This window comes from Panthera tigris, chromosome C2 (genome assembly GCF_018350195.1).
Source record: "Panthera tigris isolate Pti1 chromosome C2, P.tigris_Pti1_mat1.1, whole genome shotgun sequence".
NCBI lineage: Eukaryota > Metazoa > Chordata > Mammalia > Carnivora > Felidae > Panthera > Panthera tigris.
In genome coordinates this window covers 124927309-126080741 of record NC_056668.1, presented here as the reverse complement: position 1 = coordinate 126080741, position 1153433 = coordinate 124927309, and the positions used below count along the sequence as shown (strand labels likewise).

Below are 1153433 nucleotides of genomic sequence, written 5' to 3'. Positions count from 1 at the left end.
AGTTTTTGTCTTTAAAAATTCTTCTGGAAGGGGTGTTTGGGTGGCTCAGTCGGTTAAGCTGACTCTTGATTTCGGTTCAGGTCATGATCTCACTGTTAATGAGTTTGAGCCACACAGAGAGTTCCATGCTAACAGTGCAGAGTCTGCTTGGGATTCTCTCTCCCTCTCTCTCTCTGTCCCTCTCCTGCTCGTGTGCTCTCTCTCTCTCTCTATCTCTCTCTCTCTCTCAAAAAATAAACTTTAAAATAAACTTTAAAAATAAAAATAAAAATTTTTTAGGGGAAAAGAAATAAAAGGAATAGAAAACACAAGTACAAATACAGGTGAGGTTACAGGCAGATTTCTCATCTTTAAATTGCCAAATCATTTGACAAAATTTGGCCAGCACCATTTATTGCACTCACCTAAATTCACCACATCTTTTACTTATTTAACTTACCCAAAGTTAGTGCCTTCATCTACTTTTCTCAGCAAAGTTTGGGCCAGATTCACTAGTGACCATGGGACCTTATGGCCAGTGCCATCATTCCAGAATTCTCTTTGCCTCATACAAATGACCTCTCCTTCCATTAACAGTTAGAGTGCTCACTAGTGATCAGAAATGAGGTGTAGCTCTTCATTCCCTGTCCTCAGAGCTCTGTAGGCATCTCAATGTCTCAATGTAATATAGTGTAAGTTGATGGGAGTTTTGCCGTAACCCATGAATTGGTGAGAATGAACCATTAAGTTTGATTGATTGTGGCTAGGTTTTGATGAGGTGAATTTGAAGATTGAATGCCATTTACAGTGCCTAATAAAGATTTTCATTCTTTTAGTTAAAAAAAAAAAAAGAAATCAGTGTTCTATTGAACCAATAAGTTCCTGTTTATGGTCTGTGGAGATGTCTGCAGCTCATTGGCAGAAGAGAGATGATAGAAATGCGCAGAGCCCAGTGGCCCTACCTGGATCAGGCACCATCTCTGCCCACTTGTCCTTGTGCTCCTGAAGACACATTCAGGAGTCATTCCATGCCCCATTACCGCTACCACACTTCCACCACCACCCCCACACCACTCCTTCACCTCCACTGCCAAGGGCACAGCAAAGATGAAAGGCTCTTTTCCCATACAATATCAATGCATACAACCAGAGAGGGAAAGCCATTTGATCATAAACCTCCCCAGTCCAGATGCCTCTTTCTTAGATCCCCATCTAGCCTTGTTCTCTACTTTTGTTTTTGTTTTTTTTTAAGGAGACTCCATACTCAACACAGAACCCAGTGTAGAGCCTGAACTCACAACCATGAGATGAGCTGAGCTGAGATCAAGAGTCAGAAGCTTAACTGACTGAGCCACCAAGGCAACCCCTAACCTTGTTCTCCATCCTAGTTCCCTTTGGTCTGGTGTTCCAAGTAGTTTATTTTTTGTCTTTCTGTCCAAGTTGAATTTATATTAGTTACAGTAGGCTAAATTGCTGTAACAAACTTATTCACAAATAGAATAGCTCAAACACAAAAAGAAATATTAATTTTCCCACATAATTATATGAGGCAAGCATTTCTGAATTAGCAGAAAGCTCTTTTTTTTTTTAATTTTTTTTAACGTTTATTTATTTTTGAGACAGAGAGAGACAGAACATGAATGGGGGAGGGACAGAGAGAGAGGAAGACACAGAATCGGAAGCAGGCTCCAGGCTCTGAGCCATCAGCCCAGAGCCCAACGCGGGGCTCGAACTCACAGACCGCGAGATCATGACCTGAGCTGAAGTCGGACGCTTAACCGACTGAGCCATCCAAGTGCCCCAGGAAGCTCTTCATCACATACTGATTCAAGGACCCTGTCTCCTTCCAATTTGTGGCTACACTGTCCTCTAGAGCCCCATCATCCTCTGCTGTCTCTGTATTCAGCTGGTGAAAAGGAAGAGTTGGAAAAGGTCCACCTGCCTCTTAAAGGCCACAGCTTAAAAGTGGTACACATCACCTCCACTCATATTCCATTGGTTAAAACTGGTCACATGGACCCAGCTACTGCAACAGAATTTGAGAAAATGTAGTCTGTGTCTGAGCAGTTCTTCCTATTACTAAATTGGAAAAGAGAGGAGATTTTTGGTGGGCAGCCAGCAGACCTGGCCACAGACCTTAAACAAAGAAAGGGGGAAGGTTTGGTTAATGGAAATCACATAGAAAAACAAAAGAAGGACTCTGATTACTTTGATTTCTGCTTATTTATTTTTAAGGAAATCTATTCCTTAAAATTATGTTTATACAATTATTTGTATTCTTTATTCTTAACTTGTTTACTAAAAGTTTTGAGGCAAGTGCTAGATTCAAAGAAGGAGAATGAATGGTATTGACTTTTGAAAACTTTTTTTAATGTCTACTTATTTTTGACAGAGAGAGCGTGAGTGGAGGAGGGGCAGAGAGAGAGGGAGACACAGAATCTGAAGCAGGCTCCAGGCTCCGAGCTGTCAGCCCAGAGCCCGATGTGGGGCTCAAACTCACAAACCACAAGATCATGACCTGAGCAGGAGTGGGACACCCAACTGAGCCCCCCAGGCACCCCTGGTATTGACTTTTGTTTAAGGCCAATGCAAATATTGTAGGTCAAAATGCTTTCCCAGGCAAAAGATGAGAAAACTCTTGGGCAGTTTGGTTTTGCCAGCGGTCTAGTCCCTGACTACCTCTCCAACATTATTTTCCACCCAACTTCCCCTCGTGCATCACACTCTAGCTTCACTGCCTTGTTTACTCTTCTGAGAAGAATCGAAGCACACTCTTGCTCCATGAAATTTACATTTTCCCTTCCCTCTGCCTGGGACATGTCCTCCAGATATTTCCATGGCTTGCCCCCTTACTTAATTCAAGTCACCAAACAGAGGTGACCACTTTCAAGAGGCATTCCCTGACTTCCCTACACAATATAAAATAGTATTCTCTCCCCAAATCCCACATAACTTCTACCCTCTTACTCTGCTTTATCTTCAAAATACCTATCACTACTGCTGTATATTAAATATTTATTCATTTATTTGCTTAAACTCATCTTCCTCATTTGCTCATAGGCTACATATAAGCAAAGAATTTGCTTTTATTTATTGCCATATCACCAGCAACTTAGACATGCTTGGCACAAAGTAGATGCTCTGTAAGTATGTATAGGATGAATGAGTGTATTTGATAGTTGTGAGCAAAGCCACAGAAAGAAACAGTATCCAAACCACATTAATATTCAAAAAACTCCCAGAAAAGGAAGTTTTGGTGGCTCTAATTTTCTTTTCCTTTATTTACCATTTTTAAAAGTAAATGGGTGATGACTGGATATCCACATGCCAAAGAATGAAGTTAGACCCCTTCCTTACACCATACACAAAAATTAACTTCAAATGGATCATAGGCATAAACATAAGAGCTAAAACTATAAAACTCTTAGAAGAAAACACAGAAGTCAATCTTTGTGACACTGGATTAAGCATTGGTTTCTTAGATGTGACACCAAAAGCAAATTGATAAAATTAAAAATGGGTAAATCAAATTTACTTCATCAAAATTTAAAAAACCTTCATTCTTCAAAAGACACCATCAACAAAGTGAAAAGACAACCCACACATAATGAAAGAAATGTTTTCAAGTCATATCTGTGATAAAGAACCTATATCTAGAATATAAAGAACTCCTACAAGTCAATAATAAAAAAGCTGGGGCGCCTGGGTGGCTCAGTCGGTTAAGCGTCCGACTTCAGCTCAGGTCACGATCTCACAGTCTGTGAGTTCGAGCCCCGCGTCGGGCTCTGGGCTGATGGCTCAGAGCCTGGAGCCTGCTTCCGATTCTGTGTCTCCCTCTCTCTCTGCCCCTCCCCCATTCATGCTCTGTCTCTCTCTGTCTCAAAAAAAAAAAAAAAAAAAACGTTAAAAAAAAAATAATAAAAAAGCTAATAACCCAGTTTTAAGATGGTCTAAGGATAAGAATATACATCTCTCCAAAGAATATATACAAATAGCTAATAAGCACATGAAAAGATTCTCAACATTATTAGCCATCAGAGAAACACAAATCATAACAACATGAGATATCACTTAAGGCCCACTAGAATAGCTATAATCAAAAGATAAGGGTTGACAAGGATATGGAAAAATTGGACCCTCACTGCTGATGGACATGTAAATTGTAAAAGTTTAGCCACTTTGGAAAATAATTTGGAAATCCCTCAAAATGCTAAATACAGAGTTATCATATAACCCAGCAAATCCATTTCTAGCTATATACCTAAGAAAGATGAAATTACATGTCCACACAAAAACTTGTACATGAATGTTCATAGCAGCATTATTCATAATAGCCAAAAGATAGAAACAATCCAAATATCAATCAACTAATGAATGAATAAATAAAATATGGTTTATATACATACAGTGAAATATTACTAGGCAATATAAAGGAATGAAATGTTGGTGCATGCTACTACATGGATGAACTTTGAAAACATTATACTAGGTGAAAGGAGCCGGTAGCAGAAGACCACATATTGTGTGATTCCATTCACATGAAATGTCCAGAATAGACAAATCTATAAAGACAGAAAATGTTCAGTGGTTTCCTGTGGCTGAAGAAAGTGGGGAAGAATGGGGTATGGTTGCTAATAAGTACAGGGTTCCATTTGGGGTGATGAAAGTTAGCTAACAGAGGTATGCACACTGTGAACATACTAAAAACCATTGAATTATGTACTTTAAATGGGGGAATTGTATAATATGTGAATCATAAATTTTTCTAAGTAATAAACCCTTTGTTAGGTTTCTGATTCAAGGACAGAATTAAATCCATATCACACTCACATTGTTGGTATTTTACCTAAACCACTTACCATGCTCTAGAGCCATGGTTTCCAAAGCACAGTCCCTGAACCAGAGACATCTGTATCCCCAGTAATCTGTTAGCAAATTCTTTGGCCCCACTCCAGCCCTACCAAATGAGAAACTGTGGGATGGTACCCAGCAACTTGTGTTTCTATAAGCCCTCTAGGTAATTGTGATGCTCCCTAAAGTACTAAATCCACTTCTTAGGAGGAACCTCAGATCTCTTTGCCTAGGACAAGTTTTGACTATACAAAATTCCTACACCACCCTCACCCTCAAGATATTGAATGGACCACTGTTGTTGTTGTTGTTGTTGTTTTAATAATTAGGTAGGGCTACTCTGTTCTTTTCCTTTCTACTTTCTCCACATGCTCTCCACTACAGCATGCTACATTGTGTCATATTGGGTATTTGATACCCAACTTATTATTGTTCCTAACTAATATTGTATATAGCTCCCCTGAAACTCTGTGGGGAGAAGAGATGTTTATCCTCCTAGCTGAATGACCTTATAATAATACAAAAATTTCACTTTTAGGTCCAAGTACACACCACCATGACATTTACCATATCTCTAGGACATGTACTACATTTACCCTGCTTACTAACACCTAACCCTCTTATATCAGCCTACTTTGTTTACCCACACTTCCACCTACATGATGAGCATAGTCAGTGAACAGCCATGTATAATTACCTTTACATGCTCACTGAGGCTTGGTGGGAAACTTACAGGCAAGTGTTGTTGGTATAGGGTCTCTGAGAGTCAGTGGCAGAACCCAGTGGTCTTAGGCAACCTAGCTCCAGGCCTACCCACTACAAAAAAGTAAACCCAGGGGTGCCTGGGTGGCTCAGTCGGTTAAGCATCTGACTTCAGCTCAGATCATGATCTCAGGGTCTGTGGGTTCAAGCCCCACATCAGGATCTGTGCTGACAGCTCAGAACCTGGAGTCTGCTTGGGATTCTGTGTATCCCTGTCTCTCTGCCCCTCACCCCTGCTCATGCTCTGTCCCTCTCTGTCTCTCAAAAATAAATAAAAACGTTAAAAATTGAAAAAAAATGTAAACCCTTGTCTAAGTGATAAATATAGGTCACTTGCCCTCTCATGGGCCATACCACAGGTAAGGGTGACTTCTATCAACCATGCTAAATGTACACACATAGGTGTGTATATAATATCCAGAGATATGGAAATAAACCCCTCAGCAGCTCTTTCTGCAACAGAAAACAGAAATAGAGAAAAATTTAACAACTGTAAATCCAGAGCTAAGTTATCAGAAACCAAATTAAAGCTGTTGGTATTTTTATCGAAACATCTCTACCTCTGAAATCTAATTTCTTGCAACTTTCCATATAGGATCCTGTGTTGTATTATTTATAAGAAAATTATAAGAACCATTTCACAATATATGTAAATGAAACCATCATGCTGTATGCTTTAAACTTATATGTCAATTATTTCTCAATAAAACTGGAGGGGGGAAAAAAGAAAATAATATTCTGTTCTCCCTTGACAGCATTTTCTGGCTGCAGAAACCACTGCAGCCATGAAGTAACAGAATGATTTCAGTAATGTTTCCATAGCTACCTTGCTTCGAAGTGAGGTTTATTCTGTTTTAAAGTCTATTGACCTATTCACTTTCTTATTTGAAGTATTTTCAATCTAATTTCTTGTCTGCCTATTATTGTCTTGTGATTCCTATATTTAAGGAGGTCCTGGATGCATAAATATATAGTAAGCAGGCTTTCCAGTTAGACATAAAGCGTGATGGATTTTTTTTTTCTTTTTCTCTGTTCCTTTCCGATCTGGTGTGTGTTCCTGGTGTCCTGCCCTTGCAACGCAAAGAATCGGTCCCGAGGTTTTTGAAGGTAAAGTCTGTTTAAGGTGCGCTGGTGCCCTCTTGTGGTCACTCTGACCCTGTGGGTCGTTCCCAGAAGCCTCTTCTACACATAGACAACTGTCTTGAAAGAAGCTAATGAGAAAGGATCACTCAAAATGCCACTGCTAATTGTCCTTCTGTCCATGTTTTTTGCCCCCTGAAGGCATAAGATCTGTCTAGAAGGATAGGCAGCCTTTCCTGGGTGGTAGTATAACCCTAAGGGTTACAGGACTCTGTTCTTTCCTCCAAAGCCTAGGCCTCATTATTAATGAATGCTGGTCAAGGGTTAAGCAGTGGAAAGTGACCCACGCCCCATCTCAGAGGAAGATGGTACACCAAACAACTCAGAAAGGCTCCGGAATGGAGGCAACCCACAGAAAGGGGAGACAGGATTTTGTTTCAACAGAACATAGCCCATCCTCAGAGGAAAAAGCAAACTTTTTTAAAAGCTAAAAATATAAAGCTCCAGTGCTGCGTGGAAAATCAGTACAAAATAACCAATAAAATTCTAATTGATCCAATGCAACTAATTTTTTTTTTTAATGAACATGAGAGTGAGTCAATGATATATGGTCCCATCATTGTCCAATAGAGCTTCCTGTGATGGTGGAAGGTCCTCTAACTGTGCTGTCCAATACAGTGATCACTAGCTACATGGGCTACTGAGTACTAGTGAAACTGTATTTCATTTCATTTTAATTAATTTAAATACCACATGTGGCTAGTGGCCGTGATTTTGGATGACACAAGTTGAGAGGAACATGAACAACTACAATATAAGCAGAGTTTATGGTATAATAAAGTACAAAGAAAGATCCATGGTGAGAAGGATGAGTTGAGATGGTCAGAGAAGATTCCTAAAATATGAGGCATTTGAGCTACACCTTGAAAAATGGGTTTATCTCATTAGGCAGATATGGTAAGGAAAGCATTCCAGCTAGCAGGAATGGCATGTGCAAGGTCACATAGGTGGGAAACTGTAAGTAAATGTCCAAGGAAAAGAGGTGTAGAATGTGAGGTACATGTGGCTGGAAAGAATACTGGAAACATCTATAGAAACAAGGAAATATGAAGCCTAGACTGCCTTGAATGGTATTTCAGTTAAAATCAATAGTCAGTGGAAATTGTAATAATCTCCACAGAGGGTAGGAGGGGAAATGAGAGCCTGTTCTAACACTAGGGCTCTGTGGCAGAAGTCACTGAAGGTTAGCTATTGTTACCAGAGGTCTAGTTTAGGCTAATTAGCCTAATGGCTGTGTGTGAAGGGATAACAGCACCAGGGCCTCAAGACAAAGTATCAGCAGGGAACCATTGCAACAGTTGGCCCAGGGACAAACAGGAAGGGTTGGGCTCTGGGTCCCCCAGTTTCCAGCATATGGTATATCAGAACTACCATGCTACTGGAAAACCCAAAAGATTCCACCTAAAAACTGCTAGAACTGATACATGAATTCAGCGAAGTCACAGGATATAAAATCAATATGCAGAAATCGGCTGCATTTCTATATACTAATAATGAAGAAGCAGAAAGAGAAATCAAGGAATTGATTCCATTTACAATTGCACCAAGAGCCATAAGATACCTAGGAATAAACCTAACCAAACAGGTAAAAGATCTGTATGCTGAAAACTATAGAAAGCTTATGAAAGAAATCGAGGAAGAAACAAAGAAATGGAAAAACATTCCATGCTCATGGATTAGAAGAACAAATATTGTTAAAATATCTATATTACCCAAAGCAATCAACACATTTAATGCAATCCCTATCAAAATAATATCAGCATCCTTCACAGAGGTAGAACAAACAATTTAAAATTTGTATGGAACCAGAAAAAGACCCCAAACAGCCAAAGTAATGTTAAAAAAGAAAAGCAAAGCTGGAGGCATCACAATCCCGGACTTCAAGCTGTATAACAAAGCTGTAATCATCAAGATAGTATGGTACTGGCACAAAAACAGACACACAGATGAATGGAACAGAATAAAAACCCAGAAATAGACCTCAATACAAATAGACCATACAAATGTATGGCAATTAACTTTTGACAAAGCAGGAAAGAATAGCCAATGGAAAAAGAAGACAGTCTCTTCAACAAATTGTGTTGGGAAACTGTATAGCAACATGCAGAAAAATGAAACTGAACCATTTTCTCATGCCATACACAAAAATAAATTCAAAATGGATTAAATACCTAAATGTAAGAAAGGAAACCATCAAAATCCTAGAGGAGAAAATGCAGCAAGTTCAGCCACAGCAACTTCTTACTAGAAATATTTCCAGAAGTAAGAGAAACAGAAGCAAAAAATGAACTATTGGGACCTCATCAAGATAAAAGCTTTCTGCACAGTAAAGGAAATAATCAACAAAACTAAAAGGCAACTGACAGAATGGGAGAAGATATTTGCAAATGACATATCTGATAAAGGGTTAGTATCCAAAATATGTAAAGAACTTATCAAACTTAACACCCGCCACAAAAAAAAAAATAATAATAATAATTCAGCAAAAAAATGTGCAAAAGACATGAATAGATACTTTTCCAAAGAAGACATCCAGATGGCAAACAGACACATGAAAAGATGCTCAACATCACTCATCATCAGGAAAATACAAAATCAAAACCACAATGAGATACTACTTCACACCTGTTAGAATGGCTAAAATGAACAACTGAGGCAACAACAGTTGTTGGTAAGAATGCAGAGAAAGAGGAACCCTTTTGCACTGCTGGTGGGAATGCAAACTGGTACATCCACTGTGGAAAACAGTATGGAGGTTCCTTAAAAAATTAAAAATAGAACTACCCTATGACCCAGCAATTGCACTACTAGGTATTTATCCAAAGGATACAAAAATGCTGATTCGAAGGGGCACATGCATCCCAATGTTTATAGCAGCATAATCGACAAAAGCCAAAGTATGGAAAGAGCCCAAATGTCCATCAACTGATGAATGGATAAAGAAGCTATGGTATGTATGTGTATATACATGCATATACATATATGTATGTGTATACACACACACACACACACACACACACACATAATGGAATATTAGCGCTGAAAAAGAATGAAATCTTGCCATTTGCAACAACATGGATGGAACTAGAGTGTATTATGCTAAGTGAAATAAGTCAGTCAAAGAAAGACAAATATCCTATGATTTCACTCATATGTGGAATTTAAGAAACAAAGCAGATGAACAAAGGGGAGGGGAAGGAAAAATAAGATAAAAACAGAGAGAGAGAGAGACAAACCATATGAGACTCTTAAATACAGAAATAAGCTGAGGGTTGCTGGTAGGGTGTTAGGTGGGGGGATGGGCTAAATGGGTGAAGGGCATTAAGGATGGCACATGTTGGGATGTGCATTGGGAGTTATATGTAAGTGATGAGTCATTAAATTCTATTCCTGAAATCATTATTACACTCTATGCTAACTTGGATTTAAATTTTTTAAAAAGATGCTGGTTCAAAGGGACACATGCACCCCAATGTTTATGGCAGCACTATCAACAATAGCCAAATTATAGAAAGAGCCCAAATGTCTATGGACTGACAAGTGGATAAAGAAGATGTGGTATGTATATACAGTGGGAATACTATCGGCGATGAAAAAGAATGACATCTTGCCATATGCAACAATGTGGATGGAACCAAAGGGTGTTATGCTAAGTGAAATAAGTCAGAGAAAGACAAATATCCTATGATTTCATTCATATGTGAAAATTAGAAAACAAAACAGATGAACATAGGGAAAGGGAAGGAAAAATAAAATAAGATAAAAAGAGAGGGAGGCAAACCATAAGAGACTCTTAAATACAGAGAACAAACTGAGGGTTGCTGGAGGGGAGGTTGTTGGGGGGATGGACTAAATGGGTGATGGGCATTAAGGAGAGCACTTATTGGGATGAGCACTGGGTGTTACATGTAAGTGATGAATCACTGGATTCTACTCCTGAAACTAATACTACACTGTATGTTAACTAACCTGAATTTAAATTAAAAAACAAAACTACCATGCTACTATAACCATAGTGAACCCAAAGACTCAGAACAGCTTCACACCCTAAGATAATGCCATCTAGCAATCAAAAATTAATTTCAAAATAACTTGAGTTCTGGGGGTGCCTGGGTGACTCAGTCAGTTGAGTGTGTGCCTCTTGATTTTGGCTCAGGTCATGATCCCAGGGTTGTGGGATTGAGCCCCACATCTGGCTCCATGCTGAGCATGGACCCTGTTTAAGATTCTCTCTCTCTCCGCCTCTGCCCCTCTCCCCCACTCATACTCTCTCTCTCTCTCAAAAAAAAAAAGTTTTTTAGTTAAAAAACATTACTTGAGTTCTTTCTCACATTTCTCAGACACCTTTGCACTGCCTCTGTTCATACCCTGGCTCCCTGATAGCCACGGCACGCAAATAAATTCTCTCTCTACTCCCATCTACTTCCCTCGTTCCCCACAGCTGCTCTGACACTTCCCCCAAAAACTATCTGGAAAACTCTTCCATCACTAGGCCCTGTGCTTCCTTCCTCTACTTTTCCTGTCAGCTCTCCAGCTCTCTCTCTATCCCGTAGTCTCCATTTTCTGCCCCTGTAAACTTTTAGGAACTAGTTTCCTCATTGTGTAGGGAAGAGCAAAAAGCAGACTGTGCAAAGCCCAAACAATACACACACACACACACACACACACACACACGCACACACGCACACACTCACACACAAACACAAGGCTATCCCAGACACAAATGAACATCCCAGAGATTCTGGTAGTTCACTGTCTCCACGCCCCATCACCCTGCTTTTTTTCACCTTTTTCTGGAGTAACTTCAAAGTGGAAGCCTCAGACCAGCAGCACTGCATCAGCTGGGAGTTCATCAAAAATGTAAATTCGTGTGCCCTAGTCCAAACTACCTAATTACAATCTCTGGGGAAAGGGCCCAGGAAACTGTTTTAATGTGCCTGCAAGGAGATCTTATCACATTAAATGTTAAGAATCACTGGCCTAACAGATTTGAAAGTCATGACTCTCTTGTACCTGCAGAGATGCTGCCGAGTGAACTTGACTAGATCTATCTGCCCCCTCTAATAAATCTTGGGTCTAGGTAATGAGAAGTTTCCCAGACAGAGACATGTCCATATTCACACTTAATCCTTCCTCCCTACAAGAGTCTTGGCTAGGGCAGTGTTTCATGACATCTTGTACATCATAGCTAATGAGGAAAATGAGAGGATTTGGAGGCACACAAGTAAATACAATATCCACCAGAGGTGTGTAGCTCTGGACTATGAGGAAGACTATGTACCTGAGAGTAAGCTGTCACAAGATTTCCCTGTCTGCCTTAAAGGAAGCAAATGTGAGACCATCTCCTAAAACTCAAATGCTGGGTTCTATCTCACCCATACTGGGGTCTTGAAACACCATGAGTGGAAGCCTAAATAGCTGCCACAGTCCTGTTGATGGCCCATTCTGCCACCTAAGAAGCACATTAGAGGGATGCAGTTTCTAGTTCAGACCCTAAGCTGCCTCTGAGGTGGGAGAGGAGTCCTTGACTATGGATACTATAATCTACTTCTTTCCCTCAAATGTGAGCTCATTTGAAGATTTCCTTCGGGTTGTGGATGAGCCATACCCTTATCACTTTCTGCTTCCAAATCCAGCCCTAGGATCTCAGGTCTGTACTTGGTTACTTAATCCTGTTCCATGTTAGCTACTAGGCCAGCCTCCCTTTCTCTTAAAAGAGAAACCAACAAGAAGAACTGGAATGAGTTTTCAAGGTGGTGATGAAGTCCTATATTGTTATCCTGACTAAACCCTGGCCCTTGGTTCTCCTTCCTCTTAGCAGACTACCTGCTGCAGTACTTATTCTAGTAATAACACAGGCAGGACACACTTCTTAATTACTGGTGCATGTGTATGAATCCAGCATGGAAATTATAGTTTTGGTCCACCTTACCACACATCCACTCTTGGGTGTCAGGCAGTCCTGCTCAGTAAAGTCCATCTTTAGCGAGTCTATATTTATCCTCACTTCCTCATTAAGTTGTCAATTTCAAACCACTGCTCTTCATCTCTATGATTTCTTCCTCCCCTCTCTTTTTTCCCTCAGTTATTCTCCCCTTCCATTTTTCCTGTGCTTTCATATTTTTCCCATGAGGGAAAAAAAAACGTCCACTACATTAGCTGATGTGTACTGGAAAGAGCACCGAACTTGGAATACAGTTCCCTAGATTGAAATGTCAACTCTTTAATGATATAAGATGTAGATAATGCTTTTTCTCAGAGTTCATAAATAGCTACAATGCACTGAGCACTGTGCTAGGTATTGGGGGTGTATTAGTGATCACTAACAATTGTATGCCAACAACTGTGAGAGGTGCTCTGGGAGATGATACAGAGTACCATCACAACATCTAGCATGAAGGTCTGTCCTTTTCAGAAGGAAGCCACAACTGTATGAAAGAACATTGTAAGCTGTAAAATCAGATGGAAATGCAAACTATAACAATTTATATTCTGATCTATTTCTCCTCTTTCTGTCTTTTCCTCATTCCTTTTCTTCTCTTCTTTCTTTTTTTGGGTCCCTCAAATCAACTCTAGATTCTCAAGCAAGATTAAGAACTGCCAAGTACCCAAACTCATCTATACATTCAGTGCGATCCCTGTCAAAATTCAAACTGCATTTTTTTAAGAAATAGAAAAAATGACTCTAAAAGTTTGTATGGAATCACACACACACACAAAAAAAAACCCTAAATAGCAAAAGCAATCTTCAGAAGAACAAAGCTGGAGGTATCACACTTCCTGATTTCAAACTATACTACAGAGCTATAGTCAGCCATTAAAATAGTGTGGGTCTAGCACAAAATCAGACACATTGACCAATACAACAGAATTGAGATCCCAGAGATAAACCCATGCGTGTTCAATGAACTAATATTTGACAAGGGAGCCAAGAATACTCAATGGGAAAAATATAGCCTCTCCAATAAATTGCTCTAGGAAAACTGGACAATCACATTCAAAAGAAAGAAACTAGACCCCTATCTTACTCTGCTGGCAAAAATTAATTCAAAATTGATTAGAGACTTAAATGTAAGACATGAGACCATATAACTCCTAGAAGAAAACAAAAGGAAAAATTGCCTGACATTGGTTTCAGCAATAATTTTTTGCATATGATGTGTAAAATACAAGCAATAAAAGTAGAAATAAACAAGAGGAAATAAACAAGTAGAAATAAACTACATCAAACTAAAAATCTTCTGCAGGGGTGTCTGGGTGGCTCAATCAGTTGAGCGTCTGGCTTCAGCTCAGGCCATGATCTCATGGCTTGTGAGTTCGAGCCCTGCATCAGGCTCTGTGTTGACAGCTCAGAGCCTGGAGCCTGCTTCGGATTCTGTGTCTCCCTCTCTCTGCTCATCCCCTGCTCACTCTCTGTCTCTCTCTCCTTCAAAAATAAATAAACATTTAAAAAAATTTTAAGCTTCTTCAGAGAGAAAGAAATGGTTGATCAACATAATGAAAAGGCAACCCACAGAATGGGAGAAAATAATTGCATATCATGTATCTGATAAAGGGTTAATATCTAAGATATATAAGGAACTCCTACAACTCAATGGCAAAATAATAATAATAAAATAATGATAATAATACAATTTTAAAATGGGCAAAGGACCCAAATAGACAGTTTTCCAAAGAAGACATACAGATGGCCAGCAGGTACCTGAAAATGTGCTCAACATCACTAATCATCAGAGAAATGCAAATTAAACCCACAATAAAATATCATCTCACACCTATTAGAAGGGCTATCATCAAAAAGACAAGGAATAACAAGTGTTGGCAGAAATGTGGAGAAAAGATAACCTTGTGCATTGTTGGTGGAGTATAAACTTGTATAGCCACTATGGAAAACAGTATAGAGGTTGCTCAAAAACTGTGAATAGAACTACCATATGATCCAGCAATCCAACTTCTGGGTATATATCTGAAGGAAATGAAATCACTATCTCAAAGAGATATCTGCACTCTCATGTTCATTGCATTATTTACAATACCCAAGAAATGGAAACAACCTAAGGGTCCACTGATAGATGAATAAAGAAAATGTAGTATGTATATACAATGGAATATTATTCAACCATAAAAAAGAAATCCCTGTCTTTTGCAACAACATGGATGAAACTTCAGGGCTTTGTACTAAGTGAAATAAGACAGAGAAAGACAAATATGGTATGATCTCACTTATGTGTGAAATCCAGAAAAGCTGAACTCATAGAAACAGAGAATAGAATGGTGGTTGTCAGTGCTGCAGGGGTTAGAGGAAATAGAGAGGTGATGGTCAAAGGGTAAAAGCTTCCAGTTATATGATGAATAAGTCCTGGGCACCTGGGTGGCTCAGTCAGTTAAGCGTCCAACTCTTAATTTCTGCTCAGGTCGTGCTAACAGCATGGAGCCTGCTTCGGATTCTCTCCCTCCCCCTCTCTCTCTGCCCTTAACCCATTTGCACTCGTGCTCACTCACTTGCTCTCTCTCTAAGGCACTTGTTGGGATGAGCACTGGGTGTTATATGTAAGTGATGAATCACTGGGTTCTTCCTGAAACCAATACTACACTGTATGTTAACTAACTTGAATTTAAATAAATAAATAAATTTTTAATTAATTAATTTTAAAACTTTAAAAAAATAAGACCAATAAGCCCTGAGGATCTAATGTATAGCTTAGCAACTATAATTAACAATGTACCACATACTTGAAAGTTGGTAAGAAAGTAGATCTTAAAAGTTCTCACTACACACACATGTAAAAGATATCTATGTGAAGTGATAGATGTGTTAACTAACCTTATTGTGGTAACCATTTCACAATATATATGTGTATCAAATCATCATGCTGTACACCTTAAACTTACACAATGTTATATGTCAATTATATCTCAAAGCTGCAAAAATAAGGTAAAATAAAATAAATAGAACTGCTTTCTATAATCAGAAAAATATATATTTATAGGGAGAATGGGATGGAGAACAGGGTATAGAAATACAAGATGAGGGGCGCCTGGGTGACTCAATTCCTTGAGCGTCCAACTTCAGCTCAGGTCATGATCTTACGGGTTGTGAGTTTGAGCCCCATACTGAGCTCTGTGCTGGCAACTCAGAGCTTGGAGCCTGCTTCAGATTCTGTGTCTCCCTCCCTCCCTCCATCCCCCTCTCTCTCTCTCTCTCTCTCTCTCTCTCTCTCTCTCTCTCCCCTCCCCTGCTCACACTCTGTCTCTCTCTCTCTCTCTCAAAAATAAATAAGCATTTAAAAAATTAGAAATAAAGATGAATCTTCAAGGATTTTTTAAATAAGGTAAGCATTTATTCAGCATCTATTGAATATCCATGTCTGCCAGCTGCAGTGTCAGACACTGAAGACAGAGTTAAAAAAAAAAGACATGTGCCTACCCTCAGAGAGCTCACATCTGGAGAGGAGACAGTCGAGCACACAGCACAATCTGACAAATGCTTTGACATGGGAAGGACTTCAGGGGAGTACAGAGGTGAGGCTCCTTAACCTGCCTGGAATGTCAAAGGAAGCTTTGCAGAGGATACAAGGTCCGAACTGGGTCCAGAAGAATAAGTAGGAGTTAGCCAGCTGCTCAGACCAAGGGAAATACATATCACCTCAAAGCAAACATAAAAATAGCCATGGGGCAGTAAAAGTCTTTAGAGGAATATTTAGAGAGAGCATTTCAAATATTCCAAGGACCAGAATGTCCTCTCTCCCTAGAAAAGCCACCGAGGGAGAACACAAGATGGCAGTGGCGCGATGGGATTGCACAAAGCAGGGAGGCCTTGAAGCATCAGACAGAAAATGCAAATCTAATAGAAGTTGACAAGACATGGGCACTCACTTGCCTCTTGGGGTGGGGGGTGGGGGGAGGGAGGTAACACAACCTTCCTGGAGGACAAGGCATTATGTAGTGAAAGCCTCAAAAATGTCCATGGTCTTTGATCTAGTTATTCAAGCTTTAGAAAACGATCCTAAGTGAAGATTTTCACACAAGGATGTTTCTAATGGCATTATTTTCAATTATTTTCCTCAGCATTTATTTACAATGCCGAGGAACTGGAAACAAGCCAAGTAATGGTTAGATGAACTGTGGCACAGTAAAATAACAGATGGCAATTATAATCATGCTCTTAAACAGCACTTAATGATAAGGGAAATGCTCAGGATATGATTTCAAGTGCAAAAAGTAGGATACAAAACTGCATTACAGCATGGTTCATTCATAGTTTACTAAAAATTTATCTAGGTATGTATGTGTGTGTATGCAAAGAAAAAAGACTGGAAGGAAAACATGAAAATATCAGCAGTGGTGGAATCACAAGTTGTTTTTATTTTATTCAAGCTTTTCTTTTTATTCCAAACTTTTATCCTATATATGCCCTGCTATTATCAGAGAAAACTAATAAACATTATAAAAGAAAATGTTAACAGAGCATATCTCTAGAAAATGGGGTTAAAGTTAATTTTTTAAATTCTTCGTGCTATCCAAAATATTTACCCAGCGTTTCATACTAGGACTGGCTATGACTCTTTAAAAGAAACCATTGAAGAGCCTTTTTTACTAGGAACCCAGAATGCTTAGGGAACAAGCTGCTATTTTAAGAGATTAGTGATTAACTCACCTGCTGAGAACAGGTGTCAGCTTAGCAGAGAATGACATGGTCGTTCCCTCCCCTACCCCCAGCACCAGAGGACCTCCTATTGCCCTTCTACCTTTTCTGCCCCATGCACCTACCTTTGAGAATGAGAAGCCAGCAGGGCTTTTGACCTTGTTCTGTAATATGCTGGTTTAACTCTCTCATGCCTTTTCTCTGTAACCTGGCATTAAGACGATTTGCAGGTGGCGGGGCAAGGCCAGCCTGTTAAGCGTGGCAGATACTCCCATGAGTGCTGGGGAAGGATAGCCCACATAAAGGGGATCCTCTAAAATAAGTACTCAAATCCCTTTGTGTAAATATCTCTTGTCTCCTGGCCATACCTCATTTTTGCACCCAATTAACTAACAAAAATTTTTCAGCAAGCACATCCCTGACAAGCAAGTATTCGGAGGCTGGACCACTTCCCCTACCTTTCCTTCTCCTCTGTATATTAGTTGGGCTCTATGGAGCTTGAAAAGCACTCTCTTGTTGGAGGGGACAGAAACAACACTCAGTGTCATTCTCCCTCGGTCTTTATCATCTGCAAACATTGCACTGAATTCCCAAACAGCAGGCCTACACCTACCATGCTCTACTTCCCCAAACATAGTTTTTTAAAACTCTTTTTCTTGTCTTTACCTTTTTTTTTTTTTAACTACAAGCTTTGGCTTGTTCTGAGCTTTAGTCTTGCTGACACTCTTCTCACAGGTATGACAGGCCTGGGCCAGCCATTGGTTCCCATTGCACCTCATCTCCATGGGATTATGTTCACCTCACTGTGTAAAAATGTTGAATTCGTTTTGTTTCTCAGGTTCTGTACCTGATCTATAGTGCACAGATCTTAAAGCCTAAGGACACTGCTTCTAACCCATTTACTGGATGCTTCCACCTGAAATATCTGTTTTCATATTCCTTTTGTGCTATAGTGGTTATCTTCCCTGAAACCTGGCTTCATGGTTTTATTTCTCCCCATTCGTTCCAATTTGGGGTGGAATCTCTCAATTAGGTAGGTGTTTCCTGTCAGACAAGTCTTCCCAGATTTAGTGCAGAGCACTCAGTAATCTCTGCCAGAAGGGCTGGTATCAAAAGCCACCATCTAAAAACCAAAGCTTGCTAGTTAACAGTGGGAGTAGCCAATACGTCAATTTTCATTCCTCATTGCTCTTCACAAGTGGCAACCTTTAAAATTGAGGGTGACATGTTTAGAGCTTCTGCCCACCTCTACCCTTAGCCTTCCATAGAGTTTATAAGGGCCTTCAAAGCCAATAAACATATATGTGTGTGTGTGTGTGTGTGTGTATACACATATATATGTGTATATATATATGTATATATATGTGTGTGTGTATATATATATATATATATATATATATATATATATATGGCAAGGCTCTTCTACCACCAGTGCTCCCTCCTTCATATATAAAGCTGTAGGTGTGACTGTTGATCAATAGGGTTGATATATACTGGTGGGCATCAGCTACATCCTGCTTGCCTGTGTGCTCCAGCCTGACAATTCACCCCTGCTCTCTGTGTCAGCCCACGGGGTTCCCCCGAAGGGAGTTGGTCACCAACCGCCATGACTCACCTCTTCCTCACTGGGCAGGAACAGCCTTGCTGGCTCCAGCTCCTGCCAGCACCTGTCACTGCCATGCTCTCTGGTTGTTGATGAGAGTGGGGCTGCTGAGCAGAGCACAAAGCTGCCCTCTTGGCACTAGATCTCTTCTGCAGGGCTGGGGGAGACCCCAACCAAGGCTTTCACTGTTTCTGCAGCCAGGGAGAACCCAAGGTGCCTGCAGGATATACTGCTTGCTTTTGCGGGAAGCTAAACATGGCATACCCTGCAACAATTCTCTTGGTTTCAGACTTTCTTCGTCCTTTGTGGCTCTCCCTGTTTAAATGTGCTTGTTCACCAGTTCATCCTCTAGAAAATCCTTTCATAGTTCTCTTAAGAAAACAGCTCTTGGGGTGCCTGGGTGGCTGAGTCAGTTAAGTATCCAACATTTGATTTTGGCTCAGGTCATGATCTCATGGTTCAAGAGTTCAAGTCCTGCGTCGGACTCCACACTGACAGCATGGGGCCTGCTTGGGATTTTCTCTCTCTCCCTCTCTCTCTCTCTCTGTCCTCTCCACCACTTGCTCTCTCTCTCTCAAAATAAATAAATAAAATTTTAAAAAAAGAGCTCTTATTGTATGTCAACTATACTACAACAATTTTTTTTAAAAAACGGCTCTTAAACCAGCTTAATCAGAGAAAATCAACTGCCTCTCACTGTTAATAATTACTCTAGCAAGTTCTCAACTTGATTTTTTTTTTTTAACGTTTATTCATTTTTGAGAGACAGAGACAGAGCATGAGCAGGAAGGGTCAGAGAGGGAGACACAGAATCTGAAGCAGGCTTCAGGCTCTGAGCTGTCAACACAGAGCCCGATGTGGGGCTTGAACTCACAAACTGCGAGATCATGACCTGAGCCGAAGTCAGATGTTCAACCGACTGAGCCACCCAGATGCCCCGCAAGTTCTCAACTTTAAATGTTTAAGAAGCAACAAACTGAAAACACAGGGACAGCTTAAACACACAATGGTTTCCTCACACCTCTTCCCACTCATGCTCATTTCCTGGGTCTTCTGTAACCAGACATTCAATAGGGGTTTCTTAAATGCCCCCACTCCCACCTAGTCCATGTATTCCTTTTCCTTCAAGAGCCTCAAGCCTCATCCCTACAGCTACGGATTTGTTCATATAGAAGAGACCTCCAAGATAATCTCATCAGTCCCATCTTTTTCTGTAGCAGGTGCAAATTTTCACTCACAGACTCAGATGTGAAAAATGTGACTTTCTTACACTATAACTGAACTAAGTGCTTAAGTCTTCATTTTTGCTTAATCTTGCCAATGCAGGGTAATTCAGTCACCTTCAGGTTTTTTCTCTTGGGTCTTTTGGGTTAATAGTCAACCAGTTCAGGATTCTTTCTCTGTTCTCATCCCCCAACACCCACACACAATCTAAGGTCAAGTGGGGTGTGAGGTACAGTTAATGTTCCATCCTGGCAACTGGAATGAGGAAATGGAGTGTCATAATCCTCTCTCCATGCTAGTCTCTGCCAAGATAACCAGCTTCTCCTTTGATCCTTATTGCCAGGCACTGGTGTCCACTGCTGCTGTTAGGGTTCCTCCAAATTGAATGGGCTGCATTCTCCTTAACTAGGCATACCAGATTTAGCAAATAAAAATATAGGGGGCAGAAAAAAAATTTATACATATATATATATATATATGTGTGTGTGTGTGTGTGTGTGTGTGTGTGTGTACTGTGTGTGTGTGTGTGTGTGTGTGTGTGTGTGTGTGTGTGAGTGAGGTGGGTTAAATTTGAATTTCAGATAAACAACAAACAATTATTTTTTTGTCTAACCAACCACCAGCCCTCTCTCTCAGTACTTTCTTATAAAAAAGAAGTGGAGGGACCAAGACTTCCAGACCTCCCCGACAGAGCCAGGCCTTGACCCAAGTCATCCCTCCTGCTACTATGTGGGTGGAAAGAAAAGCCAGAGAGAAAGCCACCCTATGTGTCTGACATTCAAACACCCTGTGACCTCCTGTAGGAAGCAAGAGCTCATACTCTAGAATCCAGCCCAATTAAAAATCCCTCTTTGGGGCATCTGGGTGGCTCAGTTTGAAGCGGCAACTCTGGGTTTCGGTTCAGGTCATGATCTCATGGCTTTGTGGATTCAAGCCCTGCTTGGGTTCTGCGCTGACAGTGGGGAGCCTGTTGGGATTCTCCCTCTCTCTTTCTCTCTCTGACCCTCCCCCACTTGCACTGTCTCTGTCTCCCTCAAAATAAATAAATAAGCTTTTTTTAAAAAAGTCCCTCTTCATGTTTAGTAGATACGGAGTTTCACTCTGGGATGATGAAAAACTTCTAGAGATGAATAGTGGTAATGGTTGCACAACGATGCAAATGTACTTAATGCTACTGAACTGTACACGTAAAACAGTTAAAATAAAACAGGTGAATTTTTATGTTGTGTATATTTTACAATCATTCTTAGAAGTAACTCTTCATGGAGACAAGGGTAGTAGGGAAAGGACAAACACTAACGTCCCAAATCATGGATTAAAAAGCAGGGATGCATTCCCCTCCTCTGTCCTCCAACAATGCCCTCCTCTATGTTTTGGGTTACTCCTCAGCTGGAGGCAAGATTGCTGCTACCAGCCTGGCCCTGCAACCATATGAAACAATAGCTGTCGGAAGACAGCACCAGCGGCTGCCAGGAGCTCTCCTAGAAATTGAAGAAGTCCTTCCCCCAAGTCTCAGCAAACCTCTCCTCACATCTCATTGGCTCAAACTGGGTCATGTGCCCATTCCTTTCCCAATCTCTGACAAAGGGGTTGAGAGTCCATTGGACCAATCAGGCCCAGACTTGGAGCCAAAGGAGGAATCAACTTCCCTTCTGCAGCAGATTGTGGGAGAGCAGGTGAGGAAAGGTGGGTTACTACCTAAAAGTTGGCCTGTTGGGAAGGGGGAAAGGGGAAATGGGTAGACAATCCACTACAGGGGGACTAGGTACAGTGGAATTGCACTGTCTGGTACTTATTAGGGTATTCTGAAAGCTTCGAGAGGCATGAAGCTGAGAGGCAGAAGCCAATTATTCTATTCTGTGACACCTCTCATGCCCACCCTCCCTACCCCCACCAAAGATAAAAATCTTGAGTAAATTCTGTTCAAGTAATTGTTGTGAGCTCTGCATGGCTGAATCTTCAGGTGCTCTAGCCCTGCTCATTGTACCCCATCCCTACCCCAGCCACCATGGAGCCTGTTTTGCTCAGGGATCCCCGTTATTCCCTGATGATACGCCCTGAAGGACTGATGCCTTCTATGTCTTCAAACCAGAACAGGTGTGAAACCAGTAGGCTAGTAAAGAAAGCTCTTTTTAACTCTAATAATGTAAACATGCAATTAGATTGATTCGATAGTGACTAAACTTTTGGAATGAGACATGAGATAAAATTACATGGGTTTGGGAGACCTGAAATGAATGTAGGAAACCCAAATGTTATGACCCACTAATAGCAGTAGAATCACCTGAAAATGAAAGAAGAATTCAGTATATAGTATTATTTCAGGTCTGGGGGCCCAGAAGAAAGAAGTTTTGTAAGAAGTTTTGAAAAACCAGAGAAAATTGTAGAAGCTCATCTAATCCAACAGAGATTCTTTCTAAAATAAGAAGTGAAAAGGGTGGCTTTCCTAGGGGAAGGATGGAACCTTTCTAATAATATTTGAGTTTAAGTTCACAGGTGCAGAAATGGAGGGGGGTCTGAAAAAGGTAGTTAAAATTGACATTCTGTGCAACAAACAAAACAGATATGAAGGAATATTTGCCTGAGGACTTTGTGCCCTACCCCCTCCAGTAAATATGCCACACATCATTTGAATACTTTTTAATGTTTAAAAATCTATAATTTTTAGAAAGTGCCTCTTTGGCATGGTAATGCAGACTTATTTGTTTGAGAAAGTGCATTAAGGACTTATTCCACAAATATTTCCTAAGCATCTACTATGTACTAGGAACTGCCTTGATATGTGTGTCTCTCATATAAATATGGTATTATAAATGTTTAAGAACCATCTGAAGTGAAAATGTTTTTTCCACATTCTTTAAATATGTTTATACCAAGACATTTTGATTAGCTTTACCTGCTTGTTTCTCTATTTGTGCATTGAGAAATTGGACATCAACTTGTTTCTAAATTAATTTCAAGGTTTGTAGCAAAATTATAGCTTTTAAAGACATCAAAGCAATAGCTCAGAGCTATTGTAAAATAAAAGTCAATACACTAAACTAGGAAAAGAATGCCATTTGTAATTGAGTTTTCCTGTTCATTATTAAATATCAGAAAAGGATAAATAATACAAATTCTTACATCACACATTTTTACTTATGAAAATAATTATTGTGATCATCTTCAGGTCTGTCATTGATCAGTTTGATAATCTGGTGCTTTATTATCTTATTACTTGTACTAAGAATTTCTGCATGAACTTAATAGGTATTCCTCCAAAGAAGATCTACAAAAGGTCAACAGGTACATGAAAAGATGTTCAATTAGGGGCACTTGTACCCCAATGTTTATAGCAGCACTCTCAACAATAGCCAAATTATGGAAAGAGCCTAAATGTCCATCAACTGATGAATGGATAAAGAAATTGTGGTTTATATACACAAGGGAATACTACGTGGCAATGAGAAAGAATGAAATATGGCCCTTTGTAGCAACGTGGATGGAACTGGAGAGTGTTATGCTAAGTGAAATAAGCCATACAGAGAAAGACAGATACCATATGGTTTCACTCTTATGTGGATCCTGAGAAACTTAACAGAAACCCATCGGGGAGGGGAAGGGAAAAAAAAAAAAAAAAGGTTAGAGTGGAAGAGAGCCAAAGCATAAGAGACTGTTAAAAACTGAGAACAAACTGAGGGTTGATGGGGGATGGGAGGGAGGGGAGGGTGGGTGATGGGTATTGAGGAGGGCACCTTTTGGGATGAGCACTGGGTGTTGTATGGAAACGAATTTGACAATAAATTTCATATATTGAAATAAATAAATAAATAAATAAATAAATAAATAAATAAATAAATAAAACATGAAAAAAAAGATGCTCAATATCACTAGTCATTTCAGAAATACAAATTAAAACCACAGTGAGATATTTTACCTCACACCTGTTAGAATGGCCATCATCAGTAAGGGGCATTAAGGAATCTACTCCTGAAATCATTGTTGCACTATATGCTAACTAACTTGGATGTAAATTTAAAAATAAACTATTTAAAAAATAAAAGATAAAAGATTAAAAAAATGGCCATCATCAAAAAGACAAGAGATAACAAATGTTGGTGTGGATGTGGAGAAAAGGGAACCCTTGTGGACTGCTGGTGGGAAAGTAAATTGATATAGTCACTATGAAAACAGTATGGAGGATTCTCGAAGGATGAAAAATAAAACTGCCATATGATACAGTAATTTCATTTCAGGGAATATATCCAAATCAAATGAAAAAACTGATTCAAAAATATACACCCCGTATACACTGCAGCTTATTCACAATAGCGAAGCCATGGAAACAACCTAAGTGTACATTGCTGAATGAATGGATAAAGAAGTGGTGGTATATATACATACAAAGGAATATTATTCAGCCACAAAAAAAGAAAAACCAGGAAATCCTACCATTTGTAACAACATGGATGAAACTTCAGGGCATTGTGCTAAGTAAAATAAGTCAGAGAAAGGCAAACCCTGTATGAGTTTATTTACATGTGGAATCTAAAACAAAACAAAACAAAACAAAACAAACTCATAGAAAAAAGAGATCAGACTTGTGGTTACCAGAGGCAGAGGATGGGTGGAGGGGAAAATGGAGGAAGGTGATCAAAAGATACAAACTTCCAGTTGTAAAATAAATAATTACTAAGGATGTAAAATGTATATCATGATTATAGCTAATGCTGCTGTAGGATGTATAGGAAAGTTAAGAGTAAATCCTAAGTGTTCTCATCACAAGGAGAATTTTTTTTTCTTTTTTCTTTTCTTCCTATTGTATCTATATGAAAAGATGGATATTAACTCTATTTATTGCAGTAATCATTTCACAATATATGTAAATCAAGCCATCACATTGTATGCCTTAAACTTATACAGTGATATATGTCAATTATTTTTCAATAAAACCAGAAAAAAGTAATTTCTTTACAAACAATGTAAGCCAATTTTCATGTGCTATCTGATATATACTTATAAATAGAAATTTGCTACATTTTAGTGTGCTTGGTAACCTTTCATAAATTGGATTTTTCATTTTCAAATTTAATCAATTCAAATTATTTATGGCTATAATTGTGTTGAGTAAGAAAGTAATTGAAGTTAAGATTTTGAAAAGCTGGCCATAAATTGAGCAACATTAGTTTTAAATGGAACTATTCCATTGTGGATTTTATTATTCAGCCATATGAATGTAATGATAGAAATTATCCATGGTGAGCATAATCGTTTTTATTTAATTGAGTTTTACCTTTGTCAATACACACTCCTGTTAAATATAATACACCTATAAAAAAAAATACTATTCTTTGGATGGCTGTGGTGCAATCGTGCAATCTTTACGCAATGTCAAGGCAGGAAAAACAGTGTGGAGTATTTAATGCATAGAATTTGGGTTGATACTTTGCAACCCGAATAAAATTGTGCTTACTGGGGTCTTGTGGGAAACAAATTTCACTGCTACACCTACATCTTTAAATGTAGTTCTGAGACTATACCATTGGGTCTGGAAATGTGATCTAGCAGAAAGCCAAAGACAGAACAAGAGCCCCAACCTCAGTATCCTTGGAGAAGAAAACATTGCAATCTTATGAAGCCTGTGGTTGGATTACTTAAGGATTCAGTTTTTATCCTCATTTTGACATGTGATTAGTAAGTGATGAAAGGAGATCAACAAAGATCTGTCTAATGTAAAAGGTCTGTGCACTTCCACCATTCGCTGCCTTGGCTTTGTGTGACCAGGAATTCAGTACAGGTCACAGGCAACACGGATTTGGGGTTCACCCTTCCTACTGGCCAGTGATCTTAGACCCAATTTTGGATATTGTGTGTAGATAAGTGTCATTTCCATCTTATATACATAAGATGGAATATATACATATATGTATACACACACACATTAATATATATCCCTCCTACTCTCCATATCTTTCAAATCACCCTCACCTGCCTCACTCCTCTAATTATGTCTAATTCATTTGGAAAGTTAACCCTTCTCAGTTAACATTTCATCAGCAGTGGGGTATGATAGAAAGAGTACAAAATTTGGCTTTTTATCATCAGATACCTGAATTTGGACTTCAGTGCATCCCACTTGATTTTGGGCAACTCTAACTCCCTAATTTACTCATTGACAAAATGGAGATGATGATGATGATGATGATGATGATGATGATGACTATGATGATAAATGGGAATAATAATATCACCAGCCTGTAGTATAAAGAAGACCCCATATTCCAGTAACATTGACTTTTGCCCCTACTCTCTGATACTGTGTTCCTGTGTCACCAGATGAAACAGGGAGACTTCTTCAGTTTATTGCTCACCTCATAAGTTTGTATATGGTGATATCTGATACATAGTTTTTTTAATATAAAAAATGAAACCAGAAAAATACAAATATTTAATGGATTTCAGAATTAGGAAGCCTTTTCAAAGCATAAAAGCATCGGAAGGAACAAAAAGGAAATTGCTTTTATATAATCCCTGCCTTAGTAAAGCTAATATTCTAGCTATTCTCGTCTCTGTATTCTTCCAAGTAAACTCTAGAATAATTTTGTTGTCATCCTCCCTAATAATCCCATCAATACTTTGACCAGGATCATGTTAAACATAAGTAGCACTGAGATCCAAGCTGAAGCCAACACCTCTTATCAAGAAAGCAAAGGTTTTCTAAGAACCCCTAGCAATTTCTGCTCACATAGCAGAACCCAAAACTGTCACAGAAATGACTACCTTTTTTGGTAAAGGAGGTTACAAAAAGGTGGTTAGCCTCCAGCTTCTAGAATGGAGGTGGGAGAAAAGAGATGAGAATGAATGTTGAGTGACTCACCCGCAGGTGTGTCTGCCACAAAGTCACCATGGAAGAGAAGCTGCAGGAGCTATTTCCATGAGCACCTGTACAAGATCAGACACAAGGACTGTTGCTGTGGGATGCAGGCAACATGGCACGCACACTGCTGAGAAGGCCACTCTGCCCCTTTTTCCCGTGGGCAGCCAAACAGCTTTGATACTCTAAGGGCTAGGAACAGCCACTCAGGAGAGTATCTGTGACTTACAGACCACAAAAAGTCCGGAGCAGCCAGCAGAGTGGTGGTCTTGTAAGAGGCGTCTCTCAAATACCTGTGGTATTGCATCTTTGGGCAAATTCTGCTGGCTGCCTACCCAACACCCATTTCCCCTTCTTCATTGCTAATGGAACCACAGTTTTGTTCTGGCAGCCATGTTCCCAGCCATGGATGAATCATGTTTGATCAAAACCCATCATGCAATTGCAGTCCACCTTGGCCTGATTGGTCTAGAGGTGGGCAATATAACACAGCTTTGGACAAGAAGATATAAGGAGAAGTCTGCTGGGAGTGGTTCTAGAAAGATTTGTCTTGCCTGATTAAAAAAAAAAAAAAAATACACCATCTTGTGCGAAGAAATCCTTTTCATCCCTGTTCCCTTCTTCCTGCCTTGAATGTGGTTATATGTAGACATTATGCTTGGAGCTATGGTTCTTCTGACTTACATCCACAAGGCAATAGTCTGAGAACAAGAGAAATTTTCCCAGGTTGGCAAAAGTGGAAACACAGAGCCTAGGTCCTTAGTGATTTTGAGAAAGCCGGTGTGCATCACTCTTAGAACTACCAACCACTGCAAAGATGATGGGAAACAATTAAGTGTCTTTATTATTTAAATCACTGATGGTGGAGTTCTTCTATTACTTGAAACTGACAGGATTTCTGTTCCAGCCCTACAAAAAGGAGAGCAGAGCATTGTGAGTTGGCTTGTTCTTGAATAAAGACCTGAGAGGCAGATGTCAAAAGAAGCAAATGAGCTAGCAAAATCTAGGTATTAATATGAACATAACTTCTGCCCGATACCCACAGGCAGTGAGTCAGCTTATACCCAAAAAGTAATTTGAGAAGAAATGACATTTTTATACAATACAGACTTCATTTTAGGAAGATTAATGTATTTATCAATTATGTGAATCTTTCTATCTCTAAGTTACACATTTTTGCCATGTGTTCCCCACCTATGTCTTGCTAAGTTTATCCCTAGATATTTTGTGTTTGGGGATGTTGTCTCTCTCGAGATGATGGGGTTCTCTAGGGATCTGTCTTCTGCCCTCTTTCCACCCCACAATTACCTTGGATGATACCTCCTCTCCTGGCTCTCCCCTAACTACTACTTCAAGCTGTTCCTTCTCCCTTCTGGGTAAGTATCCTTAACCCCCTAGGTACACAGACTTTTGACTGGGTTGCTTTTTGGAGGTCATCCAACCCTGATTGACAGGAAAAGGTAACATTTGGAATCCAGTGAGCTTGAGGTTAAAACGTGTCATGTCAGCAATTGCTAAACAACAGTACATCAGATTAGGTCAAGAATTTGTGAAATGTTTGTGCCAAGTGAAATGTCAAAGCACAAAGTGTGTGAAAGAAAAAAATCTCTGTGCCAGTCAAATGTCATTCTGTCTTCCAACAAGTAATTTATTCCTTTCTGTCTTTATCGCTGTTCTTGTTTCACATGAATTAATGTTGCCTGTAAGTAATTGAAATTAATAGTGGCATTATCAGTGGGTAAGGGCAAAAACTAAAGAGCTAATTTAGAATCACTCAGTCAATTTGGGTTCATTTTGAAAATGAAATTTGTTAACCCAACCTTAAAAAGGAGCCCTTACCTGATTGTCCAGAGCATTCACACTGCAGCCATTATTTGTTCTGTTAATTTTGGTAACGTGTAAAAACAAGGCACAGAAAATAGTTAAGAATAAGCATTTTTTAAATGCTGTATCTGAAAACTTGCAAACACAATAGAAATGCTATAGATATGATCACTAGATCAGGTAGCCCTCAACAAATGGAATCCCAGTAGCTTGTTGAGTTGATCATGAAGCAAACCTCTATAATGTTCGTCACCATTTTCCTACCAGTTTTAATTCTAAATTGGCAGAGCTTCCCAGAAAATGGCTTCTCTCCATCCCATTTGCTTTCTCTGAGAGCAGCTTTCTGTTGCACAGTCCTGGCCAAACAGTGGGGAACAGGTCCTGCTCTTAATGCTACAGCTGCCTGGTTAATAAATTTTTTTAAACATTTATTTATTATTGAGAGACACAGAGAGACAGAGCATGAGCATGGGAGGGGCAGAGAGAGAGGAGGAGACACAGAATCTAAAGCAGGCTCCAGGCTCTGAGCTGTTAGCACAGAGCCAGAGGCAGGGCTGGAACTCACAAACCATGAGATCATGACCTGAGCTGAAGTCAGACGCTTAACTGACTGAGCCACTCAGGCTCAGTCCCATACAGCTGCCTGGTTAATAAACCGAACTGCTTCTCTGTAGGCATCAGGGGCAGACGAGGGCAAGACAATCGAGGTGCTCAGAGCACAGCACTTCAGGAGGCCTTCATTCTCAGTTGCCACCCTGCACTTCTATGGCACTGAGATGAATGCTTCCTTAAATGTGTGCCTTGGGCACCGCACTTGCCTCACCCCTGTCCTGGCCCTGGTAGGCATTATTGTTGCCTTTGGGATTGAAGAAAACGACCTGGGAGTAAAGAAGAATGCTGTAAATCTTCTGACAATAACTGAGTTCCTACCCAATTATATTAATTCCACATATTAGAAATTTAACAATGATGAATTTGAAGAGTCATAAGAAGCCCATATTGCTAAGATGAGAGAAATTTCTCAAAAAAAAGTCCAACCAATGGCTCAGAATGGGTCCAAGAGAGTGAAAGGACTGTGTGGGACCACCATGTTCCAGAGTTTGGGCCTCAAGTTTTCAGATTTGGAGCTCAACTTTATCAGCACAAAGATAGGTGGTCAGATTGAGGAAAACTAACAAGAGAATTAACAAATATTCCAGAACTTCAATTCACTAAGTTAGAGCTGTAGCTATTTTCCAGTGGCAATATCCTAGTGTTCAATGTTCAGGACACCCCTCCCTAGAGTCAGAGGATGTGGAACAAAGTGTTAATCATCAGACAACTGCAAATGAACATGAAAAGAGAACAGAGCAGGGGAGGGGGGCTGTCAATGACAGGAATAATTCATCCAGTCCAGGAAAAAGTCCTGCCTCAATCCAGAGTACTCTGTGTATCCATTCACTCAACAAATACATATTGTGCACCTACCATGTGCTCAGCAAACCCTGTCACCTCTACCTTCAAAATGAATTCTAAATCCAGTACGTCCTGCCATCTCCACAGTAACCATTGAAATTGGTTTTTTGTGGGGAGTGCAATTGTTGAAATGACTGGGTTGAGGGTATGGCCCCAGGAGCACTGAGTGAGGTAGGAATGGAGACAAGACCACACCTGTGACTGGCCAGGTTATCAGACAGATGATCTTTCTTGATATACCCTGGGGCTGACACATGTGTGAGTGACAACATTAGCTACTATTCCCTGAGAAATTCGAGTGTGCCAGACAACCTGTGCTTTCCTCTCCTCTAATCCTCACAACAACCCTACAACAAGCCCAAGAATCAGAGATTGTTATCCTCCAGTTGTTTTCACAAATGAAAAAAAAAAAAATGAGGCTCATAAAGGTTCATTAACTAGCTCAGGGTAACACAACAATATGGATGCAGCATTCAGACTTGGGTCTTCTAACCCCCAGAGCCACACTCTTTCCTGTGTCTGTGCCATACCTCTTCAACCTGCAAGCTTTAGTCTGCAACCACAAGTTATAAGTGAGTTTGATCAGGAAGTCTTATGGCTCAAGTTTTGTTGTTTAAGCCTGAGGCAGAAGTCTGATCTGAAAGCTAGATGCTTCAGTCTCCTGAGAGAATAAGACTCTTTTCTCCCTTATAGGTTAGTGTCACTTTGGAGCCTTGAAAAACAACGTAAAAAGGCAAGTCTAGGGGTGCCTGGGTGGCTCAGTCAGTTGAGCTTCTGACTTCAGCTCACATCATGAACTCACGGTTTGTGAGTTCGAGTCCCACATGAGGCTCTGTGCTGACAGCGCAGAGCATGGAACCTGCTTCGAGTTCTGCGTCTCCCATTCTCTCTGTCCCTCCCCTGCCAGCACTCTGTCCCTCTCTCTCTGTCTCTCAAAAATAAATAAACATTTTTAAAAATAAAGGAGGCAAGTCTAACAGCTATAGCCTGTTAGGGTTTGTTTGCTTCATGGGTAACCTTAGTGGCCTGCCCCAGCAGCTACCTTTGTCTCAGTGTAGCAGGATACCCTTGGAGAATCCTGTAGCAAGAGCCAGGGTACTTCTTGGCCATTTATCACATTGTAACCCCTCCTTCATCTGGAAGAATGTGAGGCCTGATACCCTGTCCCTGGTATTCCCAGAGCATTCAACTGCAAGTCCAGGGTTTTCTATCCCCAGGAAGTAATTTCTGCAAGTGATAAAGAAAGAAAGTAGAGACATGAAAGTTTTCACAAAATTCATTTCTTGCTTCAGACGGGAGAAATTTGCATGCATTCTGCTTTGTAATAGTTCTACTAGAGAGCAGAGGAATCCTACCTCTCAGTGTTCCAAATGAGAAAATTGCAGTCGAATGTCATCACTGTGACTCATCTAGACCAGAACCATCCAATAGAAGTTTCTGCAATAAAGGAAATATTCTGTCTGTGCTTTCCAATTCGGTAGCCATTAGTCACATATGAATATTAAATACTTAAAATGTAGCTAATACAATTGAGGAACAGAGTTTTAAATTTTATTTCATTTCAATTCATTTAAATTTCAATTTAAGCCATCTGTGGCTAGTGACTACTATATTGAACTGCACAGATCTAGATTATAAAACAAGAGGCCAAGCCACTTTACCCCTTTGCACACAGTGACCGAGTTCACCCACAGAACCTTGCCATGAAGACCCTTGCTTAGTTAGTTCCTCCCAACAAGGGAAGGTCTTCACTGCTCACCCCTTCTGAACAAAAGACAGAAAGCCCATGTAACCATATTCTATTACTGCCATAAATTACCATAAGCTTTGAAAATTGGACCAATCCATATTTACTGTCTCACAGTTTATGTAGGTCAAAAGTCCAGGTACACGTGGGTTGACTGGATTCTCTGTTTAGGGTCTCACAAGGCCCACGTCTAAGTGTTGGCAAGGCTGCATTCCTTTCTGGAGGCTCTGGGGAAGAATCTACTTCCAAGTTCATTCAGATTATTGGCAAAATTCAGTTCCTTGCTGTTATAGGACTGAGATTTCTGCTTGTTTGCTGATTGTCCTCTGGGGGCTGTCCTTAGCTCCAAGAGGCCTCTCCCTGGTTCTTGCATGTGCCCCCCCATCTCAGATCCAGCAATAGTACATCAAATTCTTCTCCTACGCAGAATCTCTCTGCTTCCTCCTCTGCTCTCAGCTTTGAAGAGCTCACGTAATTACATTGGATTCACTCACATAATCTCCCTATTTTACGGTCAATTGGTTAGTAACCTTAATTACATCTACAAAGCCTCTTTTTCAATTAATACAGCATAAGCACAGGAGTATTATCAGGGAGCAAAAATCTTGGGACCCAAATTCTGCCTATCACAATCAGCAGAGAAAACAGCAAGGCAATAGCTAGCAATTATTCAGTGTTTTCTTGCATAGACAGTAAAAAGGACTTGTTGGAAAAAAATAATTTAAAAAATACTCTTTTGACTATTTTCTCTCAGAATCCTGAGTCATTTGTCTCACTTCATCATTACAAGAAATAGGCAAAGTGGTAGCTATCCCTGATCTCTGTCGAGGATCCCCAAACATCTCAGGTTATACTCCTTGGAGGGTCCAGATCTTCAGAATGGCTTCCAGCAGAGAAAACAGAGCTGCTACACCACGTTGGAGGTCATGTCCCATCACAGCAGAACCTACCAGCAATTTTGAGCCCTCTTTCTGGTTTAGCTAGTATTCAGTTAGATATTAAGTCCTGATAAGAACTGGATGCTGTTAATTAATGAACAAACCTTACATACAAACTAAGCTACTCAGCTCCAGTTAGCAAATTCCAGTAAGAAAGTGAAGTGAATGGAAAAATACTTCCTTCCAATTAGCTGAAAAGAGACACTGAGTTTTCAAGTCCTAAACAAAGAGCTGCTTTGTGTTTGCCCTCTCCTGCAGAGAAGGGAGAAAGATATCTTTGAGCTAGGAGTTCAGAGAGAGAGAGAGAGCTGCCAGGGAGGACCAGTCTGCCACCTGAAAGAGAGCAAATGAAGGACGAGCTGCTGCGTTTTCCGAGAGTAAGCCATTGGGTCTGGGGAGTTCCCATGAGAATTTGTTCAGGGGGCCACAATGTTGAGAACATGTAAGAACCGAGGCCTGGGCAGAAAGGTCACCAGGACAGTTCCAAGCTGTCTACTTGGCACTCACCCCAAGTCTACCAATTCTACCTTCCTTACATGAGGCTGGCCCATGCTAAAGCACGAAATAACATTACAGCCATGTTCTATCCCTTTGGAGCTTCAGAAAAAGGCATCTGGTTGATGACTAGACCCTGACAGTGGGCAGCACCTAGCCTTGAACAACACCTGACACCCTCTCTGCAGGGGCTTAGAAATCCCTTATGCTGGAAGCCCACACAGACTCTCTAGTCTAGTTAATGCTGTCTTACTCTCCACCACCGGCACAGTTTACCTCCACCCTAAATGCCAGCCCCTCTGATGGCCTGTCTTCCTGGTACTGTCACCTCCATCTTCCCCCTTGGCTCGGCCTCTTACATTCCCTTCCCATGACCCAACCCTTTCTGCTGGCCTTCTGGAGCCCTCATCCATTGATAAGCTCCCTTGCCTACAATGTTAAATGTTCCTGCTGGGCTCCTTTCTCCTCCTGCCTTAACTGAAACATGACCCGTCTTGAAGGACCCTGCCTTTTGCCTGGGACTGAGGATGCTTATTCTTCCATCCCTCACACACCCCACGTGTATGATTTGGGAAAGGGTGTAGGTACTCTTCTGGCTCCACATTACCACGTGCAAACCCTTATTCTTCATTCAGTTGTAAAAACTCTCCACCCTTCGTTGTGGCCATGGTTTTCATCTGTCCTTCTCTCGGTCCCTTGTTCCACATTCAATGGACCTCAGTGAAACTCTCCTTACACGTGTAGGTTACATGTGACCTCTGCCTCCTCTCCCCTTTACCAGCCACTCCTGTGACTTCACCCTGAATGCAATCATTACCCACAACTGTTCCAACTCTGCCCACTTAAACTCTCATACCCCATAGAAAACCATTATCACACCATTTTCCAGTTCTCTCTTTTAAGGAAAACAAACAAAAACAACTACGCTTTGGCCTCATTTAAAGTGTTATCCCATGAGTTCCTCAATTCTATTCTAATCTACCTCCCATCTGCTCTCACCATCTCACCTACTTATTCACCTACTTATAAAATAAATATTAATAAAATAATACTTCTACTAGTGTTCACATTATCCAGATAATCTTAAGATTTTCCCAGGTGCTAGCTAATATTTAATGACTACCAAGTCTGAACAAAAGCACATCAGATGCCTATAGTTAAACTCTACTTGGATTTTGATAGAGTCAGAGATGCCACCATCACCTCCCAATTAGATTTTGAGCAGTGTTGGAGCAGTAGAACTTAGAAGATCCTAGCCAGGAATAATTTAAAACTTTATTATCCAACAAATATATTTTCTGTCAGCCCTATCCTGATGCCTTCTCTTCTTAAAGAATGGTCATAATGTCTTCAGGGAATTATCTCCATCTCAACCTAACTCTCCATCCCTCTTATATCACTTTTTTCTTTTACCATAACATAGAAATATATCTTAACGTCAAATTATAAAGTCATTTATAGCCAATATTCTTGCCAAAATGTATTAATGCTAACCTTCAAATCAAATCTCTGGCCATAACAGGCAGGCCTTGCTGTTCAGATGTCAAGCACCATTTTCCTCTTCCTTCTTCCCTTTGAGCCATGGCTCTCTAAAGCTGATAACAAGAACTGTATGACCATGACTGTCAAAGTTTGTATCCAGTAAAGAGTTAGGCAAATGGTTGCTAGGAGATTGTAAAAAAGAATAGGAATGGAGGGCAATAAATCTAGAGATGAGGGAAAAGGGGATCGACAACAAAAGACAAAAATCTGGGCCAAATGTAACAGACCAGGCGTTGTGATGGCGGCGGGGGCGTGGGAATCATAGGAGGAGCCCACTCAAAAAACTGGATCAACAGAGTGAGGGGCTCTGGGTCAAAGAGATTTATTGAGGCCTTTCGTTCACTGAGGCACAAGGGCCCAGTCTCAGGAAACAGGCTGGCAGGATCAAGGTATGAAGCAGTCCCCGTCCACCTGGCTGACACACAAGGACAAGGCTTTCTACCACCACATACCACTTGGGATGCCAATGATCTGGGCACCCAGGCACAAGAGAACTTGGAAGGAATTACCACCTCCCTGATGGAAGATGACTGCAGAGAGCCTGACACCTCTGCCTGCAGGTTTAAAAGAGCCAAAATGTGGTGAGACAAAAACTATTGGTCTGCCAGTCTCTTTTTGAAAGGGATGGCACTCAAACAGTTCTGATGATTCATTTGGGTAAAGGCTAATAATTCTTCATTCATGGATTATTTACTGAAAACCCAATACATACCAAATGCAGAGCTAGGTGCTAAGGAAACAAATATGACAAAGACAAAAATATTAATGTATAGATATTCACAGCCTCCTCCTCTCCTTATAGCCACACCCTTAGCCCCTGTAAGGAGCCCACATACTAAACTTCTGGAGCCTTGTTGTGCTGATCAAGAGAATGGGTAGAAGAGATAATTGGAAGAAGTCAAAGGAGACTGTATAATAAAGACTTGAGCCACAGATGACTGGAGGAGTGGAGAGCAAAGATCGGAGGAGAGGGGAATGGAGGGAGAACACATGAGTGAGGTTGGAGTTGAGGTGGTGAGAAAATTGGGAGCATGTGGGTCAATGAATGGACTTGTGAAGACGGATCATTGAAGGCCAGAATAGCATGGAGAGTGTGTGAGGTGTGTGTGTGTGTGTCTGTTTGTAATTTCTGCCCACAGTCTCTTGGAGAGTTTATGAACTTCTTTGTGATTGGAACTGTGTTTTACTCTTGGATGTCACACAATGATAAAGCTTGTGACCCAACTTTTGGGGGATTATAAAATAAGACATGGCCTCTTCCCTCCAAGTGCTCAAACATTTAACAGGGGAGAACAGCCATTTAACAGGGGCACCTGAGGGGCTCAGTCAGTGAAGCATCCTACTCTTGACTTTGGCTCAGGTCATGATCTCACGGTTTGTGATTTCGAGCCCCACATCAGGCTTTGTACAGCCTGCTTGAGATTCTCTCTCCCTCCCTCTGTCTCTGTTCCTTCCCCACTTGTGTTCTCTCTCTCTCAAAATAAATAAATAAACTTAAAAAAAATTCAGGAGAACAGACATTTAACATAACACAAAACCTTGCAAGTGGTATGTCACACATCTATATAGGGCATGGGGTGGCAAATGAGGGAGAGGCCACCTAATTTACCTCTAGCTCAAGGAGAGCCAGATGTTCTCTCCACCGGAGCTTAGGAGGGGATTTTTTTTAGCTCCCAAATCAATTACCAAGAGCCACCTATGCCTCGGTGCTAGACAAGAAGAAACAGAAAATCCAAACTGCCTCCTTGAACTGATCAGAATTCTATCACCTCTAAGGCTCACCTGGCTGTCAGGCAGCAGCCCACTATGGTTAATTGAGGGCTTCCTTTCCTTTTTGACTAAGAGCTCCTTGGGCTGGACATATCTTCTTTTCCACTCCAGCATTACCTAAACAAAGAAAAACATGTGTAGACAGAGGTGTTAGCATGAGAGAACTCAGTACCAAACCTTGTAAGCATGGAAGGGGAAAAGGGGTGAATGCTAAATGAAGCCTGAAATTCTATAAGTGAAACACAAAGTCAGCCCCAGAGCTGCCACAGTATTATAGCTGAGGTTTGCATTGAGTCTGCTACCCCCAGGCAAAGGGAGGATTTAGAGTTTCCAAGCAGAGCTGAAGCAATCACTTTGCTGGTTTGTGCCAGCCAAGTGACTCACTCTCAAACCTGTTTAATATGAAACAGCATTAGGAGACTGGATATAGCCTCAGGGAGATCAGCTGCTAACCAGCTCAGATTATAGCTGCAATCCCTCAAACACGGCCACTTAAAGTGTCTCCACATGTCTTCAGTGGCACACAACACCGTGCAGGAAAGAGACTGTCCTTGAAGTAGAAAGATCAACGTTCTGGTTTCTATTCTGTAGAAAATTTGTCATGTGACTTGGGCCAGCCTCGTATGAAAAAATGAAGCTAATGCCTAATCCATAAAATGCGGCAATACCTTCGCTGCCCACTCCCTGTGGTAGTTTTGAGAACTGAATGAGAAATATGAAAATTAAGTGAGATGATGAAAATGGTAGAGAGCTATATACCAGGTATTATTATCACACACAAGTATCATAAATCTCCTTTTACACTTTCATTGGTACTAGAGGGAATTTCCTTAAATGGCAGGAATGAGGAAATAAACACAACAAGATTTTTGCTTCGTACTTTAATATCAACAGCACTGAAAGCACCAATTTAGCCAGTTATTGTGGACTTTTGTCATCCAGGCAATAAATTGGGTCTTCACAAGATTAGAGCTCCCCTCTTCAGTGTTATCTGAAGCTATCAATTAGACCATCTCTGATATTTTCCAGCAAGAACTTTAAAGAGATCCCTTTTAGGGAAATTTGTCAAACTATTTCTCCCATTTATGATTACAAGGACAAGAAAATAAACAAAAGGATCTTTCTTTGTTTTCTTTCTTTTCTTCTCCTCCTCCTTCTCCTTCTTGTTCTTTTTTTTTTTTCTACTCACCCCCTCCCATCCCTATCTCCCAAAGGATAGAGGTGATGTGGGTGAAGTGAGTGAGGCACTTGCCTCAGATGAAAATTTTAATTGAGCAACAAAAAAATTCAAAAAACAAGATAAATATATTTTAATGAATATTTTTAAAACAAAATTAATGCCAAAAAGCCATGATGAGCAAAATATCAAAATTAAAAAAAAATAATCAGTGGCAATGCCATGCCAAGACATATGGAAGCCGCAGGCAAAAGGAAAAATCAGTAATACTGATCCAGTTTTTATTTAAAATTTGCTTTTTTCTTCATCATGGATTTTTGCCTTAATTTTGATGTGTCACAGATAGCAATTTTTTTCTTTCCTGATAGCATCTAAAATTATAATTTGCCTTAGTCTGGATGGCATCTTAAGTTTGGTTAAATGCTTTCCACATGGTATGTAGAACAAGCAAGACTCCTGGCAGTCAAACTCCACTTGGCTTTGTCTCCCGCCATTTCTAAACATGAATTCAGTAGAAGTCACCTTCCCTGCTCCTAAATGAAAACTCTGTGTGTCCCGTGGCTCTTCCACTCACCCTTAAATAACAGACAAGTCCCACACTCATTTTAAATCACAAACACAGTCTCAGTTTAGTAATTCATAATCCCTGAGATCATCAAAACTTACAACTTTACTTAGTGGTAGATCTCCCCCTCCCCCAGCCTGGGCCTGGCAGCCCTCGGCAGGAAAAGGAAGCAGGGCCTTGTGCTCTCTGCTCTCTCTACCTGTCTTCCTGTCCCACTTGATACCTCCCCTTTTACTCTCCCCCCACCAAGTAGGGACTTGTCAGTGAAGAAAGGAAGGAGATACACCAGTTCTGACTTGACTGGTGGCTTCACATTCTCTGCACCAGGAAGATGGTTCAATGGGGACTCTTTCTCCTTGGGCCTTCTTCACTGGCTCATCAGCACTTCCTTCTACCTTCAGGTATCTGGAGTGTTTGTGTCATTTGGATGGTGGGTACTTGGATGTTTATTACATCATTAACTCTACTTTTATGTATGCTTATATATTCTAAAATTTCTTGAATTTTTTTTAAAGAACTGTGAGAGAAAATAAAAGGGGGAGAATCCTAACTCTACATGAAAACCATCTTTGCTAGATAGAAACTTCTCTCTCTCTCTCTCTCTCTCTCTCTCTCTCTCTCTCTCTCTCATTTTTCTACCAGCCATTCTTGCTCTCCTGGCCTTCATTTTTATCACCTCTATAGACCTATAAAATAAAAGTTTGTCTAGATGAAGATAAACTTCCATGCCCTGTCACATGTTAGTTTATTTCTCACTCCTTCTGAATAAGCAGAGCAATCTCCCACTGGTTTCTAATTTCTTCAAGAATAAATGGCCCTGGCCAGAATCCAGGCCACTCCTAGTCCCCTGGGAACTCATCAAGAGAACTAGAACATCTCTGCCCTCAACCTCTAAGGCAGAAATCAACAAGAGTCCCACAGCAAGAAAGGCACTGTAAAAACAGTAGTGTCACCAAAGGCAGAAAACACTTCTTGTACTTGTGCACCACTGACAGTCCCACTGTACTGCCTGTCTCCAGGCACTGGAACTGAAGACAGAAGAATGTTGCAGAGGCTAAACCGTTGTCCCCACTTTAGGAAAATAATTGCCTTCATTGTTTAACTTCACAGTGCTGGTGATATATTGTTTATATCCTTGAGCACTCATTTTCCATACCAAGTCTTCAATATTTTGCTTTATTGGTAATATTTAAATACGTGGTTCTACTTTGCCTTCAAGGATCTATGGAGATTGGAACTGGAAAACAATGTGAATTCTCACACATTCCAAAGGGCCTGCCCAGATTCAGGATGTCTGAAGCAAAATCCTTTTCCAGCATGACAAGTTTCAGGATCATAAGGAAGAAAAAACAGCTAGCTGTGGGCACATCTTACAGATAAACCCACAAAACCAATTCAGAGTCCCAGAGGGGCTACGCCTGTTTTTCACAGTTGGGGAGATGCTTGCAAACAGCTGGCTGGGCCAAGGAGGCAGAGCACTGAGTGTGGGAGTAACAGAAAGGTTGGGAGGGGGTGGGGGAGAATGACAGACATCCATTCCAGGAACCAAGTCTGCACTCACCTATCTCCTTCACTCCTTCAATCTCCTTCTAATACTCATCCCAGAGGAATTAATAAAAATGAACAGAAAATAGTAATAGGAGAGACAAATTTTAAAATGTGGAAAATGTGGAAGAATTTCAGAGAACAGAAACAGAATTCCATTATGCCATAAACTCAAATGGAGAAAAAAAAAATCACATCTTTATTTTCACTAACATGTGATTGAAAATGTAGCATTCCCTTTGATTATGAATAGAGGCAGTGGGCCAGCCACAGCTGTGTTAGTAGTACTGATGGCTTGGTCGCTGATAGAATTTATAGATATTTTCAATTAATAATCTGTATGGTTACTGAAAATATCTTGAAACATCATTTTTGTTCATCATTACTGTGAAATTATGATAGTAATTAAGTTTGTCATGAGATCTTGATATTTAATAGACAGCAACAAGCATATATAAATGTACCACACATTTGTTTTAATATTTTGCTAACTATATTTCAGTAATTGGTTTCCTTTGTGATCCTATGTGTTTTATGGAATAGATTTTAGAACATTAGTATAAGAAGAGATCCATAGGTTTCACCAGACTGCCAAAGTGGTCTGTAGGGGCAAAACTGTTAAGAACTCTTTCATTAGGCAGTTGCAGACTAGCAGCATTGGGGGAAGGGGGTGCAGAATCCTATCAACCCAAATCCAAAAATGTTTGAAAAAAGGTTTTGGGGGTGGGGGGGAAAGTGTTCAAAATATAATTTTAGGTATGCCTAGGGAACTGTGCAATTCACTAGGTTATGCTGAAAGGCATGTACTTAGGGATTCTCTTGGTTAAAAAGCCCAGCTATATAAGAAGAGATCTGACTTGTCAAGGTGTGGTTCAGGAGGAATAATTCTGGATGGTGAACCTAGATCCAGGGCCCAGGGCCCTAACCTTTAACAAGTAACTCAAATCTATAGGTAGATAATGGTCTCACATCTTCTCCAAGTAAATAATGTTATCTCAATCGGGTACACATCCTTTCCACTCTGGGATGGAATCTAGAAATAAAAATAATAGCAGCCTTTATAACCAATTTTCACGTAAATTATTAAGTTAACTAACATTCTCCATTCCTTCTATAAAAACTACCAACTGGTCCTAAGGCATAATGGGCACTCACAGCCAGTGGGCTTCTCTCTAGTATGCTGGCACATTCTCAAAACTCAATAATAAGAAAATACTCAATTAAAAATGGGCAAAACCCACCCAATTCTTAAGGCCTGCTAGATAGCTATCCCTCTGACAATACCACACAGTAATCAACACAGTGTGTTATTGGCAAACAAATAGCCAAATGGATCAATGGAACAGAGTAGAGAACCCAGAACCAGAGCCATACAAATATGCCAAAATGATTTTTAAAAATATGTTATTTTTAAATGCAGTTTTTGATTTACAGAGAAATTAAGCAGATAGCACAAAAAGTTCCCATATAGTGCACCCAGTATCCCTCATTGTTAACATCTTATACTAGTATAGTACATCAGTTACAATTAAGCAACAAATATTGATACATTATTATTAACTAATAGTCACTGTGTATTCAGATTCCCTCTATTTTTAGTTGTCATGTCTCCTTAGGTTCCTCTTGTCTGTGACAATTTCTCAGATTTCCCTATTTTTCATGACGCTGACAGCTTTGAAGAATATTTGTCATATATTTTGTAGGATGCTCCACTATTGGAATGTGTCTGATGTTTTTCTCATGGTAAGACTGGAGTGATGGGTTGTGGGAAGAAAGATTACAGAAGCAAAGTGCCATTTTTATCACATCATATTAAGAGTAAGTGTTTATCAACATGATTTATGATTTTGATATTGAGTTGGGCTGAGGTAAGGTTTATCAGATTTTTCTACTGTGAAGTTACTTTTCCCCTATTTTCAGACTATAGTCTCTGGAAGAAGTCACTATGCACAGCCCATACCTAAGGAGTGGGGATTTATGTTCCTCTCCTTGAGGACGAAGTATCAGCATCAATCATTTGGAATTCTGAGTGAGATATTTGTCTATTCTCTCCCATATATTTATTATTCAATCATTTGTTTCAGTATGGATTCATGGGTATTTGGGCTCTAATCCAATTCTACTTTGTTTTTTGCTCAAATTGTTCTAACCTGGGTCATTAGGAGCTCTTCTAGTCATGTTCTGTCCACCTTTGACATACCCCATGCATGTGTTTTTGGTTCCTTACTTTCTAATACTACAAAATGCAACTGTATTATCTTATATATATTCTTCCCTAGTTCTAGAATAAACCATTTCTCTAAGGAGCCATATTCCTTTTACGAGAAAATGGTATTAGAAACCACAATGTGGGCTCTTGGGATGCCCAATTGATTTTTTTAATGTTTGTTTATTCTGAGAGAGAGAGAGAGTATGACCAGGGGAAGGACAGAGAGAGAGGGAGAGACAGAATCCCAAGCAGTCTCCACTCCATCAGTGCAGAGCCCGATGTGGGGCTCGGACCTGCAAAACTGCAAGATCATGACCTGAGCCAAAATCAAGTCGGAAACTCAACTGAGTCACCCAGGTGCCCCTCAACTGATTTTTGACAAACATTCAAAAGCTAGTCAATGAAGAAAGGATAGCCACTTCAACAAATGGTACTGTAGCAAGTGGACATTCAAAGGCAAAGAAAGAAAAGGAAAAGAAGGAAGGAAGGAAGGGAGGAAGGGAAGGAAGGAAGGGCGGGAGGGAGGGAAGGAGGGAGGGAAACCTCACGTATTTGTGTAAAAAAGTAACTCAAATGAATCATGGATGTAGTATAAAATGTAAAACTAAAACTTTCATTTTAAAAATAGTAGAAAATCTTTAGGATCTAAGGCTAGGCAAATAGTTCTTTGACTTAACATGAAAACATGATCCATAAAAAGAAAAATTGATAAATTGGACCTCATCAAAATTAGAAACTTGCTTTGCAAAAACTCTATTAAAAGAATGAAAAGACAAACTACTACAGACTAGGAGAAAATACTTGCAAACCACATATCTGATAAAAGACTAGTATCTAGAATAAAGAAACCTCAAACTCAGCAGTGAAAAAACAGAGAATCTAATTAGAAAATGGGCCAAAGATAAACAGACATTTCACCAAACATAATATACAGGTGATAAATAAGTACATAAAAGAATGTTATTAACCATTAGAGAAATGAAAATTTAAACAACAATGACATATCACTTTCAGATAAATGAAAACTATGCTCATACAAAAACCTGTATGCAAATGCTTCTAGTAGCTTTTTTCCATAATAGCCTCAAACTGGATGGAAACAATCTAGATGTCTTTCAATAGGTGAATAGTCAGATAAACTGTGGTACATTCATAACATGGGATAGTACTCAGTAATAAAAAGGAATAGATTAATGATACACACAACTTGGAAGAATCTCCAGAGAATTATACCAAGATCAGTGGCTACCAGGAGCTGGGTCTAGGGGGCAGGGGAAGGGAAGATGTGGAGAGATTGAATACAAAGGAGTGGCACAAAGGAATTTTGGGGGCTGACAGAAATATTGTCTATCTTGATCGTGGTAGTGATCTATGTTCTATTTTTGCAAGTGTTTGTCAAAACTCATAGGATTGTTCACTCAAAAGGATACATTTTATTGTATGTAAATTGTAACTTCTAAAATTATGAAAAACAAAGAAGATTTTTAAGCCAACTTTCACTCAGCTCAATCACTAGATTAACCAGCATTCTCCATTCCTTCTGTAAATATACCAGTTGGTACCCAGGAACCTCATAGCTAAGCACTTACAGCTAGTCCTTTTCTAGTATACTGACGTTTTCTGTTCCCATTACTTGAGCACAACACATACCAAGAATCAGGGGCATTTGTTTCCAGATCTACAGATGTTAATTGTGCTTACTACTATAAATATCTAATTTAATGAAATATGACAAAGGACCATGAAATCCAAGTATGGAAAAAGGGTTGTTGTTTCTATGAAAATTAGGATGAATGCTTTGGAAAGACTAACTAATGGCAACTTACTAAAAAAATTCTTAAATCAAAAGTGGACAAGACAGTTAAAGAAAGATTGCAGGGAAATTTAAAAATTGAAAAATCAGTCCACATTTATATTGCTTTGCAAGTAACTTAAACTTTTTGCTCTGTTTTAACATAATCCCAAAATTATGGAAATCCCGAAATAACGGAGGATACTACATGAGAGTGGTTTATGCAGCAAAGATGTCTTGGAACTCCAGTTAACAGACTACTCAAAGAAGGGGTATGGAAAATGAAGTGAATTTACATGTTCTACACTAAACATTTATATGTTCTAAGGATTTAATTTAAAATGTCAAACTATGTATGAACTATTATATATGATTCCTCACTTTTGCTGAATTTTTTCTAGCCAACCTTACGGTCTCCAAATAAGAGTGAAAAAGTGACTCAAACCTACAATTTAACACCTTTTGTGTTGAATTCAAGAATAGCTTATTCTTTAATCCCCTTGGAAATTTGAATGTATTTTATATTACAGGTGGGGTACTTGAAATGTTGAGTTTAGACTTGTGATTTTAATTTTAAATGTTTAAAAGGATTTAATTTATAGTAGATTGGGGATTTTAACTTGAGATATGTAAAAGTTGAATTGATTATGGTTGGGTTTTTCAGAGAATCTGAGGTACTAAATCTATAACTTAAGAGTTATTAGGTTTGTAGATAGAGTTTAAGTGCTTAGGAATATTGGTTTATTAGAATTGTAAGCTTGCTTAATGAATGTTTGAAGTGCTTTAAATAATCAAATATATTACATTTGTAGTTATAGTTTGAAAAATCTAAGAATCTAATTGAGTTGATAATAAATGTTTAGGTAATTTAATCTACCATATTTATAAACTAATTTTAAGTTATAAGAGAATACATTTATAAATAAAATTATAAAATTTTAAGTTACACTAAAGGTCTAAGAAAAACTAGATTTCAAAACTGGATACCTTTGATAAATTTGACATTTATTAAACAAAAGTAGCTATACATGTTTTCAGGTTTTTTTCCTTTCTGTATACAAAAGCTTGCCATGTACGTTAAAAAACTCAAATGATGGGGTGCCTGGGTGGCTTAGTCGGTTGGGGGTCCGACTTCAGCTCAGGTCATGTTCTCACGGTTCGTGGTTCAAGCCCCGCGTCGGGCTCTGTGTTGACAGCTCATAGCCTGGAGCCTGCTTCGGATTCTGTGTCTCCCTCTCTCTGGCCCTCCCCTGTGCATGCTCTGTCTCACTCTCTCTCAAAAATAAACATTAAAAAATTAAAAAAAAAAAACCTCAAATGATGAAATAAAAAATCAACTTCTCCCACATTCTGGTTCTCACAAAAACCATTCCATTAACATTCAAGCAAAGAAAATCAAACACTTTAAACACAGAGTTACCATATGACCCACAAAACCCACTGCTAGATATATAACCAAGAGAGATAAAGGCATGTGTCCATACAAAGGCTAATAGATGGATGTTCATAGTAGCCTTATTTGAGAGAGCTAAAAACTGGAAGCAATGTAGATGGCCATTTAGAGGTGAATGAATAAATGATCTATAGTATGGCTATACAATAGAATATTATTCAGCAATAAAAAGGAATAAAGTACTGATACATGGTTCAGTAAAACATGGATGAACCCTGAAAATATTATGCCACATATATGAGAGAAGCCAGAAACAAAAGTCACATGTCATATGATTCTATTTATGTGAAATGTCCAGAATACTTATCAATATAAAAAGTACAAGAGTGGTTGCCTATGGCTAGGAGGGAGGATGAGTGAAAATGAGAGTGGCTTAACAGTATGGAGTTTCTTTGGGGTTAGTGAAATGTTCTAAAATTGATTTTGATGATGATTGTACATCTCTGTGAATATACCAAAAACCATTGAATTTTATATTTTAAACGGGTGAATTATATGGTATGTGACTTAGGTCTTTAAAAAGCTGTTATGAGAAGAAATGAAGGAAGGAAGGAGAAAACGAAAAGAAAATCAAACACAAACTTCAGACTTTTTGGATTTCCCACAGTAACCACATTACCACATAAGGAAACAACATCTCTGGATTCTCTTGCAAATATATCCAATGACTTTATTGTGTTGTGTGGATGGCCTGCTTCTTCACATTATGACTTTTTTTTTTTTAAGTTCATTTATTTATTTTGAGAGAGAAAGCATGTGTGTGTTTACAGGGGAGGAGTAGAGAGGTTGGGAGAGAAAATCCCAAACGGACCCCTCACCCAGTGTGGAACCTGATGTAGGGCTTGATCCCATGACCATGAGACCATGGCCTGAGATGAAATCAAGAGTTGGAAGCTTAACTGAGTCACCCAGGCACCCCTCACATTGTGCTCTTCTTAATTATAATCTTATGTGGTACATTTGAGTAAGCCTTGATCACCATACCCTCCTCTAGCTGCAAAGGATGTGGGGAAAGTGAGTTCTGGATCCCACCTTAAGAGTCAGGGCTCCTAACAGTAGAGATTCCCCAAATAAAGGAAAGCTATATGACAGGTGCTGGGAAGCTATAAGAATGTGAGACTGTGCACTGTTCAGCCACATGTGGAGAGTGAGTTAAAAGAGGGCAAGATGGAGGGCAGAGAGACCAGTTAGGTGGCTAGTACATGCCCACAAAGAGACATGGCGATGACCTGATCCACTGATCACAGAGGAAGCAGTAATAGAGGCAGAGAGGAGCAAACAGGTTTGAGAAACAATTTGAAAGAAAAGTCAAAATTTGGATATTTGTCCTATAAGAAAGATGAGGGAGCAAGAGGAGTTAAGAATTTCTCCTAAGTGACTGAGTGGACAGTGAGATCTTGACCTAAGATAGGAAAGGAACACATAAGAAGGAACAGGTTGGGGAATTAGGGGAAGGAGAAGGAAATACACTGAATTCTAGACATGTTATTGGTTTCTAATATAATTCCATTGTGGTCAGAGACCATACTTTGTATGACTTGAATTCTTTTAAATTTATTTAAATTTGTTTTATGGCACAAAATCTGGTCTATCTTGGTAAATATTTTGTGTGCAATGGGAAAGTATGTGAATTCTGTTATTGGATGGAGTGTCCTACAAATATAAATTAGGAAAGCTGCTTGATAGTGTTATTCAAGTCTTCTATATCCTTGCTGATTTTCTGTCAATTTGTCCTATCAATTACTGGGAAGAAGGTATTGAAATCTACAACGATTGATTGTAGATTTGTCTATTTCTCCTTGCTCCTATCTATATTTTCTTCATGAATTTTGAATATCTATTATTAAATGCATAAACATGTACAATTGTTATGTCCTCTTGATGAATTGATCCCTTCATAATTTGAAATGAAATTATTTACTCCTAGCAATATTCTTTATGTGAAATATTTTCTTTTGGCTAGTATTCTTATGTTTGCATGGTAAATCTCTTTCTATTCTTTTACTTTTAACCTGTTTATGTCTATGCATTTAAAGTGCATTCCTTGTAAACAGCATCTTGTTGTATTTCCTTTTAAACCCAATTTCTGCCTTTTAATTGGGAGTGTTTAGTCCATTTACATTTACTGTGATTATTGGTATGATCTGGTTTAAGTCTATCGTCTTAACTATTTTTTATATTTCCAATCTCTTCTCTGTTGCTCTTTCCTCTTTTTATATCTTCTTTTGGATTAGTTGAATTTGTTGTTTTATTATTGCCTTGTTATTTCAGTAGTTGCTTTAGGGTTGATAGTATAATTCTTTAACTTATCAAAATCTACCTTCAAGTGAAATTATACCACTTCAGATATAAGTATAGTGTAAGAAACTTATACTATTATGCTTTTATTTCTGGCCTTTTTGCTGTTTTTTGTCATATATTTTAGTTATTTATATTATAAACTTCAAAATTAGGGCTGCCAGATCTAGCAAATAAAAATACAGGACACCCAGTGAAGTCTACATTTCAGATAAATAATGAATAACTTTAAAAAATAAGTGTGTTTCATGTAATATTTAGAGATAATTATACTAAAAAAGTAACATCTATCTGAAATTCAAATTTAACTTGGGATCCTGTACTTTATCTGGCAATCATACTCATCGTACATTGTTGTTATTTTTGTTTAAGTAGTCATTTTGTTTTAATGAGATTTTAATGTCTTTAAAATAATTTTATTTTTTTATATTTTTATTCATGGCAGTTACTATTTTTGTACTCACCCTTCTTTTTTGTAGATCCATAATTCCATCTAGTTTCATTTTCCTCGGGCATGGAGGACTTTCTTTTTTTTTTTTTTTTTTTTTAATTTTTTTTTTCAACATTTTTTTAAATTTATTTTTGGGACAGAGAGAGACAGAGCATGAACGGGGGAGGGGCAGAGAGAGAGGGAGACACAGAATCGGAAACAGGCTCCAGGCTCCGAGCCGTCAGCCCAGAGCCTGACGCGGGGCTCGAACTCACGGACCGCGAGATCGTGACCTGGCTGAAGTCGGATGCTTAGCCAACTGCGCCACCCAGGCGCCCCAAAGAGGACTTTCTTTAGCATTTATTGTAGTGCAGGTTTGCTGTGATGAATTATTTTAGTTTTTGTATGTCTGAAAAAGTCTTTATTTTGTCTTCACTTTTAAGAGATATTCTAGATGACACTAGAATTCTAAATTGATAGTTTCTTTTCCAGTACTTTAAAGATGTTGTTCTACTATCTTCTTGCTTGTATTGTGTCTGACAAGAGATCTGCTGTCATCCTTTCTTTGTTCCTTTGTGCATAATACTTCCTTTTTTCTCTTTGCTACTGATGTTGAGCAATTTGATTATGATATGCCTTCATGTGGTTTTCTTTATGTTTCTTGTGTTTAGAGTATGTTGAAATTCTTAGATCTGTGAGTATGTAGGTTTTAAAAATTTTGAAAATTTGGGGGAGGGCAAGATGGGTGAAGTAGGTGATGGGTATTTAAGAGTGCATTTGTTATAATGTGAAGCAGGTAATGAAAATAAAAACTTAAAAACATTTTTGGAAAATTTTGACCATTATTTATCCAAATATTTTTTGTCCCATCTCTCTCCTTTGGAGATTCCATTTACATATATATTAGGCCACTTGAAATTGTCCCACAGCTCACGAATGCTCTTTTCATTTTTTAAAAAATCTTTTCCCCCCTACATATGTTTAATTTTGGATAATTTATATTGGTATGACTTCAAGTTCACTAATCTTTTCTCTGGCAATGTGTAACTCACCATCAATCCTATCCAGTGCATTTTTATTCAGACATTATAGTCTTCATCTCTAGAATTACAATTTGGCTCTTTTTTAAGATCTTTCATGTCTCTGTTTAACTTTTTAAACGTTTGGAATACAGTTACAGTAACTGTTTTCATGTACTTGTCTGCCAATTCTAATACCCATGACAGTTCTGGGTCTGATTTTGAACAATTGACTTTTCTAACTTAATCATGGATTGTATTTTATTAAATATGATCAAGTCTTTAGTTCTATTATCAGTTTATGAGAAGAAAAGAGGTAGAGAAACATGTTAACACCACAGGGGTGAAATCAGCAAAGTACAGAATGTGGGGAACTCCACAGGATAAGCAATCAATTTCTCCAACATATAAAGTGCAAGGAAAGAAAAGGGTTTAAGAGATTTTAACCAAATGCAATGTGAAGAACTTGATTAGATACTGACTTGAAGCAACAAACTAAATAAAACATTTTATAAGAAAACTGGACAACTATATGGCCAACTAATCCTCAAGAAAGCAGGAAAGAATACCCAATGGAAAAAAAGACAGTATCTTCAACAAATGGTGTTGGGAACATTGGACAGCAAAATGCAGAAGAATAAAACTAGACCACTTTCTTACACCACACACAAAAATAAATTCAAAATGGATGAAAAACCTAAATGTGAGACAGAAAACCATCAAAATCCTAGAGGAGAACACAGGCAGCAACCTCTTTGACCTTGGCAATAGCAACTTCTTGCTAGAAACATCACCGAAGTCAAGAGAAACAAAAGCAAAAGTTAAATATTGGGATCTCATCAAGATAAAAAGCTTCTGCCTGGTGAAGGAAACAATCAACAAATCTAAAAGGTAGCCTATGGAATGGGAGAAGATATTTGTAAATGACATGTCTGATAAAGGGTTAGTATCCAAAATCTATAAAGAACTTATCAAACTCAACACCCCAAAAACAAATAACCCAGTTAAAAAATGGGCAGAAGACATTTGGCAGAAGAAATGGGCAGAATACACAATTTTCCAAAGAAGACATCCAGATGGCAAACACATGAAAAGATGCTCAACATCAATCATCATCAGGGAAATACAAATCAAAACCACAGTGAGATACCACCTCACACCTGTCAGAATGGCTAAAATTAACAACACAAGAAACAACAGGTGTTGACAAGGGGTGGAGAAAGGAGAACCCTCTTGCACCTGTTGGTGGGAATGAAAATTGGTGTAGCCACTCTGGAGAACAGTACAGAGGTTCCTCCAATAAGTTAAAAATAGAACTACCCTATAATCCAGCAATGGCATTACTAGGTATTTACCCAAAGTATATAAAAATACAGATCGAAAGGGTACATGCACCTCAGTATTTACAACAGCATTATCAACAATAGCCAAACTATGGAGAAAGCTCAAATGTCCATCAACTGATGAATGGGTAAAGAAAGATGTGGGGTGTGTGTACTTATATTTATATATATATATATATATATATATATATATATATATATATATACACACACACACACACACACACACACATACATATATATGTATATATATGTATATATACATATATATATGTGTGTGTGTGTGTGTGTGTGTATATATATATATAATGGAATATTACTTAGCCATCAAAAAGAATGAAATCTTGTCATTTGCAATGATGTTGATGAAGCTAGAATGTATTATGATAATCCAAATAAGTAAGTCAGGGAAAGACAAATATATGATCACACTCATATGTGGAATTTAAGAAACAAAACAGATGAATCTATTGGAAAAGGGGGAAAAAGAAGAGAGGAAAGCAAATCACAAGACACTCTTAATGATAGAGAACAAACTGAAGGTTGATAGAGGGATGGGTGATGAGTATTGAGGGCATGTGTTGTGGTGAGCACTGGGTGTTGAATGTAAGTGATGAATCACTGAATTCTACTCCTGAAACCAATATTGCACTGTAAGTTAACTAAAATTTAAATTAAAAAAAAAAGAAAACCGGGGACACCTGGGTGGCTTAGTCGGTTAAGCGCCTGACTTCGGCTCAGGTCATCATCTCACAGTTGGTGGATTTGAGCCCCGCATCGGTTCTGTGCTGACAGCTCAGAGCCTGGAGCTTGCTTTGGATTCTGTGTCTCCTTCTCCGCTCTTCCCCGACTTGTGTTTTGTCTCTCTCTCTCTCAAGAATGAATAAACATAAAAAAAAAAATTTTTTTTTTTAAAAACTGGGAAATTTTGAACACTGACTAGATGTTAAGAAATTTTTAATTTTTAAAGACATTGTAATGGTTTTGTGGTTGTTATCAAAAATATACTGTATTGTTTAGGGATACATAGTAAAGTATTTATGAGTAAAATAATATGCTGCTTATGATTTGCTTCAAAATAATCCAAGAAGAGAAAGAAAAGGTGAGGTTCAGAAAGAACAAATTGGCCAAGGGCTGATAATTGTTGAAACTGAGTAATGAATATGTAATAGTTCATTATATTATTCTCTTTACTTTTGCAATATTTGACATTTTCTCACAATTTAAACAAATCTGATGTTCTCTTGTCTGAGAAGTCTTGCCCTATGCCGTCCTAATAGAATAGGACACCTAATAGAATTAATTGTGCTCAGGACTGTTCCCATCCAAATAAATTAAACCCTCACTTATCTCCAAATCTTCCTCCCTCATTGGCTATAATCCCTGGAGAGCAAATATTGTGTCTTACTTATTTTATATTCTTTGTATTCCCACCACCAATCACAGAGCCAGGGTGCTCAATTAATGGTAGCAAATTGATAGCTCTCTAGCCCATTTACCAAGGTGCCCATGACAGAAAGACTGACTCCATCCTGTTAAATCAAATTTCCAGTTAGGTATTCTGTCCTTTATAAATTCAAGTCATATTGCATATAAATGTATGGCAAAGGGACCAAAAGAGTCCTTATGTAAAAACTCAGGCACTAAAACTGTCAAGGCAAATCAGGAATCCAGTAGGGATTGGCAGGGTCAGCAATACTGAAACTGTTTTATAGTTTGCTATGTACTTCTTCTTCTTACAGGTATGCATTGCACTGTGACCTTTGCAAAACCCTTCTGTCCTGCCCTGCCTTTCTCACAGGACTGCTCTAAATCTAAAATATGATACCATAATTTAAAGGGGCTTCTTTAAAACTGGAAAGCAGTATAAAGTTTAAATCATTATGGCTTCTTCCCAAGGCATCAAGACATCTCACAGAGGACATCATTTTAGCAATTCGAAAAACTGACCTTAGGTGAAATTTTCAATAGGCAAATCTTTGCGAAATAAGTACACAGCACCTATTTCATGCCTGGTGTTGTTTTAAGGGCCAGTAACACACAGTGAGGACAGCCTAGGTGCCCCGAACCTAATCTTTGGCTCCTAGATGTTCCTTACTCATGCTTTTTTGATTGATATTTGTAACTGAGAATTTTACAAATACATCCTAATTGGAGGTTTTTAATTCTGCGGAAATTTCCATTTGTTCTTGCAGAGGTTATGATTATGGGCAGATGGCCTTTGATTTCCTGTGGTAGTTACCAGGAGGAGAATCTTGGGAGGCCCTTCCAAGGCTATGTCTTCCCTGATATGGATGAACTTTTGTTTTTACCCATTTCACATAGCGTTAAATCTGGGGTGTGATTATAAGGGTGTGTGTCGCATAATTATTTCATTAAGGTGTGCTTTAGGTTTACATGGCTTTCTGCATTTGTGTAAAATTTCACAATAGTTAAAAATAAATCTTCCTTCAAAATTCACACAGGTTGTACTCCTCACAAGGAAACATGGCACAGGTGCGGGCCACAGGGAGTATCAGAGCGACCTGGGGCGTCGGTCGGTAGCAAGGGCTGCGTGTCCGCCATCTCTGGCCTCCCTGGAACCATCCCGTCGCCTCCAGGAGGGGAAAAGAACCCATGAAGATAACAATAACAACGACTATAAAATGATAATCGCAATAAAATCACAGTAGTAACAAATCTGAGCGAGATATTCGCATCTGACAGATAGTAGTAAGAACGACAAATCGCGTCCCCGCGGAGCCGCCGTACCAAAATACCCCACTGGCGGCGGATACCGCGGCTCTCGCGGCGCCCCTGGCGGGCCCCTTCCCCGCTTCGGTCGGCGGGGTGGGCGGAGCGTGGTGGGCGGGCGGGGAGGGGCGGGGCGTCAAGCCCGCGGCTGAGGGTGGGCACAAGGGGGAGGAGGGAACGGGCGGGCGGCTGGGCGGGGCGCGAGCGGGCCTCTGCTCCTCACACGCCGCGCTCGCAGCCGAGATCCCGCGCCGCCGAGAGTCCCGGCGGCAAGCGCCGTCTTCGAGCCGAGGCAGCAGCCGGAGGAGGAGCCGCGGGCACTGAGGTAAGCGCGGGGACGTCCGCCGCGTGGCCTGGAGCCTCGGCGCCCCCGGCCCTGCCCGAGGGTTGTGGTGAGGCCGAGGGGCGGCGCGCGGAGGCCCGAGCGGGCGGGGCCGGGGCCTGGGGGCGGGGACGGCCTGGCTGGCGGGGCCGGAGGGGCCGCGCGGCGCTGGGCCGGCGGGCACAGCCTTGGGAGTCGGGGTTTGAGGCGGCACGGGCGCCTGTGCACACCCAGCTCTGTCCCGGGCCGTGGCAGCCCGGGAGGTGTGGAAACCGCCTGCCTCGGGGGCGCCCACAGAGGAGGGAAGGCGGGGGACGGCCTTGTCCCTCCCACTTTCGGGGCTCCTAGGCCAGTTCGCCCGCACAGCCCTCGGGAACTTGTTAACAGGAAAGCTTGGCAGGAAAACAAATGCCAACGTTTTGGAAGAACTGAGAGTCACGTCGTTAGGCGCTGAGGCTTTATTTTCCTTCCCCGCCCCCTCCCAACCTCAACCCGACTTGGCCAAAGAAGGATGTGTCACCAGCTCGGGGCCTCGGGCGGGATCCCCGGCCCGGCTGGAAGCAGGAGTACCTGAAACAAAGGTAAACGGAGGCCCGGCATACCCCGACCCTGCCCTGCGGCCGCCCTCGAACCGCCCCAGTGGGTCTCTCCCGCGCCGACCCTGGCCGCCGCCTCGGAGGGGCTTTCTCCCGGGGGACCTCTCGATGGAAACCAGCTGGCGGGGCTCGGAGTTGATGTTGCATCTGAACTCTCTTGTGCTCACATTATTCCCAATCCCCCAACTCTGGTAAAGCTTAAGGAAATTTTACCCGGTTTTAGTGGTCAGTAAATGTAAGGGAGGATAAATTGCTGTTTGTAAATTATAAGGTATTTTCTTGTTAGCAAATGGTCTGAAACATGAAATAAAAAATCTTAACACGTAAGCAAAAAAGAGCGATTTCTAGTGCTTTCCAAAATCTGAAGAAATGTTCCTCCTGAAATCACTCATGTAGAAAACATCCCCCCAAACCTTTGGTGCCAGGCATTTTTCTTTGTTCTTTATTAGTCTCAGGCCTCAGTTTCTTGTAAACAGAGCACCCAGTGCTGAGACCCTAAGAATTGCCATACTAGGTCAGAGCATGTGCATCCTGCTCAGTAGGCAGCAGGCTTGTGTTGTAGTAAAACACAGTTTGCTTTCTTGGTGATACCGTTAAAATTATCGTAGTTTCATTCCTTTCAGAAATATTCATGACTTTTACTGAAAGCCTTTTAAAAAATCTGTAGACCACTCCTAATTTATCCATAAAATGTATTCACATTTATTGCATCCAAATGGCTCTCCTATCGTTTCTGACAGAACTTGAGATACTGTGGAGGAAACTCGGATCTTTTATAAAACTGGGAGCTCAGAGATTGAGGACAGGGGGAACAAAGTAGTTTTTTAAAATAGAAAGCTTTGAAGAAGTCTTTACCAGAATCAACCTGGCTGATGAGTTCAAAAATAGTTTTATCCAGGAACAGCCTGAACATTAATCAGTTGAAGGTTTATTTGTATTCATAAGTATTTGCATATTTTAAAATGCAGCTAACATTCTGGAGAGTGAAGGGACTATCTGACTATATCTTAGTCTGAATTAATTTGGGCTTAATGTTTTAGCTGAAACCAGCTGCCCTAAGAGAATGAAAGTTTTGTTTCAGCAAGAAGGGAATAAAAGAGATGAGTAATTTTGGAGTATGGATTACTTGAGGGGGGCTCCCGTTCAAACCATAACTTTACTTTTAAACTCTTCATAGACTCCTCATTACCTCTAGCAAACATAGTCTCCACTGTTATAGCCACAGTCACTTTTCAACACACAACCAAAACTTCTCTTAACATTTACCCGCCACTGCTCATCCCCCCAAAAAACCTTACCACCTGGAGTAGTTAATTGCCCTTTTGTGCACTACCATTGTCTAAATTAGAGGTTTTAATTCATGATACTGTTGATAATTTGGACTAGATAATGCTTTTTTTTAATATTTAAAATTTTTATTCTCAAGTTGGTTAACATACAGTGTAGTTTTGGCTTCATAAGTAGAACCCATTGATTCATCACTTACATATAACAACACCCAGTGCTCATCCCAACAAGTGCCCTTCTTAATGCCCACCACCCATTTACCCCTTCCCCATCAACCCTCAGTTCTCTGTATTTAAGAGTCTCTTATGGTTTGCCTCCTTCTGTTTTTATCTTATTTTACCTTCCTTTCCCCTATGATCAATCATCTGTTAAGTTTCTCAAATTCCACATGAGTGAAATCATATAATATCTGTCTTTCTCTGACTTATTTTACTTAGCATAATACCCTCCAGTTCCATCCATGTTGCTGCAAATGGCAAGATTTCATGCTTTTTTCATCACTGAGTAGTATTCCAGTGTGTGTGTGTATATATACACATATATATTGTTGATAGCCCTGCTATAAACATTGGTGTGCATGTGCCCCTTTGGATCAACATTTTTGTATCCTTTGGATAAATTCCTAGTAGTGCAATTGCTGGGTCGTAGTGTAGTTCTATTTTTAATTTTTGGAGGAACCTCCACACTGTTTTCCAGAGTAGCTGCACCAGTTTGCATTCCCACCAACAGAGCAAGAGGATTCCCCTTTCTCCACATACTTGCCAACATCTGTTGTTTCCTGGGTTGTTAATTTAGCCATACTGACAAGTGTGAGGTGGTATCTCATTGTGGTTTTGATTTGTATTTCCCTGATGATGAGTGATGTTGAACATCTTTTCATGTGTCTCTTGGCCGTCTGGATGTCTTCTTTGGAAAAGTGTCTATTCATGTCTTTTGCCCATTTCTTCACTGGATTATTTGTTTTTGGGGTGTTGAGTTTGGTAAGTTCTTTATATATTTTGGATACTAACCCCTTATCCAATATGTCATTTGCAAATATCTTCTCCCATTCTAACGGGTGCCTTTTGGTTTTGTTGATTGTTTCTTTGCAGTGCAGAAGCTTTTTGTTTTGATGAGGTCCCAGTAGTTCACTTTTGCTTTTATTTCTCTTGCCTTTGGTGACATGTCAAGTGAGAAGTTGCTGCAGCCGAGGTCAAAGAAGCTCCTGCCTGTTTTTTTTCTGTTGGATTTTGATGGTTTTCTGTCCCACATTTAGGTCTCATCAGTTTTGAATTTATTTTTGTATATGGTGTAAGAAAGTTTGGACCAGATGATTCATTGTTGTGAAGGGCCATCCTTTGCATTTTAGGGCTGCATTTAGCAGTCTTCCTGATCTCTACTAAATGGATACCAGTAGTACCCCCCCCCCCACACACACAATTATAACAGTCACACAACCCACACAGTTATGACAATCAAAAATGCCTCCAGATATTGCCACACGTCCTCTGAGAGAACCCCAAATCACCCCCAGTTGAGAACCACTATTCTAAACAGACTGTTGCCTTAACACTAGTGACCCTGTATTGTTTTCATTTGCTTGTGTGTTGATTTTCTACTGTCCTAAACTTGAGGGCAGAGCAGTCGTTCATTTATTTACCAAATATCTGAGGAAAGGCCTACTTTGCCAGCCAGATGCTAGTTTAGGTCTGGCAGTATAGTGGTAAAAGCGACTGCTGTAGTCTTTGTACTCCTGGACATTACAGATGCACCCATGTGTAATGATACAAATACCTCATAAAATTGTGATAAGTTCTGGGAGAAGTACAGGGTGCTCTGAGTACATAAAATAAGGGTCCTGACCTAGTTTGGAAACTAGGGGAAGTTTCCTGGGGAAATGACCTTTAAGTTGAGGTAGACATTAAAGGAAGAATAGAAGTTATAGGGGCACCTGGGTGGCTCAGTCAGTTAAGCATCCAACTCTTGGTTTTAGCTCAGGTCATGATTTCATGGTTTTGGGAGTTCGAGCCCCACATCAGTCTCTGTGCTGGCAGCACAAAGCCTGCTTAGGATTCTCTCTCTCCCTCTCTTTCTTCCCCTCCCCAGCTCACACTGTTTCTGTCTCTCTCAAAACTAAATACTTAAGGGCGCCTGGGTGGCTCAGTCGGTTGGGCGTCCGACTTCAGCTCAGGTCACGATCTCGCGGTCCGTGAGTTCGAGCCCCGCGTCGGGCTCTGGGCTGATGGCTCAGAGCCTGGAGCCTGCTTCCGATTCTGTGTCTCCCTCTCTCTCTGCCCCTCCCCCGTTCATGCTGTGTCTCTGTCTCAGAGATAAAAAAAAAAAAAAAACAAAAACGTAAAAAAAAAAATTTTTTTTAAAAACTAAATACTTAAAAAAAAAAAAAAGTTATAAAGTGAATTTTAGGGGGACAGTATTCCAGGAAGAAAGAATAGGGCCTTTCCTGGGACCTCAGAGGCCACTGTGGCTGGAGCAAGGAGAATGATAAGGGCAGGATGATACAAAATGAGTAAAGGACTTTTTTGAGCAGAAGTTCTCAGTCCAGCCTGTTCATCAGAATCAAAAGAGGCACTTAATACAGTAGTAGTGCCTGGGCCATGCTCCAGGCCCAGTAAATCAGAATGTCTGCAGTGGGTCCTACTTCCTTCCCCAGCTGCCGTTTTCCCTACACCTTCCAAAGGGATGACCACTGGTACTAGTTTTGTGTATTGTTCTAGACATTTTTTGTGGGCATTCAAGCAAATGCATATTATTCATTCCTCCTGTTATTTACACATATGGTAGCATACTGTACATACTATTATGCTTGTTTTCAACAATGTCTTGGAAGTCTTTTGATTTTAATATATAGTTTCCTTACTCTTTAATGACTGTATAGTATTCCATTGTATGGCTATACCACAGATTATTTAACCATTCTTTTATTGATGGACAGTTAAATGGTTTCTAGTAATTTACTATAAATAATAGTACATGCATATACCAGTTCACATATGTCAGTATATTTGTAGGATAAATTCCTAGAAGTGGAATTGTTGGGTCAAATATGTACATACACACGTGTAAATATTTGTAAAAGATCAGTCTGATCATATTGGAGAGAATGGTTTGGAACGAAATAAGTGCTTATGGGAGATAACTGAGCCTAAATAAGGTTATTTTGTGCATAGAATGAATTTTGTCTCCCTAAAATTAAATTTTGAAGTCCTAGCCACTATGTGACTATATTTGGAGATAGCATCTTTGGGAGGTAATTAGGGTTAAACAGGGTCAAAGGGGTGGGGCCCTAATTCAGTAAAATTAGTGGCCTTATAAGAAAAGGAGGTAGGAAAAGCCATGTGAGCACACAGTGAGAAGGTGGTTGTCTGCAAGCAAGAAAAAGAAAACTGACCTTGCCAGACCTTGATCAGGACTTCTACCCTCCAGAACTGTGAGAAATTCATTTCTTTTGTTTAAGTAATCCAGGCTATGGTATTTTATTATGGCAGCCTGAGCTAAGACACTGTGGAGAGGTAGGAAAGAAAAGATGGTAACTGGGACCATGGTAGTCACACAGAAAATGGAGACAGGTAGATGGATACAGGAGATATATTTAATAAGCATAACTGATAGGACTTAATAATATGCTATAAACAGTAAGAAGGAGAAATAGGTGGGTAGGATGACTCCCAGGGTTTTGGCATGCCCAACCAGGTAAATGGTGGGGCTGTTACCTGAGGTAGAGAACACTAGAAGAATGAATAGTTTTGAAGTGGGTTTAAATCACAGTTCACTTTGGGACTGGTGAGACCTCTAAATGGAGATTGCACATAAACTTTAGATAATTCAGATCCAGAGCTTGGAGGAGTGGGCTGAACTGGGGACACAGATATTTAGGTGTAAATTGAAGGGTGTGGATGGAATTGCCAAGAGCAGAAGTTGTGAATCCAAAGCCCACAGCTGAATCTGGCTTACAGATGTGTTTTGTTTTTCGCAGAGTAGTTTTTGTTGTTTAATTTTGAGTTAGTTGCCAATAATTTAAAATCTAAAGATTTCCCACGAAAATCTAGATTTGGGGCTTTTCTTTAAAAGTAGGAAGATGGGGGCGCCTGGGTGGCGCAGTCGGTTAAGCGTCCGACTTCAGCCAGGTCACGATCTCGCGGTCCGTGAGTTCGAGCCCCGCGTCAGGCTCTGGGCTGATGGCTCGGAGCCTGGAGCCTGTTTCCGATTCTGTGTCTCCCTCTCTCTCTCTGCCCCTCCCCCGTTCATGCTCTGTCTCTCTCTGTCCCAAAAATAAATAAAAAACGTTGAAAAAAAAAATTAAAAAAAAAAAAAGTAGGAAAATGTAGCACTACTGAGCTGGCTTTCCCATATGGGAACAATTGATTGGAGCTAAGTCACCACTGATCCCAGCTGCTTTCTGTTTACCAGCGAGCCCTCCACTCCTTAAAACTTATGCCTGGCCTACTTTGTTTATTTACTTGTCAGACCCTGTAGGCACTTAAGTGTGTAATCCCTGCTTTAGGAAGAGAGTATAGAATAGTGATTCTTATCTTGGCTGCACATTGGAAATATGGGATAATTTTAAAATACTGATGCTGATAACCCACACCAGAAATTTCTGTTTTTGTTTACTTGGTCAGAATTGCAGCCTTGTGGGCTCCTGGGTGGCTCAGTGGGTGAAGTGACCAACTCTTGGTTTTGGCTCAGGTCATGATCTCACAGTGCATGAGTTCGAGCCCCACAGTGGGCTCCTCGTTGACAGCATGGAGCCTGCTTGTGATTCTCTCTACTCTGCCCCTCTGCCCCTCTGCCCCTCTGCCCCTCTCCCCCTCTCCACTTGCTTTCATGTCTCTCCTGAAAAAAAAAATTAAAATTAAAAAAAATTGCTACCTGGGATTTTTAAAAGCTCTTCAGGTGATTCCACTGAGCAGTAGAAACTGAGAACCATTGACAGAGGTTAAGAAGAGAGCTCATGCCCAGTGTTTCACAGTGGGTAAAGGAGGGTAGCTCCAGGAAAGGGATGAGAAGTGGCCAGAGAGATAAGTGGAATGGGATCTTGCAGTTAAGGTATGCAAACTGAATCCAATACACTTGAAGATGTTTTTAATTAGATGAGAGAGAATGAAGTTTATTTTGCATGTATACTTACTGTTTGTCTTGTATGTCCTGTATTATATATGCTGTTCATTACTGTGTAGAGTGTATGTACACACAAAAAAATAGCTATACTTTATCTAATGGTCCATTTAAAGGATTTCAAGAGTAATTTAAACTATGCTTGATTTTTGTCTTAGGGATTTACTTTAGAATCTAATTCCAGTTTAAGGTGTGTCATAAAAGGCAAGGGAAGAGCGTATTTAAAAAAAGAGAGAAGTTATCAGGTCAAGATGTAGATTGAAAATGACCTATTGAATATAGCCAGATGGAGTCTTTGACCTCAGTGAAACCATTTTAGATTGGAAGAGGCAGAAACCAGATTGAAGTAGGTAGAAAGTAAAGAAATGGAAAGAATGAATGTTGGGGAAATCTTTTGAGTTGACCCGAGAAGGGAGGTGATGAGGGAAGGTCAGGTGTCTTATATGTCTGTATGGCAGGTGTTCAGTCTGTGTTGGTTACCTAAATGCATCTAACTCTTGAGGGAGGTAACTCATTGGTACCTGATTACCCTTCTCCCCATTTTAGAGGTGTCTTGCTTGTATTTGTTTTGGAGACATTGTGCTTTACACTGAGGAGATAATTTTGCCAGGACGTTAGAGACTCAGATGTTAGTGATTAGGCCCTTAGTCTCTTTCTTATCTGAAAAGCCACAGGGCTCCTAAAGGCCAGCAGGGCTCCAGTGACTCTGACATCATCCTCCCATCGAACTGATGAACAAATATCAGATTGTTGGCTTGTTGAAAATGGAATACTCGGCTATGTCAGGGAATATGTATCTAGCTTTCAGATTCCCAGGAGCAATTTTTGCAGCTGTACTTTATCCATTTAACTTGATATTATAGCTGGTTTTCCAGTTGCATATATGTAAAATTTCTCATACTTTGAAATAAGTTGGAAGAGGCCCTCATTGAGCTCAAAGAGAAGAGAGCACTGAATAAACTGGTTTCCAAAAGGTTGTGTGAATGCTGGAATGCAGTTACCTTGAAAACCTTGGGTTAAAGTGGCTGTCTAGAGTGGGTTGTCATGCACATGGCCACTACCTATCTGTCTCTTAAACATCTCTGCCTCATTGGCAACTTTAATCTGGCATAGGAGGTTAAAGAGTTTTGATCTACCAGCAGAACAGAAACCAGAACAGAACAGAACCAGCAGAACAGAAACCAGAGCGGTTGGGAAATGCCAAGGATTATTAGTGAAGAATGGTGTTGATTAGTTGAAGACATAAGCCCCATTGCTATACTCTTTTTGCAAACAAGAGTGTCATTCTGTGAGGGATTAGTCTTCACAGCTACTATTATTTGATGTGTCAGGTGGATGTGATGGTTGACTTCTGTATAACGGATGTCTTTATGACATGAATAGCAGACCTCAGTCTACAAAAGTTTATATTGGGTACCTATGATAAGAAAATATTTTGTTTAGAAACTTGTATGTGCTTGGGCAGTTGTAGGAATTCTACTGCCATAAATATAGTTAGGTACTGTGCCTGGATGGTGGTAAAGGGGAAAGGTCATTGCCATCGTGGTCCAGAGCTTCTTTGGTTTGCAGAGGAAATAGGATGGTTGAGTGGATAGAGGATTTGGAGTCTGTTCTTGCATGTGAAGCCATGATGTGTCAGGTGTCAGCTGTGTGATTTTTGTGTGTGTGATTTTTTTTTTGAGTTAAAGTTCACATAAAATTAACCAAGTTAACCATTTTAAAGTATACAATGCAGTGACCCTCAGTACATGCACAATATTATGCAACCATCACCATTAACTCCGGAACATTTTTAACACCTCAGAGGGAAACCCTTTACCCATTAAGCATTCACTCCCCATTCCTGTCTCTCAGTATTCCCTGGAAACCACTGATCTGCTTCTTTCTCTATGGAGTTGCCTATTCTGGACATTTCATATAAATGAAATCATACAAATGTGAACTATTGTGATTGGCTTCTTTCATTTAGCATAATTTTGTAAAGGTTTATTCATATTGTAGCATGTATTCCTTTCCTTTAATAATCATTGCTTCCTTTGAATAATTCAGTTATATAGATGTACTATATTTTATCCATTTATCAGTTGATGGATATTTGGTTTGTTTATACCTTTTGACTATTGTAAATAGTGCTAGGAACATTTATGTACAAGTTTTTGCTTGAATACCTGCTTCAGTTCTTTTGTGTACACACAAAGGAGCAGAATTGCTGGGTCATATGGTAATTCGATGTTTAACTTTTTGAGGCAGCATCAAAATGTTTTCCATGACAGCTGTACCATTTTACATTTCTACTAGCAATGTTCTGAAGTTCCAGTTTCCCCATATCCTTGTCAATACATGTTATTTTTAAAGTTTTTAATTCCAGTTAATAAACAGCGTAATATTAGTTTCAGATGTGCAGTATAGGAATTCAACGAGTCTATACATCAGTGCACTCCTTAATCCCCATCACCTATTTAACTCAACCCCCCACCCTCTGTTTTTTTGTTTGTTTGTTTTGTTTTGTTGGTTATAGCTATCCTGGTGGGTGTGAAGTTGTAGCTCGTCATTTTGATTTGTGTTCTCTTAATGACTAATGATGCTAAACACCTTTCATGTGCTTGTTGGCCACCTGTATATCTTTGGAAAGATGTGTATTGAAGTTCTTTGTCCATTTTTTCATTGAATTGTTTGTCTCGTTGGTGTTGAGTAGTTGTTAAGAGTTCTTTATGTATTCTGGATACTAGACCCTTGTCAGATGTATTATTTGCAAATATTTTTTCCTGTATTGTAGGCTGCTTTTTCATTTTCTCGATAGTAGTTTGCATATAAGCATTTAATTCTGATGAAGTCAAATTTATGTCCTTTTTCCTTTTGTTGCTTACACTTTTTTTAACGTTTATTTTTGAGAAAGAGCAAGCACATAGGCACATGCAAGAGAAGGGGAGAGGGAGAGGGAGGGGTGGAGTGAGGGGCGGAAGAACAGAGAGAGGGAGACAGAAGATCCAAAGTGGGCTCAGCGCTGAGAGCACAGAGCCCGATGTGGGGCTCAAACTCACGTGAGATCATAACCTGAGCCACCCAGGTGCTGCTGTTTCTTAGACTTTGGGTATCATATCTAAGAATCCATTGCCAAATCCAGGGTCATGTCAGTTTACCCCTATTTTTCTTAAGAGTCTGTAGTTTTCTTAAATTTAGGTCTTTGATCTATTTTGAGTTAATTTTTGTATATGAGGTAGGGTCCAACTCCATTCCTCTGCATGGATATCCAGTTGTCCCAGCACCATTTGTTGAAGGGCATGTGTTCTCAACCCTACATTTTTCATTTGTGAAATGAAAGTGATAAAAACACTTGTGTCACAAAGTTGTTGTAACATTAAAAAGAGAGGGTGTATATTGAACAGTAAAAAAGTCACTAAAATACTTGTGACTGTTATTGTTCTGCCACATACATATCTCACTTGCACAAGGCCTCTATAAGTTAGTGTCCTTCATCAACCACCAGAAGTCGTCCATGTAGTGCATAGTGAGTCATGACATAGAGGACTGGGGATCATGTTGTACCCGGAATGCAAAGTCACAGGGTCGCTGATGCAGGAGGTAGTTGGAGAGATTGAACCTATCCAAAATTGAAAGTCTCTTTCCTTGTAGAGTATTTGTCAAATTCTGTTGCTGTTCCTCTCAAATTTAGGTGTCCTGGGTGTGTAAGCATAGTTTTTAAAACTAAGGAGTTTTTAGGCATCGTAGAAGAATAAAGGCAGTTCTTTTTACTGGACCAGGAATCCTCACATTTCACTATCAGCTTTTAAATGGCTAGAACTGAGACTTTCCTGATTCAGTGGCTAGTAATCTCAGTTCAATCAACAAATATTTCTTGAGTTACCATTATGTGCTAGGCACTGTACTAAATAATAGAGATATAATATCTTATCATACAAGACCAGACTCTCTTGACCCTGCATCCCTCTTTAAATCTGTTCCTTTCTACAGTTGTCTAACTTGCTGAGTCTAATTGCTTTCTCCTAGTCCCTCTTGAGTCCCTGCTAATCACATCTTTACCTCCCCTCCCCAACCAAGCCCTCCACATTGTAACTCCATCCAGTGAGTCAGTTCTCAGTCTTTTACTTGATCTTTCAGCAGCATTTTACACAGTTAAGATTGTTCTTCTTTCATTTAGCTTCCAGAACAGTGCTTTCTCTGGATTTCCTCCCACCTTACTAGAGGGTTTTTTCTCAGTCTTTTTGCTAGTTCCTAATCATCTTCCTGATTACTAAAAGTTGGGAGTGCTGTTTACTCCTCAAACCTCTGTTCTTCGTTATCAACCCTATTTCCTTGCATTTCACTTGGTCTCATGACTTTAAATACCATCTATACGTCATCAGCCACATTCCAATGACTATGAGATTTTATCTCCAAGTTAGACCTCTCCTCTGAATCTTACAGTCTGATATTAAAGTGCCTGCTTGATATCTCCATTTGGATATCTAATAGACCTCTCAAAACTGAACTGATTTTCCCCTCCAAAGCCCACTCTTCCTGTAGTCTGTCCCATCTTGTAAATAGCAGCTCCCTTCTAGTAGCCCAGACCAAAACCCTTGAGTCATCCTTGGTTGTTGTCTTTCTCTTTCTTCCCACATTCAGTCTGTCAGCAAACTCTGTTGGCTCTACTTTCAGAATGTATCTAGAATCGGTCATATACCACTATCTCTCCTGCTTCCACCTTTTCCAAGCCATCATATCTCACCTGAATAATTGCCATAGCCTAATTCTTTCTTCCCTGCTTTTGTCTTTGCTCTCTTACAGCCTGTTCTCAACACAGCAGCTTGAGGGACCCTATTAAAAGTAAGTTCTTCACTCAGAGGCTTTATGCTTACCTACAAGACCCTACAGAATCTAAACCCCCACTTACCTCTCTGGCTTCATCTCCTGTTCTCCACTGTGCTTACTTTGTCCGAGTCACAAATGGCACCTTGCTCTTCTTCCAACAAACCAGTTATGTTCCTGCCTCAGGGACTTTGCTTTCCCCTCATATCTACAAAGCTTTCTCCCTCACTTCCCTCAGGTCTTTGCTAAAGTTCACTTTCTCCAGTACTCCCTATCTCCTTCCCTTTCAAACTCTGCTTCCCAGAGCTCTCCTTAGTCTGGGTGCTCCTCTTACCCCACCCCCTGAGACTGAGCACTAAAGCTATTCCTCTCCCTCCTGTTTGTCTTTAAGTTTATAGTTGAAGAGTCTCTTCAGTTAAAAAAGCAATTTGAAAACTGCTCGTCTGTGAGGTTAGAAATAAAAAGCAGAGATTAGCGGCCATGAATGGAGAGGGACTTAGCAAGGGCACACTTATCCTTTCCATTTTGTGGATCAAAGGCATGGTCCCTATTTTACAGTCTTGGAGATGGATACTGTAATACTGTTCTGATGAACACAATGCTCCTATTGTATCAAGCCTTCCCCGCAAGTACTGTGGCTCAGGTGTCAGTATTTTGTCTTCCTTCCACATAGTATGTCTTGGTATTCTGGCAGTTCTGTTGGGACCTCTTCCCCATGGTAGGCCCTGCTCAGTGAGTGGAAGAGGCTCAACTGGTACTGGTAGCAGTATTGGGATCTACATATTAAAGGCAGTTAAGAGTTACATATAATGGAGAGAGAGTGTTGATTCTACTGTGAGATGTCCAGACCCTAAAGAAAAGGGCAAACAGATCACATTTAGTGCCAGTCTCCCTTGATAGCAAGTTCAGAGGCTTCATCAGTTTTTCAACCTGTCTGCATTATCATGGGTTATTGTTAGTATAGCCTGGAATGGTGTTTGTTTTGATATGCCGTTTTTAAAACACAGTGCATTATTTCTAATGAATTTTTAACCAGCAGGTATTATATAAGTATATTCTTCTTGCCTTGGCTCTTTTCCTAGATAAGCTGATTTTCTTTTTTAAAAATTTTTTTAAATGTTTATTTATTTTTGAGAGAGACAGAGACAGAATGCGAGTGGGTTGGGGCAGAGGGAGAGGGAGGCACAGAATCTGCAGCAGGCTCCAGGCTCCAAGCTGTCAGCACAGAGCCTGATACAGGGCTCGAACTCACGAGCTGTGAGATCATGACCTGAGCCAAAGTCGGACACTCAACCGACTGAGCCACCCAGGTGCCCCAAGATGAGCTGATTTTTCTAAATGACAAATGAATAGATAAATTATACAATTTCAGGTAGTGGCAATAGTGCTATGAAGAATATTAATGTCCCATAATAACAAACACTTGGATCATTTCCGATTTTTCTCTCTTAAACAATACTGCGATGAACAAACATCTTTATACTTATGCAGATGTGTGATGTTTGTATTGCATAGATCTGAAAGATGGAGTTGCTGGATCATCTAATCATATAATCAAAATTTTAAAAAATACTACCAAATTGGTCCCCAAAGTGTCTATACTAATATTATAAACATAATTAAAAACAGTAATGTGTTTCAGTTTTTCAATAATATTTCCTTTATTTTTCAGTCACAGTAGCAGTATTGAGTACATTTCTTTATTTAAAAAAATTAACGTAAATCTAAAAATTCTCATGCCTTCACTAATTAACAAATTTTTGCCTCTCTTAAAAGTTTTAAAACCTCATGCCCCCTTGTTTTCACTTTTATTTCCCTGTGGTTGAATATCTTTTCTCGAGGTTTTGACCATTTATATTTCTTTTTCTGTTTTTTTTTTTTTTTTTTTGGATAGCACAACAAAGACTGTTAGTTACCTTTTATGATCTGTTCTTCCTTCATCTTCAGTAGTGGGAACCCCAGCTTTTAGCCAAGCCCATTGATGCCCATTCTAGAAGACTACATTCCTTGGTCTCCTAAGAGCTAAGTACAACCATGTGAGTTTTAGCTGATGGTACACAAGCAGAAGTGTTTGGTGTGATTTTCTGAAATCTCCTTAAAGGGAGAAGGCACTCTCTTCCTCATTCCTCACCCATCCTGTATTGGAACACAGATGCAGTGATGGAGCTCTAATGGCCTGCTGTCCTAGGAAAGTAGAACTATCTTTGTAGCTCAGTGAGCCAGAAAACCTGGGCCCCTGACCATTTGTTGGAGTCACTGTACCAACTTTTAACTTCTTTTGCATGAGAGAGAAGTTTAACTTCTGTCTTGTTTAATCACTCTTATTTTTGGTTTTTCTGTTATATGTGGCATAACAAATACTTGTCTTATTTATTTGTAGGAGTTCGTTGTGTTGCAGATACTCATCTTTAATATAAAAATGGCACACATTTTTCTCCGGTCTGTTCAAGTTCTCTCCCTTTGTTTGTGATAGTTTTTAATTTTGATCTCAAATTTAACTGTCTTTGCTTTTGTGACTTTTGATTTTGCTTTTTTTTTTTTTTTTTTTTTTACTATTTAATGGACATTTTTCCTGCCCTGAAGATCTAAACATAGAATCTTATATTTTCTTATACTCTTATAGAAAATTTTAAGTCTTTAATTATATTGAATTTATTTTTATGCATAGTGGAAGGAGGAGTCTTGTTCAGTTGGCCATTCATAACAAGTAGCATGTCAAATTATTAGTTAATAAATTCTCATATGCATAGATTGGTTTTAGAACTCTGTTTAGTTTCATTGATCTTTGGTTCTTTGCCAATAATATACCTTTAGTTACTGTAGTTTTATAATGTGATTTTTGGTGAGGCAAGGTCTTCTTTCTTTGTTCTTTTTTAGAAATTAAAGGTTAAATGGCTGTAGCACAATATTTGGAAAACATGTATAAGGTGAAGAGTATAACAATACAATGAACATTTGCTCAGTACCCATTGCTCAGTTTAAGGGACATATATTGCTATTACTTTGTCTTTGTCCCCCTACCCTAAAATTGTCTTGACTCCTGCACATTTTCTCTTCTGTGCAAAATTTTAGAGTTAGATTATAAATTGATCTTAGAATTAATTCATATCAGTGACGGCAGTAATAGTGTCTTTATTAATAACTGCTTTCTGAAAAATAATAAACTAATTATTTAAATGCTTTTACTATTTAAAAACAATTTCATGTGATGTGAACAGTGGTTACGAGATACTAGTTGAATGTGATTATGAGCTCTAGTAGTTGTCAGTTGAGCATTTGTTTTGGTGGCTTTTGACCATTACACTGTTTTTATTGTTTTATTGAGATATAATTGACATAGAACACCATATTAGTTTCAGGTGTACAACAGAATGACTCAATGTACATATATATTGTGAAATGATCACCACAATGTCTAGTTAACATCCATTGCCACACAGTTACAATTTTTTTCTTGTGATAACTTTTAAGATTTAGTCTCATCAACTTTCAAATATACAATAGAATATTATTAACTGTAGTCACCGTACTGTACATTATATCCCCAAGACTTACTTATTTTATGGCTAGAAGTCTGTACCTTTTGACTACCTTCACCCATTTTGTTCACCCCCTACTCTCCACCTCTGTCAACCACCAGTCTATTCTTTGTATCTGTGAGTTTGGGTTTTGTTTTCTTGGGAGGTTTTTTAGATCTCACATAAGTGAGATGACACAGTATTTGTCTTTCTAACTTATTTCATTTAGCATAATGCCCTTAAGGACCGTCCATATTGTCACAAATGGCAGGATTTCTTCTTTTTATGACCGAATAATATTCTCATTGTGTGTGTGTGTGTGTGTGTGTGTGTGTGTGTGTGTGTACCACATTTTCTGTATCAGTTTATCCATTAATTGACACGTAGGTTGTTTCCATGTCTTGGTTTTTGTAAATAATGCTGCAGTGAACATGAGGGTGTAGATATCTTTTTGAGTTAGTGTTTTTGTTTCCTTCAGGTGAATACCCAGAAGTGGTCTTGTGGGGTCGTAAGTAGTTATATTTGTAAATTTTTGAAGAACCTCTGTACTGTTTTTCATAGCGGCTATACCAATTTACTTTCCCACCAACAGTGCACAAGTGTTGCCTTTTCTCCAGTCCTCACCAGCAGTTGTTATTAGTTGTGTTTTGATAATAGCTACCCTAACAGGTGTGAAGTGATAACTCATTGTGATTTTGATTTGCATTCTCCTGATAATTAGTGATGTTTAGCACCTTTTCATGTACCTGTTATCAAAGAACTTGTTGCCTGTGTTTTCTTCTAGGAGTTTTATGGTTTCAGGTCTTATATTCAATCTTTAATACATTTTGAGTTGATTTTTGTGTATGGTGTAAGATATTGATCCAGTTTCACTCTTTGTGTATGGTTATTGACTTTTCCCATCACCATTTATTGAAGAGATCATTGTTTCCCTCATTGTTTATTCTTGACTCTTTTGTCTAAATTAATTGACCATATGTGGGTTTGTTTCTGGACTCTATTCTGTTCCATTAATTTATGTGTCTGTTTTTATTCTAATTCCACACTATTTTGATTACTGTAGCTTTGTAATATAATTTGAAATCAGGGAGTAATGCCTCCTGATTTTTCTTGTTGCTCAAGATTGTTTTGGCTATTCATGGTCTTTTGTGGTTCCATGCAAATTTTGGAATTGAAAAATGCCATTGGAATTTTGATAGGGATTGCATTGAGTCTGTAGGTTGCGTAGTTATGGACATTTTGACAATGTTAAGTCTTCGAATATATGAGCATAGAATATATATACATTTATTTGTGTCTTCAATTTCTTTCATCAGTATCTTTCAGTTTACAGTGTACAGGTCTTTCACCTCCTTGGTTAAATTAATTCCTAGGTATTTTATTCTTTTTTTTTTTTTTAAGAGAAAGTAGTTGTAAATGGTACTTTTTTTTTAAGTTTATTTGAGAGAGTGCACGCACACGCGGGAGGGGCAGAGAGAGAGGGAATCTCAGGCAGGCTCCACATGGAGCCCGATGTGGGGCTTGAACTCACAAACTGTGAGATCATGATCTGAGCTGAGACCAAGAGTCAGTCGTTTAATCGACTGAGCCACCCAGGCACCCTGGGATTGTTTTCTTAATTTCTAATAGTTTATTATTAGTGTATAGAAACACAACTGAGTTTTCTCAGTTGATTTTTGTATCGTGCAACTTTACAGAGTTCATTTATTATATGAGTTTTTTGGTGGCATTTTAGAGTTTTTTTTATATATGTAGTATGTCATTTGCAAACAGAGACATTTTCACTTCTTTCTTATTTGGAAGCCTTTTATAAAATTTCTTTTTCTTACCTAATTGCTCTGGCTAAGATTTCCAATACTGTGAGAAATAAATGTGGCAAGAGTGGGCATCCTTGTCTTGTTTCTGTTCTTAAAGGAAAAACTTTCAACTTTTAACCACTTAGTATGTTGCTAGCCATGGGCTTGTCATACATGGGCTTTCTTTGTTGAGGTACATTCCCCTCTATACCCACTTTGTTGAGAGGTTTTATTGTGAATGGATGTTGTATTTTGTCAAATACTTTTTCTGCATCTTGAGATGCATTATAAGATGCAGATGATTTTAAGTTTTTATCCTTTATTTTGTTAATACGGTATTTCACAGTGGTTGATTTGTGGATGTTGAACCATCCTTGCATCCTTGGAAAAGATCCCGCTTAATCATGGTAGATGATCCTTTCGTTGTATTGTTGAGTTTGGTTTGCTAATATTTTGTTGAGGAATTTTTGCATCTATATTTATCGGGGATATTGGCCTATAATTTTCTTGTAAGGTCCTTGTCTGGTTTTGGTGTCCAGGTAATGCTTGCCTTGTAAAATGAATTTAGAAGCCTTTCTTCCCCTTGTTGTTTTTTTGGAAGATTTTCAGAAGGACCATTAGGCTGTTTTTAATTGTTGTTTCTTAGTCATAAGTATAGTTTAATTTGTACTCATAATTGGCTATTGCTTAAAAGTGGAACATGTGTGAAACAGATGTCAAAACGTCATAAATTAATGAGCATAAAAAATGATAATTCTGAAAAACTATTTCAAGATGTCCTTTATGGAATACATAAGCTGCATTCATCTGATGAAAATTTTTATAAAACATCAAGATGTCTCTAATACTAAACAAGCTACATGATTACAGGAAGCTGGGTAAAGGATATAAGGGAATTCTCTGTTCTATCTTTTCAGTTCTTGAAATCTGTAATTATTTCAAAATAAATGGGTTTTTTTAAATCATTATAATGTAGAAACATTAGCTAGGCATGCCTTATGTTTACAGTTATACATGTATTCATACATGTGTATAACTGGTATTTGCTATTGCCTATTCTTAAAGTCACTCTAGAGAAAATAATTTTGGATCGGTTCACTAAATATAAATAGCAAAGTAAAGACATGCTATTGAATCTCATGAAATATAGAAGGGGCCTAATCAAATTAAGATGGATTGTCAATTGAAAGACTCCATGTTGTATTAAATTAGGAAGAGGTTTGCTTTAAAACTTATCAACTATACAGTGGTATTGTAGACAGCTGGATGTTTATTTTATTGTAATTGATCTTCCTCTGCTTAGGTATTTAAAATTCTAAAAAAGAAAAACTTAAGCAATTGAAAATGTGAAAAAGGAAAAAATATGGGGTTATTCAATCCAATTTGGCTTTTCATTTATTGGTAAGAAAAATCTACAATGTACTATTTGCTGAGAACTTCTCTCAAAGTGTAGCATAAAGCCATCTCTCCTATGTTGACATTTTAAAACAACTAGGAGAGCCTTGGTAGCTCAGTTGGTTGAGCATGACTCTTGATTTCAGCTCAGGTCATGATTCCAGCGTCATGGGATTGAGCATGGAACCTGCTTGAGATTCTCTGTCTCTCCCTCTGCCCCTTTCACCTGCTTGTACTCTCTGTCTCTCTCTAAAATTAATTAATTAACTAATTAATTAATTTAAAAACTAACCTTCGACTTACAGAAGAATCTCAAGTATCAGTTTTAAAAATCAGTTTGTTGGGGCACCTGGGTGGCTCAGTCGGTTAAGTGCCAGACTTCAGCTCAGGTCATGATCTCACGGTTTGTGTGTTTGAGCCCCACATCAGGCTCTGTGCTGACAGCTCAGAGCCTGGAGCCTGCTTCAGATTCTGTGTCTCCCTCTCTCTCTGCCCCTCTCTGGCTTGCGTTCTGTCTCTCTCTCAAAAATAAATAAACATTAAAAAAAAATCTGTTTATTTTGGATGCTATAATACAAATGAAATTTCAGCCTACATTTCAGTATACTTTTGGTGCTAAGTCCCCATCTTTTAAATTTAATACATTTGGTTAAAAATCCATCTTTCAATTTCTTGATAATTTCACTGGGCAACATATGATTTTCTTTACATGATAAAACAGTTCATCAGTGAGTAGAAGTCAAAACTTGTCCTTAGATATTATCAGCATAATTAAAGACTTTACCATGTGAACCTTGTAACAAATCTTTAATAATATGTTGACCTAAAATAGAAAATTTTACTTAAATTTGTTTTATCATGTGTCATACAAAACTTTTTAAATTCCTAAGGAGATTTGCAATATTACTTTAAAAAAAGGGTTTTTTTAATGTTTATTTTTAAGAGAGAGACAGAGTGCAAGGGGGGGGAGGGGCAGAGAGAGAGAGAGGGAGACACAGAGTCCCAAGCAGGCTCCAGGCCCTGAGCTGTCAGCACAGAGCCTGATGCGGGGCTCAAACTCACAAACCATGAGATCAGGACCTGAGCCTAAGTTGGATGCTTAACCGACTGAGCTACCCAGATGCCCCTGCAATATTACTTTTTAAAGCTCATTGGTCAAAAAAGTTTGAGAAACACTGATCTGCACTGAAATTGTGCTATTTGATGTCAGCTTGGGCCTGCCTGGATCCAGAATGGCCAGACTGGAAAAGACATGTACTATCATCACAATGTAGGGATATGAAGTATCCTATGATGAGGCCCTTTAGCTGAAAAGTACAACATTGCTACTCACTTTCAAGAGGGTAATAATTTCCCCCTTTCAATCCATTTTCAAGAGTGGACAGATAGATGGGCATGTGTATTGCTCAGCTCCCTTCATTATAATCAAAGATTAGAGTGTTCAAAAGATTCTTGGCAGCTAAAAACCATGGTAAGTATTCACTTACATATGATGGGTTTTTTGGTTACAGATTTAATGAAGAGAAAGACCAAGTGAAGGAAGGAAGTAGAGTGTTATGAAAGCAAGAGCTTAAAGAAAAATAGAGGTTGAAGTTGTATGAGTAGAATCAAGGAAGAATCATGTATGTTTGCATGTCAGAGAAATTTGTTTTAAAGAATAAATATCCAGTTAAAGATATGATATCCAGTTAAAGATATCCAGTTAAAGATATGAAATCCATATAAAGATATGATAAATATCCAGTTAAAAAGCCTGTTTATAATAAAAATACATAGGACATATATCAGTTTGCTCTAATTTTATTAAGTACAGCCAGCTATCATGGAAATAAACGTGCTTCTTTCTCTCTGTATTATGTCTGCTCTACTTAATACCAGCTTCTCCTGCCATGTTGCTTATAATGGATGCCCCCAAACAGTGGCCTTAGTCATCAAATCTGAAGGACCTTTAAGATCTAGGACTCTCAGCTTATTACAGTGTTTCAGTGCTTCAGTTCCAAGTAGCCAGGAGAGAAAATGTAATTGGCCTGCCTTAAGTCATAGGCTCAATGGGGCAGTTCTGTGCATCACATACTTTCCAGTTCCTGGTTACTTTCCTGCTACCACTTCTTGTATGCTTGGCCTAGACTAGGAAAAAGGTCCTCTTTTGTAACCAGTTGTGCTCTCTGTCTCTGATTTGTTATAAAGTTGCCTCTCAGTACTAGGGCATTTGTAATGGGGGCCAGGGGTGCTGGTCTTAGGTTCAAAGCATATGCTAAACCTTTTCATCAGGTAAGACACAAGATTAAGCTGAGCAGTTATCAGAAATGTCCAAGAGGACCCCTTCATCCTAGATAGCATCAATCAATTCCTCCTTAAATTGATGATAAAAGATGACTTTTTAACTAGTCTAGGTCTTGGCCAAGGAAACAGAATAAATAGTAGCATATTAGCAAATTGCCGAGCAATTAGCAAATTGCCCCCTTCTTCCTTCTCTTTCTCATTAAATGCTTCCTCTGTGCCAGGCACTGAGAGACAGTGGTGAACAAGCAACAAGTTCCTTGCTTTTGTGGAGTGGACATTGCATTGTAGGGATAATACAGTATGTGTAAACAATAAATAAAACAGTTCCAGGTAATGATAAGTGCTATATACAGACAGTAAACTGGATAGTGGAGTACAGAGTAATGAGATGAACTTGGTCAGGAGAGAGGAACAGGCTGTTGGAGGAACTGAAAAAAGGCCAGGGAGAAAGCAGTGCAAGGTGAAGTAGGAGAAATGGTAGGCAGATTCTGGAGCTATATTAGGTTGTGGTAGAAGAGTTTAGATTTGTTCAAAATGGAGCATTTGAAACAGGAGAGCAATTCACCGTGTTATTTATCACTTTTGTGCTGTGTGGAGAATAACTGGAGTATGGAAAGGCAAGAGTGGAAGCAGAGGCCAGGTAGAAGGCTGTGACAGTAATGCAGGTGAGAGATGATCATTTGGGCCAGCTTCTAGCAATGAGAAAGTCAAAACTGAGAGATTTTGGAGGTAGGGTTGACCTTACTGAGTGAGTTTATATTCCAGAGATGGCCTATATTTATGGCAGATAGCCATTCCACTTTTATGGACTTCTAAACACCTACCAAGGTACCGGTAAAATGCCCTCAATAACATATTCTGATTGTGTATGTACTGGACTATGAGGTGGTCTGTCTATCCAATAAGTAATTAATAGTAAACCCTTGCTAGGCCTCATCTGCAGAATAAGGAATCCCTCAGTCCCACATGTAGAATGTCAGCTGAATAAAGAACTTTAGGAATGTCTCAGGGGTCTCAGGGTACCTGAAACCAAATGACAAGTCAATGAGGTAGGTTTGGTGGCTTCTCTGACCCTAGACTTGGACTTGTCATTTCAGTCTGACATGTCACATGTATGATCAGCCAATAAAGTCATGAATAAACTTACTTGCTCTATTACAGCAGTTAGCTCTTTATTCTCAACACTCTGCTGTCAAATTTCTGACTCTGTGCTCAACCTCCATACCTGCTTTTGGACTTTTGGTTTGGACTTCTATCATGTCTCTTTTGGGCTTCTTGCAGTTGAGCCTTGCTCTCAGTTCTGCCTTCCTGTCTGATCTCAGTATCCACTTCCCCAGCTCCCCCACTGCCACCCCAACAACACTCCTTTCATATATATTGAATGAAAAAAATTTTGTGCTGAAATCATAACTACAGAACCCCACCAGAGGTAGTGATTCAGACTTGTGCCTCACGGGTGTTTTATTTAGGGACTCCTCTTGAGCCCACAGGACTACAGCCTTTTTCTTTTGCCTGAAACTGTTTTGTAGGCAGACAGTGCTTCATGAGCTCTTCAGTGGGCAAGCTCAGAGACTTATTGGATCAATGCAAAAATAAATTATCTTATTTGTGATAAAGACTTAAGATATGTCAAGATTGATTATTTAGAGGGGATCAGTGGAGCTACAAAATAAAATCCCGAGCTGTATCCAGGGCAAAACATGAAAAGTGGGGAAGCAGTGGGTTCTGTTGAAGGACTCATGTGAGACCTAAAGGGACACATCTAAAAATTGTGAAAGTTGTCAGCTCAAAAGAATCTGTATATCCTTTTTACCTGGAGATATTTCCTTTGGGCTTTTGCCCTGTTCCCCTGCCCCATTTGACGTTTGGGGTAACTCCACAGCATCTGACAGTTCATACATGAAGAAAATATTGTTGGGGTGCCAGTGGCTCAGTTGGTTAAGCATCCATCTCTTGATTTCGGCTCAGGTCATGATCTCAGGGTCATGAAATTCTGGTTCCATGCTGGGCTTGGAGCCTGTGTAAGATTCTCCCTCTCCCTCTCCCTCAGCCACTGTCCCACTTGCGCTTGTGGTGTTCTCTCTCTCTCTCTCTCCCTCTCCCTCTCCCTCTCCCTCTCCCTCTCCCTCTCCCTCTCCCTCTCCCTCTCCCTCTCCCTCTCCCTCTCCTGTTCTCTCTAAAAAAAAAAAAAAAAAAAAAAAAACCCAAAAAACAAAAAAGAAAATATTTTTGAATCCTCTTTTATACTGTGTGCTGGCTACATGTTGGGGAGATGAGGATGTATAAATTGCAGTGGCTTTCTAACCCATCTCTGCTTCATCCCTGATTTATCACACTGCCACCTGAATCCTTTCATCTTCCTGAGAAATGATAGCAGTGCTATAAATGCCTAATAAATACTTTGTGAATAAATGGAAATTACTTCCAAGTTTTTTCTTCTGTCCAGAGAATCTTTGCACTGTGCCTTTGTATTTATGTGTCTTCTCCAAACCAAATCTCTTATTTCACTGTTGTGTTACATTTTTTTTCTTGCCCTGATAATTGCAGTTCTTCCACATTTAAAGTCTTCTGCATTTTCCATTTCTCTCCTGTTGATTTAATCTCACAGGTCACTTGTTCTGAAAAATTATGCTTTATTTGTGGCATTATGGCATGTCTTATATATAATTCTATTTCTGGATATGATCCCTTTTGTGAATATGCTTTTAATTATGTCTGAGTCAATTTTATTGTTTAACAAGCTCATTTTCTTAATTATGATTATAAAGTTTGATAATATAGGAATATACTTATAGTCTGGTAATACAGTCGGAAGTTCAGATAGGTAGCATTAATATTATTCATTGGTTTTATGAATCTGACTTTAAATTTTACTCCATTAACTATATCTGTTATGGTTTTCTTTTATATGTCTATTTTATGTGTCACAATTTTATCACTCACTAATAAATTTATTAGGTTTTCGAGCTTTCTAAAAAATAAAATTGGGGCTAAAAAAAACCTTGTTTTTGTAATTCAGGTTACTACAATAACTTCAGTGTTCTATATATTTATCTCCTTCCTTCCATTCTTCCTGTCTTCTTTTTTTTTTAAGTTTTTTAAAATGTTTTTATTTTTGAGACAGAGAGAGACAGAGCATGAGCAGGGGAGGGGCAGAGAGAGAGAGGGAGACACAGAATCTGAAGCAGGCTCCTCCAGGCTCTGAGCTGTCAGCACAGAGCCCGATGCGGGACTCGAACTCACAGAGTGTTAGATCATGACCTGAGCTGAAGTCAGATGCTCAACTGACTGAGCCACCTAGGTGCCCCCTTCCTGTCTTCTTAATGTCTACCAAGATTTCAAGACCATTCTTTTCCTAGAAATTGAGAAATCTGGGAGTATGGCAGGGACCACATACTGACTACCCCAGATCCACTAGTCTTAATATGGATATGCTATAGGACAGAGGGGCTTTGATGTTCGAGAAACCTGGGCCTAGATCAGTATTTCCATTTTAATTTCTCTTAGCCTCTGTTTATTCATCTGTGGAATGGAGATAATGTTAATCTCAACGTTGGCATAAGAACATTAGATAATACCTTTAAGTGCTCAGCACAATACTTGGCGTTATGCATACTTTAAAAATGATGACGTAATAATGGTAATCTTCCCTTTGAGAGCCCAGTATAAGAAGGGTCAGTAGGCATAGCAGCATGCCTTTGCCTCTACCCCAACCCTTCACATATACCTCTTCCTCTCATCTAAGGAATACAAGCCCAAGATGAAAGGCCAAAAAGAGGAAGCATACCTAGTTCTTCCTTTCTTGCACTCCTTGTTCTCTGTTGTTAATGGTAGCAGAATTGCTGTAGAGGTGGTCTTATGTCTGATGTATATCCATTCCTTTGATTCCTCCAGTGGGGGCCTACAGAGGGATGGTCTTACTCTGAACTCGCCAGTAAATTTTTCTTCAGGTATATGGGTATTAAAAGATACTTTTAGATGTTCTAAAAGCTTAAGGTATGACCATGAGAAAAAGTGGCTGAGACACGGTAGAAAACAATATCAACAAAATTATCATTGTGGAGATAAGGTCAAGAAACTAAGAGGCCAGGATATCAGATGGATTATCTATTTGGTGTTGAAATCAATTAGAGTGTAACAAATAGTGTTGGAGTGACAGTGAACTGAAAGCTAAACTCATCAAGGAATGAAAGGGAAACTTAAATACCATAATAAGGAAGGCTAGTGGGTGGTAGAATCTAGTGATACATAACTCTGAGCAGGGGATTTGGGGAGAGGGATTTGGACTGGAAGTGGCAATGAAGAACAAGAAAGGCATTTACCAGGCCTCGTGTTCGAATGGCATGGAAGAGAAAAAGAGTCATCATCTAAGAGGGCTACAAGGAAAGCAGTGTCCTCATGGGGAAAGCCCAGAGCCCAGTTTCAGTTTAAATAAGAAGGCAAAGGAAGCTGAAGAAAGCTTCTGAGAAGAGGTCCAGGATATGAGGATTTTGCTGGTATCTCCCTATGAGTCCCACAGGGTTCAGTGGAAGGATTTCAGGAGATAGGAAAGAGGCTTAGATTCCATCATCAGTATTATCATCTGTTCCTTTCAAACATCCTTAATCCCTTTGCACTTCTCACTTCAGCAGTCTTGCTTGGCTAAACTACAGTGCTGATTAAATCTAATTCTTTGCCTGTTCCTTGCCTGTAAAACCATGCTGCTGAGCTTGCATTAAATTAATGATCATAACTTCAAGTGGACCCATGACATTTGCTGGAAGTCATACTAGATTTCCAGTCATTTTCTGTTTCATCTCCTCCTAAATGACTATTGCATATCTTCGATCTCATCATGTCTTCACTATCTCCTCACCACTCTTCAGTTTCAACTGATGACCATGCTTCCTATTTCAGAAAAGAAACAGGAAAAAAAAGAGCTTTTACAAGCTTTTACCACCACAGATACCTAGTACCTGCAGCGGTATTCATATACCCTACTTTCTCTCCCATTGCTGTGAAAGAACCAGCCTAGCTAAGGTCTTCATAATTCTTTCATATCAATTTACCCCCTTCTTAATCATTGTCTTACGCATGAAAAAATATGCTTTTATTGCTCCCATCTTCAAAATAATCCTCCTTGACACCACTTTCTCCTCTATTGTCTTATTTCACTTGAACTTCACAGTAAAAGTTGAAAAAGAAATGTCTACATTTTGTTGCTAGTTTTTCTTCTCCCATTTCTTTTTTTTTTTTTTTTTTTACCCAAGCCAAACAGATTTCTGCCCCACAATTCCATCAAAACTGCTCTTATCAATATTGCACTATATGTTAACTAACCAAAATTTAAATTAAAAAAAAAAGTTCTTATCAGTTACTAGTGATGTCCATATCTGTCATTTCTCAATAATTATCTGACTTAACATTCAGGAGCAGAGTTATCACTCTCCTCCTTGAAACACCTTCTACACTTGGCTTCTAATATCAAATATATAATATCATATCGCTGTTAAGATCATGCCTTGCTTGTAATGTATGCAGAAACATGAGAGACCTGTAGAGAATTGTCTCACAAGCCCTATCTCTCTGGCCACTTCTTTTCAGACTTCTCCCCTGACTCCTTGTCACTTCTTCAAACTAGAGCTGCACTTTCCAGTACTGTAGCCACTAGATACATGTAGCTATTTAAAATAAATTTTCAGTTATTCAGTTGCCTAGCCATATTTCAAGTGCTCAATAGCCACATGTGGATGGTGGCTACCTATTGAATGGAACATATATATAAATATGTCATCATCACAGAAAGTTCCTTTGGATAGTACTGCTCTGTGTATTTGAGTACCAGAAGGCCCAGCCTTTGGATGTTTCTTCTAACAGAAATTTATAGAATCTTGTAGAATATGATATATTATAGAATAAACATTTCTATATATTTCTTTCTCTTTTCTTTCTATATTCCCTCCCTTTATCATCTCCTCTAGTCTCAAGGCTTTAAATGTGACTCAAATTTGGATCAGCCCAAATCTCTCCCCTAAAGTCTACACTTGATTCTCCAGCAGCATTCTGCGTATCTGTACCTGAGTGTCCACAGGCATCTCAAAAGTAACATCCCAAACTGAACTAGTAACCTTCCTTGCCATCACTCCCTCTCCTACTGACAATTCTGTTCTTCCTGCGGTCTTTCTAGTATGAAAATGCCCGTTCTCTTCTTCCAGTTGTTCAAGCAAAACAAAAAAGTAACAGTTTTTAAAAATCAACCCGTAAATTCATCTTGACCTCCCTCTTTTCCACAAAGCTCACACATCTGTTCCGTTGACTCTTGTTTCAGATTCTATTCAGAATCTGACTACTACTCATGCTTCCCCTGCTACCAACTGGTCCGAACTAGCATCATGTTTTGCCTGGATTATTCCAGGTGTATTTGGCCCCTTTTTGGAGTCCCTGCTTTCTCCCTTGTCTCCTGTAGTCAACTCTTATCACAGCAACTAGAATGGTCTTGTTAAAAAGTAATTCAGATCGTGTGATTTTTCTGCTCAGAGTTCTTCAGTAGCTCTGCATCTCACCCAGCAAGAGTCCGAGTCTAGTCACAGTGGCATTCTCATTCTTGTTGAAACAGTTAAGATGTCCTCCCACCTCAGAACACAGAGCTGTTATAGTTGGTTTTCCTCGACCTCCTTTCCCCCCAGCTCATCTCCACACATGTACTTCTTCCCTCATGGTACTGGCCTATTGAACAGACCAGGCCAACTGTCTTATAAAATGATCCATACCTTGAATTTCTCTTGTTTCCTTATGGTAGTAACATATTTTGCTACTGCCCACATTTCCTATAACTGGACATTAGATCTCCAAAGTTGGCTAAAGCTAAATATTTTTGGCAAGAGAACTTCATAAGTAATACTTTGATCTTCACATTGCATCATATTGAGAGAGGTACATACTGATTGTCCCACAGCTAGTGGTGATGCTGTGTTTAACTAGGGTGTTAAATGGTAACTTTCACATCCCTCCGTTATTTACGTTTTTATATTTATTAACACAATCTGAAGGGTGAACGTTATGTTTCTTTAATCCTGTGTGATTTTAAGTGTATAGTTGAGCTGTGGAACTTTTTTTTTTTTCAAATGAAATATTTTTTGGAGATCCAATATATAAAACAGATGAAAGAGAGCTATTCTGGTTGCAGTGGGAAATGCCTAGTATTGGCAGCTTCCAAGGGAACTCTGACCAGCATACTTTGCAACTCACAGAGCCTGCCTAAACACGAGGAAACGGAGGTGATCTTAAGTCTACCTAGCATCTCACCAGAAAGGCTTAATACACTGTCAGAGCACAATTTGGGGGGCTCTGTCACTTCCTTGGAAAGCTGTGGTTGTGGATGACCACTAGAATGGCACTTGGATTTTCCCTGCCAGTCCACCCACTGTTTTTAGTTGTCTGAGTACTTGCTTTGACATTCTATCTGTTGTGCAGATGTGAAGATTTGAAATTACTTCATTTTTAGTGTGTGCTGGGTTGCAGTCTCTTTTTTTGTTGTTGTTGTTTCCCTTTTGGAAAGTTTTTATCCACAAAGAATTTCAGATTCAGACATTATTCATCTTATGTCTGGAACACTAAAATCTCATGAGCTCCCATATGTCTTATCTCTTTCCACCTTTAGAATATTCAGAATGCTGCCACAGCTAAAGTCAGTTTTATCATTTTCTTGGTGCTTGCTTCATTTCTATACCTTACTTATTGTACAGGATAATGTGCCTTAGTAGAGAATTCAGTAAGTAAATTTGGTATATAAGATGTATGATGTACATTTTTATTTTCATGGAAAGATGTTTCCCTATATTAAGTGGAAAAAGCAGGCAATAAACTATAATTCTTATTTTTGTTTTTAAAAAAATCATATTCATGGGGCGCCTGGGTAGCTCAGTCAGTTGAGCATCCAGTTTTGACTCAGGTCATGATCTCAAGGGTTTGTGGGTTCAAGCCCCATGTCAGGCCTTGTGCTGAAAGCTTGGAGCCTGCTTCGGATTCTCTGTCTCCCTCTCTTTCTGCCTCTCTCCCACTTGCGTGCATGTGCTCTCTCTCTCAAAAATAACCATTAAAACAAAAAACACATTCATAAAAATTCTCATATCTGTTTATGTTGTGTATATATGCATAAAGCCAAAAAATGACATTTACAAAAATGTTCACATTGATACTCTCTCTAGGTGTGTGTTTGTTGTTTGTTTTTTTTTTTTTTTACTCTGTGTTAATCGCATGTGTGTACTCTCTATTTTTGCGGGAGGTAAGTTTTATTTCTACAGTTACTACTTTTATGAAGATTAAAACTGTTATTTAAAAAGTAGACAACAGAGGCACCTGGGTGGCTCAGTCAGTTAAGCACCTGACTCTTGTTTTTGGCTCAGGTCATGATCTCACAGTTTGTGGGATCAAGCCCACATCAGGCCCTGCACTGACAGTGCAGAGTCTGCTTGGGATTTTCTCTCTCTGCCCCCCTTTATCTTTCTCGCTCGCTCTCTCTCAAATAAGTAAGCTTAAAAAAAAAAAAAAGTAAGCAACAATTTTGATCTGTCAAATCCAAACTGCATTGAACTCAATTCTAAGCCCCCTCCCTGGCTTTCTTACAGCCATGCCATACTTTGGGATTTTCCCCTATTCTCTTATCATCCTATTAAAGTAGTTGTTTCTATTTATTTTACTCCAGGTTCCTGGTCATCTTCTAGAATTGCCCACTTGGCTCTGACAAGCATCTCTGCTCACTTGTACCAAATTTAACTTGGCAGGAAGGGAAAGGAAGATGTAAAAATTATGTTCTAACAGGAACTATCCCTAGAATGTGATCTTCATCAGGGACCAGGAGAGCCTCAATAAATACCTATTGAATAAGTTGATGTATTCTTTTTGTTTCATTTCTTTTATCCCATAAGTTCCTACAAGACAAGAGCTTTGTTTGTTTTCTGTAGTGTCCTGAACATTTTGGGTACTTAATATGCATTAGTGAATAAAATCTCTTAAGATTCATAATTTACTTAATAAAAATGAAATTAAAATCTGTTGTCAACTTTGACCAGAACTTGCCTCGAAGCCTGTCTTCATATTTGATTCTGGAATAATACCAAACTCCTGGTAGCTCCTCACACATCTCATGCCACTTCCTGCCTTGCTTTCTTTGTCCACAAGGCATTTTTCCCTTTCTTCCTGTAGCCAGCTACTTCTACTCTACCCTAGGACTAGACTTTGCAGTCCTCCTTTCTGGGATGCCTTCCTTCATATGAAGGTTAGTTGTCTTCTTTCTCTGCCTACTCGTGTTGTAAGCTGTTTGAGGCAAAAATCACTGAATTCGTGTTTTCCTCATCTTGAAGAGTACCTGGCCCTCAAGTGTTTTTTGCATTGTGTTGAATATATGTTATTCCAAAGTGTCAAATTATTTTTATCAATAGAATATGATTTTATTTTTATATGATCGCCTCCAAAATAAGAAAAAGACTTAGAAAAGGAAAATATTTAAATAAAAGTAACGTGAAATACTACTGGCAGAAAGAACTATTGTTGAGTTTTTGAATATATAATAATTTTTAAAAATTATAGAATAGAATAGTAGAACTTTAACCTGTAAATTTTCCTTTCAGAGCCACTAAAGGATATCAGTAGCTTTTCAATTTACATGCGTTAAAAATTAATAGCCAGTTCATTATACTTTTTTCTACATCAAATAATAAAAAAAGTTTTTTAGCAAAATACAGCTATTTCCTAATTCAAAACAGGAAAAAAAAATTTGTTTTTCCTCATGTTCCCTAGACCCCAGAGCCATTTTCTGTCTTGTTTTCCCAGAAGAGAACATCAAATGCCAGTGAAGGAAACGACTTGACCAATTTACTGAGATGGTCAGTACAGAAGCTAAGCTGGGATGAGGAGCTCCTGATCACTGACCTGGCACTTTTCCCCTCAGCCACATTTCCTTTTCTCCACTGGAGTAAAAATAAAGGTAAATTTTTAAACACTTTCTAATTCCCATATGGTCAAAGTAGGCCTGCTGCTGAGATACTCTTATTTTATCTTTAGTCTTATTATTAAGACATTAGCCCTGAACCTAAAGCTTTAATTGTCTTTCATATTCATGTATTCAGTTTCTTGGAGCATCAGAAAAATCTTGCCTTCTAAGAGATTTCCTAATTTACTTTCTCACCTATTTTTGAAGTGAACATAACATAAAATATTCAGGTCTCCTTTTTTTATCTTCCAAGTAGTTCAATGGTATATGTTTTTGTATTCCTCTAAATTGTTCTCTTGGGATCAGTTTCCATACTGAGTCATCCACCAAATAGTGCCTGTGTTTTCTAGGCAGACTGATAGTTTTATTATTTCTAAATGACTCATTACTTCTGAATCATCGCACCTTGTGTATTCTGTTAAATAAAAAGTTTGTAGGTATTTTTCTATAATTTTTTTCCCTTTTGCATCTTCACGTGTCCCATCTAAATGACGTGGCTGTATTAGCCAATTTTCTTTTGTGTCTGTGATTTCTGTTGATCATTTTCTTCTTGAACCCTTTCAGCAGTTGGGATAAGCAGTGGAAGTTCTGTACCTCATACTCTCAGCTGCAGATGTTTCCTGAAATAGAACACATAAATAGCAACATAAAAAATATGTGTAACACCAATCTCTGTTTTCCATCATTACATTTATTTTGTTTAAGGTTTTAATGTCCCAGATTTTTCCATGAAATTAGGGAGAAACACCTATAAAAGAGAAGCTTTGCACGCAAAATCTTTGTAATTCAGCATGTTGAAAGAATGAAATACTTTTCTCCCTTGACTTCTGTGTTTTCTGGGCTGGTTTTCTTCCTGCCCTCTAAAAATTCATTCTCTGTCTCCTTCCTTGCATCTTTTTCCTCCCCCTGTACGTGGCAGCCTTCCTCAGAGTTTTGCCTTTGACCCTTTACTCCATGGGTGCCTGGTCAGTGTTGTCCATGTTGTGGCTTTAAAACCACAAAGTCTGGTGCTTATCCCAAATCTTTATTTCAACTCCTGTCTCTTCACTGCCAAGTATATCCTTCTGCATGAGAAATGTCTTCTGGATACTCCACCCAAACCACCATGCCTGAAGCTGCATTCATCTCCCCTGTACCCTTACACACACTCACCTCACCCACCTCATGTTCACATCTCTCTAAAACTCATTTGTAATTTTAAAAATTTATTATCAAATATTATATATTATTTCTCATATTGAAGTATCAGCACTTAAAAGACTTAAATATTAGTTTCTACTCTCAGGTTGGCCCACTCCTCAGAGATAACCACTGTGGATTTGTTCTCAACTATTTCTTTCATTATTTGCCTCCATATTTATAAATGCATATATTGCAAATTTGTTATTCAAACATCAGGTCTTGCCTTCCTAATATAAATTTTAGTTCTCTTGCCCGTTTTTCATCACATTAACAAAATAAAAGGTAAAAATTATGATCATCTCAATAAATGCAGAATAATGAGTATTTGCCAAAATTAAATAACCATGTGAGATTTTTTAAAAACTCAACAAATTGGAAGAGAACTTTCTCAATCTGATAGAATACCTATCAAAAAATCTGCAGCTATCATACTTAATAGGTGAAAGATAGTATACTTTTCCCTAAGATCAGGTATAAGGCAAGGATTTCTGAACCAACCACTTCTATTCAATATTGTTCTAGAGATCCTAGCCAGTATAGTAGGCAGTAAGACAGTATATATTGTAAAGGAAAAAATAAAACAATCTCTCTTGTCAGACAACATGATTGTCTACATAGAGCATCCCAGGGTATTTACCCAAGAAATACTGTAATAAATGGATTTAATGAAGTGGCAAGTGACAAGATCAATATACATAAATCAACTATGTTTCTACCTACCAGCAATAAACAAATGGAAAATGAAATTAAAATAATAGTATCATTTGCATTAGCATCAAAAATATGAAATACTTGGGAATAAATTTAATAAAAGGCCCATAAACATTGCTGAAGGAAATTAAAGAGCATCTAAAATCAATGGAGAGCTGTGTTGTGTTCATGGATTATATAGATTGGAGACTTGATATTAAGATCTCTGTTGTCAACACATGGAGATTTAGAGTCAGTGAAATTTCAATCAGAATCCTAGCAGGTTTTCTTTGTGAAGATTGGCTAGTTGATTCCAAAATTGATATGAAAGTACAAAGGACCTAGAATAGCCAAAACAATTTTGAAAAAGAAAAAAAAATGAGGATTTACATTACTACGGTTGACCCTAGAAACCACATGGGAGTTAGGGGCACCAACCCTCCATGCAGTTGAAAATCTGAGTGTAACTTTTGATTCTCCAAAAACTTAACTACTAATAGCAGTCACTTTTTACTACAGTATGCAATTTACTGGAGAGAAGAACTACTTTCATAGAGATGATTAGTGTCATATGGCCTTTCAAGTAAATGCTTGTAACACTTGAGCTCATGGCAATAGCAACAGGAGATGGCTACAAAATTATTACAGTAGTACAGTATGTACTGTAGTTAATTTTATGCAGTTATGATTTAATATTGCATCTTTACTTTTGTTTATGTTTTTCTTTTCTTTTTTTTTTTTTTAATTTTTTTTTTTTCAACGTTTTTTATTTATTTTTGGCACAGAGAGAGACAGAGCATGAACGGGGGAGGGGCAGAGAGAGAGGGAGACACAGAATCGGAAACAGGCTCCAGGCTCTGAGCCATCAGCCCAGAGCCTGACGCGGGGCTCGAACTCACGGACCGCGAGATCGTGACCTGGCTGAAGTCGGACGCTTAGCCGACTGCGCCACCCAGGCGCCCCTGTTTATGTTTTTCTTGACTGGGAATGGTGCCATGTATGGTTTGTGTTTGTGTATGTTTTGATAAATTTTAACTTTTCTTAATTGATTTGCATATATTTTATGGTAGCAAATGATAAAGTAGACTATCTACATATATTTTATGCATTCGTGACATACCTAGCTTTTTCTTAGTTTTTTCAATATTTCTAGGATATGGGGTTCATCTGTGAGGTTTTTCAAAGTATAATAATTAAGACAAAATGGAATTGGAGTATATAAAGACAAGAGAGAGAATCCAGAAATAAACCTATGTGTATGACTATTTTTCAACAAAGACTCCAACATGGGGATAGGCTTTGGTGGGGACAGGATAGTCTTTTGAACAAATGGCTACTGGGTGATCTTCAAACTCAACCTATTAACTACAAAAGAGAAATTGATTCATCAGATTATTAGAAATTAGTAGGATTAAGACCTCCTTTTCAAAAGCTTCTGCTAAGAAACTGAAAGCCAAAGACCAGAAGATAATACTCATAGCTAAAATATACAAATGTACTTCTAGAACTCAATAATCAAAGACAACCTAAAAGAGTTGAATAAACACTTCATAAAAGAATATATATCTAAATTGTTAATAAGCATATGAAAAAATGCTCAATATCATTAGTCACCAGAGAAATGCAAATTAAATCCATAGTGAGATACCACTTCATATCCACTAAAATGGATAAAAGTAAAGTAACCGATAAGTATCCAAAAGGATATAGAGACACTACAGCTCCCAAGTATTGCTGATGAAAATGTGAAATGGTAGAACCACTTTGGGAAACAGTTCTACATGCTTATATAAAATTAAATGTGCAGAGGTTAGAGTGGGAGAGAGCCAAAGCATAAGAGACTGTTAAAAACTGAGAACAAACTGAGGGTAGATGGGGGGTGGGAGGGAGGGCAGGGTGGGTGATGGGTATTGAGGAGGGCACCTTTTGGGATGAGCACTGGGTGTTGTATGGAAACCAATTTGACAGTAAATTTCATATATTAAAAAAATTTAAAAATAAAATAAATAAAAAAAATAAATAAAATTAAATGTGCACTTGTCATGACTCAGTAATTCCACTGTTAATTACCCAGAAAAAATGAATGTATATCCACAAAGACTTTACTTGAATGTTCGTAGCAGCTTTAATTCATGCTAACCCAAACCAGAAATGACTCAAATGTCCTTCAACTGGTGAGTAGAGAAGACAAATTTTGATACATTCATATAGTAAAATATCTACTAAGCAGTAAAAAGGAATATACAACTGATGCATGCGGTAACATGCCTGAATCTCAAAACCATTATGTTAAGTGAGAGAAACCAAACTAAAAAGTATGTGTATTGCATGATTACATTTGTATGAAGACCTAGAATCAGATCAGTGATTGTCAGATACTGCAGATCAGGGGAAATGATTGGCACAGGGATACTTTTAGGATGGCGTAAATGTTTTGTCTTTTTTTACGGCAGTGGTTACATGGTCCTTGTTAAATCTTATTGTACACTTAATATGTATATTTTTATTGTATGTAAATTACACATCAGTAAAGTTGATTTAAAATGAGAGTGAGGCTCCAGAAAGCTGAGAGGAAGCTCTCTGTGGGTAACATTTGTCAATTAGTAGACTTCACTGTAATGTGATGTGGTTAGATGGGATTTCTAATCTCTAGTAAAGGATTCTTTAATCCACATTGGTGGATAGGAGGTAGAGGTAATCAGCCTGGTTTCTAGGGACCTAGACTTGGGCAGGGGAAAGTGGGCTTATTCAGAATGTAGACTTACTCAAATTCCAGTCCTTTACCATCCTCTCTGTCTGCCCCTGAGGTTGGTGCTTTCCTGGTTCAAGTTTTTTTTCACCAGCAAATAAACGTTCTCTCTTCAAAAGGGTGAAGGGGTGATTTTATGAGTTTGTGGAGTGAGACTGGGAAGGTCTATTCCTTTGTGGACTTTCAAACAGTCCCCCTATGTGCAGCCCATTTCTTTTTTCTTTTTTTTAAATTTTTTTTTAATGTTTGTTTATTTTTGAGAGACAGACAGAGTGCAAGCCAGGGAGGGGTAGATAGAGAGGGAAACAATCCGTAGCAGGCTTCAGGCTCCTAGCTGCCAGCACAGAGCCTGACCCGGGGCTCAAACTCATGAACCGTGAGGTCATGACCTGAGCCAAAGTCGGATGTTTAACCAAGGGAGCCACCCAGGCGCCCCTATCCTAGCCCATTTCTAAACCTAGACCTTTTTTGTGTTGTTCAGGGTGAATTGGTTTGCTTGACATTAGTATGCCTTCCTCCCCTACTCTGCTAAGTCATTTACTAATCATTCCTGCTTCTGTTTTCTATCTTCAAATGTAGTGATTTGGGGTTACAGGAGTCAGGGTCTTTGAATATGGAATTTACATTCCTGTTTTTATTCTTACTGGTTAGAGGATACCTTAAAACTGAAAATCTATGCTGTACATTTTTAATTTCAGCAATGTCAAACTCATTATAATTCTCCAAACACACAAGGCCTTTTGATATCTCTGTGCCTTTATAGAATTCCTTTTTGAATATAAGGTCTAGTTTAATCCCTTCTTCATTGTAAGCTCTTATCTTTCAAAATCCAGTTCTCTCCCTCCTAACTTTTGTCTGCAGCTTCTGTACCTTTGTTTCACAACAAATCCACTTCATCAGAAATAGCCATATAGCAGTTTTCTATGGAGGAATACATGGAGCCACTGGAAGGTACTTGTGAGACTAATTGTAAACCACTTAAAGTGGAAGAAATAATAAGTGCTGAATGAATTCTGAAATTGGATATGAACCACTTAGGCAGTTTGTTGGTACTAAAGAACCAGGAGAGACAAAAGGCTTGGGAGGTGGGTGAGCAACACACAGACACAGCAAGACCTGAGGTGGAATCAATGTAAATATGCAGAATAATTAACTAAGTTCCTGAGACATCTGTATTCTGTTCTCTACTTCCGATACAACAGATGTTCAGACTGAAAAATTGTGCTGTATATTTCGAGTCAAAGATTGTTTGAAACACTCATTTCATGTGCTATTAAGACAAAACATTCATGGGTGCCTGGGTGACTCAGTTGGTTAAGCATCCAACCCTTGATTTGATTTTGGCTCAGGTCATGATCTCATGGTTCATGAAATCAAGCCCTATGTCTGGCTCTGTGCTGACAGTGCAGAGCTTTCTTGGAATCTCTCCCTCTCTCTCTATACCGCCCCCCAAAATAAATAAACATTTTTTTTAAAGAAAAAATTCAAAACTATGATACAATGCTTATCATTTAGAACTTTTTACTAATTGAAAGAGTTTTTTGGACTTATGTTGACAGGTGTTTGTATTTATCACTCTTGTGCATACATTGTCTTTGGGACTATCCCATAGTCTGGAATTTCTTTGAAATCCCACTTGCTAAGGTTACCAGTGACCTTCACATTGGCAAATCCAGTGGGTAATTTTTGTTTTGCTTTCACGTCTCAGCAGCATCCAATACGAGTGACCTCCATTTTGAGTCTCTCCTTCAGCCTCCGTGAGACTGCTTTCTCCTGGTTTCTGTGTTACTTATTGGCTCTTCCTTCTTATGTTTCCTCTAAAAATTCTGTTCCTCTGTTTAACCCAGAAGTGCCAGTGATCCCAGTTCTGTCCTCAGCCCAGAACTTTTCTCACTGTATGCACTCACCCTGAGTAACCTCTCAGGACTGCATTGCCAACCCAGTTCTTTCTGCTGTCCTCCAGATTTTTTTATTCACATGTCAGCACATTCGCCACTTACATATGCCACGGGTACCTCTTCACGCAACACATTCAGAAAAACACTCTATTTCTCTATGGTCACCCTCCCTTAAAACAAAAGCAAAAAGTCTGTGTTGGGAGTAGCAACACTAGTCCCCTAAAACCCAAGCCTTAAACACAAGATTCCTCCCTCTCATTTTCTCCTCCTCCTCTTCTGTGAATTCTTCTTCTTTGACTATCTAATCACTGCCCTCCTCTTTGTTAACTACTGCCACCTACTTGGTTTTGGTTCTCACCACTTCTTGCATGGATTATTACAATAGTTTCCTAATTGATTTCCATGTCTCCATTCAGCTGCTAGAATGATCTTTCTAAAATATAAATTTGATCCTGTTACTCCCCAGCCTAAAAGGTCTTTTACTTATGATTTTCAGAATTAAGTTCAGGCTCTTAATTTATCACACAAACCAGTCTATGGTCTAGTTCCTGCTGCTCTTCTGGTTTCCTCCCCTCTTGCTTGTCTGCACACTCCCCCCCCAGTGAAATCAGCTGGAACTACTTGTAGTTCCAAACTCAACTGTGCCCTGTTAGGCCTCTGAGCTTTCACAAATATGTTTTCCTTTGTCTAGAGTATTCTTCTTTCCTTTTTGTCTAATTTTCGTTGATCCTTCAAAACTAGGTACATCCTTCCCTTATTTGGGAAGTCTTGCCTGACTCTTCAGTCTAATTTGGATGCTCTCTTTCAAAATAGACAAGAAGGCATAAAGAAAGGCTTCACAAATGAACACAAAATACAGAATGTCTATGAGGTAAATAAAAGAGTGTTCAGGCACAATTTAAAACAATGCGCTTCCATTTTTTCATCTGTCAAGTTAGCAAAGATTTAAAGAGTGATGTCTCTCAAGGAGAACATGGGGAAATGGGTCCAATCCTACCCTGATATTGGAAGTATTAATTTGTCATTTTTCTGGAGGAAAAATTGACCTTGTATATCTAAGAATCTTTAAGATGTGTACACATACATACACAACACTGCTTTTGACTTGGCATTCTGCTACTTAGAATATATCTTAAGAAAATAGGGGTGCCTGGATGGTTCAGTTGGTCAAGCATCCTACTTTGCCTCAGGTCATGATCTCACAATTTGTGGGTTCAAGCCCCTCATCAGGCTCTGTGCTGACAGGTCAGAGCCTGGAGCCTGCTTCAGATTCTGTCTCTCTCTCTCTCTCTCTCTCTCTCTCTGCCCCGCTCATGCTCTGTCTCTCTCTCTCTCAAAAATAAATAAACATTAAAAAAAAGGGGGGACACCTGGGTGGCTCAGTCAGTTAAGCATCTGACTTCAGTGCAGGTCATGATCTCATAGCTCATGAGTTCAAGCCCTGGGTTGGGTTCTGTGCTGAAAGCTCAGAGCCTGTAGCCTGCTTTGGATTTTGTGTCTCTCCCTTGCTCTCCGCCCCTCCCCCACTTGCACTCTCTCTGTGTTTCTCAAAAATAAATGTTTAAAAAAATTTTTTTTATTTTTTTATTTTTATTTTTATTTTTTTTTTAACGTTTATTTATTTTTGAGACAGAGAGAGACAGAGCATGAACTGGGGAGGGGCAGAGAGAGAGGGAGACACAGACTCGGAAGCAGGCTCCAGGCTCTGAGCCATCAGCCCAGAGCCCGACGCAGGGCTCGAACTCACGGACCGCGAGATCGTGACCTGAGCTGAAGTCGGACGCTTAACCGACTGCGCCACCCAGGCGCCCCTAAAAAATTTTTTTAAAAAGAATAGACAACTATGTAAAGTGTATGTATAGAATGTCGTTATTTATTTAAGACAAAAAATAATAAAAAACCCAAAAGTATAGCAGTGGTAGATATCTAAATTATTATATCCATATGGTAGAATATTATATATCCATTAAAATGATCTAGATCTGTTTTGACATGGAATATATTCATGAGATATTGCTAACTTGAAGTAAGTTTTAAAGTACATAGTATTGTCAAATTTTTGTACAAAATACACATTTATAAATTTTCATAAGAAAATGTCGGTATATCTATCCATAAAAATATTAACTGGTTATTTCTGAATGGTGTTATGGGTAATTATGTTTTTTGCTTAAGAACATTTTCTACCTTTTCTGACAAGAAAAGGTATTAATTGTGAGAGCAAATGGGGGAAAACAGAAGCCCAACCCTATTGCTCCTGATTCCCACTGTGCTTGATTTTCTCATTGCCCTCAAACAGTAAGTACACTCAGGGCCACTGTAATGAATTATTCTGGGCCTGACTCAGAGTAGGAAATGTTTGATGAGTGAACTAACTATACCAACAACAGCTAACCGTGATGGAGCATTTCTTTTGTCTTAGGCATTGTTCTAAGCATTTGACATGTTCACTTAGGCCTCATGTTATGGGTACTGTTATTATCTCTGTTTTGAGGGTGAAACAGCTGACAAAAATTAACCAGCTTATGTAAGGCCGTTAGTGGCAGGGTGGGGATTCAAACCCATGTAGCCTGAGTTTCACTTAGAGACATAAGATAGCATGGGGGTTCTGAATTACAAAGATTATGATCTCTCTGATTGAGACTGGTTGGATTAGATTCCATGTCTAGGATTCCAGCTGAACAATTGGGCATCAGTTAATCGTGGTCTGAATAAAAGGGCAGAATTTGACACCCACAGATCTGAACTAAATACCAGGGAAGTAATCTTGGTTTCTTTAGCATTTTATATAAAAAAAAAAACTCAAATCATTTTAGACTGTAAACTTCTCATTCAAATTGGTGCCACCCCTTGGGGTTTGGCTTTGTTATATGCTTCCTCCCTCTTCCAATTACTTCCCTTCCAAACTTTAACTTAGAGAACTAAATTTGCAATTAGTTCTTTAACTCTTCTTCCCACTTTTTTTCTCAGTGAAATTACCTATGGCAACTTCATCAAATTGCATTTTTAAAACCTATCAATCTTCCTTTTTGCCATATATTTTTTTCTTCATGCTTTTCTTTTATTTTTTTAATATGAAATTTATTGTCAAATTGGTTTCATACAATACCCAGTGCTCATCCCAACAGGTGCCCTCCTCAATGCCCATCACCCACTTTCCCGTCTCCCCCACCCTCCATCAACCCTCAGTTTATTCTCAGTTTTTAAGAGGCTCTTATGATTTGGCTCCCTCTGTCCCCCTTCTTTTTTTCCTTCCCCTCCCCCATGGTCTTCTGTAAAGTTTCTCAGGATCCACATAAGAGTGAAAACATATGGTATCTGTCTTTCTCTGTATGACTTATTTCACTTAGCATAACACTCTCCAGTTCCATCCTTTTGTTGCTACAAAAGGCCATATTTCATTCTTTCTCATTGCCAAGTAGTATTCCATTGTGTATATAAACCACAATTTCTTTATCCATTCATCAGTTGATGGACATATAGGTTCTTTCCGTAATTTGGCTCTTGTTGGAAGTGCTGCTATAAACATTCAGGTACAAGTGCCCCTGTGCATCAGCACTCCTGTGTCCCTTAGGTAAATTCCTAGCAGTGCTATTGCTGGGTCGCAGGGTAGATCTATTTTTAATTTTTTGAGGAACCTCCACACTGATTTCCAGAGCAGCTGCACCAGTTTGCATTCCCACCAACAGTGCAAGAGGGTTCCCGTTTCTCCACATCCTCTCCAGCATCTATAGTCTCCTGATTTGTTCATTTTAGCCACTCTGACTGGCGTGAGGTGGTATCTCAGTGTGGTTTTGATTTGTATTTCCCTGATGAGTGACGTTGAGCATCTTTTCACATGCCTGTTGGCCATCTGGATATCTTCTTTAGAGAAGTGTCTATTCATGTTTTCTGCCCATTTCTTCACTGGATTATTTGTTTTTTGAGTGTGGAGTTTGGTGAGTTCTTTATAGATTTTGGATACTATTTGGATACTATAGATTTTTGGATACTAACCCTGTGTCATTTGCAAATATCTTTTCCCATTCCGTTGGTTACCTTTTAGTTTTGTTGATTGTTTCCTTTGCAGTGCAGAAGCTTTTTATCTTCATGAGGTCCCAGTAGTTCATTTTTGCTTTTAATTCCCTTGCCTTTGGAGATATGTCAAGTAAGAAATTGCTGCAGCTGAGGTCAGAGAGGTTTTTTCCTGCTTTGTCCTCTAGGGTTTTGATGGTTTCCTGTCTCACATTCAGGTCCTGTATCCATTTTGAGTTTATTTTTGTGAGTGGTGTAAGAAAGTGATCTAGTTTCATTCTTCTGAATGTTGCTGTCCAGTTCTCCCAGCACCATTTGTTAAAGAGACTGTCTTTTTTCCGTTGGATGTTCTTTCCTGCTTTGTCAAAGATGAGTTGACCATACTTTTGTGGGTCCAGTTCTGGGGTGTCTATTCTATTCCATTGGTCTTTGTGTCTGTTTTTGTCATGCTTTTCTTTTAAAGTCTTAGAATTTCTGAAAGCTACATTCCTATTCTGTATAATATGGTGGCTACTTCTATGTGAGTCTAAAATAATTTCAAAATTAAAAATTTTTTAATAAAATTAAAATTCAGCTCTTCAGTTACACTAGCCACATTTAAAGTGCCCAATAACTCCATGTGGCTAATGGGATTTACATCAGAACAGATAAAGAATATTTCCATCAACACAGAATGTTTTATTGGGCAATGCTGGTCTAAAAGCACATGTCTGTCTTAAGCCAGTGTTCTCTCTTCCTTAACTATTTCAAATTCATGTGGTATATACACATGAATACTTGTGTTTTCTGTCATGTTACCTTATCAACTGGTTGTTTTGGTTATATCAAAGGTTAGAGAAATACTTTTTTAATTTCTCAAATTTCAGAGAAATAGTCCTTATGTTAATTTAGGAATTTATCACATATTCATAGGTTTCTGGATATATAAATTTTCTAACACTCATGTATTTTGCCTCTGAACCAGTTTTATCACCTATATTATCAACTGTATTAGGATATAGTCCTAATATCTCTTACATAATTATCCAAATATACTTTATTGGTAATATCCCTTGTTTTCCTTTCCTTTCATCCCTTATCATTACCCAAAAGCTCTTGAAAAATTTTGGATTTCTAAAAGATGCATAGGTTTTCACGTTTGGTGTTATTTCTTCCCCCTCTTTTGTGCATCTCTCGGAAAGGTAATTCCTTCTATTGCCATGTTCTAGTATTTTGTCCCAAAACACCTCTTGGCTTCTTTGCATTTTCAGTTAAGAATTACTGGCCACTTCCTTTACTATGGAACTTCTTTCTGCTTCAGCTTCATCCTTCATGAGAGCTAGTTCTATAGTTTTATATAAGCCACCATCTCAGATTGGAAGGCAAGGAAGTAGAGGAAAACGCAGTAACTGAAGATCTATTCACGTAGCAACAAAGTTAAGACACTGAAGGATAAGAATGAGATGGGTGTAGGGGGGTGACACACCTGAGGAAAACCACAAAGACAGAACTAAAGGAATATTGGAATTAAGATTTAGATCTTCCTGGGTAGAAAATCTGAATATTAATAGTGATGTCAGTGTTTCTTCAAAATAATTCATAAGTTTATTGCAATTGTAATGAAATTGCAATAGCATTTTTTCTTAAAACTTGACAACTCAAAAAATACATCTGGAAGACCATCAAAGAATATTTGGAGTATAAAAAAGACAGTGGGGCACCTAAGTGGCTCAGTTGCTTAAGCATCTGAGTCTTGATTTCGACTCTTGATTTCATGAACTCATGGTTCGTGAGTTTGAGCCCTGCATTAGGTTCCATGCTGACAGTGTGGAGCCTACTTCTCTCCCTCTCCCTCTCTCTCTGCCCCTCACCCCCTTCAATAAATAAATAAATTAAATTAAAAAAATCATAATTAGGGATATGGGAAGCAAAAACAGTAAAACTTAAAACAACCGTAATTACAATAGGGTAGGACTGGCATAAAAACAGAGTAATCATTGAATCCAGAGAGCCAGGAAATGTACTCTAGCATAAGAATTCAACAAAATAAAAGGTTCTTCATAAGTTAATTGTATGTGTATTCACTAAGTCTCTAATACCTAAATGACCAAAAGATAGGAAGAGACAATTTACCAAAGAAGAAATGTAATAAGCAAAAAAGAGTTTTCTAGGATTGAAGAAATAAAAATGAAATTGAAGTTCTTTTTCTCATTAAGTGGATAAAGATTGTCATTGTTAAAATGCCACTGCTTTTGATGATGTAGTGAAATTGATGCTGTCCTTCATTTCCATCATCATCTCCTTACTATCATTGCTTCACTGCATTATTCTTGGTTTAGTAATACTGCACATCCATCCTTTGCAAATCCTATTTGGCTCTACCTTTGATATAGATACAGCATCTAAACTTCTCCATTATTACTCTCCTGCTCCAAGCCCCCAAGCCTTCTTGCCCAGTTTATTGCAGTAGCCTCTAATTTGTTTCTCTGCTGTTTGTCTTGCTCCTTCACAGTTTCTTCTGAATATAGCAGCCAAAATTACCAATTTAAAATGTAAGTCTGATCATGTAATTCCTCTGCTCAGTAGCCATCAGTTGTTTCCCAGCTTGCTCAGGATAAAGCCAAATTCATCATAAGAATCTACATATTCTGCATGATTTAGACTCCCACCTTTCCTTTCTGACCTTACTTTCCACACTACCTCACTTGCATTCTCCGTCCAAGTCACTTTAGCCTCCTTGTCATTCTTTTAGTAAATCAAGCATACTCTCACCTCAGGGCCTTTGCACCTATAGTTAACTCTGTCTGAGATGATTTAGCCCAAAATGCCTCCTCAGTGTGTTCTCTCTTTTCTTTCAGGTCTTGGTTCAGATGTCAGTGAGGTCTTCCCTGACTGCGCATTATAACCCTTCTCATTCTTTCTGAACCCCTGTCCTGCTTCATTTTTCTCCATAGCACATGTCACCATGTTTAAGTTACATGTTTACATACATGTTGTTTTTCTTTTTCCAACTAGATTATTAACTCCATAAGAATAGGGACTTTATTTTATTCACTGCTGTATCCCTAGCACTTAACAAGTGCCTGGCATATAGTAGGCACTCAGTATGTATGTATATATTTATTTTTATGTTGTTTATTTTTGAGAGAGAAAATGAGCAGGGAAGCGGCAGGGAGAGAGAGAGAGAGAGAGAGAGAGAGAATGAATGAATGAATGAATGAATCTGAAGCAGGCTCCATGCTGTCAACGCACAGCCCGAGAGAGAGAGAGAGAGAGAAAATCTGAAGCAGGCTCCATGTTGTCAACGCACAGCCCGAGAGAGAGAGAGAGAGAGAGAGAGAGAGAGAGAGAGAGAGAGAGAATCTGAAGCAGGCTCCATGCTGTCAACGCACAGCCCAACACAGGGCTTGAACTCACCAACCGTGAGATCGTGACCTGAGCTGAAGTCAGTCACTCAACCCACTGAGCCACCCAGGCACCCTAGGCACTCAGTATTTATTGAACAAGTAAATTGAACCTTTTTAGAAAGTATCCACAGCATGGTTTAAAAGCCTTTTTTTTTTTTTTTTTTTTTTTTTTTAGTCAGGATGATTAAGTAAACTCTGTCCATTTGGTAATAAGAGATCTGCATGTGGCAGGGTCTGAGAGGATAGGATCAAGAGCAGTAATGAAGGCTGTTTCTTTCTTAGGTGGTAAGAAAAGGGAAGATGATGAAAGAATAATTTCCAAGTATAGAGGAAGTTATAGAATCAAGGACAAGCACTGTGTGTTGGCAGTCTTTGAGAAGATTAGGTTGATGGAAGCAAAAGGTTGGTTCAGGGCCATAGCAGAAAATAAAGTTATAGGTGGATGGGAACAGATGTTGAAAGTCTTGAAAATAAGTCAAGACTTATTTAGGATGTGTAGGATGCATGATGGAGATCAGGAGTGTGAATTCTTGAACGGTGAGGGATAAAAAAGCCATCTAAATCTAAGCTTTTTGGTGTTGTGTAAGGTGGCAAGGAGGGTAGGGTAAGAAATATCAACTGGAAGGCAGTTGTAACAAGGCAGAGTTGAGGTAGTAATACTCTTATAGTAAGGAGTACAGGGTGTGATGAAACAAAGACATGAATCAAAGATAAGCAGTGATATGGCAAAGAATAAGGCTTGGTGATTAACTGCAGTGGGGGGGCAAAAGAGGAAATAAAAGAACTCTCAGTATTAAGAAATCGTATTTTTAAAATTCTTTTCTTTTTTTTTAGGTTTGTCACTCACAAAAAAAAAATGGATCATTTAAATCTTTGGAGGACTGAGTTATCACAATACTTCTGTACTTCCAACTAAGATTTATGACAGTAAATTTATGACAATAAGTTTCTGCATCATAGAACTGCTGAAGAACTAAAAGACGATTTTATAAACTTACAGTATTATGAGATTACTAAATAAAACTAAAGAACACAATTATTAAATTATTAGACTTGCTAATAATACAAGCACATATGTGCAGTAGCTACTGTATCCTGACAGTTACCAAACCTCAAATTTAGATGTTTTTTTCTTTGTGGGAAAGGTCATTTTATTTGCAAGAAACCACTGAACATTGTCATCAAGTATATTTTCACCTGAGTGTAAGTTAAGAGGATTTACTTAAAATAAGTTCTAGAAGATTCCAACTCCCATCACTGAGTGGATTCGATATTATGGCAGCAACTTACAGACTTGTAGTCAGTACTGTGAACCACTACAGCAGTGTGGTGATAGACCGACGTTTTGAGCAAGCTATACATTATTGCACTGGAACCTGCCACACCTTTACACATGGAGTTGATTGCATTGTGGTACATCATAGTGTTTGTGCAGACCTCTTGCACATCCCTGTGTCTCAGTTCAAAGATGCAGATCTGAACTCTATGTTTCTACCCCACGAAAATGGGTTTTCCTCAGCTGAGGGTGACTATCACCAGCAGGCCCTAACAGGCATACCCAGGGTCAAGAAAGGATCTACATTTCAGAACACCTGTAACTTAAAAGACATTGCAGGAGAAGCAATCAGTTTTGCTAGCGGGAAAATAAAAGAATTTTCCTTTGAAAAGCTCAAAAACTCTAACCATGCAGCTTACAAAAAGGGAAGAAAAGTTAAGTCTGACTCATTTAATAGGAGGTCAGTTGATTTTGACTTGCTCTGTGGCCATTATAACAATGATGGGAACTCCCCATCCTTTGGTTTACTCCGGAGTTCCTCAGTTGAGGAAAAATCTTTGTCCCATAGAAACTCACTTGATGCAAACTTGACATCAGTGCTTCTTCACAACTTCTCTGAAGAAGACCTGGTTACTCAGATTTTGGAAAAACATAAAATAGATAATTTTTCTTCTGGAACAGACATAAAGATGTGCTTGGACATCTTGCTGAAATGCTCTGAGGATTTGAAAAAATGCACAGATATCATAAAACAATGCATAAAGAAAAAGTCAGGGAGTAGCATCAATGAAGGAAATGGTAATGATGCAATTTCTAACTCTGAAACTGTCTATATGAATGTAATGACCAGGTTAGCATCCTATCTGAAAAAGCTACCATTTGAATTCATGCAGCCTGGGAATAATGATGCTATAGATTTAACAGAACTTGTCAGTAATATGCCCAGTTTACAACTGACTCCCTTTTCCCCAGTATTTGGCACTGAACAACCCCCTAAATATGAAGATGTTGTCCAGCTCTCAGCCCCTGACTCTGGACAGTTTCAAACTATAGAACTGCAAGATGACAAACACAGTTCTAGGAAAACAGACGCTGTAAGTTCCATTCCAAATAACTCTACAAATCCCTTATATAACTCTGAAGTAAATGATCCCAGAACCCTAAAAGATACCCAGCTTCAATCACAGTCATTAACCATGAACCCTTTAGAAAATGTTTCTTCTAGTGACCTAATGGAAACCCTTTATATTGAAGAAGAGTCTGATGGAAAGAAAGCATCAGATAAAGGACAAAGGGCAGAGAATGGACCTGGTCAATTGTTAAATGAAGATAAAGCAGAATTTTCAAACCGTGTTACTCATCTTAAAAAATGTCCTGCCTCTGTGCAAAATGAAAGTGGTAAGATATTTGAGAAGCCAGTTGTTAATCTACCTGAGGAGGATTTTAAATCAAAAGTTCCTAAAGTTGAAGAGGGAGGCCACAGAGATTTTATGAATCTTAACAGCCAGGAGGAGATAGATAAATTGTTAATGGATTTGGAATCATTTTCACAGAAAATGGAGACCTCTCTAAGAGAGCCACTTGCCAAAGGTAAAAGCTCTAACTCTCTAAGTAGTCCTAGTCCATTAACTAGTCAGCTTCCTATAGATCTTGAACCTAAATCTAAAGTCTCTGCAGCCACCGAGAAAGTCTCGCCTTCCTGTCTAACAAGGATTATTGAAACCAATGGACACAAAATAGAGGAGGAGGATCGAGTCCTCTTACTACGAATTCTAGAAAGCATTGAAGACTTTGCTCAAGAACTAGTTGAATGCAAATCGGGCAGAGGTAGCCTATCACAAGAAAAGGAAATGATGCAGATTCTACAGGAAACCTTGACCACTTCCTCCCAGGCCAATTTATCAGTCTGTAGAAGTCCTGTTGGTGATAAAGCTAAAGAAAGTACTTCAGTGGTTTTGATTCAGCAGACCCCAGAGGTGATCAAGGTAAGATCCAACAATCTGGAGTCCTGACAAGTATCCATGGAAATGTTTTAATGTGTGCAGAACTTGTGAATAAATACTATTTGTGTTAACCATTTCATATTCTACTAAAGTTCCTGCCTTACGCTAGGCATGGTCTCATTCAGTTCATTAAAAAAAGAACTAAAAAGCAAGGCTTTAGAGTTAGGCAGACATTTCAATTGCCCTCCTCACACCTTTCATCTCTCTAGCTCTGTGACCAAAGGAAAGTTACTTAGCCTTAATATCCTCATCTGTGTAATGGAAATAATAAGGATCAAGATAACTTAGGTGAAATACAAGCAAGGTGCCTTACACAAATTAGGCATTTAATATTAATCCTTATACTTCCAGTCAGCCATGCATCAATATATGCATGTGTAGACTATAAAGTGCAGTGTGGGGTACCAAAAAAAGGGAGGACATGATTCCTTAAAGACTTTAACATCTAGTTGAGAAAATGAAACTGACATACCGGAAACAGTTCATGAACATGTAGGCCCTTGTCTGAAAATGTTGTTAGTAAAATAGGGTCTTCAAAGAAGGTAAAGACTAGAGTGTATGAGATTTGCTTCTTCATGCAAGTGGGAATAAATACCATTCTAGGGTCACAGGATAGTAGTGTTTTCAAAAGGCTTTGAATCTACCCTGCTACTGGTAGTATAGCTTTAATAATTCCTGAAAGGCAGTTATCTTCCCCCTTGGGTGTATGTGTGTATGTCTTAGCACAACAGTTATTTCTTGTTCATTTTCTATGTCTAACATGGGTTGGCAGTAGGTTCTGCTCCACCTCACTCAGGGACCCAGGGTGATAGATGCTCTGTGTTCCTATAGCTGCCCCATTGTCCCATCTGGAATACATGACTTATAAGTTCACAGAGGATGGGGAAGAAAGAGATGTTGCTTTTTACTGCCTTATTCCCACATGTGACACACTTCCCATCCACTCACAGTCCAGTGATTTCAGCCCAAAAGCTAAGAAACACAGGGAAGCATATAGAATATACCTAGTGAGCATTGTCTCTACCACGTGAATGTATGACATATGGCACATATATCCAAATTAACAAAATAAATTGTAAAATAATGATGTGAATTATTTAGAGGTTATGTCATTGTACAAAAACTATGAAGAAATACTTGGACACACCAAATACAATGTTCAGAACAATGATTAAATTAATCTCTGGGGAAAGAAGAGAGATGGAACTGAGGAAGGATGTCCAGGGGACCTCAGTAGTGTTAGTAATTTCATAATCTGGTGGTGGATCATTAGTACTTTTTTATATTATTTTTATGCCATTTTGTGTGTCTTTATAGTAAATTTAAAAAAGAATAATTGGATATTAGAGGTGGCATATATATGACCAAGTTAAAAAGTTAATGTTAATTTTAACATTCTCATTAATATTTTCATTTAAGTAGGAAAAAATATTGTGATCAGATGAATAATTTTTACATTGTATTTATTTTGTGGCTGTGCTATGCACATTTGTAGTTATCAGCGACACTAAAATTTAAAGCTATATGTACATACTTAAGGTTATGAAATGATGATTTGGGTCTAGATATTCTCATTCACTGAGCATTTCTGTGAAATCTGTGAGTCTCCTCATTCATTGATTTACAACTGGTAATATCTTTAGTGAAGTTGGTCTATGCTGGGAGGAGAAACTGGAAATTAGTTACAAAAATAAGAGGAAAATGCTTTCAATGTACATAGGCAATAGTGATTTGCTTAATATTTTATAAAGAAAAGAGAATACCTATATAGAAATCTCAAAATGGTAATAATATAAGAGCTAACAGTTCTTGTAAGCTAAGGCATGCTAAGATATTTAGATATATTATCTCACTGTTTCCCTCTCAGTAACCTGTCTGCTCATTAAAAAAAAATAATAATAATAATTCACCTTCTCCACTGACCTATTCCAACATCTCACAACCATTATAACCAGAAACTTACCTTAATACAGTGTTTTGAATTTTATTTAACCCTTCTCCCCCATTATCTTCTGTGAGAAAAGAAAAAATTATCTGAAAAGAAAGTAGAAAATGTGAACCTGAGGCCAAGAATAAGTCCCATGTAATACCTCTCCTATGTTCCTGGCTGACAGCTCATGAGCAGGTCCCCTCTGACCCTCCCAATCTAAGCACACCTAACTAAAAATCCCACACTGGGCTCTAAATGAGCTTTCCAATTTTTGAACAAGTATGGACTAAGATCAAATCTTATTAAGAGTCTCCCATCACTCTTTTAAATAAGTCCCATTACCATAAGACAGAATAAAATTTGATGAAATTTCTTGATAAAAGTTGAAAAAGTAATTCATAAAAAGCTAATTTAAAGAGAAAGGTGATATAAAATGTTTAACTCCTGAAGATACTTAACGCAAGAAAATAAAACCATTCTTCCTTGACTCAGATGCCTTCCTACTTGTTCTCTTTTTTTTAAATCTTTCTTTGCTTCCTATGAATAATAATAATAATTTGCACGTTTCAATTAAAATGAAATGACTAGTATTTTAATTATAATAATTATTATTACTATTGTTGTTGTTATTATTATTTTAGAGAGAATCCTAAGCAGGCTCCATGCTCAGCACAGAGCCTGATGCAGGGTTCAAACTCAGGATCATGATCCCAGCTGAAATCAAGAGTCGGATGCTCAACCAACTGAGCCACCCAGGTGGCTCTTATGAATTATTTTAAACCAGGGTTGGTAAATATTTTCTACAAAGGGTCAGATGTAAATATCTAAGGCTTTGTAGGTCACAAGGCTTCTGTCACTTAGACTTCTTTGTTTTTTTTAAACAACCCTTTAATAATGTAAAACTGTTCTTAGCCCTAAGCCTTAAAAGACAGGGAGTGGGCCAGATTTGGCCCACAAGAGTGTATGTTGTCAATGCCTATTTTATTTTATTTTATTTTATTTTATTTTATTTTATTTTATTTCATTTTATTTATTTTAATTTAATGTTTATTTTTGAGAGGGAGAGAGAGAAAGCGAGAGCAGGGGAGGGGCAGAGAGAGAGGGAGGCACAGAATCCAAAGCAGGTTCCAGGCTTTGAGCTGTCAGCACAGAGCCTGATGCAGGGCTCAAACCCAGGAGCCGCTAGATCACACTCTGAGCCGAAGTCGGACGCTCAACCGAGCCACCCAGGCGCCCCTGTCAATGCCTATTTTAAACAAATAGAAAAGTATAGTGAATGATAGAAAAAACACTCCTTATTATCACTTATTTTGTCAAATCTTAACATTTTATCATATTTGCTTCAGATCTTTGTTTATTAATATTTGCATTATTATCATCATCATTGTTTAAAACAAAAATCATCCCAGATATAGTTGAAATCCTAGAGGTCCCCTCCCTAGTTTCCACATCCCGTTCCAGAAATAACCACTACCCTGAAGTTAGTGTTTTATCTCCTGTAAGTTTTTACAGTGTTATTTGTCATGTTTTTTATTCTTGAAGAGCATGAACAAACAGTAATAGGAAATAAAATCAGTGAGGTAGGTTGGGGCCAACTTATGAATGACCTATGTGCTATGCTAAACTCTTAGAGTGGGGAACTAAAGAAGGCTTTTGTTTTTGTTATGTTTTTTTTTAATGTTTTTTTTTTTTTAATTTATTTTTGAGACAGAGCATGAGCAGGGGAGGGGCAGAGAGAGGGGGAGACACAGAATCTGAAGCAGGCTCCAGGCTCTGAGCTGTCAGCACAGAGCCCGACGTGGGGCTCGAACTCACGGAGTGTGAGATCATGACCTGAGCTGAAGTCGGATGCTCAACTGAGTGAGCCACCCAGAGCCACTCCAAGAAGGCTTTTTTTTAAATGTTTATTTGTTTTGTGAGAGAGCACAAGCAGGGGAGGGGCAGAGAGAGGGGGAGAGAGAATTCCAAGCAGGCTCCCCGCTGAGAGTGCAGTGGATATTTAGACATGGGTCTCAGTCTCACGAACCATGATCGTGACCTGGGCCAAAATCAAGAGTTACTTGCCTAACTGATTGAGCCACCCAATGCCCCAAGAAGGCTTTTAAGTAGAGGAGTCCCACGGTATTTTTTTAAAGAATAAAACTTTTTTTTTTAAGAGTAAAAAATGTTAAATTACGCTCTTATTTTTTTTTTAACTTTTGACAGCAAAAATTTACCAATTCAAAACATTTCAATTAAAAGCTTTATGTAATGGGGCATATAGGAGGTGCATTGGTGACTATCCCTGAGAAGAAAGATTGACTTGATGATATTATAGGTCATTAGTATTTTAACATGTGTTTCAAAATAATTTCTCAAGAGGAAGCAGTATTTATTGTCCAAGTATTTTTTTGTCCAGAAATCTAATTCAAACCTGTATTGGGAGAGATAATCAAATAGAAAATACTAATATGATACTGAGGGATTGATAAAGAGGTATCTAGATACTGGTCTAGATCAGGAATCAGCAATCTGTGGTCCAAGGGCTAAATCTGACCTACAGCCTATGTTTGTAAATAGTTTTATTGGAACACAGCCACACCCATTTGTTTACAGATGATCTGACTGCTTTTCTCCTCCACCTACTAAGTTAAGTAGTTAGAGACCTTAAAGCTTGAAATGTCTACTATCTGGACATTCATAGAAAAAGTTTGCTGACTCCTCATCTAGATATTATTTGATCAAAAGATTTCTTTTTTAGTGAATCAATATGTATTTTAACAAGATCCCCAGATATTCACATTTAATATATACATGAAAATTTAAGAGATACTATTTCCACCATATCAGACCATTCTTGATGTGATATTTTGTTAAAGGCATTGGAAATCTTGAAAACATCATTAAATACCATTAACAAAAACTAATTATCGATGATAGTCAGATAGTATACCAGTAGAAATAGCAAAATAAGCCCAGAGTTTCAAAATTCTTCATCATGTGTTCTCATCGTGTGTTTTGGTCTACATAGCGTTTCTCCCCTTTCCTCCCTAGTCATGATCCGTCTCTGACTTTTCCCACTTAAAACAGTTTCCTTTTCATCTCTTTCTCACTGTTAAATTATTGATATCATTGACTGGCAAATGAAGGTTTAATACTTGCTTTCTTCACAAAGCCTTTAACTGACAGGAAACAACCCTGTCGGTTCTAGAATAGCTGAGGTGTGAAGATGGGCCTAAAAATGAGTTGAACAAGAATAACAGAACACCCTATAGAGGAAGGAAAGGGGGATGTGCCTGAGCTCTCAGAGGGTTTCATTATTTTGGATTAGTGAATTACTGAGGACATGTTTTGACATAGAAGGTAATATAATTTTTTAAAAAACACTTAGAAACTGTACTGCTTTGGTAATTCACATAATAAATGATACCTTAATTCTGTGTTTTATTACCACCAGCAGATGTTATTACAGTCATCTTGGGTCTGTTTTTAGCTGTATGGAGCAATAGCCTGTTAGCGGTTATTCACAAGTTAAAATAATAAAACCTAGTCTCCCTTGAAAATTATCTTTACTTAATTTTAGTAAAAAAAAAAAAAAAATCCGGGAAAAAATTTCTATTATTGTTTGCCTCAATTAAAAGAATGGAGGGAATGAGGCAGGATTCATCAGTGAAAGAGGAAGAATTTTTTTTAAAACTCCACTATAATATTTAAGTCTAGTGAAACCTTACAAATTTCAACTAATTGTGGGGAAAACTGTCTGAATTACTAAAAAAGTACAAATTAAAAATTTCAGTGTTTTTAAGAAATAACTTTATTAATTTCAAGAGTAAAGAGTAAAACTACCATCAAAGAATTGCAAGCGTGAACGTTAGCTGGACCTATTTCAATAATGAAGATCAGGGTGCCTGGGTGGCTCAGTAGGTTAAGCGTCTTTGGCTCGGTCATGATCTCATGGTCTATGAGTTTGAGCCCCGCATCGGGCTCTATGCTGACACCTCAGAGCCTGGAGCCTGCTTCTGATTCTGTCTCCCTCTCTCTCTGCCCCACCCCTGCTCATGCTCTGTCTCTCAAAAATAAATAAACATTCAAAAAAAATTTTTTTAATTAAAAAAAAAAGAGGATGTTATAGGGGAATAAAGAACAAGAGCCAAATAGAAAACATCTGATTGGCGAGGGCCACACAGTCAACCTTGTCTAGGTTGAGAAGGCCCACAGTTGGCTTGGTGTTGAAGAATTGGCTGTGTGCGTATACTACATTTCTGGTCAGGTAGAGCTTTTACAGGGCACGAGTTATCTAAGTTTTGCTTTGCCAGGTGGCATTCCTGGCAGGAACAGCTCCATCTTGGGCTTATAAATTTATTTCCAAAGTCCTCCATTTGATCATCCTCTTGACCATTCTAGAGGTTTCATCAAAAATATCAGTCTTAGCATGACTCTGAGTTACCATTGCCTCTTCAGGTCTCCATGTAGTTTTTTTTTTTTTTTTTTTAATTTTATTTTATTTTTTTATTTTTTTATTTTTTAATATATGAAATTTACTGTCAAATTGGTTTCCATACAACACCCAGTGCTCATCCCAAAAGGTGCCCTCCTCAATACCCATCACCCACCCTGCCCTCCCTCCCACCCCCCCTCAACCCTCAGTTTGTTCTCAGTTTTTAACAGTCTCTTATGCTTTGGCTCTCTCCCACTCTAACCTCTTTTTTTTTTTTTTTTTTTTTTTCTTTCCTTCCCCTCCCCCATGGGTTTCTGTTATGTTTCTCAGGATCCACATAAGAGTGAAACCATATGGTATCTGTCTTTCTCTGTATGGCTTATTTCACTTAGCATCACACTCTCCAGTTCCATCCATGTTGCTACAAAAGGCCATATTTCATTTTTTCTCATTGCCACGTAGTATTCCATTGTGTATATAAACCACAATTTCTTTATCCATTCATCAGTTGATGGACATTTAGGCTCTTTCCATAATTTGGCTATTGTTGAGAGTGCCGCTATAAACATTGGGGTACAGGTGCCCCTATGCATCAGTACTCCTGTATCCCTTGGATAAATTCCTAGCAGTGCTATTGCTGGGTCATAGGGTAGGTCTATTTTTAATTTTCTGAGGAACCTCCACACTGCTTTCCAGAGCGGCTGCACCAATTTGCATTCCCACCAACAGTGCAAGAGGGTTCCTGTTTCTCCACATCCTCTCCAGCATCTATAGTCTCCTGATTTCTTCATTTTGGCCACTCTGACTGGCGTGAGGTGGTATCTGAGTGTGGTTTTGATTTGTATTTCCCTGATAAGGAGCGACGTTGAGCATCTTTGCATGTGCCTGTTGGCCATCCGGATGTCTTCTTTAGAGAAGTGTCTATTCATGTTTTCTGCCCATTTCTTCACTGGGTTATTTGTTTTTCGGGTGTGGAGTTTGATGAGCTCTTTATAGATTTTGGATACTAGCCCTTTGTCCGATGTGTCATTTGCAAATATCTTTTCCCATTCCGTTGGCTGCCTTTTAGTTTTGTTGGTTGTTTCCTTTGCTGTGCAGAAGCTTTTTATCTTCATAAGGTCCCAGTAATTCACTTTTGCTTTTAATTCCCTTGCCTTTGGGGATGTGCCGAGTAAGAGATTGCTACGGCTGAGGTCAGAGAGGTCTTTTCCTGCTTTCTCCTCTAAGGTTTTGATGGTTTCCTGTCTCACATTCAGGTCCTTTATCCATTTTGAGTTTATTTTTGTGAATGGTGTGAGAAAGTGGTCTAGTTTCAGCCTTCTGCATGTTGCTGTCCAGTTCTCCCAGCACCATTTGTTAAAGAGACTGTCTTTTTTCCATTGGATGTTCTTTCCTGCTTTGTCAAAGATGAGTTGGCCATACGTTTGTGGGTCTAGTTCTGGGGTTTCTATTCTATTCCATTGGTCTATGTGTCTGTTTTTATGCCAATACCATGCTGTCTTGATGATGACAGCTTTGTAGTAGAGGCTAAAGTCTGGGATTGTGATGCCTCCTGCTTTGGTCTTCTTCTTCAAAATTACTTTGGCTATTCGGGGCCTTTTGTGGTTCCATATGAATTTTAGGATTGCTTGTTCTAGTTTCGAGAAGAATGCTGGTGCAATTTTGATTGGGATTGCATTGAATGTGTAGATAGCTTTGGGTAGTATTGACATTTTGACAATATTTATTCTTCCAATCCATGAGCAGGGAATGTCTTTCCATTTCTTTATATCTTCTTCAATTACCTGCATAAGCTTTCTATAGTTTTCAGCATACAGATCTTTTACATCTTTGGTTAGATTTATTCCTAGGTATTTTATGCTTCTTGGTGCAATTGTGAATGGGATCAGTTTCTTCATTTGTCTTTCTGTTGCTTCATTGTTAGTGTATAAGAATGCAACTGATTTCTGCACATTGATTTTGTATCCTGCAACTTTGCTGAATTCATGTATCAGTTCTAGCAGACTTTTGGTGGAGTCTATCGGATTTTCCATGTATAATATCATGTCATCTGCAAAAAGCGAAAGCTTGACTTCATCTTTGCCAATTTTGATGCCTTTGATTTCCTTTTGTTGTCTGATTGCTGATGCTAGAACTTCCAGCACTATATTGAACAACAGCGGTGACAGTGGGCATCCCTGTCGTGTTCCTGATCTCAGGGAAAAAGCTCTCAGTTTTTCCCCATTGAGGATGATGTTAGCTGTGGGCTTTTCATAAATGGCGTTTATGATGTTTAAGTATGTTCCTTCTATCCCGACTTTCTCAAGGGTTTTTATTAAGAAAGGGTGCTGGATTTTGTCAAAGGCCTTTTCTGCATCGATTGACAGGATCATATGGTTCTTCTCTTTTTTTTTGTTAATGTGATGTATCACGTTGATCGATTTGCGAATGTTGAACCAGCCCTGCATCCCAGGAATGAATCCCACTTGATCATGGTGAATAATTCTTTTTATATGCTGTTGAATTCGATTTGCTAGTATCTTATTAAGAATTTTTGCATCCATATTCATCAGGGATATTGGCCTGTAGTTCTCTTTTTTTACTGGGTCTCTGTCTGGTTTAGGAATCAAAGTAATACTGGCTTCATAGAATGAGTCTGGAAGTTTTCCTTCCCTTTCTATTTCTTGGAATAGCTTGAGAAGGATAGGTATTATCTCTGCTTTAAATGTCTGGTAGAACTCCCCTGGGAAGCCATCTGGTCCTGGACTCTTATTTGTTGGGAGATTTTTGATAACCGATTCAATTTCTTCGCTGGTTATGGGTCTGTTCAAGCTTTCTATTTCCTCCTGATTGAGTTTTGGAAGAGTGTGGGTGTTTAGAAATTTGTCCATTTCTTCCAGGTTGTCCAATTTGCTGGCATATAATTTTTCATAGTATTCCCTGATAATTGTTTGTATCTCTGAGGGATTGGTTGTAATCATTCCATTTTCATTCATGATTTTATCTATTTGGGTCATCTCCCTTTTCTTTTTGAGAAGCCTGGCTAGAGGTTTGTCAATTTTGTTTATTTTTTCAAAAAACCAACTCTTGGTTTCGTTGATCTGCTCTACAGTTTTTTTAGATTCTATATTGTTTATTTCTGCTCTGATCTTTATTATTTCTCTTCTTCTGCTGGATTTAGGCTGCCTTTGCTGTTCTGCTTCTATTTCCTTTAGGTGTGCTGTTAGGTTTTGTATTTGGGATTTTTCTTGTTTCTTGAGATAGGCCTGGATTGCAATGTATTTTCCTCTCAGGACTGCCTTCGCTGCATCCCAAAGCGTTTGGATTGTTGTATTTTCATTTTCGTTTGTTTCCATATATATTTTAATTTCTTCTCTAATTGCCTGGTTGACCCACTCATTCGTTAGTAGGGTGTTCTTTAACCTCCATGCTTTTGGAGGTTTTCCAGACTTTTTCCTGTGGTTGATTTCAAGCTTCATAGCATTGTGGTCTGAAAGTATGCATGGTATAATTTCAATTCTTGTAAACTTATGAAGGGCTGTTTTGTGACCCAGTATATGATCTATCTTGGAGAATGTTCCATGTGCACTCGAGAAGAAACTATATTCTGTTGCTTTGGGATGCAGAGTTCTAAATATATCTGTCAAGTCCATCTGATCCAATGTATCATTCAGGGCCCTTGTTTCTTTATTGACTGTGTGTCTAGATGATCTATCCATTTCTGTAAGTGGGGTGTTAAAGTCCCCTGCAATGACCACATTCTTATCAATAAGGTTGCTTATGTTTATGAGTAATTGTTTTATATATCTGGGGGCTCGGGTATTTGGCGCATAGACATTTATAATAGTTAGCTCTTCCTGGTGGATAGACCCTGTGATTATTATATAATGCCCTTCTTCATCTCTTGTTACAGCCTTTAATTTAAAGTCTAGTTTGTCTGATATAAGTATGGCTACTCCAGCTTTCTTTTGGCTTCCAGGAGCATGATAAATAGTTCTCCATCCCCTCACTCTCAATCTAAAGGTGTCCTCAGATCTAAAATGAGTCTCTTGTAGACAGCAAATAGATGGGTCTTGTTTTTTTATCCATTCTGATACCCTATGTCTTTTAGTTGGCGCATTTAATCCATTTACATTCAGTGTTATTATAGAAAGATATGGGTTTAGAGTCATTGTGATGTCTGTATGTTTTATGTTTGTAGTGATGTCTCTGGTACTTTGTCTCACAGGATCCCCCTTAGGATCTCTTGTAGGGCTGGTTTCGTGGTGACAAATTCCTTCAGTTTTTGTTTGTTTGGGAAGACCTTTATCTCTCCTTCTATTCTAAATGACAGACTTGCTGGATAAAGGATTCTCGGCTGCATATTTTTTCTGTTTAGCACACTGTAGATATCGTGCCAAGCCTTTCTGGCCTGCCAAGTTTCAAAAGAGAGATCAGTCACGAGTCTTATAGGTCTCCCTTTATATGTGAGGGCACGTTTATCCCTTGCTGCTTTCAGAATTTTCTCTTTATCCTTGTATTTTGCCAGTTTCACTATGATATGTCGTGCAGAAGATCGATTCAAGTTACGTCTGAAGGGAGTTCTCTGTGCCTCTTGGATTTCAATGCCTTTTTCCTTCCCCAGTTCAGGGAAGTTCTCAGCTATAATTTGTTCAAGTACCCCTTCAGCACATTTCCCTCTCTCTTCCTCCTCTGGGATACCAATTATGCGTATATTATTTTTTTTTAGTGTATCACTTAGTTCTCTAATTTTCCCCTCATACTCCTGGATTTTTTTATCTCTCTTTCTTTCAGCTTCCTCTTTCTCCATAACTTTATCTTCTAGTTCACCTATTCTCTCCTCTGCCTCTTCAAGTCGAGCCATTGTGGTTTCCATTTTGTTTTGCATTTCGTTTAAAGCGTTTTTCAACTCCCTCGATCTTTATGGCAAGAGATTCTCTGCTGTCCTGTATACTGTTTTCAAGCCCAGCGATTAATTTTATGACTATTATTCTAAATTCACTTTCTGTTATATTATTTAAATCCTTTTTGATCAGTTCATTAGCTGTTGTTATTTCCTGGAGATTCTTCTGAGGGGAATTCTTCCGTTTGGTCATTTTGGAGAGTCCCTGGCGTGGTGAGGACCTGCAGTGCACTTCCCCTGTGCTGTGGTGTATAACTGGAGTTAGTGGGCGGGGCCGCAGTCCGACCCGATGTCTGCCCCCAGCCCACCGCTGGGGCCACAGTCAGACTGGTGTGTGCCTTCTCTTCCCCTCTCCTAGGGGCGGGATTCACTGTGGGGTGGCGTGTCCCGTCTGGGCTACTTGCACACTGCCAGGCTTGTGTTGCTGGGGATCTGGCGTATTAGCTGGGGTGGGTAGGCAAGGTGTACGGGGGCTGGAGGGGCAGGCTTAGCTCGCTTCTCCTTAGGTGATCCACTTCAGGAGGAGCCCTGTGGCAGCGGGAGGGAGTCAGATCCGCTGCCGGAGGTTTGGCTCCGCAGAAGCACAGAGTTGTGTGTTTGCGCGGAGCGAGCAAGTTCCCTGGCAGGAACTGGTTCCCTTTGGGATTTTGGCTGGGGGATGGGCGGGGGAGATGGCGCTGGCGCCTTTGTTCCCCGCCAAGCTGAGCTCTGCCGTCCGGGGGCTCAGCAGCTCTCCCTCCCTTTGTCCTCCAGCCTTCCCGCTTTCCGAGCAGAGCTGTTAACTTATGACCTCCCAGACGCTAAGTCACGCTTGCTGTCGGAACACAGTCTGTCCGGCCCCTCCGCTTTTGCCAGCCAGACTCGGGGGCTCTGCTTGGCCGGCGAGCCGCCCCTCCGCCCCGGCTCCCTCCCGCCAGTCCGTGGAGCGCGCACCGCCTCGCCGCCCTTCCTACCCTCTTCCGTGGGCCTCTAGTCTGCGCTTGACTCCTGAGACTCCCTTCTGCTAATCCTCTGGCGGTTTTCTGGGTTCTTTAGGCAGGTGTAGGTGGAATCTAAGTGATCGGCCGGACGCGCTGTGAGCCCCGCGTCCTCCTACGCCGCCATCTTCCAGAACCTCTCCATGTAGTTTTCACAAGAGATGATGTCAGGCTTTTATTCTAGGAGCTGGTTATGTTCTTCTGTTCTCTTTTGTCATTCCAGTCTGAGAGAGACCATCTGTCAGCTGGTCAGTGGCTCTCCACATGTATTTAAACTTTGGAGAATATGCAGCATATTAGGGAGATAATTATTATAATAATATATGAATGTAATATAGTAATAATAATAATTAGCAACAAAACAATCCCATGGTTTGGACAGCACAAATGAGCCAGGGTACCCATAATGCAAACCAGCTAATATCAAATGAGTCAAGAAATGATCCCCAAAGTGGAGATACTTCTTTAAGCCAGTTAACCTGTTTATGTATTTTGTGTAACTGTGTCTCCACTTCCCCAGAAATGTTTATCCAGTGAGCTTGTTTCAGAAAAACTGAGGCACTGGAAATCAGGGAGCAAACTGTAATGGACAGAGAGAACTACAGGATCACCAGCATCTTTGCAAATTCAGCAGGTGGGTGGAGGTTGGATTACCACTTAGCAGTGCCCTGAAATACGTGAACATGGCATTATCTTTTCAGGTTTAGAAAAGGAAAAGGTTGGGCAAAGAATCACAAATACCCTCGTGAGATTTAGGCAAAAGATGATCAAAGAGAGAAGGAAGAAACATTCTTGATCTGATGTCTTGGGAGGAAGCAGTCTAACTCCATGTCAGCTATTTCCTAGTCAGTTGGATTTTGAGGTCTCTGGCATTTGCATAGGACCAGCTGTTGGGTAGATTTTTCCTCAGTTGTGAAGTAGGCACCCAAGGTTTGATACCTTGTAATTTGGCAGTGGTGTTGGTGGTTGAGAGTACTTGGTAAGGCCCTTTCCATGAATCTCACCTTTGCAAAAGCGTCAGAGTAAAACAATAACTATCCCTAAATTACAAAAGACTTAAAAATGCCCATGATTAAAGATCTGATGAGAATCCTTTATACTAGAATTGACCAGGAAATTTGATTATTTCTGTGACATACAACATTCTAAGGTAACTGGAATTATGACTGGTAATATTATACCAGGACATATCAGATTTTTAGGAATTTAAAATCTAGAACACTTATATTAATAGCATGCAACCATACAAATACAACCTAAGAAGGTTTATTATTACCACATTTGAAAATGTTTCCTGTGTGATTTAACATACCAAATAAACCCAATTAATTTAACATCTCTTTTTTACAAGGTAAGAGACAAGTTCCTTTAGATTTTCCAGGGCCTTTGGCAAATCTTACAGTCATTTTGAGGTTAAAACAAAACAAAACAAAAAAAACTCCATTTAGAATTTGATTTTGGAAAGTTTTCAAAATGTCATAAGGTTTGAACATTAAAATAAATAAGATCACAGTTCATTATGAAATAATACTTGTCTATTTAAGCAAAGTGACAATAGAAAAAATTAAAGATAATTACATAAGGTTACACAGTTGTGAACAAAACTTGGCCCTTTTAATATCGAGAAGATTGGGTTTTCTTAAGTAATCAAAGACAGGATAAAGACAGTGTGAAACATAGTAAATTATTTTGGTAAGACAAAAAATCTTTGCTGACAAGGTAGATTACTTAAAAAGGAAAGAAAAACCCTTGTTTACAATTTTTTTTTTATTAAGAGCAGACTATTAATCTAAGAAAACACTTTGTTCTTTTAACAGAGAGAAAACCAAAATCTAATTTGCATCAGTGCATCAAAGATATTAAAACTCTTTTTTTTTTTAAACTCACCTTTTTAACTTAAATAAATCCATTCCAATCTTAGCCAGCTTAACCACATGTAAAGTTCTTTTCTCAGGATTCCTTTCCACACACTTTCCATGACTTTTTTTTTATATCCATTCAGATTTTGTCCTATTTTTTTTTTTTTTTCTTATTCTGGAACAGTTATTTTACTTTTCAACAAAATTACTTTTTTTCTCTTGCCAAAAAAGCAAAAAACAAAAATTCATGTCCTTCATACCCTATCTAAAAAAACACGTTCTACTTTCCTTACCATTTTTTAATATACAATTGTTTTTCTTTTACCCTTATATTTCAGTAGTTCTCATTGTGTATATTAATTAAAATTCTTAACCTTTAGAACCCTTAATTGCTAGTGAAAAGAAGCAAGCAGTAATGGACTATGGACTAGCAAATTTATAAAAACATTTCATAATTTCTAGAAGTATATGCTTCCTCCTAGTAAAATTTCAGTGTGGCACAAAATGTGTTTACTAACAAACCCAATTATTTTAGTTACTGTGTAAAAGGAAGCCAAAAGTAGATAAACTTGTGTTCAGTAATTGATGTTTCATTAATTTATCTTACTTGGAAATGATCTCCATATTCAATGAATAGCCATAATTTAACTTAATTCAGTATAATTTTAAGGTTTCAAGTTACCAAAAATATTTTGGACACTGTTTTTAAGTAGGCATACTATAGAGCATAATTGTTGCTGAAAAGTCCATTTATAAACTTTTGCTTACATCTGTTTAGCTTACTTGTTCTTAACAATTATGTTAAGATTACATGACACTTTAATGAGGCATTAAACATTTAACCATCATCTTAAATTGTCTTTCTTGCTGACAGATTCTGCAACAGAGATAACATGAGCTCTTTTGACTTTTAGTAAACTTAGGAAGAATAAAAGTTGTATGTCTGCATTATATTTAATATTAATAGTCCTAAAGACAAGCCTGTTTCAGTTAAACCAACAAACTTAAATTAGTTTTTCTCCCCAGAGATTATCCTGGATTATGTGAACTTGAAAAACATTTGGGTTAGTTTCTGTATTTCTGAGAATATATACTTGATTCATATAAACACTTAAAAAATTTTAAGCCAGTAGAGCTTCTTTACAAATTAATTTTGGCAGTACTATCTGGAGGTAGAAAAATATCAACCATCCATAACATATAACCATAGACATGCAAAACATACAAATAGACGCAAATAGAGATCTTACAGGTTTTGCTTTAAAATTTTAGCCATGAGACAGGGATGATAATGCAAAACTCACTAGTTTATAAAAGAACAATTGGATCCAATTGTGTTTCTGGCAGAAGGGATAAGTTTTAAGGTTTTCTGCACAGATAGCTTGCTAATATTTATGGAGAAGACTTTTAAGATTTTTCATCCACCTAGTTTCTAAGTAGCCCTTCCTCTTTTTTTCTTTTCTTTTCTTCTGTTAAGAATTACCTTGGCTCCTAGAGAAGACCAGGTAGAACATATACATTTCAAAGGCACAGAAAAAGAATGCAAGTTCCTACAAGAAGGACTTCTGGTTCCTAAGGCCAGAATTTTTACAGTACACTCAAGCCTTTTGAGATGAATATGGGAGGTTTGAAGATTGGTTTAAAAAAAAAAAAAAAAGAGGGGCACCTGGGTGGCTCAGTTGGTTGAGCATCCCACTTCAGCTCAGGCCATGATCTCATGGTTCATGGGGTAGAGCCCCACATTGGGCTCTGTGCTGACAGCTCTGAGCCTGGAGCCTGCTTCAGATTCTGTGTCTCCCTTTCTCTCTGCCCCTTCCCCACTTTCTCACTTGCTTGCTTGCTCTCAAAATTAAATAAAAACATTTAAAATTAAAAAAAAAAAAAGATAGGTGGACTTTCTCTGTTGTTAAAAAGATTTCATTTGTAGGACAGTTGCCTTCTTCAATCTTTAAAGGAAGCAGGTTGTAACCCAGATGATGTTAATGTGTTGACCTACCCATCCAACTATGTTATCATCATTTTGCTACTTTGTATTAGGGACATCTTCAACTAAGCTACAAATCAAAAGATTTCTGTGTTCTAGATTTAGAGCTGTTTTCCTCTTTCGAATGTTTTCCTTCCCCTCCGGATACATAGTTTCATTTAGCCTAGGGGAGAAGATCTAAAGAAAAAGTTCTATCTGGCTCTAAATATCAGCTTCCAATTTGGCCAGCCTCTTTTTTTTTTTTTTTTTAAATGTTCATTTTTGAGAGAGAGAGAGAGAGAGAGAGAGAGAACGCGCGCGCGCGCGCGCAGGGGAGGGGCAGGGGTAGAGAGGGAGACACAGAATCTGAAGCGTGCTCCAGGCTCTGTGCTGACAGAGCCCGATGTGGGAGTCAAACTCCCACACCACGAGATCATGACCTGAGCTGAAGTCAGACACTTGACCAAGCCACCCAGGTGCCCCTCAATTTGGCCAACTTCTGACCATAGAACTACTTAAAAAATCTTTTCAAATATCTTATCAGGTTTCATCTGGGACAAACAGTAAATATTTCTGGCTGTACTAAACAACCCCTTGGATGCAAGACACATCCCCGAGAGGGTGCAAAAGATAGTACCCTCCCAAGATCCAGAGCCACTTCCAAAGATAACCAAAAGAAAGACAGTTCCCCCTAAGAGCTGGCAGCAGTTGGTAGGACCCTAGCCACAAATGGCGTGCAACCCATATTTTTTACAGCCATTCATTCGGCTTCCAATCTGACGATTGACCTGCCTGCATACACAATAACAGATAACCTCTGTGTGCAAGGCAGGCAGAAAGCTAAGCCAAGTTCTGAAGACAACAAGACAAGAAGGAAATAGCTGTCCCTGGGAGAGAAGGGATCAATAACCAATGGATACCCCAAAACCAAATTCACAAGAGTATGCATTTAGAAAGGAGGGGACAGAGTAAAATTTGACCTTCTTTTCTTGACTGAGCACTACAGAGATCCAGAACTGACTATGGTAAGAATTCTCGCCGTTTGCTGGCTTCTGCCAGTTTTCCTAAGATCTGTCTTATCTGCAGGCTCAGGAGCAAATGGGGTTTAAAGTTGAGTGTAGTCCTAGTATCTACTAGAATTTGGCAAGTTTTTTCTTTAATTTTAGTTTCCCCTTAGAGGCTTAAGGGAATAATTGGTGGCAGTTTACCAGAGGATCCCTCAGAGTCCCATTAACTCTGGGAGGGGCCTATATGGGAATTCTCTTTCAGCAGCAGATATGGAGGGCATTTGAATTGGTGTGGAAAATTTGACAAGACCTCTGAAAACTGTCTTTTTTCCCATTCCCATTGATTGCAAATGAGACATCAATTTCTGGGCCACTGTTTTCATGATGGATCCCTATAAGGATATAATGGGAGAGGCCCAAAGTTTTAGGTTTCTGGCCTTGGATCCATTGCAGTTTTAAGGACACTAATTTGGGGGACTTTTGTTTACCCTCTTATATTCTCTCCAGAGTGCAAAGACCATCCAGACACAGGAATACCAGAAAGTTTTCAAATAAAGGATAGAGGGGAGCAGTAGGAGTTACTTCAGTCTTCTAGTCTTTAGGTACTTCTCGTGTCTTTAATTTTTCATTAGCCTTTTGCAGTGAACCTTTCGGTGGAGCTGTTTTGGAATTCTGAAGTCTTTTGGAGGCTCTCACTTGAAATAGGTATCCCCTTCTGTTTGTTTGATTTGAGAACCCTTGTTTTTAAGTGAACTTCTTAAATGAATGATTGTCTAATTGGAATGCCTCCCATAATGGCCAGTGTAATTCTAGGTTGTCTTTGTAAGATGTTGCCATTTTTGTAAATACCTGCAGCTTCTAGGATCACAGTTCTTAGACATAAAATAAGCAGGTGTGTTGAAAGGTTGCATGCTTAATTCTTTGAAACTTGAGGATCCCATTTATTTCGCTAATCTTTGGTCTCTTGGTGCCAAATTAGTACCTAAGAGGGATGTGCTGCTGGATTGGGTACTTTTTGGTGTTTTACAGTATACCTTGTTGCACAGTTTTCTTGAGGTTGGCAGGTGACCTAACGTCAATCTAACCTTTGCCATGACCAACTTCTCCTAGCACAAGAGTCTTAGAGTTAAGTGATGGGTGCTCTAACAGGTTTTAAGTGCTTGCCCTGTGCCCACCAGTTTTGTGGGTTTAGTTTCTGAGATTCGCATTAGCAGTAGATTGAGTGTTCCTTTCCCCAGAAGATCTCTTCATATTGGTGGACACCCTGATGACTTTTAATGGTCTGACTTGTGTCTACTTAGATTTTTATTTTGATGATCAAAACAGTTAGAATTTCTTCTCTTATTTTCCCAAGTCCCCCAGCAGCTTATGCTGTGAACTTGCCTCGAAGCTTTGTGAGTCCCCTAACAGCTGCCACCCATTGTGGACTCCTAATATAACTACCCCAAAACCTTTCCAGAAACAATATAAACTTATATACTTTTTAAATAAAGTTTGTTTGGACCAGAGAGATGGACACAAGGGAGTGGAGCTCAAATCTGAGTGACTTACCCCAGCTCACAGTAATGATGAGAGAAACCATAAACTCAAAGTTCAGCAGGTGCCTTGCCAGTATGACTTGTGCCATAGACAGGTAGCAGTCAACTTCAGATCTCATTCCTTGTCACCAAAAACTGTTAAAAAATTATTAAAGAAGATGATTTAGGTAATACAAACAAACTTACACACTTTGTGAAGTGGACAGTCTCCTTTTGGAGAACTGCAAAATGGGACATAAGGCAAAAAGCTTTTTATAGAATAAAGAACAAGGAAGAGGCAAGTAGAAAACATCTGATTGACTGGGGCCACATAGTCAATTTGTCTGGGGTGAGGAGGCCCAGAGGTGGCTTAGCTTTGGAGGAATGGCAGTGTGAATATACTGTGTTTCTGGTCAAACAGAGCGTTTACAGGGATATGTTATCTAAGTTTTAGTTTGCTTACGTGCACCCAGGCAGGAGTGGCTCTGTCTTCGGCCAGAAATTTATTTCAACATAGTTAATACAGAATTGATATGCAAAATGGAGGTAGCTAAAATACTTTAAAATGCTAAAAATAGCATAAGTATGTACAGCACACAGTAGGAGATAAAAATGAATTAGACAGGACAAGCCTTTGTGGAGCCCACAATCTAATAGGGGAGGTGAGCTATTTACTGTGAGGCAAAGTAGAAAGAATAGATTACATAAGAGACAAATGAAGTACTATAGGAACTCCCAGGAGGGAGAGATACATCCCACTTGGGGAATTCAAGGAAGTTTCCCTGGAGGAGATTGGATTTGGATATGAATACCTTACTCTTATTCAACTAATTTACTTAATTACTTACTAATTTACCTAGTTCTTGGTGTATTACAGTGTCCATGATACTAAGATTAGAGGTTTATTTCTCATAGTGACTTAGACCGGTTCCATTCTATTCCATTCCATTCTAAGATATCAAAACGTACCTTAATCCTTTCCATCTGTCTTACATATGTAAGCATTTGGTCTCAGGGAAGACTAGATGGGTAAATCATGAAGCCATTATTTCTGTCAAACCTAAGCTCTGTAGTAGCCTAATCTTGATCAAGGGTGACCAAAATTGGTTTATCAAAACTTCCTTCTGAGAGAGTATGAAGGGAAATATCAGGTTGGTCTGCTTATATTATTTTGAATTCCCAGTTAGTAGAGTCCACACTAATAAGATAAAGGGTAAGAGGGTGGGACCTGTTTCCTATCAGCTTTCCAGAGTTTTAGAGTCAGAATTTAAGCAAGTAATCTATCTGACAATTCATACATTGCCTTCTCTTTTTCCACTTCAGCCTCCAAAAATGTGATCTCCAGCTCCCAAATGTACACCTAATAAAAATTGAATATTAAAATAGGAATTTTCAGAGAGATTTGAGATTTGTGATTCCCCCTCAGGTTTTTGTGTTTGAGCCACTAGCTTCTGTTTGCCTTTATTTAGCAAATAGTAGCATTAAATAACTATTTGTTGAATGAATAAATAAGTGAATGAATAATCAAATTGAATTATTGCTTGCCTGCTTTGCCTCCTTCTCAAAAGGACACTGCCCTCTTGCCTGAATGCCAGCTCTTTCTCTGTCCTTTGATTCCCAAGGAGGGATGCAAGAGGACCTGAGGTCAGGTCCTAGTATCGTCCTAGGACACGAGGACAATACCTCAGCAAGGCTCAATATCTCATTCAGCCTCTGGCCTCTTTAATTTCTCTAGCTTTTAACACCTAAAAATCTGTAGTGTTTTGGGGAAGGTCCCATCACCTTTCCTGGCAATAGGGGAAAATCCCATAAGAGTATAGGCCATTTCCCTTTACTGCAGGTTGGAAATCTCTTGATTATAGACTGTAGGCATATTGAGGAGAGGGTGCTTTCTTGTTCACCATTGCACCACCAGGCTCTATTGTAGAACCTCCATACTAGCTGTTTAAATTCCAAAAGTTTATCCTTGCTCTTTAAGCAATACTTACACGTCTCATTGTCCTTTTCCCATTCTTATTTCCCATTCCCGTCTTCTTCTCCCTGAATTTAGGTTGGGGAATAATTTTTCAGGCCATTTCGTTTATCAGTACGAGTGGGTTTTTTTGTTGTTGGTTTGTTTCGTTTTTGTTGGGATGCCCAAGAAGGTCAGAGAAAGTTGGGCAGGATTTGTGCTGTTACTAGAACTCTGCTCTCTTCTGACCCTGATCAGGAATTTGTGTCTGAGATATCGTTCCGGAAGAATTAAAGGGCCTTGCTAGGGTAATGATCTAACATTTTGGTTTTCTCAAAGTTTAGATATTGTGTAATTTTGTATATATATTTAAATGCATAATAATTATGAAAATAAACTTAAAAATATAGCAAAGCTCACTTTGGGAACCTTACTGAAAGTTTATTCTGGAGCATTTAGAATAAATGCTTCCCTCTCTTTACTTTCCAGGTTGATATCCATGCCTCCATTGAGATTAACCAGTCCTATTGTTGAGGGAAAATGTGTCTTCTCCCCTAGCTTTATAGGTACTAATGGTTTTCTTTGGTTCAGCGTTTGGATAGAAATAAAAACACTCAGGGGTGCTTGGGTGGCTCAGTCGGTTGAGCGTCCGACTCGGCTCAGGTCATGATCTCACAGTTGGTGAGTTCGAGCCCTGCATCAGTCTCTGTGCTGACAGCTCAGAGCCTGGAGCCTGCTTCAGATTCTGTGTCTCCCTCTCTCTGCCCCTTCCCCACTCATGCTCTGTCTCTCAAAAATGAATAAACGTTAAAAAAAATTTTTTTAAGAAGAAATAAAAACACTCAGCAATACAGTTGGAAACCATCTTCCCTCCTATTTAATTTAATCACAGTATAGATTAATAAAAGTAATGGGATCTGGCCAGTGGCAAATACGAATTTGCAGAATGAGTTCAACCTGTATTTCCCACTCCACTTTTAGTGGCTTTTGAGGTCAGGTTGTCTTGAATCTCCATTTTTTCTAACTAATCAACATCAGCTGTCTTGGATATGTCCCCACCTGTATCAAAAAAAAAAAAAAAAATGGTAGATACATATATACTGATGTAGAAAAATGGTCAAGATAAAATAGATGATTAAAAATATGTAAATTGTAGGGGCACCTGGATGGCTTAGTCAGTTAAGCATCCCAACCCTTGATCTCAGCTCAGGTCTTGATCTCAGGGTCATGAGTTCAAGCCCTGCTGGAACTTAAAAAAAAGGTAAATTGCAAGACAGATGTATCAGTGTGATCTCTTTTTATTAATATGTTTGCACACAAAAAAGTTGGGAGTAAACGTGCTTCAAATTATGCGTGTTCCCCTAGAATTCTAGTAGAATTTGAGAGTCAGATATCCAGGCGCTCCTGATGAGTGTAGTCCCTCCACAACCTCCACACCACCCTTGGCAGGAGTGAAAAGGAGCTTCCAGGACTCAGCTTGCTCCTGTTAAGCCCTCATGCGTCCCTCACAGGTCTGCCCAACACTCAACAGCTTCACTCCTCTCTAAGACTATCAGGGCTAATCTGATAGGCTCTTCATCCCTGTTTACACCAGTTACCAGAAGAAGTCCAGGAATCCAGATTGTCACTCCTCCTCACTCTCTTCTTGTACACCCTCTTTTCTCAGTCCATGTCCAACCCTCCCAGCTCATGAAATCTTTTCCCCATTCCCTCTTGAACTCATTCACTGGCAGAATCTCTTATGCCATCAAACTCTTTCTAAACATTCCCTTTACCTCCTTGTTTTAACTGACATCCATCTCTCCCCAAGGATAGCCATGTGAAATGTTGGTATTTTTTCTTTCCCATTTCACCACCCCTCCATTGGGTCTGGAGGGGCAGTGAATGTTCTTGCCTTTTATTGCTGCTTCTGGACTATTCTTTTTTCTAACTCCCTGAAACTATCCCCTCCAACTTTGAACTAATGTCATCAGACTCACCCCCCCCCCCCCCCCACTACCCCTCCTGATTGCAGTCATCTTCTACTCCTAGGACATTTCCCTTATTTCTTGGAGATTTTCTGTCTTGGCTCTATGACACTTTGCAATACTATTTTTGCTGCAATCGTTGTGAGTTTTCAGTAGATAAAGCATCCAATACACACAAGCTTTTCAGTTCCTTGATCTCTCCAGTGAGCTTGTCCTGTCCTTCACCTACTCATTCTCTGCTTCTGTGTTTATGTCAGTGGTTTAAAAAGAATGACTCCCATCAAAGAGCATCAGCATCACATCAAATCTGATGGAAATGCAGATTTTCAGGTCCCAGCCCTAAATTGAAACTCTGAGGATGGGCCCAACAATTGTGGTTTAACAAGCCCTTCAGGTAATTCTGGTGCATGATCTTGTTTGAGAGCTACTGCCATAGTTAAAATCACTCTGCTGAATATACTGTCTACTTCTTTGCCTTACCCTCATTTCATGGTACTCACCTGGGAAACTACAGCTTGGGTTAAGTTGTGTTCTCTATTTTGAGCTTTTATTTGTGCAGCTAACCTTGGCTTGAGAAAAATCACACAATAAAACCGAGTGGTCTTTGCATTAAATTCATGGCCACAAACCTCCAAGAGGCCTTTAGTACTGTCTAGCAGTCCTACTACAGCTCCCTAATCCCTCACTTTACCACTCCGTAAATGACTCATACCTTCTCTCTTTTTGAACATCTCTTCTTCCATTCTTGCCCTTAGTTAATGACCTTATTTGCTATTTTACTAAGAAAACTGAAGCAATCAGAGGGGAGAACTTTAGCCAGCTACCTAGCCATATCAGTACCCATATACTCTCTCCCTTTTTTTCTGTTACTATACGTGAATGATCTGAGCACCTATGTAAGACCAACCTCTGTACTTGTGCTATAGGTCCATTCTCTCCTATTAACTGAGGGACTCTCCTCCTTGATTGGTCCTTTTTTTTCCCTCCTGCATTCATCAATTTTTCCCCTTTACTAGGTCTTCCCATAAGCAGATAAACATGCTGCAATTCTCCCATCTTTAAAACAAGACATCTAAAAGGCACTGTGGCATCCAAGAAGCACAGCTCCATCAGCTGTTATATTTGCAATATAATACTCATCACTAGAGTTTTGACCATCAGTGATAGCCTTCTCATTTGACATGTGCGAATTCAGCCTTCACCCAAAATTACTGAGAAGTCTCCCCCTACTCCACCCCACTCTCTCACACACACACACCCCAAAGACACTGGGGCAAGGTATTTTATAGTTCTGTCACTCTGTGTTAATTGACAGGTAACATGGTAGTGTCAGTGGATTGCAGACCTTCTATTCCTTCTAACTTCAGTTTTCTAATACAGGCTAAAATGAATTCTTGTGCTCTGTAATAAGCAATCTAATTGAAGTAATTCCTGAAAGAGGGAAAGAAGAAAAGCAGACGAAGGAGGACAGAGAACTCTAGGAACTAGAAATTCTAGTGATCCAAGAATTATTATGCCTAATAATTTTAGACTCTTAATTATCTCTCCTTGCCCCAGATCCTAGAAGAACATCTGCCCCCAAGTATTAGGAATACCAAGAGGCAGAATATTAGATTTGTAGGTTCTTTCTGTTATTAGTCATGAAATATGTTCCTGTCATTTGGAGTCAACTGAAAGAAGACACAAAATGCTTACTAGATCTCCTAGTTTGCTGCATCCTATAAAGTTAAGGCTCAAGGATCAGGCCAGTAGCAAAGATGCCATAGATACTGCCACCAACCTTCTTTCCCCACTTTAGTGTCCATTCTTTAAGATAAAATAACATTACTAACACGAAACAAGCTATTAAACAATGAGAAATCACCAAGTTAGAGCCTAAAGGAGAAGGACATAAAAATTTAAGATTAAGAGTAATTAACTAATTAGCTTATAATCAATTTCTTCTTTTAAAGTTTATTTGCAATGGTATTTTAAACAAAGTCTATGATTCCAAGTTATTACCTCTTTTAACTACTCTGCTAATTAGAGCCAAGTTGAGGAAGTCTTTTTTCAAGATATAATTCACATAGTATAAAATTCACCCTTTTAAAGTGCATAATTCAGTAGGTTTTAATATATTCAGCAAGACTGTGCAACCATCAGCACTAATTCCAGAACATTTTCATCACCCCCCAAAAACCTGTATTCATTAGTAGTTAGTCCTCATTCCCTCCTCCCCTCAGCCCCTGACAGCCACTAATCTACTTTGCATCTCTCTTGATTTGTCTATTCTGGACATTTCATGTAAATGGAATCTTACGCTATATGCATGGTCTTTTGTATCTGGCTTTTTCACTTAGTATTATGTTTTCAAGGTTCATCATGTAGCATGTGTCAATGCTTCATTCCTTTTAATGGTTAAGTAATATTCCATGGTATGAGTATACCACATTTTGTTTATTCCTTCATCAGCTAATGGACATTTAGGTTGTTTTCCACTTTTTTGGCTATTATGAATAACTCTGCTGTGAACATTTATGTACAAGTTTTTGTGTGGACAGAGAAAAAAAGTCTTTTGACTTAGTATTTTAAAATTTTTCAAAACAGTCAGCTAGCTTCCTTTTTTGAATCAGAAGTACCCTCCTGATGAAGCAAAACTTTCTCTTTAATATGTAACTTTTTTTTTTCCTATAGTATCTTCTGAGCAGAATCTTTGGTGTCACTTCACAGTGACTCTGCTGTATTTCTCAACCTTATTCTATTACTCAGCACAACTGAGCTTACTTCCCAGGCTTGCTGTGCTATGTATTTCTGTCACTCAGATTTTCCCAGCTTTGCTGCCTGGTTTACCCCACAGGCCTTCTTCACTCTTGGTTGATGGTATCATCTCAGTCTTCATAGCCATGTTCAGCTGAGGCTGGTGAATGACTTTACAACTTTGTTTATAAAATAGAGACTAGACTTATTTTGGCACAACACACTGTATTAACTGTTTAGTAGTTTTATACAAGTCAGAATAAGTGATTTGCTTATTCAGGAAATTGTTCAAATTTGTCACTGTCCTGTTTAGTCCACCCATTTTTTTTAAACATCCCTTAGAGCTGATTCTTTCCAGAGAGAGAATTAATATTATATACCACTATTGTCTTCACTAAAAGGGGAAGGGCAGGAATTAGAATTCAGAAAGCTCTAGAAAACCAATCCTGAGTTTCAGATTAAGCGTCAAAGAATGAATTCTACAAAAATGTAATGTGTTGGGTGTCACACACAGTTTTTTCTCCTCTGTCCTTCCCAGTCTCCCCTTCCTTGAGGGCACAGGCTCTTTCAAGACTGACTTCTCAATGCTGTAGGTCCTTTCAGAACATCGTAAGGAAGTACCTTTTCTTGCTTTTCTTAGAAGGCTATTCTTTAAAACAAAACAAAACAAAAAAACCCTTTGCTTTTTAGGGTGTTAGCAGAGGCCAGCCTCTTCCATCTAACCCTGCCAGGGAACTTGTAAAACCCTGTAGCCAGGAACCCACCCCAGCTGGTTCTCCTTGAGAAAGATTTTCATCCGTGCTCAATCACGTTTGCTCTGGGGGAACAAATATAAAGGCAAGAAAGGAACCCCAGCCTAGATGCTGGATTTTGAGGTATCAAGTGATGGATCCCAGTCATCCCCACAAGAGAGTATGAGTCTTTTTCATGCTCTGGTCAAGCTTTCTTAACACAGTGGCCTTGAAGACCCAGGTTGAGCACATTGTCCAGTCAGGACGAACCTTTATCTTCAGACAGGGTATGTTCATGAATAGTCTACAGGTCAAGAAGAGATTCAGGTAACTGTTTAGGAAACACCTACTGTTAGCTAGGTATCTTGTTCGGATGGACTTCATATATGCTGCAGAAGGCAGGAGAAAAGATCTCCTGATTTATTCCAGAAGGACATTGGGAAGACCATTACAGTTGACTCTTTCCATTATAATTGCCCACAGTTCCAACCTTGCTGTGGTTTCAAACTGGATTTGTAAACTACATATTAATAGTTTTCTATTCTTCTTCATTCTGATTAGTCCCTCCAAGGGAAACCTCTCACCCAGAAACACCCAGCCCCATGGGTTGTACTTTTCCTATGATCAAGGTAGAGAAGATAGAGTAGATCATAAGCCTTGTTTTGTAGTGAAATTCCTGATACTTGATCATTTCCCAGTAAAGAAGAGGTCACTCTAAAAACCATGTTCTTCGCAACTGTTTTTCGATTATATACTTGTCGAAACTAAGAAGTTTTAAGACTAACACATTCTGAGATCCTTTCTAGGATCAAGCACGTATACTTCCATACAAACACAAATACTTCATGATAGTCTTTTTCCATCAATAACTCCTTGATACAGACCAGTTCTTTCCTAAGCCCTTTGAAGGGCCTGGTCTTTTCTCCCTCTGATTTCTTTTAAAGCAGTTGAGTAAATAAAAACAGGAGAGCTCACTTCATCAAAAGATATGGAGAAATGTTTTCTTACTTAAGAGTGTAGCAAAGGGGCACCTGGGTGGCTCAGTTGGTTGAGCATCCAACTTCGGCTTAGGTCATGATCTCACAGTTCATGGGCTCGAGCCCCACATGGGGCTCTGTGCTGACAGTTCAGTGCCTGGAGCCTGCTTTGTATTCTATGTCTCCCTCTCTCTCTGCCCCTGGAGCCTGCTTTGTATTCTATGTCTCCCTCTCTCTCTGCCCCTCCCTTGCTCATTCTCTGTCTCTCTCTCTCAAAAGTAAAGAAACATTAAAAAAATTTAAAACAAGAGGTACCTGGGTGGCTCAGTTGGTTAAGCATCCAACTCTTGGTTTCAGCTCAGGTCATGATCTCATGGTTCGTGAGTTCAAGCCCCACATCGGGCTCCGTGCTGACAGCATGGAACCTGCCTGGGATTCTTTCTCTCTCTCTCTGCCCCTCCTCTGCTCTGTCTGTTAAAATAAATAAACTTAAAAAAAATTTTTTTAATTAAAGAAATTTTTAGAAAATGTCGCAGAGCAGGCTTTTAACCACTGTTCTGACTTTGAAACTTCAGAGATTTATGGGAAGTGAATGAAATGAAAATATTTGTTGTCCTTTGCTCCAAACCAGCATTCTACTAGGTATGGTAAGGAAAAGAAGAGACCATTTATTTATTATCTCCATACTCTCAGTACCCAGCAAAGTGTCTGCATATAATAAATGGCTAGAAAAATATTTGTTGAGTGACTATAAAATTGACCTTACCCTCAAGAGTTTACATTCTTTGGAAAATAATTCTCAGATTATAAAATACTGCAATAGAAGCACTTTTTACTTGAACATTATTGGGATTGATAGTTACTCAGTAGAGTATCACACATTTTATGTGTATGTACTATAAAGCATGTATATATTAAACATTTTTTTTAACTCAAAACAATTTATTCACATCTTTTGATAGAGGGCCAAAGCCTTTTCTTTGAGTGTTATGATTGGAAGTTGAAGTTCCATGACATCTTTCTTTAATAAATCACACTCAGTACATTTATTGATTGATTTTCAGCTTCAGCTTCTTTAAAGTGACGAAGGAACTTAAGTTAGTAGTGAAGCAATTCCAATATGGACTCCTTCTCAATTTTAATGATTTTGTTCTTTATCTCACCTTCACCTAATTTTACAGCAAAAAAATTTTAGTAATAGTTTGCCTTTACTGAATCTATAAAACAGTTCAACTTAGAGGTTTTATTTTCACTTTTAGGAATTTTAGAAACAACTTTTTTTTTTACACAGTCACATTTCATTAATTTATGTAACATGTAATTGAATTGAATAATTACTGTAAAAATTACCACCAGTGTAAACAAATGGGTACAAGCACAACCAACTCTTAATAAGCATACAACTCAACTACTGCGATAAGATATATGAGAGCATAACAGAAACTGTTAGCCATGAATCAGTGTGTTCCAGGCGTTGGGTTCTCCCTTTTAAAGGAGAAATGGGGGCGCCTGGGTGGCTCAGTACATTAAGTGTCTGACTTCAGCTCAGGTCATGATCTCATGGTTCCTGAATTTGAGCCCTGCATTGGGCTCTGTGCTGACAGTTTAGAGCCTGGAGCCTGCTTTGGATTCTCTGTCTCTGTCTCTCTCTCTCTCTTTCTGTCCCTCCCCCACTTGTGCTCTGTTTCTCTCTCTCAAAAATAAACATTAAAAATAACAATAATAAAGGAGAAATGGAGATCATTGACTAACCCAAAGAAAAGGTTAAGTGGAGGTCATTTAAGGGTAACGCTATTTCATTAAGAGAATTGTAGTAAGAGGGCTTACATAGTCAGGGAAGCTTTCATGAAATAGGTAAAATTTGAATTGGATTTTGAAGGGTGGTTAGAGTATATATCATTTGAGGAGGAGCATTCTCAGGAAAGGGATGAAAAGCCACCCCTCTAAGGCCACACATTGCTGCTGGGAAGAACAGAGGGAATGTAATTTAAGATGTGGTTATTTGAAAAAGTGTTAAATCATAAGTCCAAGACCTAGTGCCATTCACAACACACTTTTTTTGATGTTTTAATTTGGAGGTAAATAATGAAGGAAAAGATCATTCTAGGCAAGAGTATAAGAGTATAGGAAAAAAAATCAGAGAACACTGGAGAGCTCAGAGTTAACATGTAAGCCCAGTGATAGGAAATGGGGGGAGAAGGAAGGGCCCAAGTTAAAGCATTAGACTAATGATTTCAGTTGTAATCTTCTGTCAGCCATACTATATATTGAAAGCTTTCATGTATGATTTTGTATGAGTGGAGGATTCCCACAGCTTGAAAGAAAAAAATTTGAAAACCACAGGTTTAGACTTTTAAGCCCAATGTACACATTATCGAGTATTGTCAGAATGTCTTGAAAGGAAATCAAGAAAAAAGGTAAGTTGTAGGAAACAGTGGAAATCCAAAGAATTTAATTCCCACTAAATTAGACAAAAGTTCAGGAGAAGACAGTTGTGAGCTCTGTGAGCTATTTTTGGTTTAGGGGGTTATTTGGTGATATTTGGTTTATATTTTCTAGAAATAGAAAATAAATATTGATTGAATAATGTGATTGAAAATAAATATTGAAGAGGATATTTGAAGATTTATTTGTAAATGACTAAGGCAGATATTTAGTATATAATAAAATAATAGAATATTTTAAAAATTTGCGATTTCTTTAAAGGTCCTTGAAAAAGAATGTCTCACAAATTCAAGACATATGTCATTGCCATTTGATCATTTTTTGTACCTTTATCGTAGCTAGGTTTCACTCACATGTATCTAAAGCTGCTTTCTTATGGCATCCAATTGTTCTACTTTTTAAAAAAATTTTTTTAATGTTTATGAGAGAGAGGAAGAGACAGAGTGTGAGCGTGGGAGGGGCAGAGGGAGAGGGAGACACAGATTCCGAAGCAGGCTCCAGGCTCCAAGCTGTCAGCACAAAGCCCCGTGTGGGGCTTGAACCCCTGAACAGCAAGATCATGACCTGAGCTGAAGTCGGATGCTTAACTGACTGAGCCACTCAGGCGCTCCCACTTTTTTTTTTATGTATATTTCTTTATTTTGAGAGAGAGAAGGAGCCGGGGTTGGGGGGGGGGGGTCGGGTGGGGAGGAGAGAGAGAGAGAATGAGAATCCCAAACAGGCTCCTCGCTTTCAGCGCAAAGCCCAATGGAGGTCTCAAGTCATGAACCCATGAGATCATGACCTGGGTCAAAATCAAGAGTCAGATGTTTAACTGACCAAGCCAGCCAGGAGCCCTTCAGTTGTTCCACTTTCTTAACCAATACTTTGACAATAAATTTCAAATGTGCCCAGATCCAGAATCACTTCCAAAAAGGTATATTAGATAACTAAGATAGTTTTCTACACACAAGCCAGGAAAAAATGATCTAATTTTAAAATATAAGACCAACAGATCTTTCTGTATTAACATTTCAGGATGGAAGTTTGTTTTTCTCCATATTTTAACTGGATATACCTAGAGGGTTTGGGATATTTGCTTCCCTTCAAATAAGAAATAAAAAACTATTCTTAAAATTATAGATTCAAATTTGAAGTGCAGCTTGTTCTTTTTTCAAAAAATACCAAATAGCAAAACCAAAAAAGCTTTACATGTTCTTTTTCTAATAGTTTGAGGAGAAACTGATTTACATGGATTGACACCTCATATACTCTGAGTTTAAGAAGTTAGCATTATCTGAGAAGTTGCTATTTTTAGGTCCAACTGTAATGTTTCTAACTTTGGTGCTAGAGTAGTGGGTGCTTGCTTCCTTTCCCAGAAGGCTCTCTATTCTCAACATGTGCAGGTCAGTTTGACACAAAGCTATCTACAAGGAGCAACAAGCCCATTGCAGGCGTGTTTCTAACTTGAAAATTATGAGCAGGTATTGGGAGCCACTGGCTATATTTGGGAACCAGCTGCATGTCAGTACAAGCATGGATTGTGGTCCCTGGAGACTGGGAGAGCACAATGCTTGAACTTAATTTCTTTTGGAGATAAGAAGAAAATACCTTTCTACCTGACGAGATTGACAACTTACTAAATCTGACTATCTTCAGAAGTGTGCTGGACAGTTGCTAAGTAAACATCCACTTTTCAAAGATGATGATCAAGGAAACATCTCTACGAAGGGACCCGGATTTAAGGGGAGAGTTAGCTTTCCTGGCAAGGGGCTGTGATTTTGTTCTCCCATCAAGGTTTAAGAAGCGGCTGAAGTCATTTCAGCAGACACAGGTTTGGAACTTAGGTGTTTCTTTTAAACTATTTTTATTACTAATAAAACCACCCAGTGAACTAACTTACAAATAATTTTACAGCTCACTTGATATTAGAGCAAGGAATTAATCTGTGTCCTCTATTCAGCTATTTGCAGAAAGCTATTTGTAGAGAGATTCCAACAGGTTTAAAAATAGACCTTCTGGACCTGAAGTACAGTACTCACATTTTTCTCTTGTAGAGAGGGAATCTAGTTTTAGAGACAATAAATACACCTTAACAAATATTTTACAGTTTACAAATTTTAATAGAAATCTCTTTGAGAAATTAGAATTTCTTGTTGGCACTTTGAATCGATAAACTATGTTTGTATTAACATACTTAACATCTGTAATGAATTGTTTTTAAAGTATCAGTCCTGGTTATCTCTTTTTTTTTTTTTTTGAAGGAAGAACTAGTTATATATATAGACAGTTGTGTGGGTGTGCTATAATATATGTGGGTAGCAAAGGATGGCAATTAATTTCTGGGTTGTCCTCCCTCAGCACGCTGTGATAGTAAGTCATTTCTGCCTGTGATGACAACTTTGTGGAACCCATGCTTACTTGCTTATACCCATAAGGCCGGTGTTTTACCAAACAACTTGCCTCACCTTGAATACAATACAAATCAAGGGTCATATAAGTGATGGTCACCCAGAATCCAACAAGAAACCATAGTTTTATAGTTATTCTGATCCAGGGTACTTTCAAATTGAGTGAACCATATGAAGTTGCTTTAAAAAAAAAAAAAAGTCAAAAATGGTCAAATATTGGAAATGCTACAATGACATAGTAGTGTAAGGATATCTAAATGATACTATGTTTATAGGCTAAAACTGAAATGTAGAATTGAGATATTTTACCTAGCTAGTTCTATATTAATGCTGTTTCTAAATTTGAATGATACAGTTTAATTCAAAATGAGCAGATGCTAAACTTGCCAGTAAATCTGACAACTTTCGCATTACTGTCTTTTAATCTATAATATTTATAAAGGGTCAGTTTTATTAAACTAAATTATGTGTCTTTCATTTAATTCAGTGGAAAGAAAATTGATAACACATAAAAGTACAAAATAAATGCATTTTTTCTTTTCCCTTTTAAATATTAACATCAATTTTATTAAATATGGGATTAACCTATGAATTGATAAATACTTGCCAATCAGTGAATTGCTTCATGTTAAGAAGTACAGTAAGGAGAAGAAGGTACCTTATATAATTGAATATTTCCCCTTTAAATAAAAACCGTGACAGGTAGCCAGGGTTTGTTCTCAATTGTTACTTATTTCTGTCAAAGTAAAAGTGTAGAGTTAATATAGAAGGTCTTGTTCTAAACCTTCTCCACTAGCATGTGCTCACGAAACAATTGGGCTTCATCCACAGTGGCACCAGTGGTCTTAATCCTATGGTTATAACTTCCCAGGATGTCACACCATGGGAAACATTTTGGGGAAAGAAAAAAAGAATTTTCATGATTGTATACTTGTAGTCTCATAAACCTCTTTGAGCATAGAATAACAGAAAGGGAATGACAGTGATATAAATGACCTATTTATATATAAATGTAAAGCCCCCTGAAGAATTATATGCCTTCTTGTAGAAGTTTAGGAACAGTGTCTACTGTTGTTGACTCCTGGGACTGTGTAATAATATTTACAGATTTAGCATTAAAGCAGAGAGAAATGTTTACTTAGAATAGATTATCAATTTGTTAAATCAGAAGTGGCTTGTAAACTTTAAAGTGTTTTACAAATGTAAATGATTATTTTATTTATTATTGAATCTGAAGGATCATGCTAAATTATGTTTAATCTTTTGAGAATCTCATGCTTTGGCCTTATGACTCATTTTCTTAAATAAGGACATATCTATGCCTAGCACTGTTCTGGACCTTTTACCTATGTTACTTCCTGTAATTTCCTGTAATCTTCACAACAACTTCTAAGAAGTAGGGGTTATAATCTGCTTTATTACTAAAATTCTAAAAGGTAAAGTAACTTTCCTGAGGTCACAGAAGCTAAGCATCACTGTTTTCTGTTAAGCTTTTCATATTTCATGAGCCTCACTTCTCTCTGTGCCATTTCTTCCTTGACTTTGCTTTATAGGGGTGACATTCTGATACTGCAGTAAAGTCTTGGTGTGACCAACTGGACTTTAATGTCCCCAGTAGTAGTAATGTATGAGCAGACTCCATTCTATGTATTAGTGTCAGATATTAACCTGAGACGGGCCATGTATGACAAAACCAGATTAAATCACATATTTGTGTGAATGAAGTTTATCTTCCTCTAATACTCATGCTTTTCAAGGGTAGCCAAGATTTTTATCCTGAATGTAAAGATCATGTTATGAGCCCATATGTCAAAAGGAAATATGATATTCAGATCTACTACTTCACATAAATCATTATTCAAATTTTAAGAATGGCATTAGCACAATTTAAAGAAAATGAATATTTGAGTAATATTTTGTGTTCATGGTAGTCAACAGTCATGTCCATCTCTCATACTTCATGTAGTATATAACACAATGCCATGCTCATGCGCCTTGATAGATAATTTGGTCAAAATTAAGAGAAGAAATTAAAACTCTGAAAATCTTCATGGAATCTCTTTTGGTTTTTCTGTTAGGAAGCTCAGAACTAAATTTAGTCCTCATTGGTAAAGTAGTCCTCTACCTGAATGTTAGTGTACCTCCCCTCCCCTAAATCATGGATAATCTTAATCTCCTCATTGCCCTCCTCCCTCCCCTACCTCACTTTTATGCTCTCTCCTTTCTCATGTCTCCATATGGCATAACACCTCAAATCCTTTTTGGAAAAAGGAATGATATAAACTATAAGTGAGGTAATAAGCTATGAATGGGGTTTGGCCGTGATGAAATTAATGACCATGATCCTTGCCTCTTAGAGGTTACCAAAAATGAAAGTAATGTGTATCATGGAAAAAAAAATGGCATGCCCCAAGGGGCAAGTAAATCAGTCTGGTGGAAGATATCCCGAAACTAAAATGCTTTAATTTTCTTCACAAGACTTTTCTCTGCATCATGAACTGGCAGTGATTTTACCTAGACAAAGTCAAACTAGAGAGAAAAAGGTAAAAGGATACCCCTGACCAATACATTTTAGATTTATGTATTTTGAAAGAACTTATTCTGTCTGCCTGTTGAAGGAGAGGTAGAAATATGAAGAAAGGTGAAGAATAGTCTTCAAAAAGGATTTATTATTTCCTTTTCCAACAGACTAAGAATACAGCTTGAGATTCTTAATGTGTCAACTAACATTACTCTTAAATATCTGGCACATAATTGATGGGAAATGTACTGTAGGATTTTAAAAGCATAAATCTGTGTAAATTCAGGTATTGATAGATAATTAATGTATTTATTTAGTATGGATAGGCATTCCCTAGAAGCACACTTATCATCCTCTACAGTAGAGTGAGCTCTTACTGTCTCTAATTGTGGCTGCTTGTATTTATGCCCAACTTCTTGTTACTGGTGAGGACTTTCAAGAAGTATATGCTGTTTAGAATTTCTGTGTTTCATAATCACATTCTCCTTCCAGATTCAAAATAAACCAGAAAAGAAACCTGGAACACCACTTCCACCTACAGCCACCTTTCCAAGTAGTCCCCGACCTCTCTCCCCTGTTCCTCATGTGAATAATGTTGTGAATGCACCATTGTCCATAAACATTCCACGGTTCTACTTTCCTGAAGGACTCCCAGATGCCTGCAGTAACCATGAACAGACTCTAAGCAAAATTGAAACTGCTTTCATGGATATTGAAGATCAGAAAGCAGACATCTATGAAATGGGAAAAATTGCAAAGGTAATATAACTACTAAATAATGTATAATCTCTCTTTCTCTAGCAATCCCAGTCTTCCTCTCTTCAGTGCCTCTTTGCTCTCCTTTTAAGCATGGCTAGGTTTTTTCCTATGTTGAAAAAATGTATTTGATCCTGATATATCATCTGTGGTCCTATTTCATGGAACTCATAAGTTTGAAAAAATCTTAGTGGTCTTCTAGTCCATCTTCCCATTTAAGATAGGAATTCCACCCATGACATCATTAACACATAAATTCATTCTCTGCTTGAATGCTTTCAGTGACCAGAAGCTCACTATCTTGCCAAACAACCTGTTTCATTATTAAATATCCTTACTTGTTAGAAAATTTTTCCTCGTATTGAATATGAATCTTTTTTCGTTCTTACCCACTAATCATAACTCTTCCCTGAGCCAGGCAAGGAATGATTGGGCCAGCTCAACACTAATTCTACTCAGAAATAAATGGATTTTCCACTAGGAACCAAGTCTTTAATATTTTCCAGTATACCCACCTGCTTCTAATTAAGATCTTAGCCTCTCATGCTAGGACAACTGAATATCTTCAGTAACTGGATCCTCCATCTCCAGTCTCCTAGAACAATTAATACTGAGCACAGAATCAGATTTTATTTGATCATGCCATTCCCTAGCTCAGCAGTATTCAGGGATTCCTCCCATCTATAGCAGTACTTTGTTTTGTTTGGGTTTTATTTTTATCATGCATGTAAATTGAAGAGTCAGATCATATCTCAGGATTTAGCAGTGGTTTCAGGTGGTGCTGCAAGAGGCAGAAGGATTTAGTAGACTAAGGTTTGCATGTGGGCAAGTAGGAGACCCAGTTGAAGGTCCCAAGACCCCATGCACACTTTCACAGTTCCCCTACTTTCAGGAATAATATTTTAAAGTTTGGAAACTACTGATCTTGAAGATAAAGCCCAAACTACTATTACCTGCATGAGCCTGACCTACTTGCCCTCCCACAGGCATGCCTCTGCGTTTGGGCTCTCATACTTCTCCCTTCCATAATGGGCTTCCACTCCTGACAACCCCCGCATAACCCATCTTTTAAGACCTAACTTCTATCATGTCTTTGGAGAAGTCCCCAAATCCCTACTCCAGTCATGCCATGTCCTTTTCTCTACCTGCTGTCAGAACATTTGCTACTACTATTAAATAATTTGTAAATAGAGTGGTTTTAGGGGAAGTGAAAAGGAATTCTTTTATTCCCCCTTTGTTCACCCCCCCATCTTAGAACTTGCTTGTTGATCCCTTAGATGTTTCTAATGAAAAGTAAACTGACATTGCAAAAATAAGAACTCACCTATCTCTACTTATTTTAGACATGAGGAAACTAAAGTCCCATGAGTACCTGAAGTCACAGAACTAGCACACGTCAGGAGACAAGTCCTCCAACTCCTGGCGTTGTGCTGTTTATACCGTATGTTATCTCCCCTGAACATATGCTAACATACCATTAGCAAACTTCCAGTCAGTATCCACCCAAATAAATCACAGGTTCTTTCAGGGCACTGCCATTTTCTTACCCAAAGCTTTGAGAGATGGCAACTCTATGAGCCAAGATGGTAAATTATCTGAATGGGCTGGAACCATGAATCTAAATCCAAAAGACAGAATTCAGCAAGGCTGAATGAAATCTACGTTTAGAGATAACATGTTAACTGCATAAATGCCAAACGGTTATTTCTAACCTGGAGACTGTGAGAGAGAAACAGGCAGTTACGTGGACTGTTTCAGGCAGGCAGACAAGGAGAAACTGTCCAGATTAAGGGACATAGTAGTTCCCTGGTGCTGTGCTGGGCTCACCACATCTGGAAAGCCAATCCAGATGGCATTTAGTGCCTCACTGACAGAGACCTATAGCCTGTTCTGTTTGGAATACAAGTCCTGTAGGACTTCAGCCTTCCTCTGAATATTCCCAACCCGTGACTGAGGGTCCTATTCTCCTCTGCCTTTCTGTTGCCTTGTCTCCCCACTCCTACTCTGGTCCTCCCACCCCTGTATTGTGGTAGCCCTTGCCCTGCTCCATGGTTCAGTGAGAAGAGAGCAGAAAAGCTAAGGACTCCACAGATGGTCAAGAGAGGTGTAGGAAAGAATGTAGTCCAGTCAGGGTAGGGGTCTGTGCATGCTGGGGAGTCAGAGGAAGGACTTTGCTCTTTCTAGGTAATGAGGATCAATCCGTATGTGATATCAGGAAAAACTGCCAGTGTTGAAGCTGACAACATAGAGAAATTTAAAAATTGTGTTTAGCCCTGGTAATAGTAACATATAACAATGTACCGCTTACACCAAATTGTCATGTGGCACAATAGCCAGTATACATGTACTGTCTGAATAACTTGTCTGAATCATACTTGATTGTAGCCCTCCATTCCCTTCATGAGTACCAGGTATTTGTGTTCATTGCTCGTAGACCTTAATTGTCAGCTCACACATCAGGGTAAATTGGTCATACTTCAAAAAGTTAAAACTAACATTGCATATAAAAATGAAGATGGGTACATAGTAACCTCAGTAGGTATCACAAGTGTATTGGTTTGTCTTGTTTTGTTTTGCCTTACTCAGTTCATTTTATTGGATTTTGCCTCTTCATTTTTTAGATCATTTATTTTTTTATTTTTGTTATTGTTGAGGTATAGCTGCCACATAGTGTTAGATACTAGTTTCAGGTGTACAACATAGTGACTTGACAAGCCTATACATTATGCTATGCTCACCACAAGTATAGCTAAAAATCATTTATTTAAAAAGTTTAGTTAATCATTTCTTCCATTTAGCTAATCCACATTTCATCCAGCATTTAGTTGGCTGTGGCTCTTAACATGCACGAAGCAGTCCTGTTTTCAGTTATTTTTTACTATGCAGATTGGTCTTCTCTGACACTAGGCAGTGGACTCTATGCCTGTAGCACCTGTGCTGCACGTGCTTGGATTCTCATGACAAGCTGGTTGTAGGTAAAGGAGAAGAAAGACAGCCTTTAAGGGACAATGAAGCAAGAGGGGGTTGGAGCAATCAGTGAACACTTCTCTGAATTCTTGTAGTCTATAAAGCTCTTTGGAAGGCCAGCTTGAGTTTGCAATCCACTCTTAGTGCCACTTAAGTGTAGCTGTAGGGACTGGGGTCTTTTTTTTTTTTTTTTTTTTGAAGTGCAAAGAAAACACTATGTTTATGAAATCTGCATCTGTTGGTGAAGTTTAGCTCATTCATCTTTGACCTCAAACAGCCTTAGAGAAGTTAATCGCAATTTCTGATTAAATTCTCAGTGTGTAGTTTGTACTTTTTTCCACAGCTCTAAGTGATGACAGAGAAGAAATTAATCTAGAGAATGAATCTAAGAGAAAAGCAGTGTAGGAACATACACTGAAGAACAGTAAGAAACGTGCTTGTTAGAGACTGGGCCAGAAGACTCGCCATTGAGTTTTGGCCTCTAGCAGGAGGTTGAGGAAGAAGAGTGAGGCTGTCTTCTGAACCATACACTGTCAGCTCCTCTTTTCTGGCTGAGGGAGCACTGCCTTGACCTGTCATGCCTGTGTCCTGTAAGCCAACTTCTCTGTACCATTATTTCTTCGTCTCCAGTATGGGCTGAAAATACCTGCCCTCTTCTTCGTGGGGATCATGTGATGATCGAATGAAATAACATTTTAAAATGTTAAAGAACATTCCACATGTGTTAGGTAATCATCTCTTCCTGTTTGACTCATTAAACAACTTGCTTTCAATTCTTTATGTTGTTGGGCCATTCTTCGATCAAATTATAGATGTTCAGTTTTCCTTGCTCCAGCAACTTTGATTACCATAGACTGACTCTTGGTACCTCCCCTAAATCTGAGTTTCCTAACCCCATTTTCTGTATCTCTCCATATCCCCACTTGTCATCCATTCTTTTCCTTTGCAAAAAGTCTTGACACTGACTTGTTCTCTCCTCTGTTAAAGTCTCTGTTCTGCTGCCCTCGGATTAATATCATTTACTTTTTTGGGCTTCTTATTGATCTCCTGGCTCCCTTTATCTTAATTCTTTGATTTTTGAGCAGGTGCAGCCGGCCATACATTTTTTTAAGTAACCAAAGTGTAACATCTGCATTGCATTTTTTTCCTTTGTCATTTTCTCCAAGGACTAATACTCTCCTGCTGCCTAATACATGGCTACTTAGGGTACCCCACTATGAGAAAAATAGGCCAGCCCTTACCAATCTATTTTAAAACATATCCATTCTATACATTATCTCTTAGAATTTTGCCTTTGATTTTGCCTTTGACATAGAAATTTATGTGTTGGTCTCTCTGTCACTTACTATTCCTTAGGAGCTGACATGTATGCATTTTAACAGAAGTCTTCTAGAGAAAAGAGTATAATTCAAGCGAAAGAAAGTTGTTTAATAGTGGAAGTAGCCCCACAGGATGTAGTCAGCACACAGCCCCAGGTAGTGTTTCAGCTAAGAATGGTAACCACTTCCTGAAGTTGAGCTAGAAGATTCCTGAGCCCTTCCAATTCTAAAAAATCCGTGAGTGACTATAATGGTGGGAGTTTCAAGCACTTTGGCAAGCCAGTTCCAATCTCTCCCTCTATGTACTTTCTCCGTTTGGGGCTCTGCACTCTTGCCTCTATAATACAGACTATTCTTTTAAGCTTTCCTAGCAGTTGCCAGTAGCCTGTCATATCTAAGAACATTTTCTTGGCAAACTACCATTCTGCATGAAAGGGAGAATTGGAAAGTGGATTTGACAGTTTACCACCCAAAGGATATTAATTGTGAGCTTTGTACTTTGGCAATCATAATTTACACAATAAACAAAATCCATTTGGTTGCTAAGCAACACCTTTCCCTCATTCCCGACCTCATTGGTGGTATTTGACCTTTGGACTTAAGAAATCTTAAGGTCTACCCTGTTTGCAGAACATGCTTGCTTTAGTGGCCCAGGCAGGAGCAGCCTCTTAATTCTGCCCTGTACTTACCTCCCATGGCTTGAATTTCACCTTCCATATCCTCATCTCCGACATGAATCCAGCAACCTTGGGTGTTCTGTCATCATAACTCAGAGTCATTATCTCAGACGAGATACTCTTCAGGCTTCTGTGGTGATTCCACATGCACTGAGACTTCACACCAGGAACAGCTTCTCTAGAATCCAGTATGGATTCACATCTAGTGAGCCTCCAAAGGAAAAGCTTCCATTTTTAGAATGATGAAAGCTCAACAGATTCTGTGTCTAATATGAATAATAAGACTGTCTTTAATTACAAGATACACCTCTTTGAAGGGGTCCAAATTTGGGAGTATGTTTTATGTGCATATACAAAATTGAGAACATTAAGAGACTATTTCTCTGCTATTATTTAGATATTATTACTTGAAAGAATTTTCCCTCTAGGAAAAAAGTAGGTAAATTTGGTAAGAAGTCTTTCTTGTAAGAGTATAATTAATTGAAAGAAATAGCTTTTTATTGAAGAAACAAAATCAACACCTTTTAGAGTATTACAGTTTCATATTCATTCCCAGCACCTCCTAAGGCTTCTATTATATGTAGTCATTTGTGGTTGCTTCTAATATATAAATAAATGATAGTGTTTAGTTTTTATCTTTAATCTTTTACCTGAATTATAACCATTTAAAATAGATGCCTGTCTGCTTTGGATTTTCTCTCTCTCTCTCTCTCTCTCTCTCTCTCTTTCTCTTTCTCTTTCTCTCTCTACCCCTCCCCTGCTCATGTTCTGTCTCTCTCTCAAAAATAAATAAACACTAAAAAAAAAAAAATTGGGTGGCAGCGCGGAGTGGGGGGGAGTTGGTGCCTTTGTGGCTCAGTTGGTTAAGCCTCTGACTTAGGCTCAGGTCATGATCTTGTGGTTCATGAGTTCGAGCCCCACATCAGGCTCTGTGCTGAAAGTTCGGACCCTGGAGCCTCCTTCAGATAATGTATCTCCCTCTCTCTCTGCCCCTCACCCCCTCATGCTGTCTCTCTCTCTATCTCTATCTCAAAAATAAGTAAATATTTAAAAAAAAATTTTTTTTTAATTAGATGGCTATTTTCTTGAGCAATCTAGACTTTTCCAGTTCTTCCTGACCCTGGGGCTTAATAACATAATAGGCAAAGGAGAGAGGGAGATGTGTGGGAGAGTATATTAATACCAGTGACCAAGTATTAAATGTGGCTGGCTGTAGGACATATACAGCCATGACATTCAGTCATTTTTCTTTTTCGAAGGTAGAAAATATATGATGTGAGAATGGTAGGAAGGGAGACTGGTTACTTTATTAGGAAAGGGAAAGACATATCACTGTAGATGATCTTGGAGAAAAGGTCAGATGGATTTCCATTTCCTTCATTAAACATGGAATCTTCTTGTTTCCCCTCTGTCTCTTTCTGAATCTACCATACCTGATGTATTTGCTTCTGCCCCAGTTTGGCTCCCTCAAGCACCTGTGACACAAAGGCTAAAAGCCACAAAGGCCCATTGTTTGGCTGTGTCATCATTTCAACACCCCTTGGCTTACACTGTATTTGTGTTTTATTTGCAGCTCTGTGGCTGTCCTCTTTATTGGAAAGCCCCCATGTTCCGGGCTGCAGGGGGAGAGAGGACAGGATTTGTGTCCGCACAGTCATTCATTGCCGTGTGGAGAAAGTAAGTATATGACCAGTCACTCCAGGGCTAGGCAAAGAATTGTCTGGTTCTCACAAGGTGCTTTTTAAAGGTCACTTATTTTACACATTCATTAATTTTTCTTTACCCTTTATTTCAACAAGTAAAATTCAGTGATTCACACTTATTTATAACCACACAAATTTTTTCCATAATCTTTATCTACATGTCTCTAATCAGTGAAAGAGATCTTCAAAGATACCTTTTTAGTAACTCTTTGATAGTTTCTTAGTTTTACTTGTTAAATTTGGGTCTTAGAATTTGACTCTGGTAGCAGTGGCATAAAAGTAGAGTCTCCTCAGGGCACCTGGGTGACTCAGTAGGTTAAGTGCTTGACTTGATTGCAGCTCAGGTCATGATCTCACAGTTCATGAGTTCAAGCCCCATGTCAGGCTCTATGCTGACAGTGCAGTTCCCGCTTGGAACTCACTCTGTCTTTCTCTCTCTCTGCCCCTTCCCCACTCCCGTGTGTGCGCTTGCTCACTCTCTCTCTCTCAAAATTAAGCTTTAAAAAAAAAGTAGACTCTCCTTTAAGGGGAGCAGACCATATGTGTCATGTGAAAAATACAGCTTCCGGGGGCGCCTGGTTGGCTCAATCGGTTAAGTGTCCAACTCCTGATTTCAGCTCAGGTCTATGATGTCACGGATCGTCATAAGTGTACTCTTAATCCCCATCACCTGTTTCACCTCTGACAAGTTTTCTTTCATTTTAACCTTCTTTTTTTTTTCTTCCTTCTTCTTTATAAGTTATTTCTTGATATATTTATACATTTTAAGAGAATGTCACAGCTTGCCCCTTCTACCTCTTAACTGACCGGACTTCTTTACATATGTTTATAGCCTTGTTTACATGTGTTCTGCTCACATTTTTTGGGCTAGATACCCTTCCTGGTAAACTATTGGGAAATGCCATTCACCTGTTATCCTCATTGTCGTCATCATTATTATTACTTAAAATCAACATATAATAGCAGAATTCAGCACACAGATTCCTTCTGTTCCCTTCATGCCACCTAAAAAGCCCTTAGCGGTATAATGCTTGAGAATAGTAGGTGATTGATAAGTGTATTCTTATTTTTAAAAATCTAGCAGCAAGTTGAGTTCACCAAGTTCTTTCTGCATTACATTAGAACAACAGCTATAAGAGTATATAGAACTCCTATCAGTTAATGAACTTTTTGTTAAAGAACCATACCAATGCTAAATGTTAAAATGCTTCATGTTGTCCAGGTGAATTTTAGTCATTTTGTTACAGGGAATAGTTCTAAGTTGTCTGAATACCAAGAACTAAAAGGGCCCTAGGAGAATCATTCCTCATACACTATCTAGTTGACACTTCAAAGTCAGTGCCATGATCACCATTCCACGTCTCCTGTAGCAAATAGAAAACTGCTGGATAAAATCTAAGAAATACCTTTTTTTTTTTTTTTTTTTACATGTGTTGATAAGTAGTCATAAAAGTCAGGGAATTCATTAGAGGCTAGAAATAGCATAAAAGTGCTAATTAACAGGAGTGAACCAGCAAAAGAATTGGCATTTCTGCCCTTAGGGTATTTATCATCAGTATTTCTGGCAGCCTAGAACCTACAGGAAGGAAATAGAGCCTAGGGCCTGAACAGTAGAGAAGTCAGCTTGGATTCCCTCTCCTTTTCCCACCAGTAAAGCCAAGACTTTAGCTGGGTGGTCCAATTATGTCCTAATTATTATTGTTATTTTAAATCAGCATGTAACAGTAGCAGAATTAAAGAACTTGAAATGTATACATGTTCTAACTTTTGTTCAGCTAACTTCTTTCACCCTGGTAAATATCAGGCCCTGAAAAAGCCTTAGCTGGATAGAGTATGAACCAAGGGTAGAAAGAATATAGATGCTGCACAACTCTTGTCAGAGGTACCTTTAGCCATTGAGATCAGCATTGTTGGTCATCTAACAATCTGTGAAAGCGACAAGAAGTGAGTTATAATTGTTTCAGAAAAAAACTTTGAATAAGCTGAGAGATTGAAAAAAAAGGAAGTAGTCTATTACAGAAGAGATTAGAGCCAGAAAGAAGTAATTAGGTCATTCTGAATATTCTAGAACCCTACATTTGTGAGCCAAAGGGTGACTATAGCAAAGGAAAACTGTTAACCAACTTGAGTTACCTGTAGTTAACCACATAATCTTAATAACAGCCAGGTTTTTTGTCTTAAGACTGTGTGTCACTGAAAAGGTGGACATTTATGTTGGTAGGTAGAGCAGCAGCAGCTACAGCAGCTGTGTCCTTTTTTTTTTTTTTTTTAATATTTATTCATTTTTGAGAGAGTGTGAGTTGGGGAGGAGCAGAGAGAGAGGGAAACACAGAATCTGAAGCAGGCTCCAGGTTCTGAGCTGTCAGTGCAGAGCCCGATGCAGGGCTCTAACTCACAAACCGTGAGGTCATGACCTGAGCTGAAGTCATAGGCTTACCGACTGAGCCACCCAGACGCCCCTAGCTGTGTTCTTTTATTGAGATGGATCATTTTAATTTTATCTCTAGGGAAAGGATATTTTTACAAAAGGCAAAGGGGAAAAAAGACACAAAGCACAAGTCTTCATTTTAGGTAACTACAGGAAACTGTTTATGAAGTCATACAGCATGACTAACTGTCCCTGTCTTTTTTCATTTGAAAAAACATTTCTGTGACTAGATTAAGTGTATGTCTGTATATTAGTCTTATTTTATGACCCACACTAAAATGGTTGGAGCGCCCTCTAGTGGGAGCTCCTTTCTGCGTTCTTAAAATGCCCTTTTATTTTATTGTATTTTATTTATTTTATTTTATTTTATTTTATGTTTGTATGTTTTTATTTAAATTCCAGTTCGTTAACATACAGTGTGATAGTAGTTTCAGGTGTACAACACTACCATTCAGCATGGGCTTATCACAAAAAGTGCCCTCTTTAAACCCCCATCACCTATTTGACTCATCCCTCTACCACTGTCACCCCTGGTAACCATCAGTTTGTTCTCTGTTGTTAAGAGTCTGTATCTTGGCTTTTAAAATGCCTTTTAAGGGATGCCTCGGTGGCTCCGTTGGTTGAGTATCCAACTCTTGATTTTTGCTCAGGTCATGACCCCAGGGTTGTGGGATCCAGACCTGGGTTACCCTCTGTGCTGACCTTGGAGCCTGCTTAAGATTCTCTCTCTCCCTCTGCCCTTTTCCCCTGCTCATGCACTCTCTCAAAATAGAATAGAATAAAATAAAATAATTAAAAATAGTAATAAAATGCCTTTTAAAAGCAGAGGTGCTTTAAGGGAGACCCAGATATGGCTATTTGGGGAGACTAAGCAGCTGAGCATGATGGTTTGAGTTATCATACTGATCTTGAAGATGTGTGTTTATTTTTGCAATTTTTTTTTTTTTTTTTTTTTTTTTTTTTTTTTTACCAATTTTACCCTTTGCATAAGGTGACTTGGGCTTAAGTATAGTACATTAAAACTTTCAACTACAAAAAAATTACGGGCAAATAATGACATAGAATTTAAACATATTGGCATATGCATACACAAGCTGACTTGCTCCCATAATAGGCTATTTATATTCTTGAAAAGTGAAGTCACATGTAAAAGTCACAGAATAACAAGAAATAATTTCCCTGCTATCCCAGTACTCATGGGATGGAGGCTTCCTAGCCCTCCTCCTAATGTTTTGAGGATGAACACCTTAATGGGCTCTTGTTCCCCTGCCTCTGCCCTCCCTCCTTTCCCTGCCTTATTGCCCATTTCATATCTATACTCTGATATCTATTTTATTACAGTCAGGACATTTTTAGGGGAAAGACATTGCTCCATGGCTTTTTTGAGTTCCTGGATTACCTGCTTTGTGGCAGAGATCCTCTCAGTCAGTCAAGTAATATTGATCCAGCTTCATTATGCTTTATTTTCACTTACCTTTGAATGTCACTGTATGATTTGTCTCTTAACAGTATTTTGTTTTAAGAGCTCTGAAAGATACCAGTTTAAAATAGCTATGTTTACCTTCTTTCTCCAGCTTTCACAACTTTTATTTATCTCCTTTTCTCTTCCATATAGAGTTTACCGGCCACTATCATCAGCTGGAAATCATAATTCACCTTTTCTTTCTATTTCATGCTTCTGGTCAGAAAAAGCCATTCTTGATTTGCCTTTTTCCTCTCAGAGTATCTCTCATCTGTGCTATCCTTTCTTTATAAAAGTGCTCCTTTACAAAGATCTCACCACCTTTTTATTGTGATCATCCCAACCATTTTCTAATCCTAGGAGGTGGTTCCCATCAGCATTTATTACATATTAATCTTTTTCTGAAATGTATACATGTTTAACTGTAGAGGCCTTGAGAATGCTAAAGAATGATAAGGAGAATTCATATACAAATTATACTATAACTTTAATAATCACAAATGAAGTCAGTTTTTAAGTATACATCCATTAGATCACAAACATTTTTTGAGAATCTTCTGTATGAAAGTCACTGTGCTGGCTGCTAAGGAAGAAAAAAGACCTGTCTATAACTGTGTCTGCCCTTTAAGTGCCAGTGAAATAAAAACAAACTAATAGTACAATGGTAAATATAATACAATAAATTAAACAGTACAAAGATCAGTAAAGAATTTAGTTATGAGAGAAGGCTTTTTGAAAGACTTGCATTATTAGCTGAACCTTAAAGAATAGCCAGCATTCCAATAGCAAAGTCAAGAGGGATGGTATTCTAGGAGAGTAGAATCATATGAGAAATGGCAAAGAGGCAAGAATGCACATGGCACACTTAGAGAATAATGGACCAGGCCAGCTGTCTGGAGTGGAAGTTTCATTTAGCAAAGTAGTAAGGTAGATAGGTAGGCAGGCTCCCATCTAGTTACAGAGAGCCTTAAATGCTGAACTGAGGCAGTTAGACTATTCGTATAAGTGGTAGAGAGCTACTGAACATTTTTGAAAAAGAGGATTATATAATCAAAGAATGTTTCGGAATGAATTGCCTGTGTTTTAAGGTTGGATGAACACTGAAATCTGTTTTGACCCTTTTCCTTCTGTTGGTCTCAGCATGAAGTAATAAGACCCTTACTGAACTCAAAAGTACACTGGCATTAGAAAAGAGGGAATGGTTGTATAAAACATTTTGAGGAAATATTCCTAAGGACTCCTGTATTCCCATCCTGTATTCCAAGCACTTAGGGATCCAAGCTGGAAACCTAGGAGTCGTTATGGACTTCCCCTTACTTTCATCCCTCCACACCAATCAACTACCCTGTCCTTTTCATTACAACCAGATTTTCCCCTTTGTCTTCATCTCCCACTGCTACTATCCATGCTCAGGCCCATAGTTGGATTTTTGCTTGATATTTTTGAAAAGCACATCTGATCTTGTCACTGTCCAAGTTAAAATTCTTCCATGGAGTAGGCCAAAGCCAAGTCTTCCTGATCTAACATAAAAAGGCCAATCCTATATGCTCATGTCCACTTTTCTTACCACCCCAGTGTTTGTAGCTGCCAAAATATTCCACACACTCTCACACCAGGCATTTGTACTTGCAGCCCTCCTGACCCACAGCATCCTTCTTTCCTACTTACCAGTTCTAGGGAATCTCACTGGCCCTCTTGTGTCCTCCCATGACACCCATGCTTATTACTTCTGTCGCATGACAGAGTATAACCTGAGTATGTCAGTATAATCTTAATGGTGTAGCACTCTCACTAGACTATAAACTGTTTACAGAGCACAGAACTGTGTCTTATTTTCTCTGAATCCAAAGTATCTTCAAGGCTAGACACAAGTGGCACACAGTTAGCATTCACTAAATGTAATGAAGAAAAACAAGAAAATGTGGAGACTAATGGGATGTGCATAAAATAAGGAAAAGAAATAAGTTTAAAATGACTTCAAATTTCAAGCCCAGATAATTTGGATATTTCTACCTTTAACAAAAATAGATGTCCAGGAAAAGGACTGGCCTTGACAGGAAGATATAAAATTTGTTTTTTGATACTTTAACTTTGTTGTCAGAGTATAGTTACTAAGTGGAAATGTCCAGTATTAGTTGGGCATGAGGAATTCATAGAGCTTAAAGACTTAAAAGGGCATTCATTCATTTTTTTTTTCTTTTTTTATTGGCCCTTCAAAGTCTAATTTCAGAAACCCTCTATCAGGTGGGCCCTGAATATGTCTGCCAAACTGGGCAAACAGAAGTCTTTGTCTTATGTGGTGCATAGTAGTCCAACTGATATATTCTCTCCTGGCTGGCAGGTAGCTCTAGAGTTCTGGGCCTGGATGTCCTGTGCCAACCCTGAATGGACATTTTCCCTCCCCTGCAATTAGTTTAGTTGATCCTGTGGTCTTAGCCCCAGAAACATTTTACAAAAATAATATGCCATTTTGTTATTGAGCTTTTCTTGAGGTGTCCCTTTGACAAAATCAAGAGCATGGAGGGGCTCCTGGGTGGCTTAGTTGGTTAAGCATCTGACTTTTTGATTTTGGCTCAGATCATGATCTCACAGTTCATGAGTTCGAGCCCAGCATTGGGCTCTGTGCTAACAGTACAGAGCCTGCTTGGGATTCTCTCTCTCCCTCTCTCTCTGGCCCTCCCTTCTGCTTGCTCTCTCTCTCTCTCATTCTCTCTCAAATAAGTAAGTAAATAAATAAACTTTAAAAACTTAAAAGAACGTAGAAAAATTCCCTTTCTTAATCTTTGAAAAGAGAGAACTTGATTCTAGATCTAAATGGCCTTCAGTTCAGGCTGAAATTAGCAACTGTTGATATTGTAGACATTGTTCACAGTAGCCAGACTTCCTAAGCAGTTGTCTCTTTTGTAGGTTGCTGAATAACCATCATGATGATGCCTCTAAGTTTATCTGTCTCCTGGCAAAGCCCAGCTGCAACTCTCTAGAACAGGAGGATTTTATCCCTTTACTTCAGGTAATTTTCATTTCCTTCTAAAAATGGATTTTATTTTTAGAGTTTCAGAGGTTTTAAATATTTTTCAGCTGTAAGATATGTCAATTGAGATATACAAATCTAGAAGTCAGATTTGTAGAAGAGTGGCTTTCAAGCTCATTTTAGCAATAAAATCCTCTTGTTAAATGAAAATTAACACAGAACCCATAGTTTTAATAAAACAGATAAAACAGGGCAACTCCCACTGAAGCAGAGAAAGGGGTGCCACTCACCCTCCCCCTTGTCTAACCACAGGAAACATTGAAACACCTTCTGAAACCAGACATTTGGCCTACTTGGCCTAATTGACCTATGCCCAACAGAAAGGGCCCACTTGAGGAGTATTTACATCTAGGCCTTCCAATAAGAATCAGTTACATGCCAATATTGGATCTTTTTTTACTATAGCATTCTTCATAGCCTGATACGTTGCTTATTAATGTTCTTAATTTCATGTCTAAATATTTGGCTTTCCTAAGCAGATTGCAAATTCCTTGAAGCTAAGGTCTGTCTTTTCATGTCTGTTGAATGCTTATCATTGTTTTAGTTGTTCCAGTAAATCTTTGTTGACCTGTTCATGAGGATGCCTAAAGAAGGACAGAAAAATACATTAACATAGTTTGTTTTGTTTTGTTTTTTCAGTTGTATTCATGGCTGCCATCATTTTTTGGTAAATTTTTTGTTGAAATATAATATATACACAAAAAACATACAGATCAAAAGTGCACCCAACAATCATGTTTCACATATGAGTGAAATCGTATAATGTTTGTCTTTCTGTGATTGACTTATTTCACTTAGCATTATACCCTCTAGGTCCATTCATGTTGCAAATGGCAAGGTTTCAATTCTTTTTTATGGCTGCATAATGTTTCCTCGTGTGTGTGTGTGTGTGTGTGTGTGTGTGTGTATACACACATACATATAAATATATACCACCTGTTCTTTATCCATTCATCAGTCAGGGGTCACTTGAGTTGCTTCCATAGTTTGGCTATTGTAAATAATGCAGCAATAAGCATAGGGATGCATGTATCTTTTCATATTAGTGTTTTCATATTCTTTGGGTAAATACCCAATAGTAGAATTACTAGATCATATGGTAATTCTATTGTTAATTTTTTGAAGAACCTCCATACTGTTTTCCATAGTGGCTGCACAAAGTTGCGTTCCCACCAACAGTACACATGAGGGTTCCCTTTTCTCTACATCCTCACCAACACTTCTTATTTATTTTTTTGATTTTAACTGTTCTTACAGGTGTGAGGTAATATCTCACTGTGGTTTTCATTTGTATTTCCCTGACGATTGATGATGTTGAACATCTTTTCATGTGTCTGTTAGCCATCTATATGTCTCTTTAGATAAATGTCTGTTCAAAAACATTAAGTTTTTTTTTAATTTTTTAAGTTTACATCCAAATTAGTTAGCATATGTGCAACAATGATTTCAAGAGTAGATTCCTTAATGCCCCTTACCCATTTACCCCATCCCCCCTCCCACAACCCCTTCCATAACCCTCAGTTTGCTCTCCATATTTAAGAGTCTCTTATGTTTTGTCTCCCTCCCTGTTTTAATATTATTTTCGCTTCCCTTCCCTTATGTTCATCTGTTCTATGTCTTAAAGTCCTCACACGAGTGAAATCATATGATATTTGTCTTTCTCTGATGGACTAATTTCACTTAGCATAGTACCCTCGAGTTCCATCCACGTAGTTGCACATGGCAAGATTTCATTCTTTTTGATTTCCGAGTAATCCTCCATTGTATATATATACCACATCTTCTTTATTCATTCATCCATTGATGGACATTTGGGCTCTCTCCATACTTTGTTGTTGATAGTGCTGCTATAAACATTGGGGTGCTTGTGCCCCTTCAAAACAGCATACCTGTATCCCTTGGATAAATGCCTAGTAGTGCAATTGCTGGCTAGTAGGGTAGTTCTATTTTTAATTTTTTGAGGAACCTCCATACTGTTTTCCAGAGTGGCTGCACCAGCTTGCATTCCCACCAACAATGCAAAAGAGATCCTCTTTCTCCGCATCCTCGCCAACATCTGTTGTTGCCTGAGTTGTTAATGTTAGCCATTCTGACAGGTGTGAGGTGGTATCTCATTGTGGTTTTGATTTGTATTTCCCTGATGATGAGTGATGTTGAGCATTTTTTCATGTGTCGGTTGGCCATCTGGATGTCTTCCTTGGAGAAGTGTCTATTCATGTCTTTTGCCCATTTCTTCACTGGATTATTTGTTTTTTTGGGTGTTGACACTGATGAGTTCTTTATAGATTTTGGATACTAAACCTTTATCTGATATGTCGTTTGCAAATATCTTCTCCCATTCCATCAGTTGCCTTTTAGTTTTGCTGATTGTTTCCTTTGCTATGCAGAAGGTTTTTATTTTGATGGGGTCCCAGTAGTTCATTTTTGCTTTTGTTTCCCTTGCCTCTGGAGACGTGTTGAGTAAGAAGTTGCTGCAGCCAAGATCAAAGAAGTTTTTGCCTGCTTTCTCCTCTAGGATTTTGATGACTTTCTGTCTTAACATTTAGGTCTTTCATCCATTTTGAGTTTGTTTTTGTGTCTGGTGTAAGAAAGCGGTCCAGGTTCTTCTGCATGTTGCTATCCAGTTTTCCCAGCACCACTTGCTGAAGAGACTGTCTTTATTCCATTGGATATTCTTTCCTGCTTTGTCAAAGATTAGTTGGCCATACGTTTGTGGGTCCATTTTTGGGTTCTCTATTCTGTTCCATTAATCTGAGTGTCTGTGTGCCAGTAAAAAACATTAGGTTTTAATAACAGTTCTCTATCCACCCCTTGATCCATTCTTGACCCTGCTCTGACTCCTACAAACTACATATTTTGTGTCCTCTTCCCTGACTAGCTTATGGTTGGGTCTGGTCAGTGGATCCTACTGCCAGGAATGGGCATTTCTTCCCCACTTTGTTTCAGCACAGCAACCATATCTATATGCTACAGCTTTTGCTGAGTGGCCTCTTCTCCACAGTTCTATTGCCTACCTCGCTCCTATAACTCTTTTCCTTGCCTTGTCCCTCTGGCTGTAGGGATTGTAAGGGTATCCTTCTGTTGCTTGTTCCCGGTGCCTCACCGTTCCCTTGTGTGTTCCCTTAACCTGCCCATGACTTTACACGTAGTCCCTTCATTAAAGATTCACATGGGTGAAGTCTTTTTCCTGTGGGGACCCTATCCTGAGTTTTACCAGAAGTTTTAATAAAACCTCTGCCAGAAGTTTAAATTAAATCCATATCAAGAGAATTACAAATAATAATAAAACTGTAATTATGCATTAGTGGACATTTATACTTCCTTTGCTTATTAGGAGAGATTTTATTTTTCTTTAACAAATGGACTTGTGGAATCTTCAGGTAAAGATGACAGACTGAATAGATACATTCTCCTTCCATTCTGTCCCAAACTTATCTGAAGTTAAAGTCTAGGAGTTTAAAAGAATAAACATATGAAAATAAATGGAATAGTAAAGAAGAATGCAGGAGAAAAAAATTACTGTCAAGAGGTTTCCATATTTCTTTTTTTTTTTTAATTTTTTTTTTAACGTTTTTATTTATTTTTGAGACAGAGAGAGACAGAGCATGAATGGGGGAGGGTCAGAGAGAGGGAGACACAGAATCTGAAACAGGCTCCGGGCTCTGAGCTGTCAGCACAGGGGCCCGATGCGGGGCTCGAACTCACGGACCGCGAGATCGTGACCTGAGCCGATCGGGCGCTCAACCGACTGAGCCACCCAGGCGCCCCGAGGTTTCCATATTTCTTAAGGTAGAAGGCAGAAGGGGCACCAGTTGGTTAAGTGTCTGACTTTGGCTCGGGTCATGATCTCACGGTTCGTGAGTTTGAGCCCCATGTCAGGCTCTGTGCTGACAGCTTGAGCCTGGAGCCTGTTTCAGATTCTGTGTCTCCCTCTCTCTTTGCCTCTCCCCTGCTTGTGTTGTGTGTGTGTCTCTCTCAAATATAAATAAAAACATTAAAAAAAAAAAAAAAAAAAAAAAGAAGGCAGAAGCAAGCTACGGAAACCACAGCCCAGAATGAGGGGCTATGTATGGGCTGCAGTGGAGAAGTGAGCTGCTCTCCTTTATTCTCTCAGCAGGATCCCAAAGTAGCTATAAACTCAGGGTTGGCAGATCTGACGGGAACTATTAGAAATGGGGATTCATTGAAGGGTGGTATATAGAACAATGGACCAGTTGATTCTATTTGGTTCCCAAAAGTAAAGTGCAGCCTGGCATTTTATTCACAAGCATAAACAAAATAACAAACAAGAAAGCATGCTAAGACAAATTCCAATAGACAAGTATTCTAGATAGTACCTGGCCAGCACTCCTCTGTCAAGGTCATCAAAAACAAGGAAAATTTGTAAAATTGCCACAGCCAAAGGAGCCTAAGGAGATATGACAACTAAGTGTAATAGGAGATCCTGGGTAGGATCCTGGGACAGAAAAAACATATTAGACAAAAACTAAATGTGAATAAAGTAGGGTCTCTCATAATAGTAATGTAATATCAACATTATTATAATTGCTTATTATAATAAATGCTAATGTAATGCAACATATATGGGAACTCTCATACTGTCTTCCAGATTTTTCTTTAAAACTGTTCTAAAAAATAAAGTCTTTTTAAACAATTACTATATTCAGAGAGATTATCTAAAATAAGAATAGAATATTATGAAAACAGAATGCTAACCACTGGAAAGAGCTGTTAGAATTTTAAAATGTACCAAAATTTAAAATTTCATCATAAGGCCTAGAAGCTAAAGTTTAGGATATCTCGCAAGGGGGCGGGGGGGGGGGGCAGGGGAGACGGAGGGACGCGACATAAAGACAAGAATTTCAACAACTAACTGGAGTCTGGAGAAGAAAAAAGGACAAAATGGAGAGAAGGAACTCATCACAGAAATGATATAGAATGGAGGGGCACCTGGATGGCTCAGCCGTTTGGGCATCCGACTTCGGCTCAGGTCATGATCTCGCCGTTCCTGAGTTTGAGCCCCATGTTGGGCTCTGTGCTAACAGCTCAGAGCCTGGAGCCTATTTCAGATTCTCTGTCTCCCTCTCTCTCTCTCTGCCTCTCCTCCACTCGTGTTCCTTCTCTCTCAAAAATAAATAAACATTAAAAAAAAATTAAAAGAAATAATACAGAATGGAGAGAATTGGAGAGACTGGGGTGATGAGTCCAAAGAGCTGGAACCCAGTAGGATTCCTTGGGATCCCTGTTTCCCTCTTTGGGAGAAACACAACATGCTTGTGTAACTAGCATCTAATCAAAAATAGAAATTGACACTCCCACCCCAGCTTCTCTTGCTCCCTCCATTCTTGCCCACAGAATTAAAGAAATTATATAGAATACAAGCCTTTTGCTTGAAAAAAGCCAAGTACAATGAATAAAAAAAAAGAAACAGACATAAACATATCATCTTGAAATTTTAGAAAAACTGATGAAAACAAGATACTAAAACCTTTCAGAGAGAAAAACGAGGTTCCTTTAACAGGAACAAAAATTGAGGTGCTGTTAGATTCTCCTTGGCAACTCTAGGGAAATGGATTTGAAATCAGATTTCCAATATCTGCCAAGCTATCAGTCAGATATGAGGTTTAGAATAAAGACATTTAAAATTTCAGAAAGGGTGGCTTAGTTGGTTAAGTGGTTAAGTGTCTGACTTTGGCTCAGGTAATGGTCTCAAGTTTCATGAGTTTGAGCCCCACATCAGGCTCTGCATTGACAGCGCAGATCTCTCTCTCGAAAATAAACAAACATGGAAAAAAAAAACAGCAGAAAGTTTGTCTGCTGTCTTCTTAGAGTTACTTGAATATATATACTATGTCAAATTAAGTAAACCAAGAAAGAGGAATATATGATCCACGAAACAGTGGATTCAATCCAAAGAAGCAGTGAAGGGAAGACCTTAGATGGCAACTGAAGAGCAGCCAGTCCAGAATAGAAAAGGTGATGGGGTTTCTCTGGGAAGTTCTCAATAAAGGGGAATAGGGAGGGGAGGAGCTACTCCATGCAGTACTATTATATTTGAGAACAGAAACTAGAGGGTATGCTGACAGCACAGCATTCTGTATGAACAAGTTAAAGAAAAGCAATTCAAAACTCCCAAGAAAACTGAAAAAAACTATATAAGACAGTCATGTTTTAAGCTTGAAACAAACTGAAATATGGCACGATTATAAACAACTGATGGAGAGTAAGAAAAGAAAGTCCATTTAACTTCATTTCTCCTTTGCCCAAGAGACATGATGTTGGACCACTAAGAAAGTAGGAAATTTCTCCTGGAATGGAAGCAGTGGCAGGCTACATTTTTCTTGCCCTTCTGCCTAGCTGGCCCAAATGTGGGTGGGTGCCAGTTCTGACACTCTGCATCTTCCTTCTTAGCACCATTTGCGCCATTCTAGCATTAACCCTTGCAGACTTTCCCCAGCAGGCCCCCTCCAGAGTAGCTCCCACCCTGCCACATCCAGTAGGCACCCTAGTCTAGGAATGGCACTTGCCTCCAAAGCCGTTCCCATCCCATCATACATAGTGGGCAGCCTCAGCCAGGACCTGCACCCTCAAAAACTACTCCTACCCGGGGGAGTTGGGGACAGCCCTCCTCACAGAAGTTGTGGCCTAGCCACAAAGGGAGGGAACATGCAGGCCACACACAGTCACCCCTGGAGATCTGGTTCTAGTGACGAGGGAAGACTGTGTTTCTGGGCCCCACAGGATGCCTTCTACATAAGGCCACTCCTTCATGACCAGGAGATGTAGCTGATTTACCTAAAACATAGAAACAAGGAGAGTCAGACAATACATAGAAACAAGAAGAGTCAGACAAAATGAGGAGACAGGAATGTGTTTCAAATAAAAGAACAAGACAGAAAACAATCTCAGAAAAAGAACTTTACAAAATGGAGATAAGCAGTCTAGCTAATAGGGAGTGCAAATAATGGTCATAAAGATGCTCACTAGAACTATAGAGAAGAATGAATGAACACAGTGAAAACTTCAACAAAGAGAAAATGTTAAAGGGAACCAATCAGGACTGAAGAACAATAATTGAAATGAAAAAATACACTAGAGGGAATCAACGGCAGTTAGAGGATGCAAAAGAATGGATCAATGATCTAGAAAGCAGAGTAGTGGAAATTATCCAAGCTGAACAGCAGAGTGAAAATTTTTAATATGAGAATAGTTTAAGGGACCTCTTAGACAACATCAGGCTTAGCAACATTTGCATTAGAGGGATCCTAGAAGGAGAAGAGAGAAAAAGCAGAAAACATATTTGAAGAAATAATAACTGAAAATTTTTTTACCTGAGGAAGAAAACAGACATCTGGGTCCAGGAACCTTAGAGAGCCCCAAACAAGATGAACCCAAAGAGGTCCACATAAGTCACGTAATAATTGAAATGTGAAAAGTTAGAAAGAGGGGCGCCTGAGTGGCTCAGTCGTTAAGCGTCCGACTTCGGCTCAGGTCACGATCTCGCGGTATGTGAGTTCGAGCCCCACCTCGGGCTCTGTGCTGACTGCTCAGAGCCTGGAGCCTGTTTCAGATTCTGTGTCTCCCTCTCTCTCTGACCCTCCCCCGTTCATGCTCTGTCTCTCTCTGTCTAAAAAATAAATAAATGTTTAAAAAAAATTTTTTTTAAAAGAAAAGTTAGAAAGAATCTTAAAAAGCAGCAAGAGAAAAGCAGCTAGCTACCCACAAGGGAACACCCATAAACGTATGAGCTAACTTTACGGCAAAAATTTTTCAGGCCAGAAGGGGGTGGAATGATATATTTAAAGTGCTAAAAGGAAAAGGAAAAATGAAAAACCCACAACCAAGAGTACTCTACCTAACAAGGTTATATTTCAGAATTGAAAGAGAGAAAGTTTCTCAGACAAAAATTAAAGAAGTTTAACTTCTTTAAGTTTTTTTAAACTTTTTTGAAGTGAACCAGCCTTACAAGAATTGCTAAAAGAACTTCTTTAAGCAGAAAAAAAGGCCATAACTAGAAGTAAGAAAATTATGAAAAAAAACCCCAAAACCCTCACCAGTAAAAGCAAACATACAGTAAAGGTAGTGGCTCAACCACTTATAAAGCTAGTATGAAAGTTAAAAGACAAATAGTAAAATCGACTATATGTACAATAGTTAAGGGATGCACAAAATAAAAAGTTGTAAAATATAACATCAAATACATAAAACATCAGGGGATGTGCAGAGGATTAAAAATATGGTGCTTTTAGAATATATTAGGACTTAAGCGACCATTAACTTAGAATAGAAAGTCATCCAACCACCAAAAAACTACCAGAAAACAATGAACAAAATGACAGTAAGTACATACCTGTCAATAATTAATTTTTTTTAATTGTTAATGTTTATTTTTGAGAGAAAGAGGGACAGAACGTGAGTGGGGGAAGGGCAGAGAGAGAGGGAGACACAGAATCAGAAGTAGGCTCCAGGCTCCGAGCTGTCAGCACAGAGCCCAACACAGCCCTCAAACTCACAAATCGTGAGATCATGACTTGAGTCGAAGTCAGACACTCAACCGACTGAGCCACCCAGGTGCCCCCATAATTACTTTAAATGTAGATAGACTAAATGTTCCAATAAAAAAACACGGAGTGACTGAATGGATTAAAAAACAAGACCTACCGGACACAGACCGGAAGATGGCGGCTTAGGAGGACGCTGGGCTCACCGCGAATCCTGCTGATCACTTAGATTCCACCTACACCTGCCTAACTAACCCAGAAAACCACCAGAAGACTAGCAGAACGGAGTCTCCGGAGCCAAGCGCAGACAAGAGGCCCATGGAAGAGGGTAGGAAGGGCGGAGAGGCGGTGCGCTCTCCACGGACTGGCCGGAGGGAGCTGGGGCGGAGGGTGGCCCGCCGGCCAAGCAGAGACCCCGAGTCTGGCTCACAAAAGTGGAGGGGCCGGACGAAGTGTGTTCTGACAGCAAGCGGGACTTGCTTAGCATCTGGGAGGTCATAAGTTAACAGCTCTGCTCAGAAAGCGGGAAGCCTGGAGGACAAAGGGAGGGAGAGTTGCTGAGCCCCAGGACGACAGAACTCAGTTTGGCAGGGAACAAAGGTGCTCGCCAGCGCCATCTCTCTCGCCCATCCCCCAGCCAAAATCCCAAAGGGAACCAGTCCCTGTCAGGGAACTTGCTTGCTCCGCACAAACACCCAACGCGGTGCTTTTGCGGAGCCACCCCTCCAGCAGCGGGTCTGACTCCCTCCTGCTGCCACAGGGCCCCTCTTGAAGTGGATCACCTAAGGAGAAGCGAGCTAAGCTTGCCCCTCCTGCCCCCATGCACCTTGCCTACCCACCCCAGCTAATACGCCAGATCCCCAGCTCCACAAGCCTGGCAGTGTGCAAGTAGCCCAGACGGCCACGCCACCCCACAGTGAATCCCACCCCTAGGAGAGGGGAAGAGAAGGCACACACCAGTCTGACTGTGGCCCCAGCGGTGGGCTGGGGGCAGACGTCAGGTCTGACTGCGACTCCGCCCACCAGCTCCAATTATACACCACAGCACAGGAGAAGTGCCCTGCAGGTCCTCACCACTCCAGGGACTATCCAAAATGACCAAACGGAAGAATTCCCCTCAGAAGAATCTCCAGGAAATAACAACAGCTAATGAACTGATGAAAAAGGATTTAAATAATATAACAGAAAGTGAATTTAGAATAATAGTCATAAAATTAATCACTGGGCTTGAAAACAGTATAGAGGACAGCAGAGAATCTCTTGCTAAAGAGATCAAGGGACTAAGGAACAGTCAGGAGGAGCTGAAAAATGCTTTAAACGAAATGCAAAACAAAACGGAAATGACGGCTCGGATTGAAGAGGCAGAGGAGAGAATAGGTGAACTAGAAGATAAAGTTATGGAAAAAGAGGAAGCTGAGAAAAAGATAAAAAAATCCAGGAGTATGAGGGGAAAATTAGAGAACTAAGTGACACACTAAAAAGAAATAATATACGCATAATTGGTATCCCAGAGGAGGAAGAGAGAGGGAAAGGTGCTGAAGGTGTACTTGAAGAAATAATAGCTGAGAACTTCCCTGAACTGGGGAAGGAAAAAGGCATTGAAATCCAAGAGGCACAGAGAACTCCCTTCAGACGTAACTTGAATCGATCTTCTGCACGACATATCATGGTCAAACTGGCAAAATACAAGGATAAAGAGAAAATTCTGAAAGCAGCAAGGGATAAACGTGCCCTAACTTATAAAGGGAGACCTATAAGACTCGTAACTGATCTCTCTTTTGAAACTTGGCAGGCCAGAAAGGATTGGCACGAGATCTTCAATGTATTGAACAGAAAAAATATGCAGCCAAGAATCCTTTATCCAGCAAGTCTGTCATTTAGAATAGAAGGAGAGATAAAGGTCTTCCCAAACAAACAAAAACTGAAGGAATTTGTCACCACTAAACCAGCCCTACAAGAGATCCTAAGGGGGATCCTGTGAGACAAAGTACCAGAGACATCGCTACAAGCATAAAACATACAGACATCACAATGACTCTAAACCTGTATCTTTCTATAATAACACTGAATGTAAATGGATTAAATGTGCCAACCAAAAGACATAGGGTATCAGAATGGATAAAAAAACAAGACCCATCTATTTGCTGTCTACAAGAGACTCATTTTAGATCTGAGGACACCTTTAGATTGAGAGTGAGGGGATGGAGAACTATTTATCATGCTACTGGAAGCCAAAAGAAAGCTGGAGTAGCCATACTTATATCAGACAAACTAGACTTTAAATTAAAGGCTGTAACGAGATGAAGAAGGGCATTATATAATAATTACAGGGTCTATCCATCAGGAAGAGGTAACAATTATAAATGTCTATGCGCCAAATACCAGAGCCCCCAAATATATAAAACAATTACTCACAAACATAAGCAACCTTATTGATAAGAATGTGGTCATTGCAGGGGACTTTAACACCCCACTTACAGAAATGGATAGATCATCTAGACACACGGTCAATAAAGAAACAAGGGCCCTGAATGACACATTGGATCAGATGGACTTGACAGATATATTTAGAACTCTGCATCCCAAAGCAACAGAATATACTTTCTTCTCGAGTGCACATGGAACATTGTCCAAGATAGATCATATACTGGGTCACAAAACAGCCCTTCATAAGTTTACAAGAATTGAAATTATACCATGCATACTTTCAGACCACAATGCCATGAAGCTTGAAATCAACCACAGGAAAAAGTCTGGAAAACCTCCAAAAGCATGGAGGTTAAAGAACACCCTACTAACGAATGAGTGGGTCAACCAGGCAATTAGAGAAGAAATTTTAAAATATATGGAAACAAACGAAAATGAAAATACAACAATCCAAACGCTTTGGGACGCAGCAAAGGCAGTCCTGAGAGGAAAATACATTGCAATCCAGGCCTATCTCAAGAAACAAGAAAAATCCCCAATACAAAATCTAACAGCACACCTAAAGGAAATAGAAGCAGAACAGCAAAGGCAGCCTAAACCCAGCAGAAGAAGAGAAATAATAAAGATCAGAGCAGAAATAAACAATATAGAATCTAAAAAAACTGTGGAGCAGATCAACGAAACAAAGAGTTGGTTTTTTGAAAAACTAAACAAAATTGATAAACCTCTAGCCAGGCTTCTCAAAAAGAAAAGGGAGATGACCCAAATAGATAAAATCATGAATGAAAATGGAATGATTACAACCAATCCCTCAGAGATACAAACAATTATCAGGGAATACTATGAAAAATTATATGCCAACAAATTGGACAACCTGGAAGAAATGGACAAATTCCTAAACACCCACACTCTTCCCAAACTCAATCAGGAGGAAATAGAAAGCTTGAACAGACCCATAAAGCGAAGAAATTGAATCGGTTATCAAAAATCTCCCAACAAATAAGAGTCCAGGACCAGATGGCTTCCCAGGGGAGTTCTGCCAGACGTTTAAAGCAGAGATAATACCTATCCTTCTCAAGCTATTCCAAGAAATAGAAAGGGAAGGAAAACTTCCAGACTCATTCTATGAAGCCAGTATTACTTTGATTCCTAAACCAGACAGAGACCCAGTAAAAAAAGAGAACTACAGGCCAATATCCCTGATGAATATGGATGCAAAAATTCTCAATAAGATACTAGCAAATCGAATTCAACAGCATATAAAAAGAATTATTCACCATGATCAAGTGGGATTCATTCCTGGGATGCAGGGCTGGTTCAACATTCGCAAATCAATCAACATGATACACCACATTAATAAAAGAAAAGATAAGAACCATATGATCCTGTCAATCGATGCAGAAAAGGCCTTTGACAAAATTCAGCATTCTTTCTTAATAAAAACCCTTGAGAAAGTCGGGATAGAAGGAACATACTTAAACATCATAAACGCCATTTATGAAAAGCCCACAGCTAACATCATCCTCAACGGGGAAAAACTGAGAGCTTTTTCCCTGAGATCAGGAACATGACAGGGATGCCCACTCTCACCGCTGTTGTTTAACATAGTGTTGGAAGTTCTAGCATCAGCAATCAGACAACAAAAGGAAATCAAAGGCATCCAAATTGGCAAAGATGAAGTCAAGGTTTCGCTTTTTGCAGATCACATGATATTATACATGGAAAATCCAATAGACCTCACCAAAAGTCTGCTAGAACTGATACATGAATTCAGCAAAGTTGCAGGATACAAAATCAAGGTACAGAAATCAGTTGCATTCTTATACACTAACAGTGAAGCAACAGAAAGACAAATAAAGAAACTGATCCCATTCACAATTGCACCAAGAAGCATAAAATACCTAGGAATAAACCTAACCAAAGATGTAAAAGATCTGTATGCTGAAAACTATAGAAAGCTTATGAAGGTAATTGAAGAAGATATAAAGAAATGGAAAGACATTCCCTGTTCATGGATTGGAAGAATAAATATTGTCAAAATGTCAATACTACCCAAAGCTATCTACACATTCAGTGCAATCCCAATCAAAATTGCATCAGCATTCTTCTTGAAGCTAGAACAAGCGATTCTAAAATTCATATGGAACCACAAAAGGCCCCGAATAGCCAAAGTAATATTGAAGAAGAAGACCAAAACAGGAGGCATCACAATCCCAGACTTTAGCCTCTACTACAAAGCTGTTATCATCAAGACAGCATGGTATTGGCACAAAAACAGACACATAGACCAATGGAATAGAATAGAAACCCCAGAACTAGACCCACAAACGTATGGCCAACTCATCTTTGACAAAGCAGGAAAGAACATCCAATGGAAAAAAGACAGTCTCTTTAACAAATGGTGCTGGGAGAACTGGACAGCAACATGCAGAAGGTTGAAACTAGACCACTTTCTGACACCATTCACAAAAATAAACTCAAAATGGATAAAGGACCTGAATGTGAGACAGGAAACCATCAAAACCCTAGAGGAGAAAGCAGGAAAAGACCTCTCTGACCTCAGCCGTAGCAATCTCTTACTCGACACATCCCCAAAGGCAAGGGAATTAAAAGCAAAAATGAATTACTGGGACCTTATGAAGATAAAAAGCTTCTGCACAGCAAAGGAAACAACCAACACAACTAAAAGGCAACCAACGGAATGGGAAAAGATATTTGCAAATGACATATCGGACAAAGGGCTAGTATCCAACATCTATAAAGAGCTCACCAAACTCCACACCCGAAAAACAAATAACCCACTGAAGAAATGGGCAGAAAACATGAATAGACACTTCTCTAAAGAAGACATCCGGATGGCCAACAGGCACTTGAAAAGATGCTCAACGTCGCTCCTCATCAGGGAAATACAAATCAAAACCACACTCAGATATCACCTCACGCCAGTCAGAGTGGCCAAAATGCACAAAGCAGGAGACTATAGATGCAAGGATGTGTAGAAACGGGAACCTTCTTGCACTGTTGGTGGGAATGCAAACTGGTGCAGCCACTCTGGAAAACAGTGTGGAGGTTCCTCAGAAAATTAAAAATAGACCTACCCTATGACCCAGCAATAGCACTGCTAGGAATTTATCCAAGGGATACAGGAGTACTGATGCATAGGGGTACTTGTACCCCAGTGTTTATAGCAGCACTCTCAACAATAGCCAAATTGTGGAAAGAGCCTAAATGTCCACCAGCTGATGAATGGATAAAGAAATTGTGGTTTATACACACAGTGGAGTACGACATGGCAATGAGAAAGAACGAAATATGGCCCTTTGTAGCAACGTGGATGGAACTGGAGAGTGTGATGCTAAGTGAAATAAGCCATACAGAGAAAGACAGATACCATATGTTTTCACTCTTATGTGGATCCTGAGAAACTTAACAGAAACCCATGGGGGAGGGGAAGGAAAAAAAAAAAAAAGAAGTTAGAGAGGGAGAGAGCCAAAGCATAAGAGACTGTTAAAAACTGAGAACAAACTGAGGGTTGATGGGGGATGGGAGGGAGGGGAGGGTGGGCGAGGGGTATTGAGGAGGGCACCTTTTGGGATGAGCACTGGGTGTTGTATGGAAACCAATTTGACAATAAATTTCATATATTGAAAAAATAAAAAAATAAAAAAAAACAAGACCTACCTGCACTCTGCCTACATGAGATTGACTTATAAGTGAAGAGATGGAAAAAGATATCCCAAGCAAATGGAAACAAAAAGCTGGAATAGCCATACTTATCAGACAAAATAGACTTTAAAACAAAGACTGTAACAAGAGACAAAGAAGGGCATTACATAATGATAAAGGAATCCAATAAGAATATAACAACTATAAATACCCAATGTAGTGTAGTATTTAAATAAATGAAGCAAATATTTACAGACAATAAGGGAAGAATTGACAGTAATATAAAAATAGTGGGAGGGGGGTATTTTTCTTTTTAAGTTTTCATTTAAATTCCAGTTAGTTAACATACAAGATAATATTAGTTTCAGGTATACAATATAGTGATTCAGCACTTCCATACAACACCACCTGGTGCTCATCACACAACAAGTGCATGCCTTAATCCCCATCACCTATTTAACCCATCCCCTCACCCAGTTCCCTTCTGGTAACCATCAGCTTGTTCTCTACCTTTAAAAGTCTGTTTCCTGGTTTGCCACTGTCTTTATTTCCCCCTTTCCTTATTTCCCCGTTTCCTTATTTCATTGCTTAAATTCCACATATGAATGAAATCATATGGTATTTGTCTTTCTCTAACTTATATCACTTAGCATAATACTCTCTAGCTTCATCCATGTCATTGCAAATGGCAAGATGTCATTCTTTTTGATGGCTGAGTAATATTCCTGTGTGTGTGTGTGTGTGTGTGTGTGTGTGTGTGTACATATAGTATATACTGTATCCATCTTCTTTATCCATTCATCAGTTGATCAACAGGCTGTTTCCATAATTTGGCTATTGTAGGTAGTGCTGCTATAAAGATAGAGGTGCATATATCCCTTTGAATTAGTGTTTTTGTATTCTGTGGGTAAATACATAGTAGTGCAGTTGCTGGACTATAGAGTAGTTCTGTTTTTAACTTTCTGAGGAACCTCCATACTGTTTTCCAGAGTGGCTGCACCAGTTTGCATTCCCACCAGCAGTGCAAGAGGGCTCCCCTTTCTCCACATTCTTGCCAACATCTGTTATTTCTTGTGTTGTTGATCTTAGCCATCCTGACAGGTGTGAGGTGTTACCTCATTGTAGTTTTGATTTGCATTTCCCTGATGATGAGTGATGTTGAACATCTTTTCATGTGTCTGTTGCCCCTTTGTATATCTTCTTTGGAAAAATGTCTATTCATGTCTCCTGCCCGTTTTTTAATTGGATTACTCATTTTTTGGATGTTGAGTTTGTAGGTTCTTCTTTATTTTTTTTTTTAATGTTCATTTATTTTTGAGAGACAGATATAGCATGAGTGGGGGAGGAGCAGAGAGAGAGGGGAGACACAGAATCTGAAGCAGGCTCCAGGCTCTGAGCCATCAGCACAGAACTGGATGCGGGGCTTGAACTCATGAACTTTGAGATCATGACCTGAGCCGAAGTCGGATGCTTAACTGACTGAGCCACTCAGGCACCCCAAGTTTTTTAAGTTCTTTATATTTTGGATACTAACCCTTTATCACATATGTTACTTGCAGATACCTTCTCCTATTCTGTAGGGTGCCTTTTTTCATTTTGTTGATTGTTTCCTTCACTGTGCAGAAGATTTTTATTTTGATGAAGTCCCAATAGTTTATTTTAGCTTTTATTTCCCTTGCCTCCAGCGATGTTGTCTAGTAAGAAGTTGCTCCAGCCAAGGTCAAAGAGATTGCTGCCTGGTTTCTCCCCTAGGATTTTGATGGTTTTCTGTCTCATATTTAGGTCTTTCATCCATTTTGAATTTATTTTTGTGTATGGTATAAGAAAGTGGTCCAATTTCATTCTTCTGCATGTTGCTGTCCAGTTTTCCCAGCATTATTTGTTGGAAGAAACTGTCTTTTTTCCCATTGCATATTCTTTCCAGCTTTGTCGAAGATTGACCATATAGTTGTGGGTTCATTTCTGGATTTCTGTTCTGTTCCATTGATCTATGCATCTGTTTTTGTACCTTTACCATACTGCTTTGGTCACTACAGCTTTTTAATATGACTTAAGGCCAGAATTGTGATGCTTCCAGCTTTGCTTTTTCAATGTTGCATTGGCTATTCGGGATCTTTTGTGGCTCCATACAAATTTTAGGATTGCTAGTTCTAGCTCTATGAAAAACGCTTGGTATTTTGATAGTGATTGCATTACATATATAGATTGCTTTCAGTAGTATAGACATTTTTATAATATTTGTTCTAACAATCAATGAGCATGGAATGTCTATTTCTTTCTGTCATCTCCAGTTGCTTTCATCAGTGTTTTATGGTTTTCAGAGTACAGATCTTTTACCAGTTTGGTATCTTATGATTTTTAGTGCAGTTATAAATGGGATTGATTCCTGATTTCTGTTTCTGCTGCTTCATTATTGGTGTATAGAAATGCAGCAGATTTTTTGTGCATTAATTTTGTATCCTGGAACTTTACTGAATTGGGATATCATTTCTAGCAATTTTTTGGTGGAGTCTTTCTGGTTTTCTACAGAAGGGTATCATGTCATCAGCAAATAGTGAAAGTTTGACTTCTTCATTGCCACTTTGGATGCCTTTTATTTATTTCTGTTGTCTGATTGCTGAAGCTAGGACTTCTAGTACTATATTAAATAACAGTGGTAAGAGTGGACATCTGTGTCTTGTTCTTGACCATAGAGGAAAAGCTCAGTTTTTCCCAGCTGAGGATATTGGCTGTGGATTTTCTGTATATGGCCTTTATGATGTTGAGGTATGCTCCCTCTATCCCTACTTTGTTGAGGGTTTTTATCAAGAACGGATGCTGTACTTTGTCAAATGCTTTTTCTGCATCTATTGAGAGGATCATATGGTTTTTACCCTTTCTTTTATTAATGTGTATCACGTTAATTGATTTGCAAATAATGAACCACCCCTGAAACCCAAGAATAAATCCCAGTTGGTCATGGTGAATGATTCTTTTAATGTACTATGGGATTCAATTTGCTAGTATTTTGTTGAGAATTTTTGCATCCATGTTCATCAGGGATATTGTTCTGTAGTTCTCTCTTTTAGTGAGGTCTTTGGTTTTGGAATGCTGGCATCAGAGAATGAGTTTGAAAGTTTCCCTTCTATTTCTATTTTTTGGAATAGTTTGAGAAGAATAGATATTAACTTATTTAAATTTTTGGTGGAATTTGCCTATGGGACCATCTGGCCCTGGACTTTTGTGTGTTGGGAGATTTTTTATTTCTGATTCAATTTCTTTGCTGATTATTGGTTTGCTCAAGTTTTCTATTTCTTACTGTTTCAATTTTGGTAGTTTATATGTTTCTAAGAATGTATCCATTTCTTTCAGATTGCCCAATTTGTTGGCATATAATTTTTCATAATATTTTCTTATAATTGTTTGTATTTCTGTGGTGTTGGTTGTGATTTTTTCTCTCTCATTGGTAATTTTATTAATTTGGGTCCTTTTTCTTTTCTTTTTGATAAATCTGCCTAGGGGTTTAATAATTTTTTCAAAAAAACCCAGCTCCTTGATGGTTTCATTGATCTGTTTTACTGGGATTTTTTGTTTCTGTATTAGTTATTTCTGCTCTAATTTCTTTTATTTCACTACTTCTGCTGGCTTCATTTGTTCTTTTTCCAGCTCCTTTAGGTGTAAGGTTAGGTTGCATATTTGAGATTTTTCTTGCTTCTTGAGATAGGCCTGTGTTGCTATATACTTCCTCTTATGACTACTTTTTGCTGCATCCCAAAGGTTTTGGACCATCGTGTTTTCATTTTCATTTGTTTACATGTTTTTCTTTTAATTTCTTCTTTTATTTCCTGATTGACCCATCCATTGTGTAGTAGCATGTTATTTAACCTTCATGTATTTGTGGTCTTTCCAAAATTTTTTCCTTTATTTATTTATTTTTTTTATGGTTGACTTCTAGTTTCATAGTGCTGTGGTCAGAAAAGGTACATGGTATGATTTCAGTCTTTTTGTATTTGTTGAGGCCTGATTTGTGACCTAATGTGTGATCTATTCTAGAGAATGTTCCATGTGCAGTTGAAAAGAATGTGTATTCTGCTGTTTTAGGATTTGAATGTTCTGAATATATCTGTTAAATCCATTGGTCCAGTGTGTCATTCAAAGCCATTGTTTCCTTGTTTATTTTCTGTTTAGATGAGCTGTCAGTTGATGTTAGTGGGGTGTTAAAGTCCCCTACTATTCTTGTGTTGTTCTAAGTTCTTTTATGTTTTTTAGTAATTGTTCTATGTATTTGAGCGCTACCATGTTGAGTGAACAAGTACTTACAGTTGTTATATCTTCTTGTTGGGGCGTCCCTTTATGATTATATAATGCCCTTCTTTGCCTCTTTTTACATCTTTGTTGTAACGTCTAATTTGTCTGATATAAATGTTGCTACTCCAGCTTTCATTTGCATGATAAATGTTTCTCCATGCCCTCACTTTCAATCTATAGGTGTCTTTAGGTCTAACATGAGTCTTTTGTAGGCAGTGTATTATACATGGATCTTGTTTTTTTATCCATTCTGTTACCTATGTCTTGTGATTGGAGCATTTGGTCCATTAACAGTCAAAGTAATTATTGATAGATATGTATTTATTGCCATTTTATTACTTGTTTTGTCATTTTTCCTGGAGATTTTCTGGGATCTTTTCTTATCTTTGTTACCTTTGATCTTCTTTTAAGTCAGAGTCTCCTTTAATATTTCTTACAGGGCTGGTTTAGTGGTCACAAACTCCTTTAGTGTGTGTCTAAACTCTTTATATCTCCTTCAGTTCTGAATGGTAGCCTTACTGGATAGAGTATTCTTGGCTGCGGATTTTTCCCATTTACCACTTTGAATATATCATGCTACTCCCTTCTGACTTGCTCAGTTTTTGATGAGAAACCTCCAGCTAGTCTTATGGATTTTCCCTTGTAAGTTAAGGACATCTTATGTCTAAGTGCTTTTAAGATTTTTTTCTTTATCTCTGTATTTTGCAAATTTAATTAAATTATGTCTTCGTGTTGGCCTGATTTTGATGGAAATTCTCTGTGTCTCATGGATCTGGATGTCTGTTTCCTTCTCCAGCTTGGGGAAATTTTCTGCTATTATTTCTTGAAATAAATTTTCTGCCCCCTTTTCTCTCTCTTCTTCTAAAACTCCTATAATACAAAAGTTATTAAAACAATAGTTTGATGGAGTCACTGAGTTGCCTAAGTCTATTCTCGTGTTGCATAATTCTTTTTCTCTTTTATTCAGCTTCATTATTTTCCATTAGTTTGTCTGCTAGGTCACTAATTCATTCCTCTGCATCTTCTAGCCTGCTGCTCATTGCATCAAGCGTGTTTCCAATCTTATTTATTGCATTCTTCATCTCTAATTATTTCTTAACTCTTTTATCTGTGTGGTAAGGATCTCACTGATGTATTCTTTTCTCACGCCCTTATTATTGTTGCTTTAAATTCTTCATCAGTCATGTTACTTATATCTGTTTTGCTTAGATCTCTGGCCATGGCCTTATCTTGTTCTTTCATTTGGAGTAAATTCCTCCATCTTGGCATTTTGTCTAAGTCTCTGCCTTCTTCTGTGTGTTAGAAAAACCATGTATGTCTCCTGCTTCTGAAAGTAATGGCCTTAGGAAGAAGAGGTCACTTAGTGCCTAGTAGATACTTCAGGGAGTATCTCCAGTGTGTGCTGCATTACTCTGCTATTGTGTGTTGTGTGTCTACTATTGGCTGCTCTGTCCTTCAGGCCAGTTACCTGCAGAGGCTCTCCTTGCCTACTGTGGGCAGTGTTTGGTGCCTGGCATGAATGTGGCAAGTTTTAACTAGGTTGCTCTGGTCTGCTTTTGCAACGAGGCCTGACACCCAACTCCATCAGAACTGAGGCTCCACAGAACTCTCTGGTTGGGAGACATGGTGTGGGCAGGGGTTTGTACTGGTCTTTTGGAGGAGGGGCCCACTGCACTGGGACTGAAGCAGCTTGACTGAGAAAGGCAGTCCTACCAGTCAGAGCACAGTGGAGTGGAGCTTGGTGTAATCAACTTAGGCAGCCAGTGTCAGCTCTGTGCTTCTTCCCACAGGTGGCTCTATGTTTATGCTGAGGGGAAGGGGAGGAAAATAGTGCCAGCTAGCTCCTTTGTTCCTGAAGAGGCATCTCCATGAACACTGCCTGTCAGGTTTGCACTCTAAGAAGAGCAAATAATCTCCCCACTGTGTGCTCCAGGTGTTCTTCAAATTGCTGTTTCAGTACTCTTTACCTTTAGGTTGTTTGCCTGCCTTCTCTCCAGGAGCAGCACAGTCTCTGTTGGCCTCTATCCCAAGCCCTTTGGCCTCTAAAACTCCAGGCTTTAAGTCCTGCTGGTTGCAAGGACTCACAGAATTCAGCCCTCTCATTTTCCAAGCCAATGGCTTTGGGGAAACCTTCCCCTTATACATCACCCTGTATGCTCTTCTCTCTCTCATCCTTCTCTGCAACCATGGCTCCCTCCCTTCTGCAGCACCTGCAGTCTGTTTCTCCCATAAAGCAGGTGTGGCCTACCTTCTTCAGTGTAGCCTCTCCTCTCCTTTTAGTTATGGACTTTGTTCTGTCAGTCTTCAGGTTGGCTTCTGGGGCATTTAGGATGATTTGGCAGTTGTGTTCATGTGATGAAATGAGCCTAGGGTCTTCCTACTCTGCCGCCATCTTTCTATCTTACTCCAATTTCTCTTAAAAATAGTAGGAAATTTTAACACCACACTTACATCAATGGATAAATCATCTGCACAGAAAATCAGTAAGCAAACAAGTGAGCTTAAACAACACATTAAACCAGATGGACTTAACAGATATATATAGAATATTCCATCAAAAAAAGAGAAGAATACACATTATTTTTCAAGTGCACATGGAACTTTCTTCAGGATAGATTGTGTTAAACCACATAACAAGTGTCAGTAAATTTAAGAAGACTGAAATATATCAAGCATTTTTTCCAACCACAGTGGTATGAAAGTAGAAATCAATTACAAGAAAAAATTACAAGACCCATCTATATGCTGCCTACAAGAGATTCACTTCAGACCTAAAGACACATTCAGACTAAGAAAAAAAAAAAAAAAACAAACACAAAAAAAAACCCCACAAAAGCTAAATAACATAATACTAAATAACCAGTGGGTCAGTGAGGAAGTCAAAGAGGCAATCAGAAAATACCTTGAGACAAATAAAAATGGAAACACAACATTCAGAAATCTATAGGATGGACATAGCAAAAGCAGTTCTAAAATGGAAGTTTATGATGCAAGCCTGCCCTAAGAAACAAGAAAATTTTCAAATGAACATTCTAATCTTACACCTAAAGAAATTAGAAAAAGAAGAACAAAGACCCAAGTTAGGAGAAAGAAGGAAATAATAAAGATCAGAGTGGAAATAAATAAAATAGAGACCAAAAAATGGAATAAAATCAACAAAATTAGGAGTTTTTACTACATGCAATATAATGAAACTGTACTACTATCTTATACCATATACAGAAATAAACTCAAAATGGATCAAAACCTTAATATAAGTCCTAAAGCTATAAAATTCCCAAAAGAAAACATAAGCAGTAAACTCTTAGACATAACTTTTAGAAATACTTGTTTGGATTTGTCTCCTCAAGCAGGGGCAACAAATGCAAAAACACTTGGGGCTGCAGCAAACTAAAAAGCTTTACACTACAAAGGAAACCATCAACAAAATGAAAAGGCAACTGTACTAAATTGAAGAAGATGTTTGCAAATGATATATCCAATAGAGGGTTAATATTTAAAATATATAAAGAACTCCTATAACTCAACACCAAAACAAACAATCCTCAACTTAAAAAATGAGCATAGGACCTGAATAGACATTTTTCCATGGCAGATGGCCAGTAGACACATGAAAAGATGCTCACTGTCATTAATCAGGAAAATGCAAATCAAAACCATAATGAAATATCACCTCTTGCCTGGCAGAATAGCTGGTCTTCAAAAAGACCAGAAATAGCAAGTGTTGACCAGGATACGGAGAAAACAGAACTTTGTGCACTATTGGTAAATGTAAATGGTGTAACCCCTATGGAAAACACTATGGAGTTTCCTCAAGAAATTAAAAATAGAAAAATCATACAATCCAGCAATTCCACTTTTGTGTATTTTTCCAAAGAAAATGAAAACTCTTATCCAAAAAGCTATATGCACTCCTATGTTCACTGCAGCATTATATACAATAACCAACATATGGAATGAACCTAGTGTCCATTAATAGATGAATGAGTAAAGAAGATGTGGTTTGTACACACAATTGAATATTACTCAGCCTTAAAAAGTAATGAAATCTTGCCATTTACAGCAACATGGATGGACCTAGAGGGTGAATGCCAGAGAAAAACAAATACTGTATGATTTCACTTGTATGTGGAATCTAAAGCACAAAACAGAAACATACTCATAAAGACAGTGAACAGATTGGTGGTTGCCAGAGGGGAGGTGGTTGGGGAGATTGGCAAAATAGGTGAAGGGGATTAAGAGGTACAAACTTCCAGTTATAAAATAAGCAAGTCACAGGGATGTAAAGTACAGCATAGGGAATATAGTCAGTAATGTATTAATCACTTTATATGGTGACAGATGGTTGCTAGATTTATCATGATCATTTATAATGTATATAAATGTTGAATCACTGTTATACACCTGTAACCAATATAATAGTGTATGTCAATTCAATTTTTAAAAAATCAGGCAAGAAATACAAAATAATGGTTTTCAAGATGCTGGATATCTAGCAACAGAAGATAGTGATTGCTGAGAGACAGAAAACTGTGAACAAGGTCAGCTTTAGGATTGTCCCAGCTTACTGCCTTGAAAGAGTTTTCAGGGCACAGTGTGGGAATGGGGACTCCAGGCAGAGTCCATGGGTTTAGGAGACAGACTCCCTGGTTTTAGGAGACAGAGGTGAGAGCTAGGAGGACCAGGGTGGTGAGAATACTTGGGACAGAGCACCAGGGAGAAAGCTCCATACATCTTTAGAAATACTCCATGAATATTCAGCAGAGTACTGGTCAGCAGATGTATGTGTGGAAAGTAACCAAAGCTAAAGAAAGAGCTATTCAGGGGCGCCTGGGTGGCTCAGTCGGTTGAGTGGCCAACTTCAGCTCAGGTCATAATCTCGCGGTCTGTGAATTCAAGCCCCGCGTTGGGCTCTGTGCTGACAGCTCAGAGCCCGGAGCCTATTTCAGATTCTGTGTCTCCCTCTCTCTGACCCTCCCCCATTCATGCTCTGTCTCTCTCTGTCTCAAAAATAAATAAACGTTAAAAAAAATTTAAAAAAAAAGCAGCTATTCACAATTAGAGGGAGCAGTACTATACCTTTGGGTCACACACAGAGCCAGGAATAGTATTTGTCCCTACCAGCCAGACTGGAAAACCTCATAATACACAGGACTGGGTAGAATAGTCATGGGAGTCTTACTCCAGTAATGGAGAATAATTAGCCCTAAATTAAGCATTGCTAGGTCCTGCCCAACCAATTTAGAAAGTAAGATCCACAAGAATGAAAGGATTTCAGAGTAACTTAACAGCATCCAAGAGCATAACTTGAGGGGGTGCCTGGGTGGCTCAGTCGGTTGAGTGACCGACTTCGGCTCAGGTCATGATCTCACGGTCCGTGATTTCGAGCCCCGTGTCAGGCTCTGTGCTGACAGCTCAGAGCCTGGAGCCTGCTTCTGATTCTGTGTCTTCCTCTCTCTCTGCCTCTCCCACTCATGCTCTGTCTCTCTCTGTCTCAGAAATAAATAAACATTTAAAAAAAAGAGCATAACTTGAAAATATTTATAAGAATATGTAAACATCTATCATTCAAAAAGGTAAAATTCATAATGGCTGATGTCATCAGCCATGCAAAAAAGCAGAAAAATACCATAGATAATAAGGGGAAAAAAATCATTTGAAACTGACCCAGAACTGACACAGATGTTAGAATCAGATAAGTACATTGAAACAGCTGTCATAACTGAATTCACTATATCCAGAAAGTTAGACATGGAAGATTTATATTTTAAGAGACCCAAGTTGAACTTGCAGAGATGAAAACTAAGATGTCTGGGGTGCAGAATACACCAGATTGGTTTAATAGCAGATTAAGCATTGCAAATGATATGATTAGTAAATTTGACACAACCACTGAAAATAACAGTTACAGCTAAAAAGCAAAACCTTTTAAATAAAATGTGTTATAAAGAGTAGTCAGTAAACTCAAAAGGAGGAAGGAAAGGAAGAAAAAGGGGAACAAAGAATGAATGGGACAAAAAACATGATAAACTTAAACCTAACCATATCAATAACACATTAAATATAAGTGATATGAATACTCTCAAAAAGCAAAGATTAGACAAAACAAGACCCAAATATATGTTGCTTGAAATAAATGTACTCTAATTATAAACACAAATGGATTAAAAGTAAAAGGAGAAAAAGATATGGCATGCTAACACTAATCAAAAGGAAGCTCTTACAAATAAATGGAAAGACATACTGTGTTCATGGATTGAAAGATTTAATATTGTTAAATGCTCATTCTACTGAGAGCAGTCTATCCAGATCAGCTCAAGCTCTGTCAAAATTCCATATGTCCCCTTCCCCCACCCTCTGGCAACCACCATTCTGTTCTCTGCTTCTATGAGTCTATTTTAGATACCTCATATAAGTAGAATCATAAAGATGTTCAGTGATACAGTTTTAGTTATGCAAGACAAATTAAGTTCTAGACATCTGTACAACATAGTACATGTAGTTAACAATACTGTATTGTGCAATTTAAATTGTTAAAAGGATAGATGTTAAGTATTCTTACCAAAACAAACAGACAAAAGAGAAAAAAACAACAAACTTTTGGAGGTGATGAATACGTTACTACATTACCTTAACTGTGGTGATGATTTCCTATGATGGCTACATATGTCCAAACTCATCAAATTGTATATATTAAATATGTGCAATTTTTTTGTATATCAGTTATTCCCCAGTAAAGTTTAAAAATACCAATGGCATTTTTTGCAGAAATATAAAAAACAATTCTAAAATTCATATGAAATTTCAAAGGACCTGGAATAGCCTAAACAATCCTGAGAAAGGAGAACAAAGCTGGAAGCTTCACACTTCCAAATTTCAAAACATATTGCAAAGCTATAATTCTTGCATATACAGTCAAATGATCTTCAGCATAGGTGCCAAGACTACAGTGGGGAAGGATGGTCTCTTCAACAAATAGTGTTGGGAAAACTGGATATCCACATGCAAAAGAGAGAAGTTACATTCTTATACCACATACAAAAATTAACTCAAAATAGATTAAAGACCTAAACGTAAGACCTGAAACTATAAATCTCCTAGAAGAAAATATAGGGGGAAAACTTCATGACACTGGATTTGGCAGTGATTTAGTTGATATGACCAAAAAAGCGGAAGCAGCAAAAGCAAAACCAGACAAATGGGACTACATCAAACTGTAAAATTTCTGCACAGCAAAGGAAAGAATCAGCATAGTAAAAGGCAACCTATAGAGTGAAAAGAAAAAAAAAAAACTTGCAAACATATCTGATAAAAGGTTAATATCCAGTATATAAAGAACTCTTACAACTCAATAGCAGCAACAATAAAAATAACTTGATTTTAAAAGAGCAAGGACTTGAATAGACATTTCTCCAAAGAAGATGAAATGTCTAACAAGCATATGAAGAGACGTTCAATATCAGTAAATAAGCAGGGGAATGCAAATCAAAACCACGGTGAAATATCCCGTCATACCTGTTAGAATGGATACTATCCTTTTAAAAAAAACTGTTGGTAAGGATGTGGAGAAATTGGAATACTTACACACTGATGGTTAGAATGTAAAATGGTACAGTCTCTATGGAAAATAGTATCAAGGTTCCTCAAAAAATTTAAAATGTAACTACTGTGTGGCTCAGCAATACCACTTTGGGGTATATATCCAAAAGAATTGGAAACAATCTCAAAGAGGTCTTTGCATTCCTGTGTTCATTGTGCCTTATTCACAATAGCTAAGAGGTAGAAGCAATCTAAATGTCCACCAGATGATGAACAGACAAAGAAAATGTAGTATATACATATAATGAAGTATTACTCAGCCTTTATTTTTTATTTTTTATTTTTTTAATTTACATCCAAGTTAGTTAGCGTATAGTACAACAGAGATTTTGGGAGTAGATTCCTTAATGCCCCTTACCCATTTAGCCCATCCCCCCTCCCACCCCTCCAGTAACCTTCTGTTTGTTCTCCATATTTAAGAGTCTCTTATGTTTTGTCCCCCTCCCTGTTTTTATATTATTTTTGCTTCCCTTCCCTTGTGTTCATCTGTTCTATGTCTTAAAGTCCTCACAGGAGTGAAGTCATATGGTATTTGTCTTTCTCTGACTAATTTCGCTTAGCATAATACCCTCTAGTTCCATCCACGTAGTTGCAAATAGCAAGATTTCATTCTTTTTGATTGCTGTTACTCAGCCTTTAAAATGAAAATAAATTCCATCACATGCAACAACATGGATAAACTTTGAGGGCATTATGCTAAGTGAGATAAGCCAGGTACAAAAAGACAGATACGGCACTACTCTGCATATTTGAGGTATCTAAAGTAGTCAGACTCCTAGGAAGAATTTCTTGCCAGAGCTTAGGGTGGGGAGGGTGTGTAGGGAGTTGTTTGGTGGGTGTAGAGTTTCATTTATGCACAATTGGAGTGGGAGGCACCTGTCGCACAACAATGGATAAGTGGTTGACAGTATTGTACTATACAGTCAGAAATTGTTGGGAGGATGAATTTTATGTTATGTTGGGTTTTTTGCCACAAAAAGAAAAGAAAGCCGGGCAGCTGTATTAGTATCAGACAAAGTTTTAAAGTAAATACTGTTGCTACAGAAAGATAAAGGGATCAGTTGATTCATCAGGAACATAACAATTCATGAAGACTAAAATAAGAATGATACAGGGATCAATTCATCAAGAATATAACAATTCATATATTCAAGAATATGACAATTCAGTATAACAACATGGTGAATCTAAATGTTTATGGACCCACCCCACTCACAGCAATGGACAGATCATCTAATCAAAAAATCAACAAGAAAACAATGGCTTTGAATGACACACTGGACCAGATGGACTTAACAGATATATTCAGAACATTTCATCCTAAAGCAGCAGAATATACATTTTTCTCCAGTGCACATGGCATATTCTCCAGAATAGACCACATACTGGGACACAAATCAGCCCTCAGCACATACAAAAAGATGGAGATCATACCGTGTGTATTTTCAGACCACAACACTATGAAACTCAATATCAATCACAAGAAAAAATTTGGAAAGGTAACAAATACGTGGAGACTGAAGATCATCATACTAAAGCATGAATGGGCTAACCAAGAAGTTAAAGAGCAAATTAAAAAGTATATGGAAGCCCACAAAAATGATAACACCACAACCCAAAACCTCTGGGACGCAACAAAGGTGGTCATAAGAAGAAAATGTATAGCAATCCAGGCCTTCCTAAAGAAGGAAGAAAGATCTCAGATCTTACACCTTACGCCTTAAAGAGCTGGAAAAAGAACAGCAAATAAAACCCAAAACCAGCAGAAGACAGGAAATAATAAAGATTAGAACAGAAATAAATGCTATCAAAACCAAAAAAACAGTAGAACAGATCAATTGAAACCAGAAGCTGGTTCCTTGACAGAATTAACAAAATTGACAAACCACTAGCCAGTTTGATCAAAAGGAAAAAGGAAAGGACCAAAATAAAACCAAGAATGAAAGATTCAAGAGCTGAAGATGCTGGCATAGGAGGACACTGGGCTCACCTCGTCCTGCTGATCACTTAGATTCTACCTACATCTGCCTAAATAACCCAGAAAGCCACCAGAAGACCAGCAAAATGGACTCTCCGGAGCCAAGCATAGACAAGAGGCCTATGGAAGAGGGTAGGAAGGGCAGAGAGGCGGTGCATGCTACACAGACTGATGGGAGGGAGCCAGGGCGTTGGAGGGGCAGCCCGCCCAGCAAGGCAGAGCCCCCAAAGTCTGGCTTGCAGAAGCAGAGGGGCCAGACTCCGTGAGTTCTGACAGCCAGCGGGACTTAGCATCTGGAATGTTAAAAGTCAACAGCTCTGCTCTCAGAGAGTGGGGAGGATGAGAGGACACCAGGAGGGAGAGTTGTTGAGCCCCGGAAGACAGAGCTCAGCTCAATGGGGGAACAAAGGTGCTGGTAAGTGCCATTTCCCTCTCCCATCCCCCAGATGATATTCCAGAGGGAACCAGTTCCCATCACCAAACTTGGTTGCACCGTGCAAACACCCAACACTGTGCTTCTGTGGATCCATCCCTCTGCCTCCTTCCGGTGCTGCAGGGCCCCTCCCACAGGGGACCACCTACAGCAAAGCGAACTAAGCCTGCCCCTCCCGCCCCTGTGCACCTTGCAGATCCACCCTGGCTAATAACTCAGATCCCATCGAAGCTGCACCACAAGCCTGGCAGTGTGCAAGTAGCCCAGACAGGGGCCACACCACTCCACAGTGAGTCCTGCCCCTGGGAGAGGGAAAGATAAAGTACACACCAGTCTGACTGTGGCCCCAGCGGTGGGCTGGGGGCAGACATCAGGTCTGACTGAGGCCCTGCCACTAACACAAGTTACTCCGGACGGCACAGGGGAAGTGCCCTGTGGTTTGGAGCCACTGCAGGGACTACCCAAAATGACGAAATGGAAGAATTCTCCACAAAAGAAACTCCAGGAAATAGCGACAGCTAACAAATTGATCAAAAACAATTTAAGCAATATAATGGAACAAGAATTTAGAACAATAGTCATAAAATTAATCACTGGGCTTGAAGAGAGCATAGAGGACAGCAGAGAATCTATTGCTACAGAGATCAAGGGACTAAGAAATAGTCATGAGGAGCTAAAAAATGTTATAAATGAGGTGCAAAATAAAATGGAGTCGACCACAGCTCAGATTGAAGAGGCAGAGGAGAGAATAGGTGAATTAGAAGATAAAATTATGGAAAAAGAGGAAGCTGAGAAAAAGAGAGATAAAAAAATCCAGCAGTATGAGGGGAGAATTAGAGAACTAAGTGATGCAATCAAACGGAAATATATCCATATCATAGGAATTCCAGAAGAAGAAGACAAGAGAGAGAAAGGGGCTGAAGGTGTACTTGAACAAATCATAGCTGAGAACTTCCCTGATCTGGGGAAGGAAAAAGGCATTGAAATCCAAGAGGCACAGAGAACTCCCTTCAGATGTAACTTGAATCAGTCTTCTGCATGACATATCATAGTGAAACTGGCAAAATACAAGGATAAAAAGAAAATTCTGAAAGCAGCTAGGGATAAACAGGCTCTAACTTACAAAGGTAGACATATAAGAGTAGTGGCAGACCTATCTATTGAAACTTCGCAGGCCAGAAAGGACTAGCAGGAAATCTTCAATGTGGTGAACAGAAAAAATATGCAGCCGAGAATCCTTTATCCAGCAAGTCTGTTATTTGGAACAGAAGGAGAGATAAAGGTTTCCCAAACAAAAACTGAAGGAATTCATCACCACTAAACCAGCCCTGCAAGAGATCCTAAGTGGGATTCTGTGAGTGAAATGTTGCAAGGACCACAAAGTACCAGAGACATCACTACAGGCATGAAACCTACAGACATCACAATGACTCTAAACCCATATCTTTCAATAATAACACTGAATGTAAATGGACTAAATGCTCCAACCAAAAGACATAGGGTATCAGAATGGATTAAAAAAAAACCCATCTATTTACTGTCTACAAGAGATTCACTTTAGACCTGAGGACACCTTCAGATTGAAAGTGAGGAGATGGAGAACTCTCTGTCATGCTACTGGAAGTCAAAAGAAAGCTGGAGTAGCCATACTTATATCAGACAAACCTGACTTTAAATTAAAGGCTGTAACAAGAGATGAAGAAGGGGATTATATAATAATTACAGGGTCTATCCATCAGGAAGAGGTAACAATTATAAATGCCTATGTGCCGAATACGGAGCCCCCAAATATATAAAACAATCACAAACATAAGCAACCTTATTGATAAGAATGTGGTACTTGCAGGGGACTTTAATACCCCACATACAACAATGGATAGATCATCTAGACACAGGATCAATAAAGAAACAAGGGCCCTGAATGATACATTGGATCAGATGGACTTGACAGATATATTTAGAACTCTGCATCCCAAAGCAACAGAATATACTTTCTTCTCGAGTGCACATGGAACATTCTCCAAGATAGACCACATACTGGGTCACAAAACAGCCCTTCATAAGTATAAAAGAATTGAAATCATACCATGCACGCTTTCAGACCACAATGCTATGAAACTTGAAATCAACCACAGGAAAAAGTCTGGAAAACTTCCAAAACCATGGAGGTTAAAGGACACCCTAGTAAAGAATGAATGGGTCAACCAGGCAATTAGAGAAGAAATTAAAAAATATATGGAAACAAATGAAAATGAAAATACAACAATCCAGATGTTTTGGGATGCAGCGAAGGCAGTCCTGAGAGGAAAATACATTGCAATCCAGGCCTATCTCAAGAAACAAGAAAAATCCCAAATACAAAATCTTAACAGCACACCTAAAGGAAATAGAAGCAGAACAGCAAAGACACCCCAAATCCAGCAGAAGAAGATAAATAATAAAGATCAGAGCAGAAATAAACAATATAGAATCTAAAAAAACTGTAGAGCAGATCAATGAAACCAAGAGTTGGTTTTTTGAAAAAATAAACAAAATTGATAAACCTCTAGCCAGGCTTCTCAAAAAGAAAAGGGAGATGACCCAAATAGATAAAATCATGAATGAAATGGAATTATTGCAACCAGTCCCTCAGAAACACAAGCAATTATCAGGGAATACTATGAAAAATTATATGCCAACAAACTGGACAACCTGGAAGAAATGGACAAATTCCTAAGCACCCACACACTTCCAAAACTCAAACAGGAAGAAATAGAAAACTTGAACAGACCCATAACCAGCAAAGAAATTGAATCGGTTATCAAAAATCTCCCAACAAATAAGAGTCCAGGACCAGATGGCTTCCCTGGGGAATTCTACCAGACAATTAAAGCAGAGATAATACCTATCCTTCTCAAGCTGTTCCAAAAAATAGAAAGGGAAGGAAAACTTCCAGACTCATTCTATGAAGTCAGCATTACTTTGATTCCCAAACCAGACAGAGACCTAGCAAAAAAAAGAGAACTACAGGCCAATATCCCTGATGAATATGGATGCAAATATTCTCAATAAGATAGTAGCAAATTGAATTCAACAGCATATAAAAAGAATTATTCACCATGATCAAGTGGGATTCATTCCTGGGATGCAGGGCTGGTTCAACATTCGCAAATCAATGTGATACATCACATTAAGAAAAGAAAAGAACCATATGATCCTGTCAGTCGCTGCAGAAAAGGCATTTGACAAAATTCAGCATTCCTTCTTAATGAAAACCCTCAAAAAAAGTCGGGGTAGAAGGAATATACTTAAACACCATTAAAGCCACTTATGAAAAGCCCACACCTAATATCATCCTCAATGGGGAAAAACTGAGAGCTTTCCCCCTGAGATCAGGAACACAACAGGGATGTCCACTCTCACCACTGTTGTTTAACATAGTGTTGGAAGTTCTAACATCAGCAATCAGACAACAAAAAGAAATCAAAGGCATCAAAATTGGCAAAGATGAAGTCAAGCTTTCACTTTTTGCAGATGAAATGATATTATGCATGGAAAACCCAATAGACTCCACCAAAAGTCTGCTAGAACTGATAACATGATTCCAGCAAAGTTGCAGCATATAAAATTAATGTACAGAAATCAGTTACATTCTTATACACTAATAATGAAGCAACAGAAAGACAAATAAAGAAACTGATCCCATTCACAATTGCACCAAGAAGCATAAAATACCTAGGAATAAACCTAACCAAAGATGTAAAAGATCTGTATGCTGAAAACTATAGAAAGCTTATGAAGGAAATTAAAGAAGATATAAAGATATGGAAAAACATTTCGTGCTCATGGATTGGAAGAATAAATATTATTAAAATGTCAATACTACCCAAAGCTATCTACACATTCAGTGCAATCCCAATCAAAATGGCACCAGCATTCTTCTCGAAGCTAGAACAAGCAATCGTAAAATTTGTACGGAACCACAAGAGACCCCGAATAGCCAAAGTAATATTGAAGAAGAAGACCAAAACAGGAGGCATCACAATCCCAGACTTTAGCCTCTACTATAAAGCTGTAATCATCAAGACAGCACGGTATTGGCACAAAAACAGACACATAGACCAATGGAATAGAATAGAGACTTCAGAACTGGAGACCATGGCCAAAAGTATGGCAAACTCATCTTCGACAAAGCAGGAAAGAATATCCAATGGAAAAAAGACAGTCTCTTTAACAAATGGTGCTGGGAGAACAGGACAGCAACATGCAGAAGAATGAAACTAGACCACTTTCTTACACCACTCACAAAAATAAACTCAAAATGGGTAAAGGGCCTAAATGTGAGACTGGAAACCATCAAAACCCTAGAGGAGAAAGCAGGAAAAAACCTCTCTGACCTCAGCCGCAGCAGTTTCTTACTTGACCCATCTCCAAAAGCAAGGGAATTAAAAGCAAAAATGAACTATTGGGACCTCTTGAAGATAAAAAGCTTCTGCACTGCAAAGGAAACAATCAACAAAACTAAAAGGCAGCCAACAGAATGGGAAAAGATATTTGCAAATGACATATCAGATAAAGGGCTAGTATCCAAAATCTATAAAGAACTCACCAGAGTCCACACCTGAAAAAACAAATAATCCAATGAAGAAATGGGCAGAAAACATGAATAGACACTTCTCTAAAGAAGCCATCCAGATGGCCAACAGGCACATGAAAAGATGCTCAACATCGGTCCTCATCAGGGAAATACAAATCAAAGCCACACTGAGATACCACCTCACGCCAGTCAGAGTGGCCAAAATGCACAAAGCAGGAGACTATAGATGCTGGAGAGGATGTGGAGAAACGGGAACCCTCTTGCACTGTCAGTGGGAATGCAAACTGGTGCAGCCACTCTGGAAAACAGTGTGGAGGTTCCTCAAAAAATTAAAAATAGATCTACCCTATGACCCAGCAATAGCACTGCTAGGAATTTACCCAAGGGATACAGGAGTGCTGATGCATAGGGGCACTTGTATCCCAGTGTTTCTAGCAGCACTTTCAACAATAGCCAAATTATGGAAAGAGTGTAAATATCCATCAACTGATGAATGGATAAAGAAATTGTGGTTTATATACACAATGGAATACTACTTGTCAATGAGAATGAAATGTGTCCCTTTGTAGCAACGTGGATAGAAGTAGAGAGTGTTGTGCTAAGTGAAATAAGTCATACAGAGAAAGACAGATACCATATGTTTTCACTCTTATGTGGATCCTGAGAAACTTTACAGAAGACCGTGGGGGAAGGGAAGGAAAAGAAGAAGGGGGACAGAGGGAGCCAAATCATAAGAGACTCTTAAAAACTGAGAATAAACTGAGGGTTGATGGGGGGGAGGGTGGGAGGGAGGGGAAAGTGGGTGATGGGTATTGAGGAGGGCACCTGTTGGGATGAGCACTGGGTGTTGTATGGAAACCAATTTGACAATAAATTTCATAAAAATAAATAAATAATAAAAGCTAAAAAAAAAAGAATGAAAGAGGTCCCTGATGAACATGGATGCAAAAGCCCTCAAGAAGATATTAGCCAACCAGATCCAACAATACATTAAAAAAATTATTCACCATGACCAAGTGGGAATTATACCTGGGCTGCGGGGCTGGTTCAATATCCGCAAAACAATTAACGTGATTCATCACATCAATAAAAGAAAGAACAAGAACCATATGATCCTCTCATTAGATGCAGAGAAAGCATTTGACAAAATACAGCATCCTTTCTTGATAAAAACCCTCAAGAAAGTAGGGATAGAAGGATCATACCTCAAGATCGTAAAAGCCATATATCAATGACCCAACGCTAATATCATCTTCAATGGGGAAAAACTGAGACCTAAAACCCTAAGGTCAGGAACAAGACAGGGATGTCCACTCTCCAGTGTTATTCAACATAGTGTTGGAAGTCTTAGCATCTGCAGTCAGACAGCATAAAGAAATAAAAGGCATCCAAAACAGTGAGGAGGAGGTCAAACTTGCACTCTTCGCAGATGACATGATACTCTGTATGGAAAACCCTAAAGATTCCACCAAACAACTGCTAGAACTGATGCATGAATTCAGCAAAGTCGGAGGATATAAAATCAACTCACAGAAATAGGTTGCATTCCTATGCACCAACAATGCAGCGACAGAAAGAGAAATCAAGGAATTGATCCCATTTACAATTGCACCAAAAACCATAAAATACCTAGGAATAAATCTAACCAAAGAGGTGAAAAATCTATACACTGGAAACTATAAGAAGCTTGAAGACACAAAAAAATGGAAAAAGATTCCATGCTCCTGGATAGGAAGAACAAATATTGTTAAAATGTCAATATTACCCAAAGCAATCTACACATTCAATTGCAATCCCTATCAAAATAACACCAACATTCTTCACAGAGCTAGAACAAATGATCCTAAAATTTGTATGGAACCAGAGAAGACGAATAGCCAAAGCAATTTTGAAAAAGAAAACCAAAGCAGGAGGCATCACAATCCCGGACTTCAAGATATACTACAAAGCTGTAATCATCTGGACAGTATGGTACTAGCACAAGAACAGACATTCAGATCAATGGAACAGAATAGAGAACCCAAAAATGGACCCACAAACATATGGGTAACTAAACTTTGACAAAGCAGGAGAGAATACCCAATGGAATAAAGACAGTCTCTTCAGCAAGTGGTGCTGGGAAAAGTGGATAGCAACATGCAGAAGAATGAACCTGGACCACTTTCTTACACCATACACAAAACTAAACTCAAAATGAATGAAAGACCTAAGTGTAAGATGGGAAGCCATCAAAATCCTTGAGGAGAAAGCAGGCAGAAACCTCTTTGATCTTGGCCACAGCAACTTCTTACTCAACACGTCTCCAGAGGCAAGGGAAACAAAAGCAAAAATGAACTACTGGGACCTCATAAAAATAAAAACCTTATGCACAGCGAAGGAAACAATCAACAAAACTAAAAGGCAACCGACAGAATGGGAGAAGATATTTGCAAACGACATATCAGATAAAGGGTTAGTATCCAAAATCTATAAAGAACTCATCAGTGTCAACACCCAAAAAACAAATAATCCAGTGAAGAAATGGGCAAAAGACATGAATAGATACTTCTCTAAAGAAGACATCCAGATGGCCAACAAGCACATGAAAAAATGCTCAACATCACTCATCATCAGGGAAATACACATCAAAACCACAATGAGATACCACCTCACACCTGTCAGAATGGCTAACATTAACAACTCAGGCAACAACAGATGTTGGCGAGGATGTGGAGAAAGAGGATCTCTTTTGCATTGTTGGTGGGAATGCAAGCTGATGCAGCCACTCTGGAAAACAGTATGGAGGTTCCTCAAAAAATTAAAAATGGAACTACCCTACTAGCCAGCAATTGCACTACTAGGCATTTACCCAAAGGATATAGGTATGCTGTTTCGAAGGGGCACAAGCACCCCAATGTTTATAGCAGTACTATTAGCAACAGCCAAAGTATGGAAAGAGCCCAAATGTCCATCGATGGATGAATGGATAAAGAAGATGTGGTAGATATATACAATGGAGTATTACTCAGCAATCAAAAAGAATGAAATCTTGTCATTTGCAACTACGTGGATGGAACTCAAGAGCATGATACTAAGTGAAATTAGTCAGAAAAAGACAAATATCATATGACTTGTATGAGGACTTTAAGAGACAAAACAGATGAACATAAGAGAAGGGAAACAAAAATAATATAAAAACAGGGAGGGGGACAAAACATAAGAGACTCTTAAATATGGAAAACAGGGTTACTGGAGGTGTTGTGAGAGGGGGGGATTAAGAACTCTACTCCTGAAATCATTGTTGCACTATATACTAACTAATTTGGATGTAAATTAAAAAATAATAAAGTTAATAAAAATTTTAAAAAAATTTTAAAAAAATATTAGGTAACAAAATTTTTAAAAACAAGATAAAAATAAATGTGGACCTTACAACAGACCTTCAAAATGCATGAAGTAAAATCTGATAGAACTGCAAAGATACATTCACAATTATAATTGCAGATTTCCATGTGCTGCTCTCAATAATGAACAAGTTGAGAGAAATCAATAAGGATATAGAACATTTGAACAATACTATGAACCAACTTGACCTAATTGACATTTATATTACTCTTTACCAATCAGCAGTAGAATACACGTTCCTTTAACATGTAAACAGAATATTTACCAAGATAGACCATATTCTGAGCCATAGAAGAAATCTCAATAAATTTTCAAAATTCAGTTCATAAACTGAATCATCACAGAATAAAGGATTTCTTTGACTTTAATGGGATTAAATTAGAAATCATGAAAGATCTTTGAAAATTCTCCAAATATTTGATAACTAGCACTTTTAAATAACCCATGAGTCAGAGAAGAAATCAAAAGGAAAATTAAGAATTATCTTGAACTGAATGAAAACATGTCAAAGTTTGTGGGATGCTGCTAAAACTGTATTTAATAAGAGAGTTTGGAAAGTTTACAGATGACGTGATCAGAATACAAAAATCAATTCTCCTTCCATATACCAGCAACAGAAATTGGAAATTGAATGCCATTTGTAATACCACCCAAAAATATTAAATACTTAGAGATGAATCTGACAAAGGTGTGCAAGACCTGTACACTAAAAACAGCGAAACGTTGCTGAGAGACATGAAATAAGATTTATATAAATGGAGAGAGAGGTCTTTACGAGTGGGAGAACTTGAAATTGTTACGATGTCAATTCTATGTTAGCTTTGACTTGTACAACCATAGTAATGTTCAAATACTCTCCCTCTAAGAAATAATGAATTAAAATCAACCTGTAACTGTGGGAAAGAAACTCAGAATAAAATAATAAACAGTAGCAAATGAACTAAACTGTATTATAACCACATCAAAGAGGATGAAGGAGAGAGCTAACCTAAGTAACCCTGGAAAACAGTATTTTAATTGGATACCATATGACTAACGACAAAAAGAACTATGCACAAATACTGTACTCTCTTTAGTAAATTTGTTTCTCAGTGCAGTATAGGTTGGCCGTTGCGTTAAAGTTACAAAGGAAAGAGGGAAGGTTAGAATGAACCTTGTGGTTAGAACCCATTATCTATATGATTACATAGTTTTTAACATAAATAGATAAATATAGAAAGAAATAGAAGTGTGTATGCGTGGATTAGTATACAGGAGTTCCCCCTTTATATGCAGTTTCATTTATTCAGTTATTGAGGTAACTGCAGTCTAGAAGCAGATGATCCTCCTGACATAATGTCAGTTGGTGAGTAGTGGCCCAAGGCTACGTCACAATGCCTAAGTTAATCACCTCATTTCATCTCACCGTGAGGCATCTTATCATCTCATATCACAAGTTAAAAGGTGAGTACAGTAGTACAATGATATATTTTGAGAGAGAAATCATATTCACATAACTTTTATTGCAGTATATTGTTATAATTATTGTATTTCATTATTGTTGTTAACCTCTTACTGGGCCTAATTTATAAATTAAACTTTATCATATGTATAGGAAAAAACATAGTATATATAGGGTTCACTACTGTTTGTAATTTCAGGCAGCCCCTGGGAGTCTTGGAAGATCTCCCCAGCAGATAAGGGGAGGACTGCTGTACATACATATATTCCTAGTTCTTCCTGCTAAGAGGGTCCAGGAGCAGTGACACCCTAGAAGTAATGAGCACCTCTAGCACCCAGATTTCTACATGGTTTTTAAATACCATTTTCCAATAAAGGACCCAGGGCTCTTTGGGGAAAAGGGTTGATTCCAGGATTGTAACAAGGAAAATATAATATGATCCTGGACCATGTTGTGATACCAGAAAGTATAAAAGTGCTTGCAAAAGGATGGGGCATGTCAAGAGGACACAGGGGCCAACCTGATCGAGTTCCCAGTGGCCACAGCAATATCAATTTGAGCAACAAAATAAATAATGATAGTGTTGGATTGTAACCCATAGAATAAAGTAAATACCCATGAATCTATACTGATATGAACTGAACAAATATGTGGGAGAGGAGGGATAGCTCTTCCTTACAAAAGAATTCTAGTTAATAAATGTAGAAAGAATGAGGAAAATACAAAATAAACAGCACAGTATAAATGTCATAGGTTCTACAAATGACTGCTAATATCACTGGGAAAAAATTTGCAGAGAAACAGGATATTAGCAGAGTCTCCAAGTATCTCCCCCTACAAGATTTATTAACTATTGCGGGAAAATAAGATAGCAAACCCAGCAGTCACCATTTCAGCCAAATGTGATCAATATTAACTCTACAAGATATAAGACATAACTACATCATACTCTCATATGACTGAAAAGGACACAATACCACTTCTGTCATATATCTGCTGAAAATGTGTAATCTTAATCTAATCATGAGAAAACAGACAAAACCATGTTGAGAGACATTCTACAGAATAATTGACCAGGACTCATTAAGAATGTCAAAATCATAAAATACAAGACTGAGGAACTGTCAGAGTTCCGTGAGACAGTGAGACACAAGAACTAAACTAGGATCCTGGAACAGAAAAAAACACTAAGGGAAAAGCTGGTAAAATTTGAATAATGTCTGTAGTGTAGTATTGTACCGATGTTCATTTCCTAGTTTTGATCATTATACTATGGTTTGTAAGTTGTTGCCATTATGGAAAGCTGGGAGAAGGGCATAGAAATCTCTAATATTTTTGTAACTTTTCCCTTGGTCTAAAATTATTTCCAAATAAAAAGTTAAATAGTAAGGTCCATTGCTTTGAGACTGTGTTGGTAGGTATGTATAGCTAACCATTCTGAAGAATCGAAGAAAAGCGATAATAATTGATGTCTGTCCATTTATAACCAATTAATAGATTATATCTATGTTGGCATTGCTGTTGCCTCTGGTTATTAAATTAACAGTAATCATCTCCAATAGGTTTTCCAGGTTTATTCAAAGTGCTTTAAAATTTAATTAGAAAATAAAAATGGTTGGGTTGCCTGGGTGGCTTGGTCAGTTAAGTGTCCAACTTCAACTCAGGTCATGATCTCACAGTTCATGAGTCCGGGCCCTACATCAAACTCTGTGCTGACAGCCCAAAGCCTGGAGCCTCCTTCAGATTCTGTGTCTCCCTCTCACTCTCTGCCCCTCCCCCGCTCATGCTCTGTCTCTCACTCAAAAATAAACAAACATTAAAAAGAAAAAAGAGAAGAAAAATGGTATTTCAGGGTTTTAAAATTCTAATAGTCTTCCATGAGAAAAAGCAGATTTTAAAATAAAACTAAAATCTGGGGCGCCTGGGTGGCTCAGTCGGTTAAGCATCCGACTTTGGCTCAGGTCATGATCTCGCGGTCCGTGGGTTCGAGCCCCACGTCAGGCTCTGTGCTGACCACTCAGAGCCTGGAGCCTGTTTCTGATTCTGTGTCTCCCTCTCTCTCTGACCCTCCCCCATTCATGCTCTGTCTCTGTCTCAAAAATAAATAAACGTTAAAAAAAATTAAAAAAATAATAATAAATAAAATAAAATAAAATAAAACTAAAATCCTAAATTAAAAATAGATTTGTCCACACAGTTATTCTGATGGACATTAGCTGACCCATACAATTTAACATAGATTTCAAACTACTTGGCTACATGGCTATTTTTTTTCCTCAGGTATTTCCCATGTCTCTAGGTTAAGAAAGAATCATTATAGTTGGCTTGTGTCTTGTCACTTGTGTGTGTAAATTTCTCTTAACCACCCCTACCCCAGAATCTGTGTGGTGAATTTCCCTGACATGCCTTGACATGTTAAAATTACATATCTCTAAGATATTTGATTCACAAACCACCAAATATAGTTAAATTACAATTTTAATGTTTTATTGAAGTATACTAGCATATCAAAAAGCACACATAAGTATGCTTGTAATAAAATTTGTATTTAATAAAGTGTTAAATTTTAAGTGCATTGTTCAGTATTCCAAAAATAGCAGGTTTGCTCAACTGGCTACTTACTCTACAGGAAAGAAAAATTCTGTTGGCGTTTAGTTTTTTTATTTTGTTTTTTGGTGTGTTTGTTAATTTGGTTTTGGTTTTAATCTTCTTTAGGATGTGGTAGATACACACCCTGGCCTCACGTTCCTGAAAGATGCTCCAGAATTCCACTCTCGCTACATCACCACGGTAGGCTGCGTCCATTTTTGTCTTAATATAACTCTCCAAGTTTCCTTTTTATCACTGTCTACTATTCAGGTTTTCAGATCTTTATGAAAAAAGTAACATGGACTATAATGATTATTTTAAGTGGAAGGAAGGTACCGTAAAATTGAATTCATGATTTATGTCTATTTTCCTTCTTATAAGTACTAAGTCTTAAGAGGTCTCTTGTCTACAAAATTAGAGTAATATATTCATCCTGTCTGGTCTTGTGAGGTACCTTTTTGCTTTGTTATTGATATTGACATTTAGCATTTGCAAATAATACTGAAAAGAAATTTCATAACGCTTTCCCAGAAAAAGATATGTCTTTCCCAGAAAAAGATGTGTCTCAAAGTTAGAACCGGAAATGATAATGAGAAATAGCTACATGTAATTAGAAAACAAATCATATAAGAATTTAACAGAACATGCTGACTAGTCATAGGCAAGGCATGAATTATGAGTCAGAGCACACAGACCTGGAGTGCACATTGCAACCACATCGGCATCTTTGCCCAAGCTCCCAGATTATCCAAAGATGAGCCCCAGGACAAACCCCTCTGTCATAGCCACACTCAAGCGAGATAGCCCTTGTATCTGGCTCACATCTTCAAATAATATTACAAGGCATCCCCTCTGAGGAGAACCTTCTCAGGGTACTTTTTGTTGACCATTAATATCTTGGGTTCTGTCAAGCTACAGAATACTACCATTTTTCTCCTTTAGGAACTTCATTCTTGGCTTTTACATTGGCTCTCTTCTGTTGTGAAACTTTGTAAGTCTTTCTTTGAGCCAGAAGGTGTCACTGTCTTCTAAGACTATCTCAAGTTATTTTTGACTGTTAACCACACCACTGTACTAAATTCCTGCCACCACAGTCGCCCTGGTACAGTCACCCTTGTTTCTCACTTGGATTACTTCTAATTGGCCTTCCTGCTTATACCTTCATTGCCCTAAAGTCCCACAAAGCAGAGTAATCCTTTGAAAATGTAAGATCATGTCACTCCTCTGTTCAAACCCTCCAGTGGTTTCCATCTCAGAGTAAAAGCCAACATTCTTCCTTGCCAAGACTCTCCCTAATACCACCCCCCCCCCAAACCCCTGCCACACACACACACACACACACACACACACACACACACCCTTAGACACCCTTACAACATATGTAATCTCATCTCTCCTATTACCCTGCCCCTCCTTTACTGTGTTTTGGCCATAGTGGTGTCCTGGAACAAACCAACTCCACTGCCTCAGGTGCTTTTTTCTTACTCTTTCCTCTGCCTGAAATAGTCTTCCTACAGATTTCTGCATGACTTTGCTCTTTTACTTCATGCAGCTATATGCTCAGATATTCCCTTATTAGTGAGGCCTTTTCTTCTTCACCCTTCTTCTCCCTCTGCCCCCGCCCCTGTACTCTCTCTTTATTCATTTGTTCTGCTTTATTTTTCTTCTTAGCTCATACATCATCTGATATTTAAATTTTAAATTCTCCTCTGTCGTAGAAACTCCATTAGAGCAGGGAATTTGTCTATATCTTTCACTGCAGAATCTCCAATACCTAGAATAAGGACTAGCACATATTAGATACACAGTATTTATTGAGTGAATAAATGAAATTATATATGCTTAAGAATTCTACACATTAACTCTGGCTTCAATCCCATAGGGAATTATTGGTTCTGATTGTTGATTGTTCTATAAATCCAGGGCATATTAATAGCATAATTTAAAATCTTAAGTGCTGGAAAAGATCTTAGAGATAATCCAGCTCAACCTTCTACCAATTCAGAAAATTCTGTCTACAGAGGAACTCTTTATTGGAATTTATTCTTAGAAAAGATGTTTAAATAATAGAATTGTAAAGTAGAGATAAATTTTCTTTCCCTACACCTTCTATTTGTTGAAGTATGATCCTTGGACCCATGATGGTCTGTGGTCATCTAGCAAGTGGTCTCCAGGAAGTTTTATAATTTCAGAATAAAAAGCCATGAAACAGTTTTGTTCACATATAATTCATATTTTCCTAGAAATTCTGTCATGTTAATCATTGAACAAAGAGAACTAAATTGGTCACTTAACAGAATACAATTAATTATCTCTGCTCACACATTTTCATGGCATTTGCATATTATTTATATCTTTAAAATTTATACTCTGTTATTATTATGCTTCTTTATCCCCAATTCACAAAACTAAATCCATCATTACTCAGAAATACTGGGGCACCTGGATGGCTCAGTCGATTCGGCTGTGCTGACAGCTCAGAGCCTGGAGCCTGCTTCAGATTCTTTGTTTCTGTCTCTCTCTCTCTGCCCCTCCCCTGCTCATGCTCTGTCTCTCTCTGACAAAAAATAAATTTAAAAAATAAAGAACTTAAAAAAAAGGAATTACAAAACTATAAAACAATTGTGATGAAATAATGATAACAGGGTGATTCAAAACAGCATCATATCATAAATAGTAAACAAGATCCAACTGAGACTGTAGAATATGAATCTTTGTGTACTAAGATAAGTGCATCTATTGTGATAACTTCATAGTGCCATCTAAAAAAGGAAAATGCAGGGGCGCCTGGGTAGTTTAGAGCCCTGCTACAGGCTCTGCACTGACAGTGTGGAGCCTGCTTGGGATTCCCTCCCTCCCTCCCTCCCTCCCTCTCTCTCTCTCTCTCTCTCTCTCTCTCTGCTCTTCCCCACTCATGCTCGCTCGCTCGCTCTCAAAATAAATATTTTTAAAAATTAAATAAATAAAGAAAATGCATATAAAATGTATCACATGAATATCTGGAAACAGAATTTTGTTAAAGGACTGGTTATCTATTCTCCCCAGTGCCTTTTCTATTGGGAAATCTGGTCAAATAATGGCATGAAGTCATTGGAACTTATGCATTACTTCAGAGTACAGTGAGTTTTTCTAGAAGAAATGCAAAATAGGTTTTCTAGTATGAAATTAATGAAATGTTGTTAATGGCATAAAAGTGAATGAGAGAGGCATCATTCTCTATCCTGCTCGTAGCAAAAACTGATCAGATCATGCTATTTCTAAGATACTTAGGAAGATCAAGCTTGAAATTTAAGACCGCTATCTCAGAAAAATCTAAATTAATTTATTGAATGTTATATAATCTCAGTGCCATATGATGTAGAACAATTAGTATATTCTTTTGTTTGCGTGTCAGAATTATTCAGTTATTTTACTTTGTTTAGTTGAAAGAAACTGACACAAAGTATGACTCAAATATTAGCTTATGTGTGGCACTCATATGATGAAGAAAAGTTGGTCAACTTTTTATTTCTATTTATCACTAAAAACCTGTGCTATAGGAAAAGGCTTTTCATTTGTTTAGTTAATTATTTTGCCAGCTGTTTTTAGACGGAAGGACAGAGCACCAACTATGCATACAGAAAAAAGAACATCACTACTCAAGAGAATGCACCCAAAATTACTCCGTATTCTTCTTTATTTCCACAGACAAGTTAGCATTTGAAAAATAAGTCTCTTGAAAGTGAATGGAAATGAAAATTGGAAATACTAGCAACTTACAGTCTTGAGTTTGCAGTTTCACATGCCATGCAAAGAAATTGCCAGTGAGTAAAAGATACTGCTTATCCTAACTGGCATATGCTGACTTCTGAGGGAAGAGGTGCTCATAGGAGTTTTTAAAATAAGCAATGAGATTGAAAATACTTCTGTGTGATATTGGTGCTGGCAGCAAAGACATTCTCTGGCTTCCTCTGATGATGTCTTAGCAATGTATTCAATGTCTTGATTGGCCTGAAGCCATCACTTCAGACCAAAATGCCAGGATTTTAATTGCTGAGGACAATGTACTGATATTTCCTAAGATGACTAAATTGTGGTGGAGACTGCTGATTACTAACAGCTTGCCTCTTTCCCCTTGAGAACTTCTCCTCTTGACAGAGAAAGGAAGAAATGTGTATTAGATTTTTTTTAAGTCCACATTCTGCAGAAGACCATGAAGAAATACTTTTCAGAGCCATATTAACCAGAGTGGATTAAGAATCTTTTCACCACTTCCTGTCAGGTAGAAGAACCATGCTTCCAGCATTTGAGTCTGTTCATCTGCATTTAGGTTACCTACAATGAGCAATCTCTAATTTCTTTGTCTTCATCCAATCCACTTGTCAAAACCTGTCTGATAGAGCCACCACACACTTACTTGCATTCCTGGTGACCTATACTTGTAAATTAGAGGTTTCCAGCTCAATAGGTACAAAGCAAAAGAAAGGAAACTGATTTAAGAGTCAAACTATCAAGTTAACTGGAGACCCCGTGGTAAAAACAAATGTGTCGAATTTCATTCCGCTCACTGCTAATAAATAATTATTCTTACTATTATTAATTTTTAAATTTTGTTTACTAGTTTTAAAATTGGGATTCATTTCTTTTTTATTTACCTAAGAGTTGTAGAACAAAATTAGGGGGAAAAACAAGGGTAATTGATGTAGAACCAAGCAGCTACATGTTCTCACCACTAGATGGTATCCTTATCTAAATAAGCTAAAATGCTGAATCAGTAATGTGGAAACCAATAAACGTGCTGATGAAGTGGGGCAACTGAATAAAGAGATTTAGACTATGGAAAAGGAATACATTTTTTAATATTATTAGATAAGTAAGTTAGGGGCTAAAAATAGGAAATGCTTAACAGTCAAAATATTAATTTTAAAAATTCTTTCAAAAAATGAATAAGCAAAAATAAATACAGATCAAAACTTTATGATTTTAAGTGTAACACAGTACATCCCAAAATAATATATTTAAAGAGTATATAAATATGAAATATTGGTAGGAAACTCAAACGTTAAGAAAATTGATAATCAAAATCAAATAATAAGGATAAAAATATAATCAACATATAAAACTTTGGTGTAATAATATGTATTGAAATTGACTTTTACTTGAGAGAGGAGTCATGGAACTATGATCAATGGTATTCTTAATGTTTATTTTCATATATATAATTTCTGTGCTAAAAAGCCTCCATCTTTTTTATATGAACTTTTGCCAAGCTAGTATTAAGAATGCATTGTTGAGTAAGCCACATTTTCTGCCCTGAAGCACCTCAAGTCAGATTCTGAATGATTGGAGCCAATAGAGAATTTACATACCAGCTAGTCCTAGCTTGAATCTAATGCAGGAATCCTGTTTTAAATAATTGTGGTGAGAAGAAACCTTACTACTTTATACAACCCATTGCTTCATAGGGCTAATTTTAGGAAATTCTTACTTATTTTAAAGCATTTTAGTGTAAGGAGTATCCAGTAGTTTTAGTTGTGCTTCTGGTGCAACACAGAGACAAATCAGCTGCTTCTCCCACCTGATAGTCAGCCATTCAGATCATGGTCACAGGTACACTCTAGTCTTACTTTTTCCTCAAGAGTAAAAATTACTAAATTAATAGTATCCTTTACAATAATTTTGAATATAGTTACCCTTCTCTGTTTTATGTTTTCTGTACACTTTATATGCCATCTATCTATCTGTAAGTCACAAACAACAGTACTGATTTATATGAAATACTAATTAGAGACCTTTCTTGGGTTGGCATCCATCTGCTACTTACAATGCTGACTAGAGTTATTCAACTAGCTACAAATCCAACCCATATGTCTTTATCACAGGTACAATATGAAAGTCTTTGTTACACAACTCTCAAACCTCATTAATTTATCAAGCAGTTTTCTAAGGAAGACATACAGATGGCCAACAGGTACATGAAAAGGTGCTCAACAGCACTAATCATCAGGGAAATGCAAATCAAAACCACAATGAGATATCACCTCACACCTGTTAGAATGACTAATAACAAAAAGACAGGAAAATAACAAGTGTTGGCAAGGATGTAGAAAAAAAGGAACCCTTGTGCACTGTTGGTGTGGATGCAAATTTGCTCACCCACTATGGAAGACTGTATGAGATTCTTCAAAAAATTAAAAATACAATCACTGTATGATCCAGCAATTTTACTGCAGGGTATTTATCTGAAGAAAAAAAGATCCCAACTCAAAAAGATAAATGCACCCCATGTTCATTGCAGCATTATTTACAGTAGCCACAATATGGAAACAACCTAAGTGTTCCTCAGTGGATGGATAAAGAAGATGAGGTATATACATACAGTTGACCCTTGAACAACATGGGTTTGAACGGCATGGGTCCATTTATATGCAGATTTTCTTTATAGCACTGTAAATATATTTTCTCTTTCTTATGATTTTCTTAATATTTTCTCTAGCTTTATTGTAAGAATACAGTTATACAGTACATATACCATGTACAGAATATATGTTAATCAGCTGTTTTTGTTATTCGTAAGGCTTCTAGTCAACAGTAAGCTATTAGTAGTTAAGTTTTGGGGGAGTCAAAAGGTATATGTGGAGTTTCAACTGCACACATGGCCAGGGTTGGCACCCTTAACTCATGAAATCTTGCCATCTGCAACAACACAGATCAACTCTGAAAATATTACGCTAAGTGAAATAAGTCAGTCAGAGACAGATACTGTATGATCTCTCTTATATGTGGAATCCAAAAACACACACAAAAAAAACAAAGTTAAGCTCATAGATACAGAAAACAGATTGGTGGTTTCCAAAGGCAGGGGGTAGGTGGGGCAAAATGGGTGAAGAGGGAGTTAAAAGGTACAAACTTCCAGTTATAGAGTAAATAAGTCATGGGAATATAAAGTACAGCATGATGACTATAGTTAATACTGTATATGCTATATATAGTTAATAATATGCAGCACAAAAATACAAATATATTGCATATTTGGAAGTTGCTAAGAGAGTAAAGAGTTATCACAAGAAAAAAATTCTGTAACTATATATGGTGATCATTTTGCAGTATATAAATATATGTAATCATGTATACCTGAAACTAATGTATGTCAATTATTCCTCAAATAAAAAATGTATCAAGCACTTATTAGCTATCTGATATATGCAAAGCACCATTATCAGGCACTGGGATGCAAGTCAAGAAAGACCTGGTACTTTGGAGTTTGGAGGTGATGATAGGTGTCTGACCACACCAGTGTGTTTAGAATATAACCACAGGATGAACGGAAGGAGACTCGCATGACAATTGGAGCACAGAAGACAGAGCTCTCTCTACTCTAGTCCCTGTTTTAGGGCTTCCTGTGGAGTTGGCAAGTTGAGCTAGATTTTGAAGGGTCAGGAGTTAGCACTGATAGCAGGAGTAGGATAAGGAAAGCTGGGCAACAGAAATTTGGGCCTTCATTCTGAGGCTGGTATTTCCCTGCTTTGTTTGAGAATCACTGTCTTTGCTAAAGAATCCAGAAGAGGAATGGTGGTGTAGTCCCCCATTACGCCTATTTGGGTAGATGTCCAAATGTCTTCCCTTTTTTGTTCTTCTTGCACCAAATAACTTTTAAAAAGGATCTAATCTTTTCCATGATAAAACCACCAATGATACAGGATTTCTGTTTTATTTGACAATCAAAATCAAAGGCAAAATGTCAAAAACTATTCAAGGTGCTCTTGCTGCCTTTTTTTTTTTTTTTTTTTTTTTGAGAAAAGAAAAAAAAACAAAAAAGTAGCTGATCAAAGGGAAATTAAATGGGTGGGCATAACCCCAGGTAAAATTGTTAGGAATACACTGTGGCCTCCTCCCTCCAGGATGGCAGCTTTGTCTTCCTTCTCCAGTACTCTCCTGTACCACAACACACACGTTGTCAATCTCAAACACATTTGCAACCCATTCCCTCCTCTCTCGTCCTGTCCACCGTCTTCTCCAGAGTTTCCCATCTGTTGTTAAGCTCTTTTAAAACCCTAGCTAATAACAGAATTGTTCATGGCCAAGCATGGACTTGGTAGGAGATATCCCAGATGTATTTGAGTTTCCAGAGAGAGGCTGGAAGACTGGAAGTCTTTAAGATTCTAGTGAATAAGGCTAAAATAACCAGAATAATGCCCTCTTGAATCAGACTATGTTGGGAGCCATTCTTCTGACCCACCAATTGTTAAGCCAACCCAGTGTGTATTTCCTACCTCATTTACCTTCCGAAAACATCCAGCCCAGTAAGCACTGCTTGAATCAGGCATCAATGTATAAGATGAGAGTTAAATAAAGTGACATGTAGGCAGCTGGAATGCAGACTTATGAACAAAGAATATCTTTTTATTCTTCTTGGAATTATAGGGGCAGATGTAAATTACATGGTTCTAGTTTTTAAAATACAGTGTTAATTTTTATTAGAAATTACGCTTGACATAATCAGAAAACCAAAACATAGCTTTTTGTTCAAGGTACATTCATAAGATGGGTTTTGGTAAAGTAATAGTTATCTTCAATTTTTTTATTTGGTTGTTTTCCTTTTGGAACCAGGTTATTCAGAGAATATTCTACACAGTCAACAGATCTTGGAGTGGAAAAATAACTTCGACAGAAATAAGAAAAAGCAACTTTTTGCAAGTAGGTCTCTCATTGGAATTCATGTATAAAAGCAATTAAGGGGAGCCTGGGTGACTCAGTTAAGTGTCCAAGACTTGATACTGGCTCAGGTCATGATCTCACGGTCGTGGGACTGAGCCCCATGTTGAGCTCTGTGCTGAGCATGGAGCCTGCTTGGGTTTCTCTCTCTCTCTCTCTCTCTCTCTCTCTCTCTCTCTCTTTCTCTCTCGCTCTCTCGCTCTCTCCCCCCCACCCCGCCCTTTCCCTGCTTGCTCGCACATGCATGCTCTCTCTCTCTCAAAATAAATAAACCTAAAAAAAGAGCAGTTTAAATAATACTATTAGTTAATTTAACAAGTATTTGAGCGCTTACTGCATGCAAAGCACTTTCACTACTTTCAGTCATTAAGCATTTATCAGATAACCTGAGATGTGTTGGGGGTAACAAAGGTGAATAACCAGAGATTTTTGTATCGAGTCATGTGGAGTAAAAGAAAAGCACACAGTCACACCTGAGGAAAATTTTCACAGAAATGGATAACAAATATGCATAGAAGGCCTCACAGGACTGACATGTGATCTTGACCTTGGAGGATATTGGGAGTTTATCAAAGTCAAAAATTAGAAGGGGATTCCAGATAGAGGGAGCAGTATAAGCAAAGGCCCATAAGCATGAAAGTGTCTCAAGTCTCAAACGGAACAGTCTACTGGCTGGTGGCTCTGCAGAGACTGACCAGTGATGCAGCCTGGCAGGCTGGGTTAGGAAAGACCTTGCAAAAGGAATAGAGGGATTTTAACGTGATCCTTTTGGCAATGACTCTTTATCCAGCTCCTACTGGAGTGGAGAAAAATATTAAAAATTCTTTTAAGGAAGACACATTTCATTCAATTTTTTTATTTATTTTACCTACTATGAAAGTATTGACCACTAGTGGGAGCCTTTTACTGAGGTAATCTTCGTGCCTGACGGTGGAAGCTTCTATTAATCTAAAGAATGGTTCATGGTTGAAAGGAAATATTTTATTTTCAATGAATCATACTAAATGAAGCTTAGGGTAATAATACCACCTTATGTACTCTTTATTTTTCCATGTCTTCATCTGAGACAAAGTAATGAAGACTTGGCAAAATGAGCAGCCCATAATACATATACACACCTTTTTTATTCTAAAATGAATAGTAATCATCACAGTGATTGTTAATATTTATTGAACACCTGGTGCCTGCCTCTCTCAGCAGCATCCCATATGGGATGGGTCAAAATGGCAGTAATTCCATAAAAAAGGCTTCATACCTTGAGAATGATGATAATCCCTCACATTCCTGAAGCACATTAGAGTTTATAGTTTCTAGCATTATTATATATTTTTTTTAACTGATGATAAAATTTGAGGCTCAGATACGGTTGAATGACAGGTAAGATCACACAGCAAGTAAGTGATTGAATTGGAAACGGAACTCAAATGTTCTTCCTAGAACATGGTTTAATTTTTCCCCTTCTCCCCTACCCCTCTCCTTATTCTTCCTATTAGTGCATTATTCATGAATGTATGCTCGTAATGTATATGCTCATGAAGCATTCAAGTATGTGACATATCTAGAATAACCAGCAGAAGTCACTATTTATCTCTTTACGCTGCCATTTCATTCCTTTTCCCAGACAGAACCCACATTATCTGTGGTTTTATTCCCTTGTATGTTTACATGAAGTATACAGTTTTATTTTGTATGGCTACTGTTACGAGGTTTTGTAATATATGAGATCATTATTCTGTTAATTTGTTTTTTTCCACTAACGGTATATCTTGACATTCTTTTCATTTCCATTCATATAAATCTATCTCATTTTTATGATTCTTCTGCATAATCTGTGGTATGGTTCTACCGTAACTAAATTACATACTTCCCTTTAGAAGATGTTGAAGTCATTTTCATATTTTTTCTTTGGAAAGATGCAGTGCATATCCCTGTACTTTCCTCCTGTTAAGAATCTTTCTAGAATAGGGGTGCCTGAGTGGCTCAGTCGGTTAAGCATCCGACTTTGTCTCAGGTCATGATCTCATGGTTTGAGCCCCACGTTGGGCTCTGTGCTGACAGCTCAGAGCCTAGAGCCTGTTTTGGATTGTGTCTCCCTCTCTGTCTCTGCCCCTCCCCCGCTGACCCTCTGTCTCTCTCAAAAATAAACATTAAAAAATTAAATTAAAAAAAATTTTTCTAGAATAGACTACTGGAGGGAAAATCCTGGATCAAATGGTATGTACATTTTCAGTCTGATAGATCCTGCCAAAAACCTGTACTAGTTCACACACATTCACCAACAGCAGAAGTCATCTTTTTCATTTTATGACAATCCAGTAGGTTAAAATGAGAGCTGCTTCTCAAGATTTGTTTTAATGTACATATTCTGCTTTATACATGTTAAAGAACATTTTGTAAAACAAAACATTACAAGCCTTGTTTGGAAAACAAAAAAAATTCCTGTTTTATCACCCTAATACAGCTAATAACATTTTTGTATGTGTTTTTCTTGTCTCATATATATGTGCAGATTAAATGAATTTAACATATTCTTAGTGTGTATAATTTTATATACCATATTTTGCTTTTACCATGTCATGGTTTTCCTTTGTTTCTGTGTAGACTTTATAATTTTTACTGGCAGCAGAATCTTCCATTAAGTAGTTTTAGTCTCATAATTTATGTTCTCAGCTTGTCAGGGCATATTGGTTTCCCAGTATTTACATTTTGGAACATAATTTTTTATCGAAGTAATTTATTTGCACTATGAAATAGTTATCTTTGTTCCTTATAATGTTTTTCATCTTTAATTCCACTGTATTTTCTAATCATATTGACATGTTTTTTTTGTTGTTGCTGTTAAGATTTAGCTAGTAAATATTTGTCTTTTTTTTTTAGCTTTCCTTTTAAATTTTATTTTAGACTTCTCTCTTATGGATAGCATATATCTAGATCTGTTTTTTTTGGGGGGGGGGTTGGTTTTTATACTCAATCTGAAAATGCTTTAATATGGAGACTCAATTCATTTATATTTATTGTGATTGTTGATATATCTGATCTGACTTCTGCCATCTCATTTTGTTTTTTCTATTTCCTAAGTTTCCTTATGGTTTCTTATATCTTTCTGAATTTTTCATTTCTGAAAACATCTCTATTTATCTGCCCACTTGCATGATAATTGTAAGAATTGTTAAGAAGCCTGGGATTAGCATTATTGTTTCTGATGTTTTCCATCAGGGTACACAGTGAATCAGGGGAGACCCCGGTTTACTTCCAGCTTAGGGCCCCGCAGCTCCATCCCCCATACTTTCAACACCAGGCCACTGCACATCAGCACAGTACCATACATAAGTCTCCTTTATAGTAAACTTGATCTCATTACAAAGCCAAACCCTGTATGTAGACTTCCACTCTACATAATAGAGGAGATGCCCAGTCTTCATAATTTTGGAAAGTTAAAAGCAATGTCAGTTCATGACCATCTATTTCAGCCTCTTGTGTGTTCTGGTTTGCTAGTTTGGGGACCTCTGACAGGATACAGTCTCCTTGGTAACAGTCCTTCCCTTTCCCTGCTTTTAAATCCTCCACAGCATCTATCCCTTTGCTAAGCATAATACAGAGTTTGTAAATGCTTATAGATTGGTCAGTTGATTAAAGGTAGGATGAGGTTGCCTGTTACAGTTCTTGGTTTAGTACCAAAAACCAAAAATTTTAATTAAATTTAAAATAAAACTTCATTAGACTCTATATAATGGCCAAAGCTGGTTTTCATAATTTTAAAATAAATTAATCCTTCTCTTCATACTTTATTTCAGACTCTAGCCCTTTTGGAAGAAGAGGAAGATATAAACCAAATCACAGATTACTTCTCCTATGAACATTTCTATGTTATTTATTGTAAATTCTGGGAGCTAGATAGTGATCATGACCTCTACATCAGCCAGGCTGATTTATCTCGATATAATGACCAGGGTGAGTGTTTTATAGTTGTTAAGACTTAACTATTTTGAAGAAGGCAAGAGTTGTCTGAATTGTTACATGAATGAGAAATTCCCATTTCTTAAATTCTTTATCTAATCAAGTCCTCTTTTTAAAAATTTTTTTTTAATTTATTTTTGAGAGCGAGTGGGGGAGGTACAAAGAGGGAGGGGACAGAGGATCCAAAGCCGGCTCCACACTGACAGCAGAGATCCCGCTGTGGGGTTCGAACTCACACCCTGAGCCGAAGTCAGACACTCAACCAACTGAGCCACCTAGGTGCCCCATCAAGTCCTCTTTAAAGAGCCAAGAATTTTTAAGTGGGAATGAGTGAAGGTATCGATTTTTCATTTAGAAGGCAAGTGTAGGAGAAGGGACTTAAGGTAAATAAGCAATTAGAGTCTTTGTTTTGATTGTCTTTGATTAATTTAATTAATTAGTATGTTTATTTTAGTTTTTGGGAGAGAGAGGAGAGAAAGAGAGAGCACGTGCAGGGGAGAGACAGAGGGGAGAGAGAGAATTCCAAGCAGGTTCTGCACTGTCAGTGCAGAGCCCCATGTGGGGCCCAAACTCAGGAGATTGAGATTATGACCTGAGCCGAGAGTTGGATGCTTAACCAACTGCACCACCAAGGCACTCTGTGATGTTTATTTTCTAGTGATGAGTTGAATTAGATCCATTCCTATGTAGTTTATTTGAAAGAGAGTGTATGTACACCCTGTAAGTTTCCCATTTTACAGTATTTATAAACAGACAAGGATGAAATAATATGCCAGTGTTTTCAAGGACTAATAACAATTTACTTTTGGAATTTAGATCCAGAATAGATATTTTCTCCGCAGATGAATTTTGTGTGTTTTCTTTTATCAGAAAACAAAAATATTAAACATCACATGATACTACTCCTTTTGCTTCATTTTTACCAGTTAATAAACTGATAACCTATTACCTGCAAATATTCTTCCTCAAGCACCAAGATACATTGACTCATTCTTTTCTCATAAGATTGTCTCATAAGATTCTCATAAGATTGTTCTATTCTTAAATGTCTTCTCAGGCACTGCTATTTATTTTAAATCAGACTTTAGCCCTTTAGGTGTAGCAGAGTACAAATCTTAAATACATTGAATTTCACTTCTGTTATTTGGTATCTCTGTGATTAACTGTTTGCATCTTAAGAAGAGTTTCATTCTATATGATCTTAAGTATCATAGAACTTTCCATATATAAAAAAGAGTCCTTCCTCTCTATTCTCAGGTGCCAACCAGGTATCAAGAGAAAATACTCAGATGTACTTATTGATGAACAAGCATTTTAGTACTATACCTCCCTTCTTCAAGTAGTCATAATCTTGCTGTCACCAGAATAGCATAAAGATGGAGATATTCACAGGCATATCGGGTCAGCTTTATTAGCTGTGCACCTTCTAATCACCGGTGGCCAGATCATCTGTGTAACATGAGGTCATACAAACCTTATGGGCTCTAAAGCACTCTCTCCAGCTGATACAATCATAATTCTCATTAGGTTCCAAAATGTATATATACACATAACAATTCATTAGAGGTATATTAAAGTGATGATGTCCAAATAAGTAGGCATCTAAGCCTGCATGATGAAGAGCCCATCAAAACTACATAATTGGCAATCCATTAGCCTGTCCTAAATGGGACAACATGATCTTCAATTTTAGGGTAAACCTTCCAAATGTAAAAAAGACTTTAGCTTTGGGATTAAATGTCCATGCCTTTCCTATACAGCCCTCTGTTTGTATAGTACAAATTATTATAAACCAATGTTCACCAAAGTCTAGAGGGTCCTTATATAAGCTTTGTGGCCAGGCATGGCTCTACTGACACCCATATTCCCAACATTCTTCAGCCAAATTAATTTTACCTTTAGGTTGACTATACCTAACTGTATGCAGAAGAATTAGATGCTAATAGCTACTGTCTAATAACTTCATCACTTATTTGGAAATTTTAGTGTACATGCTATTGCCTGGGGCACTTCTTAAAAGAACAGATTCTGTCCTCACCAAATCCCTAGGTCTGAGATGTATTGACATAGCCTTTTGGTAAAACTAAAGGCTTTGGTTATTTTGAACCAACAATGAGGTACACTGCTATAGATTCTCTAGGATCTACCATCAAAAGCAACATGCTATCTTAAGATAAAATTGTATGTTATGTCCTGGACTTTAATGGAATAAGAATATATGAAAAGTATGTTTGTGGTATGTTTAGGTATCTTCTATAAAATTCTACTTGAAAGCATTCTCCATTGTTGTACTCAGAGTCCCTTATCTTAGGAGTTGCTGATCAGTTCCCTTGAATTTAATACAAGGATAAAATTTGTCTTGTTTTAGAGGAAAATTGTCTTAGATACAAGATCAATATAAATCCTATATGTTTTTGTCTTAGTTGTTAGGACGCTCAACTATATTAATACATCACAGCTGTCAGGCATAATCATTTGCCTATTTTTTTTAATGATTGATTATGCCACTTCAAATTCTTACTTTCAAAAATATAAATTATACATAAGTAAAAATTTAAATATTCATATTCTTGTTATCGAAGATTATTATGTTTTTAGCTCATAGCTACTGAAAATAAATTTGCCCAAAGTATTGCCTTTATGGAACATGTTCCTAACTAGCTTTGTACTTTCTTATTTGCATTTAGCTTCATCAAACAGAATTATTGAAAGGATATTTTCTGGGGCAGTAACAAGGTAAGAAAAAGCATCTGAGTTTAAAAATGAATTACAGGTAATACTTTAACAATCTCATTTTAGCACAGCTTCATACATGTCATTTATGACATGTATGTCATGGCTTCATACAAGACAGCAGTAATTCTTTATATACAGACATTAATCCTTTACCTAAATACAGGTAAAGGTATTTGATCCTGGTGATTATTTGCATTCAAATTAGAAACCAGACTTCTTTCTTCATACCAGCAAATGTCTTCTGGTTTCACCCTTCTAGGCCTTTGAAAACAGGATAGGTTTTGTAACCTTTGTAAGATTTCCAGCCTTCTAATTTTTTTTTTTTTTACTTTTTATTTAAATTTTAGTTATAGCCTTCTAATTTTTTTAACTTAATTTCCAAAGAAGGTGTTGCTTTATTTCTTAGTCTGTCATCCTACTAAATTCATCCGAGTAATTGTTCAGGAAACTTGATAATGATATGTTTTCTTCAGGGGAAAAACAGTACAGAAAGAGGGAAGAATGAGCTATGCAGATTTTGTTTGGTTTTTGATCTCTGAGGAAGACAAAAGGAACCCAACCAGGTACGACTTCTTAAGATTCCTTTGCCAGTAACATTTAACGCTTAAACAAAGCTTAAAAAATTGATGATGCATATCCATTGGATGCCATCTTGACATAGGGGTACCAAGATGGATTAGACTTATTCTCTGCCCTCTTAGACTGAATCCATAGTCATAAAATATCAAGAGAAGTATTTTTACCCCCAGAAACTAAGGTGAAGTAACATGTGAGCTGGCTCTGAAGAATAAGTAGGACTTACTTTATACAGAATGTAGGAATATATATTGTGAATTTTGTTGTTTTATGATCTTGATGGTTCAGTAATAAATCAGAGAGAGAAAGAAGAGCAAATTGTGGATGACTGGTATAGATAAATTAGAATCATCTTTCCCTTTCCTTGGCACTCTCAAATGTACCTTGATTTGTAGTTTTGAGTTTACACGTGTGTTTCTTGCCACTAGTCTCATGTTTAAGCCAAAAATCTAGGCCCCTCTCTTCTTTTTATTCCCAGCTTATATAATAACACAATACCCAATACATAGTTTGTGCTTAGTACCAAGGGAGGGAGAGGCTACAGTTTTTGGTGCTCCTTGCTAGTATAACTGACTCAACTGTGTGCATGTTGGTTGAAGTATTTATCTAAATATTGGATATATGGTTTAGAGCTCAGTGAAGGTAGTGGGGCACCTGGGTGGCTCAATGGGTTAAGCATCTGACTTCTGCTCGGGTCATGATCTCGTGGTTCATGAGTTCAAGCCCCACTTCGGACTCTCTATATTGACAGCTCAGAGTCTGGAGCCTGCTTCGGATTCTGTGTTTCCCTCTCTGTCCCTCCCCACTTACGCTCTCTCTTTCTTTCAGAAATAAATAAACATCAAAATTTTTTTAAAAAAGAATTCAATGAAGTAGAAATCTAAGCTATTTATTGGGCAGCCTATTAGATTATTTTTAAATAACTTTGTTTTCCATTTCAAACAATAATTTATTGTCCATTAGAGACAATTTAGAAAACATGGGTAAGCAGAAGAAAATAAATTTTAATTCTAACACTCAGAATAAGACACTATTAAAAAAGTTGGTATATATTGTATGGTCTATTTCATATATTGTTACATACATGTTAGACATTAAGATTAGCTCCATTGGATTAAGTCTTAATTACCATGCACTCCAAAATTTTGATGGATTGCTTTCCAAAACAATAGTTGCAGCTAAACAGTTGTAACACTCACTACTTTCTTCGTTAAAATAAATTTTCCAAGGGGTACCTAGGTGGCTCATTCACTTGAGCATCCGACTTTTGATTTCACCACAGGTCATGATCCCAGTGTTGTAGGATTGAGACCCTCATTGGGCTCCATACTGATTATGGAACCTGCTTGAGATTCATATTCTCTCTCTCTCTCTCTCTCTCTCTCTCACCCTCACCCCACCCCCCCACCCCCTGCCCCTATCCCACACTCCTGCTTTCTCTCTCTAAAATAAAATTTAAAAGTTTTTTAAAAATAAGTAAATAAGTAAGTATTCCTAAATGGAATTTTTAGGTTAAAAGGGTATAGATATTTTGGGGGGAATTTATAAAAATTATTAAGTTGGTCTTTAGAAAAGTTTTGTCACTTTATACCTTTATCAACAAGATACAGCATATTACTAACACTAGGTATTTTCCTCTTAAAAATATTTTCCAACTTGATAAATTAAAAATTCAGTATTATGTATATTGCATTTCTTTGATTACTAATGAGGCTGAATTTTTTCATACCATTCAGCCTTTTTTATTTCATTTTAGCCAACTTGCCTTTTCATGTCTTTTGCTCATTTCTGTTTTTATTTTATAACAAATACAAAAAATATTAAAGTTTTTTATATTTAATAATGAAGCTATTAAAAATATATAAAATAAAAATATTTAAACTACATACATTCAAAAACCTTAATATGAAATTCATTCATAATTCCATGACCCATATTTAATATTGGTACATATCCATTCACTCCTCTTTCTCCCTTTCCTTCTCTCCCGACTCTTTCTCCTCCTATTCCTCCCTGCACCAAAAGATATATTATGCTAAATGGTATCATATTATATAGATTTGTGATACACTTTTTCACCTAACAATATAGTTCCATGCTAGTAAGTATGCATGGTTTTTTTCCTCTTTTTTTAATTTAATTTTTTTAATTTACATCCAAGATAGTTAGCATATAGTGCAACAATGATTTCAGGAGTAGATTCCTTAATGCCCCTTACCCATTTAGCCCATCCCCCCTCCCACAACTCCTCCAGTAACCCTCTGTTTGTTCTTCATATTTAAGAGTCTCTTATGTTTTGTCCCCCTCCCTGTTTTTATATTATTTTTGCTTCCCTTCCATTGTGTTCATCTGTTCTGTGTCTTAAAGTCCTCATATGATATTTGTCTTTCTCTGGTGGACTAATTTCACTTAGCATAATATCCTCGAGTTCCATCCATGTAGTTGCCAATGGCAAGATTTCATTCTTTTTGATTGCTGAGTAATACTCCAGTATGTGTGTGTGTGTGCGTGCGTGTGTGTGTGTGTGTGTGTATGTATATATATATATGTATATACACATACACACACCACATCTTCTTTATCCATTCATTCATTGATGGACATTTGGGCTCTTTCCATACTTTGGCTATTATTGATAGTGCTGCTATAAACATTGGGGTATTTCAAACAGCACACCTGTATCCCTTGGATAAATACCTAGTAGTGCAATTGCTGGGTCATAGGGTAGTTCTATTTTTAATTTTTTGAGGGACCTCCATACTGTTTTCCACAGTGGCTGCACCAGTTTGCATCCCCACCTACAATGCAAGAGATCCTGTTTCTCTGCATCCTTGCCAACATCTGTTGTTGCCTGAGTTGTTAATGTTAGCCATTCTGACAGGTGTGAGGTGGTATCTCATTGTGGTTTTGATTTGTATTTCATCATTCCCCTGATGATGAGTTATGTTGAGCATTTTTTCGTATGTAGTATGCATGTTTATAATTTATCATTAATTTATTATTTTGAAAGCTTAGGTTGTTTCAGTTAGATCACCTAAATTTCCAAAGATTTGAAGGCTATTCTTTTTTCTAATTCTTCCCTTCTCAGTGTTCTTTTAACCCTCTCAACAACCTTTTATCTTTCATATTTCCTCAGTTATGAAAAAGCTTTTCTCAAATAATTCTCATCTATATTTTCCTATTTCTGGAACCTTATTATCCCATAAGGACAAATGAAGAGAGCTAGAAATGGTAATGAAGATTAATATAACAAACCACGAATATATAGTTCTTCAGTCTTCTCTCAGCTTCTTTAAAAAACATAAGTTACATAAAGTAATAATTAGACCAGTATAGTTTTGGTAATATATATATAGTAATGTGTGTGTATATTAATTAATATTATAATATATGTATTATATATTATATATATAATAATAGAAAAGTATAATTAAAAGTAATAATTAGACCAGTATAGTTTTGGTAATACATATACTAATTAGTATATATTATATATTATAATATATAATTAGTATATATTATATATTAATATTAATATAAATATATATAGTAATATATATAGATGTAATATGAATAACAATAGTAGCATAAAAAGAAGAAGGAAGAGAGTTATATAGGAGTAACATTTCAGTATCTCACTGGAATTAAGAATAAATCTGGGGGCGCCTGGGTGGCTCAGTCGGTTAAGCCGCCGACTTCAGCTCGGGTCATGATTTCGTGGTCCATGAGTTCGAGCCCCGCATCGGGCTCTGTGCTGACAGCTCAGAGCCTGGAGCCTGTTTCGGATTCTGTGTCTCCCTCTCTCTGACCCCCTCCCCCCGCCCCCACCGTTCATGCTCTGTCTGTCTCTGTCTCAAAAATAAATAAACGTTAAAAAAAAAAAGAAATCTGAAGTAGATTATAAGATAAAAATGTATATGGCAAGCCCTTAGAGAAACCACTAGAAAATTAATTCAAAAATGTATAGTGAACAAAATCATTAAATGAATTAGAATGTTACACTTAGAATCACTTAATGTAATCACTTAATCATTTAATGTAAAAGAAAGCAGTAAAGGAGACATAGGAAAAATGCCACACAGATAGAAAACAAAAAGTAAAATGGCAGACATTATTCCAACTATATCAATAATAACAATTTATAAATGTGAATGGATTAAATATTCCATCAAAAGACAGAGGTTTTCCAGACTGGATTTAAAAACCAATATACAATTGGGGCGCCTGGGTGGCTCAGTTGGTTAAGCCTCTGACTTCGGCTCCAACTTCGGCTCAGGTCATGATCTCGCAGTTTGTGAGTTTGAGCCCCACATCAGGCTCTGTGCTGACAGCTCGGAGCCTGGAGCCTGCTTGGGATTCTGTGGCTCCCTCTCTCTCTGCCCCTCCCCCACTTGTGCGTGCGCGCTCTCTCCCTCTCTCCCTCTCTCCCTCTCTCTCTCTCAAAAATAAATGTAAAAAAAAAAATACCATTATATGCTGTCTATATGAGACACAGATTTAAAGATCCAAAAGGGAGAAAAAAGGAAAAGGAAATATAAAGATATGTCATGCAAGCAACAACCATAGGAAACTTAAAGTGGTTTTATAAATATCAGAGAATGTAGACTTTAATACAAAAAGAGTTACCCGAAACAAAGGACATTTTATATGATAAAAGAGTCAGTCCAACAGAAAGACTCTACAATTAGAAACATATGCACCTTACAACATCGAACCCTAAAATACATGAAACAAAACTGACAGAATTGAAATAAACAATTCAACAATAATAGCTGAAGACCTCAATACCCCACTTTCAGTGGGTATTTCAGTGGATGAACAACCAGGAAGAAGATAAACAAGGAAATGGAAGTCATGAACAATAGTACAAACAAAACTATAGACCAAATAGACCTAACAGATATCTATAGAATACTCCACCTAAGAACAATAGAGTATATATGCTTGTCAAGTACACATGGAATATTCCCCAGGATAGAATATATGACAGGCTGTAAAACAGCCTCAAATAAATATAAAAAGAAGTAAAATCATACAAAGCATAGTCTCTGACCATAATGAAATAAAATTAACAATAACTTATAGGAACTTGGGAGTTTACAAACATGTAGAAACAACACACTGCTTAAATAACCAGTGGGAAAAAAAACTAATGCATCAAAAGAAATAATTTGAATCTCTTGGTAGATTTTTTTTTTAATTTTTAATGTTTATTTTTTAGAGAGAGAGAGAGAGAGAGACAGATTGTGAGTGGGGGAGGGTCAGAGAGAAAGGGAGACACAGAACTCAAAGTGGGCTCCAGGCTCTTCACTGTCAGAACAGAGCCTGACACAGGGCTCAAACTCCCAAACTATGAGAGCATCTCCTGAACTGAAGTCAGACGCTAAACCATCTGAGCTACCCAGGTGTCCCAAAAGGAAATAATTTGAAAGGAAGGAAAATGAAGGAAAAAGTAAAAAGCTTTGTTTAAGATGAATGAAAATGGAAACACAGTATGCCAAAACTTATGGGATGTAGCAAATGCAGTACTAAGAAAAATGTGTAGCTTTAAACACGTATACTAAAATACAAGAAATGTCACCAATCAATAACCTAACTTTCTACTTCAAAGACACGGGGGGGGGGCGCCTGGGTGGCTCAGTCGGTTAAGCGTCCGACTTTAGCTCAGGTCACGCTCTCGCGGTCCGTGGGTTCAAGCCCCGCATCGGGCTCTGGGCTGATGGCTCAGAGCCTGGAGCCTGCTTCCGATTCTGTGTCTCCCTCTCTCTCTGCCCCTCCCCCCATTCATGCTCTGTCTGTCTCTGTCTCAAAAAATAAATAAACGTTAAAAAAAAAAAAAAAAGACACTGGGAAAAAAGGAGGAAATTAAGCATAGCAAACACAAGGAAAGAAGAAAGATTGAAGTGTATAAATTAAGTAGAGAATAGAAAAATAATAAAATCAATGGAACCAAAAATCAAGATTTTTTTAAAGAATTAATAAGGCCTTAGCTACAGGACACCTGAGTGGCTCAGTCGGTTAGGTGTCTGACTCTTGATCTTGGATCAGGTCTTGATCTGAGATTTGTGGATTCAAGCCCAACATTGGACTCCAGGATGGGTGTGAAACCTACTTTATGAATGAATGAATGAATGAATGAATGAATGAAGCAAGCAAGCCTTAGCTACACTGATCAAGAAAAAAAGAGAACATTCAGATTATTAAGGTCAGAATAAAAGATGTAACATGAATGCTGACCTTACAGGAGTAAAAAGGATTGTCATACACACATATATAACAACTTTATACTAACAAATTAGATAACTTAGACAAAATGGGCAAATTCTTGGAGGGACATAAACTGCTATACTGGTTCTAGATGAAATAACTCTGGTTAGGAAAAATAATCCCAGGCTGAGATGGCTTCACTGGAAAATGAAAGGAATTTCTTTGACCTGATTAAGAAAAACCCAAAGCTAACAACTAGTGAAAGGTAAAAGACTGAAATCTATTTCCTGTGATCAGAGAAAAGATAAGGATGTCTATTCTTTCAACATTGTACTGAAGGTTCTAGCCAGGACTATCAGACAAGCTAATGAAGTAAAAAGCATCCAAATTGGAAAGGAACAAGGAAAACTATCTATTTGAGTATAGTTTATATCAGAAATCCCAAGAAATCGACTAAAAAACTACTAGAGGGGCACCTGGGTGAAGTGTCTGACTTTGGCTCAGGTTATGATATCACAGCTCATGAGTCCAAGCCCCTCATTGGGTTCTGTGCTGACAATGCAGAGCCTAGAACTTGCTTCAGATTCTGTGTCTCCCTCTCTCTGCCCCTCTCCTGCTTGCACTGTCTTCTCTCAAAAATAAATAAACGTTAAAAAAAAAAAAACTGTTAGAGCTCAGTAAAGGTTAAATAAGGTTGCAGGATATAGTATCAATTTATAAAAAATCTATTTATGCACAAGCAATAAAAAAATTAAGGAAATAATTCCACTTACAATAGCAAAGAGAATAAAATACCTAGAAATAAATTTAACAAAGAAGTATAAAACTTATACTGTGAAAACTATAAAACATTGTTGAAAGAAATTAAGGAAAATCTAAATGAAATGAAGGCATCCCATGTTCATGGATCAAAAAGCTTAAAATTGTTAGAATGGCAGTACTCTGCAAATAGATTGGTAGATTCAAAGCAATTCCTAACATAATCCCAGCTACTTTTTGTTATTTGTTGTAGAAATGAAAAAGCTGATTCTTGAATTCCTATGGAACTACAAAGGGATCAGAATAACCAAAACAATCTTGAGAAAGAACAAAATCTTAGGATTCATACTTACTGATTGCAAAATATACAAAGCTGAACTAAAGAAGACAATGTGATACTGGGATACAGATTGACATGTAGATAAAGAGAATTAAGAGTCTGGGAATAAATCCTCACATTTATGACCACTTGATTTTTAACAAGGATGCCAAGATAATTCTAATGGGGAAGAAATGGTCTCCTAAGAAATGGTGTTGGGAGCTGGATACCCACATAGAAAAGAATGAATGTGAACCCTACCTCACATCATACACAAAAATTAGCTCAAGTAGATCACAAATTGAATGTGAGAACTAAAGCTATAAAACTTTTAGAAGAAAATATAAGAGTAAATTTTTGTGGCCATGGTTTCTTAGATAAGACTTCCAAAAGCACAAACAAAAGAAGAAATGGATGAATTGGACTTCAAAAAAATTAAAATCTTTCATGCTTCAAAAGACAACATCAAGAAAGCAAGAAGACAACCACAGCATGGGAGAAAATATTTGTAGATGATATATCTGACAAGTGACTTGTATCTAGAATATATAAAAAGTACAACTCAATAATAAAAAGATTAATTTAAAAATGAGCAAAAGATCTAAATATTTCTCCAGTGAAGGTATATACATGGCCAATAAGCCTGTAACAAGATTCTTGATATCATTAATCAGGGAAATACAAATAAAAACCATAATAAGATACCACATCATAGCCACTAGGATAGCTACAATCAATAAGTGTTGACAAGGATGTAGAAAAATCAGAACCTTCAAATGCTATTGGTAATGTAAAATGCTGCAGCCACTGTGGAAGACATTGTGACAGTTCCTCAAAGAGTTAAACATAGAGTTAACATATGACCCAGCAGTTCTACTCCTAGGATGATACCCAAGAGAAATGAAAATATTCACACAGAAATTTATACACCCATGTTCAGAGCAGCACTATTAATAGCCAAAAGAGGGGACCTGGGTTGGCTCAGTCAGTTAAGCAAGCAGCCACCTCTTGGTTTCAGCTCAGGTCATGATCTTGTGGTTAGTGAGTTCGAGCCCTGCTTTGGGCTCTCTGCTAAGGGTGCAGAGCCTTCTTGAGATTTTCTCTCTTCCTCTCTGTCTGCCCCTACCCCACTCACTCTCTCATTCAAAAATAAATAAATGAACATTGAAAAATAATAATAATAGCCAAAAGATAGGAACAGCCCAAGTATCCATCAGCTAATGAATGGATAAACAATTGTGATATATCCATATAATGAAATATTATCCGGCAATTGAAAAAATGTACTGATGCATACTAAAACATGGTTGAATCTTGAAAACGTTATGCAAATTAAAAGACAACAGTCACAAAATACAACATATTATATAAATACATTTACATGAGTTGTCCAAAATAGGCAAATCTACAGATACAGAAAGTAGGTTAATGGTTGCCTAGGCCATGCTATTATATAATGTGCTTATTTTAATAAAACTGTTTTAAATTCTAAAAAAAAATGAGGGACCTAGGGGAAAATGAGGAATGAGTGCTAATGGGTATGGAGTTTCTCTTTGGAGGTGATGAACATCAATTGTAGTGATGGTTATGCAACTCTGTGGATAAACTAACAACCACTGAATTATACATTTAGTATAAATAAAGCCGTTAAAAAGAGTTGGAATAATACAAAATATATTACCTAACCATAATGGAATTGATATAAAAATAAGAAAATAACAATAAAAATAAGAAAACGATGACTGGAAAATATCTACCCACTTGGAAATTAACCAACACACTTTTTTTCTTTTAATGTTTATATATCTTAGAGAGAGAGAGAGAATGTGAGCAGGAGAGGGGCAGAGAAAGAGGGAGACACAGAATCCAAATCAGGCTCCAGGCTCTGAGCTATCAGCACAGAGCCCGACACGGGGCCACCCAGGTGCCCCTAAACAACACACTTCTAAACAACCTGTGGCTCTAAAAATATGTCTCGAGAAATTACATAAAAGTAATGACTTAAGTGGACCAATTCCTTTAAAGTCACAAATTAGTAAAACTTATGCAGGAAAAAAAACATAACCTGAATAATCGTTAGGGATTCCACATCCTAGCTGTTAAGGAGATAAACATGCAAACATGCTATCTCATATAACAGACCATACATCATATTGATAAAGAGCCTAGGATTTGGAGTCATACAGAAAATTCATAATTCATAATTGAATTCATAATTAACAACGTTCTGAAAAATAAATGTTGGCTCAGATAATTTCACTATTACAGTCTTCTAAACATTTGAAAATGAAATACCGAATTCTATACCACTTCTTCCAGAAAATAGAAAAAGAGGGAATAATTCCCAACTCATCTTAAGATGCCAGTGTTATTTTTATACCAAAACCAAACACATGCAAAAAAATAATAAAACTATAGCCCAACATCCCTCATGAAGACAGACTCAAAATTCATTAACAAAATAATAGCAAACCAAAGCTCAGCTTCTCTAGCTCTGCAAAAAATGCTGGTGGTATTTTGATAGGGATTGCATTAAATGTGTAGATTGCTTTGGGTAGTATAGACATTTTAAGTGTTTGTTCTTCCAAGCTATGAGTATGGAATGCTTTTCCATTTCTTTGTTTTCTCTTTAATTTCTTTCATAAGTGCTCTATAGTTTTCAGAGTACAGATCTTTTACTTCTTTAGTTAGGTTTATCCCTAGGTATCTTACTGGTTTGGGTACAACCGCAAATGGGATCAATTCCTTGATTTTTTTTTCTGCTGCTTCATTATTGGTGTATAGAAATGTGAAAGGGTCACATGCAACCCAGTGTTTACAGCAGCATTATCAACAATAGCCAAACTATGAGAAGATCCCAAATGTCCATCGATGGATGAATGGATAAAGATGTGGGGTGTGTGTGTGTGTGTGTGTGTGTGTGTACAGATAGATATACACACACACACACACACACACACACACACACACACACAATGGAAGATTACTCAGCCATCAAAAAGAATGAAATCTTGCCATTTGCAACTATGTGGATGGAGCTAGAATGTATAATGCTAAGCAAAATAAGTCAATCAGGGAAAGACAAATACCATATGATTTCACTCATATGTGGAATTTAAGAAACAAAACAGATGAACATATGGGAAAGTGGGGGGGGGGGAAGGAGTAGGGAGGGAAGGAAACCACAAGAGACTTCTTAATGATAGAAAACAAATTGAAGAATTGATGGAGGGAGGTGGGTAGGAGATGGGCTAGATGGGTGATGAGTATTAAGGAGAGCACTTGTTGCCTTGAGCACTGGCTATTGTATGCAAGTGATGAATCACTGAATACTGCTCCTGAAACCAGTATTGCACTGTATGTTAACTAACTAGAATATAAATTTAAAAACAAAAAAAACCAAAAAAAAAAACCCTCAGCTTCTCAACCTCTCAGGCTCCCCTTCCAGAATCAGCAGATACCCCAAAGGAAAGATGGTCCGAAATACTAGGCTACTCCTCTCAGGATTTCCTTCTAGACCTGGATGCCATAATTCTTCACTGCCCTGTTAATTTAGTCCACTGCCTTCAGACAGTATTTTTCCTCAAAATTTCATCAATGGGAGGGTTAATCCAAAATACTTAGTTTATCATTGCTAGAAGCAGTACTCTTAAGGTCATCTTGTCATATCGTGATCCATAACTGGATCTCTACTTAAAGGAATTTCACCAAAGGAAGTTTTTAGGATCAGAAGCTTTTTTGTGTGCCCCTTTTCTGCCATGCCTCTTGCCTTTCTCCTGTGCTAACATATTGTTGAGGCTTTATTTTTTGCTAGATGACAGGTGTTTTATATGCAATGGATTATTTAATCCTCATATTGATGAGGTTTTGGGGTGATGGTGGGGTGGTCTAGAGCCAACAGCCAAGAAAGAATTGAAGATGTCTTTGGTGCAAAAAGGTGATTTCATGAAAGCATGATGACAGGACCCATGGGCAGAAAGAGCTGAGCTGGGATTGTGAAGAGTGGCTAGTTATAGACTATGAAGTTGGAGAGGTAAAGTCAAATGGGTGGCCTCCAGAGGGACTTGGATATGCTAAAGAGGACTCCTAAGATACCTGAGCATGGCTTTTGTCAAGCTAAGGTTGTTTTTCCCTCTAGCAAAGCATTAACATTAGGACAGCAAGGGGTTCCTGGAGTAATGTTACACTCTGTATTTGCCTCAAGTATTTGTCCATAGGCTGCAAGCTATAAGGAAATTTAATTTTATCTATATTTCCTTCTTGCTTTTGTTCCCCATATCACTATGGGGTGATGTTGGAGCTCCGGGGAAACTGAGTCTATAGGTTTCTGGAGATTAGGCTATTGATAAGATTGCCTTTTTCTTGTAATTTACTAAGACATTTGATAGAGACTCATGTCATGCAGGACTGTGATCTCTATCAGCTGGCCTTTGGTTTTCTTTCCTTTGCTTTGTCCTTGGGCAGCTGAGAGTGCCTGAGGAATATCACACACATCCAACCTGGTGTGGGTGAGGGAGGCTAGCTTGCGCTTTGTCCTCAGCCCGCCCCACGCTCCCTCATCAATATCACTATAAATTTAGTGATCCCATGTTACCGTTGAGGAAACAAGCTCTGAAACCTTGCACAGCTAATATGTGACCTAGCTTGGATTCAAATCCAGGTCTTTATGACTCAAGATCCTGGGCTCTTTATCACTATGATGTATGGTCTGTTATGAGACAGCATGTTTGCAATGTTTATCTTAACAACTAGGCTGTGGAATCCCTAATAGAGTTCTCTTGGTGTCCTGAAATGCTTAAGAGACTAAAAATTTGGCCAATCGTGAAGAACTCCTCTAATTTTGACTTGTTGATATGTTTCCTTGGCTTCTGTTGGCACTTACTAGGCACCCAGTATGTGTATTGTTAATGCTCATGTTGCCTTACTAAAGCAGAATGTAAGCAAAAGACAATTAAGTCTCACTGTTAAAAGTAACAAGGGAAATGTCTGTATCAAAACCAAACTCTTATGTAACAAAACATAATAAGCAACACTTTGCAGAAATCAAGTTTGTTCCTTATGAAAGATATGGGTGGAAAATTTAGTTTCTTGAAAAAAATAATGCTATAAACTGTGATGACTACTGTGTAAAATACTACTTATAAAATTCAGATCTTGAGTCTTTCCTATGTCTGGTTCTGTCAGGGTTAGATAAGGAAATTATCTTTGGATAGATTGTTTTTTGTGAACAGGTTCTTACAACCCTTCTTTTGGTGTAAACTTGAACCATCCTTCTATACTGTTTTTCATTTTTGTTTTGTTTTTTATCACATTCTGCTTATACCTTGGTTTTTTAACTAGGTGTCCTCACCAGCAACTATCTCCTTCACCTTTATGTCTGAGAGGACTAGGCCAGTGCCTTTGAAGTTATAGGCACTAAAATATTTATACTGAATATTCAAAGGAATGTATATTTAGCTAATCCCTAAGCAATAATGGAGCTTCCTATAACTTTCCTCTTCAGTGGCTTACAGGAATTATCAGGGGTAAGAAATGTTTGGTCCAGAATTTTATTTCATTCAGCCTGAGGACAGGGGCAGAAAGTAATCTTGTTTATATCTACAGTTGTATAATTTGTCATATAATTATGCTTTAAAACCAAAAATCAGTGGCAAATGTAGTAAAAATTTAACACTAGTTCTCTCTGGGTAGTTATTCCTTTTGTGTGCTTTTCTGTTTGCCCATTTTCCTACAATGGATAGTCATTACTTATAGACTCTGAGAAAATACTACCTTTAGTAGAGAAAAAAAAAAATCTGCATTGGAAGAGAAAAAGCTTTAAAGAGTACCTGGTATTTCCAATAAGAAAATCCCCTCAGAACATGTCCTATATGGCTGGTTTAGCCAGCCAGCAGCCTCTGCTGCTAAACTTTCAGGGACAAATAACTAAGGTATGTTGTTCATTTTTCTATCTCTAAGCCTAAAAACATCTCTCTTTTGTACACTGATCCTTTTTATGCTAATATATATTTTTTAACATTTATTTTTGAGAGAGAGAGTGAGAGCATGAACCGGGGACGGGCAAAGAGAGAGGGGTGACAGAATCCAATGCAGACTCCAGGCTCTGAGCTGTCAGCACAGAGCCTGATGAGGTGCTCAAACACACGGACCATGAGATCATGACCTGAGCCAAAGTCAGACACCCAACCAACTGAACCACCCAGGCACCCCTCTTTTTATGCTAATATTCACTGAATTATATCTTATTCATCTATCCATGATACTCTCAAACATTTAAAGGCAGCTGTCCTGTCACTTTGGCAAATATCAAGGCAATAATATATGTCTCTTTGCCTCCTAGCTTTCTTTATCTCTTACGTGTTACAAAGATTTGCTAAAGTATCAGTTTAAGCTTTATCATGTAGACTCTTTTATCTTTGTTCTTAAAGTGCAACTGACTATAGTAGTTTATATTTCTCAGTAAAATAAGTTGCCTTTCACTGCAGTCCTATTAGGTACTTGTCAAAACTAAGAGTCTTCCTTCTGTCCTAGTTTTATTATCTTAAGACAAGTAATAAGTAATTTGAAGACTAAGAGACCTTAGAGACTGGTCAAACCCCTTTTCGTACAACACAAAACATTATTTCTAAAAAAATAATGACACATGGTATAGCAACCACATATTGCCACATTTATTGTAATGCTCTGCTCATGAGATCTATCTCCTCAAGGTTTTTCTGACAATCTGGGAATATTTTAAAGTGGGGTAGTATTCTTTTCAAACTTCTAAAACTCTTAGAGTAGATGTGATATGACTGGATCTCACCACAGCCAAACTATTGCCTCATGTTCATTGTATCCAATGAATGTCCCCTCTGTTCTTTAATGGTATCATTAAACAGTCAGCTGATACAATTTTTAAAAATAGGTTTCCCAAAAGAAATTTGCAAGTATTACTTATTGCAATAGTAGAAAATTCATCTCTCTCAATAAAGGTACACATAGATTTTAGTGTGACTTACTTGAAAGTAATAGTCACACTTAATTAATTTCACCTTACTCTCCTCAAAAGATAATTTTTAAAACCATTAAATATATCAAGGACTACAAATGAGAATTTAACCAAGAGTTTCCTAGAGCCTTATCTTGAAAAGTTTTACTTTGTACCAGGAATCAGTGGTCTTTTAGAAATATTTTTCCCTGTCACCAACTAATGCTGTTGGCTTCATATTTTGTAATTAATTAATGACATGACTAAACTTGCTACTCCAAGTGATAATGCTAAATGATAGTGGCCATAATATAGCATGAATAACTTACCAAGTGAAGATAGCAGTTTAGTTATACGTAGTGCTTTTGGTTCCTCTTGAAATTCCATTAAAATGACAGTAAAGAGAGTTTTTGTAAGTAATAAATTCATGGGGTGCCTGGCTGGCTAGTTGATAGAACATACAACTCTTGATGTCAGGATCATGAGTTTAAGCCCCACATTGGGTGTAGAGATTTTTTTTTTAATTTTAAGAAAAAAAGAATAAATTCATAATAACAAAGGAAAAAAGAGAAAACAAGTATTTGGAAACTGAAAGCAAATAAAGTTAGCAGACTACCTAAATCCTAAGTTAACAGAGCTAAAGACCAGGAAGCAACAGTATATACCCAGCAAAAACCTCCAAACATTCAGGACTTGGGGGACCTTGGAAGTGGATGGGTGGAATAAAGGTAAAGCCAAAAATCAGGAGAATTTAGCAAGGTTTGTTTGAACAGTTGATCTCCAGATCATCTCTGCCCAGGCAGAAGACTGGTACTTTATTCCCTGGAAAATATAAAATAGAGGGCCTCTAAACTGGGGGACACAATTGAAGGTATGAGTAACATATTGAAAACAGAATAAGTGAGTATATACATACTGAATGCTGGGATGCCCAGTCTTCATTCCTCACTCAATGTACAGAATCCAAGCAACCTGTTCTGAACCTCCATGCAGGTGACTAAAAGATGCTTTTCTGGAGAATCCAGAAACTAAGAATAAAGACCTGAAGATTTGACATTGGATCATTTCCAAGGAAAGAACCTAACCAGATTACTTTATAGTAAAGCTCAGAGTCAAGAAACCCATAGATCAGAACTTCCAATCACCTTTTTAGCATCCACCCTTTTTTAAATTTTATTTATTTATTTATTTTATTTTATTTTATTTTTTTTTTTTTTTTTTTTTATTTTTAGAGCTAGAGAGCAGGAGCAGGGGAGAGGAGCAGAGAGAGAGAGAATCTTAAGCAGGCTCTATGCTCAGTGCAAAGCCTGGCATGGGGTTTGATCCCATGACCTTAGGATCATGACCTGAGCCGAAATCCAGAGTTGGACACTCAACTCAGTCAGTTGCCCTCGTGTCTATTCTTAAATATGAGCAGAGTACAAAGGATCTCTGAATATCTGAGTGAAACCTCTTACATAAAAGGTAGAGAGACTAGGGGCTCTTGGGTGGCTCAGTTGGTTGAGCATCTGACTTTGGCTCAGGTCATGATATCGCAGTCCATAAATTGGAGCCCCACATCAGGCTCTGTGCTGACAGCTCAGAGCCTGCAGCCTGCTTTGGATTCTGTGTCTCCCTCTCTTTCTGCCCCTCCCCCACCCACACTCTTTTCTCTGTCTAAAACATAAACATTAACAAAAATAAAATAAAAGGTAGAGACCAAACAGAAGGGGTGAAAAGCGACATGGATGAAACAGACAACTTCAGGGAAAAGAAACCTACAGCAGCAATAACAAGACACTGTAATAGAAGAAATTATATTCACAGAACATGAACAAAATGACTTTTTATAAAAGGAACATTCGAGGAACCAAAAACCATGGAAAATCAGAACTATGATAGCAGAAATTTAAAAAAAACAGAATGTTCAGTAGATAAAGCTAAATAAACCTCTCAGAAAGAACAACAAAGATGAAACAACAGAAAATAGAGACAAAATACGAAAATTAGAGAACCAGCCCAAAAAGTTCAAACACAACTGGAAACTGAAATATGATACAAGCCATGCATGTAATTTTGAAATTTAGCTACAAAAGATTGAGGACAGCAAGATGGCCGAATAGAAGTTTCCGTTGCTTGTCTCCTCACAGAAATATCAGTTTGAACAACTATCCATGCACAAAAATACCTTCAGAAGAGCTAAGGATTGCAGGTAAGAGATTGCAGCACCTGGATGGAACACAGAAATAACAAAAGATGAAGAGGGCAGAAAGGAAAAACCTCACATTACTTGTGTCACCCCATCTCCAAAGCCTAGGCAGCCCAGTATGAAGAGAGACATGGGGGAAGGAGTGAAGTGAGCACCCAACTTGACTGTGGACCCCAGCACTAGACCCTCCCAAATAAACAGCAACACCAGGCTAGCACCAGTGGACCCAGCCCCTATGCCCACCCCAGTGTCAGGCCAGCCCCCATGGACCCAGGCTCCAGACCCACACCTGTAGTCCCAGGCTCCAGGCTCACTCTAGCACCAAGCCAGCCCTCACAGTTCCAGGCTCCAAACAGACTACTGCAGAACCATCCACCATATTCATTCAGCACCAGGTTGGCCCTTATAGCCATAAGCTTGCCCTAGTGCCAGACCAGCCACAGGCAACCCATCCCCAAGCTCCAGCAAAATGCAGTAGACCTCAACAATGGCCAGTCCCCACAGACCCAAGCTCCAGGTCCATCACTGCAGACCTATATTTCTGACATCACAGACCCATTCCAGCAACAGGCCACTCCTTGCAGACCTAGGCTCCAGACCCACTTAACTACCAGGTCAGCCCCCATGGACCCAGGCACAGGCCTGCTCACCAGCTGGCCTGGGCTTCCTGAGGACTCGAGCCACAAACTTGCCCACAGACCCCATCAGACAGCGTGCCCAGAATTTCTGAGCAGACAAACTGCCAAAGGGCTTTCCTGCCAAAGTCAGTCTTTAAAGACTGAAAGAAGGACGCCTGGGTGGCTCAGTTGGTTAAGCATCTGACTTCAGCTCAGGTCATGATCTCATGATTCACAGGTTTGAGCCCTGTGTTGGGCTCTATGCTGACAGCTCAGAGCCTGGAACCTGCTTCAGATTCTATGTTTCCCTTTCTCTCTCTCTCCCTCCCCTGCTCTTGTGTGTGCGCACACACTCTCTCTCTCATAAATAACTAAATTAAGTAAATAAATAAGATGAAGACTGGAAGAGATACCTACTTCTTCAGATACAGAGACAACAATGCAGTGTCACAAGGATCATGAATAACCAAAGGAATGTGACACCACCATAGGAACAAAATAAAGCACCAGTAACTGACCTTAAAGAAACTGAGATTTGCAAACTGCCTGACAAAGAATTCAAAATAATCATCTTTTTTTTTCTTTGAGATTTATGTTGAGAGAGCAAGCAAGAGGGGAGGGGCAGAGAATGAGAGAATCCCAAGTAGGCTCCAGCATGGAGCCTGATGCTGGGATTGAACTCACAAACTGTGAGATTATAACCTGAACTGAAACCAAAAGTTGGACCTTAACTGACTGAGCAACCCAGGCGCCCTTTAAAACAGTCATCTTAAAGATTCTCAATGAACTATAAGACAAAACAGAGAACTAAGCAAAATCAGGAAAACAAAACATGATGAAAATGAGAAATGCAACAGAGAGAAACCATAAAATCCAGCCAAACAAATTCTGGAGCTGAAGAATACAATAACTGCACTGAAAAATTCCACAGAGAGTTTCAACAACAACTCAAGCAAAAGAAGGAATCTGTGAGCATTAAGACAAGTCAACTGAAATTACCCAAAGGAAAGAAAAGGGAAAAAAAATAATGAAAAAGAGGGCAAAAAGCTTACAAGACTTATGGGACACCATTAAAAGAAACAATAAACACATTATAGGAGTCCCAGAAGAAACAGATGAAGAAAAGAGAGAAAACATATTTAAATAAATAATGACAGAAAGCTTTACTAATCTGGAGAGGGAAATGAACATCCAGATTCATGAAGTCCAAGGAACCCCAAACAGATAAAATATAAAGAGATCTTCACTAAGACACATTATAAGCAAATTCTGAAAAGTCAAAGACAGAATTTTGCTTGCTCTCTCTCTCTCTGCTCCTCCCCCCCCCAAAAAAATAAACAATTTTTAAAGTTTTTTTAAAGGAGTGGGAGTACACCTGGGTGGCTCAGTCAGTTAAGCATCAGACTTTGGCTCAGGTCATAATCTCACGGTTCTTGGGTTCAAGCCCTGCATCAGGCTCTGTGCTGACACTTCAGACCTTGGAGCCTGCTTCAGATTTTGTCTGTCTGTCTGTCTCTCCCCCCTCCCCGTGCCCCTCTGTCACTCACACTCTCTCTCAAAAAGAAAACATTTAAAAAAAATTTTTAAGTCAAAAACATAATTTGAAACAGCAAGAGAAAACTAACTCATCACATACAAGGGAATTCCTAGCAGTAGATTTCTTACTTGACTACCTTGCCGACCAGGAGAATGGGATGATACATTCAAAGTGCCAAAAGAAAACACTGCCAACCAAGAACACTATAGTTGGCAAGGCTGTCCTTCGGAAATAAAGAAGAGATAAAGGCTTTCTCAGTCAACCAAGATCTGTGGGAGTTCATCATAGTAGAACTGCTTTACAAGAAATGCTGAAGAGAGTTCTTCAAGTTGAAAGGAAGAATGCTAACTAACATGAAAGTATGAGACTCATTGTAAGGGCAAAAATAAAGTCAAATTTACAATAATAGCATGAAAGTGCTTAAATCATTTTTAACTCTGGTTTTAAAAGACAAAAGTATCAAAAAACTACAATAATTAGATACTAGATATACAATATAGAAGAAAAATAAGTTGTGACATCAATAACAAAACGTTGGAGAAGTTAAAGCATACAGATTTCATATGCAATTGAACTTGTTATTGTCAACTTAAAATAGATTGTTACAACTAGGTTTTAGGTAATCTTCATGTTAACCAAAAAGAAAAGTAGATACACAAACGATAAATTAGATACACAAAAGATAAAGGAACCAAAGTATACCACTACAAAAAAATCAGTGAATGACAAAGGATCACAGCAAGAAAGGAATAACAGAAATACACAAGAGTTGAAACCAATTAACAAAATGGCAATAGTAAGTCCTTACATAAAAATAATTACTTTAAATGGATCAAAATAGCCAGTCAAAAGACACAGAGTGGCTAGATGGATTAAAGACAAGATCCCACAATATGCTGCCTACTAAAGACTCTTACAGTTCTAAGGACACATATAGGCTAAAAGTGAAGGGATAGGAAAAAATCTTCCATGCAAATGATAACCAAAAGAGAGCAGGATGGCATTACTTAATATCAGACAAAATAGACTCCAAGTCAAAAACTGTCACAAGAGACAAAGTCAGTATATAATGATAAAGGAGTCGATTCATCAAGAGGATATGACAATTATGAATATATATGTACCCAACAACAGAGCACCTAAGTGTATAAAGTAAGTATTAACAGATTTGATGGGGAAAATAGCAATACGATAATAGGGGACCTCAGCAGCCCACTTGCAACAATGGATAGATCATCTAGACATAAAATTAGGAAACAGCAGACTTGAACAGCACTGTAGACCAAATGGACCTAACACGCATATGAAGAACATTCCATCCAACAGCAACAAGATACACATTCACAAAGAGAATTCCCCAGGACAGATCATATTTTAGTCCACAAAACAAGTCAATAAATTTAAGTATATTGAATTATAACAAGTGTCTTTTCCAACCACAATGGTATGAAACTAGAAATCAGTAGCAGGAGAAAAACTGCAAATATGTGGAAAGTAAAAACACTCATGATCAATTAATCAAGAAATCAGAAAAGAAATCAAAATATCTTGAGACAAATGAAAATGGAAATAAAATATATCAAAACTAATGGAATGCATCAAAAGCAGTTCTAAGAGGGACCTTCAATAAATGCCTGTAGTAAGAAAAAGATAAACAACCTACCTTTACACCTCAAGAAACTAAAAAAGAACACACTAAACCCAAAATTAGCAGAAGCAAGAAAATAAGATCAGAGAAGAAATAAATAAAATAGAGACTAGGAAAAGCAGCAGAAAAAGATCAGTGAAACTAAGAGTTAGTTTTTTGAAAAGATAAAATTGACATATTTTTAAGTAGACTAAGAGAAGACTCAAATTATAAGTGAAAGAGGAGACATTACAATCAATACCATAGAAATAATATCACAAGCTACTACGAAGATTTATATGCCAATAAATCAAATAATGTACCAAGAATGGATAAATTCCTAGAAACCTACAACCTGCCAAGACTGAATCGCAAAGAAATGGAAAATCTGAACAGGCCAGTAATGAGTAAGGAGATAGAGTCAGTAATCAAAAACCTTCCAAAACAGAAAAGCCAAAAAGACCTGATGGCTTCATAGGTAAATTCTACCAATTAAAGAAAAATAAAATGCAGTGCTTCCCAAAGTCTTCCCAAAAATTGAAGAGGAGGGAACACTCCCAGACTCATTTTACGAGGCCAGCAATATCCTTATACCAAAACCAGATAAGGACACTACAAAAAAAGAAAATTATAGATCAATTGCCCTGATGAACATAGATGCAGAAGTCCTCAACAAAATGTTAGCAAACCGAATTCACATTAAGAGGATCAACACCATGAGTAATTGGGGTTTATCCCTAGAATGTAAGGAGGGTTCAACTACACAAATCAGTAAGTGTCATATACCACATTAACAGAAATGTAAATATTGTATGATCCACTCCAAAGATGCAAAAAGCATTTGACAAAATTCACACTATTTTCATGATTTAAACACACACACACACACACACACACACACACACACACACACACACACACACTGGGTAGAGAAAGAATGTATCTCAACAAAATAAAGGTTGTGTATATGTTCACAACTACCATCATACTCAGTGGTGAAAGCTGAAAGCTTTTCCTCTAAGATCAGAAACAAGGCAAGGATGCCTACTCTTGCCACTTTGATTCAACTGGGAATTCTAACTAGAATTTTTAGGCAAGACCAAGAAAAGGCATCCAAATCAGAAAGGAAGAAGTAAAGTTTTTTCTTTTTGCAGAGGACATAATATTACACAGTTGACTCTTGAACAACATAGGGGTTAGGGGTACTGACCTCCCACAAAGTCAAAAGTCCACATTTAACTTCTGACTCCCCCAGAATTTAATTACTAATATCCTATGATTGACTAGAAGTCTTACTGATAACATAAACCATTGATTAACACATATTTTTTATGTTACATGTATTATATACTACATTCTTAGAATGAGGTAAGCTAGAGGGAAAAAGCTTAAGAAAATTATAAGGAAGAGAAAATACATTTACAGTATTGTACTGACCAAGAAAAATCCATGTATAAGTGGACCCATGCAGTTCAACCTGATGTTGTTCAAGGGTCAATTTTATATATAAAACCCTAAAGACCACCAAAAAACTATTAGAACCAATGAACTAATTTAGTGAAGCTGTAGGATACAAAATCAACCTACAAAAATCAGTTGCATTTCTACACACTAATGATATCTGGAAAAATAAACCCATGTACAACAGCATCAAATAATTTTTTTTTTAATGTAGGAAGACATTTAACCAAGGAAATTAGAGATCTGTACACTGAACTCTATAAAATCTTGATGTAATAATTTGAATAGGACACAAAAAAATGGAAAGCTATCCCATCTTCATGGATTAGAAGAATTATTATAATTAACAATTGATATTATATATATAATATTATATCGTTAAAATACTACCTAAAGCTGTCTACAGATTCAATGCAATTTTTGTCACAATTCTAATGACATTTTTCACAAAAGTGAACAAAACAATCCTAAAGTTCATTTGGGACCACAAAAGACTGAGAAATGCAAAACCAGTTTTGAGCAACAAGAACAAAGCTAGAGGCATCACACTACCTAATTTCAAAATATACTACAAAGCTATACTATTCAAAAAAGCATGGTACTAACATAAAAATATAGACTATTGGACCAGGGTAGAGGGCCCAGAAATAGATGATAGTGGTGCCATGAACACATGGGGATAGGACAGTCTCTTCAATAAATTATGCTGGGAAAACTGGTTATCCACATGCAGAATGAAGTTGGACACTTGTCTCAATTTTAAAAATATCTACTCAAAATGGATTAAAGACTTAAATGTAAAGCCTGTAACTATAAAACTACTAGAAGAAAACAGAGAACAAGTTTCTTGACATTGGTGTGTACAATTTGATTTTTATAGGACCCAAAAGCACAGGCCAATTAATAATAATAATAATAATAATGGGATCGTATCAAACTAAAAAACTTTTAGTAGGAAACAATCAAGAGTGAAAACAACCTACAAAATGGAAGAAAATATTTGCAAGCCACATAGCTGATAAGTTAACATCCAAAATATATAAGGAATGTGAAATAATTCAACAAAAAAACTCAATTTAAAAATGGCCAAAGGTAAAATCAATGTACAGAAATCCGTTGCATTTCTGTACAAGTATGAAGCAGTAGAAAGAGAAATCAAGGAATCAGTTCCATTTACAATTCTACCCAAAACCATGAGATACTAGAATAAAACTAACCAGAGGTAAAAGATCTGTACTCTGAAAACTATTGAACACTTATGAAAGAAATTAAAGAGGACACAAAGAAATGGAAAAACATACCATGCTTATGGATTGGAAGAACAAATATTGTTAAAATGCCTATATTACCCAAAGTGATAGACACATTTAATGCCATCCCTATCAAAATACCACCAGCATTTTTCACAGAGCTAGAAACAAACAGTAGTAAAATTTGTATAGAACCACAAAGACCTCAAATAGCCAAAGCAATCTTGAAAAAGAAAAAGCTGGAAGCATCAGAATTCTGGACTTCAAGCTATATTACAAAGCTGTAGTGACGAAGAAAGTATGGTACTGGCACAAAAACAGACACATAGATCAGTGAAACAAAATAGAAAACCCGGAAATGAACCAACAAATGGTGTTGGGAAAACTGGACAGCAACATGCAAAAGAAAGAAGCTGGGACCACTTTCTTTTTAAAAAAAATTTTTTTTTAATGTTTATTTTTGAAGGAGAAGAGAGAGCATGAGCGGGGGTAGGGGCAGAGAGATGGAGACACAGAATCTGTAGCAGGCTGCAGGCTCGAAGCTGTCAGCACAGAGCCTGATGCGGGGCTTGAACCCACGAACTATGGGATCATGACCTGAGTCAAAGTTGGACGCTTAACTGACTGAGCCACCCAGGCACCACACTGAGACCACTTTCTTTCACCATAAGAAGTAAACTCAAATGGATTAAAGACCCAAATGTGAAACCTGAAACCATAAAAATCCTAGAAGAGAGCACAGGCAGTAATTTCACTGACATCAGCCATAGCAACATTTTTCTAGATAGGTCTCCTAAGGCAAAGGGAAAGAAAAGCAAATATAAACTTTTGAAACTACATCAAAATAAAAAGTTGCACAGTGAAGGAAACAATCAACAAAACTAAAAAGCAACACACAGAATGGGAGAAGATATTTAAAAATGACTTATCTGATAATGGGTGACTATCCAAAATATATAAAGAACTTCTAAAACTCAATACTGAAAAAGTAATCCAGTTTAAAAATGGGCAAAAGACAGGAATAGACATTTTTCCAAAGACCAAACAGTTGGCTAACAGACACATGAAAAGATGCTCAACATCACTCATCACTCATCATCAGAGAAATACAAATCAGACCTACAGTGATATATACCACTTCATGCCAGTCAGAATGGCTAAAATTACCAATACCAGAAACAACAGGTGTGGTTGAGGATGTGGAGACAGGGGAACCCTCTTACACTGTTGGTGGGAATGCAAACTGAGGCAGCCACTCTGGAAAATAGTGTGGAGGTTTCTCAAAAAGTTAAAAATAGAACTACCCTAGGATCAACTATTGTTGTGCACTACTAGGTATTTACCCAAAGGATACAGAAATACTAATTCAAAGGGGTATATACACAACAATGTTTAGAAGAGTATTACCAACAATAGCCAAATTATGGAGAGAGCCCAAATGTCCATCGACTGATGGATAAAATGGATGTAGTATGTATATACAATGGAATATTACTTAGCTATCAAAAAGAATGAAATCTTACCATTTACAACAATGTGGATGGAGCTAGAGAGTATTATGCTGAGCAAAATAGGTCAGAGAAAGACACATACCATATGATTTCATTCATATTGAATTTAAGAAACAAAATAAGTGAACAGGGAAAAAAGAGACAAAACAATAAACAGACTCTTAATGATAGAAAACTGATGGTTACTGAAGGAGAGGTGATGTGTGGGGGGAATAGATGAGTTAAATAGGTAATGGGTATCAAGGAAAGCACTTGTGATGAGCACTAGGTGTTGTAAGTGATGAATCACAAGTTCTATGCCTGAAACTAATATTTCACTGTATGTTAACTAGCTAGAATTTAAAAACTGGGGGAGGCGGGGAGGAAGAGATATATAAAAGTAAAAATGGGCAAAGGCTCTGAGTAGACATTTCCCAAAAGACCTATAAATGGCCAACAGGTAAATGAAAAGATGCTCAACATCACTAAGAATTGGCAAGAATGTGGAGAAAAGGGAACCATGGTAGACTGTTGATGGGAATATAAATTGGTACACCCATTATAATAAACAGTATGGAGGTTCTTCAGAAAATTAAAAATAGAACTAAACCATATGATCCAGTAATCTCACTTCTGTATATGTATCCAAAGATGATGAAATCACTATCTATCTTTCTTTTCATTTGCCGTTACTGTGCCAAAATGGAAAATATGCTGGTAGCAAATGGGACAATTTCTGAGGCTCAAAAAAATCTATCTTTTCTCAAATTATGACTGATTTATAAGCAAATGTAATGGTGCTTTTAACCACAGTAAATAAGTAAAACAAATTTTTTTCTAACTTGAGGCTCTTAAAAGTACAGGCTGCAAAGACTGACCTCAAATTACTTCACTACAATTCCAACTTCTTTTCTTAAAAAATTATTTTTATATTGAGGTATAATTGATATGATAGTTTTAGATGTACAACATAATGATTTGATATTCATATATATTGTAAAATGATCACTAACGTAAGTCCACTTAACATTCACCATATATATATAGATACAAAATTTTTTTCTTGTGATAGAAACTTTTAAGATCTCTTAGCAACCTTCAAATATGCAGTAAAGTCACCATGCTATACATTACATCCTCAGGACTTATCATAAATGTAAACTTGTACCTTTTCACCACCTTCACTCTGTTTGCCCATCCCACCCTCCACACTGGTAACCACCAATCTTTTCATTGTATATGTGACCTCAGTTGTTTTTTTTTTTCTTAGTTTTCAAATATAAGTGAGATCATAAGAGTATTTGTGTTTGACTTATTTCACCCAGCACAATGTCTTCAAGGTCCATCCATGTGGTCATAAATGGTAGAATTTCATTCCTTGGTTTTTTTTTTTATATTAACATATGGTGTTATATTTGTTTCAGGTATACAATATAACTATTTCACAATTCTATACATTTCTCAGTGCTCATCAAGATAAGTGTACTCTTAATTCCCTTAATTTATTTCACCTATCCTGCCAGACCTACTTCCCCTCTGGCAACCACCAGTTTGTTCTCTTTATTTATGAATCTGGGATTTTTGTTTGACTCTTTTCTCTCTGCTTGCTTGCTTTGTTTCTTAAATTTCACATGTGAGTGAAAACATACAAATTTGTCTTTCTCTGACCAACTTATTTAACATTATACTCTCTACTCCATCCATGCTGTTTACAAATGACAAGATTTCATTCTTTTTTATAGCTGAGTAATATTTCATTGTATGTATAAACCACTTCTTCATCTATTCATCTGTCAGGGGACAGATGTCTTCCATGTCTTGGGTGTTGTAAATAACACTGAAGTATACATGGGATACATATATCTTTTTGAATTAGTGTTGTTTTAGGTAAATACCAGTAGTGAAATTATTGGATCATATGGTAATTCTATTTTTAATTCTTTGAGGAACCTCCATACTGTTTTCCACAGTGACTGCACTAGTTTGCAGTCCCACCAACAGTGCATAAGGGTTCCTTTTTCTCCACATCCTCGCCAACACTCGTTTTTTCTTGTGTTTTAGTTTAGCCGTTCTCACAGGTGTGAGGTGATATCTCATTGTGTTTTTAGTTTGCATTTCCCTGATGATTAGTGATACAGAGCACATTTTCAGGTGTCTGTTGGCCATCTATATGTCTTCTTTAGAAAAATGTCTATTCATGGGGCGCCCGGATGGCTCAGTCAGTTAAGCATCAGACTCTTGATTTTGGCTCAGATCACGATCTCATGGTTTGTGGGATTGAGCCCTGTGTCAGGCTCTGCAGAGCCTGCTTGTGATTCTCTCCCTCTCTCTGCCCCTCATCTGCTTGTGCTCACTCTCTCAAAACAAATAAACCTTTTTTTTAAAAAGTCTATTCAAGTCTTCCACCCATTTTTTTAATCAGATAATTTCTTTTTTTATGGCGGAATAATATTTCATTGTGTATATATACTGCATTTTCCCTCTTTATCCATCAATGGACACATAGGTTGTTTCCATATCTTAGCTGCATGGGGTTGAAAATGGGGGGGTAGATATATCTTTTCAAGTTAATGTTTTCATTTTCTTCAGATAAATAACCAAAGGTAAAATTGCTGGATCATATGGAAATTCTGTTTATAATTTTTTGAGGAACCTCAATATTGTGTTCCATAGTAGCTGAATTAATTTACTTTCTCACCATGGTATACATAGGTTCCCTTTTCTCCACATTCTCCTCACCAACACTTGTTATTTCTAGTCTTTTTGATAATAATCATGCTAACAGGTGTGAGGTGATACTTCATTATATTTTTGAATTGCATTTCCCTGATAGTCATGTAGAGCATCTCCTCATGTACCTACTAGCCATCTGGGTGTCTTTGGAAAAATGTTTATTTAGACCCTCTGCCCATTTTTTTAATCAGTTTTTTTTTTTTGTTTGTTTGGTTTGGTTTGGTTTGGTTTGGTTTTTGCTATTGAGTTGTATGACCTCTCTATATATACTTGGATATACACCCCTTACCAGATATATACTTTGCAAATATTTTCTCCCATTCAGGATTGCCTTTTTATTTTGTTGATGATTTCCTTTGCTTTTGGTGTTATAGCCAAAAAGTTATTGCCAACACTGATATCAAAGAGTTTGCTGCTTATATTTTCTTCTGGAAGTTTTATACTTTTGTTATGTTTTTAATAAATTTTGAGTTGATTTTTGTGTATCGTATATGATAGTGGTCCAATTTCATTCTTTTGCATGTGGCAGTTTTTTCCAACACCATTTGTTGAAATGACCATCCTTTCTCCATTTTTTTTAAAGTTTATTTTGAGAGAGAAAAAATATGAGCGAGGGAGGTGCAGAGAGAGAGAGAGAGAGAGAGAGAGAGAGAGAGAGAGAACCACAAGCAGGCTGCATGCTGTCAGCTCAGAGCCTGATGCAAGGCTTGAACCCACAAAACTATGAGATCACAACCTGAGCCGAAACCAAGAGTGAGATGCTTAACCACTGAGCCACCCAGGCGCCCCTCCTTTCTGCATTTTATATCCTTGGCTCCTTTGTCATACATCAATTGACCGTATATAGGTGGGTTTATTTCTGGGCTCTCTATTCTGTTACATTGACCTATGTGTCTGTTATTATGCAAATAACATACTGTTTTCATTACTATAGCTTTGTAGTAGATTTTGAAATCAAGTAGTGTGAAATCTCCAGCTTTTTTCTTGTTGCTCAATACTGCTTTGGGTATTCATGGTCTTCTGTCATTCCATACAAATTTTAGGATTGTTTGTTCACTTTCTGTTAAAAAAAAAAAATGCCATTGGAATTTCTATAGGGATTGCACTGAATCTGTAGAATGCCTTGAGTAATACTAACAATATTCTTCCAATCCATGAACATGAACTGTCTTTGCATTTATGCAGGTCTTCAGTTTTATCAGTGTCTTAATAGTTTTCGGTGTACAAGTCTTTCACTTCCTTGGTTAAATGAATTCCCAGGTATTGTATTCTTTTGGATGCAGCTGTAAACAGGATTGTTAATTTCTTTTTCTACTTTGTATTGATTTTTGCATCCTGCAGTTTTATAGAGTTTATTACTTCTACACTTTTTTTGGTGGAGTCTTCAGGGTTTTCTGTATATGTCATCTGCAGAGTTAACAGTTTTACCTCTTCCTTGTCCAATTTGGGGAAAAAAGGGAAATCCTTCCCTTTTATTTCTTTTTCTTGTCTAATTGGTCTGTCTAGGTCTTCTAGTACTATGTTGAATAAAAATGGTGAGAGTGGGTATTTTTGTCTTGTTCTAGATCTTGCAGGAAAAGCCTTCAGCTTTCTACCACTGAATATGATGTTAGCTGTGGGCTTCTCATACATGACCTATTATATGGAGATATATTCCCTCTGTCCCCACTTTGTTAAGAGCTTTTATCAGACATGGATGTTGAATTTTATCAACTGCTTTTTCTACATCTACTGACATGACCATGTAATTTTTATCTTTCATTTCATTAATTTCATCTCATTGATTGATTTGCAGATGTCGAGCCATCCTTGCAACCCCGGAATACCCACTTTATCATGGTTTATGATCCTTTTAATGTACCGTTGAATTTCAGTTGCTAATACAAGTAAAACCTTGGTTTACGAGCATAATTCATTCTGGAAACATGCTTGTAATCCAAGGCACTTATAGATCAAAGCAAATTTCCCCATAAGAAATAATGGAAACTTGGGGCGCCTGGGTGGCCCAGTCAGTTAGGCATCCAACTTCAGCTCAGGTCATGATCTCACAGCTTGTGGGTTTGAGCCCCATGGTGGGCTCTGTGCTGACCGCTCAGCCTGGGGCCTGCTTCTGATTCTGTGTCTCCCTCTCTCTCTGCCACCCCCGCTTTGTGCTCTGTTTCTCTCTCAAAATTAAAAAAAAAATTTTTTTAATTTTAATAAAAAAATTGAAAACAGAAATAATTGAAATTCAGATTATTTATTCCACATCCCAAAGATACTCATATAAAAATGATTACAATACTATAATCTGATACAAAATAATAAATGTAAAGAAAAATAAGTTAACTGGCACTTACCTTTGAAAACCTTCATGGCTGGTATGAGGAAGACAAGAGAAAGGAGGCTTATTGTATAGGATGAATTTCACCTATCGCTAACAGAATCACTGCTGTCTTGGCTCAGTGGAACCTTTTTCTGCATGGGAGCCATTGTATATGCTCACATGGATGCTGACTAGAGTACAGTATTAATAAACTCTTGTCATATACTATATTTAATGTAACTGGCAATAAGGCAGCAAAGGAAAGGGTCTATATCTGCAGGCAGCCTGACCTCGAATGAAGTAAAGCATTCCTAAGCTTAGTCTTGCATGGAAAAGCAAAGGACTGTCCATAGGTGCTTTGTAGTGACAAAAAATACACTAGTACCAACTGTGGGAACCTTCCAACATTCTGAAAAATCACTGATTCCTGCCAAACACCACAACCTGAGACCGAGCATCCAAAAACAGGATACAATCCCACCGAGAGAGGGAGGAAGGGAGGAAAGGAGAGAGAGAGGGAAGGAGGGAGGAAAGAACCATTGGCTCAGTTGTGATCATGTGACATTCGGCATCACGTACTACTCATATTTCAAGACACTGCTCGTTTATCAAGTTAAAATTTATTAGAAATTTTGCTTGTCTTACAGAACACTCACAGAACAAGGTACTCGCAATCCAAGGTTTTACTGTATTTTGTTGAGGATTTTTGAATCTGTATTCATCGGTAATATTGGCCTGTAATTTTCTCATAGTGTCCTTGTTCTGTTATCAGGGTACTGCTGGCCTTGTAAAAGGAGTTTGGAAGTATTCCCTAATCTTCTATTTTTTTCACATTTTTCATTCTTTTTTCTTTTTGCTGCTCTGATTGAGTTCCACTGCCCTGTATTCAAGTTTACTGATCCTTTCTTCTGCTTTATCTAGTCTGGTTTCAAACTCTTCTGATGTATTTTTCAGTTCAGTTATTATATTCTTCAGCTCTATGACTTCTGTTTAGTACATTCTTATATTTTTCATCTCTGAGTTCTGTCTTCATCCATTCATCTCCCAAGTTCAGTGAGCATCTTTGTGACCATTATTTTGAATTCTTTATCAGGTAAATCACTTAACTTAGTTTTATTAAGGAATTTTTTCTGAGGTTTTCTCATTTTTTAATTCAGAACATATTTTTTTGTTTCATCATTCTGCTTGACTGTGTTGATTTCTGTGCATTAGATAAAATAACCACCTCTCCAAGTCTTGAATAGTAGCCTTGTGTAGTAGGTAAACTTTATTGTTCAACCCTGTCCTAGCCCTTGTATCTTAAACCTTTTAATTGTCCAAGCATCCTCTTTTATTTTTAATGGCTCCTAATAGTCGAGGTTGTGCCAAGACCTGTCATTATCCCAGAGGGGAAGATTTCAGCACCTAGATGGAGGCTGGTTGTCATCTTTTAAAAGTATGCACATATATACAGTCCTGTGGGACCACAAACATAAGCCTCACTGGCCACCAGAGCTAAGCAATCTTAAGTATCCCCTGGGCATCAGTCTCCAAAATTGGGGTACCATACAAGTGCATCAGCTCCTTTCTAAAAGATACCAGCAGCTGGAATGAGACAAAGGGAGAACACAAAGATGGCAACCACTTGCCTCCATACCCTGAAAGCAACTCCATAAGCTCCTAGATGTGTGCTAAACCTGAAACCTACCTTTTGGGCTGAAACTCCAACACAAGCAAATAGCCCTCTTTCACAGAAAGCCTGAGAGTATGTTTCAACCTCTTGTCTGTGCAGTACCCCGGATATAGTAGCCTGCTAAGAACTAGGTCTCCTATTGTTACAGTCTCATGGGGCCCAGGAACACAAGCCCCCCTGGCCACCAGAGCCAGGCTATCGGTGAGCATCCCTGGGTGGCAGCTGCAAATACCAGGCAGGGCTCCAGACATAAAAACAGGGCACCAGATGCATGTAAAAGCTCCCCTCCGGGAGATAGTGGCACTGTGTAGTGCAGCAGAGGAGAAGAGTGAACATGGTATCCTCTAGCCTCTGTCCCCAGAGAGTACCCCAGCAGGCCCCTAGATGTGTGTTTTAAGTTAGATGCCTGCCCTAAGGCCAAGGCTTTTAGATAAGGAAATGAGTGTCTTTCACAGAAAGTTTGGGTGTCTATTGGCTGCTTCTGCACTGGTCGCTAGCATGGGTGAGTCCAAGCACATAAGCCCCTTACGAGCCATTTCTCACTTAACTGTACCCTTTTGGGTCTCATGGACACAAGCTCTATAGAGATTTCCAAAGCCAGATGTTTTAGGGAGTCATCTTTTAGTTTCAGGTCTTAAGAGTTACGGTGCCCAGTATGAGATTCAAACCCTTCACTCCTTGGAAGAAGTTCCAGGTTTTAAGTTTCCTCTTGCTTGTAGGTCACCATGACAGAGGTGGGGATTATAGTGAGATTGTGTGTCAGCCTGTCCTACCCACTTAGATGTGGGGTTTTCTTGTCTGCACAGTGTGTAGGAGTTACTCAGTTCTAAGGAGTCTTTTCAGAAGAACTTGTTCCATATGTAGCTGTAGATTTGGTGTGTCTACATGGGAGAAAGTTCAGGATCTTCTTACATTACCATCTTGAATCAGAACTCTGAAATAAACATCATGAAGTACCTGCACTCCTATGTTCACTGCAGCATTATTCACAGTAGCCAAGATATGAAATCACCCTAAATGTCCCTCAGTGGATAAATGGATAAAGAAAGTATGGGATACACACACACACACACACACACACACACACACACACACACACTAGAATATTATTCACCCTTTAAAAAGAAGGAAATTCTGTCATTTGCGACAACATGGATGATCTCAGAGTACACCATGCTAAGTGAAATAAGGCATGCACAGAGACACAAATACCACATGATCTCACTTACATGTGAAATCTAAAAACTGTCAAACACAAAGAGTCATAGAGTAGAATTTTAGTTAGCAGGAGTTGAGGGAAGAAGGAAATGGGGAAGTACTAGTCAAAGCGTACAAAGTTGCAGTTAGAATGAAACATACAACATGGTGAGTATGGTTAATAATACTGTATTAAATATTAGAAATTTGCTAAGAGTAGATTTCAGGTCTTCTCATCCCCCTCCCCCCCAAATATAATTAAGTGAGGAGATGATATGTGAAATAATTTTACTGTAGTAATTATTTCACAATGTATATATTATCTCATTGTACCCCTTAAATACAGTTTTTACTAAAATTGTTTTAAAAAACTATAAAGGAAATTTAGCCACAGTAAAGATGTAGAAAAACATAAAGTTAATTGTAATTAAATATCTTATTTAATCCACTATCTAAAATGTTATTGCAACATCTCATCAATATAAGAATATTGATGTTTTACTTTTTTTTCATATTAAGTCTTCAAAATCTGTTGTGTATTTACACTTCAAGATATCTCAAATTGGACTAGGAACATGTGGATAAGTGGCTACCATATTTGACCATGCAGATGTGAATAACAAGAGTTCCAGAAAAAAAGAATGGATAAGGGTGAAAAGAGGCAGGGAAGAAATAAAATAATTTAAGAAAATTTCCGAGAACTAAAGAATACTAGCTTCCAAATTGAGTAAGCTCTCAGAAAGCCCAAGAAAGTAGATGAATTAGACCCAGACCAGGATACTTCATCATGAGATTTCAAAATACCAAGGACCCAGAGAAACCTCTATAGGCTTCAAAGGAAAAAAAAAAAGTTACTATAGTCAAAGGATCAGACATCAGCATGGCTTTAGACTTCTCAACAATAGTGGATAGATAGAAGATAGTGTAGTGAATCACTGCCTTTAAACTTCTGAAGGAAAAGCACCACCAAGGTATAATTCTGTAACCAAAATATCAACCAAGTTAGGAGGCAGATAAACAGTATTTTCAACTATCTAAGATCTCAGAAAATGTATGTGCCTCACTCCCTTTTTTTAGGAAGCTACCGAAGAATATGTTACACTAAACAAGGAAGTCAACCAAGAATGAGGAAAGTGTGAGATACAAGAAATAAGAGAAAGGTGAAAGGAATCCCTGGGATGAAACCATGAATCCAGTCTAGAGAGCAACCAGTGCAGTTAAAGTAGGTCAGAAGGAAGCAAGAAAGACTTCATCAAGAAAATCCAATTCATAGAACCCTGATGAGAATGATTATGGATGTAGAAAACTGGCACATATGGGCACTGAATAGTAACATGTACACAGAAATCTAAGCAAATAAGAGATAAAAGAAAAAGTTGAATAATTTATATTACGAGGTTCAGAAGGGCATGTAGGTAAAGGAGAAAGAGAGGTAGAAGAGCTAAAACCTCATTTTTCAATGTATGAAATTAATACACAGTTCTTAAAACAGAAATGTAAGGAAGGAGCAATATAGGCATCTTATCTGAAAATATAAAAACCAAAATAATCAGGTATTGAAAGTGGTTGATTCTGGGGAAGGGAAATAAAGGGAAGAAGGGGTCTGGCCAGTTTTTCTAACAAATTTTATAAAACTGTGTTCCTCTAAGTCTCAAGTATACACATATTAACTTATTTTAAAAGAAAATATACACATACTAACTTATTTTAAAAGAAACATGGGCAGTAATAAATCTGGGTGAATAAAGGACCTTACCAGGCCATTGCTAACGAGTGTTCTTATCTTCTAGCATTGAGTATTGGTTCCGCTGCATGGATATGGATGGAGATGGTGTACTCTCCATGTATGAGCTGGAGTACTTCTATGAGGAGCAATGTGACCGGATGGAAGCCATGGGCATTGAGCCCTTGCCATTCCATGATTTGCTGTGCCAGATGCTTGACCTGGTGAAGCCAGCCAGTGATGGTAAGATTGAGTAAAAGACCATCTGCACTACTCACCTATGTAACAGAGGGGGGCCTTTAATCCTGGATTGTCCCAAATTACTGAACTTCCAGAGTCTTCCATACTGGCTTCCCAAATACAGAAATATTTAAGTTTCTCCTTTACCACTAGTTTAGAACCAACAACTAATGGCAAATCAAGTTTAAGAAATTTCCCCCTAGAAACAGAAGGCAGATTAGTGATCGCCCTAGGCTGGGTGAGGAGATGGGGAAGGTCTGCTTGATGAGTACAGAGTTTCCTTTTGGAGTGAGGAAATGTTATGGAACTCGGTAGTGGTAATGGTTGTACAACACTGTGAATGTACTAAAAGCTGCTGAATTGCACACTTTAAAATGGTAAATTTTATGTCCATTTTACCTAAAAAAATGGGATTTTATATAATAAAATTGGCATATTCGTATACTCTTAAACTTCAGTAAAAGTTTTTTTCACTTGCCAAAAAGTTCTTGAAATTTACTGGATTTGTTTTTACATAGGCAAAATAACACTACGAGATCTGAAGAGATGCAGAATGGCACACATTTTTTATGATACTTTCTTTAATCTGGAGAAATACTTGGACCATGAACAGAGAGATCCTTTTGCGGTCCAGAAGGTACTGGTTTTAACTTCCTTTGAAGGCTGCAGTATCAGGGGTTGTGTGCTACAGATAAAAACGGTCTTTCCCTGTGAGAATCTTGTATTTAAAGAGGTAACATATAGAACATTTTCTCACCTACTGAAAAGAGAGAAAAAAGGACCTAGAGCACATGTCTCTCCATAGCTAATCTTCAAGTTTAGGTAACCTGCATCTGTCTATCACTGAGTGAATTTTGTGGTCTGTATACTTATATGTTAGACACTAGTTACAAAAAAGTTTTGAAAAAAATTTGTCCTTCTAACTTTTAAAAAAAATGTATCAATAGAACCATCTGTATTAAAAAGTATATTGGGGTTAACTGTACCATTCATTTCCAGGATTACATTGTAAATAGCTCTCCCAATCATAATGAAAACTAGACATTCTCCATAATAGCCCTCAGATAACAAAACACTTTTTCAAGTGTTAATGACTGTTGTGCATGACTATCAGTTTGAAGTCATTCTACACCTGAATAGAGATGAGCACCCTTACGCGTACACAAAAACCTGTGGACCCTCAAAAAGCCCTGAACATATGGTCTATGTCAAAATAATAATAGTAATAATAATAATAATAATAATAATATCAGCACTTCCCCTTCTCTTGTTTAAAAAGTAAAAATTATGTGGGGGTGCCTAATGGCTCAGTCGAGTTGGTTAAGCATCCAGCTCTTGGTTTTGACCCAGGTCATGATCTCATGGTCCTTGAGTTCAAGCCCTGTGTGGAGCCCCACATTTGCACTGACAGTGCAGAGCCCACTTGGGATTCTCTCTCCCCCACCCCTGCCCCCTTCCTTGCTTGTGTTCTCTCTCCCTCAGAACTTTAAAAAAATTTTTTTTTTAATTCTGTTAGTAGAAAAGGACTGTTTGAGTTGAGTCCTACAGGAATACAACTACCAGAAACTTTCAGTCTTTTTCTTCTACATGTTGACCTAAATAGTAGTAAGAATACAAAGATCACATTATTTTTTAAGTTTATTTATTTGTTTTTGAGAGAGACGGAGACAGTCACAAGTGGGGTAGGGGCAGAGAGTGAGACAGAGAATCCCAAGCAGGCCCCACGCTGTCAGTGCAGAGCCGATGCAGGGCTTGAACCCACAAAACTGTGTGATCATGACCTGAGCCAACACCAACATTTAGACATTTAACCAACTGAGCCACCCAGGCACCACATACGTTATTTTTAATTTTTTTTTTTTTTTTTTAATTTTAGAGAGCACAAGCAGGGGAGGGGGGCAGAGGGAGACAGAATTTCAAGCAGGCTCCACACTCAGTGTGGAGCCAATGCAAAGGTCAATCCCATGACCCTGGGATCATGATCTGAGCTGAAATCAAGAATTGGACACTCAACTGACTGAGCCACCCAGACACCCCCAAAGATCACCTTCTAAAAACAAATATTCTACGCCTGATCTTGGGGCATATCAAGGCACATTATTACTAGCTTTAAAAAAAAATTTTTTTCCCGGGCACCTGGGTGGCTCAGTTGGTTAAGTGTCCACCTTCAGCTCAGGTCATATCTTGTAGTTCGTGAGGTTGAGCCCCATGTCGGGCTCTGTGCTGACAGCTCAGAGCCTGGAACCTGCTTCCAATTCTGTGTCCGCCTCTCTCTCTGCCCCTCCCCCACTCGTGCTATCTCTCAAAAATAAATAAACATTAAAAAAAAATGCCAATTATAAATCTAAGATGTAAGTTTCAAAGATGTCAAAAGGATGGAGTAGGGGTTCTTAAAATGAGTTAAGTATCATAATCATATTGTATGGTCAGTATTTAGGTATTTACATTCTTCTGGGCATGACTAACCTTACATCTGAGGGCAGTGCTAATAACTCATTTTAATTATGGAAAAGCATTTTACCTGGAATATATAATCCAAGATACTGCCCAGGTTGGAGAAGGAAAAGAAAATGTATATAGCCTTTTCCCCCTTTATAAAATTTGTAAGAGATGGCAGTATATCAAGATTTATTCTGATCTGCAGAGAACATTTTTAGTCAAAAAGTGCTCAGTAAATTCCAGTGACTGTGTTGAAGAGACATATGGTCATATAGAGATAAAAAGAAGAGCAAAAAGTAGCAATCGAGCATGTACAGTATAGCAAAGGAAATTATTTGGGGGAGAAGGGCTCTTTCTAGGAAAATAGCACAGATGACATGGTATCTGAGCTGGCTTTTACAGAAGCAATAAAAATATGCCAGGGAGGGGAGGAAGCAATGGTCTGTTTCAGGTGGGCATATGTAAACCACAAGTCACTCCAGATAGCTGGTGTGCAAAGTGCCAGGGAGAAGAGCCCAGACAAAGGTCTCTCATTATAAGGCTAAAGAATCTAGACCTAAAGAATTCACTGCTGAGGAGTTCACTATAATTTTATGATTGGAGGCATACAAATCACTTTAAGAGTGTTACTTTAGCACCTCTCTTAACATGTTAAAATGAAATATTTTCAGGCAGGTCATCACAAATGTTCACTGAAGAAAACCAATCTCCAATTCTTTGTCTTTATTTTTGTTTCCTTTCCTCTTTGCAATCAGGATGTTGAGAATGAGGGGCCTGAGCCCTCTGACTGGGACAGGTTTGCAGCTGAGGAGTATGAGACTCTTGTTGCAGAGGAATCTGCCCAAGCACAGTTCCAGGAAGGGTGAGTGAGGTCCCTGGGTCTTATAGAACTTTTTTAACAGGGGTAATCATATCAGGAATGGTAAAACCATCTTTAAAAAATCAAACTAGTAATCCTTTCTTATTTTTGGATATCCTGATTATAACCAACTTTAGTTGAAAGAATATTTTTCCAGCAATCTTCCCTTCTTCACTAATTTCCTAAAACTCTTCTCGTGTCCCATTTCCTTTAATGGAGTTGTACTTTTCACTGGAAGCTAAGATCATCGTGCAGTCATTCTACTTTGTTAGTGATATCACATGCTGTAAAAACATTTAGCATTTACTAAAATGCTGTAAAAACAGGATGAGACTAAAAGAACTGAAGCTCTTTTAAATAATCAAGGTGACCATGTTTAAAACAAATCTTTACCATACATGTTTTTTTGTATTCAACACTGAACAAGAATTTACTTCTACAACAAATTTGTAATAGGGTATATATAATTCCATAAAGGGATCATGGTAAGAAACTGTTCAAGACTTTCATTGCTTAGATCATTTCGGCAACTTTATAATTTGTTGGCTCTTTCCACCATCTTCTAGTGATTTCTTTTGTAGTTCCTCTAAGGCTCTTAATTCTTATTAATGTAATATTTTTTCAATAGGTAATATATTCATATGTTTTAATATTCAAAGAAACAAGGATAGTTTCCTACTGCCCAGTTTTCCTCCCTAGGAGCAATCACTGTGACCTTTTTTTTTTTTTTAATATTTATTTATTTGGGGGAGGGTGCAAGCAGGGGAGGAGCAGAGAGAGGGGGACAGAGGATCAGAAGCAGGCTCTGCACTGACAGCACCAAGCCTGATATGGGGCTCAAATTCACGAACCATGAGACCATGATCTGAGCCGAAGTCAGACACTCAAACCGACTGAGCCACCTAGGTTCTCCCACATTTTCTTACGTGTCCTTCCAAAGACACCCTCCCACTTTATTTCCTATACATATATATATATACACACATACATACATTCATATACGTGTGTATATATAAAAAAGCACATATACATTCTTTTATTTCTTTTTTCTGTACACATATGGTAGCATAGTATATTAATTGTTTGGTACTTTGCTTTTTCCACACTTATGTAAAGTTTCTGTTATAGAAGATGAGTAAGTTCTAGAGATCTGCTATACAACTTAGTGCCCATAGTTAAAAATGTGGGTATTCTGCAGTTTAAAATGTTAAGAGAACAAATCTCATGTCTTCCTACAAAACACACACAAAAAAATACCATGAAATTTTTGGAGGTGAACAGATTTTTGGAGTACCTTGATTGTGGTATCACAGATGTATGCATATATCCACACTGATCAAGGTGTAATTGTTAAATGCATATAATTTTTGTGTATCAAACCTAAATAAAGACAAAAACAATAACAAAGATTGGGAAGACAGCATGGTGAACCAAAAACACTTGTATTTTACAATTACTGAGGTATAAATAAAGCTTCACAAATATTTTGGGGGCCTTGAGTACATGAAAAAATTTTTAAAAGCCCAACAAATGGGAGATTATTTCATGCATGTATCTGATGAATGTTCTAAGTATTTCTACAGCTGCACAATATTCTACTGTACAGTTATGCCACTATGACAAATAAAATGTTCTAATGAATAATCTTATATACATGTAATTTTATACATATGTAAGACAAATTTCTATAAGTATAGCAAACAGAGGAGGGTTTCAGAGAAACCAACAAGAAATAATGCAGACACCCAGAACTAGCAACAGTGGGGAGCCACTTCCATCCTTAGGTCTAAAAGGACAAGGAGATAAAACCATCATCAGAACCCAAAGAGAGTAAGTATATGGAGAGAGCTGACAGGAGCTGTGACCTTCAGTAATGGAATTTAGTCAAACTATGGCAATCTAGGTGAGAGCTGCTAGAATAAATACCCAATTTCACTTTGCTCATATCCCTTAGTATCCTGCTGGCACTTCTCATTGGTTTCCAACCAGAAACAAGAAGATAAGAGAACTCATGTAGTCTGTTTGGATCAGCCTCCTTATCCACCTAGCTAAGGGGAGAGTAGATCTAGAAGGATAAACATCAAATATCCAGCTCAGTACAAATGCCAACAGAGATTCTACATTTCACACGCTTACCATTAAGTCTTCAATATCTTTTTTGAGAGTACTGAAGAAGCCATCACCAAACTACTTTCTTTAATCTTGAGATATCCTTAATATGCTTACTCACAAAACTGGGGTCTTATTTTTATGTCATGGACCCAGAAACCCAGAAAAATCATTCATCATTATTTTAAGCCTGACTGAATAAGAAGAGAAGATAGGCAAGTGTATTCATAAGCATAATCTAAAATTTTTTTGGCACTGAGCTTCCTTAGAGTAAGGTTACTTATGAAGCAGCATCACTACTGTTAAGAGCATCTGTGGTTGTTTATAATAGTGAAAAATTGGAAGGTCTGATAGGAAGATTAATAAAATTATCCTGCATATACATAGTATAATTCCATGTAAACATTACAAATCATTTTGTGGACGTATATTTCTTGACTATTATAAAGAAAAAATTGAAATGTGGAGGAAGGCTTTAAAAGATATCAAGTAAGGGGGAGCCTAGGTGGCTCTGTTGGCAAAGCATCCAACTCTTGATTTTGGCTCAGGTCATGATTTCACAGTTCATGAGATCGAGCCCCATGTCAGGCTCTGCACTTACAATGCTGAGCCTTCTTAAGATTCTCTCTCTCCTTCTCTCTCTGCCCTTCCCCCATTCATACATGCATGTGGGCACTCTCTCTCTCTCTCTCTCTCTCAAAATAAGCAAACATTTAAAAAAGATCAAGAAGGAATAGTAAAGTGTAAGAAAGAAAATTAGGTATACATAAGGAAAACAACAGGGATCTTAGTATGTATTAGACAACAAAGCAAATGGAACACAAAAAATTCAAAGATAATAGAAAAGCTTTTTTTTTTTTAAATAAAGTTCCTGAAATCCAAAAGGTCAGAAGTCATACAATATCCAGGAAATACTGAAAATTATTGATTCCCAATATATGTTGTGAATTTGCCAGTGTTCAAAGATAAATATTGGATAAAGGGTTAGCATCCAAAATCCATAAAGAATTCACCAAACTCAACATCCATAAAACAAATAATCCAGTGAAGAAATGGGCAGAAGACATCCAGATGGCTAACAGACACATGAAAAATCATCAGGAAAATAAAAATCAAAACCGCAATGAGATACCACCAAACACCTGTCAGAATGGCTACAATCAACTTGGGGAACAACAGATGTTGGTGAGGATGTCGAGAAAGGGGGACCCTTTTGCACTGTTGGTGGGAGTGCAAACTGTTGCAGCCACTCTGGAAAACAATATGGATATTCCTCAAAAAATTAAAAATACAACTACCCTACAACCCAGCAATTGCACTACCAGGCATTTATCCAAAGGATACAAAAATGCTGATTTGAAGGGCACTGTGCACCCCAATGTTTATAGCAGCACTATCAACAACAGCCAAAGTATGGAAAGAGCCCAAATATCCATCCACTGGAAAAAGGATAAAGAAGATGTGGGGTGTGTGCATGTATATACATATAAACACACACACACACACACACACACACACACACATTGGAATACTACTCGGCAATGAAAATGAAATCTTGTCATTTACAACTATGTGGATGGAACTAGAGGGTATTATGCTGAGTGAAATCAGTCAGAGAAAGATACCATACGATTTCACTCATGTGGAATTTGAGGAACTCAGGAGATAAACACAGGGGAAGGGAAGGAAAAATAAGAAAAACAGAGGGAGGCAAACCATAAGAGACTCTTCTATACAGAGAACAAACTGAGGGTTGCTGGAGGAGAGGTGGGTGAGGGGATGGGTTAAATGGGTAATGGGCATTAAAGAGGATACTTTTTGGGATGAGCACTGAGTGTCATATGTAAGAGATGAATCCCTGGGTTCTACTCCTCAAGCCAAGACTACACTATGTGTTAACTAACTTGATTTTAACTTTAAGAAAGAAACTTTAATTGGGTTTCTTTTCCACTTAAAAAATTCAAGTCCTCAGACAAGGGAAAAATAAAATCACCCTCGCCTCAGATACCTCCATGGTAAAAATGAATATTAGAAGATCATAAAACAACACATACAACTTTTTCAGAGAAAAAATTTCTATAATCTCAAATTTTATACTAACCCCAGATGACATTCAAGCATGAAAACACAAGTGGGTATTTTCAACATGTAAGAACTGAAGGGAATATAGCACCCATGAGCTCTTCTATAAAAAAGACAATCATAAAACCAAGAAACAAACCAAAATAAAGAGCCTGGAAATGTAGCAACCATTGGGGAAAAGAAATAAATAGCATTCAATCCATTCAAATGTAGAAAGAATAGAGATCTGGAAAAAAGAAATGTAAAACTAGGATGTAGAGAGGAAGAGGAAATATATGTATAACATCCTAGAAATGACAATTTAAATGAAAATGGGAGGTAGAAAAGAGGAAGAAAGTATATGTAAATTTCACTGGCAAAACCTCAGTAGATACCCTTTAAAGCTATAAGTCAAATTGAGGGTTTAGGAATACTAATTTAACACTTGAAAAACCAAAGCTAGACTATTCCAATTCAATCAGAAAATGTGTATACAGAAAAGAAAAACACAGACCACAAAGCCTGAAGATGACAGAACTAAGGCAATGAATGTAAATGGAATAAACTCACTTATTAAAAGAAAAGGATTCAATTATGTATTAACAACAAAGGTTGCATTAAAAACGAATGAATGCTTTGGAGCAGCCACTCTGGAAAACCACATGGAGGTTCTTCAAAAATAGAACTACCCTACGACCTAGCAATGGCTCTACTATGTATTTAGTCAAAGGATACAAAAATACAGATTCGAAGGGGCACATATACCCCAATGTGTACAGCCTCACAAATTATGGAAAGAGCCCAGATGTCCATCAACTGCAACGACGTGGATAGAACTAGAGTGTGTTAGGTGAAGCAAAACCAGTCAGAGAAAGGCAGATATCCTATGATCCCACTCATATGTGGCATGTAAGAACAGAACACATGAACATAGGGGAAGGGAAGGAAATATAAGATGAAAACAAGGAGGAAAACCATAAGACTTAACTATAGAGAACTGAGAGTTCGTGGAGAGTTGGTGGGTGGGGAGAATGGATTAAATGGGTGTTGGGCATTAAGGAGGGTACTTGTTGGGATGAGCACTGGGTGTATATGTTAAGTGATGAATCACTAAATTTTGCTCCTGAAGCCAATACTACAATATATGTTAACTAACTTGAATTTAAATAAAATCTTGGAAGAAAAAAAAAATGAATAGTCAAAAAAACTATGCATCTGACAGCATCAGATTTTTGAAACAATAACTCCAAAAAGAAAATAAAAGGAGAAATTGGAGCCTATTATTGCAGCCATAATAAACTATACCCTGAAAATAGATAAAATACCTTTGTAGGTTTTGTCCATAGACCATCTACAAAATATATATTAGGCTACAAACAAAACTTCAGTGGACCTCTAAAGAGTAACTGTAATTCAGACCAGCTTCTCATTTTAAGGAGGTAGTCTGAAAGCATACTGTAGTTTTCAGTCTCTCACACCATTTGAAAATACAGAGCACCACTTAAGAGGAGAAACTTTCAGTGGACTAAAAGACGAAAAGGAGATGGGATCCGATTGAAGAGGCAGTCTGTGCAGCAGCATGCAGAAGATAATTGCTACAAATAAAGGAAGCAGCACTTAAGGATGATCCATACCTGAATTTGGCTGAAAACTCCACGCAAGGAGGAGATGAGAAGCAGCAGTGTCCAGGTAGGTCAAACCTTGTATATCTCATCCTATTCCTAAAGGAAAGACAAGAGTGTGGGATCTTGGAACAGAGAAAGCACAACCACTGAAATATCCACACCAGCAGCATGGTCCATCTAGCCCCTCATTCTCATTGAAAACACTAGCAACCTCTCATTGCCCCCTCCTAATAAGAAGCCAGTGCAAACAGAGGGAGCGGTCTGTTCCCAGCTACATAGAAAAGTGGACAAATATCAAACAGTTGGAAGTAATAAAATACTCAACAAATGGAAGAACTTTCACTCTTGGAAGGCGATTTACTACAGCAATAAGAACAAGGCCTCAAGTTGAGTATTATTTACCATTTTTGGAGTGGTAAGAGAATACTGCCCTCTTGAAACAAGACCAGTTTCTTGGAAATTGAAAGAAAAATTTTTAAATGAAAAACACAGTCATTGAGCTGAATAATAGAATGGACACAGATGAAAATTTTTTGATTTGGGATATTATGATACTACAGTAAGAAATCTTTATAGAAACCAGTAGAAATAACAGCCAGATAATTCCCAGAATTCTGTTTAAACAAATAAAAATATACCCAGGGGCCAGCAAATTTTTTCTGTCCAGGTAGTGAATATTTTAGGCTTCACAGTTCTGTTACAACTACTTACCTCTGACATATATATGGCTATAACAGTAGCCATAGAAAATATGTAAGCAAATGAATGTGGCTGTTTTCCAATGAAATTTTACTAATATGCCCTGAGATATAAACTTTATTTTTTCACATGTCATGAAATATTCTTGTGATTTTTTTTTTTTTTCAAATTTAAAAAGGTAAAAACCATTCTTAGGTCACTGGGCTATACCAAAACAAGTGGAGAGATTTGGCCCACAGACTGTAGTTTGCCAGTCCTGTACTAGAGTGAAATTTCAGAACATAAAAGATAAAGAAGAACTGAAAATCTATCAGACAGAAAAAAAACAGATTACCTACAAAGTGAATGCAAAAAGAAATGGAGCAATATCATTCAATTACTGCAAAGAAAATAACTTTAAATCTAGAATTCCACTCCTATTTAAATATGAGGGCCCAATAAATACATTTTCAGACATCCAAAGATGCAAAAAGTTACCAACCACAGACTATCTCTGAAAGAAGTATTAAGGGATACTCTTCAGCAAAAAGGTAAACAGATCCTCAAGGAAACAGTGGGATGCAAGAAACAAGCATGAGCAACAAAATTAGTAAAATCTATTCTTAGAACTAAAAAATACTGATCACATACTATTAAGAGTAAAAAGAGGTCAGGGAAATACACTATGAATCTTTATTAGAGAGTATTAACGCTGATGAATTTATATTTCTCTAACAATGACTAGAGAGTTAAAATATGTGTATTAAACATTTAAGGTCAACCACTAATAAAAACAAAATGGAAAACTCTCTAATCATTTTTTTAGAAAAAGACAATAGATTATTAAGCTGAGAAAAATTGGGTAAAGAAAACTCAATCTGCTAAACTCAGTCTACTAGAAGACAAGCGTGTTATCAGCATTGTTTTGGTGGCAAGTATCCTAACCATAAGCCAAAACAAAAAACAAAACAAAAAAAAACCCCAGAAATACTGGCTTACAGAAATGAAAAGTCCAGGGGGTAGTACTAACTTTAGAGACTCAGATTTCATCTCTTTCATCTCTTAGATAATATTCTTCTTTCATCTTTTCACACTTAGCAAGTTTTTCATATGTGGCAGCAAGATGATCACTTAATAGCTTCAAGTTCAAATAAATGACAAAATCCCTTTCCCCTAAGTTCCAACCAAAGCCTAGGATTTGTGTCCCTTTGGCTCTAATTGGCTTAGTTTAGGTCCAATCCCTGAACCAGTTCCTGAAGGAGGCCTAGAACCAAGCTTCTACAGGGATCAGGTCTATCCAAACCATGTTTTCCAAAGGGAAATCAGAAAATATGGCCATAGGGGCACCTGGGTGGCTTGGTCGGTTTAGCGTCCAACTTTGGATCAGATCATGATCTCACAGCTCATGAGCTGGAGTCCCGAGTTAGGCTCTGTGCTGACAGCTCAGAGCCTGGAGCCTGCTTCAGATTTTGTCTCTCCCTCTCTCTGCCCCTCCCCCACTCGTGCTGTATCTGTCTCTCAAAAATTAATAAAAACATTTAAAAAATTTTTTTAAAAAGAAAATAATGGCCATAAAAAAGGAGAATACTATTCCAATAAAGGAACAATGAATGTCCACCATAGTAAGAAAGAAGAGACAAAAAGATATAGACAGTACAAAATGGCCAGAATAAGTCCAAATATAGTGTCAATAACAAAATTCACATTGAATTAAAAATCAAACTGTAGGGGCGCCTGGGTGGCGCAGTTGGTTAAGCGTCCGACTTCAGCCAGGTCACGATCTCACAGTCCGTGAGTTCGAGCCCCGCGTCAGGCTCTGGGCTGATGGCTCGGAGCCTGGAGCCTGTTTCCGATTCTGTGTCTCCCTCTCTCTCTGACCCTCCCCCGTTCATGCTCTGCCTCTCTCTGTCCCAAAAATAAATAAAAAACGTTGAAAAAAAATTAAAAAAAAAAAATCAAACTGTATACTATTCTTTAGATCCATCCCTAACACAGAGTTAAAAGTCAAATGAATAGTAACAAGAATAAATCAGGTATGGTAACATTAATGAGATAAGTAGAATTTAAAGCTTTAAAAGAGACTTCCCGTATTTCAACAGTTGGCCATGAGAATAAATTCATGAACTTTATACAACATAAAATATATCTGATAGAAATACAAGGCAAAATTGACATCGCAGTCTTGTAAAAACCAACAAATCAAATGGAGAAGGAAGGAAGGAAGGAAGGAAGGAAGGAAGGAAGGAAGGAAGGAAAAGAAAGAAAGAAAGAAAATAGAAATTAGAACGTTTTCAAAGACGTACTCAACAGTATACCTGGTACCCAAGAAATACACATGGAGCCATCACAAAAGTGCCTATTTATTAAGGCATGAAGGAAATTGCAACAACTTAAAATGTAACCTTAAATTAACAACAAAAAGTTAAAATACACATACCTAGAAAGTTAAAAATAAAGTTGAAAAATACTCTAAATATATTTCAAAATAACTGTTAAAGTGGAAGTCAAAATTCAAATTCTAGTCTTTTTAGAACTATGCATTATATATTTATTAAAACATGAGATTTGGACAGGGGGAAATTTGTAACCTGTAGACTAAAATAAATTGATTAGGTTTTACTCTCAAAATGCATGAGAAAGGATGACAGTATAGACCTAAGTACATAGAAGAAGTTAAATAATTTTATTCAAACAAAAATAAATCTATTAATTTATAAACACAAACACACACACACACACACACAGCACACTATGTACCAAGCACTAATCTAAATATTGTAATTCATTGAGTGCTCACAAACCCTTTTTTGTAGATGCTGATATCCCATTTACATATGTGAAAACTGAACCACACAAGGTTAAATAAGTTGTCAAATCCACCAGTATATAAAAGAATACATCATAAGTGGGGTTTATGCCAAGACTGCTACAGTGGTTCAACTTTGTAAAGTCTATCATTAACAAATTAAGGAAAACAAACACAAAATATAAACTGATTCTCTGAAGGCATATGATAAAATTTAATACATTTTCTGGTTTGGAAAAAAATCTTAAAACTAAGCAAACTGGAGATGAGTACCTTGTTAATGATAAAGATGGTTAATCCCACACCCCAGAAATAACCAGTTAAAAATACAATAGGGAAAAATCCCATTCGTTAATATCAAGAAGAAAAGTGACTTGGAAAATATATATGAAGAAAATATAAAATTTTACCAAAAGGTGTAAGACAGTTCACCATGTTAAAATTAATTCGTTAATTTGATATATTCCCCAAAATATGTTGTGGAACTTGATAAGCTAATTCTAAATAGAACAATAAGTATACAAGAATAGTAATGAGTTTAGGAAAGAAAGGTGTGGTGGACTACAGGGCGTGTGTGTATGATAAAGACAGTGTCTTAAATGCGTCACGAAAAGACTAGTCAGTAAAATGTTGCCCTCTGTGGTGGGTGAAAAAAAGTGCATATGAAACTAATGTCTGCGTGTTAGGTAAATAGACTTTCAGAGCTTAAAAGTAATGGGAGAAATTTATAAGGAAATACTTTCTAGATGTGACATTTAGGAAGTGACAAATTCTGTATCACAACCAAAAGACAAACAAATTGGACTGCATCATATGATCAATAATATTCTTTTATAAATCAGATTCTTCAAGGGGTGCCTGGGTGGCTCAGCCGGTTAAGGGTTCTACTTCGGCTCAGGTCAGGATCTCACAGTTTGTGGGTTCAAGTCCCATGTCGGGCTCTTTGCTGACAGCTCAGAGCCTGGAGCCTACTTTGGATTCTGTGTCTCCCTCTCTGTCTCTGCCCTTCCCCCATTCACACTCTCTCTCTCAAAAATAAATGAACATTAAAAATTATTTTAAAAATCACATTCTTCAAAATCAACAGTAAGAACATGAATATTGACCACTTCTAAAACAGTCAGAAGACAGAAATTTCACCCAGGAAAGAAACAGGAAAATTCCCACTTCACCAACAGTTAAAATATAGTAGCCAAATTATAATAATTTTAAATGTATTTAAATATTGAACAGAATCCCCAAAATATATGAAACAAAAATTGCCAGACAAGTCAGAATAGTTGGAGATTTCAACAACTTCTCTTTCAGTAACTGACAGAACTAGATAGACAGTAAGGATACAGAAGAATTGAACAACACAATGTACTTTAATCAATATATAAAGAACCCTCCACAAAACAATAGCAAAATGGGCATTTTTTTCAAGTGCACATGAAACTTCTCCAGGACATACCATATGATAAGTGAGTAAAATAAGATCCAATAAATCCAAATGGATTACAGTTACATAAATTATGTTGTCTGACCATAATAGAATTAAAGTAGAAATCAATAACAGGAATCAGGGAATCCCAAAATATTTGGAAATTAAATAACACTTTTAAGGACACATGGGTCAAAGAAGAAACCAAAGGGAATCTGAAAATTACTGTGAAATGAATGAAAATAAAAGAACATATGAAAATGTATGAGGTGCAGTTGAAGCAATGCTTAGAGGAATATGTATGCCTCAAGTCTGACATCAATAATACGAGTTTCCACCTTAAGAAACTAGAAAAAAGCAAACCAGAGCTTAAATAAGTAGAAAGAAGGAAATAATAAAAGACCAGAGTAGAAATCCATGAAATAGAAAATAGGAAAACAATATGAAAGAGTTCATGAAACCTAAAGTTGGTTCTTTGTAAAGATTTTAAGATAAATCTTTAGCTGGATTAAGGGGGGGAAAAAAGGCATACATTAACAAAATTAGGAATAGAGGAGGCATCACTACAGACACTACAGAACTTAAAATAATTACAAAGAAATATCATGAACAACTTCATCCCAATAAATTTCACACCTTAGGTGAAATGGAACAAAATCCTAGAAAAAGTCAAATTACCAAGACTGATTTAAGAAGAAATGGAAAATCTAAATAGACTATATATCAACCAAAGATAATGAGCTAGTTATTAAAGGTCTTCACCAAAGGTCCAGGTCCAGATGGTTTCACTGTTAAATTCTGTCAAATAGTTAAGGAGAAAAAAATATCAGTGTTTCACAAATACTTTCAGAAAATAACAGTAGAGGGGAACACTTCCAAACTTGCTTTATAAAGCCAGTACTACCCGATACCAAAGCCAAAGATACTACAAGAAATGAAAATTACAAACCAATATCCCTTAAGAGCTTCAATACAAAAATTATTTTTAAAAAAATTAGCACATCAAATCCAGCAATTATACTTTAAGTGGGGTTCATCCCAGGAGCAGAAGGCTGGCTTAACACCCAAAACTCTATTGATTTAATATACCATATTAATAAATGATAAGGATGCTTGGGTGGCTCAGTCAGTTAAGCGTCCGACTTCAGCTCAGGTCATGATCTCACCATTTGTTAGTCTGAGCCTCAAGTCAGGCTCCGCGCTGACAGCTTGGAGCCTAGAGCCTGCTTCAGATTCTGTCTGCCTCTCTCTCTGCCCCTCCCCTGCTCATGCTCACTCACTCTCTCTCTCTCTTCTCTCAAAAATAAACATTAAAAAAAATTTTTTTAATAAATAAATGACAAAAGTAATCTCCATAGACACACGAAAAAGCATTTGACAAAATCAAACATCCACTCACAATAATTCTCACTCAAGTAAGGATAGAAGGGTAGAAGTAAGGATAGAAGTAAAGATAGAAGTAAGGACAGAAGGATCCTTAACAGGATAAAAGGAATCTACAGTTAAATCATACTTACGGTAAAAAACTGAATGCCTTCCCCCAGCTAAGATCAAGAACAAAGCAGGGATGTTTCTATTCATAATTTCTTTCTTTTTTTTTTTTTTAATTTTTTTTTTTAACGTTTATTTATTTTTGAGACAGAGAGAGACAGAGCATGAACGGGGGAGGAGCAGAGAGAGAGGGAGACACAGAATTGGAAGCAGGCTCCAGGCTCTGGGCCATCAGCCCAGAGCCTGACGCGGGGCTCGAACTCATGGACCGTGAGATCGTGACCTGAGCTGAAGTCGGACACTCAACCGACTGAGCCACCCAGGCGCCCCTCTATTCATAATTTCTACTCAGCATTGTAACTTAGGTCCTCCTATCTTCTGCAGTAAGACAAGAAAAAGACACTGAACGTGTTCAGATTGAAAAGGAAAAAGTAAAACTATTCATAGATTATGTAACCTGACAACAGTAAATACTAATAAGTCTACCTGAAAGCTATCAGAACTAATGAATTAGCAGTTAGCAAGATCTCAGAACACAAGTTCAATATGCAAAACTTAGTCGTATTTCCATATACTAGCAGTGAATAATCCAGTAGGGAAATCCAAATAAAAAGAATAATTCTACTCACATTAACATCAAAAAGAACAAAATATTTAAAAATTAACATAACCAAAGAACTATAATACTTGCACACTGAAAACTGCAAAACAGTGCTGACCTAAATGGGATTAGAAAGTTAAGTATTGTTAAAATGTTGGTTCTCCCCAAATTTACAGATTTACCAAAATTCCCTATCAAAATCCCTGCAGGCTTTTGTTGTAGAAATTGGCAAACTGATCCTAAATTTTATGTAGAAGTGTAAGGTACCTAAAATAGCCAAACTCTTTTTTTTTTTTTTAATTTTTTTTTTCAACGTTTTTTATTTATTTTTGGGACAGAGAGAGACAGAGCATGAACGGGGGAGGGGCAGAGAGAGAGGGAGACACAGAATCGGAAACAGGCTTCAGGCTCCGAGCCATCAGCCCAGAGCCTGACGCGGGGCTCGAACCCACGGACCGCGAGATCGTGACCTGGCTGAAGTCGGACGCTTAACCGACTGCGCCACCCAGGCGCCCCGCCAAACTCTTTTTTAAAAGAACCAACTTGAGGCACCTGGGTGGCTCAAACATCCAACTCTTGATTTCGTCTCCAGTCACGATCTCATGATCAAGCCCTGCATTGGGCTCCATCCTGAGTGTAGGGCCTGCTTGGGATTCTCTCTCTGCCCCTCTCCTGCTCACGCTCTTTCTCTCTCTCAAAATAAATAAACATATTTTTTAAAATAAAAATAAATAATAAAAGAACAAAATTGAAGGACTTAGGCTGCCTGATTTCAAAATTTACTATAAAGCAAACAATTGAGACACCTTGGCATATTAGCATGTATATACATAGATCAATTAAACACTCTAGAAATAGACCCTATTATGGATGGCAAATTTTTAATCAGTGGAGAAAGAATAGTCTTTCCAAAAATGATGTTGAAATAACTTGATATCCATAAAAAGAACCAAAATCCATACCTCACAGCATATGCAAAAATAACTCCATGTGGATAAAAGACCTAAATGTGAGAGCAGAAACTCTAACATTTCTAGAATAAAACAGAGGAGAAAATCATTGTGACCTTGGATCAGGCAAAGAGCAATAAAAAATTACTTTTAGATTAAGTGGACTTCCTTTAAAATTAGAAACTATTGCTCTTCCAAAGGCACCATTAAGAAAAGGAAAAAACTGGGAGAAAATATTCCCAAAACATCCTGATAAAGGAAGGATTCATATCCAAAATATATAAAAAGATTTCTTACAGCTCAGTAATAAAAAGACTAATAACCTAATTTTTAAACAGACAAAAGATTTGAATAAATACAATTAGAGATACAAACAGCAAATAGCTATATGAAAAGATGCTCCACACTGTTAGACATTAGAAAAATACAAATTAAAACCACAGTGAGATATACCACAGTGTAGATACACCAGCTAAAATCACTAGTTGGCAACAATGTGGAGAAGCTGGAACTTCATACATTGAACTGATGGGGATGTAAAATTATATATTCTCTTTAGAAAATTTTGGCAATTTCTTAACAAGTTAAACATACACTTATCATATGAATCAGCAGTTGCACTCCTAGGAATCTACCCAAGAAAAATGTTTACCCAAAGACTTGTCCGTGAATGTTTATAGCAGCATTATTCATAGTTGCCCAAAACTGGAAATAATCCAAATATCCATCAAACTGGTAAACTGATAAAATATATCCATAAAATGGAATGCTACTTAGCAAAAAAAAAAAAGGAATGAACCATTGATAAACACAGTATGAATGGATCTCAAAATAAGCTAAGTGAAAGAAGCTAGACAAAAAAGTATAATCCATTTGATTCCATTTATTTAAAATTCTAGAAAATGCAAATTAATCTATCATGACAACAAACTAGTGGTTAACTTGGGGGAGAGGAGCAGTGAGGGCATGAACTTTGGTTGGGAGGCAAGGGAATGGATAGTTTTGTGATCTTGAATGTTGTAATGCTTTTACAGGTATATACAGAAAGTCAAAATTTATGAATATAAGTAACCCATTGTATGTCATTTATATGTCAATAAATAGAAGAACTAATACATGCAGTAACATGGTTGAGTCTCTCAAAAATAACACTGTGTGAAAGAAGCCAAACACTAAAGACTACATATTATATGGTTCCATTTATATGAAATTTCTAGAAAAGTCAAAATTAATAGAGCCAGAAAGCAGATCAGTGGTTGCCTAGTTCCAGGAATGAAAGTGGAGAGTGAATCCAACAGGCACAAAGGAGAAGAGAGGCAGATGGAAGAATGAAAGTGTTATAAAATTAGATTGTGGTATTGTTTGCACAATTGTAGAAATTTACTAAAACACACTGAACATTTAAGATCAGTGAATTACATATGCCATGTACGTTATATTTCAGTAAAATATTTAAAAAGCACAAGTCAAAAAGTTTTTGGCTTATTGGCAACAATTTTTAAAAGATAATTTGTTAAAGGATAATATTAATTCAGTAAATGATTGCTGTCCTACTATATACTAAGCATTATCGGATATTGGAGAACAGACAGGATTCCTGCCTAAGCAAGGAAAACAAACAGATGCAATTAAAGTATTTTAACTGCTTCTCATAGAAGTATTTTTTCCAGTTGTGGTTCTCAGAGTGCTTCTCACCGAAGAAGCACACCTACAGTAACACCTCACTCTAGGCTCACTGTCCAGTAAGATAAGCACTTTCAGATATTGTTGGTAGAAAAATTGGCCCAACCTCCCTGGAAAGTAATTTGACAATATGTAGCAACAGCCTAAATTTATACCCTTTCACTCAGGATTCCAGTTTGGGGTATCTATTGTAAATAATCAGAAATTTGGATAGAATTGTTCTATCCAAACAACTGGCATTGGCCATTGGTCATTCTAAAATTTAAAAATCAAACTAACACAAATGTACAATAGAGTAGTTCAATAAATCATGTTGTGTATGTGTCATATTATGCAAACATTTAAATTTGTGCTTACACAAAAACTAACATGGGGGGGTTAGAAAATTATAATTTCATTATTACAAATCTGTACATCTATATATACAATCTAAAAGATAAGGCTACAAAATATTAACTCTGGGCTGTGGGATTGCAAGTATTTTTTTATACTGGTCTATAATTTATAAGTTCTTTTAACAAACATACATTACTTGAATAAATAGGAAAAAGAAGTGTTATCTGTTTACATAGGTAATATGTTTAAATATGTGATACATAGGTGATATGTATACACAGCAGAAGAGGTAGAAAATACAGATAAACAAAAAAACTTCATCTAAAATCCACCATCCAGGGATGCCTGGGTGGCTCAGTTGGTTGCGGGTCTGACTTTGGCATAAGTCATGACCTCACGGTTCATGAGTTTGAGCCCATTGGGCTTGCTGTTCTCAGCACCAAGCCCACTTCAGATCTTCTGTCCCCCTTTCTCTTGGTCCCTCCCCTGCTCATGCTCTCTCTCAAAAATAAGTAAGAAGTTTAAAAAAAAATTTTTTTTTAGTGATAAAATTAAACCCACCATCCAGAGATAGCATAGCCTGTCCTCCCTTCTAGACATTTGAATGCAGACAGATAATTTGTTTTACAAAAAATGTAATTTATACTACATACTGTTTTGTAACCTGCCACAAAAGGAGAAAATAGAGATAGCAGGCATCACTACTTAGAAGTTTGTTAGTCTAAAAAGAGAAACTGATGGCAGCTAGAGAGTAAATAACTGGCTCAAGCAGAAGTTTTTTCCAGTTGTGGTGCTCAGAGAAGTGTGTCTGGAGGCAAGAGAGGGGAGGCAAAGGGATGCAGACAGAAGTACAGGTGAGGTGTCACAAGAGGAGATGCAGGGACCAGGTGTAATGAAATTCGACCAGTGTATATGAGAGGCTTCTGCTGGACACTCCTCATGTTGTAGCAGATAAGATAAGGCCTCCATACAGCACACGTGGGTGATGAGGTCCTGCGGGCAGAGAAGGCTTACAATAGCCATACCCTGTAGAGTGAGAACTGGAATGTCAGAGGAATAGACGGGTTTACAGTTGTTAATAGCTGACTGATGTGGTTTTCAAAAGTAAGGCCAGACTCAGAATCCCAAGGTTATACCACCTTGAGATGAAGCCCTCAAGAGGAATTACAAATACATCAGGGTGAGTCTGTAAACAAAAATTACCAGACTCAACTATTAGAAATGGAGGAAGAATGGCAGTACTATGGAAAGAGCAGAGGCTTAGGAAGGAGCCAGATAGATCTGGTTCTACCTACCACTCACCAGCTGGATAGGTTATCTGACTCCTGAGGCTCAGTTTCCAATGACACCAGCAACTACCTTACAAAGTGGTTGTGAGAATCTAAGATAATATATCTAAACACCTGGCACATAGTAGATACCTGATAAATAGTAGCTATTACTACTGTTACTACTCCCTGTATGGGAAGAGAGGAGATATAACATCATGGTTAAGGGCATGGAATTTGGAGTTAGACAAACCTAATAATTTCAAACCCTTGCTCTAGCACTTACTAGCTGTGTAATCCCAGGCATCCAAGCTTCAGCATCATCTATACAATGAGGATACCACCTGCCACACTGAGCTGTTTAAATTGAAGGATTAAATAAATAATGTGTAAATATCTTTATACTTTGCACTTAGGGATAGTACCTATGTAATCAATAATAAACAATGGATATTATTACTACCACCTCTGTGATCTTGGCCACATTACATAACCTCTCTGAACTAAAATTTAATCAGCTATAACATCACCATTCCACTACCCACCTTATTCCCGTCATTCCCAGGGCACACAGTTGGCACACAGTAAATATCTGTTACATAAACAATGGGACTATACTGAGGATTGGAGATAATGCATATAATGTATCCAACAATGGCATATAAGTGCTGGAAAAAATGGAGTTGTTTCCCACTAGAACCTGGGCTCCTCCAGGGCAAAGAACATTGTTTCATTCATCTGTTAATAACAGCACCTAGCAAAATGTTAGGGACGTAGGAGATCCTTAGCAAATGTTTACTGAGTGACACAGAAGGCAACAATCATCCAGCAGCCACCCTCACCTCACTATAAGGATAACTGCAGGAGTCCAGACATTTTGACCCTCTAAGTACAACCTGAAATTCTCCATCTACTTTACCATCTAACAAACACCATAAGTAGCCTTTGTGCCAGGAACCTGTACCACCTGATTCAAGGCTGGTACTTAGGTGATGCTTTCAAGAATAACCTAGTAATGACTCCAGATTTCAATGAGGTGAAAGACTGCAAACACAGAAGCTGCAAAAATTGTGAATTATCACTTCTAACACACAACGTGATCACAGCATACAACACCATTTGTATAAATCCAAGGTACTGAATGGTCATAATAGAGGAAACCAGATAGGGTACCAGTTACATAAACCAGTTCAACTGTATGTGCCACCTATATGAAGATAATAGGTTAGGATGCCAAATTTCTTTATAATTAACACTTTTATGATTTCTGCAATAAAGAAATTGCAGAAAAAACTTCAGCAATAAAACAATTATGTAAAACAGGCAAAAGGGTCCTCCATGTTGTTATATTAGGAAACTGAGACCTGTTTTGTGTTTTTATTGATTAGTAGAGAAATATAAGCTTGCTGCACAAAAACTGTAAAATATAAAGAGATTTAAATCACCCTTGGTTCAGTCATCCAGAGATAACCATTATTTACACTTTAGTATACTTCTTTTTGATGCTTAATTCTACTAGGGTGTTCAAAAATATGACTTTTAATGATTCAGAAGTGTTCTCAAGCAGTAACTCACATCCATTTCCCTATTATTGGACATTTAGAGAATTCAGAACTGTGCACTACTGAATATTTTTAAAGGTAGCTTTTCCCCTTATATTAAATATAAATATATGAATTATTCCTTTAAAGAGTTGTTACTTCCACCAGCTTTGGAAAAGAAGGTGCTGTAGGCAAAAAAGGCCAGTCCCAAACCCACCAGATCATCTTCCAGGACTGCAGCTAATAAGAGTCAAGTGTGGAGTAAGGAGTTGTGTGGAGCCTGACTGTCCTCAGCAAAGTGGGAAAATTTAAGAGGAGCAGGCATAATGGGGCAGGAGGGGGAAGGGGAGGTGACATGTATGTATATTGGGGCATGAGAAGAGAAAAAGGAATTAATATTCTAAAGCATGAGTTACAGCCTTAAAAGAATAGTTCTAAGTTATGTTTTATAGTGCTCATTAAACAGCACCTTTATATAGACCTGAATTTAATAATATAGTTTTAATTTTTTTCTGCATTGAACAAATCAAAGCCCAATTTTATTTCAATAGATATTCACTGGCACTTAATGCCAGGCACTGTGGTTAGTAATAAAAATGAATGAACCCTATTCCTCCCTTCAAGTTCATAATTAGAATATATTTAAACCCAAATTTTTATGCTATCTACACACGAACTAAGTAAGAATAAACAACAGATGGCTTACGACCCTAGGGAACTGCAAGAGACCAAAAAGGAAGTGAGATCAACTTCTGAGGCAAGAAGAGTGGGTAGTAGTACATATTAAGAAACTTTAGCAAGAGTTGGAACAAAATTTCTAGTTACTGAATGGGTCAATAAGGAAATTCATTGATCCAAATGTCCAACTTCCCAAGTATTTCAGTTAATCCATTTTACGTAAGTGCTTTAGGATTTAAAGGTGTAAAGGTAAGATTGATCCACTCCTATTTCTAAAGCATTAGAGACTCCAAATTAAAGAACTACTTAACATTTTATTCTATGCTTATAGCCAACATGTCTTAAATTTCCTCAAACCCTGAATCAGATATTCTTGCCCTTTACCCCTGAAAATAGAATCCCAAAAATAGAATCAGACCACAATTCCCAAATAAACCCTGAAACCGCACAAATCCTTTTTCTGACCATATATGTGCCAATCATTATTTCTACTAATTCCAGGAATCAGCAGAACCAGCCTTAATACTTTTGTCCAGAAATTGCTCATCTGAGAGGGAAAAACTTAGGGGAACAGGTTTTTAAAGACAACATATTGCTAGGAAAAATATATGACCATTATTTTTCCTTATACTAACAACACTGTTAATACTAGGTTAAATTTCTTCTCAGTTTGATACGTAGGCTTTCTAATGAACTATTTGTGAACCCAAGGAGTTCTGCTTCAATCCTCTGACCCTGCTACTCATTCAAAAATAGCCAGTTAACAGAGAATATTTCATAAAATCTTCATTTGTGCCCAGAGGAATCCCAGTTACCTACAAGTAAACCTGGAAGTGGTCATTTAGAAGGAATCAGCTCTCTCTCAGGAATTTTTCTAGAGAACAGGATAAAGTTTAGACTCTCACAGTTCTAACTTAAGTGACTTCGAGATGACTTTTGCACTCTCACCATTTTACTGACTTCAGCCTTCCCTGACAACTCAATGTATCATTTCACAAGAGCCTTACCTTAGGACATCATTTTTTATTAATCATTTTGAGCATCTAGTGCCAGGCACTATTCTATAGCCCAAGGAAATTAGTGAGTTGGCAAATGGATATTTTATAATCAAGTGGAGAAGACAGACATTTAATTATGTAATTGTGAAGGAAACAGTGAGCCAATAATGGAAAGAGACTTACAATTTAGGGTGCTGAGAAAAATTCCTGAGATGATGAGAACCTACAGGTTAAGAAGGAAATCGCTCTGAAAAAAGCAGGGAGCAAAAATGTTCTAGGGAGAGGGAAAAATATATTCAATGGCTCTGAGTCAGGAAACAGTGTGTTGAGGACATTTTAAAAGGCCAATATGACTGGAATATAATGACCAATAGGGAAATATAGCTGGAAAGATACACAGGAGCCAGATCATGCAGGGCCTCGGGAAGCTATTAAAAAAGAATTAAGAAAGTAATATAATCCCATTTCCAGTTTTTGAAGATAGTAATCTTCAAATTGCTAGTGGTACAAGAATAGAAGCAGGGAGACCAATAAGGAAGCCATTGCAAACATCTAAATAAGAGATGGTCGTGGGGATTAAAGAGGGTGCTTGTGATGAGCACCCGGCATTGTATGAAGTATTTAATCACTATATTGAACACCTGAAACTAATACTACACTCTACGTTTACTGGAATTTAAACAAAAATTTAACAAAAGAGATGGTGGTTACTCAGGCACTGGGAACCAAGAACCTTTTAAATGACCTTTCAGATTAAAAGATGAGAACAAGTTAACCAAAAGGTAACGTCGCTGCAGGCCACAGAAGAACATGTACAAGGGCATTAGGTCCCAAGACCAGAACCCATTTTGACAAGCTAAAAAGCCTGGTATGCCAATAGCAAAGGGTATGTGACAAGAGTGAAGGCAGAAGACCAGTTGTTAGAAAACTATTGCAATCCAAGCAATGAAATACAGTGCCCTGAACTAAATCAGTGGCAATGGGGAGAGAGGGGCAGGACTGTGTCCAGGTATTATTCTAAGTGGTATAAGAAACTGGCTGGACTTGAAAAGGGGAAGGCAAAGGAGGGAAGAGAAACTTGGGAATCACTGGATTTCTGGCTTTAAAGGGGTAGATTATGGTGGAGCCAGGGTGTGGGAAGGAGGAGTTCAGCTTTGTATATACAGCCATAATGGAAGGGCCATAAGAGTAGGTAGTTGGATACATGGCAGTCTCCAACTTAGAGGCTGAGGCTGGATTTGTACATTTAGAAACTGCAGGTAAACAAGTGGTGGATAAAGCCATAAGAAAGAATGACCGTCCAGAGAAGTACAAAATAAGAAGAGCTTAGTCCAGAATTCGGGGATGCATTAACACTGAAGGGGCAAGAGTTAGAGCAGTGTTTCTCAGTGCCACTGATGTTCTAAGCTGAATAATTCACTTGTGAGGTGTCGTCTGGCACATTATAGGATGTTTAGCAGCATCTCTGAACTCTACCAACTAGATGTCAGTAGAGAATCCACCCGGTTGTGACCATCAAACATGCATCCAGACATGGCCGAATGTCCCAGGGTGGGGGGAATCGCCTCCATTTGAGAAACACTGAGGTAGAGTACGAGAAGTCTCCAGGACACTGATAAAAAAATTCTAGGGGTGCCTGGGTGGCTCAGTCCATTAAAGCATCTGATTTTGACTCAAGTCATGATCTCACAGTTCGTGAGTTCGAGCCCCTCATCGGGCTCTGTGCTGACAGTTCAGATCCTGGAGCCTGCTTTGGATTCTGTCTCTCTCTGCCCCTTCCCTGCTCATGTTCTCTCTAAAATAAACATCACAAAAAAAAAAAAAAAAAAAAAAAAGACAAAGATTCTAAATGAGCTCCCTCAATCCAGAAGATTCCTCCAAAGCCTCCATGCATAGTACTGCTCTTGGTGCCTTGAAAGTACAAAAGAAATGCAGGTGGCTTTCCTCTGTATGCAACCCACAGGGCATTAGGATATCTTTATGTACTACATCGGATCAAATCCATTGCTAGAAATCCCATTTCTGGTATGAGGCTACAATGGGAAAAAATACTTCTGTAAAAATTTGTATTCACAAATAACATACACAATGTGACCCTGACCCCTTAATAGGATTAGGTGTCACCATCCTGCTCCAGTAGTAAGCCCGAACACTTCTCTATCATGAAAATAGTAGGTCCTCTCACCCAATCTCCACTTGACCCTTATGAGGGGGTAGGAACTGCTATTACCTCATTAGTTGAGGAAACTGATGCAGAAGTGTTAACATACCCAAAATAACATTAAGTGATCAAACTGAGATTGGAACCTGACTTTTCCAAAGCCCATGCTCTAAGGCTGTAAACCACTTAACCATTATTCCAGATGGCCTCCATTATAGTACAAGCTCGGTAGGAAGGGGCTAGATATTTATTGAATGAGTCTCAGTTCAGACCTCTTGAACTTACTCCCAGATCTGCACTGAGAAGAAAATGTCTTTCACTCTTGACAGGAAATAAGCACAACATCTGACACTGCATTGCTAGAATTAGCTTTTGAGAATTTTGGTCCAGTAATGGAGGCTCAACCATCAACCCTTAAAGCAAAGTTACCCTCCCTTCTGCCTCCTTATCCAACAGATGCCAGTTACACTGAGGCCTCAAGGAGATGGGGAGAAGAGTGGAAACAAAGTATAGAATGGGGTATTTCTGCAAAATGATGTTGTAAATAATGGTTGATAGGATCATGAATTGGTACTCAAGAAGTTTTCTAAACATCAGTTAGGCTTTTTGTTTGTTGGTTTAATATTCTCTACCCTCTATTCAAAAATGTTTTAGAGTTGAATAGGTACCACCTCTACTATTGGGTATACCTGTCTCACCATAGGTTACATTAGCCAGCCTTGGTACCTTTTTGATGAAAGAACTATTATGTTCAGGAATTTCTGCACAGATCCTGTGTAAAAAGTCCTTGCAAATGGTAAGGTTTTAATAAGCTGGTGATGCCAAATACTGTAACAAACATTGGTAATAACGATCATGTAGATTTCTCTGGGCCTAGATGTAGCCTCAGCATATTATTTATCAATACTTCAAGCAGCCATCATTCCCACTAGATATAATATTGTCATCCCTGCTTAAGGCCACCCTCAAGAATAGCCTGGAAAATAATGGAACTCAGGGGATTCCAAGAACTTCTAAGGGGAGTAGGCAGAGGGAATATGCTGGGGAGTTCTGTAAAGAACGGAAGGAAATCCATCAATAGGCTTTAACCTACTCTGTGTACACACTTGCACATCTAAATGTACTTCTTGGAAACCAAAGCTATAAAGCAATTTGAGCTGAACGTTCCCCACTCTGCATGAAAGCCACTTCAATGAAGGCAGTCTATAATATAAAGTTGTACTTTATCGACCTCACACCCTCCCTAACCTAGTCGCCTCCATAATGCTCTCATTCATACCAACGCTCCTAGGGAAAGCTAGATACAGCACTGAAATTTTCAACAAATCCTAACATGAACTTGGGCTTTAAGGAACACAGAAAGTATGTTTTCTATTCTAGATGAAAGCATGGTCTCCTCCAGCATGGTTCAGTTGTTCACAACTGTCATTTAGCAACTGAGGGTACTTTTGCAAGCTGGTAGTTTCCAGTGTCTAGTTTGCCATATTGACTTCTACCCAAACAATGAAGTTTTGTTTTTTTTCAATCGGTAACTCACTTTTGTTTGTTCTTTCAGCTCCTTTGAAGATTATGAAACGGAAGAACCTGTCTCTCCCTCTGAAATTGGAAACAAAGGCAATAAAAGTCAAATAGTAACCTCAAGCCTTTCAGAGAAATGTGGAAAGCTTCAGTCAGTGGATGAAGAATAGCTGCCAAGATCTACATGAAAGAGATATGTATTTTAAATCTTTTTCTTGTGGAGATGCTCCAGTTTGCATACTGCTTTTTAAAGGCTTTGATTTCTGCAAGTGTGTATCTGCACTAGGAACTTTAAGACATTAAGCAATAGATCTGGATACACATGCTCAATTTGGGGGACTCCTCCAGTTTGCCTCGAACCCCTTACAAACCTTTTTCTCCAAATACAGTGATATACATCACCTTCCAAAGTCTGTGAATCCGCACTCTTCACCCCTGAATGTACCAGCGATCTCTTGGGGACAGTGCCAAGTACAATTCTCTGCACAAAAGCAGGAGTTGCCTCTGTTGTCCAGCATCCCTGAGGTCCCTCAGGGCTCCTATGGAGCCCAGAAGAAGCCTTCCCTTGCAGAAAACTTGAGTCAGAAAAACTCTGGAACTTGAGAAAGCAGTTAAAAGGCCTCCAGAAGTGACTTACCCCTGGTAATAAAAGCACTGCCAGAACATCTCAGACTTTTTAATATGTGTACTGGAGTTCAAAGATCTTGAACTTATTACTTGGTTTAACGTAATTTCACAATGACCTGCCAAACTGCTAGTCACTTTACATCCTCAGGTATTGTAACCACTGGGCCTTCCAACCTTGCTGGCAAGCTCTGCATAATCTCTCCCCATCCTGACTGTGGATCTTATATAAAATAGGATGAAAAACACTCCTAAGTACAGGATTTGACTCATACTTGAAAAAATTTCCTTTTATCTAACATTTGTGGAGAATTACTGAATGACTTATTAATCTTCAAATTAGTTGATGCCCCCCATCTACATTTCCTATCAAAAGGCCTACTTGAAGACTTAGTGATATATGAAAATTTTTACTAGATGTATTCATCACTGAATATTACACTAAGCCAACAGTAAAGGCCTCAATCTAAACATTATCCATTCATGTTGAAAACAAACTATTTCAAATATTCCATCACCTCAATATTTAGCACAAAAATGGAAGAAAACCATAATGCCACCCATAAAGGAAACCAGTTTCATCTTTACTATATAGTAGATGTGTTCATTACAGAATTCTACCTTTTTTTTAGCAAGCCACAATGCAGCCAAATCCTGCAATATCCTTAAAAACTGAAAATAAATTATTTAAAAGGATGGAAATTTCTAATAGCGTAAGTGAAAGAAACCCCCGAGAAACTTTTTAACAACTATCTCTGTCAAAGTCATCACCTTTTCCCTGGGTTTTCTGCTTTAACCACAGTCCTGAATGTCAAAATAGCTTCCCTTGCCACCCTGCTTTGGTTCCCCCTTACTGGTATGAGAGTCAAACAATGAAATAAACTTTGGGCTATGGTAGGCAAAAAGTAGAGATAAGGGCAATTTAGGAAATGCACCATCAACCGAAAGTTATTTTACTGATACAGTTTGCTGTTATTTTACCTTTTATGATCAGAACTAATCTTCCATTTAACTGTTACAGAAAGCATAAATATTAAAATTTGGTATCTAACAGTTCACAAAGAACTAAAAGCTTAAAAATGACTAAATTTTTAGGAAAAAATTATATGCAGTAACTTAAATAGACTAGTAAATTAGGATTAAAAGTTTATGTATTTGTGATACATGAACTTTACCATCTATCTCATCCACCCTTTTACCAGGGAGAGAAAGCAATTTTATTTCACATAAAATATTAAAAATAATTTTTAATTAGCCAAGATAGGATTTAAAGGTTTTATTATCCATAATGGTCTAAAATATTTCTAAGCCTCAACAAAAAGTAAAAAAATTCAATATACATTTTTTTTTTTTTAATACTATTTGGCTTTTTACCTCTGTACCTTGTGTCTCCTTACTGAAATCCTCTTGCTTTTACTTTGGTCTGTACTTTGTTTCAAAAGTCTGTAATTATAAAAAGTAACAGCTAACAGTATCATTCCATTTAAGATAAAGCTATTTTAATTTAGGTTACCCAAAGTATCGTATTTTCAGACAGAAGCGTTTTACTGTACTCGTAAGAGTTGAATGTAAGAAATGTGAATTCTGAGAACTAGGACAGTATATATATGACTTTCTGGTAAAGATTTCACTAAATATAATCATTACTGCCCAACTGGAAATTTCAAGTTTTTACAATATCTCTGACTCCTTGATAAAAACTGAAGGTTATCATGGTCTTAATGCTAGTCAATGAAAATGAATTTCGTAACATTAATTGCCAAGGTAATCAAACTAATGAAATTCCGTGTATTTTCTCTGCATCTTATCTATGTCACCGTGTCAAAGTATTTATAAAATTCTAGAATCTAATGAGGTAAGGCATTTGCTCAGTTTTTGGAAATGTTAAAGTGTGTTTGGGTGGAGAAACCTGCATGACTTGTTTTTGTTTTTCCCTTTTTGCAAAACTAAATAAAGACAAGTTGTCAAATATGAACCATGTTCACGAAGATAATCACTACACACTTTTGGTTTTATTCACCCTTGCAACTCATTTTTATGTTTGAGAGAGTAACACTGTAAATTTGAGTTTCAAAGAATAACTCTGAACCCCTGGGGAAAACTATAAAGAAAGATTTAGAAGGATAACACCTCATAACTGAGAAGGGATTTCCTCTGGAGAGGAATAAGGAAGAGGACTAGATATTGGGAATAAGAGGTTTACAAGGATCAAAAACTTTAGCCTTGTATATAATGTATTCTTTTTTAAAAACTGTAAAACTTTTTTAGAAAGGAGGGAGAAAAGTTAAAATATCATCCAAGTATTAGATTCCAACACTATACTTTGAACTCAGTATTCTCTAAAGCATTTTTGTATTTGTCACCTATGATACAGGAAAGAAAATTTTATTTTTCATCTGTTATAAGACTTTTCTTCAAGGTCACCACAGAATTGTTTCAAGAATACTAAGAACAGAGTGAAATAAAAGAAATTCTTTATCCTAGATCCATATTATAGCTCTGCACAGAAATGTAGACTTAATGAAGCTAACCAAAAAGATAAATCACCAGCTATAAAAATTCTCTACCAAATAAGGTGAAAGATCATTTGATTACGTACATTAATAACAAAGACTCAAAGAACAAATGAAGATGTGTCATATTAAAAGCTGTTATTGTTTTGGTGGTTTCAAATCCTGATAAAGTAAATCCAGTTACTTCAGTAATAATTTCTTAATCATCCCTAGTTAGCCACTGGTCAGCATTCCTAAATAACTCATGGTATAAAGAAAAACAATATAAAAATCAAGGCACTGTAATTATTCTTCCCCAGATGTATATAATATAGGCCATTCAGAGCATGCTATCCCAAACTCCTCAGTATTCTACAACATAGAATTAGAAAACTAACATTTATTGATAGAATTAAGGTGTAATACAGGTTTCCAAAAATGTGGCAGTGAGAATACCAGCATAAAAAAGAGAAACTTGTGCTAAAAACAACCTGAATTCATCATTGGCAATATTACATAACAATCAAGGCCCTCACATACTAATGATTTCCGCTTTGTCTATATTGCCAACCTCCCATGCATCAAAAAACACAAAACTAAAATTATCAAACTTGGGAAGCAATAAAGTATTCTATGAATTTTAAGATCATAATATTAGGAAAGTTTGGGAGATTTGCAAAATATATCCTAATCATCCATGTGTACAATCTCAGTTCTAGTCATTTTTGCAGTGATCATTAGTGAATAAAGAACAGATTTACAAGTTTATATAGCAGGGCATCTGAGTTCAACACAAAACTGTTACAAACTTTAGGCAAATACATGTTGCATAAGACACTGCTAACACTTAGAGGAATTAAATAAAATTCCAAAACTTGGAAAGCAAATAAAGACAAGACAACTAAGAAGCATTTTCCACCATTTACTCTTGTTATCAAAAATAGTTCAACTCTTCTTGCAAAACAAAAACAAAATAGTACATACTGGACACATACATCACATTTTTCTTCCTATGGCTTTAGCCCACCCCCACCCCACCAAAAGAGACAAAAAAAAAAAAAAAAAAAAAAAGGCCCAACAACAACAAAAACAACTCTACCTGACCACATTCACAGAAAATGACACCAGGATACACTACAAAACAGAAGGAGGTGTCATCTGCTCTGTGTCCAAAGGTTTCTTCTCCATGTCTTGTACTAGGTGAGTAACCATCATTGAACATGCTGTGTGCCAAATCAAAACATAACTTCAACATGTCAGATCTCATCAGAGATGGTGAACGTAGTAGAAATTGGAAATTTTCCAGCAGTATTTTTCTTTAAATAAGCACTGTCAAAGCAGCAATTCTTCTTTTAAATCATAAGGTCATTTCTTTACAACCTAGTCAGTCCTTGTTTTGTTTGGGCTGTGCTCTTTTCAAGCAACTGACTAGATTTCCCTTCAACAGAATGTTTGTACTTGTCTCCCCCATAAAAATTAAAGGGAAGACATGCATTTAAACTGAAACACAGTTTGTGCTTTACATGCAAAAGAGCATTCTAAAAAAAAAACCTCCTAGCTTCAAACCTACCTAAATGCACAGGCTTCATAAAAAGGCATTTTTATTTGGCCTCTATAAAGAAGCCTTCATAACAAATAGCACCGAAAGAGAAAGAAAAGAGAAGGGGCATATTCAAAATAAAGGATGAAACTATCAGAGGAACAAAAAAAAAAAAAAAAAAAAATCAAAGAAGTGGCCAATAGCAATAAATACAATGCATAAATCTGGTTAAGTTTTGGGGCATTATTCCAAAATTATTTTAAATAAATCCCAACTTCTAAATAAAAATTTTTATAATTTTTTTTAAAATTCTGTCACATTTTATAATCTAAATTACCTTCAGAATAAAACTGCTCTTCTCCACTTCATTTATCTAATCATAACATTGCTAAAAGTGAAGGAAGGATTTCAAATTTTTTCCTAGAAATGAGTCAGACGTTAACTATAAAAGGGACTCAATTCAGAAGAGTTCTATAGCATAAACAGCTAAACATCTGCAGTCTGACAGAATTTCAGTTTGTTCACTTTTTAAAAGACAGATTTCAACATTCTAATGAGGGGCAAATTTTCTTTCATAATACTGCTGATTTAAGAACTGCTACATACACCAGTAGCCAATTTTCATGATCAGAAATGGTATTACATCAGCACAAAGGTTGAGCTGGACACATCAGCTTTTCAACAGGAGAAACATCAATAGCATCTGAAGGCAGCACTGAGTCTCCTGAACTAATGGCTACTTTTTCACAAAATATTAGCACAATCTTTATGGACTGACTAGATACCACTTCCTTACACTTTAATCATAAACTTTGATTATGCACAAAGCATGACCATAAACAATGAGGTTAATGTTATTTTCCTTGCCAAAGTTCATTTTGTATAAATCAGTTGCATCAGCATTTGTTCTCAAACTATGAGGTTCTGTAAGAACTAAGGACATATAGTTGTAGGGTTACTCCTCCATTATCTGCAAACTATTTCCCCGACACTAACACATATAACTTAGCAATGAAAACACTTGATACAAGTGATCTATATGCAGGAGCTCCGGCAAGTTAAACCAACAAAACCATAGCTGCCGTAAAACTGTAGCTATTTCCCTACCAGAGGTAGGTTTAAAGACCCACTGATTTAACAGTCGAATCTCATGTCTATAGCTTCATCCAAACTTTTATCATCATGTGTACTGGCAGCTAAAAACGTTGTTACTGGGGACCCTGTGACATTAATTACACTGGTGCTGGTACTAGCATTGCGTACAGCAATGCTAGTCACATTAATGCCCAAAGTGAGCCTGGTCTGCTCCAAGGCCTTTTCTGGCACAGCAAATGCCTCCAGCTTCTTCTCCCCATTGGCCATATAGGAGTTTTGGCAGCCACGACATATACAATCTAAGCAGGCTTTGCGGTTAGAGTAGCAAGGGCAGCGTTGGCCGCGGCATGTAAGAACACTTGGATTTTGAGTAGCACGCCCACATTTACACCCTTTCTTTTCCTGGGGTTTTTTATACACAGTCTTGGTAGGACTTCCTGGCATAAAATGGTGACTAGGAATCTTTTCCTTTACTGTTTTGTCTTTTTTAAGAATACCTGGCTTGGTTTTAGAGTGAGATTTCTTGGATCCATGTTCATGACTCTTTTTCATGCTTTTAGTAGATAAAAGTACAGTTTTGCTGATTTTGGGTGTTGTGCCTCCATTGGGAACAGTTGCTATAGGTTGAAGAGAAATTTTGCTCTCTCGTTTCACTGTCACAGGAGCAGATGCCCCCAACGTTGGGCCTCGGATAATAGTAGAAATTGGAAGTGGCTGAACCTTCTCACTGTCACTTTCTGATCTGGATCGTTTTCTATTCAATTTTGCTACTTTCGGAGTTGCTGCCGTACATGATAACCCATGAAGTGCAGGGCTGGTGGACATAAAAACATTATGGCTAAGAGACTGGGAAGAAAGCTGCAGAAAAGGTCCATTGGATACAGTGGCTTCCAAGTTGGGCTGCAAATTAGGGCAACAAACCTCTGTATTTGAAACAGTTTCTAAGCTGCGAAGCACTTCCTCAACACTCAGTAATAAAGAATCACCGGGTTTTATATCTTCACTGAAACTGCAGATATCAATGCCTGTGGAGCATAAGTCAGTGGCTACTGTGTCACAGACAGGTGGCAAGCTGTCGGACAGATCCTCAGTTTTTATGTCAACAGTGTTACATACATCAATTGTGTTTGAATGTTCAGGTGAAGGAATATTTATACCAAATCTATCTATCGAAAGCCCATTATAAGTAGGCAAACCATTGATAACAGAACTGCCAATAGCAATGCTGAGGGTGCTTTCAGATATTGGAGATAAACTAGCTTGAGGATCAGCTGTGGGTTCTGAGGTCGAAGGTAAAGGGGAATGTGTTAAACACAAAGTAAAGGATGAATCTGAGGGTTTTTCTGTCTCCTCACAAAACAATGATCCATCATTAAGCAAAGCCAAAATATCAGAAGAACAGTCGACCGCTTCTATTATATCCCGTGCCAATGTAGTCTGTGTTATATATTCACATAGTTTTTTGTAGCAGTTCACTAGGATGCTTAACTGCTTGTTTTCCTCAAATTGCTCATAGTCTTTGCACCAGCTACATGAAGGTTTCATCATCATTTTCTTGCCTTTACAAGGTTTGCAGACATAATGTTGGCAGGTGGAGTTGGTGGGTGCAATAGGATCTTGTAGCAAATGTCCTAAGAGGGAAAAAGGAGGAAAGCAAAGATTTTAGTAAAACAAACTTATGACTTCATATACTGAAGTTAAGATGAGATTTTAAGTAATCTACTGAGATGGGTTAAACTCACCAGACCAGGTAACAAAAAACAGATCTTACAGGAAATGGAAAAATACTCAATAGTGTACTTCACTTCCATGCCATATTCCCCATTCCTTTATCTCAAACCAGAATCTTCCTTGATTCTATGTTTCTCTCCCAAACAGTATGTTCTGGTCCACTTTCTTATGCTCTTCTCCAAAGGCTATAAAGAGGTGAAGATCAGTCACCAAAAGCACAAACTAAGCTTAAAACCCTTGGAACTTCAACCTAATGCAAAACAATAATGCTACAACGTACTGAACAAAATCATACTGTTTATTTTGTATTAAACATTGGGAAAGAGACACTTAGTCCCCACCCTCATTAAACTCTGTTGAAGGGTATTAGTCAGTACCAAGGCATCTTCACCCAAAAAAGTATAATTTCAAACCATTTTACATTATATACACTAATCATAAACTAAGAAAAGATTAAAATATAGTTAAGATGAAAAAGAACTATGTTCATGTATCAAAAGAAAAAAGGAAGTACTACACTAAACTCAAATTGTTCTCCTACAGAAAATCAAAATACAATGACAAAAAAAAATTATGTTTAAATGTTTCAAAAGGAAAAAAGGGGCATATTACCTGACTCAAATTCTTCTGACAAAATACAAACGATCCTAGTCATAAACCACAAATATCTGAAGTAAAGCAGTATCGTATAAAAGTGAAAATAGTCTTCCAACCAGATATAACTCCCAAATTAAAAATGACCTGTGTAGGTTGTGTGTCAGGAAGGGGAAAGCAACTAGATTCAGTCCCTATTTCCATCCTACTCCTCAAAGAAGCAATGTGCTTGGTCCTCAATTCAGGACAAATAGTTAGCAATAAAATCAAAGCAGCACCTATTTTCTCATACAAACTATGTAATTTAAGACTCAGGCATAGGAAAGAAGGTACTTTGAATCATAGGCAAGTGGAATCAGCAAACCTTCTCCCTTAAAAGCAATTATAAACCTGAAAATTTTTTTACAAAATGAGTCATTTTCATTTCCAAAGACATAAAATTATTTGAGAAGCATTTATGTTTCAAAAATGCTTGATTTTTATACTAATATGGATGTAAATTTAAAAAAATAAAATTTAAAAAAGTTAAAATATTAAAAAATTTTTAAAAATAAAATAAAACAAAATAAATAAAGTAAAATAAAATAAAATAAGCTTGATTTCAACTAACAACATTGAGAATCTGTGGTGTTCTGGTCTGGGGCTGCCCAGTTCTCCCTGACCACCACCCAGCTCCATCAGTGTTACCCTATGAGGACCAGAAGCTGCTGTGATGGCAGGGGACTCACTCCATTTTTAGTGCAGAGGATAAAGCCAAGACCCAGAGACATGATCACTCAAAGTGACTTCTCGGAAGCTACTCAGCTGGAGAAGGCAAACAGCACAGTTCTTAGCAGCCTGAGGCTGCATAAGCCCAGGTTAAACACAAGATGAAAATTCACCCCGGAGCGCCCGGGTGGCTCAGAAAGTTAAGCGTCCGACTTTGGCTCAGGTCATGATCTTGCAGTTTGTGGGTTTGAACCCCACGTTGGGCTCTGTGCTGACACCTCGGAGCCTGGAGCCTGCTTCAGATTCTGTGTGTCTCTCTCTCTGCCCCTCCCCTGCTCATGCTCTGTCTCGGTCTCTCAAAAATGAATAAATGTTTAAAAAAAAAGTTAAAAAAAAAAAATTCATCCCAAGTTGATCTATAAATTCAATGTAATCCTTATGAGAATCTCAGGTGAGTTGTTTCGTTTTGTTTTTTAATTGACAGATTGTTTCTAAAATTCTTAGGGAATCAGAGGACCTGGGATAGCCAGAACAATTTTTTAAAACAGCAAAGTCAGAAGACTTATTCTATCAAATTCCAAAATCATCTTTAAAGCTACAGTAATCAAAACAATGTGGTAGTGCCAAAAGGATAAGCATATAAATCAATGGAAAAGAGAGTCCAAAATGAAAATTCTTACATTTATAGTCAACTGATTTGTGCAACGAGCGCCCAGATAATTCAAAAGGGAGAGTATTTTCCACACATCACGTGGGACAATACTCAAATGCCAAAAACAAAAACCAAGAACTGTTCAGATCCTTATCTTACAACACACACAAATATTAACTCAAAATGGATCACAAACACCTAAACGTAAGACCTAAAATTCTAGAAGAAAAACACAGGAGAAAATCATAACTTTGGGTTGGGCAAAGTGTTAGATGTGACATCAATACACAATCTTCAAAAGGGAAAAAAATATAAAATGGATTTGCACAAAATTAAAAATATGTGCTTCAAAAGACACCATTAAGAAAATGAAAAGATAATCCACAGACTGTGAAAAAGTATTTGTAAATGTATTTGTAAATACATTTGTATTTGTATATACAAAATACATTTGTATTTGTATATACAAAAAAGTATTTGTAAATGTAAATTTGAAAAAGTAAATAAGGGGCTTATATTAAAACATTTCATACAAATGAGTAAAAAGACAACTCTATATTAAACATGGGCAAAAGATTTAAAGAAACATTTCACCAAAAAAAATGAATGTCTAATAAGCACATGAACACATTCTCAGTATCATTAAAAGTAAAACCTTACCACACTGCTACACACCTACTAGAAAGGATAAATTCAAAATGACAGAAAGTACACCAACAGTTGGCAGAGATGTGGAGACACTAGAACCCTTCTGTATTGCTGGTGAGAATGTAAAGTATAAATCACATTGAAAAACAGTCTGGTAGTTTCTTTAAAAAGTTAAACATACATTTTACCATATAAACCAGGAATTCTGCTCCTAGGAACCTTCTCAAAGAGAAATGAAAATATACATCCATATAAATGTGAATATGCAAAGCTGCATTACTCACAATAGACAAAAACTGGAAACAATCCAAATGTCCATCAACTGGTAAGATAAACAAAATGTATATATTCATACAACAGAATACTGTTCAGCAATTAAAAGAACCACTGGTATACATGCTACAACATGATTAACTTTAAAAACATGCTAAGTGAAAGAAGCCAGATGTAAAATAGTACATTACTGTATTATTTCATTTATATAAAATATCTAGAAATAACAGAAAAGTGGACAGTGGCTGCCTAGGGCTGGGACCAGGTACCAGGATTAACTGTAAATGGGCACAATGGAACTTTTTGGCCGTGATGAAAATGTTCTAATATCCTGGCAGGGTGATGGTTGCACAACTCTAAAATTAAAAAAACAAAAACAAAAACAAAAACAAAAAAAACAAAGCACCAGTAGTTATGAAATCCAACCTTCCACTCAATATAAGACTTCTTAGAATAAATACCCTTGAATTTATTTAAGGTAGGATGGGGAAGATATGAATATAGAGATACATATGTATATGCTTAAAAGAATAAGCTGTAAGGTTAAAAGAATACCCTACCTATTGGAGAGAATGAACAAAGCAAACAGGGAAAGAACTACACTATTCTGGGTTTAACCTGTTTTGTAGCTTTTAACTTTCAAACCATGTAAATGTTTTACATAATTATATAACAAACTTTTTTTTTTTTTATGTTTATTTTTGAGAGAGAGCGGGAGACAGACTTCTTCAATGCAGGTTCTGCAATATCAGTGCAAAACCCAACATGGGTAAGAACCAATGTGGGTAAGAACCCACGAACCATGAGATCATGACCTGAGCCAAAGTCAGACACTCAACCAAGGCCACCCAGGTACCCCACAAACTAAAATTTTAAAAGAAATCCCTAAAAATGAAAAACAAGTAATTATAATTTTATACCAAATTGATGGTATAACCATTCAAAGATTAACTATTTTAAATGACTTTGTAACACAGAAAATTGACTAATCCTAGCATCCTTGTTTTGTTTTTTCAGTAATCGCAATGTTGGTAAGTGTCAGCAGTTACTGTGAAAGTGTTGATGTCTACTGTAGGATAAAGTAAATGTGGATATCCTTGAAAGTCTGTTTTTTGTGGTTTTTGTAGTAGGAAAAAGTCAGAAGATAGAAAAAGTTAAGCAGAAAATCCTGTAGTTCTGAATTTCAATTGACTTATCAGTATAAATTCATGTTTTCTTCTTAAATATGGAGATTTCCTAGCACTACACACTGAAAAGGCCTGGAAGCAAGGGACTAACCCCAGTAGCAATAAACTCAGATAATGGTACTGAAAAACAATTTCCTATTCAAAGGAATCAGGGCTTCTTGGACAAATAACTGTTTCCAGAACTGTGACATAAATTAGACAAGATGAATTTTGATTACCTTGTTACTAGGAAGCAAGGAAATTATCAAAGATCATAACTGTGTTAAAGGGACTCAGGAGCAAACCTGAAGAGGTTCCTGCTGACCAAACATGAACAAATCTGAACATGCATAAATAAAATGGAATGAAGCATATCTAAAAAGTTCAAATCTCTGAGTTCATGGATGGATTTAAGGAAGGGAGGGAGGGAGGGAGGAAGAAAAGAAGGAAGGAAGAAAGGAAAACTCAGTTTCAGGATGCTAGTGAACCAGCTCATTACTTTCAAAAGTGGTAAATAAAGAGCAAGCATTCTTCAAGTATTCTGACTTAACTATATATCAACTACACTACCAAGTAACCCAATCATAGATGAAAAGTTTCTCTTTACAGGAATAATTGCAGCTAATAAATGAAGAACACATGATATAATTTGAATGTCATCATTTTGTAACCCCTAATAATATGCAAACTGTACAAGCTAAGTGGTAAGGACTGCCTTCATTCTATCACTGATCTTTACAACAGTCACTTCAATCAAAACTCCCCCTGAAATACCAAACACCTTAAAGGATTTATACCTTACACATCTTTGTATCTCTTTCTGAGGTATTAGGAGAGTATGTCTAATACTGAGAACTGAAAATAGACTAGAAAGCATCCAAAAACTCTGATTCAGTATTCCACCACCACTGAGTTCTTAAGAATCTCCATTACCTGGTTTCGTATTACCTACTGGATTGTCCAATCATTCCCCAACAGAAATACTTTGATCTGTAACGTACCATTAAAGATGCCTTTAGGCAATCTTGTTTTATGCACTCAGCTAATCATCCTAACTCCCAAAAGCTTCCCAGAGGGTTCTTTACACTTCACAACAAAGGCAGCTCCAGCAATAGGAGGAAGAATTGAAAAAGATTCAGGGGGTTCTTAGAGCTAGGTAAGTGTTACCCATATACCTATTATATGCCCCCAAGGAAACTCCTCCCCACCATCCAAAAAAAGAAATGTTAGATAACACTTCTACAACTGTAAAAATACATCTTACATAGAAAATAAAATGGATGGGCATTATGAATCAAGGGGAAATGTATCACTCACTGCAGACTCTACTATAAAAACTGAGGAGGAGGGACACCTGAGTGGCTCCAGTTGGTTAAGGATCTGACTCTTGATGCTCAGGTAATGATCTCACGGTTCGTAGGTTTGAGCCCCACAGCGGGCTCTGCACTGACAGCACGGGGGAGCCTGCTTGGGATTCTCTCACTCTCTCTGTGCACCTCCCTGGCTCGTGCACACTTGTGCTCTTTCTCTCTTAAAATAAATAAACTTGGAGTGCCTGGGTGGCTCAGTCGGTGAAGCGTTCAACTTCAGCTCAGGTCATGATCTCATGGTTCGTGGGTTCAAGCCCTGTGTCAGGCTCTGTGCTGACAGCCCAGAACCTGGAGTCTGCTTCAGAGAGCCTCTCTCTCTTCCTCTCCCCCACTCACACTGCCTCTCTCTCAAAAATAAACAATTTTTTTTAATAAACAAAGTTAAAAATTTTTTCTAAGTTTAAAAAAAAGCGGGGAGAATTTGCAAAGTTTAATTTTAGCTTTGATCATATTCCACATAGTTTCACATTCAAGTGCAAAAAATAACTTGCTCAAAAAAACACATCTGATTTCAAAAAATGTATTGTTCGTGATAGAAAAATTTCTCACTGCATTGCCTTGAATCCTGAACCTGCAATATATCACAGGAAATATTTCCTTTACATAATACAAGTTGTCTAGTAACTAAATGAATTTGATAATATTCTGTTTTAAACATTAAATGATGCTATACTGACCCCAAAAGACTAACGACTCAATACTCATTTTTTACTTCTCAACTAAAAAAAGTTACTAATTGTTTATCTGTTCTCCCTCTTATTAACTGTTCCCATCCCCAAATCAGCCAATTATAATTTGAAACTAAGTCTTAGTTTTAGATTACCACAATGGCAATTCTAGGAATTTCTAGGAATACAGAACTGCAGGTAATTAATTTACTAATATACGTAATACCAGACTTTTTAATGTTCTTAATCTTGTGAAACTTTTTATTACAATAAAATTTTCAGACAAAATCGGAAAATAGTACAATTACCCCTCATTTTTACCACCCAAATTTAATAATTATCCAGATTATGCTACATTTGCTTCATATACCCTTTTGTTAAGTATTTCAAACAAGTCCCAGATCGTTAATTCACTTCTCTATATATAAACATCAGTATTAATCACTACAAAATACTTTTTCTTCTAAGCTGCAATGCCATTATCACACCTAAATCAACAATCTAAGTAATTTTTAAGCCATACTTAGCTTTGAGAAAAAACTTTTAAAGCACTAGAAAAGGGCTTTAATTCAGCCATCAAAACGTATTTCATAGGGGCGCCTGGGTGGCTCAGTCGGTTAAGCATCTGACTTCGGCTCAGGTCATAATCTCACGGTCTGTGAGTTCGAGCCCCCCATCAGGCTCTGTGCTGACAGCTCGGAGCCTGGAGCCTGTTTCGGATTCTGTGTCTCCCTCTCTCTGACCCTCCCCCGTTCATGTTCTGTCTCTCTCTGTCTCAAAAATAAACGCTAAAAAAAATTTTTTTAAACAGATTTTATAAATTACACTTTTCTCAATAAACATGCTTTTTAGCCATAAAACTTTCCCACAGATTTAACATACATGACTCAAATCATTACTTTTCAGTATTTAGTATATCAAAGCTAGCATTTGGATTGGTTGCCATGCATTTTATCCCTACCACTGAAGAGAATAAATGCATCAAGATTTACAGAGCAGCTAAAGTTTGAAAGACCACCACCACCAAAATAAACAAATTTTAACTAGGTCCCACATCAGCTTGCCCCTTCTCCATTCAAGGAAAAGGCACTCCTCCCTGGCATAAGCAAACAAGAATATCATTAATCTCTGAGCAAACTCTTCTAAACACATAAATGATCCCAATTTTTAAAAAAGCAACTAACTGGCAATTCATTCACTTCAAAATACCACTGGTAAAAGTAGCCATACTATACATTTTATGTTGACATGCAGACTACCAAGTAAATTAGGTCTTACTCAGGTACAAAAGCAAGATCTGCTTCTCCACTTTAACTGTGACAGCACTTAACTCCACTAATATTTTCACCAGATTACTGGGGGAAATTAAGTTTAGGGAGTGCAGAGAGGGGACACAAGAAAAAGAAAAAGTGGTTATTGCTCAAATGTTTAGCAAAAGTTGTTAATGACTAAAAAATGATCCAGTGAACACTGGAACTGGCAATAACAATAAAATAAAACCTACAATGGCAAAAGCTACTACAGGTTAAAATGTAATATAAACAAATTAGACATGAACAACAGAGGGACTAAAGAATCACTGGTTCTCATTTTAGAGTTTATATGGGGAAAAAAGATCCCAATGTAAGTAATTTCTGTAAAACGAAAACTGATTTAAAAAAATGGAAAATGGTGGGGCACCTAGGTAGCTCAGTTAGTTAAGCATCTGACTCGATTTCGGCTCAGGTCATGATCTCAACTGTTTGTGGGATTGAGCCCTGCAATGGACTCAGCTGTCAGTGTGGAGAGCCTGCTGGGATTTACTCTCTTTCTCTCTCTCTCTCTCTCTCTCTCTCTCTCCTCCTCCTCTCCCTGCCTCCCTCCAGCATGCACTCACTCTCTCAAAATAAATAAACTTAAAAAAAAACAGAAAATGGTTTAAGGAATTAATCTATCTCAATGGCTTAATTTTGGCATTTGACAAAAATGGATCATATAATTCTAAGTAAAATGGCATATGCACAAAAGAGCATTTATCAGAACCAAAACATTCTGTATTTATCACCAACCCCTCTCCAGAACTCCTCCCAGAAATGCTTCTATTATAGCAACAAGGATTGCCTAATCAATAACCTCAAATAATGCAAGTAATTTTATATAAATCTTACTTGTATCTGAGATGATACTTGAGGATCAGGAAAAATTAGCCAAAGACTCACATGAACAACATCCTGAAATGCCACTATCAGAAAGTGAAAAATGCACACAGGCAGGTCATGGTTAATGATTAAAACCGTAATACCACTTCTCAAGAAGCATTCTTGGAAACTAGAATATTAAACACTCAAGGAATCCACAAGAAGACACAAATCTTACAATACTTCTATATATGGGAAAATATCTGGGAAGAGGGGAAAAAAAGATCAATCTTTTTAAATAATACCTCAACCAGTTTTACCAAAATAATGAAAGAGAAAAATTAAAATAGTACAGAACCCATCAATTGTAAAACATGTGGAATTCTACAAAAGACAGGAAGCAGTTTTTTGTTTTTGCTGATAACGCAAGCAACATAAAAACAGAAGAGATACCACAAAAGATACATTCCTATATATTAACTCAGTAAAATGTTTCCCTAACAATCTAGATTTGCTTCCCAACAAATGGACCCATATCAAAACTAATTAGAAAATAAAAAGCAACCATTAACTCTTATTAGAGTTATAAAGCAAAGGGAAGAAAAGAATAAATGACAAAACTTTACTTACTAAAATGAAATCATTATATTCCACAAGATTTTCTTAAAATCATTCCTGAAGAAACTTAAGAAAAAAATAGTACTAACTGGTTATCTTAAAATACTCAAAAAAAGTAGAGTTCTTAAATAGAAAGTTTTCCAGTTTCACGCATATTACTGAATCAAGCAATTACTTCTGAATAAGTTAAGGTACATTTCATCAGCCATTCCTTTCCAAATGGCACAGATAACTTCACTGACCACCTTGAATATGTCTACAGTCACATAAACAAAAAGAAATACTGACAAAGAGAGGGGAGCTTTATTAAAAGCAAGAAGAATGTTGTTGCCAGCCAAATGACATTGCTCTGAAGCTTTTGGATCCAAGACAGGATGGTAACTTATAGCAATGACAAAACATTTGACTGAATGATGACAGGTGGCACACTTGATCTTGGAAAGGCACTCTCAAAATGCTGCAGGCAGAAAATCAAGTATTTTGTTTAGGAATGTAGTCTTGGATTCTGCTAGGCACATCTTTCCTCAACCATGAGGGCAAGACTTTTGTATAGACTCAATCTAACCGTATTTGTTTCAAATATACTTCATAGACTTCCATTCTCTACAGTATGACCACAAAAGAAAAATTGGCCATATTTTTAAAATTCTCAAGAAAAATCAATGAAAACATGAGTCTGATCTCAAATGGGGTGAAGGTCAACTTTCAATTTACATAGGCAATAAAAACAAGACAGCAGAAATACAAACAATGAATGATGGGAGAAGGAGGGGAAAAAGCTAACTAAATGCCAAGATCTTTGTTCAACATGTTTAAGAAAGTATTCCTCTTTTTATCCCATCCTAAAACAAGTCCTAATGATTTTTTCTGTATGTTTGGCACTATAAAATTAAATTTTTTATTACATTATTACACAATTTTATCTTTCAACATTTGCCTGGATATTTCCCAGAAACATGGAAAACTGGTAGATGTTAATCCTTTAAAGTTTGGCAAATCTGTTATAAATCAAAAGAAATTTTAAAGTTCATCAGTGTTGGAAGTCAGGTCCCTAGCCACTCAAACTCTTAAGTGTGCCAGAAGTTTCCCTGGGGCACTCAGGATTACCACTTGCAGAGAAAGGAAGGAAAAGGAAGGAGCTGACGAAGATCAAGTTAGGCTGGGATAGAATCACAACAAAGGCCTCAGATGACCCCACTGGAAGCTCTGAAACTCAGAACTAAGATGGGGCTTAAGGATGCCCTACGTTGAGGCAAGGGACCCAGGTCTTTAATAGACTGGTCTTCAGACACAGGCTACTCCCAGGAAGGGGTGTGAGCTTGACTGAGAGGTTCTCTTCGTCCAAGGGCAATTCCCAGGAAGGTCTGACAGCCCCAGCAACACTCTCAGTGATTAAGAGAATGAAGTCCTTCACTCTTGAGTGGGGATTTGGGTAGTGCATATATGGCATTCATTATAATTAGTTAATTCTGTTAACTGTCCAAATCTGATCAATTTTGAGTAAATATATGTAATGAATAATAATGATGTGCTTTTAAAAGAGATTTGGCCTGAGGTGCCTGGGTGGCTCAGTCAGTTGAGCATCTGACTTTGGCTCAGGTCTTGATCTCACGGTTAGCAGGTTTGAGCCCCGCTGTCAGGCTCTGTGCTGACAGCTCAGAACCTGAAGCCTGCTTCAGATTCTGTGTCTCCCTCTCTCTCTGACCCTCCCCCGCTCCCACTCACTATCTCAAAAAAAAAAAAAAAAAAAAAAAAAAAAAAAAAAAAATAAGAGACTTGGTCCTCCATTTATTAAAGCTATAAAGTGACTATCTAGGTTCTTTCCAGTCCTAAAATTTGATGATTATAAGATTTTATGGCAAGATTCATAGAGTTTATCAAAAGTCTTACCATTGGCTATAATTATTGAGGTCACAGAAAGTTCTATCTGGTATGTTGAAATTTTCTATAAAAGTTTCAAAATAAAATTCAATAAATGTTGCAAATTACCAGAGGCTTTACATATTTAAATATTCTCCCTCTTTCCCCACTTCCCACTGTCCTCACAGCCACTCCTGTCCAACATACACACACACAAACACCCTTTTCTTCTTTCCTCCAAGGTAAGTCTTCCATCCTCTACTGCTCTGGCTCCAATCCTCCCTTCATCAGTTACCCACCTAACTATTCATACCTTTTCACATTTCTACTTTCAACCTTCCTTCCCTATAGCAATTTCCCTTCCAGTTGTTCATATACTAAAGTATTTCCCTAGACTCAATCTTCTAAAGGAAGGTAAAAATTGCTGCTCTCAAACCAATGGGCATTTCTTGTTGATCATTCTTCCTTAAAAGGAAGGGTTGCTCTCCTCTGTTCTCTCCTAACACTGTCTCCTCAACGTCTTACATCTTCTTCTTCTGTCGTCTCCTTAATTTCAGTATTCCCCATGTTTCTATATTAAGATCCATCCTTCTTACTCCATTCCAGTGTTCCACAGTAATCTTGGTTCACAGACCCCTTTGAGAATCTCATTATACACACAGGCAAAAAAACAAATTGCTGTATGGAATCTCATAGGGATCATGAATCTTTCTGAAGGAGAGATACGATACCCCAAGTTAAAAACTGCTCCACACATTCCTTCCAGAGTGATTTGCCCATAAAGCTGGTTCAATTACCATTTATAAACTGAATCTTTACCTCTGGCTCTAATCTTCTCTCCTAAGTCCAGACCCATTTATCTAACTGCCTACCAGGAATCTCATCTCTCCTTTGATCACTCAAACTAAACAAGGGGAAATATAAACATACTTCCCCTAACCCCCCACCTAAAAACCTGCTCCTCCTCCTGCATCCCTTATTCTCTTGGATGCTGACATTATTCACCCAGAAATCAAACTAGATAAACTTGATACACCATCTAGTCTCTTCACCAGAATTCCACATCTGGGCTCCAGAGTCTCACTGCATGTTTCTAAGTCTGCCAGGTCCACCCTTCAGGTTTTATCCCCATGACTACTCCTGCCTTAACTGAACCCTCACCATTTCTCACCCTGAATACTGCAAGTTTTCTAGCTTCTCTTCCTGCCTTGACTTCACCTGCTCCAGGCCACCTTCCACACTACCACCAAGTAATCTTTCTAGAACACAAGTCTGATTTTGTCTCTCTTTTCAAAACCCCTCATAAAGACATAAAAAATGTAAAACAAAAAACCTTTAACCAGCCTTTAAAACCTTTAAACAGCCTTTAAAAATCCAAGGACCTTTCAGAATCTGGCCCCTACCAAACCTCCCCACCCAAAACTTCATACCATTAAGCTTTTTCCATCCCCATTCCATTCCATACAAACTCCATATTCCATCCTCAGCTACCACTGGACACTCCAAAACATGCCATGCTTACTCATTCCTCTGTGAATTGCTCTTCCTAGAATGTCCTTCCTTCCTTGTGAAGTAAACTATTCTTAAAAATCAATTCAAATATGACCTCCAAGAGGAAGCGTTCCTTAATTCCTACCCCGCAGCTTATTTAAAAAAGCACTCTGCACAATCGCCTAATATATCACTTCTCACAATATATTGTCACCATTCACTTGGTTTCATTCAAGGCTAGAAACTTATTTAGCTCTCTATTTTTAAGCCCATGTTGGCACATAAGCCAGCACCTAATAAAGTACAATGAATGAATTACAAAAAGCACATTAGAGCTGGGAGCGACCTTGGAAATCAACTTGTGCCATTTTAACCAAGATGGACTTTCATAAGATTACACAGCTTGTTACTGAAAATAAGAAATAGAAGCAGAATCTACTGATTCCCAACCTAGGGTTTTTTCTACTTACCCAGCATCATCCCTACTTCTGCTATTAAGTCCATGACATCCACTGAGACATTTCAGTTTCCTTCATCAAAAAGAATGATCACTGAAACTGGGCCATAGAAGAATCAATAATTAACCATAAGATGTGAAACCTTTTGAAGGGAAAGAAGAAACAGGCATGGGTACTGGCAATAATGGATAGTGGGGGGTGGGGTAGGACAGAAAAAGTGACAGTAAGGGGAGGATGGATGCTCAACAATAGTTTTGTGAGGGTCAGGAAATCCTTACTGCACAGAAACTGAGGCTACAAGAGTCCTGCCTGGATTCTCTATACACCAACTTCAATTTCTAATGAAGTTCAATTTCTAAAGTTAAGCTTAAATGTTCCAAGTGAACACATATGCTATATAAAGCACTGCACTATGTTCCTACAAAGAGATTCCAACAAAAAAGCTTAGTCTACGTACCAGTCTAAGAAGTTACAACATTAGAAACCTTAAGTGAAGACTCTGTGTATACATTAAATGTGTACAAACATATAACCTATCATACAAAATAAGTAAATACATACGTATTAAACTACTATGATTAAAATGAGATAGTCCAGCCTACATTCAGTCTCCAAAAGCAGTATTAATGTACACGTAAGGAGTGGGAAAATACACTTCTAACCAGTGTCAAAAGTCTGACATAAGGTCTCAATAATCCTTCCATAATCCAACCCACTGACCTAAATATCCCCATTCTTCACCTTTGCCAAAGAGTTAACTTTTTAGGCTACCTTCATTTAAGAAAGCATTTCTCTTTCCTCAATCCATTAAACAATTTCTGAGGCCCAGCTACATGACACTTACTGTGATAGAGCCTACCACTCCCATTTAAAAAAGGATTCTATGACCTTTTTTACATCTCTGAATTACAGCACCAAAATTACACTCCAAAACTAAAGATGTAACGAATGTTTTCAAAACAATAACTAGTAGGATATCTCCTAGAAACATACAAGGAAATAATCTCTGGATTCAGTTAAGAACAAAAATGACAACACCATAAGAAGATCATACATATCACTTAACAAATGAACACAAACGAATTAACTGTTTTGGACAATTAAAACTGTTCTTAAAGCCAGTTTTTAGTCTTGCAAAAAAAAAAAAAAAAAAAAAAAAACCTGTGCCAAATATAGTTTTGCAGGCATATGTTGAAGCCTAAACCTCTTAAAAATCTTTACATTAGGCAAAATTCATAAGCATGACTGCTACTATAAAGAATAGTGAGCTCAAGTCAAAGAGAAATGAATTTCAGATCACAGAACAACTCTCCTAAGAAGACAGCACTATTTTCCTCTTGGTACAGACTCCTAATCCAGGTCTGTTTTTCTTAAGTCTTTGACTGAAGACTGAACAGCACTTAAAAAATAGGTTCTCTTACACTTCGACACGTTTATTTTAGTAGTAAACCAAAAAGCAAATATATGCCTCAAAATATCAACAGGTTAATAAAATAACAAATTAAGGTTTCAAAAAAAATATTAGTTCTCTTATTCAAGCAGCCACACCCATTAGCTCCCTGGTATGACAAAAAAATATGCATTTTAACTAAAGATAGGAAGGAAAGAATATGACACATATGCATAAATCACTAAAAGTGGTGATACAGAGTAGAGTATCTTGGCCAATAATTATAAACTTAACCAATTATTATAAAGTTTATTACAACAATTATATCATTTTAAGTAAGTACTACTACAATGACACGAATGACAGCTAAACATGTATGCCAAGAAAGCAGTGGGGTGAAAAAGAAAAATCTATTTCCGGTTTGGGGAAAGGAATAAAACTAGTTTGCTGTGAAATGAAAACTAACAGTCAAATTTTAAAAGAATGAACGTTACTCAAGCCAAGCTCTTCACCAAATATCTGAGCGGTCAAACTTCAGAATTTCTTGGGGCGCCTGGGTGGCTCAGTCGGTTGAGCGCCGACTTCGGCTCAGGTCACGATCTCGCGGTCCGTGAGTTCGAGCCCCACATCGGGCGCCTGTGCTGACAGCTAAGAGCCCGGAGCCTGTTTCAGATTCTGTGTCTCCCTCTCTCTGACCCTCCCCCATTCATGCTCTGTCTCTCTCTGTCTCAAAAATAAATAAACGTTAAAAAAAAAAAATTTTTTTTAAAAACTTCAGAATTTCTTTAACTTTTATGTCTTTGGTTAACCTAAAACTATGAAAAAATACTTTCTGATACTCTTGGTGATGTCAATAGTTTTTATACAAGGTAAGCTTCACCAGCCAACTACTATCATAAACTAAAAAAAACCCAAACACACCACAGATTATTAAATGAATGATGTATAACCACTCAGACCCACAACATATTCATAAACTCAAGTTATACCTCATTTCATATTCTATTAAGATAAGTGATGTCTGACATTCTCTTTTAATTTTTAATAATTACACAAGAGATTTTTATAGTGTTTTGCAGTTACAGAGCACTCTGGTAATATTCCACTATTTTCGTATTTTAGCAAAGCAATGATGGTCTTTTATTAAATTATACCAGTAAGAACACAGGCTGGTCAATTAGTCACAATTAAGTTGATCAACCAAACATTCACCAAATTAGTCAATATAAATCTAGATCCAAATTCCTCAAACTAGTGTTCCACTGAACCAGAAGACATAAAGAGGTTTATCTTAATAACCCTTGGAGAGTATTCCCAAAATATGTTAGTGTCTTAAAACTGAATACTATCAAGAAACTGGCCTAATACAGCATTGTTACTTTTTTTTAAAGTGCACCTATTAACTGGACATGAAGAGTATTCCAATACACACTACTGTCATCTAGGGGTTAATACTAGAATCACCTATGTGGCCTACTCCAGAATTTCTGGAGAAGCTGCCCAGGAATATACATTTTTTAAAAAAACGTTTATTTATTCATTTTGAGAGAGACCGAGAACACGAGCAAGAGAGGAGCAGAGAGAAGAATTCCAAACAGGCTCCACACTGTCAGCACAGAGCCCCAAGTGGGGATCGATCTCACTAACCCTGAGATCATGACCTGAGCCAAAATTAAGAGTCAGATGCTTAACTGACTGAGCCACCCAGGCACCCCAGGAATGTACATTTTTAAAATCTTCTCAAGTAATTTCCTGTGCACAAACAGAATTGGGAACTACTAAAGATACTTTCACCTGTTTTGCCTTACTGCCATCTTTCACAGTAACAAGAATTTGGGAGGATTTGTTCTAATCATTTAAGTGGGAAATCTGATGAAGTAATTTTGGGGCAAAAAAGTTTTAATTAGGATTTTAGTAAAGACTATACTATAAAGTTCATTTTAAGAAAACCTACAAATTCTTAACTTCTAACAAAGGCTACATCCTGTTTTATTTAAATTGTGTTACAAAATGCATTTCGGTGACATTTCTACTCTAAAATGATTTATCTTGTCTATAAACTCATGAATGTTGAAAACATATGTTAAAATTGAATACATTATACAAGGATAAAACTAAGAATGTGACTTAGTGTTTGGAATTCTTGTATTTTTTACTAAAAATACTTTTTAACCGTTTCTGTGTTTTGTCACTAAGTGATGAATTAAGAGTGACTTCAGACTGGTATTTGCTAACACTTCAAATAACACACTTCAAGTGTAAGTAATTCTTATTCTCTAAAAATAAAAGGCCACACTGCATATCACTACATTTTAACATTGCTTTTTGAGTAATTACCAATACACTGTCTATATTATATGCAGGATATTAGAACACAGACAATTTAAAGAACATGAATAATAATCATGAAGCAAATATTTAGAATCAATATTTTTATGCTCCTTACCCAGTATTTCAATACCAACTTAATTTTCTTAATGTTTCTGGTCCCTAACCAGTGGCCCATTGAACGGATATAGGAAGAATTAAAAGAACTAAAACAGTATGACTAAGAGATAACAAAATAACATGACTAACAATTTAAAATACGCATAGCAGATGGAAGGATTCCAGAGAATCATTAACTGGTTATGGCACCACTATTTGGTCCAGTATTCACCTGGCATCTCCTCAACTGCCTTATTTTAAAGGAATAGAAACAGTTAAACCATTTTTTTTTTTTTAAGCTTTCCATTTGGACGCAGTGATGGGTAAACCGTGTAAGCACACCTTTTTTTTTTTTTTTTAAAAACATTTATTTATTATTGAGAGACACAGAGAGACAGAGCATGAGCAGGGGAGGGGCAGAGAGGGAGAGAGAGACACAGAATCCGAAGCACGCTCCAGGCTCCAAGCTGTCAGCACAGAGCCCAATGCGGGGCTTGAGCCCACAAACAGCAAGATCATGACCTGAGCCAAAGTCAGATGCTTAACCGACTGAGCCACCCAGGCGCTCCGAAACACTTCTTTTTTAAATATCAGAAACCTTTTAATACACGAACATTGTGGAACACTTTGTTGAATCCAATTCACTAACACAGATTTGGGGAAATTGTTCTATAAGCATACAGTGGTGAGCTCCAGTGATCTGTTCATAACCCCATCCAGTTAAATGTCTTAAAACCAAAACTTGAGGGGTGCCTGGGTGGCTCAGTCAGTTAAGTGTCCAACTTTGGCTCAGGTCATGACAGGTCAGAGCCTGGAGCCTGCTTCAGATTCTGTGTCTCCCTCTCTGCCCCTCCCCTGTTCAAGTTGTCTCTCTCTCAAAAATGAATAAACATTAAAAAATAAAAATAAAAAAGTAAATAAAATCTTGAAATGAAACGAGTGAAGGCACCTTTCAATGCTCATGAACAAATCCAAGTTCTATTATTGTAATGGCACTGTCCAGTAGACTTTTATCCAATGATAGGAAATCTTTTATATCTGCAACATTCAGTGAGGTAACCATTACCTACATGTAGCTTCTGAGCACTTTAGATGTAAGCTAACTATAACTAAGAACTGCATCAACTAAATTTAATTTAAATTTACACCATCACAACAGCTGGTGGCTGCTATATGGGACAGCATAAGTTTAGAATATAATCTCTTTTCAGACAAAATGGAATATTTAGATTTATTCTTCTACCTGAAGTAACAAAAAACTGAACACAACAATGGTTTTCAGATACTGGGCAACAGAACAGTTATGGTGAGAGGGTGAACAAACAAGCTGAGCCATACAACTGCCCCAGCTTGCTGCCTGGAGCACTTTCAAGCCACAGAGCAAGGAGGAAAAACCCAGACAAGCCTCATGGTCTCCCTGAAGTGAGAGAACAGAGCTGGAAGGACAAGACACCCTGACTCCTGCAGGCAGAGTACTAGAGATGAGAGATGCACAGTGAAAGAGCACTAGAGATTTATAGAAGATCTTTCTTTTTTAAATTCCAGTTAGTTAAAATGCAGTGTAGTATTAGTTTCAGGTGTACAATACAGTGATTCAACATTTCCATACATCACCAGGTGCTCATCACAAATCACTCCTAAATCACCATCCTTCCACTTGCCCCCCTTCTGGTAACCATCAGGTTGTTCTCTATAGATAAGAGTTATACAAGATCTCTTTCAAGTCTTCAGCTGAGTACTAACGAGCACATTTGTATGAGGAAACTACCTCAGGCTGAAGAACCCCCAGAAAGGAGCAAAGAGGACAATGCCTATAACTCATAGGCAGCACCTATTCGCATCACCCAGAGTGAGAAAACTCATAATTCACAAGGGATCAGAGAGAGTACAGACGGTTCTTGTCTCAGTAGTATGAAAAAAAATTAACCCCCGAAGGCTGCTTAAAAACAAGTCTCAAAAGGATCAAACTCTTTCCAAGTAATTTAACCTTATCCCAAGAACAAAGCTCATCCCAAGAATAAAGAACAGTTACAATAGAAAAATATCCATCAGTAAGGTAAAATTTTAACAAGGTAAAATTTGTAGTATCTGGCTTTGAATCAAAATTAACTGGGCACGCAAAAAAGTAGGAAAATATGACCCATAATGAGCAGAAAAATCAATACAGCAAACCTAGAAGTAACAGGTGACAGAATTAATAAAAACAGAACATTAAAAATTATATAACCATGTTCCACATATTCAAAATTGTTTTATGTACCTAAAAACAAAGTTTCAAAATACATGAAGCAAAAACTTATGAAACTCCAAACTGACAAATCCATAATTATAGAGATTTCCAACACCTCTCAAAAACGGACAAAATACAAATCAGTAAGGATAGAGAAGATATGGACAACACTATAACCAACTTGTGAAAACGTCTTAATTGTTCTGAAATACTATGAACCAACAAATGTCCTCTGACTGCATAAGATAAAGCAGTCTTGATTCTGATCCAGGTAAGGTTTCACAAAATAATTCAAGATCACATCAGAATTCGATGGCTCAAGATAGTATCTAGGGCACAATAGACCTTACAAAATCCTCCATTCCTGAGGATTAAGAATCCTAATGCCTATAGCGACAAGCATGCAAAGTTAAAAAAAAATAAATGCAACAAAGGTTAGGCGAGACCAAGGGTAAACTGGAGAGGGCAAACCTCCAACCCCCAAGACAAACCCCCTCTCAACTACAGCCAGTGATGCCATGCCACAAGGTATCCACTGCTGCCAGACTTTACAATTTTCCAGGAGATACCTAAAATTTGGGGTTTTAAGTGAACTCTAGATTTTAAAACGTTGGCCACCAACTCTATAAATTTTTAGCCAAGCTAAAAAATGTCTGGGAGCCAAGTTCACAACGAAATCTCTGCTCTACTCCAACAACTTCATCTTACAAATGAAAAAGAGAAATTAAATAATTCACCCAACAACTTCACCTTACAAATGAGAAAGAAATTAAATAATTTGTCCAAATTGTCAAAGTAGATAATGCCATCTAACCACCTCCAAAATACTATGGGCATGGACACCAAAATCCACACTTTCAGAGGAAACAGAAACCAGGATGCTTCCAGGACAGGTAATTTAGTGATGCTTAACTTCTCAGGAAAAACATGAAAACTGTCTTCAGTTAAGCATCTGACTCTTGATTTCTGCTCAGGTCATGATCTCACGGTGACTTCGAGCCCCACGTTAGTGTGGAGTCTGCTTGGGATTCTCTCTCTCCTACACCTCCCCCAATTGCACTCTTCTCAAAACCAAAACAAAACAAAACAAAACAAAACCATCTTCCAAACAGTTGAAGGTCAAAATTTTATCAAAGACTTCCTGAATTGTTCCAGAGAACAAAAAAAATCAGTAGGAAACAATTATAAAAAAGGAGGCTTGGGAAAATGGAAGGAAGAACTTTCTAAAAAGAAAGTTCTTATTAAAAGTTGTCAATGATATAGTTATTTTGTAGAACAGAATTTACTTCAGCTCCCTACCCTAGAGGTATTCAAGAAAAGCCTTGGATGAACTTTCAAGAATATTACAGAAAAGATTATTTGATGTGAAAAAAATGGCTGTATGATTTGTGGTCCTTTCTGCCTAAAGCTTTGTAAATTGTCATCATGAAGAACAACCTAGTAATATCTTCCTTGTGTGACTGATGTAAAAATTGAGCTGGTAAGCTCAATGACACCATAAAGGGATCCCTCAGACAGCCCACAGCTTCTGATGAGTAGGACATCATATGTCATACCCTGAATATGTTCAGTCACAGGCCGGACAACCAAGTGATTAACTGTAAAGGGTATTCAGAAATCACAAGGATGCCTGAATTGGAATGCTCCCTTCTAATCCTAGATTTCTATATTATATCTGGCCAGAGTCCCAAATTTCACATCAAGTAGACATTTACATTTCAAAGGAACAGCATTTAGCAAGATTGACTAGGTTATACACTAGACCACCCACCCATACTTTAGGTATGCCTTTAATGGTTATACAAAAAATTTCAAAACCACTAAGCTTTGCCAGAAAATATTATTTCCAAATTTGAGACCAGACATCATTTTAAGTGCACATTTTCTGTATGGACAAAGGCTGATAGCTAATGTCAGCAACACAAAACACAAAAGCTAGAAAATTATATTAAAACAACTGAGGGGCGCCTGGGTGGCTCAGTTGGTTAAGCATCTGACTTTGGCTCAGGTCATGATCTCATGAGCCCTGCATCAGGCTCTGTGAGGACAGCTCAGAGCCTGGATCTTGCTTCAGATTCTGTGTCTCCCTCTCTCTCTGCCACTTGCACTCTGTCTCTCAAAAATGAATAAGTGGTAAAAAATAAAAATAAAAGACAAAAACTTGAGAAAACCAGATATTCTAACTTCAAAAATTCAAAGTATCTGGAGTAGAAAGGCAATGAATAAAAATAATTCTGCTAAAATATTATGGACTGAGAGCAAATGAAAGATAAGGTATATAGGAATTAATGTAAAATTTTATCTAAATTAATTTCCTGATAAGGGAACAAAATATTAATCTTTAAAAGAGAAAAGTCAAAGGTGACAGTTGGACACAGGAAAATGAGAAACTAGAATAAAATTTTGAAATATCACTTTTTAAAATAAAAGATAAAATTTAGAAAGTACATCAAAACTCACAAAACCTCCAATTAATCATATATAAAAGTAGCCAAGTGGACTCTGAGAGAAGCCAGTATAATAAGGCATTAGCCAATTATTAAAGTCATGCTATGCAAGCACAAAGAAAACAAGCAATGCAAAAAAAGGAGGACAGGATGTTATAATTAATCTGAGAATGACAACGAAAACCTCAAATCTCAGAAGGTATGTTGACTGTTTTACTATATCAGACATATAAAACTATTTTCAAAATCAACGTTTCCAACAAAAATAATATAAAAACAGGGAGGGGGACAAAGCATGAGAGACTCTTAAATATGGAGAACAGAGGGTTACTGGAGGGGTTGTGGGAGGGGGGATGGGCTAAATGGGTAAGGGGCATTAAGGAATCTACTCCTGAAATCATTATTGCACTATATGCTAATTTGGATGTAAATTTACAAAAAAAAAAAAAAAAATTAAATTAAAAATTCTGAACAGACAAAAATCAACAAAAAAGGGCACAAAATAAAAAGATTATAAAACAAATACATTGTATTTCTATCCTTTTCTAATTTCCAATACTTCTTTATAACCCCAATCCCCAGGGATCATCATATTATTCAACAATGTCTCATCCTTCTCAGGCCCACACCTAATCCACTCTAATTCCTATCCTACCTGCAACCTCTCCCAAACACCTGACCAAAATCCTGTATCAAACTGCTAAATCCCTGAAGAATATTTTATTAGGTTGTCTTTATATTATTCCAAACCAGCCTATCTAAATACTTCATGTCCTTCCAAAATCAATGTCCTTCCTGACTTCACTTCTGATATCTAAGCTACCTTTGCCTCCTTTAATCTTTCCCAAGCATCTGTATTAAACTGCCAGATTTTGTCAGTTCTTCAATACAATTCAGGGCATTTTATCAGGTGTTATGTGAAAGCACTGTGCTAAACATTGTAAATTTGAGGGTGGAAAATGTCTCATTTCATCTATTCACAGTAAAATATGCCTAACCATAGCAAAGTATAATACATACAGAACAAAGAATTCAAATGTTATGATAACCATAGCCGTAATTATCTGATGTTGTTCCTTTTCCACTCGCACCACTATTCAGGCTTCTATCTAATACAAATACATCTGTTATCCTTCGTAATTGAAAGTTTCACCATACTCTAATAATCAATACCGTATTCTACCCCCAAATTAATCTTTCCTAAAACAATTTTCTTTATTGTTTGTTGATTTTTGAGGGAGACAGAGTGCAAGTGGGGGAGGGGCAGAGAGAGAGGGAGACACAGGATCTGAAGCAGGATCCAGGCTCTGAGCTGTCAGCACAGAGCCCCACGCAGGGCTCAAACCTGTGACCCTCAAAATCATGACCTGAGCTGAGGTCTGACGCTTTACGGACTGAGCCACCCAGGCACCCATCCCAAAACAGAATTTCAAACACAACACTCTCTTTTTAAAATGCCATCTCACAGGCACCTGGGTGGCTCAGTCAGTTAAGTGTCTGACTTAGCTCAGGTCATCACCTCACGGTCTGTGGGTTCGAGCCCCACGTCGGGCTCTGTCCTGACAGCTCAGAGCCTGGAGCCTGCTTCGGATCCCGTGTCTCTCTCTTCCCCTCCCCTGCTCACACACTGTCTCTCTCTCTCAAAAATAAACATTAAAAAAACATTTTTTTTTAAATGCTGTTTCTCAAATGCTTACAATAGTGATTTGCAAAACCCCCTCCCCATATCAAGATGGTGAAGGTAAAACACAGATTACAAGAACCTGCTCACAGAGTTCCAATTCAATTAGTCTGATATGATAACTTGGAATCTGAATTTTATGGAGCCCTTTAGGTGATTTGATTTAGGTGGCCCACAGAGCATATTTTGGGGGGTATCAGGGCTCATCAAACAAAGACCCCTGAGTCTCAACAAACAGGGCAAGGTCTCTCCTACAAGAATTCCAACTACAGATAAACTTGACTTTCTGCAGTCAACTGTTCTAACCTTGCTGAAAATGTCCACCAATTTCACCATTCTTCTTGGCCCATCTCAACCTCCATACTTTCTAGATCTCACCAAACTGAAACAATTTCTACTGCCTAATTCTACAGTACTGTACTGCTTATCTTGAACCATTATTTAAACTAGTATTTATTAACACTTCAGGTGGTTATGTCATACGACAATGAACTGTGGATCAAACCTCTTTTCATCTCTTTCAGCATCTGGAACACACTTACAAGGACTCAGAAGTCCTTTCCCCAAGGCAATTTCATTTTGCATAAACATACCTAAGTAGGAATGAATAAATGAACTAGTTTTTAAAATACCAAAAGGGAAAAGTATAGAAAGATTTTTATTAGAAAAAGAAAACAGTTAAATAAATATATCTGAAATAAAAGTATATCTATCTGCCAAGACAAATTAGTAAATATTGTTCTTCCTTATCAACCTACCAAATAAATGCTCCATAATGAACTTAAGTCCCAAGAAAAAAAACTGGTAAACCAAATTCTGCTTAACACCAATCAGGTATGTTTAAACTCTGACCCAAACAGGTATTCAAAAAACAAGTTACATGGAGGGAAAAATTCACTTGTGATTAATTTCTGAAACTTTTACACATGCAACAAAAGCTAACTTACAAATGTTCTATTATGATGCTTGAGATTTTGGCATAAGTGACTCTAGCACAACACTTCGGCAGTAATTGTTGGTCTACTCATCTGTCTTCTCCGTAACAATGAGTAACATGGGTAATAACGATGTGTCTTATTCATCTTACTATTCCAGCACTTTGAACAGGTAATTAATAAAGATGTAATGAGTTATCTTTTCAAGATAAAAAATGATAGTGATTTTCCAAAAATAACACTAATGGCCCACAAGCATATCAAAGGATAATCAACATCACTAGAAAAATGGAAATCAAAACCACCACGGTATCACCTCATGCCCATTAGAATGGCTACTATTAAAAAAAAAAAAAAGTGGGGGTGCCTGGGTGGCTCAGTCAGTGTCTTGTGCTCTCTCTGCCCCTCCCCCCCACCTGTGTTGTCTGTCTGTCTGTCTCTCTCTCTGTAATAAATTTAAATTTTTTTTTTACAAAGTGCTGGCAACGATATGGAGAAATTGGAACCCATGTAGTATTGGTGGGATTGTAACATGATGCAACAACTATGGAAAACAGGAGGTTCCTCAAAAATATTAAAATGGAAATACTATATACACAATCCAACCATCCCATGTCTGGGTATATACCCAAAAGAACTGAAAGCAGGGTCTTGAGAGTTGTTTGCACACCCATGTTCACAGCAACATATTCACAAGAGCCAAAAGGTGGAAACAACCCAAAAGTCCATTGACTGATGAATGGATAAACAATTGTGGTATACAACATACAATGGAACATTAGTCAGCCTTAAAAAAAGGAAAATCCTTGGGGCGCCTGGATGGCTCAGTCAGTTAAGCAACAGACTTCAGCTCAGGTCTGATCTCATTCTATCTCTGAACCATTCATGAGTTCAAGCCCGGTATCCAGCTCTGTGCTGACAGCTCACAGCCTGGAGTCTGCTTCAGATTCTGTGTCTCCCTCTCTCTCCAACCCTCCCCCATTCGCACTCTCGTGTGTGTCTCTCTTTCAAAAATAAACAAACAGGGGCGCATGGGCGGCTCAGTCGGTTGAGCGTACGACTTCAGCTCAGGTCATGATCTCGCAGTCTGTGAGTTTGTGCTGACAGCTCAGAGCCTGGAGCCTGCTTCGGATTCTGTGTCTCCCTCTCTCTATCTGCCCCACCCCTGTTCATTCTCTCTCTCTCTCTCTCAAAAACAAACAAACATTAAATAAACAAACAAACATAAAAAAATTAGGGGCACTTGGGTGGCTCAGTCGGTTAGGCGTCTAACTTCGGCTCAGGTCAGGATCTCATGGTTTGTGGGTTCGAGCCCCACGTCAGGCTCTATGCTGACAGCTCAGAGACTGGAGCCTGCTTCAGATTCTGTGTCTTCCTCTCTCTCTGCCCCTCTCCCATTCATGATCTGCCTCTCAAAAATAAATAAACGTAAAAAAAAAATTTTTTTTTTAATTAAAAAAAGGAAAATCCTTACACATACTGTATGATGGATGAAACTTCAGGACATTATATTAGTCAATCACAAAAAGATAAATACCGTATGATTCCATTAATATAAAGTACCTAGAGTAGCCAAATTCAGAGAGACAAAAAGTAGAACGGTGGTTACCAGGGGCTGCAGAGGAGGGTAGTTAGTTGATGAATACAGAGTTTCAGATTTGCAAGATGAAAAAGTTCTGGAATTCTGTTTCACAACAACATAAATTTACTTAGTGTTATAGAACTGTACATTTTAAAATGGTTAAGATGATAAACTTTACACATTCATTACAATCAAAAATTTTAATTACACTGACTTTAAGTACAATAAAAATAAGTTCTTACGTATCAAAGAACTAATGCTTGAAAATATGTAAATATAAAACAGCATAAGATCTATGTATAATTATTCAAATGGCCTTTTAATTTAGCTTCCACCTAAGAGATAAGCAGCTTAAAAATAAAATATAAATAGCTTAAAATAAGTCACTCTGGAGGCACCCGAGTGACTCAGTCAGTTAAGCATTCAACTCTTAATTTCAGCTTAGGTCATTATCTCACAGTTCATGGGATCAAGTCCCTCGTGGGGCTCCACATTGACAGCACAGAGGCTGCTTGGGATGCTCTCTCCCCCTTTCTCTCTCCCCCTCCCCTGCTCCACTCAAAATAAATCTCTCTCCCCCAAGATAAATAAGTAAACATTAAAAAAAAAAAAAATCACTCCAAGCTGTATGTTCAAATTTCACTGTAGAAGATTCTTGCTAATTATAAATTGTATGCTCAGCCAAAAAGTATTTCTGGTAAAAGAAGACAATTCTGTAACTGAAAAATATTCTTGGGATCATCTACTACACTAATTATAATGTGGGTCCACAAACAATGGCAAAGGAGAATAGTAAGGAAAATTAAAAGTAGTTTTTCATAAAACTAATTTACTTAATTTTAAGGCATATACTTTATTCTGAGACCACATCTCCCCTACTCTGAAACTTTCTTTTGAATGCTAATTTCATCCATTCAACAAAAACGTGTTGAGCCAGTAACTCTCAGGTGCAATGCTGTTAAACTGAACAATAGAAGCAAGGTGCTCACCCTCAGGGAACTATCTCCTTTCTAGTGGAAAATAAGAATAGCAATTGTAAAAGATGATAGGGTTTTTAAGTCTTTAACACTCAAAACAAAAACCTGGTCAGCATAAGTAACCCTATGTCAGTGGGAAACACTAATCTATAGCCCCCTTCCATTTTATAAATGAGAACCTGGATGCCCAAAAGGTTTCACAATTTCAATAAATCCAAAGCCAAAACCACCTTGTTTCTAGACTCTAAAACACCAAACTATCCATGTGACTGAGTAGAGATTCAAACATGATTATTTACAGGACTCCAAATATCTCGGACTGATATTTTTCTACTTACTGTGTCCTTCCAATTCTAAGAGGATTTGATTCTATATACCAACCTTGTATCATTTGTGGACTTACAAGTTTAATGAAAAACTTAAAATCCCTAGGGCAGAATTTATCAAATCTCATGCCAGCCAAAGAAATTCTACTTTCTGATAAATGATAAAGCCAAGTCCAACATTGTAGAACAAGGGGAAAGAAGAGACACAAAAATAGCATCCACAGTAATACTGTCTTGGTCACTGTTTCTTTGGCCTAGAAAGTACAGTAATTCTCTGGAGCACTGCTATCCCATTCACTAGAAGCTTCAGACAGTTTAAATACACAAAGGAACTGAAAAACAAATAGTGATAATCAGCTAATTAACATTTCAAAGTACCACAATAACAAAACTTGTAGTTTCAGTGAATAATCTAGGTTTGACAATAACTGACCTGACAATACAGTCTCTTCCCTCACCTCCTTCTACCTTTCTCTAGTTCTGTACAAGGGTGGAATACTAAGCTTATAATACGTGCCAGACAACAAGTCCATAGGCTTGTTCTCATGGGTTCAAAAAGTTTTTCTCCACTTAAAAATAAACCCATGTAGAATACAAATTTGGGAGAAAAACTTGAAGGTGTAACTATCCCCTTTCATAAAGGAAACTGAGCCACAAAGTTAGAGACTTCCCCACACAGTAAGTACAAGAGCCAAGATATGAACCTAACTGCAAAGTTTGTAGGACTCTCATTTTGTTCCCGAATCTGTCATAAACACAAGTGCCTGGATAGGAGAGAGTGGATGAGGCAGGTGAAACACAAAAATGTACAAAAAATAATATTTTTCCCTGAGATATCAGAAGAATTAGATACAAAAACTGCACTGGAAGAGTTCTAAGTGCTTATGACTGGAACAAAGGGTTACAGAGGTTCAAAGGACAAACGACTTTTTGCTTGCAGTGAGCAAGGAAGAATTCAGTGAAGAGGGAGGAAATTGAGGAGTTAGACCACAGAGGAAAAAAAAAGTGTATTTTAGGCAGAAGAAACTTCAGAGAACAAAAGCGGGGTAAAGAGGAGGAAGACATAGGGCATTTATGTTTAGAAAAAGCAAAACAGCCTGGCTGAAGCACAGAAATTATGTAAGAGGGCAGTTAAATGTAAGGCTGAAAAGGTAGTACTAGGTCAGACTTCAGACAACCTGGTGAAACTCCCTATTTACAGCACCAGGATATAATTAAACTTTTACGTATTTGTTATCTTCATGAAATAATACACATGGCCTATTAACTTGAATGAATTTATGATTTTCAGCTAAGAAAAGGAATCTAGGACAGCACCTGATACAAGATGATTAAATGCTGGATCTGAATTCAAATAACCAATTTTTTTCTTCCTATCTCTTGACAACTAGAGACTTATGGGGGGGGGGGTGGTCAGAGAAGGCAGGCTGAACCTACACCCAGATTGCTGAAATTTATGGCAGCTACTCAATATAATTGGGGAAAAAATAGAACCCACAAATCTTTTCCATAGGAAAGCTTGAACAGAAAGAAATAATGACCAAAAAATCCCCCTCGTACTGACAAGACTAGCTTAAAAAAAAAAATAAAGCTGCAATTGGATTTTTTTTAAAGTAGCTTTATCTTTAATTTCATGTTTTAAAATCCAAGCTAGAATTTGGAAAAATGTTCATTTAGACCACAACTATCCTGAAGCAACTGATAAGAAATTAAAATTCCAAACACCTACTCGATTCAAAACTACCACTTCCCCCTTAAATTAGAGGGTTAAGTCCCATCCCCCTAATAAAAAGGAGGCCTACTAGATCTTTAAGTGTTACCTGGATAATGATATCACTCTCTATTGCTGTTCTAACAGGCCAGGGTGGGCTACCCTTTGCCCTCTCTTTCCCATACAAGAGTAGCGAACCCCGCAAAAGAAAAGGAAGTTATAGCAGCTCTATCTCCTCAGTTCAAAAACTATCAAAAGCTGTTAAGACATAAAAAGAAGCACTCCATAGAAAGTGGAAGTGGAGTGGGGGAGTACACTGAAACCAAGCAAATTCTTATTTATAAAATTTAAGTTGAAAGGAAACTTGGAATCTAGCCCAAAGCTCTTATTTTACACGTTAAGAAACTGAGGCCCAAGGCAGTGGTGATTTGCCCAGGGCAAACGCTTCCCTATAAAGGTGTTAAGTGTCTGTTACCAGTCACAGAAGCACTTAATCACATTCTAACAGTTACTTAAATGTTTATGAGATTAAGTACCTGGGGTGCAAAAACACAATCTTCATCTCCTCTGCATCCCCTTCAGTGCCTTGCCCCATGCCCCATGCCCCAGAGCTATTCAGAAAATCCTGAAGAATTCTCAAATGAATACCATGTCCTCTTTCTGATACCATAGCTACAAAATTTATTTTATCTAATATAAAGTGAAAGGCTGAAATGCTTAATCGAGTTCTGACTAAATGAGTGGATCAGCAAAACCTCAAAATTTGGGGCAGAATATGAAATGGAATATAGTACTCCTTCTTTTTTTTCCCTCTTTGATAGTTGCCATTTCCCTTGTATTAATGTTTTTAGTCCAGGTTTTATGAAAAACAACTACCATAGGTGCAAAATTAATCCAAATTATCAGCGCTTTTGAGACATTTCGATTTATTAAACAACTTAGCATATATTCATCTCTCAAAAATAACTTGAAAATATCCTACCCAGCACAAAATAATATTTTCGGGAGGGGGGGGGACCTAAAATAACGGTCTACCAGTCCACAACGTATTAAAACCACAAAACAGAAACACTCCTGTAAAAATCCCACCAGCTAAAGAGTACTATCAGTCTTCCTTGGCTCACTGCTTACCGTCAAACTGTCAGAGCATTTGTTGAAGAACACGGGGGAAAGTTCTGCACCGAGTTCACAGCTGTGGGTGCATCAGATTATACTACCACCCACACATAACACCAGTTTGGGGAAATGCAAACACGCCACATGTACATGTTTTAACCAGGCTTAACCACGTTTAACCAAGGTAGGTATTGTCAGCTCTTGTATCAAAGGTTTAAAAAAGGCAGCAATATGCAAACATACTTCAACTCATTTATATCATCACCAGAAATGGCAAGGAATTGATCCGAGACGAATTAAACAGTTCTGAACCTTAAGGCCGCTGTACAAAACAGTTTAGAAGGGCTGTCTTTCTGAAAAGTCGGGCAAAAATCCTTTGACGAGTTTGAAAACTAATGACCATACACTAATGCACAAATAACAAAAGCTTAGTACAAACCACCATGCCACCAAAGCGTTCTTGCTACCACTGCCCAGGTTTTCTAAAACAAGCACTGAAAGGGAACAATAAAAAGCGTCTCACCGCAAACACAGCAAGAGAGGGACTGTCGGAAGTAAGGCAAGAGCCTGTTAATCTCTGTAAACGCCTTGGGGTCTCCGGGGTCGTAGTTGAGCACTAGGCGGCTCGCGGAAATGTAGAGAGCAGTAGCATTCACGGGGTTCATTGCAGACACTTCGACACCGATGGCTCCCGGTTGAAAAAAAATTCCGGATCCAACTTTGTAAGCAGCCAGGGAACAATGGCGAATTTGCAACAATTCGGAGGAAATCAGAGAAGAACCACTGGCCAAAGTAGTAACCAAAATCCGCGCAAGTTTGTGGAGCTGAAGGAGTACTCCCACACATGGGGCCTTGGCGCCCCTCCTCCGTCCCTGAGACTTGCAGACGAAAAAAAAAAAAAGAGAGAGAGAGAGAGAGAGAGAGAGAGAGAGAGCAAGGGAAACCAGCGTTCGAGTTTGTTCCAGTCAGCCTCGGGGCGAACGAAGAATGCAGCAGCTTCGGCGCTCGGGTCAGGACTCGGCGCTCAGTCTAGCCCCGCGGCTCGGCGGGCGGCCTTCGCTGCATCTCCGGACACGGAGGCACCTCCTCAGGGCGAGCTGAGCGGGCGCGGGAGCAGGCCCCGGCCCGGTCCGAGGAGCCGGCACGCTTCTCACGCGCTGCAGGGTCCTTACTCCATCACAGCGCACGACGCAGAGGTAGGGGCGACCGCAAAGAGGACGGCTCGGGCGTCGGCTTCCTCAATCTAGTGCACCAAGCCGCGGCGGCGGCGAACGTTGCAGTTGCGGCTGGCGGAGGCCGCCGCCGCTCTCTCCATATCGGACGCGGGGCCGGACTGCGCCTGGCTCTCCGCCCCGGCGGTTATAGCCCCGCGGTTCCCTGAGGTGGCGAAGCGGGCAGGAGAGTCCCCCACCCGCTAGGGGAGGGCCGGAGAGGAAGTGCGCGGGCCGGAGAGGCCGGCGGCGGCGGCAGCGGGAGGGGGCGGGGAGCAGGCCCGGCCGGGCCGCGGCGGCGCCCCTTGCTCCTCAGTCGCTCACTCCGAGGTCACCAGGCGCAAGCGCCGCCCCCTCACTGCCCAGCCATCTTCTCCGCGCCGCGCACACGGAGACCTCCGCCGCCAAGCACGACGGCCGCCGCCGCCCACGGCTCCCGCCCGGCCGCAACTAAGGCGAGCGCTCACACCGCCAGGCCCCGCCGCCGCCCAGAGCACACGGCAAGGCCCCGCCGCAGGCCCCTCCCCCCGTGCCTCGCCGCCCTCACCCTGACTCCACGCGCCACTCTAACTCGGTAGGGCCCAGGCTGCTGCGGCCTTAATGAATCCCGCGGGCTGTGCGGCGCCTCAGGCCCTGCCGGCGACGACGACCGTTACCCCAACGGGCAAAGCCACTGTCATCCCCGAGACTCCCCCGCCGCCGTCGTCGCTAGCGCCCGCACGCATGCGCAGAACACACTCTCACCCCTCCCCCCGCCCTTCCCTTTCCCTTCGCTTCCCTTTTCCCCTGCTTCTCCTCTAAGAGCCCCCTCCACACCCTCCCAGAGCTACCGGCTCGCTCCGCGCATGCGCATTCCACTACCCAGCTCCGCTGCCTTTCGCCCTTACGCGTGCGCTTTGACCGCCCACCCAGAAAACCGGATAAACACAGCAGCCCGCTCACGCCAGCCCCTCCCGGCTGCCAATCCACCCTCGCCTCACTGCGCATGCCTGGCTCTCCACTTACGGCTCTAAGAACTGAGCATGCCCTCTGCAAGCCGCCTGTTCTTTCCGCCCCTCCCCCAAGCGCTCTCAAATTCCCTCTTAGGCGTGTGGGCTGGGGTGAAACATTCGTTGGTTGACCCATCTTTCCACGGCGCGGACTGTAGGCTTCTCGCACTACATTGCTTCCTCGGTGCCCGCCAACGATGAGGCCGGCCTTGGTCGCGCCATGTGGCGCTCCGCCCTGACAGCCTCTCCTCGCCCTGACTGACCACTGTGTGAGGAAATAGTTCCACACTGCCCCAAGCCCCGCCCTCGCGGCCTTTCTCCTAGAACCGCGCTGCCCTAGCACGGAAAGGGCGCTGCCCGCGCCTGTTTGCGCTCCCGGAGAAGCGTAGGCCAGCAGCAATCTGCGTGGCTGCGCGCCCAGCCGGCGTGCAAGCGACATTTGCTAGGTTAGGGTCTCGTCCTGCGTCGGTGGCAGCCTGAGGTCACTAAGACCCCGACAGGCGGTCTGTAAGCGTTGGGGCTCGGACCCACCTCCCCTCTCCTGTCCATCAGAGCAGGGCTCTTCCCGCGGCCTATGGTCTTTGGAGTCGGACGGACGCTAGCGGCCCGATCTTCCGGGGGCGCCGATCAGTACCTCACCGAGCTCCTACGGAGACACTGTCCGGTTCCAAAGCAAAACGAACCCCTCTTTTGGCTCCTTTAGCCGACCTAACCCTTCTTTGTGAATAGATCTGTTGAGGAAGCCACCGTCCTGCTTCAGAACAGACCCAAGTCCTTGAAAGTATTGGGTTTCTTTTAAAACAAGCTTTTGCCTGTTGTTTCTGTAGGAGACCAGGACACATATAAATAAACAAAAGCTTAACTTAACGTCGGATTCCCCTCCCCTCAAAAAGTACAAAACCGCACAGGAACCATTTTTTTATCTCTGGATAACACCAAAGCTCTTCAGCATAGTTTTTTGCACAAAATAAATGTGCGTGCACACACGCTTGCAAAGCGAAAGAAAGACATATCTTTTGGGGCACAAACAGTTTTAGGGACTTGCTACTTAAAGTAGAAATTGAGAAGCCATATAACTTCCGATAATTTCTAGTGCCACTTGAAGACAGTTTTATTTTAGTATATTATCTTCACTTACATATTAATAAGTAATAATGTAATAAGTATAAAAAATGTAATAATTACATAATAATTAAATTCCTAATTTTGTTAGGTAGCAAGCAGAAATTAAAGCTGTGCAAAGTATATTTGGTCATCTTGTATCTGGAAACCGACAAGTGTTCTCAAATTCATTCTCTTGTTTAAAAGCCCATCTTCCTTGGGTTGGTTGGTTGATAAGTGATGTTTTCTAAGCTCACCTTCAAGTAAAACTGTCACATTATACATTTCTATTTTTATTTCAGACTCTAACTTCTTCCACAAACCACAGGTTGTTTTCCTCCAGAGGAGCAACGTGGAGAGTAAAATAATCAGTACTGTTTTCCATTCAGACAACATAAATTATCAAGTGATTACTTGCAGGCCCTTAACCTTGCTGATTTTCTCATAACTGGATTTTTTTAATCACTTGAGATGTGCACAACCCAAATTAAAATTAATTTTATTGATGGTTTGTGGGGGGGGGGGGACTTAAACCAGTTTTTTTTTAGGGTCTGAAATTGCTTACAACTGGTGATAGTTTATGACACTGAGAGGCAAAGCATCTCATTGAAATATAGTGCCTGGTTTAACTATTTGGTTGCTGGAGGCTTGCCTAAAAATAAAATAAATGAACTATTTATAGAAAATGAAGTGTTTGGATCAAATATTTAGGAGAAATCATATATAATGTAACTCAAATCTCAAGTTATCAATTGAATATAATTTTTTCATATTTTATGTTTAATTATTATTTGGCAGTAACAATGTTAGGGTTGCTAGATCTAAGGAATACAAGATACCAGTTTAAAAAAATTTAATAAGCTTTTTACTTGAGAACAATCTTTAATTTTCAGAATTATTGTACAGATAGTACAGACAGTTCTCATATATTCCATTTCCCCTATTATTAACACCTTACGTTAGTATGGTATATTTGTCACAATCAATTAACCAATAGTAATACATTATTATTAAACAAAATCCATATTTTATTCACGTTTCTTCAGTTTTTTCCTAAATGTCCTTTTTCTGATCCAGGATCCCTCCAGGATATCACATTACGTGTAGTCATGTCTCCTCAGGCTCCTCTTGGCATCCAGCTAAATATTCATTTCAGACGAACAACAAATACTTGTTTCCTTCTTATTGTCTGTATTTCCTACCTATTTTAAGTTAAAGCTCACCTTTTCCATCCTCCAATGTTGCCAACTCCTTGCTGCTTTTATTGCACTTCTCAAACTACATGGCAGTTGTTGGCTTTACCCTGCCTTCTCCCTATCATACTATAACTACTAGAAAGTCAGAGTTTCTCCCTCTTTGCCTTTTATCATCATTGCCTAGCATAGGGCTTGACATATAATGAGTACTCGGTAATTGTTAAAACAATGATAAATTACTAGAAATGCAGTAATGTAAGTAAACTCCCCAGTACAGTATAAGATACAAAATAGGCATGGACAAGTGTTTGCCTTTCCTTAGGGAGATACACAAAATGTCTTATAAATTTAGAGACAGTTCTTATCTCAGCTTGATCAATGTCAATTCTAAGATCCTTAATAAAACCAGAAGTGTGGATTGATTTGAAATACTCAGAATAATCAATCAACAAGTATTTATTGATTGTACTTAAGCACTTTGAGGACAATGAAGGAAATGCATAAGTAGTTGTAGCTATACTTTCAAAGAACAAAGATCAGGCTGGCAGTAAGTCAGAGAGACTTTATGAGTGGTTAGTCTCTTTATAAAATTATGAAATAGTTGTTTGCCTCCCTTTCCCCCCCCACCCTCCTTTCTCTGCCCCCCACCCTTTTTCTTTCTCCACCAAAAGTATCCAGAAGTCATGTTCCCTCTCTCACCTTCCCAGGTTGCATTCTCCCTGACCTCCTAGTATCTCCACTCCACTGCCTTCAGTATTATCTTCATCTCTTATGAACTGAATGTTTGTGCCCTCACCTGCTCCCCAAATTCACGTACTGAAATCCCAGCCCCTACATGATGGTATCAGAAAGTAAGGCCTTTGAGGGGCAATTAGATCATGAGAATAGAGCCCTCATGAATGGGATTAGTGCCCTTACAAAACACTCCAGAGAGCTCCCTCAGTCTCTCTGCTATGTGAAGATAAAATGGGAAATCAGCCTCATCTTCAACCCAGAAGAGAACACGCACCAAGTGACCATGCTGCCACCCTGATCTCACACTTCTAGCGTCCACAACTGTGAGCAGTGTTGTTGCTGTTAAAGCCACCCAGTTTATAATATTGTATTACAGCCACCCAGGTAAAACACCATCTCTACCAAATTTTAAAAAGCACTTACTGTCATTGTGGAAAGAAATCAATCTGATCAACCTCAATCTATGGGAGAGTGATAATACTTTAATCTAAACTAACAACAAATCTTCAGAGACTGGCCAGAGCAAATACCTCTTTACAGAGAGCAATAAACCAGGGGAAAGTAAATCAGGGCCGAATCCAAACCAGTCCTTTCATTTTTCCCTGACCACTGTTCTCTGTTACCAAATCTTATCTTCTCCTCCTTAGCTGTGGTCATACATCTCCCCTCCTTGGTCTTAGAGCCCCTGAAAAGAACTGCTTCCCTTTGCATATCAACTCCTGTTGATATTTTTTCTGTGACTTTTTTCAAATCTGTACATCTATCCACTTGCTTCATCCAAAAACATTTTTTTAGCAAGTCTAGCACCCACTTTATACCTTAAATATTAAATTGCCTTCAGCATCTTCCCTACCTCTAGCCCAAACAAAGCAGTTTGCTTTATTGGTCATCTGCCTAATACAGTGCCAGACACTTATTAAGGTACCCACTAAATGTTACTGTTTTTATTCCCTAGCACACTTTCAACTCTATTCAAATGCCTATTAAATTTGTTCATTCATTTATGCAACCAACATTTATTGTCAGTTATATGCCAGGCATTCAGAACACAAAATGAATAATTCAACAGTTTCCAGCCCTCAAAGAGTTCACAGTCTAGTTGAAGTGGCAGCTACGTACATAGCTAATTTATAATTCAGAGTGGTAAGGATTTAGGGATGCACTCAATGTAAATCCAAAATGTCTTAGCAGATATTTCTGCAACATTATGGGTTAAACAAGCTTGTGTGGACTTCCCTGGGAAAATAACTGCAATTATTCATAGCATTGTTTCTAAGGGAAAATGTGTTCTGCATTCCAAACAGTCAATTTAAAATTGAATTTTTGGAACACAGCCCGTTTGTCCCTGGAGGCTATTTCTCCATTATCTAAGGTCTCTATCTGTCTTAGGACAATGTATATCTTTTTACAACTCCCACCTGTTTCCATACGGCCGGGGGTGCTTAGCTGAGGGTTGCTGGTCAACTTACTTTCCAGGGCTCAATACTGCACAACTGAGATTGCTCTGGTCAAGCAGGTTGAGTCAAGCAGGGGATCAAAGGAGGCTCAGTCTTAAATTTGTTCAACATTTTGCTCTTTTACTATTAGGGAAAGTAGGAAAAAAAGTACATTGAGTGAGTGCTGAAAGTTTGAAATTGCTGCAATATGAAATGAGAAAGGGAGCTGCTTAGGGACAGGAAAGGACCTTATCTCTATTTTAAGGAGAGAATCAAGACCTTCTCTACATCAAAATGTTCCATAATTCCCCACCACGCATTCTTCCCTTCTGTTTCTGGATTCCAGGGTTTTCTTCAATGGTTTTCCCAAGGCTTACTTCTTCAGCCTGCCACCCCTCTTGATATATATATATATCCCCCCTTCTGCCTTGCTATGCCATATGCTTCAAAAACCATCTTTCACATATTCTCTCTTTCTCTCTAATCTGTCAAACTTTTGATAGAGCTCAACCTCATTTCCTTTCTTTCATTAACCATTAATTTCTTGACCTCTTTTAAAAAAACTTTTTTTTAGGGGCGCCTGGGTGGCTCAGTCAGTTGAGCGGCCGACTTCGGCTCAGGTCATGATCTCAAGATCCATGAGTTCAAGCCCTGCGTCGGGCTCTGTGCTGACAGCTCGGAGCCTAGAGCCTACTTCTGTTTCTGTTGTCTCCCTCGCTCTCTGCCCCTCCCCCATTCGCGCTCTGTCTCTCTCTGCGTTTCAAAAATGAATAAATGTTAAAAAATTTTTTTTAAAAACCTTTTTTAAATATTTATTTACTTTTGAGAGAAGGAGAAACAGAGACAGAGAGACAGAGTGTGAGTAGTGAGCAGGGGAGGGGCAGAGAGAGAGGGAGACACAGAATCTGAAGCAGACTCCAGGCTCTGAGCTGTCAGTACAGAACCCGACACAGGGCTCAAACCCACAAACTGTGAGACCATGACCTGAGCCAAAGTCAGACGTTCAACCACCCAAGCCACTGGGGGCCCCTTCTTGAACTCTTGAAGTAAGATATCTTTCTCTACCACTTTGCTGAAACTATATTCTTCAAAACTGCAGAGTGTCCCACTGTTTGACTTATTTATTGTTCAATCACTGCTTTCAAAAATGTTATATTAAAATGTCCTTTCCGGGGTTGCCTGGGTGGATCGGCCCGTTAAGTGCCTGACTCTTGATCTGACTCAGGTCATGAACTCATGGTCCATGAGATGCAGCCCAATGTTGGGCTCCGTGTAGTCAGCCAGAGCCTGCTTGGGATTCTCTCTCTGTCTCTGTCTCTCTCTCTATCTCTCTCTCTCTCTATCTCTATCTCTATCTCTATCTCTGTCCCTATCTCAAAATAAATAAACTTTAAAAAAAAAAAAAAAAAGAGGAAAAGGGACAAGTGCAGTAGCATTCTTAGGCCCAGACTAGAAAGGGCAGTTGTGGCAATGCCTTTCTTCCTGTCAAGTTGAGGCGTCCACAGAGGAAAAGAGATTTGCCCAAGACCTGAGAAGTGGTCAAAAGACAGCAGTTGGTAATAGAGATTGGATGTTTGGGTTGAGGTGAGGCCAGTTAGTATCCTTGAAGAATGAGAAGGTGTCAAGGTAGGAAGAGAAGGGAGGTGATCCAGGATTTATGGTTGGCAGACAAATTCTGCCACATTCTGGAGTGAGACTCCGAGGATTTCAAAAATTCTAAATTCAAACCTGGCCTTTCATGTTGTTTTGAAAATATACTTGTCAGAGTAGGAGGATGAAACATATTTTATTTAAAAGTTTGTTAGTTTGATTTATAACTTGTAAATTTGTACACATATGGTATGTGGGCTGCCAGTGGTACTCTTGCCCTGGGCCCTGCAAATGATCAGGTGGACCTGTACAATTGTCTGCTCAACTGAGAAGGACTGCATCTCTCACTAATGGTTGCCACTGCTTGTCTGGCTAATGTTAACTACCAACTGAAGTTCTGAGTGGCAGGCATCCAAGTTCAGAATCTCTCTTAGGGGATGCATCTGCTTTTTTCTAGGACTACTTCTGAATGTTCACTCCCATGTGCCCTCATGTGGGAGAATTATCTCTGGCTTGGCCACTTCCAGAGCCTCTTTGGTTCCCATTCCCAACACTCTATCCCATAGCCTCTTGCAGCTAGGACCCTTTTGTGGTGATAGATCCCTTAAGTGGGGTATTGCCAAAATGGTTCAATCCAAGTTACTTTCGTTAAGGCCCATCAAATAGGAAATACTCATCTTTGCTATGACAAAATGGTGGGACCTTAGACTAGACTATTCCATAGCACACCTCCAATCCCTGCTTGACATCTCTCTTCAGTTTCTTTGCCTTTGCTCAGATCGAGTCACCTGCCCAAGAATATGTTCAATCAGGAATCAGCTTCCCCTTCCCACCCACCTCCACTCCAGCCTCACTTGATGTTGGGAATAGAGAAAAAGCATGGCTTCCCTGTGAGAGGAACCAAAAGCCTCTTGCCATAAACCCACAACCGTAAGGCTGGACTCTGACTATTTCCTCTCTCCTTTTCTGTGAACTGGGAAGAGAGAAAGGGTTGGGGTGGTGGCTGCTGGTGGCAGGGCTAGTTTTATTGTCTCTTGGTCCTGAGGAAGATGGTTGCAACGTTTGAGGTCCTCAGCTTCATTGTCCCTAGCTGCGGGCCCTAAGTTCCAATCCTGGAATAAAGGATTGGCAGCATTCAACAATATCAGCCTATTTTACCAAATCTTAACTCTTACTTTCCTTCACTACTCTGTCTGAAAAAAAAATTATCATATTACATCTCCCTTCTGAAAACATTCTCCATTATTCTGTGATTTTGCACTGTTTTCCTATTTCTGTGTATTCTCTTTCTCTTTCTCATTTGCAGATTATTTCCTCCCATTTCAGTTTGATATTTAAGATACCCCTAAATTGAAATCAGCTATTTACATCTCTGTCTCACTTATTAGACTGTAAGTATTTTGAAAGCTTGAAATATTAGTTCATTTATTTTTGAATGAATGAATGAGTAGTTGAAAGAATGAATTCAGGCCACAGTCATTAGCCCTTCTTATGTCATACTCTCACTCTGGCAACTCATCCACTTAAATGGTTTAAGCTATTCCTTCTTCTTAAATAACTATTATATCAATATCTCTACTTTGATATCTCTTCTGAGCTTCAAATTCATGTCTCTAACTTCTTGCTTCCATTTTCACCTAGATATTCTGCAGTCACCTTAAAATGCATATATCCAAACCCAAATCATGATCATTTTCCCAATATCCAGAACTTACTTTACTCTTTTCTATGTCTTTTTCACTTTCTCTTTCTCTAAAGCGTATAACCTTGGAGTTCCCACTTTGACCACTCCCCACAAGTCTTGTCAATTCCTTTTCTTAAAAGCAACAGCAAATCACTTTATTACAATTATTATGATTGCACTTATATGAGGTATTTAAAAGAGTTAAACTCAAAAAGACTTAAAGTATAATAGTGGTTGTCAGGAGGTGAGGAGAGGGGATAATAGAGAGTTATTATCTAATAGGTATAGAGTGTCAGTTTTACAAGATGAAAAGAGTCCTGGGGATGGATGGTGGTGGTGATTGCACAACAATGTGAGTGTACTTAATACCACTGAACTGGACACTTAAAAATGGTTAAGATGGTAACTATTATGTTATGTGTGTTTTACCACAATAAAAAAAAGTGAAAACAACAAACTACTTTATTATGTTAACTACAAACAATTTACAAACACAAAAGAGACCTATAAACAAACCTGTTAGCAATTTGTTTGTCTTAAGAGACTTCTATTGATGTGTACATAAATACATATATTTTTCTACCAAAATGAGATCATGACTATAATTTTATTTTGGAATCTTTTTTTCAATTGACAATATGCTATAAGCATTTTTCCATGTCGTTAAATTTTCTTCTTCAACAGTGGTTCTCAAATTGTGGTCCTTGGCAAAATCAACATCATCTAAGTACTTGTAAATACAAATTCATTTTTTAATATTTATTTATTTTAAGAGAGAGAGAGGGCTTGTGAACACAAGTGGGGGAGGGGCAGGGAGAGAGAGAGAGAAATCCAAGCGAAGAGAGGACAAGTGGGGGTGGGCAGAGAGAATTCTTTGCTGTCAATGCAGATCCCGACATGGGGCTCCATCCCACAAACCATGAGATCATGACCTGAGCCGAAATCAAGAGTTGTATGCTTAACAACTGAGCCACCCAGGTACTCCAATGCAAATTCTTGCTCACTGCCCCAGACCTACTGAATCAGAAACTGCAGTAGCTCAGTAGTTTGTGTTTAAACAGACCCTTCAGGTAATTCTGATGCACTCAGAAGTGTGAAAGCCTCTGTTTTACAAATATAACTTTTTTTTAAGTTGATTTATTTATTTGAGAGAGAGAGAGAGACAAAGCACAAGTAGGGGAGGGGCAGAGAGAGAGGGAGACACAGAATACAAAGCAGACTCCAGGCTCTAATCTGTCAGCACAGAGCCCAACATGGGGCTGGAACCCACAAACTGGGAGACCATGACCTGAGTTGAAGTCAGACTCTTAACTGACTGAGCCACCCAGGTACTCCTACAAATGTGCCTTTTTAAGAGGTGATGGCTATTCCATTGAATAACAATGCCACAATCTACTTAAATATACTGCTATTGTTGGATATTGAGGTTATTAATTTATCACTATTTAAATAATACTCTAGTAAATATTGTTGCAGGTAATTTGTTTCATCTCTACACCTAACGTGGGGCTTGAACTCACAACCCTGAGGTTAAGAGTCACTCCCTCTTCTGACTGAGCCAGCTGGGTGTCCCTGTTGCAGGTAAATTTTGAAGACATCCATGAGAGAGAAATAAACTTTTATTTCATTGAAGCCATTGTATTTAGGGGTTCTTTAATACAGCAACTTAGCTTATACCTTAATACACTGTCTTTACCTCTGCCTTATAATTGACTTCTAACCAGACTCTGTCATCTAAATCTCTCTAACCTGTAATTCATTTTAACCAGTATTTACTTATTAAGTTATCTGAAACTCTATTTTGCACAAACATCACCACCCCCCTCTGCTCAAGAACTACTGATCATTCATTCATGAATTCATTATCTATGGTACTATGCTAAATATGTTTTAGTTGTTGTCCTAAGTGATAAAAAAAAGAATAAAAGTATAGACACAGTGCTTGCCCTCATGTGTCTTTACAGCATAGAGAGACTAACACCACTGACATTAATCAGATATTCACACAAATAAATATAAAATGATAACTTTGATAATTACAAACAAAAAGAGCACAGTACTGAGGCATATACAGAAGATCTGATTTCGGTAAAGAAGTAGGGAAGGCTTCTGTAACAAGTGTCACACTGAAATATGAGGTGAGCCTTCCACCTAGTGAAGGCAAAGACCCTGCAGAAGGAGAAAGATGGTGATTTTGAGGAGTTGTCAGAAGACCAGTGTGACTGGAACAGATATTGGGGGATGGTACTTGATGAGTCAGAGCGATCAGTAGGGTCTAGGTTGTGCAGGGTCTTACAGGCCATATTAAGAATGTTTGTCTTATCATATGAACATTGAGAAGCCATTAAAGAGTTTAGGTTTGAGAGTAGCATTATCATGAAATATGTGCCTGGATATATTGATTAGTGAAATAACTAATTAATTCTACCTGTAGACCTCTGCTCTACTCCATTTATATTCTCACTTGGGCAAACCACCCACTTTCAAGTCATGGGAGACTGCACAAAGGAGACTGAGACTGAGTGGCAAATGATACAGGAGGAAAGCTAGCAGTATGTTACATCAAGGAAGCCAGAGGATTTTTTTGGAAGGAGGAAGTAAAACAGGACAGAAGGATCATTAGTTTTTAGTTCTACTGAGAGGTTAGGTTAAATGTAGATCTACTGTCCATGGCTTCCCAATGCCTATAGAATGCAGTCTAAATTTCTTACCCTGCTAATCAAGGTATTCTATATTTACCTACCTCTCCAACATTTTTTCCTAAGACACTGCTAAAATGAGGCTTTTAGATAAGGTGTCCTTCATATAAGGTGCCCTATTTATTTTATCTAGAACACAATAGTACACTCTGCCTACCTATCTATGGTCAGTGAATGTATCTTCTGCCCATCACCGCTTCACTAAATCCTACCTATTTCCTAGGCCCTGATCCTATTTTGCCTCCTCTGTGAAGATTAATGCAGTGGCCATGAAGATACACTTCTCAGATCTCTGAATGCAGTGAGCATAATTGACTGAAGGCCTCAGCTACTACCCTCTGAAATTTATCACTGTGTTTGTGCCATGGTTCTGCTTCCTTGGGCTGCTCCCAGCCAATGACTGAGCATGGCAGATATACTAAAACAGGCCCATTCTTGGGAGATGCCAGAGTCCTCTGACAAGTGACTGAGAAATCCCAAATGATCCTGTTAACTTGCTTTAGAACTGCACTGGGATGTAAGATGCTTCCATCCAAACTTCCTTCCTTCCCTCCTCCCTCTCTTCCTGCCTTCCTTCTTTCACTCAGGAGCAGACTTGCATTGTAGTCTCTTGGCTTTCGAAGCCTCCTTTATTTGCCTCCCCATTTTCTCTTATAGGCATTTTCTCTAATAAATTTCTTGCACTGTTAATCTTTTAAAAAAATTTTGTTTATTTAAATTCAAGTTAGTTAACATACGATGTAGCATTGGTTTCAGGAGTAGAACCCAGTGATTCATCCCTTACATATAACACTTGGTGCTCAGTGCCCAGTGCATTGTTAATCTTATCTGGCATCCATTTCTTAGGGACCCAGACAAACACAAGTGGTACCGAGAGTGGTCCAAGAAAAAAGGGGCAAGATAGGAATTTGGACTCACTCACCTACTGCCCATCAGGCAAAGAGGTTGCCACCCTGGTTAGTAAATGAGACATAGGTACTTCCTGGCACAAATGGTAGCTCAACTGCTGAAGTTTTCACCAGTGTTGACCTGGGAGAATGTCCCAGTGGAGAGGAATGTTGTGGCAGATGTGATGATGCAGGCATTTGAAAAACATGGGGCAGGGGGAGGGACAATGCCTACAAAGATAGTAAAATTGGGTGATCACTGTAAGTTGTATTGACGTCTTGCAGAGAAATCATGAGGGACTGAGGGCCATTAATAAGCAGTTTTTGGTTAAGTGAAAGAGCCATAGGGCCTTTGGGAGAGCTTACAAAGAGACCTTTATCTCTGTCAGGGGAAGGGAATGCACAGCTGAGTGGCAGGATGAAGACCTAATTGTTAGAGCAGCAGAGCTCCAGAGACATTAAAATGCTCAGCCAAAGCAGGTCTAAAATGACCTAACAGCACTGAAGTACAGTACAGAGGCAGCGGTCTGGATTGAGGAGTGGGGCCCTATAAGACGCAGTATATGTTTTTTTTCCAATGTTCATTTTTGACAGAGAGAGAGAGAGAGAGAGAGAGAGAGAGAGAGAGAGAGAGAATGAGTGGGGGAGGGGCAGAGAGAGGGGGAGACAGAATCTGAAACAGGCTCCAGGCTCCGAGCTGTCAGCACAGAGCCCAACGCAGGGCTTGAACTCACGGATAGCGAGATCATGACCTGAGCCAAAGTCGGACGCTCAACCGACTGAGCCACACAGGTGCCCCGGACACAGTGTATGTTTTAAATCACAGACCTCTATATAGTGCTGTCTTCAATAGTGAGAATACGTGGGTCTGGGAACCAAGAGATAGAAGCAGGAGTGACTCTACTTACTATCACACCAAATGCCCCATGGAGGGATTTTTTTGTGCTTCCTGTCCCCACAACTCTTAACTCTGCAGGATTAGAGGCCCTAGTCCCCAAAGACAGCATAATTTTGCCAGGGGATATGGCAAAGATCCCATTGAATTACAAACCACAGCTGCTGCCGAGACACTTTGAACACCATGTGTCCAGGAACCAACAGGAGAGAAGAATTATCATCCAGCAAGGGTAATTGACCCTGATCAGCAGCGGGGGTTGGGGGAGTGCTTTTATACAATGGGGACAAGGAGGAACACATATGGAAGTCAGGTATTCCACTTTGGTGCCTCCTGGTATTCTCTTGCTTTGTTGTAACTATCAATGGACATAGGAAGCAACTCTGCCTTAAGAAAGGTGTGATTACCAACACCTCAAAACCTTACAGAATGAAATTTTGGGTCACACTACCAGGTAAGTCACCAATACCTGTCAAGGTGTGGGGATTTGAGAATGGATAGTGAAGGACCGAGAGGATGAGTACCAGTTATGACCCTGAAGTCAACTGCAGCAACAGAATTCCACTAAGTACCCTCAGGAAGAAAGGACCACAGGAAGCATGGAGGAACTGATTCCCAAACCTGTGGGAAAGAGGTAGATCTGTGTGAAGCATAGAGTAGGCTATGATAGCCATGAGAATGTACCTCTCAGAACTCCACTTGCAAGAGTAATTGACCAAGGGCCCCAGCTTCAGCGCTCTGAATTTTCATGGCTGGTTCACTCTGAGGCTACATATCTTGCAGGCTGCACCCAGGCAATGCTTGACTGTAGCAGGGAAACTGAAGCAGGCCCTTCCTGAGAGATGTGGGACTCATCTGACAGGTGATTTTGCTCAAGGATTCCCTTGATAGTCTTTTTTTTTTTCAAGTTTATTTATCTTGAGAGAGAGAGCACATGTGCACAAGTGGGGAAGGGGCAGAGGGGGAGAACCCCAAGCAGGCTCCACACTGTCAGTGCAGAGCCAGATGCAGGGCTGGAACTCACAAACCGTGAAATCATGACCTGAGCTGAAGTTGGACACTTAACGACTGAGCCACCTCACTGCCCCTCCCTGATGGTCTCTTTCCATTTTCCTTAACCTGCTCTACAGTGTAAAATGCTTCCACCCAGCCTGACTTCTCTTCATTCCTCTCTCCTTCACTCAGGGTCAGATTTGCCTTATGTTTGCAGTCTGAAAGCTCTCCCAGACTCCCATGGCTCCCTCCCCATTTTCTTTCACAAGCACTTATCCTAATAAATTTCTTACACATTCAATCCTATCTTGGCATCAGCTTCTTGAAGGACCTGGACTAAACACATGCCCTAAGCTTCCAGCTGTCAGTGATAACTTCCCACTTTGAACCCTTAAAGTGTAGTACTTCCCACTACTTCCCAAATGCTACCCAGAAAACAAAACTTATCTTTTTATGTACGTATCTTCCCAATAAGTTTAGAAGCATTCTGGAGATGGTTACCATTATGTCACCTTTGCTAATCTCTGTGCTTCACCAAGTGCCCTGTACGTAGAAGGATTTCAATTCAACTGTCATGGGAAAGAAGTTGTTAAGGGTGCTGAGTTGTTCAGACAATCCTATACCCTAGAATTAATGTTCCCCACCTACTTCAACTTCGCAGTGTATTATCCCATTTCCCACTCCCCAAATCACCTACTCAAATGGTTCCTCGTCTTCTCAGGGTCCTTTAATCCCCAATTCCCTGCCCTACTCTCTATATATTTTACCATATGCATTGACCCAGCAGAGGCTGTGGCATAGACAGCTATCCACCAACCAAAGGTTAGTGGATCCCCACCTCCCCCCACCCCCCGCCAGCCACAAACTTTCTATAGTGTGGAGTTGTTGCTGGAAAGTGGCTGGCCAGCAAGGAACTACATTCCCAAGCTTGACCCTATATCAAGTGGTAGCTAGGGTGTTTAAGAAGCAGACCTCTTCCTGGGCGCTGGGTGGCTCAGTTGACTAAGCATTTCACTCCTGATTTAGGCTTAGGTCATGATCTTGTGGTTCGTGAGTTCAAGCCCTGCACTGGGCTCTGTGCTGACAGTGCAGAGCCTTCCTGGGATTCTCTGTCCCTCCCCTTCTTGCTCTCTTTCTCTCTAAATAAATAAATAAATAAATAAACAAACAAACATTTTAAATAAACATTAAAAAAAAAAAAGAAGCAGAACTCTTCCTCTACCTGTATCCTTCATGGTCTCCAGTTGAATACAGAGGACTCCAGGGATGGTGAGGCCACAAGATGAGAAAAGCCTGTGTCCCTGAACTCCCACATGGAGGAAAGCTGCCCATTGGAATGTTACATGAGTGAACAGTACTGCCCTACACTGGAATGTTACATGAGTGAACAGTACTGCCCTACACTGGAATGTTACATGAGTGAACAGTAAGCTTCTCTTATTTACGTTAGGTCACTGAAATTTGGGGTTTTGTTATAGTCGTTAGCATTATACTAAAGAATACAGATATCGTTGTCCTTCTTTTGGCTATTCCCATCTTTAAATTTTTTTTTAACATTTATTTATTTTTGAGAGAGACAGAGCATGAGCAGGAAAGGGGCAGAGAAAGAGGGAGACACAGAATTCAAAGCAGGCTCCAGGCTCTGAGCTGTCAGTGCAGAGCCCAATGCAGGACTTGAACCCATAGACCTCGAGATGGTGACCTGAGCCGAAGTCAGATGCTTAACCGACTGAGCCACCCAGGTGCCCCTTGGCTACTTCCATCTTAACTCCCTTTTATTTAGAAGGAGTCTCCCATTATGGGATTCTTGATGCCAAACGGGTTAGATCCTTCTCAGGCTGGGGTGTAAGCATGTTACTTAGTCTCTGACAATCTGATGCATTCCCAGTCAAAACTATGAATGTGGGAGTAATGCAAAAATACATGACAATATAGAAACTATTCACAGTGGTGGTATGGCCTTGAGAATCCAGGGGCAGTGGCAGCAAGGCCTGGCAACAGTGGTTTTAGGTCAGTATCCTAACCAGACTGTTCTTGTGGCATGAGCTTCTCTGTGTTTTCCTGCTTCTCAATTCACTTGATTTTTTACTTTTTTTTTCCAGCTTCCTTTGACAATTTCCTCCTTCCAATGATTAATTTTCTTCTTCATATATCCAGAACCAATTTCCATCTACACTATCCGTCCCATCTATACTGTACTCTCCTCCCAAACTAGAGTCTCTAGGATTACCATTTATTAAGCACCTAATACATACCTGCCACTGTGATAGGCACTTTACATATGCTATCAAACTTAATTTAATTCTTCCAAGTATTCTATAGTGTCAGTGTTATTATTGCCATTTATAAATATGACAATTATAGCTCAGAGATTGATTTTCCTGGTTACACTGCTTGTGAGTGTCACTTGGCATTCAGTTTTGATGGCATCGAGCACGTTCTTACATTGCACCAGAAATGCTTCACCAAGTTTTAAATTACTGCAGTACTTCTTTCTAGGGCTTCTTACAGCCTATGACCATTTGACTCTGTAAGTGAAGACTACATCAGCATTTACTTAATCCCTTCCCTTTCCTCCTTCCTTGCTTTCTTTCTCTCTTACCCTCCCTCCTGTTCTCTGTCCTTCCTTCTCGACAAAATAACAAACCATGTGTGATGGCAGAGAGTACATAGTGGCAATCAGTTCTCTTGCTGACCTTCCTTAGACTGCATTGCAATCTAAGATGTATCCTCCCAAGCTTCCTTCCTTCTTCCTCTCATTCATTCAGGGCACACTTGCATTAATTATAAGGTTGAAATCTGGGGGGAATTGGATGGTATGAACTATACCTTGATGATACTCATTACTTTTGATGTTCCCCAGTAAGCGTGCCTCAAACATCAACAACACCTTCAGAAAACAAGGTTCCCCAAGCCCCATGAGAAAGAAGGTGCCTCTAGTGATGGAGGTGAGGGTCAGATCATTTCATTTTTCAAGAGAAACTGGAGTAGGGAGAAACACAATTCATTCAGTGATCGAATATCTTTCATATATCAGGACCCATTGGGCAGTGGAAACATAGAAATATGAATTATAAAATCCTCTAAAATTTTTTTTAACGTTTATTTATTTTTGAGACAGAGAATGAACGGGGGAGGGGCAGAGAGAGAGGGAGACACATAATCAGAAGCAGGCTCCAGGCTCTGAGCCATCAGCCCAGAGCCCGATGCGGGGCTCGAACTCACGGATGGCAAGATCATGACCTGAGCTGAAGTTGGACGCTTAACCGACTGAGCCACCCAGGCACCCCTAAAATCCTTCCTCTAAAGAAGCTCATAATCCAGTAGAGTCATATCTAGTTAATTTTTCCAGTTCTAGATGTTAATTGTAATTGCTTTAGAACAGCATAATTCATACCAAGTGTTTAAAATCATCTATTGTAATAGAAATGATTGTGAAATTAGTATAATCCATAGAGACTTTTAGAATTGTAGCAGGAATTATGAAAGAAAAAGAAGTTAGGAGGCAAAGGCACTCATTAAAAGAAACATTTATTAATCTAGTATCATGACTCTTAGACTTTTTAAGTAGTTGGAAGAGGGCTAGGAAGGACGAGGGTGAGAGAAAAAGGAAGAGTCCTTGTTGTATCATGGCTTCATTTTAGCTTAAATGTAATATACAATATCTAGAATGCAAAATCCAGTATCCAGAAATGTAGAGAATCACTAAGACTCTTTTGGTTGAGAAGAGAAAGGGCATCCTCAAGGGTGGTAGAATCACTATATTCAAAAGGCAATAATGGAACTGTCCTTGTGAGCTCAAAGACTCTTTGAATCTCCATCCCTTTTCATACCTTTAACCATTGCAGCTAGTGTACCCAGTGTTTCACTGTTCTGAACACATACATCCAAACCTCAGTATAGCTATAAACTATAACGTGAGTGGGAAGGGTGAGGTCAGCAAAACGTGAACAAGCAATTTTAATGCAACATATTAAGCAAGGACTCATAGAAGTAGGGACAAACTGTGGGAAAAAGAGAAGAGTGCACAACTTTTGTGGGATTAAAAGCTGTTGGGTATCAGAAGGAAGTGAACTAATACCTCAAGAAAAGCCAGGAAGGTGAAGAGTATTCTTGGAGAAAGTGAAGGATATCTAGTGGGTCAGGTACAGAGGTTGGAGAAGACCTCCAAGGAAGTACTGAACTGGTGGAGGAGAGAATAAGGAAGCAACTGGTGGCCTAAGGGGCAGAACTATGCTTCACAGGTCTGAAAAAGGTGGGAGACTGAGAGGGGGAAGTAGAGAAGGGGCAGATTGCTGAGCAGAGGACAGGGGAAAAGGAGAAGCTAAGAGGCAGGAGCAGGGAACTGCTTAGGGAAGAGGAATCACTAAAGTTCTGTTGGTTGAGAAAGACAGGGACCTTTAGATAGAGGGACCAGGGCAGCATGTTCAGTGATGGCAGGAGCAACACAAATGATTCTAGCCAGACCAAAGTTTCCAAAGTGAAATTTGCCGATGGGACAGTAGGGAAGCACTTTCTGCAATCCAGGTAGCCAGAGAAAGTGTAAAGCTCTCTTATATAGATAGCACCCATACAAGGTAGAAATTGATGAGAGCCATAAATGAGCAGGGGGTGGGGTGGGGAGCAGATGTGAGTTTAGAGAAAAGAGAAGTTGCTTATAAGGGGAAATAGTGGAAGAGGTGATGCTTAGAATTGGATACATTAGATTTGGATACACAGAGATGGGGTTGAAGAGAACAGCAAGAAATAGCAAGAATCATCAGTGATTTAGTATAGTGTAGTGAATTGTGTCCCCCCCCCCCCCCAAGAAGACATATTTAAATCCCTAATCCCTGGTGCCTGTGAATGTGACCTTAATAGGATAGAGTTTTGCACATGTCATCAAGTTAATGATCTCAAAATAAATTCATCCTGGATTTGAGGTGGGCCCTAAATCCAATGAATGGTGTCCTAACCAGAAAAAAAAAAAAAGGAGAGGGAGATCACAGACATGGAGATAAACGGAAGAAGGGTGTGTGAAGATGGACGAGAGATTGGAGTTCCTCAGCCCCATGTTAAGGAACACCAGGAACCTCTGGAAGCTGGAAAAGGCAAGAAAGTATTCTCCTCTAGAGACTTTGAAGGGAGAGTGGCCTTGCCAACCTTTGATGTTGGATTTCTGGCCTCTTTCTAGAACTGTGAGAATAAACTTTGGTTGTTTTAAGGCACCAATTTTGTGGTTATTTGTTGCAGCAGTTCTAGGAAATTAATATAACTGGTATGATTTTTGTGACTTCTGCCAGCAACCGATGGTGTCTCTGACTAAAGTCAGAGTTATCTAAAAGAAGGGTTGGGCCTTCACATGGTGATCATGATGGAAATTCAAGTGTTTGAGAGACAGGAGTGTTAGAGTAGGCAGAGTTTAAATACCTACACAGAGGGAACCAAAGTGTTATATTGAGGGCATGGACCAGGTGCAGTGTGAAGAAAGGGTTTGGGAACAGTAGGAGGAACGGAGGTGGTTGAGAAAAGTGCCTGGTTACAGCTCTTAGAAGTGGAGCAATTTTTAGGGATTACAAGGTCCAGTGTGTTGGTGGCTAAAGTGGAACAGAGTTGAAGGCCTTTCATGTTGAGAAAGCTGAGGAATTCTGAGGCCAGGGAGCCAGGGCATATCAGCATGATGGCTGAATGGACTCTTTAAGAATGGTGGTGGACATGCATCTTTTCCTGCCCTAGGACGTCCATGCTCTAGTTCTAATACTTTCAGACTCAGATGCAGGCTTATGCCATTAACCCTCCTGCTCTCCCTTTCTCAGACCTTTGGACTCTGACTAAATTGCAACGCAGGCTTTCATGGTTCTCCATCTTTTTTAAAAAATAAAACCATCTGATCTTTAATATTCATTGATATATATGAAAAACATGCAATAAACTATAAATATTACAGAGCACTTTTTATTGAGGTATAACTGACATACAATGTTAATTTCAGGGGTACAACATAATAATTTGATATTTGTATATATTGCAAAATGATCACTATAACAAGCCTGGTCACCATACATAGTTACATTTTTTTCTTGTGATGAGATTTTTAAGCTTTACTCTCCTAGCAAGTTTCATTAATACAATGTGGTATTATTAACCACAGTCACCATGCTGTACATTTCATCCCCATGAGTTACTTATTTTATAACTGGAAATTTTTACCTTTTGACCCTCTTTGCCAATTTCACTGACTCCCCACCCCCCACCTCTGGCAACCACCAATCCATTCTCTGTATCTATGAGCTTGGTTTTATTCTTTCCTTTTTCTTTCTTTCTTTTTCTTTCTTTCTTTCTTTCTTTCTTTCTTTCTTTCTTTCTTTCTTTCTTTCTTTCTTTCTAGATTTCACATATAAGTTAAATCACACTGTATTTGTCTTTCTCTGTTTAATTTATTTCACTTTATGCCCTAAAGATCCATCCATGTTGTCACAAATGGCAAGATTTCATTCTTTCTCATGGCTGAATATTTTGATATTATATCTCATAACTTCTTTAGCTATTCATCTGTCAGTGGACACTTAGGTTGTTTCCATGTCTTGGCTATTATAAATAATGCTTCAATGAACATGGGGGTGCATATGACTTCTTGAGTTAGTATTTTTATTTTCTTTGGATAAATTCCCAGACATGGAATTGCTGGATCATATGGTAGATCAATTTTTAATTTTTTTTTGAGGATTCTCCATACTGTTTTCCATAGTGGCTGCACCAAATTACCCTCCCACCATCAGTACACAAGGGTATTTCACATCCTTACCAACACTTGTTACCTCTTATCTTTTTGAAATTAACCATTTTAACAGGTGTGAGATGATACCTCATTATGATTTGGATTTGCATTTCCCTGATAATTAGTGATGTTGAGCATCTTTTCTTGTACCTTTTAGTTATCTGTTTGTCTTCTTTGGAAAAATGTCTATTCAAATCTTCTGCCCATTTTTATTTTATGTTTTTGGCAATTTTTAAATTATTTATTTGAGAGAGAGAGGGAGGGAGAGAGAAAAAGGGGTAGATGAAATCCCAGCGTGGAGCTGGACATGGGACCCCATGCCATGACCCTGGGACCATGACCTGAGCTGAAATCAAGAGTTGGATGCTCAACTGACTGAGCCACCCAGGTGACCTGGTTCTGTCCATTTTTAAATAAGATTGACTTTTTTTACTGAATTGTATGAATTCTTGATATATTTTGAATATTAGCCTTTTATTAGCTATATGATTTGCAAATATTTTCTCCCACTTAGTGGGTTGCTTTTTCATTTTGTTGATGTCCTTTGCCACACAGAAGACTTTTAGTTTGATGTAGTTCCACTTACTTTTGCTTTTGTTGTCTTTACATTTGGCATCAAATCAAAAAATCATCACCAAGGCCTATGCCAAAAGCTTACTGCTTATGTTTTTTTCCTAGGAGTTTTATGATTTTTGGGTCTTATATTCAAGTATTTAATCCATTTTTAGTAAATTTTTGTGTATGCTATTTGGTAGTCGTCCCAGTTTCATTCTTTTGCATGTGGCTGTATAATTTTCCCAACACCATTTATTGAAGACATTGTCCTTTTACCATTGTATATTCTTGGATCCTTTGTCATAAATTAATTGATCATATGTGTGTGGGTTTACTTCTAGGCACTCTGTGTTTCTTCCAATACCATACTGTTTTGATTACTATAACTTTGTAATATACTTTGAAATCAAGGAGTGTGATGCCTCCAGCTTTTTTCTTCTTTCTCAAGAGTGCTTTGGCTACTTGGGTTTTTTCGTGGTTCTATACAAATTTAGTATTTTTTAATTGTATTTCTATGAAAAATGCCATTGGAATTTTGATACAGATTGCATTGAATCTACATACTGCTTTGGGTAGTATGGACACATTAAGTATTAATTCTTCCAACCCATGAGCTTGGAATCTCTGTCCACTTATTATGTCTTCTCCAACCTTACATTAACCTCTTACAGTTTGAAGTACACAGGTCCTTTATCTTGGTTAAAATTATTTTCAGATATTTTATTCTTTTGATGCAATTGTAAATGGGATTGTTTTCTTAGTTTCTGATAGCTCATTGTTAGTGTATAGAAACACAGTGGATGTTTGTATATTGATTTTATCCTGCAACTTTGCTGAGTTTATTAGTTCTAATGTTTTTCATTAGAGTCTTCAGGGGTTTCTCTATATAATTTCATGTCATCTGCAAATAGTGACAGTTTTATTTCTTTCTTTCCAATTTCGGTGCCTCTTGCATATTTATTTTTTTCTTGCCTACTTGCTCTGGTCCATCTTTCAGATAGCAGAATGCATGACTTCTTAGCCTCCATAACAACATGAGCCAATTCTTACAATAAATCTCTTCATACATATATCTACATATATCCTAATGGTTCTCTTTCTCTGGAGACCCCTGAATAATACAGCAGGAGAGAGGAGGAAAGTGAGCCTTATGTGGAAATCACAGGAGAAGGGAGAGGGGTGTGTGTTGTGGAGGTCAGAAAATGCTGAAAGGTGGCACCAACAGATGGCAAAAACTTCAAAGAAAGAACAGCTCAACAATGGTGGAAGAATGGCCTGGAAGTGCCTCTGGGAAAAGGTACAGAAGAGCTCTGCTCATTTCCCACAGAGCTCAGGGAGTCAGAAAAGATGAGGATTTTGGTGTGTGGTGTGGGAAAAACAGTTTCCAGTTCTTAATAATCACAGTTTCTTTAAAAAAAAATTTAAATGTTTATTTATTTTTGAAGGAGAGAGAGACAGGGCATGAGAGGGGGAGGGGCAGAGAGAGAGGGAGCCACAGAATCCAAAGCAGGCTCCAGGCTCTGAGCTGTCAACACAGAGCCCGACGTGGGGCTCGAACCCAGAGCCGTGAGATCATGACCTGAGCCAAAGTCGGATGCCCAAACAACTGAGCCACCCAAACGCCCAATAATACAGTTTTAACTGAAATTTAAAGACAGGGTTCTTATGACCCAATCTTAGCAGTCCAAGGCACGCAGTCTAGAAAAAAAAAAAAGTAACTAAAGCATTTCATTTTTTTTTTCATTAAAAAATAAAACACTAAGGAGAGAAGTACATTCATAAGGCATAAGAAACATCTTAAAAATCCTCTCTTCTCATACGGATGGCAGCTCCTCTCCAAAATTTCCTCTCACACCCTTTTACTTTCAACCACCTCAAACTTGCTAAGGTGACGAGACACCCGGATTGCATTAAGAGTAATTGACTGATCTGAAATTAATTGCTGCATTTGTACTGAGGCCACACCTCTCATGGGCTGCTACCAGCCAAGCACGGGCAGGAATATTTTGGCTCTAGGACTCCTTGACAGCCTTGCTGAACTTTCCTTAAATGTGCACAGTAGTCTAAGGAGCTCCTAATCACCTTTTTTCCTTCCCTTTCTCCTTGGCTGGGGTTCAGACTTGTACTGCAATCTGATAGTTCTCCCAGCCTCTCCCAGCTGCTGCCCCATTTTCTCTCACAGGTCGTTCCCCTAATTGATTTCTTGCACATTTAATTCCTTTCTTGGCAGCTGCTTCTCAGAAGATCTGGATAACACGCTCACCCAAATATGTGTGACCTTTTCCAAATTTACTCCTTCCTTCCATTTCACCCATCTTCACTGACAGTGATCACTGACTAGGATAGAACAGCTAGGTCAGGGTGACTTCTGTTTCAAAATGGAGAAATAATGCAAGCAAGGAGGACTAGGGGCAGGAAAACAGCTCGGAGTATGCTAGGATTCCAGAGGGAAATTACCAGGTAGTTCAACCCTCCTTCTACCCCACCTCCACCCATCCTAGGCTGGGAATTCCGTCTGAGGTAAAGAATAACAGTATAGATCTATAGGACTGTATATATAATACCCATGGTAGGGCACTAAAACAGTGAGGAGGAAGAATGAGAGGAGGGGAAAGGGAAAGTGGAGAGAGAGGGAAAAATTGGGTTCAGTCTAACAGTTATTTATGGACTGGGCTTTCTGCTAACCACTGGTTATTGAAAGTTAAATAAGAAAAACTTCCTTGCTTTCCTGAGGGACTGATACTTTCCCTAACCCAGGCAGAAGGGAGATCAGAGTACTGCCTTGAGGAGATGATACCTGAGCAGAGCCTGGAAGGATGCATAGGTGTAGGAAAAAACCTCTTGAGCCACATGCAATTGCCTTTCTGCTAGCTCAATTCAATTCTGCAAATACATTCTGAAGGCTTCCTATGTACAGGGCCTTGTTCTAGGTGCAGGGGCTACAGTGGTGAGCAAGCCAGCCACAGTTGATGCCCTCTGACTTGGGAATCTAGCTGAGAAATGAGCTAACCAATCTTACCACAGTGTGAGATGTGCCACTGGAGAGGGATCTGCAAAACATGTTAGAACAAGAGTCTCATGGCCCCCAGCCCAAATGAACTCCCAATTTCTGAACATGGCAAAATTCTTCATACTTTAAGTCTGTTATTGCTTTGCAGTCTCATTTACCACCATTCCCAAAAAGTGGATGGTAGAACCGTATGGGAATCTTTATATGCTACATGCAGTTACATTTCAGAGCTACTCTTCTTGACACATCCAGCCTTGCCCAAATTCTCCCCTGTGCTACCAGGCAGATCCTTTGTCTCTCTCTCCAGGTTGATGAGGTTCTTAAAGCAGGGACCCAGATGCCGGGCCAACAACATCTACTATGGGGTCAGGCACATGCAGGTAGGCTTTGTCCAGTCACACAACCTCAGACTTTGGACTCTCAGCTTCCTTGCATGCTAGGTGAACAATTCCTACTCCAGGAAATATGAAAAACACTGGTGGTTAGTTCTTGGCACATAGTAGGTGCTCAAAAAGATTTGCTGAATTGAATTAACATCAAAGTCCCAACCCAGAATTTGGACTTTATGAAGGCTCTAGCTGTGAGCTGGAGCTTGGAGGGTTTAATGATCAATTTTAGTAGTTTTCTGTAGCTAAGAATGCAAAATAGACACCTTGCACTTTGCCTTAAAGAGCTGCTTGTTAGCTGGGGAAACAGATGGACAAGCTCCTAAGAGTTCAGTTCTAAATTCCTAGAGGAGTAGTTCTCAAAATCTAGCAAGCGTCACAATCACCTAGAGGTCGTCTGGTGAAACAGATTGCTGGCTGCTCCCTCAGAATTTAATTCAGTTGGTCTGGGGCGGAGTATGAGAATTTGAAAGTCTGCATTTCCCACTTGTTCCCACTGCTGGGCCCACATTTTGAGAACTACCCACTAGAGGTTAAGTGCGGCACATAGTTGGTCTGTGTGTCTGAATCCTGGTTCCACCACATCTTTAGTGTTGGCTCTTGATCAAATCACTCTACCTCTCTGTGCTTCATTTGCCTCATCTGTGAAATCAGGATAATAAGCTAATGCACGTGAGTGCTTTAAGCCACACCTGGCAGTGTTTAATACATGTTGGTTAGCTCCTATTACCTACTCATTTTCTGGAGGTGGTGGGACGACCAAATTCGAGGTCAAGGTAGCCAGAAAAGAGCAAGGATTAAATCCATCTTCTGTGCAGCAAGAAAGGCACCAGATCTGAGGACAGTACTATCCTTCTCAGGATGATGTCCCAGAGCGGTAGGGAGTCTCAAACTCTCAGGCTTTTCTCCTAAGCGTGCTGTGACGTCCAGCCCATAGGCTCTCTACGTCCCACCCATGCTGCGCAGGCGCAGAACCCGATGCCCACTCTTGACGCAGAAGCGTACTCAGGCACAGCGGCTGGGAGCTCGCCGCGGAGCAAAGATGGCGGTGGCAATGCGCGTGGTGGCGGCTGGAGCAAGACTCAGCGTTGTGGTGGGCGGTCTCCGCAGTGCTGTCCGCAGCCTGTGTAGCCAGCCCGTCTCGGTTAACGAGCGCATCGAAAACAAGCGCAGCGCCGCGTTGCTGGGAGGAGGCCAGCGTCGCATCGACGCACAGCATAAACGAGTGAGTCCTAGGGGGACCCGACCATCCCCCTGGCGTTCGCAACCTATTACAGAGTTGCCGGCTCGCGGCGCCCCAGTCCTTTCAGCCAATCCACGCGATGCCGAGGAGGGGCGGGGACGAGAAGGTTCACCTTGAGAACCTGTAGCCTTTCACCAAATGGCAGGTAAAACGAGAATAAGCACCTTTGTGCCTCATTGCCCTGTGCTTTACTTCTGGATTTTTAGTCGCAGCTGCTCGGCCCCAGACAACTCACCATTTAACTTCTATAAACTTTTGGACCAGTTAATCGCTAGGAGTCAGTTTATTGAAAGGAGAAAATAGTATTTTCCCCCTCACAATCTTATTGGTAGAGCTACAGAAGCGATGACGGGCACTTAAAAAAACGAAACAAAACAAAAATTCTGCGTGTTCTTCTCATGCCCGGAGGAAGAGTGGTAGGTAGTATACGGTTCTTGCTCCATCATGGTAACAGGAAAATCAAAGCATATGGTGGGGGAAGAAACTTGGGCAAACTCTCACATTAATCTGGGGTGGGTTGAGCTCCCGGATCTTGTGGGAACTTCTGCCTCCTCAATGCTGGCTGAAGGCCTTTAAGATCTCAGCATGCATAGACATGCTGGGTAGGAAAGGCACGATGCGCGACGGAGGCAGGGAGGTTTTTGAGGCGAGAATTACAGCTGGCCTTCAGAGATAAGCTGGGTGGCCATTTATCAGCAGGAGAAACTGAGGCCCAGATGGGTGACCAGGGACTTGGAAGTAGGCTCACGCGGTGCGTCACTGACATGTGTGTGAAACTGGACCTTTGTGCTGGGTGAGTTAAATAACCAGGAAGATGCAGAAGTGAAATTCTTAGCGGTGAAGGGCACCGAGGCACATGTCAAGCCTGGGGGTGGTGACTGGGGTGGAAGGCTGGGGGTCTTCAGTGAGGAAATTCGAACTAGTTCTTGATTGGATTCTAGGTGTTGATTTAGATGGAAATCCCCATTTGACAAGAGCATGAAGCTGACCATTCCTTTTTGACAAGTTACTTAATCCTGAGGAGTCAGTTTATTCTAAACAGAAGATAGTAATAATTCTTAACTCTTGGGAGCAAGATGTATATTTGGTTGTGTGTGGTGCCAGGAGTGCTTTCCCTTCCTCCCCTGGGGTGGCTCTGTCTGGGTTGAAGGAATTTTTACATCATACTTTGGAAAGGCCTGGCAGTGCTCCTGTGCACGCTTTGTATTGGGGCCCATTGCTGAATTCTCCCTGGAACATCACCCCACCTCTTCGCTAGGTGGACCCTACTGGGTTTTGATGCAGGCTCCAGATGCTATTTTTCTTTTGCCAGAGCTGACTTAGGAGGCTGACTTGATTTAAATCCCCCACTCCACCCCCTTTTCAGCAATTTTTGGATGACTTCCATAGGATAGATTTCCAGAAACGGAATCACTGGGTCAAAAGATAGGAATATTTTGAACACTCTAATATATGTTGCTAAATTGCTTTCTGGAAAACTTACTCCACACAACAGTGTATATACGCTTGTCTGTTTTAAAACGACCTCACTGGCTTTGGCTGCTTTATTATGGGGGGAAAAAAGAGCCAACTTGAGGTTTTTCCCTGGGGTGGAGAGAGGGCAGAGGACAGTAGGCCTGGGTGTTTGGCTTAGTCTAAGGGCTTGAGAGTCCAAGCAACAGAGGCTCTTGATAAGTTGAAGGTTCCAACCTCCTCTCCAAGAAGCAATTTTTCACTCCTCTCACATGAGCTCTTTACCACTCTGTTTAACTCCTTTTCATCTCAGGCACTACCTGCTGTGGGGTTGTTGCCATATTATAGTATCACTGTCAGGTGTGGGGTTTCTAAGCCGAGCCCCAATGTAGGATAGTAGGAGAAGCCATAGAAGAGGCAGAAGAACCAGGAAGTAGTCCTGAAAGTGTCTTTGGGGTTGGACACTAGTGAGGTGAGTTTGTGTGGGGTTCCCTAGAAGAAACTTGTGAATGTGGGGGTGTAGCCTTAGGCCCTTCAGTAAGCCTGATTTAGTTTTCCACCTCCTACTTTTCCATTCTTCTTTTTATTACTCCTTAGGTCTCCAGTAAATGTTTGTGTAACTAGTTATCTTGTTCCAGGGTCAGGCTCTCCTTACCCCCACTTCTCTCCATCTTTTCCTCTTCCCACTTCCTTATTTACCCTCCACAGTTGGTAGCTCCTGGAGTAGCCTGTCTGCCCTGATTTACTTACTGGCTGATATCTACTGATAACACCAGTGTTTTGGGTGGGTTGATGGAATAGAGGCTTTCATGTGAGGTGAGGGGGCAAAACCTGTCTTCGTGGCCCACTCACAAGCACTCCTTGCTTACTGACCTTCTCTATGATGACATGACTGAATGGTTTTTGTTGTATTTTAGGGAAAGCTGACTGCCAGAGAGCGGATCAGCCTCTTGCTGGACCCTGGCAGTTTTGTTGAGAGCGACATGTTTGTGGAACACAGATGTGCAGATTTTGGAATGGCTGCTGATAAGAATAAGGTATCTTTTTACAATGGTGGTGTGAGCCTCTAAGTTGCACTGTCTAGCCGTGGCCCTGCTGACCTACTCATTAGCCTAATAATGAAGGCCATCTGGAACTCAAGGTACATTTAATAGTTTTCAAGTTAGAGGGCTGAAACTGTAAGAGTGCCTCTGAAGAAGTACTATTGGGCCTCCAGATTCCCCCAGTTACCTTTGCAGATGAAGGAATGGAATGGGACTGTTCATACCTTGTGCAGTGTGACTATGGCCCAGTTTCCAGGTCTCTGGTTGTGGGTTCAGAGTTCTCGCAGGTATGGAGTGACAAACTTAGAAGGAAAGGCGAAAATGTCTTGGTTGTGTTCTGGTCCATCTAGGCACCAGAGACCCCTAAAGCAGGACCACTTGCCTCTTTTGACACTTTGACTTTATGGAGTTTTTAAAGTCAGAGTCACCGACACTTTTTTTAATTGGATGTTCTCCATGGTATGCAGAGTTCTCTGGATTCATTTTTGATCAGTTTTCTTCAGGTCTGTATATATGCTGTTATTCACCAAAGATTTGTGAATTTGGCATCGCATCAGCTGGCTCCGTTTGAGTCATTATGGGCTACACAATATTCCAGGATTCCAAGCAAAATGATGGGTTTTCCCTAAGGCTTGGAGGTGGGGTGTGTGGCTTTCTAGAGTTGCCATGTGTCATTATATGCCCTTCTCCTTCCTGTGGCATTTGGTAGCAGTGGCCCTAGGGGGAGTCTTGATTATTTTACTGTTAAGAAGGAAGATGAGGCCTAACTATAGTGTCCGTTACTTCTGTTGATGAACCAGTAGCCTAGTGCTTGCTATTGCAGAGCTGAGAAGGGGAAGGGGAGATTCCTTCATGTTCTTGGTTCATATTGAATTTTAAGAAATTTAGGGTGGGTTATTTTATTTTTTTTGTCTTTCATTCGGGCATAATTGTCAAATTCATTAAAAGATGTATTTGGTTTTTTTAACTTTTATTTTTCTGTTTTTCTGGTAGTTTCCTGGAGACAGTGTGGTCACTGGACGGGGCCGAATCAATGGAAGATTGGTTTATGTCTTCAGTCAGGTATTTAATAACTCGAATAGGCCGAGCTTTCCTGGAGGGCAGAGCCAGGACCAACTATGTGAGAAGAAAGTCTTGAGGAATGAAAACTTGCCTGTAGTGGGGGCAGAAGAGGGATATACTTTGTTTTTCAGTGCATGTGTCCAGAATATTCTACCATAGTATGTGTTTTTCTCAGAATCCTTAGTCTGTTTTAGGGATAATCACAGGGCAGTAATCATGTAAAAAGTCCCAGGAACCAGGAGTTTATTCTAAGTGAATGAGATGTTTCTTGGTGGGTTGGGTGTGTGCCTGGAGGGCATCCATGTCCTGGGCAATGTGTGGGCCTAAGAGAGTGCTGTGAATGCAGCCTGGGTGGAAGGGACTTGAGTCTCAGGAACATAGGCCCCTCAGTTTTGGGCTTCATGAAACTATTCAAACAAGTTTTGTTAGGCTTCATAAGGACGGATACAGTTTCTTCACACTGAAACCATAGGAAAATATAGTAGGCAGAATAGCTCCCAAAGATGTCCAACTCCTAATTCTCAAAACCTGTGACTATATTACCTTACATGGCAAAGGGGAATTAAGCTGCAGATGGAATTAGTGTCACTGATTAGCTGGCCTTAAAATAAAGTAGGCTGGGTTACCCAGGTGGACACATATAAACACAAGGGTCCTTAAAAGAAGGAGAGGCAGAAGAGGAGGTCGGAAGAATGTGCTGGGAAGGGCTTCACCTGCCATTGGTGTCTAAGAAGATGGAGGAAGGAGGTCATGAGCAAAGGAATGCATTTGTTCGCCAGAACAGGGAAAAGGCAAGAAAACAGATTCTCCCTTGGAGCCTCCAGAAAGACATCTAATCATGCTAACCTTGAGAGTAGCTCAGTGAGGCCCATGTAAGACTTCTAAATTACAGAACTGTGAAGAGAATAAATTTGTGTTGTTTTAAACCACTGAATTTGTGGTAATTGTTACAGCAGCTAATAGTAAACTAACACTTTATTATTTTGGGTTTGATTACCACCCCTCTCCACCTCAAGACATGGAAGTATACGTATAATTCTAAATACTTAGTTCCTTTTACAGATCTAAAATTATAAAGCTTGTTAAATATTAAAATTATGGGTTCACTATTAAATAACTGATTAATTTTAAATGTACTTAGTACTCATTCACTTAATGAATTACCTTTGACATGTTTTAAAACTGTTATAAATGGGTCTACCAACTACTTAACTAGAAGAAATTATGAGAGCTAGGCAAAAACTTGTACAGAAAGAAAGATGCAAAAACGTGTACAGAAGGAATTATTAATAAGATAGCTAGAACAAAGTAAGTTATTGTACTTTCTGGACTCAACCTTCTAACTTTTGAGCAAATACAAAATTCATTGAATTGATACTTTTGATTACTTCTTATGCCCGTGGGGTAGGGTAGGATGAGGATTGGGGGCGAGGAGAGGGAGATGACTGAGCCAGAGTTCCTGCCCTGAAAAACCTAATCTCATTTTGTAGATAAATTGGGGCAGAACAGGAGATCTGTACAGATGAGGGCAAGAGTGATTCTGGGTAAGTGCTGTGGGCCCGGGACAGTGGACGATCACATTCAGCCTTGAGGAATGCTTTAGGGAAAATGGGGCATTTGAAATAAGCCCTGAAGGATACTTAGGGTAGGGAGTGATAAGCCAGTTTTTTGTACTGATCCCCAAAATGTTAATATCTGCAGTTGTTTTTTCTGGGGATCTTCTGCTTTTCTGTAGAAGCAGCCTTAGTCTCTTGACTGATAATTGTTCATAGGTATGTTCTGGGGGAGGACAATCTATTCTTGTATAGGTTCCTAATCTCAGATGTTTTTAGCCTCACCTTTGCTTTCTTTTGCCACTGGTGATTGTGAATCCAGAGTCCTTCTGGTGAAATTGCTTTAGAGAATAAATGTTTCCTCTTCTCAAGGTGAAGGAGAGGCCCTGTGGGGTCCAACTGCTCCTAACCCAGAGTTTTTATCAGTCTGTTCCCCTGCCCCCCCCCACCCCTTCCTATAGTTCCTGGGTTGTTCCATCCTTGTGGTTACTCCCCCTGCAGTATATAGGCTTCCATTTGCTCCAAGTCAGATATTCTTTTTGTGCTTTCAGTTCCCCTGAGTTTGTTGTTCACTCTCTCCTCTGCCATTGTTTCCTCTTCCTTTTTTGTCCTCCTGAGCTGACTCGGTTTTTAATTACTTGCTTTTTGAGGTGGTTTTAGAAAGGAGGTCCTTCCCACAAGAAGCCCTTTATATCAGAAGGTAATGAAATTCCATAAGCAAGAGGAAGCCGTGAGGGCTCTGATTGTCTTTTTTTTTTTTTTTTAACCTCTCGTCAAAATGGCAAATATTTCTTTTTCTTTTTTTTTTTTTTTTAATGTTTATTTATTTTTGAGACAGAGGGAGACAGAGCATGAACGGGGGAGGGTCAGAGAGAGGGAGACACAGAATCTGAAACAGGCTCCAGGCTCTGAGCTGTCAGCACAGAGCCTGACGTGGGGCTCGAACTCACGGACCATGAGATCATGAGCTGAGCCGAAGTCGGACGCCCAACTGACTGAGCTACCCAGGAGCCCCAGAATGGCAAATATTTCTAGTAATAGAATTGCCTGCCTGACATCTATAGAATCTGATTTTTCAGGTTAATTCTGCATGAAAAGTTTTCCTTAGAGAGCTAGGATTCATTTTTGTAGAGCAAAGACTGTCTTTTGCTGTTGACAATACATGAATTCCCTCTAAGGTACAAATTACTCCATAGAATAGTGAATAAAAGACCATTCCTAATTTTTTGAACTCCTGAAAATCCTTCAAAAACTTTTGACTAAGAGTTTTTCATTTTGTCTTCCTCCTGGCTTTTCATTCCTGGCTAGTGACTATATTTTATTTGTTGATTTGTTTTCTTTTTAGGATTTTACAGTTTTTGGAGGTAGTCTGTCTGGGGCACATGCCCAAAAGATCTGCAAAGTAAGTATTTAATCTTGAAAACCCAGTACTTTCATCAGTCACATAGTTCATATTAAATATTGGGGTGCAAGGCAATGAGCTGTGTATGTGGGGTGGGTGCAGACCCAAACATCCCTTTAGTCCAAGGCAGGAATTCTTCACATTTTTTGTATCATGGATCCCTTTGGCAACCTGGTAATGATTTACATGCATAAGATATGTAGGATTACAAAGAATTAAAAAATATTAAAAAAAAATTACAATTGTAATATTCATGCTTTTTATGTTTGTTTATTTTGAGAGGGAGGGAGGGAGGGAGGGAGGGAGGGAGAGAGAGAGAGAAAGAGAGAGAGAGAGAGAGAGAGAGAGAGAGAGAGAGAGAGAGAGAGAAAGAAAATCCCAAGCAGGCTCTGCACTGTCTGCACAGAGCCTGACATGGGGCTTGATCTCCCCAACTGTGAGATTATGACCTGAGCTGAAATCAAGACTAGGATGCTTAATCAACTGAGCCACCCAGGCACTCCTATTTGTAATCTGTGTGCTTTCAAATTTATCAAATAACAAGAATTAGCTGTGCATTTAAACCTCTATAGTTTCAAAGTAGGCATGAGTGAAAATGCTACTTCAAGATACCTGCAACTTTAGTGTGACATAAAAATATCCGTGGCTTCTATTAATATAAAGTCACAGGTATTTCTCATAAAATAATGATTTTGTTTCCTGTGTTCATAATTAAAAGGTATGTTAAAGATCAGCTAGAGTTAATAAAGGTAAAGATTAAATTTTTTCCCATCCAAGCACTGCATGGACGAAATCTATTACAGACCCCTTGGGATTCTGAAGACTCCAGGTAAAGAGCCCATGATCTAGGTGGAGAGTCCAGGTACTAAAGGATAAAGAACAGTGCAAGGATTATATGATGGTATTTTAAAAAACACTGCTGGGGCACCTGGGTGGCTCAGTCTGTTGAGTGTCCAACTTCGGCTCAGGTCATGATCTCACAGTTTGCGGGTTCGGGTCCCGCATCAGGCTCTGTGCTGACCACTTGCTCAGAGCCTGGAGTCTGCTTCAGATTCTGTGTCTCCTTCTCTCTCTGCCCCTCCCCTGCTCATGCTTTGTCTCACTCTGTTTCTCAAAAATAAATAAATGTAAAAAAAAATTAAAAAAAAAAACCTAAAAAACCCCCACTGCTAGTGATGAGATGCTCTGGAGATGAATAAAAGTATAGATCATACTTGGAGAAATGTGGAATTAAAGGTACGGTTGACTGTTAATAGTCAAGCAGTGCTTCCCTGTGTAATGGAAAACCTGGATTCTAGATGTGATCTTGTCATGTATTATTTCTGAAACCTTGGGCCGATCACTTAACTTTTAATCCTCTCTAATTTTTCTTTTCACTGCCTCTGTTATCAGGTTGAATGAGATAATGGAAGCGGAAGTACTTTGTGAACTGAAAAGGGTTCTTAGGAATGTTGCTTATTAAGCCCTCAGCTACTGACCCATGAGGAAAATATGCCTTATTGCAAGTGAAATCAGGCTTGGGCCTGGCTCTGGTTAACAGATGGATCTACATGTACTTTCATAAAAATACTATTTTGTTATTGTGCTTAGTGTCAGTTCTTTCAAAAGAGTAAGGGGTGCAGGGGTAGGTGGTGACGCCTGACTGGCTCAGCCAGTAGAACATGTGACTCTTGATCTCAAGGTCATGAGATCTCAAGGTCATGAGTTCTCAAGGCCATGCCCAAGCCCTACGTTGGGCATGGAACCTGCTTGAAAAAAAAAAAGTTGGGAACAAAACTGGATACTGGAAAATATTATAGCCTGGGCCTGTGGCTCAGAAATGGTTGCTATGAGCAGTCTTATCCCCTGCTGGTGGGAAGTGCTTTGGCTCTTGGATGCCTGAAGGGCTTTAATCAGCCCTTAAAATTTTGGTTCTGTTTTCCATGGAGGTACCTAATCATCATGGGGAATGAAGCCAGTGTTAATGATTCCTGTTTTGAGAAGTGTAATTAGGAGTGCCCAAATGGCTCACTTGGTTAAACATCCAACTCTTGATTGCAGCTCAGGTCATGATCTCATGGCTCATGAGATTGAGTCCTGCATCGTGCTCTGTGCTGACAGTGTGGAGCCTACTTGGGATTCTCTCTCTTCTCTCTCTGCCCCTCTCCCTATTCACATGCGCGTGCTCTCCTCTCTCTCTCTCTCTCTCTCTCTCTCTCTCTCTCTCTCAGAATGAGCATTTAAAAAGAAAAGTGCACTTGGAACATTTTCCAGAAAACACCATGGTACTTTATAAATTGTTTTTGATAAAAGGATCAGTTGTCTCATAAAAGATTGCTTTGCTGTCTCAGATCATGGACCAGGCCATGACAGTGGGGGCTCCAGTGATTGGACTGAATGACTCTGGGGGAGCACGGATCCAAGAGGGAGTAGAGTCTTTGGCTGGCTATGCAGACATTTTTCTGGTAAGAAACCTGTTAATAGCATTTACAGAATAAAATAATACAAGGCTTAATTTCTAAGCTGTGCCCTGGTTAGAGCTTTCCCATCCCTATTCCTTGTTATCTACCTTGTGTCTGTTCTGTGGCTTCTTCCTGTGTCATTGGGGAAGGCATGGAAGGTGTACAAAAAGCAAGAGAGTAGGTGGAGAGGGTTTACTTTTTTTTTATCACAGAGGGCAACTCTTAGGGGAAAACAAAATTAAAGATCACTTATAGGGGAAATCACCTAATTATTTTTCTCAAAAGCAAGGGACATGGAATATTATGAAAGTTTAAAATGAATTGATTTGCTAGAATTAGGAATTAAAAAAATAGTATTTTATTTTGTTTAAAACACAATATCATCATATGAAGTTCAAGTTGTAGTACAAAGAAGAAAAATCAGCCAAATCCCACTATTCAGAAACATTTGATGAACAGTATATCAGATCTTTCTGCTTACTTACAAACTAAAATTACAAAGAAAGAAATGAAAAACACAAAAGTAGATTAGATGTATTACTTGAAGTAGGAAGTATGTTATAAGAAGGTAAAGGAGGTTGGGGTAAGGGAGAGAGATACTGCCAGATGGAAACTTGAGGAAAGGGAGAGGTCTGTATTTCTGGGGAGGGGAGGAAATAGGGAGAAGGCAGGAAAGAGACAGGCAGACATTGTTTCTAATCAGGCCAGCTGTTCTTGTCATCTCCCTGGCCTGCAGGCTTATGAATGTTTATCCCTGGCTACTGCCCTTTGTGATCCATCAGAAAAATGTGTATTTGTGTAAGCTGCTCTGCTAGTTGTGGGAATACACATGTTCGTTGAGAAGCCACTTTGTGAACCTACTTTTTAATCTTTAATCTTGAGCTCTAGGAATAACCTACTGGGGAGAATTAGCACTTTGGGTGGCATAGTCAGAACAGTTTAGGCCTGGAAAATCTCCTTTGCCCCCTAACCTGGTAGTCATGCCTGTGTTGGAAATGAAGGAAAGAAAGCATGGCCATAAGAGAAGTGGCAGTAAATCCCCACATTTTAGAGGTTATCAGGGTTTTAGAATATCTCCTAGTCTAACCCATCTTTGTGAGTATAGGCTGCAAGTTGTGTTGTGTTTTCTTTTCAGGAGATAGGCTTCAGTGACTTTAATAAATTATTTACTAATGCTGCTTGTCATTTCTACAGCTCCAGCCACTTCCTGCTACTGTACTGTTTAAAATTTTTTTTGTAATTTTTATAAAATTTCAAATTTAACTAAAAATTCCAAAAACAGTTCAAGGAACTCCCTGTATGCCCTTTACCCAGATTCACCACTTGTTTACATTTTGCCCATTTGCTCTATCATTTCCCTCCATAAGTATATATTTGCAGGTTATATTTCTCTGAAACATTTGAGAATAAACTGGAGATTGTACCTCCTTTAGCCCTTAAAGCCTTCATTGTGTGTTTCCTGAGAACAAGGACATTCTGTGATAAAATGAGTACAGTAATAGAAATCAGGAAATTTAATATGAATTCATCAATATTTTTATCTATGGCAATTCAGATTTCATCAAGTGATCCTAATAAAGCCTATGGTAGCTGTTCTCCTGTACCCCTATGCCCCATCCAGTCCAGGATTAAGTACTGTCTTTAGTTGTCTTACCTATTTAATTTCCTTTAATTTGGGACAGTTTTTCTTTTTCCTCTATGACCTTAACATTTTTTTGGAAGTTTTATAAGAGGTATAATTTACAAACCCTAAAATCCATCCATTGTAAGGATGTAACTCTGAAAAGAACAGATACTACACTTGATCTTAGCCAAAAGGCTGAGAAGCAATGTAAGCATGTAATTCAGTGACTTGTTGAATTCCAGTAAAATTAACAACAGTATTAGTTTCAGGTGTATAATGTAGTGATTTAACAGTGCCATACATTACTCAGTGCTCCTTATTGATAAGTGAACTTTTTTTTTAAGTTTATTTATTTTGAGAGAGAGTAGAAGTGCAAGTGGGGGGGGTGGAGACAGGGGGGCAGAGGATCTGAAGCGGGCTCTGCCTTGACAGCAGAAAGCCCGATGTGGGGCTCGAACTCATGAACCATGAGATCATGACCTGAGCCAAAGTCAGACACTTAACTGAGTTGAACCACCCAGGTACCCCACAATAAGTGAACTCTTAATCCCTTTCACCTATTTCACCCATCTCCCTCCCCCAGCTCCTTTCTGGTAACCATCAGTTCTGTATACTTAAGAGTCTTTTTTGTCTTTTTCTTTTGTTCATTTTTATTTACTTATTTATTTATTTATTAAAAAAAAAATTTTTTTTTAACGTTTATTTATTTTTGAGACCGAGAGAGACAGAGCATGAATGGGGGAGGGCCAGAGAGAGAGGGAGACACAGAATCTGAAGCAGGCTCCAGGCTCTGAGCTGTCAGTACAGAGCCTGACGCGGGGCTGGAACTCACAGAGCGTGAAATCATGACCTGAGTCGAAGTCGGACACTTAACCGACTGAGCCACCCATGCGCCCCCATTTTTTTTTTTTTTTAAGTTTGTTTATTTTTGAGAGAGAGAGAGACAGAGCTGAGTGGAGGAGGGACAGAGAGACAGGGAGACACAGGATCTGAAGCAGGCTACAGGCTCTGAGCTCTCAGCACAGAACCCAACACGGGGCTTGAACTCATGAACTGCAAGATCATGACCTGAGCTGAAGTCAGACGCTTAACTGACTGAGTCACCCAGGCACCCTGCGTTTGTTTTGTTAAGCTCCACATATGAGTGAAATCACATGGTATTTGTCTTTCTCTGACTTCTTTCACTTAGCATTATACTCTAGTTCCATCCATGTTGTTGCAAATGGCAAGATTTTATTCTTTTTTTATGGCTGAGTAATATTCCTGTGTTTGTGTGTGTGTATCACTTTTATCCATTCATCTATTGATGGACACTTGGGTTGCTTCTCTAATATGGCTATTGTAAATAATGCTCCAGTAAACATAGGGGTGCATATATCCCTTGGAATTAGAATTAGTGTTTTGTATTCTTTGGGTAAATACCCAGCAGAGCGATTACTGGATCATAGGGTAATTTTGTTTTTAATTTTTTTTTGAGGAACCTCCATACTGTCTTCCACAGCGGCTGCACAAGTTTGCATTTCCACCAGTGGTGCATGAAGGTGCTTTTCTCTTCGTGTCCTTGCCAACACTTATTGTTGTGTTTTTGATTTTTGCCACCTCACAGGAGTGAGGTGGTATCTCATTATGGTTTTGATTTGCAGTTCCATGATGATAAGTGATGTTGAGCATCTTTTCATGTGCCTGTTGGCTAAGGATGTCTTCTTTGGAGAAATATCTGTTCATGTCTTCTGCCCAGTTTTTGACTGGATTATTTGTTTTTGGAATGTTAAGCTATATCAGTTCTTTATATATTTTGGGCACTAACCCTTTATCAGATACATTATTTGCAAATATTTTCTCTCATTCAGTAGGTTGTTTATAGTTTCATTGATTTGTTTCTTTCACTCTGCAGAAACTTTTTTATTTTGATGAAGTCCCAATAGTTTATTTTTGCTTTTGTTTCCCTTAGGAGACCTATCTAGAAGAATGTTGCTATGGTCACTATCAGAGAAATTACTGCCTGTGCTCTCTTCTAGGACTTTATTATTATTTTTTATATATTTCTTAATGTTTATTCATTATTTATTGATGAGCAGGGAGGGGCAGAGAGAGAGGGAGACACAGAACCCTCCAGACTCTGGCTGTAAGCACAGGGCCTGACATGGGGCTCGAAATCACAAACTGTGAAATCATGACCTGAGCCAAAGTTGGACACTTAACTGACTGAGCCACCCAGGTGCCCCCTCTTCTAGGACTTAAATGGTTTTAGGTCTTTTTTTTTTTTTTTTTAATGTTTTATTTATTTTGAGAGAGCATAATCAGGGTGGGCCAGAGAGAGAGAGAGAGTGAGAGAGAATCCTAAGCAGACTCTGCCCTGTGAGGGTAGAGCCAGATGTGGGGCTTGATCCCATGAACCTGTGAGATCATGATCTAAGCCAAAATCAAGACTCAGACACTTAACTGACTGAGCCACCCAGGCACCCCTAATGGTATCAGGTCTTACATTTAGGTCTTTAATCCATTTTGAGTTCATTTTTTGTGTGTGGTGAAAGTGGTCCAGTTTCATTTTTTGGCATATAGCTGTCCAGTTTTCCCAACACCATTTGTTGAAGAGACTGTCTTTTTCCCATTGCATATTCTTGCCCCCTTTGTTGAAGATTAATTGACTATATAATTGTGGGTTGATTTCTGGACTTTCTAATGTGTTCATTGATCTAAGTATTTTTGTGCCAGTATCCTATTGTTTTGTTTACTACAGCTTTGTAATAAAACTTGAAATCTGGGATTGTTATACCTCCAGTTTTGTTTTTCTTTTTTATTGCTTTGGTTACTCAGGATTTGAGTGGTTCCATACAATTTAGGATTATTCTAATTCTGAATTACTGTTGGTATTTTGATAGGGATTACATTAAATCTATAGACTGCTTTGGGTAGTATGGACATTTTAACAATTTTTCTCAGTCCATGAACATAGTATATATTTCCATTTGTATTGTTTTCAGTTTTTTTTTTTTTTTTTTTTTACCAGCATTTTATAGTTTTCACAGTACAAGTGTTCCACCTCACTGCTATTTTATTCTTTTTGGTGCAATTGTAAATGTGACTATTTTCTTAATTTCTCTTTCTGTTACTTCCATTATAAGTGTATAGAAAAATGCAGTGGGTTTCTGATGCTGATTTTGTATCCTGTGACCTTATTGAGATCATTTATCAGTTCTAGTAGTTTTTTGGTGGAGTCTTTATAGGGTTTTCTGTATATAGTATCCTGTCATATGCAAGACTCAGACACTTAACTGACTGAGCCACCCAGGCACCCCTAATGGTATCAGGTCTTACATTTTCTTCTTCTTTACCAATTCGGATGCCTCATTTTTGTTGTCTGATTGCTGTGGCTGTTTTGTATGCTGTATTGAATAAGAGGGGTGAGAGTGGACATCCTTGTCTTGTTCCTGACCTTAGGGGAAAAGCTCTCGATTTTTCATCATTGAGTATAATGTTAGTCCTGGGTTTTCATATATGTCCTTTATTATGTTGAGGTATGTTCTCTCTGACCCTATTTGTAGAAGTGTTTTTTTTTTTTAATTTTTTTTTTTAATGTTTATTTTTGAGAGAGAGACAGAGTGTGAATGGGGGAGGAGCAGAGAGAGAGGGAGGCACAGAATCCGAAGCAGGCTCCAGGCTCTGAGCTGTCAGCACAGAGCCTGATGTGGGGCTTGAACTCACAAACTGCGAGATCATGACCTGAGCTGAAATTGGACACTTACCGACTGAGCCACCCAGCCAACAAGGTGCCCCTTGTTGTTTTTAATCATGGATGGATGTTGTACTTTGTCAAATGTTTACTTCTGCATCTTTTGAAATCATGTGGTTTTTATTCTTTCTCTTACTGACCTTATGTGTATCATGTTGATTTTGCAAATACTGAATCACCGTTGCAATCCAGGAGTAAATCCCATCGATGGTGGTGAATGATTTTTTTAAATGTATTGTTAGACTTGGTTTGCCACTATTTTGTTGAGGATTTTTGCATCTGTATTCATCAGAAATATTAGTCTGTAGTTCTTTTTGTTGTAGCATCTTGGTTTTGGTATCAGGGTAATGCCTCATAGACTGATTTTTGGAAGCTTTTCTTCTTCTATTTTTTGCAATAGTTTGAGAAGAATGGTTATTAACTCTTCTTTAAATGTTTGGCAGAATTCACCCATGAAGCAGTCTGGTGCTGGACTTTTGTTTCTTGGGAGTTTTTTGATTACTGATTTAATTGCATTGCTGGTGATTGGTCTGTGCAAATCTTCTATTTTTTCCTTGTTCAGTTTGGGAGGTTAAATTTCTAGGAATTTTCCACTTCTAGGTTGTCCAGTTGGTTGGCATATAATTTTTCATAATATTCTGTTACAATTATTTGTATATCTGTGGTGTTATTTCTCCTTTTTCATTTTTTTTATTAGAAAATTTTTTTTTTAATATTTATTTTTGAGAGACAGAGATAGCATGAGAGGGAGAGGGGCAGAGAGAGAGGGAGACAGAATCTGGAGCAGTCTCTAGGCTCTGTCAGCACAGAGCCTGACACGGGGCTCGAACTCACAAACTGCAAGATCATGACCTGAGCCCAAGCAAGTCACTTAACTGACTGAGCCACCCAACCATCCCTCTCCTTTTTCATCTCTGATTTTTGAGTCCTCTCTTTTTTTTGATGAGTCTGGCTAAAGGTTTATTAATTTTGTTGATCTTTTCAAAGAACTAGTTCCTGGTTTCATCGATCTGTTCTATTGGTTTTTTTAGTTTCTATTTCACTTATTTCTGCGCTACTCTTTAATTCCTTCTGCTGGTTTTGGGTTTGGTTCTTTTTATAGCTCCTTTAGGTGTAAGGTTAGGTTGCATATTGGAGATTTTTATTTTTGCGGTAGGCCTCTATTGCTATAAATTTAACTATTAAAACAGCTTTTGCTGCATCCCCAAGATTTTGGACTGTTTTCATTTGCCTCCATGTTTTTTTTTTTTTTTAATTTTGATTTCTTTGTTGACTCATTCATTGTTTAGTAGCATATTATTTAACCTCCATGCTTTGTGTTCTTGACAGATTTTTTTCTTGTGGTTGATTTCATAGTGTTGTGGTTGGAAAAGATGTATATGACTTCAGTTGTTCTGAATTTGTTGAGACTTGTTTTATGGCCCAATATGTGATCTATTCGTAGAATGTTAAATGTGTGCTTAAAAAGAATGTGTACTGCACTGTCTTAGGATGGAATGTTCTGACTATGTATTAGATCCATCTGGTTCAGTATTTCATTCAAAACTATGGTTTCCTTGTTGATTTTCTATTTGGATGATGTATCCATTGATATGAGTTGGGGGTTAAAGTCCCCTGCTATTACGGTTTTACTATAGAGTATATTTGTTACTAGCTGCTTTATGTATTTAGGTGCTTTCATGTTAGATGCATAAATATTTACAATTGTTACATCGTCTTGTTGGATTGTTCTATTGATGATTATATAGTGTTCAAACTTATGAACCATGAGATCATGACCTGAGCTGAAGTTAGATGCTTAACTGATTGAGCCACCCAGGCACCCTGGTCTGCATGTGTCTTTGTCTGATATGAAGGTAGCATATTGATTGGTCTTGATTTTTTATCCATCTGTCACACTATGTCTTTTGATTGGAGTGTTTAGTCTATTTACATTTAAAATAATTATTGATAGGCATATATTGCTATTTTGTTACTTGTTTTATGGTTGTTTTTGTAGTTCTTTGTTTCTTCTCTTGCTCTTTCATAGTTTGCTGGCTTTCTTTAGTGATATACTTGGATTCCTTTCTCTTTATTCTTTGCATATCTATTATTGGTTTTTGGTTTGTGGTTACCACTGGGTATATAACATCTGCATATAACCGTTTATATTAAGTTGATGATACCTTAAATTTGAACCCATTCTTTACTCCACTGCCCCCCCACGTTTTAGGTATATGGTGTCACACTTTACATCCTTTTACTTTGTGTATATCTTGACTGATTTTTTTTTATAAATACACTTAATTTTACTGCTTTTGTGCCCCCTACTGACTCTTATGATCTGTCCTTTCTATTCAAAGAGTCCCCTTTAATGTTCCTTGTAGGGCTGATTTAGTGGTGATGAACTCCTTTGGTTTTTGTTTGAGAAACTGTATATCTCCTATTTTGAATGATAGCTTGCTGGATAGAGTATCTTGGTTGCAGATGTTCTTCTTTTTTTTTTTTTAATTTTTTTTTTAATGTTTGTTTATTTTTGAGAGAGAGGGACAGAGTGTGAGCAGGGGAGGGGGAGAGAGAGAGGGAGACACAGAATCCGAAGCAGGCTGCAGACTCTGAGCTGTCAGCACAGAGCCTGATGCGGGGCTCGAACTCAGAAACCATGAGATGATGAGCTGAGCCCAAGCCGGATGCTCAACTGACTGAGCCACCCAGGCGTCCCACAGATGTTCTTCTTTTAGCACTTTTTTATTAAAAAAATTTTTTTTTCATGTTTGTTTAATTTTGAGAGGGAGAAAAAGAGCAAGGAAGGGTCAGAGAGAGAGGGAGACACAGAATCTGAAGTAGACTCCAGGCTCTGAGCTGTCAGCACAGAGCTGACATGGGGCTAAGACTCACGAACTGTGAGATCATGACTTCAGCCGAAGTCAGACGCCCTACAGACTGAGCCACCAGATGCCCCTCTTTTAGCACTTTGAATACATCATGCCATTACTGTCTGTCCTGTGAAGTTCCTGGTGAAAAATCAGCTGATAGCCTTAAGGGGTTTCCTTTGTATCTAACTGTTCTTTTTAAATGCTTTTAAAATGCTCTGTTTATTCCTGCTTTTTGCCATTTTAGTTACAAGGCTTTGGTGTGGACCTCCTTTGCTTGATTTTGTTGGGGACTCTCTGTGCCTCCTTGATCGGGATTTCTGTTTTCTTCCCCAGATTTGAGAAGTTTTCAGTTATTCAAGTAAATTTTTGTCCCCCTTTCTCTTTCTGGGATCCCTATAATGTGAATGTTATTTTGCTTGATGGTGTTGCTGAGTTTCTGTCTCTACGGTTTTTGTATCATTTTTCACTTAACATAATTTTTTTTGAGGTTGATTCAGATTGTACTTTGTGTCAGTTGTCATTTTTTTATTGCTGAATAATGTTACATGGATATATCACATTTTATCTATCAGTTGATGGATGTTTATGTTGTTTCAGCTTTTTGGCTGTCATAAATAATGCTGTGAACATTTGTGTATCACTCTCTGTGTGAACAAAGTTTTTCATAAGAGTGGAATTATTGGGTCTGATAAGCTTATGAGTTTTTAAGAAATTGCCAATTTTTTTTCCAAAATGACTACCAGTTTACATTACCACAAGCAATATATTCAGGGTTTCAGGTTCTTCACATCCTGGTCAACCCTTGAGTATTTCAGTTTTTTTCATTATGGTCATTTTTATGGTATGTTGTAGTAACTCATTGTGGTTTTATTTGTATTTCAATGCTGACTAAATCATGTTGAGCATCTTTTCATGTACATGTTATTCATATGTATGTCTTTTACAAAATATTTTTTCTAATATTTATTTTTGAGAGACAAGCATGAGTGGGGGAGGAGCAGAGAGAGAGGGAGACACAGAATCAGAAGCAGACTCCAGGCTCTGAGCTGTCAGCACAGAGCCTGACATGGGTCTCAGACTCACAAACTATGAGATCATGACCTGAGTCAAGGTCGGATGCTTTACCAACTGAAACACCCAAGCATCTTCCTATGTGTATCTTCTTTGCTGAAATGTCTATTTAGATCTTTTGCTCCTTTTATAATTGGGTTTTGAGTTGTAAGAGTTCTTTATATATTTTGAATATGAGTCCTTTATTAAATACATAGTTTGCAGGTATTTTCTTCTAGTCTTATGGCTCTTCTTTTTTCACTTCAAATGTCACCATTAAGAAAGAAATGTTTTAAGTGTTGAATTCCAAAAACTCAGTTTGTTTCCTTTGCAGATTATACTTTTATTGTCCTATGTAAGAACTCTGTGTAGTAATACAAAGTTATGAATATTTTGTCCAGTCTCTTTTATGTTAGGTCTGTGATACATATAAAATTTTTGTCTATAGTGTGAGGTCAGGGTCAAAATTCATCCTTATCTCACATTTATTGACATGACTATTCTGTCTCCATTGAATTGTCCTGGCACTTTGGTGCAAAATGAATTGGCCATAAAGGTAAAAATTTCAAGGGACACCTGGGTGGCTCAGTCGGTTAAGCGTCCGACTTCAGCTCAGGTCACGATCTCGTGGTCCGTGAGTTTGAGCCCCGCGTCGGGCTCTGGGCTGATGGCTCAGAGCCTGGAGCCTGCTTCCGATTCTGTGTCTCCCTCTCTCTCTGCCCCTCCCCCGTTCATGCTCTGTCTCTCTCTGTCTCAAAAATAAATAAAACGTTAAAAAAAATTAAAAAAAAAATTTCTGGACTCAGTTCTTTTCCATTGATCTATATGCTTATGTTTATAAAACAACCCCTCCCCCCCCTTTTTTTTTAATTGAAGTATAGTTGATGTATAATAGTTTCAGGTGTATAGCATATTGATTTAACATTTACATAAATTATGAAATACTTGCCATGGTAAGTATAATTAATGTCTGTCAGCATACAAAATTGTTACAATATTGACTGTATTTGTTTTGCTGTATTTTTTCATCCTTAGGAGTTTATTTTATAATTGGAGGTTTGTACTTCTGAATCCCTTTCACCTATATGGTTCCCCCACCCCCTCTAGCAACCATTAGTTTTGCATGTTAGCATCTGTTTCTGTTTTGTTAATTTAGATTCCATATGTAAGTGAAATTATATAGTAGTTGTCTTTCTCTGACTTAATTCCCTTAGCATAACACCCTCTGGGTTCATCTGTGTTGTTGCAAATGGCATGATTTCTTTTTTTTTATACACACACACACACACACACACACACACACATTACCTCTTTAGGCATTCCTTTACCTTAGGTTGCTTAGGGTACTTAAGTTGCTTCCACATCTTGGCTATTGTAAATAAAGCAGTGAACATAGGGGTGCGTATATCTTTTTGAATTAGTGTTTTCATTTTCTTCCCATAAATACTCAAATGAAATTGCTGGATCATATGGTAATTCCATGTTTAAATTTTTGAGAACCCTACATACTGTTTTTTATAGTGGCTGACCTGATGTACGTTCCATCAATAGGGCATAAGCATTCTCTTTTCTCTATGTCCTCACCAGCACTTGTTATTTCTTGTCTTTTCAATCCTAGCCATTTTGATAGGTACGAAGTGATATCTCATTGTGGTTTTGATTTGCATCAAAAATGTTGAGTATCTTTTGTGTCTATTGATCATTTGTATATCTTCTTTTGAAAAGTCCATTGAGGCCCTCTGCCCATTTTTTAATTGGAGCTTGGTTTGGTTTGGTTTTAAATTAAAGGAGTTCTTGATATATTTTGGATATTAACCATTTAATGGATATGTGATTTATAGGTAACTTGTCCCATTCAGTAGTCTTTTTGTTTTGTTGATGGTTTCCTTTGCTGTGCGAAAGCTTTTTAGTTTGATTTAGCCCTAGTTGTTTGTTTTTGCATTTGTTTCTCTTGCCTGGGGAGAAGGATGAAAAAGATAATGCTACAACTGATGTCTAAGAGTTTGCTGCCTTTGTTTTTCTTCAAGAATTTTATACTTTGGGTATACTTACATTTATGTCTTTAATCTATTTTGAGTTTATTTTTGTGTGTGGTGTAAGAAAGTGGTCCCGTTTCATTCTTCTGCGTGTCGCTGTCCAGTTTTTCCAGTGCTATTTGCTGAAGAGACTGTGTTTTTTCCATTGGATATTCTTTTCTGCTTTGTCGAAGATTAGTTGACCATACATTTGTAGGTCCATTTCTGGATTCTCTGTTGATTTAAGTGGCCGTTTTTGTGCTGGTATCATACTGTCTTGATGATTATAGCTTTGCAATACAGCTTGAAGTCCAGAATTATGATGCCTACAGCTTTGGTTTTCTTTTTTAATGTTACTTTGGCTTTCAGGGTCTTTTGTGGTTCCATACAAATTTTAGAATTGTTCGTTATAGCTCTGTGAAGAATGCTGGTGTTTTGATAGGGATTGCATTGAATGTGTACATTGCTTTGGGTAGTATTGACATTTTAACAGTGTTTGTTTTTCCAACCTATGAGCGTGGGATGTTTTTCCATTTCTTTGTGTTTTTAATTTCTTTCATAAGCTTTCTATAGTTTTCACCATACAGATCTTTTACCTTTTTGGTTAGGTTTATTCCTAGGTGCAATTGTAAATGGGATTGATTCCTTGATTTCTCTTTCTGCTTCATTATTGGTGTATAGAAGTGCATCTGGTTTCTGTATGGTGATTTTATAGCCTGTGACTGCTGAATTTATGTATCTGTTTTAGCAGTTTTTTCTTGAAGTCTTTCAGGCTTTCCATGTAGAGTATCATGTCTGCGAAGGGTGGGAGTTTGACTTCTTTGACAATTAGGATTCCTTTTATTTCGTTTTGTTGTCTGATTGCTGAGGCTAGGACTTACAACACTGTGTTCAACAGTAGTGGTGAGAATGGACAACCCTTTTGTGTTCCTGACCTTAGGGGGAAAGCTCTCCATTTTTCCCCATTGAGTAGGATAGTAGCTGTGGACCTTACATATATAGCCTTTATGATCTTGAGGTATGTTCCTTCTATCCCTACTTTCTTGAGATTTTTTTATCAAGAAAAGCTGTTGTATTTTGTTGAATGTTTTTTCTGCATCTATTGAGAGGGTCATGTGGTTCTTACATTTTATTTTATTAATGTGATATACCATATTGATTGATTTGTGGATATTGAATCACCCCTGCAGCCCAGGAATAAATCTCACTTGATCGTGGTGAATAATTCTTTTAATGTATTGTTTGATTCGGTTTGCTTTCTTGGGAATTTTTGCATCCATTTTCATCAGTGAGATTGGTGTGTAATTCTCCTTTTTAGTGGGGTCTTTGTCTGGTTTTGGAAACAAGTAGTGCTGGCCTCATAGAATGACTTTGGAAGTTTTCCTTTTATATTTTTTGGAACAAATTCTAAATAATAGGTATTAACTCTTCCTCAAATGTTTGGTAAAATTCCCTGGGAAGCCATCTGGCCCTGGACTTTTTTGTTGGGAGAATTTTATTTACTAGTTGAATTTCTTTACTGATTATGGGTCTGTTCAAATTTACTTCTTCCAATTTCAGTTTTGGTAGTTGATATGTTTCTCTTTCTCTGTCAGAGGGAGTGCTTTTCATGCACGATCTTGATGCACTGCACTCCCCCCGACCTTCTCTTTTTCTCTCTGACCTCTCTCTGCAAAAAAATGGCTCCCTACCCTCTGTCGCTCTGTGACTTTGCTCTCACCTCTCCACACCATGTACCTGCCAAGTTCTCTGGTTCCAATTATGCATATTGTTCCATTAATCCTCAGATCAGTTTCTTAGGTGTTCAAAATGGTTTGATGCAAATAAAGCTGTGTTTCAGGGATGAGACAAGCTTAGGGTCCCCGTGATGTTCTGGCATTTTTAACTCCTCTCCACTCACTGAATGTTTTTTTTTATTCTGCGTCCTCATCTCTAAAGTGAGGTTCCTGTGGAAAAATATGGAGATATTTTAATTTAATTTAATTTTTAATTTTTTTATTCAATTTATTTAAACTTGAAAAGCATCTTCCCAATCTGTTTCCCTGTCTTCCCCGCCCCCATCTGTTCTCTGTATCTGTAAGCTTCTTAAATATATATATACATTTATTTTATTTAGTTTCCACCTATATCTTATTCAGTATTTGTCTTTGTCTGACATTTAATTTAGCATAATGCCCTCGAGGTTCATCCATGTTGTTGCAAATGGCAAGATTTCCTATTTTATGGCAGAATAATATTCCATTGTACCTATGTACCACAATTTATCCATTCATCCATTGATGTACACTTAGGTTGTTTCCATATCTTGGCTATTGTAAACAATGCTGCAGTGAACTTAGGGGTGCAGATATCTTTTCAAATTAGTGTTTTGGTTTTCTTCAGATAGATACCCAGTAGTTGAATTACTGGATCTTAGGGTAGCTCTAGTCTTAATTTTTGAGGAACCTCCATAGTGTTTTCCATTGTGGCTGCACCAATTTACATTTCTGCCAACAGTAGACAAGAGTTCCTTTCTTACACACCCTCACCAACACTTGTTAATTCTTGTCTTTTTGATAATACCCATTCTAGTAGGAGTAAAGTGACCTCTCATTGTGGTTTTGTTTCGTGTTTCTATGATGATTGGTGAAGCTGAGCATCTTCTTTTGTACCTGTTGGCCATCTGTATGTCTTTTTTGGAAAAATGTCTTATCACATCTTCCCATATATATATTTTTTTAATGTTTTTTTTTTTTTTTTTTTTTTGAGAGAGCGAGAGCAATTGGGGCAGGGGCAGAGAGAGGGAGACAGAGGATCCAAAGCAGGCTCTGCACTGACAACAGCGAGCCCGATGCAGGGCTCAAACTCATACATCATGAGATCATGACCTGAGCTGAAGTTGGACGCTCAACTGACTGAGCCACCTACTTGCCCCAGAGCTTCCCATATTTTAATTGATTTCCCATGTGTAATTTAATTCCCACGTTCTGTTGAGTTGGGTGAGTTCTTTATATATATTTTGGATATTAGCCCCTTACCAGATATGATTTGCAGATCTCTTCTCCCATTCAGTAGATTGCCTTTTCATTTTGTTGAAGGTTTCCTTTGCTATGCAGAAGCTGTTTAGTTTGATTTAGTCCCACTTGTTTATTTTTGCTTTTGTTATTTTTACTTTTGGTGTCAGAGTAAAAAAATTATTGCTGAGACCTATGTCAAGGAGCTTATTACCTATGGTTTCTTCTGTGAGTTTTGGTTTCTGGTTTTACATTCAAGTCTTCAATTCATTTTGAATTGATCTTTGTGCATAGTGTAAGACAGTGGTCTAGTTTGAGTCTTTTGCATGTGGGTTTCCAATTTTCACAACACTAATTACTTAAGAGGCTGTCCTTTCCCCATTATATATTCTTGGCTCCTCTCTCATAAATTAATTGACCATATATGTGTGGTTTTATTTCTGGGTGCTCTCTTCTGTTGGTTTGTGTCTTATCTTTAATTCAGTCCTATACTGTTTAGATTATGATTGCTTTGTAATATAGCTTGAAATACCTCCAGGTTACTTCTTTCTTCAGATTGCTTTGCCTATTTTGGATCTTTTTTTTTTTTAAGGTTTTTTTTTTAATGATTTTATTTATTTATTTTGAGAGAAAGAGAGAGCATTAGTGGGGGACAGGCAGAAAGAGAATCCCAAGCGGGCTCCACTTTGTCAGCATGGAGTCTGATGTGGGCTCAAACTCAGGAACCATGAGATCATGACCTGAGCCAAAGTCAGACACTTAACCAACTGAACCACCCAGGTTCCCCTGTTTTGGATCTTTTATTCATTTTTTTAAATTTAATTTTTTTATTTATTAAAATTTACATCCAAATTAGCAAATAGTGCAACAATGATTTCAGGAGTAGATTCCTTGGTGCCCCTTACCATTTAGCCCATCCCCCCCTCCCACAACCCCTCCAGTAACCCTCTATTTGTTCTCCATATTTATGAGTCTCTTCTGTTTTGTACCCCTCCCTGTTTTTATATTATTTTTGTTTCCCTTCCCTTATGTTCATCTGTTTTGTCTCCTAAAGTCCTCATATGAGTGAAGTCATATGATATTTATCTTTCTCTGACTGACTAAATTCACTTAGCATAATACCCTCGAGTTCATCCACGTAGTTGCAAATGGCAAGATTTCATTCTTTTTGATTGCCAAGTAATAGTCCATTGTGTGTGTGTGTGTGTGTGTGTGTGTGTGTGTGTGTGTATATACACACATATATACTTCATTGTATATATATATGTGTGTGTGTGTGTGTGTGTGTGTGTGTGTGTGTATATATATCACATATCTTCTTTATCCATTCACCCATCGATGGACATTTGGGCTCTTTCCATGCTTTGGCTATTGTTGATACTGTTGCTATAAACATGGGGGTGCATGTGTCCCTTTGAAACAGCACACCTGTATCCCTTGGAAAATACCTAGTAGTGCAATTGCTGGGTCATAGGGTAGTTCTATTTTTAGTTTTTTGAGGAACCTCCATACCATTTTCCAGAGTGGCTGCACTAGCTTGCATTCCCACCAACAATGCAAAAGAGATCTCTTTCTCCGCATCCTCACCAACATCTGTTGTTGCCTGAGTTGTTAATGTTAGCCATTGTGACAGGTGTGAGGTGGTATCTCATTGTGGTTTTGATTTGTATTTCCCTGATGATGAGGTGATGTTGAGCATTTTTTCATTTGTCGGTTGGCCATCTGGATGTCTTCCTTGGAGGAGTGTCTATTCATGTCTTTTGCCCATTTCTTCACTGGATTATCTGTTTTTTGGGTGTTGAGGTTGATAAGTTCTTTATAGATTTTGGATCCTAACCCTTTATCTGATATGTCATTTGCAAGTATCTTCTCCCATTCTGTCGATTACCTTTTAGTTTTGCTGGTTGTTTTCTTGGCTGTGCAGAAGCTTTTTATTTTGATGAGGCCCCAGTAGTTCATTTTTGCTTTTGTTTCCCTTGCCTCTGGAGACATGTTGAGTAAGAAGTTGCTGCGGCCAAGGTCAGCGAGGTTTTTGCCTGCTTTCTCCTCTAGGATTTTGATGGCTTCCTGTCTTACATTTAGGTCTTTCATCCATTTTGAGTTTATTTTTGTGTATGGTGTAAGAAAGTGGTCCAGGTTCATTCTTCTGCATGTCGCTGTCCAGTTTTCCCAGCACCACTTGCTGAAGAGACTGTCTTTATTCCATTGGATATTCTTTCCTGCTTTGTCAAAGATTAGTTGGCCATACGTTTGTGGGTCCATTTCTGGGTTCTCTCTTCTGTTCCATTGATCTGAGTGTCTGTTCTTGTGTCAGTACCATACTGTCTTGATAGTTACAGCTTTGTAGTATAGCTTGAAGTCCGGGATTGTGATGCCTCCTGCTTTGGTTTTCTTTTTCAAGATTGCTTTGGCTATTCGGGGTCTTTTTTGGTTCCATACAAATTTTAGGATTATTTGTTCTAGTTCTGTGCAGAATGCTGGTTTAATTTTGATAGGGATTGCATTGAATGTGTAGATTGCTTTGGGTAGTATCTACATTTTAACAATATTTGTTCTTCCTATCCAGGAGCATGGAACATTTTTCCATTTTTTGGTGTCTTCTTCAATTTTTTCATAAGCTTCCTATAGTTTTCAGTGTGTAGATTTTTTACTTCTTTGGTTAGATTTATTCCTAGGTATTTAATGGGTTTTGGTGCCCTATTTTGGATCTTTTAAAGTTTCATAGAAATTTTAGGATTCTTTGTTTTTGTTTCTAAAAAAAATGCCATTGGAATTTTGATAAGGGATTGCACTGAATGTACATATTGCTTTTGGGTAGTATGGACAGTTTGTTCTTTCCATCTATAACTATAGAATATCTTTCCATTTGTGTTTTCATCAGTTTCTTCTATTAATGTTTTGAGGCTTCAGCATATAGATCCTTGGTTAAATTTATTCTTGGGTATTTTATTATTTTTTTAATGTTTATTTTTGAGAGAGAGAGAGAGAGAGAGAGAGAGAGAGAGAAAGCATGCACACATGAGTAAGAGAGGGGCAGAGAGAAAGGGAGACACAGAATACAAAGCAGGCTCAGGCTCTGAGCTTTTAGCACAGAGTCCAACATGGGGCTTGAACTCAGGAGCCACGAGATCATGACCTAAACTGAAGTCAGATGCTCAACCAACTGAGCCACTCAGGTGCCCAGGTATTTTATTTTTTATTGATGTAATTGTAAATGGGATTATTGTTATTTTTTCTAATACCTATTAATGTGTAGAGATGCAGCAGATTTTTGTGTCCTGCAACTTTACTGAATTTATTCTAATAGTGTTTTTTGGTAGACCTTTCAGTTTTAGGATTTATTTATTGTTTTTTTGAAGGCCACTGATTTTATTGATTTAAAAAACTTTTTAAGGACAGTGACTGTTCTGCTAAGAAAGGAGCCGAAGAACATAAAACAGACCAGAGGTGGAGGTCGGAGTGGGAGGTCTGGGAGGGGCCAGGAATCCACTGGAAGAGGCTGAGAATTGTTGACATGAAACTGGCAGGGGAAGGAAAAGCGAGACTCATGCAAGAGGGAGAATTTCCGGAGGGGGAGAGAACTTCCAAAAGATTTTGAAGTACAGCAGAGGTTGAGTACAACAGAAATCTCTTCCTTTGTAGAGGACAGGGGAGGAGTCCCTACATGGCTGTAAACTCTGAGACTCAATGCTGGGCCTTGGGGCTGGGTGTTCCCCAGAGAGCCTCACAATAAGGCGTCACACCACTCTTGAAGGCACCTAAGCAGTCCTGGGCCTGTCTGGCCTTGGCACTGCATGTGTCCTTTAGCCATTCTTGGAAGAGATCTTCATCTTTCCTTAGCATGAGAAACTGGCCAAGGACCACATAGGCCTTGTCAAAGCCCCTTTTCTCCAGCTTCTTGCCCAAGACTTCACCAGTCTCTGCTGGCTCCCCACTGGCTTTTCCCCCATGGGCTCTGTCACAAAGTCTCTGTGCTTTTGGGAGGTTGTCATCTTGATCAGCTTAATAGGCAACTTCAGCTTCTGTAATGGCTCCTTCTACCACTCGGCTGCTCCCACTGATACCTTGACCCACTAGAGGGTTGAGTGTTTATATCTTTATCTATATATCTATATCTATATAAAATATGTCATCTGCAAATAGTTTTATTTCCAGTTAGGATGGTGTGTGTGTGTGTGTGTGTGTGTGTGTGTGTGTGTGTGTGTATAACTACTTGCTCTGGTTAGGACTTTAGTACTATGTTGCATAAAAATGGTGAGAATGGGCATCTTTCTTGTTGCTGATCTAAGAGGAATTGATTTTAGCTTTTCACCATTCAGTATGATGTTAGCTGTTGGCTTGTTATATGTGGCCTTTATTATGTTGAGGTATGTTCTCTGTATACCTGTTTTGTTGAGAGATTTTATCTTAAATGGGTGTTGAATTTTATCAAATGTCAAAATTTTTCTGCCTCTGTTCCGATGATCATGATTTTTATTCTTCATTTTGTTAATGTGGTATATGCTGGTGACTGACTGTAGATGTTAAACCAAGCTTGTATCCCTTGAATAAATCCCACTTTGATCATGGTATATATTTTTAATGTATTGTTGAATCAGGTTTGTTAATATTTTGAGTGTTTTTGCATCTGTGTTTATCAAGAGTATTGGTCTGTAATTCTTTTTTTCTGTCATCTTTGGTTTTGCTATCAGGGTAATTCTGATCTTGTAAAATGAGTCTGGAAGAATTCCCCTCTCTTCTGTTTTTTTGGAGGAGTTTGAGAAGGATTAGTAAACGTGTAAAAGCTCTCCTCCAGGGGACAGTGGTAAACTGGAGCCTGTTAGAGGTTGAGTGCAAAGATACTGCCTGCCCTTTGAGGTCTCTGGAAAGGATTACAGTTGGCCCCAAGATACATCCCTAATTAAAAAAAAGTCTGCCCTACAACTGCAGTCATGATGATGAACTAACAGTCCTCCTTCACAGACAGTTCCTGGGTCTATTGCTCCTTGTAGTGCATTGTAGGTTATGGCTGTTTAAGAGCTTTTTCTCCTTGGTTACAGTCCTGCAGATCCTAGGAGTCTAAGTCCTACTGGCCATCAGAGTCAGGTGATGTAGAGGTGTCCCCTAGAAACAGTCACAGAAATTAGGGTCCTCAATGGTGTGAGCTCCTTTCTGGGTCACACCAATTATTACAGTCCCATGAGACCAGGAATGTAAGGTCCTCTGGCCTCCAGAACCAAGTAAGCAAGAGCGGTCCCCTAGATGGCCCCTGCAAAAATTGGGGCACCAGGTGTATTCAAGAGCTGCCTTCTGGGAGACGCCGGTGTTCTGGAGCATGGCAAAGAGACCACAAGGATGGTGTCCCCTCAGCCTCCATTCCTGTTGAGTGTTCAGGCAGGCTCCTAGATATGTGTGTGTGTGTGTGTGTGTGTGTGTGTGTGTGTGTGTATGTACGTTTGCCTCTCAGGCTGATGCTTTTATATAAGCATGTGAGCCACCTTCACTGTAAGTCTGGGTGCAATTTGCTGCCTTTGAGTTGTGCTTTGGGGTGAGTTTGAGGGTGTAAGCCACCCTTCAAAAGTGGTTTTCCAGATAGCTTCAGTCTTGTGGGTCTCAGGACATGAGCCCTGGTAAGTTAAAAGTTAGGTGTTTTGGGGGCTTATCTCTCAGGTGTTTATCCTAAAAGTTTGGGATTCTCAATTTGGGGTTCTAACTCTTTGTTCCTGAGGGAGAAGGTCCAGGTTTTGAGTTCCTTCCTAGGTTGTGGGACACTGTGCCAGAGGTGGGGTGGAGTTTATGGTGATAGTGTGCCTCAGTCTCTCATATCTGCCTATGTGTAGTTTTCTTCTGTGTAGTTGTCACTCATTTAGCCTTTATGTGTGTTTTTTTTTTTTTTTTTTTCCCTTAGAGGAAATTGTTCCATATGTAGCTGTAGACTCACTGTGGTGTTGGGAGGGGGTGAGTTGAGGATTTTCCTATGTTACCATCAAAAACTAGATTTTTATTTTACTTGCATTTATTTATTTTTTAAAAACTAGATTTAAATCTAATCTATATTAATAGAGGAATTTAATCCATTTACATTTAATATGATTACTAATAAAGGTTTTATTTCTGCTATTTACCTATTCTCTGTGTTACGTTCTTTTGTTCCTCAGTTCCTCTATTAATCTTTAGTGTCATTTTTTTAAGTGTGCCGTTTGGATTCACTTCTTTCATTTTCATCATTCTTCCCCTAGTAATTACCTAGGGAATTAAAATTATCACCTTAAATTTACAGCAATTTTGTTTGAATAATACTAGTTTAGCTTCAATAGTATATGAAAGTTCTGCTTTTATACATCTCTATTCCTTCTCCATGTTGTTACCATAAGTTATATTTTTATATGTTGTGTACCCAAACAGATTTATATTTTTGTTTTGTGCATTTGCTTTTTAAATACCTTAGGAAGAAGGAAGATGTTACAAATCAAACCAAAGTACCAAAATAACACTGCCTTTTATGTTTACTTAGGAAATTACATTTACTAGTGTTTATTTTTTCTCATGACGTCAGGGTATTTACTATGGTCCTTTCATTTCAGGCTGAAGGACCTGTAGCATTTCTTGTATGTCTACTGTAAACAACCTTCAGCTTTTGTCTGGAAATGTCTTAATTTTTCCTTTATTCTGAAAGGATAGTTTTGCTGGATATATTTGACAGTTTTCTTTTTCCTTTTGAGACTATAATATCCCACTGGACTCTATGATTTCTTTTTTTTTTTAAGTTTATTTATTTTTGAGAGAGAGTGAGTGAGCACAAGTAGGGAAGGGGCAGAGAGATAGAGGGAGAGAGAGAATCCCTAGCAGGCTCTGCACTGTCAGCATAGAGCCCAATGCAGGGCTTGAACTCATATGAACTGTGAGATAATGACCTGAGCTTAAATCAAAGTTGTATGCTTAGTGACTGAGCCACTGAGGCACCCCTGGACTCTATGATTTCTGGTGAGAAGTAAACTGTTAATTTTATTGAGGATTTCTTGTATGTGACAAGTTGCTTCCTCTAGTTGCCCTCAAATTCCTCTCCTTGTGTTTAGGTTTCAGCAGTTTGAATGTAATGTGAGTTTGGTGTGGATCTGAGTTCATCCTATCTGCATGGAAATTCAGAGATTTTTGGATGTGTATATTCACATCTTTCATCAAATCTGGGAAGTTTTCAGCCATTATTTCTTGAAATCTTTTGCCTCTTCCTCTGAGATAACTGTAATGTGTATGTTGGTACATGTCATGCATCCTTACAGATTCCTTAGGCTGTTCATTATTCTTCATTGTTTGCCTAGCTGCTCCTTAGACTGAATAGTTTCAGTGTCTTCACGTTGTCTGAATTTTTCTTTTGCTTGTTGAAGTCTGCTGTTGAACCCTTCTAGTAAGCTTTTAATTTCAGGTCTTGTTCTTTTCAGCTTCGGAATTACTGTTTGGTTTCTTTTTATTTCTGTCTCTTTACTGGCATACTCATTTTGTCATTGTTTTGCTGATTTCCCTTTTTTCCCCCCTCATGATTTCCTTTAGCGCATTGACCATTTAAGACCATTGCTGTAACATCTTTGACAGTTCCAATGTTTTAGCTTCCTCAGCAATGTTTTTTTTTTTTCCTGTGAATGGCCCATAGTAGCCTGTTTATGTGTTTGGTAATTTCTTTGTTGAGTACTGGAAATTATGTGTATTTCTGGTAATGTTGGAAATCTAATTCACTCATTAGAGACTACAGAGTTTTGCTTCTTGGGGGCTGAATCTATCCATTTGTGACTTTCTGAACTGTTTTTGCAAAATATGTTACATGTTTAGTGTGGTCACTGAAGATTCTGGCAGTCCGTCAGCTGACAAAGATTTCCTTAAAAGTCTGGCTCCCAGAAGAGAAACTGTCTCTTTAAATCCCATCTCAGCCAGGGAGCTACTTGAATCTGTCAGGGTTCAAACAGTTGCCAGCCTCTCTGCTGGTCCCATATTGATCAAAAACCATGATCAGTAATCAGTACACATAACTGAGTTTTGGAGGACAGGGTTCTTATTGCTTACTCTGACACCAGCTAGCTGCAGTAGGAACATAGGCTGCCAATCCCCTCGCAAGGGGTTGCAGGGGTGGGGGAGGGATGGTTCCACTACACTCTAGGGTTCCAAAATAGTTGATTCAGACAGTTCCTGCTAGCTCAATAGTGGGTTAGAGGCAGATTCTTAGAACTTCTTGTTCTAGCATCTTCTATGATGTCACTCCAGTTCTTCCATGTTACGCACATATTTTTAGTATACCTTTCTAATTCCTCTGACTTAAACAAAACAAAACAAAACTATGTTGAGTTAATGGGTGTTTGCTCTAAGGGTTACAATATGTATCTTAATTGATCACAGTCTACTTCAAATGGAAACTGACTTAATTCTGGTAAAATATAGGATCTTTGATCTGATATAGCTCCATTTTACCCCCCTTTGTTTTCTTATTAACACTTTGCTGCTAGGTTTATAAGTTATTTAAAATTATGGCTTTATATAATCTTTTAAAGTATCAAGACAGAACTATATTTATACAGTATTATATATTTAATCACATGATGTTACTTGCTTCTTGTGGATTTTAATTACCATCTGGTATTATTTTCTTTTACCCTGAAGGACATTGAGCTGGTTTGGGCAGTGGTAGCAGCCTGAGTTAAGAATGCTACTGCTCTTAGCTCAAGTTTAGCAGGTTTTTTTTTTTTTTTTTTTTTTTTTTTACTTTAAATCAATAAACACTTCTCAAGTTGTTAATATTTGGTTGGGTTCCTAAGCCTTCAAATGTTTGTTTTTGATAATTCTTACCAGTTTTATAGTTGTTGTTTTGGAGGAGAGTTTTCTAAACTATTCACTCTGCCATAGCTGGAAGTTCACCTGTGTACCTTGATATTTTTTGCATAGTATAGACAACTTTTTCAACTTTTTTTATTGTTGTAAAATACACTTGAAATTTACCAATTTAACCATTATTAAGTGTACATTCAGTGGTAGTAAATACATCCATAATGTTGTGCAACTGTCACCAGTATTCATCTGGGTAACTCTTTTCATCTTGCAAAACCGGAACTCTAGGAGTGCCTGGCTGGCTCAGTTGGAAGAACATGTGATTCTTGATCCTTGGGGTTGTGAGTTCGAGCCCCACATTGGGTATAGAGATTACAAAAACAAACAAACAAAACCAAACTGGAACTCTATACCCTTTAAGCAGTTTCCCCTGTTATTCCCTCCCCCAGGTCCCTGGTAATCAGTCTTCCACTTTGTCAGTATGATTTTGACTAAGTACCTTATATAAGTGAAATAATATTGTATTTATTTGTGTCTTTGTGAATGGCTTATTTAGTATAATGTCCTCAATGTTTATCCATGTTGTAGCAAGTTTTTTCTTTTTAAGGCTAAATAATACTCCGTTGTATGTACATATCACATTTTGTTTATTCATTCATCCATTGATGGGCAGTGGGTTGCTTCTGTGTTTCAGTTATTGTGAGTAATGCTGCTATGAATATAGGTGTACAAATATCTCTTTGAGGGGTGCCTGGGTGACTCAGTCGGTTAAGCATCTCTCTCCCTTACGGTGACCATCTCCATGCTGGGTGTGGAGCTTGTTTGAGATTCTCTCTCTCCCCCTCCCCCTCCTCCTCCCCTGCTCATGCACATATCTCTCTCAAAATAAAATTTGTTTCTTACATTGGTTCAAGTGACGGAATAAATTCTAAAAACAAAACAAAAAAACAATACAAATATGTCTTTGAGACCCTGGTTTCCATTCTTTCTGGTATATTGCTATAAGTGGAATTTCTGGATCACATGGTAATTTTTAAATTTTTGAGGAACCTCTGTGCTGTTTTCCACAGTGGCTGTACCATTTTACATTCCCACCAGCAGTTTGCAAAGGTTCCAATTTCTCCAAATCCTTGCCAACATTACTTGTTTTCTGTTTGATAGTAGCTATCCCAGTGTTTCTGTTGTGGTACCTACAACACAACCTTCTAAAAAAATTTTTCTTTTTAATGTTTATTTTTGAGAGAGAGAGAGTGCGAGTGAGTGGGTGGGGGAGGGGCAGAGAGAGGGAGAGACACAGAATCTGAAGCAGGCTCCAGGCTCTAAACTACAGCACAGAGCTCGATGCGGGGCTCGAACCCACGAACCATGAGATCATGACCTGAGCCAAAGTTGGACACTTAACTGCCTGAACCACCCAGGTGCCCCTGTGATACCTCATTCTAGTTATGATTTGTATTTCCCTAATGATTAGGGATGTTGAGCTGGAATGACAGGGGCTTGCAGCAATGAGGTAGGGAGGTAGAACCACACTGGCCACCGTCCTTTCTAACTACATTTGTGTAATCAGCATCTCAGCAGTGGGCAATCCGTGATATTTGGAGGACAGAGTGCTTTTTGTCTACCTGGGCTCTTTTTGAAAGCTCTGTGTAAGCTGCTCCAGGAGTATGTTTACCGCTGCCTGCCTTGTGGCTAAGGGGGCAGAGGATGAGTAGCTGCTGTTGTGCTAAGAGCTAAAATTGACCGAAATTAACTGCAGTTTATTCCCCAAAGTTTCCTCTGGGAGTTGGAAGGCTTCTATAGACTCTAGAGTTTCAAAAAGTTTTTTCACATAGATTATGTCAGTCCAGGTGTTGTCTAGGTGAAGACAGATTCCTGGTGCTTTCTGCTCTGCCATCTTCCCAGAATCCTCTCTATTAGATGGCTTTTTGTGCTATTCTCAGCTATGTCCTATGATTTATAAAAATTGGGTTCAGAGCCTAGACATGGCTAAAAGTGGACATGCTTCTCTTATGCTGATGGAGCTGAGGGGAAGGAAAACAGTTGGGAGTTGGGCAAGGAGTCATTGGAGTATCATCTTGCTTGGGTCTTTCAGTCCCATTCCTTTCTTTCCCAGAGGTGGCCTGAGGCTTGGCCCTTTGCATACCTTTTCCCCCATTGAAACTTTCTGGCTTCAGCTACCTCCCTTTCTCCATATACCCTGTCTAGAGGTGGGCAGACATTGAAGACAGAGTAAAGTTGCACCTGCTTCTTAACCTTGCCTTCTAACTGCTGGGTACCCTCTGTGGTTGGTGTGAAGGGACTCCAACTAGAGGTCATGGCTCCACGGTAAGTGTTGGCTTTGTACATCCTGCCTAAGGCTTTCATTCATTTTTTCAGCCAGCTTTGTGAAGGTAGGGGTGCTGGGCTTGAGGTGTGTTTGGGGCTGGGGTGAAATTGATGGGAGTCACTCCAAGCTCATGTCCTGTTGGAGCTTTTGGGAAACTACTGTCAGGGAGGGGAGAGAGGGTATTTTCCCCAGAAATTAATATGCCAATAATCCCATCTGTTATGTGGAGAAATTGCACATATATAATTCTGGAAGAAACTGTACTGATTAGGTCTCTTGCCTCCAGGATAGAATTTCTGTGACTAAAAGCCAAATGTAATTTTATTATTGCCTTTATTTTTCTGCAGTTAGTGCAATGAACACCTCTGTAACAAGATGCCTTATCTTTCTCTTTTGGCAGAGGAACGTCATGGCATCTGGAGTCGTCCCTCAGATTTCTCTCATCATGGGCCCATGTGCTGGTGGGGCCGTGTATTCCCCAGCTCTAACAGACTTTACGTTCATGGTAAAGGTAAGAAGGAAGGGCCTGTTTCTCCTGCCCTTTGAGAGTTGTTCAGTAACTCACCTGCAGTAAAAAGAATCCCTGACCTAGATCTGGGTTATCTGCATTGTCATTGGCTTTCAGCATAGTAATGATAAGATGTTAGTGGAGAGAAGGTTTTGGCAGAATGTGTTTGTGTACTTCATTGGTGGGTGATTTTACTTGTTGATTTGAAATGCAAATGATTTCCAAGTAATCAAAGGATCCTATCTGCCCAGACAGATGATTGTTTACTGAATCCTTTTAAGAAGTTTCTCACAGTAGGCTTTCCTGTAATCTATTGGGAAGTTGTTTCTTATGTCCTACCTTTATTTTTTCAGCTTTTTGCCATTTCATTACATATTGTTTATAATGGTAATGGTAAATCTGATTTCTAACTTCATTTTGAGAGGTGTATATCTTTAGTACATAATTTTTATGGAATGATATTTTAAATTTTATTTTACTTATTTTTTTGAAAAAATTTTTTAATTTTATTTTTTAAAATTTACATCCAAATTAGTTAGCATATAGTGCAACAATGATTTCAGGAGTAGATTCCTTAATGCCCCTTACCCATTTAGCCCATCCCCCCTCCCACAACCCCTCCAGTAACCCTCTGTTTGTTCTCCATATTTAAGAGTCTCTTATGTTTTGTCCCCCTCCCTGTTTTTATATTATTTTTGTTTCCCTTCCATTATATTCATCTGTTTTGTCTCTTAAAGCCCTCATATGAGTAAAGTCATATGATATTTGTCTTTCTCTGATGGACTAATTTTGCTTAGCATAATACCCTCGAGTTCCATCGACATAGTTGCAAATGGCAAGATTTCATTCTTTTTGATTGCCGAGGAATAGTCCATTGTGTGTGTGTGTGTGTGTGTGTGTGTGTATGTATATATATACATGTATATAAATATGTGGGGTGTGTGTGTGTATATATATATATGTATATATATACACACACACACATATATATATATACACACACACACACCACATCTTCTTTATCCATTCATCCATCGATGGACATCTGAGCTCTTTCCACGCTTTGGCTATTGTTGATACTGTTGCTATAAACATGGGGGTGCATGTGTCCCTTTGAAACAGCACACCTGTATCCCTTGGAAAATACCTAGTAGTGCAATTGCTGGGTCATAGGGTAGTTCTATTTTTAGTTTTTTGAGGAACCTCCATACCATTTTCCAGAGTGGCTGCACTAGCTTGCATTCCCACCAACAATGCAAAAGAGATCTCTTTCTCCGCATCCTCACCAACATCTGTTGTTGCCTGAGTTGTTAATGTTAGCCATTGTGACAGGTGTGAGGTGGTATCTCATTGTGGTTTTGATTTGTGTTTCCCTGATGATGAGGTGATGTTGAGCATTTTTTCATTTGTCGGTTGGCCATCTGGATGTCTTCCTTGGAGGAGTGTCTATTCATGTCTTTTGCCCATTTCTTCACTGGATTATCTGTTTTTTGGGTGTTGAGGTTGATAAGTTCTTTATAGATTTTGGATCCTAACCCTTTATCTGATATGTCATTTGCAAATATCTTCTCCCATTCTGTCGATTACCTTTTAGTTTTGCTGGTTGTTTTCTTGGCTGTGCAGAAGCTTTTTATTTTGATGAGGCCCCAGTAGTTCATTTTTGCTTTTGTTTCCCTTGCCTCTGGAGACATGTTGAGTAAGAAGTTGCTGCGGCCAAGGTCAGCGAGGTTTTTGCCTGCTTTCTCCTCTAGGATTTTGATGGCTTCCTGTCTTACATTTAGGTCTTTCATCCATTTTGAGTTTATTTTTGTGTATGGTGTAAGAAAGTGGTCCAGGTTCATTCTTCTGCATGTCGCTGTCCAGTTTTCCCAGCACCACTTGCTGAAGAGACTGTCTTTATTCCATTGGATATTCTTTCCTGCTTTGTCAAAGATTAGTTGGCCATACGTTTGTGGGTCCATTTCTGGGTTCTCTCTTCTGTTCCATTGATCTGAGTGTCTGTTCTTGTGTCAGTACCATACTGTCTTGATAGTTACAGCTTTGTAGTATAGCTTGAAGTCCGGGATTGTGATGCCTCCTGCTTTGGTTTTCTTTTTCAAGATTGCTTTGGCTATTCGGGGTCTTTTTTGGTTCCATACAAATTTTAGGATTATTTGTTCTAGTTCTGTGCAGAATGCTGGTTTAATTTTGATAGGGATTGCATTGAATGTGTAGATTGCTTTGGGTAGTATCTACATTTTAACAATATTTGTTCTTCCTATCCAGGAGCATGGAACATTTTTCCATTTTTTGGTGTCTTCTTCAATTTTTTCATAAGCTTCCTATAGTTTTCAGTGTGTAGAGTTTTCACCTCTTTGGTTAAATTTATTCCTAGGTATTTTATGGGTTTTGGTGCAATTGTAAATGGGATTGATTCCTTGATTTCTCTTTCTGTTGTTTCATTGTTGGTGAATAGGAATGAAACCAATTTCTGTGCATTGATTTTATATCCTGCAACTTTGCTGAATTCATGAATCAGTTCTAGCAGTTGTTTGGTGGAATCTTTAGGGTTTTCCATATACAGTATTGTGTCAAATGGGAAGAGTGAAAGTTTGACCTCCTCCTGGCTAATTTGGATGCCCTTTATTTCTTTGTGTTGTCTGATTGCAGAGGCTAAGACTTCCAACACTATGTTGAATAACAGTGGCGAAAGTAGACATCCCTGTCTTGTTCCTGACCTTAGGTGGAAAGCTCTCAGTTTTTCCTCATTGAGGATGATTTAATGTTGGGTCGTTCATATACAGCTTTTATGATCTCGAGGTATGATCCTTCTATCCCTACTTTCTTGTGGGTTTTGATCAAGAAAGAATGCTGTATTTTGTCAAATGCTTTTTCTGCATCTATTGAGAGGGTCATATGGTTCTTGTCCTTTTTTAATTGATGTGATGAATCATGTTCATTGTTTTGCAGATATTGAACCAGCCCTGCATCCCAGGTATAAATCCCACTTGGTCCTGGTGAATAATTTTTTTAATGTATTGTTGGAGCCATTTGGCTAATACCTTGTTGAGGATTTTTGCCTCCGTGTTCATCAGGGAAATTGGTCTATAGTTCTCCTTTTTAGTGGGGTCTCTGTCTGGTTTTGGAATCAAGGTAATGCTGGCTTCATAGAAAGAATTTGGAAGTTTTCCTTCCATTTCTATTTTTTGGAACAGCTTCAAAAGAATAGATGTTAACTCTTCCTTAAATGTTTCGTAGAATTCCCCTGGAAAGCCATCGGGCCCTGGACTCTTGTTTTTTGGGAGATTTTTGATTTCTAATTCAATTTCTTTACTGGTTATGGGTCTGTTCAAGTTTTCTATTTCTTCCTGTTTCACTTTTGGTAGTGTATATGTTTCTAGGAATTTGTCCATTTCTTCCAGATTGCCCATTTTATTGGCATATAATTGCTCATAGTATTCACAATAGTATTGTTTGCATATCTGCTGTGTTGGTTGTGATCTCTCCTCTTTCACTCTTGATTTTATTTATTTGGGTCCTTTCCTTTTTCTTTTTGACCAAACTGGCTAGTGGTTTATCAAGATATTTCTAATTTTAAATCAGGCCTACTTGCATTTATACAAGAACTTGCATTATACTTGAACTTGAGAACATTTTTAAAAAATTAGTTTTTCTTTATAAAATACATTTAACAGTAATGAGCAAATAAATTCCAAGACTGATTTGGAGTAGGATGGAGAGAAAAGCTAGTCTTCTAGTATGAGGAGAACAATGTAAATGAGAGAATGTAAATAAGGAACACTTTTTTTCTCAAGGGTAGTTTGGCAGTAGGAATTGACAAGTTTCGAAACTTTGATCCAGATATTCTGTTTTTTGTGATGGATTGAAAGCAATCTGTATGTTCAACAGAGGTGGTTTTAAAAATGAAGATGACCACTTCTCTTCCTGAACAAAGCAGAATTCCCTATACTTTGCCCACTCAGTCAATATATACAATACCTATCTGAGCTAACCCAGCCTTCTTCTCCCTGCCAGGAACAGAGGTGTCAATTCTTTTGGCTAAGGACATTCTCTCCCGCTCTCCCTACATTCATGCACATTTTGTAATAAGACTCCTCACACTTTTTCAGTAGCCAGACTTCTGTTTGCTCTCTTTCATCTACTGTTTTCAGCCTCTTCCTTTGTACTGGATCCTCCCATCAGAACTAACCCATGTTCAGGTATTTCTTATCTTAAAAACTAACACAAAAGTCCTCCCCTAGTCTGTATCTCCCTGTGGCTATTGCCCTATTCCTATCTTCCCACTCTCCTTAACACATTCCAATTTGGCTCTGTCCCCTCACTCCACTAAACCTGTTTTTTTAAAGGTCATCAGTGATTTCTGTGTCACTGTAAGTGATCTTTAGCATGCATTTCCCTCCATGTGTTAGCAACATTCTTTCCCTTTGCCTCTACTCTGTTGTCCCTGGCCTCTCCTCTCCCCTCTCTGGCTGTCTTGGTGTCCCTTGTCATCTCATGCTATTCCATTCACTATATATGCATGAATATAGTGGGGTTCATTCTACATGGCTTTCTCCCTCTTTCTTTGTGGTTATTTTCCAGCTTTATTGAGAGATGATTAACATATAACATCGTATAAGTTTAAGGTGTATGATGTGTTGATTTGATAAACTTATATTTTGCAAAAATAATTACCGTTGTAGTGTTACTTAGCTAACACCTCCATCACCTCAGATAATTACCATTTCTTTTCTATGGTGAGAACATTTAAGATCTACTCTCCTAGCAATTATCAAGTGTATAATACAGTATTAACAGTAAGAGTCACTCTGCGCGTATGTGACATCTCCAGAACTTACTCATCTTATAACTGCAAGTTTATACCTTTCACCAGCACCTCCCTCCCCATTCCCCCAGTCACCAGCTGCTGGTAACTACCATTCTACTCTGTTTCTAGGAATCCAGATTTTTTGCTTCTTTTTAAAGAATATTTGTTTGTTTGTTTATTTATTTAGAGATAGGGCACTCAGGTGAGCGAGCAGGGGAGAGGCCGAGAGAGGAAAAAGAGAGATTCCCAAGCAGGCTCTTTGCTGTCAGTGCAGAGTCCAGTGTGGGATCTCACAAACCGTGAGATCATGACCTGAGCCAAAATCAAGAGTCAGACATTTAACCAACTGAGTCACCCAGGCACCCCTAGGAGTTCAGCTTTTTAGATTCCACACATAGGTGAGATCATACATTGTCTGTCTCTTTCTGGTTTTATTTCATTTAGCATATGCATTTATACATGGCTAATAATAATAAGCCATGAGTGAAATGCTCTCAAGGTCCATCCATGTCACAGATTGGCAGGATTTCCTTTTTTCTCATGGCTGAATAATGTGCGTTTCTTATTTTCTTCATTTATCTGTTTTTGGACACTTAGGTTGTTTCTGTATCTTGGCTATTGTAGTAATGCTACAGTGAACATTGGAGTGCAGATAATATCTCTTTGAGGTGCTTATTTCATTTCCTTTTTTAAAAAAATTTTAATTCTGGGGGTACCTGGGTGGCTCAGTTGGTTAAGCATCCAACTCTTGATTTCTGTTCAGCTCATTGTCTCATCATCGTGGGATTGAGCTCCATGTTGGGCTCTGCACTGGGTGTGGAGCCTGCTTGGGATTCTCCTACCCACCCCTTCCCCCCACCCCATGACCCTACCCCAGGCACACACACTCTCTCTCTCAAAATAATAAAATAAAATTTTAATTCCAGTGTAGTCAACATACAGTGTTATCTTAGTTTCCAGTATACAATACAGTGATTCAGTAATTCCTTATATTACTCATTGTTCATCGTGATGCGTGTACTATTAATTCCCTTCACCTATTTCACCTATCCCCCCACCCACCTTCCTCTGGTAACCATCTGTTCTTTATGGTTAAGAGTCTGTGTTTTGGTTTGTCTTTTTTTTTTTTTTTCTTTGTTCGTTTTGTTTCTTAAATTCCACCTGTGAGTAAAATCATATGGTGTTTGTCTTTCTCTGACTATTTCTCTTAGCATTGTACTCTCTATCTCTTGCAGATAGTAAGATTTCATTCTTTTTGATGGCTGAATATTTCATAGTATATATATACATATATATACATATACGCATACACATACGTATATACACACACATACACACACATGAGCGCATGCATGCACACACGCACACTGCATCTTCTTTATCCATTCATCAATCAGTGGACATTTGGGTTGCTTCAACAATTTGGCTATTGTAAATTATACTGCAATAAACACAGGGGTTATGTATCCCTTTGAATTAGAATCCATATTCTTTGGAGTATGATTACTGGATCATGGGGTAGTTTTTTGAAAAAATTTTTGAGGAACCTCTATACTGTTTTCCACAGTGGCTGCACCAGTTTGCATTCCCACCAGCAATGCACAAGGGTTTCCTTTTCTCTACATCCTTTAATGTAAGGTCTCATTGTAGTAATTTTGATTTCCATTCCCCTGATGATGAGTGATGTTGAGCATCTTTTCATGTGTCTGTTGGTCCTCTGGATGTAGTCTTTGGAGAACTATCTGTTCATGTCGCCTGCCCATCTTTTGATTGTATTGTTCTTAGGGTGTTCAGTTGTATCAGTTCTTTAGTAACCCTTTATCAGATATGTTGTTTGCAAATATCTTTTTCCATTTAGTAGGTTGTCTTGTAGTTTTGCTGATGGTTTCCTTTGGATATATATCCAAAAGTGGAAATGTTGGATCATATAATTGTATTTTTAATTTTTTGAGGGACCTCCCTGCTGTTTTTCCATAGTGGCTGTATCCATTTACATTCCTGCCAGCAGTGCACAAGTGTTCCCTATTCTCCACATTTTTGCCAACAGTTATTTCTTGTCTTTTCCATAATAGCCATTCTAACAGGTTGAGGCAATACCTCTTTTTGGTTTTGATTTACATTTCCCTGATGATCAGTGATGTTGGGTATCTTTTCATATGCTTGTTGACCATTTGTATGTCTTCTTTGGAAAAATGTTGAGATCTTCTGTTCATTAAAATTTTTTTTCTAGCTTTATTGATACAGTTGTCATATAACACTGTAAGTTTAAAGTGTACAGTGTGATAGCTTGATACATGCATATATTGTGAAGTGTTTATCACAATAAGGTTATTTAACACATTCTTCACCTCACATAGTTTTCATTTTTGATTTTTGTTTTTATTGAGTTATAGGTATTCTTTAACTGTTTTTGATATTAACCCCTTTTCACATACATGGTTTGCAAATATTTTCTCCCATTCAGTAGGTGGCCTTTTCATTTTGTTGATTTTCTTTTGCTGTGCAGAAACTTTTTAGTTTGATATTCTGCTTGTTAATTTTTGCTTTTGTTGTTTCTGCTTTTGGTGTACTATCCATAAAATTGTTGCCAAGATCAGTATCCAGGAGCATTTTCCCTATGTTTTCTTCTAAGAGTTTTATGGTTTCAGGTCTTTAAGTCTTTAATCCATTTTGAGTTATTTTTTGTGAGCAGTCGAATATATGGGTCTGATTGCATTCTTCTGCCTGTACTTACCCAGTATTCCCAAAATCATTTATTGAGGAAATGGTCTTTTCCTCATTGAGTATTCTTGGCTCCCTTGTTAATATTAGTTGGCATTATATATGAGGATTTACTTCTGGGTTCTTGACTCTGTTCTGTTGGTCTGTATGTCTGTTTTTATGCTAGTACCATACTGTTTTTATTATTGTAACTTTGCATTATAGTTTGGAATCAGAAAGTATGGTGCCTCCAGGGGCGCCTGGGTGGCTCAGTCAGTTAAGTGTCCAACTTCAGCTCAAGTCATGATCTTGTGGTTTGTGGGTTCCAGCCCCACATCGGGTTCTGTGCTCACAGCTCAGAGCCTAGAGCCTACTTCAGATTCTGTGTCTCCCTCTCTGTCTGTTCCTCCCCTACTTGCATCTGTCTCTCTCTCTCTCTCTCTCTCTCAAAAATAAAGATTAAAAAAAAAAAGTGTGGTGTCTCCAGCTTTATTCTTCTTTGTCAGGATTGCTGTTCTGGGTCTTGGGTTCCATGCAAACTTTAGATGTTTTTTTTTTCCATTTGTCAAAAATGTCCCTGGAATTTTCAAAGGAATTGCATTGAATCTATAGAGGGCTTTGGGTAGAATGGACATTTTAACAGTGTTCTTATCCATGAACCTGAGATCTCTTCCATTTATTTGTGTTCTCTTCTGTGTCTTTCACCAAAGTCTTAAGAGTTTTCAGTGTTTAGATCTTTCACTTCTGTGGTTAAATTTTTCTTTCTTTCTTTTTTTTTTTAAACATTTATTCATTTTTTGAGAGAGACAGAGAGAGAGAGAGAGAGAGAGAGATGGAGTGTGAGTGGGGGAGGGGCAGAGGGAGACACATAACCTGAAGTAGGATCCAGGCTCTGAGCTGTGAGCACAGAGTCCAACGACAGGCTTGAACCCATGAACTGCGAGATCATGACCTGAGCTGAAGTCGGATGCTTAACCAGCTGAGCCACCCAAGCATCCTGGTTAAATTTATTTCCAATATTTTTTTATGTTTGATGCTATTGTGGATGTCCTAGCTTTCTTTTTCAGATATTTTATTAGTGTATAGAAATGATACTGATTTCTGGATTTTTTTTGTATGCTTTCTCAGTTATGTGTTGTTATCATAAGCACTCCCATCCTCTACTTGCAGAACTTTCTTTAATGTCTGCATATAGGTGCCATCAGCCTTCTTTTGTCCTCCATAACTGATCATCTGGTCTTAACTATTCTATATGTTAAGTATGTCATGTATTTAATGCAACTACAGTAAAAATGCTAACAGATTGGATTTTTTTTTGTTTTTTCTTAAAGGACTAGACAGTCCATGAAAGAAGTGTAATGAAAGGCTAGCCCTGCCAGGTAATAAAATATAGAGTGAAAATAACCGTTTAATCAACTTGTAAGTAAGTAGACCAGAGGAACAGAATTGAGAAATAGATCTGAGTATACTTGGATAGCTAGTTTATGATGAAATGGATATTACTCTATTCAGGGTCACCCATAATGTCAATTTTTTTGTATCAGAGACCCCAGAGATTCCTGCATTACTAAATCCAATCGACATTTCTCAGTCATCATCTTACTTGACTTTTTGGCGTTTGACCTAGCTAATCACTCCTTCCTCTGAAACATCAAAGTACCATGGTCTTTTGGTTTTCTTCCTCTGTCTCTTCTCTGATTCTCTTGGTGATCTTATCCCATCTTAAGACTTTAAATATCCATCTCTATGCTGACAACTCTCCTATCTGTGTCTTCAGGAATGAAACACTTCTGAACTCTAGAATTACATACTCAGTTGCTTACCAGTGTTTCCATTTGGACGTTAGTGGTGTCTCAAACTTAATGGGTTTTGGTCTCTAACAAGCCTCCTCCAAAGTGTTCTCTGACAGCCTTCCTCATCTCAGTAAATGGCCTTCCACTGGCTCAGGTAAAAAAAAAAACAAAACATTGCAGTATTTTAACTCTGCCTTTTCTGTCCAATGCTAAGTTCAGTTCGAAATCATAGTCTCTCTACTTTAGGATGTAATTTAAAATCAGATTGTTGTGTACTTCTTACTATTTACACTGCTGCTGTTTAGATTCAAGCACCCCATCTGGATTATTGCAGAATCCTTCTAACTGGTCTCCTTGATTCTTCTTTGCCTCCTCACCTGTTTAATTTAAAAAATTTTGAGCATTGTTAATTGTGTCATACTTAGGGAGGTACGTAAAATATGTACAGTTCAGCAATTACAAAGTACAAATCCACATAAATAACACTGAGATCAAGAAATGGTCGCCAGAGTCCTGCTCCCATTACCTTTACTAATCATTATTGCCTCCATTCATCCTGTCCAGAGTTATTACCTCAACTTTTATGGTAATTTTTTTTATTTGCTTTGATTTACAGTTAAAAATCATGGTTTAGTGTTGCTTATTTTGACCTTCATGTAAGGTGAAAGGATATTCATTCTTTCGTTCATTCTTTTGTATATGGCTGTGACTTGTTGGCTTTAAGATTTATCCATGTTCTTTGTAAACGTAGTTCATACATTTTAATAGCTCCGTAGTATATTAACTTATTCTACTACCATTTGTGTTTAAAGACTTCTGCCGTTGCCATTGATGCTGCTTTAAGCATTCTTATAGTTGTATCTCGATTTTAGGTTCTCAAGGGCACAGTTATGTCATAGGATGTACATACCTTCAGGTTTTTTAGGTAATGCCTGACTCTTCTGTAAAGAGGCTGCAGCAGTTTACACTTCTGTTTGTAATGTTTGAGAATTTCACTTGTTCCACATCCTTGCCAGCACCTTTATTAATATAATTATGCCAGTTTGCATGTGGTGTGATTTCTCATTGCATTTCCATGACTAATGAGGTTTAGCACCTTCTCATGTTTCTTCTTTTGTGGCATGCCTGTTCATCTATTTTGCCCATTTAAATTTTTTTAATGTTTATTTCTGAGAGAGAACGAGGGAGTGCACAAGCAGGTGAGGGGCAGAGAGAGAGGGAGACAAGAATCTGAAGCAGGCTTCAGGCTCTGAGCCGTCAGCGGAGAGTCTGATGCGGGTCTCGAACTCACTAACTGTGAGATCATGACCTGAGCCGAAGTTGGATGCTTAACTGACTGAGCCACCCAGGCACCCCTATCTTGCCCATTTTAAAAATTGTGGTGTTTTTTTTTTCCTTATTTTTAGGAGTACTTTGTATGTTCTGGATATAAGTTCTTTATCAGTTGTATGTTGTACCTGTCTTCTCCCATGCTGTAATTTTGCAATTTTCCTCCTCTTATTTGCAGAATTCTTAACCATTTGTGTGTGTGTGTGTGTGTGTGTGTGTGTGTGTGTGTGTTTTAGAGTGTGAGTGAGGGAGGGGCAGAGGAAGAGGGTAAGAGAGAATCTTAATTAAGCAGGTTCCATGAAGCCCGATGAGGGACTTGATCTCAAAACTGTGAGATTATGACCTGAGCCAAAATCCAAGAGTCAGATGCTTAACTGACTGAGCCACTCAGGTACCCTAGAATTCTTAACCATTTGTGAGTGGGTGGTACATATCATGTCTCTTTACTGCTTAATGCTTTGGTATATAATTCTTAAGAATTAGGATATTTTCTTACACAACCAGTTATTCAAGGAGTTTAACACTGACACAGTACTTCAAAAGAATTGTGGTAAAATACACAAAAAAGTTTACAGTGGTAAATTTCAGTTACATTTCTGTTGCATTAGGTGCAATCACATTTTTGTGCAACCATCACCACCATCTATCTCCAGAATTTTTTCATCTATCCCAACTGGAACTTTGTACTTACTAAACACTAGCTTACCATTACCTGCTACTCCTAGTACCGTTCTCTCTGTGAATTTGTGGAATCATATGTCATTTGTCTGTTTGTGACTGGCTTATTTCAGTTAGCATAATGTCTTCAGAGTTCATCCATGTTGTAACATTTATCAGCCTTCCTTTTTTTAAAAAAATTTTTTTAAATTTACATCCAAATTAGTTAGCATATAGTGCAACAGTGATTTCAGGAGTAGATTCCTTAATGTTCCTTACCCATTTAGCCCATCCCCCCCTCCCACAATCCCTCCAGTAACCCTCTGTTTGTTCTCCATATTTAAGATTCTCTTATGTTTTGTCCCCTTCCTTGTTTTTATATTATTTTTGTTTCCCTTCCCTTATGTTCATCTGTTTTGTCTCTTAAAGTCCTCATATGAGTGAAGTCATATGATTTTTGTCTTTCTCTGACTAATTTTGTTTAACATAATACCTTCTAGTTCCATCCACATAGTTGCACAATTTTTGTGCAAGATTTCATTCCTTTTGATTGCCAAGTAATACTTCATTGTATATATATACCACATCTTTATCCATTCATCCATCAATGGACATTTGGGCTCTTTCCATACTTTGGCTGTTGTTGATAGTGCTGCTATAAACATTGGAGTGCATGTGTCCCTTTGAAACAGGATACCTGTATCCCTTGGATAAATACCTAGTAGTGCAATTGCTGTGTCATAGGGTAATTCTGTTTTTAATTTTTTGAGGAACCTCCATACTGTTTTCCAGAGTGGCTACACCAGTTTGCATTTCCACCAGCAGTGCAAAAGAGATCCTCTTTCTCCACATCCTCTCCAACATCTGTTGTTGCCTGAGTTGTTAATGTTTACCATCTGACAGGTGTAAGGTGGTATCTCATTGTGGTTTTGATTTGTATTTCCCTGATGATGAGTGATGTTGAGCATTCTTTCCTATGTCTGTTGGCCATCTGTATGTCTTCTTTAGAGAAGTGTCTATTCATGTCTTTTGCCCATTTCTTCACTGGATTATTTGTTTTTTGGGTGTTGAGTTTGCTAAGTTCTTTATAGATTTTGGATACTAACCCTTTATCTGATATGTCGCTTGGAAATATCCTCTCCCGTTCTGTCGGTTGCCTTTTAGTTTTTATCAGCCTTCCTTTTTAAGGCTTATTAGTGTTCTTTTGTATGATACACCACATTTGTATATCCATTCATTGGTCAGTGAACACTTGAGCTGTTTCCGTCTTTTGACTATTGCACATAATACTGCAACAAATGGTGTACAAGCATCTCTTTGAATCCCTGTGTTTGTTTTTTTGGGCATACACCTAGGAGTGGAATTACTGGATCAAATGTTATTTCTCTTTAATATTTTTAGGAAAAATCATGCTGTTTTACGCAGTGGCATGTCAGGAAAAAATTCTGGTCTTGTATAATTCTTTTAAAATGTCGAGTTAGGTTTGTCATTATTTTGAGTATTTTTGCATCAGTATTTCTATGGGATGTTGATTTGTAGTTTGTTTTTGTAGTGTCTTCGGCTTTGGTATTAAGGTAATGCTGGGCCTTAAGAAGTGTTCCATTTATTTTAATTATTTTGGAAGTATTTGAGAGGGATTGATTTTAATTCTTCTTGAAATGTTTGGTAGAATTCACTAGTGAAGCCATTTGTTATTGATTTAGTCTTGGTAAGTTGTTTCCAGGAATTGTCCATTTCATCTAGGTTATCCAATGTGGTGTAGAATTGTTCATAGGGCTCTTATGTATGTATGTGTGTATGTATGTATTTATTTTTATTTCTTGTAAAATTGGTAGTAACGTCCCCATTTTCATTTCTTATTTTAGTAATTTGAGTCCCTTTTTCTTAGTCCACCTAGCAAAAGATATGTCATTTTTACCAGTCTTTTTGAAAATCAACTTTTGGTTCCCTTGAGGAGTATGTGTATATATCTATCTATATCTTGCTTTTCTATTTTTCATGTATCTCTGTGCTAATCTCTGCTAACTTTGGATTTAGTTGGTTCTTTTTTTTTCCTTAAGGTATAAAGTTATGTTATTTGGGATTTTTCTTCCCTGTTGTGTTTTCACTTCAGTTTGTCTCAGGCTATTTTCCTATTTCACTTGATTTTTCTCTTTGACGCTCTTTTTTTTAAGTTTATTTTCTTTCATTATTTTTTTAATTTACATACAAGTTAGTTAGCATATAGTGCAATAATGATTTCAGGAGTAGAATCCAGTGATTTATCACTTACATATAACACCCAGTGCTCATCCCAACAAGTGCCCTCCTCAATGCCCCCTGTCCATTTAGCCGCATCCCCCCAACCAAAACCCCTCCAACAACCCTCAGTTTGTTCTGTGTATTGGAGTCTCTTAATGTTTTGTCTGCCTCCCTGTGTTTATATTATTTTTGCTTCCCTTCCCTTATTTTCATCTGTTTAGTATCTTAAATTCCACATATGAGTGAAGTAATACGATATTTGTCTTTCTCTGACTAATTTCACTTAGCAAAGTACACTGTAGTTCCATCCACATTGTTGCAAATGGCAAGATTTTGTTCTTTTTGATTGCTGAGTAATATTCCATTGTATGTATGTATATGTGTGTATGTATACACACACACACACACACCCCACATCTTCTTCATCCATTCATCAGTTGATGAACATTTGGGCACTTTATATACTTTGGCTATTGTCAATAGTGCTGCTATAAACATTGAGGTGCATGTGCCCCTTGAAAACAGCATTCCTATATCCTTTAGATAAATACCTAGTAGTGCAATTGTTGGGTCATAGGTTAGTTCTATATCTCATTTTTGAGGAACCTCCATACTGTTTTCCAGAGTGGCTGCACCAGTTTGCGTTCCTACCAACAGTGCAAATGGGTTCCTCTTTCTCTGCATCCTTGCCAACATCTGTTGTTGCCTGACTTGTTCAATTTAGCCAGGTGTGAGGTGGTATCTCATTGTGGTTTTGACTTCTATTTCCCTAATGATGAGTGATGTTGAGCGTCTTTTCATGTGTCAGCCATCTGGATGTCTTTGGAGAAGTGTCCATTCATGTCTTTTGCCCATTTTTTCACTGGGTTTATTTTTTTTGGGTGTTGAATTTGGTAAGTTCTTTATAGATTTTGGATACTCACCCTTTATTTGATATATCATTTGCAAATATCTTCTCCCATTCCATCACCTTTTAGTTTTGCTGATTGTTTCCTTTGCCATGCAGAAGCTTTTTATCTTGATGATGTCCCAGTAGTTAATTGCTTTTGTTTCCCTTGCCTCTGGAGTCATGTTGAGTGGGAAGTTGCTGCCTCTTAGGTCAAAGAGGTATTTGCTAGGATTTTGATGGCTTTCTGTCTTTCGTTTAGGTCTTTCTCTATTTTGAGTTTATTTTTGTGTATTGTGTAAGAAAGTGATCCAGGTTCATTTTTCTGCATGTCACTGTCCAGTTTTCCGAGCACCATTTTGCTGAAGAGACTGTCTTTATTGCATTGGATCTTCTTTCCTGCTTTGTGAAAGATTAGTTGGCCATATGTTTGTGCGCACATTTCTGGGTTCTCTATTCTTTTCCATTGATCTCTGTGTCTGGTTTTGTGCCACTACTATACTGTCTTGATTACAACTTAGTAATAGATCTTTAAGTTTGGAATTGTGATGCTCCAGCTTTTGTTTTCTTTTTCAGGATTGCTTTGGCTGTTTGGGGTCTTCTCTGGTTCCATACAAATTTTAGGATTCTTTGTTCTAGCTCTGTGAAGAATGCTGGTGTTATTTTGATAGGGAGACACGGTGGTTTTTAAAAAGTGTGATGTTTAATTTTCACATACTTGAATTTTCCAGCTCTTCTTTTTCTAGTTTCATTCATTGTGATTTGAATACTAAAAACTGTTTTATCTTAAAACAATTTTTTTTTTAATGTTTGTTTATTTTGAGAGGGAGCAGGGGGAGAGAGAAAGAGGAAGAGATAGAATCCCAAGCAGGCTTTGCACTGTCTGTGCTGAGCCCAATGGAAGCCCTGATGTCGTGTACTGTAAGATCATGACCTGAGCTGAAATCAAGAGTTAGAAGCTTAACCAAATGAGCCACCCAGACACCCCATCTTTTTAAATTTATTAAGACTTGTTTTATGTGTGCCCAATATGTAATCTACCTTTGTAATACTTTTTGTCTACCATTCAGATTCTGGTTTGGTCAGTTGTCCCAATGATGTCCTTTATATCATTTTCTTTTTCCAGTGCAGGATCCATTTGGAGAGCACATATTGCATTTAGTTGTCCTATCCTATTAATGTCCCTTAATCTGGAGCATTTCTTCAGGTTTTGTCATGGTGCTGACATTTTTGAAGGCTACAAAAACAAATTATTAGGTTGTTCCTTAGTTGTGTTTATCTGTTTCCTTATGATTAGATTCAGGTTGGGTAACCCAGTCTGTCTGCTACATAAGCAATGTATCTTGGTCAGTTGATCACATCTAGAGACAAATGATGTCTATCTTCCCCTCACTGGCAATATTAATTTGATGACTATTCATTCAAGGTGTTATTTGGTTTCTTTGTGGTATAGTTACTGTTTGTTTTTGGTTTTTTTTTTTTTTTTGGTAACTAATTAATAGTCATTGGGAGATACTTTGACATCATCCAAGCATGCTATTCCACATTATACTTTGCTCCTTGATTTAGCATCTATTGAGGATACTTGTCCAAACCAATTTTCACAAAATTGATATTTATCAACTGTACCATTTGTCATCCATCTCTAAGGAAGAGCCCTATATTCTTGGGCATTTGTTTATTTCATGAATTTATTATTAATTTTTTCTTAGTGTGTGAACAAGTAGGGAAGGGACAGAGGGAGAGAGAATCTTAAGCAGACTCTATACCCAATGCAGAGCCTGATGCAGGGCTCAAATCTTATGATCATGAGATCATGACCTGACTGGAAATCAGGAGTCGGACTCTTAACTGAGCCATCCAAGTTCCCCTCATGGATTTATTATTAATGTGGGTTCATGGATTTCCTATTTTACTCAGTGGTTTCTAATTCATTGTTAGCATTATTTGTTTTCATGCTCAAATTGCCTCTCTCTTAGTCATTGGGAGTCCATTTAGGCTTGCTTCTGTGTCCTTTTGATATGAGAACCAAAGTGAAATTTATACTTTATGGGTAATGTGTTTTAGTTCTTGAAGAACTTTTTTCAACCTCAAAGTGATGAAGATTGTTTATGTTTTATAAAAGCTTATTTTGCCTTTTACATTTATGTTTAATTCTAGTTGGAATTAAAATTACACATAGTATGAAATAGAGGCTAGTTTCATTTTATTCAGCATGGTTACCTAGATTCTTTTATTGGAAAAAAAAAAAAAAAGTCCTTTCCTACTCCGCAGCACCACGTGTATCACGAACCAAGTGTCTGTATACAAGAGTGTTTCAGTGAGCTCTTCTGCTCTGTTTGCTTGTCCGTGTGCCAGTACCACACTGTCTTCATTACACTGGCTGCATAACAAATGCTGGCACAGCAAGTTGTCCCTCCATATTCTTCTTCAAGTGGCATGGGATATTCTTGGCTCTTTGCATTCCCACATTTTTTGCAACTTGGAGGCATAATTGTATCATGAACTGCACATATTTAAGTTGTGCAGTTTGAGTTTTGACACATGCATACAGTTGTGAAGCCATGACCATGGTCAAGATAATAAACATAGCCACCAACCCCCTAAAGTTTCCTCCTGTATTTTTGTAATCCATTTCTCCTACCTCTCAGCCCTGTCTTTATGTAAACATTCATTTGCTTTCTATCACAATAAACCAATTTGCATTTTCTAGAATGTTGCATAAACAGAATCATACAAAATGACATTTTCCATGTATAAAACATACAAAAACTGTATACCTTTTTGGGGGGGGGGTGGAATGGGTGGATGCTGGCTCTTTTCACTTGGGATAATTATTTTGAAATTCACCTGTTGATGGACATTGGGTTGTTTTCCAGTTTGTTACTGTTACAAATAATGCTTCTGTGAACATTTATTTATAAGTCTGTGTGGAATAGGGAAGAAAGACCTTTCTAGTAGCATTCCAAGCCAAGGATCCATAAAATAGACTGAATAAAACACACATAATAGTCTAAGGACTAATTCCTCAGTACACAAAAACAAATTTCCAATAGAAAAATGGGCAAAGAAAATGAACAGTGAGCTGAGAGAGATGACTCTAGTAAGATATTTACTGTAGAAATGCTTGTTATAGCAAAATACTGGACATATTCTAAATGACTTTTGGTAGGTGACAAATTATTATACGTATCCTACTATACTGATAGGGAATGGTTTTCAAGAAGATTCAAGACTGTGTAGAACACTGGAAAGAAAATAAAAGGACAGATTATCTGTCTATCTATCTATCTATCTATTACTCTTCACATATGTATGGATGTCTTTGTAAGGAGAGAAACTGATAGTAGTTGCCTTTGGGGAGGGAAATTAGAGGCCTGGAAATAAGGGCTTGGATATAGACTTATATTCTACTGTTCTTCTATTCTTTTTAAGTTTTTTACACTGTACCTTTATCTTAAAAGTTTTTTATTGATTATTTTTGAGAAAGACTGAGTGCGAGTAGGGGAGGAGCAGACAAAGAGGGAGAGTCTCAAGCAGGTTCTGCGCTGTCAGTGCAGAGTTTGTTGTGGGGCTTGAACTCCTGAAGCTATGAGATCATGACCTGAGCTGAAATCAAGAGTCAGATGCTTAACCAACTGAGCCACTCAGGCGCCCCTCCCTTCATCTTTAAATTAGAAACTAAAAAGTCTGTCACCCTTTTGAAACACCAAAGCATTGATTATCATGGTCTTCAAATGGCTTCACTTATGATGGTTGGTTAATTTTAGGTAAACTGTATACTGTCACAGTGACTCAGTTTCCTCATTTTTAAATGGGGGTGATAATAGTACCTAGACTTTAAGGACAGAATCCCATGAAGTGCTTTAGAAAAATGGTGGTGCCCAGTAATCTCTGAATAAGGCCTCCTGTTAAGGTGTTTACAAATGAATGACCCTGAAGTGTTAGCCACATGGCTGATAATTTTGCTGAGACAAAACCGTGCAGTGAAGATTTTGTTAGTTGTGGTACCTGGCTGGCTCAGTTGGTAGAGCATACGACTCTTGATCTCCAGGTTCTGAGTTCAAGCCCCATGTTGGATGTAGAGATTACTGAAAAATAAAATATTTGGGGGAAAAAACAATTTTGTTGGTAGTGAGACAAGGAAACTTTGAGTCTTTAGTTTGGATAGGTATCTTTTAGTGACCTCCTAATCTGGTTCTGTCCCCACATCACTAACTTCTCTGCATTTGTCTTGGCTGTGTAAATTCTAAGGCTCCATGTAGCTCTGGTGTTCTGAGACTGATTCTTTTGGAACTCTGATTTTAGGACACCTCCTACCTATTCATCACTGGCCCGGATGTTGTGAAGTCTGTCACCAATGAGGATGTTACTCAGGAGGAGCTCGGTGGTGCCAGGACCCATACCACCATGTCAGGTTAGAGGCCTTGAGGCTCACCTTACTGTTTTTAAACACTGAGAAGCAGGCCCAAGAGAATAGTTATAATGTTTTATAAATATCACTTAATTGGCAGAATTTGAGAGGGCTGTGGTATGGTATATTTACTATAGATATAATAATAAAGATAGATTTAGTACCTCAAATTAGTTAAAACAAAAACAGTTACTACTAAAGCTTTGATATTTAAAATTTTAAAAGTAACTGGAATGGTGGTTATAACATTTGACCTTTAAAAAAAATAGTGTGACTTAAAAAAAAAAATTTTTTTTATGTTTATTTATTTTTGACACAGAGAGAGAGAGAGAGAGAGAGAGAGAGAGAGAGCGAGAGAGAGAGAGCGAGCGAGCGCGCATGAGCAGGGGAGGGGCAGAGAGAGAGGGAGACACAGAATCCGAAGCAGGGTCCAGGCTCTGAGCTGTCAGCACAGAGCCCGACGCGAGGCTTGAACTCACAGACCGTGGGATCATGACCTGAGCCGAAGTCGGACGATCAACCAACTGAGCCACCCAGGCGCCCCTAGTGTGACTTTTTTTAATCTAAAGTTGGGTATGTCTGAGATGGCAGTGTTACCAATTGCTTTTGGTCAGGTACAGTCATAATGTGATGGTCATGGCCCACATTTTCACCTCTTTGGGGTTATGTGTTACCCATGCTGAATTCAAAATGTGTAAAGATTATTCTGTATGTTGGCGTTGAAACAAAGGGTATTGTTTATATAGAGTGGCATAGAATTGGGTGCAGGGAATGAACCTGACATTAATGAAGACATTTGTTGTTAGAGTGATATTTGGAATTTCATATTTTCTTGGAAGAAGACACCAAGTTGCGTAAGGATTGTCTATGACACCAGAAGCAGTATAACTGAAGGCAGGAGAAATTGCCTCTTGGAAAGATTTCAAAGCAGTGAGAAGCTGGTGTGACCAATTTATACATTTCCTCTCCCATCTCAGGTTGGCATCAACTTTGACTCATTCCTTTCCCTCAGCCGTCAGCTCTGTTTAGCAGTCTCCAGCACACAGCTAGAATCAGAACCTTCTCATTGCTGATTCTCCCACAGCTGGTCCTCTCACTCTTGTCTCAGGGCTTAAATGGCAGCAGTATTTTTTATTTATTTTTAGAGAGTGTGAGCGGGGGAGAGGAGCAGAGAGAGAGAGAGAGAGAAAATCTTAAGCAGGCTCCATGCTTAGTGCAGAGTCTGATGCAGGGCTTGATCTGCATAGGCTCTCTATGCAGAAGATATTCTGATATTCTTGAGATCATGACCTGAGCTGAAATCAAGAGTCAGACTCTGAACTGACTGAGCCACCCAGGCACCCCAGATTTTTTTTTTTTTCACTGGGATCTAAAATAATGTTAAGTATTGGTGACATCTGAGGTATTCACCTGTATATCTCCAGAGCAAGACCTATACATATTATTTTCTTTTTAAAACAGCTTTATTGAGGTACAGTTTACATTTTATATTTGTGACATACTCATTTAAAGTATGTAATTCAATGATTTTATGTGCTTAGTGTTTTTCAGTTATCACCACAACTTTAGAACCTTTTATTGCCCCTCAAAGCCCTGCATCCATTAGCATATGCTCCCCATATTCCCCCAAATAGTCTACCTCTAGGCAGTCACTGATCTACCTTCTATTCCTTTGTCTAGGAGTCATGTGATAATGGTCTTCTGTGAGTGGTTTTTTATATCTAGCATAACATTTTTAAGGTTAATCCATGTTGCAGCATGGATCAGTACCTCATTTTTATTGCTGGATATTATTTCAGAGTAGGAATATACCACCTTTTATTCATTCATCAGTTAAACACTTGGATTGCTTCCACATTTTGGCTGTCGTGAACATGCTGCTGTAAACATTCATGTACAAGTTTTGTGTGACATGTTTTTGTTTCCCTTGGAGTGGAGTTTCTAGGTCAAATGGTAACTCTCCCTTTTTGAGGAACTACCATGCTGTCCTTTAAAGTGGCCTCACCAATTTATAAGTATTTCTTGAATAAAAGAATTCTGTGTTGAACACGAAACATTCATTCAGCATATATTCATTGAGTGCCTGTGTGTCAAGCATTATTCTATGTGCTAGGAATACCTTTGTGAAAGAAACAAAGATCCCTGCCCATATGGGGTTATATTCTAGTACAGGATGTAGACCGTAAATAAACTTAAAATAAGGACATTGTATAGTATGGTAGAAGGTAATCTGTGCTCTGGAAAAGTAGAACAGGGCCTGGGGTTGCTGTAGTTTGAAATAGGGTGGTAAGAGCAGGCTGCACTGTGAGGGTAACAGTTGAGCAGATCTGAAGGAGTTAACTGCATGAACACCAAAGGGAGAAATGCTGCAGGCAGAGGGGATAGGCAATGCAAAGGCCCTGAGGAAGGGAAGTGGCTGGCATGTTGAGTGAACAGCAAGAGGGTGTTTGGAGACATGGCATAATCTGGCTTAAAAAGCCCAGTTTGGCTGCTGTGAGAAGAGATGGTAGGGGAAATGGTGGAAGCAGGGATTCTGGGAGAGAGTTTCTGGCCCTACTTTGTCACGTCTGTGGCGTTATTTGGCCGTTCTGTGATTTCAGAGTATTCTTGAGGAATGATGGCTTCATTCCTCACTAGGGCAGGTGGTTCCCCACCTTCCCCTCCACCGTTGCTGAGTACCATGACATTATGTGCCAGCCATTATTCTTTTATTTTTTTGTTTTTCAGCTGTATTGAAAGCTAAGTGACCTGTAGTGAGGTGTAATTCTTGATGTGGGACTATAGTGGTTTAAGATGGGCCTGTTCTCTACCCTGTTACAGCTGATATTCTAGAGGAGATGTCATGCAGGAAACAAGGAAATGGACAGACCAGTGCTGCAGGGAAGGGTATGAAGAGAGCTCCCACAAGGATGGGGAGGCACATGAGGGCTGCAGGGAATAAAGAAAGGAGTGACCCTGCAGAGGTGTGGGTACAGAGCAGAGGGAACAGATTGCATAAATTGAAGGTCGGCCTGAAGATGTGTGGTATTCCTTCCTCACAGAGGTGTTACTACAGTCTCCTGCCAACATGCCCTAGGAGTGGCAGGTGGACATGAAACAGCATCTGTGGGCTGACAGGTGTCTAGGCCTATTATAGCCCCTCTGTTTTTTTCAGGTGTTGCCCACAGAGCTTTTGAAAATGATGTTGATGCCTTGTGTAATCTCCGGGAGTTCTTCAACTATCTGCCCCTCAGCAACCAGGACCCAGCTCCCATCCGTGAATGCCATGATCCCAGGTGAGTTACAGGCCAGGGCACCAACTCTTGTTGTGCAGGTTGACTTACCCTTTTCTAGCTCCTCTGCCCTGGCAGCACCTCCAGGCTCTGCCCTATTGGGCAGCTTGGAGTGGATTATGGAGTGGAGCCAGTGAGGCTCCTAGGTGTTGGCATGGTGGTGGCATGTCTGGGTACAGGAGCAAAGAAAGGAAGAATTTTATTTGTATTCATTTTTTTTCCTCTCTGTAACATCTGAAAAATAACTTGGGAGTAAGAAGTGCCCCCACCCCCAGTTCTATAAGTCTTGATTTGTCCAGAATTGGAAATATTTTTTGTTCTGACATGAAATGTGAAATGATGTAGACAGCATGCCCTTTTGAAAATGTGCTTATGCCCACCTGCATGTGGCCAGAGGCCCGGGCAGTCCAGGGGAAGGTGTATTGTTGGCCACCTAGTAAACACTTTCTCTCCTTATTATTGGGGCCACTGCCTCATGGGGTTACATCATCAAGTGAGCCAGAGGCTCATTTGGGGAACTATTGTTCCAGATCTCTGGCTGTTTTCTTCTCCATTCTGTTTCCATTCTGAGATTCAAACTTCAGACTCCAACTACTTCAAACTCACTTGGCCTGGACTTTGTTTTGCAGAAAAAATTTAGAATTCTGTCTCCTAGTAAGAAGCCATTTTTAGACACTATTCTGTGGAATGGACCTGAGCTTCCACATGCCTCAGCCCCACTCTTCAGGGGACCTAACCAGTGGTATATTATGTGTAGACTTGAAAAGGAAGGTGGTCATAGGCCCAGAACGATGGACACAGCGTCCTTTTCTGAGCAACTGTACTATTTGGGATTCTTGAAAAATTTACGACATCATTTGAAGGTATTAGGGCCCAGGGGCTTAGGAATGACTGAATAGCCTGCTTAGCTCCAGTCATATCTCCTCTCCATTGATCCAAGAGTAGCTGTATGTATAAGTTGCAAATGAAAAATAAGGGAGGACTTTATCTGGTAGGGCTGTACCCAGTATCCCCCTATGTGGAGTTCTCTGGGAAGTTGGGCTTGAGGCATGTGGCTTTTACCAAAGTCAAACCTCAGCCCAGGTGCACATGTCAGGGCCAGAACAGTCCCTGCCTGCCTGCATGAGCAGGAGGGGATGAGAGCATGTGGGAGAGTGACACATTGCTGCTGAGCCCTCCTGTGGTGTGGGTGTGGGCCCTGTCAGGCTCTCTGCTCAGCCACAAAGGTGCATGAGGAAGCAGAACGCCATGAGCCTGGGTGACTAGTTAGTCCTCAGTGATTCTCCCCACCAGGGGGGCTGCAGTTTTACTTTTTTAATATTTAGTTTTAAAAAATTAAATGTACTGTATCTCATTTTTTTATTGAGAGAAAGAAAGTATGAGCACAAGAGAGGAAGGGCAGAAAGAGAGGGAGGGAGAGAACCTTAAGCAGGCTCTGTGCTCAGAGCAGAGCCTGACATGGGACTTGGATCTCATGAGTTCATGACCTTAGCTGAAATTAAGAGTCAGATGCTTAAACGACTGAGCCACTCAGGCACCCCAGTTTTGCTTTTTTAAAAAGGAGCTTTAGCAGGTTTATTTTCCAACAGGGAATATGAACCCACAATGTTGAGTAACAGAACTCTGCTTTTGCATTTCCAAGTCCTTGTTCTTTTATTTTCAGTGTCTCAGAAAGTGAGAGTAGGACTTGCTAGAACAGTGTCTTGTTCACTACAGTGTCCTGTAGTGCCCCATACTGTACCTGGAATGTAGGAGGTATTCAGAGGGGATAAATGAAGGAACCACATTCAGGAGAATAAGCTCGTTTCTTCCCTCTGAATGAAAACAAAGATCTTTTGGGTTAATATCAAACTCCTTTCAGTTTGATATGGTGGTAAGAAAGGAATGCATCTTTTGGGACTACTTTGCAAGCCCAGCAGGGACAGAATCAGCTCTGCTCCCACGTTACTCCCATCCCCCAGCCACAGAAGGCAAATGGCTCTTCCTGTGTTGATTGTATCTGCTTCTTTTTCTGTCCAAAGTGACCGTATGGTTCCTGAGCTTGACACAATTGTCCCCTTGGAATCGACCAAAGCCTACAACATGGTGGACATCATACACTCTGTAAGTGCCACATCTGCTGGTTTTGTCTGTGCTAGCTCAGCCACATCCATGGTCCTGTGCTTTGGCATATGGAGGAAATGTCAAATCCACAGGCTTTAACATTGGGCAACAGAGGCAGAGCATGGGTTGGGCACAGAACAGGGGCCACTCGTTAGTGTGTTCTAGGAAGAAATAGTGGCGGTAGCCTTTCTACTGCTTCTCCTGGACCTGAGGGGTGGGGGTAGGAGGAGCCACTTGGGTCAGGAGGTCTCAGGGGTCTTTAGACAGCACTGTGAGGTGCAGGGAGAAGAGTCGATGACCCCAAAGTCTGGAGTCGAAACCAGGGAGTCTTTTTGTTAGGTATCTTTGGAATCTTATGCCTAGAGGGCATTTGTTTCTCTAGAGATACACAAGGTATCCTTTGACAAGTTAGATAGGGAATGTGTGGTTCTGAGGATGATAAGAGTCACTTGTACCACCTTTTTCTTGGTGTGGCAGATTCCCGGATCATTAAGTGAAACAGTGTTGGGGCAAACTGGGACATGGCCACTGTCTCCTGCACATTCTTAGGTGCATGCTGTGCTCTCAGCAGTCCTTGCTTGATGTGCCCAAGAGCCATCTGTGTTCCAACTTTTCCCAGACTTACGGTTCTCCCAGTGACCTATTCCTTCTCCTGTATTTTGGGGAACCAGCATGAGCCAGCAGCAGTGGCCAGATTCAGCTCCTCCTCATTGCTCAGTTCTTCAGCCTGTTGAGCACCATTTGAGCTGTGAAAAATATACCTCGCTAAGAGCATGCCCTTCTCTGACCTCAGCCTTCAGGACTCTCCATATCTGCATACTTGCCCCTGTCTCCCTCCCACTGCCTCTGCTCCCTGACTCCAGTTCCACTTTTCCCATTCCTCTGGAGCCCCTAGTCCTCCTGGCCTCTGCCTTTTTGGTCCAGCTTGGATTCTGCCATTCTGCCGGATACTAATGACCAGGCGCTGTTCTCAGTGCTGTAACTATAGGACACCATGAAGGGTAAAATCCCTGCCTCAGGAACTTCACTGTGTGATTGAGAGAGATGGAGAGCAAAAGTATACATGGCATTGGTAGTTTTAAGTCCAAGAAAAGTTTTAAGTTTAAAGAAGGTAAAATAGGGTCTCTGTCATCAGGTCCCCTGATTCTCCTTTTGCTGCATCCCACTGTCCTTCCATGTCTCCCCAGACTTACAGAATGAGGTTCCTCTACCTGAACTTCTGACATCATCCTTCCCCATCTGGGGTCTTACTTGCCTGATTGATTTGTATAAATCTCTTAACTTCTTCTCCCTTTAACTTGTCCCGCTAGCAAAACCCCCTCTTAACCCATATCTGTGTTTAATTGCTGTCCAAGTCTTTTTCTTCCCTTTCATTTAAACCTCTTTTGTCTCTTTTTTCCTCCTCACTGGAATTTGGCCTTTGGTTGTCTCCCTCTCTAGCTACATGCATATCATTGCAAATGGCAAGGTTTCATTCTTTTTCATGACTGAATAATATTCCAGTGTGTGTGTGTGTGTGTGTGTGTGTGTGTGTGTGTGCGTGTGTGTGCGCGCGCGCACACATGTGTGTGTGTACACACACACATTTCTTTATTCATCTATTGATGGGTTGCTTCCATATCTTGGCTAATGTAAATAATGCTGCTATAAATATAAGGGTACATGTATTCCTTTGAATTAGCGTTTTATGTTTTTGGGGTAAATACCCAATAGTGCGATTGCTGGATTGTAGGGTAGTTCTATTTTTAACTTTTTGAGGAACCTCCATACCGTTTTCTTTTCTTTCTTTTTTTTTTTTTTTAATTTTTTTCTTAACGTTTATTTATTTTTGAGACAGAGAGATAAAGAGCATGAACGGGGAGGGGCAGAGAGAGAGGGAGACACAGAATCTGAAGCAGGCTCCAGGCTCTGAGCTGTCAGCACAGAGCCCGACGCAGGGCTCAAACTCATGGACCGCGAAATCGTGACCTGAGCCGAAGTCGGCGGCTTAACTGACTGAGCCACCCAGGCACCCCTCCATACCGTTTTCCATAGTGGCTGCACCACTTTGTATTCCCACTGAGCGCACACGAGGGTTCCTTTTTCTTTTTTTTTTTTTTAATTTTTTTTTTAACCTTTATTTATTTTTGAGACAGAGGGAGACAGAGCATGAACGGGGGAGGGTCAGAGAGAGGGAGACACAGAATCTGAAACAGGCTCCAGGCTCTGAGCTGTCATCACAGAGCCCGACGCGGGGCTCGAACTCACGGACCGTGAGATCATGACAGAATAGGCCAAAACCATACCAAGAGACTTAAGTGAAATGGATATAACTAATATGCCTGATAGAGAATGTAAAGTCATGATAAAGATACTCACCAAACTTGAGAAAAGAGTAGAGGACATCAGTCAGACCCTTAACAAAGAGATAAGGACTAGGGGCATCTGGGTGGCTTAGTCAGTTAAGTGTCTGACTCTTGATTTTGATCAGGTTATCAACTCATGGTTTGGGAGTCTGAGCCCCTCATTGGGTTCTAAGCTGACAGTGCAGAGCCTGCTTGGGATTTTCTCTCTCTCCCCATTGCTCTCTGCCCCTCCCCCACTCATGCTTGTGCTCTCTCAACATAAATTTTTTAAAAACTTTAAAAACACAAAGATATAAAGACTGAATCAGAGATTATGAACACAATAAGTGAAATTAAAAATAAACTTGATGGAGTAAATAGACTGGATAAAGGAAGGAATTAATGATGTGGAAGACAGAGTAATGGAAAGTAACCATGCTGAATAAATGAAAGGAAAAAAATTATGCAAATTGAAAACAGTCTGAGATCTCGGTGACTCAATCAAGCATAATCATATCTGCATTATAGATCCACAAGAAGAGACAAAGCAGGCAGAAAATTTATTTGAAGAAGTAATAGCTAAAAACACCACTAATCTTGGGAAAGAAACAGATATCCAGATGCAAAAGGTACAGAGAGCACCCCCTGCCCCCAAAAATCAACACAAGGCAGTCCACACCAAGACACACAGTAATTAAAATGGCAAAAGCAGTGCAATGAAAAACTTTTAAAAGCACCAAGAGGAAAAAAAAATAGTTACATATAAGGGGAAACCCCATAACATCAGTGGATTTTTAAGGAAAAACTGCAGACCAGAAGGAAGTGGCATGACATATACAAAGTGCTGAAAGAGAAAAATCTGCAGCCAAGAATATGCTATCCAGCAAGGCCATCACTCAGAATAGAAGGAGAGATAAAGAGTTTCCCAGACAAACAAATAATAAAGGAGTTCATGACTACTAAAGCAGCCCTGCAAGAAATATAAGAGGACTCTTTGAGTGGCAAAGAGACCATACGTCTCGAAAGTATAAAAAGTGAAATACTAGCAATCTGAATCCAACAATACATTAAAAAAAAAAAAAAATCAAACACCATGATGAGGTGGGATTTATTCCTGGGCTACAACAGTGGTTTAACATTTGTAAAACAATCAATAAAAGAAAGGATAAAAACCATATGAGCATTTCAATAGATGCAGAAAAAACATTTGACAAAGTACATGCATGATAAAAACCCTTGACAAAGTAGTTTCAGAGGGAACATACCTCAACATAATAAAGGCCTCATATAAAAACCCACAGCTAACATCATACCCAATGGGAAAACATGGAGAGCTTTTCCCTTAAGGTCAGGAACAAACAGGGATGTCCACTCTCACCACTTTTATTCAACATAGTACTGGAAGTGCTAGCCATAGCAATTAGACATCTAAATAAGTAAGTAAATAAATAAATAAATAAAATCCAAATTGGGAAGGAAGTAAACTTTCACTATTTGCAGATGACATGATACTATATATAGAAAACTCTGAAGACTCCACCAAAATCTACCACAATTGATAAACAATTTCAGTAAAGTCACAGGATTCAACATCAACATACAGAAATCTGATGCATTTCTACACACTGATAATGACACAGCAGAAAGTGAAATTAAGAAATTAATCCCATTTACAATTGCACCAAAACCAATAAAATATCTAGGAATAAACTTAACCAAAGAGGTAAAAGACCTGTACTCTGAAGGAAATTCAAGAGGACACAAAGAAATGGAAAGACATTCCATGCTCATAGATTATAAGAATATTGCTAAAATGTCTATACTACTCAAAGCAGTCTACAGATTTAATGCAATCCCTATCAAAATACCAACAGCATTTTCACCAAACTAGAACACTACTAAAATTTGTATGGAACCACAGAAGATATCCAAATAGCCAAAACAATCTTGAAAAAGAAAAAAAACTGGAGATGATACCATTCCAGACTTGTCATTATATTACAAAGTTGTAGTAACACCAGCTGTCATATGGTATATAAAAATAGACATATAGGTCAATGGAACAGAATAGAAAACCCCGAAATAAACCCACAATATAGTCAATTAATCTTCGATAAAGGAGGAATGAATATGCAATGGGAAAGACAGTCTCTTCAACAAATGGTATTGGGAAAACCAGACAACTATATGCAAAAGAATGAAAGTGGACCACTTTCTTACACCATACGCAAAAATAAACTCAAAATGGATTAAAACCTAAATAGGAGACCAGAAACCTTAAAAATCCTAAGAGAGAACACAGGCAGTAGTGTCTCTGACATTGGCCATACCAACCAACATTTTTCTAGATAGATCTCCTGAGGCAAGGGAAACAAAAGCAAAAATAAACTATTGGGATTATATCAAAATGAAAACCTTCTTCACAGTGAAGGAAACAATCAACAAAACCAAAAGGCAACCTACTGAATAGAAGATATTTGCAAATGACATATCTGATAAAGCTAAAGTTTGCAGCCCAGCATACCAAAGAGGCAAGAGCAACAGAGTTCCTGAGAGCTTCAGCGGATTCCTCTTGAATCTTTTCCCAACTGTACTGAGATATAATTAACATATAATACTGTGTATTATATACAGCCTGACGCGGGGCTTGAACTCACGGACCGCGAGATCCTGACCTGAGCTGAAGTTGGACGCTTAACCGACTGAGCCACCCAGGCGCCCCTGATTTTATCTTTTTTTCGTGTAAACAAAGCTATGACTGGTTTCTATTTTAATTTTTGTTCTTGTTTACCTGTTTCTTCTTAAATCAAGGAAGTATTGATTATCTTTTAAATGCTTTCAGCATTTATGGAAATGATCTTTTTCCCCCTAGATCTATTTATGAATTTATCTTAATAGATCTACTAATATTAAACTCTTCTTATATTCCTGAGTAAAAGGAATTTGATATTTTGTTAATATCTTATTTTGGATATTTGCATCAATGTCATGTGATAATGAGCTGATTTGCTGATTTTTTTTGAGGTATTTAAAAATTTTTTTTATGTTTATTCATTTTTGAAAGAGAGAGACAGAGCACAAGCAGGGGTGGGGTGGAGAGAAAGGGGGATGCAGAATCTGAAGCAGGCTCCAGGCCCTGAGCTGTCAGCACCAGAGCCCGACGTGGGGCTCAAACTCACGAACCGCGAGATCATGACCTGAGCCAAAGTCGGATGCTCAACTGACTGAGCCACCCAGGCGCCCCATTTTTTGATGTATTTTAAACTTAGGTTTTTTGGTATCCATGGTGTGCTTATTTCATGTATTAGTCTGTTAGCGCTGCCATAACAAAATACCAGAGACTGGATTGCTTAAACAACAGAAATTAATTTTCTCATATTTCTGGAGGCTAGAAATCCAAGACCAAATTAACAACAGGCTTAATTTCTGGCGAGGCTTGTCTTCCTGGGGTTGTAGATGGCTTTCTTCTTGCTGTTTCCTGTTGTAGCCTTTCTTCTGTGTGTGTGAGGAAAGAACTCTCTGGTGTCTCTTTCTCTTAAAAAGATACCAGTTCTGTCATATTAGGACACCACCCTTATGACTTCATTTAAATAACTGTATCTCCTTAAAGGCTCTCTTACCAAATACAGTCACATTGGGGGTTAGGCTTCAACCTATGAATTTGGAATGGTGAGAACACAATTAAGTTCATTAAGTGTTCTAAAAGAATTTGCAGATTTTCTATGTTCTAATAATTTAAATGGCATTGGGATTATCTGCTCTTAAAAGATACGGTAGAGGTTCTCTTGTGAAATTGTCAGGACCTAGTGTCTTCTGTGTCAGGGAGGAGTGGCTTTTTGATAACTTCCTCTAGTCTTTAATGTTAATGGCTCTTTAAACTTTATCTTTGGGATCAGATGAGGTAAATTTGTTAAAAAAATTATCTATTTCTTCTAGGTATTCCATTTTATCTGCATAGGGTTTTGCACTGTAGTCTCACAAGTTTAATGAAATCTATTACAGTGGTTTTCTCTGATATTTCTTGTTTTAGCTTTTTTTTTTTTAAGTGGGGTACGGTTAACACAATGTTAAATTAATTTCAGGTGTAGAACATAATGAGTTGACAACTCTGTACACTATGCTGTGCTAATAACCACATGTGTAGCTGCCATCTGTCACTATAGAAGGCTGTTCCAATACCTTTGACTGTATTTCCTCTGCTGTACCTTTCATCCCCATGAATTATTCATTCCACAACTGGAAACCTATACCTCCCATTTGCCTTCACCCATTTGGCCCATTACTTATACCCCTCCCCTCTGGCAACTACCAGGTCTTTGTATTTATAGGTCTGTTTCTGATTTTTGTTTGTTTTGCTTTTTGGATTCCACATATAAATGAAATCCTATGGTATTTGACTTTGTCTGACTTAAGTCACTTTCTAGGTCCACCTATATTATCACAAATAGCAAGGTCTTTCATTCTTTTTTTTAATATTTTGAGAGAGAGAGAGAGAGAGACGGGGGTGGGGGAGAAGAGAGGGAGAGAGAGAGAGAGAGAGAGAGAGAGAATCTTAAGCAGGCTTTATGCTATCAGTGCAGAGTCTGATGTGGGGCTCGGTGTCACGAACCATGAGATCATGACCTGAGCTGAAATCAAGAGTCAAATGCTTAACTGACTGAGTCACCCAGGTGTCCCTGGAACATAAGGTATTTCTATTTTTAATTTTTTGAGGAACCTCTATACAGTTTTCCACAGTGGTTGCACCAGTTTACTTTTTCATCAACAGTACAAAAGTGTTCCTTTTTCTCTGTATCCTTGCCAACACTTGTTATTTCTTGTCTTCTTGCTACTATCCATTCTAACAGATGTGAAGTGATATCTCATTGTGGAAATGATTTACATTTCCCTGATGAGTGAAGTTGAGCATCTTTTCATGTGTCTGTTAAGTCTGTATGTCTTCCTGGAAAAATGTCTATTCAGATCTCTTTTTTAATTGGATTGATAGGTTTCTTGGTGTGGAGTCAAAGAAGTTCTTTCTACAGTTTGGATATTAACCCCTTGTTGGATATATCATTTGCAAATGTCTTTTCCCATTCAGTAGGTTGCCTTTTATTTTTGTTGATGGTTACTCTTGCTGTGCAAAAGCTTTCTTATTTTGGTATAGTCCCAGTAGTTTATTTTTGTTTTCCTTGCCTGAGGAGACACATCTAGACAAATGTTGCTAAGGCTGATGTCAAAGAAATTACTGGCTATGTTTTCTTCTAGTAGTTCCTTATTTTCAGGTCTCATATTTAGTTCTTTATTTAAGTTTATTTTTGTCTATGATGTAAAAAAGTGGTTGAGTTTCATTCTTTTGGATGTAACTGTTGAGTTTTCCCAGTGCCATTTATTGAAGAGACTGTCTTTTCCCCATTTATTGCATAAGTGAGAGTTTATTTCTGGACTTTCTATTCTTCCATTGATCTATGTGTCTGTTTTTGTGCCAGTACCATCCTGCTTTGCTTATTATAGTTATGTAATACAGTTTGAAATCTGGGATTGTGTTACTCCCAACTTTGTTCTTTTTTTCCCAAGATTGTTTTGGCTATGTTTAATATGAATTTTAGGATAATTTATTCTAGTATTGTGAAACATACAATTGGTATCTTTGATAGGGATTGAATTGAAACTGTAGATTGCTTTGGGTAATGTGGGTATGGTAACGATAGTAATTTTTCCAGTCCATGAGCATAGAATACCTTTCTATTTGTTTGTGTCATCTTTAGTTTCTTTCATCCGTGGTTTATTTGTTTATTTTTAATGTTTGTTTATTTTTGAGGAACAGAGCATGGGTGGGGGAGGGACAGAGAGAGTGAGAGAAGGAGGCATAGAATCCAAAGCAGGCTCCAGACTCTGAGTTGTTAGCACAGTGCTGGATGCGGGGGTCAAACCTACAAACCATGAGAACATTACCAGAACCTAGTTGGATGCTTAACTGACTGAGCCACCCAGGTGCCCCATCATCTTTTATCAGTGTTTTAGTTTGCAGGGTACTGGTCTTTCACCTACTTGCTAAGTTCGTTCTTGTGTACTTTATTCTTTTTGGTGCAGTTATAAATGGAATTTTCTTAATTTCTCTGCTACTTTGTTACTAGTATATAGAAATACAAGAGATTTCTTTGTATTTTGCATCCTGTGACTGCTGAATTCATTTATTCTAATAGTATTTCAATGGAGTCTTTAGGATATTCTATGTGTAATATCATTTCAGCTGCAAATAATGACATTTCACTTCTTCCTTGTAATTTTGATGCCTTATATTTCTTGTCTGATTGCTGTGGCTAGTACTTTCAATACTATGTTGAATAAAAATGAGAGTGTAGATTTCCAACTTGTACCTGATCTTAAAAAACTCTCAGTTTTTCTCCATTGAGTATGATGTTAGCTGTGGGTTTTTCTTGTATGGGTTTTATTATGTTGAGGTATGTTCCCTCTAAACTCATTTTCTTGGGTGCCTGGGTGGTTCACTTGGTTGGGAGGCTGACTCTTGATTTTTGGCTCAGGTCATGATATCACAGGCGTGAGTTCAAGCCCTTCAGTGGGCTTTGTGCTCACAGTGTGAAGTCCGCTTTGGATTCTCTGTCCCCCTCTTTCTGCCCCTGCCTGGCTCATGCTCGCTTGCCCTCCCTCCCTCCTTTGCCCCCTCTCTCAAAAATAAATAAACGTTAAAATTTTTTTAAACTAATTTTCTGGAGTTAAAAATTTTTTTTCAAATGTTTAAATTCTAGTTAGTTGACATACAGTGCAATGTGGTTTCATGGGTAGAATTCAGTGATCCATCAAATATATACAACATCCAGTGCTCATCATAACAAGTACCCTCCTTAATACCCATCACCCATCTAGTCCATCCCCCATTCACCTCCCTCCATCAACCCTCGGTTTGTCTCTATTGTTAAGAGTCTTTTTTGGTTTGTTTCCCCTCTCTCTTTTCTCCCCACTCCCATATGTTCATCTCTTTGGTTTCTTAAATTCCACATATGAGTGAAATCATATGGTATTTATCTTTCTCTGACTTATTTTGCTTAGCATAATATACTCTAGCTCCATCCATGTTGTTGCAGATGGCAAGATTTCACCCTTTGTGATGGCTGAGTAATATTCTATTGTGTATATATACCTTATCTTCTTTATCCTTCATCAGTCTGTGGACATTTGGGCTCTCTCCATAGTTTGGCAGTTGATAATGCAGCTATAAACATTGGGGTGCATGTTATTACTCCTTTGAATCCATATTTTTATACCTTTTGGGTAAATACCTAGCAGTACAACTGCTGGATCTTAGGGTAGTTCTATTTTTAACTTTCTGAGGAACTTCCATACTGTTTTCCACAGTGGCTGCACCAGTTTGCATTCCCACCAACAGTGCAAGAGGGTTCCTGTTTCTCCACATCGTTGCCAACACCTGTTTCTTGTGTTAATTTTAACCATTCTGACAGGTGTGAGATTGATCTCATGGTTTTGATTTGTATTTCCTGGATTATGAATGATGTTGAGTATCTTTTCATGTGTCCATTAGCCATCTGGATGTCTTCTTTGGAGAAGTGTCTATTCATGTCTTTTGCCCATTTCTTAACTGGGTTATTTGTTTTCTTGGGTGTTGAGTTTGATAAGTTCTTTATAGATTTTGGATACTAACGCTTTATCAGATATGTTGTTTGCAAATATCTTCTCCCATTCCATAGGCTGCTTTTCAGTTTTTGAGTTTTCATCATGAACAGATGTCTAATTTTGTCAAATAGTTTTTCTGCATCTATTGAGATGATCATATAATTTTGTCCTTCATCTTGTTAATATGATGTATCATGTTACTGATTTTGTGAATATTGAACCATTGTTTCCCCAGAATAAATCTCACTTGATCGTGGTGAGTGATCTAGTTAAAATAATGTATTGTTTAATGAAGTTTCCTAATATTTTGTTGAGGATTTTTGCATTGATGTTGATCAGGGGTATTGGCCTGTGGTTTTCTTTTTTTGTGAAGTGTTTGTCTGGCTTTGGTATGACAGTATGGTATGGTATGGATCAGTATGGTAATACTGTCTGCATAAAATGTCATTTGGAAGCTTTCCTCTTTTTTTTTTTGTACTTTGTGGAAAATAGGTATTAAGTAAAAAATTTTTTTTAATCTTTATTTTGGAGAGAGAGAGAGAGAGGGAGCGAGCACATGGGGAAGGGGCAGAGAGAAAAGGGGGACAGAAGATTCAAAGCAGGCTCCATGCTGACAGCAGCGAGCCTGATGCAGGGCTTGAACTCATGAACTGCAAGATCATGAACTGAGCTAAAGTCAGATGCTTAACTGACTGAGCCACCCAGGTGCCCCAGTATTAATTCTTTAAATGTTTGGTAGAATTCACTTGTCAATCCATTTGGTACTGGGCTTGTGTTAGGGCTTTTTGATTATGAATTGTTTTGATACTAGTAATTAATCTGTTCAAATTCTCAATTTCTTCCTGATCCAGTTTTGAAAGGTTGTATGTTTCTAGGAATTTACCCATGTTTTCTATGTTATCCAATTTGTTGGTGTATAATTTTTCCTAGTAGTCTCTTAAAATACTTTGTATTTCCATGGCATGGGTTGTTACTTATTTTTTATTTTATTTCTTTGGGTCCTCTTTTTTTCTTTTTCCTTCATGACTCTGGCTAAGGTTAACCTCTTTTATATTTTCAAAGAACCAGTTTTTGGTTTCAGTGATCTTTTCTATTTTTTTTTTTTAAGTCTCCATTTCTTTCTGTCTGATATTTTATAATTTTTTTCTTTCACTTACACCACTGGAATAGATCAGACAGAAAATCAATAAGGAAACAGTAGCCTTAAATGATACATAAAAATACACATATATAGTATATTTCATCCAAATACAGAATACACATGCTTTTCAAGTGCACATGAAACATTCTTATCTTAAATTATTATTTTTTTTTTTTTTTTTACGTTTGTTTATTTTGAGAGAGAGCGCGAGTGAGGGAGGGGAGAGAGAGAGTCCCAAGCAGGCTCTGCATTGTCAGCATGGAGCCTGATGTGGGGTTCGATCTCACAAACTGTGAGATCATGACCTGAGCCAAAGTCGGATGCTTAACTGACTGAACCACCCAGGTGCCCCCTCAAGTGCCCATGAAACATTCTTAAGGAGAGATCATATGTTAGGTCACCAAATAAATCTCAATAAATTTAACGAGACTGAAATGTCATTCATCTTTTCCAACCACCACAGTATGAAACCAGAAATCAATTACTGGGGTGAGGTGGGAGGAACAAAAACTATAAACAAATGGAGGCTAAACAACATGCTATTAAAAAAATCAGTAAGTCAACAAGAAAACCAAAGATAAAATAAAAAAATACATTAAGAAAACTGAAAATACAATGGTCCAAAGCCTTTGTGACATAGCAAAAGCAGTTCTAAGAGGGAAATTTATAGGGATATAGTCCTACCTCAGGAATCAGAAAAATCTCAAATAAACACTATAACCCTAGGCATAAAGGAGCTAAAAAAAAAAAAAAAAAAAAATGAACAAAGCCCAAAGTTAGTAGAAGGAAAAAAATGATAAAGATCAGATAGAAATAATTGGAGACTTAAAACAGAAAAGATCACTGAAAACAATAGCTGGTTCTTTGAATAGATCGATAAAATAGGTAAACCTTAGCCAGAGTCATGAAAGAAAAAGAAAAGAGACAAAAAGGCCCTTACATAATGTTAAAGAGACCAATCCAACAAGAAAATATAACAATTATAAATATCTATGCACCCAACCCTGGAGCACCTAAATACATAAAAGCAAATGTTAACAGACATAAAGAAATTGACAGTTATGGTAATAGCAAGGAAATTTAATACCCCACTTACACCAGTGGAATACATCATCTAGACAGAAAATCAATAAGCAAATGTGAATATTGCCTTAAATGATAAAAAATAGACATATATAGAACATTTCATCCAAAAACAGAATACACATTTTTTTCAAGTGCACATACTGCTCCCTTCTGTCTACAAAGTTGGAATCCTACTATTTCCACTATTAATGTTTTAGTAGAGATATTAGCCAATGCAATGAGACAAGAAGTGGATCACCTAAAGGCAAAAGCCTTGGAAAAGAAGCTAAGCTACATTTGTAGTTGATCTGGTATACTAAAAAATGCTACAGAATGTATGATGAAATGGAAACAATAACCAGGGAAAAAGATATAAAATTGACATATACATATTGTCATCAACACAATAACCAATTATGGTAGCATACAAAGAAAGAAGTTTAAGTATTTAGTAGTAGCCCTATGGGAGAAATTTTTAAAATTCTGAAAGATATAAAAGTAGACGAACAAATGAAGAGACATTCCTTGTTCTGGTTGTTGAGTTAACATCATAAAAACAGTTCTTCCTGAGGTAGTTTGTAAATTTAAAGCAATCTTTAAAAAGTTTTCTCAATGTTTATTTTTGAGAGAGAGAGCGAGCACGCATGTGAGTGCAATTGGAAGGGGTAGAGACAGAGACCCAGAATGTGAAGGGGCTTCAGGCTCCCAGCTGTCAGCACAGAGCCCGATGCAGGCCTTGAAACTCATGAACCGTGAAATCATGACCTGAGCTGAAGTCAGGTGCTTAATCAGACTTAGCCACCCAGGTGCCCCTGAAACAAAAATTTTAAAATACAACTAGACAAGTTCATAGAAAAGTTCATAGGGATTCACTTCAACTTGTTTTTAAATTAGACTGATTTAAAAAGAAGACTAAAAGGGTGCCTGGGTGGCTCAGTTGGTTGAGCATCTGACTTAGGCTCAGGTCATGATCTTGCAGTTCATGGATTTGAGCCCCTTGTCAGGCTCTGTGCAGATAGCTCAGAGCCTGGATCCTGCTTCAGATTCTGTTTCCCTCTCTTTCTTCCCTCACCTGCTCGTGCTCGTGTGCATGCTCTCTCTCAAAAATAAATAAACATTAAAAAAAATTTTTTTAATTAAAAAACGCTAAAGTTTCCCTTAGTTTAAGAAAAAGATGTTCATATGAATAAGAATAACTAGGAATATACTGCAAAAGAAAGACTATGGCCATATCCCATATTAAAGCATACTGTAATTAAAACAGTGTGGTGCTGTTCCATAAACCAGTGGGACAGAATAGAAAATCTAGAAGTAGATCCAAGTACATATAGAATATAGGTAATACGGTAAGATTATCTCAAATTCTAGGAGCAAAGATTAGCTTTTTAAACTTTTTTGTTTTTTTTAAGTTAGAGGAAGAGGAAAAAAAAAGAGAGCCGGCGGGGGCAGAGAGGGAGAGACAGAATCCCAGGCAGGCTCCATGCCATCAGAGCAGAGCCCAATGCAGGGCTCAAAGTCACAAACCAGGAGATCATGACCTGAGCAGAGATCAAGAGTAGGACACTCAACCAACTGAGCCACCCAGGAACCCCAAAGATTAGTTTTTTAATAAATGGTGGTGAACAACTAGATAGCTAGCTGGTTAGAAAAATACAAAATTAGATTTGTACTTTATATCATACACAAAAATGAACTACAGATAGATCAGAGAACTAAATATAATAAGTGAAATTCATGTAAGCACTAAAAGAATGTGTAGATGGATTTTCCTAACTTCAGGGGAAGGTAGCGAAAGGATTTTGAATATGACTCAAAATCTGGTTTCAGTTTTGTTTAAAAAAAAGTGGTAAGTGTGACTGTGTAAAGAATTTAAAAATCTATAAAGAAAGTTAAAAGACAACCAAGTAGGAGGAAATATTTGCAGTGTACATCACAAATAAAAGATAATATCCCTAATATGTTTTTAAAAACCTCTTAAAAATTGAGGAAATAAAGACCAAAATTGATAGAAAAAAAGGCAAGAAACATGGATAGCTCACAAAAATGTATATAAAATAGACCTTAAACATATGGAAAGATTTTCAACTTGACACATTATGTTTGAAATGAAAGCTAAAATTACATTGAGTCATCATTTCTCTCATCTGTCAGATTGGCAAAAAATAAAAAATTTAAAAACGTTTTCCATTGGTAAGTCTGGCAAAGCACCCTCTCATAAATTACTGGGAAGGGAATGTAATTGCTAAGACTAAATGGGCATATTTACATGTGAACCCCGCAGTTCCCCTTTCAGGTGTTGACACTGAACATATACTGATTCTCATCATCCAAAATTATAGATGTACAAGGTTACTACTGTTGTGTTATTTGCAATTGCAAAATATTCTAGGCATCCTGGATTTAACTTTTAAGTTGCTGTGAACAGCACAAAGGAGATTGGTTGAGTAAACTTGGTACATCCACACAGTCGAGTAGTAGGCAGGAAAAAGTGAGCATGATCTCTGTGAACTGATAGGGAGTGATTCTCGGGATATATTGTTAAGTGAGGAAACCTGAAGTGCTAAACAGTGTGTGTAGTAGGTCACTTTCCATTTATGATAGAATTGGAAATTAAAACGATTTGTTTTCCAAAACAAACACAAAACAAAACAAATACATGTATTTGCTCATTTCTATATTGCACACATGAGAGATAAATCAGAAAATAATGGCAGGATGGATGGAATTAGGGTAGAAAGGATGGGGAGTGACATTAAACTATATTAATGTTTACATGTTAAAATCAAGACCGAGGGAAAACCTTTAAGATAAAAACAAATTAACCCATATTTCAAATGAATAACTTTTGAACATGGTATTTTGACTATATATCTTTAGTCCAGTAACAAATAGTTGTAGAGTACTGAATTTTAGTGTGTTTTTTTTGGCAGTCATATGGGGTAGCAGTTCTGACACCAGTTTCTCAATATTTGAGGATTAAATAAGTCCATTTGGAAGATAATAGGAGTCTGATGTCTACTGTAAGGGGGAATCTAGAATTGCAGTCATTAGTATGAACTGAGCATTTTCTTACTACTTTTAGAAATGTGTGTGTGTGTGTGTGTGTGTGTGTGTGTGTGTGTGTGTGTGTGTGTGTGTGTGTATTTGTGGATTTCCTAGCTCTGTCCTCTGGGACAGCTTCTTGTTTTTGTTTTGAGAGAGAGAGGGAAGGGAGGGAGGAAGGGAGTGGGGAAGAGGGACAGAGGGAGAAAGAGAATCCCAAGCAGGCTTCTGGCTCAGCATGGAGCCCCACTCGGGGCTTGATCCCACGGCCCTGGGATCATGATGCTGGCCGAAGACAGAGACAGACCATTGCAAGCACATCGTGCTCTCAGGTTAGGCTCTAGAACCAGACTGTTGTTGCTGTAAAAGGGTATTATTGCAATAACTGGCAAAATTTGAATAAGGTTTTGTAATAGTAGTGGTGTTACTAGTTTCCTGATTTTGGCAATCTGATTGTAGTTATGAGAATGTTCTTGTTCTTGGGAGATGCATACTGAGGTATCTAGAGGTAAAGAGGCATCATGTCTATAACTTATTGTCAAATAGTTGAGAAAATTCATATATATGTACATATGTAGAGAGAGGTGTGTATATATAAATACATAGAGAAAGGGGAGGTAGGTGGGAGGGATAGGGAATGACAAAGCATATGTGGTAAAATGTTAAGAAATGGAGAATCTGGATATATACTTTTTATTTTTTTACTATTCTGGAAATTTTTATGTTAAGTTTGAAATGATTTCTAAATAAGGTGAAAGAGTAAAATAATGCCAAATTCAAATAGAACCCTTAAAAAAGGCTGTGCTGGTGTATCTTCCCCAGCAGTGTGCAAGAGGGTTTCCCCTCCAGCAGGGAATGGGTGCTGCCACTGCCCCCAGTCCTTTGTCCCTGGAGAAACTGAGGTGGGGTCGGGGCTGTCCAGCTCGGTCGTTCTGTACTGTGTCTGTCATTCTGTAATGTTGTATCTGGCTCTTTATCATTTTGAGCTCAGGTGTAAATTTATCCCTGCAGGTTGTCGACGAGCGAGAATTTTTTGAGATCATGCCCAATTATGCCAAGAACATCATTGTGGGTTTTGCAAGAATGAACGGGAGGACTGTTGGAATTGTTGGCAACCAACCTAAGGTGGCTTCAGGTAGGTACAAAAGGCTCTCACAAACCTCAGGTGGCAGTTGGGGGCCATGGCTGCGGGGTGTGGTGTCTGCCTTCTGCCTTTTCCTCAGATGAGTCTTCCATGGCCAGAGAAAAAACTCAGGGAAGTGTTGTTGTAAAAGCTCTCTTCTTGGGGCGCCTGGGTGGCTCAGTTGATTAAGCATCTGACTTAATTTCTGCTCAGGTAATGATCTCAACTGTTTGTGGGATTGTGCCCTGCTTTGAACTCCTCTCTCTTCCTCTCTCTCTGCCCCTACCCATGCACTCTTGTGAGCACTTCTCTCTCTCAAAAAAAAAGAAAAAAAAAAGCTCTTTTTTAATTGTTCATAACTCACAATGCTTCTCTCATAATTTTATTTTTTAAGGGTTTATAGGCAATTTTCTTCAGCTTAAGATGGTTTTTACATTTTCAGAGGTCTGCTTTCTGTTTCCCCTAGTTAGATTCATGTCTCGCCCCTAAACTATGAGTTCAGTGAGGGTGGGGGTGTTGGTGTCTTATTCGTAGTTTTAAATCCATTGTTCAGTGGTGTCAGGTACAGCATCTTCCTGTGTCTTCCAGTGACATGGCCAGAGCTGAGCTACAGCCAGGTCGGGGCACTCTTCTGTGGTTGCGCCCTGGGTGTGGCTGGAGGTGTGGGATAGGGACTATAGACACTGCTTTCCTCCTGTTTCCTGTGTAGGTTTGTTTTGAATACTGTATAGGAGAAATATGCACTCCCTTACTGACCCAGCCTCATCTTTTATGTCTGTCATGGCAATTTTTCCTTTTCTTTAGAAAAAAAGTTGTTTGGTTTTTTTTTAATTTTTTTTTTTACCATGGTAAAACATGTGTATAACAAAGTTTGTCATTTTAACTATTTTTAAGTGTATAATGTAGTGGCATTAATTACATTCATACCGTGTGCTGCCATTACCACTATCTTCCAAAAATTTTTCAAGTAGAAATGACTCCCTTTCCACCCTACCCCTGAGTCCTTGGTAATCTAAGTCTCCTCTCTATGAATTTACCTATTATAGATATTCCATGTAAGTGGAATAATATAGTAATTGTCCTTTAGTGTCTGGTTCCTTTTACTTAGCATATGTTTTCAAGGTTCATCTATGTTGTAGCATGTATCAGAACTTTATTTTAACTTTTCATGGCTAAGTAATATTCCATTGTATGTATATACCACATTTTGTTTACTCATTCATCTGTGATGGACACTTGGGTTGTTTCCACCTTTTGGCTATTGTGAATAATATTGCAGTAAACATTGGTATACAAGTATTTGTTTGAATCCCCGTTTTCAGTTCTTTTGGGTATACACCTAGCAGTGGAATTGTTGAGTCATATGGTAATTTTATGTTTTTGTTTTTGTTTGTTTTTTTTAAGAAACATCATACTGTTTTTCACAGTGGCTGCACTGTTTTCTCAGTAGCAATGCCTAAGGGTTCCACTTACTTTACACTGTCGCTTGAACTTGTTGTTTTCAGGTATGTTTTGATAATAGCTATCTTAATGGGGTGTAGAATATTTTCTCATTATGGTTTTCATTTAAATTTCCCTAATAATTAGTGATGTTGAGCGTCTTTTCATGTGCTTATTGGCCATTTGTATATCTTCTTTGGAGAAATATCTATTCAGTTCCTTTGTGCATTTTTAATTGTTTTTTGTTGAGTTGTATGAGTGCTTTATATTCTGGATATTTATTAGGCCTTTATCATCTATGTGATTTGCATGTATTTTTTCCCATTCTGTAGGTTGTCTTTTCACTTTCTTGATGTCATTTGATGCACAGAAGTTTTAAAATTTGATGAAGTCCAATATACAATTTGTTTGTGTTTGGCGGAGTACCTGTTGAAAAATCCAACATCATGAAGCCCCTCCCTGTGTTTTCTTTTAGGAATTTTATGCTTTTAGCTTTTACATTTAGGTTTGACCAATTTTGAGTAAATTTTTATATATGGTGTGCATTAAGGGCTCAACTTGATTCTTTTGCGTGTAGAAATCTAGTTATCCCAACACCATTTGTTGAATAGATTGTTCTTTCCCTATTGAATAGACTTGGCGTCCTCAAAAATCAAGGGGCTGTAGATGTATGGGTTTTTTTCTGGACTCTTAATACTATTTAAGCGGTCTATTTATGTTTATTCACATGCTGGTTTTGATTACTGCAGCTTTGTGTAGTAAGTTTTAATATTGGTAAATGTGTGTCCTCTCATGTCCCTTGTAAAGATTCTTTTGACTTTTGGGGCTCCTTGCAATTCCAAATGAATTTGAGGATTGGTGTTTCCATTTCTCCAAAAAAGGATGTTGAGGTTTTGATAGAGATTGCATAGAATCTGCAGATCACTTTAGGTATCTTTCCATTTATTTTGGTCTTTTAATTCTTTTGGCAGTGTTTTATAGTTTTTAGTGTATAAGTCTTTCACCTCTTGGTTAAATTTACTTTTATGTATTTTATTCTTTTAGATACTATTGCAAATGGAATTGCTTTCTCAATTTTCTTTTTGGAATGTTCATTATTAGTATATGGAAAGATGACAACACAACTGATTTTTGTTTGTTGATCATGCAACCTGCAACTTTGCTGAGCTTATTAGCTTTATGAGCTTTCTTGTGCATCATGTTTTTTGCAAATAGTTTTTACTTCTTCATCTCCAATTTGGATACTTTTTATTATTTTTTTCTTGTCTAGTTGCTTTGGCTAGAACATCTAGTACACTATTGAATAGCATTGGTGAAAGCAGGCATCCTTATTTTGTTCCTGATCTTAGGGGAAGAACTTTGTCTTTGACCACTGAATATGATGTTAGCTGTGGGTTTTTCGTAAATGCCTTCATCGTGGTGAGAAAATTTCCTTCCATTCCTAGTTTTCTGAGTACTTTTCTTTTTCTTTTATGAAAGGTTGATAGATTTGTATACCTTTTCTGCAACATTTGAAATGATCGTGTAGTTTTTGTCCTTCATTCTATTAATGTGGTGTATTATATTGTTTGATTTTTTTTCTACGTTGAACCACTTTTGCTTTATTGGAGTATATCTAAGTTGGTCATGGTATATAATCCCTTTGGTAAAATAAATTTTATTTTTTGGAGCTCTTTAAGTTTCAGAGCAAAATTAAGTGAAAACTGCAGAATTCCCATAATACTCTATCATACATACACAGCTTACTTCACTGTCAATATCCTGAACCAGAGTAGTACATTTGTTACAATTGATGAATGTACATGGACACACCATAATTACCTTAGGTCTGTATTTACATTAGGGTTCACTCTTGGTGCTATATATTCTCTGGGTATGATAAATGTATAGTATATAACCCACCATTGCAGCATCATAAAAAATGGTTTCACTGCCTTAAAAGTCCTAAGCGTTCCACTTGTTCATCATTCCTTTCTCCCAACCCTGATAACCTAGTAACCCCTGGCAACTACTGATCCTTGTACCCCTCCCATAGTTTTACTTTTTCTAGAATATCATATAGTTGGAGTTAGAGTATGTAGCCCTTCCAGATCAGCTTCTTTCACGTAGTAATATGCATTTAAGCTTCCTACATGTTTTCTCATGGCTTGATAGCTCATTTCTTTTTAGTGTTGAGTAATATTCCATTGCCTGGGTATACCACACAGTTCACTTATCTGTTCACCTCCTGAAGGACATTGTGGTCGCTTCTAAGTTTTGGCAATTATGAGTAAAGCTGCTATAAATGTCTGTGTGCAGGTTTTTGTGTGGACATAAGTTTTCAGCTCATTTGGGTAAATGCCATGGAGTATGCTTGCTAGCTTGCATAGTATGAGTATGTGTAGTTTGTAAGAAACTGCCAAACTGTCTTCCAGAGTTGCGGTACCATTTTGCATTCCTGCCAGCAGGGAGTTACAGTTCCTGCTGCTCCACATCCTTGTCTGGATTTGGTGTTGTCAGTGTTCTGGATTTTGGCCATTCTAATAGGTGTGTAGTGGGATCTTTTTTTTTGTTTTTCACTTCACTTGTAAGTATTTAATGAATCTCCCTCCATGTGGCTTCAAGCTACCAGGACACAGGTGCCCTCCCCCCCCCCCTCCCCAACCTTCTCCTCAGCAATTCTACTGAAGAATTTGGCCCTCTGGATGACAGGCTGTTTGGGGAGCTTTCCCTTTCCCAAAACTTTGTAGTAGCATGAACGCACCACATCAGTGATAGGAACAAGTCCAGTCTTGTTTTTGGCAGCATTTACCTGTGTCTGCTGACTGACCAGGGTCCACAGTTTAATCAAGGTTGACAGTTGGGTAGAATATCTGGCTCCTTTTTAAGTGGTAATGCCTCATACCCGCTTTTCCAAAGTAACCTGGATGATATTTGTCAAAGTTGATCCTGTGATGATGCATGCCACCAGCATTACCCCAGCCTCCTGGGTGCTTCCGGTGCTTGCTGATGCTGCTGTGGCCGTGGCTTACATGACCCCGAAGTTTCCAGGTCTTCCTCAGTCTGGATGGCATGTCAGCAGTCCAGACAAAAGACCTGGTATCTTCTTTTAATTTGCATTTCCCTGATGCCATATGACATGGGGTATCTTTCCATGTGTTTATTTGCCATCTGTATGTTTTCTTTGGTGAGGTGTCTGCTCAGATCTTTAGTCCCCCCCCCCCCCTTTTAGTCTATTTTTTAATCAGTTTTTTTTTCTTATAATGTTTATTGTTGAGAGAGAGAGAGAGAGACAGAATGTGAGTGGGGGAGGTGCAGAGAGACTGGGGACAGAGGATTCGAAGTGGGCTCCGTGCTGACAGCAGACAGCCTGACATGGGGCTTGAGCTCACAAACTGTGAGATCATGACCTGAGCTGAAGTTGGACACTCAGCCAGCTGAGCCACCCAGGTGCTCCTGTTTGTTTTCTTATTGTTGAGTTTTAAGAGTTCTTTGTATATGTTAGATAGCAGTTCCTTTATCAGATGTGTATTTTGCAAATGTTTTCTCCCAGTCTGTGGTTGTCTTCTCTTTCTCTAGACAGTGCCTTTTGCAGAAGTTTTTAATTATGAGGTCAGCTTATCAATTATTTCTTTTTCATAGATCATGCCTTTGGTAGTGTATCTAAAAAGTTACCACCAAATCCAAGGTTATTTGTTTTCTCCTGTGTTATCTTCTAGAAGTTTATCACTTTTGTGGTTTACATTTAGGTCTCTGGATCCATTTTGAGTTAGTTTTATGAAATGTGTAAGGTCTGTGTCTAAATTTTTTGGCTGTGGATGTCCAGTTGTTCCAGCACTACTTGTTGAAAAGACAATCTCTCTTCCATTGTATTGCCTTTGTTTTTTTGTCAAAGATCAGTTGATATTTCTTGGGGTCTATTTCTGGGTTTGCTGTTCTGTTCCATTGGTCTGTTTGTTTTTTTTTCATTAGTACCACATGTCTTGATTACTGTAGCTTTATAACAAGTCTCGTGGCTAGGTGTTGTTAGTCCTTCAACTTTATTTTGTCCTTCAATACTGTGTTGGCTGTTCTAGGTTTGTTTTTGTTTTTTTGTTTTTTGGGTTTTTTTTTGCATCTCCATATACACTTTAGAATCAGTTTGTCAACATCCACAAAATAACTTGTTGGGATTTTGATTGGAATTGTGTTAAATTAAGAAATCAAGTTGGAAATACCTGCCCTCTTGACAATATTGAGTCTGCCTATCCATAAACATGGAATATGTCCCCATTTATTTAATTCTTCCATTTTGTTCATCAGAGTTGTGTAGCATTCCTCATATAGATTTTATAATGTGTTTTGTTATTTTATGCCTGTGTATTTCTTTTTTTGAATGGTGGGTGCTAATGTAAATGGTATTGTGTTCTTTGTTTCAAATTCACTGCTGGTATATAGGAAAGTTATTAACTTTTGTATATTAACTTTGTATTCTGCAACCTTGCTATAATTGCTTATTAGTTTCAGCAGTGTTTTTGTCAATTCTTTAGGATTTTCTACATAAATTATTATGTCATCTGTGAACAAAGACAGTTTGATTTCTTCCTTCCCAGTCTGTGTACCTTTTGTATATTTTCTTGCTTTATTGGATTAGGTATGACTCCCAGTACAGTTTTGGAAAGTGGTGAGAGGGGACATTTTTGTCTTATGCCTGATCTTAGTGGGAAAGCTTCTAGTTTTTCATCATTATGTGTGATGTTAGCTGTAGATTTTTTGTTAGATGTTCTTTATCAAGTTGAGAAAGCAGCCCTGTATTCCTAGTTTGCAGAGGGTTTTTAATCATGACTGAGTGTTGGATTTTGTGAATCCCTTTTCTGTATCTACTGATGTGTTCATGTAACTTTTCTTCTTTAGCCTGTTGATACAGTAACGTTGCTGGGTTTGATTTGCTTTTATTTTGTTAGGGATTCTTGCATCTGTGTTCATGAGTCATTGGTCTGTAGTTTTCTAGTAATGTGTTTGTCTGGTTTTGGTAATAGCATAATGCTGGTCTCATAGAATGAGTTAGGAAGTATTCCCTCTGGTTTTTCTGAAAGAGATGGTAGAGAATTGCTATAATTTGTAGAATTCATCAGTGAAACTTTCTGGACTTCTTTTGTTTTTTTTAATCACATAAGAAATAAATGGTTTTACAAATCAAAAATATAATCCTGTGTTTTACGTTTTCTTGTGTAGTTACCTTTACTAGAAATCTTTATTTCTTCATAATTTGTGTGGTACTGTCTAGTATTTTTTTTTTTTTTTTTTCATTTCAACCTGAAGGATTCTCTTTAATATTTCTCGTAGGGTAAGCCTAGTGGTAATGAACTCTGCAGCTTTTGTTTATCTGGGAATGTCTTAATTTGTCCCTCATTTTTCAAGGACAGGTTGCCAAACAGAGTCCTTGGTTGACAGTTTTATTCTTTCAGTGGTTTACATCATTCCATTGTCTTCTGCCTCTGTGGTTTTTCTACTCAGAAATCAACTGATAATCTTATTGAGGATCTCTTGTATATGGTGAGTCACTTCTCTCTTGCTGCTTTCAAGATTCTGTCTTTACCTTTTTTTTTTTTTTTTTAAGTTTATTTATTTTGAGCGAGAAAGAGCATGAGTACAAGAGGGGCAGAGGGAGAGAATCTCCAACAGGCTTCCCACTGACAGTATGGAGGCCCACGTGGAGCTCAAAACTGAACCATGAGATCATGACCTGAGCTGAAATCAAGAGTTGGACACTTAACTGACTGGGCCACCCAGGTGCCCCCAGATTCTGTCTTTATCTTTTAATAACTTGATGATAATCTGTTTCAGTGGGGGTCTGTTTGTGTTTATTCTACTTAGTTTCTTTGATTTGTTGCTTCATGTCTTAAATTTGGGAAGTTTTTGGACGTATTCAGGTAATCTCTGTCCCTTTTTCTCCTCCCTGTGGTATTGCCTTGCTGCAAATATTGGTTCAAGTGATGGTATTTTGTAGATCTGTAGTTTCTGTTCACTTCATTTTTTCTTTTCTTTTTGTTAAGACTGGGTAATAATATAAATTATCTTCAAGTTTCCCAATCATGTCTTCTATTTTCTCAAATCTACTCTTGAACCCCTGTAGTGAATTTTTTATTTCATTTATGGTAGTTTTCAGCCACAGAATTTGTTTGGTTCCTTTTTATAATTTCTTTCTCTTTATTGGTATTCTCATTTTGTTCATACATTGTTTTCATGATTTTTAAAGTTCTTTGTTCATGTTTTTCTTTTTTTCTTTGACCATCTTTAAGATATTTAAAAATTTTTTTTAAAAACTTTTTATTTTAGAGTTGTTTTAGATTTATAACAAAATTTCTAGATAGCACAGAGTTTCCATGCACTCCACACCTAGTTTCTCTGATTCTTAACATTTTACTTTAGAGAGCACTGTTATCAGATATTTCACTCTAAACAAAGAGACAGTGGGTGACTAAGCTAGAGGGAAAACTGAGGTTAAATGGTTTTGCTGTTGGACTCAATCACTGGTTCCTTTCATTGGTTTTGTTTATCTGTCTGTTGGTTTAAGATGGAACAGACCTGATGTATAAACGATTAGAATAATTCTGAAGACAGAGGATGACAATGGCTTTGAGATGTGACTTCTTAGCTTATAACTGACATTATTGATGCTTTTAGACAAAACTGTTAAGCTATTTGATTAAAAATTTTTTTTAATCTTTATTTATTTTTGAGAGAGAGACAGCATGTGAGCAGGGGAGGAGCAGAGAGAGAGGGAGACATAGGATCTGAAGCAGGCTCCAGGCTCCGAGCTGTCAGCACAGAGCCTGACGCGGGGCTCGAACTCATGGACCGTGAGATCATGACCTGAGCCGAAGTCAGATGCTCAACCAACTGAGCCACCCAGGCGCCCCAAAGCTATTTGATTTAATGCACACTACACTGTCAGGAATAGTTTAGGGAAGCTCTAGTGTGACTCTCCTATTCTAAAAAAATGGACATTGGCCTTATATCTGAAGTTATTATTACCAGCTCATGTGCACTTTGACTCTGATGGTACTTCTATGTACCAGGCTGTACATAGAAGTTCATTTCAAATCTTTGGGTATTTTTTCATTTGTTTACTTATAAATTTAAAAAAACTTTTTTAATGTTCATTTTTGAGGGAGAGAGAGAGCACAAATGGGGTAGAGGCAGAGAGAGACGGAGACACAGAATCCGAAGCAGGCTTCAGTCTCTGAGCTGTCAGCACAGAGCCTGACGTGGGGCTTGAACTCACAAACCATAAGATCATGACCTGAGCTGAGATCAAGAGTTGGATGTTTAATCAACTGATTCATCCAGGCACCCCTATAAAAATCTTTATAATGTTTATTTTTGAGGGAGGGAGGCAGAGAGAGACGGAGACACAGAGTCCAAAGCAGGCTCCAGGCTCTGAGCTGTCAGCACACAGCCCGATTCAGGGCTCGAACCCACAGACTACGAGATCATGACCTGAGCCAAAGTTGGCGCTTAACCAACTGAAGCACCAAGTTGCCCCCAAGACCATTATTTTAAAGTCTTTGTCTAATAAGTTCATTGTCTGGGCTTCCTTAGGGACAGATTCTGTCAGTTAATTTTCTTCACTTGAGTGGCTTTTTTCCTGTTTCTTTGTAAGCCTTGTTATTTTTTTGTCGAAAACTGGACATTTGAATATTATGAGGTGTTGATCCTGGAAATCATATTCTCTCCCTTTTCTAGGTTTTGTTGTTGATCACTGAATGCTGTAATAGCCATTGTCTAGTGCCGTTTTCCAATTATTTTTGCAGACTATATTCCTTGCTGTAGGTGGTCATGGAGGTTTCTTTGCCTTAGCTTGTGTCCAACTAGTGTTTTGACAGTGATATCCTTGAATACCAGCTACTAAAACAGGCAAACAAGAAAGTACCTCATCTAGTCTTTGAGAATTGGCCCTGTGCTGGTGCTCCTCTTCAACACTTGGCCAGACTTAAAATGAACTTAGGGATCAGCCCACTGTTAAAACTTAAGGTCTTCTTAGGTTATTTGTTTTGTAAAGTATTTTCATTTTCATTCCTCTCAAGATATTTTCTAATTCCCTTTTCCTGGGTCTTTTCTGAGCATGCATCTGGTCCTAGGCATATCTGTGTCTTTCTGAAATGCCCTGTGTACACAGGTGTTCTTGAATGCCCTGATTTTCTAAAGAATCTCTGTCCCTGGTTCTTTCCTCCTAGGCCTTAGGCAGTCTCAAGCATCTGCAGGTTGTTCTTTGTTTTTGAGCAATGTCTGCCACTTTCTGGCCTGGTGAGCTCCATGTTAGGTAAAGCAGGGATGAAAATCTTTCAGACAAATTAGAACACACCTATGTGATAATTTGTGACTGACTCTTTATTCCCTCTAGAACTAGGGAGAGAGTGGGGCAGGTGTAATTAAGAATGTCACAAAGCTTTCCTACTATTTTTACGTTGCCTGTTTCTTGATTTGACTTTCTCTTGGTGGTTGGTAAACCTTCACTTGTTCCAGGGTTTCTGATTCTTTTGTGATGTTTTTGTCGGAGGGTAGGAGTTTGGAGCTGACTTCCCCACCATTTTGTTGTTGAGAAAAAGTGTTTAAAAGTCAGGAATTCACACACACTGAAAATGCATTTTGTTCCTCCAGTAAATTCTTAACTGTTGATACATCCTTTTAGTTTCTCCTTTGAGCTGTGTCAGTCATTGGCATGGACTTCACATGATTTCTTGTGTCTGCTTCAAGATCTTTCTCATCCCATGACTACCTCTGTGGGTCCTGATGGCCTGCAGCACAGGTTGACTTTGACAAGCCCACTTTTTAAGAAACTGCTTGGCTTGTCCTCGAAAGTGTATCTATAGATATCTAGGATGTCCATCCCACTGCCCAACCTGGCTGGAGCCTGAACGCTTGATTCCATGGTGGTTCCTTGACTTCCCCTTTTCTTAGAAATTCTTTGTTATGTTTATGGAGTGGCAAGATGTGGAAGTTCAGTAGATTACTGCTTTTTTGAAAAAAAGCTTCATGCATTTTATGGACTTAATCATTCCCTGTTACTAAAAGACAGCTTCAGAGGCTTACATAGGGGGCTTCTGTTCCAGGTCTCATTTTTTCTTACAGGAATTAGCCAGTGCTCACTGGGCTCTCTCTGGGTACCAGGCGCTCAGTCTAGTTCTGGGACGAGGCCTCAGATGCTAAGACCGGGCCTCTGGTCCTGGAGCCCGTCCCATGGCCACTCGGGCTGCAGGCTTTCCATTCCTGTGTTGATTTCCCCAGTGATTCCATCATGTTCTGGTTGTCGGTGCCCATCTTGCTTTTCAGTTTAAGTATAGCTTCTGGATACTTTTTGCAGTTTCTTAATTTAGAATTGTTTTTATTCTGGGACTTATCACTCAGATTTTTTATTTCAGGTCATTAACATAGATTTTGAAGAGAGAGGAAAGAGGGGAGATTTAAAACATTTTTATTGAGTTACAATTTACACACAATAAAATGCACAGGTTTCAAATGCTCATTTTAATAGGTTTTGATAATTTGACAGTAGTATACAACCTTGTTATCACCATCCAAAACAAGATACGGAACATTTCTGTCCTCTCAAAAAATGCATTTAGTAAGAGGGAAGTTTTGCCAATTTTTCTTTTTGAGTTCTTTTTGTTTCTAGCATTCTTTATATATTTTGGATGGGAGTCTTGTCAGATACGCATATTGCAAATATATTTTTTTCCTGATTTGTGACTTCTTCAATAAATTGTGTCTTTTGACTCACATATTTTTAAACATGTGATGAAGTCCCATTTATCAATGTTTTTTATTTATGATTAGAACTTTTTGTGTCCTTTCCAAACAATCTTTGCCTATGACAAGGTTGCAAACAAAGATGGTCCGATATCAGTGGCTAGCTTTGTAGTTCTGGGTTTTATGTTAAGGCCTATGATCTATTTTGAATTAATTTTTGTATATAGTTTATAGAGTGAAATAGTCTACTTTTATGTTCCCCCTCCCCCCCCATATAGACAGTTAAGTGTTCCATCACCATTTGTTAAAAAGACTTTCTTTCCACAGCGAATTGGTTTGATACCTGGTCTAAAATCAGTTGTGTGGGTCCATTTCTTCACAATGTATCCATTACCATTTTGTCTACCTTGATGCCTGTGCCATACTGTCTTGATTACTGTAGCTTTATAGTTATCAGCTTGGGGCAGTTTCAGGATCCTGGGGACACTTGACAATGTTGGAAACCGTTTTGTTTGTCACAGGTGTGGGTTGTAGGGGAGTGAGTGCTACTGGCATCTAGTGGGTGGAGGCCAGAGATGATGCTAAACATCTTCTGCACACAAGACAACCCCCCACAACAAAGAATTACCCAGCCCAAAATACAGATGGCCCTGAGGTTCAGAAATCCTGCTTTGTAAGAAAGTCTTGAAGTCAACTAGTATAAGTTTTCCAATTAAAAAAACCCCAAAACTGTTTATTCTGTTTCCTTTGTATTACCATATGAATTTTAGAATCTGCCTATCAGTTTCTGTAAGAGAATGCCTACGATTTTGGTAGTAATTGCTTGAAAATCTAGATCTGTTCAGTATGATAGCTTAGTAAACTTCAAGATAATTAAATAGTATAGACAATTAAAATTGAATGCAATTAGAGGCTTAGTTTCTCATTTGTGCTAGCTGTTTTTCAAGTGCTTAATAGCTTTAGTGGCTACCATGTCAAATAGCACAACCAGAGAACATTTCCATAATTACAGAAAATTCTTTTGGCCAGCACTGGTATAGATCATTTAGGAATTTATTTATTCTTATCAATGAGTGTATAAGCTTTTTTGTAGATACTCTGTCAGATTATGAAAGTTCCATTGTATTCCTAGTTTACTGCTTGTTTTGAATTATGATTGAGTATTGAATTGTCAGATGTGTTTTGTCTGTTGAGGAAGAAAAGAGTATATGGTTTTTCTCCTCTATTTAGTAATTTTGTTGGTTTTTTCACATATTAGATCAGCCTTGACTTCTTGGGATAAACCCCACTTAGAGTGCATCAGTGTTTTTATATATTGCTGGATTTGATTTCATAATATCTTGGGGATTTTTGCATCTGTGTTCGTGAGGGATTTTGTTTGGTCTGCATTCTTCTTTTACGATGTCCTAATCTTGTTGTGGTATTAGGGGAATGTTGGCCTCATACAGTATGTTGGGAACTATTCTAGGAGAGGAGACTTATTAGCAACTGAACTCTTACTCTGCACACATTACAGATACCACCTCCTTAAATCCTTGAAACCATGGTAGGAGGTAGTAACATCCCAACTTTGCAGGTGATGAACCTCAGGCTCAGAAAGGTAAAGTCATTTCCCAAGGGCACATAGCTGTAACTGGTGAATCTGATTCCAGGCTATCGGGAGTCTCCAACAGCAGCTATTGAATGATACCTCTCACTACTGGTTCCATGGGGACAAGTCAGGCTGTACCCCAGGTGGGTATATAAACCTCAGTTAATGAGGCACAGTCTAGCTGCCTGCAATAGACTGTGCTCCCGGCAAGAGAGCCTGAGGGTCCACTCTTGGACCCTCTTTGGCCACTGCCCGGTGGGTTCTCCTGTCTTTGCTGGAGTGTAAGGATTTCCCTTTACATTCCCTGGTGAGGAGACTTTGGTGCCTCCATAGAAATCAGCTCTGAATGGTTCCTGAGGACACATTCCCATTGGGGGTAGAGCTGGGAATTGCCCAGAAGCTCAGCATGGATAATCTCTCTCATTCTAGGATGTTTGGATATTAATTCATCTGTGAAAGGGGCTCGTTTTGTCCGATTCTGTGATGCATTCAATATTCCACTCATCACTTTTGTTGATGTTCCTGGCTTTCTGCCTGGTAAGTCATTGATAGGAGGGGGGCGAGGAGAGGTAGTTTTGCCCAGTAAGGCACCCACTTAATTTGGAGGTTTTGTAAAATTCTCTAAGGATTTGTGACTTCTCCATATTCTAGGTGTCTGGAAGATGGGGCTGTGGGGGGTGAGTGGCTCTCTCCTGGCCCTCTGGGGAGCAGGGGAAGACCTCATAGCTGAGAGTGACAGGCATACCTTGTAAGGACTTCTGTATCTTGTAACTCTTCCTCACGACATAGGCACAGCACAGGAATATGGGGGCATCATCCGGCATGGAGCCAAGCTTCTCTACGCATTTGCTGAAGCAACTGTGCCCAAAGTCACAGTCATCACCAGGAAGGTGAGAAGAGCTGGTATCAGAGGCTGTGAGCCCACACACTTCTAGCAGCATGGCCATGGTTGGAGGTCTGGCCAAGAGTTTCAGGGGGGCTGGGAAGAGGAGTACACCTTGCTGACCCTTAAAAAGATAGATCTTTGGAGCTCAGGCAACAGTTATAGCCCTGTGGACACACCCTGCAGATATGTTGGTGGTCACGTTTGGGAAATGACAGCATCAGTGGGAAAGAGCCAGGAAAGACAGTGAACATTAGCTGTGAAAGGCCTCTGGACTGTGCCTGTGTTTTCTCTGCGCTGGCTTCCCAGCCTCAGAGACACTGGGCCTTCAGTAGCTCAGGAGGGCTTTTCCTTTTGTCCTCATTTCACTTGGCTTCCTAGAGTCTTTCAGGGATATGATCTGATTCAGGCTCTAACATTCAGCATTTGGGTTTGTTCTAGGCCTATGGTGGTGCCTATGATGTCATGAGCTCCAAGCACCTTTGTGGTGACACCAACTATGCCTGGCCTACAGCGGAGATTGCAGTCATGGGAGCAAAGGTGAGGACCTCTAGCTTTCCCTTTTCCTGGATCCAGGTACTCGTCGTTTCCCAGCAGGAGCTTGTAGTTACAAAATGTGGAGAGAGGCCCGGACCCCTTGGATGGGCCAGGATTCCAGGGAGTTGGGACCTAGACCTTGGCGAGTCCCCACCTTGACCCCTGGGTCAGCTCTGGCTCCTGTCCTGCACTGTCACTTTAGGCACATGCTGGTGTCTTCATGCTCGGGGGGTGGGGGTAGGGGTGGGGAGGGGGGGATGCTGAGTGGGTTTTGAGATTGTCAGTAAAGCAGAAAGGGTTGAGTCAACTGAACTAGCCTTTGGGAGGATTGGACATTCCCTGTGATCCCATTCCCATCTCCTCTCCCAGGGAGGGCCCCAGAGCCACTGAATTGTGTACTGAGGATAAGGAAGAAGGAAAACAGCATTTTACTTCACCTGATTCAGGGGACCATGGATCTAACTATGGAAAATGGGCAAAACATCTTGGCCTGAAAGAAGGATAGATGCAATTGGATGGAATAGGATGGAATTTGGGGAGACAAGTGACTGGCTTTGCCTGGGCTGCCTGTTGTTGGGGCCACACTGAACTTTGGATCACAGCCCGTGGGATCGTGCTGGTTGACTCCAGCAGTGCTCACCTCTGTGCCCTGGTGCCTGGAGCTGGCATTTCTCGCCAGGGCACTGTGGCCTCGAAGTTCACAGCCACACACTGTGATAGTGGTTTGAGGGAGGTCACCTGGGTTGGGACTGCCAGTTAAGTTCATTAACTTCTCCTATGACAGGGGGCCGTGGAGATCATCTTCAAAGGGCATGAGAATGTGGAAGCAGCTCAGGCAGAGTATATTGAGAAGTTTGCCAACCCCTTTCCTGCTGCAGTGAGAGGTAGGGACTGTGGTGGGGAGGGCGGTGTTGGGCATTTGTTGGGTCACTTGCTCATCCTTTTGCTCCAGAAAGTCTCACATCACTGCCCTTTGCCCTCACTGTGGAATCTGGAGACTGGTGACGGTTGGGGGTTGTCTCTGGACATTGTATACACTGCTTTGGTCACCAAGGACTGAAACAATATTGCTGAAATGGCTAGTGGTGTTCAGTTACCTAATATTGTGTAAAAGTCCACTCCTAAACAGAGTGGCTGACACAGCCAACTTTTTTTTTTTTTTTTTTTTTTTTGCTCATGTTTCTGAGGGTCGGCAGTTTGGTCTGGGCTCAGTTAGGGGGTACTCCTGCTGGTCTTTCCTGGGATCAGTCATTCACAGATAGTCAGTGACTATGCCGGATAGTCCAAGATGGCTTCACTTACATGGTTGGTAATGGCAGTAGGCGCTTTCTGCACAGGTTGCTTATTTATTTTTATTTTTATTTTTTTTTGAGACAGAGGGTACAAGTGAGCAAGGGACAGAGACAGAGAAGCGGGGCTCATCTGAGGTGGGGCTCAAACTCACAAACTATGAGGTCATGACCTGAGCCGAAGTGAGATGCTTAACTGACTGAGCCACCCAGGTGCCCCATGGTTTCTCTTTCTGAACCTGGCCACTCCATGCTTGCTGGTGTCCTGAGCACCTTGAGACCTAGATTTGGAAATTGCATAGTGTCATTTTTGCCACATTCTGTTGGCCAAAGCAAATCACAAGGACAAGTAAAATTGAATCCAGTTCTTGGTATGAGGGGTGATGAAATCACATTACAAAGGGACTTGTGTTACAGGGGTAGGAGGAAGGTGTACTGATTGTTGAAAATACAGACATATTTTCTTAATTTTATTTCCTGTTGACTTCATCTTGGCAGCAAGGGGGGTCAGATTGCATTTTTTTTGCCAAGTAGTCCTAGGCCAGAAGTTGAGGCCCTGCCAGAGGAACGGGGATGCTCCTGGGATGTGGTGGAGGGTTCACAGGGCCCGTGCCCTCTCATATCAAGTTGGGTCCTGCTCACACCCCAGAGATGGTGCCCAGGCTGAGCACAGACTGGGGGGTGGCCTTATTTGGGGATGCAGATGATCTACTTCCTTTTCTGTGCTTCACCAGGATTTGTGGATGATATCATCCAGCCTTCCTCCACACGAGCCCGAATCTGCTCTGACCTGGATGTCTTAGCCAGCAAGAAGGTACAGCGCCCTTGGAGGAAACATGCAAATATTCCATTGTAAACGAATCAAAGGAAAATAAACCAAGAGCCAATTACCGCCTGGCCATTTGCACCCATCTCTGCCTTTTGCAATCATGAAACCTGGAAATCTAAATATCAGTAATAACTTGAAATGGCTGTTTATTAAATCCTAGGAAGATTTCATTTGTGCCTTACTGTAAAATTAATTGCTTTATTAAAAATTTGTGTAACTGGTATTTTTTGAGCACAAATTTCATTTTTTACGGTATAAATCTGAAAAATCAAGAAAACAGTGTATTGTCACTTAGAGCTGACCCTTATTTGACACCTCTGTGTATTTTCCTTTTCCCCCAAGATGTTTTTCTCTGTAGGTAAGATAATAAGCTTTTAGGGCAACATACTTAACCTGGTTAGCCTTCATTCCACACCCCTCCCCTTTTTTTTAAATGTTTATTTGAGAGAGAGAGAGAGAGAGAGAGAGAGAAAGAGAAAGAGAGAAAGAGTACAGGCAGGGGGAGGGGCAGAGAGAGAATCCCAAGCAGGCTCCTTGCTGTCAGTGCAGAGCCTGATGTGGGGCTCAATCCCATGAACCGTGGGATCATGACCAGAGCTGAAATCAAGAGTTGGATCCTTAACCGACTGAGCCACCCAGGCGCCCCTATTTCCTTATTTTAATTTTATTTTATTTTAATTTTATTTTTTTAATGTTCGCTTATTTTTGAGAGAGACAGAGAGAGAGAGTGAGTGAGTGTGAGCAGGGGAGGGGCAGAGAGAGAGAGAGGGGGGGAGACACAGAATCCCAGAGCAGGCTCCAGGCTCTGAGCTGTCAGCACGGGGCCTGATGTAGGGCTCGAACTCACGGACCGCGAGATCATGACCTGAGCCAAAGTTGGACACATAACCGACTGAGCCACCCAGGCAGCCCATAAATAATATTTAATAAAATGCCCTCAATTCCTCTAGGAATCGTTGAGGATGTTTGTAGTTGTATCTGGCAGAATAGATGCTCAGTCATATGGGATATAGTACCCTATATTAAATGCTTTTCAGAAATGTGTTGTCACATTTTAGAAAACTTAGTTTGGAAAATTTCAGACCTGTAGAAATGTTGCAGGAGTGGTATTTGTATATCTTTCACTGAGGGTATCCACTTAATTTTCTACATTTACTATATGTATAATAGCATATGCTATTATGTATGGTATATAGAATGTAGTATATAGAATACTATGTATTCTCTTCCATAAATACATAATTATTATTTTTATTGACCCATTTAAGTAAGTTGTAGAACCATGACCCTTTGTCCCCCACCCTGCCAAATGTATTTATTTCCTAGGAAACAAGGCTCATTGCCTTACAGTCTTTCATTACATTGACAATTTGGAAGAATGGTTGCCAGTTATTTTGTAGAATGTCCCTCAATTTGGGTTTGTCTGATTGTTTCCAGATGTTCAGACCAGGTAAGAATGTTCTTTCTATGTATCACATAAGAAGCACATGATGCTAGTTTTTTCCATTATTGATGAAATTGACTCATCACTTGGTTAAGGTGGTGGCTGCAAAGGTTACCATTTTTTGTTTGTAATTAATAACTGATCTGGGGGCATTCTTTAAGCCCATCAACAAATTTTCATCCAGTACTTTTAGTACCTATTGATGGTTCTTGCCTCTCAATCAGCCATACTGTAGAATCTGTTGATTCTAAAATGTTGTATTTGTTAGTTTGTTACTGTGCCAGAAGAGGTTTCTTTTCTGTTTTTAAGTATTTGTTAGACTCATGGATTCTTTTTTTTTTTTAAAACATTTTTTCCTGAAATAATTTTTTTTTACCATGCTATCACCCTGTCAAATTTTCAAACACTAAGTACTTTTGCAGGTGTCCTTACTGGTGTTTCTCTGTGGCCTACCCTTCAAGTTAGAAATCTTGTTCCAAGTTAATACACTAATTTCAGGTCTGGATTTTGTTGCATTCTTCTGCTCTAGCACTTCCAGTGCATAGGACCTTTCACTCTGGTCATTAGCCCACAGCCCTGTCACCTCCCCCTTGGGACATCCTTTTGCTAAATAGCTCCAGTTTGCTCATGCTCAAGGACCTTAGTTCCTCTCAACCTGTGAGCTAGAACTGATTTTGCTTATTGCAGTTTTTTTTTCTTTTTTTTTTTTTTAAGCATCTGAGTGTGCATTTTTTTTCTCTGTGTAAGTATTTTTGTCTTTCTAAGTAGATGGTGAGTTTCAAGGGGGCAGAGACTGGACACAAGTTCTTTATGTTCCTCTTTGGCACCAGCAGAAAGGTTATAAACTGTGGGAAAGGGGTTGGCCGATTCTTGGGCTTTTAGAGGTCTCCTAAGAAGCCATGCAGGTTGGTTAGCATGTGGCTCAATTGCTTTAAATTGATTAGCGAATCCCAATTTCTGGGGTCAGCTAACCTAGGATTTGGACTGCTTGGAGGATGACTGTGCTATCATCTATATGAAAATAATACAAGTTTGTGGGGGTTTTTTTGTTTGTTTTTCCTTTTTGAGGAAGGGGTCCAAGATGTGTTTTACTAGTTTGTGAAATCTGATGCTGAGAAGGGCTTGTTCCTGGGCCTAAGAGACAGAGGAACCAGCCTAATAAAATACTTGGGCAAGAGACTTCTGGGAAGCCTTGGAATGGAGATGGTTAATAACCAATAAACAAAGCTGGTGGCCAAGGAAACAAAAAGCTGCAAGACCTTGCAAGTAGACCAGCCTCTGTGGATGACAGAATGCCATGAGAATGGTGGCAGAGTATTTTCAGTGGCTGTTGTTTAGGAATGCCTTTCCCAGGTGGTATTCGGTCTTTAAGGGGAAAAAGAAAACTGTGGGCTTTAACCAGAGGACTTGGGTTTACTGAGCAGAGCAGTGGCAAGTGTCTCTCTTTAGACTGAGAGCAGGTAATATGGTGAGAATGGAGATGGAGTTTAAGAGGTACGGAGGGTCCTGTTGCACCTGCCCCAGCTCCTCTTACCTTAAGTAAACCAGTTTATCCTGAGCCACGAAGCTAGGGTGGTGAAGCTGCGATTTGAACCCAGGCAGATTTGTCTCAACTCCACATGTCTCTATAACCAGTCAGAACACTGCTTTCCAACTGATGTAGTAGGTGGGATGAACTCCTAAGAGGGGAGTGAGAAAGGTGGTGGCTCTCTCCACTGGAATTGTCTCACCCTGAAGAGCTATTAAATTTAGAAAGCTTTCCTACCTCATGCATGATGGCCTGTCAGTCCTTACTTGATTTGCTCGAATAGGGAGTGAATTCACAATGCAGCCTTCCAGTTGCTTGTGTTTGCAGAAAGTTCTCCTAGCTTCTCTTCTGACCATGTTTTTTCTCCTTACTGAGTCCTCTGCCTGTGAGTTCACTGATGCTTTTGGTTGCTTCGGGGTGTTTTAGATACGGTCTACCTAGAGAAGACCGTGAAGGACACTCATCCATGTATTAACACTTTAGAGCGAGCAAGTGCGGGGAGAGAGTCAGGGAGAGTGGGAGAGAATCTTAAGCAGGGCTTAAGTAGGGCTCCATGCCTAGGGTGGAGCCCAAAGTGGGTCTGGATCCCACAACTCTTGGGATCACCTGAGCCGGAATCAAGAGTTGGATGTTCAACGGAGTCACCCAGGCGCCCGAGTTAACACTTCTGATGTAGTTGAAGCAGCCTAGACTTAACCTGTTTGACAGATGTGAATATTTTATGTCTTTCTTGTTCTAAAGGATTTCTAGACAGCTGTGGCTAGAAACTACTGGTCCTCATGCTGTTGCACCTCTGTGGGTGTGGGATCTCCGCCACAGGACCTATGGCCACTTTAACGGGCAGAGCCTCAGTTTGGGGCTCCTATGGAGTCTAGCCAGAACATTTGGGTAGATGTAGCAGTCTTAGTAGGGAAGTTCTGACCATGTCCACACTCTCCTGGGTGGTGAGTAAAAAATCTTCTTTACATGTCCTTGGGAGCAGAAAGCTGTCCTTCAAAAAGTGATGTGTAATAAAGACCCCAATAGAGCAAGGCACTTAGGAGGGCAGGGCTGGAACCTTACTGGAGCTTGGTCTGCTATGAAAAACCTAAAGGGGAGGCACTAAGCCTTTATTTTCCATGAAGACACCGTTCATTTGATGGATTCTTTTCTGGAAGCAGGGCCAAAAGAGTGAGTTAAGTCACATCTGGGAGGTTTCCAAGTTTGTCCCAAGGTAGAGCTGCACTGAGTAAAGCCCTGGTCTAGTCTCATAAGCTTGTAAAGATGAGAGCTGCTGGAGACCCATCCTTATTATCTTCCTCCTGTGCCCAGAGAGCTCACCTGATTTAGCCCTTATATCCCTGCTTTTCCTGCAGACGTTTTAGGCCATCTAACAAACACAGCCTGAAGAACATGGCCAGGCCCATGAAGTGTAGGGCAGGACTTTTTTTTTTTTAGTTTATTTTTGAGAGATCAAGAGAATGGCAACTGGGGGAGAGGCAGAGAGAGAGAGAGGGAGAGGATTCTAAGCAGGCTCCATACTATTAGTGCAGAGCCTGACACAGGGGCTCAGTCTCACAAACGGGGAGATCAGGACCTGACCTGAAATTAAGAGTCCAATGCTTAACTAAGTCACCCAGGTGCCCCAGGGCATGACCTTTGTTAAGAGTGATGTCTGGCACCAGTATCAAGAAACTCTCACTTACATGGCCCTATAGAATCCAAGTAATCTTTAAAAGGCCACTGTTTGTTAGGGGGAACCATGCATAAGCCTTGGTGCTGGATATGTGGCCAGGGCAGGATCCAGGCTACAAACTCTGAATGCCTCCTTCAGAATTCAGCCTGCAAGAGACCTCCTCTTGAATCACAGACAACTCGGCCTACCCACTTTCTCCAGGGAAATCCAATTAATGAAAGATAATGAACTAGTCCTAAATTTCTTTCCTTTAAAAACAAAACAAAACTGATACAGTTAAATGATTAGAGTGAGCAAACTCTCAAGAGCATTGGGACATAAAATCATCTTTGAAGCTTTACATAGTAAGAACAATAGGATGACAAGCCTGATTTTGAATAGTTTATTAAAGGAAAGGTGAAGCATCAGTTTCAAATTGTACAAAAGGAAAAAAACCTCATATTGCAAATGTACAATTTACAGAATTACTAGCAAAACCAATCAAGGAGACACTGAAAATACAAAAATTCGATTGACTTCAAACTGAACTGCAAACCCATTTGAGTAGATATTAAGCCTTTTTTTTTTCTTTTTTTTTTTTTTTTTTTTGTTGCATGTAGTCTACAATTCTAAGTCAGCATCTGATTTCCACATGAAACTGTCAAGCAAAGGATCAATCTGTGCATGTGCCAAGGCACCTCCCAGCTTCCTCCCTGGCCAGAACCACAGGCAGGGGTGACGCTGGTGGACGGTCCAGTTATTCCTGCCCCTTCATGTCCAGTGAGGTCCACATTTCTGGAAGAAAGTGAGACCCCAACCCCTCAAACTGGAGCCCAGGAATTACTAAATTAGCAGATAAAATATTTTTGGTGACCAGGTTTTTTTCAGAACTGTACAAATATTGAGAAAAATCTGTTTTGTGTTTACTAAAAGAATGAATAGAATAATCCATTTCCTTTCCCAACAAAAGATAATCAATTATTGGGTGCACAGATTAGTAAAAAAAAAAAAAAAAAAAAAAAAAAAAAATCTTTTCATTTTTGGTAAGAAGGGAAAGCCTCATGATTCCATTGCAGCTACTTTAAAAACCAGCCCAGAAACAGCTGTGGATGGACTGGTTTGGAATTGAGGCTTACTTTTAAAAATCAGAAAGAAACTAAGTGGGCTTTTTAAAACAATAGCAGCAAGTCATAAAAGTCTAAGCAGAATGTAACTCTAAACCATTGAAGGCTGTCCTGAAGATTCATAATTTCTTTCCCCAAAATAATTAATATGCACATTTAACACTGAAATGTAGCTGTATTTCAAGGTAAGCTTAGGAACTTCACCCTCTAAGCACAGACTTCTATGCAGCACATACTTCTATAATTGGTAAACTTAATTCACAAAATTAGCGCATAAGGTATTAAGTGCATGGGAAGTAGACACAGTTATGTTACACTTAAAATTACTTTTGAATGGCAAAGAAGTTCTTCATGATTATCTTTTTAAGAAAACGGAAGTTTATGTAACTTGAATTTGGCAGGGCATGAAATAAGTAGTAAAAACAGCAAACTGATAACTTGAGAACCATTTTTGTTTTTCTGAGAATACTTTATTTGCTGGTAGAAGTTGCTAAAAATGCACAGAACAAATACCAATAGAAAATGTACTGTATTTGAATCTCCCTATTCTATATAAAATGAATGGTGCACAGCATCTGTTGGAAAATGGCTGCGTGGACATTTCTTATTTTATGCCCCCTTATAAATAAAAATAAACCTTTTTATTCAAGAGTATATAAAATCTGGGAATCCATATCCACAGAGGGTGTGTGGTTTTTGGCAGAGATGCACTGTCAGAATTTCATCTTAGCTTGTCGATATTCTGCTCCTCCGCATTTCTGTATTCCACAAGGTCAACCAAATCCAGTGAGCTCCAAAACACTCTTCGGCAATTAGGATGAGCTGCTTACTCATAGGTTTAATAAAAATGGTTAGCTTTTAAAACATAAAAAGGCAAAATGTTAAAACGGTTTTTAAATTGTACAACAGGAAAATAAAGTTAAAAATATTTTTTTTACTCAATGCTGAGTTTCATAAAACAGGTGTATAACAGTGTTTATCTTGACAGTTGTTTTAAAAATTTAAAATTTTTTCCTCCCTCCAGAAAAACACACACATCTGTATTGGGATAAGTCCAATATTAGGACACAAATGATTTTTCAGGTCAGTCTTTCTGAGGTGACATTCACCAACATTCCCTTGGGTAATTTACATGCTCCTCTTCTGTCACTGCAAAAAGGGATTGACCTCAATCATTTGATTAAAAAACAAATCAGATCACATCAAAAGTGTTTTTTCCCCCATACAAGCTATCACAGTATATAGGCCTCTAGCTCTAAATAATAGAGTTCCAGATTTGTAAATTTTCTTCAGACTTCAGAACATAGGCATTCCAAATCCCTAGAAAAATGAAAAACACAATTAATTTCATGCATACGCAAGACCTAGAAACCATAAATAAAAAGTGGTAATAATTTAACATTTACTGAATCGTCTTCTATGATAGCTGCAGAATCAAAGAAATCTGGCCTCAGCTCAGCTCTCTCTCGCCGATTTCTTGATGGGGGCTAGAAAAAGAAGCCAAAATGTTTTCCTGAGATATAGTAAGACAATGCACTGTGATAATAAGCAGCTAATATTTCTGATGGTATCACAGAATAGAGCTACTAAAGATTTAATTTTGAAATGAAAAGAATGTGGCTTTTACATGGAGCCCCCACCTTAAAAAAACAGGATTTCAAATTACAATGAATAAGCTGAACATGTAAATGCATGTAATTTGGGGGCCTACAAACATACAACATGTCTTTGAATCGTAGAATGATTATAAAAATTGATCCCTAAATTCCCCAAAGCAGGTAGATGGAAAGCTACTGATGGGAGGGGAGAGACTGGAGGCATATGATCTCCTTTACATTTCTTAGAAAAATTTTTCATTATGGAACATTCTAAACCTATAAAGAATGTTACAGGCTAAATTATGTCCCCCCCACCTCCACTGGCAAATTCATATATTGAAGAGGTACCCCCAGTACCGCAGAATGTGACTGTTATTTGGACAGAGGACCTATAGAGAGGCTATTAAGGTAGAATGAGGTCATATGGGTGAATTCTAATTTTTAAAAAAATTTATGGGCACCTGGGTGGTTCACTCAGTTAAGCATCTGATTTTGGTTCAGGTCCTGAGTTCACAGTTCGTGGATTCGAGCCCCGCTTTGGGCTCTCTGCGGACTACTCAGAGTCTGGAGCCTGCTTCGGATTCTGTGTCTCTCTCTGCCCCTCCCCTGCTCACACTCTGTCCTCTCTTTCTCAAAAATGGATAAAACAAAAAATTTTTAACTTTTAAGTTTATTTTACTTATTTTGAGAGAGATCGTGGGTAGGGAGTCAGAGAGAGGGACAGAGAATCCTACTCAGGCTCTGCATTGTCAGCACGGAGCCCGATGTGGGGGCTCAAACACACAAACTGTGACATCATGACCTGAGCTGAAGTCAAAAGTAGGTTGCTCAACCAACTGAACCCCCCAGGCGCCCCAATTCTAATCTGATTCATATCCTTATAAGGAGACAGAGGAAAGATCACATGAAGATAAAGGGAGAAGATGGCCATTTACAAATCAAGGAAAGAAGCCTGAGAATGAAATAAATCTTGCTGACACCATGATCTCAGACTTCTAGCCTTCAGAGCTGTGAGAAAATTTCTATTGTTTAAGCCACCTAGTCAATGGCATTTGTTACAGCAGCCCTAAATACAGAAAGTGGTATGATAAACTACCATGTACTCATCACCTAGCTTCATCAACTGTCAAATCTTTGACCAATCTGTTTCACTGAGTCTCCTCACGGTTTTTTTTCTTTTCTATGTCATTTCATCTATAACTACCTTCAATATGAATCTCTGATGGAAATTAAAAAAAAACATAACCACCATGCATTACTATTCCTGACAAAGTCAATAATTTCTTAATATCACCTACACCTAGTCCATATTCAGGTTTCCTTGCTTCAAAGATGTTTTTTCCACACTGAACAAATATGGTCCATATTCTGTGTTTGGTTGCTGTGCTGGAACACACTCTATATAATCATCAGACTCCAAGTTAGTTTAAGAGACCAGATGTACACTATACTGAAAGGCAGATCTAGTGAGAGCCCTTTCTCAAGAAGGTAAGGAACCAGTTTCCATTACTGCCAGAAATTTACAATCTGACTGCTTAGAAAGTAAGCTTGAGAAACACAGCTCATCCAAATGCCCTAATAAGGGTGACACTGGTCCTGCCTGCTGCTATTCTATGTTACCACCTCCACACCTCTCTCCTCGGGCTTCTGCAAACAAGAGCATCATCTTACACCGATGCCTTCACATATTTTAAAAGAAGAAAATGTACTGAGTTTCTTTACCAGATCAATAACCATGGTGTCTTCGAATTCTTCATTCATATCTTCTAACTGGCTCCGGGATGACATCATCACATCTTCAAAGATGGGCTCAGCATCTTCCTCCATTAGGCCCCGACTGATAAGGAAAAACCATCGTCAGAAGACTGTTCAGACTCATCGAATGTGGAGTCCTGGCTCTTTCTTATATTAGGTCTTATAATCAATGAAAAGCACATTTTCCAGTTAAAATCCATGGGCTGCACAAACTATGATCCTGAACTACTAAGATAATTAAGGATCATTCATTTGTTTCATTCAAGATTTCATCTCATCAAAAGGAAGTATAATTTAAATGCAATAACAACAAAAGAAGTTAACATTTATTTAGCTATGTGTCAATTCCCACAAAACTATGTGATAGGTAGTATTATCCCATGTTTACAAATGGAGAATCTGAGGCACAGAGGTTTTAGACTTTGCCCAATGCCACACAGCTGGCAAGTGGCAGCACTAGGATTTAAATGCTGAAAGCTTCCGAAGCCCACCCCCTCCATTCCTATTCTACACTGCACAGGAGATCCTGAATTATGATCTTAACTCCTTTTCTAAGACCAAATGTCAAAGGAAACCAGTCATTCCACAAAATGACCAGCATCACATAGTCATTATGTTTTTACAATACTTGATGTAACACTTACACGGCATGCCTTACTCCAGTTCTCACTTTCATGTAGTTCATTCCTGTTCTGTCCTTCCGATTTAAGTCTTCTAATTTTGGCTGGCCTAACCAAGAGATCTGCATCTGAGGACTAAGGGAATAGGAATACATTATTCATTTATGGCAGAAGATGAATTTCGCTCATCAGTCCCATGCTAAGAAAGCCACCGTTGGGTGCCTAATCCCCGAGTATGGGGAGTTAGCTGGATTTACTTGAGTCAAGGGTGAGACAGACCATTACTGAAGGATCTACCTTTGCAGAAATGGCAGTTAGTTGCTCAGAGATGCCTGTCTCTAAGAGAAGCTGGCTGTGGCCAGTTGTTAGCTGTAAAGGAAACCAAAGTATGTCACCCCAAAATACTGCTTCTGAGATAAAAGTTATTTTGAGCTGAAGGCAATTAAGAAGTGGTAAACACAGAAAAAGCTCCTTTTCTGCTTAAAGGCAGAATTCTTGTTTTATGGGAGACAGACTCTTATCAACTCAGAGATGGTACCAGAGCAATCTGCAAACAAACCTTCCTACTAGTTAAACTAACCCTTACCTTCCTAGTTGAGGAAAATGTAGACTACATAGTCTCAGTTAAACTATTCCTAGTACAAACCCCTTTGTCTTGTCAATTCTTCAGGCCTTCATTCTCTGCTGAAAGCTCCCCTGGACATGTTAAACACTCAATAAAATGTGTATCCTTTTCTGTTGATCTGTCCATTTAATTTTCAGACCCAGTTAGGGATCCTAAGAGGATTGGATAAAACCTTTCCCTCCCCTACAGGTGCTTAATTCATCAGCTTTGTTCCCCAAATCTCTGCCAAACAAGAGACTGCTTCTGAGACCTCTGTATCCAGCTACTGCCCTGGAACAAGTGCTCCTGCCTGGACAGCCAGTCCCCTAAGGGACAGAAAGGATGCTGGCCTTGTGGGAAGAGCTCTTCAGAGTTGAACAAGGAAAGTATTAACACATTTTTTTCTCAGTCCTTCTGAAAAAATTTGGAGTCAGGTGCATGCTGGGTCAAATTTTCACCTGTCCTCTATACTTACTGGTACATGGACACTTGCATAAACATGCCTCCTGGGAATTTTACAGGATGTAAACCTTAATGATTTTTAGTAGATAACATCTGTCACATGAGCAGCTGTCTTTATATCATATAGTGTTACCACCTTGATTAAACCTATAAACAAACCTACAGCAGGGAAAGGAAAGTAGACCACAGAGGGGAGGAATTGACAAGTGGTAAAGTCAGGGAAGTAAGACAGGCTGCTCAAATAAGGAAGAATCTACCCTCTAAGAAGCAGGGTGAGAATGCTGGTCATAAGGCAAACTACCCTCTAAGAATGCTGTTACGCAGTGGCTGTCTGACAATGATTATCCTTTTAGCTTTGAAGAAAGGCAGATCCTCTGAGCAAAGAGGTTTTCTGAAAACCCAGGATCTGAAAAATTCTAACATTTCCTCTTTCCATTTCCAACCTGCTAAATTTGTTGATTTTAACTGAGAATTCTCTTTCCCATCAGAGTAAATCACAGCATTTTACCCCAATGAGTAGAAACACAAGAAACTAGAAGAATTACATAGTTGGATAGAAAACAACAAAGAAAAAGTTCTTTTATAGCAAAAGTTGTACCATTATCTTGCCTTTTCCAAAATGTTTGGGGCCATGGTACTAGAAAACATACTAATTACTACTAGCATGGAAAAAGGTAAGACTTTGATTCTCTCTTAGAGAAAAGGCAACTGTTCTCAGAATTTATCAAATATCTTGACAAATACCTTAATCCCTAACAGTTTAAGTTTAAAATATAAACTTGACCAAGACAAAATGCTATTAATGAATGATAAAAGGAATAGTCTATTTGTTTGTTCAGACTAGTACAACCTTAGCAGAGACTCTTATAGGCTTTCTTTCCAAGGAAGTAACTTGCATGTCTTTTTTGCAAGTCCCTGAGAAAAAACAGACCTGCCCAATGATAATCTGTAAACTCCAACTGAAATCAGCACTTAGTGATGCACCATGCTTTAAAGGTCTTTGGGCTTTGAGTAACTGATATCCACAAGTGTTGGCAGACTTATCTATCTTCTAATACAAATTATTTAGCCTCTGCTTGTGGTTTTTCCTTATGAACTGACCAATAACATGCTTTAAGAAGGTTTTTCTTTCTTTAACAATTAAAGGTTTTATACCAAGAAAATAAATTTTTACTACTTACTTGTGTAAAAAGTCAGGTTCAGAACCATGTTCAGACTCAGGTTCCTGAATCTGTTCTCCCACGGGCCTACTATTCTCCCGCAGTACAGTGGAAGTGAGCTGTGGTGCTGGCAGGGGCCCAGGAGTCTGAATCATGGTGTCAGTCCTGTTTAGCCATGTATTATCCAGACTTTCATCTGTAAAATTCCAGTTAGAGTCACAACATATCATTAGTGGAATGAACTCTGGTAGAAGTTCTAGAACAGACTAGAAGAGCGTGGCTTCTGGGTTAAACTGTCTAATTTGAATCCCAGTTATACCACTCGCCTGTGTAACTTTCTGTAAGTTACTAAACTTCCAAAACTCTGTTTTCTTATATATTCTTACATTATCCTCTCTTCTGAATCCCTCCATCTATAAGGATTAATTCAACCACAGGAAGGGAAGAATGGGGCCAGCCAGAGATCCCTCTAACCTTGCTTTACTCAAACAATAAAGGGCCTATTTGCTGGGTCTTAGAGGGGCCCCAGGTAGCAGCACTTAAAGTCTGGTGGGCCTTTACTGACAAATCAGCAAATCCCACTGCACAACTGGGACATTGGTCACTAGAGAAATAACTTTTTTCCAGGCAATTCAATATGGGGATGGGTTAAGAGGCTCACTGTTTTCATGCTTCTAAGTTCTACCTCTTTAGGGAAGCCCTCCTCATTCATCCTACCCAGCCCCCACTTCCCATTCTCCTTTAACTTCTAGAGGAAATAGAATCATTCCTACTTACTAAGGATTTAATTATACACTGGCCTGTGTTGGCAGGTCATCTGTCAACTGTATAGGTTATCTCTTTAATTAAAATTAAATTTTGTCAAGGGACCAGGAAGTGTTTCTTCCTTTTTCTGAAGATCATTCATGAAGATCTGAACAGATTAAAGCATTATTTGCATATGTAAACTATAGCCTGATATAATGTTACATAATTATAAAGTTTCTACTACAAACATTCTAAGTTATTTTCCTAATATGGGAAGACTTAAAAGTATTACTGCTATGCTTTCCCTTCTGAAGAATTAAAAAAAAATTTCAATCACAAAGTACACAGTATGAATCTTATTGTTTTTCTTCCTCCATTAAGTCTCAGAGATGTGTGCATGTTAGGTTCTGTATTTGCTATCAAGCATCCCACCTCTCTCAGTGTTTCAACAATTGTCAGACATATGTATATGTTCTGGATAGGCTTCTCAGTTCCTGAAAATACTTACCTATTGTCTTGTTAATGTCATTCCAGTGATCTGAAACTCACTATTGAATCTTTAATCAGCAAAAAGAGGTTTCATCTTCTTTTATTCATACCACTTTTGTTTCAACATTTAATTCCTAACTTTTATCTTCTGCTGCACTTAAAATTTTGTAAAAATGGTACCATTTAGGTTCTTAACGTGGTAAACCCATGTTTCAGCTCTACTACATACCATATTTTACAGAAAATCTTGCATGATTCATTAAGAGTTTGATCACTCCCTGTATGTACCCAGAAAATCTTTTTGGCCCATCAGAGCACTTCCCTTGCTGAATTAAAATTGCCTGCTTCTGTCTTCCCATCTGTACTATGAGCATTTTTTAAAGTAAGTTTCATGCCTAGCACAGAGCCCAAAATGGGGCTTGAACTCATGACCCTGAGATCAACAGTTAGATGTTTGACTGAGGTGCCCATGAACCCCTGAGCATTTTTATTAATACTTAATCTCCAGCATTTTGCAGGTCTTTGAAAGGCGCTTGGTAAAGACTTGTGAATGAATGACTAACTTCAGGAAGAACTCACTCTTCTTGAGGAGATCCTGCTAACCCCTAAGGGTTCCTCAATGAAAACACTTCTTACAAGGCTTTCTCATCTTTATTCCAAACAGATGAAACTGCTGCCTAAGGATTCTGGGCACATGACCTACGTTAGTCGCTTGGTAAATTTCAAACTGACATACAGCAAGTTTTCTTTTTTTCAGTCATTATTTAGAGAGAAGTTTAGGATTCTACACTACAGAGAGGGTTTAGTATTTTCATTCTCTGAACCAAAAGATTTTAAATCCCAAAGACAAAACTTGACACAAAATCTTTAACATTAATTCTGTAAATATTTTTTTCTTTTTTAATTTATATCCAAGTTAGTTAGCATATAGTGCAATAATGATTTCAGGAGTAGAATCCAGTGATTCATCCCCTATGTATAACACCCAGTGCTCATCACAAGTGTCCTCCTTAATGCCCATCACCCATTTAGCCGATCCCCCCACCCACCACCCCTCCAGCAACCCTTAGTTTGTTCCCTGTATTTAAGACTCTCTTATGTTTCCCCCCTCCCTGTTTTTGTATTATTTTTGCTTCCCTTTCCCTATGTTCATCTGTTTGTATCTTAAATTCCACATGTGAGTGAAGTCATACGATATTTGTCTTCCTCTAATTTTGCTTAGCATAATACCCTCTTGTTCTATCCATGTTGTTGCAAATGGCAAGATTTCATTCTTTTTGATTGCCAAGTAATAGTCCATTGTGTGTGTGTGTGTGTGTGTGTGTGTGTGTGTATGTATATATATATATACACACACATACCACATCATCTTTATCCATTCATCAGTCGATGGACATTTGGACTCTTTCTATACTTGGTCTATTGTCGACAGCGCTGCTATAAACATTGGGGTGCATATGCCCCTTTGAAATAACACACCTATATCCTTTGTATAAATACTTAGTAGTGTAATTGCTGGGCTGTAGGGTAGTTCTATTTTTTTTAATGTTTATTTATTTTTGATAGACAGAGTGTGGGCAGGGTCAGAAGCAGAGAGAGAAGAGGGCAGAGAGAGAGAGGGAGACACAGAATCTGAAGCAGGCTCCAGGCTCTGAGCTGTCAGCACAGAGCCCAACACGGGGCTTGAACTCATGAACCATGAGATCATGACCGGAGTCAAAGTCAAATGCTTAAGTGACTGAGCCACCAGTTGCTCTGAGTTTTCTTAGTTTAAGAGTAATGCTCTAATAAAGCAATTTTTAGTCTTTTTGAATATATGAATAATTACGCATTTTCACATTTTCATGACAGTTCAACTCCTTGTTTCCCACAGTCCATGAGAGTTATAAAACCAGAGTCAGCTATCATTATTTTAATGCACAAGAATAAATTATATTCCTGGGGTAGAAATCGAAAGTTGTTTTGGTCATGTTCAATTTGCTGCACAGGTCTACCCTTAGCTTATCAGAATCTCTTCTATATTAGGATGAATTTTGATAATTAACGTTATGACTACGCCTTATTTTAAATTTTAATGTATTAGAGGGTCTATGATATGGAGATCAATTTTATAAACCTTTGTAATGTTTTCTCTTTTTCTCTGTACGTATCTTTCTCTGTGTTTCATGCTCTTCTAACTTCTTTCTCCTTGACCCTTTTCTGTTCCACTTTGTTCTAACCTTTGAGTATGTGTCAAATATACAAGGAAATAATATGCTTAACAATATTACCTTGCTTCAACAGATCTGTCACTTTATTTACCTTTGCAATAGTAAGCAAACTACTTGTCTCATAGGTTAAAGGTAGGCTTACCTTCTACTCGTTTTTTGTGAAGTGGGGGTCGTCCTTTCTTATTCCTTACTGAGGAGGTTTTGCTGCTGCTACTTCCACTGTTAACAGACATCCTATCATCTTCACCTCCAGTGACTAACGAATTTCTATAGGAGATAAGTGGAAGCCATACATCTTCTCTCCTTTCCATCATCTGCTCCGTAAGGAATTTTTCTAGGTATGAATGACTAGAAACACAACAAAGGAAACAGTGATTTTCATAGAAGCACTTCATGTATCACTTATTTAATTTTTTCGTAGACTGAGGCTGTCTCTCTGAAAGTTCTGAAGAATTCCTAAGGGTACATATTACACTGTTAACAGTGGTTACCTTTGGAAAAGAGGGATGAGAATGTAAGGTTTTGCTGCACATATTCCTGGAATGCTTTTATTGTTCCAATTTTAGTACATGTGCTGCTGAAGTGAGCACTGGAATGCTTTTAAATAGGTGAATGTATTACTAAGGCTGTGTGTGTGTGTGTGTGTGTGTGTGTGTGTGTGTGTGTGTGTGTAGTCCTTCCTAGGCCAATGTTAAAAAAAAAAAATCAGAAGTTTAGCTCAATAGGTTATTGAATTTTTTTTTAAACTGTTTAAACCAGGGCAGGATTTCTATAATGGTGGAGAGAGGAACTAGGCATATCCTCTTCCCAGCAAAACAATTTTTTAACTGGTGAAAATGATAAAAGACAATCATTTAAAGTCTTTAGAAACTGTCCTAAGGGCACACAGCAAATGGAGAAACATTTATTCAAGAAAATTCCTAAATCTCAGTAAAAACAAGGTTTGTTGCATTTGTATCATAACCTGTTCCCCTCCTTTGTCCCCTCTTCTCCACCACTGTCCTGTGCTATGAAGGCATTACTCCAGGAGCTCTACTCTGGGTAGACATGGATAAGAAGACAGGGTTTCCCTCTTTCTTTCACTTCTCATCCAGAGCTGCCCTGGAAGAAACACTATTCTGGACAGCAGCTGGGAGGAAGGAGGCTTTCTTCTTCCCCATCCTCTACTTGTCAAGTAGTGACTCTCTCTTAGGCACAGCAGGCAGAGACCACCTGGAGGGACAAGCTGACAATGAGGGGTTACCCCTGGTCCCCTGCTCACAGAATAGAGGTGTTATTCTGGGAGAAGAGGGATGCTGTCCCACCCCCAGTTCCTGTTCAATGGCATAAAAGTTCTGCCCAGCAACCAAAGAGAGTAGATAAGCCAGAAATTTAAGAGAGAAAATGAGAGAAAAGCTAGCCAAGAAGAGCCCTCCTGGAATCACAGACAATCTTGGAAGTTGGGAAGGCTCTGCACATATGCTTAAGTTGCACCTACTCATGGGCAAAAAGAACAGGGAATGAGGGCAGTGTTGAAATCATTCCCCAGGCCCCACACTGACCTATCAACACAGGGAAGAAGCCTCACTGGCACCAGGGGCTTAAGCACAACTGCTAACCAAATACTAGTTGAACAATAAGCTGCTCTGACCCAAGAGGAACTCTTAGAAAGCCAGACTTAAAGATAAAATCATAGTAGACTATTTTCCAGTTCTGCATGTAAGGAGTTTCAAAGTTGTCACTGCATCCTAACAAGTAAAAAGGTCAACAGACTAAAAAATCAGCAACTTCCTGGATCCATAAGAGAGGAAAATAGCTGTCCCCAAGATTGGGAGATATATGTGAATATAGGAGGCAACAGCTTATTGGAACAAACTCACTAGTGGAAACTAACTTGAGAACCAGTGCTGGAGTAGGAAAACCTGAGCTGTAATTCACAAACTGGGGGTGCCTGGGTGGCTCAGTCCGTTAAGCATCTAACTTCGGCTCAGGTCATGATCTCACTGCTCTGAGTTTGAGCCCCCATCAGGCTCTGTGCTTGATAGCTCAGGGCCTGGAGCCTGCTTCAGATTCTGTGTCTCCCTCTCTCTCTGCCTCTCCCCCATTCATGTTCTGTCTCTTCTTCAAAAATAAACAAACATTAAAAAATTTTAATTCACAAATTGTTGGAGGTTCACTGTGGACAAGTCTGAGAGTTCAAAATTCCAGGAGGACCCTGTCCAGGGTCCAGTCCAGGGGGACCTCCCCATAATATGAGATTTACCTCCAGAAGTTCAACCAGGTTTCCATAGTAAACATTAGAGCAAACTCCTCTGTGCTTCCAGCAAGGGGAGAGGAAAAGGATATCATTTTGAAATCTGCCAGAGTATATTGTTTTTAACAAAGCCTCTCCTCAGGGGAAACTGGTAAAGCAGAGCACAACTTACTGGGATATTACTGGATGTTAACCAATCCGGGGGAAGGGAAATACCAACTCCAGCCCACTCCACCCATTATGTCCCAACTACGGGTTAAGAAAAAAGTGAGAAATACTTGAGGAGTTCACAGTCCAGAGGCACAGGCTCACTAAGACACAAACCTATAATCTGAGATTATAGATTGCTTCCCCTCCTCCCATACCTCACTACTATATTACTAAAGGTATATTTATAGTAGTTCCTTTTACCCAGTACATCACATATGCTAATCAAGAAAAAATTATAAGGCATACCAAAAGGCAAAATTACGACTCAAAGGACAGAGCAAACATCAGAATCAGACATAGTAGAAATATGAGAATTATCAGACTGGCAATTTAAAACAACTATGATCAATATGCTAAGGGCTCTAATGGGAAAAGTAGACAGCATGCAAGAACAGATGAGCAACAAAAGCAGACAGATGGAAATCCTAAGAACCAAAAGAAATGCTAGAGATAAAAACTGTAAAAGAAACAAAGAATGCCTCTGATCAGTTTATCAGTAGACTGGACACAGCTGAATGAAAAGCCTCTGCTCTAGGGGACACAACAACATAATCTTTGAAAACTGAAAGCAAAGAGAATGATGATGGAGGAAACTAGAATATCCAACTATAATACAACTACAAAAGGTGTTAACATATTGAGAATGTCAAGGGGAAGCAAGAAAAGAACAACAGCAACAATAATTGAAAACAGAAATGGCAGGGGTGCCTGGGTGGCTCAGTCTGTTAAGTCATCCAGCTTCGGCTCAGGTCATGATCTCATAGTTTATGAGTTTGAGCCCTGCGTTGGGCTCCTTACTGACAGCTCAGAACCTGGAGTCTGCTTTGGATTCTATGTCTCCTTCTCTCTCTGCCTCTCCCCCGTTCATGCTCTCTCCTTCAAAAATAAACAAACAGACAAAAATTAAAAAAACAAACAAACCCAGAAATGGCAGAGAATTTTCCCAAATTAATGTCAGATACCAAGCCACAGATCCAGGAAACTCAGAGAATACCAAGCAGGATAAAATGACAGAAGAACTATATCTAAGCATACTGTTTTCAAACTATAGAAAATCCAAGGCAAAGGAAAAATCCTGAAAGAAGCCAGAGGAAAAAAAATGCTTCACACACAGGGGAATAATGATATGAATTATACCTAACTTCTCAGAAACCATGCAAGCAAGAAAAGAGTGGAGTAAAGTGTTAAGAGAAAAACCCCACCAAACTAAAATTCTGTGCCCTACAAAACTCTCCTTCAAAGTGAAGGAAAAATGAAGACTTTCTCAGGCAAATAAAAATTGAGAGAATTTGTTGCCAGTAGACCTGCTTTCCAAAATTTGTTAAAATAAGTGCGTTAGAGTGAAGGAAAGTAATATAGGTCACAGACATGAATCTATATAAAGTAAGGAAGAACAATGAAGAAGGAATAAGTGCAGGTAAAATAAAAACTTAAAATTTTTAAAAATATTTATTTATTTTTGTGAGAGAAAGAAAGAGAGAGGGAGCGAGCATGCAGGGAGGGACAGAGAGAGAGGGAGACACAGAATCTGAAAAAAGGCTCCAGGCTTTGAGCTGTCAGCACATAGCCCAGTGCGGGGGTTAAATTCATGACCCATGAGATGGTGACCTGAGCCGAAGTCTGAGGCTTAACTGAGCCACCCAGGCACCCCTAAAATAAAAACTTTTATTTTTCTTAACTGATCTAACAAAGGAAATTTTTGTTCAAAATAACACCAACAATGTATTTGATTATGTATGCTTATGTATATATCACGTATATGCATAGATATATATGATTACATATGCTTATATATTAAATGAAAAGAATGACAGCAATGATACAAGGGAGAGGAGGGAGAAATTAGGATTATTTTGTTATTATAAGGTACTCATACTATTCATGAAGTGATAGAGTACTATTTAAAAGTGGATTTGGATTAATTGTAAATGCACATTGCAAATTTTAGGGCAACCACTTAAAAAAAAGTATCAATATGCTAAGAAAGTAGAACAAATGGTATCATAAAATGCTTAATTAAAACTTTTTACAAACAGCAGAAAAAGAGTGGAAGACAAAAAAATAAGAGCAACAAACAGAAATAGTAAGGAATATGGTTAGGTATTAATCCAACTGTATTAATAATCAATCTGAACATCAATGGTATAAAAGTGCACCAAGTAAAAGATTGCCAGAGTGGATCAAAAAACATGACCTAAGTATAGGCTGTCTACAAAAAATCCACTTTAAATGTAAAGACATATAAAATAAAAGTAAGTAAATGGATGGAAAAAGTTATACCATGCAAACACTAATCAAAAGAAACCAAGAGTAGTTATATTAATTTCAGAGCAGACTTCAAAGTACAGAAAGTTATCAGGGATAAAGAAGGGTATTACATAATGATAAAGGAGTCAGTTCTCCAAAAAAGGTAATAATTCTTACCATGTATGTGCCTTAAAACAGAGCATCAAACTATGTGAGGCAAAACTAATTGTAAAGAGAAACTGCAATTAGAAATACATGAATCCACTATCACAGTTGGAGACTTAATCCTCTATCAGAAATGGACAGATTCAGTAGCCAGAAAAATCAGTAAGGACATAGTTGAAATCAAATACACCATCAGTCAAGTGGATATAATTAACATCTACAAGACTAATCCTATCCAAAAGCAGAATACGTATTTTTTTCAAATTCACCTGTAACATTCACCAAGAGATCACATTTTAGGTCATAAAACACATCTTTTTTTTTTTTAATGTTTTTACTTATTTATTTTGCAAGCGAGGGAAGGAGGGAGAGAAAGCGAGCCCATGCACTCAAGCAGGGGAGGGACAGAGAGAGAATCCCGAGAAGGCTCTGAGGTGTCAGTGCAGAACCCAATGTGGGGTTTTGATCTCAGGAACTGTTATATCATGACTTGAGCCAAAATCAAGAGTTGGATACTCAACAAACTGAGCCACCAAGGCACCCCAGTCACAAAACACATCTTAACAAATTTAAAAGAACAGAAATCATACAATGTCTGCTCTTAGATCACAATGGAATTAAACTAGAAATCAGTATCAGAAAGATACATGGAGATTAAAGAATATACTTTAACACATGATACAAAGAAGAAATCCCAAGGGAAATTTTAAATGGAAATGAAATGAAAATAGCACTTCAAAATTTGTGTAATGCAGTGAAAGCAATGGTTAGAGGGAAATTACAGCATTGAATGCACATATCAGAAAAGAAAAATCCAAAATCAATAATCTAGAAGCTTCTACCCTAGAAAACTAGAAAAAGATGACCAAATTGAATCCAAAGTGAAAGAAAAGAAACACTAAAAATTAGAGTAGAAATCAATGAAATTAAAAACATAAAGCAATACATAGTATCAGCAAATCAAAAGCTGGTTCTTTGAAAAGATCAATAAAATTGATTAGTCAGCCTAAAAGAGTTGGGGGGAAGAGAAGCTACAAATTATTAATACCAGAAATTAAAGAGAAAACATCATTACAAATCCTACGGACATTAACAGGAGAATAAAGGAATACTATAAACAAATCTGTGCCTGCATATTTGATAATCCAGATGAAACAGACCAATTCCTTGAAACACACAACTTGCCAATTTCACACAAGAAGAAATGGACAATCTGAAAAGGCCTATATCTATTAAATAAATTGATTCAATAACTAATAACTTTCCAAAGCAGGAAGCACCAAGCTCAAATGAGTTAACTGGTGATTCTACCAAATGTTTAAGGAATAAACCTACCAATTCTCTACAGTCTCTTTCGGATGACAAAAGCAGAAGCAGTACTTTCTACCTCATTCTACGAGGCCAGCATTATCCTAATACCAAAATCAGACAAAGATATTACAAGAAAACTACAGACTAATTATCTTCGTGAATATAAAGCAAAAATCCTCATCAAAATATGAGCAAACTGAATCCAACAATGTACTGAAAAATAAATATATACACTATGATCAAGTGGGATGTAACCCAGGTATGCAAAGCTGGTTCAACACTTGAAAATCAATTAATATATTCTATCACATCAACAGGCTAAAGAAGAAAAATCAGTATCTTATCAATAAATATAGAAAAAGAATTTGACAAAACCCAACACCAATCCTTGATAAAAACTCTCACTAAATCAGGAATAAAAGGGGATTTTCTCAATTTGATAAATACAATCTACAAAAAACCGTATAGCTAACATGCTTAATGGTGAAAAACTTGAAGATTTCCCAGTAAATCAGGTATAAGACAAGAATGTCCCTGCTCACCAATCCTTTTCAACACTGTACTGGAAATTCTAGTTAATTCAATAAGACAAAAAAGGAAATATAAAGTATACAGAGTAGGAAGGAAGAAATCAGTTATTATTTGCAGATGACACGATTGTCTATGTACAAAATCCTAAAGAACTGACAGAAAATCCCTCCTGGAACTAACATGCAATTGCAGCAAGGTTGCAGGATACAAAGTTACAAGTGGAATTTGAAATTAAAAACATAAAGCCATTTACATCTGCACCCCTGAAAATGAATTAAGATATAAATCTAACAAAAAATATACAATACCTATATGAGGAAAACTACAAAACTGATCAATGAAATGAAAGAACTAAATATATGGAGACACAGTCCATGTTCATGCCTACAAAGACAAAGTACTAAGTCAGTTCTTTCTAACTTGATCTATATAGTCCATGCAGTTCCAAACAAAATCTCAGCAAGTTATTTTGTGGATATTGACAAGTGGATTCTAAGTTTTATATGGAGAGGCAAAAGACCCAGGATAGCCAGTACTGAGGGAGAGCAACTAAGTTCGAAGACTGACACGATACAATTGTAAAACTTACTATAAAGCTACAGTAAAATCATTTTGCAAAATATAAGTATACCATCATCATACTGTATACCTTAAACTTATACAATGCTATATGTCAAATTTATCTCAATAAGGCTGGAAAAATGAGAAAAAAATCTATAGTAACTAAGATAGTGTGGTACTGGCCAATGAATAGACATATAGATCAAAGGAACAGAAAAGAGAACCCAGAAACAGGCCCACATAAATATAATCAACTGATCTTTGTGACAAAGGAGCAAAGGTAATAAAATGGAGTAAAAGCAGTCTCTTCAATAAATGAACAACTGGATGTGCAAAGCAAATAAATGAGTCTAGACACAGAGCTTACGTTGTTCACAAAAACCAACTCAAAATGGATTATAAACCATTTTGTAAATGTAACATTTATAAATGTAAAATGTAAGACTATAAAACTCCTACAAAATAATATAGGAGAAAACCTAGATAACCCAGGGTATGGCAATGACTTTTTACAACACCGAAGGCAGGGTCCCTGGAATAATAATTGATAAGGCAGAGTTAATTAAAATTAAAAACTTCTGTTCTGCAAAAGACACTGTCTAGAGAAAGAGAAGACAACCACAGACTGGGAGAAAATATTTGCAAAATACATATCTGATAAAGGAATTGCTATCTAACATATAGAAACAACTCTTAAAACTCAACAATAAGAAAACAAACAACCTAATTTAAAAATGGGCTACACATCTGAACAGATACCTCACCAAAGAAAATATACAGATGGCAAATTAAGCACATTAAAAGTTGCTCCACATCATATGTCATCAAGGAAATGCAAAATTAAAATAAGACACAACTAGGGGCACCTGGGTGGTTCAGTGGGTCAAGCGTCTGACTTCAGCTTAGGTCATGATCTCAGTTTGTGAGGTCAAGCCTCGTGTCGGGCTCTGTGCTGACCGCTTGGGGCCTGGAGCCAGCTTCTGATTCTGCATCTCCCTCTCTCTCTGCCCCTCCACCACTCACGCTCTGTTTCTCTCAAAAATAAACATTAAAAAAAATTAAAAAAAAAATAAGACACAACTATACACCTATTAGAATGGCCAAAATCTGAAACAATGACAACACCGAATCCTGGTGAGGATGTGGAACAAAAGAAACTCTCATACATTGCTGATAGGAATAGAAAATGGTACAGAAACTTTGGAAGATAGTTTTGCAGTTTCTTATAAAACTAAACACACTCTTACCATGTGATCCAGCAATCACAAGCCTTAGTATTTACCCAAAAGACTTAAAAATTTAAGTCCTTACAATTACCTACACAGGGATGTTTATATCAGCTTCATTCATAATTGCCAAAATTTGGAAGCAACCAAGATGTCCTTCAGTAGGTAAATGGCTAAATCAATTGTGGTATTTCTAGACAATGGTATAATTCTCAACATGAAAAAGAAATGAGCTTATCAAGCCATGAAAGGACATGGAGGAACTTTACATGCATATTACACTAAGTGAAAGAAGCTTATCTGAAAAGGCTACATACTTTGTGATTCCAACCATATAACATTCTGGAAAAGGCAAAACTATGGAAACAGTAAAATCATCAGTGGTTGCTAGGGTTTGGGTGATGAGAGGAAAGATGAACAAGCACAGCACAGAGGATTTTTAGGGAAGTGAATAAAATACTCTGTATGATTCCATAATGATGGATGCATGTCATTATACATTTGTCTAAACCCACAGAATGTACATCAAGAATGAACTATAATGTAACCAATCATGAACTTTGGCGATTATGATATGTCAAGGTAGGTTTATCAATTATAACAAGTGTATCATCTTGGTGGTAGATGCTGATAATGGGGAGACTATACATGTGTAAGGGCAGAGTGATACATGGGAATTCTCCTTACCTTCCCCTCAATTTTGCTGTGAACCTAAAACTTCTCTAAAAATTAAGCTTAATCAAATCAAATCAAATCAAATCAAATCAAATCAAATCAAATCGTTCTCTGTTAGTTTGGAAGACTGCACATACCCAAGGCTGCCCCTTCTCAGGAGCAATGAGAGAGGGAACTTCCAAGCTGCTAGTCTTCTGGCTGACTGTGGAGCAAAATAACACCCCTGAATTGTGACAGCAGTCTTCAAGCGACACACACAACAAAGAGTAAAAAGTAAAAACCTAAATGGCCAAGGAGGTTTAAGCACAACCTTTGATTAATGAGTCTAATGCTGACATAGGCTTGACTCCTAGGAATTCAAGCCAAATGATTAAAAAAAAAAAAAAAAAAAAAAAAAAAAAAAAAAAAAAAAAAGGGGGAAAAATCTGAGTAGGGATAGCAGAGGCTGCACACTGTAAGAGAAATAGACTTCATAGTTTGTTCATCCAAATCTCTAAACAAATGACCCAGCAAACAACATCAATCTCTAGGGGTGCAGCGAATTGGTATGAAGTGTACCTAAATTATTTCACAACGTATCATGTATGCAACATATTATCTAAATTGTTCAGTTTTAAACAAAAAATTATGAGACATGCAAAGAAATAGGGAAATATGACCTACATGTAGCAGTAAAAAAGTGAGCAATAAAAACAGTGGCCCATAAAGATTGCAAAGCAATATTTTAAATATGTTCAAAGAACTAAAAAAATATATACATAAGGAATGAAAAATATGTCACTATCTCATTAAATAGAGAATAAGAAGAATAAAAAGAAATGATAAAAAGAGAACAAATGGAAATTTTGCAGTTGCAAATTACAATAACAAATTAAGAATTCTCTATGGGGCTCAACAGATTTGAACTGGCAGAATAAATAGTTGGTAATCTTGAATATACATCAGTAGAAATTATGTATTCTGAAGAGCAGAGAGAAAGAATAAAGAAAAATGAACAGAGCCTCAGAAATGTGCGATACCATTAAGTGCACTGATAGGTGTAGTGGAAATACCAGGAGAAGAAAGGAGTAGAAATGCATTTAAAGATATAATAGAAAAAAAAAAAAAGATATAATAGTTAATACTTCCAAATTTGGTGAAAAACATTAATCTACACATTATCAAAGCTCAACAAAGTCCAAGCAAGATAAATTCAAAAAGACCCACACCCCGATGCATCATAGGCAAAATGCTAAAAGCTAACACTAAAGGAAAACTCTTGAAAGAAGAGCAAGTAACTCATGATTTCTCATCAGATGCAATGGAGGCCAGAAGTCAGTGGGACAGCATCATCAATGTACTGAAAGTAACACACTATCAAATCAGAATATTTTATCTAGCAAAACTCTATTTCAAAGCTAACGATAAAATAAAGACACTCCCAGAAGGAATAAAAATAGAGAATTAGTTGCTGGCTGACCTGACTTAAAAGAAACAATAAAAGATGTTCTTCAGGCTGAAAGCAAATGATGCCAGAGAATACACATGAAAAACAAAGAGAGCTAAAAGGTAATTATTAAGTAGTTATGAAGGCCAATATAATTGCATATTTATTCTTTTCACTAATTTAAACAAGAATTGTATAAAATAATATGTATCACTGTATTGTTGAGCCAATAACATAGAAATGTAATATATTTGATAATAAATACAAAAGAAATAGGTGGGAGCAAAGATATATTAGTGTAAGGAAATGATGCCAGATGGTATATCAAATCCACAGAAAGAAATGAGGAGAACCAGAAAGGGCAAATAAGATTAATAATATAACAGGCCCCTGGGTGGCTCAGTCAGTTAAGTGTCCAACTTCAAGTCAGGTCACAATCTCATGGTTTGTGAGTTTGAGCCCACATCGGGCTCTGCTGTCAGAGCAGAGCCCACCTTGGATCCTCTGTCCCACTCTGTCTCTGCCCTGCCCCCACTCACACTCTCTCTCAAAAATAAATAAACATTAAAAAAAAGGTTACTATAACAAACTCTATAATAAATGTATACTTGGCTCCATTTCTTCTCTCAGTGTATTTAAAAGACATACAATTATATCAAATATAATTATAATGATGTATTGTTGGGTGTGTAACATATTTAGATGCAGTATGTGTAACAATAATGACACAAAAAAGAATAGAAATGGAGCTATATAGGGGCACCTGGGTAGCTCAGTCAGTTAAGCATCCGACTTCAGCTCAGGTCACGATCTCACGGTTCATGGGTTCGAGCCCCGCGTTGGGCTCTGTGCTGACAGCTCAGAAGAGCCTGGAGCCTGCTTCAGATTCTGTGTCTCTCTCTCTGTCCCTACCCTACTCATGCTCTGTCTCTCTCTCTTTCAAAAAAATAAATAAACATTAAAAAAAGAAAAGAAAAGCTATATAGAAGTAAAGTTTTTATATTTCCCTAGAGTAAATTTGAAGAAATTTTGATAAGATGTATATTTTAAGGCCTACATAAACCCACTAAGGACATAACTAAAAAAGTACAATTAAGTAATTTTGAAGTAAGGGACACCTGGGTGTCTCAGTCAGTTGGGTGTCCAACATGATCTCATGGCTTGTGAGTTCAAGCCCTACATTGGGCTCTGTGCTGACAGCTCAGAGTCTGCTTCAGATTCTGTCTCCTCCATCTCTCTCTGCCCCTCCCCTGCTCACACTCACTCACACTCTCTCTCAAATATAGATAAACATTAAAAAGAAAAAAATTTTAAATAATTTGGAAGTAAAATGTTACACTAGAAAATATCCACTTAATATAAAAGAAGTCATGGCCAACTAATCTTTGACAAAGCAGGAAAGAATATCCAGTGGAATAAAGACAGTCTCTTCAACAAGTGGTGCTGGGAACCTGGACAGCGACATGCAGGAGAATGAACCTGGACCACTTTCTTACACCATACACAAAACTAAACTCAAAATGGGTGGAAGACCTAAATGTAAGACAGGAAGCCATCAAAATCCTAGAGGAGAAAGCAGGCAAAGACCTCTTTGACCTTGGCCACAGCAACTTCTTACTCAACATGTCTCTGGAGGCAAGGTAAACAAAAGCAAAAATGAACTATTGGGACCTCATCAAAATAAAAACCTTCTGCACAGCCAAGAAAACAACCAGCAAAACTAAAAGGCAACTGACAGAATGGGAGAAGATATTTGCAAATGACATATCAGATAAAGGGTAGTATCCAAATCTATAAAGAACTTCTCAAACTCATCACCCAAAAAAACAGATAATCCAGTGAAAAAATGGGCAAAAGACATGAACAGACACTTCTCCAAGGAAGACATCCAGATGGCCAACCAACACATGAAAAAATGCTCAACATCACTCATCATCAGGGAAATACAAATCAAAAACACAATGAGATATCACCTCACATCTGTCAGAACAGTTAACATTAACAACTCAGGCAACCACCGATGTTGGCAAGGATGCAGAGGAAGAGGATCTCTTTTGCATTGCTGGTGGGAATGCAAACTGGTGCAGCCACTGTGAAAAACAGTATGGAGGCTCCTCAAAAAATTAAAAATAGAACTACCCTATGATCCAGCAATTGCACTAGTAGGTATTTATCCAAAGTATACAGGTATGCTGTTTCAAAGGGGCACATGCACCCCAATGTTTACAGCAGCACTATCAACAATAGCCAAAGTACGGAAAGAGCCCAAATGTCCATCGATGGATGAATGGATAAAAAAGATGTGGTATATATATACAATGGAGTATTATTCAGCAATCAAAAATAATGAAATCTTGTCATTTGCAACAACGTGGATGGAACAAGAGGGTATTACCCTATGTGAAATTAGAGAAAGACAAATATCATATGACTTCACTCACATGAGGACTTTAAGATACAAAACAGATGAACATAAGGGAAGGGAAGCAAAACTAATATAAAAACAGGGAGGGGGACAAAACATAAGAGACTCTTAAATACAGAGAACAAACAGGGTTGCTGGAGGGATTGTGGGAGGGGGGATGGGCTAAATGGGTAAGGGCATTAAGGAATCTACTCTTGAAATCATTGTTGCACTATATGCTAACTTGGATGTAAATTAAAAAATAATTTTAAAAAATATATAAAAAAGGCAATAAGGGAGGAAATAGCAAAAATAGATCTATAGAAGCAAACAGTATAATGGCAGAAAGTGAAGTGTCTGACTCTTGATCTCAGCTCAGGTCTTGTTCAATCCCCACAGTGGGCTCTGTGCTGGGTGTGAAGCCTACTTAGAGAAAAAAAAAACAAACAACAACCCAAAACATGATCAAACTACACTCTATCTATAAGAAGCAGAGTTTCCATTCAAAGACAAAAAGCCAGAAAGTGAAAGGATGGAAAAAAAGTATACCATGCAAACAGTAAATAAAATACAACTGGAGTGGTTATATTAGTATCAGACAAAATAGAATAAGACAAAAGTTACTAGAGCCAGGGAATGACATTTTATAATGCTATTTAAGAGTCAATCCATCAGGAAGGCACAAGTATACACATAAATACACCTAACAAAAGAGCTAGCCTCAAAAGGCATGAAGCAAAAAATCGACAAATTTGAAAGGAAAAATAACAATTCAGTAATAGTTGAGGAGACTTCAATACCCCACCCTCAATAATGGATAGAACTAGACAAAATATTAACAAAGAAATAGAAGACTTGAACAACGCTATTAAAAAAAACAAAACAAAACCAACCATATGCCACCTGACCTAACAGATACCTCAACACCACTGAACACCAGCAGAAGAATACATATTCTCCTGAAGTACATATGGAACATTCTCTAGAATAGACCATATATTGGTCTATAAAACAAGCCTGAATAAATTTGAAAGGATTAAATTATACAAAGCATGTTCTCGGGGCATGTGGGTGGCTCAGTTGGTTAAGCGTCCAACTTCGGCTCAGGTCATGATCTTACAGTTCGTGCCGGCTGCTCAGAGCCTGGAGCCTGTTTCAGATTCTGTGTCTCCTCTCTCTCTTCCCCTCCCCTGCACACTGTGTCTCTTTCTCTCAAAAAAATGAATAAAACATTAAAAAAATTAATTAAAAAAATTCATGTTCTCTAACCACAATGTAATGAAATGAGAAATCAATAATCGAAGGAAAATTTGGAAATTCACAAATATGTGGAAATTAAATAAAATACTCCTTAATAACTAAGATAAAAGAATACATCACAAAGAAAATGAGAAAGTCACTGAGATGAATGAAAACATAAATGCAACATATCAGAATCTGTAAGATGCAACTAAAGTAATGCTCAGAGGAAAATGTGTATCTGTAAATGCCCAGAATAAATAAGTTTTCAAACTAACCACCCCCCCCCCCCCACACACACAAATACCCAACATCACTCATTCTCTATCATATTATTCTATTTCAGTGCCTGAGACTCTTGTTCCTATTTTATGTTGTGTCCCCCTTACATTAGAAACTTTGTATTGTTCGCTGCCTGGGCATACTAGAATAACAGTTATACAACAGTACCTGACCATATTGTTTAATAAATCTTTTTTGACCAAATGAAGTCGGCATCTCTCCTTAGAATTATCACTCATATTCATATGATTTTTAACTGTCTCTCCAAATTTCTGTTTATTTAGCATTATTACAACTGATATACCTTTCTACCAAATTCATAAAATTCAGTATCCCATCAATATTTTTTATGAAAACTGCATATATTACTTCTTTAAACTATTATCAGTTATCAAAAATAAAAAAATAGAAAAATAAATCAATCTTCTTGGACCAAGTCAAATAAAAAATTCAGTTTACCTTTGAACATGGATTTGAATTGTGCACGTCCACTTAAATGTGGATTTTTTTTCAATACACTACATACCATAAATATATTTTCTCTTATGACTTTAACATTTTCTTTTCTCTAGCTTACTTTATTATAAGAAAGCATAAAATACATATAACATATGAAAGATGTTAACTATTATCGGTAAGGCTTCTAGTCATTAATAGGCTACAAATAGTTAAGTTTTTGGGAAGTCAAAAGTTACACAGTACAGCATAGAGGGTATAGTCAATAATACTGTAATAATGTTGTAACATGACAGTTACTAAATTTACCATGGTGAGCACTGTGTTATGTATAGAATTCCTGAGTCACTATGTTATATACCTGAAACTAACATAATATCGTATGGCAACTATATTTAAGTAATAAAAAATAACATTAAAAAAGTGTGAAATTTAAAATTTAATAAATACCCTTTTATTTTAAATTAAAAAAAAGTTAAAACACGATTTTTGATTGTCAGGAGGTCTGCACCCCTAACCCATGTTGTTCAAGAGTCAACTGTAAAACTAAAATATAATTAATGTAAGAGGAAAAAAGAAAGGGTTACACAATGGCTAAGCCAATGTTCCTACTTCTTTGAATTGTGGAATAAGAAAAGAAGTCATTGCCCACTTACTCAATTTAATCTTGCAAATTCTGGAGTACTAAAGGTGAACAGTGAAAGAACAATTATATAGATGCTTGCAAGAAAACTATGGTTCCTTAAAACAATCAGAGCATATGTTATCAACAGTAATTATATCTAGATGACTAACATTTTTCCAAAAAATAAAACATTTAAAATTACAAGGGTATCATGATGAAAGTAACTTACACAGTCTTTTTGTCCTGTCGAAGAAGTTTAGAAGAAAATTCACTTAATACTTCCAGGAAAGCCAGATTAGGAGGGGGATATTCTTGTCCTTTCTGATTTTGGTATTTAAAGGCAAACTCTATGCCATCCCTGAAGTAAAAGAAAATAACATCTTATTTTTCCAGATAAGTAGTGTAGTTCTCTCAATGGGCTAGAATTTCAAAGTAGTTGAAAAGGCAGGAAAATCATCACTGAAGGAAGTAAAATCCGATAAATTTGAAGGGCAAAACAATGTTAATTTGTATGACATATATACCTATTAGTATTCTATTATTTACAGTAGAAAAGTATTAGTTGTAGCAAATAATATAAAAAATAGCTGAATAACCACAAAGCTAAATTCCTGTATGTATCTTATAGGGGTAACACAATACCCTGGAAAGGGCATTAGATTGTCAGAAACTTTGGTTCTCAGAGTTGGGTCACGGGACCAAGCAGCTATATGAGGTATTTAAACGTAAGGTATTTAACATTTTCTGTCGTTCAGTTTTTAGTTATGAAATAAAGTTGACCAAATTAGTACAGTGTTTTTAAACCCATGTCTCCTATAACATTTTCTCACTGACCAGATATTTTGTTAAATTTTACTTTCTATTCTTTATAAATGACAAAATAGAGAGTTGAAGTATTTTTCAAATTCAAAAGGCCCTCCTAGTTGAGAATAACTAGATGACACAACCTCTGAAGTTATTGTAACTTAAAAATTCTATCATTTGTCACTTTAAAAATGGGTCAAATAACATTTATTTCAGTTAAATTCCAGTAAAACTAAATTCTTTATAACATAAAGGGTTTATTCAGCTCACTCACTTGTGAAGTGTGGCAACTGCTTCTCGTGTCTTGATCTGATCCAGTCCGAACGTAAGGGCAAAACGACGTGCCAGTTCTTTAATGCCACTGACATGGGCAGATGTCCTATCTAGATTGGGACCTTGCTCTTGGACAAGTTCATTAAACAACTGGTTGAAAGAAAAAAAGAGGAAAAATCTACAGCTAAGAAATATTTATTTCATTTATTATCAGAATAGGTAATATAATTTAAAAATATTTAAAAGGCACATGTTAAAATTTCCCTCCTTATATTTAACCATAGTCACACTGTTCCCCTTCTCCAAGTCATCTACCATTACTAATTTCTTGAGCTCATTTTCATGCTAGTTGTGTGATTAAATGTGAACAGGAATTTCTTTTTTTTTTTTTAAGTTTCTTTATTTATTTTGCAAGAGACAGAGACAGCATGTGTGGGGGAGGGGCAGAGACAGAGAAACCCACACAAGCTCATACAGCCCATGCTGCCAGAGCAGAGCTTGACGTGAGGCTTGAACTCATGAAACTAGGAGGTCATGACCTGAGCCAAAAGCAAGAGTTGACACTTAACCGACTGAGCCACCCAGGTGCCCTAGGACTTTATTTCTTTTTAACAAAAAAATAATGTATTTTAGGCTGGGGGAAAAGAAATATGCTTATAGAAATATACTTTATATTCATAAACATTTACATATTCTTTTTGTTGTTTCATAAGGATGGCAATATACAATATCTGCGGTTCAGAACGTTGGTTTTTTTCACTGATTATATCTTTAGACAAGAACACTATGTAAAAAAAGACATTTGGACATATGGGGTGATTTTTCCTACCCACCAACAAAATATACAAAAAGGTTCTTAAGCTGGGTGGAGGGATTTTATAAATTACACATAGATTGCACATATTGTATCAAAATGACAACAACCAAATAAATCTGGAGTACTAAAGAATATAAAAGCTATCATCATTCTACCACCAAGATCTGACACTTAAATTTATCTATACATATCTGTCTTCCCTATAAGATATGAATAGTCCAGGCTTTCATCTAAAGCCACTCCCTACTTATTTACTAGATCTCACTCCATTTTACCTATTTAGCAATTTTGCTTTCATGCTTACTGCTCTGTCCTGCATCCTTAACTATCCCCTCTCTACTACCTGCATGCATCTTAAAAAGAAACCAACATAAAAAAAAAAAAACAACAACCCATAACTTAACTCTATCTCCTATGTCAGCTAGTAATGCATCGTTTTGATTCTCTCTATGGCAAAGATCCTAAAAAGGATTGTTTACATTGTTTTTCTTCACCTCCTCACTCCCAATCTCTCAGTTCACTCTAATCATACCATTCCATTGAAATGGCTCTTCTAGTAATTATGTTGTCCACCTTCTCATTTTCTTCACCAACAGAGTGTCATGACTAGAAACAGCAGGTCTTCAAAAGATTTTCAAATTTATTTACAGATAATTACTTATAAATTTTTAAACTTCAAAATGTTTTCAGAAATGGTTGTACACAATAGCCTTAAATTTTAAAATGTATACTTAAAATGAATACAAAAAATATCTCTTTGTGCAAAATTCAAGTAATATAAAAATAAAAGTTCTCCTTCCTCTGTCCCATTAAATATTATTCTTCTCTCCAAAGGTAATTTATGTTAAAGTTTCAAGGTTTTCTAGACTAGTTTATTTTTTTTTTTAATTTTTTTTTTTCAATGTTTTTTATTTATTTTTGGGACAGAGAGAGACAAAGCATGAACGGGGGAGGGGCAGAGAGAGAGGGAGACACAGAATCGGAAACAGGCTCCAGGCTCCGAGCCATCAGCCCAGAGCCCGACGCGGGGCTCGAACTCACGGACCGCGAGATCGTGACCTGGCTGAAGTCGGACGCTTAACCGACTGCGCCACCCAGGCGCCCCTCTAGACTAGTTTAGACACACCAATATATCACATACACAAAACTTCTAATATAAATGGTACTATCCTATATATTTTGTCCTGAAACTTGCTCCATTTTTTCCCGCTTTTTCAAGTTTTTATTTAAATTCCAGTTAGCTAACAGAGGGTGTAATACTCATTTTAGGTGTAGAATTTAGGGATTCATTACTTACATACAACTCCCAGTGCCCATCACAACGAGTGCCCTCCTTACTACCCATCACCCATTTAAGCCATCCCCCCACCTACCTCCCCTCCATCAACCCTCAGTTTGTTCTCTGTTAAGAATCTGTTTTGTTTCTTAAATTCCACATGAGAGAAATCATATGGGGTGTCTCTCTGACTTGTTTCGCTTAGCATGATGGTCTCTAGCTCCATCCGCACTGCTGCAAATGACAAGATTTCACTCTTTTTTATGGCTAAGGAATATTCCATTGTGTATTTGTGTGTGTGTGTGTGTGTGTGTGTGTGTACCTCTTTGAATGTGCGTGTCTCTTTCAATTAGTATTTTTGTATTCTTTGGGTAAATACCTAGTAATGCAATTGCTGGGTATTGGACAGTTTTATTTTTAACTTTTTGAGGAACCTCCATACTGTTTTCCAGAGTGGCTGTACCAGTTTGGATTTCCACCAACAGTGCATGAAGCTTCCCCTTTCTACAAAACTTGCTATTTTTCACTTAATATTTTGTCTTAAAACTTTTAGCTACTTCAGAGTTTCACACTTTAACCATTCTTCTGCTGAATCTCCAATCTTTCAATATTATAGACTGCTACAATAAAACATATTTTACATACATATCTTTGTGTGTACCTGCATGTACCTCTATAGATACCTAGCAGCAAAAAGTGACTTTTAAAAGGAGTATTTATCTTCAATTTTGATATATTCTGCAAAATTGTATTTCAAGAAGGCAATAGAATTTTCTTAAAAACATTTTTTTTTTTAAGTTTACTTCATTTATTTTTAGAGAGAGAAAGAGAGAGAGCACGGGAGGGGCAGAGAGAGAGAATCCCAAGCAGGCTCTATGCTGACAGTCATGTGGGGCTCAAACTCACGAATTGTGAAATCATGACCTGGACTGAAATCAAGAGTCGGACACTTAACTGACAACTGAGCCACCGAGGTGCCCTGGCAATAGCAATTTCTTTCACAAAAGACCCTTTTTCTCTACATCTTTATCAACTGTTGGTATTAACAATGATTTAAATTCATGCTAATCTGTTCATCAGTGACAAATATCTCTTTGTTTCAATTCGTATTTCATCAATTATTTAAAAAAAATTTTTTTAATGTTTTATTTATTTTTGAGAGACAGAGACAAAGCGTGAACGTGGGGGAGACACAGAATCTGAAGCAGGCTCCAGGCCCTGGGCTGTCAGCACAGAGCCCATCATGGGGCTCAAACCCACAGAACGCAAGATCATGACCTGAGCCAAAGTCAGACACTTAACCAACTGAGCCACCCAGGCATCCCTTTATTAATTATTAATGAAGTTATGCCTCTTCTCATAGGGTTATTGTTTTATAAGATTTCTCTTCTGAAAAGTAGCTTTTCATATCCCTTGCTCACTTTTCTAAGGAATGTGTTTTTGTTATTGATTTGTAGGATTTATTATATATGATTGAAAATATTTCCCCCAACCTGTCATTTGTTTTTAACTTTGTTCATAGGGCTGGTTGACATATAAATGTATTTAAGTTTACATACATAAACCTACAGCCCCACCTACCTCCTGAAATCTCTGTATTAATTCATGAGGCATTTATTAGGGACTCTGATTTATATATGTGACCTATTTCATTATTTGAATACTATTCTTGCCCTTTCTTCATTAAATATGTTAAAAAAATATTTATGTATTTTTCTTTTTAGATGAGTACTTTTTAAAATATCCATTTGCATTTCATCTGGTCCAAGAGTAGATAACTTTAGTAGGATTTCATTATTTGAAATGTGTACTATAAGACTATCTTCCAAAAGAAAAGACAGATAACACATGTTTTTGTACCAGAAAGTATCCATAGTAATGTATTAATTACTACTTATTATTACTTAAACAATGACCTAGTTTAAGTGAGGTAAAATATACCTAGTACATACTAAGCCCATAAAAGTACTCAGTAACATTAATTCTAACCTTTACCTCTTTCCTTTAGATTTCTTACCTGCTGTAAACTGAGAATGAGGGTCTTGGCACACTGAATTTTATCAATCTGTCTGGTTTTACTCAGTGTTTCCTTAATAATATCACCATAGTCATTGTAATACTATGAGAAAAAGAAAGAAAATACAGCTTTAAAATTATTGAAATTTCATGAGACAAAGTAGATTGGTGAAAAAAATGGAAGGGGGAGTTCAGAGGTGTTTAATTTCTTCATCTTAAACATAATGAGAGACAAAAGATATTGTCTAAAGTTAAAGGAATACACATTTGATATTTAAGATTAAGAAACAGTGAAAGTTAACGATAAAACTGAAAACTGGGAATTGTAGAAGAGGAAGATAGGTAAACAAAATTCCTTATTCTCTGTAATACGGATTCAATAGACATCACTTAAAAGGTAACAAATCAACAAACAGAACTTTGGTAGAAACTTAGCAAAGAACTAAAACCAGAACAATTAAAACTGCTTACCTCTGGGGAGTGAGCCTAAATAAGTGGGAAGGGCAGATTAGGGTCACAGACTTAACTTTAAATACTTTTGTGTTCTATCTCATTCCCTGTCACCACCACATGTGTGTATGTTACTATTATAAAAAATAAAAACAATGACTTGTTCGATAGTGACTGAGAAAAATTTAATTCCTTTACAATTCAGTTTTTTGATATAGGATTTAAAAAATTTTCCTTGTGAGTAAATAATTTAAAAAAGCCTTATTTAAAGCCATTAAATCTGGATGTTATTTCCAAGTGAAAGCCTAAAAACCTACAACTTATGTGAAAAAGTAATATATTAGCTTAGTAATTGGATTTTTATAATTTACAAAAAAGATGGCTATGCTTCCATGATATAAGGTGCAAAAAAAGAGAAAGATACAATAATACACTAAAGTGGTTAAACAGGGAGATCTCTAATAAATTCAGATTTGTAATGGTCATACAGAGAACTGGGGCAAAAAGCTATATATATATACCTAAGGGTATATAACAAAGAGTAGCAAATAACTATCAGAATACTCTCAAAAAGATTACAGCTTTTAATGAGAAGCACAACAATTGCTAAGGATGATAATAAATTTTGGATAAGGCTCATTTCTTGAAATCAATACAGTATTATAAAGGGATGAAAAGGAAAAACCATGGTATACTCATATTTATCCATCCAAACATAATGTTTAGATATTATGCTAGGAAGCCATCTCAGACTCCTTTCAGTTAGGTCTCTCTCTATATCCTGTGTTTGCTTTGTAATTTGTACATCTACCACTACAATAATTGTGCTGAGGTTTTATGGTTTAGTGGGAAGAGCTAAGCTTGGAAGCTAGACAAACCTAGAATCAAATTCCAGTTTTTGCTATTTATAATAGTTATGTGACCATGGAAAGTTACTTAACCTTTTTGAGCCTTAATTTCCTTATCTGTAAATGACAGGATTACTGTAAACAACAAACATAATGAAAGAGCCTCAGAACAGTATCTCATATATAAATTGCACAGAACAAAGGCAGCCACTCATTATTACCATGTTACATTATATTATGCTTGTATTTCAGTTTCCCTATTAACCTGTAAGCTCCTTAGTGCAGAAATCATGTTTTATTTAAATCTCTGGCTATCAACACAGTGTTGGTCACACTGCAGTTGTTCAGCAAAATATGATGAATTAATTACTATTTATCCTACCTAGAACTGGACCATACATAACTAAACATGGATAAAGATGCAAGTGGATCAATGGCACACACAATATTCTGAACATGCGCAAAACAAAACACTATCTGCGTCAGGAGAACAAGGTAAAAACACATAAACTGAGAAGTCTGCCTGTCATAAAGATTTCTGAGCAATGCTTTTTTAGAGGGTCGGGAACAAAATGGAGCTTAAGGAAAGCAAATAGCCAGGAAGGTGAGTACCTACCAAAATCCTATCATATGAAGAATGGTTTAAAACCCTTCAGCGTTTCCTTACCACCCTGAGGAAAAGAATTCAAGCTTCTCACACAGCATATAGTCACTAATGACACCTTCTTTAAATCTTATCTCTTGCTCCACTTTCGTAAGCAATCTTTGTTGTCACATCAAATTACTTGCATTTCCCACAAAGAATTCACATTCCTTTGTCTGTACATGAAGTTCAATCTGCCCACAAGTCCTCCCACTACTTCTTTGCTTACTAATTTATGCTTAGTGTCTTAGACTTAGTTCCGAAGTCACCTCTAAGCAATTTCCATTAACCCTTATATTTCTTTAGAATATATAAAGAAACATATATTGTCTGTTTTATATATTTCCAGGAACCCCTATACATACCTTGGTTATACTATATAATGCAATTGTCTAATTGTTGACAGTCTTTTTGCCTTTAGACTACTTTAGAATGGAATTAAAAAAAATCTTTATAACTTCAGTGCCTGGCAGGCAGCATGGTATATAGTAGGCATACTTATAAAAATGTCTTGAAGAGATGTCATAAGGAAGACAGATTAGGTTTCTTCCATGTTATCAAGAGAGTCTATAAAGCTTCATGGAAACAAAAAGGTGTTCTTCCAATAAATGTGAAGATCTCCCACATTACGGGGTTGATATAATGGAACAGATTGACAAAAAGCTTATATTTCTATAAAAGAGAGAAACTTTAAATATATCAGAAAATCATCAACAATACATAGGTAAAAGCTGTGAATTTTAGCTTCTGTTCTCATCTTTTCATTTTAATTGCAAATTTCTCTGCCACTGAGATGGAAGGAGAAAAATAAGGATATGAAACTATACCTTCATGTAGTGTTTAAAGATGTCTGCAGCTGCATGCATGTCAACAATATCATAAATGATAAGTTTGCTGAAGGCAGCAAGTAGATTCCTTCTTTTATGTAAGGCCTCAATTTTATTAGCTTCATCTTCTTCATCACCCTCTAACCACAGAAAATAAATTCGTTATGAACTTTGGCCCTTTATACAAGGTAAAACAAAATAGACAATCTGTATAATCAAACACTGGCTTATAACTTTACAAGTAGTACCATTCAGTTTTAGATAAGATAAAAATTGTGATTATTTTAGGGTGGTATATTTAGTTACACTGATTATACATTTAGTAGGTACCAAGGTTCCTACTTCCAAGAGACTGTCACAACAAAGATTGCGTAAGATAAGCAAATCATATATAAATTCTTTTTCTGATATTTTTATCCTAATAATACTGTTGTCTGTCAATCTTGAAGATGCTATCTCTTCTCATTTCAATATTCTCTACATGCTATTAGCTATATTTTAACAGAGAAGAAATTTCTGGAAATGTTTAAGACATAGAGAAAAAGTTTTCTTTTAGAAAGAAATATGTGGGGAGTAATGGAAATATATGGAGGTGTTAGTTTTCAGTGCTTGTCCTAAACATGGTTACGTTATACATTTTGCAAAACATTTATGCATATATACATTTTTTAAAACAAAGCTTACTATCAAATACTTTCCAAATGAGAAGTGTTTCTTCCTCAGTTTTTTAATTCTCAGGTCCCACTGGCTTGTCTATCTTTGATCCCAGAAAAAATTTCTTCATAAGGCTCCAGATGTTCACATGTTAATGTTTGTTTTAGGCTCTGTACTGACGCTCCCATGTCTTGGCCTGCCCATACTTGGAGAGTGTTCTTTCTTTCCTTCTTCACATGTATATATTCAGAAAAGAACTTACTCAACTTTTCTCTTCCCTTTCCATTAATTACTCCTGCTGTGAAGCACCAAAGCTTCGAGAAGTTGGAAATCTTTTTGCTTAAGACAAGTAGTAGGTAAATTTTATCTCCTGTGATTAAAATGGACTTTAGAGATTTTGTTTCACAATTGAGTATTTTCTAAAATGTTCTGTTAAGTAAAGAACACTCTAATAGCACCAGACAGATCTGCAGATTAGATATACTACAGATCTTAAACAGCTTAAATAATCTATTTCACAAATATCCTATATAACATTTATTTATAGTCAGCCTAATTATGCTATGTTATCATTATGCAGGTTCAGCATAATTCTGACTGGTAAGGTTTGATAACAGTCTTTTAGCACTTAATACCTTACAGTTAAATTTTGTTAAGAAATATATGGTGATTCTCAGGAATAGAAAGGAACTTGGATGCTTTCCTTTAGAGAAATTGTGAACCTGGACATAGTTCAATTAGGAACATATCTATCCTATATATACATTTTGCACATGTGGGAAATGACAAATGTACACATTTACCGTAGTATAATTTATAATAAGCAGAAGACTGAAAACTAGGGGTGCCTGGGTGGCTCAGTCTGTTAAGTGTCCAACTTTAGCTCAGGTCATGATCTCGCAGTTAGTGACTTTGAGCCCCATGTTGGGCTCTGTGCTGACAGTTCAGAGCCTGGAGCCTGCTTCAGATTGTCTCCCTCTCTCTGCCCCTCCTCCGCTCACACGCTCATGCACACTCTCTCCCTCTCAAAAAATGAATAAACATTAGAAAAAAAAGATTGGAAAGTAGCCTAACATCAATCAATAGGAGACATATGACATAAATTATGCTATAAAGAATAATTATGCTATAGCTGTTGGAAAAAGAAAAAAGAAGCTCTGTATGTAGTGACAGGGAAAGACCTCTGGGGTACTATTCTAAAGAAGGGAGACTTTCACTGTATACATTTTTATTCTTGTTGGTTCCTGAACCACATGAATGCATTAACTCTTTTTTAAAAGAGAGAAATGCTAGTACTTTTTAGGACTGAATTTGAATTTTTTTCCTAGTATCTTTTGTGATAGGTAAAAAAAAAAAAAAAAAAAAAATCAATATTATATTGATGAGATAATAACTACAAATACCCATGCTCTGGTTCTCTTCGTCTTGGTCAATGAAAACATGATCCATCACAAAACTGAGGAGTTCAGACTGGAGTCCAGTATCTGGATTAAACACCAAAGGCTGGAGGCCTTCCCTGCCACCTGTCATTAATTGGTGGCTAAATATCATCAGAAGATCACAGAGTAACATGAATGCCTAGAATGCAAAGGGAATTAATTCATCAGTAATGTAATATATAAATATAACTAGAGATCAATGTTAATGAAAACATACTAAATTAAATGCACTTCATTAACAATACCATAACAGAAACTGAGTATTTAGTTTTAATTTCCAAACTTATTGAATATACTTTTTCTCATTAAATACTAGTCCCATTTAAGACTTTTCCTCCCTAAACATAATCTATTTCTTTTACATGGCTGTATTAATTCAAAACAGTTAAGAGATTTTGACTTGAAGTTAAGAAAAATGACTTAAAGCTAATTGTGGAAATACAAAATGAACAGAATAAATTATGACAGAGGACAGAAATCAATCATATACTTCTTAATCAAATAATAAGCATAAATCTTAAGACAAACTGTATTATTCAACAAATTACAATGCAGTACTCTAAATCTTAAAGCTACTATTTAAGGATTCTGCTTTAAAAACATCTAACGTGGGGGCGCCTGGGTGGCTCAGTTGGTTAAGTGTCTGACTTTAGCTCAGGTCATGATCTCATGGTTCATGGGTCTGAGCCCTGCATCAGGCTCTGCTGACAGCTCAGAGCCTGGAGCCTGCTTCACATTCTGTGTCTCCCTCTCTCTCTGCCCCTCCTCAGCTTGTGCTCTTTCTCTCTCTCTCAAAAATAAACTTAAAAAAAAAAAAAATCTTTCAGTAGGTTTAAAATTGAATTTAAGACCATTCACATAAAAATCACTATATGAAAGCTTGCCACAAGTTTAAAATTTTTTTTTAACGTTTTATTTATTTTTGAGACAGGGAGAGACAGAGCATGAACAGGGGAGGGTCAGAGTGAGGGAGACACAGAATCTGAAACATGCTCCAGGCTCTGAGCAGTCAGCACAGAGCCCGACGCGGGGCTCGAACTCACGGACCGCGAGATCATGACCTGAGCTGAAGTCAGCAGCTTAACCGACTGAGCCACCCAGGCGCCCCAACTTGCCACAAGTTTAATCACATAAGGGAATTTTCAATATATTTCCTAAAGAAACAGTATGATAATGTTGTCAAATTTGCCCTATTTAATGGATGGTATGAAATGAGTCTGTGTTATCAGTTTACTGTAACTGAATGATTTTGTTGTAGGATAATTGAGGGCTCTGGTAACTCAAAACAAGTCACTTACCCTGTTCTAAATATTGATTTCTATGGGAAAACACAATTTTGGTATGTATTTGGAGATGAGTGCATACTTGGCTGTCTACCTCCAGCAAGAATCATGGCAGTTCATGCTCTGACTACACCACCATGAACTACTAAATGTCTAAAGATATTCAGAAAGAGCCACTTGAAAAGGGGAGCATGAAGAGAATCCAGGGGGATGGATATATATAGAGAGAGAAAGAGAGAGGGAGAGGGAGAATCCAGGGGGATGGAGAGGGGGATGGAGAGGGAGAGGGAGAGGGTGAGGGCAAGGGAGAGGGCAGAGGGCAGGGGCAGAGGCAGAGGGAGAGGCAGAGGGAGAGACAGGCCACAGTTTTGGACATCACCAGTGATGATGCACAAACAATGAATTTTTGGTTTAAATGTCCTAAGCTAGGTAGTTTTAGACAGCACTCACTGATGGGGTTCAGCAGGTTTAGAGAATAAGGTTTAGAGAAGACCATCTCTGTTCCCATTTAAGTTAGATGCTGATAACTTAATAGATAACTAATAGATGTGATAACCTACTTAGAAGGGATAGCAAAATGTGAGTACTACAGTATTCTAATTAACTAGACATTTTCTAGTCCAACATTACGATGAAAAGAACAATATGGAAAAAAAGTATTCTCTTTTATATAAAACAGTATATAGAAGTTTTTATATAAAACAGTATATAAAAGTACTTACCAGAAGAATAGTATGATTAAACAGTTTTTAAAAATCGCTTCATGGAAACAGTACTGCCTCGGGCTCTGCTTTGATCCTCTTTGGGCTGTGCTGCCCTTCCCAAGGATTGAGGAGTCTGCTAAACCAGTGGGATATATCCACCTGCACTCCTACTATCCAAGTACAGGGACTCAGGGATTCCTTGCCCTAAGAGACCTGATTCTGCTATCAAAGCCTGCACAGCCCTCTTCTCTGGGGAGACTATATCATTTGTGTGTGTACTCCAGGTCTCAGGGTGGCTGTTTGAGGGGATAATGTTGACAGTTTGGATTTATGGGCTGAAGTGTTAACATGCATGTGTGAGAAGTTCTTCCTGGTGTGATGAGAAGAGGGTAAGGTCAGAGGAGGGTGGACCACAGGCCAGCTTCAACCCTCCCAGTTTTGGGATAGAAGTCCCAGGAATCAGGAATTATGGAACCAGGTCATTATGATAGTGTATTTGTCTAGATAAAAAGACATAAAACAAATCTGTTAGCTTGCTCTGTTAAGTTAAATATTCAGACATCCATACTTTTGTCCCAGGTTCCATAAATGTTAGGGATAGATCTGTACGTTAAGAATGGTCATAAAAAATTTACATCTTCTTACTGTTCTTCAATGAATTTAGTTATTTTTATTGAGAGCTCTTAACTGATAATTTCTTACCTGTTCCTTCACTGGAGTATTAACATTAGATAGGCACTGTTGGCAAACAGCCAAAAAGGATTTCACTGTTTTCCTCAATACCAACAAATCCTCCTGTAAGACACATTCAAATTTGCAAACATGAATTACAATATCCTATAAACCTGATCCGTAAGAAATAATAAATGGAAGTAGCCAATTGACTTACTGTTAAGGAAATTCATAAAACCAAATTTATTGTTGGGAACCAAATCATATAGTTATTTCCTAGTTATCCTAATGGAAGGGGCATAATCCCAAACACTCAATTCTATTTAGCTATGGAATGCTCAGTATGATTTCCTCCAACATGTTTTCCTTTATAAATATGGTTTACTTGGGTTAATATTAAAATTGTTAGACATTCCAAAATACATACTAGTTGGTAGTAAGGTGAGGGGGCAGAGCAGCACACTGAAAAAAAAATCATTAAGCAACAAATGTGCACTTAATTTCCCCCATATTCTCAGCACTCTGCAAAATGTCAAGGGAAGAAAACTAAATGTTTTTTGAGAAAAAATAATTTTAAAACAGTGTCCTTGCCCTCAAGGGGTTAACATCCTAGCAGGGAATTAGGTTAATCACAGAGTAATTAAATGTTCAATTTTTTTTTTTTTTTTTTTTTTTTTTGTACTACCTCTAACTGTAGCAGAGAGAGCTGAGCTGGAGGGACTTTTATAAAAGGATGGGCTTTAATTTAAAATTGAATGAGTGAACAGGATTTAATTAGATGGCCATATAATATTCAATGTGAAACATTTAAAAAATATAAAAGGAAATTTAAATTTATCAAGCACCTAAATGTGTCAGGCACTGGTTTGAGGGCTTAGTGTTACATAATCTAACATTTATATTGATTAGTAGTAGTCATTATTAGCAAGAGTTTGAAGCCAGGATTGTCTGATATCAGAGCTCATATTCTCACTAATGAGGAAGACACATGAGATAATTCAGTATTACATCGATATTTAAAGTAGTAATGAAGAGTAATTAAATTAGGCTGATGTAGAAATCACTTCTAAAAAGTATTCTGTTACTAAAGTTCTTAAAGCTACTCTTTGTGTAGATGACAGTACTAATTCCTTTTGGGGATCTTCACATCCCAAATAAAGATACTTAAAAAATTATACACATTTCCTTTTGCTATCATGAGTGTAGTATTTGGAAGAAGGAATAAGGTCATTTTGTGCAGAATAGTAAAAAAAAAAAAAAAAAAATGCTGTCTTAAAAACTTTTCATGTTCCTGCAGATGAACACCCAATAACCAAAACTCAACATTCTTTGACCTTCTCTAACTTCAAAGATTCATTATACATTAGGGGAAACAGACAAGAGAACAGTCAGCTGCAACAGAATGTAAGAAATACTATGTTGGAAAGCCTAATCCAGAGTCAAAAGTAGTCACAGAAGGGCTCCCAAAGAAGGTAACATGTAAGCTGAGCTCTGAACAACTAAAAATTATCCAGCTATATAGAAAAAGGTATCCCAGAGGGCACAAAATGTTCAAAAGCCTGAACATGCTTGTGAGAGGCTGTTAATTTATTGTGGCTGGGACACAAATAGGGAGGTGAGTGGCAAGAGAGAAAGCTGAAGAGGAAAACAGGATTCATTTCCATTTAAACAGAAGATCATTTAAAATTCCATGTTAAATCATCTACTAGCAATAACGAACTACTGTAGAAGAATCTTTATTATGAGAGTGCTACAATTTTGTTTTAAAGAATAATATTATAAGCAGAATGGAGAATGATATGGAATAGGGAGGTTAGTTAATAAGAAATACAATGTTCTGCTGAGTGCTAATTATGTGCTAAGTACTGTGTTCTACTGGCCATAAATTTAAATCTCACAATCACCATATGAAGTAAGTGTTAATATTCCTTTTATACCCATGAGGAAACAACTTCAGAACACCCATGGATTCTAAGTGATAGGGTAAGGATCCAAATGTAGGATTATCTTACTCTTGTGACTCTAAAGCAGTCCATGCTCTTAATCATTCTTCTCTGGTTCCCTTACATATTAACAAAGGCCATAGGAATAATTTAGAATGAGGGTCTGAAAATAAAATGTTGGCGGTGAAGATGTGAATAGACTGAAGAGAAATTATAAAGCAGCAGCTTAGAATTTAGGAACTAATCAGAATGGGGCTGTTGATGAGTCCTAAATTTCCAGGTAGTCACCTATTAGGTGGATTATGGTGTTTATCACTAAAATAGTTAATGTAATAGTTCACAAAAATGCTAACATAATAGTTCAATTTTAGAGATGATGATCTGAGATTCCTGAAAAATATCCTACTGATGTTTAGTAGGCCATTGAATATAGGAGTTCAAAGGCCATGGGAAAGAATTTAAGAATAAAGATTTGGCAGTCCTCGGCATTTAAACGGCAACAGACATGATGGAAGAAGATGAGATCACTCAAGGAGAATATGTAGAGAAGGTGGACAAAAGTATCTTGGGGAACACCAACATTTAACAGATGGATAAGAAAGAAGAGCATATGAAGAAATCTAAGAAATGGTATGAGTAGGAATAAAAACCAGAAGAATATAGCATATTCTGGAAAGAAAACATTAAAAAATGGTTTTCTAATGTTTATTTACTTATTAAAGTTTACTTATTAAGAGAGAAACCAAGAGCAGGGGAGGAGCAAAGAGAGAGAATCTCAACTTGACTCCAAGGATCGAGTTCACAAACCATGAGATCATGACCTGAACCAAAATCAACAGAGGCTTAACCAACTGAGCCCCTCAGCTGCACCTAAATGTTTATTGAGAAAGGGTATGCACACATGTGAGTGGATGGGAGAGGCGGAGAGAGAGAGGAAGAGAGATAATCCAAGCAGGCTCCATGCTGTCAGCACAGAGCTAGATGTGGGGCTCAATCTCACAAACTATCAGCTCATGTCCTGAGCTGAAATCAACAGTTGGATGTTTAACCAACTGAGCCATCCAGGTGCCCCAGAAAATGTTTTTAAGGAAAAAAAAAAAACATTAAAAAATGGAGATAGTAATTTAATAGTGACAAATGCCATAACAGAAAAGACAAGCTAAGGATTAGAAAGTATCCCATAAAACAATGATGAGGTTGTGAGTGATCTTGGGGAGAAAACTTTTAATGGAATTAAAAGGGCTGAAGTCAGACTGCAGTGGAAATCTTCCATTTTCTTGAATGGAAGAAAAAGAAGGCAACTCTTTGCTGAATAAATAACTGAAAGAAAAAAAGCAAGCCATGCTACTGACTAGCTCTATGATCTTAGTCAATTATTTTATGTCTCAGAATTACAGAGTTTAAAAATCTATAAACAAGACAGCTGAACTATGAGATTCTATGGTACTCTGTGATTCTGCTGAATTCACTAATAGGCACTCAAATGAGAACAAGACAGGTGCTAAGTGGTAATAAACCTCCCAGTATTCAAAGAATGACTGTTCACTGTTCCATTGCTAGTACCTAGAATAGTGCTTGGCACACAGCAGGTGTTTAATAAATACTTACTGAATGAAATGCAAGTATACGTAATACAGATGATATCACAATCCTAGGGTCAATGTGTAATATCTTCATTTTATCAAACTCTAAACAGAGTTTGAAAAAATGGTGCTAGGAGGTATTAATGCTCCTTTATTTCCTTAAATTTCTCAGCATGCAAAGAAGCAGTCTAGGGAATCAGCTATCTTTGGAGTTGAAGCCAAATATTCCTTTAAAGGTTGATCATAAAGCAGATGTGTCTTATGTAAAATGGTAACTTGCCAATTCTTTTGAAGAATTATAAATTTAACATCACAACTAAGTAAGCAGCCTACCAATGACTAATCAGTAGAAGTATTTTAAGAAGAAACTGGAAATGGGAAGCAACCAAGAAAATAGAAGCTAAAGGCCTTTAGCAGTAAAGTTTGCACTAGATTTGGATGCAACTTAAATATTATCTGAGTGCTCAAGAAAATTAATTTAATTATAGTCAGTTCGATTCCATTAAGAGAAATATAAAACTAATAATTTTAGGTAAATGGGCAGAGATACTATATATTTTAACTAAATCTTATATGGTAAAGCCCTTTAAACAGCTGGGAAGAGACGTTAGGTTCTTGTAGATTTCAGAATACAGTGCTTTTATTCACTTTACAATATTTCATTTGATTAAAATAGTTGGAATGATGATTCCCAAGGCTGTGATTGTGCTAAGTTAAGGCAGGCAACCACTTCTGGGATATGTGGTAATAAATATCTTGAGAAATTTTCAGGATGTTCAATCAAAACTTTAAAAGAGGTTCAGGGTTTGCCAGCTTAAAGCTCAAGTATTAAGGTAAGTTTCACAGAATGGGCTTTATTCTTAATGTCTCTTAAAAAACAAGAATAAGGATAAGAAAAAATAAAAACATAAAAAGATTCTAAATAGGGCCAATAATAAGAGCTTAGTTTTAAAAGCACAAAAATTAGTAATTTACTTGAACTCCTTTAAAATATAAACCACTGAGGGGCACCTGGGTGGCTCAGTTGGTTTCAGTATCCGACTCTTGGTTTCAGCTCAGGCCATGATCTTACAGTTCGTGAATTCGAGCCCCATGTTGGGCTCTTGCTGACAGTGCAGAAGCTGCTTGGGATTCTCTTCCCCACAGCCGTCCCTCCCCCACTTTCTGCCCCTCCCTGGCGCACTCTCTCTCTCTCTCTCAAAATAAAGAAATAAACTTAAAAAATTTAAATATAAGCCACTGGCTATTTTAAAATTTGAGAAAACTTATTACATTCCACATATTCTGGAATGAAATACTTTCTCTCCTGTTGTAATAGTTGTAAAGTCATTGTGAAAAAAATTAAATATGTTTAACTTACACTGAATAAACAAGAGCATTTTGTATGTGGTATTTTTCTGGGCTAGAATTCAATAATAATAAAATTAACATTTACTGGCACTTACTGTGTACCAGGCACTAATCTTAGCTTTTCATGAATTAAATTTAACTAATCCTCATAACTGTGATGGGTACTGATATTATTATCACTCCCATTTTATATATGAAGAAACAGGCACAAAGATGTTAAATGCAGGCCCAAAGACCAAAGCAGTGTGCCTCTAGTCTGTGCTCTTAACCATTTTGCTATAATGACTTTTTTCTATAAATTGAGAAAATTACTATGTTGAGGAAACAGGCATTATGGAGGTAAGATATTTGAAACTCAAATTACTCAAGTATATTTACATATAAACAAAACAGCCAGTCAACCTGATGGACTCTGAAAAACAATAACCCAAGAACAAGATATGCTGATTATCCAGATTGCAATTTTAAGAAACTAGAATATTTAGGGAGTACCTCTACAACTTTTAATAGGATGGTACTTTACTTATAAATTCCCTTTCTAGCCAGAGTACCTGAATTACAGAGGTGAGAACTAAACACAGTGAACAGAAGAGTAATCTGCCACTTAGTCCAGGATAAGCTATATATAAACTAAGTATATGGTACTTTTTTTCAAACACTTTTTCCTAAATGAAACAGTATTGTCTCTTATTTTCAGAAAGCAGCTTGGCATCATGAACACTTTTCCCTAAAGTAGCTATGGAAAGGAATTCAAATGGGTCAGGTGATAAGATTATACTGAGTCTTAAGTTATATCTTGGGGCTAGATTCTTTCATATCCATTTTGTAAGCTGCTTAACTAGCCTGGCTGAAGTTTTTCATTTTTTGGTTTTTTCTTCCTGGTAGTACTGAAACCAAAATTTCAAGGAATTAAGATGTTTTACACCCTGGTCGGCAAAATCTCAGCAATGAAAAATTTTGAACAAGGCTGGCATAATTAAGATGGTGAATTTATCATATAAGCCATATTAGAAAGAAGTTTTCTCAAAGGCACAAAGGCTCAAAGTTGACTTACTCTAACATCTTGAGAAGAAAAACAGATCTTAAATGTAGACTGTGCCTTAAGAACCAAGTATCTCAACATGATTATAGTCAGTGGAGAAAGGTCAGAGTTTAGTTCCTACACACACGAATATGTAGCTACTGTAGATCTGACATGCAGCATGGTAGATTTTGTCCTTCATCTGCATTTTGGAATAATGTGGGAAGTTACGTTTGTCCCTTTGGTCCTAACAGTCACTATTTTCCCCCTATAACTCTGACTTCTCCTTTAGCTTTCTTCATTTTTGTGATTCCTTTTTATTATGTATCACAACTTTACATGTCGAGAGAAAGACTAAATTTAGTTGTCCTTTTATCTACAGCTGTGAAATACCCTTAAGATAACCACAGCCAGAAACTGAAGCCACAGAAAAACTAGTAGTACATCCATAAAATTCATTCAGTATTACCTGCCAAATACACATTTTTAGAATGGGCATAAATAGAACAGAAAAGTTGTAAAATAAGGACCAAGACCAGGTCAAAGATGTCAGGACATGAAAATAAAGCCTGTAAAGAATTTGGTGATCAGTGTTCATGACAAAAAAGGGGCACAAGACTAGTTACCCAGAAAAGACAAATAGGGTTATTGACAAACAAGACCATGGGGTTACCTTACGCAGCCAGGGATTGGCAAACTTTTTGTGTAAAGGGTCAGATAGTAATATTTTAGGCTCCATCAGCCATACAGTGTCTGTTCCAACCACTTAACTCTGACACTTAATATAAAAGCAGCCCTATATAGCACATAAATTATTGAGCATGCTGTGTTCCATTAAAACTTTATTATAAAAACAGGGGACAGGCCACATTTGGCCCATGGCCTGTAGTATGTCCTGTCTGTACTGGGCTATAAAGCTCTTTGAAGTATAAACTGTGTTATGTTTACCTGTATTTAGCACCCTTACTAACACATAGTGAGGCTCATTATTTTTCAGCCCAATAAGTGATTATTCACATTAAATATGATAAAAACAAATGAAACTATATTCATTCACTTGGGATACATCAGTGAGCAAGAGACATAGTAAAAAGTGTCACCACTGTAGTGGGGTACACACTATGTTCAAAACTGCTTTCGTATGTTTCAACCCCATGTTTAAAAACCCTTTAAAACTGCTTTCTTGTATGAACAGCTGCTACTAGCTTCTCTTTTGGGGGATGGGGACAGGGTGTGCCCCTTCTGTGAAGACACAGTAAATTAACTACTGAATATTTAACCCCCAAATGTAATACCTAGTTTTCAGTGTTGTTGCTGTTCTTGGTAATTTGAATCCCCACCTGCTGACTCTTGCCATTGCCTCAGATTAATCCATTTATGATGCAGGTACCCTTAAACTGCCTACTGTAGTTCCAAAACATCTTCTGACTTCCTTCCTATAGTGTACCAAGATGAAGGAAGCTAAAGGAGGAATCAGAGGGGCAGGGGAAAAGTAGCGACTGTTAGGACCAAAGTGAGAGACCTGAATTCCCAAATCATTCCAAGATACAGATGGAGAACAAACAACTACCATGTTCTTTCTCTACACTAGCTACTGAGCATGTTTACCCACTTCCACAGCCTCAGATAATAGTTCATTTAGCACCCATTCTTGGTTGTGAAAGGGGAGACTAGGAAAGCATAGACAAGGACTCAGTTTAATGCCATCAAAACAAAGTTATTGTTTGCTGAAACACTTTTTTCAATTCAATCTTCCCAACAACCATATCCAACAGTGATCGATCACATACCCATTAGGAAACTCAGGTTCAAAGGTGAAGTAACTTGCTTATCTTTGCCACAGGAGGTAAAAAATGGCACCAAAATTCAAACTTACATTTAACTCCAAAGATAATGCTCCGACACAAAAAATTCTGGAAATATACCTTATTTACAAAGTAGGAGCTTCTTATATATATATGAATTGGGTATGTGACAAGAAATCATATAACAAATACCTAGAAATTTTAGAATGGCTGCTGGAAAAAACATTTGAAAAACAAAAAACCTATTGTAGGAAGGAAAAGGCATTATGATATCAGAGGATATTAAGTAGAATATAAAACACACATTTCCTTTCTATTCTAAATGGACAGAGGAAAGTAAACTTCTTTTCTCACTTATTCTGGTGAGGCAAATCTCCAATCTCTGTACAAGAAAGTGGGAAATGTTATGTTTTATTTAAACATTCTTAAAACTGCGTTAGACCTCAAATAAGCTCCGTTAAAACATACTTTTACATTATAATAACTGTTACTTAGAACAGATCTTCTCAGTCCTGGCTTACTACTTATATGAAAGGCATTATATATGTTAAGGAGTTTCAGTGTTTATAAATTAGGTGCTTTAAAGACCACTGTCCCCGTGTAAGTAGAAACAGCACCTGACTGGACAAGCTAGTAAAGCTTGAGGAAGACTTACATGGTCTTTCCCCACCAGACAGCAATGTTCAAAACTGGAGGCCCAGGAGGAATAGGGTTGCAAACAGCATGTAATTCTTAATGGAATGTTAGAATCATGGCTTGTAAGTTCTTTTCTAAGTTGAACATATTTACTTCTGATTTCAGAGATTTTTAGAATGTTATATAACATTTTGGAGAAGTTTGGAATCTGGTATAAACAGTCATCTACTTCAGTATTCCAGACTTTTTATTTTTCCTTCAGAGAACATTCTGAGAGCTGAACAAGAAAAGGGTATTAAACAAGATCTGGATCCTTTTCCCCTAACTTTCCTAGACCAGCCATGAGGCACCTGAGATAGGACTTAATATTAATAGAAACACAGCTATCAAAGAATGACTATGAAGTCTTGGAACAATCAAAAGGAAAGGCTTTAAATTAACTAGATACTTACTGAGGATGGAATTCTCATGAAATAAAAGGTAAGGGTTAAAGATTTAAGAAGAAAAGAATGAAGTAAAATGGTTATATTCTACTAAAAATTTGTTCCTAGAGAGACAACTATTACTTCCCATTCTTGGCCCCATTCCTTCCCCATACAAAGCAGTTAACTCTGCAGATGGAGAGGTATTTTATGATTCTAGGAATCTGGAGCAAGGTCCCAAGTGAGCTCTCTTATTTTTGTTATTTTAAAGGACTAGGAAGGGAAAAGAAAGAGGTGTAGAAAGCCGCCTGTAGATTTTTACACATTTTAAGACTATTTCTAGTACATTTCTAAAAATGTATGTTTGTATAAAGAATAGCAAGGTTAAACATGTCTCCTCACTGAGCTTGGCCATCTTCAGGTCCCACCTTCACTCTAACTCTTCCCTTCCCTTACCTCTGTTTGGAGGTAAACAAGTTGGACTCTGCAGAGGAGACTCTTCAGTCAAGAAGGTAATGGAGGAATAAATTTTGCAGCTAAATACCTCAAAAATAATGTGACTTACAGTTACCTGAGGGATGCTGATTTTCTTTAACTTAAAAGATTAGGGAATAGGGCCAGGGTCCAAAAGGCAGGGATGTCTGCCCCAGGCCCTGTCTACCACTGTCTTAGGAACATGCAAGGTAAGGGAGAGAGCTACAAATTTAAGATTAGAGAGAGTAGGACAGCTCCTCCCAGGAGGGAAAAAAATACTTAGGATAAATTCTAGATCCCCAGGCCAAAAAAGGCAATAGGGGCATTATATTAGCCCTAACTCTTATTTACCTGGCTCTTTAAATGTCTTTGTATATGTCCAGAAGGAGCTGAAGGAAGAAGGATGTTTTCTGTTAGAGAAGAGAAACTGAAGGCTGCTTCTACAGGACCAGCACTAGGGGGCACCGGAGCAAAGTATACTGAGCATGACCTGTGTGACTGCCAAAGAGCTTCAACTCTGGAAATTAGGGGAACAGAGGAAATACCCATTGGTGAAACCCAATGCACTTCCAGTTCAAATAAAGATCTAATCCTGTTCTTGATATAGTCTTCTCACATACTTTATTTTATAAAAGTGTTCACTGTTGTGTTGAATTTAAACTTCAAATATAACTACCATTCATAAATTTCTGAATGACCATGTTCATGACAACAGAAAAGAAAAATAAATTTTAGAAAGTACTCTCTGAAAGGCAATTTGGCAATATAAATCAAGCCTTAAAAGTATGTACCATCTTTGACCCAGCAGTTCCATTTCTAAGAATACAATACAGGATGAAACAATGTAAAACACAGAACAAACTTTTGTACCAGAATGTCCATCATGGCATTAATTTTATTTCTTAACATGCTTAAACAACCTAAATATCCAAGAGATAAGAGTGGTGAAATAAATCATGGTAGAGCTATACAATGGACTATCGTGCATACATTAAATATATTATCTATAAACACTTAATAACTGAAGGAAATGTTGATTGTAGAGGAGACACAAAATTTTGGAAACTGCAAACACATTATGATTTCAATAAGACTGAAATATGTTAGAAAAAGTATTGAAGGAAAATACACCAAAATATCAACAGTGGTTATCCATAGGTGGTTAAGATTCAGAAATTTTATTTATATATTTTTTACAATGAACAAGTACTCCAATAATAGAGGCCAAATTTATGAAAACCTTTCTGCTTTATATTATACACCAAACACTAATAAACAATTTATTAATCAAAAACAAGTTGACCTCATAACTGTATACTTAAACTGTAACCCACTGGGCATTACAAACTGAGGCATTTAAAATCACAGTCACTTCTCATTTAAATGTATCCTCTTCAGGGATACAGAATGATGAAAAGTGGCTATATAACATAACTTCAGTATCCAACTGATTAACACACATTGTTAGCTTGTGTTCAGCAAGTAGTCAACCAAAGTGTCCTTAGAAAATTTGTTTAACAACAACAACGACAACAACAAAACTCTCTAGAACTAGTTGTATTAAAATCTTAATAACGGAAGAATTTAAAAAGTGCTAACAGAAGAACTACTCGATTGAGATTCAAAAGAATTGTGCTCTAAGTTTCCGATCTTAGTCAAGTCCCAATGTTTCTAAGTATCAGGTTCCTTACCAGTACAATGGGGTTATCATAACATCCACTTTAGAATTATTAGGAAGACATAATTAAAGCATTTAATTCAAGCGATTTACAAAATCACTTGATGTAAAACATCAACAAATATTAACAGCAATGTCCTCTTCTAGGCCTTATCTACAACAGGTTCCATCAAATCACTTCCAAACTTCCTTATAGCTTTAATATCACATTTATAAACAATAGAATAATGTTGCTACAACAAATAAGATACAGGACACATTAGGCATTTTTCTAGTATTCATCCAAGTTTAACAACTCTGTGAGTTATATATGATAAGTCAAAACGTAAGATTCGGATAGAGAATCAAGATGTTTTTGTACTAGTAGTTTTTGAAAGTTGTTGTGATAAAATTATCACTGTTAGATATCATCAATAAAAACAATCCCTCAAACAGTATCAAAAGGTATAAAGCAAAAAGTAAATTTATCTCCTTATGCCTGCCCCCAAAGAATTTCTATTTCCTAGAGCCAATCACTGTTGAGATTCTTACATATCTACCCAGACATCTGCAGTTAAGGAAGTTATTAACCTTAGCAGATTGAAGAATTTTAGAGCTAGAAAAAATTGGCCCAATATAACTTTCAATTTTATAAATAAGTAACCTGACACACGTACGTGATTATTTTAGTTGTTAATATCTGGAACGCAATTCACAATAGATAAAATGCTATGACATAAATTACTGGTTTTAAAATTATCCAAGTGATTTGCCTCAAGGTTATTTATACAACAAGCTAATGATGTGGCTGGAACTACAGTTAGGAAGCTGATAACAAATGCGATAGTAATAATATATATTAAATGCATACAAAGCTTACGTTTTTAAAGTTTCAAAGATCTTAAAGTTTCAAAGATATTCTACATCATACAGCGTATTAGAAAGTTTGGCAATTCATGAACTAGTTATTACTATGCATAAAAATCAATACAACTGTTTTATAAGGAGAAATCTTAGCAATGAGAGACTTTTAAAGTTTGTCTGTGTTTTGAAGATTCACGCTTTTCAAGATTATCACTTAGAGAATTACTTTTAAATTATAGATATAAACAACACACAACGATTAATTACTGAATACACTTTGGTTAAAAAAAAACCAACAACTTCAAAATGAGAAGAAATAATGTGAGAGAGACACTTAAAGTAAGGAGAATTTCATATATGATATGAATGCACACAAGACTATAAACAGAAATCAACTGAATAATAAAGCACCTAAAAGATCCTGCAGCATTCTTTCTAGCATAAAGAAAATCAGTGTTGACCACAAAAGCTGCATTGCCACTGTGGCAATGACAACTACAAAATCTGTATTATGACTAATGACAAAAAATGAAGATATCTTTTATTAGAAGAATGTGTGAGAAATTAAACAGAAAGGTAAGGAATCTCAAAATAATTCTACCATAACAGGATTTAAAAAAACAGAAAACATTCAAAGAAGTGGGTTCAAGAATAAGTCTCACTCCAATTATGGAATATAGTTATAAAAGAACAAAATTGAAATTAAACTTAATAGAGGAATTAACCATTAATTATGCTAAATTTTTAACAAGTATATATTCCAATTTACTTAAATACAAGTATCAATATCCAGCCAAATTATAAAGAGCTCAGATAACCTAAATAATCTAAGTGGAAAAAAACTGAATGCCAAAATCAGATGGAAAAATCAAAGTAAAAATTAAGTAATTGTGTGTAATATACACACTCTTGCTATCAAATTTTAACTTACATATATTCAAGCTCCTTTAATTTTGCCATATTAAAGAACATTTCAAAGACATGAAAATGTAATACACCTTTAAATGACTTTTGTTACTAACAAAAGGTTAACTCTGATTTTTGCTTTTTAAGACTAACATTGTCAATAAAATAGAAAAATGAGGCAGCTAACCAATATATTACTGCTGTTCTAACTGAAAATAAATAAAACCCCAAGTATTTTCTAAAGGCAGAAAAATCCTCAAATTATTAACAGGAAAGAAAAGAATGCTCCATATCAAGTTGTTGGTTCTATGATGTATTATTAGCCTTCTTTACTGGTTTAACAGCACCTGTTTTATTAAGAGGAGGATATGTAAACATAATATTTTTATTTGGTTCTTTATCAAGTATTTGTTTTTACACCTATGTTCAAGCCTTTCTCATTTCATGAGACAACTGAAATATATTTATATTTGTATCAGACAGTTCTAATATATAAATAGTATTTTTTTGGTCTGATTCTCTTCATGGTTCTGTTCATGGTTTCTCATTTTCTTTTTAGTTGAGTAGTCTTTACTATAAGCTCATTTTTCTTTACATTTTCTTTGCCTCTTAGAGACAAATTCCTTCAAAACGGAATTACATTTGATTCTATTAGGTGCTTGAAGATATCACTACCACAAATATTTTAAATCAAAATCTTAATTTGCTTTAAAAAATTTTTTTTAATGGAGCACTGAAGTAGTATGAATTTAGGGTGGGAACCTATATGAAAACTCGCTCATGGTTATCAACTTTCATGAAAGACGGATTTTCTCCCATTTAATCAATGACAAATTTTAAGACAGGCTATTTTCCTTACATCCCCCCATGAATGGATCTGGTGTGGGCTTATTTCTAATTTATCCTTGTGTGGGAAGTAGCTCTTTAGGATCCCAAGTTTATCAGGGAGATGTGCTACCCATTAGATATTCCACCTTGGAAGGGCCTTGGGATTTGTCTAGATTAGACAATATCCTCAAGGTTAACTAGGCTTTAGGCTCTGATTTGATTCTCTTAGATCCTAGTTTCATTTTAATCTCTGATTTGTATTTCCTTTATTTCGAATGGCCATGCATAGATTAAAATTTTAAAAAATTTATCTAACAATTTGTTTTTAACAAGAATGTTGTTTAGTTTGGGCCCCAAGGTGCCATAATTCAATAACTAAGAGCTACACAGTATTACCTTCAATATTTTTCTTTTAAATAGCATGCCATTTATCAGAGCTCTTGTGGTTTCCACTACAATTATTCCTTATAAGACTTTTAACTTGGTGTATCTATACAACTCTGCATCTATTGAAGAACTGGTTATCTTCCAAAGAGGTAAAATATACTTACTCATAGGATAAAGCAAAATTGATAACAATAATTATTATATATTTTATTAAAAATTATAATTTATTATAACTGGTAACAATAAATTATTAAATAATGATTTAAACAAGGTTATTTTGTTTTAGTAATAACCCTTCTGCCTTCAGAAACTCTTACTTACTTTGGAAGGAGAACCATCAGTAATTTTCACCAACTGCCAAAGAATCGAGTAATGGGAACACTGCAGTGCCTGTACGACTATCTGTATCAAATAAAAAAATTCAAACAAATGAGACATAATTTATGTTTGTACAGTATTAACAATGTTTATCATAGTTTTTTTCTTATAATAAGGTTTCAAGTCCAAATTTTTGTAGAATTAATGGAATGTGTAAAATAATATTTGGTTAAAAAAAAGACCAACATATCAATCTAGAGAATAAAGATATAACATGTCTTGATAAATATGGACCCAAATAACACTATGTTTTAAACAAAAATCTACTGTTATGAATAGTTTGCACAGATTTTTAAAGGGAGACTGAAGAAATAAGTTTTATCCAAATTTTATAATGATTACTTTTGTTTTAAAGCATTTTTACTATGAAATAGAACACTTATACAGAAATGTACATAAAACATTTAATAACTTAATATAAAGAAAGTTATCTATGTAACCACCACCCAGATCAAGAAACAGAACATTGCCAGCAATTTCTCCCAATATTTTTCTTCCCTCTAAAGAAGGCTAATAGTCATTTTGACTTATCAGGCAGTCAGTACATTTTATCTACCTAAGTCTCCATCTCTAAATACTGAGTTTATTATGTCTAGTTGTGAATATTATATAAATGGAATCATGTAATATGTATTACTTTGATTCTGATTTCTTTCATTTTAACATTTACAGTTAGGATTCATACACATTGCTGCATATAGCTATAGTTCATTATTTCTTTATACTATATTTAGAATATCCTATTTATTCATTCATTCCATTGTTGCTGAGCTTTTACAGTGCTTATAGTTTGAGGCCATCATGAATAATGCTGCTATGAACATTCTTATTCTATGTCTCCTGGTACCCATATATGCATTTGTCTAGCTAAGAGGTTCTTGAAGTTTTTAGTTCTCAGGACCTTTCTACACTCTTAAAAATTACTAAAAAATTCCTTTCAAAGAAACCTAAATTGCTTTTGTTTATGTGAATTATATAACAGATTTATCATATTAGAAATTATAAGTAATGTTTCAAATACATATTAATTCATTTAAAAATTAATAGAGGTGCCTGGGTGTCCCAGTTTGTTATGTCTGACTCTTGTTACCGGCTCAGGTCATGATCCCACAGTCTGTGAGTTCAAGTCCATGTTGGGCTCTGCACTGATGGCATGCAGTCTGCTTGGCATTTGGTCTCTCCTTCCCTCTGCCCCTCCCCCACTTATGTGCTCTCTGTCTCTCTTGCTCTCAAAATAAATAAGTAAACTTAAAAAAATTAAAATGAACAAATTATATAATAAAGAATACATATTTCTGAAAAAGCACTAAATTTTCTAAAATGAAAATCATTTAGTGGGAAGAATGGCACTGTTTCACAGTTTTGCAAATCTCTTTAATGTCCAGCTCAATAGAAAACAGGGTTTCAAATCTGCTTCTGCATTTTATTAAAATATGCTGTTTTGATTGAAGTATGTGAAGAAATTCCAGTGTCACAGATAGCTGGAAAAAGAATTACATTTTAGTAGTTTTTATAGATAAATGTGGATATTCTTTGACATGACACCAATACTTCAATGTACATTTGTGAGATTATAAAAGCAAATAATATCTTCCTCTTATCATAAAAATAGTTTGATCTCAAAGACCTGTCCTGGAAACTAACAGGGTTCTCCAAACTATACTTTGAGGGCCACTGTTGTACGAATAGGATTGCTGGATTATATAGTGTGTGCATGTTTAACTTTATGGTAGATAGTACCAAGAGTACTATCTTAATGTAGTATTAACTTACATTTCTCTAAATACTAATGGACATAGGCACATTTTCATTTTCTATTGGCACTGAATTCTTGTTCTATGAAATATCTGTCCCTATTTTCAGAGACAAATAACAGAATTTAGGAAGATAAAACTGGTTAAGAATCATAACTATAGAATAATTTCATTTTGGATAGGCCTTTTACTACATTTTTGTTTGAATACATGATATATTTTTATTGCAATAAAGCATTATCTAATAATATATTCCATCATTATAGTATCTCTATTATCTTCCCCACTTGATAAAGTAAAAATTATAAGAAGAGATATATGTAGATAATAAATCAAAATAGAAATCAGTAAGTAGAATGTGAAGAAAGTGGTTAAAATTTTAGCTGGTTTGAACTTCAAAAATTTTAGGATCCAGATCACATAAGCAAAACATATCTCCAATACACCTATTCACCACTGAAAATAACTCATCAGAATTAGAGAGATAAGTAGTGCTGCCTTTGATGTAACATCAATAAGATGATGTCAGGATCTTATCAAACATAGTAATAATTAAATGACTGACTCATGTCAGAAACAAGACTACTGAAACACTGTCAAGTTATGAACATTTAATGCTAAAGAAATCACCTCATTATACTCAGGAAATGCTCAATATGCATACATGTACTGGTTGAGACATACTGTGATAACCTCTAATTTAGAATACAGGTACACTGGTAATGTGATTTGTGTGGAAGGAAAAGAGAATATTAAAAAAATTCTTATTTGAAACAACCTGAATTGTTAAACTACCAGAAAAGTAATATACAAATAACATTATCAGTAGGAAATTAAGATACAGAAAAAAGTAATGTTGAAGAATAGTTTAATTTTACCATTTCTCCTAATCATCACAAATATAATTTCCTTTCCTTCTACATTTCTATTGACCTATATACTAGGAAGTTATGCAAACTGTTCCAAAGTTTTGCAGAAGTATCTTAGAAATGGTTATGAGGGAAGCAGACACTTGGCCACTCCAATATCTATTTCAAATACAGCATCCCCATTTTATTGTTTCATATGTCAGTATTCATCATGAGTTTACTTCAAAAAGGCTCTATTGTATTATTTTAAAATAAAAAGCTCACTTTCACTGACTAGGAAGCATTCTGTCTTCTCACAGGTATAATTATATAACAATATACCTGATCCCATTTCAAAAGAAAATTTAGAATGCTTTCTTCCTGGCTTTACATCATTATCCTCCATACTAGTGATGTTATACTAACTTGTCCAGACATCATTTATTCAGCAACTTAATTTTTCTGTAGTAGAGACAGATGAAACAAGAAGGACAAACAACAAAAAACAGAAAAAGCCAAAAGAGATTGTTTTAACTGGTGAGGACCACAGTCCTTCTCCCTTTCCTTGACTCCCTGGAGAGGGTCTTCCAATAATACATCAAGTATAGGGCTGATGACAAAGAATTTCTTCCAAACCTACCCCTCTGGCCTCCTGTTTCCAAGAGCTAACACTGTTCCTGGGAGAACACAGTAATGTATACTGCACACTTCTGGGCAAAAGTAGTAAAGAAGCAGGAGTGCCTATTCTATCTTCTACTCTCCTATCTGCTAGCAAGATACCAATGACCCAGGAGACCTTGGGTCCTTGAATGACTGGGTGGTGCAGTGACACCCCACTTCCCTTAATTGCATTTTATAAGAGTGAGAATAAATTTCTATTGTGTTAAGCCACTGAGATATTGAGATTAATCTATTATAGCAGTTAGCATTACCATAATCAACATAAAATTATTTATTAGCCCTTTTCCTTAATAATTACTTTTACCTATTTAAAGGAACCACAGCTCTTTATCTTTGATTAACAGATTGAATTAATGAGAATCAATCAACTTCTGGCTAATGATAGCACATATCCTAAAGATGAACTGTAGGATTATATGTAAATAAAGAAAGGTGGTGGGGAGGTGCCTGCGTGACTCAGCTAGTTAAGTGTCCAACTCTTGGTTTTTGCTCAGGTCATGATCTCATGGTTTGTGGGTTTGAGCCCCATGTCAGATTCTGTGCTGACAGTGCAGAGCCTGCTTGGGATTCCCTCTTTCCCTCTCTGCCCCTTTCCTGCTTTCTCTAAGTAAATTATTTAAAAAAATAATTAAAAAATGAAGACTAAATGACAAGCTCGTAGAATGTTTATGTTTTGAAAAACTGAATTTTTATGGAAAATACAATATGACTATAGAATAATAAGAAAAATGATTATGCATACGTAATATATACATGTGTAGATATATATTAACTGCATGCACAGGGCATGTTTAAAATACTGAAAATCCACATAATGACTGTGGGATAAATTGGGGTTGTTTCACTTTTCTGTTTGCAAGAGACTTTAAGGGGTTGGAGGATCAATTTTTTTAGTGGCTACATGCATGACACGAGAGTAAATTCAACCTCATACTAGTCTGCTTTTCATATCCAATACTGGTTTTTCTATCATATTCAGAGTAGGTTAACATGCGTGACAATATCCCCTTAAAAAAAAGTCTTTAGATGCAAATTGATAATCAACATGGCTTTACCAAGAAGAATGTAAGGCTGGCAAATAAGCACATGAAAAGATGTTTAACATCATTAGCATTAAGGAAATGTACATTAATTAAAAGCACAATGAGATACCACTACATACCTACAAGGAGGGCTAAAGTAAAAACTAATCAAGCGCTGCTAAGGATGTGGAACAAATGGGACTTTCGCGTTGCTGGAAGGAATGCAGAATGGTGCAGACACTGGAAAATGGTGTGGCAGTTTCTAATAAGGTCAAACACACACTGATACCCTAATACCTACAACTATGCTCTTGGGCATTCACTTTAGAGAAGTGAAAACTTATGTTCATATAAAAAGCTGTACACATATGTTCACTTTAGTTGTGACAGCGAAAAGATGGTAACAACCCAAATGCCTTTCAACAGGTGAATGAATAAAACAAACGGCTGTATCCACACAATGGAGTAGAATTGAACCAACGATTAATTAAAAAAATGAACCAACTATTGATTCAAACAATTTGGATTAATCTAAAAGGCATTATGGTCAGTGAAGACATTATGCTCACTGAAAGATTTTATGTTCTAAAGGGTTACAACACTTTATGATTTCATTTATTTGGAAACCTTAAAAAGACAAATCCATAGTGATGGAAAACAGAGCAGTGGTTTGCAGGAGTTGTAGGTAGGGCAAGCATCTAATTATAAAGGGATCGAATGAAGAAAAAAATAGATATGTGATATCCCTTGTGATGGTGATTATATAAATCTATGCACATGTTAAAATTCATAACTTTACATAAAAGAAAAAAAGGTCAGTTTTACCATATAATAATTAAAAATAATAGTCAATATGGCAAAGAGTTTGCAGTAATAATTTTCTTGAGAAAATGCTAACAAAAGCAAAAACATTAAGGCAAGTCATAGTGATAAGTAACAAATAATTCTTTAATAGAGAAGAAAGATTCCTAAGTTCTACATGTGCTTTGAGAATGAAGAATCATCCCATGCATTGTATTACCAGTGGCCGTAGTATACTATACATTAAAAAAAAAAAATCATCGTAAGAGTAAAAAAGAGTTAAAAATACAAATAGTAAAAGATTAACTTCTGCAACTAAGAAATTAAAAGACTTCTCAAGGAATGGATTACACACCAGGCTAATGCATATTAATCCTTGACAGTTTTGGACCCTGGAATTCTGCTGTCAAGCTTTCTCATAAGTTCCAAGTAGTATTTAAAACAAGGAAGAGTGGGGCGCCTGGGTGGCTCGGTCGGTTAAGCATCCGACTTCGGCTCAGGTCATGATCTCGTGGTCCGTGAGTTCGAGCCCCGCGTGGGGCTCTGTGCTGACAGCTCAGAGCCTGGAGCCTGTTTCAGATTCTGTGTCTCTCTCTCTCTGACCCTCCCCCGTTCATGCTCTGTCTCTCTTTGTCTCAAAAATAAATAAACGTTAAAAAAATTTTTTTTAAAACAAGGAAGAGTATGAAGAAAAATGTGATATGTCAATGATAAGGTCCAGTGTGGAATATTATAATCTCTTTTAGTGAGATTTCTTCATAGTGATCTCCAAAAGAGGGTTTGGCATATAGTGAAAAGGACACTGCCAAGGCATTCACATCATACAACCTTAGGCCTACTCTTAAACACTTCATGTGTACTAGCCTTTTCTTCCCAAACAACGTAGGCTTTAACATCAAAAAAGATCTTGCCACTTTTCATGTCATTGATCAGCTTGAAAGATCCAATTAGCAATTTCTGCTGCTGACCTTGAAATTCTCTAGTAATACAAGCAAACAATTGTCCAAACAACATATACAACATCTCAACCATTCCTAAATCATTAAGAAACCATAACATAATACTTAGTGGAGACAGAATTTTGGTCCACATAAAATGGTGAAAGTAGGGAACATTCATAATTCCAAGAGAAGAACAGTCACTTAAAAACATATTCAAAGTAAAATGAATAATTTATGCAAATAGATTCCAAACATTTTTTTTTTAAGTTTATTTATTTTGAGAGAAAGAGAAAGTGCAAGTGGGGCGGGGGCAGAGAGAAAGAGAGACAGAATCCCTCTTTTCGTGGGATTTGATCTCACGAACCATGAGATCATGACCTGAGCTGAAACCAAGAGTCAGATGCTTAACCGAATGAGCCACACAGGTGCCCCCCCTAAACATTATAAAAAATAACACTATTAAAACACAAGAAAAAAAAGAAGTGAATATTTAAATGACTTAGAAACGTGTGGGAAGGCTTTCCAAGTAAGACATCAAACAAAAAACTGATAATTCTGATTATGTAAAGAATATTTATATACCAGACAACAAGATATAATAAAATTAAAAATTCCCATTGGTAAATTACTGCAACAAATGACATAAGCTTAAGAACATTAATATAAAGAACTTAAAAAGTAAAATGAAACTGGAGATCTGCCATACAACATTGTACCTATAGTTAACAATAGTGTACTAGAGACTTAAAAATTTGTTGAGAGTAGACTTCATGTTATGTGTTTTTTACTATAAAAACAAAAAAAAATAAAATTAACACAACAAAAAGATGGGGAAACATAAAGAAAGGTTATTTAAGAGAGGCATATAAAAACTAATCAGAGATATAATTGTATGGCATTTTAAAACTGTAGTCTGAAAAATAAGAGCTCTGTTTTTCTAACAGATGTTTTACTCAGTATCCAAGTCTTCTGCTAGACTAGGAGCTTAAAACAAATATATTACCTGATCTTAGAGAATAATCTAGATGGAAAATAAGTTTCAACTGTAACAATTTAGTAACTGGTTTGACTAAGTGTACACATGCAGGGTCAGGTGTTAAGGGGCAAGAAGAAGGACTCCTGTCTTAGCCAGGAAGAGTAATATGGTTAGGAAAAACTTTCTAGAGAAGCAAAAGTGTATATACTAAATCTTTAAAGAAAGATGTAAGATTTAACCTGGCAACAAAGGGACAATGTAAGTTGAAGAAAAAGCAATTTCAAAAAAAAAGCCTCACCAATAAACTGTGAACAGTCTGATACAGAGTAAATATAAGCATATACTGAGGCTAGATCAGCAAAAACCAAATCACAAAGGGCCTTATAAAAGAGTGACTATATATCCTGGTTTATGCCTACGTCTTGGAATAATTATTAACAGTACTCCTTTTCACTTTCAAAAGTACACTTGTTTGTGGACAACAACATGGTCACCTCAGTATGACAAAAAAATCTGGGTGTTATCCTAAGAATGCTAGGTAATGCACAGATAGTAACATGTTCATATCTGAACAGAAGAGTAACATGATCAGGTGTTTCAAAAATATCCCATTTGCAAGAACAAAGAAAAGTGCTTCCATTTGTTCTTTGTTAAGATATTTTAATGTAATATTTGATACTTCAAAATAGTTGTATTATAAAGCATAATAATAAAATTAACCTATGAACAGACTACCAAATTTAAGAACTACTATGATATCAATAATTTGGTATCCATCTATGATCTCTTCCCCTATTCCTTAAGACTGGCAAACCATTCTACTAAATTTCATATATATCATGTCCTGGCTCTTAAAAAAATAGTTTTATCACATATACATATCATTGGAAAATACACTGTTTGATTTTTCTAGTTTTTGAACTTTTAAAACATGGTATAACACTATATGTTGTCTTCTAAGAGAGCAGATGTACTTCACTCTAGCCATGCTTCTGAAGGATCTATGAAGATTAAAAAATAGAAATTTTCATGTTGTACCCCTGAAGATTTAGAGTCAACAAAAACAGTCCAATAATCGTTTTAAACAACTAATTTTAATTTAAATAATATCGGCAGCCATTATATATAACTTTGCTAGAGAGCTGAAAAATAAGAATGAAGGTTGTATCAAACTTTTCTACCTAAGGCTCTTGGTTCTGAAATTTCCACCATGTGATAAATGTTTTCTTTTGTTCTTATGGTTGCATTTTGGTCCGGGGCTTTCTAAACTTCAAAACATACATTGGTCAGGCTTTGAAATGGACTTCATTAAGTATGAGCAATAATTACTCTTATTTTTGTCCTTGTGCATTAAAAAAATCAAGATATAATTTATATACAAAAAAATTTTACTATTTTCAACATACAGTTCTGCAGTTTTGACAAATGTATCATCAGGTAGTCATCAAAACAATCAAGAAATAGAACAGTTCATCATCCTTCAAATTCCCCCATACTCTTCTGTAGTCAGCTCCCTGCACCATTCTGGATTTCTGTTTTCTGACTCTGTAAGTTTTGCTTCTTCCAAAATGTATAATAAAATTGTACAGCACATAGCTTTGTGCATCTGGTTTCTTTGACTCTGTATGTTACTGAGACTCATCCATGTTGTTGCATGACAGTGGTTCAGTGGTACCTTCCATTTTATTGCTGAGAAGTATTCTACTGTATGGATGATAATATAATTTGTTTTTATACCTTCACCACTTGATGGACATTTGAGTTGTTTGCAGTTTGGGGCAATTATGAATACAGCTGCTATACACATTCCAGTATAGGTTTTTATGTGAAAAAAAAGTTTTTATGTGAAAACTTAAGTTTTCATTTCTCTTGGATAAATACTCAGGAGATGGACTGCTGGGCCAGATGGTAAGTGTGTATTTAACTTTATAAGAAATTGCCAAATTGCTTTCTGAAGTGAATGTACCATTGTGCATTCCTGCCAGCAACATACAAGTTCCACTGCTTTCTAAATCTCATCATGCTTTTAATCTGCATTTCTCTAATGACTAATGAGATAAGCTGCTTTTCATGTGTTTGTCATCTATCTTCTATGGTGAATTATCTGTTGTTTTTACCACTGAATTTTGAGAGATCTTTATCATTTTGAGTACAAGTGTTATCAGATATGTGATTTGTAAATATCTTTTGGTCTTATATGCTTGTATTTTCAATTCTCTTAACACTATCTTTCAAGAGCAGAAGTGCTTAATTTTGCTGAATGTGTTATTTTTGAAATTTTTAAATTATGGATCATGCTTCTGATGTTGTATGTAAGAAATCTTTGATTAACTTAAAGGTCACAAAGATTTTCTCCTGTGTGTACTTTCAGATGTTTTATACTTACAGGTGGTGCATTTAGTTTTATGGTCTAAAGGTCTATTTTGAGTTAATTCTGTAGATGGTATGAAGTGTGAACTGAGATTCTTTTTTCTCCCCATATATATATATATGTGTGTGTATATATATATATATATATATATATTCATTTTAGAACCATTTGTTAAAAAGGTTATCCCTTCTCCAAAGAAATGCCCTAGCACCTCTGTCAAAAATCAACTTACCACATATATGTGAATGTATTTCTGGATTCTCTATACTGCTCCTTTGTTTTTTTAAAAAAAAATTTTTTTTTTTTAACGTTTATTTATTTTTGAGATAGAGAGACAGACAGAGCATGAATGGGGGAGGAGCAGAGAGAGAGGGAGACACAGAATTGGAAGCAGGCTCCAGGCTCTGAGCCATCAGCCCAGAGCCTGATGCGGGGCTCGAACTCACGGACCGCGAGATCGTGAGATCGTGACCTGAGCTGAAGTCGGACGCTCAACCGACTGAGCCACCCAGGCGCCCCTATACTGCTCCTTTGATCTATGTCTAGCCTTTCTTCAGTACCACACTGTCAAAGTTACTGTTTAGTCTTTAAGGTAGTGTGAATATTCTACCTTTGTTCTTTTTAAAAATTATTTTGCCCTTCAATATAATTTTTTTTAACATTTATTTATTAATGAGAGACAGAGAGACACAGAGCGTGAGCAGGGGACAGGTAAAGAGAGGGGAGACATAGAATCCGAAGTAGGCTCCGGGCTCTGAGCCGTCAGCACAGATCCCAACGCGGGGCTCCAACTCACAAACTGTGAGATCATGACCTGAGCCGAAGTTGGTCGCTTAACCAACTGAGCCACCCAGGCACCCCTACCCTTCAATATAAATTGTATGAATCAAGTTGTCAGTTTCTACAAAAAATCCTGCAGAGATTTTAAATGGAATTGTGTTAGTCAACCTAAGATCAGTTTGGGGAAAAGTGACATCTTAACAATATTAAATCTTCTAATTCATGAACTTGATATAATCTTCATTTATTAAAATCTTTGATTTCTTTCATTAGTGTTTTGTAGTTTTCAGCATACAGATCTTGCACACATTTTGTTGATTTATGCCAAAGTTATTTCATGTTTTTTGGTGCTATTATAAACCGTACATAGTTTTTAATTTTTTTTTAGTGTTTATTTATTTTTGACAGAGAGAGACAGAGCATGAGCGGGGGAGGGGCAGAGAGAGGGAGACAGAATCTGAAGCAGGCTCCAGACTCTACGCTGTTAGCACAGAGCCCGACACAGGGCTCGAACTCACAGACTGCGAGATCATGACCTGAGCCTAAGTTGGACACTCAGCTGACTGAGCCACCCAGGCGCCCCTAAACCGTACATAGTTTTCAAATGTCAATTTTGAGTTATTCATTACTCAACAACAGATTTTTAAATTTAAAAAGCAATTGATGTACATAGTGAAATATCCAACAGTATAATGGTATACAATTCAAACTAAGTTTCTTGAACACTACAGATCTCTAGTTTTCCATTAAGAAAGCCATTGTTCAACAGTTCCTTATGTATCATCCCAGATACAATCTGTCAATTAACAGGTGTCTGTATATTGAAATCTTATCACCTCTTTAAATTTATATAACCATTCTACTCCTTGCCTTCTTCATTAAATTTTCTCACATAGAATATTTAACATAAATAATATTAACATTTTAAAATTTACAGTGACATAGCACTGCATAGAATCAAAACTATCCTACCAAAGCTAACTGGTTCTCTCCTGATCAAAATTTAGATTATTTCAAGTTGTAATTTTTTATAAGTAATGCTACGATGAACATCTTTGTACCTACGTCTTTCTACACATCTCCAAGTATATATCTGTAGTCTAAATTCCTAAATTATAAATGTCAATCAAGGGTATATCTGCTTTTAATTTTCATAAGAATTTGACAAGTAACTTTCTAAAGTGATTACACCAAATTAGTCTACAATGGTATTTGAAAGTATGTGAGTATTTAAAAACAAAAAATAAAACATCCAACAACTCCATAAGGTTTTCTGATACATACATACAGTTGAGAATTACTAGAACAGAGCCTAGATTAGAAAAAGGTTAAAACTAAGGTTACTAAGACAAAATAGGTAACTACTACTGTGATTCACAAGAGAAAATATGAAGGATTAAACTAAGAAAATGATAGTAGGGCTAAAACAATGGTGGCAAAAGAGATATTGAGGAGGTAGAATTTTTTAAAAGATAAAAATCTCTTGAGATTAAGGATGCTTCTAATATTCCCTCCCTTAGGATCTGACACTCAAACACATTTTTGATCAATAATAAAAAGGTAGGTGGTAATCTGGATGTATGTGGGGGTGGTAGCCAAATTTTGATATAACATGCCCAAGGAATAGTCAGAAGTGAGTAACTGAAATAATTTCTAAGTTCAGTCAAGGAAAAAAGTGTGTAGTCTTCTAAGGAACATATCAGCATTCTTCTAAAGACAGTATGACTGCATTATTTACACAGAAAGTCATAATCTATCCAACAGCAATAATGTTACTGAAGTTAAACTCAACCTATGTTCATTCTAAAGAAATGTGTTGATTACGAGTTCACGATGATCAAGTACAAGCATTTAATCTCTCCCCACAATTCCCACTGAAAAAATACAAAAGATGTTTAGACAAAATAAAAAGATTAAAAAAAAAAAAGTTTGACATGGGGCAAACATCAGAAGGGATGGGATAGCAAACAGCAGTAGCAAATTAGTAGCAAGAAATGTGAAGAGACACTGAAAAGAATTTAAAAGCTTCGTTTGAGTGGATATGCAACAGCTATGTAACATTAGGCAAGTTATTTAGTATCTCGATGTTTCAGTTTCATCATCAATAAAAATAGTAAAGGCATACATATCCTATAGGGTTGTCATAAGGCTTAAACAAATGTATACATGTAAAGACTTAAAATATTACTATATGTGAAAAGTACAAAAAAAATTTTCTATTATTGATGCCTTGAGAAGCCCAGAGTTAGTGACCTGTGATTATAATCCCTTCCTCTTTATGGGTTTACTCTATCTTGTTATATAGCAAATATTTACCAAAACAATTCACAAATGTTCTCTATTGGCTTTCAGTTTGTAGGATCAATTCAGACAATTCTGGCAACTATATATTAAAGCAGAAGTTTAATATTTTATTTTTGATAGATGTTATCTAAAACAAGGTATAAACTTACAAGGACACCAACAAGCAATAGGCATAAAATCACAAAACAAAATAGGGAGAATTTAAATATTTCTTGCCTTTATTTTACAAAAAATTATATGAAGAAATACTACAAATTGGGGCACCTGGGTAGCTCAGTCAGTTAAGTATCCAACTACTGACTTCGACTCAGGTCATGATCTCACTCCTCGTGGGATTGAGCCCTGCGTCAGGTTCTGCGCGGTCAGTAGAGCCTGCTTGGGATTCTCTTTCCCTCTCTTCTCTCTGCCCTTTCCCTGCTGGTGTTCTCTCTCTCAAAATAAATAAACTTAAAAAAAAAAAAAAGAAAAGAAATACTACAATAAATTCTGAAATGTGGATTGTTTACTGTGTTATAGAACTGTAATAATTTTTAATACTTTTTGTAGGTTAAAAACTCATTAGAATAGGGGAGGACACAAACAGATGCCAGATGCCATATTCTTGCTCCAAAGTGTTCAAAAAAATATTTAAAAGCACACAGGAGGAGGAGGTCTCAAAGCAACTCCCTCTAATTCTACAACAATTTGAACACCAAAATAAATTAACAATAGAATTCAATTTTAACCAGCTGGACAGAATAGGAATAAAGTAGTAATCCACGAGTCTATATGAATTTTAAAAAATGAATAAATGAACGAAGAAGGGCAAGTTCTTCTTTATAGCAGAGGGCCAACAAATAAATGACATAAATAAATGACATAAATAAATGATGGAAAGTCACTATTTACTTCATTTGTGACCATGAGAGAAATAAATGACTGAGGCAAGAATCATAAATGGATGCCAACACTATATCAAAGTTTGATAAGAAACAGGAATATTCTTAAGAAATCTTTCCACATTAAAAAAGAAAATGGAAACTCTACACAGGACAGACTTGGCAGAGCCTACCTTATTAAAGTGATCAAAATTAATATCACAATAGGAAACAAAATGACATCATGTGCCTCCTGATGTGATACACTGAGGGCAGAATATCATTTATTGTAGCATTCTACCGAGAATGCATTATATGAATGAATCTAAACATGTAGATTAGACAAAACTAAGTTGAGGAGATTCTTTTATTATTTTTTTAAATATTTATTAACTTGAGACAGGGAGAGTGTGTGTAAGCCAGGGAGAAGGACAGAGGAAGAGAGAGACTCTTAAGCCCCAAAGTGGGGTTTGATCTCACGACCCTGAGATCACAACCTGAGCCAAAAACCAAGAGTCGGACGCTCAACCAACTGAGCCACCCAGGCACCCCAGTTGAGTACATTCTATAAAATAATTAGCCTGTATCTTCAAAGTGTCAATGTCATGAAACACAAAGAACAAGAAAGCATTCCAGATTAAAAGTACCAAAAAAAAAAAAAAAAAAAAAGACATTAAAAACTGGATGCAATGTATTATTATTGCTTGAATTCTGGGCTGGGGGAAAACTGCTATGAAGAATATCATTAGGGGTGTCTGGAGGCTCATCGTTTGGGCTTCTGAGTTTGGCTTAGGTCATGGTCTCACAGCTTGTGAGTTCAAGCTCCGCGTTGGGCTCTGTGCTGATAACTCAGAGCCTGGAGCCTACTTCAGATTCTGTGTCTCCCTCTCTCTCTCCCCCTACCCTGCTTGTGCACTGTCTCCCTCTCTCTCAAAAATAAAATAAAACATTAAAAAAGAATATTACTGTGTTACATATGCATATTTATATGAAAATAAAATATATAATATATATAGAGAGAAAGTGAGAAAGCTTGCGAGTATGCAACTGTGGAAAACTTGAGACAATAGATGAATCAGATGAAGGAAATAAGAGTTTATTTTTCTATGTAACTCTTCTATAATTTGAGTTAAAAGATTATTATAAATAGGTAAATTCTTCTAAACTTCAGTCTTACATATTCTAAACCTGTAATAGTTAAAACAGTATTGGCATGAGAAAAGAGATCAGTGGAAGAGGAAAGAAAAAAAAAAATAACTCAGAAGACTAGGAAACTTCTAGTTAAAACGGTTACCATGGAAAACAAACAGTCAAGCATATGGACAATACAATTACCCAAAACTGCTAGACGATTAATTTTAAATTATCTTCAGAATATTAAGCATAACTAAAGGTAAGCAATCACAAACATTCTGGTAGTTATTTGTTATCTTTACTCAAAAAGGGTATTTTCTCTGAATTTTAAAGTACAGAGTGGCAATCTACAAAAGTGAGCCTGTATGGTCTTATGAAGAACTGGTTGAATTCTGTATACTTTCCAGATTTTCAATTGTAGGTATCTAAAGACATGTTTCTAAGAGCTGCTGACTGCTAAATAGTTTCTATTGCTAAAACAAACAAGAGCACAATCTAGTAGTGATGCACTAAAACTTCATATACATGATTAAAGTTTTAAGGACATGTCTAACGACACAAATAGAAATATATTCCATGATTGTGGATTGGAAGAACCAATATTGTTAAAATGTCCATACTACCCAAAGCAAACTACAGATTCAATGCAATCCTTATCAAAATACCGACAGCATTTTTCACAGATCTAGAAAAAACAATCCTAAAATTGTGACAGAAGATCCTGAACAGCCAAAACAATCTTGAAAAAAAAAAAAGAACAAAACTGAAGGGATGACAATCCCAGATTTTGACATAAACTACAAAGTTGTAGTAATCAAAGCAGTACGGTCCTGGCACAAAAACAGACATATAGATTAGTGGAACAGAAGGGAGAGCACCAAAATAAACCCATGATTTTATGGTCAATTAATCTTTACAAAGGAGGCAAGAATATGCAATGGGAAAAAGTCTCTTCAACAAATGGTGCTGGGGAAACTGGACAACATGCAAAAGAAAGAGGCTGGGACCATTTTCTTTCACCATACCCAAAAATAAACTCAAATGGATTAAAGATCCAAATGTGAGACCTGAAACCATAAAAATCCTAGAAGAGAGAACAGGCAGTAATTTCACTGACGTCAGCCACAGCAACATTTTTTTAGACAGGTTTCCTGAGGCAAGGGAAAGAAAAGCAAAAATAAACTATTGAGACTGTATCAAAATAAAAAGCTTCTACACAGCGAAGAAAACAATCAAGAAAACTAAAAGACAACCTATGGAATGGGAGAAGATATTTGCAAATGACATATCTGATAAAGAAAGGGTTAGTATCCAAAATGTATGAAGAACTTACACAACTCAACACCACAAAAACAAATAATACAATTAAAAAATGGGAAGAAGACAGAAACAGACATTTCTCCAAAGGAAACACACAGATGACCAACAGACACATGAAAAGATTTTCATCATCACTTATCACTAGGGAAATGCAAATCAAAACTTCAATGAAATATCACCTCACACTTGTTAAAATGGTTAAAATCAAACAGGAAACAACAAGTGCAAACATGGATGTAAAGAAAAAGAAACATCTGTGCACTGCTGGTGGGAATGCAAACTGGTGCAGCATTCCTCAAAAAAATAAAAATGATCCAGTAATTCTCCTACTGGGTATTTACCCAAAGAATACAAAAATACTAATTTGAAATATTTGCACCCCTATGTTTACTGCAGCATTATTTACAATAGTCAAATTATGGAAGCAGCCAAAGCATCCATCAACTAAATAAATGGATAAAGAAGATGTGGTATGTATGTATGCATGTATATGCATGTGTGTTTATACACACACACACACCCACAGACACACACACACACACACAGACACACACACACACACACACACCAGTGGAATATTATGGGTCATAAATAAGAATGAAATCTTGACATTTGCAACAGCATGGATGGAGTGAGAGGATGTAATACTAAGAGAAATAAGTCAGTCAGAAAAAGACAAATACTACATGATTTCACTCATAAGTGGAATTTAAGAAACAAAACACAGAAACACAAAACAAAAAAAGAGACAAATCAAAAAACAGACTCTTCACCTTAGAGAACAAACTGATGGTTCCCAGAGGGGAGGTGAGTGGGGGGATGGGTGAAGGAGGTGAAGGGGATTAAGAGTACACTTTTGATGAGCATTGAGTAATATACAGAACTGTCAAATCACTATATTGTACACCTGAAACTAATATAACACTCTGTTAACTATACTTGAATTAAAAAAAAGAAAGTATGTGTTAAGAGTAACAAAGTATAAGCAAATGTCACATGTATGTGTTCTCTTACTCTAAGAAATTAAAAATGGAAGAAATAAGAAAATAAGTAAGAGAAAACCAAGATAATCAAAGAAGACAACCAAAGAAGTCACAAGTCAGTTCTACGACAATAAATGATGGTATAGTGAATTAAAAATAAATTTTGACATAATTATAATCCCCAGATGAAACAGAGATGTGCTATTCTCATTATCTTCTTGAGGAAAATGAGGAAACCAAAACAAAGAATACCTCAACTCTATCCCTTTCAACTTTAAAGAACAGCTTGAGAATATAAACAGACAATGAGAAAGTATACTTCTGTGATTAACTTTTAATATGAAATCATAATTGTTATACCTGCTGAAATTCTTACTGCTTTAGTATTTAAGCATTCATTACCAAATGGAAATACATGAGACCACCCCTAAACACCACCTATACTTCACTATTGGTTGATATTTTGGTCTAATGAATGAGTATATGCAGTATACAAAAGAACTCTTAATTCTTACAACAGATTGTTATTGCTAAGAAACAATAACTATATGTAATTGTCAATTAAAATTAACTACATTACATGTAACCATTAACAACTGTAATAACTGTAACTGTTAATTAACAATTAACAACTTAATTCTCATATAGAATTGACTATTTTAAGTGTCTTTCAGACTAGAGAAATTTGGTGAATTCCTGCCCTTTCCATTCCAACTTACATATGAAGGCAAAAAGGTCTAAAATCTAAATAGAGGCTCCAAGTTTACTTAACTATGGTTCTACTATAAAAAGTAAGCCGTACTCAGGCTTACCATTATCAATATCTAGAACAATACCTACAATATAGCCATAATTAGGAATTTTCATCAAACTGAATCAAGTTTTGAAGTTACTACTATGGAAATTAATGGGATTTTTCCTAAAAGAACAATAATGTTTACTTTAGTATTAAATTTTTAAAATACATTATAAAAAAGTTTCTCTACTTTTTTCTGTTCAAACCTGAAGATATATTACACCTACCAGTAACATCCAATCATGAACACCTACCAGTAATATTCAATTACTATAGCAATAATTCTCAAAAGAGGCATCTGCATTTAAGGATTATACTTTCTATGTAAGGCTTTTAATAATCCTGTGTGATCTCAGAGAAGCTTCATCTTCTAAAATGGACAAAGAAGGAATATCAACAAACTCCTACCTGTTCTGGCATAGCTCCATGTTCAATTCCAGTCTTCAATAATCTGTAGCAATTACCAAATAGATCCCATTTTGTGAGATCATGAGCACTAAAATAAACAAAAATGCATTAACTTTATTCTAGAGTAGAAGAAAATTGAAATCTGAACTCAGTTTGAGTAGGCAGAAGTATAAACTAACTGCATTTTCTTATAGAATCAAAAAAGATGGATAAAAAATGTTCAAGTACTCAGAAAGAAAGGAAGAAGTAAAGAGGATGGAAGTAGAGAAAAAAGGACGGAAGGAAAGAAAAAGGAAGAAAAAGGAAGAAAAAGGGAAAAGGGAAAAGGGAAAGAGGGACAAGGACGATGAAGGGGGAGAGGAGACAAAATATGTAAGCTGATATTAGGAATTAATTAAAAGAAACTAATTAACAATAAAAATTCGCACCTTTCAATGAAGGTTACTACTACATAGTCAACCTAAGCTTGTATTCCATTTCATTCTTCCTAGTATATTTTAAAACACATTTTAACAAATACATTCATAATTTCAAAACATAAAAATACATATGTATTTTTAAAAAATTTTTTTTTAATGTTTATTTATTTTTGAGATAGAGACCGAGCATGAACGGGGGATGGTCAGAGAGAGGGAGACACAGAATCTGAAACAGGCTCCAGGCTCTGAGCTGTCAGCACAGAGCCCGACGCAGGGCTTGAACTCACTGACCGCGAGATCATGACCTGAGCCGAAGTGGGCCGCTTAACCGACTGAGCCACCCAGGCGCCCCCATATGTATTTTTAAAAGACATTTGTATTCATAAAATAGAGATAAAGAAAGACAGAAATAGGGGAAAGGAAATATGGCAAAGCTCGAAATTTAGTGTGGCTATAGGCTTCTTAATTGAAATAATGCTGACATTTTATTTTCTCATGAGTTCTACTAAAAATAGATCAGTGAATGTTAACTTTCATTTTGAAATGTCAAAATATTTTTTAAAATAGGAGTTTTGACATTAGTTGTCAATTTTTATTTTGAAATGTCAAAATATTTTTAAAACTAAGAGTTTATTTCTCCATAGAAGTCTAAAAAATGTACTTGTGTAAAAAGAAAATCTAAAAGTCTTAGATTTTAGACATTGCTTTTGAAATCTGAAGTGTTCATTAATGTAAGGGCTACACTTAAACATTCTTTAGACAACAAAGATCTTTATTTTCCTTTCTTTATGGAGCAAACACACTTCATTAACAAGGGACATGTAAATTACAATTTGAAAATGACACTTAGATGAACTTTCATGGCTTCCTCCCAAATTTTTTTCTTATTAAGATTTCTAAAAGCTATCAATTGAAAATTATACCTATAAAACTCTATCTAGCTTATGGGGCGCCTGGGTGGCTCGGTTAAGTGTCCGACTTCGGCTCAGGTCATAATCTCAAGGTTTATGAGTTTGAGCTCCATATTGGGCTCTGGGCTGACAGCTCAGAGCCTGCAGCCTGCTTCAGATTCTGTGTCTCTGTCTCTCTCTCTGCCCCTCCCTCACTCATGCTCTGTCTCTGTCTTTCAAAAATGAATATTAAAAAATTAAAAAAAAAAACCTCTAGCTTATAGAGTAAGCCCATCTAATGTGTTAATAATATTGATTAACAAACTTTTACAGTGTACAGTGTACATTTGTTACACTTGAATGATAAATCTTACTCCCTAAATAATCAAATAATAAAAACCAATAATTTATAGAGAGAAAATCTGAATAGTAGAAAAATCATAACATCCCTATATTTGTCTAAAATTTTCCATTGTTATACAGATGTCAAATATTATCAAAACAGTCTATTTTACGTTGGCTAATATGTTATTAACTAAATCTAAATAAAATGACGTACTTATGAAAAGAGGTTAACCGCTTTAATGTAGAAAGAACATTGTAAATATCATCATCATCAGCTTCTTCTCCCTATAAATAAAAAAAAGACATCACTTCATTACCATAACTTTACTTACCCTCAAATTCACACGAAAGTCTGTTAATGCTTACTGCCTAAAAGAATTCTTTTTTATTATATAAAGAGTACATATTCACTGTTGGTAAAAAACAAGGTACAAATAAGCAAAAAAATAAAAAATAACAGCCATAATTGTAATACCCAGAGATAACCATTTTTTGCATTTTAAGCAATGTCATAAATGTTAACTTTGTACATTTTTTTGATTAATACTTTAGCATAAGTTCACTGAAACTGCTGAGTGAAAAGGTACGTGCTTTAAAGATTTTAATGGTTACTTCAAAGATTTTACTGTCAGTTCCTTTGGTAGCTCAAAATCACAATGAAAAATAAAAAATGGTTGATAAAACTCAGAAGTTAAAATTAAAAATTAGAAGTTGGAAAAATTGGTTACATGGATTAAAAAGAAAATCCTATCAGTCTGGCCATCAAAGCACAGAAATCTCTGGGGGTTCCAAATTGCCTTACAATGATTGGAGGAAGAGGGCAAGAAATGGGAATCACAAAAATAATTATAAAAATAACCAGCTGGAGAAGTGCCTGGGTGGCTCAGTTGATTAAGTGTGAGACTCTTGATTTTAACACAGGTCATGATCTCACAGTTTTGGGTTCGAGCCCCATGTCGGGGCTTCAGATCCTCTGTCTCCCTCTTTCTCTCTGCCCCTCCTCTGGTCATGCTCACTCTCTCTCCTTCAAAAATAAAATAAACATTAAAAAAAAAAAAAAAAAACAGTTGGGAGAGGTCTGCTGCTATCCTGGGCACACCACTGGTGAGTGGCTGTTCCTTGTAAGTACACTTAATTTTTATGTTGTATTCATTAGCACATTATAGGAGTTGAATAATATTAAAATGTAATTTAGGTTCCAGGAATAAAAAATGAAAAAATGAATTAAGAAAAGCCAGACTTTAAAAAGGTATTTCTTAAAAGAGAAAAAATTTAGCTTTTATGAATAGGTGTTTAAAATAAAGTATAACCAAGGCTAATCTTTACAGGATGAACAGCTGCAATAATGCTAAGATCTGAAAGAGGTAGGGAATTCTACTAGATTTTACTTTAAAATGGAAACAATTTACACATTCAACAACTCTGAATAACTATTAGCCAAAATTATCACATATATACACATTAACTTTAAAACAGACCTCTTGCAGTAGATCTTCCACAGAATGATTGAATCGATCTACAAACTCGTCAATTAGCTGACTTCGAGCTATGTCAACTCTGTTCTGGATGGTATACTCTTCACTGCATAATATGCTATAGGTTTTACTGCAGGCTTCTAGAACATCCGATTCTACATGCTTCTCCACAACAAATTTAATCTGTTTTAATAAAGCATCCAGATGCTGAGGAGGGGAAAAAAAAAAAACTATGATATTTAGATTAATAAAAATAAGCATCTGTCAAATTATAAGCCTATAGATTACATGAAATGAAATAATCTAGTTAATTAAACTGACTATAATAGAATTTCAATTTCACAGTGTCTTACCTTTTCCATTCTACCTGTGCTATAAATTTCTAGATCAAAATACTGTGGGATTTGTAGCAAGTTTGCTACCTTCTCTGCATCTGCAGAATACTAGAAGGAAGAGAAGCAAAGAAAAAAGAAGTGACTACTTTAATAGTTCAGTGTAATAAGCAAACTCAGTGGCATATTAGCACAGAAATGTAAATGAAACTATACCTTTGATAGCAACATAGGAAGTGTGATAATAAAATGCTCAGTCAATTTGTTTCTATCATCAATTTGAGTTTTTCTCTCTTTGGCAGTTAGCACCTAGAAATAAATTTAAATGGGTAAAGAACATAATGTCACATACTAATTTATAAATCTAGAATGTTACACAGAACAATGAAGCACTGGCAGATAACGTACCCGAGAATTTTCAGAGGAGCTTAACAAACTACTAAAACAAGTATCTGTAGTTTTACGCTTATTTCTAGTTAACATGCAGTATTACTTTATGAAATAACTACTTATTTAAGAATCACCCAAATTTAGATAAATTACTACTTGTTTAGGTTAAATAAAAACAAAAACAAACACTTCTATAAAACCAATTATCAACATAAAAATATTAGAACTAATGGTGAAACAATTTTTCCAGAGTTTTAACCTCAATATGTTAACAGTAATCTCCCCTATGTTAAATACACTTTTCTGAAAATACTTTAGAAAGTAATGCTTTTATATTATCAGCAGCTAATAAATTTTCACTTATTTTTTGACGCATATACTAACAATATCTCTGCACTCAAGATAATCATTTCCCCAAGATATTCTGCATTTTGTATTTATCTTGAAGGAACTTAGGATCATAATGTTGAATGGTATTACAAAACAGAAACATTCCAATATAAATTACCACTTAATAAATGTAAACCCTCATTTAAAAAAAAATCAATACAGCTTTTATTGTATCTTTAAAATACCACAAATAAGTCTGAGAAATCATTTGGCACCTTGCTGTTTCTGTAGCTGGGACATCTTTTCTATTGTCTGAGAGTGAGAGAGTGCGGGGAGGTGCAGAGGGAGAAGGAGAGAGAGAATCTTAAGCATTAAGTTAGATGCCTGGAATGCCTAGGTGGATCAGTAAATTAACTGTACTTAAGCATTCAGGCTCAAGTCAGGATCTCATGGTTCTTGAGATCAAGCCCTGCATCAGGCTCTACACTGACACCGGGATTATCTCTTTCCCTCTCTCTGCCCCTCCTCTGCTCACACTGGTGTGCGCACGCTCTCTCTCTCAAAATAAATAAATAAACTAGGAAAAAAAAAAAAAGAGCTGACTTTTAACCGACTGAATCACCCAGGCACCCCTGGAAAACTTAGATCTTATTCATCAGGCTGCTGAACTGTTTTTTTTTTTCACAGATACCATCCCAACATTTTCTGATATTGTTTTTAACTGTTGTGGCTTTCTGAATCAAAGCAGCTGAATCTGACACAAGTTCACTGTCATTTCCTTAACGAATTAACTCATCTTTCTGGGCCTGAGATACTCAACAAGCAACACCTTGGCCTCATCCGAAGCTTGCAGATGTATTTTTCACTCAAGAAATTTCAGACTTCAACAAGAGAACCACTGTCCTGAATAACAATGTTGTTGGGGAAGTGAGCATACAAAGACCCTCCTTTGTAATGGAAGCCCAGTGTAACGCCCTTGATCATGTTCTGTACATGACTACAGATAATGCGAACCAGAGCCATTTCTTTTCTATTTGCCCACCATTTGTCAACTTGGAGCCTCTTCTTTTTCTTTCCAAGGAGACTGAGTCTCTTTGCAGGGTTTGTCTGGCATCCTTCACAATAGTAGTGCGTCCCTTCAGAGCGATGTCAACATTTTTTGGAATGTTGATAGTTTGCTGAGAATGGTCTTCATTCTCACAGATGTTTGAGAATGTGAAAGAATAGGGCCTCCTATCTGATTCTTCTTCCAGGAACTTAATATTGTTTTTCTACCTCTTAAAATACAAAATAATCACTCTGGAATGATTTACCAAGTATGTATTTAGTTCTGCACAAAGTAATAAAAAGGACTACATATAAAGTGGAATATACATCTAGGAATGTATTCAGGGTATTGAGAAGTCTTGAAATTCATTTGATAATGTATGAAAGGTCTAAGAATATTGATTTTAGGGAAAAAGCTGTCTTTGATTGAGTAATCATGTTAGGCAGTCTACATGCACAAACTCAGTTAATCCTCACAGTATCTCTGATGGGATGGTAAAAATGGAATACCACGTATGAAGGGAGACTTTGCCAGTATCTAACAAAACTGTATACCTATCTTTCCTCTGATCTAATGATCTCACTTTGAAGCAATCTACCCCACCAACACACATGGTACAAGTATGAAATGACACAAGATTATTCACTACACATTATTTCTAATAGTAAAAGGCTGGCAACAACCCAAAAGACTCTCAGTAGTGTACCCACATAATGGATATTATGCAGCCATAAAAAAATAAAGATCTCCAAATACAGTTATGGAGTGATATCTAGGATATACTGTTAAATAAAAAATGTAAGGTACAGACACTGTACAAAATATACTATCTTTTGAGGGTAAGTGAGAGAAAGGAGGATGGAGTACATGCATTTACCTATACTTGTAAAATGAAACACTGAAAGGATAATCTGAAAACAAATAAAAATGGTTACTGGTAGGAGGGAGAAACGTGTATCAAAGACTTCTCTGAATGTTTTTTTATTTAAAAAATTTTTAAATTTATATCCAAGTTAGTTAGCATATAGTGCAATAAAGTTTTCAGGAGTAGATTCCAGTGATTCATCCCCTATGTATAACACCCAGTGCTCATCCCAGCAAGTGTCTTCCTTAATGCTTCTTACCCATTTAGCCAGCCCATTCCCCCACCCACAACCCCACCAGCAACCCTGTTTGTTCTCTATAGTTAAGAGTCTCTTATGTTTTGTCTCCTGTTTTTATATTATTTTTGCTTCCCTTCCCTTATGTTCATCTGTTTTGTATCTTAAATTCCATGTATGAGTGAAGTCATATGATATTTGTCTTTCTCTAATTTCACTTAGCATAATACCCTATAGTTTCATCCATGTTGTTGCAAATGGCAAGATTTCATTCTTTCTGATTGCCGAGTAATACTCCTCTGAATGTATATTTTTACATGTTTTTCACCTTTTAACTACATAAATGTTTTACATATTTCCAAAAAATAAAAGAAAAAACATACAAAATCAAAGAGGGAAAAACCTTGTTATGCTAAATTTAAGTCATAAATATCAACATAAATGTGTAATTTAGTATATATGGATATATACAGAGAAATATATACATATATATTTTTAGCTCTGTATACTCAAAATGCCTATCAGAAATAATAATCAATTGACAGTGAGTACTCTTAGGGACAAGATTTTAACTTTAAATACTACTCTATTAAAAGGAACCAGGGCTTCTTGGAGATTCCCATGCTAGGGTAATGTAAGAATCAGCCGTCAAGTGACACCCAGTAACTCCTTCCTGGTATTCATGCCCTTGCAGTCTCTTCCCACAGTGACTAAGGCTGACATGTGTAATCAATAGGAGATTGTGGAAATGATGTTGTGTGACTTTTGAGAACTAGATCATAAAAGACACAGAAGTCTACCTTACTTTCCTTTGGTTCATTCATTCTGCTTTATTCTCACTTTGATCATTCACTCTGGGAGCAGGGGGAGGGGGTAGCAACCATGTCCTGAAAGCACTCAAACAGTCCTACTGAGATGTCCACATGGTGAGGCTCTAAAGCCTCCCACTAACAATCAACACTAACTCTCCAGTCATGTAAGTTAAGCCATTTACAGAAGCAGTAAAATAACAATAAAATCTTCAGAGGCTAAAGCCCTGACTAACATCTTAAATGCAAACCTATAAGAAACCTTAAGCCAAAAGAACAGCTAAGGCACTCCCAAGTTTCTGACCCACAGAAACTGTATGAGACTATAAAGCCTTATTAAGTCTCTAAGTTTTAAAGTAATTTTTTTACATAGCAATAGTAGGAAGTGAACTTGTTGAGAAAGCAAGAAGGTGCTTAAAAAATGATTAACACAAGTCAAAAGGGTAAGAAATGTTTAGCCTGAAAGGGCTCAGTTAAAGTTGGAACAACACATAAAGTTTTTAAAACTTTTATTTCGGAAAAATTTAAAAAGTACTCATTCTGTCACTATTACTTCATTAATTTCCTAAAGACTTTAATTTCCTGTAGCATTTTAAGGCAAATTCTTGGTATATCATTTCACTTCACCCATAAATATTTCAGTGTATGTTTTTAACAGATGAAGACTTAAGAATAAAACTTGCCATCTCCAACAAAATTAAACAATAACTCCTTACTATCTTTCCATAGCGAGTCCATAGTTTTCTCTATTTTTACTTTTTGGATCTCTGTACATTCATATTTAATGTAAGCTTTGATATGGTTGCATTTATGTCAGCCATTTTGCTATCTATACGTCTCATCTTTTTTTGTGCATTCCTTCTTTACTATGTTTTTTGGAGTTAAACATTTTTTAGTATACTATTATAATTTATTTGTTGATTTTGCTTTCATTTTCTTTGGGTATCAGTAGTTGCTCTAGGGATTATAATATACTTCTTTAGTTTACTATAATCAACTTTAGATTAATATTGAGTTACAGCAAAATACAACAATTTTGCTCTGATATAATTCCATTTCCTTTACCCTTATTTTATTATGTGTGTTATTATATATGTGTTATTGCTGTCACATATATCTGCATATCTTATAATCTTAATGCTTTAGTGCTATAATTATTGCTTTTATTAATCTTACGTCCCTTTAAAGAAGAGGAAAAAAAGATATATTAATATACATGGCCTTTTATAGCCACCCACATAGTTACTATTTCTGGTGCTCTTCATTCTTTCCTATGAATTAGAATTAACATCCAGTATTACTCTTTATAGCTTAAAGGACTTCTTTCAGTATTTCTTCTGAGGCAGGTCTTCCAGCAACATATCTCTAAATTCTCATTTATCTGGGGATGTTTTTAATTCACCTTCATATTTGAAAGGTAATTTTACTGGATTTAGAATTCTTGGTTGGCAATTTTCTTTTCTTTCATTCTGTCAGTCTTCTGGCCTCTACTGTTTCTTATAAAAAATTAATTAGTAATCTTATTACAATTGCCCTCTACATGACATGTTTTTCCTCTCGCTGCTTTCAAGATTTTTTTTGTCTTTGGCTTTCAACAGTGACTATCCTGTCCAGAGATGAATCTTTTGTGTTTACACTACTTGAGTTTTGTGAAGCTTCTTTATCTGTGGATTGTTTTTCACCAAATTTGGGAAGTTTTTGGCAATTATATTTTCAAGTGTTTTTCTTTCCTCTTTCTCTCCTTTCTTTCTGGAACTCTCATTATACAAACTTGATGCACTTAATATTGTTTCACATATTTCTCAGGCTCTGTTCATTTTTCTTCAGTCTTCTTTACTCTCTGTTCTTCAGAATGATTTTTATTAATCTAGGTTCATGTAGGATGTTTCTTGTCATCTCAAATGTGCTGTTAAACCCAAAGAATGAATTTGAAATGTCATTGTACTTTTCAACTCTAGAATTTCCATTAAGTTTTTTCATTATTAAGATTCCTTATTTCTGTTATCATATTTTCCTGTAATTCTTTGAACATATTTTCCTTTAATTCTTTCAACGTATTTTCTGAAGTATTTGCTAAATCCAATAATTAGGCCTAATGAGAAGCCATTTCTATTGTCTGCTTTTTTCACCCAGAGTATGGTCACATTTTACTGTTTCTTTGCATGGCTGTAATTTTTCTGGAAGAGCCAACACTTTTAGGTAATATGGTGAAGCAATTATGGATTTTTAACTGATTTTTCTGAGTTTCATTACTTAAAAAAGTAATCTTAAACCTGAAATGTATATATAATCTGTCTCTCCCATGATGTATGTGGCCTCTGCTTAGAATTTTCATTATTTTTGTTTTAAAGCCTGTTTCCTAAGAGTTTTCAGTATTTCAATAGATTCCTGGTCAATCAATGATTTGGGCAGAGTTGGTGCTTAAATACTTCCAACATATAAGGCTTCTCCCCTCTGAGACCTGGGTTAGAAAGTATATTCAAAGATCAGCCACTTCTTCAAGAAACAACAAGTGTTGGCGAGGATGTGGAGAAAAAGGAACACTCATGCACTGTTGGTAGGAATGCAAACTGGTGCAGCCACAGTGGCAAACAGTATGGACATTCCTCAAAAAGGTAAAAATAGAACTGTTCCACAATCTAGTAATTGCAATACTGGGTAAAATGCAAAAAACACAAAAACACAAACTGAAAGGGATACATGCAACTCTATGTTTATTGGAGCATTATTAAAATAGTCAAATTATGGAAGCAGCCCAATGTCCACTGGTAGATGAATTGATAAAGAAGATACTGTATACATACACAATGGAATATTATGCAGCCATAAAAAGGAATGAAATCTTGACATTTGCAATGACATGCATGGAGCCAGAGAGTATAATGCTAAGTGAAATAAGTCAAGACAAAGATAAATAGCATATGATCCTACTCATAGGTAGAATTTAAGAAACAAAACAAACGAGCAAAGGAAAATAAAAAGAGACACACACAAACCAAGAAACAAACTCTTAACTATAGAGAAGGAACTGATGGTTACCGGAGGGGAGGTGGGTGGGGCATTTGGGGATTAAAGAGTACACTTATCATCATGAGCACTGAGTAATGTACAGAATTCCTGAATCACTATATTGTACATATGAAACTAATATAACACTGTATTTTAACTGTACTGGAATTAAAATAAAAAACTTAATAAAAAAAAGAAGTCCAGCTAATACCTAAGTTTGCTTTGACTTTTATTTTCCATTGGGTTTTCTCAGGTTTCTCAGTCAGCCAGTGATATATGGAGAGCTCATCTCACCCTTTTATGGCTTTTTCATTTCCAGGATTTTTTAGATTCTTGGCTGGTCCACTGTTCTTCCCATCTGGGACCACAACCTCTGAATATCACAGCTGTGGGTTTTCCTTGTTTGTTTCTACCATGTTTGCCATTTTTAGTTCACAAAGCTCTGGACTTTTGCCATTTGTACCATATTGAGTCTGCCCCCTCTGCAAGCAAAGCTGCTGTTTTTTGCAGACAGTACCACTCTGGTAACACGACATCAACTTTGTGGATGGGTGTGTGTGCATTATAATCCCAGGCAAGAAGGCAGCAGACTCCTGTTGCTTTTACCTGAAGCTTTAGCAGCTTTTCAAAAACAAATCCTTCAATTTGTTTTTTTATCTCTGGTGAACTTCCAGAGCTCTTTGATAAGTTTTTTTTTGACAAATTTTGCAGTTTCATTTTTTCTTTTTTTGTAGAGAGAAATTACCTACCTCTGCACACCACCAGAGCTGGTCTTTCCATCTTTATAACCAATAAAACTTGCATTATTAGCCCCATATTACAAATAAGAGAATTAACACACAAAGAAAATAATCAACTATCTGAAGATTAAATAGTTGCTAAATGGAAGAGTAAAGTTAGGCAGTTTGCTTTCAGAGCCTTTCTGCATTTTTAACAGATATGAATGTGAAAATTATTAAAGTACTAGAACAGAAGCAGGTACAGGTGCTTTGGGAACATGGAAGAAAAGAATCTATTTTTGAAACCTAAGTGCAGTAGACAGTATATAATGACAAAGCACCATAGCATGTATCCTTTACAGAAATTCCATGTTTTTATGCATACATATACCATCAAAATTTTCAAATATTTAAGACAGTTAATTACATTAAAAGTCTTTTGGTAGATTTCTCACTAATTTAACTTACTCTCTTGCCAGTACCCCTTCCCACTGGAGGATGTGCCTCAGCAGCTTGACGAATTGTACAAACCATTAGCTCTATAAGAGCACTCTCTTGACGGTCAGACATTGCTAAAGTGAAACAAAACGCATTAGTATGAGTAGACAGTTTTATAATAACCATGTATTAAAGAGAACACACAGTTATAAAAAACTGCAAACATATTTTATTACTGGTTATTTTAAAGACTGAAGTTAAGCTCTATACTTTTTTTTTTAAAGAAGTAATATATGCTTATCCTAAGTCAAACATGAAAGAGAATTAGAAAGTAAAGAAAAAGAGGACAGTGGTTTCTTCTAATACCCAGTCTAAGACCATATTTCTGAATTAGGCAATACCAAAATTTTACCATATTTCCTTCTCATCATTTAAAGCTCATACAATAGGATATCTTTTTCTAAATAAAAAGTGAGCTCTACATATTTTAAAAAAATAATAGATTTTGAATATCTTTCAAGTCACTATGTACACATTATGAATAATTTCTTACATAATTATGTTATTACATAAGTGTTCCACAATTTAGTCAACCTTCTTCTACCTTTTACTCAAATCGTTTCCAAATTTTTGTCACTATAAACAATGCAGTAACAAATATCATTAACACACATATATTTATGTAACTGATACTTATGTTTCTGTAGAATAAATTCTGAGACAGGGTAATGGGTCAAAGGTTAAAATAAATATAAGGTTATTTATGGAAATTCAAACCTCCAACTGCAATGATGTTTGGTTCCTCATATCCCTAGCCAGCACGAAATGTCATAAATCCCTTTAATTTCTGCCAATTTGAAAAATGGTTATTTCATTATTTTGCTTCTTCCTTTGTACTAATCAGTGAAATGTATTTTCTTGTTTTATTGGCTTAGAACTTTTTTCTGAGATTTTTATATTTATTCTTTGCCCATTTTTCTACTGCTATTCACCTTTCTTGAATTCCTGCGTATAAGGAGTAGTAACTTTGTCTTTTGAATGAGGCAAATATTTTCTCCTAGTTTGTCCTTTTGATGCCAGAATCTTTAGGGTATCTTTTGTTAGAATTTTTTTTTACAGAAATTGTTAATTTTTACAAAGTTACATCTGTACTGTTTCATGGCTTCTGGCTTTTTTTTATCTTTCTAGTTTTAATGAGATATAATTGACATATAACACTGTACAAGTTGTACAGCATAATGATCTTACATATATTGTGAAATTATCACAAAGTTAACGAACATCTATTATCTCATACAGATACAAAAAGGCTCCTAGGTTTCTTGCATTGCTTTCAAAGATCTCCTTGTCCTAGAGATTATTGGAATATATTTTCTTTAATTAAAAAAAAGTTTATTTTTGAGGGAAAGAGAGAGCAAGCAAGGCGGGGGTGGGGGGAGGGACGGACAGAGAGGGGGACACAGAATCCAAAGCAGGCTCCAGGCTCCGAGAGATTAGCACAGAACCTGAAGTGGGGCTTGAATGCGTGAACTGCAAGATCGTGACCTGAGTTGAGGTCAGATGCTCAACCGAGTGAGCCATCCAGGCGTCCCTAAAAATATATTTTCTAATTCATTTTCTTCTCTCTCTCTAGCTTTTATAAATTTATTCTGTCTGAAATTTATTTCTGCTGGTTGCATGAATATGGCCTATTTATTCTTACACCAGATGAACAGCCAATTATGCCTCCACCATTGTTAAGTAAACCAGATTTCCCTGCATTTAAATGTCCCACTTAAACATTTAAAAAAATGTTTTAGGCTCTATCATATATGGTTAGACGATTTCTGGATTCTTTAGGTTCACTAATCTATTTGTCTATTTCTATTACAACACCATCCTATTTTGATGATAGCTGCTTTATAATGTGTTACACCTTAATATATAACTTAATTCAACTAATCTGAACATTTAGTTGAACAAGATTCCCTTACCCAGGCCTTTTTGTAAATATTTTCTAATTTCTATAATGCTAATAGCAAACAATTAATTAGGCACTGAAAAAAAATTTTTTAATGTTTATTTTTTAGAGAGAAAGACAAGAGCATGAGTGGGGGAGGGGCAAAGAGAGGGAGGGAGACACAGAATCCGAAGCAGGCTCCAGGCTCTGAGCTATGAGCAGAGAGCCTGAAGCAGTGCTCTAACTGTGAACCGCGAGATCATGATCTGAGCTGAAGTTGGATTAACTGACTGAGCCACCCACACATTCCTAATTAAGCACTTATGATGAGTAAGGCACTGTTGTAAGTGATTTGTATGTTAACTTGTTTTATCTTCAACACAATTCCAAGAGATAGAACTAATATCTTCACACTTTATAGATAGGGAAAATGAGCCACAGAGTTAAGTAACTTTCAAAGTACTCAGGTAGTAGTGGAGTCAAGACATGGACTCAGGTAGTCTGATTCCTGGGTCTGTGCTCTTAAGCACTATCCTTTTATTTTTTTATTTTTTTAATTTTTTTCAACGTTTTTTATTTATTTTTGGAACAGAGAGAGACAGAGCATGAACGGGGGAGGGGCAGAGAGAGAGGGAGACACAGAATCGGAAACAGGCTCCAGGCTCTGAGCCATCAGCCCAGAGCCTGACGCAGGGCTCGAACTCACGGACCGCGAGATCGTGACCTGGCTGAAGTCGGACGCTTAACTGACTGAGCCGCCCAGGCGCCCCAAGCACTATCCTTTTAAACAAAAGAAAACATTTTATATGAAATCATTTTGCTTAGTTCCTCCTCTCATCTCATCTTGAAGAACTTGCAGAAACCCACTGGAATTCAAACTGGTATTTTATTTTATTTTCTTATTTGAGAGACAGAGAGAGAGAGCGAGCGAGCATGAGTGGGGCAGAGGTAGAGAGAATCCCAAGTATGCTCCATGCTCAGTGTGGAGCCTGATGCGTGGTTTGACCCCATGACCCCGGGGTCATGACCAGAGGCAGAATCCAGAGTTGAGTGCTCAACTGACTGAGCCACTCAGACACTTCTTGCATTGGTATTGAAAAAAAAAAATTATATACTACACGGAAAGAATGGACATTTTTGTAATATTTTCAGTCAGGTACATTGCATAGCTCTTTATTTTTGAGATCTTATCTGATGTCAAATTAACAAAATGTTATGGTTTTCTTCACACTGATTTGGTACTTTTCTTATCGAATTCATTCCTATATATTTTTAAAGATAGAAATTTGACACTGATTTGAATAGCTTAATTTTATCTGTCTGCCTCTCTCCCCCTTTCTCTGTATACTTATTTATGTTAAAGGCCAAAAGATACGGGGATTATAGAGACAGACTTAGGTATAAATTAAAAGAGATTAAGCTTTAGAAGTTATATTGATTATTAAAAAAATGGTCAATATCAATGAGAAGGAAAAGACATAATAAAATCCTGTCCTTTTTATTCTGTACTAAAATCATCCTGTATAATATGATGTATGGATATCTTAATGCAATCATTTTTTGGTTTTAACATTTTAATTGTCTTAGGAAAAACACATGAAGTTCAGCCTGTCTTAGGAAAGCCACATGAAATAGCTTCAGCTCTTCCATTTATACTCCTTGATCCAAATAAAAGGAAAAAAGCTTCCCACTCAATAAAACAACTAAGTTTCTATTTTTATGATTCTAGAATTTTATACTTTTTCACATTTGATAAAAGGAATGACAAGTTTGTCTATGAACTAAATGTATTTTCTTTTACTTATGAAGAAAATTTAGTTGTGTAGAAAATGAGGAGAGAGAACTTATCAAGTACAGAAACATTCCCCTACTCTGTATAAAAATCTTTAGTGTTGAAGAATAACCCAACCTTACAGTGTCCAATGACATTAATTTTGTTAGTTTATAATTTTGAATCATCTATTTAGACATGGTAAACTCAAAACAGTTACAATTTAATTGAAATTCCCTTTGAGATATGACAGCCAAGCCAAATAATAAAATTTGAAAGCATAACAAGCCATAAGTCACAGACAAGAGCCAAACAGCCACAGTGAGGGTAAGAAATGGGAAGCTGTTTGCACTATGAATTATCAGGTAACTATACAACTTTCTAAAGCTTCGGAAACCTCTTTGTACATTATCTCCATTTCCTCACTAATGTTTTATTCACATCACCTTGAACTGTGGCGTCTTTCCCTGACTACGATTGAAAAGAAATGCTTAAAAGTCACCAACAACCTAAATCACCACTAAAACTAATAATCTTTGCAGTTTTTCTTCTTCTCTGTAATATATGTTATTAACCCCAGGTCTCTTGAACATCCTTTTTACTGAGCTTCTATAGGGTATAATAATTTCTTACTACCTTTTTTATATAGCTTGCTAGAGGCTCTTAGTCTCTCTTGCCCTTCCTGCTTTTGTCCCCTAGCCACAATCTTTAAAACTCAGCCATGGGCTCTTTTTTTTTTTTCTTTATAATTTATCTTCCTCTTCTATATTTTTATTATCATTTCCCATACAGACCATCATGGCAGTTTCCGAACTGGTCTTCTGCCTATTCCAAATGATGTTTGCAAATATCACTTTTCTTAAAATATGAATTGGATCATATCACTCCCATGTTTAAAATCTTTGCATGCCTATTACTTAGAATGAACTAAATAAATCTCCTTACAAGCTAAAATGTTCTACATTATCTGGCTTCTGCTTGTATCTCATCTTGTGCCATTGGTTCACTACACTCTAGCTATTGCAGCTACTGAAACATAGTATCATTCATGCTTCAGATCCTCTGTAATTGCTATCTACCCTACCTAGGAGGCTCTCTTTTGATACTTCCCATGGCTAGCCTCCTCATCCTTCAGATTCTTTTTTTTTTTTAATATTTGTGTGTGTGTGTGTGTGTGTGTGTGTGTGAGTGAGAGAGAGAGAGAGAGAGAGAGAGAGAGAGAGAGAGAGAGAGAACATGAGCAGGGGAGGGGCAGAGAGAAAGGGAGACACAGAATCAATTCAAAGCAGGCTCCAGGCTCCAAGCTGTCAGCACAGAGCCCGATATGGGGCTTGAACCCATGAACTGTGAGATCATGACCTAAGCGAAAGTCAGGCACCCCCTCATCCTTCAGTTTCTTGACTCACAGGTGGCCTCCTCAGCAAATTCTTCCTTTAGGGATTCAATCTGAAGATGGACCCCTCATAATATTATCATCCATCACACTTATTAACTCCTAAATTATTCTTTTACTTGGTTTTGATCTGCCTTCGTTAAGAGAATGTAAACTTCTTATGGGCAGTGAGCTGACCTTGCTCAGGAATTCACCCTGGGTGCTTAGTGTTACAGTTAGAATACAGAAGGTGGTTAATAAATATTTTAAAATTATAAATAAATTAATGATTCCTGCTTTGAAGAATTCTATTTGCCCATATATACTTTATCCAGTACCTAGATACTAGAATTCTACTAACAGAAATGACCACAGAAGATTATCTACACTAGATTTTTTGGGATTTTCTTTTTAACAGATGAAGAAGCAGAAAACCACATAAGTCAAATGACTTAGTTATGGTTTTGTTACCTGGCTACCTGTTACCCAGGCCCTCATATTATACTAAAAATTTATCCAGTAATTTGATTTTGCTAAGACGCGCACGCGCGCACACACACACACACACACACACACACAATCAACAAAACACCACCACCACCATCACCACCACAACTTGACCCTTAAAAACACCATGAGGCATTCTTTAGGATATGATGACTTAAACTGCTATTGTAAATCTTTTTTTTTTTTTTTAATTTTTTTTAAACGTTTATTTATTTTTGAGACAGAGAGAGACGGATCATGAACGGGGGAGGGGCAGAGAGAGAGGGAGACACAGAATCGGAAGCAGGCTCCAGGCTCTGAGCCATCAGCCCAGAGCCCGACGTGGGGCTCGAACTCACGGACCGTGAGATCATGACCTGAGCTGAAGTCGGACGCTTAACCGACTGAACCACCCAGGCGCCCCTGCTATTGTAAATCTTTAACAATGTGTCTGTTTCCCCAAATTTCAGTCCTCTGTCTCCAACTGTTAACTGAACTTTCATCCACTGTCATACTCCACCTACCTAAAACATAACTTAATTTCTAATCACTCTCAAAAATAAAGGTCACTAGTGGTATTTTGTTATCAGAAAATACAGCTAAATACTAGCAAAGAAGATTGCTTTGGATGCCATTCCATGCCTGAGCTAGTATGTGGCACAGCATGCATGTGAACAAATGTGTGAAAAAAGTGGGGTCATGATATAGATAGTTTTGTGCTTGTTATTCATAATCTCTTCAGCCTTGCCTTCATATCCTAAAACTTTGGTTCACTTAAAAACTTTTTTCCGGGGCGCCTGGGTGGCTTGGTCGGTTAGGCGTCCGACTTCGGCTCAGGTCATGATCTCGCGGTCCGTGGGTTCGAGCCCCGCGTCGGGCTCTGTGCTGACAGCTCAGAGCCTGGAGCCTGTTTCGGATTCTGTGTCTCCCTCTCTCTCTGCTCCTCCCCTGTTCATGCTCTGTCTCTCTCTGTCTCAAAAATAAATAAACGTTAAAAAAATTAAAAAACAAAAAAACAAAAAAACTTTTTTCCCATTTTAACTCACTTTTCTAGCTAAAATCAAACTAAACAAACCTATGTCACGCCAAACCAAACTAACTTCTTGACTGATGAAGTTAAACCCAATGTCAACTAAACTTAAATCACAAAACATCTAAGAGTACATAGTTATTTCAACAAGATAAATCCATGCAAAACACCTTGACAACTGACATAGTAATTACTATTGACTGACTGACATATCTTATTTAAATGAGTAAAAGGTTAAAAGTACCAAAGCATAGCACTTTGTCTATTCTTTCCGTAATTTATATTCCTCTGCTTCCCTTCTTCTCCTTGGAAATAACCTTATAGAGCATAGGATGACAAAAAGAAAAAACAACAAGTTCTAACCCACTCTGATAATACGCTGATTCTATGGAAACAGTCAAGGGTAAAAAAATGAATGGAACGTACTACTATATAGTATGGCAGGCACTTTGCTCAAGTGTTGACTAGACTGTATTTTATTAGAGAAAATGGTAAGATTCACTAGAAACAGAATGCATAAAGTCAGTGAATGTAGCAGGAACCCGTGTAAGTAAAATAAAGAGAAAATTTTGGAGTAATGTTGAGAATTTGACCTAGTGAAACTAGTTGGACCATCAATTTTGAAATAGGGCCATCTTCTTAACAAGGATATCCAGGGAGAAAAACACATGAGAATAAAGTAAATTATAAAGTAGGGTCAAATATACTATAATTACCTGCACCTTATAGAAGGTCTGGGAAAATCTGGGGAAGGATTTTTGTTACAGATTAAGAATGAGGTTGTGAGGCAAATATTTGTTTAAACGAGGCAATGTGAGCCACTTTACTGGAGTGTATTTGTATATGATGCATACCTGTTGTTTCTCTCACTGAATTTGTTAAAGTCAGAGTAGATAATGCCAATTAGCATCACTGCTTAGAAAGAACACCAGGGGATGATCACTTTCCTAGTGACCTGTTCAGGTAGTCTATTGCAGGAGATGGCTCATTTTATTCTTATATCCCAGAGGGCTGAACCACACAGAAAAAAAAAAAAAAAAAAAAATAGGGGAAACAGAAGAGGAAATCAAAAGTATACTATCTTATTTAATCCTCACAAAACCCACATAAGATATGTAAAGAAAATAACCTCTGTATTATGAAGAAAAAGAAGCTAACAATCAGAAAAAAAATGAGAATTCTAGTGACAAAAGAGAAGAGTTAAAAATCTGAATGTATTTCTTTTGATTCTGAAGTCCATGTTTGGTTCACCCCAAGTGTCACTTATATCAAAGTGTCCATATTCCAGGTCTGTTGTATGGATTAAGTAAAACAGCAGTTCTTTAAAGTATTATCATGGGTTAGTTTGAAAAACAAACCATTTGTAGGAAAAAGCATTTCTAGTTTTAAGGAGCTCATATTCATATAAGCTTTTAGAATTAGAATATAAATACCTTATTAAATATACATATCCATTTTGCTGTTCATATTAATTATTTAACATGTAGTAAGATACATACTTCAGAAATTTTCATATAACAATTATTTCTATTTCTTGAAACTAGGTAAATGACTTTATTTTTTATTTCCTGGTTTTAATATTTAAGAAAATATAACAAAAGGGGATGGCTCTGGTCTAATTAAATCCTTATGTGTCAAAGCCTTTTCCAAATTCACACATAAATACAGTAAAATTCTAGGGGCACATTTTTTTTTTTTTTATATGGAGTACATCAGTATTTTGTGTCTCAAATCAGCATAAAGAAAACTTTTTTGAGTATTACACAACACATGGATTTTTAAAAACTGTGCAGCATGGTAGCAGTCTTAATCTAGAACGATGTTATAAACTCTAAAAACTATAGAGATGTTATAAACTCTATAAACTATAGAGATATTCTCACTTGTTAGAGGAAACAAACTGTTCTCTTTGCAAAAAGACACATAGTGTGCTTACATATATTTAATTTTAAGAAGTGACCTATACAGGATGGTATGATTATTCATGAAAACCCCAAACACCATGTAAATCAACTTGTCAAAATACTATACCTTCCTCTCCTTGAACAGGTTCTTCTAATAGCAACTCTGTCATACATTCCCAGTCTTTCAATAGTTCTTGAGAGCTCTCCCACAAACTGTCCACCAAGTAGGCTGCATGTTCATGTAACTAAAAATAACAAATCAACTGTGACTGAAGAACATTTAATGAAGAAACTACTAATAATATTTCAATTTGATAAACCATTTTCTTCATAAGTGAAATGGCTTGGTCACAATATTTCCAAGAGCCACTTAGAAAACAATAAACATATTTGTATGTCATTGTAAATAATGGGGATGCAGTATTAAGACTTGATAATTTTTTGTTTTTTCCAGTAGTAAGGTTAAGGATCTATCTCCTAGTCCAACGGCATCATTTATAGATGAGGAAACTGAAAGTATAACTATTTAACAGAATTCCTGAAATTATAAATTAGATCAAGGTCACTTTTCATTATTCTTGATTTGTTTCTAGAACTAGCTTTTTTTAAAAAAGGACATATATTCCTTTCTCCCAGAATTCCATTTGAAAATTTGGTGTCAGAATTACTTACTTTACATCTCTCATCTTGGTCAAGGTCAAAATGTTATGTTAAGCTACTGTATTTCTTTTCTTTCGTATTGTAATTTCCATTTAACTCAATGCATTCCCATCTCACCCCAAACCAATTTTTTGCTGCTCGTTACTCTTGACAATCTTCTTTGGAATCTATGTTTCCACAGTAACAAACACTCTCATGTTCCTCATCAAACACTTCACAGTATACTCTCTACCACTTGTTAGTTATTACACCATGAAGAATATTACTCAAAAAGCTCCTCAGAGAAGGTAAGTAGAGATGTTGGTGTTGTTCTGATTTCTGCTACTACAACTAACTTCTCCACCCTTATTGTAAAAATGTTCTTCCACCCTTGAGGCTCATGACATCCAGCGAAGCCCAAACTAGTTTCTTGTTAAAACTAATTTAATACATTGAGACCAATATTAAAAAAAAAAAAAATAGAAAAGAGTATATAGCACATATAAAGTTTAAGTACTATTTCATACAATTCTTACTTCAGTTTTATGTGCTTGTACTAGTGAGAGACAATAGTTTTCACATCACGAATACTGGTCCCAAAATGTATGAAAGTGTCCTTTCTAGATGTACTGGTTGTTTGCTGATATACTGGCATAACTGAGAAGTGAGCTGGTTTTCTTCCTCACTCCTAATTCTATCATTAATTCTTCTATGTGCATTTTGATGATATATTTAAAGTTCTGCTTCATTTGCACTCCTTAATTCTATACTTCATTTCCATCGTATTTCAAATCTTCCATTCCTCAAATGCCTCAGGAAAGCCACACATAAATATGCACATGCATATGCACACACAGTTTTCCAATGATTTTCTCCAGAGTAGATAATACTTATTACCATCTCTGCTTAGAAAGAACACAGGCAAAAGTTTACAGCAAGATACATTCAAACTTTCCAAATTTACATATCTTAGAAAACTATTCCTAGGCCATCAGTAACATCATTCCAACAATGACAGGTACAAGTGGTGTACAACCTGGTTTCAAAAATGAAAATTAGCAGCAGAAAACAGAAAAACCAATCATTTTGAAGTTGTAGCTATTAAAACCTATGCTGGAATGGAGTTATTATTTAAGGGTACAGAGTTTCAGTTCAGGAAGATTTTTAAAAAGTTCTAGAGATGGATGGCATTGATAGATGCACAGTCATGTAACTGTACTTAATGCCAATGAACTATACACTTCAAAATAGTTAAAATAATAGATTTTATTGTCTACTTCATCACAATTAACTCCTCCCCCATGTTCAATAAACTTGCTTTTATGCCTATGTGCACGTTACATACGTCTGTAAAACAGGTGTAAAAAAGATTCACAATTATATTTTTGGTGGATTAGACCTTCAATACATATAAAACCTCCTTTCTCTTAACATATTTGGTTCTCAATTCTGGCTTATCTTATATGATACTGTCTCCCCAGCCTTCTTTAAGCATTTGTTAATTATATCTAGCCTTTATTCAGCTTGTTTACTTCCTGTGTTTATTTGTGTTTACTTCCTGTGTTTACTTCCTGTGTTGATTAATGTTTTAAAAACAATACTTTTCGTTTTATTTCACCCTAAATGACAATCTGCCTTTTATAAAGCATGTTAATCCAATTATACATTTACTGAGATAACTGATATTGGAAATTCTCCTGGCAACTGATTCCCTGTGCTCTACTGATGACATTTTCTTGTCTTATCTGTGCTTTTTTCAGTTTATTTTCTAACATCTATTTTCCATCACTAAGGTCGCTAACACATTTATTTACTTCTCTTCATTTAAGTTGACATTACACTCCCACAATTTAAGAATAATTTTAGGTATTTGCCTTAAGTTTCACTATCATATATTTAGGTTTAGTTTTAGTTTTTTTCAGATTTATTTGTTCACCAATGTTACTAACATTTCTTATTTTCCTTTTCGTGTATTTGTTTTTTATTTTTCTAGAAAACATCCTCAAGCAATACTCTGTATATAGGGTCATGGGTAGTAAACATTTTAACTGCCTGTCCTTAGATTAGTTCCTCTTCTCTATTCTCTCCACAGAACTCCTAACTAGATGATAAAACTTAATCTGTACTACCTGTCTTTTAATTTCCTTCTCACAATTCTTTTGTTCCATCTTCTGGAAAAATCCCATGGTTTAATCTATAGTCAATCTTTGACTAGGTTCATGTGGGCCATTTAATGAGCTGCTTCACCTCTAAATTTTGGAAATCATGTTTTTAAGTTCTATGAACTCCCCTCCTCTTTCATAATAACCTCTTACATTCAGGGGAATTAATCAAAAACTTTCATCAATATGTTGGGTTTTATGCTTGCTCAAGTTTCAGTGATTCTTGGTTGCTAGTTCATGTAATGTTAATACTCCAGACTCAAGAATAATGGTAGCTAGAATCCCTTTCTTAAGTCTGATTGCAAGGTCCTGGGTTCCTTGGTTATACAGGGGAAGTGAAAAGAGAGAACCTAGAATCTATAATCGGGCAGCCTTTTCCCTCTAACCTGTAGGTATGCAATGTCTTTTGAATGCCAAAGTTCCCTGTTCCTCCTGGTGGCTGTAAATTATCTGGGGCATACATCAGCTCCTTTGTTCTCAGGAGGTCCACATCCCAAATATACTTGTAAAGTGAAGAATAAGCTCAACTAAAGGCAGCCACTTAATTACTACCTATAGCTTAATCCTTTTACTAGCCTGTTCTGCTCTGACCTTTGCTTTATTTCAGATATCTACCAGGAAATCTCTAAAAATTTCCCTCTAATTTTGTGCCTTGTATGGGACTCCGGGTTATTTAACTCTAATAGAATTCATAATAACGTACTTTATAGCTTCCACAAATTCCTCACAGTTCTTTCATCTTGAGATATTCAGCATGAAGTTTTCAGGTGAATGAGTTGTTGGCACAATTCAAGGCTTTAAATAGTATAATTCTATTACCATTGGCATTTTAAAAAATGATTTCTCTATGCCTTGAACCACAGCATATTAAAACTTAGCTCAGGTATGTATGTTGTCATTGTTCCAGAAATTTTTTTGTATGTGATAGCCAATACTCTCAATGTAGTTGCTAACTTCTTTGACAATTTCCTTATCTTTTTGATTAGTTAAGATGGTGGCTTAGTAGAACCCTTCTGTTAACACCAGTAACCACTTCTTGCAAACTGAATGTGTATACTGGAAGGACATGACAATGTGTTGGCCCATTTTCTGATTATGACTTTCAAATTCACCAATATTAGCAACAATAATTAGTATAACATGATCAGTCAGGAATTAGTTTGACATAATGTTTATGATACAGTCTCTCTGTCTTGGGGCATCTGTGAAGACCACATAACTTGCTAGTTTCAAATCTCCTCAAGAATACCACGTAAGTCCATGTCTGATAAAAAAAAATTCTAACATGGCCAGTAAAAGCTTGTAATCATCTTTCAGGCACTTTATACCAAGGATCTATTGGTAGTGAAAGATAAAGCTATCGAAAGGAAGGCCTTGAAGCGTTCTCAATGGCTATAAAAAATCCTGGGAATAAAAACCATGTGGAGCACTAACAATGAAACAAAAATAAATTTTCTAAAAATAGTTTCTGGTATCATAATTTTATAAAAACAGCATGAAAATCAAGTATCTGGAAGCATACTTCAGGAAGCATTCTTCAGGAATTAGATTTAAAAAAAGGTAACTCTATAAAGAGTCACTGTGTATCAAAATAATTAAAATTACATTTAAATTTATTTATAAATTATATGTAACATATAAATTAAGATTATATATAAAATTATATCTATATCAAGGTGGATTTTACTCTTCTATATCTGAGTGTAATTTATTTCATAGGTTCTCCTTTAAACCTATATGTAAGACAAATTAATCTCATTTCCCTGGTGAGTAATTACAATTTTCTGGTTACATTCTGATTCATCTTTAATTGGCTTCAAAATTACTCATAATATTTTAACTGAAATTTTCTCTGCCTGCTGACTTTTCTGCCAAGTAGTTAAATACAATAAGGAGTTCACTGTATAATGGAACCTTATTTTGATTCTTTTTATGAAAAATCATTCACAGTGCAAATAATTATCCCAAATTACTAAGCTTAAAATTCTAAATACTCTTATACGGGGTTTTATTCTCTGCTGAAATAGAGCCAGTTATTGTTGTATCTTGAATACATAAAAAAAAGTTATCATTCATATATTATCATTCATGATCACTCTGTAGAGATTTCTTGGATATGTCAATAAATCTGTTAATTTTCTGTCTTAAATGACTGATATAATTAACTTCATCATTTCATATGCTTAGAAGGAGGGTGACCATCTTTCTGTATGTTATCTAGCAATGTCTTAGGCTATGCTAGTTGCTGTGGAATAATTATTAATAGCATTTTTGCCACTCTGAAAAGCCTCAGTTTCTATAGTAAGTTCTATGGTCACATTAGGAACCTGGACTTACCACATTCAAGTACTGATTGTCATTCATCTAAAATACACAAGGTATTTTATCATTGAAATCACTGAATGCTATAAAGGTTGTATTGGCTTTAAAATGTTACTTTCTGATACAAAAAGAAAAGAAAATTAACAACTAGTTTAGACCTATCTCTTAATCTCCATTATTTCACCTGTAATTCATGGAAGCTACTCCATGGACTATAAACTTCTTTTAATTCAGTATTTTAGAATTCTATTACTAAAATGTCACTCTTGTCATCCAGTAAAAAAAAAAAGGAAAGCAATAGGATAATCCTTCCAGTTAATCCTAGTTAATTGACTAGTTAACTCATCTATAAGTTAGACTCATTCTTTTTTAATATTTTTTAAATGTTTATTTATTTTTAAGTGGGGGTCGAAGGGCAGAGAGAGAGGGGGACAAAGGATCTGAGGCAGGCTCTGCACTGACAGCAGAGTGCCCAACGCGGGGCTTGAACTCATGAACTGAACTGTGAGATCATGACCTGAAACAAAGTCAGACGCTAACTGACTGAGCCACCCAGGTGCCCCTAAGTTGGATTCATTCTATGTTATGACTTCTAGGGTCTCTTGCAACTCCACTTTATATAAGTCTATTACTAAAATATTACTAATTAATGTGTTGTAGCAAAACAAAGAATAATTCAGAGTAGGACACCATCAGAATCCCACCCTAAGAGTATGGCTTTAACAAGCATCCAGCTCCAGGTGTACACTAGTTTTATAGGGCAAGAAGAAAGATTTTAACAAACAATGTTTCTTATGAAACAGAGGAGGGCATAAAGAACATATTATGATTATGAACCAACTAAAAAACAAATGATTTGCAGTCGTTCTGCAACTGAAAAGAATGCCATAGAGGAGTGGGAAATATATTTTAATCTTCTTACAACATTTCAGTAAACAGCGGCAAGCATAGGAATACAGTAATGCCACCTGAAAATAGAACAGTAATATACATTATAAATTACTGCTTTAATTAAAAAATGAAACTATAAAACTATAAAACTAAGTACTTATACCTTTTAAAATATCAAAAAGTCCTTGAGCTTTCAGAGATTTGAAAATTTTTCCTTCAATTAATAATCAAGATCAGTAGTCCAAATTATCATATATTCCTTAAACTTTTCAACAAATAGTTTAAATAGTATTTGCATAGATGCCTGTGTGGCTCAGTTGGTTAAGCGTTCAACTCCTGATTTTGGCTCAGGTCATGATCTCATGGTTCCTGAGACTGAGCCCTGAGTCGGGCTCTGCATTGACAATGCAGAGTCTGCTTGAGATTCTCTCTCTCCCCCAACCTATAAATAAATAAGCATTAAAAAAATATCATTTGCATATCTCATCCCTATCAATTTTTGAAACTATTGTTGTTATTAAAGTCAAATTTTCATACAGAACCTGATTTTCTGTTAATACTTTTAATCATGCTCCTTTAAAACCTATATGGCTAAAGGTATAACTTGAAATGGCCTATCACAAGGGTGATATTTACTGAGTATTTAGTGTTTTATCTTAAACCTTACAAGTATTTTGTATTTTACACCATTCTATATCTACACTTGCTTTGTTAAGAAAATGTTTTAAACCCTTACAACATAAAGTGTAGTCGGTCTCTGGACCAGAGGCATAAACAACATAAATATGCATCTAAAAATATTTAGAATATGCTACACCACACCCCAAAGCTACTGAATAGAACTGGTATGCTATTTAACAAGCTCCCCATGTAATTTCTATATGTATTTAAAACACTATTCCAAAAACATCCTTTACTCGAATGTAACTCTCCAGACGTTTTGTTTCTTTATTCATTTTCTGTTCATTCCAATTTGCTTAAAAAATATCAGTAACTCTTCTGCCCTGTTTTGCCCTAACTCCACTCATTCCATTGACACAGTTCCTAATTCTCTCTGATCTCAATTTTCATATAAGCTGCCTGTTTGTCTATTTCTCATTCCTACAGTTTCTTCAGTACTTTCAAATTTGAATAAGAATCTTTGAAGTATCTTACCTTCCTGGACATTTGACACAAACCAAAAATATTTTTCCAAGTAAAATTCAGGGTCCAAGATTTCTAGATTTTCTCCATTTTCTTTGTAATTCTGTTCCCACTCATTTCTAAGACAAGTAGTTTATTCATTCAGGAACTCTCTTTAGGTTTAGTTTACCATTCCCTCAGTGTCATACTAGCAGTAGGAAATATAGTTCTAATACCAAAGAGCATTTTAGTGGGCAAACCAAAGTTCACTTGTGGAAGCAGATTCTGATTGACACTACATTATGAATGTTAATTACAAAATTATTTAAGGATAACTGACATCAAAATGTCACATGGAAATACTGCTAATGGAGATTATAATCTTTCAATTAAAACATTTAAATTCATACTTTTATTTGTCTTTAAAAAATGTAATTTTCAAACAAGTTAGAACTAATTTACAACCTGACAATTTTCACAGGCTCTTTATATAATTTAAAAGCTACAGGCAGAAATTCAAGAAAAACAAAGAGGAACAACAAACAGGTATGCAGTACTATATTATAAAAGTTTAAAAACTGTTAGCCTCTATTCAGTGTTGACCCACACCTACATATGTACTCCTACAAAAGGCAGAATAGAGATTCTATAATCAGGAAATCCATGCAGGCAATTCTGTAAGAAACAGGCTTATTTTCATAGGATTGAAAAATAGCAATTAATTGCAATGAATTAAATGACAATTTTATTTAAAATTTAATCTAATACAAAAATAAAACAAAGAGCTATGTTAAAATTTACCTCACTTTCAAGAAAGAAAAGAACCAGCATTCTAATGAGGTTCCCATTTGGACTATTCCTTCCCCTCCTCTTTGCTAATGCTTCTTCTGCTTGTGGATCATGTCTGCTAAACAGCCTAGAAATAAGTAACAAAACAAGAGTGTTACAAACCTGCATAGATATGCATTTTAGTCTTTTCCTTCACTGTGCAAATTATTTCAGTGTTAAAAAAAACAACCTATCAGAGATCAGGTTACTGATTTATTTCAAACCATGTAACTGATATTTTTATAGGCTAAAAAATGGTTAGATCTAAAGAATTTTGTACAATTCAATCATATATACACTGTAAAAGGAAGCTTTTTAACTTACCAGTATTCAAGTATTTATGAAAAATATAAACTGTTTTATCCTATATGATACTAGAATATATAATTTTAAATAGTCCTATTTTCTTAAATATTAATTTCAGAGTCAGGTTATTAAAGAATTTAACCAAATTTTCTATCAACAATTATAAAAATTCACACTTGTAACAATTGTTTCTAGCATTCTTTTCAGCTCAGTACCTAAAAACAGTACTAACTACAGAATAAAATGACATAAACTGGAAATTTTAAAAAATATCACTTAGTGACAAAACTTCTAAAATATGATGAAAATATGACTTGAAATTTTTCATTGGCTATTAAGATTTATTCTAAAAAAAACCTTAAGGACTGCTATAGGTGCCTTATTCCCAGGCATTGCTCTAGCTAAATGGGATATAACAGTGAACAAAGACAAACTTCCTATTCTCACTGAGCTCTCACTCTAATGGACAGAAATAAATAGTAGGTAAATATATGCTATCTCAGGTGTTATAAGGAAAAACAAAACAGTAGAAATAGGGATAGAGTGTATGATGGTTTAATTATGGAAATTACAGTGGGCCTTTCAGATGAGAGGCTAAATAACTGAATAAAGAGAATAATTTCATATAACATAAAAAGAAACCAATCTCAAGCAGAAAATGAGTACAGAATAACATAAAAATAAACCAATCTCAAGCAGAAAATGAGTACAGAGAAATTGAGTTTTGGGGGAGAAGGGAAGGGGAAGCTATATGGCAGGGGGAAAAGATTAGAGCATTACTTTGAAGCTACATCAGCATAGCTATCAGACTGGTTTAAGAGAAAGTTCTGTTTGCTTGGGTGGCTTTCAGAGGAAAGAATAAATGGGAAAAAAATGAGGGTCCTTTATAACTAAAATGTACAAAATTAGATAATTATACCAGGTACTGAGGAATTAACCTAATTTTTCTAAAACTAAATTATAGACTTTTGATGACATTAAAGTACTCATTTCAGATATGTTTTACTAATTTATGGATGTATGGTTAACCTTGTGTATAAGCTTATAAACTAAGCTGCAAAACAGACTAAATGTGTATGTGCATGCATGCATATTTTCTTCTAAACTTAATCATAGAACTCCTGGGGCTATTCTACAGCTTACTTGTTAAGATTTTAAAGATCACAATATTAAATGATGGGAGAATGCTCAAAGACATCATTAAGAATCAAAAGTTCTCAAACTGTATCTCCAGAGCAAGGGCATAGAACAAGCTTTGAGTGAACCTTCCATTTGAATAGGAATTGGCTTCATTTTTACAAAGAAATAAGAAATAACAAAGGCTTATTACACTTGTGGCTTTTAATGTAGAACATTCCAATTTTAAAGTTTTTAGCAAGTATTTCAAACTTAGCAAAATACAATGTAGATAAAATAAGATATATCAAAGGGTCTTTCTGACACAAGTGCTGCCAGTTTATGGCCTCTATTCTGTAGAGAACCAACCAACCTCTATAATGTATTTTTTCACAGAAACTATAAAAGCAATAAATTCTAAAAACACAAAGCTTTTTGAAAAGTAAAGTAGAGAACAGATGCTAATGAGAATATAACAGTCCTGGAAAAGGAAGAAAAGTTAAGACTATAGTACACCCTTGATATTTGTGACAGACAACACCTCAAGATAAATATGGAAAGAGAATGGTTCTATTAGCCATAGATGTCACAGTCAGTGGCAAATTCAATATATTACTTTAAAAAAAGTCATGCTTGAAAAATCTGGACATTCTTCCTTACTTTCATTACCAGCATGTACTAGTAGCCAACTTCTGTCTTAAAGAAAGATTTTTCACATAGAAATAACTTTTCCCACTTTGAGAAGTACCAGTGAGTACACAACAGTTTGTTGCTGCAGCACTGAGATGCAGATGCTGAATGGAGGGCTAGGCCTGCTCATTATGAAAGTTAATCACCCATGCACAACAGATGCCTGGTGCATGATTTATATCTGTGCTTAGCATAATCACAAATTACTACATGTAGTAGACTTTTGGGGTTCACCTGCCAATGATCAAAGTCACTAAGTTAAATCTATGAACGAAAAAACAAAAACAAAGTAAAACACAGCCCCCTCCCAAATATGTTTATACTTTAAGAGTGATTTACTAATAAATTATAGAACATACAGTAGGCCACCATCAAAATGTATTGCATAAGAACAATTATACTCATAAAATCTCATTAGCTCAAGCCTTTTCAGTAATAAGATAAAAGTTTTGCTTTTTAATTAAACCGCAACTGTATAGCTTTCAGAAACACTATAAATTACTGGTCAAAATAATCTTCACCCCCATAGAAAAAGTGAAAAAAAAACATGAAAAGTTGGAAGGCATTTTGAAGGTGATTTTAGATTACAAATGTTGAGAAGGTGATGAGAACTAAGAATTTTAAGAGAGGGGGGGAAAAAAAACCCTGGTGAAATGAAATATAAATTATAAACTTCATGTGGAGCTTTTATAAACTTCATGCACTTCCCCAATCTCCACTCACACCTCTAGCTGAGAACCATCCTTTTAGATTTCAGGGAAAAGGAGTATGTCACAAGGGACATCATTCTTATGCGGATCTGATTCGTGATATGCACATAAGGTTGTAAGAAAATTATAGTCCCCAGAATTTGAAGTGGCCACTTGTAGCACTGTTTTTAGTCACTATTACTTTCTTCCACTAACTCTAAAACAACAACAAAACAAAATGCAAAATTAGAAACTGTTTTCAAAGATCATTAACTCACTTTTTGTGAAGGAATTCTCCAGCTGCCACAGCAACAGGGCGATGTGCTGAGTACACCAAATGGTAAACATTTTCACAGTCTTCATTGGAAAGAGCTTCTTCACTTCCACTGAAAAATTCAGAAAGCAACATCTGAGCCAAAATAAATGTTTACTTTCAGTTCTATCTTTACTTAAATTTTGTAAAGTTCATAAAAACTCAATGCATACTGACTTTATTTTTGTCTCTTTTAATCTTACTTTGAAAGTATATTTCTCTTTCATTATAAAATATACCTAATCATCATTATGTAAAATTCAGAAAATACAGATAAAATAAGAAAATAAAATGTCCACATTTCTTTCCACACATAGACACCCATGGTACATACACCTTGAGATATAGCAGCCCACATTAGCTAAATTTCTTTAAATGTGCCTAACATTTTTGTTGACAGGCACTAGGAATATATCTGTCCATTTCACAGTTAAATTATTATTATAGTAGGTAACTCTTCTTTCCAGAACTGTCTTTCTTTCTTTTCTTACTTCCTTGCTCCCTCTCTCTTTCTTTTTAAGTAATAAGCTCTACGTTCAATATGGGGCCTGAACTAACGAACTCGAGATCAAGAGTTACATGATCCACTGACTGAACCAGCCAGGTGTCCCAGAAAAATATCCATTTTAAATTATATTTTATCACTATATTTACAATACCACTTTGTCTTCTTTCTATATAAAGTGGATTCAGTAGTCAAAACCATTCCTTCACTTACACAAATTCCTCATCTTTCTATTCATGTATTCTTAAAGTAGGAGCCATTTCTTAGTTTGCAGCAATGTGTTTTTAATTTTTTTCCAAAAAAGGAACATCCATTTCCTGACTATTAACATGTTTAAAAAGGTCTGATACAATTAGAGATGAACAATGAATAAAGTATAGAATTCTCAGGCTGTACAGGTACTTGACAAGATGTAGGGGTAGAAGTTCATTCCTCAGAATTCAATCCTAGATATGCCTCAGAAGAGGAAGTTGAAGGAACTGTCAAATAACCAGAAAATCAGAGTAACCTTTGCAGCAAAAGAAGGTAGTTGCATCACAGTATAAGAGGCTGTAGTTCTGAATGAAAAAGGGCTGCGTATCAAGGATGGCAAACAGGTTAGAGCATTTTTTTTTTTTTTAAGTATATTTTCCCCCTCTCATCAATGCCTGTTCTAATTCCACTGTGAAGCAAAAACAGTAGCCAAATATAGCATGGGAGGGTTACAATAGGGTTGTGTTGGAACCAAGAGGCACTGAAAAATTAACAGTATCTTTAGGCAGACTGGCTAGCCCATGACCTACACGTCCCTGTATTTCCCTTCCATACTCTGAGAGTCATGAGATTACCACTGAAGGAGACAGTTTTAACAGTGTCAAGGAGAAGTTACAAATTATAACCAGAGGTTTTCTGTCTTGAGGCAGAAATGTTTTGCCCATGTCCAACTCATACCCCTAAATTATGAGGAGAGGTACAAGGCTAAGGCCTAAGTTTTATTCCTTCCCCCAATTATATGATGACATCAGCTAAATTAGCTAATACCTTTATGAGAAAGTTAAACTCACAGGAAACAAAATTTAATGAGATAACTCAGGAACCCAAATTTATAAGTGAAAAGAAAATAATCTATACCCAAAGAAGGAAAATTAACAGATAGAAAAAGAATTTAAAGGAGATATAACAGGATTACATGTGACTTTACATGTTATTTTGATAGAGATCCCATAAGCCAAGAGAAATAAGGCCAGATCATTTCATACAAACGCTGTCAAAGACTAGAAAGCTGGTTTTGTGATCCTCAGCTCATTACTCACAAAAATAATATACAAATAGAAATCCGGGGATTGAGCAATACAATGGATAGAGAGTATTTCTTTCAAGAGAAAATGTCAGAGTATTGTATAACTCCAAAACCTCCCCCAGAGAAATCAGAGCCAAAGTTTCAGAGAACCACTATAAAAATTTTATAAACATCCCTTACAATTGTGAGGAGGTTTAAGGAAATGGTACCAGGTGTAGAACTTAAAAAAGTGTAAATGTGAAAAGCTGACTGGAGCAACACATGGTAGTAAATTAAGATGAGAAGGGGTACAAGGGGACCATTCATAAATGGCTGTGTTACCTGCAGGCTGGATATGGAATACTTGAAGGGAGCCAGTCTGAATAGTTTTAAAAGACTTTGCCCAACAAGACTACCTATAGGGCAAGCAACTCCAACAGAGGAAATATGAAAGTCAGGGGCTGAGACTCAAAAGTAAATAGCCAGAGGAGGTACCATCTACTCGGGAAACTGAAGTCACAAATACCTAGAGTGGGGAGAGATCTCTGAGGAATCCCTAAAAGGACCAATGTACCTAATGAATCAGGATATCTGATAGAGCTGGAGGGCATAACTGTACCTTTTAAAGAAGGTTGTACCCAAATCTCCTCCAATGAAAATGGAGAAAAGAACCTTAAAACTAGACTTTTGAAACCAGCCAAACCATTTTCTGAAGTGTGAAGAAAGTAGGATTTTTTAGCCAACAAGGTCTCAGATGATTTGAAACATTCTTCAAGAAATAAACCAGCAGGAGAAATAATCTTGAAGAAGTCTACGAAATAATTACTCTTCCACAGAAACAAAGGATGAAGAAATATCAAAGGGAAGTTTACTCTTGTCTAAATGAGCAAGTATTGAAATTAGATAAAGGACACACAAGGATGGATGGACACACACACACACCCTTAACAATACATATCTTAAACTCCAGACAATTCCAACAAAACAGACAGGTGAATGTCAAGTATTTTTTTATTTGAGGGAAAGATACTGGTAAGTTTGTGAAATTTACAAGGAAACAATAACTAGGGTGTCAAATATTTTAAAATAGACTTGAAAAGAACTTCGAAGATATAGGTAATTTAAATAAATTCAAAGTAATGAATATAAATACATAACTGTACATGCAGTTAGTTGTTTTTAAAACATATTTAGAAAATACAGAAAAATGACCAAACCACTCAGAACACATTCTCAGATAATACAATAAAATAAAAAAGGACAACTTAAGACAATCTGATTTGGAAGGAACAGAAACCTACCACTGAATAATCCATAATTAAATCAGTAATCATAAAGATAATCAAAATATTTTTCACTAAATGTATATACAAACACTTTATGTCCAATTTTTTGGAAAAGTAGTAAAAGAGTACTTAAAAGCGTATTCATTACTTTAAGTATAATTATTAGAAAACATGAAACAAATGACTTAAAGAAGCTAGTTCATTAAAAAGAAGGTAAGACAGGGGTGCCTGGGAACTCAGGCAGTTAAGCATCTGACTCTTGATTTTGGCTAAGGTCATGATCCAATGGTCATGATATTGAGCTCTGCGTTAGGCTCTGTACTGAGCATGGAACCTGCTTAAGATTCTCTCTCCTTCTGCCCCTCCCCTGCTCAAGTTCTCTGTCTCTCAAAAACAAAAATAGTAAGACAGACATGACTGATCAACAAAAAGAGGATACAAATAAAATAGATGAAAAAGAGACATAGCACAGTTTTATAGAGTAATAAAAATATCAACTATAAAATTTAAAAACTGTGATGAAACTGATATATAAAAAATGTTTCTAAAAGCCAAAATTAGTACAGTAAGAAATAAAAGTTAATTTAGACAGATAACCAATGAAGAAGTAAAAATGGGAATCAAAGACTTTTTTTCCTCAAATTCAAAAGTAACATGGCTTTGATAAGAGTATACTCTCAAAATTGTAAGGAAGTATTAATCTGTCACAGAACATTTGTTTCAGAAAGGGAAGGCAAGAAATTACTGAAGATAATTTTACAAAGAGGATAAAACCTAGATTTCAAAACTGGATAAAGGACAAAAAAATTCTGTCAAATTTAGACATAAACACAGATGTGAAAATCCCAAGATATTAAATATGACACTGTATTCAAGCAAAGCACAATAAAACCAAATATATTCTGTTCAAATATGATTTATTCTAGAAATGCCAGGGTGATTTACCACCAAATTATTAATTTCATTCAGTCTCATCAATACATGAAAGGAACCTCCCAGAAAATTTACAATACAAAGTGATTTCTATCACATATCAAAAACCTATCTTAGAAATCACAGCAACAAGAACGTTAGATGCCATCCTAGAACAAGAACAAAAAGGTTCACTCTCAGTGATACATTACAGTGCTCAAAGTCCTGCCTAATGCAATTAGCACGAGAATGAAGCCAAAGTTTTAAGGTGAGGAAATGAGACAAAACTGAAATTGTTTGCAGGTGATATATATATCATCTACATAGTAAACTCTAAAGAATTAACAATTCATCAGAATACATGAGAGTTCTAACAGGTTGCACGTATAAGACTAACATAAAAATTAAACATTTCTATGTCTCAGCAATAATCAGGTAGAAAATATCATTAACACTAAATACTAATCATATAACAACAAAACCATAAAATATTTCAGAATTGACCTAAGAAATACTTTTATGAAAAAATTAAACCTTATGTAGAATATCTAATGAGATTTGAATAGAGAAATGCATCATTTTAATGCATAAATGACACAAAATTGTAAAAAACTGAATTCTCTCCTAAATCTATCATAAAATTCAATGTGTTAGCCAGCCCTTTTCCTCAACCACAGACCTCAATAGTTAAAACCAAAAACAGAGAAGACAGCTTAACTCTCACCAAACATGTTCTAACCAAACCCATTGTGATGATTTCCTATCACAGCTTCTTGAGGCACCACTGCTAAAGGTGTTTTGCAATGACTGGAACATCCCTACTGCCAGACCAGAAAGGCCCTGATAAGTAACAGAATGCCTGGAAGACCACATCCCACACATCCCTCCCCTGTCCATGATGGTGGGCTGAACACATACTGATCCTCGTCCATGATGATGCGCTATTTGCCTGCTCTCTTGTACGTACCCCCCAGAGCCTCTCCCTATAAAACTCTAGGTGTCCATCTTGCTGATGGAGAAGTTAGTTGGTAAGACCTGAGCTTGCCACGTCCCTCGGCTGCCAGCACCCCGAATAAACTTCTCCCTTTCTCTTTTCCAAGCCCTCATCTCTTGAGTACTGGCTTCTCTTACAATGAGTTTCTCTGAGTTCGTTTGGCAACAGTGCTGGCAAATCTAGACAGGAGCTATGCTTTCGATTTGTCCAGTTGCTTCATTATTCCTCGGGATGGAGTATGGCTGCAGCAGAACACTAAGGTTTACTCGTTTGGCTTTCCGAGTCAGCAGTTAGGAATGAAAGATTGTTTGGTAACAAATGCAGTTCTAATATTTAAAAAAAATTTTTTTAACATTTATTCATTTTTGAGACAGAGTGTGAGTGGGGCAGGGGCAGAGAGAGGGAGACACAAAACCTGAAGCAGGTTCCAGGCTCTGAGCTATCAGCACAGAGCCTAACGCGGGGCTCGAACCCATGGACCGCAAGATTGTCATGACCTGAGCCGAAGTCAGATACTTAACCAACCGAGCCACCCAGGCACCCCAAATGCAATTCTAATATTTAAAATGCCGAAGTTTTTGAGGAATTAGACAAATGTACTTAAAAAAATCATACAGAAGAAAAATAATCCACAGGTAGCTAGTGGTTTTAAAAAGAAAGGCAAAGAAAAAGGAATCAACCAAAAAGGGGAGGTCTTGCTTATAACATATATCATAAAGCTACAATGATAAAGAATATGGTACTAGAGCATAAAGGGGTAAAAAAAGATCAAAACCGTAGACATGGTACAGATGGTACATGGTGTATGATAGAAACAATGTAACAAACTGGGAGAAGGATTTGTAATGATTTTGCTAAGACATGCATTCTCTCACATGCATTCTTCCCAGTTTTTAGTCAAAGCTCTATAGATAAAAACTACTGCTATTAAAAAAATCTCTATCATACGAATGACACAATTTAAATGGCTTATTTCCCTTCCCCTACTTCTATACCATTCCAAAGAAGCCTATTTGAAAAACCTATCCCTTTGGATACCTTCTCTTTCTTGCTCTCTTTTTAAAAATAGAAAGGTATTTACTTTGCTGATATTTCCTCTGGACTGCAAAAGAAAACTTTTACATTGAAGAAACAAACAAAGTCAAAATAAAAAACAAAAAGAGAGAAAAACAGAAAACATTTCCTTAAAATGTAAAAGTAGAACCTAATGTGATAACAATATATATTAGGGTTATGTATGTGAAGTACATCAATAAAGCTGGGAAAAAGACATTAAAATATCAAGATTAAATTATTAACAAATATACTTACTGAAGTATCAGAGTAACCAATCGAATAGCTTCCACAGCAACATCATATTCCTTATCAAGTGTCATTGATACAATGCGATCCTGAAAAAAAAGTTAAAAATCAAATGAAACATGAGCAGAAAATAAATTGGGACTGACCCAAGAGAATATCTTTGGGAAGTATATGCAAGATTAATGGTAGATTAAATAGAAAGCTTTACTCTTAAAACCATATTATCATAGTCTTACACATATAAAGGAGGTGGTTAGTATAAATGTTCATAATCTAAAATCTTTCTCATCAACTGGCATTCCCTAATACCGAGACTAATAACACTTCATGTACAAAATTAATAGTTATAAAAAGTTGTATATAAAGAAAATATTATTTTAAAGCAGGAGAGCCTTCTGCTGAAGGCAATACATAAGAACTCATGTTGGTAATATCTTTTGTAAAGCAGAGATTCATTAATCTATTTAATACAGGCTTATTTAAAAAATATGTAGAAAAGAATATGAGCTAAACACTTGTTATGGTAAGGTTATTTGCTAAACTAGCTAGAACTAGCATGTTAAAAGTAAAAAACAAAATAAGCTAAGCATTTTTGATGCTTACCTTGAATCGGTTAGTGAATAACTCCAATTTGGGGAATAATTCTCTATTGGTATATAGACTTTGTAGAGCTTTCAAACATTTCAGTCTGACTTCTCCTTGCTTCAGAAATACAAATAAAAACACAACAGAAGTCAATTCCACACCACAAAAGTTGAAAAGATTTAAGTCTATGTGAAGACTAAAGTAATTTTCAGCTTAACTATTCAATTTACATAATAATGTAACATAGGGTAGAACTGAACAATTGTATAGTCTGTGTTGCACTTCTATTTAATTAAAAATTCACTGAAAATCCCTTAGTTGCTTGAGAGTAAGCTACCCCTTTTTCAAACATTTATCAACTCTGATTCAACAGAGTATTTCTCACACGGTACTGTGGCATTTTGGGAAAATGTTTAGCCTATGATTTTAATTAGAGCGGGGTATGCTAATTTGCCCTTTATGTAACTATTAAATAATCCCGTAGAAAAAACTAATTTCATATTATAGGGTCATCGTTTTTTCATTTAACAAATATTTTCTGGGTGCATTTTACATTCCACAAAGAGGAGTTAGGAAAGAAAACAGGTAAAGAGAAGAATGCTTAAAACAGAAACAAACTGATAAAGTGAAATGTCCTGAGGCTGCTATTTACTAGAGGAATATCTTCAATTAAGCCATTAACTTGGAATAGAAAATGTTTGTGATCAAAGTATATTGAGGATCACCTAGAAATTTAGCCAACTCTCTCAAAGGATTCAAAAAACACTGAAGTTTCTATGTTAAAAAAAAAAAAAAAAAAAAGCAATGTGCTATAACAGTAGAAGTCCACATTCTAGAATCAAACAAAACTAGATTTAATTTCGAATTCTATAGCTTATTAGCAACATGAGAGATGGCAAGTATATTAATCACTCTGATCCTCAGTTTTCTCATTTATTAAATGGTGAAACCAACTTCATAAAGTTGTAGTAAGGATTAAATGCAGGTGTATGCTGGTCAAAGTTTGAACAACCAGTTCCGGGGGATGGGGCCCTGAACTGTTGCATTTGCAGATTTCTGTGATGTAAATACTCCATCTACAGCCAGTTTCAAGCTACCAACAACAGATGTTATGGAACTCGTATTTGCAAGGGGATGTGCATAATGTCTTGTAACCTGATTCAAGTTATCTCTAGCATATCACTGAATGAGATGATGTTTGTTGGTAAAGTCTCGACCACATAGGAGGAACTTGAGACACCTGTAGTAGATGCTGTTGATGCCCCACCCAGATCCCCATATCCTAATATACAAGGCTAATCTTCCTACTTGCTCCTGTGTTGACTGCTAATGGTTCATAGCTGCACCTCTCTCTGGAGAAATGACCATGCTTGAAAGGAATCACCTGGCACAAAGATTCCTGGGAGGTTATGCTCCACAGTGTCCTCCTGTCTAAACCCTTTCCCTCCTCCATGATAAGGCCTACAGCCAGTGGGGAATGATACAGGATAAAACAGCCCAATCTCCTTGCTCCAGGGCAGGACGACCTCTAAGATGACCCTTTAATATGAAATTAGTAACTCAATATATGCTACGGAGTGCTATAGGAATGGGGCAACTTGAACCAGCAAGAACCAGGAGAATATGTCGGTGGTTGCTGAGGGTGTGGGAACAGAAAACAGAATGTGGGAGAGTTTTTGGATAAAGGGCAGTCTCCTTTGAAAGAGGATGTAAGGCCCTGTAAGGGCCTTTGGAAATGGCCTAACACATTGCTGGATAGCTCTAGGAAAAAGCAATGGTTAATATTAAATGAAACAGAGATGCCAGAATCACTGTGGCACAATGAGAAAGGAAGAAATTTAAAGACAAAGAAAAGCATGCCGGATAGGATCTATTATATAAGCTCAGAAGACCTACCAGTTGAATATGTTCCTCATAAGGGCCCAGAGAATACTCTGTTTACCAAGGCAATAAGGAAAATACTGGTGATGGGTGCACACACATTACTGAGAAGATCCAGAGTGATAGTGTTCTGTAGACTAGGGCTGACAGGAGACACTCAAAATTTAGCTTCTGGTAGCGATGGAGATAAGAGCACAGAATAGCAGAGACAAGGTAGAATTACGTAACCATTAGACGAAAGGGAGGCATAAATATGTTAATGAGCAGCAAAGTCAAAGGGCAGTCCAGAGATTCATGGAGATGGCTCAAAGGAGATGGTCTTCCTGGAGGCAAGATAGGGAGAAACCCAAAAAAAGTATTATGTGATATATTTACTCCCAAGAAATCAACAATGGATGAGCCAAAGACTAAGGAGAGCTCTCCCAGCATAAAATCACAATCCCAGATCTAAGATAGCATATAGGTAGTTTCCTCACTTCTTTCCAATTACAGATTTGAAAATAGGCCATCAGGGCGTCTGCGTGGCTCAGCAGGTTAAGCATTTGACTTAGGCTGAGGTCATGATCTTGTGGCTCATGGATTCAAGCCTTGCATCAGGTTCTGTGCTGTCAGCTTGGAGCCTGGAACCTGCTTCAGATTCTATGTCTCCCTCTCTGCCCCATCCCAGCTCGCGCTCTCTCTCAAAAATAAACATTAAAAAAATAAAAGAAAAAAAAAAGAAAAGAAAGCCATCAAAGATGAAATGACTATCCAAGTTCCACAGCCAAATATAGGTAGAGCAAAGACACTAACTGAATCGTACTTCACTTTATTCAGTCATGCCTCTCAACTGACTGCCTCTCTTCCTAAGTCTTGGTTCTTTACCTATAACATGCCCTGCCCACAATGCAGGAACTTAATTAAATAAGATGGTACCCATGACAGCACTTTAGAAACTATAAAATAACTTAGATGAAAACTCCAGTTGCCTTTTTGGTAATGGATCTATTTTGGGTTTCTACTATACTCTGAAGCTTATTTCTATTATACTATCTAAAAGCATTGTTGTCTTCCATTACACAAAATTCTATTCAAATGTGAATACTGTTTAACACAGTGCCTAATACATAGTTGCTTCTCAATAAATAATTTTGAATGAATAAATATACAAATATATGAAAACAGAAAAGAAACACAGATGAAATGATTTGCTGAACGAAGAGGCTGGGCATATTTGTCACACGCTCTAGCTAATCAACATTTTTGCAAAATTCCTTTTGAAAGAAAATGTTAAGACCTGTAAAAATTATTGTGTAGCATGATATCATAATGAGTTGTATTTTTAAGGGACAATAATTCATGCTTCTAGAAGAAATGCTAATTTTTACTAAAATGCATTTGTGTTATATGAATACTCCCAATAGGAATACAGTGAAAGAGTTAAAATGAACCAAATGCAGGTGGCCTGTCAAGAAGAGGATGTGTTTGCAGCAGAAATACAATAATAAGACATTATTATGAGCAATTATATGCCAATAAAATGGGCAATCTGGAAGGAATGGGTAAATTCCTTGGCTAGAAACCAATGGGTAAATTCTATGGCTAGAAACATATACACTACCAAAACTGAAACAGGAAGAAATAGAAAATTTGAACAGACACATAACCAGTAAAAAAATCAAAATCAGTAATAAAAAAATCTTCCAAAAAACAAGAGTCCAGGGCCAGATGGCTTTCCAGGGGAATTCTACCAAACATATAAGGAGGAGTTGACACCTGTTGTCTTGAAACTGTTCCAAAAAATAGAAATGAAAGGAAAACTTCCAAACTCTATGAAGCCAGCATTACCTTGATCCAAAACCACACAAAGACCCCACTAAAAAGGAGAACTATAGACCAATTTCCCTGATGAACATGGATACAAAAATCCTCAACAAGATATTAGCCAACTGGATCCAACAATACATTAAAAAAATTATTCACCATCACCAAGTAGGATTTATACCTGGGATGCAGGGCTGCTTCAGTATCCACAAAACAATAAATGTGATTCATCACATCAATAGAAGAAAGGACAAGAGCCACATGATCTTCTCAAAAGATGCAGAGAAAGCATTTGACAAAATACAGCATTCTTTCTTGATAAAAACCCTCAAGAAAGTAGGGATAGAAGGACCATAGCTTGAGATAATAAAGCCATATATGAAAGATCCAACATTAATATCATCCTCAATGGGGAAAAACTGAGAGCTTTCCCCGCTAAGATCAGAACAAGACAGGGATGTCCACTCTCACCACTGTTTTTTAACCTAGTATTGGAAGTCTTAGCTTCAGCAATCAGACAACACAAAGAAGTAAAAAGCATCCAAATCAGGCAGGAGGAGTTCAAACTTTCACTCTTCACAGATGACATGATACTCTACATGGAAAACCCCAAAGATTCCATCAAAAAACTGCTAGAACTGATCAATGAATTCAGCAAAGTCACAGGATATAAAATCAATGCATAGAAATCAGTTGCATTCCTATACACCAAGAATGAAGCAACAGAAAGAGAAATCAAGGAATTGATCCCATTTACAATTACACCAAAACCCATAAAATACCTAGGAATGAATCTAACCAAAGAGGTGAAAAATCTATATACACTGAAAACTATAGAAAGCTTATGAAAGAAATTGAAGAAGACACAAAAAACTGGGAAAAGATTCCATGCTCCTAGATAGGAAGAATATTGTTAAAATGTCAATATTACCCAAAGCAATCTACATACTCAATGCAATACCTACCAAATAACACCATCATTCTTCACAGAGCTAGAACAAACAATCCTAAAATTTGTATGGAACCAGAAAAGATCCCGAATAGCCAAAGCAACCTTGAAAAAGAAAACCAAAGCAGGAGGCATCACAATCCCGGACTTCAACCTATATTACAAAGCTGTAATCATCTGGACAGTATGGTACTGGCACAAGAAAAGACACTCAGATCAATGGAACGGAATAGAGAACCCAGAAATGGACCCACAAACATATGGTCAACTAATCTTTGACAAAGCAGAAAAGAATATCCAATGGAATAAAGACAGTCTCTTCAGCAAGTGGTGCTCGGAAAACTGGACAGCAACACGCAGAAGAATGAACCCGAACCACTTTCTTACACCATACACAAAAATAAACTCAAAATGGATGAAAGACCTAAACATAGGACAGGAAGCCATCAAAATCCTCGAGGAGAAAGCAGGCAAAAACCTCTTTGACCTTGGCTGCAGCAACTTCTTACTCAACACATCTCTGGAGGCAAGGGAAACAAAAGCAAAACAATTGCTGGGACCTCATCAAAATAAAAAGCTTCTGCACAGGGAAGGAAACAATCAGCAAAACCAGAAGGCAACTGGCAGAATGGAAGAAGATATTTGCAAATGACATACCAGATAAAGGGTTGGTATCCAAAATCTATAGAGAACTTATCAAACTCAACAGCCAAAAAATAATCCAGTAAAGAAATGGGCAAATGACAGGAATAGACACTTCTCCAAAGAAGACATCCAGATGGCCAACTGACACATGAAAAAATGCTCAACATCACTCATCATCAGGGAAATACAAATCAAAACCACACTGAGATACTACCACACACCGTCAGAATGGCTAACATTAACAACTCAGGCAACAACAGATGTTGTTGAGGATGTGAAGAAAAAGGATCTCTTTTGGGGGTGCCTGGGTGGCTCAGTCGGTTAAGCGGCCGACTTCGGCTCAGGTCGTAATCTCATGGTCCGTGAGTTCAAGCCCCACATCAGGCTCTGTGCTGACAGCTCAGAACCTGGAGCCTGCTTCGGGTTCTGTGTCTCCCTCTCTCTCTCTAGCCCTCCCCCCTTTGTGCTCTCTCTTTCAAAAATGAATAAATGTTTAAAAAAAAAAAGAGGATCTCTTTTGCACTGCTGGTGGGAATCCAAACTGGTGCAGCCACTCTGGAAAACAGTATGGAGATTCCTCAAAAAATTAAAAATAGAACTACCCTACAACCCAGCTATTGAACTACTAGGTATTTATTCAAGGGATACAGGTACGCTGTTTCAAACGGACACATGCACCTGAATGTTTATAGCAGCACTATCAACAATAGCCAAAGAGTTGAAATGTCCACCGATGGATGAATGAATGGATCAAAAAGATGTGGTGTATTTATATACAATGGAGTATTATGCGGCAATCAAAAAGAATAAAATCTTGCCATTTGCAACTATGTGGATGGAATAAGAGGGTATTATGCTAAGCAAAATTAGTCAGAGAAAGACAAAAATCATACAACTTCACTCATATGAGGACTTTAAGATACAAAACATGAACATAGGGAAGGGAAGCAAAAATAATATAAAAACACGAAGGGGGACAAAACATAAGAGACTCTTAAATATAGAGAACAAACAGAGGGTTGCTGGAGGGGTTGTGGAGGGGGATGGGCTAAACGGGAAAGGGGCTTAAGGAATCTACTCATGAAATTGTTCCACCATGTGCTAACTTGGATGTAAATTATAAAAAATAAATAAATTGTATAAAAAAAGATGTGTTTGTATGCAGCAAGTGGAAGAGAGTAGAGAGAAGTCTTTTTTATTTTTAAGAATTTTAGTGAGACATAACAGATACACAAGGAAAAAATTCATGTTTGTTTGATGAATCTGGACATATGTGTACATGCATGATATTACAATCAAGGCAATAACATATCCATCACTTCTAAAAGTTTCCTTGTATGCATTTTTTTCCTTTTTCTCTTTTTTAATTTGGTAAGAAGAGAGGGAGTAATATTGAAAGGGACTTGTTATGTACCCTTGGGTAAGGCAGTCTTATGCATGCCGTCTTTAGACCCTCAACTTGGTAAAGACCCCCAACTTAGCTGCATAAGAATGGGCCTTGGGCCTGGAACACTTCCTTACCAAGAGATCCAGAGCTGCTAATAAAACACCATGAAATGGTGGACACAAAAGGGCTAGCCCCACTGAAAAGACCTGCCAGTTCTGTAGATGGGGTAGTAGTGATGGACTGACTGAACTACTGGCCTCTCCCTCTGGACATATGATGACAAATGGGATGTGGATTATCTCTCTAACAACAAGGATGAGCTGGTGCAATGGATGAGGGTGGAAATGTGAGGTGGGTTCTCAAAAGAGTATGGAAACTATATTCTGGCTTTTGACTGCCTTCCTGCTCTCATGCCAACTCCCAACTCACATGGTGTCTTAGGGGTCACAATTGATCTCTGAGAGAAGTAAAGGGGTCCCATGTAGGAAATGTCTCCTGATCCTGGCTGCCTACACGCATCAAATAAGATGAGTTTTCACTTAGTGTGAAACCACTGATGGCATTGCTGAAAACAAAACTGTTGAAATGAAGTCCTTCTCTGTAAGTGGAGGACAGATGTGGATGGACCCAGGGGAGCCTCATGCACCCTGGCTGGTGCACGTTTGATGATGGGGCATAGTAGACTCAAATGTCTACAGCACAGTTAGGGATGGGGCCAAGGTCTCTGAGTCCCTACCTGAAACTAGAGGCCCTATGCCCCTGTCAGGACAGAATGAAAGGTGGAGGTGGAATTCAGACTTTTATGGGAGCCCTTGGGTACTGGTACTCCAATGGCAATAATTTTAGGTCCTTGTAGGAGTAGCTTTTGGTGGTTGAGGATGGTGTAGTTACCCATGATGGATAAGTCCACGTGTGTTTGTGGATGGGGTCCTCTGGACCATTTTGTGTGCTGATGATTGTAGTCCCCACCACTAAGTATATAATTAGGTTATTAACATTCTGACTATGTGTAGTATTGAATGCCATCGCCACCTCAAGGGGTATGCACCACAACAAGGACAGACTCAAGCATAATGGGCCAGGTACATTCCTTGCAAACTACAGAGTTGCCCAAACCACTGCATACTGTTCAACAAAAATACTGAATCCATGATGGGGAAAAGGACACTATTCTGTTAATTCAAGACAAGATAAGCAGAGGTGCTGATAGCCATCCTGTCATAATATAATAGCCCTGTCTGGCTAGTTAGGAAAGCCTCAGAGCATGGAGGTTGATAGATTTTCACAGGTTAAATGGAGAAGTTCCAGCTTTGGCCCCTGATATTGTCATCAGTACACAATGGTGGCAACCCATAGGGAAAACTTGTACACTGTTACTGATCTGGCTAATGACTTTTACTCAGTCCCTTTGCATGAAGAGGATTAGGACCAATTTGCATTCACACAAAACAGCCTGCATACACTTTTACTCTATTTCTTGTAATATGTCATTATTGACTAGGGCTTGATCTTCAATAAGCCCAAGTCCTCATTGACATTTTAGTCATCCATTACATTAATAACATTCTGATAGTAGGGCTAACTGAAAAACATGTGGCTGCAGTGCTATACTTAAGTCACTGATGAAACGATTACTGCCAATGTGACTATAAAACTAGATGAAGTCCAGGGCCTGGCATATCAGGTGCAATTATTAGGGGGCACTTGGGTGGGAAACTAAAGAAGTATCCCAGAGACAATCAAACAAAAATATAGGCCTCGGCAGCACCCATTAATAAAAAGGAATCCCAACAGCAGTGGGCCTCTTTGAGTAATTAAAGAGCATGTGTCCCACCAGGGTGCTTTCTTGGCTCCTTTAATTGAGATGAACCACAAAGCAGCCAATTTTATTTATTTTGAGAGAAAAACAGAGAGCGCGCGCACACACACACACACACACACACACACACACACACACACACACGAAGGGGGGAGGGGCAAAAGGGAGAGGGAGAATCTCAAGCAGGCTCCACCATCCAGTACAGAGTCTGATACAGGGCTCAATGTCTTGACTGTGAAATCATGACCTGACCTGAAATCTAAGAGTCAGACGCAACCCACTGAGTCACCCAGGTACCCCTTAAAGCACCAATTTTAAATGAAGTCTTTTGCTGCAACAGGACTTGGAAGCTATTCAACAAGCCATGGCCCAGACACAGCTTTGGGGACCTTTGAAACTTGTTAGACTGATGGAACTGCAGGTTTCCACACACCCCTAACATACTGATTGGTCTGTGGCAGAAGGAAATTGCCACTGTGGTGCCCTGGCTTCTTGGACTCTGGATCTGCAAAATTCCAGAAGCTACCATCCAATACACCCCTTTTGAATGACATTTCCTTGCTTGCTATTGGGCACTAATAGAGATGGAGCATCTTACATCCAGAGTGCTATACACAAACACTGCAACTTGAACTGTCTATTTTCACTTGGGTAATTACAAAGCCTACCAATAAAATTAGAAAGGCTCATACCAAAGTTCAATCATAAAATGGAAATGGTACACCCAATATAAGGCCTGGACAGAATCCCAAGGGACTAGCAGGCTCCATAAGCAAATAGCCAGCTTACCAGAAAGGCACAAAGAACCTATAGGGGATGCTCTGGCCTCTCCTAAGGCTACCTAGGGCACAAGATTTTAAAATGTGCCTGGTGACTGTAAGCCATGGTTTACTGACTGCCCTGTGGAACTTAAAGCAGATAGGGTCTGCTGGGTTGCAGCTGCCACCTGGCCAAGAGATGGCCATCTTTTGACTGAGACAAGATGTGGATGTTCTATCCAATGGGCCAAGCTCTGTGCTTTGGTGATAGCTGTACAGGCCACCCCTACCACCATGCCATGATACATTTTTACCAACTCACAGGCTCTCATCAATGGTTAGGAGAATGGCAACTAAAAGACTAGACTGTTAAGGGATGTCCCGTATGGGAAAAAGAACCAAGGCAGCAGCTTACTGTCTATAAAGAAAAAAATATGTCACTCATGTGGATAGTCAAGACAAAAGACCTTTTAAAATAAAAGCATAAGTAGCACTCTTATGCCAATCCACCTTGTGCCTTGCAGGCTGCAACAATCTCTCACTGGGTATATCTATGAACTGGAAATGGGAGTCCACTGCATATGTGAAAAATGCGGCAAAGCCCAAGGGATAACCCTGGAAGACACCAAGACTAAGGATGCAGTGCAATCTTATGATTCTTCTCAATATACTCAAATCATCTAGAGAGAACTGGGACACATTAACCAAGGACTGGGGACCCATCTGGGTCTAGTAGATTGATCACACTGTATCCCCAACCCATAGCCATGAGCACAGATGCTGCCTCACTGTCATTAACACCTACTCAGACTATGGTATTCCTATTCCAGTCTGACATTTGGACGCTGACTGAAACTATCATAGCTGTCCTTGAACAAACCTTATGTCATATTTTTGGATGCCCTAAAAGATTTCACTCTGACCAAGGAATATCCTTCATTGCCCAAGCAAGACAACAATGGGTATATATTCTCATGGAATATGAACTTTTTATGCATATTATCACTTTCATGCCAATGGAGCCACTAAATGAATGAATGGGTGACTTACACAGCAACTAAAGAAAGAATACCAAGACAGCCTGCTAATGAATTGGTACCCCCATCTGACTAGGGCTGTATGGCTACTAAACAGTGCACGGCAGTACAAGGGGAAAATGGCACTATGATGCATGCTGGGAAATACCGAGGTTGGATGCGGTGGAGGGCAGGGAGTAGGCAGCCATGTGTTTAGGCTATGCCTGCAAAATACCAATCTCAGTATAGCAGTCATTCTTTTTTCCCCTTGGTGTATTGGTTTGCAGTTCTGGCTGCCACAGCACACCGGACGTGGCCCCCTGACCCTACTCTGGATGTGATGCTTCCCTTGGGCACCTCCCTTCTATGGGAAACCATAAGGGTAGGAGACAAAACCAAGAAGTACCACAGTGCTAGTGTCCTTCTAGTAGTGTTGGGGAACATTTGACCCTTCAGATCAGGTGGGTGATATTACTGGAATGTCAAGTATGTGCAGCACATGACCTCCCTTTCTGGATTGGCCAATTAAGGCCAAAAAGTATGGATCAAGCAACAATGACACTGGGTGCTCAAAAAGATAGTAGCATCAGGATTGGGGCAGATAGCCTGGGTTGCAACACCTAAGTAATTAGCACAAGTAGTAGACCGAAGCATCTTTGGCCTCAGGAGGTTCATGGAGTAGAAGACAGGGAGGAACATTACTCTTTCTTCTCATTCCTACAGAATCCTCTGCTACAGAATGCCTGGTACAACAACAACTTGATAAAAATCCGTACAGCCACAGTAAGAGAAGGGAAACTTAACCAATGCTAGATTTGTCATTCTGGAATAAAGTCCCTCTTGCCCTGCATTCCCACTATAATGTCCTGGCCAATTACAACTATTTAGACCTTCCTTAGTTATCAATGGGTCAAATCACTGGGTGAGTCCTTCAATACAGTCCAGATGCAAGCATACTCTGGAGTCTCCTGCTTTATTTTTTTTATTTTTGTTTTTAATTTTTTTTAACGTTTATTTATTTTTGAGACAGAGAGAGACAGAGCATGAACGGGGGAGGGGCAGAGAGAGAGGGGCACACAGAATTGGAAGCAGGCTCCAGGCTCTGAGCCATCAGCCCAGAGCCTGACGCGGGGCTCGAACTCACGGACCGCAAGATAGTGACCTGGGCTGAAGTCGGACGCTTAACCGACTGAGCCACCCAGGCGCCCCTGGAGTCTCCTGCTTTAATATCATCTATGATGTGACAGAAAAAAGACCCCTGTACTAGAATGGTTATTACTAATCTTTATCGAAATTCTGGATGTGGACACCCAATATGTAACTTTTCTTTCTTGGTAACCACATGGCAAAAGCAGGCTGAGACGAGTCAGCATTTTGAGAACAAATCCCTGGTGTATGTCACCCACACTCTTGTATTATGTATTTCTCTGTGGACTCCAATGGACAACAGAATGTATGCCTCCAAGGGAAAGATTTTATTGCCTCACTGTCCATGTCAGGAACTGCAGAGAGGGCTGGAAAGGACACGCTTTGCTGACACACCACAGAGTGGTGCACAGTTCCCTCCTGGGAAGACAAATTAACCACTGGTTTCATTCAATTATCCAAATTCTAATACTGGGTATAGGTATGTAGCCCTAGAAAAAATGGTATACAACCTGTCCTTAACCATGGCAGAAATAGTTAATGCTACTGTGTAAGCCACTCAAGATCAACAAGACTCAATGAACTCACTAGCCAGTGTGGTGACAGCCCTCGATCATCTGGTGTAGAAAAGTGTGGCATGTGTGTACATACGTCAATAATTCAAGTTAAAAACTGAGCTGGTGAATATCCACATTCAGATGGGATGGTTATTAGCTGTATATTCACAGGCCCTCAGACTTAGTTTTTAACCTCTTTAGTTGGCTTAATCTAGGCACTTGGGGTTTCTAGTTGAGCACCATCCTCCAGGGAAGCCTGATCATTCTCCTGGGTCTGGCTCTCTTAAGCACGCTGGTAAGTGCCATCTCCAAATGACAGGGAAGCTGTATGAGCAATCCACATCCATATAGGTTGTTCAAGGACCCTATCGGACCTAATTCTGTCTTAGGGTTTGGAGCGGGCAATGGTCCTACAGGATATGATTTGCTTTATCTGCCACTTTGATGACCAAGCAGGGGTGAGGTGTGGACTTCTGGGAAAGGTAGTCTTCTGCATGCATTCTTTTGACCCCTACTTGGCTGCACAAGAATGGGCCGTGGGCCTGGAACATTTCCTTATCAAGAGATGAGTCTTTGCAACCTGTGCTGGGATAACTGCCTTTTGTGGAAATATCATTCCTATTTCAGACTCACTGTAGGTCCCCATGGTCTTCTTAACCATGTGAGTCACAAGGCACCTGGCCAAACTCACTACTAAAACTCTCTCTTCAGGGGAGAGGACAGGGTCCTTAGTTTTGTGGCATAAGAGAGGTACATGCAGGGCAACTGCCCCATGCTGATTGCTGGTTGGAACCTGCTGGCCATGGAGGACCAAGGCCCACTAGTGAAGTCAATATTGTTCTGTCCCCTCTTATGTGAGTAAAACATTGCTCCATCCAGTGCTTGACTGTGTTGTCTTTTCCTTGGCAAACCTGGTTTCAAGATGCAGTGGGCATGAATTTCTACCCTGGTGATAGGCGTCAAGTATCATTTTGCTTGACATATAAAGAGCTAAAAAGGCTTTAGATGAACTTAAAGAGGCTATGGGATGAGTCAACACAGAGAAGAAGAAATGGGGTGGAACAACAGAAAATAGGTTCCACCCAGGCACTACAGAGATTCTGATATGAGGTATCAAGCATAGGCAAGAAAGAAGAATTTTACAGAGAGCTAAAAGCAAAAACAATAAAGAGCAATACTGACAAACCGTAAAGGAAAGAGAAAGGTAATCTAATGTCATGAGCATAAATGTAAAGAGACTAGGATATTTAGTCTAGAACACAGAGATTACCACAGCTGAATTTAAATTAGACCTATTTTGTGTCACCATCAATGAAAGAACTAAAAAAACCGAGTAGAGAAATTAGAAGTATTGGTCAATAGAAAGACGAACTGAATCTCTAATAAATAACTCCTTTAGTTAGAGACTGCTTGTCTTTCTATTGACCAAAACTTATACAACAAAATTTAAATGAACTTGCAGTATTAAGAAAAAAGTTTGTCTTATTGAGGAATGTGGACTGATATTCTGAAATCAAGACATAGGAATATCAAATCTTTATGTTGTACACCTTAAACTAATACAATGTTATGTCAATTATATCTCAATAAAACAAAAAATGCAATTTATAATTAAAATGTAATCTTAAAAAAAGACAGGAATTTTATCAGCTCATTTGAAAAGGCACAGAACAGGTTGGAAGGCGGAGGCCACAGCCTATAGAATAAGCACTTTCAAACAGATGATTAAAAGGAGATAAAGAAGTGCGCATGGGTGACTCAGTTGGCTAAGTGTTGGACTCTTGATTTCGGTTCAGGTCATGATCTCACAGTTTGTGAGTGACAGCCCTGTGTCAGACTCTGTGCTGACAGTGTGAAGCCTACTTGGGGTTTTCGCTCTCTTCCTCTCTCTCTGCCCCTTCCCTGCTTGTGCACACGAGCTCTCTCAAAACAAATAAACACATTAAAACAAATTTTTTTAAAAAGGAGAGAAAGCAAATGACTACAGTCCTCATATGGAAAAAAGTGCAAGATTTCAGTGACATTAGAGTGAAAAAAGGAAAGCTTAGAAGGGATTACTTACTACTGACACTCTTTTCTAAATAAAGTAATTGTAAAAGAGGTTTATAAAAATGTTCTACTGAAAATAGTATTCTCATATCCTTTTATCAACAATGTACAAAACCTCCCTCCCTCTTCCTTTATCTGGACAGAAAACTCCTATAAACATGGTTTTGGGATTTATTTTAAAGTGTATTTTGGTAAGTCCCAACAAATATGTCTTCCCCAGAATTTGCAGCCCTACATAAATTCTGTTAAAACTGGCAATTTTACTGTTACTTAAATTTAGTAGGATACTCTATTAGGGAGATAGGAGGAGGGAGGAGAAGAAGGAAAACTGGTATGGTAGTGGTGAGGAATAAAAATACAAGACTTTAAATTTATTCCTACTAAAAAGTTTGTCTTGTTGGATTTAGCCATGCGTGTATGCTTGTGAGGACACACTGTATAATTCTTTCTCTCAAAATGCATAAAATTTAATTGGATAAACCTGAGATGAGGCTTAGCTGTGAAAGTCCTGAATTTCACACAAGGATTAGAAGAAAGAAAACATAGGATCAAGCTTGGGATTTATTAGTGTAGAGAAAAGGATTCTGAATTGCAGCAAAGATAAATATTCAGGAAAAAATTCACTGTGTACTAACTGGATATTCCTTCAAATAAGGTAGGGGATAAGAACCCCTTATAATCATCAATTAAAAATTAGTAATTGTGGGGTTGAACAACCAACGGGTGATGATCTCCCTATACTCTGAACTATTTCTTATAGCAAAAGTGGTCTGTAAAATCCCCTGGGCTGTTTTATTATAATATATGAAATTTTGTGGTTTTCAAATTATCTTTGGTAATATTTAGCATGCTTTTATTTAAAAAGTAAATGCCCTACAGGCTGATAATGGTAATACATAAAAAATAAGTCTTAGAGTATTACCAAAATTGTCTTAAAAGTCTAATAATATAATTGCATTTAAAAATTTAAGATAAATTGTAAGGTTTCTCTATTCGTGAATATCTGGCAATTTAAGTTATAGAATATCAGGTCATTCAATATAAAAATTCCAATAATTTGTCACTCCTCCCCTTGGTTATTTTGAGGATTACTTATTCAGCATTTGATAATGTGGGATTCCTTTCAAAATGAGCGCCTTTTCTAGGGGCACAGAAATAAAAATGGATTTTTAGATCAAATATTCTAAAATCCAACAAATCTACTCAACTCTTATAAAATACTCTACTGTCATATGGCTTTAACAGATTCAAAACAAGAAGGTTTTGTTGTTGTTGTTGTATATTAAGAGAAACAAGGAATCTCTTTTGATTCCAAGCTAGAAAAAGATAATTAGCTTCTTGGGATGGTATATTTTCTTAAAACTTTAGATGTACTAGGTTGTCAATTTGGTTTAAGATGGTATTATAGTAAGTTAAGACAGAATTTCCACACAGGCCAATGTCTCAAGTTTTGTCATGGCCATCAAATGAACAATTTATTTAGGTGTATCATCTTAAATTTTCATATTATTACAACTCTTAAAAACAAAAACTCAACTAATGCCATCATAATTCCTAGCATTCTAGTATTGAGACAAGCATATCTTCTATCAAAGTCTGAAACAGTAACTTACCCTATCATGAAGAGTCCAGCCAACATATTTTAGGTAACTGTCATTTAGGAAGGCATCACTATACATTTTCATCCATACTCCAATTTCTTCAATACAAATGGCTCTAATCTCAGCAATAGCATCACTAGAGAAGAAAACCAGACAAACCTCAGATTAACATCCAAAGCTAGAATGTACTTCATACTCATTTACCGCAAGTAAATATTAACATTTTTCCTAATACTGTATTTATATCTGCACTCTAAAAAATCCTCCAGTTTTAGTATATTCTGTTTTTTAGATGTCTTCTATAAAATAAAAATTACCAGTACCAAACTGAAAAAAAAATATTCTTCTGGAAATCATCCAATTTTGATTTTACTTTCATTGGACTAGGAAACCTGGGAGCTTTCTGAAAGCCTTACAACTATTATGGAGTCAAGAAACATGTTAAGCCTGAGGAAACCAGCATACCATCATCTAAACACAGAATAATATGGAACTCAAAAATTGTTTCTCTAAATAATTATGAATCTTTTAAGCTAGCACACATCTACTGAATTAAGAGAAAATAAACATGACCAAAACACAAATTAGTATCTATAAGGGAAAATGATGGAAGCATATATTATTTGAAAATGTACAGTAGTTTAAAAACCAAAACCTTGAAGTAACTGCCCTAATATTTCACAGTCAAAATGGGAACAATCCTGGTGACTACACTGTGAAGTGTACCAAAAGTCAGGTTTCTGGCACCGTGCCCAGATGGCTTTTCATCTCACTTTAAGCATCTAATATAACACTCCTGGGATGATTTTCCTACTGTAAAATTTGTGAACCACGAACAAATACAATTTTAATATTTTTACTTTATCTTTTAACAGGTTATTAGTTATAGCTTTAAAAAATCATATTAAAGATCATAAGATAAATCTTAACTTTCTTTTGTAGCTCAATCTTCGAGGTTTCTGATTTACGATATATAGGTAAGTTAAAATTTTAGGTAATTTTAATTCTCCAATTTAAAAAAGACAATCAATCATCTGTTAATTGCTAATCTGGCAATAATTCAGCTAGAATTTTACTGTTAATTCGGGAGCTTTTCTTAGTTTCTCTTTTATGACAAAAGAGAATTCAGAATACAGAATTCTGGCATTTGATTCTGTTTTAATAAATCTCAATTCCTTCTAAGTCCCCTTGTTCAAGAATAAAAATGTGAGAAATTTTCTTTCTTTTTAAAAATTTTTTAACGTTTATTTATTATTGAGAGACAGAGCATGAGCACGTGAGGGACAGAGAGAGGAGGAGACGCAGTATCTGAAGCAGGCTCCAGGCTCTGAGCTGTTAGCACAGAGCCTGATGCAGGGCTCGAATTCCCAAACTGCAAGATCATGACCTCAGCCAAAGTCGGACACTCAACCGACTAAGCCACCCAGGGGCCCTGAAATTTTCTCTTTCAAAGCCATTCTACTAAATTACAATCTTTAGTTTTCCTACATATTTTTAATGCCTTTTTCTTATGGAAAGATCCTATTGCATAGGCTTATGGTACAGACTCTGGAGCATGACATACTAAGTTCAAATCCTAACTCCACTATTTACTAGCTATGTAGCTTTAGGCAAGTTACTTCCCTCTTAGATTTTCTCAATTGTAAAATAGTTATAATAACTGTACCTAGCTTAGAGCTCAGAGTTACTGTGAGAATGAACACACCTGGCACGTACTAAACCTTCCATAAACGCTCCCTTCTGTATCTTTATGCTTTAAGTTCATATATATAGCTTTACAGATTTTAAAGCTTTACATAAATAGTATCTTGTAGGTATCCTCTCCAAAAATGATGTTCAGTTCTCCTTTCTGCATATACAGAAATTATTATAAATTATTTATACATTTTCTCATTGGCAGACATTTAGGCTGTTTCCAAGTTTTTGCTTTTATTAACAATGAATGCCATAAACATTCTTGTATATGCCTTCTTGTGCACACGTATGAAAGTTTACGTAGGGTAGTGTTTTCAAACAGTATATGACTACCTATCAGCACATTATGAAATACATTTATTTAGTGAAAAACAAAGGATTTAGGATAGAAAATATGAAAAAAGTGTCACATGAGGTAAGCCAAGTGAATATTTTTTTTGAACTATTGTGTATCTGATGTTAGGATATGGTCAACTAAGTCTGTAACACACTTTTTATACCTAGAAGTGAAATTTCTGGAAAAGGAGTGATATACATCTTCTGCATTATTAGATATTAACAATCTTTTCCACAAATTAGCGTTTCATATCCTTACCCAACTTGGTATTATTCTACTATTTAATATATATTTCCAACTCTGTGAACTACAATTTCATGTATTTTGTCTTCCACTGGGTTGACCATATGAAAACAGTAACAGCATAAATAAAACAATCACAAAACACCCAAATCTTATCACTTTACTCTCCCAAAGGTATGTTACACTTATTCTCTACTGTATTACCCTTGTAAAAATCAATCCTAAAAAACAAACAAAAAAAACCAAAACCAAAACAAAACAAAAAACCACCCAAAATCCAGAAAGTTAAAAAACAGGCTAAGTTTTTGTTTGTTTGTTTATTACACAATACTACGAAAGCAGCCTGAAGACAAAATAATGGGTATAGTATGTTGATGAAAAATTACAAAGACTGTGGGCTCCTGGGTAGCTCAGTTGGTTGAGCATCAGACTTTTGATAGTCCAACTCTTCTTTTCTTCTTAAAAATTTTTTTAACATTTATTCATTTTTGAGAGACAGCGAGTGAGCAAGCAGGCAGAGAGGGAAACAGAATCTGAAGCAGGCTCCAGGCTCTGAGCTGTCATCACAGAGCACAATGAAAGGCCCAAACTCGTGAACTGGGAGATCATGACCTGAGCCGAAGTCTAATGATCAACTGACCGAGCCACCCAGGCGCCCCTTAATAGTCCAACTCTAGATATCAGTCCAGGTAGTGGTCTCATTGTCAGTGCTTCACACTCCCTTAGTATGGCTCTGCACAGAGCTACATGGAGCCTGCCTGGTATTCTCTCTCTCTGGCTCTATGCCCCTCCCTCTCCTTCTCAAAACAAATAAACTAAAAAGAAAAAAACAAAACCTACAAAGACTACTAAGTATGGTAACTGCACATATACACAGTTCAAACATTCTTCCATTCATTGCCACTGGTATTACCAATACGAATACCATTATTATTGGTATTAACATCATGAGTGTATTGGTATTAAGATCTAGAAATGACAAAGGCTTATAGCTTTCAGGAGAGAAATCTTGTTCAAAATCTTTTTATAACCATCTTTATGTCTAAGTCTAATTTCTAATGATTATTAGTCTTACCATTCTCCTAAAAGCTTATGTTCTTGGAAATAGATCCTCTCTGCATGCACTGCCAACATTTTGATACAACTTGTCTTCTTGGAATCCCAATCCTTGTCTATTTCAGATGCCAGTCTGACCCCTCCCCCCCTTAACTAAAGAATTTTTAATATCCAGTGCTCCTGGGTGGCTCAGTTGGTTGAGCATCTGACTTCGGCTCAGGTCATGATCTCATGGTTTACGAGTCTGAGCGCGTGTCGGGCTCTGCGCTGATAGCTCAGAGCCAGGAGCCTGCTTCAGATTCCATGTGCTCTCTCTCTCTGCTCCTCCCCTGCTCGTGTGCTGTCTCTGTCTCTCAAAAATGAATAAACATTAAAAAAATTTTTCTTAATATCCTTTCTAGACTTACAATTTGACTATGTGTGGTCAGACAGCACATTCTGCTACTATTAAAAGTCCCGAGGCAATTTGTTTCCTGTTCAGGTTTTGAAATTCCAATCCACTTTGCCTGCTGATACCATCCTGTTAGACTAATCATTCTCTATAGGTAATTATATTATGTAATCACAGATTATACATAAAATTAGAACTCCTTTGTGGTAGTTTTAAAATATGTCCACAAATTCCTTGTTAATTGTTTTTTGTAGAGATACATTCTTATTTTTTTTAATGTGGGTATACTTAGTAATTTGTTTCTAACAAATATAGTGTGGTAGAAATGATGGATTTTGACTCGAGGTTAGGTCATAAAAGAGATCGTGACTTCTGCTTTGTGACTTCACTTTCTTGGATCGCTCTCTCTGAGCCATGTCCTGAGGACATTCTAGCTGCCCAAAAGAGAACTCCACATGGTGAGTCTTTCTCAACTGGGGTCTTTCTGCCATCAGCCACCTAAGTAAGCCATATTAGAATCAACCACATGGAGTGGTTTGTTACATGACAAAACATATCATTACTTTCTATTATCGAAGACCCATACCAATAACCAATCTTCTAGTCTGGTCCATGAGTGAGTTCTTCCTTAGTCCAAATAGCTTAAGTGCATCAGTATCTACATGTCTGTGGTCATCTCTATGCTTACAATGCCTTCATTTTACTCTAAATAACAACACTGATTGTTCTTTCAAGCTCCTGTGATGTTAGTTCTGTCATATCCTCTTATTACCAGATATAGCTTTCTTGCCCTCTATGAACATTTTATTTGAGCAAAGTGTACAATAAAAATGCAGTATGTTTTTGAAATATTCCACTAACCCTTGATTTTCATATTAAAGTTCTTTTTAACACCTTAATATCTATTTCCAACACCCTCAGTCCATTTGGAAAAGTAATGTTTAGGGGTGCCCAGCTGGCTTAGTTGGTCAGGCATCTGACTTCAGCTCAGGTCCTGATCTCATGGCTCATGAGCTCCGGGCCCACACTGGGCTTTGTGCTGACAACTCAGAGCCTGGAGCCTGCTTCAGATTCTGTGTCTCCCTTTCCCCATTTGTGCTCTGTCTCCCTCTCAAAAATAAACATTAAAAAAATTAAAAAAAAATAGTAATGTTTACGTGATATTTGGGAATTTCCAAAGCAAAGATTAAAGGGGGAAAAAAAGTTAGTACAACAGGGGAAGGTGTAAAAGGCAATCATAAGATTAACTGATTTTCATAATTGTGGTATTGCAGCCTTGAAATGAACAACTAAAATTGAAGTCAGGTTCACTTTACTTTTGAACTCAAAAAGAAAAAAAAAAAACCTAGAAAATAATAATTCTGTGGTGATTAATCCTTTGTTGTAACTCTATGTCACAGCACAAAAAAATTATGTTCATTTCTATGAAAAACTTATCTAATTTACTGACCTTCACAGTGTGCCTTTATGGGAGATGTGGCTCTTTAATATATAGACTTTAAAGTTTTCATTTTGAATTGCTTTCTTGGCAGATGGAATTCAAATTATTTTCTGCTTACAACAAAATGAAATTTAACTCCAGTGTATTTTAATGAAATGTTTCTTGTACTACTCTTACAGATGCTTTCCCAGTAAGGAAGTAGACTAAATTAAAATGACTGCAATACAAATTTTGGAGAATAACTCTTGGCTAATATGGGCATTGTGACACTTACAATTATCTCTCATGTACAAGGAATCTCATGAGAGCTCTAGAGTGAGAAATAATTACAAGTGCCAAGAAGGCTGCTATCTAAATTGTAGCACAAAATGAATTCATGTCTCAACCAATTTTGTCACTAATATTTGGCTAAAAAAATTATATTTTCTAAACTAGAACTTGAAGAATTAAAAAAAAAAATAGCTCAAAAGCAAAAGGAACAGCTAAAGAATTACTGAAAAGTCATATTGTATCCTTTATTAGACTGAGAACAAGAACTTAATAAAGACCTTAACTTAAAATAAATTATCTAAGCAAATGATAAATGTTAGTAAAGGGCAGTACAGGGAACACAGAGGCATAGAAAAATGTTAGAAGGGTGAAGATGGGGTCAAGGAAGGATTCTGTGAAGCAGTAATGTTTAAAAAGCAGACCTGAAGAGCTGCAACTCTCCTTTCTGTTAGTTAAATCCAGATTTTTCATTTAATTATTTCAGGATAATCAAATAACGATCAACCTGGATTATCCAGGATGATTAAAATGCATTAGAAATACAATAGTTTTATAAATTGCAAATATTTTTCACCTCATTTTTATTCCATTATCCTTTAGTGAAAATAGTGACAAAATGAAAGGCACTACATCACTGAGAGTTTCATACAGAACAGGTGACATGGCTATCTGCTATCCTGCATTACTCACTATTTTACTATTAACAAAAGTTTAAGGCATAAGATTAAAAGTTGAATGTGAAGAATACATTAACTTTTAAAGAACAGTATCTTTAATTTATATTCACATTTGAACTATCAACCTGACACACAGGTTAAGTAAAAAATGAAAAATATTAGGGGTCATGGGTGGCTCAGTTGGTTAAGCATCCGACTTCAGCTCAGGTCATGATCTTGCGGTTCATGGGTCTGAGTCCTGCATGGGGCCCTGTGCTGATAGCCTGGAGCCAGGTTCCAGTTGTGCATCTCCCCTCTCTCTGCCTCTCCCCCACTCGTGCTCTGTCTCTCTCCCTCTCAAAAATGTTAGAAAGAAATTTAAAAAAATATTAGGAAGATGACTAAAATTTTAAAAAGATGGCAATTTGCTCAGAATAAATCGTAACACAGTATTGTATAACTCTGAAAACATTATTACAAAATGTTTCACTATAGTATAAAAAAGTAAAAGAGAACAAAAGACATCCATTTTTTGTCCTCTCAAATTATTGCAATCTTTGCTCTGTTACCTCCTCTTCCATTGTTTGTTCTTATGGTGTGTTCCACCACTGAAATAATAGTCTTTTTTTTGGTTGCTTTTAAGATTTTCTCATAATGTTTCATGTTATGCACTTTGACTATGGCACGATTAAAAGTGAAATATTTTCTTAACCTACTCAATACTCATTAAGTCTTTCCAATCTGACAATTCTATTTTAACCAATTTTATAAAATTTCAGCTTTCTCATTAATACCACTTCTTTCCAATACCTTTCTCTTCTTTTGGAATCCTATGTAAAGGACTTATGAAGCCTCTCAAACAATCCCGCATGTATTAGAAATGTTATTCCATATCTTCTTTGCTGGGGTTAAATCCTCAGTATTATATTCTAATTCACTAATTGTGCCTTCAACAGTCTAGAGTGTATCTTGTTCACTAAATATCTATCTGTATCATAAATATATTTTTCATATCCAATATTTTATATTGTGTTTTTATACCTACTTGTTCTTATTATATGCCATTTATTTGTTGAAGGAAATGGGTCATTTTGGTCTGTATAATTCATTACATTCTGGGCTAAAATGATACCATGAAGATGGAGTCATACAAAAAGCTCTTCTATTTTCCATTATCTCCTATAAATTAGTAGTTAGATCTACCAGCATATAGATTAATATTCAATATTTTTATTTTATAATTTTTTTAACATTTATTTATTTTTGAGAGACAGAGACAGAGCGTGTGAGCAGGGGAGGGGCAGAGAGAGAGAGAGGGAGACACAGATCTGAAGCAGGCCCCAGGCTCTGAGCTGTCAGCACAGAGCCTGATGCAAGACTCAAACTCACGGACCGCGAGATCATGACCTGAGCCAAAGTCAGACATTTAACCGACTGAGCCACTCCAATATTCAATATTTGTCTGACATTAAAGTAGCATGTGAGACTCAAGGCATTAAAGTGCCATCACTGCACAGCACCTTCTATTTCTAGTACGTACATGCAGTAACATCACCCCTTTACAGAGTAAGTAATACTTCTGGAAAAATCAATGATTGGTACCTCTAACTGATAACTTTGGAAGGCAGGTCACATTCTCAACTGTTTGTAATTCTGGTTCACACAGCTAAAATTTTAATGTATCAAAAGTAAGCTGTGACAGATGAATACTAGTTTATTTAAGGCCTCATTAAATAAAAATCAATAGGGTAACAAAATTAAAGAATTTTTTTTATGAGAATGATTAGTTGAAGCTTTGGCAAAATTCAATAAGGGTGAAACTCTAAAATAAAAATTACGTAATGTTAGCATTGAAGACTAAGGTAAAATAATAAAAAAATAATATGGATTCCGTACTAAGATTGCATGGCTGAGTCACGATGGACAGGATTTATATACCCACTTGAAAAAACTAAAAACCTGAGTAAGATATATAAAATAATGACTTTTAGATGTTGGCTATTAGGCAGAGCAGGACAGTAATCTTTGAGAGAGGGTAACAAATAAGGTAATTCAGAATGCACCAGATTGGTGCCTGCCAGGTAGCAGTATTGGCAGAGGAACCAAGACAGAGGCTGGGTATATCCCTGAGTTGAGGAGAAAGAGTTGGGACTCTAGAGTACAAAGTGGCTAGATTTTTACAAGGCATAGTATCAGAGGGGAGAGATGTACATAGACAGTAACCTCTGAAGATCTGCACAAAGACTGTATCCTCATCAGCTGAATACTAAAAAGCACACACACACACACACACACAAACAAACCACCTAAAGCTGGGGAAAGAATGGGGAGAGGAGATAGCACATGCAGAGCTGGGAGTATTTTGTGTCCCAATGAGCCAGAGCAGAAAAACCTTGCAATTCACAGGGCTAGAGTTCAGAGTAGAGTTCAGTTCAGAAAATGCTATTATCTTAGTATTGGGAGGAAATTAGTCTTAGACAAAATACTGCTCTGGTCCATATAACAAACCTTAAAAATAAGGATTACACATAATCATGTCTAAGAAAAAAGTAGATGAATATTTATAAAAACATTCAAACAGTTGTTATAACAAGTATGTATGTTTGAGGAGAGCATGAAAGAGATGAAACAAACATTAAGAAAATGGCAGCAAAAAACATTGTAACAGAATAGGTTAACAGCATTGGTTATCTCTACTAGTTGTAGCGATAAAACTTTTAAACGCAATCACAGCAAAAAAATAAACTATAAAATATGTAAGAAAAGAATGACAGATTTCTTTCTAGTTGGAAACAAGGGAAACCAAAGAGAGTGGATCAATTCCTTTCAAGTGCTAAAAAAAATCCCAAAATGTCAACCTAGAATTCCATAACAAGAGAGAATATCTTTTAAAAATGAATGTGAGGCAATAGGAGAGTGAAGTGGTTGGGAAATGTTTTCTCCCAAAAAAGAACTATGAAGACAAAAACAATCATTTCAGCTTCCTGGAAATCAACCAAAAGAACTGAGAAGCATTTATTCAAAAATGTTGTCAACCTTTGGGTTAAAACAGTAGAAACCTATGGCATTTTGGCATGGAACTATTTTTTTTTTTCCAATAATTCAAAAGGATAGGGAAAAAACAAGTCCCATTAAATGTAAAATGATTGAAATCCCTTAAAGTATGTTTAATAACCACAACAAAGTTAAATTAGAAATTAATAATAGAAATTAATGGAAGATCTCCAAATATTTAAAAATTAAACAAAAGACTTAATAACCCATGAGTCAAAGAAGAAATCTCAATACAGAAATAAGGAAATGATTTGTATAGAATAAATATTAAAATATATCATTATCAAAAATCCTGCTATGTCACTAAAGCAGTGCTTTGTGGGAAATTTATGCCTTAAAAGGCTAGATAAGAAAGGAAGAGGGATATAAGATCAGTAACCTCATTTTCTACCTTAAGAAACTAGAAAGAGATGAATAAATTAAAACGAAAGCAATCAGACAGAAAAGAAATAAGGAATAAAGCAAAAATCAGTGAAATAAAAAATACATAAATAATGTCAATGAAACCAAAAGTTCAATCTTTGAAAAGATCAGTAAAATGGATAAACCTTTAGCTAGACTAAGACAAAAAGGAAAGAAGATACAAAAACAAACAAAAATCAAATAGGCATCACTGCCAATCCTACAGAAATAAAAAGGATTCCAAGGAAATATCTATCAAAAGCCACACTATGCCATCAAATCTGCAATATACATGAAATGGACATATTGTCTGAAAGACAAAAATTACTATAATGAATCAATAAACAGAAAAACCAGAGGCACCTGGGTGGCTCAGTCGGCTGAGCCTCTGACTTTGGCTTAGGTCATGATCTCATAGTTCGTAAGTTCGAGCCCCGCATCGGGCTCTGTGATGACAGCTTAGAGCCTGGAGCCTGCTTTGGATTCTGTGTCTCCCTCTTACTCTGCCCTCCCCCACTTGCACTGTCTCAAAAATGAATGAATGTTAAAAAAAACAAACAAACAGGAAAAATGTGTAACAAGATATTTAATCAGTAAATGAAAATCATCATCCAAAAATACCAGCTAGGCTTAAAGGGCTTCACTGGTGAATTCGATCAAATTAATAAAAAAGAAATAATACTAATCTTTCATAAACTCTTTCAGGAAACAGAGCAGAAGGGAAGACTTCCCAGATATTCTATGAGGCCAGTTAGCAGATTAATGCCCCCCTATGAGAGGAGACACAAAAATCCTTAATAAAATATTAGCAAACTGAATCCAGCAGCATGTAAAAGGATTATGTATCAGGATGATGTAGAATTTTTACCAGAATACAAAATTGGTCTAATATCTGGAAATCAATTAATATAATTAATATAATGCACTATCTTAACAGAATAAAGGAAAAAGTCTGTATTTTCATCTTAACTGAAACAGAAAAAAAATAAAATCAGTCAATCATGATAAAAACAACATATGAAATAAGGTTACAAGGGAATTTCCTCATCTGACTAAAGGGTATCAATATAAAACTTAATAGCTACTGACATTAAAGGCTGTTTTCCCCTTAAGATTAGGAAAAAAGGAAAGCTAGGTCCTCTCTTACCACTTTTACCCAGTTTTGTAGTGAAGTTCTATAGCCAGTGTAATAAAGTTAAAAAAAAAAAAATTAAAGACACAGAAATAGAAAGTGTTTAGACTTAGATAGAAAGTAGGAATTAAAACGGTCTTTATTCACATATGACATGACATGTTATGTAGAAAATCCTAAATAATCTACAAAAACAAACAAAATCTCAAGACTATAGAACAATGAAAGTATCTTGTATCACCTGTATTTTTTATACATTAGTAAGGAAGAATCTAGAATAGAAATTAAGAGAACAATTTCATTTACAATAGAATAAAAAATGAAAACACTTAAACTAAATTTAATGAAAGTAGTAGTGTAAGATTTGTACTTGAAAAATCATGAAAAACAGCCAAGAGAAATTAAAGAATATCTAAACAAGTGGAGATAACAATCTCTATTCATAGATTGGAAGATTCAAAATGTGAAAAATGCAATTCCCTCTGCATTGGTCTATAGAGTCATATTCTCCATCAGAATTCCAGCAGACTTTTATGTAAAAATTGACAAGCTGGGGGCACCTAGCTGGCTCAGTTGGTTAAGCATCCGACTCTTGGTTTTGGCTCAGGTCATGATCTCACAGTTCATGAGATCAAGCCCCATGTTGGGATCTGTGCTGACAGCGTAGAGGCTGCTTGGATTCTCTCTCTTGCTCTCTTTTTGTCACACCCCTGCTTGCACTGTCTCTTTCTCTCTCTCTCTCAAAATGAAGAAATACAAATTTTTTAAAAATTGACATGTTGACTCTAAAATTTACATAGAAATACAAAAATCTATAATTGTCACAATAATTTTGAAAAAGAACAAAGTAGGAGGATTTAACACAACCTAATTTTTTAAAGGTACTCTGAAAAAAGACAAGTAAGCATGTTCTACTTATACATGGAATCTAAATAAGCCAAACTCAAAGAAATAGAGTAGAATGGTGGTTGCTGGAGGCTGGGGAATGACAGAAATGGAGATAGGTTGGTCAAAGAGTACAAACTTCCAGTTATAAGATGAGTAAGTTCTAGAGATCTAATGTACAGCATTGTGACTATAGTTAACAAAGCTGTATTTATTACATACTTGGAAGTTGCTAAGAGAGAAAATCTTAAATGTAATCACCACCACACAAAGAAGGTGCTTACGTGAGACAACTGAGGTGTTAAGTAACCTTACTGTGGTAATCACTTCACATCATATATGTGAATCAAATCATCACATTGTACAACTTAAACTTACAGGTCCTACATCAATTATATCTCTAAGCTTTAATCAATACAGATGGTATGGGTATAAGGACAGATTAGAAAAATCCATAAATTAATCTTTGCATTCATGTTCATTTAGTTTTCAAGAAAAGCTCCAAGGAGGGGTACCTGGCTGGTTTAGTCAGTAGAGTGTGGGACTCTTAACCTAATCTGGGGGGTCATGAGTTGGAGCCCCACATTGGTTGTACAGATTACTTAAAAAAAGAAAAAAAGCTCCAAGGCAATTCAATTGGAGGAGGGTAGTATTTCACCAAATGGTGCTTGGACAAATGAATATCTATACGTAAAAAGTTGACTTATAGCCTTATATCCAAAAAATACATAATAGTTAACTTTATATATATTTTAACTTATAAGATTAAGTTATTAAATTTCTAGAATAAAACACAGAAAAAAATTTGGGGTTAGGAAAAATGTTCACAGATATCAAAAGCATGTACACAGAAGAAAAGTGAATAAATTACTTCCTTCAAATGGAATACTTTTGCTCTTCAAAAGGTAAGGTATCATTAAGAAAATGAAAACAAAGCCAGAGGCAAGAAAAAAAATTGCAAACCATTTATGTGATAAGGGACTTGAATCAAGAATACAAAAGTACTTCTACAAAAACCCTCTCAATATTGGTTAGAATAAACAGACAGAAAATCAGTAAGGAAAGAAATTACTTGAACAACACTAACAGATTTTGACCTAAAAACAAAAGCACAGTATGTAATTTTTCCTGAGTAAATAGAACATTTCTTAAGATAGACCATATTGTGGGTCATAAAACACAACTCAATAAATTTGAAAGCATTCAAATTACACAAAGTATGTTCTCTGACTACAATGGAATTAAATTAGAAATCAGTAACAGAAAGTTCTCAGATGTTTGTAAACTAAATACTTTCTTCTTGTCAAGGAAACAAGTCAAAAAGGAAATTAGAAAGTATTTGAGCTGAATGAAAATGGAAACACAACATATCCAAATTTAGGGGATACAGCTAAAGCAATACTAAGATTTATAGCAGTAAATTCTACTGTTAGAAAACAGGCCTCAAATCAATTACCCCACTTTCCACCTTGTGAAGCTAAAAAGCAGAGTAAATGAAACCCAAAGTAAGCAGAAAAAGGAAATAAATAAAATTGCAGAAATCAATGTGATAGAAAATAGAAAAATAATAGAGTTCAATGTAACCAAAATCTTACTTTTTAAGAAAAATAAATACAATCGGTATGAGAGATGTGAAACCAATGATATTTTATGAACAACTTTATGCTGATAATTGTTGAATATAATTCAACAACGCAGATCAACGTATCATTTTCTTGATACTGAAAAGACTTATATCTATCTATTAAAGAAATTTAATTTGCAATTAAAGACATCCCTACAAAGAAAACACTCAGTCCCAATGGTATAATGCCTATGTGAAAAAAAAAAAAATTATTAAACTCTTCCAGATGATTAAAAAGGAGATAACACATTGCAGCTCATTCAACAAAGCCAGCATTTCCACAGTACCAAAAGCAGTCAGAGACATTCAATAAAATTAAAAGTTAAGAGATACACATCCCTCTTGGGGAGCCTGGGTGGCTTAGTTGGTTGAGTGTCTGACTTTTGATTTTGGCTCAGATCATGATCCCAGGGTTGTGGGATCAAGCGCTGTGTCAGGCTCCGTGCTGAGCGTGGAACCTACTTGGTATTCTCTCTCTCCTTCTGCCCCTATGCCCCTCCCCCTTGTTGATGCACATGCTCTCTTCTCTCTCTCAAATTTAAAAAGAAAAAACATTTAAAAAAAGATCTATATAGATCTCTCTTGAACACAGAACTATAATTCTTAGGAAAAGTTTAGCAAATTTATTTAGAAAGAAAAATTTATCATGACTGTGGGTTTAGCCAAAGAATTTAAGGCTAAGATTATAAAATCAACCAATTTAGTTCACATTAACAGTCTTAAAAAAGAAAAACCATATATACCAACCTCCACAGATGTAGAAAAGTATTTGACAAAATCCAAAATTCATTTCTAATAAAAACTCTCAGAAAACTAGGAACAGAAGGGATATTTCCTCAATCTGATAAAAGGCATATGTGAAAAACTTATTAAAACTCATGAAACTTATGAACACTAATTAGGCTTAGTGAAAAAAGTCAGATGAAAACAACAACAAAAATCAGGAGTACATACTGTATAATTCCATTCCTATGAAATCCTAAAAAATGTAAACAGTCAGCAAATTGATAATTGATTCTGGGGAGCAGGGGAAGACTGGAAGAAAGGGAGGTAGGGAGGAATTACAAAGTGGCAAGAGAAAACTTTTCAGGATGATGGATATATTCCATTATCTTGCTTGTGGTAGTTGTACAGGTGTATATATGTCAAAACTTAGGCACTTAACTGTGTCTGACACCAACTCTTTTTGGGTTCCTGGACCCAATTTGAATTTGGGGCATGGGTTTTTGCCTGCATGCACACACACCAACAATACTTACTGGTTTCTGAGAATTCAGCTCAGTTCTGACACTGTCTACCTGGACACAGCATCAGACTCTACAGGTTAAGAGCTCAGCCCTTCAAGATTGTCCTCTATCCTCCACTTCAAATGCCAATCATAAGCCCTAGGCTTTTTGTTACCTGTGCTTGTGACCCATGGGCTATTAGACTGGAGGTTCCAACCACATCCTCTTTATATTCTTTTAATATGCAAGAGCAGCTCATAAAACTCAGGGGAACAATTACGTTAACCAATTAACTAAAGGATATGATAAAGGATTTGAATCAATAGCCAGATGAAGACATACACGGGGCAAGGTATGGAGAAAGGGCACATAGCTTTCATGCCCATTCTAGGTGTGTTACTTTGTTTGTGTTCACCAAGCTCTCTGAACCAGTCCTTTGGATTTTTATGGAGGTTTCACTGAATATTCATGATTGACTAAGCCATTGCCATCAGCTGATTCAACCTTCAGTCCCCCAGCCCTCCAGTGGTTGGCAGGTATGACTAAAAGTTCCAAAGGACCAAATATATAGGTCTTATAAAAAATTATATAACATGTAATTTGTTTTACATTAATTATACCTTTATAAAGTTATAATAGAAAAAGACTACATGGCAAATATATGGAAATTCTTGTTTTTTAAAAATTTTTTAATGTTTATTTTTGAGAGAAAGAGTGACAGAGCATGACTGGAAGAGGGGCAGAGAGAGAGGGAGACAGAATTTGAAGTAGGCTCCAGGCTCTAAGCTGTCAGTTCAGAGCTCGATGCGGGGCTTGAACCTACGAATTGTGAGATCATGACCTGAGCCTAAGTCAGACACATAACGGACTGAGCCACCCAGGCGTCCCTGGAAATTCTGGCTTTTTAAAAAATTAACTTTTCTATAACTTACTACATGTGTAGTTTATGAACAAAAGAGAATATGAAATTATAATCAAATATTCCATACTGAAATTAAAGGCCTTGGTCCTATTTTTTTTTTTTTTTGGTGAAATAAAGAGTTTTTCATATAAAAAAATAAAACAGGCAGAAGTAAAGCAATAACAGAGAAACTCAGGAATGAGGAGAGCTGGAAACGGTAAATCTGTGAGTAAATATAAATAATTTTGTTTTCTTATTCTTAAGTTTATTTAAAAGACAGGTGGCTTTTTTCTTTTCTTTTCTTTTTTTTTTTTTTTTTTAATTGATTGGTTTAGTTCCCCAAATCCCAAACATCTCCAACTTCAGGATGTGTGTCCCTATCAGGCTATACAGTCTCTCTCAGTATCTTTTTTTAATCAGCTATTAAACACATTTTCCCAGTGTGTTAAAGGAAAAAAAAAAAAAAAAAGGTTTATTTATTTTGAGACAGCATGAGCAGAGAAGAGGCAGAGAGAGAGGGAGAGAGAGAATCACAAGCGGGCTCTGTGCTATCAGCACAGAGCCTGACACAAGGCTCGATCTCATGAATCATGAGATCATGACTTGAGCAGAAATCAAGTCAGACACTTAACTCACTGAGCACCCCAGATACCCCTTCCCAGTGCATTGTAATCTTCCAGGTTTCTTCTAAAAGTTCTATTATTCATTCAAGAAGTTAGGTGCGAATTTATTAAACTTGCCTAAATTTCCTAATAATACAGCAGATAGTCACAAATTACTAGATAACAGCAAGCTAACTTCTGGTGCTGTTCAGTAGTTCATCTTTTTTTATCCTTTTTACTTTTTGACCCCCTTCACCCATTTTCCTCATCCATCCTGCCTCTGGCAACCACCAATCTGTTTTCTGTACCTATGAGTTTGTTGTTGTTTTTAGATTCCACATATAATCCACAGTATTTGTCCTTCTCTGCTTGAGTTATTTCACTCAGCATAATGTTCTTGAGGTCCATCCATGTTGTTGCAAATTACAAGATTTCATTATTTTTTAATGGCTGAAAAATATTCCACTGTATATATAAAATTTCTTTATCCATTCATCAACCTATAGGTTGTTTTCATATCTTGGTTATTATAAATAACGCTGTAATTAACATAGGAGTGCATATATCTTTTCAAGTTAGTGTTTTCTTTTTCTTTGTATAAATATCAAGAAGATTTAAAAAAAAGGTAGGGGGTGTGTGGGTGGCTCAGTCCGTTGAGCGACCAACCCTGGATTTCAGCTTAGGTCATGATCTCATGGTTTGTGGGATTAAGCCTCACATCAGGCTCCATGCTATGCATGGGTTTCTCTCTTTCCCTCTCTCTGCCCCTCTCCCACTCACGTGGCATGTTCCCTCTCAAAATAAATAAACATTAAAAAAATTACCAAGAAGATTAAACGTCTTTTTCATACTCTGAATTAAAACAAGACGTTTAAGTTAAAATATCAAACTACACTTCTTTTTTTTTTTAATGGATTTCCCTGTTTTAACTAACTTTTTAAATTAACTGGCCAACTGGGGCGCCTGGGTGGCTCAGTCGGTTGAGCGTCCAACTTCGGCTCAGGTCATGATCTCGCGGTCTGTGAGTTGGAGCCCTGCATCGGGCTCTGTGCTGATGGCTCAGAGCCTGGAGCCTGCTTCGGATTCTGTGTCTCCCTCTCTCTCTGACCCTCCCCCGCTCATGCTCTGTCTCTCTCTCTGTGTCAAAAATAAATAAAACATTAAAAAAAAAAATTAAAAATAAATAAATTAATTAACTGGCCAATTAAAAGTCTCAAATGTATCTAAAAACAGTGCTTCTATTATCTGTGTCTATCTACCTAAACATACATCATGCCTAACTAAAAGAACATAGCAAGTTAATGTAGATGATTCATTAATTCTCTGTGAAATATGCTGCTTAATAATGTAGTCAACAATTAAAAACTTCACAGAAAGACTAAACTGGCTTGCAATGGAGCATGACAAAAATACTTTGGTTCTATTTTCATGTGTATAGATGAAGGTAAAGAAGAGTTGTTGATTATTTACAGAGGTGCCCTTTTTTTGTCAACTTTTCTCCCATCTTCAAAGATGTATTTTTAAAACACTCCTGGTTAATTTGACCGTGAAACAAGATGAGTATCACAGGACAGGAAGCAGGGCATTGAATTTTTTCAAATATCAAGACAATCACATCTTATTATATTAAGACCACATTAATTTAATGATATCCTATTAATAAATAGTCCATCAGTATAAATCCAAATATACTGAATGCTTCTAACAATATATGATTTGAACTTAAAAGAGTATGGCAGTGTTACAATTTCCTCCACAATAGGGGTGCCTGGGTGGCTCAGTTGGTGCAGCATCTGACTCTTGGTTACAACTCTAGTCATGATCTCATGGTTTGTGGGTTTGAGCCGCACATTAGGCTCCATGCTGACAGTGCAGAGCCTGCTTTAGATTCACTCTCTCTCTCTGCCCCTTCCCCACTTGTGCTCTTTTTCTAATAAACTTAAAAACAAAAAACAATTTCTTCCACAACAGTAGTATGACATTTATTTAGCTTTTAGAGCCAAAGCTGTTTCCCAAAGAACAAAACAAATAGAGGGTTTCCTATTTTTATAATTACCTAGGACTACAAAAAAAGCAACAAATTATTTAAGTTAAAAATCTAAGTGATTTTTAAAATTCCTTACCGGTATCTATGAACAAATATACCCTTAAAAATAGAATTCATCATATTTTCAATTTCATCCTGGTTTTCCTGTAGCTGAAATGAAAAAACAAAAAAAGTTAAATCCTGATCATTTTATTTGAAATGAACAGTTCCAGTTATTTTTAATTCCCAGTTATTCTCATTCTGAATAATAATCAATCCTTTTTTTCACTTATTGTGCATCACTTGTTTGAAATTACCAGTACTACTGCATTACTTCAAAAGCTTTACTAAACTGACTTCAGAACCTCTTTGTCTCTCTTTACACATACATACACACAGTAACTAACAAAAGTGTGATGTGGCTAAATGTGGCCAGATTCCAATATCCAAAATACTACCTGCTTTGAGAAGAAGCCTCAATTTCTGTCTGTCTTTCTTTCTTTTTATTGTTTTTAAGAAGTCTCAATTTCTATACCTCTTCCAACAAAGTCAGGCCCCTGGCTTGTTTTGCCTCTCTTGGTAGCAGGCCATCCTTGATCATATTTGCCACTGTAAAAGAAACTTACTATTCGACCTAAAGTATCCAAATATTACTCTGCATCTGTTTAGCCCATAACTGAGACTAGGCCAAGTTCCCAATACAGAAGGCATAATTGAAGATAGAAGCAATCCTCGCCATTAGTCATAGAATGCAGCAACAAAATAAAATAGTCTAGTAATGATATAAAATTCAGGAAATACTACTGATCATAGTTAAAGTTTGAGCTTAGTTACTGCTCAAGAGGAACAAAATCACTTATACAAAATTACATTCCAAGTGATATTTCTTATTATAATCTCTTGTGTAGTAATACTCAGTGAAATAATTTGCTTTTATTACATATAAGAGTGTGAGAATAAAATTCCTTCAGACTTACTCTTTTGCTGTATGCTTTATTTCAGTTTTACTGAAATAATTTTTTTTATTTTATATGTTTTATTATATAAAAAATTAATTTATAAGAGGCATACAGTTTGGTTAATAGTACTTACTGATGCACAGTTCCAAAATTTACTTTCACAAAATTTCAAGTATTATATATGATTTTAACTGTGTTCCTCAGAAATTCATATGCTGAAGTCCTAATGCCCCAGTACCTCAAACCTTATTTGGAAATAGGATTGTGTCAGATGTAATTAGTTAAGATGGGGTCATTCTAAAGTAAGGTGGGTCCTGAATCCATTATTACTGGTGTCTTTATAGAAAGCAGAAATTTAGAGACACAGACACACACGGAAGTCATGGAGAAACTGGAGTTATCTTCAACTTGAAGCCACTTAGTCTGTGTTGGTATCTGTTACAGCAGCCCCAGCTAGCACCCTAATACAGCATGGGTAATAATTTAAAATTAGTTTGCGTTTCGTGTTGCCTGTTATAACCCATTATTCATCAGTAATTTATTTGTAGCAATATGATATTATTCTGTTTTCAAGTTAAAATACTGTATATTTAAAATTTGATTTCCTATTGGGCAAATAAAAATATTACCTACTAAAAACCCAGTTTAAAACACTTTCAAGATATATATATATACGTATATATATATATATATATATATATATACATACATATATATGTACATATATATATATATACATATATATATACGTATACACACACACACACACACACACACACACACACACATGAAAATTGCAGTGTAAAACTGAGACCAATCTTATTTATAGGAATGCCTTATTCATCAGCTAATAAGTAGTCTTTGGCTTCCTTCTAGAAGGGCAGCTTTGCTACCACCCAGCTCTGACCATACTATTTATTATGCTTTCTGAATTCACAGCCTGATAATCTTTCTGAGTTACCTGACCCCTAGACTACCTTCTTTCAAACATAGGATTGTTTTATGATTCTCTTCAGCCATCAGACAGCACTCAGATAATCAGTGGCTGAACATTCCAGTTTAATTTGAAACCTTGAGATCACACATCTGACTTAAATAATTTAAAATACATACAACACACTTGCTCCCTCCCTCTGTCCCTCTGTCTCTCTCTCACACACACAGCCACACGCAGCCCCATCAAAAACAAACAAACAAACAAAAAACAAAATCACACATACCTTTTAAAGATCGTATGAAACTTACCTCTTTGCGTTTCTGAAGAAGTAACTCCAACCTTTCATTAGCTCTCTTCCCAATCATTTTATTTCTCTCAGCTTCATATTGTCTTTGTGTGTTATCCTGATGAATACTGAGGTTTAAGGCAACATTCACCAACGCAGTCATGAGCTTCATGGCTATGAAATAAAGGAAGATTATGGTTTTCACCTATTAATAAGATTTTCATCCGTAAGATAACAAATTTATAATGGAAATGGGTGAAGGAAACAAACTAGTCAGTTTCTATGTTTTACAACTCCGGCATAACAAATTAAAAAAAGAAAACTTAACTTTATAGAAATAAATTCACGATCTTAGGCTGCAACATAATTTTCTGTGCCTTAGTGTCTCTATAGCTTAGTTCACAACATTTTCCTCCTTAAAATCAGCTCCATCCTAATTAGCAGCAGGAAGAATTTAACACCCCCTCTTCCCGACCTTCAAATATGCATGTTAGGTTTTTCTCCTGCCCATGAGTTCTGTGTATACAATTGCATCTTTAATACCTTTAGACACTTCAAAGATGGCTTAGATATTTACAATCAATTCATGACCCTTACCCACAAAGATGGTTTGTTCTCAGTGAATAGCATAACTCCCAAACCCTGAAATACAGATCCTACCAAACTCATTAATCAAAAATGTACCCCGTGAACTTCTGATTGACCTATTTTCCTCACAGTGTTAATGTACTTTTAAATGTTCACTTGGATTTGCAAATCTTTATTTTCAAACTTGTGTTTCAAGTCATCTGAAAAACAGGTATAACACAAACCTTAAACTTTTCTCTACTCATATTTATTTTCATTATTGATAGTGTAGAAAAATACTGACAAAGGACTAAGAGTTTGTGCTGGTAAAAAAAACCTTCCTTTTTTTTCTTTCTAGGTTATTTATTCATCTGCAAGTATGAACGAATGTGCAGTTTTAAAAAATGAACTGATCAATGTTTTGGAATACCGATCCACTTATCGGCAAACATCCATAACTATATAGGAGCATGCATTTCTCTTAAAACTTATGATTTCCCTTTAGTTAAACACATCTATTATCTATACGCACGCGCGCGCGCACACACACACACTATATATATATATATATATAATGTTAACCTGAAACTCTGTATGCTTTTTGGCAACTCCATGTTAATAGTGATTGCTGCCTTTAAGCTAAAATATAAGACAAGATGTAAACAAATATATTTAAGTTAGTAACTACTTAGAAATACATTTAATTAAAATACTTCTTCCTAAGATACAGTGTCTCACAATAGTAAGTTGAGAAATATTCTCGTGTTTCAAAATACAGGCTGGTGATTTTACAATATTTTACACACTGTCAGGGTATCTGATGATACTGTGAAAGTTAAAAGTACTTTTTTTTTTTAAGTTTATTTATTTTTGAGAGAGTGAAAGAGAGACAGAGCACAAGCGGGGAGGGGAAGAGAGAGAGGAAGACAGAATCCAAAGCAGGCTGCAGGCTCCGAGCTGTCAGCACAGAGCCAGAGGTGGGGCTCTAACTCATGAAGTGCAAGATTATGACCTGAGCTGAAGTTGGACACTTAACCGACTAAGCCACCCAGGCACCCCTAAAAGTACTTTTTAGATTAATCTGTATAAAAAAGGAGAATAGCTCAAAGACAAGAGGGATCTGGGGCATTCACACTGCCCAAAGTCATGGATAATAGTGTAATAAGAGTTTGTCCTGAGCATACAAAATCATACCCTTTGGAGTTTTAATTCAGGATATACCTCCAGGTCCCCAAAACAAAATGACTTATATATCAAGGAGTTGAAAAGCTTTAAAATTAACACCAACCCTGGCTGGAATTCCTTAGTGGAAGCTGAGACACAAATTTTCTTCAATTTAATGATTTTTGCTTTTAGCTACATATCTCCTTATGAACCCAGATCCCACAGGCCAACTGCCACTGTGTAATGACCCTCTTCCCATCCTAGACATATAAACATAATGCAAAATGGTCAATATGTTTTCACAAAAAGACAGGATATAACAGTATTTACTGAGATAAAATGCTTATTGATCTGTAAAACAAATTTCAACTGAAATTTTCATTTCATTTACCAACAATTAGCAAATAAATGGCTACTGAGAGACTGCTAATTTAATGACACATACATAACATGGGGACTGTGATATCTGAGTCCAGTGAAAAACACTCCTTCCTACATAGAGTGAGCACTAATTAAATTTCACCAGTATTACTAAAGGAATTATTTTATAAATTAATAATCCTACAGGAATTCAGCTTGGTTCTGTGACACTGGCTATGAAGTAGTTTCTCCTTGTTTGCCGAAGAGAAGAATACTTCATTTAGCCTTCAAATTTTAACTACTGGGTATAGAAGGGCAAACCTGTTTTAATGCTGTGCTACTCATAGTATGGTCTGCAAATAGGTGCTGACCACAAAAGGTTTATTCACAGTTGATTATCAGTACAATTCGAAAGTAAGTTTTTAGAAATGTTCTTAACAATCTGACAATGATTGTATGTCTACTGACTAATAATATGACACTAAGAAACATATAATTCATTTGCTTGCATGTTACAAAAGTATTAGCTTGTGAAAGACTGGTAATTAAAAAATTAGCCTTAATACCACAGAGTTTAATAAAAACTTATTTAGTGCTTCCTCATTCACCTATCAATCCAGTATGTACGTAACCACTATTCTACTACAAACTAGAAGTACAGAAGTGAATTAGAGTATCTATCTTCATGGTTATTACATTCTAAGTTAGTGAACATAATAAACTAATACAGAATATACAAACGAAAAAAGTATGCCAGTTAATAAAAAAATCTATAATGAAAAATACAGAATTTTTAAAAAAAGTATGGTAAAAAGGGTAGTCACAGGCAAGAAGGCCTCTCTGCAGAGTTCACATTTGACCATTAAGTGAAGGAATGAGTATATGATTATATGACAGAACATTGTTCCAGGGTAAAGGAGTCCAAAGGTTATAAGATAAATTGTTATGAAGAGGGCACTCATAAAAGAGCAAGGTATTTAATGTAGCTGAAGCACAGAAACAGAGGCAGGAGATGAGAGTAAGAAAGAAATCAAGAGACCAGTTTACAAGAGTTCTACTAGAATCTAGTCAGAACTCAGGAATTAAATCTAAAGCAGATAAGACCCACCAGAAAATATGGTATGGGTGAGAAATAGTTTGATTTGCATTTAAAACCACTGTGCGAACAGATTATAGAAGAGTAAAAGTGGAAGAAGGAAGACTAAATAGGAGAACACTAGGAACTGAAAATATTTTGCCAAAAGTTTGGAATAATGATTCTCAAGTTGTTGGCTTTCACCAACTCAGTACAACAATGCTGGCGTGAAGTAAAGTGTTACCAATAGGTAGAGAGATTCTGAAGATTTAGCTAAAAAAAAAATTATAGATTATAATGTAGGAAAATAAGATCAAAAGAAAAGACAAGGGTAATTAGAAAGCTTTGATTTTATTAGGTATCTAAGTGGAAATATCCAGTAGATATATATTTGAAGTCATCATCAAAGACATTATTTAGAGCAAATAAAACAACACATCATCCAATGAAAAATGAGGCATGATTTATGTGCTGAAAAGAAAAGCTTATCAAGACATTTGTTGATGGGGGAAAAAAAAGCAAGAAGCTTGTGAGTATGTATACAATGCTATCATTTATGGAAAAAAGGAATGTTATTTATTTTTATGTGCCACTCTTGTAAGCTCTTTACACATACTTAGTCATTTATACCTCATAACTCAAACAAGTAAGTATATTATAACTATTCTTTTTGTACATAGGAGAAAACTGAGACCAAGATCAGCTAAGAGACTTGAAAGTTACACAGCCAGCAACTGGGCAGAGACAGAATTTGATTACAGGGAGTTATGCTCCACAGTCCAAGTTCTTAAGCACTATATCACATACTGCCTCTCAATCAATATGTATGTGCTATTATATTCATAATCTTTGGAAAAAAATTTATGAGACTGCCAAATTTGGTTGCCTTCAAGAAGATAATTTGATAGCTCAGAGCCATGGGTGAATGACATTTTACCATATATATAAATCATGTGACTATATTACCTCTTCCACCATCATTATTTTCTAACAAAAATAATAAAATTATGGAATTGGTTTTCACTTTATTCACCAAAGAGTGAATAAAGACAGGAAAGATAAAAAGGTCTGAAGACTGAGTTCTGAGATAATTCAGTATTTACAGTTTAGCTTTTTAAGATCCATTATGACAGTGTGTATTCCAGAGAACAAGTTCAGACAGTGACTTAAGAAGGAAGAAGTAGCTATGTCTACTGAGAGAGAAACGTAATACCTGGGAGCTTCCCTGTGATTTGGACAATAAAGAGGTAACTGCTGACTAAGAACAGAAACAATGAAGTGGCAGAAACAGATATCTGACTGGAGTGTGTTTAAAGAGAATTAAGAAGACAAAAAGGAGTGAACATAAATAATTGAGATTTGCTGCGAAGAAAAGGAGAGTATTAGGACTGTAGGAAGAAAGGCATGAGGAAACAAGGGAGAATGTAATGGTCAGTCTTATGTATCAACCTGGCTAGGCTACAGTATCTAGTTATTGAATCAAATACTAATCCAGGTGTTACTGTGAAGGTATTTCATAGATATAGTTAACAGCGACATCAGCCAGTTTTAAGTAGAGGAGATACCCTCAATAAGGTGGTGGGTTTCATGTAGTCAGTTGAATACCTTAAGAAGAAAAAACTAAGGTTTCCTGGAGAAGGAAATTCTGCGTAAGGGCTGTACAACTCCAACCTCCCTCTAGCTTGCTGTCCTACACAGATTTCAAATTTGCCAGTTCCCACAATTTTGTCAGCCAACTTACTGAAATACATCTCCCTGGCACAGACCCCTCGCATGCACCAAGTCTACTGATCACAGAGTGTTGGAAAGCTTCAGTTTGAGGGGAAACAGGATCTATCTTCATTCCTTTTTCACCCTTGGATCTAGCTTCTTTTAACAAACAAACCAACCAAAACACACCTAGAATCTAGCTTCCTTTTCTGGGGGCTGGTGGGGGGGAACCTCGTCTTAATATAGCCATTACTTGGAAGAGTACAACGGTCTTTCCTAACAATCAAATGCAGAAAGTAACCCAGACAAAATGAGAAGACAGGCGAATTAACCCCAAAAGAAAGAACAGAGAAGTCACAAGGATTTAATCAATGCAGATAAAAGTAAGATGTCTGAACCAGAATTTAAAACAGTAATCATGAGGAAACTAGCTGGGTTTGAGATAAGCACAGAAGACACTACAGAATCCTTTACTGTAGAGATAAAACAACTAAAAACTAGTCAGGCAGAAATAAAAAATGCTATAACCAAGATGCAAAGCCAAATGAATGCAATGCTAATGAAGATGGATGAAGCAGAATAGCAAATCAGCGATACAAAAGATAAAAACTATGGAAAATAATGAAGCTGAAAAAGAAGGAAAGAAAGGTATTGGATCACAAATGTAGACTCAGGGAACTCAGTGACTCCTTAAAGCATTATAACGTTTGTATCACAGGAGTCCCAGAAAATGAAGAGAAAAAAAGGACCAGAAGGTTTATTTAAGCAAATTATAGCTGAAAATCTCACTAATCTGGGGAAGGAAACAGACATTAAAAAACAAAAAGCATAGAGACCTCCCATTAAATTCAACAAAAGCTGCCATCACTAAGACATATCACAGTGAAGTTCAAAAATACACAGTCAAGGAAAGAATCCTGAATGAGGAAAGGGAAAAAAAAAAGTTGTTAACATACAAGGGAAGACAGATCAGGTTCGCAGCAGATCTGTCCACAGAAAACTGACAGGCCAGAAGGGAGTAGTATGATATAGTCAACATGCTAAATGGGAAAAGTACGCAGCCAAGAATACTTTATCCAGCAAGGCAATCAGAGTAAAAGGAGAGTTTCCCAGACAAAAAATGAAGGAATTCATGACCAGTAAACAGACCTGCAAGAAATATTAAAGGGAACTCCTTGAGTTGGGGGAAAAAAAGACCACAAAAGCAACAAAGACTAGAAAGGAACAGAGAACATCATCAGAAACACCAACCTTATAGGTAGCATAATGGCACTAAATTCATACCTTTCAATGATTACTCTGAATGTAAATGGACAAAATGCTCCAATCAAAACACAAAGAGTATTAAAATGGATAAAAAAAGAAGACCCTTCTATATGCTGCCTATAAGAGACTCATTTTAGACCTAAAGACATCTGCAGATTGAAAGTGATGAGATGAAAAACCATATATAATGCTAATGAATGCCAAAAGAAAGCCTGACCAGCCATACTTATATGAGACAAACAAGATTTTAAACCAAAGAATATAACAGATGAAGAAGAGTATTATACCATAATTAAGGAGTCTATCCATCAGGGAGATTTAACAATTATAAATATTTATGCCCTCAACATGGAAGCACTCAAATACATAAATCAATTATTAACAAATACAAAGTAACTCAATGGTAATAATACAATAATATTAGGGGACTTTAACACACCATCTACAACAATGGATAGATCATCAAAACATAAATCAACAAGGAAACAACAGCTCTGAATGACACACTGCACCAGATGGACTTAACAGATATATTCAGAACATTTCATCCTACAGCAGCAAATGTACATTCTTTTCGAGTGCACATGGAACATTCTACAGAGCAGATCACATACTGGGTCACAAATCAGCCCTCAACAAGTAAAAAGACTGAGATCAAACCATGCATATCTGCAGAACATAAAGCTTTGAAACTTGAAGTCAATCACAAAAAAAATTTGAGAAGACCACAAATACATGGAGATTAAAGACCATCCTACTAAAGAATAAATGAGTTAACCATGAAATTGAAGAAGAAATTAAAAAATACATGGAAGCAAATGAAAATGAAAACACAAAAGTGCAAAACCTTTGGGTTGCAGCAAAGTCAGTCTTAAAGGGAAGTATATTGTAATATAGGCCTATCTGAAGAAGCAAGAAAAGTCTCAAATACACAGCCTAACCTTATACCTTAAAGGATCTAGAAAAGGAAAAGCAAGGGGTACCTGGGTGGCTCAGTTGGTTAAGCATCTGACTTTGGCTCAGGTCATAATCTCACAGTTTTGTGAGTATGAGCCCTGCTTTGGGCTCTGCACTGGCAGTGTGGAGCCTGGTTAGGATTGATTCTCTTTCTCTCTCTGTGTCTGCCCCTCCTCCTCTTGCACGTGTACATGCACGCTCTCTCTCTCTCTCTCAGACTAAATAACCTTAAAAAAAAGGGAACAGCAAATGAAGCCTAAAGCCAGCAGAAGAAGGGAAATGATAAAATCAGAGCATAAATAAATATAGAAACAAAAAAATCATATCAATGAAAATAAGAACTGTTTCCTTGAAGTGATAAACCAGTAGACTAGACTTATCAAAAAGAAAAAAAAAAGAACCCATATAAATGAAATCACAAATGAAAGGGGAAAGATGATAACCAATATCATAGAAATACAAACATTTATAAGAGAACATTACTAATAATTATATGCAAAAAAACTAGGCAATCTGGAAGATATGAGCAAATTCCTAGAAACATACAAACCACCAAAACTGAAACAGGAAGAAATAGAAAATTTGAACAGACCCATAACCAGCAAAAAAATTGAGTCAGTAATCAAAAAACTCTCAACAAATAAGAGTCCAGGGCCAGATGACTTCCTAGGGGAATTCTACCAATGTTTTAAAGAGTTAATACCTATTCTTCTCAAAATGTTCCAAAAAATAGAAAAATAAGGAAAAACTGCAAACTCATTCTACAAAGCTAGCATTACCTTGATTTCAAAACCAGACAAAGAGCCCACTAAAACAGAGAATTACAGGCCAGTATCCTTGATGAGCATGGATGCAGAAATTGTGAACAAAATTCTCACAAATGAAATCTACAGTACGTTGAAAGAATTATTCACTATGATCAAGTGGGATTTATTCTTGAGCTGCAAGGGTGGTACACTATTCACAAATCAATCATCATGATACACCACATTACAAAAAGGATAAGAACCATATGATCCTCTCAACAGATGCAGAAAAAACATTTGACAAAGTATAGCATCCATTCCTGATAAAAACCTTCAATCAAGCGGGGATAGAGAGAACATACTTTAACATCATAAACACCATATATAAAAGACCCACAGCTAATATCATCCTCAATTAAAAACTGAGAGCTTTTCTTCTATGGTCAGGAACAAGTCAGGGATGTCCATTCTCACCATTGCTATTTAACACAGTACTGGAAGTATGAGCCACAGCAATCAGACAATAGAAAGAAATAAAAAGCATACAAATTGGCAAGGAAGAAGTCAAACTTTCACTATTTCACAGATGAGATGGTACTCTATGTAGAAAGCCCAAAAGACTCAACCAAGAAATTGCTGGAAGTGATACATGAATTCAGTAAAGTTGCAGGATATAAAATCAACATACATAAATAAGTTGCATTTCTAAAGACCAATAATGAAGAAGCAGAAAGAGAAATCAAGGAATCTATCCCATCTGCAACTACACCAAAACCTGTAGGATACCCAGGAGTAAACCTAACCAAAGAGGTAAGAAGTAAAGGTCAAAAATCTATACTCTGAAAACTATAAGCACTTATGAAAGAAACTGAAGAAGACACAACTAAATGGAATAACATTCCATGCTCATGGATTGGAAGAACAAACATTGTTAAAATGTCTACACTAATCAAAGCAACCTTCACATTTAATGCAATCCCCATCAAAATACCATGAGCATTTTTCACAGAGCTAAAACAAACAATCCTAAAATTTGTATGGAACCACAAAAGACCCTGATTACCCAATGCAATCCTGAAAACGAAAAGCAAAGCTGGAAGCATCATGATTCTAGACTCCAAGTGTATTACAAAGCTGTAGTCATCAAGACAATAAAGTACTGGCACAAAAACAGACACATATAAATCAATGGAACAGAATACAGAACCCAGAAGTGGACCCATAACTACATAGTCAACTAATTTTCGACAAAGAAAGAAAGAATATCCAATGGAAAAAAAAGACAGTCTCTTCAACAAATGATGTTGGTGAAACTGGACAGCAACATGCAGAAAAATGAACCAGGACCGCTTTCTTACACCAAACACAAAAATAACTTCAAGATGGATAAAAGACCTAAATGTGAGATAGGAAACCATCAAAATCCCAGAGGAGACCACAGGCAGCAACCTCTTTGACTTCATTGGAGCAACTTCTTAATAGACACATCTCTGGAAGCAAGGGAAACATAAGCAAACATGAACTACTGGGACTTCATCAAGATAAAAAGCTTCTGCACAGCAAAGGAAATAATCAATAAAACTAAAAGGTGGTCTATTGAATGGGAGAAGATATCTACAAATGACGTATCTGATAAAGGGTTAGTATCCAAAATCTATGAAGAACTTATCAAACTCAACACCCCAAAAATAAATAATCCAGTGAAGAAATGGGCAGAAGACATGAATAAACATTTCTCCAAAGAAGACATCCAGCCAGACAGCTAACAAACACATAAAAAGATGCTCAGTATCACTCACCAACAGGGAAATACAAATCAAAAGCACAATGAGATACCACCTCATGCCTGTCAGAATGGATAAAATTAACAACACAGGAAACAACAGATGTTGGTGAGGATGTGGAGAAAGGGGAACCCCCTCCTATTGTTGGTGGGAATGCAAACTGGTGCAGCCTCTAAGGAGAACCATATGGAGGTTCCTCAAAAAATTAAAAAAAGAACTACCCTATGATCCAGCCATTGCACTAACCAGGTATTTATCTAAAGGATACAAGAATACAGATCTGAAAGGATACATGCCCCCCGATGTTTACAGCAGCAATATCAACAACAGCCAAACTATGGAAACAGCCCAAGTGTCCACTGACTGATGAATGTGTACACGTACACGCACATACACATCCATCCATATCCAATGGAATAGTAGCCATTAAAAAGAATGAAATCTTGCCATTTGCAATGATGTGGATGGAGCTATATTGTATAAGAGAAATAGTGCCAAGAGAAATAAATCAGTCAAAGAAAGGCAAATAACACATGATTTCACTCATATGTGGAATTTAGGGAACCAAACAGACAAACATATGGGAAGGGAAAGAAAAAAAAAAGAGAGGGAAGCAAATCATAAAAGACTCTTAACAACAGAGAACAAACTGAGGGTTGAAGGAAAGATGTTGGTGGTAGATGGGCTAAAACCCAGTGACGGGTATTAAGGAGGTATGATGAGCAGTGGGAGTCATATGTAAGTGAAGAAATCACTAAATTCTATTCTTGAAACCAATACTACACCATAAAATTTTGGGAAAAAAAAATTTCATTATTAAAACATTTGTCTTCTGAGAAAAAAAATAATTAAAAATAAACTTAAAAAACTCCTCCCCCTCCTCAATATATGTGTGTGTGTGTGTGTGTGTGTGTGTGTGTGTGTGTGTATGTATATACACATATATATGTATATATGTGTGTGTGTGTGTGTATGTATGTATGTATGTATATATCAGTAAGTACATCTTCTCTTGGTTCCTGTGTCTCTAGAGAGCTTTAACTGAGAATGTTTCTAAAAGATAAGAGCAACTAAGGCATATTAGTATAATGATAAGAATTATCTAATAAAAGGGGGGAACTGAAGCCAGTAGAGAGAAAAGAGCAAAGTTCTTGAGGGAGAGAACAGGGCTCAGATCTACTGAACAAAGGCAAGGACTGACCTTAGAAGTAACTGTAGTAAGAGAAAAAGTAGAGAATATTGGTATAGCTGCACCTAGATTAGTAGGTTTAATCCTTGAAGAATTCTCTGTTGACTCTATTAAGCAATTAAAATAATCAGCTAAAAAATCAGTGAAAAAAAGATAATAGGAGATATTACAGGTCTGAGGAGAAGGTATGAAATAATCCTGTAAGAAAGTAGGAATAATATGGAGTAGAATGCTGTAATGGGATTTCTAGGCAACATTAAAGGTCCACTTGTGAGAAAAATCTAAAGCCTAGCCATTACAAGTATATGTTTTTCTTCAGCCACTTTCAAGCGCTCTGGTACAGGTACGAAGCAGGTGGTAATATTGGGTTTTCAAAGGAGGCATGATGGAAACAGAGGCAAGGATGTTGAGGATATGAAGACAGACAGGATTATAATAAATCTAGTTGAAAATGATCTATGTTAGGAAAACTGAGAAAATGAGGAAATGAGGAAATGGTGTGAAGAACACTAAAAATATGGCATCAAAGGATCTGAAGTCCCAATGAAAGATAAACAATACTTGAATTGGGAACACAGAGGAAAAACACTGAAACAAAAAGAAGTGGTTATTGGCAAATGGGATGGTTGAAATTAAGATTGTAGACATCGACTCTTTCAATCAATATCCAACAATTTATATTTATGTGTTCCTAAACATAAAAACAAAATCTAAAAAACTGCATTTATATTTAATGATCTATTTCTGAAATACACTTTTTAAAAATTTTTTTTTAATGTTTATTTATTTTTGAGACAGGGAGAGACAGAGCATGAACAGGGGAGGGTCAGAGAGAGGGAGACACAGAATCTGAAACAGGCTCCAGGCTCTGAGCTGTCAGGACAGAGCCTGACGCAGGGCTCGAACTCACGGACTGCAAGATTATGACCTGAGCCAAAGTCGGCCGCTTAACCAACTGAGCCACCCAGACACCCCTGAAATACACTTTTGAAAACTAATACTGTATACCAAAGAAACATGTTTGATAATGGGACAAACTATATTTTTAAAAGAGGGATGATTATATTCCTTTAGTTTTAAAAAGCTTATTTTAACAAACAAAAAAGCTTACAAAAAGCTTCCACTTTACAAATGACAGTTCGTTTTTAATTTTTCATTTAATTTTATTTTTAAGTAAACTCTATGCCAAACATGGGCCTCAAACTCATGACCCTGAGATTAAGAGTTGCATGCTCTACTGACTAAACCAGCCAGGCACCCCCATAAGATAGAGATTTAACCATTCCCTTTATCTCTTAAAACCCAACCAAAATAATAAGGAGAAAACAAATTTCACCTTCAATAAATTAAGAAAAATACTGGTAAACCCAAACCATAATATATGTATATATGTGTACATGGAAAGCAGGAAAGTAAGCAGAGAGCATACAAATCACACCAAGTGGTCAAAAAAGGAAATACAACTAGGTATATCTAAAAGAAGATAAAAAAGAAACAAACAAACAAACAAACATTTCATTCTGCAGAATCCAGAAGCATTCAGGAATTAGTAATACCAGGTTCCATAGAAGAAGGAGGGAAGTAAGGTCTAAAGTCAAAGTTTATAAAATAAGTAATTAAATCCCTAAGGCTCTACTCCAACAACCTAGGGCAGTCAAGCAATTTTTCCCCCACACACCCATCTTGAAAGTCCAGAAAGTTTATTCTCTCAACAAAATTAGCGAGAGATTTGGAATCATCAAACAAATCAGAGGGATATAAGTGAAGTCCAGATTGCCCTGGATGCTGCTTCACCCTGCCAAACTCCCAAATGGTAGACAGCAACTAAACTTAAGTAGATTGAAAGATCCTCCTGCAAAGAAGCTGAACTTTCCCAGGGAAAATAATGATCAACAGTTTAGGGCCTACAATGAAAATGCCAGGTGACCACATAACCGTCCTACAGTGATGCTCACCAAAGAAGACAAAGCCACTGCCTTACCCTGTCAAATACAACACATTCACAGAGACATACACAGCCCCTCTGTTAACTGCCTTTGTAGTGCCACATTCTAAGCAACAGAATACCAAGAAATAGCTATTTGAGGAAAGGTTCCAACATGAAAGAGAGTGATTGGAGCAGAGAATCAGAAGAAAAGAGTACGGAGCAGAAAAAACTTCAGAGTAATAATAATGAACAGTATCAAAGATATAAGAGAAGATATTACATCCATGAACTAATACTTAAAAAATAAACCTGGAGAAAGAACTCTTAGGAAACTTATATGATGGTCAAAATTAAGTTCAATAAATTTGAGGAAGTATAAGAAAAATGTAAAAAAACACTAAGAAATGTTAAATGGAAGAGAAATAATAAGACACTGAGGATTGATTAAAGAGATTAATATCCAAGCAATAGGTATTCAAAAAAGAGTACCAAGAATAATGAAAGGGAAAAAATAAATACACATCAGAGTGTATCACCATGCTATTTCAGAACACCAGGAATAAAGAGAAAAATCTAAAAGCTTCCAAAGAAACAGGATCAGAATCAGAAGCTGAAACAGCACTGGACTTCTGACTTGTTAAGAAATGATAATCAGCAACAATGGAAGCTAGAGGAAAAATTCTGAAGATAATTTTCAATGATGAATTCTATATTGGGTCAGAGAATTAAACATGAGTATATGATATACTTTTCAGGCATGTAAAATCTCAAATATATACTTCCCCAATACCTCTTTTCAAAGCTATCAAAAAATAAGCTAACCAAAAAGAAGAGAATAAATTAAGAAAGAAAGCAAAAGATGACAGGGAAAGATGGAAAAGTGGTCTCAGTATGCTGGGTAGCCAGTCTTGACCGCTGGTGAAGTTAACAGGTCACTCTCTTTTCCAAAAATAGGTCACCATCTTTTCCAAAAAAAAGATGAAGGATTCAAATAATAGCAGAAAAGTTAAGAAACTTAAAGGACATCAAGGTTTTAGAAAATGAGACTGCCTTATCATACATGATTATAAAAATTAAAAGCACAGAAAATACATGCTATAAAATTGATACTATTATTTGCTTAAAAATGAAACAAAAAACCCTCAAAACTATGCTTATGAGGAAAAAAACTAAAGGAAATACAAACATATTCTGGGCACAATGATAAGTAGAACTATGGGTAATTTTTATTTTTGTACTTTTTTCCTTTTCTGAATATATCACTATAGTAATTTTATATGCACAGAAAACATTTAAATGTACAATATGGAATTGTTAATGAAATATATACAAAAAATTTTCTCAATTTCTCTGCCCTCTTTAGAACTAAGCCAAGCAAGCTCTGTCATTCCGTTGTAGTTATAGTATCAATTTTACTGGGTGACTTTTATATGTTAAACATTTAACACGAATTCATTTAAGCCTTTCATTCCTACAAGATGGGACTATTAGTATTAACAGTATACAGATGAGGAAAGTGAGGCACAGAAGTGATTTGTCTAAGGTCACCAAGCTAATAGATAATGATAAGCAATGTTTGTAAAGTGATTTTAAAACCATGATTTCTTTATAAAAGCTAGCCCCCAAAAGAAAGCTAATTTTCATATCTGATGAAAAAGATAAACCTAAGAAAATGATAGTTAACTAGAAAACTTAACACATTACTATAGATACCTATATTTACATATTTGAAGTAAATATTTACATCACTGAATTTTTAAAGTTTACTGTATTTTACAGATACAGCTAGAGATATAGTGGCATTCACAAATTTGGTCAATTATTGAGAACACTTAAGGTCTATTCACAAACTCTGGAAAACTGGGAACTGTTATCTTTAGGGCAGAGGTTAATAAAAACAAACAAAGGTTATGAAGTAAAAAAAAAAAACAAAAAATACAATGGTAAAAGTACAAAGCAATGAGAAAGTAAGACTTTAGAAGAATAAAAAAATGAACATAAGAAAGAATGAAGAGATTATTTATACTCTATAGTCTGCTTTTTGATGATGTCAGACCTAAAATTGTCAAGCCCTAACCATAGAAACCAAAAATACTGTCTAGTTAAGAATTCCAAAACACTTAACTGAATGTAATAAAGAGAATTTGTGATAAAATAGATAAAATAAAAGACGAGACAAAAAATAAAAATGCATGCTATTAGTTTTGTTTTTATTATTTTTTTAATTATTTTTTTCTTAACAGGAGTTTTTGAAAGATCTAATTTCTGATTTCCTCATTGGCAATGTCTTTTATTACTAAGAGTAGGTGCTCAATATGTTCTGAATAAAAACATAAATGAAGTAAAACACTGCCAACACTATTAGCTCTTCTTGTCATTACAGAATAATAGGAACAGCTTATTAAATGTCAGGCACTGGTCTGTGCTCTCCTAATTTCTTTCTTTTAATCTTTTTTATTTATTTTGAGAGAGAGCAAGTGTGCCTGAGCAGGAGAGGGGCAGAGAGAATTCCAAACGGCTCGATGCTCAGCATAGAGCATGACAGGGGCTCAATTCCACAAACCATGAGATCATGACCTGAGCTGAAAAGAGTCAGATGCTTAACCAACTAAGTCACCTAGGCCCCCGCCTCTCCTAATTTCTCTTAATGAGATCACTATTATGATATTCCTCACTTTGCACGTGAAGAAAGGCCAGGAAAGTTAAAGATTTGTCCAAGTTACCAAACCAGTAAAAGGCAGTGAGGGATGTGGATCCAGACAGTCTGGTGCAGAACCCATTCTATGAACCACTATATTATATGGTTTCAGCAACTGAAAGCGAAAGAAAAGATGCCAATTTACTGATGCAAAGTGATTTTCAATCTATGGCTGGAGAGCAAAGCAATTTCATATATCGTATATTTCTTCAGAGTAGAAGTCCAGAGACTGTGACTTTGTAAGAAATGATAATCAGCAATGAATCATACGTCAATATAAAATTAACTATATGTAAACATAATAATGTTAAACAATAAGGTATAAAGAAATGTTTATTCCCCCAAGGGTCTGAGAGTGACCTATTAACTTCACCAGTGGTCAAGTGTGGCTACCCAGCATACTGAGACCACTTGACTCTCATATGATGATCTTAACCACATTTTCTAATTTTCCCAGAATTCATCTCAGAAAAAAGTAGAATAAATCACCATGCTATTATTAATATAATTTTGTGTTCTTAATCCTCTTTGTCCAAATTAGCATTTTCACCTTAGTAGTGAGTGGTAGCCAATATTAATCTACTTGTAATATAAAAGAAAATCATATAGGTGAGAAAACAGAAAAAAAAATAACGTTACATCAACATTACTTATCCTACAAATTACCACCTAACAAAAATTAGAAATAAACACTTTATAAAGTATTGGCATACATTTTTAAAGCAAATGTCTAAAAATAATGTAACTATAGATCTGAAAAACAGACTCTTTGAGAGTAGAATTATCTTCATAACACCAAACAACAAAGCTATTTTTTTTTTGACCTTCGAGGAAAAAAGACAGATTATTACCTCATGAAAATTTCATCAAATTGAGGAATAAATAAATGTGCCCAGTCTCAGATTCTAAATCCACCAAAATAAGGACAAAATGTTATTTAAATTACATCCACAAGCTATGTTCCAATATGCGCAACTGAGGAAGCTATTTAGAACAGAAATAAGGGCACTTAATTCTAAAGATTAATAGTTAATGAAAACTGTACTGCAACCTGAAGTACTACCTCAAACAAACTGGAGAGCATGTTTTAAAATTCCAATTAAGAGAACAGAAAAAATAATAAGGAAAATAGAAAATGTAATAGCTAACAGTCTGTTCAAATTTAACAGCAAAAAGAATTTCAATAAAGAGGAAACATAGTTTACCTCCAATGGAAAAACGAGACTACTGTAACTGTAGAATAAACAGACCTAAAGAACTACAGAATGATGAAAATTTTTAATAAAAATATGGTAAAAAGTATACAATTAAATGCAATGCATAAACACTGACAATACGGGACACATTATTTAACTGAATAAGAAAATGAGTTATCTGGAAAACCAATTAAAAGTGCTACTGATAAGATCACTCTGATGACTTATCAAGCTCTGCAACTCATCACATCTGTACCCTACAGAACAACTAACCTGATTGTCTCTCTTCTCAGCTAAGATATAAGCAATGTCAAGGAGCATTTTATTCCAAAGCCGATAATCATATCTGGCCATAACTGCCTTGTAACTGTCCATGCACATAGTCTTTGAAGCAGAGGATTAAATGTTCCTGCCCATTTTATCTAGTCCCCAAGACTCGTCCTGCAAAGTGAATAAAAATGATTATCTTTTAATCTGCCCCTTGCATACATACCATAAGAGAGAGAGAGAGAGAGAGAGAGAGAGAGAGAGAGAGAGAGAGAGAGAGAGAGAGAGAGAGAGAGGAGGGCAAAGATGAGAAAAAAAAATTCTTGAAAATATGGATAATTATTATCTAGTCTGGAATTAAGTCCTCAGTAAGATCTCTGTGCTTTGTTGAAGGGTGGGTGATTGATATGTCCCACATTTTATGAAACTGGGCCTTGGGAGATACGATCATTAATTAGTCATATAGTAATATTTTGAAGTAAATTTGAAAATGACTTGAAAATTAAGTTTCTACTTTTGAAAAATCAGTAGAAATATGTTGATCTCCTTCCATTTTTCTTATCATATTTTTAAAAATAATTTCAAATTGAAATAGGCTAGATCATGATATACAAAGAGCTTAGGTAAAAACAAAATGGTATTTATCAAGCAGTTTCAAAAGCTATCATGATCACGAGTAAACTGTGGGAAAAGACAGAAAGGCACTGGAAGGAGGAGGAAGCTACTCAACTCAAAAGGAACAGAAGAGCCACAATTAAAATATATTTAAGAATATTTAAAATTAACACATATATAGGTCATGAAAAGGATAAAAATAGGGAAAACAATACAATAATAAAAGTCACTAAAAACAGGCCAATGGAAAGGAGGTGGAATGGACCATTATGAAGTCAGTAAAAGAATGTAATACTTTGTTTACACTGTAGTGGAGAACAAATGCAAATGAAAATTAAGTGCATTTTTCAGGAAACTGAGACATTTTAAAAGTCAAAATATTCTATATTATTCTCTTATGTTCTTAAATACAGTATGTGGCATATATTTAATCTTTTATACAGAATACACACAGGTTTCTGGATTAAAGAGAAGTACCTTGCCCCTACAGAAAAGCTCCAGGTTATTCTCTCTCTCAATATCTGTAAGCAAAATCTTTTGTTTTCTTTTTAGTATAAATTATTACTTCATAGTTCTATTAGCAGGACAGCATTTAACATTTGCCCTCCATTGGGCATTCCTTCATTCCTCCATTGTTGGTTCTCCTTTCTCTCCTGGTCTTATGAGATGAAAATATAAACTTTTTATGAGAGCAACTTGGACTATTTAGAAGCAATTTCTATTTTATGTTTAGTTCCATTTATTTCAAACTGCTGCATTTACCATGCATCTGACAACCAGCTAAATGGGCATTACTGCATAGGAGAAAGTAAGATGAAAACTAAATAGAACATATAAAGAAAAAAAGAGTAAACTAAAATGCAGAAGATAGCAAAAGTCATGAAATTAGAAAGGAAAATGTATAGCATCAGATAATTTAAAAATAATAGTGTATTTACAGTATCTTTAAAGGATCTTGGGTATAAGATCTCTTTTTCTTCCTAATAATGAGGAAGAAAATACTCTCAAAACACAGAATTTAAGGTATCTGATGTGTGTCCTGTACAGAAATTTTTTTCAGCAATATAACTGTATTTTTATTTTACTTTTTTAAAAAAAATTGGGTAGATATTCCTCTTTTCCTAATAATAAGAAAAATATTACTCTCAAAAGCAAATATAGTAAAACCTTGGTTTGCAAGCATAATTCATTCCAGAAACATGCTTGTAATCCAAAGCACTTGTATATCAAAGCAAATTTCAAGAGCCACTGGCTCGGTCGTGATCATGTGACATTCGGGGTCACATACTGATGCCGTATTGCAAGACACTGTATTGCAAGACACCGTTCATTTATCAAGTTAAAATGTATTAGAAATGTTTGCTTGTCTCAGGGAACACTCACAAACAAGTTACTTGCAATCCAAGGTTTTACTAAACTGTTTCATGTTTCATACAGACATGTAACTAAAAGAATAATGGACACTAATATGGATTAATCACATTAAAATAAGAAAAAAAGAGAGAAATGAAAAAAGAGAAATGGACAAAAGTATGGATGACCCAAGGTAATATACAGCTTTAGGCAACTGATTAAGCCAGAATATGACAAAATTTTAAACCAGGGGTTTGCAATGTGTATTCCCCAAAGTATTATCATCAGTATAACCTAAAGTTAAACTCTGGGGGTAAGTCCATGCAACCTGTTTTAATAAGCTCCACAGATGATTCTGATGCATGCAAAAGTTTGAGAACCAATGTTTCAAACATATTTGATAAATGAGAAATACAATGTAAATGCAAGATGAAATGTAATTAACAAAATTAAATTTGGCGTTTCTTATGATAATGTGTAAGATGAATATAAAGTCACTGCTACTAAAAAGGATGTAATCTGGGAGTATTTACACATAGGTGCATGTACACACACACGTGTGTATACTCGACATCACAGATCAAAAAGAACAGTCATTTTAGGTAAGCAGAGTTAAAGTAGTTGAGGGAAAATAGAACAATTGCTAAATTAATAAAATTGCCTTGTTATGGAAAGAAACAAGGAAAAAATGAATATACTTAGCTGAGAACTCTCTAGATAATTCTAAAATGAAAATAAAAGTGAAAACTAACCTGTCAATTCCCCAGATTATCTATAGCTGACCTAAATGAACTGACTGCAGAGACATTACAGTTAGATACAATCAAGTTATTACAGCAGGAGAAGAATGCTGGCTGTGCAGTGATTGCAATTAGATGGAATTGTGTCAAATATAAAAACAAAAATTTATACACTTAGGTATAATAATGAGCAATAAAGCAATGTAATTAAAAAAAAGACTGAATCTCAAACTTCAACTACTAATTTTGGGGTTTATCAAAGAATATGGCCTAATGAACTCCTAAAATATCCTGAATTATGAAATAATGATATATGAAAGTAATTAAATGTTGAGAGAGAAATTTGCTGAAATTTGCCAGAAATTTTCCATTTTCATTCTCAAGGCAATCAAATACCAGTTATCAAAATCAGCATATATCTTACCTAAACAGATAACATAAGCCATTCAGATGAATTTGGGGGAGGGGAGAGATGGTATTTTTCAGGAGCACAGCAATTAATTTAAATACTTAATCTAAATAAATTTTAACTAGAATAGAACATTTAACAAATCTAATTGAAAAAGAAATAAAATGTGGTTACTTACCAGCAAGGGTACTTGTATGCCTAAAAGCTCTGACCTGGGAGTCTGACAAACCAGTCAAAAGGGAAATTACTGTGTCCATCATATACTCATCATAAATTATGCTATACTGACACTGTCGAATCAGGACTCCAATAAATTCACAAAAGTTTGAACGAAATTTTTTCCATTGAGGTCCAGGCATGGTAAGGGGATAATCACCACTGTCCTAAAAAGGATAAAAAGGACATTATTAAATTTGACGTATGATATCAATTTGATCAAAGTTTTTTTTCCCATGTATAAACCAACATTTTTTTCTCAAAAGTAGATGTGGACAGAAATTGAAGGTACACTGAAGACTTTATATTTATTGTTTGTTTTGATTTCCCACAACTAAATAATTCATAAAGTATTCAAAATTGTTACTGAGAACCAGAATTTAATTCATTATTCTAAGCCAACATTAAAAAAAAAAGTGACTCCAATTTGTATCCTAGTTGAGATAATCTGAAGTAGGAAACAAAAAATATTAAAGAAGTTTAGACTAGAAAGGATATCTGCTACTGAATTCAGGTCAAACGAATCATGATTCCTGTAGCATATAGCATCTTTCAGTTATTTTAAATAGAATTTTTAAGAATTGAGAGATTCAAAAGTATAAGCATTTCATTAAGAAGTTCAAACCTAATTTTTCATATCCGAAACTGCAACCTTATCTCTTCCAGTTTTACAATATACGGGTTCTATAACTCTATTTTACAGAGCAGATTTATCAACTTTTCAAAGAATAAAAATCTAATATGGGCTCTTGATATTACCAGATTGTGTCATCTTGTTTAAAACATGAAATTGACAATGAACCCAATTAGAGGTTTCCTACTCTAGCCTAAAACATTTTGGTAGAGAAATGTAAATTCACAAGGCAAAGAATGAGAAATTCTGTGAACATGGTGCCTGAATATTCTCAATTTATAGCTATATGGTTTTTTCTAGGCCAAACTCTGCTAGAAAATTAGTTATGAGTGAAGTTATTAGCTGCATATATTTAATATTTTCTTTTTTTAATTTAAATACTTCTTTAGAAAGTTTTTTTCATGTTTATTTTGAGAGAGACAGACAGACACAGCATGAGCAGGGGAGGGGCAGAGAGGGGAGAGAGAATCCCAAGCAGGCTCCATACTGTCAGCAAGCAAAGAGCCCAACACAGGGCTCAAACCTATGAATTGTGAGATCATGACCTGAGTTAAAATCAAGAGTCACTCAACTGACTGAACCATCCAGGTGCTCCAAATACTTTTTTTTTTTAAGTTTATTTACTTATTTTGAGAGGGACAGAGATAGCGTGAATGAGGAAGGGGTAGAGAGAGGGAGAATCCCAAGCAGGCTCCCTGCTGCTAGCACAGAGCCTGACATAGGGCTCAAACTCACCAACCATGAGATCATGACCTGAGCTGAAATCAAGAGTCAGATGCTCAATGGACTGAGCCACCCAGAGACCTCTAAAATTTTCTACCTTAATTAAACAATTCAGCTAATGAATCGAAGGAAAGAACAGTCCTACTAATGATAGGAGATTCGTTAGTGGTCTGGAAAATAATGTGCAAGAAATATCTGAGGAAAAAACATGTATTTGGTTAGGTGGGGCTTCTGGAAAAGCCTTAACATGACCAGACTAGGTAAGTATGACATCTTCAGTCCTTTGTCCCTTCCCCTCTCAGTGATCTAAAACTCATGTGTAATGCTGGATGTTCAACAGTGGTTTTGCAACCATCAAGGGGACAAGCATGGAGATAAAAATGACAGAAGGAGACGGAAAAACTCTAGGTCTCTGCACTGCTGAGAGGCAGTACAATAATGTTTTACCTACTCCCAGATTTATTTTGCATAAGACAAATTACTCCTGTGAATTCAAGCCATTGTTGGTCAAATTTTCTACTACTTACAGGCATCAATCCTACTGTTATGGTAGAATTATAAATAGTGGGGAAAGATGAATTTTTCAGTGAGTGATTTTGGTGCATTTGGCTTTTCATTACAAAGAAAATTAGACAGATATTGCACCTTACACCAAAATTAATTCCTAAATGAATCAAAACACCTAAAACCAGTAAAAAAGAAAAAAAAAGGAAAAAAGAAAAGAAAAATAAATGGCAGACAACATGGGAGAATATTCTCAGGGTGAGGAAGTCTTTTACTAAACACAATACAAAAATTAGAAGTCATAAAAGACCAATAGGTTCAACCACATAGCATTAATTTTTGTATTAAAAAAAAAAACCATTAAAAGCAAATCCAAAAGCATAACAATAGGGTTTGGCTTTCACTTAGAATGTGGAAATCTACCAACAATGAGAATAAGCTGAATCAACAACAACAACAAAAGTTTTCTTGAGCCCATCTTGAAGTAATTATCATTCCAAAGAATAAGCCCCTCCAAGAAGAGATCAAACAAACAAGCTCTATCATGTATGGCACAGCCTAAGAAGAAAAGGTGGTCTCCACAAAAATGAGTAAGAAGATATGAGCCTAAAATTTTAAGGAACTATCAAAGATGAAGTGTGAGCTAGTTTGTCACAGTGGTACAACAAGGAGTTTACACTCACTCAAAAGCTCTTTTCCATAGGTCTCAAGTGGGTACTTAAAAACAAATTCTGAGACAGAGCAGAACAGAGAGCACCTCTCTTGGTGCAGACTTGCAGGTGATGATCTTCAATTGCTGTGGGAAAGGTAAGAAGCCTAGCTCACATCTCCAGGCTTTTCGTCCCCTGCAAACTAAAAGACAATCTGATGGAGGTGAGTCCGCAAACTGAATCACCACCATAGCCAGGCAAAGAATCACTGCAGCTAGGAGAAGGTAAAAGAAGAAATCTTCCATCTGGGGGAGAGAATAAGACAAAACACTGGCCTGGACCCTGAATCCTAATACCAATATCAAACCAGAGGTTTGATAGCATTGGGAAGGGGACAGGAAACCACCTGAGGCCTGTCACAGAAATAATGGCCAGGAAAGTTGAGAGGGTCCCTCAAGGGCTCCAGGCACAAAAGGCATGATTAAGACTCAGCACTAGGGGCACCTGGGTGGCTCAGTCAGTTAAGCGTCCAACTTTGGCTCAGGTCATGACCTCAAGGTTTGTGAGTTTGAGCCCTCCCTGCATCAGGCTGTGTGCTGACAGCTTGGAGCCTGGAGCCTGCTTCAGATTCTGTATCTCCTTCTCTCTCTGCTCCTCCCCCACTCATGCTCTATCTCTCTCAAAAATAAATAAACATAAAAAAAAAAAAAAAAGACTTAGCACTAGGACAATAAAGAGTCCCCATGCCCTCATTATAATAGAAGGCAATAAAGCAACACCAGTCTACCACTAGATGGAGGCGCAAGAGTGTGGGGTAGGAGTGCTCTGTGCCACAAGAGAACAAGAGAGCTGAAAGCTGAGGGTAGAGCATGAATACTGAGAAAACCCCCTTTGGGTATCCTATGAACAAGGCAACAGCAGTTACTGTTAAAATCTGAAAAACAGAGAAATATGAAGATTATGGCACGCTAAAGACGGTATCAACAGCAGAACACAAAACTAGCTCAATTCCTAACTAAACTGACAATGTATACTATTATATCCTTTTTAAATTTTTGTATTGTGCAAAAAGTTATTAAAAGGAAAAACATTTTTAAAAAAGAAAGAAAAATCTGTATCTACTTCAAAAGACAGTTTCTTGCTTTACTCTAATACCAGTTATAAATTTCTCTTTGTTAGACACATTTATACATGCCATGTAAAAATAATTGTCTAGGGGCGCCAGGGTGGCTCATTCAGTTGTGCATCAGACACAACTTGATTTCGCCTCAGATCGTGGTCTCATGGTTTGTGGGGTCAAGCCCTGCACTGGGCTCCACGTTGTCAGCACAGAGCCTACTTGGGATTCTCTCTCTCCCTCTCTCTGCCCCTCCCCAACAAACGCACACCCATGCACACACAAATGCTGTCTCTCAAAATAAATAAATAAACTTAAAAAAAAAAAAAAAGAACTGTCTAGAATTGAAGGGCAGAGGTATGCTGAAAACTAACTTCCTTTACAAGGCAATAATTTCTTTTTTTAGCAAAGCTAAGAAAACAAAATAATAATAGCAAAATAAAGATAATTATCAAGTAGCCTAAATACCTTTATCCACTAGTATTTAAATTCTTTGAGTGCAGTTTTACTATGATGCTCTGCACAAGGAAATTATTGAATAAACTAATGAAAAGTAAGCATTATCAAATACGAGACAAGTATAGAAAGGAAGAAAGAAGCTCATGGTGCAAGAGTATCAGGCAGAAATCTGCAAGAAGGGTAATAGAGAGCAAACCAAAAAGGTCCAGTAAGAAAGCAGTTTCTCCAAATACATTTAGATGACTATAAGGGGAGAAATTTCCATGTACAAAACATAACATAGCTAGGATTTATATTGTATGCACTTGTCACATCTGTAATTTTGTATTATCAGTATACTGTGGTAAACACTGGTATATATAAAGATAAGAGAAATAAGATCTTAAGAAGTTGTCCTAGGTAACAGACATATAGGGTTCTAGTTCTGGGACTGTGAAGTCCACATATTCTTAACTCTACAATGGAGCTTCATCTAGTTTACTATAGGAACCTTGGAGGACATAAGGATTATCTAGTCATTGCTCTTCCAAGGAAGAACATTAGAGTTCTGCTAACAAATGGACACACAAGCAACTAATGGAAAAGTTTATTTTGGAAGTTTTGGGGACAATGATGGGGGAAAGAAGTAAAGGGATACCAACCCTCAGAGATAAGAGCCAGCAACAAAAAGTACAAAATTTAGAGCCCCTGAGATGAGAGCAACAATCTTAAGAGAGGTCCACTGCAAGGTAGAGCTCATTCAGCTGACAGAGTTGGAAGGTTAACTACCTAATCCCTAAACATTTGATATTTGGGAACCCAATCTGGCCACAAACTATAGATAGCTGAAGAGATAAAATACTCTTTTAAGAGTAAATCCAAGAGAAGAGCAGCTGGGTGGCTCAGTGAGCTAAACATCTGACACTGGATCATACCATGATCTCATGGTTCAGGAGTTTGAGCCCCACAATGGGCTCTCTGTCAGCACAGAGCCTACTTCGGATCTCTCTGCCCCTCCCCTGCTCAATCTCTCTCTCAGAAATAAACATTAAAAAAATAAAAATAAGCCAAACAAAAACAAAAAGAATTGTTTAACTCAGCTGATGGACAATGTCACACACACACACACACACACACACACACACACACACAAAATCACCGGTGTTTGGTGAAACTGGCTTTTGGTTACCTAATTTCAACATACTTACCCAAAGACATATTACTATGACTGCTTAAAATGGTGATGTGTAAACACTTACTTGGAGAAAGTATCCATCCACCCAACTGTCCATCTACTCAGGTATTTACTGAGCAATAAATATGCTACAGGCCCTATGCCAAGTTCTTAACATACAAAGATGAACGCAACAAGATCTTCTTCTAAGACCTTCTACTTTATTTTTTTCCAGCCTTACTGAGATTTAATTGATATATAACACTGTTAAGTTTAAGGTATAAAAGAAGCTGATTTGATACATTTATATACTGCAAAATGATTAACACCATAGCATTAGCATAACACATCCTATCACATTACATTACTCACTTCTTATTTTTTGGTGAGATCATTTAAGATTTCTTAACAACTTTCATGTATATAACATAGTACTATTAACTATAATCACCATGCTGTATATTAGATCCTCAGAACTTATTCAACTTATACACCTGGAAGATTATACTCTTGGCTAACTTCTTCCCATTTCCCCCCATACTCTAAAGAACTTCTACTTTAGTTGAAAAGAAGGACACATAAAAAATAAACAAGTAAATTAAGTACAATGATAGGAACGTTATAAGGGTACACAGTACTACTTAGGAAGGAATGTCAATTCTCTGCAAAGGCAACTGGGCAGGGGAAACAGGGTCAACAGCATTCTAAGCAATAACATTAGCAAGTGCCTATAAAACAAAGCTAAGCTATGACAATGAGATTACAGAACTACTTTAAGTTTGGCAACCTAAGCCAGATTTTGTGGTAGTAACCAAGAGAAAAGATGGGGCCAAGTCACAGGGAGCCCCTTCCTCATATAAAGTCTTCATTAAAGTAAAGCCAAGCTTTATTCTGGAGATAATGGGTGGCCACTGAAAAATTTTGGGCAAATAAGTATCATGAACAGATGTGAGCTTTAAAAAATATTTCTGGTTCCACTGTGGAGAGTAACTGGAAGTAAAGGTGAAGGAAATGGAGCAAGGAGACTGCTGCCAAGAGATCCAAAAACGAAGGAGGCGGGACAGAGAGCGCCTAACTAAGGTAGTAATGATGATGATGGACCAAATAGGAGAGATGTGATATATACTCAAATACTAATAAAATCTACTGAAGTAAATGACTATTGGACAAAAATGACTTATTTCTGGTTTGATTAACTGTTGGGTTTATTCACAACTGGAAACAAAAATGAATTGTTTGCCCCTGACTCCCTGCAGGAAGAATAACTCTTTTGTTTAGGGATGCCTGATTAAGAGTCCCATAAGAGACCAATACCCTTTAATAAACAACTGATACAGAATATCCTATTTCCAGACTTCAGGACACACTGGTTTCTACATTCAAAATAAATAAAAAATTTCAGAAACAGATCGATGGATATTAAAACCACTGAGTGGCAAGTTGAGTGGCATAAGCGTAACAGAGTACCAATATTTGATAGTTGCAAATGTAAAGCATTTTTACAAAAAGATTCAATGGTGATCACAGTAAACAAGTGACCAATTGTAGCAACCTACCTAAACAACCTGATATTGCATATACTATCTACAGTGACCTAACATACACAGCATCATCTATGAAATTTCCTTGCAAAAAAATCTAATGAAGTCATTAGACCTAACTTTCAATTATAAAATACAAGAGATTTAGGAACAAGTTAAATGAAACCATGAGGAAAAAATTAAAGGAACAAAAATGTGGGATACTTTACAAAACAACTACATTGTGGTCAATTAAAAGTTAATGCCATGCAAAGAAAAAAAATGTGAAGGACCTGTTTTATATCTTGGAAAAGTACTGACAACAAAGCAATCAAATGCAACATATAAAACAGTGCACTCTAGCCGCACTGGCTTCTTTGTTGTCTCTAATACCCTAGATATATATATATATATATATATATATATATATTTCTGCCTCAGGGACATTTGTGCATTTGAAATTTTCTCTTCCCCTAGACATACCCATGGTTGCTCGATTATCTCCTTCAAGTCTTTACTTAAGGTCACATTCTTAGGTTTTCCTGACTATCCTATTTAAATTCATTCTTCTACTCCCAATCTCTTCACCCTTCTCTGCTTTATTTTTCTGCATAGCATTTACTATCATTTGTCATACTATAATATTTTGCCGATGTATTTTATTCACTGGCTGATTCTCTACTCATCCATAGATCTTCACAAACACTTTGTTAAAGGTAATAAATGATCTATCAAAAAGAAAAAGAAAACTTTATAAAATCCAAGATTTTGATTACCTCCAGAAGCACTGGAATGGGAGAATGGAGGAGCAGAGCACAAAGATATTTGGGTAGTATTAGCAGTATTTCAGTTAGGTTGGGGGTGGCAGATTTATATACTTATATATATATATTACATATATTCTTTTGGGTATATCAAATGACACATGATTTCTTTAAATGAGTACATTAAAACGTGTTTGAAACTATCCACATTAACATCCTTGAGAATACCATTTCCTGAAATTACTAGGAGAAATTCCAAATTCTGGAGTACCATTATCTAAATTATCACAATGTTACAGTCAGTATTTAAGATGCAAAATCACCTGTGAACTTATATATCACAGTGATTGGATGAGTTTTTCACTTTTGCTTTCCCTCAAAAAGTTAGAATGCGTAAAAACTGTGTGTCAAGGGAACAAAAAAAAAGACCTATTACTTATCCTTGGAAAGATCCAGTGGATTTTTATAAAACAAAATTCTGAGTGGCCTAAATAAAATTGGTTATTAAATATATTGTTTGAGCTTTTAAGTTAAATAGCCATAAAGATTAATTATTTAGACAGATTATTTTGGCTGACTGCCATAATGCAATTAAAGAGAAAATGCTCTTTACTATCAGACCTCTGCTAATTAAACCTAAGATAACTCTTCCAATTCTGGCAAACCTCAGCCTTAAAGTATCAAGAAATTCAACTGGTATATATACACCAATTAAAGAAATAATGCAAAAATACATTTGGAAAGATAAATTCTACAAGTCAATGCTATAAAATTTTTGTTGTAATTTTCAAACCTCTATCTTATCTCTGTAAGTCCAGCATTTATCTAAGACATTGTTTAGTATGCTCAGGAGCACAAAAGTGTTTGGGGGATGGCTTATTTATAAGTATTAAATACAATAGGGGCACCTGGCTGGCTCACTCGGTGGAATGTGAGACTCTGAATCTTGCGGTTGTAGGTTCAAGCCCAACAATGGGCATAGAGATTACTTTAAAAAATCAAGTAAAATCTTAAAAAAATATTAGTTACCATAATCTATATTTTCCAGTTTCGTATCTGTTTCCTCCTATACATCCAAACTATGTCTTTCTGATAAGCTCCTTCCTGGTTTTTCTGGTGAACTTCTATTGATCTTTAAAACCTAGTTTTAGGGCTAAGTAACTTGTGATGCTCCCACATCTCGGAAAATTTAATTCACCCTATGGGTTCTCACGGGGTGTTATATTTCTCAACTACTGAATGTGTCAAGGTATTACTGCTATTAGTTTACAATGCTTTCCCCCCATTTAGAACATGAACTCATATTCTAGAGCTATAACCTTGTTAATCTCTAAATATACAGTTCCTAAGACAAATGTTATGTTCAATGGATGTTTATTGAAGTGAATATTAAAGTGAATATTAAAAAATAAATCCTGTATAAATAAGTCTGAAAGACTAAATAGTTCATTTAGCAGCTGTTAAAATAAAAAGTTATACAAAATCAATAAAAGATATAGAGCTTTTAGAAAATGTTTATTTATTTTGAGAGAGTGCACTTGAGAGGGGGAGGGGCAGAGAAAGAAGGAGATAAAATCCCAAGCAGGTTCCATGCTCAGCACGGAGCCCAACCTGGGGCTTGATCTCACAACCATGAGATCATGACCTGAGCCTAAATCAAGAGTCGGATGCTTAACCAACTGCACCACCCAGGTGCCCCAAGAAATACAATTTTTAATACCTAGCTTTAGCTAGGTAATTTAAAAGGTGTCCATAATGATTAGCAAATATAAATGTGGTTCCTTTATATGACTGTAAAATCATGTTTTATAGACACATTTTATTAATTAATTAATTTATTTATTTATTTATTTTTTAAGAGAAACAGTGAGCAGGGGAGAGAGGCAGAGGGAGAGAAAGTGTGAATCCTAAGAAGGCTTCATGCTCAGCACAGAGTCAGACGCAGGGTTGGATCCCACGGCCCTGGGATCATGACCTGAGGCAAAATCAGGAGTCAGATGCTCAACCAACTGAGCCATCCAGGCACCCCTCTAGATATATTTTAAAACTGAAAAATAAAAATCTTGCAATGTCCAGGGTGTAATTACAATCTCAATACATAGTTCATCATGACTAATCACAATCATATGTGGATTTAAGCCAGTACCCACTGACACAAATGTTATTGTTGGCTTATGATTACTTCATTTAAGCATTTCTCATAAGGAGAGTTGATGTTTCAAACAATATAATGGAATGGCGTAACTCCAAAAAGATTTAACATATATCAATAGAATATAACTGGTCCTTTCAAAAAGATACTAATTTAATTCCATAACTTATTTGGTCAGTCATAAGACATCTGGTAATAAAAACAGCTGGAAATTTATTATATGACTGAAGGTGTCTAAGTGGAGACAGCAAAATTGTTACTTGAGTGACCCTTTCTCCAGCTACTTCAGGTTACATACTTGCAGTTGTATACTAGGCAGAATAGGGTAGTGGTTATAAGTATGAATTCAGGAGCTAGATGGTTTGAGTTTAATTCATTTACTAAGTGATGGGACCTCAGGCCAAGTTTCTTAACACCTTTTGCCTCAGTTTTCTCATCTGTAATATGGAGATAGTAATGATATACAAGACCTATCTCATAAAATGTGTATTATTAGATATATGTAAAGAATATACAACAGTGCCTGGCACATAGTAAGCATAAGTATTTACTATTACTTTTCATTCAACATGTTTCCTCTGGTCTCCAACCTATTTTGTACCTTTTCACCTTACAAAAGATTACAATTTCTTGGATCTTCATGAGTTTTTCTATGTGATTATTCCTTTTCTGGGCACTTCTCACCTCCAACTTTGCTTCCTTTCTTTAATATTCTGTTTACCTTCCTCAATGTGAAACAGACTCCAAAGTGATATGTACAACACAAACTGAGTGGTGTACTGCAAGAAAATATTAAAACTGCTCTTTAGTTTTAATTAAATTAAGAAATAAATTACTACTAATATTTAATATATAGAATAAGCTTTGTATGCCCTCACTAGGTCCACATTTTAAACGGGTTTGTGTCACAAAGGTATCTGAGGTAGCCCAAGAGAAAAGAATAAGAAGAGTTCAATGCTCAAGGGGGTTAGTATTATAACACTTACGTTAGTATTATGATGCTCTTTCCTGGTTTATTCATTTTGTAAGTTGCATATGACCAATGCAATGGATATAAATATACTTTAAAATATTTATTTTAACTCTTCAGAAAATGGAAACAGATTTCGGGAAAAAACAGAAACAAAAAGAAAAATCTGAGTACGTAATAAGAAGTGAATTATAAAAAATATGAAGGCACTAACATTGCTTTTATAAGCTCATCTTACACCACTATTAAAGTTAAAGCCACGATGATCTAATAACATCTGATAAGAAACTGATCTAGCAATGTATGCATTTAATTCTATAAACAAACATATGCTGCAAACCACACTGTAATATAAGAAATGAGGTCTATATACTCAGTCTTCTGATTACCAAAGATAGAAGGAAAAAAACCTTTTGTCTATTTTTATCAGATATTTAGAAAATAAGGTTTAGTTCAGAACTAAGGTAGTTACCAAGTAGTTACGTCTGTTTTATAAAGCTAGATTGAGACTTTTAATTTGCAACAGAAAGACTTAAGAATAACAGACAATATCCATTTTAGGGTGAGTTAACCAACATAATTTTATTAGATATTCAATTTCATCTTTTAAAAATATTTTACTGATCCATTTCCTCTTTCTATCATGATTTGGATTTCCTTATAGATATGAGTTAGGATTGACCATTTATACTCTTTACAACTATTTTCATTGTAATCTATCTTTCTAAATTACTAAACTAGCATTCTATTTCTGTATTGACTTTCTGAATGGGTCGAACACAGGAGATATGCTGACTATGAAATCACATACTCATACATTCTGGTATATAAGAGCTATTTTAGAAAGTTACTTCTAATTAATACATTGGAATGCTGTTGATATAAATAACTCCTACAAGCAAGATTTAGGTTTTTATCAGGTAGTTACTTCTTAAGTACTCTCCCTACAAAATAAGAACTCTACCCTTTTGAGAAGAAGCATGGAGTAGAGGGAGAAGAGGGGAGACTAATAATTTAGTTTTATCATAGGTATTCACTATTAAGACAACAGACTAAAAAATATTTTATTGATGGAGTATAAAATAAAAAATTAGACTTTAATTTGGGACTGGAGATAATATCTTTGGCATTTCCTTTTTATTTTCTCAGTTTGTATAATATTTAACCATTTTTACATTTCTTAAAATTTTTAATCCTTTGATTAGTAAATGCTCAAATGGATAAACAAATGAACAGTTCTATACTTAAGTTTAAATAAACAAATCCATAGAAGCACACAAGATTAGAAACAAGAGGAGAAAAAACAAGACTCTGGATAAATTGGACTCATTACACAAGGGCACAATATATAAAACTCTGTCAGCAATATAACACAAAATAACACAGACAAGAATTTAAGGCACTAAGTAAGTAATATATTGTGTTGCAAAGTTTCCCTACACATAGATGCCACACTTCCATATATGAAAACTATGCAAATTGGCCTTTGGAACACATAACTTAAGAGTTTACATTTGCAGATGTGACTCTAATAATCTAATAATAATAGCAGTAATACTATTACATTTTGCTTTATATGTTGGGCTCCAAAAGGAACTAAATGTATCTACCAACTCTAAAGAGCTACAGACTGCTCCAGGAATTAATATATTTCTAAATTAGGTTGCCATTACAATTACAAAGCATTTTGGCTATGTGCAGGTTTGTAAGCCTTAAAAAAAAGTAATGAACATTAGAATAGAATCAGTTTGTAATAAGGAATAGTAGCTACACTATACCGTCTCAGGCAGTAACATACTCTTGGACCACCTTACCCAAATATAAACACCTTCAACTGAAACTACTTCTCATTTATCTAATCTTTATTATGCTATAATATAATATACAGATTTATGCAACAAAATTTCAATGGCTACTCCCTATGAAGCAGACATTGCTCTAAGCTCTCAGGATCCAGTGGATCTTATTATCAGATCTTTCTGAATTTTACTAAAAAATACAAATTACCAGGGTACCTGGTGGCTCAGTCAGTTGAGTGTCCCACTGAATTCAGCTCAGGTTATGATCTCACAGTTCATGAGTTTGAGCGCCCTATCTTGGACTCTCTGCTGTCAGCAGGGAGCCTGCTTCAGATGCTCTGTCCCCCTCTCTCTCTGCCCCTCCCCACACACTCGCTCTCACTCTCTATCTCTCAAAAATAAACACTGGGCCGCCTGGGTGGCTCAGTCGGTTAAGTGTCCAACTTCACTTCGGCTCAGGTCATGATCTCACAGTTTATGAGTTCAAATCCCACACTGGGCTCAACTCAGAGCCTAGAGCCTGCTTTGGATTCTGTGTCCCATTCTCTCTCTGCCCGTCCCCCACTTGTGCTCTGTCTCTGTCTCTCAAAAATGAATGTAAAAAAAAAAAATTAAAAAATAAAATAACCATTAAAAAAAATACACTTTACCAAAACTAACCTCCTTCCACTCCCAGGGGACTAAATGACCTATACAGTATTCTGAAGAAACAAAAACAATAAAATACTGTATATTTAACAATATGTAAGCATTTAAACGCAGTTTCTTGCTAAAATGTTTAGTGATAAAATGAATAGCCTTAGAAAATAATTAATATATAATTCTGCTTTAAATGAATATATTCTAATAAAACTGTGTTAGCTGTACTGTCAAACAGGACAAAAAATAATTTTTTTAAAGAATCTTTCCTATTTTCATTCATTTATTTATATATTTTTATTGAAGTATAGTTGACATACAATGTTACCTTAGTTTCAGGTGTACAATATAGTGATAAAACAACTTCATATGTTATGCTATGCTCACCACACGTGTAGCTACCACTGTCACCATACAACCCTATTATAGTATCATTCACTATATTCCCTATGCTGTCTGTATCCCTTTAACCTCATGAATTATTCATAAAATGGTGGTTTTTAAAAAATTCTTTTTTGATTTAGTCACTCTTCTCAAATATTGGGAGAAAAATATTTAACCATATGAACACTTTTTGAGTAATTTCATTTGCTGCATTTAACTATCAGTTTTGATAACAGTTTACTATTCTTCCAATACCTGAGTATTTGACAATATTCACAGGAATATTTTCTTGGGTACATCATGATCTTCATTTTGCTGAATTCCTCATCTTCCTCTACTTATCTCAATATCTTAATACAAAGCAATGATAATCTTGTTTTGAATTTTCAGTGTATTTTCTCTCATACTATTTTCCTATATGAAGTGTTTTTATAACTTAAATCTCAGTTTTTTCTCAAAATCTCTCCCAAACTTTGCTGTGCATTGGAGTCAGCTGGTGACCTTTTAAAAATCCCTATGCCCTGGATGCATGCCTTAAAAATTAAATAAGAAGGTCTGGGGATAAGGGAGAGAGTCAGGCATCAGTTTCCAAACATACCCAGGTGTTATTAATATGCAGCAAACTTTGGGAACTACTGTCTTAAACTCTTATATAGTGCCCTGAAGGTCCAATATGCATACTATTTAATCTGTGACTTCAATCACTTGTGTTGCAAGCCTGGCATGGTAGTTAGTACAGTAGTTGGTGAGTAAAGCTACTACTTGCACCTTAATCTGGCTTGGTTATCTTCTATTTGCCACATATAAACTCACAAAGTTACAATAAAAGCCTTAGTTTTAAATGAAAAGTAATTTCAAGAATTATTTCAGAATCCAGAAATTTTTGAATTTGAGAAGTTAACATAATGCATCTATTTTCATTCCATCACAACCCAAGAGAATTTGGGGCAGCCCCCTGTAATCGAGAACCTTAATATTTCACCAGGAATAAATATAAATATTCACACTGACTGAGGTAATAAAAATTGTAATGAATAGCCTCAGGTAAGTTGGGGCTAGGTTTTGCCACCATTAAATTGTGGAAGAAAGTCCTTTGGAATTTCAGAACGTTTTGGATTGCAGAAATGAAGACAAGTGATTATGGACATATAGACATAGGTCACAAAGTAAGGTCTCCCCTCCCTCCCAGAGAATGTGACTAAACAGCATGAAAGTCACTGACAGAATGTTTCTGTAAAGATGCACACGACAATGTTTTGGTGTGTATCACTAGAATAAAGGTGAACACCTGATGAGAAAGATATGTATTGTGTGACATGTGTTTGTTTTACCATGCATGTGTAATACTTCTGTCAATTAAATATAAATATTCCTACTAAAAAAAAAAAAAAAAAAAAAGCCTGAGCCCACCTCACTGACAGAGTGGATCTGGAAAAAAAAATCTTTGTTATTAGTTTTAAAGTCAAGAAAAGGGAACACCTACAAAAAATAGAAATCTTATTTAAATCAAAAGGCAGAATGTTAAAACTAGAATTAATGGTGGCATAGAGCATGACATGAAATGAGTTCACCATAAACAAACAAAATTGTGAAAGTGTTTACACATTTCATTAGTGTAAAGCTGATTAATCTGTGAAGACTAGCAAAGAAAACACATACAATTTTTTCTTTTAAGAAAATACGTATTCTAAGTGGAAATCAGAATATTTTAAAGTAGACTGCCCCAAACAGAAACTTAAGTTTTACAGGAACACAGAAAAAGGGAGTGAGGGGTGGGGAAGTAAGGAGAGATGCACATCATTTTAGGAATTCTGGATTACATGAAGTTAAGCAGGCTATTTTTCCATCAGGATTTCTAAGAACCTTAAATAATGTGCTTTGACAATCTCTAAACAGGTATAACATGCAGGCTATTAACACTTATTTGACCTCTAAATCCTTTTTTCTTTAAAGCATTTAATATGACTAATTCCACAGAACATAAAACTATTGGAGATGTATTCATAAATTTAGGAATTTTAGATGGTCTTCAAGAATGAATGTCCAGAACCAACTTCTACTTCACACCACTAATTTTATTATCCTTATCAGTTACCAGTCATTAAGTGATACCTCCATACAATGCAATGAAATCCCCGAAGATTGTTAACTATAGAATTAGTAGCACGGATTATTACATAAATGAGAACAGAGTATCTTCTCTTAAACACCGAATCAAAATAAAACTTAAAATATATTCACCATTTTAAAAGTGTAAGTTGGCAATTTGTATAAATATTGAAATGCTATACCTCATCAAATTCTTCAGTCATTTTTCTGATGATTTCTGCATTCTGCATATTTCGAAACATCTCTATTCTCACAGTACCTGTGGAACAACAGATTTTACAGTTAATCCTTTTCTATCCCATGCTAAACATTAAATTTAATCTGACCAATGTTTGAAAAATTTTATTTGAAAGTTTTTGGGGTTTTCTCCTCCCCTAAACTCCTACCTAAAGGAATCCCTTGTTTAAGAGCTTCAAAGTTCTTTAGACATTTTTAAAAATTCCTGAATATTCTGCAAATAAGTATGAGGGGGGAAAAACTGAGAGGAGTGTTGGGGCAGGAAAAGACAAAAAAACAATATATTTATATAAGGATTGACTGGTGCTATCCAGACATATAGCTGATTATCATCAGAATATTCTTCTATAAATTAAAACTAAGTGTTCCTTAATCTAATTAATACATGTCAGCTAAATCTGTTTTCTGTTAACATGAAAAATAGCTCAGTAACTTCAACCTAAGTATCAAACAAACAAAAAACAAAGTTAACCCCTTTCTCTCTCATTCTTTAGTATTACTTTTACGTTAGCTATATAATTTTTATCTCAAGTATGGCTATATAAATATTACCACTCTTAAAATAGTAAGAGTGGTTTATATCAAAGACTTGTGTTAAAAATTAACATAATTTAAGTAAAATAAAATAAGGTTCAAAATCTACCTTGAGTACAGAGAATATTGAACTAATAATAACATAAGGTTCAGTTTCAACGCTATACATGTCAATATTCAAGATAAAAATTACAGGAATAAGACTCAATGAATCAATAAGAAAATACTTTATACCCTCTGACAGATTCCTTGCCAATGATTAGCAGCTCCAATTCAAATTACATTTAAGAATGTAAGAAGGAAAAGTCTCTAAGGTGTACTGTACTTTTACAAGAAAGAGCATGGAACAACTGACAGCCACTAAAAGTCATCAAAGTGTGCTCTTCATTTAGAGTCCCAATAAAAGACTACAGTGGCACATTTCGCATATCAAACTTAATTTGACTTTTTATTAATCTGTAAAATGAAAAAAACGAGATCTTTCTCATCATTTTAATTACAACCATTTCTAACCATGTTTTAGTTACTTATTATATAGCTCTTTTGTTCATTTTCAGTACAATGAATTAAGTACTACCAACAGGTATCCCTACACCAAGCTGTAGAGATGACAAGTAAATCTACTCTCATAAAGTACTAAGCAAGCAAAAGAAATAAAATGAGATTTTTAAGTTATTAAACATGAGAAGAATTAGTTGTTCTTGGAGAGATGGAAATATTTTATGTTTTGGAGTGTCATTAAATAGCTATAAGCATTTCTCAAAGTCATCTATCTGTACACTTAAAATGTGCAACTTTTAATGTATGGAAATTATAACTTGGTAATACTGATTTTTTTTAATTTTTTAATTTTTTTAAATTTACATCCAAGTTAGTTAGCATATAGTGCAACAATGATTTCAGGAGTAGATTCCTTAATGCCCCTTACCCATTTAGCCCATCCCCCCTCCCACAACCCCTCCAGTAACCCTCCATTCGTTCTCCATATTTAAGAGTCTCTTATGTTTTGTCCCCCTCCTTGTTTTTATATTATTTTTGCTTCCCTTCCCTTATGTTCATCTGTTCTGTGTCTTAAAGTCCTCATATGAGTGAAGTCATATGATACTTATCTTTCTCCGACTATTTTCGCTTAGCATAATACCCTCTAGTTCCATCCACATAGTTGCAAATGGCAAGATTTCATTCTTTTTGATTGCCGAGTAATACTCCATTGTATATATACACCACATCTTCTTTATCCATTCATCCGTTGATGGACATTTGGGTTCTTTCCATACTTTGACTATTGTTGATAGTGCTGCTATTTAACATTGGGGTGCATGTGTCTGTTCGAAACAGCATACCTGTATCCCTTGGATAAATACCTAGTAGTGCAACTGCTGGGTTGTAGGGTAGCTCTATTTTTAATTTTTTCAGGAACCTCCATACTGTTTTTCAGAGTGGCTGTACCAGTTTGCATTCCCAGGTAATACTGATTTTTTAAAGAACTCAAGAAAAAGGACAACACTAATCATACCAGTTCACTAAAAAGTGACACGTTATTGTTAATTATTAAACAATGTTCTATTTTGTTTCCATGACTAATATGGCAGTTTTCATATACAGTGGAGTCTTAACTATAATTACAATGGACTACCAAGTTAGTTCATAAAGGGAGGAATATTTTGCTGCATTAATTTAATATTGTAAAGTGAAAGGCAACAAAACAACAACTAGCATTAGAAACAACATAAAAACCAGTCTCATGCTTAGCATCTTTAAAAATAACTACCATATTTAGGGGCGCCTGGTGGCTCTGTCGGTTAAGCATGTAACTCTTGATTTCAACTCAGGTCATGATCTCATGGGTCATGGGCTCAATCCCTGCTTGGGATTTTCTCTTTCTTTCTCCCTCTGCCCCTTCTCTACACACACACTCACACTCTCTCTCTCTCTCTCTCTCTCTCTCTCTCTCTCTCTCTCTCTCTCTCTCAAAATAAATAAATAAACTTCTAAAAAAATTGACTACCATATATAAGTAACAATTACTAATAAAGTAAAATCAGATGTTTAAAGCTGTAATTTTGAAAATGAACAGAGCCTGTCACTAAAAATTTTTTAAAGAAGAAAATCCTGCTGCTGTCACAATGACTTTTGATACATAGGCTTATTTACTTACTACGTTCTACCTGTTCATTCTTCTTCCATTAGGTCCAACAACTCTACTGAAACTGCTTCCTCACACCTATTATCTGCCAATTGTTACATCAAACAGTCTTTCTTTAGTAATACCCTACAAATTCTATTGAAAACATTTGCCCATTATATTGATTTCTATTAACACTATATCCTTGTACTGTATTCTCTAATGGCTTACTTTGATTTCTTTCACTTTTATTTACCTGAATACAGGTTATTTCCAAAGTTCTGTCCTACACATTTTTTTTTGTCCTTTTCTACATTTTCTAACCTGGAAATGGCCCACATCTAGCTTACCCACCAGAGAAAAGTATGGCAGAATACTACTTATTAATCTTTGTATTCTCTATAGTTCCTTGAAATATGCCTAACATCTTAAGTCTTCTCTCTACTATTTTAAGCTTTGACAATGAATAGCTATTAAAAGTAAATTAAAGATCTGAAATAATTCAGATTCAGAGAAACAGAAATATATGAAAATAAGGAATGAAAAATAAATAGATTATCTTCCACTCTCTAAAACACTATCTGCGAGAATCTTCAAATAATCTACCAACATACGTATCTTACATGAAAAAATAAAAGATTGTTTGATCAAGCCCTACTGACAGGATTATACCTCTAATGAAGATAAAGGAAGAAATTTCAAAAGTGTCATTTTTAACTATCAATAATTCCAGAAATAGAATAACATCAAAAAACTACCATCAAGTTACTGATCACTTAAATTTTATCAAACTGCTGGAGAGAACATAACTTGATACAATCCCTATGGTATGCAATTTGGCAAATATTACCGAAATTACAAATTTACATACTCCTTGGCCTGGATATTGTACTTGTTGCGAAAAATCCATAAACTCACACACATATGAAATAACGAAGGTACAAGGTTATTCCCTGAAACACTGTTTGTAATAGCAAAAGGAAAAATACATATACCCATAAATAATTCTGATTCTGATTAATAACTGCAAGTGTTGATGATAATGACGATGGTGGTGGCAGCTAACACTTGGGTGCTACCTGCCAGGCGTTGCTCTAATAAATATGCCCTATTAAATAAGTTAAAACATTTACTTTTCACAACAATACTTTTCACAACAATAGAAGAATGTACTACTTTTCGCTCATTTTATAGAAGAGAAAATTGAGGCACCTAGAGATTTAGCAACTTGCAAACAGGGTTTCCCAGTAGCAGATTCGTGGTCTATACGCAGACAGTCTGGCTACAGGGTCCATGACTAACCACTACTTTTAACTGACTAAAATCAATGGAATCCATGCAGCTGTCAAAAACAATAAAGTGGTCTATGCTTGATATGGAAAGATCTGTAGGATATATTCATAAATGAAAAAGGAATATTTATGCATTTGATAATATATGATTTAAAATATTTCTATAAAGATACACAAATATCTGGCACAAGTGGTTGCCTCAGGGAAAGAGAAATATGTGGTTGAGGTTTAGGGATATAATGGAGGTATTATATTGCATACCCTTTGCATTTCCTGAAATTTGAACTATATAAATGTATTACTCAAAATAAGGAATACATTTCAAATAAAAAATAAAATGTTAAAAAACTAAACTGAAGGACAGACTGCTATTAATTTTTGCCTGTCAAGCATTTGTGTAGTCACTACCAATATGCGCTCATTAGAGGGTAGGCTAAGAATGCTCCATTTAAGTTTGCCAGAAATGTGAAATTTTATGTTTTACTTACCAGGCTATTATAGAACACAAAAAATGAAATTGAAAAGCAATATGAAAATGAGGCTGGAGAACATATCCTTGGCAAAATTAGTGACATGGACAACAATGAAAAGAAACTTTAACTGTGGTTATAGCAACCACACATTTAGCAGAATCCTCAAGAAGTCATCGTAGGGTCATTTAAAATCTTTGGCATTAGACACAGTAGGGTTTAAGTCTCAGCTCCCCCAGTTACTAAGCTATAGGAGACTGAAAAAATCAACTGTTTTCTATAAAACTCAGATTTCTAATCTTAAAGTGGTGAGAATACCAATGCAGGGATTTTTTTTGTTCAATGCTGTAATTCCTAGTACATAAGCAGCACTGAAAAAAAAATGTGGAACAAATGACTAAGGATGATATGAGAACAAAATAAGAAAACAAGTATAAAGAATTTAGTACTGTGCTTATAGCATGTAAGATGCAAGATGCATGTAAGATGCTCACCTACTTTGAGCATTCCTTTTTTGAAAGATTATCCTGCCCATTTAGAGGAAAGCTAAAAGCTCGAGTTTTTGGGCTCCACTGAAAGCCAGATCCCTAATTGTGCATGTTGTCAGATTATTGCCATTTGAAGAATGAGACCAGTCATCTCTCTTATTCCAGAACTAAGCAAAGTCAGCAGTTTTCTAAGCACCCAGACCAAAGCTTTTACTTCCAGACACTAACCATCTCTTTCCAAAATGTCTAGAATCCACCATAACGATGAGTTAAGGTGATAAGTCAATGCCGAAGAAGCAGGAACCCACAAATTCTTATCCCCATTTACACGAACCTCATGGTTTAGAACACGGTCTCATCTCATCCTCTTCATTTTGACTTTTACCCTTACTCTATTCTATGATGAGATCCAAAGCCAGAACTCTAGCCTTGTTTGTATCCTTCCAACTAGGTACAGAAGCAGACAGAAGAAAAGACTGAAAGCAGAGAGAATGTTCTTTAAAAATATTTTTTAATGTTTATTTATTTTTGACAGAGAGAGAGAGACAGAGAGACAGAGTATGAGCGGGGAGGGGCAGAGAGAGAGGGAGACACAGAATCTGAAGCAGCTCCAGGCTCTGAGCTGTCAGCACAGAGACTGATACCGGGCTCAAACTCACAGACTGCGAGATCATGACCTGAGCCGAAGTTGGACGCTCAACCGACTGAGCCACCCAGGCACCCCACATACAGAACTTTTTGAGCAGCAAATCAACTACCCAAATACAACAAAAGGCCCTTCTGCGTTTATATCTTTTATGATACTAACATTCTGGTTCCCTCAAATTACTGAACCTGGCTCCCTTAAATTACTAAACCAAACCAATTATACTAACACTGCCTAAGAGTGTTTAACAGAGAGCCTTCCTAAGAGCTTTCTTACTAATTGTACCATGTATGAAACAGCTTTCTATTTTAAAGCTTTTATTGTAAAGACTGGATTATAAAGTATTAATTTAAAAACCTAATCTGGTGATGGACCAGAGATAATTCATACACATGACAGGAAAATTTTTGGTAGTCTCATCTTCTGCTTCATTTTTACTTTAAGTAACAGTACATTATACATCAAAATAAAGTGGAGAAAGACTGAAAAAAGTATGGATAAATTACAAGACAAAATCTAAGTCAAAAAGGAGAAGAAATGCTGAGGCTACTAAAACTGAGAAGTATTTACTAAAGAAACACTGCATACCAGAATATAGAATTTAACAGTTACCTAAGATTGCAGTGACTGTTGAGGAAAGGGAATGGGGAAAGATAAAGAGACAGATACTTTGGTTGCTTTTTAATGATCATTTCAAGCTTAATTCTGGAGCTTGGTTTAGCCATGTTAGTATAGCCCAGGAACAAAAGCAAGCATTGTCTTATAACGGTGATGTTTCAAACTACTTTCACCAAATCTTCCAACAACTACTAAAATATCCTCAAGGGGTGCCTGGATGGTTAAGCACCTGACTTCAGCTTGGGTCATGACCTCATAGTCTGTGCCCACGTTGGGCTCTGTGCTGATGGCTCAGAGCCTAGAGCCTGCTTCAGATTCTCTGCCTTTCTCTCTTTACCCCTCCCCTGCTTGTGTTCTGTCTCTCTCTCTCTCCCAAAAATAAAATAAACATTAAAAAGAATTTTTTTTTAATATCTTCATCTTCAGTCCACATAAGAATTAAAGGAAACGGCAATGAAAAAAATAAACATACTTTTTAAAATGTCCATCTGCTACCTCAGGCATTACTACTAATATTAACATGATTCAAGAGAAGCAGGACTTCTTAATCTATGGCACATGGATTCCTAAATATCTATGGACCTTTTGTATGAAAATTTAGGTCTATGCAACTTTTGTGGAGAAAGACCCAAATTTTCAGGTTATTATTAAAGGAACTGGAGAACTCAAAAAGGTAACAACAGCATATTAGAAGAAAAATATCAGCCAAAGATTTTAAGTCTTAGGGAACTGAAGACAAAAATTAAATTGTGGCAGTAAAGAATAGCTCTAAAGAAGAATTACTCTTCATAGCATGGTATGGAAAAGCAAAAACTAGGGAGTGAGAGATGCAGGGGAAAAAAATGCTGAATTATGTTTCTTTCTCATAAATTAGACCATGAGTGCAATGGTTATCATCTAAGTAGAACCAGGTTTCATCTCCAAGTAGCAAAGGAAAAAGAGCACAAGGGAACTTCCCCATAACGTTAAGAATACATAAATTAAAGAGTGAACATTTTTATTTATAAGTACCTTGTTGAGAGCCAACACTACATATCTGACTTCAGTTACATAATATATATAAGATAATTTAGGATTTAAATGTGTGAGATAATTTAGGATTACTTTGTATTTTCCTATCAAAGTGCATATATAAATGATCAAGTCGTACTCTTTAAGCTGTACTTCAAAGGTGTGTCACTACAAGGTCCCAAATAATCTCAAGTATACTTTTGCAAAGACTCTCTCACAATTTATTTGCCACTAAGACTTTCTCATCTTTCTCTAGAGCACCACTCTTTTCTATTTCATTGAACTTTTATGTATATGATTAAAAAGGGGAAAAAAAAACTAGGTGGTTGGGCTTAATAAGAGTCTCAAAGAATTTTCCTTAAACTGAATTCCACAATGTTTTAAAAAATACATACTTTTTTAGAATAGTTTTAGACTAACATAAAAATTACACAGTGCAAAATGTTTCCATAAACACCAAAACCAGTTTCTCTTACTGTTAATATCTCATATTAATATTGTATATTTGTCACAGCTAATGAGCAGATATTAATAACATTTTTGCTCTTCCCCTAGCTTCACTGAGAAATAATTGACATACATCACTACAAGTTTAAGGTGCACCGCATCATGGTTTGATTTACATATATTGGAAATGATTACCACAACAGGTTTAGTTAATATCCATCATTTCTTATAGATATAATTAGAAAAGTAATTTTTTCCTTGTGTAGAGAATTCTGAGGATTGACTCTCTTAACAACTTTCCTATGTATCATACAGCAGTATTAACAGTAGTCATTCACTTACACTACATCCCTAGTACTTATTTATCTACTAACTAGGAAGTTTGTACCTTTTGATCGTCTTTCTCAAATTCTTTCTCCCCTCAACCTGATAATATTAACTAAAAGTCATATTCAGATGTTCTTACTTTTAACCTAATATCCTTTTTCTGTTCCAGGATCTCATCCAGAATACCACAAAAGGTGGTAGTTGTCGTGTCTCCTTAGGGTACTCTACACTGTGACAGTTTCTAACTTATTTTTGATCATCATAATGGTGTTACGGAGCAGTCAGGCAGTTTACAGAATGTCAATTTGGGTTTGTGTGATGGTTAAATACGGTTTTTGGTTTTTGAGAGAAAGATCAAAGAAAAAGTGCCACTGTAATTGTATCAAAACAAAAGTATTTTTTAGTCATGTGTTTATTAATCATGATCATCTAACTGAGGTAGAATTTGTCAAGTTTCTCCAAGGTACGTTATATTTTTCCCCTTTTTCCACACTGTATTCTTTGGAAAGAAGTCACTATGTACAGCCCACACCTAAACGTGTAACAAATTATGCTTCTTTGTCTTTAAGTTTATATATGTATCTATATAAATTACATTGAATTCTTCTACATGAAAGATTTGTCTATTACCCATTTGTTCCATTTTCAATCATTTATTTATAACATGGACTCATGAATATTTTATAGTTTACATTATAAGCCAATTCTACAGTATTTTGTTGCTCAAATTGTTCCACTTTTGGCTACTGAGTAGGGTTCTTTTCAGGTGGTTCCTATGTCCTTTTGACAAACCCTCACTGTTGTTTTGTTTTCACTGAGCACTTATTTACTTTCAGAAACTATGAAATGCTTCAGGTTTACCTTGTATATTCCCTGTCCCAGTCTTAGAATCTAATATTGCTGTAAGGATCCCTGACTTCCTCAACTGGAGAATGGAATAAGAAGCCAAGATTTATATGCTAAGTGTGTTCCTTGCTACCGGCTCATTGTTAGTGTAATGTCATTTCTTTTAGGCCCTCTCGGCTTAAAGAACAAGGAAATATATATGTATGTAACTACTTCTGTATGTAGCCATATGTATCTATATTAAGCTATATATGAGTTATACTAATATCTTCAACTCCATGACCACACACACCACACGGAATATTCCAGAGTTCTCCCCTTGCTTTTATCTATAATTTCCTACAGTGAAATCTCAAACAGTGAAAACTCTGGTTCCCACCATCAACTATCTACTTACTTAATTTTTTAATTCCAGTTATACATATGTATAGTGATTTCAAAATTGTATACACATATATAGTGACTTCCATACCGCAATGGAAAATAACTGCCAACTAGAGTACCATCCTTACATACAGTTCCTTTTGCCTTTAGTCTTATAATCTCTACTCTTAAGTATTCAGGAGAGTACTTTTATCCCAAACCCCTGCAGTGAGGTTATTTCATGTGTTTGTAATACAGTTTGATTCTTTTGTTAGTCTGACTTAAACCGGGATGACCTCGTTAAGTGGTTTTTTTTAAATTTGCATTCATCAATGTTTACTTTTTGTTCTAGCAGTTCTATGGGTTTTGAGAAATGCATAGTATCATGTATCTACCATTACAGCATGATACAGAATAGTTTCACCACCCTAACCCCTTATGATTCACCTATTTAACCCTTCTTCCTCCCCAAAGCCCTGGCAAACATGGATCTATTTACCATCTCTATAGTTTTCCCTTTTCCAGAATGTAACAGAAACTGGAATCATAGTATGTAGCCTTTTTAGACTGGCTTCTTTCACTCCACAATACCTCTTGAAGACTCATCTATGCTTTTTGCATGGTTTGAGAACTCATTCCTTCCTATAACCGAATAATATTCCATTTCATGGATGTACCACTGTTTATCCCTTTCATCTACTAAAGGACACCTTGATTGCTTCCGATTTTTGGTAATTAATGAATATAATTACATTAAACACATGCAGGTTTTTGTGTGGGCATGTTTCAGATGAGTTGGGTAAACACCTAAGAGCACAATTACTAGATTTTACAGTAAGGTTATGTTTAGTTTTGTAAGAAACTGTTACAATGTCTTCCAATATGGCTACACCATTTTGCATTCCCATCAACAATGATTCCCTGTGCCTTCACATCTTGACAGTGATCAATACTGCCAGTTTTTTGGACTTTAGCCATTCCAATAGCTGTAGTGATTTTTTTTGTTGTTTTAAAAATTTTTTTCAACGTTTTTTATTTATTTTTGGGACAGAGAGAGACAGAGCATGAACGGGGGAGGGGCAGAGAGAGAGGGAGACACAGAATCAGAAACAGGCTCCAGGCTCCGAGCCATCAGCCCAGAGCCTGATGCGGGGCTCGAACTCACAGACCGCGAGATCGTGACCTGGCTGAAGTCGGACGCTTAACCGACTGCGCCACCCAGGCGCCCCTCTTTTTGTTGTTTTAATTCACATTGCCCTTATGACAAATGATGTTGAGCATCTTTTTGCATGTTTAATTGCCATCTGTGAAATGTCTTATTCAGTGAAATGTCTATTCAGGTGTTTGCCCACTTTTTTATTGGGCTGTTTATTTTCTTATCACTGAATTTTTAGAGCTCCTTGTATATTTTAATTACAAGTCCTTTACCATATATGTGTCTTGCAAATATGTTCTCTCAGTCTATGATTTAATTTTCTCAATAATGTCTTTTGCAGAGCAGAAACATTTTAATAAGGTCCAACTTGTCAATTGTTTCTTCCATGGGCTTCCATGTACTCTTGGTTGTTACAGCTAAAAACCTCAAAACCTCATCACTAAACCTAAGGTCATGTAGTCTTTCTCTTACGTTTTATTTTAGAAATTTTGAGTTTTACATTTCACTTAAGAAAGGGGTAAGATCTTTAAGTTCATTTTCTCCCCATGGATATCCAATAGTTCATGTACCATTTGTTGAAAAGATGATTATTTCTCCATTTTAATTGCCTTTATATCTTCAAATAAAAAAAATCAGTTGACTATATTTGTGTGATTCTTATAATATTTTTAAAGACTAATTTAGGGCACAAAAATTTGATATATATACAACCCTTTAGAAACCCATGGGGCCTAGAAAAATGAGGCTAAAATATACCAAAATATTTCTCGTTCCATTCTCCTATTTTAATAATTCTTATTCTGTACTCTGTATAACCAACAGCTTTTCCTAAATAATAAACTCATCAGGATTATCTGTGGTTTTCAATGCACAATTCCTAAAACAATATCTGAATATGTCTACATTTGAAAGTTCTTCCAAAAACATAAGAATGAGAAATTAAGACTTTAAATAGTGCCAAGAGACTAGAGTCCATGAAAGTAGAAATCGCAACAATATAAAAGATAAATATACAAAATATGTCCAAAGTGTGGAAGGTTCAAAATTATGGCCTACATTTACACATACACAATTATCCAAGGGAACAAATATGTTAAGTTGGTATATAAAGTTTTGATTATGGTAGTACTATACAAAATATTATTTATATAAACAGTTTTCCTGAAATGCTAATAAAAACATGAAAAACATTTTGAAAAACATCTAAAACCTTGAGGATAAAGACAAACTAAAAGGAGAAAGCAAGATACAGAAAGAGCGCTAAAATCACTTTTTCTCTGATAATATTTATTGAGCCTATAATGCACAAGCTGGGACTTCTCAGGTGACGGGTCTAAAAGAAACAACTTTTTTATGAAGTGGGGCTCAAAGGATTTCACTTGTAAGATAAAGTTAAACCAGCAGTAAATCTAATACCTCATACACTGGGATCCATAAAGAAAACTTCAGAAAAAAAAAAGTTTATGTATTTATTTTGAGAGAGAGAGAGAGAGAGCGCGCGCACAAGAGCAGAAGAGGGGCAGAGAGAGAGGGAGAAAGGAGAGAGAATTCCAAGCAGGCTCCGCACTGTCAGTACAAGCCTGACACATGGCTCAATCCCACAAACCATGAGATCATGACCTGCCCTGAAATTAACAGACTTACCCAAATGACCCACCCAGGTGCCCCAAGAAACCTTTTTATAATACAGATACCCGGGAGATAGAAGTCAAACACTGGTGCTCTCACAAATATCCTAAATTCACTTAATCTGATCCAGAAAACTGCAAACTTGACTTAGGTGTAAATAGTCGTCGATTTGTAGTACCCTTGGATACCTGTCAAGCAAATGCTAAATCTTCTCTAGAGGAATGTACCTTACCTAGGTTTCTAATAAGTTGGAGAGAAAATGTGGAGCTTGGAATAAAAAGTAACTAAACACTCCAAGAAGAAAGGAATGCAAAGGATATGCAAAGGAATAAGCAAAAATGACTGTATAAACAGACTCACAAAGACTTCAAGTATTAGAATTATCAGATATAGACTGTAAAAGATTCACCATATTAAAAAAGGAAAATACAAAACTGAATGAATAGCCACAGGGAACAATTCCATGGAATTTTTTTCCTATAAAAGAGAGTCACATAACTCTAACTTCTAGAAATGACCAATACAGTAACTGAAACAGACTGGCATGGATGAAAAAAAGTAAGTGAACTGGAAGACAGGGGAAATATTACACAGAAAGGAATACAGGAATTCAAAAATGCAAAAAGGTACAAAGAAAACAATATGCAAAGTTTAAACAAAGTTACTGAGGGAGAAGAGAAAATGAGAAGCAGCAATATTTTAAAAGATAACTGAGGCTTTGGGGGAAGATGGCGGCATAGGAGGACGCTGGGCTCACCGCGCGTCCTGCTGATCACTTAGATTCCACCTACACCTGCCTAAATAACCCAGAAAACCGCCAGAGGATTAGCAGAACGGAGTCTCCGGAGCCAAGCGCAGACGAGAGGCCCACGGAAGAGGGTAGGAAGGGCGGAGAGGCGGTACACGCTCCACGGACTGGCGGGAGAGCAGCCTGCCGGCCAAGCAGAGCCCCCGAGTCTGGCTGGCAAAAGCGGAGGGGCCAGACGGAGTGTGTTCCGACAGCAAGCGCGACTTAGCGTCTGGGAGGTCATAAGTTAACGGCTCTGCTCGGAAACCGGGAAGGCTGGAGGACAAAGGGAGGGAGAGCTGCTGAGCCCCCGGACGACAGAGCTCAGTTTGGTGGGGAACAAAGGCGCTCGCCAGCGCCATCTCCCTCGCCCATCCCCCAGCCAAAATCCCAAAGGGAACCAGTTCCTGCCAGGGAACTTGCTCGCTCCGCGCAAACACCCAACTCTGTGCTTCTGTGGAGCCAAACCTCCGGCAGTGGATCTGACTCCCTCACTGACACAGGGCCCCTCCTGAAGTGGATCGCCTAAGGAGAAGTGAGCTAAGCCTGCCCCTCCTGCCCCCGTGCACCTTGCCTACCCACCCCAGCTAATACGCCAGATCCCCAGCACCACAAGCCTGGCAGTGTGCAAGTAGCCCAGATGGGCCACGCTACTCCACAGTGAATCCCGCCCCTAGGAGAGGGGAAGAGAAGGCACACACCAGTCTGACTGTGGCCCCAGCCATGGGCTGGGGGCAGACATCAGGTCTGACTGCAGCCCTGCCCACCAACTCCAGTTATACACCACAGCACAGGGGAAGTGCCCTGCAGGTCCTCACCACTCCAGGGACTGTCCAAAATGACCAAACGGAAGAATTCCCCTCAGAAGAATCTCCAGGAAATAACAGCTAATGAACTGATCAAAAAGGATTTAAATAATATAACAGAAAGTGAATTTAGAATAATAGTCATAAAATTAATCGCTGGGCTTGAAAACAGTATACAGGACAGCAGAGAATCTCTTGCTACGGAGATCAAGGGACTCAGGAACAGTCACGAGGAGCTGAAAAACGCTTTAAACGAAATGCAAAACAAAATGGAAATGACGACGGCTCGGATTGAAGAGGCAGAGGAGAGAATAGGTGAACTAGAAGATAAAGTTATGGAAAAAGAGGAAGCTGAGAGAAAGAGAGATAAAAAAATCCAGGAGTATGAGGGGAAAATTAGAGAACTAAGTGATACACTAAAAAGAAATAATATACGCATAATTGGTATCCCAGAGGAGGAAGAGAGAGGGAAAGGTGCTGAAGGGGTACTTGAAAAAATTATAGCTGAGAACTTCCCTGAACTGGGGAAGGAAAAAGGCATTGAAATCCAAGAGGCACAGAGAACTCCCTTCAGACGTAACTTGAATCGATCTTCTGCACGACATATCATAGTGAAACTGGCAAAATACAAGGATAAAGAGAAAATTCTGAAAGCAGCAAGGGATAAACGTGCCCTCACATATAAAGGGAGACCTATAAGACTCGTGACTGATCTCTCTTTTGAAACTTGGCAGGCCAGAAAGGATTGGCATGAGATCTTCAGTATGCTAAACAGGAAAAATATGCAGCCGAGAATCCTTTATCCAGCAAGTCTGTCATTTAGAATAGAAGGAGAGATAAAGGTCTTCCCAAACAAACAAAAACTGAAGGAATTTGTCACCACTAAACCAGCCCTACAAGAGATCCTAAGGGGGATCCTGTGAGACAAAGTACCAGAGACATCACTACAAGCATAAAACATACAGACATCACAATGACTCTAAACCCATATCTTTCTATAATAACACTGAATGTAAATGGATTAAATGCGCCAACCAAAAGACATAGGGTATCAGAATGGATAAAAAAAACAAGACCCATCTATTTGCTGTCTGCAAGAGACTCATTTTAGATCTGAGGACACCTTAAGATTGAGAGTGAGGGGATGGAGAACTATTTATCATGCTCCTGGAAGCCAAAAGAAAGCTGGAGTAGCCATACTTATATCAGACAAACTAGACTTTAAATTAAAGGCTGTAACAAGAGATGAAGAAGGGCATTATGTAATAATTACAGTGTCAATCCATCAGGAAGAGCTAATAATTATAAATGTCTATGCGCCGAATACCGGAGCGCCCAAATATATAAAACAATTACTCATAAACTATAAGCAACCTTATTGATAAGAATGTGGTAATTGCAGGGGACTTTAACACTCCACTTACAGAAATGGATAGATCATCTAGACACACGGTCAATAAAGAAACAAGGGCCCTGAATGATACATTGGATCAGATGGACCTGACAGATATATTTAGAACTATGCATCCAAAAGCAACAGAATATACTTTCTTCTCGAGTGCACATGGAACATTCTCCAAGATAGATCATATACTGGGTCACAAAACAGCCCTTCACAAGTTTACAAGAATTGAAATTATACCATGCATACTTTCAGACCACAATGCTATGAAGCTTGAAATCAACCACAGGAAAAAGTCTGGAAAACCTCCAAAAGCATGGAGGTTAAAGAACACCCTACTAACGAATGAGTGGGTCAACCAGGCAATTAGAGAAGAAATTAAAAAATATATGGAAACAAACGAAAATGAAAATACAACAATCCAGACGCTTTGGGATGCAGCAAAGGCAGTCCTGAGAGGAAAATACATCGCAATCCAGGCCTATCTCAAGAAACAAGAAAAATCCCAAATACAAAATCTAACAGCACACCTAAAGGAAATAGAAGCAGAACAGCAAAGGCAGTCTAAACCCAGCAGAAGAGAAATAATAAAGATCAGAGCAGAAATAAACAATATAGAATCTTAAAAAACGGTAGAGCAGATCAACGAAACCAAGAGTTGGTTTTTTGAAAAAATAAACAAAATTGACAAACCTCTAGCCAGGCTTCTCAAAAAGAAAAGGGAGATGACCCAAATAGATAAAATCATGAATGAAAATGGGATTATTACAACCAATCCCTCAGAGATACAAACAATTATCAGGGAATACTATGAAAAATTATATGCCAACAAATTGGACAACCTGGAAGAAATGGACAAATTCCTAAACACCCACACTCTTCCCAAACTCAATCAGGAGGAAATAGAAAGCTTGAACAGACCCATAACCAGCGAAGAAATTGAATCGGTTATCAAAAATCTCCCAACAAATAAGAGTCCAGGACCAGATGGCTTCCCAGGGGAGTTCTACCAGACATTTAAAGCAGAGATAATACCTATCCTTCTCAAGCTATTCCAAGAAATAGAAAGGGAAGGAAAACTTCCAGACTCATTCTATGAAGCCAGCATTACTTTGATTCCTAAACCAAACAGAGACCCAGTAAAAAAAGAGAACTACAGACCAATATCCCTGATGAATATGGATGCAAAAATTCTCAATAAGATACTAGCAAATCGAATTCAACAGCATATAAAAAGAATCAATCACCATGATCAAGTGGGATTCATTCCTGGGCTGCAGGGCTGGTTCAACATTCGCAAATCAATCAACGTGATACATCACATTAATAAAAAAAAAGAAAAGAACCATATGATCTTGTCAATCAATGCAGAAAAGGCCTTTGACAAAATCCAGCACCCTTTCTTAATAAAAACCCTTGAGAAAGTCGGGATAGAAGGAACATACTTAAACATCATAAAAGCCATTATGAAAAGCCCACAGCTAACATCATCCTCAATGGGGAAAAACTGAGAGCTTTTTCTCTTAGATCAGGAACACGACAGGGATGCCCACTCTCACCGCTGTTGTTTAACATAGTGTTGGAAGTTCTAGCATCAGCAATCAGACAACAAAAGGAAATCAAAGGCATCCAAATTGGCAAAGATGAAGTCAAGCTTTCGCTTTTTGCAGATGACATGATATTATACATGGAAAATTCGATAGACTCCACCAAAAGTCTGCTAGAACTGATACATGAATTCAGCAAAGTTGCAGGATACAAAATCAAGGTACAGAAATCAGTTGCATTCTTATACACTAACAATGAAGCAACAGAAAGACAAATAAAGAAACTGATCCCATTCACAACTGCACCAAGAAGCATAAAATACCTAGGAATAAATCTAACCAAAGATGTAAAAGATCTGTATGCTGAAAACTATAGAAAGCTTATGAAGGTAATCAAAGAAGATATAAAGAAATGGAAAGACATTCCCTGCTCATGGATTGGAAGAATAAATATTGTCAAAATGTCAATACTACCCAAAGCTATCTACACATTCAATGCAATCCCAATCAAAATTGCATCAGCATTCTTCTCGAAACTAGAACAAGCAATCCTAAAATTCATATGGAACCACAAAAGGCCCCGAATAGCCAAAGTAATTTTGAAGAAGACCAAAGCAGGAGGCATCACAATCCCAGACTTTAGCGTCTACTACAAAGCTATAATCATCAAGACAGCATGGTATTGGCACAAAAACAGACACATAGACCAATGGAATAGAATAGAAACCCCAGAACTAGACCCACAAACGTATGGCCAACTCATCTTTGACAAAGCAGGAAAGAACATCCAATGGAAAAAAGACAGTCTCTTTAACAAATGGTGCTGGGAGAACTGGACAGCAACATGCAGAAGGTTGAAACTAGACCACTTTCTGACACCATTCACAAAAATAAACTCAAAATGGATAAAGGACCTGAATGTGAGACAGGAAACCATCAAAACCTTAGAGGAGAGAGCAGGAAAAGACCTCTCTGACCTCAGCCGTAGCAATCTGTTACTCGACACATCCCCAAAGGCAAGGGAATTAAAAGCAAAAGTGAATTACTGGGACCTTATGAAGATAAAAAGCTTCTGCACAGCAAAGGAAACAACCAACAAAACTAAAAGGCAACCAATGGAATGGGAAACGATATTTGCAAATGACATATCGGACAAAGGGCTAGTATCCAAAATCTATAAAGAGCTCACCAAACTCCACACCCGAAAAACAAATAACCCAGTGAAGAAATGGGCAGAAAACATGAATAGACACTTCTCTAAAGAAGACGTCCGGATGGCCAACAGGCACATGAAAAGATGTTCAACGTCGCTCCTTATCAGGGAAATACAAATCAAAACCACACTCAGATATCACCTCACGCCAGTCAGAGTGGCCAAAATGAACAAATCAGGAGACTATAGATGCTGGAGAGGATGTGGAGAAACGGGAACCCTCTTGCACTGTTGGTGGGAATGCAAATTGGTGCAGCCGCTCTGGAAAGCAGTGTGGAGGTTCCTCAGAAAATTAAAAATAGACCTACCCTATGACCCAGCAATAGCACTGCTAGCAATTTACCCAAGGGATACAGGAGTACTGATGCATAGGGGCACTTGTACCCCAATGTTTATAGCAGCACTGTCAACAATAGCCAAATTATGGAAAGAGCCTAAATGTCCATGAACTGATGAATGGATAAAGAAATTGTGGTTTATATACACAATGGAATACTACATGGCAATGAGAAAGAATGAAATATGGCCTTTTGTAGCAACGTGGATGGAACTGGAGAGTGTGATGCTAAGTGAAATAAGCCATACAGAGAAAGACAGGTACCATATGGTTTCACTCTTATGTGGATCCTGAGAAACTTAACAGAAACCCATGGGGGAGAGGAAGGGGAAAAAAAAAAGAGGTTAGAGTGGGAGAGAGCCAAAGCATAAGAGACTGTTAAAAAACTGAGAACAAACTGAGGGTTGATGGGGGGCGGGAGGGAGGGCAGGGTGGGTGATGGGTATTGAGGAGGGCACCTTTTGGGATGAGCACTGGGTGTTGTATGAAAACCAATTTGACAATAAACTTCATATATTGGAAAAAAATAAAAAAATAAAAGATAACTGAGGAAAGACACCAATCTAAAGAAATATGTTCTATACCTAGAACATAATAGTCAGACTGCAGAATACCAGAATACAAAGAGAAACATTAAGCTTTGGGAAAAACAAGTATTGAAAGAAAGGAAAATTATTATTCCTAGTTCTCAACAACAGTCTAAGCCAGGAAACAGTAAAACGTCTTCAATAGGAAGACAGCCAATGTTATATGATCTATCCATCAAAATATACTTTCATAAATAAAGACAAGTTAAATAAATCTTTAAAAAAAGTCCAACAGAGCCTATACAATCCCTGATAGAAGATCAATGGAAGTTCCAAACAATGCATTTTAGGCAGAAGTGATCTCAGATATATATGACATTAAAAAAAGAACAAATACAATGGTGTGTATAACGGTAAAGCTAAAAAAAAAATTAACTACCTTATTTCTTTAAATAATAATGACTAAAGGGAAAACTAAATAGATTTAAATTACAACACAAGGAAGTAAATAGAATTATTGCTTTAGGTCCTTGTACTTTCTAGGAAAAGGGTAAAAGTGGTAATTACATTTTAGATTTTGTTACATTAATTATGGTTTTTATACTCTCTAGGGTAACCATTAAATGCATGCAAAGAGTACAAAGTGTCCAAAAAAGTAGGGGGGGGGGGGGAAATGAATTCTTCTGAATTCAAAGAATCTAAAGGCAAGAAAGAAAAAGCAAAATAAAAAAATACATAGAGCAGTCAGGACAGAGAACAAACACTGGTTTGATATAAATCCAAACATCCACTGTTTACATTAAATGTAAAAAGGATTAAGCGATACAGTTAAAAGAAAAATAGTTTTCTGACTGAATAAAAAAATACCATCCGTCTATTTGCTGTTTACAAAATGCATCTAAACAGTAAGGACAGAAGAACAATGAAAGGAAAAAATCAGAAAAAGTTGGGCCAGAAAGAAGCCATAAAAGGAGGTGTGCTTTATTAATATTCAAATAAATGAAATATGAGAAAAAAGCACTACCAGAGATAAAGAGGATCATTAAATAAAAGTAAAATATTTGAGTTATAGAAAATATTAGAGTATTTCTAGGCACCTAATAACAAAGCAGGTGATGGGAGAGGACATGAAAAAGAGAATGATGGAAGGGGAAGGCCTTCAAGGAGAAATCAAGAATATATAAACCTACAATCATGATTCTAAAATACGTCCCTGAGTGACTGCTAGAAAAGTAAATAATAGATTAAAAGGATATGAAATATGTCAACACAATTATTGAACAATCTTAACCTAATGGACACAACTGCACTTAAAATATGCATAAGGGATGCCTGGATGGCTCAGTCAGTTGAGCATCAACTTCAGCTCAGGTCGTGATTTCAAGGTTCGTGGGTTCGAGCCCCACACAGGGCTCTGTGCTGACAGCTCAGAGCCTGGAGCCTGCTTCGGATTCTGTGTCTCCTTCTCTCTCAGTCCCTCCCCTGTTTGTGCGCACTGTGTCTCAAAAGTAAATAAAAGTTAAAAAAAAAATTTTTTTTAAATGCATAATACAGACAGATTTCAAACACATGTGAAACATTTGCAAAAACTGACCAGAGGACCTTAAAACAAGTCTACATGAACTAAAAAGGATGAAAACCACACAGATCATTTTCTCTGGCTTCAAATTCAATTAAGCTAGGAAGAAATCAATAACAAAAGTTAACTAGAAAATACCATGTTTGGAAGTTAAGGAATATGCTTTTAAAATAATCCATGAATCAAAGAAAAAAAACAATTAGAAAACATTTTGCATTGAACTAATGAAAAGGAATATCACAAGAAGTTATACGCACTATAAAAAGAGAAGGGGCTATTACACCTATTACAAATAACAATATTAAACAAATTTGCAAATTCAAAAAGAATGGATAATCTCCTAGAAAATATAGCTTGTCAAAAACAAACAAATCTGAATATTGCTAAATCAGTTTAAAAAATTGAATCAGTAATTTAAAATCTTCCAACAAAAACAAAAAAATTCAGACCCATATGGTTTCAATAGCAAATTCTACCAAATGTGCTGGAAACAATTCCAATCTCAAATACTCTTCCAGAAAACAAACAAAAAAAAGATGATATTCTCCACAACTCACTCCATAAAGTTAGCAAAGCCTTGATAATAAAATCTGAGATGGAAAGAATGAAAAAGGAAAACTGCAGGCCAATCTCATCAATGAATACAAATATAAAAATCCCTAAACAAGACATTAGCAAACCAAACCAAGCAATAATTTAAAAGATATAACACATCATGATTAAGGTGAATTCATTTTAGAAAGGCAGTTATGGGGCGCCTGGGTGGCTCAGTCGGTTAAGCACCGACTTCAGCTCAGGTCATGATCTTGCGGTCTGTGCGTTCGAGCCCCGCATCGGGCTCTGGGCTGATGGCTCAGAGCCTGGAGCCTGCTTCTGGTTCTGTGTCTCCCTCTCTCTCTGCCCCTCCCTGTTCATGCTCTGTCTCTCTCTGTCTCAAAAATAAATAAACGTTAAAAAAAAAAAAAAAAAGAAGAAAGGCAGTTAGACTGAACATTATGAAATAATGTGGTACTCATTGCTCAGTTAAGCATCTCTTGGTTTCAGCTCAGGTCATGATCTCACTGTTTGTGAGTTCAAGCCCTGTGTCGGGCTCTGTGCTCTTGGTGCAGAGCCTGCTTTGGATCCTCTGTCTACCTCTCTCTCTGCACTCTCTCACTTGCACTCTCAAAAATCACTAAACATAAAGAAAAAAAAAAGGGGTGGGGGGTACTCAGGAATGAGGGGCGGGGAACTGTGAGTGGAAAGAGATATCCAGAAGAAAACAGTAGAGCTTTTTAGAGCAATTGAAACTATTGACTTTGATACTAGAATAATGGATATATAACATTACACATTTGTATAATGTATACAATGTATACATTAATGTATACATTATGTAATGTATAATGTATTATACATTGTATAATACAAATCCACAGAACTTTGAAGCACAAAGAGAGAACCCTAACGTAAACTATGAACTGTAGTTAATAATGTACCGATACTGGTTTATCAATTGTAACAAATGTACCAAACTAATGCAAACATGTTAATAATAGAAGAAACGTGAAGGTTAGAGAGGAAAGGAGAGGAAGTGGGAATTTTCCATAATTTGGGGTTATTTTTTTTGTAAATCTAAAACTCATCTAAAAAATAAAGTCTACTTTAAAAAAAGACACTTATTTATAATAATTTTTTAAATGTTTAAATCCAAAAATACAGATTTTAGTAACAGATGTATGAAACCTTTTCACTCATACGCAAAAATACCCTCTAAAAGACTGAAAACATAAAGATGTAAATGGAGAAATATACACAAAGATCATGAATTTGAAAACTTCATTTTATAAAGGTGTAAATTCACCCCTCCTTATTTATACAGCAGTAGTTCTCAACCTTTGCTTCTCACTCCCCACAGATAGGAAAAACTGAAGGTTGGGGTAGGGTGCTACTGACATTTAGAAGTAGAGGTCAGAGATGCTGCTAAATATTCTACAATGCAGGAAAGCTCCCCATAACAAATAATTAGGCAGCCCCAAATGTCAACAATTATGGAGATTGAGAAGTTTGTTATACTGTACAAATTAAATATAATTTTATTCAAAACTCAACAGTTTTTTTTATGGAATTTGACAATCTAATTCTAAAATTAATGTATGTGAAAATACAAAAAGACAAGGTATTTCTACAATCACTTCAGAGAACAGTCTGGCATTACCTGGAAAAGCCACATCTCTTATATCCCAGTAATTTCACTTCTCAGTATACAAACTATAGCATCTTATATATATGGACACTGCATTAATATGTACCAAAGACAGCTAGCTTATAGTAGCACTGTAGATCCTATCCAAAAGCTGGAAACAACCCAATTACCTTCAAGCATGGGAAATTTAAATAAAGTAGTATATTCATATACTAAATACTTTAGGTCAGTTCTCACATTATGGCAATTTTGCCCCTCAGGGGACTTTTAACACTGTCTGCAGACATTTTTGATTGTCAGGAGGAGAAAGGGCTGTGGAAGGAGAGACAGGAATGTGTAACTGGCATCTAATGGGTAGAGGCCAGAGATGCTCCTAAACATTCTACAATACAGAGAAAAGCCCACCAGACCAAAGAATTGTTTGCTTTATATCAATGAAAATAAGTGAAATATGGTACAGGAAACATAAATGAATCTCATAAATAGAACAAATATATGAGTGGGAAAAGACAAAGAGTAGGTACAGTTAATTATGTACAAAAGAGAACATACAGTTAATTATCTAAAGAAGAAAGAAAGGAAAAACTAAACTGTTTTAAGGATAAATCCACTCATGGTAAAACTATAAAGAAAAGCAAGGAAATAATTATCACAAAATAAAAGTAGTATTTATCTCTGTGGAAAATGGAGGTGGTTTGATACAGGAGGAGCACACAAGACATAAGAGAAGGAGTCTTCTGAAGTCCTGACAATGTTATTTTCCTTGAGCGGAGTACTGATTACACCAGGATTCAGAAAATAAATACTCTGTAAGAAGTATATCTATAGTTTATTTAGTCTTCTGTGTAAATAAGATGACACAATTAAAAAGGATTTAAGAAAAATAATATTGATCTATATACACTGTGCATGCAAAGAATTCATTAAAGTAGACTTTGAAACAACATATGGATTGATATGTAATAAACCATAACAAACACCTGCTTCTATCTCCCAAAGAGACTGAGACTATTAAGATACCAGTAAAAGTAATTTATTTGGGGGAAGATCCCATATAGTACTGGTAATGGATTCGGGAAATGAAACAAGCTGAGAAAGGCAGACAATAACAAGTGCATTATCTAGCCAATCACTGCCATGGATAACTGGAGCCTAATTAAACTCCTTGGGAAACTGAAAATCTGAGTAGGTCATGGACTTCACAGTTATCTCACCTGAAGGGCAGAGGAATTGTATTGTCAGTCACTGGTTAAACTGTGAACTGAGATGCCCTTGGCTACCGAAGCAAACTCATATGGCAATTGTGAGGTATTTTAAATTTTCAAAGAGAAACACAGGAAAATCAAACATTTGTCAAGCACAACAGGAGCTATTAGCATGAGGTAATTTCCAGTTTCAAAATCAGATCATACTTTATTCGTTTTGATTAGATTCTATCATTGAGTCCTCATAAATACTGCTGGAAAACTAATACAGAACAGGAAAGGAGAGTGTTTCTAAAGTTTAATAAGTTGTACAGTACCCAATGGGTACATATACCCATTAGTAACTAATTATGGTTATTTAAGAATAGCATACAATTTTTATTTTCATTTCAATTGTGTTTATTTTCCCAAAAAACTCCTAGGTTGTTAGGACACAAATAAATACGCTGGAACTAACTACCTCAAAAAGGAAGTAGCTACAAACACCATGAAAATATTACTGAAACACTAACTGGCCTACAAAATGGGAAAGTTCAGGACACGTTAGGAGTTAAGTAAGTGTTCCTTAGAAGGAGATCCCTAATAATTCTCTAGCAAACCTGCACTTCTAGAAGACCCTCATGAATCTAGAAGTCCAATGTTAGACACAAACACTGCATAACGGAGCCATTACTTGTTATAACCAATTAAGAAACAGTTACTTATAACCTACAAATCACAAGTTTCATAAACACACCCTTTATTAAGTAAAAACCAGCACATTTGTCAATGAAAACTCTTTATCAATACTAATATATATTTCTGAAATGTATTATATACTGGTATTAGCATATACCCAAATACAGATGCCTATATCATGGGTGTATTAAACAATAATAATATTTAAATATAGGCAAAACCTATCTTTATTTTGGTATGCATAGTATCATAAATATATCCCATCAATCTATGTTGTCTTCGTTGCTTCCTAAAAATTTATTCCTATGAACTTCTATAAAGTTCTATAGCTTTAAAGTGCAATTATAAGTCAAATCAACATTTCCTTTCCCATCCTTCCTACTCCACTGATATTAGATACATTCTATTATTACACACTTAATCAGTCACTATACTCTAAGGATTCCTAGCAATAAATGCAATTCACTCCAAATGATTCAAATGAAGAGGTTTTAATGAGGACACTACAGATGTGTGGGCAGACTTAAGGAAACAAACAGGGGTGATGATGCAACTTAAGATAGCTAAAGTAGGAAACCAATAACATCCACTAGACTCCAGGGTAAAGATGAGAAAGTGGTGAAACTAGAGCCACAAAGAAGAAGGGCTGCCCGGAGTGGAGAGAAATGGAGAGAGAGAATCCCAAGCAGGCTCTGCGCTGTCCCCATGGAGCCAGGCATAGGGCTCCATCTCACAAACTGTGAGATCATGACCTGAGCCAAAAACCAAGAGTCAGATGCTTAACTAACTGAGCCACTCAGGTGCCCCTTCCTTATTTTTATCTTAAAAAGGGAGTCTTTTACCTATACGCTGAAAAAATTAAACACTGATGAAAGAAAACTCAAGATGACATAAACAAATGTAAAGACATTCCAAGCTCATGGAATAAAAGTAAAAATATTATTTAAAATGTCTATACTACCAGGGGTGTTTGGGTGACTCAGTTGGTTAAGCGTCCGACTTCGGCTCAGGTCATGATCTCACAGTTCATGAGTTCGAGACCCACATCTGGCTCTGTGCTGACAGCTCAGAGCCTGGAACCTGCTTCAGATTCTGTGTCTCCCTGCCTCTCTGCCCTGCCCCCGCTGGCATTCTGTCTCTCTCAAAAATAAATAAACATTTAAAAAAATATGTTTAAAAATGTCTATACTGCCCAAAGCAATCTACACATTTAATGCAATCTCTATCAAAATATCATCAGCATTTTTCACAGAACTAAAACAGACAAACCTACAATCTGTATGGAGCCACAAAAGACCACAAATATCCAAAGGAACCTATTTATTTTTTAAGTTTATTTTTATTTACCTTGAGAGAAAGAGAGAGAGCGATGGGGGAGGGAGAGAGAATCCCAAGGAGGTTCCACGCTATCAGCACAAAGCCAAATGTAGGGCTCTAACTCATGAACCAGAGTTCATAACCTGAGCCAAAATTAAAAGTTGGATGCTAAACAGACTGAGCCACCCAGGCGTCCCCAGCCAAAGCAATCTTGAAACAAAAACAAAGCTTGAGGCATCACAATTCCAGACTTTAACCTGTATCACAAACCTGGAGTTATTAAGACAGTAGAGTGCTGGCACTAAAACAGACACACAGATCAACAGAAGAGAAAACCCAGAAATGAGCCCACAAATGTACAGTCAATTAATCTTCAACAAAGGAAACAATATGCAATAGAAAAAAAAAAAAACAGTCTCTTAAAAAAAATGCTGTTGGGGAAACCAGACAGCCACATGCAAAAGAATGAAACTGACCATTTTCTTACAACATGCATAAAAATAAATTCAAAATGATGACAGATCTAAATGTGAGACAGGAAACCATCAAATCCTAGGGGAGAACACAGGCAATAACCTCTTTGACATCTGCTAGAGCAACTTCTTTCTAGATAGTTTCCTGAGGTTAAGAAAACAAAAGCAAAAATAACCTTCATCAAAATAAAAAGGTGCACAGTGAAGGGAACAATTAATATAACTAATCTGGCAACCTACAGAATGGGAGAAAATATTTGCTAATGACATATCTGATAAAGGGTTAGTATCCAAAATCTATCTAGAACATATAAAACTCAACACCCCCCCAAACAAATAATCCAATTAAAAATGGGAAGAACACATGAATAGACATTTTCCCAAATAAGACATACAGATGGCCAAGAGACACATAAAAATATGCTCAACATCACTCAAAATCAGAGAAATACACATCAAAACTACAATGAGATTATCACTTCACACCATCAGAATGGTTAAAATCAACAACACAAGAAACAATAGGTGTTGGTGAGGATGTGCAGAAAGAACACTCTTGCACTGCTGATGGGAATACAGACTGGTGCAGCTACTCTGGAAAACAGTATGCAGGTTCTTCAAAAAGTTAAAAATAGAACTACTGTATGATCCAGTAATTGCATTACTAGGTATTTATTCAAAGAATATAAGGGGCACCTGTGTGGCTCAGTTGGTTGGGCATCTGACTTTGGCTCAGGTCATGATCTCGCAGTTCCTGGGTTTGAGCCCCACGTTGGGCTCTGAGTTGATAGCTCTGAGCTTGGAGCCTGCTTCTAATTCTGTCTCCCTCTCTCTGTCCCTGCTCCACTTGCACTCTGTCACCATCTCTCTCTCAAAAATAAACATTAAAGTTAAAAAAAATACAAAAATATGAATTCAAACGTATACATGCGCTCCTATGTTTATAGCACCATTATCTATAATGGCCAAAATATGGAAACAGCCTAAGTGTCCATCAAATGATGAATAGATAAAGAAGATGTGGTACATATATATAATGGAATATTATTCAGCAATAAAAAAGAATGAAATCTTGCCATATGCAACAACATGATGGAGTTAGAGAGTAATAAGCAAAATAAGTCAGACAAAGACAAATACCATATAATTTCACTCATATGTGCACTTTAAGAAACAAAACAAGTGAGCAGAGAAAGAAAGAGAGAGAGACAAACCAAGAAACAGACACTTTAGAGAACAAAGTGATGGTTACCAGAGAGGTGGTGGGTAGTGGAGATGGGTGAAATACGTTATGGGGATTAAGGAGTGCACTTGTGATAAGCACCAGGTATTATATCAAAGTGCTGAATCACTATACTGTACACTAAAAACTAACATTACACTGTATGTTAACTAACTGGAATTTTAATAAAAACCTGAAAAGGGAGGGGGAGGGATTTCTATTTAATTCCATTATCTCTTCTAACTGGCTATTCCTATATAAACAAAACATTTTAATTGATCTATATTGACTCTACAAGCCCAATAATTTACTGAATTATTTTACTCATTGTATTAATACTGCAAATTCTGTTAAACTTTCTAAATATTCAACAGTATTTTGAATTAGGTATCATACTTACTTCATTTTATTGAAATGTGTTGACTTGTATCACCAATGTAATGCTAAAGAGTTGTGAGAGTGGGCATCCTTGCTTGTCTCACTGTGAAAATGACTCTACTAGTTTCCCTTGAGCATGATGTTAGCTTTACGATTTAAAATTTTTTTCCTTTCTTCTTTTTAACTTTGACTTTCAGACATTACAAAAAAGTTGTAAGAAAGGTCCAAAGAATTTCTCAATACTCATCACCAAATACCCAGGAGTAAATACTTTACATTTGTTTTATCCCTCTTTCACTCTTCACATATCACTTTATTCTTTAATACTTCAGTGGTATATTTACCCCAACCAAAACAATCTATTTTACAACCACAGCGTAATCACCTGAACCATGAAATTGATGACACAGTACGTATTATGTTCTAATGCACAGAACTAATTCAAATTGCAGTATAGGTATTTGTCTCAATAATGTCCTTTATGCCAAAAGAAAAAATCTAAAATTATACACTGCATTGATTTGTCATGTTTCTTTAGTCTTTAACCTGGAATAGTTTCTGAGTAATTAAGTTGTATTTCACAACATGACTTTTTGAGGTGTATAGAGTATTTATTTTTTAATAATACCTCAATTTGAGCTTGCCTGATGTTTCCTCATGAGTAGATTCAGGTTTTGCCCTTTGGGCAAGAAAACTACAGGAGCAAGGTTGAGTTCATCTTTAAAAAAAAAAAAAATTTTTTTTTTTTGACATTTATTTTTTGAGAGACAGAGCGTGAGTGGGGGAGAGACGGAGTGAAAGGGAGTGAGATTCCTAAGTAGGCTCTAGGCTCTCAGCTGTCAGCACAGACCCAGACTCAGGGCTCAAACTCATGAACCAGGAGATGATGGCCTGAGCTGAAGTCAGATGCTTAACTGACTAAGCCACCTGGCTGCCCCAAAGTTGAGTTCTCCTAATGCATTCTAGGAAGCACATGTTATCGACTAGTTAAATAACTGGGAATATCTGCTTTCATCATTTGGTTATGGTGGTATCTATTGCTTATACACTGTAAGATTATTATTTTACCCATTGTAAATAATAGGTATCTTGCAAGAAGACATTTTGAGACTAGGCAAACTAGTCTGTTTTCCTTAAACATTATCCTACTAGTTTGAAAGCCTAAAAACCGAATTCTAAAGTTACTTTACCTTAGTACTTTTTACACTATAAAGTGTGGCTGTTATTTATGGTATGGCAAGGTATATGGTTTCTCTTTTCATTTGCATACAACTTAGGACTTTCCCTACATCTTTGGTTGGTTGGTTTGTTTTTTGTTTGTTTGTTTTGAATACGTGAAACATTAAGATAACTCCAAAAGTCAGGAGTATCCAACAGAATGTTCAAGGAGTTTGGGAGGATCCCAAAGTATGAGGATCCTGAGTTCACTTCCTCCCACAGACACACCAAGGCTACAACTGTATATATACTACAACTCACTCCGAAAATGACCTGAAGCCTGAACAGCTCTTCCACAGCTAACAATATAAAGAAAAAGCCACCTGGAGAAGGGTAGGAAGGGCAGGGCCCAATCAGAAACAAACGATAGCAACCACCAAAACAAATCCACAAAAAGCAAAAAACAGTGCAACAGCCCAACAAGCAAAAGGGTTATCACACGCACAGAGAAATAAGAGGGTCAAATCCCACATCAGTCAATACCGACACCCTGTCGATCTGTATCACGAAGATGAGCCCCATAAAGTCTGTCTTTGAAAATCAGTAGAGCTTAACTTTGGAAGAGCAAGACGACTATAGGAAACTGAGAATATTCTTAATGGGCTAGTACACACTATCATTCATTCTGAGATCCAGCATTGAGATAGCAGTGTGCAAAGCACCTGCACTGCAAAGATTTATTGACTAATTTTAGAGCAGGTGCCAGAACAGCAGGGATCTGTAGGAACTTCCTCCAGGAGCGGAAGTGCTGGCAGGCACCATTTTTCCTGCTCTCCTTCAGCGTAGGTGGACCAATGAGATGACAAGTGCCAGTTCTAACACTCTCCATCTTGTTGGCACCCCTTGTCACGCCCTGGTGATTCCATGGGCACAAGCACCATCTGGCACACACCGAAGCAGCTCTTGCTCAGTCATACCCAGAAGGTAACCTCAGTTGAAACCAGTGTCCCCACAAAGTGACTACTGCCCTGTCACACTGGCAAGTAGCCCTGGTCAGGACTGGGATCCTTGCAAAGCAACTCCTGCCCTGATAAAGGGGAAAAACCCTCACCACCAGCATTAATAAGATAGCTGCAGCTAGGCCTCTCAGCCAGCTGTGGCTGGGGGCTAATCACACCCAAAAGAACAACGGCAGAAGCTGCAGACAGAACAGTGAGCCAGTTCAGGAGATGTTCCTCTCCACTAGTGTGCTTATAGTAGATAAAAAAACTAATTGCAGCTGGCTGGGCTAGAGGCCAGCCACGCCACAAAGCACAACCACAGCAGACACAGCACAGTCACAAGAGAAGGCACATGCAGCCCACACAGGGGAAACCCCTGAAGTGCTTAGTTTTGGTGACCTCGGGAGATTGAGTTAAGGGGCCCCACAGAATGCTTTCTACATAAGGCCACTAGTTTCAAGACCAGGAGATGATGTACTTGACTACCTGATATGAGACTAACACATAATGAAGAGACAGAAAAATGAAAAAACAAGACATCTTAGAAAAAGAACTAAATGAAATAGTAATAAACAATCTACCTGATAAAGAATTCAAAATAATGGTCATGAAGATGCTCACCAGAAATGAGACAAGAGTGGATAAACTAAGTGAGAACAAAGGATAGAAAATATAAAAAAGAACTAATCAAAGCTGAAGAATAACTGATATGCAACAGACAACAGAGGGAATCAGCAGCAGATTAGAAGATGCAGAATGGATCAGTGATCTGGAAGACATCCAGGCTGAAAAGAAAAAAGAAAAAAAGAATTTAAAAAATGAGAAGAAGTTAAGGGAACTCTGCTTAAACATCAAGAGTATCAGTATTTACACTGTAAAGATCCCAAAAAAAGAAGATAGAAAAGGATAAAAAACTAATTTGAAAAAAATAGCTGAAAATTTCTCAAAGCTAGGCAAGGAAACCAACATCCAGGTACAGACAGGAGAGTCCCAAACAAGATGCACCCCAAGGAGACCCACAGGAAGACAAATAACTAAAATGCAAAATTTAAAGATAAAAAGAGGAGTTTTAGGCGGCAAACAGGGCGAAGAAGTAGGCGGACCCAGAGTTCCTTCGGTCCTCAAACACAGCAGTGTTGAGGCCAGAGGACTTGGAATTCCAAGTCTGGGCTGCAGAGTGACAGAGACATCTCCAGGAGCCCACAGGACAACTTGGAGGGCCATAGGTGCATAATTGTTAACTGGGAGAGATAAAACGGGCAGCATAGGAATGGAGGGAGAGATCACTTTCTGCAGAGAGGCAAAAGGAAGAGAAAGACAGTCTGTGGAAGTAGAGGACTGTATTTGGACAAGAGAAAAAAACATGGATGGGGAACAGAAAAATGGAGAAAGAACCAATTTCTAAGTGGCGCTTTCTCCAGACTGGGGCTGGCTGCCCTGTCAGAGAGCCTGGGGAAGAGGGGAGCTAGCCACAGGCTGGGTAACTAGCTCAAAAGTGCAGTCTGCAGTCAGAGAAAGCAATTCCCTCCAGTGAGTGCTGTGGGAAGAAGGCAAAGAGCTGTTCCAAGGACAAAAGACCCTGCTTGTGCCTGCCAGCCAGAGGTCCTTTGTTGGCTGGCTGGGCATAGTGGCACTACCCCAGAACTGTGCGGGGCGGGATCCTTTAAGATATGGGGGTCTGAAACCCAGTCGAGTGTCTGGGAGGCACTGAAGATGGTGGAGCGGAAGAAACTAGCCTGCTGGCGCCTGGCACAGCACTGTGAAAACAACTTGAACAGAATGGTTAGGGAACACCTGGTCTGGGGAAGAGAGACGGGGGTGTCGCCATTCTTCTCCCCATCACCAACAAGGTGGGGCTTCAGACAATGCACAAGGGACCCACAGTGCAGGTGCACCAGCCTACACCAAACCATGACTCTCGGCACCTGTTAACTGTGTATCTACTGGAGCAAGATTGACACTGACCACACCAGACAGCCCCTCCTCCAGACCAGCACAACCACTGGTTCGAAGGCACCAGTGGTTCTGCATTTTCTGATTTAATTCTTGGTCAATTCTTATTTTATATATATATATATATATATATATATATATATATATATAGTATTTATTATTTTATATTATTTTATATTATTATATATTGTGTGTGTGTGTGTGTATATATATATATATATATATATATATATATATATATATATATATATGTTGTTATTGTTTTTTTTCTCCTTCCTTTTCTTCCTCTTATTTCTTCCCTTCTCTAGTCTGGTTATTCTGGTTGTTGGTTTGTTTAAGCAGACATACTTAATCTATTCTTTTTATACTTGTACTGTATCTCCTTTTTATTTTCCTCTCTCTCTCTCTGGATTAAGCCACATAGTTTCTCTGCCTCGTTAATCTTCTTTTCTTTTTCTCCGCCTCTGTCACATCTCTTTTTGTATGGAACAAGACTTCTTCCACCATCCCCTCCCTTTTTAAAAAAATTTTTTTCCAGGGTTACTTCAATGAAGATATCAAAGCACACCTGGTGGAAGGTCCAAACCATGCCTATAAGTAGGGAGATAAAGCAACCAGAGTTGCAACAATACAGAGCACATAATACATTCCAAAAACACCTCCTGAACAGCCAGGCCCAGGATAGTATATGACCACTTTTTAATACACTAGTGCTCGCAGGTGCAGGACACATAACAAGCTATTACAACACCTAAGGAACAGAAAACTAGAGCCAAAATAACAAAACGGAAGAACGCTCCTCAAAAGAAATTCCAGGAAGAAATGACAGACAATTGCTAAAAAAAGATACAAACAATGTATATGATCAAGAATTTAAAATACTAGTCATAATATTAATCACTGGGCTTGAAAAAGCATAGAAGACAAAAGATAATCTATTGTTGCAGAGATCAAGGAACTAAAAAATAGTCACAACGAATTAAGAAATGTAAATGAGGTGCAAAATAAACTAGGTGCAGTGACAGCAAGGATGGAAGAAGGAGACAGGAACATAAGTGAAAAAGAAGATAAAATTATGGAAAATGATGAAAGAGAGGAAAAGATACAGAAGAAAATACTAGGGGCGCCTGGGTGGCTCAGTCGGTTGGGCGGCCAACTGCGGCTCAGGTCATGATCTTGCGGTCTTTGAGTTCGAGCCCCGCATCAGGCTCTGTGCTGAGCGCTCAGAGCCTGAAGGCTGCTTCTGATTCTGTGTCTCCTCTCTCTGCCCCTTCCCTGCTTGCTCTCTCTCTCTCTCTCTCTCTCAAAAATGATAAACATTAAAAAAAAAAAATTAAAAAAAAAAAAAAGAAAAAGAAAATACTAGACCATGAGGGGAGAATTAGAGAACTAACTAATTCAATGAAATGTAATAATATCCGTATCATACGAGTTCCAGAAGAAGAGAGAGACAAAGGGGCAGAAGGTTTACTTGAACAAATTGAGCTATAATCTGGGGAAGGAAGCTGACATCCAAATCCAGGAGGCACAGAGAAATCCCTTCAGATTTACCAAGAACAGGTCTTCTCATCAACATATCATTATGAAACTGGCAAAATACAAAGATAAAGAGAGAATTCTGAAAGCAGCAAGGAACAAATGGGACTTAACCTACAAGGGAAGACACATAAGGATAGCAGCAGACCTGTCCACTGAAACTTGGCAGGCCAGAAGAAAGTGACAGGAAATATTCAATGTGCTGAATAGGAAAAATATGTAGCCAAGAATCCTTTATCCAGTAAGGCTGTTATTAAGAACAGAAGCAGAGATCAAGGCTTTCCCAGACAAAAACTGAAGGAATTCACGACCATGAAACCAGCCCTGCAAGAGATCCTAAAGGGGACTCTGTGAGTGGAATGCTGCAAGGACTACAAAGGACCAGACATAACCACAAGCATGAAACCTACAAATAACACAATGACACTAAATCCGTATCTTTCAATAATAATGCTGAATGTATAGGGACTTAATGCTCCAATCAAAACACACAGGGTATCAGAATGGATAAAAAAACAAGATCCACCTATATGCTATCTACAAGAGATCCATTTTAGACCTGAGGACACCTTCAGATTCAAAGCGAGGGGATGGAGAACTATCTATCATGCTACTGGAAGTAAAAAGAAAGCTCGAGTAACCATACTTCTATCAGACAAACTAGATTTTAAACTAAAGGCTGTAACAAGAGATGAAGAAGGGCATTATATCATAAGTATAGGGTCTAACCATCAAGAAGAGCTAACAATTGTAAATGTTTATGCTCCCAACTTGACAGCACCCAAATATATAAATCAATTAATCACAAACATAAGCAATCTTATTAATAAGAATACGGTAACTACAGATGACATTATACCTCACTTACAACAATGGACAGATTATCTAGGCAGAAAATCAATAAAGAAACAATAGCCCTCAATGATACACTGGACCAGATGGACTTGACAGATATATTCAGAACTTTCTATCCAGAAGCAGCATAATACACATTCTTCTCCACTGCACATGGAACAGTCTCCAAAATAGATCACATACTGGGTCACAAAATAGCCCTCAAAAATACAAAAGAGTTGAGAACATGCCATGCATATTTTTAGATCACAATGCTATGAATCTTGAAATCAACAAGAAAAAATCTGGAAAGCCTCCAAATGCATGGAGGTTAAAGAATATCCTACTAAAGAATGAATGGGTCAACCAGGCAATTAAAGAAGAAATTGAAAAATATATGGAAGCAAATGCAAATGAAAACACAACAGTCCAAACCCTTTGGGATTCAGCAAAGGCAGTCCTAAGAAGAAAATACATTGCAATCCAGGCCTATCTCAAGAAACAAGAAAAATCCCAAATACAAAATCTAACAGCACACTTAAAGGAACTAGAAGCAGAAAAGGGCAAAGAAACTCTAAGGCCATCAGAAGAAGAGAAAATAAAGATTACAGCAGAAATGAACAATATGGAATCCAAAAAAACAAAACAAAACAAAACAAAACCAGTAGAAAAAAATCAATGAATCTAAGAGTTGGTTATTGGAAAAAAATAAAATTGATAAGCTCCTAGCCAGACTTCTTAAAAAGAAAAGAAAGAGGACACAAATAGATAAAATCATGAATTAAAAAGGACAGACCATAACCAACACCAGAGAAATAAAAAAAATTATCAGAGAATACTATGAAAAATTATATGTCAGCAAACTGGACAACCTGGAAGAAATGGAAAAATTCCTAGATTCCCACACACTACCAAAACTCAAACAAGAAGAAATAGAAAATCTGAACAGACCTATAACCACTGAAGAAATTGAATCAGTTATCAAAAATCTCCCAACAAATAAGAGTCCTTGGCCAGATGGCTTCCCAGGGGAATTCTACCATACATTTAAAGCACAGTTAATACCTATCCTTCTCAAGCCATTCTAAGAAAACAGTAACAGAAGGAAAGCTTCGGACTCATTCTATGAATCAAGTATTACCTTGACTCCCAAAACAGAGGCCCCACAAAAAAGGAGAATTATAGGCCCATATCCCTCATGAACACAGATGAAAAATTCTCAACAAGATACTAGCAGCAAATCAAATTCAATAGTATATTAAAAGAATTATTCATCATGATCAAGTGGAATTCATTCCTGGACTGCAGGATTGGTTCAATATTGACAAATCAATCAATGTGACACATCACATTAATAGAAGAAGGGATGAGAACTGTATGATCCTGTCAATGGATGCAGAAAAAGCATTTAACAAAATACAGCATCCTTTCTTCATAAAAACCCTCAAGAAAGACAGGATAAAAGGAACATACCTTAACATCATAAAAGCCATATATGAAAATCCCACAACTAATATCATCCTCAATGGAGAAAAACTGAGTGCTTTCTCCCTGAGATCAGGAACAAGACAAGGGTGTCCACTTTCACCACTGTTGTTTAACATAGTATTGGAAGTTCTAGCCTCAGCATTGAGACAACAAAACGAAATAAATGACATTCAAATTGGCAAAGAAGAAGTCAAACTTTCACTTTTTGCAGATGACATGATACTCTACATGGAAAACCCAAAAGACCATCAAAAAGCTGCTAGAACTAATACATGAATTCAGCAAAGTTGCAGGATACAAAATCAATGTACAGAAATCAGTTACATTTCTATACACCAATAATGAAGTAACAGAAAGCGAAATCAAGAAATCGTTCCCATTTACAATCACACCAAGAACCATAAAATACCTAGGAATAAACCTAACCAAAAATGTTAAAGATCTGTATGCTGAAAACTATAGAAAGCTTATGAAGGAAACTGAAGAAGACATGAAGAAATGGAAAAACATCCCACGCTCATGGATTAGAAGAACAAATATTGTTAAAATGTTGATACTACCCAAAGCAATCTACACATTCAATGCAATCCCAATCCAAATTGCACCGGCATTCTTCTCAAAGCTAGAACAAAAAATCCTAAAATTTGTATGGAACCATAAAAGACCCTGAATAGCCAAAGTAATGGTGCAAAAGAAAATCAAAGCAGAGGGATCACAATCCCGGACTTTAGCCTCTACTACAAAGCTGTAATCATCAAGACAGCATGGTATTGGCACAAAAACCGACACACAGACCTATGGAATAGAATAGAGAATCCAGAATTGGACCCACAAATGTATGGCCAACTAATCTTTGACAAAGCAGGAAAGAGTATTCAATGGAAAAAAGACAGTCTCTTTAGCAAATGGTGCTGGGAAAACTGGACAGCAACATGCAGAAGAATGAAACTAGACCACTTTCTTACACCATACGCAAAAATAAACTCAAGATGGATGGAAAACCTAAATGTAAGACAGGAAACCATCAAAACCCTAGAGGAGAAAACAGGCATCAACCTCTTTGATTTCAGCTGCAATTTCTTGCTTGACACCTCTCCAAAGGCAAGGGAAATAAAAGCAAAAGGACTAATTGGGACCTCATCAACATAAAAAGCTTCTGCACTGCAAAGGAAACAATCAACAAAACTAAAAGGTAACTGACAGAATGGGACAAGATATTTGCAAATGACATACTGGGTAAAGGGTTAGTACCCAAAATCTATAAAGAACTTACCAAACTCCACATCTGAGAAACAAATAATCCAGTGAAGAAATAGGCAGAAGACATGAATAGACACTTTTCCAAAAAAGACATCCAGATGGCCAACAGACACATGAGAAGATGCTCAGTGTCACTCATTATCAGAGAAATACAAATCAAAACCACTGAGATACCACCTCACACTGGTCAGAGTGGCTAAAATGAACAATTCAGGAAACAACAAATGTAGGCGAGGATGTAGAGAAACAGGAACCCTCTTGCACTGTTGGTGGGAATGCAAACTGGTGCAGCCACTCTGGAAAACAATGTGGAGGTTCCTCAAAAAATTAAAAATACAACTACCCTACGACCCAGCAACAGCGCTACTAAAAATTTACCCAAAGGATACAGGAGTACTGATTCATAGGGGCACATGTACCCCAATGTTTACAGCAGCACTTTCAACAATAGCCAAATTACAGAAAGAGCCCAACTGTCCATCAACTGATGAATGGATAAAAAAGATACAGTTTATATATATATGATGGAATACTACTTGGTAATGAGAAAGAATGAAATCTTGCCATGTGCAACAACATGGATGGAACTGGAGGGTATTACGCTAAGTGAAATAAGTCTGTCAGAGAAAAGACAGATGTTTTCACTTATATGTGGAACCTGAGAAACTTAACAGAAGACCATGTGGGAAGAGAAGGGGGGGAAAAAAGTTTCAACCAGTGAGGGAGACAAACCATAAGAGACTCTTTTTTTAAATTTTTTTTTTTCAACGTTTTTTATTTATTTTTGGGACAGAGAGAGACAGAGCATGAACGGGGGAGGGGCAGAGAGAGAGGGAGACACAGAATCGGAAACAGGCTCCAGGCTCCGAGCCATCAGCCCAGAGCCTGACGCGGGGCTCGAACTCACGGACCGCGAGATCGTGACCTGGCTGAAGTCGGACGCTTAACCGACTGCGCCACCCAGGCGCCCCAATATAAGAGACTCTTAAATACAGAGACAAACTGAGGGATGATGGGGGAGGAGTGGAGGAAAGGGGAAAACGGGATGGGCATTGAGGAGGGCACTTGTTGGTATGAGCCCTGGGTGTTGTATGTAAGTGATGAATCATGGGAATCAACCTCCAAAACCAAGAGCACATTGTATACACTGTATGTTAGCTAAATTGACAATAAATTATATTTTAAAAAGTATTTTATATTTTAAAATAAATTATATTTTAAAAAATAAATAAATTTAAATATATATATAAAGACAAAAAGAAAACTCCTAAAAGGAATAAGAGAAAAGCAATTAGCTACATACAAGAACACCAGCATAAGACCATAAACTGAGTTTTCAAGAAAAACTTTTCAGGCCAAAAGAAGTTGCATGATACATTCAAAGCGCTGAAAGGAAAAAAAACCTACATCCAAGAATACTCTACCTGGCAAGGACATCATTCAGAATTAAAGGAAAGATAAAAAGTTCCCCAGGCAAAAGTTAAAGGAGTTCATCATCACTCAAAATTCTAAAGGGACTTCATTAAATGAAAAGAAAGAGTCATTACTAGAAGTACAAAAATTATGAAAATAAAAGATCTCACTGGTAAAAGTAAACATACAGGAAATGAAGTAGATCACTTATAAAGCTAGTATAAAGGTTAAAAGACAAAAACACTAAAATCCATTTTACCTACAATAATTCATTAAGGAATACACAAAATACAAAGATGTAAAATATGGTATCATTTACATAAAACATGGAAGGGGAAATAAAAGGCAATCTTTTAGAATGTGTTTATACTTAAGCAACCATCACCTTAAAATAGTTACACATAAAATGTTATATATGAGCTTCATGATAACCACAAACCAAACCTACAACAGACATAAAAAAATTAAAGAGAAAGAAAAAAGCATATACTAAAAGTCATCAAATCAAAGGGAAGAGAGTAAAAGATAGGAACAGGGTAGAACTACAAAAATTACCAAAAAATAGTTAACAAAACAGCATTAACTACATACCTATAATTAACCCCTTCAAATGTAAATGGAATAAAATGATGTAATCAAGAGACAGGGCAACTGTGTATATAAAAAAGACCCATCTGGGGATGCCGGGGTGACTCAGTCCATTAAACATCTGACTCTTGATTATGGCTCAGGTCATGATCTCACAGTTCGTGGGAATGAACCCTGTGTCAGGCTCTGTGCTGATAGCATAGAGCCTGCTTGGGATTCTCTCTCTACCCACCCCCTCAAAATAAATAAACTTAAAAAAAATAAAAATAAAAAAGATCCATCTATATGTTGACTACAAGAGATTCACTTCAGATTTCGGAACACCTACAGACTGAAAGTAAATAAAGAGACAAAGATATTCTATGCAAACAGAAACAAAAAAAATTTTAAAAAGCTGTAGCAGCAATTATTTAGATCAAACAAAATAGACTTCAAAACAAAGACTGAAACAACAGAGAAAGGCAATACCTAATGATAAAGCAATGTATCTAGCAAGAAAATGTAACTATTTTAATGATCTATGTACCAAACATAGGAACACCTACATATATTAAGTATTTAGAGACATAAAAGGAGAAACTGACATTAGTACAGTTACAGTAGAAGACTTTACCAGCTCACTAACACCACTGGATGAACCATTCAGCCAGAAACTCAGCAGCTAGTAGAAACACTGGCTTTGAACAACACAATAGATGAGACAGGCTTAACAGGTATATACAGAACATTCCATCAAAATTCATGAGAATATAGTTTTCAAGGGTATTTAGAACACTGTCCAGGATAGATCACTTGTTAGGTCACAAAAAAACCCTCAATAAATATAAGCGCAGACTGAGATCATATCAAGCATCTTTTCCAACCACAACACTATGAAACTAATGATCAATTATAAACCAAAAACTTGAAAAAACCCACAAACACATGGAGACTAAAGAACATTGTACTAAACAACCAATGCATCAATAAAGATCAAACAATACATCAGAAAATACCCAAGTCAAATGAAAATGGAAACACAGCAGTTCAAAATATTTGGGACACAACAAAGTCAGATGTAAAAGGAAGTTTATAGTGATACAAACCTACCTCAAGAAACAAAATAAAAGCTCAAATAAACAAATTTAACTTCACACCTAAAGGAAACACAAAAAGAAAAACAAAGCATAAAGTCAGTAAAAAGAAGGAAATAATGACAAGAGAGTGGAAAAAATTACTGAGTAAAGAAAAGATCAAACTAAGATCTGATTCTTTTCAAAGAATCAAGTAAATCGATAAATTTTAAGTCACACTATAAAAGAAAGAGAAAGGACTTAAAAAAATCAGAGATGAAAGACAAATTACAACCAACACCATAGAAATACAAAGGATAAGAGACTCCCACAAAAAATTAAACACCAACAAACTGGACAACCTAGAAGCAATGGATAAATTCCTAGAAACAATCTTTCAAGAATGACTCAGGAAGAAAAAAGAAAATCTGGACAGATTACCTGTAATGAAACCAAATGAGTAGCCAAAAACTCCTAACAAACCAAAATCCAGAATCAGATGGCTTCACAGGTGAACTCCACTAAACCTCTTAAAAGAGTTAATATCTGAGGCACCTGGGTGGCTCAGTTGGTTAAGTATCCCTGATTTCAGCTCAGGTCATGGTATCTCACAGTTGATGGGTTGATTCCCACATTGGGCTCTGTGCTGACATCTCAGAACCTGGAGCTTGCTTCAGATTCTGTGTCTCCCTCTCTCTCTGCCCCCTCCCCTGCTCCTTCTCTCTCTCCCTCTCTCTCACAAATAAATAAACATTAAAAAAATTTAAAGACTTAATACCTATCCTTCGGAAACTATTCCAAAATATTCAAATGGAAAAAAATGTTTCTAAATTCATTCTCCAAGACCAGGATTACAAATATACCAAAAGCAGACAAAGACACTAAAGAAAATGGCAGGCCAATATCCTTGATGGAAATATATGCAAAAATCCTAAACAAAACATTAGCAAACTGAATAAAACAATATATTAAAGGCCCATTAACTATAATCAAGTGGAATTTATTTCATGGATGCAAGCATGGCTCAATATCTGCAATCTGCAATCAATCAACCCATGTAATAGACCACATTAACAAAATAAAACATAAACATAAAACAGTGTGCCTAGGTGGCTTAGTTGGTTGAGCGTCCAACTCTTGATTTCAACACAGGTCATGATCCCAGGGTCATGGGATCAAGCACAGAGCCTACTTAATTAAGATTCTCTCTCTCTCCCTCTTCTCCTCTCCCTGGCTCACCCTCTCTAAAAAAAATAAATAAAAATAAAAAATAAAGGATAAAAATCCTATGATCATCTCAAGAGATGCAGAAATAGCATTTGGCAAAATTCAACATGCATTCATGATAAAAACTCTGAACAGGATATAGAAGAAACACATTTCAACATACTAAAGGCGATATACAACAAATTGGTTAACATCACAATGGTCAAACAGCTAAAAGCTTTTTCTTCAAGATCAGGAAAAAAACAAAGATGTCCATGCTCACCATCTTTATTCATTATAGACTAGAAGTTCAAGTCACAGAAATCAGGCAAGAAAAAGAAAGAAAATTCATCCAAATTGGTAAGGATGGAGTTAAACTGTCAGTATCTGCAGATGACATGACACTATATATAGAAGATCCTAAAGACTCCACCAAGAAACTATTAGACCTAATAAACAAATTCAGTAAAATAGCAGGATAAAAAATTAATATGAAGAAATCTGTTATGTTTGTATATACTAATAAGTAACTAGCAAAAAGAAAAATTTGTAACTGCATCAAAAAGGACAAAATACCTAGGAATAAATTTAACTAAAAAGGTGAAAGACCTATACTCTGAAACTATTAAGATATTGATAAAGGAAACTGAAGACAACACAAATAAATGAAAAGTTATGCCATGCTCAATGACTGAAAGAAGTAATATTGTTAAAATGTCTATACTACCCAAAGCAATACACAGATCCTACACAATCCCTACCAAAATACAAACAGCATTTTTTTACAGAACTAGAAGAAAAAATCTCAAATTCAAATGGAACGACAAATGACCCCAAATAGTCAAAGAAACTTGAGAAAGAGGAACAAAGCTGGAGGTAACACACTTCTGGATTTCAAACTATATTACAAAGCCATAATAATCAAAACAGTATTGTAATGGCACAAAAACAGACACATAGATCAATATAATAGAGTCCATTATAAACTCATATATATATGGTCAATTAATCTCTGACAAAGGAAGGAAGAATATACAACAGTGAAAAGACAGTCTTCAATAAATGATGCAGGGAAAACTGGGCAGCTACACATAAAAGAATAGAACTGGACCACTTTCTTATACCATATACAAAAATAAACTCAAAATGGAGTAAGGACCTAAATGTAATACCTGAAAACATAAAACTCCTAAAAGAAAACATAGGCAGTAAACCTCTGAACAGTCTTACCAGTAATTTTTGGGCTCCACCTCCTCAGGAAAGGGCAACAAAGGTCATAATAAACAACTGGGACTATATCAAACTAAAATTCATTTGCCCAGTGAAGCAAACCATCAATAAAACAAAAAGGTAACCCACCAAATAGGAGAAAATATTTGCAATCATGGTCCTTTGGATTAATGTCCAAAATACATAAAGAACTCATAAAATTCAACCCCCAATGAACAAATAATCAGATTTTAAAATGGGGAGATGGGGGCCAGGTGGCTCAGTTGGTTGAGTGTCCAACTCTTGGTTGAGTGTCCAATTCTTGATTTCAGCTCAGGTCGTGATCCCAGGGTCGTGGGATTGAGCCACACATCAGCTCCATGCTGAATGGGGAGCCTGCCTGAGATTCTCTCTCTTCTCCTCTGCCCCTCTCCCCTGCTTGCACTCTCTCTCTCAAAATAATCAATCAATCTTTTAAAAATGGGCAGAGAACCTAAATAGAATTTTTCCTAATAATACATAAAGATGACCAAAAGACACATAAAAAGAGGATCAACATCACAAATCACCAGGGAAATGCAAATCAGAACCACAATGAGATATTACATCACACCAGTCAGAAGGGCCAGTATTAAAAAGACCAGAAATAAAAATTGCTGGCAAAAATGTGGAGAAAAGGGAACCCCTTTGCATTGTTAGTGAAAATACAAATTGGTGAGCCACTAAGGAAAACAATGTGGAGGTTCCTCAAAAGATTAATGATAGAAATATATTTTTTTCCAATAATTCTACTTCCGGGTATTTACCTGAAGAAAATGAAAATACTAATTTGAAAAGATATGTGCTTGCCTATGTTTACTGCAGTATTATTTACAATAGCCAAGACACAGAAGCAACCTAAATGTCCATCGATAGATGAATGGATAAAGAAAAAAATGTGTGTATGTACACACGTGCAATAGAATATTACTCAGCCATAAAAAAGAATGAAATTTTACCATCAGCATGGTAAATGGATGGAAATCCATTATGACAGGGATAGACCTAGAGGGTATAATGTTATATGAAACAAGTCAAAGAGAGATACCACATTTTCACATATACGTGGAGCCTAAAAAACTAATCAAATGAACAAAGAAAATAGAAATAGCCTCACAAATACAGAGAACTGATGGTTGCCAGAGGGGTGGAGGAAGGAAGTGGGGGAATGGGTGAAAAAGGTGAAGGGGATTAACAGATAAAAATTTCCAGTTATAAAATAAGCCACAGGAATGTAAAGTACAGCATAGAAAATATAGTCAATAATATTGTAATAACTTTGTATAGGTGAGAGATGGGAACTATACTTATTGACGTGAACAGTGCATAATGTATGTAAATGTGAAGCCATTGTGTTGTTATACCTGAAACTAGTACAATATTATATGTCAACTACACTTCAATTTAAAAGAAGGGATTTCAAATTTAAGTATCATCCTTTCACCCCAATTCCCTCTAGGCTTTCCACTTCATCTATATATATACACACACCCTGCAGGTAGCCAGTCAATATTCTTTTTTGCCTTTCCTCTGTTTCTTTTTGCTCAAAAGAAAAGATACACATTTATATTCCATTTTTCCCTTCCCAAGAAAGTTGCATTCTTTAGACACTCTTTGGCACTTCGTATTTCATCCTTAAAAATGTATCCTGAGAGTCTCCCTGCATCAGTCCAGAGATCTTCGTCATTCTTTTTGACAATTTACTTAGTCACTCTCCTATATATGAGCATTTAGGTTGTTTCCAATATTTTGAAAGGACAAATAATAATGTATTGAGTAACCCTGTGCATTTATTTTCTTAATTCTAGAGTTATATCTTCATGGCAAATTTACATTAGTAGGGTGGCTGGATAAAAAACAAATGTAGTTTTGATAGATATTGCCAAATCTCTTTCTATCAGAGATGTATCAATTTTTATTCCAGGAAGCAGTATAACAGTGACTGTTTTCTAACAGCCTAACCAAAACGTCATTGTAATTTTTAAAGTTACCAACCTGAGAGGTGAAAAATAACATCTCAGTGTAGATGTAATTTGCCATTCTCTTCTTTCATATGTTTTCAGATATGCTTACTAAAATTTCATTAGTACTTGGGTATATTTCTGGATTTTTATTATATTCCACTGATGCGAAAACAGTGTGCTTTCTTGGTTAATCACAACAAGAAAAGATCTTCCTAGGGGCACCTGGGTGGCCCAGTCAGTTACGTATCTGACTTGATTTAGGTTTAGGTCGTATCTCACAGTTTGAGGGATTGAGCCCCACACTAGGCTCTGCACTGACAGAGCAGAGCCTGCTTGAGATTCTCTCTTTCCCCTGTCTCTGCCTCTCCCTTGCTCGTGCAAGTGTACACACACATGCTCTCACTCTCTCTCAAAAATAAACATTTAAGGAAGCACCTGGGTGGCTTAGTCGGTTAAGCATCTGACTCTTAGTTTAGGCTCAGGTCAAGATCTCACATTTTGTGAGTTCAAGCCCTGTGTCAGGCTCCATGCTGACACTGCAGAGCCTGCTTGGGATTCTCTCTCCCCCTCTCTCTCTGTCCATTTCCTGCTCACACGCGTGCAAGCTCTCTCTCTCTCAAAATAAACTAAAAAAGGTTAAAAAATAAACATTTAGAAATGAGAAAAGATTGTTCTGTGACTCATACCAAAATATTTTAAAATCCATTTTTTAAGATGCCTCTTCAGAAACTAAGAGGACACCAGAAAAGAAAATTGGCAAAGGACAGAAACAGAAAATTCAAAGAAAAAGTAATAGAAATAGCTCTTAAGCCTCACTCAGATGAGAAATACAAATTAAAACCATCCATATAAAAAATTAGCCAAGATCAACAACCTAATTAAAAGGCTCAAATTATAAAACCAAAGATCTTCCTTCACTTATTATGGGGTTACATCCTGATAAACTCATCATATGTAAGTTGAAACTATTAAGTCAATAATGTACTTACTATATCCAAACCACTAAATATCACAGCCTACCTTAAATGTGCTCAGAACACTTCATTAGCCTACAGACAGGCAAAATCACCTAAGACAAAGCCTATTTTATAATATAGTGTTGAATTTCCCATGTAATTTATTGAATACTGTACAGAAAGTGAAAAGCAGAATGATTGTAGAGGTAAAGAATGGCTGTAAGTGTATTGGTTGTTTACCCTCATTATTGTGGGGCTAACTGGGAGGTGTGGGTCACTGTTTCTGCTCAGGATCAGGAGAGAGTATCCTATCATGTATCTCTAAGGCAAGAAAAAGGTCAAAATTAAAAATTCAAAGTACAGTTTCTATTAAATACATATTATTTTACACCATCATAAAGTTAAAAAATCACAAGTTGAACCATAATAAGTTGGGGACTGTCTGTATTTGAAAAATATATAGGGATAAATCTTCATGCCCTTTTATTTAGCAATGGACTCTCAGATTTGACATTACAAGCATGAGTAAAAATAAATAATAGATAAAATGAACTAAATTAAAATTTAAATGTTTTAAGTATGAAAGGACAGCCTTCAGAAAGTGAAAAGACAAGCTACAGAATGGGAAGGAAATTGTTCCAAGTTATATATCCGATAAGGGTTTAGTATTCAGAATATATACAGAACTCTTACAATGCACAACAAAAAAGAAACCATCTAAGTTAGAAATGAACACAGGGCTTGAAAACACATTTCTTTAAAGAAGACATATAATGGCCAAAAAGCACATGAAAATATGTTCAAGATCATTGATGAGATACCAATGAGATACCACGTCACACCCACTAGGACAGTTAAAATTTAAAAATTAGAAAATACCAAGAGTTGGCGAGAAGTAGAGAAAAGGGAATCCTAGTACACTCTTGGTGGGAATGTAAACTAGCGCTGCCACTAAGGAAAACAGTATGGAGAGGATGTGAAGAAATAAGAGTTTTCATACATTTTTTTGAGGAATATAAAATGTTGTAGTTGCTGTAGAAAATAATTTGATGGTTCCCTAAAAAGAAAAAGCAGAATCACCATATGATCTGGTAACCCCCAAGTACTCAAACAGAATTTGTTCATAAATGTTTATAGGAGTAGCATTCATAATAACCAAATGGTAGAAATAACCCAAATGTCCACCCACAGATAAATTAAAAAATTGTGATCTACACTACCAAGTTATTCAGTCATAAAAAGGAATGAATTATAGATACATGCGACTACCTCGATAAACCTCGAAGGCATTATGGCTAAGTGAAAGAAATCAGACACAAGAGGTCATATATTGGACAACTACTTTAATATAAAATGACCCAAACAGTCAAATCTACAGGAACAGAAAACAGATTAGTATTTGCCAAGCATTAAAGGAGGGAGGACAGATGAATGGGGAATGATTACTTAATGAATATGAAGTATCCCCCTGCAATACTAGAGAGTGATGAAAATGTTGCAATACTAGAGAGAAGTAGTTCAACATTGTAAACATGCTAAAAGCTACTGAACTCTACAATTTAAGATGGTTAATTGTGGTGCCCCCAGGTGTCTCAGTCGGTTAAGCATCTGACTCTTGGTTTTGGCTCAGGTCATGCAGGAGTTCTACCCCTGCATCAGGCTCTGTGCTGATTGCAGAGCCTGCTTGGGATTCTCCATCTCTCCTTCTTTCTCTGCCTCTCTCTCTCAAAATAAGTAAATAAGCTTAAAAAAATTTTTTTCATTAAATGGTTAATTATAAGAATAAAAATAAATAACTAGATAGATCAACAAAATGGTTGATTGTATATTAAGTGAATTTCAACTCAATTAAAAAAAATCACACTGGTACATCATTTTTCAATCATTTATAAGACCAACTCCAAAATTTGATAAGAACACTTTGTTGAAAAAACTGAAAAGAAACAAACATTCTCATAGATTACTAATGGGAATAAAAATGGGTACAATCTTAGAGCAGGAGTTTGGCAATATCGAACAAAATTTACAAATATATTTTCCCACAGACATCCTTCCACAAAGAGCAAATAAGGTATACACAACATAACTCATTACAGTACTGTTTGTAATAGAAGAAGACTACAAATAATGAAAGGCCTGTTAATAGAAGACCAGTTAAACTAAATTATCATACATACACACAAAGGAGTGCTATGATCCTGGATTGAAAAAGCTCCCAATATACCACTATCCTTTGTGTAAGAGTAGTGGGGAAGGAAAGAATATATATTCCTACTTACATGTATGGAAATTAGATAAATAATGCAGACAGACAGGCAGACAGATGATATACAACAAAATAGTTAAAAGCAGTTAACTCTGGAGTAGATGGGAAGGCAGGAAATGGTAAAGACTTTTTGCTTCATATCTTTTAAAGCTTTTTGGTTTTTTGATTCCTGGGAATTACAAAAGGAAAAAATTCAGAGACTACCAACTGTTTTAAAACCAAAACCGAAACCAGCGTGCCTGAGTGGCTCAGTCAGTTAATCGACCACTTCTTGATTTCAGCTCAGGTCATGATATTGCAGTGGTGAGACTCAGCCCCACATCTGGCTCTGTGCTGAGCACAGAGCCTGCTTGGGATTCTCTCTCTTCCTCTCTCTCTGCCCCTCCCCCACCCATGCTCTCTTGATCTCTCAAAATAAATAAATTTTTAAATCAAAACAATCCAACAGAACACTTACATAGATTAGATAGTTCACTTAAAGTATGTCACTCGTGCTTTGACTTACCAATTTTAAGACTGCAAAATTAACAGTCTTTTCCCTCCCAACAGCATAATCTCCTGCCACTCTTCATCAATTTCAATGCTCTAAGATTCAGGTTCAAACTCTATGTCCAAGAGAGTACCCTGCTTTCTTGTCTTGAGGCATTTATACCCAATCTGTTAACTTTGGCCTTTCTTGGCCCTCTTAACTTTCTTTTACACAGTCTCAGTCTCACCACAGAGATTTTCCTCTAAGATGCACATATCTTACAAATACTCCCACATTCACACATACATAGAGATACAAAGCCTAGGCTAGATCAGAAGCCCTTCCTTGGTATTCCCACAGTATCCTGTCCTTAGGGACACAGACTCCAGATTGAGACAAGCCTGACTCCGAAACTTGAGTTTGGCACTTAAACTAACTGTATGATGTCCAAAAATTTCTATAAAATCATACCTGCCTGACAGAACTGTTAACCAATATATTAAATGAGTTAATGTATGTAAAGCACAGAGCATGACACATTAAATTGTCATTAAATAGTAACCAGTGTTATTACTCTTTAGGTGGCACTGAGCACTTTATACTAACTACTGGAATAATTTCCCTCTTTGCTCCTTATAATAAAGCCTCCTTTGGAAACTATACATACTCTAATACTGACTGGGGCAGAGACTATCTTCATAACATTAGGTATATTCTGGAACACTGCTTAGTACAAGATAGAGGTGTTCTGTAAATATTTGATAAACAACTTGTGTCAATACTGTGAGTGACAAACAAAAATAAAGTCTTCAAGAAATCAACTGAATCAGTGATCTCAATAAAAGATCACTGTACTTTCTGCACTGGAAAGCAAAGAATGCTGATTCCCAATCCCCCCCTCATGTAACACAGCATAATCTGTTAGGATTTATCTATTCTTGAGAAGAAAAATATCAGTTATCAATACGATAAAAATAAAATTACATTATTTTAAAAAACTATCTATAGATATCAAACAGATGATAAACTTAAGAAACCAGATTCTGGTGCTTATGTTACCTTAAGCAAATTATTTAAGGTCCACGTACTTAATCTATGCAATGAGGACCAATATACATACTGACAAGAAAACAAAATAATGAATACTAGGAACTACCAAAATTCCTAATACGAAGCACAAACAGAAATACTATCAATCAGTAAATATTAATTATAAAAACTTATGATATAAAAAGTCAATTCAAATTCTTCAAATGAATTTTAGATTTCCTTGAAAATTTCATAAAATTTTATAGATCTGTTGTTTCGTAGCAAAACTGAACCAAAAAAAAATGAAACAGCTTTAAATAACAATAATTTTCTTTATGAGAAAAAGATCAGCACATTGTACTAGGATGGATTATATATAATGAATGAAAGGTGAAATAATTTGACACTGCTGGACTGACAGACTCAATGTACATTATTTATTCCATCATTATGTACCTCGACATCCTGAACACTGGATGAAAAAGTTGATCAAATCCAGAAGTGCGATGTCCCTGTCTTGTTTATATGATTCAATCCAGTCATCCACCACAGACTGTAGGAAAAAAATACATAAAAATGAAAACTCAAAAAATTGGTATTACAACCAATAAATTTTTTAAAGTTTGTGATTTTATCTGTGTGTGGTCTATTTAAAATACTTACCCGAAATCATTTCTCTGTAGCCAAATAAAAGTAAAGATTCCTTTATTTTTCAAGAAAATTAAAAGATGAGTTACTAGGTTTCAAAAACTTGTTTAAACTGGAACACAATACAAAACTGACTAGTTTAATAATTATTAAGCAACTATAGATACTAATATTCAAACCACATTGTGAAAATACAAAAGCTAAACTAAATACACTTACACATAGAAACTGTTCATATATCAAAAAATCTATTTCATTAGTAGTGCATAAAAAGAATACACACCATATATAAAATGCATTTTTGTCAGGAATGAAAAAATGAGTTAATATTAGGAAATCAAATAATTCAATTATAAAGGAGAAAAAATTAAATGAAATTACTAGATCTCAAAATGGTATGTGACAAAAAAGTACAGCCAAGATTAATAAACAACTTCCAGAAAAAGTAAAGTTAGATGAAATATATACAAACAAGATACAAAGACTAAAATATATTTATTGTTGAAATGCTCGAGACATTTCAACTCAAAATGGAACAAGGCAAGGATGTATCCTTAATTATTTGACACAGGTTTTAAGTTTTTAGTAAAACCAAAAATGAGTTAAATGATAAAGAGAATTCTCCCTTTCCAAAAGTTGAAAAAAATACCTAATAGTCTCTAGTAAAGGGACTCAAAAGATTCATCCCGGAAAAAAATTGGTTAAGACAGATGACAAAAGATAAATGTACAAAATAACTTTTAGATATTGCAAATGTATAAGAAACATAAATGGATGAGCAATCTGTTCACAACTAGTTACCTAAATATAAATTCAAGAAAGGTATGTTGATGAGGAAAATTATAAAAACTAGAGGATATAGAAAATCACCTAAATAAGTTTTATGTTTTGGGTTAAAATTAAAAAAACGCTTCGAGTTCTATCAATAAAGTCTTTCCAGATTGTTAGCCAATTTAATGTGATTCCATGCAGCCTACTTGTAGGCTACATTGTTTGAGGTTTGTTTGGGTGGAGGAAGGATATTACAGAAAATGTATGAAAATAATTTTTAAATACTTTTAAAATCAATTTTTACTTTTGTATGTAAGTACAGTTATACACGGTAAGATATAGGAAACTTAAGTTACACCTTGATGAAATTTTACAAATATATACACATCTGTGTAATCATAACCAGTATGAAAATATAAAGCCTTTCCAAAACTGAAATGGCTCCCTAATGCTCTCTTCTAATCAGTAACCATTCCAAGCCCAGAGGGTTTAACCACTATTCCTTAACAGTGGACATGTTTTTGAAACTCATATAAATAGTATTATCTTTTATGTCTGACTTCTTTCAATCAAAGTTGTATCAGCTGTTATGTGTACCACTACTTCCTTTTTTTTGAATTTCCAGATAGCATCTGATTATTTAACATACCACAATTTATTACCCATTGAACTGATAAAGAACATGACTGCTCTTTCCATTTTAAAGCTATCATGAATAAAATTGCTGTAAATATGACTGTACACATATTTTGATGGACATCAACCCTTGTTTCTGTTGTATATATACCCAGTAGCCAAACTATTAACATGGAACACATGTATGTAGATACTTAATAGACAATGCCAATGTTCTAAAACAGGTGTATTAAATTATACATCCACCAACAATCTATGAGATCTGCCAATGTATGAGACTGGGTGTTCCACATCCTCATCAATACTATGTATTATCAGTCCTATTAATTTAACCATTCTGATTGAGCACATACCTCCTTTAACAACCTCTTCTAGTGAAGAGCAACCACATTCCCTTCTTCCATGTGAAAAGAGAGAACTTTTTAAAACTGCTCATGAACACTAGGTATCTCTATTTCTTCACATTGATGTCTGGGAGGATTTACTTTAAAAGTAAGCAGAAAATTAGAAAGAATACATGGTTGTAGAAGAGGGTTAAAAAAAAACAAAAAAAAGAAAGGATATCATAGTATCTGTTGAAAGTTAAGCTCGGCAGAATAATGTGTCAAGGACATGACTGACTAAGAATGGTGGTGAAGACAAAGAATGGATAAAGCAGGTCAAGTGATTTTTAAATTGATGACCCAAGCAGAAATGCTTTCTGAACAAAGTAAGGAAGTATGGCACAAAGCTAAAGAGGAACCATTTCTCCACTTCTACATGGGGCCCAGCATTGTGAAAACACTCTGAAGATGGTGAGTACATTTTCTTCAATTCCCAAAGTGAAAGTGTCAATTTATAGTCCCACCAGTTATATGTGAGGAGCCCAGAAACATTCTGAATAAAACTAGTGAACAGGGAATTCCATAAATATCAAAATTTAACACAAAGACACTGAAAACAATATAGACTGAAAATAACACAGAACTAGAAAAGTAATATAAGAAAATAGAGTGCAGAAATAAATCCAGGTATATTATATATAGAATTTAAGCTGTGACAAAGGGGATACTTAAGTTTTTGAGGGAAAAGGTGGTAAATTTAATAAATGATTCTTGTGTAATTGGTTATTCATCTTAAAGGACAAAAACTACACCTTTTAAAAGAGTGGGGTGAAGGCAAAAGAATCTAAAGAACTGAACTCCAGAGAGATAAATCCTTCTTGGATTGGCAGACACTGGTGATTGTTAGAGGCACTGCCAAGTATGGGCATAGGTGAGTGGATTATACAGTATTTCATAATATATAAGGCCTTGGCCTGTGAGACAGGATAAAACAGAAAACTTATATAAGGCACATCAAAATTAAATTATGGGAATCTTCAATAGAGAAAAAAATTTTAAGTAGCCACAGGGTAAGGATAAGGGGACCAAAGGATAAGAATATGGTACACATCTCATCAAAAAGAATGAAAGCCAGGGGATTAAGGAAAGACATATTTAAAGTGCTGAAAGAAAAAAAACTGCCCATCAGTTGGCAAAAAAAACCTAGCTTCCTTCCCTATGATCCCACAAAGATCAACAACTGGACAGCAATACACAAACAGTCCCAGGAGACCACTAGAGTCCACACAGAATGTTTTAACAATAAGTTAAAATAATCACAGAAGAGAAGGAAGGCAACTTCATCTTGCCTGCACAATCCCATCCCCCAACCTAACACAGTTCAAAATGCTCAGAAGAAATTTCCCAGCCACCTGAGTGGCTCAGTCGGTTAAGCGTCCAACTTCAGCTTAGATCATGATCTCATGGCTCATGAGTTCAAGCCTCACATCAGATTCTGTGCTGACAGCTCAGAGCCTGGAGCCTGCTTCAGATTCTTGCCTCACTCTCTCATAGATGTACTGAGCCAGCTAGGAACAATGAATAAAAGCAGAAGCTATTAATAGCAGACAAGCACCAGGAGACATCATGGTTCACAGAGACCTGCTCTGCAGACAAACTCAGTATATTTCACAAGTGACAAAGCCAAAGGCTAGCACAGCCACTGTGGACTCCCACAGATATTGCCAGCTTTCCACCCTTGGGTAGTTTTGTTAGCTGAAACCAGCTGCATGAGTCCTTTTCTGAAACCTTCCCCTGCCACCACCAGATCTGTACCACAGCCATGCAGGATTTCTATGGCTGCATAAGTAGAAGAAGCCAGTCACCTAAGTCCTTCCTCAGACACACAGGAGCCAAGGGGCTGCACATGCAGCCAACTTAAGCTTCTACAGCTAGATGAGTATAAGACACCAGCCTAGTGCACCCCCCATCTCTGAACACTGTTGCCCATGCTCAGAGCTAGCCCCTCTATGTGCACCACTGTCCTAACACCCATCACTGACCTGCACTGCGGCATGCACGCACAAGGTGGGGGAAACATACAGCCACTGGTGAATATACAGAAAGCCATGAAACCCTGCAGCTCATATCAGGTCCTGCCTTCTGTCACTGTCCAGTACCACCTTGCCCACCTGTACCTAGCTCCTCCAGGCTGCATATCTATACTCCCTCACTCAAGCTCCCTTCCACGGTCTCCACTGCAGAGTGCATGCCTGGAGGGAGAGTGTGCAACCACAGGAGGGGCATTGTCAACCAGGGTCCATAGTTGCCAGGGAGCCCATAACTGGCTTTAGGCCTTGCTACCTGCACTGATACTCACCACTAAAACTGTGTCTGAGACAGGTCTCCTCCACCATATAGATACCTGAAGCTGCCCACCACAGCTCAGTGTGTGCACACCACTGGCTCTGGCTACCACCACTGCTTGCTTTGGTCCCTAGCTACCAAACCTGGAAGTGTTGCTTAGGACCCCAACAGCTCTCACAGGCACTGCAGATCTTTCACAGTGCTCACCAAAGATCAATCGGTTCAATGCAGAGGAACCTGGTGGCCTGAGCATGAAAGACATCATGCCTTCCTGAACCCAGTGCCACCATACGCCACATTTCTCACCCTACAACACTAGACCCAGGGTCAGTGCATGATTAAGTGTGCCTTCACACAAAGGTGAAAGGTTCCCCATATGGAAATCCCTCTTTCGTCTGGAAGAGGTAACTGCTTCTTCAAATACATAGACATGAAAACATGATTCTTCATGATTATGAAGAATCAGGGAAATATGTCTCCACCAAAGGAATACCGTATACCTCTAGTAACTGGCCCAAAAAAATGCATATCCAGAAAATGCTGAATAAAGAACTCAAAACAGTTTCTCATGCTCACTGCTGCAGCACATACACTAAAACTGGAACGATACAGAAAAGATTAGCATGGCCCTTGTGCAAGGATGACATGCAAACTCATAACACGTTCCATATTAAAAAAAAATTCTATAGCTAGTCAGAGAGCTACAAGAGAACACAGATAAGCAATCAATAATATCAGAAAAAAATATATAATAACAAAATGAGAAGTTCAACAAAGAAAGAAAACGTAAGAAAGCACAGAACAGAAATTCTAGACCTGAAGAATACAATGACTATAATGAAGAATTCAATAGACAGTTTCAACAGTGAGCTTGAATAAGCTAAAGGGAAAATCAGTAAGCTACAACACAGATCAAGTAGAATTATCTAAATGCAGGAGCAAAGAGAACAATGAAAAGGAATGAAGAAAGCTTATGGGAATTATGGCATACTGACAAAAGAAATAACATACGCATCACTGGAGTCCCAAAGAGAAATGAGAGAAGGAAAATGTAGAAAGCTGATTTTAAAAAATAATGGGTCAAATTATTTTTTAAGTTCTCTTTTGATTTCTTTTTGACACATCTGTTCAACAGCATGTTGTTTAATCTCCACATATTTATGAATTTTCCAGGTTTGTGTAACTAATTTCTAGTAATTCACACTACTGTGGACATAAAATATATACTTGGTATAATTTTGATTCTTATTAAGACTTGTTTTCTGGACTAACATATGATCTTGGAAAATAGTTCTATGTGACTTGAGAAGAATGTGTACTCTGTTCTTTCAGACATAATGTCCTGCAAATCTGTTAGGACCATTTGGTCTAACCTGTCATTTAAGGTTTCCTTATTGATTTTCTGTATAAATGATTTGTGAATTGATATAAGTGGAGTATTAAAGCCCCCACTAATACTGTATTGCTGAACATTTCTCCCTTTAGGTTTCTTAATATTTTCTTTACATCTTTAGGTGTTTCTATGTTGGGGGCACAAATATTTACAAATGCTATATCTTCTTACTGGATTAACTCCTTCATCATTATGTAACATGACTCAATGTCTCTTATTATAATCTTTATTATAAAATCCATTTTGGCAGGTATAGTTATAGCTAATCCACCTTTCTTTTAGTTTCCATTAGCATGGGATACCTTTTTCCATCCCTTTGATTTGTGGCCCTGTGTGTCCTTGTATCTAAGGTAAGTCTCTTACAGCAACAAGTAGATGGGTCTTTTTTTTTTTTTTAATCCATTCAGCCACTCCTTGTCTTTTGATTGGCAAATTTATCATTTACATTTAAAGTAATTACTGATAAGTATGGGCTAACTGCATTTTGTTAGTGTTTTTCTAGCTATCTTTGTAGTTCTTCTCTATTCCTTTCTTCTACCCTTGAGACACAGGAAAATGGAAAGGTAACGCCAAAATGTATGGGATGCAACAAAAACAGTTCTAAGAGGGAAGTTCTCAGTGATAAATACTTACACCAAGAAACAAGAAAAACCTCAAATAAGCAAACTAACTTTACACCTAAAGGAACTAGGAAAAAAAAAAGAACAGGTAAAGCCCAAAGTTAGAAGAAAGGAAATAACAAAGATTAGAGCTGAAATAAAGACTAAAAAGGTAACAGAAAAGATCAATGAAACTAAGAGCTGCTTCTCTGAAAAGATAAACAAAATTGACAAACCTTTAGTTACTCATCTAGAAGAAAAGAAAGATGACTCAAAATCAGAAATAAAAGGAGATGTTATAACTGATACCATAGAAATAAAAGGATTATAAGATATTACTATGAACAATTATATGCTAACAAATTGAACAACCTGGAAGAAATGGATAAATTCTTAGGAAAGAAACCTCCCAGATAGAACCATGATCTAACAGATAATCTGAACAGACCACTTACTAGTAAAGGAGACTGAATAAGTAATCAAAAGCATCCTAAAAAACTGGTCCAGGACCAGTCAGCTTCACTGGTGAATTCTAGCAAACATTCAAAGAAGAATTAATATAAATCCTTTCTAATAGAAGAGGAGGGAACTTTTCCAAACTTACTTATAAGGTGAACATTACCCTGATACCAAAACACGACAATAATGCCAAAAGAAAATAAAATTACAGGCCAATATCCCTCAATCCCTCATGAACATAGATGCAAACTGACTAAGAAAATATGAGCAAACTGAATTTAACAATATATCAAAAATATCATACACAATGATTAAGTCGAGTTTATTTCAGGGATGCGAAGATGGTTGAACATTCACAAATTGTCAATGTGGTATACCATATGAACAAAATGAAGAATGGAAATCCTATGATTTTCTCAACAGATGCAGAAAAAGCATTTGAAAAAATTCAACATCCATTTATAATAAAAACTATCAACAAAGCAGGACAAAGGAAATGTACCTCAACATAATAAAAGCCATATATGACAAGCCCACAGCTAATAACCTACTAAATGGTAAAAAGATGAAAGCTTTTCCTCTAAGATCATGAACAAGACAAGGATGCCCACTATCATCACTTTTATTCAATACAGTATGGGAGGTCCTAGCCAGAGCAATTAGGCAAGAAAAAGAAGTAAAAGGCATACAAATCAGTAAGGAAGAAAGAAGTAAAACTTTCACTATTTGCAGATAATATATACAGAAAACCTTAAAGACTGCATCAGAAAATTGTTAAAACTAATAAACTCAGTAAGGTTGTAGTATATAAAATCAATATGCAAAAATCTGTTGGTTTTATACACTAATAATGAACAATCAGAAAAAGGAATTAAGAAAATAATCCCATTTATAATTACATCAAAAATAAAATATGTATAAAAAATAATGGCAAAGAACTTCTCAAACATGGTAGAGATCTGGACATCCAAGTTCATGAAGCTAAAAATTCATCTCAAAATTTCAACTGAAAAGTCTTCTCCAAGTCACATAATAATAAAAGTGTCTAAAACTGTAGAGAGAGAAGTTTAAAATAGCAAGAGAGAAAAGTAATTCTCTCATAAAACAAAACCCCAATAAGGCTATCAGCTGATTTCTCAGCAGGTATCTTACAGGCCAGGAGAAACTATAATGATATATTCAAAGTGCTAACAAGAAACTGTCAACAAGAATACTTTACCTAACAAAACTGTCCTTCAAAACTGAAGGTGAAATAAAGCCCTTTCCTAAACAGAAGTTGAGAGAATTCATCACCACTAAACCTATATTACAAGAAATGCTGAAAAGAGATCTCCGAGCTGAAACAAAAGGACACTAATTAGTAACATGAAAACGTGTGGCAATATACAACACACTATAAAGGTAAGGAGATAGTTAGATTCAAACCCCCTAATATTGTAATAGGATAGAGTGTTGACTATTTTAGTATAAAGATTAAAGGACAAAAATATTAAAAATAGCTATAGTTTTAAATTTAATGAATACACAATATAAAAATGCAAATGTGACATCAAAAACAAACATAAAACAGAGGGATCTTGTAGAGATATCTGCATTCTAATGTACACCACACCATTTTTCACAGTGGCCAAAATATGGAAACAACCTAAGTGCCCATCAACAGATGAATGAATAAGGAAAATGTGGTATCTAAACAACAATAAACAAAAACAAACAAAAAACAAAAATGGAAAATGTGGTTATCTATACACTGGAATACTTTTCAGCCAAGACAAAGAAGGAAATCCTGTCACTTGTGACAACCCAGATGAACCTTCAAGTCATAATGCTAAGTGAAATAAGTCACAGAGAGAAAAATATACACTGTCTGATATCACTTATTCCATAGGAATCTAAAAAAAGCCAAACAGAAAAACAGACATAGAGTGGTGGTTACAAAGGACTGGGAAATAGAGAAAATGGGAAGGAATCAGTCAAAGGGTACAAACTTCCAATTAGAAGATTAACAAGTTCGGAGGCAACATAGAGAATGGTGATTATAGCTAGTAATACTGTATTCTATAATCTTAAATGTTCTCACCACAAAAAAATAACTGGAAATAATACAAGGGAATGGGGGTGTTAGCTAAACTATAGTAGTAATCTTTTGTAATATACAAATATATCAAGTCACAATGTTGTACATCAATTATATCTCAATAAAGGAAAAAAGGAAAAAATGCAGAATTTTTTACCTAGCAAAAAATGTCTTTCAAATAAAAGCAAAATAAAAACTTCCCAGACTAAGAAAACTAAAAACCAAGCAAATGGACTGAACATTCCCTCTAAAAAACAGAGACCACCCAGACTGTATAAAATGACCTAATCACATATATCTACAAGACACACTTTAAATACAGAAACACAGACAGGTTATACTGAAAGAATGAAAAAATATATATCCTGCAAACTTTAACTATAAAAAAGCTGTTACAACCATTTTTATATCAAAGTAGAAACCAAGACAAGGAGTAGTATAAGTATTAAAAGATAGATTTTATAACAATAAAGTGGTAAATTCATCATGATGATATAACAGCTCTGAAGTTTTATACACCAAATAAAAAGATTCTTAAAATACATAAAACAAAAACTGAACTTAAAAGAAATATGCAAATTCATAATCATGTTTCATATTTTAAATATATCTCTCAGTAACTGTTAGAATAAACATAAAAATAGTAAATATATAGAAGATTTGAAAAGCACTAATAATATATCTATAAAACACAACACGAACAATTGTAGAATACATATTGTCTTTAAATACATTTTTGAACACTTACCAAAAGACCAAAGAGCAAGTGTCTATGAGTTTTTAAGGACTAAAAAAATACAGAGCACATACTTTGACCATAATGGATTTAAGTAAGACATCAGTCTTACTGATGTCACAGTACACATCTAAAATATCCTCAAATGTTTGGTAATTAAAAAATGTTTTGAGCTGAATGATAATGAAACACATTATCAAAATTTGTAGAATGCAGAAAAACAATGCTTAGTGGGAAATATACAGCTTCAAATACTTACAAAAGAGAGGTCTAATTCAATGATTTAAGCTTCCACCTTAAGAAACTATTACATTTTCTTATATAAGTTGTCCTCATTTAGGGAGTAGGGAAAGATAAGCAGTATAATTTCAAGATTATCAGGAAGAATACTTCATTTTTCTTTTTTTCTAAATAATCTCTACGTAGACCCAACATAGAGCTGGAACTTACAACCCTGAGATCAAGAGTCCCATGCTCCCCATTCCCCATGTCCCTCCTCTGAAAAAAAAATTTAAAGGAGTCACATGCTCTACCAGCTGAGTCAGCCAGACACCCCACAATGATAATATACCTACAGTCTCTCAAAGAGAAGGTCTAGACAGAATATCTATATTACTAGTTATAGCTACACAATCATTCCAGCACCCAAGCTGACAGATGCTCTGTTACTCTCTATAAGAGGCTTCCAAGGTTGACCCTGAGAAATCAGTATCCAGCTGATGGAAAACAAAAACACAGAAAAGCATGGCAGATGTTTATAATTCAGGCTTAGAAGTCATACATATCACATTGGGTAATACTTCATTGGCAAGAACTTGTTAACTAGCCACATTGCGAAGAAAGGGGAGTGGAGACACTGAGTGTCCATTTGCCAATACCCTCCTTGAACTTATTCCACTATGAAAAGGGAAAAATAAAACTTTGGTAAGTGGACAGGAACGTCTGCCAAAAGCTGCCCCTCTGGCTACAAATATTCATATGCAGGCTTCTTCCTTCACAGAAAAAATACTTGCATGAATATTGTAGTACTATTTACTGGAGCAAAACAGCTTAGCAATCTAAATATCTACAAAGGAATGTTTCACTAAATTATGACATATACATACAGTAAAATGAAATATAACTATTAATACAAATGAGCTATACCTATGTTAGCACTAATTACATAAAAGGTTGTTTATGACATACTAAGTGAATAAAGAAATATATATGATTCTACATTTAAAATAACATCACATACACATACATATAAAGTAACATGGAAAAAGGTATGAAAAAATTCAAACTTTGACACTGATAGGCTTGCCCTCACTTCATTCCAAAACGTTCAAGTCTGAGACTTTACTATAAAGAAAATCTCTAAGAACTTAGCCACATATTCTCATGAAAACCATAAGCAGCATTTGAATCACAGATTACAGTAAAATGAGAAAAATAATTACATTTGCTGTAACAGTTTTCTCATATTCTATTAGAGGATAATAAATAATTTTAGGCAGTTAGAAAAATAACATTCTAAAAACTGGGAAAGAACTAAAGAGAAAACAACAAAAACAAATCAGGGTTTCAAAGAGAAAATACAAATATGTGGCATAGAATAAGTCAATGTTGTAGTTAAAAATGAGTTTTAAATTTTCTTCTAAGGTTTTAATAAGTTAAACCTAAAGGAAAGCTCAATCAATTCAATCTGGATCTCTACACAGTACAGTGAGTGCATATTCTTCAAACTCTAGTAGATAAATGTAGTTCAACAGGCTATTTGATAAGACCTTGGTTAAGCAGACAAGGACACAAAGAATTAGTATTCTATACTCTTGCTTAAGAGTAAATTCATTTGCTTTGGAGAAACAAAAGCAGATGGCACAGATAACATGCTACATTGTAAACTAAAGGCCCTAACTAGAAATCTTAAATAAATAACTGTATAATAATTACTATTTCAATGATTTTTTTCCATGTAGCTTTTAGCAATATGGAGTACATGCTTTCCATAAATGTAAATGTAAATACTGCACAGGCAGACTACAGTTATTACTCCAGGAGACTAGACTGTTATTTTACCCTCAGGTATAAGCTAAAATGTTCTGGTTTTCAGAGCTCTCCAAGGACTGTTTTTTTCCTGTTGTTGACTCTTTTTTGTTTTGGTTTTTTGTTGTTGTTGTTTTGGTTTTTTAAGTTAACACTTCAAGGGAAAAACGGATTGATCCTCCACATGTAACGCTATTTCTTTCATTCCCACTCCTTTTCCTCCCATATTAACTAACTGCAGTTTCTGGCCAATGTGATCCCATCACTGCCTTTCTACTTAACTATATTATTGCATAAATTAAGAAAAATTTGATTTTAAGCTCAGGTAAATGCTGTGACCCTTGAAGTGGCAGGACAGATTTTATTCCATAGTTAGGAAGGGAATCATAGGTTACAACAGCATTTCAATACCATTTTTCAGACAAATAAACATAATGTCCCATACACAGCAAATTTCATACTTCCACTTGATACTAGTTTTGTCTTTTGTTTAATACTATCTGATTCGAAACAGAAAGACATTATTAACAAGTATACTTTTCACTTTAATTTGATAACCTACCTAGGTTTAAGCCTGAGTACTGTAATAGTGTATCTAAATAAAATAGTACAGGAATGGTACATAAAAATTAAAATAACACATTAAGTATCATTGCTCTTAATGTCAAGTGTTTATAATATCTCTCCAGTTCACAACATGTCTTTACATTTGTGATATTTATCTTGCAGAAGCTCTCATCTGAGAAATTTTGGCAAATAAGGGCCTGAATATAAGTTGATGCACTCTCCCTCTCCATCACACTTCCATTCAGGACAGAACTGCTAGGGCAAGCAAGGTAGCAATGCCTTCAGGGTGCAAGCAAGTCTATGGATTCTTTTAGGGGTTGTCAGAGAAAAGTAACAGCACAAAATTAAGTTACTTTTTGAGCTAAACATGAGATCAGTAGATACCGGCCCAAAGGGTTTCAGGAAAAAAAAACCTAGGAAGACTGCAACTTCTTGTTCCTTCAAAAATTGGAGGCTTTAGAGATTAATCTTCCTTGGGACAGTAGAAACCCTGTGGTATATGGTCCTAGGAGGGCCTGCTATAAACTCTTGGCCTCAGGGGCATCTAGATGACTCAGTCCACTGAGTCCACTGAAACCACTCTTGGCTTCGGCTCAGGTCATGATCTCACAGTTTGTGGGATCAAGCCCTGTGTCAGGCTCTGCACTGTCAGCGCAGAGCCTGTTTGGGACTCTCTCCTCTCTGCCCCTCTCCCTGCTCACTCTCTCTCTTAAAATAAATAAATAAACATTAAAAAAAATAAATTATTGGCTTCAGAAGAACCACAAGGGATCACTATAATAAGATGAGTTACCTCCTAGTCTTAAGGCTGGGAAAGTACTATCCAATTAGCAGAACTGTTGTTTAATGTGATACTCATAGGAATGAAGACTATGACAGTATTTATATGTGAATTTGTGCCAAAGGAGGGATCCTAATAATTTGACGTAACCACCCAAACTTCAAGCCTTAAGAAGTCAAAGCAAAGGGCACCTGGGTGGGTCAGTCAGTTGACTGCCAGACTCTTGATAGCAGCTGAGGTTATGGGGCTGAGCCCCCTGTGGGACTGGCTTCATGCTGAGCTTGGAGCCTGCTTGGGATTCTCTCTGTGAAATATTCTCTCTCTACTGGTGCTCTCTGTCTCTCTGTCTCTCTCTCTCTCCCAAAATAAATATTAAAAAAAAAATAGAAGTCAAAGCAAAATAATATGCCTAAAAGACTTACCAAACACGAAGGAGAAAAAAACATTATACTAGGTATATTTGAAACAGATGGAAACTTTAAAGAGCAGAAAGAACGTTCTAAAAGTTTAAAAAAAAAATCAAATTTAAATACTCATTAGCTGAATGAAAGAATAATCACTGGGGGAACCTGGCTGGCTCAATCAGTAGAGCATGTGACTCTTAGTCTCAGGGTTGTGAGTTTCAAGCCCCACATTGGGCATGGAGCCTACTTAAAAAAGAAAAAAAAAGAAGATAAAAAGGAAAAATGAATTTAATGGAAAATGAATTTAGTGTCCTAGAAGTTCAGTGGGGGAAAAGTCTCAACATAAAAGAAAAATATACAAAAGGAATTCACAAGGAAAGGAGTAAAATACTTGGCAGACGTATATAGGAGATCTAACATATACAAGTGTTTAAGAAGGAAAGACAAGGAAGAAACACAATTAAGCTGATCATTTTAAGAGGAAAATCTACCTTATCAATAAAAGATTTAAATCTGAACATTAACATGGCTTATCTAGTTTCTGTCAGAATGGGAAAATGACACATATAAGCATAGGTAAAATTTATGAATTCAAAGGAAAAAGATAAAATCTTACAAATATCAGCACCAATAATTAAACACAACATATACAAATTCTACCTCCACATACAGAGCATCCATCTACATTCAATGCCTCTCTTTTAAGATATGCAAATAGGGGCGCCTGGGTGGCTCAGTTGGTTGGGCTTCCAACTTCGGCTCAGGTCATGATCTTGCGGTTTGTGGGTTCAGGCCCCGCGTCGGGCTCTGTGCTGACAGCTCAGAGCCTGGAGCCTGTTTCGGATTCTGTGTTTCCCTCTCTCTCTCTGACCCTCCCCCATTCATGTTCTGTCTCTGTCTCAAAAATAAATAAACGTTTAAAAAAAAAAAAGATATGCAAATAGCTGCTACCACCAGACACTTGAGGAAAACCAATTTATTGTGCCTCAGCACCAAAATTACCCCAGCGGTATCTGCTCTGTAATAATGGACTAGACTTTACAAGCACTTCTGCTTCACAGTAAGCACTATGTTAAGCTTTAGTAGCACAGAGCTCTGGAAGGATAGTCCAGGAGGAAGGGGGACTTCTTTTCCTGGTTTCAAAATGTTAAGAGTTTTGTGTTTTTATTCTTGCTGCAAAGTCCAACGGTGGTGGTCTGTCTCTTCCTCATGCTAAGAGTGTGCAGTTCTTTGGAATTTTTGTGCCCCAGATTAGGATTGGATGATTATCCTCTTGATGCAGCCCTCCTAACACTGACAATGGCCTGCTCAAAGTTTCATCTGGCAGCAGTACCTCAACTTCCATTGTAGTACTGTCCACCACAACCAACACAACTGTATCTCAGAATGTTGTTTCCTGCTGCCTAGCAAATGTAAACCAGCTCTGGCTAAGGCATAAGGCAATCCAGTGAACTCTGTCATTCAACAGGCTGCAAACCCACCTTCTCCAACAAGGTCCAAACCCAAGCCTGAGGAAGGGGACCCCCACGAATCCAAGTTTTTCTCTCCTTGAGAAATTTCTTTAAGCCCTAGGGTCTCATTCAGAGTTATCCTTACATCTTTAGGGGCACCTGGGTGGCTCAGTTGGTTGAGCGTCCAACTTCAGCTCAGGTCATGATCTCGCGGTTTGTGGGTTCCAGCCCCGCGTCGGGCTCTGTGCTGACAGCTCAAAGCCTGGGGCCTGCTTTGAATTCTATGTCTCCCCCTCTCTCTCTGCCCCTGCCCTGCTCACACTCTGTGAATCTCTCTCTCTCAAAAATAAATAAAACATTTTTAAAAAATGAGAGTTATCCTTACATCTTTATAGTTATTCCTTTATCATAGTTTACTAATTATATATAATTATACCAATTCAAGAAACTGTGTGGTTTCTGACTCCTGATTCAATCCAGAAAGGTTCAGAACAAGGAGTGGTTCTAGAATATAAGCCAGTAAAGATTAGATTTGGGGACTGGTTTGGTCATGTGTTTAGGATTAAGCATAGGGCTGAGCTCTTTGCCAAGGAAATGGGATGATCGTAATCTATGGCATGCAGTAGTTTCAGAAAACCAATCAAGCTATCACCTTTGGTACACTGTGATGAAGCACCAACTCAAGCACATTCTTTGAAAGCTTAAGTGGCCACTATATTTGCCATTATGGCAGTAATGATGACTATGGACAGGAGTACAAGTTGTTAAAGTTAAAATTGTTTCACAATTGTTAAACAAGTTGTTACAAGTTAAAATTGTTTCATTATATCACTCTTTATATTTAATTCTTTACTACATCTAGACTTTGGTGTATGGTATGATGTAACAAATCTACCCTTCTGTGTATACCTGAGAACTTAGAAAATGACAGGTTCAAGTCCATTCTCACGCTTAAGTGACAATGAGAGAGCCAGAGAGCTTCTAAGATTCCCCTGAAAGAATTATCTTCTTTCTTGTAGGTATGGGACTGATAATGCTGAAAATCAAGGCAAAAATTTATTTGTGTAGGTTGCTGAGTTACAACAACAGTTGAATTTCAGTCTCATCAAGTTTCTCATTTGAAAATTAGGACCTGGATCAGGAATAAATGGGATTCTGAAACTGAGAAGAGAGATATCTGGTTTGTCCTAGATGAAACTTAACAATTTTGAATCTGTCCTCATTCCCAATTCCCCTAAACTGCACTTATAATTGGAAGCCTCCAATACCAGTAAAAGTAGTTTGCTTTCCCAGTGTCTGAGAACACTAGCTTTCCTTGGCTTGAAAAATCTGATTATTTCACATAAGCAGATGCCTTGAAGGGGGATGCTCATTCTTTAAGACCCACAACCAGCCCCATTACCACTATATCCATAACTAGGGTCAAATCTCAGTATGCTCCAGGAATACATGTACACACAACGACACAGCAGGAAATAGCTTACATACTCAACAGAAACTCAAGGGCCACATGTGGGAGTGGATTCTAGAAGCATTTGACCAAGGAGGATGGAATATAATGCTACATCAGGGCAAACTAATGGATATGGGTGCACTTACTGGAGACTCCAAATTTAATGTGTTAGTTCACGTAGCTAGAAATGACTGGTTGGTGAGCTAAAAGTAGCCTTTAAAGGTTGAGGGACAGAGCTTCCCTGGCACTGATACGGAAGGAGTAAAGAATCCAATGATTTAGGGATTTAGGAATATGGGACTGGAATTATGTAAGAATTTCATACCCCTACTCTTCCTCAACTATGCTCCACAAGAGAGCCCAGATGGCAGTGAGAACCACATTAGTAAAAGGTGGATCTATACTCTTTTTTAAATTTTTTTTTCAACGTTTTTTATTTATTTTTGGGACAGAGAGAGACAGAGCATGAACGGGGGAGGGGCAGAGAGAGAGGGAGACACAGAATCAGAAACAGGCTCCAGGCTCCGAGCCATCAGCCCAGAGCCTGCATACTCTTTTAAAGGTCTGTGGTTAGTCTCCTATGTAAGCCAGGTATAAGTGTAGGGGATGCAGCCATTAAGAAAACCTCTCAGGTTTCAGTGGAGATGATGGGATCCAAACACAGCCCAAGTGGCCACACTTAATCATTAAAGATAAGGCAGGAATGTAATGCTGTTAAGAGCAGCAGGAACATACTGGTAATCAGAATGTCCTGATCTACAGAGATCTTTGGCAACAGATAATGACTGGAGTACACCTAGGAACAAAACTACGAACAAAACAGGCCAAAGGCCTCCATAATACTATTTGATATATACAACAGAAAAAATTCTAGATCCAGTAGCCAGAAGTCCAATTTGTATTAACCAACACAGTGGAGAATTATAACTTTCTCACCACTTGTCAATTATGGGTTAGCTCACAGATCCAGAATACACTAAATGAGATGGAGACCAGGTCCCTTGAAGAAAAATCTTACATAACTATTACACGCACACACCACACATCCTCTAATCCTTCCCCAGAGACTTGCAGCCATTAATTAAAGGTACTGAGCATTGTTAAAAGGAAACATCTACACATTTCATGTATAAATAAACAAAGTCTCTCAAATGACCTTAAATTCCTGGGGATTCAAAATGCTACTGTGGTCTACTAGTTAAATTAGGGGCTTATGGTGGTCAGGTGATACATGGGGATGTAAATCAAGTCTGGCTGATAGCATAAATTGTCCAATGACCCATCCTATGGTTATTTCCTTGGTTTCTAAATATTTACTTGGAACAGACATACTTGGCAACTGGAAGAACCCCAATATGGACTTTATGCATTAGGTAAGGGGTATAATGGTAGGAATGTCTGAAGTTGACAGAACTTCCCTCTATTACCAAAACAATAAAGCAGAAGCAATACTATATCCCTGGAGTGAGTGCAAGGTTTCATCGAAGACTTCAGAGAAACAAAGGTGGTGAAAACTATCACATCCCTGTTAAACTCACCAGTTAGGCATACATAAGAGTCAGACAGATCATAAAGAACAACTATGGATTATCATAAACTTAATCAGGTGGTGACTTTCACTGTAACTGCAATCCCTAGCATTTGATATGCAGCTACTATAACCAAGCTAATGCCTTTTTCTCCAATTAAAAAGGACCAAAGTAAGTCATTACATAATGCCTAGAAGAGATGAAAGGATACCTTCCCAGTGTTGCTTCTGTGCTATGTTAATTTTCCTGCTCTCGTGTAGTTGTCTTGGCCATCTATTGTCTCACAATTTCTGTGATTCAGAGTCTAGACACAACTCACCCAAATCTTCTGGTTAGGGTCTCGCATTGCTGCAATCAAGGTGTTTACTGTTCTATATTCTTATTTGGAGGCTCAAATGGGGAAGAATCCATTCCTAAGCTTGTTTACATTGTTGAAAAAATTTATTTCCTTGTATCTGACCTTCTGCTGGTGACTGGACACAACTCTCCAAGCCAAAAAGATACCCATAGTTCCTTGTACATGGGCTTCCCCAACATATCAGTTTGTCAAACCAAGAAGGAAAATCCCTAGAGCAAGTGTGCTGGCAAGACAGCATCTTATATAACATAACGTAATCAGAATCGCCCTCCCCTTATCTTTGCTAGAACTGATGGTTAGAAGCAAGCCACAGTTCTCAATGCAAAAGAAGGGGTAAAGAGCATGAATAATACCAAGAGAAAGGAGCCATGAGGGTCACAGTTGAGTCTGTCCACCACAACAGTCTACAGATACCTTCATCATCTTTACATTACACAAAATTATCATGCTACTTCACTACTTTTATGACATATCCCCAACCATGGAATGGCAAGATACTTCACTGAGATAGCCACTGGCCTCTACATTATTTAGGGGGTTATCTCCCAACCTCTATTTTACATATGTCTTACTAAGGCTTTAAATGTATTTGCTACTTCCTGATAATCCTATTCACTTAATACAAGGTTGTCAAAATTAAAATTATGTGGAATAAATACCAGAAAAAAAATGAAAAGAAATGAAAACTTTAAGGAGCAGGACTGGGGGTGGGCAGGAAAAGAGAGAGGATTGCTATGTGGGTCACTGTGCCATATGACTTTTCTTTTAAATCATGTACATGTATTGCTTAATAATAAAGTTCGGTTTATAAAAAGAAAATAAAGATATAGATAAAAAATAAATCAAAACAGAAAGGCTGAAATGGCAAAATTAACACCAAACTGACATTAAAGATTAGAAGCACTAAACAAAAATAAGTATTATATAATGGTAAGAAGCTAAGTATTGAAAGTATTTAAATAAGTAAAATATTTACTTTGTTTGCTTTTATAGCCTTATAAGCCTTAAATCCAGTTTTTCATCTAAATTTTTTTCTAAATTTTTAAAAATTTTTTGCTCTGAAGTATGTTATTGGAATCCTTTTGACAAAACCAAGTATTCGTTTATGATAAAGAAGTCAAAGTGGTCTAAATGATATGGAAGAGTCTCAAAATTTCTAGGCAGTTTTTCCCCTCCAGTAAGGTGACAGCTGCTCACAGGCTAATGCAGTAAAGCTAGATGAAGTTCCTAGAATTTGCCAAACACCAGATAGGAGACATCCTCTGTGTTAGCAAAATGCAGAGTAGCCACCGAGAAAGGATGTGGCTCTTCACTTCTCATCACAGCCTGTAGATTAAAGTGGCAGGAGCCATTATGCAGGCATCCCAGACATCTCAACAGCACTTCTCAAAGAGGGTAAATCCCCAATTTCAGCCCTTCAGTCACCAGATTACTGCCTAACCTGTGAAAAGGTACTGCCCCACCTAGGCTTCAGAATAACCATACTTTATTCAGAGGTAACATGATGGACATCTTAAAACACCTGAGTTCATCATCACCGTCATGTTCTGTCAGGGCCACCATCTGCCACTCCATCTCACACAATCCACTCACCACCGTGGCACTGTGGACCAGCCTGCAAAGACCAGGGACATGAAGGAAGCAGTGCAAAGACAGAGCAGAAGGCCAAGGCTGCTGCCTCCCCGAGTTGTAGGGGAGGGAGCCATTGCACACCCCCATGCACAATGCAGCATGTACACATCCTCCAGCAAGGCATTCATCGCAGAGAGAGCGTTTAAAATTGCCTCATTATATTACTCTTTATATTTCTTTACTACATCTAGACTTTGGTGTATGGTATGATGTAACAAATCTATTTTTTTCAAGTTGTTAATCAGTTATCAACTACAAAGGGAAAGGAACAGATGGAACACAATTTTTAATTATTATATATACTTAGGTCTGCTTGTGTTCAACTGATTCATCTGCCAGTTGTTGAACCAATGACTTAACACTAATATTTTTTGTAGTTTTATGATACAGTCTACTAATTACCAGAGTGAGCTCCTCATTAGTCATTGTCAGAATTTTCTTGGCTAATTAACTTTAACTTATAAGTCTCAATCCAAAAATAATCCCTAAAGTTTTTATTGGTTCTGCATTATATAAATTTTTTTAAAACTTTTAAAGGAAACATAATTGGACAATAAATATTTCAGAAAATATTTCTTTTAATCAAAGAAACAAATTTCTGATAATCTGAACTGCCACCATTTTTCTCTCAAAATGACAAATACTATGTTAAAATGATGAGTCTTAGTGTTACCAAGGTTTTGGAAAATGAATTTTTCTTTAATTCAAGTACAATTAATATTCAGTGTCATATTTGCTTGAGGTGTACAACGATTCAACAATTCTATACATTTTTCAATGTTCATCAAAATAAGTGTACACTTAATCCCTTTTATCTATTTCACACCCATGACCCAAACCGACTCCCCTCTGGCAACCACCAATTTGTTCCCTGTGTTTAAGAGTCTGTTTTATTTTTTAGCCATTTTTTGTTTACTTGTTTTGTTTCTTAAATACTTTATGAGATCATACAGTATTTGTTTTTCCCTGTATTTCATGTAGCATTATACCCTAGGTCCATCCATGTTGTTGCAAATGGCAAGATCTCACTCTTTTTAAATGCCTGTGTAAAATTGTGTGTATGTATGTACCACATCTTCATCCATTCATCTATCTATGGACACTTGGGTTGTTTCCATAACTTGGCTATTATAAACAATGCTGCAATAAACATAGGGACATACGTACCTTTTCAAATTAGTGTTTTCATTTCCTTTGGGCAAATGCTCACAAGTGGAATTACTAGATCATATGGTAGTTCTATTTTTAATACTGTTTTCCATAGTGGTTACACCAATTTACATTCCCACCAATAGTGGATAGGGGTTCCTTTTTCTCCACATCCTTGTCAACACTTGTTATTTCTTGTATTTTTTATTTTAGTCATCCTGACAAGTATAAATGTTGGTATTTTGATAGGAACTGCATTACATCTATAGATTGCTTTGGATAGTACAGATATTTTAACAATATTGGTTCTTCCAATCCATGAACATAGAGTATCTTTCCATGGGTTTGTGTCACCTTCAATTTCTTTCATCAATATTAAGTAGATTTCAGGTCAGGATACAGGTCTTTCACCTCCGGTTAAAGTTATTCTTAAGTATTTTATTCTTTTTGTTGCAATTGTAAATGGGATTGTTTTCTTAATTTCTCTTTCTCCTACTCCATTATTAGTGTATAGATATGCAACAGATTCCTGTATGTAAATTTTTTATTCTATGACTTTACTGAATTCACTTATCACTTCTGATAGTTTTTGGGTGGAATCTTTATAAAGTTCTCTCTATATATAGTATCAGGTCACCTGCAAATACTCAGTTTTACTTCTTTACCAGTTTGGATGACTTTTATTTCTTTTTCTCCATTGACTGCTTTGGGTAGGACTTCCAATACTATGTTGAATAAATATGGTAAGAGTGGACATTCTTATCTCTGATCTTAAAAGCAAGGGGCTCAGTTTTCACCATTGAGTATAATGTTAGCTGTGGGTTTTTCATATATAGGCTTTATTATGTTCAGGTATGTTCCCTCTAAACCTACTTTGCTGCGGGTTTTTATCATGAAGGGATGTTGTACTTTGTCAAATGCTTTTTTCTGCATCTGCTGAGATATGTTTTTTATCCTCCTCTTATTATAAATTTAATGTATCACTCACTGATTTGTGAATACTGACCCACTCTTTGCATCCCTGGAATAAATCCCACTTGTTGATGGTGAATGATTTTTATAATGTATTGTTGGATTCAGCTTGTTAATTATTTTGTTAAGGATTTTTATATCTATGTCCATCAGAGATACCGGGATGTAGTTTTCCTCTTTGGTAGTATCTTTACCTGACTTGGGAATCAGGGTAAAGCTAGCCTCATAGAATGATTTGGAAGCTTTCCTTCCTCGTATTTTTTGGAATAGTTTGGGAAGTATAGTTATTAACTCTTTAAATGTTTGGTAGAATTCACCTGAGAAACCATCTGGTTCAGGACTTTTTTTTGTTGTTGGGAGTTGTTTTTCTTTTTTTTAATTACTGATTCAATTTTATTGCTAGTAATCAGTCTGTTCACATTTTATTTCTTCCTGAGTCAGTTTTCAGGTTTTTATGTTTCTAGGAATTTGTTCTTTTTTTCTAGGTTGTCCAATTTGTTGGCATTGCAAATTATGTATTTTTTTTTCTAAATGTTTATTTGAGAGAGAGAGAGTACGTGAGAGCAAGGGAGGGGCAGAGAGAGAGAGGGAAAGAGAGAATCTCAAGCAGACTCCACACTGTCAGCAGCAGAGCCCAATGCAGGACTCAGTCCCACAAACCATGAGATAATGACCTGAGCCAGAATCAAAGGTCAGATCCTAACCTACTGGCCACCCAGGTGCCCCCAAGATAGATATTTTCAATGCTGATAGGATTAAGGGGCTATTTGGAAATATTTCTGCAAAACCTTTAAAATAATGTATTTTGATCCAGTAGTACTAGTTATATGAATCACTTATAAAGAAAATGATATGGGCATCAAGATTTCTAAATGTCTAATTTTATTTAAAATGAAAGTTACAAAACAATCAAAACAGAAACACAAATTATGAAACACTGTGCGGTGAAAAGCCCTGTATCAAAAAATACCAAAATAAAATAAAATACCAATAGGGAAAGAATCATTCTACTTTCATACAAGTATAATTTTAATATAAGTCTAGAACACATAGAAATACACCAAAATATTATTTTTTAAGATTTTATTTATTTATTTTTAGAAAGCAAGCATGAGCAGGGGAAAGGGGCAAAGGGAGACAAGGAGAATCTTAAGCAGGTTCCATGCTCAGCACAGAGTCCGACACAGGGCTCGATCCCACGACACCAGGATCGTGACCCGGGGATCATAACCCATGTGAAATCAGGAGTCAGAGGCTTACTGACTGAGCCACCCAGGTGCCCCTAAAGATTTTATTTTTAAGTAATCTCTACATCCAACGTGGAGCCTGAACTCACAACCCTAAGATCAATAGTCATGTGTTCTTCTGACTGAACCAGTCAGAAGCACCTATACCAAAATATCAAAAATTAGGATTATGGGTAGTACTTTTCTTCCTCTAAAATTTTTTCCTAGCTTTTTGATAAGAGTTTAATGCAAGATAAATAAAAAAAGTAGTAATATTTTAAAATTATACATCAAAAAAACTCTGCCAACAATTTACTAGGTGCTGACTATATACATTTTACTATGGAAGGTGATATGATGAATACAAAAAGTGCTTACAATATTTCCTGATAATCAAAAACAATCTAGGGGGAGTAAGGAGGCATCCAAAGTATGTACCTAGTGTCTGGTGTAAGAGCAGTTCATGTATTAAACTAGACTGGAGAAGGCCCCCCACGCTTTGAGCAAAGCTAAGGGAGTTTGCCTCATATTGAATAAGAGGCTTCTCAAATAATAGTTAACTTTTACCCCCTATTTCTCAGTAAGCCATCAGCAGGAGCTGTTAATGAAAAATAAAAGCAAATGTTCTCTGCTACTTGCTAATGGTATGATATTAGACTTTAAGTTTGGATTCTATAATTTAATAATTCAAGATGTTAATATTTCATGAACCAGCAAATCTCAAAATATAATTTGAGAGATCAGAATGGGATGCCAACAATTTAATAGTAAGAAAAAAGGGAAAAAGGAGGAAGAGACACTCATTATTACATGCCTATATTTTTCTCTTTTGTTTGAATTAGTATCAAAGAATTTGTGGAACCATTCTCAATTTGCTATGCTTCTTTATACAGTCACATCCCTTCTTTAATATAAAAGATAATGGTATCAAAAGAAATCAACTAAAAATGTCCAAATGAGTTATTTTTATTAACCTAAGCATCTTATTCTAAGCAGCACTTTCTTAGGTAAGTTTTCTAATACATGTATTAAAAGAACATGATTAATTTGGGGTAAGGGACATTACATATGTTTGGCAAGGCCTTTCCTGGATCAAAGCATGACTTCTCAGAATCCTTCTCCTTGTATCTCTTCCCCAGCCTTAACCTAAATTTTAACATAACATATTCTAGAACTCAATAAAATAATCTATTTTTATTTATAAAATATCTTCAATATAAAATACCTTCAGAATCAGAACCACATTAAGCCACTGAAAAGCAAGCTCTAAATTTCATAATATAATTTGTCACACAAACAGGACGCTTACTAAAAGATGAAGGATGGTGCTATTAATAATTATGCTACAAAAAGCCTATCCTAAATCCTACAATATGTCTTTTCAATCTCTTAAATTACTTCCAACTGCTTTGTGTTCAGGCTAGCTTCAACCACCAATAGAACGTTATCCTGGAACTTCTGCTCAAGTAGCCGAAAACCTGGAGTTTAAGTTAACCTAGCTATATTTTTTCTCTTCCATCTTAATCTGGGATTCCTTCTGGAATCCTTCTGGAATTTATGAAGAGACTAAATACCAGGAAAACAAACAGATCTAAAAGGATTTTTAAAATAACATCTTAAAAAAGATATCCTGCCAGTGTTTAATAACTGAAGAATAATCTGCTGTTGTATATAGTATGGAGTGAAGGTGTGAAATGCCTAGTTCTGAATGATGAGGAAGTGATATAGCAGATAAATCTAAGAAATATGGATGGATATGATGGAATGCAAAGCCTAGCAAATATATAGTAAGGAATTACCTCAACATATATATAATATATAATTTTCTTCAGTTTAAAAAGAATTTGTAAAGTGTTTTGGTGGGTAGGGGAAAGAGATCTGCACTATATATGATTAAAGTTAGTACACAGCATAATAAATGGTACAAGCACACTCAATTATTACTGAAAGTATAAGTAAGGTATTTTAGCCAGAAGCATTAAAATAAGTTAGGTCCCCCTCTTTGATAACAAAACTAGTAGAAATTACCACATTTCATGTATTATTTCTTATATTAACATATTTCTTATATTATTAATAATAATACAAATACTTGTAAGAATGTACATAAAGGCATTTTTCCTAAAAATGACTTCATAAAATAAAACCATTATATTGATATAAATATATATAGATACGATAGTAACAGTCATATCTTTACTTACTTGTCCAGCCTTTGAACATCTGCATAAAAGATGACATAAATGTGGATGATGCCTTTGGAAGATTAGTGGATATCATGAAGAGAATTAATACTACCTGGAACACCCAGGTTTAAGGCACAGCATGACATAAGTACTGGAACAATACAGCAATGTATTTACCAAAGCTAAACATGTGAAAACTGGTAGGTACCTTTGGATGTAACTGAATAGAGGCTATGAAAATTCTTAATTAGAGTTCCTAGCTTTTAGGACTTAAGTTCTAAATAACTCATACACAATTAATGCTCTTATCCTAGCACTAACCAGCTTTTACAATGTACTGTCTTCTGAAAAAAATAAAATATTTACTGCATATCTTTCACTCTAATTATCTAAAAGTAACTGTGGCATGCAGATTTGTGTTCTCCTTTCCAGAGTGTGTACAAAAATGGGAAAGCAAGTACCTAGCCATGAATTACATTACCCAGATCACCATCACCTTCGTAGCCAAAAGCTTCTAAGAAGTAGGTACTACTCCATTCTCTCTATCCTTCCACCCACTGAATGCAAACAACATTGCGGCTCTAGACGAAAGAGGGTCCAAAAAATGGAAGGAGCATGATCCCTGAATCACTATATGAAAGAAAGGTGTCTACCACTAATTCTGGTACAGAATGGTTAGAGAAGAGAAATTATGTCTATCATGCATTTGAATTTTAACTTTTATAGCATGTAGAATTACTCTTATATAGCTGCTAAATTGTTAAGAACAGGTTAAAATACCACAAAGTTAATTTCAGAGAGACATTCTAATTATGTGTAAAAAAAAACAAAAAACAAACCCAAAACCCTACTTTTAAGTAAAAACCCTACTTTTAAGTGAATATCAACCTATCATTTGAGGATTTTCAAATGGTTATGAAATAAAATAAGCAGTTTACATCTACTGCCCTAAAACATTCTGTATATATTACTTTTCATTCTAAGAAAGTGGGGGAAATCAAGACTAAAGTGCTTTGAAAAAAACAACTAATTAAAATACTATGTAACAAAACACACACAAAAACTGGAGACAAAGTTTATGTTTAGAACTTCCTTACTCTTCTTCTCAAACAACCTAAGAGTTTTAAGGCTCTAAATTGTGAAATATTCTGACCAGTTCTTATCCTTGTAGAAATTACGAGCAGGGGACATCCATGGAAGCGTATATTGAGACTGCTTTCTATTGGGAGAGTAATTCATCCCTGGCCCTCTTCTCAAAACAGGCAGAGCTAGCAATGTCCATCTCATCAAGGATCTTAACACTTACTGAAACTTTCAAGTTTTGCAATGAACATTTAGAAATTCAAACGTTATTATATTAACACTTTTATCCATTTTAGTAATTACTCAGTGATGCATGCAATTTCCATGAAATCATTACATAACTTATCAATTCAAACACAAGTTAACAGGTAAGATTTAATAAATAAACTCAAAGGTGCTTTTTCACTTTCTTTGGTGTAGTCACAGAGTAAAATGCACTCAGCTAAATCTTGGGGAAGAATTCCTCTGCATTTTATATGTGAGATTTGGCAACAACTCCATTTGTAAATTAGAGACTAGGAAAAAATCAATGTCCTTTAAAAGTCCAAGTTTTCTTTACATCAGAACAAAGCTCCCTCTTTGACAAACTATTCTCTAAGACACCCATATCTCTTTCCAATTATATTTCTTTTTAAGTTTTTTATTTATTTATTTTAAGAGAGGAAGTGAGTGGTAGAGGGGCAAAAAGAATCCCAAGCAGGCTCCGTGCTAAATCACACAGGGCTCAATCCCACAAACCATGAGATCATGACCTAAGCCAAAATCAAGAGTCGGCTATTCAACCAAGTGAGCCACCCAGACACATGGCAATCATATTTAAATGGATAAAACCAGTTTTCCTTTCAGAGTCAGAGAAAGACAGATACCATACGCTTTCACTCATATGTGGATCTTGAGAAACTTAACAGAAGACCATGGGGGAGGGGAAGGGGGAAAAAAGTTAGAGAGAAAGAGGTAAACAATAAGAGACTCCTGAATAATGAGAACTGAGGGTTGATGGGGGGGGTGGGGTGGGGAGTGGGTGATGGGCATTAAGGAGGGCACTTGTTGGGATGAGCACTGAGTGTTGTATGGAAACCAATTTGACAATAAATTATATTTTTAAAAAAATCAAAGAGAAGACTAAACTGTGTCATTATGTACATTTGATTTACAGTCTGACTCCAATTTCTTATTTATAGAAGTTATTATTAGTACACTAAGATGATTACTATTAATCTATAGTTTCTCATGACATATTATCACATCATTTGATTAGTAGGATGGATTTCCTTTCCCTTGTATGAATAGAAAATCTATGAAGGCAAGGATCGGGCAAGTTTAGTTCATTTATATCTCTAGCGCCTAACCCAATGCCTGAAATAATCGGCTTTTGGTGAATTTTTGTTGAATGAATAAAATGTAAATCGAACGTTTTTAGCTGATATCTGAAGGTACAAAATTCAAATGACAATGGATTATAGACACTCATTTAAATGCTGACTAAGCTCATAACTACTACAATGACAAATATCCATTACATTAAGTAGCATGAATGCTCCAAAATTCAACATGTGTTTCAAAGTCAAAATGCCCACACCAAATTATTCCCATACCTATCCTCCAACACCTCTCCTCATGCAAATTTTCTTTCAGTGAACACCACCATGTCAAACAACTAGAAATTATCTTAGATTCCTTCCTTTTTCTCATCTTTCAGAATCATTCCAAAGCCTTAATATTTATAGAATCTGTCAGTTCCTCTTCATCCTCACTGATACTCTATAAATTTGAACTTGCATTTCTTTCCAATCGGATCAGTAAAAAAACTAGATTAGTAAGAAAAAAAGTCTGATTCAAGCCCTACACCCTCCAAATCATTATCTAATCTGCATCCAGAAAAGTATTTCTAAAAATGCTAATACGATGAAGTCTTTTTCTTTGTAAAATGCCATCAATTTCATAAAAAGTCAAAACAATCAATGTTCATAATCTAACCTCTCTCAGCTCTATTTTTAGTAGAATATCTTATGCCATCTGTGTTCAGAGGTATAGATCTCATCTTGTCCTGTTTCTACTGTAAGAAACACTCTCTGCCACTGCATAGCTAATTCCTACTCCTCTGTCAAGTCTCAGTTCAAGTTTTATCTATTCAGGCAAGGCCTTCCATGACCCTGTTTCTAGACAGGCCTAAGTGAACTTTTAGTGTTTTCAACCCACCCTGTATATCCCTTTCACTAAAGCAGTCTATTACATCTTTTTCCCATGAGAATATATTCCATGAGGATGAAAGTGTGGTTTTAGTTCTGAATATAAAGCCTTGGATTATAGGAGGTACACAAGTCTCTACTTAGCTAGTGAAATGGATTCTTTACAATTCTGATCGGGAGAAAAGATAAGACGACAGTAAAGTCATAATAGTTGTAGGAATCAAGGATGCTGAATAAACAAAAGAAATCAGGTCCTTTAATACAAATTTTATCAAAGCCTTCACATTTTGTACCTCTCCAAAGGGGAAGGGATATGGTCCTTTTCCAAACACACTGAATACAGAAGTCCTCCTTTGGGGAAGCATTTCAAAAACACCTATCTATTTTTATTTCAGATAATAAACAAGAAAGACAGGAAGGTAAAGAGCACTCAGGTTCAAAAACACTTAACATTTTACAACCACACTTGTTTCTTTTTGTTTCTCTTTCAGTTTCAGTTGTAGCACCCCACATACACCTCTCTAATCCCATTCTCTTTATCCTATCTTCTCAGTAAGTAACCAGTATCAACAACTTGATTTTAAATAATCTCATGTACGTGTTTATGCTTTACATAAGTGGAACAATGTATTATGTATCATTCTGTAGCTTGCTTTCTCCTTTAAAAACACACTCCAAAGGTAAGAGAATTAAAAGCAAAAATGAAGTATTGGGACTTCATTAAGATAAAAAGCTTCTACACTGCAAAGGAAACAATCAACAAAACTAAAAGGCAACCGACGGAATGGGAAAAGATATCTGTAAATGACATACCGGATAAAGGGCTAGTATCCAAAATCTATAAAGAACTCACCGAACTCCACACTTGAAAAACAAATAATCCAGTGAAGAAATGGGCAGAACACATGAATAGACACTTCTCTAAAGAAAACATCCGGATGGCCAACAGGCACGTGAAAAGATGCTCAACGTCACTCCTCATCAGGGAAATACAAATCAAAACCACACTGAGATACCACCTCATCCAGTCAGAGTGGCTAAAATGAACAAATCAGGAGGCTATAGATGCTGGAGAGGATGTGGAAAAACGGGAACCGTCTTGCACTGTTGGTGGGAATGCAAACTGGTGCGGCCGCTCTGGAAATCAGTGTGGAGGTTCCTCAAAAAATTCAAAATAGATCTACCCTATGACCCAGCAATAGCACTGCTAGGAATTTACCTAAGGGATACAGGAGTGCTGATGCATAGAGGCACTTGTACCCCAATGTTTATAGCAGCACTTTCAACAATAGCCAAATTATGGAAAGAGCCTAAATGTCCATGAACTGATGAATGGATAAAGAAGTTGTGGTTTATATATACAAGGGAATACTACTTGGCAATGAGAAAGAATGGAATATGGCCTTTTGTAGCAACGTGGATGCAACTGGAGAGTGTTATGCTAAGTCATACAGAAAAAGAGAGATACCATATGTTTTCACTCTTATGTGCATCCTGAGAAACTTAACAGAAGACCATGGGGGAGGGGAAGGGGGGGTAAAGTTACAGAGAGGGAAGGAGGCAAACCATAAGAGACTCTTAAAAACTGAGAATAAACTGAGAGTTGATGGGGGTGGGAGGGAGGGAGGAGAAAGTGGGTGATGGGCATTGAGGAAGGCACCTGTTGGGATGAGCACTGAGTGTTGTATGGAAACCAATTTGATAATAAATTTCGTATTAAAAAAATAAAAATAAAAAAAAGAAAATGCATTTCTGAAATATATCCATAATGGTGCCTAGAGCTCTAGTTCAATCACTATAGAGAATTTAAGTGTTCCAATATACCACATTTTATTTATCAATTGTCCTTTTCATAAACATTTAGGGTTTTTTAAAATTTTTTGCTGTTACAAACAAAACAGCAATAAAAATTCTGCATTTGCCTCCTTTATATATACCAAAATTTCTCTAGAGGTTACATCTAGGAATTGAATTGCTTTTCTTCAAAGTAATTTTTTTCTTCAAAAAAAAAAAAAAAAAGTGGCTTCCACAGTGTAGGTACTCCTTATATATTTACCAAATGAATGCAAAATGGATAGGTCATTCAGCTTTTCTTAATACTGCCAAATTTTTCTCCAAAGGGGTTATTTCATATTTATACTCAGAACAGTTGGCACTCTAGTGCCTTACTGACTCTTAGCATCTTCCATCCTTTTAATGTTACTCAATCTGATGAGTGTGACACAGTGTTTTATACTGTTACAGCCAAAATTTTATTCTCTCATCCTCAGTACTTTATTTGAATGGGCTCTTATTTCCTATCACATGTTCTAATTGATTATTACTGCTATACAGAAGGCTGATTTTTTTTAATGTTTATTTTCTCTCTAGGAATTGTGCCCAATGAACACTTTCATTAGTTCTAATGGTCTACAAAGACCATTTATCCCAAAATTTCTACAATTATGTATTCTGTGAATATAAATAATATTATATCTCCCTTACCTACACAAGGAACTTCTCTCTTGTTCCTAATTCACCAAGAGTTATTGTTCATCACAAGCATCACCTAAATTTTATCAAATGCTTTTTCTAAACATTTCGCATCAGTTCAGATAAGGCTCGGTTCCCGCTTCCATTTGGTATATTATAGTAAAAGATTTGCTAATACTAAACTATCCTTGCATTTGTAAGATAAAACCTCTAGGTCTTAAAAATGTATTGACCTCAAATTGTTAATATTTTTATTTAATTTTCTACCACTTTTTCTATTTAATTTCCATTTCTACTTTAATTATCTTTCTTCCTAAGTACTTTCAGATTTGCTGTTTCTTCTAGTTTCTACTGCTTTTGCTAATATTAATACATTTAAGACAGTATATTTATTTAAGTAGAACTTTAGCTGGTCCCACTATTTTTACTAGCAGTACTTTCACTAACATTCACTCATCAACTCTGTATATTTCCTCTTTATCACAAGAATTACTTAAAAGTACCTTTTTACATTTGTAAGTATAATTTAGAAGGGGAATTTATTTTTTGTATTTCAATATTACATGTACTGGAGTCAGACAATAGGATCAAGTATTCCTTGATGAAGTATTTCAAGATTTTTTTAATCCTCCCTGTTCTGCAGTTTTACTATACTATTAAGAGCTATGTAATTATTTTCACTTACCTTGCTCACTTCTGAGAACAAACTCTAGATCTGAGGAAATATGTCAAAGAAATTTTTCCAAAATTATCTCTTCAAAAAACAATGTCTTTTCTATTCCCTTTGACTTCCTCCTCTGGCATATTCTGGAACCCTTCAGAGCTGCTCTTTCCTATTTACTTCTCTGGGCTACATTATAAATGAATGCCTAATGAAGGTCAATTCCTGAATTCTACATTTGATGGCATCCATTTCCTTCAGCAAAACTAATTTACTAAATTTACCCCCTTTCTGTGTTACATACAATTTCTTCTTTCATCTCTCCAGTATCTTAAATATACTTATTTATTTCTTTTACTACTCATCCCTCCCCATCTAAAGTTTTTGTGATCACCTCTGCTCATTGTGGTCACTCCACTGCAGAACCAGATCATATAATGTGGGCTTAGAACTTCCTGCTCTAAGGTAATATTGTGAATTTTTAAAGACCCAGTCACTGTAAGTGAAGCAGACATTTCAATCCAGGTCCTGGTTTTAAGAACTGTCTGCCTTCTCCCTTTCTTTAGCCCTTGATTTCCCATTAATGAGGTTTTAGAGCAAGTTATTATCCAAATGAAGACCCTCCTGAGTATTAAAAAGGTCTCTACTATTAATAACTACATAGACAATAAGCATAAACTAGGGGTTTGAAAGGTATCCTGAGATATATGATCACCCTAAACAGAAGCTTTAGCTTATGTGGCAGTTATCAGTGGCTTTCTTCAGACTCCTTTGCAAGTGTAGAGACTCATGTTAGGCCCTGGCTTGATGTAATTAGCCTGACTATTCCTCTATGTTTCATGAAACATTTTTATTCCTTTTAACACACAAGAACCAAACTCTTGGCTACAAGTACCTGCTTCTCTACACTAAACCCAATACTACTTATCATTATATGTTATCTTCTACTTTAAGCACAGAAACATTTAGTTTCTAAACTCATTAATGTCTGCATTCTTTTTTTAAAATTTTATCTATCATTACTTTCTGTTTGAAATGAGGTAATAAACAGCAAGATTAGTGTGCTACTTTCAACAAAAGAATCTTATCAATTTTTTAAACATGTATTCCCTTTATTCAGCAACTACTTTCAGGAATTTGTTACAAAAACACTCCCACATGTAGATTTCAGGAGGATATAGGAGGATTCAAAGAAGTACTATTTTTAATAGAATAAAACTATTCTAGTTTATATGGATAGTAAATTAGTTTTAGTAGTATAGTTTGTACCTTACTTCTTTTTTAAGAATAAAGCAACCCAAATAAAAACTGTTTAAATAAATCATGGCCAAGCCATGTTAAGAAACAGTATGCAAACATTAAAAATTACAAAGTAAATTCACAGAGGAAAAAAATCCCACAATAGAATGCTGAATGAAAAATAAAAATCACAGAAGTTTGTAGATTAATTTGAACATAGCTAGGAAACAAAAATATAATATGAATAATAAAAAATTATACCAAAGTAAAACATGTTTTAGGCAGAGGTCAAGGAAGAATAGAGACAAAAAGTTGAAAAGGTGGGTTAAAACCAAATTATGGAAAGCATTAGTGTCTGAACTACTTATCTTTACCTTTCACAAAATGTGCGTTCAAAAGAATTTAAGCAAAGATTGTTAGTATGAAGTAGCATTAGGGAAGAGTAATAAGAATAAAAAATATAGAACTCTGGACAAAAATGAAAAATTTGTTTTAGTTCCTGTTTGTTTCAAATACTAGGCCAGATTTTATTGACATTAAATTTTAAGGATTTTGGGGGTGCACGGTTGGCGCAGTCGGTTAAGCATCCAACTTCGGCTCAGGTCATAATCTCACGGTCTGTGCGTTCCAGTACTGCATTGCACTCTGTGCTGACAGCTCAGAGCCTGGAACCTGCTTCAGATTTTGTGTCTCCTTCTCTCTGTCTGCCCCTCCCCCTGCTTGTGCTCGTTGTCTCTCAAAAATAAACAAACATTTAAATATTAAAGATGTGGGGCGCCTGGATGGCGCAGTCGGTTAAGCGCCCGACTTCAGCCAGGTCACGATCTCGCGGTCCGTGAGTTCGAGCCCCGCGTCAGGCTCTGGGCTGATGGCTCGGAGCCTGGAGCCTGTTTCCGATTCTGTGTCTCCCTCTCTCTCTGCCCCTCCCCCGTTCATGCTCTGTCTCTCTCTGTCCCAAAAATAAATTAAAAATGTTGAAAATAAATAAATAAATAAATAGATATTAAAGATGTTTTCATATTTTTAAAAAGCTGGTATTGACCTTTAATACTATATACATTAAAAGTATCTTTATATATACAAATATCTTGCAAAATAAAGTTTTACGTGAAAAAAATGAAAGCAAAGTACAGAAATGCAATGTTTAAATTTACACATAAAAATAAACTTCCTTCATTTTTCTACTTGTGTTTCCACCTAAAGGTGGAAAGCCATAAGGCAGATCTCAAAAATAAAACATCTATTATTTTTAAATCTTATTTATGTAACTTATAGTTTGTTCATTCCTTCAGATAACTGGAAGTTCAGTGTTTCTTTTACCATTAGCATCATCACACTATTCCACCTCCCTCCCTTCCCACACAAATTCCAAGACTCCTGATCATATCAATCTGGTTACATACATAAAAAGCAGTAAAGACTAAACTCCCTTAACGCAAAAGGATATACAGGGAGAAAATAAAAAGTATACTAAATAAAAAGTTGTAAGAGTAAATCTGTTTCATAAATTACCTAATTTAAAAAGAAATTTTAATGTTTATTTTTGAGAGAGTGTGTGAGCTAGGGAGGGACAGAGAGAGAGGGAGACACAGAATCTGAAGCAGGCTCCAGGCTCTGAGCTGTGAGCACAGAGCCCAACACAGGGCTCGAACTCATGAACCGTGAGATTATGACCTGAGCCAAAGTCAGACACTAAACCGACTGAGTCACTCAGGCACCCCCATAAATTACCTAATTTTAAAGAAATTAAAAATGAAGTATCAAAAATGAGCAAATAGTGAATAAACATATATAACTTTAATCAATCACTGGTGATCAAAGAAATGCAAATTATTCTGGATTACAATTTTCACATATGTTATCAAATAATTCCTAAATTTAAGTGTTGCTAGGCACACTTCTGGTGAAAGATACACCAGTAAAATTTTGGGGGGAGTAATATGATATTTATCACAGAGTTAAGAAATACCCTTTCACCAAATTACTTTACCTCTAGTGTTTTAAAATGAAAAAAAGAGGGGCTCCTGGGTGGCTCAGTTGGGTAAGCGTCTGACTTCTGCTCAGGTCATAATGTCTCAGTTTATGAGTTCGAGTCCCACATTGGGCTTTGTGCTCACAGCTCAGAGCCTGGAGCCTGCTTCAGATTCTGTGTCTCCCTCTCTCTCTGCCCCTCCCCTGGCTTGCACTCCGTGTCTCTCTCTCTCTCTCAACAATAAACCTTAAAAATATTTTTTTAAGTAAATAAATAAAATGAAAAAAGATCTGAAGACATAAATATGAACAATGAATAAATTCTATAACAGTAAAAAAAAATGTAAGGACGTACTAAAAGAATAGTAAAATAAGGTTTATCCTTATAATGAATTAGTTAGAAGTCAATAAATAAGAGTTTTTGCAAAATATTTAATATTTGTTAACTTAATGAGAGAGGAGAAAGAAGGTTATAAAATCACATACACACGTAAAATAATCATGAACTATTAATTGTGGTTATTCCTAGTTCACTACATAGGAATTCTATTTTATAGACTTTTTTCTTTTAAATATTGTTCAATACACATATGTTACTTATATTAAGTGAAATTCTAAAAAACAGACTACAGCAATAAATCTTCTCTTAGGCAGCTATCATATGCAAGTCATTTTACTCAGTACACTGTAATCGAAAAGTGCATCTTACCATTAAACAAAATGCCTTTGTGACAGTGTTTACAAAACAAGTAAAACAAAGACAAACTTAAACTTCTTAATTATACCATCAGCAGAAATATATAAAACATCACTTAATAGGTTCCACATAGATTACTGACTATATTGCTTTGTAAATAAAACAAAAATACTTAAAATTTACCTGCATTGCACTTTTCCCCAATTTCACCACTTCAAATAGTGTGACAGGCTCCCCTTCACCATTCTGTTGAGGGTGCCCATTAGCTCTTCCACGGCCTGTTCCTCTAACAGTAGCTTCAATTCTACTCTTCTCTCCTGGAGATTTTCGAGGTTTCTTGTTTGTAGACTGAATAAAAGATGAGGAAAAAATTCAATTAAATACAGGTACACTTTGCTTTTATGCAAAGTACCAGTGAAAGGTACTAAGAACTACTACACATAAGAGACTTAATTCCTGACCAAAGGAAGCTTTACAATTTGTTTTCCATAAATTAAAGTGCAAATGGTAGTTTAAGCTATATAAGACAGGAAAATTTATAAAAAGATTTAGTGTTTTACACAATAATGCCAATGCTGAAGATTTTAATCACGCCCTCTTTTGACATCTCCCTCTTTATACTTTCAATTCTTTCCTATTTCTTCAGAAACTTTATTTAATAAAACATTGCTTGGAAATACTGTATATTCAACTTCTTTCTCTACAGAGGTCCTCAAATATTTCTTATCTAGTCATGTAACAAATATATAGTGAACATACTTATAACTATTCTAGGTACTAGAAATTCAACAATAAATAAAACAAATATTCCTGCCTGACAGAATTTACTCTTCAATTAACATCACATCCCATCTGTAAATCTGTTTTTTTACAAAAAAACTGAAGACAGTACAGAACATTTCCAAATACATCATATCCACTTACCCTTATTATTACCTCCTTACCACTTGTATGGTACATCTGATACAGATAGTGAACAAATACTGATAGATTAACAAAAGTCCATACTTAGTTCAGATTTTCTTAGGTTTTTGCCTTATGACCTTTTTATGTTCCAGAACTGCATCCAGGATACCATATTACATTTATGTCATGTCTCCCTAAGCTCCTGTTGGCTTTGACAGGCTTTCCCTGGTTTTATGGTGACTTTGACAGTTTTGAGGATTACTGGTCAGGTGTTTAAACAACGTTCCTCAACTAGGTTTTGTCTGATGTTTTTCTCATCACTACACTGGGGTTAAGGGTTTTAAGAGGAAGATGTAAGAGATAAAGTGTTATTTTTATGACCTCATATCAAAGGTATATACTGTCATAATGATTTCTTACTGTAAATGTTGACCTTAATCATTTGACTGAGGCGATATTTGTTAGATTTCCCCACTGTAAAGTTACTTTCCCTCCTCTTTCCAATGTACCTTTGGAAGAAAGACAGTATGTGCATCCCACATTTAAGGGGCAGGGAGTTATACTCCACCTTCTTGGGTGGTGGGGGGGTGGGTAGTATCTACACAAATTACTTAGGAATTTTTAGTATGGGATTTTTGTCTGTTCTCACTCATTTATTCAATTATTTAAAGTAATGGACTCATCAAAATTTATTTTATACTTTGGGGTACACTTCAACACTTTTATTCTGTTGCTCAGCCTGTTTCAGCTCTGACCACTGGGAAATCTTTCATGGCTCCTGCATTCATTTCACATATTCTCATCTATGTGTGTCTTACTGTTTACCTTCCGGCAGCACAATATTCTGCAGGCTCATCTTGTATATCCCCTTCCTCAATTTTAGAACCAACCAATATTCCAAGGAGCTCTGGTTCCTTTTACTGGAGAATGACATTAGAGATGAAGATCTGGGCTAGGTTTTGCTCCTTGATACTGTGTCCTTCTTCTAGGCTCTTAAGCAGACAAAGAAATACATGTTCCATAGACATACACATAACTATAAATATCTCTGTATGTAATGATATATTATCTATGTTAAGCTAAATATAAATTCATATTGGTATGTCCACCTCTAATCCATTACCATAAGTACGCATCTTCTGCATTACTAATCAATATGGTCCCGCCTCAACAGTGAGAAACCTGGTGCCCACTGGTATACAAATATAATAGTATTAGAGCTGTTAAATCATACCCCAACAGAAACAATTTTATTAACTAGATTACATTGCTTATATATACAATGTAGTTTCTTTGATTTTAGTCTTACAGATTCATATCAAAAGTTACTTAAGTCAGCAACTTCCTGCCCAACTTCCCCTAGTGACATTGTTTCAAATACTTCAAACAGCATTAGAATGCTTTATCATATTCTACATTCCATCCTGGTATCCACTTAAACTCCTAAGTGACTTTTTAAAATCTGTATTCATAAAATTCACTTTTTCTGTAAAGTTCAATGAGTTTTAACAAATGCATAGTGCCATGTATGTACAATATGGTATCGCAGGAAAGCGTTTCACCACCTTAAAAAATCCCTGTGCTTCTCCCATTCAATCCTCCCACTTCTCTTTGGCAAACAATGAATTCTTTTACCTAACTATAGGTTTGGCTTTTATAGAAAGTCATATAATTAAATCATATATTATGTAGCCTCTTCAGACTGGTATCTTTCCCTTTAACAATATGCATTTAAGATTTATGAATGTTTTTTAGTGGCTAAATAGTTAAATTTTTAATTCCTAAATAATATTCCATTGTATGAATGTACACATTCTGTCACCCATTTACCCAATGATGGACATCCTGGTCACCATTTCTTGACAATTAGGAATAAAGCTGCTATATGTATTCACGTGCAGGATTTTGTGCAGACATAATTTTCAAATGAGTTATGTAAGCATCTAGAAGCATGATTATTGAATCATATGATAAAACCACGTTTAGCTTTGTAAAAAACTGCCAAACTGTTTTCCAAAGTAGCTGTAACATTTTGCATTGCCACCAGCAATGAATGAGAGTTCTTGATGCTTTGTAACCCTGACAGCTTTGTACCTTTGTCAGGTTTTTGGATTTCAGCCATTATAATAGGTATAAAGTTGTTGTCTCATTGTTGTCTTAATTTGCAATTCCAGAATGACAAATGATTAAGGACTTTTTAATAATTAATCATTCTTGACATTAAATTTTTCTGTTCCAATTACTGGAACAGATACTGTCTTCTAACTACACTCTGATTCTGTATACTTGTACTCTCTAACATGGTAACCACTACCCTCATGTAGCAAATTGAGCACTTGAAATATAACTAGTCAAAAACGAAATGTGCAGTAAGTATAAAATATCCTCAAGATTGTAAAGATTTATGAAAAATCACATATGAAATCTCATTTATAATGCTATATTGACTACATGATGAAATAACATATTATACTGATTAAATTAATTGCATTACCCATTTTTTTGTAACTCACTAGAAAATATTAAGTTGCAGATGCAGCTCATATTCTATTTCTGCTGAATAATTCCACACTATTCTAATACTATAAACACATTAATTCTTGTAATACAAACCTAATCCCATCACTTCCCTGTTTATTTCTCTGCTCTTTAGTCACCCTCATAACCAGCAATCAATAAAAAATCCAAACTCCTCAGCATGGCAAATAAAGTTATCATTTACTACCTGTTCAGTCATCTACCATATCAGCTCCCTCTTTACAGGATGATAAATTTTAAGTTGCCTAAATCCAGCATTATTTCACACATTCATTCTTTTTAGCTGGACTCTAGATTTTGGCTCCTCCTAATAAGTCTTGTTTCTGTGCTCACTCTTTAGAGTGATAGGATTTTCCCAGTATTGTGTATGCACACAAGTGTGTGTGTGCACGTATGTGTAGGCGTGTGTGTGTGTGTGTGTGTGTGTGTGTGTGAGTGTGTGTGAGATGAGAGCAAGGGGGAAATGTTATTTTTCCTCATTAAATAATACATTCACATGGCCCAAAATTTAAAAGGTGATTAAACTTTAATGAAAACATGCCCACTCCTGCCCTCAAGCCACCATCTACTTTCCTAAGAGGCAAACAATACTATTCATTTCTTAGACATCATCTGAACAAACTGCATGTGAAACTAAAGAATAAATAAATGGAAACCCATTCTATGTTCAGGTACTTGAAGAGTTAATATTAAGATCTCAATACTCCCTAAAGCAACCAACATACAGATTTAATGCAATCTCTATCAAAATCCTAATGACCTTTTTTGCAGAAACAGAAAATCCCATTCTATAATTCAAAGAGACTCTCAAAGGATCTCAAATGACCAATTCTGAAAAAGAAACCAACACTGGAAGATACATACTTCTGATTTCAAAATTTACTACAAAGCTACACTATCAAAACAGTGTGGTGCTGGCATAAAAGCAAACATACAAACCAGTGGAATAGAATAGCCTATGTATGTGAAACAAACCCTCACATATATGTTTTAATAATTTTTGACAAGGGTGCCAAAACCATCCAGTGGGTAAAGAGCAGAAGGCAACCCACAGAATGGGAGAAAATATTTGCAAATCATATATCTGATAATGGATTAATATCCAGAATATATAAAGAACTACTAAAACTCAACAAGACAAGGAACCTGATTTGAAAATTGGCAAAGAATTTGAATAGACATTTCTCCAAAGAGCATATCCAAAGCCCATTAAACACAAGAAGAAATGCTCAATATCACTAATCATTAGAGAAATGCAAATCAAAACTACAATGAAATGGAACCTCACACCTAGTGATAAAAAGAGAAAAAACTTCTTAGAGGGGATGTGGAGAAATTAGAACTCTTGCACTGTTAATGGGAATGTAAAATGGTATGGCCATTGTGGGAAACAGTACATCAATTCCTCAAAAAATTAAAAATAGAATCACCATATAATCGACCAATAACTCAAATAAATATATACCAAAAAGAACTGAAGGCGGGGACCCAAAAAGTTATTAGTACACTCATTATCACAGCAACATCATTCACAGTAGTTCAAGCTTGGAAACAACCCAAGTGTCCATTTGATGCCATGAATGGATAAGCAAATGTGGTATATACACACAATGAAATATTATTCAGCCTTAAAAAAGAAGGGAATTCTGGCATAATCTATAACATAGATAAACCCAAAGGACATTATGCTAAATGAAAGAAGCGAGTCATAAAAGCCAAATATTTGTATGATTCTACTTATATGATGTACTTAGTAAAAAAATCACAGAAACAAAAAGTAAAATGGTGACTGCTGGGGGCTAAGGAAAGCAGGAATAGGGAGTTATTGTTTAATGGGTATAGAGATTTACATTTTTGTTTTCACTGAAGTGTAGCAATATTATATTAGTTTCAGGTGTACTACAAAGTGAGTCAATATTTATATATATTACAAAGTGATCTGGGCGCCTGGGTGGCTTAGTTGGTTGAATGTCCAACTTCAGCTCAGGTCATGAGCTCTTCAATCCTGTGTTCAAGCCCGACATCAGGCTCTGTGCTGACAGCTCAGAACCTGGAACCTGCTTTGGATTTTGTGTCTCCCTCGCTCTCTGCCCCTCCCCAGCTAACTCTGTCTCTTTCTCAAAAATAAATAAACCTTTAAAAAAAAAAAAGTAAGGGGCATCTGGGTGGCTCAGTCAGTTAAGCATCCGACTGGCTCAGGTCATGATCTAGCAGTTCGTGAGTTCGAGCCCCATGTCAGGCTCTGTGCTGACAGATCAGAGCCTGGAGCCTGCTTAAGATTCTGTGTCTCCCTCTCTCTCTGCCCCTCCCCTGCTCACGTGCTGTCTCTCCCTCTCTCAAAAATAAACATTTAACAAAATTTTTTTTAAAGTAATCATTACAATAAATCTAGCTATCACCTGTCACTATACAAAGTTCTTACAATACTACTATTTCCTATGCTATACATTGCATCCCTATGTCTTATTTATTTTATTAGAGTTACAGTTTTAAAAAATGAAGAAAGTTCTGGAGGTGGTGGTGATGACTGTACAATATTATGAATGTATTTAATACAACTGAATACATGTTAAAATGGTTAAATTGGCATTTCTGGTGTATTTCACCAGAAAAAAAAAAATTGGAAAAAACCCAAATGCATATATGTATTTCCAAAGACCTATTATATTTTAAGTTATTTATGCACAGCTCTGCATCATTCTATTTTCACAATTTTTAATCTACAGTATGTCCTAGAAAATATTTTTTTCATAAGTTTTTTATTTTGGGGGAGGGGATGAAGGGCAGAGAGAGAGAGAGGGAAGGAATCCCAAGCAGGCTCCATGCTGTCAGTACAGAGCCTCATGTGGGGCTTAATCCCACAAACCATGAGATCAAGAGTCAGACACTTAATCGACTGAGCCACCTAGGTGCTCCTGTCCTAGAGAGTATCTTAATTCCTTTTCAAAAGCTGCAGTGTTCCACTGCACAGATGTACATTAATTTTTTTTAGCCATTAACCCACTGACAATCAACATTTCTTTCTTCTGGATCTTTTACAATTACAAATAACATTCTATTACAAGTAAGCTTGTATATGTGTAGAAATGTTTGTGTGAGTTACACACATGTACATTATTATGCATATATAGTATATAAGTAGTATGAACTAAGCTCCATAAATACGGGAAATAAACCACAATTCTCACACCAGGAAACCTTTACCATTGGTTATAAAGGAGGTAGGGAGTAAGAACATAAAAAATCCATTTGATCTTATCTAAGGTCTATTTATCCTCATTATCCCCAGAGTGATTTTCCCGTGACAAATCCAGATAATAATATAAAGAAGTTCAGAAAGATTGCCCCTAATAAAAATAAGAGGGAAGATAATGACATATAATTAAAAGAAAACCAGAAACACAAATAACTGTAATATAATATAGTAAAATATAGTATGTAAAAAAATATTTTTCACAAAAATGTGGTTTAAGTGATAGAAGGGTTCTATTAAGAGGCAGATAATTTCTAGTAACAGATAAATAACCAGAGGAAGTTTCACAGAAGAGATGAGCCCCATTAAATATCTAAATGAAGATGATCAACAAACATGTGGATAACTTTGGAGTCTAAGTCCAGCCTGGAGACATAAATCTGAGAGACATAAACTTAGACATGGTACTTAAAGTCATGAGATTGGATGTGATCACCAAGGGAGTAGTGTGTGTAAACCAAATAATGTCTAGCATTTGTTAATACAATCATAGGGTTAGTATAAACATGACACAATGTTTGCTAGAGATTGTTAATCATTTGGGTAGAGAGCTACAATAACAAACATCAATCAGGACAACTACAAAATAAGAGTAGTTGTTTAATAATAAACAAAAGTCTCTGAAATAATAGTATACCAAAAAGAAATACCAATAATGAGATGCCCCCTAAGAATTTGGAAATGAAAACAATACTACCTATAACAGAAAGTCCTTATACTATTTGTTTTCATATGGCTGAGTAAACAAAACCAGAGATCATGAAGTCTTCTCAAATATAAACAGTATTAAAACGGCTAAACAAAGCATGTATCAATTGAAACTCTGAATTGTCAAAAGTGGAGCCAGCTGACTGAAAATGTTTAAGCAATCTTCGTAACAGGTACTGGAGCAAATGTGTCAAATCTGATCATACTGACGATCAGATCTCTCAATATAAATTAACAGCTTGGTAGTTCAGCATTCTTTTTTAAAAAATGTTTATTGGAGGGGGGAGAGGGAAAGAGGGAAGGAGGGAGGGAGGGAGGGAGAGAGAGAGGGAGAGAGGGAGGGAAAGCGCGCACACAAACAAGCTGGCGGCTGGGGGAGGAAGGGGGGAGGGTAATCCCAAGCAGGCTCCATGCTGTCAGCAGAGAGTCCAACACTGGGCTTGATCTCACAAACTGTGATTAAGACCTAAGCTGAAATCAAGAGTTCAACACTCAACTAAGTCACCCAGGTGCCCCTGGCATTCTTGAGATAAGGACTTTCAGAAGTTTAAGATGTGAGTTCAAAACTTAGCTTTGCCATTTATATGCTATGTGTGACCTTGGGCAAACTACCACTTCCTATTTTTGTTTTCTACATTGTAGATCACTTATAACACGGTTTCATAGTACTGATGTTACAGTTAAATGACATAAACAGCATCAGCTTAGTGCAAAGACAGAGTAGAAATTCAGCAAGCTGCATTGTTTCAAACATTAAGAAATGGGGTTGAGTTAGGTGGGAGTATAGATGCCCATGTGAATTAATAAGTGTGAAAATATGGACGAAAGTCTAACTAACACAAGTCTCTAGAATGTACCACCCTACCCTGGTAAAATCCTTTTCAATTTTATAAATATGGGATGAACGTATACTATTTACCTATTAGATTATGGGATGGTAATTTTAGTAAAAAATCATACTTCTACCCATAAAACAGCTAAATTAGGATATGCATACTCCTTTTCAACAAGGAAAGCAAAAATATTACAGGAATGCAGTTACTGACATATCAAAATTAGAGAGGTTCTAAAGAATAACACAATAGCCTGCTGAAGGGGTGAGAAATTCTTTTAGAAAAAAAAAAAGGTTTTCTTGAAGAAGGCAGCACTAAAGCACAATCTTATGAAGTAAAGAATTTCAATTGGAGGAGAACAAATTCAAGTAAGCAACCACATAGACAGTTTATTCTCCTACCTTCAATCACATTTAGTCTTATTTCCCATTTGCACCTATAACCCACAAATCCTAGTGAAAACAATGTAACTTGCCACAGCCTCAGAAAAATCATATAGTGGTGGTAAGGGGAACTAGAATAGTCTCCAGCTTCTAAGTGTAAAACTTTCATTTTTCCCAAAATACTTTTGTAAGGAATATTCTACCACCAAATATTCTAACAGAATTAAGAGGTATTATAAAGAGTGATTTTAATGTTATGTCTTTTCCTCCACAATTTTTTCCCTCTAAATAAAGGTGGAGGACAAAAGCCAGTATAGAGAAAATGGTAGAAGTCATCCCTTCATCCTTTCTTTTAAGACTTTGCTCAAAAATTAAAGGTTATGGAGTTTCACTGAAGCAAATTAAAAACTAAGGCAAACACGGACATAACAGCAATAACATAAAAAAAAAGAGTCTTAAGTCACAAGGACATATATACAATAATTGGTTGACATAATCATCAATTGCAACAAGTGGATCTTATCTGCATCATGATTCAAACCAACAAACTGTACTTTAAAAATTGGGGCACTGGGGTGGCTCAGTCAGCTAAGCATCTGACTCTTGGTTTTGGCTCAGGTCAAGACCTCACATTCTGTGAGTTTGAGCCCTGCATGGGGCTCTGTGCTGAGTGTGAAGCCTGCTTGAGATACTCTCTCTCTTCTTCTCTCTGCCTGTCTCCTGTTCTCTCTTTCAAAAATAAATAAATAAACATTAAAAAAGAAAAAAATAAGTAAAAATGATAATATTTATGAAATGATTATAAACTTTAAACTGATTATTTGGTGCTAATATAATAGTTATCTTGAGATATGATAATGATACTTATCATTTAATAAAAAAAACTAATCATGCCCCGAGCAGAGACCTAAATAAACATTTTTCCTAAGAAGACATACAGATGACCAACAGACACATGCAAAGATGCTAAACACAGGGGCGCCTGGGTGGGTCAGTCGGTTAAGCATCCAATTTCACTCTGGTCATGATCTCCTGGATCCATGGGTTTGAGCCCCGTGTCAGGCTCTGTACTGACAGTTCAGAGCCAGGAGCCTGTTTCGGTTTCTGAGTTTCCCTCTCTCTCTGCTCCTCTCCAACTCGCATTCTGTCTCTCTCTCAAATATAAATAAACACTTAAAAAAAAAAAGATGCTGAACATTAATAATTGTTAAGACAATGCAAATCAAAACCACAATAAGGTATCACATCACACCAGTCAGTATATCTAATATTAAAAACAAACAAACAGAACAAAACAAAACAAAAAGAAAAACCAAGAAATAATAAGTGCTAGTAAGGATGTGGAAAAAGGGAATTTTCATGCACTGTTAGTGGGAATGTTTTTGGTACAGCCACTATGAAAACCAGTATGGAAGTTCCTCAAAAAAATTAAAAATAGGGGCACTTGGGTGGCTCAGTTGGCTAAGTGTCCGACTTCAGCTCAGGTCATGATCTCACAGTTTGTGAGTTCGAGCCCTGCATCAGGCTCTGTGCTGACAGCTCAGAGCCTGGAGGCTGCTTTAGTAGATTCTGTGTCTCCCTCTCTCTCTACCCCTCCCCTGCTTGCACTCTGTCTCTCTCTCTCTCAAAAATAAATACACATTAAAACAAATTCATTAAAAAAAAAAATTAAGAATAGCAATGTCGGGGCGCCTGGGTGGCTTAGTCAGTTGAGCTTCCGACTTCGGCTCAGGTCATGATCTCGCAGTTTATGAGTTCGAGCCCTGCGTTGGGCTCTGTGCTGACAGCTCAGAGCCTGGAGCCTGCTTCAGATTCTGTGTCCCCCCTCTCTCTCCGCCCCTCACCCCTCGCTTGTGCTCTGTCTCCCTCTGTCTTTCAAAAATGAATAAACATGAAAAAAATTAAACAAAAACAGAAATGCGAAATGACATTCCACTACTGGTAATTCCACTACTGGGTAGTTCCCCAAAGAAAATGAAAACACTAATTCAAAAAGATATATGCATCCCAATGTTTATTGCAGCATTATTTATAATAGCTAAGATTTAGGGGCGCCTGGGTGGCTCAGTCGGTTAAGCGTCTGACTTCGGCTCAGGTCATGATCTTGCGGTCTGTGAGTTCAAGCCCCGCGTCGGGCTCTGTGCTGACAGCTCAGAGCCTGGAGCCTGTTTCAGATTCTGTGTCTCCCTCTCTCTCTGACCCTCCCCCGTTCATGCTCTGTCTCTCTCTGTCTCAAAAATAAATAAACGTTAAAAAAAAAAATTTAATAGCTAAGATTTAGAAAAAAAAACTCAATTGCCCATTGAAAGATGAATAAAGGTAAGATACACACACACACACACAGGAATATTACTCAGCCATAACGAAAACTGAAATCTTTCTATCTGTATAGCAAATGAATAAACATCCATCCCACACGGATTGATCTACAGGGTAGTATGCTAACTAAAATAAATCAGATGGAGAAAGACAAATACCGTATGATTTCACATATATGTGGAATCTAAAAAACAAAACAAAGAAGACAGAAAGAGACTCATAAATACAGAGAATAAAAGTAATGGTTGCCAGAGGGGAAAGATTGGCAGGGTGGGGAAGGGGTGTGTGTGAGCAAAATAGGTAAAGGGGATTAAGAGGTACAAACTTCCAGTTATAAACTAATCACAATAATAGAAAATACAGCATAGGGAATACAGTCAATAATGCTGTAGGTACACTGTATAGTGATAGGTAGTAATTACATTTATTGTAGTAAGCACTGAATCATGTATAGAACTGTCAAATCACTATGTGGTGCACCAGAAACCCAAAAACATTCTATGTCAACTATACTTCAATAAAAAAATGTTTAAAGAAAAAGGAAGCTCCTATCTTTTAGAGATACATTCTGAAATATTCACAGATGCAATGAGGTCTGCATGACCTTGAAAATAACATGGGAAGGAAGTAAGGGATGGAGAGATAAAACATGATTAGCCATGACTTGATAGCTGTGGTAGCTGGGTAATGGTTATATGGAGAATTCATTGTAGTATGCCTCTCACAAAAGGAGAGTGAAATTTTCCGTAACAAAAACTTTCATGAATAGAAAAAAAATTGTGAAGACCAAATCAGATTGTAAAATTGAGTGCGAAATAGTACAAACCTTAACCCCTGACACAGTGAATGATACTATGATCTCTGAGAGCTTATGCTACCTTAAATTAAATAATAACCAGTGTACTCACAATACATAAAGATACCCCCTCAAAGTAAGGACACCCAGAGTTCTTCTAAACTTCTCAGTCATGTATCAGTAAGAATATATTCTGAGACTGGGTCCAAATCCCAAACTAATACTACCAAAATGCACACTTAGGAGCTCACAACAAATCAGAGTTTCATCTAAAAAGCAGGAAAGTCATAAATAACTACATCTCATTTCATGTTAATCTAATCATCTTCTCCACGTCTTCACATGGATCACAATTTATTTATTACAAGGGAAGCATGGAGAGCAGAAATGATACTAAAATCAAATTCCTTTTTCAGATCATTGTCAATCCAATTCATGAAGCAAAGTTTTCAAGAATCTCTAATATGCTGCTGAAATTTTAAAAGATGTATTAACAGAACTAGAATTAACAGAAAGCTTATATCAAGCTCCTTTACTCAGTAACCATTACAAGAACAAAGGCAAGCATAATACATACTGGAGGCCGACCAGGACGACCCCTTTTTCTTTTTCCTTTGATCTCAGTTTCTTCAAGTTCGCTGCCAGCATCAGAATGGGCAGTAGTTTCATTAGTTGAATCCCTAGAAAATGTGATATATTATTTTAGTGAACAAAATTAATTCATATATACAATGCAGTTCTATTCCACTACTTTCCTTACTTCCTGGTATACAGCTGATAAGAAGGATTTTTCTTCCATTTGCAGAAAAAATCTTTAGGAAAAGGAAAATATTACCCTTCCTGCCAATATCACATAATATTGAGTGACATGAATCCCCATATCGATAGGGAAACAAAGAGGAGGAAATCATTGTGGAAATGGCAGCTGCTATACAAAATATAAATGAAAATTCAGTTATGACAGATGAATTATTCAATAGAAAAAACCTAAGTCTTGGGAGGAATTTTATTTTATAAAATCATGAATAGTTAGTAGCGTGCTAGTAAAAGTTTAACAACTGGCTCCTCAAAAAAATTACGCACGTTAATGATTAGAAATTTTACTGAAATAATGGTTCTATAAAACGAATTTACTGACAATAAAATACACAATATTCTTTTGGTTTTTTTAAGTTTATTTACTTATTTTGAGAGGGAGAGAGAGCTCCAATGGGGTAGGGGCAGAGAGAGGAGACAGAATTCTAAGCAAGCTCCACACTGTCAGCACAAAGCTCAACATGTGGCCCGAACTCACAAACTGTGACATCATGACCTGAGCAAGATGAAGAATCGGATGCCCAACCAACTGAGCCACCCAAGCACCCCACATAATATTATAAATCCCATACAACTAATTGATTCACATAAAACAATAATTTTGTCACAGATGCATCTATAGCTAACCTTTGATTGTAACTGATGAACAAACAGGATCCCGATATGAACAATCACGGATATCTTTGTTCACTTAATGAATAGGATACAGGGGATATGACAAAGACATTTGTTAAAACTTCACTCACTGGTCAATGTTGTGGACAATGTCCTTACTGAATCAGGTAACAGTTCTCAAATAGTGGAAGGATACTTCCTCAATTATTTTTTCTATCATATTGTAATGGATATAAACTGATACACCTTTCCACTTAATCTGCATTATTAACAGTATCTCCATAACTTAATAAAGTTTATAGACAAATGAAAGAACAATAAATTGAGCCCTGATGTGTAGTGTTTGCTGATTTTCATAATGTAAATATTACCACAGCAATTTCAAACTGCCAAAGTGATATCAACAGAGTTGAGAATAAACAGCAGTAGTACACACTAAATAAAATAGGTGTATACAAATACACACATACATACAATAGGTGTAAATAAAAACTTCCAGAGCGTAGAAAACAGTAACATAAAATAATCAGGAAGTGATGAGTTTTGAGGATTTATTACTTTTACTTTTATTTTTAATATGATTTATTTAGATTTAAGTTTATATAATTTAACTTTTTATAAAGACATTGTTATTTTAGTAGGGTCACAAAATTTCTGGAAATTTACTTTTCAGCTCTCCAGGACAATACAAGATGGCTCCAGCATACCATTGCAATAGTATTAACAACTTCTTTGCTAGAATTTATACTACTAACAGTATAAAAGATCTATAAAACTGCAAATACAATGAAGGGAACACAGCAAGTAGTGAGTCCAACACACAACCTATTATTTCTTCATCTGCTTCAACAAATGCTCTCAGTTCCATTTCCTTTTTGTATTGATTCCTTAAAGCTCAAGTCTGTAATGTCTACCACTCCTCCCTTCATACCACGTTCTCTGGAAGATCTCATCCACTTGATGTATAGCTTCTATGCAAATAACTTCAATATATTATCAATGGACCTGATCATCTACAATTGAAGATTTTTAACTTCACATGTTAACAGCTTCTTTGAATGCCTATCAAATTCACCAAATACCACATACAAAATTAAGTCCAACACTAACTTATCTCTAGTTCTCTGCTCATGGCAATACAATTAACTAACTGATTTAATTAATGCAGGAGTGTACTTTAAGTTGTATGCAAATTTATTATGGTCACTGTTATCCTGTCTTATATTCTTAGAATCATATCAATCTTCCTCTTGTGCCATCAGCTAACAAGGGCAATCATGTTATCTTCCATATAATAATTCTCCAAATTCTTTCCATGATTATTACCATAATCACCACTCCCTGAATTAATCTCAACTTATCTATTTCTATCTCCCTCGTCCAGGACATTCTACACATAATGCCAGTAACATTCTTGTATCGTGATACCTCCCTACTTGCAAATCTTCAAAGATGACCTGGTATTTAAAACTGTGCACAGAAAAAAGAACTGAGACTTCTGGGGAAGATGGAGGAGTAGGAAGAGCTCACCTCAACCTCTAGATACATGCAAATAATACCCACATCAGCATATATAACCCAGAAAACTACCTGAAGACTGTCAAAACAGACTCTCTATTGGTAAATGTAGAGAAGAGGCCATATCCAAAAAGGTAAGAAGGGCAAAGAACTAACTGGGAACCAAATGGACCCACAGGAATGTCCATGGAAGGAAGGGATGCTATAGACACAGAGAGGATATTGGACACCACACTAGGCACACGAGGCACCCAGAACAGGGGACCTGCATTAGCAAGACTAATCAACATAACGTTTGGCTTTGAAAATCTGAGAGGCTCAACTTTGTAAATTCTTACAATCACCAGGGATTAATACCCGGAACTTTAAAAATCATCAGGCTGGCACTGGGAAGGCTGGAGGGCAATAAGATACTAGGTCCCCACCCTTTAAAAAAAAAAAAAAAAAAAGCACCAAACAGCCGTGTGGAGATATAGCACAGAAACAGTAGGTTGAAAAATGACTTGGGTGTATGAGAGGGAGATTTGTTTACTAATCTCAAAGCATTTGCTGGAGAGGTATGGATCTTTGGGAGATTTCTCCAAGAACAAAACTGCTGGCAGACACCATTTCCCTCACCATCACTCAGCCTAGATACATAGACACTTGCATAACCAGTGCAAACACACTCTCCTTCTAGCTTACTAACAGCACCTTCAAGTCTAAGATCTCTTGTGGACCCACCCCCTCCAACCCAGCCTCCACAGGAGTCTATCCAAAGCAGTATCACAAGCATAGCAGTGTGCAAGCAACCCTAATAGGGACCAGAAACACCTCAAAGTGACTCTGCCCTGGGCAAAGGGGAAGAAAATGACCCACACCAGTATGACTCAGGCCCTGGCAGTGAGCTGGGGGTAGACAGCTGGTCTGACTGCAGGCCTTGCCCACTGATGAAAGCTTCTCAGGGAACAGCAAAGGTAGAGTGCCCTGCAGTTCGCTGTCACTACAGCTCTGGCAAATGCCCAGTCTGACCCAACTCAATCCCAAGGCCACCCCAGACAGGCCCACTAATAACAGAGAAACCAAAACCTGCACATAAAAAGACAAGGAGAGCCACTACAGATGACCAAACTGCAGGCAAATACGGCTCAGCCACAAAAGTAAGGCAATACAACACACAAACGAGACACCACTGAAATGAAAGGTTCAGGTGAACAGGGAACACGGCACTGTACGGCACTACAGGACCTCTTCTTCATAAGGCCACTACTTTCAACAGGAGATGTAGCTGTCTTTCCTAAAACACAGAAACAGACATGAACCATCAGAAAAGGTGAGAGAAAAGAGGAATGTGTCTCAAATGAAAAAAAAAAAAAAAAAAAAGACAAAATCACAGCAAGAGATCTAAACAAACAAAAAATATGCCTGAGAAAGAATTTAAAGTACTAGTCATAAAGATACTCACTGGACTTTAGAAAAGACTAGCAGACCTCAGAGAGAGCTTTAACAAGGAGATAGAAAATATGAAAAAGAACCAATCAGAAATGAAGAACTCAATAACTAGAATTAAGAATATACTAAGGGAATAAATAGACTAGAAGAAGGAGAAGAACGGATCAGTGACCTGGAGGATAGAGTAATGAAAAGGAATGAAGCTGAACAGGACAAAAAATAATAATAGTAATAATACATGAAAAGAGACTTGAACTTGGTGACACCATTGAGCATAATAACATTTGCATTAGGGATCTGAGAAAAAGAAGAGAGAAAAAAGGGGGCATAACATTTATTTGAAGAAATAATACCTGAAAATTTCCTGAATCTGGGGAAGGAAACAGAAATCCGCATTCAAGAGGCACAGAGAGCCTCCAACAAAACAAACCCAAAGAAGTGCATACCAAGACACCTAGTAATTAAAATGGTAAAAACTAGTGATGAAGAGAAAATTATAAAAGCAGCAAAAGAAAACAGTTACATAAAAGGAAAACCCCATAAGGTTATCTGCTGATTTTTCAGTAGAAACTTTGCAAGACCGAAGGGAGTGGCAAAATATATTAAGAACGCCAAAAGAAAAAAACCTGCAACCAAGAATTATTCTATCCAGGAAGGCCATCATTCAAAATAAAAGGAGAACTAAAGAGTTTTCCAGAAACTCTCTGAATGGAAAGGAAATACCTTAAAGCAAGAGTAAGCAAGAGTAAGAAATGTAGGAAGCAGTAAAAATAAGTAGGTCTATAAAAATCAGTCAAAGGATTCACAAAAGCAGTGAATATTATATTTTACACCTGAAACTAATATAACAATGTATGTTAATTATACTGGAATGGAAGTTTTTGAAAAACTTTTTAAAAATAAACATAAAATTATAAATAGGGGCACCTGGGTGACTCAGTCAGTTAAGCATCCGACTCTTGATTTCAGCTCAGGTCATGATCCCACGGTTGTGAGATTGAGTCCCACATCAGGCTCTGTGTTGAGAATGGAACCTACTTAAGATACATTCTCTTTCTCATTCTCTTTCTCGTTCTCTCTCTCTCTCTCCACCCCCACCACCCCTCTCCCCTGCTCACGCTCTCTCTTTCTGAAGATAAAATCTTTAGTATTCATAAAAGCAGGTGTCTGCATGATTAGCAGTAGTTGATTCCTGATCTAGCTGATCTTACTCATCTCTACTAAAGAGTAATAAATCAGGGATACTCGGGTCGTTCAATGAGTTGAGCATCCAACTCTTGCTTTAGGCTCAGGTCAAAATGTCCTGATTCATGGGATCGAGCCCCATATTGGTCTGCGATGATAGCATAGATCCTGCTTGAGATTCTGTCTCTGTCCCTTTATCTCTGTCCCTCCCCCAGTCACATGTGCACAGGTCTGGCGCTCTCTCTCTCTCTCTCTCTCTCTCTCTCAAAATAAATAAATTAAAAAAAAAAAAAAAACAATAAGTCATACTGCTTTTTCCTCAATATGCACCAAATAGTTTATGTTTACATATATGTACTGTGTGCTTGTTTCTATACATGATCTAGAATAAACATGCACAAAAACCTTGTAAGAAAACACAACTGTATCAATTACAAAAATAAATGAAAGATCTGAAAACATGATAATCTTGTCCATAGTCATACACCTAGTAAGCACCACAGTCCACTTAGATCTCAAGGTAAACCTGAATTCTCTATCTCCATGTCAGGATACTAGAATGCAAATATTATGTTTTCTATTTATCTTGTGTGGATAGAATCTACTAGTGCTTTTGATGCTTGCAATCACTAAGCAACTACAGGAACAGGTTTGTTACACCACAGAATATGTGACTCATTAGTGAAAATAATTTATCCTTGAGCACTACACATTACTCATAGAAGAGTAAGGTACAACTTATTTTCTAATTCTGACAACTACAGTCAGTTTAAAAGGTGATGACTATTACCAACAAATAACTACTACATTCCAATTAGTATACACATGTGTATGCATGTTTATTAGAATATATGATACATATTTTTTAATTTCAAGCAATAGAGAGAATATAAGAGTTTCACATCACCACACCCTAACTCTGAATCTCAATGTGCAGACTAACATTACTGATGGTTTAGATCAAGACCTAATTTTTTTCTTTTTTTTTTTATATTTGAGAGAGAACATGCATGCACAGTGGAGAAGAGGGCACAGGGAGAAAGAGAGAGGCAGTAAGAGCGAGAGAGAGAGAGAATCTTAAGCAGGCTCTATGTTTGTGGAGTCTGACACGGGGCTCAATCCCAAGACTCTGGGATCATGACCTGAGCCGTAATCAGCAATCCAACACTCATCTGACTGAGCCACCCAGGTGCCCCTTAAATTTTTTAATTAACAGGAATCTTCATACAAATACACAGAATTTCTGAATAGTATCCCATAATATATGTGAAATTTATTTAATTACTTCCCTGTCAATGAGCACTTAGATTGTCTCTAGCTTTACAGTATTACAGAACTAAAACAACTGTCTTTGTACACTACCTCTTATTACACAGCAACAAATTTCTCTCTAGGATAGACAAAGAATACTTGATCAAGGGTAGGCAAACTCAAACTTTGACTAACTGCTATAAAAGCCTACAAAAACCCTGCCAATCTCTAATGTTCACATTTATAGACATAAATTAAAAGAAATAAAAAATCAGATGAAATCTTCTAAGAATGAATTTTTATCCCCTAAAACTCTCTAAATTCTGTCTACCTCTATTTGCACTGTAATCACTTCAGTTCAAGTTATCAACATATCTGGCCTGCATACTACAATATCCTCCTAATAGGTGTCCTTGCTTCTATTCTTGCCCCTCCCAAATAATCACTATACTGCATGAAGGGTGATTTTCTGAATCTCTCCCATGCATCTCTTCCATGCTTAAAATTCGACAGTGACTTCCTACTGCTCCTAAGAAGAAAAACTCAAAATTCTTGCCATCATTTAAGCAAGTCCCTGTACGATACAGCCCCACTCTGCTCCTAAGCCTTAATCTCATGCCACTCCCTATCACCAACCCTGAAAAAAGAAAAAGTACAGTTTTATTTCACTTTATCAAATATACCATGATTCCTCCTAACTCAAGGTCTCTGTACATGCCATATTCCTTCAGTCTGGAATTAACACCATTATTCCTTCTTCTTCCCCCACAGTGTTCCTTCAGTTCAGAGTTAAGCTCAACTGTCTTTTCCAGAGAAAAGAACACTAAATGAAGGCATGTGGTAAAATTCTCACAAAATTCTCTAATTTAACTTCCTAGCACCCATAATAGCAGCTCTATATATCTGCGATTATTTCATTAACATATACTTATTATACAAGCTTCATGACAGTATGGACTGAATCTCTACTATATGCTTTCTCCTCCAGAACTTAACATACTTCCAAGAACTGTATTATGTAGTAGAATATAAAAATATATGGTAACTGATAATATTTGACAATGCTTAATAGTAAATAGCACTAAGGTCAAAAATTTATCAGTGATAATAATATGTAAGTGAAACAAGAAATAACAAGGTCATTCACTGGAATTACCTTTCTCATGTCTACATTAAAAATCATTCTAAATGTTATTTATTCTGAGAGAGAGAAAGAGAGCATGAGCAGGGGAGGGGCAGAGAGAGAGAGGGAGAGAGAGGATGTCAAGTAGGCTCCATGCTGTGAGTATGGAGCCCAATATGGGGGCTCAATCTCACAAACTGTGAGATCATGACCCAAGCTGAAGTCAAGAGTCAGACGCTTAACTGACTGAGCCACCTAGATGCCCCAGAAAAATCATTCTTGGGGCGCCTGGGTGGCTCAGTCGGTTAAGCGTCCGACTTCGGCTCAGGTCATGATCTCACAGTTAGTGAGTTCGAGCCCCGCATCGGGCTCTGTGCTGACAGCTCAGAGCCTGGAGCCTGCTTCAGATTCTGTGTCTCCCTCTCTCTCTGCCCCTCCCCTGCTCATGCTCTGTCTCTCTCTGTCTCAAAAATAAAATAAACATTAAAAAAAAAATTAAAAAAAAAAAAAAAGAAAAGAAAAATCATTCTTGAAATAAACATTAAGAATTGCCGGATCAAAATATTTTTGTTTGTTTTTGAGGAGACTGTAGAGATCAGTTTCTAGTAAACTGTCTTCACTTTACAAATGATAGAAACTCAAGTTTACAAATACTAAGAGACATATTTCCTTTCACTTACAAAGCAAACATGACACTGCTGGCTGGATGGATTAAACAAGATCATGTATGTTGCTAAAATATGTCAAAATCCTCAGAAAACTTTATGGCCTCAATAAATGTTTCTCAGATCTCAACTCGACCAAGAGTACTATCTCCCACTGACGGACTGAAAGCAAAGTTCTTTCACCCACCTCACAGATCACCACTATCCACTACCCATAATCATAATACAGGTTTTCATTTCTACGAAAAAAAATCAGTTACACACAAAAAACAATGTTAAATACCACTGTATCAATACAATTTCTCTTTAAATACAACAGTTATTGAAATACAATCTCTGTGCCATATTTAATCAGAGATACTTACTAAGGGCCTGCCTAATATACAATAGTATGAGATAAAAAAAAGTGGGGGCACCTGGGTGGCTCAGTCATTTAAGTGTTTGACTCTTGATTCTGGCTCAGGTCATGATCTCATGGTCTTGAGATTAAGCTCCACACTGGGCTCTGTGCTAGGCATGAAACCTGCCTAGGATTCTCTTTCTCCCTCTCGCTCTGCCCCTTCCCCACCCACGCACGCACTCTCTCTCTCTCTCTCTCTCTCTCTCTCTCTCTCTCTCAAAAAAAAAAAAAAAAAAAAATTAACAAGATGAAAAGGTGCAGTTCAGGCAGAAACAACAAGAGTTATAAAACATTAGGTTAAGTATGGTACTGGAAGAAAAAGCAAAGAACATTACAGGAGCACAAAAGGAAACCTACCCCAACTTTGAGGGGGAAAAGAAGCTTTTCTGGTGGCATAATACATCAGCTAAGACTTACAGGATTAGTGGATTGGCCAGGTAAGAGCACAGGTGAGTACGCACTGCAGGCAGGACAAAGATTTTAAAGAAGAAAGAAAATACTATGTGAGGACCTCCAAACTTGGTAATACATTTAAGTTAGGGAGTAATAAAGACACAGGAGTTAAGTAATTAGAAAGGGCTTAAATTTAATCTCCTATATTTGGGAGAAAGAAGGAGGATAGGTATTGATGGCTTTCCAAGCAGTAAAGAAATCTAGACAGCCTTTTTTGTCTTAGATACCTGGAGGAAAAACACAAGGCCAGGAAACCAATTAAAAGGTGCCTACAATCTCTTGGGGAAAGAGGTATATAAATGAACAGGGGCATTAAAAATTATAAATAAACAAACTGTTGATCACTTTCATTGTATCTAAACCACTGTTCTCATACAGGATCACAGTATGCAGACTCCTAATTTGTATCTTGATGAAATCTCTAAAAGGAAAAGTATCTGCTACTACATTGAACATATTTCCCAAAGAAAACAAAATAAGACCCAATTCTAGATCTGTCCTACAACTCCAACAAATCTAATGAGATGCCATCAGAAATGCCAACTTGGTATATCCTTAATATTACTTCTGGCAGTCAGAATGGTCCAATGATCTGAATCTCAGGGAAAATAAGGTGGGGAGAGGTGGGAGGGTATGTGTTGGAGAAACAGTAGGATATAGGATAGGAGTTTATAAACTATTATAAATGGTCCAACAAAATATTTACACTTTGCAGGCAATTCATTCTCTATCACAACTTGTAGCACTAAAGCTGTCAAACAATGTGTAAAGGAATGAGCATGGTTCTGTACCAGTAACACTTTATTTATAAAAATAGGCAGCATGCCAGATTTGGTCCATGGATCATAGTGTGCTGACCCCTGAGAAGAAGAGTAACCTCTTCTTTGCTCAATACCACAAAAATACTCCTATAACAATAGTAAGAGCCCTGGATGGATATGGTAATTGTACAGTCTAACTGCTGTTTGACTTCAGACATATTGCTCAACTATGAGAGAACCTATTTCATGTGATTACAGAAGTATTTCATGTACAAAAGTGTCATGTATTTTTTTTAAATAGAGGAAAAGTATAATACTTACTGTAATACTGGTAACTCTGAAGTAATCATTGCTGAAGAGGTCTTTCCACAATGTAGCAAAAGAATCAAGTGCTGTACAACTCAAACTTTTTAAATAACTTCAAAGTCAATCCTGTTAATTTAAAAAAAAAAATAAGACAATTATTTTATTTCCAATTTTATTGAGGTATAATTGACAAATAAAATTGTATGATATTTAAACCACATGTGATGATTTGATATACGTACACATTGTGAAGGTCTTCTACCCCCCCCATCAAGTTAATCAACATATCTATCACCTCACATACTGACCTTTTATGTGTAAAAACATTTAAATTCTACTCTCTTAGCAAATTTTGATTATACACTTCAGCGTTATCAACTATATATTACCATATTACACAAGGTAATGTTACACATTAGACTTCAGACCATATTCATCTATAACTGAAAGCTGTACCCCTTCACCAACCTCTTACTATTTCCCCCACCCCCTAACCCCTGGCAATGACATTTCTACTCTCTGTTTCTATGAAATCAACTTGTATACGTGATGCCATGTGACATTTGTCTTTCTCTCACTTCTTTCACTTAGCATAATGCCTCCAAGTCCATCCATGTTGTCACAAATGACAGGATTTCCTTTAAGACTGAATACTGTTCCTATACACAAATAATGTACCAGGTTTTCTTTATTCATTCATCAACAAACAGGTTTTCCATACAGTGGCTACTGTAATGTTGCTATGAACATTTGAGTACAGATACGTCAGGATAATAATTCCATTTCCTTTAGAAATACACTCAGAAGTAAGACTGTTAGATCATATGGTAGTTTTAATTATTCACAGAACCTCCACACTGTTTCCCATAGAAACTGTGTTAGTTTACATTCTCATTAGCAGTATAAAAGGTTCCCTTTCCTCCACCTCACCACTATTAACCTCCTGTCTTTTTGATAAGAGATATCCTAACAGCTGTGAGGTGATATTTCATTGTAGTTTTGATTTGCATTACTCTGATGATTAGTGATATTCAGCACCTTTTCATGTACCCACTGGTTATCCGTATTTCCTCTTAGGGAAAAAATATATTTAAATCCTTTGTAAAATAAAATTATTTTAAAGTGAAATGAATATGCTAGAATATTTAGACTATAATCAATCAGTACTATCAAACACAGTCATTGATATTTATCAAATAAATTAAAAACTCATGTCCACACAAAAGCTTACACAAAGATATTTATAGCAGCTTTATTTAAAGTTGTCCAAACATGGAAGCAACCAAGATGTTCATCAGGAGGTGAATGGATAAACAAACTGTGGTACAGTTAGAAAATGGAATATTATTTGGCACTAAAAAGAAATGAGCTAGCAAGCCTTGAAAAGACATGGAGAACGTTCAAATGCTTATTACTAAGTGAAAGAAGCCAATATGAAAGATTTACATACTGCATAATTCCAACAACATGGCATTCTGGAAAAGACAAAACTGTGGAAATGATAAAATGATGAGTGGTTGCCAGAAGTAAAAAGTACATAGGGAATAAATAGGCAGATACAAAGGACTTCTACGGCAGTGAAACTATTTTGTATGACACCATTAAGGTGGCTGCATGTAATTTTTATACGTTTATCAAAACCCATAGAATATATAACACCCAAAGTGTACCTAATGTAAGCTATGAACTTTGGACGATAATGACACGTCAGTGTAGGTTCATTGATTGTAACAGATGTACCAGTCTGGTATGAAAACCTGAAAGTCAGAGAGGCTTGATGCATGTGAGAACTAGGGTATAAGAGAAATCTCTCTACCATCTGTTCAATTCTGCTGTTAACATAAAACTTCTCTAAAAAATAAAGTCTATTAAGGGGGGAAAAAAAAAGGGCAGGGAAAGTGGGAGAAAACAGAGCATTCAAGACAGACCATGACACAGTATCAAAGGAATCACATAAGTATATAAAACTGGAACTCCAAGAGAAAGAAAGTACAGGGTAAAAGAAATAATAGAAGAGAACTTTCTCAAAATAATGTAAGATACTGAAACACAAATACAGGATCAGGGAATTCCCAATTAGAATAAATACTATAAAATATATATACTGCTAAAAACCAAAGGTTAAAGAAACAAAAAGGAAGTTAAAGGGACACCTGGGTGATTTACTCAGTTAAGCATCTGACTCAACTTCAGCTCAGGTCATGATCTCACAATTTGTGAGTTCAAGCCTCATGTCAGGCTCTGCACTTACAGAGCAGAGCCTGCTTGAGATTCTTTCTCCCTCTCTCTCTGCCCCTCCCCTGCATACTCCCTATCTCTCTCTCTAATAAAAATAAACTTTAGGAAAAAAGGAAGCAAAGAAATAGGTTTTCTCACACACTGAAACACAAAGATAAGAATTTTATCAGACTTTTTGTTGAAAACTATATAAGCTGAAAGTCAGTGGAAGGACATCTTTGAAGTGCTGAGAGAAAAAAATAAACATTTGATTTATATACTCGGTGATAGTCTTTGCAAATCGAAAGGACAGACTGATCTCATGGAAAATGAAGGAGTAGAAAGCTCCATGAACCAGCCCTTCCAGTAAAGCAAGTCTTAGGTTTGTGAAACTGGCAAAATCAAATTTTAAAGACATCTGAAATTTAAAACAAATTATAACAGAGAAAAGAGTACCTAACAAAGAGCCTGCTAAAATGTGGTAAGGAAAAGCACTGTGCAGGCATCTGAGTGGCTCAGTCAGCTAAGCGTCTGACTCTTGATATCAGCTCAGATCATATAGACCAAGCCCTGTATCGGGATCTGTGCTAACAGCAGAAAGCCTGCTTGGAATTCTCTCTCTCTCCCTCTTTCTATGCCCCTCCCCTGCTTGAGCATTCATGCATGTGTGCTTTCTCTCTCAAAATCGTTTTTGTTTTTTTTTAAAGAAAGCACTGTATAATTTTGTTTTTCTACCAACTCCCCTCCCCCACAATCAACAGTATCCATAGGGATGACAGACCAACTTCCTGGTGCATCTTTCTGGTAGCAAAAATAAGAACATGGATCTTGTTCTCAAAAACTGTGGTTGTGTGTTTTGAAGGGATTCTGGACTATCATCTTTCCAAGGAAGCTGAAATCATACACTACAAACAGGTGAGGCAAGACACAGTGGATGTGACAAAGAGCAGACAATCTGAAAAGCTTCAGAATAAGGAGGCTAAGGAAGAAGATATTCTGGGGATCAAGGGCTTTAAAGAGTTAATCACATATACCAAGAAACCCAAAGTGCTACATACATGCCCAGGGCCAGAAGCGTATTTGCAGAAGACATGAGAGGACACAGGCTTGCAACTCTAGCTAATCTTTGGGTTCTGTGTAAGCACAAAGTAAAGACTAAGGCAGAGCAGTAAGCAACCTGGCTAACCTTTGAAGGAATACCTCAGCTACAGATAAATAGCCAAGACCAAAAGATTGCTTTTCTTCCTTTTGATTCCCATTGGCTCAAAATATCTATAAGTTAACTGCTGCCTACGGATATTATAAAATTTCATTAACCATACATGACAATGAGTACAGTAATTGAAAACAATACTTTAGAAAAGTCACTAAACACATGGCTGTAACCCTCAAGAGGCAATAAACCTCAAGGAAAAGGAGAGAATCTAGTGTCTAGAGTTATCATATTACGATACTGAAAAAAAAATTTTTTTTGAGAGAAAGAAAGACCATGCACAAGCAGGGAAGGGGCAAAGAGAAGGAGACACAGAATCCCAAGCAGGCTCCGCACCATCAGTGCACAGCCTGACACGGGGCTCAAAGTCATGAACACGCGAGATCATGACCTGAGCTGAGGTCAAGAGTCAGATACTTAACCAACTGCGCCACCCAGGCACCCTGAAAATGTCCAGTTTTTAACATCAACAATCACAAGGCATACAAAGAAAAAAAATACGGCCCATTAATAGGAAAAGAGGTTGACAGAAATCATCTTTGAGTAAAACAAAACTTAGGCTTAGACTTTCAGAGGACAAACTATCAGAAGAATATAGACTATCTGAAAACGTGCTGATGAAAAACTTTCCAATTTTTATACAAACAGAAATCTACAAATTCAAGAAGGTCAAACAACTCTAGATAGGACAAACTCAAAAGAGATTCACAGATACAAATTACAGTCAAATAATGAAAGCCAAAGACAATGAGAAAACACTGAAAGAAGTAAAACAGAAATGACCCATAACATACAACTAACTAATCCTCATTAAGAATAACAGCCAACTTCTCATCAAAAACTATGCAAGGTAGAAGGCAGTAGGATGGCATATCTAAATTGTCGGGAAAAAACTGCCATACAAAAAAAATTTGTTTTAATGTTTATTTATTTTTGAGGGAGTAGCAGCTGATGAGGGGCACAGAGAGGGGGACAGAGGATCCAAAGCAGGCTCTTCACTGACAGCAGCAAGCCCGATGTGGAGCTCGAACTTACAAACCACGAGATTGTGACATGAGCCAAAGTCAGATGCTCAACCAACTGCGCCACCCAGATGCCCCACAAACAAAAATTCTATATCCAACAAACTATCACACAAAAATGGAAAAACTTAAGACATTCCTAGAAAAACAAAAATGGAGGAGACTTGTTGCTAGAACTCACCTACCATACAAGAAATGGTAAAGAAGTCCTTAACAGACAATAAACCGACAATAACTTGAAGCCATACAAAGATTAAAGAATACTGGCAAAAGTAACTACAGAAGTAAATGCAGAAAAATAATATTTACAGAAGACAATATTTTTTGCCTGTAACTTATATTTTTGTTTCCTGTAGGATTTAAAAGACAAACTTTTAAGACAATAACTATATAACTACTATGCTGTTGGACACACATGTATAAAGATATCATTTATACTTTTGGGAAAACTGGACAGCTACATGCAAAAGAATGAAACTTGACCACTGTCTTATACCATACACAAAAATAAACTCAAAGATTAAGGACCCAAATGTGAGGCCTGAAATTTAAAAATATCCTAGAAGAGAAAGATAGGCAGTAATTTCTCTGATACCAGCTGTAACAACATTTTCCTAGATATGTCACCTGAGGCAAGGGAAATAAAAGCAAAAATAAACTTATTGGGACTATATCGAAATAAAAAGCTTCTGCACAGTGACAGACTAAAAGACCTCTTATTGAATGTGAGAGGATATTTTCAAGTGACATATCTGTTAAAGGGTTAGCACCCAAGATATATAAAGAACTTAGACAACTCAACACCCCAAGTCCCAAATAATCCAATTAAAAATGGACAGAATAGATGAACAAACATTTCTCCAAAGAAGACATGAGGAGGGCCAAAAGACACATGAAATGATGGCTCAACATCACTCATTGTCAGAGAAATGCATTTCAAAACCACAATGAGATATCACTTCATACCTCCTAAAATGGTTAAACTCAAAAACACAAAGAAACAAGTGTTGATGAAGATGTAGAGAAAAAGAAACCCTCATACACTGTTGGTGGGAATGCAAACTGGTGCAGCTGCTATAGAAAACAGTATGGAGGTTCCACAAAAAATAAAAAATGAAACTACCATATGATCCAGAAATTCCACTAATGCATATGTATCCAAAGAATATGGGAATACTATTTCAAAAGGATATGTGCACTTCTACATTTATTGTGGCATTATTTACAATAGCTGAATTATGGAAGTAGCCCAAGTATCTACCAGTAAATAAATGCATGAAGTATAGGTGATATGCATAATCAAGTATTGAGTCATAAAAAGGAATGAAATCTTGCCATTTGCTACAACATGAATAGACCTAGAGAGTATAATGCTAAGTGACATAAGTCACTCAGAGAAAGACAAATACCGTATGATTCCACTCATATGTGGAAATTTAAGAAACAAAACAAACAAGCAAAGAAAAAAAAGCAACAAACCAAAAATGTACACTCTAAACTAGAGAAGTAATGGTTACCAAAGGGAAGGTGAGTTGGGGTGGATAAAATAGGTGAAGGGGATTAAATGTATCCTTATCACGATGAGCACTGAAAATGTAGAGAACAATGAATTACTATATCGTACACTTGAAACTAATATACACAGTATGTTAATGATATGTGAATTCAAAAAAATTTTAAGATATAATTTATAACAATAACATAAGGAAAAGGGATAGAGATAGTATCAGAAATTTACAAGCTATTAAAGCTAAGCTACTTTCAATTCAAACTACTGGTGTATAAATTTGGAATGTTAATTATGATTACCAGGATAATTACTAAAAAAATAATTTTAAAATATAGAGAAAATGAAAATGGTATACTAGGAAAAGATCAAACACAAAAGACAGCAGTATTGGATAAACTGAGCAACAAAGAAGATGTAAGACATAGAATACAAACAGTAAAACAGCAAAAATCCTTTCTTACCAGTGATCACTTTAAATATATTTGTGAAATTAATAAAAGGAAACAACACTGGAGGGGCACCTGGGTGGCTCAGTCGGTTAATGGTCCGACTTCCGCTCAGGTGATTATCTCACAGTTCCTGAGTTCAAGTCCCAAATCGAGGTCTCTGCTGTCCGCATAGAGCTGGCTTCAGATCCTCTGTCCCCCTAGCGTTCTGCCCCTCCCCAACTTGTGCTCTTTGTCAAAAATAAACATTTAAAAAGTTTTTAAAAAGGAAATATCATTTAGAATGGTTTTGGGAGCCCAGCAAAAAAGAACACTCTCACAACCAGTACCCAACATTAATTGCAGATCCAGCAAGAAGAGATGGACATTGCATTACTACTTTACTATCTTAGCAGGAGAATGGAAAGTTTCTTCCTCCACCTGCAACAGACTAGCCAATCAGAGACATTCACAACTCAGCCAATAAGAAGCCATTATACTTAGAACTCTGAGTTTACACCAATGGAGTTTTTAACAGCCCTCCCACTATCTCCAACTCCTTTCCTTTGTTTTCTCAACTTCCGTATAGTTTTGCCATAACTTCTTGTCTCAGATTGCAATTCTCTGTTATTCCCAAATAAACCTCTAACTTTTGCTGGTAAAATAACTGACAGTTTTACTTTTAAGGTTAACATATCAAACTCATCAGCATTAAGAGACAGAACAGCATAATATGGATTTTTAAAAATTGATCTAATTACATGCTGTCTACAACAGATTCAGTTTCGACTTGGATACACAAAGAAATTGAAAATAAGAACATGCAAAAAATATATATTCTAGGGGCGCCTGGGTGGCTCAGTTGGTTAAGCATCTGATTTGGGCTCAGGTCATGATCTCATAGTTTGTGGGTTAGAGCCCCGCCTCAGGCCCTGTGCTGACTGCTCAGAGCCTGGAGCCTGCTTCAGATTCTGTGTCTCCCTGTCTCTCTCTGCCCCTTCGCAGCTGGTGCTCTGTCTCAGGCTCTTAAAAATAAATATTAAAACAAAGTTTTTTTTAATGTTCTATTCAAAGACTAAACAAAAGAAAAGCTGGAGTGGTTGTGCCAATATGAGACAAAATAAATTTTAAGTCCAAACTTTTTATGAGACAAAGAACAACATAAATGGGCAGAATTCATCAGAAAGATATTACAATCACGAACATACATTTACACCAAACAGCACAGTTCCAAAATATAAGAAACACAGAACTGAAGGGAGAAATAGTACTATAATAATGGTGATTTCAATACACTACTTTTTTTTTTTTTAATTTTTTTTTTCAACGTTTTTTATTTTATTTTTTTGGGACAGAGAGAGACAGAGCATGAACGGGGGAGGGGCAGAGAGAGAGGGAGACACAGAATCGGAAACAGGCTCCAGGCTCCGAGCCATCAGCCCAGAGCCTGACGCGGGGCTCGAACTCACGGACCGCGAGATCGTGACCTGGCTGAAGTCGGACGCTTAACCGACTGCGCCACCCAGGCGCCCCTCAATACACTACTTTTAATAAAACACAGAATTAGATCAATGAGGAAACAGAGAACTTGAACAGCACCATTAACCCACCAGACCTAACAAATATATATATAACACTCAACCCCAAAAGAGAATACATACTCTTCTCAAGTACAAATAAACATTCTCCAGGAGAGCTAATTAGGCCACAGAAAGTCTCAATGTCAAAATAGGAGATGCAAAAGCAGTGCTCTGAGGGAAATATTAGGTGTATACATGTGCATTTTTAAAAAAAATTTCAATTCAGTAACCTAACTCAGTTGAAGAAATGAGGAAAAGAAGAGCAAGCTAAACCTAAAGGCTAGAAAAAGAAATAATAAAAATTAAAACAAATAAACAAAATGGAGACTAGAAAAATAAGATATAATTAATGAGATAAAACTGGTTCTTTGAAATGATCAACAAATCTGAAAGACTTTAAATACCAAAGACAAGATGTAAATAACTATAATCACAAATGAAGGTAGGAATATTGCTATCAACCTTATAGAAATAAAAAAAAAATTACTAGAATGGACAGTTTTATGCCAACAAATTACACAACCTATTATTAAATGGACAAATTCCTAGAAACACACAAACTGCCAAAACTGGCTCAACAAAAAATAGAAAATCTGAACACATTATACTGATGTAAAAATTCTGGGGCAGGGTGGGGGTGGGGAGACAAGCAAACAGAATACAACTACAAATTAAATGTAAAATATATCATGGGCAAGTGTGATTTATTCCAGGAATGCAAGAGTGGTTCAACTTAGAAAAATCGGTGGATTTAACACATCAATAGAAAGAAAGAAAAATGAACTATATGATCATCTCAAATTATGACAGAAAGTATCTGGCAAAATCCCAAGGGAAACCAAAAAGCTAAAACACTCTTCCATGATAAAAGTATTTAAAAAACTAAAAAGGGAACTTTCTTAATATGATAAAGGGCACTTATGAAAAATATATAGGGGGGTGCCTGGGTGGCTGAGTCGGTTGAGCGTCTGACTTCGGCTCAGGTCATGATCTCAGAATTTGTGAGTTCGAGCCCCGCATCAAGCTCTGTGCTGGCAGCTCAGAACCTGGAGCCTGCTTTGGATTCTGTGTCTCCCTCTCTCTCTGCTCCTCCCCCACTCATGCTCTCTCTCTCTTTCAAAAATAAATAAAAACATTAAAAAAAATTTTTTTTAAAAGAAAAATATATAGGTGGCTTCATATTCAAAGGTGAAAGACTAAAATAAAAGCTTTCCCCCTAAAATCAGGAAGAAAACAGTAATGTCCATTTTCACCAAAGCTTTAAAAATGTACCACTATATGTCCTAGCAAAAAAGAGACTAGAGACAATTAGGCAAGAAAGAGACGTAACTGAATCCAAACAGAAACAGAATTAAATTATCTCCATTCAAAGATGCCATAATATTTTATATACAGAAAATCTCAAAGAACCAAAAACAAAATACTAGTAAATTAAAACTGCAGAGTGCAAATAACACAAAAATTGTTTATTAACTAACAAATTTATCACTGTTACATGATACAAATATTAATATGCAAAAATTGGTTTTGTTTTTGTACACTAACAACGAACAAGTCAAGAAGGAAATATAGGAAAAAATTCCATTTACTACAGCATCAGAAAGAATAAAATAATTAAAAATAAACAACCAAGGTGAAAGACGTGTACACTGAAAACTACAAAACAGTGCTGAAAGAAATGAAAGAATATACCAATAAATGAAAAGATACTCTGTTCATGAATGGAAAAACTTAATATTGTTAAGAGGTCAACACTGCCCAAACAATCTACAGATTTGATGCACCTGATATCCATATACCAATTACTTTTCTGCAGAAATAGAAAATTCCATCCAAAATTCGAGTGGAATCTCAAAGGAGAGACTCTTAAAAGCCAAAACAATATTGAAAAAGAGGACCAAAGTTGGAGGTCTCACACTTCGTGATTTCAAAACCTACTACAAAGTGACAATATTCAAGACTGTGTTTCTGAGATAAAGACAAACAACAATGGAATAGAGAGCCCAGAAATAGACCCTCACATAAACCGTCAAATGAATTTTTATAAGGGGGTCAAGACCATGCAATACGCAAAGGACAATCTTTCCAATAAATGGCACTAGGAAGAGCAGATACTCACATACAAAAGAATGAAGGTGTACCCTGACCATACACCATATACAAAAATTAACTCAAAATGGATCAAAATCTAAATGTAAGAGCTAAAACTATAAAACTCTTTTTTCAGAAAACATTGGGCAAAAGTTTCATGACACTGTATTTGGCATTAATTTCTTACGTATGACACCAAAAGCACAGGCAGCAAGACAAAAAGTGGACGAGCTGGACTTCATCAAAATCAGAAATTTCTGTGCATCAAAGGACACTATCAACAGACTGAAAAGGAGAGCCAAGGAATGGGGGAAAAATATGTGCAAATCATGTACCTGATAAGAACCTAGTATCCAAAATATATATTCTTACAACCTACCAAGGAAAAAAATCCAATAAAAAATGATCAAAGGATGTAAGTAGACACTTCTCCAAAGAAAATATATAACTGGCCAACAAGCACATTAAAAGAGGCTCAACATCCTTAGTCCCTAGAGAAATACACATCAAAACCACAATGTAATACCATTTTGCACCTATCAGGGTGGCTATAATCACAAAACTGGAAGATAAAAAAGTATGAGAATAGCTTTGTCATCTTGGGTTAGGTAAAGAGTTCTTATATATGACACCGAAAACCATCCATCAAAAAATATATACATATGACTTGGACTTCATCTTTTCTCTCTGCAAAAGACACTGTTAAGAGAATGCAAAGACAAGTCATAGACTGGGAGAACACACCTGCAAATCATGTATCTGACAAACAGCTTATAAAAATATATAAAGACCTCTCAAAGTCAAAAATTAAAAAAAAATTCCCAACATATTTTAATGAGTATAAGATTTAAACAGACATTTCACCAAAGAAGATAGATAGATGACAAATATTAAGATGGATGCTATTTATTTACCATTAGGGAAATGGATATCTGAACTACGATGAAATAATACTACAAACATTTATTACAATGACTAAAATTAAAAAGATAGAGCATTTCAAACATTCGTAAGGAGACAGAACAATGGAAACTTTCACATATGGCTAAAGATAATAAAAAATAGTATAAACCCTTTGAAAAGAAGGTTGGCAGCTCCTTAAAAAACTATATACACATTGACCATATGACTAAAGAATGCCTCTCCTAGGTATTTATCCAAGTGAAAAAAAAGCCTACATTCATACACAAACATATATTCATATGTTTATAGCAGCTTTATTCCTAATTGCCAAAAACTGAAAACATCCCCCAAGATGTCCTGAAACAAATGATTGGATATATGATAAGGTACATTCATAAGGTGAAATATTATTCAACAATTAAAAGGAAAAGACTACTGATTAATACATGCCACAATATTAATGAATCACAAGTGCAGAGACTATATACATACTATTTACTTCCATTTATAAGATATTGTGGGAAACTACAGAAACAAAGAACAGATCAGTGGTTGTTAGAGGCTGGGAGACAAGAGGACGGACTAAAAAGAGACCGCATAATAGAAACAGAGGGTAAATGTTGCATGCAAATTAACTCTTCTTTTCAATCCAACTAGGATTTTTTGTAGAAATTATTGAATTATTCCCAAATAAATACAAAAAGAAAAAGGAACTACAAGAACCAAAACAATCTGGAAAAAGAACAAAGTCAGAAGATTCCTATCACCTGATTCCTATAAACATACAAGCTTACACAACTTTATATAAAATTCAATGTTTTACATATTTCTATGCAATTTGCATTTTACACTCAGAAAAGCACTGTGGACATTCTACCTCATTTGTTTTCTTTGTTAATACTTATACACTTTAAAATGGTCTCTTAAAAAATTGAAAACATTCCTTAGTGAAAATTTAGCATGACTCTAATTTTTTACTACTGTAAACAATGCTGTCATCTATCCTTCCTCAATTGCACAAACATATTCATAGGACAGATTCCTTGTGTTGAACATGTATAAAAATTCATACAATTTTTTACTGCCAAATTTCTCTCTAAAAATACCGTACCAATATACACTCATTTTACCAGTATACGTTGAATTAGTTAAATATAAAAGTATACTCCCTATATATTTAAGCTTACTTAAACTAGTATGGTTTCAGTTTTACACCAATATACCTTTAGAAGGTAGCACACATCAGTTCACCTTTCCTGCCCTAGCCTGTAATCACCTTGCTTTGAAAATAAAGTGCACACCAGGCTTTTAGATCATACACCAAGATGTCTAATGATGATTTCAGGACATTTGCAAGATTTCAAAAATCTCAATTAATGGATATTTTACTTAAGAAAAATAATCTGGTGCATTCTTATTCCCTACTCACTCTTTTCATTGAGTGTCTTATTTTATTGAGCACACCCAACATTGTCTTGGAAATCTATATATTTTGACTCATGTATTCTGCATGGCTTTAAAAATATTTCCTTAGTGGAGAAGATGTAAATACATGATAAATTCCAGTCTTTCAGTTTACATTATGCCAACACTTACCTAATTATTTTGTTTTAATCATAGCTTTAAAAGCCTTGTTTGTATTGAGTATATTTTTCATAAGTTATTCTAACATTACTGCTATAGTTCTATCAATTTTATAAATCATCCTTAATCACATACAAATCCATTCCATTTTATAAGTTGTCTTCCTTACACTGGTATTGCTCTGTAAGCATTTGGATTTCCTTTTATTCCTTAATATTGCGAACACCCAATATTCATTAAATAAGTATCTACTGAATACTGCCCACATGCTAGGCACTGTGTTAATTTTGATTTTCAAGAATGAAAATTCCCCATTTTTTTTCACAGTTAGCTTGGTTTTGAAGATACTCTACATAAAAAAAAAACGTCTCTTCCTCCCTCTCCTCACTCCCATCTCTCTCTGGAAGTTTTTCTAATATCTAAAGTACATTTCTCATCATCAGGAATGTTGTCCTCCATCCAGATGGCCAACCGACACATGAAAAAATGCTCAACATCACTCATCATCTGGGAAATACAAATCAAATACACAATGAGATAACCATCTCACACCTGTCAGAATGGCTAACATTAACAACTCAGGCAACAATAGATGTTGGGGGGATGTGGAGAAAGAGGATCTCTTTTGCACTGCTTGTGGGAATCCAAACTGGTGCAGCCACTATGGAAAACAGTATGGAAGTTCCTCAAAAAATTAAAAGTAGAACTACCCTACGACCCAGAAACTGCACTACTAGGCATTTATCCAAGGGATACAGGTATGCTGTTTCAAAGGGGCACATGCACCCCAATGTTTATAGCAGCACTATCAACAATAGCCAAAGTATGGAAAGAGTCCAAATGTCAATCAGTGGATGAATGGATGAAGAAGATGTGGTGTGTATGTGTGTACACACACACACACACACACACACACACACACACACAATGGAGTATTACTTGGCAATCAAAAAGAATGGAATCTTGCCATTCCCAACTACATGGATGGAACTAGAGAGTATTACGCTAAGCAAAATTAGTAAGAGAAAGACAAATATCATATGACTTCACTCATATGAGGACTTTAAGACACAGAACAGATGAACACAAGGGAAGGGAAGCAAAAGTAATATAAAAACAGGGAGGGGGACAAAACATAAGAGACTCTTAAATATGGAGAACAAACAGAGGGTTCCTGGGTGGGGGGGTGCTAAAGAGGTAAGGGGCATTAAGAAATCTACTCCTGAAATCATTGTGGCACTACATGCTAACTAACTTGGATATAAATTTTTAAAAAAAAGAGGAATGTTACCCTCTAGGCTAACCTGATTACCACTTCAAAAGGTTCATCATGACCCTTCTGTTTCTCCAGTCAGTTCTCACCCTCAAAATAAAGTGCAAAAGAGTTGTTTCCCTCATTCTGTCAAATTTCTAAGAAATGTCAATAGGAAACAGCAGGCAGAAAATCACTAAGGACACAGGTAAACTCAGTAACTTCACCAATCAACTGGCTATAACTAACGTCTATGGACTACTTCATCCATTAATTCACATTTTTCTCAACCTCACTTAGAACAGTCATCAGACGGACCACATTATAAGCCATTAAATACACATTAAGAAACTTGAAAGAATAAAAACCATACAGTGTACACTTCACACTATAATGAAATTAAATTAGAAATCACTACCAGAAAGATAGCTGAAAAATCCCAACACACTTGGAGATTAAACAACACACTTAACACTAGTCAAAGAAATCTCAATGGAAATTTTAAAATACTTTGAGCTAGGGGCATTTGGGTGGCTCAGTCAGTTAAGTGTCTGACTCTTGATTTGGGCTCAGGTCATGATATCTCATGGTTCGGGATATCTACACCTGCTTTTTGTTCTGGGATTTTCTCTCTTTCTCTCTCTCTCTCTCTCTCTCTCTCTCTCTCTCTCTGCGCCTCTCCCCCGCATGATGCATCCACACACACACTCTCAAAATAAATTTAAAAACTTAAAAAAAAATAAAATATTTTGACCTAAATGAGTATGAAAATACAACTCTAAAAATTTATAGGTGCAGCCAAACGCAATGCTTAAGAGAAATTTATAGCACTGAATACATACATTACAAAAAAATCATCTAGAATCAATCATTTAAGCTTTCATCTTAGGAAACTAGAAGGAGAGCAAAAGCAAGCAGAGGAAAAATAATAAAAATTAGGGCAGAAAAATCAAAGAAGTTGAAAACAGTGAATGAACAATGAAAATAACTAAAACCAAAGCTGTTTCTGAGATCGATAAAATCAATAACCTCTAACCAGGCTAGTTAAGAAAAAAAGAGATAAAGACACAAATTACTAAAATCCAAAATGAAAGAGGAAATATCAGTACAAAATCCCATGACGTAAAAGGATAATAAAGGAAAACCGTGAACTATTCCCACAAATTTGATAACTTAGATGAAATAAACCAATTCCTTGAAAGACACTACCTGCAAAAAATATGAATAGGCCTATTCTATTTAAAAAACTGAATCAATAATTAATAACCTTGCAACACAAAAAACACCACATTCACTAGGTTCACCAGGTTCATCAGTAAATTCTACCAAACATTTATGGAAGAAGTTACCCCAATTCTACAATGTCTTTTAGAGACATAGAGGAAATACTTTCTAAGTCATTCTATGAGAACATTACCCTAATACCAAAACCAGACAAAGTCATTACAAAAAAAACTATAGAGCAATATCTCTCCTGAACACAGATGTAAAAATCCTCAACAAAATATTAGCAAATTAAGAATTTTAAATGTATTAAAAGAATTATTCACTACAACTAAGTGGGATTTACCCCAGGTATACAAGACTAGTTAACATTTGAAAATCAAATAATGTAACCTATCACACATCAATAATAAAAGAAAAAAAATCACACGGTGATATCAATAGGTGAATGAAAAAGCATTCTGACAAAATCCAATAGCTATCCGTGATTTTAAAAACAAACAAAACCTCTCAGCAAGTAAAATAGAAATCTTCCTCAACTTTATAAAGAACATCTACAAAATCCTACAGCTGACAACCTACATAATAGTGAAAAACTAGAAACTTTCCCGCTGAGAATAGGAACAAAACAAGGATAACTCCTCTTACCCTTCCTTTTTACCAAAGGTCTAACCAAATGCATTTAAACAAGAAAAGGAAATAAAAGGTACACAGAGTGGGAAGGAAGAAATCAAGCTTTCTTGTCTATAGGAGTCTGTGTAGAAAATCTGAAAGAATAAATAAATAAATAAATAACCCTCCTGGAACTAATAGCAATTACAGTAGGGCTGCAGGATACAAGGCTTATGTATAAAAGTCAATAACTTTCATATAAGCAAACAATGAATAATTGAAATTTGAAATTAAAAACACAATACCATTTATGTTAGCACCAAAAAACAAGAGAAAACAGGTATAAACCCGACAAAGTATGGATAAGACCTATATAAGGAAAACTATAAAACTCTGATGAACAAAATCCAAGTACTAAGTAAATGGAGAGCTATTTCATCCCAGATAGGAAGACTCAATATTGTCAAGACATCAATCCTTCCCAACTTCATCTATAGATTCAACACAATTCCAATCAAAATCCCACATATTATTTTGTGTATACCACAAACTGATACAGGCAAAAAGACCCAGAATAGTCAACACAATATAAAGAGAGAAGAAAAAGTTAGAAGAGTAACACTACCCAACTTACTATAAAACTATAGTAAACACAACTGTGTGACATTACCAAAAAACCAAACAAGCAAATCAACAGAAGAAAGGACCCAGAAATAGATTCACACAAACACAGTAAGCTGATCTTTGACAAAGGAGCAAAGGTGATAAAATGGATAAAAGACAGTCTTTTCAACATATGGAACTAGATATCAACATACAAACAAAAACAAAAACCTTTAACACAGATCATACATTCTGCACAAAGTTAACTCAAAATGGGTCAAAGACCTAAATGCAAATTCAAGAGTATAAAACCCTTAGAAGATAACATAGGAGAAAATCTAGATCCCTTGAGTATGATGATGACTTTTTAGATACAACACCAAAGGCAAAGCTATGAAAAAATTTTCTGATAAAGTGGACTTCAACAGAATTTAAAATTTTTGCTCTGCAAAAGACACTGTCATGAACATGAGAAGACAACTCCCAAACTGGTAAATACTATTGCAAAAACATTTTTGTTCTTTAAATTTCTGAAGTGTCATTCAAAATATACAAAGAGTTCTTAAACCTCCACAAGAAAACAACCTATTTAAAATACGGGCATAATATATGAACCAAGACCTCAATGAAGAAGATACACAGATGGCAGTTAAACATATGAAAAGATACTCAAACATGTCACTAAGGAACTGCAAATTAAAAAAAAAAAAAAAAACAAACAGTGAGATACCCCTAAACACCTACTAGAATGACAAAAATCCAGAATTATGACAATATCAAAGGCTGACAAAGATAAGAAGCAAAAGAAATGTAAAGTGATACAGCAACTTTGGAAGAGAGCTTGGCAGTTTCTTTCAAATTACACTCTTGGAGCACCTGGTGGCTCAGTCAATTAAGCATCCAACTCTTGATTTCAGCTCAGGCCAGGATCCCAGGGTCCCGGGTTTGAGCCCTGCGTAGGAGCCTGCATAGGATTCTCTCTCTCCCTCACTCTCTATCCCATCCCACTCACCTGTTTTCTCCCTCCCTCTCTCTCTCAAAATAAATAAACTTTAAAAAAAAAAAAAAAAAACTGGGGCACCTGCATGTCTCAGTCAGTTGTGCGTCCAACTTTTGCTCAGGTCATGATCAGGTCAGTTTGTGAGTTTGTGCCCCGCATCAGGCTCTCTGCTGTCAGCGTGGGGCCCACTTCAGATCCTCTGTCCTCCTCTCTCTATGCCTCTCCCCTACTCACTTTCTTTCTCTCTCTCTCAAAAATAAAAACATTAAAAAAATAAAAATTAAATATAGTCTTAAAATATGATCCAGTAATCATACTCCTAAGGTAGTTTATTCATCCAAAGGAAGTGAAAACATCTCCATACAAAAACCTGCACACAGATGCTTTCAGCAGCTTTATTAATAACTGCCAAAGCATGGAAGCAACCAAGCTGTCCTTCAGGAGGTGAATAAATAAACTGTGGTAGATGTACACAATGGAATATTACTCAGTCCTAAAAAGAAATGGGCTATCAAGTCGTGAAAAGCCATGGAGGAATAGCCAATGTATGTCAGTAACTGAAAGAACCCAATCTGAAACTGCTACATACTATATGATTTCAACTACACAGCATTCTGGAAAAGGCAAGACTAAGAAAACAGTAAAAAGATTAGTGTTTGCCAGCAGTTAGGGGGCAGGAGGAATGAATAGGCAGGGCACAGAGGAATTTTAGGTCAATGAAATTTCTCTATATGGTATTATAAAGATGGAAGTGTCGTTATACATTCACCAAAACCCAAAGAATATATAACACCAGCAATGAACCCTAATTTAAACTATGAACTTAGGGGGATGATGATGTGCCAATATAGGTACACTGACTGAACAGTTGTACCATTCTGCTGTAAGATATTGAGAGTGGGGAAGGCTGTATTTATGTGGGGGCAAGTGGTATATAGGAAGCCCCTGAATCTTCTGCTCAATTTTGCTGTGACCCTATAAATGCTCTTAAAAATAAAGTCTCTTTAAAAAAAATTAATTAACTTATTAGTAGCTTAATGTTTTCAACAGATGCTAATTTGTTTTTATACCTTAACATTACTTTTCCCTGGACAATCTCATATTTTATGTGGACTTAAAAAAGTACACATCCATAGGGCACCTGAGTGGCTCAGTTAAGCATCCAACTTCAGCTTAGGTTGTGTGATCTCGTGGTTCATGGGTTCAAGCCCTCCATCAAGCTCTGTGTGGACAGCTCAGATCCTGGAGCCTGCTTCATATTCTGTCTTTCTCCCTGCCCCTCCCCCACTCATGCTGTGTGTCTCTCACTCTCTCAAAAAATGAATAAACATTAAAACAATTTTCTTAAATAAATAAAGCACATGTATGCAAGAGTACATGTGTATTCAGATACAGAGGCACAATGCCCTTTCTACTTAAACATTCAGTATCTCCGTTTGTCATGAACTCACTGCCACAAATGAGGAGAGAAGAAAGATGCAGAATATAATTCCTAGTCTGTTCATTTACAAGTATAAAACTGTTTTATAAATTCTTATTACCTGAATTAAGAACAAAGGTTAAAGAGCAATATCAGCAATATCTGAAGTATAGTTTATTTCTAATTAGATGCATTTTCACCTGTACAAGATCCTATTCATTAATCAGAGGAATTCACTCTGTAGGCAAAGACACAGAATACAATCTAATTCAGACCCCTCTTTTATCATTCCTAATTTTTTAACCTAAGTTGTCTTAAAGAATGTCTTAGCAGCAAATCTGTATGTACATGCATACACAGACGCACACACAGACACACACACACACACACACACCCAGGTAGTGGTGGGGTACCATATGATTTATAAGGCAATGATTAAACTGGTATTATTATTTCTAAAACTGCTTTTCAACAATTTGAGTAAGTACTACACTGTGCCAACAAAGAAGGAATATGTTCACTTACTACTTTTACTAGAATTAGGATTCTGTTACCTGTTTATGATATCAAATTAAAGATGTTAACAAAAATTTTTGTCCAGTACAACACCCTTGAGTATATACTTCATATTATAAAGAACTTAACTACCATTTAATCAAGAAAATAAAATCTGAATCTCTCTTCCCAGTAAAATTTAGCCCATACAGTTGACCCTTGAACACAGGTATGAATTGCACAGGTCCACTTACACATGGATTTTTTTTCAATAAATACAGCACAGTACTATAAATGTATCTTCTCTTCCTTATGATTTTCCTAATAACATTTTCTTTTCTCTAGCTTACTTTACTGTAAGAACACAGTACAGAAAACATGTAACATACAAAATATGTGTTAACAGACTGCCTATGTTACCGGTAAGGCTTATGATACACAGTAGGCTATTAGTAGTTATGTTTCAGGGCAGTCAAAACTTATATGGAGAATTTCAACTACAAGAGGGATTGCTAACTCCCTAACTCCCATGTTGTTCAAAGGTCAATTATAAATGAGAAAATTTTCTAGCTCTTTTACTGAATAAAAAGAATGCCAAAATAGAACGGATCCTCCAAGGTACTTAGCAATTCATATTACAAGATGGCCCAAATAGGAAATAGGCAACATTAAGATACAAGAAACGGGGGAGTAGTAAACTTTTGAAAATATTAATCTAAAAAATCTCAAGTATTAGACAGAAGGATAATTTACAACAGAACTGAATTATGTGCTCAACAGGACAGAGATAAAAGGTTCATCAGTAATACCAAGTTGATTTGTTAGAGTGCTTTCTCTTCTAATTACGTATTACAAAAAGGTATCCTTCTTAGCATTTCTGAGTAACATAACCTTAAATATCAAAAGAAATATAGCAGAGTGGTTTCAGAGTTTATCCAGGCTCTTAAAACAGATATGCTTTCTAACTGAACTTACTATGCCTCAGTATTCTCATCCCTCAAAGAGGAATAATAAAAGAAGCAAACTTCAAATGGTTATTGAGAGTATTTCTAAGAGTGCCCATAAATAAGTATTAACTCCTAGCTATAGGAGGAAGGAGCAGACAAAAATGTAAAGGAATGTCAGCTCTAGGAGGGCAACTATTTTTTTTTCTTTTTCATTCACTGCCATATTCTTAAACCCTGAAGCTTAGTAAATTTTTGTCAAATAAACAAGATTTGCATGCATGCATATACATATGAATATTTTTTTTTAAAGCAGAGAATGAAAAACTGAACATGAGGAGAGCCCCCAGAGTTAACAAACTAACCAAAGATAGGAGCTTTTTCTTTAAATAAAAAAAACAAAAAGAGGTAAGATTTGAATTCTCAGTGAACTCATTTAGCAGTGACACCTAAAGCTGGTGAAGTGGGAAGATGGAAGCCAAGCAGGGGCTAGAGGATGAGACCAAAGAGTAGGGTACATCAGAATGGAAGACAATTAAGTGTGATAAAGTCCCCACAAATAATCTTATACACATACAATATACATAACTCAGATGAACTAATGGAAAATGCCAAGCTTTTAATTTTTTCTGTATTAACTAGTCTCTCCCAAAAGCTTTACACATTAAGCTCTGAAAATTCCATGATAAACATATTAAATTTCATTCCCAAAATCCTGCCTCCACATCTTCTCTTTATCTACTCATGTTTTTCTTTTACTTTGAATATTCCCCCAACATTATCTTCTTACATTCCAACACCATGTAATTGCACCAAGAACCTTAACACTCTCCTACAATCTCAACTTCAGTGCTCCTCTCCCATTACTCTAGTCTTAATTCCAAAGTGCTTATTATTTCTCTTACAAAACCACTTCTTTTGCTTCTGCGTATGTGCACATACTACCTCATGCTACATAACTTATTCTTCCTGAAGCAAACTGGGAAGCTCTAATCTTGAAACCTAGGCAGAGTTAGGTCTCACAATTAAAAGCTTTCACGCCACATTGTACATACAACTGAGGCACTTTTTGCCACACATCCTGTCTGTGTGTAAATGTATTATTTTGTAATTAGGAGTGTTACAAATTTCATTCAGTTCCTTACTTTTATTACTCCATGTTAGTCTTTTTTTAATTAACAAACTTTATATTTTTTGGAGTAGTTTAAGTTCACAGCAATTTGCCACATATTTAATTGGCATTTCTAGCTCTTCAGGAGATTTATGATCTTTTAGAAAGAACTGTCCTCTCTTTCTGCTTCTAAAGAATTGTATAGTACCTGGCACCCAGAAAAGGGGCTTATTAATTAGCAAGTGCAAAACATAAAGATGTACCATGCCATTAGGATGTAACAATAAAGTGGTAAATAAACAACTAATTAAGTAAGCTTGTTCTTAATTCTATTATGTATCAGGTCTTTTTTCATTATGATTTCTAACTGCTTACATAGCTATTATATAATTTACCTTTTAATTTAACTGTATTTCTGATTTCTGGACATCTATTGAACACTGGGACCACAAAAGGAAGTCAGATCATGGCAAGCTCCACATCTGGTTCCTCTCTATGGAATAACGCATCCAGGCCAAAGTAATGAGTTGGGTTTCAGGAATACAACTAAGGCAAGTATAATAAGTGAAAAGGCAGAAAAACCGAAGAGCACCAATTGGACAGATCCAAACTCGAGTTTTGATGAAGGATAAGAAGTTACAAAATAACAAATCTAACAAACAGGAGTCAAATTATAAAAACAAAGAGGAAGCAAGAGAAAAGAATCAAATATAAAATACTGTACCAAACACCAGAGCACATTGGAAACTAAGTTCAAAGACTACAGGAGCTTAAAAGATAGATATGTGGCAGACATTCACTCATATCTCTAGTATTAATACAACTCAATCAAAATTTAAGAAACCACTGTAAATACATGATCATTAGCATCTTTAAAAGAAAATTTTTAACTTAAATAAATGTATGTAAATAGTAAGGTTTCCAAAGTTACCTACGTCATGTAAAGGATACAAATAATTGATCACAAATAGACATGTTATTGATTGGTTGCTCTAAATTTAAAAGAACATTAAAAATGCCATCAGCCTTTTTCTTTAAAGAGAAGGGAGGATGATGGCAAAGTAAGAGAACTTTACGGTCACTAGTCCAACGAATACAATTAAATAACTATCAAATCATCCTAAATACCCCAGGAATCAATCTGAAGAATGGCAGAAGAAACACCACAACTGAAGGTAGAGAAGAGGCTACACCAAAGAAGGTAGGAAGTGAAGACACACAGCTTGGGAGAGAAATGGACTATGGCTGCTGCAGGGAGCCACGGTTGTGAAGAAGGAAGAGAGACCAACTAGCACACAGGGGAGCACATGGGGGAAAACGAATCCCCATAGCAACTGGCTTGGAAGTTGAGAGGGCCCAAAAATCCTGAGTTTCTACAGCCAGTGGGGCTTAAGGACTGGAGTAGTAAAGGTCACTAGGTTTGGCTTTCAAAGACTTCCAAGGGCAGTGCATGACACCTGGAGAAAAGGCAGGGGTAAACAGTCTGTGGACTTACAGCATAGAAACAGCATTATGAAGAGTGCCTCAGGCACACAGTGGGGAGGCTAGTTGTTCATCTCAAAGTGTGTCCCTGAGAAGCATTTACAGGGAGAATCCTCCAGGAAAAAAAGAACTGGCAAGGGCCATTTCCCTCCCCCTGCCCCTCAGCATAAATACAGAGCCATGTGCAGGAACCAAAGCAACATGAACACGTGATACCTAACTGGCTTACAACAAGTCCCACCCCACAGCACTCCAGGAGAATTGCTATTCCCAGGCACACCTGCCTCAATCCCAAAGTGGTGGGCCCCCTCCACAGGAAGACTGGTCTAAACCCCTGCCACCACCAGGTCTCCCCATCCATTTCTGTCAAGCCACCATTTTGGTGGCAGCAAAAGGTCTCATTTCACAAACAGACCAGAGTATACCTACTTAAAACAAACCACATTTAGGCCAAGAACCAAACACTGCCAACAACTGGCAAAGAGAACCTCTGCAGACGACTAGCCTCAAGGCTAAAATGTCCAGAACACAAGAGTAGAGTGCACAAAGCACACAATGGAGATACTCCTGGAAGCGCCAGTCCTGGAGAACAGCAGACACTATACTGCAGGGTACTACAGGACTGCTTTTTCATAAGGCCATTATGCTCAAGAAGAGCAGACATAGGAGACTTTCCTAACACACAGAAACAGGAACAGAGACTTAGACAAAATGAGAAGACAGGAATTTCTCCCAAATGAAAGAACAAGACAAGGCCATGTCCAGAGATCTAAGCAAAACAGATGTAAGTAACATACCTAATGGAGAATTTAAAGCAATAACCATAATACTCACTGGGCTTGAGAATAGAGTAGAAGACATCAGTGAAACCATTAACACAGAGATAAGAAATAACATAGCAGCGATAAAGGGCTCAAAAACAAAATGAGAAACACACTTGATATAATGAACAACAAGGTAGAAGAAGCAGAGGAATGAATTAATAACCTAGAAGACAGAGTAATGGAAAGTAATCAAGCTGAACAAAAAAGAGAAAAAAAGAATTATGCAATAGGAGAATAAACTTAGGGAACTCAGTGACTCCATTAAACCTAGTAACATTTGTATTACAGGAGTCCCAGAAGAGAGAGAGGAAAGGGGACAGAAATTTTATTTGAAAAAATAATAGCTGAAAAAATCCTTAATCTGGGGAAGGAAAAAGATATCCAGACTAAGTAGGCACAGAGATCTGCCAACAAAATCAACAAAAGCAAATCTACACCAAGACATATTGCAAATTACTAAGAAGAATATATTGGGGAGCCTGGGTGGCTCAGTTGGTTAAACATCCAACTCTTGATCTCAAGAGTCATGAGTTCAAGCCCCACATTAGGCTCTATGCTGCACATGAAGCCTACTTGAAAAAAAGGGGGTGGGTGGAAATATACAAAGAAAAAAATATTAAAAGCACTAAAAAAAGAATAAAAAAAAAAAGACAGTTACCTATAAAGGAAACCAGCAGAAGGAAATCAGCAGATTTTTTAGCATGATCTTTCTAAGTCGGAAAACAGTACCATGAAAAATTCAAAGTGCAGAATGGGAAAAACCAACAAGAATACTCTATCCAACAAGCTATGATTCAGAATAGAAGGAGTAATAAAGAGTTTCCCAGATAGGTAATAACTAAAGGGGGTTCATGAACATTAAACCAGCCCTGAAAGAAATATTACAAGGGACTCTTTGAGTGGAAAGGAAAGACCAAAAATGACAGTATGGAGGTAGGAAACAAAAAAAGCAATAAAATTAATTATTTCTGTAAAACAAACAAACAAACAAAACTCAAAATGGATGAAAGACCTAAACATGAGACAGGAAGCCATCAAAATCCCAGAGGAGAAAACAGGCAAAAACATCTTTGATTTTAGCCATAGCAACTTCTTACTCAACATATCTCCAGAGGCAAGGGAAACAAGAGCAAAAATGAACTATTGGGACCTCAAGATAAATAACTTATGCACTGCAAAGGAAACAATCAACAAAACTAAAAGGCAACCGACGGAATGGGAAAAGATATTTGTAAATGACATACCGGATAACGGGCTAGTATCCAAAATCTATAAAGAACTCACCGAACTCCACACTTGAAAAACAAATAATCCAGTGAAGAAATGGGCAGAAGACATGAATAGACACTTCTCTAAAGAAGATATCCAGATGGCCAACAGGCATGTGAAAAGATGCTCAACGTCACTCCTCATCAGGGAAATACAAATCAAAACCACACTGAGATACCTCCTCACACCAGTCAGAGTGGCTAAAATGAACAAATCAGGAGACTATAGATGCTGGAGAGGATGTGGAGAAACGGGAACCGTCTTGCACTGTTGGTGGGAATGCAAACTGGTACAGCCACTCTGGAAATCAGTGTGGAGGTTCTTCAAAAAATTAAAAATAGATCTACCCTATGACCCAGCAATAGCACTGCTAGGAATTTACCCACGGGATACAGGAATGCTGATGCATAGAGGCACTTGTACCCCAATGTTTATAGCAGCACTTTCAACAATAGCCAAATTATGGAAAGAGCCTAAATGTCCATCAACTGATGAATGGATAAAGATATGGTTTATATATACAATGGAATACTACTTGGCAATGAGAAAGAATGAAATTTGGCCATTTGTAGCAATGTGGATGGAACTGGAGGGTATTATGCTAAGTGAAATAAGCCAGGAAGAGAAAGACTGATACCATATGTTTTCACTCTTATGTGGATCCTGAGAAACTTAACAGAAGACGGGGCGGGGGGGGGGGGGGGGGGGGGGGGGTAGTTACAGAAAGGGAAAGAAGCAAACCATAAGAGACTCTTAAATACTGAGAACAAACTGAGGGTTGATGCTGGGGGAGGGGAGGGGAAAAAGTGGGTGATGGGCATTGAGGAGGCACCTGCTGGGATGAGCAGCGGGCGTTGTATGGAAACCAATTTGACAATAAATTATATTTAATAAGAAAAAAAGAAAAAAGAAAAAAAATTCACAGCTAACATTAGTAGGGAAAAACAGAGTCTTTCCCCTAAGGTCAGGTATAAGACCAGGATGTCCACTCTCACCATTTTCATTCAACATAAAGTCCCAGCCACAGCAGTCAGACAACAAAAATAAAAAGAGTAAAAGGCATCTAAATCAGTAGGTAAGTAAAACTTTCACTACTTGCAGATGACATGATACTAAAATAAAAAATCTGAAAGACTCCACTAAAAAACTGCTAGAATTCATAAACAAATTCAGTAAAGCCACAGGATATAAAATCAATCTATAGAAATGTTTCAGTTATATACAACAATAATGAAGCAGCAGAAAGAGTAACTAAGAAAACAATTTCATTTACTACTGCACCAAATATAGTAAGAAAGCTAGGAATAAACCTAACCAAAGAAAGATCTGTACTCTGAAAACTATAAAACACTAGTGAAAATAACTGAAGATGACACAAAGAAATTGAAAGACATTCCATTCTCATGAACTGGAAGAACAAATATTATTAAAATGTCTTTACTACTCAAAGCAATCTACATATGCAATGCAATCCCTATCAAAATACCATCTGCACTTCTCACAGAACTAGAACAATCCTAAAATTTGTATGGAACCACAAAAGAAGCTGAATAGCCAAAGCAATCTTGAAAAAGAAAATCAAAGCTGGAGGCTTCACAATTCCAGACATCAAATTATATTACAAAGCTGTAGTGATCAAAACAGGATGGTACTGGCACAAAAACAGCCACATGTTTCAATAGAACAGAACAGAAAATCTAGAAATAAACCCGCAATTATATGGTCAATTAATCTTTGACAAAACAGGAATGAATATCCAGTAAGAAAAAGAGTCTCTTCAACAAATGGTGTTGGGAAAACTGTACAGCAACATGTAGAAGAATGAAACGGGACCGCTTTCTTATACCATATGCAAAAAAAAAAAAAAATCTAAAATGGATTAAAAGCTTAAATGTGAGACCTGAAAGCATAAAACTCCTAGAAGAGAGCACAAGCAGTAATTTTTCTGACATCAGCTGTAGCAACTTCTTTCTAGAGGTCCCCTCAGGCAAGAGAAACATAAGGAAAAATAAACTATTGGGACTACATCAAAATAAAAACCTTCTGCACAAAGAAGTGAACAATCAACAAAACTAAAACCTACAAAATGGGGCAGGATATTTGCAAATAACATAACCAACAAAGGATCGGTATCCAAAATCTGTAAAGAATTATACAACTCAACACCCAAAAACGAATAATCCAATTAAAAATGGGCAGAAGCCCATTGAACAGACATTTCTCCAAAGATGACATCCAGATGGCCAACTGACACATGAAAAAATGCTCAACATCACTCATCATCAGAGAAATGCCAATCAAAACTATGAGATACCATCTCATACCTGTCAGAACAGCTAAAGTCAAAAACACAAGAAACAACAGGTGTTGGCAAGGATATGGAGACAAAGAACCCTCATGCACTATTGGGAATTCAAACTGGTACAGTCATTGTGGAAAACTGTATGAAAGTTCCTTAAAAAGTTAAAAATAGAACCCTAAAATCTACTGATGGTATTACTGGGTATTTACCCAAAGAATACAAGAACACTAATTCAAAGGGATACATAGCAGTTTATAGCAGCATTATTTACAACAGCCAAGATATGGAAGCAGCCCAAATATCCATGAATTAATAAATGAATAAAGAGTATGCATTATATATACACAATATTGACTAAATATTATTCAGTCATAAAAAAGAATGAAATCTTGCCATGTGCAAGATGGAGCTATAAAGTATAATGCTAAGTAAAATAAATCAGTCAGACTAAGATAAATACCATATGATTTCACTCATGTGGAATTTAAGAAACAAAACTAATGAGCCAAAAAAAACAAAAAAAAAAACAAAATACAAAAAACAGAAAGTGAGAGAAAGAGACAAACCAAGAAACAGACTCTTAACTTAACTACAGGGAACAAACTAATGGTTACCAGAGGGGAGGTAGGCAGGGAGGGGGTTAAATAGACGATGGGGATTAAAAAGTGCACCTGTAGTGATAAGCACCGTGTGATTAAAACAAAAACGTAAAAAAAAAAAAAAATCCATCAGCTAGCAAGAAAAAGGAACCCCAAGAAAAAAAAGTTGTCTTACATGAAATCACACTGTACTACAATATGTAAGAAAAAAATGCGTGCAAACAGAAAATTGACAGACGTTTGTCAAAATTGGAACTCATGTTTATATTTCCGTGTGCTTTATATGAAAACTGCATTATGATCCTTTAAAATTACAGTTTGACCAAAATTAAAATACCACCACCATTTAAATTTTCCTCACCTAAAATTTACATTCATAAATATTTTCCTAATGGATATACTGACTCATACAAATAAGAGTTGTCTGACAACTAACAACTTCATTATGAAAAACAGTATATATCACCAATTTAGTGACTACAGATGGGGAACAATAAAAATATTCCAAACATGTTCTCTGTCTAAAACAAATATCTACTGTTAAAAGAATTTCTGCAAAAATAAAAATACTTATGGGAAAACGACTTTGTAAAAAAAACATCAAAATAAGCTGTACAGCCCCATGATTTTCATATAAAAATTATTTCAAGTGTGGAAACAACCATCACCTGACTGCAATCCTAAGGAAAAAAGTATAAAATTTTTAAATAAACACAAATGGTAATTATTTTTAATCTGGTGAAGAAAACATCACTAAAGGCAAACCTTTTTTTTTCCAGTTACCCTCAAAATATGTGTGAGTATATTAATCCAGTAAATAAAACTTTGCATAAACAAAAGCTAAAAATTAAAATTTGAATGGGGCGCCTGGGTGGCTCAGGCCATTAAGCATTCAACTTCAGCTCAGTTCATGATCTCATGGTTCATAAATTCAAGCCCCGTGTAGGGCTCTGTGCTGACAGCTCAGAGCCAGGAGCCTGCTTCAGATTCTGTGTCTCCCTCTCTCTCTGCCCCTCCCCCGCTTGCACTCTGTGTCTCTTCTCAAAAAACAAACATTTAAAAAAATTTTTAATTAAAATTTGAACCATCATTTATAGATCAAGTCAATACCTTATATAATCCACTCTGTATCCATATAATCACTATCTCCATCTTTTATTAACTCAGTTTGTACAGCATTAATTTGCAAAACTGGCTCTATGTCACTAATTCTAATTTTGAAACAAAAACAACATAATAAACCTTTCCCACTGCAACAAGCACATTTCTGTTTTCTGGGCTAAATATGAACATGTAGTCTTCAGGAGACATTCTCCAATAGTTTTCTATATGCTTAGTTTCAATGGGAAAAAACACCCACAAACTTAAAAATGTCTAAATTATGGCACCTGCTCTTAAGAACTTAAAATTCAGAAAGACAGAAAAAATACAAAGAGACCATGATAGGTAGATTCTAAATTTCTTGGAGAAAGAATATATGCCTATTAAGTTTGATGAAGCAGTAGAAAAACAAATTCTGTGGGAACATGATTAGGAAGAAATAGGTTCTTAATTAATTATTAAACTAAACGAACTTTAAAGAGTGAGGTCCAAACCATACAAAAAATATAAAATTTTAGTGGTTCATTACTTTGTGGCTTGGTTTGGAAACCTCTTTTACAATTGGAAATACAATAACCAAATGCTGGTGATTGAATTAAAGTATATAATTGTGGGGGCGCCTGGGTGGCGCAGTCGGTTAAGCGCCCGACTTCAGCCAGGTCACGATCTCGCGGTCCGTGAGTTCGAGCCCCGCGTCAGGCTCTGGGCTGATGGCTCGGAGCCTGGAGCCTGTTTCCGATTCTGTGTCTCCCTCTCTCTCTGCCCCTCCCCCGTTCATGCTCTGTCTCTCTCTGTCCCAAAAATAAATAAAAAACGTTGAAAAAAAAATTAAAAAAAATAATAATAAAGTATACAATTATGTGTTGTTACTTTAAATCTAGGGAGAGCTATGTGTAAGTTCTCTTCACATCTATTGATCCAGGGCGCCTGGGTGGCTCAGTCAGTTGGACTTCTGACTTCGGCTCAGGTCATGATCTCACAGTTCGTCAGTTTGAGCCCCTTGTCGGGCTCTGTGTTGACAGCTTGGAACCTGGAACCTGCTTTGGATTCTGTGTCTCCTCTCTTTCTGACCCTCCCCCACTTGCACTCTGTCTCTCTCTCTAAAATAAAAATAAAATGTTAAAAAAAAATCTATTGATCCACCATCAGGTAACATTTTATCTTAAATTCTGAAACATCTTTGTACACGGGTATTAGAAAAACCTGACCAATAATGGAATAGAACCACAGAATAGGACCATTATCTAAGATTCCATAATGATGTAAATAAGAAATTATATGAAAAATTAAACGGGGGGAAAAAGAGAAAGGTTTTTTTTTTACGGTAGCAAAAGTAAATGTAGAAGGCATGATAGAAATAGAAAAATCACCATTTGATAAACATAATTTTTTTCAGACAACAATCATTAGATACTAAAACTGGTAGGCAAAAGTGTAGTAAGAAACTTACACACTATCCCAAAGTATCTCCCTACAAGAGATTAATTATTAGAAAGAAGAAAATAGTAATATTACAGTGGAGAAACCTGGCAACCCCCTCCTTAACCAAGGGATCATAGTTAACACCACGAACATTGCAATATATCAGCAGGGGCCTCCCACCAATACAATGAACAAAGAAGGGAACCTTCAGTTCCACGGTCTTCTTGCCAAAAAGGAAAAACTTGAATGTAATCACAGGATAACCCAAACTGAGGGACATACTACAAAATAATGAGCCAGTACTCTCCTCAAGTGTCAAGGTCATGAAAGACTTAGAACCGTGCTATGTTAGAGAAGAAACATGACAACTAAATGCAATTTGTGACCCTAGTTTGGATTCTGAATCAGAAAATGTACATCAATTGGACAACTGATAAAATATGAATAAGGTCTGCATGTTAGTTAATAGTATGGTATCAGTTAACTTTCTGGTTTTGATGATTATGTTGTGGTTATGGAAGACAGTGGCAGATGGAGAAGCCATGTGAAGGGTACAGAAGAGAAACTTTTTTTTTGCAACTTAAAGACTAAAATTATTTCTGGAGGGAAGGAGAAGAATCCAAACTAACTGCCCAATTGTACACTAACGTACAATACAACACGTGAAAACATCCCAGAACATGAAGAAAACCAGGTAACATATTGTACCAAATTGATATTCCCACTTTCTCCCCAGGTTCAAAACATGTGTTTATACTTAGTAATTTTACTAAGTATTCTTAGTAAAAGCTGGGCATCTGTGCTATGTAGGTTCCCCTTCCCCTCCCTTACTCAATATGGTCTCTATCTCCTGAAGATTGAGACTATAACTATTTTAACTAAGTATAATCAAATTGCACTTAAACAAAACTATTTTCCTATCCCATAGAGTTCTATGAGACTGTTAACGTGGAGCAAATGGAATTTCAATAAATCCTTGCAGAGGTTAAAAAAAAAAAAAAAACTATTAAAACCAATGATATTTTTACATGCCTCAAAATATCAAAAATGTTCAAACCCAGGGGCGCCTGGGTGGCTCAGTCAGTTAAGCATCCAACTTCAGCTCAGGTCATGATCTCATGGCTTGTGGGTTCAAGCCCCGCATCAGGCTCTGTGCTTTCAGTACAGAGCCTGTTTTGGATCCTCTGTCTCCCTTTCTCTCTGCGCCTATACCCTGCTCACGTGATTTTTCTCAACAATAACATAAAAAATAAAAAAAAAAAGATGGTATTTCTAGTTCATAGAATCAGACAATAAATAAAAGGATAAACATGACAATTTCAGATTGTGAGAAGTACTTTAAAAGGAGAGTCTTAGACTTTCTAAAGCAATCCCTAACAAAATAACACCTATATTTTTCACAGAGCTAGAACAAACAATTCCAAAATTTGTATGGAACCATAAAAGGCCCGAATAGCCAAAGTAATGCTGAAAAAGAAAAGCAGGGGTGCCTGGGTGGCTCAGTCAGTTAAGCATCCAACTCTTGATTTCAGCTCAGGTCATGATGTCACATTTCATGAGACAGAGCAGAGGAGAGCTGCTTAGGACTCATTCTCTCTCTCTCTCTCTCTCTCTCTCTCTCTCTCTCTCTCTCTGTCTCTCTGCCCCTCCCCTGCTCACATGCACACTCTCTCAAAAAAAGAAACAAACGTTAAAAAAAAAGAAAAGAAAAACAGTGCGGGAGGCGTCACAATTCTGGACTTCAAACTATGTTACAAAGTTGTAATCAAGACAGTATGGTACTGGCACAAAAACAGACACACAGATGAATGGAACAGAATAGAGAACCCAGAAATGGACCCACAACTATATAGTCAACTAATCTCTGACAAAGCCAGAAAGAATATCCAATGGAAAAAAGTCTGTTCAACAAATGGTGTAGGGAAAACTGGGCAGCAACATGCAGAAGGATGAAACTGGACCACTTTCTTACACGATACACAAAAATAAATTCAAAATGGATTAAAGACCTAAATATGAGATAAGAAACCATCAAAATCCTAGAGGAGAAAATAGGCAGCAATCTCTTCGACCTCGGCTGCAGCAAGTTCTTACTAGACATGTCACTGACGGCAAGGGAAACAAAAGTAACAATGAACTATTAGGATTTTATCAAGATAAAATGCTTCTTGCACAGTGAAATCAACAAAACTAAAGGGCAACCAGAACAGGGGGAAGATATCTGCAAATGACATATCTGATAAGGTCTGGTATCCAAAATCTATAAAGAACTTATCAAACTCAACACCCAAAAAATAAATAATCCAATCAAAAAAACAGGCAGAAGACATGAACACACATTTCTTAAAAGAAAACATACAAATGGCTAACAGATACATGAATAACTGTTCAACCTATAATCAATGAAATACAAATGAAAACCACAGTGAGATACAACCTCAAACATGTCAGAATGGTTAAAAATTAACAACTCAGGAAACAACAAATGTTGGTAAGGATGTGGAGAAAGAGAAACACTTTTGCCCTGTTACTAGGAATGCAAAGTGGTGCAGCCACTCTGGAAAACAGTATGGAGGTTCCTCAAAAAATTAAAAATAGAACTACCCTCCAACCCAGCAAATGCCCTACTAGGTATTTATCCAAAGGATACAAAAATGCTGATTAGAAGGGGCACATGCACCCCAATATTTATAGCAGCACTATCAACAATAGCCAAAGTATGGAAAGAGCCCAAATGTCCATCAAATGATGAATGGATAAAGAAGTCGTATATATACACAATGGAATATTACTCCACCATCAAAAAGAATGAATTCTTCCATTTGCAACAACGTGGATGGAACTAGAGTGTATTATGCTAAATGAAGTAAGTCGGTAAGGAAAGACAAATGCTGTATGATTTCACTCATATGTAAAATTTATGAAACAAAACAGATGAACATAGGGGAAGGGAAGGAAAGCCAAAAGTAAAATAAAAACAGAGGGGGAGGCAAACCATAAGAGACTCTTAACTGTGGAGAACAAACTGAGGGCTGCTGGAGGGAGGTGGGTGTAGAGATGGGCTGAATGGGTGACGGACATAAAGAAGGGCACTTGTGGGGCACCCGGGTGGCTCAGTTGGTTGAGCGTCCAACTTTGGCTCAGGTCATGATCTCATAGTTTGTGGGTTAGAGCCTGGAGCCTGCTTTGGATTCTGTGTTTCCCTCTTTCTCTGCCCCTCCCCCTCTCGCTCACGCGCGCGCGCACGCACTCTCTCTCTCTCTCTCTCAAAAATAAATGTAAAAAAAAAAAATTTTTTTTTTAAAAGGAAGGGCACTTGTAACAGGCGCTGAGTGTTATATGTAAGTGATGAATCACTAAATTCTACACCTGAAACTAATATTACACTATATGTAAACTAACTTGAATTTAAATAAAATCTTGGAAGGGGGCACCTGGGTGGCTCAGTAGGTTAAGCATCCGCCTCTAGCTCAGTCAAGATCTCAAGGCTTCTGAGTTCAAGCCCCTCGTTCGAACCTGCTTCAGATTCTGTCTCAGTCTCCCTCTGCCTCTCTCCCTCCCGTGCATTGTCTCTCGCTCGCTCTCTCTCTCAAACAAACATTTAAAAAAAATAAAAATAAATAAAATCTTGGAAAAAAAGACTTTCTAAGGGAGTAATATTGGAGCTACAACTTAAAGAATGTACAAGTATAATGGCCAAGGTAAAAGGCTGGGGCATTTTTCTTGACAATGGAGGTATTTGTTTACTTAAATAATATGGCCATGTGGCAATGGTAGAGACAGCGGACAATTTAATAGGCCTAACTTTGAACTACGTGATTCTTTTTTTTATTTAAACTTTTTATGTTTTATTTTTGAGAGAGAGCACGCACAGGAGGGACAGAGAGAGAGAGAGAGGGACACACAGAATCCGAAGCAGGCTCCAGGCTCCAAGCTGTCAGCCAGAGCCCGACGTGGGGCTCAAACTCACAAGCTGTGAGATCATGACCTGAGCTGAAGTCGGACGCTCTACCGACTGAGCCACCCAGGCGCCCCTAAACTACGTGATTCTTAACTCTTTCTTACCTTAAGAGAATCTTCTCAGATTTTGCACACCAAAATGTCAGACACTTAATTTTTATATTATGCTATTTCATTATGGATAATTAACATTTTTATAGCCCATGATCACACCATGAGATTTGGCTGATCACAAACCATGAGTTCCAAAGCACACTAATTTAGTCACTGCAAGCTAAGTCAAGATAATGTATTGTTATGATATTAAACTGTAGATTATAAATTGTAATATTTACTGATAAGTAAATAGTATACTCACAACTAGGAGAAAATTAATTTGAGGAGAAAAAAAAACTTTTAAGGAGAGGTATTCCAATAGAAAGCTTCTCAGAATCCCAGGGACTATAAAATTGAGGGTGCAGAAGAAAAGTTAGGTGAAGTGTATGTATCAAAATCTCAGAACAATCATAACCATACGCTTTGATCACTACTCACAGGAGCACCGTGCCTGCCAGCTGCCCCAGGCAATCATCTTGATTAAATATACTCCAGGGACGACTCTGGTCAGATTCCTTTATTTCTCTAGCATTCCCCACTGCCAAGCTTACTACCATCAATGATAGTGATTCAGGGAGTTAGTGAAGATACAAAAACTATTGTACTAAGTACAAAATTCTAGGATACTGTCATTGTTGTAGCTTAATATAGTTTAACACGATGATCAAGTTAATGCAGGCTGATACATTTAATTACCAGTCTACTACAATCATCTGTATCAGTTCCTACACAAATGAAATATTTCAGTCATGTGCTTATATTAACCATTAGGTATTCCAGAGACTACAGCAAAACCTCTACTAACCAGAATCTGTAGATTGTAAATGATTCCATGTTATAAATGTCTAGGAAAACTGATGTTTTACATTAAGTCCCAAAACACTTTCGCATATTGAATGGCAAACCAAATTATATACTAAACTCTCCCTTGATTTCACTTCTCAGAGCTACAATGCTGTATATCTCCCCATCACCAAAAGGGTTTATAAGGGATATTCTTTTATGGGAAAAGCAAGGTTTTACTTAGGAAAATGTAGCGAAAAGGCTAAACATAAGGTAAGTTTTTTTGGTGCTAAAACTTACTACCTTTCTTCTCCAACGACACCCTACCCACATGCTCAATAATATGTAAAATGTTAAGTTTTGTGGTCTTCCGCCCCAATTGCCTGTGCTCACGCCATTCCCCGCCTCCATATCAACTATACGACCACCACATTTCCCTTTTCTTCCATATTTCTGTATCTCTTGAACATTTCAAATGTTACATTAGCAGAATCAAGTGATAAATCACCAAGATTCCTAGAATTTTACAGACCATGGCATTCAGGGGACCTATTTACAAAATTGCCCTGTTTTATACTTATACATGACTATGTTCAGCTTTATGGGAACAAACAAGGTCTCAGACATTTTCATGTAGAAACATCTTAGTTATCTGGAACACAGATGAAAACTAGAACAAATACTATCCCACACTCTGAATTCTCTTGGTTACCCACTGTCTCTCCTAAATCATTATCATTCCCACCCTCCACAGGGATACCACCTTCTAATCTTATTCACCACTATCATCTACTCACTTCCTAACCACCTAGCACCGCTCTTCACATTTGTTGAAGATGTTCGCATGTGGGTCAGATTTCTGTCCTACCGTATGTCCTACCACCATGGGCAACATTTATCTAGAGCTCAAGTCTTGAGATTCCTGAACCTTATCAATTCCAAAGACCTTCACACAGCCTTTGGACTTCATTTATCAACTTTCACAGCCATACACTTTACCAATCTGACTCCATCTTCCAGTATTTACAGCTTTTTTGTGTCAGCTCAACTTCATACACACAGCCTAGCACTTACTCCTTACAGTTTACTTGTCCCTTTGTCATGTCCTTTCCTGAGTAAGCATATACATGAATGTTCCTCTAAACCACTTCCTCACAAACACATTTTGCCCCTGGGTTCTTCCATAGGACTTGTAATATAAAAGTCTAAGCCTAAAATAATCCCACACACTATCTTCTCTTAAACAACCAAGCAATTCTGTGGTGTTGGGAAAAGAATCACAGACATGAAAGTTTGTACTACTCTAAATTTTGATTTCTAATTTCAGGTGGAATCTTAATCCCACTAAAGCAATCTTTTTATTTGTCTATGATGGATTCCCTCTCCCATTCTCTTCAACAACTATTCCAAATTCTCACTCTTCTTAAGATCCTTTCCTATAGCCAACCTCCACCCTCCCTGAAGTTCATTTAAAAAAAAAAAAAAAAAAAGAGGTCAATTAGTATGAACTATCTGCTCAACTTTTTGCCTCTTCCTCACTTATTCTCTGTCCTTCAAATGTTATCACAGTAAATAAGATATCCTTCCTCTTGCTCCTGTTCCATCCCCCCATGTCAATATTGCATTCTCCACTCTTCCCCCAAGCCTACAAACCACTCAAGTGTCCCCATCACTTAAAACAACACTTAAAACTCCCTATCCTTCTTAAGTACCATACTCCTTGTTTTCCTTCCTAGAAAAGCAGCTTTTATTTTCTCATTCCCTCCCCTAGTTTAAAATTTTTATTTTACTTCTAATTCTCTGCCGAAACTATGTTTTCAAATCACTAGGAAATATTTTATGATGTTATAAAATGATTACTGATGCTTTCAATGTTTCTTGAAGTTACTATCTTTAATAGACACCAACTAAATTATTTACAGATGAAATAATACAATGTCAAGGATTTGCCTCAAATGAATAAAGAATCAAAAGTTTACACATGAAACAATACTGAGTTTATTAATGTTGAAGCTGGGTAATAGCTACAAAGTGATTCACTATACAATTCATCTACTTTTGCAAATGCTTGAAATTACCCTTAATAAAAAGCTCATAATAAAAAAAAGTACCCACATCATAGTATCCCTTTCAACTAGACCATGGTTTTTTTTTTTTTTAACTTGTAAGATATTTTTATTGAACTATAATTGATATACAATGTTATATTAGTTTCAAGTGTGCAGCATATTGACTCACCAATTTTATACATTATTCAATGCTCACTACAATAAGTGCAGTCACCATAAAATGTTATTACAATATTGACTTTTCATCTCCGTAACTCATATATTTTATAACTGGAATTTTATGCCTCTTAATCCCCTTTACCTATTTCACTCATTTCCCCACCCACCTCCCTTCTAGCAACCGTAAGTTCTCTATATTTAAGAGTCTGTTTGTTCATAGACCATGGTTTTCAACCACCACTGAAGTCACTAAGTCACCTAGGTTGGGAGACATGCCCCTCTTCCAACCTCCCAAAACATTCCCCAACTCCTGCCCTGCCAACATTAAACTGTTTAACCTATGGGATATGGACATGATGAATCCTTTAAGTATGTTAGGCAGTTAAAAAGGCTGTAAATGCAGGGGGCCTGGCTGGCTCAGTTGGTGGAGCATACCACTCTTATTCTTGGGGTAATGAGTTTGAGCCCCACACTGGATGCAGATATTACTTACAAAAAAAAAAATGGGGGGGATGTTAATGCTAATTTTTAAAAGTATCTAAATGACCACAAAATATTTCAGATCTGATTTTACCATTGCCTCATATACACATTTTGTTAGCTGCAAAATTAAGACTTTTAACATGACATGCCATAAATTGAGCTGTTCTTCTCAAGAATACACCACCTCCCTTTCAAAAAAATAATAATTTAATAAATTAAATTTTAAAATTATGTTTTCCCTGGGTGCCTGGGTGGCTCACTCGGTTAAGCGTCGGACTCCTGATTTTGGCTCAGGTCATGATCTCACAGTTCATGGATTTGAGTCCCGCATGGGGCTCCATGCTGACAGTATGGAGGCTGCATGGAATTCTCTCTCTGCCCTTCCTGGCCACATGCACACATGTGCACCCTCTCAAAATAAACAAACTTTAAAAAAATAAAATAAATTATATTTTGCCTTATAATTATTCATCCCATCATCTTGTCACACAAGCTGAAAATTCAGAAACCCTGAGATCAGGGTGAACTCCCGTGAATCTTGCCCATTTTACCAGTAAAATGTATCTTAAATCTATCCCTTCGTCTCTAATCCTATTCACACTGCGTTAATAAAGGCTCCCAATGTCCCCATGAATATTTCAATAGTCTCCTAACTCTTGTTTCCCACAATTCAATCCTCCATCCTATACCCAGACTGGATTATTTGAAATACTAATTTAATCACACCAGATTCCTGTTTAAAAACATTCCAAATATCTATCATTTGTAGAATAAAATTCAAGTTCCTAAACACAGCAAGCAAAAATCTTAAGACTATGGCTCTTCCTAGCCTTAATTCCAACATTTCAAATTAACATTTTAATTTATGTCTCCGGTAATACCCAACTACTTGTAGTTCACTGTAAGCACCTGTTTCACACCTTCATGCCTTTGCTCATATTATTTTGTACCTGAAACATTCTATTCAACATTGTTTGTTAAATTGAAAGAGTCCAGTTAGAATTAATAAGGACTTCAGTAAGACAGCTAATATAGAAAAATGCATAAATTTCTATACAAAGAAAATAAAAATAATAGAAAATAAAGATTCCAAAGTTCATAACAACACAAAACTTAAAAGTTATGTACAAACTAAACAAAACACACATAGGATAAATATGGAAAAAGAAGTCGGCTCTTTTGTAGTTCATTTTTAAAAGACCTTACTAATAGGGCACCTGGTTAAGCATCTGACTTCAGCTCGGGTTATGATCTCACAGTTTGTGGGCTCGAGCCCCACACTGGGCTCTGTGCTGACAGCTCAGAGCCTGGAGCCTGCTTTGGATTCTGTGTCTCCCTCTCTCTCCACCTCTTCCCTGCTCACACTCTCATTCTCTCTCAAAAAAATAACCATTAAAAAAAAAAGGACGTGACTAATGATTATCTCTGAATAGTAAAATTGGACATTTATTCCTTGCTTTTGCTTCTCTGTACTTACTGTAAATAAATATTACATGTAATAAGAATAAAATGTAAGATTTTTAAAAAAGATCTATCAAGACCTGAATGTAACTTGTTAGGAATACATTACTATATTACATATACATACACTTACATATACACACCTCCCAGAGCCTAGCCAAATTGTGAAAGGCCTTCACTGGCAGTTCAGGAAACTTAAGACTTTTGTCCAATGAAGCTATATTTTATAAATATTAATTTCACGCAGGATATAGGAAAGACCAGAGGGATTAAAGCCTAGATACAAGAAAACCAATTATAAGGTAATTATAGTACTGGCAGGAGATGTGAAGAAACTCAACCATGGTGCTAGCAGCAGACAGAGAGAGACGTTCAAGAAACCATATGAAGGCCAAACTGGTAACTCTTAGCAGTAAACTGGATGAGATGGATCATAAAGTGCCACTGAAAGCAATTCATTTCAAATTTTACACATTAGAGAATGGTGGATGAACACAAAAGACAAATAAAGGAAGCTGAATAAAGAATTGAGGAAGGAAGCACTCTCCCAGGAGAAACAGTAAAGGTAATAGGCTCAGTTTTAGAAGTGAAAGTTAATAGTGGATCATTCAGTCAGAAATGTAAAAACAAAAATAATCTGGGTAGGAAGTCTAGATCCCTGTACACTTATCAAGCCTGAACTTCAGTGCCATATCACCAATGGCCCCTAAGGTACCTCCATAAAATCCTGAGCTCTCTGTAAACCAATGGGCAGAGTGCAAGGAACAAAGTGGATAAACAAGGTTATATTATCAATCTACCACTTCAGGAAAAAAAGTAAAACCTGAAGTGAGGTGGGTGATTTAGAACAAAGGGAAAAAAATTGGTAAGCATAGCCTTGTTTAACCAGGAAAATGTTACTGATAGAAGAAAGTTTTGGGGCGCCTGGGTGGCGCAGTCGGTTAAGCGTCCGACTTCAGCCAGGTCACGATCTCGCGGTCCATGAGTTCGAGCCCCGCGTCAGGCTCTGGGCTGATGGCTCGGAGCCTGGAGCCTGTTTCCGATTCTGTGTCTCCCTCTCTCTCTGCCCCTCCCCCGTTCATGCTCTGTTTCTCTCTGTCCCAAAAATAAATAAAAAACGTTGAAAAAAAAAATTTTTAAAAAAAGAAGAAAGTTTTAAGAAATTAAGAATCTTCTTGTGCCTAAAAGCAATAAAAGATCTTACCAAGGATAAGATTAGACTTCATTAAAAATTATATTTCTGCACATAAAAACAAATAAGCAAGCTAAGGAAACAACCAACCACAAAAAACAGCCAATGTGCTAACATTTCAGTAAGTCTTAATTTATAAAAACACAGAAACAAACTAAAAAACTGATTCAAGACAAAAATACAGAGGAAACATGACCAAAGCACTTGTAGAAATATTCTTAATATCACTAGTGCAATACAAAATATCATTTCATTATTGCTTTATTGTTATATCTTTGTTCAATAGTGAAGTTAAGCATTCTTTCCTCAAGAACACATCTTTGGTGGTAATAATAATGGCAAGGTAAAATGAGATTGATACCCTTACATTTTTGGTGTTACTTGATGTTAAGAAATTTTAAACTCTTTCCATAAAGCTGGGAACACGACAAGTATACCCACTATCACTGCTACCATTTAATAGCAAAGGTCTTTGACAGTACTATAAGAGAAAGCGAGATGGAGGGGACACCTAGGTGGCTCAGTCAGTTATGCGTCCCACTCTTGACTTTGGCAGAAGTCATGATCTCAAGGTTCCTGGGATCAAGCCCCGAGACGGACTCTGCACAGACTGTGCCAAATTGCTCTCTCTCCCCCTCTCTCTGCCCCTCCTCCACTCACGTGTGTGCTCACTCTCTCAAAATAAAGATTTAAAAAAAAAAAAAAAAGGCGATGGGGCGCCTGGGTGGCTCAGTTGGTTAAGAATCTGACTGCAGCTCAGGTCATAGTTTCACGGTTCGTGAGTTTGAGCCCCACACTCGGTTCTGTGCTGACAGCATGAGTTGGCTTCAGATTCTGAACCTAGAGTTGGCTTCAGATTCTGTGTCTCCCTCTCTCTCTGCCCCTCCCCTGCTCACGCTCCCTCTCTCAAAAATAAATAAACATTATGGCACAAAAACAGACACTCAGATCAATGGAACAGAAGAGAGAACCTAGAAATGGACCCACAAACATATGGCCAACTAATCTTTGACAAAGCAGGAAAGAATACCCAATGGAATAAAGACAGTCTCTTTAGCAAATGATGCTGGGAAAACTGGACACTGACATGCAGAAGAATGAACCTGGACCACTTTTTTTACACCATGCACAAAAATAAACTCAAAATGGATGAAAGACCTAAATGTTAAGACAGGAAGCCATCAAAATCCTCAAGGAGAAAGCAGGCAAAAACCTCTTTGATCTTGGCCACAGCAACTTCTTACTCAACACGTCTCCAGAGGCAAGGGAAACAAAAGCAAAAATGAACTATTGGGACCTCATCAAAATAAAAACCTTCTGCACAGCGAAGGAAACAATCAGCAAAACTAAAAGGCAACCAACGGAATGGGAGAAGATATTTGCAAATGACATATCAGATCCAAAATCTATAAAGAATTTATCAAACTCAACAACCCAAAAAACAAATAATCCAGTGAAGAAATGGGCAAAAGACATGAATAGACACTTCTCCAAAGAAGGCATCCAGATGGCCAACCGACACATGAAAAAATGCTCAACATCACTCATCATCAGGGAAATACAAATCAAAACCACAATGAGATACCACCTCACACCTGTCAGAATGGCTAACATTAACAACTCAGGCAACAACAGATGTTGGCGAGGATGTGGAGAAAGGGGATCTCTTTTGCACTGCTGGTGGGAATGCAAGCTGGTGCAGCCACTCTGGAAAACAGTATGGAGGTTCCTCAAAAAACTAAAAATAGAACTACCTTACAACCCAGCAACTGCACTACTAGGCATTTATGCAAGGGATACAGGTATGCTGTTTCAAAGGGACACATGCACCCCAATGTTTATAGCAGCATTATCGACAATAGCCAAAGTATGGAAAGACCCCAAATGTCCATCGACGGATGAATGGATAAAGAAGATATGGTACTTATGTACATATATAATGGAGTATTACTCAGCAATCAAAAAGAATGAAATCTTGCCATTCCCAACTACATGGATGGAACTAGAGGGTATTATGCTAAGTGAAATCAGTCAGTCGGAAAAAGATAAATATCATATGACTTCACTCATATGAGGACTTTAAGACACAGAACACAGGAACACAAGGGAAGGGAAGCAAAAATAATATAAAAACAGGGAGGGGGACAAAACATAAGAGACTCTTAAATATGGAGAACAAACAGAGGGTTACTGGAGGGGTTGTAGGAGGGGGAGGATGGGCTAAACAGGTAAGGGGCATTAAGGAATCTACTCCTGAAATCATTGCTGCACTATATGCTAACTAATTTGGATGTAAATTAAAAAAAAAAAAAAAAAAAGAAATTAAAAAAAATCTAAAGAATGAAAAGTAGAAACATTTGTTAGAAACTAAATTCCATCTTTTTATTAGTGTATTTTAAAATATATATTCTATTGCATATATTAAATAAATTATATTAACAATGTTATATTAACTATATTAAACTAAATACATTATATTAAATATAGTGAATACATATAATGTAATAATATGGAATAAAATATTGAAATATAATACATAATGAAAAAGAAAAATAAACAAACATTAAAACAAAAAGATGAAGGAGAGAAAGGAAAGAAAAACGAGAAATTAGGAGAGCAGAGCATCTACATAGAAAACTTATCCCAATCTACAGATGAGAAAAAATTCAGCTGGATTGCCAGATACAAGGTAACAGAAAAATCTGTAACATTTCCCTCAAAAAGCAATAGCCAATTAGAAAATAAAACTAAACACCATTCACAACATCATATCTAAACAGAGTTTCTTAACCTCAGCATTATTACATACTGAGCTGATAACTGGGGTCTAGCCTGTGCTCTATAAGATGTTTAGCAGTATCCCTGGCTTCTACCCAATAGATGCAGTAGCATCTCCCAAGCTGTAACAACCAAAAATATCTCCAGATAATATAAAATCTAAAATATCAAATTCTGTGCCCCCACAAACAAAATTAAGAGCTAGTGATCAAGAACAATAAGTACCATGGGGGCATATGGATGGCTCAGTCAGTTAAGCATCTGATTCTTGATTTTTGGCTCAGTTCATGATCTCACGGTTGATAGGATCAAGCCCGGCATCAGCACAGAGCCTCCTTGGGATTCTCTGTCTCCCTCCCTTTGTGCCCCTACCATGTGCCACGTGCATACTAGCTCTCTCAAAATAAATTAAAACTTAAAAGAAAAAAAAAAAAAAGAATAAGTATCATGAAGAAACAAAAGACAATCTAATTTCATTAAAATACATAGAAAGTTTTGATCACTGGAGAGCTATTCCATGCACTTGGATAGGGCAAATTATGATGTGATTTCTCCCTCAAATGTATCAATTCAATGCAATTCCATTCTAAATCTCAGCTGGATTTTTTAAACTTTGGTAGCATTTACTGTGTGCCCAGCCACTATTCTAACATTATACATGTATTCACAAAGGCATAAAACTTCCCCAAGTTCATTTTACAAATCACAAAACTGAAGCAACCCTATACAAAGTGCAGGGTCACCCAATTACTAAACAACAGAGCCAGGATTCAACTCCAAACTGACTGGATCCAGAGTATATGCTCTTAACCACTTCACTATTCTACTTGGCAAAAACACTGCAATGATACCAACCTGGAAAGACTGAAGACAAGTTACTAGAAAACAATTACACTTCTGCAACCTGGAGGTAAGTAGCTAGATTAAAAAAATTATGCCTACCTTTCCTACTAATTTTGATAGGACTCACCACACTGGTATTGGGATTTATCTATAGTAGAAATATAGGAATCCTCATATACCCCTACTGCAAGTAAAGACTGGTACAATTACTCAGAGGAGAAATCTGGCAGTATTTAGTGAAACTGGGTATGTATACATCTAATCCAGTTGAATAATACATATCCATAAGGGGATTATGTATAAAGATGCTCTTTTTTAGAAATGTCTGCAATAGCAGAGAGCTGGAGGAATCACAGTGTTCATCACCACACTGGGGTAATGGAAACATGGCAGATGCACACTATGGAATACTAATGCACACTATGGAAGCCATTAGAGTCAATGAAACAAGACAGGCAAAGTGCAACATGAATAGTACTTTAAAACACAATGCTGCGTGGGGTGGGGGGAGAGTAAATAATAAAAGGATGCCAATTCTACTCTATGTTTGAAATTGAAAAAGCCCACACAACATGTTTTATAAGAATGTGTACCAATAAACGTATGTATGTATGTATGTATGTATACAGAACACACATATATATGTACATTATATATATATACATATATATATACACACACACACACACACACACACACACACACACATCTCAAGCATATTAAATGAATGCCTATGAGAGGAGAAGAAAAAGAGCGGATAATGCAGATAAAAGGAAATAAAATGAAATCAACCCCTTGAACTAGTCAAGAATTACCATGTGTTATGAACAGAGAACAAAATTGATTCAACCCTCTGCAATTGAGGTCCACCAAGTACATTTTTTAAATTTCCAAATCAAAAATATTAAAAGTTCTTCTAAAAAGCAACTGATACATATTGAAACGTTTGTAATTCAATAATCTTTGATTCTGTGATTCCTATTCTATCATTCTATGCTAAAATAAAAAGAAAAGTAAACATATTTACTTGGAGAAAAGGGGTTTATCTGTTATGAACTAGCAAAACAAAACAAAACACCTGGAAGAACCTAAGCGCTACAAATGGAGAGCATTTACTTGTGAAATATTTTTATGTATCATTAAAAATATTTCTAGAAAGTTAAACATGAAGTGTTTATGATATATTACAGAAGGAAAATACACAAAGGATGGTCTCCACTATATGTTTTATATACATTTGTGCACAGAAAGACTGAAAAGGAAATGCACTAAAATGTTGACAGTGGCTACCTATGAGTTACAGATTTATACGTGACTTGATTTACTTTTCCTTATATTTCCTGATAAAATATAAATCCTATCAATAATTATATTAGGTAACAGCATAATCCACTACTACCAGAAGTGCTAAGGCAGACCTGGACCTATAGTCACCAGGCATTTAAAAACAAAATGATATTTGGGTGCCTGGGTGGCTCAGTCGGTTAAGCATCTGACTTCGGCTCAGGTCATGATCTCAGGGTTCATGAGTTCGAGTGCCGCGTCAGGCTCTGCGCTCACAATTCAGAGCCTGGAGCCTGCTTCGGATTCTGTATCTCCCTCTCTCTCTGCCCCTCCCCCACTCATGCTCTGTCTCTCTCCGTCTCTCAAAAATAAATAAATGTTAAAAAAAATTTTTTTTAATTATTTTTTAAAATATTTCCAGAGGTCATAGTGATGATGAACTTACAGATTTTGGGGTTTAAGTGTTTACTGAACCTCTAAAGTGTTTTATCAAAACTCTATACTTATATGTAGTCTATTATGAAAAGTGTTTCTTTAATATCCCAAAGTATTTCCTTAATAAAGGAAATAATAAACTAAAGGTAATTTAGGGTCTGAATAAGTGCTGATTAATTTTTTAATCACCAGGTTTTTTTGCTAGCAAAATTAGAAAATCTAATCTAATCCATACCAACAGTTATAATTTATTTAATGTATCATTGTCAACACTACCACCATAAACAATTTTTAAAAACCCTAATATAAAATAGAAACAGCAGATACTTAAAATAAGCTACATGTCCTAGTCCTATTTCCTATACTTGCTGAACTAGCCAGTTGACATGGGTTTTACAAAGTAAAAGTACTCTAAAATGATGTTAACTTAGTATTTTAATGCATTTAATCTAAATTTTAAATTACACAATGTAGTTTAATTATACTTGATATTATGTAACTGCCAAAATTGGTAAAACTGTCTTCATTCGAGCACCATAGTTACAAAGGAGGTGGGTGGTAGGTAGATGCTGATGAAAACTCCATCATTTAACAAGACAGGTATTACTGTGTCATTTGCGTGACTCTATTAATTTTACTATGGCAGTTCTCAATTAGACTTCTTTCTACTTACTTTATAGGCCTCAAAACCCCAAAGTACATACCACCACTTGCCTTTTCACACCATTCACATACCCCTAAGAGAGGCAGGTTCATAAGACTACCTTAAGAATTCAAGTCAGATCAGACTCTAACTCATGACCAGAGTAAATTTAGACATGATTCCTGATACTACCATTCTTTCTGACCCAGCACAATTAACAACCTTCTCATGACTCAAGCTAATTAACGCCTCTGAGGTAGGTGCTACAAAGGGTAGAATACAAAATGTAACTGATAGCTGTGAAGAGTGTTTCTTTAAACAATAGTAAAATGAAAAAAGGTGACAGGAGAAGCTTTCAACATTCTTCAAAGGGTTTGGAAAATTGTTTTTTTCCAAAAATTCGTCCTGTCTCACCTTCGTTATTCATAAAACTACTTCCAGTACAATTATACAACAGTAATACAAGTGTTAAATTTTCATGCGCTGTTCAGTTAAACTTCAAGAGGTTTAAGAGGATTCCTTCAAAACCCTCTTTCATTTGCTCAATTCTCTTCTCAAGCATATTAGACTCCATTAACAGCCAATCATGTAAGCTGAGCTGCAAGTGACCCGAGAGTTGCCATAGCAACAGCTGCTTTCCGAAATACGTGTCATGCATTTTAAAAGCTCTCACAGAGAGGATACCACATCTATCAATTAACAACTAAAGCTCAACATAGCATATTACCCAAATGAAACAAAAAACTCAACTACCTTAACAGAGCAACTACTTCATTGCAAAAGGGATACTTGATATTCTTGAACCAAATGCTACTGTAGTTATAAATTTCAAAATCAAGCCTATAATTAATAACACAGAACGAATGAATACCATGCTTAGTAATGTACAAAACTGATAAAGAATGATCAGAACTACATTCAGCAATGGATCATCAAGAGTAACAAATGAACGAACATGTGCTCTAATAAACTGCCAAATTTTCATGCAATTTTACTAATGAAAGTGTTGGCCTTAAATGTGGTAGACCAAAACGTTTTTCAACATCCATATGGCGTGTGTGTGCATGCATGTATGTCACATGCATGTATTAGATGCAAAAGAAATATCTACCGTTTTCCAGAAAAATCATTCTTTTAGCAATCTTCTTCAGAGTATCCCGGGGAAATTCCCTCTCATAAAGAGATGGCACAGTTAGCCAGAGTTAACCAGCAAAGTCATTTAAACAGTGTGCAATTCTGTAATAAAAAAACCTTCCAAAAAAACTTGTCTCTGCAAAGTAACTTCAAAATTGATACTAAATGAATGTCCATAATTAAAGGGAAAAATAGTAAACAAAACTTAGATTTATTGAGAAATCTATTTCCAAAACTATACTCAAACATCTAATTTATGTAAGTAAACAGAATAATAAAAAGTATTACTCAAAGTGTTATGTAATTAGGAAAAAAATTGCTACGAATAGGATTATTAGATAAAACATACCGGAATGTCTAATAACTTCACTCTAATACTCAAAAACTGGAGAGGAAATATTCTGAGTAATAAACTCTACAAAGAAACTATAAACTATAAAATGATATAAGGTTCTGTTTCTTACATATTTTAAACTTTAAATTTTGTACAATTTCAAAGGAAGGATTTTAAAAACTGAGTACTAACTGGCTAGCTGTTGAAAGAAATAGCAACAAGTTACCTTAGCAATGACTAGGTGTGGCTCCTAAGACCCTCCAGGAACAACCTTAGGCCCAATGACTGAAGTACTGCTGTTTTAATGTAGTATTTACTAACCTAGATAATTCCTTTGTCCTAAATGCTATTCCATCTTTAAAGAATGGAAACAGTACATTTCTCTTTTCAATACAAAAATCTCACCCTTTATTTCAACCCTGCATTCCTAATGCTTACACAAACTCTGAACAAGAGACCAAACCCTAAATTCAAAATCCTAGGAAAATATTAACACTACTAACAACTAAGTACATCTAAGCAATTTTGTATGTGTTAATTCATGGGATATTCACAATATCCCTTATTATCTCCACTTTACAGATAGTCAAACTGAGGCACAGAAAACTTAAGTAACTTACCCAAGGACATATAGCTAGTATGTTGTAGGATCAATATTCTAACCCACTCTGTTTCTATATCCCTTACCTTTATTATCCATGTAGCCCATGTAAGTGAATATGGTTGGCAATCTCCAACCCTTCATCCTAACAAACTGATGTTTCTCTAGTCACATTTCACCTTTCTTTCCTTGATTCAGCTCATTCTTAGTTATGCCAATATCCCACCTAAAAATTCCAGCAAAACAAAAATGAATTAGGCTTTTTTTAATGAAAATGAAGTAGGCTGAAAACAAAGGAACAACTGGCTCAACTATGAAGCCTAGATAAAAGGCATTCAAGAAGATAAAATATATGTTATTTTCTTTTTAAGAAAGAGACTATATATGTGTGGATGAGTATGGTTATGATGATGATATAAACAAATAACATTAAATTCTTACTACATGACACGCACTGTCCTAAGAGCTTTGTTCACATGCCTTAACATTTAATTCTCACAACAATTCTATGAAGTAGATACTGTTATCCTTGCTTTAGAGTAAGAAAACAGGTACAGCAAATTAGGTAATTTGCCTAAAGGCAAAGAGCTAATAAGTGGCAAAACTGGAATTCAAAAACCTGTGACACTTCACCAGAAACAGCCTCACTTAACCATGACCCAACAAATTATTACTAATGAAAAGGGGAATTAAAGATTTTACAGGTCACACAAGTATATATGTCACATGGGTAGTCAACATATTAAAATCATTCCTAAAAATAATCATGGCTATGCATGCAGTTTAGCAATAATGAGCTTTCAGAAAAACTGGATAACACCAAAATATAGAACACATGCAAACTGTTAAATAAACTACAGGACTTCCAATTCAAGATGGCAGACTGAGCTGAGCACACAAAATGTGTCTTTTCTCCCACTCCTGGTTTTCAGATAGACAGGAAGTTGTTTTGTTCTATTTTTAAACAAACTCGAAGAAAATAAATCAAATTATAAATGTATGGGAGAAAAAGCATTCTGTCAACAGGTCAAAAATTCTGGGTAACACCTTGAAAATACAGAACAAATGAGATCAGATTAAGAAAAAGTGAGCAGGGCACCTGGGTGGCTCAGTCAGTTAAGCAGCCCACTCTTGATTTTGGCTCAGGTCATGATCTCAGGGTTTACGAATTGGAGCCCCACATAGGGTTCTATGCTGACAGTGCCAAGCCTGCTTGGGACTCTCTCTCTCTGCCCCTCCCCCCCGCTAGCACTCTCTCTCAGAAAGAGAAAGAAAGAGTGGAAGAGTGGAAGAAAAGGAGGGGATGGTGGGGAGGGGCGGGGAGAGGAGAGGAGAGGTTAAAATATAACCAGCAACAGGTAGGGGTGGGATTTCATCAAGGATATAACTAAATAAATCAGTAATTAAAGAACTGCATTCCAAATGATTTAGTCAACTTGGCCTCTCCTCTCCCTGCTTAAAGAGAAAGAGCTGAGAGCAACAGCTATCAGCCTCAGGATTAAGTCCAAGTAAAGTGTTCTTCAAACTACAGGTGCAAAATAATTTTGGTGGGTTACAAGTAGCAATTTTTAATGATCTAAAATAGAACAGAAAATACAGGCGTGCCCGGGGTGGCTCAGTCGGTTGGGCAGCCAGCCTCAGCTCAGGTCATGATCTAGAGGTTCCAGTTCGGAGCCCGGAGCCTGGAGCCTGCTTAGGATTCTGTGTCTCCCTCCTTCTCTGCCCCTCCCGCATGCGCGCGCGCTCTCTCTCAAAAAAATAAACATTAAAAAAAAGTGTTTTAAATGTGAGAAAATACAGAAAATACAATGTGAGGTATGTACAGTTTCATAAAACTTTTGCTCAGTTATGTATTTATAAATTTGTAAATACATGTGTATACTGTTACAGTATAAAACATTTTATACTATGGATCACAAAAAAAGAAAACTAATTCTTTAAATACAGTGTGCACTTCAGTGGAGGGCTCCTAGGGTGGATGTTGAGGCCTGAAAGAAAAGCAGAGCAGCACTTGAGCCACTAAAGCACTCCATTCTCCCAAATAAGCTATGATTAGTTTGACAATTGTAGGTACATAACAGTCTGCCTCCTCCTCAATCATGTAAGTACCATTTTTCCACATTTCTTTCCATTATTGACCTTCAAGGAGTTTTTTTTTTTTAGATATTTACCCCCAACCATACCCTCCAAGAAATTTTAGTACCACAGATGTACTGCATGTTTGTATACTGTATGTGTATCTGTGGCTTATCCATAAAAAAATTTTTTTACTCTCCCAATTGATATGATATCCTTTGAGAATGCATGTCTTAGAATAAATAAAGAAGCCTACTACATGCCACAGTCTATAGACAAACACATGAATGAAAAAACCTGCAGCAAAGAAACTCGCTCCAGTTACGCTAAACTGACCAACTTAACCTTTCTTTCATGAGTATGCACAGACAACCAAGATTTAGCAAATCTGAGGAAAAAAAGATGGAAAACCTACAAAAGTAACCAGAGAGGGTAAGCCCAGAAGGTAAAGCTGCAAAATACACAAAGATTTATTCCCAGGCCTTGAAATCTAGTGGTGTTTCCTAGCTGGCTTTTGAAATTACTAAAGACTTGACTCCTGTTTTCTATTTTCTCCCTTTTTGAACTAAACTGTCTATAACTGTCATCCTAAAGCTGTACCACCATTGTATTTTTGGATGAAATTATTTGTTTCTTTAGTTTCACAGGTAGGTCCACAAAGTTTCCTTCATATCTGATTTAGATGCAAGATTTGGGACTTAGGAGCTGATGAGATTTAGCTGACATTTTAAACTTTGAATTGATACTGTAAGAGGATGAGACCCTTGGGGACCGTGGGATGAGGTGAATGTGTTTTTTATGAGATGGATATGGATCACAGAGGCCTAAAGGAGCATCACAGTTAGGCAACATTCTGGCCCCACCGTTATCTTTACTCTCTGCTGTTACTCCTGTGTATGTCTCACTACACAGCAAAAGAGTTAGGAACTTAAAAATAGGGAGATTATCAGAGATTACACAAGTAAACCTAAATGTACTCACATGAGCCCTTTTTTAAAAGTAAAAGAGGAAGGCAGAAGATCAAATATCAGCAGAAGCAGCAGGAGAAATTTGAAGCTCAAGAGGAACTCAATCCTGCATTGTTGCTTCTCAGCTGAAGGGGACCATAAACCAAGGAATGTGAGTGGACTCTAGAAGCTGAGAATGACTCCCCTCCTCATGTCAACAGTCAAAAAAGAAACAGGAGTTCAGTCCTACAACTTCTTAGACATCAATTCTGCCAACAATCTAAATGATCAAGAAACAGTTTCTCTCCAAAAGATTCCAAAAAGGAACCACTCCTACCAACAGATTTGGCCCTTGTGTGAGACTTTACAGATACTCAACCTGACCCACTGAATTTCTCAAATATGAATACTATGAGTTGTTACATTGTTGTAATTTGTTACAATGGCAATAGAAAACTAATATAAGAACTGTTATGCCAATTTTGCAATTCAGAGAGCTTAACTTGTTCAAGATCACATAACCAGTAACTGCTGAAGCTGGGATTCAACCCCAAGTAGTATGGCTCATGTTCTTAACCATTAAAGAAGACAACATGAACAAAAGGAACAGACATAGTTGATCATCTAGAATAAAATTTGAAGATTTTCCTTGACAGAGCTAATGGAATTACATTCCTCCCTTATATTTCAATCAAATCAGCTGGTTCAGGACTAAATTATATTTAACTAATTATAATATGGTAAATGCTATTACTGATCTTCAATCTTTAAGATCAATTTATAGTCAAAGCAAAGTCCAAATTATAGATACAGTTAAGTGAAAACAAAGCCTTGACAAGGTAAAAATAACATCACTAGTTAAAAATTAAAAGATGGGGAGGAAAGTAAAAGAAATTTTAAATACACTAATTCCCTTATATTTCAGAAGAGTAAGATAATAGTACCTAAAGTTGATAAATCAGGAAATCATTATATTAGTGAGAATATGACATAGGTATAAAAATAAGGATTTCAGGGGGAGGCGCCTGGGTGGCTCAGTCAGTTAAGCATCAGACTTTGGCTCAGGTCATGATCTCACGGTTCTGGAGTTCAAGCCAGCTGTGCTGACAGCTCATTGCCTGGAGCCTGTTTTGGAGTCTGTCTCCCTCTCTCTCTGTCCCTCCTGCCACCTCCCAAAAATAAATAAACAGAAAAAAAATTTTTTAATGAGGGTTGGGAGGAGGGAGGGTATTTTAATTTTAATTTTGAACATTTCTCTGCTTTTTTAAAACCATGAACACTATTATCTACAACTCTTAAAAATACTTATTTAAGGGGCACCTGGGAGTCCCACATTGGGTAAGCATGAACCCTGCTTCTCTCTCTCTCTCTCTCTGTCTCTGCCCCATATGGGATTCTCTCTCTCTCTTCCTCTCTCTTTCTGCCTTTTGCTCACTTGCACCCTCTCTCTCAAATATATGTATACCTGTACATATATACGTATATTTATTAAAAAAAAAAAAAAAACACACACACACACACCTGAATGCGTGTCATATTAAGTTGTCTGGTGAGATGAACCAAGATGGAGTTAGAAATTAAGAAATTCATTGGTAGAAATGCCTACGAAGAATGAAAGGGAGAAGGAAAAGTTGAGCAAGCAGAGAAAGCCTTCTGGCTGTGATGCAGGTCTGATGACTATGTTAAGTCTCAGGTCCCTGCAGCTCCTCTGCCAGCCCAATAAGCAACTCAGATGCAAAGACTGACCATAAAGTCCCAAGTTCAGATGAAATGGCTACACCCTCAGTTTGTTATGCTCAGTTACTGGCAAGGAGCTGCCCAGGTAGAATGTGGCCATGGCTCACTGCCGCAACAAATCCCAAAAGTCTCTGTAGCTGGAGTCTGTCAGCTAACAACATTACTCCAGGCAGGTTTCTTTCAAGAACACAGCTAAGCAGAACACCTACAAGACCATCACAGATGCCATATAAGGAAATACTCTGCAGCCATTAAAAATCTTTAGCAAGGCGCACATGGGTGGCTCGGCTCAGTTGGTTAAGCGACCAACACTTGATTTCAGCTGAGGTCATGATCTTACGGTTCCTGAGTTTGAACCCGTCGGACTCGCGTGGACATCGTGGAGTCTGATGGGGATTCTTTCCCTCTCCCCCTCTCTCTCTGCCCCTCCCTCATTTGCGTGCATGTGTGCATTGCACATGCACTCTCTCTAAATAAATAAACAAAAAATATTTAGTAGAGATTTTCAACTATGCATCCTATACGAAGGCATAGAGTTCTTCAAAGGTACCTCTAAGACAGACTGTCTGGGCTAGTGAAGAAAGCCAAACACTGAAGCTTTGAATTTCCATCCTACCTTCAACCAGAGCAACTCCACATTTATCTGTTTTATTTACCATATTTCTCCCTAAGATGTGTTTGAACTAAGAACGGCAATGCTAAAAGGAATCCAAAAATCATCTGTCACAAAAAGTAACTTTTAAATGAAAAAAGTAATAAACATATTTAGAATTAACTTTTGTGTTTGTGTATAAGCCTGATCCTGCAACACATATAAAGATTGGAAGGATAAACATCAAAATGTTTTAACAGTGGTTGGTAAGAGTATAACTTTTTTTCTTTTTGCTACTTATATTTTCTAGACTGTTTACAATTCATATTATGAGATTTTGGTAAATAGGAAAAATAAATTCTTTCAAAATTTTATATTAATTAAAAGGTCCTGAACTAACAAACTGATTCTTCTCAAAATTTCAGAGCCATATTACTACATAAAATTATTTAGTTTCTTATTAACAAGAAAAAAATCATTTAAATTCTAACATCTGCTACAAATAACACTCTCTCTGTTAAAACATAATATATGCCTTTAATTATTCCAGATAAGATCTTTACATTTGACTAGTGGAATCATGGCACTTAGCACAAAAGTAGCTAAAACATATATAATTTTCAGGAAACTTTCAATGATCTCTCTATATAAACGTCAGCAATTATTTACAGTCAAGTTATTCAGTAATCACTTCAATTTTATAGAATCATTCAAAATAACCAGCAACATCTGTGGCTAAAAGCACATAATTACACATTATCTCTTGGTTTTCTGAACCCTGTAGCCAAGAAAACCCCTAGTACTACCATTTAATAAATGCACAATTTGATGTATGAGGTCAAGGTCACCAAGCAAATAAGTGGCAAAGCCAGGGAAAAACACTGATTCATAATTAAGTGATTTTTAGACTGCACTGCAGTATTCACACATTCTATCAAGATCCTAATTCACCACAACAAAAATATATTCAATTAGAAGAGCTTAAAAAAAAAACAAACCTGTTTTTTTAATCAACCTGTATTTTCAATAAGAATCATGTATCCTAACACATGTTGCCATGTATGTTAATTGACCCATAGTGAGGGGTTTCAAGAATGGATGGATTTTCCTCTTCTTGGTGGATTTTGTATGTTTTTGTTTTACATCTACAAAAACTGTGCCAGAACCACACAAAAATAAGCTCTTAATTTTTAAATGAGATTTTTTTATCTTTAAAATAAACTGCAAAATAATGTGTGTGTGTGTGTGTGTGTGTGTGTGTATATATACATATATATCATATATTTCCTATCTTTTCTCTTCTAGATGCTTTATATATCTATGACAAGCACTAGTACTCTATTTGTTTCTCAATACCACCTACTATCTTCACAAATGCAGAGAGATATAAAATAAAGGCTCAAAGTCAGTATCTGGACCCAATATATCTCTAGATAACTCCTTTGAAAGGATTAAGAAAAATGTAAAGATAAAATGGAAAGTCTCAAAAAAAAAAAAAAAAAAGAAGGGCTTTTAAGAAGGATTTTAATGAGAAAGTAATATACTGAAATGATGAGCAGATACAAATGAACATATATAAATGAACTCACTGATTTAAGAACCAAAGAAATAAAGGAATAAATTAACGTTCTCACTTGAGTGACTTCCAAGGTGCTAATAAATTGAGATGCTGAAACATGAGCTGACTCACATAACCCACTCACCAATAAAACACTTTTCTAGAGTTTCACTCAAATGAATATTCAGAAACACTTCTCTACTTTTTTGTTGTTAAACTCCTTACCAAAGCAAGGATTTCCTTGACCTGCAACTGGCATTGTAAACAACACATATGTGCCCAACTAGAATAACAGAAATGTCATGAGAATTCAGACTAGCTCACAAAAGTAAAACCTACAAAATGAAAATTTCTGCTCCTGCTATAATGCATCAGTTAAGGTGGAAACAGCATTTTATATATATTTTTAAATACATTATTATTGTTTTTCAGAGAGTGCACCAGCAGGGGAGAGGGGCAGAGGGGGAGAGAGAGAGAGAGAGAGAGAGAGAGAGAGAGAGAGAGAATGAGAGTGAGAATGAATCTTAAACAGGACCCATGCTCAGCATGGAGCCCTATGCAGGGCTCAATCCCATAATCCTGGGATGATGACCTGAGCCAAAGAGTCAGGCGCTCAACAGACTGAAGCACCCAGGCACTCCAGAAACCTCATTTTAAATGGGTGTGTGTGCACACACAGATATGCGTGTTTTGACATGACAAAAAAAATCTTAAATTGGGGGAATGGAGGTGAGAAAGTAAATAAGGATACACAATATAAAGTAAGACTTTTACAATCCATGACCCCAGAGGTAACTGGACTCACTGTGACCAATTTGTACCTTTCCAGACTTATTATATGCCTAAACAGGTATATATGTATATATTGAATGTTTTTTTAAACAATGCAATTCAGAGAAAGAAAAAGACTATAACAAAATCTTGCTATTTTGTATTTTTGACATCCACACATATCCACTGAAAGTTTACAATGAAACACAGAAATTAACATGTTGTCATCATGATGTAAAAATCAAAAACTAGAGAACCTGGAACAAAGTAAGCATTTAGCAAATGCACCAACCCCTCCATTCCAACCCCAACACACACATACACACACACAAACGCACAGGCCATGTGCACATACATGCACCCACAAGTTAGTCACAGGAAGATACAAAGAAATTAGTACAGCAAATAAACTTCAGATTTTGAAATACAAGTGTATTGTTAGACAAAGGCCACAGTAAAGAGGACACCTAAACTGGTAATTCAACATGAGCATACCAACATGGAGTATTCAAGCTCATTAGCCCAGAAGGAAGATGGAAGAACACCTGATTCCCAAAACCAAAGTGTGATGTTAGCTACTCCTATAGTGGCTTTACCACTGTCATTACACTTTTAGCATGATCCTAATAGATGGTACATCCCGATGGAGATAGCTATGTTCCACCAAATTGGAAAGTGAAATAAGGAATATAACAAAATACAGAGCAACCCTACAGAGGGTGAACCAGTTTACTCTTAAATTTCTAGGAACAGCAAAATTAGATGTAAACCAATTAAAGCTGCATAACTGGGTTGTCAGAAATGGGGGGAAAAAAATCTCAAGAGTATCAAAAGGTTAGACATAAACAGATAAATGCAACAATTCCAATAAATACACTGCATTTATGTATGTATCTATTTATTTTTGTAATTAACTGCAATAAATGCAAAACGAGAGGCACCTGGGTGGTTCTGTCAGTTGAGCTGCCAACTTCAGCTCAGGTCATAATCAGTTTGTGAGTTCAAGCCCTGCTATCAGGCTCACTGCTGTCAGCGATGAACCCGCTTCGAATCATCTGTCACTCTCTCTCTCTGCCCTTCCCCTGCTCAAGCGCGCACACTCTCTCTCTCAAAAAAATTAAAAAAAATAAAAAATAAGTAAATAAATAAAACATAAAAAAACATAAATGCAGAAACATAAGATATAACAAAGCTAGTACTAGCTTTCAAACATACTAAATGACTGTGTTTACTGGAGATTCTTAGTTATAACTAGTTTTTACCTTAACATCTCTTTACCCTGTGATAAAGCTGAGTATGCACTGAGCCCAGGATGAATACATATTTCCTTTCTTAGTTTATTTTGAAGAGGAAAAAGGGGTACTAATTTTAATACAAGTAGGACATATGAGTGGTTAAGATCTAAAAAAAAAAAAAATTGAAGGTTATACCAAGATGAATTTTAGGTCATCAGAAATGACTGCTTGATATAAAGTTTAGAAAACTGTGTGGGGTACCTGGGTGGCTCAGTCAGTTGAGTGTTCCACTCTTGATTTCGGCTCAGGTCATGATCCCAAGGTCGTGGGATCGAGCCCCACATCAGGCTCCACACTGAGCATGGAGCCTGCTCTTTCCCTCTGTCCCTCTCCCCGACTCACACTCATGCTCTCACTCTCTCTCTAAAAAAAAGTAATATAATTGAACCCAAAGACCTATAGTATGCTGTATGTATATGGTATAATGTCACTACCTTAATATTTCAATCTTTTATCATAACCAATATCTAAGAAGAGAAAAAAGTTTTCATTTGAAAGCCTATTCATTGAATGACACTGCTTCTTGGTCTCCAATTTTGTTGTCTCCATGCATAAAAAAGAAACCCACTGGCTAAATTTCGAACAATGTTAACACTGAAAGTAATAACTATAACTGATTACAGAAAATATAAAAAAACATAAATCCACAAAGGTACTCAAAAAAGACAAAGAGAAACTGAATTGCTACAATAAGAATGTATATAAGAAAAACTCCTTATTCTGAATAAACTATTAATTAAAGGTAAAGAAATAACCATTTTCCCTGCATTTTTAGACAGAGCTATCATTCATCCCTGGTTGTAGAGGGAAAATTATTTTTAATAAAAAATGCCAGCAAATAAATGTAGATGAAACAGAAAAATTAGCAAATTACCATTTTACATTCCCTAATGTAATAACTGATTCAAGTAAAGATCATCCATAGATCTGACACCATTACATGAAAGATGTTGTCAGTAGTGATATCACTTTACAAATTGCAAAGGGAAAAATCTGGCAAATATTACCATCATATTAAATAAATGAGCAGATTCATTATCACAGTGGGAAAATACTGACATTATGTTCCCCTGAAGTGATGAAATATAAGGTACACAACATCATCCATAAACTACCTCTGCAACAATAACAACAAAAAAAGTTTGACCATAAATTAATCAAGGGCTTACGCTGAATTTTCAGTTCGCAAGAAATACAGAGATAAAGTAACAAGCTAAAGAATACCTCTGAAACATTTAGAGAAAAAAATTAAAAACAAGTTAGGACATTTAAAAAATAAGCAGCCTTGTCTATTTAAAACGTCAATATCTTAGAAGGAGAGAGTAATTTATTATACATTAAAAGAAAACAAAGACACAACAACCAAGGGCCTTGACACAGTCCATTAACCACACACACAAAGGGGGAAGGGCACTATGAAAGACTTCCAGAATCAACTGAGTAAATATGAATACAGAGTAAATTATTATAGTAAAACATTACCGTGATGTTCCTTAGAGTAATAATGGTAATAAAGTCATACAGACATATCAGTAATGTAGACTGATGTTATTTAGGGAAATGACAACTTACAACCACACAGACTTGTACACAATTGTTCAAAAGAAGAGATTTATTCATAATTTCCCCAAACTGATAACAACCTAAATGTCCAACAGGTAAATGAATAAACACAATGGAATGCTATGTACTAATAAAAAAAGAATGAACTACTGAAAAATGCAATATGCATAATTCTTAAAAGACACTGCCTCACCAAAAGAAGCCAAAAGAAAAACAGTAATGTACACAATATGATTCTATATACCTACATAAAATTCTATTTAAACCTGGAGCCTACTTCAGATTCTGTGTCTCCCTCTCTCTCTCTGCCCCTCTTCCACTCTCTCTTTCTCAAAAATAAGTAAACATTAAAAAAAAAAATCTGTCCCACATAATGAAAGAATGTAAACCTGTGGTTGCTTAAGAGAAGAGTAGTAATGGGGTAAAGGACTGGGAAAGGGCATAAGAAAACTTTCTAGAGTGCTAGAAATATTTTTCATTTTACCTAGCGGTGGTGGTTACAAACATGTATACATCTGTCAAAAGTGAAACTATTACCTGTACACCTGAAACTAATGTAACATTGTGTGTCAAATATACTTAAAAAAAATACACTTAAAAAAATCACACATTGTATAAACACTATTTCCCCAGTAAAGCTGAGTGTAAGAAGTTATCAAAAAAAGAATCCAGGGATGCCTGGGTGGCTCACTCAGCTAAGTGTCCAACTTTGGCTCAGGTCACAATCTCGCGACCTGTGAGTTCGAGCCCTGCATTGGGCTCTGTGCTGACAGCTCAGAGCCTGGAACCTGCTTTGGATTCTGTGTCTTCCTCTCTCTCTGCCCCTCCACCACCCATGTTCTGTCTCTGTCTCTCAAAAACAAATAAACATTTAAAAAAAATTTTTTTAGTTTTAAAAAAAGAGGACACTAGTATTTTAAAAAGCATCTTGATTGAGGTGACTGATATTTCCATAGGTGTACACTTATGTCAAAACCTAATAAATTGTACACTGTAAAGATGTACACTTTATTGTATGTCAATTCTAATTCAAAAAAGCTCTTTAAAAACATAAAGCTAAATGGAGTCTTGAATAATTAGTTCCTTCTTTCCCTTTAAAAGGGACTTTGAAAAAAGAAAAAAACTGAGTGAACTAGGAAAACTTCTTAAATATAAATGAGACTATGAAACCAACAACAAATGTCCTTTTCAACTGTGAAACATTAAATAACTTCAGTCAAAATAAGGATCTAGACAGGAAAGCTCAGGGTCAGGAAGTTTCAGATCTAAATCTCATTCCCCACTATCTTTTCCCCAAACAACTTCCAGCCACAAGTGGCCATTTAACATGGTCCAGACACGGAGACATGAAGACTCCTTTGGAGTTCCTGGTACAGTCATTGTTGCTTCTTCTCTATAATCCAGTCCCTGAAGCCATAACAGCCATATGCAAACATGAAAGAGAGGCCAAGAATTAATCATGGAAACATCTGTTATAATATCATTGTAATAATGAATCAATACTAACAAGTATGTAAGAAAGATAAAATCTATTTTATCAAGCCAATGAAGTCTGGTTTTCTGTTATCTAATACCAAATTCAACCCTAAGATACAATTACATTTGCTGCTATTTTCTAAAAACTGAGATATAATTCACATACCATAAAGTCCTTTTAAAGTATATAATTCAGTTTTTAGTTTATTCACAAGGTTGTATAATCATCACCAATTCCAGAATATTTTCATCATACCAAATCACTAATCTACTAATCTTTCAATCACTAATCTACTTTTCATCTCTCTGCGTTTACTTACTCTCAACATCTATATAAATGGAATTATATACTACATGAACTCTTGGGTTTGGCTTCTTTCACTAGGCATAAAGGTTTCAAGGTTCATCCATGTTACAGCAAGAATCAGAATTCATTCCTTTTTATGAGTAAATTATATTTCATCACATGAATATACCACATCCTGTTTATCCATTCACCAGTTGAAGGCTGGAGAAAAGAGCAATACACAAAATCAACTGCTTTTATACTGGAGAAACAACAATCATAGAAATTGAAGTGACATTAAAATATTCTCACTACAACAGCAACAAGACCTGTATAATACTGTGAATAATAAAATAATTTGGCACTAATACACAGAAATGATACACTCTTATTTAAATGCATCAACACTATGATATATTTGGAAAGCACTATCATAGAAATGTCAGTTGTCCCCTGTATTTGTAAATTCCATGTAACTCAAATTAGAATCCAAATAAAGCGTTTTATTTTGTTTTTATAAGGAAGAAATTATCACATTTATATATAAGAACTAATGCTGCAGACCAGCCAAAGATGAAAAAGAAGTTGAACCTGATTTATCAAAACAGATCATCAAAGAAAACAACTCAATACAGTACTGATATACAAACCAACTATTATCAATAAGGGCAATCACTCGTCAATAGAAAATGAATGACCTAACTTTTTTTTAAAGTGCTAGTAAGCTTCCAGGAAAAAATGGAGTGCCCTAATGTTGTAAGACTTACAAAAATAAACTCAAGATGAACGTGAATTGTGAAGAAAAGACAATAAAATCTGTGGGAAAAGAGTCTGGGCAACATCATATTCACAACTCAAAACTAAAAAGTATAAGGGATTTATATAAAAATTAAAAGTTTTTGTAAATGGGGAAAATAAAAGCATTTGCAACACAGGTAACAGGGTATAAATGTTTTAACATACGGTGAGCTACCATAATTTTAAAAAACAGACAACAGACTTTGGGCAAAGGATATGAAAAGAATGATTCACAAAAGAATGTAAGCAAATGTTCACAAACACAAGATGCTCGAAATCATTAACACTCAAGAAAATTCATATTAAAAGTGTAACATCACCCTATTAGACCTATATAACATTACACCTAAAATCTATAGCCCAATTTCTGGCAGAGACAGAAAAAAGGATTCTCACACATTTCTACTAGCAAAATGATCAAGGTTGCCTCTTTGAATATATGTCCTTACTTCCAGATGCTTATAATTCTGTGGGATAGATTACAGAAGTACAATTGCTGGGTTGAAGGCAGGTTTTACCAAATAGCTTTCCACAAATTTTGCTAGTAGAAATGTGTGAGAATCCATTTATTTATTTATTTATTTATTTATTTACTTACTTACTTACTTACTTACTTAGTTACTTACTTACTTATTTAAGAGTGCAAGCCGGTGAAAGGGGCAGAGGGAGAGAATTTCATGCAGGCTCCACAGTCAATGCAGAGCCTGACAGAGGTCTCAATCCTACAACCTTGGGATCATGATCTGAGCCAAAATCAAGAGTTGGACACTCAACCAACTGAGCAATTCAAGAGCTCCTTGATCCCATTTTTTTAAATTCATCATGACAACAATTGGGCATATAAAATCTGCCTAAGATTATATGAACACAGAGATAAATATATGGGGCAATATAGAATACTATGCTATTTATACAGATTTAGTCTGAGGTGAGTGTAGATTTGACACAATGGAAAGCAAAAGTTGAGAGCCAAGCCAAAAAGAATGGCACAGGGGATAAATTCTTATTTATGTCTTTATGTAAAATGATAAATACTTTTTCATCTTAAGCAGATATGTCAAGATATAATTTTGCCAAATATAAAGGTGAAAGAAATACACTTACATATAATTAAAAAAAAAAAAAACTAAACATTGGTTGTTGCAGCATACACACAAAAACTTTAGTGTTAAGAATACATAAATATGAAAAATGAAGTATCAACCAATTATACTGAGGAAAATAAATCATTTAAAATTGTAATATATTAGACTAAATTATATTAATCTAAGAATTATAATTCAGAATGCTATAAATGACAACTTACCTATGTACTACTTGCAGAATATGCATCTTCCATACTAGAACTGAAAACTGTATCAAACTCACCAACATTTCATTATGATTTAAGTGAGCATATGTGAAATTAATCCCTGCTGTTCATGTGAAATTAAGCCATTCAATTATATTATGGATCTGCCTACAAGGCATATAATCCAAATAAGGCAGTATATAGGCATGAGGTCATAATTAAGAAATACCAGGCAATACAAACTCATTTAAAAAAATGAACATAGCCCTTGGCATTTACTAAGACTAGAGTATATAAACAAAAATAACTTTTTTTAATGTTTCAAGACTCAACTGAACACTAACAAACTCAAGAGCATATTAAAAGGACTGTATACCATAACGAAACAAGATTTATTCTTGGAAAGTAAAGATAGTTCAACACATGAAAATCAATGTAAGGCACCACACTAACTGAATATAATCTCTACACTTAATGTGGGGCTCAAGCTCACCATCCAGAGATCAAGACTCACATACTCTACCAACTAAGCCAGCCAGGTGCCACTCTACAATAACAAAATGAAAGGAAAATATTACATGACCATATCAACTGATGCAGTTAAAGCATTTTTAAAAATTCAACACCAGGGGTACCTGGGTGGCTCAGTCTATTGAGTGTCTGACTTTGACTCATGTCATGATTTCATGGGTCATGAGTTCGAGCCCCACATTAGGCTCTATGCAGACAGCTCAGAGCCTGGAGCTTACTTCATATTCTGTGACTCCCTCTCTCTCTGCCCCTCCCCCATTCGTGCTCTCTCACTCTCTCTCAAAAATAAATATAAAAAAATAATGTCTTTTAATAAAAATAAAAAATTCAACATCATGGGGCACCTAGGTAGCTCAGTCAGCTAAGTGTTCAACTCTTGATTTCAGCGCAGCTCATGATCTCACGGTTTGGTAGTTTGAGACCTGCATCAGGTTCTGCATAGTGTGGACCCTGCTTGGGATTCATTCTCTACCCCTCCCTCCCTCCCTCCCTCTCCCTCTTGCACACTCTCCCCCCCCCACCCCCCACCCCCCGTGCTCGCACTCTCTCTCTCAAAATAAATAAACATTTTATTAAAAAATCAACACCCTTTCATGATTTAAAACACTCAACAAATGAGGAATAGAAGGAAATACATTAACATAACAAAGACCATGTATGAAAAACCCTAACATCACACTCAGTAGCGAAAAGCTGCAAGTTTTTCTCTAAAATCTAGAAGGGGTTATGGATGCCTACTTTCACCACTTCTATTCAAAACAGTGGTAGAAGTAGAAGCCACAGCTAGTAGGCAAGAAATAAATGGCATCCAAATTGGAAAAGAATTAAAACTGTCTTTGCAGATAACATATCATATGTAGAGAATCCTAAAGATTCCACACAAAAAACTTTTTAGCATTAATAAAAAGAATTAGTAAAGCTGTATGATACAAAATCAATGCAGAAATATCACCTGTTTCCATACACCATATGTAAGTCACTTGAAATTAAACTAAGAAAACAATTTCATTTATAATATCAAAAGAATAAAATACTTAAGAATGAATGTAATGGAGGCAAAAGCCTTATACACTAAAAACTACAAAATGCTGCTGAAAGAAATTAAAGAGGGCATAAATTATCCAGCAATTCCACTTTTGAGTATATACCCAAAGAACTGAAAGCAGGGTAAGAAAGAGGTATCTGTAACCCCACATTCAGAGGGGCATTATTCACAATAGCAAAATTTGGAAGCAAACCAAATGGATGGATGAATGGATAATAATGTTGGTGTTGGTGTTGGTGTTGGTGTTGGTGGTGTGTGTGTGTGTGTGTGTTTGTGTGGTGTGTGTACACACATATATAGTGGGGTATTATTCAACCTTAAAAAGGAATGAAATACAGATGCTACATCATAGACGAACTTTAAGGACTGTACTAGGTGAAATAAATCAATCTCAAAAGATAACTATTCTATGATTCCCCTTATATAAAGTTCCTGGACTAGTCAAATTCATAGAGGCAGATAGGAGGATGGCTGCCAAGGTCTATGGGGAGGAGAAAACAGGGAGTTGTTTAATGGGTATGGTTTCAAATTTTCAACTTGAAAAGAATTCTAAGATTGGTTGTACAACAGTGTGAAAAATACTAAACACTACTGCAACATACACTTAAAAATTCAGATGATAAATTTTTTGTTATATATATTTTAACACAATTAAAAAAAAAAACCTACAGCTAAACTCATACTTAATGGTAACAAACCAGAAATTCTGCTAAAATAAGGACAAGGCAAGGATATCCCTTCTCATCCCTCTTTCAACACTGTAGTAGAAGTCCTGGCTAATGCAGTAAGAAAAACAAGGAAATTAAAGATCTACAGAATGACAAAATAAACAAACAAACAAATGCCTTTATCAGCAGATGTCATGATTGTCTATGTAGAAAACTGAAAAAATAGAAAAACTCCCACATTAATAAGCTATTATAGCAAGGTTGCAGGATACAAGGTTAACATTCAAAAGCCAATCACTTTCCCATATGCCAGCAATGAACAAGTGGAATGTGAAATCAAAAACACAGTACCATTTATACTACTACCAAAACAAAACAACAACAAAAATACTTAGATATAAATCTTAAAAACTACAGACAAGATCTATAGGAGGAAAACCACAAAGCTGTGAAGAAAGAAATTCCAGAACCAAATAAATGAAGAGCTATTCCATGTACATGGAAAGGAAATCTCAATATTTTCATGCTGTCAGTGCTTCCCAAATCATCTGTAGATTCAACACAATCCTAATCAAAATCCCAGCAAGTAATTCAGCAAGTATACCACAAACTGGTTCTAAATCTTGAATGGGGAAGCAAAATACCCTGAATAGCTAACAATATTAAAAAAAGAACGAACTCAGAAGAATGACACTATCTATCACTAAAATTTAATATAAATCTACAATAACCAAGACAGTATGACACTGGCAAAAAAGCAGTCAACTAGATCAATAAAACATTATACAGAACCCAGAAATAGACCCACAAATATAGTCAAGCCATCTTTGACAAAGGAGTACAGATGATACAATGGAGAAAACATGAATCTTTTCAACAAATGGTACTGATACAAATTAACACACACACATGCGTACAAAGAATCTAGACACACATCTTATAGCCTTCGTGCAAATTAACTCAAAATAGATCACAAACCTAAATAAAATTCTCAGAAGATAACATAGGAGAAAATGCAGGTGACTTTGGGTTTGGAGACAACATTTTAAATACAACACCAAAGGCACAATTGAGGAAAGAAACAATGATAAATTGGGACTTTGTTAAATTAAACACTTCCACTTTGCATAAGACACTGTCAAGGGAATAATAAGCAAAGCCACAGACTGGGAGAAAATATTTACAAACAATATATCTGACATAGGACTGTATCTAAAATATACAAAGACTTCCTAAAACTCAACAGTAAGAAAAATGAACAATCCAATTAAACAATGTGGAGAAGATTTGATTAGATACCTCGTAAAAGATACACAGGTGGCATATAAGCATATGAAAAGACACTAAACATCAATAAAACAAGATACCACTAACACATTTATTAGAAGAGCCAAAATCTGGCTGCTTTCACTCTCCCACAGTACTTCACACTTTCTTTCCAACCAGGGCCTGTCAGAATAGCTCCCACAAGGAAGGTGGCAAGGAGAAGAAGGGCCTTTCTGCCATCAACGAGGTAGTGACCTGAGAATACACCATCAACATTTACAAATGCATCCGTGGAGTAGATTTCAAGAAGCATGCAACCTCAGGGCACTCAAAGGGATCCAGAAATTGGCCATGAAAAGGATGGGAACTCCAGATGTGTACAATGACACCAGGCTCAACAAAGCTGTCTGGGCCAAAGGAAAAAGGAAGGTTCGACACCATATCTGGGTGCAGTTGTCCAGGATAAAGGATGAAGATTCACCAAATAAGCTAATAAGGTACACAGGGAGCCTATGTACCTGTCACCAAGTTAAAAAATCTATAGTTAAATGTGGACTAATCACTGATTGCCAAGTAAAGATATAAAACTGAAAAAAAAAATCTGTAACACTGAAAATATCAAACACTGTCAAGAATGCAGATCAACAAGAACTCTCTTACACTGGCTGGCAGGACAGCCACCTGGAAGACAATTTGGCAGTTTCTTACAAAACTAAACATACTCTCACCATACAATCCAACAACTGAAAGTTATTCAAACGAACTGAAAACTCATATTCACACAAAAACCTTCACATGAATGTATATAGCAGCTTTATTCATAACTGCTAAAATTTGTAAGTAACCAAGATGCCCTTCAGCAGGTGAATAAACTGAGGTATTATTCAACAATTTTAAAAAATGAGTTACCAAGTCATGAAAAGATAAGAAGAAGCTTAAATGAATATTACTAAGAGAAAAAAGGCAATCTGTATGATTCCAACTATATGACATCCTGATAAAGGCAAATCTATGGAGGACATTAAAAGATAAGTGGTTGCCAAAGATTGAAGGAGTGGAAGGGATGCACAGGAAAAGCACAGATTTTTAGGATAGTGAAATTATTATAAATGATACTGTAATGGTGGATTCATGCCATTATACTTTTATCAAAACTCATAGGGGCACCTGGGTGGCTCCGTTGGTTGAGCATCCAACTTCGGCTCAGGTCATGATCTCACAGTTTGTGGGTTCAAGCCCCGCATCAGGCTCTGTGCTGACAGTTCAGAGCCTAGAGCCTGCTTCAGATTCTGTGTCTCCCTCTCTCTCTGCCCCCACCCCCTAACTCTCTCTCCTTCAAAAATAAATAAACATTAAAAAACAAAAAAAAAACCCTCACAGAATGTTCAATAGCAAGAATGAACTAGGATTCATCCTAATGTAAACCACTAACTCTGGGTGAAAAGGACATGTCAGGCTGATTAGAAACAATAAGCCACTGTTGCTAGTGAGAAGGGTGTGTATGTATGAAGGTAGAGGCTCTGTGTAAAGTCTGCACTTTCACCTCAATTTTGCTGTGAACCTAAATTGCTGTGTAAGGAAGGAAGGGAGGAAGGAAAAGGAAAGAGAAATGAAGGGAAAGAGGGAGGATGGACTGATAAACACAGCAACATGAATGAATCTTAAATGAATTACACTTAGTGAAATGTAAGAAACTAGAGTGAAAAGGTTATACACTAGATAATTCTGTTTATAGGACATTCTGGAAGAGGAAGAGCTGTGAGGTGAGAAAAGAAACCAGACACTGCCAGAAAGTGAGGTTGGAGCAACAGCTGACCACACAGGGACATGACAGATTGTTAGAACTCCTACATTTTGATTCTGCTGATGGTTGCACAACTAATCCATTGGTCAAAACTCATGAAAGAGTAAATTTTACTGTAATGTTTACCTCAATAACCCTGACAGAGAAAGAGAGATAACATCTGTTTTCTTTAACATCTATGGAGAATCTTTTTGTTAAGTTACTATCTATAATATTTGGGATTTTTTCATTATAAATGAACTTTAAAGATTTAACACTCCGGGAAACAGTATGCACGTTCCTCAAAAAGTTAAAAACAAAATTACCCTACGACCCAGCAACTGCACTACCGGGTTTAATGCAAGGGATATGGGTATGCTGTTTTGTAGGGGCACATGCACCCCAATGTTTACAGCAGCACTATCAACAATAGCCAAAGTATGGAAAGAGCCCAAATGTCCATCAATGAATGAATGGATAAAGAAGATGTCGTGTGTGTGTGTGTATACAATATACAATACACACACACACACACACACACACACACACACACACACAATGGAGTACTATGAGGCGATCAAAAAGAATAAAATCTTGCCATTTGCAACTATGTGGATGGAACTAAAGGGTATTATGCTAAGCGAAATTAGAGAAAGACAAATATCATGTCTTCACTCATATGAGGACTTTAAGATACAAAACAGATGAATATAATGGAAGGTAAACCGAAATAATATAAAAACAGGGAGGGGGACAAAAACATAAGAGAGTCTTAAATATGGAGAACAAACAGAGGGTTACTGGAGGGACTGTGGGAAGGAGAATGGGCTAAATGGGTAAGGGGCACTAAGGAATCTACTCCTGAAATCATTGTTGCACTATATGCTAACTTGTATGTAAATTAAAAAAATAAATTAAATAAAAATTTAAAAATAAATAAATTTTTAAAAAGCCATGGAATGAATCAAATCCTCAGTATCGGAAGGAATAGCTTATACAGGAGTTTCTTACCTAATTCATTACTTAATTTCAAAGTGGATACCAAGTGGCAATTCAATTCAATATGCCTATTTTCTGTTAAATCTATTATTATAGACAAAAGCAATAAGCCTTTCTTCCTCAATTATCTTCATTTAAAAACATCCAAGATGCCCTTGAATATATTGTTAATTAAGACCATCATGATGATTTCTTTTACTTTCACAAAATACAGGATTTTTATTATGAAAGGTCGCTGTCATGGTTTACACATCCATACTTTCACTGATAAACTAAGCCATAATTTTCCTAAAGAAAACATAAAAGATGATTTCCCAACATTGTGAGAAAAAGATAAAAGGTATCTTTCAGGCATTAAATCTACACGCACATAAAAGAGTGGAGTTTTAAATTAAAAAAAAAAAAAAGGAGGGGGGAGTAAGAAAATTAGAAATCTAGACAGAGGGTTCAAAGAGTGGTGTGACAAGTCATATCTAGAACTCAAAGTTTTAAGTGGTAAGAGCTGCATTTCATACCAAAAGTGGTTTTCTAATGGTCACAAAGTACCAGTTTTCTGTGAGTTAAACTGTTTTATCACTGCAAGACTACTTGATATTTTAAGGTCAGTAAGTCAAACTACATTCACAAGTTCTACTTTTGACCTCAAAGATTACAAAGCCCCCCCCCTTTTTTTTAAAGCATTTTATATTAGGGTAGGCTTATTCTGTCATTTGATTAAACTAATAAAGGAAGATTAACTGTTAACTGCAAAGAAAAGAAGGTTATGCATGTCTCTTAAAAATACACTTAAAGTCTGGGCACCTGGGTGGCTCAGTCAGTTAAGCATCCAATTCTTGATTTCAGCTCAGGTCATGATCTCACAATTTGTGAGATTGAGCCCCGTGTCAGGCTCTGCACCCACAGCGCAGAGCTGCTTAGGATCCTCTCACTCCCTCTCTCTCAAAATAAATAAACATTTAAAATCTATTAAATAAAGTCTATTAAATAATTGATACTTTTTTTTAAACAATCAGCTTCATTTTTAGGAACCTTTACAGTCAAAAGCATGACAAAATATTTAATTTCATTAGCAATTAGAGAAAAGCTAAAGAAAACAGTAATATACTATTTTTTATCCATCAGATAAAGATTCTAATATTCAGTGTTGACAACACTCAAACTAAAGGTGGGAATATAAATTAAAAGTCTTTTATGAGGGCATATTTCGCAGATCTAAGAATTAGACAAATATACTCGAGCAACAAAGATCTAAAACCAAAATTCTTTATTGAAGGATCAGAAATTAGAAATAAACCAAATGTCCATGCTGCACAATGCATGGGCATGTCATACATAATAGATCCATCCTACCAATATACAATGTAATTATTATAAAAGAACAAAACTTATCCTACACAGTAACATGAAAAGTACTCAAGATAAAAAATTAAAAGTTGTAGAAAGAAGTGTATAGTACAAGCCTGTATTAGTTCTGTAGGACTGCTATAACAAATAATCACAAATTTGGTGGTTTAAAATAACAGAAATTTCCTCTTCACAGTTCTGGAGACCAGAAGTACAAAAACAAGGAGTAGGCAGGGCCCTGCTACCTCCAAAAGCTCTAGAAGAAAATTCTTCCTTGCCTCTTCCAGCTTCTGTTGGTTCCAAGTGTTCCTTTTACTTGTGGCTTGCTTGATTTCAATCTCTGCTTTCATCTTCGTATCACCTTCTTCCCATGTTCACTATCATCACATGGTCTGCTTCTCTGTGTCTTCTCTTCTAAGGAAGATTCGGTACCACCCTAATCCAAGATAACCTTATCCTGAGAGCCTTAAAATTATATTTGCAAAGACTCCTCCTCCAAAAGGCACATTCACAGGTTCCAGTAGTTAGGGCTTGAACACATTCAACCCTACAGAGCCTAGTTATATTTTATTTTTAATTGTATGAATATACAAGCACATATTCATAAGTAGGTACAAAAAACAGGATGTAAGGATACAGACAAAACCATCAATAGTAGTTACCTCTTCAGAAGGTAAGTAGATAATAAAGTGAATAAAGTGGATCTCATATTCTATTTTATATACCTCTGAAAAAATAATGAACATCTACTTTCCCATTGTCCTGGACAACCATTTCACCCACATTAAATCTCCCTTCAATCCTACAACAAACGTTCTCCCATCTTTGCTTAGCTCCCTACTTCACAGAGAAAATTGAAAGCATTATAAAAGTTCCACAAATTAAGGGGCGCCTGGGTGGCTCAGTCGGTTAAGCGTCCGACTTCAGCTCAGGTCACGATCTCGTGGTCTGTGAGTTCAAGCCCCGCGTTGGGCTCTGGGCTGATGGCTCGGAGCCTGGAGCCTGCTTCTGATTCTGTGTTTCCCTCTCTCTCTGCCCCTCCCCCGTTCATGCTCTGTCTCTCTCTGTCCCAAAAATAAATAAACGTTAAAAAAAAAATTTTTTTTAAATAAAAAAGTTCCACAAATTAAAAACCCCGTATCTACCCACAAACAAGCAGCTACACTTAGATCCTTTGCCCCCACTTCCAGTTACCTTGGAAAGATGTGTCCCCACAATTTCTCAACCTTTTTCCTATGTTAGTTTTTCACTCACTACTCAATAATTAACCTCAGCATAGAAACACATTTTCAATTTCTTTTAAAAACCTTCTCTGGAGTCCACTGTTTATACTTGCTATTTCCAACATCTGTCGTCTCATTACCACCTAATCCCACTACTATAAACCTAGCTGAGATCACCATTAACTTCTTGTTGCTAAACCCAATGGTCAATATTCAGTCCTCATTTTAACTTGACCTATCAGCAGTATAGTCAAAAATGAAAATATCTGTTGGCTTCCATGTCTTCTAACTGTGCTCCTTTGCTGGTAGCAACTTTACTGGATCTTCCTCTCTCCTCCCCAACCACTTAAAATTGGAGTACATATCCCAGCACCAAATAAAAACCATCTATACTCACTGCCTACAGATAACCCCATCTGGTCTTATAGTTTTCAATATCATCTAAACGGATTATCTCAATTTTATATCTCTAGCCTAGAAATCTTTCTTAAAACTCTTGGTTTGTATTATGCAACCTCCTACACTGACATCACCACCAGATAATCTGAAAAGCTCTTTCTCCACCAACAGATATCTACATCAGATATTTACTCCTTTGGGTCTTTGGTTCAGTAAGTTTATTCTTACCGCTGTAATAAAATTTGCAACCTTTTACCACCCAGCAACACTCTCAATTCCCTTACCTTGTTCTACCTTTTCTTTTACAAGAGTATCAATTCTCAGTTTAGTTACGCTTACCTATTGTTTATACTGTGCCCTCCTCCCCAAACTGAAATTTAACTTCCATTAGGACAGACATCTTTGCCTTCTTTGTTCACAGATTTACCTACAATAGAGCCTGTCACCTAGTAAACATATTTGTATTATTTTTTAATTAAAACAATTTTTTAAATATAAAGGCCATTTCTCATTCTATCATTTGTAGTTCATTTGCTACTCAAATTTCACTTCTGTGTATCTGCAAAATTCACTACTTCTATTTTTTTTTTTCCTAAACATAATTGGACAAATCCTCCTCCCCAATACATCATTCTGTGTCACATCTCCTCTCCAAAACAACAATCTGTTTCCGTTTTAAGTAAACATATTTTAAAGTTCCTATCCTTCATCGTTATTTTAAAGCTCTCTTGCTCAGACTCCAGCCAAATTACTTTTCTCTATTTGACAGATATGTTTATATTAAATACTTTAATGAATGAAGTGAGTATATCAAGTAACTTAATTTTTTGAATGAATTATACTTGACACACAATGTTACATTAATTTCAGGAATACAACAGAGTGATTTGACAACTCTATACATTATGCTATGCTCACTAAAAGTGTAGTCACTATCTGTCACCATTCAATGCTATTATAATACCATTGACTATATTCCTTAAGCTACATCTTTGACTTATTCATGCTATATATAACATGACTTATTCATTCCATTACTGGAAGCCTGTATTTCGACTCCCCTTCACCCATTTTGCCCATCTTCCCACTCCCTTCCCATCTGGCAACTATCAGTTTGTTCTCTGTATTTATAGACCTGTTTCAGCTTTTTGTTTGTCTCTTTGCTTTTTAACATAAGATTTTAGTTTGATTTATTCATTTTCTTTTTTAACTCCTTTTTTGGTAAGCAGGTAATGAACTGATGCAGAGCAAGTCCTCTGGGTAGTTTTTTCCAAAATACAAGTAGCATCTTCCTCTCTACTCTGACTCTACACATTTACATATTCTGATTTATCAGAGGAAGACATAAATGGGTATATGGTTTTCAAAAACCCTCCCTAGACCATTTTGATGTACTACAATCACTAGATTGATGGCCACTGAATTAAAATGTACAAAATGATAACTACAGCTTGTGATTCATAATCTGTAAGTCTCTACATCCAGGCTTTTCTAAATGAAAAATATTTTCAGAGGAACCAAGAAGTTAACAGCAAACAGGTTTGATTAATCCTAAGAAATAAGTAGTGATGGCATGTCTACCTATAACCACCTTAAAAATTCTATGCTTGTTACCATGTTACATCCTTTTCCAGTCTTCCTCTTACCTGCTAATGCCTATAAATTTATAATATTCAAAACTGCACTGTTGTTGAAAAGGAATAATTTCTTCTTCCCTTTCTCTGATATGCTATGTTCTTCTATATGTCTATAATATGACAATGTCCTTCTAGGTCCTCTCGTTTTTGGCATACTTCCCAAACTGTTTTTTTTTTCCTCTGTCTAGAAAGCTTCGACTAGAATTGTTAAAGAAAACAATTTCTGGATACTCACACTAGCCTCCATTCCTAATCTTGAGCAATTTAGAAGACTTAAGAAAAAGGATCACTTGAGAGTGGGTTTCTAACCTCAGTAACTCAAACTCAGTTTTCTCCTCCGTTAAATGGGTATATAGAACTAAATTATCTCAAAAGTCTCTTCCAGCTCTAGAATATATGAACCAATTATTGTTATTTATAATGGGATTACTAGCAAGAAATTGGAAACAAGGTCCCTCAAGAACCATTTAAAAAAATAATAAATGTGCTATCTCAAATATTTTAAGTAAACATAATCCTTATCTTGAGTGACTACATCTTTAAAAAGGTTTAAGTATATTCTATTTTTAAAATACCCAATTTATCTGGAAAATATATTGAGCTTTTTATAAAAATGGATTTTTATCTTTTAACTGTTTGATTCCTGATTAAATCCTAACCCCTAGTTGACATACCACCACCAGTATTCTATCTTCAACTGTCTATGTGTGTATACACACACAGTTGACCCTTGAACAATGCAGGAGTTAAAGGAAGCACACCCTGAATCCCTCTCAAACAGTAAAAAATCCATATATACCCTACTGAACTGGTGAAGTCAAGTTTTACCGATGACATGAAGAGTTGATTAACACATATTTTCTATGAGGTATATATTACATACTGTATTCTTATAATAAAGCTAGAAAAAAGAAAATGTTATTAAGAAAGTCATAAAGAGGAAATACATTTACAGCACTTTGCTGTATTCATCAATACTGTAAGTTTACCTCGTCCATTTATAAGATGAATCATCTGTCAGTACCTAAATCCGTACTGTCTTATATGATACAAAACACTGTAGATGTTATACATACTAACACTAGATATCAAAAATGAAAAGATAATACAAAACAGAAATTCATAGTTATTTACAAATATAACAATTCATCATTGATAGCAAAGAAATAATATGATTTCTTTATGGTAGCCTAGCATAATCAGTACAACTGCTTCATGGTAGCCTAGCCTAAACACTAAAGAATGAGTCATTATAAATCTGTTACGACATACAATATTGGAGTCATGTTCATAACACAGCATTAAAAACATTGCTACTTTCAGGGGGTGGGGACACCTGCGTGCCTCAGTTGGTTAAGCGTCCAACTTCAGCTCAGGTCATGATCTCACCGTTTCTGGGTTCGAGCCCAGGGTTGGACTCTTTAATGACAGCTCAGAGCCTGGAGTGTGCTTCTGTTTCTGTGTCTCCCTCTCCCTCTCCCTCTCTCCCTCCCTCCCTCCCTCCCTCTCTCTCTCTCTCTCTCTCTGCCCCTCTCCCACTCATGCTCTATCTCTCTTAAAAATAATTAACACTTAAAAAAATTATTTTTAAAGAAACATTGCTACTTAAAAAAAAAAAAACCACTTTCCTGTGATGACAGGCTGATACACAGTTTCTCCAATTGTGAGAGAGAGACATATTGTACAGTAATGTAATTCTCTGAAAGCAAAATTTTAAAACAGTGGGGAAACTAAAACATTATTAATATAATATTAAATATCACTCACCTTATTGATTCCTATGTAAGGACAGGCTATCCATTTCCATACAAGTCTTGCACACAATGTCCTACATAATGAATACTTAGGCGACAATGATGATGACACAAAAGCATCTCATAAAATTCTTGCCATCCATTTTTTAAAATTTTTTTAATGTTTGTTTATACTTAAGAGAGAAACAGAGTGCAAGCAGGGGAGGGGCAGAGACAGAGGGAAACACAAAATCCAAAGCAGGCTCAGGCTCTGAGCTGTCAGCACAGAGCCCAATGCGGGGCTTAAACTCACGAACCACAAGATCATGACCTGAGTCCAAAGTCGGACGCTTAACCGACTAAGCCACTCAGGCACCCCTCTTGCCATCCATTTGCAATGGCGTAATCTTTCCAGACTTTCATGTTCTCTCTTTCGGGGTTTTCTTCCACAACGTTGATGATCCTTTCCATCACGTACCATGTAAAATAAGCGTTTAAAGGTCCTTTTGACCCCCAGATTTACAGGATGAATTCGAAATGTGTATGGGGACAAACAGACCACTCCAACGCCACTGGTGTTCAACTCATGGTGTTATGGGTGGCCACAAGCATTGTCTGATATCAAAAGAACTTTATTTAAAAGGCAATCCCTTCTGGCAAAGGTACTTCCTGACTTCAGGGACAAAGCACCAATGAAACCAATCCAAGAAAGGGTTCTCACCGTCCAGGCCTTCTTGCTATACAACCAAAAGACTGGCAGCTGTTGACTGTCCTTTTCCTTCAAGGTTTGGGTGTTAGTGGCTTTACAGATAAGGATAGTCCTGATCAGTTAAGTTAGCCTATCCATCCCAGCCTTAAATCCTGGTGCTCGCTGCTTTCCTTACTAATAAATGTCCTTTGTGGTTTCACCCCCTCCCTCTAGAATAAGGATTTTCTGTCTGTATTAAAAACCTGTTCAGGCAGATATCCCTTCAACGATTTTCTTAATTCCATCTGGGAACTTGTCTTCTGTCCTTGGTCAACAGAAGCAGCTTATCCTGTTCTCTTTGACATTTTTTAAGGCAAACCACTTTCTAAAATTGTCAAACCAACCTTTGCTGGCACTAAATTCTCCAATTTCAGGTCCTTAACCTTCCTTTTGTTTAAGGATGTCATATAACGACTTCCCTTTTTCTCAAGTCATATTAGAGTTTGTATAGGTACACCTTTCTTACAGAAATCACGCATCCTCATAAAAGCTGCATTTTCAATAAAAAATAAGGTATTTTTGCAAAAAGTGCAAGGTTTTCATGCCTACTGGCATAACTGCAGCAACAACTTCATGAATTTTCTTTTTTCTTAACAATGGTCCTTACACTAGAATCATTTATATTGAAATGGTAGGCAACCCAGCTACAGACCTCAATCTACAGTACATATCAAGCAATTCAAATATTTTTTATAACATAATGACTCTTCTCTGTTTCTTAGGAGCACTTCCAACATCACTAGTGGCACTTCATATGGGTCCCATGGTGTTATTCAAAGTTTATGGCATTGTGCTAAACATGATGAAAAATAACACAAGAACCACAAGAGATCAATTTTTACTGTGATATGCAACTTACTGGAAAGATGAACTGTTCATGCAGAGATGATTAACATCACCTGGTGTTTTAAGTAGATACTTCCAACACTTGAGTTCACCAGAACAGCAATATGAGGTCATTATGAAATTATCACAATAGTACCGTAGGTACCACAGTTAATTTTATGCAGTTATGACTTAATGTTGCATTTTTATATTTATCTACATTTCTTTTGACTCCAAATGGTACCATGTATGATCTATAAGTATTTGTGTGCCTAAGTTTTGACAAATTTTAACTTTTTATAATAGAATTCTACACATCTTATGGTAGCAAATGATAAAATAAACAACTACTTAAGGATATTTTACGCATTCGTGACATGCCTAACATTTTCTTAACTTTTTCAATAATTATAGACTATGTGGTTTGTGAGCAAGTTTTTTTAAACTGTCACAAATCTCTAAAAAATCTTCCACTATCTTTATTGGAAAAAAGTCAGTATATACAAGTCAGCCTACATAGTTCCAACCTATGTTGTTCAAAGGTCAACTAGTGAAAAATCTTTTTAAAAAAGAATCTTTACTTCAGTGAAAACATCAGTACCCATTATCTCATTATAGGAAAATTGTCCTACAGAATAAGTAGTTCTCATTCTACCCTTTCAGATAAGTTCTAAGTCATTTCATGCCATTATCTAAAGCAGCTCAAAAAAGTACAAACAGCTACAAAACTCGAACTTGTTTCCTACCTCTGTGACTGAACACCTGGTATGCTGCTCCCTCCCTCTCCGCAACCAAATAAATACACTTACCTGCCTGAGCGTCAACTGGAAAGATAAAATGCCTATCTTCTAGGGATGATATGAAGATAAAAACAGATCTAATACATCTTTTGGTGTCCTAAGAATATAGTAGTCACTCAATAAAAGCTAGCTAAAATCATTTTACAAATCCATTCTTTTTACCCACTGAAACTTCAAATGAAGTCCACCAATTAATATAAGATATGAAGAAATATTTCTTTGCCCTCATAATTTTACTATATAAGTTAAATTTTGATTGATTCAAACCTAATATGGCTATTGTTTTACATTTATTTTTTAAAACAAAAATCACTAACAGGTGGCACCTGGGTGGCTCAGTCGGTTAAGCGTCGTCTGACTTTAGCTCAGGTCATGATCTTGCGGTTCATGAGTTCAAGACCCACGTCGGGCTCTGTGTTGACAGTGCAGAGCTGGAGCTCCTTCAGATTCTGTCTCTCTCTCTCTCTCTCTCTCTCTGCCTCTCCCTGTTCATGCTCTGCCTCTCTCTCTCAAAAATAAATAATAAAACATTAAAAAAAATTTTTTGAAAATCACTAATAGCTAAAATGACCAACCAATATTGGTCAATATTAAATTAAGTGATTAAATCAGCAAATATGACTTTATAAATTGCTGTATGTTTGCTAATACTTAAACTTAAAATTCACTTCAATTATCCAGGTTCATTCACAGATTTTAGGCCAGCAAATTGTTTAGATAAAATATCAACACGGTTGACCCTTGAACAACAAGGGGGTTGGGGCAATGACCTGTGCAGTCAGAAAAATCCACATATAATTTTGACTCCCCAAACCTTAACTACTAACAGCCTACTATTGACCAGAAGCCTTACCAATAATATAATAGTCAACTAATACATATTTTGCATCTTGTATTATTACATACCATATTCTTACAATAAAAGCTAGAAAAGAGAAAATGTTAAGAGAATCATATTTTAAAAATCAAAGTAAATACTTTATAGTACTGTACTGTATTTATCCAAGAAAGTCCACGTATAAGTGCACCACACAATTTAAACTCATACTGCTCAAGGGTCAACTGCATAAAAAGTAAAGGCTAAAGTGACATCACAGAAGATGGTAGAGAAAGAATCTCCAAGAATCAGAACCACCACTGAAACAATATTGAGCTGGCAAAAACTATGAGAATCAACTATTACACAGGCGCCTGGGTGGTTCAGTCTGTTAAGCTTCCAACTTTGGCTCAGGTCATGATCTCATGGTTAGGAAGTTTGAGCCCTGCATAGGGCTCTCTGCTGTCAGCAAGAGCCTGCTTCAGATCCTCTGTCCCCCCTTTCTCTCTGCCCCTCCTCTGTTCATTTTGTCTCTCTCTCCAAAATAAATAAACTTTAAAAAAATCTTAAAAGAATGAATTATTTTGGAACTCTGGACTCTAGTCAAATGATTGCAATAAAGCAAGAGTTCTTAATAAGAAAGAGACTGGTAAACTTTGGTTAATTTCTGCATTTTGTGTAGCAGCCACCACCCCCTCATCTACCAGCATGGAAGCAAACACCTTGTAGGTATGGCAGCTTAGGTTCCTGCTGAAGCTTACTGTGCTAGGGTGGGCAGTAAGGACTTACTCTCTCCAAAAAATGGGGTTATGTGTTTTGATCTGCCTGCCAGGTAACTGTAAGACTAGCACAGAGGCTGGCCATTATTTCAATTCCACAGGGCTAAAGTGGCTCCCTGGACAGCATTTATCAAAGAAATGTAAGACTTTTTTCCCCCCTTTCATTACCAGATCAAAGCTCAAGGAACTATCAGGTCACTGCCTGACCATGAAGATAATAAAACAGAGACTTCAATGACCACATATAAATAGCAAAGTGGTGGTAGTTCTTACCAGTAAATACTATAAATGTAAAAGGCTTAAACGTATCAATTAAAAGACAGAGATCAGTGGGGTGCATGGGTGGCTCAGTAAGTTAAGCATCTGACTCTTGGTATTGGTCAGGTCCTGCATCAGCTCCAGACTAGGCATGGAGTCTGCTTAAAATTCTCTCACTCTTTCCCTCTGCCTCTTCCTCCCTCCCTTGTGTTCTCTCTCTCTCTCTCTCTCTCTCTCTCTCTCTCTCTCAAAAAAAAAAAAAAAAAAGACACAGATTGGCAAAACGTATTTAAAGCTATGATCCCACAATATACTCCTTATAAGAGACTCACTATAGACCCAAAGACACAAATAGTTTGAAAGTAAAAAAATGAAAAAAGATCTTTCATGCAAATAGTAACCAAAAGAGAGCTGGTGTATCAATATTAATAGCAAACAAAACAGACTGTAAGCCAAAAATTGTTACCAACGACAAAGAAAAATATTACATATTGAAAAAACGATTAATTTGACAAGAAAATAACAATTATAAGCAAGGGAAAAGCCCCAAAACAATAAGAACTGAAAGGAGAAACAGGTAGTTGAATAGTAATACTTGGGAGATTCAAAAGGCCCACTCTCAGCAACAGCTGAAACATCTAGACAGAAGATCAATAAAGAAACCAAGGACCTGAACAATATTGTAAATCAAGTAGATACTACAGACATGTACTCAACATCCCCCTGCCCAATAGGAGCAGAACACATATTCTTAAGTCTACATGGAACATTCTCCAGGACAGACTCTATGTTAGGCAACAAAACAATCCTCATAAATTTAAATTCACTGAAACCTACAAAGTATTTTCTCCAACCACAATGGAATGAAACTAGAAATCAATAACAGAAAAAAAAAAACTGGAAAATTAGCAATATGAATCCACTCTTAATAAATACTTCAAAGAATAAATCACAAGGAAAATTAGAAAATAACTTCAGGTTAATAGAAATGAAAATAGAAATGTTACCCAAACATTAGGATACAACAAAAGCAGTACTCAGAAAGTAACTTATAGCTTTAAAGGCCTACATTGAAAATGAAGAACTATCTCAAATCAACCTAAATTTATACCTTAAGGAACTAGAAAAATAGCAAACTAAGCCCAAAGCCAGCGTAAAGAAGGAAACAATAAAAACTAAAGCAAAGATTAACAGAGAACAGGAAAACAATGGAGAATCAATGAAACTAAAAATTAGGCTTTTTAAAAGATCAACATAATTGACAAATCCTTAACTAGACTATGAATAAAATAGACAAAATACAAATAAATAAGATCAGAAATGAAAGGACATTGTAATAGTCCCCCCCAGCCCCTACACCCTTATTGCTTTCTGCTATTTCAATTACCTGTGGTCAGTCATGGTCCAAAAGCAGGCGATCCTCCTTCTGACTTATCAGAAGATAAATAGTAGCCTAATGCTACGTCACAATACCTATGTCATTCACCTCACTTCTCTCATCACAGAAACATTTTATCATCTCATCATGTAGGCATTTTATCATGTCACATCATCACAAGCAAAAGGGTAAGCACAGTACAATAATATATTTTGAGAAAACATTCTCATACCTTTTATTACAGTAAATTGGCTCTTATTCTATTGTACTTTTAGTTACTATTAATCTCTTACTTTCTTCAGTGATGGTCAAGGAGCTTTTGAGTAAGAGTAATCTCTTACTCTCTTGCCTAATTTATAGACTAAATATATCATAGCTGTGTTTGTATAAGGAAAAACACTATATGTAGGGTGGGGTACTACATGTAATTTCATGCAGTCACTGGGGGTCTGGGAATGTATCCCCCTGGATAAGAAGGAACAAAGGACTACTTAATTTCACAGAATATAAAAGGACTGTAAGAGACCACTATGAACAATTACACACTTATAAATTAGATAATCTAAATGAAAAGAACAAATCTGTAAAAACATGGAAATTACCAAAACTATCTCAAAGAGAAAAAAAAACCTCAACATGCCTGTAACAGGAAAGTGAATACTCAAAAACTCCCAAAGAAAAGCACAAGTCTAGATGGCTTCACTGGTGAACTCTACCAAACATTTTAAAAAGAACATTGGAGGTGGTTCAAGATGGCAATGTGGGAAGATCGTGAACTCACCACCTCCCACAGACACAAAAAACCTACAGCTACATATAAAATTACCTCTGAAAAAGATATGAAAACTAGCTGAACAGCTCCTCCAAAACAAAGGATAAAAGTGCTACATTAAGACATGAAAGATAGGGAGAGTCTCCTCAACAATCCTCTCTCACCCTCCTTCACCCTCAACAATCCAACTCCCACCCCCCTTCACCCCAGCATTACAACCCACAATCAGGAAGGATCTCACAACTACAGAGTTTCTCTCTGAGAAGCAAAGGGGTGTGCTCCACACCAGGCACCTCAACCCTTGGGACCGTCACCAGAGAGATAAGCCCCCAACATGTCAATCTTTGAAAACCAATGAGGCTTATGGTCCCAGAGGACCACAGGACTAGAGGATTATAGGGAACAGAGATTTCACTATTAAAGGGCTCACATAAAAACTCAACTGCCCTGGGGGCCAGCACAAAAGGGATAGTTTGAAAAGATCCTTGACCATCACTGAAGAAGATTCATTTGCTAATATTAAAAGCATCAACCATACTGGCACAAAAACAGACACTTAGATCAATGGAACAGAATAAAGAACCCAGAAATGAACCCACAAACATATGGCCAACTAATCTTTGACAAAACAGGAAAGAATATCCAATAGAATAAAGACAGTCTCTTCAGCAAGTGGTTCTGGGAAAACTGGAGAGCAACATGCAGAAGAATGAACCTGGACCACTTTCTTATACCATACACAAAAATAAACTCAAAATGGATGAAAGACCTAAATGTTAAGACAGGAAGCCATCAAAATACTTGAGAAGAAAGCAAGCAAAAACCTCTTTGACCTCGGCAGCAGCAACTTCTTACTCAACACATCTCCAGAGGCAAAAACAAAAGAAAAAATGAACTAATGGGACCTCATCAAAACAAAAGGCTTCTGCACAACGAAGGAAACAATCAGCAAAACTAAAAGGCAACCAACAGAACAGGAGAAGACATTTGCAAATGACATTATCAGATAAAGGGTTAGTATCCAAAATCTACAGAGAACTTACCAAACTCAACACAAAAAAAAACAAAGAATCCAGTGAAGAAATGGGCAAAAGACATGAACAGACACTTCTCCAAAGAAAACATCCAGATGGCCAACTGACACATGAAAAAATGCTCAACATCACTCATCATCTGGGAAATACAAATCAAAACCACACTGAGATACCACCTCACACCTGTCAGAATGGCTAACATTAACAACTCAGGCAACAACAGATGTTGGCAAGGATGTGGAGAAAGAGGATCTCTTTTGCACTGCTGGTGGGAATCCAAACTGGTGCAGCCACTCTGGAAAACAGTATGGAGGTTCCTCAAAAAATTAAAAACAGAACTACCTTATGACCCAGCAATTGCACTACTAGGTATTTATCCAAGGGATACAGGTATGCTGTTTTGAAGGGACACATGCACCCCAATGTTTATCAACAATAGCCAAAGTATGGAAAGACCCCAAATGTCCATCGATGGATAAATGGATAAAGATGTGGTGTGTGTGTGTGTGTGTGTGTGTGTGTGTGTGTATGTATACACACACATACACACACACACACACACACACACATACGCACACACGCACACACACACACACATACATACAATGGAGTATTATGCAGCAATCAAAAAGAATAAAATCTGGTCATTTGCAACTACATGCATGGAACAAGAGGATATTATGCTAAGCAAAATTAGTCAAAGACAAGTATCATATGACTTCACTCATATGAGGACTTTAAGATACAAAACAGATGAACATAATGCAAGGGAAGCAAAAATAATATAAAAACAGGGAGGGGGACAAAACATAAGAGACTCTTAAATATAGAGAGCAGAGGGTTGCTGGAGGGGTTGTGGGAGGGGGGATGGGCTAAGTGGGTAAGGGGCTTAAGGAATCTACTCCTGAAATCATTCTTGCACCATGTACTAACTAACTTGGATGTAAATTATAAAAAATGAATATAGAAAGTAAAAAAATAAATATAATAAAACTAACTTCATTATCTGTTACCAAAAAAAAAAAAAAAAAAAGCATTAGCCTGAGGTACAGGAGACTATTAGAACTCCCTCCAGGGACAGAGGCATTGACAGATACCATATTTGCATACTCTTCCTACCTTGCCAGCACCAGTGCTGGCAGGAGCCGTATCTGTACTCTCCCTCTAACCTGCTAACACTTCCAAGTGTGCTCTGCTCCCATATGACCTCCACTATCCTGCCAAAGCCAGGGGCTGTGTGTAGGCAGGGTACACCCTTTAATGCCTAGCCCTGATGTCCAGAGAAGATTGTGCTTCTGGGGTCCATGGATCTGAACCAGAGAGACAGTTCTTGGCAGTCTACCACTCCCAGGGCACTGCATAGACAGCAGACTGAAACACATCCCAGTCTTTCTGTGCAAAGGTCTATTTACTTGTACTGAAGCTTCAGCCTAAAGAGCATAATTCAGAATTGCCACTCACAAAGAGGCTACAAATGTGCTCTCAGGGAATGTAGGTCAGTGGACACCATCTTTGTGTTCTCCCTTGGCCTTGCTACAGCTTGCCGTTATCTAACACAAGATATCATACTCTCCAAGAGCCCCAATTTTTGCAACTGTCACCAAGAGGACACCTCTAGATTGCCTGGTCTGGAGTCCAGCATGATTTACGACTGCCATCCCACTGGACTGTGTATATCTCTGAGAAATTAAAAGCCTCTCCCCACAGATCTAGCTTCTAATTAGCCTGAAACCAGAGGTGGACTGAGATCCCTCCCTCTGGAATACTCACAGATCTTGGCACTTCCTCAACAATTGAACTTATAAAGAATAAATTAGGCTGCTTAGACAATTACAAAGGCTAAAGAGAAAGCCAAGAGCTCGGGTAAGTTTGTTTAAAGGATAAGGTTTATCTCCTACACAAGGCCACTCCTTCAGGACTGGGAGAGATAGCTGTTTTGCTTAATACCCAGACAAAAACATGGAGAGTCGGGCAACAAAAGGAGACAGAGGAAAATGCTACAACCAAAACAAGATAAAACCCTGGAGAAAAACAGTAATGAAAGGAAATTAAGTGAATTTACCTGATTAAGAGTCCAAAGTAATGGTCATAAAGATGCTCACTGAATTCAGGAAAAGAAATCAATGAACACAGCAAGAACTTCAGCAAGAGACAGAAAATATAAGGAAGTACCAAAGAAAATTCCCAAATCTGAAAAATACAATAACTAAACTGAAAACTATAGTAGAGGGGTTCAACAATACGCTAGATGAAGCAGAAGAAACAATCAGTGATCTGGAAGACATGGCAGTGGAACTCAACAAAACAGAGAAAATAAATATAAAAATAATCATCATCATCATCACTATTATTAGTGATAATAGTGATTATTATTATTTGAAAAAGCAAATCAAGCTTAAGGAACCTACAGAACATTAAGCAGAATAACATTCACATTATAAGGGTTCCAGAAGGAAAAGAAAGGGACAGAAAACTTAATTTTAAGAAATGGCTAAAAACTTCCCTAACCTCTGGAAAGAAACAGACACCCAAATCCAGGAAGCCCAGAAGAGTTCCAAACAAGATAAACCCAAAGAGACCCACATCAAGACACATTATAATTAAAATGCCAAAAGTGAAACAAAGAATCTTAAAAGCAGCAAAGACAACAACTTCTTATATATAAGAGAACCTGTATAAAGCTATTAGCACATTTCTCTGAAAAATCTCTGCATACAAAAAGGAAGATACAAAATATACTGAAAGTGCTGAAGGGAAAAAACTTCCAACAAGAATATTCTCCCAGCAAAGCTATCATTCAGAACTGAAGGAGAGAGAACAGTCTGTTCAGACAAAAAACAAAAAAAAGGCTGAGTCCATTGCAACTAAATCAGCCCTACAAGAAATGTTAAAGGTTGTTCTTCAAGCTGAAAAGACATTAATTATAAGGGAAAACACACACACACACACACACACACACACACACACACACGAAAGTGTAAAAATCTCACTGGTAAAGGTACATATAGGATAAACTAGTAGGTTCATCACTTATAAAGCTAATATGTAGGTTAAAAGGTAGAAGTGGTAAAAAAAAACCAATTACAATCATTAAGATATGTACAAAATTTTAAAAAGTAAAATGTCACATTAAAAACATTAAAAGGGGAGGCAGTAAAAACACACTTTCAGAATGCATTCAAACTTAACTATTATTGAAAGTAGGAAGTTAACCTGCTATCCTTAAACAGAAAGTCATCAAACCAAAAGGGAAAAAGCAAGAGAAGAAGAAAGGCATAGAGATGAACTACAAAACAGAAAACAATGAACAAAATGACATTAAGTACATACCTACTAATTAGTTTAAATGTAATGGAAGTAAATATTTTAAAAGACACAAAATGCCTGAATAGATTTAAAACAACAAGGGGCACCTGGGTGACTCAGTCAGCTAAGCAACCAATTCTTGATCTTGGCTCAGGTCATGATCTCAGGGTTCATGAAGTGAAGCCCCACATCCAGCTCTGTACTAGTAGCGCAGAGCTTGCTAGGGATTCTCTCTCTCTCTCTCTCTCTCTCTCTCTCTCTCTCTCTCTCTCTGTCTCTGTCTCTCTGTCTCTCTGCCCCTCCCCTACTCGTATGTGCACTCTCTACTCTCTATCTCAAAATAAATAAAAAAACAACAACAAAAAGGGGCTCCTGGGTGGCTCAGTTAGTTAAGCATCTAGGCTCCACACTGGGCATGGAACCTGCTTAAGATTCTGTCTCTCTCCCTCCCCCTCTGCCCTTCCCCTGTTCAAGCTCTCACTCTTACATACATATAAGAAATGGAAATGGAAACATATATATAGAGTATATAGAGAGAGAGTATATATATAATATATACATATATAGTATATACATAATATATACATACATAGTATATATATAGTATATACATATATAGTATATACACTATATATATAGTATATATATATAGTACATATATATATATATACTATATACATACAAAGAAAGTGAAGAAATGGAAAAGGATACAGACTGAAAGTAAAGAAATGGAGGTTTCATGCAAATGGAAACCAAAAGAAAGATGGGGTACTTATTGCTTTTGCCAGACAAAATAAACTTTAAAACAAAGACTGTAATAAGACAAAGATGGGCATTACATAATGACAACAGGGTCAATCCCCAGCAACAAGATACAACAGTTCTAAATATTCATAAACACAACACAGGAACACCTTAATGTATAGAGCAAATATTAGCATATCTGAATGGAGTAATTGATACAATGCAATAATAGTAGGGGGATTTAATACCCCACCACTCACATCAATGTAACCACCCTGTCAAAAATCTATGTAGTCAAAGTTGAAGAGTCAATGTAATTATCTAGTTTAAAAAAAAAAAAAAAAAAGGAAACAGCCTTAACACATCAGTTCCATAAAAACAAGCATATACAGAAAATTCCATACAACAGCAGAATATAGTTTTTCTCAAGTGCACATGGAGTATTCTCCAGGATAAGTCATATATTAGACCACAAAAACAAGTCTCGATAAATTTAAGAAGACTGAAATGTATCAAGCATCTTTTCCTATCTCAATGATCAGAAACTAAAAATCAACTGCAAGAAAAAAAATTAGAAAAATCACAAATAGGGGCACCTGGGTGGCTCAACTGGTTAAGTGTGTGACTCCTGATCTCGGCTCAGGTCATGATCTCACAGTTTATGGGTTCGAGCCCTGTGTTGGCTCCACATTGTCAGCAGATTCTCTCTCTCTCCGTAACCCCTCCCCCCGCTCAAGTTTTCACGCACACGCTCGCGCTCACTCTCTGTCAAAAATAAACTTAAAAAAAAAAAAAAGACTACCTAAAAACTGTTAGAATAAATGAATTCAGTAATGTCGCAGGGTACACATATGCTGCATTTTTATAATCACTTACTTTTAATGTTTATTTACTTTTGAAAGAGAAAACATGTGCAAGAGCAGGGGAGGGGCAGAGAGAGAATCCCAAGCAGGTTCTGCCTCCTGAGCATAGAGCCTGATGCGGGGCTTGAACTCACAAACCGTGAGATTATGACCTGAGCCAAAACCAAGAGTCTGATGCTTAATCGACTGAGGCACCCAGGCGCCCTGGATCATAGTTTACTTCTTAATACCACTTTAATAATGGAAACAAACATTAACTTCACCCTTACTTACTCATGACCCTGAGATCATGACCTGAGCCAGAATTAAGACTCTGAGGGTTAACTGACTAAGCCACCCATGTGTGGCTTATCATTAAGCTCAATTAATAAGGCAAGGATAAACAGACTAATTTAACAGGATGGAGGATCAGAGACAGACCACGCATATATAGATATGTATTACAAAAAGATGACACTGCAGAGCAATGGGACAGCTTTGTGACACTGTGTCTCATTATTTATAAATGGTGCTGGAACAACTGGATATCCATCTATATGGAAAAAAAAAAAGTTAAAACCTGACCTAACACTATACATACACAAAAATCATTTCCAGATGAAGTACATCCCTAAATGGGAAAGGTAAATATTTCTTGGTGATATAGGAGAATAACTTCATAATTTCCAAGTAGGGAAAACAATTTTTAAACAGGGCAAAAAAGCGCTAAGCATAAAGGAAAAGACTGAAAAATGTAAATATATAAGAACTTCTCTGCACCAAAAGTTAGCATTTAAGCACCTCACCCAACTACAGAATGGAAGATATTAGTAATCTATTGAAACTGACAAAATGCTCCTATTCAGATTATATAAAGAGCCCCTATGAATCAAAATATAGACAATCCAAAAGAAAAATGGACAAGTGACAACAATCACTTTACAAAACAGCATATCAAAAAGGCCCAAGTTGAGGTGCTCAACATCAATAATAGCCAGTAAAAATACAAATAAAAATGCTCAAAAATGGCTAAAACTTTAAAAGGCTGGCAACAAGTGCTCAGGAGAAAATTAAGGAAAGGCAATTCTAATATACTGCTGGCAAATTTAAAGTCTGGTAGAACCACCTTGGAAGCAACCTGTCATTTTCTAACCTGGTCTACCTTAGGACCAAGAGATTTTATTCCTAGACATGGATCCAACAGAAATGGCTACACATGTGCATTAAAAAGATACAAAGCAGTGTTTTAAGAAGCATTATTTGTAATGGCCCCAAACTGAAAATTATCTCATGCACATCAAGAGTAAAATGGATAAACTGTGGTATAATCACACAATTGAATACTAAAGTAATAAAAATGAACTACAGATCCACACAACATGGATAAATCTCAAAAATGTGCTACTGAGTGAATGAAACAATACTCAAAACATACAGAGTGATTATGTCTACATGAGATCCAAAACCAGACAAAGCCGAACTATATAGCATTTAGAGATACAGACTTAGGTAGAAACGTTTTTTTTAAACAAGAAAATTATAAACATAAAAGTCAGGCTAATGGTTCATTTAGGGGAAAGAGGTAGGGCTTTAATGCAAATAGGCATGCCATGGAGGAGTTTCTTAGTGCTGACAATGTTCTAGTCCTTGACCAAGTAAGAATTTCATAATGTTTATAATTATTTAAATAGTACATTTATGTTTGATGCACTTTATGTGCTTTATTTCACAATTAAAAGTTCTCAAAAGGCTTATTAATGTGAAAAGTCTACTAGACATTTCAGACAATTACTGTAGCTAAAAAAGATATATATCAAAGGTGTGTGTGTGTGTGTGTGTGTATATATATATATATATATATATATATATATATTGACATGAATAACTTATAATGGTTCCCATCACTTAGATAAAGACATCACTTTTGGTCTGATTACAAATGGTTTCTGCTCTGGCCTTGCTCTTGCTTAGTAATGATGAAGTATAGAAGCAGAAAAATGTTTACCTTTAGCCTGTAAGGCTGACCTATGGCATGCAAGTTTCGATAAGAATCAAATACGTGCTGGTTACTACATCCTTAAAGGGTCTCATGACTGCCTGCATATCTCACCAATAGTTAATATCAAACTGAATGATAAGCACCAGAGAAATAGTGCTAAAGTAGTTTTATGAGTAGAAAATCAAAGAAACATTTATGATCTAATACTCCCTGCACATCCCCTCTCCCTTGAGCACTAAGCATATAACTACCAGCCTCATACAGCACAAAGGGCAGTCCTTTCTGCCCATGAGTCCTGTCTCCATCCTTCTTAAATAAACTTACTAAATTGCACTATACAACGTCTCAAGAATTCTTGACCATCGCGCTTCACAACCCTACTCCAATACAAATGCCTGCACTTTCCTTCGATCAATCTTTATCAGCTTGTTTTATCTTGGAAAAAGATAAAATCCTTAGGGTTAAATCTTCCAAATAAGAGTTTTCCAATGAGCAGTAATGCAAACCACTAGTATCTAAGTAGTTTTGGGTGCTATGCTAACCAAGTTTTTTAAGTTATACTTGTTTACTGATTTTAACAGTTATTTTTTATTTATGGCAAGTGACATTAATTTCCCACTCACTATAATAAATATATATTCGTTTCCTTTTGAAATGAATTCAGAGAAAAACAACAATTTTAAAAACACACTAAGTAAATAACAGCAATGGTAGTAAATACCTATTGCAAAATTGATGACATTTGTACCTGAATAACTCAAGTTCTGCAAATACTACTATGATCCATAACTCTGACCATGTGCTTCTATGATGCTTATCCTACAAACCCAATTTAGCCATGTAGACAAGAAAACATGACTCAAACAAGTTCTCTTCTGTAAAAGCAAAATAAATTACTGACTAAACCCACAAATATGGCTATATTACAACTACCTTCTAATTAGCTAACTGGTCAAAGCAGCTTTTAACATTTCAGTGCTGGGGGGGGGGGGGGGGGGGGGGTGTTAAAAACATCTGTTAATTCTCTCCCTTGTATACAACGGTCCATAGTAGAAAGAAGCATAAACTTTTAAATTAAAGCTGTCCTGGGCTCCAATGCTGACAGTAACTAGTTGTAAGCCGACTTTCTCCAAATTATTACACTTCTCCAAGCCTTAGTTTTCACATATATTATAGTGAGGAAACAATATATCCCTTCTGCAAATTATTTCACATTTCTGAACCTTGGTTTGGAAAGAAGATAACAATACATCCCTTCCAGCATTGTCCTATGGATTAAGTTGGAATTTATTTAAATGGCTCATCACAATTGTACTTAACAGGCCCTTATAAATAGTTGCACTCTGTCTCTCGTCTGGTCTTTGCTCTTCTTTATAAATGCATAGAGCATAAAGCCACACAGTATTGGTAACCCTGTCCCAACACCTATACCCAAAAAATAATCCACATGCACTTATTTAACTTCTTCATTTTGTCCTCTGGACAATCATGAGTGAACTAAGAACAGATATTATAATATCTCCACGTCACAAGTCAACTGAGGCTCAAAAAAAGCAGAGTACCCATATAGATCAGTAGAACTAAAATGAAAGCCCTACATTTACCATAAACAGGTACCAGTGATTTTGATGTTATAGGCATTTTAGTCCTAACAGACTAAATATAGTCCTACATATCAGGAAAAGAAAACCTATAGTGTTTTCAGAAAACAAACAAAACAGACCATGGATCTGAGAGTATCCACGGGCTCTATAATCCAAATCAGGAATCACATTATGGAAAGTAACACTTAAAACTTTAATTTTTAACGCAAGTGAATTCTGAATGTAAATGATAAAAGTCATTTTCCTAAAATGGTAATAAATTCTAACTAGAATTGGCAGATTCCAGAGGACCTGGCTGGCTCAGTGGGTAAAGCATGTGACTCGATCTCAGGGTCGGTAGTGAGTTCAAGCTCCACGCTGCGCATGGAGCATACTTTAGAAAAAAAAAAAAGCGGCAAACTCCTTCTAACCTCACTCCGTGTTCCAAACATACTTATTCTCATATAAATGGACCAAATGGTAATACAACCCAGCCTCCCTCAAAACTTCAAGATTTTTTTTCCCCTGGAGGTGGAGAGGAAAATATACAATCTAAAAATTCTAAAAAAGGAAGAGATTTCTTAACAAACAAAAACAAACTCATATGTTTATATAAAAGCATTCCAGGGGCGCCTGGGTGGCTCAGTCGGTTAAGTGGCCTACTTCAGCTCAGGTCATGACCTCGCGGTCGGTGAGTTCGAGCCCCACGTCGGGCTCTGTGATGACAGCTCAGAGCCTGGAGCCTGTTTCAGATTCTGTGTCTCCCTCTCTCTGACCCTCCCCCGTTCATGCTTTGTCTCTCTCTGCCTCAAAAATAAATAAATGTTAAAAAAAAAATTTTTTTTAAAGCATTCCAATTCCTCAGATTAGAGATCTGTTTTCAGTATTTACATTTTTAAATAAAGATAGACATACTTCAACTTTTCTTTCTGCATCTCACTCTTCAAAAGTAACAAATTATTAATAGTAAAGAATTACTATGATCAGCTGTAGGTAGGACAATTGCAATGTTTATCTTTAAGATGTCTAGAATTTGCTTCAAAATAATATGGGGGAGAGGGTTGCTAATATGGGTATAGATGAAACAAGACTGGGCATGACAACAAATTTGAAGCTGGGTGATGAGTATGCAACGATTCACTAAACTTTTCTATCTTCATCTGCAGATTTTAAGTTATCTAAAATTAAAAGTTAAAAAAAAAGTTGTTTTTAACAAAGTGATAAATTTTGACCACTGTTCTATGGAGTCCTTTAACTTACTGTATTGAAATTTTTCTTTTTGTACTGAAATTTTTCAAATAATCACATTCACCTAGCAGAAAATCTGGGTTTTTAAATATTCAGCATCATATTTTTGCATTTAAGTGGAATTTTAGTATTTTTTTCCCAGCTGGAGTAGTAAAATCATGAGATGCTAGGATTCTTGTTTGCTGACAGCAGTTAATGTCATGTGATATTGTAATCTAATCAAGTACACATCCTAAATATTCTGATAAAAAAAAAAGGCGGGCAAGCTGAAACTCTCATACACTGGTAAGCAGAAACATAAAGTGGTACAACGATTTTAAAAAGAGTTTGGCAATTTCTTAAAAGCTAAACATAAATTTACTAGATGATCCATCAATTCCTTCCACTAAAAATGAAGTATGTCCACACCAAGATTTTTACACAAATGGTCATAGCAGCATTACTTACAACACCCAATTGATAAATGGATAAACAAATGGAATACTCTTCAGCAATAAAAAGCAAAGTACTGAAACATGCTATAACATGTATCATCCTCAAAAACATTGTTAAATTTGGGGCACCTGGGTGGTTCAGTCGGTTAAGCCTCTGACTCTTGATTTCAGCTCAGGTCACAACCTCACTGTTGTGAGACTGAACCCCGCATCAGGCTCCATGGTGAGGAGCCTGTCTGGGATTTTCTCTCTCTCTCTCTCTCTCTCTCTCTCTCCCTCTCCCTCTCTCCCTCTCTCCCTCTCTCCCTCTCTCCCTCTCTCCCTCTCTCCCTCTCTCCCTCTCTCCCTCCCTCCCCTTCTGCCCCTCCACTGCTCACACGCACACACATGCTCAATTGTTCTCCCCCTTTCTCTCTCTAAAACTAAAGGAAAATAAAGTAAAACTGAAGAATAACTTTTTAAAAATTTAAAAAAAAACCCACATTGCTAAATGAAAGAAGCACAACAAAATATCACATATTGCATGATGCCATTTATATGAAATGTCCCAAGAAGGCAAACTTATACATACAAAAAATTGTTTAGTAGGAAAGTGACTGCAAATGGTGTAGTTTCCCTTTGGGGTGATGGAAATATTATAAAATTAGATTGTGCTGATGACTGCATAGTTTTGCAAATTAACTAAAAATCCCTGAATTATATACTTAAAAATGAGAGTATTTCATGTTGTAAATTACATAAGTGTGATGGAGAAGGGGAAGTGGAAAGGAGGAGGAGGATTATAGTGCCTCTGGGATAAAAGATAAGTAGATACATGGATCTTAAAGAAGTTACCTTGGGGGCACCTGGGTGGCTCGACTGGTTAAGCGTTTGACTCCTGGTTTCAGCTCAGGTCATGATCTCACAGTTCATGAGTTCAAGCCCTGCATCAGTGTGGAGCCTGCTGTGGACTCGCTCTCTCTCTCCCTCTCCCTCTCTCTCTTTCAATAAATAAATAAATAAGGGGCACCTGGGTGGTTCAGTTGGTTGAGCATCCAACTCTTGATTTCAGCCCACATCATGATCCCAGGGTTGTAGGATCGAGTCTCGCATCAGGCTCTGCACTGAGCATGGATCCTGCTTAAGATTCTGTCTCGCCCTCTGCCCCTACCCCTCTCTGTCTCTCGCCAAAAAAATAATAAAATAAAATAAAATACTGGGGAAAAATAAATAAACCAACAAAACTTTGAGAATCAAATTAGGAAGAATCAAACATAAGATAAGTCATCTGTAGAATGAAGTAAATACAAGGTGGCACAGGAAGCAGAAGCCAAATCTTGCCCATGACTAGATGAAAGCTGAAACCAAATAAACTGAATAGTGAGGAGTGTTCAAACAAATTAAATTTGGCAGTTTGTCTCCAACACTGTCCCTGGATAGAGTATACTGACCCAGATCTGCTACAGTGCAGACAGATTTGTCAGGCTATCACAGCTCAGTAACACTGACAACTAAAATGATCCAACTCGCTTTGGATTCATTCCAGGTTTCCTGGTCAATCTTCAGATTATAATCTGTGTCTGATACAGGTCTTCCTACAAGAGAAGGCACTGTTGGTGAGCACAGTCTATTTCATTTGAAGTTACATTTCTCAATGTATATCAATAATGTGATACTCCAGACTTGAAAACACCTGAAACCTGTATCACTCCAAGATGTAAATAAAGTGAACTTCTAAACATATCAATTCTGAGAACCAGAGTCTGATACATAGTTCATTGGTACCTGTCACGCTTAAGAACTGACTCATCAGGCAGTCAGCCTTCCCTAGAGACACACTACTGCCCTGCTGCATGATTCTGAAAACTGCAACTTGTATTTTGTTTTACAAACTGGATGAAGGCTGCTTAGAAATCTGCAAACGTACAAAAGGTCACCCAAAAAAGACAACTGCTTATATTCATATTTCATAGTTTACAGAGCACTGTTACATTAGCTCATTTACTAGCCAACACCCTCTGAAATGACCAGGATTACATGTTTATTTCCAATACAAGTGAGGGAGTTAGGTAAAAATAATTTACAGAAGGGCATGCTGCTAATAAACACACTGACCTGGATTAAAATCCAGGTCTTTAGTCTCTGAATCCAGTACTTCTTCTACTTTATTCACTGCAGTCTCTAAAAGGCCAACCCAATAAAACCAAGAAGGCCTATGTTTCTGCCAGGAAAACCAATGATTATTTTCTGCAGTCTTATGAGCAATCAGAGAAATTCTCTAATAAAGAAGATAATCTTACTGGGATCAGAACAGACTACAACAGAGGAAAATGTTCAAATGTGAATAAAGGAATAAAATAAAATATTTATAAACAATATTGAAGGAAGTACTAACAAAAACAAGTAGCTTAATTTGGATCAAATGAAGAATTCTAATTTCACATGTAAATGAAAACAAAAAAGTGCCTTCTTTTAGACTCTTGCTACAAAATCTAGTTAACGCTCTCTTGTATTTTTGTATCCTTTATCAAAAGGAATGACACTGCTTATAGATAAGGGTGAAGTTAATGTTTGTTTGCATTATAAAAGTGGTATTAAGAAGTATACTATGATCCAGGCCTCCTGGGTGCCTCAGTTGGTTAAGTATCAGACTCTTGGTTTTGGCTCAGATCATGACCTCACAGTTCGTGAGTTTGAGCCCCACATGGGGCTCGGCGCTGAGAGCGCAGAGTCTGCCTGGGATTCTCTCTCTCTGCCCCTCCTACTCTCTGTCTCTTAAAATAAACTTTAAAAAAAAAAAGTATACTACGATCCAGCATTCCACTGTAGATATAATCACCCAAAAGAAATGAGAGTTTATGTTCACCACGAAACTTGTATAAGAATGTTCACAACAGCTTTATCACGATACCCAAAAAATGAAAACAGCCCAAATGTTCATGCACAAAAATTCACACTACCATAGCAATAAAAAAGAATTGCTGATACATGCCATTATATGGATGAATCTCACAAAAATCATGTTAATAAGTAAAAGAAGCCAGACAAAGTACAAATTTAACTGGTGGCTACAAAAGTTGGAACACACGTGGGAATGGGAGAGTGAGAACTGAGAAAAGATAGAGAAAACTTTCTGGAATGCCAGAAATGTTTTATAAATTGATGTAGGAGATTGCACAGGTAAAAATTCATCAAGCTTATAAACAGTGTACTTTATGTACTAATATGTTATACTGCAATTTTAAAAAATTGGCATAAGACAATTATTTGGAACCTTTTATACAACATAGAACTTCCTTTAATCTTCAATTTCAAAACACAAAACTACTCTGAGAATATAACTGTAATTGAGAAAAAAGTGATTTTATACTAAAATTAGTTCACAGTAGAGTTAACCAAAATTACCCTGAAGATACATATTTCAAATTCTGTTCTAAAATGTATATCTCAGCGTCCTGTCGAGGTTGCCAAAAAAATAAATTAAATTAAATTAAAATATCTTAGTTTATTGCATGCCTCCACAGGATGGGCACAGCAAATGTCAGGATAATCTCTATCCAGCCTCGTTTCAATCATTTCAGCATCTTCCAGAACTAAAATAATTAAATCTAAGTTTCTCAATGAATAGATGAGATCATCTACTGAGAGAGATGAAGGGTGCTATAAGAAGAGTAGAAATTTTTAAATAACTGCTATAAGAAATGAGAAAGAACTAACTAGGAAAAAAAAGGATTACTGGGTAATGATGGGGGTCCAATTAAGATCGGAGAGCTGGATATTTAGTGGCTCCAGTCTGCAAAGTTGTGATTTTCTCCAGATGTGCTTAGTAGCCAGGCATACAGAAATAAAAAGATTAACTGATCCATGGTTGAATGTTGGACAAATACAATAAAGAGACAAGAGTACACCGCAGCTCAACCTATCTCAAAAGTTAAATAAGGTGTCAGGCTAGCTAAGAAAATTAAGGCAGAAGGGAGAGAAAAGCTATCAAAGGACTAAAAGACTCTTTAAGACTGAAAACAAACTATTGCTATGTAAAAAAATAAAATAAAATAAAAAAGTTCAACAACATACAAAAATTAATGAATAGGTCTTTTATAGCAAAGTACTATTTATTATTTTAGAAACTGGAATGCTCCTCGCAATTCTACTTTCCTTTTTTAAGAGAACTAGAAAGGTTCCAAATGCAAACATCCAAATGTTTAAAGTATTCTAATTGCAAATCTATTTGTTCCTCAACATTTCTATGTAAATCCAATGATACTTTCAATCAACAAAGGAACCTTCCAAATATCTTGGTGCATCAGTGAACCTTTACCAAAAACATTAATTGTAATCAAGCTAGTCACCCAACACATCAATACGATACCTTTTAATAGACAAGAATTTGTGCGTGTTTGTATCCGCTTAAAATGAGGTCATATGTCAAAAGAATTACTTCCTATTTCCAAGTTCTGTCTAGCTTGACCTTAGAATGAAAGTGGCCAGTAATAGCATGTAATAAATGAATGAATAAAGTAAGCAGGAAAAGGTGGCTAAAACGATTTAGAAACAAATAGCACAATAACAGAATCTGACGAAAGAATATTATCAGCATATATAACGTAACAATCACTAATTAAAAGGCTTAAAGTAGGGGCGCCTGGGTGGCTCAGTCGGTTAAGCGTCCGACTTCGGCTCAGGTCATGATCTCACAGTCTGTGGGTTCGAGCCCCGCATCAGGCTCTGTGCTGACAGCTCAGAGCCTGGAGTCTGTTTCAGATTCTGTGTCTCCCTCTTTCTCTGATCCTCCCTGTTCATGCTCTCTCTCTCTCTGTCTCAAAAATAAATAAATGTTAAAAAAAATTAAAAAAAAAAAAAAAAAAAAAGGCTTAAAGTAGACCAACCAAGCATAGTCTATGGTAGAAATCAAATTGCTCAATTTGGTTGAACATAAGTACTATTTATTGAATACCTATTACTTCACCCAGCACTGTGCTATGTATGTGTGCTATGGAGCACACAAAAGCACATCTCTTCCCTAAAGACACGTAATAGTACAGAAAAGAAAACCACACCTGAATTATCAGTTTCTCACAATACAAACCATACTTAAGTGCCAAACAAGTAAAACAATGTCATAGTAGGGTATTTGCAACCTAACCAATGAATTATTTTTCTCTGAAAAGGTAATCTCAAAAAAAAAAAAAAAAAAAAAAGAAAGACTACGATTTGGGCGAAATTAATTAGAAAAAGTGTCACTATCAGACCTGAGAGGAGTATCTGATGTTTCTGTGATGTCTGGCTATGGCTTGAACTAAACCGCCACAGCTGTGTTCCTGCTGAAAAGTGGTGGTAGTAAGAGATTTGGGTTTTGTACATCGAAGAAATTATATTCACATACACATGCATATATGCGCCATTTATACATACAGGAACTCTGCTTTGGTTAATAAAATTTCAGTGTATCTGTTTTAGGTGACAGTTACCATCCTTTTAACATAACACAGCAAAACTATTAGCAAACTGGTTTTTCAAAGCTATGTAAATTAAACTAGAACTTACAGTGTAATGTGAAAAAAATGGCAGTTAGGTTGTCTGGCCAAAATTAAGATATATTTGCCTACAACGTTACTCTGTACTAACTGTGCTGCTAGTACTGGCATACACCCTCAAAACACACATGTACACAATTTCATCACTTTTATTTCATCACTTAGCTTATATAATATTGCCTAAGAACTATTTCTTAACTTGTTGCCTCTTTACCCATTCAACAAATTCTAACACTAGGTAAACAGCTCACTGCAAATGCAAATTTTCACCTCCCAGTGATTTCCTTAAAATGTAAGCTTCCATAACACAAAACCATTCCTACTGTAAACACTAGTACCATTATTACCCCTATTCCCAAGGAACTATCACACCAATACAACCTAACCCTCCCCTCCTCCATTCCACCCCCATTGAAATCTAATATTCACACAGCAGGTGAAGTGTAAGTTCTCAACCTTGGCACTATCAACATTTTGGGGTAATAACTCCTTGTAGGGGGCCATCCTGTGCAGTGAATGTTTAGCAGCATCCCTGGCCTCTACTCACTGATGCCAGTAGCATATACCATCAGCCCCAGTTGTATCAACCAAAACTGTCTGTAGACACTGCCAAATGCCCCCTGGGAAGAAGCAAAGTAACTTGTTGAGAACCACTGAATTAGAGGGATGTTTTTAAATAATAAAATGTACACTCATTAGAGCCCTTACTAACCTAAATATACCCTACATAATCCCAACTCTGGCCTACCTCTCTAACCTCATGTAATACCACTAACACTCTTCCTGCATTATGCTCCCTCTATAGTCACTATGACCTTCTCTCACTTCCTAAAATACCACAGCCATTTCTGGTATAGAAATTTTGCTTTTGCTCCTCTTCCTTGTGCTTGATTCTCGCCCAGGTTCTGTGCATGTCCCAGCTTAAATTTCATGTCCTGGAAAATGCCTTTCCTGACTGTATATATGTATATATCTCATTATTACCCATTACAGTAACTAATTTATTCCCTTTATAGCATTCATCAGTACATGCATCAATATAGCATAATCACTACATGATTATTATGTTTACCTGATTCTTGACTGTCTCTCACATGAGGACATATCTTGTCTGTCTTATTTCTAGTAAGTAGCCAAAATGAAATGAACAAACTTATAACTGGAGAATCTTAAGTACCAGATGAACTGGCATCAATGATAACCTCAGCACAACCCCCACTGCATTCCCCACCTGTATTTACCATCATTCCCCCTTGAAGTGGAGGGGAGGAAAATGCAAGAAAGAGGAAGAGCCAACAATGCTCGTTTGTAAAATATCTTTGCCAACATCATATTCTCTGAAGGGCTGTGTAGCATGCCATATGTAATGAACCTAAAGCACTGGAAAGGTGTGATAAAGAGACTGTATTCAATAAATGATGACTATGTATGTAAAGCACTAAGCACAATACCAATAGCAGATAAATGAAAAACACCACTTTTTTTTTTTTTTAAAGTAGGCTCCATGCCCAATGTATGGCTTGAACTCACAACCCTGAGATCAAGAGTCACATACTCTGAACCAGCCAGGTGCCCCGAAAAATGCCACCTCTCTTGCCCCTTTTTATTTTTTATTTTTTTTTAACATGTTTATTTATTTTTGAGAGACATAAAGAGAGCACGAGCGGGGGAGGAACAGAGAGAGAGGGAGACACAATACAAAGCAGGCTCCAGGCTCCAAGCTCCAAGCTGTCAGCACAGAGCCCAACGCAAGCCCGAACCCAGAAACTGTGAGATCATGACCTGAGCCGAAGTCGGACGCTCAACCGACTGAGCCACCCAGGCGCCCCCATCTCTTGCCCCTTTTAATCTCACTCTACCACAAGCTTGCTCTGAATATGGTTAAGAATAGAACTCCGTCCCCAAAAGATATTTCCCTTTCTGCACCTCCACGAACATACTGGGTGTAACGTAGATTAGTTATTCATATACACTGACTAGGGAAAGCCAAATATCCATTAACCAAAACCAATTCATCACAAAATGAGCTCAGTACATTGCAATTAATGTCAGTAAACAAAATAATCATATTAAATATTCAGTTTTTGGACCCAGCTTTAAATTAACCTTGGGTGGGGAGGGGGGATCAAAATTGCTATTTAATAATATCAGTGTTGGTTACTAAAAATACCTACTACATCTAATACAAGTCTACTTATAGGAAATAAAATAGTAAACTGAGTTCATGATTAGACTCAAATAACAACAAAGGGCAAAATACTATAAAGTACTACATAATATTTAGTTAATAATTAGAACAAAATTATTTCTCTTAAATTACCTTTAATATACTAGTTCTAACAGCATTCTGTAATGCATTTGGGAGTTTGAGGAAAGTGATATTACAAAGGGAACATAAAGGAAGCCAAATAGCCAGTCTGAATCCTCGTCCTGCTAATTACCACTTATGTGACCTTTGGAAAATCACTTCACTGGGTCTCAGTTTCCTCATCTACAAACTGAGACTTAACCATAGTACCCACCTCACAGAGTTGTAAGAATTACATAACATATTAAAATGCTCAGAACAGTGTTTGATGTATAAGAAATCCTATTAGCAATATTATACAATATTATTATATTGCTGTTAACTACTATGATATAATTTTGTTTCTTAAACATGTGCATCACTGCAGTAAGTTCTATTGAACAACACTGTATCAGACCACAGGGTAGTTATAATGCCTGGTGAGATAATGCGTATCTTTTTCTTCTCTAAGTTTTTTAGGAAGAGCTTAGAAAAAAAAGCACTCTAAACCCAAAACATTTTTTTTTAATCTAGTAACTTTCACATGTAACAAAGAATTTTGGTTTCAGTCCTATTTAACAAGTCAAAGAAGAGTGGGGAAGAAAAGAGACTATCTCTAAGGATCTCTTTTCTGAGAGATAACCAAATAAATGGACTTTTTCATTCCCTGTCCACCCTATACATCAAGCTATCCACTAAACTCAGCAAATGATACCATGCTTAGTTAAGGAATTACCTATTATATTCAAATATAATTGTTAACTAAAAAAGCAAATTTGTGATGTAGTAATATAAGCTTCTCTGACACAGTAAATAAAAGATCTGAAGTTGCATCTAACAATTAGCCTGATTTTTAAAGTACACATTATGATAAATGGTTTTTAGGACAACTGCAATATCTGCAACTTAAAAATACTTGATTTCTATTGGCAACAAAACCACAAGTATTGCTAGTGCATCTGTGATTTGCTGCACACATTCGAAATCAAAGAAAATGCCAAATCTTGCCTATAGGTTAATGAAGATAAACACGTGATTATGTTCTAATCAAAGTTCATGAGCCCTGGTTTAAAAAGATTGCTTTAAGGGGCGCCTGGGTGGCTCAGTTGGTTAGGCATCTGACTTCGGCTCAGGTCATGATCGTGAATCCAAGCCCCACATCAGGCTCTAAACTGACAGCTCAGGGCCTGGAGCCTGCTTCGGATTCTGCGTCTCCCTCTGTCTCTCTGCTACTCCCCCACTGGTACTGTCTCTCTCAAAAATAAACATTACAAAAAAAAAAAAAAAAAAGGGTTGCTTTCAGAGATTAGAGTCACAAAACCCTGTATTCAAACTCACCACTTCCTAGCTAGGTAATACTGGGAAAAGGTACTTAACCTCTATACCTCACCTGTGAAATGGGAATAATACCAACATAAGACTTCTGTGCTATCTAGGGGCACCTGGGGGTGTCTCAGTTGGTTGAGCATCCTACTCTTGATTTTGGCTCAGGTCATGTTCCCAGAGTTGTGGGATCTTAAGTCTCTCTCTTTCTCCCTCTGTCCTTTCCCCACCTTGTGCTCTCTTTAAAAAGAAAAAGAAAAAAAAGATTGCTGTACCATTTCATTACTATTATGCTACTAGATACAGTATTTAACACACCTTCAAAAAACGTATATACTATTATAATCAGTAACCAAGGTCTGACAATTATATAGTTCATAACCTTCACTGTGCATCAGAAACTCAGATTTGTGGAAGTTGATCTGAGGTAGATCCCAATCACTGGTATATTTTTAAAGCTCCTACATGATTCTAATGTGCAGCCACTGGCCTAAAGACAAAGTTCAAACTCTTTAGTTTGGCACACTAAGAATTCTTATCACTACTTACAGCTCTATATTTTAATCACTCCTCCACAGGTAACCAATACTCTGAACACACACTGAACTAACACTTCCTCAACAAGTGGACTATAGTAGTACCTCTCAAACTTCAGCATGTATCAGAGACATCAGAAAGACCTGTTAAAAATTGCTGATGTCTCTCTGCAAAATTTCTAACTTAGGTGGACTTGGGAAAGGTCCAAGAAGATGTATTTCTTAACAAGCTCCCAGATAATATTGACACTGCTGCTGCATGGACCACACTTTGAGAACCACCAGGCAACCCTAGATCACAACCCTGTCCCTTTATATTCACCTAAAATGGCATTCCTATCTCCACCATCCCACTCTTGACTGGCTAACTATCACTTTTCTTTCAAAACTTACTTAAGAATTCACTTTCAGGAAGCAATTGCTCATTTCATCAAATCACCTCAAGGCACTTATCACATACTATAAAACTTGACTAGGAAAAAAAACCACTATAGAATGTTCTTAATGGTACACTAATGCTAGCATATGCGACTACAAAAGTTAGGTAAAGAGGCCTCCTTTGGATGAATTTTAAAAAGGTGAAAAAGGCAAATGGACAGTCTGTCAAACAGAATGAAATCTGGATTTCAGCCCTCACCTACTCCCTTGGCCAGACACCTTTATGCAAAGCACCAATTCTACAATCAATCATGACAGCCCTGGCATAGCATTACTACTAAAACACAAAGGAAGTACACCTAGACCAACCCCGGATATGAGGAAAGGAGGGAGAGAAGGAGCAATAAGGCTATCAGGAAAGGATGGAGAAGGTATCAGTTAAGTACTAAGTCATGAGTTATTTTCTCTGTACATAGAACAACAAGAACTGTTTTAATGTCTTTATACCCACAGTGTATGGCTCACTGTAAATTTCAATAAATGCATGAATGACTTACAATGAATAAAACTGTATGAAAACAGTTGCTAATATAGCTCTTTCTCACCAAATAAAGAAGCAAACACACACCCATAGCTGGCACCAAAAGCTATAAATAACTATCTAAATAATAACGTTTTGGTCTGTACACTTATCAGCTAGAAGAAAGCACAAATTTTTCTAATAACCAGATGGGAGATCAGAAGGCATAAGGAGCCTGCAGAAAATACACTTAGGTATTTCAAAATTAAAGACTTTCAAATCAAAACCTATGCGTTACCTGATTCAGAGTTGATTTCCTGAGTATTTTTCAGTAGACACTAAAAAATGTACAGGAATCTTGGAAACTAGGTCCAAGACACTAATTTCACAATGAAGAAACTGAGACCCAGAGAAGTAATGATTCAAAGACACATAGCTAATTAGTGGTAGAGCTGTAATTAAAACTCAGGTCTCTACCCCTTCGCTAGTTTTCTAATACCATGCTGCCTTTACATTTATAAAATAAAATACTAAATATTCATAACTTAAAAACTTGAGGGTTTTGTTCTTTGTATCCCATTTTTATGAAAGGACAAAGCAGTCACTCACCATCTTATTTTGTCTAAGAATTTTCTCAAAGATGTAACTTTGAACATAAGTTCTGCTCTCAGTAAAATTCATTCCTAATCTCTTTGTATGCAAAATTACACATGCAAAACTAATATTTGTAAATAATAATCCTGATACTACAACCATCAAAATGTCTCAATTACCAAGAAAGGATTACAATACCTTTACAGGAAGCAGTACATTCTTAAGAAAGAAAAAAGATAGTGGAGGGTGGGTGATGGGTATCAAGGAGGGCACCTTTTGGGATGAGCACTGGGTGTTGTATGGAAACCAACTTGACAATAAATTTCATATATTGGAAAAAAAAAAAAGAAAGAAAAACGAGCCTAATTTTTGAAATATGTTTAACAATAAGCAGAAAATTCTGGCTATAAACCTCATCTTAGTTAACCAGAATATCTCATCCTCTAACCACTCTTATTAATAGTTTTAATCTAATAGTAGTTCTATGTGCTGATAAGACAAAATTAATTAAAATTCTTTGCTTCTGGAAAGTAACCTCATCATTTATAATTTTATTCACCTTTTAAATGCAAAATTAATGTCCTTTGAATTTATGTGCAATGCAATACAGTCTAATAGTTAAAAGCTAACTTTTTAACTTCTACAGCAACCCATGACAGAGGTATGTTTCGGTTTTTTGGTTTTTTTACATACTTATTTTTAAGAGAGAGACAGAGCACGAGCAGGAAAGGGACAGAGAGAGACAGAAACACAGAATTCATAGAAGGCTCCAGGCTCTGAGCTGTCAGCACAGAGCCTGACACAGGGCTGGAAGTCACTAGCTGTGAGATCATGACTGAGGTGAAGTCGCACAACTTCACCCACTGAGCCACCCAGGCGCCTCCAGAGGTATGCTTTTATTCCCGTTTTAGAGATGAGAAAACTGAGGGTTAGAGAAGTTAAAGAACTCACCAAGTTTACATACCTAGGAAAGGGCTGCATTACAATTTAACAGAGGTGGGGTGCCTGGGTGGTTCTGTCAGACTCCTGATTTCAGCTCAGGTCATGACTTAGCAGTTTGTGAAATCAAGCCCCTTGCTGGGCTTTGCATGGACAGTGTGTAGCCTGCTTGGGATTCTCTCTCTCCCTCTCTGCCTGTCCCATGCTTGCGCACATGCTCTCTCTCTCTCTCTCACAAAATAAATAATTAAGCATTAAAAAAAAAAGATTTTAATAAAGGCAGTGTGACTCAGGTGCTAGCAATTCTCTTAGACAATGGCTTTCTTGGCCATTTATCATGGGATAGTGTTCCCTTCACCTGTAAACATACAAACTTTTTGACTATCCCTAACAATGTAAGACACACAGAAATGCATTTTCCTCCCAAAATGGAATTTAAGCTCTAATAATAAAGTAGAACACAACTTAAGATATTTTTAGCTTTTATATCCTGCATGTCATAAAAATTTCTGCACATTTGCTACTTTATACTATCTCTACTAGAGGAGAGAGGACACCTACCTCTCACGGCTATACGTGAGACAGAAAAATTAATAACCTGATATAATCAGGGTCAACAGAGCTTTGAGAGTAAGAGGGAATCAGGTACCTCAAAAGGGACAACCAGGTCATGTTCATGCTTGACTATGTATAAAGCCCATTTTGTCTGCCTCTCTAAGATTGAGAAGATAGGCAATGATCTCTCAAATCTCTACCTGGACCGTTAAACCAATTAAACAATTAGAAGAGAAATTTTGTCAGAGAGCCTAAAAACAGTACCAGTAATATTTAATTATTGTCACCATGAATAGAAAAGAAAGGGACTCTGCTGAAAAACTCTTCTGACTCTTGTTTGTGGCTTCCATTTACTATTTCAGGGTGGAAGCCAGCTCCCCATAATTCTGCATTTTATGCTTCCAAAGTATCTTGAACCTAACCCCCTGCACAACATTTCATGTATTATTCCTGTTGGTTTCCTTTACTGCTTTGGGGTTTTTGTTTTAGTTTTTAATCTCTCCTAATAGAACAGAAACTTAAGAGCAAAACCTATGTATTTATGAATTTTATATACTCACTACTCATCATGGAGTCGACCCTCAAAAATATTTATCGAAAAAAATCTTAACTGGATTCCCATCATAGAGATAAGACAACGAAGACCTCCAGAAATTAAATGTTCCACCCAAGACCACACAACCATCATATGGTGGAACAGGGAAGAAAACTAAATCTCTATAAAATAAACTTCAAAATGCAAAGGATTTCAATATGCAGAAATGAGGCTGAGAGAAAAATGACCTTTTAAGAGATTTAGAGTCTGGATTCAGAAAGTAAGCCTGGGCTGGCTTAAATACTGGCTGTATCATTTATTAGCTGTACAGCCTTGGGACAATCAATGTACAATACTACACAGGATACTGTGCCTCACGAACACTACCACTTATCAGATCTTGTGATGCCAACAATAAATGCAATAAAACAATTGGAACAAATGAAAATATATAGAGGATGATAAGTGCTGGCAAAGTTATCAGGAAAGATTTTACACAGACAGATCCTACAATTCAGTATTTGCTTTTTATTTTTTTCTTTGTGAGCTGTATCAATTATGCAGCACAATACATAAAATCTCAATAACAGTTTAAAGAACTGTTTGCTTTATAAGCAAACACCCCATATACCCCCTACTAAGGTCAACAAACAATACTCCAAAGATTTCTTTACATTGTGCCTCTCTCCCATCACAAACTTGGGAAGTTTAATCTAATTAATATTAAATTTAATCTAACCTATAAAATGGATAACAATAACTACCTCATCAGCTTACTGCAAAACATTTATTGATACATAGTAAATGCTCAATACACATATAAAACAGAACAAAGATGGGAAGATAGGCTAGGATACAGGTATGTTAATCCAATTTGCGAAAAGCAAAAACTCAAAGAGAAGCATAGTACAGAGATAGAGCTGAAAGGCTAGGTTGTAGCCATATGAGAAATATAAGGAAAACTAAATCACAAATAACATAGGGAAAACTAAGAAAATTCACTGGGCAGTTTTGGGAGACAATCCTCCATGGGTCTCTCACTTTTCTGCATATCTTCAAAACAGAGGCACTGAATGCCCATGTCCCAATCTTTTCAAGAATATTAGTACAGTGAACAATCTTGGAAAGACAAACAGCATCTCCTTCAAAGAAAATGGGAAGCATGCTTACCATTTATCATAAGGATTCAAGTTTCCCCACTGCATATACAGATCTTAACACTACCATAGTGCATAAAAACTGGGGCTCAGAGATCTGATGCAAATGCTGATTCTGTCATTAACTAGCTGTATGGACTTGAAAAAATTAGTATACAACACTACACAGGATACTGTGCTTTATAAACACTGCCACTTACCACTAATGGTATTGCTGTAATGCATTGTTCTTTACCTCTGATCAAGGAGCCCCATGGCTCCTACCAGCATCCATTAAACTGTGGCAGGTTAACTTGTTAGCCTTCAAGTAGGGTAAAATCTCAGGCCTTTCACCATTCATGACATTACCACATAATCAATGTCTATTGTAAGTGAAAGATTCCACTTCCATATTATCAGAAAGAAGAAAAAAGCAAAACAACTACATGCTGCCTTCAAGAGGTATATGTAAAATACAAAGAAAAAAAGTTTTTTAAGTAAATCAGTAAAAAAGATATACAATGAAAAGAGTAAGCTCGAGAAAGTTGAAGTGGCTATATTAATATCACATAAAGTAGACCTGAAAAGTATTACCAGGGATACAGAAAAATATTTCTTAATGGTAAAAAGATCAATTCATCAGGAAGACATATTATAAACTGTATGTGCCTAAAAACAAGAGTTTCAAAATACATAAAACAAAAATTGACAAAATTAAAGGAGAAATAGATAACTGTAAGAAATAGGCAATTATGACTAAAGTCATAGTTGTATATTTTAACCTCCCTCTCAGCAACTAAAAGAACTAGACCTCTCTCCAAAATTAAAAAACAAACAAAAATAACAGCAAATACACAAATGACTTGAAAATGCTACACCTTAATCTAATTGATATTTACAGAATACTACACTCAACAACTGCAGAATACACATTGTTTTCAAGTGTGAAAGATACATTTACCAACACAGACCATGAAACAAGGTTCAATAAATTTAAAGGAATTAAAATCATACAGTATATTCTCTGACCTCGAAATTAAGTTAGAAATCAATAACAAGATCTCTAAAATCATCCCAAATGTTTGAAAATTGAACCCATTCTTAAGTAATCCACATATCAAAGAAATTACAAAGCAAATAAACTACTTCAAGCTGAGTAACAAAAATACAACATATCAAAATCTGTGGAATACAGCAGTGTTTATAGAAAAATCGATAGTTTTCAATGTTCATATTAGAAAACAAGAAATGTCTATGGAGCACCTGGGTGGCTCAATCAGTTAAATGTCAGACTTCAGCTCAGGTCATGGTCTCACAGTTCATGAGTTCAAGCGTCAGGCTCTGTGCAGACAGCTCAGAGCCTACAGCCTGCTTCAGATTCTGTGCCTGCCTCTCTCTCTTCCCTCCCCGCACTCACACTCTCTTTCTTCCTCAAAATAAACATTAAAGAGAAAAAGGAAGGAAGGAAGGGAGGAAGGGAGGAAGGGAGGAAGGAAAGAAAACAAGAAATGTCCAAAATTTATGACCTAAGGTTCCACTTTAAGAAGCTAGAAAAAAGAGATGGGGCACTTGGGTGGAGCAGTCTGTTGAGCAGCTGACTCTCGATTTCAGCTCAGGTCATGATCTCACAGTTCGTGGGACTGAGCCTCTCATCAGGCTCTGCACTGAACATGGAGCCTGCTTGGGATTCTCCCTCTCCCTCTCTTTACCCCTCACCCATCTATCTTTTCTCTCTCTCTCTCTCTCTCTCTCTCTCTCTCAAAATAAATATTTTAAAAAGAAACTACAGAAAAAAGAGCAAATATGTAGAAGAAAAAAATTATAAGGAAAAGAAAAAAATGAGATAGAGAAGATGAATGGAGAAAAGTAGCAATGTTATTACCTGAAAAGACAGTAATACTGGTAAACCAAGAATGAAAACTGGTTAAGAAAAAAAGAAAGAACATACACCACCAGAAATTAAAGAGAAGATACCACTACAGATCCTACAGACATTAGAAGGATAACAAGGGAATCTTGTAAACAATTTATATCAATAAATCAAATGAGATGAACAAATGTTTAAATACAATTTATCAAAACTGACATGATGAAAAAAATCTAAACAGCCATATGTCTACTAACAAAACTAAATTTGAATGTTACCAAAAACCTTCCCCCTCCCCCCCCCCAAAAATCCCTATCTAGGTGGTACCATTGGTGAATTCTAGTAAACACTCAATTGAGAATGAATATCAATGCTAGACAAATTATTTCAGTAAACAGACCTATTTTATGAGGCCATCATAACCATATACTGAAACCTGACAAAGACATTACCACCAAAGAAAACTACAAAGCAATATCCCTTATGAATATCTCCAAACCCCTAAACAAAACATTAAATATGAAACATGAAATACTCCAAGTGAAAATTACCCTAGAAATCAAGGATAAAACAAATTCTTCTGCAAAATTAACTGTGTCAATTTATACCACTGCCAAAAGCAGTATAATTTCTTCACATTCTCACCAACACTTGATATTATCAGAATGTTTAATGTTTGCCAATTTGACAGAAGCAAAATGGTTTCTTCTTATGGTTTTACTTGGCACCCTCCTGATTACCAAGGTATAATTCACTGCTCTCCAGTTCGAAGTCACGATATCACTTAGGTGAGATGCAACCAACATTCTTTATTTAAAAAACAAAATCTGAAAATATCTGAGAGCACTACATAAAGGCTAAATACTATTTCATGAAACTTTTATTTCCTGTGTGTGTGTGTGTGTGTGTGTGTGTGTGTGTGTGTTTGTATTGGGTCACAATGTAAAATTTTTTTGTTACCTGTGAGCTTCTAGCAAGTTAAAAGCTATTACTGTAGCTGTTTAATTACAGCAAAACTCTATGAGATATTTGGGCAACTTAATAGTGCACCCTTTCTGCCCATAGCACAAAGGAATGTATTTTATAAAAAAAAAAAAAAAAAAAAAAAAAAAAGTAGGATTTAAGATGTCCTTCAAGCACAAACTGGCAAAAACAGAATTAAAAGAGGAGGAGGAAAAACCTAAGGGAAGCAATAAGGGATGAATTATATGGAGAAAAGATTCTATAAAACCAACTGGTCTATGACCTACTTAAAGCTCACTTTAAAAGAATCCCATTTCTCAATAAAACAGGGTTTCTCTCAGCACTAAGGTAGGAAGCTGGGATCCTATCCTCTTAACTATTGAAATGACAGAAAGCTAACCCCTCCTTCTCTGCAGGCATTCCCCTAATTCCCATCTCAAGATTCATCTCATCCTGGGGCTTAAGTAAGAATATTCTTTTAGGTCTCTACTTCCTGCTTTAGGTAGAAATACCTTAACTCTAAAAATTTATATGCTTATTCGGCTAACAAAGATTTACCAAGCCCCTATTATATCACCTATTAAGAAATCAAATTTTATCCCCCTAACAATTTTAACTCTTTATATTGAAGAGCTATATTCTTTAAATTCTTTATTCTTTAAAGCTTGATATCCTTAACTATAACTCTCCTAATTGCCTCCTCTTGAAAATATTTTGCTTCTTGGACTCAAACCATCCCACATACCACCTTCTGCTACCTTCTTTGTTCCACCAACAATATCTCTGACCCTTACAAATAACTATTTTCGTAAGAACAACTTCTTTACAATCTGCAGACCAATCAAGCCACAGCAATTGCCTGCTGCAATCAGTATGTGAATCTACCTGTCACTTAATGGCTTAAGCATTAAAATCTCTTACCTTATTAGATTCAATCTTATCTCTAAAATGGGTAAAACAATAGGTATGAAGGAATAATGATAATTAATTTCCTACTGCCTTATTACCTGAAGTTTTTTAATTCTAGTTTTTAATTTCCTTTAAATGCAATAAAATATTTTTATAGAAGGAGGCACTTAAAATGAGGTACGAGGAAATAATGGGAAAGTAAAAGGTTTAAAGACAAGCAAGTATGAGTAAATTTATCAAGTGGGTTATTGCTCTCCCTCTGTGCTCTCCTTATATGTCTGGATTCTAAAGACTCAAACGTAAAGATACCCCTTTCCCAATGGCAGGCAAAATTCTAAGAACTCTCAATGACCCACATCCTATAAATTACCTTCCCTTTGAGTGTAGGGGACCTGTAAACATAATGGGGTATCATTCCAGTGGTGGTTACATGGCAAACAGATTTTGCATATGTATTTAAGGTCCCTAATCAGTTGAGTATGCCAAAAAGGAAATTATCTTGGGTGGGTCTGGCCTAAGGAGAGGAGCTTTAAAAAGGGGTCTTAAAGGGGAGTCTAAAGGTCAAAAGAAAATGAACATACTCCGGGGCGCCTGGGTGGCTCAGTTGGTTGAGTGCCCAACTTCCGCTCAGGTCATGATCTCATTGTTCATGGGTTTGAGCTCCGTGTCGGGCTCTGTGCTGACAGTTTAGAGCCTGGAGCCTGCTTCAGATTCTGTGTCTCCCTCTCTCTCTGCCCCTCCCCGCTCGCGCTGTCAAAAATGAACAAATGTTAAAAAGAAAAAAGAAAAAAAAAAAGAAAAGAAAGAAAGGATGAAAAGGAACATATTCCTTTACTATAGGATTAAGCAGCAAAGAAAAAAGGGGAAAAATCGAAGAAGAGAACTTCCAACTACCTCCATTTTGACATCAGTCTGTACTTTCTAACTGATTAAACTCCTCTTTCCAGCTCCTCTCTTAAATCAGGCAAAACACCCAAAAGGTAAAGCATCCCCTGATGGGACCAAAACTACACCCACAAGCAATAAAGACTGCACTGAGCCAGTAAGACCCATTGTGACTGATGCCTGGAGCCAGGTGCTCTTGTACCCATGCACCCATGCTGCAAAAAAGATGTATCTTTTTCCCCAGTACACTATATGCAACTGCACTGATTATGAAGATACACAGATCCACAATCAAAGGGAAAAGCTAAAATTGTATAAGATGTTTAAGCTTTGTTAAACTACCATATACTTTATAACCTTCCATTTTAGTGATGAGAAAAGTAAGGCTCAGAGAGTGATATCCCAAAGACAATAAACCTGGGGAATGTTTAAAGTAACTTCCAGAGCTCTTTCCCCTACACCACAGCCCCCTTAAAGCTTTAAAAACGCCATTGAAATCAACAGTTAATTTTATTACTGTCTTCAAAGCAAACAATCCTAGTAACATAATTTCCCACCTTTCACATCTATTTCAGTAACTCAGCTTTGTCAGAACATCAAAACTAAAGTGGATACTGAGAAATTTCCACTCAAAAGTAGTCTGGTTGTAAAAATGACCATCGGTAAACTGCTTGAATAAATTTAAAATACATTTATTATAAATGTGAAGAAAAAAATTAGCAAAACACCTGTAGGTTTCCCAGAACTTTATTTAGAAAACAATCGGTGTTATGTGTTCACAAAAATCAAAAGTAGACACCCTTTCCATATCTTTCAGTATTTCTCCCCTTGTGCAATTTTTTAAATCTGAAATCATCACTGTAAATATGAGAACATGGCACAATATTTCGTACAATAAATAAGTCCTTTTATGTTCACTGTTGCGTATATTTCACCATAAAAATTTGCAATTTTCTTAAAACACACATGGAAAACTAAAAGGTAGAGTCGTATTCAAATTCCACAAGTTACAAATCACACAACTTTCTTTATACTAATTCAAATACTTTCACAAACACTGTATTTCCTAGGAAGATGAAAAATATAGTCCTTTCTAGTCACGACCACGCGAAGGAATAAACTATATTCATCACCTTAAGAATTTTAACAGCAAATAATTCGCTACCGTCACATACAAACAGCATTGTTTTGAGTCTATAAGCTTCCAAAACCATCCCATGATTTATACGCCCCGGGCACGATTCTCTGCAATGTGAAGAGAATCGATAACATTTCAAATGTGGGTAGAAAGGGTGACGTGACAATCCTAAGACCTGAAAATTTTTTAAGTCCCTAGAGCACACAAGAAGCACCCAGTTCAGACACTCCAATCGAGGCCCAGGTCCAACTCCAGGCACTCCAGTTTCCCAGCTCTTCACCCCGCCCCCACCCCGAGAAAGGAGGGAAAACAACTTTTATTGGCCTCTTCTCCCGGGGAATTGGCAAACTAGCGGGGCAGTGCTCCGGTCTGGACACGTTTTACAGTGAGGCCTCCGTCGGGGGCGGGGAGGGCAGATAGCGGGAAAGCCTGGCTTCGAAGCCCCCTCTCCCCCAGTCGCAAGCCCCCTGCCCCACCCCACCAAGAAGAGGTCCCGGCCGGCCGCCACGCCGAGCGACCCCCAGGCCCCTCCGCTGAGGCGAGCTTGTTGTCATGTGACGCCGCCGCCGCTAAAACACCGCAGAAACGCAGGGCGGCGGGCGGCGAAAGGCATTCGCACCAGCCCGCCTCGGCCCGGCCCCGCCGGGCGCGGGCGAGTCCCGAGAGTCCGGGCGGGGGGGGGGAGCGGAGGGCGGAGGGCGGGCTTGGCGGCGGGCCCGAGCGCGCCACAAAGGCTTCCGCGCCCGTCGCTGTAGTGCCCGAGCGGGCGGGGGCACGATTTTCAGGCCCGCGGGAGGGGTGGGGAGGGACGAGGGCTCTGGGGTGCCCGCCGCGCCCACAGCCGCCCCCTGGGCGCCCGGACGGCCAGCGACCGCCGCGCCCCGCACAGGCCCACGCGGCCTCCCTCCCCCGCGCGGGGCCCGCGCCCGGCCCGCCCGCCCGCTCCTCGCTCGCGCTCTCTCGCTCTCTCGCTCTCGCCCGGCCTCCATCTTGGATCCGCGCTTCCAGCCCCCGCGCCGCTGCCGCCGCATTCCCCCTTTCCCGCCCCCCGCCGCCGTCGCCGCCGCCCGCACTCACCTCAGCTGCCCATCCGGGCGCCGCCGGCCGTCGACCTAGTTTCCCCCCAAAAGTCTCCGGTGTGTTATTCCCGATGTGGGGGGGTTGTTACGGGGTGGTCGCCGGGGGTTCGGGAGCGGGGGCCGCGCCTTCAACGGAGCTGCAATCCTAACCCGCCATCTGGTGGCATTTTCCACACGCCAATGGCGCCGCTGCAGACTTGGGTCCGGACCGCCCTCTGCTGGCCGCGGCGCTTACTGCCTAGCTGACGGGACGGGCCTGCCCGGAAAGGGGAGGGAGCTGAGGCGCGAGCTGGGGACCGCAGCGGGGACGCGCGCAAACGCTTTCCTGTGGGGATTGCGCGCACGCGCACCAGCGGGGCGGGAAACGTGGCCGCTGCGTGGAGACCCCGCCCCCACACGGAGCCGTAGCCTAGCTCAGCCAATCGCAATCGGCGGATACCTCTTGGTGAGGGCGTTGTGGACCGTTCTTGGGCCGCCTGAGGCTGGCAGAAAGACGGCCACGGTGGCGCCTGCGCGCCCTGCTAGCCGAGTTGCCGCCCGCCATTTTCGGAGCTTTTCCGAGACCTGGGAGGGAGGCCCGCCCTCGGCCGGTTCACTGAAGCCCCTCCCCAGGTCGCGAGACTGGCGCTTCCCTGCAGCCTCGTCTGGCTAGTGCTGCTTCCACCCCACGTCCGGGAATCGCTCTGCGGAAATAGGAGGGAGTGAAGGTGCCAAGCTCTTCATCCAACTCTCCTGGGTCTAACGAGGGCCTCTGAGCTTAGCATTGTATTAGCTACCTTTTGTTGACTGTTGGGAAGACGGTTTTGCGAGCGAGGGTGAAAAGGTTTCGAGAACTGTTTAGGCCCTCCCTTGCCGACCTAGACGCTACAGTGCCTGCCCCAGGCCGATTGGCGTCGTCCCTGCCTCTGTAAAGCAGATCCTCTCCGTAGTGCCGGCTTTGCATAAGGCGGCAGCATTGGCTAGTTAGTGAAAAAGGAATGTAGCTGCACTGGGAAAATACAGCCTCAGCTTTGACAGTTCTCTTCCCACAGCGTAGGACAACTCTCAGTGGCTCTGAAATGAACGTATTGACTAATGTGAAATGTAACCAAAATATGTCCTTGAACGTCGCCTCTTCTACCCGCCTTTCTGTGGCAGTGGCTCCTACATTTCACCTGCTCACAACTTTTCAATACGAAAGTGAATCCTTAATCTCCCTGGTCAGCAGCCCCATTCATGACAATTCTTTATTGCTAGAGCCAGCTCTGTTTTAATATTGCCTTAGAATCCCTCAAATCCTTTAGTCTTCAGACCCAATTTCCAATAAATTACCCCTATTACCTGTTTCTTTCCCAAAGGTCACAAAGTGTGTGGCTGTTTCACTGGAGGAAGTCACAGTCGACCTAGACGGGTATGAATTCGTGACTGGCCTCCCATCTATAAATTTTTTTTTTTTAACTAATCTCTGGTTGACTTCTCATATTTTCCTCAAAGACTTTACAGCTTTCCTTATTAAAGGTTCCAGTCCCAATCCATACTAATAGGTAACTTCATTTAGTTTCCTGGAATCTAACCTCGAATTCCCAATTCTGGTTTGATATTCTCTCCATCTTAAAATATCTGTAGTCACATTCTGTTCATGATCTCAAAAATTCTCATCAAATTAGCCTGTTCTCCACTTCTCTCCAAAGCCAGTCCTCCCTGGACTATGAATGCCATCCCTTCCCACTTCCTTCCACCACTACTTTCTTAAGGTCTTGTATCTTCATGTCCTTATCCGTCAGTTTCTTTTCTGCTTTTCAACACAGTTTCCATTGTCTTTTTAAAATTTCAGTGCTACTATTCTCTTGAGTAACGATACTATCAACGTTCCTTTCACTGTCACATTTCTGACAGGGTGTAATCACCACCTCCATTTACACTTTATTCCTTAGTTTGTATTAATCAGACTATAACAGCAAAATGAAATTACACTTTAAGGTCAACAGAGTTCTAATTTCCAGCCATTCTTTCATTCCTCATTTTCTTGGCATACCAATCCCTATCCTCTCTTTAAAGCCCTATTTCCCTTTATTGTAAGACAATTCCTATTATCTACAACCCACCTGGTTTACTGGTCTTATTCCTTTGCTAGCTCCTCCTCTTTCTTCCATCCAATAATTCAACTCCTAGCTCTCTGTTCTTCTCCACTATATTCTTTCACTTAGGAAGTCTCCCAAAATAGGGGTGCCTGGATGGCTCTGTAGGTTAAGAGGCCCACTCTTGACTTCAGCTCAGGTCATGATCTCACGGTTTGTGGGTTTGAGCCCCACATAGGGGCAGGTTCTGCACTGATGGCACGGGGCCTGCTTGGGATTCTCTCTCCCTCTCTCTGCCCCTCCCCTGTTCTCTCTCTCTCAAAATAAATAATCTTTAAAGAAAAATTTTAAGTCTCCCAAAATTACTGTTTCTGATTTTTCCTTAACTAAGATTCCTCATGTTCAGCTTACTTGCCAGGAAGCTCCAGCTCAAAATTTAAACATTTAAAATAAAGCATTTGGGGGGCACCTGGGTGGCTCAGTGGGTTGGACGTCCAACTTCGGCTCAGGTCATAATCTCACAGTTTGTGGGTTTGAGCCCCACATCAAGCTTTGTGCTGACAGCTCAGAGCCTGGAGCCTGCTCCAGAGTCTGTGTCTCCCTATTTCTCCTATTTCTCTGCCCTTCCCCTGCTCATGCTGTGTGTGTGTGTCTCTCTCTCTCTCTTTCTCTCTCTCTCTCTCTCTCTCTCTCTCTCATTCTGTCTCAAAAATAAACATTTTTAAATTTTTTTAAATAATGCCCTTTTCTTATTCAATAATAGCATTGTAGTCTCGGGACTCGGGAACCATACTGCTCTGGAAAGCTGTGTGATCCTGGACAAATCTCTTTGTGGCTTAGTTTCCCTGATTGTTGGAAATAACAGTAGTACCTATCTTATAGATTTGCTATGAGTATTAAACAAATTAACATTTATAGAAATGCCATTGGTATTGTTGCAGTGTTGTTTTTATCTTGCTAAGAACTTTTTAGCAATTTTTTTTTTTAATATCCAAGAGCATGGGTAATCAACTTTCTGAGTTTAGAGAAATCTAAAATTTTCTTTATTTTGCCCTCTCACTTAACTCAATAGTTAAGCTGGTGTTTGTAAATAATTACCTAGTTTCCTATGTTCTGAATTGTAGAGCTAGTCTTGACTCTTTTCCTTCAAAATAGCCAAACTCCCATGATATTGTTATTCAGATTCCTGGCTTTTTCTCCCACTGCTTTTATCCTTATTCAAGGCTGGCCCTCCTCACAAACTCCCATTGTCTTACACATAAGAATCATGATAGCCTTCTAAAAAGTAGATGTCTTTCATTCATCACCCTTTAAAAAAATGGACAAAAGTTTTCTATGATTCCTGGTTTATAAAATATAATTGAAAATACTTAATGATATTCAAGAAATGCCTTGATCCTTTTCCAGATTCTATTTTCTTATAAATTCTTCAAATTAGTTGATTTATTCTGAAAAATCATAAATGTAAACAAAGGGTAGATACATTTAAAGTTTAGCTATTTGGTAAAATAAAGTAATAGGTATTATAATGAGTTGACTTTGTTACAGAATCACACATTTCCCATGAGCCTTTGCTTTTGTGAAATTCTTAATCAAGATTCCAAAGTTCTTGGCAAAGATTTTCAAATACCACAATTTTCATGAATAGCTTCAAACCATTTTGTATGAACAAAACATCAATAAAGGATATCTGACACTAGTGTGAGGAGGAACTAAGGATTCTTATCTATATCTTTAGGTGTGTGTGAGAGAGACAGAGAGCCAGGAGCAGAGAGAGAGGAAGAGAGAGAATCTTAAGCAGGCTCCATGCCCAGCGCTGAGCCTTACATGGGGCTCCATCCCACCACCCTGGGATCATGACCTGGGCCGAAATCCAGAGTCAGATGCTCAAACAACTGAGCCACCCAGGTTTCCCAGGAGCTAAGGATTCTTAAATATTATTTAGAGTAGGGAATAAAGTATCAGTACAACAACCATTTGCTTAGTCCACATTTCTTGGAAATCTACCTCATTGCTCATTTCCACTGATCTGAGATGAGCCCTGACCACTTTGAAGATTCACCTTTGTAGGTTAGATGTCTAGAGAAGAACACACATACCCATTACACTTTTTTTTTTTTCATGTTTATTTCTTTTGAGAGAGAGAGAGCCACACATGTATGTCGGGGAGGGGCAGAGAGAGAGGGAAAGAGAGAAAGAGAGAGAGGGAGAGAGAAAGAATTCCAAGCAGGCTCCTCACTGTCAGCACAGAGTCCAATTCGGGGCTTGATCTGTCACCAACTGTGACATCATGACCTGAGCCAAAATCAAGAGTCGATGTTCAACCTACTGAGCCACCCAGGTGCCCTTTTGCACCCATTACACTTTTATTTCAAATCAATTTATTGGTCTTCCTGGTACAAAAATAGACATTTAAGGGACACCTGGGTGGTTCAGTTGGTTAAGTGTCCAACTCTTGGTTTCGGCTCAGGTCATGATCTCACAGTTTCATGGGTTCAAGCCCTGTGTAGGGCTCCATGCTGATGGTGTGAAACCTGCTTGGGATTCTCTGTCTCCCTTGCTTTATGCCCCTCCCCCACTCATGCTGTCTCTGTCTCTCTCAAAATAAATGAATAAACTTAAAAAATTTTTTTCACCTAAAAAAAAGATATCTAATATTATATATTTGAAAATTGCATTTATAGAGTTATACATCAATGTATTATAAGCGTAATGTAAATATAATACAAATGCATTGCAGAATAAATGGTTAACGTTTATTAACAAATAACATGAACTTTCCCTTATAACACAAAGAGTCAGTTTGTGACTATTTAGATGGCAGAGTAACTTTAAAATTATCTGTTTTTCCCTCTCTGAATAATTTTAGCATGAGGAAGATTTGAAATTATTCCATTGACTTTAGAGTTCTGCTTAAAGTGAGAGATGTTCAGCCAACTTGTTTTCATAACTATAAGGCTGGTATTCCTTTCACAGAAACCTTTTTTTATTTTAATCACTTTGTGTTTTTAGATCAGTTTTAGGCACAACAAAATCTAGAGGAAGATATGGAGATTTCCCATATACCCCTGTCCACACAGGCATTGCCTCCTTCCCTATTATCAACATTACTCACCAGAATGATACATTTGTTACCAAAGATGAACCTATATTGACACATCATAATCACCCAAAGTCCATAATTTACTTTAGGGTTCACTCTTGGTGTTGTATATTCTGTGGGTTTGGACAAATGTATAATGATATATATCCATCATTATAGTAACATACTAGTATTTTCATTATCCAGAAATATCCTGTATAATATTCTGTATAATTCTCTCTATATTCATCCCTCCTTCTCCCTTACCCCTAACAACTACTAATATTTTTATTGTCCCCATAGTTGCGGTTCTCCCAGAATGTCATGTAATTGTAATCACAGTATGCAGCCTTTCAGATTTGCTTCTTTCACTTGGTAATATGCATTTAAGCTTCTTCTATGCCTTTTCATGGCTTGATAGCTCATGTTTTTTAGTGGTGAGTAATAATCCATTGTCTTGATATACTACAGTTCATTCATTCATGTACTGAGAGACATCTTGGTTGCTTCTAAATTTTGGAAATTATGAATAAAGCTGCTATAAGCATTCCTATGCAGGTTTTTTGTGAACATGTTTTCAACTCATTTGGATAAGTACCAAGGAGTGTGATTGCTGGATCATATGGTAAGAGTATATTTTGTTTTGTAAGAAACTACCAAATTGTCTTCCAAAGTGGCTAAACCATTTTACATTCCCAACAGCATTGTAAGAGAGTTCCTGTTGCTCCACATCCTTGTCAGCATTTGGTGTTGTCCGTGTTCCAGATGTTGGCCATTCCAATGGGTGTGTAGTGGGATCTTTCTGTTGTTTCAATTGGCTTTTCCCTGATGACATGTAGTAGAGCATCTTTTCATATGCTTATTTGCCACCATATATCTTCTTTGGTGAAATATCTGTTAAGATCTTTGGCCCATTTTTTAATTTGGGTTGTTTGTTTTCTTACTGTTGTATTTTAAGAATTCTTTGTAGGAGCACCTGAGTGGCTGTCAGTTTGGCTCTTGATTTCAGCTCAGGTCATGATCTAATGGTTCCTGAGTTTGAGCCCCATGTCAGGCTCCACACTGACAGTGTAGAGTCTGCTTGGGATTCCCTCTCCGTCACTCCCTCTGCCCCTATCCCACTTGCACTCTCTCTCTCTCAAAATAAATAAACTTAAAAAAAAAATTTTAATTTTTTAAAAGATTTTTTTGTATACTTTGGATAACAGTTCTTTATTGGATATGTCTTTTGCAAATATTTTTTCACAGTCTGTGGCTTGTCTTCGAAATCTTTTTACATTGTCTTTTGCAGAGCAGAAGTTTGTAATCTTAATGAAGTCCAACTTGTTGATAATTTTTTTCATGGATTATATTTTTGGTGTTGTATCTAAAAAGACATCACCATACCCAAGGTCATCTAGATTTTCTCCTATGTTATCATCCAGGAGTTTTATAATTTTTCATTTTACATTTAGGTCTGTGATCCATTTTAAGTTAATTTTTTGTGAAGGATGTAAGATCTATGCCTAGATTTTTATTTATTTATTGCCTGTGGATGTCCATTTCTTCCAGCATCATTTATTGAAAAAACTACCTTTTCTCTATTTTGCCACCTCTGTTCCCTTGTCAAAGACCAGTTGACTATATTTAGGGGGTTTATTTCTGGACTCTCTATTCTGTTCCATTGATCTATTTCCATTGATCTATTCTTTTGCCAATATCACACTGTCTTGACTACTGTAGCTTAATAGTAAGTCTTGAAGTCAGATAGCTGCAGTCCTTCAGCTTTGTTCTCCTCCTTTAATATTGTGCTGCCTCTTCTGCATCTTTTGTTTCTCCATGTAAACTTTATTCTTTTTTTTTTATTGAAGTATAAAACATACAGTGTTATATTACTTTCAGGTGTACAATACAATGACTCAACAATTCTATACATTACTCAGTGCTTATCAAGATAAGTGTACTCGATGCCCTTTATCTATTTCACCCTTCCCCCACCCTGCTTCTCCATATAAAATTTAGAATAATTTGTTGATATCCATAAAATAACTTTCTGAGATTTTAATTGAATTGCATCGATCTATAGGTCAAGTTGGGAAGAACTGATATCTTGATATTGGTTTTTCTTATCCATTAACATGGACTATCTCTGCATTTATGTAGTTCTTCTCTGATTGCATTCATCAGTTTTGTAGTTTTCCTCATATAGATCTTATAAGAAAGACTTTTCAAAGTAACATTTTACTCATGATTTTTCCCTTCCCTGCCCCCTTTACAGAGTTCTAGGTGCAGCTACTAGATATTTAGACCAAAGAGAGGTCCTCTGATTATGCTTTCTCACTCTTCACTTTCATTACTTCTACAAAGCCTGCGAATATCTGTAACATAGTATTTTAGGGATTATGACCACTGTCTCATTTTACTCTCACAAAATAAAGTATTCTTCCTTTGCATTTTTGCTTGGTTATAGGATAATTGTTATTGCTTGTATTGCTAGATCTTTGCAAAAATCAGAAACAGTTTCCCTTTCTTTCCTACTCTTGCAATAAGGTGTGCTGCCAACTGTTGGTAATAATGTGTCATGCCTAACTATCAGAATAACCCATGGTTTTTCCATTCCTTTTTTAATACTAGAAACACTATTCCTTCTAAACATGAACAATCAATTACCAAGGTTGGTAATAAGAAGGACAAAAATACTTCCTTTTTCAGAAACAGTAACCTGGTTGCAGGCAAAACCCTATCCCCCAAAAATGGAGGACCAGAACTTCTCAGAAAGAAATCTCATAAGCAGATGGCTAAAACTAGTGTGGATAGAAGCTAAGGGTTCTTATATATTCCTTAGGGTAGGTAATAAAATATTAGTAGAACATCCACTCGCTTACTCCAAGTTTCTGTGTGTCCTTGGAATTTCCACCTTATTGCTTATTTTAAAAGATCTGGAATGAAGCTTGACCCACTTTAGGGAGTCATCCTTGATAGGATAGATGTCTAAAATACTGTTTCCATGGGCTCCTGGTGGCTTAACCAGAAGAATGTGTGACTTTTGATCTTGTGAGTTTGAGCCCCACATTTGATATAGAGATTACCTAAATAAAACTTTAAAAAATCTATTGTTTCCATATAAACAAACAAACAAACAAAAAAACAGCATCTATTTTTTTTTCTAGTCAAGGAAATGCACACATGGCAACAAATAGAAGGAAACAAATTAAATTGTAATGGATCAAATAACACAAAAGAATTTATGATGAAAAGCAACAAACATAACGCTTTCTACTTCTAGAATCAATCTCTGGGGCCAACCTCTTTTACATGTTTTCGTTTGTGATTACTTAAGTATTTCTAAATATGCTCATATCAGCTATAGAATATCTAATGACTTCCTGGCATAAAAGGTAAGAACTATGCTAACATCCATTTCTCCAACATTTAACAGTTACATTAATTTTACCTTTTTTTATTGGTTATCTTTGCAACTTTTAATGATATACTATAAAACTCTAAATAATATTTCAACCTGAGGTAGATACTATTTCCACACTCCAATTTTAATATTGCCATTCTTCCTTCTCACCTTTCACTCACCTCCCTTGAATATAGTCAATAAGTCTTTTGTATTCTATCCATGGGTTGACTCATCAAAGTTAACAGCCAACTTCAAGGCTAAGGAGAGTGCCAAGATTGCATTTTCTGCTCCACAAGACTTCTGTCAGAACCACTAGAAAGTCACTCAAAGGAAAATGTGCAGAACATCAATATCAAATGGATTCTCTTCCCTTACTATCAATTGCATAAGTATTTATGCTTCATATTTGGGCCACAAACTCTTATATGGCTTTGTTTTTCCTAGAGTTTCAAATTGCCTTTTTCCCCCCACTGTGTATTTTACCTAATTTGTCATATCAAGTTTTTTCATTTTCCCTACTCTTTTACAGAGATATTCTCTTTCTTTGGCCCCCTGGTAATTGCCCCTAATCACCTAATGAAACTTTGGCTTTCTGTCCACTTAATCTAATTGTTCTTTAACCCTGCTACCCACCTGAGAACTTCCCTTTACTCTGCTCCAAGGTTGGAGCCACTCTTTTCTAGAATCCATGTCTACTTTTTTGGTTTATCTTCTTGGTTTTTTAGAGAACATCCTTGCTAACTACTTATGAAAGAATGGGAAAGAAACTTCTGGTTTTTTAATATTTGCAAACATTTTCATTCTGCTGGGTCAGTAGATCTGATTTACTTTCCCTCAGAACTCTAAAGGCATTATCTGCTGTCTTCCAGTATTCAGTGATACCGATAAATTGGATAGAAGTGTGGTCTTATTCTTAATAAATGACTAGTTTCTTAATTTGCTCATCACCACCAGAAGCTTATACACTTTTAATTTACTTTATTTGCTATAAATCATCTCTGGGTTAAATTATTTCATGAGGACACCTGGGTGGCTCAGTCAGTTGAGTGTCCGACTCATGATTTTGTCTCAGATCATGATCCCAGGGTCATAGGACTGAGCCCTGTGTTGGGCTCCACTCTGGGTGTGGAGCCTGCTTGAAATTCTCTCTCTCTCTCTCTCTCTCTCTCTCTCTCTCTCTCTCCTTTCCTTTCCCTCCCTCCCTTTGCCGCTCCCCTGCTCTCTCTCTCAATAAAATAAAATATTTTATGAAAACCTATTCAAATCACTTCCAAATCTTTTAGTGCATGTTTTTTATAATCAAGTTATTTCTAAAAAAGAACTTTTTAATATAAATATCATATGCATGCAAACTAATTAAAAAAGTGGAAGTTACTTGCTTTTCCTTTTCCCTTGACATCTTAGTTCTCCTTTCCAGAGGCAGCCACTATTATCCATTTCCAGAAGGTTTTAGACTATCTCTTTAATCTGAGTGTTATAACATTCCTAGGGATAAAAATTTAATAGTAAGCAATCAAGATCAGAAATGCAGATTTTTGTCTCTGAATCAACGTAAGCAAGAGTATAAATATCTTCTGTCAGTAACATCTATGTAGAAATTTATTAAGCACCTACTAGTATAAATGGCAGATACTTGGTGTGTGTGGTTTTTGTTTGTGTTTCGAGTTTTTTGTTTGGTTAGAGCTTTATTAAGGTATGATTGACATATAGTAAACTGTGCATGTTCAAAGTATGTGATGTAATGAGCTGTGACATATATATAAACCTATAGAACCATCACCACAGTCAGGATAATAAATATACTCATCAACTCCAAAAGTTGTAATTCATCTCCCCCTACCTCACTTATTCATCCCATCCCCAGGCAGCCACAGCTTTGCTTTCTGACTACTGGTCACTATAGGTTAATTGCATTTCCTAGACTTTTATATAAATGGAATAATACCATATGTACTTTTTTTGGTCTTATTTCTTTACTCAGCATAATTGAGATTCGACCATGTTGATGTATACATCAATCATTCATTTCTTTTTAGTGCTGCTGTAGGTATTGTATTGTATGATTATATTACAGTTTATCCATTTACCTGCTGGTGGATATTTTGTACTTTTTTTTTTTTGTCTTATAGTAAAGCTGCTGGATGCTCAGACACTGTGATTATGTTTCACTGAATTTGGTCGTTAGGTAGACTATAAAAAGCCTGTCTTTAGAGCAAGGGCCAATAATTCAAATGACTACAGGAGCCAGACAGATAACATAGGTAAGTAGAGGGAAGGGGGGAAACTCAGTGTAATAAAAGCAAGAATTTAAGCCTTATGGTGAATGACAAACTGACAGTTGGCCTCTCTGTGGGGAGGGGTAGAGATTATGACTTAAGGGGGAGCTCATACTCAGTCTAAAAGAGGTACCTGCTTCTCAGAGCCAGTTGGTTGTTGCTATGTTGTCCATTGTTGCCAGGTTTTCTTTTTTTTCTTGTCCCTAGGGGCAGTCACAAATCCAAATTTTATGTAAAGCTTCTTGATTTTTTTTTTAATCTTTAAAATGGCACTACTATTTTATTCCCATTCCAAGTATGGAAACAAATGGGAAATAAGATTCAGCAGTCAGACAGAAGAAAATTAAAATATTGACTTGAATAAAAAATCCAGACGTTTGTTTAATTGGATGTTTGTTTAATTGTTGAATATATTCTCACTCATTATATTATTCTCTCTCCTTTTGGTCATGTTTGAAATTTTCATAATAAATGCAATTTCTAAAAATTAGCTTGGATAAAGTCAATTAGAGAAAGAGGTTTGGTTTGGCAAATGGGTTTGCTATTGGTCTCCTCACTGTGACCCACAACTGAATACATCACCTTGTCATAGGCAGAACTGGACAAACTCAGGTCTTCCCATGGGATTCAGGCCTGCCTCATAACACTGAAAAGCACAAAATTTCTTGAATCCTACTGACAAGCCAGGTAAAAAGAAAGCCAGAGAGAAGGGGAGTGAGACAAAGACAGAGACAGAGAAAGCCCAGAAAGTGTTTAGTCTTTCAAGCTTGACTCCTTTTCATAATCTCACCTATCAGAGAAATCATTCCTACTTCCCTGGGGAGAGAGACACTGAGGAGTACTTCTCATTCTTTTTCCTCAAGGAGAATGGAAATTCTCTCCCCTCTATGGAAACAGGAGTGAAACATTTAAATGCTTCACCCCTGTGATGAACATTGCAATCCACTGCCCAGAACCCCCTACAATAAGGACTTGTCCCAGGAACTGGGTGTACTGTTAACAGAGCCTTTGGTATCTTCAGGATTGCTACAATTGCATAAAGCTACATTGCTGGAGTTTAGGCCCCCTCCCATGTTGTCCCACATTCAATTACTGAACAAAGTTGGGACATAAGAACCTGACTATCTTAGCCAACCTGAGACAACTCTGAAGGTCAGTTCTTTTCTCCTGAGTTCCCTATGGAACATGCAACTCAGTTTCTCCCTCTGCTCAATCTTGCTTCTTTCCCCTCCCTTCCACAACTATTAATCCTAAGGGCACTCCTTAATAAATATCCAGCCTTTTAAATTCTGTCTCATAATACTGTTCCCTGAGAACCCAACCTATGACAGTAGGTGCCAGGACTGAGATCTGAGAAAACAGGCACAAAGATGGGGTTTTGGAGCTTGAGCATTAGCTGCCTACCTACCTGACAATAAGGACCCCTATCACAAGATTACCATCCAGTTGTTGAAACTTTCATGGGCGCTGAATCAGGTTGGTATACCAGCGGAAAGGTATGTATTAACTGGTGTGATGTATCAACTATTTCAGAAATATGGGGAAAATAGTAACTATAAGGACAGTGAAATTGAGTGGTACTATGGATTCCCCAAAATTCACATGTTGAAATCTGAATCCCCAGTGTAGTTGTATTTAGAGAGAGAACTTTTAAGAGGTAATCAAGGTTAAATGAAGTCATATGAGTAGGAGCCTGATCTGATAGGATTAATGATCTTATAAGAAGAGAAACAGAGATCTCTTTCTCTCCCTCTCCCTCCCTTCTTCCTCTCCCCCCTCCTCTCTCTCCCTTTTCCTCTCGCTACGTCTCCCACACTCTCTCCCTCACTCTCCATGCATGCCAAAGAAAGGCCATGTGAGCACATGTGAGAAGGCAGCTGTCTGCCTGCCAGGAAGAGAGTTCTGAGAACCAAACGGACCAGCAGGTACCTTGATCTCAGACTTCCCAGAACTATAAGAAATAAATTTGTTCAAGCCCCTCAGTCTAATGGTATTTTGTTATAGTAGTCTGAGCTGACTAAAAGAGGTAGCTATTTCTTAGACAGATTGATGTGCTAGAAAAAGATAATGAAAAGCTAAGAGTGATTAATCATCAATTGAAAGTTAAAAGTAAAGACTACAAAGTCTTTTCAGGAGCATGTAAAGTGGTTCTCATCTCTTGCAGTGGGAGACTAAAGTGAGCTAAAGAATAAACTCAGTCATGGTGAACTATGCTCCAAAAATTAAATTTCTAATCAAATAAGTACACTAAGCCAAGGTCAAGGCTTTGGGTGGGAAAGAATGGGACTTAACACATTAGATGAGGATATTCCCAGGAGTGGCCCAAAACTTCCCTATTAAGACCTATCCCTTCCCCATTGTTCAGAGATGATGAAGAGACCTCTTCCTATCAAGACAACTAATGACCTCCCTCTCAAGTTTTGCTCCTAGGATGTCTCCTGTCCAGTAGGCCTTAATGATGTTAAGTCTCCATATGCTGGAAATGATAATGGAGAAAAGGAACTATACCCCAAAGGAACTTGAATAGCTAGTCAACATAAACTGAGATTGTATGTATAGAACTGAATTTTGAGGGCGCTTTATGAAAAGAAAAGGAACATAAGGTGGAAAACAGAGAAGTAAGATTTGGGAGCACTTTCCCCATACTCAAGATTTAACATCATAATGAGAATCCCAGGAGACAGTGTGAATTTGCTATTAGGACAGTTTCTAGAAGCATGGAAAAAGTGATGGTCCCATACTAAATGATGTTAAAATGTTATAGTTGCCATGACAGACACTGGAAGAAAGAATTTAAAAGACCGGACAACTGGTTATGCTGGAGACCATGTACTATGTAATGATGAAAACCCCACCAGATAATTCATTTACAGAAGGTCAGGAGGCTGCACCATATATCAAGGACATAAGAAATGTACTGTTGTGAGGGGCACCGGTCTCATTAAAAGGCTCAGTGGTGACTTTTTATAAGCCAGATCAGATGGTAAAGGAAGCCACTAAAGAACTGGGTTTACTGATAGCAATAGAGATAATAAGACCCCCAAATTATAGAGGCTAGATTGTGGTGTTTAGTGTACAATTATTGTAATATAAAGTCAGAAGAACAGTCAGAGGGAAGTGATCCACAAAGAATTATGGAGATAATTAATATAACATGGTGTCCTGAGGGGTAAAATAGATGGGTAGCCTATGAGGGTACTACTCAATTGGTATTATCAGATGAATTAAAAAATATATAGCCAGGAGACTGAGTCAGTCACCCCAATTAACATCATGATTCCTTACCAAGTTTCAAAATGTGAATCTGTTTTTAGACCTGGAGCCTATTAACTGAAAAGACTGAGTCCCCGTGAGGAAGGAACCTGCAACACTATGGCAAATGTACACAGTAATGATTTCTCAGTCTTTCCCCCCAAATTGTTCCAAAACCTTTGTACCTAAGGCTATTTACTCAGGCAACTGTACATTGGGAAAATGGGAACATGTAAATATTTCAAGGACTGTGATCACAGAGTCTGAATTGACACTGATACTTGGAGACCCAAAGACTCGTCATGGTCCTCTTGTGAGAGTAGGTGCATATGGGGGTCAGGTAATAAATGAAGTCTTATCCAAGTCTAGGTTACAGTCAGGCCACTGGTTATAGACCCACATGTTACTTATTTCCTCAGTCATCAAATACATAATCAGAACCTATATACTTCATAGGTGGTGCAAACCCCTCTGAGTCCTTGGCCTATGAAGTAACAGCTATCATAATGGGGAAGACCAACTGGAAGCTTCTGAAACTGCCCCCTCTCCTAGCCAAGATACAAATAAAAAACAATATTGCTGGGGGGAATGGTGGAAAATAGTGCTACGTTTAAAGAGCTAAAGGATGCAAAGGTGGTGAATCCCTATCATTTTTTTTAAAGTTTATTTTGAGAGAGAGAGTGAGTGTGCATGCGTATGCCTGACCGGGGGAGGCAGAGAGTGGGGGAGAGAGAGAATCCCAAGCAGGTTCTGAGCCACCAACGTGAAGCCCCATGTAGCACTCATTCTCACAACCGTGAGATCGTGACCTTAGCCAATAACAATAATCGGACACTTAACCAACTGAGCCACCCAGGCACCCCAAGAATCCTTATCATTTTTATTCACTGGTCTGACACTGAAAAAACCATTGACTCTGGAGAAAGATACATCTTGTACAGAGTCCATGGACTCTGTACTTTTACAGAGTAACATGGACACAGGTATATGCTATGTGATCTTTTAACTGACAAGTATATTCTTTTCCATCTATCTCAGAAAGGAGAAACAGTTTTCATTGATAAGGAATGGATAATAGTATATATTTACATTTATGCCCCAGGGCTATGTTAATTCTTTCACCCTTAGTAATAACATAGTTGTCAAGAACTGTGAAAGGTCTGAGATTTTACCCTATTTGCAAGCTAACAAGCTAGTCTGCCACTCTTATGAATGGTGGCAGAAGACATGAGACTCCTGGGTCAGAAACTGGAGATTTTATTGCTCACAGCACAGCAAGCATCATGAAACTTATGTTTGCATTGGTTTTCTTTGTTCCCCAAGTGGAATAACCTAGATAGACCCTGTGCATGCACTGGGTTTACATCATGGCTGAGGTACTCTGATCTTTTATCAAACAATCTTCCCAGTGTTTCCCCAGAGGGAGACATAATCTTTATTATCCTGGACAGTAAATAAAGCTGTCTTTTGTTCTGAAGAAAGAAGCCACCTCCACCTCTATCTTCTAAGGCTGTTCAGTATACCAACATCCTTGAAAAGATAGCTCAGAACTAAAGCTGTTGGTGTCTTCTTGCAAGATGTGCAGAAATGTAAGAGATCCATGGTAAATTGTTTCTCAACTCTGAGATCTGCAGGATTGGAGTTACAGGTCTCCAAACGGAGCACAATTTTACCAAGGAACACAGTAAGACTTCCACTGAACTACAAGGTATGGCTGCCAAACTGAGCTCTTTGTGTTCTTTGAATCCAGAGACCAGCAGGCAAGAAGAGGAGTCAACATTTTGGCATAAGAAGGTTATATACAGAGGCATGGAGGAATATGTTTGGCATTCAGATAACACAACTGAATACCTCTTGGTGATGTACCCTTGTCCAATTTTGACCATGAATGGACAGGTATAGCACTATCAGCCCAAGACAAGCATAGTGACTAGGAGTTTGTACCCTTCAAGGATGAGGGTCTAGGTCATGTCACCAGGTAAGCCACTGAGACCAGAAAGAGTGATAGCTGAGGGTAAGGGGAATCTAGAATGGACAGACCAAGAGGGAGATAATGAGTATCAGTTGTAGCCCTAAGACTAGCTGCTAGGCCAGGAATTATAGATTGTTTCGTCAACCTTCTTCTTTTTTTTTTTTAAGTTTCCCAAAGAAAAAGGGGCCCACCCTAACCGTAGTGTTGCTGCTCCCAGAACATGTATGAAGAAATATATCTGGATAGAACAAAGGGTAGACTGGTGGATATTGACCATCATATACAGCCCACATCCCTCTTTTCCTTTTTTTAAAAGTGTTTATTGATTTATTTTGAGAAACACAGAGAGAGAGTGTGCATGGCATATGTATGTGGGGGAGAGGCAGAGAGAGAGAGGGAGAGAATCTCAAGCAGAGCCTGACAGTGCCTGACTGGGGGCTGGATCTCATGAACCGTGAGATCATGATCTGACCTGAAATCAAGAGTCAAATGCTTAACCAACTGAGCCACCCAGGCACCCCTGCCCACATCCCTCTTGAGTGAATAATTTGTTACCCTAACTCTCTAGGAATGCTGCTAGCTGCTTCAGGGATTGCCTCAGCTGCAGGGAAGCATGTGCCTTTCTGGGATGGCCCATATCCATGACTGATCATTGCCAGGCTATAAAAAGGCCTGTTCATCTCTGCCCAATTTGGGATAAATCTGAGAGGCTAGTCCAGCACCAGAACTTCTTATGAGGTCATCTGAGGCTCTTTAGCTGGCTTGCATCCCATTTTAACTTCTCCCCCTGTTCAATTCTGCTTCCTTTGCCTCCCTTTCACAGATGTTGCTATGAAGGACACTCCTTAATAAATGTCTTGCATGTTAAAATTTATCTTAGAGTCTGCTTCTCAGGGGACACAATCTGAGACAGCCATTTATAGTATATCCTTATACTAGATTACTGTGTACCTATTAAAAAGATACTATATCCCCATATTATCTATTGGCTTGGAAAGAACTATTAAGTAAACAAAATCAGGTTACTATATATAAAGAAAAAGTCTGGATATATATTTTTGGTGTTAACAGTAAGTATCTACGGAGAGTGTTTTTTCTTTTTCTTTTTACAATTTACTGTTTCTGAATTTATATATTTAATGTATATTAATTTTATAATCAAAAAGTATAACAAAGGTATTTTCATTTTTGGAAAATCATCGTTATAGTAAATACACAATCTCTTCCACACCTGGGATGGTGGAATTATTCTGGAAAATAACATTATATATAAAGACTCTTAATTGTCAATAATTCTATTTTGCATAATTTATACTAAGAAATTTTAAAATGGAATTAAATAAATTACTAGAACCAATTATGTATAAAGATATTTATTACAGTTTACTTATTTAGTCAAAAAGAAAAGATGAACAAGATAAATGATTCACACATATACACAGACATGTGTGTAAACATTTTTATAGAAATTCAAATATTCTTTGTTTTCCAATAATACTGACATAAAAAATATCATAATATAATAATAGTAAATGGTAGAAGTTAGTATACAAGATTAAAGATACAGTTTGATACCAATTTTGACACTATTTTGGGATTGTTTCTTATCAGCACATATACATGGCTGGCTATGTATATATCCACACATACCTATATATACACACATAAAGGAAAGGACTGGGAGAAAATATGTCAAAATGTTAACAGTGGATATTGCTGAATATTAGAATTGCAGGGTCCTTCTAAACATCAGGAATTGGGGATCATTAAGGCCATCCCAGAAGTCTGCTTACCACAATGGGACAGGAGAGATGTTTTCACAATGGCCAGAGGGCAGAAATGAAAAGAAAGCTGAGGCAAGTGGATAGCTTGTGGTTCCCACATGTCTGGAAACAAGAGGTCAAAAGTCCAGCATGTAGAAACTTACAGTAGATTGCTGAACAAGACCAAGCAGCAGAAAGTTCTGTAGTAAAATATAGCACAAAATTCATTTTTGTTTGCTATAAGGTTTCTTGTCAGTAGAAATATTGGCTGCCAGTTATATTTATATTGCATTTTCACAGGGAAACAGAGTTTACATGTCACTAAAACTCGAAAGCATTTCTCACTTTTTCTTGACTTGCTGACCATTGCTTTTCTCTCCTTCAAGAGCCTTACTTTCCATTGGCCACTTCTGAAATGTAGGTGTTGCCTATGGTTGAGAATTGTGCTCTTTTTTCCTATCTCTCATTTCTCTCCCTCACAGTTCTTTCACTTTCACACCATTAACAATGCAGGAAGAAAAATTCCAGATCTACCTCATTAGCTCTTACTTCTCCAACTGCCTATTTAAAATATCCAGCTGTTTCTTGGAACATTGCCACCATCATAATCCTCAACTTAATGTGTCTCAAGCCAGAGTCATCATCTTTCCCTTAAAACCAATCCTTCAAATAAACACACGGAGGAAATCACTAACCATGGTTAACTGAATAACTACGGGGTAAGGGATTGGGGCTTCAGAGTGGGGGCGATTCTTACTTTTCATATTAAACCTATCTGTGCTATTTTTACTTTTCACACAAAGCACATTTAATATCAAAAGAAAATAATTAAAAAGAGATCATCTTTTAAACCCAGCCAGCTTTTCCTTCTGATTTAAGCTGTTGTGTTTGTAGTCATTGTTTCCCATCCCTGGTGACCTAGACTCTATCTTCTCTATGATTCTCTCTCTTTCAGGTTCTATTCAAGTGTCTAAAGTTATGAACACCGGTGTCACTTCCTACAGTGACAATAGTGAGAGGCGATCAAAATGCAAACTAGAGACTCAGGAAAAAAACATAAACCTAATCAGAACAGGCTTTGGGCATGGATACAGGACAGAAACTCTTGAAGTATGCATTATTTTGATATTGTTATGGTGAAATGTTGTGCTCATCTGAGAGGGAAAAGACCAGCAAATTTGGAAGGCAGTAAGAGTGGGTAGGTCAGAGGACTATGTGGTGAGTTCCTGAGATCAGCATTAGGGTCAAGTCCAAATCTGCAAAGGCAGATTTATCGTGAAATCATTAGAGCTTAAGCTTCAGGCACCCTGACATGTACAGACCTTTTCCAGAGTTCTGGGAAGGACCCTAGTAGTATGTTTTTATGGAGATATATTTTTGTAAACCATACAAAAATAAGGGAATGATTTTCCATTTTTGATTCTCCTGTGTTATACTTCTTGAATTGTTTAGTGTTGGAATAGTCATGAGCATGTTGGGGATCTGGTTAAGAGGAAGTTGATTTGGAGAAACACTTAGTTTGAATTTTTAGTGAAGTGTATTTATATGCTCATCAGTCAATTTCATATGTAGCAATTTATTATTTGCTGTCCTGGTTAGAAGTGGTTCCCTAAAATCTCCTATTGCCCAAAATGCTGACTCACTTGGCTTCATGATATGAAGGCACTGGGTTAGAGGGCTGATTACCATATGAAGTTGTCTATAGAACCTGGCAATAGAAGTGTGTGGGTAGTGGAAAGATGATTTGAAATATATAGATCTGTATGTTAGTCTGTGGAATATTTTAGCAATCATTACACATGAACAATTGTAAGCAGGTAATTCTATTGTCATCCATGGATTTGGGGGAAATACTTAGTAACACAACATTTATTTTTTTTTTATGGAATCTCTATGAACTAGAATTTGTCAGAATTTCTGTATTTAACTTTCTGGCTAATTGAATGTCAGATATCGATATACACAAAGACAATATAAGATGCAAAATATACCACACTACAACTGGAACATTGATAACATACCAATGAGTGAGTGTCTTCAGTTTAAAAGGTATTTAAGATTAGCCCCTGTGTTAGTTTACTAGGGCTTGCCATAATGAAGTACCACAAACTGAGTGGTTTAAACACCAGAAATTTATTTTCTCACAGTTTTGGTGGCTAGAAATCCAAGATCAAGGTGTCAGCAAAGTTTTGTTTGTTTTTTTCCCCCAAGGTCCATTTCTTTGGCTTGTAGATGGGCATAAATGGAGAAAAAGCATATGACCAAATACCAGTTCATGATTAAAAAATTCTCAGCACATTAGGAATAGAAGGAAAACTTCCTTAATTTGATAAAGAACATCTATAAAAAACCTACACAGGATAATATACTTAGAGGAAACTCAAAGCTTTCCCACTAAGATCAGGAAAAAAGCAAAGATATTCCCTTTCATCACTGGTTTTTGAAATCATATTGGAAGTCTAGCTAATGCAATAAGACAAGAAAAGGAAATAAAAGACATATATCTTGGGAAGGAAGAAATAAAACTTTGTTCAGAGATGACATGATTATCTATGTAGAAAATATGAAAGAGTCAACAACAACAAAAATCCTCCTGGAACTAAGCAGCAATTATAACAAGTTTGTGGGATACATGGTTAACACACAAAAGTCCATTTCTTTCCTACATGTCAGTGATGAACAAGTAGAATTTGAAATTAAAGACACAATACCATTTACATTAGCACCCCAAAAATGAAATAATTAAGCATAAATCTAACAAAACATGAATAATATCTATACAAGAAAAACTGCAAAACTCTGATGAAAAAAATCCAAAAAGAGGGGCAGGCACCTGGGTGGCTCAGTCAGTTAAGTATCCGACTCTTGATTTCCGCTCAGGTCATGATCTCATGGTTCGTAAGTTCAAGCCCCATATTGAGTTTTGCAGTGACAGCATGTAGCCTGCTCGAGATTCTCTGTCTCCCTGTCTCCCTCTGCCCCTCTGTCTCTCAGAAATAAATAAGTAAACATTAAAAAAAAAAAAAAAGAAATCCAAAAGAACGAAGTAAATTAAGAGCTAGTTCATGTTCATGGATAGGAAGACAATATTGTCAAAGTGTCAGTTCTTCCCAACTTGCTATATAGATTCAACACAATCCCAATAAAAATTCCAGCAAGTTATTTTGTAGATACTGACAAATTGATTCTAAATTTTATAAGGGTGATGTCATCAAGGTAACAGTGTAGAAAATCCCAGTATTGAACCCCTCCCAATCAACAATTAGACAAGTGTCTGCAGACAAAAATAACTCTGGGAGAGCTCAGGAATCCACTTAAGAAACCTCAGCAAAAGGGGTGCCTGGATGGCTCTGTTGGTTAAGCATTTGACTTTAGCTCAGGTCTGTGGGTTCAAGCCCCACATTAAGCTCTGTGTTGACAGCTCAGAGCCTGGATCCTGCTTCAGATTCTGTGTCTCCCTCTTGCTCTCCCTGTCCCTCCCCTGCTCACACTGTCTCTCTCTCTCTCTCAAAAATAAACATCAAATTTTTTTTTAAAAAAGAAACTTAAGCAAGATTGGAACAAAAAACCTGAGAACAACTACACAAAAAGAGAAGAAAGAACAGATTCATTTTGCCTACATTATCCCATCCTCCAGACCAGCACTGCTCAGTGCCAAATGAGAACTCTCTAGCTAGAAAGAGTTTTTCTCCAGTAAAGGGAGAGTGGGATGAACAACCAACATCCCCAGCCTTTTGGGGCAATACATAAAGGACCCATTTCAGTTTCACCCCACTGTCAAAGTCGAAACATACAGAGATGGCTAGGAATAAAGAAGAGCAAGGGCTACCAGTAACAGCCATACAGTGGGAGACACTGTGATTCCCAGTGACCTGCTCTGCAGAGGACTCCAGCAGCTTATGTGACTGAAGAAACCGATGGCCAGAACAGCCACTGAGAATGCCTTGCAGATTTCAGTGTTTTTTGCCCCACAGATTTTCACATTCAAAGACATCAACTGCCTGAATACCTCCTCACTCCTTCCCCTGACCCCCTACCTGAACCCTCCCAGTCCAAGATCCACACTGGTAGTCAACCCCTATTTCTGCAGCTCCATGAGTGTAAGATGCAAGCCTAGACCCTAGGGTTGACCTCCACCACTGTGTATTTGCTTGTGGCAAACTCCTATAGCCACAGTAGTATATGCTGACAGCCAAGGCCCCCAAAGCTGCTTGTGGACCCAGACCTGGCCCTATCTCCTGTCACTGGCCTGTGTTGCTGGATTCATCTGCAGCTGGCCCCTCCAGCTATGTACTTGCCCCTGCTGGTCTGTGTCCTGTCACTAGCCTCCACTGCCATGCATCTATGGCAAGACTCTGCAGCTGTTGGAGTCCAGGTCAACAACCAGAGTCCCCACAGCTGCTTGTTGGCTCAGATCAAACCCTGTCTCCTGTCACTGGCCTGAACTGTTGGAATCATCTGCAGCTAGCCCCTCCAGTTGTGCATTTGTACATCACTGGCCCAACTCCTGTCACTGGCATCCACTGTTGTGTAATGCCTGTGGTGAGTCCCTGTGGTCACAGAAGTGCATGCTGACAGCTGCTGTATACCTGAAGTTGGCTCTGGTCCTTGCTGCTGGCTCTGGCCCTTGCCCCTATAAGTGTGTCTGCAACCAGCCCCTGACACCACATAGGCACCTATAGCTGGCCCAGACAGGCAAGTGCACATCCCTGGCTGTAGCCATCCCCAGTGCCTGCTCTGATCTTTAACTGCTGGACCTAGAAGTACCCAACAGTCCTTACAGGCATTGTGGACTCCCCACAGCATTCACCAAAGACCACACAGTTGTTGATGCTGTGGACCTCAGCTGCCTGAGCCATTATCATCATGCCACCCTGGGCCTGGAGCTGCCACATGCCCCCATACCCTTCACAACTAAACCTGCAATCACAGCATGCTCCAGTGTGCCCCTGTCACAGTGAAGGTCTTTTTTTCCAAAGTCCACCCAGAAATTCTAGAAGAGGCGACTGCTTCTTCAAATGTGCAGACATGTATGCAAGGTTATGAATGAAGATTATGAAGAATCAGGGACACATGACACCACAAAAGAAACAATAAACTTCTAGTGACTGACCACAAAGGAATGGAGATATATGAATTGCCTGACAAATAATTCAAAATAATTGTTCTAAAGATGCTCAGAGAGCTACAAGAGAACATAAATAAACAATTTAATGAAATCTGGAGAACAGTATAAGAACAAAATAAGGGGGCACCTGGGTGGCTCAGTCAGTTGAGCGTTCAACTTCGGCTCAGGTTATGATCTCATGGTTTGTGAGTTCGAGCCCCGTGTTGGGCTCTGTGCTGACAGCTGGGAGCCTGGAGCCTGCTTCGGATTCTGTGTCTCCCTCTCTGCCCCTCCCACTCTCATGCTCTTGTCTCGCTCTTGTCTCTGTCTCTCAAAAATGAATAAACGTAAAAAAAAATTTTTTTAAAAGAACAAAATAAGAAGTTTAGCAAATAGATAGAAAACATAAAAAACTCCCACAAATTTTGGAATTGAAGAAAACAATTACCTAACTGAAAAATTTAATAGAAAGCTTCAACAGAAGACTGGACCAAGCAGAAGGAAAAAAATCAATGATTCAAAGACTGATCATTTGAAATTATCCAGTTAAAAAGACAACAACAATAAAAAAAGGTGGGGGAGGATGAAGAAAGTCTATGGGACATCATTAAGATAAACAATCTATGCATTGTTGAAGCTCCAGAAGGAGACGAGAAAGAGTAAAGGATAGAAAGCTTAGTCAAAGAAATCATGGCTGAGAACTTCCCACAACCTGGAGAGAAATTTGGACATCCAAGTTTATGAAGCTAATGGGTCACCCCAAAATTTCAATCCAAAACAAACTTCTCAAAGATGCATTTTAATAAAACTGTTTAAAATCAAAGACAAAGAAAAGATTTTTACTTTTTTAATTAAAAAAAAGTTTATTTATTTATTTTGAGAGAGAGAGAACGTGAGCAAGGGAGGGGCAGAGAGAAAGAAAAAGAGAATCTGAAGCAGGCGTGGCACTGTCAGCCTGGAGCTTGACTTGGGGCTGAATCTCATGAACCAGGAGATCATGACCTGAGCCAAAATCAAGACTCAGATGCTTAACCAACTGAGCCACCCAGGCACCCCAAAGAAAATATTTTTAAAGCAGCAAGTGGAAAAATAATTCTCTCATATAAGAGAAATCCCCATAAAGCGATAAATGGGTTTATTAGCAGAAACCTTGCAGGAGAGCAGGATGATATATTCAAAGTGCTGCGAAAACAGAAAATAAAAAACAAGAAACTTGCTACCAAGAATGCTTTACCCGGCAAAGTTGTCCTTCAGAAATGAAAGCAAGATGGGGCACCTGGGTGGGTCAGTTGGTTAAATTCCAACTCTTGATCTCAGCTCAGGTCCTGATTTCAGGGTTGTGAGTTCAAGTGCCATGTTGGGCTCCATGTTGGGTGTGAAGTCTACTTAAATAAAAAGAAAGAGAGAGAGAGAGAGAAAGAGAGAGAGAGAAATAAAAGGAAGATAAATACTTACCCAAACAAAACTAAGGATGTTCATCACCACTAGACCTGCCACACAAGAAGTGATTAAAAGAGTTCTTCAAACTGAAAACAAAAGGATGCTAATTAGTAACAGGAAAATATACAACATTGGCAAAGGTAAGTGTATAATCAGATTCAGAATACTCTAATACTGTACTATGGTGGTGTGTTAACTATTTAACTCTAGAATGAAGGCTAGAGAACAAAAGTATTAGAAATAGCTATAGCTACAATAATTTATTAATAGAGACACAATGTAAAAAGATATAAATTGTCACATCAAAATCATAAAATGGAGGGGGTAGTAAAAAGGTAGAGATTTTGTATATGATTGAAGTTGTTATCAGCTGAAATAGGTTATTATAGATACAAAATATATCAAGTAAGCTTCAGAGTAACCATGAAACAAAAACCTATAGTAGGTACACACGAGATAAACACAAGGGAATCAAAGTATACCACTATCGAAAATCATCAATTCACAAAAAAGCCTGCAAGAAAGGAAGAAAGAACAAAGGAACTACAAAAAAACAACTAATAAGATTGGAAAACTACATCCTTACCTATCAATAACTACTTTAAATAGATATAAATAAAATTCTCTAATCAAAAGGCATGGAATGGCTGAACAGACTTTTATTTTTTATTTTTTTTAGTATGAAATTTATTGTCCAAATGGTTTCCATACAACACCCAGTGCTCATCCCAACAGGTGCCCTCCTCAATACCCATCACCCACCTCCCTTCCCTCCCACCCCCCATCAACCCTCAGTTTGTTCTCAGTTTTTAAGAGTCTCTTATGTTTTGGCTCCCTCCCTCTCTAACCTTTTTTTTTTTTTTTTTTTTTTTTTTATTCCTTCCCCTCCCCCTTGGTCTTCTGTTAAGTTTCTCAGGATCCACATAAGAATGAAACATATGATATCTGTCTTTCTCTGTATGACTTATTTCACTTAGCCACTCTGGAAAACAGTGTGGAGTTTCCTCAAAAAATTAAAAATAGATCTACCCTATGACCCAGCAATAGCACTGCTAGGAATTTACCCAAGGGATACAGGAGTGAATAGACTTTTAAAAACCAACTAAATGCAGCCTACCAAAGACTCATTTCAGCTTCAAGGTCACACATAAGCTCAAAGTTAAGGGTTGGAAAAAGATGTTCCATGCAAATGGAAACCAAAAGAAAGCTGGGATAGCTGTACTTATTTCAGACAAAACAGACTGTAAATAAAAAACTAGAGACAAAGGAGGTCATTATATAATGATAAAGAGATGAATTCATCAAAACTATATAACAATTATATATGTATCCAACATTGGAGTACCTAAATATATATAAAAAAAAAATTGCTAACAGATCAGAAGGAAGAAACAGATTATATAATAGTGATAGGGAATTCCAATACCACTTAACCAATGGAAAGATCATCCAAACAGAAAAATAATAATAAGGAAACACTGGACTTGAGCTATAATTTAAAACAAATAGATCTAACACATGTATATTAAAACATACATCTAAGAGCAGTAGAATACACATTCTCCTCAAAAGCATATAGAATATTTTCCAGGAGAGATCATATGTTAGGTCTTAAAACAAGTTTTAGCAAATTTAAAAAGACTGAAATCATACCAAGTATCTTTTCTTTTTTTTTTTTTTTTTAAAAGACACATTTAGTCAGCGTCATGATCAGACTATTACATTTAACAATCAACAGCATGGGTGCAAAAAAAACCTACATTAAAACTATGTGTTGCAATGTTTTACACTTTCCACAGAACAGAAATTAAAATAGCCTATTATACAATTAGTACAAATACAGTCTTCGAGTTTTTTGCCCATACATATGAGTATTGTCTAAAATATGTCTTCTTTGTGGCAGCGAGGCCCCGCCACCACTGTGCTTGGCTGGGTTCACAAATCTGTTGTAGCCTGTAGCTTCCCTGTCACTTCTCTAGCTCTCCTCTCCTGCTAAGCTTTGTTTCCTGGCAGTAATTAAAACCTTCTGCCACTGCCATAGCTACTGCTGCTCCTGGAACCACCATACCCACCTTGGTTTCATGGTTTGCCAAAACATTGGCCTCTACCACCATAGAGGACAGTTTCTGCCTCCGAAATTTTCTTCTTTCATGGGCCCAATATTTGAAGATTGATTGTTGTAATTGCCAAAATAATTATAGCTTCCACCACCTCCAAAGTTGCTTCCATCATTACCATATCTATTATAGCCATCCCCACTGCCACCATATCCACCACCACACTGACTGCCACCAAAGCCACCTTGCCCTCTAAAGTTTCCTCTACGACCAAAGTTGTCATTTGCACCAAAACCACCTCCACGACCACCACCAAATTTTCCAGAACCACTTCAACATCTTTGGTTGAAGCACTAGCCATCTCCTGCTTAGATAGAGCTCTGCTTACTTCACAGTATGACAATCTTGTCCAAAGTCATGTTCATCAAGTGTTACAAAAGCAAGCCCTCTCTTTTTGCCACTGCCTCAGTCAGTCATGATTTCAATCACTTCAATTTTCCCATGATGTTCAAAATATTCTCTTAGATGATGTTCTTCAGTACCTTCTTTAATGCCACCAACAAAACTCTTTTTCACAGTTAAGTGGGCACCATGTCTTTGAGAATCTTCTCTTGAGACAGCCCTCTTTGGTGCCACAATTCTTCCATCCACCTTGTGTGGCCTTGCATTCATGGCTGCATCCATCTCTTCCACAGTGGCATAGGTGACAAACCCAAAGCCTCTGGAGTGCTTGGTGTTTGGATCTTATTACCACACAGTCTGTGAGTGTTGCCCATTTCTCAAAATGGCTCCTCAGACCCTCATTGGTTGTTTCAAAGCTCAAACCTCCAATGAAAAGCTTCCACAGTTGTTCAGGCTCTTTGGGAGACTCTGACTTAGACATGAGGGGGTGGGAGGGGAAGCTTTAACAATGCTTACTTGGCGGTATCCATGGGCAGAAAGAGTCAAGTATATTTTCTGATCACAATGGTATGAAACTAAAAATCAATAACAAGAGGAAAACTGGAAAATTCACAAATATGTGAAAATTAAACAACACACTCTTGAGCAGCTAATGGGTCAAAGATGAAATCCAAAGGGAAATAAAAAAATACCTGAGACAAATGAAAAGGGAAACTCAATGTACCAAAACTTATGGTATATAGCAAAAGCTGTGATAAGAAAGAAGTTTACAGTGATAAATATCTACATTAAGAAGAACAAAAAAAAAAAAAAAAAAAAAGAGGAGGAGGAGGAGTTAAGATGGTAGAGAAGTAGGGGGACTGGGATTTCCGTGGCCCTCAAACACAGCTGTATTGAGCAAGAACACTTGGAACACCCAGGAAATCAATCTGTGGAGTGACAGAAAATCTCCAAAGGTGGAGGGAGACAGCTTGGCAGGACAGAGGTTCGTGTACGTGAATTGGGGGAGATAAAACAGCATAGGCACAGAGGCGAAGGACAAAAGGGAGAGCAAAACAGAGAGGCGGTGGACTGCGGTATTGTGTTAGTACAAGAGAAAAACCTCTCCAGGCCATGGACTGGGGAAGGAGAAATACGGAGAGTGTCACTTTTTACTTTGCAAACAGCCTTACGAGCTGAATATCAGAGTTTTTAGGGGTGCACGACTTTCTCCAGACCGAGGCCGCCACCATGTGCATGCTCCTGGTGGGTAGGCAGCCAGCTCTGGGGTGGGGTAGTGATCTCAGAGGTGCACCGAGAGAGAACAGTCCCTTCCTCGAGTACTGTGGGAAAAGGGTTTATTGCCTCCTCCCCAAGGACAAAAGACCCTGAAGGTGCCAGTCAAAGGCCCTTTATCGGCTGGGTGAAGTGGTGCTACACGAGAACAGAATCCATGCAGTCATGCAGTGCAAGGCCCCTTAAGACTTGGGGATTTAAATCCCCGACGCATAGGAGGTGCAGGAGAAGTGGAGCAGGGCAAGCTGACCGCTGGTGCTCCTGTGTGAGGGCTGCCAGAACAGCATGGTTTGATCCACCCAGTCCAGGGAAGAGAGATTGGGGTGTCGCCATTTTTTTCCCTATCCCCAACACGGTGGGGCTTCAGGGAATAAGATAGTGGCCCTGCCAATGGAGGTGGGACCGCTTATACCAAAGCCCGCCCCTCCATTCCTGGCAACTGCTTATCTACTGGAGAGGGACTGACACTGAGTGAACCAGAAGGCCAACACAGTGACAGGTCCCAGGCACCAACAGACAACTGTCCTGTGGTTGTGTATGTTAATCTGTTTCTTTCTTGTTTTTTCTTTTCTTTTCTTTTTTCTTTTCTTCTCTTTCCTTTCCTTTTCTCTTCTTCTCTTTCCTTTCCTTTTCTTCTCTTTTCTTTTTCTTTCTACCCTCTTCTTTTTTTTTTCCTTTGGAATCAGGTTCATACTTTCTGATTTGATTTTTGGTCAATTCTTATTATATATGTATATTTTTTTCTTTCTCTGTTTTCTTTGTTTAATCAGGCATTTTTACTCTATTCTTTTTATACCCTTTCTATATCTCCTTTTTCTTTCTTTTCTTTTCTCTCTTCCTGGATTAAGCCTTATAGTTTCTTTGAATCTCTGCTTAGTCTCCCCCCCCCCCCATTTCATTTTTCTCTTTGTATGGAATCAGGTTCCCTGCCCTTTCCTTTTTTCCAGGGTTACTTCAATGAACAAATCCAAACACACCTGGTAGAAGATCCAAACAATCCACAACAATGAGCAAGGAGGAGCTTTGTAGAGGACTGACCAGTGGGATAGAGCAGCCAAATACACAACAACAGAGGGCACACAACACACTCCAAAAACACTTTCTGAAGAGTCATGCCCTGGGCAGTGTATGACCCCTTTTCAATATTGTAGTACTCACAGGTGCAAGACACCTTTAAAACACGTAAAAGACAGAAACTTAGCCACAATGATGAAATGGAAGAATTCTCCTCAAAAAAAAAAAAAAAAAAAAAAAAAAAAAAAGAAATCCAGGAAGCAATGGCAGTCAGAGAATTGCTCAAAACAAATATAAACAATATATCTGAATAAGAATTTAGAATAACAGTCCTAAGACTAATAGTTGGGCTTACAAAAAGCATAGAAGACAGCAGAGAATCTATTGCTACAGATATCAAAGACTGAAGAAATTGTCATGATGAATTAAGAAATGCTATAAATGAGATGCAAAAAAAACTAGATACAGTGACAGTGAGGATGGAAGAAGCAGAGGAGGGAATAGGTGAAACAGAAGATAAAATTATGGAAAATGATGAAGCTGAAAAAAGAGGGAAAGGAAATTACTAGACCATGAAGGGAGGATTTAAGACCTAAGTGATTCAATGAAATGAAATAATATCCATATCATAGGAATTCCAGAAGAAGAAGAAGAGAGAGAAAGGGGCAGAAGATTTATTTAAACAAATTATAGCTGAGAACTTCCCTATCTGGGGAAGGAAAGAGGTATCCAAGTCCAAGAGCACCAGAGAACTCCCTTCAAAATCAACAAAACCAGGTCCACACCACAACATATCATAGTGAAACTGCAAAATACAAAATTAAGGAGAGAATTCTGAAAGCAGCTAGGGACAAACAGGTCTTAACCTACAAGGGTATACACATAAGGGTAGTAGCAGACCTGTTCACTGAAACTTGGCAAGCCAGAAGAGAGTGGCAGGAAATATTCAATGCGATGAATAGGAAAAATATGCAGCCAAGAATCCTTTATCAAGCAAGGCTGTCATTCAGACCAGAAGGAGAGATAAAGACTTTCCCAAACAAAAACTAAAGGAGTTCATGACCACTAAACTAGCCCTACAGAGGATCCTATGGGGGACTCTGTGAGTGGAAAGTAGCAAAGACTACAAAGGACCAGAGACATCACAAGCATGAAACCCACAGATAACACAGTGACACTAAATCCATATCTTTAAATGATGAACCACTCTGAATGTAAATGGACTAACTAAATGCCCCAATAAAAAGACATAGGCTATCAGAATGGATTAAAAAACAATATCCATCTATATGCTGCCTACAAGAGACTCCTTTTAGACCTGAGGACACCTGCAGATTGAAAGTGAAGGGATGGAGAACCATCTATCATGCTACTGGACATCAAAAGAAAGCCAGAGTAGCCATACTTGTATCAGACAAAAAGATTTTAAAACAAAAACTGTAACAAGAAATGAAGAAGGGCATTATATCATAATTAAGGGGTCTATCCATCAAGAAGAGCTAACAATATTGTTTATGCCCCTAATGTGGAAAACCCAAATATATAAATCAATTAATCACAAACATTAAAAAATGTATAGATAATAACACCATGATTGTAGGAGACTTAATACTCCAGTTACAACAATGTACAGATCATCTAGGCAGAAAATCAATATGGAAACAAGGTTATGAACGACACATTGGACCAGATGGATTTAACAGATATATTTAGAACTTTTCATCCAAAAGCAACTGAATACACATTTTTCTTGAGTGCACATAGAACATTCTCCAAAATAGATCACGTACTGGGTCACAAAACAGCCTCAACAAGGCCTCAAAAAGGATTGAGATCCTACCATGCATATTTTCAGATCACAATGCTATGAAACTTGAAATCAACCACAAGAAAAGATTTGGAAAGCCCCCAAATACATGGAGGTTAAAAAAAAATCCTACTAAAGACTGAATGGATCAAACAGGAAATTAAAGAAGAAATTTTAAAATATATGGAAGCAAATGAAAATGAAAACAAGACAGTCCAAACCAGCACACCACATTAATAGCATGAAAGACAATAATTTTACAATTATCTCAATAGATGCAGAAAAAGCACTTGGCACAATTCGACCTACTTTTATGATAAAAAAAAAACCTCCCAGAAAATTGGGTATAGAAGCAACATATCTCAACACAGTAAAGCTTGTATATGACAAATCTACAGTTAACATCATACTCAATGGTAAAAGGTTAAAGCTTTCTTTCTAAGATCAGGAACAAGACAAGGGTGCCCACTCTTACCATTCTTATTCAACATAATATTGGAAGTCCTAGCCAGAGCAATCAAGCAAGAAAAAGAAACAAAAGGAATCCAAATTGGAAGGGAAGGAGTAAACTTGTCTTTATTTGCTGATGACATAATCTTATATATAGAAAACCTTAAAGAGTCCGCCAAAACGTATTAGAGCTAATAAACCAATTCAATAAAATCTAAAGTCAATATATAAAAATCAGTTGCATTTCTATACACTAACAATGAACTATCTGAAAAAAATAAAGAAAACAATCCTATTTACAATAACATCAAAAGCAATAAACTACTTAAGAATAAATTTAACCAAGGGGGCACCTGGGTGGCTTAGTTGGGTAAGCCTCAGACTTCAGTTCAGGTCATGAACTCATGGTTCATGAGTTCAAGTCCTGCATTGGGTGAGCTTGAGCAGTGCTTTGGGTGAGCCCTGCCTCTCTTTCTCTCCCTCACTGTCTCCCTCTGTCTCTCTCCCTCTCTCTGCCCCTCGCTCACTTGTGCCCCCTCTCTCTCTCAAAAAAAGAGAATAAATTTAACCATGGAAATAAGAGTTCTATACACCAAAAACTATAAGATACTGATAAAAGAAATTGAAGAAGGTACAAATAAATGGAAAGATTTCTTATGTTCATACATTGAAAAAGTTAATATTATTAAGATGTCCATACTAGGGCCACCTGGGTGGCTCAGTTGGTTAAGTGTCTGACTTTGGCTCAGGTCACAATCTCACTGTCCTGAGTTTCGGCCCCACGTCAGGTTCTGTGCTGACAGCTCAGAACCTGGAGCCTGTTTCGGATTCTGTGTCTTCCTCTCTGTCTCTGCCCCTCCTCTGCTCTTGCTCTGTCTTTCTCTCTCTCAAAAATAAATAAATAAACATTAAAAAAATTAAAAAAAAAAAAAGCTGTCCATACTATCCAAAACCATCTATAGATTCAAAGCAAAAATCTCTATTAAAATTACAATGATATTTTCACAGAAATAGAAAAAGCAATCCTAAATTCATTTGAAACCACAAAATACTCCCTAACAGCCAAGACAATCCTGAGAAAGAAAAAAGATTGAAGTATCACAATTCCTGATTTCAAACTATAATATAAAGCTATAGTAATCAAAACAATATGGTCCTGGCATAGAAGCAGACACATAGACCAATGGAACAGAATTGACAGTCCAGAAATAAATCCACACATATACTTTCAATTACTATTTGAAAAGGGACCCAAGAATATGCAATGGGGAAAGGATACTGTCTTCAATAAAAGATGTTAAGAAAACTGGATATTTACAAAGAAAGGAATGAAATTGGATATCTATCTTAAACCACTCACAAAAACTACTTTACAATGGATTAAAGACATACCCACCAGCCTTGAAACCATAACACTCTTAGAAGAACTCATAGAACATAGAGAAAAAGCTTGGCATCAGGCTTGGCAATGATTTTTTGGATCTGACACCAAAAGCAAAAGGAACAAAAGCAAAAATAAACAGTGGGACTTCATCAAACTAAAAAGCTTCTGCACAGCAGAAGAATCAATCAATAAAATGAAAAGGTAACCTAAAAAATGGAGGCAATATTTGTAAACTATATATCTGATAAGGGGTTAATATCCAAAATATACAACTCAAGAATAAAAAGCCTCCAAATAATCCAAGTAAAAAATGGGCAAGGAAATGAAATCACTATCTTGAGAAGATATCTGCTTTCTTATGTTTGTTGCAGTATTATTCACAGCAGCCAAGACATGGAAGCAACCTAAGTGTTCATCAATATATGAATGAATAAAGAAAATGTGTGTGGCACAGGTATATACACATGTACACATATATAAAATATTACTCAGCAATAAAAAATTCTGCCATTTGCAACAATATAGATGAATACTTAATGAAATAAGTCAGACGAATACTGTGTGATCTCACTTATATGTGAAATCCAAAAACATCAATATCAGGGCACCTAGGTGGCTCAGTCGGTTGAGCATCCAACTTCAACTCTGGTCATAATCTCATGGTTCATGGGTTCAAGTCCCATGTCGGGGTTTGCACTGACAGCTCAGAGCTGGCTTCGGATTCTGTCTCCCTCTCTCTCAGCCCCTCCCCCACCTTCAAAAATAAATAAACATTAAAAAATAAGATAAATAAAAATATCAATGTCATAGAAATAAAGAATAGATTGATGGTTGCCAGGAGCTGGGCTGAGGGAGGCATGCAGAAATATTGGTCAAAGGGTACAAACTTAGATGAATTAGTTCCAGGAATCTAATGGACAGTGTGGTGATCATTGTTAACAATATTGCATTGTATACTTGAAAGGTGCGGTTAAGAATAAATCTTAAATGTTCTCATCATAAGAACCACAACAATAAGACCATAGAGAACAATGAAAAGTCAACCTGCTGAATGGGAGAAGATAGTTGCAAATGATATATCCATAAGGGGTTAACATCTAAAACATATAATATATTATATATCTACATCTCTATCTTTATCTCTATCTATCTATCTATCTATCATCTATCTATCTATATCAAAACCACAATGAAATATCACCTGTCAGAAAGACTAGAATAAAAAAGACAAAAGGGGTGCCAGGGTGGCTCAACTGGTTAAAGTGTTTGACTCTTGATTTCTGCTCAGGTCATGATTTCATCAGTGTTAAGTTCCAGCCTTGAATTGGGTTCTGCACTGACAGTGTGGAACCTAGATTCTGTCTCCCCCTTTCTTTCTGCCCCTCCCTGATTCATGTGCACACGTGTGTGTGTGTGTGTGTGTGTGTGTGTGTGTGAAAAATAAATAAGTAAACTTTAAAAAAAGACAAGAAATAACAAGTGTTGGTGAGGATGTGGAGAAAAGGAACCTTCATGCACTGTTGGTGGGAATGTAAATTGGTACAGCCACTGTGAAAACCAGTATGGAGGTTCCTCAAACTTTAAAAATAGAAATATCATATGATCCAGTAATTCCACTACTGGGTATTTACCCAAGGAAAACAAAAATACTAATTAAAAAAATATATGCACCCCTATGTTTACTGCAGCATTATTTAGAATAGCCAAGATATGGAAGCAACCCAAGTGTCCATCAATAGATGGATGGATAAAGAAGATATCACACACACACACACACACACAGACACACACAGACACACACACACACACACACACACACATACACAGACACTGGAATATTACTCAGCCATAAAAAGGATGAGATCTTGCCATGTGTGACACCACGGATGGATCTAGACAGTATTATGCTAAGTGAAATAAATCAGACAGAGAAAAATACCATATGATTTCACTTATATATGAATCTAAAAAAACAAAACAAAGGAATAAACAAACAAAAGCAGAAACAGACCCTTAAATACAGAGAACAAACTGAGGTTGCCAGAGGGTAGGAAGTTGGGCAAAATGGGTGAAGGAGAGTGGGAGATACAGGCTATCAATTATGGAATGGATAAATCATGGGAATAAAGGTACAGCATAGGAAATATAGTCAATTATATTGTAATAGGACTGTAGGGTGACAAATGGTAGCTACACTTGTAGTGAACATAGCATAATGTATAAACTTGTCAAATCACTATGTTGTATACCTTAAATTAATATAATGTATGTCAAATATATTCCAACAAACAACAAATAACAAAAATGCTAATTATGTGAGGCAAAGGATGTATTAACTAACCTTATTGCGGCACATACTTTGCAATGTATATGTCTATCAAATCATCAAATTGTACATCTGAAACTTATACAATGTTTTATGTCAGTTATATCTCAATAAAGCTGGAAAAAATACATTTAAATTTCAAACCATAAGCAAACAGTTTATAAGGAAAGGCAAAAACCCAGAGTAGCCAATACAGTATTGAAGGAGGAGAAAAAAGAAAGACTGACATTACCCAAGCTCAAGATTTAACAGTAAAGCTACAATAATCAAGACAGTGCAATATTGGCAAAAGAATAGACAAATTGATCAGAATAGAGGCCAGAAACAGACTTTCTTTTTTTTTTTTAATTTTTTTTTTAACGTTTATTTATTTTTGAGACAGAGAGAGACAGAGCATGAATGGGGGAGGGTCAGAGAGAGGGAGACACAGAATCCGAAACAGGCTCCGGGCTCTGAGCTGTCAGCACAGTGGCCAGATGCAGGGCTCGAACTCACGGACCGCGAGATCGTGACCTGAGCCGAAGTCGGCGCTCAACCGACTGAGCCACCCAGGCGCCCCCAGACTTTCATATAGTCAACTGATATTTGACATGAAGTAAAGGTGGTACAATAAACAAAAGATAGTCTTTTCAACAAATGGTTCTGGAACAACTGGATATCCACAGGCAAAAAACAAAAAACAAAAAACAAAAAACCTAGATCTTATATCCTTTACAAAATATTAACTCATAATGGACCAGACCTAAATATAAAATGCAAAATTATAAAACTCCTAACTGATAACAGAGGAGAAAACCTTTTGACCTTGGGTATGGTGATATCTTTTTAGATACAACACCAAAAGATATAATCTGTGAAAGAAATAATCAATAAACTGGATTTCATTAAGATTAAAAACTTCTGCTCTGCAAAAGACAATGTCAAAAGAATTAGAAGACAAGTCACATTGTGAGAAAATATTTGCAAAAGACACATCTGACAAAGGACTGTTCTTTAAATGTAATTTAAATTACATTTAAATTTAATTCTTAAGAATAAGTAAACAACCCAAATTAAGAAAAATGTAAGAAAACAAACAACCCAGGTTAAAAAACAGGTCAAAGATCTTAACAGATATCTCACCAAAGAAGATATACAGTGGCAAATAAGCATATGAAAAGATGCTCTACATCATGTCATCAGGGGAAAGCCAATTGAAACAACAGAAAGATCCCACTACACACCCATTGGAATGGCCAACATCTGGAACACTGACAACACCAAATGCTGACAAGGATGTGGAGCAACAGGAGCTCTCTTACAATGCTGTTGGGAATGTAAAATGGTTTAGCCACTTTGGAAGACAATTTGGTAGTTTCTTACAAAACAAAATATACTCTTACCATATGATCTAGCAATCACACTCCTTGGTATTTATCCAAATGAGTTGAAAACTTATGTTCACAAAAAAACCTGCATAGGAATGCTTATAGCAGCTTTATTCATAATTTCCAAAACTTGGAAGCAATCAAGATGCCCCTCAGTAGATGAAAGAATAAGTGAGATTTGTATATCCCGACAATGGACTATTATTTAGGACTAAAAAGAAATGTGCTATCAAGCCATGAAAAGATATCGAGGAAGCTTAAAGCATATTATCAAGTGAAAGAGGCAATCTGAAAAGCCTACATACTGCATGATTCCAACTGTATGACATTATGGAAAAGGCAAACTATGGGGGCAGTAAAATATCAGTAGTTGCCAGGGATAAAGGATGGAGGGAGGGATGAATTGGCAGAGCACAAAGGCTTTTTAAGGCAATAAAACTGCTTTGTAGGACACTATAATTATGGATACATTTGTCAAAACCTATATAACCCTGATATAAACTATGGATTTTGAGTGATAATAATATGTCAATGCAGGTTTATCATTTGCAGCAAATGAACCATGATGGTGTGGGATTTTGATAATGGGTGGGGGAGATTTTGATATGTGTGTGGTGGGCTGAGAGTATATAGGAAATTCCTGTTCCTTCTGCTTAATTTTACTGTGAATCTAAACCTGCTGTAAAAAAAAAAAATGTCTATTTAAAAGTTGAAAAAATATGGGAACAGTTTACTATCTCAAATTATATTTTCTAGGAAGCAGATTTGAGGGGGAGGTTAGTGTGCTGGCTGTTTACTGGGAAGTGCCCTTGGGATCAATTCCTGCTGAAGGAATAGGAAGGAAGCAGGAGCTGACAGGGAGAAATCAAACTATGTTGCAAGCCCAACAGTAGCCTTGGCTCCTTCAAAGAGAGTTTCAGAGTGAGGATGGCCTTTCAGAATTTTCCAACGTTAGGCTTAAGTGGCCAGAATTTTGTTTCCTGCATCTTTGTTTACTGGGCATGGCCAGCCCTGAAGAACTGACCTTGGTTGAGGCTAATCTCTACAGATGAGACAATTCCTGAAGGGACTGATGACTAAAGACGTTTGCCAACAGCACTTCAAGCAGTTGGGTCAACAATCCTGCATTGAAGGGGACCTTAGTAGTATTCACCATGGCATACCATGACATTCACAAAGGAGAAACTCACCAGAGCTGAATGGCCCAGCTGTCTGGATGGAAGGGGGTAGCCTTTGACATTGTATTTAAGAAAAGTAAAAATACAGTTGGAGAGGGTTGCCTGGGTGGCTCAGTCAGTTGAGCATCCGACTTTGGCTCAGGTCAGGATCTCATGTCTCATGGGTTTGAGCACCATATCTGGCTCTGGTGCTGACAGCTCAGAGCCTGGAGCCTGCTTCAGATTCTGTGTCTCACTCTCTGTCTCTGCCCCTCCCCTGCTCACACTCTGTCTCTCATTCTCTCTCAAAAATAAAATAAACATTAAAAAAATAAAAATAAATTAAAAAATACAGTTGGTGAATCCTAATTTCAATTATTTGCTAATTAATAATAACAATAATTAATTATAATAATTAATAGTGGGCTCCAATCCCAGCATGGGGCTTGAACTCAACTCTGAGATCAAGGCCTGAGCTGAGATCAAGAATTATACGCTTAAATGTCTGAGCCATTCAGGCACCCTCTAACTTCAATTTTTTAAAGTTTTATTCGAATTTCTTATGCATCACTAACTAGTGTTGAAAAAATATTGCTAATACTTGGAGGATATGTCTCAAAAGTAACATTTTCAAGCTTTGGGGTGTGAAGAAGGGAGAGAGAAGTCATTGCTAGGTAACCAGTTGGCCAACAGCTTGAAACTCTATAGTCTCTTCAAGTTTGGATATTATAATTTTTTTTAATTGGAGTTTTCTTTTGCACTCTTGATTCTGGCACTATCCTTGTTCACTTCCAGAAATTCACTTATGGTTAATTCTTCGGTCTTCTTGACAGCAACAAAGGAGCAGTGAAGCATATGTTTCATATTCCTTAATGGGATCTTCTTCTGGCCCTCAGCCTACTGGCAGCTCCTTGAAATGCAAGAAATACAGAGCCAACAGAGGCTGAGTGAGTGCAGCTACAGCCTCTGAGAAGGGCCTCTCTCTGCTTACATACAGAGGCAGAACTGACAGGTCAGCACAGAAGATTGCCCTCATCCTGTCTCAATTCTGTTTTGAATAGGACACAGAATCACTTCAAGAGTCAAGGGAGAATTGGCAGAGGGCACAGGAATTGGTGATCTCCAGGGCTGGTGGGAGCCTCAAAGGATATCTTCAATGCACAAATGCTCCATAAACTGGGATATACTGGACAATCACCAGGCGATTTTTGTGTTTCTCTTACAGTGTGGCTGCCCTTGTTAAATAAATACTTTTTCCTTGGCAAAAGAATTTTAGTCCCTTCTAAGAGCTGGGGGTAGCCTGGTGCCCTGAACGTGTCCTCAATTTCAGTCATGAGGTTTGGATTTTAATCCCCAGTCTCTTCCACCTTAATCTCACTTAATTTTCCCTCTGAAGTGAGAAAATCAGAATCCATGACTACAGGGTCCTCTCCTAGCTAGGTTAAGCTGATGTGTACTGAAGGGCACTGGACACATTGGGATTTAGGATATATGCAGAGGAAAGAACACCAACTAGAATATGGAAGACTTAGTCCTGATTCATTCTTCCATTAACCAGCTGGATGACCTTGGGCACACCACTCAAGCTCTCTCAATATCAAATTGGAAAATAGAGATAATATAACAGATTTGATGATTTATTATGAGGATTAAATAAAGTAATTTATGTAAATTAGCTATCAGTGCCTGGTTGCCTTCTTAACTATCTCTTGGCCTAGCTGTGGCAGAAAGAAGGTAGCTGGCACTGCTTTCATGTTAGGCTCCAAAATTTAGCACCTGCTATAGATAAGCTCCACCAACCTTGTTAGGGTTGAGTCATGAGATTGAAGAATGATGTTTTTAGAGTGAGCAGCAGAACTAAAGTTCATGTGTCCAGTGGAACTTCGTGACAGCTGGGATATTATGAGGCCTGATGCACAAAGCTGGGCCCACCACACAGGTCCCCTGTGAACTGAATGGAAGGCCAAGGAAATTTCAGTAAGTGTAGGAAAGGTACAATAGCATTATTGGGCTGAAATGTTCCAGGAATTGTCGGTGTACCTGCCAGTGAGCTACAGTCACAATAATTCTTTGTGGCAACTCATCCCAAATTCATTTATTCTTGCTTGTGTGTCTGGGAGTTGACTGATCTAGACTGGATTTAGTTGGCTCCCTCTGCTTCAAGCTGTGGGTTCACCTGTGCTTATCTGCTCATTAAGAGTAGGGCTCAGATATGCTCCATATGTGTTCACTCTGGGCCTCAGGCTGATAAGCCAACCACTCTGGGGACAGTTTTTCTCATGGTGATGGCAGAGGTACAAGAGAGCAGGCCCAACTGCATAAGCATATTTTAAGCTTCTGCTTGCATAATGTCTGCTAATATCCTTTTGACCAAAGGAAGTCAAGAGGCATTTCACACAGTAAGGAGAAACACATTCTGCCTCTAATGAGAGGAACTTTGAAGTCATATGGCAAGGGGTGTGGATGCAGGTAAAGGTGAAGGCTTGGTGCCAATAAATCAATCTATGATACTGTCTAAATGTAATACACCTCCATTTAATGGGCTACATAGTTGTGATAAGCATTCTGTCACATATTTCAGACAGGACTCATAATAGGTCACTTGAGTTCGCTTATATGAAGGATGCATTATTGTAAGAGGTCAATGGACAATGTCCTGAGCATCTGGGGGCAGGAAATGAGGCTGTACTTGTGACACAGGATTGAAAACAGAAAGTCAGGACATGAAGCTACCCTTCTAGTTTTCATGAAGTTGCATGACTCTTAGTATCTGCTTTTTTTGTATTTGCTCTATTAACCTGTTTCTCTGTGAGGACCAGTTTCTTCTGTCTTTCCAAGGTGCCTCTTCTCCCACTATTTTACCTTTCTACTGGTTGTGGTGCTGGTTTGTCCATGTGCTGATTTTGGTCTACACTCTATGGCTTTTTATTTATTTTATTTTATTTTATTTTTTAACGTTTATTTATTTTTGAGACAGAGAGAGACAGAGAGAGACAGAGCATGAATGGGGGAGGGTCAGAGAGAGGGAGACACAGAATCTGAAACAGGCTCCAGGCTCTGAGCTGTCAGCACAGAGCCCGATACAGGGCTCGAACTCACCGACCACGAGATCATGACCTGAGCCGAAGTCGGCCACTTAACCGACTGAGCCACCCAGGCGCCCCCTCTATGGCTTTTTAAATTAAAGTGTCCATCAGAGACAGTCACTGGACTTCTCAGCTTAAATTACCAGGGAATTTGGTTGCCTTTAGGTCATTTTCATTGGTTCTAAGAAAATGTGACCAGAGGAAGTGGGATTACAGGAGAAGTAGGAGCTAAACAAGGCATCAAAATCTCTAAGAAGGAAGGATTGGCTTGGAGGCAAAAATAAACATGTCCATTTCACAGTTCCAAAAGATCTGGAGAAAGGGGAAATGTGCCATCCTGAAATATTTCAGAAAACTAATTCCCCAAAGGAATTTATGCAAGCCTTACTGACATAAGCTCAAAACCTCTTCTTATATTTGGCTCTTACTTCTCTGGCCTCCCAACATCTTCCATAAGTGCTCCTTCTTGGCTCTTCCTTCAAATATTTGTGCTCCTGGGACTCCTGCCTAACTGGACATCACCTGCAGTCAAGGCCATCTGCCTGATTGTACAGCTGGTTGTGAGGTTCAAACAATGTTTTCAGAATTCTGTCTTTATTTCCCTAAGCTTGTTTCCTCTCAGTTGACTCTTTGTGGGCTTAAGCAGTTGCAGGCATGCAGCCTACTAATTTCACAATGAGTGAAAGGAGAGATTATTTTCCCAATGGTTCCAAAAAAACTTTCAGAGTAGACTCTCACTGTCTAAGATTAGCCTGGTTGGAACAATATAGTAGTAGATGGTTTTGGCGCTCCACCCAGATCCACTCTGTCAGCTGGTATACCCCTTTCCTTCCTTACCTCTCTTCCCACCACCTATAGCTGTTTCAGAGCTGTGGCTAACAGCTTAAACCTGTGACCTTGACTTAATGAGAGTTTCCCTTGGTTGATAAGAACCTCTTAGCCCAAAGATGCCTGGAAGGTTACACAGCCTCTCTCTAGACCAATGACTGACAGATAAGAAGTTACAAAAGGGCAGCCAGCCTTGACTCACGGCAGAAACAACTCTGTAGTACAATTTGTGTTCCAGAGGCAAGCTTCCCCTTCCACATACAAAATCAGGCCAAATATCAGGCCTGAATGTTCAGGCTTTATCTGAAACTACTTCTCTGCTTGGGTTCTTTCTCTTCTCTATCTTGCTTCCCTCACTCCCTTGCATGTTTCTCCTGAGAGCACTCCCTGTCTTTTTTACATCTGAATCCTTGCTTCAAGCTCTGCTTAGAGGGAACCCCATCTAGGACACTTGCACATTTCTGAGCCAGTTATTAAATGGGTACTTAAGGGGATAGATTATATTAAGGGATAATCCAGATCATATGCCCACCTATACCACATAAACCTGAATTCCTGAATGTTTCATCAAGGACTTTGATTTGTTCACTGGTGTAAGACCCTATGTCCAGAATAGCACAGAGTAGACATTTAATAAGCCTATAAATAAATTGAGTGGGCTGGGTGTATATTTATTATTTCCCAAGAAAGCTGGAGAGTGGGGAAGGTTGGTGGTAACTGTTACCAGAGGAAAGGGGATTGAGTGTAGGAATGTGAAATGCTAGATATGTACTACAGAGATGAACAAACAAGCAGAAATTGACTTCAAAACCAAAATCTCTTTCTCTCTGCCAAAGGCCAAGTTCCTCTCAATGACAAAATGTGCCAAGCATTTGTGATCCTAAGCAGTGTTTTCATTTTAGGATTTAAAACACATTCTAAGGAATGTGTTGCTTTTTTGCCATCTGGTAAGTAGTGGAATTACTTCAAGTGGATAATGAGAATCTGCTTTTTTATTTAATATGGGAATTATAGAGAACAGTAACTAAAATCCAGGAAACACATTTCTTGCTGAGTCATTCACCCTTGTTCAAGACAAGCTTTCCTTTTCCATTGAATTTTAATGTGATGTTTCTTCATTGTCTCCTACCCCTCTCTTACTGTCAGTAATTTCTCTGGGGCTGGCGTGACATTGCCCTTCCAAAAGGATCAGGCAAACTCTGCTGAGACACTTTCAGGGATCCTCATGCCTTTTCACTTCCAAGTGCATATTCATGATTTCTCCCCCAAGGGAGAAAGACCTTATTGCAATACAAACTATGCATCTGGAAGAAAAATCCACTTGTTTTCTCAAAATACATTAATTGTACCAAGCATGCTAGCACAATTCCAGCCCAAAGTAAAGCAGGTTCAATTTACTTGCCCTGAGTAAATGTATGCTTCCCATCAAGCTTTATGACATAATGAAAATTTTGGGAGTCACTGAATATCCTTATTCCAGGTAGATGTATTTGCAAAGATCATACTGGGTTGGATGGGAGCAAAGTCAAGTCAGGAATAACCACCAAAAGATTTTTGGTAGTCCAAGAGAGAGGTTGTTAACTTTTCTTTTTTGAGAGAGAGAGAGAGAAAGTGTGGGTGTGGGTGATCAAGGAAGGGGCAGAGAAAGAGGGAGAGAGAGAATCTGTTGTTTTTTTTTTTTAATATGAAAGTTATTGTCAAGTTGGTTTCCATACAACACCCCATGCTCATCCCAACAGGTGCCCTCCTCAATGCCCATCACCCACTTTCCCCTCCCTCCCTCCCCTCATCAACCCTCAGTTTATTCTCAGTTTCTAAGGGTCTCTCATGGTTTGTGGGAGAGAAAGAATCTTAAGCAGGCTCCATATTCAGCACAGAGCCCAACACAGGGCTGGATGTCACGACCGTGAGATCATAACCTGAGTCAAAATCAGGAGTTGGGCCCTTGACCAACTGAGCCACCCTGGCGCCCGATGTTAATTAAAAAAATTTTTTTTAAATCTTTATTTATTTTTGAGAGAGAGAGAGAGAGAGAGAGAGAGAGAGAGACAACAGAGTGCAAGTGGGGGAGGCAGAGAGGGAGACAGAATCCAAAGCAGGCTCCAGGCTCCAGGCTCCAAGCTGTCAGCAGAGAGCCCAACGTGGAGCTTGACCCCAGGACTGTGAGATCATGACCTGAGCAGAAGTCAGACGCTTGACCGCATGAACAAAGCAGGTGTCCTTCGTGCTGTGCTAATTTTTAAAAAATTGTTAAAAATGCCCCTTGGAGTAAAATTGACCACCTCCAAGAATCTGTCTTGACTGTACTATATGGGGGGACCATATATGGGAGACTGGAACTAACAAGACTCTCTGAGCCACTATACTCACCATTTCACCTGAATAATCTCTGTAGCTGTCACCAGATGGCAGAGGTTGGGAACCTGGGTCCTACATGTAACATTTGTGGTTAGGTGCTCAAAGCCAAGGACCAGTGAAAGAAGTTCAGTGCATATGATTTGGTTCTTAAATACAAAACTTATCGGGGTGCCTGGGTAGCTCAGTCAGTTAAGCATCAAACTCGTGACTGACAGTGCAGAGCCTGCTTGGGAGTCTCTCTCTCTCTCTCTCTCTCTCTCTGTCTCTCCCCTTCTCTCTGCCCCTCTCCTGCTCTTGTGCACATGCTCTTTCTCTCTCTCAAAATGAATAAACTTTAAAATTTTTTTCAAAAACAAAACTATAAAGCTTATCATTGATATGAATTAGTCAACTACTTGCTACTAGCAGGACTGACTTATGACTTTCATGGGCCCTGGGCACTTTTGAATTTTGGGGCCCCTTCCCCCATAAAAAATTTTAAAAATTATATTTTGAGATTGTGTTGTCAAACCAACCAACCAACCAACAAACAGAAAGATACGCAAGTACAAACTAGTGGTTGCCAGAGGGAAGGGGGAGATACAGGCTTTCAGTTATGGAATAAATAAGTCTCAGAGATGAAAGGTACAGAATAGGAGAGTCAATGGTATTATAATACTAACATATGGTAACAGACGGTAGCTACACTTGGGGTGAGCATAGCATAACATGTAAAATTGTTTAATCACTATGTTGTATTGAAACTACACCTGACACACACCTGTGTGTCAACTCTTTCTCAATTAAAAAAAAAAAAGACTGTTGGAATAAAGGTTAATATAATGCAGGCTGGATTTACTTTTTTTGTTGTGGTAAAATATACATAATATTAAATTTACCATTTTAGTCATTTTTAAGTTTACAATTCAATGGCATTATGTATATTTATGTATTTGTTATTACTATATTTTATTTTTATTTTAAAAGAGAATTAAAATTTTCATGGACCCTTAAAAGTATCATGGATCCTATAGGCTTTACTTGCTCTGTCTAATGGGTATGTTGGCCTTACTATAAGATGGCAAAAAAGGGCAAAACAGAGCAAAATTGAAATGCTCTCAAATTCACTTTATAGTTCACACACACAAAATGACATTCAAATTTACCTTTTCTTTCTGCAGGGAAATACTAATCCTGGGAAGTCACGTGTCTGAGTGGATGGAGGCAGACTGAGATCAAGCCCTATTTGTAGCCCTTACTAGCTGTATATCACAGCCAGCACAGCGGGGGCTAGAGACAGGCCCAGTGAGAAGCCTTGGGAACAGGTGGGGATTGAGGGGGACAGTGCCAGCAGGCTCAGAAGTAGTGCCAGCTCCTGGCCAAGAAGTCCGTTCAGAGACTCCAGATGAAGCCCGGGACAGTCCCCAGGATTCCAATGGGGGAGAATCCAGAGTTCAGTGGAGAACATATGTATCAGTCACAGTTGCAAACTGGAGGACAGAAACATACAGGCAAAAGGGAGACCTAGGGGAGAGGAGAAAATGCCAGCTAGTCCACTGCTGAATACTGCTTTTCAAGAGCCTGCTTTTCAAGAGTCTCCTTGTTCTTGCTGCAAGTGCCACCTGTTGCCTGAAACTGTGTGCCCGTGGGCACTTCTCTTCTCAAGTCTCAGTTTCCCCATCTGTGCAATTAGAAATCAGACTAATGACCCCTAAGTCTGATGAGCCATTTGCCTATTCCCAGTTTCCTAATAGCTCCAAAACTTTTTTTTTCCTGTTTAGAGCTTGTTGAAACTCAGAGCTTAATGTCCGTCCAAATTTCTTAGCTAGCAGAGGTTGCAAATTGTTAGCTGCTGGACCAAATCTATCCCACAAGTGGGCTTTGTTTGGCCTGCTCAATGTTTTTAAACTTTGGCTTAAATGCCAGCACCCCTGAATCAGGAGATGCTTCATAGAACTCTGAACTTCTGCCTTCTCTTGAAAAGTTGGCAGTGTTCCCTTGCCACTCACTACCAAGCCTTGATTCTCTGGTCTTTCTGCCACCTGCGTGTCATAAGGGGAGGCTGGTTTACCATGTTTACTTAACAGAGGTGGAGAGATAGAGAAGAAGAGAAGGCAATTTGATCTGCATCCTGTTAGTAGAATCCAGTATCTTTTTCTGTATCCGAATAATTCAGAATCAAGGAAGCTTACAAAAAGCTTTCCAGGGAGTGGACTACACTCACTCATGCTGCTTCTCCCCTCCCCCACTGCTTGGCCCCTTCCATCCTTTGTGTGAGCTTCAGTTGCAGCACATGGCACACTAGTATACCAAATTTTTTCAGTTCCAAAAGCTATAGATTGTAAGATGTTTTTTAATCTATTAAATTAATAATAGATATCTAGGTCAGAGGACCCCAGGACATTAAATGAACTCATCCATCAACACATGATTTCAGAAGTGTTAAGGTGTAAAGGGAAAAAAAAGCATTTTTAAATCAAGGAAACTAAGGTAATGATTATTTTACACTCTTTCTCTCCAACAGACTTGTGAACTTGGTTGGGTCAGGGACAGTACCTTTTTGGCCCTCTCCCTTTCCTGCTCCTGCCATGCCTATTGATGCCCTGAATGAATGTTTCATTTGGAGAATTTTCTAGATGCTCCCTTAGTTACCATGGTAATCCAAAATTGGTTTCACAGTCCTGTGCACCAAGGGGAGCCCTGCTGAGGAGGACTGCCTGCTGACCTGGACCCTGAAACGTGTTGCATATGCTGGCTTTCCTTCCTGGACAAGCAGAACATTGACAGAAATCAAACACTTGCAATGAAAACTTCAGGGATAGCCTTGTGAATATAAAACAATTTATTTAAAATAATTCTGTTGTCACTTGTCAGATTTTATATTAATGCACAAAAAAACACCAAAAAACACAAAAACAAAACTGTCCTTTCAAAGTGGTTTCTCAGTGAGCCTTAAATAATTTGAACAAAAGACTCTCAGTGGAGAGTTGGAAAATCTATTCTCACGGTTCAGCAATTTGTTGAACTTCTGTTGAATCCAGTTATTCTAAGAAAGAATGCCTATAAATACAACAATACCTTCCATTTCCTAGGTGCCTGTTAATGTTCCAGGCACTTTGCATACACTTACTTGACAAGCACTAATGCATTAATTCCTATGTGCCAGGAACTGTTCTAAGCACTTTGCACATAGTAATTCATTTAATTCTCATAATGAGCCTATGAAGAAGCTTCTATTGTTATCACCATTTTACAGATAAAGAAATTGAGGTATAAATAGGTTAAGTGACTTGCCTAAGGTCACATAGCTAGTAAGCTATAAATACAAAATTCAAACCCTGGTTGCCTAGCTCCAGAATCTGTGCTCCTAATCAAGTTGTTACACTACCTCTCTTAATCCTTTCAATAATTCAATAAAATAGGTGTTACTATGGTTACTGTACAGATTGGATACTGAGGCAATTGGTCAGGTAGTATGTCTCTATGGCTTCTCTCTTCCTGACCACATTCTGATCTGGGGAAATTCTGGAAACTCTCCTAAGGGTTAGACTCAACCCTCCATCTTCCACCTCCCCCAAACACATCTTCATACATTCACAGAAAATTTATAATGCTTCTCTCAAACTTATTTTTAGGAGATTAGGAGCCCGATCTTTGTAGACAAATTATTTTGAGGTGATGATCTAAGGCATGCACTGGTAGGAACTGAATATGCAAATTTAATGAGTTTAATTAATTAGAAGAGAGTGTTTCTTTTAAGATCACAAAATAACTGCTTTTTGAAGTGAGAGCTGGGCACTGGGTGTTGTATGGAAACCAATTTGACAATAAATTTCATATGAAAAGAAATGCAGTGAGAGCTGGTAATTGGGAATATAGTAACTTAAATGCTTAAAGCATCTGAATTGTATTATCCTAGGAAAGTGCTCTTGGAATATGGAAGACTGAATGTCTTCCACAGGTGAGAAATCTGTCAGAAGGGAGAAAACATAAATTAACAACCTAAAGTTAGGGTCACTTTTCTGAGAAAAATTGTGAGTCCCTTGAACATGTAATAACAGAGGGGCCAACCAGGATGGAACTGTCTTGATTTTAGCACTGAAAGTCCCTCATTCCAAGGAAAGCTCTCAGTCCTAGGAAAACTGGATGGTTGGTCACCCTAAATTAAGGTCAGTTATGGATGACAATTTATGGGAGAAATTCACTGTTGGATAGAGAAGAGGAACGGAAGGGAGAGGGGAATGGCAGCTTGGGCAGAGAGAGCAGCTTGAACAAAGGCTAGAGGTATGAAATGGAGGTTTTGGGGAATTGCAAGGATCCTGTATAGCTCTAGTTTGGAGCTGACAGAAGAGGCAGAGTGGAACGTAAGGGGAAGAGAGGTGGCTGGCCAAATATCAAGTGATGGAATGTGAAATGGGCAGATAGAATTCTATGAGCTTGGCTCAATGCTGAGAAGCTTATCCTTGGTACTAACAAGCAGTTAGCAGGACCAGGAGCCCTTTTATGGTGGTGGTTTTGGGTCTTGGGTCTTAATTTAAGACAAAACAAAATAGAAATTGGCTTGGCTTGCAGAATCTTAACTCCGTGGTAGTCAAAGAATTTTATTCCTAAGTTCCCTAAAAGAATTTGAAAACTATGCATTCCTTTGTGTATTTTTAAGTTGATCGTTAAAATGTTTATCAAAAGTTTAATCATTCCATAGGATATACTTTCTGGTACTTTATGAATATTGGAATTTTAAAATGAATGGTTATATAATTTTTTTAAATGAATCCAATGCAATCTAAATACCAAAGCAACTAGGTACCCTGCTTCAACTAATATCCGCTTCAGACATATATGATTAACCTCTTTATCAAGGGGAAATTTTAAATCATTCTTTTTTACCTCCTTTTTTTCAAAGTTTATTTATTTATTTTGAGAGAGAGATAAGGGGAGGAGCAGAGAGAGCGGGGAGAGAGAGAGAATCCCAAGCAGGCTCTGCACTGTCAGTGTGGAGTCCAAGGCAGGGCTCGAACCAACAAACCGTGAGTTCATGACCTGAGATAAAACCAAGACCTGGCTGCTTAACTAACTGAACCACCCAGTGCCCCCCTTTTTTTCCTCCTTTAACTTATATTTCCATTTTACTTTTTACACAGAATTTCATCCTAATATATCTTTATACTTGAAAGGCTTTTATTGATTACAATACTGTACTTCTTCATGACAAAAATTATGTATATAAATGGAAGTTGAATTTAAAAATATTTGCTATGACCATTAGACTTAAATTATTTAAACATTGCTTCTGGATTGAATCATCATTACAATTACTATAAGCACATAATCAAATCAAAAAATATCACAAACTTTGATAAATAATATTAAACATAAAAATAAAAATTTATCAGAATAAGTCTATTATAATGAGGAGAAGGGCTATTTAAAAACTTGGTTCATGGGGGTGCCTGGGTAGCTCAGTCAGTTAAGCCTTCAACTCTTGATGTCAGCTCAGGTCTTGATCTTAGGGTTGTGAGTTCAAGCCTTGTGTTGGGCTTCATGCTGGGCATGGAGCCTGTTTAAAAAAAAATTAAAAATTGGTTCATGAGTGCATGGCTGAAAATTACTTATTGCTTGAATGAGACAGCATTCAGCATCAATCACATTTTTTGTTTATATATAAACCTTGAGAAATCTTTTTATTTTTTAAAGATTTTCTTTTTAAGTAATCCCTACACCCAACATGGGGCTCAAATTCACAACCCTGAGATCAAGAGTCAAACGCTCCACTGATTGAAACAGCCAGGTGCCCCAAGCCTTGGGAAATCTTATTTGTGTAAATAAGATGATGGAGGGGCACCTGGGTGGCTCAGTCAGTTGAGCTTTTGACTCTTGATTTCAGCTCAGGTCATGATCCCAGGGTCATAGGATTGAACCCTGAGTGGGGCTTCTTGTTGACTACGGAGTCTGCTTAAGATTCTCTCTACCTCCCTCTGCTCCTCTCCCAACATCACGTGCACATATTCTCTCTCTTCTCTCTAAAAGGTAAAATAAAATAAGTTGATGGAAATGGAAGGCATTTTGTTATTAACAAATGTCACCGAATGCTTCAAACTCCTCTTAAATTGTATGCCCCAAACTAGCCATATGATATAAAAAATTATTTTTGTTGAGACATCAGCTGATAACTTTGATTAGATCCTTCAATTTTGTTGAAGAAAGGATAGGAAACAACTGGCTCACAGAAAGCTTTTATCCAATGGTTCACTTTCTCAGCACCAACACCAAAAAATCAAATCCTAAGAGAGCCAAAGCATAAGAGACTCCTAAAAACTGAGGGTTGATGGGGGTGGGAGGGAGGGTAGGGTAGGTGATGGGCATTGAAGAGGGCATCTTTTGGGATGAGCACTGAGTGTTGTATGGAAACTAATTTGATAATAAATTTCATAAAATAAAATAAAATAAAATAAAATAATAAAAAAAATAAAAAATCAAATTCTTCACAACACAACACATGCATACTTTTTTGGGGGGAACCACAGTGGAATTCAGGATGGGTGAGGAGTGTGCCTTTCTTTTGTAAAGAGGGAGAAGAATAACTATAAAATAGTAGGTAGGAAAGGAGAATGTGCAGGATATTAAACCACAGCAATCATTTAGAACAAAAGAAGACAGTTGAGGATCTGAAAATTCTTCTCTTAGAATCATCTTGCCTTTGAACCCCTTGGAAAGTCTTCATGGGCCTCTAGGGCAGCACGTGCCTCCAGTTGAAGACCACTGTCTTAGGAGATGTTATTGCTGACCTGTGTGGGAGCTGGGATGGGAATGTCTGCCTCCCCAGTCCAGAGCAAACTTTGTAAATAAGAATTTCCTAAGAGAAAGAAATCCTCTTCTTGTGTCTTGTCATGTTGGCCTTTGCCTTAAACTCGAAGATGTTTGTCTTAGAAGGGTTCCTATACCTTGAGCGTTCTGTGTCTGTATCATGACCCTCATTCAGCTCTACTTCTTAATCTTGGGCCCTCTGCTGGGTGGCTGTTACCAATAGATGCAAAATACCAGGGTATGTCTTTCCTATCTCTACCCTGATTCACAGGGGCTAACCCCAGGAAAAGATTCCAATGGAGTCATTATCTTTGGTGATCATGGGCAGATTCTTATTTTGAATCTACTGAAAGGGAAATGCAAATGTACCCAGAAGTCTGATATTTTTCAGGCTGTGTCCTTAGCACAATTTTCCCCAACTCTGACCATGAACACCTCTCATCCATCTAAAGATCTCTCTCTCTCTCTCTCTCTCTCTCTCTGTCTCTGTCTCTCTCTCTCACACACACACACACACACACCCCAAGACTAAAAGCAATGAGACAGTGAGACTACTTAGGAGACCATTATGGTCCATGCAAGAGATGACAATGGCCTGAACTCAGGCAGGAACAGTGGAGATGGAAGGAATCAGTAGTCTTGGGAGATGTTGAAGAAAAGGAAAGGACTTATTCAACTTAATGACCGATTTGATTGATCAGAGACAGAGCGGGGTTCATGATGAGTCCCACTTTTCTGATATAAGTAACTAGATAAAAGGTAGTACATCCACCAATGAAATACAAATAAAAAACGATTTGAGGGGAAGATGGCAAATTCAATTTTTGCATGATTAATTTGAGGTGTCTTCTGGATAGATAGGAATAATTTTTTTCATTTTTTTAATGTATATTTGTTTTTGAGAGAGAGAGACAGAGCACATGTGGGGGAGGGGCAGAGAGAGAGAGAGGGAGAAGGAAACACAGAATCTGAAGCAAGCTCCAGGCTCCAAGATGTCAGCACAGAGCCCGACATGGGGCTCAAATCCATGAACCTTGAGATCATGATCTGAGCCGAAGTGAGATGTTCAACCAACTGAGCCACCCAGGTGCCCCAATAGGAATAATTTTAAAGTAAGCTGTTAAGTACATGGGTCTGGAGCCCAGGAAAGGGGTCTGGGTTAAAGATACAAGTTTAGGAAATCAATACTCTATAGGTGGATGTTTAAGTCATAGAAGAGGATTAAATTACCAGACAGAGGATGTAGAAAGATGAGGAGAGGACCAGGTGCAGAATCCTTAGAAAAACAAACACTTAAATCTGGGCAAAGAAGAAGAGGAGCTAGCCAGAGATGATAAAAACAGAAGAAAGGTGGAAAGTGAACCTAGAAAGGGAGGGGAGCTTCCAGAAAGACATAAATGGTCCCAGAGTTTAATGTTTAAAAAATATGCTTTGGATCTTTCCTAGATAGATGCAAACACATTTTCCCCCCAATCCCATTGCCCCATTAATAATTCCTCCATTTCCTTCCCTTGTCTAAATGCTAAAATTCTGGAAGGAGTTGTTTTCAATTTTTGTCTCCAATTCCTCATTTCCAGCCATCTCCTTAAAATCCAGCAGTATGGCTTCTGTCTATTGTATTCTACTGATCTTGATCTTTCAAGGACTTTCATGCTGTTTTATCAATGGCTGTTTCTTATTCTAGTCATGTGGAGATGATGCCAGGAAGTACCAGTAGAAGTGTAGGGAAGTGAGAAAGAAAAAGGAAGGAAGCCAAAATAAATGGTGCTCTATCAAGTCAGTAACCACTGTGAGTAACTAAAACTAAATCTTGCCTGGGCACTCTAAGAATTGGCATAGAGCATAAGCCCAAAGTTATCGTAAGAGATGTGGGATCTGGGGTGTTTATACATCTGCTCTAGTCAGTCATTGGTTGATAGTTGCTGTATTGGAATGACGACAGAGAAGCATCAATTCCCCCAGTGTTTCTGGCTTGATACTGATGGCTCAGAGTGGTTTCCAGCAGCCAAAGGCCCTTAGACAATTGGAATCAGGAGTCCTATCATGTAACTATAAGACCTGAAACTATCTGGATAGGGCACTGACTAGGTCTGCTACATTCCTTCTTGGTCTCCTCAGCATATTTTATTCTGCCCACTACTGTTTCTTTAGATAATCTCTTTAATTTCTGTCCTGGTAAGCTAACCAGGTTCTTATTCCCATCTTTGCCCCCTCTCTTTCTGTGGATGGTTATTTCCTCCTTCTGTCTCAAACAAGAGCAAATTGGAAGGTGAAACTCTAGTCCTCAGCTCTCTTGTTTCTGTACACACATACTTGATATTTTTTCTGTCCTCATTACCTCAACCCTTGCTTCTATGCAGATTACTCCCAGTGTGTTGCATATAATTATGTTCAATGACTTAACTGTTGAGATCAAAATTTATTTAAAGGTCTTCAGGAAAAAAAAGACTTTGGGTGTCTTTTATAACTCAACAGACTGAAAAATCTATAAATGTCTGCTGGGAGTCATTCAGGAATTACACTTCCCGCTGACAGTGTGAGAAGCAGGCTCAATATATGACTCAGCTTGCAATCAATGGAGCATTATGCTTCAAGAAAATGGGAAAGTCTTATACCAATTTAGAATTTGTCACTAAATCTAGCCTGATTCTTTGTCCTCAAAGAAGTGCAGCTCCCTGCTGTCAAGGCCTGAGCTCTTGGGATCTTTGCCTATTTCCTTGGCAGAGCCATAATTAACAATGTTTGCTATCAAGAAAAGTAGCATGATTGAAGCCCTCAAGTCAAGACAGTGTGACAGAGAGAGAGAGAGAGAGAGAGAGGGAATGGGGCAATGAGTGCAGAAGAGTGGTTATTGCAGAGGTGGAGCCTAAGGGAAGAGTAAGGGGAAGGCTTCCAGGCAGGTTTTTGGCTCTTGCTCCATCCATCCCTGTGGCTTCTCAGGGAGTAGTGGAGAGGAGAGGGAGTTTTAGACTTTTAGACTGGACTCAGTCTTCTGCTATCATCATTTACAGTTTTCCTTTGGCTTCTGTCTTTAACTCACATCTGTGTTTTTAACTATTTAAGAGCGGAGCACTGAAAATTTGGTTGGAAGCTCTGAGCACATCACAGGGGCTTTGTTAAGAAGCCCAAGAATTCTGATTCCTGATTTTTTTTTTTAATATGGCCTATTTAAAATTTTTTGTTTATTTTCTTTCTAGAAGATACAAGATGTTCTGTGTGTTCCCAGAGTTCTGAAATTTCACTAAGATATGCCTTGATGTGGGTCTATTTTAGAGTACTGTGCTGGGTACTTTATAGGCCCTTTCACTTTGTAAAGTAGGATATTATCCTGAATTATTTCAAGAATTATTTCCTTCCCAGGGTGCCTGGAGGAGGAGGGCTCAGTCAGTTAAGCATCTGACTCTTAATTTCAGCTCAGATCATGATCTCATGGTTCATGAGATTGAGCCCTGGGGTCAGGCTCCTTGTTGACAACACGGAGCCTGCTTGGGAGCCTCTCTCCCTCTCTCTCTCTGCCCCTTCCCCATTGACTCACATGTGCACTCACTCTCTCTCTTTCTCAGAATAAATAAATAAACTTAAAAAAAAAAAAAGAATTATTTCCTTCCCTCTGTGTTCTCTGTTCTCTCTTTTTGGACTTTTTATTTGGATGTTGGACTTCCTGAGCAGGTATTTTAATCTTCTTACCTTTTCAGGTTTTTTGACCTTCTAATTTTCTTATCTTTTCTTACCAACATTCCATCTTACTGTCCTTTTGCTTCCGTATCATGGGAGACTGGCTCTTTCAATCTTTTTATTAAGTTTTTAAAACATTTGTACTATCACATTTAAAATTTTAAGGCTCCTTTTCTACAAATACACCCTTTACCTTTTTGTAAATACTTCCTTTCTGGGGCATCTAGGTGGCTCGGTTGGTGGAGTGTCTGACTCTTGGTTTCAGCTCAGATCGTGATCTTGGGTTCATGGGATTGAGCCCCATGTGGGAATCCACACCCAGCATGGAGCCTGCTTTGGATCGTCTCTCTCCCTCTACCACTCGTGCTCTCTCTCTCTTTCTCTCTCTCAAAAATAAAAAAGCTTATAAATACATCTTTTTCTTATTTTAATGATGTAATATATCCATCTGAGAAATTTGATAATCAAAAACTTTTTTTTTTTTCTTCCCTGGATAGGCTCTGTTTCCTCTAAGTTATCTTTATGTGTTTGTTTCTTTTGATCTATCTGAGGCTTTCCTTAGATGTGTGGTGATCTTTGGCTTCCACTCATATTTAAGGATGGGCCATAAAAAGCTGACTGGAAACTCTAAGAACATTAATTGGGGCTTGTCAGTTGTGGATTTCGCTGTGCAGTGGTCTAGTAGGGCCAACTGATTAGCAAATCCCTATGTCAGAATTTGAAGTCTTTCTCTTGAGCTTGTCAGAATAATCAGAGAAAGATCTTCTAGTCTCTGGGACAGTACAGACCTGGCTCCCAGTCTTCTGGGGGCTGAGAGGGAGAGAGGGCGGGTGGTTTCAATATTCACTGTGTAAACATTCACATCCTTCTGTTTTCCATACGGATCAGCCTATCCTCAGCTGTGCCTGATATCCCCCAGAGTAGACCTTCAGATTTGTCTTCTTCAGGGAACATTCCTCTTTATTCTCAGAGGAAAGGTCTCCAGCCTCCCACTAGGGTTGGAACCTGTGATTTTTAATTTTTTGTTTGGCATTAAGTATACTTACATTGTTGTGCAATCATCAACACTCTATTTCCAGAACTTTTTGCCTTTCCCAACTGAAATTTTATACCCATTAAATATTAAGTCTAAATTTTCCCACCCATCCTGCCCCTGATGCTGCCATTCTGAAATAGTGTCTATGAATTTGACTAAGGACCTTATGTAAGTAGATTCATGCAATATTTGTCCTTTGTGAGGCACCTGGATGGCTCAGTCAGTTAAGTGCCTGACTCTTGGTTTCTGCTCAGGTCATGATTTCATGGTTCATGGGTTTGAGCCCTGCATTGGGCTCTGCACTGATAGTGCAGAGAGCCTGCCTAGGATTCTCTCTCTCCCTCTCTCTTTCTCCTCCTTCCCTGCTTATTCACTCTCTCTCTCTCAAAATAAATAAAAATTTTTAAAAAATTTGTCCTTTGTGACTGGTTTATTTTACTTGGCCTAATGTCCTTAGAGTTCATCCATGTTGTAGCATGGGTCAGAATTTTCTTCCTTTTTAGGGCTGGACAATATTCCATTATATGTATGTATCACATTTGGTTGATTCATTCATCTGTCACTACATATTTGCTTCTACCTTTTGGCTATTGTGAATAGTGCTGCTATGAACATAAGGGTATAAATATTTGTCAGGTCCCTGCTTTCATTTCTTTTGGGTATGTACCAACAAGTAGAATTGCTGGATCATATGGTAATTCATTTTTAATTTTTTGGGTAATTGCCACACTACTTTCCATAGTGGCTGTTCCACTTTACATTCTTACTAGCAATGCACAAGGGCTTCAATTTCTCCACATCCTTGGCAATACTGGCTATTTTCTTTTGTATGTTTGTTTTGTTTTTTATAACTAATTGTTGTGAAGTGGCATCTCATTATGGTTTTGATTTGCATTTTCTTAATGATTAATGATACTGAACATTTTTTCATGTGCATATTGGCCACTTGTATACCTTCTTTGAAAAAGCATCTACTCGAGTCTTTTGATAATTTATCAGTTTTTTTTAGCTGTTGTTGAATTAAAAACCTTTCTCAGATAAATTATTTGCAAATATTTTCTTCCATTCCATGTGTTGTTTTGGTTCACTCTATTGACAGTTTATTTTGATGCATAAAAGACATTTCATTTTGATTTGTTTCTTTGGTCATTTAAGAAATCAATGCCAAATCCAATGTGATAAAGTTTTTGCCCTATGTTTTCTTCTAAGAGTTTTGGCTCTTATATTCAGGTCTTTGACCAATTTTGAGTTAATTTTGCACATGGTTTAATGTCATTTATTTGCTAGTGGATATCCAGTTTTCCCAACATCATTTGTTAAAAAGATGTCCTTTCCCCATTGCATGGTCTTGGCACTGTTTTCTTGACCATGTACGTAAGAGTTTATTTCTGGGCTCTCTATCTTACTCTATTGGTTTGTAGGTCTCCCTTATGCTACTACCACACTGTTTTGGTTACTGTAGCTTTGTGGTAAGTTTTGAAATTACGATATGTGAGGTTTCCAATTTTGTTCTTCTTTTTCAAGATTGTTTTGGTTATTCAGGATATCTTAAGTTTCCATATGAATTTTAGGATGGAATTTTCTGTTTCTGCAAAAACATCTTTGGGGTTTTGATAGGGATTGCATTGAATTTGTAGATCACTTTGGGTTGTACTGACATCTTACTAATTTAAGTCTTATAGTCTGTGAACATGGGATGTATTTCCACTTATGTTTGTCTGTAATTTCTTTCAGTGATGTTTTATAATTTTCAGTGTACAAGTTTTTTGTCTCTGTTGTTAAGTTTATTCTTAAGCATTTCATTCTTTTTGATGTTATTGTGAATATAATTATTTCTTAATTTCCTTTTTAGATTGTTCATTGTTAGTATATAGAAATGCAACTGATTCTTAAGCATTGGTTTTGTGTCCTTCAATTTTGCTGAATGCATTTATTAGTTCTAACAGTTTCCTTTGGTAGAATATTTAGGGTTTTATACATAGAAACTCATGTTGTCTATGAACAGAGATAATTTTATTTCTTCCTTTCCAATTTGGATGCTTTTTCTTTTTCTTGCCTAATTGCTCTGGCTAAAACTTGTAGTATTATGTTGAATAGAAGAGATAACAGTGAGCATTCTTGTCTTATTCCTGAGGAAAAGTCTTTCACCATTGAGTATAATGTTAACTTTGGGTTTTTCATATATGGTCCTTATTATGTTCAGATAGTTCTTCCTATTCCTAGTTTGTTGGGTGTTTTTATCATGAATGTATTTGCATTTTTAATAATCAGAAATTGTCACACACAAAAAATCAAGGTTTCTACCCCTTTTTAAAAAAATCTCAAAATCTTTTAACACTGAATTTACCTTTCATTATGGTTTCTGAAGCCGAATTAGCAACTACTCTCTTTATACAGCATGTTCTTTAGACATAATCTCCATCTAAACTTTTTCACTCATTTTACATATCTAGAGGGATTTACTTTTTGGCCTCTGTTATCATAATAGCAAACATTTACTTAGTGCTTATTGGTGCCAGATACTGTCCTAAGTCTTTTGCATATATGAGTTTAATCTACACGATACCTCCATGTGGTAGTTACTATTATCCCCCTTACCTGATAAAGAATCTAAAGCACAGATCTAATAAGTGGTAAAGTGAACAAATATGGTAGTAGATTAGTAAATGATAATGAAGAAAGAATTGATTGGGGAAAACAGATATGTATTATTTTATACATAATTTTTTAAAGTTTATTTATTTATTTTGAGAGAGAGACAGAGAGCACACACGAGCAGGGTGGGGGCAGAGAGAGAGAAGGAGAGAGAGAATCCCAAACAGGCTCCGCACTCTGAGCGCAGAGTCTGACATGGGGCTCGAACCCACAAACTGTGAGATCATGACCTGAGCCCAAGTCAAAAGCCAGACACTTAACCAAATGAGCCACTCAGGTGCCCCAATTTTATATATAAATTGAAGACTAAGGCAAGTGCTTATACGTTGTGACAGTTAAGTTGCCTCACTTATTTCAAGATGTGTGGTTATGTGCCAGGTACTTGAGGCTGATAGAAGTCTGAATGCACCTTAAATTTGGTGTTACTGTGTGCCTTCCTGCGTGGGTATACAAACCAAATCTTAGTTGTTTAGCCCAGAGTGCTATAAGTACTGAGATTTGTGTCTGATTGTAAGATTGAAGTAGTGGTGCTGATGGGAGAAGCAAGTATTTCTACAATGGTAATCAGAAACTCTAGAAACTTCTTTGGACTTTGAGGGATCTGAATTGTTTCTGGGACTAGAAAAAGGACCTCTTCACTTGTTTTATTTTACTATTTTTAAAAATGCTTATTTATTTATTTTAAGAGGGAATGAGAGAGAGCATGAAGGAGGAACAGAGAGAAAGGGAGAGAGAGTATCCCAAGCAGGCTCTGCGCTGTCAGCACAGAGCCTTACACAGGGCTCAATACCACAAACCATGAGATCATAACCTGAGCCAAAATCAAGAGTCAGATGCCAACCTATTGAGCCATCCGGGCACTGTGACCTCTGTACTTAAATAAAGGCTATGTGTGTATGGAAACTCAGAACAAAATACATTAAAAAAATCTTTTCTAGTACCTCTTCGTATAGGAATGGCAAGACATTTCACTTTATTTTTTAGGTCAAAAGAACATTTAAGCTGATTTGCTGCTCATGTCAACATGTTTCTTTTCAAAAGAAACACTAGTCGGGTATAAAAAAAAATTGAAAAGTAATATAGATCTTAACTGAAGTTTCTTTGAGAAATGCCTGTAGTAAACATGTCCTTTTTCACCTGCCCGTCACTATATGATTTCTTCTGATAACAGAACCTTGATTTTCCTTTGGAGAATGAGCTCTCCTCCATTCTTTGTGCTCAGACTAAGGCATATGGTTGGGTATATGATCCAGAATGCTAATGAGACATAATTCCAAGACTTTGTTGGAATTACTCGGAGGTAAATGCTCTGTTTCTACTTGAATTGTTATCTATAAGGATGGCATAAATTGAACACTGGGGAAAGGTGGGAAGGTGGGAAGAAATCACTAAATGTGAATAAACTCTTTGAAGTCAAAGAGAATAGAGACCATAGCCTGATGACATTGTTTGTACTCTGGTTCTGGCCATACCTGAAGCTATCTATACAGATATGTAATTTTCAAATATTAAGCTACAAATATTCCTTTTCTTAAGTCAGTTTGAGTTTGAGTTTTTGACACTTGCAAGAAAAATCCTTCAATGCAGGAAAGAAATCAATTTGTTACATATAAAGAAACATCTAAAAATCCTTTCCCTTGTTTCTCAGTATCTTTCAGCGTCATTCAGAAAGGCAGCTATTTTAAATACCTAGTTTTACCCTCTCAAATCTCTCAGAAATCTTCTCTCCTAAACTTGGCTCACTCTACATCCTCGTTTTTCTCACTCCAAGACTCAAAACTTTCCTGGCTCTTTTCCTCCCTTCCCCTTCTTCCAAGAGAAACATAAAATCTAGCTGAGTTTTGTAGATTGGTCTAGCCTTCTGAGGCTTCTTTGCTTTTGTAACTCTTCTCCTTATCTAGATCGGTGCAATTAATGTCCAGGCTGTTTTCTGAACAACAAAGGATCCTTTCTCTTTGAAAGGGTGAAAGGCTGAAAATACATGTTAAATTTTCTATTCTGGTGTCATTTATATTCAGTACAAATAGTGTGTTTACTTGGATGTTAATTCTGTTTGCAAACAGCTACTCCTGGGGTTCTTTCTCTTTGGGTAAGTTTTGCGACAATAGTGACTTTTTTGTTTTGTCTGTGTTTTTTGAAGGGGAGTGGGGGAAAGAAACTAGTTAAACCAATTTGATTGCTTTTAAAAGCCAGAGAAAAGATCAGGCCCTGGATTTAGACCAACCTGATATGGAGTGCTAGGGGCAATGTAATGACTGTTACTCTATTGCTTTTTATTTCTCCCCTCTTTGGGAGCATTCTTTGGGTTTTCTACAGAAACGGCCAGATACTCTCATTGACAATTGCCTCACTCAGCAGCTCCTTCATAAACACATTTTTCAGACACTGTGCCCAGGACTCTTTTAAGTGTCCTAAGAATATTGACTCATTCAAAAGCAACTCAGCTGCAGTTGGGAGAGCACCAGCACTTGCTCCATAAAGATCTGGATTGTCTCTTCACATCAAGAGGCATCCAAAAGTTCTATTATGCTGGACACTCAGATGATCCCCAGCTTCTTCATGAACACATTGATTATGAGTGGTCTGAATTCCTTTCTTGAGTCTAGTCAAATTGTCTTTGGTGCCCTCACAAAGAGGGGACCCACTGGGGAGACCACCTAGCATGATGGCTGCCTGGAGCCCAAAAAACTGTCAAGATGACTGTGGGAGACATCTCACCTTTTAAAAAACACATTTTTCTTTAACATTTTTTTGTTTTTGTTTTGTTTTGTTTTCTCATGAATGTTCCCAACCACAGTGAAGTATAAAATCAATTATAGTGTCCTGGAATGGTAAGAAAAAGATCATGCCACACCCATGGGTAGTTGAGGATTTAAGGAAGGGACTTTAAAAAAATTTTTTTTAATGTTTATTTATTATTGAGAGACAAACACAGAGCGTGAGCAGGGGAGGGGTAGAGAGAGGGGGAGAACAGAGTCTGAAGTAGGCTCCAGGCTCTGAGCTGTCAGCACAGAGCCCGACACAGGCCTCAAACTCACAAACTGTGAGATCATGACCTGAGCCTAAATCGGTCGCTTAACCAACTGAGCCACCCAGACGCCCCTAAGGAAGAGACTTTTAAAGGTGTGGGAAAGGTTAAAGGAAACCTCTGTGAGCTATTACTAGCCCCATTCCTGAAGGGGCAGGGGCAGTGAGTGATAACCAGATCCAGAGAGAACTGTAGGAGAGGGCCACAGGATTGGAGTAATGGCTTTCAGATAAAGAATACAGCCACTGCTAACAGAAGGGCCCTCTGGGGAGATGGGGAGCGGTCCTGAATACTATCCTGCCCTGTGATGTCCCGCAGATGCCTCCCATTGGCCAAGACCAAGTGAAAGCTATTGAACAACAACTGATGTAGTTCATAAAGGTCAGCCCTGAGTCACAGAGCAGGACGGAGAGTGGATCTGGGGAGACAGAAGAAAAACCAGCAGTCACGTTCTGTCTTTTCCCACAGCTAGCACCTTGGTTCAGTCCACATTCTTTGTTGCCTGGCCTAGGGTAGTAACGGCCTTCCTGCCTGTCCTCTTGACCCATCTAGACCATTGCTTTTATGACTAGGTATGTTTCCAAGAGACTATATTCATTTCGCACGGGATGGGGTGTATAAACGTGAGTCCAGGAACCAGCTCAGCAGTGTCAAGACCCTTATGTCAGAGATCTCATCGGTAAAATGCCAGGTGGACTCAGGGATGCCCAAAGCCCTTTCCCGACCACGATTTACCGACGCTAGACATATTTTTTAAATACCGAGGCATCGACTAGCTACTTCTAAACACAAACAGATGGGTGGAAATGGACCGAGGCTGCCTCCCTGCCCCCTTCCAGAAGACCACGTCATCCCAGCTGACGAGCGATTGCTTCAATCCTGCCGTCTCCAAGGGCGTGGGCTAAAGGGGTCCGGGGCAGGCAGTTTCCCGGCGCCTTGGACCCTCCCATCGCGCGGGTAGGGGAAGTCGCGCAGCTCAGGCACAAATCCTGGACGTCCCGGCGGTCTTCAGCTCGGGCCCTGGCCGCGTTGGGGGCGGGGGAGTGGGCAGCAGAGAGCGCAGGCGCAGTGTCCGCACCGCGGCGCCCCTCTCCACGCCCCGCCTGGCGGCCTCAGCGGCCCTGGCCACGTTTTTTCCTGGCGAAGCGCGCGGCGGACACAGCCGTCCTAGAGGCTGGACTAGGCGCGCGGTAGCGGGCATCCCGGGCCGGAGCGCCGCGCGCCCCTTCTTCGCAGTGAAACGAAGGTAACCGGGCCCGGAGCCAGGCGGCAGCGGCAGATTTGCACCTTGACGCTGCCTGCCAGGCCGCCCCACCCGAAAGGAGTGAGAGCCGACCCCGAACCCCATACACCCACTTTTAGCCATGGTACCTAGGGGGCAGAGTCCCTCTTTTGGGGTTGGGCGGGGCCCAGGGCGAGGCACCCCGCCCTCCTTCACAACCTTCGTATGGGGCTCTGTTGGACGTCAGAAAGGCCGCGGTCCCCTCACTGCTCTCCTGGAGAACCGGGACACGGGGTCAGCCGGGGTCAGCGTCAGCTAGGGCCCCTGAGCCCCCCGTGTTCTGCCACCGTCGCACCTATTGGGCCCTTCCCCAACCTCCATGATAAAGGCTAGGGTAGTTGCTTTCCTCTGGCCCGGGAGCCCACCCAAGTGAGTCCCTGTGGCGTCATGAGATCAGTTTCAAACCCAAACTTTAAAAAATGCTGAATGGTTTTAGAAACAGCCAAGAATTGGTAGTTTTCTTTCTTCTCTTATGTGTGTGATTCTGGAATGCCAGTCCATATGGGTTGAAATTTTCGTGGAGAATAGATGGCTTGTAGAAATTTTTCCACAACGAAAGGCGAAGGCAAGGCGTAGTTGGAGGAAGGGCGGGCTATGGCCAGGTGTGCTGGCTAGAGGAGCAGGGCAAGTCCATTCAGCTTGCTCAGCTCCGGGGAGGGAACCACGAACCCTCCCTGACCGGCCTCTGGGCGCTGAAGAATTTCCACACTGCGCCCGTTTGGCCTCTTTTGAGAGGAGGAAGAGGATGGAAGGGTCGCGCGGTCCAGCCGGAAGGAGACTCGTGTTGGGGCGAGTGGAGCCCAGCATCTCCATCCAGGCTTTCGCGGGGTTTGGCGAAGAGCGAGACGGAAAGACTGCCTCCGGGTGACGATTGAGGGTCCGGAGATAGTGACGCACTGGGCGGAGTGGGCTGGGGGCGACTGGAGAGAGGCGGTTTCCGCTGGCAATTCTGCCTTAAAGGACTTTGATTGGGGTTGCCCGTGTCCTTGGTGCTGAAGTAAGTGCCTCAAGCGCCTTCGTTGGCTCACTTCTCGGGCTAGGGCTTCCTGTACCCTTGTACTCTGCACCTTTGCCAAAAATAGCCCATCTCCAAAGCAGGTGCCAGAGTGGAGCCTGGCCGACACTGAGTCCCTTTGTAGATGGGTTAAATGCTGGTTTCCTGAAGATAAGGTGAAGGCAAATGTAGCTCCCTTTTGTGGATGCAGATAAAGCATTTGTGTAACAGGTTTGATTACTTACATGCAAGTACTCACGGCGACCTTAAACATGAACTCTCACGTATGCATCTGTAGGATTCAAGTAGGTGTATATGCACGCAAATACAATGCACATGTAAATACACTTACTGTTTTCAATGCCATCGCACGCTGCAAGTTACATTTTTTTTCCAGAGCTTTTTTGTAATCCATCTTTATTTTCTGACATCTCTGGTGTTTCTCAACTCTGCAGAACCATTTTCATAATCATCTGTTCCAAAGTACAGAGCCTGTGGATTAAAGTGTTTGGTATTATGCTGAGCAATTAAGTGTTTATGCATATTTTAATTTGAAACAAAGATAGTCTAAAAAGATGTAAAGTTGATATACAAAAAATGTTCTTAAGGGAAGTTTAAAAAAAGAATTAATGAAAAATTTAATAGAGAACAATAGCTAGATAACATCGTACGGAAAGCTGTAATCTGAAGAAAATATGACTAAGATGTGTCATAATGCTGACAATTTCAAATATACTGGTGGTATATACTTTGTGGACTCAATAAAGATTATATAATGTATTTTTTAAAACATCAATATCTATGATTTTTCTCTCATAAAATGTATGCTTATTGTAAGATATTTAGGTAGTAGAGGAATGCATAAAACCAGAGAAACCAGAGAAAACCATTGTAAACAGATTTTCTTTTAGGTGAACATACATGCATTTTAAATGGATCAATCTTCTGTTGGTTGCATTTGCATTATAAAATTTATCACCAATATCTTTCAAAACAATACATATAAAAACTAGGTCATCATTCTTAAGGGTTGCATAATATTGCACTATGTGGATAGAACATAATTTATTGATTTAAACAATGCCATAATTATGAATATTTATGTATTTCCAGTTTTATGCTATTACAGACAGCTCTGCAAATAACATATTTGTTTTTACTTCTTTCTTTCTTTCTTTCTTTCTTTCTTTCTTTCTTTCTTTCTTTCTTTCTTTCTTTCTTATTTTCTTGACAGAAAGCACAAGCGGGGAGAAGTACAGGGAGAGGGAGAGAAAGAATCTTAGGCAGGCACCAGGCCCAGCACAGAGCCTGACACCCACTGGGCTTGACTATGAGATCATGACCCAAGCCAAAATCAAGAGTCAGATGCTTAACTGACTGAGCTACTCAGGCACCTCTGCAAATAACATATTTGGTCAAACATTTGTGCACTTGTTTTGTTCTACTCTTAGAACAAATTCCTAGAAGTGAAATTGTCAGTTCAATGGGTTAACACATTGGGTTAACACGTGTCAGTTAAACACATTGATTTGTTCATTTATTTGTTCAGTAATTTCCTGTCTCCTCTTTTGCCTGTTTCATTCTTTATCATGTTCTCAGCATCTACAACAATGCTAGATATATAAGTATTCATGAAATATGTATTGGAAGAACACTATTTCCAGATTGTGCTACAGAAAGTGTGTATTAGTGTATATCACTATAAATACTGAATTAGAATGTTGGTATCCTCACACTATCACCAAAATTAGGTTATTAGGTTTTATCACTCTTTTAAAAGTATTTTCCAATTGGATAGGCCAAAAAGAACATATTTTCCATATGTTTGTATAGGTCATGCTTATTGTTTCTTCTGTGAGTTTCCAGCCTTATTTTTCTATTGGTGTGCTTGTATTTTTTCTTGTTTGTAGGAGCTCTTTGTATAATGAGGACTTTGTTACATATGTTGCAATTTTTTCTTGATTTTTTATTTTTAAACTTTGTTTATGGTATTTAAGCTGCCATAGAAAATTTTAATTTTTATGTAGTCATATATATATACACTATATATACACAGTATATATATACATATTATTTTCTTTTAATTTCTGGCATTTATATCAGTATTCACTTTTCTGTATTAAAAGATAATCTGCCATATTTTATGGTTTTATAAAAGATTATATTTTAGACTCTAGGTTATACTTCCTTTTTAGTAAATTAATTGCTAAATGTAAAATTCTATTGACGATAGCTTCGTAAGAAGTAGTTCTTTATTTTTAACTCACATATGCACATGTCCTCTATGAGGAGTAACATATTACTCAGTTTGAGCTCTTTAACATGATGTATTTAATTTCTAGATACTTAATGAAAGTGTTTTTCCTTAAAATGCTTTTTAGTCTGTATGATTATTATTATTATTATTATTTGAGAGAGAGAGACCGAAAGCAAGCCAGGGAGAGGGCCAAAGGGGGAAGAGAGAGAGAGAATCTTTTCTTTTTTTTTTTTTTTTTAAGTTTATGTATTTATTTTGAGAGGGGCAGGGTTGCAGATAGAGGGAGAGAGAGAATCCCAAACAGGCTGTCAGCGCAGAGTCCAATTAGGGGTCATACTAATGAACCATGAAATCATGACCTGAGCCGAAATCAACAGACGCTTAACCAGCTGAGCCACCCAGGGGCCCTATGAGAGAGAATCCCACAACCCTGGGATCATGACCTGAGCTGAAATCAAGAGTCAGACGCTTCTGCCCCTAGTCTGTAGTATTTAAAAACATTTTTTTTAATGTTTATTTATTTTTAGGGGGTGCCTGGGTGGCTCAGTTGGTTAAGTGTCCAACTTCGGCTCAGGTCATGATCTCATGGCTTGTGAGTTCGAGCCCTGTCAGGCTCTGTGCTAACAGCTCAGAAACTGGAGCCTGCTTCAGACTCTGTGTGTCCCTCTCTCTCTGTCCCTCCCCTGCTTATGCTCTCTCTGTCTCTTTCTCTCTCTCTCAAGAATAAACATTAAAATAAAAATAAATAAATAAATAAATAAATAAATAAATAAATAAATAGTTTATTTATTTTTGAAAGACAGACAAAGATAGAGCACTAGTGGGTGAGGAGGAGAGAGACACAGAATCCAAAGCAGACTGCAGGCTCTGAGCTGTCAGCACAGAACTCACAAACCATGAGATCATGACCTGACCCAAAGTCTGATGCTTAACTGACTGAACCCCCCAGGCGCCCCTGTAGTATTTTTTAACTGTTAGTATGCAATCTTTTAAAAAAGAGCTATTCTTTTTGTATTTTGTTTTTTGTATAAGAAGGAAAATATGACAAAGTCTACTTTTTAGCCAAATTAAGAATTGATGTCATTGAAATTCATAAGAATGTGCACACATAAGTTTGGTCAAATACCTTAAAAAATTTTTAAAAAATACTATTTTTTGGTATCTGTCATGGATCAAAATAACTTTTTTCCAAAAAACAAAAGATTGGTTATTGGAGCATTGATGAGCTATTCTGTATTATTTTTTTTCCTGGGATTTAAAAACCTTTTAGAACAGCAAAATGGAAATAATTTTATTGTTATTATGGAATAAATCCTAAGATGTAGCTGATTATAAAAAATGAGATCAACATCAGAATAGAAAATAAAACCCTCTAGTAAGACATTCTCCACAGGTAACTATGCATATTGGTTTGGAATACAGACTTCCAGATTATTAAATTTATAAATAATGATACATTTCATTGAATGTAAGATGTTGTCAATTGTTTTTTTTTAATTACAGTTTTTTTGAATGTTTATTTATTTTTGAGAGAGAGAGACAGAGTTTGAGCAGGGGAGGGACAGAGAGAGAGGGAGACACAGAATCCGAAGCAGGATCCAGGCTCTGAGCTGTCAGCACAGAGCCCGACGCGGGGCTCGAACTCACGAGCTGTGAGATCAGGACCTGAGCTGAAGTTGGACACCTAACCAACTGAGCCACCCAGGTGCCCTAATGTTTATTTGTCTTTGAGAAAGAGAGAGAGAGAGAGACAGAGCATGAGTGGGGGAGGGGCAGAGAGAGAGGGAGACACAGAATCCAAAGCATGCTTCAGGCTCTGTGCTGTTGATACAGAGCCTGACGCAGGGCTTGAACTCATGAACCGGGAGATCATGACCTAGGCGAAGTCAGACGCTTAAGCCACTGAACCACTCAGGCGCCCCAAGATGCTGTCAATTGTAAGATGCATTTTAATTTTACGAATGTGAAAAAATGTGCATGTTAAATTTGGTGTATCATAAATAGAATCATACTGTATCTATTTTTCTGGTATTTTTTCCACACAGCTATAGATATGTTCTTATCTGATACATGTAAGTATTGAATTAATCAACATCCTATTTAAGTTCAGATTATTTACAACTTTTGCATAATAAAAACAGTGCCATATTGAATATTCTTTTAATATACATCTGTGTAATGATATTCCTTCCTTAGGATAAATTCTTAAATGAAATTTATAGGCTAGAGAATTAATACTTTTGGTGCAAAATTAACATTTTGGTGCATATTGTCTATTCTCCAAAATTCTTATAACAATTTGCCCTGCAAAAATAGTGCATGATGTTCTAGATTCTTCATTCATGCCAGAGATAATCAGCTTTTCCTATTTTACTCACCTAAGAGGCAAAACAGGTATCTCACTCTTTTTTAAATTCTTGTTTTTCTTTTATAGAAATGTGCATATATGCATCTTTCCATATGTCTATTGGTTATGTGTATTTTTTTGTGTGAATTGCCTATTCATGGGCTTTGTGCAATTTTTTTTGAGTTTTTAAGAGCCCATCTTGTATGAAAGATGTTAACCCTTTGTTGCTATTGTTGTTTTTAATTAATCATTTAAATTTTTTTATGGTTTCTTTTTTTGCACAGATGATTTAAATTTTCATGGAGTCAAACCAGTCCATTTTTTCTTTGTGATTTTTCACCTTGGTGTTACACTGAGAACACTATTCTAGTTCCCCAACCCAAGATTATAAAAGTATTCTCTGGTGAGGGAAAGAGCACAATTAAATTTTCAAAGGAGTAGAACTTAAAACCATATTATATTTAGATATCACCAATTCTGCTTCTAAGTAGGATTTATTAAGTTTTGTTTATTTGTGTTGGTAGATCTATCAATCAGCTCCAGCCAAGAGGTGGGTAGCTGTAAGTAGAGGGGCCAAGCAACCTGAAGAGGGGCAATGGTCACACACTGGTTTCATTTAACTAATATGGTTAACATTTTTGCTTTACCTAATAGAAATGGGAGTTAGTGAATTCAGTCACAAGAGAAAATAGTATTTGGGAGACTGGCAGGGAGATTGATTAATCATACCTTTTTCCATATTCTTACATAAATTAGAGTATTTTCAAAGACACAAAATTAATGAGAAAATGTAAAGATGTAAATAATTCAGTTATTAAATTTAAGTTTGATTGGAGTTTTTGTAAGGTTCACAGTATTTTAATTCAGGTGTGAATAGCTGAATTCTCCAGTACCTTTTAACTTGGATAGCTTTGCTATCCATGCTTCAGACCTAGCTAATCTCAGCAGTTGTTGACCTATCTAGCAATCTGACAGTTTGTGGTTATCATGAGGATTAGACACACCTCCCACCCCCGATTATTAGATGCTTGAAGAGTCTTTGCCTCCTGGTGACCTGAGTAGAAATAAAATTTTCCAGTTTGGCATTGGAATTTGTTGGTGAGGAAAAGATGATGTCATTAATCATACTCTAACTAACCAAGCCTTTTATTCTGACCACTTTTTTTAAGCTTATTTTTTTATAATACATTTTTAACTTTTTATTAAAAGTTTTTTAATGTTTTTATTTATTTTTTGAGAGACAGAGTGTGAGTGGGGGAGGGGCAGAGAGAGAGGGAGACACAGAATCCAAAGCAGGCTCCAGGGTCTGAGCTGTCGGCACAGAGCCTGACTTAGGGCTCAAACTCAGGAGCTATGAGATCATGACCTGAGCTGAAGTTGGACACTTAACTGACTGAGCCACCCAGGCACCCCTTTTCACGTTTATTTTATTCATTCATTCATTCATTCATTCATTCATTTATTTTGAGAGAGACAGAGAGAGCCCGAGCAGGGGAGAGGCAGATAAAGAAGGAGAATCCCAAACAGGCTCCAGGCTCAAACCCATGAAACTGTGAGATCATAACCCAAGCCAAAGGAAATCAAGAGTTGGACGCTGAACTGACTGAACCACACAGGTGCCCCTGAATGCTTTTAAGCACTTCATTGGCAATGAGAGTCTTGTTTCATCTTCCTTGGTGAGGCCACCTTGCACTATGGATGGTATTTCTTAAACACTCTGATAAATCATAGTTCCAGGATGTTATGGGCCACTACTATATCTTCCTTCTTATTTCATGTTTCTCCTGCATTATTTTGATTGTAAAATCAGGCAAAGTACCCTTATTATCACCACACATATTTTTTTTTCCATCCTGCCCTTAGTAATGATTCTCCAAGTAACTAAAGTGTTACATGAACAGTCACTGTCTGCTGGCTTCTGGCTTAGGTATGGAAAGGAAAATGATGATCACTGTAGTATCTCTCCTTTCTTACTTTTCATCCATCTACCTTCTAGTCTAGACACAGGAAATAGCCTTCTATTTGGTAGGAAATGTCAGAGATAAGTTGAGGTCACAGTTTTTTTTTTTCTTCTGAGGACCAAAAGTTTATTTTGCCCTATAAATTTTAATATACATATATAATTTTAAAATTTTGGCTTATATACCATTACACAGGTTAGATTGTTTATTAATTCTGGTTTCTCTTACAGTCATTGCTGTAATAGAATTGTATGTGATCAATGGGCACTTAACACTATTTCATAGTTAAAATTATATAGGAACTTAATTCATATACCTGTCATCTTTACTGAAGTTCATTTAATCATTTTCTGACTGTATCAAAATCACTTGGTTTGTATCTCTTTACTTTTATCTAAGATCCCAAAATATTAGCAGATTTACTGAACTTTGACCTTAAGAACTTGACGAAGGAACGAAGAAATATTAGGTAATTTCCCATTTATTTTGCCCTGGTCTCTGTGTAACTCTAGCTGAGCCATTGTTCTAAATGGGAGTGAGAATCCCAATGGTAAGGCTTCTGAGGGTGGTGGTGAACCAAAGCCAGATACTCACATTACTTCTTGGATTCCCTTAAATTAGGGTTAGGAGATAGAAGATAGAGTCAGGTTGCAGGAGTATGATTACCAAAGCTCAGCGCCACAACTAATCAGATCCAGTATTAGAAGTCTCTGCTAAGAGGGTGACTTTCTGCAAAGCAGGCCAGCTATGCCAGAGGACTCCCAACATTTGTTGAATTCTTGGAACAGTAACACTTTATTGGTGATTATATAATTCATAAGTTACATATGCAACTCACAGCAATACCATACGGCGAGGACTCTAACAGAGTCCTGTAGAAAGTGTGTTTTCTTTTTAATTTTTTTTTTTTTTGAGAGAGAGAGAGAGTGTGAGCAAGGGAGAGGGGCAGAGGGGAGGGGGGGGGAATCCCAAGCAGGGTCCATGCTGAGCATGGAGCCCAACGCAGAGTTTGATCCCATGACTATGGGACCATAGACCTGAGCCCAAACCAAGAGTTGGATACTCAACCAACTGAGCTGCCCAGGTGCCCCCAGTAGAAAGTGTTTTTTTTTTTAATTTTTTAAAATGTTTATTAATTTTTGAGAGAGAGAACGCACAAGCAGGGGAGGGACAAAGAGAGAAGGAGACAGAATCCAAAGCAGGCTCCAGACTCTGAGCTGGCAGCACAGAGCCCGGCATGGGGCTCGAACCCACAAACCATGAGATCATGACCTGAGCCGAAGTCAGACACCTAACCGACTGAGCTACCCAGGTGCACCTAAAGTGTTCTTAAACACAGGGAGGAACAATTGGTTACTGAGAGGCTTCTCCAATTAACTCACCAGGAGCATTGTGAGTTTGTGTTTAGAGATTCGCCAGAGATTGCTTTGTGGGGTTGATGGCCTCAAGTTGGGCTGGAAGCTGAGGGTTTGGATGTGAGGCCTGGCTGTCATGTTTAGCACCTTTGGAAGCTTGGGCAAGTCACTGTACCTGGCTGAGGTTCACTTAATTTTTTTTTTTTAAGAGCAAATAATATTAGTGCCTACCTTGTTAGGGTTGTTGTGGGATTAAGTAAAACATTACATGTAAAGCACTTGGTATAAGCCTATAGTAGTCTAGTTTATTTGTTTATTTTGCCTTTATAGAGCTGCATGTAAATCACTCTGGACAAATGATTTTTGATTCTTTTGTCAGAGTTTTCAATGGCAAAATGGACTATATAAACTTTTTGTGTCTTCTGGATCTGTATGATAATTCTCTTAATTTGGAATTTTCTCTTTTAATGTAGCTTAAACCCCAACCTTCTGCTTTTTATCAATTCTCTTACTATCCCAAAACAAAATAGGCCTAGTGTGGCATTGTCATGATTTTAGCGTTGTCCTTTAGTACTCTGATGTTAGACTCTGGTCTAACTCTGATGTTCCTTCCTTTTACTGTGTATAGAAGTTTCTGTGTCTGTTTTGTGGCATTTGTAACTATATATTGTTTCTCCCAAACTAACATGCATTTTAAGAGAAAGCTTGTGTCTTCCTAATCTTATCTCTCATAATGTCTTATACTAGTGCCTTCCACGTCATAGGCACTCAGTAAATATTGACTGAATGAAGGAATAAATATGAATGCACGAGGCTGCCAGAATACCTGGTGTGATCTCAGGCTGCCCCCATAGAAACAGAGTCTCCTGAATAGGAGAGATTATAAAAACCTGGTGTATGTTCAGAGAAGAGTGGTTAAGATGGTGAGAGGACTGAAAACCATGGTTACACATGAAATAATTGAAAAAAAAAAAGAGGTTTTCAGTTTGGAGAAAACTCATAATGGGGGACTTGCAATAGGGAAGGTAGAAGGCAGGAAATAGTTCCTGATATTGAAATGTTGTCATGTGGAAGATGGAATTGATCAGTGACCCCAGAGGAAATACATAGGTACAGCCTCTGGAAATTATATGGAGAAAGATTCTGACACAATGTTAAAAAAATAATTTTCTAGCGATCAGTATGACTCCCAGGTGGCTGCCTTGGGAAGGAGTGAGCTTCCTGTCATTGTAGGTGTTCAAACAGCGTCAATGCTGTCTGTCCACTGGAGATGCAGTAGAGGATATACAGATGGTCCCTTAATTAAAAATGATTTGACTTATAATTTTTCAACTGTATGATGGTGCAAAAGCCCTATGCATCCAGTAGAAACAGTACTTGCAATTTTTATTTTTATTTATTTATTTATTTTTAAGTAGGCTTCATGCCCAGTGTGGAGCCCAATGCAGGGCTTGAACTCACTACCCTGAGATCAAGACCTGAGCTGAAATCAAGAGTCAGTTGCTTAACTGGCTGAGCCACCCAGGTGGCCCCAACATTTATTTTTTATTCATTAGTTGATATTTTATTATATAAGGAAGAGTTTTCTCTTCTTCCTTTTTATTTATTTATTAATTCACTTATTTACACCAGCATGATTTGTAGATTTCTGTTTTATTCAATGGGTTATAACAGACTGTCATTATTGATTTCAATGCTAAAATAAATGGTCAGAGATTTGGCCATTCAAATCTCACTCAAGCTGGTTCTTGGTTCTTTTGACATCTCTTATTTTAATCTTGGAGTACTTTCTGGTGTAAGATGTTTCAGGCTTATCTTGTACTTTTCTTACCCAACCATTGCAGTCATTTCAAAAGCTATTTCTTCAGGAAGCCATGGTTCCTTTTAGTAGACAATGCAAGATCTAGGTGCTAGGTGTGGTTATTAACACTGGGGTGTCATCACTTTTAGACCATCCTAGCAGACCAAGCCAGGAAACTTACAAACACATAAACACATGCATCTATATCTATTTCTATATCTCTTCATCTACTTATATTAAAACCCATGAGTTTAGTCTAATATCTCCAACTCCACTAAATACCACAGGCTTCATTCCAGTCTATTTGTAATTTCCTTTCTGATGATGAGAAATTTGGCCCCCATTATCCTCAATATTTAATTATTGGTTCATTCTCCTGTTATATAACCAATACCCTGGCCTCATGGGCCACCTCCTTGGCCCCAACTGCTCCTCAGACTCTTTCCTGCTGGCCCCACCAGCCTCCTCACAGCCTTAAGTCACAAAGCTGGAAAGTGGTAGAGCAAGAAAAAAACCCCAAAAACTCTGACACGCTGCTAATTACTTGACAGAGAGTCCTTTTTTGAGTCTCCAAGGGCATCTATTTGTGAAAATGCTCCTGTGAAGATGTTGTAAGGAAAAAGGGCCCTTTAGCTAATGAGATGAAGATTTAACCAGGTAGAGTGGCAGTCCTCAGGGATGCCCCTTCTGTGAGAAACTTGGAAAATGAAGGGTGGAGACAGCCAAATGCTACCACCGGCCAAAAACCACAATGAAGGAATTCTCCAAAATTGGTTTGGTTCAGGGTTCAGTCAACCACTATCTCCAGTGCCACTAATCTCTCACTATGTTTTGTTACTATGTCAAGAACACATTCCATTAAGACAAAAACTTATCACTTTCTAAAGAGGAAAATATTGCTTTTATTAGGAGCTTCTTAAATTGAAATTGAAGTTGAATTTAGGAGATGGATGATAGTGTCTGTTGTTTTAGTGCTGACTTCATTTCCTGGTCCAGAAGATCAGAAATCTGTTTATGTTTTAGAAAACAGCATGAGGTCCATCTGTTCAGGTCAGATTTCCCCAACACAAAGACTTATGGAGTGGTAACTTATGTAAAAAAAAAAAACCAATGGTAGTTATATTATTTGTTGCCATTTGGAATCATCATTATTTTTTGTTAGCCATGAAAATATGGTAATAGACACACAAATGTGCACAATGAATTACTTTCAAACACTATGTATGATAAAGGCATCCTCCTAAGTTTATGTAGTGTTTCACTTCTGTTTTGGTTTGTATTCTAGACACTATCCATTCAAATTCTGTGATACTGTTTATCCACAGTTTTGCTTCCAACAGAAGGTACAGACAGACACACAAGAGCTACATTTGGCTTTCTCGGTGACTATTCTGGTCTGACTGAAATATAGAATAATGATTTTTTTTTCTCTGATGAAAATAGCTTGATCCCCCTACACCCCGGTTTTGAAGTAAACACATACTTAGAAAATTTTTTAAAAAGTATTAAGTACCAAAAAATTGAAGTTCTACCATCCACAGTATAAATTGTTTTATATTTTAAAAAATCATACTATGAATAGTTTTTTTATGCCTTTTTTTTTTTTTACTAGCAATGTGACATGAAGTTGTTTTTTTTTTTTATGTCATCAGGTATGCATATATTCTTTTTTTGGATGACTGCATAATATTGCATTGATGTTTTCATTTAGCCAGTCCCCCATTAAAGGTTAATGAGGCTATTTTCAATTTTTTTTTATTGTGTAAAGAAAGCCATGATGAATATCCTTGCATGCCATCTTTATATATTTCACTAGTTATCTCCTTAGGATATATTCCTATAAATGGCATTCCTGGGTCAAAGAGTACACACATTTAAAATTTTGATACATGTTGCTGGTAAAAGTAACTCTTACTGAGATAGATTATACTATGCTTGTCCTTCATATACAGCGTCTCTGCTAATGATGAGACTTTGCAAAGTCTCTTTTCAACTTTGCAGTAGTATTATAAATATGTGTGTGTGTTCTCTAATAGACATTTAAGGGAGTGATTTTAATAAATCTAGGTATGCAGCTTAACCAACCAGGTGTTGTCAGGTTTCACTCAAAATATGATTTTTGGTTCGGTTTGGAGCAAGATGACATTTGGTCACCCTTTCTTTTTCTTTTTCTTTTTTAAAGTAATCTCTACACCCAATGTGGGGCTCAGACTCATGACCCCGAGATCAAGAATCACACACTCTTCTGAGTGAGCCAGCCAGGCACCCCTGGTCCCATTTCCTAATTGTTTTTTCTTATTTGAGTTTAATGAATTATAGTATATGGTATATATGACTGATGTAATTTCATGGAGTGATGTCTATAGTGTGCAGAATCAGATATGATTAAATGAAACCAAATTTGTGAAATTTTGATCTGATTCATGTGGCATTTTCATATGTCTTAGCCTCAAGAGGGATTTCAGGCTTGGCTTTCTCGTGGATAAACAGCAGCAAGAACAGGGCAAATGTGACCAGGTAGTGTATGTAGCATTTGAGGGATTTGAGAGTAGACTCTGTTGATCCTTGGTGTTCCTTTTTTTTTTTTTTTTTTTTTTTTGTTTTGTTCAGGGACTGATGCAAGTCCTGTGGTGGTGGGGGTTGGGGGGGTGGGTGGGGCGGGGTTGGTAGGCTTCTTTGAACTCACCTGGACTGTTTGATACTTCCTCATGAGAATTAGGTGAAGGATAAGCAAGCATTCATACTTCAAGCAAATCAGAACAGCCCTAAAATCTGTTTTACATTTAATTAGCATCTAATGTAATTGGTGGTTTAACCACTTAGGCACGTACAAAAATGGAAAAGGATCATTTTATTCCTGCCCCTCCCCCTTCTAAGGATGGCTCCCTGCCACTCTTAACAGATTTACTCAGCACAAGTGATTTTTAAAGGTGCTGATTCACTGCAGACTGATGCTGCTTTTTTTTTTTAAAGACAGTAGAAAAGTAAGTGGTAGAGGATAAATTCATCTTTCAAATTCACAGTGTTCAAATTCTCAGTGTTCACTGAGAATGTCATAGTTTATGCAAATTGATAGGTCCACTGCTTCAGAGATTAGAAAAGCTCTTTCCTGGAAAGGGAAGTGTCGATTATAAATGGTGAAAGACTCTTACATTCCAGCAAGTTCTTAGCTGCCAGCCGACATATTCATCAGAGTGTGCCAGACTGGATTTTAAAACGGTGCAACATAAATTGCTCTGCTCCAAATCAGGCATCATTGCCTTCACACAAGCCAAATCAACCTGCTTGTTTGAAAACTGCCAAATAAGGCTTTCTTTCAATCTCAGTTAACTTTTTCCTTTCTTGGTGTGCATAGTTCATTACAGCCTACTGAAGTCATCAACCACAATTGAGTATAGAGGAACCAGGCTCCTCACCTTGATTTTGCCTACACAGCAACAGGTGCAGTTGCTTCCAAGCTGATGGCAGGAGAGAATGTTTAGCTTAGCTCTACCAGATTGATAACTCCCTTCCCTACTTCCCCTTTTCCACCCCTTTTCCCCTCCACTTTCTGCTCTTATTTAGTTCTTTTCTTTTTCTCACTTGTTCCTCCCAGAGCTAGCTGTTGATTCCTAGCAGCTCTTGCACAGTTGATAATCCCCAATGCATCCCTTCAGTAACTTTCTGCCCTAGAACTGTCCAGAGTCTCCAGCTCAAACTTGGGCTAAGCCTCCTGTTTGGTGCATCTCTCCCATTTCTCCTTTCTATCTCCCGCCCCGACTCCACACCCATCCCATCAAATCTGTCTCTTTACCTCACCTTATCTCCAAGTCTCTTAGCTGTAATTTTCTCCTCTCCAGGAAAAAAAACTGTCTAGGATATATATCTTAGACTGACATAGCCCAGAAAAATCCTCAGGTCTCTCTCCTATGTTCTCATATCCCACACCTTAGCTCACTTCCTCCCAGCTCCCTTGCTCCTCCCAGTCGGGCCCCCTTTGGAATCCAGTGTCCACTGCCTTTCCTAGTTCAATTAGGCAGCCTTCATCCCCAGCCCATCCTGCTATACCCCTGGCTTCAGCCTGGCTTAGCCCTATCAAAGCAGCCTTAACCCACACCCTCTTGGGCAGCTTCTGCTTTTCAGTGCAGAATAAGGTTTCTTTCATGCCTACGTATCTCTTTGTTGAGCTTATGTTAGCTAACATGCTGAAGAGCTTATCGTTGAGTCTGTGTGCCTCAAATCTATTTCTAGCCTGGAATGGGTGAGCTGTCATGCAATTTTGGTGCTGTTGTGCATTTATTAGCACTGCAGGGAATGAACCTCACAGAAATTGTCACCTCATTGACCTGTCACCAGCAAAGTATAGTGGTGACAGGGCAATTGGATTTATTCTTCCACATTCATCCCTTGATTTTTCTTTCTTTCTGTTTTTTAATGTTTATTTACTTATTTTGAGGGGAAGGGGAGGAGCAGAGAGCTAGGAGAGAGAGAATCCCAAGCAGGCTGTGGACTGGCAGTGCAGAGCCTGACGTTGGGCTTGGTCTCACAAGCCACAAGATCATGACCTGAGCTGAAATCAAGAGTTGGACAATTAACTGAGCCACCCAGATTTTCTTCCTTTGATTTTTCTCAGCAAGAAGATGCATTTGTAAGATGGTTATCAGGGTCAGGAGGTGCAGTCAGTGGCTATGGAAACAAAAGCTAGCTATTGCTCCAGTAGTACAGAACTGAGCCTTATCTAAGGGCTGGGCTGTCAAGGTGAGAGAACTAATACCAGATTCCAGAATGCAACAAATTTGCCATTCCTCAGACTCTAAAAGTAAATTATTTTCCCTCAAGAACAAGATGCCTATGTGTAGCATGAAAGACTTTCATATCCTACTAATTTTTGAGCCAAGATGTTTCTTACTGGTAAATAATGTGAACATAAAGACCAGAATTCATCCCCAGCAACCCCCCAAGTAACATTTTCAGGGTACCTAAAGAGTTTCCACCATATAGTCATGTCTACAAATCATATGGGAAATACTCAAGTTTATAGCCAATTTAAAGTCCATTCTAAAATTATAACAGAGTTGCTGGAGGGGAGGATAGTGGGGGGGGGGACTAAATGGGTGATGGGTACTAAGGAGGGCACTTGTGACAAGCACTGGGTGTTGTATGTAAGTGATGGATCACTAAATTCTACTGAAATGAATATACTATATGTTAAGTAAATAAAATTTAAATAAAAACTTTGAAACATTAAAAAAATGTATCTTTTTACTCCAAAAAATCTAAAATGTGGGAGGTAATCACTTCTGGCTAGTATAAATGAAAAGTACTAATTAAGCAATCATATTTAACACAGAGTTTAATAAAATGTCATAAAACTTCTGGTAAATATTTAGATGATGACTGAAGTGTTTTGAAATAAAGGAAGATACTACCCTTATTTCATAAAGCTATGTCTAATATATTAATACTTGTTGCCCTTAAGGGAATTCAAAGTATAGCTTATTCTAGCCACCAAAACATTTTGAAAATGGAAAAAATAGTAACACCAATAATTTTTTGGTCTTTTATATTCCAAATACTTAATGCCAGTCTTTCCATGAATATGCTTACTCCATTCATTCAATCTGATCTTATTGCCATTTCCTTATTTCTTCCTTGCTGGATAGTTCAGGATCAGCTTCAAATGACAAGGAGGTATGAAAAATGAGGTTCAAGGGCTTTCCTATTTTTAGATTGAAAACTCTTCAATGAGATAGCACAAATAAAGTTCTCTCAACCCAAGAACTCTGCAGAGACGTTGTCCCTTCTCCCAGGTGAATCCTTGCTGGGTTGTTCTGACAATTCTGGGCCAGCATGGGGCCAACATAGACTCAAGGGCAACCCAGACCATGAAGGATTCCTCAGTGATGTAGAGCCAGTGTCCCAGCACAGAGAGTCAAAATTGCAGCTAAATGACAAAGATAACAGTGTGAGGACGATCTCAAAAGTAAAATCAGGACAGAAGTAGAATGAGCAACAGACCTGTGAGACTGTGAGAACTGATAGCAAGATGGGACAGAGTTCTAGGAGCAGTTGTAGAATGCAGTTCAGGACTGACCTTTTTTTTTCCCCCCCTATGAGCATTTATTAAATGTGTTATGTGTGCTAGGAACATAAATATTAATGAGAACTCTCTCTCTCTTATTCATGGAACTCCCGGGCCACAAAGGAGATCCTGACTTTGGCATGCTCCCTTTAGATGGACCTGAATCTGCTGAGGGAGTGGATGCGGCAGATTAAAGGAGCCACCTTAGGCTGTGCACAATCCAGAACACTTGGGATGTGTTGACAAATTCTGCCCAGCATGAATGTGGGAGGAGGTGGAGTCATACAATGGCAGCTTCTAACTTTTCTGTGGCTCTGAGCCTTTTCAGAAAGAGCACTTTAAAAATCAGAGGTGTGGGGGCACCTGAGTGGTTCAGTCAGTTAAGTGTCCAACTTTGACTCAGGTCATGATCTCACAGTTTGTGAGTTCAAGCCCCACTTAGGGCTTTGTGCTGACAGCTCAGAGCCTGGAGCCTGCTTTGGATCCTGTGTCTCCCTCTCTCTTTGGCTCTCCCCTGCTCACGTTCTGTCTCTCTCTAGCTCAAAAATAAAATAAACATTAGAAAATTAAATAAATAAATAAATAAATAAATAAATAAAAATCAGAGGTCTGGGTACCTGGGTAGCTCATTTGGTTAAGCATCTGACTTCAGCTGAGGTCATGATCTCACTGTTCGTGAGTTCACGCCCCACAATGGGCTCTCTGCTGTCAGCACAGAGCCCTTCCCCTGCTTGTGCTGTCTCTCTGTCAAAAATAAATAAACATTGAAAAAAAAATCAGAGGTCTGAGTGAAATTTTTTTTAATGTTTTTATTTTTGACAGAGAGAGACAGAGCATGAGCGGGGGAGGGGCAGAGAGAGAGGGAGACACAGAATCCGAAGCAGGGTCCAGGCTCTGAACTGACAGCACAGAGCCGAATGCGGGGCTTGAACTCACGGACAGTGAGATCATGACCTGAGCCGAAGTCGGACGATCAACCAACTGAGCCACCCAGGCGCCCCCTGAGTGAATTTTAATATTTGCCCCTTGGCATGGAATTTGCTAGGTGGGCCTAGATGAAGATTTGAGTAGAAATGCTTAGGGGAGGGGCACCTGGGTGGTTCAGTTGGTTAAGCATTTGACTCTTGATCCCAGGGCTTGATGTCAGGGTTGTGAGTTCAAGTCCTGCATTGGGCTCCATGCTGGGTGTGGAGCCTACTTAAAAAAAAAAAAGTGTTTGAGAGAGTACATAGAGTGTGCAAGGGAGTTAAAAGAAATCAAATTATCTTGATAACTGCATTTCCAGAGAACTATCTAACTAATCACATAAAATTTAAAACGTTCCCAGTAGAAAATGGCTTGAAGGAGTTATTCAGATTCTGTCCTGTAATTAGCAACCCTAAGTCCTTATTTACCATAATTGACATGTATTTCTTCAGTATCAGCTCAAAGTGCTGTCTACCCATCTTCAAGGAAATCTTATTATTATGCCAGACTGCCAACCAATTCTGGTTGATTCTTTCAAATATCTACTCTAGCTTTCTTGGTAAATTGTAGGCTATTTTCCCCAAACAATAACCACATGAGGATCAAAATGTAGACAAATTGTCTGCTATGAATTACTGTTATATATCATCCTATGCCATCAAGAAAATAATTTAAGGCATTATCTTCAGTTTTTGATTCATTAGACCACCATTATGTGTGAATGAATACTTTTCCATAAATTTCAAAATATTAATGCTTTATTAGCATCTGTATTAAAATAAGTATTGTTAAGAGCAGAATAGGCAGAAAAGGTTCCTTGATTGATGGGATTCAATTTTAAACATTACATGGTATGCTAATGTATATGTGTATGAGACAGGGTTTAGTTACAAGTAACAGAAATTCTCTAAATCAGAAAGAGATATAATACAAGGAATCTGAAGTTTCTGAAATCTGTAGAAGGACTGGAGGAGCAGATTTCAAGCTGGGCCTCCAGGCATTCTTCCCTGAATGTATGGTTTTATCCTTAAAAAATTCTTAATCTAGCAATTCATAACCTGTATATAATAACCTTCTTGCTATAGAAACAGCAGAGAGGAAAATAAGCCTCTCTTCTATGCTAATGTCAAAATCTTCATAGTATTTGACAAATAGGAAACAAGAAAGCTAGTATTTATTGAGCACCTGTTATGTGCCAGGAACTGTTCTAGATGCTTTTCATCTATATTTTCATTAAATCCTTATTAATAATCTTTTCAAGTCAGTAATATCAACCAATCTTACAGATGGGGAAACTGAGGTTTAGAAAGATTAGGTGATGTATGCACAGGTAGAAAATGATAGGGGCATAATTCAAATGCAGATTTGCTGCCTCCAGAATTGGTTAGACTTGTTTTCCAATATTGGTTATTAATCTAAAATCCTATTTGATAGCATCCAACCAAAGTTTTGATTCAACATTTAATAACTACATCCAGGAGGCCAGTTAGCTCAACCGTTAAGAGATGTTTTATAATTGGGGCACCTAGGCGGCTTATTCGGTTAAGCATCCAACTTTGGCTCAGGCCATGATCTTACAGTTTGTGAGTTCGAGCCCTGCATTGGGCTCTATGCTGACAGCTCAGATCCTGGAACCTGCTTTGGATTCTGTGTCTCCCTCTCTCTCTGTTCCTCCCCTGCTCACACTCTGTGTGCCTCTCTCTCTTTCACAAAAATAAAGATTTTTAAAAATTTTAAAAAAAGAGATGTTTTATAATTCACTTTTCTATTATTTATTTATTTATTTTTAACTTTTTAATGTTTACTTATTTCTGAGACAGGGAGAGACAGAGCATGAGTGGGGGAGGGGCAGAGAGAGAGGGAGACACAAAATCAGAAGGAGGCTTCAGGCCCCGAGCTGTCATCACAGAGCCCGACGCGGGGCTCGAACTCACAAACTGTGAGATCATGACCTGAGCCGAAGTCGAACGCTCAACCGACTGAGCCACCCAGGCGCCCCAATTCACTCTTTTTTAGATGATCCATGAGGATGTGGGTTTTTTTTAAGTTTATTTATTTATTTAAGTTTATTTATTTATTTTTTAAGTTTATTTATTTAAGTTTATTTATTTATTTTAAGTTTATTTATTTATTAATTTATTTATGCAAGTTGGGGAGGGGCAGAGAGAAAGAGAGAGGGAGAGAGAGAATCCCAAGCAGTCTCCGTCCTGTCAGTGCAGAGCCCAACATGGGGCTCCATCCCATGAACTGTGAGATCATGACCTGAGCCAAAATCAAGAGTCAGATGCTTAAACCAACTGAGCCACCCAGGTGCCCTGAGGATGTGGTTCTTAAAAACACGACATTTCAGACAGTATTTCAGGGGGCAAGCAAGCAGCAAGTAGTTTCTATCTTAGGACAAAATAATCTTATCCATGTCACTTGACCTAGAACTTTGTAGTCTTATCCAACATTTTTGTAGATCTTAAGAAGATCAAAAATTATTTTGTAGGAAAACTCATGGGTTTACATGCAGGCAATTTTTTTGTTCACATTTGTACTAAATGTGTGGGTCTTCTAAGAATACAATTGGATCTTTAGACACAGAATGATGGTTGTATAAGTTTTGTTTGCTGCTATAACAAATTACCACAAACTTGGTGGCTTAAAACTACAGGAATATTATGTTACAGTTTTGTAAGTCAGAGGTCTAGTATGGATATCACTGGACTAAAACCATGGTATTGGCAGCATGTATTCCTTACTGGAGGGTCTAGGGAAGGATCCATTTCCTTGCTTGTCAGAGGCTGTCCACATTCCTGGGCTTATGACCCCCTTCTGTCTTCAGTACCAGCAACAGCAGGCTGAGTTCTCACATTGCATCACTCTGACCTTGCTTCTGTTGTCACATCTCTGATTTTTCTGTCTCTGTCTTCCACTTTTAATCACTTGTGATTACATTAGGCCCAATCAGATAATCCAGGCTAGTCTCCCTATTTTAAACTCAGTTGATTAAAAGCTTAATTCCATTTGCAACCTTAATTCCCCTTTGTCATATAAGGTAATGTATTCAAAGCTTCAGGGAATTAGGATGTGGACATTTTGGTGGGGATGTGAGTGGGGCATTATTCTGCCCACCATGGATGGTTACTTTGCAGAGTAGTACAGAAGAAAGGGCTTGGGAAGGCAGATCTGGATCTGAATTTTGTCCATATCATTAACTGGTTATGTCACTCACTAACTGGCAAGTCACCCAAACTTTCTGAACCCATTTTTTCATATGTAGAATGGAAATTATAATACCTACTTCATAGAGTTGTTTTTTACCTTTAATTGAGAAATAAAGTTCTTAGCACATGCCTGGCACAGAGATAGGGCTAAATAAACATAGCTATCATTATAGTTAGAGAATCTAGAGCCATATTCAGGACCAAACAATCCAAAAGAGTGCATCCCAGGTGTATGGAAGTGTCTCTGCTTGATATTTCCTGTGGTTTTATTTTTCCTTTAACCCTCATTGAATGATTACTGCAAATCCTTTCAAAACCAGTGTGTTGATCCTAAATAAACACACAAAATATGAATGAAGACACACTTTATTTTACTTTTAGTCTCAGCTAGTTTCTCTCCATAGATGATGTTGTGAATGGAGACCAAAGAAGCAAACATGAATAATCTTGATTTATCTCCTGTTTGTTCTTTCACAATTTTCCCCTAGCCACCAAAGCCTATTTCTTCATTTACATTCAGTGGGAAAACTTCACAATTTTTTCTGTTCATTTTCACGTATGTGGCTTTTCCCATGATGGTTATGGATGTATCCCTGCACAAAGAATCAGTGACAGTGGTCATCCCATTTGCCTTTTAGCTCTCAGAAAGCTAATGAGTGACTTATTATGTTCAACACCCTTGTTAACTAGCCATTAAAAATGATGTTATAGAATATTTAGTGACATGGAAAAATATTTACAATGTATTGATAAGTAGAATGGGGGAAGTTATACACTGGGATATAGTGTTTGATGCCTTTTTTTTTTTTTTTTTTTTTTTGGAAAAAAAAATGTTCACAAATAGAAAAAGGCCTGGACCAGTGATTATCTCTGGGTGATTACAAGTGGTTTTATTTTATTTGTTTGCTTTTCCACATTTCTGAATTTTGTACAATAAAAATATATTGCTTTTATAATAAGAATACAATTTTTTTTTAATGTAGAGATCTGATGGTGATAAATAGCTTCTGAGTCAGAAGCTTGTTTTGACAGGCCCAGGGAAGCCTGATGAGGGACTGCAGTGAGTTTGTGGTGGTGGGACTTACCTGACTGAGCCAAGCTGTGAGGTGTGCACTGGGAAGCAGGGACATAGCAGCTAAGTTCAGCCTGGAAATGCTGAGAGACATGTTTCTTCAGCACCCTTCCTCAGTGATTGAAAATGGTTTATTTAAGAAAAGGAGATACATATTACTTAAAGAACACCTCCAGTTATGCCTGGGAAATTTAATATTAAAGAAATATGGGAGACGTATCAGCAGAAACAGAGCCAGAGGTAGAGAAGCTAAATAAACAAGTTATCTTAATAGACAAACTGCACACTGTAATGTGTATTCTTGAAATATTATTAAGGACAGTAAAGTGTTTTAGTGGATACGGTTCCTTACTTGAGTTACATGAGCCATTTAAATTCATTTAAATATGTTACTTAACTTTGTTCTTAACAAAATTTGCTTCATTAAAAAAAAAATAATCCATTAATTCATTCAACAGCACTTACTGAACTCCTGTCTGATGCCAAGCACTGTGCTAGGTGCTGAAAATATAAAAATTAGAAATGCCTAATTTTAATACCTGTGGGGTTAAAACTCTCATGGGTCTAGTGGAAAAGAAAGACAAAAACATAGTTGTAATTCAGTGCAGTAAATTCTATTATTGAAGGTATAATGAAAGAATGAGGGTGTGGGCACATAACGTAGATGGAGGTAAGAGGTAGGCCAGAGAATTTTGCAGAGAAGGTGGTATTTCATCTGAGCCTTGAAGAATAAGCAGGAATTTACAAGGTAAAAAAGCAGGAAAAAAGTATTCCATAAAGGAGGAATAGCATATGTAAAAATCCAGAGGCATGAAATAGCATGACATTTTGAAAGAGTTTCCTGTAGTTTGAAATAGCCAGAATTTTTGTGCATGTGGAGGACAACCAGAGGATGAGGCTGTGATAATTTTATGTGTCAACTTGGCAGGCTAAAGACTATTCTACATGTTTCTGTGAAGGTGTCTTTGGATGAAATTTACGCTTAAATCTGTGGGATTGTGGGGTGCCTGGGTGGCTCAGTCAGTTAAGTGTCTGACTCTTGATCTCAGCTCAGGTCTTTTTTTTTTTTTTTTCCAGCTCAGGTCTTGATCTCAGGGTCATGAGTTCAAGCCCTGTGCTGGGCTCCATGCTGGGCTCTGCCCTAGGTGTGAAGTCTACTTAAAAAAAACAAATGAAAGAAAACATTAAAAAAAAAATCAGTGGAATTGAGTAGATTGCCTGCCATGATGTGGGTGGGCCTCATCCAATCAGTTGAAGTCCGTAAAAGAAAAGACTACTATCCCCTGAAAAGAAGGGACTTCTGCCAACAGACCATTTGGACTTGAACTGCAACTCTTCCCTGGGTTTCCAGTCTGCTGGCCAACCCTGAAGATACTGGTCTTGTCAGGCACCACAATCACATGAGCCAATTCCTTAAAATAAATCTCTCATACGTATATGAGCATGCCTAATTTATTGCACATTTCTTTAGTGTGCATTTTTTACAGATTGAAATCTTGTGGCAACCCTGTGTCTACTGGTATCATTTTTCCCACAATATTTGCTCATTTAATGTCTGTGTCACATTTTGGTAATTTTCACAATATTTCAAACTTTTTCATTATTGTTATATTTGTTATAGTGAACTGTGATCAGTGATCTTTTATGTTATTACTGTAATTGTTTTGAGGTGCCATGAACTGTGTCCATATAAGATGGCAAATTTAACAAATGTTATATGTATTCTGACTGTTCCACTGACTAGCTGTTCCCCCACCTCTCCTCAGGCCTTCCTGTTCCCTGAGGTATAGTATTAAAATTAGGTTAATTAATAACCCTACAATGGCCTGTAAGTATTCATGTGAAAGGAAGAGTTGCACGTCTCTCACTTTAAAACAAAGGCTGGAGGGGTGCCTGGGTAGCCCAGTTGGTTAAGCACCCGACTTCAGCTCAAGTCATGATCTCACGGTTTGTGAATTCAAGCCCCATGTTAGGCTCTGTGCAGACAGCTCAGAGCCTAGAGCCTACTTAGGATTCTGTCTCCCTCTCTCTGTCTCTCCCCCATTTGTGCTCTGTCTCTGTCTCTCTCTCAAAAATAAATAAACATTAAAAACAATTAAAACAAAGGCTTGAAGTGATTAAGCTTAGTGAAGAAGGCATGTTGAAAGCCAAGATAGGCTGTAAGGTAGACCTCTTGTGCCAAAAAGTTAGCCAAGTGGTGAATACAGAGGCAAAGTTCTTGAAGGAAATTAAAAGAGCTACTTCAGTGAACACACAAATGTTAAGGCAAAGCAGCCTCATTGTTGATATGAAGAAAGTTTGAGTAGTCTGGATAGAAGATCAAACCAGCCATGGGATGTCTGGGTGGCTCAGTCGGTTAAGCATCTGACTTCGACTTAGGTCAAGATCTCATTGTTCATGGGTTTGAGCCCTGCGTCAGGCTCTGTCCTGACAGCTCAGAGCCTGGAGCCTGGTTCGGATTCTGTGTCTCCCCTCTCTCTCTGCCACTTCCCCGCTCACACTCTTTCTCAGAAATAAATAAAAAATAAAAATGTTAAAAACCAAAAAGATCAAACTAGCCATAACATTCCCTTAAGCCAAAGCCTAGTCCAGAGCAAAGCCCTGACTCTCCTCAGTTCGTTGAAGGCTGAGAAAGATGAGGAAGCTATTCTCAAAAGAATATCTTGAAACTAGCAGAGGTTGGTTCGTAAGGTTTAAAGAAAGAAGCCATCTCCATAACATAAAAGTGCAAGGCGAAGCAGCAAGTACTGATATAGAACCTGCAGCAAATTATCCAGAAGATCTAGTTAATTAATTAATTAATTAATGAAGGTGGCTGCACTAAACAATAGATTTTCATTGTAGATGAAAACAGCCTTTTATTGGAAGAAGTTGCCATCTAAGGCTTTTATAGCTAGAGAGGAGATGTCAATGCCTGACTTCAGAGCTTGAAAGGACAGACTGATCCTCTTGTTAGGGGCCAATGCAGCTGGTGACTCTAAGTTGAAGCCAGTGCTCATTTACCATTCCAAAAAACCTAGAGAGCTTAAGAATTATGCTTATTTACTCTGCCTGTGTTCTCTAAATGGAATAGCAAAGCCTGGACAACAGTACGCTTGTTTATACAATGGCTTACTGAATATTTTAAGCCCACTATTGAGAGCTACTGCTAAGAAAAAAAGATTCCTTTCAAAACATTACTGCTCATTGACAATGCACCTTGTCACCTAAGAGCTCTGATGGAAGATAATACAACGAGATTAATGTTGTTTTTCATGCCTGCTAACACAACATCCACTTTTTTTTAGTTTATTTTTTTTTTAATTTTATTTTTATTTTTTAAAACTTACATCCAAATTAGTTAGCATATAGTGCAACAATGATTTCAGGAGTAGATTCCTTAATGCCCCTTACCTGTTTAGCCCATTCCCCACCCCCCCACAACCCCTCCAGTAACCCTTTGTTTGTTCTCCATATTTAAGAGTGTCTTATGTTTTGTCCCCCTCCCTGGTTTTATATTATTTTTGTTTCCCTTACCTTATGTTCATCTGTTTTGTATCTTAAAGTCCTCATAGGAGTGAAGTCATATGATATTCATCTTTCTCTGACTAAATTCACTTAGCATAATACCCTCCAGTTCCATCCATGTAGTTGCAAATGGCAAGATTTCATTCTTTTTGATTGCTGAGTAATACTCCATTGTATATATATACCACATCTTCTTTATCCATTCATCTGTGGATGGACATTTGGGGTCTTTCCATACTTTGGCTATTGTTGATAGTGCTGCTATAAACATGTGGGTGCATGTGTCCCTTCAAATCATCACACCTGTATCCTGTGGATAAATGCCTAGTAGTGCAATTGCTGGTTGTAGGGTAGTTCTATTTTTAGTTTTTTGAGGAACCTCCATACTGTTTTCCAGAGTGGCTGCACCAGCTTGCATTCCCACCAACAATGCAAAAGAGATCCTCTTTCTCCACATCCTCGCCAACATCTGTTGTTGCCTGAGTTGTTAATGTTAGCCATTCTGACAGGTGTAAGGTGGTATCTCATTGTGGTTTTGATTTGTATTTTCCTGATGATGAGTGATGTTAACCATTTTTTCATGTGTTGGTTGGCCATCTGGATGTCTTCCTTGGAGAAGTGTCCATTCATGTCTTTTGCCCATTTCTTCACTAGATTCTTTGTTTTTTGGGTGTTGAGTTTGATAAGTTCTTTATAGATTTTGGATACTAACCCTTTATCTGATATGTTGTTTGCAAGTATCTTCTCCCATTCTGCCGGTTGCTTTTAGTTTTGCTGGTTGTTTCCTTTGCTATGCAGAAGCTTTTTATTTTGATGAGGTCCCAGTAGTTCATTTTTGCTTTTATTTCCCTTGCCTCTGGAGACATGTTGAGTAAGAAGTTGCTGTGAGCAAGGTCAGAGAGGTTTTTGCCTGCTTTCTCCTTGAGGATTTTGATGGCTTCCTGTCTTACATTGAGGTGTTTCATCCATTTTGAGTTTATTTTTGTGTACGGTGAAAGAAAGCACAACATCCACTTTGAACCCCGTGGATCAAGGAGTAATTTTTACTTTCAAGTCTTATTATTTAAGGAATACATTTCATAAGGTTATAGATGACATACATAGAGATTTCTCTGGTGGATCTGGGCAAAGTAAATTGAAATCCTTCTGGAAAAGATTTGCCAAAGCGGGGTACATGCTCACCTAATGTGGGACTTGAACTCACAAACAGTGAGATCATGACCTGAGGCAAAGTCAGATGCTTAATGACTAAGCCACCCAGGTACCCCAAAGATTTGTCATTTTAGATACCATTAAGAACATTCATTAAATAAATTTAAAAATATTTTTTAATTTTATTTTTTAAAATTTATGTCCAAATTAGTTAGCATAATAGTGCAACAATGATTTCAGGAGTAGATTCCTTAATGCCCCTTACCCATTTAGCCTATCCCCCCTCCCACAACCCCTCCAGTAACCCTCTGTTCGTTCTCCATATTTAAGAGTCTCTTATGTTTTGCCCCCCTCCCTGTTTTTATATTATTTTTGCTTCCCTTCCCTTATGTTAATCTGTTCTGTGTCTTAAAGTTCTCATTGAGTGAAGTCATATGATATTTGTCTTTCTCTGACTGACCAATTTCGCTTAGCATAATACCCTCTAGTTCCATCCATGCAGCTGCAAATGGCAAGATCTCATTCTCTTTGATGGCTGAGTAATACTCCATAGTATACATATAGCACATCCTCTTTGTCCATTCATCCATTGATGGACACCTGGGCTCTTTCCATACTTTGGCTATTGTTGATAGTGCTGCTATAAACTTTGGGGTGCATGTGTCCCTTCGAAACAGCATCCTGTATCCCTTGGATAAATACCTAGTAGTGCATTTGCTGGGTCGTAGGGTAGTTCTATTTCTAATTTTTTGATGAACCTCCATACTGTTTTCCAGAGTGGCTACAACAGCTTGCATTCCCACCAGCAATGCAAAAGAGATCCCCTTTCTTTGCATCGTTGCCAACATCTGTTGTTGCCTGAGTTGTTAACGTTAGCCATTCTGACAGGTGTGAGGTGGCATCCCATTGTGGTTTTGATTTGTATTTTCCTGATGATGAGTGATGTTAACCATTTTTTCATGTGTTGGTTGGCCATCTGGATGTCTTCCTTGGAGAAGTGTCCATTCATGTCTTTTGCCCATTTCTTCACTAGATTCTTTGTTTTTTGGGTGTTGAGTTTGATAAGTTCTTTATAGATTTTGGATACTAACCCTTTATCTGATATGTTGTTTGCAAATATCTTCTCCCATTCTGTCAGTTGCCTTTTAGTTTTGCTGGTTGTTTCCTTTGCTGTGCAGAAGCTTTTTATTTTGATGAGGTCCCAATAGTTTATTTTTGCTTTTGTTACCCTTGCCTCTGGAGACATGTTGAGTAAGAAGTTGCTGCGGCCAAGATCAAAGAGGTCTTTACCCGCTTTCTCCTGGAGGATTTTGATGGCTTCCTGTCTTACATTTAGGTCTTTCATCCATTTTGAGTTTATTTTTGTGTATGGTGTAAGAAAGTGGTCCGGGTTCATTCTTCTGCATGTCGCTGTCCAGGTTTCCCAGCACCACTTGCTGAAGAGACTGTCTTTATTCCATTGGATAGTCTTTACTGTTTTGTCAAAGATTAGTTGGCCATACGTTTGTGGGTCCATTTCTGGGTTCTCTATTCTGTTCCATCGATCTGAGTGTCTGTTTTGGTGCCAGTACCATACTGTCTTGATGATTACAGCTTTGTAGTATAGCTTGAAATCCGGGATTGTGATACCTCCTGCTTTGGTTTTCTTTTTCAAGATTACTTTGGCTATTCAGCGTCTCTTCTGGTTCCATACAAATTTTAGGATTATTTGTTCTAGCTTTGAGAAGAATGCTGGTGCAAGTTTGATTGGGATTGCATTGAATATGTGGATTGCTTTGGGTAGTATTGACATTTGTTTTTCCTATCCAGGAGTATGGAATCTTTTTCCATTTTTTTGTGTCTTCAATTTCTTTCATAAGCTTCCTATAGTTTTCAGTGTATAGATTTTTCACCTCTTTGGTTAGATTTATTCCTAGGTATTTTATGGGTTTTGGTGCAATTGTAAATGGGATTGATTCCTTAATTTCTCTTTCTGTTGCTTCATTGTTGGTGTTAAAAATATTTTTTAAATTAGTGTCTGGGTGGCTCAATTGGTTAAGCGTCTGACTCCTGGTTTTGGCTCAGGTCATGATCTCACGATTTTGTGAGTTCGAGCCCCACATACAGCTTCATGCTGACAGTGCAGAGCCTGCTTGGGATTCTGTCTCTTCTCTGTGCTCCTCCCCCACTCATGCTGTCTCTCTGTCTCTCAAAAATAAATAAATAAACTAAAAATAAAAAAGAAGAACATTGGTGATTCATGGGAAGAGGTCAAAATAACATTAACAGGAGTTTGGAAGAAGTTGATTCTAACCCTTGTGGATGACTTTGAGGGTTTCAAGACTTTAGTGGAGGAAGTTGATCACAGATGTGGTAGAAATAGCAAGACAACTAGAAGTGGAGCCTGAAGATGAGATTGCGTTGCTGCAATCTCATGATAAAACTTGAATGGCTAAGGAGTTGCTTCTTATAGATGAGCAGAGGAGTGGTTTCTTAAGATGGTATCTACTCCTGGTGAAGATGTCATGAAAATTGTTGAAATGACAACAAAGGATTTGGAATATCACATAAACTTAGTCTCTGGATCATTTGAGGGGATGACTCCAATTTTGAAAGAAGTTCTGCTGTGGGTAAAATGCTATCAAACAGCATCATGTGCTACAGAGATCATTTGTTAAATGAGAGTTAACAGATGCAGCAAACTTCATTGTCATCTTATTTTAAGAAATTGCACCAGACATCCCAAACTTCAGCAATCACCATCTGATCTGTCAGCAGCCATCAACACTGAGACACTCCCTCCCCTGCTCACTCTCTCTCTCTTTCAAATAAACATTTTTTAAAAATGTGAGATCATGACCATGAAGTAATGACCTGAGCCAAAATCAAGAGTTGGGCACTTAACAGACTGAACCACCAGGGTGCCTGTAAACATTAGTTTTATACACATGGGAAAACCAAAAAATTTGTTTGATTTGCTTTATAGCAGTATTTGCTTTATTGGGATGGTCTGGAACTGAACCTTCAATTTCTCCAACATATGGCTGTATATGCACATCCTATTGATTCTGTTTCTGTGGAGAACCCTCACTAATACAGAGGGTAAAGGCAGAAAATAGGGAAAATTTCTGTAGTGTTATCAAGGGAAGCAAGGCTTTCAGTCACCCAAGACTATTAATGATTGAGTGGATATCTGGGCCTACGAGATCCTATAGAGATGTCAGTAGTCTTTTTTCCTTTATCTTTTTTATTGAAGTATATTTGACATATAATATTCTACTAGTTTCAAGTATACACCATAGCAGTTTGATATTTTTAAACATTACAAGTTGATCCTCTCAATAAGTCTAGCCACCATCTGTCACCATACAAAGTTATTATAATATTATTGACTATATTCCCTATGCTGTATTTTTCATCCTCATGACTTATTTATTTTATAAATAAAATAGTTTGTTTCTCTTAATACTCTTTACCTATTTTACCACCCCGAACTCCTCCCCTCTCTGGTAGCCAACAGTTTGTTTCTTGTATCTATGAATCTGTTTGTTTTGGTTTGTTTTGTTCTTTAGATTTGTGAAATCATATCATATTTGTCTTTCTCTTTCTGACTTATTTCACTTAACATAATACCCTCTAGGTCCAGTCTTACAAATGGTAAGATTCCATTCTTTTTGAATGGCTGAGTCATATTCTGTGGTATATATATATATATATATATATATATATACACCATATATATATATATATGGTATATGGTATATATGGTATATATATGTATATATATATATACACACACCATATATATATTTACATATACATAAATATATATGTATATGTGTGTGTGTATATATATATATATATATATATATATATATATATACCACATCTTTATCCATTCATCTATCAATGGGCACTTAGGTTACTTCCATATTTTGGCTATTGTACGTAATGCTGCAGTGAACATAGATTGGTGTTTTTGTTTTCTACAGATAAATACCCAGAAGTGGGATTGCTGGGTTGTATGGTAGTTATATTTTTAATTTTTTGAGGAATCTTCATACCGTTTTTCCATAGTGGTGGCACCAATTTACATTCCCAACAGTGTTCGAGGTTCCCTTTTCTCCACATTCTCACCAACACTTACTGTTTTTTGCATTCCTGATAATAGCTAATCTGATTATATGTGGGTTGTATGAGTGATATCTCATTATGGTTTTGATTTGCATTTCACTGATGATTAGTGATGTTGAGCATTTTTTCATGTGCCTGTTTTCTATCTGTATGTCTTCTTTGGAAAAATGTCTACTCAAGTCCTGTGCCCATTTTTCAACCTATTTTTTTAAATATTAAGTTGCATAAGTTCTTTATATATTTTGGATTTTAACCCCTTATAGGTTGTATGATTTGTAAATGTCTTCTCTGAATCAGGAGTTTGCCATTTTGTTTTGTTAATGCTTTCCTTTGCTGTACAAAGGCTTTTTAGCTTGATGTAATCACCTTTATTTTAGCTTTTGTTGCCCTTGCCTAAGAAGACTAGTCCAAAAAGATATTTCTAAGACCAGTGTCAAAGAGTTTACTGCCTATGGTTTCTTCTGGGAATTTTATGGTTTCAGGTCTTACATTCAAGTCTTTAATCCATTTTGAATTTGGTTTTGTATATGGTGTAAGACAGTGGTCCAGTTTCATTCTTTTGCATGTAGCTGTCCAATTTTCCCATTACCATTTATTGAAGACACTGCCTTTCCCCCTTGTATACCCTTGTGTCCTTTGTTATAGATTAATTGGCCATATATGTGTGGATTTATTTTTGGGATCTCTTTTCTATTCCATTCATATATAGGTCTTGATTACTGTAGCTTTGTACTATAGTTTGAAATCTGAGAGCATGACATCTCCGGCTTTGTTCTTCTTTCTCAAGTTCGCTTTTGCTATTTGAGATGTCAGTAGTCTTAACATCATTCCCTATTCTTTTCCATGTCTCCCTCTTGGTTTTCAAATCCATTTCATTCCAGCCAACAAATATTTACTGAGTGCCAGGATGTGCCAGCTACTGTGTTAGGAGCTTAGGATAAAATGGCATGAAAGTCTGCTATCCAGAAGTGTACCATCTGGTGGGAAAGATAGGATAGAAACAAATGAATGCAGGGATAGTGAGGGCACAAAGGTGGGAGAGTCAAGGAAGACTGCAAAGGAGGAAGTAACACTTGGGCAAACCACTAAAGCACAGATGTGAACTCAACAGATAGACAAGGACAAAAAGGAGGACCAGATCATTCCAGGCAGATAGAATAATGTGAAAGAAAAACTAAAATTAATTGAGCACTTGCTCGATGTCAGACACCAAGTTTTTGTATTAACTGATTTAATATTCAGTCTACCCTATGAGGTAATATTATTATCACAATTTTACAGAAGAAGAAATAGGCAAAGAGGTTAAAACAAGTTGCTGAAAGTCATAATTTTAATAAGTTCTGTAGCTAAGATTCAAATCCAGGCAGTCTGGCTTCACTATCTGTTTTGTTTTGATTTGTTGTAACTTTCTAGCCCTGTGCTACTGTCTTCTTCAGTTATGCAGTAACACATTCGTTAAATCTTAAAACCAGAAGGGCCCTTGGATAATTTATTCAGGTGGTTCTTGCACAAGGAAATTATACATTCAGATAACTAGGAGGCCTAGCACTGCCTCCCCCCTCACCTCCAAGCCACACAGGAGGAACCACAACTCCCTCACACTCTGCCCCACCCCCGCCTTTTTAAATTATAAGTTAAAAAAAATTTTAATGCTTTTATTTATTTTCGAGAAAGAGAGAGACAGAGACAGAGAGAGACAGAGTGCAAACGGGGGAGGGGCAAAGAGAGGGAGACACAGAATCTGAAGCAGGCTCCAGGTTCTGAGCTGTCAGCACAGAGCCCAATGCTGGGCTCGATCTCATGAACTGCTAGATCATGACCTGAGCCGAAGTCTGCTCAACCAGGTGAGGTACCCAGGTGCCCATGACTTTTCTAATTTTAAAACTTGTGGTCAAATATGCATAACACAAAAATTACCATATTTGCCATGTTTAAGTGTATATAATTCAATGCCATTAGTTACATTCTCAGTATTGTGCAACTGTCACTACTATTTCCAAAGCATTTTCCTTATCCCAAACAGAAACTCTGTAACTATTAAGCATAATTCCCCATTTCCCATCTTCCCAGCCCCTGGTAACTTCTAATCTATTTCCTGTTTTTAACAATTTGTCTATTCTAAATACCTCATTTAAGTGAAATTATACAACAGCTATCCTTTTGTGTCTGGCTTGTTTCAATTAGCATAATGTCTTCAAGGTTTGTCCATGTTGTAGTATTTGTTAAAACTTCATTCCTTTTTATGGCTGAATAATATTCAAGTGTTTGAATATATCACATTTTCTTTAGCCATTCATCTGTTCGGGCACATAGGGTGTCCTCTCCTGCTCCCAACCCTGCCCACCAAATACACATGGGGGAACCACTACTTTTTATTTTTATTTTATTTTAGTTTTTTTAACTTTTTAAATGTTTATTTATTTTGAGAGAGAGAGAGAGAAAGAGAGGGGGGTGGGCAGAGGGAGAGGGAGACACAGAATCCAAAGCAGGTTCCAGGCTCGAAACTGTCAGCACAGAGCCTGACACGGGGCTTAAACTCAGGAACCATGAGGTCATGACCTGAACTGAAGTCGGATGCTTAACTGACTGAGCCACCCAGATGCCCCAGGAACCACTACTTTTTAAAACTTAACATTGTCATACACAAAGAGAACAAAATGACAAAAGGAGGCAGAGGCTGAGTACCAAGTGGCACAGGGAAAAGGCCCAAAGGAGTGAAAATGTGTACAACTAGTTTGGATGGCAAGAAGCCAAGTTTTCGGGTGGGATTCTCTGTGGCAGAAGTGGTCTTGTGATTGAGATTTTTCTCCTACTTTCCATACAGATATTTTGTCATCATCACTCCTATTACCTATCAGAAAACTTATGATTTTTGGAAAATGAAAATAGTTTTGTCTACTATGAAAGCAGAATGTGATCCTGATGGTGATAATACTTTGTCATTAAGGCAATGAGATAAATATTTTTCTTGAGATTATTTGCGTGAAAACAGCTACTTCCAGGCTAGAATGTCGGACAGGGCTCCTGTGGGATACAGGAGTCAAATTGAGAATATAAAGTAGGGGAAGAGGGAGGGAATTGGGAAGAGGAAAGGAGAGCAGAATAGGGAGGAGAGACTAATTTTGGGTACTGTGTGAAAAATTTCTAAACAACCCTCTGGCACAAATTCTTTTTGACAATAGAACCTACTGACCTGCTCTGTGCCACATAGCCTAACTGGTGTCCTTCACATGCAGTGTATTCAGTAATGTCTACCAAATTAGTTTCTTTTACCTCCTTTTAAGTTCTTTCAGTTCAAAGTGAGGTAGGCCATTAGCTTTCTCCAAATTTTTAATTGTTTCTTCAATGCTTCCCTACTCCTAAACCTCCTAAGGTTTCACTTCCTCTCAAAGCTGAGTTAACCCATGTTTAGTGCTTAGCACGGTATCTATACAAATGTAAATATCAGTATACCTGGCTATTGATGTTATTACTGTCACTGACTTCTTCCACCTTTCCTTCTTCCTTCTGTTTTCACTAGATTTTAGAGCCATTAGTTTTGCCTTTCTTTATTCTATTTGATTTTCCATTCTTGCTTTTATCCTATTTTGATTGTTTCGGTTAGAGTGCTGAAAATATTGTTGTGGTGTCTGGCTAGATCAAGGTTTTCTTTGTCTTCTTAGTCTCTTTCTGATAGCTCATTGCAAGGATGCTTTAATCTAAGTATTACAAAAGGGGAAATGATTATTTGCCTTATATTTTGTTTTCCTAAGTGAGAGGTCGATGGACTTTTTTTTGTCAAGCAATAAACTGTTGCAATATGAGTGATATTTTTATTACAAGTTCTGCCACTACATATAGTATATATGTCCTAAGTAATACATCTGATTTTCAGAATTTGCTCCAGAAATTTCCTTTTATATTTTTATAGAGGTAATATTCAGTTGGTTCACCATAGGAGACTACTATATGACTGTAGTATATGTCTATACTATAGGAGACAATATGTCTCCTCTTTTATTATTTATTCTTCTGTCAAATTTGCCTGTGGTGGGCTCCTATATAACCTGAGTATTTGATTGAAGTCTTATACAATTAACTTTTCCTGTAGGCTCTCTTTTACATCTTCATAAACTGTTCAGTTTCATGATTTGATTTTATTATTTGCTACTTACATGCAACATGAATATTATCACACCTTAGAAGAAAGGCAATTACTTCTGATAAATTCTTCACTTCCTAAGTGTGCCTGATGCAAGAAAAGGCATGTCCTTTATCTTCTACTCTGTTATTTCGCACTTATTATCAATATTCTTGTCTCTCAAACTCTATTAGTTTAAGAAGTGATTTTCTAGTTTGAGAGATGGGAGTTTAGAAGCAAGTTCTTTTTTCTCTAAAGCAGTGTGCCTTTGCACACAAAGGTGCAGGCTCAAGGAGTATTAATAAATTACAAGCAAACTTAAATGCTGCCTCTAGCCACCCTGACCTTTAGGAATTGCAGTGGGGAAGGGAGAAGAATCCTTATTCAAAGAGGGGTGTTAAGAGTTATGCCAGCCAGGGTTCAGCCTAAGGATGGGTAGAATCATGCTGACAGCCTTTGGGGCCTCAGAACATGGGCCCCCATCATCATTTTGGAGGGAGGAATGGCTTCTCTCAGGAGGTATATTTAACAGCACAGAACCTGTGCATGTCCTAATGTCTCACGATATCCTGGAAAGGTAGTTGTTGTGTCCTCCCTTTTAGGTGATCGGTTAGGTGATCATTTTCACTCAGGGGCAAGACTGTCAAAGCAAATTGGGTTAATAAGCTATTGTAGGGCGAGGCTGCTCAGGTTTAAGGTACTAACCTATTAGTTCTTTTTGTTTATTTAAAAGCCAATTTTATTCATATGTGTCAAATGTTACATTAGTACCTACATTTAAACCACTAATATTATAATCAAATTGTAGTTGCCAGTTTTATAGCTAATACTTTTTACCACTGTAGGGATCAGTCTGGTCACTAAAGAAAGAAACTCTCACTACCAAGTAGCATTTGCTTAAAGTATAATAAGGGTATTGACCCAAGGATTCCTACCAAGACAGTAGGGATGTCAGTGTTAATTTTCTCAACCTTGGGAGAGAATTAATCATGGGCCTTATGTTGTGGAATGTAGCTTAGGAAACAGAGCCTCTTATGGAAAAAAATATTGGTTTCAGGCTGACCACACTGATTTGTCCCCATTGTTCAAGCAGACACCAAACTGTGCATCCTTTTAATCCATTTGTGTCAAGCATTTTAGCCTTGTGTCAGGCTCTGCACTAACAGCACAGAGCCTGCTTGGGATTGTCTTTCTCTCTGTCAATCAATCAATCAATCAATCAATCAATAAACATTTAAAAAAACACAAACTGATTTTAAAGAGAGTTGAATCAAAAGATCCCAATGATTACCATCTAAAACTCTTTCTCTTGAAATAGAATAATTATTACTTTAGTTGGTGGCAGAGCCAGAACTAAAAACCAACTTTTCTGACTTTTAAATTTCTTATCTCTAGAAAAAAATTTTTTTCTCCTCCTTTTTACTTGACGAATTGTCACATATGCATAAAGTCCCAATTCAGGTATCCTTTTCACCTGGAAACTTGCTAAGATTCCCCTTTATCTGGGTTAGATGCCCTTTGTATGTGCTCCAGCCTCTCCCTGAACTTCATATAGTTGCTTGCATTATTAACTTATTAAAATAATAAATTTGACTTTACTTGTCTCTTCCACTAGTCTATGAGCTCTCTGAGTGCAGGAACCATGCCTATTTTATCTTTATATTTATAGAGCCTAGCATGATGCTGAATTTATGGTACCTCAATTAATATTGATTGAAGTGAATACATGTTGACTTACATGTGCAAAAATGTAAGAACTAGTCAGGATTTCAGGTTCTTTTCAAGAACTGTTTTTTATGAAAACTATAATTAAATCAAAACTAGAGAGACTGAAGAAGATTATTATGTATCTCTTTAGTATAAGATGGCTTTTGTATTTTTTAAAAACTGTTTATTTATTTTGAGAGAGAAAGGAAGAGAGAGAGAGAGAGAGCGAGCTCCCATGCACCCGGGGGATAGGCAGAGAGAGAAGGAGAAAGAGAATCCCAGGCAGGCTCCACGCTGTCAGTGTGGGGCTCAATCCCATGAGCTGTGAGATCATGACCTGAGCCAAAATCAAGTCGGACACTTAACTGACTGAGCCACCCAGGCACCCCTATAAGATGGTTTTTGAATCAGTGGGACACAATATAAATTTAATAGTGTTGACAGATACCAGTAATATATCTGTCATAAACTAATTCATGAATAGAAATGAACAAAAATTTCACCATGTGAATAATAGTTTAAAGTATGCAGGTGGACTAAGGTTAAATACACTAATGTATGCCTAATAGGATGTAGAATAAAACTTTTATCTTGGAATTAGTGTCCATGATCTTACAATGGAGGGCAAAATGCTCCACTTTTGAAAGTCCATCAGTTAGGGCCAGATATAAGAGGCCTTTCCTTTAATTATCACTGAGATCCCTACTCCTTCCCATTCCTTAAAATACTGGGGAAGGCACTGGATAACTGGTATTCCAGGTATCTACCACAGGTAACAAATCACTCCAAAGCTGAGTAACTTAAACAACAATCATTTTATTATCTGTCATAGTTTCTGTAGATCAGGAATTTGGAAAGTACTTGGCAGGGAGATTCTGACTCAAGGTCTCTTATATACTTGAAATCAGATGGGTGGCTACAGTTGGAACAGCAAGGGGTTAGAGCAGCTGGGGGCTGGGGCGTGGCCAGGCATTTCTCTCTCTTTATATAGTTTCAGAACCATTCTATATGGTTTCTCTACATGGGCTAGTTTGAGCATCCTCACACCTTGGTAGCCTCAGAGCTACCAGAGGAAGGCATAGCGGTTTCACTTCTTATGACCTCACCTCAGAAGTCACAATATGCCACTTGTGCCATACTCTATTGGTTGAAACAGTCACGGAAGCCTACCTACTTTTAATGGGAGGAGATATAGACCCTACCTCTCTATTTAATAATGTCAAATTCACATTAAAAAAAAACAAAACACAACCAAACATGTAATATAGGAGATACTAGATTTGTGGTTCTTTTTGAAAAATACTATCTGTCACAGGGATCATATTATCTTTATGGTCTTTGGTTTAAGAAAAACGTTATGCTTTTTCCTAATGGGAGAAAGGAGAGGCAAGTCCCCTCTTATAGCTGACTGAGGGTAAAGGTTACCAGATCATTATGTATGATGATTGAGTGTGCCTTCTCATTCTCCATTTCTAAGTCTGCTTAGATAGCACATTTTAATTTGCCCTTTGCTTGTTTGAATGAAGAGAAATAAAGTTGGAGAGAAGGGGACAGCGGCACACTCCACTGAGTGGTAAGGGTATGTGTTTCCGGTAAATACTGTTGGTGCCTGCCCAAGAGAGATGTCCTCCAGGGAAGAGGACCTAGCAGCAAAAATCTGTGGGCCATAAGCCCTAGGGGAGGAGGTGCTGTCACATCAGGGATTTATGCACTGGGGAGGCCCTACAAAATTTCCCCAGGATAGCCTGAATTTGGATACCTACAACCTAGAAAGTATCAGTGACCTATCAGAGCTAACAGAGAAACAAAGACAACAATCAAAGAATGAATTCCAACATGTTGTCAGAATCAGGGTTCAATCTGAGACTCAGAATCAGTAAGAGATTTATTACAAGGAATTGGCTAATATAATTGTGGGGACTGGATAAACAAGTCTGAAGTCTGTAGGGCAGGCAGTCAGGAAGAGAAGATCAAGAACATGTTGGAATCCCATGAGCACAGGCTGAAGCTTTGCCCACTGGCAATGAGGAAAGAAGATCGAGAGTAGGCTGTAACCCTAAGGGAGTTAAATATTTGGAATATCCAAACCCAAGAAAAGCCTAAGCCCTGTTTTAAAGGGCTCACCCAATCAGGTCAGGCCCATACAGAGTACACTTTCTTTTGATTAGCTTAAAGTCACTGGTTAGGGATTTTTCTCACATCTGCAAAATACCTTTACAGCAACACCCAGATTAGTTTCGATTAAATAACTAGGGAATGTAGTTCGGCACAGCCAAGTTTATACATCACAAAGCCACAAAACTGGAGCCAATATAAAACATGTGTTCTTTTCCTTTTCCTTTCTGCCTGTGCCAATATACCAGGGGAGCTAGAGCCTAGAATAGGGAGATGGAAGAGGTGTCCCAGAGGCAGAGTCACCACCGTCCCACAGACTCCAAAGGGAGGGAATGGGAGAAGGAGCAAAATGGCAGAACACATTCTCTCCCTGTCCGTGCCCCTGGAGCTATAAATCTGGCCTGCAATGGGAACGGGAAAGTTTTTAATGGATATAAGACAAAACTTTAACAATGGGTAGCACATGAGAAGTTATGCGTTCTAACAGAGATGTCATCAAGATACTTGCTGACTAGCAAGGAAAAGAGATTAAAAAAAATCTTTTTTTTTATCTTTATTTTTGACAGGGTGCGCGTGGGAAGGAACAGAGAGGGAGACACAGAATCCGAACCAGGCTCCTCTCTCTGAGCTGTCAGCACAGAGCCTGACACAGAGCTCGAACTCACAAACTGTGAGATCATGACCTCAGCCGAAGTTGGACGCTTAACCTACTGAGTCACCCAGGTGCCCCGCAAGGAAAGGAGATTTTAAGATAGAAATTTGAGTACAGTAGCTGGAGATGAAATGCCACCGAGTTGAGACAACTAAATAATAAAATGATTAGATTACAAAAATTAGAAGAACTACTGCAGATGTTAAACAAGAAAGGAAAAAAATAAGAGGCTAGAGTGACCAGGGAAGGCTTGTTTCTAAAAGGCAAAATTTGGACTGGCCCTTCTTAAAAAATGAGCAGTGTTTAGAAAGTTGGAGCAGAGGAAACTCATGAGTATAAAGACTTAGACATGTACATGTAGGGAGTGAGGTCAGGGAGGGCACTGGACTGATCACAGCAGTATGTGTGTTAAGGAGTCAAGTACTGATAGGGGCTAGATGAGGTAGGGTCTGGAGAGCCAAGCAAAAGAGTTGAGATTCAGTGAGGTAGCCAGGAAAAAAAAAATCATTGTAGGTTCTTAAGTGGGGAAAGCTTAAGGGAAATTTTTGTTTTGTTTTGAATCTTTTAAAGACAGACTAAAGTGGCAGTGGTATAATATAGATGGATTTTAAGGGAGAAGGGTTAGGATTTAAGGAGTCTAGTTAGGATGCTGTTGCAATATTCTAGATAGGAATTCACAATAACCTGATCCAGAATCACAAAGGTAAAATGGAATTGGAGAAGAAAGGAAAAATCAGAAATATTTCAAAGACAAGAACAGTAAGATTGATGACCAAATGGAAGTATAACAGCAAAAAGGATAATTGAGAGTATTCCCTGGTTTCTAGTTTGGGGAACCGGAGAAATGGTGGTATCGCAAACAAAAATGAGGAGGTTAGGGAAGGAAAATCTATGTGGGAGATGAAGACTATTCAATTTGGGATTATTGAAGCTGAAGTCACATGATAAAAGTTGGAAGAAAAAAGGAATACCTGGGTGGCTCAGTTGGTTAAGCGTCTGGCTCTTCACTTTGGTTTGGGTCATGATCTCACAATTCATGAGTTCAAGCCCCACAGTGGTCTCTGCGCTGGCAGTGTGGAGCCTGTTTGGGATTCTCTTTCCCTCCCTCTCTCTCTCTGCCCCTCCCCCACTTGTGTGTGCTCTCTCTCTTTCTCTCTCTCTCTCTCAAAATAAATTTTAAAAAAAGTTGGAAGAAAAGAACGTCATATTGGCTTGATAGCAATATGCAGGAATGACTGTAAGTGGGAGGTCCAGGCTAGGAAAGTGAAAAACTTGGATGTACAGGTGGTGTTTTTTAAAATGACTTCTTCCAACTGAAGATGGTGTTGTTTAGAAGAGAAAAGAGTAAAGAGGAATGAAACAGTTGGCTACCCAGATGGTGTCAAAGAACAAAATAGGATTTGATTTCTAGACCATGGTTTAAGATCCTGGAACTGGTGAGTTTTTGGCAAGGACAGGGAGTATGTTATAAGGACAAAAAAATAAAAAGGTTTCTTTTCTTTCTTTCTTTTTTTTTTTTTTTTTAGAAGGGAGAAATCATTGGGAAGGAAATAGGAAATTGTTCTTAGAAAAAGAGAGAGAGAATGAACAGAAAAGAGAACTGAGTGAACAGATACAAGTCTTGAGGAAAGAAACAATGTAGAAGATACCTAGTGTTTCAAGAGAGTTAATTATAGGTAAAAGGAAACTGAATTCTTGTCAACATTTATTAAGGATTCATGATGTGCCTGCACTGTGCCAAATTTTTTATATGCATTATCTCATTTAATCCTTACAACAAGCTTTTTTCCTACTCAACAAAATGTCATGGACATCTTTCAGTGTCAATAAAAATCTGTCTTGTTTTTAATGGATGTATAGCATAGTATTTTAATTTATGAAGGGACATTGGGGTAAGCTACAATGAACCCTCCTATTCATACATTTTTTTCCATAATTTTTTGTGTGCTCTTTTTCTAAAATAGCAGAACATTTTGTTTTAGTTTGTAATCTAATTTTTTGAACACTATTGTGATTCAAAAATAAAAATACAAAAAAGTATACAGTAAAAATGTTTTCCTCCATTCTTGTTCCTTGTTCTACCCTAATTATTGTTAGTTTACTTTGTATCTTTCCATAATTTCTGTATGTTATATAAGCACATATAAAAATGTATTATTTTTCCTTTTTTTAAACACATAAGATAAAAAGCATCTTGTGGTCAATTCTTCAGGATAAAATCTTAGAAGTGATATTGCTGAGGGGTGCCTGGGTGGCTCAGTTGGTTAAGTGTCTAACTTTGACTCAGGTCGTGATCTCACAGTTCATGGGTTCGAGCCCCGTATTGGGCTCTATGCTGACAGCTCAGAGCCTGGAGCCTGCTTCAGATTCTCTGTCTTCCTTTCTCTCTCTGCCCCTCTCCCCACTTGTGCTCTCTCAAAAATAAATAAAGAGTGAACAAAAAAAAAAAAACAACAAACCTTGAAGCTCCTTTAAAAAAAAAAGAAGTGATATTGCTGAGTTAAAGAGTAGTTTCAGTCAAAATCTTAATACATGTTAACCAATTGCTCATCAGAGATGTAATACACACCAACAATGCATGACTGTCACTAAAGCCACTTATTTATTTGTTTGTTTGTTTATTTATTTATCTATTATTTTTTAAGTAGCCTCCACACCTAGCACGGAGCCCATCGTGGGGCTTGAACTCATAATCCCTAGATCAAGATCTGAGCTGAGGTCAAGAGTAAGATGTTTAACTGACCAAGCCACCCAGGCACCCCCATTTTATTAATTTTCTAATTTTTGTCTATCTAAATATGTATGGGGAGCCCAGAATAAATGTCTAAAAGACTATAATTAGTAATATAGAGGTAAATGTGATATTATACAGAAGGGATTATTCAAAAAACATTGGACTTATCCACTTAAAATTTATAATAGACAAGGAACACAGTAGAAAGGAAAGATTTTATCTAAGTTGTTATTTACTTTTCTGTGTTTTTCTTATTGGATGAGTGGAGAAACACATAGGAACGAAAAGATGGGAAAATATCAGTTGTTTGAGGTGTAAAGATAAGCAATGGGCTGCACGAGACAAAGAATAAGCAGAATGAGAAATAGGGGCAGACATAGAATAAAAGTGAAAAAAGTGCAGACAATTTCATTGGGCCTCTTACATCTGATAAGGCACAGCCAGATCTTCTCTTCCTATTACTTTTTTTAAAAACTCCTGTTAACAACCTCTACTTTCTATTACTAAATTGGTGTGTATGATTATAATAGAAATTAAAATTAAATTTCCACTGAATGAATATGTACATTTGTCTTTTTTTTTTCTTAAATAGAATTGCTTATCTGAAGAAATGGATACTTCTCCCTCCAAAAAATATCCAGTTAAAAAACGGGTGAAAATACATCCCAACACTGTGATGGTGAAATATACTTCTCATTATCCCCAGCCTGGGGATGATGGATATGAAGAAATCAATGAAGACTATGGAAATTTTATGGAAGAAAATCCAAAGAAAGGCCTACTGAGTGAAATGAAAAGAAAAGGAAGAACTTTCTTTGGAACCATGGATACTCGACCTCCACCAACGGAAGACCCAATGACGGATGATATTGGACAGTTCCAGAGCTTTGCAGAAAAAAACATTTTTCAATCCAGAAAAATGTGGATAGTGCTGTTTGGATCTGCTTTGGCTCATGGATGTGTAGCTCTTATCACTAGGCTTGTTTCTGACCGTTCTAAAGTTCCATCTCTAGAACTGATTTTTATCCGTTCTGTCTTGCAGGTCTTGTCTGTGTTAGTTGTGTGTTACTACCAGGAGGCGCCCTTTGGACCCAGTGGATACAGATTACGACTCTTCTTTTATGGTGTATGCAATGTCATTTCTATCACCTGTGCTTATACATCATTTTCAATAGTTCCTCCCAGCAATGGGACCACTATGTGGAGAGCCACAACAACAGTCTTCAGTGCCATTTTAGCTTTTTTACTTGTGGATGAGAAAATGGCTTATGTTGACATGGCTACTGTTGTTTGCAGCATCTTAGGTGTTTGTCTTGTCATGATCCCCAACATTGTTGATGAAGACAATTCTTTGTTAAATGCCTGGAAAGAAGCCTTTGGGTATACTATGACTGTGATGGCTGGACTGACCACTGCTCTTTCCATGATAGTATACAGATCCATTAAAGAGAAGATTAGCATGTGGACTGCACTATTTACCTTTGGTTGGACTGGGACAATCTGGGGAATATCTACTATGTTTGTTCTTCAAGAACCCATCATCCCATTAGATGGAGAAACCTGGAGTTATCTCATTGCCATATGTGTCTGTTCTACTGCAGCATTCTTAGGAGTTTATTATGCCTTGGACAAATTCCATCCAGCTTTGGTCAGCACAGTGCAACACCTGGAGATTGTAGTAGCTATGGTCTTGCAGCTTCTAGTGTTACACATATTTCCTAGTGTCTATGATGTTTTTGGAGGGGTAATCATTATGATTAGTGTTTTTGTCCTTGCTGGTTATAAACTTTATTGGAGGAATTTAAGAAGGCAGGATTATCAGGAAATCCTAGACTCTCCCATCAAGTGAAGACTTGATTATTTTTTTGTTACATTCACTTATTCATAGGTACACTGCCATTTTAATGTTTACCTATAAATGTTTTGTGTTGTATAAGTGACAGAGTGCTATATAATATATAATTAATATATGCAGATGTAGAAAATTCTAGTCTAATATATTCAAAAACAAATATTAATAAATATGTGAAACATCATGAACCCAGTGTCTTTACTGTTATTAACAAAAGGTAATTGTGGTAGGAGAATGTTAACTTTCATCACTAAAGAACAGAAGACTTGAGGAAATGACCCCTTTTGAATGGAACGTCTGTTGTCCTAAAAAAATGTTCATGCCCAATGTTCTACAAGTGTTCAACAAAAATCCTTCAATATTCAAAAATATTCATTTTTGAAAAGTACACAATAAGGTAAAATGCTTAATACCAAGCCCTGTTTTGTCACCTATTTATATTAGAAAACTAGAGGTGAGGGGTGCCTGGGTGGCTCTGTTGGTTGAGTGTCTGACTTTGGCTCAGGTCATGATCTCATGGTTTGTGGGTTTGAGCCCCACATCAGACTCACCACTGTCAGCACAGAGTCTGCTTCAGATCTTCTGTCTCCCTCTCTCTGCCCTTCCCCTGCTTGAGATCTCTCAAAAATAAATATACATTTGGAAAAAAAAAACATTTAAAGAAAAAAGAAAACTAGGGGTGATTGGGTTGGGTAAGGAAGATTGAGTTGAGGCAAGAAAGAGGGAACAAAGGAATAGTGTTGCTTTTTCAATGACCATAGTGGTTGTCCTACTTTCAAATAGGAAATTTGTCTTCTCTTTGCTAAGGCTACATTAAGTAATGCATACAAAATGGAAGTAGGGAGAAGACTGGATTCTTGACAGCTCTACTTGGTCTATGCCTTTTTGTGCCTAATTGTGGGAGACGTAATGTGGGGGCAGGGTCTATTTATCCTCAGTTTTACAAATCTTTTCCAAAACTGTCCTTGTTTATGATTTTGTAGCAAGTACATATGTGAGCTGCCGTAAAGGTACTCTTTACTAAAGACAGTAACAGGAATCACAGTATAGCAGAAAATTGTTATAACATGGTAACTTGAAATTCTTTTCAGAGGGGCATACAAGTCTGTAAAAGCATATAAGCATACAAGTATAAAAACATACAAGTCTGTAAAAGTATTAATTTGGGTCTAATTTGGGCAATTTTTACTAATTTAGCACAACAAATGTTAATATGGTTATTAAGATATTGTTATTGAGGTATCTTAGCTCCAGATTCACCCTTCTGTACTTTCCTCTGTGATGCAATGGCTCAGACCCTGCAAAGAACATTTTTCCTGTGCCAGCTGGTGTCTCACTAGGTCCCACCAATAAAAGGCATTAAAGGGAGACTGGAGGACAGAAGGGGAGAAAGGATTTCCACCTTTCTATTTGTTTGCAGTTTCTGTCATTGTTACCCCAGCGGTAAGCAATAGTCCTTTGCTTCAGCAGCAGCAATTGATCTCAGCCTTGAGCTTCTTTTGGCACTCCTCCATCCCCAACCAGCTTCATCTTATCCCTCTCAGCGGTTGGAGGACCAGTTAAACAGCATCCTTTCAGGGAACTGAGCTACTGCTCAGCTGGGTCATTCCTCTGAGTGTCTGAGACCTTATAGTCCAGCCTTGACCCTTCTTTTTCAGTTGCCCTAATGGTCATAGCTGCTCTGTACAGTTATCCTTCTGGTCTACTGCAGCGCTCCCTTTTTTGCTTTTTCAGTCCTTCGGTACCCAATACCAGATTCTCTCTGTTGTAATATCTTGTGATTTCTGTCTTCTTGACTAATATGTCTCTAAACTTTCCTCAAAGGAACCCACAGTCATTAATAGGGTCACTGTGCTTTTGGGAAAATGTTAATGTTCAGATTTTCAGGAATTACCAGACACTGGATCTCAATTATCTAAATTGAAGAAATTATCCAAATTGAAGCACAGAATAAAAAAGATTTGAAAAAAAAAAAAATGAACAAAGCCTAGAATGACTGGTACTAAGGACAAAGAAGTCTAGCATAAATGTAAATGTCTCAGAAAAGAGAGGGAAAGGGGCAGAAAGAAATATTGGCCAAAAGTTTTCTAAATTTGATAAAAGGAAACAGCAACAACAAACAGCAATCCACAGATCTAGAGAAATAGGTGAACTCTAAGCTGCATAAATACAAAGAAAACCAGCCACACCTAGAAACATAGTGCAAGTGCTGAAAAACCTAGAAACAAAACTTTAAAAGCAGCGGGGGGGGGGGGGGGGGGTGGTGGGGGTGGGGGGGGTGGGGGGGGAAGACATACAGGAAAACAATGAAACTTACAGCTAGCTTTCCGTCAGAAACAATGGAGGCCCGAAAACAACAAATGAAATTTTAAAGTGCTGAAAACAAACAATCACAAACAAAAAAACCCTTCGATGGCTTCCTATCATCTATAGAATCAAGTCCTTAATTTCTATAACCTGCTAGTGCTTACATTTCTAGTCATCTTCAGCTCCAGCAATGTTGTGTAATACCTTTTTGATTGTGTAATACCTTTTTCAGTGCAGGCCCCTCTATGTGGAAAACTCTTCTCTTCTTTGCCTTCTTATTTGCCTGACTAGCCTGACCACACAACTCTCCCTGTGGCTTAATGCTCCCCTGTACATATCTATAGCTGTATTAACTATATTAATAATAAATATATTTAAAGCTCATTCTCTGACACTGGATTGAGCTCCTTTCAGTTTAAGACTGATCTTCAGATCTCTAGCACCTATTGCAGTGCCTACCACAGAGAGGACTCAATAAATTTTTGTTGAAGTAATTCCTGTAAAGGCATAACAATACTCAGTCCAGATATTAAATTTAGTTACCAGGGTCCCCTAATTTCTGTACTTCACAGTCAAGCTTGTGATTAGTTACTTCTTATTGATTAGCAGGTAGGGCTTTTTTTTAAACTGTCCTACCCAGCAGTGATGCTCAAGCAGATCATTGTCTCATCATTTCTAACTATAAGCTATCAAGTCTCCTGGGAAAGGTCTTGAGATATGGAGGCTTGTTTTTCCCTTCCTTGTCTTCCCGAATCCTTTCCTTTGGGATTAATGAAGTGAGCTGCTTGCATGTTTTTATCCTAGACCTGCTATTGCTTACATTTCCAAAGCCCCATTTCCAGTCCAGAGGTCATATGTTTTGGCCCAAATTTTATTGTCATCTGATTCTGGCTAGTGCCTGGTCCACTCAGCACTAATTAGCAGGGGTGATTCCCATTTTTGGTTTGAGTTCCGCTAAAAGAGAGGAAGAAGAAGCCATGCGCATGTTTATGTTTGGAAGTTGGGGAGAGAGAGTGTGTGAAAGGAAGTCTCTGGGACAACTCCCACCCCATGACATCATGTACTCCATTCCTTCTAAGTCACCATAATGCAATTTCATACATGATTTTTGCCTATCTACCCTTTTCCAATGCTTTTTTGTTTCATCATTATTTTTGTTTCATCATCATTTTTATTCAACTTTTTCTCCTTTTCATATTTTTTTGAACTTTTCTTTTTTTTTTTTTTTAAGATGTCCTGGTAAGAATGGGTGATGAGGAAACTTGAAGAAGGACCACTAAAAGGAAAAAACAAAACAAAACAAACATGTTTATAGGGAACAAAAAGCCTTTTTAAAAAACTCTTTCTCTTACTTCTTCTATTGTTTAAATAGGTGACACACAGAACTCAAGACATACATATTCCCTTACACAATAAAATCTAAACTTATGACTTCAGCATATTTTTCTGGGTTTATTTTCCCCACTTAAGGCAGTGGTTAAGACAGAGCTACCTGATGGCAAGAACCACTTTACCTGTAGTATTTGTATTAACACCTCCAACCACATCACATGTCAAATATGTAAGTAGAATTGAACTGAGCCACATTTTGCTAATAGTTTGTTGTATGATTTTGGAGGAACAGCTTTAACCTTTGAACAATCCTTTCTCCAGCTTCAAAAATGAGTATAATAGTATCTCAATCCATAACTTTATAAGATGTATCAACAAATAAAACTATTGTGTTAGCTTGGGTTCCAGCAACAAAATACCAACAACTAGAAGCTGAAGTCCCACATCAGGATGCCAGCATGGTCAATTACAGGGGACAGCTGTCTTCCAGGCTTGCACATGGCCCCCTTGCCACTGTCCTTTCATGGTGCAGATAGCAAGCTCTCTGTTATCTCTTTCTATAGGAACACTAATCCTATAGGATTGGGTCCCCACTCTTACCATCTCAAAAAGTCTTAAGTACTTCCTTAAAGGCCCTATATTCAAATACAATCACATTGGAGGTTAGGGATTCAACATACAAATTTTGGGAGGGGATATAACTGCAACAGCCACTATAAAATATGCAAAGGTATTTAGACCCTTAGAATAAATTTAAAATTCACTTCCATTATTCATTTTGGATGCTAATAATGGGACATAGACATAGAATAGCTGTTGTCAAGAGTTTCACGGTTTACTTGCTGGAGCCAACTTGAAGCCAGGAAGGGGTCAATAGGTGGTTTGTGCTTGACCTTGTGATCCTAAATAATAGCAACCAAACCATACATATCAGCACTCAAATGAATAATTTTGAAGTTAAATGCAGAAAAGTGTGAACTCTTGGGAGTTACGGTCAGGGCCAGGATTAAAGAAGGGATAGGAAAATGTATTAATTTTTACTTAAACTATATTTACTTAACGATTTATCAAGTACTAGGCAGTGGAGAAAAACAATACTGACATGGTTCCTGACTTTATAATAGAGTCTACCATCTAGGTACGGATACGGACAAACTCTTTTAACAGCTTGGGTGGGGAAAATACCAGTGCTTCATGAAAGGTACCTAACACAGCAAGCTTCCTTGAGGAGGCAAGGAAGCGGAGCCACAGAGATAGTTCGGGAGGAATAATGCCCGCTGGGGGCGAGGGGCTGTAGTACCGGCGTGGGGAGAACCAACTTATTGATGACCCGGCAGGTGGCTGGGGCTGGGTCCCCTAGAATGGGCACACCTGGCACCGAAAGTCATTGTCCTCCTCACAGAATGGCTACCACAGAGACTGGAAAGCTATCCACGCACCAGGGCACTTGCAAGGCCCTCAGCCTCAGTTTATTTCGGTTTATGGCTCAAATTAACCATACGTCTTCTATTTTTCTCTCAAGTCGTCATTTCAGGCCGTTTGGTTTGTTTTTCGTTTTTGCTCCCCGCCCTTAAAAATCTGCTGGCAAGACCCTCTTTCAGGTGCCGAAACCAGAAGGGAGTTCCCAGAACAGTTGGGGCTTAACTTGGGAAGCAGTAACTTCTGCTATGGAGTCCCTAATGTGGCACTGAGGAAGAAAGGCCCAAAGTAATCAGCCAGAGCAACCTAAGAGGCAAAAGCGACAAGAGTCAGGGTAAGGCCAAGCGCTTCCCAACCTCTCGCTCTCTCTCTCCGCGGAGCTGCTTCAGCTAGCTCCACGCCCTACACACCGCTTGATTGACATGCGGACACGAGCAATCCGAGCGCGGCGCAGACAGCCATCGCTTCAGGGATAGGAGGGAAGGGAGCGACTGAGCCTATCGGATTGTGCCGGGAGGGGGTTTCCTGCCCGCGCGGATCCGCCCGTCGCCTCCCGGCCAGTCGGTGCTGGAGCCCCGCCCGCTCGCCGCGCGCCTCCCGCCCCTCTCCCGAGAGCTACGCGGCGGCAGAGCGGAGGCCTCGTGCCGTAACGGCCATCGCGGCGGCCGCGGCGGCGTCCCGGTGCCCTCCTCAGGTGAGCTGGGGCCGCACGGACCCGGCAGAGGGAAGGTGAGACAGTCCTGCCGACAGGCAGACGGCAGACAGCGGTTCCTTCCCCCGTACGTCCACACAGCCTGTTACTCGCTGCGTCGCTTCCTCTTCTCCGGCGAAGTTAGCTCCCCGGGCGCCGTCTGCCGGCCCGGAGCTGAGCCGGAGGGGGCGGGGAGGCCGCTCGGCCGGGCCTGGGCGTTTGCACCGCGGCTCCGCGCGACCCTCTGGTCAGTGCCCGGGTGGCGCAGCCCCAGGCCTCGCTCTGGCCGGCCGCTCTTGCGAGGCTGGGAGGTCGAGTGTACGGCGTGCGCGCTCCCCCGGTTCTTTTTCCTCCCTAAAAAGTCCTGTTGGCTGTTGTGGCGTAATCCGAGGCCGGGAAGGTAAGGACCTGGTAGAGGAGGGAAGGGGCACGCTCATCTCCAGCGCTAGAGAAGGGGAAGGGGCCGCAACCTGTGTTGAGGGTGGACATCCTTGGGATGCGCCCTGTGCCCCTCCCCCCCCCGCCCCCCCCCCCCGCCGTTTCCCTCGTTCTCGGGAAATCTGGGTTATTTTAACTGTGTGGACCTGCTGTACATACGTACGTTTGCTTGTTGCTTGCGCTGTGAGCTTTTGACTTGAAGTGTAATATACCCGGTAAAAGAAAGAAATTATCTCAATAGTTGGTTTTGTACTGTTTTCTTAGGCGCTTCCATAAAAGTTAAATTTGCAGTTAGAAGCTTGGGAAGCTGGATTTTCTTAGGGTTGAGAACTGTAACATTATAGGAGCTAAAGTTAATGTCGAACGGATGAGCTGGTCACCTAAAAATAATTTTACCCGTTAGATTTGGTAAGAAACCGTAGGAGTTAGGAAAGAATGAAGTTGAGAATTTCTAATCCCATCTTGGATGGTGAGCGAAGAAGCTCAATGTCTGATCAAAACGGGTAAATGTTGTAAGAGGTATTCATTTTTAGAAGGCCTACTTTGGTAAATTTATGAAAAACCAGCCATACAGTTTGTTAAGCATTTGGAAAGCACTTTTTTTAGAATCTCAGTCTTCATCGAGGTCACAAAGTAAATGGGGAAATAAGCCAAGAAGGTTTTGTTTGTTTGCTAATTGTCAGTAATGTTCAGTTCTTAAATAGGCTCCCATTCACAGTTTGATAGTAACTCAAGAAATAAGCATTGGTTGTTTAATAGTAGTTTTATTCCATCTTGATCACAGACTCGAATTTTCTTTTTTGGGAAAATTGTGATCTGGAGGAAATAGTTATAATACCTGTAAACACTATTTGCAGAGTACTCAAGACTTAGCTGTCCTTGTTCACGTATTACATTTTAAATTTCCGCTTTATTTTTCTGCACATTATCTTTTAATCCAGGCTTCACCAGTGCTTTCAGGTCCATGTAAATAAAATTTCACACATACACAGAATGTTTTGTTAGATACTGAATGATACTTTATGCCTATGGGTTTATTTTTCTTTTGGACCTTTGAGAGCTTTCTTGCCAAAAAGCTCAAGGTAGATTTGATGTGATTATTGTTATAAATCACTTGTTGGAAAGGCCTGGGTGGCTCAGGTCATGATATCACGGTTCATGAGTTCAAGCCCCACATCTGGCTCACTGCTGTCAGTGCAGAACCTGCTTCTGATCCTCAGTCCCGCTCTCTTTCTCCTCTCTCTCTCTCTTTCTGTCAAAAAGAATGAATATTAAAAAATAAATACAGGATACAGTCCATTTTTTCCTGTCGTAGTATCACAGTTTAACAAGTTTCACAATTTACTTACCTTTATAATATGGAAAGATACCAAATGTTCTCTACCTACATCAGGAGATTAAGTGATTATTTAGTTGCTAAGTAAAATTGGAGGAAACTCCGTGAAATCACTAAGCATTTAACAAATTCCTTGTAAGTACTTGGCTGTGCTGTTTTAGGAAGACAACTGATGTTTAAAGATTGTTTAAGGCAATGATTCTATCTGGATGATCCTCATTTTACTGATTCCATATATGCTGCCTTTGTTTTGGTATACCATACTTTCAGCTATCCAGACACAAACCTTGTGTCTTTGACATCTTTCATTAATATAACATTGGCAAATTTTCATCCACCATTTTTTTGGAAATTTCTTTCGTGTATCTTTTCCTTTCCACTAGCTTTTAACTAGGTTTTCTGCCTACCTTTTCTCTCTATTCAGTATGTTCTGCCTTCTGCCTTAATCTTAAAATAATGCTTCCAGCACGTCCGTCACTGTGAAACCAGCAATAGCTCCCTGTTACCTACAGAGTATACTTCAGAATTCCTCATCTTCTAATAGTCTGTGCAAAGCCTACTTTTTTTCATATGACAGTGGTATTTCTTTCTGGGAGCTGTCCATCCTAACTAAACCAATCTCTGATTCTCATTTAGACTTTGTGTTTGTCTGCCTTAGTATCTGTTGAAAATTTGATTGCCTATCCATAGCCTTCTTATTCTTTAAAAGAAATCCCCTCAAACCCCCCCCCCCCCCCCCAGATTATTACCAAAGTAGCAAATGAAATCCTGTTTTGTTGAAATTTAATTTTTGGTCCTGAAGTCAGTGCAGCCTTCCAGAACTTTCTGTTCCCTGTGTTGTTGCTTTCCTTTGAACCCATAGCCTTACTGTTTTATCATTCCTTTTTTTTTTTTTTTTTTTAATCTTATGTGGGCTTGTGTCATGATATGAAGCAATATGGCAGGAACATTGGAATTCCAACCATTTGATTTATAGGTAAGGAAAATGAAATCCATACAGAATAACTACACTAAAATTCACACATCTAGTGATGATGGCAGAGCTGAAACCCAAACATTGATTTCCTAAGTCAACTTCTGTGTATTTCTTTTAATTCAATTTTAATTTTTTTTAATGTTTATTTTTGAGAGAGAGAGAGTGTGCATGCATGCACGTGCCAGCAGGGGAGAGGCAGAGAGATAGAGGGACAAAGGATCTGAAGTGGGCTCCATTCTGACAGCACAAGCACAGAGCCCAATTCGGGGCAGAACTCAAGAAACCAGGAGATCATGACCTGAGCCAAAGTCGGATGCTTAACTGACTGAGCCACCCAAGTGCTCTTTTTTTTTTTTTTTTTTTTTTAAGTTTATTTAGAAAGAGCACGAGAAGGGGGGGGTGGAGAGAAAGAATCACACAGTCTTAGTGCAGAGCCTGATGTGGGGCTTGAGCCCAGGAACTGTGAGATGATGTCCTGGGGCAAAATCAGAGCCGTTAAGCTTAACCTACTGAGCCACCCAGGTGCCCCAAGTTCTTTGTATTCTTTAAAAAATTTTTTTCCTGTGAATTTTTTTTAATGTTTATTTATTTTATTTTATTTTATTTAAAAATTTTTTTTTAACTTTTATTTATTTTTGAGGCAGAGAGAGACACAGCATGAACGGGGGAGGGGCAGAGAGAGAGGGAATCGGAAGCAAGCTCCAGGCTCTGAGCCATCAGCCCAGAGCCCGACGCGGGGCTGGAACTCGCGGACCGCGAGATCGTGACCTGAGCTGAAGTCGGACGCTTAACCGACTGAGCCACCCAGGCGCCCCTAATGTTTATTTATTTTTGAGAGGGAGGAGGGAGAGAAGGAACAAGTGGGGGAGGGACCAAGGGAGAGGGAGACAGGATCCAAAGCGGGCTCTGTGATGCCGGCACAGAGCTGGATGCAGGGCTGGAACTCATGAACTCCCAAACCTCAAAATCGTAACCTAAGCCAAAGTTGGACACTTAATCACGGAGGTGCTCTTCTGTGAATTTCTTATGAAGTTATACTACTTCACATATTTTGCAATGTAGTTTTGTATTATTTGCTTCACATTACTTTGCACTTTGTGTTTTTGTGCCTTCTCATTTAGATTCAAAACCTGTATGTATGTAAGGGCAGTGGAGTCTTTATGACTTGGATTGTTTAATCATTAAAACTGATTTAAAGTCTTTTTTCTATGCTTGTTAGCTGTATTAACAGCATTAACAAAAATAATATTGTCATCTCTATAGTTGGAGTCCGTGATTCATTAAAAAGTGAGTGGATCTCTTAGAACTATTACTACTGAAGGTTAGTTTGCTTGACTCTCTTGATTCAAGAGACGGAATGTTTGGTGATTTCAGAGTAAATGTGAACATTGCAATGGTTTGGAGGAAATCTGCAGGGTTTATCACATAACTATATTTAATGATCTAGCTAAATGTTCTTTTTCTCTTTTAGATTCTTAGAACAGCAACACTTTTACATTTTTCTACTTTGTCATCTTGTTCATCTGTCAGGAAGCAGATTATTGAGCAATCTGCTTATTGAGCAAAGTATTCTGCAAACATTTCCATTTCGGGAGTCAAAGCTTTTTTATATTTGTTCTTGACATTTTTTTCTCCTTTTGGCTCTAAAGTTTCTGTTAATAGCATCAGCATAGGGTTGCCTTGGTATTTTTTTTTTTTTACATTTATGTAGTAAGAGTTAAACGGTGTAATGTAGAACAGAAAACTGTCAGGTGAAATATCTCTGGAGGGAATGTTTTCCTCTTTTGGTTTGAAACAGGTTAGAAGCTGTTTTTCTTTTATTTCCTGGTTTATAATTGTTTTCTAAATTATTTTTTATTAAAAAAATTTTTTTTTAGTGTTTATTCGTTTTTGAGAGAGAGAGAGAGAGAGAAAGAGAGCATGAACGGGAGGAGCAGAGAGAGAGGGAGTCACAGAAACCAAAGTAGGCTCCATGCGCTGAGCTGTCAGCCCAGAACCCAACGTGGGGCTTGAACTCACGAACCATGAGATCATGACCTGAGGTGAAGTCAGACACTTAACCAACTGAGCCACCCAGGTGCCCCTATAATTGCATGTTTTTTATTTGTGTAAATAAATTATCTGCTGTCGGGTGCCTGGAGAGTCTCTCTCTCTTTCTCTGCCCCTCCCCCCTCAAAATAAATAAATAAACATTTAAAAATAAATAATCTGCTAAAATAAACTGTTGAAATACTGACTATCTTGTTCTGTATTCCTGAAATTGTATTTAAGGATTGCTGAATTGGATGGAAGTATGGTATGAATAATTTCTGCTTTTCCTCAAACAGACCAATTGAATAAAGCAGTGAGAATATGGCTTTTAAAAAATGGATATGTCTAAAAAGGTTTTTAGTTATTGTTGTTGTTTTAAGAATTGGCCTTCCAAAAATTTCAGTACATACTTCCAAATCATGTTACATTTAGATCAACTCAAATAATTGATATAACAAAGAATTAATATGCCCTGTATTTTGAGTATTCTAGCAAAATAAAAATTTATATTTACAACAGAAATATTCTATTAATTAAACAAGCATTGGAAAAATTTCCTTAGAAATTTTTGATTGCTTACAGGTACTACATGTTCTTGATAACATTTTTTATTTTTAGAAACATTTAGAATACTATGTGTACAGTCCCATTCGCTCCCCCCCCCCCCCGCCCCCCCAATTCTGCTGCCTAGGGAAGTCACTTTAATTTTTCTGTGTTTTTTTTTTATTTCCCATTTCCTTTCCATATTTTTTTTCTTTTTAAAGATTTTAAGTAATCTCTGCACCCATTGTGGGGTTCGAACTCACAACCCCATAATCCAGAGTCACATGCTCCACTGACTGAGCCAGCCAGGTGCCCTTCTGTATTCTTAAAAAGGCCTGTAGGGCCTTCCATTGTTTGGCTTTTGCCCACTTCTAGCTGCATCTCTTGCCATTTTCCCTTTCCTTTAGGCTACTCTTTGGGCCTTCTATTGACAGGCTGGGTTTGGTGTTTTTTTTTTTTTTGGTCTTGGAACCTGTGAACATGCTCTTCCCTATGGGCAGATGGCTCCCTTAGGTCAATTAGTATTAAATTTGGCTGCTGCTAATAGAAAGAGGCCAAATAATTTCTCTCTCACACCAGAGAGGTCCAGCATTTGTGTGGCACTCATTTACTAAATGTTATTTCCAGGTGTTTTTTTCCGTAGTGTAAATAATTGTGAAATACAGATCTTTGTGTATAAAGCCTTAATTTTTTTCCCCTTTTGATTAATTCCTGTTATGGGATGCAATTGAAAATGTCATTAATTTCCTTAAAAACTTTTTAGAGAAAATATGGTTAAATTTTTTAAAATAGCAAAGTACACAAATTTCATTGTATAACTCAATGAGTTTTTATATTTGTAGACATACATCCATCACCCAGGTCAAGTATAGAACATTTCCAGTGCTCCAGAAGGCTCAGTCATATGTCCTCCCTATCATTATTTCTTGTCCCCAAAAGTTACTCTTCTGACCTGTATCATTACAGGTTATTTTCCCCTGATTTTGAATTTAATATATCAATAGAACCATACACTATACATGTTTTGTGGGTGACTACTTCTGCTTAATATTGTGCTTATGAGATTCATTTATGAAGTTGGATGCAGCAGTAGTGGGGTCTTTCTTACCAAGGGTAGTATTCTGTTGATGAAATCTACAATTAAAAATTCACCATTAATGGATACTTTGTTCCTAGTTTTTTTTTTAAGCTGTTATGAATAAAGTTGCTATATACATTTACTTACAAGTCTTTCAGTGGACACACACACTCATTTCTTTTGTGTATGTATCTGGGAGTATAATTATTTTCTTGTCTACCAGTTTTTGAACCTGCTTGGAGCAGCTTTCTGTCTTGTCCATGGCAGTTTTGGTGATTTCTGTCTCTGCCATAAGGCTAGTGATCCCCCTTGCCTTTCTCCTGTGTTAAATCTCTTAATTCCTGTGAATCATGTCGCTTTGACCCCTACTTTGACCCCACAGTAGATTGCTGTTAAAGGCTGAGATCTCGCATGAATGAATGCAAGATCTTTTTTTTTTTTTTTTTTTTTGGTCTTCCCACGTGATTTTGGTGAGTGATGAATTTAGGTTGGAAATAATTTACTTTCAGAATTCTGAAGACCTCGCCATTGTTTTTGGCTTGCGATCCTTTTGAGAATTTCGAGGATATTCTGATTCCTGATCCTAATGTTTTTTGCTTTTTTTGGAATTTTATATCTCTTGTATTCTGAAATTTCATGAGGGTGTGACTTGGTGTACATGTATTTTTGTGCGTTTTCCTGGACATTCATTGTTCCAGCCAGATCTGCAAAATTATGTTTGTTAGTTATGGGAAATTCTCTTGAATTATTTCATTGATCGTTATATTAGTCTGCTAGGGCTACCATAACAAAATACCAGAGGCTGGGTGGTTTAAACAACAGCAATTTATTTTCTCACAGTTCTGAAGCGTAAGAAGTCCAAGATCCAGGTGCTATCAAGGTTGGCTTCTGATGAGATTTCTTCCTGGCTTGTAGACCGGCCTTTTCACTATGTCCTTACAAGGCTTTTCCGTAAGGAGAGTAGTCTATCTCCTCCTGCTCCGCTTCTGAGGACATCAGTCCAATTGGATTAAGGCCCCACTCTTATGACACCTCCTAAAAGCCCTTTCTCCAAATTCAGTCACATTGGGAGTTAGAGCTTCAAGATGGATGTGGAGAGGGGGAAACAATTTATTCTGTAACAGTGGTTTCCTCTCCTTCCTTTTTCTTTCTGAAAATTTTATTTCTGCTAGTCTATTTGTATATCAGACTACTCCTTCAGTATTTGTTTTTCTCCTTTATTTTTCATTTCCTACTCTGTTTGCTCTATATGAGAGGTTTGCTTTATTTCCTGAGCCTTCTGTTGAATTTTTCATTTTTGCAAGCAAGATTTTGATTTCCCAAGAACTCTTTGTTCTCTTAAAATTTTTTTTTAATAAGGAGCATTCTGTGCTAGTTTCATAGATACATTTTCTTTTCTAATTTCTGAGACTATAAAATGTCTTTTTTTTTTTGTTTTGTTTTTGTCTTTTTTTTTTCCCCCTTGTTTCTTGTTTGTTCTTGGAGACTCTCTTCTAAATTGGTCTAAGTTTTATGTTGGAGGTTTGCTTCAGGTGTCAGTAATCCTTGGATGTTATCGTGAGATTGAAAGCTTGAATTAATGGGGACTTAAAGACTTTGAACTTTATCGCATGGTGGTCCAAGTGAGCCATTTTTTTTTTTTTTTTTTTGAGACAACCCTGAAGGTGTTTTTTTCTTAAGGGAAAACACAGTTCTGTTTGAAGGCTAAAGTTTTGACTGCCTTTTTTTTTTTTTTTTTTTTTTTGGTGTAAGGGACTGGTTTCTCATTCCCCACATTTGGTAGGGTACACAGATCTTTAATTATATCTGGTGATCCTCCAGTTCAGAGTTAGGTAGCCAACCATCAGGTAGATTTGGGGAGGAAACTTCTAAGTTTTTAACCACTTCTTAGCTTTCACACAGTCTTCCTTATTTAACTCCCTCTTTTCTTAGTTTAAGCAGTAGCAGGTGCTGCTAGTTCCTGACTCCTTTGAGGTTTCCAAGGTATAAATTGGGTTTTTCAATTACTGGGTTAGGCTTCATCTTTCTGGAATTCGCTGAGGTAGTTACCAGTCGTCTCTTTTTGGTTACAAAAATTTGTTGCTATTGTTTGCTTTCCTGTATGTTTTGCCTTCTGTGTTAATTTTCTTCAAAAAAAAATTAAGTGTTAAATTCACTATCTTGATTGAAACCTCTCAAAAACCTTATTTGTACTGTCCTAAGCTAAGAATGATTTTACATTTTTAAAGTGTTATAAGAAAAGAAAAATATGTGACAGAGACTGTGTGTGGCTCACACAGCACAAAATATTTACTATCTGGTCCTTTAGACAAAAGTTGGCTTACCTTGTCCCTTGTTATAAAGTTTCTGATTTCCTTTAATAAAGCTGTTTCTAGACTACTACTTTACTCTCACTCAAGCTTAAGTTTACAATTTTGGAACTTCCTGAAGCTGTTTATTTTAATTTAGTCTAGTGCACATCATGGAAGTTATGACTAAGAATTGGTAGGTTCTACTCAATTATCAGAGATGTGGGATAATTGTAATGTAAAATCTCAAGGAGTAGGATAACAAAATATTGAAGAAATAAGTCATGGAACATGCAATATATACATAGATACATTGTTCTTTGTCTTTGTCACTTAAGTGCAGAATTTAGGCACCAGTACTTTTAGTAATGGGAAGAGGGGCAGTTGTCATGACAATAGGCTCAAGTCTTATTTTAAATGAGCCCTGTTCAGGGCGCCTGGGTGGCTCAGTCGGTTAAGCCACCGACTTCAGCTCAGGTCATGATCTCGCGGTCCGTGAGTTCAAGTCCCACGTTGGGCTCTGTGCTGACAGCTCAGAGCCTGGAGCCTGTTTCAGATTCTGTATCTCCCTCTCTCTGACCCTCCCCTGTTCATGCTGTGTCTCTCTCTGTCTGAAAAATAAACGTTAAAAAAAATTAAAAAAAAAATGAGCCCTGTTCATCAGCCCTCTCTAGTTGGTAAATCATAACTGGCAGAATAGTTTTGGCTCTAGGCAAGAGGCTGTTCTAGGCAGTAATATATATACACATATAAGTGTGTGTGTGTTGTATATATATATATGTATATATATGTATTTTTCTACCTGATGCCAGAAATGAGAGGGAGACTTCATTTGAGCCACATGTCAAAATGGGAGAAACAGGATTACATTGTTGTAGGAAAAAAAAAGTTTTTTTCTTTAAGTTCCACTGCCAAAAAACTCAATTATGTTTAGTCTTAATTGGTTTTTATATTTAAAAATTTTAACATTTATTTTTTGAGAGACGGAGAGAGCGAGAGACAGCGAGAGAGCAAGCGTGGGGGAGGGGCAGAGAGACAAGGAGACACAGAATTGGAAGCAGGCTCCAGGCTGTCAGCGCAGAGCCCAGTGTGGGGCTTGAACTCACCAACTGTGAGATCATGACCTGAGCCGAAGTCAGATGCTTAACCTACTGAGCCACCTGGTGCCCCTGTTTAGTCTTAATTGTATGAGCAGTCTCATCACAGATTGCTTGTATAATTATCTTTAATTCCTGTAAATGGTATCTTGTTTTAGTATTTATCACTGTTATTTTTTGTATGTTCCAGAATTATTTCTTTTTTTTTTTTTTTAATTTTTTTTCAACGTTTTTTATTTATTTTTGGGACAGAGAGAGACAGAGCATGAACGGGGGAGGGGCAGAGAGAGAGGGAGACACAGAATCGGAAACAGGCTCCAGGCTCCGAGCCATCAGCCCAGAGCCTGACGCGGGGCTCGAACTCACGGACCGCGAGATTGTGACCTGGCTGAAGTCAGACGCTTAACCGACTGCGCCACCCAGGCGCCCCCAGAATTATTTCTGTGAATATACAAACTCATGCTCACTTTTAAAAAATATGCTCATATTCTACATCTTATTTTCTAATTTAGAGATTCTGGAGTCAGCCTAAATTCCACTGTAGGCTTCATCACTGTTTGTTTGGGGTTAGACCTCTATAAGCCTCATTTTTTTCTCCTCTGTAATACGGGATGATACCTAATCAAAGGATTATTATAAGGATTATTATAAATGCAAATTCATTTCCAGGTTCCACTTGATTGCTAAGTAGTGTTTTGTGTGACTGCTCAAGTGTATGGGTTTCTTTCTGGTGGGGTAAAAATGTTCTAAAATTTATTGTGTTGATGGTTGCACAACTCTGAATATATTAAAAACCATTAAATTGTACACTTATATGGGTTATTGTATAGTATGTGAGTTATATCTCAGTAAGGTATTACCAAAAAAAGGAAAAAAAGCTGCTTAAACCTAGATCGCTTCATCAGTTTGTATAGCTAAATGCCTGTCCTCTTCCTGCTTCAGCAGGAGATTGAAGATTTATCCTCTGTAAAGGACAAAATAGTGTCTCTGAGAGAGGGGTGGGCACTAGGCATAATTGAAGATGAGGTGTCCCATGGAAAACACCTGAATTACCTGAAGTAAATGTACTCAATGTTGGGACCCTTATTAAGGCCTCTTCTCCTTTTTGGCTCCCAGAATTCTGGCTATCAGGTAGGAACTTACAGGATGCTTCTTTTAACTAGCCCCAGAGGAAAAACTGTAAGTAATTCACAATCAGCTTTTAGGGTTTTGCTATTATTTTATTTTACTTTACTATATATACACATATATATACATATAATAAACATATTGAACAAGTACCAAATGTAAACTTTATGCTAAATGCTCTGTGGGATGTCAAAGAAGTAGAAGACTCATGATTTGTAAGAGTTCATAATCTAGCTTTAATTAAAGAACAGTCCTAAGAAATACATTGACAAAGACAAGTTTAAGAAACATCTTACCAGAAGTTCTCAGTAATTGGGGTTGATGGAAGGCAAGTGAGGCCAAATCAGTCAGGTAAGTATAATCAATAAAGGAATGATGTTCCGTATATTAATAAATTTTCTCTTAAACACCTGCTGAATATCTAGGCTGGTGATACCCATATGTACAATGAGGACTTCTGCATTTTCCATGAATTTTTTATCTTGGAAGTTAACAATCAAATCTTTCATTACCCGGGGGGGTCATCCCTGCCAATTTATCACTTAAAATATATGACTCAAGCACTCCAAAAACACTCCTTGACCCCTGAATTCTATTTGTCTTACATCTGGCTAAATAAACGATCCTTCCGCTGTAGTAGCAAGCAGTAATCAACTATGACAGGCATCCTGTCCTGAAAATGCTGCTCCATATTTTTCCCTGGTCTGGACACTTTTTCAGAGCTCATTCTACATAGTGGGATAGATTTCTACCATCTGATCTGGAACAATAGCCTTTCACTTACTGGTATCCCCTGATAATCCCACAACTCTTTTCGTTTTCCTTCACAGAAAGACCATGCAAGAGCTTAAGACTTCTGTAAGACAGTCTTGTTTCAGGAGATGACCCAGTCTGTCCAGCTTATCATCACATAAACAGATTTTGTCTCCAAATGAAAGATTTGACCACCATAGCTACTGGTAGATTGATAACAAGCCTTCTCCAACCAAAGCCAGTGCCTGGCTGACATTTCCTGTGGTAGCTGGTGATTTGAAATGGCTGCTGTTAACAGACCAACTGAACTTTTGAGATCTCCACTGTTTCCAATTCCTCTTGAGTCTGCTGGTCAATCAACTTGTCTGTTCAACTTGTCTGTTCAGGGGTACAGCTGTGCATGAATTTATCCAAGTAAGGTTGATGAAATCATAGTATAGGTGAAGATTTTTTTTGCTTATTAGTAACATATCTTGCTCCAGTTTCATCTCTTAACCAATAGAAAAGGAACAACATCTCCTCTGCAGAAGGCAAGCATGGGATTCACATAATTATGCACTGCCACAAAATGCCAGGCCAGCTATGGAACACTGGAAGAATACATCCATCCATAAGGAAAAGTCATCCACACTTTCAGGGATTGTTTCAATCCAATGACCAGTATCTTTGTTAAGAATGCCATGGCCATGGGGCACATGGGTGGCTTAGTCAGTTGAACGTCCAACTTCAGCTCAGGTCATGATCACATGGTTTGAAAGTTCGAGCCCTGTGTCGGGCTGTGCTGACTGCTTAGAGCCTGGAGACTGCTTTGCATTCTGTGTCTCCCTCTTTCTCTGCCCCTCCCTGCTTGTGCTCTCTTTCAAAAGTAAATAAACATTAAAAAAATTTTTTAAGAAAAGAATGCCATGGCCGATAAGGAAAAAACTGTGTGATGAGCTGGATCTTTCAACTTAGGCTTAGAATGGAGAGGCTCAATACAGCAAACTTCACCCTTGGAACCACTTAAAAGACACCTAGACTCACATGTTCTTTTTCCCATTGCTCTTTAATGTCAATGCAAAAACAGCCTCTGCTGTCATTATAGATTGCAAGAGTTGGATCATCTATAAACTTAATATGCAATATTACTATTCCTGGAGGATGAACATCTGTTACTGATCTTAGAAGTTTTCCATTGGCCAAATCCCACATCATGGTAGGTCCTTTAGCAAAGCCACAGAGAAGTCTTGAGTAATCGTTGTTGATACTGAGGGCAGAGATGGTTCCATACTGTCCTAAAACACTAGTGCTTCCTAGTTGCAAAGCTTGATTCTGATCACATATTAAGCCAATTCATGAGATGTGCTGCTATTAGATTGGACACTAATTGCTGTAGGCAAGCCCGCATCCACTTTGTTAGCTACAGACCCTATCTGGGCAGAAATTCCCTTCAGTAGTGAATGTTGCCTAATCCAAGGAGTGAAAAAGAATCAGGTAATTTCTTCTTCATTTTTAAGTTTGTCTTGTCACCACTATCTGAACTTGCTACAGATGAAGTATCATAGGAGTGAGAATCAGTAGTATCAATGTTTAACAATGTAAGATCCTCAAGAATAAAAGACTCCTCTTCATCATCAGTCTTACTGATTATGCTTTCCAATGTTGGAGGAGTATCAGCTGTAAGGGATATCAAACTCCTTGTCATCAGTCAGATTATTTTTTTTAAGTTTATTTATTTTGGGGGAGAGAGAATGTACTTGTAAGTGGGGGAGGGGTAGAGAGAGAATCCCAAGCAGGGATTCACTGTCAGCATGGACTCTCATGCAGGGCTCAGTCTCATGAACCATGAGATCATGACCTGAGCCGAAATCAAGAGTTGGATGCCCGACTGAGCCACCCAGCTGCCCCAGTCACATCATTTTTAAACTCCAGTTCCTTGTCTAGATCCATGTAAGAGAATTTTGAAACTGAAGGTTCAAGATTGAAAGACTTATTCAGCTTGTCTTCAGTAGTCTTGGCACAGAGGCTCTGTTAGACATTTTTGTGGTCTGGTTCATTTTCCATATTTACTCTTTTTTTTCTTTAAACGAGAACAAATCTACACCTTTATTTTTCAGTAAATGTAAATGCTTGAGGGGTATAGTATCATTTGGATCCTGTGGCCAATGGCTTTAGCAGGAAGGTTGCTTCAGAATTTGGCATGAACCATGCCAGTGTTGCTGTGAACACGTTATTTTTCCACAGATTACTCTGGTTTTGTTCAGTTTGCCATTAAGAGTCACTGTGTTTTTTGCTTTGTACATTAAGCACATCTCTTGCCTAGATAGAATTCAGTTTCATCTTGAGCATAAACACCTTCAATTTTAAGGAGAGCCGTGTGTTCCCTCTGATTTCAGAGAACCTGCTTATGGCGAGCAAAAATGGCCTTAGACCACAGCCTTCCAGATATATTTGTCGTTTTAGGAGTCCTGTTCCCAGCAGGCCTCCACAGGTTCTAAAATGATGGAAAGAACCCATTATTAACTTTTAATAATTATAATTCACTCAACCCAAGCAAATTTTTACTTGGTTTTGTTTTGATTTTTGGCTTTAGATCATGATGACCTGAATGATGATCTCTACTTGCAACCATTCCAGCCCAGGACCTTTATTTATTTATTTATTTATTTATTTATTTCATTTATTTCATTTATTTCATTTATTCACTTATTCATTTCTTTTAAAGTGATTTCTATGCTAAACATAGGGCTCAAACTCACCATCCTGAGATCAAAAGTCACATGCTCTACTGACTGAGCCAGCCAGGCTGCCTCTAGGGCCCTAGTTTTAAATATGAGCAGACAGTCAAGGATCACCAGGTGCATGAAGTAAGCTTTTAACATGAGATCAATTAGAAAAAAATTTTTTTTGCAACAGTCAGAACAAAAAATAATTCTTTAAAATTAGAGCATAATAGTAAGAAAAAACAGAAGAAAGGAAGTTGAAAGAGAGATCTTTAATAAAATAGAGGAAAATATGGAAAATAGGTTATAAAAAGATAAAAGGTCAGTCCAGGAGGTGAATTTCTGTATAACAGAAATGCCAGTGAGAAAAGAGTGGAGAAAAATTATCAGTGAAATAATGAAGAAAAATCCCCAGAGTTGAGGAACCCCATTTTACAAATTGAGAGGCCTTTTGGTACTCAGGAAAATGGATGAAAATAAATGCATACCTTGAATCTGGGACTAGTCAGGAAAATGGAGACCACATTACTTATAACAGAATTTAATATAAAGAGTTGTTTAGCTATATTATGGGTTGAATAGTGTCACCTCAAAAAGATATGTTGAAGTCCTAGTCCTTCAGCATCCCAGAGTGTGACCTTATTTGGAAATACAGACTTTACAGAGGTAAATCAAGTTAAAATGAGGTGAGTGGAGTGTGCCCTAATCCAATATGATTGGCATTCTTTAATAACAGTGGAGGAATTTAGACAAATTTGGATGAAGACAGGCATAGAGAGAACATGGCCATCTACAGGCCAAGGAATGCTTGAGGCTACCACAAGCTAGGAGAGAGTCCTAGAACAGATCCTTACCTAGTTACCTAGAACATCGCCAGTACCTTGATTTTGGACTTCTCGCCTCCACAACTGTGAGATGGATGTTTGTGTAAGCCAACCTAGTTTGTATTTCTTTGTTATAGCAGCCCTCAAAAACCAATACACTAGATAACTGGAGAACTGAAAAGACACTAAAGGAATACTCAGGTATCATACAGATAGTAACTATAAGAAGTAAATTACTAGCTTCTAGGGCTGGAAGAAGATCTTGGGATTATTAGAATTTAGAAGCATGAAGAGTGGTCCGGAGGAGCCGAAACTGAAACTTCTGAGGAGTTGCTACCTGCTCAGAAAGTAAAGGTATTTTAGGGTGGTCTGTGAATGGCAGGAAAAGCACAAAAGCAAAAAAAAATTGCTAACTGGAGCCAGTTGCTGCTGCTGGAATCATTGCTGTTGCCAGAGTGAAGTTTGTTGGTTGATGGTTGTTGGTTGATGCTGACCTGAAGGAGTATCTCCTTGTTCCCTCCTTTAGTCTTCTAGTGTCTTTCTTGTATGGAGAATACAGAGTCTGATAGGGAGTCAGCTAGCAAAGGAGATATGTGATTTATAGGGTTCCAGCCTCCCAACATTACAGAGTAGAGAACTAGGTTTGAAGCCAGGAGCAATAACTAGCTAGTACACATAGACACTGAGGTATGTCCTCATGAAAGTTTGAAATACATAGAACAAAGAACATCCAGAGGTAGGGGAAATGAGTCATTACAAAGATTCAGTATTCTCAACTGCAGACTCACAAGCCAGAAGGTAGTGAGCAGTGCTCTCAAAATCTGAGGAAATGATTTCCAAGTTAGAATTGTTTTCCCAGTCAAATTAAGCATAAGTTTAGAGTGTAGACATTTTCAGACATGCAAGGTCTCCACAAATTTCTCTTCCCTACTTCCTTTCTCAGAAAGCTAATGTGTGATTTGTTCTACCCACCAAAAGGAAGGAGAAAACCTCCATAAAAGAGAAGGTGAAAGATACAGGAAACAGGAAATCAGATTTTAGAGAGACAAAGGGAATCCTAAGGTGATAGTAAAGAGGATTCCCTGAATGCTGATTATCTAATAAAAGAGCAGTAAGTCCAGATTGTACCAGGTAAGAAGGCATTGGTAGCTGTATGACAGTGAAATTAATAGAATACCTGATGTCTGCATATTTAATTTAGGAAATTTGCAAGGAATTTGGAGTTGAATAAATGATGTCTTTCATTTGCTTAGTTTTTTATATTGGCATTTTAGAACTTTGTTCTGGAGTTACTTCCCTCTTATACTCAGTCCTGTGACTTTTAAGTAGTATCAATAGGTGGATGCTTTACAAATTTATATCTCTAGGAAAGATCTCTACCATTTTACATTCCCACCAACAGTGCACACTTTACATTTCCATCAACAGTGCCCAGAGATTCCAATTTCTCCAAATCCTTACCAATCCCTTGTTATTTTCTTTCTTTCTTTCTTTTTTCTGATAGTAACCATCTTAATGGGTATAGGGTTTTAGCTCATTGTGGTTCCTGTTTGCATTTTCCTAATGATAAGCAGTGTTGAGCATCCTTTACTATGTTTATTGGCCATTTATATATCTTTGGAGAAATGTCTTAAGTTCTTTGTTTTTTCATTGGGTGGTTGTTGAGTCTTGACAGAAATGTATCAGTTGTGGTTTTTCTTTCCTTTTAACTCATTCTTGATAGAGCAGGCAGAGAAATGTTTTTAAGATTTCTGTATTAGTCATGGTATGCTAACAGCCCTAGTAAGCAACAAATCTTTGTGGCTTAACACAGTGGAGGTTTCTATTACTTTCTCACATTACAGTCTAGTGTATATGTGTAATGGAGTAGGAGTTGGGATACCTCTGTTCCATGCAGTCATTCAGGGAAAGAGGCTCCTATATCTTTTTAAGTCATCACTGTTACCACCATGTGGCTTTTGGGGTTGTTTTGAAAAGAGAAGGGAGTATGGAAGAAGCTTTTAGTCCCCATATTGGAAGTGGCATGTATCACTTTCACCCAGATTCCATTAGTCAGAACTGAGTCACATGATCCCACCTAACTACAGGGGTGACTGGGAAATGTAGTATAGCAATGTGCTAATGAAGGAAAGGAGAACACAGATCTTAATGAGCACTAGCAGTCTCTGTCACAGTGTATACTAGATTAGAACTTCTTGCTTAAAACTGTTTAAGAACTTTATTTAAAAAAATTTATTTTTAAGGTTCATTTTTGAGAGAGACAGAAGGAGTGAGTAGGGAAGGGGCAGAGAGAGAGGGAGAGAATCCCAAGCAGGCAACGCACTGTCAGCACAAAGCCTGATGTGGGGCTTGAACTCACAAATTGTGTGAGATCATGACCCGAGCCGAAACCAAGAGTCGGATACTTAGCTGACTGAGGGAGCCACCTAGGTACCCCTAAGGACTTTTTTTAATGCATAGAACAAAACTGGCCTATGTCTGTTTCATCCTTACTTTGTATCACTTTTTCCTTTATTATTCTCAAGCCACATTAGACTAGGTCATTTCTCAAAACACGCCAGGCTTTTTCCCTCCTAGAACCTATGTGTTTTGTGGTTTCCTTTGCTTAGAGAACTCTAAATATTTACATGACTCTCTCCTTTTCATCTTAAAATGTCAGCTAAATTCCATCTCTAACTAAATTTCTGAAGTAGCCCTTCTAGTTCTGTCCCTTACGAAAGCAATGTGTTTGTATGTATCATAGCATTTGTCACAATCTATAATTTTTTATGTGAACATTTTGTTTGCTTTTCCTGTGTCCTCTGCTAGAAAGAGATGTCTTTTTTTCTCACTGTTCAATTTCTGCTGCCCAGCCAGTACTTAGCATATGCTAGTCATTTCATAAGTGTGTTGTATGAATGAAAGACTATTTATTATACACAAACCAAAGTGGAGAGACCAGAGTGAATAATAACGAAGAGCTCATGATAATTTAGATGAATTGCTGAGGACTTGGGTTTTAGTGGAGTCTGTATCAGTGGAACCAAAAAGGATGAATGAGGGACATTTCAAAGGAAAACACAACAGAAATTGCTGTGTGACTTAAGCGGGGGAGTCTGGGTGAATGGGATGATGATGCTTTGTGATTACCAGAGGTGAGTAAGAAGGTTAGAAGAGTTGGCTTTTTGGAGATTATAACTGGTTAGGATTGTTGCATGTTGAATTTGAGGTATTGAAAGAAGAAATGTTGAGGAATAGTAGTTTGGATTAGAGAACACAATTGGAATTGCAGACTTGGGAGTCAACCGGCCAATAGTGATAAGATGAAGCCATAAAAATGGATGATCTGGGGCACCTGGGTGGCTTAATCAGTTAAGCGTCTGACTCTTGGTTTTGGCTCAGATCATGATCCCAGGGTTGTGGGATTGAGCCTGTGTCCGGCTCTGCACTAAGCGTGAAGCCTGCTTGAGAGTCTCTCTCAACCTCCCCCTCCCCGTTTTTCCACCCTCCCCCCCTTCATGCTTGCCCGTTCTGCGCGCACGCACACACACACACACACACACACACACACACACACACACACAAATAGAAGATCTGTTGGGAGGGAGGGTATACATTGAGAAGAGCAAATGACTCAAGGGGAGAAAAAAGAGGAGCCACAAATAGAGACCAGGAGGAGTAGGTGGAGAGGGAGGAAGAGAACCAATTTAGTATAGGGTTAAGGAAACCAGAAAAGAGTTTCAGGAAAGAGTGATGGTTAGCTTGGGTGCTTCTAGTATGGCTATTCCTTGTGATACATATTTGAAGGTTCTAAAGTGTTAGAACCTTCATTAACCTTTCATTAAGGTTATAAAATGGTGATATTAATACCTGCTTCTTAAGATTGTTGTGAGGATTATTAATATATTGTATTAAAAACACTTAATATACTTAAATTCATGCACCATGTCCAATAAACATTTTGAAGTAAAATACAATGGGACAGTACAGTTAGGGATTAAGGAGCATTAAGGAGTTTGCAGAGGGAGAAAAAAGTACTGGTCTTCTGTAGCAACTTTAGAGTTATATTCTTAAATGTTATAGTAAGTTAAAATTGTACTAAAAGTTTATATAGAGATACCACTTAAGAATTTTTGTTGAAATGTTTTTAGTAGGAATTGTGTCATCACAATGGTTATTTTTCTTAACCATATCGGTTTATTCAGTCTTATTCTGGAAGCATTTATAATGCACATGCCCCTTGGAAAGTCATTGTCCTTTAAGATAGTTTGAATAAATTATTATTTAACATTTAAATGGAGGTATATTTAAATATAGAGTATATTTAAATTGGAAGCATAGTTTAATATGTCAGATTGCACTAATACCAGCTTAAAGCATCTGACTCTTTTTGGTGGTGGAACTTCACTTGTGGATAGTATGGAGAAATTCCAATTGTTGCAGGATTCTATCTCCAGCTGAACAAGTATGAGAGTCATTAACACAAGGGAAAATGGAAGCTTTCTTGCATTCCTTTTTATTCTCATCTTTTAAAGTTTGTTCATCTTTTTGTTTAGGGTACTTGGGTGGGTTAGCTGATTAGAGTTTGGTACTATATCATATCTTGTATCATCAGTCATTATATATGAAATATATTCATATCTTAACATCTATTATAATGGAAAAAAGTAAGATGTTGCCTTTCTCATGATCAGTAGCAGTCTAAGAATAAAACTTTGGAATAAAGGATAAGGTAGAAGGCAAATAGGTAAAGAAAGAAGACACAAGGGGAGACATAAAGAAGTTGAGAGATAATTGGTGAAAAGAGCTGTTTAAATTTATCTTTCCTTTGCATTGGGTTTTAACTTGCTGTGAATTAGCAGTTGAGAATTGCTTTGTCATGTAAGCGTCCATTGGCTGATGAATGGATAAAGATGTGGTATATAGATACAATAGAATATTTTATTCAGCCATTACAAAGAAGGAAATCTTGCCATTTGCAATGACATGGATGGAGCTAGAAAGCATTAATGCAAAGTGAAAAAAGTCAGAGAAAGATAAATACCAGATGATTTCACTTACATGTAGAATTTAAGAACCAAAACAAATGAGGGAAGCCTGGGTGACTCGGTTGGTTAAGCATCTGACTTTGGCTCAGGTATGATCTCATGGTTCATGAGTTCGAGTCCCTTGGGCTCTGTGCTGACAGCTCAGAGCCTGGAGCCTTCCTTGGATTCTGTGTCTCCTCTCTCTGCCCTTCTCCCACTTGTGCTCTCTCTTTCTCTCAAAAATAAATAAACAAACAAACAAAAAAAAACCAGAGCAAGGGAAAAAAAATAGACAAGCCAAGAAACAGACTCTTAACTATAGAGAACATACTGATGGTTAACAGAAGGGAGGTGAGTAGGGGGATCCGTGAAATAGGTGATGGGGATTAAGGAGTGCACTTGCAATGAGCACTGGGTGATGTATGGAATTGTTGAAACACTATATTGTATGCCTGAAATTAATATTATACTATATGTTAACAATATTGGAATTAAAATAAAATAAAATAGCTTTGCCATTAAAATATAATTGGTGACTTTTAGGTTATTTGCTACCCAGGGGAGACATGGCTTCCTAATTGTAAAATTCACATATAAGTATCATTGAATTTATATCCATACAATTGGTGGTGGAATTTTTAGCATTAGGTAGGAGGATAAGGGAGGGAAGGACAGCCATATAGCAGTTACTATACTAAGTGTTTTATGTATTATTTTGTTTAGTTTTCATAGCCACCCATAGGTAGATGTTACTGAAGCTCAGAGAGTTTAGGTAACTTGCTCAGTGTCACACAGATAATAAATGGCAGAGCAAGAATTTAAACTCTGGTGTTTCTGTCCTCTCTTAGTTATCTTTTATTTATCCCTTTGCTTCATTTTACAATTCCATTCAGTCACTTGTTGGTCTGTTGGCTTAAAAGAAAAAAAAAAGCTCTTTTGAGATACAATTCACCCATTTAAAGTGTACGATTCAGTGGCTTTTAGTATTTTCAGAGTTTTGCAACCATCACCACAATTTAGAACATTTGCATCACACCTTAAAGAAACCACATTCCTATTAGTCATCACTCTTTAGCTTCCCCTACTCCCAGCCCTAGGCAACCATTAATCTGCTTTCTGTCTTTATGGATTTGTTCATTCTGGACATTTCATGTAAATGGAATCATACAATATGTAGTCCTTTGTGACTGGCTTCTGTCACTTACCATAATGTTTTTAAGATTCATCCATGTTAAAACATGTATCAGAACTTCATTCCTTGTTATTGCTAAATAATATTCCATTGTATAGATATACCACTTTTTTAAAGTTTATTTATTTATTTTGAGAGAGAGACAGCTCTAGTGGGGGAGAGCCAGAGAGAGAGGGAGGGAGAGAGATAAACAATCTCAAGCAGGCTCCTCACTTTCAGCTCAGAGCCCAGTGTAGGGCTTGAACTCCTAAAACCTGAGCTGAAACCGAGTCAGATGCTTAACTGACTGAGCCACCCGGGCACCCCTGGATATACCACATTTTATCTATCTACTTATCAGTTGATGAACATTTGTGTTGTTTCTCCCTTTTATGGGAGAAACTATTACTATTATGAGTAATACTGCTATGAACATTTATTTTTTTTATTGTAGTAGAATATACATAACATAAAGTGTATAGTTCTGTGGCTTAAAGTACATTCACACTGTTGTACAACCATTATGACCATATATTTCCAGAACTTTTTCATCTTCAATGAAATTCTATCCATTAAACACTAAATTCCCATTCTTTCATTCCTCCAGCACCCACCCTGGCAATCAACATTCTATTTTCAGTCTCTATGTATTTGACTACTCTAGGAACCTTATATAAGTAGAATCATCCAATATTTGTCCTTTTATAATTGGTTTATTTAACTTAATGTAATGTCATCACAGTTTATCCATATTATAGCAGGTGTCAAAATTTCCTTCTTTTAAAAGGCTAGTGATAAATCCCACTGATTGTATGCATCACATTTTATTTACCCATTCACCTATCGATAGACACTTGTTTGCTTCTGCTTTTTTGCTATTAGGAATAATTCTATTCTGAATATGGGTGTGTAAATATCTACTCATGACCCTGCTTTCATTTTTTTTTTTTTTTTTTTTTTTTTTTTTTTTTTTTTTTTTTTTTTTTTGCTGGATCATATGATAACTCTATTTTTGATACTTTGGGGAAATGGTAAACTGTTTTCCACAGTGACTGCACCATTTTGCATTCCTACCAGCAGTGCATAAGAGTTCTAATTTGCCCATGTCTTCCAACCCTTATTTTCTCTGTTTTGAAAATAGTTGTCCTGATATGTTACCTCATTATGGTTTTGATTTGCATTTTCCTAATGATTAGTGATGTTGAACATCCTGTTTTGTGCTTATTGGCCATTTGTATATCTTCTTTGGAGGAATACCTATTCAAGTCCTTTGCCCATTTTTTAATTAGATTGTTTGGTTTTTTGCTGTAGAGTTATAAGAGTTCTTTATGTATTCTGGATATTAATCCCCTATCATATGTATGACTTGCAATATTATTTCCCATTACATGATACACAAAAGAGTATAATTTTGATGATGTCCAGTTTATTTTTTTTGTTGCCCGTTCTTTTGGAGTCAGATCCAAGAAATTACTGCCAAATTCAGTGTTGTGATGCTTTTGCCTTGTTTTCTTCTAAGAGATTTATGCTTGCAGCTTATTTGTGTCTTTGATGCATTTTGAGTTCTTGTTGTTTATAGTGTAAGGTAAGGGTCCAACTTCATTTTATAAGTGTTTATGTGAATATATGTTTTCATTTATCTTGGCCATATAACTAGGAATGGAATTCCTAGGCTAAAGGTTAACTATGTTTAGACTTTGAGGAACTGCTGAGCTGTTTTCCAAATTGGCTGTACCATTTTACATTCCCACTAGCAGTATATGAAGGTTCTGGTTTCTCTGTTGCTTTTCAAATCCAAACCACATTACCTTCTGACTGGCTTATTTCAAAAATTTCCTTGGATGGCCTCTTTGGTGATAATCTCACAACTCTGTCTTTCTCTTGTCCTCTTTAAGCAATCTTAATGCTGTACATTGTATCATAAAAAAATTGGAGGTGAAATGAACTATAATCATAGAAGTTAAACTATTTGTTTTTCAATTGATAAATAAAATTTGGCGAAGAGATTTGACTCCGTTTTAGAATGATAGTATCAAGACTAGATCCCTTACTTTGCATATAGCTTTCATTTATTTATTTATCAATTAAATTTTTAAAAATCTTTATTTTTGAGAGAAGGGGAGACAGAGCGCAAGCAGGGGAGGAACAGAGAGAGAAGGAGACACAGAATCCGAAGCAGGCTCCAGGCTCCAGGCTCCAGGCTCCAGGCTCCAGGCTCCAGGCTCAAGGCTCCAAGCTGTCAGCACAGAGCCCAACGTGGGGCTCATACTCACGAACAGTGAGATCATGACCTGAGCCAAAGTTGGACTCTCAACTGACTGAGCCACCCAGGCGCCCCTGTAGCTTTCATTTTATTAAATCATTGTGTTTCCCATCGATGTGTCTAAAACTCTTTACCTAACTGTGTTCACTAGTTTTCCTCCCCACCATCTCCCCTAAAGTAGTCTAAAAGCAAGGAGTTATGTGCAGGTAATTTATTTGACAGGTGATCCTAGGGAACAAGAATAAAGGACCAGGGTAAATAAGAAGGAAAGCTAGTACAAGAATGTATTATTGAATTACTCACTGCTGTGGCAACTAGGGCTCAGTTGTAGTGGGAACTTCTGAGAATATAGGTGCTTCTCAAATTGTCTCCTCATGGATGGACAGGAGTAAACTGTTGCCTGCTTTTGTTCTCCATTAGTTGGCAGTTGCCCTGGGGTAGTATAAAATCTTTTGCCTTCTCTTCACCACTTTAAGATTCCACACAAGAGCCAGCCAAGTGGGTTGGTTCCTTGTGCTGTCTCACTTCATGGCCTCAAAAGAGCCCTAGAGCAGAAAGCAAACGAATCCCAGTGTGTTCTGTGTGGGGAATAAGTCAAAACTTACCTGGAACCATTAGCCTGAGCTTATGACAGGTGTGGTGGTCAGAATAATGATCTCCCAAAGATGTCTATATCCTAATCCTCTAAACCCGTGAATATGTCACAAAAGAGACTTTGTAGATAGTGAGATTTTCCTGAATTATCTGGGTGGGCCCAGTGTAATCACAAAGAGCTTTGTTTTATAAGGGGGAGGCAAAAATGTCAGTCTAAGAAAGAGATATGATAATGGAAGCAGAGATTTGTCATGAGGTGGCTGAGAGCCAAGGAATATAGGCAGCTTCTAGAGTTTGGTATAGACAAGGAATGCATTTTCTCCTAGAGTTCCTGAAGGAATGCAGACTTTGTAGTTCTGTGAAACCTGTTTTGAAATTCTTATCTTTAGAACTTTAAGATAACAAATTTGTGTTCTAAGCCACTAAATATATGGCAATTTGTTACACAGCAGTAGGAGACTACTGTTAGAGCTAGCATCAAAGGAGAGACCGACAGCATGAAGGTGAAATAGAAGAGCTTTCTGACAGAATCCACCTCTTGCTGTTGGCCTATCCTTTGATGCTAGTGTATTAGTTTCCTACTGCTGTTTAGCAAATTACCACAAATCTACTTCTTGCTCTGCTCAGATCTACTTGGATCTAATTCACTGCAGGCTCTTCAACAGAAATTTAAGAAGGGTTACTGGTGCAAGCTAGTACTGCCTGCTGCTGCATCTGTTATTGAAGCAGGAATAAGTATTCATAATTTCCTTCTTTCACCACCCATTCTCTATTTCCCTTATGCTAGGCTAGCAGTTCAGCTACTTTAAGTTGCTTGTGACTTCTAGACTTTCATTCTTGAGGGATTTGAGCCTTTAGTTGCCTTACCCTTTTTGAGCCATGGTTGCTGCAACATTCTGTTTACTGTAATACCAAGTATGGAAACATTCTGAGTTTCAGACAGACTGTTCCCTACCCCAGTTGTGTACAACTCCTAATGACAATCAGAGTCAGTTATCATTGCTAGTATAGTTTTTCCTTCCTTTGCCTGCTAGTCTATCAACATGAGGAGCCCAAAATGACCAAGTAGTGGTCATACCTTTTTAGTTTAATGGAACCCTCACTGTCCTCTGGTGGAAGCAGTACCCTCAGGACTTCTAATATATGAGAAGTTGTAAATCATGGGAAGGGGAAACTCAGATTCCACAAGTGAGTTACTGGCATTGATGGTGGAAAGTGTCGATCCAACTTGTGCCCCTTGGTTTCTGGACTTATGTATCCTAGATATTAGGGATATAACACCATAGCTAATGGTTCAGTGCATATACTGCATCCTAGGAGACCAACAAGGTGACTGTTTAGCTGAACTTTTAGTATACCATTCCATCATTTTATTAGTCTGACAGTTTCTTGGTGATGTTATATGTGGTAGGACCACTGGATGCCATGGTCATATGCTTCACCATTAAATAGATCTTTTGGTTTGGGGTGATGTTGAGATGGATTTTGATAAAGCAAGCATTTTGAAGCCATTGGATGATGGTTCTGGGCAGAGGTACTGTTGAGGGACACTTTGGATAGGGAAGGCAATATCATTTAAGTAAGTGTAAATTCTGCTGCCTTCCACAGTGCTAGAGTCCCAACCCCATTACGCCACCTGATCAGCTTTATGTCTGATAAGTTGCTGTGTGTATTTTGCAGTGATCCTAATCCTACTAGAATTTTTTCAGTTTTAGTAAGCTTTTTTATTATATTTTTCAAAAAGTAAATTGATGTTTTTGATAACAAGGATCTGAGGAACGTGAGTTTTAAATTTTAATATGGTCACTTGTATGACTTTATTTATAAGGAATTCAAGAAAAGGCAAACTATAGTGACAGAAGGCCCATCAGTAGTTGCTAGGGGGAGAGGATTGACTATAAAGGGGCACAAGGGAACTTTTTGAGCGATAAAAATGTTTTAGAGCTTCATTGTGGTATAAGTTACACAAATGTAACACAAAATGTATTTTGTACATTTATTAAGATTCATTAGATCTTTCAGCGACTGCGAAGCTGGGAAGATCTGCCTGGGCCAGGGACATAACGATCTCCTTGTCCTCCTCCCCTTGAACCTTTCTCCAAAGTTCCTCAATAAAATGGTTTGATCACCCCCCCCCCCAGAAAAAGACTCATTAAACTCTATACTGTTTTTAAAAAAATTATTTTTAAAAATATTTATTTATTTTTGAGAGAGAGTGTGAGTGGGGAAGAGTCAGAGAAAGAGGGAGACACAGAACTCCAAGCAGGCTCCAGGCTCTGCTCTGTCAGCATAGAGCCTGACATGGGGCTTGGGCTCACAAACTGTGAGATTATGACCTGAGCTGAAGTCGGATGTTTAACTGACTGAGCCACCCAGGCACCCCTTATTAAACTCTGCACTTAAAATCAGTGTAGATTAAGTCTCTCAACTTATTTGAAGGAAAGAAGAGGATTTAATGTACTCATTTTTCAATCTTTTCCATGTTTATTTCCTTTTAGGTAATAATTTTTGATTCTTAGGTTTGAGAAATTCTTCCCTTCTCTGGGATTATCTTGAAATATAACCAGGATGTTTTAATCAGGTAGAGTAAGACCCACAGAATAGAAATGACTGTCAGAAGGAAGAAGATTTTTCTCAGTTTCCTAGCAACTGGAGACACAGCATTCCACATCATGGTGCCACATGGAGAAGCACCAAGGTTGGTCAGGAGGCAGAAGGAGCAAGGGGAAAGCATGTCCAGAGCCTTTATTGTGGTTAAGCGGGAAGGAATGGATGAGGCAGGGTAGGCAAGCCTGAGCAAGTTGAGGTTTGGATAATTTGAATAATTTATAGCTCTGGGTGATAGGATTTGTCTCTGGCTGTCTAGTACCTGGCCCCAGGGTGAGTTAGAACAGTGGGAATACAGGTTTAGTATGTGAGAATTTTTGAAAGGAGATGATAGGTAGGGGGTATAGGCTTTGGATTACTTGGTTATGTATCAGAAATGTGCTCTCAGGCAAATTGTCATCTAGGCATTAGGTAAACCTGGGAGGGAGAGTCCCTCTCTGGGTCCAAAGGACCCTGCTATGTCAGACCATCATAAATATAGAAAAAAAAAAAAAACATGACTAATACACTTCTGCTTTCTTTTGATTTACTTAGTTGTCTTTTTCTCGTTTCTTGATTTAAAATGTATTAGTTAAGTGGTGCCTGGGTGGTTCAGTTGGTTAGGCGTCAGACTTCAGCTCAGGTCATGATCTCACGGTTCATGAGTTCGAGCCCCACCTTGGGTTCTCTCCTGTCAGTGGGGACCTGCTTCAGATCATCTGTCCCCGTCTCTGCCCCTTTTCCACTCTCAAAAATAAATATTTTTAAAAAATGTCTTAGTTAAGCATATTCATTCATGCTGTTTAGTTACATGTACAAGAAGGCTATAATTTGAGTTGAATTACACATTTTGATAATGTAGTACTTTTATTGTTGCTCAGTTCTTATTTTATCATTTCTAGTGTGGTTTTCTTTTTTTGTTTTTGGTTTGTTTAGGAGTCCCTTTTTAAGTTTCCAAACATTTAAAAATGTTTTATTGGCAATATCAATATTATATTATGGGTGGAGAGTATAGTCTTAGGTATAAGTTCTTTGAAATTATTTTGTGTCTTTGTGACTCTTAATGCATGATCAATTTTTGAAAGTGTTCTTAGTTTGCTTGAACATAATTATATCCTTATTTTTTTGTTTGCTGAAAGATTCTCTATACAGCTGTCAGATTAGATTTACTCATTTTACTGGTCAAGTATTCTATATCCTTATTTATTTTTTGACTTTTTGTCTATCAGTTTTTAATATAACAAAATTAGAGACTCATGCAGTGGTTGAAGATTAATTTTTTTCTTGCAATTCTGGGAATTGTATGGAATCTTTAGATTGCTTTGGATAGTATTGACTGACATCTTGACATCTTAACATCTTAACAGTTTTAAGTCTTCCAATCTATAAACATGGATGTTTTTCCACTTAGTTATGTCTTCTTTTTTCCTCTTTTTTAAAAATGTTTATTCATTTTTGAGAGAGAGAGAGAGAGCGTGAGCAGGGGAGGGGCAAAGAGAGGGGGAGACAGAGGATCCAGAGTGGGTTCTGGCTGACAACAGCAAGCGTAGAGTGGGGCTCGAACTCATGAACTGTGAGATCATGACCTGAGCCGAAGTTGGACGCTCAACTGACTGACCACCCAGGTGCCTCTTACGCTTTTTTAAATTTTAATTTAATTTAATTTTTTTTAATTTAATTTTTTTATTTTTTAAAGTTTACGTCCAAATTAGTTAGCATATAGTGCAAAAATGATTTCAGGAGTAGATTCCTTAGTGCCCCTTACCCATTTAGCCTATCTCCCCTCCCACAACCCCTCCAGTAACCCTCTGTTCGTTCTCCATATTTATGAGTCTCTTCTGTTTTGTCCACCTCCCTGTATATTATTTTTGTTTCCCTTCCCTTACGTTCATCTGTTTTGTTCCTTAAAGTCCTCATATGAGTGAAGTCATGATTTTTGTCTTTCTCTAATTTCACTTAGCATAATACCTTCCAGTTCCATCCACGTAGTTGGAAATGGCAAGATTTCATTCCTTTTTGATTGTCGAGTAATACTCCATTGTATATGTATACCACATCTTCTTTATCCATTCATCTGTGGATGGACATTTGGGGTCTTTCCATACTTTGGCTATTGTTGATAGTGCTGCTATAAACATTGGGGTGCATGTGTCCCTTCGAAACAGCACACCTGTATCCCGTGGATAAATGCCTAGTAGTGCAATTGCTGGGTCGTAGGGTAGTTCTATTTTTAGTTTTTTGAGGAACCTCCATACCATTTTCCAGAGTGGCTGCACCAGCTTGCATTCCCACCAACAATGCAAAAGAGATCCTCTTTCTCTGCATCCTCACTGACATCTGTTGTTGCCTGAGTTGTTAATGTTAGCCATTCTGACAGGTGTGAGGTGGTATCTCATTGTGGTTTTGATTTGTATTTCCCTGATGATGAGTGATGTTAAGCATTTTTTCATGTGTCGGTTGGCCATCTGGATGTCTTCCTTGGAGAAGTGTCCATTCATGTCTTTTGCCCATTTCTTCACTGGATTATTTGTTTTTTGGGTATTGAGTTTGATAAGTTCTTTATAGATTTTGGATACTAACCCTTTATCTGATAATGTCATTTGCAAATATCTTCTCCCATTCTGTCGGTTGCCTTTTAGTTTTGCTAATTGTTTCCTTCGTTGTGCAGAAGGTTTTTATTTTGATGAGGTCCCAATAGTTCATTTTTGCTTTTGTTTCCCTTGCCTCTGGAGACATGTTGAGTAAGAAGTTGCTGCCAAGGTCAAAGAGGTTTTTGCCTGCTTTCTTCTCGAGGATTTTGATGGCTTCCTGTCTTATATTTAGATCTTTCATCCATTTTGAGTTTGTTTTTGTGTCTGGTGTAAGAAAGTTGTCCAGGTGCATTCTTCTGCATGTCGCTGCCAGTTTTCCCAGCACCCCTTGCTGAAGAGACTGTTTTTATTCCATTGGATATTCTTTCCTGCTTTGTCAAAGATTAGTTGGCCATATGTTTGTGGATCCATTTCTGGATTCTCTGTTCTGTTCCATTGATCTGAGTGTCTGTTCTTATGCCAGTACCGTACTGTCTTGATGATTACAGCTTTGTAGTATAGCTTGAAGTCTGGGATTGTGATGCCTCCTGCTTTGGTTTTCTTTTTCAAGATCACTTTCGCTAGTTGGGGTCTTTTCTGGTTCCATACAAATTTTAGGATTATTTATTGTAGCTCTGAAGAATGCTGATGTTACTTTGATAGGGATAGCATTGAATATGTAGATTGCTTTGGGTAGTATTGACATTTTAACAATATTTGTTCTTCCTATCCAGGAGCATGGAATCTTTTTCCATTTTTTTGTGTCGTCTTCAGTTTCTTTCATAAGCTTTCTATAGTTTTTAGTGTATAGATTTTTTACCTCTTTGGTTAGATTTATTCCTAGGTATTTTCTGTTTTTTTGTGCAACTGTAAATGGGATCGATTCCTTGATTTCTCTTTCTGTTGCTTCATTCTTGGCGTATAGGAATGCAACCGATTTCTGTGCGTTGATTTTGTATTCTGCAACTTTGCTGAATTCATGAATCAGTTCTAGAAGTTGTTTGGTGGAATCTTTAGGGTTTTCCATATAGAGTATCATGTCATCTGCGAAGGGTGAAAGTTTGACCTCCTCCTGGCTGATTTGGATGCCTTTTATTTCTTTGTGTTGTCTGATTGCAGAGGCTAAGACTTCCAATACTGTGTTGAATAACAGTGGCGAGAGTGGACATCCCTGTCTTGTTCCTGACCGTAAGGGGAAAGCTCTCAGTTTTTCCCCATTGAGGATGATATTAGCGCTGGGTCGTTCATATATGGCTTTTATGATCTCGAGGTATGCTCCTTCTGTCCCTACTTTCTTGAGGGCTTTTATCAAGAAAGGATGCTGTATTTTGTCAAATGCTTTCTCTGCATCTATTGAGAGGATTATATGGTTCTTGTCCTTTCTTTTATTGATGTGATGAATCACATTAATTGTTTTGTGGATATTGAAATAGCCCTGCATTCCAGGTATAAATCCCACTTGCTCATGGTGAATAATTTTTTTAATGTATTGTTGAAGCCGGTTGGCTAATATCTTGTTGAGGATTTTTGTGTCCATGTTCATCAGGGAAATTGGTCTATAGTTCTTCTTAGTGGGGTCTCTGGTTTTATAATCAAGGTAATGCTGGCTTCCTAGAAAGAGTTTGGAAGTTTTCCTTCCCTTTTTATTTTTTGGAACAGCTTCAAGAGAATAGGTGTTAACTGTTCCTTAAATATTTGGTAGAATTCCCCTGGAAAGCCATCTGGCCCTGGACTCTTGTTTTTTTGGGAGATTTTGATTATTAATTTGATTTCCTTACTGGTTATGGGTCTGTTCAAGTTTTCTTTTTCTTTTTCTTTCAGTTTTGGTAGTGTATATGTTTCTAGGAATTTGTCCATTTCTTCCAGATTGTCAATTTTTTTGGCATATAATTGCTCATAATACTCTCTTATTATTGTTTTTATTTCTACTGTGTTGGTTGTGATCTCCTTTCATTCTTGGTTTTATTTTTTTGGGTCCTTTTTTTTTTTTTTTTTTTTTTTGATCAAACTGGCTAGTGGTTTATCAATTTTGTTAATTCTTTCAAAGAACCAGCTTCTGTTTTCATTGATCTGTTCTACTGTTGGTTTTTTTTTTGTTTGTTTGTTTCGGTAGCATTAATTTCTGCTCTAATCTTTATTATTTCCTGTCTTCTGCTGGTGTTGGGTTTTATTTGCTGTTCTTTTCCCAGCTCCTTAAGGCGTAAGGTTAGGTTGTGTATCTGAGATCTTTCTTCCTACTTTAGGAAGGCCTGGATTGCTATATACTTTCCTCTTATGACCACCTTTGCTGCGTCCCAGAGGTTTTAGGTTGTGGTGTTATCATTTTCACTGACTTCCATATACTTTTTAATTTCCTCTTTAAATTCTTGGTTAGCCCATTCATTCTTTAGTAGGATGTTCTTCAGTCTCCAATATTTGTTACCTTTCCAACTTTTTTCTTGTGGTTGATTTCGAGTTTCTTAGTGTTGTGGTCTGAAAATATGCACAGTATGATCTCGATCTTTTTGTACTTACTTAGGGCTGATTTGTGTCCCAGTATGTGCTCTTCTCTGGAGAATGTTTTATGTGTACTCGTGAAGAATGTGCATTCTGCTGCTTTAGGATGAAATGTTCTGAATATATCTGTTAAGTCCATCTGGTCCAGTGTATCATTCCAAGCCATTGTTTCCTTGTGGATTTTTTCATTAGATCTGTCCATTGCTGTGAGTGGGGTGTTGAAGTCTCCTACTATTATGGTATTACTATCCATGAGTTTATGTTTGTGATTAATTGATTTATATATTTGGGTGCTTGCACATTTGGCGCATAAATGTGTACAATTGTTAGGTCTTCTTGGTGGATAGACCCCTTGATTATGATATAATGCCCTTCTGCATCTCTTGATGCAGTCTTTATTTAACGTCTAGATTGTCTGATATAAGTATGGCTACTCCAGCTTTCTTTTGTTGACCATTAGCATGATAGATGGTTCTCCATCCCCTTACTTTCAATCTGAAGGTGTCTTTAGGTCTAAAGTGGGTCTCTTGTAAACAGCATCTAGATGGATCTTGTTTTCTTATCCATTCTGTTACCCTTTGTCTTTTGATTGGAGCATTGAGTCCATTGATGTTTAGAGTGAGTACTGAAAGATGAATTTATTGCCGTTATGATGCTTGTAGAGTTGGAGTTTCTGGTGGTGTTCTCTGGTCCTTTGTAATCTTTGTTGCTTTTGATATGTATATATATCGATACGTATATATATATTTTTTTTTTCATCTTTTCTCCCCTCAGAGAGTCCCCCTTAAAATTTCTTGCAGGGCTGGTTTAGTGGTCACAGACTCCCTTTAATTTTTGTTTGTCTGGGAAACTTTTTCTCTTTCCTCCTATTCTGAATGACAGCCTTGCTGGATTAAGAATTCTTGGCTGCATATTTTTCTGATTCAGCACACTAAATACATCCTGCCACTCCTTTCTGACCTGCCAAGTTTCTGTGGATAGGTCTGCTGCAAACCTGATGTATCTTCTCTTGTAGGTTAGGGACTTTTTTTCCCTTGCTGCTTTCTTGATTCTCTCCTTGCCTGAGTGTTTTGTGAATTTGAGTATGATATGCCTTGTCGATGGTCGGTTTTTGTTGAATCTAATGAGGGTCCTCTGTGCTTCCTTGATTTTGATGTCTGTGTCTTTCTCCAGGTTAGGAAAGTTTTCCGCTATGATTTGCTCACATAACCCTTCTACCCCTGTTTCTCTCTCTTCCTCTTCTGGGACCCCTATGATTCTGATGTTCCTTTTTAATGAGTCACTGATTTCTCTAATTCTTAAATTGTGCTCTTTTGCCTTAATCTCCCTCTTCTTTTCTGCTTCATTATTCCCTATAAGTTTGTCCTCTGTATCACTGATTATCTCTTCTGCCTCATCCATCCTTGCCGCCGCTGCATTCTTCCCGTGATTGCAGCTTAGTTATCGCATTTTTAATTTCATTCTGTTTTTTACTTCTTTTATCTCTGCAGAAAGGGATTCTGATCTATTTTTGACTCCAGCTCGTATTCTTATTATCATGATTCCAAATTCTGGTTCAGACGTCTTGCTTGTATCTTTGTTGGCTAAATCCCTGGCTGTCCTTTCTTCGTGCTCTTTTGGGGTGAATTCCTTCATTTTTGTAATTTTGAAGGGAGAAAAGAAATTAATGAGGTAGAAAAATTTTAATTAAAATTAAAATATTAAAAACACACACGCACACACAGAAATCGAATAAATGATGCTAGATCCTAGGTGTGTTTTGGTCTGGGTGTTGAAAGTGGTTTGACAGATTAGAGGGAAAAATGGGGGGTGGAAGGAAGTCATTTGAGAATCTGAAAAAATGAATACACTGAAGTACACTAAAATGAGATGATGGGAGTAAAATAGAATTTGAAAAAATGTACGCAAAGGGAAGAATGTAGTAGAAAAAAATAAAAATATTTTTAAAAAAATTAAAAATAAAAATGAATTTTTTTTTCTGTATTCAAGAAAAAGAAACGAGAAAGAGAAAAAAAGACAAAATAGAAAAAAAAGGAAGTCGTTTGAAAATTTGAAAAGTTGAATACACTGAAGTAGACTAACATAAAATGATGGAAGTAAAGTAGAATTTGAAAAAATTTACACAAAAATAAAAATATAGTAATAAAAATTAAAGAAAAATATTTTTAATAAAAATTGAAAATAAAAATGAATTTTTTCTCTTTCTGTATTCAAGAAAAAGAAGTGTAAAAGAGAAAAAAAAAAATTGAATAGATGAACCTGCTAACAGATTGAAGTACGACCGAAATTACTTCGTTTTCCCTTAGAGGTCAGACTGTGTAGCGCTTCATAGTCCATAAACTAGGCAGGCAGTGAGACTTGTGTTCTTGAAGAGCGAAGTTGGCCCAGTTGGGCGGGGCTCAGTTTAATGGCTCCGCTCTCCACTAGATGGTGCTGCTAGCCTACTGCGGGTAGAGTGTTGCGGTGCTGTAGGTGCGTTTGCGCATGTGTGGGAGCAGTGAAAATGGCACCACCCAGCTGCCCAGTCTCTAGTTTTGGAGCTCTGTTCTCCTGGATCAGCAGTTGTACACTCATCCGCTGTCTTCGCCTTTCGTCCACTCCTGCTTTTTCACTGTCCGTGACCAGGCGCCAGGCAGTACCTCTCTCCTGAGTTTTGTCTCAGATGCGGCTGTTTTCCCCGCCCCCTTACTTCTGAAGGACTGTGGCTTTGACCCATTCTGCCCCTCTGCGGGAAGGGTCTCACCGAGCAATGGCTGAATGAGCAATGGTTGAATGTTGGCTGCACCCAGGAATGCTTGCTGGACCCTGCTGCTGCCAGTGCCACGAGACTGTGGCCAGGTGCCAGCCTGCCCCAGAAAAAGTTCGCTAGATAGTGTAGCAGCAGCGTTTCAGGGATTATGGAAAATCACAACACACATCTGGCACCAGGCTTCACCCTTAACGACCTTGTTCCAGCACCAGCGAATGTGGCCGTTTTCTGGGGTCTGCTGGGATCAGGTGGCTTCAACAGTCTCTACCAAATGCCCTCCAGCAGTGGAACCGCTTTTCCCTGTATGGCCTGAGAACCTCCCGGACCCCACTCTGTTCCTGGGGATTCGCCCTTCCCACCAGAGCACCGCCAGGTATCAAGCTGTGGAATTGCAGCCTTTGCGCTCCCCTTGTTTACAGTCTTAATGGAATTTAAATCGTCTCCTTTCTCCTTTCTCCTTTCTCCTTTCTCCTTTCTCCTTTCTCCTTTCTCCTTTCTCCTTTCTCCTTTCTCCTTTCTCCTTTCTCCTTTCTCCTTTCTCCCTTTTTAGTTTAGCCCCTGCGGCTGTTTCCAGTTTTCCACTTTCTCTCCAGCTGCTTTTGGGGAGAGGTGCTTTTCTCATATTCTCTGCCCTCCCCCCCCCCCCCGCCAGTCTCCGTCCTCTCTCCACTCGCAAAAGCACCTCCCTTCCTGCTCCTCACTCCCCAAGTTCACCTCTGCACCGCATACCTGCTGAATTCTGTGGTTCAGAATTTACCATTGCTCTTATGCTCTTGTAAATGGTAAATATTATTGCAATTATTATTGCCAGAAATTGGGCTTTAATGCATTAGTCTCATCTATTCTCTAGAAAGGAAAAATGTAGAGTTACAAACCAACGTTACAATAATAGTAATTTAGACTAGTGTTTTTAAAAATTGTTTATTAGTGTCTTAAATCTTACCAAAAACAAAAAAATAGAGTTGCAGACTGTATTTTCAATAATTCCATCTTTAAAATTTTTTTTTTTAATCTTTATTTTTGAGAAAGAGAGACAGAGTGCCTGCAGGGGAGGAACAAAGAGAGAAGGAGACACAGAATCCAAAGCTGGCTGTAGGCTGTGAACTGTCAGCACAGAGCTGATGTGGGGCTTGAACCCATGAACCGTGAGACCATGACCTGAGCTGATGTCGGATGCTTAACTGGCTGAGCCACCCAGGCTCCCTTCAATAATTCCATCTTTTATGATTGCTCATGTATTTACCTTTATTGAGATCTTTATTTCTTAATATGACTTGAATTATTGTCTAGTATTATCTGGGAATGTCTTAATTTCTCCCTCACTTTTGAAGGACAGTGTTTTTTTTTTTTTAAAGCGATTACTTTTATTTCAATAAAATAGAAAAGACAAATGTACATCTTTCACAGTGTCACCACTTTAAAAAATAATACAGCAAATGTATCTCCTGAAGGTAAAATGAAGTTCAAGACCATGAGGTATCAGTGATTTTCCCCACTCAAGAAGTCACCAGGATAGAACCCTCCCCAGCTATTAAAATTGCTAAGACCTTGGTCAGGTTTGTGAGCTGTTCCTGATCATTTGGGTCCATAACAAATGAAAGGTCTGAGAGGGAAGGAAAAGGAACAGGAAAGGAAATTACAAATGAGGGAACTTTTGGCAACATTAACAAAGCTTACTATACCAAATTCATAATCTAAAAACACCCCTACCAAGCCCTGGGGTCTTGGAATGTAGTGGCACAGTGGCAGGGAGGCAGAGAAGAGACGGCAATGGTTATCCACGTTGACACAGAAGTAGAAAGATACCCTCAGAGTTGAGCAGCAAGTCATGGTGTTTTGTCCAGGATTCCCTGCAAAGTCCTTTAATCCAATTCTGAGAGTTTCCCACATCCACCTCCCAGTAATATTTGCCAGAGGTGAAGGCAGCCTGAGCTGCCCAGGAAGGCTTATACTGTGAACTCGCTGGACTGCGGCGCAGGTCTTGGTCAGGACAGCACTGCAAACGTCTCAGGTCTTCAAACAGAGGCACACGGTAATTCCTTATGTTATCATCAAATGTAATATACACTCGGAAGTTGTTAAGCCTTTCAGACATCCCAGTGATTGTCCACTCACTGAGCTGTGGGTCCACAGGCTGGGGCAAGTGCGCCTGCACTAACTGACTCCTTTTTATGATGTCTTCCAAATCCTGGAGCAGGTGCACATCTGCTTTGAGGCACATTTCCTTCAGCTCCTCATAGATTCTTTTCAGGAGTTTCCCCATTTGAAGCATTCTAGCTACATTTCTCCAGAGGCGATGAAAAATTATCTTGCCTTCAATTGCCAGGCTCTCTAAATGTTTTTGCTTTTCTTTGTGGAGGTATTGGTACACCTTAGGGTATTCAGCCTTGATCATCACCATCCTTAGATTTACAAAACCCTGCCATACTCTAAGTAAGTTGTACTCTTTGTTTATATTTCTCTGATTTCTCTGTTTTTCCAAATAGATTTCATTTGCATCAGAAGTTTCTCCCTGCAGTGCTCAGCGACCTGTGAAACTGGACAGTGTATGTGAGTGGTATGCCCTGGCGAATGAGAGCATTGCAAACACAGCAGGCTCTTGTCAGTTGGACAGAAGATATTCTTTAGTGCTTGGTGTATCCAACACACCTGCCTGGCAGACCTTGGTAACTGCTTGGCAACTGATTCTTTTTTAGCCCGAGCTTGTCCCTCAGCAGAAATAATGCTTTTGAAGTCCATGCATGGAGATACTGCCCTGCATACAGGGCAACAGGTAGGATGCTGGGGATCTTCCCACAGGAGGCAGAGACACGGAGTACAAAAGCTGTGTCCACAGTTAATGGTGACAGGGTCTGTGAAATAGTCCTTGCAGATGGAACAGATAAGCAGACTGGGGGCGCAGCGCACAAAAGTAGAATCCATGTTTCTTCCTGTCAGTCTTCTCCTCCGGGAAGCTCTCTTGCCTGTTCCTGTCTGCCCCCACCACCCAGAACCCATGTTCTGTATCTCTACCTAAACTGTACAGGTTTAGGAAGAGGAGGATTTGGGTGGGAGAGGGCAAGAGAAGCTTCCCTTCTCATCTGTGCTGTTTCCTTTCTGAGCAAGAACTTGAAGGACAGTTTTGTCGAACATTGGATTTTAGTTGACAGTTTTTTTATTTCAGTATTTTGAATATGTCAGTCTATGGTTGACCTTTGAACAACATGGATTTGAACTGTGTAGGTAAACTTATATGCAGATTTGTTACTTTTTAATTTTAATTTTAATTTAATTTCTATTTATTTTTAAATTTACATCTGAGTTGGTTAGCATATAGTGCAATAATGATTTCAGGAGTAGATTCCAGTGATTTATCCCCTATGTATAACACCCAGTGCTCATCCCAACAAGTGTCCTCCTTAATGCCCCTTACCCATTTAGCCCATCTCCCCACCCACAGCCCCTCCAGCAACCCTCAGTTTGTTCTCTGTATTTAAGAGTCTCTTATGTTTTGTTCTCCTTGTTTTTATATTATTATTACTTCCCTTATGTTCATCATCTTAAATTCCTCATATTAGTGAAGTCATATGATATTTGTCTTTCTTGGACTAATTTCACTTAGCGTAATACCCCCTAGTTCCATCCACATAGTTGCAAATGGCAACATTTCTTTTTGATTGCTGAGTATTACTCCATTGTAAATATATACCACATCTTCTTTATCCATTCATCTGTTGATGGACATCTGGACTCTTTCCATACTTTGGCTATTGTCAATAGCAATGCTGTAAACATCGGGGTGCATGTGCCCCTTTGAAACAGCACACCTATATCCCTTAGATAAATATCTAGTAGTGCATTGCTGGGTTATAGGGTAGTTCTGTTTTTAATTTTTTGAGGAACTTCCATATCGTTTTCCAGAGTGGCTGCACTAGTTTGCATTTCCACCAGCAGTGCAAAAGAGATCCTCTTTCTCCGCATCCTTGCCAACATTTGTTGTTGCCTGAGATGTTCATTTTAGCCATTCTGACAGGTGTGAGGTGGTATCTCATTGTGGTTTTGATTTGTATTTCCCTGATGATGAGTGATGTTGAGCATTTTTTTCACGTGTCTGTTAGCCATCTGGATGTCTTCTTTGGAGAAGCGTCCATTCATGTCTTTTGCCCATTTCTTCACTGGATTATTTGTTTTTTGGGTATTGAGTTTGATAAATTCTTTATAGATTTTGGATACTAGCTCTTTATCTGATATGTCATTTGCAAATATCTTCTCCCATTCTGTTGGTTTCCTTTTAGTTTTGCTGATTGTTTCCTTTGCTTTTTATGCAGGTTTTTAAAAATTTATTTTTAATGTTTTATTTTTTGAGAGACAAAGACAGAGTGCAAGCAGGGGAGGGGCAGAGAGAGGGAGAGAGAGGGAGACACACAGTTTGAAGCAGGCTCCAGGCTGCAAGCTGTCCATGTGGAGCCCATTGCTGGGCTTGAACCCACAAATGTGAGATCACGACCTGAGCCGAAGTGGGACACTTAACCGACTGAGCCACCCAGGCTCCCTATTATGCAGATTTTTTATACTACAGAACTGTAAATGTGTTTTCTCTTATGATTTTCTTATCATTTTCTTTCATCTAGCTTACTTTATTATAAGAATACTGTATATAATGCATATAACATACAACATATGTGTTAATCAACGGTTTATGTTATCAGTAAGGTTTCTTGTTCAGCAGAAGGCTATTAGTTGTTAAGTTTTGGGGAAGCCAGAATACATGGGTTTTTGACTGCGAAAGGGTCCCAACCCTTGCATTGTTCAAGGGTCAACTCTACTTACTGTCTTATCTCCTCCAATGTTTCTTTTTTTTTTATTATTTTTAAAAATGTTTTTATTTATATTTGAGAGAGAGAAGACAGAGCATGAGTGGGGGAAGGGTGCAGAGAGAGTGGGAGGCATATAATCCGAAGCAAGCTCCAGGCTCTGAGCTGTCAGAGCCTGATATGATCCATGAGATCGTAACCTGAGCCAAAGTCAGACACTTAACCAACTGAGCCACCGAGGTGCCCTGCATCCTCCAAAGTTTCTAATGAGAAATCTATTGGTGATCTTATTGAGGATCCCTTTTATGTGATCATTCACTTCTTCTGTTGCTTTCAAGATTCTCTCTTTTAATATTTTCATTTATAGTATATCTCAGTATAGATTTCTTGCGTTTATCCTACTTGGAGTTTGTTGAGCTTCTTGGATGTTTAAATTCATGTCTGTTACCGAATTTGGGACATTTTCAGCCATTATTTCTTGTTTTTTTTTTTTTTTTTTTTTAATTTTTTTAATGTTTATTTCTGAGACAGAGAGAGACAGAGCATGAGTGGGGAAGGGGCAGAGAGAGAGGGAGACACAGAATCCGAAGCAGGCTCTAGGCTCCTAGCTGTCAGCACAGAGCCTGACGCGGGGCTTGAACTCACAAACCATGAGATCATGACCTGAGCTGAAGTCGGTCGCTCAACCGACTGAGCCACCCAGGCGCCCCAGCCAATATTTCTTCAAATAATCTCTTTTCCCCTTAGTGTCCCTCTTTGCCTTTTGGCACTCTCACAATGCATCTGTTGGTTCTTTTCCTGGTGTCCCACAGATCCTTTATTCTCTCATTGGTGTGTGTGTGTGTGTGTGTGTGTGTGTGTGTGTGTGTGTGTGTTCGTTCGTGTGTGTGTGTGTGTGTTCGTGTGTGTGTTCCTCAGGCTTGCTAATTTCAATTGCCCTGTCTCCGTGCTCACTGATACTTTCTTTCACCTGTTCAAATCTTTCTTTAAATCCCTTTGGTGAACTTTTCCTTTTTGTAATTGTACTTTCCAGCTGGAGAATTTCTTAGGTTTTCTATTTCTTTGGATACTATTATTTTGTTCACACATCATTTTCTTTACTTTCTTTAGTTAGTTAAGCATCTTTAAGATACTTGTTTAAAGTCTTTGTTTGGTGAGTTTGTCAGCTGGTCTTTCTCCAGGATGGTTACTATTGGTTTTTCCCTTTGAATGGATCATACTTGCATGTTTCTTCGTATCCCTTCTGATACATTGGTTGTTGAAAACTGAATGTGTGAATTTAATAATGTGGTAAGTCTGAAAATCAGATCGTCTCTTCCCCAGGGTTTCCTGGGTTTTTGTTTTTATTGTCGTAAACTGTCTCTGTGCCAGGAACCACTTTGAAGTATAAACTTAAGCTTTCCTCAGGTCTTCACTGAGCTTGTGCCTTTTTCTGGATATATGTGGTGACTTTCTTAATACCCCTATTACTAGTTATTTAGTGTCTGGCTCCTGAAAGGAGAAGGTTAAAAAAGACTCCAGCCCTGTGGATTAGATTTTCTTCAGCCTGAGGGAAAAGGGCTTACATAATTGGCATGTGTGTGTGTGTGTGTGTGTGTGTGTGTGTGTGTGCGCGTGTGTGTGTGCGCGCGCGCACGCATATGCCTCTGTCAGCACCTCAGTGATCAGAAGCATTGTTCAACTGTCAGAACACAGATCCCTGATATATGGATGACAGGATCCTTATTGCTCATTTTGACTCTTGAAAGCTGCTCTTGGAACTAATGTACAGCTACGTGGCATGGGCCTGGGGAGTGGAAGATGCTACTACTAGCCATTGCTGAGCTACCTGAAATTAACCAAAGTTCATAGTCCAAGACTTCCTCTGGAAGTTTCAAGCCTTGGGGTAGTCTCCAAAATTGTAAAATAGTTCAATTAGACAGATTCTGCTAGTACAATTGTTGTCTAGGTGGAGAGACCAAATTTGGAGGGCTTCTTATGCCACCGTCTTCCCAGAATCTTCTCATAGCTTTACAAAAGGGAGTTTCATTATAGTTTCAGAGTTCTTAGTCTTTTTTCCCTTGTTTTTCAGATTATACCTCAAAATAAACACATATGAGACCTTTTACTTAGTTTTTAAGTCTAGATAGCAGATACATAAGGAATTCTTGTTTTCTGATACTTTTTTTTCCTAAGAAGAAAACCAAATGCTTCCAACTGGAAGCGGATAAGACTGGAAAGCAAGAGACACCTTAAGGAGGCAAATGCCTTCATTACTACTAAGGTGATGGTAGTGAGAATGGAGATAACATGGAATCATTTGAGTCCTATGAAGGAGGTAAAAAGGACAACAATTGAGATGCAGGGATTGACTGAATAGGGTTTCATTAATCCAGATAACTAGATTGATAGTGTTACTGTTTACTGAATTATAGAGCACAGAAGCAGAAACTTTGTAGGGATAAATGTGAGGTGTCTACGGAGTAGATAAGTACTGTACTTTAGGAAGCATTTTCACACCTAGTAAATTTTTTTTAATGTTTATTTATTTATCTTGAGAAAGCATGCCTGCAAGTGAGCACAAGCTGGTGAGGAGCGGGGAAAGAGGGAGAGAATCCCAAGCAGGCCCTGTGCTACCAGCACAGAGCCCAGCTTGGGGCTCGATCTTAACGACCATGAGATCATGACCTGAGCAGAAATCAAGAGACAGATGCTCAACTGACTGAGCCACCCAGGCTCCACCACCCCTAGGAATTTTAAGTGATAGTGTACTGGTTCTCTGTAACTCTCTGGTAGGTCCTATTGCATGCATAAGCCAAAAGATAAAGATATAAGCCAATTTTAATAGTAAGGCTTAAGTGGTAAAGCCCTGAAAATATTTTTGAATACAAATTACATAAGCACATGGAGAACATGAGGGAGAATTAGAATTAAGTATAGCAGTTAATGTGAAAATACTCATATTATGATTAATTGCATGTTAAATATGTCCTGAATTTCACGTTACATACATGTTTTACTATATGTTAGGAGAATATGGTTCCTAAATGTGATGGTATAATCTAAACCTTATTTGTACTATATAGCATGGGGAAATGATAGTTTCACTGTCCCCTGTGCTGTGTGTATTCTTTTGGAAATATGTACAACTTTGGAAACATGACTTGGAATGACACTTAAAAGAGATTTGGTAATTAAGAGTATATTAAAGAGTAAAGACTAGAATACCAAGGGGCTAAGATGATGAAAACATTAGAAAACACAATACAGATCTGGTTTTATTTAGTCCAGATAATTTAAGGAGAAATTTAGTTAATAGTTTTGATATGATCATAGTTTTGATATAACTCAGGAGACTTTTTGATACAATCTGATTCAGTTCTCTTATTTTACCAATAAGAAAATGGAGTTTCAAGGAAGTTAATGTGACATTCCTTGACTCATAATTAATGGCAAGGCAGTTTAATGGCAACTCTTGTTTGTTAAGTATGTTTTATTTCTAGGAGCAGTAGAGCAGAGCTGAGACTAGAGCAAGGCAAGCACGTTGCCTAGGGTACAAAGTTGAAGGAGGCAGTCACTTTCAGGTGCAGATCCTGGACTTGGAAGATCCTTATTTATCAAACTAGTATTTGAATAGTCCTAGGACACAACTCCCAGCCCTGCAGATTAGGGATAGCCTGAGGAAGCTAGATGGCTCACTGATGGTGGAAGAGAATTAACCCTCAAGACCTAGGCCTTTGTATGTGGTAATCTAACAGTTTGCAAGTACCTGTGGAGTATTACTTCACTTAATGTGAGAGTGGTGTGGGGTTTTCTGTTCTCAGGCCTGGATTGGTTCCTATACTCCTTTTTTCTTTGAATCAGATCTCAGAGGCTGTAGTTTCTTTTGTTCTTTTAATAATTTTTAAAAAATGTTTATTCATTTTTGGGGCGCCTGGGTGGCTCGGTTGAGCATCCGACTTCGGCTCAGGTCGTGATCTTATGGCTCATGGGTTCAAGCCCCATGTCAGGCTCTGTGCTGACAGCTCAGAGCCTGGAGCCTGCAGCCTACTTCAAATTCTGTGTCTCCCTCTCTCTGTCCCATCCCTGCTTGTGCTCTCTCTCTCTCAAAAATAAATAAACATTTAAAAGAATTTTTTTTAAATGTTTATTTTTGAGAGAGCTAGAGAGTGCAAGTGGGAAGAACAGGGTGGGGGAGAGTGGGGACAGAGGATCTGGAGTAGGTTTTGCGCAGACAGCAGCAAGCCTGGTATGGGGCCCAAACTCCTGAACTGCAAGATCATGACCTGAGCTGAAGTAGATACCCAACCAACATGTGCGCCACCCCCCCCCTTAAAGCTGTTTTCACCCAAAACCTCTTGGGGGTTCTGTCAACTTGGCTGGTGAGTTCTAGAAAATCTAGAAAATCTAAACCTCTCATTCCTTTTCTTTTACAGCCCACATAGCCAAATATGGAATCAATTTAGAGATAATAGTGACAAAGAAGTAAGAGATTAACCTAAATCTACTTTTATTATCATGACCTTTGTTCTCTAGTTTCTGACTGCATTTTGTTTTTGAGGGTGCAGTCACCTAGTGGAGCTCCATTCCCCTTAGGTAAAGGACAGGTTTGTTTATGAGGGTCTTTCTCCCCAGCTCTTAGGGGTTAGAGGCAGTCTAGACTGAATGAAATCCCTACTTCGGTGTCTCAGGAAGATTATTTGTTTTTCGCAGAACCTCCACAGTTGATGGCACAAGTGAGTAGAAAAATCGTTCTCCAAATATTAGTGGCTCCCTTTTTGGCATTAACTTATGGAAGAGAATAAAACCAGAATGCCCAGCTTTTGTCTTAGAACTAGTGGGTATAAAGTTGTTATGCTGCTTCTCTGGATCTGTCTTTTTTATACTGGTACCTAGCTTGCCTCCTTAGGACCATTATACTTTTTGTTCTTAAGGCCTTTGGAGTTAAAGGCAGACCATTTGTTTTTATATTACACTTTAAAATTGGTGGAATCTGGAATCTAGAAGTGAAGACAGGTGGTTTTACTGGCTTAGTCAAAGGTGTATCTAAATGTATATAAACATTCGCAGTACATTAGACCCAGTTTACAAATGCAATTGGCATAGTTTGTGATGCTCATGTGAGCAGAATAAGTTTAATGTAAGTCAGCATTACAGATGAAGTAGTATTAGCAAGAAATAGAACTTTTTCCACTAGCTTGTAAGCTCTTTCAGGACAGACTTATCTTTGTAAGCTGGATAGCTCATACTGTGTCTTGCACATAGTAGAGCCTTGGAAAGATAAATAATACACAGGTGAAAGCTTGGTTAAATCAGGGGTTTGGTTCATAAGATCCACATCGTTTTCAGTGTTAGTTTTTTTTTCTAGTTAGACAATGATTTTATTGCGTGAGTACATAGTCAAATTTATGCAACCAGGGCAGAGGCTGTGGGTGACTCGTATTTCCAATTGCGGGGAGAGGACTCCTTTGGTCTTATAATATCAAGCCAACTAGTGAAGACAGCTCTCGATCAGAATCAGTGGGAATTTAACATCCTTTTCTGTTCCTCTCAAGATTCTTTTGAACAGCTTTCTTAATCAAATGGTTGAGATCCTCAGGAACATCAGGAGCAAGTCCTTTGGACTTCAGAATTCTCAAAATTTTATTGCTTGTCACAAAATGTACTTGTGCAACAGGATTACACTGATTTATGAGGGAGTCAGGACCTTCTTGGCCAGTTTGTAGATCTGTTCCTTCACGTCGGCAGACATCAACTTCAGCCAGGTGGGGACGCTGTGGCGATAAGGCAGAGCCAACTGGGACAGGCCCTTTCTGGGAGCATGCATGCGAGCTATGAGGCAACAATCAGGCAATGAAAGAGTCCAGTGTTAGCCTTCATTAAACCTGGTCCAGAGTGTTTACACATAACACACAGAGTTGTTAAATTTGGGAATGTCTGTACTTGCTATTAGGGTTTTCTTAATGTCCATTTAGTTTATTTTATCCTTGCTTTTGCATTTTTCTTACTTCTGAAGTCTTTCTTACAGAGTGTGCTTTTTTTCCTTTAAATTTGACACTCTTGGGATGCCGGTCTGGCTCATTTGAAAGCATGCTCTTGATCTTGGGGTTGTGAGTCATGCCCCTCGCTGGGTGTAGAGATTATGTAAACAAACAAACTTCAAAAAACCAAATTTGATACTCTATTTTTTTCTTTCAGTTCAGGTGCTCGTTATCGTATATTGGCCCTATTTGTTTGTTTTAACAGAAAAGTAATTTTGGTTTATGAAGTGAAATATCCAGGGATAGATTCTGGGTTGAGGAATAATTAGAATTGGAGGCTCAAAAAATAGAATCTAATCTCTGTGCACCTCTCAGCTTCATTGTCGGGTTCTGTATAGTGACATTTACTCTGTTTTCAGGTTTAAGTCTGTTGGGAAAAGAGAGAGTGCTTTCCCAGTAACCTCTGTAGACATCCTAAGAAACTTTCTGAATGAACAACTTGTTTTAAGCCCATTCTTCACTAGTCACAGGAAATAAGGGGATTTAATATTCTGATTAGCTGTGCTTGATTGCATATACTACCCCTGGGTTGGAACTCCACCTAAAGAATGTCAATATAGAATTGGTGGATGGGGGCAGGGATGGAGAGGATAGGGTCTGAGAAGGAAGCTGAAACACTACTATGAAAAGAAGAGAAAATGGATGCTCATACAGCTTGAATGTCAGCTAGCTAGCTATTCACCATTTTGGTTGACTTAAGTTTGATTTTTAACGGATCAGTGAGGTTTTCTAATTTTTTCTTAATTATCAAAGTAATATATGAACATAGATGAAAATGTCAGACAGTGGTGGGGCACCTGGGTGGCTCAGTCGGTTAAGCATCCGACTTCAGCTCAGGTCATGATCTCTCATTCATGGGTTTGAGTCCCATGTCGGTCTGTGTGCCGGCAGCTCAGAGACTAGATAGAGCCTGCTTTGGATTCTGTGTCTCCCTCTCTCTGCCCCTCCCCCACCTTGCACTTGTGTGTGTGTGTCTCTCTCTCTCTCTCTTTCTCTCTCTTTCTCTCTCTCTCAAATAACTAAACATTGGGGTGCCTGGGTGGCTCAGTCGGTTAAGTGTCCGACTTCAGCTCAGGTCATGATCTCACAGTTCGTGAGTTCGAGCCCCCCATCGGGTTCTGTGCTGATAGCCAAGAGCCTGGAGCCTGCTTCGGATTCTGTGTCCCCCTCTCTCTCTGCACCACCCCTGTTTGCACTGTCTCTCACAGTCTTTCAAAAATGAATAAACATTAAAAAAATTTTTTAAATGAATAAATATAAAAAAAATTTAAATGTCAAATAGTGCTAAAAGGCCTAATAACAAAAATAGCAGACCTTTGCTCTCCTTTTTCTACCCCCTTGCCTCAAGAAGTAATCACTTAAAAATTTTTTGAGCTCTTTTAGAAGCAACAGCGTAAAAAGTTGAAAGTGTTGACTTCTTGAGACCAGCAGGAGGAAAAAGGAGGAGGAGAACAAAGGACTGTTAACTTTTGTTAGAGGCCTTATAGTACTATTTGACATTTTAAACTATATTCATGTATTACTTTGATAAATAAAAAACATGTAATTGTTTTATCTCCTGATGGATTAATTTTAGACACCTACTGATTGTCTGTTAAGGTTAATGAGGTTATTTATTTATTTATTTAGCAATCTCTGTACCCAGCTAGGGCTCGAAATCACAATTTTGAGATCATGAGTCCCATGCTGTACCTACTGAGCCAGCCAGGTGCCCCATTTATTTTCTTAACCTTTCTTAGCCTTATTGTCTTAGTTAAAATTGTATATTCATATTCGGGATTTTCATTATGACTATATAAAACACATACATATTGTTTATAGCTGACCCATCTACTATGATTAAATTTTACTTCTTATGTAATTTTTTTAATTTATAAGAAATTTATATGGTTTACATTTAAAATTTTCTTTGTTGTCTTTGAACTTATAGCTAAGCCTTCCCATATTCCAACAGTTCTATAAATAGCCTAATCTGTCAGATAATTTTACCAGTTTTTTTTCTTTTTTTGGAATCCTCCAATTTGGACTGTTTATTCTAGATCTGCTTCTGATCTTAATTTACTTTTGCTAGCATTTTGGAAATTCCTTTTGCCTTTATTCATTGGTTTTCCTGCTTCCTAGATTCTGTGTCTTCTTTTTTCTTGCTTTACTCCTTTGTTTTGCTGGAACATACTGTCTGGTTGTTTCCTAAGTCAGTGTAAATTGGAATTAAATTTTATGAGAATGGTTGTCTGAAAATGACTGTTATTCTTACACTTAATTTTACTTGGTAGTTTGGCTGTATAGGGGAGTTATGATTTAAAGTGTATAGAATTTCAGTTTTGCAAGATCAAAATTGTTCTTGAGATGGGTAGTGGTGATAATTGTGCAACATGATGAACATACTTAATGCCACTGAACTGGACACTTAAAAATGGTTCACATGATAAATTTTATGTGTATTGTATCAGTTAGCTAGGGCTGCCCTTCAGAGTATCACATATTGGTGGCTTAACAGAAGTTTATTGTCTCAAAATTCTGGATGCTAGAGTCTAAGATCAAGTTGTCATCAGGATTGGTTTCTTCTGAGGGCCTCTCTCTGGCTTGTAGATGGTTGTCTTCTCTGTGTCTTCATATGGTCTTTGCATAGTGTGTGTCCTAATCAGCTCTTCTTAAAAAAAATTTTTTTTTTTACATTTATTCATTTTTGGGAGACAGAGACAGAGCACACGTGGGGGAGGAGCAGAGAGAGTGAGAGGGAGACACAGAATCCAAAGCAGACTCCAGGCTCCGAGCTGTCAGCACAGAGCCCGACGTGGGGCTGGAACTCACAAACCTTGAGATCATGACCTAAGCCAGACTCGGACGAACCATGAGACCATGACCTAAGCCAGAGTCAGATGCCCAACCGACTGAGCCACCCAGGTGCCCTGGTAATCAGCTCTTCTTATAATGACACCAGTCCTACTGGATTAGGAGCTACCCTAATGACCTCGTTTTACCTTAATTACCTCTTTAAAGACCTTATCTCCAAATACAGTCACATTCTGAGGTACTAGAGGATAGGATTTCAGCATCTGAATTTTGGAGGGGAAAAAATTCAGCCCATCATATGTATCACAGTTTAAAAAATGCATATTAAAAACATGAGTATAGTTGATTATCAACCCATTTAGGTTTAATTGCCATGTAGTACAATAAGGATTAAATCAGTTAATGTGTTTACATTTGTTGTATTAATTATGCCAGTAAATTCTTCATTATGTTACTTTTTTCATAATTGGTGATTTATACCATAATTACTTATCATTTAGTAATATTAGCAAGATTATTCCTTTCACTTTAGTGGTAATGTGTAATGGTTTCTTATTTAGATTATATAAAATGTAATATTCTTCAGAGTGTAAAATGGTGATATGTTCTTAAGGTGATCTTGATACAGCTTATAATTCAGAGTAATAAGTAAAATTTTGTGATAGCTGACAAAATAATCATATAGGGAGTAGTAAAGCATTAATTAAATAAGTTGTTGAAAAATAGAATTACAGTTGATTTTTTTGAGAACATGTTTTGCTTGGTATACCTTTCTTTACTCTCAGGCCTTATTAGCTCAGTGTCCTGTTAGTCTGTAAAAACTACTTAGTAATTATTTGTTGAATTAATTTTGGTATGCACAGAACTAGTGCCTGTGTTTTTTTTTTTTTTTTTTTTTTTTTGTTTGTTTGCTTCTATTGGGGATATGTTCAAAGTGATATTTCCAAAACTAAATAGAATAAGGTGGCATTTTATTTGACCTGTTTAAAAAGAAAAAGTCCTGATTTTTTTTTTTTTTTTTTTAAGAGCCTTTATTTCGGACTAGCCTAAAATCTTTTATTTTCCCCATGATGGGATTCTTACCTGTGTTGTTTCATTGTAAGAGTGTTTAACAATCAAAATTACTTGACAAGATAGTAGGGCTTAAAACATTGAATAGAATAAAATCATTTTATGAATTGCTTTGTCTTTTTGCATTACTTACAGCATATTGAAGTTAGGTATTTGGGGATTTTTTTTTTCCCCCTTCATTGTTTACTGAAAGATCTGTAACCCAACCAAACTTCCGGAGTTAGTCACTTGGGTATTGTCACTGCTGATTTTTATCAGAAACAGGAAATTGTCAAGTTATGTGTTAAACTATAAGAGAGTCTAAAATTGCATTTGTATTAGCATGAGAGATTTCTTTTTAGAATTTTTTTCTATCACTTGCTAATTCCATACTTCTCCTCAGAATGTAACAATTGCCTTGCCAAAAATGGTCATATTTATCATGGCCTATATACATAGCAAACTGTACCCTTCCTCATAGTTTACATATCACACACAATATGATTGGTAACATGATTTGACAGACTTAGTGTCATTAATATATAAATATACCCAATAAATTATAAAAGTAGGTTGGGGAAGAATATATTTTTAGGTGTTTGGCCTGATGTTATTATTACTATATTTAGATTAGCAATTCTCTAGAGGTTCCTAACATACCTTTTAAAGAGTCTACAAGACCAGACTATTTTCATTATACAGAGATGTTAATTTCCATTTTTACTCTGGAGATTCCAGAGGCTGTATGAATGCAATGATATTTTATAATAAAATGTCAACATTTGAAGATCTGCAAAACTTAGTGAATGTATATTGCATGATGATACAGAATCATATGTGAATATAAACAAGTCCATTTAAAGTATCAGACTGAGCAGTGAATATTTTCTGCCAAATATTTTAGTTTACATTCAGGAAGATTCACACTTTTTAGAGTGTGGTTGAGATTTGACACAGTTACATAATCACTGCCACAATCTAAATACAGAACAGTTTTTCACCCCCTCATGCTTTTTTTTGTTAATATATTTAAAAAATTTTTTAACATTTATTTTTGAGAGACAGAGACAGAGACCGAACAGGGGAGGGGCAGAGAAAGAGGGAGACACAGAATCTGAAGCAGCCTCCAGGCTCTGAATTGTCAGCACAAAGCCCAGTGCGGGGCCTGAACCCAGAAACCGTGAGATCATGACCTGAGTTGAAGTCAGAAGCTTAACCGACTGAGCCACCCAGGCCCCACCCCCTCACGCTTTGTAGTCCAGGATGTCATACATAGCCTTTTGAGTCTGTTTCAAGGACATTGTATATGGTTAATCTATGTTTAACTTTATAAGAAGCTGCCAAACTGTTACCCTTTAGGTGGCTATACTGTTTTGCATCCCCACAAGCGCAATGTGTGAGTTCCCATTGCTCTGCATCCTTATTGACACCTGGTACTGTTGTGTTTCCTTTCCCCCCCTCCCCTCCCCTCCCCCCCTCCCCTCCCCTCCCCCCTCCCCTCCCCCCCTCCCCTCCCCCCCTCCCCTCCCCTCCCCCCCTCCCCTCCCCTCCCCTCCCCTCCCCCTCCCCCCCTCCCCCCCTCCCCTCCCCTCCCCTCCCCTCCCCTCCCCTCCCTCCCCTCCCCTCCCTCCCCTCCCCTCCCCTCCCCTCCCTCCCCTCCCCTCCCCTCCCCTCCCCCCCTCCCCTCCCCCTCCCCTCCCTCCCCTCCCCTCCCCTCCCCTCCCCTCCCTCCCCTCCCCTCCCCTCCCCTCCCCTCCCCTCCCCTCCCCTCCCCTCCCCCTCTCCCCTCTCCCCTCTCCCCTCTCCCCTCTCCCCTCTCCCCTCCCCTCTCCCCTCTCCCCTCCCCTCCCCTCCCCTAAGGGGAGCTGGCCTTAATGATCTCTGAATCACCTTTTGGGTCCTTCTTCCCTTGTCTTGAAGAGTATCTCACATTTGCAGTGGCATATCTGTATGTCGCATCCTATTAAATCTAAGAACACTGACAGTCTTTTTTCATCTTTGTCTCCTTCCAGTTCATATTGGCTATTTCCTGCTGGGGTGGCTGATTGAATCCCATGTTCACACCTTTACAAATCTCTATCAAAGAATCTCTTGTCACACTCGTAGTGTTCTGTTCTGAAAGTGTTTTCTGTCTCTCGCTCGTTCTCTTCTTTTTTTTCTTTTTGGCAGTACAGCAGACTGAGAATTTCTACCTTTTAAATTAACTTCCCTTTTGATTAACAATTATATCTTTAAGATATTTTTCTACTCATGTTTTACTGTAAGCACTCAAGTGAAACCAAGCCACAATTTCAACACTTTGCATAGAAATGGCCTCAGTCAGATAGCCAGTTTCATCCTCACAAGTTCTACCCTTCCACAAAACACTAGGATGTGAATACAGTTCAGCCAAGCGCCTTACCATCTTCTAACAAAGGTCACCTTTCCTCCAGTTTCCAATAACATTTACCTTATTTCTGTCTGAGATGTTACAGATTGGCCTTTACTGTTGTTAAAAAAACAAATTCGACTGGGTAAATGTAAAGATCTTACTGACTTTATTTGATGATTCATGAATTGGGCAGCATCTCATCTAGCAGATAGAAAGGAACTCCAAAGAGCTGTACAAAATTAAAGCCTTTTATTGGTAGAGAAAGGCAGGAAAAGGACGTTTCTAGCAAAGAGGCCACCTTCCTGTGGAGGATGGAAGGGGTCTTTTGGGTGGATTACCTCACTGGTGCTGACCGGGTAATTTCAGATCGACTGGTTAAAGGTTACATTTCTGGGAGAGACTGAAACTGCAATTATGCTAGGTATTGAGTCTTAGTTTTCTGACAAGGGGCTTAGTATGAGGGACTCCATTTTCGGTCTATTGTCTCCCTCTTTTTTTTTTTTTTTTTTTAATTTTTTTTTTTTAATGTTTATTCTTTTTTTGAGAGACAGAGAGAGAGAGAGCATGAGCTGGGAAGGGGCAGAGGGAGGGAGACACAGAATCCGAAGCAGGCTCCAGGCTCTGAGCTGTCAGCACAGAGCTCGACGCGGGGCTTGAACTCATGAACTGTGAGATCATAACCTGAGCTGAAGTCAGATGCTCAACCAACTGAGCCACCGTTGAGCCAGGTGCCCCCGTTGTCTCTTTCTTAACACTGTATTTCAGTCAACATTCTGTTCATGACCACTTAGGGATTCTCTTAAAAGGATTGAGGCTTTCCCTACATGTCTCCCACTTCTGAGCCTTCAGAAGAATTTACCCTTAATGGTCTGTTCTTGGCAATGTAGAATTTTTCTAGCCTGTACTTCCAGATTCTGTCCATTATCCAGTTTGAAAGCCACTCCCACATCTTTAAGTATTTGTTACAGCTGTACCCTCAATTCTTGGTACCAGTTTCTGTATCATTATGTTTGGGCTGATGATAAAATACGGTAGGCCGGGTGGCTTATAAACAGCAGAAACTTACTGCTTGCAGGTCGGGAAGCTGGAAGTCTGAGATCAGGGTGCCAGCATGGTCAGGTGAGTCCCTCCTCCATGTTGCAAGCTTCTTGTATCCTCACATGGTAGAAGGGGTTAGAGAGTTGTATTGGATTTCTTTTATAAAAGTACTAATCCCATTCGTGAGAGCTCTATCCTTAGGGCCTAATCACCTCCCAAAGGCCCTGCTTCATAGTAACTATCACCTTATGGAGGTTAAGATTTCAACATTAATTTTGGGGAGACACAAACCTTCAGACCATAGCAACAGTATTTCATTATGTTTTTACTTTTAGGTTTCTTTCATTTATGTTTCATTACATTGGTAATTTGTCTTTTTGGTCATTCTTGCTAGAGAGTTATCAATTTTCTTGATGTTTTCAGAGAACATCTTTTGGTTTCAATGGTTTTTCTCTAGTTTCTATTTCAGTCTCACTGATTTCTGGTCTTTATTATGTCCTTTTGTTTCCTCTGGGTTTAACATGCTCTTTTTCTAGTTTTTTAAGGCAGAAACTTCCATTATTGATTTGGGACTTGTTTTCTAACATTTTATTAATGACAATACTATAAATTTCTTTGTAAGTACTTTATTAGCTGCATCTAAAAATTTTTTATATGTTGTGTTTTCAGTTTTATTTAGTTCAAAATATTTACTAATTTCCTTTGAGTTTTCCTCTTTGATAACATGAATTGTTTAGAAGTGTAGTGTTTAATTTCCAAATACTTAGAGATTTTCCAGTTATCTTTCTGTCACTGGTTTCTAGTTTAATTCTGTCATGGTCATAGAATGTATGCTGTACAATATCAATTCTTTTTACAATCATTAAGGTTTATTTTAGTGTCCAGAATATGATCTGTCTTGGTGAATATTCCATGTGCCCTTGAAAAGATGTTTATGTTGCTGTTAAGTATAGTGTTATGTAAGTCAGTTAGATTCTCTTTGTTGATGATGTTGTTTAAATCTTGGGGTTTTTTTTGTTTTTTTTTTTTTTTTGCTGCTTTTATACATGTTCCGTGAATTACTGAGAGTAGTTGTAGTTTCCAAGAATAGTGGATTTGTTTACTTCTTTCAGTTTTAATAATTTTTGCTTTATGTATTTTGCAACTCTGTTAAGTACATATACATTTAAAATTGTTGTGTCATTTTGGTGAATTGACCTTTTTCTCATTATCTCTTGTTTCTGTACCCAGTAATTTTTCTTGTTCAGAAATCTACTTTGTCAGATATTTATATAGCAGCTTTACCTTTCTTTTGATTCCTGTTTGCATGATCTTTTACTTTTATGCTATCATATTTAAAATGGGGTTCTAATAGTCTTTTATTAATTGAATCTAACTACCTCTCTGTCTTTTAATTAGTGTAAGACCATTTAGTGTAATTATTGATATATTTGTGTTTAATTATTTGTTTACTGTGGAGGTTTTTCTTCTTTTGGATTATTTGAATACTTTCTTAGTATCCATTTTATTGTATCTTTTGGTTTTTGGTTATATCTTTGTCCAATTTTTTTAGTGATTGCCCTAAAGATTATAATATTCTATGTATACTTGACTTTTCATATTATATCTAGAATTTATATTTTACCACTTCAAATAGAACATAAGACCTTACTGGGTGATGGGTATTGAGGAGGGCACCTTTTGGGATGAGCACTGGGTGTTGTATGGAAACCAATTTGACAATAAATTTCATATATTGAAAAAAAAATAAAAATAAAAAGCAAAATGTTCCCTGGGAAAAAAAAAAAAGAACGTAAGACCTTACAACCAAATAGGTCCCATTGCCCTTCCCACTTTATATAATAATTATCATATGAATTATACATGTGAACCCCCATGATGGTATTATAATATTCCTTCTCAAGAGCTATGCATGTTTTAAAGCATTTAGAAGATAAAAAATAATCTTACTATATTCACCCACGTATTTACTTAAAAAAATTTTTTTTAATGTTTATTTTTAACAGAGAGAGAGAGAGAGAGAGACAGAGCATGAGTGGGGGAGGGACAGAGAGAGAGAGGGAGACACAGAATCTGAAACAAGCTCCAGACTCCAAGCTGTCAGCACAGAGCCCACTGTGGGACTTGAACTCACGGGCAGCGAGATCATGATCTGAGCCAAAGAGGATGCTCAACCGCCTGAGCCACCCAGGTGCTCCTACTATTTTTTTTTTAAGTTTATTTATTTATTTTGATAGAGCACATGTGAGCAGGGGAGGGGCAGAAAGAGAATCCCACACAGGCTCTGCATTGTCAGCACAGAGCCTGACACAGGGCTGGATCCCATGAACTGTGAGCTCATGCCCTGAGCCAAAATTAATTAAGAGTTAGTGCCCAAGCCAACTTCAGGTGCCCCACGAAAGGCCTCTAATTGAGAAACAGCCTCTTCTCCAGTGAAACATTTAGTTTGGTAAATGTAGTTTGTGAATTTACTCCCTGTTTTCACATTATATTCATTTTATATGATTTGAACTAAGCTTGGCTAAAAGAGATCAAGAGAGAAATGGCTGTTAAAATAGTGCAAATGTTTCTACCCATTCTACTCTTAGTTTATGCCTCAGGGTAGACATGAGATAGGAAGCATTACTTTGCTTTTTCAGTTGGCCTCAATAGCTATCCCTCTTGTAGTGTAAACGTGTAAATATCACAATGTTTTGTCATATTTAAAGATAACATCGTTTTTCCTACTGTCTGGATTCTAAATTCAAATTAACTCTTACCTAACTGAAGAAATGATCTTCAGAGGAAATTTAACTTATTAGTGGTTTTTTTTGTTTGTTTTTGTCTGTTTTCTTTTTTTGTTTTTGTTTTATTTTGCTTTATGTTATAATTATTTAGGTGTTAGTTGTGGTTCTACTATAAAGCAAATTTACTTCATACCCTTATTTCTCTTACATTGCTTTTTCTGTCATACTTTTCCCAATTTTCCTCACCCCTACTTTGTATTTTGGCTGCCAGTTCCTATTAGGTAGTTTTCCATTAGTTTTATCTTTTATAGTACATTAAAAAATAAATAAATAAAGTAGGAGTGCCTGGGTGGCTCAGTTGGTTGAGCCTCCGACTTTGGTTCAGGTCATAATCTCACGGCTTGAGAGTTTGAGCCCCACATCAGGCTTGCTGCTGTCAGCACAGAGCCTGTTTTGGATCCTCTGTCTCCATCTCTCTCTCTGCCCCTCCTCCGCTTGCACTCTCTCCTTTAAAAATAAATAAAACATGAAAAAATAAAGTAATATGTATTCAAACCACACAGATCTGTGGCGTACGGACTAAGTTTTACCCACCTTACCACTCACTGACTGAGGCTATCACTTTTACAGCTTGCAGTATATCCTCCCAGAACTTTTGTTTTTTGTTTATTTTTGAGAGAGAGAGAGAGGAAGAGAGAGAGAGCACACAGGCTCATGAGCAGGGGAGGGGCAGAGAGAGGGGACGGAGGATCTGGAACAGGCTCTAAATTGACAGCAGAGAGCCCGATGTAGGGCTCAAATTTACAAACGGCGAGATCGTGACCTGAGCCAAAGTGCTCAACTGACTAAGGGCATCCAGGCTTCCCCCTCCCAGAACTTTTTAATGCCTATACAAACATCTGTAATTGGAATTTTTTTCAAAGTAGAATTATAATCCTCTTGTTTTGGAATTTGCATTTTTACTTAATATTTATTGGCCATTTTACCATATCAGTACTTTATAGACACTCTTGGTGTGCATTTCTTTTTTTTTTTTTAAGGTTTTATTTTATTTTATTTTATTATTTTTTTAATTTTTAAAAATGTTTTTATATATTTTTGAGAGAGCGTGAGTGGGGGAGGGGCAGAGAGAGAGACAGAATCTGAAGCAGGCTCCAGACTCAAACCTGTCAGCACCACCCCACGCGGGGCTCGAACTCAAGGACTGTGAGATCATGACCTGAGCCGAAGTCAGATACCCAACCAACTGAGCCAGCCAGGCTCCCCTAAAGATTTTATCCTTAAGCAATCTCTACACATAACATGAGGCTCAAATTTACAATCTCAGGATCCAGAGTTGCATGCTTTTCTGACTGAGCCAGCCAGGTGCCCCTTGGTGTACATTTCATTCCTTCTTTTTCATAGCAGTGAAACAGCAAACATTCTACATAACTTTAAATACTTGCATTATTTTTTCCTGTAGTATGTAGGTTGCTGATTCAAAGAAATGTGCATTTAAAATTTTGACAATTATTGTGAAGTTTTTCTTGAAAACTTTTGTACCTAAAATGTAATAACCAAGTTAAAAAGACACATGACTGGAAAGATTTATGTCAAAGACAAAGGGCAGATATTCCTACTATATCCAGTTGGTGTTCTAACCACACAGAAGCATATATTCTGTCTTTCCTGTTAGGGTCTGTATATTAGCGTAATCATAAATGTTCTTAGTAAAACATTCACAGTTTCCTAAAGCAGGTTGAGCTAGCAAATCATCATTTTGGAGATAGTAGATCTGGGCAGTGATCATCAATGGCTGATAAAACCATTAGGTAAAGGTTTGATGGGGAGCTTGGTGATAGGTGAATCAGTTTGATACTATGAATCCACCATTCATTTTAAACATCAACCAGATATAGGGTGCCTCCAGTTTTATGCCAATAAGTACACATGAGTATCTCTGAAGTATTCCTGCAAAAACAATAATAGAACCTGGGGTGGGTCAGGGGAGTAAAGCCTCTAGATAAAATTACCAACTTATAGGAGATAGGGAAGATAAAGGAACACCATGAGGATGCACCTCAGTCAAATCCACAATGTGGGAAGTGCTCTAGAACAAATGAAGCCAGGTTCTTCAACAAATAAATGGCATGGAAATAGTGGGGAAAGAGAACTGTGTCATATAGATTAAGGAGATTTAAAACATTAACCAAAGTGCAGTATACAGACTTAGTTTAGATCCTGGTTCAAACCAACTATAAATTTTTTTTTTTATTTAAATACACTTAGCAAAACTGAGTGAAATGAAAGAATCATTGGAGGTGCTTTTAACGGCACAAGTTTTAAAAAAATATGTTGATAGCTGAATTTCAATATAGTTTATTGTATTTGCAATCTTCTGTATTTTTATGCATTTAAAACCTTATTCTGAGTAGGAGTAATAGGTTTTACTAGACTTAACTTTCTTTTTGCTATGGGGTGAAGGCCCATGGCAGAAAAGGTAAAAGCCCCTTGATTAGTTGCTAATTTTTATGGGGTATGTGTTATCTCTTAGTACTTATAGGTGAGATCATAGGATTTCCACACTCCCACCAAAAATTGGGGGATAAATAAACCACAAAGGCAGAATATTGATAATTGAAGTTGGGTGATAGGTGGGGGGTTCGTTATACTATTCCTTACTATGTATGTGTTGAAAATGTCCATAATTAAAAGATACAACCTTTATATCAATTTTTAGTTACAATTCCAGTAAGTAGTAGAAGGCATATTTTGTACATTCCGGGGAGCTTTGAATAAACTTGGGCTATTTTCTGTTACTCTGATAGGTAAAGACTAATGCCTCAATTTTAGTTTTCATTTCTTTGTATAAGGACATTCAAGTGGATCTTTTACAGTACTTTTTGACTCCTTTCTTTTCCATAATTGCTTTTTTGTTCTTTGCCAATTAAAAAAAAATGTTTATTTTTGAGAGAGAGAGACAGAGTGGTGGAGGAGCAGCGGCAGAGAGAGAGAGGGAAACACAGAATCCAAAGTAGGCTTCAGGCTTCAGGCTCTGTGCTGACAGCTCAGAGCCTGACGCGGGGCTCGAACTCACAAACTGTGAGATCATGACCTGAGCTGAAGTCAGATGCTTAACCAACTGAGCCACCCAGGCGCCCCTGTTCTTTGCCAGTTTTTAAACTTAGTTTCTTAACTTTGTTTTTTGATGTTGGTGGTTGGTAGAATAAAGGCTCCTGAAAGATGTACACATTCTAATGTCCAGAACCTGCAAATATGTCACCTTATATAGTTAAAGAGACTTTGCATATGTTAAGGATTTTGAGATGGGGAGATTATTTTGGATTACCTTTATGGGGCACTGTAAATTATAAAGGTCTTTATGAGAGGGAGGCAGAAAGGTTAAAGTGAGCAAAATAGATGTGAGGATCACACTAAAGATCAGAGTGGTGCAGTCATGAGCCAAGGAATGCAGGCAGCTTCTAGAAGCTGGAAATGGCAAGGAGTAGATTTTCCCCTGCAGCCACCAGAAAGAACACAACTCTGCTGACACTTTGATTTTAGCTCATAAGACCCATTTCATACTTCTGACCTTCAGAGCTGTAAGGTAATTTAAGTCACTAAGTTTATGATAATCTGTTACAGCAGCAGTAGGTACTGTCCTTTGCTGTAAAAAAGTTTAAATTTCATTTTGTAGTTTCTAATACTGGAATCATGGTAATAAAAGACTTCCTTACATCAGGAGTGTGAAAATATTATTTCTATATTTTTTGTTTTGCTTTTTTATCTCTAATCAATGTATTTTATTTTTAACTTTTAATTTTGAGATAATTATAGATCTATATGCAGTCATAAGAAATCTTACAACTTACTGAGAGATCCAGTGTCTCCTTTACTTAGTTTCTCCCAATGGTGACATCTGGCAAAAGTATAGTACAGTATAACATTCAATATATGAATATTTATATAGTCAAGATACACATTTTCATCACAAGAATCCCTGATGTTGCTCTTTTAAAACCACCCCCACTTCCCTCCCAATTCCCATTCCCTTCTTAACCCTAGGCAGTCATTAATCTCTTCACCATTGCTGTAGATTTGTCATTTCAAGAATATCCTATAAATGGAGTTACACAGTGTGTAACTTTGGGATTGGTGTTTTTTGGGTTTTGGTTTTTGTTAATTTGGGGGTTTTTTTGGTCACTCAGCATAATTCCCTGGAGTTACATTCAGGTTATTGCATATATCAGTTTTTTTTTTCCCCTTTTTATTGCTGAATTATATTCCATGGTATGGAATGTACCACAGTTTATTTAACCATTCTCTTGTTGAAGGACAAGAGTGGTTTACCATTTGGGGCTATTACAAATAAAGTTGTTTTGTATTTAGGTAAAAGTTTTTGTGTGAATGTAAGACTTCATTTCTTTGGGATAAATGCCCTGGAGTACAGTTGCTTGGTTGTGTGGTAGTTGCATGTTTTGTTTTACAAGAAGCTGCCAAGCTGTTTTTCAGAGCATCTGTATCATTTAACATATTCTCATCAGCAGTGTATGAGTGATTCAGTTTCAACATATCTTTATCAACATTTGGTATTGTTACTGTTTTAATTTAGCCATTCTGGTAGGTGTGTGTGACATTTCAATGTGGTTTTAATTTGCATTTTCTTAAGAGCTAATGATGATGAACATCTTTTTATGTCCTTATTTGCCATCTATATATCTTCTTCAGTGAATGTCTCTTCATGTCTTTTGTTCATTTTCTACCTCTGTTTTTCTATTGTTGAGTTTTTCCTTCTATGGATCTTGCTTGTGGTGTCAAGTCTAAGAACTCTTTGCCTAGCTCTGTATCCTGATATATTTTTCTTAAAATTTCATAGTTTTACATCTAAGGTTGTCATTCATTTTGAGTTAGTGTTTGTATAAGATGTGAGATTAGGTGTTGTACTTTTTTGCTAGGGGTTGGGTGGTGGCTATTAATGTCCTTTTGCTTTAGCAACATTTGTTGAGAAAACTCCCCCATATCCCAGCCAGTGAATTAATTTTTATACCTGATCAAAATCCAGTTGGGCATATTTGTTGTGGGTCTGTTTCTGGGCTGTCTTTTCCATTGTTATACGTGTCTATTTCTTTGCTGATATTATACAACTTGACTATTATATCTATATAATAAGTTTCCCCAAATCATTTTATATTGACTTAAAGAAATGTTTTAGCTTATTCTAGTTATTTTGCCCTTCCATCCAAATTATAGAATAATACTGTGTATATAAGCAAAAAAATTTTGCTGGGACTTTGATAAGAATTATGTAAACCTGTGTATCAATTTGGGAAAAATTAGTGTCCTTACTCTGTGTCTTCCATTTCAAAAACACTTTTAGATTTTCTTTAATTTCTTTCATCTGCATTTTATAGTTTTCAACATATAGTCTCCTTCATGTTTTATTAGCTTTGTACCGCTTTCATTTTTTCCCATTTTTAGTAATTATAAATGGTATCACATTTAAAAAAAATTTTTTTTTAACGTTTATTTATTTTTGAGACAGAGCATGAATGGGGCAGGGTCAGAGAGAGAGGGGGAGACAGAATCTGAAGCAGGCTTCAGGCTCTGAGCTGTCAGCACAGAGCCCAACACGGGGCTCAAACTCCCAGACCGTGAGATCATGACCTGAGCCAAAGTCTGAAGCTCAACCAACTGAGCCACCAAGGCGCCCCAATGGTATTGCATTTTTAATTTTGGTGTCCATGTGTTCCTTCATAGAATATAGAAATACAGTTGATTTTTGCATGTTGATCTTGTGTCCTGTGACCTTGCTGAATTCACTAGTTAGTACTGGGATGGAGTTTTTTTGTTTTTGTTTTTTTTGGGTTTTTTGGGTAGCTTTCTTAGAATCTGTGTTATCAGTCATGTCCTCTGCAGATAAGGAGAGTTTTATTTCTTCTTTTCTCATGTGTGTTGTTTATATCCTTTACTTGCCTTGCTGAACTGGCTAAAACTTACAACACTTTGTTGAATAAGAGTAGTGAGAGTGGATATCTTTACCTTGTTCTTGATTGTAGGAGGAAGGTATCTGTCTTTAACCATTAAGTATGTTGTTAGCTGTAGGTTTTTTGTAGATCCCATTTATCAAGTTGAGGAAGTTCCCTTCTATTTCTGTTTTTCTGAGAACTTTTATCATGGGTATTGAATTTGTCAGATGCTTTTTCTGCATTGAGTAATATGCTCATATGATTTTTCTTGGCTTGTTAATGTGAATTATACTGTTTAATATTTGAATATTGAACCAGCTTTGTATCCCTGGAAAAAACCCTGCTGGATCATGGCATATTAATTCTTTTTATATACTGCTGAATTCCACTTGCTTATATATTTTTTAAGGATATTTGCATCTATATTAATGAGGGATATTGGTTGGTCATTTTTTCATACTGTTGTTGTCTAGTTTTGACATCAGGGTAATACCAACTTCAAAGATAAATTGGGAAATATTTCTCCCTCTACTATTTCCTAGAAGAGATAATGTAGAACTGGTGTTAAGTTTTTTAAATAATTGGTAGATTTCTTGAGTGAAGTCATCTGGACCTGAAGATTTCTTTTGGGGGGTAAAGTTCTATATTATGAATTTAATTTCCTGAATAGTTATGGGGCTATTCAAATTATATAGTTCATAATGAGTGTGTTTTGATAATTTGTATTTTTTGAAGAATTGGTCCATTTCCTCTAAGTTGTCAAATTTATGTGTGTGGAGTGTTTATAGAATTCCCTTATTATTATCCTTTTGATGGGAAGGAATGACTTTGATTAACCCAAATACAGCTTTGAAGCTAGAGTCAGTCCTCCCCAATTGCATGGCTAAAACAATAATAGTGAGGTGACAATTAGAAGGATAATTGAGATATTGTGAGGAAATGAGAAAGTTCTGGGTATACAACCTACAGCACCATCACACCAACTCTTAAATTTAATAAAATATCATTTGCCGGTTTTATATGATTACCCTTCTAAGTAAATTTTAAACTTGGTTTGTCACATTTCAAAATAAATTCCACTGGGACCTACAATTAAATTTCATTAAATTTATAGATTAATTATAAGGGTGTGTGTGTGTGTGTGTACGTACGCACGTGCGTGCACACATGCAGGTTCCCACAGGGAAGGAATCAGAGTCAGTGCTTAAGTATGCCCGAAAAAAAAAAATCCTCTGCTTTTTATTGCCTCAGAAAATTTATCACTCATTGCTGTATATTTTTGCATCATGTGCTAGTAATTATTTAGACTTGGTTGTAACTTATTTGGAAGTGAAGTAATTTCGTACAGAAAAGTTGCAGGAATACAAATTGATTTTTCTGATTTCTCCCTGTTCATTGTTTTTTTAATACCACATCATCCTCTTAGTTTAGCATTATTAGTTATTTCACTGCTTTACATACTTGAGTCATTCTTTCCAAAGAATATATGGTAGGTTTTGAGGCCTTGCATTGCCCCCCAAAAAGTATCTACCTTATAAACACAAAACTATCTACACTTGAATGCTAGTGAATGTTGAATTCTAGATTAAAATGCATTTCTTTGAGAACATTGAACAACTTGCTTCATTGGTGAGAAAGGAGAATGCTATTCAATATCCAAACCCAAAAGCTTAATTTATTTGCTTGCTAAGCCAGAGATAGCTTTTCATGTATGATAATCTCTCTGAAGAAAGTAGGGAGCTGAACTAGTAAGTTCAAGAGTGAGTTAGACTTGTAAATTTCCTTTCTTTTTTCTGAAAGAGTTTGTGTAAATTGGAATTACAATTCCTTGTATTTTAATAGAACTTGCCTATAAAACTGTGTGGTTTTAATGAACATCAGGATGTTCATTATGGGAAGGTTTCTTAATGACTAAGATTGAATGCTAGTACCTTTTTAGTTTTTATTTTTCTATAAATTTGCACATTTTAGTTTTCAGATTTATTAATAAAGTTGCTTATAGTATTGCCAGGTGTTTTGAATGTCTGAAGCATCCATAATTAGGACTCCCTTTTCATTCTTGGTATTTGGGTATGTTTTTCCTTTATTCATTTATCAGTCTTGCCAAACTATGTCCATTTTTAGTCATGGCAAAGAACTACCTTTGTATTCTATTGAGCCTTTCTCCTATATCATTGTTTTCTGTTTCATTAAATTCTACTTTTATTTGTATTACTTCATTTTTTCTACTTTATATTTTACTTTTCTGATTGCTTAAGACAGATGCTCAGTTCATTAATTTAAGATTTTCTGATTTTTCTGATGTAACTATTTACAACTAGGATTTCTCTATATATAGTCATTTTGCTGCATCCCACAGATTGGCTATGTAGTCTTTTTATTACTTTACTTCTCTAAATATTTTCACAATTCTATTATAATTTCTTCTTTGACTCATAAAGTTTTAGAAGTTTCCAAACAGGAGGTTTTTAAAAAGCTCTTTTTGTTATGGTTGTCAGAGAATATGGTTGTAGGATACCAAGTACTTGAAAGTTACTGGGACTTTCTCTATTGCCTAATATTTGATCAATTTGTATGTTTATTCCATTTGTATTATCTTTGGAAGTAATATATGTGTATGTTTATTAGATCAGATTAATAGTTTTGCTGTCAGTTCTTTTTTTTTTTTTTTTTTAAGTTTATTTTGAGAGAGAGAGAGAGACAGTGCACATGTACAAGCAGGGAAGAGGCAGAGGGAGAGAGATAATAGGAAGCAGGCCCTGCGCTATCAAGCATGGATCCCCTCACGGGGCTCCATCCCACAAGCTGTGAGATTGTGACCTGAGCTGAAATCAAGAGTCTGGTGCTTAACCACTGAGCCACCCAGCCACCCCTTGATGTCAGTTCTTACCTAGCCTTACTAATTTTTTTTTGTCTCCTTGATTTATACTGAGATGAGTATGTTAAAAATTGTCCTCTGTGATAATGGAGTTGTCTACTTTTCCTGTGGTTCTATCAATCTATTTTGGAACTATGTTAATAGGTACATATAAGTTTAGCTGTTAAATATATTTCATAACATCTTCTATTATGTATTGAACTAGTTTTTGTAGTGAACTTCTTTATTACTGGTAATGGTTTGCCTTAAAGTCCTTTTGTGTGTTATTAATATAGCTACACTAGTTTTGTTTTGATTAGTATTAGTATTGCCTGTTTTTTTTTGTGTTTTTTCATATTTTTCCTTTAATCCTTTCAGGGCTCTTAGGGTTTTGGTGTATCTCATTTGAAAAGCATGTATACTACTACTAATTAATTAAACCTCATAAAAAATGTTTTCTATGTGGTTACAGTGCTGAAGCTGCTGAAAGATGGCAGAAGAAGTGGTGGTAATAGCCAAATTTGATTATGTGGCCCAACAAGAACAAGAGCTGGACATTAAGAAGAATGAGAGATTATGGCTTCTGGATGACTCTAAATCCTGGTGGCGAGTTCGAAACTCCATGAATAAAACGGGTTTTGTGCCTTCTAACTATGTGGAAAGGAAAAACAGTGCTCGGAAAGCATCTATTGTAAAAAACCTAAAGGATACTTTAGGTAAGTTATTTTGTATTAAAACACCAACAATACTTTTTTTTTTTAATAGTTTCTTTTAATTTGTATTTATTTTTGAGAGAGAGACAAGAGCATGAATGGGGGAGGGACAGAGAGAGAGGGAGACACAGAATCTGAAGCAGGCTCCAGTCTCCGAGCTGTCAGCACAGAGCCCAACGCGAGGCTTGAACTCACAGACCATGAACGAGATCATGACATGAGCCTAAGTCAGTTGCTTAACTGAGCTACCCAGGCACCCCAACAATACATTCTTTTAAATGGATGCTAGAGCTTGGTTTTTTGTACAGAATTTTGGCAGCATTGGGCAGAATTGACCAGAGAAGACCAGGACTAGAATTTCAGGTAGGCCAGGTAAGTTTGGCTTGTAGCAGGTATTCAAGTCAGAAGACTGTTAAAGGTCATAAGTGTTAGTGGGTATTTTCTATAAATCTAGCTGATGTTCAAGGGCCAAACCAGAGTGGTGCTAAATAGCAGAACTGACTTCTAGCCTGTACTCCTTGAACCATGAGTGCCTGTTGGAGTGTAGGTAGATTCTGCATTTAAGTGAGACAAGGATAAATGAGGGAGATTTAGAATTGCTTCCATGGCGTTAAGGCAACTTATTTAACTTGGCATATTGCTGTATTTTAACCTTTAATAGCTTACATTTCGAATTTTGCTCTCAAAAACAAACCATCATTTTATTCTTCCATTTGATGAGAGTTTTAAATTGTGAATCATTACTGTAGATTAGCATATACCAAACTGATGTCTTTCCTATTTTGTTTTTCTTTTTTGCCTCTAACTGTAGTTTGTTTTTACTAGCCCTCCATTAGGACCAGAGATAATGGAACCCATTTCACACTGGGCTTGGCTGAGCTGATAGGAAGGAAATATGCACAGATGAGGACTGGCCTCTTTTTTCTTTTAATTTAAACTCTCCTTAGCTGACAGGAAGGAATTGGGAGGGACAGAATTTCATTTTTGGTATTCAGGCAAACATGCTGTTACTTAGTGGTCCTTTGTCTATATGTAGAAGAGAAAGTAAAATTTTTCCTTGCAGAGATAGTTTGGGAATAATGTGGCATGATTAACAAATATGAAATATTATTGACTAACTGCTTTATATTTTATTTCTTAAACATAATTGTTATTCTAGACTAGAGTGTTCTTTCAGTTATCAGCAATAGAAGACAAATAGCAAAAACTAAAATATAGTATAACTCAAAGTAAATATAAAATGTTAGAATATTGGTTTGTGTGATAATAACATTTCCAGTATTCTAAAGGTAGTTTAATAACGAGTTATTAATCTGAATTTTCACCGTAACTTTTAACTGTGTATCTGAGGTTACCTTTTATTATGATTTTAAGGTTTTACAAATGAGACCATTATTATTAGTTTTTTTTAATTAAGGTTTTTTTTAATTTTAGAGAGCACAAGCAGGGGCGGGGAGTGAGAGAGAGAGGGGCGGGGGGAGTCAGTCTCAAGCAGGCTCCACACTCTGTGCAGAGCCCATTACAGGGCTTGATCCCATGCGCAGAGCCCCATGTGGGGCTGGAACTCATGAACCATGAGATCATGACTTGAGCAGAAATCAAGAGTCGGACACTCAACTGACTGAGCCACCCAGGCACCCTTATTAGTTTTTAGTATTCGTTTTTTAAGTGGAAGACAAAATCAGGAGACTTTCCTTGACTAGCTGAAGACACCAGAGTTAGAATCAGGAATACTTCTGATTTTGTAAATATTGGACACTTACTTAAAGCATGTAGATCAGAAGTATTGGGGAAAATTAAGGTAACTTCTATCAAGAAAGTATGCCTCATAGTGATGAAGACACAGAAAGGACTAGGGCTACACCTAGATAGACTTTTTTGTTCCTTTTTAAAGGATACTGATATCCTGGGACTAGAGCAGATGTGTAAACAAAAGATTGCGAAAAAACCTTAATATCATAGAGCAAAGAAGAAAAATATCCCACTTTTAGATACTATTGCATATAAATTTATAAAGCCCAACTAGATAGGGGCACCTGGGTGGCTCAGTCTGTTGAGTGTCCGATTCTTGATTTCAGTTCAGATCATGATCTCCTGTTTCATGAGTTCCAGTCCTGCATGGGGCTCTGTGCTGGCAGTATGGAGCTTGCATGGGATTCTCTCTCTTCCTCTCTCTCTGCCCCTTCCCTGCTCATGCTCTCTCTCTCTCAATAAATAGACATTAAAAAAAAAAAAAAAACAATTTTATATATGTATATAAAAAGCCTAACTAGATAGAATTTTTATTATTTGTTAACACTCCTGGGAAACCTTGTATACTATTTTCTGATATTATTAAGATAATTTTGGCAAGACTTTAAGTTCTAGGATATCTCTGTTAACTTTATTACTATATTACATTTATTGCTGCCTATATTGCAGGGTACTTGAAAGCATTTGTTTTATATTAATGATTTTTAGTTCTCCTTTATAATGATGTATATCCACCTTTTGTATCAGATTGCCTTCTCTTTGTATTTCTAACCCCCTTTTTGGTAACTTAAATGTCCCATGTAGTTAATGGTTTTGTTTGACAATGATTATGCTGGTGGAGACTTTGTTTGAAAGTTAAGAAAGAAAAGGAGAAAACAAAGGAAAGCGTGAATTCATGAATATATTTTCAACTACTGAAAATACATGCTTTAAAGCTTCTTCCAAAATAAGGCTGAATAATAAGGTAACATTTGTGGCCATGATGATATACTTGTTTTACAGGTTCTGTTTTAGTTCAGAGGGGAAAGAGTTTTGGAAGGAGAGAAGCCTCAGAAAGGCTTTCTATTCCCTGGGTGTGGGCCAAGTCACATGGATTGGGTGTGGGGAGTTTCAGTGTTGCAGAACAGACCAGGAAGCTCACTGAAATTATCCTGAGCTGTGTTAACAGACTGACAAAAGAGAACACGGGTTTTTATTCAAAATGGATTGGTTAAACGTCTTTAAAGATTTTTTCAGTAAGTTCATCTGTTTATTAAATCCATACTTTTCTTGTAGTTTTTGAGTTAGATATTTCACTTTAGTGAATTTAAAGAAAAACTGTATGGAGAGAACCAGGTGCATTTATATAATAGGCTGGTGCTTTGTATTGTCTATGATACATAAGCTAAATGGTGATACTTCATAAAATATTAGTTTTGACTTGATAAGTAAAATAGTTTTAAAATGCTTTAGTTCCAATGTTTAAATAATAAGTAGGAAAAGGATATAAATGAGTTTGCAGTTTTAATTTGGTAACTTTGAACTTAGCATAGACATTTGAAGTGTTAAATTGTAAACATATTAAAAATGTGAAGAAAAGAACGGATTAGGTGAGCAAGTTCCTTCAGCCTCAATATTTGAATTAACATGATATTGTTTTAGTACCTTTTACCTAGATTTTAGAGAAACAGTGTAGAAAATAATATTGAATAAAGCAGCAGTAAAAGGAATGTTTTGATTTAATCAATGTAAGATTGCTAGAAGCTGCTATTTTGGTAAATGTGAGATTTTATATTTTGAAATGAGTTGGAGAGCAGCTGCATCCAAAGAAAATGAAAATACTGAAAAGCATGGTGAATTATTGGGATTGTTTTTGAGTTCATTTTATAAAGTAATACTAATACTAACTTATAAGAGCCTAATGTGTATATTTGCTGATGGCCTTTTTATGATCTACGATAGTGAACTTGATTTGATCTCTTTGAACATTTGCTTGGTGTTTCTAGAAAAATGAACAGAGGAGTTGTTGTAGAAGTTTCTTATGCATAAGGAATCTAGGGAAACAAAGAGTAACCTGTTGAGAGATTTCAGGGAAAGGGCAAAATGGAAAAGGAGCAAGTACTTTGTTGAAAAGAATACTGTAATTGTACTATTAAGACTCATTTGTTTCTTCAGTTAACTTTGGTGGCCAAGTGAATCCTTCTGGAATAGATCTCCTTTGTTTACTTTTTGGGAAGTTAATACATTTTTAGATCCACTTTTTGGATTAGTTTTCCTTTTAGAAAGCTTATTAATTTATTCATTCATTTATCAACATATTTTTCTTGAGAGCCAACTGCAAGCCAGATAAAAATTATAGAATGAAAAACTAATACTAACTCTCATGGAACTTAACATGGTGAGGAGGTAGATGGTAGTGGTTATTTAATATTGATAATACAGTGGATTTCATGTCTCAGTTTGGTCGTAAATGATGTTGACCATAAATCAACTATAGAAATGGTATAAAAAGAATATATTGTATCATTAAGATGGTGATTCATTATATACTATCAATTCAATAATAACATCATCATTTACTCTTTTGTCTTAGAAAGCTGATAATCTTAAAAACCTTTGTAGACTGAGGGTCAGGGTTTATAACCAAGGTATTCCTTTTCTCATTACCTGCAGCAAGCCAAAGCTTGAATTTACTTTGCTTTGCAGTAGAAGATACAGTGTATCTTTGTGTGGTGGCTAGAATAAAAAAAGAGGGCTCAGGATTTTAGGTAAAACAGAATAATCAAAAACAATAATTTATTTTATTTCATATAGATGAAATGAACAGATAAAAATACAAAAATTTAAGTAAAATTTGTAATGGGAAAGGTGCTTGGGCAGCTCAGTTGGTTAAGCATCGGACTCTTGATTTAAGCTCAGGTCATGATCTCACAGTTCATGGGATTGAGCCCCAAGTTGGGTTTTGTACTGATAGTGTGGAGCCTGCTTGGGATTCTTTCTCTCTCCCTGTCTCTCTCTCTCTCTCTCTCTCAGTCTCTCTCTCTCAATCTCTCTCTCTCTCTCTCTCTCTCTCCTTCTCTCTCTGTCCCTTCCCTGCTCATGGGCACATGCACTTTTTTCTCTCTCTCTGTCAGATAAACTTGTAATGAAAAGAACACCATTTATATGTATTTAGAATTCCCTAGTTGTGCTCCCAAATGTACCCCTTACTTAGCCATGTGGTTGAAGGTATATAACTAAACTTCCCTGATTTCTTATTCCTTATTTGTGAAGGAGAGAGTTAGGCAAGACTAGATGATCCTGGGAAGTCCCTTCTAATTCCGAAAGTCTTATAATCCTGGTAAACCACTGATGAGTTTTACGTGTGATAGAAATCAGGGGGAAATCCATGAGGGAAAGAGAACTAGTTTTGAAGAAGTAGGAACATAAGAACAGAACTATATAGTTCCTTAAAGAATTAGAAGGATCAGTAGTACTTTCTTCAGCTTCCTTTTATTGAACATTTATTTAGTCAGTGATTTAGATGGAGGAAAAGTGACATGCTTAAAATAAAGAAGAGCTAATGCTGGAAAAATAATACATTGGGTTCAGATATATGTTTGAAACGTAAAAACTGAGAAATAAACAAGGTGAATCGGGACAGACATTAATGTAAAATTCTAATTAATTTGAACTAATTTAAAATTTTTAGTTACTTAAAATTGTTTTTAATGTTTATTTTTGAGAGAGAGACAGACAGTGCATGAACGGGGCAGGGGCAGAGAGAGACGGAGACCCAGAATTCGAAGCAAGCTCTAGGCTCTAAGCTGTCAACACAGAGCCTGACACGGGGCTCGAACCCATAAGCTCGTGAGATCATGATCCGAAGCTGGATGCCCAACTTGACTGAGCCACCCAGGCTCCCCAAAGTAAAAATTTTAAAAGGAATTAAAAAGATTGCTGAGAACCTGGCTTGGCAGGATTTTATATCAGTAAAAGACTTATCAAGAGCTGCTGTGATAATGTGGGTGCTAAAGAATTTCAATGCAGTTCATGATAACATTAATTCAGATCTTTGCAGTTCAAGTGAAAGGATGCAAATAGCTACTTCATGTGTGTGTGTGCTGGCCAAATAAAACATGTGACATAGTTGTCCACTTTGGATAGATACATACTTGAACTGTGGTATTGAGAAAACTTAGATGCTTCCAAATACTGGCATCCAGTATTGCAGTATCAAGGATCTGCAAACCAGGTTACATAAACGTAGTTATGGGTACAAAGATTTGCCTTAGGAAGAGGACAGTTGTTATGTGACTGGAATATTCACAATGCTCAACTAGATTCTTAAAAATTAGATTCTTAAAAACTTTGTTAATAATACATTGTTTTGGCCAAGAAACAGTACTATAGGAGGAAAGAAGTAAGACCAGTGGGTAAGAGTGAGGGGAAGATTGGAAGCTATACCAGTACTTTTGGTTTTATTTTTAAAAAAGCTAATGATAAAAATTGATAAAGTTTTGGAGTGGTGGCAGGGTTTGGAGCTGATGGCCAAGAAAGTACTCTTGAAGATGTCTTTAGTGCAAAAAGGTGGTCTTATTAAAGCACGGGGACTGGACCTGTGGGCAGAAAGAGCTGCCCTGGGACCGTGACTGGTTATATACTTGGGAGTTGGGGGAGGTAAAGTCAAAAGGGCGTTTCCAAAGAGATTTTCTTCTGCTAAAGAAGACTCAAAGGATACTGGAGGCCTAGGGTTTTTTGTTTGTTTGTTTGTTTGTTTTTTGTCAAGCTAGCATTGTTCTTCTTTTTAGCAAAGCATTAACGTTAAGATAGTAGGGAGTTCCTGGAGAAATGTTTTTTTACTCTGCCAGCCTCAAGTATTTGTCAGTAGGCTGCAGGTTATAAGGAAATTTAATTTTATCTGCCATTTCCTTCTGCCTTTGTTTCCCACATCAAAAATGACTGCCTCAGAATTGTGCACATCCTTAGTGCTGAGACCTGAGCATTCCCTTCCAACTCTGGCCAGGTCTAGTTATAAAATGCAATAATAAATATATAAGTGTTTTTGAAAAATTAAGTGCCAGAAGCACTAGGAGTAATAACTACTATTGATTAATGGAGTGCCTGCTATGTGCTATGCACTGTGCTGAGTGCTTTACATATAAACTTAAAAAAAAAAATTTTTTTTTTTTTTAATTCATGCAGTAGGTATTTACCACACACCACCATTTCACAAACCAGGAAACTGGAGTTTAAAGAAAATTAAATAACTTGACCAAGATCAAATTGACCAGTAAATAGCAGGACTAAAATTTAAATTTAGGGTTTCATTAGACTTTTCCTAGTTGTACCCATTATGACTAAAGAGTAGAGGAAGAATTAGAGTCAGATAAGCAATGGATTAGTAGGATTTGACACAAAAGAGACTAAGATTAGGAGGATTGTGTAGGACTAACTATGAAGTTGAGAAGAATTTAGAAAAGGTAATACCTTGATCTGAGGGAGCTTGCTTATTGTGGAATGATCTCATTATTGCTGATTATAACATAGTTGAGAAATTAAGAGAAACTGATATTTACATTTGTATAATTTTGTAAAGTACTTTTCCATGCATTTTCTCATTGTTAACAAGAAATCGGAAGGACCATTTTTTAGCAAATAGAGAGAGAGGGCAATAATAAACAGGTTCTTCCCAAAGAGTTGGAAGCAGAGGGGGGAAAAGGCAAGCTTTCGATTATACATACATTTGTCAGTCATTCCCATGATGAACATTAATAGAACACTTAATATGGGCCAGACTGTGGAAGTAGGTGATTAAAAACATGGTGTTTGATCTCAAAGAAATAAATATGGGTATACAGAGGGTTGAACATTGTGGTAAAAATATTTACAAAGAGCAGTAATGCCACAAAGGAGAAATATATCTGTTCTGTTTTGGGGAGAGAGGGAAAATTTCCAGTGAGAAGAAGATACCTTGTTTGAGTCTTGAGGAATGAGGGTGGCAAGTGTTTGAAATAAAATACATCGTGGGCAAAGGCTCAGAGTCTTTCAAGAACATGAGTTTTTTTGGGTACTGAAGCGCTTATATGCCTGTAGCATTAGTGTGAGGTTGAAGAAATGCTCACAAGAGAGACAGAGGGTTTTGTGTTGCATAGAAAAACAAATATTCTAAGCTTATGTTTTTTTCCCTGAAATATTTCTGGCCTCTGAGATTAAAATAGGTTGTTTTCAGTGTTTTCCACGAGTCTGTCCAAAAATTCTTCATTCTTTTTTTGACAGTGTATAATTAGTCTTAGACATCTTTTTCAGAATTAAAAAAAAAATCATTTTGAAACTAGCCTTTAGCTTCAAGTTTAAAATTTGGATATATATCACTCTTCAATTTTAATCAATGTAGCAAACGTTTATTGAGTATCTGGTATGCACACAGTTCTAAATAGCATAGGAAATGCAGAAGATTATTGAGACATGGAATGCTCCTTTCCGGAATCTGATGACTAGTAGATGAGCTTAAAAGACTTGTATGCTGTCATACAAGTACCTCAGAAGTACAGGGTGCTGGGTGCTTTAAAAAGGAGAGCTTACATCATTGGCGGATGATGGTGGGAAGTGAAGTATGTTGGAAAACATAACATGGGAAATGAATAAAATAATTTGAAATGGCACTTCTTGAATGGGTAAGTTTTTGATAGGGAGAAGTTTTAATAAGGTTTTGGGAAGAAACTAGCAAATAAGGCAAAGGAAGATTGAAATGTTATTTATTCAGGGGACTTAAGTGACCATTTTTATTAAGATTTAGGATAGTTTATCAAAGCTAGAACAAACATTCCTAAAATTCATATGGAACCACAAAAGACCCCGAATAGCCAAAGTAATACTGAAAAAGAAAACCAAAGCAGCAGCATCACAATCACAGACTTTAGCCTTTACTACACAAAGCTGTAATCATCAAGACAGTATGGTATTGGCACAAAAACAGACACATAGACCAGTGGAACAGAATAGAGAACCCAGAATTGGACCTACAAATGAATGGCCAACTGATCTTTGACAAAGCAGGAAAGAGTATCCAGTGGAAAAAAGACCGTCTCTTTAGCAAATGGTACTGGGAGAACTGGGCAACAACATGCAGAAGAAAGATACAGGATAATTGCAGGGCATTATGGGAAGAATCTTTTATTTAACATTTATATCTGTACTGTGCTCTTACTTTACCTTATTTTATTCACTTCTTACAACACTATCATGGTAAGTGGTGTTTTCTCCATTTCTAAACTCAGAAAAATGAAATCATTTGCTCAAGTTTCCACAGTAAGTGGTATAGCTGGGATTTGAACCCAAAGGCTCATATAAAGTCGATGCTGTTTTCATTACTCTGTACCATAAGCCTAGAAAGGAAGGGTGAGGACATTCTGGAGAGGGCTATAGATTCTAGGAAGAGTACTTCTCTTAATTTGATAGGTATGAAGAGCCACTGTTGGCTTTTGAGCAATAATATCATCTGATTGCAACTATATTTACAGTTAGATGGATGATGGGTAGAAGTGGGACAGATTGGATTAGTAAGGAAACTAGTTTAGAGGGTATTGAAGACTCAAGCACAACAAAATGGGCCTGAAATAGTGTGCAAATAGTGGGAATAGAAAGTGTTGGCAGAAAGGGAATAAGGATTTGATGCAGGAATCTTTTTAAGAAAGAAAATTTGTATGAGGTATAAATCATATAACAAAATGAATCTTTTTAAAGTGTGTTGTGCAACCATCATATCTAGTTCCAAACCATTTTTATGACTCCCCCCCCCCCCCAAAAAAAAAAAAACCCATTCCCATTAAGCGGTCACTACCCATTACCCTATCTCTTTATCCCATGGTAATTGATAATCTGCTTGCTGTCTGTCTGGATTTACATTCTGGCTATTCCATGTAAATGGAATCATAAAATATGTTATCTTGTGTCTAGTTTCTTTCACTTGGCCTTCTGTTTTTGAGGTTTATCTGTTGTAGCATATATCAGTGCTTCATTCCTTTTATGGCTGAATAATATTCCATTAAATGGGTATGTACTGTGTTTTGTTTATCCATTAATCTGTTGATGGACACTTGGGTTGTTTCTACCTTTTGGTTATTGTGTATAGGGAAGCTATGAACATTTGGGTACAAGTATTGGAATATCTGTTTTCAGTTCTTTTGAGTATATACCTAGGAGTGGAATTACTGGATCATATGGTAATTATGTTTTTAACATTGTGAAGAACCATTACGTTGTTTTCCACAGCAGTTGTAACATTTTATACTTTGATCAACAGTGTAAGAAGGGTTCCAGTTTTCCCATATCCTCACCAACACTTGTTATTTTCCTTTTTTGTTGGTTTGGTTTGGTTATAGCTATCCTAATTGGTGTGAAGTGGTATTTCATTTTGGTTTTGATTTGTATTTCTCTAATGACTAATGATGTTGAACATCTTTTCATGTGCTTTTTGGGCATTTGTATATCTTTGTTGGGGAAATGTTTGTTCAAGTGTTTTGTCCATTGTCGAAATAGGTTCTTTTTGTTGCTAGGTTCTAAGTTCTTTAGATGTTCTGGATATAGACTGTAATATTTATTTATTTATTTGTTTATTTAAGAAAGAGAGCACAAGTGAGCAAGGGGCAGAGAGAGAGAGAAATGGGGCTCACCTGGGGCTCATGCTTTACCCAAAGCGGGGCTCATGCTCACCCAATGTGAAACTCGAACTCATGAACTGTGAGATCATGACCTGAGCCGAAGTAGGATGCTTAACAACTGAGCCACCCAGGTGCCCTATTTATTTATTATTGCTTATGCTTTTGGGGTCAAATCTAAGAATTCATTGCTAATACACAGGTCATGAAGATTTTCCTCTGTGTTTTCTTTGGAGGATTTTAAAGTTTTAACTCTTATATTTGAGTATTTTATCCATTTTGAGTTAATTTTTGTTTGTGAAATAGGAGTCTAACTTCATTCTTTAGCATGTAGATATCCGTTTTTCCTTGCACCATTTGTTAAAGAGACTATTCTTTCCCCCATAAATGGCCTTGGCACCCTTGTTGAAAATCAGTTGACCACAGATGTAGGAATTTATCTCAGGGCTCTCACCTCTATTCTGTTGGTCTATATGTCTGTCCTTTTGTGCCAGTACCATACTGTTTTGAATACTTTGGCTGAGTAGTAAGTTTTGAAATTGGGAAGTGTGAATCCTTCTGTTTTATTTTCATTTTTAAAGATTGTTTTGGTTATTTGGTGTCCCTTGCAATTCCATATGAATTTTAGAATCAGCATTTTCATTTCTGTAAAATGTATTGGAACTTTGGTAAGGATTAAATGGAAGCTGTGGATCACGTTGGTTAGTTATTGCCATGTAAAACTATTAAGCCTTCAAGTCCATAATACAGAATGTCTTACCATTTATTTAGTCTACTTTAATTTCTTTCAGCAGTACTTTGTAGTGTTCAGTATACTGGTCTTGTATCTCCTTAATTAATAAATTTAACCTATGTATTTTATTCTTAATGCTATTATAAATGGAATTGTTTCCTCAATTTCCTCTTCAGATTGTTCACTGCTGCTGTGCAGAAATACAACTGGTTTTTGTGTGTTGATTTTGTATCTTGCAACTCTGCTAAATTTGTTTAATGTAACATTTTTTGTGTGTGGATTTTTTTAGGATATTCTCTGTATATGGTTATGTCATCTGCAAATAAAGATGATTTTACTTCTTCCTTTCTGGTTTGGATGTCTTTTATTTCATTCTCTTGCCTAATTGCCCTGGCTAGCACTTCTAGTACAGTGTTGAATAGAGGTGGGTGAAAGGGCATCCATGTCTTGTTCTTGATCTTAGCTTTCAGTCTTTTACCATTGAGTGTGTTGTTAACTGTAGGTTTTTTTAAATAGATGCCCTTTATGATATTGAGGAAATTGCCTTATATTCCTAGTTTGCTGATACTCTTTATCGTGAAAGGATGTTAGATTTTATCCATTGCTTTTTCTGTATCAGTTGAGACGATCATGTGGATTTTTTCCCTCTGTTGTATTAATGTAGTATATAATGTTGATTTTCATGTGTTGAACTACTCTTACATTCCTGGGACAAATCACCCTTTATCATGATGTACACTTCTGTTAATATGCTGCTATATTGTTTGCTAGTATAGATTAACCCTGTTTTTGCAGATTCCATATTTGTGAATTGGGCTCCTTGTTAAAACTTATTTATAAGCCCTCAAATCGATAGTTGTGATGCCTTTGTGGACTTGTGCAGAGTGGCAGAAATTTTGAGTTGCCTGATGCACATGTTGTCAGCTGAGGTTGAACAAGGTGATGCTCTGCCTTTTTTGTTTCAGCTCTCATATTGTAAATAAGTGTCCTTTATGCAGTCTGTTTAGTGCCATGATTTTTGCATTCTTGTGCTTTTAAAAAAGTCTCTATATTGTAGAACTGTCAGTTTCTTTCTTTAATTCTGTCAGTTTTTGCTTTGTATGTCTTGGGGTTCTCTTGTTAGGCATGTATAATATTTGTAATTACTATGTTTTCTTGATGGATTGACCCTTTTATCAATATATAATGTCTGTCTTCATCTTCTGTAACAACTTTTGTCTTGAAGTCTGTGTTGTCTGATACTAACAGACAGCTGTGCCACCCCAGCTCTCTTTTGGTTACCATTGTCATGGACCATCTTTTTCCATCCTTTCATTTTCCAACCTGTCTGTATCTCTGGATCTAAAGTGAGTGCTTATAGATAGCATAGAGTTGGATCTTATTTTTAAATTCATTCTGCCAGTGTCTGTCCCTTTAATCCAGTATTTTAATTCATTTATGTTTAAAGTAATTACCCATAAGGAAGGCCTTCTGCTGTTTTGCTCTTTATTTTCTACAGGTCTTAAGCCTTTTCTCTCCTCATTTCCTGTATTACTGTCTTGTTTTGTAATTGATTTTTTTTTCTGATGTACCATTTTCCCTTCTCATTTCTTTTCTTATATATGTTTTAGTATTTCCTTAGTGATTACCGTGAGGATTACCATTAACATCTTAACTTTTTAGCAGTCAAGTTTGAATTAATGGAAATTTAGCTGGTATGCAAAACTATTCCTTTGTAGTTCCATTTTTATACATTGTGTGCCCATTTACCTAGATTTGAAATTACTATTTTCTACATTTGTATCTTAAATCATATAGGAAAAAAGGATGTACAAGTCAAAAGTCTAATACTACTGGCTTTTATATTTATGAATGGAGCTACCTTTACTGTTGTTCTTTATTTCCTCATATGGCTTCAGGTTACTTTTCAGTGTCTTTTCATTTTAGCCTGGAGGACTTTATTTAGCATTTCTTGTAGCACAAGTCTAGTGTGACAAACTCCTTCAATTTTTGTTTATGTAGGAGTGTCTTAATTTCTCCTTCATTTCTAAACAGCAGTTTTGCTAATTATAGAATTCTTGGTTGACAGTTTTCTAGTATCAGATTCTACCCCCTTCCTAGGGTTTGATGTTGCTTCTAATTGTGCGTTGTTGTTTGCTTGTTTAGTGACTTCCCTAAACTGTTTTTGTAAAGTCTGTATTCTTTGTCGTGTGTGGCCTCTGAAGGTGCTGTTCTGTCTTTTCCTTCCTTCAGTCTGTCTGTTCCTTATCCTGGTCGTTGTCCCTTACCCCAACGTGCTGCATCAATTAAATGATTTCAGTAAAAGAATGGGAATGTTCCAGGTCCAGTGAAACCAAGGCAAGCAAGCCATTGTGCCAGTCCTTCACGTGGCTGCCAGACAGGTTGAAACTCACAATCACAATTCTTTGAGAATAAGCTCCCTCTGGCATTAGAAGTGCCAGTTGCTGTCCTCAAAGCCATTGTGGGCAGGCAATTTGAAATGCCACAGCATTCTCTTACTTCAGAGCAGCAGCTTTTTTCACTAAGCCTTGCCCTAGTTTTTGTAAGGTTTTTCTAAGTTCTTTTTTTTTTTTACTAGATTCCAGAGTGCTGCAGAAGTTTATTCTGACAGTATCTGCCAGCTCATTAATTAGTTTTTTGGATGGATGGAGCCCTAGAATTAATTCCCTATTCTGTCAGAAATCTCTGATGTGAGGATTTTTCAGGATGATATAATGAATACCACAAGTAAGGAAGTTGGGAGGGAGGGAGTTGATTTATGGGTATGGGAGAGGCTAGTTTCATTTGGAAAAGAGTGTTGTACTTGAGGTGCTAAGAGTACAGTCTGGTAGATGTATAGCAATGTCTGAATTGTGGTGCTTGAATTCCAGAAAGAGCTTAAAACTGCAAAGAGACCTTGGAGCTTTCTATATAGAAGTTGTGGAAGATGAAAGTATAAGATTTCTTTGAAGTAGAGTGGAAGTCCAGGCACTGTATCTTGGGAAACACTTTTCAACTATAAGGAATCATTCACTTTTTCATTCAGCAAACATTCACTTTGTTCCTATTACTAGTGTGGGCACTGGAGATACAAAGGTACCAAGATCTAGTTTTCTAGTTTTCTGTCTTCAAGAAACAAGTATGATGCAATTTTATAACAAGGTTTAGAGGAGCCCGGACAGATGCACACAAGAATATTTAGTCACTAGGGAATGCAGGAGGCTTTTAGGGAAGTTAAAAGAGACAACAGTAGAGAGAGTAATCTGTGATCTTAGTTGCCACATAAAGAGTTTGAAAAGAATGAGGACTCTAAAAAGGTACTGATTTGGCAGTAAAGAAATGACACAGTTTTTATAAGAATGGTTTAATGAGTGGTTTTTGTAGAATGGTAAAGATTAAAGGACCAGATCATAAGGAGTTAGGGAATGAGTGCTTGAGTGGTAAAGAAGTTGAAGGAGGGGCACCTGGGTGGCTCAGTCAGTTAAGCATCCGACTTCAGCTCAGGTCATGATCTCATGGTTCCTGGGATCGAGCCCCGTGTCAGTCCTGTGCTGACAGCTCAAAGTCTGGAGCCTGCTTTGGATTCTGTGTCTCCCTGCCTCTCTCTGCCCTTCCCCTGCTTGTGTTCTGTCTCTGTCTCAAAAATAAACATTAAAAAAAAATTTTTTAAGTTGAAGGAAAAAAAACCTTTTTAACAATTTCTTTAAATGTTTCTTTCTTTTTTGAGAGAGAGACAGAGTGCGAGCAGGGGCAGGGGCAGAGAGAGAGGGAGACACAGAATCTGAAGCAGGTTCTAGGCTCTGAGCTGTCAGCACAGAGCCCGACATGGGGCTCGAATCCACGAATGGCGAAATCATGACCTGAACCGAAGTCGTGGCACTTATCTAACTGCGCCACCCAGGCACCCCAGGGAGACACCTCTTTAAAGAATGGTGTAGTTCAAGAGGAGTAGCAGAGTTGAAGTAACTTTATTTTGGAATAGAAGTGGTCTGAGTTTGATTTTAGACAGTAGAAGGGAATAAGAAGGAGGAAAGCAAGGATGGTCAAGAGTCCCAAAAGCAGCAGGAACAATGGTATTTAAGAACCCAGAAGGATCGGAGGTTGAAAACTTGCATGAAGAAAAAGAGGGTAATAAAGAGTTTTAAGATAGAAGGTTTGAGAAACTTTTTAAATGCCTCAGTTCTGTCAGTAAAAACACAACACAAAATTATGTGTAAGAAATGATCAGCAGTGAAAATGCATGACCAAAGTTGATGTAGCATATATTTAGGGTGATAATATTCTTTGGTGCTTTTCCCACTTCTTTCAACAAATATATGTTAGGCATCTACCATGTACTAAACATTGTCTAAGATTCTTGGTGTGATATTTGTGAACAAAGTAAAAAAAAAAATCCTGTCCTTTAGGAGCATACTTGTGAATAGTGTGAGGGAAACAAACAAGTAAATAATATATTATTTTAAAATAAACATAATGAGGTAAATAGGGAAACATGGATCTGGGAACTAAGAAAGCAAATGGAAGGAGTACCCAGACATAACTACAATTTTATATTGCATATCAAGTTGTAATTTGTTGTTCTATTTCAGTACAGCTAATTGTAGAATCAAGATTAATAAAATAAAACAATAATATGGGTTTGGTGGAGCCTTCATTACTTATGTTGTAGATGTGAGAGAAATAATCTGTATTTACATTTGGAAGAATTCTTGTTAATTTAGGAAAACTGTCATTATGTTACACAATTATTTCAGCACCTTTGGTGAGAGAAAAGATGAGAAGGTAAACTGTCATACAATAACTTCATTTACATGTTTGGTTATGAAAAGAGAATTTATGAAGGAAGTCAAAAGGTACAAACCTCCAATTATAAACAAGTCATGGAGATGTAAAAAGAAAGGGGAAAAAAAGAAGAAAGAAATTTGTTATCTAACTTTAAAGGCTTAAAAGAACTACAGAGTTGAGGATATTTTTTAATAATGAATGAATTGGGTTTTTCGGTTATCATTGTCTTATAATCTCTTATTACTCTTTTTTATACCAACAGGCATTGGAAAAGTGAAAAGAAAACCTAGTGTGCCAGATTCTGCATCTCCTGCTGATGAAAGCTTTGTTGACCCAGGGGAACGCCTCTATGACCTCAATATGCCTGCTTATGTGAAATTTAACTACATGGCAGAGAGAGAAGATGAATTATCATTGATAAAAGGGACAAAGGTTATTGTCATGGAGAAATGCAGTGATGGGTGGTGGCGGGGTAGCTACAATGGACAAGTTGGATGGTTCCCTTCAAACTATGTAACTGAGGAAGGCGACAGTCCTTTGGGTGACCATGTGGGTTCCCTGTCAGAGAAATTAGCAGCAGTTGTCAATAACCTAAATACTGGGCAAGTGTTGCATGTGGTACAGGCTCTTTACCCATTCAGTTCGTCCAATGATGAAGAACTTAATTTTGAGAAAGGAGATGTAATGGATGTTATTGAAAAACCTGAAAATGACCCTGAATGGTGGAAATGCAGGAAGATCAATGGAATGGTTGGTCTGGTGCCAAAAAACTATGTTACCATTATGCAGAATAATCCATTAACCTCAGGTTTGGAACCATCACCTCCGCAATGTGATTACATTAGGCCTTCACTCACTGGAAAATTTGCTGGCAATCCATGGTATTATGGGAAGGTCACCAGGCATCAAGCAGAAATGGCATTAAATGAAAGAGGGCATGAAGGTGATTTCCTCATTCGTGATAGTGAATCTTCGGTAAGTTGGTTTTCAAAGGTAAATGGAAATAGAGCTCTGAGTAGTAAAAAATAAATAAATAGAAAATTGGAGAGGTTCACTTGCTTCCCTAAAATTAGCCAGGCAGTAAGTTGGGACATAAACTTAACATGTTCCAAAGCTAAAGTCAGTATTGTTTCCAACCTTATTTTGAATAAAATATAGCCCAGCAGTGATACCTCACTGGATTATTCGGCCTTGTTTAAGTCTGTTGGTCTTGCATTTCTGAAATACCTTCTGTCGCATTAAACTGAAAAATGGAGAAAGTTGAACCCTGGATTCTTCATTCAGAGTAAAGCAATGCAGTAGACTAAACTAGGAAAACATGTCTTAAATTGCATATTGGATGCACTGTCATCCTTCTAGTAAAGAAAATCCATAAATTAAAACAATTGAAATTTAAGTTTCTTCATAAACTGGTTGTTTGGAAGTTGGAATTCACTTATTATTTACCTGAAAAACCTATTTTAATACTAAATGTATTTGAAATGCATTTGCAATAAAAGATAATTTTATTCTAGCACTAGTAAAACAGTAAAACTATAAAAACCACAAAAATTGAAAGAAAATAACTATATGGGCTCTTGGTTAGGGTATTAGAAATTTGATGATACTTATTTCCGTTTAAAATGGTCTTTATTTTCCCTTTTAAAAGGATACCACTACTTTTCCACTTTCAGATCATTAGTATTGGCTTTGTTTCTGTGTATCTGGTTGTACAGAGGTGAAGGTGTGATTGTGCAAAAGACTGAAAGTCAGAAGAAAACCTGTCTGGTGTGAGTGTGTGCACACTCATATGATGTGTCTATATTTAAGTGGGAGGGAGGAAAGAAGAGGGAGAAATCAAGGCTAATTGAACTGCTTGATACAAAGTTCAGGAAATGTAACCCCTCAGGAAGAGCAGGATTGATGATAGGGAAGAGTGCTGGGATTTGTTTTCTGTTAGATGCCTGACCTGGTCCTGCTTTCTAGGACAAGCAGTGGGTAATAGGTGTTAGGAAGGGAGTGACCCTAGAGCAGGTAGTAAGAGTAACCATACGAATAGGGTATTTCCAGGAAGCCCACTGTTCGAAACTTTGGCAGTAACTATATAAATGGAGGCTTTTAGACTGTTCAGGAAAGTGTTAGGTTAAAAAAACCAAACAAACAAAAAAACTCAGAAAGTAGCTTGATTGCAGAATACTATGTATTTTCTTGTGGTGGGTAATTGAGCACTGATATTAGCCAAAATACACCATTTTACCATTAGAATTTTTAAAGTAAAGGTCTCAAACAGGCATATTTTCTTTGACCTGAGCAATATTTTTAAACATTTGAATTTGTATTTAAATATTGAGATTTATTATAAAAATTCAGATGACAGGCTTCCTTTTGAAATTGGAGGGCCTGCCAAAATTGCCTATATTCCTATAAAGCAGCAATCACAGCTAAGTGGATTGGCCTTTGGATTGGCCATGGACTGTTGTTCCTCCTTGTCTGTCCACTCTGACTTGTTTACATGTCTTTTTCCCCTTGTAGGCATTTGAGTTTATGATTTCTCATTAGTGTCTTACTGTCTGAGAATTCAGAGCATTATCTCAGTCTGTAGGATAGCTACTATTAGCCCACATTTTCTCATGTGTTGCTCCGATAGTCTGATAGGAGAAAAGCTAGCTCTTGTGTCCCAGATGTTAAACTAAAGGATTTGCTGGTGGGTGTTAGAGCATATTATTTAAGAGACTTTGGAGTCTGCTTGAGTTTGAATCCTGCTCTCTTATTAACTAGACGGATGATTTTTAGTTTCTCTTGGCCTCAGTTTTGTCATCTCTAAAATAGGTTTGTTAGAAGTTGTAAAGGAGATAATCTATGTAAATAATTTAATTAGAGCCTTAGTAAGTGCTCAGATTTTAGCTATTATTAGTTTAATATAAAAATGGTAATAGATGTCTTTCATAATGTTTACCCTACCTGTTTTTTTCTTTTAGCCAAATGATTTCTCTGTATCACTAAAAGCACAAGGGAAAAACAAGCATTTTAAAGTTCAACTAAAAGAGACTGTCTACTGTATTGGGCAGCGTAAATTCAGCACCATGGAAGAACTTGTAGAACATTACAAAAAGGCACCAATTTTTACAAGTGAACAAGGAGAAAAACTGTATCTTATCAAGCATTTGTCATGATAATACTGACCAGAAGTGACTGCTACACAGCTATAATTCGTCACATAATTGAAGACTGAGAAAATGTCAGTCCAGTCATGCTTGATTGGAAATTGCTTTCTAACTCTACATGAGAATGACTATAATACATAAGTATTTTTATTATAACTCAGCCCATACATATATACTACATATGCAAAGCATCTGCACAAAGCAATTCCTTATCCTTGGTCTTCTTTTTTATTGTTTTCTTTGCTGTTTTTCTTTTTGCTTCTAATATTAAGGTTTTATATTTTGAGAAAATGATGCAGATCCGAAGTCTTTATATGGAAGAATTTATTGGTTTTTTTTTTTCCCTTTATTTCCCTGTAAGGGACCATGTTAGTCATTTCCGCAGTGGTTTCTCTTCATATAAAATTATTATATCATTATATGGCATATGCTAAAATAAATTTCATGGAGAATGTTGATCTTTTCTGTGACTAAATAGCAATAATAAATGGAAAATTAGAAATTATTTTCAGGTATTTGTCGTAAGCCATTGTAAATATCAAGGATGTTGTGTCTTCCATTTAAAAAAAAATTATTGTCTTCATTGTAAAGCAAAACAAATGGGATATAGGTTAGAAAATATGTCTTGTATACTTTTAATTTACAGCTATTGGAAACAAAAATCTCTGAATTTCTAAGATTTTTTGAGAGGGTGCTTCTTTCTTAACTGGTTATTCAGGAGAATAAAACAGTGTCTGAGATACTTAGCTTTTCAAACTCTTAAGTGGATGCTTTAGTGTTATATTATTCTTTCTCTGTTGTTATTTTACCAAGGCATCTTGTTTTGGGGTATGTTTATATCTATGTCAGTGTGAAAAAAGCTGTGGCCAAATGTTGGGAAAATAGGAGGCAGTGAGTTACTTGGTTTCTTCCCACCTCTGAACATCAGTAATTACCAGGCATGGTATTTCTACTATTTTCATTTCCTCCTTTTAGCTTTGAGTTTTGTCGACTGAGATACTAAAATTGATTATACCTGAGGAAAAAATGGAATGTGCCAAATGGTTAGAGAAAGTTATTTTTAAAATCTTACTTTTGCAGGGGTTTCTATTAGGTTTTTGTTTACTAACAAGCAGAAGTTTTGGGAGACTACTCTGGAGTATTGAATCTACTTCTGCAGGTCACAGAAGAAAGAAAACAGCTGTATTTTGTGGTCTTAGCTCCCCAACCCCACATTATTAATTCTGGAATTTAAATTTAAGCAAAGTAACCTTCAATATTTTAATTAAAATGCTTACTAAAGCCATATAACTTAACTAGGAAATCATACGATATTTTCAAAAACTCCCCAGTGCTTCCTAAGCAAATAAATGTTTCTGTTCTTCAGTATGTTCTAAATAAGCATTTCATACAACAAAATTACTGATGTTAAAATTGAAGTCCAATTCATGAGGTTTCTGGTTTTGTGTTTTTAAAATTATTTTAAATATTTTTTATTCTTTAAATCTTAAAATCATTTAAAGACTTACATTGCCACTGGGTGGCAGCCCTGGCTTCTCCCACTAAGTAACAGGAGTCTGCAAATATAATTAAGACATCGATGTACAATATTTCATTTTCATCACATCTGCTTTTAAAAGCCTTTCAGTTCATATTTCATTCTTTGTCAGTCTCCCTTTTTTATTAAGATTATTAGTGGACAAGTGTAATGGAAATAAAAGTCATGTATACATACCTTTTTTGCTATAAAATCACTTGAAGTTGAGAATAGTTTTAAAGTGGTTATAAATATGACTAGGTAGTAAACAACTTTTTATTTAATTTTAAACATTTGACAATGCTTTCTTTTTCTCCATTTTCCCCCAGTCTTTTTTTTTTTTAATCAATTAATACTTTGTATCACAGTCACGAACTATTTATAGCAAACTCTGCTGAGCTTATGTTAAGATTTTGAGAAAGCAGCTAGGAATGGGGTAACACTGGAAGTAGATTGCACATTTCTGTGCCACAGTTAGATTTATAATAACTAGAGAGTTCCCAGATAGCCCCTATGACCATGTTAACAAGCACTGCGTTTACTCATCTTCAGCTCATCAGAGTTGGGCACCTGATTGTTCAACAAAACAGAGCTTGAACAGCATCCAGTAGGTGAGGCAGGCAGAGCAGGCTGTATAACTCTTCCCATTTGTCAAAGCAGACAAGAGAAAACCTATTCCACACAGATATAAAAGGTATCATCATTCATCTTTTTCTGTTGCCACATTTTTCTTCTTTCAAGTCCTATAGTTTCTCAAGACCAGGTGGATTTGCACCAGGTGGCCTGCAAATGCCAGGGAGATGATGAGCCAATAATATCTATTGTGTGCTCTTGTTATTATGGGATGAAAACCTCACTGGGAACTGTGGAATTTTGTACTTAAATGTTTTATCAGTTTTTTAAAAGTCTTAAACCAGTCTTTACATCAATGGCTGTTTTTATAAGCATGAATTTTATTTGGAGCAATTTTAAGAAGAAGGAAAAAAACCTTAGAAAACATGTACATAGCTAGCTAGTAGCAGGACTTTATTGGAAACCAGGTTTCCTTATTCCCAGCCTGGTACATCCTGTATCATACCACATTGCCCTCTGTGTGCTTGCTTTAGACTAAGGAGAGTTCTGGGAAGAGCAGTATTACAGAAATTTTCTTCCACATAGAAGGAGACACTTGGCCATCAATTTAAACACAGATAACACACAAACATAACCCTGCCCAACCCACTTCTATAAATAACTTCTCCAAAATCTTGGAAGAACTTATTTCAGAACTTTATATAAGTTCAATAATGAATAGCTTTTTGCAGTAGCTGTTAATTGGTCATAAGTTGTTAGGATTCAGCTGGATATATATGAACACATATAATGTATCTTTTACTATGAACAGTAACACAGGTGCGTAGTGTAATTCAAGACAGTGTCACAGGTATATCACTGAAAACAGGAAGACTAATCCATTGCTATTGCTGGAAGAAGAAAAAGGCCTAGCAGATGAGTAACTTGGGTTGTTAGGAAAAGACCATCCTTATAGATCTGTGGCACATAAATTATCTCTAGCTTTAATGCTCTCATTCTGTCATCTAATCCAGAGATTGCAAAGAAGTAGGGGCACTACTGTCAGCTTAAGTACTTTTGTGAGAATTAGGAAACCTCTTTCCCCTGCCCCATCAATGCAAGCCCAGCCTTTTTCCTTGTTGAAAAGTCCCAAATTTCATCACTACCCCTTTCCCACATCTTGGCCAGGTGCCCTGTTCAGGGTACAGCCAAATAGGAATATAGCCCACACAGTGCTTTAAAAAGTAATTGTTAACATTTAAAAATTGGGGAATTTCACATAAAATTCAGAATTCTGGTTTACCTTGAATAATAAGCTGGCAATCCTAGAGTCGAATTCCCACAAGGTGACTATTGGATAGAACCTAATGTGAATGGTCCCCTTGTGTTTACTGATGTACCTGGTAAAAAACAAAACCCCCCCCAAAAAAACTCTATTAATCTACTTCCCAACCTTTACCCCCCCAGTTCATGTTTCCAAATGTAGTTTTTGTTAGACCCTATCTTTCCTGTAACATGGATTTTTTTGGTTTAGAATCTGGAAACTCTCATTTTTCAGAAACACCTTAGATGCAATGTCCAAATCAGCAAATTAGAAATGTAGTATTACAACATGCTTTAACTTACTCATCTTTAATATCATGGTTTTACAACTGTAGTCATTTCTTCCTTAAAGGACATTTGATACAAGAGAAATGACATCTTCATTTTATGTTCTGAAGAGCATCCAGTGGACTTTTTAAAAAAAATACAACATTACTGCTAGGGAAAACCATTATTTGATTCTACTCTGGGCAAGTAGGAAGCTTCTGTGTTCTCATAAGCTGGTTCTATTGGTTCAGCAAGTTTATCTGATTCAACTCCCTCATCTTCTAAACACGTGCAGACCAGTATGCTATGCATACTCCACACCCTAATTTCTTGTTGTTACACGACCTAAACCAAGTGACCAAGGAACCGAAATACATTTTCTAGTTTACTAACGAGATGTTGTTTTGATCTGAAAGTGTACACCGTTTGCCAAGACTTTTTTGTTTAAGGAGTAGAACCTAAAATGAAATTGTGAGATTTTGAAGGACAGAAGGAGTTTCGATTATAATTGGCCGTGTTCATAGAGGTAAATGTTTTAAGCCAAAGTGCCCTTTTAAAAATGTTTGTTGGCCAGTATGTTGATGCTTTCATTATCAAATATTTCAGAATTGGCCTGTTGCCTACAGTGGCATAGCACATTTAATTTACCTACCGGTCTGGCTTGTTTTTAAATGTTTCTCTCAAATTACTTTTTAAGCTGTTTTTAAAACTAGGTAAAGCTGGACTCAGCATTTTGTAATGTTGCTAATTTTATTTGTAGTTATAACCACAGAAGACAAAAAGAGTAGCCAATTTCCTTTATTTCATGTTTTCTGGTACCTTTTGGAATCATAATGACTGAAGTAGGAAAACATAAATAGACAAAATGGACATCTAAGGTAAAGATTATCTAGTTGGTTTAAATAAATTTCTGGGCTGGCTCTACAAAAATTTGTATCTGGAAAAGTTGCAGATAGCCTTTGGGAAATTATGGTGACGGGTGGGTTCCAGAATAAGACTGAAGTGTTCTCTATTTTGGAGGAATGATTATTAATTGATTTTCTTGAATTCTTTGGAAGAAATTTGTAATCCCTGAATATTCAAGCCTGTTGTTTCTAGGACAGTGTAATGCCAAATTTTACTTGTTTTGATATGTTTTCTAGATTATAGATAACGAGGATGTTACAGAAAACAAATACTGATTTCCTTGGGGCATATGCTAATCACTTGGTGCCAAGATGAAAAAAATAATTTTTGAACCGTTACATCTGTGTATGATTGTGTGTCAGTGTTTAGCTTTTGGAGATATTTATCCATCCATCTAACCAACTCACCACAAATATTTGAATGCTTAAGTATCAAGAGTTCTGAGCTAGCAATGTTATAGTGAAGAAAATAGGCAAAGTTGTCTAAAAGTTGTCATAAAACTTACCTTTCTAGTGATGCCTGATGGAGAAGTGCTCTAAAGAAAGAATAGATCATCAGGTTGTGGGGGTTGAGAGTAAGAGTGAGGTGTTAATTTACATAGGGTGATTAAAGGAAGCCTCTAATAAAAAAAAAAATTGACCTTTAGGGCACCTGGATGGCTAAATTGGTTGAATGTTCGACTTCAGCTCTGGTCACGATTTCACCGTTCATGAGTTTGAGCCTTGCATCAGGCTCCGCGCAGAGCCCGCTTCGGATCCTTTGTCCCCCTTTCTCTCTGCCCCTCCTCCACTCATGCTTGCGCTTTCTCTTAAAAATAAACATTTTTTTAAAAAATTGACCTTTGAGCACAGTGTGCTCCACTTAATAGAATCATTGACAACTCACTGGGGTTATACCAGTGGTTGAGTGAAAATACAGTAACCATAATCATTTGAAAATTGTATTACGATGCTCACTTTTTTTTTTTGTAAAATTTTTAATGTGTAATTTTGAGAGAGACAGGGAGACACAGAATCCGAAGCAGGCTCCAGGCTTGGAGCTGTCCACACAGAGCCTGACGGGCTCGAACTCACGCATCGTGAGATAATGACCTGACCGAAGTCAGATGCCTAACCGACTGAGCCACCCACGTGCCCCACGATCTCACTATTCTTGAGTTCAAATCCCACAGCAGGCTCCACACTGACAGTGCAGAGCCTGCTTGGGATTTTCTCTTTCTCTCTCACTCTGCCTTTCTCCCGCTCTTTCTCTCAAAAATAAATAAACTTAAAAAAATTGAGACTGGATTAGAACTAAATGTTAGATGTACTAAAAACACAGGACTTAGATACTTAGAAATCCCGGAAAAGGGAACTACTCTGTGCCAAGAAGGTCAAGGAATGGTTTTTGGAATGAAGTAATTGATAATGCAGTCTATGCCAGGGCACCAGGACCTATCTTGCACAACCTTAACAGTGAGTGCTTCAAATTTTGCACCCTACTGCCCCTTGCTTCATTCTAGTCCCTGCCCTACAGGACTCAGAGGGCTTTTTAGGGATCTCTTCTTTGACCATCAACCTCCTAATCCCTACCCACTGCCTCTCTACCTTTCCATAAAACTTATCTCCTTTCCTTTTCTTCCATAATTAAGTATCAAATAGTTGAGTGGCAAATAATGTAACAAAAAAATTCCTATTTCTAGACTGTACTTGCTTATAGTAGGAAATAGTTTTATTTTTCCAGCAGTTCGTTTTCAGACCTAGATGATCCTTCAACTCTGGAAAGCAGTAGACATTAACCTGAGAAGTGCAGGAAACAGGTTAAAGGATAGTTTGGCTTGGGCATGTTGCATAGACAAGAGACCACAACCAGCTAATGAGAAGGAATAGAAAGAAGTACCTCAAAGTCTGAAGAGGAAAGGCAAGATCAGAGTGGGGATATCTAGTCTAGGCCAGGATAAGAACTAGGTGAAGCACAGCCCTCCAGAAGTCCTCGCTAATGGCAGGCCCAAGCAGAGGTGGATGGTCTGAGTTCCTTGAGTCATGAACCAGTCCTGACAAGAGACTGTCATTCAAAAGCTGTGGCAGGCAGGTAGCATTAGCCCTCAGTGTCCCTTGAGTGTGCTGAGCCCAAGACAGAGACTTTCCTTGCAGTGGCTTGTGAAGGATTGGTAGGCAATACTGCCTTGTCAGCATGGCAGACAGGCATCTTAACAGGGACTCATAGTGCTTAACTATCCTAAGACCCAAAGTCTGATGAATAACTCTCCTTCCCCCACAGCATAAGTAAATAAGTGTTTTTCTGTCTCATTTTCTGTTTACTTACCTTTTCCTTTCCATTCTCCTGTATTCTCTGCAACTTTTCAATCCTTGGGCCTGGCTCATGCCATTCTCCCAGTTGGAATGCTAAACTGAATGCATCTCTCTGACCCAAATCTAAATTGGTAGATCCTTAGGATTCCCTATTGAGATTTGTCTATTCCCTAAAACCATTGCCAATCTCTGGGATCACTCACCACACTGTGCTCCTCAAACACATTACAGGACAGTAAGGTGAGTGACAGGGACGTGGAGTTACGCAAACCTTGGTTGGAATTCCTGTCTCCATCCCTGACAGGCTTTCTGATATACAGTAAATAAATTTCTCTGTGCCCTCTGTCCTAATCTGAAAAGTTGGAAATCAAATCTTACCTCGCAAGTCTGTTGTATAATACGTGGAAATGTTTATGGTTGTGGAAAGTCTTTAAGACAATTCCCAGCACATAGTAGATACCCAGTACACGTTGACTTTTATTGTTAGCTTTTAACACATGGAGATTGTGGGCAGAAGGGGATTTAGGATAGAAGAATTAGGAAACCAGGACTGGGAGAACAAAGATAAAACTGGGGACAGGTGGTGAGGCCAGCATATATGAAGCACTCCCAAGTTGGGGTGTGTCCAGACCCAAAGGCAAAGGGAACCAGTATCAGATGCCAGGGGAGCAGTGAGAGACTGTACAATCAGCTGGTGACCAGAGGTCAGGACACAGATGTGACCACTGACTCACATTGCTGTGATCAAGGAGAGTATCCACCAAGTGTTCTTGACCATGATGTAGTAAAATTATATATATATATTATAAACCATGATGTAGTAAAATTATATATATATATATATATATATATATATATATATATAGCTAATATTTACTGTAGACTTACTTTGCTATACTCTATTCTAAGTGTACCATCTCACTTAGTCCTCACAACAGTGCTAGGAATTAGGTACTATTATAATTGAGGACACTAAAACACTGTTTAGATGACTTGCCTAAAAAACAGCTAGTAAGTGGCAGATCCCAGATGCCAATCGATTGTGTCTCTAGAGCCCATTCTTTTAACTACTACCCTCTAATAGAGATCTTGAACTGGAAGCCTTTCTTTGCTGATCCAGGGGCCAAACCATAAGATGGGGAGCTGGAAAGGGCTAACTAGCAGAGCTAACTAAAGGGCCAGTTTAATTAGAGTAAACTATTTACTGTATTTTTTTTAATATTTTATTTTTAAGTAATCTCCACCCAATGTGGGGCTCGAACCAACAACCCTGAGATCAAGAGTCACATCTGCCATTGACTAAGCCAGCCAGCCACCCCTGTGTTTATTGTTAACATTATTAATATTACAAATGGTTAATACAGCTTTGTGAAGACTACTGATTTCCTGGCACTGGGCTAATTTGTTTTGTCTGTATTCTTTAATCCCACAACTACTATGTAAAATATTTTCTATTGTGTTAATGAAAACATGAGGCTTATGGAGTTGCTTTCTTCCCCTTCACATCAAAGGAGTACTACTTTTCCCATCCACTTCTCAACCTACAACTATCTTCTGATACAAGCTCTCCACTGAAACTCCTCTTAGTGAGATTACAATGGCCTTCCTGGTGCTAAATCCAGGGGACATTTTTCAACGATCAATTCAGTGACGCTTCTGCACTCCCCCTTGATTTCTCCATCCTTCATCATTTCCAGGACCATAGTTTGTTCCAGGGCTATTTCTGTGACCTATTTTTTCTCCCTGTTTCTTTTTTCTTGTGCTGGTTCTTATATGTGAGTCTTCTCCAGGAGCACATCCACATGTCTCCTTAATCTACATACTCTCCTTGAATGTTCTCACCCACTTCCTGGTCTCAGCTACCACTGGAATGCTGAAGGTAGGGGAAATGGCGCCATACCCTTGACACCCCCATAGACTTGAGACAAAGATCGTTAACATACTTAGACTGCAGCTGCCCCATAAGCATCTGAAGTTGCAGTGTATCAAGCTTAACACATGCAACCTTTTACTGTACCACCCTCAACCCTGCCTGGCTTTAAACCACCTCTCCCTCCTCCTTTCCATTATTTCAATTGAGGTGCTGTCATCCACCCAGTTACTCAAACCTAGAACTTGAAAGTCATGTTCTCCCTCTCCACCCTCCTAATCCATTCTAAATCTAAGAGCTGTCAGTTCTACCTCCTTCATCTTTTGAATTTAGTCACTTCTGTCTACAGACCTAGGAAAACCTAATGGAAGCCAACAACATCTCTCATCTCATTGACCAACATAGTTTACTCCTTGTCCTCTTGCCTCCAGTTTGGCCCCTTCTATTGTTTGTTTTCTCCACTCCAGTCATAAACTTTTTAAAGCTCAAATGCAGGGAATAACATGGTCAGATTTGAGCTTTTAATCCCTCCTTTGACCTTCATTGCTCTCAGAATGAACTCTAACCTTTCAACAAGGCATTCAAAGCTGTCTGGAATCCTGGTTCTGTCTGCCTTTGAGCCCCATTACCCAGCCTTGCTGCTCTCCATTTGAATGAAACTTCTTGTAGTTTCCCAAGTACACCATGCCTCACTAATTTTTTTCAGCATTTATTACTCGGCTTAAAAGTCACTTCCTTCAGGATGACTTCTCTAATCCCCCAGGCTAGGTTAGATATTTTACCTTAATGCTCCTATATTTCTGTCACTTCATCTTCAATATTGATTTATTATTTGTTCCATACCTATCTTCCTCACTAGTTTGTAAGTTTTTGGTTTAGGGCAGGAACTATTGAATTCCCAGATCTAGTATACAGTAGGCCCTTAGTGAATGTTTGTTGAAAGAATAAGTGATTAACTTTCTTAAGGTTATATTGCAAATAAGTTCTGAAACTGGAAACAAAATCTGTGGCACTCTAAAACCCATGTTCTCCCACTAATGTATACATCACACAGTATAAAAAGATACAGCACCCAGAAGAATTGAAAGCAGGGTCTCAAAGAGATGTTTCTATACCCATATTCATAACAGCGTATTCACAATAGCTAAAAGGTGGAAGCAACTCAAATGTCCACTGATGGGTGAATGAATGCATAAGCAAACTGTGGTATATACATACAACGGAATATGATTTAGCCTTAAAAAAGAGGGAAATTCTGCAATATGCTACAATATGGGTGAACCTAGATGACATTATGCTAAGTGAAGTAAGTCAGTTACAGAAAGACAAGTCATTGCGTGATTCTATTTATATGAGATACTTAGTGTAGTCAAAATCATAAAGGCAGAAAGTATAGTGGTGGTGGCCAGGGGCTAAGGAGAAGGAAGATACAGAGTTTCAGTTTTACAAGATGAAAAGATTTATGGGGACAAATGGTGGTGATGGTTGCACAATTTGAATTAATATCACTGAACTGTACATTTAAAAATGATCAAGAAGGTAAATTTTATGTTACGTGTATTTTACCACAATAAAAAATTTCCAAGGAAAGCCCCCAAACATACAAAATATATTGCAAGGAGTCAGTCCCATTTTTCTCCTACATCTTCCCGATTCCCTCTCTCTCTGCCCCAAGGTAACCAATCTTGTTAGTTTCTGTATCTCCTTCCAGGTTTTCTTTTTGCCAATAGAAGCAAATATAAAGCTATATTCTTTACCTTCTGACCTTTTAAAAATTTTATATTAGAAAGAAAAAATTTTAACTACTTTTTCTGAAGTATGTAGCACAAGGAGCTAATAAGTACTCAGCTTGAATGAACTCACAAGATGGAGACTTGGAAGAGGATAGCTATTTGATGAGAGGGTAAAACAATCTTGCTGGCTCACCACCAGTGGGGCCTCTATGGAAGCTCCTCAGAGTTTTCTTTTCTCTGGAGCTCTCCTAGACCACTCCCTCTGATGCAATATATGGGTTTGGACAGAAAGGAGGGTGCTGCACAGCCCGCCCCTTCTGAGCTGTCTGGGCTGGCTCCTCCTAGAACAATTCAGGCTTCACAGCAATTCAGACCTCAGCTCCAACATCTACATTCTGAAGCAAGGATGGCTGAGATGGACAGAATGCTTCATTCTGGAAAGAAACGGTGTTCCAGGTCAAGCTGAGTTGACCAAATACAGACCCCCTCTACGGTTCTAGAAGAAATTTTGGCAAGTCTTATCATGTGGTTTTTCTACACCTTGATTCCATGTTTGCTCATTGGTAAGTACGAATTAGAATATAGCCAATAGCTTGGGATTCAAATATAGGTTAAGAAGGTGAAAAATAACTTCAGCAGAATTTGGAGTTGTAATATATGTGTAGAACATCTTATGTCTGTTTCTATAAAAAGGCTTCTCACTTCCTAAACCTTCATCCCCATATCACAAAGCAAAAGCCAGCATTCTAGTTGGAAATCTCTTTCTGAATGGTCACAGAACAATCTAGAAAAATAAAATGTCAGAACAAATAGTTTAAAGGTTAGCAGAGCTCCATGCATTTTATTATTTATCTCATCTGGTTTTAAAAGGCACAACATGGTCATCTCAGTCTTTGTGTGCTTTGGAGATGTTATCTGTAAGGACAGGTTAAAGTAAGATAAAGATTCTAACAAAATACACATGAATAAAAAGGCTTACTTTGCAACCTTGATATTGGGTATAAGACTTACAAAAATTGGACTTCTTTCCTGATCACTGCAGAAAGAGTAGCAGTTGGATATTCCATAGCATTTTAAAAAATTTGGTTTGGGGCATTTTCCCTACCAGTTTACATAATTTTCTCTGCTCCACCCCTGGTTGCTTGTACCTACATGCTTTATTGTTCCAAAATTGAAGCTCTTTAGTCTTTGATGTTTCTTCATGTCAAAACACCTTTAAGAGAAATTTCTAATTTTAATGCTCCAAGGTACTGGGCACTTTGCAGTGTTGGTAGGAGCCTTGAGTACTTCCTGTCTTGTCTTTTTTTTTTTTTTTTTTTTTTTTTTTTAACCGAGAACTAATTGTTTTAGTTTCAATTCGGCAACAACTTACTGCTAAGGTGATTTGCAAATGTTTAGAATCGGCTTTAACGTCAGATTTATGGTGTCCCAGTTGCTCAACACATGGTGTTCAAATCTGCTGTTTATTTCGTGACCCAGCATATTCAGGCCTCAAGTCTATTTCTCACTATTCCTTGACAACAAATACAAACTACAGGCAGCTGCTGTCTTCACACTGACATGTAACACCCTCATTTCCTCCTCCTGGCTTTTATGATGCTTCCCACCAGAAACACCATCTCCGGCCCAACCTCCTATCATCTTTCTGGATGGGTCGCTCTTCTTTCAGACTCTTGCTGGACTACTCTCCCCTTTGACCCTTGACCCCACATACTCTACTTGGGTGGGCTACTTCTGTTAATTGCACTGACCTGAGGGAAGGGCCTGGGCATCTTTTCTGGTGTCCTCCTAGCATAGGCTAAACATGTTGGTTAATTGGTCGGTTAGCTGATTGATCAGTTGGTGGAACAAGTTGCCAGAAAAACACTCCCTGCACTAAGCCAGAGGGAGAAGATGGGAAGGCCGAATGAGAAGGGGAAAGCTCAGCGTTTTTCCCCCCAGGTTCTTTTCCCTTTATTGAGGTATCTTGACAGATAACATTATATTACTTTCAGGTATACAACATAATGATTTGGTACTTGTACATATTGCAGAATGATCACCATAATAAATCTAGTTAACATCCATCACCATACATAGTTATGTAACTGAACCCATGTGAGTTTGCTTCTTGAGGAGTCAGAAACTGCACCGGCTTCATTTGTTGCACAAAGAAAACTTGTATTTGCAGCAGATAAGGAGATCATGGGGGAATGGCTTCAAAAGCAGTAACTCCCAAGGGTGAATGGGTTCCTTTTATTTAGGGTTAGGATGAATATTCAGATAGGGAGGCCTTGTCATGGTATATAGACGTGGGCATAAGGTCACACATGCACCTTAAGGCAACATGCCTATACATACAGTGTATGTTAGGTAAATGGACCGTGTGCTCCTCCTTGGGTGGAGATTTTATTATAATGAGGTAAAGGTAATTGCTGGTCTTTCCAGAGGTCACTCTGTGGTTTATCTGCACAAGCACAAGTCAGGGGTTTAGTACAGTCTATTCACCATCCTCCTCCTCCTCGTCCTCGTCCTCCTCTTCCTTGTCCTCCTCCTCCTCCTCCTCCTCGTCCTCGTCCTCCTCTTCCTTGTCCTCCTCCTCCTCCTCCTCCTTGTCCTCGTCCTCATCCTCCTCCTCCTCCTCCTCCTCCTCCTCCTCCTCGTTCTCGTCGTCGTCCTCCTCCTCCTCCTTGTCCTCCTCCTTGTCCCCCTCCTCCTCCCCCTCCTCCTCCCCTTCCTTCTCCTCCTCCCCTTCCTTCTCCTTCTCCCCTTCCTTCTCCTCCTCCCCCTCCTCCTCCCCCTCCCACTACTACCACCACCACTACTACTACTCCCATACTACTACTGCTGCTACTGCCGCTGCTACTACTACTACCACCAACAGCAACAACATTAATAATGCCCACAACAATCACACTGGCCGTTTCTGAGCACACACGGTGCTCCAGATTAGCAAAAATGTTCTCTTGACTTCTCACATCAATCTTGTTAGGTAGGTGGTGTTATCCCCATGTTACATCCTAGGAAACAGAGATTCAAAGAGGTTCTGTGATTTGCCCAAGTTTATGCATCTCGTAAGCGGGAGAATTGGAATTTGACTCTGGTTTGGCTGATTCCAGAGCCTGTGCCCTTTGCACTTCTCTGCAGAAGCAGCTGAGACACTGAAGCACACCAGGAAAAGGGAGGACAAAATACAGGGAATAAAGGAATGGTACTACCTTTTCTGAGCATTTGCCATAAAGACCGTTGGAGGTGAAAGTGGCAGAAAGGAACCCAAATGAGGGGAGCTGACAGCAGACCCAGTGGGAGGAAGCCAGCATGGCATCATTGTAGGGAGGAGAAACAAGGATTTCTGCCTGGAAACTTTGCCCAGGGGCTTTGCGGTGGGCAGCCTTTACTTAACAGCAAATATATCCAAAGCAACATAGGGGATTAGGAAAAAGGAAGTCAGGCTGAGGCTAATTTCATGAAGGGAGCCAAGCCTTGCTTCACTTACTTAGCTTTCATCACTTGGCACTTCTGGTACCCACTATGTGCTGGGTTCTGGGCAAGGCGCTGATTATAGATGGACAAATTGGAGTCTCTTGTCTTTAGGAAACCTAAAGGCCTGCTGGGAAATACATTTAAGTCTTTGGCATTTGGGACTTTACTATTATAGTTTCAACTACTCTTTGGCAACGGGGCGGGGGTGGGGGGGTAAGGTCTGGATTAGTGGCACTCAAATGCACATTGCAATCACCTGGAGAGCTCTTAAATGCCTGGGTTTCACAGCCAGAGATTCTGACTTAATTAATCTAGGGTGCTTCCTGGCCATTGGGATGTTTCAAAACTCCCTGGATGGGCCTTCTGAGAGAAGTGGTTTGTTCCAGGACTGGGCAGAGAAAATACAAGTCTAGAGCATTTGTGGTAAGAAAGTGCTCCAAAAAGGATGGAGGCCTAAATGAAATGAGTATCGTTAATTAAATCCTGGATTGGAAAAAGAACATTAGTGGCAAACCAGGCAAAATTCAAATAAGTGTGTTTAGTTAGTAGTAATGCACCAATGTTGGTTTCTTAGTTTTGACAAATATATCATGGTTATGTAAGATGATAGTATTGGGGGAAGCTGGGTGAAGGATATATAGAAACTCTGTGTACTGTCTGCAGTTTTTTTCTGTAAATCTAAAATAATTCCAAAAATAAAAATTCTATTAATAAAAATAACATGAAAAAAGAGAGTGAGGAGTGGGAATAAGTCAAAAGGACGCAGGAACCAATCTGAAAGAGCTCCCAATGGCCAAAGCTGGAATTATTTGAGTAACAAAGTAAGTAACAATAGAATAAAATAAATATTCATGAGTCCATACTAATATAAGTAGTTGAACGAAGGAATAAATGAATAAATAAATAGAGGAGAAGGAACAGCTCTTCCTTACAGAATTCTCATTAATAAACGGAAAAATCACCATTAACTAGAACATCCCAGCAGTAATTGTTGCAAATACTAGCCATTAGTAAGCGCTAAAATTAATGGATGAAAGTTTGAGGAGAAGCAGAATATTCATAGTGTCACAGTATCTCCCCTAAGTTATTTATTAATTACAAAGGGGGAAATGGTACTTTTTACATTAGAGACGCCTAACACCACCAGGAATAAGACATACTAACATCATGTACTCCCTGTGAATACATGCCAAAAAGTATTACCTCAGTCAAATTATGGGAAAACATCAGAAAAACCCAAACTGAGGAATATTCTACCAAACAACTGAGTAGTACTCTTTAAAAAAGGGAATGTCATAAAGATAAAGACCAAGAACAGACTGGAGGAGACTAACTAGATATGTGGTAACTAAATGTGGGATCCTGGATTGGTTCCTGGGAAAAAAGAAAGGACGTTAGGGGAAAAACTGGTGGCATTTAAATAAAACCTGAAGCTTAATTAATGATATTGTATCAATGTTAATATCTTGATTTTCATAATTGTACTATGCTTATGTACATATGGATGGCTGAAGTAGAAGGGTATATGAAGTAGAGAGTATATGGGAGCTCTCTGTACTATATTTTGCAACTCTTCTCTAAGTCTGAAATTATTTTAAAACAAAACTTAAACAAAATCAAACCATCTCCCTCATGATTCTAATGGGGCAGCCATGGTTGAGAATAGCCTCTAGACCCATGTTTCTCAAACTTTAATGTGAGTATGAATTACCTGGGGATCTTGTTAAAATGCAGATTCCGGTTCAATAAAATGTAGGTTGTAGCCTGAAGTCTGCATTTCTAATAAGCTTGTGGGTAATGTGATGCTGCTGATCCAAAGACCATACTTTAAGACTATGAAATAATCTATCACTTTCCTGAGGCATGAATTTGTTTGCGTACCTTTTAAAGCTGGGTTGTAGGCACCAGTTACTGCAGCAGCGAGTGATGCCAGCAGCCTGCTCAGCAGCCATGTCCTCGCTCAGCCTTGGCCTTTTCTTCTTCTGCTCATATACAGAGTAATTTTCTTACAATAATTGACTGTATTTGAGGGAGGAATTTTAGGGCATAGTGTCGTTTATAGAGCCAATATCCTCTGTAGTGTAAGCCCCATGTCGTAAGCAGAAAAATGGTCCTCCAAAGATGTACATGCTCTAATTCCTGGAACCTGCGGTAGGTTACCCTCCATGGAATAAGGAATTTTAAAGATGTGATTAATATTATGGAACCTTGAGACTGGGAGATTATCCTGGATTATCAGAGAGGGCCCAATCTAATACATGAAAAATTGAGAACCTTTTCTGGGTGCAGTGAGAGAGAGATGGGAAGACAGAAGAGAAGGAAGGAGAAATTTGAAGCATGAAAGGGAATCAATCAGCCATTGTTGGCTTTGAAGATGGAAGAAGGGGGCCATGAGCAGGAATGTAGGCAGCCTCTAGAAGCTGGAAGGGCAAAGAAATAGATTCTCCTCTGGAGCATCTAGAAAGAATGCAGTCCTGCCAACTCATAGGCCTAGTGAGACCTGTGTAAGACTCCTGACTTACAGAACTGTAACATAATAAACGTGTGTTGTTTTAAGATGCTAAATTTCTTTATGCAAAAAAAGCATAAATATTTACAAGGAACCAAAAGATTATACAGAGGGTTCCAGGATCTCTCTCCAACTCTGGCGCAAATTCCTATCCATCATGGCTAGAGATCGAATTCTTCCAGACTTTGCACCCTCCTCAATGTGGCTTATCTCTTTGTCCTGTCCACACTTCCAAGTTTACTCTTACTTTCTCCTTGACTATACAGTTGAGCCTTGAACAACATACCAATCCCGGAGCAATAGAAAATCTACATATAACTTCTGACTCTCCAAAACTTGACTACTAATAGGCTACTAATGACCAGAAGCCTTACCAATAACATAAATAGTCGATTAACACATTTCATATAATACGTGTATTATATACTGTATTCTTATAATAAAGTAAGCTAGAAAAAGAAATGCCATTAAGAAAATCATAAGGATAAGAAAATACATTTATAGTACTGTACTGTATTTATCAAAAAAGATCTGTGTATGAGAGGACGTGCACAGTTCAATCCCTTGTTGTTTGAGGGTCAACTGTATTCTTTGTTTTTGCACTTGCACATTTACATCAGGTAGAGTCTTTTTTAACTGGTTTCTTCAGAGACTTGACTTCAATACACATGACTGAGGACAATTCTTATAAAGGAGAATGCTGTGTGGATAACAAAGTTTTCTTTTTCTCCCCTTAACTGTGTTCTCAAGACCATATTCTGTAACAGTTGGAGAGGATTTTTTTTTTTTTTAACACTTTGAAGGTGGGAAGAATCACTTTTGGCTTGAGTTTCCATCTCAGGGAGTCATTTCCTATTTCCTGGTTAGTGTCCTAGCAGAAAAGGAATCATTCTTCATGCAGTGCCATGGTACTTTCTATGTAACTCTATTAAATGTTGCCTGGCCTCAGTAGTTCATGGGCATTACTGTTTTTCCATCTCACACCCAGTGTACATGTGTTATATAAACCTGGGCAAAACAGAGATGATATTTGGAATACACTATACAAATAGCATAAGGATATTAAAGACGTTACCTTTAGGGCTCAAAAAGAAGCAGCAGTTTTCATTTTGATACAGGAATGAGACTGAGTATTTTGCCCACAATGGATTTGTGAATGGATTCTGTGAAGTTCCACAGGTAGAAGAGAGTCACACAAGTGCAAATTATTGCATTAACACAATGGAACCACCTAAAGGTTGGGACATCTCTTGCTGTTTTCCTGCCCCAGGTGCCTTCTTATGAAGAAAGACATACTGGGTAATTCAACCTCAGAGTGTGTTGCTTAAATCCTTAAGTGACCTAATCATCAGGTTACCCTCCCTAAACAGGTCTCCCTCACTGATTTAATTGACTGGACCTAATTATAGAACTTCACATTTTTCTTAGGTGCATTTCATTTTGAATTTATCCCATCATGATAAACTCTCTTTTTAATGTTTATTTTATTTTTGAGAGAGACAGAGCTTGAGGAGGGGAGGTGCAGAAAGAGAGAGGGAGACAGAATCTGAAGCAGGTTCTCTCTGAGCTGTCAGCACAGAGTCCGATGCGGGGCTCAAACCCACAAACTGTGAGATCATGATCTGAGCTGAAGTCCGATGCTTAACTGACTGAGCCACCCAGGCACCCATCATGATCTTTTAAAATATATCCTGTCATTCATATAATCAGAATTAATACTATTAATATGTCATGATATTATGGTTGTATTTTTTAATTGAAATTGTGTTGAGGAAATTCTAGATTCACATTCAGTTTTAAGAAATAACATAGGGATTGGGGCACCTGGGTAGCTCAGTCAGTTGAGTGTCAGACTCTTGATTTCGGCTCAGGTCATGATCTCACAGTCATGAGGTGGAGCCTGTGTTGGGCTCTGCACTGACAACTTGGCCTGCTTTGGATTCTCTCTCTTCCTCTAGCTCTGCCCCTCCCCCGCTCACGTGAGAATGCACACATGTGTTCTCTCTCTCTCTCTCAAAATAAATAAATAAACTTAAAAATAAAAGAAATAATACAGGGACCCCAGTTTCCCCCAGTGGTATTTTGGAGAACGGTAGCATAATATCACAACCAGTATGTTGACATCATTGATACAATTCTGTCTTGTTCTGATTTCTCCAGTTTTTTTTTTTAACGTTTTTATTTATTTTTGAGACAGAGAATGAATGGGGGAGGGTCAGAGAGAGGGAGACACAGAATTGAAACAGGCTCGGGGCTCTGAGCTGTCAGCACAGGGGCCTGATGCGGGGCTCGAACTCACGGACCGCGAGATCGTGACCTGAGCCGAAGTCGGCGCTCAACCGACTGAGCCACCCAGGCGCCCCAGATTTCTCCAGTTTTACTTGTACACATTAGTTTATGTGTGTGTGGACAAGTGTGTGTATACGTTTGTGTGTTTGCAACCACAGTCAGCATACTGAAGAGTTCAGACATCACAATGATACCTCCTGTTGCCTTTTTATAACTATACCCAGCTCCCTCTTACCACCCTCACTTCCCCACTGTTTCTAACCTCTGGCAACCACTAATCTGTTCTCCATTTCTAAAATTTTATAATTTCAAAATGTTATATAAATAGAATCATACAGTATGTAACTTTTTGGGATTGGCTTTTTTTATTCAGCAAATTTCCCTGGAGATTCCTAAGTTGTTTTGTGTGTCACTAATTGGTTCCTTTTAGTATTCTATGGATGGATATTCTATAATTTGTTTAACCATTCAGCTCTTGAAGGACATATAGGTTGATTCCAGTTTGTCTATGGACATTGTGTACAGATCTTTTGTGATAGAAGTTTTAATTTCTTTGGGATAAATGCCCAAGAGTACAATTGCTGGGTTGTATAGTAATTATAAGTTTAGTTTTACAAGAAACTGCTAATGTATTTTCCAGAATGGCAAATACCATTTTACATTACCACCAGCAATATATGAGTGATCCACTTTCTCTGCATCCTCACCAGGATTTGGTTTTGTCTTTTTTTTTTTAATTATTTATTTTATTTTAGCCATCTGGATAACTGTGTGTTGCTATTTCATTGTGGTTTTAACTTGCATTTTCCTAATAGCAAATGGTGTTGAACATCTGTTCATGTACATATTTTCCATCTGTACATTCTCTTCAGTGACATGTCTCTTCATGTCTTTTGCCCATTTTCTAATTATTTGCTTTTCTACTGTTGATTTTTAATAGTTCTTTACATGTTCTAGACATGAGTCCTTTGTGAGATAGGTAGTTTTCTAATATTTTCTCCCATTCTGTAGCTTTTCTCCTCCTTCTCTTAATAGGTTCTTTTGCAGAGCAAAAGATTTTAATCTTGGGGCCTGGGTGGCTCAGTTGGTTAAGTGTCTGACTTTAACTCAAGTCATGATCTCACAGTTTGTGAGTTTGTGCCCTGCATTGGGCTCTCTGCTGTCAGCACAGAGTCTGCTTCAGATCCTCTCTCCCCCACCCTGCCCCCTGCCCTGCCTCTCTCCTGCTCATTCTTGCTGTCTCGCTCTCAAAATCAGTCAATAAATAAATAAACCAAAAAAAAAAAAAGATTTTAATTTTGATGATGCTCAGCTATAAATTTTTCCTTTTATGAATCTAGGTTTTGGTGTCAAGAGTAAGAACTCTTTGCCTAGCCCTGAAAATTTTCTCCTTTGTTTTTTCTTAAAAGTTTTAGAGTCTACATTTTACATTCAGTCTATCCTTTTTTTTGAGACAGTGCATGTACATGCGTGTGTGAGAGGGGGAGGGGCAGAGGGAGAGGGAGAGGAAAATCTTCAACAGGCTCCAATCCTAGCACAGAGCCCTACGAGGTTCAATCTCACCATCTGTGAGATCATGACCTGAGCCGAAATCAAGAGTCTGATGCCCAACCAACTGAGCCACCCAGGTACCCCTCTATGGTCCATCTGAGTTCATTTTAAAATAAGGTGCAGGGTTTAGGTTGAGATGTATTATTATTATTTGCCTTGCAGATGTCCTATTGCTTTAGTATTGTTTGTTGAAATGGCTATTCATCTTCTATTGAATTACTTTTGTGCCTTTGCCAAAAATCAGTTGAGTATATTTGTGTGGGTCTATTTCTGGGATCTCTATTTTGTTTCATTGATCTATGTGTCTTTTTTTTTTTTTTGGCCAATACCACACAATCTCAATTACTATAAGTCTTGAAATTGGGTAGATTTATTCCCTCATTTTATTCTTCTTCAAAATTGTTTTCTTATATATTTGAGATAAAGCTTATCTCTATCTACAAAAATCCTTGATGGGCTTTGATAGGAATTACATTAAATCTGTATATGAACTTGGGGAAAATTACCATTTTAATTATGTTGAATTGTCCAGTCCTTTAACACAGTATGTGTCTCCATTTATTTAGTTTGGCCTTGAAATCCTTGACCAGCATTGTGGAGTTTTCTCTCTACAGATCCTAGATATGTTCTATACCTAAGATTTATTACTATTTCATTTTTTTGAGTGATTGTAAATAGCATTTTTAATTTTGGTATATAAATGTTCATTGCTAATATATAGAAATACAATTAATTTTTTATGTTTATCTTGTATCCTATAATAATATTTGTTGAACTCAGTTATTAGTTGTAAGAGGTTTTTGTTTTTGTTTTTGCAGATTCTGTGGGATCTTCTCTTTTTTTAAGACTTTATTTTATTTTTATTTTTTTTCAAGTGTATTTATTTTGAGAGAGAGAGAGTGCCTAAGTGGGGGAGGGACAGATTGAGAGAGAGAGAGAAAGAGAATCCCAAGCAGGCTCGGTAGTGTCAGCACAGAGCCCAGTGTGGGGCTTGAAGCCACAAACTGCAAGATCATGACCTGAGCCAAAGTCAGATGCTTAACCAACTGAGTCACCAAGGCGCCCCTTTATTTTTTTAAAGTATTCTCTACACCCAATGTGGGGCTCACCCTCACAATCCTGAGATCAAGAGTCGCATGCTCTACTGACTGATCCAGCCAGACACCCTCATTCCATGGGAATTTCTACATAGCCTATCATGTCATCTGCAAACAGGGAGAGTTTTATTACTTCCTTTCCAATCTGTAATGCCTTTTACTTCTTTTGTTTGATTCATGACAGTTGCTAGAACTTTCAGTATTATGTTGAATAAAAGTGGTGATTTCAACTACATGGTTGGAACTCAAGGGTATTATGCTAAGTGAAATTAGTCAGAGAAAGACAAATATCATATGCCTTCACTCATATGAAGACTTTAAGTCACAGAAAAGATGAGCATAAGGGAAGGGAAGCAAAAATAATATAAAAACAGGGAGGGAGACAAAACATAAGAGGCTCTTAAATATGGAGAACAGAGGATTACTAGAGGGGTTGAGGAAGGGAGGATGGGCTAAATGGGTAAGGGGCATTAAGGAATCTACTCCTGAAATCATTATTGCACTATGTGCTAACTAACTTGGATGTAAATTAAAAAAAAAAAAAAAGTGGTGAGAATGAACATCCTTGCCTTGTTCTTGATTTTAGGGGGAAAACATTGAAGTCTTTCACCATTAAGTAAGGTATTATGAGTAGGTTTTTTGTAGATGGTTTTTATCAAATTGAGATAACTCCCTGCTGTTCTTTTTTTTTTTTTTTTAACGTTTTTAAATTTATGTTTGAGAGAGAGAGAGAGACAGAGCATGAGTGGAGGAGGGGCAGAGAAAGAGGAAGACACAGAAGCCTAAGCAGCCTCCAGGCTCTAAGCTGACAGCACAGAGCCTGACATGGGGCTTGAACTCACGAACTGCAAGATTATGACTTGAGATCATGACTTGAGCCAAAGTTGGATGATTGAGCCACCCAGGCGCCCCTTCCTGCTGTTCTTAACATGAAGAGAGATGTCTTCTTTTTAAAATCATGAATGAGTGTTAGATATTATGAGTACTTTTTCTGTGTCAATTGATATGACTGTAGGATTTTTCTTCTTTAGCTTTTTGATATGGTGGATTACATTAATTGATTTTCAAATGTTGAACTAGCCTTGCGTACCTGGAATAAATTCCACTTTGTTATGGTGTATAATCTTTTTTATACATTATTGAGTTGGGATTGCTAGTATTTTGTTCAAGATTTTTGCATCTAAGTGCATGAGATATATTGTTCTGTTGGTTTTTGTTTTTGTTTTTAAAATATATACTATCTTTGATTTTGGTTTCAGGGTAATACTGGCTTCATAAAATAAGTTGGAAAGTTCTTTTATTTTGTGGGAAGAGGTCGTATAAAATTGGTGTTAATTTAAAAAAAATTTGGTAGTGTTCTCCAGGGAAACCATTGCCTGGAGATTTCAGTTTTGAGAGTCTTAAAGTTATGAATTATAGCTGTATATTTACATAGCTATGTGATACCTATATATCTGACTAGAGAAATATTTTGAATACTTTAGCAGAGGAAGGATGTCAGAGAGAACCATGCCCCACCCTCTTGTGCCACCCCACTGCAGCTGGCTCTTTTTCTTTTCATCCCTGGGGTGATTGCAAAATTGAGTGGGGAGGGTAAGAGGCCTTCCTGTGGGTACCCCAGGTGTTTCCTTGCAGGGCAGGTCGTGGATGCCAAGAGTAGGATGGAGGTGTATCACTGGGATCCTACATTAGAGAAGCAAGGGCATCAGCCCCCCTTCCCCTCATGGTCACAGGGCTTGATAATGAACAACAGGTGCCAATCTGGACACAAGCACAGAGATGAAAAGGCCCCTGGTGAGGGCCCCAGTTCCCCCCACACTGTGCTACTGATGTTATCACTGTGGTTGTAACAGCAAAGGGAGGCAGGTGTTAGGGACTAAAAGAGAGGTGTGTCAAAGTGGGAGGAGAAGAACCACAGCAGAAGATCCAGACTGCACCCTTGGCTGCATGCAGGGATGAATCCCAGGACTGCCCACCTCCTTAGGAGTGCAGCTTCAGTTTCACAGGTCTCTTTGATTCTGTGTGAAAACCATAGACCCACTGTGTGCACACCCTGGGCACACCACACACCTGTGTGAGCAGATGATTGTGTCCCAGCTGCCTCAGGGGCCTGCAGTCTGCCTGGAGTGGAGTCTACCATCTGGCTTGGTGCCCTTCTGGATTGGATTCCTTCCACAGCAGACCTGAGCCTGTATTTCCCAGCTGGCAGCTGACTCCCCATTTGACTTTTGCGGGATGTGAAGGGATGTGCTTTGGTACCCGAGTGGCAATAGTGGAAGGAAGTAATGAGAAAGGGGCAGGAACCTGCATGGGTTTAGTCACATGGTCAGTGGCAGAGTCAAGGCCTGCATCTAGGTGGATCTGACATAAGAGTTGTAAATAATGTGCTTTAGTTTTCTCATTTATACAGTGGAGAAACCAATGGTCCTTACTTCACAGTATGATCATGAGGATTAAGTGAGATAATCATGTAACAATGTAACACATGGCCTAGATAGAACATGGTAAGTGCTTAATAATATCAGCCATTATAATTACTCTTAATATGCCATTTATCACCAAAGGAAGAATTACAATGACGATAGCAACAATTTAGCATTAACGCAAGTATGATAAAATTAGAATTGTTTCAGTTTTATTGACATGTGAGGCCTTTCATTAGATACTAATTTGAAGCTGTGACATTCCCCTGATATGAGTTCAAGTGTCAGCCTGTCTAACTACCTCAATCCCAGATGGAGTGGCCATCCTGCCTGCCCCTCAGAACCTCTCTGTACAATCAACCAACATGAAGCATCTCTTGACGTGGAGCCCAGTGATGGTGCCTGGAGAAATAATATACTATTTCGTTGAGTACCAGGGGTGAGTTTGATTTGTTTTGTTTTGTTTTTAATTTTTCTCCCTTAAAGAGTAGTTGATTCCTGGAGATACAGTCGTCATGCCAGAGCTGAAGGAGGCTTGGTGAGCCCAGGGATAGATTATTTTCCATGATCTGCCTCCTCTGTTTGCATGGGCATTGGGACAGTTGAAGAAGCAAGGGAAATTGTGCTGTAGATTTTACAGTGAGCTCTCTGGGAATACAAGTGTGTATAAACACATTCTGGTAGAGCTTCTTTTCAACGGTGAGCCAACTGTCCAATGCTAAAGAAAATCTTAAGAAATGAGTTTGGCTCTGACTTGAGGTGGATAAATCATTGGAGTCACAGATCTTTTGGAGGTGGGGGAGGCCTCAGTTTTCCTGACTATGATCTTGCCTGTAGGAGCCAAAACAAATCATGATCCTAAAGATTAGCAGGACCTGGGGTTAGGCAGGATCTACTCTTCTTCAGGTGCCCAGGCTCTGAGAGCTCTTGAGAAGAGACAGGGACAGAGAAGGCTCTCAATATGTTTCATTAACAGTAAATACACACTGAACACCTATGTGTGTAGACATTTCTCTAGGCTCAGGGGTACAGATGACAAGATTTCTAGGTATAGGGAGCTTCCATTTAGAAGAGGAGACAGACAGTAAAATGGTAAAGAATCAAATACACTAGGTCTGCACTGTCCAGTGTGGTAGCACTAGACACAGATTGCTACTTAAATTTAAATCAGTTAAAATCACATTAAAGCATCTGTTTTTCAGTCATACGAGTCACATCGCAAGTTCTTAATAGCCACATGTGGCTAGTGACTACCATATTGAACAACACCAATATGGAAAATGTTCTATCGGGCCGCACTGCTCTAGGCGGTTTCAGATATGTTTAAGCCGGTATCTGAAGGACAGGAGGAGCATTGTGAACAGCAGGGATGGAACATTTGAGCCACAGTGAACAGGTAGTCACAGGTCCTAAGGTAATAAGAGCTCAGCATGGGAGGAATGGCAAGGAGGCCAGTGTAGAGGGAACATCATGTTTAGGGGCAGAGAAGGCCAGAGAGTGTTGCAGGTCCCAGGGAAGAGTTTGGATTCTGTTCTAAGTGCTTTGGAAGCCATTAAGAAGAGAAATGTTACGATCTGTTGAGTGATGAATGGTTTGAAGAACACCAGAAGTGGAAGCTGAGTCAGGAGACCACAGCAAAGCCAGGGATGAAAGTAGTCAAGATTGAGGGGGTGCTGTGGAGATGGAGAGGCCAGGACAGATTGGGGTTTATGCCTAGGTTTCCCTTGTCCTGTGATAAAAGGAGTAAGAAACTATGGATGGTGGGTGAAGGAGGTGGATGGAGGAACTGGAGAAAGGAGCAAATGCTTCTTTTGCTGATCCATAAAAAGCAGGTCAATGAGGCAGTTACTTGCACCCATCATTGAGCCTAGGTAGAAGGGACTGGTATGACACGATGTCCTCTTCTCCTTGGCCAGAGAGTACGAGAGCCTGTACATGAGCCACGTCTGGATCCCCAGCAGCTGGTGCTCACCCACCAAAGGTCCTGAGTGTGACATCACTGATGACATCACTGCCACTGTGCCATACAATCTCCGTGTCAGGGCCACCCAGGGCTCAGAGACCTCAGCCTGGAGCACCCTGAAACCTCCCTTCAATCGAAATTCAAGTAAGGCACTTCTCTTCTTACTCCCCCATCCCCATTGGCCTCCCCTTCAGGAACCAAATTCACTGAGAGTTTCAGAATTCTTGTTAGCATCAAATTAGCCTTCAACACAAACAGTCCTAACTGGTCCATTTATTTATTTGTTGTAAATGTTTATTTATATTGAGAGAGAGTGGGTGTGCATGTGTGGGTGGGGGAGGGGCCAGAGAGAGAGGGAGAAAGAGAATCTCAAGCTGATAGCCAAGAGGCTGATGCAGGGCTCCATCATGACCTGATATGACATCAAGAGTCAGATGCTTAACCGACTGAGCCACCCAGATGCCCCCTAACTGGTCCATTAAAATAAATTGTCAACCACTAAAATAAATAAATAAATAAATAAATAAATAAATAAAAATTGCCACTGCTTCCCACATGCCCCCTCATTTTGGAAGAGACTTTGGAAGTCATTCCTGGCTGTCTCTGTCAGGGTCTGCAGGTGGTGGGGAACATGGAAGGATTGGGTAGAAATCAGAACATGAGGGAGGCCAAGGTAGAAGGGGCTGAGGAAGGTGAAGACAGATTTGAAAGGGAAGTTGGCCCTCTAGAGTCAGAGTGGTATGATTCAAATCCTAGCTCAGCCACTTGATAGCTGGCTCCCTGCCTTCTCACCCATAAGAAGGGCAACAGTTTGCCTCACTGGGTAGTTGTGGGGACCATATAAGGTGTACTATGTAAGTGTTCAGGGCAGTGCTGTCCTATCATAGCACTCAGCTACTGGTAAGTGTTATTATTATTATTATTACCTCGGGGATGCCCAGAGTTGAGAGCCAGAGAGACGAGAAAGGAAGAGGTGGGGGCAGGAGTGAGACCCCCAGAATGGGATATCAATAGGAATTTTGGTGCAAAATGTGGGCTTCTCTGCCCAGGCCTCTTTCCCCGGGCACTGAGAGCAGATACCGTGGGGGCAGTGGGATCCCAGTATGAGGCACTGGCGGAGGCTGAGGGTCACTGGAGGGTGCAGTGCCCAGGCAGCACCCAGCACCACCTCTCTCCAGCTCCTAGAATCCTGGGACTATAGCCAAGACCATCGCTGGGGACTGGCAGCTATTGTTGGAAAGGAAGGCATAGGTCAGATGGAGATAAGAAAATGCTTATAAAACTATGTGGGCAATGGTGTGCAGTAACAACTTGTGCTTGAGAAGCCCTGTGTAAACAGGAAAAGGTCTTACTGCAGGAGCAGCTGAGGAACAGGAAGGAGCCTCTATACCTGCACCAGAAGGTAGAAGATGTCATCCTCTGTGATCGCTGCGTAGGTGGAGTTAGCTACAGATTTAGGATGGAATCATGACTCCGAAAGGGGTATTAAATCTGTTCTTTTGCCTTTGAAAAGGGTCACCCTAACTTCTCCCCAGGCATGTGAAAAATCTTGTTTTAAGGCTCTTCTGAAAAAGCTCTCTTACTCTTAAGGGGAAGCCTTATTTAAAAAAATTTTTTTTTCATTGATTATTTATTTTTGAGAAAGAGAGACAGTCAGCGTGTGAGTGGGGGAGGGGAAGAAAGAGAGAGGGAGACACAGAAGCAGAAGCAGACTCCAGGCTCTGAGCTCTCAGCACAGAGCCTGATGCAGGGGCCAAACCTATGAACAGTGAGATCATGACTTGAACCAAAGTTGGATGCTTAACCGACTAAGCCACCCAGGCGCCCCAGTTAAGGGGAAGCCTTGTTGAGAGTAGAGGTTCTTAACCTTGATTGCACATTCCAGTCACAGCAGAGCTTTAGAACCACATGTCTGGGGCCCATCCCCAGAGAGTCTGATTTAAATAATTAGTGTGCATTTTGTTCACTGGGAGTTTGTAACTTCCTCAGGTTGTTCTCATATATAGCTAGTTTTGAGATCAACTCATAGAGAGACTAAATATCCCCACACAAGAGTCTAGAAATATGGAAAGGCATGGTCTCAAATTCCGGCCACTAACTATGTAATTATGGGCAAGTCATATAACTTCTCTGACTTCTCAATTACGTCACCTGTACCACCTTCCTAAGCTTGCTGGATGGATGAAATGAGATAAGTACGTAGAATGTACAGGACAGAGGTTCCTGCCTCAACACTGTCAAAAAATTATCCTCTGAACTGAAATGACTTTAGGTCACTTTCTCTAATTCTATTCTCAATAAATTTGGAGAAGAGAGGATCCAATATTAATCATGTTTACTTAAAACTGAAGCTTCTGAACTGGTTATGTTTTGCAGTTGGTCCTTGACTTCCCGGTTCTCCTGTCCACTATCCAGGCAGCTCTTCAAATGCCAGGAAATGCTTTGCTCTCCAAAAACTCCCTCTAGGAACTGCCTTTCCTCTGAGTATCCACTGACCTCAGTGCAGGGGGATTTATCCCAGAACACACACCACTGTACTTCCCAAGCCAAAGCCAACCATTGGGGTGGCCCTTGTGGTTATGCAGTGTCTAGATTTGATAGGCAAGTATGGATCCGTCATCAGCGGCCAGGGACAGGAGGCTGACTATGTGCACCCTTCTGTCCTTGGTCTGCTGATGGGTAAGAATCCACAGGGGCTGCTCCTGCCCTGTTTGGGATCCAGCCATATGAAAGATGGGAGTTTGTGCTTAAGCTGTAATTTCTGGAGTTGATTACTGGAATTTGTAAAGCCCTCTGACTTTCCAGCATCCCTAGTAAGAATACGAGATGAAGAATTCTTGGACCAAGAATAGAATGGCTAACCCGTCCACAGGTTGCTGATTTCCTGATGCTTGAAAGTCATCAGCAGCCAGTATATATCACTGATTTATTTGAGTTACGGTGATACACATGTCCCTGCCGGGTATGTTCATTCCAGGGGGGCAAAGAATGGACCCAACTGTTCAGTATGGAACTGAATTCATGCAGGTGTTTGGCAAGCATTATGAAATAGCATCTGCTCACTTAGATGAGTCAAGGTGAGGAGAAATTTCTGCCAAAAAAGTAAAAAGAAGAACATGGATTATAAAATTTTAAAACAGAGGGGTGACTGGGTGGCTCAGTTGGTTAAGCGTCCGACTTCAGCTCAGGTCATGAACTCATTGTTTGTGAGTTCGAACCCTGTTTTGGGCTCTGTGCTGACAGCTCAGAGCCTGGAGCCTGCTTCAGATTTTGTATCTTCTTTCTCTGTTCCTCCCCCGCTCACACTCTGTCTCTTTCTCTCTCTCTCAAAAGTAAATAAAGATTTAAAAAAATAAAATAAAATTTTAAAACAGAAAGAAGTGTTTATCTGAGTACTGAGTCACTTTTCTTGAGTATGTATGCCTCCGAAGAACAGAGCAGAGGACTTTATTATGGTCAAGGAGAAGAGTGAAAAAGAGAATTATAGTAAGTCTTTGTCATTAAAAAATTTTATTTTGCTCATTATTCAAAAAGCATTTACTGAGCACCTGCTAAGTACAAGAGAGTATTGGTATACAGAGGTCCCCCTTATTTGCAGGGGATATGTTCCAAGCCCCCCAGTGGATGCCTGAAACTGAGAATAGTATCAAATTCTATATATACTATGTTTTTTCCTATATGTGCATACTTATGGTAAAGTTTAATTTTTAAATTAGGCACAGTAAGTAATTAATAGCAATAACTAATAACAGAAGAACAATTACAACAATATGCTGTAATAAAAGTTCTGTGAATGGGGTCTCTCCTCTCTTAAAGCACCTTAATGTGCCATACTGGCCCTCCTTCTTCTTGTAGTGATATGAGATGGTATAATGCCTAAGGGATGAGATGGAATGAGGTGCATGACACGGACACTGTGACGTAGCGTTAACTACTGACCTTCTCATTGTATATCAAAAGGAGGATCATCTGCTTCCCTCCCCACCACAAGTACCTGAAACCATGGCAAGCAAAATCTCAGACACGGCAGATGATGGTACAGTTTCTGCGTGCTGAGAAGTGACATCACAGCCCTCCCTTCCCTACAACCCTAGCATGTTTCTACTGATGACTTGGTTCTGGTCCCTCAGGACAGAAATCAGTCCTGTCTGGGGCTGGCTCTGATTCTCCCCCTGTCTTGCCAACAGCCATCCTTACCCCACCTGGGATGGATGTCACCAAGGACGGCTTCCATCTGGTTATTAAGCTGGAAGACCTGGGGTCCCAGTTTGAGTTCCTTGTGGCTTACTGGAGGAGGGAGCCTGGTGCCAAGGTGAGACTTCTGGCCTTGGCCTTGGAGTCGGGCCTCAGGGACGGAGTCACAGACCTCTGAGAGGTGGGCGAGGAAAGCCGGCCCCTAAAGTGCTCACTGTCTGGGGGTGGCCCGAGCATGAACAGGCCTAGGTGGAGGATGGGAAAGGAGAGATGGGAGTAGACTGACAATCCTAGAGCCTCCTCTTGAAAGAATTGCTTTGGTCCACCCCACGCTTTGGCTTGGAGCCTTCTCGGGCCAGATTTGCTGAGGTGTGAGGGTTGCCTCTTTGCTCTAAACTCTAACATAGTACGATCCATAATATCTTTCAGTGCCTTTCTCATTCCTCATCAGCCTGTCTCCTCAGCCATTCTCCCTGGTATGTTTAGGTACAGCAGACCAGAGTGTTCTAGATTATATAGATGATTTCAAAAGCATATGAGACTGGCACAATCCTCTTAAGGGTGTGTATCTGGGTAGGGTGCAGAAGTTGGGGCAGAGAGCCAGGAACTGGCTTGTGAATAAACCTGTCTAATTAGCGGCCAGTTGGGCACCCAGAATGCCTAGATGGGGCACTGCCCCATCATACTGTGGGATAATTGCTGCAGACTGGGTTGGGTGGGATGTTGGCACTCCCAGAGTGAATGGCCAAACAAACAGAAGCAGCAGAAGGGCTAGAGCTCGAGTGGGAACTAAGGGATAGCCAGACCCACCAGAGACCCCCATCCAAGATGACTTACAAAGGCTACTGTAGGCAGCATGAGGGAAACAGCCTTCATTATAAATCTGGATAGGAGGCAGTAGAGAGCTTTCACAGAGTCTATGAACAGAGCTGTCCGAGGGTGCCCCTGACCTCACAGCAGTATCTGGGGGGCCAGGCACATGTCCTACCATCTACTCAACAGGGGCTGTAATTTGGGTATTTTCCCCTGAAAAGTGACATGTGTAGGTGGGGCAGGCAATAACAATGGTTTCCAGTATTTACTTGTGCTGGGTCAGGGCTCAGTGGTACGACATGGCATTGCCAGCCAGGCAGAGGGAGTAGTATGGGGATAGATCAGGGCCTAGGCAGGAGGGAGCATGCAGTTCCCTCAGATTCTTTGGGATGGAGCCCATTCCCCACCCTTGGAAACTGGCAGGGCCAGTGCTGAGAGAGGAGCATGTACTCTGAGTCATTGGGGCTTGGCCCAGACAAGCCTCTACAGGTACAAATGTGGAGCACAGGCCTCACCGGGTGGGTGGAGGTAGAGGGGTATACAGATGGGTGGTCAGATGGGTAAATAGATGGATGGGTGAGGAAGCATATCCTACTGGCTCCAGTGCTCTTGTGAACTGATCACTTTGGCTACACTGGCCATGCCAAGTCCCCCGGCTCAGTCAGATTTCTGAACTTGAGGTGTTTGCACAAATGTTACCCTGTCAGAAAGAACTTCCCTAACCACTCTGTTTAGTCCCTTCTCATAATTCTACCTCCTTGCCCTACTTCCTTTTTCTTCACAGCTCTATCACCACCTGCCATGTGGCCTATAATTGTCTCTGTCCCCCATGTAAGCTCCATGAGTGCAGGGACTTTATTTTGTTCAATGCTATGTCTCTGTGCCTACAATAGTACCTGGCACATAGTAGGTACTTAATAAATACATGAGAATGAATGAATGAGTAAATGAGAGGGAACATTTTATATGCATCTCAGAAAGGAAATATCTAGAACTTTACTTCCTTGGCTCTTCTTGCCTTGTCCTGTCCTGCTTCCCTCAGGGTGTAACTGTTTTCTGGTCTCCTAAAGGAACATGTCAAAGTGGTGAGGAGCAGGGGCATTCCGGTGCACCTGGAAACCATGGAACCAGGGGCTGCATACTGTGTGAAGGTCCAGACATTCGTGAAGGCCATCAGGAGACACAGCCCTTTCAGCCAGGCAGAATGTGTCAAGGTGCAAGGTACGGATGGCTTGCCTGTTTCCTGGAGTCCTACATAGGTGAAGGCCCCTCCTGGTGGATGCTGGGTTGTCTGCTGGGTTCCTTTAGTTCTGAGTTTGCCCTAGGTTTCACTGACCTGCCCCCGAGCTGGGTGGGTTTCTGTGGTGAAAGTATACTTTCCTGTAATTCTCTTAGAAGCAAGATTTCACCTTGGGGCTTGTTGGGGTCACTTGAGCACCTGTCTAGAACACTTTCCTCTTGAAAGCTCCCTAGGCCTGAGGCCTGATGTTGCAAGCACTTGTGAACCAGGGTGGGCTGAGGGTGCCAGAGAGGTATGAGAGTCAGACCTTGCAAGGAGGCACCCCACTGTATATCACCGCTACTTTCAGCTGGAAGGGACTTGATGGAAAGTCTGCAGAATCCTCTGGTTTGACCTTTTTTCCCTTGACTTTTTTATAGTCTAAAACTTACAGTGTTAAAAAAAAATCCTTTGAAAAGAAACAAAACAATACCCCATATCCCATGATTCTGCCACTCAAGCACCACAAATGACATTTTTGTGTAACATTTTCATCTTTAAATAATTATTTTAAAAATTTAGTACTTTTGGGGCGCCTGGGTGGCTCGGTCGGTTGAGCGTCCGACTTCAGCTCAGGTCATGATCTCAAGGTCCGTGAGTTCGAGCCCTGCGTCGGGCTCTGTGCTGACAGCTCAGAGCCTGGAGCCTGTTTCAGATTCTCTGTCTCCCTCTCTCTCTGCCCCTCCCTTGTTCATGCTCTGTCTCTCTCTGTCTCAAAAATAAATAAACGTTAAAAAAAAAAATTAAAAAAAAATTTAGTACTTTCATATGATTCAAGTTTGGTGAAGAATCCAAACAACAAAGAAGTGTATAAAGTGAGAGGTGCATGTTCTCCATTCTCCCCCACACCACTCAGGTTTCCTTTGGCAAGTTTGTGGTTGAATCTTACAGTCATTGTGTGATGCCAATACTCATAGGCAAAAATGGGACTGTACTGTGCTTACCATTCTGTACCTTACTTGTCTTCACTTAGAAGTATATTGTGAACATCTTTTCATGTCAGTACATGTGGACAGGCCTCATTTTTTTAAAGATTATTTATTTATTTTGAGAGAGAGAGAGAGAGAGCACAAGCAAAGGAGGGACAGAGAAAAGGCTCTGCATCAGTGCAGAGCCCGACGTGTGGCTCGAACTCATGAACTGTGAGATCATGACCTGAGCTGAGATCAAGAGTTGGACACTTAATCGACTGAGCCACTCAGGCATCCGGACCTACCTCATTTTTAAAGAAGATGTATAATAAGTGAATTAATCAGTGTGCCAAAATATATATAACAATATATATAATATATATGATATTATAATGTATATTATATATTCTGTGCTTTCCAGTCTTGCCATTAGAAATCAGGCTGTAGTGAACAAATTTGTGTATATCCCAATTCCCATTTTAATAGCTGAATTCCTAAGCTACCATGCCAATGTCACATAATATATTAACTTGTCTCCTATTTTGGGGTATTTAGATCTATTTCTGTGTTTTAGGTTATTTCCATTTGCTTTTGATGATGATGTTCATTGATTGATTGATTGATTGATTCATTCATTCATTCAGTGACTACTTACTGAGCATTGACTATGTGCCAAATACTGGCCTAGTCACTGGGATACAGCAGGGCAGCCCCTGCCCTCATGGGAGCTTATTCTCTAGTTGGGGAGACGGGCTATAAACAAGTAAACAAATGAGATAGTTTCACTTGGTGGTATGTGCTATGAACAAAACACACCAGAGCATACATGGAGGTGGTGGGAGGTGCAGAGGGAGACTGGTTATGGGGCTGTTTGCCCTAGTCCAGATGTCGCCATGAACCGCTTTCTGCATATAACTGTTTCCTTCCTTGAAATTATTCTTTGGAATCCACTCAGAGGAGTAAATGAAAGGGTATGAACATTCATTTCTTGATGTGTACTGCCAAAGTATTTTACAAAATCACTGAAACAGAGCACAGTGCCCCCAGCCATATACCTGATACCACAGCCTTCTCTGTGGCCTCGCTGGCTGTGCCACCCTTCACACCGTGGGTGAGGGGTCTGACCTAGAGCGGCCCAGTGAGTTGCTCCACATCACGCAGAACAGAAAGGTGGGAACATAACCGATCACCCCTTCTGCATCTGCAGATGCTCACACCTGGCACTTTCTGATGCATGTACTGAGCATGCTCAGTACAATGACTCTGGGCTTCGGAGCCAGCCCTAGCTGTGTGACCGGGGGTAAGTCACTTAACGATAGCAGGGGCTCGATATATCGTAGTTATAATGTGACTGTTTTCTGAGGTCAGTATTTTCCTCCATAATGTAAGTCAATGCCAAGAGCAAATTGTGAAACACATTTTGTTTTCAGTTACCACCAGCTCCCTTCTGTGCTGTTCTCTCTCGGCACCTCCCCCTCATCCTGCCGGTGTCCTGGCACTCTGCCATCCTCCCGGCAGCTGCGCCGAGGTACGTGTTAACACAGCTAGTGGCCTAACACATGATGTTCCTCCCTTTCCCTTCCCAAGAAAAAGATTTTAATCTTCCCTGGGGCTTTCTGAAAACAACGCCTTAATCTGGATTCTAAGAAAAATGGTTTTAATGGTAGTAATTTTAGTCACTAAGGCAGATGTCAAATCTCAGGATGTTGGCATCTGCCGTCCTGGCCGATGTGCAGAGCCAACTCCAGGAAAAAGCAAGGGAGGCCAGGGTGGGGGACTTCACCTTCTCTGTTGTCTCCTAAGCCTGTTCTTATCTTCTCATTTCCAGGAGAGACCCTCCCCCTGGCGCTGGCCCTGTTTGGGTTTGTTGGCTTCATGCTGATCCTCGTGGTTGTGCCCCTTTCCATCTGGAAAATGGGCCGGCTGCTCCGGCACTCCTGTTGCCCCGTGGTGGTGCTTCCCGACACCTTGGTAATGATATTCTTTTTTCCTTTCAGCATGACGCTTACCAGATGGAGTCTGATGAGTCTGGCGTGGGCACACATTCTGTGGCTTTACAAGCATTTGCACAAAGAGGAGAGAAGAGGATTTATAAGAATTCACTTCTTTTTTAAAAATGTTTATTTATTTTCAAGAGAGAGAGCATGCAAGAGTGGGGGCAGGCAGAGAGAGAGAGGGGTACAGAGGATCTGAGCTCTGTGCTGACAGCAGAGAGCCCGATGTGGGGCTTGAATTCACAAATTGTGAGATCATGACCTGAGTGGAAGTCGGACACTTAACCAACTGAGACACCCAGGTGAATTAGAATTCACTTCTAACTAGAGGGGCTGAGAGAGAACCTTCTTCTCTGGGGAGTGGTGGCCTTCCTCAGGCTCCCATCAGGCCACTGCTTCCTGCCCTCAGGACCTGGCACAGCCAAGAGAGCAGGTGTGTTACACCATTCAGGATGCTCGGCATTTCAAGAGTCACGCACAATCTTACACTTCTGTATTGACCTGCGAGCATTCTTGGTCCCTTGCCATAATTAAAACAGCAGCTACATCCATTCATGTTCCAACCCAACATATTCAACTCATATGCCAAGAGCCTCATTGGTTCTCAGGGCATAGTGCATGTGTGTGAAGCATGGACCATGCTTTGCCTTTGGCTGGGGGCTGGGGGACAGTCTGGACCTGGCCAGAGACTACCCATGGTTAGGGGTCCCCACCTGTTTTCTCATCTCCTTGCCAAGGCAGGTTTGAGTCTCCAATGGGGGTAGGTCCTATGCCCATGCCAGGGTGGTAGGAAAGCCAAAGCAGGCCTCCAGCATCTCCCTATGTGCCATTTTGCTAACTCCTGTGCCCCCCCATGCCACCTAGACCTCAACACTTAAAGCAGCACAAAACAAAACAAAGCAACAACAAACAAAAACAAACCCATCCCTGTCACCTCAGGGATTTCTCACAGATCTCTCCTGGCAGGAGGGAGTTAGCAGTCAGCTTCTCAGAGGCAACTAGAATCAGAAGTGCCTATGGTTCTTTATTAGCCTGGAGTCACTCTGGAAGGAGTTACTCTTATGATATCTGCATGACCCTGCGAGCACAGGCCATGCTCTCCCTGCACGTGGAAGTAATCCTCCCTGTGACCCAGTCTCCACCACACCCTCCACCCTGTCATCCTAACACCAGCTCTTTCTCTTTCTAGCGCTTCTACGTAGACCTAACTTTAGCTGACACTAGTGCAGAGTTAAGTGCCAGACACTGTTCTAAGTCTTTAAATATATTGACTCATTTCATTTTCCCTTTTCCATCATTGCTTACCAATGTGCATTTCATCAGTGCCCCACCAGCCCACTCTGAATGACTAAGTGGTTCACTGCCAAACAGGAAGGCACCGTGGTATAGCAAACACAGGGGGGCAGGGCCGGCCTATCCCCCTTCAGCAAGAACCCTAGGGGCTCAAAGTTGTGGGACCATTAAAGGATGTGTATTCTGGGGGTGCCTGGGTGCTGCAGTCGGGTAAGCGTCTGACTCTTCATCTCAGCTCAGGTCATGATCTCACAGTTCCTGAGCACAAGCCCCGCATCAGGTCTCTGCAGGAATGGTGTGGAGCCTGCTTGGGATTCCGTCTCTCCTTCTCTCTGACCCTCCCTCTGCTCGTGCTCTTTCATTCTCTCTCTGTCCCTCTCTCTCAAAAAAATAAAGATGTGTCTTCTGCAGTTGTTGGAGTAGTGTTTTATAAATATCAATTGGGTCAAAATATTTGATCATACTGTTCAGATATTTTGGTATAGTTCTATTAGTTATTGAGAGTGAGACAACAAAATCTCCAACTAGGAGAGTAGATGTGTCTATGTTTGTCAATTTTTCCTTCATGTATTTTGATGCTCTGTTTTGGGTGCATGCATATTTATAATTGTCATGTCTTCCTTAATAATTGAGACTTTTAGGGGCACCTGGGTGGCTCAGTCGGTTAAGTATCTGACTTAGGCTCAGGTTATGGTCTCATGGTTCATGGGTTTGAACCCTGCTTTGGGCTCTGTGCTGACAACTCAGAGCCTGGACCCTGCTTCGGATTCTATGTCTCCTTCTCTCTCTGCCCCTTCCCTGCTCATGCTCTGTCTCTGTCTCAAAAATGAATTTTAAAAAATATATAAACAATAATTGAGACTTTTATTATCATAAAGTGTCCTGCTTTATCTCTGGCAATATTCCTTATCCTGATATCTGTATAACTTTTTGTTATTTACTGTTTGAACAGCCTATCTTCTATCCATTTTACTTTATACTTATCCATATCCTCATATTTAAAGTGTGTCTCTTGTAGCAGCATATGTTGGTCTTAAAATTTTATTTTTTTAATAAATCCATTCCAATAATCTCTGCCATTTAGCTGGAATGTTCAGTCCATTAACACTGAACTCTGGTCCTCTCACCATCTAACTTTTGTGTTTGCGTCCATATCTGTCACTGTTCATGGCACCAAGAGAGACTTGCCCTCAGTCGGGGAACTGTAAAAAATGTGAAACTCACCCAGTGATGTTATCTTCTTTCAAGTGTCAACTGTTCATTGCTCTCCAGTGACCTAAGGAAGTTGATTTTATATTTTGATCAGTTTTTTTTAAGTTTATGTATCTTGAGAGAGACAGAGGGAGCATGAGTGAGGGAGGGGCAGAGAAACAGGGAGAATCCCAAGTAGGCCCTGTGCTGTGAGTGCAGAGCCTGATGCAAGGCTTGAATCCATGAAACCATGAGGTCATAACCTGAGCCGAAACCAAGAGTCAGATGCTTAACTGACTGAGCTATCGAGATGCCCCATGTTTTGACCAATTTTTAAAGTTGTTATCTGTAGGAGGATTGGTCTGATCAGTGCTCCTCCACCATAAGTGGAGTGAAAGAGAAGGTCCTGGACCAATCCAAAATGATAACGGTAGGATAGCATCCCTGTCTGAGGCAGGTCATAGCTCTTCTTTTCCACATGTGGTAAAAAATTTAGCCTTCCTCGGCTGGACTCCATCAAACCATCTTTTGTGGTTTTCCTCTCAACTCTGTTACTCATGCTCACCCTCTACTCACAGGGTATTCCATTCTTAACACACTCTCTCATTTTTCTTCTTCTAGTCTACATTCAGCAGCCCAGCAGAGGTCCCTCCTTACTGCAGGATGAGGGACATAGGATCCTTCCAAGACCCAAAGTGAGTGACAGAGCAAAGGGCCAGGAAAGAACCATGTAAAGGGTCAGTTGCTTATAGAATTTCAGGTACACAGGAAGAGCCCTCAAATGGCAAGAAGTCCTAGGAATTCTAATGCATTAAGAGCCACACTCTAGGAGTGCCTGGGTGGCTCAGTTGGTTAAGTGACTGACTTTGGCTCGGGTCATGATCTCACAGTCTGTGAGTTTGAGCCCCGCGTTGGGCTCTGTGCTGTCAGTTCAGAGCCTGGAGCCTACTTTGGATCCTGTGTCTCCCTCTCTCTCTGCCCCTCCCCTACTCACGCTCTGTCTCTCAAAAAAAAAAAAAAAAAGAAAAAAAAGAATAAATGTTAAAAAAATTTTTTTTTAACTAGCGTTTGGAGAAAACCAAACAACTTTAGAGGAGACCAGAAATAAGGATATTCTATGAGAATATGACCACTTTTATCCATGGGAGATAGATACCACTATCCTTGCCTACCTTTCCCTTCTCTGTTCTTAACCATCCTCCCTACATCATTCTGGTGTCTGTTCCTGTGCACATTCCTTTCCATAAGGTTTTTAATTTTTATTCTTTTTCTCCCTAGATGTTTTCAGTGAACAATTTCTCTGAGTATATGTATATTTCCCATAGTGCTGTATGAGAACTCAATCACTAGTGTTCATTAAATCCCAAACAGATTCTGGAGCTGTATGTCACCACCACCCTCTCTCCTACCGCAGCCTTGACTTTAGTACAGCCTAGCTGTACTTCAACATTTGCCTTAGTGATAATCTTCTAAAGTACTAAAAAGCAACTTCCAGCCATCTTTGCAAAACCCACACATCTTTCTAATCAAACTTTGGAAAATTACCAAGTGGAAATCCTTGACAATTCTTCAAAAAGCCCTATGGAGTTTGTAAGTGTTTAATTTATCTGTTTGGATTAAACACTTCATGTCTACATCTATAATTTCACGGTTGGTGATGGTTGAATTCTAAAATACACCATTAAGATTTTCTTTCCATTCAAATTTATATCAGCAAGTAACAGTCTAAAACAAAAATATATATGCAAAGAGAATTATATCAAGAATGCTCAGGGGCGCCTGGGTGGCTCAATGGGTTGAACGTCTGACTTTGGCTCAAGTCATGATCTCAGAGCTCATGAGTTCAAGCCCCGTGTCAGGCTCTGTGCTGACAGCTCAGAGCCTGGAGCCTGCTTTAGATTCTATATCTCCCTTTCTCTCTGCCTCTCCCCCACTCACACTCTGTCTCTCTCAAAATAAATAAATATTAAAAAATTTTTAAAAATGGGGTGCCTGGGTGGCTTAGTCAGTTAAGCGTCCAACTTCAGCTCAGGTCATGATCTCACAGTTTGTGGGTTCAGCCCCACGTCGGGCTCTGTGCTGACAGCTCAGAGCCTGAAGCCTGTTTTGGGTCCTGTGTCTCCCTCTCTCTCTGCCCCTCCCCTGCTCATGCTCTGTTTCTTTCTCTCTCAAAAATAAACAAACATTAAAAATTTTTTTAAAGAAATTAAAAAAAAAAGAATGCTCAGTGTATAGTCCCTATTTTAAAGTATTATTTCTTTTCCTTGCCTTTCATCCATAATTGCTTCATAGGGATGGAGACTTTGGTGCGAAAGAGTCTTCCTTTCCTTTCTATGACTGACTTTATTCTTTCTCTTCTTGCTGTCCCATGCCACAGGAATATGGGTATGCATAAAGGTGGCCCCAAGGTAGTCATTCTTCAGTGGGCCATCCCAAGTTTGGCTTAGTGTGCTTTGTAGAAAGTGGAGTTTATGTGTTCAGATGCCTCTGGGGCCCAGACAGGTACAAAAAAAAAAAAAAAAAAAAAAAGTGCACTGCAGTGAACATAATTCGACAGAGAGAGATGGTGGGGACCATGGCAAACATGTCCCAGCTAAAGAAGGCAGCTGTTTTTCAGCTCTGGCATGTTGTTGCTGAGAGGGAATGTGAACCAGTGTTACTGGATCTCCAAGTTTTAAATGAGGAACCAGAACTCTAAATGTTTATGGGAAATCTGATTTTTAAATGTGGAAAACTAATCCAGATTAAAAACCAAATCAACTGAGCCTTGCTTGAAAGTCTGTTCTAGCCTACAGGAGGAGAGTTTCATACCTTCTGAACTTCTGCGATTGTGCTGTTTTACTTTCATGTTCTAGAACTACACTTTCCAACATGGTGGCCGCAATCCATGTGTGACTATTAAGCCCTTGAAATGTGGCTAGTCCAAATTGAGATGTACTGTAAATATAAAATATGCAATAGACTTTGAAAACTCATTTCATTAATATTTTTATGTAGATCATAAATTAAAATAATATTTTATTTTAAAAAGAACGTACATTAACATTAATTTCACCTGTTCCTTTTTACTTTTTAAAATGTGCTACTAGAGAATTTTAAGGTGTCTATATAGCTCAAATTATGTTTCCATTGGACAGTGCTGCTCTAGAGTTAAATAATCAAATGTAATCGCTGCAGATTTAGGTAGCTAGTATCCTAAGGATCTGACTGGACCAGCAGCAGGGAATTGGTGGTGGGCTCCACACAGCACTCCCCGCTCGGTGGACCCTGTACGTTGTCCTTCCCCGTTGCATGCCTGTGAACACTAGGACTGAGCCCTGCAGCCGCCTCTTTGCAAACAAGGATCAAGGGCACCTGGCTCCCTGAAGCTGATTTCTCCCGGGCACTGAGGTGGAGGAACCCCTTGCTTACTTGCTGTGCCCATGTGCTCCTCCTTGGAGTGACGACAGGAAGGGTCGTGGGAGACAACTGTGGAAGAACCTAGTGAATTTGGTGGAGCAGTGGGGAGAGTCCCTCTGAAATGCTGACACCTGCACTTTTACAGCCAGTTAGGAATACGTATTGGAGCGCTGGGAGAAGATGGTAACAACACGAATATGAGTGGGAAGGGACTCCCATTTATGGAGCGCCTCCTCTGGACTGGGCACCCTGCCACATGCTGTATGTCGAGCATCTCACAAGGTCATTATTTTCAGAGCTCTCTGGTGGAAGGAGGTTAGACTTTTTGACCAGAATTACATTCTGGGCTTTTGTGGGGCAGTGTCCCAGAGAGATGAGCATGGACATAGCAGGGCCCCAAGAGATCTGCTGGTCTGTGAATTCGAGGATGATCTCAGTAAATATTGGAAACCCCTGATCCCGGGGTCAAAATTATCTTTTTTTTTTTTTTTTTTCTGCTTGAAAGTTAATTAATCAAATAGCTGAGATTTCTGCAATATTCTCTATGATTGTGACTACTACTTTATTGCTACTATAATGTAGCAGTAGTATAATATTCTACCATAATGAATATTATGACATGATAATGAATGAATATTAATGAAAATTATTTTTTCAGAAAATAACCAATTCACCCCAGAAGTTAATCAGCTGCAGGAGGGAAGAGGTGGAAGCCTGTGTCACTGCCATGCTGTCTTCGGAGGAACCCTTCAGGACCTGGATCTAGCAGGCTTTGGAAGGGCCCAGTTGAAACTGAGAAGCTGGTTGGCATGGCACAGAAATAAGGAAGGGAAAGGCTGTGGCTCATGGACACATGAGCCTCCATGGACAAAGGACAAGAAAAGCAAGAAGAGCCTGCTGGGTCCATGTCTAGAAGCGACTGTCAGAAGCAGAGTGGTTTGGCAGACAGAGCACTGAGTTGGGGTGAGAAGACGTGGCCTCTTAGAACTGGATCTGTCTGCCACTCACTGACCGAATGACCTGGAGAAAGTGACTTGAAATGGGGGAATTCACTATACAACCGTTAAACCACTATATATATATATATATATATATATATATATATGTATATCCAGCACTTGCAGAGCTCTGGGAAACTGGCAACACTGTACATTGTGATTGTTTCACCTTCTCTGCAGAATATAACAAGAGTGTAACAAGAATGGTAAAAACTCTTCACACCAGCTGGCTTGGAGATCCCACTTTCCTAAAGGAAACCTTGAAGAGGAAAGGAAGGATGGGCACAACAGTGTTGACTTCGCTTCCAGCCAAATGCCTGTGCGGAGGTGAATGGCTCAGCCAGCTCTACAATACATGACCTAGAGGGAGGCCCCAGGCCCATGGAAAATGGGATGCTGTGGATTCATGAGATACTGTAAAGAGTAAATAATGTGTGCACACTAAAGGCAGGTAAAATGTACGTGTACGAGGAGAGGAGAATGCAGGAGGATGTCAATAATGTGTGATGTTTGCTGTGTTCCCTTTACCTGTAGAGTTGTTAAAGTATAGAATTAAAAATAAAAAAGGGTCACCTTGGTAATCTTTTTGGCTTCTTCCAAAAAAGTGGTCTTTGGGGTTCTAGTTACATTATCGACCTTGTGTCCAGAGAGGCTCCTGAAGACCACCGTTGGTCAGGAGTTGTGGGGGTGACCTCAGGTAGGGGATGGGACAGGGAAGGAGAGCAGGCAGCTTCTGGCTTCATGAGAACCCTGACTGATGCAGCCGGCCACAGCTTTACCTGGTCAGGGTGATCCTGGATCTTCCTGGAGGCCTTGCTCTACAGGAAATCCCTTTGGGTACCTCTCCTGCCTAAGACAGCTTCACTCAAGGTGACCTCAGCCCCTTCCAGCATGTTCATCCATGACTCACCTCTGGAAGCCTCTTCCTGCCCTTCTCCCTACCAGGTGAGGAAAAGAGTCAGGGTTAGAGAAGGAATAAAGAGGGAAGTTTCTTGAGAAGTAAAAGGTTTGATGGGCAAGACCTGTGCCTCCCTTCTTAGCCCCCACCCCCTCCCAGCTTTGGAGCCTCAGACCTGGTTTGTCTCCATGCCAAATTCTTGGGCACCTTCCAGCCAGCCCAGAGGTGGGGACAATCTAACTGTTTCAACCAGATAGCTTCCCCTACAAGATAGAGGCCTACAACTCCCTCTCCACCCGGTGGGGTCTCAAGTAGCTAGAGGTGGACTCTCCAGAAAGATGACATTACAGAAGATCTTTTCCTTTGTACCATTTATATGCTTCTGTGTTGTTTGACTCTTTCATGAAGAGTATGTGTTGATTTTATATTTAGCCTAAATTGGAGACATATTTTCAGTTTGTAAAAATAAAGGCCATCTTACTCTACTGGTCATCACTCTCCCTCCTCCTGCTTCCACCCTGGGGCTGCTGTCCCTCTGTCACCTGTCCAGGACTAGAATCCAGAAATCAGTTAAGATTTCCCTCTGCTTGAGTCCCTCTCACAATTTGTCCCAGTGCGTATCCATTCCTGCTGGCACGTATATGTATAGAGAAATTTCTCCTGATTATTCTGTTGTCTTTCCAGTTCCCAAACATGCACCCCCTGAGGTTATTGCAATCATGCACTAGACATTGAGCTAGTTCCCAATAGGAGAGGGCTTGCCTCCTCTGTAGCTGGTCATTCCCTCTCCCCTGGAGTTCTTATATCCTGACTCCTGAGGCCTCCTCTCCTCCCCTCCAATCCATTTACCCCCATCACCTGGTTCTTTGAACTGTGACACTTTAAGGAGTGAAAAGAGGGGCACCTGGCTGGCTGAGTCAGTAGAGCCTGCGACTCTTGATCTCTGTGCTGTAAGTTTGAGCCCTGCATTGGGTATAGAGATTACTTAAAAATAAAAAAAAATCTTTGGGCCTGCCTGTGTGGCTCAGTGGGTTGAGCAACAGACTTTTGATTTCAGCTCCAATCATGATCCCAGGGTCATGGAATCAAGTGCTGCATTGGGCTCTGCGCTGAGAGTGGTGGAACTCTCAATCTCTCTCTCTCTCTTTCTCTCTCTCTCTTTGGGGCCCCTGGGTGGCTCAGTTGGTTAAGCATCTGACTCTTGATTTGGGCTCAGTGCATGATCTCATGGTTCATGAGTTCAAGCCCATGTCAGGCTCTGTGATGACAGTACAGAGCCTGCTTGAGATTTTCTCTCCTTCTCTCTACTCTTTCCCACTATGCATGCTTGCTCTCCCTCTCTCAAAATAAATAAACTTATTATATTAAAATTATTATTATATTATATTAAATTTTATTATATTAAAATTTAAAAAATTTTTTTTTCATTTTTGAGAGAGAGAGACAGAGCATGAGTGGGGGAGGGGCAGAGAGAGAGGGAGACACAGGATCCAAAACAGGCTCCAGGCTCCGAGCTGTCAGCACAGAGCCAGACGCAGGGCTCACAGACCACGAGATCATGACCTGAGTTAAGTCAGACGCTTAACCGACTGAGTCACCCAAGTGCCCCAACTTAAAAAAAAAATTTAAAAACTTAAAAAAATTAAAAAAAAAATTAAAATAAAAAGATTAAAATAAAAGGCTGGGTGGCTCAGTTGGTTAAGTGTCTGACTTCTTTCGGCTCACAGACTTTGGCTCAGCTCATGATCTCACGGTTAGTGAGTTTGAACCCCGCGTCGGGCTCTGTGCTGACAGCTCAGAGCCTGGAACCTGCTTTGGATTCTGTGTCTCCCTCTCTCTCTCTGCTCCTCCCCCACTCACGCTCTGTCCCTCCTTCAAAAATAAACATTAAAAAAAATTTTTTTAAACAAGATTCTGTCTCCTTCTGTCCCTCTCCCCTGCTTACTCTCTCTCTCCCTTTAAAATTAAAAAAAAACCAAAAAACAAAAAACTTTAAGAAGTGAAAAGGGCACAGTTTATAACTACAACAGAACAGGAAGACTGACCATCTGCAGTCCTTGGTGTTTCTCAACCCCATGGAATGCCCCTATCCCCAGAATCAAGCCCAGCTTTCTTTCTTTTTTTTTCTTTTAAATGTTTATTTATGTTTGAGAGAGAGGGCACGCTCCAGCGGGCTCTGACAGCAGAAAGCCCGACTTGGGGCTCAAACTCACAAACTGAGATCATGACCTGAGCCGAAGTCAGACAATTAACCGACTGAGCCACCCACGTGCCCCCAAACCCAGCTTTCTTACCCTGCCCTCAGGGAACTGCCAGAGTCCAGTGAACAAAACCCACCGCTCCATGAAGTTTACATTTCCACAGGGGAAGGGGGAAAGACGAATAATAAGATAATACAAAATCAAATAATGATAGTAATTATTATTTTTAAGTGACTTATCTGGCATAATGGGGGTGTGGAAGTCTAATGAAAAATGAAAAGGTAGAGCAGAAAATGGGGATGGGGGCAAGTTGCAGCCTCCTCTAAATCAAAGTGAATGGAAACAACTGAACCACAACTGTTAGTTACATCCTTACATAGCCAGGGGTGGGGGGTGGGCAGGGGAGGGAGATTACCATTAGTTCTAGAACGGAGTAATTTGGGAAGAACTCTTGAGGAGTATCCTCTCCAAAACGAAAACTTTATTTAGTATTTGTACTGTTTGTATTGATAGTGGTTTTTTTTTTGTTTTTGTTTTTTTTTTTTTGGTTTGTTTTTGGAGATATTCTGTTAAGTTGTCAGATACAGCAAGTAGATAGTTATATTTATTTTGATAGGAACCTAGATTTCAGGATTGGTGAAAGAGAAAGCCAATTGTAGACTCAAAAATTTGAGTAGGAGCAATGTATTGTTAGAACTGAATTGAACATATCAATACACAGTCATGCCTTTGTAAAACACTTTATTAAAAATATATTTCTCTTTTTGTAAGTTTTTATCTTGAGAGAGTGCACACATGTGTGCACATGTGCAAGAGCGGGGGGAGGGGCAGAGAGAGGGAGAGAGAGAATCCCAAGCAGGGTCTGGGCTGTCAGCATGACGCCTGATGTGAGCTCGAGCCCACAAACTGTGAGATCTTGATCTGAGCCCAAATCAAGGGTAGGATGCTTAACTGACCGAGCCGGCAGGGGCCCCCAAATTTCTTTCTTTTCTGGCTTTTTCCCCATCAAAATGGCCCAGTAGCAATGTTACCCCATAATGCACACTAATGCCTGCATTATGGTTTTTAATGCTATTTTTCTCCCCAAAGGAGCCAGGGTTTCTTGGAACAATGTCTGATTTCATGTCTGGTCTGGGGCAGAAGAGTATGAGGCAATCTCAGAACACTTATCACCTTGTTGGGCCAGATTTCTTCTGGCTTTAAATAACTAGGTCGGGAGTCCGGAAGATGGCGGCGTAGGAGGACGCGGGGCTCACAGCGCGTCCGGCCGATCACTTAGATTCCACCTACACCTGCCTAAAGAACCCAGAAAACCGCCAGAGGATTAGCAGAAGGGAGTCTCCGGAGTCAAGCGCAGACTAGAGGCCCACGGAAGAGGGTAGGAAGGGCGGCGAGGCGGTGCGCGCTCCACGGACTGGCGGGAGGGAGCCGGGGCGGAGGGGCGGCTCACCAGCCAAGCAGAGCCCCCGAGTCTGGCTGGCAAAAGCGGAGGGGCCGGACAGACTGTGTTCCGACAGCAAGCGCGACTTAGCGTCTGGGAGGTCATAAGTTAACAGCTCTGCGCGGAAAGCGGGAAGGCTGGAGGACAAAGGGAGGGAGAGCTGCTGAGCCCCCGGACGGCAGAGCTCAGCTTGGCGGGGAACAAAGGCGCCAGCGCCATCTCCCCCGCCCATCCCCCAGCCAAAATCCCAAAGGGAACCAGTTCCTGCCAGGGAACTTGCTCGCTCCGCGCAAACACCCAACTCTGTGCTTCTGCGGAGCCAAACCTCCGGCAGCGGATCTGACTCCCTCCCGCTGCCACAGGGCTCCTCCTGAAGTGGATCACCTAAGGAGAAGCGAGCTAAGCCTGCCCCTCCAGCCCCAGTGCACCTTGCCTACCCACCCCAGCTAATACGCCAGATCCCCAGCAACACAAGCCTGGCAGTGTGCAAGTAGCCCAGACGGGACACGCCACCCCACAGTGAATCCCGCCCCTAGGAGAGGGGAAGAGAAGGCACACACCAGTCTGACTGTGGCCCCAGCAGTGGGCTGGGGGCAGACATCGGGTCGGACTGCGGCCCCGCCCACTAACTCCAGTTATACACCACAGCACAGGGGAAGTGCACTGCAGGTCCTCACCACGCCAGGGACTCTCCAAAATGACCAAACGGAAGAATTCCCCTCAGAAGAATCTCCAGGAAATAACAACAGCTAATGAACTGATCAAAAAGGATTTAAATAATATAACAGAAAGTGAATTTAGAATAATAGTCATAAAATTAATCGCTGGGCTTGAAAACAGTATACAGGACAGCAGAGAATCTCTTGCCATAAAGATCGAGGGACTAAGGAACAGTCACGAGGAGTTGAAAAACGCTTTAAACGAAATGCAAAACAAAATGGAAACCACAATGGCTCGGCTTGAAGAGGCAGAGGAGAGAATAGGTGAACTAGAAGATAAAGTTATGGAGAAAGAGGAAGCTGAAAGAAAGAGAGATAAAAAAATCCAGGAGTATGAGGGGAAAATTAGAGAACTAAGTGATACACTAAAAAAAAATAATATACGCATAATTGGTATCCCAGAGGAGGAAGAGAGAGGGAAAGGTGCTGAAGGGGTACTTGAACAAATTATAGCTGAGAACTTCCCTGAACTGGGGAAGGAAAAAGGCATTGAAATCCAAGAGGCACAGAGAACTCCCTTCAGACGTAACTTGAATCGATCTTCTGCACGACATATCATGGTGAAACTGGCAAAATACAAGGATAAAGAGAAAATTCTGAAAGCAGCAAGGGATAAACGTGCCCTCACATATAAAGGGAGACCTATAAGACTCGTGACTGATCTCTCCTTTGAAACTTGGCAGGCCAGAAAGGCTTGGCACGATATCTACAGTGTGCTAAACAGAAAAAATATGCAGCCGAGAATCCTTTATCCAGCAAGTCTGTCATTTAGAATAGAAGGAGAGATAAAGGTCTTCCCAAACAAACAAAAACTGAAGGAATTTGTCACCACGAAACCAGCCCTACAAGAGATCCTAAGGGGGATCCTGTGAGACAAAGTACCAGAGACATCACTACAAACATAAAACATACAGACATCACAATGACTCTAAACCCATATCTTTCTATAATAACACTGAATGTAAATGGATTAAATGCGCCAACTAAAAGACATAGGGTATCAGAATGGATAAAAAAACAAGACCCATCTATTTGCTGTCTACAAGAGACTCATTTTAGATCTGAGGACACCTTTAGATTGAGAGTGAGGGGATGGAGAACTATTTATCATGCTCCTGGAAGCCAAAAGAAAGCTGGAGTAGCCATACTTATATCAGACAAACTAGACTTTAAATTAAAGGCTGTAACAAGAGATGAAGAAGGGCATTATATAATAATCACAGGGTCTATCCACCAGGAAGAGCTAACTATTATAAATGTCTATGCGCCAAATACCCGAGCCCCCAGATATATAAAACAATTACTCATAAACATAAGCAACCTTATTGATAAGAATGTGGTCATTGCAGGGGATTTTAACACCCCACTTACAGAAATGGATAGATCATCTAGACACACAGTCAATAAAGAAACAAGGGCCCTGAATGATACATTGGATCAGATGGACTTGACAGATATATTTAGAACTCTGCATCCCAAAGCAACAGAATATACTTTCTTCTCGAGTGCACATGGAACATTCTCCAAGATAGATCATATACTGGGTCACAAAACAGCCCTTCATAAGTTTACAAGAATTGAAATTATACCATGCATACTTTCAGACCACAATGCTATGAAGCTTGAAATCAACCACAGGAAAAAGTCTGGAAAACCTCCAAAAGCGTGGAGGTTAAAGAACACCCTACTAACGAATGAGTGGGTCAACCAGGCAATTAGAGAAGAAATTAAAATATATATGGAAACAAACGAAAATGAAAATACAACAATCCAAACGCTTTGGGACGCAGCGAAGGCAGTCCTGAGAGGAAAATACATTGCAATCCAGGCCTATCTCAAGAAACAAGAAAAATCCCAAATACAAAATCTAACAGCACACCTAAAGGAAATAGAAGCAGAACAGCAAAGGCAGCCTAAACCCAGCAGAAGAAGAGAAATAATAAAGATCAGAGCAGAAATAAACAATATAGAATCTAAAAAAACTGTAGAGCAGATCAACGAAACCAAGAGTTGGTTTTTTGAAAAAATAAACAAAATTGACAAACCTCTAGCCAGGCTTCTCAAAAAGAAAAGGGAGATGACCCAAATAGATAAAATCATGAATGAAAATGGAATGATTACAACCAATCCCTCAGAGATACAAACAATTATCAGGGAATACTATGAAAAATTATATGCCAGCAAATTGGACAACCTGGAAGAAATGGACAAATTTCTAAACACCCACACTCTTCCAAAACTCAATCAGGAGGAAATAGAAAGCTTGAACAGACCCATAACCAGCGAAGAAATTGAATCGGTTATCAAAAATCTCCCAACAAATAAGAGTCCAGGACCAGATGGCTTCCCAGGGGAGTTCTACCAGACATTTAAAGCAGAGATAATACCTATCCTTCTCAAGCTATTCCAAGAAATAGAAAGGGAAGGAAAACTTCCAGACTCATTCTATGAAGCCAGTATTACTTTGATTCCTAAACCAGACAGAGACCCAGTAAAAAAAGAGAACTACAGGCCAATATCCCTGATGAATATGGATGCAAAAATTCTTAATAAGATACTAGCAAATCGAATTCAACAGCATATAAAAAGAATTATTCACCATGATCAAGTGGGATTCATTCCTGGGATGCAGGGCTGGTTCAACATTCGCAAATCGATCAACGTGATACATCACATTAACAAAAAAAAAAGAGAAGAACCATATGATCCTGTCAATCGATGCAGAAAAGGCCTTTGACAAAATCCAGCACCCTTTCTTAATAAAAACCCTTGAGAAAGTCGGGATAGAAGGAACATACTTAAAGATCATAAAGGCCATTTATGAAAAGCCCACAGCTAACATCATCCTCAACGGGGAAAAACTGAGAGCTTTTCCCCTGAGATCAGGAACACGACAGGGATGCCCACTGTCACCGCTGTTGTTCAATATAGTGCTGGAAGTTCTAGCATCAGCAATCAGACAACAAAAGGAAATCAAAGGCATCAAAATTGGCAAAGATGAAGTCAAGCTTTCGCTTTTTGCAGATGACATGATATTATACATGGAAAATCCAATAGACTCCACCAAAAGTCTGCTAGAACTGATACATGAATTCAGCAAAGTTGCAGGATACAAAATCAATGTGCAGAAATCAGTTGCATTCTTATACACTAACAATGAAGCAACAGAAAGACAAATGAAGAAACTGATCCCATTCACAATTGCACCAAGAAGCATAAAATACCTAGGAATAAATCTAACCAAAGACGTAAAAGATCTGTATGCTGAAAACTATAGAAAGCTTATGCAGGTAATTGAAGAAGATATAAAGAAATGGAAAGACATTCCATGCTCATGGATTGGAAGAATAAATATTGTCAAAATGTCAATACTACCCAAAGCTATCTACACATTCAATGCAATCCCAATCAAAATTGCACCAGCATTCTTCTCGAAACTAGAACAAGCAATCCTAAAATTCATATGGAACCACAAAAGGCCCCGAATAGCCAAAGTAATTTTGAAGAAGAAGACCAAAGCAGGAGGCATCACAATCCCAGAATTTAGCCTCTACTACAAAGCTGTCATCATCAAGACAGCATGGTATTGGCATAAAAACAGACACATAGACCAATGGAATAGAATAGAAACCCCAGAACTAGACCCACAAACGTATGGCCAACTCATCTTTGACAAAGCAGGAAAGAACATCCAATGGAAAAAAGACAGTCTCTTTAACAAATGGTGCTGGGAGAACTGGACAGCAACATGCAGAAGGCTGAAACTAGACCACTTTCTCACACCATTCACAAAAATAAACTCAAAATGGATAAAGGACCTGAATGTGAGACAGGAAACCATCAAAACCTTAGAGGAGAAAGCAGGAAAAGACCTCTCTGACCTCAGCCGTAGCAATCTCTTACTCGGCACATCCCCAAAGGCAAGGGAATTAAAAGCAAAAGTGAATTACTGGGACCTTATGAAGATAAAAAGCTTCTGCACAGCAAAGGAAACAACCAACAAAACTAAAAGGCAGCCAACGGAATGGGAAAAGATATTTGCAAATGACACATCGGACAAAGGGCTAGTATCCAAAATCTATAAAGAGCTCATCAAACTCCACACCCAAAAAACAAATAACCCAGTGAAGAAATGGGCAGAAAACATGAATAGACACTTCTCTAAAGAAGACATCCGGATGGCCAACAGGCACATGAAAAGATGCTCAACGTCGCTCCTTATCAGGGAAATACAAATCAAAACCACACTCAGATACCACCTCACGCCAGTCAGAGTGGCCAAAATGAAGAAATCAGGAGACTATAGATGCTGGAGAGGATGTGGAGAAACAGGAACCCTCTTGCACTGTTGGTGGGAATGCAAATTGGTGCAGCCGCTCTGGAAAGCAGTGTGGAGGTTCCTCAGAAAATTAAAAATAGACCTACCCTATGACCCAGCAATAGCACTGCTGGGAATTTATCCAAGGGATACAGGAGTACTGATGCATAGGGGCACCTGTACCCCAATGTTTATAGCGGCACTCTCAACAATAGCCAAATTATGGAAAGAGCCTAAATGTCCATCAACTGATGAATGGATAAAGAAATTGTGGTTTATATACACAATGGAATACTACGTGGCAATGAGAAAAAATGAAATATGGCCTTTTGTAGCAACATGGATGGAACTGGAGAGTGTGATGCTAAGTGAAATAAGCCATACAGAGAAAGACAAATACCATGTGGTTTCACTCTTATGTGGATCCTGAGAAACTTAACAGAAACCCATGGGGGAGGGGAAGGAAAAAAAAAAAAAAAAAAGAGGTTAGAGTGGGAGAGAGCCAAAGCATAAGAGACTGTTAAAAACTGAGAACAAACTGAGGGTTGATGGGGGGTGGGAGGGAGGGCAGGGTGGGTGATGGGTATTGAGGAGGGCACCTTTTGGGATGAGCACTGGGTGTTGTATGGAAACCAATTTGACAGTAAATTTCATATATTAAAAAATAAAAAAATAAAAAAAATAATAAAAAAAAATAAAATAAATTTTGTGAACTTAAAAATAAATAAATAAATAAATAAATAAATAAATAACTAGGTCGTTTGAAATCTAAAAGGGCCGCCACCAGCCAAAGTTGGGACAGTGTGAGCATCAGAATGAGAATATTGGCTGACATCAGTTGGCAGAGTTGAAATGTCATGAGTCCATAATAACACATAAAAAAAGCAAAGCTAATACAGTGAATTCTCAAAAAAAGATGAATAGAATGCATTTCAGTTGAGTCTTGTTATGTAGTCATGTTGGGCTTATTGACTCACCATATCAATGAAGAATACTAGTAAATGTAAATACTTCAGTCAGAAGGCATTTTTCTCCAACACCACCAATCCCTGGCCCAAGCCACAACTCTCTTCTGCCTGGACATCTGCAACAGCCTCTTCACTGGCTGCTCTCCATTTCCAGTCCTCCATCTTGCCTGTTTCCTGTCCTGCCAGGGATTCCCAGTGACATGCCTTTATTTTCCTTTTACAGAGGCTTTGTAGATTCAGTTTGTCTAGCCTCTTCCCTATCTTTTATATGTGTTATGTATATATATAATATACATATCCTCTATGTATAATATATATGTGTATACTTTTTCTTATTTTCTATATGCCTCATTTTATTCTTAGGCTCTCTGTGGGTGCAGAGCTCTTAGTTTCCTTTGAATCTGGTCTGAATTGATTGATCCCTTCCAGGAACTTTTGCAAAGCTTCTGGAGCCCTCTTGGAAGGGGACCTCATTAAGTTCACGGGTGTCTGGCGCCACCTTGTGTTGAGTTCTGGAAAATTTTCTTCTTGTGTTCCCACTCAGCCAACCGCCTAGAGTTTCCTGGATTGAGAAAGGAAAACTCAGACAAGTTTCCCAGAATGAGAACTCAATTACAAAACTTCATGGGCTTGGCCTCTAACAAACCTCCGCTGTCATTAGTTGATTCAGAATATAGTGGACGCCATCTCCTCACTGGGGCTCTGTCTCCGGCATGTCATTAGGGGCTTCTCTCTGCCCATGTGGCATTCCCTTCCCTCTTTCTTCTATGCTGTCCTTCCCTATCTCTTAAAAAAAAGAGATTTTTGTTTTGTTTTGTTTTGTTTTGTTTTTGTTTTTTCTTCTGTGTGTCCTGTTTCTAGCCTATCCCTAAATTAGACTGACTTTCTTAAGTGTTCCTCAGGCCATTGTTCATGAGCTCATGTTATTTTTAAAATGTTTTAATGTTAATTTTATATTGAGAGAGAAAGAGAGAGACAGAGACAGAGACAGAGAGAGAGACAGAGTGCGAGTAGGGGAAGGGCAGAGAGAAAGGGAGACACAGAATCTGAAGCAGGCTCCAGGCTCCGGGCTGACAGCACAGAGCCCAACACTGAACTCATGGACTGTGAGGTCATGACCTGAGCCGAAGTTGGACGCTTAACCGATTGAGCAACCCAGGCGCCCCCGTGAGGCCATGTTAAACTACTGTGACACCTAGTCTGTGAAATTTGAAACTGGCATACAAGAATTGACCCCAAATTACAGTTTGTCTTGTGGGTTCCAGGGACCTTCAAGTCCTGGAAAACCCACTCTTGCCTGAACTGGGAGCATGTACATGTGAGAGCAGGATGCTCCCAAAAGGAAGATGCAGGCCTTCCTGCCTCCCTGTGAGAGGTTGCAAGCCCAGGAGAGGTTGTAAAACTCTGTTAAGGACCATGGAGGAAAAACTGAGCAGTAGCCTTCTTGGGTACCTGCAAAAAAGTCCCAAGAGCAAAAACACAAATCCTCTTACTGTGGAGGAGATACTTGTCCCTGGTCCCTCCATTGGACTCCCTTGTGGAAATTTATAATGACTACTTTAAAAATCCTGGCACAAACCTCAATAACATCTACACTTTGCTCCTGTCCTTTAGACCAGTCATCTATGAAGTGGCCCCAAGTCTCCACATTTCCTGGAGATGCCTCAGTGTAAGATTAAGTCTACAAACATCATCTTTGGTTTCTAGCCTTAGGAAATCATCCCCCAGAACTAGGACCCTCTGAGGTCATCCCACCTACATTAACAAGGCTGAAGGGCCTTCCCAGGTGAGGCTCATGTCATGAAGTTAACTCTCCCTCTCCACTCTCTCACCTTCACGTATGAGTTTTGCAATTGGAAATAGATAAAAATGGAATAGCGCCCTCTCCTCAGATTAAGCCTAGATTGTGGAGGATTGCCAATGGGGTGAAGAATTACTGTATTTTAAGTGAAGAGTTTTAAGTTAGCAGATAGATGGCAGCAAGTAGATGCTATAAATTTAAATATGGGTGACTGTAAGCAGTTCAGTTTTAAATTATGAGATAAGCTGTTTGTCAGATATAAGGATTTGCCTCCTTTCTTCCTTTCCCTCCTCCTCATCTTTTTCCTTCTTCCTTTCCTCCCTCTTTCCCTCCTTCCCTTTCTTTCTTTTATTCCTTTTTCTAACAAAGTTTTAAACTCTGCAGAAGAAGCTTAATTTGGGGTTAGCAAAGACAAGCTGCAAATTGAAGAACTGATAGGCAGCAGCTGGATCTGAGGGATGGTTCTAACCCTGCTGCCTAAAAGCAAAAAACCTAGGTTCTGGAGACATGTATGGTATCAGCAGGGTGTATGCCAGAAGTGGGGCCGGTTCTTTCCTTTGGCTAATGATTCATTTAAAAAAATCACCCCTCCCCCCAAAAAAAACACATTTATTCCAAAATCATTTTTTTAAATTAAATACCATTCAAAACTTGAAAGAGGAATCAACAATATTGATAACTGAAACCAGATAATCAATCTTTTTATCCTAAATTCAAAGAATTTGTGATTCACTTGAAGTCCCTCCTACAGATTACAAAGTCAGGAATCTGGGGCATGACATATTTGATTCTGGGCAGAATTTTGATGTCTCCTCTAACATTAACTAGTTAATGTCCTATGGATCAGTGTGCTATAATTTCTTTTTTTAATGATTTTAGTTTTATTTTTTTAGAGACAGCATGCAAGTGGGGGAGAGGGGAACAGGGGGAGAGGATGAGAGAATCTTAAGTAGGCTCCACAGGGCCTGATGAGGGGCTCCATCCTGGGGTCATGACCTGAGCCGAAATCAAGAGTAGAATACTCAACCAGCTGAGCCACCCAGGCGCCCCTGTGGTATCATTTCTAAACAGTGATATCTTTTATGAATGGGTTCTATGAGAATCTACACAATCTGGAAATTTTATTAATTTGTAAAAAGTTTCCACTTAAACTTTCTGAGAATGGTTTAAAGGTGAAATAATCTGTTGTTTCAGTCATCAAAAAATTGTGATATAATTTGATATATCTGGCTATGTATTTTTTAATTGAAACTTTATTGAACTATATCTAGTTGTATTTCATGACGTTCTTATTTGGCTTTGGCAAATTTGGATTTTGTATAGAATGAAGGTAATTGGTAACTGTGTTTTCCAAAGACTTTGGAGAATTTGGAGTTCTACTCTATGTTGATTAATAATTCAAATAAGGACAATAATAATGTATATGAAATAAAGTCTGAATTTTGATCCATAAGTCAAAAAGGATTTCAGGTAAAATCTCAAGATTCTGCATTTACAGGTACTGTTCTTGGATAATCATAAAGAACTCGATCCTTTTGCGAGAAAATTAAAAGCTTTGACTAGTTCTGGGCTTAAGACACCGCTAATTGGTTTTGATTCTTCACTGCAAACCTTGAGGTAACAATACATAACACCGTGTATTAGGTTGGTAAGGGAACGTTGAACATTATAAAAGAAGTGAGAGCTTGTAGCTCATAAAAGGAGCAAGATAAATTAAAAAGCTTAGGAGATTAGAACAGGACTTTACAAGAAAAGAAAAAGAAACAACAAAATGTGTGAAAATAATGTAGATTGGATAGGTTAGTTAACAGGAGGCAGAATTGGTTCTTTCAGCCAGAAATCATGTGTACCAGTCTTGATATTATCCCTATGGGGTAAGCCATTGTAGATGGACAGATAATGGTGAAATGCAATCATTGTGCAGAATTCTGGCTACTACACTGCTAGAGGTGTCTCCATCATCTTGTGTTACAGAGGACATTCTTTCTCCTTGTGGCTACCAGTCTCCACCTACTAAGAGCTTTGGTCTGTGGGCTAATCTAATGCTAGGGCTCTCAGATTGAAAATGAAGGAAAATGGGGGCGCCTGGGTGGCCCATTTGGTTGGGTGTCTGACTTCAGCTTGGGTCATGGTCTTGCGGTTCATGGGTTTGAGCCCCACGTCAGCCTCTGTGCTGGCAGCTTGGAGCCTGAAGCCTTCTTTGGATTCTGTGTCTCCCTCTCTTTCTGCCCTTCCCCTGCTCGTGCTCTGTCTCTCTCTCTCTCTCAAAAATAGATAAACATTAAAAAAAAAAAGAGAGAGAAAATGAAGGAAAATGGTTGCATCAAAGCTCTATGCCAGGACTCACAAAGCCAAATAGAGTGAGAGATTATAAATGACTCTAGAGCAAACATTTTTTTTTGTTTTTTGCAAATCTTTAGTGGAATGTGGCCTAAAAACAAGCAAAAAAATAAGCATTAGAAAAGTTGAACTTTATTAGGTAATTTGATAATTTACATTAATGTTGTAAAGTTATTTTAGAATTATTTTCTTTTCAAAGAAAATAAGCAATTATATTAATTTTTTTAGGAATCTAGACTTTTTTTTAGCATAAAAGAAAGGATATACAATTGTAGAATAAAGGATTTGAGTAGGAATACTTTATTGTTAGAACTGAGCTGGAAAAATCAATATGAACTCATGCTTTTAAAAGAATAAAAATAGTAAACTAAAAATACACCCTTTTGTCTCTTTGTCTGCTGAAGTGGCCAGGGAGACATGTCACCCAACAATGCATCTCAGCTTCCACATTCTGGTCTGTAGTTCTCTTTTCCCTCCAAAACACCTTGGGAGAAATGGCGGATTCTGTACTTTGAAAGTTCAAGGTGAACCTGAACAACTGAACAACAAGACCAGGAAGCAGGAGAGTTTAAATAAATTAATGGAATCTAAAGGACATTGGAGCCAATCTAAAAGGGGCTTCCACTGGCAAAGTTAAGACAACTTGAACATCAGAAATAAGAGTGTCGGCTTACTGTCATAGAGCAAGCCAAGTTGACATAGGGTAAATCTGAGAAGCCATGAGTCTAAAATGGTATGCAGAGTGCATTTAAATAATGGAGTCTAAGAGAAGATTAAAAAAGTGTATTATGTTGGTATTACTGTCTTCTCTATTGCATAGATGAAGTAAACAGAAACGCATACACAAGAATACCTCAGTTAGAAAGAATTTTATGTTTCAAGGACAACATAAGTGGATTGACCCTGCCAATTGAAACCCTGAGTCAGACAAGGCCACATAAAATATCAAACTCCAATTAAAGTATCTTTGATTATACTCATGTATTAAAAAGACCCATAAGATTAATGCTTTTAGGAGTTGAGGTTTAATGGATCCTGTCCTTCCAAACTTCCTGAGTCTGCCTCTTCTGGCCAGCTCCTGGCACTGTCTGGGGACAAGCCAGGAAAGAGGAATTGTGTCATTTCGGTGATTCCATGCAAGAGGTAAATGCTCTGGTATTTGCGATGTAAAAATGAACAGTAAAATTTGGCTAATATTTAAAAATTATAATATTTTTTTACTTAGAACACATTAAACAGCAAATAAAAACCACTAGGACAAGCATAGAAAAATATCACAGAAGAAAGCAAAAAGCTTCTTATGTGCCTTTAATGACTTTTTTCTGCTTCAGGCACCAGGAGACCCACAAACTATGTATTTGGTCCTACTTATAGTCAATGGGCTTAGCCAATGAAAGAGACAGAGGAAGGAAGAATAATTACACGAGTCCAGGGTCTAAGAAACTGGAAGAATGACAGAGGGAAGGTGGAATGGCCTGTGCTTGGGGCAAGGATGATGAGTTTGTTTTGGGATTAGGTTTGGGGTGCCATGTGTCCAGGAGGCAGTTAGAGCAGCAGTCACAGGACACAGAGCCCATCCCTGCAGCGGGAGGGGCTGTCTGTGTACAGGGAGGTTAAGAGGTGTGAGCAGAGAACTGAGGTGGTCAGTTCGTTCTCTCTATCTTTGTAGTTTTCTAGAAGTTGAGGGAGGTGAACTGTAAGGAGAGGGTGGTTGTCAGCATCCTGTGCTGTGGAGAGAAGAGGCCAATGGGTCTGGCAGGAGGGCTGTGTTAAATGTGGGGGCTGAAGGCCCCACTGCCTGGAACTCTGAAGGGAGCTGGAAAGAGTAGAAGAGGCAGCCCATTCCTTCCAAAAGCATGGGTACAGGAGGAAAGAATCAAGGAGAGCAAGAGCGGCTGGAGTAGCAGATCCCAGAATGCTAGAGTCACTTGGGGGAATGTTAAAAAGGACAGATGCGGGGTCCTTGGATGACTTGAAGAAGGATTTCCTGGGGAAGGTTGGAGGGGTGGGGGAGGACGGGAGGTTGCTAATCTGCTGTTCAGTACACAAGCAAACAACAACAAAGTAAAGGGAAAACAAAAGACTGTAACTATTGAGAAGGTGCCTAGGATTCAGAAACACTAAACTGGAGCCTGCTCCTGTTTAGAGATACATTTTTGTCCTGATGATGTAGCTGGTTCCTTGCTGTATGACCTTGGACACAGGGGTTTGGGGATTGGCCTAGTGCTACAGGCCTGGAGTGCCCAGACTACCCAAAGCTGATGGGATTGAAATGAGTATGCCAGGCCTTGCAGGTCAGGGGAGCCAAGCATCTGGAATAGGGCAGCTGTAGAGAAAGGCCAGATCACAGGAGCAGGTGCTTGGGGGTATGTGACATCTACCTTATTCCAAGCCTTAACCTACACAAATGTGCATATATCCCCTGAAGGCAGAGCTGGAGGCATCTGGACTGCTTGCCAGGGTGGGGGCTGTTCTGGACAGTTGGGGTACCCTCCAATAAGACATATCTGGGAGCCTTGATTGTGGCCAAACTCCTAGACCCCATCAGGCAGTCCAAATGGGTCAGACTGTTGCAAGTTTAAGGCTGCTGCCTCTGATAGATGTTCGGGGGTGGGATCCCTCCACGCAGGAGTCTGCGCAGGTGGTTTGGGGCTTGTCTGGGCTCCATACGCCTGGAGGGCCCTGGCTGCGCTGGGTGGGCTGATGGGTTGTGTACTGCGCATGCGGGAGCTGCACAGGTGCAGGAAGGCAGGCACCGGAAACATGGCAGCTGTAGAGAGAAGCTGAGTTACCTGATGGAGCTACTGGGGTTACCTGGCATCTGCCTAATTCCAAGCCTTAGCCTACGGAAATGCACATATTCCCCTGAAAGAGAAGCTGGAGGAGGCTAGAGTGCTTGACCAGGCTGCCCGAGGTACCATTCCCTGAAAGACATCTGGGAGCCTTGATGACTGGTAAGCCGGGGACCTTAGCAGGCAGCCAGTCCAAATGGGGACTGGCTGTTGTTCCTTTAAAGCAGCTGCCCCAGAGAAGTTTTGCGGAGTTGGGCTCCCTTTACCCTGGTTTGGGACCGACCTGAGCTCCACAGGCCTCGAGGGGCGGGGCTGCTCTGGGCAAGCTGACCGGTGCTTACTGGGCATGTGTGAGCCGTGCGCGTCAGGGGAGTCCTGGTACAGGGCAAGTGTCGCGTAGGCCCAGTCAAGGTTGCTGGGGGCTGTGGAGGGTACAAGGCTCCAAGCTCCCCTGGGAACAGAGCTGGAGGCTTGTGGGCTTCCTTGCCACGGTGGGGCCACGTGGGAAGGTCAGATTAATCTCCAATAAGAGACACTTGGGGGGCCTTAAATGCCGGAAGAGTCGAGGACACCGTCAGGCAGCTGGTCCGAGCAGGGACTGGCAGTCCTCAGTTTCAAATGGCGCCTCAGAAATATCTTCAGGCTGTGGGCTGTCTACACCCTGAAGCCATTTAGTTGGTGGGGTCCTGCTGGAGACCCACGGGTCTAGGGGTGCCCCCTTCAAGTGCTGGGTCTGCTAACAAGGTGCCGTTTGTGGTCTGTGATTGTGCATGTGCGGACAGGACGGGGGAGCCAGGTCCTGGGACAGAACAACGTTAGGTGAGGCTGGCTTACAGGACAGGATTTGGGGGACTACTTGGCATCTGCCAAATTCCAGGCCTTCACCTGCACAAATGTGCATAATTCCCCGCTGGGGGTGGAGCTGGAGGCATGTGGACTGTTTTGCCTGGGGGGGGGGTGGTGGCGCACATGGGCTGCTCGGGTACCCTCCGGTGACAGACACCTGCTTGCTGGAGAAACCCAGAACAACATCAGGTAGCAATTCCAAGTGGGGACTGACTGTCACTGGTATAAAGCTACCACCTAGGAAAGATTTTCAGGGAGTGTGCACTCTCCACATCAGGGGCCATGTAGGTTTTTGGGACTGGGCTGAACCCAAAAGGTCCAGAGTGCCTTTGTGGGCAAAGGCTGCCTGGCACAATGCAGGCTGTGCATTTGCCAGCAGTGCAGGTCAGAGAAGCCAGGGACCTGCAACCAGGCAGCTATGGGAGAGACTGGGTCACAGAAGCAGGCCACTGGGGTTACCTGGCATCTTGCCTAATTCCAAGCCCTAAATGGCACAAATGCCCATATTCCCCCTGAAGGCAGAGCTGGGGGCATCTGGACTGCCTTGCAAGGGTAGGGCTGCACTGGACCTTTGGGGTGCCCTCCAGCGTGAGACACCTGGGAGTCTTGATTGCAGGTGAACATTGGGACCCCAGGGTAAATGGGATCCTTGGGGGTCCTGTTGCTCTGACTCTGTACGGTTGGAGAATGTCTCTCGCTTTCCATGGTGCAGCCTTCCTTTACTCCCTATTGCCTAGACAGAGGCCCAGTGTCTTCTTGTCCCTCCCAGAGGAGCAGACACCTCTCTGTGAGAACTGATGTGGGGTGCACTAGCTCAACATCCTGGAGAACCCCACTGCCAGAGGCAGTGAGAGCAGAGGGACCAGTAGCACTGCTTTGGCTTCAGACTCCCTGGGTTTGAATTATGACTCTTATCACTTAATAGCTGTGTGATCTTGGGCAAGTTACTTAACCTCTCTGAGCTTCAGTTACTCATCTGGAAAATGGAGCTAACATTACCTCCCCAATCATGGTGGGTAGGTAGTAAATGAGAAAATATATGTAAAATTTTTAGTGCAATGTCTGGTGGATAGTTGGTACTCCGTGATTCCAGTCAGCTGCACTTCTTGCTGATTGGCCAGTTGCTCTGCTCTCAAGGAAGGTGTGTATGGCTGCTGAGGCCTGAGGGGTGTGACTCCATGGGCTGATTCTATGTCAAGCAGATGTGGTTCCTGAGGCATCCATGTTGCCTCTCTGGGTCTGGACTCTCTACCTGCTCCAGTGGGAGTGCTCAGGCCCCTCTTCTTGTCTTTCTTACCCTGTTTGTTGGAGCTTCAAGGCTTGGGCTGATCAGCCAGGCTGAGCCAGGCTGGGCTGATGGTGCAGCTGCAGGAAAGAATAGGAGCCTGGTGAGAGCATTGGAGGCTCAGAGCCTTCCGAGCTTGTTGGAGTAGCCAGCCGACCTATGTGGTATCAGCGTCTGCGTCTGAGATTTTACCTGAAAGTTCTGAGTCACCTCTGAAGTTCCTTATTGTGCGTGGGAGGGCTTGGGGGAGCTTCTGGCACTGTGTTTCTCCAGAATGTGGAACAGCCTGTCCTATGTCAGCTGTCATGGAGAGGCGTCCGCTCTTCTGAGCAGGCAGGACAAGAGAGGGAGGGATTTCTGCCAAAGCCAGTAATAAGCAAGTGCCTCCCATCACTAAGGCAAAATGTAGTTACTTGTAGAAATGGGCTTGTCTGCTATGTTGCTGAACTGAGGTGACTTGGGCTGGGATATACAACCTGCTTGTCTAGTAGCTCAGCAGTGTCTGAGGCATGACTTGAAGAAATATGATCAAGTTGGCAGAGTGAGCACACAAACCCTCTCTGTAACCTCCTCCAAACACAGAGGACTCTCTATCTTTCTCTGTCTCTCTGTCTGTCTCTCTCTCTCTCTCACACATACACACACATGCATGCATGCATGCACACACGTGGTCTTTGTGGACCAATAGTGAAGAATAAATCTATGGAGTAAGCTGATGAAGTATAGCCCAAGTATATAAGGAACTGGGTATACATAGGTTGGGCTTCAAAGCTCATGTGGGAATGGAAATGAGTGTACCTCACACTTGGCAGGAGAGTGGACCTGTGCTCACTGCATGGGGCTGGGGCTGGTTGTCTTGTCTACTTAGTGAATGGTGACTGAAAACACTCCAGAAATGTGCTATTGCCCAGGGTGCAGGAAGAAAAAGGGACATCTTTGTTAAAAAATGAGAACTGGCTGGTTCTGCACAGGAGTGTGGCACCAGGAATTTTGTTGGCTGAGAGCAAACACTTGAAACTCCAGAACATAAGACCTGGTCCCAGGTGTGCAAACTGGGAAGAATGGGCTAAGGCAGCTGCAAAGGTACCTACCGTGGAACGACTTGTTCGAGGAAAACACTCCCATGCAGAATGAGCTATAAAAGAAAAATGACAAAGGACATGATGGAATCCATTATGAGGAATATTTCACAGACTCAGCAAACAGAAAAATTCATAACACAAGAGATGGAAGTAATCGCTTTGAAAATCTACTGACTCATGGAGTGTCCCCCACCCTCTTTTAAAATTTATCTAGTGGGGGTAGTTTTTTTCCTTGTCAATCGATGACATTTTTGGTCACTCTTCGGTGATAGAAAGCTCTATCGTTACTTTAATTCAATCACTTTAATTCAGTTCATAACTAAAATCACCTATTCCCAGATAGTAATAAAAACTTTGAACATATATGAGGGTGAAACCTTCTTTTGTCTTTAGCAGGTGGGGTCCCTTACTTCAGGGAAGTATGTGGTCTGTTTCCATCTCTCTTTTTTTACTTCTTCCTCCTTCTCCTGCTGCCATTGTGGGCCTGTCTGATACTGGATTTCAAGAAGGGGCTCAGGGAAGGGTTTACGTGATTGGAACAGTTGAAAGCTGGGTTTGGATTCCCTGGGACTGGCTGAGGTTTAAAGCTAAACTCTTTCTCTATGGGCACTTTTGTGAGCTCTTTGTAAGCTTTTCTGTTGAAGTTTTCAGATTGTAACTCCATGATGTAGGCAATTAATTTTATTTTTCCAGCTTTAGATGGTTACTTTTATATGTCAACTTGACTGGGCCATGGGAGTGCCCAGATATTTGGATAGGCATTATTCTGGGTGTGTCCGTGAAGGTTTTTCTGAGTGAGATTAACGTTTGAATTGGTAGACTGAGTAAAGCAGATTGGCATCCCCAATGTGGGTGAGCCTCATCCAATCCAGTGAAGGCCTAAATAGAATAAGAAGGCTGAGTAAGAAAGAATTCTCTCTCTGCCTGTTTTCAAGCAGAGATAACAGTTTTCTCTTGCCTTCAGACTCAGACTGGAATTTACACCAGTGCTGTCCTGGGTGTCCAGTTTGCCAAGTACAGATCTTGGGACTTCTTAGTCTCCATAATCACATGAGCCAATTCCTTATTATGTATCTATTCACCCATCTATCTCCCAGACCAATACAGATTTTGATAGAGTGGTTCTAGAAGAAAAGAATTTTAAGGATGAGTTTTCTGAATTGGTTCTGGGGTTTCTGGAATTGGTTCTCTAATCTGATTAGATTTAAAGATGCTAATGACTTTATTTCCTCTAGTAAAGAGAACACTGATAATTCATGGCATAGTTGGCAATAGAGATATACAAAATATCTTTATTGGATGCTCTTAATCATCCACTAATCAAGGAACTGGGTAACTATGTATATAATACTTTCTAACATTTTTTGAAAAATAACAAATCTAATGAGATTGGCTGGTTGCTTCTAATGTTGCTGGACAAAGTGGCAAAAGAAAAGGATGAACTCAGGGATTTGAATTCCCAGCTCAAATGCCACGTAAATCACCTGAAAACTTCTATATGTGCCTTGAAGGAGACTCTTATCTACTATAGCTGAAGAGTTGAAATTGCTGAAAATCAAATGCAGAATCTTACCCTGCAATTGGCTGAATTATAATGTAAATTGAACTCCCAGCCTTGCAGGGTATTAAAGTGAGGGCATACTGGGAAAGAATGGGATCCTGTAAGTTGGGTTGGAGGTGTGTGGGATGAAGTCCCTGATGAAGCTGGGGAATTTGAGCCCCTAAATTATTTTTTGAAAAATTTAAAAAAATGTTTATTTATTTTTGAGAGAGAGAGAGACAGAGAGAGAGAGACAGAGACAGAGCTTGAGAGTGAGCGAGCAGGTGCGCACGCACAGGGAGGGGCAGAGAGAGAGGGAGACACCGAATCCAAAGCAGGTTCCAGGATCTGAGCTGTCAGCACAGAGCCCAGTGCTGGGCTGGAACTCACAAACTCCGAAATCATGACCTGAGCCGAAGTCAGACGCTTAATGGACTGAGCCGTCCAGGCACCCTGAGCCCCTAAATTTTGATGAATCTTTTTTGCCTGTGGAAGAGGCCTCCCTGCCCCCCAGTAGAAGCTGCCTTCCCACCTCTAGTGGTAGAGATTCCCTACTGAGAGAATTAACTTTGCCTTGTCTGAGGAAACTTTAATGGCCTCCCCTCCCCTGAGGCAGTTGCCAGACAATGGTGACAATGGTGAGTTTCCTTAGGCCCCACCTCCACCTCCCTTCTTTGTGTCTAGACCTATAACTAGACTCAAATCCCACCAGTCCCTAAAGATGAGGTGCAAAGTGTGACCCATAAGGAGATGCACTATACTCCAAAAGAACTACTTGAGTTTTCTAATTTGTGTAGACAGAAATCTGGGGAATGTGTGTGGGAATGGAGGGTGTGAGGTAATAGTGGAAGGAACATTAATTTGGATCATGTGGGATTTATTGATACAGGTGCACTAAGCAGAGATACTGCATTTATGTTGCAGCTCAAGGAGTTAGGAAGGGCTGTAACTGTTTGGTTGACATAAACGGACCAAAAGGCGGCCCACAGTGAGCAAATTAGAAATGACTGACCTGTCTTGGCTTAACGTAAAGGGATTCAAAAGCTTGGGGAGATTAGAATGTTAGAGTGGATCTGTCATTTAAGATTTACTCACTCACACTGGGAAGGTACAGAAGACATACATTTTGCTGTAGAACTCTGTGATTGCTCTTCTTTGTAGACCAGGCCTAGTGGGAGCTGTAGTCATGAAATTGGGAAACCTAAATACAGTGGGAGTAATTGGATCTTGGGGTGGCAGGGGTGAAGTGGTGGTGCTCAACTGCCAAAGGCAAGGTGAGTGTGGTTACTGTAGTGGACAGCAGAGTCAAAGCAGCAATCAGAACAGTCCAACTCGTACTGACCTCTGGCATTGGCTATTTGCTCGTGGTATTCCTAGAAGTAGGTGGGAAGCCTACTAAATGTTTACTTGATCTGTATAAGAAAACTTTTAAGTGAACAAGTTTAACCTGAATTATAAAAACAGAGTCACAGCTCCTCAATCAATTCCCAAATGTGAGCCAGTTTATAAACCCAGAACCCTGTGAATGAAGGGGAGGCTAGATCCCCTCTAGGAAGGACTTTGGTATACAACCAAAAATTTATACTACTCGTCTTCCTCCCAGCCTTCCCCAAAGGGAATTATAGCCTCTGGGAGGGCAACTGTGCACTGGAGAAAGGAAATAATCAGGGCTTTGGGGATTACTGGATACTGACTCTGAATTGACCCAGGATACTGGATACTGACTCTGAATTAACTCCAGGAGACCCACAATGTCATTGTGTCCTACCAGTCAAGGGTAGGGAGTTATGGAGGTCATGTGACTAATGGAGCTTTAATTTAGACTTGACTCATAGTGGGCCCATTGGGTCCATGAACACATCCTGTGTTTATTTCCCTTGTTCTAGAATGCATAATTGGAATACATATACTTAGCAGCTGGCAGAATCCCCACACTGGTTCCATCATTGGTGGAATGGAGGCTATTAGGATGGGAAAGGCCAAGTAGAACTGTTCTTACTTAGGAAAACAGTAAATTAAAAGCAATACCAAGTACCTGGAGGGATTTCAGAGGTTAGTGCTACCATCAAGGACTTGAAAGATGCGGGGGTGGTGATTCCTTCTATAGCCCCATTTTACTCACCTATTTGACCTATTTGGAAGACAGATGGATCTTGGGGAATGACAGTGGATTATGGATTATCATAAGCTTAACCAGGTGGTAACTCCAGTTGCAGCTGCTGTACCAGAGGTGTTTTCATTGCTTTAGTAACTCAACCCATCCCCTGGTACCTGGTGTATAGCTGTTAATCTGCCCATTGCTTTTTTCTCAATACCTGTTAGTAAAGATCACCAAAGCAGTTTGTTTTTGCCTGACAAGGCCAGCAATACACCTTCACTATCCTACCTCAAGGGTATATCAACTTTCCAGCCCTGTGTCATAATTTAGTTCACAGAGATTTGTTTTCCCCTGTGACAGTTGTTTGTTATAAAGTTGAACCCTGATTCTCATGATGGGCTTATCGGTAGGATTTCTGATAGTGAGCATGGCCACCAGGACTGCCAAACTTTCTGGATTCACAGTGCTGGGGATCACTTAGCAACAGGGTCTGGTGGTACTGGATGAGGATGTCTTTGATCTTCTTCTTGGAAGCCTCATCCATGTACTTCTGATAATAGGCCACTGAGGCTTTGGGGGTGGATTATGTAAATCCATCTGGGCCATGTAACCACCACCCTTCACTTGGACTCAGATGTCTACTCTGGCAAAGTGCACCTTTTCCAGAAGCAGAACAAGGTCCAGTAGCTTGTATTGCAGTGTGTGAGACTATATCATCTCCAGGGGCTGTCCATTCAACTTGATGAGGCCATTGCTCCATTAGCAGTGCACCAGTGCTGTGGCCATCTTCTTGCATCTAAAGACCTGCATGGACAGTGTGGCTGTGAATGTAGAGAAGACCTCCTCACCGCTTAGTGCCACAACCAGGAAAGGAAGTTCATAGGGATCTTGACCACCTTTCTCTTCCACAAGATATTGCACTGGTCCATTACATTGATAACATGATGCTGATTGGATCTGGTGAACAAGAAGGAGCAACTACTCTAAATTTAGTGGTAAAATATGTATGTATTAGAGGGTGGTAAATAAATCTGATTAAAATTCAGGGGCCTTCTATCTCAGTGAAATTTCTAGGGGCCCAGTAGTACAGGGTCTGTTGAGATATCTTTTCCAAGGTGAAGGGTAAAATTGTTGCATCTGGCCTCTCCTACAACCATAATTGTGGCATAATGCCTAGCGGGCCTCTTTGTTTTTAAAAAAAAATTTTTTTTTAACGTTTATTCATTTTTGAGACAGAGAGAGACACAGCATGAATGGGGGAAGGCCAGAGAGAGAGGGAGACACAGAATCTGAAACAGGCTTCAGGCTCTGAGCTGTCAGCACAGAGCCCGACATGGAGCTCGAATTCATGGACCGCGAGATCATGACCTGAGCTGAAGTCGGACGCCCAACCGACTGAGCCACCCAGGCACCTCCCTAGTGGGCCTCTTTGTATTTTGGAGGTAACATATTCTTCATAGAGTGTGTTACTCTAGCCCATTTACCAAGTGGCCCAAGAAGCTGCTAGTTATGAGTTGGGCCCAGATGAGAGACAGCTCTGCAACAGGTCCAGGCTGCTATGTGAGCCTCTCAGCTGCTTGGACCATATGTTTCAGCAGATCCAATGGGGCTTGCACTGTCAGTGGCAGGTAAGTATGCTGTTTGGAGCCTTGGGCATGCCCCTACAGGTGAATCGTTGCATAGGCCCTTAGGATTCTGTAGCAAAGCTCTGGCATCTTCAGCAGATAACTACGTTCTTTTTGAGAAGGAGCTCTTGGCCTGCTCTGGGATTTAGTAGAGACAGAATGCTTAACCATGGGCAACAAAGTTACCATGTGACCTGAACTGTCAGTCATGAACTGGGCATCATTTGACACACCAAGCCATAAAGTTGGACACAACAGCACTCCATCATGAAATGGAAGTAGCATATACATGTGATTGGGCCTGAGCAGGCCCTAACGTCACAAGTGAGTTATATGAGGAAGTAGCCCAAGTGTCCATGATCCCCACTCTTGGAACATTGACTTCTCCCTTTTAGCCTGAACCTTTGGCCTTATGAGGAGTTTCCTGTGATCAGTTGACAGAGGAAGTGAAGACATGAGCCTGGTTTATAATTATGTAGGTACTATACAAAAATGGACAGCTGTGGCACTATTACTCCTCTCTGGGACATCCCTGATGGACAGTGGTGGAGGGAAACTCTCCCAGTGGGCAGAACTTTGAGCAATGTGCCTGGTGGTTCACTTTGCTTGGCAGGAGAAATGGCCAGATGTGCGATTATATGCTGATTTATGGGCTGTAGCCAATGGTTTGGCTGGATGGTCAGGGACTTGGAAGGAACATGATTGAAAAATTGGTGACAGGGGCATGTGGATGGCTCAGTCGGTTAAGCACCTGACTTTGGTTCAGGTCATGATCTCACTATTTTGTGGGTTCAAGCCCCGCATCAGGCTCTCTGCTGTTAGCACGGAGCCTGCTTTGGATCCTCTCTCCCCCTCTGTCTCTGCCCTTCCCTTGCTTGTGCTCTCTCTCTCTCTTTCTCAAAAATAAATAAACTTTAAATAAAAAAAAAAGAAAAATTGATGACAAAAAATTTGGGGGAAGAGCTCTGTGGTTAGATTCCTCTGAATGGACAAAAAACATGAAGATATTTGTGTCCCATTGAATGCTCAACAAAGGGTGCCTTTGGAAGAGGAGGATTTTTTTTTTTTTTGAAGAGAAGGATTTTAATAATCAAGTTAATAGGATGATCCATTCTGTGGGTTCTGTTCTCTTTCCCCAGTCACTTCTGTCTTCACTCAATGGACTCATGTATGAGGTGGCCATGGTGGCAGGGATACAGGTTATGCATAGGCTCAATAACATGAGTTTCCACTCACCAAGTCCAGCCTTGCTGTGGCCACTGCTAGTGCCCAATTTTGCAGCAGAGATCAACATTGAGTCCCCAGATGGCACTATTCCCTGGGGTGGTTAGCTTGTGACCTGGTGGCAGGTTGATTATATTGGATCATTTTCATTATGAAAGGGGCAGAGCTTTTTTCTTACTGGAATAGACACTTATTCTGGATTTGGATTTGCCTTCCCTGTATACAGTGATTCTGCCAAAACCACCACCCATGGGCTTACAGAACACCTTATCTGCTATCATAATATTCCACACAGACAGAATTACTTCTGATCAAGGAACTTCAAAAGAAATGCCACAATGAACCCATGCTTATGTGGAATTCATTGATCTTACCATGTTTCCTACCATTTCAAAGCACATGGCTTGATGGAACTATGGAATGGTCTTTTAAAGACTCAGTTATGGTACCATCTAGATGACAATACCTTTGCAAGGCTAGGACAGTGTTCTTCATAAGACTTTATGCTTTGAGTCAATATCCAGTATAAAGTAGTACCCTTCTTCCCATAGCCGAGGCTCACAGGTCCAAGAATCAAGAGATGGAAATGGCAGTGGCACCACTCATTATCACCTCTAGTGACCCACTTGCAAAATTTTTGAGCTTCCTGTTCTCATGACGTTATGCTCTGCTGGCCTAGAGGTCTTAGTTACAGCAGGAGGAAAGCCTCCACCAAGAGATAAAACAATGACTCTTGACCTGGAAGTTAAGCCTGCCACCTGGCTACTCTATAGTCCTCATGCCTCTGAATCAACAGGCAAAGAAAGGAGTTACTGTGATGCTGGGTGATTGATTTTGACTACCAGAGGAAATTACACTCCTACTCCACAGTGGAGGTAAGGAAATGTATGGAATATAGGAGATCCTTTAGGGTGTTTCCTATTGTTACCATGTGCTATGATTGAACTCAACGGAAAACCACAACAATCCAGTCCAGTCAGGACCACTAACAGTCCAGACCTTTTAGGAATGAGGGTTTGAGTCACCTCAGCAGGTAAAGAACAAGGCAAAGGAAATGGGTAGCGGAAGAAGGTAGTTGTAAATACCAGCTATGACCACATGACCAGATACAGCAATGAGGAGTCTATCACAATTATTCCTCCTTATTGTTATGAATGTTTATAGGTGTGTGAATATATAAAAGAAATACCTTTAATCTTCCCTCTCTTATTCCTTTATCATGCAACATAAGATATACTGACCTTATATCATGTATATCAGTATTAAAATAATGTTAACCTTATATCCCATAGTATTTTAAGTTATGGGATATCAAAGAGAAGTAAACATTACTCAAGGACTTTATCTCTTCTGGGGAAAGAGTGTGGTTTTGTTTATATGCAGAATAGTTATATCATGTTGGATGGCATTATGACCTTTTATTATCTTTATTTGGAGATGAAGCATGTTTAAAATTTTTTTAATGTTTATTTATTTTGAGAGAAAGAGACAGAGAGAGGGAGAGCGTGAGCAGAGGAGGGGCGGAGAGAACAGGAGACACAGAATCTGAAGCAGGCTCCAGGTTCTGAGCTGTCAGCACAGAGCCTCACATGGGTCTTGAACTCACAAACCGTGAGATCATGACCTGAGCTGAAGTTGGATGCCCAATGGACTGAGCCATCCAGGCACCCCTGGAGATAAAGCATGTTTTAAGGAGAGGCATGTGAAAGCCAAATTGGCAAGGGGTGGACTTGTGATGGTTAATTTTGCATCAACTTGACTGGGCCATGGGATACCCAGACATGTGGAAAAACATTGTTCTGGGTGTGTTTGTGAAGATGTTTCTGGATGAGATTAACATTTGATTAACTGGTGCACTGAGTAAAGCAGATTGCCCTCTTCAAAGTATGTGAGCCTCATCTAATCCACTGAAGGCCTGAATAGAATAAGAAAGCTGAGTAAGAAAGAATTCTTTCTTCACTTGTCATCAAGCTGGAATATCAGTCTTCTGCCTTCAGACTGGGACTCAGACTGAAACTTGTACCATTGCTCTCCTGAGTCTCCAGTTTGCCAGTCTCCAGTCTGCAGATCTTGGGACTTTTCATCCTACATAATCATGTAAACTGATTCCTTATAATCTCTCTCTCTCTCTCTCATTCTGTTTTTCTGGAGAACCCGAACTAGTACACAGCTGTGTTTTCCTCCTTGGTGTCTGGTTTTCCCAGATGCTGCCATCTACTCAGCATTCGCAGGCCCTTGGCCTCCTCAAATTGAGCCAGGCACCCATCCCCTTTATTCCTCAACAGCAAGGAGCACATATTGGGTTCTCTGCATGGAACCCTAAAGTTGAGGTTTAGAGATAAACTGCTCCCCTTTCACCCTTCCCTGGGGGCAGTGAAACTCGGAGCACTTCAGAGACATCTTCCTCACAAATCCTTTGAAATGTCCAACAACTCAACCCTTTTATATCCTGTCAATGGGTGAGTTATAATATTTGAATATTACTTTTAAGTTTAGCATCATGTTATATATTGAAGAGGTAAGGAGGGAATAGCATCTCTGCAAGGAGACCAGGGGATTATGAAACATGAATATTATGAAAAACACTGCTATTGGAAGTAAAAAAACTACAATAAATAGGATAAAGAACAGGCTAGAATAACTGATGAGAGACGAGTAAATCAAAAGATAGAAATTTCATATAATATACCATCAGAAGATAAAAATATGAAAAATATGCATAAGATGTTTAGTCACAGAAGGTAGTTGAGAAATTCCAACACACATCCAAGAAGAGTTCCTGAATGAGAAAACTAGTGAGAACGTAGGAGAGGGAATGGCTGAAGCATTTCTATAATTGCAATAAAATTCCAGTTTGAAAAGTACACAGATTGTGATGAAGGTAAAGTAGTAAAAAACAAACAAACAATCTCTCCCAAGCAGCACCGTGCCCCACTGGGAACAGGAAAAGGAGATCAAGTATCAGTGAAGTTGTGAGACAGTGTTGCACCAGATTATATTCCTATCAAAGGAAACATCTAGGTTATAAGAGTCTCCTGCCTTCCTTGGTTCAGGGTAGGAGAATAGGGGACATGTGACTGGAGTCTCCATAACCTTCTACAATTTTCTTCTTTCTCTGTAAACTGATTAAACAAGTCTTTTTTTTTTTTTCCATTGGGGAGGGGGAGAAGACTTTCTGCTGCTTCTCCTCCTTCTGTAGCTTGTGATGAACTTGAGGCACTTGTTATTTAGGGCTCAGACACATGGTACAGCACACAGTAGGGGCTCACTCCAGGAGGTTTTCTAAGTGTTGCAACCTGTCTCAGTGTTTGGGGCCCCACTGATTCAGGTCTTCTAGAAGAGGCAATGAAGTTCTGTTAATATGTGGTGTGTCTCCTTCTAGATCCTTTTCTCTCTGGGATGGGATGATACATGCAGTATCACCAGTTATGGTTCTCCCACTCCATACTGCCTTTACTCTGGATCCCTCCTCCACTCAGGATTTAAGAAGGTAGATGGGAGATACTTGTTCTAAGGAAGCTGTCACAGTGGAATCAGATGAAATATGCCAAATTCTTGGATTTTAAGCTAGAAAGTTCTGATCTTAGTTATAAAATAGAAAAGATAGAGAAGATTATATATTGACAGTTTTCCCCCCTCCTCCCATCCCCAGACTAGATCAAGCTGAGGAGGAGGAAGAGGAAAGATGGGGAAGAAGTAACGAAAAAGTTAGGGTGTCTAAAAGGGAAGCCTTATGTGCCCTCCCCTGGAGGTTAGATATCATATATGAGGGGGTTATAGAACTCTCCAGATCAAGTTTGGGGACTCAGGGACTGAGGGGTCAGTGATAAACCTCCATTTGGAGATTTGGGGAACAGACACCTTCCCCTTAAAATGTGATGAAATAGGCCCCTAAATTTAAGAGCCAAGGTAAGGAAAGAAAACTGCATTGACTAAGTTGAAATATAAAATGCCTGACTTCTTCCAGGACAGACCATGATTACATTTTCTGCTATCAGGAGCAATGGAGACTCCAAATAAAGGTAAAATTGAATTTGGTAATGATAACAAAAAAAATGCCATATCACGTATACTGTGTATATATGTATGACTTGTCATGTATATTGTACATATTGTTACATACATATTGTTAACATATATACATGGCGCCGTTACGTTATTTTCTCTCTTTCTCATTCATTCATTCATTCGTTCCAAACACTGATGCAATGGCTATCTTTGCACATTTGTGTGAGTATGTGTAGGACTGATTTCTAAGTCATAGAGATGTGCAATGTAAAGATGGATTCCACTTATGCATTTGATTCAATTCCTCCATTTCTCTTTCTCAATGACCTGGCTTTATCCTGAGATGGGATGAAAGAGTTATGGCTTCAATATATGCCCACCCAACCCCCCCCCCCCCCCCCCCCCCCGCGCGGTTTGACATGTTAAGATATTTAGCATTAAAGGTGGGTTTATCTATCACCAAAGGGTGTTGAAAAGTGAATATTTGTTTCTCACTCAGTCCTCTTTCTGGGTATTAGTGAATATCTAGACCAGTGGCATTGTTCAGCTTTCGGAGCGGCTTTCCAAGCAACCCGCCAGAGCGGCTGCAGTTCCCAGAGAGGCCACTAGGTGTCATTGTAGGTTTTGGTTGCCGCCAACTGGCGGCAGCCGTTAATTTCGTTCGGTCTCCGTGGAATCTCAGCGACCTCTCCCGCAAAATAACAAATGTCCTCCGTGGAGCAGGGCACTTTCTTCGGGAAGGACTCCAGGGAGCTCAGGAGTTTGCATACGAAGCCGAGGGAGCGAGGGGCTCTGATAATGATATTCAGCGTCTAACGGAGTCGCTCACAGGCAGAGCCGGGGTCTCCCAGATTTGATATATGAGATTATTATGGAGAGGTAATGCAGACCGACTGATGCTGTGCCCCGGATTGCGACGTGGATTCCTGTGTGAATTGTGGGGCTTGGCGCAGCAGAGATGGTCGCTTCACAGCGCTGACAAGAGGGCGGGGTGGGGGAGGGGAGGGTGCTATGGGGACAGCCAGGGACCCAGGACTGCCACGGAGTGCCAGGCATTCTCTCAGTTCGTTCTCATCAGCCACGAATTGCTCCTCTCCCCCAGATGCAAGAGAAGACCAGACTCGGAGGAGCATTCCCCCTCAGTCCTGGGGGAAGTTGGGGAAGAGGGGCTGCCAAGTGGTTGCTATTCTGGATTTAAGAAGCTTGACTGAATCAGTATTAAACTTATGTGGGGTAGCTCTTCAATCTAGGACCTTATGCCGGGGCTAAGAGGAAGTGGAGGCGTGGGTTGGCACTCTGGAATGCGGTCTCAGTCGACCTCTAAGGACAATAGGTATAGGGCTGGTAGAAAGTTCTCGGGGGAACTGGTAGATCCCCCTAGAATGGTTTACCAATAAAATAGTCTTTATTCTCTCTTCCAGCCTGTGCCAGGCCTCTTTCATGATCCACTCTATTTAGACTGGAAGGTTGATTTTTTGTTTTAAGAGTTTTATGTTTGAGCCTGATTACCAACTTGAAATAAAAACTCTATCCTCTTGCTTTAATGTTTCTAACTACCCTGGTGAGTTCATCTTCCTGCAGATCTAGGGGCACTAGCAGGGGTATTGCCTTCACTGCACCATATAGCCCTGCTACACTCCTCTAGGGCATTATACGATGAGGTACTATATACCTTATATCCCCATGGGGTCTTAGCATCCTCTTTCCAAATATATATGGCCTTAATTTGCATAACAAGAAGGGTCCACCAAGGGCCCCAAGGTGATGAGCTATCCTTATCCAGTGGACCAAGAGGTAGTTGGTATAATTTGTTCAATTTTGGACTCACATTGGACCTAGTTACTTTTACTGTTGGCAGAAAGCTCCTTTGTATCTGTACATACTCAAAGTGAATCTGTAAATATTGAATTTTTATTTGCTAATTTCTGTGGATAGGCACATAGGCAATTACTCCATTTTCACATGAGTGAATGCAGGGTTCTTAACTTCAGGACACTGTGGAATGAATGGTTGCCAGCCTGACAAGAAGGGTGAGTGGAGGGGTTGTGTGTGTCATGCTCACTCCCATTCTCTTATTTTCTTGTTCTCTCTCATTCCTTGGCCTCTATACCTGAACCTGAGCACTCAGCCTGTTTTTGGGGCCTGGATGTTGGGTACCTTGCCTTGCTTAGTGTTCTCTGCTGCTACAATCTACAATGGGAGGGGCATTTAATATTACATTGGATAGAAGAGTCTTCATCTTGGGTCTGGGACAAAACACAGGTATCATGGCACTTTCTGTGTGATTGACACCATTAAATATGCTTCCAGGCCCTAGCAGTTGAGGGTAAGGAAGAGGGTGTGGGTGGTGGGGTTGTGGTGGGGATACTAGGGTTCCTGATTTAACCATTTTATGCCTAGTGTCATGTAGAAGGCAGCATAAATATGGTTCACTGATTGTCAGGCAGCCAGTTGGGTCATGGTATTCCCAAAGAGGTGAGAGGGTTAGAGAGTGCTGGTACACATGAATTATAGGCAAGAGAGAATTCTGATGGTCTGGGTCAAGCTCTGGAAAATATCTAAGACTCTTTCTCAGCATTCAGTACTGCCTAGGACTTGTAAACTGACCTCCATGTGAAGGGTCTGAATTCCAGAAGTGGATTGCTGGCCATTAGGGCAAAAGCATGGTGAAGCCAGGAGAGAGGTATATAGAAATGGTGAAAGAGATCCAAGAGGATCTGGTGGAGCAATGAGAATGTCCCCTCCACATGCCTGTTGTGTCCTCCCTGGGCCCTTGTGCATGTTGTTTGAAACTGGAACCATCAGTGTACACCCTCTTGGGCAAGTGATGAAAAAAACTCTCAGCCAGACCACACCCAGGATTCACATTTCTTTTGAAAGAATGTCAGACTCTTCAGTCTCTACCCATTGTCCTCAGACCCACCTTTTTTGGGGTCTCTATGCCTCTTGCAAGACCCTTTCCTCTTAGTATCAACTCTAGTCTGGGATCTGGGCTTTTCTTGAGATGAGGGCTAAGCTAGAGCTTAAGTGGGATCCCCAGCTAGCACCTCAGCTGCTCCTTGCCGAGAAAGGAAGCCCAGAAATGGTATGGAGAGGACTAGAGTGGTGGTGAAATATGGCCCTTAGGCACTGTCCACATACAGTCAGCACGGGGATGTCATTGGTCATTTATTCCACTCTGGGCCTCTCATAGATAGGGACACAGAGGTGCAGAGACATGGTTACTCTGAACTCACTGAGGGGCCTCCTGGCCCTGGCTTCCTTGGGTGGTTTCATCATAGGTTATTGTTCAAGTGTCTGTCTTCCTGGGTCCAGGAAAATGGGAAAATGCATTATTATCTTATCACTGCCGGAAAACACCTTTTAACAGTTTCCCACAACTCTGAAGCCCCCAGGCAGGTCAGGGTCTTCAGAAGAGGTTCCCTAACAGTACAGCCGGGGCTCCCTCTGCTGCACAGTCAGCTTTTATTGGAACAAATGTCAGGTTGAGCTGCCTCTGTTTCCCTAGACTGATGAGTTATTGGATATTAAAGAAGAAATGGCCCAGATTCACACTGGGCCCCCATGTCTCCTCCTCCATTCTCTCAGCTAAAAGAGTTCATCATCAAATCCTCTTTATTTTTGGCAGGGGGGAGGAAATTACTCTACCTTTTAAAACAATAATGATGGGACAGAATCATAACAGGGAGCATTTAACAAGTTCATTCAGCTCAGGCATAATGCCCTGCAAGTACCTGCTGAATCACACTAAACTATGGAAAAGTCCATTCTGAAAAACCCACAAATTTGATTAATGCATGTTTGATGTTCCAGTTTTATTCATCGGGGATAATATGTGGTATGGGTTGAATCTGCAGCAAAAAATTTTTTCTTTTTTTAAAAATAACAAATGACATCCTGTGGTCTCTTTTCCATTTTTATTTTTTAATTTTTTTACCACAAGTACAATGCACACCGATAAAAAAGATGTACGTCGCATGTATCCGTGATAATAGCCATGGCAAAGGCAGTCTGAGGCATATTAACAACAGACTTATCTATGGAGCAGCACCTTATGTAAGATGCATTTTCCTCTAGAGCCAAGCAGCAAAGAATCCACCTATACAAGCAGATAAGTGGCCCCTGGGCCCACGTGCAGCCAGCGCCAGGCCCGTGGCAGGGGGAGTTTTCTCACCTACATAATTGACACAACAAGGGTATGATTTCTTCCATTTAGCACAACAGAAGCTAACATGTAAATTGGCACTTGATGCTCTGCAGTCTGGCTATACTAATGTCACCTATGGAGTCCAAGATAATTTTAGTGACATCTTTCTTTTCTCTGGGGGAAGAAGTGTGCTTTCTGCCAATGTCCGTCTGACAAGCTTGGATAAACATTTGCATGGCAAGTGGAGACTGTATTTCAGGTTTACTTGAATTGAGTCATTCAAGATGTCTTTTATAACCACCCTGTACTCCAGCAGAGAAAGATATAGGGCTAAATAATGATAGAAAACTTGGTCAAAGCTGATGGAATAACCTTGAGTCCCTTCTTTCCCGGTGGCCATGGGCTTATTAAACTGTGGTAAGCATATGGGTCATCCAAGAAGGCCAGTAACCTTCATCTACGCATCTTGTTAGTGATGTGACACGTTCATCTCCAGCCTCCCGCATCTAATCACAACCACCTCCTCTTCAGCCCCATGTCCTACATCACACTCAGCAGACCAGCAGCATTGTAACTATAGATTGGCTCTTCATTCTTCCATGCATGCCATCACTCAACAAGTGTTGATAGAACCCTTACCTAGGCTGCTATCTCCCTTCCCACTTCAGTTCTCTACTGCCTAGCCTTCTCTGGCTTCTCTGCCCTTTGTACCCAGCACCCCCCCCCCCTTTTTTTTTTCTGCTGTTGGTTTTCTACCTATGCTCTCTCTAGCAGCCCTGCCTAGCTCACTTTCCAGATTCTGCATGAAGTCATCCTGCTGACCCTCCAACCCAGCCATCTCCAATGTTTGCTTGTTCCTTTTCCAGACCTCTAGGCCTGCTCAGGAGAGTCAAGGAGGTTGAGTCAACATCTCATCTTAGCTGGATATGCTAAGAATCACGTTGAACTTCTTTTCCTCTTGTGGCCCCTCCAGGGCATTTCCATGGAAGCACCTTTGAGCCTGAGCACCCCAAGACTTGGTCTGTTTCTGCTTCCTCATGACTCAGAGGGATCTTTGCCTCCAACTTTCATATTTCAATGACTGTGTCATTCTTTATCCTCCTTTGGCCTGATTCTCCCTCAGACTGTAGTCTTCATCTTCCATGCTGGACTTTTTAAAGGAGTGGTCAGCATTTCTGCCTCCTTTTCTTTACCACTTGTATACCTCTAATCTCTTCACATTTAATTTCCACTCCTTCCATTTTGTAAAAACCAGTTGTTTTTTTTTTTTTTTTTTTTTTTTTTAAGGATACAGATGAGGACTGTGCCTGGACTCAGTGTCTTTTCCTCAGACCAGTGGCAGTGTTGGTCCTGTGTGATCACTATATCCTTCATATGGTAGATAGAATAATGACCTTCCAAAGATATCCATGTCCTAATCCCTGGAACCTGTGAATATGTTACTTTACATGGCACAAAGGACTTTGTAGATGTGATTAAGTTAAGGATTTTGCAATGAGGAGATTATCCTGGATTCTCTCGGTGGTCCCAATGTAATCACAAGGATCCTTATAATGAGAAGAGGGAGACAGGAGAATCCAGTTCAGGGAAGGAGAGCCATAATAATGGAAAAAGAAGCCAGAGTAATGCTAGGTCATGAGCCAAGGAATGCTGGCAGCCTCTAGAAGCTGGAAAAGGCAAGGGATGGAGTGTTTTTATAGAGTCTTCAAAAGGAAAACGGCTCTGCTGATAACCTTAATTTTAGCCCCATAAGACTCATTTCAGACTTCTGACCTCTAGGACTGTAAAAGAATAAATCTACATTGTTTTAAGCCACTAAGTTTGTGGCAATTTGTTATAGCAGCAATAAAAAACCAATGCACTTGTCAAAACTCTCTTCTCCCTAGATTGCCACATCTAAAGTGATGGAAACTACTTCTGCTGGTCCTTTTGAGTCTATTTCCTCTAAAATGGCATACCTTTAAGCCTCAACCCTCTTTTCTTGCTGTGCATTTAGCATTTTCACAGTGAATATTTGTAGAATTAGTCTCTGTGTTTAATAATACCACTGTATTTGGCACATTTGGGGATAACTGCTTCACCAAAACTCTCTTCTTAGAGAATCTTCCTCTACCCACAGCCCCTGCTACATAGACAGCAGGCCATCTGACCCTGCCCCAGTCATAGCTGATTGGCACAGGGATGTGCACCTCATCTAAAGGCAGCTCATTGATAAGCTTGCCTGGAGCACAAAAAGTGAGTTGGGCTGGTCAGGTGCCATTCTGGGGAATCTAAGTGATACCAAGTAAGTGTTCAGTTTATGGTAGGCACTAGAGCAGAAAGACTGTGGTAGAGTTTTGTCTGGGGTGGCAGTAAAGGGGTACATGAAGTTTGGGAAAAGGGGCAACTCAGGGGTAACGGATTGGAGGACAGGAAGGGAGTGGAGGTAGTCAGAGAAGCTGAGGAGCCACTAACGGGAGAGAAGGAGAGTCTTGGAGTGGCCTTGGTTTCACTTTCCCTAGGCCTAGAAGTTTTCTGCATTCCTCTGAGATGCTTTGTGTCCTCATAAAAATCCTTCTTTTCTTGAGCTAGTTTGAATGGATTTCTGTTCCTAGCAACCAAAGATGCCCAACTAGAATGATCTGTATTTGTCCAGTTGTTCAAGCCAAAGACCTGGGGGTCTGCTTGACTCTCCTTGCCTTTTCTGTTGTCCTAGAGCCTGAATACAAGAGAGGGGGAGAACCTGGGACAGACCCAGAGGGATACTAATATTTAAGGAGTAGAAGAAGAATCTTCAAAGGAGGATGAGAAGGAGTAGTCAGAGAAGTAGGAGGAAAACTAGAAATGCATCCTTGAAGCATCCCTGAAGTGAAGGGAGTGGTTAGAACATTAAATGTCATCAGATCCTAAACCAAATTGCTTTTGTTTTGATGTCAGGAGCCCTCTGGGTGATGAGAAAGTAAATAGCTTTTTGTAAATCCAGTAACTCAAAACTAGGAGCTTGAAGAAGAGCATTTGAGTGAGAGAACACATAAGCAATCCTCTGGGGGAAGCCAAGGAGACTCATTTGTTAACACCAACTACAAAATATGTACAGGGACAGGAAATGAGTGATGGGGAATTTCAACTAGGTCTGACCTTGAGCTCCTCAAGGTCAGGGTATGTGTCTTTTTCACCAACCTATTTGCAGTGCCTGCCTGAGCTCCTGGCATTCATTCATTCATTGTTTCCACAAATGTTTACTGTACATTTGGGTGTGAGGAACATAGTAGGAATTCAGTTGGGCAAATTAAGCTGTTTTTACATCATGTTCTGAAAGCTGTGCATTAAAAAACTGCAGATTTTCCTGGCTGACAATTTTAACTCCCAGAATGCATGGGAGGAAGAGACAATTTGTGTAGAAGTAAAGATATTTTCTAATTGTCAGTGAAGGAATCCAGATTTTGAACACTTGTGTGATAATGAAAATATTTAATGAAAAATGTTGTTGGATGGATACATACAACTAAAATTTTAATACAGAGATACTCCTCACTAAAAATTTTATGGATAGGGTCCTCTCTGGTATTAAGTTGGATATGTCCCTGAATGAAGGGGAGTGCCCTGAATTTTCCAGGGCACCACTCTGAGGTCACAGTGATCCAGATGAATTACATTATCCCACCAAATGAGATTCAACATGGATCCTGGACAGCTTGGACTGTGGAAAACAAGCTCCCTTGCTCTGTGACTCACTTTGGAAAAAAGAGAAGAGGAATTATCATAAGATGTGGTCTTTTGGAGATTCTGGGAGCATAAGGACAGAAACCTTGTGGGCAGCCTGCTTAGGTTGGGTTGAAAACACACTGGAGTGATTTTGTGTCCATAGGAAGCCCTCCAGGTTGGCCGCAGCCTGGCTTTGTGACAGCTTATTAGGATGCAAAGCAGTAATGTAAGCTTGTTCATGGAGCTCATCTCACCTCTGTCCTCTCAACTCTGCCTAGGCCCATTCCTAAGTGTGAAAGTTCTGATTGTTATCTTGGTTACAGAATCCCATTCCTTGTCTGTTTTCTTTTGCCCTTATCCTCACATTTCTTTGAATGTCCTTTCATGGGACGCCTTGATCTGCTCCCAAAGAAATGCAATTATCAGAAATCAACCTCTCTCACCCATTTCTGCCCTAAGCAGCTTTTGCCCACTGGTGAATTTCACATTGTACTGAGAAAGTCAGCAACTAATACTAATAACAATAAAATATGTTTGTATTTTTTAGATGACTTTTTCCACTGGGGACTCCCTGGTGAGAGCCAGGCGCTGAGCAGAGTGAGTGTGTATATGAGCTGGAAATAGAGAGCAAGAAAGAGACCTGGCCGGCTGAAGCCTTTCCTTGACAGCTAATTTCCATTTTTTGGTATCAAGGGGTCTGTGCCAGTAATTGGCATGCAGATTGTGTCTGATGGGCCTGTTATACAGAATAAAGGAATCTGCTAGTTAGAATAAGCCAACCCCAGGCTGATGGATGGGGCATAAGGAGGTCATTGCAAAAGAGAAATTGTGTGTGTGTGTGTGTGTGTGTGTGTGTGTGTGTCTCCCTGTGCGTGCGTGTGTTTCACAAGAATTCCTACCCCCTCCTTTCTCCCCCTTTATCCAGCAAACTCTAATCTTTCATATTGCATTGAGACAAATGTTGCTCCATTTCTCTGCCTCTCTCTGTTTTTCCCTTGAAGGGATATTTGATGGAACCCACTCCAGGTTTTAATAAAGTGTGGGGGCAAAGGAGAAATTAAAGCAGTGTCATGGTTTGTTAGCAGCCCAGGATCTTCCAGGATGGGCCCAGGCTACAAATTATACTCTGGAATTAATTGGCAGAAGATAGTTCTCCTGTCCATCATTCTTAATCCAAAGGCGTGGTGGAAGCAGCTATGGGCTATCAACAGGAAAATGTGTGCTGCTATCCATTTCCCCTTTGCTTTGTCTAAGTCATTGGTCCGATTAGGCAGCTATTTTTTTGACCCCCACCCTATGCCTTGATTAGGTAGGAGTTGTGCTATTTACTGTTAACTTGTAGATTAGCCAAATAATTCTAGGCATCCTCTGAAGCTGGGTGTTTCCAGTTCAGGTACCCACTGGGAATCACAGGGGTCCACAACTAGGCTTCCCATAGCGATGGGAAGCGGAAAGAGAATTCAGCTTCCTTTTCCAAAGCTGCATTTAAGCCAGAAACACTACAGAGTTTATTCTTATTAATATGATATATGTGTGTTAGATAGACTATCGTGTTTAGGGTAGGATTTAAAGAAACAAAAACATAGGAAGAACCAACTTGCTTCTGTTTACCTATCCCTGGTTCCTCCCCTCAGACTGGGATAGATGATATTGACTCTTGCTTGCTTTGTCTGGGATGTGCCAGAACACTGGTCTCAATAGTATTTAGACAGCTTGGGAAGGTTCATGCCTTCAGCCAGCACTTAGCTTTCCCTAAGAGCCCAGATCCCTGCCTCTGTATAAGGGAGAAAATAACTTTGTACTTTATAGGCCTCTGTCTTTCTTGGTACAAAAGAGGAGCACTCCTCTATGTTGACCTTAGAAATCCTTAGGATGACCTTTCCCAATGAGAAAGGAGTAGTTTTCTCATGTCCAGCTCCCTTCTGTCTGAATACAAACTTAAGTTTGTTGAGTGGATTTTTAAACTCCTATTTACAATATTTGTGGTCTTCCTTACAGTTTTTGGGCCTTATATGTAATAGTGTTTTTGACAATAAGGTGCTTGATGCTTCTAATTTTTTAATTTTTATTTTTTAATATGAAATTTATTGTCACATTGTTTCCATACAACACCCAGTGCTCATCCCAGAAGGTGTCCTCCTCAGTGCCCATCACCCACTTTCCTGTCCCTCCCACCCCCATCAACCCTCAGTTTATTCTCAGTTTTTAAGAGTCTCTTATGGTTTGGCTCCCTCCCTCTCTTACTTTTTATGGTGCTTGAGGCTTCTAAAGACTTTAAAAACATATTCAAACAGGACATTATCATATTTTAAAAAAGAAATAGATGAGTTCCTTACAGAAAATTGTGTGCTTTCTTATTTTTTATTAGATAAATTCAGTTGTGTCACTGAGCAGACATCAACAAGTGTTCCAAAATTCTTCCTTTGTCTTCTGAACTGATCCAGAAGGATCCCATGGGGTTATCTCTTTGGGACATGTCTTTCCCCAAGGCTGCTTTAACAGGTGAACAAAGAAGAAACATTTCAGAGGGTCACAGCCATTTCTGACCCAGTCCTACCCTTCTGCTTAGCTCTGCATGCAGATTTTTTTTTTTTTTTTTTTTTTTTTTTTTTGGTAATCTCATTAATCCCTAAGGGTGGGACCAGTGTCTTTTATTTCTTTTTCACTTCTAACAGCATGTAGAAAAGTGCTCTGTCCACAAGTAGTACTGGAGAGAAAGTGGAATGAGGAGGGAGGTAGAAGAGCAGGAAGGAGAAGCAGGTAAAAATGAAGGCAAAGGAAAGGAAAAGGGAGAGAGGAGAGACAAGAGCAGAGAGGGAAGGGAGCTGAACAGCCACCTTCCAAACCCCATTCTCCCTGTAGAGGCTGTCTGACTCTTGGCCACCTGCCGGGGCATATCCCCTGCTCTGGGACATTGCTGTGCGCCACCTGCAGGCATGGAGGTCAAACAGGAGGCAGTAAGTGCCACTACAATATTTCTTTTAACTCTCCAGAGCCCCTGCTTAATACCCTCCCCTGCTGAGGAGAGGCCTCCTTGGCATACTTCTGCCAAGTATACCAGAAAGTCTTCTGTTGGCTGCTGATATAGATAGTACTATTTCTCTCTCTTAGACATATCAGTATCTGGGAATTTTTGCTTTGTAACTGGAAGAGCATAGAGGATTTTTTGGTGGCAAGAGATGTAAAAAGGAAGAGGGGGAGATTGAGTGGGGGTCTGGTATCTGCTTAAAGTTCAGGTCAGTATATTGGGCATGAGGCCCTGTAGGCTGAGAGTGGGGAAACCCTGGAAGACACAGAGGTCCCTGCTGGTGCCCAGGTTCCTCCAGGTTGCCCAGGCCCAGAGGTGGGGATGGAGGTACTCCAAGAGTTGATGGGGCCACTTGGTGAGACTCTGGGTGCTGACAAAGCTGCTTTGGGACCCAGGTGATGAGGAGAGGCACAGAGCTGTGAGGAGATCATTCTCCCACTTCTGGGGCCCAGCACTGTGAGGGCATCTCTGGAGGGTGGCTTTGGGATCACCTGTCATAGCATCTGTGGCATGGATAGAGGGAGACATTCCCCCATGGGCTGGCAGAAGTGAGGCTCATGCAAGCAGCTTTGTGGGCAGGGTGATATGGACAAATGAGATGTGGGGTTCAGAGGAAGGAAGGGCTGATGCTTGGTGGCAACTGCATAGACCAACTTACGAGTACCTGCACGCTCCCCTCGAGGATGCCCAGAAATAACTGTGTGTGCTTAGGTCTTTCTGGGTTTCTGGAGTCCTGCTGTTTCATGGGGTGGGGGCTGTTATTAAAGCCATCAGAGGTCAAACTTGATTTTCTAAGTTCTAAGGCCGCCCTCCCGAATGACAGAGAAAAGAAATGAAAAGAAGGCTGCAGCTATGGGGAACAGGACACTTGTCAAAGGTGTGGGTCCCCTTGTAACAGGGGTTCTTCCAGCAGGGCTGCAGTAGTCACTGCTGCTCTCTGCTCCTCCAGAGGATAGGCTTTCCATATTTTAATACCCCAGCCTTGCCTCTGGACAGGGAACCTCCTTCTTAATAGTCCCTTCTCCTTGTGTTCCTGAAGCATTAAAAACCTTAAAGTTCTTTAGTGGTCAGGTAGGCCTTATTTTTTTTAAATGTTTATTTTTGAGAGCGAGAGAGACAGAGCATGAGTGGGCGATGGGCAGAAAGAGAGAGGGACACAGAATCCAAAGCAGGCTCTAGTCTCTAGGCTCTGAGCTGTCAGCATAGAGTGTGATGTGGGGCTCAAACCCATGAACTGTAAGATCATGACCTAAGCTGAAGTTGGATGCTTAACCGACTGAGTCACCCAGGCGTCCCCCCACCTTTTTTTTTTTTTTCATAATTTTTGGCAACTCTAGAGAGGGCCAAGGCTAGCCAAGGAAAATTAGGGACACCTCTGGGTAAGTTATAAAAAAGTGCCCCTTCCCTGAGAAAAGCCCCTTGTAGGGTACATAGTGCAATGAGTGAAGCAAGGCTAAATTTGAGCCACACTCCTTCCTTGTCCCAGTGCCCTGTACTGAATAAGCTAGAAGGGGTGCTGGCCCCTTCCACCTTCTCAACTTGTCAAGGGTACTACCATTGTCATATGATCACATGCTTCATTTTCAATATTATTTTCTTACTGTCTACTTTAAGTTTTGTTAACTTTTATTAAAAATTATCTTTGTTTTCCCCTCAGGTATGTACTTTTAAAACTCTTTAGGGACATGAGTTTGTTGCTGTGTTAACCACATGGGCAGTCAGGTTTTAACTGAGAAAACAAAATCACTTTGGTTATTGCAACAGAAAGAATTTAATGCAGGAAGTTGTTTAAGCAGAGGGTAGAGTTGCTAAGAAGACCAGCAGTGGATGGAAGAAACAACCCAGAAATTAGCAATGGCAGGAAGCTGCTCCCACTCCTTGCTTGGAGAGGCAAGGGAAGAAGTGGTGTTACCAGGAACAGCCATCCTGCAACTGTGAGGCTGCAAGCATGGGGGCCGAAAGCCAGCAAGTCAAAGATGGGAACATGGAAACACAGGCACTCTTGGTTCCTCGATGACATCATTAGGTTGTCAGACCAACTCTATGATCACCTTTTTCCCATTTTCTTGTTAGCAAAAAATAAATGCCTGCATTGTTTGAATCAGTTAGTTAGATTTTCTCTTACTTAGAACTGAATACATCTGCTGTAATATTTACCCATTTACATTAATAACTGCATTAGATTAAATAACTGTATTTACATTCACCCAGCCCTTTGAAGCAATAGCTGGCTGGCTGAGGCAACAATGATGGCCCGGCCCAGCCTGTGGGTGCAGATGCCACCCCAGGCCCACAAGGGCAAATTGGAGGTGCTGGTCAGTGGTCAGAAGTGGAGCTGGGAATGACCCACGCTGGAATTCAGCTCAGAGGTCTTCCATTGGACACCACCACTGTGTGGTTCATTTAGCAAGCCTAGCTGCTGTGTTCCCGCTAGGGGGTCCTGGAGGAAGTAATTTCCATTTCTATTTGGCCAGTAGTAGATGCAGTGTTTCCTGATTGGCCCACACAATATAAACATGCCATTATAGTATTTATCCTGGAAGCTCCCTGAGCCTGCAACTCAACAATGCACTCAAAGATCTCCTCTCTTTTCTCTTGGGTTCTGTGATCTCAGGGCTGTGAGTTAACAAAGAAAAGAGATGTCTTGAGGCAAGGTCCCATTTTCTGTCTCTTTACTGATGATTTTCAGTCTGGGTTGGTTTCACTTGTTTATCTGGAGTGGCAGTGGGTAAGTGAACCTTGGAGAGTGATAGTACAAATATTTGTTTAAAGAGTTGTTGAACAGTGGGTCCATTTTGCCCACCTGGTATGTTCAGTTTTGGGGCACAAATACTCCACAGACTGGTGGAAATTGGTTTCACAATAACCAGAGAGTAAATAATTTTTGATGGGTTTTGTCTTTTCTTTCACCTTTTGTGTGTTACAAAGCTTTTTAATTTTCTTACAAGCATTACGCACCCCCTTTTCTGTCTTATTATTACAGGGCACAAAAGTTCTGAAGTTGATATAATTCAGCATCATTATCATAGCAAAATGTATCATAGGGCTTACTATATGCCAGGCACTGAGCTAAGCACTTTCCAAAAACTAACTCATTTTAACCTCATAACAGCCTTAAAAGGTAAATGTTAGGGATCGGATTGTGTCTTCAGTCCTAATCCTAGTACCTTAGAATGTGATCTTATTTGGACATAGGGTCTTTCCAGAGACAATCAAGTTAATGTAAGGTCATTAGGGTGGGCCCTAATCCAAAATGACTGGTGTCCTGATAAAAAGAGAAAATTTGGACACATAGATATACATTCAGGGAAGATGAGGTGATGACAGAAGGAGAAAGTGGCCATCTACTAGCCAAACAGAGAGGTCTCAGAAGGAACCAACCCTTGATTTCAGACTTCCAGCTCCCAGAACTATGAGACAGTAAGTTTCTGTTGTTTAAGCCACCCAGTTTGTGACATGTTGTTCTGGCAGCCCTAACAAATGAATATAGTAAATATACTACTATTGCCTAATGATGCTACCATTATCTTTGTTTTCAGATGAGGGAGCTGAGGCACAGAGAGGATGAGACACTTGTCTTGGTTTATAATACTAAGTACGAAATTGTATGCCAAACCCTGTTATGATGTGGGGGTGGGCCTAGCTTCCTGGTGGTCCAGGTTTCATTTACCACAGATACCCCTCTTCTCCAAGTCTTTCACTGATGTGTCAGTGGACTTTGTGTGGAAGTAGATCTGATGTTTCCTTAACTGAGAATGGAAGCTATGTTACTCAAGGGCCCAAGACCCAACTGTTTGCTGGCCTGTTAGAAAGATGTAGGTTCTGCTGGCTGTGGAGATGTTCAGACGCTTTAAATTACTTCTGCTTGTAACCCCCATAAAGGAGAGCTAGATACAAGCACACATGCATGTGTACATGCACCTACCATCTCTTGTATGCACACACAGTGGTATGCACACATTCCTCAGCTACGTCACTTTGGCAAACAGAAACACACACACATCCGGACCCATATAAATACAGGCAAACACACTTGTTTATATGTATATACTCATTCTCCAGCAACACACCTATATACTTATGTACTTCCATACCAACATGCCTATTCTCACTCTCTCACACACATACCTGAGAACACACTCAGTTAAATGGCTCAGACCTGGTGGCCTTGCGTCTCTTGAGAGTGTTTGACAAGCTAGTGTTGTGTCTTAAGTTGCCCAGAAGCAGATACTGAGATGAGAGGGAGTGTGCCAGCAATTTATTAAGGAAGTGCTCCCTGGGGAGACTTGTAAGGGAGTAGGATAAGCAGGACAGGGAAGAAGAGGAAGCTGGACAGTGTGATTTTAGGCGAAGTTTCTGCTTTGGCTTGATCCTTTGCAGTACTCTGGAGTACAAATTATCCCTCATTTTGCCTCTCATTGAGAAGAGAAGTTGCTTTCCTATAGCACCAGTCATGTACTGGCTTCAGGCAGCCCAGGGGCATAAACTCCCAGACATTCTGTTTATACTTGTGTCTGGATAAAGTTTCCAGCAGCCCAGGGATCATTCTCTGAAGGCTGCAGGATGAGAGCTTTTTGAAGCAAAGCACACAGGGAGAGAATCTTGGTAATGGCACACAGTACTGGTAGAGGGGATCTGAGGGGATCTGGGTATGGTCCTGTGTGTGTGTGTGTGTGTGTGTTGAGGGTAGTGTAGGGGGCTATTGAATGGGGAGACCTCTTTCAAGGAGTAGAAGGATGATCCAGGGATATAGTGAGGGGTAGAGCCTAAGGGTATTGGTTCTGGCCCAAGATGGCCACCTGAGCAGGGGCTAGAACAGGTAGCTCAGTAAGGGTGACCCATTGAGCAGAGGCTATGTACCCCTCAGGAATCCTCATGTCTCCTTGGCCAGGATGTGAGGAAGACCAAGGTCAGCCTTGGAGTCAGCTGCAATTCTGTGCACCTAAGAGGAGGGGCAGATCACAAGGAAGGCAGACAAGCTGAGGTTCCAGACACAATGCAGCATTTCTTGGCTGCAGGTAGTCCCGGGCTCTCCCCATACTTAGGAGCTTCTAGGTGGCTGCTGCAGAGAACTGGTTGTGCTGGTGTATCCAGTGGGGGATGGAGTAGGAGGGGTCATTTCTCTTGTTCATCATCCCCTTTGGCCAACTGAACTTCAGCTTCTTTGTACAAGAATGGCAGAGCCCCTGAATCCAGGATGAGGGACAGGGGGAGCAAACTAATATTTTCATAGCACCCCTCTAGTAGGTATTACTTTTCCCGTCTTGAAAATGAAGAAACTGAGTCAGGAGAGGTAAAGTGAGTTGTCCAAAGTGACACAGGGGTTCAGTGGTGGAATTGGGATTCCGAATCATACCTGTACTCCTAATGGCTGGATTGCTTCAGGGCCCGGGGCCTTTGGGATAGAGGCAACAATGGTAGCAGGGGCAGAACCCCAAGTGTAGGGTTCCAACTGGCCAGGCTGGGGAGCAATTGCCAAGCTCAGCCCGGGTATGCTCTCCTCACGGTGAGAAGACTGTCAGGCCTGATGTTTCTGCTGGCCTGGCAATCTACTGGGGAAAAACACTGGAGATAGATAAAGAAAGGAAATATTTTTCACGAACAAGCAATAATTTTCAGGGACTGGGCAGCTTAAATTCATATTCTAAAATAATTTATTTGTAAGGGCACAGTCCTGCTAAAAAGTAAACCAAATTTTCATTAGTGAACAGAATACTTAACATCTGAAGCCCTGACCAATTCAGGGCTGCTTGCAGAAAAAGGGGTAAGAAATTGCTTTATCTCTGTCTGCATGACTAAAAAGGTCACCATAGAAAGAAGAAAGGGAAGTAGAAGAAGAAGAAATTGTGCCCAAGGACAAATTCCAGCTTAAACTTTAGGATGCAAAATCCACTTGGTTACCAAAATGACAGTTCCTCAGCTTCAAAACTTAAGCCTCAACTGTAGCAGTGGCAAGAAGCTGTTGGCAGCTTTAAAATATTAATTTTCTGTGCTACAAGTTGTTTACTTGAGAGCTGGTACCTGGCTTTCAAGCAAGATTGCTGTGGTCCTTAATATTTGGCAATTTGGTTAAAACCCAGCACTTTTAAACCTACCTTTGGCCTTAACATTGCAATGTTTGAGAGCCGACTCCTCAAATAATGGGAGGCTGAGGATAAGGACCCCACCACCTGGGGACTTTTTCCTAGAATATCAGAATTGGTAAAGAATAGCCATGCTCCAAGCTTCTGGACTTTTGTTGAGAGCCCGGGTGTGAATCCGGAAATTTATTTATTTAAAAGAAAATATGTTACAAAATTTTCATGAATTTTAAAGTATTTTTCAATTAAACTTTTTGCTTTGAGATAATTGTAGATTCACATGCAATTATAAGAAATTATGCAGAAAGACATGCATTAAAATATGTGTGTGGCGGGTGCCTGGTTGGCTCAGTTGGTTAAGCATCTGACTTTGGCTCAGGTCACGATCCTCATGATTTGTGGGTTTGAGCCCCGTATCTGGCTCTGTGCTGACAGCTCAGAGCATGGAGCCTGCTTTGGATTCTGTGTCTCCCCATCCCCTCCCCCTCCCCCCCCCCCGCCTCTGCCTCTCCCCTGCTTGTGCTCCCCTTCTCTCTCAAAAATAAATAAATAAACATTAAAAAATTACAAAACAACCCCTGTGTGTGTGTGTGTGTGTGTGTGTGTGTGTACGTGTGTGCACGCATGCATTTTTTTCTATCTCAAGATGCTTATGAACACCATTACTTATTCTTTCTGGTCAGTAGGGATTCCTGTGGAAGGGTGAAGCATATGGAACTGTAGCATCCTGAACTCTGAGCTGCTCTGTACCAACCCACCACACAGAACTAAATGGCTGGGTGTTCTTATTCTCAGTTAATGTTGTAAGGGAAGAATTTAGCCATGTATGTCAGAAGTCCAGGCAGTAATGAAATTTACCTCAGGTTTGCACCTTACAAATGACCATGAAACAAGCCATAAAAAAATCAAAAGAGGATGAAATAGCATATTTATTTATACAATGGAGGAGAAATATATTTGCGATATTTAAAGCAATAGAAGATATCATCAGAAACAAGGCAAATCAAATCAATTACAAAAGAGTTTTAACTTTTGGTAGCAAAAGAAAATACTAAATGAAATAACTTATAAAATCATTTTAATCATTATGAATAAGGCTTATGGTTCAAAATAGATACAGAATTATGCAAATTTATGGATAAGACCTGGACACTTTGTGAACATTTATCAAAAAATATGAAGATATTGTTTACATATAAAGAATGACAGGCAACATCTTTCATTAGTATTGCCTTTACAATTTATAATGTTTCCATATTATCCTAGTGGGTAGATTTGCTGTAGCAAAATGTCTTTTTATTTCTTTGTCTGCAAATAGGAAAATAACATGAAAAATGTTTAGCTTGAATAGTAATTGAAGACATGCAGATTTGAACAGCAATGGAGGGCCAATATTAAATTAACAACAACAAAAATAAGATCAATAAGACCTGTTATATTATTTTCTGCGTTGAAAACTCACACACATTACTGGCTAATCTGTAATTTGTCCCTATTTTTCTGAAGTGCAAGCTGGCAATTTGTAATGCAAACTATGAAAGCATTCATACCCTTTGAGTTGGTAATCCCACTTTTGGGAATATACCCTAAGGTAATAATTCAAATGAAAAGAAAAGTCATTTATACAAAGATATTTATGGCATCAAATTCATTATAAGGTAAGATGGAAAGTGACCAAAATGCCTAGTGAGTGGGAATGGCTAAGAGAAGCATGGTATATCAGAATTCTCTGTGACCGCTAAAACGGAGACATATGTGAAAATGTGCATACATCACCATGCTAAGTGCAAGCAAAACAGAATGCAGAATAGAATAGTCACTCTTACAGATTTCATGTACATGGTGTCTGTGCTTTGATGAGTCTGGAAAAAATATAGATGGATGTAAATAGCTGGGTGTTTTAAATTCATGGGATATTTTTCCTATAAAATTCTTTAAACAGTCAAACATCTATTTGACAAAACAAAAAATGGTGGTTAAAACTTTATTACATGTGTAATCCACATAGTAAATTCTTTTCAAACACATAGGATGCTTCTACCTTTCCTTGGAGAGCTGACCTTACTATTTCTGTACTGCTACTGTTATTGTAGTTAGGTTATCACCTGTGGGTAGGGCCTGCTGCCTGTGCAGGAAACCAGTATAAGGATGCTGCAAATATCTGTGAATGGTCTGGAAGAGGAGGAGTTTCCCCCTGTGTTCCAGATACAGACTTCTCACTTTTCCTTAAGTTAATACATCCTCTGAACCTTGAGGAAGATTAAGTAATGCTCTGCTCCAGGGTTCAGAGAATGAATCTGGAACAATGTAGAATGAGGGCAGGTTTGGGTGAGGATCTGACTTTATGCCCCTGGTCTTGCAATCTTTTTGCCTTGTATGTATCTTATAAGGTATAACTCTAAGGTAACTTGACTGAAAGTTCCAGAAAATCTTGCCTCAGTTTACTCAAAAACTGGGAAAAATTATTATCCCTTATATGAAGAAGCCCACAGGCAGGGCAGCTCCAGACTGGTTAATTCCATGGCTGAAGGTTCTTTCAATTTTTCCATTCTGCTAATCTCAGAGCATCAGCTTTGTCTTCTGTCAGCTTCAATGGTAGTTCCAGCACAGCTGTTCTGACTCTAGTCCATGGACATGACACCTAATATCAGGACTTATTCTCTCCCATTTGAAGAGAAACCTTTACCAAGATTTGCCTTCTGCCCTCACTATCAGCAGCCTTCCTTTCAGATCTCATTGGCCAGACTTGCATTCCATGTCATTCCTAAACCAATTACTGTCAAGAGGAATGAGACCAATGGTTTGCTGAAGTTAGGCCTATCAGGACTTGTCCCTGTGGCTGGAGTCTCCCTAGATATTAGTTGGCTCCCAAGGTCTTCCTCTCCTACTCCTCTGGCTGAAAAGCTGCCCACTCTGCCATGCACTTCCTGTGACTGCCCACAGTCATGAAATAAGTGAATAGGTAGAGAAAAAAGCAATGGGGATTCTCCCCATATTATGGAGACCCCACTTTCTCTGGTCAGAGAGGACTCTCTCTCAGAGTTTTAGGTGCCCACCTGGCTACTGATCCCATCTATTGTATTGGCATGAAATTGCCTATGGGCTAGGAAGTGAGAATGGAAAAAAACAAACAAAGCCAACCCACTCTATCAGATCTGTAGGGGCTTGCTTTCTTACGCCTCAGAACAGAAATATAGATCGTTTCTCTTGGAGTTCTTTCTGTCCTCAGCTGGTGCTCAGCTCCAGTCTTCCAAATGCCTTTGAGTCTAGGCTCAAAGACACTAAAGGATGAAACCAGAAAACTCACTATTCTTTTGGTGGTTCTTTGAGTTCTGTTTTCCTTCCCCAATCTACCTGCCACCGTTTACTTTTCAGAGTTCTCAGATAGAAGCTCCATGTATTCTGTCCAGGATTTTTGATTGCATTCAGTGGGAAAGGGAGGCTGGATTATACTTACTCTATCTTGACTGAAACTGGAAGTGTATCTTTTTTTTTAACCTCCAGTATTTGGAAGACAGATGCTGGGTATCAGTCTATGAGAAGGAACAATCTTTCAAAACTTGTAGAATCTAGGAGTGATGATTATTTTGGATTTGATGTCAAAGAAGAGGAAAGAAATGGTATCCCTTTAAGGTTTGAACTGGTGGTGCAGGAGACTGAAGTGGGCATTAATGGGAAGGAAGGGCAATCTGAAGTTGGAAACATGGACTTTTAGAGGATGGGTTTTTGCTAAGTTTAATTTCCTGAGAGTCATGGTAACAAACACGGGTAAGTAGCATTCTCCACCTAACCCTGCTTTAATGACTTAGCAAGATTGAAGATATTTTGCACATGTAAAAATGTCTCTAAGTATATGAATAGTGCAGGCTTTTATTACAGTCTTCACATATGTCTTGTTAACTAAGACCATTTTGATTGCAGGTGATGGGACTCATCTTGAGCAGACTTGGGTAAAAGGAGGAATTGGGTCATGTACATCAGTTAAGACTGAACCGTTATACTGTGAAAAGGGAAGGGGAACAATGGGGTTTCAGCAACGATTTGATCCATGGTCTTGAACATGGCCGGTGTTCCTTCTCTGCTTCTCTGTGCAGATGGGCTTTCTCCACATGGTGAGAAATGGCTTTTGAGAGCACATGAGTTTTGTTTCTTTAAGTCTACATTAATGAAAAACATTCTGGAGAAGGGCTGTCTTTGGCCTAGACCATGGATGTCCACCACTAACTTAATCAACTATGGCAGAGATAGGAAGATAGATTCATGGAAGGAAATGGTAGCCATTGAAAATACTGCATGGGGGGAGTGTGGGGTACGACCAGTTAACTAAAAGGGAGAGTTTTGGGCAAAACCAATATGACAGCATAAAGGAGAACCTTGCTTTCAGCCAGACTGAGATGTTATATCCTTGTAATCATATAGTTCTATTATGTTCTATTTTTCTTCTCCAGAATCCAAATTTACCTGCATCCTCTGGTCTTCCTTTCCTCCAATCCTCCTTATTATTATTATTTTTTAAATCATGTTTTGGTCATGTGCAATTTTTTTTTTTTCTTCTCAAATTTCTTCCAGTTGTTGCTTTTTCCTCTCAGCCTATCAACTTCTCTCTGTTTTTCTTCTGGACTTTCTTCCTGTGCTCTGTGGACACTGTTTACGTAGAAGCAAACTGAAAAATTAAGTTTCCTGAAGAGATTAGGATCCCTAGTTCATAGCGGGAAATAAAAGGAAAGAGAGTGAACATTGGTTCAGCATTCACTGAGTTCAAGGTCTTGGGCTGCCTATTGTAGCCCAGTGGTAAGTGACCCAGCCCCTGTCAACCATGAGCCATGGTTAGCACAGGGTGAGAGGCAAGTAAGCTGACAGTCATGGAATGGATTAGGCTAATGGCAGAGGAAGTCTAGGGTCCTGGGGACAACTGGATTGACTCCCAACCTGGATTTCCAAAGGAAAGATTAATGCTTGGGGAGACTAAGTAATTTGCCTTGACTCACATGTCTGGGAAGTGGGTAAAACAGGAATTATCCTTGGTCTGTGGAGCCAAAGCCCATATTTCCTCCCAATACACTTGGGGTCGCTAGAGGAAGAGCATGCATGAACTAGAGTTCAAATCAGGATTTGTTCCTCATCACAGCTGCTTTGAAGCTTCCATCTTCCCTTTCTTTAGGCTCATTTTGTCATCTGGTATAGCTCTACAGAGATGAGATGTACTTCTTGTGTCCCTTATCACCTTTTTGGTATTTGTCATTGATTGGATAACACATTCTACAGATACATAGGAGGGAGAGAACATCAGAGGTCATTAATCTCAACCATCTGCATTCTAGTCAGGGCTATCTCAGATGGGTTATCTCTAAAATAGTGTGTGTTAGGGATATACAAAATTTCAGAAGGTAAGCTTGGCAGATAAGTGGAAAGATTTAAAGACACTGACATCAGGGTCCCTGACAAACAGCCTAGCCAGATCACCCTACTGTGAAGATGATAGTTCATGAACTCTGTCACACACTTGGGACTTACTGTCACCTTTTTAGAGTCACACTCTTAAGCAGATTCGTCTCGGATATGCATAGTATGAAGAAATCTTACATGTAAGAGAGAGATTAAAACAAAGAGATGCAAGCACTTTCAAGTAAATTGTCCGCAGTAGGAAAAAGTGTGAGGGTGAGTGGCTCAGTTGGTTAAGCGTCTGGCTCTTCATTTCAGCTCAGATCATGATCTTATGGTTTGAGAGTTTGGGCCCTCTATTGGGCTCTGTAGACAGTGCAGAGCCTGCTTGGGATTCTCTCTCTCTCTGTTCCTTCCTCACTTGTGCTCTCTCTCTCTCTCTCTCTCTCTCTCAAAATAAATAAATAAACTTAAAAAAAAAAGGAAAAAGTGTGAAAAACAACTACTACTAATATCCTCCGAGAACTAAAAGTTTGTTTCATTCACGAAGCAAGAAAAGATTACTATTAAACAAGTATCTATTAGAGGTTAAAAATATGAGAAATGAAATTATAAGCTCAATAGAAGGATAAGAAGAAAAATATGATGAAATCTCTCAAAGATAGAAGAAAAAGTCTGGTAATAGAAGATAGGGGGGACAATCCAAGAAAGTTAGAGGACCAGTCCAACACCCAGAAACTAAAAAGTCCCTGAAAGAGAGAATGGAGACATCAAAGAAGAATGTATCATTAAAGAAACAACTCAAGGAAATTTTGAAGAATTAAAAATTCAAGTATTCAAATTGAGAAGTCCTGCTGAGTGTCAAACACAATGAGAGAAAATCAGCTGACTCTAAGACACACCATAAAATTTCAGAACAGTAAGAATGAAGAAAGATTCAGAGAGAAAAATCAGGTTCTATAGTGGGGGTCAGGAATTGAATAATATTGGACTTCTCAATAGCAGCACTGGGAGGTAGCATAGGATGATAAAGCAACACCATCAAAACATTAGATGACTCAGATGCCCAGTAGTATCAGAGTTCTCTAGAGAAACAGAGCCAATGGGCACTATTTCCCTTATTGGGTATATAAGTGTATAATTGTACGTATTTATGCAAATATAAAAATGGATTTTTCCCCCCAAGAAATTGGCTCATGTGACTGTGGGAGAGCTGGTAAGTCTGCAATCTGTAAGGCAGGCTGGAGATGCAGGCAGGAATTAATGTTGCAGTCTTGAGGCAGAATTTCTTCTTCAGGAAACCTGTTTTTACTCTTACGGCCTTTCTACTGGTAGGCTGGGGCTCACCCACATTATTAAGGGCAATCTCTTTTATCTAAAGTCAAAGGATTGTAGATGTTAAACACATTTATAAAACACTTTTCACAGCAACATCTAGATTAGCATTTGATTAAGTAACTGCCTACTATAGCCTCGCCAAGTTGACACATAAAACTAACACATCAGACAAGCAGTCAGTTATGTGTGCCGGTGGCGTAAGACATTTTTCAAACATAGGTCTTCCATACTGGAAGATGTGTTCCAACAAACCAAGGGATTAAACCAAAGGAGGACATGTATTTCAGGTTGGGCCTCCTTGAAGACTCTGAGGTGTGGATTCTTGTGCAACTAAGGAGAGCTTTCCCAACCTGAACAAAGGAGCTGGCTTGCATGCTCCCATACTAGTCCATCAATTGATAAGAGCTGTTCTGGGGCATGTTGGGTGAGTGATGAAAATTCCAAGGCACTTAGATCTCTGGCTTAAGGCAAAGCACCTCTAGTAACCCAAGGGTAGTTCTCCTCCAAAGAGCTATAGGTGTTGGTTGTTGGAAGCAAAAGTACATGAAGTCAGGAAGGATGTGTGTGTTTGTGTGTGTACATGTATGTGTGTATACAAAAGATGATGAAATGGGATATGACATTACAAACTGGGATATAAGAAACAGAGAATCCAACCCCGGAGAGAAACAAAGGAATCCTCAGGTCTATGGTGAAGGGAACTCCCTAGATGACAGTCATGCAAACAGTTTGGATTGCCCAAGTGGGTCAGAAGACTTGGAGACAATTACTCAAGAAGATAAAAATGATAAAATGCCTAATGAGTTTAAACATATTGAGAAGAGATTTACATATATGAAGAAGAGTTCACAGCTGAATGAATGATGAGGGTATAGGAAACTTAGCAAATGAAAGACCAAGACAATCATAAACTCCAAGGAAAACAAAATGTATTAGAAAGTAAAGTAACCATATTTCATAAGCCCCATGACTCAGTTGTGAATAACATTGCATAATCATAATAATGTAAACACTGAGTGTAGTGAATTTAAATCATATAGTAACACTACTGAGTGAATGGAGATAGGAAGTAGGTGTGTGTGTGTGGTGGATTGGAGAGAGTGGCAGGAGTCTCAGTTTCCATGTCAGGGTATAGTGGATAGAACATCTGAAAAATCAAGGAGCAACCTCAGTATGTTACTTACAGATGGAGAGGAAAAAGGCCAAAACAGTCTTGTAAAGGTTGAAAGTGGGTTCCCTTGGGTGGTGAGAAAGGGGGACGGATAGGGCACTGTGTGCAACTACTGTTTTTTGTATAAGTCCTACAAAACAATTGGACTCTTGAAATTGTGTGCATGTGAAACTTTTATTAAAATAAAAGAGTAAATTAAAAAAGGAGGAAAGCCCTACAGGCAGAGATGACAAAGATATGGGAAATTAGGAGGAATAGGAGTCTGATTCAGATACATTTCAGATATATTAGTTTGTGTTTCCACCACTCCCAAGCAGGACCCAGTAGATAACAATGCCAGGAGGGAGCCCTTGATCTTCAGACTTCAGCAAAAAAGAATCTCAGAACTTTGAAAACTTAAACTCATAGAACCGTAGAAGTTTGGAATCTTATATTCATAGAATCTCACTTTAATTCATCTTTTAAATCTCAACTCAGGTGTCACTTCCTCCAGGAAGCCTCTACTGACCTTTCCTGCACATCCCCAAGACCTCTTCCTTTTCTGCTATTCTAAAACTCATCAGTCTGGAATATCAGGTTGTTTACTTATCCTCCTCCTCCGCTGATGGTAGAACATGCATCCTAATTATTTCCAGGTAGATGCAGCCATTTCCAGTTTGAACACAATTGTTCAGGATTTTTGCCCCAGCTCCCACCTTGTCCCTGGAGTGGCATCAAGTACAGGGAGTTGGAGATATCTCAGCTTCATGGAGAGCTCTAGGTCTTGGTCACAGCAAGAGTCCATGCTGGCTTTGGGGATTTGTAAAGTTACACATCCCAGATGTGTGTGTGTGTGTGTGTGTGTGTGTGTGTGTGTGTGTGTTTAAGTTTATTTATTTATTTTTTTGGGGGGAGGGGCAGAGAGAGTTAGAGACAGAATCCCAAGCAGGCTCAGTGCAGAGCCTGATAATGGGGCTCAAACTCAACAATTGTGAGATCATAACCTGAGCTGAGATCAAGAGTTGGATGCTTAACCTACTGAGTCACCCAAGCATCCACCAGATGTGATTCTTGGCATTCTGAACTATCGGCACCTGCAGAGATGTCTGTGTCATTGGCCTGTGCCTTCTGTGTTCCGACCATGAAGCTCTTCCTTGTCTGCTGTTCCTCCTCAGTTATATCCTTGAGCCCCTTGAGTGAATTCTGGAGTTTCTCCGGGGTGAGGAAGACTCAGGGACAGCCATGCCAGGCCCTATTTGCTCAGACATGCCCTCCACCATTTTCTTCCACTGGGTCTGCACCACAGTGGGGCTGTGAAACTCTCAAGGACCTCACTTACCCTGTTGGGTCTTACCTGTGAATGGCATGCATCCCTTCTTCCACAGATCCCTGAACTAATCTGTGCTCGTCTTCTGTTGCTGCACAACAAACATTACCACAAACCTAGAGGCTTAGAACGAGACACAGGTATTATCTCCTGGTTTTGGTGGGTCAGGAGTCTGGCTATGGCTTAGCTGAGTCCTTTGCAAGGCTGCATTTGAGGTGCTGCCAGGGCAGGGTTCTCTCTCACCCAAAGCTCAGTCAGGGGAGCATTTGTTCCAGGCTCACATGCTCTTTGGCAGTACTCAGTGCCTTGTAGGCGGCCACACCGAGGGCCTGATTTTTGTTGGCTGTTGGTTGGAGGAGGCTCTCAGTTCCTTGTCACATGGTCATTTCCATAGAGAAGCTCACAGCACAGCAGCTGGCTTTTCAGTTAACAGGGACAGTGTATTCTTGCAAGATAGCACTAAAATTGTATACTGTGCAGTCACATACACATAATCACGTACATTCTGTCACCTTTGCTGTATTCTATTGGAGGGCAGTAACAGGTCCTGCTCACACGAAAGGGGAGGAGATTATGCAGAGGCATGAGTACCAGGAGGTGGAGATCACGGAGAGCCCCCACCTCAGAGTCTATCCACTGCAAGGTCTAGTTCTCAGATCCAGAAGCCCTACTGGGGTCCTCGGCCCCCACTTCTTTATTAATCTGTGGCTCTCTCTCCATCTCTCTGCCTCCTTCTGGCCTGTGGAGTTTTGGGTTGGGGAACTGACTTGCTCTTCCTCAGGCATGTCTTCTTAATTGTACTGTTAGTACAGAATGCTGCCTTTTTGTACTCAGAAGCCAGGATTTTGAGACCTAAAGCTGTTTTTTTTTTCTACCAGAAGTTCCAAAATTCTATTTTCACCTCAAAAACTGGAAACTCACTTTTTTGTTCTTTGGTTTTTATGCCCTTCCTTTCCAATGCAGTAAGCCCGACTGCCCTAAATGCTGCCTGAAAAGTAGGGAAGGTCGTGGGCAAAAGTGAGTGACTGGAATAACATCACTATGCCCTACCACAATCCACAGGGGCTGCTGGAACAAATGCAGATACAACAGCAGGGACCTGGGTGCAAATTCTGGCCCTACCACTTACTAACTCTGTAACTTAGGGCAAGTCATTTATTTTCTGTGAGCCCCAGTTTCCTCCCCTATAAAATAGGGATAATGATACCTCCTTTTTTTTTTTTAATTTTAGAGAGAGAGAGAGAGAGCATGAGCAGGGGAGAGGGGCAGAAGGAGAGAGAGAGAATCCTAAGCAGGCTCCATACACAATGTGACCCTCGGATCATGACCTGAGCTGAAATCAAGTTTGATGCTCAACTGATTCAGTCACCCAGGTGCCTCAGTACCTACTTTTATAATGTTGTAAGGATTAATTGGAATAAGGTTGGGAAAAGTGCCTTTGTAAATTATGATGTATCATATGTATGAGCAGTACCATTATAGTTGCACAAGTGCACAAGAGGGCCCTTTAATTGATTGTATACCCCAGTACATGTTGACATGGCTTCTTTGTAGTTATGGATTGGGGACCAAAGCCTTTGATGTATTATGTATGTAATAGCAGGGGCCAACTGCAGGCTTGTAGCTGGGTCTTGGGCAAGGGCTGGTTTGACTTGAGATTTTACCAAATCATTGTCACAATAACCAGATGGTAATATTATGCGTGTGGATGCTTCTGGTAAATTACAGAGGTGGAATGAATGAACCATCAGATTCTAAAACTGGGAGTGTTATTCTAAAAGGCCATTTGGACAGAGTTTATTCATTCCTGGCACAATGTTCTTTCCATCACAACAACATTGCAGCCCATGATGTGATGCTATCGTGTATGGTCCCAGGCTGTGTGTAGGGGAGAGTTATGTTATGCATAGACTTGCAGAGTTTTTTCTTCTCTTTTGACTTGCTCAAACAATATTAATTTTAATAAGTATTTAGGAGGTCAGCTGTCATGGGGTGGTATGGATGACAAAAGCAGGCTATAAAATTCCTTTAACTTTCTCTTAAAAATCTCATCTTCAGCTGCCTAGTAGCTCATCTTTTCCTAGAAGAAAGAAATTGATATATCAGATTGCAGACCCAGCTGAAGGCCTATAAAATGAGGGAATCAACTTGTTACATGGGTATGAAATTAGGGCCCTCCTGATGGTAGAAGGAACTTCTCGACAGGACCGCCTCATTTTGCCCACAGATATTTTGAATTTGTCCTTCTTTAGTGGGGTCTTTCCACATCATCTCTCTTTAAAGTCAGCTGAACTGAACATAGAGCGTCTTTGTAAACTGCATTATTTATCTAACATTCTTAGAAGAGTGACTGTAGGTGTACCTTAGGCTTCATATTGAAAAGGGAAAAAAGAGAGGATGATTCAATGATCTTAAGTGGTGGTGTTTTGGGTAAAGTGAGAACTCCGAGTGTGGTTGGCAGAGGGAAAGCATTAGTCCATAGGGGATCAGAGCAAAAGCCCATCTTGACCTGCTCTGCAGGAAATAAATATGCGGACAGGGGTATCAGTATGGGGGAGGCTTCCCCTGCCTAGGGCATACAAGCGAGCAGGGTAAGCACTGCTCCCAGGCTGAGTGTGTTTGCTTCCTGCATTATTTTTCTAGGTTCACTAGTCTTAACTCTAGAAGGGATAGGCAAAGGCTAATGGGTGTTACTAACATTTTTGAGTTTTTTTATGTGCCAAGCCAAGTGTTAGGGACTTCATGGATGGAACCTCATTTAGTCACAGTAAGAACTATACGAAGCAAATGCAATGGCCATAACTTTTATGGTCCCAATAGCCTCTAAGACTCAGATGAGAAGAAATGAAACTAAAAATTTCTCTAACATTGGACACAGTTTGCAAATCCCTGTTCCTGCTGCTAGAAAAAATGTAATCTGGCAGGATTTCAACTCTTTTCAACCCAACATATTATTTTTTTGGTCGTTCCTGGTTTAAAATGTAACCATTTCAAGGTCTGCTGCTCCCCCTGCCCCCATACTCATGCATTTTGGTTAAAGGAGCCTTCAGGACCTGGTGGCATCGAGTTGGTGGGCATATGGCCTGTGGTTGCCTCACTGATGAGGTATCTCCTGCAGATGCTCCTCTTTGTCTCTCTTCCCATCTCAGTTTGTGCTTAGTTTGGGAGCAGGGGTATCTTCCTCTGCTGACTTGGCCTCACTTCTGGCCTTGTCACCCTGAGCTTAGTTGTAGAGAGCTTCTTCTGATCTGTCCTCCCCAGCCTCAGCTATGGGGCCTACCTGACTATGCTATGGTTACATCTAGGCTAGCTCACAAGTGCTCATTCTCAGCAAACTTCTGCTTTCCATTCATACCCATGGAAACTCCTGGGATTCCTATAGCCAGACCCATAGCCTCTTACTGTCATCTCTGCAAGGCTGCCCATCAACTTTAAGAGCTCTAGGATGAACAGGGCCCAGCCCCCTCTGCTCTCAGAGCATCTCTGCACAGCCTGGGCCTGCCCCAGGGATGAGAGGTGGGGAGTTGGGTTGCTAGAGGACGTCTCCTTCTTTCTTCCCAAACTCGTTTCCTTCTCCTCCATCTTAGAGCTCTTTCATTTGCTGTGATGTACAAGGCCAAATCTGCTTCCTCTATGGTATCTCCATTTACAGGTTTTCTTGTCTTACACTCAGGAAATGTCCTTTGACCTTAGAAGGTGAAGAATGCAGCACATTTGTCCCCAAAGGTAACCATTGCTACATCAGTGGATATCCTTCCCTTTAGTTGCAGAACATCGGTGGGAGAGTAGTCACTGTACACTATACAGCCACTTATCAACTAATGCTTTGAAGTGTTATTTCACTATGTTAAATGTTATTTCACTACATAATGTTAGTTCACTATATTATCTCCATTTCACACATGAGGAAATTAAGTCTCAGAGAGTTTGAATATTTGATCAAGCTGGGGCAAAACCCAGAGTTGTCTTTTTTTTTTAATGTTTATTTATTTTTGAAGGAGGGGGGGCAGAGAGAGAGGGAGACAGATAATTCCAAGCAGGTTCCTCGATATCAGTCTGTAGACTGACATGGGGCTCAAACTCACGAACTGTGAGATCATGGCCTGAGCTGAAATCCAGTTGGACGCTTAACCGACTGAGCCACCCAGGTGCCCCCAAAGTCACCTTAAAGTAGATGCTTCTCATTCCCTCTCCCCCAAATCATACTACTCTCCATAGGAAGCCTATATTCCTTGTCAGGTTTGGGGTGGCTGCAAAGGCCCCATGAGGTATGACAGGCTCAAAGTCACACTGGAATTGTTGACTAGGTGGGACTGTGAGAATCAAGGTAACTGTACAGGCAATAAATAGGTGTGTTCTGGCAAGTATATCCCTGCTGCTTCAGTTAAAGCAGGAAGGAGGAAGATATGGTGAGTAAATTCCTCAAGATGCTGACTATTCTCTGCATTCAAGGAAGCAGAAAAACCAGCGAGAACCCACAAGTGGGTTCTACCCAGAGAGATGGCTTCAGAGACACAGGGGGAAAAGATACAGGGACATTCTTGACTTTTGAGGGCTGATTCACCAGCAGGCAAAAACACAGTATTGGAGACACAAAGGATACATGTGAACTCCCTATTTCCCAGAAAAAAGAAAAAGATTACTGGTCAGAAGTGTAGTAGAGCACTTTCAGCTCAAGGTGATGGGTCTATATACTTATTTCTTTTCCCTACTCAAATCTCACTGAAATGACAGAAGGAATAAAAAACATACAAACCTACAAGGACAAAGAATACAAGAGAAAACAGATCTCCAGACATTTGATATTTAGAATCCCCCACACAAAGTGGCTAGGTCACCACCTGACCCCCTGCTATAAAGCCCAGAAGTCAACAAACTGCATCTAAACACACAGAGCTTCCATTCAGTTTTTTAGGACTTTACTGTTAGTTGGACAACCAACTAATAGTTGGATCAGCAGACATCTGTAAAAAATCTCTCCCAGAAAAGATAGTGACCCAAACAAGCAAACAGGAAAAAGTAACTCCAAAGAAACACAAATGTGAAAGAAAGAAGAAAGCCTAAAAAAAAAAAAAACCCTCCCTATAATTAAAAATCCTTAGAGGTAATGTGAGGTATTCTTAGAGAGATAAGAAGGGATATGACATGGAAGTACTCCTGGGATTTAAAATATGATAAAAATTCATATTATATTCAATAAGTGAGTTCAAAGACAACACCGAGGAAGATAATGTGGAAGACAGTTTCTCAGGAATATAATAAAAAATAAAAGAGATGAAAATAGGAAAATAGGAAAGAAAAGATGGAACTGGAGAACCAGATCAGGATGTCAGTATTTGACTAATAGGAGCCCCAAAGAGACAAGAGAGAAAACTGGAGGAGAGGAAACTATCCAAGAAATAATACAAGAAATTTTACAGAAATAATACAGGATAATTTCCAGGATAGGAGCTTCTGGTTTTAAAGTCCCAACAAAATAAATGAATAGAGTTTGACTATAAAGTACATCTTCAAGTAATTTCAGAGCATCAGGGATATAGAGAAGGGCTTAAAATTGTCTTAGGAGAATAAGCAGGTTATGTACAACATAAACGGCATGGAACTTATCAGTAGGTACCTTAGAAGGAAGACAAAGCTTTCAGAATTCTAGGACAGATACATTTCAATCTAGGATTCCATATTCTGCCAAACCACTAATCAAGATCGAAGATAGAAGGACATTTGCAGACATACAAGTTCTTACAAATGTATCTCCTTTGCATGATGTTCAGAGAGCTACTGGATGTGTGTTCCACAAAACAAGATAGGAAACTAAGAATGAGGAGAACATTAGGTCAGTGTGGGGAGAGGCAACACAGGAGAGAGACAAAGGGAGTTCCTAGGATGGTAGGGAAGAGAAGTTCCAGCACTGCGGCTAGTTTGCAGATCTAGAGAGCACCAGGTGAAATTTGAGCAGAGAGATGGAAGTCTCTGGTAGGAATGTTTCCAGGAAAATTACTGGAACTGGTAGGTTATCTGATATGTTTGATGGCATTGAGATGGTTCATATCATCCACAGGAGGAAGTTGACAATAAAGTATAAAATAGAAATATCAAGAAATAAGAATGTAATTGGGAATGCAGCCACTCTGGAAAACAGTATGGAGGTTCCTTAAAAAAACTAAAAATAGAACTACCCTATGACCCAGCAATTGCACTATTGGGCATTTATCCAAGGGATACAGGTATGCTATTTCGAAGGGACACAGGCACCCCCGTGTTTATAGCAGCACTATCGACAATAGTCAAAGTATGGAAAGAGCCCAGATGTCCATCGATAGATGAATGGATAAAGACGATGTGGTATATATATACAATGGAGTATTACTTGGCAATCAAAAAGAATGAAATCTTGCCATTTGCAACTATGTGGATGGAACTGGAGGGTATCATGCTAAGTGAAATTAGTCAGAGAAAGACAAAAATCATATGACTTCACTCATATGAGGACTTTAAGAGGCAAAACAGATGAATATAAGTGAAGGGAAACAAAAATAATATAAAAACAGGGAGGGGGACAAAACATAAGAGACTCATAAATATGGAGAACAAACTGAGGGTTACTGGAGGGGTTGTGGCAGGGGGGGATGGGCTAAATTGGTAAGGGGCATTAAGGAATCTACTCCTGAAATCATTGTTGCACTATATGCTAACTAATTTGGATGTAAATTAAAAAAAATAAAATAACAAAAAAAGAAATAAGAATAGACTAATATTATTTAGAAATAAGCCATCAGAAGAAACTGTTGAAAAATTAAAAATGGTTGTCTCTGAGAAGCTGAATTAGGGATGCAGTGGTAGTAGTCCCCAGTATTGATAAATCCATAGTTCTGTTTAAAATATATGGGGCGCCTGGGTGGCTTAGTCAGTTGGGCGTCCGACTTCAGCTCAGGTCATGATCTCACACTCTGTGAGTTCGAGCCCCGTGTTGGGCTCTGTGCTGACAGCTCAGAGCCTGGAGCCTACTTCAGATTCTGTGTCTCCCCCTCTCTCTGCCCCTCCCCTGCTCATGCTCTGTCTCTCTCTGTCTCAAAAATAAATAAAAACATTTAAAAAATTTAAAATATGTATATGTATTATTTTGAAAAATATTATTTTGAAATTGCTGATATTTGTCAGTTTTGTTGTGTGAAAATGGCAATTACACATGATTCAACTTTATTAAAATAGAAATGTGAATCATTAACAGTAATGCTATACATACCAGAATTTATTGGTTCTACAGTAGTATGAAAATCAAGAATTTTTCATCAAGGTAGAAAAAGGAAAACAAAATTATAAGCGCTTTTGTATAAACTCAGTGGATGAAAACACTTCAGTTATATCCTCCTTGCCCTTCCTAGTTTTCCACATGTTTCTGTGTGTGAATTGTTTCTTCATGGCTGCACCTCCCTTGTTTAGCTGTCTAAAATTTCAGCCATGGTTGTGGTTTCTTTATTGATAAACGATTATTTGAAAACCATGCCAAAACACTTGTCTTGCTTTTTCATTTCTTGGCATCTCATGATGCCTATACCTTATCTCTTTATCTATCTCTATCTCAGTCTCCTTCTCCTGCATCACTTTTCCAAACACCGTGTCTTTCTTCACTTCGTTCAGATTTCTGGGCAGAGATTGGACAGGACCCACACTGTTAGGGTTAGGTGAGATACAGTGGTTCACTGTACAGTGCTGGTTCTGGACCTTAGCACACAAACACATCTACCCTGGAGTACCCTGGGAACTGCTCCTAGTGGCTCCGGGTGAGCCCAAGGCAACCATATGCACTGCAGGATGTAGCCCCTTAGTCACAGCTGATTGAGACAGAGATGGTACCTAACTCAAGCTAGGCCAATCAGATTCCTTTCTCTAGGAATTTGGAATTGAACTGGGAGGACAACCTGTTACTTAGTTTCCTTGTGGAGCTGCAACATGCTGCCTTAGGAGCTGTGGGCTGCACAATCTGTCCTGTGGGTAAGGATCAGGAAATGCCACTCTTCAGAAATAGGACAGTGAAGCAGATTTGCAGAGAAAATCAGAGAGGAGGGATGGAATCGAAATCATGATGACTTCCAGTTGCATGTTCTAGTTCTTTCCTGAGAAAGGCTGCATTCTTCCTCTTGGATTCTGTAAGACAGCTTAGTGGCCTTGAAAGAAAATCCCCCCCCTCTCCTTTCTTTGCTTAAACTAGATTGAGTAGGCTACAGTTACTTGCAACCAAGAGACTACTAATGGAGACATGTTAATCTCTAGGATTCTGTAATTCAGTGACACATTGGGCTGCTTATGATTTCAGGGGTGGGGAACGTGGGAACTGAAGTCTTGGGCAATGGGAATGGGGTTCTGTGTGAGTGAATTATACTGGGCTTAGTGAATATGATAAGGTCCTCCCCCCACTACTTTGCAAGCATATCTATGGGGGGAGCTTGACTACACTAGCTAAATATTCTTCTTCAAGTTTTGATGTTAGTATTGGAAATGCAGCAGATAAAAACCCAAGTAAATCCAGCTGGTATATAACTGTGGTAAGGGGAGATACCCTTTCTGATGAAGATTTTTCTTTCTGGTCTTCAGTATGTGCAATGTGGAATCCATTCTAGAAAGCTCCTGTCTATATTAAATCCTTCTCATGCTTAGTATTTTTCTTCCTTCCTTGTGCTCTGTCTGACCTGATATGATGTCATTTGGGCTGTATTAAACATTTTTTTTGAAAGAGTGAACATTATACATTTCATCCAAAAAATGCTATTTCTGGGTCTACAATTCATCTCTGCCACGGCATTTTCCTGGTTCCTAAAGGACTCTGGTACAGACGTACCTTCTCCCCCTCCTCCCTTTCACCTTGGATTCAGCACTAAAAAATGTAAAAGACGTTAATAAGGCAGGAGGTGCTTTATGCCACAGGGTATAGATGATACTATTGGAAATGAGGAATCTTCTTCCTGAATGTTGTCAATTTGTTACTTTTCTGAGTCTGCTGGTGGCAGCTCAGCATGGGGCCCCGTTATCTCCCTGCCCAAGCAGCTGGCTTTGGGCGCAAGTCTGGACTAGGAGAGATTGCTTCCTGGCCCCAGTGGGGCATTTCACAATTTTCTTTTCCTTGAGAAACTTTAAAAAGCTGTCTAGGCTACATTACCTGTGTACTTCATTTGTAGCAGCTATCATGTGACTTGGTCCAGGAAAGGCAGCAGCCAGATACCCTGCTGTGGAGAGGGTGAAACGTGTCACCCTGTTGTGGGCTGGCGCCTGGGACACAGGGTTCACTGGTCTCTGAATCAGGCTATTTTGGCTCAACCAACACTTATTTGACACCTACTGTGTGTGAGCAGTTATGCTAGGCCTGGGGATACAATGGTCAGTAAGAGGTGGTCTGTGCCCTCAAAGAACTCACAGTAGAGTGATGAAGGTGAAAAAAATAAACAAATACCTAATATATAATGGGTAAAGTCAGAGAGAAGAGGAAATGCAGGAGCAGGAGGAGGGAGCATCTAGAACTGGTATAGAAGGTGAGGGATGGAATATGGAGGGAGGTGGTCATCTGATCTGCATCTCAAGGAACAAATTGGAGAAGCCAGGAGTAAAAGTGAAGGACAAGCGTTTGAAGCAGGGGGGGGGGGGGCAGCATGAACAAAACATGGAAGTGTGAAATGAGTGGCCTACTGGGGAGGGGGGATATATAAGACAGGGCTGGCGAGGTAAGCAGGGCCCAGGTGGTTGTGTACCATGTTGCAGAGGAGGGGATTGACCTTTCTTTTATAGGTGTTGGGGAACCATCAATAAAAGGGCATGCCTTGCATAGGTGGAAGTGCTGAGCCCGAGGAGCAACCGAAGGGCTGAAGCCCAGGCCCAGAAACTCTGGGAAGGAGCTGGTGGTGGAGGCAGAACTGAAGGGCTGGCAGCAGTGCTGGCTACCTTCACATGCTGAGGGTCTGAGCAGAACAAAGACAACCAGAAGACAGACAGGTAGGTAGATGGGTAAGGAAGAATCCATGGGTGTGCAAACCTTGAGGGCTCTGGATCTGAAGTCTGCACAGTGAGGTCAAGCTCAAAGAATGGGGCAGGTATTGAGGGTTAGAATAAGCCTAAATATGTCAGAATTGGTCAGAAGCTCGAGGCCCACTCAGCTGCTGGCACAGGACCCGTCAAGAGTTGTGACACCTGCCTCTTTAACATCTGGCCCTAACCACCCCTATCCTGTTAAGCTAGCTTTAGGAAATTATAGGTTTCCCCTCAGAAGTCCATTCCTGCTATTCTAGAGGTGACTGACAAGAACGATGCTTGGTCATCAAGCTGCTGATATGGTTCCTGTCAATAGATATGGTGGTTTGGGCCAGTGGTGGCAATAGAGGTAGAGATCAGTAGACAGATTGAGATGTATTCTGTAGGTTGACACAACAGGACTTGGTTAGAGATTGGATGTGGGGCTGAGCAAGAAGGCATCTCAGGACTGACTCTAGTTTCTGGCTTTTAGCTATTAGAGGTTGGTGGTACCAACTGCTTACATAGTGTATTAGTTTGTTAGGGCTGCTGTCACAAAGTTCCAAAGACTGGATGGTTTAAACAACAGAAATTTATTTTGTCACAGTTCTAGAGTCTGGATGTCCAAGATCCAGGTGCTGGCAGGGGTGGTTCCTTCTGAGGGCAGAATCTGTTCCAGGCTTCTTGTTTTGTAGATGGCCTTGTTCTCCCCGTGTCTTCACGTCATCTTTCCTTTGTAAGTGTTGGTGTCCACATTTTCTCTTCTTACGAGGACACCAGTCATTTTGGATTAGGGCCCACCCTAATAACCTCACTTTAACTTAATTATCTCTTTAAAGATACTATCTCCAAATATGGTCACATTTGGAGGTACTGAGTGTTAGGACTTCAACGTAAGAACCTGACTGGGGAGGTGAACAATTCAGCCCATAACAATGGAAGTCATCAAGACAGGAGCAGTTTTGTGAGGAAATTCAAGAGTTTAGTAATGCATATATTAATTTTGAGATGCCTTATATATATATATATATATATATATATATATATATATATATATATGAAAATGTTAGATAAGCAGTTGTATATACAGAATCTAGAGCTCTGAGATGAGGTCTGGGTTGCAGAGACAAATTTAGGAATGGCTGGCAAGTTGAAAATTTATTTAAAGCCATGAGAATTGGCCCTGTGTGTGCTGGGGAAGGGCACTTGTATACAAAGAATCCAAGTTGAATCCCACGAAGTCCACAGAAGTTCTCCCCTCTGTGACGCTATGGCCCATGTCTTCAGGCTTGCCACAGAGTCAGTCCCCCAGGTCAGTTACAATGTAGAAATTAGCTCAAAAAGAATTGTGGAGGGGCGCCTGGTGGCTCAGTCAGTTAAGTGTCCGACTTCAGCTCAGGTCATGATCTCACGGTTCATGACTTCGAGCCCTGTGTCGGGCTCTGTGCTGACAGCTCAGAGCCTGGAGCCTGCTTGGGATTCTGTGTCTCCCTCTTTCTCTGCCCCTCCCCCGCTAGTGCTCTTTCTCTCTCTCTCAAAAATAAATAAGCATTAAAAAAAATTGTGGATTACTTGGCAAGACTCTTCCATTGCAAATAAAGATTTATTTTAAAAAAGAGTCCTGACTATATATTATCATTATAAATATAACACATGCTTACTATTAAAAAAATCCCTGCAAACTAAATGGTATGGTAAAGGAAAGTGAAAAAAATTATCCCATTTTGGACACTTGATATTCTCTTACTTTCATTCCTTATTATAGGATCAGCCATAGCAAATAGCTTTGTAAGGTTTGACTTCTTTCCTTTGACAGCACCTTGGCTCAAACAATATGCTGAATATCTTTTGGTACTTATCTTGGGGCTACTGTGCACATATACAAGACTGATAAAAAGTAGAAATAAATTTATAGGAATGAGAGAATTTTTTCTCTCTTTAATGAGGTATAGTTGACATACAACATTGTGTAAGATATACATGATGATGTGATAAACTTATATATTGTGAAATGATTATCACATTAGGATTAGTTAACACCTCCATCACCTTACATGATTACCATTTCTTTTTTTTTTTTATGGTGAGAATATTTAAGATTAGCTTCATAGCCACTTTCAGTATATAATATGGTCCTGGTAACTATAGCCATCATGCTGTTCACTAGATCCCCAGAGCTTATTCATCTTACAACTGGGAATTTATACCTTTGACCAATATCCCTTAATTTTCTCTCATCCCCAGCCCCTAGCAACCACCGTTCTATTCTGTTTCAATGAATTTGACTTTTTTTAGATTCCACATGTGAGAACATACAGTTTTATCATTCTGTTTCTGATTTTTTTCACTTAGCATAATGCCACTAAGGTCCATCCCTGTTGTAGCAAATGGCAAGATTTCTTTCTTTCTCATGGCCGAATCTCTCCCTCTCTATCTATATATTGTCTCATAGAATTGTCTTTCTCTCTATATATCTATATCTATATCTATCTATATCTATATCATCTATATCTATTTCTCTATATCTCTATATATCTCTATATATCTATTCTATATCTATATCTATATATATCTATATCATCTATATCTATATCTATATATCTCTCTCTATATATCTCTATCTCTATATATCTATATCTATATCTATATCTATATCTATATCTATATCCATTTTTCTGTAAATGAGCACTTAGATTATTTCCATATCTTGGCTATTGTGATAATGCTGCAGTGAACATGGGAGTGCAGATATCTCCTTATGATATTGATGTCATTTCTTTTGGGTATATACCCAGAAGTGGTATTTCTGGATTGTATGGTAGCTCTGTTTTTAATTTTTAAAGGAATCTTCCTGCTATTTCCATAGTGGCTGTACCAATTTATAATCCCCCCAGCAATGCGCAAAAACTCCCTTTTCTCCACATCCTTGGCAGCACTTGTTGTTTCTTGTGTGTCTTGTCTTGACAGCCATTGTAACAGGCACGAGTTGGTATTTCATTATGGTTTTGATTTCTGTTAACTGATGATTAGTGATGCCAAGCATCTTTTCAAATGCCTGTTGGCCAGTTGTATGTCTTCCTGGGAAAAGGTCTCTTCAGATCCTCTACTCATTTTTACATTGGATTATAATTATTATTGCTATTGAATTATATTAGTTCTTTCTGCATTTTTGATATTAACCACTTATAAGATACATGATTTGCAAATATATTTTAGGTTTTCCTTTTCATTTTGTTAGCTGTTTCCTTTGCTGTGCAGAAGTTTTCAGTCTGATGTAGTTCCACTTGTTTACTTTGCTTTTGCTTTTGTTGCTTGTGTTTTTGGTGTCATATCCAAAAAAATTCTTGCTAAGACCAATGTGAAGAAGATTTTTCCTTATGTTTCTTTCTAGGAGTTTTATTGTTTCAGATATTATGTTTAAATCTTTAATCCATTTTGAGTTAATTTTTGTGAGAGGTGTATGATAGGGTTTCAGTTTTATTCTTCTGCCTGTGATTGTCCAGTTCCCCCAACTCCACTTATGGAAGAGACTATTCTTTCCTCATTGAGTGCTTTCCTCCCTGGTCTCATAGAATTGTCTTTCTGTGTTATTTACTAGCTTATTGAGTTTCCTTAAAACAACTATTTTGGATTCCTTATTAGACAAATTGCAGATGCCCATGTCTTTGGGGTTGATTACTAGAAGGTTATTGTGGTGTCATGTTTTATTGATTTTTCATGTTCCTTGAAGTCTTGAGTTGCTGTCTTTGCATTTGAGGTAACAGTCACCACCTTCTGTCTTTACTAACTGACTTCAGGAGAGGTATACCTTTTATTAGTCCTACTAGGGTTTCTGAGGCTTTCTCAGATCTTTTATGGATATACCTACTCCACACTTCTTGCTCCCTCTTGTGGCAGATTTCTTAACCTTATATGCCTTCTGTCTGGCTACAAGGGAGGAGATCAAGTGCTGACAGCTTCCCCTTTGTTTTCCCGAAGGTGGTACTAAGGCTCAAGTTTATGGAGTCTCCTTGGTCTGTAGATTTGGGCTGATTTTCTGTGTCTGCTCACTAGGCACCTGCCAAAGATTGCTCTCACTGCCATTGGTAGTATGCCTTGAGAGCTGGCCGCTGGGTGGGTGTATGTGTGTGTGGATGAGGTACGTGGAATACTGAGGATGCTCATGTGTCAGTTGTGAGGACATGTGGGCCAGGTGTTCCAGCAATTATGGATAGGTTTGATGGAGTCCTTGACATTGTTAATAAGATCACATCCCTTTAATGCTCTCCAAGATTCCCAACTGCTGCTTTCCCACTGTCTTCCTGCACCCTACTTATGAAGCTTATGACTCAAGTCTCTGGATGGAGTGAGAGAGGAATGGACCTCCTTGCCAGCACCCTGCACAGCTAGGGAAGCCAGGTGTTCACTCACATGCTCTCATTTCTCCCCACAGGAGAAATCACAGGCCAAGATGTCTCTTGGCCTTGAGCTGTGCCGTCTTGGGGAAAGGATGATGCAGGTAAAACAAACTGTTCCTCTTACCCTTTCTAATGCATTCACAGTGGTATTTCCCTCTTTCCAATGGTAACCTGGACTTCCACAAAGGCTTTTTCTTCCCTGGGTAATTGTCTAAGACTGTTTTCCAGGGGCTCCCACACCATAGCTGAGAGGGACTGGAACTGGTTTGGGGTCACTGCAGGGTACACAGCCAAGAGGGAGGTCTCTATGCCTATTATCTGATGCCTGGGTGGGTGTGTCCTCCGGGTTCCTTGGCAAATGGTGCTGGATCTGACAGCTCCTACAAAGACACTTCTGTCTGTGGATGGATGCCAAATTGTTGTTGAGGTGGGGGGAGGACACAAATGAGGGATGTCTTAGTCATATGGGTGATGTCACTCCAATGAGATAATTCTATGTATCTTCAAATAGTGTTTTTTAAATATAGCAAAAGGAGATCCTTGAAGAGAATCTAGGACAGCACCAGGGTGAGGTGACTGAGAGTTCTATGGTACATAATTTTAGGAGGGTCATGCACATGCAGAGTCAACTTCTCATCTCACCCTAGTCCCAGGCCTAGGTGGATCAGTGGGGTCTCTTGATGACTATAGTCCTGAAAGCTTCTTCAGGGACAGGGCATAATGCCTGCTGAGTATGGGAGACATTTGGGGGCAGGATATTACCCTCCATATACCACATCATGTAGATGAATGAAGACAGCACAGTCTTAATGAGAACAGGTTTTGGGACCAGATGAGCCAGGCTCAAATTCTTGTTCTGCCATATGCTAGTTGTGTGACCTCAGGCACCTGCATGAGAATTCATCTGTTGGAGAGTGGTGAGCAAAGCATGCCACAGGACGTCTGCTCCACTAGAGGTCTAGTTTTGGCCCTTATTCATGAGATGGGTGCACTGAGAATCCTAGGACAGTGTGAATCATTTCTATCCTGGGAAATTGGAAGAAAATACAGTAAAGGTGAGGACCACTAGGTACATTTCAATTTAATAAATAATTACCAAGGACCCATATGTATAAGACATTGTGCTGCGCTGTAGGGGATATAAGGGTAGAGGTGTAGTTAGGGTAATATATACCCTTAAGCTCTATTATCCCCTCTCCTCACAGGGGCTGTGTCTGGTCTGGCTGGTGATGTGCTCTGTGGAGGTAACAGGCCACGAGTTTGTCCTTTACCTGGAATTGGTTTCGTTGCTGAACTTAAGGATGTTTTAAAAACTGGGGGTACAGTAAAGGTAGGAATGGGAGGGTGAACTAAAAATGGGACCTGAATGGGTCAACAAAAATGAGGAGGGTAAGAGACACTTACTGGGGCCAGAGAGAAAGACAGCTGGTGGGGGAGAGTGGGAGATAGATCAAGAGAATAAATGTGAAGAGGGTCATCGGTGAGTACTTGGCAGAGAACCTGCTCTCCAGAGCTGGCTTTTACCTTCATGGCATGGCTTGTGGCAAAGTGATGGGACAGGTGCCTATCACCTAATGTGGGAGTCATCTTCTTGCTTCCTTCCCCAGGCTTGAGTGTTAGTGTTTCTGAGGAAGCATGGCTACATTTTCTAGAGACACAAACTCTGGAAACCCTGCGTTTAGAGGCAGTAGCATGGAAATTAACAGTTTTTGTTTTCTTACAAGTCAGCATAGTCTGGGCATCAAGTCAAAGCTCAGTCCTCCATTGCTGTAAATCATCTTATTATTATTGACTTTGCTGAGACTGATGTCTCTCAGTCACAAAGGTTCAGCCATAGCATGCAAGACTTGTTGGTCTAAGGGTGTGAATCTTGCTTTGGGTACGAGAGGTCCCAGGTTCAAATCTCGGATGAGGCCAAGGCATGCATCCTTGTTGTCTACTATTGGGGCACCTGGGTGGCTCAGTTGGTTAAGCGCCTGACTCTTGATTTCAGCTCAGGGCATGCTCTCATGGTTCATGAGATGGAGCCCCCCATCACTGGGCAGCGCTAAGCCAGCTCAGACCTCTCTTTCTACCCCTCCCCTGCTCATGCTCTCTCTCTCTCAAAATAAATAAATACAAAAACAAAGGTTCAGCCATAAACACGTATATAAACTCATGAGCAGTATTGGATACAGCTGCTGTTTTCTACTTTACAGTAAATTAAGCTCATTTTTCTCTGATATTAAAAATATTCTTCCTTGACCCATTCTATCTTTGTGTCTCTCTATTGCTTCCAAGCTCTTTGAAGTAATATACTTTGTCTCCAGTTGCTCATTCCCTCTTTTCTTCACATGAGCTCAACTATGTAGTTTTCACCACATTTATTCCACAAACACTTGCTCACGAAGATCCTCTGTGGGTTGCCACATCCAGTGGGCCTCTTTTAGTATTTACCTAAAGTCCTCACTGTGGCACCAGATACTGTTGACCGCCCCTCTTCTAGGTTTTCTTCTTTGACTTCTGTGTTATTGTTCTCTCCTCTGTCTTCTTCCATCTGTCTGGCTGTCCTTGGTGGATTCCTTTTGGTTCCTCTGCCTTTCTGATGTTGCTGTTCCTCAAAGTTGTTTCCTGGTCCTCTTTGCTGTCTCACCTTGAGTGTATTTATTCATTCCTATAATTACGCAATTATTATCCTATATTTAGAATTCTATAATTATACCTATAATAGCTATAATATATAAGTCCTTGACTCCCACATCAACATCTATAGTTTGTATTGTACTCCTGAGATTTCAGACCTATGTATTCAGCTGCCTACAGGATGTTCTAGAAGTGTTTCAAGCTTAACATGTCCCAACTTGGACTGATTATTTCCTAGAAAACCTGGTCCTCTTTACATATTACCTTTATCAGTAAATGCCAACCCTTTGTTCAGCCACCAGGGCCTTAGACCTCATCCTAGACACCCCCTTTCCTTTATCCCTCACATACAACTAGTGACCACATCCTGTTCTTTCTGTCATTTCAACATCTCTCCTGTTCATTCTTCTCTATAACCTTCTAAGTAGTTTCCTTGGCTCCAGTTCGCCACATGCAATGTGTTCTTCAAACTCTTGACAGTGTGATCTTATGAAATACAAACCTGACCATTTCACTCCCTGGTTTAAAACTAGTCAGGGCGCCTGGGTGGCTCAGTCGGTTAAGCGTCCGACTTCGGCTCAGGTCAGGATCTCGCGGTCCGTGAGTTCAAGCCCTGCGTCGGGCTCTGTGCTGACTGCTCAGAGCCTGGAGCCTGTTTCAGATTCTGTGTCTCCCTCTCTCTCTGCCCCTCCCCTGTTCATGCTATGTCTCTCTCTGTCTCAAAAATAAATAAATGTTAAAAAAAAATTTAAAAACAAATAAAAAAATAAAACTAGTCAAAGGCCTCCTGCTACCCAAGAATAAAGCTTAGACCTCTTAGTCTGGCCTACCTGAGTTGCACAGTCCAGCTTCTGTCCATTTTGCCAAGCTTGTCTTTAGCAGAGCTCTCCTCACATACTTTGCCTACTAAGAGAACAAATAAATGAATGAATTCATGATTGAAGTCACTAATAAACACAACAAAGTGTACCAAGTAGTTTAAGATCTATTCCTGTTGGAAGTCCACTGTGTTGATAAGCCCATATGATGTCCTGAATTAAACATTTTAAAATTATAGGCAATATTTATTCTTTGTAACTGAGGAGGACAGTAGCATGTAATTTCAGGGAGCAAGGTTTCAAGTCAGCATAACTTTATACCGATGAGAGCTGACCACAAAGCGGTGGATTTCCCTGAAGTAGGGAGGTCCCCACATCTGGAGGCGACCAGACAGGAGCGGAGTACTCAGGCAGGTTGGAGGAGGGACTTCTGCACTGTGTGGAGAAATGTATTATAGGGCCTCTTATCTCCCTGCCATGAGAGGAAGAAGAGGGAGGGAAAAGAATTAATGTTTGTTGAACACTTACTATGTGCCTGGCATTGTTCTTGGTGCTTTATATTTATTTGTTCATTTTCTCTAATAATTGTTTTAGAGGAGAGTGCCATTACCATCTTTGTTTTATTGATGAGGACTCTTAAATGTATATATTTTTATGATTACAGTTTTCTTTTTTTCCAAAATTTTATTTAAATTTTAGTTAGTTAGCATAGTGTAATATTGGTTTCAGGAGTAGAATTTAGTGATTCATCATTTACATATAACACCCTGTGCTCATCATAACAAGTGCTCTCCTTAATACACATCACCTGTTTAGCCCATCCCCCCTCCTTCCATCAACCCTCAGTGTGTTCTCTATTGTTAAGAGCCTCTCTCTCTCTCTTTTTTTTTCTCATTAAGAGTCTCTTATGGTTTATTCCCCTCTCTTTTTACCCCTTCCCGTATGTTAATCTGTTTTGCTTTTTAAATTCCACATATGAGTGAAATCATATGGTATTTCTCTTTCTCTGGCTTATTTCACTTAGCATTATACACTGTAGCTCCATCCACGTCATTGTAAATGGCAAGATTTCATTCTTTGTGATGGCTGAGTAATATTCCAATATAATATACAATATATTGTATATATATATACACCATATCTTCTTTCTTTCTTTCTTTCTTTCTTTCTTTCTTTCTTTCTTTCTTTCTTTCTCTTTCTTTCTTTTTATGAAATTTATTGTCAAATTGGTTTCCATACAACACCCAGTGCTCATCCCCAAAAATGTCCTCTTCAATACCCATCACCAACCCTCCCCTCCCTCCCACCCCCCATCAACCCTTAGTTTGTTCTCAGTTTTTAAGAGTCTCTTCACCATATCTTCTTTATCCATTCATCAGTTGATGGACATTTGGTCTCTTTCCATAGTTTGGCTATTGTTGATAATGTTGCTATAAACATGAGGGTGTGTGTACCCCTTTGAATCTGTATTTTTGTATTCCTTAGTAAATACCTAGTAGTGCAATTGCTGAGTCATAGGGTAGTTCTAATTTTTAACTTTTTGAGGAAGCTCCATACTGTTTTCCAGAGTGGCCGCACCAGTTTGCATTCCCACCAACAATGTAAGAGTGTTCCCGTTTCTTTGTATCCTCTCCAACACCTGTAGTTTCTTGTGTTGTTAATTTTAGTCATTTTAACAGGCATGAGGTGGCAGTTTTGATTTGTATTTCCCTAACGAAGAGTGACATTGAGCATCTTTTCATGTGCCTGTTAGCCATCTGTATATCTTCTTTGGAAAAATGTTTATTCCTGTCTTTTGCCCATTTCTTAACTGGATTATTTGTTTTTTGGGTGTTAGTTTGATAAGTTCTTTATAGATTTTGGATACTAACCCTTTATTGGATATGTCATTTGCGAATATCTTCTCCCATTCCATAAGTTGCCTTTTAGTTTTGTTGATTGGTTACTTTTTTATGCAGAAGCTTTTTATCTGGATGAAGTCCCAGTAGTTCATGTTTGCTTTTGTTTCCCTTGCCTCTGGAGGCGTGTCTAGTAAGGAGTTGCTGTGGCTGAGGTCAAAGAGATTGCTACTGTGTTCTCCTCTAGGATTTTGATGGTTTCCTGTCTCACATTTAGATCTTTCATCCATTTTGAATTTATTTTTGTCTTTGGTATAAGAAAGTGATCCAGGTTCATTCTTCTGTGTGTTGCTGTCCAGTTTTCCTAACACCATTTGTTGAACAGATTTTTTTTTTCCATTTAGATATGCTTTCCTGCTTTGTTGAAGGTTAGTTGACCATATAGTTGTGTGTACATTTCTGAGTTTTCTATTCTGTTCCATTGATCTGTACATATCTGCTTTTGGGCCAGTACCATACTGTTTTGATGACTTCCATTTTGTAATATAGCTTGAAGTCTGGAATCGTGATGTCTCCAGCTTTGCTTTTTCAGGATTACTTTGGCTATTTTGAGTCTTTGTGGTTCCACACAAATTTTAGTATTGTTTGTTCTATCTCTGTGAAAAATGGTGGTATACCGATAGGGATTGCATTAAATGTGTCTATCGCTTTGGGTAGTATAGACATTTTAACAATATTTGTTTTTCCAATCCATGAGCATGGAATGTTTTTCCATTTCTTTGTGTCCTCTTCAATTTCTTTCATAACTGTTCTACAGTTTTCAGAGTACACATCTTATCCCTTTGGTTAGGTTTATTCCTAGGTATCTTATTGCTTTTGGTGTAATTGCAAATGGGATTGATTCCTTGATTTCTTTTTCTGCTGCTTCATTATTAATGTATAGAAATGCAATGGATTTCTGTACATTGATTTTATATCCTACAGCTTTGCTGAATTCATGTATTAGTTTTTTAGCAATTTTTTAGTGGAGTCTTTTGGGTTTTCTATATAGAGTACCATGTCATCTGCAAATAGTGAAAGTTTGACTTCTTCCTTGCTGATTTGGATGCTTTTTAATTTCTTTTTGTTGTCTGATTGCTGAGGCTAAGACTTCTAGTACTATAACGGTGAGAGTGGATATCTCTATCTTTTTCCTGACCATAGAGGAAAAGCTCTCAATTTTTCTCCATTGAGGATGATATTATCTGTGGTCTTTTGTATATGGCCTTTATGATGTTGAGGTATGTTCCAGCTATCCCTACTTAGTCGAGGGTTTTTATCAAGAAAGGATGCTGTATTTTCTCAAATACTTCTTTTTTGCATCTATTGAGAGGATCATATGGTTCTTATCCTTTCTTTTATTAGTGTGGTGTATCACATTGATTGATATGTGAATATTGAACCACCCCTGCAGCTCAGCAGTAAAACCCATTTGATTGTGATGAATAATTCTTTTAGTGTACTGTTGGATTTGATTTGCTAGTATCTTGTTGAGAATTTTTACATCCATGTTCGTCAGGGATATTGTCCTGCAATTCTCCTTTTTAGTAGGGTCTTTGTCAGGTTTTGAATCAAGGTAATGCTGGCCTCATGGAATGAGTTTGGAAGTTTTCCTTCCATTTCTATTTTTCAGAAAACTTTGAGAAGACTAGGTATTAACTCTTTTAACATGTTGTAGAATTCTCCTGGGAAACCATCTGACCCCGGACTTTTGTTTGTTGGGAGATTTTTGATTACTGATTCAATTTCTTTTCTGGTTATGGATCTGTTCAAATTTTCTTTTCCTGTTTCAGTTTTGGTAGTTTGTGTTTCTGGGAATTTGTCCATTTCTTCCATATTGGCCAGTTTGTTGGCATATAATTTTTCATAATATTCTTTTATAACTATTTATATTTCTGTGGTGTTGGTTGTGATCTCTCCTCTTTCATTAATGATTTTATTTATTTGGATCCTTTCTATTTTTGAGAAGTCTGGCTAGGGGTTTATCAATTTTATTAATTCTTTCAAAGAACCAGCTCTTAGTTTCATTGATCTGTTCTGCTTATGTTTCTATATTGTTTATTTCTGCTCTAATCTTTATTATTTACCACTTTCTGTTGGCTTTAGGCTTTATTTGCTGTTCATTTTCTAGCTCTATTAGGTGTAAGGTTAGGTTGTATATTTGAGACTTTTCTTGCTTCTTGAGGTGAGGACTCTTATATCTCAGAGAGGTCAAGTAACTTTCCTAAGACCACTTAGGAGGTAAATGATAGAGTTGGGCTTATAGCCCTAGAGTGGCTCTCAAAGTATATTTCCTAATCAGTAGCATCAGCTACTGGGATCTTGTTAGAAGTGCAAATTCTCAGGTATTTTCCCAGACCTATTGAATCAGAAACTCTGGAGGTGGTATCCAACCATCTGTACTTTAACAAACCCTCCAGGTGATTTTGATGCCCACTAAAATCTGAGAATCACTGCTCTAAAGAACATTCCATTAAATCTCATTATGTATATTGGAAAATATTAGGAAAACATTCACTTCACATTTTGAGAGAATTTTGAAAAACAAATCTGCTCTTAGTCTATATGGCATCTACATTTAGTCTGCTGCCTTTGAATATGGGGCAGGTCAGGGGACTTCATGGTGGGTCTGAGCATCCAGCAGCTCCCAGCAGGTTGCAAGGTAATTCAGAACCACATTTCCCCTGAGAATAGCTTCTTGTAGCTTCTCAGATTGTTTCACATAAGGAACAGTGTGAACCTGGGTAAAAGAAAAAAAAAACATAACTAAAAACAACACCTTCCAGTTTAAAATATGAAGAAGATGCCACAAATCCTTCAACCCCTTTTTATAGAATGAATTCAATAAAAGCAAGAGAAATTTTGTGTTAAAAAAAAAAAGCCAGATAGAACTGCTGGTAGTATGCTATCATTTATTTTGTTAATTCAGCAACATTTCAAGTGAGACCCAGACACTATAGCATTTAAAAATAATGCAACCTTGCTCCTGATGCAAGTGGCAAAAGCGAGAGGTCTCCACAGAGCTTTGCTAAAGGGGGAAAAAAAAAAAGAAATTAAAAACCGTCCACTAATGTGCCGGCGAGTAATGAAATAAGAATCTGACACTTGGTGCATTGAAATGCAAACAAGATGTCCCTGTGTTACCCTGGCAATTCATCATAAAGGCCGGTGCGTTTCTGCTTATTATACATGAGGTGCAGTGAATTATTACCAGGCTGGTTCTTCTAACAAACTTTTCAAAGTATGTACATGATAGGGTCAAAAGAGATTTATATGTGTGTTTGTGTGTGTGTGCACTCATGCTAGGATGTGCACGTAGAATTGTATGTTTCTCTGCCTGTGATACATGGAGCCAGATCTATCTGGATTATAAAGGAGAAATTCAGGTGATGACCCAAGTTTTTGGAAACATTCTCTCTCTCTCTTGTTCCCTCCATCCCTTCCTGTCTCTTCTATCTACCTATTTGTCTGTCTGTCTGTCTATCTACCTACCCATCCATCCATCCATCTATCCATCCCTCCATCCATCCATCCATCCATCCATCCATCCATCCATCCATCCTATAGGTCCCAAGGAGGGGAGAATCAGAGGAGACATGGTCCTGTGTGCTGTGTAAAAAATGCAGTAATCGCTCTCAGGCAGACGGATTGGGATTTAAGGGGCTTCCTTGTTTGCTGTGGGAGAAGCAGGAAATGGTGGGAGTGAGGGAAACAGGAGGAAGGTTGGTGTGGGGATTGCAGTGATTTCTCAGTGAAAAATTTCCCACATCTCCTAAACCAGTTTCATTATGGGATTTGGCATAAGGTTGGCACATTAAGTGGAATAAAAAAATGGAGATTCTTATAGAGTGCACAGAAAAATATCTGGAAGGATACACAGTAACTTATAATAGTTATTACTGTGGAATGAGATTATGAGAAGGGAGAAGCAGGAGGCTTTACATATTCACATACCTCAGTTTTATTTGTAAAAACTTGTCATGGAATGTTCCAAAACCATACAAAAGTAGAGAGAATAAAAACAAAATAGAATACTTGTACTGTGCCCCAGTTTCAATAATTATCAACTCATGGCCAATCTTGTTTCATTTTACCCTACTTCTCCAGCCCATTTCTTAACTTGCCAGCTTATTTTGAAACAACTCCCAGGTATAGCATTCACTAGTAGTGTACTAATTTAAAAAAGGAAAAAAGAAACATGTTCTAATATAAAATAAAAAAAGAGAAATTAATTTGGAATCTATAATAATTCAAATCTGGCTGGAGTTTCCATCTTCTAGTGAATTTTTTTTAAAGTAGTGATTCTCATACCTGACTGATCACTGGAATTTCTTGGGAAACTTTTTAAACACGTAGGTTCCAGAGCCCACCAGGACCCACAGAATCAAAATCTCCATGGTGGGCCCAGGGATATCTGTGATTAAAAAGTTCCATATATGATTCTGATGATGAGCCAGGTTTGGGAACAGTTGGTCTACTTAAGATAAACTGTTTCAAGTACCTTCAAGCACTTTGGAAAGACTTAATTCCATATAAGCAGTTGATACGCTAATTACAAATTTGCCTTATCTAGTCATTAAATTAGGTTCCCTAAGGACTACTCTGAAGCCCTTGGATTAAAGGAGTAGTTGAATCTAGTTAACCCAGTTCTGATTAGTATATAGCTATAAAATAGAAAAACACATTTTCTTAAAATATTCTATAATTCATACTTATTACCAATGTAATACTAGTCTTTGCTATAATTGGTGAAAACATGTGCTTTATTTTTGCCATAGATTCCCTAAGTTTAAGGTAAGGAAATGGGATCTCAAAGCAATTAAACAGTTTTCCTAAGGATATATAGATGGTTAATGGCTGATCCAGGGCAAATTCAAAGCCTGCATTGTGATAGGCACTGGTGAATCAATACAAATAATATAGGGTTCTAATGTTCCAAGGACTTAGAGTTTAGTGAGGGAGAAAGACACGTTTTGTGGACATGACTCAAAATACCTGCAGACTAGAGCAGTGATAAAAAGTAGTGGGAAGATCTCATTAAAAAAACTCAGGTGCCCCAAAATGAAACTGTTTTAATTTTTCCAGAACAGAACTTAATTTCTATTTTAAACTTTTATTCTAACAACAAATGGACACTTTATTTTGGTCAATGTAAGTAATCTTAGTCACTTCAGGATTTCCTGCCCAGGCTCTTACCATGAGGTTGAATTGAATTCTGCGGCGGGGGGGGGGGGGGGGGGGAGGGGGGGGGATGGGCACCAGAGTGCCTAGGCTGGGGAGAACTTAGTACCATCTTCTACCCTGCAACTGCTGACTATCTCATCTCATTTCCATCTGGTCCATAAGGGCTGGCTCATTAAGATGGTAGCTGTATTTTTTTAATCCTAATCACAAGGCTTTTTAGATCTGGGTCTTAGCTGCTCCCACAATAGTTTTGGTTATACCCAGACAGTTGGCTGTTCCATGCACTGTGCTGATGTAGTATAATAAGAAATGTATATTTGGTCTTTGTCTCTGGTTCTTGGCATAGAGTTCCTTGGAACTTCCTGAGAGATGAAAGTGATAGGAGCATCTTTTGTTAATCATAACAAGTCCTTTTCAACTGTAACTGAGTTTGGGCTAATGAAGCAACTGTTGGCAGGCTCTTAGATAGTTTTAGGATGGGGGCTGGTCACCAGAAAGACCAAACCTTGGTTAGAAGCTTGGGACTTTTTCTTTCTTTCTTTCTTTGTTTCTTTGTTTCTTTCTTTCTTTTTTTAATGTTTTTATTTATTTTTGAGGGGAGGGGGAGGGGCTGAGAGAGACAGAGAGAGGGAGACACAGAATCTGAAGCAGGCTCCAGGCTCTGAGCTGTCAGCATAGAACCTGACATGGGGCTTGAACTCATGGAAGCTTGGAACTTTCAGGTCTACTGCTATACTCAGACCTCTGGGCTGGAGATTGAGTTCAATCACTAATGGTCAATAATTTTATCAGTCACCTATGTAATGAAATCTACATAAAAATCTCTAAATGGCTGGGTTCAGAGAGCCATGATGCTGGGCTTCAAGAAATTCCATTATTTTTGCTAATAACTGGGCTTTTCCCGGGAACTGAGCACAGATCCGCCTTATTCTTGGATCTCCAGGTCTATTTGGTAATTCTGTTATGCACACTGCCTCCAAAAGACTTGGCTTGGTGTGTGTGTGGGTTGTTGGGGATAGGTGGGAAGAGGTGGGAGAATAAATGGCATGGGTATCCCTCTCAGAGGCCCACCAGGGTCTACATTTATTTCTTCTTTTCTACTTAGTGATTGCAATACTGATTTTTGATGTCCCAATATTCCCACAGAGTATTCTTATTTTTCAGTAGCATAATGCCAGTGTGTTTCCCTTTGATCTTCTCTCCCCTTTTCCTCAGCTCCCCAGATTATAGAATATTATGCATTTTCCTATGAGTGGGGATTGGTAAAAAAACTGTCTTTAAATGTTTTTGACCACACATTTTTTCAAATCTTTTTTTTAACTTTTTAATGTTTATTTATATTTTAGAGAGAGAGAGAGAGAGACAGAGAGTGTGTGTGAGCGGCAGAGTGGCAGAGAGAGAGGGAGACACAGAATCCAAAGCAGGCTCCAGGCTCCGAGCTGTCAGCACAGAGCCTGATGCGGGGGCTCGAACCCATAAACTGTGAGATCATGACCTGAGCTGAAGTCGGACGCTTAACCGACTGAGCCACCCACGTGTGCCTCAAATCTTTTAATTTATGGCATAAACTATGACTTGACTTCTTCAGAGCTTAGAATGTCAATGCTCTCCAGCCAAGACCAGCAGGAACACACTTACAGTTGAACAAATTTGGCTTATTATTTGTTGCAGTGAGGGAGAGCACATACCATAAAGAATCAAGGTGTTGTCTGTAAGAGGGTATTAGAAAGGACTTATTATAGAATTTGGGCTTGTGTTAAGAGATTTTGAAAGGGTTTAAGAAAATGAGGTTTTGCTCTGGATTGGATGCTGTCAGGAAGTAGGGTAATTCTATGGTTGGGTATCTTAAT

General features: G+C 37.9%; 9 protein-coding genes, 1 long non-coding RNA gene, 1 other non-coding gene and 7 pseudogenes across 33 annotated transcripts; 6 read left to right on the top strand and 12 right to left on the bottom strand.

The window, feature by feature from the left end:
- Positions 1 to 53322: 53322 nt before the first annotated feature.
- On the bottom strand, positions 53323 to 65453 carry LOC122241924 (basic salivary proline-rich protein 3-like). Its single transcript, XM_042998358.1, has 3 exons — positions 65439 to 65453; positions 54212 to 54507; positions 53323 to 54106 (listed from the first exon to the last, which is right to left on the bottom strand). The coding sequence occupies exons 1-3, from the start codon at positions 65451 to 65453 to the stop codon at positions 53323 to 53325; spliced, it is 1095 nt and encodes a 364-aa protein (XP_042854292.1).
- On the top strand, positions 53574 to 271440 carry PPP2R3A (protein phosphatase 2 regulatory subunit B''alpha). Of its 2 annotated transcripts, none has more exons than XM_042956215.1 (15): positions 53574 to 53717; positions 84321 to 84474; positions 99234 to 101660; positions 136441 to 136707; positions 143241 to 143344; positions 150168 to 150270; positions 191299 to 191373; positions 199762 to 199848; positions 203661 to 203817; positions 206511 to 206559; positions 207033 to 207122; positions 241258 to 241433; positions 241949 to 242067; positions 244625 to 244731; positions 268693 to 271440. In XM_042956215.1, the coding sequence occupies exons 3-15, from the start codon at positions 99675 to 99677 to the stop codon at positions 268823 to 268825; spliced, it is 3453 nt and encodes a 1150-aa protein (XP_042812149.1). In that variant the 5' UTR covers positions 53574 to 53717; positions 84321 to 84474; positions 99234 to 99674; the 3' UTR covers positions 268826 to 271440. The 2 variants fall into 2 exon arrangements, with proteins under 2 accessions (XP_042812149.1, XP_042812150.1); XM_042956216.1 differs by having other exon boundaries at positions 84288 to 84474.
- LOC122230467 lies at positions 250455 to 270730 on the bottom strand. 2 transcript variants are annotated; one of them, XR_006207427.1, is made up of 3 exons: positions 270654 to 270730; positions 268675 to 268733; positions 250455 to 250619 (listed from the first exon to the last, which is right to left on the bottom strand). It is a non-coding gene; the product is annotated as an uncharacterized LOC122230467 (long non-coding RNA). The 2 variants fall into 2 exon arrangements; XR_006207428.1 differs by having other exon boundaries at positions 270662 to 270730.
- A 711-nt stretch (positions 271441 to 272151) lies between the features above and the next one.
- On the bottom strand, positions 272152 to 307563 carry MSL2 (MSL complex subunit 2). Of its 3 annotated transcripts, XM_042956217.1 has the most exons (3): positions 307341 to 307562; positions 306106 to 306460; positions 272152 to 276037 (listed from the first exon to the last, which is right to left on the bottom strand). In XM_042956217.1, the coding sequence occupies exons 2-3, from the start codon at positions 306245 to 306247 to the stop codon at positions 274446 to 274448; spliced, it is 1734 nt and encodes a 577-aa protein (XP_042812151.1). In that variant the 5' UTR covers positions 306248 to 306460; positions 307341 to 307562; the 3' UTR covers positions 272152 to 274445. The 3 variants fall into 3 exon arrangements, with proteins under 3 accessions (XP_042812151.1, XP_042812152.1, XP_007087472.1); XM_042956218.1 differs by lacking the exon at positions 306106 to 306460 and having other exon boundaries at positions 307341 to 307563; XM_007087410.3 differs by lacking the exon at positions 307341 to 307562 and having other exon boundaries at positions 306106 to 307332.
- Positions 307564 to 332543: 24980 nt separating this feature from the next.
- PCCB (propionyl-CoA carboxylase subunit beta) lies at positions 332544 to 424851 on the top strand. 3 transcript variants are annotated; one of them, XM_007087412.3, is made up of 15 exons: positions 332544 to 332931; positions 335319 to 335438; positions 336438 to 336506; positions 339405 to 339461; positions 341792 to 341905; positions 367689 to 367799; positions 386518 to 386626; positions 389778 to 389898; positions 391917 to 391998; positions 408214 to 408337; positions 421497 to 421604; positions 421857 to 421957; positions 422392 to 422490; positions 423272 to 423371; positions 424511 to 424851. In XM_007087412.3, the coding sequence occupies exons 1-15, from the start codon at positions 332662 to 332664 to the stop codon at positions 424630 to 424632; spliced, it is 1707 nt and encodes a 568-aa protein (XP_007087474.3). In that variant the 5' UTR covers positions 332544 to 332661; the 3' UTR covers positions 424633 to 424851. The 3 variants fall into 3 exon arrangements, with proteins under 3 accessions (XP_007087474.3, XP_042812153.1, XP_042812154.1); XM_042956220.1 differs by lacking the exon at positions 332544 to 332931 and adding an exon at positions 333333 to 333365; XM_042956219.1 differs by lacking the exon at positions 335319 to 335438 and having other exon boundaries at positions 332546 to 332931.
- LOC122230903 lies at positions 343631 to 343733 on the bottom strand (annotated as a pseudogene).
- Positions 359897 to 360164, bottom strand: LOC122230466 (annotated as a pseudogene).
- LOC102949908 lies at positions 412365 to 412818 on the bottom strand (annotated as a pseudogene).
- A 4769-nt stretch (positions 424852 to 429620) lies between the features above and the next one.
- STAG1 (stromal antigen 1) lies at positions 429621 to 831878 on the bottom strand. 7 transcript variants are annotated; one of them, XM_042998579.1, is made up of 34 exons: positions 831566 to 831878; positions 717381 to 717491; positions 707419 to 707521; positions 695289 to 695453; positions 659526 to 659622; positions 609986 to 610062; positions 594189 to 594393; positions 574010 to 574161; positions 571903 to 571976; positions 553877 to 554000; positions 538272 to 538370; positions 537678 to 537757; positions 531377 to 531484; positions 528271 to 528385; positions 520461 to 520578; positions 511862 to 511965; positions 504205 to 504297; positions 504010 to 504099; positions 503660 to 503839; positions 502396 to 502466; positions 500528 to 500615; positions 482495 to 482575; positions 468328 to 468420; positions 465603 to 465777; positions 463546 to 463685; positions 460779 to 460880; positions 456670 to 456818; positions 455821 to 455949; positions 440143 to 440348; positions 436576 to 436750; positions 434353 to 434463; positions 433676 to 433790; positions 431762 to 431842; positions 429621 to 431675 (listed from the first exon to the last, which is right to left on the bottom strand). In XM_042998579.1, the coding sequence occupies exons 2-34, from the start codon at positions 717407 to 717409 to the stop codon at positions 431652 to 431654; spliced, it is 3753 nt and encodes a 1250-aa protein (XP_042854513.1). In that variant the 5' UTR covers positions 717410 to 717491; positions 831566 to 831878; the 3' UTR covers positions 429621 to 431651. The 7 variants fall into 7 exon arrangements, with proteins under 7 accessions (XP_042854513.1, XP_042854511.1, XP_007087476.1 ...); XM_042998577.1 differs by having other exon boundaries at positions 503660 to 503863; positions 831566 to 831877; XM_007087414.3 differs by lacking the exon at positions 831566 to 831878 and adding an exon at positions 765912 to 766956 and having other exon boundaries at positions 503660 to 503863.
- LOC107180134 lies at positions 505297 to 511210 on the bottom strand (annotated as a pseudogene).
- Positions 664362 to 664468, top strand: LOC122230805. The gene has a single exon (XR_006207890.1). It is a non-coding gene; the product is annotated as a U6 spliceosomal RNA (small nuclear RNA).
- A 25970-nt stretch (positions 831879 to 857848) lies between the features above and the next one.
- On the bottom strand, positions 857849 to 858844 carry LOC122230656 (annotated as a pseudogene).
- A 34920-nt stretch (positions 858845 to 893764) lies between these two features.
- On the top strand, positions 893765 to 937941 carry SLC35G2 (solute carrier family 35 member G2). 2 transcript variants are annotated; one of them, XM_007087415.2, is made up of 2 exons: positions 893765 to 893838; positions 936590 to 937941. In XM_007087415.2, exon 2 carries the CDS (start codon positions 936608 to 936610, stop codon positions 937844 to 937846), a length of 1239 nt encoding a protein of 412 aa, XP_007087477.1. In that variant the 5' UTR covers positions 893765 to 893838; positions 936590 to 936607; the 3' UTR covers positions 937847 to 937941. The 2 variants fall into 2 exon arrangements, with proteins under 2 accessions (XP_007087477.1, XP_042855121.1); XM_042999187.1 differs by lacking the exon at positions 893765 to 893838 and adding an exon at positions 894824 to 894871.
- Positions 937942 to 943525: 5584 nt separating this feature from the next.
- NCK1 (NCK adaptor protein 1) lies at positions 943526 to 1031972 on the top strand. 8 transcript variants are annotated; one of them, XM_042957112.1, is made up of 4 exons: positions 943526 to 943601; positions 1008293 to 1008536; positions 1024663 to 1025375; positions 1027358 to 1031972. In XM_042957112.1, exons 2-4 carry the CDS (start codon positions 1008311 to 1008313, stop codon positions 1027550 to 1027552), a joined length of 1134 nt encoding a protein of 377 aa, XP_042813046.1. In that variant the 5' UTR covers positions 943526 to 943601; positions 1008293 to 1008310; the 3' UTR covers positions 1027553 to 1031972. The 8 variants fall into 8 exon arrangements, with proteins under 8 accessions (XP_042813046.1, XP_042813045.1, XP_042813047.1 ...); XM_042957111.1 differs by having other exon boundaries at positions 943555 to 943636; XM_042957113.1 differs by lacking the exon at positions 943526 to 943601 and adding an exon at positions 943920 to 943998.
- LOC102955137 (tripartite motif-containing protein 77-like) lies at positions 979803 to 981149 on the bottom strand. Its single transcript, XM_015539903.2, is given in 3 exon segments — positions 979803 to 980019; positions 980021 to 980699; positions 980702 to 981149. Coding segments are annotated over 3 exon segments (1344 nt in total).
- Positions 988406 to 988861, bottom strand: LOC102967233 (annotated as a pseudogene).
- Positions 1031973 to 1037806: 5834 nt separating the features above from the next.
- IL20RB (interleukin 20 receptor subunit beta) lies at positions 1037807 to 1069227 on the top strand. Of its 3 annotated transcripts, XR_006222182.1 has the most exons (8): positions 1037807 to 1038564; positions 1051645 to 1051771; positions 1053249 to 1053439; positions 1057483 to 1057607; positions 1059373 to 1059523; positions 1062321 to 1062463; positions 1066342 to 1066560; positions 1069028 to 1069109. XR_006222182.1 is itself a non-coding variant. In XM_007087419.3 (7 exons), exons 1-7 carry the CDS (start codon positions 1038525 to 1038527, stop codon positions 1069133 to 1069135), a joined length of 885 nt encoding a protein of 294 aa, XP_007087481.1. In that variant the 5' UTR covers positions 1037807 to 1038524; the 3' UTR covers positions 1069136 to 1069227. The 3 variants fall into 3 exon arrangements, 2 of the variants coding, with proteins under 2 accessions (XP_007087481.1, XP_042855031.1); XM_007087419.3 differs by lacking the exon at positions 1066342 to 1066560 and having other exon boundaries at positions 1069028 to 1069227; XM_042999097.1 differs by lacking the exons at positions 1066342 to 1066560; positions 1069028 to 1069109 and adding an exon at positions 1061923 to 1062020 and having other exon boundaries at positions 1062321 to 1062457.
- A 24681-nt stretch (positions 1069228 to 1093908) lies between these two features.
- Positions 1093909 to 1094690, bottom strand: LOC102955432 (annotated as a pseudogene).
- Positions 1094691 to 1153433: the final 58743 nt, after the last annotated feature.

Coding starts and splice junctions, on each gene's coding strand:
- LOC122241924 (XM_042998358.1), bottom strand. Junction 54,107..54,211: donor ACACATCCTTCTTTGGCCAA/GTCGGGTTGAGG, acceptor TTTCCTGCCAAG/CTTTCCTGTTAACAAGTTCC.
- PPP2R3A (XM_042956215.1), top strand. CDS start 99,675: ATGGCAGCAACTTACAGACTTGTAGTCAGTACTGTGAACCACTACAGC. Junction 150,271..191,298: donor ATTTTATCCCTTTACTTCAG/GTAATTTTCATT, acceptor AATCTTCTTTAG/GATGTGGTAGATACACACCC. Junction 241,434..241,948: donor GGTGAAGCCAGCCAGTGATG/GTAAGATTGAGT, acceptor GTTTTTACATAG/GCAAAATAACACTACGAGAT.
- MSL2 (XM_042956217.1), bottom strand. CDS start 306,247: ATGAACCCCGTGAATGCTACTGCTCTCTACATTTCCGCGAGCCGCCTA. Junction 276,038..306,105: donor CCTCTCTTGCTGTGTTTGCG/GTGAGACGCTTT, acceptor TTTCCCTCTTAG/GACATTTGCTACAAGATCCT.
- PCCB (XM_007087412.3), top strand. CDS start 332,662: ATGCTGCGCAGGCGCAGAACCCGATGCCCACTCTTGACGCAGAAGCGT. Junction 332,932..335,318: donor TCGACGCACAGCATAAACGA/GTGAGTCCTAGG, acceptor GTTGTATTTTAG/GGAAAGCTGACTGCCAGAGA. Junction 408,338..421,496: donor CCAACCTAAGGTGGCTTCAG/GTAGGTACAAAA, acceptor CTCTCATTCTAG/GATGTTTGGATATTAATTCA.
- STAG1 (XM_042998577.1), bottom strand. CDS start 717,409: ATGATTACTTCAGAGTTACCAGTATTACA. Junction 511,966..520,460: donor ACCTGTTCAAGGAGAGGAAG/GTATAGTATTTT, acceptor GTTTCACTTTAG/CAATGTCTGACCGTCAAGAG. Junction 431,843..433,675: donor ACACCATGGTTATTGATCTG/GTAAAGAAACTC, acceptor TTCTTTTTCTAG/CCCCCATCAAGAAATCGGCG.
- SLC35G2 (XM_007087415.2), top strand. CDS start 936,608: ATGGATACTTCTCCCTCCAAAAAATATCCAGTTAAAAAACGGGTGAAA.
- NCK1 (XM_042957112.1), top strand. CDS start 1,008,311: ATGGCAGAAGAAGTGGTGGTAATAGCCAAATTTGATTATGTGGCCCAA. Junction 1,008,537..1,024,662: donor AAACCTAAAGGATACTTTAG/GTAAGTTATTTT, acceptor TTATACCAACAG/GCATTGGAAAAGTGAAAAGA. Junction 1,025,376..1,027,357: donor TTCGTGATAGTGAATCTTCG/GTAAGTTGGTTT, acceptor TTTTTCTTTTAG/CCAAATGATTTCTCTGTATC.
- IL20RB (XM_007087419.3), top strand. CDS start 1,038,525: ATGTGGTTTTTCTACACCTTGATTCCATGTTTGCTCATTG. Junction 1,038,565..1,051,644: donor GATTCCATGTTTGCTCATTG/GTAAGTACGAAT, acceptor CCTCAATCCCAG/ATGGAGTGGCCATCCTGCCT. Junction 1,051,772..1,053,248: donor TATTTCGTTGAGTACCAGGG/GTGAGTTTGATT, acceptor CTCCTTGGCCAG/AGAGTACGAGAGCCTGTACA.